General features: G+C 45.3%; 3 protein-coding genes across 4 annotated transcripts in view; 2 read left to right on the top strand and 1 right to left on the bottom strand.

The window, feature by feature from the left end:
* The window catches only part of OCIAD1 (OCIA domain containing 1), a 241,657-nt gene extending 141,824 nt beyond the window's left edge, over positions 1 to 99,833 (top strand). Inside the window, exons 3-8 of the mRNA XM_085642115.1 lie at positions 26,575 to 26,628; positions 34,341 to 34,388; positions 51,570 to 51,696; positions 58,992 to 59,194; positions 78,580 to 78,732; positions 99,500 to 99,833. Of these exons, the coding sequence (XP_085498241.1) occupies positions 26,575 to 26,628; positions 34,341 to 34,388; positions 51,570 to 51,696; positions 58,992 to 59,194; positions 78,580 to 78,732; positions 99,500 to 99,537 (623 nt within the window). The 3' untranslated portion in view covers positions 99,538 to 99,833. The remainder of the gene's footprint in view (positions 1 to 26,574; positions 26,629 to 34,340; positions 34,389 to 51,569; positions 51,697 to 58,991; positions 59,195 to 78,579; positions 78,733 to 99,499) is intronic.
* A 49,827-nt stretch (positions 99,834 to 149,660) lies between these two features.
* On the bottom strand, positions 149,661 to 258,562 carry OCIAD2 (OCIA domain containing 2). 2 transcript variants are annotated; one of them, XM_085642114.1, is made up of 10 exons: positions 258,407 to 258,542; positions 218,720 to 218,829; positions 218,545 to 218,616; positions 218,364 to 218,453; positions 208,508 to 208,604; positions 203,032 to 203,085; positions 192,084 to 192,131; positions 174,637 to 174,754; positions 152,328 to 152,419; positions 149,661 to 149,836 (listed from the first exon to the last, which is right to left on the bottom strand). In XM_085642114.1, the coding sequence occupies exons 4-9, from the start codon at positions 218,427 to 218,429 to the stop codon at positions 152,338 to 152,340; spliced, it is 465 nt and encodes a 154-aa protein (XP_085498240.1). In that variant the 5' UTR covers positions 218,430 to 218,453; positions 218,545 to 218,616; positions 218,720 to 218,829; positions 258,407 to 258,542; the 3' UTR covers positions 149,661 to 149,836; positions 152,328 to 152,337. The 2 variants fall into 2 exon arrangements, with proteins under 2 accessions (XP_085498240.1, XP_085498239.1); XM_085642113.1 differs by lacking the exons at positions 218,364 to 218,453; positions 218,545 to 218,616; positions 218,720 to 218,829 and having other exon boundaries at positions 258,407 to 258,562.
* Positions 258,563 to 527,511: 268,949 nt separating this feature from the next.
* On the top strand, positions 527,512 to 1,074,212 carry CWH43 (cell wall biogenesis 43 C-terminal homolog). The gene is made up of 16 exons (XM_085642112.1): positions 527,512 to 527,938; positions 656,458 to 656,649; positions 693,969 to 694,089; positions 694,254 to 694,408; positions 754,654 to 754,852; positions 765,131 to 765,213; positions 785,086 to 785,340; positions 836,041 to 836,166; positions 845,870 to 845,949; positions 861,681 to 861,798; positions 896,809 to 896,944; positions 900,763 to 900,912; positions 988,787 to 988,931; positions 1,054,881 to 1,054,942; positions 1,062,080 to 1,062,235; positions 1,073,890 to 1,074,212. The coding sequence occupies exons 1-16, from the start codon at positions 527,890 to 527,892 to the stop codon at positions 1,073,978 to 1,073,980; spliced, it is 2,118 nt and encodes a 705-aa protein (XP_085498238.1). The 5' UTR covers positions 527,512 to 527,889; the 3' UTR covers positions 1,073,981 to 1,074,212.
* Positions 1,074,213 to 1,153,433: the final 79,221 nt, after the last annotated feature.

The following is a 1,153,433-nucleotide window of genomic DNA, read 5'->3' as shown; positions in this document are numbered from 1 at the left end:
CAGAGCTAGTGATATTAATGTTATAATAGTGATCACATCAGACAGGATGACATTGGCATATATTCACGATTGCCAGCACAGGTCACCTCAGTGCATCAGGCACTGTTGCCAGCGATAATGTACAAATACCTTTTCAATGTGGAATGCCTCTACATGGGTAATGCATGACAGACAGAGCTGCAATCCCCCTGGCACCTAGGTATTAATATTAATAATAAGTCTCCCCAACTCTGCTTGATTTATAACTCCAATATCAGCTTTCAATAGATTTTGGAAATTGAACCACTCTTTCCCAAACATCAGCTTATGAGTTCTGAAAAATGGATATTTACATCTTGAATACATACATTTCAGTTTTGCTATACATATATTAATTCAGACAAGTAAAAACTTCAAATTTTGTAAATTGGGCTTCACACAGGAGCGCTACTTACAGGTAGCTGGAGAGCTTCCGGTAGCTCACGAGTTACTTGTTGGAGAAGCCTGACAAAGGGTGTTGTAGCAGAACATATTCAGGCAACTAGTGTTGCAGACACACAACTGTGAGCCAAAGTCTCTGGAGATGTTCCCAAGGAACCATAACAGTAAACGAAATGGTACACCGCTTTATATGGTAGGACACTTTTGAAGATAATTTCTCTAAGAATGCCTAATCATTTTTAAAAATGATGTAATGTCAAAACTCATAAAATTGAAATACAACAGCAAAACGGATGATGTCAGCCATAACAGCGAGGGACCACGTGCTGTTGGAGCACAAAGGGTTATTCAAAAGTTGAGGGCTGTTTCCTGCAAGCCGACACACGTATTGTATTTATTTTATTTGCATGAATACCTGGCTGCGTTCTGTGGAACAGCTCCATTGTTCTGTGATTTGCATGAGAGAGTATGCGTGTTTCAAGGTGTGTTTGCTGGGTGCGGGCCTAGGCGCAGCACCTTTAGAGATTGGACGTGATCATTACTATGAAGATTGCAGAACTCGCGCATATTGTGATGATTCTCTTTATGGTAGCATTGGCCTATTTGTGGGGTTTATAGCCAGGCCCACTGGAATTATGCGATTGTGCGGTTATTTTCGCATAATTATAGATTTGCCACATTTGCCACATAATCCATCACCTGCAGAATAATCTGCAGATTTTAACACCAACAAATGTCTAACTCAAACGGCTCAAAAGTTACTAAAAACGTCCGCAACAAGTTTTGCCGTGCAGTGGAAAACCCTTTGTAAAGGTTGACTGGTCAGCTTTCTGTAATTTATCACTGTGTGTGGTTGTTAAACTGGTATTAATGAGTTGTAACTAATGCCCTGTAGTGTGAACAAGTTTAAAAACGACAAAATAATGAAGTAATACTATCCCAAAATGTGCAGCATAATTTACCTTTGCTTGCTGCATAATTTACCCTACACTGCCGCATAATTTGGGCCTCTCCTGCCGCATAATTCCAGTGGCCCTGCTAGTACCCAGCCCCTCAGGTAGGGGACATGACAGAATAAGAAGAATTTCTTGAGGCAAACGAGGGTCCATCATCTTTGTGGTCCAAAGGAAGGGCAGCCAAGGTCAGGTCTATATGTGCCTAAGAACAGTAGCCTGGGCCTCATCCAGCCACCAGCAGGGGAGAAATAACTGCATATGGTTTTGGACCTTGCACTGTTGTAGGCCAAATGTAGAATTTTCTATGGATTGGAAAGTTTGAATGGTTCAATGTGTTTTTGGCTGATGTTTATAAATAGGCTACTGCTGAGCACTCGCTGGTTGAGACAAGGCAGGTGGGTGCTCCTATAGTCCACTTCATTCTACTACTTGATCTGGCATAACACTTAGATGACGGGCCACTTTGAGCAGCTGCCTATTAGTTTCTTTGTTTTCCGCCTTACTTTTTTAAATTATGCCTTCTGTGGGGCAGAGCATATGATGTGCCGCTGGCCACTTCGACTCTAAAGAAGAGTACACCTGCATATTGTGATATGCATGGGTCTGTTATTTGGTAACCCTCCTCTCCACCAGGCTGAGCACATGAGCGGATGGTGTGAGGTTTGACGCAACTGGCAGCAAAGGGGAGACTAGAGTTGGATGCATCATGCAGTAAGTGTAGCATTCGGTGTTCTAGAATAGACTTCAGAAACAACAAATAGAGATGGTGAGGGTCAAGGGAAAAGAGTGCAAATGGGGACATCGTTGGCACACACACCAGAGTAGTAATGGCTCTGGAAGATAAGTCATTAAATGATTGTGATAAGGAAACAAGCCAGGGAAGTGTCCCGGCGCAGTCTTCCACTCAGAAAGTGGCAAAGGGAGGTAAGAATTTTTCGTCATTTGAGCAACTTTCCTTACGAATGAGTTCCATACTTTCCCATATCCTGTCTCGGTTACATTCCATTCTTGTTCACAATTGTATTGTATCTTTCTCACCATAGGTCATGTAACAGCAGATCATGTTGAATACTAAGTATTGTAGTTATCAAAGTTAGTAAGCTTGTCGACTCTCGGGTTGTTCTTGTCCGGCACTTGATTATCCCAGGCCAAATGGCCACCAGACTGCCTTGATGAAAGCTGAAGCTTCCCCTTGCTCAGCTGCTTCCAGGATTGAGCACCTGGGCTTGAGACTCAAGATGGCTAGGCTCAGACCCGGGGTTCTGCCGGTGGTGATGGGGTGGCTGCACTCTTGGTCAAAGCCTTCTCTTGTTGTTGCACAGGGCCTTGGAGCTGCTGGAGCGTTTAGGTGGTGTGGCACTAGGACGTGGCCAGAGCAGCTATACGCGCTCGGCTCAAACACCGCTGAGGCCTCTCCCCATATTGAGCACTATGAAGCTCCCAGGATCATGTTAAACCACAATCGACCAGTGCGGTCTGTACTGCTGCAGCCCTGATGCATCAGCCTTGTTGGAACTTTGCATTTCATTTGTTTTTAGGAGCACTTGTGGCTGAGGATTTGCTTGATTCTGGGGCAAGAATATCATTTAGGGGATCACTTCTTTAGCTGTTGAGTGTGGCTGTTTTTCCTACCTCGAGATGACACTATACATTTTAGTTGGGCATCAGAGACTAAAGCAATAACGATGACTGCCTCTATTCTTGTAACCACCTCAGTGCCCCATGTCAGTCCGATTTCTCCTTCATAGGTGTATAGCTCGATCTTCTTTTTTTTTATTTTTTTTTTAATTTTATTTTTGAAACTTTAGAGCAAAAAAAAAAAAAAAACATACAGCTGTATTCCAGAGAGTGACAAAGAGTACATAAAATCCACAGTATTGATACATAGAAGGCGTGGATTAAGAGAAGGTAATACATTTCAGGCAGTGTTGGCGAGATCAGCAGCATAGACCCGTGCTGAACAACATACAGTGTTTCACCCAAACAAAAGTCAGCGCATGGCTCCTACACCCCGGGGGGGGGCACCCCAACACAACTCACCTCACAACAGAGCCCAACATGTCGGTCGGATATGCGGCCCACATCCACAACGCCCACAGTGCTGGCATACCATGTCAGCAGCCCAGGACAGCCACTCCCGCCAGCACCCGGGGACATCAGGCCGGGCTCACTCAGCCGGTAACACGTCGTCCGAGGCAGTCGCCCCAGCCAGGAGATAGCATCGCAACGGCGCCCAAATGTCCGTGGGCTTAGACGTAGGCGGCATAAGCTCAGAGTACGTACATATCTGGTCTTGACAGTATACGAGATCCCGCATCCAGTCCTTAAATTTTGGGGCCCTGCCTCTGCCCCAACCACACGCCACCCTCCTCTTAGCAAGCAAAAAAGCCAGCGCAATGAATTTGCGGTGCGTCGCCTGTATAGGCTCTACAAAGCCCAGAAGGGCAAGGAGAGGGGAGGGCACCAGCACTGTGCCGATCATCTTTGAGAGCGTGTCAAACACCTGGCACCAATAGCGGTGCACTTCTGCACATGACCATGCCAGGTGAAGAAAGTCCGCATCGGGAGCCCGGCATCGTTAGCATCGATCATCATCGCGGAGCTGATAGCCGTGAAGCCTGGCCGGCGTGTAATAAAGCCTGTGAATGTATTTGTAATGGATAATTCTGAGCCGGCTACTGGAGGAAACGCGCTCTGTCTGCATTAAGCAAAATTGCCACTGCTTATCCGTCAGCGGGGCCGGCAACTCTCGGTCCCATTTCTCCCTGGCTGCCAGCTGCGGCGCTGGCGTCGAGGAATGCACCGAGCGGTATATTTTGGAAACGAGCTTGGCTGGAGTGTCGTCCTTCAATATGCGCTGTAGCGGAGCCATGTGCGGGGGTTCCTGTGGGAAGCTGGGCATGATCGCCCGCAACCCCTGTCGGAGGCGGAGGTATAGGAAAACATCGAGGGGAGAGGGCTGTATGCCGTCATACAGGTGCCCCATGGATCGGAACGTCCCATTATGGTATAAGTCCCCCCACGTCTCTACATGTATGGCGTGAAGTAATTTCCGGAAGCCCGCCTCCTGCAGCAAGGGCATATGCGGGTGGTAAGCAAGGGGCATCAGCGGCGCGTAAACCAGGTCCAGCCTGAGAGTAGCAGCCAATTTGTTCCATGCAGTCACCGTGCTAAGCAACGTCGTGGGTGTCTTGTCTGTTCCCTGCACTGGGATGTACAGCGCGCCCTCTATAGGAATGGGGTGCGCCAGCCAATGTTCGGCCGCAAGCTGCGGCATGTATCTAGGCTGCCGCATCCAGAAGTAGGCGTAGTGCGCCTGGGCCGCCTGGTAGTAGAGCTCGAAATTGGGAATGCCAAACCCCCCCTGGTCGTAGGGCTTAATGAGTATCTCCCACTTGAGCCGGGGCGACTTACCGCCCCACACTAGCCTGATGAGTTCCGAGCGTAGTTGCTTAAAAAAAACAGCACCGGGAAAAAAGGGAATGTTCAGAAAGAGGTACAGGAGCTGCGGTAAAATCACCATTTTAATCAAGGACGACCTGCCAGCCATGGAAAGGGGCAGAGCGATCCAACGGGTAACGCAATCCGCAATGCGGGACATCGCTGTACCATAGTTGGCCCTTATAAGCTCTTCCCTGTTTTTTCTATACGGATGCCCAGGTATTTAAAATCCCCCCCTCACCAGGCTAGGGGGAAGTCCAGCCCGAATCGCTCAGTGGAGGCCGTCAGGGGGAACAGACACGACTTCTTCCAGTTGATCTGGACACCAGAAATCATGCCAAACCGAATAAATTCCCGAAGGATCGGGTTGAGATTATCCTTAGGGTCGCGGACGTAGAGGGTGATATCATCAGCGTACATGGATATCAATATCTGCCGCTGGAAACATCTCAGAGCCTTGTCACGATGGTGCTGCCGCAATTTAGCCGCCAGAGGCTCCATGGCCAGGGCAAACAGCAGGGGCGAGAGGGGGCACCCCTGTCTGGTGCCTCTGGTAATAGGGAATGCAGCAGAAAGCTGGCCGTTCACCAGCACTTTTGCTGTAGGAGCAATGTATAATAGCTTGATCCACGAGATAAATATGGTAGGGAATCCCATGCGCCCCAACACTTGGAAGAGATAGTCTCATTCAAGGGAGTCAAAAGCCTTCGTGGCATCAAGGAACAAGGCGGCCATGGGGAGGTCATCATGCACAGAGTTGAGGATCGAGAAGAAAGTGCGCAGATTATGAGACGTAGCCCGCCCGGCACAAACCTGGCCTGATCAGGGAGTATCAGGTTAGGGAGGAGCAGGTTAATGCGAGTGGCTATGATCTTGGCTAAGATTTTCACATCGCAATTGAGCAAGAAAAGAGGCAGGTAGGAGTCACAGTCACTCGCCTCCTTCCCCGGTTTAAGAAGCGACGTGATGAGGGCCATGCGCATCGAAGGGGGCAGGTGGCCCACCTCCAGTGCATCCTCATACACCTCTCTCAAGACCGGCGCCATAAAATCAATGTAGGTTTTGTAGAATTCAATTGGTATCCCATCCAGTCCCGCGGTCTTGCCAGAGCTCATGTGCATGATTGCCTCTCGCACCTCATCCAGCTCAAAGGGGGAACTCAGGAACTCTCTTTGCGCGTCACTAAGCCACCCCAGGGAAACATCTGCCAGGTAGTCGTGCAGCTGTAGCTCCCCAACTCTGGTCGACGCATACAGCACGTGATAGTGTGTTACAAATGCGTTGAGGATTTGCGCAGTATCTCTGTACAACGTGCCGTCCGCCCCCACAATCTCCATGATAGTATTAGACGGTCGCACCAGCCTAATTGTCGTCGCCAGGGCTTTCCCCGGCCTCTCACCCTCACCATAACTCCGAGCGACCCAGTATTTGCCTCTAAATTTTGTTTCCCTAGCAGCCTCAGCAGTGTACTCCGTGACTTTGTCCCGAATATCCGCCAACGTGGCGTCATCAGGATTGACAGCCAACGACGTCTCCAGAGCCCGAAGATCAGTCTCCAAGGTGCGCAGGCGCGCCATAATACTCTTCAGTACACCCGACCCCTTCGCAATGCACAGACCACGCAGGGTCACCTTGAACGCATCCCAGATAGTCTCGACATCCTTCACGGAGTCCTTGTTGCGCCTAAAGAAGTCCAAGCAGTCCCCCCGAAGCTCCTCCTGGAAAGGGGCATCAAGGAGCATCATGGGTTGCAGACGCCAGGCCGCCAGTGGGGGGCCGAGGTCCGCAGCCCTCAAGGTAACGCGTACCGGCGCGTGATCCGAGAAGGTGCGCGGAAGATGTTGCGCCGCAACCAGCGCCGCATGAAGCTGTGGGGCCAGAAAGACATAGTCGAGCCGAGCCCAGGAACGCGCCTGAGCCGTGAAATGAGTACCCTCACGGACCTCCGCGTGGAGGTGTCGCCATGTGTCAATAAGTCTATGCTCCTCTACGATCTCAGATAGCACCCCCCTAGATCGGGTATAATGATGTGGGGCAGGGTGGGACCTGTCAAACGTCGGATTGAGCGCAACATGAAAATCACCTCCCAATATGAGGTGCTGCGTGCCCACCCCCACTATGTCTGCACCCAGACCCGCAAAGAAGGTAGGGTCGTCCACATTGGGACCATAGCAGCACGCCAGGGTAACCGCCCTGTGGCCCAGCCTACCCCACATCAGGCTGTATCGACCGTGGGCGTCACCTTTTGAACCCGACAGAACAAAGGGGGTTCCTTTTTTGACCAATATTGCAACTCCGCGAGAGTATGATGAGTAGGAAGAAAAGGCGGTGTACTTCGCCCACCGACCAGCAAAGGTAGGAGCAGACTGCGCCTTGAAGTGGGTCTCCTGAAGGAACGCGATGTGTATTGTGTGGCGATCTAAATAGGACAGGATTTGTCTACGCTTTCGGGGGTCACCCAGGCCTCTGACGTTCCACGTAAGGATGTTCAGGTCAGTGTCCCCCATAGACGGGTCAGTACTAAACAGAAACCTGATGCAGTGGCACAGGGCTCTCGCCCACACATCCCCAGCCAGCCATGCACGACATCCACTCTAATCATCTCGCTCAGAGGCATCGTACGTCCATAGCACTCACAATCCGACAAGCCACGATGGGATACACCTCCAACATTTGTGTGTTCTACTCGCCCTGCCAAGGGACATTTTAGAGCCCACGCAGAATAGACCTTCGTCACATTGGTAGACAGTAACACCCAGAGCACAGCTGCGCCCAACAATGGAACAACATGAAGAAACATTCCCGACCCCCCACCCATCCCCGCTAAGTGTACCAACCCGCGCCCCATGCAAAGTGCAGCCGCGAAGCGCCCAGAAGGAGCGCGATAACCCATCCCACAAATCCTCAAACTAGGTATGCCCCCCTCCACCCATGGACCAGCCCCGCTATGCAGCCTCCCCAGTCCGGCGGGCAGAGTCTGGATCCCAGGGAAAGGAGCCCACCCCGCGCCCCCGCCGCGCAGCCTCGGACCATATAAGATCAGTGCTCCACCGCCCCAAGCTCCATACGCCCCTCTGGCACGGCCGGCAGAATAGGCCATAGAAACCTGGGGCCTTGCGACTAATCTGGGGGCCGCAGCGTGACCCTCCACCCGAAGGGCAATGCAACCCAATAAGGCTGTCAAATCCTGCACAGTGCCAAAGGGCCCGGAAGTTAGCAGAAGGGGCCCTCTCGGCCTTCGCCGTAGGACAGTCGCAGGTACACACAACAGAGTCCCCAGGGAAAGCCTTGCACCCCCAATGAGCACCAACCCCACAACTCTCAGGGGGGGTAAGTAGAAAACTGGCAAGGCCTCGAAGCCCTCAACCCCACCCCCCACCCACTGAAGCAGCCCCAACTCGCCAGAAAAAGGAACCCACCCCCCACCCATCATTACTATCAAAGAGCTCAACAGGAGCAACCAAGTCAATTTAGTCAATGGGGTACACCCTACGGGGGTCATCCAGGGGCACACATATCCACCCACTGCGACCCGCTCCCCATCTGAGACACAGGAAGCGGGGGAAAGGGTGGTGCCTGGGATACATTACCGATCACCGACCAGCACACGACCAGGACATTTTCGATCAGTCTTGACGCCGCCCATCAAGAAGGGCTCGCTCGACAGGTCACCGGGAAGAGGCAGAGAAGCCGCAGACTAGTTCAGGAGCAAGGCCCAGGTGACCAGCAGGCTAACAGGTAATGTTCATCCCCCGGAGTAGCATCTTCTTCTTCAAGTCGTGCATCCCGCACTCGGCGCAGAGATTTTAGGAAGTCCTCCACTTGCTGCGGGTTCATGAAGAAATGTTGCTTCGCTTGATGGGTGACCCGCAGCTTCGCAGGATAGAGCAGTGCATAGTCAATTTGGAGTGCACAGAGCTTTTTCTTGACATCAACGAATTTGCGCCGCTGCTCCTGAACAACTGGCGTGAAGTCAGGGTAAATAGTGAAGTTAACACCCTCGCAAGAAAGGTTTTGGTTCATCCGCGCAGTCCGCAGCGCGGCATCGCGATCACGATAGTTTAGGAGCCGCGCGATGATGGGCCTAGGTGGGGCACCAGGACGGGGGCGCGGCCCAAGGGAGCGGTGCGCCCTCTCCACGATGAACTGTTTAGAGAAAGTCTCCGTGCCAACAGAGGCCAGCAGTATCCTTTCCACGTAATCTTCCATGCGCCCCGTATTGGTGGACTCCGGCACACCCACCACGCAAATGTTATTGCGCCGGCTGCGGGCCTCCAACTCCTCGTTCTTAGCAGCGATGACCCTGAGAACATTGTCCATTTTTGTAAGTTGCGTAGAGTGGGCTGCAGTGGTATCATCATTATCGGATATTCGCCGCTCGACCTCGGTGATGCGTTCCTCGTGGGCATCGATTTTCTGGGCGAACGCATCCACGCGGGAAGAGAGGCGGTCAACCTTGTCCACCACAGTGGCAAAGCCCTGCCTCATCTCACGTATCATCTGTTGGAGGTCCGGTGGCGAGGCGGCCATGTCCATGTCCACGCCCGTCGCCGGAGGGCCCTGTCCGCCTCCAGCATCAGGCGCAGTCCGCAGCCCCGTCTTGGCGACCGGGGCAGCAAAGGACAGCTTCGACTGCTTATTGTCATGCTTGCCCATCGTGGGCTCGCCGAAGGGGGACGCCGCCCAACTCCAAACGGCGGTGAGCGCCCCACACCACCGTCAGGGCAGAACCAGAGGACCACCGGAGCCGCCCAGCCCCCGCCGGCGGTCGCACAGATAGTGGCCCAGTCCGACACCGTGGGAGGAATCAAGTAGGGGTGTTTGGCGTCAATACTCTCCACCACAGGGACAGCGCCGATCAGTACCTCTCACCCAGTAGGCGCCGCTCTCACAATAGCAGGGTGAAGACCCGCGGCCAAGGCGTCCAGGGCACGTAAGCCCAAGGGCCAGCGATCCCAACCCCCGGACCAGAGTGGGGGGGGGGTCAGAGCCAGCCAGCAGCGCCCGCCGTAGTGATCAGTCCAAGCTCAGCGCAGCTGCCAAACCAAGGTCCCCGCTGCCACACCGCGACTCCGGCCGCCAGCACCCCAAAGCACAGCCGCCACGAGGCAACAGCGGTGCAGAGACTTCGTCGACAGGCCCCCGTGCGCCACGGAAGCAAACACAGCAGGAGGGCCCCACAACAGCCGAGGCTCCAAGTCCACGGGATCGGGAGACCCCGATAGGTCCCACCTCAGCAGCAGGCTGCGGCCTCCAGGCTCGGGAAGAACGCCGGGGGGGGGAGCCCACCGCAGCACCCCAAGCGGCACGATCACATCAGAGGGGGGGGGCAGCGGTCCACCCCACATGCCTCTCACAAGGACCCCCAACGGCACGATCCTCCACAGCGCCCTCGCTCCACAAGCTGTCACAAGTTGGGGGGGGGGGGGCCCTCCAGGCAAATAAGGCAGGTCTCGTGCCCCTTCGGCACCTCCCGCGCCCCTCCGCCGAGTAGATGCCGCGTTCGTCGCCCCCGAGGGCTCCGGCGCAACAGCGGACACTTCAAGGCCCACCTGCCTCGTGGGACGCACCGGAGTCGCGTAACGCCAGCACCCAGCCGCACACTCCACTTCACAGCAGCCAGGGGCACGGTCAAATCTGCAGCGCCGCTATCTCCGTCCCCGGAGGTCACACGGCTCCCAAACTTTCAGCGGAGCCGCAGGGGGTCATTAGCAGCATCCTCCTCCGATCGTGGCTCGGACAGCGGTCAGTAAGCCAGGATAAGTGCAGGATATGAGTCCAGGCTGAAGGAGCCTCACGTGTGTGCGGCCATACTGCTTGCGCGCCCTCTAGCGCCCCCCGTGTATAGCTTGATCTTTGTACAGGATTTGACAAACCATAGCAATCATTGCTTTTGCCCGTAGATTTTTTGAATCATGGCAGATTGCAATACCAAAGTGGCTTACAGCACCAACATTAAGGATGCATTACGAACTCAAAAATAAGATAAGCTGACTCCCATGCTGCATGACCAGGCCTGTAACACACCTGTGACACCGGAACTGATGACCCTGGCCTCGAAAAGCAATTTTCACAACCTTATGCAGGAATTCCGCAAATAAATGACTGCCTTGCCTCAAGACAGTAATAAATCTATAAGCGACCTTAATCATCATTTGCAAAAAATGTGGATCTGTGTGGACCAACTAAAGGGCTTAGCAATTGAGCTTGATCATGAAAAAGATCCGCTTTTCAGCAGAGTTTCGTCCTTAGAACGATCACAACAAACTCTGACGAGGAAGATCGACAATGGAGAGAATCGAAGCTGATGAAACAATCTGTGCATTAGTGGTATATGTGAGTCCGTCCAGACTAGGAAATCTCTGCTTGCATTTTGAGATTTTTTTCCCAAATTATTATCTGCTCTGATGATACGGAAATAATTCTTGATCGCACTTAGAGTCTACTCAGAATTAGAATGGAAGAAAAAGCTTGCTCCCAATGTCTTGATGAGAATTCACTATTACCAACAAAAAGAGGACGTTTTTCAGGCCTCATATAAGTTAGAGAAAATTTACCATGAAGGAGACGATTTACTAATATTCAAGGACATCACTGCTTATGCCTTAGCCAACTGTAAATAATTTAAAGTGTTGACAGATTTGGTGTGTGAAAAAAAAAAAATCCCTATCATTTGGGATTCCCTCTCCTGTTCCTGTTTTCATTTAATAACAAACGTTGAGAGCATATACCCCGAGGAGGCGGAGTCTATCCTGCAGCTCAGTGGTGCTCCTGAGACGTCAAACTCGCAGCCCCAGTCGCTGGAGAACTCTGGGCAATGGCAGATCCACTACATACTGAAACAACAAAGATTGACACGTGGGTCCAGAAAGACTGTTCCCAGACTAAATGTGCATCCATATATATTATGTGCATTTAGACGTTAGTCATCCTACCCCCGATTGAATTGTAATGTGTTGCTCAAGGTTAACAAGGAGTTCCTGTTGGTTTATTATAACTTAAATAGTTTAGATTGCCTTGGCTTGAAGACTACTATGGTAGCTGCCCCTCGATGACCGAAGTCATACTTCAGTTCATTCTATTTTTTCTATATTGTTTCTGTTGTTTTCTTTGTCTGTTTTCATTTAATTCCTCAGCTCTGGGCCTCTGTGCTTTGTACCAACCACTAGATAAGTTTTAATGATTCAGTCTCTTACCTCCCACATACCCTATCTAATCCATCCATCCATGAATCAAATGTATACTACCCACAATGCTTGCTTTACAGATTTTAGCGCATATGGTCTAGGATCTTAACTCTCCTGTAAAAAGGAAAATGGCTGAAATGGCTTCGTATTAAATAAGTGGGCGTGGCCATCATCCAAGAAACTCACCTGGTGCCTGGGACGCCACTCGCCTGTACAGCCTGTACTACCCATTGCAGTATGGCCCACCAGGTCAGTCAAAGACTAAGGGCGTGGCGTTTTATCCATAAAAGGTGTACATTTTCAAGCGATTTCTACTCACAGAGATAAGGAAGGACGTTTGCTTATTCTCAAACAGATGCTGGAGGGAGTGGTTGTTACACTGGTCAATGTATACTGTTTTCCAGCTCACAAGTTCAAATTTTATACAGAGCTCTTTAAGCATGTGGTTTAGCTAACCAAGTGTCTTTTGATAATAAGAGGAGATTTCAACATAGTAATTGACCAACAAACAGATCGATCGCATGTACAAGGTTATGGAGCGCCAAAGGTGTTTCAGAAGGGTGTGAGGAATGTGAATTTAATTGACATCTCTAGGTCATAGAATCACAATGATAAAGAAAATAATTTTTTTCAAATGTGCACATAACCTTCTCCAGACTAGTCCTGTTTCTCACGGAACAATTTCACCATTGGTTATTCTCCCTGAGATTCGAATTGACTCACAAATATTGTCAGATCATGCACCAGTGGTGATAAGCTGGGAGAGCTGCTATATAGTCCCCCACCCCATACAGAAACCCTGGAACATTATAAAATACCTTTTTTGATACTGGACGTTGAGGGAGGCTATTGGGGAAGCATTAGAATACTACTTTCAGGAAAATGACCATGTCTCCACTTCATTTGCTACACACTGGGATGTTTCCAAGGAAGTGATGTGCAGGGAGCTAATTTTGCACTCCGCAGGGTTCTTCGGGTGCATTAAGGCTAGACAATTAGATTTAGAATCCAAAGTATGTGACATAAAGGCTGATCGAGAGATCTAAGGGTCACAAAAAACATGCAAGTCTTTACAGAAAGCTAGGGGAGGAACTGGAACAACTTTTAAGGGTGAGACAGCACGGCGAATGCTGTATACCCAACAAGCCAACTTTAATAAAGGCAACAAAGCAGGCACACTGCTTGCATATACAATCAAGCTTATTCAAAAAAGAAATAGAATTCACAGTATACCTTCAAAATTCAAAGAGAAACTCACATAGCCTCATAAAATATTGCCGTTTTTTTAATGACTATTATGCCACACTCTATACAGCTGTGCTGACTAATAAAACTGAGTAAGATAATTATCTCCAGGCAGTAGTATTTCCTTCCGTCCCTTTTAGAACCCTTGGAGAATAAGATAACACCTCTTGCGGTTAGCGAAGCGATTAAGGCACTTCCGGGTAACAAGGCTTCCAGCCTTGACGGGTACGTTAATTTGTTTGGTGAAACATTTAGAGGCAAGTTAGAGGTTTCGATGGCACAAAGATTAAATTCTTTCCTTGACCCAGAAGCCATAACTCACACTGTGATGGAATTTAAAACAATTTTAATACTCCATTCTAACGAAAACCTCAATATCTGCGAGACGTATCGCCCAGTAGCTTTATCCAATTCCGATTCCAAACTAAAATTCTGTGTCATTGTTTGGAGAAAATCTGGCCTCTTATTGTTCAACCTACACAATAGGCTTCATTCACGGGAGGCAAACGGGTGACAATATCTGACTGGTCCTGGATCTCTGTCAAGTAGCTAAGATACAAACATGTGCATGGTTTTCCTGTCCCTCAATGCAGAGAAGGCTTTTGAAAGGCTAGTTTGGTGATACTTGTTTAAAGTTCTCGATTACACTAAGCTCAAGGGATTTCTTAAATCTAATTTTGTGTCTACTTCGACTAGGCCTAAAATCAATCCACGCCACTGTGCTAAAACCAACTTGGAAGGGGCACAACAGTGGTGGCCACTTTCTTCTAATATGTTTACTTTGGGATGGGCACCGTTGGTGCAGAAAATATTTCTTAACCCTTCTATCACAGACTTTAAAGTAGGACACTGCATTTACAAATGAGTTTATATTACTGACGATATATTTTGCTTTCTTACTGATAGAGAGATTTTGATTCAGGCTCTCATTATGGAATGATTTCTCTAGAGTTTCTGGATATAAAATCGGCTACTTCAAATCAGTAGTAGTGGGGCTGTTTCATATTTACTATAAAAGCATGAAGGCAAGAACTATACATAGCCAATACACCCCATTTACTGAATAGTCTTTACAAAGACTTATACCGATGGGTGAAGTTGGAATTTTCTTGGTTTGGGAGGATTGCATGTATTGAGATTAACTTTTTACTTAGATTACTTTATGTAGTCTAATCCTTGTCATTGTTGATACCCAAGGACTTTTTGCTTACTATACAAACTAAAATATTTACTTTTACTTGGAAAGGGATGACTCCCCAAATGTCCAGGAAAATTTTTCTCAGACACGAGCATGGGTATATTCGAGCAACCCTACTTCGCCCCCTACTTGATTTAACTAGCCTCTTTAGTACGAAACTTTAGGTCCATGTTAAAAGGCAATTTTCAGATAAACCAATACACATATTGCTCTGGTTGCCATTCAAGGTGAAATCTCAAAATACTCTATTGTGTTTAGCTCCAATTACGTTATTCTATTGTTCATCTCGTGTTAGATGCGATAGAGTAACATCATATCCCTCCCTGATGTTTTGACAACCCGGATTTCCCACCGGGGTTGCTTACTTGGTTCCGAAGCGCCACTCTTACTGTTGCTGATTTCTATTGTAAGGGTAAACCGATGCCTTCAGCGGAGATTATTCTCCATTGGGAGCTGGATGTTACTCACACTCTTTATTAGACGCAGTGTATACATTAGATTACCTCGAGGCCATGCTAGAAACAGGCTATGAAGGCAGATTTCTCCTCCATAGAATCCCTTATGAAGGAAAGTGTGAATAAGAAGGCATTACCCGATTATATCACTTACTGTATGCTCCCCCTGTAGATTTTAAACCACAGCATGCTCTAGTGGGAATTGTAATTGAGGATTACCCTAGATAAAGCAGTCTGGTATCCTGTTTGGGAACTAGCCAAATGCATTTTGTACACTACATAAAGAAAATAGCTACAAAATACTTTTGAGATGGTACCTGACGCAGAACTGTTGCAGTGCCATGTTTGTTTCATCCACTATATGTTGGTGTTGTTGAAAAGAGAGACGTTTTGTGACACATATGTGGTCATTCTGTGAGATAACCGATTATAAATCGAATAAAGGAAATAGCAGGGTTGGAGGTTGGCTTGCACCCCACAGTTTTGATTCTAGGCCATGTATAGAAGGATTCCAACTGCCCAATAACTACATCCAGCAGAAAACGTACGCACTTCTTAATAGCTGCCCGCCTAACAATAACAGCAGTGGAAATCCCATACCTCTCCTACCTTAAAACTTTGGTGGATTACATTTTGGTTAATATCGCCCATAATTTGCACATCTGGTGTTTGTAACGGCATCTCTGCGGATGAATTGGCTGATGACAATATCACTACTTCGCATTGTGGGATGTATTGATCAGTTTGGTATTGGTAGGGGTGGATGGAGACTCCTGGGCATTGGATTTGACATATCAATTAGGATAAAACCTACAATCTTCGGTTTGGGCCGGGTGGGAATTGAATTTGATTGCTTGAGAGTAGATGCAATAGTTTTGGATGAGTATATGTCTGGTGCCTTGAGCTGGGACACGCTTGTTAATTGTTTGATTCTGTTAGCTGTTGTAATTATTTTTAATTTCACTGCATTGGCAGCCTGAGCATGTTTGTTGGTTTCCTGATGGAGCTTCTTTCTTTGTCCTGCACATATATTATTTAGGGGAAACGATGCTCATCATTTATCGCTCTATATACACACGCCTCTGGGCTGTTGAGCTTCGTAGCATAAAATGTATGTTCTACATGTTTTTCTAAAATACGCTTAAAAAATATCCTCCCCATAAAAAGATGCATTTCATAGTAGCATTAATAACTGTCTTACTACCTTTCTGTTAAAACATCTGTTAGCTGTACGTGCTGTACATTTTCTAAAATTAAAACATAAAAAAGAACCCTCCGGACTGCACCCCACTTTCCTCAGCGTCTTTCGAATTTGCTGTTATCATCGACCTCTTGAAATTAAAAATATGGACTGATGACAATTGCTTCTCCCTTTCAGCTTTCTGCCAAACGGTTTATTTAATTTAATTTAACTTTTTTATGTGGGGTTTTTGTTAAGCTCTGAAAATCAATTTGGAGTAGCCTCAAAGCGGTTGCACAGAACTTTCTGTTCTTTCTAACAAACTGCTCTGTACCCAGTGCTTTAAGGGACTGGCAAAGGATGTAGTTTTTAGGTCTGGCCTACAGACACCTTCTGGGTGTCTATTGTTGAAAGACCTTTTCTGAACCATACCAGAAACTTGCAGTGGGCTTAGAACAAGCTAAATGCTTATCATTGGTTGGCCTTCTTGTCACTTTTATTTGCTTGCTTTTTACTTTTTTGCTTTCCTTCCTCTTGTGTTTGTCTCTCCCCCAGAGCATAGCTTCTGATGGGCACTTCTAACCACAGATTCCTCCCCTGTAGAGTATTCCCATGCATCAGACATCATGTTGGCTGACTCTGCGACTGCCTTGCCCTGCCCTAGAAGTGACAGTGAAGACATATTTATGCACCACCCCTGCATGCTGACATCAATTAATGTCTTTGTGCACCCTGTGAAACAGAACCAGAGGTTCACTTCCAAGTTTTTCAGTCCCCCGACAATTCCAAAACTACAAGTCAGTGTGCCAAAGAAGACAAATTTCTTAGAATTCAAGCTGTGCCATGACTGTAGGAAGCAGATGTCGATCACTGACCCCCACGACATGTCCTCTGGTGCTTGGGCTCTGGCCACAACATTGTATGTCCTGATGCACCCGAAGGCGATCAGAGAGCGGGAGATAAAGGTGTATGAAGTCATGCTTCAGTTCATTCTTTTTTTTCTATATTGTTTCTGTTGTTTTCTTTGTCTGTTTTCATTTAATTCCTCAGCTCTGGGCCTCTGTGCTTTGTACCAACCACTAGATAAGTTTTAATGATTCAGTCTCTTACCTCCCACATACCCTATCTAATCCATCCATCCATGAATCAAATGTATACTACCCACAATGCTTGCTTTACAGATTTTAGCGCATATGGTCTAGGATCTTAACTCCCCTGTAAAAAGGAAAATGTGGCTGAAATGGCTTCGCACAAGGAGAGTTCACGTTTGAAGCAGAGGTCCCACTCCAAGTCGTGAGGTTGCGGCTACCCCGGGTCATGAGACTGTTCTGTCGCCAAATCCTAGTCCTGTTCCGCTTCATTCAGTAAATCAAAGTTATAGGTACGCCACATGGGCAAAAAGGCCAAGCAGGATTCAACCCTCTCACGTGACTGAAAGTTAGGCATGAAGCTGCGCAGTCAGCATTCTAGGGGCCCTTCTGTCCCTGTGCCCACCGACTCTAAGTCCAAACCAAGGCTTGTCCCAGTACTCCCCAAACTTCCTTGGCTGTCATTGATCCTGCTGAAGATTGAGCCCATGCTCCAAATTTTCACGATGCTACAGTCTCCCTCTTCAGCGCCTCTGGACTACATAGAACTGCAGGGCCCACCAGTTCCACTTCTGCCAGCATGTCCCTCATGAGCGCTGGCTCATCCCATGAGATGTGCTCACAGCCCTGTGCCAAAGCCTATCCATACTTCTACGCCTGCCCTAGGGTCCATGCCTATTTCTTCTGTGCAGGTATTGCTGATGACTCTCCAGGTGGGTGTGATCCAAATGTTGGTCTCCAACCTTAAGCAGATGATGGCCCACATCTAGGCTATTTCGCGCTATGAAATAACAAAGGCACAACTAACCATAACGGAACCCAGCTGACCGCTTTTTTCACAAGGCCGATACTAAGAGAGGCTGGAGGCTCTGCTCTGCTCTGTCAGTCCTTGACCAATCAGCATTTAAGTGCAGCTTATCTCCCCAGGGTTATCCAAGGCACTGGGGTGCAGTGAGCCTTAGTCAAAGAGACAGGTCTCGAGTCCCTTCCTAAAATTGTCAAGTGAGGGGGAGGTTCGGAGTTGGAGTGGGAGGTCATTAGACGGCGAGGTGGGAGAAAGAGCGGCGTCCACTGAAGCTCTGTCGGATGCGGGGAATGTGTGCGAGTTAAGTGGATCAGAGCTGTCTGGTCAGTCGGTGGAAGGTCAGGTGGTTGATGTAGGAGGGTCCTGCGTTGTGGATGGCCTTGTTGGCGAGAGTCAGCAGCTTACACCAGCATCTCTTTGGAATGGGTAGCCAGTGGAGGTTTCCTAGGTGGTGGGTGATGCTGGACCGTTTGTGGACGTCTAGTTTTCTTGATGGTTTGTAGTTGTTTAAGGAGGTGGGTAGCGGATCTGGTGTTGAGGGCATTTCTGTAGTCTAGTCGGCTGGTGACTAGGGCTTGGGTTACTGTTTTCCTGTTGCTGATGGGGATCCACTACCTGAAAATCTTGCGAAGCATGCGGAAGCAGAAGGGGGTAACTGCGTTGACCTGAGGCATCATGGAGAGGTTACTGTCCAGGATGATGCCAAGGTTACGGACGTGGTTGGTGAGAGTAGGTGGGGGTCCGAGTGCCGAGGGGCTCCATATGTCATCTAATGGGTAAAGAACTTCGGTCTTGTGTCTGTTCAGTTTCAGGCAGTTGGATTTCCTCCAGTTGGCAACGTTGGTCATGGCGTTCTGGAAGTTGCGTTTGTGGCAGTGTCTTCCGTGAGGGAGAGGATGAGTTGGGTGTCATCTGCGTATGAGATGATGTTGATTCTGTGGGTGCGGATGATGTCAGCCAATGGGGTCATGTAGACGTTGAAGAGGGTGGGGCTTAGAGATGGTCCCTGGGGGACTCCACAGATGATGATCTTGGGTTCTGAGGTGAATAGAGAAAGGTGGATTCTTTGTGCATACTGTGAGGAAGGAGGAAGGAGGAGATCCACTTCCGAGTGTTGTCTCTGATGCTGATGTGGTGGAGTCTAGCAATGAGGGTGTGGTGGGATACGGTGTTGAAGGCCACTGAGAGGTCGAGGAGGATCAGGGCGGTTGGCTCGCCACTGTCTAGGATGGCCCTGATGTTGTCGGTTGCAGCTATCAAGGCGGTGTCAGTGCTGTGGTTTGAGTTGAGCCTGGATGGGAGGCACTAAGTAGGTTCTTTCCTCCCATGTGATCAGTGAGCTGGCAGTTGATGGCTTTCTCCAGGACGTTGGCCGGGAAGGGGAGCTGTGAGGTAGGGCGGTAGTTCTTGAGCTCGCTGGGGTCGGCAGAGGTGATGGAAGAGTTGAGGATGGTGGCGAGTGTGCTGCTGATTTCCTTCTGTCCCAGGTTGACGATGTAGTGGGGGCAGTGGTCTGTCAGTGCTCGAGGGTAAATGAAGGTCATGATCGTCATTGTGATGGACTTGGTGAGTCCATTTGGTGAAGTGGCTGTGAGAGTTGTCGGTGTGTCAGGAGGTGGTTGAGGTCGGATGGCTGCTGGTCGAAGTTGCTGTAGATGTCTGCTATCTTGTTGTGCAAGTAGTCTGCCAGGAGTCCCAGAGTGCTAGGGAAGGGCGGATTGAGGTCTCGGTGGCATGAGAGTTCTCTAACGATGCTGAAAGGCTCTTTTGTGTGATTGGTGCTTGTCTTTTGAAGGTGGTGAGGTCTGAAGGGATTTTGCTGGAGGGCAATTCTCTCTCCAGTCGTTTGCACTCACTTTTGAAGGCAGGGAGTTCGGGGTGAAACAACTGGCATGTTTGGTGGATCTTCTGGTGCTGGTCATTTTCATGGGGTCGATAGTGGTGGCGCAGTTGGTAATCCTGTCTGAGAAGTTTTGGGTAGCTATCTCGAAGTTGCTGAGGTGTGAGATCTGTTGGCGTTGAGTGTGGCAGTCCACTGGGGCTTTGTAATTCTGTTACAACTTCAGCGCACAGGGTGGGGGGAAGTGGCGGTGTGTAGTGTTGAGCCTCTGATGGTGAAGTGGACTATATTGTGGTCTGTCCAGGTGAGTTCGGGGATGTCGCTGAATTTGATTCTGTCGTTGGCTGTAAAGATGGGGTCGAGGATGTGTCCTGTGCACTGTGTGGGGTTGATGACTAGTTGCGTGGGTCCGACGTTGCTCAGGCTTTCCAGGAGTTTGGCGGAGTTGGGGGGGTCATTGATCGTTGAGGTGGAAGTTGAGGTCGCCAAGGAAAATATCGTTCCTGGAGTCGATTGCCAAGAGGGTGATGATTTTGGTGATGTCGCAGAAGCCAGGGCGGGAGCACAGGGGGCTGTAGGCGAGGGTTCCTCTGGCAATTTTGTTTGTGTTGATTCGGATCCCGAAGTTGAGGTATTTCAAGATTGTTGAGGTTTCGTCGGTGGTAGTGCAATAGAGGCTCTCCTTGTGGATGATGGTGACGCCTCCTCCATGTCTGTTGGCCCGGTCCCTGTGTATCAACTTGTAGCCATGGAGCATTGTGGTTGCAGTGTCAGGGGTTGAGGACGGCATGAGCCAGATCTTAATGCTGAACATTACTTTGATGGTAGTGGTGATGGTATCCCAGATTTCAATGGCGTGCTTGCAAAGGGATCTGACATTGAGCAGCATGCACTGTGCTGTTCCACAACAAAATCAGGTTTACTTACTGAAATTCTCCAAACTGGGGCTGGCCTCTACAGAACCACTATTGCTCTTCTATGAGGCAATTATGGATACTCAAATTACCACTTGGCTGAATATCACGTCAGCTTATCTCCTCCAGTCAGTCTACCTGTTGCTAGGTGACATAAACCTGCTCCTGATGACCCATTATTCCTCTCTTGGCACTTGACTTCAGAAGGTTTTGTGTTACAAGCATCGACTTATAATGTTAATCAAAATGCTTTCCCTTGTGCACAGGAAATCAAATTATAATTACATATTTGGAAAGAAATTGTTCTCTTAAGCTAGCCTTGCCGTATGGTCTTCTGCACAGATACACGCATTCACTGAGGAATACTACTAGTGGAATCTAATCTTGCCAGCCATCCCAGAAGATCTCAGAGACTCCTTTGCTCAGAACATCTAAGATGGGCAGGTTGCGGCAAAGTATATCTTGCATATTGGCCTCAGTGATACAGACTACGTGGGTCGTGCCATGGGCGCCAGCGTACAGTCAGGTGGCACACTTAGGTGTGTGCAACTGGATTTTGAAGAATGTCCAAGCATTCCTGATGGACATAGCCTTTAACAGCTCTAGACTTTTACGGGAGAAGGCCGACCAAGCGTTAAGAGAGGTTTAAAGATAGCCATGCGCTGGCCTACTCCTTAGTATTCGACTCCACAGCTCATCAATTTTAACAGTAATGAAGAAGTTTCAAAGGGCAACTTGTGAGGCCTAGAATACAGAAAGTGGCAGCCCTCCCAACCTGTTCAGCAACCAGCTCAGACCTTTCACGGGTTTCAGGGAGCTCGATGGTAGCCGAAGTCATTCACATCAGCAGGGACCAAAATCCTCTAATTCCTCCTCCCCATCATCAGTGGCCACCAAGCTGCACTGATTTTCATTTTTAGAATGACAACCAACATTTGTTCCCTGGATGTAAATCCATCATGTTGAATCGATGGGTATTGCACATCATTCAAAGGGTCTACTGCCTACCTTTATTTCCAACATGAATTTTCCCTGTCTCCGCTCAGACCATGCTACCATCCTTATGCAGGAGGTCAGTCTCCTCTTGGCCACCAGTCAGAAATATACCAAGGGTGTTGCTGCTTCCTCACATCCAAGAAGGATGGAGAACTTAGACCCATTTTTGACCTCCGGCCTTTGGATACCTTAATACAGACTGACAAATTCAAAATGCGTACTGTGCCTCAGGATCTTTCTGCACTTTGCCGAGGGGATGTCCTAGGACTTACAGGACACGTATTTTCAAGTGATAGTTTTGCAGTCCCACATAGTTTATATGTGGTTCACAGTGGGGGCGAAACAGTTCCAATTTCTTATTCTACTCTTTGACCTCACCCCGGCCCCTCAGATGTCTAAAAAGGAGGTGGTGGCAGACAATCTTTGCTATTCTGGAATGCATGTATTACAGTACCTCGTCCATTGGTTGCTCAAGGTAGGCTCACCACAGTCAGTTGCAGATCACTGTGGCTGACGGTCACCCTTCTGCCATCCCTGGGATTTTCTATCAGTGTACTGAAGTCCTGACACCAATGCAGATGGTTCACCTTATACTGGGCTATCCTGGCACAGTGGCATTCAAGGCCTTTCCACTGCCACAGCGGGTCATGGACCTTCTGGATATGGCATTGTACTCAGCCCTGGGTCTTGGGGAGGATGGTTCTGATGTTCCTCGGACTCCTAGCCTCATGCATCCTCCTTGTCCCGAGTGCCAGATAACACATGTGGGACCTTTGGTTTCAGTGAGCTCGGCACCACTGGGGTAGTCTGTCTGACCCCATACGTACCACAGAAGATAGATCCCGCGGAACTTCAATGGTAGCCAGCAGACACCCACCTGATGTGGTAGATCATTTTGCCTACACTCCATGAATTCACAGTAGTGGTGGATGCATTGTCTCTGGGTTACATGGGGTCACCTGGGAGAGGTGGACATTGGGTATGTGGTCTCCAGCAGAGCGCCAGCTCCACATCAGTCCATTGCAGCTTCAAGCCATATGGCTAACCCTTTAAGCCTTCCAACCAGCAATCAAAGGAAGGCTTGGTCAGGTTCATATGGACAACACTCCGCCATGTGGTACTCCAGCAAGCATGGCAGGGCTCTTGGGCCTTATTCCAGGAGGCCCTGTGCTAGGTGGCTAGATCAGCAGGGGATTTTTCCAGGGACTAATCACCTCAAAAGTTCTATGGAAGCCAGAGCGGACGAACTTGCCAGACATCAGCTGGTGCATCACAAATGGTTTTTTCATTCCAGGGTGATTCAAGGCATCTACAATCAGTGAGGTGGGCCTTTTTGGATATTTTCGCTACTCCCAAGAACACCACTACTGCTTGCTGACGTTTCAACAAGGAAGGTTTTTAGGAAACACATTTCATCTGTTATGGAATACAGGCCTCCTATACGCATTCACAGCACTTCCTCTTCTAACTAGAGTCTTGAAGAAAATCTTGACAGACCGAGCTCAAGTCATCTTGATCGGCCCAGATTGGGCCAGGAGGGTGAGGTATTCTGATCTCTGGAGCCTGAGTATTTAATCTGGCTACCCCTTTGAGAGGACCTTTATGTCTCAAAAACAGGGCAGGTTCCTGCACTTGAATATTCAGAACCTAAACCTCTATGCATGGAGATAGAACAGTGGCAACTGAACAGTTTTGATGTGATCTTGGCAACCAAACGTCCTGCTACGAAATGTATGTCTCTGGATTTTGGAAGTTGTTTGTGGCCTGATGTGGGATCTGTCGGCTTGAGCTCTTACGGACTATATTATCAGACGCTCTACATGTTGGTGCCAATGAGACTTTACTGTCCAAACTGCAGGTGGTGCAGAATACTGCAGCTAAACTTGTGTAAAATATCCCATCTGGTTCTCCCTCTGCTCCATCTGGTTCTCCCTCTGCTCCAATACTACGCTCTCTGCATTGACTACCTATTAGGAAAAGGCTCATCTTTAAGATGTGCTGCCTTACCTATAAAACCCTGAATTGCAATGCCCCAGCCTCTCTACAAAATAGACTTGGATACTATCACCCAACCAAATTGATGAGATCCACAGACAAAGCCCTACTTAAAATTGCACGGATCCATATTTTCAGATTTGGTGGGAGGTCTTTCTCCTACCTGGGCCCCTTCTACTGGAATAAACTTCCCCTACCAATTCGCGTGTGTACAGATCTGGGAAAGTTTTGAAAAACTCCTAAAACATGACTGTTTTAGTTAGTTTTGCTAGTATTCTACTTCAGCAGAAGCTCTGAGATATTCCTCCGGGGATGCTTTGCCATGCTATACTAAGTGATGCTAACATAACATATTGTTTATATTTTTGTTGGCCCAACAAGGGTTTGCAGTGGGCACAGTCAGAGGTCTCAAGTCGACCCTTTATGTTTGCTAGACCAGACTTCAATCTTTAAGTCACCTGTTGTGATGCATTTTCTGAAAGGCTTAACATGAGTCCATGAAACTGTTCATTATGCCTCATTCGGACCTTAAATTGATCTTCACATTTCTCATGTGCATGGCGTTCGAGCCCAGGCACAATTGTACCTTGCGGCTCTTGACTGCTAAGACAGTCTTCCTTTTTCCAACCAGTTTTGCAATTCTTGTCTGTGAACAGCAAGCACTGTCAATATAAATTCAGTGCATCTCTTTCTTTCCTGACAAGTTAGTGCTGAGGACCTGGGCTGCCTTTCTGACTAATGTGGTATCACTCTTCAATGTAGGACAATCATTTACCCTACTAGCATATTTCTGTCTGTCACTTTCTTCTAAATTGAGGAGAAGCAAAGAGATTCCTAAGCTTCTATATCGAACACACAAAGAAATATTGTGTTGATGATCAGCTTTTCGTGGGGTTTGCTGGTGCCAAACAGGAAAAGGTGGCACAGAAAATAGCTCTGTCATGTTAGATCGTCCAATGCATAATGGTGTTCTACGCTCTAGTGGAGAAGGAGCCCCCCAGAGACCTTTAGGCTTGTCCTACCAGGGCTAAGGCCAATACAATGGTATTAGTAATGGGAGGTCCTGTTTTATACCTCTGTCAGGCTGCTACATGGGTCTTAGTGCACAGGTTCACCAAGCACTACTGCCTTGACAGTCAAGTCTACAGAGAGTGTAATTTGCCCACTCGATCCTGCAAAACATTTTCAACTACTTCGACTCTCTATCTTTTGCGAGATACTGCTTGGGTATCTATTCTGCTGTTGAGGAGTCTGCGGTTGGAAGTATCCATCAGAAGAACATCCTGATAACACTCTTTCTTGGGTAAATTGTATCCAACTAAAAAATCCTGACTGCTCTCCTGCCCCCCCTGTTTTGTGGAGTGGATAGCTACACATTATGAAATGGTCGCAAGTTGATTTTCGGCAACCTGTCTGATTTGATCTTGTTTGAGACTGGCAAATACTAACGAAACAGAAATTGACATCAACTGCAGGAATAGTGCCTGTAAGTGATTCTGCTGCGTCACTTCTGGGGCGTCTTGAGGCTGTCACAGAGTTAAACCGTGTCCCTTGGCAACATGCAGGATCTATCGCTTTCAAGGTCTCCGAATCCAGTTTCGGACCTGATAATATTTCACAATTGCAGCTCTTGCAGTTAGAGTATCCACCAGTGTGAACATTACAATAGGTAAGTGAGCTTTTCTTCTTTACCATCCTTTTGACTGAATGAGTTGTATCCTTCCACTGCTCATATTCTTGGAACTTTTTCTTATAGCACTTTGTGAGAGTGCATCCTTTTTCTAGCTCTCTCTCGTGTGCTGCATGCGCTCCGTGTTGCTCCCTCCAGACACCACTCCCAACTCATCAATTTCTATCCCCACACGTGCCTAACATTTTATCCTAAATGTTTTTCCTCTCCTCCTTTGCTTCCCCTTGCATTCAGTTATATCCCATTTGCTCCTCCATTATGGCTCGCCCAACTCTCCCTTGCAATGTTTAAAAACAAAATGGTTTCTTTTTAGTGCAACTCAGCAACTGCCAATCACCGCTGGGCCTCAACTTTTTTTTAAAAAATGCGCTTTTGTGTACATTTACATGTTTTTTTATGTACTGCTACAAGATTGTCATCTGCCATCTTGAAACAAACATACAAATATATTTTTAGATGTTCCTTGCATACGCTACCACGTTTTTGCTGGCACTGCTATATTGCTGAAAAAGGTACCTTATGTGGCCAAAAGAGGCCCCAAGGGACACCTGTGGTACTGCACCCTTTCCTTCCTTTGGGCACATTAGAACAGTAAATGTTGCTGTACCCACAATAATGTGCTGCATAGGTAAATACATTGAAGGTCCCAAAGGCGGGACGGTTTGAATTGCAAATGCTTGTTTAAATTTACCAATGCTTCTTAGATTTGTAAATAAAAAAAAGTCACCTATATCATTTCGTAGGCACACACATGCGCAATGATGCATGCGTGCGCCGACAAAGTGCCACAGCTGCATATTTGTACCTTTTTTGGCGTTTTCTTTTTTCCACCTTTTGTCAGGAAAAATGCTTTTTGTCAATGCTGCACAACATTGGCACAGATAATAGCTTGAGAAGGTGTGAGTGCTATTGAATGTTCCAAAGCTTGATATAACAGCAAATTCAGAATTAACTGACCCTTTGTAAGTCAACCCAAATCATCAACTTCTCCTAAACTGCTTGAAGTTAGGGGCTTTTGAAAACCTGCTTAATTTGTCAACGATATATCAAATGAAATGTATGGAGAGCATCTCATAAAGCAAATGGGTTTGCAAGCTAATGTGGCAGCTAATTGTACTTTATGTATCGAGTGGTAAAACGATTTTCACTTTGTTTTTTCCGCAGCGCTTCCCTTTTCAGCAGTAAGCATGGTGCTCACCCAGGGTCTCATTTCCAGAGGTAAATTACACAAGTATGCCGAAATGTTTTACTGTTGTCCTTTGCATTTCACAAATTGGCAGCTTGTCTACGGACTTGTGCTTCCAAAAGACATTTGCGGCCTATACGGAACTACAGCTAACCAATCGACCTGCTCTCCCACATACAGGTGTATTGTGTGGAGGATGTTGTATGCCTTTTTCAGCCTACACATGATCTTAGTTTCACATAGAAATACATTGTGCAAATCTCTCTACACGTTTCATCTCAGTAGTACTTGTGCATTAGTCTAGTGAAAGTGCTGTGTGAAATTTCACAGTGAAATATTTGGGAACATGGAGACTTTGGTAATGAACGGACTGATGGAAGCTGCCACAAGTAGAAACAGTGTAAGTTGTTGGTGCTACGCTGTATTTAATATCCTGTAATATTGTCGAGTTGGCCATTTTACTAGCTCGTTCTTTAAATCTTCTAGATATCATTTGAATTGAGAATGAAACTTTGATAGTAAATTAACTTTTGTATACATTATTTTATTGTGACTAAAGACACAATAAGACAGTTGTCAAAAGTTAATTTCAGTCATAGGAATATTAAATATTCTGAAGCAGGCCAATGCATAGAATATTAGAGATTGGTAAAAGGGTGGAAACATGCAGGCAAACAGTAACAAACTCACTTTCAAACAAACAGCGGGATTGGTCTATACTGACTGACTATACACAGAAAGAGATATTCTGCATGAACCTTGTTAAAATGCATATACTAATGGTAAATGGCATTTGTAAAGCGTTTACACAGCAGTGTGTGCAATGGTCCTGAGGCTAAAAGCAGCATAATGGAGCTTCTTTAAATATTGGATCAAGAGCGCTGTGTAAACCACAAGATCTTGATTGTTTGTTGAAAGTTCAGAAAGTAATTATTCATTCTGATGGCGAGAGGACGCAGGTGCCACAGCATGGGTATCAAAGCATGGAAACAACAGCCCCCAAACTGTTCCTTTCTAAATCGAGGAACATGAGACAGCATTGCTATGGTAGACTGAAGACGGATCTTTATGAAAGCAAGAGAATTGTCCTGCATGTACAGTGGCTTTGGAAGAAGACCTGAAGGTACTTTGTACTTTGCCAGAGAGACAGCATAAAGAAGACGAAATAGGCTTGACACGAGAGAATCTAAGAGCGCCCATGATCACTTGACCTGCGTGATTTTATGCTGTATGAAGCCACCTTAGTCTTCAGTTGGTGCAATCCTAGATCCACGGAGCTTGCATAACTCCAATGAGAAATGACTGCGCGGATTTTCTGTAGACTAATTGTGGGTTTCGGTGGTGCAAACAGAGGAAAGACAGTGCAGAAGCATACTTTATCCTGATAACTAAGACGATTGTTCTTTCCATCAAACTTTGCTAGGCCTTCATCTTAAAGGATTCTCCCGAGATCTCTACGGCTCATTACACCAGGACAAAATCCACGACTACAGCTCAGCAGTCACATGGGCATCTGTCCATACCATCATCAGGCTGTTTTGATTTGCATGTTTGCAAGTAGAGCCATTTTGCCTGTTCAGTCCTTTAGGGCTTCATGGTGTAAGTCCATTCCTCAGACCCAACTCTTTGGAGGGGTCCTTGCTTTGGTACTGATTTCCAAGGTGAGTAACCTGTGGTGGGAAGTACCAGAAAGAGTAGTACCAAAGATTGGTCACTTATTCTTCATGGTTCTCCAGTACAAGCTCTTCAGGAGTGTTGTGTTGCAGGTTCACCTACCCTAAGAATGTCTTGTACAATAGTGGCACATAACAGTACAGTTTTAAAATCCTACCCCACCAAGTACATTCTCAGTCATATGTTATGACAACCATTATGTTAGGTCCAGCATTGTATTAGTGGTGGCTAAGTCATGCCATGGATGTCTACAATATGCCACAAATTGCCACCATTATCCATGGCCAGCATTGCACCGGTGGTGGGCATCAGCATGCCACGGATGTCCACAGTATGCCAGGAATTACTACTATAAAATCAGGACTGCTATTATACCAGGGGTGAAAATAGTCATGGCACGGAGGGCCACAATATGCCAGGAACTGCCACCATTATGCCAGGACCAGCATTTCGAAGGACTGGTATCATTGTTGCATAAATGCACTGTGCCAGGAATTACCAGCATTATGCCAGGGTCAGCATTATTACAAAGGTGAGCATCTACATGCCATGGATACCCATTAAGTGACCAGATTTAACAATATTTTGTCAGTGCCATTATTGTCCTAGTCTTCTGCATCATGCCATGGATTCCCAGATGTTGTTATGAATTCCCCAGTTTTATGCCAGGCATGGGCCCTATAATTATACACATGTAGACACGAAAACATAAACTTTTTGCAGGCAAAGATACACACAAGTGCAGAGTAAGACACACATACAACGCATAGCTTACATTCTACTGCCTCTGTAATACCAACTTCTACCCGGCTGCCTCAGATGTTCCTCACCACACAAGCACTCGGCTCCGGCCGCTCCTTCCCAGTAAGCATGGCAATTACCAGCAATATGGAGGAGGAGTCGGTGGTAGCTTCAGCAGAGCAGTGGAAAACTGCACTTAAGGAAGTATATAGGAAGGTTTCCCCACCCAACAGGCCTGGGGGAGGAGTGGCGGAGGGCCAGGACACAAGTGCTGTGTGGGCCATTATGGCTAGCCATGCACATGGTGTCCCAAATTAAAACTTCAGTGTTTATATGACCGACCAACACCACCACTACTGACACCACCACCACACCACATTATGGGTAACTGGATGAAACGTTCTAGGGGAACACCTGTAGTCTTTCTTTCCAGAGGATAAGATTAAAAAGCCTCTTCCACTGGACTAGAGTCACACTGCCACCACCAACAGTTGTTTCATAGCCTGCGATGAGGGGACGTGCCATCCCTAGGTCAGGGTTTCACTCTAGTTGATCCCTGTTAACAAATCTGGCCTCTGCTGATGGACCAAATATGGAGCACGCACATTCTACTCACTGATTGCCAAATTGAAGAAAAACGTAATACAACGTAGGAAAAAGGCTTATTTGGCAGATCAGAACAGCTTGTCCAAGTCGCGCAGCTATATCTACTTTATATTTAGTTACTCTGCTAAGAAAATAGCATTTGAGGGGGAGAAAGAGTGGTGCGTCTTTAGTTATTCAATCCTTGGCCTCTCCTTGGTGATGTAATACTTGTCTCCATGCCCATCAAGGGATCGAACAGTAAAACAAGTTATTCAAAACTCCCTGTTGACATGGTGAGGGTTTGGCTTACAGGGGTCTATGGCCTGGTCCTAGTCGATTCTATAAGGTATTTCTCTCCCACCTGGACGAATTACCTTGTAAAGAGTGGCAAAGCTTAATATGTCTTCAGAATTAGTATCTGATTGGTGATAAATCTGAACATGCCTGGGAATTAATATGTGATTGGTGCAAAATCTGAGCAGATCCTGAACCATTGATCAAGTGGCTGCCTGGCGGTCGTCAGTGGCCCTGCTTGACAGTTGCAGGATGGCACAGTACATTCATTGCAGCCACAAAGAGCCCAGTCCTGGCCAGTTCAGAGACGAGGAGAGAGATATCCGGTTGAGCTGCAGAAAGACCACTTATCTTCTTGCCTTCTACCACAGCCCATACTATTAAGCTGGCTATCAGCCTCTGCGTTAGCAGCCCGGTCAGCCGCTCTAAACTCGAGATAAGATATTATGTTAACGCTAAGCGAGAATTTAGGTATGTTTGTCCTCTTTGTGTCACCATTGCACGAGAAATTATGGAATGTAGAGTTCAAGTGCAAGCATAACATTTGCATGAAATTCCTTACAAAATTATGCTGTGATATTGCCTCGTTCTCAGGAATGATTTCCCCACTGAACCCTTGAAGGGGCGGGGAAGGATGTATGTGTGGGTGTGGGTGTCTGTGTTTCTATGTGTCTGTGACCAGTGGCAGGTGCCTTAAAAAAAAAATTTAAAAAAAGGGTGAAAAATCTTAATTACGTGTTCTTTAATATTAAAGATCATAATAATAATAAAAATAATACTTTATGTATTGCACAGCTTACACTGAATAGTTTACTTTCTCCTTTACATTCGTGTCCTGTGGTTGTGTTGTCACAGTCCGTGCCCAAGTCAAACGGTTACAGGCTGTACAGTCACACAGCCAGTCAGGCCTGCTTTGGTATCCACACATGCAAAGTCATGCAGGTTTCAAACCTGCATATTTTACCTACTATCATCTACAGCTCTGGCATATTGAGTGGAAAGATGTGGTCTTGGGAAGGGCTAACACAGCATGCATGGTATACACGTTTACTTGTCAACTTCAGCCAGGAATTTAGGTCTATCTGCAGTAAACTTCTATTATAAATAATGATTATTCCAGCTGAGGCTAGTACTAATCATAAATCAACTATGTAGTAGTTAGTGTGAGATGGGTAGGAGCTGGTGAGGATGTGGGGGTTAATCAATACTGGAACCATTAAAATAGCCAGGCAGGGTTATCGTTTGGAACTCTACAAGGCAGTTATGGAAGAGATCAAGATAGGTGTGAGATACCTTCCCTCAAATGTGAACACAAGGAAATGTGATGCACATTGTCATGAGGACGATACTGTTCTTCTTGAATGGACAACAATTGGGCTTCTGAGAAGATGTGTGGTGCCATACTGTGCATAAGAGATAACACCCTAAGTCCTAATCAAGGCAAGACTAAAATAGAAGTTTTTGCACAGGTCCGAGATGCAGTCACATTTGGGAAACACTTGACTGGAATACTGAAGAAGTTCATCACTATAGGTCTTGGCCTTCTCTTTTTAGTGGTTCCTCTTTGGTGGGACTTATAAAAGAGGCTTTCATGTAGGAAAAGATCAATCGTACCCTTCGTCTCTATAAACCTAAATGTAAATATTGAGGCTCAGTGTTTTACCAACTATTGGGGGAGATCAGTGCTAGGCTAAGAGCTTCTGAGATATATGTGAGTGGGACTCGAGCACAGAAAAAACGACTAGGCCTTAAAGACAAGTGAGAGAAACTTCTTCAGAAACTGGTACCAATAAGTAGATTTCAAGCATGAATAAAATCATTTAGTGCTAAGTCTTCTTTATTTTCTTTAGCGAGTTCTGTTGAGTGGCTGGTTGAGTTTATATCATGGAGATGAAATACATAGAAATAATCGGGACTTGGTTATCTTTACTTGGATAAACGTTATCTGAGAAAAATGAATTCTGTGCAGATTGGTGGAGGATACAGAGAAATATGAATTTAAACAAATTAAATGTAGAGTTAAAGATCAAAGAAAAGGCAAGAACAAAATCACTGGGATGTAGCAGGAAATCACGAGTGACAAAGACTATGAAGACAAATATTGAATTAAGACCAGAGGAGTATCTTAAGGGAATGTCCTCATTGCTACTAAGAAAGTTTTTCACCAAACTAAGAATGTCTTTGTTGGCACTGTGGCAAAGAACTGGGTTATAGACAGAGATGCACAATTAATCCACACCTGGAATATGTTCTTATAGCATCGTCTGCAATTCCTGCCTAACTCACGTTTTTAATCATAGACTCGGCCATCAATAGTCTCTTTCTTATTACTCCCCTAGTTCTCATTCAGTCATTCCATAGCAGGGGAAGGTCTTAAGGTAATGACCAGAAACAACACCTTTTGTGCAGTGCAGAGAGCAGGAGAGTCTTTAAAGTCTGCATCTGTCCTGTAATAGTGGTTGAAGTCTGCTCAATCGGTCCAGCAGGTATGTCCTTGACATACAGGAATCACTTGCACATCCAGCTGGCTGACCCCCACATGAACTGATGGAGTTTCTGTAGGTTTAAGTTATTAAAAGCACTGGCATCGGACAACTTTTAATTGGCCTGGTAGGCTAGTGCACCATTTCTATTTCAGTAGTTTTAAGCTTCCTTGCTTTGATTGGCCAGTCCATCTCATTCTACTTTCCAACTGGCGCCAGGTGCTATCCCCTTGATTGTGTTCTTTGAACTCTACCTGGAATTGTCCTTGCTGTTCAGAATATGCTTTATTGTACTTCCCAGAGATTGCTTGTGCACATGCCACACAACTGAACATGCAACTGGACGATAACTTCTACTTTCCCCCATTCTGTGAGTGACATTTGTCCTATGCTTATGAGGTATGCACGTCAGTTTGCTCAAAATTGGGGATATATTTCTGGCCATAAAATCTCTTTTTTCCATTCACTTAGGTCAATAGGGCTCTATTCAGGCTGAGAATCATAACTGTATGTATAATCACTTTCACATCCCCCATGAAATCTGTTTTGAACTGGAATTGCACATTCTGCCTTGATAATGGGTTTACACCTCAGCTGGTGGAGGCCTCATTCTAGACTAGTGGGAGACGCTAGCTAAAAATGTTTGCACCCGAGTCCTACATTGTTCAGGAAGAGACGTTCAGTAAAAAAAGTAATGCTCCTAGGTTCTTCGTTACTCAACACTGATGTCAAGTGTACTCCCAGTGCTGATGAGCACATACCCTTTTCACCAGAGCCAGTTTCCCTCATATTGCAAAGGCATGTCAGTTTTACTGAGCTGTAGAGGCTAACTGCATAGACCTGCGGTACATTCTGGATCCTATTTCCCTGCTTAGAGGAGAGATCTATTTTACCTAGTCCTCCTGAATTGTTTGTTTTCAACCCCTTCTAATATTCTTTTTTGGTAACATGTTAGCTCAAGTTTGAAAACTAAGGGAACTGGATTTAGGAGTAAAGGACAGCTTTGTGCCTCCAGCTTGTCTAACAGCGCAGTGGTGGTAACAATTACTTCCCTGTGCTGCTATCTCAGTTACAATCCTAGTAGTATTGCTCTACATCTGAAGAATTTAGAACTCGGGGGTTGGGGGAGTGGGAAACTGAATGTTACTGTTTGGCTCTATAGATTAGGACAGCGGTTTATAGCCTTTTGATCTCTGTGGACCCCTTATTAATTATGACTGGAATCCGGGGATCACACCCCCCCCAACCCTGAATCATTATTTGAAGCTGCCTCCAGCCTAAGCAATTTCTATGATTTCAACTTCAAAACAATACACCAGGGTAGCTGACTCCGGCGCGCAGGGCTCGCGGTTTGATCCCCGGCGGCAGCTCAGATCAGCACTATGTGACTCTGGGCAATAGCTCACTTAATCTCCTTGACGTCTCCCAGCACCTTGAGACCCTTAGGGGTGAGTAGTTTGTGCTTTACTAATACCGGATTTAGATTTAAAATACAGAAACCAATATACACCAAATAAATGCCCAAAGATTGACATATTTTGTCTAATTCACAATCAAATATAGAAATAAAATTCACATTTTCAATTTTGCTTCTTGACTTGTATATACTTTATTAATTTCAATGTATTAATTGTAATATTAAATTTGGTAACACAGTTGCGGACCGACCCCTGCGCAAATCTCGCGGACCCCTAAGGGTCCTCCGACTACAGCTTAAGAACTACTAGAATTTAGGAGAAACACACTGCACACCAAATGGCCTCGACCTTACTAGTAGATGAAAGAACAATCCCAACTCCTGCCTCAGAGTGGTTCATGTTTTCACACTAATTGACAATAGAAGAAACCCTGTACTTAAATACCCAACTTACTCCTAGCGAGCGACTTTTAAAGAGTGAGCATGAAGATGTTTTAGCGGTGGCCTAGGCAGCCAATATAAAAGTATTAACAATGATTTTTATTTTTAGGAATATTGACAGCCTCCTCAAGATTTGGTTCTCTTCCAAAAGTTGCATGTAAGTATAAAATGTGCAATATGTTAGTCATTCAACAGTTGTAAGACGAAGTCCCAGCTCAGTGATGTGGCAAAGTTAGGTTATAGGAAATTCTCCTCCTTATTTCTCTGATGCTAAAGTTAAAAGGGAAGCTTCCACAAAAAAAGAAACAAATTCCAGACTTCAGTGAGATTTTTACATTTTTGTGGCTATGGTGCGGGGAGAATCAATCCCTTGACATTTGTGGCAAACACAGAATTCTCGAAGCCTGCAGTGTTGTTGTACCCTACTCCATATCCCCTTTATCCTCATTTGTCCCTCATATCTTCTTAAGGTATATTTTAGCCACTGTAAAATTGATCCAGTTCGGGGGAGGCACCGTGGGTGAGGGCTATGGCCACTGGGTTTCTGTGTTCTTCACAAATGTAAAGGTTGATTTCATGTTTAGTTAGGTTTCATTTCAATTCATGAAGAAGTCCTTTTGAAGTACTTTTTGGAATGTGATATCTTCTGTGAAGGTTTGACTTAAGGTGAATAAAACTTTGATTTTGCATGCAATCCTGTCTTTGTTTCCTTGACACTTTCTCTGCAACTCCATACCCTCTTCTAATGGATCCCCATCAGCCTCCTGTGACTCTCTTTCAGTCCCAATATTTTCTCATCAGCCCCCATGCCCACCCTTGTTGCCACTAAAATGCTGTACGCTTCCCATCCGCTTCCGTAGCGACTGCCATCTTGTCTTGTTTTTCTACGGTCCTACTGTTTCCCCAATAACACACTATGTATTTTCCCCAACTCCTTTCTCTTAACCTGGACTTCTCTTTAGTCCCTCATTTTTTTGCATTGGTCTCTCTCTTCCGCTCCACCTTTCAGTGGCTACCTTTTGGTCCCCATATTTTCGAATCAGGCCATGTGTTATCCCCATTTCCCACTCCTACATCTCTTCATCCACTTCCCATGTTGTTATGATTAAAGGAGGAGTACTCTAGCCGAGGTTAGGTTATACATGAAGGTTTTATTGATCTTGGTTGTTAAGATGGTCTTCTAGTAAGTTATGTAGTATGATCTGTAATTAGCCCCACCAGGAGCAGCCTCCCTGCTGCTCAGCCCATACTCCAACTGACACTGCACATCACAGGCATCCTCACATTCCATTACATCACCATGCACACCAACGTTCCACACAGCATGCTCACACTGGCTGAGCAGCAGAGGCAGAGAAACAGGAAAGATGTGTAATACCATAAACCAGATATAACACATGTCTACCTCACGCTCTCTGTGATCCTTCTTTAGCCTTCCATGTCCCCCCTTTTTTTTCTCCATGTATTCCCCTTATAATTGAGTGACGAGTGGAATTGTCTTTGCCTCTCCTTTAATGTTCATGACTGTCCCATTGTAGTAATTGTTAATCAACTGCTTCAATGCAGCTGTGCAGCTGCCGTCTATTTGCAGTACTGGCCATTACACGTTTCTTTATTAACAATCTTAAATGAAAATAGGCACAATTACTAACCTACTAAATCTAAAGGCATACTTGCTTTCAAAGGATCAGTAGTCTGATTGGTTAAATCAGTGATTGCAAAGAAGTACAAAAGGAGTGCAGGTACAAACATTGGGGTAGCAATTAAAACGTCTGAATATCTTTTAGATGACCCCACTAGCAGCATACCAGACGCTCCTTGTAGTAACTCTTTACTCATATCCCCCTCTTTTTTTAGTTATAGTCTGGAGAGCCTTGATCTTGTGTCAAATTTTAAGTGTTTTTAAACATTTCAAACTAAAATGGTGTGACTTGTTATCCCTACATATTACTGTGCATTCTTGAATTGCTACAAATAAATAGACCTAATTTGGGTATACCTGGTTCAGCAACTGACACGTGCGATATGATTTCAAAATCAGAGTAAGACTAGTTACTGAAGGTTTGGGGAGGGGTAGAGCGAAGGCTATGTTTTGGAGAATGTGTTATGTCCGTGTCAGGCAACCTTGAATTTTGTGGTGGATATTGTTTTTCAGTTCTGCTAGAGTGGGATCTGGGTAGGTGCTTAACCTAACTTTTACCAAGCGGGTGGGAAGGGGCAAATTTATAAATGGGTTTAAACAATGAGCACGTTCTAACGCGTGCTCTCTTTCCACCGCATCATTCTTCAGTTCCCAACTTTGAGCTATCTCATACCTCATTTAAGTTTGGACAAAACGTGGGCGTACGTCTCACACTTCTCCCCGTGGAATTAACAATGCAGTGTGTACAGCTAAGCCGAGTTGGAATGTAACTCCAAGTTGATATTGAGACACAGATATTCCATCAGCATTTATATATTTTGGTCCTTGCACATGAGACTAGTTTCTGGTAATTGGTGCTTATTTTCTGGCTGTTCTGCAGAGGATGTTTTCTAGCGTTTTCCCAAAATGTTGACATTAATGGTTTATTAGTAGTTACAAAAATGACACTGAAGACGCTTTTATGATTTAAAAATAAATAAATGGATCTTACGGCTACATGTAAGCAATCTATAGTGGGTGAACTGGGGTATGAAGCGCTGTGTTAAGATTGCGTTATTTTGATGCAGGAGATCATCTCCACTGAAATCCACGTAACTTTGTGAGCTCATTTATTCCCAGATACTTTTCTAACGGTTCAGTCATACTTTTTAGAAATTTAGTTTTTTAAGCTCAATTTACAGTTTTTAATGGCTGAATTGTATAGTATGTGATTAATGTTTTTGAATAGACAAATTCACTGCTTTTCAACATCAGGAATTTATTTTTCCATCAACAACATAAGTGAATGTCTATTTGAGTAACATTTAATTATCTTGATAGTTAGCACACATTGTCTGTTGTTTTTCAATGGGATTAAAATTATGAATCTTCATCAAAGAAAATAAATAGTACTAATGAGAATGCATCTATTGCCCTAGTGAACCTGAGAACTACAGCAACGTATAATTCTTCAGAATGTTCGGTCACCTGCAGAAATATTTATGGAACAGTATATTATCTTGATTCTTTTTAGTCGCAGTGTTTACCCATCTCTTTCTAATCGTCTCAACCCTTTCCTCTGTTCCACAATTGCAGTAAAAACAGTTTTTCGGTTTGTCAATATGGAAATATTTGCTTCTGTTGGGACGTTACCATTTTAACCTGGAGACTTGTGCAATGAAAATATATTATGTTAATAAATTCAGGCATTGCAAGGAGAGAGAACACTTAGCATTTTATATCTCTATTTTCAAGATCCACTTCAGGGTCTAAACTTCTTCATTGTCACTAAGATGGCAAGGCATTTGTACTTACCCAAAGACTTTTTCTATTTACATGCTTTGCTAATCATCACCTTTTTCCTTCAAGTGGGAATGCCCTCTAGCTTATATTAGGTGTTGAATAGTATGATTTTTACTATAAACACTTAACTATAGTTGTTTTTAAATCTTTATAATTGTATTTATATTGTACAAAACACAAAGTATGGCTTCAGTAGTCGGCTCACCAAGCATCACAGCACAGTTAGGTTAAATCATTATATAAGTGTCATTTGACATTCACAACTGATGTCCTCAAGCATATTTTAACTGTGATAGTATATGCTGTGGTCGTCCTACCTTTATTTTTAGGACCAAAACTCTGGCAACTCACCTTTAAGTTTGTATCCTTCGTCAAAAAACTTTCAGAATGTTTTTCAGTGATGTTAAAGCAATTAAGGTAAATCTCATCTGCCATCCCTAGAGGAAGACAAGGTGTCCTAGATAACATCTAGTACAGCGGTACCCTAAACTGAGAAATCTGGCCTATTTAATTAACGATTTATTGATGAAACCTTGAAGCAATCCATGTGGGTCAGAAGTAACAGGTACTACCCAACCACAAGGCAAGACTCCGGCCACCTCTGCTCAGGAAGTGTTTTCTAGAAGGCAGTAGTAACATGCCAGGTGGATAAGGTCTTCTGGGGAATGGTCACCAGCGTTTGTATACTTCTGATCGATGTTGTGCAGTCTAGCAAGAATGTAATTCAGTTTAATTCACAATGTTGCCAGTAATATATTCTAAGTCCTGCCTATGATGGTACTCCTCTGCCAAGATCTGCTGCCAGTTGAAGGTGTGCATAGCTTTTGCACGTGCTCTTTTCACAAATTGTATTCCATAGTGAGGGAGATTCAATTATATTAGAGTGTAGGAGATTGAGAACCAAAAAAAATAACAAGTAATGTTCTCTAAGAAGCTGGCTTTTGTGAGGTACTCCCTATCCACCAAAGTGGCAGACCTTCAAATGACCCAGTGTATTTTTCTAATCTGTACCCAATACCTGAGAGTGAGCCAGATGCTTGTCTCCTGAAAAAATAGGATGGGAGATTCCACACTATATTATTTAGGATACTTAAGCACACACTTTATTAGCTCCACTTTATTTACTTTGGGTCCTTATTTCACAAATAAGCTGTGGAGCATCGATCCCGGTTTAAAAATCAGAATTATCATTGGCAAGTATGAATAATGGCGCAATTACTATAGAAATAATTTTAAAACCAACAGTTATTTGCAACGTGATGGTGAACATTGTTATTGGTCAGGAAAGTACAATTAAAGAAAACACTAAAAATATTAGTAAGATTCTCAGTATGGTGGCTTCAGGAAGTGTCATGAACTACAAAAGAAACAACAAAAATACCAACATGACTCTGGAAACTAGCAGAAAAGTAGATTGAATGACCAGAGGAAGACATTTAAATATTGACCCACAAGGGACCAGCAACTCGTATGGAGCACATGTGGCGAAACGTTCAGATATGGGAGTACTAGGGCACAAGGATAAGAGGATTCCCCTGAGTGTGTGGCGTGTAATAAAGTAGTAAGAACAGGAGGTGAGTTTTTAAATCCATGTTTGGCTAGAATTCGTTTTTTAAATTATTTATAAAACCCAAAGGCTGCTGAATTATTTACAGCATATTTCAAAGTCCCCCTGCTAAAGGGAACAGAGTCCCGAAACATGTAGAGGTTGTTTTCTCAAAAAACAAGCACAGGTTTTGAAACTAGAATGATATGTATACCACAAGCAGAGATACAGAAAAGAAGATAACTATATATAATTGTACGAATGAAGGTGGAATTAATGTATTACTCACGTTGTGCATGATTTGTTTTCAGTTGTCATTCTTGATTCAAATCCGATTCCGCACTGTGACGTATTTGCCACAAAGCCAACTGTGTGGCCTACACTTTGTGATAACAAGACTGTGCTAAATATGACTCCAAAGTGCCTGGAGCTGTTACAGACCCTTAATAACTTTATTTAAGTTCTATAAAATAGAGACATGGTTCATATGTGTGGATAAGGATGTGGGACAACAGAAGATTGGGGTACCAAAACTTCCAAACTATAAAAATGCAAAAAAACTAATTACAGAAATAGTTAAGTTATCAATTGATGTATGAAGATCAGTGAATCAGTGTAGTTGCATTTCGGCACTATCTTTAGAGCTTTCAGAAAAGGATGACTTGTTCCAGTACATAGATATACAATAACATTCAGTGCGGTGAAAGACCCTCTATGATTTTTAAAAGGTAGCTACTTTTCCAAATTTTTACATTCTGCTGTTTACTGTGGCTGACAGTTTCTCCTTTGTGTAAATGTTCCAAACTTTTGTCCAACAAAGAGGTCAATGGAGCAGGTGTGTGCTGTTGTGAGTCTAGCAGCTAAAAACAGGTGTGTAATTAGTTTGCCTGTTAAAGTCTTGAGTGGGTAGACACTATTTTCCTCTTATTCCACCCAATAACCGAGCAGTGGAACTGAGTCGTAGCCACACCTCTGTGACATACTTGTTATGAACTAGAACTTCTTTCCAGTAGGACTGGATGTGCACGCGAAGCCATCGCATATCAAGTGTTCCATCAATTCTTCCTACATATGCCTGAGTTACCAAACATCACCTTTAATCTGGATGGAATAAAGAGCCATTTATTGATTACATAGCAATAATTTTCTTAATGTTGATTGCATAGAGATGATAGTGCCAGTCTAGACTATTGTTATTTCAATATATAGAATTTTCATTATTGTTCTTCTAAGTATATTGTAAGTTAAAAAGGAAAGCCAACAATCCCTTTTTTAGTTTATAAATTAGGGTTTCTCCTGGAGCCTTCTGTTTGCTTGGTGACTTCGTATGGTTCCAATGCAACTGGTGAGATAGTTGATAGACATCTCTGTGTGAGATATTGAATCCCTCTACATAGAATTCTCTACTTAGCAACTCCCGGTTGCAAAAATATCATCCGGCATTGGGAGGGCCTCGTTTTCCACACCTACCAAAACCTAGATTTATTATTCCAGGGTAAAGGATGAGATTGGAAAACTAGTGGTGATTGTGGGGAAGGAAACATTGTCAGGCCACAGAATGTAGAGGAATGAGACCAGTGAGCAGTCTTCTAGGATAACTCAAGCTTTTATAAAGGGATGGGAGTTCTAAACTAGAGCTGAATGCATCAATAAAGTATTCAATATTGGGAACCTCAGACCACCGTCTGCCTGGTGTCTGTATAATCTGTTGTTCGTTCCTCTTAGTTCCAGACAAACGCAATTTCTTTTGTATTTGGGAGATTGGGGTACTAGGAAACTTGACTAGCAAAGTTTGTGTAAGAATGAGTCATGGAATAGAGTTCATTTTAACACTCGTTATCTGGCCCAGCCTTGAGATCTCAAACTTGTCCCATCTGTATCAGTTTTTCTATAAAGCATCTAGGGGAGAATGCATATTGCAGGAATATATACTAACCTAACTGAACCTGGTAGATAGACTCCTAATTGTTTAATGAGCAGTCTAACCTAGACCAAAGTCTCTGCAATGTTTCTGTGGGTTCGAAACTCCCATTCTCTTAATTGGTGCAATTTTCTTTAAAGCCATACATTTTTTTAAGCTGGTTAGATTTTGAGGCAGTGATATTTGGTTCAGTCAAGCAGAGCAGAGCACTTTGTCAGCAAACAAAACCAATTGGTGTTCTCTTTGTCTAATTGGAGAGGGGGCACTGGTTTCGCCTGCCTCATAGTTGTAGAAAGAGGCAATGGTGGGGAGTAATAACCATTCAACTTAATTTTAGCGGAAGGCGCTACAAAACTCATTAGTATATACTATTTCATGTTTGGGCCAAACCCTTTTTTCTGCTAGAATCTTAGTTGGATATTGCCAGTCGACTCTTAAGTGGATTTCCTGGGTCAGGCAGGAGAAAGGCCACTTGTTTTTGTTTGTGACCTGCTATTTATTTTTTTTATTTTTTATTAATCAGTTTTTATTGAGCAAAAAAGAAAAGACATGGTACAGTACTTTGATAAATCGAAAACTGGGTCCACTGTGAAAACATAGCAAATACAGATTGTATGATGCGATTTGGGTACAATCCACCACCCCACCACCCCACATAATTATGCATAACAGGACTGTTAGGCAGCAATGCGCTCCCAGGCCCACAAACATTCGCAATAGGCATCACAACCCTTTTGTTAACATAGTATGGAGCCAGTATGACGTTTGCATCAGGGCGGGAGGGTGTCGTCAAATCCGGAGACCTCCAGCATGAGGCATCGGTCATGCTCTAGTTCAATAGTAGGGGATACACAAAGGTCACCTCTATATTTATTCCATCTCCCTCACTTGTGATCCCACTTTTTGGGGCAACCTCTGTGTTTGAAAACATATTTTTCGGCAATCATTGCCCTAACCATGTCTATCGCCCAATCCCTTTGGCATGGGACCGTCTCAGCTCCCCACCTCTGCGCAATTTTGCGTTTCCCGAGAGCCCACCCAGTTGAAGCCCACGAGTAGGGAGAGCTGGGGGGTAGCCTTCAAAGATTTACCACATGCCCTCACCATCTGCTTCGTGATGTTCCCCCAATATGTTTGGACTTTGGGGTAGTCCCACAATATGTGGAAGAAGGTGCCTGACTGATTACAACGCCGGAGGCACAGAGGGTCTGGTTGTCTTCCCATTTTAAACAGTGTACGTGAGTCAAAATAAACACGATGTAGGATTTTCAGTTGTACCAATCGTAGGTGCAAGGGAATGGCCACCTCTCTAGGGGGACGCCAGGGCGTCACGCCAGTCTTCATCATCAATCTCCCCCAGGCCCTCCCCCCAGCGCTGGCGCAGTCGGGTCATAGGGTCAGGCCGATTGTTTAGAAGCTTCTTGTACGTGAGGGATATGGCCTTTGAAGGCATCGGGTCGAGTAGCAGTCTATCCTCCAGCGGGGTGGATGCAGCCAAAGGGCCGTCTTTAGGCATGGCAGCGGTTATCGCGTCGCTGATCTGTAAGCCTCTGTGCGAGCTAAGTGGTATTTGGCCTGCATATCTTCAAATGTTGCCAGGTTACCTTTCACCCACATGTCGCCCATCGACGAGATCGCGACCTGCTATTTCTATCAGATTGAAGGACAGCCTTGTATTGTCACTGGTGTGGTGATTCTTTATAAACCCTGATTGATGTACCTAGATGAATTAGGGCCATACTGCTATGTAGTCAGGAGGCCACTATTGATGTGAATATTTTAACATTAGAGTTCAGTAATGTTTTTGGTCTGGGCTGAGAGAAGTCATTTGGGTCTTTGTCAGGCATAATTATAGATGCCATCATAATTTTATGACTGAATAGCAAGATAAAAATAGTTGTTAACTGTGCAGAGGGTCCCGACTTATAATTCCAGGTTATCCTTATAAAATGTTACTGCAAATCCAATGGGGCAGGCCTTATTGCCTCAAAAATTCTTGATGACTGTTCTTATTAGTTTATTTGAGGCAAGATCTAAGGATCATAATGTAGACAAGAAAGCCTACTTAACAATAATCATGTAGGAGGATTGATTCTAAACTCAGGGATTGATAGAATGAGGAATAGTAAATGTGGTATATTCTACTGGTTTCATTAGTATTGTTATGTCCGATGTCGTTCCTGTCTATGAAGATATTGATATGATTTCTCATCAATATTTTCAAGAGCTTTTATCCTACTATTCACTTCTGTTTGTTCTCTTTCTCGTAATATTTGTGATCGGTGCATGACATCTTCCTGGCAACATATCAATAATTGCTCCAATTCGCGCCTACCCTTCAATAGCTTTTTGTAGGTTTCACCCTCTTCTTTCATATGTAACCATGCTAGAAGTTTCCCTAACTTGTTTCCTATCTCCTGTAGCTCTCTCTGGGTTTTTAAGTCAGTCCCTCTTTAATGTATCAAAGACCATTTTGGAGTCCAGAGCCAGCCTTAACTGGAGACATAGAGATGACATTCAAAGGTCTACCCATATTATTGGTTGAAATTCGGCCCCTGGCCGAATCAGTTTGGTCAACACACGCCAGATCCGATAGCAATTAAACCAACCTGTCAGCCAAGCATTTAGCCAGAATGTTTGTATTAGCGTTTAAAAGTGATAGTGGGTGTCAAGCAGTGCTTAATTTGAGCCGGTGCTCGGCACCAGCACCTAATTGTTAACACCGGTACTGATGACAGTCTGCCACATGCTGGCGCTGTATAGCTAATTTAGCGAGGAGGACAACAACAGTTGTTTATTTGTTCAATATGCAGTAAAAATGACTAATGCCTGTTGCCCCAGCCATTCTTATAGCATTGGGGGCCTTGAATAGTCTCAATTGTCATACTTGTAGGAGTGTGATGGTTAGTAGTTGTGCTTGTACTGTCATTGGCAGCGCTGACAGGGGCAATAGGTGTAGCAAGCTAAACGTGTCTCCTGACGAGGGCCTTGGCAGCTATTTATTTATCTTTTTCTATCAAACTAGGAACTGGTCAAGACACTGGCGTAACGGAAATTGAGGGGGCCTCCCTGCATGGTACGTAGAGGGGCCCCCTCCGGGCTCAATCAGGAGCTCTCCTCCAGAGTGCAGTGCCGAGGGGGCCCCCACACCGCGGAGGCCTGTGTTACGCCCCTGGGTCAAGGCCCAGACAGTGATGGATTCGACAAAAGCGATCATAGACCCAAACTCAGACATCCCACTGTTCTTAGCTCGCCAGATTTCAGAATTGATGTACCTATAGAGTGAGCTACATATTGAGGGAGCTACATAAAATGCATGAAGCAGCTGTGAGTGAAATGGAGCACCCGTCGAATAGGCCCTCAATCTTTACAACATTTAAAAACTAGGTACTAAACAAAGAACACAGATCAACAGTAAAACCAAAATTCTAAACTAGAATATCTGATTAAAAGTACGTGGAAGGATATCATTTTGGATATAAAAGGATGTAAATGGTAAGCCCTTGGGCAGACAACACATATGTAGTTACGAAGAAGGACTACCACACATGATCTAAATAAAGATCAAGGTTGTGTCATAGAAGACATAAGGTGGAAATTATGATTTGCATGTAATCCAAAATATGTTTTTGCAGATATTAGCAGACATAACCTGCCATGTGCCCCCCTGCCAGCCCACCAACATCTTCAGAAAGGCAGGATAGGCATCTCCCCTATAAAGATGGTATCAGCCATCAGGTATAACTCACAATAGAGCTGACTCATTAGAGGGGCACCTGAGCAGGTTCACTGGAGCCAGACTAGACTGCAGGCTCCTTGAAGCGCGTCCAAACCTTCCCGGCTCACTGTCGCCCATGATACATGTTCATCCTCTGCAGGAGCACCTTGTAGACTGAAAACTGTTCACACCCTTTCCCCAGGAGTTTACTATAAGCTCCCGGATATGCCACAGGGTGCTTAAATGTGGAGTCCAGGACAAAGGGGAATGGTAAGAGACACAATGTCGGGACAGCAGCAGAATGTATGCTTGGCAATAACCTGGGCATTGTCCTACATCTTGCTAGCATGATGCATCCAGTTTGCATTGACCGAAACCAGCCATCCTGAATAAAGCTTAGCCAGAAAACCTGACAATCTACCCACATCAGAACCCACCCACAGACTTCCCACAATATGTTTAGCAGCATATCTTTTCCTATCTGACCTCACTTACATATTTGAGTCTCTTTTGCATTAACTGAAGGTGTTGCCTATAGGGAAGAGAGATCACATTACATAAGTCCTGAGTCTTCTGCTCTCTTACTTTTGTTTGCATGTGTACTTTGTATAAACCCACCTACCAGATTAGAAAACAATATGGGTTATCATCCCCTGCTCTGTATTAGCCTCCTGAAGCGCGCCAGGGACTTAATGTCCGATTCTGCCACTCGAAGCATTCACAACGATACGCAGATGACCAGAGTGCTACGTCTCACACCCCAGTCACGTGCACGAACTGAGGTTTTATATCTTGTGCCCACAAAACAGGAAGCACTCGTACGTCATCGTGCAGCATAGTTTCTCTGCTAATCTCACCTTCAAATCTTTGTGGTGCAATGGGGGTGAAACAGTCAAAGGACATAGTAGCAGCATAAACGGCTTAAAACAGGGTTTTCTACTCTGCGGTGATCTCTTGTATCTCAATGTTTGGCAATCACTGACCACCATGATGCACAGTTCTCAATAACCGTTCAGATAATCCCCAGGTTGAGTATTATTTATTTAAAAAGTTTTGTACAGCGCGAAAAAGACCCCGAGAGGTATCAGAGCGCTTCACAGTAATAGGAGAGGAGAACACGGTAAAAGGGAACATTGTAAGGCAGTAGTAGAGGATAACATAATAAGGTAATAAAAATGTACAAGGATGCGCACGATAAATACTTGGCACAATAAAGTAGACAATCCTGGATAATACAGTGCTTGAAGAAAACAGACGACCAATGGTTATTTACGGCAGGAACGTGTCCATTAGGAGTGTTTTTACTTCATGTTTGAAAGCAGCTGTGTAAGGAATTCTGCGGATTTCCGGAGGGAGCGAGTTCCAGATCTTTGGTGCCGAACCTGAGAAGGCTCGAAGTCTTGTTCTCTTTTTGCTTAAAGACTGGGGTTTCAGTAATAGAGCATTTGCACTTATTGATGGTCTGCCCCCCTCCCCGATAGTTCTAGTTTTTGAGCCAGGTAGCCAGGGGTTTTGAAGTCGAGGGCTTTGTGCGTTAGATAGGCAATCTTTAGTTGAATTCTTGCTTCGTAGGGTAACCACTTTAGAGATCTTAGAGCTGGGGGGGATGTGATCCGTTCTTTTTGTGTCCGTGATCAGTCTGGCAGCTGCATTCAATGAAGCCCTGAGCGGGGCCAAGGTATGTTTGGTGAGGCCACATAACGTTGCGCTACCATAGTCTAGTCTTGGCAGGACAAGCGCTTTAACCACCATCTGAGGTCCTCTTGAGGGAGGAATGGTTTTAGATTTCTAAGAAGCCTCATTTGGTACTTGGCACCCTTACACATCATACTAATGTTTTTCTTCATGTTCAGGTGTGAGTCTAGGGTGTTTCATGTACGGCTCACTCTCGCCCCTCCAAAAGTTGGCAATGAGAGTATGTATTAGTATGAAGGGAGGGCACATCACAAAAGGTACATTTAAAAATAGCAAGCAACCAATCAAAGGTATATGTGCAAAAAACATCCATGGCATTACCCCAGGTGCAATTATATGGGCATAGTCAGGGATGTGACTTTAGTGGTTCCCATATGTCTCTAGGTGTGGATGTGGGCGGCAGAAGCTACACATACAACTCAAGTTCAGCATTTCGGTATGTAAGATATTCCAACCAGTTCTCTGCTTCAGAGTTTTTCCAATATCTCAGCAACATGCCTGTTAGCTATCAATAGTGCTAAACCAGTAAAAAATGCTTATGAGCAGAGAGAATCTGCTCAATCCAGCCCAGCTGTGCGTCCTTGGGATCCATCTGTATGTTGTATCCTGTCTTGATAAATGTGGTGGACTTAACCTCACTCCAGTATAGTTGAACACTGACATGACAAGGCTAGGTGCAAGAAGTCTTCCTCCGGGTGTCCCATCTTGCACATTTTTATACCGTCTTTTTTTGTATTTTTATATATTTTTATTGACAGTATAGGGTAGTAGATCCAACCAAAGGTAACAAGATACAAATATGACAGCTACATGCATAATACATATCATAAAATACAGAGTATAACTGAATAGACCCTGGTTATACAGGACAAGTGGTCCATTCCCCCCCTATTGATTTGTTGTACTAACCATTGGAAGCCGAATGGACCATAGCTTCTTTTTCCCTCCTTCCTGATTGTATTTAATGGGAATACACAAGATTTGGACCGACTGACCCTCAGACCTGATAAAGAGCCAAAATCTTCTAGGATCAGCATTGTGCCTGGAAGAGAGACTCCCACACCCCGCAGAAAAATCAGGGCATGATCCGCGTGTAGCGAGATTATGTGGTAAAAGTCGTATTCGCGTATGCCCCAATCTTCTGCATGATAACGGAGTGAGCAAGCCAGGGGCTCCATGGCAAAAGGCAAAAATGAGAGGGGATAGGGGGCAGCCTTGTCTCATGCCCCTCTGAATTGGGAACTTTTCGGAGATCATCTGACCTGTTTTTACACGTGCTACCGGGGCAACATAAAAAGTTCTCACCCAGTCCTTGAATCCCGGGCCGAATCCCATCCTGGCTAGGACTGCGAATAAATAATCTCATGATAACGTGTCAAACGCTTTCTCAATGTCCAGCGGTACCGCTACTTGGTTGTGAGCGTTTGGCTCAGTATGATGTAGAAGGCGCAGCAGACGACGTATGTTTAGGAAAGTGCTTTGGACCGGGATGAAGCCAGATTGGTCCAGGTGTATCAATGAATGTATAATAGGAAGAAGGCAATTGGCCAGAATCTTACCCAGTATCTTGCAATCAAGATTAAGTAGGGATAATGGACGGTAAGAGCAGACATCGAGGGGATCCCTGCCTGGTTGTTAAGGTCATGTTCTCAAGCAGTGGCCTATGTTGTCAAGCTTTACAGCAGCATGAGGCAGACACGAGTTGGATGGAACCAGCAGCATGTGAAGTGTGCCTTTTCACCTAAATGGTACAACTCCGGATCAGGTGCCTCAGACCCCTCCACTTTGAAAGGACAGCATCAGCATTTCTCAACTAACCCCGGGCACCTTACCAGCCTATACCAGTCGAATCAGTTGAGGTTTAAGTGTTTGGAAAAAGACAGACAGGATGTTCACAAACGGATAGAGCAGTTTCGGATTGATAACTGTCTTCCTGAGGGACTTTCTGCTTGCCAGTGATGACTGGAGTGATAGCCAATGAGTAATCCGCAGTGTATCCATTGTGACACCATCATTTTCTCTAACAGTGAGATCGATATTCTAGTTAATAGGTATTCCTAGGTACTTAAGGGATCCTTCACACCGTTACAGTGGGAAGTCAGGCGGGAAATTTATTGTATTATTAGTGAAGGGAAAATCTGCGATTTACGCCAGTTGATAGAATTTCCAACAGGGTACCAAGACGTATAAATTCCCGCAGTGAGTCCTTTAAGTGCAGGGCCATAGCCTCTGCACACAGGGAGATCAAAAGATATCTGCTAGCGTACTTGAGGGCATTATCTGAATAATGTTGGCAGAGCTTCAATTCCAGCGGCTTCAGGGCTACTGCATACAGGATAGATGACAGGGCATCCCTGTTGTGTCCCGCTTGATAAGTTAATTCCCTACAGGAATACAATAAAGCAACCTGATCCATTCTATAAAGCTGGTGGGCATACCAAGCTAACTCAGGGTGGTAACTAGAAAGTCTGACTCCAGAGAGTCAAATGCTTTTGAGGCATGCAGGAAAAAAGCCGTGGCATCCGAGCTTGGTTAGAGCCAATGCATGATAGCAAAGAGAATATGCAGTTTATGGACGGTCGATCTGCATGGGAAAAACGCTTTCCAATCAGGGAACACCATTTCGGGCAGGAGAGGAGATGGGTAGTTAGCAATTAATTTAGTTAGAATTTTAGCAATGCAGTTTATAAGTGATAGAGGCCTATTTGATTTGCATTTGTTAGCCAGTTTTCCCGGTTGCAATAGGCAAAAGGCGGGCTTCGCGCAGTATCAGAGGGAGGATAGTTGCACTCTGGATTCCGCATAAGCGGGCAATGAAAAATTAACAAGGATATCTAGAAAAAGTTCATAAAATTCAAAGGGCACTCCATCAGAGCCAGAAGCCATGCGCCTTGAGAGAACAGCTATTGCGTCTTTAATTGCATCAAGTGTAAATGGCTATTCTAGAAATAGTTGATGTGTGTCGATCTAAAGCTCCAGTGCTTGAGATCAGTTTCACTAAAGATATTTTTGACTTTGCCCCTTCACTTACTGCTGTTATCTACAAATTCATTGTCCTTGGGGATAGGGAGTGGAAGGGGGATTGAAGCCCCTTCTGCGCCCATCCCTTGCTCTACTTGAGTGTGTGCCACGATTCACTCATTGAATAAGAAATATCCTAGCCATGGGTGTCCAACACTGTTGAAGGGTAGATCCATTCAAGATTTTAATGCTAACCGCTCACTGTGCATATAAGCTATATTTAGTTTAGTTGTATTTCCTTTTATTGTATTTATTGATTTTGAGGGCATCTTTTATGGATGCCCTCAAAATCTGTGATTGATTTAGCCTTTTTGGATAACTGTTGGACACCCTTACTCTTGACATTGATTTTGCTAATGGCAGAATTTACACCACCGTAATTTCTGGATACCACCATCTTCCTACAAAGGGAACATTCTTTAGGCAAATGTAATAACTCTTAAACTCATTTCCTTACTCACTTACAAGCAGTTGAGTATTGACAGAATTGCCTCCAAGGCAGTCATCTCCCATGACTACCTTCTTGGACACCTCACCAAACTGATTCCCTGGTAAGATATTTCTCTGAGCACCTTAAAATAGCTCTGCAACTAGTGATCCTACTGAGAAAGATTAAATGCCTTCCCCCAAATTTCTACAGAACTCCTCGCTTTGTAATGGTGACAAAAAACCAAGAAGGGAAGAAGTGTGGTGCCGCGGCCAGGGCGACTGACTCCGGAATCTGGGGATCACGGTTCGATCCCCGCGGCGGCAGATTAGCCCAGCACCATGTGACTCTGGGCAATAGCTTGCTTAATCTTCCCGACGGCCCCCAGCACCTAGAGACCCTTACGGGTGATTGTTCGCGCTTTACAAATCTGGATTATTATTATTAAGAAGGAAATGGAGACAAACCTTAGTAGACTTGTCAAACTGTGCTTCAATTGTTGAACTTTCTGTTGACGTGTATGTTGGCAAGACTTGGAGAAAAGGATATGAATAACTGGAGTTTGTGCAGGCGTGAGGGATTGAAGCGAAGGGGCTGGACCCAAGTGATGCTGTGTGTAGGCCCAGGAAGTCTAATGGTTTCTGGTTTATGAAGAGTAACAAAGCTCCATCAAGCCTATAGGGATAGTGGTAGTAAGACGATGAGACATAAAGGTACTAGTTCAACATAGTCCCTCCAAGGGAATTTTCCTATATCTTACTAGGCGCTCTGGACCCAAAGATCGCAGATGAGAATGATCGTTATTTGTTGGATCTTATGCTCACTTTGGCCTGTAAAATTATACTGAATAAGTGAAAAAACTCCAAAGAAGTCTTTTTTAGGATGTGGCAAGAATGGTTATCCTTCCTTAGAGGGGCTGACAATGTCGCACTTCACGCCTCTCCTTGGCGTAAATCACACAGGAAACTATGGAAGTCCCTTGATGCCTTTTCCTTCACATACGACCCACCGTAAAAATTGTCTCAAATCTTCCATAATGTATGCGCATAGAATGGAGAGGATGTGGTGCGTCGGCTAGACTGCCGACTTTGGTGCTGGAAACCAGGGTTCGAGCCTCGGGGTCGGATCCACATCCTGTGATTCTGGGCAAATCTCTTAATCTCCCCGTGCCTGAATATGTAAGTAACCGGTGCTCATGTAGAGCGCTCGAGTTCGAGCTATATAAATCTGCACAAAAAAAATGCTATATCCTCGGTGGTACACCTGTACTGTATTGTATTTTCTACTATTACACTTGTGCATAATTGACCACCTGTATGTCTCTCCAACTTCACTGCAACTCCAACGGTATGGCACTTTAGTAACCTGTTCTTTTTCTTTGTAATTCTTATAATTTGTTTGTATTCTTTCTTCCTTCCATTGTTTATCATCTTTCAATTGCGTTCATCATTATTTATTTGTTCTTTGCTTGAAAATTCAATAAAAACGATTTTAAATAAAAAAAAAAGGTACTAGTTGAATAACTTGTGCTTTGTCCGTGTGCATTTTCTCGGTTTAATTCTTTGTTTGCTTGGTTTACCTTTAAGTTGCTGGCTTTTTTGGCTATGTAACCGGAAAGATTTCGTATATGAAGACCTGCCAGGAGAAGTTTAAGAATTTGGAGAATTCTGCACTTGGGGAGGCAATAAGACAGAATCGAGGTTTACCTTCTAGGTAAGTACCACTGAGTTAAATTCACAAACATTTGTATTCAGTAGGTGGGACTTACTCTTTACTTACTCCTGAATTTCCAGGAGTGAATCACAGCGACTTGTGGAAGAAAGTCGTGTAAAATGATATCTGTCATTATTGTCCACTGTGTATATTAAACATATTCACGCGTGCTGTCATTGGACTTGGACAGTGGAGAAGAAAGCCTTATTGCTGGAAGTAAAGTAAGTATAATGTGTGATGTGAGTATTTCACTGCTAGAGTAGTATATCAAGTCTAGCTACCAGTGTGATCAAATGAGAGCTAAAAACCATTCACGCTGCATGTACTTTTGTAAGTGTAGTGCTCCCTCATAGACTGTTCAAAGTTCAGAAGGGGGTGGATTTATTTTCCTTCTTGTTTGTCACGTGCACATTTGCATAGCACACTCTCCTTGAAGATAATTCTATTGGATCTTAAACAGGACCTTTTACGTTCTCCTCCTCGCCCGCAGTTGTCGCTTCCACATGGAATTTCCTGTTTGTGGCCTGCAAGGCGGGCTCCAAGACCGTGTCCAGCAGTGGTCCTGAAAAAAATGCGACCCAGCCAGAGGCGATAGTCATTCAGCAAAGAAGGAAAGCTGCCACAAATGGGAATTCCAAATATGTATTGACAAATTCCAGTGTCCCAGTAGTTTTTAAACAAGCTTGTGTGTGCAGGCCGTACTTGATTTGAAGCTGGTCTGCGCTGTCGTGTTCTCAGCTTTTATTCACTGGTGAGAAGCAAATACTGCGCTTTAAAGTTGCTTAAAACTGAAGCAGGATTGGGGGGTGTGGGATTCAGATTTTCCAACAATCACGCTTCCATGTTATTTTAAAATACATTATACCTCAAGCAGGCTTAATTAGGGCTTAAGGGGGTAGTGGAAAGGGAGAGGAATGGGGTTTGGTAGGGGTACTGAGAGAAAATACAATATTTTCTAGAATAAACATTTTTGTAGACCTTCAAAGCTCAGAGAGAAAGAGAGCCTGTGTGTATTTTTTTATTTTTGTGTATGCAAAAATCCGACAGACACCTCACTATACCCGACTGAAATCACCGGTACCCAACAATATACCAAAATACATTTATTAGGGGGTGTAACACCCCAAACACCCCCGAACCTACGCCTCTAAGCACCGACGATGCATTTGCACCCCGATCCCACCTGGCCTCTCTTCTCACCCTCCCATGCCCCCCCCCACCCCCCCCGGATTTTATTGTGCTTGGGATCCGACCCACAACATACAACACATAAATATGTATGTGTAAACTAACTTTAATCACATCTTTGCTGCAGGCCTCGCCCTCTATTATTACTCCCAGCTGCGCAGGAGTCGTTGCAGAACTACAACCCTTCAATGAGCACCCTTAATTGATGCTTAATCCGAGTTCACAATCGTGGCCCAGACTGCTGAGGCGCAAACGCTTCCTGGTGCTGGTGAATAGTCGCGACCACCTGGCGATTCTTGTACTGTGTACACAAGGTTGTGGGGTTGTGTAACAACGGCTTCGTGAGTTACAAAACTCATTGCCGAGTGTTTGACGTATAAAGTCTTTAGTTGAATCACGTTTCTAGCCGGCACAGGCATTCTTACAACGCCGTAACAGTTGTAGTTAACATAAACAAACTATCCTTTATATATACGTTTTAATGCTTGATTTGTGCCACGGCCTGAAGCATCTTTCCTGTGTATTTTTTGTGGGCGAAGGATGGTCTTTGATATTGGGCGCCAAGTGTTATTCATTTTCCCAGCGTTAGCAAGGCAGTGCTTAAAATTGGTTGTTAAACCTATTGAAGCTACTCCATCCTAGCTACAAATGACCGCCCTGCCTAGGAAATGCCAGGGCCCTGTTGACCCCACAGCTTAATTGTTAGAGACGCCACGGCATTCCGGTACCTCCAGACGATTGTGGAGTCTGCCCTATCTGCCTAGAACCTTTCATTTATAGGCAATAGCTGGAAAGCTAGATAGTATCTTCTGATGACTGCCAGTTCTACTCCCCGTCGTATGGTTATTGTATGTATTTATTAAACGCTACACTTGGTCTTTTCCTGGCCCATTCATAACTCATAATGATAGCTTGCAAGGAGGGGAAGAACTCTTCTGGGCAGAAATATGGATAATTTTGAGGGACATACAACAATTAGGGCAAGGAGATCATTTTGAATAAAGCACTCCGGCCCATCATCGAGGGAGGCAGTTTACCCCAGGCCTCAAGTTGTTCGTGCAGCTGGTGTAACATTGGGACCATATTAAAACTCCAGCTTCTCGTCTGATCCAACAAGGCAAATAGTTAGTTATTGGGAGTACAACTGATATATTCCAGTTGATCTTGAGGCCTGAGTCTTCCCCGTGAATATGTGCACGAGGCAGGGAATAGAACCGTCTGGGTGGTACATACAGCAAAGCATTGTCTGCATATAGCACTATGCCATCTTCATGGATCTGATGTGCATGCAGGCCCGTACCTGGGCATCAGTTTAGATAAGATCCATTCTACTAGTGGTTCTACTACTAGTGTAAACAAGACAGGGGAGAGAGGACAGCCCTGCTTTGTGCCTCATTGGGTTGGAAAGGGGGTCAGCAACTCTCCATTTACCCTCACCGTGACCCTTGGAAGTTCATACAGGAGTTTTACATATGCCCAAAACCGAGGGACAATATTAATTTCCTCAAGGGCTACGTATGAGAAAGACCATTTGACCGTCAAACACCTTCTGGAAATAAGTTGAGATTATTGCCTGTGGTTCACTGCAGCGCTGTGCCAAGGCCAGCACCTCTTGCACACAGCATATACAGTGCCTTGTTCTCCTATTGGTCATGAAACCGTTCTGGTCCCAGTGTACCACGGGTCAGATTACCCCCACCAGGCACTTGGCAAGCACCTTGGTGAGGATTTTGGTTTCAATGTTTATCAATAATATTGGCCTATAGGAGGCACAGTCATCAGGGGTTTACCCCCATTTATGTATAACTGCAACATGGGCCTGTTTAAGGTCATACGGGAGGGTCCCCGTTTGTAGGGATTCCTTATAGAATAATCTCAGCTGCGGGACTAGATAGGAAGCTTAACGTTTTAAAAGTCCTTCGGTGTCCAGGGTCTTGCCCTTGGGTATGCCATTAATAGCTTCCATGATTTCCTCTTCCAATATCTGAAGGTCCATTGCCTCTTTATGTTTGGGTTGCAACCTGGGAGTGGGCAGGTCCTTAATAATGGGTCTATTTAATGCCCGGTCCACCAGCTTCCATTTCGCATACAGCTTTGTGTAATAATCAGGAAGTAAGCTGCTACCCCCTGGGGGGTCGGTTACCAGGCCGCGGTCTAGGTCTTGGATGCCTGGATCAAATCTAGCTTTGGATTCATAATGGTGAGACAGTATATCAATGTGACTGCTTTGTCTGCTGCTTCATAAATTCTGTATTTTGTGGCCAATACTGCCATTTTAGCCTGCACCCATAATTTAGTTTTCAGCGCCTTTCTAGCTGGTTCCAATCTGTAAAGCCAGAGTTCCGACTTATCGGGAGACCTCCTTCTCTAGTTCCTCTGGTTCCCCTGTTGCACGTTCAAGACCCATAACTTCCATGCGGTTTCCTATCTTGTATTGTGTGGTCTAGGAAATAATGTCCCCCTGATGACTGCCTCAATAGACCCCCCTCAGAGTGATCTAAGATAGGACTCAACCTTTATTTATTTCTAAAAATCGTTCAATAGCTTCTTGAGTTACTTCCTGAAAGTTGACCTCTGACAGAAGCCAAGTAGGCAGGCGGCAGTGTGCCCAGCTTCCCGCCTTGGTGGAGTCCAATGGTCCACTCGACAGGGGAATGATCTTATAAGCATCTTGGGAGGATTCTAGAGTGTGTGACTTTCTGAAGCAATAGCTGGGGCAAGGATGTAGTCTAATCTAGGTTTAGTGTGGTGCCTACGTGAGTAGAATGTATACACATGGTCATGAGGGTGCATGATTCTTCAGGCATCTCATAAGCCCACCGATTTGAGGACATTTTCTAGCAGGAGGGGGGCTATTGGTGGAGTCCAGTCTGAGGACCAGGATCAGGATTCAAGCAGCACGGTAAATGCCACTAGGAGCACCCTCATGTTGTCATCAAATTTGGGCTGTTCTTGTGAACCGCCTCCAACGAAGATACCGCCTCCATTCCGTTTGTTAATCTATGTTTCTGTCTTGGGTTACAGCATCTCCTGCTCTTCAGACTCAGACCAACCAACTGGATTGGTCCCTCTAGTCTCCACCTTTATGCCGTTCAGTCAGTGAGTTTATGATTTAAGTAGAGCAAGGGTACTGCACACTACTGAGTGTAACTCTACCTGTTCGGCACTTTCCCCAACAATTCTGCCCTTTCAAGGCTTCGAGAGGAGATACCAGTAGAGGCAGAGCAACAGCAGGCCTCCCAGCCCTTTCGAAGCAGAGGCAGGGGATCAGCTTGCCAGCATCCACGCCTTCAGGGAAAATTATCTACCCAGACCATCCCTCCCCCCCAGCAGTTGCAGCAAAACTGGGTTAATTCACCCTTGGCAGCACATGATCGCCTGGTAGGAAGTTGCATCACGTTTCACTTTCCCTGGTGAAGGAGCAGTACCTCTGACTGATTGTTGCTTCGAATTGTGGAACGGTCACTCCCTGCCTTTCCATCCCCATCCCTTGGATATGCCACCCAAACTACAACACCTCCCAGAGGACCACTTGTCCTTACTTCTAGGAAATGCCCAAGTTCTCTTGGCCAATGAAGCCATAGAGAGAGTGCCAGCATTAGAAATCGGGGCTGGCAGTCTTATTTCCTGCTGCTGAAAAAGGAAAGATAGAGGCCTTCACCCCATCCTGAATTTTCACCCTCTGAGCTTCTTCCCATGGAAGGACAAGATGCTTACTCTGGCACAAGTTATGCCTTCCCTGGATCCAGGAGACAGGATGGTGGTAGTGGACCTGCTGGACTCATATTTCCACATCCCTGTCCTACCGATGCTGCCTGTGGTTGAGGTAGGCCAAAAGCACTTTCAGTTCTTGATGCTCTCCTTTGGCTTTACCAGTGCACCTCATGTGTTCACAAAGGTGATGTTGGTGGTTGCAGCCCATCTGCAGAGGTTGGGATTGCCAGTCTTTCCATACCTCAACAACTGGTTCCTGAAGGTGGGCCTCAAGCAGTTGTGAACCACCTCCAGACAACCTGTTAACATCAATGGACTTCTCCATCAACGTGCCAAAGTCATTCCTGACTCCTTCACAATGGCTCCCCTTCATTGGACCTACATTGGGTATGGTGCTCTTCCCAGCCTTCCTTCTGCCTAAACGAATCCAGGACATTCAGGCTCTTTTTTGTTTGTTGCAGTTTTATATAGCAGGAACTCAACTCGAAGGTTTGGGAGCACTTAACATGAGCACCAGTTACATTAATGTTTGGTAGGCACGGGAAGATTACGTGATTTGCCTAGAATCACAGGATGTTAAGCCAACACCAAGACTCGAAGCTGGTTCCCCAGTTCCAAAGTTGGCAGCTCTGGCCATTCAGCCAGATCCTCTCAGCTCTACTCTTTGGGTTCTGATCCCGATTTTTCAGTCTTTGACCCGGGTCTCAGTGAGAGTGGTTATGAAGCTTATTGGTCTCTTGACCTCCTGCATCCTGCTTGTAGACCATGACAGGTGGCACATGCGGGCTCCACAGTGGGATCTTAAGCACCAGTAGGCTTAGCATCAATGGAACGTTTTGGGCTCTCTCGAGGTGTCGAAGGATACGTAAAAGTTCTACAGTGGTGGCTTTTCAACTCCAGTTGGACTGGCGGCAGATCCCTCTACCTACCCCACATCCCTCTACCTACCCCACCCAGAACTGACGATTGTGATGCTTGCATTGTTTCTGCATTGCGAAGGTCATGTGGGAGAGGTGATCTGAGGACTCTGGTTTCCGGCAGACACCCAGCTCCATATCATCTTGTTGAAGTTATGGGCGATTCGCTTGGTATTGAAGAAGTTGCCATTATTGGCAAATAGTGTTATTTGTAGTAAATGTAACCTTTTCATTTTCTGAATGTAATGTATTTTGCTCTCAAGTACAGGCGCTTCGTTATCATTAAGTACATTCACTACTCGCCCCGAGGGACAGGTACTGCCTCATTTACATACCCCACCATCATTGATTGATCCTCACATACCAAGGTTCAAGATTTAACATATGCAAGCAACATTTGCAAGGGATGGTTACTATGACGAGGGTGGCTACTAAATTGCAAGAATACCAAAAATGACTTCTGTATACCAGGGATAGGCACAGTTTATCTGGTAAGGGGACTGTGTTCAATAATGTCTCTGCATACCTGCGATGACCACCAAATGCTATGACTCCTGGCACCGATGTAGCACCAATACTTAGGCAAGCAAGAGTACTTGGCACAGAGCATGAGAAGGTGGCGACTGGTACAGGATGCTGGGTATAATTGCAGAACACAGATCTGCAGTGTGACTGACTTGGGTGGGGCTTGACATCACATGTCCATAGGGCGAGCCACCACTGTCCTTGAGTCCACCTTCACCAATAGGACGTGATGATGTTGCCTGTGTGCAGACTTGGGAGCTGGCACTCTGGAGTTGGAACTGAATGACAGGCAAGCACCGCATTACTGACACACTTCCTGTTGTATAGTCAGTTTCAGAAAGCATAGCATGGAATAATAATAAATTAACCCGTCCGAAAGGCTATTTCAGGTTCACTACAGCCCCTCCTCCAGCGATATGCCATTGGAGTGGTACGAGAGTTACTCACTGGGCAGATGACGTCATTACTGGCATAGTCTTGCAAAGGCAGTCATTCCTAATGCGCTCAGGCTTTAAAATTAAAGTTCTGTAATGGCCTACTTTGGAATGAACAAGGGTATGCAGATGTATAGTTTCTGGAAGTGTCACTTCGCAGTTGTGTAATACCCGTTCACATGTTTCCGTGAATATGTTGTTTGCTTTTCATTGGCTCTTCTTTGGTATCACCTGGGCAACTGAAGTGGATGCACAAGCAATTAGCCGGATCCATCCGTTCATAGTGGAGTGATTTGCGCAGCTAATTTCGAGTCCAGTAGTTCTGATAATGTTCCTGTTTTATAATCTGTTTATAACATGGCCTCTTCGAGCACCACTTAATCCACTAAAACGTTGATTTCTAAAAGGTTAATGCATTTAATTAGTTTCGAATATACCGACGAGGAGAAAAAGTGGTACTGCTGCCAAATTCCTCGAAAACTTTACAAATGCCTGTCGTAATGTGTTCATTTTCTAGGTTTTCGGGCCGAAAGTCGGAGTTTACAGACCCAGAAGGCGCGCAGCAGTTCCCAGCAGCCGCGCCCGCAGCCGAAGCGCCCGCTTCCTCCATGTACACCAGCGAGTACAGCTCGCAGGAGCAGTCGAATTACGAACCGGTGCCCTTCAGCGCCTCCCTCAGCGAGTCCTCCCCCAGCGGGATCTCGGACCACGCGGCACAAGGTAAAGTCCCCGGCAGGAAGTCCAGCTTGGAAGCAAGAGGACACTTGACAACACATGTCTGCCCTGTACTGAGGAACACTTGAAATGGTGCTCTTGTAACTTCAGAGAGGTGCTTCCTGTCCTGTGGCCCCAAGATCTCAGGTCCACAGTGGGCGGCCAGGAACGAGAAGGTTCACAGTAGCAGCCATAAGCCTTAATGGATGATGAAGAGCAGGATGCAAGAGACGCAACCTCTTTCCACCATCCATCCCGCAATACCTTCCTACTCCTTACAGCCGAAGCACAACTTAGAGTTTAATTGCATTAAGAGGTGCCATATAACCAGTCGTTGAGAGGCTACTGGTTAACCGCTTTTCTGTTGGACGAGCTGTTGAGTTTTTACTAGAATACCAAATGGGTTCCATCTGTGAACTGACTGGCGTACCTATGAACGCCAGAGCTACTCTTGCAAGTGAATCATCTCATTAATCATAGCGAGGTGATCAGTGTGTGAAGAATACGTGTTGATCACTTCTGGCTCAATTCCCTAAAGTCTGAGCAGGAAAGTCACAAATGTACACATATAGTCTTACACCTATGATTGGCTTTTATATCTGACGTTCCTGGAATTCGCACATATTCACACCGGGAAATAAAACTCAAAAGGGCATTTTTAATTTTCAGCTTTATTTGTTGCTCTACTAGCACATTCTTTTTGTACTTGGAAAACATTTCCCTACACTTCACCGGTTTTAGGGTGTAGCCTCTCCATTCCGGTATGATATGGAGTTTTGCACTTACCATTAGTAGGTATGAGTGGGAATATTGCTGCTAAACTTGAACGTTTGTAGGTAGTCTCCTAAATTGAGAACCACCAACCCAAACCACCCCCAATTTGCCCATGTGAGCAGGTTTATTCATTCAGAAAAATCTGCCATAGAAATGTAGATTGAATATTTCTAAATTACTGACATGAATTTGCACACGTAAATAAGGATTTTTGCACCCATAAATACCAAATAGATACAAATGTACCGTAGTAAATTTGTCCTATTGTCATTATTATTGACAAATACACACGCGGAACATTTTAAGAGATAACTCGCTGAAAGGACGTTGCAGAAATCATGTGTATAAATAATTGTACTGTAATTTATATTGTATTTTTATATTATAATTGCCCCTCAGAAGGAGGCTGTTTTAGTGCAAGGTATTCAGCAGTAACTTTGTTTGTGCTGATCAACGTTTTTCACATCCCTGCTGCAGAGTTGAAAGCCCTGTAGGTTTGGGGTCTTATTTAATGTCTGAGTGCTCCCATCATTGGCTGTGCTTTTTGAAGACTGATCAGTTGCGCGCATTCCTTCCAGTCTGGTGATCTCACCCATGATCCGTAGAACACTTCATTTCAATGAGTGTAATTCAAATCATCACTCTGCAGATCCTCCCTGGCAGCCAGCGTTTTCCTTGATGCTGTGCCAGATGTTCAGTATTGCAGTTCATAAGTGCAGCCTTCTGACAGGCGCACAGAGGCAGGACCGTTGCATCCTGCATCGCTTCTTGTGTTTCTCGTTTGTTTGGCTCTCCAGTACTTTGCCTGCTCCACTGAGTTCATTAATGCCACTGCCTGAAAACTAGTATTCGTTTTCTTGAAGTCAGGCCATTTGTATCAGATCCCGGCATGGGTTAAATACAAAACAAGGGATTTTGCAGAAGAGCCCACTGGGTGTAGGCTTCTCTGTGTGGGTGCGTGAAGCTCATCTGGTGCTCATGGTAACAACCCAAGTATTGTTCTGTGAACAATGTTACTGTAATTTCTGAAACGCCCCCAGGCGAGCTCAGCAGAACAAGAAACTCTATTATTGACAGCCGGCTGGTTTGCCTTAATCGGTTCTCGATGTACTCGCTGCCTCGCTTATGTGCTTTCTCATTGATGTCACCCACTGGGACCTATGACTAAGTGAAGATGACAGTATGCATGTAGTGGGGTGAGGCGTGTCCCATTCCATTTATGTTGCGATCACATTGATACTATCCAAGGTGTGAGAAAGCACACCTCTGATTACCTCCCAACATTCATAGGATCTGCATATTATATTATCTATCTCAACTCCTTAGCATTGTTTTAGAAGTATAAATGCACTTCCTGTTTGATACTAGAGCTAAAAACCTCTTCATACCCCCCTATGTCCTTTCCCGGTGACATAAGTAGAATCTGCTGCACTGCAGCCTTCTCCGTAAAAGAAGCCGGCTATTGCTGGAGGTAGAATTTTTTCCTTGGGCTAAAATTCCTGTATATGGTAAATCAATTAAAAACTACTGCAACCAGCATGATATTTGAGAAAAAGTAAAGAAAGATGTAAGAAAGTGGATTAATAGTAGGCGATCCTCCTGATGAGTCAGGGCACCGTCTGATTTCATCAGCTCATCTATTCTTTGGTGTACAGCCTGATAGCGAAGTTGGTAGGCCAGAAGGCAGCCCGTATTATTCCCTCGTGTAATATTTTTGCTTTACACGTAACAAGGCATATTCTGCTCTTTCCATTTCGATGGCTTTTCACTGCTTGCAGGCTGCCGTAAGTTGACGATGGATTGCTGCGAACCAATACGCTTATGGGTGGATTTGAGGTCCCTGACCGTAGTCTCAAGCTGTGCTCATTTATTACATCTGTCTGTACTATGGTGTGCTGCTATGGCAATAAACTGACCCCACACCACTGCCTTTAGTGTGTCCCACAATAGCATGATAGATGTAACCGGTGTGTCATTCATAGCTAGAAAGGTGTCTATGGTGGCTTAAATCTCTGTGAGCGTGCTTTCATAGGTGAGGAGCTTAGTGTTAACACACTAAGTTCAGGGGGACGGAGTGAAGCTAAGCGGTGAGTATTGTAGAGTGACAGATGAATGGTCCAAATGAACAGCTACCCCAATGTCTACTGCAGATGTAACCTTGGTGATACGCGGAAAGGTGAGGATAAAATGGATGCGTGCATACGTTTGTTGTGCTGCAGAGAAAAAAGGTGGAGTCATGTACAGCCGGCTGTGTCTGTTGCCATATATCCGTCAACCCTACCTCGGCCAGCCAGTGCCTATCAGCATGGGACAATGCGCCAGTCTGCTCTTTACTTGGGGTAGACCTATCTAACTGGGAATCAACTACTGTGTTTAAGTCCACATCTATAATAATATCCATGTCGGGGGTGGGGAGAATATGACCCAACGTCTCCTTAAGAAAGGTGTCCTGGTGGTCATTAGGGCTGTAGAGGTTGACTAAAGTGATCCTATGTCCCTTTATGTCAATACGCAGCGATAGGAGTCTTCCAGGTATCTCAGTGTGCGTGTCACCCTTCCAGGGAAGTGTTTTGGCGAAAGTATTGCCACACCAGAATTCTTCCCAGGGCCTGATAAGAAATATTGGCAGTCAAACCACTGGGATCATAGCCGCTTCCAATCGGTTTCCTGTATAAAACGCATGTCACATTTGGCCTCTCTGATAAGAGAGAGGAGCGCTAGCCGCTTTACAGGGGCCTAATATAAGGCTGAGTATATTAATCAATGGCAAGGCATTGGATAGGGTCTGGTGAATGCCAAATGGACCTGCGAGTGAGCAAGGGATCCCCGCCAAAATCGCGGTGTGGTGTCTACAAAGGAAGTAAGCATACATAGGTCGTCATACGGAAAAGGGGGGGGGGGTGTGGAGGAAACAAAGAACATTGTAACAAAGCTGTTCCCCGCCTGAGAACACAAGTAATCAAACTTTGAGGGTCCATGTTGTCGGTCCGAGGTATCTCCATCTCAAAGTATTGGAGGAGCTGCACTGTTAAAAACATCAGCTATGGTGGGAGGGATCGTGCCCCGGGACCTAAGACTATCACCAGAAAATAGTTTGGATCGCTATATTGAAGGACCCATATTACAGTTGGGCCGCTTTGAGGTAAAATAGGACTGTTGGTACCTCGGATGCATTATCACGGCTCTGTAGTTGGCGTATCAACTCAGCTCGTTCTCTGTGACTCTCAGTTTCAGAATTCTTGCAGAGTTTGCCTTTCCTCAGGCATGCAGAACGGCCCAGGCATGTGGAAGGGGAAGTTGAACCCTGTGAAGATGGCTGGTCCGGAGGATCCCCAGGCAGCAACCACATATCTATCAGTGAGCGGGCCTCCTCTGAGGCTCGGATACTCTGAGTCTCATTGTTCCAAACAAATTGGAGGTGAAAGGGGTGTCACCATTTGTACCTGACCCCCTTCACGCGGAGAAAGTCCGTTAAGGGTCGAAGGGTTTGGCGCCGTTGTAGTGTCATGGGAGAAAGGTCTTGATACAGCCCAATCTTGAAACCTTCAAAGAAACCAGTAGGCTTGTCAGGCACTGCAGATAGTACGATCTCCTTCTGTCTATTGCACGCAAGTCAGAATGTCTAGTGCTTGTCCTGGGGAGTGGGGGTAGTGGCCTGCCCTGTGAATGCATTCAAGGACGATGTCTTGATCCGTGAGTTCCAGGACTGCATGACGGAAAAGACGAACAGCAAAGTCTTTCAGGTTCCCCAGCACCGCCTGAAGTGAAAGCCCCTTGAACTGGAAATTGGAGCAATGAGAGAGTTTTTCTAAATTCTCCAACTGGTGGTGCATTTCCAGATTCTTGTCCTGCAGTTCAAGGAGTTCTCAGTGGTGACTATCCAGTTCTTCGTCATGGGAATCATATGTTTGTTTGAGCAAGTTCACACCCTGGCCTAAGTCACCGGCATCTCTTCTGAGGTCCTTCACCTCTGACGCTATGGGCAGTTTTGTCTTCTTTGTAGGGGTTTTGGAGAACATGTTTTTAAGGGAATTGTCTTTCTTTGCGTTGCGCTGAGAAGTCATAGTGGCATGAGATGTGGGTCTCCTGTGCCATCGAAGAGATGCAAGCTGGAGCAGGTGAGACGTTGGGCAGCACCCCAGGTACCGCATGGTCAATGAAGATTGAAAGTCTACCAAGGACCCACAGGGCACTAGCTGCTGCCAGTAAAGGACTGGGAGACCAGATCCAGTAGCTGATGGATTGCTCTGCCATGTAGCTCACCCCCAGAGACCCTAGTGTCGTTAGCTGCAAAATGTGTGTCTCCACTGGGCTGGACAATCCCTCCATGGGGTGCCCAAGCGGCGGCAAGTTTTGCCTGTAGGGGGACCCAAAGAAACAGGCGTGAACATTGAGTGAGAGTCTTGGGGTGCCAGAAGGACCTTCCCCGTTCCAAGGCAGGGCGTAGACTAGACTAGGCTATACGGGCCCCCCATGCTGAAGTCTGCCCCAAGGGAGGGAGATGGTGCCTCAAAGCTCTAGGGTGTTCTCAGTTCTCTCTCTCTGCCCTCGAGTAAACATGCAGGCGAGGTAGGTTGCAGCCGGCTCTCCAGCAGGGCCCCCACTTACCAGCACCACTCCCTAAGCGATCAGCAATGTCTCCTCAACACGCCCCACACATGGCCTCCAGGCAGATTTGCTGGCGGAAAACTGCATACAGCATTTTGTTGGTCTCCAACCCAGGCCGCAGACACTACAGGTACGCATTGAGGTGGGAACAGTAGGGCACCGATTCACCATCAGCCAGGAGAGAGGCGTTGCGGTCTGCAAGGACTGCCATCTCAGGTCGCGTATCCACCTACCGTCCCCTGCACTCGGCTGTGCAGGACATGCAGGCAGTCTTGTGTACTCCGGTACTCGCCCGCGTATCGGTCGGCCAGTGCCACTGGAGGCGCGGGCAGTTGCATCTGCTTGTTCGTTGCTGCAGGTTCGGGGGGGACGAGGCAGGTTCTAGACATCCAAAGACAGGCATAGGGCTTGAAGCGCTCGCCATTCTGAGAGAGCTTCCACCAGGCCTCGTTGGGCTGTAAAGGTGCTGCAGGGCTCGCCACTGAGATTGGAGCCACTCGGGCTCTGGGCTGCAGTCTTGCAATAAATTATATATGCAGACCCGGTCTTAGAGGGCCGCAGGAGCAACTGGATATGCTCTGATGCAGAGGGCAGGCAGCGGAGATCTGGGAAAATCTGGGTGCCATCCTGAACACACTCCCTAGGGCAGACCTTAGGGGTGATGTATAAGGTATAGAAAGGTGGTTTGGGGCTTTGGGAATACTTTTAATTCCAAAGTCGAATTTGGACATAGTTTTATTTTAAAACCAGCCTGCAAGGCAGACCTGACTTTACAATGACACCAGACACAATAGCAGTGCACAGTTAAGTGCATTAAGTTCACTGGGGTCTCTAAACCTACATGTACCACCATATACTAGGAACTTAACTTACAGGTAGGTTTTCTTGGCCAATTAGAATTATACCAATTATCTTATATCTTTAAGATAACAGAGCGCCGACCCTGGGCTTAGCAGAGCCAAGGGCACTTTGAGTCCGTAACCACCAGCATCAGTGAAAAATTGGGGTTATTAGGGTCAAAAGGATAACTTTCCTACAAAAGGTTTCCACCTCCACCATCTCAAAACGTGCAAGTAGAGAGTACCTGGTACACATCGTGCACCCTTCCTGCAGCTCTCATAAGGACAGACACACCAAATCAAGCTTCTTTGATTTGGTTCTGTGTTTTTTTCTCCGTCTCTTCCGTACTATAACTTTGTCTAACTTGTTATATGCATAGTTGTTGGGAAGGGAACTAAGGTGATAGGACCTACTCACCTATAGCAAGCCTTCTGCCTCCAAATTAGCACTCAGGATGTCCAGCAGTGAAATGTATACTGATCCACTATAACAGAAGGATACAGGGAGGCTGTAACTTAACCCAGGCATGCAGTCGTTGTGGTCTTATGAACTCACCCTACCTCGCCTGCACATAGAACCCACCCTGTTCTGTGTAGAGTGGTAACTGATGTCCATCGAATCAAGGCTGAGAATAGTCTGTAACTGAAATTGTTGGTGTGCACGCGAGCGCCCGAGGCGTGGATACTGTCGGAACTGAAATTGTAGACTGGCTTGTGTCAGAAATATTATATAACTTCCCTTGCAAATATCCATGTCTTTGGCAGTACCGAGAAATGGTATCTGCTCATTACTGATGTGCCATACCTGCAGCATCTCACCATCACATGGTGGCACTTTACATCGCATGAAGGTTAATACCACATTATCTTTGTTTAATAGCCAGTTTATGTGCTGTTGATTGCTCATGAAAGAAAAATATACCAAGTATCCAAAAGCACAGCAGTGAATCAGAGATGTCACAGGAATGAGTCCTTAATAGAAATTATTCTCTTTGCTGTGGTAGACAAACCAGTGTAGAAAGTTATTTAGTAAAGATGTCTTGTAATAGGTTAAACTTTTCCGTTAGTATAGTAAAGCTGAAAGCGGATCCATGTCCATTATGAAATACTTTTACTGAAAGGATGTAATAATGTGCGTGGGGACATTAGGCAGTGCTTTTCCTTCCTGTGTCCTTAAACAAAACAAGGTTATAAGGAGTTTGTCCAGCGGCCCATAGCTTTGCGGCTTGCTAATCAATGGCATGGTGGTGCTGTGACTGCAAGCTTACACTACAACAGCCAGGCTACAGAGGGTAGGCCAGAAACCATGGTTTGCACTGCCACTCTAGCGCATGATATGACAGATGCGGCAGTCCACAAGTGGCATTTGAGTTCCAGTCACTTTTTACACTATATTCTAGGGACTTTTTAGGCAAGTTAAATATCTCAATCAGGAATAAACCAATTTAGCCATGGTTAAACGGCAAGTACAAATACTTTATTACTGGTTAGCAGGGGGAAAATGCACAGAGCTATAAACCCAGCAAAAACTTCGGGTCTAACAAAAGGTGAATAATCTGGGGTGATCGTCGTCGTCAGACTGCTCCCCCACAGATCCTGCCTGTGATCTCGCAGAACCATCAGAATTCCTACACCGATCATGTAACAAAGGAAGCCGGGGTTTGAATCCTGGCCTCGGCTCATCATCATGTGAATCCCGGCAAATGTCCCTGTGCTAAGAAAAAATAAAACACGGTGTCTGTTGTGAAGTTGTCCTTTGGCAAGGTTCGCACTGTGCAAGACTGTCAAAAATAAAAAGTGGATTCCGCCTGTCAGCTATGATCTAATCTCATCCTCCAAGAATTAAAGACAAAGCATGAATCTTTGAAACCAGTGTAGAAAGTTATTTAGTAAAGATGTCTTGCAATAGGTTAAACTTTTCCGTTGGTCTAGTAAAGCTGAAAGCGGATCCATGTCCATTATGAAATACTTTTACTGAAAGGATGTAATAATGTGCGTGGGGACATTAGGCAGTGCTTTTCCTTCCTGTGTCCTTAAACAAAACAAGGTTAAAAGGAGTTTGTCCAGCAGCCCACAGTCTTGCGGTTTCGCTAATCAATGGCATGGTGGTGCTGTGACTGGGTTATTTTACAAAGCGAAGCAGGAAATCCCGCTATTGTGTCTGTAATCATGCATGCCATTATAAAATTGCAGACTTGAACGAAGATAGGGATCTCGGAAAAAAATGCGGTGGCGCCCTTTAAATGTTGCTACACCAGCTGCTCCCGGGCCACGTGGAAAAAGTTCATAAATTGTGTAACTCACCTTTGGGAATGTTTTAGTCACAGGTATCACCAAGTTTCTCCAGTGGATTTGGAGACAATGTGTATGGTATCAAATTAGCTGATAACACTCAAAGGGTCATATGTACTAAATTGTGTTGCAGTTTCATGCAAATCGGCCTGTTTGCGACCGCAACAAAGCATTGCATCCCAAATTGTGAATCGATAACATGTTACCGAATCACAATTTTGAATGGCGAATACGTACAGAAATACAGGTGCAAAACACAATTCTTTTTTACTGATTACTGACAAGGCAGTGGTAATCATTCGCTACTGAGAAAGGGTCCCCAAGGGACCCTTCAAGGGACCCTTTCCACTTTGAGAATGTAAAAAAATTATTTCCTAAGAGCAGGCAGGGGTCCCACGGACCACTGCCATCTCATAAATAAAAATGAAACTTAAAAGTTTAATTTTCTAGTCTTTAAATGCATCCTGTTTTCCCTTGAGGAAAACGGGCTGCAGTCCACCATCCCTGTGACCATCATTCCTAATGGGTTTCAAACTGCAACCTATCTCATCAATATTCATGGGGTAGGTCGATTTTTGACACACTAGGAATCGCTTTTTAATATTTAATATTTGTAAGTTTTCTTACAATAGGAATTGTGATTTCCTAATGGTTATTCAGTTAGATTCGCAGTTAGGAAATCACAATTCCTACTTTTTGTACATATGGCCCAAAGTTCACAGTGTAGATTGTTTCCGTTGCATTACATTCGTAGAGTCAAAAGTCCCTGACTCGGTGGCCATGGATCGCCTGCTCCTCATTTCCTTCTCGTTCTAACCAATACAGATGTTTTCCAGTGCAGGGGATGTATGTTCAGAGTTCCCTTACATGTTCCCTACATGATTTTATCTGTGGCTCATCAAACGATTGCATGACTGTTGGGTGATGGCAATGCATCCAATGGATGACTACCATCGTCCTGACAATCCATTGCATAACTGGTTACTAGAAGCTGATTAATAGTAGCAGGGTGAAGGCTATTTTACCTGGCCCCTGAAGTGGGTGAACAAACAAATTACCAGGATGATCCAAGCCAAGGGTCAGAGGCTAAGAGCCTGCGTACAAACCAAGCCTCAAAAATACTTGCCATGTAAATCATGCAACACACTTCATGTTAGAATATGATGAGCTGTCTTCAAAACTCAAAAAGTGTATTTCTTTAACACTCCGCATTTCACCTTAGTACATCATGTTACATCCCTGCATTGAGAAGTATTTATTAAAGGTGAGCGTATTTAAATATGAACTGCGAAACATTCCTGCTACTGCCCTGACGACAATGCTATTAGTAAACTAAGAAGCAAGTTAGTTGTCATGCGCACCTTAAATGTTACCTAGATTCTTACTATAAGATGCTCTCATATGTGATAATGACTAAGAAGGGAGGCTTGCTGAACCTAAGTATTTGCCTAGGATCACACAGTTTGATCAAGCACGGCAGCTGGTATTGATCCTAGATTATCAAGTGTCCCACTGCAATTCAGCTACTAGACCAGTATCTCTTTCTGACATCAAAGATTCATGCTTTGTCTTTAATTCTTGGAGGATGAAATTAGATCATAGCTGACAGGCGGAATCCACTTTTTATTTTTGACAGTCTTGCAGAGTGTGAACCTTGCCCAAGGACAACTTCACAACAGACACAGTGTTTTATTTTTTCTTAGCACAGGGACATTTGCCGGGATTCACATGATGATGAGCCGAGGCCAGGATTCAAACCCCGGCTTCCTTTGTTACATGATCGGTGTAGGAATTCTGATGTTTCTGCGAGATAACTCCAGATGTTTCACCTTTTGCTAGACCCTAAGTTTTTGCTGGGTTTATAGCTCTGTGCATTTTCCCCCTGCTAACCAGTAATAAAGTATTTGTACTTGCCGTTTAACCATGGCTAAATTGGTTTATTCCTGATTGAGATATTTAACTTGCCTAAAAAGTCCCTAGAATATAGTGTAAAAAATGAACCCAGTGACTGGAACTCAAATGCCACTTGTGGACTGCAGCATCTGTTATATCATGCGCTAAAGTGGCAGTGCAAACCATGGTATCTGAAAGAAACACGTTAGTTAGATTCCTCACCTTAGAATATCCCCAGGCGTCAGACTGGATCCGGAAGATTTTTCGTCAGCAATACCCCTTGCGCGTCGCTAGGCGTCGTCTGCGGCTCCGCGTCCGTCGTCGGCGTCGTGCGCCGGAATGACGTCGTCGGAGTACTTAGACGCCGCCCTCGCGCGCTGATGTCAGTTCTTCTTTTTTCCGCGCCATTAAGCGCAGATCCGGGAGAGCTACCCCTTTTAGTCTTTTTTGACTAAGTTTTTTGATCCTTTTTGATCTTGTCTCGACTCCGGTGCCGGTAGGATGCCTGGTTTTAAAGCCTGTGCTGACTGCAACCGCTTGATGTCGGTTACGGACCATCACCGCCGGTGCCTTTACTGCTTGGGCCTCGACCACGACGCGGCGTCGTGTTCGGACTGCAAGGCCCTGACCTCGAAGGCTAGACGGGAGCGGTCCCGTAAGCTTCTCGAGCTTCACCACTCGGCTCCGCGCCCCTCTCGATCCCGGTCCAGGAGGAGGTCCAAGGATCGGTCGCGGAGCCGCAGCCGACGTCATCATCGATCGTCTGGCTACAAGTCTTCGGGTAAGTCGAAGCACTCCAAGACGTCCAAGAGGCGACACCGCTCTTCGGACTCCCCTCGTCGGTCGCGCGACTCGGCCGAGGGTCAGGGTGGTTCCACCCCCGCGGCTCCAGCGGAGTCGCAGGCGCCGCGCAAGTCCCCATACCCGCCGGTCCCTGGGACTGACGCGACGCCGGCGGAAGTCAGTGCCTTCCTCTCGGCCATGAGGAACCTGGCTCCGCCGTCGACGCCCGCTGGCGCGCCTTCGGGCCCCGCGGACCCGACTGGGCAACCTTGCCTGCCGGCGGCTCCGGCCCCGGCGCCGTAGACGGCGCCGGCCTCGACGCTGCAAGTGCCCAAGGGACCCGTTCCCAAGTCCCCGCCGACGCCGGTTGACCTCGTCACGCCTCCTCCGCCGGCGTCGACACCGGTACCACCTCCGACGCCGGCTCCGCTCGGCGTCGAGCCCCAGTTCAGCCCGGGCCCGGCGCCGTTACGGCGTTGATGTACGCCGCGTTCGGCGCCGCTGGAGACACATTATGTCTATCGCCCGGCTCCGATCCTTCCTCCTGCATACCAGGAATTGGATGACGGGGGCGAATGGGAGGGATCCGAGGATCCTATGGCTGTTCAGGCTCAGCTGTCACAGGACTGGGCAGATGAACTGGGGGAGGCCAGTGGTCTGGATACCTCTCCAGACACTGGATTCATCTCTCCTCCGACTGTGACTTCGGAGGAGGGTGCTGCTTTCTCTGTGGTGCTGCGCAAGGCGGCCGCAGCCCTTGGGCTCGAGCTACGTGCCGTGGCTGTGAGGACTAACGTCCTCACTGAGGTGCTTCAGTCTGCAGCAAGCTCCACTGAGCCTCTGCTGCAATTCAATGAGGCCCTCATTGACGTTCTGCAGGGCACCTGGTCCAAGCCCTCCACAGTTCCTCCTGTGGACAGGAACGTCGCCAGGCGCCACCGCCCTGCTCCGGGCGACCCCAGTTTTCTGTCCCAACACCCTACCCCCGAGAGCCTGGTTATCCAGGCCTCTACCTCCCGATCCTCCTTCCCGACCGCTCCGCCGGACCGGGATTCCAAGAGACTGGAACAGTTTGGCAAAAAGCTGTTCTCCTCCCTTAGTTTGGGCCTGCGGTCCTTGAACACCGCCTGTCTCTTGGACCGTTATTCCCACTCTCTGTGGGATACGGTGGAGGACGTGCTGCCCCTGTGTCCGGAGGAGGTCCAGACACGACTTACCCAGGCTCTGGCCGATGGGAGGGATGCAGCACGACATGCTATCCGATGTGGGCTTGACACTACGGACTCGCTGGGTAGGGCGATTTCTACCACGGTGGCGCTTAGACGTCACGCCTGGCTGCGGTCCACGTCCTTTTCGGGTGATGTCCAGAGCACTCTCATGGACATGCCCTTTGATGGCACTCGCCTTTTTGGCGAGAAAGCGGACAGTGCGCTGAATCGCTTTAAGGACTCCCGGGCTACGGCCAAGTCCTTGGGCCTCTCGGCCCCGCGGTCGCAAACTTCTGCCTTTCGCCCCTTTCGTGGCCAAGGAAGGGGTGCCTCCTCGCGTACGCCTAGCCACCAGCCGCAGAACAAACCTGCGTGCGGTCGCGGACGTGGTTTCCGCCGAGGCGGTTCTGGAGGTCGACGCGGTCAGCCCACATCCACCCCGGCAGCATCCGCCTCAAAGCCTTCCTAGTCCGAGCTTTCAGGCCCATTCCACGCCAGTGGGCGGCAGAGTTCACCATCACCTGCTCCACTGGCTGTCCATCACATCGGACAGGTGGGTGCTGCAAATCGTCCGAAGGGGCTACTCCCTCCCCTTTGAGACGACCCCTCCAGCCATGCCACCGCAGCACCACCGTATCTCGGGGGATCATTTGAATCTTCTCCACGAGGAAGTTTCGGCCCTCTTTGCCAAGGGGGCCGTCGAGCACATTCCGAGCCCAGAAGTAGGTCGTGGTTGTTATTCCCACTACTTTCTGGTTCCCAAGAAGGGCAAAGGAGGCCTACGCCCTATCTTGGACCTCCGGAACGTCAATGCCTTCCTCCGGAAGGAAAGGGTCAAGATGTTAACTTTGGCTCAGGTTCTAGCTGCCCTAGACCCGGGACACTGGATGGTAGCGTTGGACTTGCAGGACGCATATTTCCACATCCCCGTCCTGCCGGCCCACCGGCGTTACCTGCGGTTCACGGTGGGTCAAGAGCACTTTCAGTTTACCGTGCTCCCCTTCGGCCTTACCAGTGCCCCTCGGGTGTTCACGAAAGTGATGGCGGTGGTCGCAGCTCATCTGCGCAGATCAGGTGTTCCAGTCTTCCCCTATCTCGACGACTGGTTGTTGAAGGCGGGCTCGCCCCAGGCAGTCGTCTCCCACCTCCAGACTACGGCGGATCTCCTGCATTTGCTGGGATTTTCCATCAACGTGCCGAAGTCACACCTGAGTCCCTCTCAGAAGCTCCTCTTCATCGGAGCGGTTCTCGATTCGGCGCAGTTCCGGGTCTATCCACCGGAACAGCGGATCCGGGATATTCAGGCCCTGATTCCCATCTTTCGGCCTCTATCCTGGGTTTCGGTCAGGCTAGTGTTGCGGCTTCTGGGGCTGATGGCCTCCTGCATCCTACTAGTGCATCACGCCAGGCGGCACATGCGGGCTCTGCAGTGGGACCTGAAGTTTCAGTGGGCCCAGCATCACGGCAACCTGTCCGACCATGTCTTGATCTCGGAGGGCACTGCACAGCAGTTGCAGTGGTGGCTCACGGACCGCGATTGGGTCAAGGGCAAGAGCCTCTCCCTTCCCCAACCGGGGCATGTCGTAGTGACAGATGCGTCCCTCCTGGGATGGGGTGGCCATATGGGAGAGGCGGAGATCAGAGGCCTCTGGTCTCCGGCGGAGTCTCGTCTCCACATCAACCTGTTGGAGTTGAGAGCGATCCGACTTGCACTGAAAGCCTTCCTTCCCTCTGTCAGGGGAAGTGTCGTGCAGGTGTTCACGGACAACACCACCGCCATGTGGTATTGCAACAAACAGGGCGGGGTGGGGTCGTGGACCCTTTGTCAGGAGGCTCTGCGCCTCTGGACATGGCTGGAACACCAGGGCGTCACCCTAGTAGTTCAACATCTGGCGGGCTCTCTGAACGCCAGAGCAGACGAACTCAGCCGCTGGTGCATGATGGATCACGAATGGCGTCTGAACTCCGAAGTGGCGCAAGGTCTCTTTCAGCAGTGGGGAGAGCCTTGGTTAGATCTATTCGCCACCGAAGAGAACGCGCAATGTCAGCAGTTCTGCGCGTTGGAATTTCCAAGGCGGCACTCGCTCGGCGACGCTTTTCGTCACGAGTGGAGTTGCGGTCTGTTGTACGCCTTTCCGCCTATACCACTTCTGCCCAGAGTGTTGAAGAAGATCAGGCACGACCGGGCCCAAGTCATCTTAGTGGCTCCGGATTGGGCACGAAGGTACTGGTATCCCGAGCTACTCAGTATGTTGACCGATCCTCCGATACGTCTGCCCCTTCGGGAGGATCTTCTGTCGCAACAGCAGGGGGCGGTCCTACACCCGAACCTGTGCAGCCTCCACCTCCATGCGTGGAGATTGAGCGGCGGCAGTTGATGCCATTTGACTTGCCTCCTGAAGTCTGTGATTTCATTCTGTTAGCCAGGCGTCCCTCCACAAAGACGGTATACGCCTGCCGGTGGAACAAATTTGTGGCATGGTGCACAGCAAAGGCTGTGGATCCCCTTTCCGCCCCTCTTTCTGAGGTTCTCCTCTTTCTTCTTTCTTTGGCCCGGCAGGGCTCTGCCCTGGGCACCTTAAAAGGTTATCTTGCTGCCATCTCTGCCTTCTTGCGGCTTCCTGATCAGCCTTCTCTTTTCAAGTCCCCTGTAGTTACACGCTTTCTAAAAGGCATTACTCACACGTTCCCTCCTGTCCCTTTTGTAATGCCTCAGTGGGACTTGAATCTTGTTCTCACATTTCTAATGTGCGCTCCCTTTGAGCCTCTTCATAATTGTCCTCTTCGTCTGCTGACGCTTAAGACTGCTTTTCTGGTAGCCATCACCTCGGCTAGACCGGTGAGTGAGCTCCAGGCTTTATCATCAAAGCCTCCTTTTCTCTCTGTTCATCCGGACAAGGTTGTCCTTCGGCCTCGTCCCTCCTTTCTTCCGAAAGTGGTGACCCCCTTTCATCTTGGGCAGTCTGTCACCTTGCCCACCTTCTTTCCGCCTCCGCATCCTTCCAAAGAGGAAGAGAGGCTCCACCGTCTGGACCCAAAACGTGCGCTCTCCTTTTATCTGGACCGCACAAAGCAGTTCCGGGTGGACGACCAACTTTTCGTTGGATACCTGGGTGCTAAGAAGGGGAAAGCTGTGCACAAACGGACCATCTCTCGGTGGGTCGTTTTGTGCATCAAAATTTGTTACTCCTTGGCAAAAAAGGACCCTCCTGTTGGGCTGCGCGCCCATTCTACTCGGGCCACGGCGGCTACTACTGCTTTGGGACGGGGTGTCCCTTTGCAGGACATCTGTCAGGCGGCAACGTGGGCTTCGCTACACACGTTTGCCGGGCATTATTGCCTTGACAGCCAAGTCCGGAGGGATGGCTTCTTTGGCCGTTCTGTCCTCCAGGACTTTCTGGTGTGATCTTGGTTCGCAGACCCACCACCGGGGATGGTATTGCTTGGGTATCTATTCTAAGGTGAGGAATCTAACTAACGTGTTTCTTTCAGATGAACAAGTTACTTACCTTCGGTAACGATGTATCTGTAAGAAACATTAGTTAGTTAGATTCCTCACCGACCCACCCATCCTCCCCGTTCTGCGAACTGACATCTAGGGTTAAGGTTATCCTTTTCAGGCCCCTAGATTTTATTTTTGGCACCAGTGTCGGTCTTTGCATGGCTCTGCGTTCCTGGCACGGAAAGCTATGTACAAGAACTGACGTCCGCGCGCGAGGGCGGCGTCTAAGTACTCCGACGACGTCATTCCGGCGCACGACGCCGACGACGGACGCAGAGCCGCAGACGACGCCTAGCGACGCGCAAGGGGTATTGCTGACGAAAAATCTTCCAGATCCAGTCTGACGCCTGGGGATATTCTAAGGTGAGGAATCTAACTAACTAATGTTTCTTACAGATACATCGTTACCAAAGGTAAGTAACTTGTTCTTCCGGCCTGCCCTCTGTAGCCTGGCTGTTGTAGTGTAAGCTTGCAGTCACAGCACCACCATGCCATTGATTAGCAAACCGCAAAACTATGGGCCGCTGGACAAACTCCTTATAACCTTGTTTTAATTAAGGACACAGGAAGGAAAAGCACTGCCTAATGTCCCCACACACATTATTACATCCTTCCTTTTAAATATTAGTCACCCCTGTGCATGCATTGTATCCCACAAGACAGGGTGCATCGTTTTTAAAAGAGACTAAGTAAAAACATGAATATTACCCTTTCCCTACAGTGACAAGACCCAAATTGTTATTTTCACGGTGGCAGGCTTAGCTGTCCAACGTAGGAAAGAGTATTGTATCCCCAGAGTGAGACTAGCTAGAAAAATAATAAAACCGCTATTTTCAATGGTTATTAAAAATCCAATTCAATAGTGAAGTCGATTTTGTAATACATATTAAGGAAAAGCACTTTTTATAAAGTTACCGTTTACCTACCTGAACTGTCAGATGGCTAATTATCATAAGTCTCTGCCATCTCTCAGCCAGAGCTCAGTCTTGATTAGGTGTGAAATGTCTCCCAGGAGAAAACAGTGGGCTGACTTGAATGCCTCTGAACTCCACTGAATATGCAGGGGTCGGGGCTGTGGGCCTCTTTTTCAAAGCACAGTGTCAGTTCCTGCTTCCGGTCTGTTGAGCCACATGCAACACGTGGGGCACACTTGAAAGGAAGAGAACAGGATGCCAAGACAATTCTTGTGGATCCCCCTTCGTCTGGTTGCTGAAAGACCATGCTTTTGTCCTACCAAACTTCTGTCTCTGGACCTCAGCCCTCAGAGCACAAGTTTAGTGTGGCCGAAGGCTTTTGCCATCTTGAAGATACTCTAACACATGGCATCATGATCCTGTATGCAGTGACGTAGCTAGGGCTTTTGATGCCTGGGGTGATACCTCTGTTTGGGGGTGGGGGCAGGAGTGGCTAACGAACGCCCATGCCGAGGGGGAGGAGGGGTTGGTGGAGGTTGCGGGCAACAGTGAGTGGGTGGGGGGACTTACATGGCGCTTGTGGCTCCCTCACAAAAATGTGACGCCAGGGGCGGAACACCTTACCCCTCCCCCTCCCTCCTCCCCCCCCCAGCTACACCACTGCCTGTTGCATGAAGACAAACAGGAACTACTGAAAACTTGGGTACCGTTGGCCCGGTAACTTTTAACTCATTGGTTAGGATTTGCCCAGGAGTGAATCAGCCCCCCTAACAGGTTCCAGGAATAAATGTGCCACCTCTAGACACCTATTTCAGAATACTTCTAAACCTGTGGAAGAACAGAAGAGGACTGGAACTTATACTTTTGAACTGAGAGGAGCCCTGAAGGACCTGAGCTGCTCCCCATTGTACCCACGACAAAGACGTGGGCTCCAAGCATCAGTTGACTGGCCTTCTGTGTGGCTATAGAGAAATCAGAAGCTGCAAGAAGCCTTTTCTTGGAAATACTCCTTTGCCCAGAGGCAGTTGGGCCCCCTCTATTGGCCTCTGCCTGACAACCTATGATATCTGCCTCCTGCGGTGTCCTGGGGACCTTAGATGTGTATTCCTGTGATGGTTGGGTCTTCAATTAGAAGATAAAATCTTTGAGTATACACCTGGTTGTCCAGCATAGCAAACAACCCAGTCCCCATCACCCCACTATGCTCTGTGTTGGCCCATCTATCGGTAGGCCCTTGGCCACTGGATCCTGACCTCACGACTGGCCATAAGGCCTTTTGGCCTCCTTATCACTCTGCAGTAACTAATTTTAAGTTCAGAGCCAAACTGTCCGCTATCAGCAGCAAGATTACATTTGTTGGTTTCAAAAGCTGTTGGCCCATGTCGCTATGGTAAGTGTGACCTGAGGTACTGAAGTTCCAGTTTACAAGGAGTCCCTACACATAAACCAGACCATGGACCAGGTTGCTCTATGTATATTTAGGTTAACCCTCATACCATGTCCTTTGAGTTAGGGCTTGGCTGCCCGATGAAGCTATCCTGGTGAGGAATTTAGTTCCAAATTCAGTACCCACCATCTTGGGCAGGAGGGATCACATTCCCTTTCATCTTTGGTCTCTATATCTTCAAGGATACTGTACCAAAATTGACAACCTCACCACCGAAATGCTTTCATGTTGCAAAATACACCTATTATGATCGAATCGTCTTCAGTAGCATTTTCTAAATGCCCAAAAACATGTTCTTAACCTTCCCCTCCATCTTATCCTGACTTTTACTTTTTTCGGTGCTTTTCCATGGAGTTTCTCGGTCCCCACCCCTCACAGTCTTCTGCGTGTCACTGACTTTCAGTCGGAAAGAAAGAGAAACCGCTGAGTCCCAAACCTTGACCCTTTAATTGCAACCTTCCATCGAGCCACCAAGAGTGGAGTACTACAGTCCAGGCAAGGTCTATTAACTGAATGACAGTGGACGTTTTATTGCCTTATTTTCTCAACTCAAACTGCTCATTAACGCTTGTGCCTGACCGCTGTTTTGAGTGCACTTGTTACTTTTTTTTCGCTGATACAAATTGTGAATTTGACGTGTTTCTTATATCATAAAAGTGTCTCTGAAGACAGGCTGTGCGCCTCACGCGTACATTCAGCATGAGACCTTGGCTTTGTGAGGAAATGAACTCATTCTGGGAGTTACCGCTCCATGTTAATGTCGCTATGGTGACGGTGTTCTGTAGCATCATGTCCATAATTAGCCAGTGATCAATTCTACGTCTAAATCCTTCAATCATTTTCACTCTGTGCCACATTAACAATATCATGTTCTCTTATTTGCATTATTTGTTTTGCTCTTTTTTTTGATAATTGAAACACTGGATAGAATATCCATGTCGTGTGGAAATCTATATTCACATTTGTTTCTGATAAACCACTTTGAAAAAAAATTACCGTGGGAAATAAAATAACTTCAGTTAAAAATACTTTTGCTTTCTGTAATGCTCATGTGGTTGGCCGCTCTCCAAGGTCTGGTGTTTTTGACTGTTAGTGTTGCAAGCATCCTGTTAACTGCTTTTGTCTCGACAGAACCCACCCCGTTCCTGGAAGATGCGCCCAAGAGAAAGCCAGTCACGTATGACGAGTTAAGGAGCAAGAACAGGGACACCTATGAAGTGGCTGCCACACACAGGGGTGAAGCCCCTGCCAGGCCTCCACAGGAGAGACCTCCCAGGACCCAAGGTAACCCTGCAATGTGCCTGCAAAATGTGTATTTCTACAGTGTGAAAGCCTCACAGCTACAGCACAGGCAGTCTCAATAGACTTTTGGACATCAAGCCAAAATGGTGTATTCCTCTACAGCATTAGCATGGAAACTATACTTGGCTCTGCAGGAACTGCTTCAGTCCAGTAAAGGTCTCTAGCCACGTTAGTTTCAAGATTGTTAAAAAAAAAAAAAAGGTTCTCATTTCCAAAGCGCAATACATCAGGCAGCTGAAACATGCTGTCCAAAAACGAGTCCCCATGGCAAAATGTTGGCCTTCATATACTAGCAGTAATTTTTGGCACATAGACGAGAGCTGTACTGTTTTAGGTTGGCTCAGATTTCGTTGTTACCCTTACAGTAAATTAACTCCCTAGCTGACCCTGCATCACCACATCTCTTAGAAGACTTAACTATTTGGGATTTCACCAAGACAGCCATTTTAGATTGTTGATTAATTCTCCTGCCCCAGGATAAGAAAGATGCAATAAAAACAGATGATGGATAGAATGCTGAGCCAATCAAATATTCACCCCCAGTCACACAGATCTGGGTTAAATCCATCGTTTTTTTGCACACCACGCCATTTCAGTTTGGACCCAGCCATATGCAAATCAGACTTGACCCTGCCCTCTATCAGAACAGTCTACCCCAAACTGCCAGGCCTGGTCCTCCCTGGACCAGAAACAAGCATCCTGGGTCCGGTTTCGGGGAATCACCCCTCATCAGCCAGGCTAGCTTGACTCTGATGGTGTAGCGAGAACGGGACCCATGTCTGTGCATACCCTTCACACTTAGGGCAACAAATACAAAAAGAACAGATGATGAACAGAATGCTGAACCAATCATTTACCCCCAGTCACAGATCTGGGTTAAATCCATCATTTCTTTCCACACCATTCCAGTTTATAGGGGTGATTGGGGGTGAGTGGTTGAAAAGTTTCTGCACAGTGTCCATCATCTTGTTGTGTTTGCACAGATAAGAAAGAGGCTTTAAGAGGCACGTCAGAAGTAGGGGTTGTGGTTAAGTCGTGCACTCCAGGAAACGGCCAATCACTAATAGGCTTGGTGTTCTCTCACTCTACAAGATTAGCATCAGGTAAAGAGAGGCCACATAGATAACACACTGATACCTTGCAGTCATCTGCCTGCTTACACTGCTACCAGTTTAATTTTCCCTCTGCGGCCCCTGTAGACTTTGCTAATGTCGACCCTGTCTATGCCTTACTGAAACTGTAAATACCTCCTATCCCTCACTCCACCAAGATGCTAATATGGTTGGTTCTTTGTCTGTTATGTTAATTGTTGCTGTGCCACTCGCCTAAACTGTTGAACATTGAAGAAAAAAACAAAAAACTGGGAGTGGCTTATTGTAATTTGTGTGCTAATCTCAAGAAAGAGGGTTGGAGAATGACCGGCTAGTAGGGTAAGCCCTGAAGAGGAACAGTTTATTGGTAGGCCCTGCACTGTTTTCCGGAGTTCCATGTGAAAACCGATTCCAAAAACAAAACTACCAAAATATTTTCCCTATCTAAATCCCTCCATCCAATGGCTTATGAATGAAAATTACCTTTTAGGTCATGTTGGGCTCAGGCACTCAATAAGTCTTCATGCATGCACTCTTTCACTTATTTTGCTTGCAACCGTTCATCTATCCACTGATGTATTCCTTCATTTACCCTCTGACACAACCACAATAAAATTCAATCAAGCTCAACAACGTATGCAAGATAAAATACAAGAATACAAGCATAAGAAAACATACTGGGCACATACTTGCATTAATGAAACTAAGCAAAGCAGCAGGTCTCCATCTCACAGAGGTATTGTTAATATTTTATTGATGTTTTAAAGTTCCAGAATGACTGCACATTTAGAGCCAACATGTTGGCCATTACCAAACAATGATACACTACGGACAACAGCATTCCATCATGGTCTCCTGGTTTAGAGGAAGTGGCCATGGCTCACTGCAGATAAAATGAGTGGTAAGGATGCAACCCATTAGCACTGCCTGGTGAACTATAGTATCCTCTTAAGAAACGAAAGGGAAACTATGAAAGTAAAAAACTTTAAACTAAAGGACTAGCCATTCAGCCCTGATAGTGAGGCACACTCATTTTCAGGTTGATGTACACATGTGATCAGAAAATGCCATAATTCTCAAGGCAAGAGAGCCAGTGACTGTGGTGGACTGAACCATTAACCCATACAGTGTCAAGGCAAGAAGTAGAGTGTAAATGAAAGCTCAGATAGACCAGCGCTGACCCAAATGCCCTCTGTGTATCTATAAGGATATATTTTTCTATATTATTTTATTGTTTTTTTACAAGATGCAGGAAGGCAGCTAAGAAGAGATTCTAGCAAGAATTATTACAGTGCAACATCTTGTACCGCTAGGGTTTGCCAAAGGCAGTAAATAACCCCAAAATCCTTCCCTATAAAGGTAATGTGTGACATTTCATGTATCAAAATATGGATCTGTTTCCTTCAATACAGAGGAACCGTCCTTACATGCCTATTGACTTTAACATATTTTTTTATAATCAATATGTGAGGCCTACTGCATCTATCATCATTTCTCATAGGAACCAGATCAGACCAATAGCATCAGAAATATTTTTTTCCTATTGATCCAACTAGGTCTCTAGCTTGTCACCATAGCCATCTGCGGCCTCCTGCACTGAGCTTAAGCTTTCCCACCTTGCAACCATCGGACATGCAGTCATAAAACAACATGGTATATTCAATTACAGTTGGCAAAGCAAAATATTATCTGTCCTTAGAGGGTGTAACAAAGATTCAGACAGTTCTTCTATGCCCATAGTTAGTCGGGAGTAGAGAGGGTGTGGGGTGGTTCCACCATCAAATCCTTTGCCTACTACAGTAATCGCTGAAAATCCATGTAAGAAAATACTTTATCCTTAGACTTTAATTCAGAGTAATATCTATCCATAAATGCCTATTGGATTTAACATATGCTTTTCACAATCATCATGCCAGACCTACTGCTGTTATAACTTTTCATTATAAACAATCAGATGTTTAACCTTTATCATTGACTTGTCACCATAACCAACTCAGACTTAATGTCTTGGTCCTAAACAGTTTCACAAGGCAGCGATCGGGTATGCCTAAATGAAATTGCAAATAAGTACAAAGTGCAGCTGTCAAAACATTATAAAATCCTTACTAATGGAGGCTTAATGGAATTAGACTAGTGCAAATCATCTTTCCCCATGGTTTGTTTGGATGGGTCACCATCACCGAAACCCTTGCCTACTACAGTAACGTGCGAGTTTCCTTGTAACAAACAACCTGGCTGCAGACTTAAGTACAGTATCATAACAATCCATCCTTACATGCCTATTGTCTTTAACACATGCTTTTCACAACAAGTAAGTAAGGCCTACTTGATTTGTCTTCATGTTTCATAAGAAACAGATCACACCTAAGGAATCTGACATAACGTTTCCCAGCGAACCGATACTGCCTGCCTTTACCAATGGCTAGACACTATGTAAAACACAGGGTTACTGAAGTTTGTATGAGCTACCAACCAACAGATATGCATTTATAATATTATAAATATGTATTAAAGTACAGTTGGCTAGACACTATACAACACTTTTCAGTAGGGCCTAACAAGAATCACCACAGTGAAATCCTACACCCTGGGTTTACCAACACCGAAATCCCTGCCTACTGTGGCAATCCATGAGATTGCATGTAACCAAATGCATTTCTACAGCCTTTGTAACATAATAGGATAACAATCTACCGATAAAGGCCTAATGGCTTTAACATATGCTTTTCACAATAAGTAAACCAGGCCTACTGCCTTTGTAATAACCTTTCATAATAAACAGACCAGATCTATGGCATCTGACATAACATTTTCCTGCACACCATTCAAGCCTACAGGTGTTATCATTAGCTTGTCTCTAAAACTAACTCAGGACCATTGTACTGAGCTTAAGGTTTCACACAGGGCAACCATTAGGCATACAGTCATGAAATTGCAAATGTATACTAAACTACAACTGGGAAAGCAAAATACCTCTCCTAAGAAGGACTAACAAGGATTCTCGCAGTACAATTCTTTTATACCAATCGTTTGTCACAGGGAGTAACCAACACCAAAACCCTTGCCTATAAAGGTGCTCTGTGAGATTCCCTGTAACAAAAGGCTTTAATTCAGAATAATAACAATGTACCCTTAAATGCCTATTGACTTGAACATATGCTTTTCACAGTCCATATCCAAGGCCTACTGCCTTTATCGTAACTTTTCTTAATAAATAATTCAGCCTATAGCCATTGTCATTGGTACGGGTGTATCACAAACACCAAGCCCTTGCCTAGTGCAGTAATCTTTTGAGGTTCCATGTAACAAAATACCTACCTTTCAGGGCTTAGCATGGTGTAATAACAGTCCATCCTTATTAGCTTTAAAACATGCTTTTCACACTTAGTAAGACCTAGTAACTTTGTCAAAACGTTTCATTTAAAAAACAATCAAATCTATGAAATCTTGTATGACTTTCTCCAAAGAACCGATGGAGCCTACACCATTACCATAGGCTTTACACCTGATTCACCACTGGCCTACTCAAGCAAACATAAACTGGCAGCCATTGTGGAAAACGTGTAATATTTTACTCGGCATAAGCGACAGCCATTTTGGCTGTGGTATCCATTTAAGTTACCTTCGGAATTCTTTCGTCTTTTCACTCTGCTTGTGCTATCTATTTTAGTTGACTTCCTGACTCAGCTAAAAGCAATGTACATGCTGAGGGTTTGTAGCTGCCAGAACACCTGGTCTCAGATGTTAACTGTCAACCATTTACTGCTGCCATTAGCACTCCTGCTCCCCCTCCCACTTTGCTGACCACGTGGTTATTCATCTGGCTTTGTTTGCCGATAACTATTTCTAAAACTTGTTCTCCCTATTTCACATGCTTACACTGCAGAAAACCTGTATTAAAAAAAGACCTGTGTTCTGTGAATTCAGTGTACTACCTCAGGCAGCACTTGAGAGAGCTGTGTGGATGTGGTCGCACTCATGAGTGATTAATTAACTTGTAATTTATTTCCAACTCCAGTGCTGATCTATATTTTGTTGGTCTTTGAACCCGTGGACAAAAGGGTGACCCTGCACCAGCATACCCCTAAAAAGGTACATTTCCACAACACTATGCATATAGTTACAGAATTACAAATATGGGAATAAAGCAGATTGCAAAACAATGCACAACCTCTTTCAACAGGATATGACAACAATCGTCACAGTGAAAAACCCCTAGGATTTGTCAGAGCGGGTGGCCAACGCTGATACTCTTGCCTACTAGAGTAATCTGCGATTACATGTAATGAAATGAAATTTTGTATTTGTATAGCGCACTGCTGCCCCAGCAACGGGGTGTCCTGGCGCTTGTACTCATACCGCTGTGGAACCCTTCCTGGCTTTCCCTGTGAAATGTCCACTCCTGGGCACCCCAAAGGTGAAGCCAGGCATCCCCAGCGCTGTTGGGGCCGTTGTGGAGATTAAGCAAGCTATTGCCCAGAGTTCCAGAGTGGGACCCATGATTAGAGTAGGCACCGAGGCGAGAATTATCAGGTCCGAGGAAATTGAGCCCAAGACCCGCCGAGGCGGGAATTGAACCCTGGTCCCGGGCCAGATCTCTGCATCAGAGCCACACTTCTCCACGCCATGTCACAAAATACCGGTCTATAATTTATCAACCTGTAATTGAATCATAAAATTATTTGTTACCATGGAACTGAGTGACAAGCCTGCTCCATCCCAAATGTGCACGTTGGACATATATATGTTCGCCTGGGGAATGCAGATTTGTTGATCTTGTGTCTGTGCTTGAAAAACAGAACTGCCATGATGTGGAAATCTATTTCTGCCTGTAGAGTAACTTACTAGACAGTTGCTGAATGCACAATGAAAAGACGTGGTGAAACGCAAACTATGGTCCAGGTCACAACATGGGAGACCATACTTGTGATGCCAAGACGCTTAGACGACATGTCTTGATTTGCCTGACAGAATAGTGGTAAGCCACACGTGCTTTCTTGATTGCCTGATGGTTGCAACCCTAGCAGATCGTGGGGTATAGGGCGCTACTGCCAGTGCCCCCCCCACGATGATTGTCCTGATTTCCTCTTGCATTTGTCGTATTTTGCTAAATAGTGAATGAAAAGTGAAAGGGCATAAGATTTATTTACCTTCCACACGTGCAGCCGAATGTTAGGCTATTGTAGACTCTGCTGTTTTGTTTATGAGGAATAAATAATGCATATTTTGTTTATAAGTAAACATTAAAAAATGTTCAAATCACATGGAACTGAGTGGAACACAGAACTCTGCCAGTACAGGTAGTGAAGATAGCAGGTGCTTGTTTGTTTGTATGCTGTTGGGTCAACTGAACAAGCACAAGCAAACTCATTTTGAATGAAAGCATTGACAATACCTAGTGAATCATTTACAAATATCCTTATCAGCCACTTTCTAAGTGCTAAATATGAAAAACGGAGCTTCAAACTGCATAATGTTTACCCCAAGAATGACTCAAATCCAACAAACATAAGTGATCTCTACTCTTGGTCATCTTGGTAGTTCTCTAAAAGCAAAATTCCCAGAGAATGATACACATGCGTTCTCTACGTCCAGGGAATTAATATAGATTTTGGGGTCATTATTTGGAATTGGTTTTGGTCAGAGCACTGCTGCTGTTGTTTCCCAAACCCACCCCATACCTTTCTCTTGTTAAATTGCAGGTTTTTGTCTCCTGACCTGTCTCATTGATTACATTGTAAATCTTTCATATTTATTGTAAAGTGCACACAAATGCCCACGAACAAAGCAGCGCAATAACGAAGTGTTAACAATTAAAATTGTACATCTTTAAAGTGGGTTATCCAAAATAGTTATTTTTAAATTAATATTTTATATAGGAATTTGGTTCATTCACTTGGGGCCCGATTCTCACAATAACAAAAATGAAAGTTTAAGAGAGCAGATGTTATTCCTATTTTTAATACAACAAAAACCTGTTAGTTGTAAAAAATAATCACTAACAGCTTTCAGTGTATACATATTCATCTGTCCTTACCACTGACCTCTAACTAGAATTCTTCTGTCACTTTGGGGAAATCCCTACCATCTCTCATCCATTGAGTAGGGCCCTTGTCCTTCCCCACCACCGAGCAGACTCACATCGATTTGTTGATACACATGTGGAAATATGTGCAGGATGTGAAACTGCCTGCACTGCTTTACTGATCCCACAAAAGGTGCTAGCAGCATGCAACAAATCCAGTTCAAATGTCTGACATTTACATGGTTTTAAAATTCGAGGATTTATTTTTGAATATTAGGAAGTTACAATTCATGCAGTTTTGAAGCTGAATATTGCAAGGGTTACATTTCTATAAAATATTTTGGACCTAACACTTTTGATCATTTTTTAATTGTTGCATTAGTATATTTCACTCACATTATACTACCATGAGCTTGACGTTGCCGTAGACATTAAATAAATACAGTGCTTGGCTTTATTATGTTGGGAAGCATTATTGGCTTCTGAACTGGGACTTTGTTGACAGCAGGGTGCTTTGAGGTTTTACTTTGATTCACTATGAATAGGTTTTGTTTTCTAATACTAAAACAATTGACTGCTCAGCGCAGTGGTACTGACTGCTTCCTTCCTTAAGTTTTTTAAGATGGAATCTTGCAATACTGTTTGCATCGAGCAACTGCATGTCATTCAGCAGGTCATTGAACGAACTCCTGTTTTCTTTGAAAAACAATCCAAGACAATGATGAAACATCAACAATGATTTTAAGAAAAACAATTCAAGACAATGATGAAAAATCAACTTTAGAACATTGGAATGTGGAGCACTCCATTGCAGACAATGAAGTGCTCCTTGCTTCTACGGGCTGGTAATGGGCCGCAGAGCAACATTCCAATGTTGTTTAAACAAAGGCCTCTCGGAGCCCGAGGGGATTTCAGTCCCCTTGGGCCCTAAAAAGGCCTTTGTTTAATTTGTTAGAAAATTCTGCCCTCTAGTGACAGAATGTTCTAATAGCCGTATAGCCCTTCGTAGCTGGGCTATACCGGCTATTAAATTCCCGCTCCCTTCGGCTCTAGCCTTTAAAGCTGGAGTGGGCCTTTATAGCGGCGGGCTATAAGGCTATATTACCGTATCACGTGTTATCAGCATCTTCGGCGCTTTGCTACACAGCAAGCCAGTGCACAGTAATGTAATTAATACACAAAACGTTCTAGTAAGAAAAAGGCGGTTACACGAACCTATTCTTAAAGTTGAACATTTATTCATTATTTTGCTTTAGTCCTAGGAGTAAGGCAGGCTTCTAACTTTATGTGGATTACAAAATATCTCCAGAAGGAAAGAAGAAAATCTATGCACACCATAGATTTATATACATATTCGTGCTACCGTACACTTCATGTGGATTGTCTACCGGGCCAACAAAGCATAGGAATAAGTGTCACAGAAATGGGAGTACCTTTACATTGTAAAGGGTGTGGAAGTAATCATTGGACACTCAGGGCCTGGACTCAGACAACAGAGGGCAGGGAGGAGGAGGCAGGGGCAGCACAACAGACCACGTAGGGCGGGCAGTGGCAGCACAATGGACCATAGAGGGCAGGAGGGAGGGACAGCACAATGGGGAGTGGAGGGCAGGAGGGTGGGCATAGGCTAGTGGAAGGCAAGGTGGAGAGCACATGGACAGAGGCAGAAAAATAACCATGCTAAGTAGGTGGGAGGGGACAGTGGTAGCAGAACAGACCATGCATGGCAGGCAGGAGGGGCAGTGGCAGCTCAATGGAATATGAAAATGGGCAAGAGGAGGGGGCAGGGGAAACAGGGCTGTGGTAGTAGGTTAAGCACAGAGGCGCAGCAAGAAGGGGGCATAGAATACAACAAAGGGGTGAGGTCGGGGACAGCAAGCTAACCACGGAGGACAAGCAAGATGGGCGATGGCAGCTCATTGGATCATGCAGAGTAGGAGGGAATCAGCAGGTGTATGGCCTTGGACAACAGAGGGTAGGGAGAAGAAAGCTAACTGTGCAGGGCAAGCAAGAAGGGCAGTAACAACAATATGGCCGCATATGGCTTGAGTGAAGGGGCAGCAGCATTGACTTGGACAATAGAAGACGGGTAGGAGGGGGCAGGGCCAGCAAGCTGACCTTGGAGGAGAGGCCTGTTTGGGTTGGGCCCCACAACGGACCATGGAGGGAGGAGGCTGGGGCACACACACACATTGAGAACAATGTGTGGACAGGAGGGGCAGGAAGTTAAACATGTAGGACAAGCCAGCAGGAGCAGTAAGCTGTTCCGAGGGCTGGCCAGATGGGGCACAGGCACTCAGATGGTGAACAGAGGGCAGGCAGAATCGGGCAGGGCCAACAATCTGATCACAGCAAGCGGACCTCCATACGCAGGATCAGCACAGTAGACCATGGAGGACCACAGGGAAGAGCAAGGGCATGCACATTGATTGAAGGCTGCGTGCAGTGGAGGTGTTGACTGAATGTATTTAAAACATTAGAAATTCACTGAAAAAAAGAAAACAAATGTAAGTCAGGTGTGCCAATAAGATTTTCTCTAACATAAAAAAAAACACAAATTCATTGGGAAAAATCCCAAAAGTTAATGTGATGGTATAGGTAGGTATTGTTATAAGATCTTAGCTTACATTTAAAAAAAACTTCAAATTTACTGAATAAACCCACAGGTAATACCGTTATATTTGGGTATTGAAATGAGTAAAAAAAAAAAGAAAAACACTAAAATTCACTCGTTATAGTTCAGTTAACTCAAGATAGTCCACATATCACTTTGATATTGAAAGGCAATGTAAGGAGTTTTTGTTTATTGAAAATAAAATTAAAAAATCCCTGTCTGGTAATAAGTATAAAGGAGGTATTGCGTGTCCGTGTCAATCCTGACTACAACCAGGAGATTTCCCTTTGCCCTCATAGAAGCACAGGTGTACAAACTTGCCATCCATTCAGAGTGGAGATCATGGACAGATGGTATCCGAGGAGCTTCTAATGAAATTACAGAGAGAGTATTCACATTTGTAATGTAACCGATATGCAAGCATCGGGGGCGTGGCCAAGCAACATGGCCGACAGGATGTAAGCTCCTTCGGCTCCCGACCAGCCAGCCACTAAATCCTGCATTATCCTGTCTGCTGACGCCCACGACAGCCCTCCTTGTGCGGCTGGAACTCTGCACGCTGCGGAGGCGTCCTGGGGGAAAACTGGTAGGAGGAAGTGCCCGGAATCGGCTGAGGCGGCTCTGCGCCCATCGACCCGGCCAGCTGAAATCACGTGAGGCCGGGGATGAGGCCTGCGCTAACCTGAGGTCTCCACGGGCCTCGAGGTTGGCGATTCCCTCTCCGCTTGCCCTACGAACCTGGCGGCTGCCGAGGAGGCGCCCTCTGCCATCAGGGGCCTCCTGATATCTCCTACCCCGGTCCTTGCTGCTGCGACTTGGAGAGTAGGACGATCCCCGAGGGACCTCGCGAGACACCGGGGTCAGCCTGGAGTGCGTCTGGGAGCCAGGCCTGCCGTCGCCTAGTCCGGAGGCCCTGACGTCACCTGCAGAGGTGCCCGCTATCGCTGGGGGGCCCCTGCCATCGGGGGCATCCTGATATCTCCTGACCCTGGTCCTCGCTGCTGCGCCTTGGAGAGTAGGATGATCCCCGAGGGGCCTCTCGAGGCACCGTGGGTCGGCCTGGAGTGCGTCTGGGAGCCGGGCCTGCCGTCGCCTAGTCCGGAGGCCTCGACGTCCGCTGTAGAGGTGCCCGCTATCGCTGGAGGGCGCCTTGTGTCCACTGCGAGCCTGAACCCCCCCACCAGCCCTGAAGTGTGTTGCGCAACGGGGGCTGAGCCTTGAGACAGGCCTCGGAGGACCGGTGTTCGTCGGCGGCCACCCGGAGATTGGCAGGCGTTAGTGTGCTTCCCCCTGACCTGCTGGGGAGTTCCTGAGGCCGAGGGATCGCGATCTTCGCCTCTGAGGTACGGCGCAATGGGCTGCTTCGCCTCCCTCGATGGAGACATCTTGGATCCCCCTACTGGCGCATGGGTGCCCTCTGGCTCTTGGGACCCCCAGGGAGTAAATCACCACTGCCTGGCTGCGGCTCTGATAGGCGGTGGCTGCTTTGACGCAGGATACTATATACTGGCCCGAGTGGAAAGCCGCCCGCCCGGGCCATTCTCTTCTCTGCCTGCCCCGTTCAGAATCGCGGGGGTGCCCGACCCCTCTTGGAAACTCTCAAATAGACTGCCTGCCGGGAGACAACTGCAGAGGCGATTCTGGTGTTCTGGAGCACTGTGGGGGCCCTCACAGCGGATTACAGGTCAGGATACCTCGCTCTGGTGACAACTTTGAGGTGAGCAGCTCTAGGGTCACTGCTGGACCACTCACTCGGCCCTCCCTTGTGACGTGACTGACTTGGCCTCCCCGAATTCGCTGGGCGGGGACATAGGCCCTCTCGCACTTGACCTAGCCCCCGCGCTCCTGGTGACACCAATGGGAGGGACATAAGTCCACTGTCGATAGCCCTATAAAGGGAAATTGGGTTTGCCGATTGCAACACTTGCGGACACCTGTGTGTTTTCACTGAGGCCTAAATCATGGGCTGGGACAGGCTGCCTCGTGCCTCTAATCCCAACACCATCACACAGTACACCACACAACGCCTAGCCAAGCAACGAATCACTCATCAGACGGGCTAGGGTGTAGAGGAAGATGCCTCCAATGAGCCGTCTTGATGTTGAGCTCCTAGAGGTGATACAGGGTCCGTACCGCCCTGGAAAAACAAATTGAGACTCCATTGATGTAAATTTACTACGGGCGGATTTGCGGAAGGTGGCGGATAAGGTCTCCACGGCGGAGGGAGACATCGTCCAGCTCCAGGGAGAAGTGGCCTCCCTGAAGCAACAGATCTCTCAGCTCACCAATACTACTGGAGCGCTGGAACGACGAGCGGAGGAAGCGGAAGGGCAGGCCCGTCGAAGCAACATCAGGGTCCTGGGCATTCTGGAGCGCTCGAACAGGGCAATGCGGAGTGATTCCTGGAGAATTGGATACATACTAAGCTATGCCCCACAGGTCTGTCGGAGGTCTTTGTGGTGGAGAGAGCCCACAGGGCGCTGGTTCCTCCACCGCCGCCTCCTCCCAGGGCCCTCATTGCCAAAATACTGAACTATCTGGACAGGGACTGTATCCTGAAAGCAGCACGAGAAGCGACAGAACTCACTTTCGACAACACCAAGGTGTCCGTTTACCTGGACTACACCCGCCAGGTGCAGGAACAAAGGAAATCTTTTCTCGGCATCATGCAGAAGCTGCGTGAATTCCACCTACAGTACATGTTACTGTACCCTGCGAAACTCAAGGTGATCACACATGGGAAGGCCCATTTCTTCGACTCTCCAGAAGAGGTATGGGAATGGCTTGAGATCAGGGGAGAGGCCCTCCCCAAAGCGAGCAAAGGGGATCCTGTAGTACCTAGGGGACCAGACCTCCTAGGAACCGCAGGAACAGACGCAGGAGTCAGGCCGTGGACGACGCTCAAGCGAAGAGACAGTGGATCACGGTGGGGGGGGACGGCGCCCTACGTGTGGAGTCATCGGACTCCGACGACCCTCCCCCACAGACTGTGACAGAGACTCCTGAGGAGAGCCTGGTACCATAGACTCTCCTGTCCACCACCCATGTGATTCTAGAAACTGTCATGGACCTGCTCACGCCCACTACAGCACCGCCCTGAAGATGATATCCTTTTTTCTCTTTTCTTATTGCTGGGGTGGAGGGGGCCGGACCTTAGAGGCCTAGCGATTATTGCCTCACAGGGCCTTGGGAGAGTTATTTGTTGAAATTGTGCTGCTGTTGTAAGCATTTGGTGGGATTTGCCGATCAATCTGGCATGAGTGTTTTACGGGTACATATTTGGGCAGTCCGGGACATTGAACTATGCCATGAGGCGACTGGACTGAGTCGGGAGTTGGACTTGGGGGAGCGGTGTTTTTTCTTCTTGTTTTGTTGTCAGTACATTGCTCATGGGAGGGTGTTCCTAGAGGGCTGTTTTGGTTTTTTTCCAGGCACTGTATGTATCGCATTTAGGGCACAGGGCCTGGGTAGCTACACGGAACACACAGGGATTGGTTACTTTACCATACATGGGGTTTACATTTTTAAGCTGGAATGTAAGGGGGCTGGGTACATGCACCAAGAGATACAGGGTCCTGTCCTTCCTCCGCAAACATCAGGTCTTGATGGCATGCCTCCAAGAAACAAAGGGGCTCAGAAATTGGCAAAGAAATGGCGGGGACAGGTTTTCCACTCTTCATTCTCTACCTATGCCAGAGGAGTCCTTGTGTGGGTGGCCCCTGGGGGTCCCATTTGCCATCAAGGATGGGGAAGCTGACATCCATGGGAGATATCTGCTCCTTAGAGCAAACTAGATGGTAGGGATGTTGCCATAATGAACACCTATGCCCCAAACACGGATGACCTGGACTTTTTTCAGTCCCTGCAGGAGGTCCTGGTATGAGCTGGCGGTTCCACTACTTTGGATGGGGGATTTTAATTGTGTCCTAGACTGGCACGAAACCAAGGATGACTACGAAACTCCGAGAGGTCATGGGAATATAGGAGCCCAGGATGTGCGGTGCCAGAGACACCCAACTCATAAAGTGAACACCTGTTTTTCATCCACTCATAATACACATTAAGTGGTGACCCATCAAGCGCGATTCCTATATGATAACTCCCCTGTGGCGTGTGTAGTTAATTGGGGAGGCTCGATATGTCGCCCTTGAACTTGGAGGTTGCCGGCAGAGATCCTCGAGGACCAGGTGGGGAAGCATCACCTAGAAACTGCCATAACTGACTATGTTGACGTAAACTGGGGCGGGTCGGACCTATCACAGGCCACAAAGTGGGAAGCCCTGACAGTGGTAGTGAGATGGGCATGCATAAGCCTTACATGTGGGGTTCGGAAGCAGCTCCAACGAGAGCTGCAGGAGGAGGAACGCCATCTCTTGAAAGTACAGACCTCTGTGGACCCTGACACAACGGGGAGGGATGGGGAACATGACACCCGGAAACGCATCCATGACATTTGGGACAGGCTTGATAAATACACCCTCACACAGTACAGACAATGCCTTCATAGGGAAGGAGATAAACCGGGCCGTCGTCTGGCCTGGATTCTCCGGCGGGAACATGCCCCGAATGCGATTGTGGCTTTACGGGGGGCCTGGTGCACTCTGAGGTGGGACTGCTGTGGGTCCTTAAATCTCATCTCCAGTTGGTGTATACCGCATCCGCAATTTGCAAGGCGTCCTATCTCCCTTACCTTCATGATCTGACCTTACGGTCTATCTCTAAACTAGCACCGAAGGAACTTGACAAACCCCTAACACTGGGTGAGGTACAATCCGCCCTGCAGCACCTACCAAGAGCCAAATCCCCGGGAAGTGACTGCTTCCCTCCGTAGTTCTATCAAGCATATACGGGCACACTTCCCCGACTCCTTTTGAAGGTTTATCTTGAGGCATTTGAACGCGAAGTTCTCCCACCGAGCATGACTCAGGGGGAAATATGCATGATCCTAAAGCCGGGAGGGGATGGCCATGAGCCTTCATCGTATCGACCGATCACGATGATCAACACAGATGTTAAAATCTTGTGCAAGCTCTTGGCCTCTCGCTTAGCGCCACACACGACTCACTTGGTCCATGAGGATCAGTGTGGGTTCATACCGGGACGAAACACGGCTATGAATCTGCGACGGCTGAATCACATTCTACATGAGGTGCGGGATCAGGAGGAACAGATGGTATTGGTATCCATTGACCTCGCCAAGGCGTTAGACACGGTGGAATGGGGATACCTTCTTGAGGTCTTACGCGCTGTGGGGTTTTGTATACGGCTCCCCGCACTAGGCTAAAACTTGGGGGCGCGAGGTCAGAAGAGTGGCAACTGGGAAGGGGTACACACCAGGGGTGTCCCCCTTTGCCTTTATTGTTCGCCCTAGCTATAGAGCCCTTCGCGGTCTGGGTCCGGACTAACATGGAACAGTGGGGAATTAGAGTGAGTGACACGAGTCATATTATTTCCCTATATGCTGACGACGCCCTGTTTTACTTGGCGTCTCCCCGGGACGCAATGCCGGTATTGCTGTGCCAGCTAGACCGGTTTGGGGAGGTCTCTGGATTACGACTTAACTGCGGTAAGTCCCTGATCTTTCCATTGGCGGGTCTGGCCTCAGTGCCCCTGGGGGATCTGCCAGACCTCGGGGTGCGCTGGGAACAGACAGGGTTGCGTTACCTTGGGATACAGGTGGCCCCAACAGATACACAGGCGCTAGCCTGGAATGCAGACCGCATAATCACGTTGTTACAGCAGTCTGTGTCATTTTGGAACACTCTTCCACTCTCGTTGATGGGCAGGCTGGCCATCTCTAAGATGGTGATGCTTCCTAGGACACTATACGTACTCCAGAACTCACTATTTCAGTTACTGCAACAAGTTTTTAAAACTCTAAACACGTTACTCACGTCTCTGCTCTGGGCGGGCCGGCGCAGTAGGGTAGCTCTCAACACTATTATCCGCAGCTATGAGGAGGGTGGTCTGGAAGCTCCACGCTTCGACCTATATTATTATGCGAACCATCTACAACATGCGGCACGTTGGCTCACAGACACAGACAATTGGGAGCAACGCCTTCTCTCTGACAGGGTGGACACCCAGACGCTGCAGGAAGCACTGATGCAGGGCAGAGGGTCGGACACGTCGCTTCCTTATACTGTGCGACACACAGCTGGTATATGGCAGCGGTTTGTTGAGAAGGTCTTAAGGAGGGCACCCTTTCACAGGGAGCTCCCGATCTGGATACTGGCCCCCTTCATAGACATGGGGCAATATATGTCCTTTCAACCTTGGAGGTAGTGTGGGTGTGAAGTTCTGGCCGACCTTTTTCCCAACGAGACATTCTTCACTTATGAGCAGGCAGAAGAGAACTTTGGCCTTGGACAGGGCCAATTCCTACACTTCCGGGGAATTCAGGATGTGGTAAAAATCCCCTGGCCTCAGTACCCGGACATCCCACCCCCGGTACCACCGACTGCCAGGGAGAAGGATCTCGCTACCCAGCTGGAAGAGAAACAATGGGCACGCATAGGCTCCCTCACACACACAGTTACATGCAACGCCAGGTTTAAGTTGACGCACTTCAACTTCTTACACCGCACCTACCTAACCCCGGTATCCCTGAAATGCATCTTTAGTGACAGGGGAGATAGATGCCCTAGATATGCCGCAGAGAAAGCGGGCTTTTTACACTTGGCCTGGGACTGTCCACTGGTCAGGCAGTTTTGGGTGGGGGCGGTGGGAAGCTGTTTCAGCCACAGGCCTTCAGATGACACCTGAACCCTTGCATTGTTTACTTGAATCAGTCCGGAAGCCCAAAAAAAAGAAACTCCCATATAAGCACCTACAATTAATGCTGGTGCTCGCTAGGCGCAGGGTAGCTATAACTTGGATGGGGCAGAGGGCCCCAGAAGTGCCCATCTGGCTTAAAGATGTCCGTGAATGATCCCCAGCCGAAGAAGCCCACATGAAACTCACCCGAAGGGACGAGAAGCTGCAAGAAGACCTAATGGCTTGGCGTGACATGTGTACCTTTGGGTTGGCAGAGGTGGAGCCCTCCTTGCAGGATACAATTGACAGCGAGGAGAGTGGGCTAGATATAGCCAATGGGTCTGAGCCCAGCGAGAGGGTCGACCCCGGTAATGTCCGCATTGGAACTCAGTGCCATGCCCGGTTCCTTCCTCACGGTAATATGTTTGCAAATTATTTTTCTTTCCCCATTGTACCTTTCCCTCCCTGATGCTGCCTTTTGACCTATAAGCCATTAATACTGTCAACGATATGCCTACATACGATGATCTGATGCCAATTGGTTTTTTCTGTATTTGCAACATGTAAACTGGAAAATAAAGTTAAAAAAAAAAACAGAAATGCAAGCACCTGTCAGAGATACTGGGTTTTAGACTGGTTCCCTTTTTTCTTTCCCCAACAGAGCAAACATACGAAATATGGCACATTATTTATAAGGCTTAATTTGAAGCCAATCTAATGCTAATGCATATCGTATGTGTAACTTTTAAAGCGGCTACTAAAATAACAGTAATGATCATAAAAAAACAAAAAGTAAATATTCTGAATACAGATCATATCAAATATTAAACAAATTCCCTCTTTGGCAAATCCTGGCTAATGATGTATAGTACTGAAAGGCTTTTTACATGAGGACTGAACATGGTTAGTCAGGTGCCTGATATTAAGGGCAAACAGGCCAGAGCTGCCTGCAAGAAATATATGTATTCTCAGCCTATAGCCTTGGTAGGAAGACGACTAATTGCTTTTGGAGTTGAAATATTCCTCTATACCCAACAGGATTGAGAACACTGCTTTTGTGTTGAATTGCAAGACAACTGTATCTAAAAATATCGTCTTTATTTGCGATGTAACATAAAAGAAAGCCCATGAGAATTTATTAGTTGCCCATTTTATAGTTTCTCTATCCCCATGTGAAAACACTGTTCAAAACATTAACATAGTCATATGAAAACTAAAATCACACTATCAAAACTATGAATTTGAAGTGCATTGTCATTTAGTAACTGAAAAATGTGCACGTTCTGCAACACTATGAGACGGGGACCAGTGGTGTGGGTTGAAGAGGGCAATGCTAATTGATTATGTATTACTGTTCTATCTAATAACCTTCACACTTTACAGCAAATGTGGCATCACCAGTGGCATTATGCATAATTTTACCATCCAAAATGAAAGGAAAAATTTAACGTTTTTAATTTAGAGTTTGAACATACATTTTTGTATAATGTCCCTCCCTTCTTTATAATAGCCATGACTGTAGATTGTCTCCATCCAACTCCTACCTTTCCATCTAAAATCTGTTTTCTACAAAGAAGGTGCCCAGTGCATGCATCTCCACTGTAATCCTTTAAAGTAATTTACACAAGCCACCTAATGAAGAAGAAAATGCCACTTCAGGTCTTCATAGTTTGTTAAATTTTAAACTGCATATGCATGTGAACTATTTGTTCATAGTTTGCTAGGGTTTAATCTGAACTGGCAAAAATGTTTGCACAGTTTAAACCTTCTGCACAGTACAGAGGAATTATTCACTTTCCCCTCCAAGAATGTTTTTTATTAAGGCAGGACGTACTTATACAATCCTATTCCTTTACTTTTGTCTTGACTGACCTCCTGTTCCTTTAGTGGCCTATCTAAACATTTTTCTGACCTGTCAACAGCCTCAACAGCAGGTAACCCTGTAGATATTTCCCACCTCCCTTTCATCTCTCTCTAACATTGTTATTCAGCCACTTATAAAAGTACCTAAATGCCTCCAATTTCCCTTGTTCGTCTTTTATATATATATTTTTCTGAAAGGATAAATAAAAAAAAAGAAACATAACATTAAAATTGGAATTAGGGCTTACTATCAGATGAACATTAAAGGAAAAGCTTCAAACATTTCTGAGCTTAGCTTGTGTTTATTGTTTAATTAAGAGGCCATTCTTGAAGGCTAGGAGAAACCACGACCTCCAGTGGAATTCAAATTTTTGCGTTATACGTTGTTGAAGAGAGCCCACGTTGTAATTAACTCTATTTATGTTTACGGACTTTCCGGACAGGCACAGGGAGCAGGCTCGTACTGTTTGTGACTATAGACTCATTGGATAGTCTACGTATTGCAGTACATGGTGTCATTTACTTCAGTTTATTATATGCTGCATACATTCTTCCTATTCATGTGTTTGACTGTACTGTAAAGTTATGAACACACCGTTTTTTTTGTAGAATAGTTTGATAAGCAACAGCATAGCAGGCCATAACCCGCTAATAGCTTGACTCTGAAGTGTCTGTATCCCTGGACCCAAGGAAAAGATATGACAAACTTTAGGTCTCCCATTCTTCACCGAGCTGTAACATCCTCTGATGACTTGAATACAAACATTTTCTTTTAAAGCCAAGGGATTTATTTTAGAAGAATTAGTTAAGAAACATTAATTAATCAAAGGAAGTAGGATCTGCTAGGTCAGCCATGTTTGTTCATGCTTTCTGAAATCTTCACATATGGAAGTTTGCGCGTTGCAAAGTCAGTCAAACTGTGTGGTTTACTTTGATGCTGGTGTTTTGCTATCTGACCTCTATAGCACATTTCATCCACACAGTATTGATTTGCTATTTTTGGTTGCTCTTGCTCTAAAGGCAAACAAGAGGTTTCTGGCATCCTCTTAGTTTGTGGTTGTTGCACTGTACACTGTTGCCTTCCGCCGGGGGAAGAAGCATTGCTCTAAACTTGGCGAACCATTGTTACCTTAAGATCACTGGTATCTATCCCTGTGGTGAGACCAGACTACATACTTGGCATCCAGCTGGTCGATAACGGCCATTAGGACCACAGGAATGTAGTCAGTTTGACAGGAGACTGCTAAAAATGCAAACGTTTTTCAAGAAGTGATGTTGCTTCACTAATGACTGTTTGTGGTCTATACAAACACTGCTTTAACCTGCTGAGCTTCATCTTAAGAATTCCTGGAGGAAGGGCATGAAAAACAATTTTCTAAAAGTTCATGTGTTTCAGGGTATGGACCTTTAGAATTTGAAAATTCAACAAAAAAAGAGCATAGTCAAATGTTTGACAAAGAAAGCAGAAATGGATTATTTAAAGAACCCCTTAGTCATTGAGATTGTGCAGCGTGCTGATGTTTCAAACATTCTATAGGATGTCAAACATTTTAATGCTGCAATAACAGATAGTGACTGCTCAAAGAAAACTTTATCAGAGGATCTAGTAAATGTGCCAAGATTTCTTTTTTTTTCTCCAAACCTTTTTTATCAAGTTTACAATTAATGCATTATAAAATTGCAGGAGTATATGAAAGGTAGTGCAGTTTCATCATAAAATTGTTATCTGATTTGTTAAATAGAAGTTTATTATTGGCAGAACAAGTGATCATTAAGTTATGAGCAGGTAGGACTAAAGAGGTATTGTTTCCAAGTAAAACTCCAAAGCATAGCATCTTTCATCCTTGTTTGTCGGTCAATGCTGGATTACACTATTTATAGTTAAATCTGGGTGGGATTAGCACATTTTTCTAAAATGTATTGATCACATTAGACATCTAAAAGCAGCTTCCTAACAGGCCTCGGGATCATTCATGTAGGATGTGAAAGGCAACCAGATGCAATCAAACTTAGCTGTCCTATCATGTTTGATGGCAGTCAACCTCTCCCTAGCTTGTATCGCCTCTAATATGGATCACCATAGACGCTCGGGAGGAGGATCAGGTACCTTCCAGATTTGAGCTACGAGCAACCAGGCTGCCATGAACATGTGTAGAATTAGTTTTCCCAGTGGGGTGAATGTGGGGATTGCTCTGTTTTGCCCTGACTACCATGTACCATGACCATGGGGCTAAGTGCAATTGTGTGTTTCATAGATACTGTAAAGCCTTATGTTTTGGAACAGGATCACCAAATGTGGTACATCGTGCTTCTCTCCCCACAGCCTTTCCAGCAAGTCAAGATTTCTTTTAGTTCTGTGCATAGGCTTAACTAACATACATTTTATTTTGTGTTTTTCAGGGAAAGTAAACAAATATGGTGATGCATGGGAAGAGTAAGAGTTTTCCTTTAGTAGGAGAAAAAGGCCATTTCATCTGGGTTCTTCGCCGCCCTCTACGTTCATGTGGGCCTCTGCTATTCGCTCTGTAAAGCTGCATTGAAGAGGAAAATAATTTTACTTTGTCTGAGTAAATCATATCGGCATCTGACAAGAAAACTTATAGAAAGCTGTTTGGGAAATACTGAGCATACCAAAAACGTTGCTGATGGCCATGTATTAAATTAACAAAAGAAGTAAACTTCTAGAAAACACCTTTGGACAGAACAATTATTAAAAACATTGTTTTTCACCTTTTTGATGTGCTTAGTTTGTATTTCTGCTTTGCATACGTTTTAAGCATAGTTGTGTTTGTGTATTTTGAAGTAAATTGTTCTTGTAATAAACATGCAACCGTCTGTAATAGGAGGTGATAAAATCATTATGGCAGCTAGGCATAAGTTACTGCACCACCCAATATAGTCACATATAGGTAACCAACTCTGTATTGCCCACCTCAAATGACCAGCTGCCACATGGCCATAAATTAGAAACAATTATAATAGGATGAGAGGCAACACAATCACAAACAACGAACAATTTGAGATCCAATAGTTTCAGTCCACAGTCTCCGGTACAAACAACAATTTCTTTTTTTCCGAGCGACAGGCGCCTCTCATCCTATTGCGATAAAACCATTATAGCCAGCTGTGAAGCCTACAGTAGGGCAGATAGGTGAGATAAGCTGGGAGGTCTCACAATTACCGGGTAAACTCATGCAGACACAGACACAGGTTGTCAAATAGGGCAAACACCGCACATAGGTCCACCACAAGTCCATAATGTGGCATGGCTTTTGCCACCTCCTCTTCTATACTAGTGCCTATAGTATTCTGTAAAGTGAACTAAGTCCAGACACAAAGTGTCATGTGATGAAGGCCACTGAGGTGCTAGAGAAATGATTTTAAGTGTTCTGAGAGGAGAAAAATATGTATGTCTTAATACAATTAGAGGTAACCTTGTGACAATCATACACTCTCCAGCCCACCAGCACACTTCTCTTGTATCCCTGTATATGAACTTTAAAAACACCTACTACTGTCTAAACTTAATGTATTTAGATAATCAGTAAAAGTTCTAAACTTATTAACTGCATAATTTTTGCCTGGGGGCAAGATGTATGCTAGACCTTTCATTATTTCAAATTTCATGTACGGATTCTCTTCACTGGACTACGTTTTCCTTATTATATTTGAGTTTTTACTACAGGCATCATCAGGCCTACATAATAAGACAATGACAAAAATAGTAAGTACCTATCGACGCTCACATGATTAAGCAAGTACAGTATAGAGAATACAACAATACATTTGGGGATAAAAGACAATTGGCACATATGTAAGTGCACTGAATCACAGTAATTTGAAAGTGTTCCTTCCAGACACCCAATATTTTATTCTGTTTATGCTGATGTTTGTTTTAATGTTCACTCGACACACTGCTTATTACCTAATGTGTCATTTGCGCCGCTCGCTCTAATCTTTTTAAATTTCAGCTGTTTTAACTGTAATACTCCTACTTGTGCTGCTCTCACTTAACTCCCTCTGCTCTCCAGTCCACTGCGGCTGGGCCATTTGTTGCGGAGAGAACTTCGCTGATCTTTCCCTACTTCCTGTTGGCCACTAGACCGCCGCCATCATGTGGTGCAGGTGGGCGGTCTAGAGTCCTGGACTATCAGCAGGGTACTACAGCTACAGGGCGCGTACCCATGCAGCGGGCGACTGGACGTCGCCAGACACCAGGACCCCTGCACCTTTTCCTATCCCTTCTCTGCCCTCAGCCTCTTGTAAGCATAGGCATAAATCGTACTCACCAGTATTCCCCCATTGAGCTAAGACAAATTCACACAGCTCTCATATTAGCCAATAAACAGGTGATATGCTGCACCCAGCCCTTCCCTCCTCTACAGGGGCCCGCAGCGTGTACATAATGTAGATTCTCCTACTTAGACTCCCTGCCCGTGTCATAGATTAATATTATGTTAACTTCATTGCCTCTGCCTTTTACCCCCCTAACATTGCCTCCCCCGAAGGCTCATATGAGGAAGAGCCACTTCCCCTCCTCTCTACGTAATGATAACATAACGAAAATAGACAGCCTCTACTGCAATGTTAGGTCCATGGTGAAGCACTCTATTGAAATATGGGACCTTATCTCCACCTTCGCCCTAAGCTCTGCTTTTTTACCGAGACCTGGCTCAACAGCACAGCTCTCAACTGCATTCCCCTTGCCATACCCTAACGCTACTCTCTGGTCAAACTAGACAGAGAAGATCGTTCAGGAGTGGGTGTCACTTTTGCATTCCACGCCTCTATAAAAGTCGAACTAGTTGACCCCCTTCTTGCATTATGGATTGAGACGTGTATTTTTAAGCCTGGAGAGGCGCTCTGATTTATCACCCACCAGGCACCAGGAAAGATTTTACCTAGACTCTAGTTGACTATATTACGCCTCATATCCTGGCTACTGATACATTTCTACTGCTGGCAGATTTTAACTATCATGGTGAGAACAGTGATGACCCCGGAGTGACACAACTACTAGCTGACATAGCAACTTTTGGACTCAAACAAGTTGTGAGGAGCCCAACACACAGAGCTGGACACACTCTTGATCTTATATTTTCCAACCTAGTGGAAAGAACCTGTAATCCTCCTTTGCCCATCACCTGGTCAGATCATCACTTGATTACGTTCTCTTTCGTATGTAAGAGTGCCTTAAGTATGTCCAATAAAGAGGACCTTAGACCCCGCCGCTCCTGGAGGAGGGGCTCTCCTACCACTTTCTCAGAGACTTATAAGGCCCCCACTATGTCTGCTATCTTGAACATGAATACTGCCTTGGCCGTCTACAACGCCTCGCTTATCAGTACTTTTGAGCATCTAGCTCCTATCAAAAAATGTATATGGCCAGGTACTACCTACACCCCTCCTCCCCTCTCAAGGCCCAGAAAGTGACTGGAGAGAAGTTTGGATGTGGGGAGCGTAAAACCCCCCGGCCGTATTGATCAAACAAAGATTAATAAACATTTATCAAATTTACAATATTCACATAATTTAGCAGAAAATATACATTACATTGATTACACTTGATACGTACAGATGTCAGATGGCTAACCTTAACATAACTCTAATACAAAGGTTTCCTATCCATATCGAACATATCTTTAATAATCATTACAGTATTTATTTTCTGCGTCCTAATTGGGCATACGGCAAGGTCACTAACTGGTGTCAGATCCTTATCAATTTCTAACCACGCCCTCCAGCAGGAGTGCGCATGCGCAGAGGGCCCGTTCACCGTGAGAGTAATTCCCCCCCGCCCCCCGGTTACCCCCGTACGCTCTGTACATTATCTCCATAAAGGGGCCCTTGCAGCTGTGGGCCATTTACTGGCGCCGTTGTGCACGTGCGGGGTGGCCAACTAGCCTAGAGAAAGCATGACTCCCACCTCCCCCACACCCAACTGCACCTGGAGTTCTAGGAGAGACCACTTGTCCCTTCCACTTGGGCGACCCCATTCAAGAATGGCGCCGCCCTCTAACGACCTTAAATTTACTGCTCACCAATCATCACCTTACCGCCTGACCAAAAAATAATCTTAAATACGACGATTGATGACCTGTGGATAACAAATAACAAATTGTTATTTTTACACAATCATGAATATACATCTCATCATCCATATACCACTAAAAGTAATACTTACAGCTAATTAATACGCCCAACAACAAACTTGCTTCTAAGGGTATGGTGGGTGGGAAAACAAAGTTACACCCTCCTAGCGAGGCTGGGGGCAGGCTGGGGAGCAAGGAGTGAAGAGAGACTTCTGTGCTCCCCAGCCTTTTATCTGCTTACGGTGGCCAGGCCAGTTCTAACTGGCCTGACGTTGCCCAGTCGTGTGACCCAGAAGTGATTCTAATCACTTCCGGGTCATACCCCCGGGCCGGGACCTATGATGGAGGAGGCGCGCCTATCACGTCACTAATGTGTGCGACAGGCTTGCCTCCTGATCCGGAGGGGGCCGGCTCGACCGCCATAGTTTTGGCGTGGCCGATGCCGACCCCGCCGTTCTCTATGGCCAGGTACCACCTACACCCCCTCCTCCCCTCTCAAGGCCCAGAAAGTGACAGGAGAGAAATTTGGATGTGGGGAGCGTAAAACCCCCCCAGCTGTATTTCTTAAGCAAAGATTAATAAACCTTGATCAAATTTACAATATTCACATAATTTAGCAGAAAATATACATTACATTGATTACACTTGATACGTACAGATGTCAGATGGCTAACCTTAACATAACTCTAATACAAAGGGTTCCTATCCATATCTAACATATCTTTAATAATCATTACAGTATTTATTTTCTGCGTCCTAATTGGGCCTATGGCACGGTCACTAACTGGTGTCAGATCCTTATCAATTTCTAACCACGCCCTCCAGCCGGAGTGCGCATGCGCAGAGGGCCCGTACACGGTGAGGGTACTTCCCCCCCGGTTACCCCCGTACGCTCTGTACATTATCTCCATAAAGGGGCCCTTGCAGCTGTGTGCCATTTACTGGCGCCGTTGTGCACGTGCGGGGCGGCCAACCAGCCTAGAGAAAGCGTGACTCCCTCCTCCCCCGCACCCAACTGCCCTTGGAGTTCTAGGAGAGACCACTTGTCCCTCCAACTTGGGCGACCCATTTAAGAATGGCACAGCCCTCTAACGACCTTAAATTTACTGCTCACTAATCATGACCTTACCGCCACAGGCTAGCATAGTTGACCGACTATCTAGACCCCCCTGCGCTCACTAGAAGGTCATCCCCTGATACTGAGGCCACCCAACCACGCTAATATATTCACTAAGAACACTGCATTGCCTACCTTGGACAAGTGCATACCGCCTTTTAGTAAGCACGGCTCACCCCTAATGCACCCATGGGCGATGGTCTGCAGGTAAGGAGCCCTGAAAAGCCTCTCCAATTTATTATCTATTCTCCTCGCGGAGTGATTCAATGCCTTTACAGATTCCCCTCCCCTCCAGTGGAATCGGGGTATTATCTGAGACCACCCGATAGTGCAACCCTGGCATGTCTTGGCTAACCAACCTATTTCTGAGATTATAGTTTCTACCAACCCTCTTCTTCCCAGGTTTGCTAGGTCGTCCCCCCCCCCCCCCCAAGTGCAGAACAATAATATTGGGAGGAGCCCCCCCCTTCCTCAATAAGTCTGGTATGATACCCCTGAACTGACTGAAGCAGAGCCCCCCTTTCCCATGAAATGCTATCTCAAAACCGGCTTGCCGTGCCCTGTCTTTATAATTTCCTGTAATGAAAAAATTAGACAGACGCCTTACATATGAGTGGCCAACAATCCAAACAATCTGTGATCCTTTCTCTGGTGCTGATGGTCCTTGAATTGCCCAACGCTGCTGTTGCGGTGTCCTCAGTTTCCCCCCCCTGCGTGACAGGTTTGATAAACTGTAATGAAAGCAGAGAAAGACACAAGCATCAGCGTCTGGTAAAATATCCCACTCACAGCGTATATAGCCACACATAGCGTTTATAACAATTGGAGGCCCATCTCCCAATCCTTTGTACATTGTTGCTAGGTACAGCCCTGGCTGTCACCTCAGTGGCAGCCCCTATCCTAGAGTGAGTTCCAAAACAGCCTGGGTCCAAACCAGCCTTCTGGATTGCCATGTCCAGTATTCTTTTAAATTGAAAACGTGTCAGTGGGACCCCATCTGCTTGTATTAGCAAAGGGCCCCCTTTGTCATAGGGTCTAACCTGCAGGTAATTCTCCACATGTGAGAGGGGACAACATGGGTTACCATGTACTCGATGTAGTACTACCCCATCACCTCGTGCTTCCTGATCCGTCTTGGACTTCCTAATCGACATCGGTAGTGTGTCCCCCTTCACCATAATGCGGTCAAACGGCAGGCCGCCATGTACATCCAGTTTGCTTTGGGCCACTAATTCCCCACTCCTGAATGCCCCATAAAAGGCCAATGAAAATGCGGCAGTGAACAACTGCACTTCCCCTGAGGTGTTGCAAATCGCGGGGAGGGTCCCTAGTAATATCAGGAGCTCCACCCCGATTGGCTGCCTCGTGTCTGGGGCAGACCCTTGGAGACGTTGCTAACCTTTCAGGGCCTTCCTAACCGTAAAACTGTTAGTGGGATCCCCTTTGTCGCTGATCTGGGCAAAGAAAGAGATCGCTACCACATGTCGCTTAGCGGCTGCAGCAGAACGCCCTTCCCCTTTAAAAAATACCCAGGTACTGAAGGAGCGCCCCCGTATTGTGCCACCTCGCAGACCACTCCATTCCCAAGAAAGAACAATATTGCCAAAACGCCCCTTCGTATGCTTTCCTGGTCCTGGGTGCTAGGCTAGCTGCCACGAGGTCCGGTAGGTGGGGGCACCAATCTGCAGTAGTTCTGGGAAGGAGGTGGCGTGGACCGCCGCTGCCGGGATGTGCTCCCTGAAAACCTGCATCTTAAAGCGAGAAAGTGCGTCAGCAGCATGATTGAGGACACCTGGAACATGTTTAGCTCTAAATTGTACATTTAGCTTCATGCAGATGAGAACAATCTCCTTCAAAAGGCAGAGAATCATCTTACACCGGGCAGCTTGCTGATTGATGCATTCCACGACGGTCATGTTGTCTGACCAGAACACCACTGATTGATTACGCAGTTGCTCTGGCCATACCGTCAATGCCACCCAGATGGGGGAAGAGCTCCAGGAAACCGATATTACCCGTCAAGCCAATCTCCACCCACCATGCAGGCCACCGTTGTGCCACCCACTCGGTACCGAGTATGGCACCAAATCCCTCACTGCCCACGGCGTCGGTCATTAAACCCAACTCCGCGGAGGTAGTGGGCGGACCGGGCCACACTACTCTGCCATTGAAGTTCTGCAGGAATGCCTTCCAAATCCGCATGTCTTGCCGAACCTCAACTGACAGTCTTGTGTGGTGGTGTTTCTCCCTGAGGCCAGCCATGGCCTGTGAGATGGATCGGGAAAACAGCCTTGCCATCGGAATGACCCTTAAGGCAAAATTGTGTTGCTCTACTGTCTGTTGTAGCTGGTGGAGTGTGACCTTCTCCCTGCTCAAACATAGCTGTAAGGCTGCCCTGAACTTGGTGACTTTGTCCGCGGGCAACCTAAAACATCTCTGAATGGAATCTAACTCAATCCCCAGGAACTCTACTGTTGTTGCTGGCCCGACTGTCTTTCAAAGGAACCCCAAAAGCCTGCATGAGCGTGCAAAACTCCTGCAACGCCCACCCACACTCCGGGGAGCCCCATGCCCCCAAGATAAGAAAGTCGTCCAGGTAATGCATGACCCACTGATGCCCTGTCTTCTGTCTGAACGCCCATTCCAAAAAGGAACTGAATCTTTCAAAATATGCGCATGACACAGAGCAGTCCATTGGCATACACATTTCCATATTAAATCTTCCTTGAAACTTAAAACCAAGCAGATGGTAATCATCCAGGTGGACTGGTAGTAAACGAAAAGCTGATTCCATGTCTGATTTAGCCATCAATGCTCCAGGGCCCAAACCCCTGAGCATCTCCACTGCTTGGTCAAAAGAAGCGTACTTTACACTGCAAAACTCATCATCAATTGCGTCATTCAGTGAATTTCCCCTGGGTGCTGACAGGTTGTGTATGAGTCTGAATTCCCCCTCAACCTTTTTGGGAACCACCCCCAACGGGGAGCAGACAAAATTCTCAACAGGGACGGACTCAAATGGGGCAGCTACTCTACCCAGGCGCAGTTCCTTGTCAATTTTTGTGGAAACTATACCAGGATTGGACCACGCCGAGAGCTGGTTCTTGCACTCTGGTGCTCCCACATAACCTAGTGCTGGTATTCTAAAACCATACCTGAAACCATCCAAAAGAGTTCTCGCAGTAAGATGGCAGGGATACTTGTTGAGCCAATGGGAGACCGAGCTTTGAGCGGGGTCACCAATTCACTCCTGTTTTTTCCTAACCTTGTCTTTTGATTTTTTGAGACATTTGGACTCGGGGTGAGATGGGTTGGCACAAATGGAACATGCATGTTTGAACCTGCACATTCCTGGCGGTCTGGTGCAAGTCCGTCTATTAAAATCCCAGCATGTCCCTTTCCTCCCCCGCTGCCGTTTGAATTATTAGTGGAACTCGTGCTACCCTGTGACCGAAAGGAATGAAATGGCTGAAAAGACTGCGGGGACTGGCTCTTTGTATTATTATGCCCTTCCCCACCAAATAGATCCAACCATGCTATTGTGTCAATGCGGTCCCATGACAGCGATGGATCAGATGCCTTAGCCATCCTGAAATTCTTGTCATATTCCAACCCACCCCCCCTGCGAATTTATCATGAGCCAGAACTGTCCTGTTTTGGTAGCAAGCCATCTGTGCCTGTAAATTGGGGAAACGCTCCGCCGTCACTGCCATAAATATGGAAAAAGCTCTGATCCAGTTAATTAAGTTTTCTTCCACCCTGTATTTCAGCATTTGACTGGCCCATTCCCTAGAAAGCATATAATCTTTATTTTTTCTTGCTTCCTCCCTTTCTCTTTCGCAAATCAGCAATGAGAACATATTGACATATTCGCCAGCCTAAATTCTGTTTTTTACCTCTAGTGAAACATGTCTGCCTAAAAGTTCTCGCATCGAGCGGGACTCACCCACGTCCAACATTGGCAATGTCGGCAGCTTACCTGCTGCGGTGGCCCCAGCTGCCTCCTGCTGCTTCCCTGCTGCCGCACTGGAAACTGACAATCCCTTGTACTCCAGTGTGCTGGTACCACCCCCTGAAATGATAGGCAAAGGTGCAGCTGGCCCTTCAACATTTTTTACCTCAGGCTCCGTATGAAACTGAGACACTATTCGTTTCGCCTCCGCCAGTGCGTCAGTACCCAAATCCTTAGCCCTCACCGTTGAAGCGAGGATGCCATGCCTGCCTTCCCCAACCATGGCAAGATTGCTGCCAAATGTGAAACGATGTCTTGTGGGATCTCCCCCCCCCCCCCCCCACTACCCCCCCGGCGGTGCCTTCCCTGCAGGCATGAGCTGGGCAACATGAGACGGGACCCCTGGGACAGTTGGAGCCACTCCTGTGGGCGCGGGTTGGGGCACTGGAGTCACAGGGTGGGCTGGCAGTGGTGTCGGGGCAGCCGGCGCCACTGGAGGAGCTAGTATTGGCACCAGGACGGGCCGTGTCACAGGAGGAGCTGGTACTGGGACCGGGTGGCCGGTGTCATAGGAGTGTCTGGTACCGGGGCGGGTGCTGGGGCATGAGGGACCTCCCCCTGAGGCAGAAGTGGCACTTGAGGAACATCCCCCCTGGGAAGTTGGGGAATCTGTGCAGCAGGTTCTTCCCCCACCCGCTTCCTTGCTCTAACCCTTTTTGGGATTGGGGGAAAAGCTGCCTTGGGGGGCACATTGCTGCGCCTAGCCCTCTCCTCTGGCCCCTCTTGACCCTCCACTTTTTCCCTAAGATTAGCAAGGCCATGACCCAGCTCATCCACCTTTTTCATCATTTCCTCCATCAGCCTCTCCATATGAGAGTGCTGGTCCCCCCTCTTCGCTTTTCCCGCCATTATTCTGACCACAGTACAATGTCCCCACACACCTGGTTTAATCTGAATGAGGACTTAGGCAGAATTGTGAAACGAGCAAACAACCCTGAGAGTAAGGGTATCAGAGCAAAACCTATAAGCTGACAATGTTACCACAATGCCTATTGCCACAAATCAGGTGTATGTAAATTGCAACAGCTCTATTCTTTAACTGAGACAGTCTAGAGCGAAATCAGCATTAAAGAGCACGCGACCCTGAGAGTAGTAAGGGTATCAGAGCATAACTAATAAGTTGACAATGCAACTGTACTGCCTATTTGCCTTGACTTTTGAGACAGTAGATCGAAATCGGCATTCAATGGAACACAACCATGAGAGTAAGGTTCTCAGTGTTTAACTTGTTAGGATAATAATGCAATCAAACTGCCTATTGCCAACCATGCACATCCTAATGCTACTATCAGTTTAGGTGATTTCGATCGTTGCTCCACAGAACAGATGTTGAAGGGGCTGGCCCTTGCAAAATCCTTGCCCTTCCAGGGTCGTTTCTAGTCTTGAACAAAAGTGCAAACTGAATGGAAGTGTGCCCAAGTATTTCCTCTCCTTAAAAAACCCTCATTAAATCATGAGGTCTTATCCAATTACAGACCAATTTCAGTGCTTGCCCTGCTTGCAGAAATCTTAGAAAATGTTATTAAGAAACAACTGATATCCTTTGTTGAAACTGACAAGACCTTTGATTCTTCTCAATCAGTTTTTAGAGCACTACATAGCACAGAGACGGCCCTACTGGCAGTCACAGACAGCATCCGCCTCTGTTTGGAGGCAGGAACTCAAGTCATGCTTGTATTACTGGATCTTTCCAGGCTTGTTTGATACGGTCTTCCAGTCCACTTTAATCTGCAGATTACATGAAGCAGGCATCCATGGCAAAGCGCTACACTGGCCTAGGGACTTGCTTGACAATCGCACACAAAACGTTTGTCTCTGGCCTTTTCAATTAAGGAGTCCCTCAGGGATCATGTTTCAGTCCAACTCTATTCAATGTTTGTGTGGCTCCTTTGGCCCAGATTGTGAGAGCTTGCAAAGTGCCGATCATGTCATACGTAGACCATACCCAACTCTTTCTCTCCTTTGGTCCTGATCTTAGAAAAGTAAAAACTCGTTTGCACACTGTATGTCTGAAATTGCCAGCTGGATAGGCAACAATCGCCTCCAATTTAACTGTGAAAAATCTGAGATTGTGCTTTTTGGCAAAGCGCAAGAGCAATGGTCAGCAGACTTGTGGCCTCGCGATCTTGGCCCAGCCCTCTCTCCTAAGCAGGTGGTGAGGAATCTGGGAGTAAAGATTGACCACACACTGTCCATGAAGGATCAAGTTACCTCCACTTGTAGCATGTGTTCCACCACATTGAGGTCACTAAAGAAAGTTTTCCGCTAGCTTCCTTCTACCACCAGGTAAACCCTCGTCCAGGCTCTTATAATTAGTTGGCTGGACTATGGAAATGCCACATTGGTATCTGCCAATGACAACCTACTGGCTAAACTGCAGATTGTGCAGAATACAGCCGCTCAGCTTATCTGCAGTCTTCCTGCATGGACCCCTTCTGCCTGCTTATTAAAGAAATTGCACTGGCTGCCCATCAGGAAACGCAGTGTCTATCCTGTCTGACACATAAAGCCTTTACAGATCCTCTCCTGCTCTCCTCTACTCCAGACTCAGTCACTATAAGCCCTCTAGACACTTAAGGTCCTTCAATAAAGCCCTTCTACAGACCCCTCGCATGCCCTTAGCCAGATGTGGTCGCAGGTCTTTTTTTTTTTTTTTACCAAGCCCCATATCATTGGAATAAGCTGCCCCTCCATCTCCACACCTGCCTGACTTCCAGAACTTCAAGTAGTTGCTAAAAACATGGCTGTTCCGAATTTCACTCTGCTTTGCAAGCTCTGAGATGCACCTTCAGGAGTGAGTTGTGCGCTATACCAAGTGCACAAATAAATATAAATCTGCATGCAACCTCTAGCTTTATGATACCAAATGTGGTTGAAGAGCATCTGTCCATTCCCTTCAGCCAATTTCGAAGAGGGTGGGGATTGCTGTGCTTGACCTAAAATATTTATCAATGTCACATCTTGCCAGCAGAGCACTAGACCAACTATAGACCTTCTCCCTCTTATGACCACTGCTTTAAATTGAACCGGTGGTTGCAGGTGGGGACTACCAGCACTCATTCTCGGGGAACAGCACCTATTTTTCTTCATCAGATATTGACTGCAAGCAAAAACGACCTAAAAATGGGAATGAAGGAGGAAGAGAATGACAGAAAAACCATCACAATGGACGAAAGCGGGAACCTGCAGGAGTGAGAAAAAAGCGTCTGGGGGTGTCTGATAGTGGATTAATGAGGCTTGAGCTGAATTCAACACTATGCAGCTTTGGTATTCAGTGCACTGACTGAGCAGAGCTTTGGGCACCAGGACTCCTCCTTTTACTAACTAAGCACTGCTTATAACCTTCCTCCATTATACCCAAAAGTACCAGTACACTTTTTATAACATGGGAGAAGTATCAGACCGCAACCCACACTGGAGGCAGGTGAATGACATAGCCTAACTCAACCTCCAAACACATTTGGGCAAGTAATAAATCATGCAATGATACTTAAATTGGACTTGACATAGTTTGGCCAAAATGGCAAACTCACATGAAGCCATTGTGGCATCCCTCCAAACATTATCATGCAGTGGTCCTAGGCCTGGAAACTTTCAGGTGTGTTAATGACAAAACCCTTTTAACTTCCAGTTTGGTTACAGTCAATGGCCACCAAGGAGTGGAATTGTGGGATGGGGTTCTCATGTTTATGGGCCTCAAGAGCATAGTGTAATTTGAGGTACTTAAAGTATTGCGAATTGGAATTATTTGATGCCCGCCCTCCCAAGCATCTCCAGGTTTAAACATACCAGTGCAGTCTCATTGCCTAAAACTGGGCCGGAGTACAGTACACTTCAGCCAGTTGTCCACCCACAGAGGTGTCTCCTATGTGAGCTTGTGGTACCAGCCCAGCAAGTGGAGACCCTTATGTAGAAGGCCAGCATTACTTTAATCATATGGCAGTGGAAGTTTTAACCAGAATGGCGGATTATCACCTTGCCGAAAGAGCAAGTCATTAATTTCAGTAAGATGGGATACTTATATAATCAGCCATGTCATGTACCTAATCAAACATCGACTAAACAACTCATAGGGTTGTACCAGCCCAAGCGCATTCCTGCATTTTCTTGAAAAAGAATAAGGGAATCTCGTTCCGGAAAGTAGATACAGCAGACTGGTAAGAGCAACATTTTAAAGGATGCCACTCTGCCAAGAAGGATCAATGGGAGTGATTTCTAATTTGCGAGATCTTTGCGTAGATCATGTAGCGCTAGCTACAGATTGAAATCAGTAGACACCATTAGACAGAATTGGCAGGTGGGTGCTAAGGTGTTACCCTGCAGTGGATAGATCATTAACTTCCTCCTCTTAAATACCAATTCTGAGGATTTTCCAAATATATGCAGAGTCTCCATACGTCTCTGACCGACCAACCCACCCCGGTAACTGGTGAAGAGGAGCTGGTCATCTACATACAAGGAAACTCTGTCATTCACCTCATTCCCCCAGTCCAGGCTTTTGACACGTCCATCCGGAGATATCCAAGCTGCGAGGGGACCGATGGCAAGAGCAAATAGTTATGGTTAATCATGGCATCACGGCCACGTACCATGTAGCCTCTTAAACGTAACCATATGTGGGGGTCACTGTACCAAGAATGGACAACAGGAGTGAGTTTCAGTTTGCACAATCGTTGCAAAGATTACGCTTTATGGACTCCAGATTGATAGTTTTGTGTAATGTACATCCCTAGATATTTAAAACTATCATTAGAATCCTTAGGCGGAATTCCTATGAAATGTTTCTCTGCAGGGGCTAGATCACTGATTTGTTCCACTGAACATCCATCATGAGGCTTTCCCAAATATATTCAGAATCTCCATAAGTCTCTGGCCAGCCCATCCTGATCACCCGGCAAAGAGGAGTAGACAAGCATGCAAGGAAACTCGGTCAAGGAATCCGCATATGAGGACACTCAATCATCCAACTCATTCCTCCAGGCCTTGGACTAGTCAGTTCAGATGTATCCCAGCTGCAAGGGTTTTGATTGCACGAGCAAATTGAAATTATGAAAAGGGACACCCCTGCCGTGTACATGTGGCCACTCAAACTCATCCATAAGAGGGTCCACATCATAGCCATTTAATATTCTTTAAAATTGTTAAAGCTCGTCACCAATATAAAGGAATTTTGATGCATCACTAACCACACTCCGCAGCTGAAGGTCTAAATAGTAAATCTACAGAATCTGCATTCATTTTTATAGTAATACACTTGTATTGTGCATACCAACAGACTACTTGCAAGATACAACAATTTAGCTAAAAGAACACGGGGGAGCATAAAATGATTAAAGTAACGTGGAGATTATATAGATGTAAGTTTTGCACCAGCATACAATTGTAGGAAGAAGATTGAGATAAAAGGATATGAGTGAACATAAAATAACTCAGCAGGAACTGAAGTTGAGAGTATGTCACGAAAGATGAGATGCACGGTGAGCAGACAGTCCAAAAAAAGGTTAGCTTTTAAGTCCCTTAACGGTGGACAATGTATTTCAATATATGTCGTGTATACCACCAATGCAATTGCTACAAACGGGGGAAAATCCTATGTTCAATTTAATACATTTGAAATTGATACAACTTTTTAATGTATCTTGAATTGTTTAGAATATTGTATCAATCCTGACATTTGTGCCACTATTAATACGGATAAATATTAGTGTACACAAACATAGCACCCTTTTTGTCCAGTCGGTTAAATGCCCAGGCCTACTGCTCTTGGTCTTACATGCAGAGGTGTTTTTCTAAGCTCATGTTCTCATCATGTGTCTTGGGTTTCTGGGTTTAGGTCGTTCTCTTCCTTGCAAATTCACAAAGAACCATTACTATTTGGCTGTTAAGTGGGATTTTTCCCGCTGGGTAATCGTTTTGCAGTACCATCATGCAGACATATATATTTTTTCTCTTCTCAGGATTTCTAGATATAGAGTGATACCGGGAGACCTTACAACGGACTTACTGTGAGGGTGTCTGCCAGCTATTCAACTCAAATGGTCTCCGGGACTGCTATACCGTACCTTTCATGCTTTTTGACTAGACGCTGCCTGTGGACCATCAGAGTTCTTTAACCATTGCTTGTCTTAGTTTCCCTCATTGCCTTTCACTGGGGTTTGCTTGATGTGTGCCTACAGGCCTTTCACTGAGTAGTGCCCCAGCTGCCTCCACAGTTATATATAAACAGAAAATAGTATACAGGAATAAATATAGAAATTACTTTTAGATAGAGCACACTTAGTTACTCTAGCTCTAGTTTATTAATCTAGAAAGGATTTATCAAAACATTTTATACATTTCTACATCAAGAATGACTTGTAATCAGGAAGGAAACAACAAAACACCATATACACATAAATTGTACATACGCACAAACCTAACATAGAAAAGAAAACAAATTATACAAATAAACTAACCCCTCAATGAACAAAAATAATTTCTACTAGTGTCCTCCAAGTAGTTCCGGACGGACCACTGGGAGATAGTCCAAAATGTACGCTGCAACTCTATCAGTTAGTGTCAACCGTTCTCAGCGTACTAACATAGCATCTCCAAACATTGCTTAAGTTCTGTGCTGGGGGTCGTGTAACCAGCTGCCTCCACAGACTTCTATTTCGAAGGCTCTTGCCAGCCTTTCTAAGGGTGGTGCCTGAAGATCATCTCCCTTCACCCACCTAGATTTGTTGTCACGTATATAATGTATTTATTTATTAACCTATATATTTATACAGTGCACATCACCAACACGCATCATGTCGCTTGGAACCATCTAAGGTAACAGAAACACAACAAGAGATCCACTGCAGTCTAACAATTCTTTTTTTTATTTAAATAGCAAAAAGTTGGACAGTTTATGAATATCAAGGGGAAGGCAGTTCCACAGTTTGGTGCCAGAGACTCTAAACTCACTTCCACCATTGTGCACACTTTCTCATTGGGGTATACCTTGATCCTTAGAAGCAGTTTGCATGTCCTTGTAAGGGCTTGTGATACTGTAAAAGTGCGACAACTGACTCCCGATTGCAGGCTGCGGCCAATCCACGTTGAAATGCACTTGTCCTGTCTTCCTAAATGAAGAGTATAAGGAAAAGCAGATCAGTCTTTGATAGCTCAGTGCTGCCTAGACACATTGATTCGGTTTCCATGGCCCTTGGAGCATCGAGGAGCAAGGCTGGATTCCAACATTCTACTAAAGGAGGCTGGTAGCCTGACCTTCCTCTTGAGGGTAGAGAACCTTTCTAATTTTAGGAAAGCATCCATTACTGCAGAGGACTAGAGGTGGGTTGTCTTTAATGCTTCCTTTATAAAGGTGTAACAATAATAATAATGCAGGTGTTATAAAAATTGTCTTGCATAGATTATTTGTATTAATTACTGAACAATTGTTTTTATTCTCTAGTTTATCTTTCTCTTGTTTTTCTGTAATCCTCTGCTGCTGCAGAATGACAATCATTTTGGATGCAATATTCATTTGTTGGTCAGTGCGTAGACTCAATTGTTAATTTAAGCCACCATTATGTTGGAAGTCCAATATTGCATATCTTTGTATCCTGCGTTGCCTAAGGAACGTATGTATCTGCCCCCCCCAAAAAAATGAGAAGGTGCCTCTGTCTGATTCAAGAAAAAAAGCCATATAACTGCCGCAGCAGATTTGTGACCCAGTCTGGGTGTAATTGTACGACTTTTTTGGGACTTAAAAAGCCTTTCCAAGTTTTTCTTTTGTATTCAATGTTTATTGCATTTTGTCAAAAACGGTTACAAACATTGGTAAAAATGGGTCCAATCACACCACATCGCATAGTATCCTGTTACCTGCCACCGCTATATATAATACACAACAGTAAACTGCAGCTGGCCAGTAGTGGAGGCAGTCCAATGTAAGATCTCCTGCTATGATGGAGGTCTAGTGATAGAGTGTATGGCTTGTGCTAGGGTGAGGGTGACGAGGGGCTGAACCTGGGGGGTTAGTAGAGCTGGGAGAACCAGGCGGCTAGTGAAGGGGAGACGGGTTAGGAAAAGGTTGGTCAGGATGGAGATGGGTCTGAGGGGAAAGAGACGGGGTCCCCTTATTGTGATTGGTTCATGGGGTCTGCAGATTAGGGTGGGTCAGGCTGTCTGCTGGCAATGAGGGTTCAGTAGAGGCTGGAGGGTCAGGTCAGTCTGGACAGTAGATGTTACCAGGTATGGGAAATTGGTCGGCAGCCTAGGTCCCTCGCCTCCTCTCAGTGGAGGGCCGCCATCTCGGGCCTTCGCCCGTCTAATGAGGGTGTGTTCTCTGGTCTCAACAGATGGGGGTGCAGAAGTTTCTACTTCATCATGATGGATTGTTTGACTAATATGAGGGCCATATCCAGAAAGTGTGTGACTGTCTTATGTCTCCTAGGACGTTTAAAGAAACCTAGGGCACAGGTCTCCCAAGAGTCAATCCCTTGTATTCCCATCACTACCCTGAGGCAGTGGAGAACACCATTCCAGAACGGCAGGATATGAGGTCAGTCCCATAAGACATGTTTCGAGCCACGGCCTGGGCAAATCATCTGGTGCATATGTCAGGGGCTCCGGGGGGGGAGAGAGATAGGTTCTCTGGAGCACGTAGAATTCGAACACCTGTTGGCAAGTGTTCCTGTAGACATTCCTCAATTAGGCCTGAGCTCAGGCCCACTCCTTCTTGTGAAGAGCCCTTCTAAATTCCTTCTCACAAATCTCCCTAAGCATCTGTAAAAAGACTTGGGACTGTTTGGTGAAGGCCACAGCGAGCCAGCGCTTCACCAGTTGGCCATTTTAAAATGGGCCTCCCAGGGTAAGCAGACCAGCCTGGTTCTAGGGTCGCAACTGTCAGGCAGTGACACAGACGCCCCAGGCTCATAGACCCAAGAGAGGGATGGCCGGTGCGTATGGAACGCCTGGTGAAGGAGTTATAGTGCTCTGTAAAAACATGCGAGGGCCACATCGAGCAAGCATAAAGGGCATAAAGGGTTGCATGTCCAGGAGAGCAGTCATCCAAGAAGGGACGCTGGGGATAATGGAGCATCAGAAGTGCTCGTGTCTGCTAAGTAACGGCTCACCAGCCAATACGATGACCACTGGAGTTGGGCTGGCAGGAAAAGGTATTCAAAGGGGATGCTCCAACGCCAACCTGGTCAGGGGAAAGTTGAAGCTTTGCTAGAGCCGCACGCGGTCACAAAACCTTTGCAGGTTATGCCTGGAAACTTGCACCAGTCACAGTTTTTCAGGGTGTAGTATAGAACGTTTTGTCAATCCTTATTTTCTCTGGTTGTAGTTCAAACTAACGACTACAGAAAAATTGACGCAGACAAATATCGAGATCAGAATGTTTACCACGAAAATATAGAGTTTCTGTACATAAAAAAGAATTCAAATATTGACTCAAACTACAAAAATATAGACTGTTAAATAAAGTAAAAGGATTTTTAAAATATCTACTTTAAAGTGTTTGATATTACTGTAAAATAAGATATTTTTTCCATAGCATTACTAATTGAAACCAGTTAGATTAATTATTTAAAAATGCTCTTCTAAATTAAAGAGTACCTGTTAGTAAACTAATAAAAAATACACATTATTCTATACAAATAAATGTAAAAATGTATTGAAAAGTTTATTTGCTTTTACAACAGATGTATTTTACCTTTTGCAATATCAATCATATTGAAAGCGAAAATAAATTATTTAAAAAGATGCAATTTAGAAGTATTTAATTATGAATAATTTTTTATAAAAATAAACACGTAACTCAAAACACATTTTGCATTCATGCAACCACTATATATATTAGAAGCACCTTTCTATATTCTTTGATAAGTTACTTAAACAAGGAAAAATTACATAATCAAAGAATTACAATATAAAAGTTAATACAACTAAAAGATTACATTTATTAATTGCAATTCTAAAAGCATTTCCAAATAAAATTTTATGTTAATATGACTCCAAGATAACAAACATTGGGTACAAATGTATATTATTGGAGTGATTGGAGGTACAGATGGTATTTCTCCCAGCAACACTGGGGGAAATGCATATATTTTGAGGGTGGAGGCAGATATACTATAATAACTACAGTACCAGCTACTATGAAAAGTGCAGATATTTGGGAGAGCAAATGTACAACTGTAAGGTTAGTCCCACAAACACTGGGCAAAAAGGGATAGAATTGGGGCAGAGAAAGGGGGCAGATTTACTATTCTAACACCTGTCCCTGCAAAATTGCAGACGGTGGATATTTGGGGGGCAGCTTAACTGTTCAAACTCTAGTCCCAGGAACATAGGGGAAACTGCATATATTTAGAGGTCGGGTCAGATTTACTATTCTAACTCCTGTCCCACAAACACTGGGGAAAGAACATATATTTAGTTGAGTTTTACAAAATAACAGATATAATTGAATCATTCTGAACCCTTTTATCTGTAAATATACACATATGTAATAAATATTTAATTTGTATTGATAAAAGTTAAATATAAATGAACTTATGAATTTTCAAAATTAATACCGAATGTAATCACACAGTTCTCAGAAATATTTAAACACTTCTAAAATGAATTAAAAAAATAACGAATTCTGAAGCCCAAATATATATAATTTTCTATAAATCAATAAATGAAAATGTAAAAGAATCAAATTATAATTAAAAGTTTCGTATTAATTAACATAGCTTTTTCATTCAAGGTCCCCATTGCAGGAATATGTACTTGCTTGAATAGTATGTGCTAAATAATACATACTATAAATATATAGTTGTACAAGATATGAATATAGTTATTTACAATGTCAAATATACGTTAGCTATTGTTGTTGCAAATTTGGAAACCAATAAATATTTTAAAAGACTATTATCAAACACGTCCCACTTCCTCTAATAAAAAACCAGAACGGAGGACAATTTAAAAAATAAAAAAGAATTTGCTTCCTCGATATTTTTGTAGCCACTATATTGTGACCACAGTATTACAGTCACTTGATATTTTGGGGTTGATATTCTGGGTCTGTAACTTTTCTCTTTGGTTGCAGGCTTCACCTGAAATCATTATTGTATGAATTGTGTTATGTCATTGTCTTTGAGCCATGCCACAATTTTGTTTCCTAAACGTTATTTGTAATTTTTTTTTTTTTTAGCAGACCCATACCATCATGTAACAAGATTTACTTTTGCCCTTGGCAGGAATGCGTTTACCACTATTTTCAAGGTAGAAAGGTGTCGGAGAGGAGTTTGAGTATACCCACAAATGTAGATGTTCTCCAGCTTTTGGGACTTGGTATGAAATGCCCACTTTCCCCATGAGGAATTTAACTCATGACCAATAATATATCATTGTGATTTATTGTTGTGCACGAGCAAAATGATTTATAATTGCTAGATCACCTTTCATGAATATTTGACAGTCATAAATCAAGCCATGTGGGCATATAAATCAAAGGGGAGCTGTTGCTGGAGGACCGACGGTGACGGGACTAGACTTTCCAGTATTCCTAGGGCCTGGAGGCACCCCCCACGGAAATCAGCAGCACCTGGGCATCAATTGGCGCTATAAAGCCCATTCGATCATCCCGCTGTGCGAGAGCTGTTGCTGGAGGAGACGATGGTGACGGCACTATGCATCCCAGTATTCCTAGGACCTGGAGGCAGCCCCTGCGGTAGGCTGCACCTGAGCGTCATTTGGTGCTATATAGCGCATTCCCTCATCCCGCTGACCGGGACAAGGGCGGGATGTCTGCGCCCATCCAAGACTGGGCTGTGCCCACTCTCTTTGGCCTGTTTTGGTTTGCATTGGGGAGCAACCTCATACAGAGTTTCCGCAGAAGGTGAGTGTTCCTCATACTAAACATGGGCAAACGAAAAGCTGTTGGCATGGTCTCTGGGCCAGCTGCTATTCCTCGCACAACAGTGTCAATTGACAGTATGCTTGAAAGAGCCACGGGGATAACTGCCCATGACATTTGGCTGACAGACCGCAGACCATCATTGGAGCATAGTCCTAATCAGGTTGCGGTTTCCCTACCACTGGCAGTGTACCAAGGTCCCCTGATTCTGGGTCCCCTGACACATACGGGTACCACAGACATCATTCATGGTCCAGTGAATGGCAACGAAGGTTCGGGCTCAGAGCCGCACAGTATCTGCCTGCTAGAAACTGGATGAGAGATAGTCCTGCCCACAATGACACTTCCACAGTGAGTGCAGTTGTGACCTCTCCCCGTTCCTTAGTATTTGTCATCCCTAGTTTGTTTGGGAGAAGACAAGAGCTTCTTCAAATTCCTAGTTCTTGTGTAGAAAAATAAAGTTTGGTGCAAAAAACGACCCTTGAAATCTGGTTCTGATTGTAACAACTCCCATCTATGCATGATGATATGTTTGATGTGTGTGGACTGTTTTGAAAAGGTTGACACAAACACTTCCCGTGTTGCTGGTGCTTTCATTTGCTTCTGTAGAAGCTTAGATCTATTCATGGTCGAGACACGGCATAAGGCAGCGTCCAGTACTTCAGCTGGATATCCCCGCTTAGAGAATTATTCTTTGTAGTGGTGAAGAATGTATGTGTTAGTATCTTCATCTGATTTAATGTGTTTCACTCATGTAAACTGGCAGTGCAGAATGGTGTTCCAGAAACGGTGGATGCAAACTGATGTACACAAGCATGATTCCATTAAGGCTGACACTATGCAAACATTTTTTGTAGCTCATGATGATCGTTGTCCCTCTGTGTCATCCCCGTTTGTTTAACGGGTCTAGTTGGCATTAACAAAGTTCGTATGACATGAGTTACTTGCTACATTTGGCTACCAAGCACTGCTCTTTTCCATACATGGGCTACTAGCTGAGGTTCTGGGCCATATCTGTCGTATTTTTGTCTCATCTTTCTCTGATTTTTAAAAGACGATCCGTTCTTGGTTGTTTTCTCTGGTGCATGCTGGGTCCTGTCGTTTTTTTTTGCAAGGGAGAGAAGTCTCATTGAGTTATGTACCTCTGTCTAGTTGGGGACGTTTATTATTTATATTCCTGGTATGTTCTTGACCCACTCCGAACATGTTTGCTCTTCTGTTTTGTTGCATTCGGCCTCCAGTGACATATATCTCCTGTCTGTGAATTATGGTGGAACCTAGGAATGCACTGAGGGTAACTTCACTGGGAAGTCGATATAAGTAGGCTACTGCCAGGCTGAGGAGAGAGGTGGTAGCCCAACAGTGGAACACCTTAGTATCTGCAGCAAATTGGAAGGATAGTATATTATTTTCTTCCGCAGTATCAGATATGAGACAAAGGAATCAAATAGTGTCCAATGTGTAGCGAGACATGGGAGGCTCATTTTATACAAATGTATGCTCCTGCTGAGATTGAACCCCCCCGGTTCCTAATAAATGTGCAGGTATCTCTGAGTGAGGTTGAAATGCGATAAATCAGAATATTAGTGGTAAGGCCCCCGGCCTGAGGAGCGTTCTAATTGATCTTAAGTGCAACCCCTCCTGCTAGCTACTGTTCTTAATAACCTTGTTTATTCCGCATTGCCCAAATCATGGACAACTTCTATCATAGACCCAAATATTAAGAAGGGCGACCGCTCCCAGCCGGGATGCTACAGGCCTATATCCCTAATTGACACTACAGTTTAAATTCTCTGAAGGGTCCTGTATAATCGAATTGAGGAATGGGTACAGGACGAATCCATTCTGTATCCTTGTCAATATGGGTTTAGGAATCGGGTTGGGACAGTCGATCAATGTTTGAACCAGAGTCTGGTCATTGGGAAATATACTGTAGCCAAACAATCTCCTCTATACTTGGCTGTTATGGGCCTGACTTCAGCGTTCAATTGCGTTAATCGCTCAAAGCTATGGGCTAATCTTTCCTGTGTGATGTATGAGGCCCTGGTGCACTTTTTAGCGTATTTGCACAGGGTTATGAAAGCGTGAATTCTAATTAGCACTCATGGCTATGTATCAGGTGATGAAGATGCTAATCGTGGTATGAGGCAAAGGTGTGTTTCAGCCTTTCTCTTATTTATTTATATAATAAGCTGCATCCTTTTTTAAATATCTCTTACGCCAGATGTCCCAAACGTTCAAGGTTTGTCGCTCCCCTCGCTCCTAGATGCAGATGGCACAGTGCTGATGGCACGAGCACCAAAAGCCCTGCGTCTCCTAGTGCGCACTTTTGTGGCCTTTCTAGACACATTGGATTTGCAAACTAACTTCACCAAATCCTATATCATGGCATGTGGCCCTAAGACACATCAGCTGACAACCCTTTCTGTTGGTTCTAACAGCTTAAAATGCAATAGCACTTTTTCATGTTTGGGGGTCACTTTTGCTGCAACAGGATCGTGGTCATCACATATCACTCAGTGTCGGATGAAACTGGCGAGAGCCATTGGGCCACTGTCTAATTTACCCCAACCATTTGGAGGGAGAGCTATTAACTCCCTGTTGCAAATTTATAAGACACAGTGTACTCTGACTGCCACACACTGAGCTTTAGTGTGGGGTATCTCCAAGAGTGATGACATCCAGCATGAAGAAAACAGCTTTTGTAGACAGTTCCTGGCAGGCCCCATATTGTCCTCCTACTTAATTTGTCGTGATGATCTGGGTGGCCCATATATAGATTACATTAGAGCCTGCCCCGCCTTAATATGGCAAGCAGTATGGCAAAATAAGGAAGTGAACTTGACCAGGGATATCATTATGGACTGCCTCAAACGCAAAAGGGGCCTAGCAATTCCAGGGCTAGCGGGCGTGGAATCAGTTTGCAACATGTGTTTACGTATCCTAAGCTTAATATTAATATAAGCCTATATGAATATGGTTGCAGAAGCCCCACCTTCCAGATATCTTGCTAGAGCGATGGGACGCTAGGAACTCAGCCTATTGTTCCGTTTTCGGACTGGCACAGTTAGAGATATACTGTGCTTCCCACTGGGCTTCCAGAAGAACCTCGATTTAAGCCCTTGTGATGGGAGATCTAGGCAGACCATGAAGCACTTAACTTTTTATTTTTTTAACAATTTTTATATCCGGTATATAAAGCATTGCCTACTTTTGCCCATTAAAAGATGTAACATCAAGGACTTTAGGGCAGGTTTTAGTCTTTTGTTACAACTCCTTGATGAGGAGATGAGTTTTAATTTTGGTGCTTTTTGAGAATGGCTGTCCAGGTTTGTAGCTCCATGCTTACCAAATACGTTTGAAGTATTGACTGGATTGTACTGTATTGACGAATATAACTATTAAACAGGTCTGGATTTTATTACTGTTTTCATATGACGTTTGTATTATGTATTTGTAGGTTTAATGATGTATATTGTGCTTTTAAGGATACCTTGTGCATCCGAATAAAGTTCTTATGACTAACTGACTGAAATCAGACTTGCACAAGCTAACAGTTTTGTGCATTGCACGCCCTGTTCTTAAAGAAATACGCAAATCTGCAGATGCAGGTGTACAATTGGCAGGAACTCGCAAATGTTTCAGGAAGCGCCAGTCGCAGTTTTCCAGGTACTATTCAAAAACGTTTGTGAACATTTTTGAATGAGGAAATATGCAAACTTATATTACCTTACGTGAAATTATGCAAAGCAAGTGGAACTTCACTTTCTAACTTTTCTTTTTCTTTTCTCCACCGCAGAGCAACCCATCTCTCAACACCCCTGCTAATTTTGGGATGTTCCAATCCATTCCCACCCTGTGAGAAAATGTTCTTCTGCCATTTCTCCTATACAGTTTTTAAACAGCTGGTCAGACCTAAATGAAGGATACAATTGTGGGCGTTTGAATTGCGCTGAATTCTTGCAGAATAATGCACACCGACCGGGTCACACAATCTTACACGCCTGTTTATAGGCAAGGGTATTAATCTGCAACAAGAACCACCTAGAGAGGCACAAGATTATTCACATGCGTTTCTTTCTTCTCCTTGTTCACGATCAAGGCATTCAGATTCTCACTGGAAAAGGCAGACTTCATGCATGAACCACTTTAACACAGTTTAGTGTTTTTCAAGAGATTATTTGGGGAGGGCACATGCCCCCCCACCCTCAAAAAAGAAAGGCAGTTGTCACCCAGGCAGCAGCATCTGCCCTCCGATTGAATATTGAGACCCCTGCCTGGGGGATGCGGCAGATGGTGGGAGAGGCAGACATCTGGCCCCCGCTGGATGTGGAACAAGAAATGTTGTTGTGATAGATGTTATAGAAAACAATATAAGGACATGCAATGATGCTGTTGATCAATGTTTTAACAGTTGTAGCCAACAGACAGTGGTGCTGCATTTTTTCATGTTTACCCAAAAAATAAAAATGATCACAAAAGAAAGGCATAATATGAAGTAAATGGGGCAAAGTGCTTTAAGAAAGTTTACAATCACAATTGATGAAGTAACGTTTGTGAACTGTTTGAATATTTTAGTTGTATTAATTCATTTTTCTTTCTTAAATTTCCAACCTTTTTCCAGGATGGGTAGGCATGAAAGTTAAATTGTGAAAACCCCAAATCATTTAATAGCACAAACATGTAATGTTGTATGTGCGTACACACTTATAAGCCATTCCAGACCCTGGAAGACTCACTGCCTTCTGTGAATAGATTTACTCACTAGATAATCTTGATACAATCTTTGTTACAAATTATCAGTGTGTAGGTTCATCAGTAAAATGCTCCACGTGTATCTCTCAGGTTTGTACCTGTTCGGGTACGGTGTATCTCTCTTGGTATGACCCGCAGCGAGTATGCTGTATCTACACACTGATAATTTGTAACAGGTCCTATACTGACATAAAGACAAGGAGTATTATATGTCTAGGAAGTTAAGAGTGGGACAGAATTACAACCGAGCATAAGGAACTTTTGAAAAGAATATACCCCCGAGGAAGTCGCGTGATATGTCCCTCTTGAGCGACGAAACACGCGTTGGCTTATGAGGCTAAAAGAGTTCAACTCCTGGATAAAAGTATTTAAACAAGCATTGGCATAGCCAATAGGTCTCGCCTTTGGGACCTTATAAGTGTTTAGCCATGCAACAGTTGCATAACTGAATACTTATAAGGTCCCAAAAGCGAGACCTATTGGCTATGTCAAGCGGACGTTGGGCCGCGAAAGTGAAGGTGTTCGCGATCAAACATCAAAGCGGTCGTGCGGCTGCAAAAGTGAAAGTAATCACGATGCGCGCGCCCGCGCACATGCACTGTAGGTCTAGGCTGGCCTGGTAGCACTTTTTGGAGCCCTCTCAAAAAGTCTCGCCATACCAGCGCATGCGCTGGGTCAGGCGAGACCTGAAAAAGACTACTGCTAATCTTTGATTATTATTATCGACGTTGTATGTAAGTCACAGTATTATTGGTGTCTCTTTTATACCTCTTTGTCTCTCTCAAACATACATCCTCCTGTGTTTTTCTCTTGATTTGCTTACTCTTCTCTCTGTTATATCGTCTTCCTTTCATTATTTTACCCTTATTTCACTTCAAAGTGTTTTACCTTCACCTCCACTCTCTCTTCAAGATCAGGGGCAGCGGGAGACACAGAGATGTTAAACACCCAGTGGCGGCGGCCGCCGCCTACCTAATGTAGTAGGTTAGCACTGGGGGGGGGGGGGAGAGAAATAAAGTACCTACTGCCCCGCTCGCACCTGCCTCGCTGCTCCTTTTGTCAGCCGAAAGGGGATGGGCCCTCATGGCACAGGCTCCACACCCAATCCAGACACAGCTCGCACATGAGAGCAGAGCCAGGATTGGTCTGAGTGGCGTCGTTTGCCGCTCAGATGGTGCATTGGAGCCTGTTGCTTTTCTCCAACCCGACTTTGTTACACAGCCAGGTTGGAGAAACATAAGAGAACATGTGAGTTTGGCCAGCTTAGGACAGCCGGGCAAACACACATGCGCACTTATAAGTGCACTTTACTCCTCCTCCCTGGCATGCCTGGCCTCGCCACATACTTATTGCAGGGCTCAGACAGACAGCTTGACTAAAATGATAATAAATGTGTTATTATTTATTTATTTACTTGAGTTTTATATAGCGGTGGCTAGACCCGGAGGTATCAGAGCACTTTACATGAGGAGAGTTACATAGGTTACAAGTTACATATTGTTACAATACAATCAATTACAAGTTACATCCGTTGGTTCAAGGCGTGTAGAGGGTAAGGGGTAATGTAAAAGGGCGACAGGGAGGGAGATTAAGCGGAGAATTGGCACAAGGAAAAACAAAGCAGGCAGGGGGAGAGAGATTCAGGGGAGAGAGGAAAGGAATGGGGGAGGCAAGCAAAGAATGAAGGAGGGAAGAAGTGGGGGGGTAGGAGGCACAGCGAGGAGACGAAGAAGTAATTGTGTCTGATGTCCGGCTGGGTGGGAGACGGCTCCCCGCTGTTAAGGGATAATTTTATTTATCGTCTACTGGCACGGGCTGTGAGGCGACGCTCCTCCGCCTTTACTGAGGAGCCGCCCCTATCTACACCACTTAGAAAATTAAATTATTTTTTTCCAAATTAGTTACTGTCCTCTGAAGTCAGGGTATCACAGTGACAGTGCTGGGGGTCGCAGGAGGCAGCTGTGACCCCCTGACAACCCCTAAATGACGCCCATGATGGCATAGAAATTATTTTTCATACATTAAAAATCCTTGCCATGTGCAACAAGGCCTGTGATCGTGAAATGTCTAATCAGGGCTTTGAAATGGCCTCTTGACTGCAGGAGCTCTTTATTTGTTTAAATCTGTTTTTATTGATTTTTCAAAATTATAATATTCCAATACAATTCAGGTATTACAATTAGTGTATTTGCATTTCAATACAGTTATTTCACCTGGGCCAAGATACTAGTGAAACATCTCTAAATTAAATCTTAATGTATAATAGTCAGGCCTGGTATTTTTAGTATGGATTCGTTAATCTGATGAATATAGGATTAGGCTGTTTGCAGCACAACATTGATGTAACAAATAAAATATCACCTTGGCACCTACATTTAAACTTATATCATTGAATCATAGCAACACGATGCACTTCTGATATCTGTTAATTGCAAGGTTTGTTCGCTCGTCCGCACACAGAGCCTGGGTATACATTAATTACTTTGCTCCCTATCACACAGAGTGCATGCTACACAATGTTCGTCTCGGTGTATATTGTCTTAACTGATTTGGACAGTAGTCGGTGGGTGGCGCCTGGTTCCCTAAACACGTTTCAGGGGTAGGCGCTGGTGCAGGTCGCGCTCCCCAAATCTAGCTCGCATTCAGTTCAGGTGGACAGGTAGGCTCCTCAATCTGACTCCGCCAGATTGTGCGGAAATCCGTCAGGATCATATCCCAGTTCCCCGCGAGTGGCTGTTTACGGATACCTATCGCGTCCTCACGACACAGCGTCACACTCTCTGCCTGCGCCCAGCAGAGATGCGATTTGAACCAGGCTCAGACCGGAGGGGGGTCGGGTGATTTCCAGCACCACATGATCAAACGCTTGGCCACTATGAGACCCAAGTCTATATAACGGGATGTCACTTTATGCTTCCCGGATCTGCGATATAATCCCAGTATGCACACCTCCCAAGACCAGTCCAGCACCAGCGCTCCTCACTGCGCTAGGGACGTAGTGACGGCTCTCTAGTATTTAATTATAACCGGACAGGACAAAAACATATGAGGCAAGTCGGCTCCCGCTCCCGGCATCGCGGACAGCCAGCGTCAGTACAATTAAAATCCTTATTTATTTTGGCTGGTGTTAGGTAGGCTCTGTGCACTATGTAGTATTGAATAAGTCCGAATCTTGCGCCGGGCGAGATTCGGGTGGGACCCTCCAGAATGGCCAACCATTCACGTTCGGTGCATGTACGCTGCAAATCAGCCTCCCACGTGGGCACGTAGAGAGCTTAGCTGTGGCACCGTGTGTGTTCTCAGCACCCCAGCAAACCATTTGACTAGGTCGCGCCCTGTGCCCAGTTCATGCAAATATTGCACAACTAAGTGTGTGGGTGGCTCCTGCGCTATGTTGTCCCATGTAGTCTGCAACGTGCAGACCACCGCTGTATGCAGCAAAAATTGACCCTGCAGAAGGCCCGAGTCCTTTGCCAATGCCTCAAAAGGTTACAGCTTACCCTCGCTGCAGAGGTCCTCAACCATCAGGCTGCCTGCCTCCTCCAATTGCATTAACTCCGTACCCGTTACGGCACGGTGTCTTCTGGGTGTGCCCACTATAGGAAATGACGGTGCGTACGGGGCCACGTTACGCGTAATTTGCAGGCTACGGCGGTAGCAGTAATGGGCTACTTCTAGCATCAGCTGGGCCGACGGCCTGCCACTCCTGCTGGGGTGGAACAACTCGATGACTTGCAAATGGGTAAGAGCTGGTGCCTGGGTCGCTAAATCTTCCAGTTGTTGTGCACTCAACCATCTCGCCACCCACTGGAGCTGAGCAGCGAGGTAGTACTGCTCCATGTGTGGCAGTGCAAGGCCTCTGTTAGTTATTGAGGGGTAAATTTTGGACATGGAAACTCTGCTTCGCGATGCGCCCCAGACAAACCTTCTTATATGTACTTCAAGGTTCTTGAACAGCACCGGCTTAAGGCGAGACGGCAAATTTACAAAATAGTACAATAGGCGTGGGAGCACCACCATCTTTACTAATGCGATTCGGCCCATGACTGTCAGTGGCAGTGTGCCCCAAAAGTACATCTGCGAACGCACCTCAGTAATGGCGTACAGTAAATTGCCTTCCTGCAAATCTGTCAGATCCCTGTATATGCGTATACCTAAATATCGAAATGGAGATAGCTGCCCATGCACCGGCCTATTAGCAATGGCTAGGCGCGGGTTCAGAATGGTTTCTACGAAGGGATACAGGCACGATTTGTCCTAGTTCACATGAAGCCCTGAAAAGGCTGCAAACTCCAGCAGCGCTCGCTCCACAGCTACACAGGGCAGTCTGACATCTACAAGATATATTAGCAGGTTGTCTGAATATAACGGCACTCCATGCTGGGCATCACCTAGAGGGATTCCCCATTCATCTTGCGACCCGCGCAACAACGTAGCGAGGGGCTCGATGGCTAGTGCAAAGAGAAGTGGCGACTATGGGCAGCCCTGCCTGGTGCCTCGCTAAATAGGAATCTGGTCAGATAAGTATGGGCCTGTTTTAACTCTGGCTACTGGGTGTGAATGAAATAGCCGAACAAGGCTCAGGAAGTCATCTTCTAAATCATATTCACGCAGCACGGCAAATAAAAAGTCCCACTCTAGGGTGTCAAACGCTTTTTAAAAATCTAACACTAGGCACCCTGAGTGTTCCCAAGTAAGTCTGGAGTAATGTGCTACCCTAAAGAAACGCCATAGATTTAGCGACATGCTGCAAGTGGGTATGGAACCATTTTGGTCTGGATGGACCAAGGACTGAACCAGTGGGGCCAGTATACATGCCAATATTTTTGCTAACACTTTATAATCGGTATTTAAAAGCGCCAGTGGGCGGTAGGAGCCAAGTTGCTCTGTGTTTCAGTTTGGCTCCAGTAGTGATATCAGGAGTGACTCCATAGTGTGCCAGGCAAGGACCCCGCCTCCCACGCCTCCAGAAACGTATTAAGAAGCTGTGGTGCCAGGGCTTGTTGATAGGCTTTATAATATTCGGTCGGGAACCCGTCCGGCCCCGGCGATTTGCCCGTGGCCAGTGAGTGTATTGCCTCGTGAACCTCCAGCAGAGAGAGTGGCTCATTCTGTTCATCCCGTTGTTCAGGTGTGATTTGTGGAAGTGGGGAAAGGAAGGAGTCCAGGTCTGGGGGCTTCTCCCTATGCACTGAACGTTATACCTTGGTGTAGTGCGTCGTGAACTCTACATGCATATCATACTGTTTAGTGATGATGTGCCCACTTGCTGACTGTAAACTTAGTATGGGTGATGGAGCCTGTTCTTGCTTAATCATTCGCGCCTTGTAATCTGCCCGCCCTGTCTGCTGCTGCGTGCTTTCGTGCTGCATGTGGCGCATAATTTGAACACCACAGCCTCTCCAAGACCTCTGCATGCTTCTGTTACTGCGTTTCTATTGCGCTTTGGGTGTCTCTTCCTCGCGCTACGTAAGCCTCCAAGCCTGTCAGTTTATTCTCAATATGTGTTATTTCACTGTCCAGCTGCTTACAAACACACTAGCTCAGGCCCATACACTGACCCCGAATTGTTACTTTGCCCGCATCCCACAGTAGACCTGTGTCAGTTACTGAGCCTGTGTTATCTGCAAAATATGTGTTGATCGCTGTACCAACTGCCTCTCTAAATGGAGGATCTTCTAGTGCCAGAGGCTGCAACCTCTATATGCGCATAGTGGGCCCCGCCTTATCTCCTTGCAGCCACAGTATGTGAGGGTTATGGTCTGAGTGAATTTTACCAAGATAGTCTGCACTTTCGCATTGGGTCAACATCAGCAGGCTCGCAAAAAAGCAATCAATCCGGGCCGTGCAGATGGGAGTAGTGAGAGTTTAAGTGTGCCAGCGGGTTAAGGGATCTCCATACATCCAACAAATCCCAGCGAAACATCCATTCTCCCAGTCCCCGTGCGTTAGATGTTGCCGCTGTCTGTGAAAGCGGTGGGAATGATCTGTCCAGCGTGGTGTTAAGGACAGCGTTTAAGTCCCCGCCCAGCAACCAAGGAACATCGCACCAGCGCGAGAGCTGGCCCGACAGTGTCTGCCAGAACTCATTTTGGTTAGTGTTTGGGGCATAGATGGAACCCAGCACCAACAATTTCCCATTTAAACGCCCTTTGGATGGTGCATATCTACCATGTGGGTCAATTTCAGTTTCTTCCGGTGTAAACTGTGTCCCCGGTCTGACCCAGATCAGAGCCCCACTAGCAAAGGATGAAAAGCCCGTGGCTAATATCCGCCCCCTCCGGCGCTGTTGTAGTTTACTTATTTCTGGCTTGGTGATGTGCGCCTCCTGTAAGAATGCTATTTGGGCCTTTTTTTCACTTGAGATAAGCGTAGACATCATATCTACGGGCCGGTGTTTGTAGCCCCCTGACATTCCAAGTAATTATACTAATGTGCGCATGCAGTGTATTGATGAAATGGCGTTGCGTGCGTGTAGCATAGTGTTCTGAACGATGGACAGTTAAACAGCGTGTCCACAGATGGCGACTGCTGTGCCTCTAGTACTTTGACGTTCGTGTGCATTTCGTGTTGAGGAGTTGTGAAAAGAAAAAGCCATGTATGGCTGACCTGAAATAGAGCAGAGGGACAATAGGTATCTGCCCAAACGTGGCAACCAACGGCATCATGCGCCGAGTTAAACATGTTTGGGGGGAAGGTCGTGGGTCAGATTTTGGTGAGTAGTGTGCACGATTATGTTGTGGACCCATTTTGCGAAAGTGTAAGCACGCGCCATGACTTGGTGCTCATAAAGAGACAGCTGAATTAGTGTGCGACACAAGGTGTGGCTGTGTGGTCACAGACGGGCACGGTGCGCTTTTATGTTAGCCAGGGTGACCAGTGCCATGTGCGCTTGTCACCACGCTGCTGCTGCTGCTGCGCATGTGGATACAATTATATATGTATAGGATGGCAAATGTCCAGGCAGTTCATCACATCATGTCGTCGCCGGTCTGCGGTGTCACCACAGGAAGCGACTGCAAGTTCTCGCCTACTGGCCACACTGCCACGCGAGCTGCTCTCACTGGATGAGTGCTCCGAAGAGGCATCAGTGTCTTTGCCAGGACGTCGATCTCTCATTCTTGCCACTGCTCTCAGAACGCCCTGTCTTTCCTGCAGTGACTGTTCGGAGTTGGGAGCAGTCACTACTTCATTCTGTGTTTCTCCAATATGCAATCCACGCTTCCTATGATGTCCTCAGCGATTTCTTGGATGTAGTTCTATGTTGTTGCCTCTCTGGCTCTGTGAAGTGTGGTGGCCCACAGACTCAAGCCAGTCCCATGCATCGTTGGCACTATGAAAAAATGAGTAGATCCATCTGCAACCACCCGCAGGCAAGCCATAAATATGAGGCAGTACTTGATATTAAGGTCCCACATGCGCTTCTTAACTGAGAGAAATGTACTGCACTGCTTCTGCACCCTGAGCCATAGTCTGGAAAGAACAGGACCTGGGAGCTGTCCAGTTTAAACACCTCCATCCTTCTGATTTCGCAGAGGATTGTGTCTCTATCTTTGTAGTTATGGAGTCGAAAAAGGAAAGGGCGGGGACGAGCTCTCTGCATCTGCCGCCCCGATGGCACTCTATGTGCCTACTCAACTGCAAAGTACGAGGAGAGGGAGTCTGCTGGCATCAGGGACTTCAACCAGGCCTCTGTATATGTAGGAGTGTCTCTGCCTTCCGCGCCCTCCGGCAGTCGCACCACTCTGATATTGTTTTTGCGGAAGTGACCTTCGTCATCATCCACTCTACGTTCCAGGGAGTGCAGGCGCGCCTTGAGTTCACTTACTTCCGTGGACAATTCCTTGGCAATCGGGGTGACAGCTGCAGTTTCCGCCACCAGTTTGTTCACTTTTCTGGCCAGTTTCTTGTGGTCCGCATGCAGTAGTGTAAAATCAGATGTGACTTTGTCCATGTGGCTTTCCAGGGATGCTCTAGTCTGTTCAATTGTTTCACTTATGTTAGTCACTGCTTGGAGTACTGAATCAATTTTCGACTCCATCGTTGAGGGCTCGGCTATCCCCTGGTCCGCGGTCAGTTGGGCTGGCTTCTTTGTGTCTGGTGCCGGCTGTGTGCAGGTGGCGCTCAAGCCTGCTTTGGGTTTGCCCTTTGCGGCCAATCTGTCGTATGAGGCCTGCAAGAGGGCCAATGCAATAACGGAGGCCCAGGAAGCTCGGTTTGTGTAGCCCTCTGGATCCACTTTTTGGTCCCCGCATAGGATGTCTAATGAGAGTTAAAGTTCTGAGTCTCAAAGCTAGGGGACTCTGTGTTGCACGTCGTTACCTGATGTTCGGTATACTGCTGATAACGGGGTCCTGCAGGTGCATTATGGACGGGACAACCAACTCTATTATGCACAGCTAATTTTCGCCACTGAACAGCATGGCGCGTGTGGAAGGTGACTAGGTAGTGGTCTGCTTTCTTCTGACATTGCCCCTGGGGTCACTATGGATAATCCGTGCTATCTCCTAGCTTCTGTGTCGTGCTTCATGCACGGTGGCGTAATGGAACAGTGCTTATGCCACAACTTCATATTTTACTCCTTAGTACTTGGCAGCGACTGAGGCGGAAGGTCTCCTAGGGGCTCACAGGCTGGGAACCACAGTCAAATCACCACTTTCTGGGGCCATGTACCATCGATGCGTAGCCGAGGTTAGGTGTAGTTCAGCTCACCTCCAATTGCAATAGGAGGCCCCAGCTCGCGTGCCATCTATTAACAGGGCTGCGGGAGGCCGCCCGGCTGCAGCAGGTGTTGCGGGCATTCTGCTCATGCACAGAACTATGCACGGGAAACCAGGACCTCAGTGAATTGTGGTGTACCAAAAACTCACCTCAGTACCCAGAACCCCTATCCGGCTAGCATCAGTGTCTCATTCGTTCTCCGTATCATCTCGGAGCTACCAATGATTAGACAACCCAGAACAAGCGACTTAGAGTACTCTCAGGAATGGTGAGAATCAGAAACACCTTTTCATTATTATTCTCATATCAGTCCACAACAAGAGTAATCGGAGACACGGAAAAGTTTAAAATGTTTATTTTTAAGTACGTGCTCTAAGGTGCAGTACTTTGGCTAATATAAGCAGGCAAATGATTAAAAACAAAACCATCAGCATTGTTACAATACAATAGAAAATGAAGGGAGAAATCATATTAATGATAGTGGAAAACAAGTCCTATAATACTTTGTGAACCACCCTCCCTTGGCTAGTAAACTAGTTTTATAAGACTAATAGAAGGCCTCTAGGTTTGAATGGGGAACCCCATACCTCCAAGATCAGATCCGCTTAGGTGAATCACATCACAGGATTGGCTCTTCTCTCTGTGTCTGGAAAGTTTTTCTCCAAGTGTCTGAATCATGCATGCAAAGGCAATATTAAAGGCACCCGAGTTTCAGATATTTGCAGCTGTGTGCTTGTTGTGTCTAGAGCGTGGGCCAATCAACCTGAATTCAACAGCATACATTGTTATTTGACCTTGACGACTTCTGCACACAGTGTTCAGACTAAGGTCACGGTGCACATCTAGGGATGTGAACAACAGACTGTTCTCGTGTGAAGAAAAAGCAAGCAGTTTTACTTGTAATAACAGCTACCTGTAGTGTTGTGTGCAAACGCAGCAAAGTGGCAAGATGGCGTTTTACTTCTAAAGCGCTTATGCTAACATAGCAATGTGTGCACATAAAACCCCGTCTCCACTACACAGGAATCGCTGGCAGCAATCTCCCCCGTCCAGCCATGTCGCACAGCAGCTCACCAACGGACACCTCAGTAGTTCACCTCTTGTGCAGCACGTCTTCACTCACGCCTCGGAGAGCCGCAGCTCCTGGCTCCCCTGCTGTTTTTCCGCCTTCCGCGAAGGCCGGTGGCACCCGCACTCCATTCGGCAGCACCCACAGGGCGTACCTGGGAGATTGGGCTGAGACCGCTCGCACGCTGGTCTCTCCACAGCACGTAGTGGCCTCCGCGCTGTCTCTCCTACTCTCCTGTATGTGCACGATGTTCACCTCCGGCTCATTGCTTTGCTTTCCAGGAGTTACAGGGCCATGGCCGCCTTGCTGAGCGCCCGTTCGCGCTCTGCGTCGATCCCTTTAGTTTTTGCGCCATCGACGCTGCTCTCAGGTCCGGGGTTGATCCGCAGCTTCAGGCCACGGTGTTGCGAAAAGCCGCCCCACCATCAGTAAGGCACCATAAAATCACCATAGGCCCCTTAGCTTGGTCACAGCGATGTAGGGCATCCGATGAGATGCAGGGGTCAGCACAATGGGCGCTAACTGTGCAGGACAATTGCAGGATTCCTGAGCCGATGGACAGAGCCTCTAAGAGTGCGCCCGCCCTCTTGGCTGGCTAGCCACGCGCCCCCCACTTCATGAGCTCTTTATAGTAAACATATTCCCACACAGATGTGTAAAAAAATTGTTTTCTTTGTTTCTTCTTGGAAATCCCTTGTATGATTTCCATGTAAGGTAATTAAGTCTAGAAATGACAATGTGGTAACATTACAAAAAAACAAGTGGCACTTGGTTTCACATCTGCAGCTATCAGAGTATTTTAAAGGTGCCGAACTTTTTTTAAAGTGTTGTTTGGTGGTTGTTCAAATATGTGTTTTATGTTGCATCAAAGCAAAAACGTGCCCCATTCACACATTGTATTGCATTGTAATTACATTAACATAGTGCTTACTACCTCTGACGAGGTGTTGAAGCACTTTACGCTGTGAAGCACGCTGCTCCAGAACCCAAGATTGGTGGTTAGTTCAGTGTTGGTAGTTACTGCCATTAGTCTTGTGTTCACAATCAAACACTGCCATACATTCACCTCAGTTTCTTTGTTGTACATTAAATTAATAGGAATTAAGTATGATAATTAGTGGGGAGGGAGCATAAGTAGCTGGTGAAGTTAATAGATGTGCTAGGGATGATTACATATTGTTTGGTAGCAGGGGTCTGTCTGATTTTGAAAGAAAAAGTTGTGATCTTTGAAATTACTTGTGGGCAATTTGCAGAAATGCAAAGGATGGAAGGGAAGGAGATGCACATTTTAAAGATGAAAGTAAAGGTAACAATCAGAAGTTTTAATTAAAGAGCAGCTTTTCATGTTGCATTTTAGCAATATAGGGGATGTTTTCTTGAGATCGCATTCAATTTTAGTTGCAAGACTGTAGAAAGAAACGTTATTTACATGTGAAAATAGTGACATATTATTTTGTCCTTTTGTATTAGAATCAGGCGAACAATATGTCTGTCATGCTACCTAATCTGTCATGCTACCTAAAGTAATATCAGGACATGTATATATGGAAATATCTAGAGCTTTAGGCTGCTCTTAAAGGTACGGGCGGGGTACAGTTTTGAGAGCTGCCAGTTTGTAGAAGCTGTAACCTCAAGGTTTTAACGATGTGAGAAAATATGCGGGTAAATAATGCAACCACTGGAAATGAGATTTTGCAAATGTTGGAATGGATGATATGCAACAAACTGAGTCTTGATTTCATAATAAAGCAGACATCCTCGAGCTAGGAGGGACCGCTTCCACCCCTGACTTGGCCCAGGGCGCTGTTACAAAAGGTCAGAGCCTCGGAAGTCACTTTGAGATGGGCATGCTAACGACCTTTACGTTTGTCCTGGTCTGTGGCGACCTCTAGTGGATGAATAGAATATAAATCCTAGAAAATCAGTCTGGTTTGTCACAGATCATTCATTCTGGCTTGAAAAACTAGCGAACATAGCCATATCCATTAACGGAGACAACAAGCATTTACAATGCAATGGTCTCGGCATTGTTAAAGTTAGAGCTATTGGCATTGCTCATGACATTATTTTTGTTTATGTTTTTAAAACATTTAAAGAAACGGCATTGTTATTTACAATGTCAATAGCTTAATCTCTCTCAAATTCGAGACCTATTGCATTTGCACCCACAAACAGAGCCACACACACAAAGCCACCCACACACAGAGCCACCCACACACACAGAGCCACCGACACAGCTATTCACATGGAGCCACCTGCACACAAATAGAGCCAGCCACACAGAGCCACCTACACACACACAGAGTTATCCACACACAGACAGAGCCACCCACGCATAGAGCCACCTACAAAAAAAGCCACCCACACAGAGCCACACACACATACACAAGAGACCTAAAAACTGATTTTGATTCTGTTACTATGCATAACATAAGGACAAGACTACTAGGATGAACTATAGACGAGCACCCTGAACAGTTTACACGTGATGAAGTGCTTACCAGTACAATGTTACCCCAGAAGTGGGTTGACAGATTTCTAGCTAAGGAGTGAAGCATTTTTGCCCGTACACCCCTTTCATTTTATCTAAGTGATGTTGCTGGCTGAAATATGATTCCCAAATCTCAAAGGATAAAGGATTTCAATTCTTGAATTATCACACAAAGCAGATCCCATTTCTATAACCTTAACCCTGCCTCTGCTGCCTGTGCTTAGGACACGGAGAGACAGATGGTTAATCTGAGAGTGAGGGAAGGTGGGACGGACACTCAGTCCAAGGCTCGCCCTCTCCCCTCCTGCGCCCTCCTCCCTGCCAGCCATTGACAGTCAGTCCAAGGCTCGCCCTCTCCCCTCCTGCGCCCTCCTCCCTGCCAGCCATTGGCCGGAGACCAGCTCATCCCTGTGACCCAGGGAGCCCGTGTCAGACCTCCCTTCCCCGGTACCTGCTGGAGACAGCACAGCTGGACGCGAGCACCCGCCCAGCCCCCTGCAGGGCTTTGCACACTCACTTTCACTAAACACAAACCCACAGCAGCACACACTAATAGAAACGAAAACAGCCGCTGTGCACCCTCACAGGCGCTGAACGTCTCTGTGTGCCTGAGGCCTGGGGTTCTACTTCAAGGGGTCCTAAGACAGTGAGCTCTTGTTACCAACCAGCAGCTACACAGAGCTGAACTCGCAACAAAGTACAGCGCACTGAGGCAGCCTCTCACCGCTGGGTGTGCTCTGCAGGTCCGAATCATAACCACTCCTTTCATCCGTGCCAATTAATGCGTGTAGGGTTTGAATGGAGAATCACGGTTTAGGGGAAACTGGCAACTTGACTAAAATAGTAAATGTATGAAAAGCGGACTTTGGGACTTCGTGTGTTGGCAATATTTCACCAAACTATAACGCAAAGAGGTCTGGAGCGCCCCAAGCTACAGAAACATAGCGCTTTCACATAAAGACGTGGGCTTCCAGCAGGGGCTCCCATGAGGCACCGCCGGATGAGCAATAATAGTATTTTAAGGTGGAACTTGAGATGGACAGGACGGGGTGAAGTTGGTTTCTTTGCTACAGGCGCACTCACCCAGCAGCATCCACAGTCTGCATTTGGGCCGGGCTTGACCAGTGTCCCTGCCGCTGCTGGGTTCCCTCTGAGGTGCTCCTGCCCCATCCGGCAGCGCTAGAACTGTGATTAATAGTAGCAAGAGCGCGCTGGCCTCTCAAGGAAGCGATGAAAACGTCCCGCCGCCCACTGAGTGATTAAAGGCAGAGGCCCCGGTGTCACTGCACCTGCCGCACCAATGAACGCTGCGCCCATTTAGGAGAGCGCTGATTCTGAGACCCGAATACAGAAGGTTTCGCAGCCGGCTTTCGGCGTGTTATGTGCCAGCAGTGATCTTTATTTTGAAACCAGCTCTGTCTGGGATCAAAGAGCTATTTATATTTATTTTAACAAAATATTAATCTTTACCCTGCTCAATCCGGATGCCGCGTAATTATTTCGATATTTTAAATACATTTGAAATGTCTTGGTAGCCAAAGGTCAGTTTTTTGTGGGTTCTTGTTGAAATTCGTACCCGAAATATGAAATGGTCTCACTAATTGTTGTGATGCAGATGTAACCCACCGGAATGTGTGCACCGCGACACGACGGAGCAGCCGTGGAGATTATCGAGGTGAATAATAGCATTGACTTTGCAGTTTCTTTAAATGTTTAAAAAAAAAAACGTACACAACAATAATGTCATGAGCTATGCCAATATTTTTCCCATATTCTCTGTTTCTCCTCATTCTGCCTTTCCTCGCTCTCTTTCTGCTTCTCTCACCCCAGCTCCCTCTTCGACTTCTCTCCGCATACCTTCACTCCCCCCCGTCTTTGATTTTCCTTCGTCTGCCCACCCCCTGTACTCTCGATGGTGTGCTCTTTTCTACCTCGTATGCATTCTCCTTGTCCTCTTTTACCCTCCCTGTTTTTTTCTTCTTCTCGGCCTCTCCCCTCCTATCCCCTTTCTCCTTCCCCTTTGTTCTCTAGTTCCCTGTCCTCTCTTGCTCTCTCTTTCTCGCTCGCTCACTGTCCTCCCTCCGCGCTCTCTCTCTCGCTCTTTCCTCCAAGTTCGGCTCAGAAGCCCCTTCGTCTTCAGATATAATATCATTACATTTTCCGTACATACTGCTGTCTAATGACCCACAAAGACTGCCAACTGTTAGTGCACCTGCCATCCCCACAGACGGGAGCGGGAGCAGATTAGCAGCCAGCAGTGTCTGTGTGTACATAGCTATTACTGTGTGCGTGTGTATAAATGGGAGTTTATGCACCAGTGGACAGCGCTAGAGCACGTTTATTCTCACTGCGGAGCACACAGCGGGCTGTGGCCTCTGAGTGGGGCAGCCCCTTCCGCCAGTTATTGGAAACTTCTGTATTAAAAACATAATGTAGGTATACAGCTCCATGTAGGTGGAACAGCAAAAACACAAAGTTGCTTGCAGTATGACAGGTATGAAATGTCCAAATTGCATGCAGTGCAGTGCCAGTTCGGTACGCTGCAAAATTTTATTTGTAAGGTGCTATTACGCAGGCCGCTTTCGTGAACAATTGGAAACATAAAAAATCCAGGTATCTAGGACGCCATCATTTTTTTTTTTAAACTGGGTGAATGCTTAAGGGTTTGAGACAGGGTCATTTAAAGGATTGGCCAATGCAGCGGGAGAGGAAGCCTTGAACACCGCCGCCTTTCTCCGAGGTCAGCCAGAAATGCCTCGGAGAAAGGCAGCGGCATTTTCGGATTCGGGGGCGTGTTTGTCTTTTCTCTCCTCCAGCCATTGGCTGGAGGAGATAAAGAGACTTTCTGCAAAAAACACGCCCCCCGATCCGAAAAAGATGGGGCCTGATCGGAGTGACTGACCTCTTCTCCAGTGGCTGGCCAGCATTCAAGAGGCCAGCCAATGGAGAACAGGGGAGAAGAGGGGCTGGTTCAAGCCCCTCTTCTCCAAGTCATTAAATCTCCCGACTTCCGGTTCTGCCTTCGGCAGACCGGTAGTCCTCGACCTAAAAAGCAGTCTCTTAAGGATAATAAAAGGCAGGATGGAGCAATGTTGTTTTCTGCAGAGGAACCCATCTCCAGTGCTAGTTTTCACTCGCTCACCCTGGCACGTCTGCGGCACAGAGGCAGCACTCCAGTAAGGCCATTGAGACATTACTGTACCAATTGTGAATCACTTTTGCAGTAAAAATATAGCACTTCATTCCCATTATAACTTGTTTCAGCCTCTGTGACTAGATCATTTAATAGATAATAAAATATGGGGCCTGGCCAAGATGGCGGGCTGATAGAAATCTGCCGCTGGGCTGTTTCCTCCTGATAAGGAAGAGTCAAGCAGCTGCGCAGAAGAGGTGAGGGAATCGACGATATACAGGCCCAACAAAAAAAAAAAAATACCACTGACTGATTGACAATTCCCAAAGAGATCCAGGAGTATTCCAGAAAAGCTGCACCAGTTTTGCCATGAGTACTCCTAGTAAGGTTTGCTGTTAAAGTGCAAGCAGGGCCACAGTGAGGAACCAAAAGCAGCCCTGGCAAAAATACTAAAACCAGCCCTGCTCCTTTCGTCATTTTGTGCGATCGCTGTCTTTCAAATTCTCTCTTTCTCCTTTTCTCTCTTGTCCTTCTCTAATCACTTTCTCTCTACCTCTCCCCTCCCTTTCTCTTTATAGACTCTTGTGTCTGTTGCAATTAAACATTGCAGCTAGGGAAAGTGAAAGAGCCACCAGCAGCGGCTCTGAGCTTTCAAAACCAGCCTCCCAAGGCTCCGGCCCGCTGGGGAAATGCCAGGAGGCATGAAAGGCTTGTCCAGCCCTGCTCACGTGAAAATCTCTCAGCAATTGCATTTGATAATTAGGTTCTCTTTTTTCTCCGTGGAGGAAATATTTCTGCTCTGGAGAAACCCGTTGGACTGTTACCTTCCTTTTCACACGCTGGAAACTGACTAACTGCTGCCATTGATCAGAGAAAATCTCCAACGGTTTCTATAATGGGAATGTGCTGAGAAATTATTTGTGACTGCCAATAAACGTAAAAGTTTAATAATGTGTACAGTATTTCGAGAACATGTTTTTTTTTTTTTAAGCAGGATTGCCTACTCCTAACAAACTTAGGGCCCGATTACGAGGTTGGTTGGAAGGCCTCCAACCGACAGTCGGATTCCCCTAGACCGTGGCGGAACCCATCGAAATCGTTCAGTCAGAAACAATTCTGACCGATTACGATGCAGGGGAACCGTTCGGTCATTCCAAATCGGTTCCGACTGGCATTCTGAGAATCCAGGTCAGTCGAAGCCGATTCGTACAGCCCTACAGACAGCTTTTCCAACCGATTACAATGTCAGATTCCGACAGCCTTTACAGCTCGGTCCGTCTGACACGAAAAGGCTGTCAGGAACTCACTTCGGGGGCCCCTAGCAGGCCCCCCTTCATCCCGAGTGTTCCGGTTTGGGGTCAAGGGGGTACCCAAGGGACCCCCCTGTAAAACCATGCACAGTGTGGCGGGCAACATGGGATGCCCACCACAGGGTGCAAGGTTTTCCGCAGACATCCATTTTCTCCATAGGAGCCTCTGTTGACGGTCGAACACAGGCTCCCATTGAAGTCAGTGGGAGTCCTTCCGAACGGTGTTCGGAAGCATCATTATTGGTCGGTCGGAACTGCAGACCGCAAGTCAAGTCATTACCGAATCCGACAAGGAGTCAGGCTGTTTAGTTTCCAACCGACATCGTAATCAGGCCCTTAGTTGCAAAATAGTCTGAACATATTATAAGCCAAATGTTACCTAATAACTTTAAAGCTTAACGCAGCTTTGTAAATATGGAGCAGGACTTTGCACCCCTGGAATGTCAGAAAAATTGATGTTCTGGTGGCGCATTGCCCTTGTAAATCTGCCCCCCAGTATGTCATGAAGTGACAGTTTGTGTGTGCATTTCAAAAGTTTTTTATAATGTGCACTGCAGGTGTGATTTGTCCTCGGATTTGTTTACCTGATGAGGTAGAGGACTATGGTGTGGGACAGTGTAATTGTAATAATGAAGGAGGGTATGCTAAAGTTAATTTCTGCCTAGTGAAGTTACCCACAGAAATGTGAGAAAACAAACGCGCCAATAGGAGGGAAGCTGGGTATGACCTGAAATGACACACCAGTATGCCCAACAACAGGCACAGTTGCCATATATAGTCCAATTGGGAATGCAGCCCTTAAATACTATTCTGCCAATTGTGACCTGGAAGGAGAGCCTGATCCCACTCTTGCTTTGGTCTGATCCCTACTGGAAGGTTTAGAATTCCATCATTTGCTTCCATGGCTCACCAAACTCCATCTCCCCTGTAGTCACAGGTGACATGTTGCTCTTTGGTTTCTTAATTTCCCATGGATCCACAACCCCCCCCCCCCTCCCCCCGAGACCTGCTCCCAACCACGGTCTAACAGATAGTGCGGAATGTGGTGCAATATGTTTAGAGGATGTTAAGGAGTATGAGGTAGAATGTCCTGAGGTGCATTCATGAATGTGTTGGATGTGATTTTGAAATGTGCACTGGTTGTCTGATACATCATTGAGTTGTCTGGTTTAGTAGAGTAAGTGGTGGTGTAAGAATAATATGAGGCGGGATAAAGACGTGGTCAAAATGGCATGGCAGTGTAGGATCACATGATGTCTTATGTAGTACTCTTATGGCATGTTGCACTATCTTGTGAGGTTTTGGATATGGCAGGTGTGATGTGTTGTGTTCTCTCTGGGGTTAAGAGTAAAGGTTTAGATAAGTTAAGAGAGGTGAATGGTGGAAGTGACTGAAGGAAGAGTGGCTGTAAGTAATGTTCAAAGAGGGTTGGTATTTCGAAAGTAATGGAATATCTTTCTTGGACTCTTCGTAATATTTATTAAAGGCCCAATTCACTGGTGAAGTTGGATTTTTAGTAAATATTAAGGGAACCATACTTTTAGAAAGTCGCCTTTTCTATGCCTAAAGCCTCTGGAGGCTAATTTGCATTATCTTCCAGCTTCAGCCCTCAGAGTGCTCAAGCCCTGAATGAAGTGTGAAATTGTTTCCACAGCAGAAACAAAGGCATGAGCATGGGAAGGCGTTTCTGTTCCTCTGTCAGGATGACTATTTGGGCAGAGCCCAGGCACTTGATTAATTTTAATGGGGCCTCTCCTGTTACATGCAGATATCAGATGACACCTGCACAAGCCCTTTCTTTGTTCTCCCAATCAACTAGGTTCCAATCCCAATGGGGTGGGAGCTGCCTCCAGAACTGGTTTGAAGTGACCACCACATAGGAGGAGTTTCTCATTTCCCTGGCCGCACCACTGGGGTGGGCACACAGTTTCTGAACAAAGGGAGAATGTTTTCACCATCTTGGATTTAGTCAGAAAGGGTAATTGTGAGATTGTTAGCAGTAGAACACACTGCTGCAAACTTGTGTAGAGTAACCCCAGGGAACATTTATCCCATTGGTTAGGGCGAAGTCAGAAGTCACCTCTGAACTGCACGTTCACTCCAGCTTTTCAGGAAGGAACTCAAAACCTGGCTATTCGACTGAACACCCCACCACGCAGCAGTCAACTTCTCCAGAGCCTCAAGACCCTCACGGGTGAGTTTCAGGGCTCTAATATTGACAGATTGATTAATTGGGGGCTAGCCTATAGAAACACATGCTTATGTTGGGAGGAAAACCTTAGAGGTCCTAGAAGTAGCTGACCAGATTCAGCATGCCCTATCAAGGAACCGCTTATCTGCAAGATTGGTTTGATCTCTGAGAATTGTCACCAGAAGCAGTCAGACCAGTCATGGGTAGATTTTGTGGACTCATCTAGTAAGGCACTGGATTGATGGCTAAAGGGCAGCAAAGTAAATATAAAATCTGATGCTAGAGCATGTTTTAAGTAGTTACATTGAGTACAATCATAATAGTTGCCATTGTACACCCTCGCCCAGTTGACTATTAAATATAACCTGCGAAGAAACTTTGAATTTTATAACTAACTGATGTTTTTACATAGTTCTGCTTTTAAAATCGTGCTTTAAATTTTAAATTTGATCTTACTCTGAGATTTAATTTAAAATTTTATATTGTGGTCCTTTAACTTGGAAAATGTTTATCTTGTATTCACTGATCACAATGTGCATTCTATTTTGTATTGCTTTTATGGTCGCTAGCTGAAATAAAGTATTTAAACTGAGAGAGCATATTTTAAGTAGTTGATTTACCAGGTACACCTGATAGATAACCGGCTCACTGTGCTGCGAGAGATTGGAAAAGAAGGGTGGACACCACCAGCAAAAGAACGGGGGGAGGAAAAAAGTAACCAATGGGAGCCCTCTTATGCACCCCAAAAGTATTCCCATTTTAGGAAGTCCCATTCCTCTCCATACCACAAGAATGGAGATTATAGTGCGAAGAAGCACCAGGGGGCCTTAGCAGCCCAGGTGCTATGACTATCTCTAGTCCGGGCACAAGAGGGCAGATGCAAGCTGCCACAAGAAGATCTCTACTGCTAGACCTACACCAGGGGTTGCTAGTTTAGCGCTGGAGGAGGAGACTAGCTTTGGGACCACTGCACAGGTAACTCTAGTATCCATGGGTGACAAGAAGATGGGACGCAAAACCTATACGCCTGATAACACTAAAAGGTACAGGCAGTGGCTTACCATCATTGTGCACAGGGTAGAGGCTCTGATAAACATAGGGGCTATCCTAATGACTATCTGGTGTTTACAGAACAGGTTATCCCCAATGTAATCCTCCAAGTGGGGACAATTTACAAGAAGGTGAGCCACTACCCTGTGGCAGTTGTTGCCCTGTAATGGGGTGGGGTGGGGTCTCTGGCTTTCTAAACATAGCTTCAAGTCCAGCTATGCCTGTAGACTGTCTTCTAGGGAATGAACTGGTGCAAACTATCTGGAGAGAGGTAGGGCTCAGGTCACATGCTGTAATGTTTTGCCTGAGCGGGAGCTCATGACCACATGGTCCTTGGCAGCCCATCAGGGGAGTCGGAAGGACCTGCAGTCTGAAAGAGGGCCCAGGTTCCCACCAAGAAGAGAGGTGGTATGGGCGTGGAAGTGCAAGGCTCCCCTCTAGAATATCCCCATGGTGGAAACACGCTTTAAACAGGTAGGTGTATACATTGTTGGGTCTCTGGATCCCAAGACAGCCCTACGGAACAGGTTTATCCTGGTGTTGTTGGACCATGCTACCCGGTACCCGGAGGTCATTTCCATTAAGGACAGAGATGGAAACCATAGTGGCCAGTTCACTGATGGGATTATTCACGAATGTGGGATTTCCCAAGGAGATAGTGTCTGATAGAGGCATCAACTTCATGTCCGTGTACATGAAGTCAATGTAGGATGAGTGTGAGCTTACCTACAAGTTCAACACCATACCATTTGCAGACCACTGGGATTGGTGAGAGGCTAAATAAGACCCTGAAAGTCACTATGATAGGCCATGATTATAGAGCCCTTTAGATGCAAGTTGGACTGCCTCTTCCTATGCCGGTTTGCTTTTGAAGAGGTATTACAGAAAGGAGTGGGGTTGTAGGCACCTGCTTTGGCCTGCTAAAAAGGTTTTAATAAATGTCTGTACCTCCTGCAACAAACAACTGTGATCAGGCCTCTAGGTTGGACTATGCCAACTCACTCTACTAGGCTCTTCCTGCCTACTTCCTGAAGCGACTGCAGCAGAATGCTACTGCTAGGCTTTTGCTGAAACCCCCCTTCCCCCAGGAGAACTCACATGCAGCCTGCTCTAAATGAACTGCATTGGCTGCCTGTTAAAGAATGCGTGAGGTTCAAAGGTTTAGTTCTAACACATAGTGCTTTTTACTGCAAAGGTCCTCAGTACTTCTCAAACAGATTTACCCTTTACCAACCGGCCAGGTCCCTCTGGTCCTCCAACTTCTTGCTGGTGGTAATTCCTCAATTCAGAAGGAAAATGAGGGGTGGCAGCTCCTACTCCTACCTGCCACGAAGGAGTGGAATGCACTCCCACTAAAGCTCTGTGCCACCAGGGATATCCTGATCTTCAAGAGACTCCTTAAGACATGGCTCTTTCGGTCTGCTTTCCAGCATCCTTTATAAGTTGAGATTAGCTCTTACTGCTAAGCACCGGGGCACTAATGCACTATACAAATCCCAAAATAAAATAATAATAGTCCATTTGAGTTACTGTTTGGGCTCCCTGTAAGAGGACTTCTCAGTTCTATGAAGAAGGGGTGGAACAGAATAAAAGGTCTGAGGTCAAAACTGTTGTACTGAGGGGGAGCTGCCAGGCGGGACTGAGGTCACCAAACACAAGCCTATGGTAAGGAAGAGGAAGTACTGGAGGCACCTTAAGTCTGAGAAAAACGGAATGGAGACCAAACCCTGCCCCACTTCGGAATCTGACTCGGCAGGCGAAGAAGACCACATCGAACAGAACTCCCTTGACCAAGTCATAACATAGAGAACTTGACCACAAATCACAGCAACAAAGGTCGTGTTCATAGCCAATTGACTTCCACTCTTCGTTCCATGAGTATAGACCCCCTCCATGAGAAGACATATGGAGGAGGGCTAGCATTATTCGGCAGTGGGCCGGTCACAGTGAGCTGGCTGATTCTAAGGAATCACCTTAGAAATGCAAAGCGATACATACCAATGGGCCTTTAGGAACAAAAGGTTTGGTATTTTCTAAACAGCCATTTCCTAATAGCAATTCCTCGGTTGGAATCGCTATTAGGAAATCACTATTTTTGTGCATTCCATTTGCATTTCCTAAATAGAGATTTCTTGGGATTTGCCATTTAGGAAATGCAAAATAGGAATTTCGTACATCTGGCCCTTGGTCACCAAATGGGGTTTGGGTGTCTGACGTGAATGGGCTCTCTGTGAAGGTTTCTGTACAAGGTGAAATCTGTTGCTGTAGGAGCTTGGCCACCTGCCTCACACTGTTTGTGCACAAGAGGTCTCCTATCTGTAAAGGGTCCAGTACAGGGCAAAGGCTGTGCTTAGTAGGGGTGTAATGAAGACACTGGGATTAGTGGGCTTTCCAACATGGCCACCGCAATGGTTCCCGAAGGACAGGAGAGGAGTGCTCTAATTGTTACACCAGACATAGAAGAGCAGAAGGTGCGAGTTGGAGCTGCTCAAAAGGAGGACGTTGGAGAACGGGAGGGAACGCAAAAAGAAGGAGCAGGTGTGGAATTACAAGGCAACCCAGAGCAGACAGGGAGAACAGACAGTACAGCCAGCGAGAAATATGTGTAGAGAGCAGAGGAAGCTTGCGAGCAGTGGAGCAAAGGAAGTCAGATAAAGTGCAGCAGAGTCTGACAATACAGAGGATTCTGAACACAACACTGACAGACCCTGCAGCCGTAAGGAAGGAGATGCTGGTGGCCACGGACCAGGAGGAGGGCTGTGGCTTCAGGCAAGTGTATTTACCAAATGTATATGGTTTGCTTGGATGACGGAATGGGCAGTAGGCACAAGTAAAACTGCATATACACTTGGGTGATTACTAGGAGTGTGAGAAACACAAATCCAGAGGCGTATATGGTGAAGGTAGCACTGGATGGGACACATGTGATAGCTAGCAGCCAAAACATCCTAATAACATTTTTCCTTCTGTTTCTGAGGGTCGTGTTCCTTTCTGACGATGCCTGGAATCCAGAAGTATGAACGAACCAGAAGAGAAACCGTACAGAAGATATTAATAGAAATGAGTGTGATATTCAACCCTTGACTAGTCCAGTCCAGGGCAGAGACTTTGTATAGTAGGGCCTGGCCACCCAATGTGGCTTGGGTGTTTGGTGTGACTGGGCTGTCCATGAAGACTGCTGTACAAAGCGAAGGCTGTGTGTTGTAAGGACTTGGACATCTGCATCTCACTCATTGAGCATGACATCACCTGTGCGTAAAAGGTCCTGTAGAAGGCAAAGGCTGTGTACAGTAGAGGCTTGATCACCTAATTGGGCTTGGGTGTCTGCAAAGAGATGGCTTTCCATGAAAACATCTGTACAAGGTGGAGGCTGTGCATTGTAGGGGGATTGGCCAGCTAATGGGTCTTGGATGTCTAGAGTGAGTGGGCTTTCCATCACTTGTGCCTGTGAGCCATGTTTTGGGACACATTGAGAAGAGGGTAAGAGGACTGAACTCGACTAACGGATTGAATTGCTATAATGACCATTGAAATGGCCTTTTTCAGTGTTAAAAACGAGGGAGTAGCCCAAAACATGTAACATCCCCCACTAGCAACTATATGTCTAATTGTACTAAGCAAGAGAATGGAGTGACCCTGACCCACTCTGAAAAGTACCTTTCAAACTTCAAATTTTTCATTCTAACTATCCATATATCTTTCCCCTTCCATCTATCAATCCCTCCTGACATCTGCTTACCTATTCTACTTTACACTCTTCCAGCCATCGATCTTTCCATCCTTCTATTCATCAATCCAGCCAACTTCCCCTTTAACTGCCAACTCACCCATTTATATTTTCTCCCTTCCATCCATCCTTTCAGACTAGTCTATATTTCTTCTTACATCCATCTTGTCACCCGCCTGTTCTTAGCTTCTCTGATCCATCTTTTCACCCATCCCTTCTTTAACCCAGCCTGCAATCCTTTCACCCACCTTATTTTTGTCTCCTTTCATCCATCTATTCTCTGTTCTGTCCCTTTCAGGCTTACATCCTTTTAGTTTTGCTTCACTTCACAATTCCTCCTATCTTTTACCCATCCTTTTTCCCATTTGGTTACCTCTGCCTTCTTTCTCTCACATTTCTTTTCCTGCTTTCACCCTTCCTTCCCTACTTTCCTTCTCTTTTCGATCTTTCTTTTCTTCACTACTTACTATTTCCTTCTTACCTGTCTATCTCAAGCTTGTTGCTTGTTTGTCTTTATCTCTGTTGTCACTCATGTTCATCATTTCTTTTCTCTGCAGTCACAGTACTTGGTGTATTGCAGCCCTGCATCCCTACCCCCAGCTCTGGTATGGATTTGCTCACATGGAGATTTATAATTTATTGTCTGCAGACTGTCAGACAGAAGAGGCCCATAAATTACAGATTAATATTCAAGTGGCATGCAGTTTACCGGTCTCGTAGAGTCCATATGCAATTTCCTCACCCCTGCTCTAGCTTTTAAAGAGGACGGCTGACGACGTCACTGCTTAAATATGGTTAGTTTTCAAAAATCTTTACATGTTCCAAGGGATTCACACGAACAATAGACATCAAAATGTTCGTGGAACAGATGAATACTTTCGGTTTTCAAATATCTTATGTGAATTATCATTTGAAGAGAAGTTCATAAAGTTACATGACACAAGAGGGCATTGTGAAGGTTTACAGTAAGATCGTGCAATGCAGTTAGAAAAGAGGCACCACTAAAAGGCAGTTACTTCAAAAAACTTTATTGTACAATATTTTTCATAATAGTTTATTTTCTGTCCAAAACCTCCTAATAGTGCACTATTCATGATTAAGAAATAAAAAAATACTTTATTTGAAAAGGCTATTACAGCAGAATGCTGCATCTTCTCTTCGTGCTCCTTTTTCCAGCAAAGTCCTCATCTGATAAAATAAAAGAACAGTTAGAAATAGAAATGATTTATAAGACATCTCAATAAACACAATGCTACATTTCAATAACCTTCCTCTTCACAAAGGATTAAAGTTGTATTATAAACAAAAGGTTTCAAGCATCTAATGCTATGCAGTGGTGCTGTAAAAGATGGGAAGAGTCTCCTTGTTTTCACTGGCTGGTCCAAGTAGGGCAATTTTGACCCCTTCTTTTCTGAAGTACCCCACATCAACTTTGTGGACCCCGCGAATGTCAGACCGTTCACTAAACCTCATTAGTATATACTTGGCCATGCTGGCTGGAATACCACAGCGCTGAACATTACAATATGCAGGCAACAGCCAGTTATATCTAATGCTGCAGGAGGGATTTATGGAGCAAAAGTAAGGGCTACATTGCCTTCAAGATGTTTAGGACTATAATTAGAGGAACTGGCCGTGCCTTAGTAACCTGAAACTATAGATCCCGCATCATCTGGGCATTGTGGTAACCTCATCCATCCTATTTAAGACCTGCCTCGGAGGGTATTTTCCTAGGTCAGTGCAACTAGCAGGCAGCATAGGTGTGCCCTTTAATACGGACTCAAGAAGTTCAGCGATCTTTATTCGATCGGACCAAGTAGATCATAAAAGATAAGCACATAGCAGAAGCACACTATAAAAACGTAATACAACATACAACATTCTTATAAGACCATATATTACCATATTAAGAGCATACGAAAACCACCTGGAGTGTAATACATTTAGAATGCTTTTTCTAAAAAAAAAAAAAAAAAAAAAAAACAGAAGTGCATTGGTCGATTTAAAACAATATATGGAAAACCAAAAACAAAGTGCAGCTGTGCTCAATATGGAATCAATTAAAACAAAATTCTCTTCTCTGAGCTAAAATACACTTAAAAAACGCAATCGACAGAATAGAAAATGTCATAATCATTGAGTTGCTGGAAGAAGAGCAAGTCAACTTTGTATTTAGTAAACATGCACCTACGCAACAATGGCAATACAAATCTCCTTGTGTAAGCGAAGTAATAATAACAGAAATAAACTAAGTGCAATAAAGACGGAGTTGATTGTCGCATCCCGTGGACAAATGTCTATGTCTGCAAAAGAGTATTTCCTTGTGGAAAACATAGCAACCAGTGATTCAAACCCAGTCTAAATCGGGCCAGTGCTGTTCGCTCCTACACATCCTTCACATACAGTAAATAGGGTGACATCTGGATTATACAATAATCTCTCACAACTGGTTTCGCCACCTCCACGGCCTCCCTAGAAGCAGGTCTATGCTTGATGAATTGTCCTGGGACCAGTTTTTATCTTTTTTTGTAATAATATCAGGATTCTCGAACAAGTGTGTGCAACCCAGGGTCGAGAAAGTGTCTGACGTGTTTCAGCCGTGCTCTGTTCATTTCATGGCTACAGGAGAGGCAATCTCTTATGACAGCCCGATTGAGCTCAGCTTCCTTATTCGCCCAGATTGAGCACCAGAGGACTAAGGGGGCTGTGTTAATGGACTGTATTGTACATACCCCAGGCCTAATTCCTAGTGCAGAGGGAAATTTGGTATCAAGGGGGGAACCCCCAACAGGCAATGACAGAATCTATTCTCCTCCACCTGGATGATCCCAAGATCTCTTCAGATGAATACTCACTCAATTAAGTGCTACTACAAGTGTATTCAAACACCTACAAGCACAAGCTCTCATAGCTGGGGAAAACCCAGCTATTCTAATATGGTTGAAACACAGTTCTTCCCATTTCTTTTTGTCCTTGTTAAACAAGACACTAAACTTATTTCCACTCCGGATATCAAGAAAACAAAGGAAAGGATTAAAGAGCTCTCAGAATTGTTTCCAGTAGGATATGAAAGCTTGAACGTTCCCTTTTCCACCCAAAAGTGGATGGACCCCTATTCACTCTAGCTGCAAAAAGCAAATTGTTCTAGAATAATTCACTGTAATTGCTAAAAGAGAACTTGTTAAAACTAAAATGAACACCAGACCATATCCTCACTACAATAATCCAATACTGCTACCACATTAAAGATCACCCTATTTCTCATTCAATATTGAAAGAGACCGATTACCAACACCACTTTATTGAATGAGGGGCGGGTCCCAGGACACCCACTCCACTAAGGCGTGAAGACAAATAACTTTCATCCAGTAACGTATTACTCATTTTTAAGTCAAAATCCTATCAAGTTGTATTGCCGCTCAAATTTTATTAGTTGAAGATTGCAACGTATCAGATGAGCTACAGTCCGGATTCAGATCAGAGTGTAGCGCAGAAAAAACACTGGACTTAAAATTGTTGACAACGCATTTTCACACGGAGAAAGGGTGGCTCGTGCCTACTCACCCTCCCAGACTTACCAGCAGTGTATGATGAAATCAACAAGACCCTCATACGCACATTCAGGGAAAGAATGGGGTTATCCTCTTTTCTGATTATTAAACGTTTGTGCTCATCTTACCTGCATGGTATTAAGACGACGAAGGCTGAGTGGTTTTATTTTCATTTGTTGCATCTTTCGATTTGCATTCCTCACACACGTGATGACAGTGTCTAAAAGGAAGCATGCATACAGAATAATGGTAAAGTATGTTTTCAATTTAAAAAATTTTTTTTTTGTAAATTGGGAGTCATGATGGTTCAGTGGTGGCAGGTGAATGGAGAGCATGAAGTGTTGTTAAGATGGGGGATCTGTATGCTGCAGCTTACAAATGGTCCCACCCACCCCCAAAGTTCACTAAAGATGATTTGAAGAAGATGTGCAGGAAACATCTGGCAATGGCAGTACGTATGTGCCTTCTTTATTCAAACCATCGTCTGATACAAACCTTTACTAAGCAATGCAATGGACAGACAGATTGTCACTATCCAAACACAGTGACTTTATCTAAACAGAGTGACTACAGACCACATGGACTCTGTTCAACAAGATTAACTACGCACAAATTAATCAAATTTTGAAAGGCTAGGAAAAGGAGGATTGGAGTGGCATGTACTGCCCTTAACTGAATGCAGACGAAGCCTTCTCAAGGGTAGACATCGACAGTGAAATCAATATCCCCTTGGATAGATATCAGGAGAAATCAAAGGCACGCTTCAGCCAAACGTTACCAGTGCAGGCTGGCTATTTGTACCAATTGTCTGAAACAACTGATCATTCTATTGCCCACACATCCTCAAACCTTTCCTTGGTCTTCAATTGATTAATGAGTAGGGCCTGGATCATATAGCTTCAGTATTTTCATTCCCCCTCAGATGTCTGGATCTCCACTGACATAGACTGCTTTACTAACGCTTTTGTTGTACTAAAGCTTTACAAACTCGAAGTCTCTACAAATACTTAATTTACCTATAGCATCTTGGAGAACAAACCAATGAATTTGCTCATGAGTAGCTTTACTTAGTGACACCCATTCCCACTCGGAGAGGAGATATTTGGGGATTGAGAAATAACTTATAGGGAAGCTCGTTTTAGAGATGAAATATTTCACCTTAGTTTTTTTATGGTCATACGAGAGAAAAAGGGGAATGTAAGACAGAATAAACTATCTGCCCAATTTATACAAGTGGCTTAAGGTATACTGTTTTGACCCACATTCGGCTGAACCATATACCAGAATGTGAAGGTGTTTCATCTTGATTCAGATTAGTAAAATGTACGTTACTCCTAGTCTTGTTTTCTCAATGATTTCTTTGCTTTTATGTGACTGGGATCTGCTGTCAAATTACATCAAACCTTGTTAATACAGACTACCATGTAAGGTCTGTATGAGGAAGCACACTGCAGACTCTGAGGTGTGTGTGTTTTCCAAATATTTTATTAAGATCGAGAGTACAGCGATCGACCAACAGAAACGCAGTTCCAACTGCCGGTCAGTTTCCACAATAACATTCCCTCATCACATTCGGATTCCATTTCTAAAATCCAAACCCAACACATCTCTCCTCTTCACAACCTTTCCCAAAACAAAACAAAAAAAAACCAAAAAACAGTAAACTTCATTGGAACAACTAAATGCATATATATCAAATAGATTATGGAAAACAGGGAAGATTACACAGTCCCTCAGTTTTATGGGTGGTCTCTCACAAGTTGTCCTCAAGGTTCTTGTCTTTTCAAGATGAACACTATCCCCGCTCTCACAATCACCCCTACCCCACTGGGGAGACAACCTCTCTTTGTTTCACCACTAGTTATGCTCTAACATGACCACTCGATCCTTGACCAGCATAACTGTCTTTGGTTGAGATCATTTGTACTGACCCTTTTCATAAGGACTGGTAGCCGTACTCTGGCCACATCACCTGGTTTAATAAGTGAGGTATGTGTTCTCTCTGGTTATATGGAACTAGCATACTTATTTTGTACTATTTCACGTTCCAACGTTACTGATGACAAATTCCTTTCCACCTTGGACACACCCATCCATTGACAAATTAACTTGGTAGCAGGCTCACAGTTTTTGAGAAGGGCGCTCGCTCCAATACTTCGTTACGAAGTCCACTAGGTACAATCAATGCATCACTCATTCTTAGAATGCCGTTGGATATGTTTAATTCAGAAAACGCACGTTTAAAGCCATCAATATGCATAAGGGACTTATGCCAATCCTTGCCAATCAAACTCCTAATATCCTGCAGGATTTTGTTGCCTCAAGAGCAGACCTCCACTCACTTTCTGAGATACAACCATTTGTAAGATTGCAAACCGCACCAACCATACTAAAATCTCCTCCATCTTCCTCCACCACATTGTCGCAGTCTCACAAGGGTAAACAGGATAAACAATCCGCAAATGTGTTCCAAGCACCCAGAATGTATTCCTATTCCACTCTATACTGGAATTCTTGTAGCCTAAATTGGCATATAGCTATACGCAGCATCGCAAAAAAAACCTCCCTTGGTTGTAAAGAGATTTATTAAGGGTTTATGATCCATTCTAATGGTGTATTCCACAACCCACAAGTAGTTCTTAAAGTTGTTAACCCCCCACCAACAGGCTAGAACTTCCCGCTCTATGACTGAATAGGAACTTTCAGTGCCCCTTAGGGCACAAGAAACAAAAGCAACCATTTTGTCCTTTCCTCCACGAGTCTGTAATAAAACAGCACCCAAACCATGCTGGCTAGCAGCTGTGACAATAATGGAGGGGTACAATATGTAGAAAACCATGTACACCTGGATTTGTACAAATGTATACAGGATGAAGCGTGCCTTAGAGGTGAACGTCACCTAAACCAGGACGTGTAGACAAATGAAGAATGCACTAATCGAGTGGAGTAGTGTCCCTCTAAGCACAGCCAAATTGCAACGAAGTTGCAGGATAAACAATGTTCAAACTCAAAGGTAAATTTACAAGTTGTTCGTTGTTGTCATATTCCTCGTTTTATTCACGGGATATAAAGTTCATCAAAGTAATCAAACCAAGGACTCATAAATATACTCAATGCATTTCGGGTTTTGAATAACCCTTCATCAGGAGTGGTCCTAGGAAAAATACAAAAAGGAGAGATGTGTCGACCTGTTGCGTCATGTAAATAATTAAATGAATGTCTGGTGAGTTAGAAACTAATCAAGAGAAGATCAATAACTGTGAGAAGCCTGAAATAACAGAAGTGACCAGTCAAAAACGGTACCTTATAGAGTGGCGGTTATTGTGAAAAAATAAAACAAGAAATGACGTGATTAAAAACAACGGTGCCGCGGGGACCAAGAAAAAAGTGCTGTTGAAATCAAACATGTGGAACATAACTAATTTAACCATTAAGCCACAAAGCCGTGCTACTCCCCGGTGCGTTAAAAAGATAAAACCATATGGTGGCAAGACGTACCTGGTAGATTAAATAGTCCGAGTAACCAAAGTTACGACATGCGGTGAAAGTCAGCGTGTATGCCTACAATCCTGCTCCAACGAGTGGGTCAGTTAGTAAACGGTGAAAAGGAAGTGCCTTCAAGTATCAAAGGCAGAGTAATGGAAAGTAAAAAAGGACCGAATGACATCGGAAAAAGGTCAGCCATCTTGTGATTGTGTTCACAGAGTGACAGTGATACTGTATATGCGGTCATTGATAGATAATGATGAATAAAGTAATAACAAAGGTTAAAATGTTTGAAGAATACTGGAAAGAACAGAAGATAAATAAACGATAAACAGCCAAATTAAAAAAGAGGAATTTAAAATGTAAAAAAGGTTTAGCTGAGTTGAAGACGAATAAAGTTAAATGAGAAAAAAGAATTTTTTAAAAAAAGATAAAAAAAGATCCAAAGTGAAACGTGATGGAAGAAAGAAAAATAATACACGAAGTAAAGTTGTGAGAAGTTGTGTAAAACAATAACACTGATGAATACAGATTATCGGATAAAGTAAAATAGACACAAAGATCAAAAACGAGTTCAGAAGGCCAGGATGCACAGAGCAATAGTTACAAAAAGCAACTGAGTTCAACGCGGTCATTAAGTCCGTGTGGGACCAAGGCATTCATTTTGTAAATCCATGCTGTTTCTCTCTGTAAAAGATATTTGCGGTTGTCTCTATTTTCTCTAATTGGAACCATTTCACAAACCAAAAATCTCAATTGGCTGATGTTGTGACTCTTGGATAAAAAGTGCATCGCTACTGTTGACTTGATGTTTTTTTTTTTTTTTTTTGAAACCGTTTATTGCAATCTCAAATATATACAAGTATGGGCCTACAACCTTCCGGCCGGCCGCTAAAGTGACAGAAGCACATGACATACAGACTAATAAGGCACTTGGCTTTGCATAGACGATAAAGCAGGAGGTATCAACAACGTGGGCCACATAGCTCTGAACCCACAATACGGTTTCGTTTTTTACAACACAACAACATAAAACCACACCCGCAAGGCAACCCACGATCAAAAATGACGACATGTGCTCCTCAAGTGGGGAACCCCAACCATCTAAAGAAAGCCAGAGGGGGGGAGGGAAACTGATCCAGGACTGGGAGAACAATGTGCCCAGGGCTGAGGGAGGGGGTCAACTATGGGGATGGAGCTGGTGACGCAGGAGGCAACAACGGCGGCTCGCAAATACTCCCGCGGTAAGCGTTCCAGGGGCCCCATATCTTCACCCATGCCCCAGGCTTACCCCGCGCCACATATACCACCTTTTCTCGGAACATGCACCAATCCATATGTTCTTTCCAAGCCGACACCGCCGGGGGCCTCTGAGATCCCCACAGCTGAGCAATGTCACGTTTAGCTATCATATATCCCAGAGTCACCCATCGCGTCTGCGGAACCGAGTAATCAGTCGGTTCCCACACATTCAGCAGGCATCTCCTCGCTTCAGGCAACAGCGCGACATGTGTAACCGCTCGCAGGACCTCATGCACACCACGCCAGAAGCGCTCCACCCTCGGACACTCCCACAGAATATGTAAAAAAGTCGCCAAAGCACCACACCCACGCTTACACAATCCATCCTCGGCATAGCCCATACGCTGAAGCCTTGGCCCCGTCATATACACCCGGTGGAGTATCTTAAGCTGGACGAAGCGAAGGCGAGCCGGGATGGCCACCTCCTTCGGAGAGGCCACCGCGGAAATCCAGTCCTCGTCGTCCAACTCCAGCCCATCGGCAACCCAAGCCTCGCGGAGGCCAGTCAGTAAGCCCAAGCGGTCATTTATCAATTTCTTATAAATGAGGGAGATCGTGCTGTCCGGAACGTGGCCATCTAGCAGTCTATCCTCCAGGGGGGAGGACTCCGGGATGGAGGCCACGTCTGGGAAGACGGAACCCAGTGCGTGACGGACCTGCAGGTAGCGAAAGTATTCACTGCCCTGCAGCTGAAACTCCGCCTGCAGCGTCTCGAATGTCTTGAATCCTCCCCTCGTCCAGAGATCTCCCACTGTACTGATGCCTATCATGTCCCACCTCTCGAAGCCCTTCGAGGTCCACAAAGAGCCAAGCCTCTCCGACGCATACAACGGTGACGCCCGGGTCAAACGGTCCTTCCATCCCATAGCTGCATTAGCCGCGTGCCATACTCGCACCATGACACGCGTGGGTCCCGTCAAGCGGGAATCGGGCACGCTAGTGTAGAGCGCTCGATTGTAGTCGCCACCGGGCAGGAGCATTTTGTCCATTTCAAATGCCGGGTTTAAGGCGGGCCCATAGAAGCCGTGATTAATTGCAGCTAACTGGGAGGCCCAGTAATACCGCTTAATATCCGGGAGGGCAATCCCTCCGTCGTACCACAGGAGCGTCAATTTTGCCAGGGCTATACGCGGCCTCCCGTCCCAAAACAGACGGCGCTGTAAGCTTTCCACCTCACGGAAGTAGCGCGCCGGGACCAAGTCCATAGTGTTCTGGAGGGCGTACAAAAAGCGCGGCAATGACATCATCTTGAACAATGCCGCCCGGCCGAGCGGCGAAAGCGGCAAGCGCCGCCAGCGCGCGACGTCCTCCTTCAAGCGCTGGAGGGGGGGAAGCAAGTTTCGCTCGTAGCGGGCCACCGGGTCCAGCGTGATATAGACCCCCAGGTATCGAAATCCCTGCGAGGCAATCTGGATCGGACAGCCCCGAGGGAGGACAGGAGCCTCCCCGGAAAGCACATAGACACAGGATTTAGCCCAGTTGATGAAAAGGCCAGAATTTCGGCCAAAGGAGCGCAGAACATCGACCAGGACAAACAGTGATTTGCGCGGGGAGGCTAGGTACAAAAGGATATCGTCAGCGTAGAGGGACACGCGGTCCTCATACTCGGGGGTCCAACGGAGACCTCGGATAGAAGGGTGCCACCGCAGCCACTCCGCCAGGGGTTCCATGGCCAATGCAAAAAGGAGCGGCGACAGGGGACAACCCTGTCGTGTGCCCCGTCCCAGCACGAATGGGGCCGAGACTCGACCATTCACCACCACCTGTGTCAATGGGTCCGAGTACAACAATTTGACCCAACTGATGAATCCTGGGCCAAATCCGAATTTCGACAACATCGCCCAGATGTAGGGCCACTCGAGCGTGTCGAACGCCATGGTGGCGTCCAGGGATGCCAAGACGGCCGGCTCCCGCACGAACGGAACACGCGCGAGCACCCCGTGCAAGCGCCGCAGATTAAGGGCCGTATTGCGATGGGGAATGAAGCCGGACTGGTCCTGGTGGACCAAATCTCCCACCACGCCGACCAGCCGGTTAGCGAGCACCTTGGCGAGGATTTTAGGCTCCGCGTTTAAAAGCGAGATAGGCCGGTAGGATGTAACCCGGTCCCGCGGTCTACCCTCCTTGTGGAGAACCACGATGGTAGCCAGACGCTGGTCCGGCGGGAGGGAGCCCCGCGAGTGAGCCGCAAGGAACATAGCGCGGAGGTGAGGTGCCAGTACGTCCGGTTGAAATTTATACAGCTCGATAGGAATGCCGTTCGGGCCCATGGCCTTGCCAGAAGCGACCGAGCGGATGGCGAGGGCAATTTAGTCCGAGGTGGGGGCGGCATCCATCAATTCCCTGTCCTCCATTGAGAGGGAGGGCAGCGCGATGTCACGCAGCAGGGCATGGGAATCCTCCTCCGGGCAGGGAGAAACCGGGGAATATACCTCGCGGAAATAATCCGCGAAGCAGGAGACAATGCCTTCCGGCTCAGTGACACGTACACCATCCATTCTTTCAATCAGCGGGACCACACGACTAGCTCTCTCCCTCTTATCCAACCACGCAATCAACTTACCAGCCTTATCACCCACATCATACAATCGCCCCTGTTGCTCTCTGCTGAGGCCCCTGGCCGCCTCCGTGACGAGGGACCTATAGGCCGCCTGCTTAAGGTGTAAAACGTGCAGCGCAGCGTCAGTCACCCCACTCCCCAGACCACCCTCCAGTTCAGTGATTTCGGCCTCCACTCGGGTCACCTCCTCCTGTGCGCGCCTCCGGGCATGGGAAATAAGGGAGAGGGCCTCCCCTCTAAGCACAGTCTTGAAAGCCTCCCACAGGGAAATGGCAGACGGGACAGACCCCACATTCTCCTCAAAGTACCGTTGCAAGGATTTAATCAAATCAGCACGAATAGTGGGATCGCGCAGGTACCAGGCATTGATTGGAGCTACCCTGCCCTCCCCCCTCGGGAAGACATCAAAGTGCAACAGGAGTGGGGAATGATCTGAAATACCCCGCGCCAGGTGGCGCACCTCCCCCACTCTCCCGGCATAGGCCGCAGGAACAAGGACATAATCAAGCCGCGAAAGGCTACCATGGGCCCCCGAATGGAAGGTGTACTGCAGCTGAGCGGGGTGCTTTAGACGCCAGCAGTCCACCAATCCCAGCGTGTCCAAAAGGCCAGACAGCCACGCTTGTGCCCGGGGGAGGTCCCTAGGGGGATAACGATCCAGAGTCCCAGAAGCCACCGCATTGAAGTCCCCCCCAACCACCAGAAGCCCCCCCGGTAGGTCAAGCAGGAGGCGTCCCAGGTCCGCAAAGGTGGTGGACTGTAACCCCGGTGGGACGTACACTGAGACAAAGACGACTACCCTGCCCTCCATTCTCCCCACCAAGACAGTGTAGCGTCCCCTCTCATCATGGCGCACCTAGTCTATTTCTAGCGGGAGCGAGGTCTTGACCATAATGCCCACCCCTCGCGAGCCCGATGTGAAGCCCGAGTGGGCCACCAAACGATAACCACGTCTATTCATGGCACAATAGGAGTTACCAATGAGGTGTGTCTCCTGCAAAAAGACCACATCAGGCGAAATCCGTTTCAGATATTGCAGGACCACACCCCACTTAATCCTATCACCCAGTCCGTTAACGTTCCAGGACAGCAAAGCCAGGTCCCTACCCCCCATCACGTACAGAAGCCATCATTAGTCCCCCCGAGAGCATCTCAAAAAAACCAATACAATAAAGGGTTTGCCTTGCGGTAGAAACGAACCACACCCCACCCCAACCCACCCATCCCAACAGAACTCCCCCCACCCTGCACCCCTGCATGAGCCCAAACAGCCCCCCCAAAGTGCAGTGTGCCTGTCGCCCCATGGAAAGAAAACTAACTAGTCCCCCAGAGGAGGAGGGAGATCCCCCAAGAGACTCCACACGACCTCCGCAGGAGGGGAACTTACCCTAACAGTCAATGGTGACAATAACACAGTCCAGAGCAAGGCCTACCATTAGTCCCTCAGTCCTGATCCTCCCCACCAACCGCTTCCCCCCCCACCTCCCCGGCCCCGATCTCCGGGCAGAGTGTCCAGCCAGTCCCCGGCCGCCTCGGGACGATCAAAAAAGTGCGTGCGGCCATCCACCTCCACCCTCAGCTTAGCCGGAAAAAGCATCGCATATTTGATATTCAGGTCCCGTAGGCGACGTTTGACACCGAGAAAACTCAGTCGCTGCTTTTGGACCGCCGGAGTAAAGTCAGGATAGAAATTGATATCCATATTGTCCAGTCTGACCGGCCCTTGTAGCCTGGAGGTCTGCAGGATAGCGTCCCTGTCCCGAAAATTGAAAATCCGGGCGATGAGAGGCCTCGGAGGGGCTCCGACCTTAGGCCTACCCCCGGGGACCCTGTGGGCACGTTCCACTGCAAAAAATTTACGCAGCCCCCGAGGCTGGAGATGGGTGAGGACCAATTCCTCCACGAACAGATCCGCTGCCTCTGCCTCGCGTCCCTCCGGCACCCCGATAATGCGGACATTATTCCTCCGGGCCCGACCCTCAGAATCCTCCAGTCTACGATGCATCATGGCGCTCGCCTGGCCAAGCCTGCGCACCTCCTGTTGGAGGGCCGCCACGTCGGATGTGAGGCCCGAAGTAGAGTGGGCCAAAGAATCGACCCGGTCATTTGTTTTGGAGAGATCGGCTCTCACGAGGCCCACGTCCACGAGGACCGAGTCGATCTTCTGCGCCAGAGTGTCAAAGCGCTGGTCCACCGAGGCCTTCATCTCGGCGATGGCGCCCATGACATCTCGGAGGGTCAGGTCCGTGGGTAGAGCAGAAGCGTCAGTCGGGCCCGTAGGGGATCTACGCAGCGCCTCTGGAGATCCCTTCTGGAGGGTGTAGCGGTCCATATTGTTGGATTGATGGGCCGCGCCACGACGGGTCGACTTCACCTTAGCCCGGTCGCCATCTTGTTTTGTGGCCATGGTCGCGGTCCCAAATCGAGCCAAGCTCCTCAAGAAGGGGGTAGACAATCCCGTTCAAGGGCTCCGGGGGGGGGCGACCACCGCTCCACAGGACGGACCGCAGCCGGCGGGCCGGCAGGGCACCCCAACCAGGCCACACCACCGCACACCGCCTCGCGACCCTACCTCGCCTGGCAGCAAGGAGGGCGCAAAAGCGAAAGTGAAAGTGCGGGGTGCGCGAGTCGCCCAGCCTTGCCCGCCGCTGTTATTCACTTTGTCGCCGGATCGCCCCACAACTCCAGTACGGGGGGCCGGCGTGGAGAAGGCCGCAAACCTTAATCGGTGCTCCCGCCGGTGTCCGAGGTCCGAATTGAAAACGGAAAACGGGCGTCACCTCAGCTCGAGTTCAGAAACACAGTCCCCTCATCTAGGACAGGATTCGGTCAGGATTTATGCAGGAGGTCGCGGAGGTCCTCGGGAGCCTCGCACCTACGCGGCCATCTTGGGTGCGCGCTCTGACTTGATGTTTTTGTTGCGAATATTGCTTTTGTGTTCTGTTAGACGCACTTTTATTTTCCTCTCAGTTTTGCCTATGTATACAAGGCGACATGGGCATTTTAGCATGTATACAAGATTCTTTGAGTCACATGTCGCCGTAACGTGTAACTTGATGTTGAAACCTTGTGTGGGATGTGGAGTTAAATTTCCTTTGATAATACTGTTACAATGCCCACAGTTGTGACAAGGTATGGTACTTTGTGAGTCGAAACTAAATCAATGGTGGGTTGAGAATGCAAAAGTTCCATCAAATTCTTACTCCTCTCATATGCAAAAAGAGGTTTCTCCATAAATGTATCCTTGAAGTCCGATTCTATCTGTAGCGTTGGCCAGTGTTTCAAAATGATTTTCCGGATGTTAAAACTCTCTGTGGAGAATTTGGTGATTATGACTGAACGTGACGTGGACTTCTTGGTTTCACAAATCTTTAACAATTGAGATCTGGATTTAATTTGAACCCTTTCCAAAGTAGAAATCAAAGTTTCTTTAGGATATCCACGATCGGTGAAACGTTTTTCCAGGTTCAAATTCTCTTGTGACAGTTGCTTGGGTTCAGAAATGATTCTTTTAACTCTGAGAAATTGAGAATATGGTAAGTGTTGCTTCAGAGAGGGCTGATGGAAGCTTGAGAAATGTAATAAGTTGTTCCTATCAGTGCTCTTCCTGTATAGAGTAGTCTCAATCCGACCCTCCTTGATGTACAACAGTACATCCAAATAGTTGATGGTATCGCTATGAATGTTATACGTGAATTTCAAACGACCATTGATCCCATTGAGAACCTCGATCGCGGTCTTTAATGGTTGTTCAGAACCTTTCCAAATTAAAAAAATGTCATCAATGTAACGTAAGAATAATAACATGTGTGGTTTACACTCTATGTTGTTGAGAATGTGGTCAAGTTCAAAACTCATTTTTTAAACATCATTCAAGAAAGTAACATTAAATGGGACACCAACACTTTGTTTTGCACCATTGATGTAACCTCATTATACACTTCCATTCCACATGACCTCGGCATGGAAGCCATCGAATTTTTTCTGTTACAATCGTCCATCTCTGAAGACCATAAAGTATTTTTACTTGAATTACTACACTTTACACTTTATCACAGTTATTTTTGTTACAACAACAGGTACTATCTCCAATTGAATGGCACATCGATGGGCAATTGTGCAGCTCCCAGCTACGCACAGTTGTTCATGCACAAGTTTGAACTTGACCACATTCTCAACAACATAGAGTGGAAACCACACGTTATTATTCTTACGTTACATTGATGACATTTTTTTAATGCTACAGATAGAACCGGACTTCAAGGATACATTTCTGGAGAAACCTCTTTTTGCATATGAGAGGAGTAAGAATTTGATGGAACTTTTGCATTCTCAACCCACCATTGATTTAGTTTCAACTCACAAAGGTACCATACCTTGTCACAACTGTGGGCATTGTAACAGTATTATCAAAGGAAATTTAACTCAACATCCCACACAAGGTTTCAACATCAAGTTACACGTTACGGCGACATGTGACTCAAAGAATCTTGTATACATGCTAAAATGCCCATGTGGCCTTGTATACATAGGCAAAACTGAGAGGAAAATAAAAAAGTGCGTCTAACAGAACACAAAAGCAATATTCGCAACAAAAACATCAAGTCAACAGTAGCGATGCACTTTTTATCCAAGAGTCACAACATCAGCCAATTGAGATTTTTGGTTTGTGAAATGGTTCCAATTAGAGAAAATAGAGACAACCGCAAATATCTTTTACAGAGAGAAACAGCATGGATTTACAAAATGAATGCCTTGGTCCCACACGGACTTAATGACCGCGTTGAACTCAGTTGCTTTTTGTAACTATTGCTCTGTGCATCCTGGCCTTCTGAACTCGTTTTTGATCTTTGTGTCTATTTTACTTTATCCGATTATCTGTATTCATCAGTGTTATTGTTTTACACAACTTCTCACAACTTTACTTCGTGTATTATTTTTCTTTCTTCCATCACGTTTCACTTTGGATCTTTTTTTATCTTTTTTAAAAAAATTATTTTTTCTCATTTAACTTTATTCATCTTCAACTCAGCTAAACCTTTTTTACATTTTAAATTCCTCTTTTTTAATTTGGCTGTTTATCGTTTATTTATCTTCTGTTCTTTCCAGTATTCTTCAAACATTTTAACCTTTGTTATTACTTTATTCATCATTATCTATCAATGACCGCATATACAGTATCACTGTCACTCTGTGAACACAATCACAAGATGGCTGACCTTTTTCCGATGTCATTCGGTCCTTTTTTACTTTCCATTACTCTGCCTTTGATACTTGAAGGCACTTCCTTTTCACCGTTTACTAACTGACCCACTCGTTGGAGCAGGATTGTAGGCATACACGCTGACTTTCACCGCATGTCGTAACTTTGGTTACTCGGACTATTTAATCTACCAGGTACGTCTTGCCACCATATGGTTTTATCTTTTCAACGCACCGGGGAGTAGCACGGCTTTGTGGCTTAATGGTTAAATTAGTTATGTTCCACACGTTTGATTTCAACAGCACTTTTTTCTTGGTCCCCGCGGCACCGTTGTTTTTAATCACGTCATTTCTTGTTTTATTTTTTCACAATAACCGCCACTCTATAAGGTACCGTTTTTGACTGGTCACTTCCGTTATTTCAGGCTTCTCACAGTTATTGATCTTCTCTTGATTAGTTTCTAACTCACCAGACATTAATTTAATTATTTACATGACGCAACAGGTCGACACATCTCTCCTTTTTGTATTTTTCCTAGGACCACTCCTGATGAAGGGTTATTCAAAACCCGAAATGCATGGAGTATATTTATGAGTCCTTGGTTTGATTACTTTGATGAACTTTATATCCCGTGAATAAAACGAGGAATATGACAACAACGAACAACTTGTAAATTTACCTTTGAGTTTGAACATTGTTTATCCTGCAACTTCGTTGCAATTTGGCTGTGCTTAGAGGGACACTACTCAACTCGATTAGTGCATTCTTCAATAATGGAGGGGTAACATGTGTCATATGGTTTCAAAGGAATGGAATTAGCTACCTCCATCTCGATTACCTCAAACCCTTTATTAATTTCCTTGCTCCACACAAATTTCTCATTCTTTTTGAGCTAGGTCCTAAAATTGCATGTTCTTTCTGCACACTTGGGAATAAATTGTGAAAAAAATTCCAACATGCCAAAAAATTACTGTACATGATACTTACGGGTCTGTTACAAAGGTGGGCAGACATAGTTTGCCCGCCACTGCAACGGCTAAAGGGACCGCCTGCCATAGGTGCGGCGGTCCCGCCATACAGATCAGGATGCGCCCGCCGCACTGGCGGGCGCTTTCCGCATTTTGTACATTGCGGCGGGCAGTGCTGTAAGGAGCAACCGCCGCAGTGTACAAAATGCATGCAGTGCATTTGCATGCACAACGTGGCAGGCACCGCGCGGTGCCTGCCACCTTCTCCATGCAAATGTACCCCCCACCACCCCAAAATCCTGGGGGCCCGCTACTGGCCCCCAATAGTGAAGATAGCATGATTTTCCATGGAGGCGTTCGCCAATCTCCGCCTGCATGTTAATATGGATGGTGGTGTCTTGCAGACACCGCCACCATATTAAGCCCCTTTTCCGCCCGGTCGAGTCGTCGATGGGCGGAAAAGCGGCAGACTGTATTCCTGTCCGCCGCGGACCCCCCAGCCATCCTAATATGGCGGGAGATCATTCTGGCATGGATGACGGGCGGATCGCCCCCGCCGGGCCGGCAGGGGCGATCCGCCCGCCATCCTAATAGGCCCCTTAGTGTTGGGTGTAGGGAACCCAGTAATTGCCCTCACCAAACTCGCCTTCGGTTACACACTGTTTGCCGATATTTTGTAGCCCAAATAGTTAACACAATCTACTGCAAACTTACACTTGTCAGCTCTAAATGTCATGCCTTTCTCCTTCAATATGGACAACACCATTGCCAGGGATTTATCATTAGATTACACGTTATGACCAAATATCAGGATGTCTCCCTGCAAGTATCTGATATTTGGTATACCTCTGCACATTGCCTCCACCACACGTTGAAATATAGAGGAGGCCGAGGCCAAACCAAATGGCATGCGCTTAAATCTGAAGGCTCCCTCAGGAGTAATGAATGATGTTAAGTACCACAACTCATGTTTCAACGTGATCTGATAGTATCAGAAGGGGTATGGGAGCACACTACTTCACCTCCCAGCCAGTTCACCCCTAAGCATTATAGTAAATGCAGTTCACTTTGAATGCTTACTTGTTTTTTGCTGAAGTGTTTCACCACGTTTGGTGCAGGTTAGTGCTTTGAATCTCTAGACATGCGTTTCTGGATATAATCCTTCATCAGAAGAGATAAAAAAACTAAATTAATCTGGGGTTGCTGGGAAAGCTGCCACAATCCTCTCAGGTCTCAGTACCTCTCTGGTGCACAGGTGCGTCTCCAAAAGCTCGTCAGCTCAATGGCTCAAGGGAGCCTTTTCAAACAGAAGGGGGATGGGAGCACACTGCTTTAACTCCCAGCCAGTTCACCCCTTAGCATTATGGTAAATGCAATTCACTTTGAATGCTTACTTGGTTTTTTGCTGAAGTGTTCCACCAAGGTTGGTGCAGGTTGGTGCTGTGAATCGCTAGACACGTGTTTCTGGATATAATCCTTCATCAGTAGAGATAAAAAACTAAATTCATCTGGGGTTGCTGAGAAAGCTGCCACAGTCCTCTAAGGTCTCAGTACCTCTCTCTTGTGCACAGGTGAATCTCCAAAAGCTCGTCAGCTTCTGTTTACAAAGGCTCTCATCAGCCATTGAGCTGACAAGCTTTTTTGGTGGTGCAATTAGCATGTACAGTAGTCTCACCAAATAGGTTTTTTAATTATAAGGTGTGCGAATCAGTGTGAAACCACCCATTAACCAGTTGTTTTGAATCAAAAAGTAATATTTTGTGTGCGAATCACCAAAGCTTTGCACAAAGTCCCAAATACCTGACTGAAGGAGTTCCAATAAGCTCCTGTCCGGCGTTGAATGACAGCTGTCCAAGCAGTCAAAGGAAAGTTGAATACAAAGCCACGATGTCGAAGCAGGAAACCAGCACGTCAAATTTCCTGGCGTCACTAGGGAGGAGTATGCATCCAAATGGGCATGGCAGAACATGCACAACAGTTTCCAGGCACACAGGATAAGCGTGCATCCAAATGGGCATGCGCAGAACGAGCATAATACAGAAATGTAATGCCTTCACATGCATGCTCATGCACCTCCACGTGCACTGAATCGGAATGCGGCACTGCCAATTTGGCCCCGAATCTGAAAACAACTCAGCCAAATTAGTCCCGGTAAAGCAGGCATGATTGGCAGACTGCCCTCCACAGCAGGCACGAATTCCAACGCCAAAGTCCAGAATATATTTAGGGGTCCGCCCAGAGGCGCAACTAGACCCAAATGTCAGGTGGGGAAGGTGCTAATTCTTCCAGCAATAGGCAGCGTGGAGATGCGGGAGCTCTAAGAAGAGTTGACAAGCATTTGCAATGCAATAGGTCTCGCATTTGTGAGAGTTTAAGATATTGGCATTGCAAATTACTGCGTTTTATTTATCTGTTTTGATAATTAACACCTAAATAAAGGGCATTGTCATTTACAATTCCAATAGCTCAAACTCTTGAAAATATGTATGATTATTGTACTTAATTTCTTCATTATAGCACCTCAAACGCTTCTGGCCACTTTGATGCTAGTGACAGGCAGTCACGCGCAGCATTTGCGTTTATGGTTTAATAACGGTGCATATACCTTTGGTGGAACTGGTGTCCGAAGTGGCCAAGGAGCAGGAAACGTAAGCTGAGCCACAGACACTTTAAAATCATCATAAACTCGTCCCGACTGAAATACGCCTGGCCCTATGTGAATAACTGCATGTTTTGTTTAGAATGTGTACTAGAGTTCAATTAGCATATTACAAACACAAAGAACACGTTATATATTCAAGGAGTGACTGAGGCCAGAGCTGCCGACTTTGGAGTTGGGAACTAGGTTCAAGTCTCAGCGTCGGCTTAACATCCTGTGATTCTGGTCAAATCACTTCATCTCCCCGTGTCTACCATGAATCAATGTATTTAACGTAACTGGTGCTCATGTCAAGCTCTCTGATACCTTCCGGTCGAGTTCGCACTAAAAAAAAACTGTAAAAAGAAGGAAAAAAAGCACGTACTTGGCACACCGTATTTGTGCACATACTCCAGTATACGTATGTAGGGATGGTGATGTGCCCGATATTTCGAGTGATGAATGGTTCATCTATAGCGTCCTAAACCAACTCCACGTGCCTTTCCTAAAAAAAGACGCCATGGCACTAAGATAACTCGAAAGTGAAAGCACCCCATGCTCTATGTATTCAAAATATCTTACCGGAGTATGTGAATGTAATCTCCAAATCTAAAAGAAAGACCAGACATCAAGTCGATGTCATACTTTGGGTGATACTACTGCCGAAAGATACATTATGTGGTAACAAAATGCTATTCAAACCGACTAAGCGCTCACCTCTTGTTAGCGTGTAGCAGTGGATGAAACCCACGTCTTCTCACGGCTGCTCACGAGCGTACTAGCGTGATGACGTATGCGATTTTAAAAGGACATGTGATTGAAAGAATAACTTTATTGATAACTCCTTGCTCATGCAAAACTGCGTCTGCTACTGAAAACCAGTGTGGCGCTCTGCCACAAGTTTGAAAACCGTATTCAAAAAGTGCTCGGAAGAGTTGCAAGTTCTGCAGAGCTCCAAGAAATCTCCAAATAGTGTTCCAAGAGTAACAAAACTGGTATCATAAAATAATGAAGTGCACAGTGCAATCTCTCGAAATAGTGAAAGAGAAGAAAACGGAACGGTAGCCACAGGGCATCTATTCAGCATTTGGTTTAAAAACCAAATACAAAACCAACAAGACAAGCCCGGCGGAGTGTGGCACGCGCTTGGCGGGGCGGGGGAGCGCATTCGGGGCGGGGGAGTGGACCCTTTGAAGTATGATGCCGAGGGCGCCAGTGGGCTGAAGCGCTTCCCCAAACGGATTGCATGGCGGCACGATGCACGCGATTGTGCGCGTGCTCGCCATGCAATCCACTTTTGGGAATACTTTGAAATGCCCCTTTACTAGAGTCTCGTATAGCGATTGCGTAAACGCAATAGCTAGGCGAGACCTAAAAAAACAACAACGCCTTGTTAACAAGTAAACGGTCTTTTATAGACCTGTGAAGTACTCGGGTGTGGCTGCGATAAAACGGACGCCAGACAGACCAGCCAGTCCACAACAGCTCAAAAACTGTGTGCGTGCACAGAAATCTGCCTCAGCCCGGGCTGACACACACAACAGGAGGATGTGGGGGGACGGAAAGCCCTTTGAGCCATATGGGCGTTGCGTGCCTGGGTCTGTTGACGATCTCCGTGTAGATTCCTCAGTCGGTCGCCAGTCCGTCAATGAAGGTAGTCCTCCTGGTCACCACTATAAGAAGGCACACTGTAGACTTGGAAGTGTGTGTTTTCCAAATATTTTATCAAGAACAAGAGTACAGCATCCAACTGAGCAGAAACACAGTTCCAACTGCCCGTCGGTTTCCACAATAATATTCCCTCATCACATTCAGATTTCATTGCTGGAATCCAAACTTATCAGTTTTCCTTTAAGATGCCCTTACAATAAAGTAACCCCGACAACATTCATCATGGTTTTTATTTTTCTTTAATAGAGTAAACCCTTGATTCCAACAGACAGGGGTCTCTTTGTTATTATTCTCTTTCCTCCACAATACAGGCGATGAGGAGAAGTGCTGCTCATTATGCATCAGTAACTTGCCTTGGATACAAATGGGCATGGGGCGGCATCTCATCAAGGTGGATGTGGTGCCAAAGGTGATTTTATCAATTCCATGACCCTGGTGGGCTTGCACATAAGTCAAGTCAGGAAAGGCATGTTTATAGGTCCTTGCTTGGTAAATCATAAGTTGTGAGGTGGCTGCAAAAGCTGGGTATCATACAGCAACTTTGCCACTGCAGCGCTCCCTAGCCGCTCGGGCCTAAACATAAGACTGTGCGCTGCTTAAATGTCAATTTGAGAAGGGTGCAATTAAAGAACAAATGATGGATCACGGAATCAAAAGAAGATGCATCAGGTGAGTGTAGCAGGAAAATGCATAAGTCTGTTTGACCGGTCTTACTTTTACATAGGTTTTGCATTGTGCCTTTTGGCTACTTTGTTGTGCCATTCAACACAATTGTGCATGTTGTAAATTTGTATCCACTGATAACTAAATACTATGCCCGATGATTAGTAATGATGGACAAGGGTGATATCTGGATGTTATACATGTGCATTGGGTGGGTCAAAGATAGTGGATGGACTTCAGGTCGGTACAATGGCTTAGTTAATATAGTTCACGCACAGCTGCATTTCTCGATGTCTATAATTGGCTTCTCTTTGAATGTGACAACTTACAGGTTTCTATTTACTGTAGCCACACTTTTGCGAGCTGGGGTGGGGATTGGAAGAACATGCATCTGCTTCCCCGTCAGCCAGTACAACTCTGCAATGGGACCCAAGAGGTCTTCCTTTCACCCCTCAATTTGTGTTGTGCTGGGTGTGGCCTCGCAATAAGAAGGGCCAGACTGGCTACTAGCCACTCCTCAGCCCTCTAGAAAGCCTGGAAAAAGCTGTAAAGCACAGGAGGATGAACTCTGTTATAACTGTACGTGTAACTGGAAGCTCAGGCTTTGTTTGTTACTGGTGTCCCACCAGTGACTTCACAAGAAGTTACACCGTCTTCATGCTGCCAGATGGTGTATTTCACCTTGACGTCTGAAGACTGTGCACCAGCCCATCTACTCAATGCAGTTTGTCCTAATGGAAGGAACCTGCCCTGGAAGAATAGCGTGAAATGGCCAGCGTCATAAAAGGAGTGACAAAAAGGGCAAACCGCATTCCATAGCTTACTGAAGCCTATAAGGAAGTCTTCTTGAGAGGGGCATAAAAACAGGGTGACTAGGGGATCGAGGACCTGCAGAGATTTATTCCAGGACTCACTAACATCCCTGACTTTGTGGATGCCTACATCTTCCACTCTCCAGCTCCAGAAAGATGGAGTTTTTCCCCAGTAGGCATCGTGGTAGTTTTGCACTGGCTGCAGCTGGTCACACCGATTGTAGACCCATGGGAAATATCTCACTAATTCTTATGGTTCTAGCGAACAGGGCAGTGAAACTGAAATCATTTCAGGTCTTCCTGCTGTATCTTGGAGAGGCTCCATCTTAATCCTAGATAACAGTGGTGGGGGGTGGGGTGTCCCATTGCCTCCCTTCAAATAAGGCCTCTGAGCAAGGTATTCTCTCACCTGCTTTGCTCCTAGATTGAAAGAGCAGAAATGGTTGGTGCTAGTATCAGAAATATTTTAGGACACTCTCCAATGTGGCATCTCTCTCTCTGACATTTTGATAGGGGGGTCCTCTGTATCTTCAGAGTTCATTGATCCTTCTTACTGACACCAGTGGTCTTGACGTGGGCAACAATGTTCTCATTTCTGCAACTTTGTGTCTTTGGTTTCCAGGTGAGGAAGTCAGCAGTAGGGACAACCCCAGTCACTAAAGTGTATCCTAGGCGGCAGGGGCTCTAGCACTGGTTACCCCAGGCTGTTCACACCATTGCTGACATTTTTATTTCAGATAACTGGGCAAGCTAACATGGTAAATTCACTATATCTTTCTTATCCCATGTATCTTATCTATGATTTTTCCAACCATTCCTACAGAAGATAACACAGGAGGGGATAAATTGCAATACTAGCGGTGGTGTTCTGACCTTTGAAGTCAAATTACTAGTGGCAATACCTTATGGCCAGGCTCCTAGGGTTCTATGTTCTCTAGGAGTTCCCACCTCTGGAAATGTTCCTATATGTATTAAGAGCTGCTTCAATTTTTATTTATTGCACTAGCTGGAGCCTGTTCGAGGTCTGAGGGTCAATTTGTGATCTTTGGATAACAAGAAAGGGAATTCTACTGGACAGGTAAACTCTATGGAGCATGGGAGACTTGGTATCTATCGACTTCTACCCCACTCTTTACTCCGTCTTTTCCACTCTTCATCCCTGTGCCCTTTCCTCTCCTCCCTAACCTTCCCCTGTGCTGTGAATTTGAAATCAACTGGTGATGCAAGGTAAAATAAACAGACTCTCAAGGGGATTAGCAACACTGGACCCGATTCACAAAGGGAATTATAAATCCAACCTACGACAAGTACTATTCCTCAATGAAGCAGAATTAAGATTTTTTGTTATTCACATAACTCAACAGTAGTGCAACTGGGTAGCATTCCCATGCCCAGCAATTCACACATAATGCTGAGTGAGTCATATGTCATTTTCTTTTCGAACAAAACTCAGAGTGCCTACGAAGTATAACAAATGTACTCGTCAAGTTGAAAATGTTCTTTCTCCTCAAGGCATATGCTTTTGGAGTCATCATACACATTCAACAATCCGTATTTGATGTTGGAACATCTATTAGACTGAAGCATCAAATAGGGGTCATCGTTCCGACCTGGATTAATGCCCGACATTTCAATACAGAAACAGAATAGCTCCAAAACCAAGCAGCCATATTCTATTGAAGCTTAGAAAATCAAAACACATCATCTCCTTTGGATCACACAGGCCCACCAGCAGGTTTAAAATCCTCTGTGCTACTTACAAAACCAGCACACAAAATCCATATCTAGAAATGCCAGCCCAACCAACCAATAAAGTTTGGATGGGCGAAGCATGAAGGGAAATGCATCACTAGGGGAAGCACTGATCTTTGGAATTCTGAACTTCCCTGGTCTCCTCTATGAGAGCCCATTCCAGTCCCACAACTGTTAGTCCTCAATCGTATGTGCCTCTACCCCTAGCTCTGCTAACTGGTGGCCGCCTGAATTGGTCCCAGCCCTTACCCTAAACAGTCTGTGAAAAATCTTGGAGTGAAGGTGGATCCATCTCTGTCCATGAAGGACCAAGTAAACGCCACCTGCGGCTCATGTTTCGCCTCTATGAAGCTTCTGAAAAAGGCTCTTCCTTGGCTCCCTGACAGTGCCAGAAAAACTTGGGCCCAAGCTCTTATAATCAGTCGCCTGGACAACGGGAATGCTCTGTTGACATCAGTAAGTGACTCTTTGCTGACAAAGTTGCAGGAGGTACAGAACACTGTTGCTAGACTTATTTGTAACCTCCCTCCTCGTTCACTCTTCCCCCATTCTTCGGGATCTTCATTGGTTGCCTATCAGGAAATGGGCCAGTTTTAAACTCTGCTGTCTGATACATAAGGCACTTCACAAATCCCGCCTCATCTATTTGTCCATGCGTTTAATTCCTTATCAACCGGTGAGACGCCTTAGATTCTCGGATAAGGCTCTTTTGACTATCCCCGGCATTCGGACCTCAAATCAGGGGGATAGATCTTTTTCCTACAATGCCCCCTATCATTGGAATAAACTCCCCATTAATCTTTGCTTATGCTCAAACACTATAGCTTTTAAGAAGGCTTTGAAGACCTGGCTCTTTTAAGAAGTTCCTCCTGCTTATTAGTGCAGCGCTGAGTTACTTCTTCGGGAGTGATTCGTACGCTATATTAAATGTTTATATTATTATTACTTATTGAAAGAAAATGCCATAGCATGCATCAAGCCACCAATCAGCTGCTTCAATGGCATCTCAACACCAAAAGCTCCAATCAAAGAAACCCCCTGGAATCCACTAATCAACAGAATGACGGACTGCAAAATCACTATTGTCGGTGACAATCTTGGCACTGCAAAGCAACTGAAAGGTTGCATATTGGTACAGAACAAAACAACTAAATATTTTGTATGGATAAAAAGGTTATCTCACCTACTAAAAATAAATTATTACCATAAACATGTTACAACAAGGGGGGAATTAAATTGTGGTTTGAGCAAGGGTGGGGTGTTTAGTTCATATTATATTACTGGAAACAGTCAGGCTCCCAAGTCCATTTGGCAGCGAAAGAAATGTAATGAGAGAGTTTTATTAGTTACTTTTTTTGTTGGAAGGTGCAAATAATCCATACCTTTTATGATGTGGACGGAAGTCTTTTCCAAATGGGTGCACGCCTATGGCATGGAATTTGCTCTGGCACACACCTATATATGATATCTTCCCAATGACAAAGCCAAGGACACCGGCCACTATCAAGAAAGGGAAAAAAAAAATTGTAAACGGCATGACTGTAACTAGTATTACAACAGTAATATTTAAACAAGCATTTACAATGCAATGGTCTCGGCAATATTATAGGTAGAGCTATTGGTATTGCTCATTATTTTTTTATCATTTTTGTATCCCTAAATAAATGGCATTGTCAATTCTATTGGCATTAGCTTTTTTTTTGCATATGTGATACCTACTGCATTAGCAGAGAGAGAGTAAGGTAGTGAGATAGAGAGAGAGAGTGAGGTATTGAAATAGAGAGTGAGGTAGTGAGATAGAGAGTGAGGTAGATAGAGAGTGAGGTAGTGAGATAGAGAGAGTGATGTAGTGAGAGAGTGAGGTAGTGAAAGAGTGAGGTAGTGAAAGAGTGAGGTAGTGAGGGAGAGGGATGTTGTGAGGTAGTGATATATAAGCATAGAGTGATGTTGTGATGTAGTGAGATAGAGAGAGGTAGTGAAAGAGAGAGTGAAAGTGAGTTAGTGAGATAGAAAGAGTGAGGTAGTGAGATAGAGAGTGATTGAGGTAGTGAGTGAGAGAGAGTGAGGTTGTGAGCTAGAGAGTGAGGTAGTGATGTTTTGAGAGAGAGAAGTTGTGAGATAGTGAGGTAGTGAGATAGAGTGGAGTAGTGAGGTAGAGAGAGTTTGTTGTTATGTGAACACACAAGCGTTTAGCAAGCAAAAATACTTCCGTGTGCCATATAACGGTATTTAAGACTGCGCGATCAGAGAAAAACAAAGTCACAAGGAAATCCGACCCCCCTTTTTACACATGGTTTGTTCTTAAAGACCAAAAATGTATGAATGAAGAAGAGTTAAATACATTTTGTAACCACAAACAAGATGTGTGTTTCATTTCAAACCGGCTTCTCCGAGGAGAATGCCCGTCCCAAACCACTCACTGCTGCTTTTTTAAAATAATAGATAGGTATATCTTTTCAGCAGGTTTGCCATGGCATATGGGTTTCTGTTTGCTGCCAAGATAGGTGAGATCGTATCCTTGACTTAGTACTACAACTATTCTTGATAAACAGGCAATAAGAAACGGCGGGAGGATTAACCTTGGTTAAAAAACACGAAATGCTGGTAATATTATTTCATAACAGGAAAAGGAGCTCAGCAAGATATGAAGATGCGAACACTTCTACAAAAGGCTTCCGTGGGAAAACAGTACATGATGCCAGTTGTAGAGACATTTAAGTAACACTGTTTTGAGTTACATTGAGTAATGCACCTTAATTATGCTAGAACTTACTATATTAATGTGCTAGTGCTTTCGCTATTTAATTGAAATATAAAGCTGTTGATTTGAAAAAGGACTAAAGGAAACTCGACAGCGTCGCGTGCTTTGAGCACAGGTTTGGGCCAGGCGCAGCTGAAGCGGCAGCCACACAGTGACCCGATTTCAACTCGTGCTTTAACCACGGCGCCTATATTTTCTCTGGCCCTTGATTTAATTTACGCAAAACAATCAGTAGGCAACTCAACAGTAGCCAGGATCCTAGGTGCAGAGGAAGGCGGCGATTTTCTTTTGCTTCACCTTTGTTTACACGAAAATAAGGAGCCATCTTTTCACTAGCAAGATGCTTCACTTTTCACACCACGATAGACTCATGCGACCGGTCCCGTAGACAGGAATACGAAGCTCTGATGACAAAAATATACAAAACAAAACCCCTCAGGCACAGTCATGAGCACTTGAAGGCAAAGATGTTTGATACTTCAGAGGGGGGTTCTATGTCCAACCTAAGAGAGCAATTCAATTGTGGCTTTACTGTTGGGAAAAGGTAAAGAAACGTGTATAAAAGAGGGGAAAAAAAGACAAGCACACCACTGCCTTTCTCCGAGGCGAAGCAATGCCTCGGAGAAACGCAGCGGTGGTTTCAGATTCGGGGGCGTGGCTAAAAAGTGGAAAGAAGCGCACGGAACACGCCCCCGAATCTGAAAAAGACGGAGCCTATTTGGAGGGACGGCTCTCTCCTCCAATGGCTGGCCTCCGTTTAGGAAGCCAGTCAATGGAGGAGAAGCAAAAAGAGAGGCGGGCTAAATAGCCACTCTAAGAAACATTAAATCTCTGACTTCCGGTTCTGCCTTCGGCAGACCGGACGGTCCTCGACCTAATGACTTCCGGTTCTGCCTTCGGCAGACCGGACGGTCCTCGACCTAAAAACGGTGCCTATATCCATAAACTATTGCAGGCTCGAGCTTGTAGCTCAAATATACAGAAGGTCAATTATTGTAAGGAAAGCCAAAAACAAATTTCAATGGCATTATTAATTTAAAAGAAAGCTCATAATAACCCCCTTTTAAAAAAAAATACATATTTTTATTAAGCTTTTTTATATTTTTACAGGTATAGCGTAGCAAGTAGTCTACAAGTAGAGCATACAGGTGGCAACACTGTGATACAATGCACTTCCATTAAAAGCATAACAAATATAGCCAAGGTGCGCAGAACAGTAGTTAATAGGAGTGTGCGCACTACTTCGTCAGAGTGGAGAGAGCATGGGCTTGCAGAGTAATTAAAATACATTTCAACTTTGAACGTGAGAACCAGCCCATGCCTATGCAAAAAAAACCAAGGATAACCGGTCCAGTATTAGAGCAAGGAAATAGCGGTTACATGAAGTGGAGGGATGGATATCTCTCAAGAATGGAGGTGCCATTCTGGGAAACCAAAAACAGCGGTTGGGCATTCGGCATAATAATGCAATTAAGGAGACAGGGTATCGTCCCTCAGAGAAGACTGCACCTCAGTCATTAGAGTGTCCCAGCCAGCAGAAATAGGGTATTTATGCAAGCCCCTGAGATCCTCCTGGTGCAGGGCAGTGCTCTCAGCCTGAGCCCAGGGATCCATTGAGTGAGCCCAGGCAGAGAGCTGAGGAGGGGCGGTTGAGTGCCATCTGCGAGTAGTCAAACGTTTAACTAGCAAAAGAGCCAGGTCCCAGAACCGCGCAGTTACTTAATTGTTTTGGGTGCGTCTGAACATACCTAGCAGTCACACCTCCCATGTGTGTAACGAGAGGTTCCCCATACAGCAGGCTGAGAGATTTGTGATACCTAGCCAGTACTGGGAGTTCTCCCAGTTCAGGGCATGTCCAAAACATATTCAGGTAATCAGAGTCTGGCAACAGCAGAGGCGGCAAGGTGTCTGTGCAGTGGAAGTTGCAGTAGCTTTTGTATTGGGTAAGGTAGGCCCTGTGCAATATGAAGTACTGAATAAATTTAAAACAAGCGTTACAGGACACCAAGGCTGGGTATGCCAGAAGAACAAGTTACTTACCTTCGGTAACCATGTATCTGTAAGAAACATTAGTTAGTTAGATTCCTCACCTTAGAATATCCCCAGGCGTCAGACTGGATCCGGAAGATTTTTCGTCAGCAATACCCCTTGCGCATCGCTAGGCGTCGTCTGTGGCTCCGCGTCCGTCGTCGGCGTCGTGCGCCGGAATGACGTCGGAGTACTTAGACGCCGCCCTCGCGCGCTGACGTCAGTTCTTGTACATAGCTTTCCGCGCCAGGAACGCAGAGCCATGCAAAGACCGACACTGGTGCCAAAAATAAAATCTAGGGGCCTGAAAAGGATAACCTTAACCCTAGATGTCAGTTCGCAGAACGGGGAGGATGGGTGGGTCGGTGAGGAATCTAACTAACTAATGTTTCTTACAGATACATCGTTACCGAAGGTAAGTAACTTGTTCATCTGAAAGAAACACGTTAGTTAGATTCCTCACCTTAGAATAGATACCCAAGCAATACCATCCCCGGTGGTGGGTCTGCGAACCAAGATCACACCAGAAAGTCCTGGGGGACAGAACGGCCAAAGAAGCCATCCCTCCGGACTTGGCTGTCAAGGCAATAATGCCTGGCAAACGTGTGTAGCGAAGCCCACGTCGCCGCCTGACAGATGTCCTGCAAAGGGACACCCCGTCCCAAAGCAGTAGTAGCCGCTGTGGCCCGAGTAGAATGGGCGCTCAGCCCAACAGGAGGGTCCTTTTTTGCCAAGGAGTAACACATTTTGATGCACAAAACGACCCACGAGAGATGGTCCGTTTGTGCACAGCTTTCCCCTTCTTAGCACCCACGTATCCAACGAAAAGTTGGTCGTCCACCAGGAACTGCTTTGTGCGGTCCAAATAAAAGGAGAGCGCACGTTTTGTGTCCAGACGGTGGAGCCTCTCTTCCTCTTTGGAAGGATGCGGAGGCGGAAAGAAGGTGGGCAAGGTGACAGACTGCCCAAGATGAAATGGAGTCACCACTTTCGGAAGAAAGGAGGGACGAGGCCGAAGGACAACCTTGTCCGGATGAACAGAGAGAAAAGGAGGCTTTGAAGATAAAGCCTGGAGCTCACTCACCCGTCTAGCCGAGGTGATGGCTACCAGAAAAGCAGTCTTAAGCGTCAGCAGACGAAGAGGACAATTATGAAGAGGCTCAAAGGGAGCACACATTAGAAATGTGAGAACAAGATTCAAGTCCCACTGAGGCATTACAAAAGGGACAGGAGGGAACATGTGAGTAATGCCCTTTAGAAAGCGTGTAACTACAGGGGACTTGAAAAGAGAAGGCTGATCAGGAAGCCGCAAGAAGGCAGAGATGGCAGCAAGATAACCTTTCAGGGTGCCCAGGGCAGAGCCCTGCCGGGCCAAAGAAAGAAGAAACAGTAGAACCTCAGAAAGAGGGGCGGAAAGGGGATCCACAGCCTTTGCTGTGCACCATGCCACAAATTTGTTCCACCGGCAGGCGTATACCGTCTTTGTGGAGGGACGCCTGGCTGCCAGAATGATATCACAGACTTCAGGAGGCAAGTCAAATGGCATCAACTGCCGCCGCTCAATCTCCACGCATGGAGGTGGAGGCTGGACAGGTTCGGGTGGAGGACCGTCCCCTGCTGCTGCGACAGAAGATCTTCCCAAAGGGGCAGACGTATCGGAGGATCGGTCAACATACCGAGTAGCTCGGGATGCCAGTACCTTCGTGCCCAATCCGGAGCCACCAAGATGACTTGGGCCCGGTCGTGCCTGATCTTCTTCAGCACTCTGGGCAGAAGTGGTATAGGCGGAAAGGCGTACAACAGACCGCAACTCCACTCGTGACGAAAAGCGTCGCCGAGCAAGTGCCGCCTTGGAAATTCCAATGCGCAGAACTGCTGACAATGCGCGTTCTCTTCGGTGGCGAATAGATCTAACCAAGGCTCTCCCCACTGCTGAAAGAGACCTTGCGCCACTTCGGAGTTCAGACGCCATTCGTGATCCATCATGCACCGGCGGCTGAGTTAGTCTGCTCTGGAGTTCAGAGAGCCCGCCAGATGTTGAACCACTAGGGTGACGCCCTGGTGTTCCAGCCACGTCCAGAGGCACAGAGCCTCCTGACAAAGGGTCCACGACCCCACCCCGCCCTGTTTGTTGCAATACCACATGGCGGTGGTGTTGTCCGTGAACACCTGCACGACACTTCCCCTGACAGAGGGAAGGAAGGCTTTCAGTGCAAGTCGGATCGCTCTCAACTCCAACAGGTTGATGTGGAGACGAGACTCCGCCGGAGACCAGAGGCCTCTGATCTCCGCCTCTCCCATATGGCCACCCCAACCCAGGAGGGACGCATCCGTCACTACGACATGCTCCGGTTGGGGAAGGGAGAGGCTCTTGCCCGTGACCCAATCGCGGTCCGTGAGCCACCACTGCAACTGCTGTGCAGTGCCCTCCGAGATCAAGACATGGTCGGACAGGTTGCCGTGATGCTGGGCCCACTGAAACTTCAGGTCCCACTGCAGAGCCCGCATGCGCCGCCTGGCGTGATGCACTAGTAGGATGCAGGAGGCCATCAGCCCCAGAAGCCGCAACACTAGCCTGACCGAAACCCAGGATAGAGGCCGAAAGATGGGAATCAGGGCCTGAATATCCCGGACCCGCTGTTCCGGCGGATAGACCCGGAACTGCGCCGAATCGAGAACCGCTCCGATGAAAAGGAGCTTCTGAGAGGGACTCAGGTGTGACTTCGGCACGTTGATGGAAAACCCCAGCAAATGCAGGAGATCCGCCGTAGTCTGGAGGTGGGAGACGACTGCCTGGGGCGAGCCCGCCTTCAACAACCAGTCGTCGAGATAGGGGAAGACTGGAGCCCCTGATCTGCGCAGATGAGCTGCGACCACCGCCATCACTTTCGTGAACACCCGAGGGGCACTGGTAAGGCCGAAGGGGAGCACGGTAAACTGAAAGTGCTCCTGACCCACCGTGAACCGCAGGTAACGCCGGTGGGCCGGCAGGACGGGGATGTGGAAATATGCGTCCTGCAAGTCCAACGCTACCATCCAGTCCCCAGGGTCTAGGGCAGCTAGAACCTGAGCCAAAGTCAACATTTTGAACCTTTCCTTCCGGAGGAAGGCATTGACGTTCCGGAGGTCCAAGATAGGGCGTAGGCCCCCTTTGCCCTTCTTGGGCACCAGAAAGTAGTGGGAATAACAACCACGACCTACTTCTGGGCTCGGAACGCGCTCGACGGCCCCCTTGGCCAAGAGGGCCAAAACTTCCTCGTGGAGAAGATTCAAATGATCCCCCGAGATACGGTGGTGCTGCGGTGGCATGGCTGGAGGGGTCGTCTCGAAGGGGAGGGAGTAGCCCCTTCGGACGATTTGCAGCACCCACCTGTCCGATGTGATGGACCGCCAGTGGAGCAGGTGAAGGCGAACTCTGCCACCCACTGGCGTGGAATGGGCCTGAAAGCTCGGACTAGGAAGGCTTTGAGGCGGATGCTGCCGGGGTGGATGTGGGCTGACCTCGTCGTCCTCCAGAACCGCCTCGGCGGAAACCACGTCCGCGACCGCGCGCAGGTTGGTTCTGCGGCTGGTGGCTAGGCTGACGTGAGGAGCACCCCTTCCTTGGCCACGAAAGGGGCGAAAGGCGGAAGTTTGCGACCGCGGGGCCGAGAGGCCCAAGGACTTGGCCGTAGCCCGGGAGTCCTTAAAGCGATTCAGCGCACTGTCCGCTTTCTCGCCAAAAAGGCGAGTGCCATCAAAGGGCCTGTCCATGAGAGTGCTCTGGACATCGCCCGAAAATGACGTGGACCGCAGCCAGGCGTGACGTCTAAGCGCCACTGTGGTAGAAATGGCCCTACCCAGCGAGTCCGTGGTGTCAAGCCCACATCGGATAGCATGTCGCGCTGCATCCCTCCCATCGGCCAGAGCCTGGGTAAGTCGTGTCCGGACCTCCTCCGGACACAGGGGCAGCACGTCCTCCACCGCATCCCACAGAGAGTGGGAATAACGGTCCAAGAGACAAGCGGTGTTCAAAGACCGCAGGCCCAAACTAAGGGAGGAGAACAGCTTCTTGCCAAACTGTTCCAGTCTCTTGGAATTCCGGTCCGGGGGAGCGGTCGGGAAGGAGGATTGGGAGGTAGAGGCCTGGATAACCAGGCTCTCGGGGGTAGGGTGTTGGGACAGAAAACTGGGGTCGCCCGGAGCAGGGCGGTGGCGCCTGGCGACGGTCCTGTCCACAGGAGGAACTGTGGAGGGCTTGGACCAGGTGCCCTGCAGAACGTCAATGAGGGCCTCATTGAATTGCAGCAGAGGCTCAGTGGAGCTTGCTGCAGACTGAAGCACCTCAGTAAGGACGTTAGTCCTCACAGCCACGGCAGGCAGCTCGAGCCCAAGGGCTGCGGCCGCTTTGCGCAGCACCACAGAGAAAGCAGCGCCCTCCTCCGAAGCCACAGTCGGAGGAGAGACGAATCCAGTGTCCGGAGAGGTATCCAGGCCACTGGCCTCCCCCAGTTCATCTGCCCAGTCCTGTGACATTTGAGCCTGAAGGGCCATAGGATCCTCGGATCCCTCCCAGTTGTCCCCATCATCCGATTCCTGGTATACAGGAGGAAGGAGCGGAGCCGGGCGATAGACATAATGTGTCTCTAGCGGCGCCGAACGCGGCGTCCATCGACGCCGTACCGGCACCGGGCCCGGAGTGGGGCTGAACTGGGGCTCGACGTGGAGCGGAGTCGACGTCGGAGGTGGTACCGGTGTCGACGGAGGAGGCGTTACGAGGTCGACCGGCGTCGGCGGGGACTCGAGAACGGGTCCCTCGGGCGCTTGCAGCGTCGAGGCCGGAGCCGTCAACGGCGCCGGAGCCGCCGGCGGGCAAGGCAGCCCAGTCGGGTCCGCGGGGCCCGAAGGCGCGCCAGCGGGCGTCGACGGCGGAGCCAGGCTCCTCATGGCCGAGAGGAAGGCACTGACTTCCGCCGGCGTCGCGTCAGTCCCAGGGACCGGTGGGTATGGGGACTTGCGCGGCGCCTGCGGCTCCGCTGGAGCCGCGGGGGTGGAACCACCCTGACCCTCGGCCGAGTCGCGCGACCGGCGAGGGGAGTCCGAAGAGCGGTGTCGCCTCTTGGACTTCTTGGAATGCTTCGACTTACCCGAAGACTTGGATCCCGATGACCGATGGTGACGTCGGCTGCGGCTCCGCGTCCAATCCTTGGACCTCCTCCTGGACCGGGATCGAGAGGCGCGCGGAGCCGAGTGGCGAATCTCGAGAAGCTTACGGGACCGCTCCCGTCTAGCCTTCGAGGTCAGGGCCTTGCAGTCCGAACACGACTCCGCGTCGTGGTCGAGGCCCAAACAGTAAAGGCACCGGCGGTGATGGTCCGTAACCGACATCAAGCGGCTACAGTCAGCACAGGCTTTAAAACCAGGAATCCTACCGGCACCGGAGTCGAGACAAGATCAAAAAGGATCGAAAAAGTTAGTCAAAAAATGACTAAAGGGGTAGCTCTCCCGGATCTGCGCTTACTGGCGCGGAAAAAAGAAGAACTGACGTCAGCGCGCGAGGGCGGCGTCTAAGTACTCCGACGACGTCATTCCGGCGCACGACGCCGACGACGGACGCGGAGCCGCAGACGACGCCTAGCGACGCGCAAGGGGTATTGCTGACGAAAAATCTTCCGAATCCAGTCTGATGCCTGGGGATATTCTAAAGTGAGGAATCTAACTAACGTGTTTGTTTCAGATTGCCCTGCTACTCTTTGCCCGAACAGGGGCGACACTGCTTGCGATCTCAGTAGCAGCATAGTGATGTAAAAGACGCCGTAGCGTGCATACGTAATGAGCTAGCAAACTATTTTATTAAATGGTGGCCCGGCCCTATGACATGCAAATACTGAATCACTAGGTGCACCGTGTGTTCCTGCTGTATTGCGCCTGTTTAGGGGAATTGTATAGTAGGAATTGACCCGGGTGAAGCCTGGCGACAGTGAAGAGTTACTCCATGGGAAGGAGAAAGCCATCTTGATTAAGATCACCACAACTATGAAGTCCTATTTCATGCCAAGGGCCCAAGGTAAAGGAGCCTATCGTCTGCAAAGAGGGAGACTGAATGAGTTCCGTCTCCGAGCGGAATGCCCCATTGTTGACCATGCACATGGGAGACGTGAGCCAACGGTTCCATTGCTAAAGAAAATAGCAGTGGGGACAGTGGACATCACTGATAGGTGCCCCTGTAAATCGATATGAAGTCAGAGATGAGGTGGCCAGTTTTTACCCTAGCGGAAGGTTGGGTGTAAAGGAGTTTGATTAAGCGAATGAAGTAACTCAAACAAGTAGGTCCACTCCAGTGATTCAAAGGCTTTTTCTAGATCCTGCACCAGACAGCCTGCCTGGTGCCAGACAGCAGAGGCATACTTCAGTATGCGAACGAACCTGTGCAGGTTGAGGAAGTATTTCTTACCGGTGCAAGCCCATTTGTGTGTGGCTGGACCAGATGGGGGAACAGGGGGGCCAGGTGGTCTGCCAGAATCTTAGAGAGTATTTCGCAGTTCGCAATAAAGACTGCAAGTGGTCTATAAAATTCCAGCTCAGACGGATCTCTGCCTGGTTTAGGTAAGAGCTAAGAAGAGCTTTGCGAATCAAGGGAGGAAGACAAGCAACGGTCATAGCCTTGTGGTAAATCTCCTTCAAGCGTGGGGGAAGGAGGGATGTGTATATTTTATAAAACTCAGGCGGTAGCCTACCAGGGCACAAAATCTTGCCAGATGTGAGCATGCATATAGCTTCTTTGATGCCAAAAAAGTGTGATGACACTATTAAGTTCTTTCCTTTGATCCGGTAGTACTTGCATTGAGACATTAGCTAGGAAGAGCCCGACATCTGCCACTGATGCAGCGGATGCCGATATGTAGAGGGAAGTGTAGTGCCACATGAATGCAGCTTGTATAGCCCTCTGCATGTGGATGAGAGCCCCAGATTCTGCTCGTATGTGACGTTGTGGCTGATCTGGTCAGATTAGCCAAGCAAGTTGCCACCCGATCTGTCCGCCTCAGAGAGGCAGCAAAGTATCTCCAGTAATGCAGCATGTTCACGACACGCTTTATCCAGGCACTCCTTGTCCTCTATAGTGTAGTCCACCTGCGTTTTAGTGGAGCATTGCCCTCTCTACTTGGAAGATTTCACTATTGAGCTGGCGGTGCATATTCAGGGCACTGCCCAGGCAATGTCCTCTGGTAGCTACTTTGAAGGCATCCCAATCAACTAGATGAGATGTGGCCGTGCCACTGTCAATTTCAAAGTATACCGATATGCTGTTGCTGAGGGAAACACAGAAGGGAGGATCCTCTAGAGCTGATGTTTGTAAGCACCATGTTGGGATAGGAGTGGGGCCACAGCCCCAGCATATACGGAGGTGTTCGGGCATTATGGTCAAAGTGAGTTCTACCGGGGTCATCAATGGAAACAATGTGGGGGACTAGATCCGGTTTGCTAACCAGGCGATCAATTTGGACATGAAGTTCATGAGGGTGTGAATAGAACAAATAAGCTGTTGAGGCATTATCCAATCACCAGAAGACTCCAGTGATTTAGCCTGCCAGTTAGTGTCAATGCATTCGAAGTGGCAACAGTGCAAGGAAGTGGGGGAAAGGAGCGATCCAACTCAACATTCAGAATACTATTAAAGTCCCCAGCAATAAACCAGGGGGTCAGCTCCAGTCCCAGATAGAGTATCCAGGAAGGCGGCCTGCACGGAGTTAGGTGCATATATTGCTCCAAGCAACACATGACGGCCCTGTAATCTACCATATATAAAGATATAATGCGCCTTCAAGTCTGTAACTGTGGCAACTATAACAAAGGATACCCCCGCTCTTATCCAGACTAAAATCCCACAAGTTCATGTGGATTAATTAGTAGAAAATACCTGTTCCCTCCAGCGCTTTTGTCAGCGCACAGCCTCTCTTAGTTAGGTGAGATTCCCGCAGAAATGCAACGTGTCGCCCTACGACAGAGATAGGAGTATAATGCGTAACTACGAGAAGGGAAGGAGTGTGCATGCCCCAAATGTTCCAGGATATTAGTGGTAGCAATTGTGGTAGCTGTGTAAGGGGTATCAGACTCAATTTAGAGAAGTGGTGCAAAGCTCACCTGGGAGCCCATGTTCAGGGTAGGTACAGGCAGCAACAAAGAACCAATGAAAGCCAACAAGAGAGAACTCATAATAACAGAGTGGAGGGACAACATGTTTCTGCCCAAACTTGTTAACGGCTGACATCAGTGAAGGCCAACTAATGAGGGGGGTAGGTGTTAGTATATAGGGACTATGAGGGTGCAAAACTCCTCAATGCCAGGTGGCTTGGGAGTGCCTAGGGCTCCCAGAGCAAGCATCTAACATGCGAGGCATAGCAGATTCTGCATAGTTAGCCAACAGGAAAGCTCTGCATGGGAGCCAGCCTGAGATAGCAGGAGGAAAAGCACAGTTGCCAGCTAAATAGTGTCGAACATATGGCATTCACAGCACCTACTATATTGGGAGTCCGAGCCAGATATTAGCAACAAGGGTGCCCCCAACAGGCCCAGAGCACAGGTTTGGAGATCTAGACCTTAAGGAGAGGCACAGGGTAGGTGCCACACTCAGAGCAGCACATAGGACTAGTAGATTGGCAGTTATACAGATTTAGTAAGGACAGGTCTCGCATATTGGGAGCAGACCCCATAGCCAACCAGTGCTAAAAGTCATGTCCCACAAAGCTCAGTCTGTACAACAGTGCCAGGTCTCCTGTAACACCACAGAGCTAGTAAAAGAGTGTGCTCTGTGTGCAGTGAGAGGTGAGTAACATTGTTCATACAACACAGCAAAGCATCCACTGCACAGGACTGCAAGTACACTAAAGAATTATTCCAGTACAAACGGGTGGCAAATTAGATAGACATGTATGCCGAACTCCACCCCTCTAGAAGCCATGTAGAACCTGTTGCCAAAATAATATACATTACAGTTGGGACATACGAAGAGAATGCACAAACATGAAGGTGTCTCACCACCAGAAAGAGTTCAAAGGTGATTGTCTGCTGTTTCTGGAGTCACATTAGTTGATGGAGCCCAGTGAAGGAAAGCAGGATATTGAGGATTCCTCATCTCTTGACGATTTAGAGCCATCTCAGTCAGGATCCGAAGATAGAGCAGGAACTCCTAATGCTGCAGCCGCCTGCAGCGCCTGCCTTCTTTCCTGTATAACCTGCTCCAGATTGGGCGAGTGTGATGACTGAGACAGCTGTTGTGCCCAGAGGGTTCCTACAGTGTTGACAGCTTCCGTTCGGGGCCAACGACCTTTCCGCCAGTGACTGTGAAGAGGTGATCCCCATGGCCCAGCACCGCACTGCCCAATCCTCAGGGCTTCTTTGGGTTCGTAAAGAAGAGCAATGTACCATCTGTCACAACCTGAAGACATGCCTGGGACGGAAGTGAGTATTTAATGTAAGATTTCCGAAGTCTGCGTTTGACAGCAAGAAAAGAACTCCACTGACATTGTACTGCCAACGTATAGTTAGGGAAGATTATCTCGCATGTATTGTCCACTGCCAGAGTGTTAAGCTTGCAGGCCTCTCTCAGGCTCACATCACGGTCCTTGTATTGCAACAAATGCACCACCAGCGGTCTCGACAAGTCGCCAGCAAGGGGCCTCCTTGTCAGCACTCTGTGTGCCCATTCGATTGAAAAGAAGGGCTAGATGGTAGTGGAGGGAACAAAACTGCGGAACCACGCCTCTAAGTAGGGACACTGCATCCTGGCCTTCTACGTTCTCAGGAAGGTTCACCACTCGGACATTGTTCTATAAAGACACAAGGCATTTTTCTATGGAAGTCAGGACAATGTTCAATTTGTCATCGACAGCGGTAAGTGTGGTGGAGGGTTCTGAAGAGACTCCCACTCTAGGCAAGTATGGGCAGGGCTGAAGGAAGTGCTCCGGACCAATTCTGTCTTATGGCCGCCGAGTGAGCATTCGCAGAACCAGTGAGGAAACAGGTCTTGCCTGCAGGTGAGAGCATGCTTGTGAGCACCCAAATAAGGTGAAGCGCTACACAGCATGAGCAGCCCAACAGTTGGGAACAAACCTCAGGAGATCGTAAACAGCCGCAGGTGAGAATCTAGGAGCTGTGAGGGGGTAGAATGCTGTCCCTTACAGTGAAGTTAGTCAGTAGCTGACGTGGGCTCACCTACTGCCACATGATGTAGTGGGTGGAAGAAAGATGTGAATGACACAACAGAGCAGTGGATGGGGTGGGTTGGGTTGGTGGAAAGCCCTTGTCAGAAAATACATTATACATATAATTTTAGTAGAAACAAAAGGTCTTGGCTAATGCCAGGCCTAAAAAGCAGTGGACTCTAACAGGTATTTGAAGCAAAAGGTGTATATTTCCTTTTATATTTCCTGGTATATGACACACTGCCAGTCACTTAATCTAGCACTAAAATAAAACCAGAGGATGAGAAAAACTTAAGAGTCTGCATTAAATAACTGCAAAGTCAAGTGTTTTAACATTCAGCACTGGAGATGGAAGAGAACAACTAGACCTAATCAGATTTGAAAGGTAGTTTAACAGAAGTTGCGACCTAATTTTAACTGCAGACAGGTATTACATTTTCGAATGTTGCCTTGTCTATAAATACCTTACTTGCCTTTATGCAGATGTTATAGAAAATAATCAAAAAATGGATTCGATTAACGCTGCTGCAATTTGGGCACAAACATTTACTGAATGAATTAGTATTTTGCGCACTGACCTATGTACTAATAGGTCGGTGTCAGAATACTTGCTTTTATGAAAAAAAAAAAAGGAGTATTTATATACTAGCACAAAGTAGAATATGGCATTTCCAAGCAATATTCACAGTCCCTTGAGGAGAGGGCTTGGATGTTTCAACCGGTGCGTTCCAGAGTCCCACTCCCCTCTGGCTAGCAGTAGTGGTGGTTATTCCCCATTTACTATAGGAGACATTCAGATTAAGGTCCCACTAGTGGTCTGATTCTCAAGAGTCCCACTCCCACTAAAATCAAAAGTGTTCCAGCTGCAGCCTCCTCCTCGCAAAGACGGTTTCAACCAAACAACGTTCATTGCATGTCCCAGAACTCCCTGCTGGCATACAAGGTCACGGCCCTCACTCTATATAGGGATAAGGCCCGACTAGCATAGCAGCAATCTTAGAGGTGGCCCCTCCTGGCATGCAAGCGCACCAACTCTGCTCGGCACCTGCGCTACTGTCTGAGCTGCACAGTAGCAATTTTCTCTGCAGCTTCCCCAGCATCAAGGGTTGCAGACATCACTACATGTACAAGTTACGGTCTGATCAACAGAGTAACAATCTTCACGGCAGCCCCACCTGGCATACATGGTGGCTGACTCCAATCCACGTACGGCCTATGGCCTTATCAGCATGAACAACAATCTTCAGGGTGGTCCCACGTGCCATACAGGATCGCTTACTTCTCTGCACGGATGAGCTATGACCCGATCGGTGCTGCAAAGATTATATCTCACTTCGCGGTGGCCCTCCCTTGACATATGGATGTCAGCCATAGTGATATGTGTATCAAAAATGTACCCCAGGACCTCAGCCCTACTCTTTATGATCCACTCATCAGCTCCATCTCCTTGGTGGGGTGTGCTCTGGCCCCTTTCTAGTGAACTCTCTCTATTTCAAAGAAGACCCTTTGAAGTGCACCGAAGAGCTTGTCTCTCTTTCTACAGTGTGTCCCATTTACAAATCAGTCTGGGGGAATTTCTCTACTTCCTCATGTTTCCCATAATGAAACCCACAGTCTTCCATGTTTAGTACCATTCACAGGCACACACACACACCAAGCACATGCATATAACACACATGTACTGTACAGCACTGCATCTCTAAAGCATTGTACCATTCACAAGCACACATGCACCTAGCAAATGTATATAATACACATGTACTGCACAGCACTGCATTAACCCTGCATTGTACCATTCAAATGGACATATACACCCAGCTTAGGTATAACACACATGCACTGCTCAGCACTACACATGAAACAGATGTAGGCCAAGGGTGAGTTAAGCACATAGCAGCAGAAATGTGTGCGCCTGTAGGCTTCACTACAGTGACAGTTAGAAAAGGCCTGTTCACTCCTTCTGATCACTACACGGTATGATGCCACCACTGCACTTATGCTACTTATCTCCTGGCATAGGCAGTAGCCTTTTACCACTACGAGGGCATCACTTTGGGAGGCCCCCTCAGTCCAAATAGAACACATTACAGGAGACATGTCTATGTAATGGCACATACGCATGATCTGTGTTCACCCATGACAACTAAAATCAGCATCACGGATCCAGACATCAGTACAGTTGGGGCAACTCAGGGCAGGAGGGCACACCCATCACCATGCTAGGGAGTTTTCCATCTCAACAGTTGGTTCACAAAATACAAAATCATAGTGGGTCGCAATGTGACCTACTTCATAAATATTAATCACCGGAATGGTGACCTGCTAAGGTCAGCAGACCACCAAGTCTGTGTTTGCTTTCAAATAGAGCATTTAAAAATTTTTTTTTTTAAATGCAGCATATTTTTCTAAAAAGAAAATAGGATCCGTATATAAAGAAAATGAAAAGTTTGCAATAATTTTTTAGGATCAGTCAGGGGTTCCTAAAATAATGCGTTTTTTTCTACATTCACAAAAGGGTAGGGTTCCCTTAGGGACTTCTTGTTTGCAAATGGGCTACCACCTCCTTTAAGGTGGTGGTAAAATATTAAATGTTTTTCAACCAGATTTCAGTCACAAAAATTAATACATACCATATGAAATCAGTATTTGGAACGAATGCCCTTACACACCCTTCCAAATACAAATTCCTTATGGTTTCCTAAACCCATCAAACAATTCTCCAGATAAACCCATTTACCTAATCATGAAATAGGCTTAGCACATTTTGGTTTAAGCGTTTACAAAATTTCTGATTTACTGAATCTTTGGGTTTGCGAACACAAAAACCCTTTGTGCATGAGGCCCATGGTTCTGTATCTTTTACAGTTCATGAAACATCAAAGGTTTCATGAAGGAAGACTTTAACCTCCAGTAGCAGTCAATACCAGTTTACAGTTGTAAGTACCAATCAAGTTCTGCTTCATAAACTGGGTCTCCATCCTTCTTCCACAAGGGTCCTCATGGAATAGGAAGTACGTTGGATCGTTCTCCCCTATTTGGTGACAAATGTGGGGTAAACTGCACATATTGGGTTTGTTCTTCTATTGTTTTTGTTCTGGCTCGATAAAACACCTTCAAGGAGATTAGACTCAAATGATGCTCAACAGGAGCAACACCATTTCTAAAGGAGAATTGCAGAGTACGGAAGAATGGACTGAAAGGATCAAACCTTCTATTATTGCAAGCTAAACAGAAAGCATTTGAAAAAAAATGTTGGAGGAAAGTAAACCTCTACACAGAGTCCACCAACCAAAGGTTGAGAGGCAATCTCTGAAAGGACACAGTCAAACAGACAGCCTTGAATGAGAAACAACCGGTGACCAAAAAACAGTCCAGTAACCATCAAGCAGGTGACATGAGGTCTCCGTAGCTACTCTGCAGTAGGCGATGTTGCATTGTGTTGAACAGGCTGCAGTTTAGCTAAAGTCTGTAAAGCATGGCTGGGTTATGTACCATTACAATAACTAGGCCAGGGCAAACAAATGCATTAACCTCATGAATAAATGCAGTAATCTCATGACTACATTTAAGACTTAAACTATTCAACTATCAATACATTTTCCTAGAATTCATGGTCCATCTGAGAAATATCATGAATATGAAATCCAAAGCTGAAGATCATGCATTGACATCTGTAACTGGAGGTGAAGTCATCATTTATTACAACAATTGAAGTTTCACCTGAAGGACAACTGAATAGGAGTCTGATATATTTATACACTCTAGAAAAGAACCCACTCTCCTAAAAAAAATATATCGAAAACATATTTGATTATCCCGAAGCTGCCATTAAATGGACAAAGATGTACATGTTACTTACAGGCAACTTTTGGAAGGGATCCAAACCTCGGGTTGCGAGAAAGATAACCTGCAAAAAAAATAAACAAGTGGGCAAGATTATAACCAGATTTAATTCCATAGACATTAATTGAAATAATAAATGTATAGAGTCTAATTGCATCAAATGCGGTGTCATTATAAAAGACGACCCTTGCTATTTCCACTGTCCTAGCTCAGGTGAGTGTGTAGCGGCTGCCAACGGGCAGGGTGCTTTCTTTACAGACCAGAGTACCATGGAGCAGAGTGGGTGCCACTTAGATTACTCCCACTATGCAGCCTTGGAAAGGTGTACCTGCAGGTTGCTTATCTATGTAAACTGTTGAATAAAGTTTATGTTCCTATTTCACTGGTGTCCATGTAGTGTTTTGCAGAACTTTGTAACAAAAACATACTTATTTACAGTTTGCGAAAAGGCACACTGAAATACACAGGTCTCGGGGTCAGTCAGAGGTCTAGCACCTTTGCATCAGTTTGACTGCTTCTATCTCTTAAAAACACAACAGGCAGACTACGAGTCATACTAGCATTTTATATCGACATAAAATAGACCAGAACTCTTATTATACCCTGGACTTCGGTACAAGGTAAATCTCAGAAAAGGGGCATATAAGTGCAGTGCTTGGCTAACCAACATCACACAAATAAATAAAGAATTTTAGTTTCCACAATCGGCTTTGGTAAAAATAATACATTTTGGCAACCTAAATAACAAATAAAACGAGTGAGACAATAAAGAGTTCTAACGTTAGCGATAAAGACACCATTACAGAGATAAACATTTGAGAAGTTATCAAAATTAATGATGAGCCAAACATAATGAAGAATATCACAAGCAAAAATCAGTGCTTAAAATGCATTTTAATAACAATGAAAATAATGGTAAAAAAAACAATAATATTAGAAATTAAGGGTAACCAAGGAAAATAAAAAATTCCCCAAAAGAAAAATTATCGTAACCATACAACCTTAGAGATCACAGGGGAAGCATAACAATGAAATACTAAACTTATTCATGGTTGAATTACCACATAAAACTCAACACTCTGCTCAAAAATTAAATGTATCACCAACAAGACAAATACTAGTAAACACATCTACAATAACATTCCAAAGAATACAACCAAAAATATGATAAATTAAAAAAAATAGGACTTCTTAAAAGATGACCAGAACTTGCTATCTCCCAATATCCAATTTTCTAAGACCGATGCAAGAGAGGGCCATGTCAAAATGTTACAATTTGACTTTGAAACAAATAAGCAAGCCGAAAATCTTCACTTGGATCAACATAGAGGTTCTAGACTATATGGGTTCTACAAACCTGGGGTTTTATCAACCAGATATTTTCAGTTGTAAGAGCTTCAACTTGGACAAACTTGAAAGCCACGTCCAATGGCAGCAGGTCCAATGGCTTGAGTTTCTGGGTTTACCAGAGTCTGCATACTGAGCAGTCTGGCTCAAATTATAGAAATGGTGTTGTCTTCTACCAAGATTACCCAAATATCTCAAAGTTGTCAAGGGACCCTGTCCACACATAGGAGATACACAGAATAGTCTCACATCAGGAACCGGATACACACTGAGCCAGCTCGACTTATGCAACTGGTTACATTCCACTCCAGTATACCAGCTAACTGGGCACCCAGCACAGTTAAACAAATTCCTCTGGCTATACAGGACACTTTCCAGGCCACACACTCTACAAACCAAGACCTCCTCCAGCAGTAAAAAAAAGCTCCACTGGAGGTCTTAAGCTCAATGTGGCTCGAGTTTTGTTCCGTAGAGTGGCACTTTTCAATCATGGAACAGTTATTTTGCCACAGTTGAATCCAAGTGGAAGGAGAAAATTCCTAACACATGTCCTTCCTTACGTGAAAGGTAATGTACTGTCTCTCCTTCTTTAAAATGTAAACACAGGGGGAAGGGGTTTGCAAGATATGTACAAACTGCTCACACATGCATTCAAGTCACTGCACAACACAGGAAAAGCATACCTCAATCATTGGCTTCACTTCCACCAACCCTCAGACAACTTCGCTCAGCATCATTCTCATTCGAACATACAGAAGCAGAATGGGAGGTCGATCATTCTCCTAACAAGTTGCCAGGTTCTGGAACAACATGCCCAACATATCAGGGTGTAAGAATCCAGGAATGCAGGTTTGAGGTAAAGGTTAAGTTTATTCTAGGTATCCCAGCCACAGATAGGCTGTTACAATCAATCCATCAGGCTCTTACTGAATCCTCAGCAGCTTTGCATCATAACATTCTCTAGCACCTGGCAACAAGTGCAGAACCACAGGATGCCACACATCTCCTTTCTTTACAATTAAAATAGAATTTTCTCATGAAAAATTATAACAAGATAAAAATAAAGAACAGTAGCCAGATAAATATTTCAAATAAAAATGCACAAATCTATTTTACAAAGTCTTTTAAGTAGCTTGGAGGAGATGAAACTCTCGAAGACTTCCGGGTGCAATGTGGTTCACTAGAGGTGTGGTCTAGATCTCCAGAAGATTCATTTTATCCGCAAATAAAATCCTTTCTAACCACCACCACTCTGTTCAAATTCCAAATGCGATGGTCAGCAGTATTGATGGCATTGTTGAAAATCTTAATGACCGGGATAGGTTTAAAAAAATGCAGATGACTTATTTTTACATGGATTTTTAATCAATACCCAATCTCCAACTTTGACAATTGTTTTCTTTAAACATTTCTTTACATCATAATGTTTCTTCCTAGATTAAATTCTTTTGGATTCTGCTAACTTCCACTCCCCTTTGTCACTCTCAATACATCGACCAGGTTGCATGTCATTCACCCAAGTAGGAGTAACTAAAGTGTTTGCACACCTACCCCTAAAAAGTTCAAACGGGTTTCTTTTGGTGATGGCATGGGGAGACGACCTATAGACCTCAACCTTTTTAAAGATTTCTGTACGCCAATCCAAATTTGCAGATAGAGCCATCTCAATAGTTTCTTTGAGCACCCGATTAAACCTCTCAACCAATCCATTGGTTTCTGGGTGATATAAAGAAGATTACTTGTGCTTAATACCATGTCCTGCCAATAATTCCTCCATCTCTTTTGAAACCAATTGTACGCCATTATCTGTAAGAATGGCGTTGGGTATGCCCTCTCTAGCAATAAGCTTCTCCAGAAAAACTTTAATATGTTTTGTTTCAATTCCTCTTGTTATGGCTATTTCAGGCCACCTTGAAAAGAAATCTACGAGGACAAGTATATACCACTCTGTGCCTGAAGAACAAATAGGGCCAACTATGTCCAGTCCAACCTCCTTCCATGGACCATCAGGGCGGTCTCTTATGACCATAGGCTGTAATTTCACACTTGTAAGGAGCACTACAAATATACACAATATTTCCAAACAAATATCTTTGATTCAAAAACATTTATTCTCAAATCTCATCCTAGGATGGATTAAAAGGAAACATTTTTTGTTTGGCAAGAACATTTATTAATGGATAAAGTACTAACCGTGGCATCAAAGCAATAACACATGGGTACATGAACAATTGGACATTATCCATGTTTAAAAAATATGAGATTTGAGAATAAATGTTTTTGAATCAAAGATATTTGTTTGGAAATAGTGTATATTTGTAGTGCTCCTTACAAGTGTGAAATTATTTCAATGTAGGGATGGTTTAACGGTGACCATTCGTTAAGTGAGCACTGGTAATTTAAATATTTTGAGGAAGTGACTCCCTGTGCGCATGGGTGCGCGACCCTCATCGTTGTGGTGCATTTCTTTTTATTAGACCATAGGCTGTACCTTGGGTTTAGCCACTCTCTCACTCAAAGCACACTGCATATAATCTCTAATTTTTCATTCTACTTGTAAATCCATGCCCGGCCACCAACATGACAATCTTAATCTTTCCTTGGTCTTGGAAATTCCCTGATTACCAACATGTGCTAAAGAAATAAGTTGTTTCCTAAGAGAACTTGGAGGAATAAGCCTCATTCCCCTTACAAGTAAACCATTTTGTTCTGATAATTGATCCCTCACATGCCAACATTTCTACACATTTTCATCATTTTTTGGTTTAATGTTTCACCCTGTTTAGATACACTCCAAAACTTTTAATAAATCATTGTCATCATCTAATGCTTTTATCCATCTCTTTTTCAATGATGCTTCCCTCAATGGCGCATACCATTTCTTCGTCTTGTTTATACTCATCTTCTGGACAAACATCGTCCTTAACAACTAGGTGAGATAAAGCATCTGCTACTTTATTCTCTACACCAGGTAAATACCTTATATCAAAATTACTAATCTTGTAGAGCAACAACCCATTTTGTGATACTACTGGAGACAGCATCAATGCCCCCTTTTTTAAAAATGTCACACAACGGTTTATGTTCGGTTCTAAACTCAAAGACAACTCCCCACAAAAGATTTTTCAGTTTCTTTACTGACCAGTATACAGCAAGAGCTTCTCTTTCCACTACTGAATATCGCGTTTCAGCTCTTCTCAAACTCTTAGTCAGAAAAAGTATAACTTCATCACTCCTATTGACCCTTTGTAGGAGAACAGCTCCTAAACCTTTCAAGCTTGCATAAGTTATCAAGAAAGATTTTTTCTCTCGGTCAAAACTACTCACTTTAGGTACCAAGCTTAATTTTTCCTTAAAGAAGCAAAATTTTCGTTCACACTTTCCATCCCAAACAAATTCACACCCTTTACACAACAAAGCTCTCATGCAAACACACAATGAGGCAAAACAGTTAATAAATTTACTATAATATTCTGCCATTCCTAAAAAACTCATTAGCTCTTCATTGTTAGTCCGGGGGGGGGGGGGGGGGGGGGGGAAGGCATATTCTGTATAGCAATCACCAAGTTTTTCTTCGGTGAAACCCCACCCTCAGAAATTGTATGACCTAGGTAATCAATGGATTCTCTCCTGAATTTGCATTTTTCAATTTCTACTGTTAGCCTAGATTCGTCCAGCCTGCTTAATACACCCATTAATCTTGTCATGTCCCAGGTTATCAACTCCAAAAACCAAAATATCATCCAGATATATTCTTACACCAGGAAGTCCTTTCAAAACATTTTCCAACGCCCTCTGGAAAACCGAGGCTGCTGAGATTAACCCAAAAGGCAATCTTACAAAACGATACGTGCCAAAAGGGGTAACAAATGCTGTAAAATCCTTGGACTCCTCATCTAATCTAATCTGGTGATACGTAGATTTCAGATCTATAGTACTACAAACCCTTGCCCCTTTTAACAGCATTAACGTATCTGCTAATTTTGGCAGAGAGTACCGATCCACCACTACATTATTGTTTAGTTCCCTAAGGTCCACACAAAGCCGAAGAGACCCATCAGCCTTTTTTGCGTCTACAACTGGAGCGAGCTATTGTGTTGCCTCAACTTCTTCAATGATGCCATCCTTTTTTAAGCGTTCTAACTCGGTTTGCACGTGTTCCCTGACTGCAACAGGGACATTTCGCACCTTACAACAGACGGGTTTTGCATCATCCATCAAACGGATGTGATGAATGTAGTTTTTTTAACCACCCTAAAGTTTCACAAAACACTCTTGGAAATGTTTCTGTTAACATTTGTGTAAAGGTCTTGTTTGGATCGCTATCTACGACAGCAATAGACTTAGGGTTAAAATTCTATTTCAGTAAAATGGGTGGTGAAGCATTCGGGTCTAGAATTACCCCAAGATCCCTCTGGTGAAACCAACTCAATATGCGGTCACCTTTCTGTGAAATATAAATTTTAGCATTGGTAAGTCTATTTTTATAATCAAGCAAACCCCAGAAATAACTAAAGAGTTTAATTGGTTCACCTCCATATGCGAAAGATCTAATGTCGGGTGAAAAAACCTTGGTTTTATCTTTAATTTCATTTAGATAGAATTCTTTAGAAATTATGGTGATCTTTGCACCTGAATCAAAGAGGACATTCGTGCGTTTCCCTTCCACCAGAATTTCACCTGTTGGACAATTCTTGCTTTCTCCATTATGTATAGCTTGTACTTGAATTTGACCACAGTCTACTTCGTCACAAGAGTCATATGTGCCATTTACATCACAATATATTCCACTAACCTTCCCTTTGTAGTTTCTACCTTTACACGCCACAGAAAAATGACCTTTTCTTTTACACTTACTGCAGGTGGCTTTCCAACCTGGACATTGTTTATCATTTGCTAAATGACCAACCTTTCCACAGCGGGAGCATTTAGCTTGAGATATATTAAATCTACCATTACCCTCTGAAAGCGTATCTTTCTTTTTAAGTTCCTTCTGTCCACTATTTTCCTTTGGGTTTTGTTTAACCAGTTGTACAGAACTTTTCCCTTTCTTTTCAGAATCTTTCTTAATGACTTCAACACATTTTATAGAATGTATAATCCTTTTTGCAATAACAAGTACATCGTCTAAACTTGGTTCATCCTTCTGCCATAGCTCTTCTCTTACTCGTTCAATGCTACAACCCAACATAAATTGGTCTCCAATTCTTTCATCAAGAGTAGAGCCAAATTTGCACGATGACGCCAATTTCCTGAGAGATGCAATATAATTTTCAATTGTTTCGTCATCTAACTGAGATCTACGTCCAAAGTGATGCCTTTCGAGAATGGTACTGACCTTCGGTAAATAATGCTTATCCAATTTAGCTATGCATATTTCATATTCATTAAGGTTTCTATCTTCAAAGTCAGGGAGATGGTCAAAACCTCCTGACCTTCTGATCCCAGGCAATGTAACAACAACGCCGACTTTCTCTCAGCACTTAATGAGGATCCACACACCCTGGCATACCTTTCAAAGACCTTACGCCATTTTTGCCATTTTATTGGTGGGTCTCCAGGTGATGACAAAAAGAACGGAGGTGTCGTTACATTTTGCATCTTGAATCTGTTTCTGTATCTAACTTGTACCTTTCCTTCCTTAAAAAATAAGGATAAAAAGGGGGAACAAGCAAAGATAAACAAAAATTGTACCACAATGAGAAGAATACCAGTATTACCATTACATAATGGTAATAGAATTTTGTAAGTAATTTAAAAACAAAACTCTAAAGGAAATAGTCCTGTAGACGAAAATACAAGTTTAAATTTAACAAGTTTTCAATAATAAATCTGAAAATGTCAACAATCTTGTTTAGAATATTTCCTTTTCCAGTTAGGTTTAAATGTAATTTTTTTTTTTTAAATGTATTACTTTCTCTATAACAAGTGTGCGTGTCACTGGAGTGGTGTGCACGCAGATGTTTAATGTAAAAGCACACACAATTATATGAAAAGTGTGCGTGTCACTGACAAGGTACACTCCTTGTTATACACTGAAATGAGCTTGTTATACACTGAAGTGAGCGTGTCACTGAAGGTACTGACCAAATCTTTTGAATATTTTCAGAGTATGCGTGTCACTGATGTGGCTCGCAAGATGAAATTTAACAAGTAAGTGTGCGTATCACTGAGATGACACGCTACGCGTTTCAACAAAGGAATGGGCGCGTGTCACGGATGTGAAACGCAAAGTTGTTTCTTTCTTCCGGCAATCATTAGTCTTGCGCTTTGACGTGAACTACGCTCCGAGACGAATACGCAGGAAATGCGAGAGGTTGCTGGGTAACTTCACCTTAAGCCGCAAGCCACGCTCCGTGAAGAGGGAAGAATGGCGAAGTGAAAGACGCGGTGTACGCTGTTGAGCAACACCTCCACGCGGGCGACTCAGTTAAGGTAGGAGGCAACGATCCTTTGTTTGGAATGATGCGCTGCTCCCATGGGCCCAGAGGGTGTAAGAAGATACGCCTCAATATGCGTGCTTGTACAGATGGCGAAAACAGTCTACGCCTGCATGAGTCAAGCACCTCGCGCACACTTCAAAATTTGAACAAGACGTGTTTGTCCAATATTGCAAACGTAACGTTGCTGTTCTTGCTCCATCAACCTCTACAACGCTCCTGAACAATAGGTTGAAACACGATGAAATATAAAATGTCGTACACAGCATCCAACGCATAACACTGTGATCCTAAGATAAACGCAATATCACCAGTTCCAGATGTCACCACAGTTAACCTTCAAGCTGTTTAAAAAAAAAAAAAAAAAACACAACATGCTTCATGTGAGCATTAAGTTGGTTGAGCTCCTTGCCAGTCAAAGTTATGCAGGCGGTATAGATAAGATAAAACAGTACCTTATTTTTGCAGATAGTAGAAACCACTTCCCTTAGTAATGTGCCATTGAAGTAGTGTTGAGATCCTTCTTAATCCTTCCTAGAAGAGTAGAGCCATCCTCTGTCGCCAAATGTAAGAATCCAGGAACGCAGGTTTGAGGTGAAGGTTAAGTTTATTCTAGGTAAAGGATCCCATCCACAGATAGGCTGTTACAATCAATCCATCAGGCTCGATCTGAACCTTCAGCAGCTTTGCATCATAACATTCTCTAGTACATGGCATTCTCTAGCACCTGGCCACAAGTGCAGAACCACAGGATGCCACACAGGGCCTCCTCCTCACTTCTTGAATTCTGCAAGAAGCTGAAGACCTGGCTTTTTAATTAGTCTCCTTGCGGGACTATCAAGACTGCCTGAACTCAGGCTCAGCCTAACTACCCTACTCAGTGCCTGGATACCCTCACGGGTGACACGCAGCGCTCTACAAATCAATATTACATTACATCTTAATCTAAAATCCTCAAAGACCTTTGGACAAAGGAAACAAGACAATATACAATAATTTCCTTCCAACAAAAATCACACCTCCTTTAATACACAGTAATGTTGGTAAATGTCTGTGTAATTTGCTTTGCAACAACCAAATTCCCCTGAGAATTCTGGCAATATTTGCATATCGTAAAATCCTACTATGACAATGTCAAAAGGATGGAGCAAGTTATTTCTCAAAACCTTTTAAAGTTATAATACCTGTGCCTTGAGGTAGAGGCTCAACTTAGCTGGCTCTTGCGGATACAGCATTGGCAACAGTTTGTCAGAGAGGGAGTTGGCCAACTAAGCCCATTTTTACTGTGGTGGCAGGTTTCAGCATTGATGCACAGAAGATGGAAAGAAGCACTGCCTTACACAGAACACAGTGTGTGTTTGACGCCATCTCCTGTGTGAGAATGGTGCTAGCCGTCAGGCATATAGAAATATGGTCCAGATCTTGTAGGACCCAATAGAAAGTTCAAGGCAAGAGAAGCGAGTCAGAGTAACAAGAATATTGCCTACTATTCCCTACTAGAAAAGTGAATTTAGACTTGGAGATGCTTTATAAAAAACAGAGAGATGAGCTACACTAACAAACGCAGGCCAGTAACAGGCCAACAATATTGCTTGGGTGAGGGGGTAATACAAGCATCCAAGAAGGGTAGAGGCGAGAACACCGGGGACCCATCTCATATGGCTATACACATATAAAGGGTCATGCAGCCTCTACTAGGTGGAGATGCAGCATCAAGGGGAGGAAGACGGACTGCCATCTTCTCTTTCCTAAGAGCATTCACAGGTTTACACAAATGAGAAGTGAAGGCCCATGCTTAAGAGGGAAGTTTAAACTATACTGAAAGCAAACCCAAGGAATGTGATGGACTATAGAGCAAGAAGCAATATTTGGAGAATCTGTCCAATGATAAAATATAAGCAAGACTATATTTGAACAGGACCCTTGAGTGTTTCAGTTTAATCTTGTGATTCACGGGTCACACCTACCATCACTGAATCTACAGCTTTCCCTCCAATAGGAACAAAGGTATTCTCTTGGTGCCCTAACAACCTTTAAGCCAGGCATCTGGTGGAGTCTTGGATTCAATAGGTCTAGCTAACTTAAAAAGACTTTTCCCCAGGAAACTATATCACACAGTGGCAGATTTTGTTCAGCCATAAGTGTAATTTGCATTTGGAAATTTAAAAAAACCCGATCTATAGAACTGTAATTACAATCCTGATACTATGATTCAAGATATTTGAATAGTGACTTCAAATCCAAACTTTTGCTGCTGTTGCACCTAATATACACAGTGTATAGGATAGCCCAGTATCTTCCTGACATTCTAGGTACTTGCAATATGACTATGGGAATCCCAACTGTACTTATTTTCTACATTCTTCTACAATAGTTTTTTTTAATTTTAAGGTAGCAAATTAACTTTACCTAGTATGCTAATTAGTCATAAAGTGCTTTAGGGACTCCTGAATTTTCAAGTGTAAACAGGATTAATGCTCTGGATTTCCAACAAATGGTTTCTTTTTTTTTCAGAAACGGATTTAATATAGGGCTGGAACAATTTTCGGAATGGGGTGCTGCCATCAATGTTACATCGCTGTACTCAAAAGAATTGCAAAAAAAAACAAGCGTCACACAAAGAGTAAGTATAGCAAATGAGCCATGTCCTTTCATCAGGAGAATGGTAAGAGTGTGGTATGTAGCCGGTGATGAATTTTGAAGCATACTTTTGAAAATCTATTACTTTCACAGGCAGAACATTTTTCATTGATATGGCCGCAAAATTTGCACTGAAATGCAGTTTTACTGATAAAGCCATAGCGTCAAACAATAAAGTAGCACTCGGCATAGGTCTGAACACTTGGTGTTTCAGCACCTGCCTTTATTTGTGCTTTAATAACCAGCCAATGTATTAAAAAAACGCTTTATGTGCTTTATACATTTAGATAAACCAAATTACAATAATGGGCAACTGAACAAAATAAACCATTTTTTCCTATGATTAAATCATTATTTGTAGTGGTTGTTGTATGCTTCAAAATGTTATCCTTTAGTTAGAATACCTACTCTTACTAAACAACTTTATTTGTAAACAGATTGGCATATTTGCTATGCAGGGACATATTAAAGGAATGCAGAGATTCTAGTACATCGTTGTAGTCCTGGTTAAAATACCTTGTAGCAATGGTACATTACCTTTATAGATAAGGCCCTGAGTGACCAGCATGCTTCCAAGGGACAATGGAAGAGCTGCAAAGAAAATCAAACAGAAAAGTACATTAAACTACTAAATGTTACAACTCACAGTGTACCATTATTAGTACAATTCATTAGTGATCCATGAATGCAAGCTGTATTTTTCTCATAAAATGCCAGTTTACTATCAGTGGTATACAAAAAATAGCTATTTTAGAGGGGTAAGCCAATATTTAAATTGTTTATTTCATTGTTTATAGTATTTGAGAGTCTTGTCAACAACTAGTTGTAACGAGTCAGCAAGTCAATCAAAGAGTCAAAAAAAACAAATACAAGTTAAAAAAAACCTGTGATAGATTTTCACCTTTTTAATATACTGGTAACTGTAATAAACTCATTATTATGTAATCACAAGTCTGGGATTCGCACTCGCCCTATTAAACGGATCAAATTCAGATTTACAAAACAGGTTACACAGATGTCCCTGTGCTTCACCTTGGTCATGTCTTACCTTCAAATTTCACATTGTCAATATAACGAATCCAACATACCACGAACGGCATCCGATTCAGAATGTAAAGCCTTTGATTCCAACACTGAATTACTGAAGGACAGCCTTACAACACCTGGAAATGTCATTCACTGACCATAGTAATGGCCTCTTGATTAGATTCACAGTCTGGGACCGCATCACTTTCGTCTCTCAACTCTTCTAGGTAATATTCCATCACTCTTATCATCAAGGTTACCTGTTCAGAGCACTGCTGTCGATTGGCTATGTTTGCGCTCTAGAAATCCATGTTCAAATGAAAACTAAATATAAATACACTCTATACAGGACCAGATGATATTTGAAGCGATGCATCTCTTGATTCTGAGGCGCACTAGGTTGTTATCACTCAGAATAATGTTTTTCAAAAATAGCAACTCCAAGTTGTAAGCTGATAAGTCATTTTCTTTTTATATTTTCTAAATGAGAGAAAGGACGTCCAATCTTGCAAAATATCACATTGACACAAATAAAATAAAAACAGTTCATAGGTTTGTACACAGATCAGTGTAATCAATTTCTTTATGCTCTATCCACCTGTTAGACATTCCATAAAAAAAGAAATGAGCACAAGCGCTCTGAGGAAGAAACAGCACACCAACCAAGGCCAGAACTGCAGTTCTCTTTCTAGTTGATGCAGGACTGAAATGATAAAGAAAACCTAGGGCTGAGCAAATGTCTGCATTTTTATTAGTGGGTCGTGCATTCAGGAAATTGAAGGCATTAATTGTTTAGGACAACAAAGGTCCCATCACGTAAAGGTTAGCTTGCAATGTGTGTTCGCCATCAGATTTGTTGGAAGGACTTCAGTGCTTTTGTGATATTATATCTTTTAGCTGTGCTAAAGACAATTGACCATCCCCTTCTTTTGGACCAGCTGCGAGAGGTGCAGTTTGAAGCTGGGATTCCACAGTTTACAACGCCCTCTATAGCGGACTCCTTTCCACTGATGGATCAAATCACCAATATGTGGTGTTCCTCAGTCTTCGATACATCCTTTAAAGTGCTCTGACAACCAATCATTTATTTTTTTTTGTTTTTATTTCTAATGAATGTTGATTTTGACAAACAATGGCCCTTTAATAAACAAACCCCAGGCAGCTTTGGCTACTAACTTCAAGGTTTGTATATCTGCTGTAAGAAAATGGATGCCTACTGAATGGCCATATTATGTTATGTTAAAACAACTTATAAAGCACGCAAATACCCATAAGGTGTCTCGCCATACTCCTTAGTAGAGATCCTTCTGTTCCCGATGCCTCTGGTAAGCTTGTTAGTCATTACTAAGTTCATGATTTTTCTAACAGTAGACTCGCCATAGAATCTTTTCTTGTTTGTCCATGTTGGGTAAACATGGTCTGAAATGTACTCACATCCCGAAAGACAAAGCACACATCTCCACTCTGATGACTTTACACAAGCATTGGGTGTTCTTCATTACTAACAGTGTTTATTAAGTACAACACCTCTAATTTACTCACCATTAGCATTAATGTATCAACCCCCAAGTGTTGCCATCAAGACATTTTTCTCTTATCTCGGGTACCGTGTATATCAAGGTGCTCAAACGTCCTGTCTGCAAGTGTATGTTGTCATGTGGGGAGAGTATTAGTGGTTCTGCGCTTTTTCCATGTGCTTGTAGCTTTAGTAGCAGAGTTGGATTTTCATATTACTACTGACATTTAAGGAATTGGTGTGACCATGAGATAGTTCTGCCTCTCTCCAGGACTTCATGGTGACATCCACTGCAGGGACTTCCTTCAGGATCTAAATACGGTGTTTATAGGACATGAGAGAGAAAACAATTCTAGGGCTTTGTGAAACAAGACAGAATTCGAGGAACACCTTTCAAATGCCAAGTGACTAGCAACACTGCAGACTGTGCAGATGTTTTCCAATCCTGCTCTCAGTCCACACTCTGCTTCCCTTCACAGCACCAGTCCCTTCATTGATCCCTCACAGCACCGGTCCCTTCATTGATCCCTCATTTGTGATTTACTTTAGGGAAGACTCTGTTCACTTCTGCCTTTCTAGTTTATAAATCTCCTGAAGATTCTGAAACAGCCCCAGATGTTACCTATTGGACTTCTCCATGCCTGAGATTTGATGTGTTTTATTACTAGTGCAGAGGTATCGTCTCTTCTCATGCTTGTGCCATTGCTCTATGTTAATTGTGGCTTTTATATCATAAGGTTCCAGATGCTTCCTTCTTTTTCATAATTCCAGAGGTGTCTCCGACTGGAAGGCCGTTAAGTCTATATTTGGTAGAGATGGGGGGTTATTTATATACATTGGCGATCAAAGGTCACGTGGAACTGGCTTGAGCCCAGGTCAAATGTTTTGCCGGTCTTCTGAAAACAAGCTCATGCTATTTTCCAACTTTCTAAAAACGTGTTAAGGAGGCAGCTCTTTTTTTGAGCTGGGTGCCCAGCTCTGGGGCACTTTTACATTCCTATATGGTCCATATCTGCCTACTTCAGCAAATATTACCGCCCATGAGCCATCCAAGTGGAACACATGGTGCTGTAGAAAATGTGCTTTCTAACAAAAGCACAGGGAATTCCAGCCTCGACCTGTTGTATTCACACTCACTAGAGTGGGGTAGGTGTATGGGCATATAAAGAATGTAAGGAAAGTGTCACCATTTTGCCTCTGTTCAACCTTCCCTAACTCTTTTCCACCACTGACTGGACATCATTAGCCCACATTATATTTGTTTGTCCCCATCAGTGTACAAGGTTCTGCTGGACTGCGGATGTACCCAAGGTGGACTGGCTTCTAACTTAGAACTTAGCTATTGGGAAAACTACAGCCTGAAACAGCTGTTTAACAGTGCAAAGGACAACCCCTTTTTCATGTACCACTAGAAGCTGATCTATCGACGCCTTGGAGTAAATCTATTCAGGTCCACATAACAGGGGATGTTTCTACTTCTCCCTCAATGTCTATGACATGGTTGCACTTATGGGCATGTTGGAGGGGTCCATATGCCAGGTGCATGGGTAAAGTTGTTACAGAACAAAATGGAGGCTCTTCTTCAGGTTGTGCTCTGCTTGATGTGACAACCTGCATTGGTTTCCACCAGGCTGGATCAAAGTTCTCTTACACATCCACAGTCACCTCCTGCCTTGAGAAGTGAATGGATAAATGCACTTACTGAACGCAAACAGGATGTTTGGGCATTCCAGTGCCCTGATCTGCCCATAGCTCTATCCAATTGGGATGATGGACCTGTGACATCCCAATACAAATCCAAGTGACCATTAGTTGCTCGTCTGTTCCTAGGATCATGACAGTGAAGCTACCCCATGTTGTGTTTGAATAGGGTTATGGATTCTTAAAGGGTACTGGCGGTCTGCCAGTGCCTAGATTTTTATAAGTTCTGTCCCTTTAAAGCAAGTACGTATTAGTTGTCTTGATTAAAGAAAGTCTGCTGTCCCAGCTATGAGAAAACATTGTACCACAACCAGGTTTATGAGTTGCAGTTCACACCCACAGCTATGAAGAAGTGTAGAACCAAGAGAGGAGGTCCTGGTGGTGTGACTACACCAAGGCCATGCTGACTGAGCCACTCATACAGGGCGGGTTTAGTAAATAGTTGCCCTGCAGCCATGGTAAATGTGACTCTGTTGTTCTGGACTCAACTCTAAAACTTTCAGACACATGTGTGACAGCAGGGTCCAGGACATCTCAGAGACAAAAGATTATGTCTGATGGTGAGCTCACACTTCCCCCTCATCCATACCTTTCAATACCCTATGGCTTGTAGGGAGAATAGTCCTGATAACTGCTTAAGCCTCTGCATGTTTGAAGTAGACCATCATTATTGCCTCAACAAGACAAGGAATCAACCCTTCCTTCCTAGATGTATTCCATTGGCTGAGGCAGTGCTTAATTTGTGAAAAAATATAAGTGCCAGGGTTCTCGTCAAGAGGCCACAGCAGCCTGTACCACACATTGCCCCTGCCATGCTGCCAATGATAATAACAAAACTACTAACCATCACAATCCTACAAGTGTGACAATTCGGACTATTTCATGCCCCCAAAGCTATAAGAATCGGTTGGGCGGCAGGTAATTGTCATTTTTAATGTACATTGAATTAATAATTAACTGTTGTTGTGGTCATCTCTAAAATAGCCAGACAGCGCCACTTTTTGTGGCAGACTGTCACAAGCGCCGGTGTTGATAATTAGGTCCTGGTGCGGAGCACTAGAAACCACAGGCTCAAATTAAGCACTGGGCTAAGGGAAAATCGATGTGAACCACTGTATTCTGACTTACAGTTTTAGAGATAATGCAACTGCGCGCTGCAGTTGGACAAAATGCCTGGTTTGTCCGAGTCTCATGGTGCCATCTCTAGAATTATTTACCGCGACAAGCTGCTACCAAGAAGGAAACATACAGTTTACGTCCTCGAACAGGAAATTTTAGTTTCCGTCATGTGTAACATGGACATAGGAAGGGAACTCTGTGTGTTTGATCTGCCATTTCTTTAGAGTTTGTTCCGCTTGTTGTTTTTACCCAGTTTTGGACATGCTTTCACAGCATGAGTGTTGATGAACACAGTAGCTCTTTCAGAAGAGGAAAAGACCTGTTGTTCATTCTAGTTCATATAATTGTCCATCAAGCACTAAAACGCTCCACTGTAAGTGCGCCTCATAAATAAATAAACCTTAACGTAACTCTTAACAAACATTGGGAAAGAAGAACAAACATGCACACCTAACACTATATCACAGCCAGTTTAATAGATCAGGTTTCTGGGTTTATCTGAGCAGTCATCATGGCAAAGCCCAAGATAGGGCACTCTGGGGCATAAAGATTACAACTGGAAGAATAAGGAAAGGGTCTACATCTAAAGAACAGCCCACCAGTAAATATATACATTTATATGCTTGAATGAGCCATTAAAATGTTCATTACCTCTGTAATAGAAGCTTTCCTCTTTACATTCGTGTATGATGTTGGCAATATCTTTTCTGTGAAGGTGGGTATTTGAGATGGGGCACTCGAAAAAGCCCTGGCCAAAAAGAAGGACAGAAGGTTAATTTGGGGTGAGTTTCATAGCATCACCAGAAAGTAACAAATGATTAACATGCCTAATCAAAAGATAGATTAATGTGTACAGAAATCCAAACATTGCATATATTCAGTTTAAACTAGAATTTATTGACACTGTAAATTCGTAGTTATAGGATGGACACAGGTTGAATTAATTATGCTGTCCGCTATGAAATTAGGAAGTCCTATTTAAGGCCCTGACTTCTCTATTTGATCCAGCGGCAAGTTGGGTCTATCAGCATCTCTCTCTTTTTTTTTTTTTACATGGTTCGTCTTATAAAAGAGCTAAACATTATATAAACAAGCATTTGCAATGCAAAAGGTCTCGCATTTATAAGAGTTTGAGCTATTGGCATTGTAAAATTACAATGCCTTTTATTTATGTTTTTGTTTTAAAACAAATAAAAGGCATTGTCATTTACAATGTCAGTAGCATAAACTCGCATAAAAGCAGTGTGTGGAGTGCAGCAGAGTGTGGCGTGCAGCAGTGTGCGGCGTGCAGCAGTGTGCGGCGTGCAGCAGTGTGCGGCGTGCAGCAGTGTGCAGCAGTGTGTGGCGTGTAGCATTATGCGGCGTGCAGCAGTGTGCGGCGTGCAGCAGTGTGCGGTGTGCAGCAGTGTGCGGCGTGCAGCAGTGTGCGGCTGTTGGAAGGGCGTTCTCCGGGGGGCTCCAGAATACGTTCCTGACCACCCTTTGACCCACCTCTCCCAGAGTTAGGCCGAGCAATGGCGGGGAGGCCCTTCCTGGAAGGGTCTCGTTCCTAGGCTCGTACACGCTGAGCTTACACTCTTGGACAGAGGGACACCACACAGTAGTTCTTGGTAAGACAGTATACTTTATCGATAGTTTCAGGGGATCTTTATGATCCGTGATACCGCTGTTGAGTCAATGCCACAAGCGGCGGTGGTTTCGTGATAGGGGTATGGGGGTAGCGGGACAGTCTTTAAGTTCAGTGTCTCTGCGGAGTATCCTGCGCACAGCTCTCAATCCTCGAGCTGGGGGATGTGGGTTCACTCGGCAATCCCCGTCGATCCTTCTGGGTAGGAGCGCCGCGAGTCTCTCAGCAGGCACAGGTGGTTTCTGATTCTCAGGAACCGCGACGGCGTCAGCAGGGCTCAGATGGTTCAGAGTTCGGGGAGCCGCGACAGCAGGGCTCAGATGGTTCAGAGTTCGGGGAGCCGCGACAGCGTCAGCAGGGCTCAGATGGTTCAAAGTTCGGGGAGCCGCGAAAGCGTCAGCAGGGCTCAGATGGTTCAGAGTTCGGGGAGCCGCGACAGCGTCAGCAGGGCTCTCGTAGGTCCAGGTCTTCTCTGCCGCCTGTCCCCTCAGCACCCCTTGTTATACTCCCCCCTCCTCTTTGAAGTCTGGAGTCCTCGCAGAGAGGGGTCTTGGTGCCTGGGGGCGGTGTGTGGGGATTTCCTGCCGCTCGGGCCTTTGATCTGTTCAGGATGGTCTGGGAGGGACTCCAGACGCCCAGCATGCGAGGCGCCCGCTCACCGGGGGCCTGGTGGCCCATCGAAACCCTCCTTGGGGAGGAGATCAGAGGTGTGATAGGGACGGCGTCTCTCGGTCTCGCTTGGGGGTTTCTCTCTCCCTCGGCCGGGCATGCGTGGTAGTGTCTTGGGTTTTGCTGGGGCCCCGGCCGGCCATTGGATTTACTGGGCCATGGTGGCCGGAAGTCTGTGATACCGGGGATCAGGTGTGGTTGCCGGGTTGCTTACTGGTCGGGAGGGTACACGCCGCAAGGCCGGTCTCACAGCGGCGTGCAGCAGTGTCGTGCAGCATGCAGCAGTGAGTAATGCAGGAGTGTGCAGCAGAGTGTGGCGTGCAGCAGTGTGCGGTGTGCAGCAGTGTGAGGCATGCAGCAGTGTCGTGCAGCATGCAGCAGTGAGTAATGCAGCAGTGTGCAGCAGTGTGTGGCGTGCAGCAGTGTGTGGCGTGCAGCAGTGTGCGGCGTGCAGCAGCGTGTGGCGTGCAGCAGCGTGCGGCGTGCAGCAGCATGCGGCGTGCAGCAGCGTGCAGCAGTGTGAGGCGTGCAGCAGTGTGAGGCGTGCAGCAGTGCGGCATGCAGCAGTGCGGCATGCAGCAGTGTCGTGCTGCATGCAGCAGTAATGCAGCAGTGTGTGGCGTGCAGCAGTGTGCGGCGTGCAGCAGTGTGCGGCGTGCAGCAGTGTTTCAGCAGTGTTTCGTGTAGCAGTGTGAGGCGTGCAGCAGTGTGTAATGCAGCAGTGTGTAATGCAGCAGTGTGTGGCGTGCGGTAGTGTGTGGCGTGCGGCAGTGTGTGGCGTGGTTTGTAAACAACAAGAAAAGCGGACATCAAAGGAAGGGTGGGAGGGAACGAGCATATGGGGTGTGAGTTATAACAAAAGTTAATTGTTATAAGAGGGGATGCAGGAAGTGAGGCCGAGCGCGCGCTGGCGAAAGCAGTCTGCTGCTTTCAAGTCTGATGCCAGATGCCAGCTTCGCGCTTGAATGCCTTACATGCACTGGCCATAAACTGCATTCCTAAGGTCTTGTGCCCCTTACTAAATCTCTCTGAATGCGTGAGGCGGCGCACGCGCAGGAAGTAGCTGGTGGCAAATGGAATGCGCGTGGTTGTGCGCGTAACCGCCACCCGATCCGCCTGGGAAGCCTTTGGGAGCATTTTCTGAAGCCCCTACATAAGTCTCGCTGAGCGATCGCTTACGCGATAGCCAGGCGAGACGTAAAAACCAAACCATTCTGTTGCGTATCCTGTGGTTTAGGGCTCCGGTCTACAGGGTTTAGATTCTTAACCCACGGGTGTAAAGGAGGTAGTTCAGTGCACCATTACTGGGCAAGCAAGTCCAGGATATCGCAGCCCCAGATAACCCACTGAGCAGGTGTGTTGTGCCTTAGGGGGTACTAACAGTCCCATAAAGAGTTTAAGGAAGCAGTAGTAACCCAAAGCATATTTTGTTAATTAATTAAATATGCCAGAATCACTAGAAACAGAAGATGCATTTTGACATATTTATTTTAAAACAGTTATTTTAATGCCCATGAAGGATAGTGCACACAATATTGTACGGTATCATCACAGAAGATAACAATTAAAAGTAGCCAAGTGTTGAACAGTAAAAACAACAGGGAGAAATTGTAACATTATCATAATTTGTATCCCCAACACCCTCAAAAAGCTATCTCTAAACACGATGCTAGTTCCTGTAGAGCCAATAAATAATAAGCCTGTTTATCGTATTTCAGAGGTGGGTTTGATGTCTCTTTGGAATGGCTTGCCAGAGATTTAGAGCACAAGGGCAAAGAGACACGGTCTGTATGAGACAATCCTGGCACCAGTCAGTGGATCCGGAGCCTTGCAAGAGGGCAGCAGCTTCGGTTAAGGCGGTGGAATCTGGTGCTGTGCCCATCTGGATCTGCGTCTGGATCTGCGCCCAGGGTGAAGATTCGCTCTCCTCAGTGGTCAATTCCTGGCGTTTATATAGGTTATTAACTACTGATTACCACCTTATGTTTTCAGAATCAAATGAGGATTTTAAGACACTAGACCTAACCAGACTTAACTAGTTGGATGCAAAATACTTCACCTATGTAAAAAGCCGCTAAGGATTTCCATAATTTTTAGGTTATGTTTACTTTAAGAGTCTACGTCACAAGTTTTGTGATAGATGACAGTTATACCGACTGTGAACTAAAGTGCAGACACGCTAACTAAAATGGAAACCGTAGCTAAAATGGAATGCGTCCTTTTGTTCTCAGTGGGACGGGCCATAGATCCTTGGGACTGCGCCCACCTCCTGGCGCGCCTCCTCGACCGATCATAGCTCCGCTATGAAATCCTCGCAACTGCGACATCGCTTTACAGTTCACCCAGGGCACCTCCATCTCTATTGTCTCCAACTTCACTGTTCTGGTGAAGGAGGTGCAGCGTAAATATTTCTGAAGTAAAATGCATGCTTCGCAGACTCCGTGTTAAATACTCAATGCTGCAGCCGGCTTGATTGAAGTTGGACCTGGAAAGGAAAACCCATATATTCCACAGTGCCTCGGAGGAGCCATGTTCTGCAAAATGGTATATTCTTCCAGGTCCCAGGCGCACTCAGTCAGGAAATCCCTGCGTCACAGGAACTCGTGTGACTCGGATCAGAACTCTGCCACCAACGACTGATGCTGTGCTTGGCTGACCCACCTAGCCTGTCAGGCTGACCTCCAAATGTCCAAGACATGGCTGTTCCTGCTCCCACTCGGGTGGTGGAAAGGTAACGTGGTCCCAGCGATGTTGCCATCCCGTAATATATTTCTTATGCATATCGGGCTACCGTACACACTGCCCAATTGTAACGCACTACCTACTCGACAGATCATGCCACGGAATTATGGCACATCCCATGGTGTGGATCACCTGGTGTTGGTCCGATTTTCTATGTTGCATTTACCGGCGGGGAGCAGTAAACGCTGGCCCACGGCCGGCTGGAGTGAAGTAAATAAATACAATTAATTACATTGCGCGCGCTGCATTGCATCACTGCATTGCAGCATGCGCAATGTAATTTGTTTTATTTATTTACTTAACTCCGGTCTGTCGTATGCCGGAGTTTACCACCCACCACCCTGCCCCTCCCCCACCCCGCCCCGCAGCACTCCCTCGAGGAGCCGCCACTGCTAGCGATCATAACCCCCTCACAGTTTCTCTCAGTATAACAGCTCAAGTAGGGTAAGGTGATGGCCGCCTGATTCATTAATAATCCTAATAAAGGGGTAAAATTAAACTGGGGTAATATAAACCCTCCCTATTTTGAGGAAGAAACTGTTATAGCAAATGATCATTCGATTATAAGTTCTCTACAACAAGAGTCTTCCCCAGAGGAGGTTGTTATTGAATGATATTAGATGTGTTTTTTCAGTTTTGGGGTACAAGGCACTGAAAGTTGGGGTATTCAGTGTGTGTGGTGGGGAGGGGAGGAATCTATTTCATGCAGACTCACTTGTAGCAGCGACTGTCTCTGTTCTCAAGAAGACACTCACTACAGGGGTTGTAAACATAATGACTACTTCTCTGTCTCTTCAGCACTATGTCCCGCCATGAGTAGTCCGTGACCTGGCTCAGGCGTCTCAATGACTGCCACAAGGCCAGCAAGGTACTAACATACCTAGATAGACATCCTATTGACGTTGCATTTTTGCAGTAAACACACCTGTCCCCTAGCTCTCGGAACCCATTTGTCTCCAAATGGTCCCACACAGGTACTTCTTGTCATATAGTAGCTACTCCAGAGGGGTCTGCATGCGGATATGCTCACAGACTCACTTTAATCTGTGGAAGAGAAATGTGAGGAAACTGAAGGTCGCTATTTCATCCTGCTTGGCACTCTGAACTTGCTCAGACTGGTGATGGTCAATATCTACACACAGAGTATAGATGATCCTAACGTTTTTTTAGACACCTTCGCCAAGTTGAGAAATATTGGCATAGACATCCAGGTGGACTGTTCTGGGGCGTGCCATTCCAGGAACACACAAGCTGCAAAGGCGCTACATGACGTTATCGGCCACTATGAACTGTGGGGCGCCTCAAGCTCCACGCATCCTGCTGGTAGGGAGTATATATTTTATTCTGCACTTCACAAGAGCTCATTTTAGAGTGACTACTGGTTGGCCACCCCCGAGATTGAGCATTCTGTGATGTCAAACACTTACCTCATACACTCTCTATTTGCCAGTTAAACTTACAATGAACCAGACCTGCTCTAGATTCAGCTGAACACATTTAGCGATTCCCTGCAAATCTGCTACTAGATCCGCTCTTTGAGAAGAGGAACTTCGGACCACCATAATTTTAGTATGTGTTGGATACACAATACGGGGAGAGAGAAAAACCAGGCAGGACACTGGCATGGCTCATCAGAAGGGAAATGCGCAGAGTAGGTACTGACAGCATAGATGATGGTATCAGAGCCATAGCTACGGACAGTGAGGAAATACTATCTGAGTTTGTAAGCTATTACACGACTATACTCCTCAGATGGGACAGTGTATATTCATACCTCAATGACATCGCACTAGTATGGTTAGTGGAATGTCATCTGCAATTTCTCTGCCACACTACAGAGAAAGACGAAGTGAATGCAGTTATTGACTCATTGGTAGGAGGGAAAGTTCCAGGCTCTGATGGGCTTAGCACAGACTTCTAGAAGGCATAGAGACGCATATTAATCCAGCATCTTATGGCAGATTATTCAGGGGCAGTATAAGAGGACGAAATCTTGCAATCCATGTGCGAAGCGATCATATCCATCTTTTTTAAACCTGGAAAAAAGATACATATAACCCGCTTTCACTGGTCACCTGTGATAATAAGGTATTGGCCAGGGCTATTGCTACCAGGCTCTCTCTACTGTTCGAAAATATCGACACTGCTGCTCAATCCATTTTTTTTTCTTCAGTTTAGGTTGACCACATTGAATAAGCACACCATTTTTAAGAGTAATTTTACAGTACTTAATCAAATAAACTCCAAGGTTAAAGTGGTAGTTGAGGTACTCGACGTTAAGAAAGCAATTGACTCTCTGAAGTGGCCCTTCCTGTGGGAAACACTGAAGGGATATGGTATACCGAACAATAATATAGCCATGGCCAACAGCCAATGGTCTGACATTGGATACGTTTCATGTGGCCAGGGGCATGCGACAAGGCTGACCCCTATTAAACTTGCTATTAATTATGGCCATGAACACACTGGCTAGACTATTGCAAGAGAGGCATGGACACAGAGGACTCTTCTTTCATCATGGCCGTTTGTTGATGTCTGCGTACACGGATGACATTCTACTCTTTGAAAAAAAAACGGAGACAAATGTAGCTCCAATGATTCGGGAAGTGGCAGCCATTATGTATCTTTTGGGTGGGGGATTTCATCTGCACTACCTGCGGGTTTAGTACCCAACAAGTCTGTGGGCTGTTGGACACAGAGGGTCAGTCCCAGCCGCACTCTACCCACACACCGCAGGGCGAGACCTTAAAATTCCATCATCATTGAGAATGACCTAGGCCTTATTAATAACTTGGCCTCTAGTTCCTCACCCCAGTGCCCCTTGTCGCTTGTCAGCAACTTCCAGGTGGAACCCAATAATGCTAGCGACCAGTGGCATCACCTCTAGGGAGTGCTGCGGGGTGGTGAGGCGGGGCGGGTGACGGACACGGTGGGTGGTAGTAAACGCTGGCACACGGCCGGCCGGAGTGAAGTAAATAAATAAATAAATAAATAAAATGAATTACATTGCGCGCGCTGCATTGCATCGCTGCATTGTAATTTGTTTTATTTATTTACTTAACTCCGGTCTGTCGTATGCCGGAGTTTACTACCCACCACCCTGCCCCTCCCCCACCCCGCCTCACCGCCACGCAGCACTCCCTCAAGGAGCCGCCACTGCTAGCGATCATAACCCCCTCACAGTTTCTCTCAGTATAACAGCTCAAGTAGGGTAAGTTGATGGCCGCCTGATTCATTATAATCCTTATAAAGGGATAAGATTAAACTGGGGTAATATAAACCCTCCCTATTTTGAGGAAGAAACTGTTATAGCAAATTATCATTCGATTTTAAGTTCTCTACAAGAGTCTTCCCCAGAGGAGGTTGTTCGGCAATTTGAGTCGATTCGTGCAAATGTAGCTAAGAGATTAACTAGACCGGTCCAGCGAAGGGAATTCCAGGAGGTACGGTGGTTTAACACCGAATGCTCAAGGGCTCAAAAGAACCTTAAAATGGCCCTTCATGCTAGCCCTTGTGATAGAAATCAAGTTAAAAATGCAAAGCAAACATACAAAACTACTATCAGCCAAAGGAAAGAAGAACTGAAGAGACTGGCAAGGGAAGACCTGGAGAGAGCTAGTTCCCTTTAAGATACTAAAGACTTCTGAGACATAATTAATCGCCCTTTATTTAAGGACGATGTGAGGCAGATGGATTCACTGATTTTGGGGGATGCCTGGGAATCCCACTTATCGGCTAAATTTAACCCGAACTGCCTGCAGGTAGAGGAGAATAGTGGGGACCTCCTCTAGATTTAGGCGCGGCCTACCAATTAAGTTTATCCATCTCGGTATCTGCGATTGAGGAGGCTTTAGCGAAGAGAATATGGATGAAAGCCCCAGGCCCTGACGGGGTTCCACTTGATTTGTTCAAAAGGAATCACAACCTTTGGGCACCCCTATTGACCAACGTCTTCAAAGCAGTGGTGATTGGCCCTATCTGAGCACCCTAGAAGGAGGGCACTGTGGTTCCTGTTTTTAAAAAGGGCAATAGAAATGACCCTGCTTGCTAGAGGCCTATTTCCCTTATTGACGCCTCAGCAAAAAGGTATTAGGGAGGCCCATCTTTGATCGACTGGAAGTCTGGGCGACCACCACAGGGGTCATGTCCAAAACTCAATATGGTTTTAGTAGGGGGCTGTACCCTAATCTGTCCGCCCTGATTATCAGCAAGTACAAGAGGGCCAGGAAGGACTGGCCTTCGTAGACTTGTCTAGCGCCTTTGATACTGTTAAGCGGGAGAAACTGTGGGCACTAATGGGAAAAATGGGTGTTGAGGAAGCAGTCATTTCCCTTTTGCGTAGGTTACATGCCAACACCACTGTTGTCATAAGATATGGCCCCCAAGGGGAAAAGACTAAGCCAATTGTTTCCACAGAAGGTGTCCGGCAGGGGTGTATTTTAGCTCCTTTTCTCTTATTAATCTATACTAATGGCCTAGCGCATTTTTATTAGATAAGGAAATTGATTTTTCCCCGAATTGGTGGCAATCCTGTCTTGCTACGATCATATGCGGATGACACAGTGTTAATGGCTTTGACAGCAAATATAAAAATATAAAAATTCAGAAGAGAGGGGCCCCGTGCCACAAAAGGGGTGGAGCACCACCAGACACAAGTCAAAACAACAATTCCCCTTTTGGAAGAGCAGCGTCTGTCAATACATTCACAACTTAATACACACGATCACCAGGACAAGACACCCAAAAATCATCTCCATAACAACATGTATGTTAAAAAGAATTTTTCATATATTTTTATTATTTATAAAATTAATCAGATAAGAAGACACAAAAATTCATAAAAATACAATAAAACAATGAGACAAATGTTTTTGTTGAAAACAGTAATGCACAGTATCCTACCTATACATAGAACACACTACACATACATTAGTGCAAAATAAAGGGAGACTCAGTAAGTAACATATTTTGATCTCTTATCAACAGGCAAAAGGAGACATATGATCATGATCTGCTAATTTCCTAGTTGATTATGTCAACATTAGGGTAATTCGGAAACTAGGAGTCACAACAATCTATACTCTCCCTCCTATGAATGCGTCGACGCGTTTCGGTGGAGATTTGTAGATAACTGACCACCTTCTTCAGGACAAGTAATAATATTCTCCCATGTCGTCAAAAAACAGTCTAGATCAAATCATAAAGTATACATATTAAAACACTTATTACAATCATCAACTTAAAACACAAACAATACATTAAAGCCTAAACAATGTTATAGATGCATTCTTGCTAGAATATACGGGTGTTGACAAATAATTTTAAGTCCACAATGAGGACAGAACAGGCCAAAATGGCATAGTGTTGTTCTCCTGGTGATCATCCATGCGTTTCTTCATACACACAACACACAATGATTTCACACTCATCGGGGATATAATAAAATCCCATCAAACCACAATTAAATACCTTATAGACCAGAGAAGAGTAGACACCGGCTACTGAAGGGATCTTAGCCTCCTCCTTGTGCCTCATCCAGACTACTCAATAGGCCAAATACTGTAATTAATGATAATTTCAGGCATTAGAGTGGCCTCAATCACTAGAATATATTCGCTAATCTAGCTATGACAACAGCACCAAAGATTACCTGGTATAATCTTTTATCGCTTTATTCTTTTGAAGCAAGTGTAGGCGTTTGGTGGATAAAAGGTCTAAACGTCTAAAAGAAAAGACAAAAAACTTACATCTTATTCGTCTATTATAGAGTAGATTCTTTATAGGTATATCTCTAGGAATCTCACTCAAAAGTATATGGAGTTTACCTTAGATGAATAGATGGGTCGCAACCTCAAAGATGATTTCAAAATATGTCATAAACAGTGGAGGTATCTATTTTTTACTCCTCATGGGTAAGTACACGGTGGATACAATCCTATAGCCAAAAAACAGAAAACATATATTATATGTACATTTATATCTTTCTCTGCCTACTCGTTTTATTAAATGAGATACAGTCCAGAAGCCAAAAGAAGCCCAAAGATAAGCGGTTTATTTTGGGCGAGGGACAATATTATAGGCATATTGGCAGACTCCTCATTCCGAGTCAGCCCCAATATTAGCCACCATATAGTCCGCGGAAAGCATGACAATCCTATTACAGGACTCATCTAGTATGTGCTCGCCACCAAAGGGAGCCCTATTTGAATTAAAAGTCTAACCTATTATTTGACAGAACACTAAAGACAGCCTGAGCTAAGAACTCTAACCTTTAAGCCTATTGCAAATATTTGAAGGTACAAACAACAAGTACCAAAGCCCTGTCAGCAAGAATGCAATCAGACAATCAGACTATTACAGGACTCATCTAATGTGTGCTCGCCACCCAAGGGAGCCCTATTTGAATTAAAAGTGTAATCTATTATTGTCAGAACACTAGAGAAAGCCAGAGCTAAGAACTCTAACTTTTAAGCCCATTGCAAATATTTAAAGTTACAATCAACGAGTACCTAAACCCTGTCAACAAGAATGCATTCAGACATGAAAAAGCACGAACGAACAATCCTCGTCGCTCTCACCGTGTCTCAGCGCGTACGCGTCAGGAAATGGTTCTACGGGTCCCACCAGCACGACTATGCAGAACCCATGGCTCGTAATTTATACTTGATAAACAAGAGTTGATTGAAATTAGCTGTAATGGGTTACGGCTAAACACGCCGAGAGTGCTCTAACCGTGGCGGCCATGATGGATACCCTTGACACTTAAGCACAGGGGCTGACGGGTCCTACAACTGCACCGTCTGATTGCGAGTAGAGACGACCAATGTGGCGGCCATCTTTGACTGCCCTATAATTTATTACCTACGGCCATCCATTCATTCTGAAAGAAGGATTGATGCTCGATACCTCTGAAGAGTAGATGCAGAACTGCATATAATCCTATAAGAATAAATTAGGTGACTCTGCAAATGCTTGTACAAAATAACGATCATTTTCATACACAGCATGTATCGTTTAGACTATAGGACAATACAGAGAATAGCTGAAAACATGTCCAAAAACATGCGAGCTGAGAACAGCACCGTAATTTATCATATACAGAATAGGGGAGATTGGAACAATTCCGGCATACAACCGCATTAAGCAGTATAAACTACACCGTCTGGTTGCGAGTAGAGACGACCAATGTGGCGGCCATCTTTGACTGCCCTATAATTTATTAACTACGGCCATCCATCCATTCTAAAAGAGGGATTGATGCTCGATACCTCTGGAGAGTAGATGCAAAACTGCAATCCTATAAAAATTAAATTAGGTAACTCTGCAAATGCTTGTACAAAATAATGATCATATTCATACACAGCATGTATCGTTTAGACTATAGGACAATACAGAGAATAGCTCAAGCATGTTCAAGTAAACATGTCCAAAAATGTGCGAGCTAGGAACAGCACCGTGATTCATCATATACAGAATAGGGGATATTGAAACACTTACGGCATACAACCGCATTAAGCAGTATAGACTACACAATCTGATGACAGCCAGGAATAAATAGCCTACTAGCCCCCTGTTATCAAATATTCTATAGATTGGTGCTGTATAGAATATATTTACTGATCTGATGACCATAGGTGGTATTCAATCCAGAGTGTCACTAGAATTTCCTAATATTGCAGTGACCACGGGTTCAGTGATTGATGAGACGTTCCCATTCCTCTTTCGAGTTAAGACCATTGCGTACTGTATCGAACAGTGAAATGTACCACTGTTCTCTAGCCTTCCTTTTTTGTTCCATGTTGCCGCCCCGACGGCCCATCCAGATTTTCTCTAAAATGAACCACTGAATATCAGAGTCACTGTGGCCCACTTCGGTGTAATGAGCAACTAAAGGGGCATTTGGTTTTCTCGTACGTATTGCTGAGCGATGCTCCTGTAGTCTAGTGCGTAACTCTCTCCCCGTTTCCCCAACATATCCTTTCCCACAGGGACACCTGAGGAAGTACACAATATTTTTGCTCCTACAGTTATTTAACGATCTGGAGAAGACCTGACGGCCATTATATTCAAGGATATTGGATACCAGGGATAATGGGCAAACGTTGCAAGAACCACATCTCACATTTCCGAGAGCATGAGTTCCCTCCAGCGTACATTGAACATTACCCTGGTTCTCTCTGTATGTATGGACTAGCTCATTTCTAAGATTCCTGTTTCTTTTAAATGCAAAAATAGGTCTATTCAGCTTTATGTCCTCATCATTATTGATAATGTGCCAGTTACTGTTGATCACATTTTTTATTCGATTGCTTATGTGTGAGAACTGACTCACAAACACAAGCTTCTCGAAATCATCTTTATCTTTTCTCGTTTTTGTCAGCATAGCCTCTCTGTTGTAGAATCTAGCTCGCTTAAGTGAGTGCGTTATCAATTTCCTGGGATATCCTCTCTCTAAAAATTTCTTTCTCATTATGTCAGCATGTTTATAGAAATCACCCAAATCAGAGCAATTTCTCCGCAATCGGAGAAACTGACTAAAAGGTATATTGTCTCGTTGTGATTTGGGGTGAAAACTGGAGTAGTGCAGTAGGGTATTTTTAGCAGTTGGCTTGGTGAAGAGTTCCACTGCCAAACAGCCCTCTACATCTTTAATAACAATGTCAAGAAACTCAATCTTGTCCTTACTCCAGTGAGATGTAAATTTAAGGTTGGGATCTCCAAGGTTGAGCCACAACAAAAATTCCTCTAGGGCTTGGGTTGGACCGTCCCAGATAAAGAAGATATCATCTATATAACGATACCAGCCCACCACATTCTCAAAAAAGGGGGCTAGTTCATTATAGATGTGTTTCTTCTCAAATTCACCAACATAGAGGCAAGCCAAGCTCGGCGCACAGGTCGCCCCCATGCTGGTGCCTTTCGTTTGTTTATACAGTTGATCCTTAAAAAGAAAGATGTTATTCATTAGAACCATCCTGGCACAGTCAACAATGAAGTTCATCTCAGCACCTTCCAGATCAATATTTTCAATGGCTCTACGTACCACCTCGACCGTTTCACACTGGGGAATATTCGTGTAAAGGGACTCAATGTCGAGAGTAACAAGACACTGAGTCTCACCACAGAATGGCCTCCAAAAATCGCTCAATGCTTTTACGGATTTTGTGTCGATGCTTGATTTGAAAGCGAACTTTATTAAATCCTGTATTATAGTGTGTGGCCCCAAATTGACCAAAACTAGAAATTTTGCTGTAATGGGTAAGACTATTGATGCATTGAATAATTATACCTACTTAGGAAACTTATTTAATAATACGATGACTTGGGAACCACTCATAACAGCAAGGGTGCAACACACAAGTAGGATTGTGCAAGCTTGGACACAAGCCAGTGACAGAGTTAGTCACCCTTTATAAAGCTAAATGTTTGTCTGTGGCACCTTATGGTGCAGGGGTGTGGGGTCACCATAAAGGCCGCCAATTACAGGTTTAGAAAAATAAGTTCATAAAAAGGCTATTGATGACCCCACACTCCTCTGTCAGAGAGCTGGGGTTTGACTTCTTAGAGGACCGTATAGGCATTGCCCCTCTGCTCCTATGGGCAAAAATGTGGCTGTCTGAGGAATTAACTTTCTCAAGGGATGTGATTAAAGACTGTATTAAACTGGATAGTGCCCTATCGATCCCTTGGCTTTGATTTGTGAGAGATAAATTACATGAGATAGGCTTGGGGCGTTTTTACGACAATCCTGATGGTATCCTCAGAAATGCGAAAGCCATCATCAAAGAGGTGCATTATTCTAGGGCAAATATGTGCCATACTCACTCGGAGGTGTCTGGTCTCTTATGCTTGTTCCCTGCCCAACGGCAATTTTACTTAACATTTACCACCAATGTACAGACACGATTTCCTTTAATGAGATTTTGTTTATGCACTCTGCACTATATAGCGGCATTCCCGAGACAATCAGGATGGGCCGACAAACTTATGCCCTGCCCATGTGACAATTTGGCAGCTCAGAGCACTTTGCACTTTATTTTATTTTGCCCCCTTTATAAAGAGCCAAGGGGAAAATATTTAACTCCGTTTCTAAGGGAAATCCGGCCTTGCACATACAGTGAAGATTTTCATCTGCTGTACTCTTTGGCCACTTCTGCTATTTGTATTGCAGTCTCTAACTAAAGTCGCAAAGGCCATTAGAAAGTATTATGAGCTATAGAAGCTGATAAGGAACACTGTAATCTTTTTTTTTTTTTGATAATCAAATTTATTGGCATTTGAAAAAACCAAGCATAGAAAGGACACTATGAAATTGCACAGTAAATCAAAGTCCATCTCGGCAGACAACAAAAATCCCAGCCATGATTTAAAGCGTTCGAGTAAGCCACTTCATTTGACAGCCAGTATAACGATATAGGAGAGAAGACAAGCACATAACTCCAAACAGTAGATTTAGCCATTTGCCCCATACCATATGATATTTCTCCGGACATCCCCTGGCCTCAAAGAGGGGTTCCTCTTGGGCTGCGCATTAATCCACCCCCTGTCGCCACTTTCGTATGGTAGGGGGTTTGGCCTGTGCCCAGGCCGCTGTGAGGTCTCGCTTAGCCACCGCCATGCCCAGAAAGCGCTGGTCGACTCTAGAGCCGTCCAGGCCGTCAAATACTCCCAGAAGAAGGCATACAGGATCGTGAGGGACCTGCCACCCCAGAGTTTGTGTAAGTTCAGAATCCACGCCCGACCAAAATGGAGCGAGACCAGGGCATAGCCAGACCATGTGGTAGAAATCGCCCGGAGCTTGGCTGCATTGTGTGCATTCTGGGGAGGGGTGCAGCCCTGCCCTGTGTAGCTGTTGCAAATCGGGGAAGGCCCTGACGTGGTCTCCCACCCAGACGTCCCCAAGGAGTGAGATCCCGACACGATCCCATTGCCGAAAGCCCTCTAGGGACGATGCTTCACGCAGCCATGTGCCGTGCCACAGAGGTGTGTGTTGGGTAAGTCTCTTGTCCCATCTCGTGTAGTGCAGGGCAGAGCGCCAGGCCACTAGAACTGCCCTGGTGATAAGTGGAATCGTTTGTGGAATGGGAGCCCCGTACAAGTGGGCTTGGATTTGCGGGAAGTCCATGGTTCTAAGCTCGGTCCGGTAAGCCGGATCAGACCAGCCGCCAGTGAACCAATCATGGATGACAATAAGTCTGGTGGCCAAGTAGTAGATATGAAGATTTGTTATGCCCATGCCTCCATCAAAGGGGGGGATCCAGCAGCGGGCCAAGGCTATACGTGGTCTCCCACCCCCCCCCCCCCCCACAGGAACCTGGTAATTAGCCAATCAAAGTCTCGGAATCAACTACCCGGAAGATGAAAGGTGGTATGCTGTAGAATGTATAGGAAACAGGGAGGGGGGGGGGGGGGGGGGGGAAGTATCATCATTTTAAAGAGTGCCCCTCTTCCAAGGGGATTGAGGGGGAGGGATTGCCAGTGCTTGAGGTCATTTTTGGCTTTCGTGACCAGGGGTGTAATGTTGAGGGCCCATTCCTGCTCCGGGAGCAGAGTCACCCAGATCCCAAGGTACTTGAATGATTGCCTCCGTAGAGGGATACTAGACTACCAATCAAAGCAAGCCCTCTAGGGATGGAGGGGGATCTGAGTGGACTTCGTCGGGTTGAGTCGCAGGCCTGAGGCGTTCTCGAAGGCCTGGAGCACCTCTAGGCAACGTGGGCCGGAGCTCTCCGGGTCAGCTAAGAACAGCAGGACGTCGTCCGCGTATAGGGCGATTTAATCCACCTGGTGGGGGACCCAGGACCACCCTCGGATTTGGGGGCCGTTACGAATGAGGCAGGCCAGGGGCTCTATCGCCAGCACAAATAAGAGCGGCGAGAGAGGACACCCCTGACGAGTGCCTCTCCGAATTGGAAATGCTTCTGATAAGGCACCGTTGGGCCAGAGTCTTGCTTTGGGGTTGGAGTACAGGACACGGATTAGGCGTCTCAAATGGGGGCCGAAACCCATTGTGGTGAGAACGTCTTCCAAGTAGCCCCAATCAACCGTGTCAAAGGCCTTCTCAAAATCAATGAGTAACAGGGCCAGGTACGGTGTGAGGAGATGGCAGTGGGCCAGGGCAAGGTGGAGACGTTGGATGCAGTGCAGAGTGCCGCGCGCCGGCATTAAACCACATTGGTCTGGGTGGATCAATTTGTGTAACAGGGGACGGAGACGTTGGGCCAGGGCAGTGTCAAAGATTTTCATTTCTGTATTAATTAAAGAAATCGGACGGTATTCCGCGCATGAGGGAGAAGGCGGCTGGGTCTTAGAATGATGTGGCCACTATAGTGGTCATCCCTCAGAGGGAAAGGAGCCCGTCTTGGCCACATGCCGGAAGAGGTCGACCAAATGGGGCACCAATAAATCTCGATATGTCGCGTAATACTCTTGTGGGAAGCCATGTGGACCTGGTGTCTTCCCTGAATGTAGTAGGGAAATAGCCCCATGGATTTCCTCTGGGGTAAGGGGAAGATCCAGGTCTGTCGATTCGGCCTGGGCAAGGCAGGGCAGCCGGACCCCTGCTCACTCCAGAAAGCCAACCAGAGAGGCCCCAGGGGGCCAGGCCGAATAGAGCTGGGCATAGTAACAAGCAAAAGTTTGGGCAATGGCCCGTGAAGTGCAGTGGTGGATCCCATTAGCGTCTCAGATTTCAGGGATGATTCGGTTAGCTTTGGAGTAGGAGACCAAGTTATGAAGCACCACAGCATCTTTGCAGAGTCCAGGGAGATCTGACGGATTTCATCCCGGATCGCCGCAAGCTGTCTGGCGGGTTGAGCGTCCCCAGTGTCTGCGATGGTCAAATCCAGCCGAAGGGCCTGTGCCTCAAGCTGGGTCAGGCAATCAGTCTGCGCCGCCCATTTCTTGTGCACCAGACCTCTGGCTACGCCACGTAAGGTGTCCTTACCGGCCTCCCATAGTGCACCAGAGGAAGGGACTGAACCTTGGTTGGTAAGAAAGTAGTGCCGCAACTTTACTGAAAGCACGTCCTTAATGTCAGTGTCTTGCAAACACCACGCGTTCAGTTGCCAGACCGTCCGCCCAGAGACATCTTAAGGATTTTGGGGGCCCTGGGCCAAACATATTTTGGGGGCCCCTGTGCAGAACAGCTTTGAATTTATGATACAAATTGAGCCCCTGTTTCCCACGCAGTTTCCGCTTCCTCAGCTGCGTTAGTGATCTAGTTTGCATCATGGGCATTAGGCTATATTTTCCCCGATGTAAACAGATGCGCGCAGCTGACAGCGGTAGGATTTAGTGTTCCCTGCCCTGCTACTAGGTTTTTAATACTTTTTAACTTGTATATATGTGGCTGAATTACTCTGTGCATTTTAACAATTTCTCCTACCTATGCGCACTTGCACTTTACTTGATTCTGCTTGCCTACACCTCCTTAGCTGCTCCGATTCGCATCTCGCTTTTCCTCCAGTCCTTGTCCGCCGCGGCTGATACACCGATTGAGCGGAGGGCTGGGGCTACTATTGGGCCCCTCACTTCCGCCGTCACAGTTTCCGCTTCCTCAGCTGCATTAGCGATCCAGTTTGCATCATAGGCATTAGCCTAAATTTTCCCGATGCACACAGACGCCCGTCGGCATCCTGGAGGCGTCCGGCGCCAGCCATGCTGCCCAGTTCCCCCCCAGTGAGTTTCTTCCACGATATTACATTAGGGCAAAACCGCTTAGCCTTAGGCGGCTACCATTATGTCAGTGTACAGCGGCTGATCCGAGCTTGGAGGTAGACTTTCAACGCAATAAGTGCAACTGGTCTCCTCCAGCCAAGGAAACGTGTACCCAAGATCCTCCCACGCAACAATAAGTGTAAAAACAATAAGAAAACAGAGGACTTAAAGGCCACACTTTTAAATTGTCGCTCCATGCAAATGCATGAACCACACATTTATGACCTACTTTTAGATGAACAGCCTTATCTCTTATTTCTCACTGAGACCTGGCTGTCTGAAGCCACCAACCCTACTATCACCTCCGCCATCCCTACGGGTTATAAAATCCTTAGGAGGGAACGACCGAGTGGGAAGGGGGACGGTGTCCCCATAGTTTACAATAAAAAACTAGACTGCTCTCCCATCCCGATGGAAAACATTGAAGGCGCAGAGTCCTTAGGCTTCCGCTCAACCTTATCCCCCCATCATAGCATAGCTGGTTTTCTGATTTACAGACCTCCCAGTGCAATTGGAAATTTTATTACTACGCTTAATACATCCACCACCTCCCTGGCCTTAAAATACAACAACTGCCTTGTTGTGGGAGATCTCAATATACATATGGATAATAGAAAAGACCCTCAAACAATTTCCCTTATTGGAGACGCTGCAGGCCTGCAACATGTTTCCATGTATTTCTTCAGCCACCCATGAGAAGGTCCATACCCTCGAACACATTTTTCACAACTTTGACAGATCAGTAAGCTTACTTCTTCTCATTACCTGGTCTGACCACCACCTATTAAAATTCATCATTCCCAACTCTGCCACTGCCCCTCGGGCTAACGCAGGGCAGAGGGTCCCTAATTACAGGACATTCCATAAAATATCCATCTCAATGTTAGCAGACGCCCTCAGTTATTCCTCACCGGAGCTGTCTGGCTGCCCCGGCTCGGACGCCCTCTCAATAGATTCATGGCTCCGAACCAACAACGGTGCAGCGGTATCGGTGGTTTCCCACTCCTCAAAGAGGTGGGCCCCACCAGCTCCATAGTTTTACGGTTCCCTTAGATGTAGCAAAAACAATTGTAGAAAAATGGAACGGAAATGGCGTAAATCCTATGCACCTTAGGACAGGAAGGTGTATAAAGACACCTTAAAAGCTCATTACATTCTCGTGAAGGCAGCCAAGAAAAACTTCTTTCAAACCAAGATAGAAAATGCCCAAAATAAGAGTAAGGAAATCTTTAGCATAGTTAAATCCTTTACCGCCCCGAAAGCCGGGACAAAGGAAGGGCCATGCACAGAAGAATGGTCTAAGCAAATAGCTCAATTCTTCCACAAAAAGCTCTCTCGTGATCAAACAAGCATTCACTAACATCTCAGAGGAAGAACTGACCTTCTACCTTAGTTCTAATAACAGATTTCACCTCTTGGATCCTCCATCTTTACTAGCTTTCCCTGAGTTTCAGCTTGAAGAATCACTGACCCTTCTCCAAAGCATTAAGTCTGGCTCTCCTATCGACCCATGTCCAGCGAATATCCTGAACCTATTAGCTCCCACCATGAACCCCATGGTAAACCAGCTCTTTAATGCTTCCCTCTCCTCAGGGAACATGCTGAAATTATGGAAGAATGCTAAGATTCTTATACTGATAAAAAAGGCTAACGCCAAAGTGACGGACCCTGACAACTACAGGCCAATCTCCCTTCTTCCTGCTCTCTCCAAAGTATTAGAGCAGCATGTAAACAAGGCCCTCCAAAAACACATTGAAGATGGGAAGCTCCTTCCTGAGTCCCAATCCGGTTTTAGGGCTATTTACAGTACGGAGTCCGCTTTGCTGGAAGTGACTGAATTTCTCAAGGGTAAGCTGGACCAGGGAGGCAAGGCTGTTCTGATACTGCTTGATCTGTCGGCGGCCTTCAATACAGTCCCACATGAGAGGCTCCTGGAGAGACTTGCTAGCATCGGCCTGGGGGGACCGCCTTAACATGGATGTCATCCTTCTTGGCAAATAGATCTCAGGACATCTGGCTCCCCCCTTTCTTATCCCCGGTTCCGGCCATGAATGTAGGTGTCTCTCAGGGCTCCATTCTCAGTCCTACCCTTTTTAATATATATCTATCCCCCCTTGAGTTTCTGGTAGAGGAAGAGGGCGTCAAAATAGTTTCCTGTGCTGATGACACTCAGCTGAGTTTTACATGTGAAAAAGGAACCAACTTTGACGGGCAATGATTAGGACTTTCCTCACAAAGGTTTTTAACTGGCTTAAGATCAATCAGCTGAAGTGCAATCCTGACAAAACTGAAGTTGTTTTCTTTGGTAATCCAGAAATGCTCTTGGTGACAAAAAGATCAGCCACCCCCGCCCGCAGAAAAGGAGAAAGTCAAAAACTTGCGCTTGCTTTGGCATGCTCCGGATGCCAACAAAATTCCTGCCACTGTTACCGCTGGAGAGTAGAAAGATTGTGGAGCAGGCTCTGATTACATCAAAGCTTGACTATGTCATCAGCTTGTACCTCGGTCTTCCCAAATCCATAATCCAGCGCCTACAAGTGGTACAAAATGCAGTAGCCAGAGCCATCCTGAGACCTAAACCCAGATCTAGTATGACCCCTATTCTTAAGTCTCTACACTGGCTCCGCATAAAGAACAGATCGACTTCATAGCGATGACCATCTTCTTTAAAGCTTTCCATGGCTTAAGAGCCAGCTAACTAAATAAGCGCGCTAATCGCTACACAACATCTAGACCCCTAAGATCTTCCAATGCCAACCTGGCCATCGTGCCTAAAATATGCCATGCCTGCACTGGAGGCAGATTCCTCGCCTTTCTAGGCGCAAAATTGTGGAAAAGACTCCCTGAGTTTCTGAGACTAACCACAGACCTACTCTCTTTCAGGAAGAACTTAACAACCTGGCTTTTTAATAACTGATGGGTCTTTCATGAATGTTTTCCTCCTACTGTCACTTTTTGTGACGCACCGGCAGCGTAAAAAATGTGCATGTTGCACACTATTTACAAAGTAACGCATCTAGGCAGATGCGTCACTTTGTAAACCCCTGCACCGCATTATACCTGCACCAGGTATAATGTATGCAGGGTGGGTGTTACCCCGCAAGAAGCCTTGCAGAAGTGGCGCATTGAAATCTATGAGAACTCAGTGCGCCGCTTCTTGGACCCCATTGCGTCAATATCTTACCACTGCCTCACGGCAGGTGTAAGACTGATGCATTCTCTTTCACGTGGGGCTGTCCCATGTGAAAAGACACATCGCTGTATTTGTATCTATTTTCAAACACACCCCAGCAATGCATCACTGTTGCGCTTACAGATACGTCAGAAATACTGACGTATCTGTAACTCCTTGCGACATGATACGTCATACAGTAACTATGATGCATCCATCATGTCGCAAGGAGGGCGCACTAAGAATTGACGCATCCCTTTTTTCACACAGCGATACATCACTTCTCATCAAGGCCCTAAATGTGTTTACAGCCAATATTCAGGGATAGTTATGTGTGTTTTAAATATTGTACCACACCAGCAGCTCACCAATATTACTGCAAATAATCCCTGTGATGCCCTCCCATTTCTTATATGTTAGGCCTTGTTTGATATAAAAGAAACTTTTTTTATGTATATTGCATGAAACATAAACACAACATTTCTCTGCAAAATGGCTGTACTAGACTCTCACACACCAGCTACATAAAAAATAAAGTAAAGGAAAACAGTATTTAAAACAATCTGTTTAAGAAATTTGCAAGGTCATGAGGGCAAAAGTCTGGAGAATGGAGATGACTGCCAGGGGGCCCCCTGAAAGGCTGGGGCCTGGGGCCAGAGCCCACTTGGCCCATGCATTAAAACGTCTCTGCGTCCGCCTCTCATCAGCGGTGCCTCCCAAGCGGAGGGAAATGACAGAGTGGTCCGAGATTCCATGGGGGAGAATAGAGACCCTAGAGACCTGTTGGCAATCGGGGGGAGGCAGGAGGATCAAATCGATTCGGGAGCGGGTATGGTGGGCCGCTGAAGTATGAGTGTACTGTTTCACCCGGGGGTTCCAAATCCTCCAGGCGTCAGAGACCAAGGGCAGCTGACCAATCGGATAGCCTCTTGGAGCAGGTTAGGTGCGATGAGGATGGGTCACCTGTTGTGTCAAGTGACGGCTGTATAACGGCATTGAGGTCGCCCCCATTTATTGTCTGACCTTGGGGTAGGGCGGAGATTACTTCAGAAAGGTGATGGAGAGTAGAGGGAAGTGTGGCTGGAGGGATGTATGTTGAGAATAGGTTCAGGACATGACCTTCGGGGCTTAGCGGACATGGCAACGTAGCGGCCTAGCGTGCCGGTCGTCACGTGTACAGGGGTGAAGGGAAGACCTCTCCAGGTTAGTATGGCCATCCCGCGGGAACCCCGCGCAAAGCCGGAGTGCCACACCCTGTCGAACCCATATCTTGCGAGAAAGGAGCAGTGGGTTCCCAGGAGATGAGTCTCCTGAAGGAGGAGCACGTCAGGAGCATGGCGTTGGACGTACTTGAATACCGCGGCGCGTTTGATGCAGCTCAACAAGCCATTCACGTTCCATGACAGAACATGAAGAGACCTACCGTGAGTGGGCATCTGGGTAGTAGGTGCTGCGGGGACGTGGAGGAACAGGGGTGCCCGGATCCCAGGGGAAGTGGTGCGTCACAGTTAGGGTGGAAAGATGTGGCATGTGCGAAGTGGTGTGCTGTCTGTCAGTGGCGAGGGTGTGTGCGAGTGATAGGCTGTCAGCAAAAACGTAAAACAATGGCTCAAACGAAACCAGAACAAAAGGAGCTCGGAGGGCAACGGCCCCCCCCACCCCTCCCAATGTCCCCCACCCTATACTGCCTAAATTGAAGCATCTGTCGCCCTGAAAAAGAAAAGTTAATAACAAAAAAAAAAAAGAGCTAAGCTCAAACGTTTAGCAGGGCAGTTCGTGGCAATGATGGACCCTTCCATATAGACTGATGTCATAGTGTCGTCAGCTGCTTAACAACAGAAGATAACCTTAGAGTTCTGCCCCAGTTCCAGTCCCGTGGGCCTCCACATTCAGATCCCTGTGTCGTCCACGGATTCCCGAAGCACGGGTCTTCTAGACAGATCGGAATCCGACAGCGTGGGGCGCAGTGTCCCATCTTAGGGGGTTGACGCTCCAGTCTCCTCTGAGCCTAATCTATTTAATTCACTGTTGCACCGCGCAGCGGCACGCGCAGCGGGAGCGCCGTAGACGCGCCGAAGAGGTGCCAAAGAGAAGCCAGTCTGCGCCAGTCCGCGACTGGACGCTTCCAGCTCCAGTTCCCGTCCCCAGTTCCGCTGATATGGTAGGTAACCGTGTTACTTACAGTGCTCCATTGCTGCACGCATTTCGTTCTACCGCTAAAGCTGCTTGTCTACACTCGGTCCTGCCTGTAAACTGGAAGGCCCGTTGTAAAACCTGTGACTGGAGTGCTTCACCTCCAAACTCAGGAAAACATCCCCTCATGTATAAATGGAAGATGTTTCTCCTTAATTGCCGATCCCTGCCAAAACACCATATTGAATTAGCCATGTTGATAGAAGATCTTAAACCTGATGCCCTTTTTCTAACGGAGACTTGGCTTCAGCTAGATATCCATCCTACAATTGCATGGGCCACCCCCCAAGGCTATACCTGTAAACGACTGGACCGTAAGACAGGTAGAGGTGGTGGACTAGCCATTATTTACAGGGACAATTTTAGATGTCGTGTCACCCCATCCTCTACGCCAGCTTGTGAGACTTTACACTTTACTCTTGAATTTTCCCCCTCAAACACTTTTTCTGGCATGTTAGTCTATCGACCACCTGGCTCCCTTAGCAATTTTATCACCAATATAACGGACACAGTCGCCAACTTAGTGCTTTCTTCGGCAAATTTTACTTTGCTAGGAGACCTGAATTTGCACTTGGATGTCCCACTTGACTCAGGGGCCAATAGCCTTCGATCTAATCTTCAGGCCATGGACCTGCTCCAGAAAGGCTTTCAACCAACGCATATTAGGGGCCATCTCCTAGATCACATTTACAGCAATCTAGAGAGCCTAACCGCTGAGACACCCATACCATTACCCTGGACCGATCACTTTCTGGTACCTTTTTCTTGGTCTACTGGCAGCTCTCCTGTCCCACACACCCACAATAAGCGTTGGGGAAGAAAATGGGCTTCACTTCCACTCGCTAAATGGAAACTGGCTCTCATTGATCAGCCAGCCCCGGAGGTGACTAACCCCGACACAGCCACTGTCAATTTTGACAATTGGATCTCCAGCACCCTCGATCTAGTCCTTCCAAAGGAATCTTTGCATCTAATAAATAGACCCAAAGTCGCTCCCTGGTATTCGCCTGCTCTTAGGACTAGGAAACAACTTTGTCGCAAACTAGAGAGAGCCTGGAGACAAGAATATTCTCAACCTAAAAAAGTGGAGTATCGAGCTGCTATAAAGCTCTATAAAAATGAAATTAAATCTGCCCAAGCTCAGTTTTATGAATCAAAAATTCATTCAGCTGCCAACTCCCCTAAGGAAATTTTTAAAATTGCTAAATCTTTAATTACCCCCCCTCCTCCTGAGCGCCAGTCACTTGACGGCGCAAAAACTCGTTGCAATAACTTAGCGATCTTCTTCTCTCAGAAGATTTTAACTATTTACTCCTCTTTCTCCACAGGTGGGGGGGACTTGGAGCCCACCACCACAATGGATCCTGACACGATGACTCCTTGCCTGTTGGATAAATTCCCTTTTTTAGATTCCTCCTCATTGGATGGAATAATCCTCAAAGTCACCTCGGGTTCCCCCAACGACCCAGCACCTCCTCAGACTCTTATTAAAGTCATCGACGTCATCCGTCCTGTCATCTTGGATGTCCTCAATGTTTCCATTGCTTCGAACTCTGTCCCAGCTCAATGGAAGTGCGATGGTTAGGGCACTTCTGAAAAAAACCCACCTTAGATCAGAACAACTTGGCCAACTTTCGCCCTATCTCCCTACTTCCTTGGATGAGCAAACTCCTTGAGAGACACATTAATAACATCTTAGTGGACTATTTAGAATCCAATAGCCTACTATGTGCCTCTCAGATGGGCTTCCGCCCTCAGCATGGAACCGAAACTGCCCTTATAGCAGTAACAGAAGAGACCAGAGCGGTGCTGGACCAGGGAGGAAAAGCAGCCATCATACTACTCGACCTCAGCGCCGCGTTCGACACTGTTAACCATGCCATCCTATTACATCGTTTGAAAGGCATGGGTGTGTCGGGCACGCCCCTGGAATGGCTGACCTCCTTCCTGGACGAGCGTTCCTTTCAGGTGTTCGAGGGTGAGATGATTTCGCCCAAGCAACCACTTAGTTGTGGGGTCCCGCAGGGCTCGTCCCTGAGCCCCACTCTTTTTAGGTCTCGCCTGACCCAGCGCATGCGCTGGTCTGGCGAGACTTATTGAGAGGGCTCCAAAAAGTGCTACCAGGCCAGCCTAGAGCCACAGTGCATGTGCGCGGGCGCGCGCGCCGCGTTTTACCGCGATTACTTTCACTTTCGCGGTTGAGGTTTGATCGCGATCACTTTCACTTTTGCGGCGGCACGTCCGCTTGGCATAGCCAATAGGTCTCGCTTTTGGGGCCTTTATAAGTATTTAGTTATGCAACTTTTGCATGGCTAAACACTTATAAGGTCCCAAAGGCGAGACCTATTGGCTATGCCAATGCTTGTTAATGTTTATATGCAACCTCTAGCAAATATAGTCCAGCCCTTCGGTGTGCGTATTGTCACCTACGCAGACGACACCCAACTGGTGGTCTCTTTGGACCACTTGGAGGGGTCGTCTAACACCTTGGGCTCGTGTCTAGAGGCTGTTGCTGAGTGGATGCACTCCTCTTGTCTTAAACTTAATGGGGAGAAGACGGAGATCATGTTATTAGGTAACTCCTCACCGAACACCTTGGCCTCCATTTGGCCTACATGCCTTGGCACTCCTCCCCTCCCTAAGCCCCAGATAAAGAGCCTTGGAATTTGGCTTGACAGGGCGCTCGACTTCTCGGTCCAAGCTACCAAAACTGCCTCAACTTGTGCTGGGTTAATGAAAATGCTCCGCAAGGTTCTTCCTCTGCTCCCTTTCCAGGCGAGGAGAGTCATGGTTCAGGCCCTGATTCTCTCTCGCCTGGACTACGGGAACGCCTTATATTTAGGCGCCCCTGCAGCGGTGACCAAAAGGCTCCAAGTCACCCAAAACTGTGCCGCCCGGCTATTGTTTAATATTCCCCGTTGGCAATCAGCCAAGAAAGCCCTAAAGGAGCTTCATTGGCTTCCAATGACTGCCAGAGCTCAGTTTAAGGCCATGTGCATTGTGCACATATCTTTCCATCGAGCAGGCCCTGCCATCTTGTTCCCCTTTGTAGTGCCTTACGTCCCCCCCAGAGCCCTCCGCTCCGGCTCACTGCACCTAGCAACTACAACAAAGGTTATCAAAGCTCGTTGGGGCGGCCGCTCCTTCTCACACACTGCCGCCAAACTATGGAATTCCCTTCCTTTGAGTATTAGACAGATTAACAATAGGCTGGCATTCAGGAAAGCCCTAAAAACGTATTTGTTTGCAAAAGCGTGCTAATGTACCTTGGAGCTCGTTATACTAATCTGCTGAAGCGCGACGAGGCCTCCGGGTAGTTACGCGCTATATACATATAATTTTTCATTTCATTTCAGATGGGTCTGGGCCATGGTTTAGATCAGTCAGTGAACTGGCTCGGCTGTGGTTATCAAGAGCTGGAGGAACCTCAGAGGAAATCAGCAACTGGGACTCAGCGCCCGGCGATTGCGATGACTCTCCCCGCCGGCCTCCCCTCCTGCGGGACCGATTGTGCCTCCGCTGTTTGGGAGGAGACGAGTGTGTCTGTGGAGGTTTTGACAAGACAGGGGGAGGGGGGGGGGGGGGCCGGGTCCGCAGAGGTCGCTCCTCCGTGAACCAAGTCCAGGCCACCTGCGGGGTGTCGAAAAAGATTGTTTTACCTTGGAACACGACTGAGACGGGCTGGGAAGAGGAGACCATAACGCAGTCCCAAGTTGCGGAGCTTTTGTTTGACGTCCGTGTACGTACGCCGTTGGGCCTGTACTTCTCTCGTGTAGTCTGGGAAAAGCATTATTGTATTGTTTTGGTATTTCAAGGGACTGTGTGCCCGTGCCTCTCTAAGGATAGTGTCCCTGTCTCGGAAGTTAAAGATCCTAATGATGATGGGACGAGATGGAGCCCCTTGGGGAAGGCTTACTCGCCAGAGAGCGAGGGGTACGTTCGATTGCGAACCACATAGAGAGAGCGTCTTTGGGTATCCATGACTTCACCCAGGTCTCCACAAAGGTGTCAGTCTGTCCCTGCTCAACTCCCTCAGGGAAACCTACGAGGCGTAGGTTGTTTCGCCACGAGCGGTTCTCCGCATCCTCAGCCCGACGGTGTAGCTCCAAAGTTTGAGTCTGTAGGCAGGCCACTTGGGTCTTCAACTGTCCAAGCTCGTCCTCAGCCATGGAGAGGTGCGATTCTACCTCTGAAATTCTCGCTGTGGCATTGCGTAGATCCTGGCCGATAAGGGCCATGTCCACCCGCACCTCGCCGATCTTGCCCTCCACCGAGGCCTGAGAGGTGCCAGTAGCCTGCAGGATGGTCGAAAGGTCTCTTCGGCGAGGGACGGGCCGCCAGACGCTCCCTCCGCCGGATTCCGGTCAGTGGTGGTGTACTGGTCCATTTTAGTCTGAGTCTGCAGAGCGGGTGTCTTCGGGGCGCAGTTTCTATCCAATTTGGCTGCGGGAGCAGGACCTGGATGTCCAGTCCGGGGGGGGGGGGGGTTGAAAAGATTCACGAGCAAGTAACCTCCTACGGGAGGGGTCCAGCACCCAAGCCGTCAATGCTCAGGCCCGGGCACCGAATCCACCACTGCGTAAGCCCCAGTACCACAGGGGACCAGCCAAACGAAATTCGGAAACACCGTCCCCCGCCACCCGAGATGAGGGCCGAACCAGGAGAAACACTGCCCCTCCCAGCCTGGAGTGGGCGCCGCCAGGCCAAGGAGAGGTGGGGGGGGCGGTGGAAGGGTCTGGTCCCCGGGCTCGATGGATGCGGCCGAATCTGCCACCCTGCGGCATCCTCGCAAGATGTAGGCGAACTCCAGGACAGCACCTCCGGGTAGGAGCAGGGGACCAGGCGATCAATCAGCAGGGCCGGGCTGGGCTCCCCAGATGGACCATCAGGGCGACAAGTTTGTGGAGGGGGGCAGGCGTTGAAAACCCCACGCCGCTCGATGCGTGCGGCCGATACTGGACAGTGATCACCAGCCCTTGGGGCAATCTAGGGCCAGGGCACAGGACAGGGAGTAATGGAGGGGGCCCATATCCAGGACCCCGAGCCGCTCGATAAATGCGGCCGAGATCACCCCTTTGCTAGTGTTCCCTAGCTTCAGTGCCGTTCCATCTCATGGCCAGGAAGTCAGCAGTACGAGTCCAAGCGGCCAGGTCCCAGAAATGTCAGTCCGGAGCACTGGGAGGGAGATGAAGGGACCCCCAGGCTCGAGAGTAGGGTGAAGCCGCAGGCCAGGACCCAAGCCCTCAAGGGTCTCGGTGTAGAGCAGGCGGGTGAGGGAGGGGGAGCCGTGGGAACAGGAATGACGCTCAAGGCCCCTCACGCTCCCGAATCGCATAATCGTCAGGCACCCCTTTTGCGTGTAGGATCACCAATCATCCAGCAAGACCGCAGGCTGGGTTTAGGAAGACGAACTCGCGACCCGCAGCTCTCGTTCGGGCCAGCCTCCGCAGGCAGGCCCCAGCAGCACCCCGCCCGCACAAGCAGCAGAGCCCCGGAGACGTGGCTGCTACAAGAGTGACCCAGGGTTCGTCTAATCCAGCTTCAGCCGGGGGTGGGGGCGCCTCCAATGGTCCAGGTGTGCCAGCAACCAGGCCTCGAGGCCCCCCAACAGCTCTGGAGCCCCCAGGAGGCGTCGCGAGGTCCGGCCGTGAACCAGAACGGCTGCGGGGGCCCGGATCAGCTGTCCACCACTCAGGGGTGAGGGGGGTGGGAGCCCAGTAAATGTGGCCGCAACGGCGGCCTGGTCAGCAGCAAGGAACGGGCCTGGCCTCCAGCCAGCTGAGTCAGCAGACGCGGGAAGGCCCGTTCTTCAGGTGGGCCTTAGAGACCTCCCAAATCAGCCCGGAACCGGTAGTGGTGTCCAGGACCCCTGGCGGTGGCCAGGCAGGGCCCCAGGGCACAGGGTCGCTCACAGGTGAGGAACCAGGCTTCAGGACTCCGCCACCCGACCCGGCGGCCGAATTGTCGTCCAGCGGGGTACTTCCTCAGGGGCATCGCCTTTGGCACCGCAAGGTAGATCAGCGGCATCGGCGGGCCCGACCGGGCTGAGGAGGGGAGCTCCTCACCCAGGGCCCGCACCGGGGCATCCGGCACTCCGCCTCCACAGCAGTGGGGAATCAGCAGGGGAGCCCGGGCAGATCATAAGGTTCTCGACTCTTGCCAGGCTATGTCCTATCTTCAGGCGCCATTGAGCAGAGAGGCCTCAGAGGGTAGGACCGCCATCTTAGGCAGATGCATGCCGGATTGAAACTGGAGAGAAAATTGCCTCTGCAGGGAGGCAAGACGGTGTCAGACACCTTGCCAGGCAGCGCAGCTCAAGGCGGAGGCCACGGAAGTAGAGGAGAGGACCATTGATGGTCCGATGGCGGTGGATCGTGGCGCGGAAGACTGAGGGGTCCGGAGCACTTTTATAGTGCGACCGCCATCTTGTCGTGCCAAGCCACGCCCCCTGTAATCTTTTAATGTACAATTTTTATATCCTTGGAATTTCATGATTAGTGATATATCTTGCAGTGCTAGGTCATTTGTATTATGGATTTTGTGTTTTTTCCTGTCAGATTACTATGAACTTTTCCTTTTATTAATCTTAATCACACTGTTTCACAAATATGTCATGACATCTTAAAACTGTGATGCTTGTTGAACTTTTATGGTCCTTGGAACCGAATAAAGTTATTTAGAATTGGTTCAAGAAATATGCTTTAGAGGGTATAAAGGTGTTTCCATCAACTGGGCCAAATCTGAATTATTCATGATTACTGACTGCACAATTACCTGCATGCTGGACTACCCCATCAACTGGGTCATCAACTCTGATCAGGATACCAGTGGTCAATTATCCTCAAATATTTAACAGACAGTTCAACTCAATTATGGTCCAGTCATTGATAGACTGAGGCACCAAACAGATATGTGGTGTCCTTATTCCCTAGCGGGATGCGTTGCCTCTTCATGAATATCCCAAAACCCCAGGGCACACACTTTTTCACCATCCTTATTGTTAACTTGAACACACCGATCTGGGCATGCAGACCAAGCAGAATAGATTGGTAATCCGTGGTTCTTCTCTACTAAAGAGGGGATTTTGATATATCAGACCCCGAGATGTACTACCTAACTGCACAGTGCCACCTTGCTAAATTCTAGCACAACCTGGATGCCTGTATATCCTTTAAGTTGGTGCAGAACCCTTCACTACCGCGGCAGAGCACACAATTCAAAACACCCTGTCCAATATTGTCTTGACAGAGATGCACTATTAATACCCTGACAAGATGTTTCGCTCTGGGCTGATGTCACTATGTTAGACATCTTGCATATGCACAGCCGCGTAATACCATTCAAGGAAAAATACTGTGCATCCAGGATGAGCCTCCTGACCTCTCCCCAGTAACGCAACTCATTATTTCATCCATCGTTACCAGGTGAGTCTTCAGGTTATACACTAGCAAATCTCATTGCAGAGCCGGCTGCTTCGATCATGCCAGATTGGCATGGGAGGCGGAGCTTGAGAGACTTTACCTGAAAGCCGTGGATGTACTGCTGTAGACAAATGGAACTCATTTCCTTGAACTATAGACACAACCTACTTCACTACAATTTTCTATACCGGACATACATAACAACACACAATGGACCCTGCACACTGTCACAGATGTGACTGTTGTGCAGGAGCATGAAGGATTTCTGCATCTGGCTTGGGAGTGTCCGCATTTACATGTCTACTTGCTGGACAGCTTATAAATAGTGGGGTAAATGAAAACACAATGCATGGATGCAGACCCCTCCCCACCCCTATATTGCCTGGTTGGGGTACATTAAAAGTACTCCGTAGACTCTACAGTGCCTAAGCGCGATGTCTCTCTTGTTGGCGTAGAGCCACCATTACCTGAGGGAAGAGCACAGTACCCACGAGTGCTGAATGGCTGAAAAATAGAGATATGTAACGATCAAACTGAAACCTAGATCTTGCTGCAGTCCATCACTTTGAGGCCTAAAGGTATCTGGGGCCCTTAGCCAACATCCCTTGCTGGTGTGGCAGGAATGGACCAATGAGAAGGTCAGATACTTGCATAAACTTTGATCCCTCTACAGAAATATGCTTCCTCTGTGTTGCCATAATATCTACAATGCAGGTACACCGAAAGATAATGTTTCTTGGGGGAACATGATTGTTAGGCAAACAGTGACCCTCAGATACTAGCACAGAGACCATACACCGGGACTGATTCTGTGTTTTGGAACGTAGGACACTGTCTAGAACTGTTCCTTTATGTACAATTGTCTTATCTGGAATCTATGATTTTGCACCCGTTACCGTATGATCATCACTGCTTTTTTACCTAGGTTATTGTAGGATGTAAGGATCTACTTTTCTAAAAAATACAATAAAAAAAATTGAATCTGTCCTGCATGGATTTAAGAACTTTAAACTTTCGACTATAATAAAAAGTCTAAAAGCAAATGATTAAAATAAAGAAAATAATAGAACTATGAGGCGGAACGGTCAAGGTGTTATGACATCTTTGGTATAATTTCTAAACTAAACAATGATTGAATGTGCTTTTGCATGAGCTTTATTACCACATTTATAGATCAGAAGAATATGCTCGAAACGTGCACTTGATGGATTCCCACTTCATCATTTGTTGCACGTTCAATAACACCTTTTCATACTGAAATCAAAGAGGCCTCTGCTTTGGAAGACGCCGAATAATGAGCCTACCAGACAGATTTCCATAGTGAGCTGAACATTCGGGGCTTCTCTCTCATGCCACTTGGAAAGCTGCAAGAATGGTTCTAGGAAGATGGTGTATAACATACAGCGAAGGATAGAGATTCTATTTTCTAGACCCAATGAAAAAGTTTAATTTTGAATTATAAGTAAGCGCTGGGTGAGGTGCGTAGCCATACCAAAATATACACTACTGCCACAGTCCAGTCAGGAAGGAATAAAGATAGTGGTCAGCAAAAGCCATGCCACAGATACAAGAATGTGAAAAAATGATTGTAAAGTTTGAACAAAAAAGTGCTCGATTCATTAATTCACTTATAGGAACTATATGAAACAATTTTCTATTTAGAAAACAAGGATCTGTTGCAACAGCCTCACACCTTTATTTATACAACATTTCAGACTTTTCTTTGAGTTTCACTAAACAGATAAAATCAGACTTATGAAATCACTCAGAACATTTGTTTTATGAATATTATGCATTAACAGTGTATAACATTGAGGCTAGGAAAAAAAATGTAACAAAAGAAAAGCATTGTTGAAAGACTATGAGAACACCTGTTTAAGTCATATTTCATATGTGAGTTGCATTGAATGTGGTTATAGGGATTGATTTTTCTGTAAAGGATATCGATATAAATGTCTGAGTAGGGTTTGATGCAGTCCAGCATTATTGCAAGCTCAAATTGTTTGGGTTCCTTTTCCAATCACTGGAAATCTTTCATGGTGTCAGTTCGCTGAACCACCAACTGATGCTGGCTTACTGAAAGTAACTGGAAAATGTAAGTTTGTTATTTTTTCATCTTAAAGGAAGTCATTAAACGCTATTGTGCCCGTTCTGAAAGTTGGTAGTGGTACATTATACTTAACTAGTTCTGAATGTTGAGTATGAAATGATTTCTTAGATGGAAAGTAGGATTTACATTTTTTGTGAAACGTTCCACTTTATAATGTGAAATGTATTTATTTCAAAGGTTGTTTTTGTTAAAAGTTCAAGGTTTATTTGCATTAAAGAAAATTTAAAGAAAATTTAGCAAATTCACCATTTCTACATGTTCACTCAGATTTTTTGCTTTTCCTAGATCTTACTTTTGCTAGCATTAAAAATCCTTGCCCTGAGGTACTGAGAATCAGTTTCACAGTGTGCGTGCACTAGCTCTAAAATTATAGGGCTAAAATTGGTTTCACCCAATTGGTCTATTTAACTGTTGTGTATGACCATTATTAATAGGGCATAAATCGCACCTATGGTGTATAAATTAAATGTCATACGTGAGCTGCAGTGTGTATTTACACCACCTACATAATCACAAAAAATATTTGTCTACCAGAAGCACCAATGTGACTCGGTTGCAGTTCAAGAAAGAGTGTGAGTGCAAGTGTGTGTGTACGTACACACACACATATATATTGGGGTTAATGTGCTCTTGCAGTGAAATAAAACTCAATAGCTATTTCACGTGTAGGCTTTGTTAGACCTTTCCCTGAACACGTGTAGATGGGATTTAAAATTTTTATTTTCTATCTCGGTTTGGAAAAAGGATAGAAAAATGCTTCAAAGCTACTGCCTACTTGATTTTCAAAATTGGATTTAATGGTGAAATCGGATTTTTCATAACTGGAGTAAAAAAGTAACTTTTTAAATTTGCTGTGGGGGACTATTTTTTTCTTGGTCTTCTGCTCTGTTACTGTTAGTCTGTGCTTAGCTCTAGAGCCCTAGCTGCTTACATTCAAATATAGCATTCTTTCTCCCACCTCCTCTTAATGCCACAGTTGTGTTACTGCTGCCTCCCCCACCTTGGCTCCTGCTGGGTAGTTTGTTTTAATAATTGTGGATAGTCATCGCTGCGCCCATTACACGAGCACCGTGCTCATTTCCATTTAATTCATGTGTATTTTCTCTGCTCTCTCTCACCCGCCCAATCAGTCAGCAGGCTCCAGCCTGGCCTGCCTCACAGCTGTGCTTATAGTTTACAATGTCCTGGCCAGCTGGCGGCAGTTACTGATGTCCCTGCCTCTCTTGCTGCTACAATTAACTCTAATTTGATCATCTGTGCTGAGCAGAATACTTCATTTTTTTGTATTGGATCCAAGTGCAAACTGCTTGAGTAGTTTCCCAGCGAATAAAAGGCGTTTGGCTACCTACCATTATTACATGTATTCGTTTATTTCGATCAATAGCATGATCATACATAAAAATATTCTCATAATACATAAAAAAACATATTAAAACATAAGAATCAATTAAAAAGTAAAATAACATGTCCATACTCCTTTACATGCATAATTCAATTTAAGCTTGTAGCATACAGTTAAGGAATAGACTTCAGTTTCATATTCCTTAACGTAGTTCTAATATAGCAATATAATAAAAGCTTAAAAAATACTTTAAAATCATGTAACAATAAAATTAGATAAGAGGAAGAAAAGGGAGAAAAGACCGGAGCTATCACATTAAGTCATAGTCATCAAATGGCATTACCGGCAGTCAGTAGAGCCTTGATACGCGCTTCCCCAGTAGTAGCCAAACTCTTACGACACGGGCTTATTCCGGTTTTAGACCTTCGCCACCATGCATAAAGCAAGTATGTAAAAACAAGCCAGCTAGTTGTATCTGATCTAAAAACACATAGGGCATCTAAGGGGCTTAAAAAAAGACAGGTTTTCTTCAAATTTGCGTAGAACAGACAAAATAATATAAAGTGCTCTAATGTTTCAGGACCAGCATTGCATACGGGGCACAGCAAGGTTACAGATACATTCTTCCAATTACATTTCATCGTATTCAATGGGAGAACCCCAGTTCTGAACTGTATATAAAGTGCACGTGCATGGGTGGGTTCGACATCATCCATATAGGAATCAAACTTGAAACAGCTTTGAATATCTACAAAACGGGTTGTTAGGGAACTAAATATCCTAACTTCAGTACATGAGGAATCAATAAACTCCCAATACCTCTTTTTTAACTGTGACCCCATTCTTTTAGTAATAGATTTTGGATCATCCCACATGAATCCCAAGCCCAATTTATAGAACCATTGCCTTATTTTTTTTTAAACCAGACCAAGCACCCGGTTTGACTGTGGAGCGCTAATAATTCCTCTGTTGCCTCCTTTACAAGGATCTGTGTCTTGCTGGTCCAAAGTCTGATACAAAACAGAAGCACCTTTAAGATAGCTGAAAGGACAATAGACCTTAGTCCAAGATCTAGGCAAAGGGGTATTAATGGCGTATTCCTTGGTAGGTTTAAAATTGCTCGTAGAAATTTATTTTCTGCAACTTCTAGTTGGTTCAGTTGTTCTAGCCCCCACAGTTCGGCCCCATATAAGGCTGCACCACTCCCTTTAGCCTGATGTTTTTTAGGTCTCGCCTGACCCAGCGCATGCGCTGGTCTGGCGAGACTTATTGAGAGGGCTCCAAAAAGTGCTACCAGGCCAGCCAGGAGCTACAGTGCATGTGCGCGCACGCGCCGCGCCTTACCGAGATTAATTTCACTTTCGCGGCCGCTTTGATGTTTGATCGTGATCACTTTCGCGCCACTTGGCATAGCCAATAGGTCTCGCTTTTGGGACCTTATAAGTATTTAGTTATGCAACTGTTGCATGGCTAAACACTTATGGTCCCAAAGGCGAGACCTATTGGCTATGCCAATGCTTGTCTAAGATTGGTGAGAATGGGCAAAAAGGAGAACTTTTACCTTTCTTTACTATAGCACAGTCTGCACGTTGCAATAAAAGGACAATCTTCTGTATTTGGGGAGTACATGTCTAATTCTCACTAATTCTGACTCCCAAATAGTCAAAAGCCTTAACCTGATCTAGGCATTGGGCATCTAGACTCAATTTCCCCTTAGATGACTTGTACGGGTTAAAAAACATAAACTTTGTTTCTGAACAGTTGATTTCTAAACCCCGTTCTTTACAGGCATTTGCAAACTTGGTTAAAACTTTCTGGAAGGCCATTGGGGTTTTAGAAATGAGCAACGTATCGTCTGCAAATAAAAGACAAGGGATTTGTTTGCCCGCTAATTTTGGTGGATCTCCTTCACAGTCAAAAAGATCTTTAATAAGCCAATTCATGTATAATGTGAACAAAGTTGGCACTAAGACGCAACCCTGGCGCACCCCGTTAGAACAGGGATGCTGTTAGTTAGGCTACCATCGGCGTTCCACCTAACTTTAGTGTAATTTCCAGAGTGCAGCTGAAACAGGAGTTGGAGCATCCCCCCAGGAATATCAAGATCCCTTAGGGCAACCCAGAGCTTGGTGACATCTATAGAGTCAAATGCCGTTTTAAGGTCAACAAACATGACATACAAGTGGCCCTTCATAATTGCTACCTCCTTCCAGATAAGCAGCAAGAACCTAAATCCCTAGTCTAAGGTACTCATGGGTGTTCTAAAACCAGCCTGCAGATGAGAAAGTATCCAGAAATCCTCCTTCCAACACTGGATGTGCGTTAAAATCATTTTACTGAATACTTTCTGCGAGACATCTATAAGGCGGATAGGCCTATAATTTCCTGAGTGTCCCTTATCTCCTTTTTTAAATATAGGTATTATTTCAGCACCTTTCCATGACAGGGATATCACCATCACGTGTGATAGAAGAAAAAACTATATGGATCAAAGGGCGCTTTCCCAGGCTGCAGTGAAGTAATTGCATTTACTGTTTCTTCTAGGGAAACAGTTTACTTCTTCTACTGGGGGCTTTATGTGGGTATCCCTACCTATCACCTACTGCCTCACCCTCCACCATGGGTACTACCCTAGAGAACAATCGCTGAAAATGCTCTTCCCACACTTGGGGTTGTAAATAAAAATCTGTTTCACTAACTGGCTGTTTTACCCCTTTAGATAATAGATGCCAGAATGTTTGGGAATCCTTCTTCCTAGATGCCTCCACTAGTGTGTGCCAATTTTCTTCCTCCCAAGCCCTTTTTGCCTCACCCTGTACTCTCTTATAGGCTCTTCTTAGATTTATTATATCAGCCCTTATTCCTTTTTTGACTGCCAGAGATAGAGCAATTCTGGTAAGCTTACAATCCTCATTATACCATGGAGCAGCGTTATTAATAACTATTTTTGGGTTGTACTGTCTACTAAAGAAAGCCTTAATGTTAGAAGATTAATGTAGGAAAGTAGACATAATGCTTTCATTGTTTATATCCTGAGTGCCCAATACATTAAGAGTATGAGCCACCTCTTTATAGATTTTCGGTAGCAGCGTCTCATCAGTGATTATCTGAGACCATTTTATTCTCCTATTATTATTGGATGTCTTAACAGGGGCCGTCACTAGATTTGTTTGAAGCTGCGGGAAGATAATACCAGATAGCTTCAGAAGCAATGCATTATGATCACTGCCCTCTCTATCTGAGACAGTCATGTCATTAATATTTGACCAAAGGTCAAGATCTACCATGATAAAAATCAATTCTACTCTTGACACTACCCCTTTTAAACGCTGATTTGGCCTCCACATCTGAGGGTGTCTGCCCATTACAGGCGCAAATCTCATATGCAAGTGTAAAAGACAGTACTTGCTGTCCAACCTTTGTAATTCTTTACAGGGACGGTATCTGGAGCTTATTTACACCTCTTCCTCCTGTACTAGTTCTTGTGCGTAATCTATAGGTTTGTGGGTAATATTAAAATCACCGGCTGCAACAGATAGTATTCTTTACAGGAGTTATCAATAAAGTTGGTCAGTGTTGATATAGTGTCTGAGTCCTTATATGGGACTACTGAACCGGTTAGAAAGGTTAATTAACCTCAAGTGAGTGTTCTCTTTTGAGGAAATTAAATCTAGACCAAGCACCTCCTGTGATTCTATGTTTACCCGTTTTATTTTACAAGTTAAAGTTGTCTTGACCCAAATTAACAGTCCTCCTGCAGGTCTACCAGCTATAGAGTGTCTAGCTTCAATACTGAATGTGGTATACCCCACCCTGTAGTACTGCTCAGTTGCCCAGGTCTCTTGGAGCAGACATATATGACTACGGTCCACGAACTTGCCTCATTGCAGGTTATTTAGTCTAGATTTAATCCCCGCGATGTTCCATGAGTATTTAAGTACTGGCCCTCAAAAGTACTTCATTTGGTCTGTGGTCCTTCTATTAAATTTACTCCCTCACATGCTTGGGAAGATCACGAAAACCAGTGGGCATAAATGACTTTCCAATCTCTTTTTCTCTCAGGTTGCTTTTATTAGTGTCCCTTTTTGAAATGCCAGGGAGAGCCGCCTCATCGGGTGGAGTCATTTTACTACTACTTGACTTTAGTCAATCAGGGATATCCAACCCAGAGAGAGCCTGGAATCTATTACTGGTTGGAAAGGAGAAGTGTTCTTTTGGTACCTGAGGAAAGAGGGGTGTATTTAAATTTGTGCCACTGATCTTACCATTGGGCTTGAGGTGCCTATAGAAAAAAAACCAATGGCATAATGCCAATCCCTTGGTCGTGACCCCTCCCTGTTAGTCCTCTCGTGCCTCCAATCAATTTTCCTGCAAGGGCAGGAGACCTGCAATTAATTACCACACAATCTCCACGAATGGACTTACATAGAGGACCAATCCAGCTCACTCTAACAAGTAAAAGGTTGCCATAGTTAGAGTTTGTATAGTCAGAGTTAAAAGATAACCAATGGCAGACCTTACTTTTCAATTGACTCATGGTTTCTACAGTTTTGCACTGTAGCAAGGGGACATTAGTTAGTATTGTGACATAAGGGTAACATTCTGGCGGGAGGTCCAAATTTGTCTCAGGTAGGGATGTAACCATATTTGTGGCTTCATGCAATTTCACATTTGGCTGTCCAATGAAAACAGAATCATTAACACTATGTACAGCTTGACATGCTTTAAGACTACTTCCCAATTTCCCACCCCCAATTAGATGATCAGTTTGTCTCAAAGTCATGTCTTTAGATGTACCCTCTAGATGGTCGTCAGCATTTTCCCTTATACTAACTGCAAGAGGAGGTTGAATAATTTCACTACAGTGTCTTACTGCCACATTGGACTGTCTAACAGATTCATGTCCCCCCCAATAATAAAGTAATCTGATCCTCTAGACTCAGCTGTTCCAATCCCAACCATCAAATTATTTACAATTTTTTGCATAACACCCACGTTTGCCTCAAGTTTGTCTAGTCTAGTCAAAATTGGTGCAAGATCTTTTAGGAGTATATTATCAAAATGCTTCATTAAAGTCTCTATGTCTTGCTTAGATAGGGCTTTTGAGGCTAGTTGCATAGGATAAGATCCTGCCACTGTTGGAATTATATTTGGAGTGCTCTTAGTCCCCTCATGTAGCAGTACATTGGTTTTATTTTGTGATCTAGTACTTGCTCCCGACTGAGATTCCTGGTTTATTTTCCTCTTTCTTTTAGCTGGCACTTTGATTGTCGAAGAGGTCATAATATTGGGTGGAAAGGAAGGTTCGGCAGGGGATGTTTGTTCTACTATTGTCAGTGTACTTGCAGAAATGTCCGAAACTATGTCCCAAAGCACTCTATTCGAAGTATGATCCAAATTCAGAGTGGTTAGTGATCCACCCTCCATGGACAATCGGCATTCAACTTCTAGGATTTCTTTGTCCAGGGCTCCTGAAGCACGACTCAAGAAGCAGTCTAGTGTGGAGTTTTGAAGGGGCCTGGGTGTGCCCTCCCTAGAACCCATTTGTTTCCGTTTGACCATTGTCAGGCAATCTCAACCCCAGAGAGAGAAATGTGACTTATTCCTAAAAACCACCTAAAACTTACTTGGCTAGAATTCACCAACAAACTACGACTTGGCTCCAAGTCTCTCAGATGCTGGAATGATACACCCACAAATGAAAGCCAAGAGAGTCGGCCCAGCCCAGCCTCCTCCGGGCTCCGACAAGCCGCTGCGGAGGCCCTATACCGCCTTTATGCACCCCCGACGCAGATGACATGACACTGGCGCCTCCTGGTGCGTTTGAGTATGGGGAATGCGGTCCCCGGTAGTGCAGGCAGTAAAATCGAGGCGGCGGGCAGGTAAAAAACAAATACAGGCTCCCGCACTGCAGGGGCCCGATACCGCCTTTATGTGGCCCCCGGCGCAGATCATGTGACGCTGGCATCTCCTGGTGTGTTGGAGTATGGGGAATGCCGTCCCCGGTAGTGCAGGCAGTAAAGTCAAGGTGGCGGGTAGTTAAAAAACAAATAAGGGCTCCATTACGAGAGAGAGAGAGAGAGAGAGAGAGAGAGAGAGAGAGAGAGAGAGAGAGAGAGAGAGAGAGAGAGAGAGAGAGAGAGAGAGAGAGAGAGAGAGAGAGAGGAGAGAGAGAGAGAGAGAGAGAGAGAGAGAGAGAGAGAGAGAGAGAGAGAGAGAGAGAGAGAGAGAGAGAGAGAGAGAGAGAGAGAGAGAGAGAGAGAGAGAGAGAGAGAGAGAGAGAGAGAGAGAGAGAGAGAGAGAGAGAGAGAAGACGGCGACAGATAAGAGGAATTATATACCCTTTCAGGTAAGAATTGAGGATTTTAATGTTAAGCGTTTTCTGGTACAGGCAGGTCAATATGCAGTCTAGTTTTACACAAATCCCAACCCAATTATTAGATAGTCATGTTTTCTGTCCTCTGGCCTTGATTTTAATTGTTTATTTTGAAGGGAACAAATGGAGATATCATAACTCTCTGTTAAGTTAATTCAAAAAACCTTCGTTTTGCCGAAAATACGGGAAATAGTGGCATTTAGATGGCGTGCAGCCATGCCTAGGTGCTGAAGCGAGACTTTTATAACAGGTTGAGATGAAGCCCGCTCAGTCTAAACTGAGTTCTTTGGTCTTGCTCCCCCTTTGGTTTATTTGTTCAAAATCTTCAACTTATTTCAATGCTGCAGTTCTAACATGTATTTTAAACATATGCCCTTTCTGTCAGACAAATAATGTAACAATTTCCAGCCAAGGCAAACTACCAATTGCTTGCTTCACATTTCTGCTAAGCAGATGCCTTGTGTTAAAAGTGTACGAGCAACACAAGTGTACTGCGTGTGGAAAACGGATACTTTTCAATTAAAATACAACAGCAGATTTAGGACTAAACTCACAAACACAAAGTTATGAAATCAATCATTATACAGTTAACGTGACTGAAAATATATAGTCACTTAAAGTCCATTGCAATACTGGTATGTGTTTACTTTGAAGCTTAAAAACAGTGTTTGAGGTCCTAACGGTTGTTACTTCCCAAGATAAAGATATAGCCAATTAATCTCCAGATCTGGCCTAGTGATAGCTTTTGATGTCAGAGTCGTGTATTAATGAATAATAATACCAGTAATAACAAGCATTTGCAATGTAATATGCCTCGCATTTACAGGAGTTTGAGCTATTGGCATTGTAAATTACAATGCCTTTTATTTATGTGTTGGTTTCTATAACATTAATAAAAGGCATCATCATATACAATGCCAATAGCTAAACTGTTGCAAATGCTAGACCCATTGCATAGCAAATGCTTGTTTTAATTGCATTCCTCTGCCCTAGCCCCGCCCCAACCCCCTCCCCCCCCCCACACACCACTCCCATTCGGTAGCAGCCGCTTCTGTTTTTGATTATCTAGTGTACTCCTGTTGGAGGGCTGGGGTCGAAGCCTATGTTTTTTTCTTTCTTTTTATGTCCTCTCTCCGTTTCTGGTATTGTCCTCCATTTTCGTGGAAGCTGGTCAGTAGACTAACAACAATAAGTAATGGCAAAGCCAATAGGTCTCACCTATTGGCTAGCCCTATGGTTTTTAGCTATGGTGCAGAGCATCCCCCAAGGTGTTCAGCTTGGCTAATGTCTATTAAAATAGCCTTTGATGCAGTAGCCCATGTCATTTGGTAGTCACACATCATGTGCGTAAAATGATGTGGGCACTTTTTTTTCTTTTTAATTACTGATCGGAGTTGGTTCGGTATTAACAACAACAAAAAAAGGCTCAAAAGCACTTTTTTTTTTGTTTAAACGAGGGGGACAGCAGGGGGCAGAAGCATCAATGTGGAGTACGGGTGAAACTCAGAAGCATCACTGAGGAGGCAGGGGAACGCAAAGGCCTTCGCAACACAGAGAGGGTGGGAGGGAGGAAAAAGCAACATGGGGAAGGGTGGAAGAAACAGGTAAACAACCCTGGGGTTGAGGAAAAGCAAAAAGAAGGGTGCAGGTAGGGGAAGGGACAACAGGAAGAGAGGAAGGCGGCACAGGTGGGGGAAGCAACATGGAGGGATCAGGGGGGAAAAGATCCATGTGAGGAACAAACACAAGATTGACATGCTGGGACCAAAATAAGAATGAGGCAAATCAGAGTGACAGGAAAGCCAACAAATGGCAAGGGGGTGGGGGCTCCAAGCCCCTCCATGTTCTTGGTAAGCCACAATACGCCTCGCAACAAACAGCACGTACTGTCCAGGAGGCTTGTCATAATTAAATGAGTGTTTTGATAGATTTTATAGTGTTTAATATGCAGTGTATTGTTGTTTAATACTTATTCACTCTGGTATTCAAGTAGAAAATAATACTGGGTTTACTAAAAAAAAGAAAAGTTAGCATTTATGTATCCAAATATTATTTTAATCTAAACAGCTCAACCTGTTTATATTTATGGATGCTTTTGTGAGCCAATGTTTTCAAGAGCCAGATGGAAACGATTTTTGTCATTAAACACTGTTCATATTTAATTATATGTATCTATTTTTATTCATATTAATTGAAAGTGTGGCCTAACAATAATATGCAATGTTCATATTTGAATGGGGGACATGGCAGCTATTGTGAGTCAATCATTTTCTACATGTCAGGGGCATGGATGTGCGCTAAATTCCTCCTGATAATTTTCTTCAGCTAAGCAAGAAAATACCTACTTTCTAAAAGTGGTATTTTCAAACACAGAATGTAAAAGTCACCCTTACTAAAAGATGCATTTTAACATTCTGAGTTCAGGAATACTAAACTTTATTTTCCTACCTTGTTCCCAGGAGTAGTTATGCTTATAAGATGTTATAAGCAAACTCCCCAGTCTATCCTATGGGAACAGATAGCCTTGCAGTAGTGAAAAACGAAATTGACAGTATTCACTACCAGGACATGCCACACGCACCAGGGCATGTCCTACCTTTTACCCTGTCCAATAGGGTACCTTGGGCCTACCCAGTGCTTTAAAAGAGGAACAAATAGTGCAGGTACTCATTTAAATGTGGCGAGTGGGAGGAGCTAAAGGCAAGACATGCCATTGCTTATTGACTTCTATATTAGTTGCAGCACATACCAAAGCACATGAGAAATTTGTTTCGATAACCAAAACAGGTTAATTAGTTATATAAAACGAAAGCCAAACAGTGATATTTTAACATCGTTTTGTAATATTTCTCTTGCTTTTCTCACACACAAAAACACACAGACAGCAGGTGAACAGACAAACAAAAGCAGATACTCACACAAAAGAATCAGGTGGGATTAAAGCCATTTTAGCCTCCATACCTCCTATGGCTTTCTTAATTGCGCTGTCACTGGACTGCCTCGATTCCTTGTAGCACAGCGTGATGTGAACACCTGAATTATCATGCAAATGAGCCCACGATGAATAGTTCAGCAGGGGCTCTGCACTACAGAAGTGCTTTGGCTGCCAAACCGACAGGCTACCACCACTAGCAGCCAATGCGCCAACTCTTTCATGAGTTCGGTACTCAGAGTGATAAAAAAATAAGAAGTGCCGGTACTCAGTACCTGTGATACAGGCCCTTAAAGCACTGGGCCTACCTTAGGGGTGACTAACATGTAGGAAAAGGGAAGGTTAGGGCCTGACAAGTGGGTGCACTTGCCAGGTTGTCAGGGAGAACCAATCATAATAACAGTTTCCATAGGGAGCACTTGCACTTTGACACTAATCAAAAGTGGCAAAGTGCCCAAAGCATCTAAGCCAAGAAAAACTAAATCAAGTAAAGCATCAAAAATACAGGAGGGAGAGGAGAGGCAAAAAGTCAGGGGAAACCACGCCAAGAATGCCAGGTCTAACATTGGGGTAGAGTGGAGCGAGGCTGAGTGGAGTGAGGTAGAGTGGAGTGAAGTGGGATGTATTGTGGTATAATGGAGTGAGGAAGAATGGAGGGTGGTAGATTTGGGAGTGGAGGGGTTACTGGGGTAGAGTGGAGTAGACTGGCGTAGAGTGGAGTGGGGTTGAGTGGATTTGAGAGTGGAGTGGCATAGACTAGAGTGGGGTGGAGTGAAGTGGGGTGATTTGGAGTGGGGTAGAATGGAGTACAGTGGAGTGGGCAAGAGTGGAGTGGGGTACATTGGAGTAGGGAGGATTGGGGTAGAGTGAAAGTGTGGTGAAGTTGAGTGGGGTGGATTTGAGTGGGGTAGATTGGAATGGGGTTAAGTGAAGTAGGAGTGGGGTAAACTGGAGTGGGATGGGGTAGACTAGAGTGGATTGGAGTGGTATGCACTGAATTGGGGTACAGTGGAAGTGAGTAGGGTGGATTAGAGTGTGGTAGATTTGAGTGAGGTGGATTGGAGTGGAGTGTGGTAGACTTTAGTGGAGTAGATGGATTGGGATAGATTGGAGTGGAGTGTGGTAGAGTGGAGTGGGGTAGAGTGGGGTGGAGCTGTGCCGCTAGGCTACTACTCTTGCACCCAAGTGCATATGAATAGGAATATATTAATGAAATACATTTATAAAGTGTCTGGGTACTCCAACAGGAGTGACCTGGCGCTAATCGGTCTATAAAACTCCCAAACCATCATCGCAGTTCAGAACCAATGCCAACCTATCTAAAAAGCCAAGTTTTAAGGCTCTTCAGGAATAAAAGTTCTGAATCTGTTAGTTTCAACTGACGCGGAAGAGAGTTCCACAACTTCGGTGCGAGGAAGCTACTCTGGGAACCTGCTCTAATAAAGCACTAGAGGACCCAAGACATTTAGAAGGAGGATACAAAATAAGGAGAAAAAAGAGAATGCAAGTAAGCAGCACCTGTCTTCCTAAAAATTCTGTAACAAAAGACCAGGGCTTTAAAAACAAGCCGTTTCTTCACCAGAAGCCAAGGAAGCTAAGAAAGAGGGGAGTCCATTGACGCCAGTCTAGGTAGTTTTAACAAAAGCCAGGTTGCAGAATTCTGAAAAAGTTGAAGCCTTCTAAGCCTTAACTGAGAGACCCCAAAATAAAGGATATTGTAGTAATCCAGCTATGAATTCACTCCTGCTTGGATCACTGTCTCCTAGGACAAAGCAGGGAGCAGACTGATGAAGTTCTTAAGAGATTTCAGGATGTCAAAACATTTTCCCACTAAATCCATAATTTAGCTATTGAAGTTGAGATGTTCTTCAAACCAATGCCTACATTTTTCATTTTTGGCTTTGGCGAAGGGAAGGAACCAGGTGATACAGGCCAACAATCAGGAGACCAAATTGAGGGCTGCCTTCAGAGGATGAACACCTCGGTCTTGCCTGCATTTAATTTCAAGCAGTTGAGATCCATCAATTGCGGTACCTCAAAGAGGCAGGCCCTCAACGAGGCAGCCGCATCCACAGAATTTTGTGACAGGGTGACGACCAGCTGTGTATAGTGAGCGTATGAAAGAATCTGAAAACCATGACTCACAACGATATCGGCCAGGGGGCCCATGTACAGATTGAAAATGGGTAGGGATCAATGATGAGCCCTGTGGCACCCCCTGGGCCAGCGTCAGAGTATGAGAGTAGAAAGGTATCTGCAGAACCTGAATGGTGGGGCCCTGCAGAGAATACAGGGCGCCTGAAAGCCCTTTGGCTGGAATATATACGAGAATAACGATTTAGGCACAGGTTTTAGAGAGAAATAGAGTAGTTGCTGTGCTGCACGAAACTGAAGAGATTTAAACAGACATACTTTTAATGCACAGAAATGAGGCGGAAAACATACAACGCTGAGGACAGAGGTTTTAAGGAGAAATTGATTATCTACAGCACTGCCCAAAATTGAGGCAGTTTAAAAAGCCACATACTTTGTGTTTGACAAGGACAGATGTGTCCAAAATGTTTATATTGCTTAGTGGCAGCCTGGCCTGTGACTGGACTGCTTGTCTAGACAAGCATTTGCAATGCAATAGGTCTCGCAGTTACGAGAGTTTCAGCTATTGGCATTGTACATAAAAATGCCTTTTATTTATGTTTTTAAAAGAAAAACAAAAATAAAAAGTATTATTATTTGCAATGTCAATAGCTCAAACTTGCGTAAATGCGAGACCTATTGCATTGCAAATGCTTGTGTAACTTTCAGCCATGCGGCACAGCAGCTAATCAGGTGTACAAAACTGATAAAGTAAATGTACATAGCCTATAGCTCTCCCATAGGTGAGACCTATTGGCACTGCCAATGCCTATTTTTCCTGGGTGGGTTTTTGCAGGTACTGGTGCTTTAAGTGGGATGCTTGGGCCACTGCGAGTCATGTGCTCCCAGGTTAAACCATGTCCAGTGCTCCCTTTCACTCACTTACATTAATAAAAAATAAAATAAAAAGCAACGCTTGGTAGCAATCTTGCGTGTGGATCAATGTTCCTGGGAGATTTACTGTTTTCACTTGAGGGGCTACAGAGTTCCAGTTGATAAAGATGGGATTTGAGAGCAAGGGAATCGAATTCTAGGGGTTGTTTTCTGGTTAAATCAACCGAAGCTAACGCGATAGAAAGGTTATAAATGCTTGTTGGTGATATCTGAGGAGGAGTGCACCGGCATCTGGACGAGCGTGGGCATGACTGGGTGTAGGGGGGGGGGGGGGGGGAGGAGCAGTTTGTTAAAAGCGAAGCAAAATCAAAGTATCAGAGCAGACTGAGCCATGTTCGGGGAGAAATATTGATTGTGGCCCAGTGGAAAGACGTTCTTATTCGAATTTTTTATTTGAAAGTATAGTGACAGATTAAACCTTAGCTTACGTGTTGCCATACTGCCCAAATGTGCAGGGGACAGACAAATATTGTCATAGTCTTGGTGTAGGAGGTCAAACATCTCCTCTCACGGTTCGATTTCGAATCTGGTTTTAATTATTTTGGGATGATAAGGGTAATTATTGACCCCATCGCTATTATGAGTCCTGCAGGAAGACGGGGGGTAATTGTCTTTCACCCAGGGACTCCAGCTGCTCAGGGCAGTAGTCCTCTGAAAATATTAAAGGCACGAGCTCCAAAGGCATTAGTAGATCAACTCGGGCATGCTGGATGATAAAAGAGATACCCATGGAGTCGAATGTACCTGTAAAAACTTCTTTTCCTATATTGCATAAGAGTTATTAGGATGAAAAAAAGTGTGTCCTAGGCCGCAGCATGCGTGTTGGCGCCTATGGTTTGGAAATAGAGCAAGACCTATGTTTAGCGCATCAGCCAAAGTGAAATATTCGCAGTTAATCTTTACGGGTCTGAAAGAATACATGTACGTGTAAACGCTACAAATGAACAAGGGGGCTGGTTACAGCTGTTCGTATGAGCACGAGTTGCTCATATGCGTCACATCTTGCTGTTGGTTGGAGACGTCCTCAAAAACAAAGACTCAGGAAGTTACGAGATATCTAGTGATTCTTACAGGCTTAAAACAATGTATTATGCCTTGTTATATTTAAAGGGAAGCATGGGGGCTATGTGCAGCTGTTTAAATAAGCACAAGTTACTTCTCTGAGCGCCAGCTCTGACTGTTGGTTAGAGGCTAGATCGAACAGTCAGCATAATTACGCGCCTATTAAGGGTTAAGAAATCCCGCAAGGAGAGCCACATCAAAGGCTCAACAGATTGCCAGGCAAGCTAAGGGTTATAGCGTCCAAGTGATAAATCTTACCGCTGTCCGAGGCACACGTCTCACGCCATGGAAGTGGGATCCGGGAACTGACTCGTTCTATATATGGAGGCGTGTTAGAAGCAATGTACAGATTTAAGAAAAATACAGCAAGTGAAAACAGATTCGGTGCCTATGTTTTGCAGAGTTGATCCTAAAATGGCCAAGTAATTAACGAGCCTTCGCCGGGCTCGTGAGCATAATAAAACTAGAAAGTGAAAGTTAAAGGGATCGGGCGGAGGCAGAGGAGAATGCAACTTAATGACCCGTGATGGAGGAGACAGATGGTGGGGTACGGGGAGGAGGAAAACTCTAAAGCGGAACGTAGCCACCCTACCGTGTTAGCGGCAAACGTAAAGCTCAAAATATAGCTCAGTATAATGATACCCTGAACATCGCTGCCCGGCCTCCGGGATGTGGGCTCATGAGCTGTGTACGGCTGTCTAAATGGCCACAGGACATATGGCATTGTTGTCAGCGATGCAGGCAAAGTAAGAATGTATGCTGCTGCTATTATTGTTCTGCAATAAAAACGGTTTTAAAAAAAAAATGGAGGAGACAGATGGTGGCTGTGTACGCGAAAATGAACAGGCAGTGCTTTTCAGGCTGCCAAATGGTGCGCGCGCCCGGCGCACATGCACTGTATTTGGAGGCCTGAAAAGCACTAGTTTGCACTTCCAGATCCCCCTTTTACAAAAGCTCTCGCGAGAGCAGCACTAAAGCGCTGGCTCCAGCGAGACCTAAAAAACTATGGGAGTCTGTTTTCAGGCTAGTGTACGCTTTAAACAGGCACATACTTTGTACGCGCAGAGAAGAGTAGCAGCCTACAAACACATGCAGGTCACTTGGAGTACTTTAATATTCTGTGCCATTTGTTTGGTGCTGTAAAATGAAGCGCCGAATTCCAAAACAAATTAAGGCAACAACAAAGACATCTGAAGGACGGAAATTAAAAACAACCCTAAGCATGGAAGTGGAAATGAGGATTAGAAAAAGGAAAAAAATAGTACTCTCAATCACAGCATGAGTAGCGGATGCTCGGGAGAAATAAAATAAAGTGATGTGAGACATATAGTGACCAATTAGGAGGCAGCTAAAAAGAATGACAATCAAGCCAGCAGTGGTAACGGTACAAAGTAATGGGCGGGCTCCAAGTCATTTACAGTATACAATACCCCACGCAGCAACGGCGCACAATGTTGGGGCTGACCTAAAAGCACCTTTTGAATAGAAACGCTGAACGGTGCCACAGCTGACACGATATTGTCTATACTCATATACTGGGATAGTTTGCCATTATTGGGTTACTAACTGCCTGCCCGTTTTCGCTCACCTACATTTATATATATTTTTTGTCTATGCGTTACTAAGGCCAGATTCATCTGGAATACAAGAATGCGTTACCTTACAATGACAGTGTACAATTTCGCAAAAGAAAATCTGTGAAAAAGAAAAAACAAAAAAATCCAACATATAAACAAGATCCACCCACCCCGCATTTCTAAGAAATTAAAATAAGCGAACTATTACATTTGTGAGAGGGCGGTGCCAGGCATCTCCAGCACGGCGATTTTGGAAAAGAGAAAGAGAGCTGGTTGTGGGGGGCACGCCAAGGGTAAACACCGCCTCGCTCGCAGATCGCCTGGTTCAAACGCCGCTGTTAAAATGCTGTAATTTGCGAGGCAAAAAAAAGTCCAACGAAATAACCTTTCAGGAGGGAGCCACAACATGTTCACCTCTCGCCTCGGACACACGGAAACTCTGGAGTACTCTATGCAGTTCGTTTCCTTGTGTGTCTGTATCCGTATTGCTTGCTCTGGCTTAATCGTGCTACAAATGAGGGGAGCCCAGCATTCGTCAGGGAAATCATTCTCGTCAGGAGACAGAGAAGTTCTTAACTCACCGGCTTGTTTGGTTGTGGAGGAGAGGCAGGCGGCTGTGCTTGATCCGGTGCTGCTTCGGACGCCATTTCGTCAGACTGTTTACAGCGCTGAGGCTATCGCGTGCCTAGGACGGCTGCAACTCAAGTGCTGTAAGTGAAGTAGAGAGACTCGGTTTTGCTTCAAGTCAATAGACGTTGATTGGCTGATGAAATAATTACAGAAAGACAGAAACACCCACCTTTATTTAAAAAAAAGATAGCTAATCTAAACTTTCTGGGTGCAGCTTTACAACTGCCGAAAGTTTTGTGATAAGCAAACACATTTAACCCCTTAAAATACTTAAGGTTTTTCATCACTGCCTGAAGGCTGCAGTCTAGATAGGTGCTTTACCTGTTTCACCAGCTTCATGCATTGAACAAGCTTTGGCAAAGCCAATAGCAGGCGTGCAATGTTTATTTTCTTTGTCTTTGCAAACATATGAAATAGGCAAATGCTTTCCCTATATTAGGAGGGCAACCTAATTTCCTTGTTCACATTGAACTTTCCAATACAAATTGTATGTATCTGTAATCACTCTTTTGTTTTCAATTACTTTCCATATCTCGTTTTTCAATTAATTTGTGATGGAATTGGATACTTAAGAAAAAGAACATTATCAATCAATCAATAGGTGGTTGATAAAGCACGCTACTCACCCATAAGGGTCTCAAGGCGGTTTATGGAAAAAGATACCAACATCTGGAAATTAATTGAAAAGCGACATGTGTAAAGTAATTGAAAACAAAAGAGTGATTACAGATATAGATACATGCAATTTGAAATGAAAAGTTCAATGTGAACAAGGGCATTTGGTTGCCCTCCTTTTATTCAGTCAGTCAGTCAGTGATAACTTTATTTCGGCCATTAGACCATAAAAGTGCAAATAAGTACATCAGCAGGTACAATAAAACAATAAATAATTTTACAATTTAAAAAAGAATTAAACAAGACGTTATCATATGAAAAGTAAATACAGAGATTAATTTAAAAAGATTTGTCTCCTGCGCCACATGCCATATAAATAACGAGATACGGCAAATACAATAGGGGGGTGGGTATCATAAGTTAGGGACCTAAGAGCCTGCTTAAAATGACGAAAACCCAAATTCCTACAAATGGGAATTAACCAACATTTTCTAATTGCAGAGTATTCAGGACAGAAGAACAACACATGTGAAACGGTCTCCAATTTGTAATTACATGCGGGACAACTTTCCTGATTCTGCGTCTGCCACTTAGCTGAAAAGGACCTGACTGGTAAAGTGCCGTGTCTAAGCTGGATGTATAATTTTCGAGCAAGCGGGGGTTCGATTTGATCCATGAATTCCTCAAATTTTAAGTCAGGTTTAACTGTGAGGAACTCAGAAGTCAATCTACCCACTGTTATAGAGCTCGAAAGTATTTGGAGATTCCGTGTACATATCAGTGAAGCTAGTTCTTTCTTTGTTAATCCGGTACAAAAAGTTTCTGGGGAATCCCAGAATTCCGGGAGTCCTAGACAGGCACTGGCAGCTTTGATATGTTGGAGCCAGGGAATCTTTTTAGATTTAAGGAGAGGCCAGATCGCAATGAATTCAGCTCTGTATGAGGCCAGTTCAGGAACCGACCACAACCTTTTCCAATACAAGATTGGTCTGGCACTTACAATCTCATCAATAGAGACTAGGCCAAAATCAAATTTCAAGGGAGTCAGAGGCGTACTAGAGGGGAGCCCTACAAGTGTTCTTAAAAAGGACTGCTCAACCTTAGTAAGGGTCTCTGTTTGCTTATGTCCCCACAAATCAGCCCCATAAATTACGGCCGCTCTGGCTTGTCGACAAAAAATCTCCAAAACGGGTGACACTGGTTTATAGGTCGATTTTTTAAAAACTTTAGTGAGACCCCCCACCAACTGGGAAAGCTTAAGCGTCGACTTGGCTATCTGCTTATCCCAGTTAAATTTCTCAGTCAGAGTGAGGCCTAGGTAGACAAAAGTTTTAACCCTTTCAAGGGGAGTGCCGTATAGAATTGGGTTTGGACGTACCCGGTTAGGGGGGTTGAAAATCATAAATTTTGTTTTCCCCAGGTTGATTTCCAATCCCCGCTGCTCACAGAACTTTACAAAACCATCGAGTGTGTTTTGAATGCCCGATGATGTTCTAGACAACAACAGAGTGTCGTCTGCGAACATCAGAGCGGGCACTCGTCCTGTTACCAGTTTTGGGGCATCGTTGTTTACCACACTATTCAGATGGTCAACAAGACCATTGATGTAAAGGCTAAATAGTGTGGGAGCCAACACACACCCTTGGCGGACACCTTTGTGAACAGGAAATCGATCAGTAAGGTCACCATGCTTGTCACATCTCACCTGGGCAAAATTATTTTCATGGAGCCTAGATAAGACTGCTAACAAATAGGGCGGGAGGCCCAAATCAGCTAGAACCTGCCACAGTTTAGCTCGTGGAACTAAGTCGAAAGCTGCCCGCAGGTCCACAAACACAAGGTAGAGGCTGCCACCCTCCACCTTGGCTGTTTTCCAATACAGGACCTGCAGGCGAAAAATCTGATCGACAGTAGAAATACCAGCCCTAAAACCTGCCTGGAAGGTAGAAAGGATCCCTTTCTCTTCAATCCACTCAAGGACCCTATCCAGCAGAATCCTCCCCATTAATTTTTGGGAAGTATCAATTAGGCTAATGGGCCTGTAGTTGGAAGGGGTCAATGGACAACCCTTTTTTAGGATAGGGACAATTTCAGCTCCAAGCCACGTTGGAGGCACATTGTCCCCCTGTAGAATGCAGTTAAATAGGGTGGCCAGATAAGGGGCCCATATCTTTGGTTGTGCCCTGAACAAATCTCCAGGCAATTTATCAAGGCCGGGAGCCTTATTGGGGAGCATCTTTCCTATTGCTGTTTCCACTTCAGTCAGAGTAAAACAATCAGCTAAATCACAGCAACCGGGTAATGGTAAGAATTCGGAGGTACAGGTAGTTAAACTGTCCTGATCGGGCATACCATATAAGTCACCAAAATGACTTTCCCATATTGAGGAGGCAATATTAGGTGTAGGAGCATGGTGTTGCCCACCAACACCAGTTGCTACAATGGACCAAAAAGATTTGGCATCATTTCGGCTAAGTGCCAAGCCCAGTTCTTCCCACATTACAACCTCCCTTTCCTTCTTCGCGTCACTGATTGCTTTTTTATACAGGGAGCGATTTACCCTGATGACTTCTCTGTCGTTGGTTTTAATGGCCAGCAGCAGAGCCTTTTTGGCCATGCGGCAGGTCGTATTAAACCAGCTGGCAGTTATGGTCTGAAACTGGGTTACCTTCTTTACCGGAAACAATGTGTCTTTTAGAGCCGTAACCAGTTGGCCATGTATGTCAATTGGGCTGGTCGATGGGCCAATTTTCCCCATTTCTTCAAGAAATGGTATGATAATCTCGTAAAGTTCCGCAAGTTTACTGTCGGACGTTAGGAATGTAGGCCATTTGACCCTCCTTCTGCAATTTGCAATAATCAATGGACTAGTAACTTTGTTTACATTCGGTGAGGGATTTTTTAGGCCAAAGCTCCCTGGTTTAAGGGTCAGTGCTAAGGCATTGTGGTCACTATCAAACCTCTCGATGACCTCAAATTTATAAATCCTGTCCCAAAACCTAGCTTCTAGAAAGATATAATCAATTATTGAAGTATGATTTGGTCGGTTAAATGTTACCTTCCCAGGTCTGTCTGGATTCACCCTGCCATTGCATGCTCGTAATGATGCCGCTAGGGCCAGCGACTGCAATTGCAAAACAGGGGGAGTCCAGACTTTAACCAACGGCATCAACGGATCAGGGATATTCCATAATAGATCTACTTCATCTGCATCTCCTAAATTTGGGTCCCAAAGAGGCTCGAAGTGACAATTAAAGTCCCCACCCAGTATTATCACAGTGGAGGGGTCGAGTGACTGCATAAGTTTGGACAGTTCGACAATGGTCTCGGATTCATGGCCCCGCTTGTTTGGCCTTGCATAAACATTTATCAATGCAATTTTAGGGCCATTTATTGGATCCAATAAAACGAGTTGTACATCCCGAGAGTTGGTTTGAATTTCCACTGCCTTTGCTCCTAGGCATGTACCAACCCATATGGACAGGCCACCCGAAGGTCTACCCCTAGTGCCCATACTTGCCAAAATATCATATGTTGCAAAGCCCAAAACCACACTCTCGTTAAGCAGCCAAGTTTCCTGGAACAGACAGATATCAAAAGTGGCAATAAACGCACCCCACTCAGCCATAGGAAGTTTATTTTTAAGACCCGCCACATTCCACGAAAGGATTCTGACATGGTCAGCAGCCATAGCATTCTTAGATAATACCAGGTCCCGAGAACCATTAGAATTGCTCGACGTAGGTAAACCAACACCAGCCCCTTTGACAGGTATAGAGTTTATGGGGAGGCAAAGAGTAGAAAAAGGGATAGGAGGGGATTCCACAAAGGGTTCTAGAATCTGGGTCCCCGTACACTGCACAGGTCGTTCAATTGGGTCAGGTTTGTCAATATCCAATGGGCTAAAGATGTTATTCGGATTAGATTGGGCAAGAGCAGGGGGTGAGTTGGGCAGTGACCACGTATGTCAGTCACATCCGTCGAGGCCAGAAAGAGCTTCATATCTATTAGCAGCCTCGAACGGCGTGAATGGCATCAGGTGGTCCATCCTCCTGCTTCTATTCCCATAATTCCTAGGCGGTATGGTATCCCACCTTGGGGCATTATCCCAAGCTTTTGGAATATAGTTTGGCTCTATTGATGTATAGCCACCGTCAGAAGGTGCACGTAGATTAATCTGAGGAAAATCACAAACTACAGGGTACCCAACTCTGGTCCCTTGAGTTCTGGGATAGAAATATGTAAGTTCGAGGGGGAAAATAGAGTTGCCAGAGTTCCCTGCTGGCCAATTTAGGATGTGTCTAACAGCCTTGGGATCTCTAAAATTTATAACGATTAAGTCCCCCTTGATATCCTTCACCCTACTTCCTAGCCAAGAGAGTCGGCGTACATGGAGGATCTCACCATTGATGTTATAGGGAAGGGGACGATTCTGTCTTAACCAGTATACTGTTTTATTTTTAAGTTGATAGAACCCTTCCCTCTTGCCTTCTGGTAGTTTAGGAACGCCCACAAGTACGACTACGTAAGGGACAGATTCTGGAGGTAGGTCCACTTGGGGCTCCTTACATTTTATATCCTTAACAGTACTAGAACTCCTCTCGACACCCATATTTTCCACACCCTGATTTTTTTCGGCCCTAGATGTCATGCTGAGAGCAGGTGGAACTGATTGCCTTACAGGTTTGGGAGATATAGGCCTCTGTTGCCTGGGATCTGAAGTCGTGCTACCTACAGTTGGGCATTCACTTAAGACAGGAATAGACGAAGGCGTGATAGCTACAGGAGGATGGGCTAGAACCAATCGGTCCTTAGCCTGCCCTACTTTACTACAAGTTGCCAACTCTAGATTCCGTAGCCTATCCTCAACCCTCTTTAACCTCTCAATGATTGGTAAAATAAATGACCTTATAAGCTGTTCAATATTTGCCAACTGGTCAGTATGCTGTGTTTCCTTATGTAAGGTAGTGACCAATTCCACTGATATTGGAGCTGTGTTAGAGGCAACCTTTGTGGAAGGTGTATTTACCATATTGGCCTTAGGAGTAGGTGCATCCAAATTAATGGCATTATTTTTTTTTTTTTTCCCAAAGTCACTATGGCTAATCCTAGGTCTGCTTGAATCTCCCCCCTTTTTCCTCCTTTTAATTGGAGGGGGACCAGGAACTTTAGAAGACACTAATTTCCTAGTCTTCTTTTTAGCTATCACCGCATTTGGCAAAGGAGAGTTTACTATCTCTTCTACGCCCACAAGAGAATTAGCGTGAGTAGAGATAGAGTTCGTATAGACAATATCGTGCGGGTTGGGTGGAAGACTTCGGGGGGATAACTCCCGCAAGAGTACAGGAACGCTATCTGTAGACAATAAGTCATCACTTTCATTAAGAGGGCTGGCATCAGGCAAGGTAACTTGTTGAATTAAATCTATGAAGGGCCTATTCTTCATATATTCCACTGACTGGCGACGCTCAGCCCGTCGCTCAGCTAGAGTGTCTTCCTTCCCTCCATCTATGGGAACCTTGCTGAAATAGCGATCTAATGTACCTTTCATGGGACCCCCTGCCTTACTCAATGCCACAATGTCGTGGCTCTCGGCCATAATTGATAAGTGATATGGTGTACAGTATATGACCCTCACGCCGGACAGAGTATAACCCCCGCCCGGCCTCCTCTGGCCTCCAAGGGTCTCAAAGAGTCCACCCTTTGCCCGGGCTATGCCCCGCCCGCGTTCCGCACACGCAAAAGAGGAAGGGAGTAAAATAGGGAGGATAATTGATAGGGGGGGTCGGGAAGAGGTCCAGGTACAGCAAATCAGTCAAACAACAAAGCACAACAAAGCGCCCTGGTCCTCGCAGTCCCGCAATAACAAATGATACAAGTCTATCCCTTTAGCGGCGCAGACGAGAGGAAAGTTCACCACATCTGCCCCAAACGGAAAGGGACACGGTCCAGAACCTCAAGTTGGAATAGCAGTACGGCAGTACTGCAAGGGGGTAACAATGTCAGTTACAGTTAAAGATGGAAAGTGAGAGGTGCTCACCTGGCGAGTGACCTCTAGCTGTCCTCAGTTGTCAGGGGTATGGCCCAGACCAGACTCCTCCGGGCTCTGACGGGCAAGGACGGGCCCGCCCTTGGCCCGGGCTTCGCCCGGGCGCTGCCCGCGCGCGTCCCGCGCTACGTGGAGCCTGGGGGTTATTTAAACAGCCCGGGCGCTGCCTGATGACATCAGCGGCAGGCGCCCGGAGCTGAGGGTGCTGGGATATGTAGTTTAGCAGCCTCCCGTCGGCGTCCCAGATCGAGGCAGGAAAGGTAGTATCACACCTGAAGATGCCGTTCCCCTCACGGCGAGCCTTTGACCAAAATCGGCAATGGAGAGTTTGAAGAGCGCGTCCCGCGCTGCGTGGAGCCTGGGGGTTATTTAAACAGCCCGGGCGCTGCCTGATGACATCAGCGGCAGGCGCCCGGAGCTGAGGGTGCTGGGATATGTAGTTTAGCAGCCTCCCGTCGGCGTCCCAGATCGAGGCAGGAAAGGTAGTATCACACCTGAAGATGCCGTTCCCCTCACGGCGAGCCTTTGACCAAAATCGGCAATGGAGAGTTTGAAGAGCGCGTCCCGCGCTGCGTGGAGCCTGGGGGGAGCCTGGGGGTTATTTAAACAGCCCGGGCGCTGCCTGATGACATCAGCGGAAAGCATTTACCAAGGATTGAGTTTTGTGGGCAGTCAGAACTCCAGGAGTGGGCATAAGAACAACAACCAACTATTTAAACACTTAGCAATAACCTGTTGGACCCCTCTCAATCTGGGTTCCGGGCTTTTCACAGCACTGAAACAGCCTTGCTGGAGATAGTCGATAACATCAGGCTTTCTCTTGATGCCAGACAATCTGCCATCTTGGTCCTACTTGACCTGTCAGCGGCTTTCAACACCATTTCCCATTGCATTCTACTAGAGCGCTTATGAGAACTTGGTGTCGAGGGCCCGCACTGAACTGGCTCAGGAGTTACCTGACTGACCGGACATCTAAGGTTCAAATAGGAGCCTTTGGCTCCAGCAGCCAAACCATTGACAAGGGTGTGCCCCAGGGATCCATCCTAAGTCCCACACTCTTTAATCTGTATGTATCTCCTTTAGCCAAGGTTATTAAAGCCCATAGCTTTGAAACAGTGTCGTATGCAGACGACACTCAACTGCTAATCACCCTTGGACCAGATCCCACCGATACTAAATACAGATTCAAGCAATGCATGGTAGACATTAATGATTGGATGACAAACAATCATCTCCAACTTAACGCTAGTAAAACCGAAATCATACTCTTCGGAAATGCACAAAAGTTGTGGACCAATGACTGGTGGCCTTCCACCCTAGGTTCATGTCCTTTACATAAGACGGCAGCATGCAATCTTGGATTGATAATTGACAACAAACTCTCTATGTCTGACCACGTCAATCATGTATGGACTAATGCGTAGCCTCCGAAAAATCTTTAGATGGGTCCCACTGTCCTCTCTCATGCCACTAGTGCAGAGATTAATAATAAGCCGCCTAAACTATGGCAACGCTTTACTAGCACGAAGAACACTTAACAAAGCCCAGGTCCTGCAGAACACAGTGGCCAGGCTGGTACTTTACCTCCCCCCCCCGCTCGCCCTCGGCTCCCAACCTGAAGACCCTTCACTGGCTTCCAATCAGGAAGCGGATCAACTTTAAAATCTGCTGTCTGGTACATAAAACCCTTAACAGACAAGGGTCCCACTATCTAGCTTAGAAACTAAAAAGACATCAGCCAGCCAGAACTCTTCAATCTGCCAATAAACAACTTCTAACTGTCCCAAAGATCCGCACCATTAAGAACGGTGGCAGATCATTTTCCAAAATTGCCTCTGCTCCTTCGCATCGAAATCGATCATAAGAAATTCCGTAAATCCCTCAAAACCTGGCTATTCTGAGCCCACCCTGCCCAGATGGCTTCCCCTTCTCTTCATTCTCTTGGTTTCTGAGTACAGGCTAGCGCTATGAGACCTTAGGGTGATATATGCGCTCAACAAATACCAATACATAACATAACATAAGAGAACTATAGGATTGGGATATTTGATCGGTGCTGTCCAGAAACACCAGTGCTGGCTGTCTTTTTGAAATATGAAAGAAGCATTATACGTTTAAAAGTAGCAAAGTGTAATCAAAAAATAGATGAAAGAGGAAAGTATTAGCCCTGGCACGAAGGTGGACGACTTTTTAGGTGGATACAGACATGTGCACCCGCATGATGGCTTTGCTCACAGTGGAGGAAGCCAATAGTTGAAGTGTGCTGACCCACTGACCCGCACTCTAGGCTGTAGTGGGCAGAAGCAAAATGTGAACAGAGCTTTTACAGACCAATGGAGGTAGTGGGCTGACCCAGATATTCTCTAGGCATACATATATGTATGTCGGCATCCCTTTTGGCACTACAGTGTCAAATCCTGCTTCAGTGTCGAATCCTGCTTCACAGGTCTTCTGGGTTCACGTATGACATTTGGGACAAATTTGTAAGAAACAAGCAGGATGCCAAGACAGTTTTTGTGTATCTACTGCATGGTTGCTGGAGGATCCTGCTTTTGTCTTACCAGACTTCTGTCTTTGGGTTTACTGTGGGGACAGTGACTGCTATAAACTGGATTTTAGTGTCTTATATGGTAAACCACTAGGAGTAACATTAGTATACACCCCACACCAAGCCCCAGCCCTCTTAGCCCAAGTTTGGTGTGGCCATAGACTTCTGCCATTTTGAAAATGCCCTGACACATTGATTTTGGGCCTATTTTCACTAAGATAAAGAGGAGCTACTGCAAACGTGAGTAGGGTAGGTCCTGGGGACTTTTAATCGATTGGTAATGGAGGGGCCAGGAGTCACCCCACCCACTAATTGTGCCGGGCATAAACGCAGCATCTCCAGGTACCCATTTGAGACCACTTTTTGGACCTGTGGGAGATCAGATGAGGACTGGACGTTCTCTCTGTGACCTGCGAGGAGCTCTGAAGGAACAGGCCTGCTCCCTCTTTCACCCAGGACTCCAAGGTTGATTGGAGACAACAAGCTGCAAGAGGTCATTTCCTGGAAGTACCCAGCTGACAATTGGCAATTGGATTTGGACTGGACCCTTCCGTTGACCTCTGCCTGACACCCTGGGATTGCCTCCCCTGAGGCCCTGGGCGGGCTTTAGAATTGTACTCCTGTGGTGGATTTGGACGTAACAGTCTAAGTCAGAAGGTAAAATCTTTGACTGGGACAAACTCAGTTAGTGTTTCCAATCCGCGCTCCATTGCTTTCAGCCTGGATTTGTGGTCAGGTTTTGGTCTACTATGACCATAAACTATCATTGGTGCTTTGTGCATTTTGGAGCTATTTCTATTTAAAACATGAAAAACTCATATCTCTGGTTCCCCTTATTGGATTTTTGTCATTTTGGTATCATTTTGTTTATTACATTTTAGTCTATTCTTGTTAAGTTTGGGCTTCTTATTGTTTTGCTTTATTACTTTTTTCGTACTGCATATGTACTTCACATGCTGCCCAGTCTGATCTGTGCCACAGATAACTGGGGGTTGAGCTCAAGTTAATTTAGTGATTTGGAGGTTTCACTCTGAAAAGGGTTGCGATTATTCCTTGAAGTGGGCAGTTACTGACCCCAAATAATAATCCATTTTCTTACAATGGATAACGTAGATTTCATGAAATTTGTCGATTAACAAACCCACTCAGAAGGGCGCAGCCTTGATTTAGTAGTCTCTCTCTGTGATACCTGGTGGATCTTTGAGTAAGTGGTTATCAAACTAACAACTCTCCTGGCCAGACTATGGCCCTGTGAACCTTTCATTAAGGGACAGCTTCAGAGAAATTGTCATCCTACAATCGAATACAGCCTACCTATCATGTTGGGAAACTTTACCAAAGTCCAGCCGGACAACTTCACAAATATCATTTTAGGCATATACAATGCAGCCATAGAAACCTCTCCTGAGATCCTTGACAGGGCGGCAGGTCAAGGGGGCATTTGGAATGGTGCCTAATCAGACCTAGGGAAGGGAAGAGAGAAGAAGAAGATTCACTGACTGGCTGCCTGCTCTCCCGCTGCTGAGCATGGCAGCAGAATAACAGCAAAGCAGTGAATAGACACGCACAAGGCTCAGAGAAATCAACTGACAAACCCTGATGTGAGCTGAGCCCAGCATCTAGGTCCCCACCTATCCTTCTTATTGACTGAAAATTCATGCAGTCAGCCCATGAGAGGAGGAAGCAGGTCAGAGAGGGACAGAGCAAGAGAATGTGAGCAACCACTGTTGCCTGTCTGCATCCCTGCCCTTACCCCTGCCAGTATCCTTCCCTTTCAAGCTTTCCCATCCTATGAGCTCACTTGATGTTGGCCCTCAGCTGCCTTTGGGCACGGAGAGGAGAGCTCCAGCTAGCAGCTCTACCTATCTGAGCCCTGCTGAGACCTGCATCCAATTTGCTGCTGGGTACCAGGTTGTGCTGCACTCTAATCCAGTCACCTGGGGTTGCCAAGGCCTGTGCCAGAGGATGATACAGACATCTGAATAAACTGATACAGTACTTACTGCAGTGTAGCCAGGAGCCTGAATTCACTGTATCTGCTGGGAGATGAGTGAAGACGTGGATTGCGGAAGAGAGTTGCACATGTCTGTGAGCATGTCTCGATGAATGTGTGTGTCTGTGAGTGAGCACATGTGAATGAGCATTCCTTACTGTGTGTACATATGTGTCTGTCTGCTTGTCTGTCTGGATGTGATAATAGTTGCATGTAGAGGGAATGGCAGGGATGGCGAGGTTGCAGCAACTAATTCGTTTTCAATGGCATGTCATAGCCCCAACATAACAGGGCCCTGTTTTGGGGGTATTCTTGCCACCAATTTTCTGTCATTGGCATTACTGTGTCTATCCACTCATAGTTACATACAGGCTATACCTTGCATAAAAGCGTTCCATCCAAGACATACTGTGGGCACTACTGCAAAATTCTGGCTATTCCAGGCATAATTAGGTCTATCCTTGACATATTGTGGGCATTCACAGCAACATTCTGGCTGCCCCTCACTTAGTAGTCGCCTATCCTAGACAAGTTGTGGGTATTCATAGTGACATTCAGTTTATGCTATGCATAACAGTGGCCATCCTTCAATTCAATTCAATTCAATTCAATGTATTTTATTGATTTAGATCGCTTACGAGATCGACAATTAAGCTAAATGCATGAACCCAACACTTTTATAAACTTCTTTTACAAACATTTCATAAAAATCTAATTTTAAACATGACTAAAACAGATTTCAAGAATTTGTCTGATTTCTGACAAACAAATTCATTCAGTGGGGATTTCAAAAAAGCGATCAAGTCAGTAGAGGAGGAGAGGTTATATATAAAAACATAGGTTTTATAAAACTATTTCTAGCCTCGACTACCTCCTTATTGGAACATAAATATAAAACATGTATTAAGTCCTGGATGCCATTATTGCATTTGCCGCATACCTCACTATCTCCATCTAGGTCATTCCAACTTATTGTATGAGCCTTTAAAGGGAGTATACCTTGTCGAAGTATGATGATACATCTCTGGATACTATGCTCCAGAGTAAATCTCACATACTGGTGGGGGTGCTTAAACTCTATAGTGGGGGTGAGAGATTTATAATTGGATAGTTGAATGCAATATGCCTTATCAAGCTCATAGATTAATCGGGGAGTCATATTTTTCAAAAAGTGGTTCAGATGTGCTGGGGACCAGGATTGGAGGATGCTTTCAGTGCAGTATTCTAAAGCAATCTTAAGATTTGTTTTAAAAGTGTCTTGTTTATTCCCTGACTTAAAAGTTTAATGTTTCAGTAAGGCCCTTAAAGAGCCTTCTTCAGCATGCAAGAGTTTAAAAGTCCATCTGATTGGGGGCGTGGCTTTGGCTCCTGCGAAGATGGCCATTTTCATATAGAGCTCCGTGACGGCGCTGGGAGACGGATCTCCTCCTTGTGGTATTACTCGTCTCCGGTCCTGTAATCTACACGCCGGCACTCATGAACTGCTGCTGTGTCCATTGAAGTGCCTGCAATTGTCTGGGGTGAGCGTTTTTTGTATTTTCTCTTCCCGCTCGACCGCGCCTCATTATTTGCGGCCGCCATTTTGTTTCAGGTATTGTCGCCGCCCGGACACTCTCCTCATGCTGCTTGTTTTGACTTTTTATTATCATTTATGCTCGCTGGTGACTGCTAATGTTGGGAACCCATTTCTCCATGATATAATTTTTTTAATTCTATTTTTATCTTCACATGCTGTACCCACCTACTCACCTACTCAGCGTCTTCCTGCGGTAGCTGCTTCCTGTGGTATTTTTTGACTTTTTTGTCTCACCGATTTTACTAGGCAGTGTGTACTAATAGACGTAATTTATTTTATAAGGAACTTACTGTTGCTGCATCTTTTATGGCAACTGCTCGCTCTATCCGAAGTACTGGTACTCCTCTTGACTGTTCCCCATTAGAGGATTATAATCCTTTTAGCATTTTACAGGAAAATATGGAGGAATTAGATTCTAGTCATTCTGCCTCTGGTGGCGCGTCGTCAACTATGCCTCACACTGCTTCTAAATCGTCATCTAAAAAAGCCTCTGCCTCACCGGCTGTGTCAGGCAAATGTGTCAAGAAAGACCCACCTTCTCCTCCCATATCTCGAACATCAATCTCTATGGAACTAATTCTTGAAGAACGATGTGCTCTCAAGCCCTACATGGAGGAAACTAATATCCGTCTTCAAAGTCTCGAGGACAAATGGTCACATATAGAACAAAATGTTCATCACTTGGAAAGACGAATTGACTCTGTTCAGGCGGTTACCAATCAAGTGCCTTCTATGCATCTAGAGATTTCCCACCTTAAGCAGCAAGTGGAAAATTTGGAGAATCGTAATCGACGTAACAATTTGCGCATTTATGGTCTTGAGGAGGGTCTTGAAGGTTCAGATCCTCTATCCTTTTTTCAATCCTTTCTTCCGAGTCTTTTGGGTTTTCCTGACCTTCCAAAATTAAATATCCAGAGAGCTCATCGCTTGGGTCAACACCCACGATCATCATCCTCCTCAACCAATCCAAGTGGTGTTAGTCTATATTTTTTGGAATACACTGATTTACTTAAGGTATTACAAGCAGCCAGACATAAAGGGAACATTTACTGGCAAGGATCCGATCTCTTCTTCGCTCAGGACTATGCCAAAGCGACAGCTGACTGACGAAATGTTTTTGGGGACATTCGACCTGCTCTTCGTAGTTTGAACGCTAGATATGGTTTGTTCCTTCCTTGCCTTATGAAAGTGACTTACAACAATAAAACCACCACTTACGAAGATCCTGCTCGTCTACAACACTTCCTAGATATCTGCAAAGAAGAAAACATGGATGTTTCTCGTTCATCGACGATTTGATTGATTCCTTGTTGTTTATTATCTGTATTCTATTTATATTGATATCTTCTATTGTTCTTTTGTTATATCTCTTGTTGTTTGTTAATATATGCATTTTACTTCTATTGTTGTACCTCTGATAACCAATTTCTTTTCTACTATCAGGTGCAGTTTGTCGTGGTCTTCTGATATGTGTTCCCTTTTCCCGTCTGGATGGTGTCTCCCTTTCCCGTCTTCGTCCTGGGGCTTCCCGCCTGACTGTGCCATCTTCCTTATGTGGCTCCACCACCCTCATGTTCATTATTTGTTCGTGGTATGTCTTTTTGTCTTTCTTTATTTTTTCTTCCAAAGTATTTCCTCTATCATATTTTTTCTTTCTTGGCTCGCTTTTTCATCTCTTTATGTATTTTCCAACCTTTCCTTCCTATCCCTCTTTCCTTTTCTTTTCCTTTTACTGGCCTCCCTCATTCTTTCTCACTATTAATTGGTTCTCGATCTTTTGTCGCTATATTTCCCACTGTATATCCTTCTTTATTTATAATGTTACTCTATTGCATTCCTCTTACTGGGGAAAGTTATTTTTATTGCATTATTGTATTTTGTTAATTAGCAGTTTTTTCATATCAAGCTCTTTTAATTGTTTGCATTCTTAGATGTCGTTAAAAGTTATATCCTGGAATGTTAAAGGCTTAGGATCTCCCATAAAACGGCAACGGGTTTTATCACATATTGCTGGGTTGAAAGGTGATATCGTTTTATTGCAAGAAATTCACGTCACAAGTAAAGATATAGCTAAGCTTCAGCGGCAATGGGTGGGTCATATTTTTGTATCCCCTGGTTCTGGGAAACAAAATGGTGTAGCTATTCTTTGTCTTGAGCGTTTGGATGTGTAACGCCCTGAACGTCTCAGGATCGTTTAACAGACACGATAATGAGAACGCAACCACTTGTGAAGGTTTAGTTATTTTAATGAAGGCAAAAATAATACAAGGAATAAACAAAGGTTATAGTCACTGGAATCCTCCAGGCTAAGTACGTTACCAGCCCACAGCACGGATGGTCCTAACCGTCCTCTGCATATACGCCGATCCCGGCGTATGCCAACAGAGGGCAGAAATGAAATGGCCGACAATGCCAATCGGTAGGCTGTGAGGGGCACGAAGAGTGTTGGGGAGAATCGAGGAGTCAGGGAAACACCCAGCCGGGGTCTCTACCTGAAGGGAGCAGCCGCTCAACCTCTTCCTCAGACTGCACCGGGACGCGGAGTCACCTCCTGGTGATGCGTCACCGATACCCCAATCACAAGCAAAGAAGACTGAACCGAGAGCAGCCGCTCGATCGATCCCGTGGACTTCCGAGTCTCACCTCCTGGTGTGCGTTACAGCTGGCAGTCCCTGTATCTCTGGTCGGGCTGGGAGTTACGACTCCAACCAGCAAAAGCGCCACTGCGCTTTGACTCAGCCGAGTCAAAAAGCGAAGCTCAATGGTTATCCGGTAGAGCTTCCGGGTCCTTCACAGGTGACGATGGGGCAAGACACGGCCCAGGGAGTAACAACTCGACCTACCTCCGTTCTTGCCTTACTGGAGCACCACTCCGGAACACTGCTCTTCACTAAGCAGGTACGTCGGTGTAAACACAATATCCGACAGCGTTGTACCTCCCGGTTCCTCCCTTTATAGGGCGTGTTTTCCTTGAGTTATGTAACAGCTCTCCTGTTTACATAAGGGCGTGGTTTCCTTGAGTTATGTAACAGCTCTTCTGTTTACATAAGGGCGTGTTTTCCTTGAGTTATGTAACAGCTCTCCTGTTTACATAACCTCTCAACCGCTAAGCATCCTGGGAGATGTAGTCCGTTTTCGCTGGTTACCGTTTTCCTCCCCTCGCATGACAGGAATTCTTGACAGGATGTCCAACTTATACACCAAGATACAGATTCTGACAGTAGATGGGTTTCGGTTTCTTTACTAATTAATAAAATTCCTTTGACCATTCTTATGCACCCTCTAATCCTGATAAGTTCTTTTGGCCCCTGATTTTATCTAAATTGATGACATATACTGATGACTATTTGATCCTTGGTGGAGATTGTAATATGGTTGTTGATCCTTTTGTAGATAGACATTCTAATTCCAAATTTATACCCTCTTCCATTCATTTTGTTTTAATATCTTTATTGACAGTTTGTTATTTTTCCATTTTTCAATAATCAGCATAGTTAGTAGCGATCAAATGAATAGGTACATGGTATGGTACAGCAGCATGGGTAACCAGCATGACAAACCGTACAGGGCTTTCATCAGATATTGCTGGAAGTGAGTACAACAGGTACACCCAACGATTGATCAAACGTTCAGTTCCAAAGATGCCCGCAGTTTACCATGCAATGGTGATGTTAAGGAATGGATGACAGATCACCTCTTATGACATAGTCCATCAGGTTCAGCTTGGCCACATGGGATGCCAACGCCAACGCAGCACCCACAGCCTCGCACATGAGGAGAGTTTAAATATCAAAAATCAGCATAGTGGACTGAACCCCAGTGGTGGGCAACATTGGTGGATGCTGGTAGTGAGTTGTACTAATCTCGCCATGAAGCTATATGTACATACCATATCGGGTGCCAATAAAGAATCCAAAACACAAACAAAATAAAATAAAATAAAAACGGCAACCTCAACAGAAGGAAAAAGAAACAATGAATAAGACAACTGTAACGCAAAAGTAGCCTTCAAATCCTAACCCCCGGGCATCCCGGTAAGTTATTGCTGATTTCCAATTATCCACCCCTTCCCCACCCCAACAAGAACCATAGGGTATAATGAACCCAAAATGCACCAGTCGGTACCCTCAGTCACACGGCACGTTCTACAGGCCAACAAAGGAAAAACAGGTAATTATCGCCAAGGACAATATCCTTGCATTACGCACAATTGTTATCTATGTGGCAAGCTGCTAGCGCACAAAGCTTAAGGGTTCGTATTGGTGGAGGGCGTGTGCGGGGGCTGACCATCTGCGCTGCTGTGTTGTGTGAAGCTATGCAGCAACGTATCCCAAGGCTGGGCTGCTGGAAACTTGCGGAGACCTGCAGTCTCTTCTCTGTGTAATGCCACACTCTCTGCTCGTGCCCAGTTAAGAAAATACCCTCTTCCATTCATGCTCAATTTACCTCTACTATAGCTCAAAGATCCCTTGTTGATGCTTGGAGATTATGTCACCCCACTCTCCAAGAATATACTTACTTCTCTCCGGTCCATTCCTCTCAATCATGTATAGATTGCTTATTTATCTCTAAAGCCCTTTCCCAACATCTTTCCCATTCTGTCATAGGATCTATCTTAATTTCAGACCATGCCCCTGACTCCTTAGATCTAGACTTGCCCCCCCTCCCCACTCCCCCCCATTGGAGGAACTCGGAGATGGAAATTTAACAATTCCCTTCTCTTGGATCCTACATTTACACTTGCATTTCAGAAATTTGTTGACTTTTTTTTATAGAATATATATCTCCTCATGCCTCTCCGCAACTTATTTGGGACACCTTTAAAGCTGCCTCTAGAGACTTCATTATTTCGTTTGTTGCTCAGAAGTGGAAATCATCCTCTCAAACCATACAACTACTTAATTCACGTATTAAGCAATTGGAACACTCTTATTATTCTACACGGACCCAATTTGATTTGAGTGAACTTATTAAGGTTAAATTTGCTTTTAATAAACTTTCAAATGAATCTGCTAATTTATATTTGCTTGAGTCTAGTGCTAAGTATTGTAGTGCTCAAAACAAAGCTGGCAATCTTCTTACCAATTATTTTAGGATAAAAAAAGAACGCACTAAAATTGAATCAATTTTAACTTCAACCAATATTACGGTTCATAAGAATGAAGACATTTTTTTAGAATTTACTAATTTTTACCAAAACCTTTATACTCCTGAATCTCCTTCTTTACAATCTGATATTGCTCAATATTTATCTTCTATTTCCCCACCTTCTTCTCCTGATGTGAATTTCTCTTCTTTAGAAGCTGATATTCAACCTTCTGACATCCTTACTGCTATTCAATCTATTAAAAAGGGGAAAGCCCCAGGAACGGATGGTTTTACCATTGAATTCTACCCGCATTTTTCCCAACTACTTCTTCCCAAATTACATCAATTATTTTTAGAATTTATCTCTACCCAGCAAACGGGAGGATCTTTTCAGGATGTTTTAATTTGTCTTCTCCCTAAAGACAACAAAGATCACATACTGTGTAAAAATTACAGACCCATCTCTTTAATTAATTTAGATTATAAAATATTTGCGAAAATTCTTGCCCTTCATTTGGATTGTTTATTGCCCCACTTGATTGGAAAAGAACAGTGTGGTTTAATTAAGGGACAACACTTATCTGATATTACCCATTTATTTTTTAACGTCTTAAGTAAATCTAAATAATATAAAAAATCGTTACCAGCAATTTCACTAGACGCCGAAAGGGCTTTCGATAGAGTCAGTTGGTCCTTTATCTTCTCAACACTTACTTGGTTTGGTTTTGGCCCAAATTTCATGAATTATGTTTCTCTGCTTTATTCCTCTCCCAGGTATTTCATTCTAGCTAACGGACTTGTATCTCCTTCTTTTCCGCTTCATAGAGGAGTTCGACAAGGTTGCCCCCTTTCTCTGCTTTTATTTATCCTTGCCCTAGAACCTTTTTTAAAAAAAATTTGATTGAATACAAACATTACAGGTGTCTTCTATGGTATCAATCAGTTAAAACTCTCAGTCTATGCAGATGACATCTTATTATTTATTTCAAATCCACAAATTTCCTTACCAGCATTCCTATCAGAGGTAAAGATTTTACTCTTGTTTCAGGTTATAAACTTAATGCTGACAAGTGTGAAATCCTTCTACTAAACAAACTCTGCTTTCATGCTGATTTTTCATCTTCTTTATACTGGAATCCAAATTAAAAATAAATATATTGGACTATAGTTTAACTGTTCTATTAGAGATACGGTTGTTTCAAATCTAAAAGAATTTTTATCAATTTTAACTACTTCCACATCAAGTTGGCACCCTTTATTTTTAGCAAACACAAGGAGATGATGGACGGAGTTCTGAAACTTTTCAAACCCTCACCCCCCGTCACAGATCTGGGTTGAATCCATCATCATTCTTTAGTTCACTTTGCCACCCCAGTTCAGACACAGCCATATGCAAATCAGTCTTGACCCTGTGCCTCATGGGAACAGTCGAGCCCAAACTGCCAAGCCATGTCTTCCCTGGACTGGAAACAAGCATCCTGGGACCCGTTTCGGGCTAACAGCCCTTATCACTCAGGCTAGCATGATTTGAGTGGCAAAGTGAGCAAGGGACCCACGTCTGGGCATACCCTGCCAACTTAGGACGAGCAAAGCAAACACAAGCAGATGATGGATGGAGTGCTGAAACTTTTCAAACACTCACCCCCAGTCACAGATCTGGGTTGAATCCATCATAATTTTTTTGCTCACTTTGCCACCCCAGTTCAGACACAGCTAAATGCAAATCAGTCTTGACCCTGTGCCTCATGGGAATAGTCCTGCCCAAACTGCCAAGCCATGTCTTCCCTGCACCGGAAACAAGCATCTTGGGACCAGTTTCGGGCTAACAGTCCTCATCAGCCAGGCTAGCTTGAATCCAGTGCCAAAGTGAGCAAGGGACCCACGTCTGGGCATACCGTGCCAACATAGGGCGAACAAAGCAAACACAAGGAGATGAGAATGGTGGCAAAGTGAGCTAAAGTATGATGATGGATTCAACCCAGATCTGTGACTGGGGGTGAGTGTCTGAAAAGTTTCAGCACTCCGTCCATCATCTCCTTGTGTTTGCTTTGTTTGCCCTAAGTTGGCAGGGAATTTCCTTAGGGTTTTATATGTGCTATTGCTTTTTGTTTCATCTGTTGTAGGTGGGACTGTACTTCTAGGGTTTGTGAAAAAACTCGTCCAAGATAGGTGTAGACTTTTATCACATCGATTGTAGTACCACCTAATTTCCATTTGCAATGAGTATGATGTTTCCTGCCTCAAAAGGGGACTACCTTAGTCTTAGAGATGTTCACCTTTAGGTAGTTCTCTTCTGAATATTTAGTGAGTGCATCTAAGTCTTCTGTTCGCCCAACTGGGTAAGATCAAAGAGTACCACATCATCGGCGTACATTATCACATGTATATTAACTGATGCTACTTTAGGGGGGAGAATTGTTTACATCAAAAAAATTCTCTGGTACATCGCTTATATCAATCGAAAATAGGAATGGAGCCATCCTTTATATATTGTGGGCATTCAGGGCACAATTCAAGCTATTCCAAGCATAATAGTGACCAACCTATGACATGTTGAGCCCATTCCTGGCAATGGTGTTGCAATGCTTCACAAAAAAAGGTCTCTCGTTGAGATGTTGTTAATATTCCAGGTGCACCAGGTATGCCCAGACGTGGGTCCTGGACTCCCTGTGCCATTGGAATCAAGCTATCCTGGCTGAAGATAGGTGGAACCCCGAAACCGGTCCTAGGATGCTTGTTTCCGATCCAGGGAGGACCTGGCTTCGCAGTTCGGGCTGGACTGTTCCCATGAGACACAGGGTCAAGACTGATTTGCATATGGCCAGGTCTAAACTGGGGTGGCATGGTGAGCAAAAGAATGATGGATTTAACCCAGATCTCTTGACTGGGGGTGAATGTTTTGATTTGGTCTGCATTCCGTCCATCAATTGTGTGTCTTTTGCTTTCTCGCCCTAAGTGCGTCAGGTATGCCCAGATGTGGGTCCTGGTCTCACTGTGTTACTGTAATCAAGCTTTCCTGGCTGAAGAGGGGTGAAACCCCGAAACTGGTCCTAGGATGCTTGTTTCCGGTCCAGGGAGGACCTGGCTTGGCAGTTCGGGCTGGACTGTTCCCTTGAGGCACAGGGTCATGACCAATGTTCCCTCTAATTTCTTTCCTCTGTGTGCGGCAGTGGAGGGTCTCTGTGCGCTGTAACTATGGCTATGTGCGCCAGGAACCAGACCGCGCGTGTGCGCGGCGCGAAATGTCACTCAGAACGTTTACTTTAAAAAGTGAAAAGATGGTGCATTTTCACACATACAGTGCCACAATAAGGGTCTTAAGGGCAGTTTCCACATTGGATAAACACGCCATGACATGAATTGGTTACACAGGCAAGTACACTTCAAGTTTAGAAGAGCACAAGACTTAAACGGTGGTACCATCATAAGATTTTAATAAATATTCTTAACTTGAGCACTGTTAATTGGGTGGGGAAATGTTGTGAGCCTATACGATATCACATATAAACAATTGTGTAACGAATTAGCACATTTTCGTTTTTTTCATACATTCCTCACATGTTTTGGTATGTCCTGCAACTGGTGTAAATGCCCTTCTCTGCACATATGAAAAGTTTGAGAAATGTTTTTGCATCATCATGTCTCACCCCGCCTCTAACCTTGCCCGCTGCCATGCCCCTAGCTCAATTGAATGAGTACCTGAACTTATTTTTTCCCCATGTAAAGCACTGTTAATACCTATTGCTGAGATGTGTAGAAAACTTCAAGAATGACAGTGAACCTTCCACACACGTACAATAAGTCAAGACCTACTACATTAAAATGTCACATGTGTAAGTGAAGGACAAACTAGTTATTGGTATCCTATTCCTAAATGACACTTTAGGGCTTTCATGAACAAAATCATTTCTAGTTTGTATAATCCCATTGTTTGTCTGTAGGTTATTAATCAAATATTAAGAGAGACAACAGATATCAAAAAGTGAAAATATTCTATTGTGTTAATATATCTGGGCGTGTGTGTGTACCAATGAGATTTCTAAAACAAGTTGTCTTCTTTTTTGCTCTTTCCCTCAATTTCCTCTCTGCAGTGAACAGTCCCTGTATGATCATCTACCTATAACACGTACCTAGTATCCAGTGAACCATAATCTCTCTGAATTCGATTATTCTCAAATATATCAGACATTTCTTACTGCAGCTTAAATAGTGCAATACATTTGTTTAAAAAAACCAAAAACATTTATAGTGTTTCAGAATCAATTTAACAAAACCATGCCTTTCTTTGTGAATGATCCCTGTTTTAATTGAGTCATTAATTTGTTCTTCAGAATCAAAAATTCTGGGCAAATCGCTTAATCTCCCCGTGCCTAGCAAAAATGAATGTGTTCTTGTGTACCAGAACTGGTGCTCATGTAAAGCACTCCGATACCTTCGGGTTAACTTTGTGCCATATATAAGTATGGGAAAAAATTGATTATACATGAGCAGGTGTCCAAAATAGGCCAGTTTGTGCATTTGACCAAATTTAAAGTGCAGCCACAATACCACATCTCTGACCCATGATTATGCCCACTATTTCCAGCTAATTTGAAATGTACTTCTACATAATGTGCACGTGCAGCAAAGACAACACGCTAGGCATCACAGAATATCACTTCTGCTTACTTTTGTGAATTAGGCTTGTTTCATTCATGCATGCATTATGATTTTTCAGAGTTTAGAAGTTTTCGTTGATTGCAGGGAAGCTAACCTTAAGGGATTGTATATCTAATTTTAATTAAGCATTATTTGAACTTCCAGGTAATCTTAAAATAAAATCTTGTGGTCAAACAACTGTACGCCTCCCCGCCAACCAAATTCCAACCATTGTACATATCTTTTGCATTCATTTCATTTTTTGACTTGATTCTGTATTTTTTCAACCATAAAAGTATACGACACATAGGTAGATACACATATAATGAATACATTTAAAAATCCAGTTAAAAAAGACATCAAAACTTTAACTACCAACCCATTATACATTACAAGTTCAGCTCCATAGAACAAATATATGAAAATGTATACTAAAACAGCGAATCTCAAAGTTGAGCTATAAAAAGGGACATATCTATTCTAGAGACATAACAGAGTCCGCACAGGGAGATTAAGTGATTTGCCCACAATCACAGGATGTGGACGCGACCTCGAGGCTCGAACTCTGGCACCAAAGTTCATCAGATAAAATGCCCCACGGTGTTTTGGGAGCTGGTCAAGTTCTTAACTTCCTTAATGTGGGCCGGGGGTCGAAGCAGGGTCTGCCTGGAGTTGCTGAAATTAAGTAGAGCGAAAGGGGGACTCTGTCTGCCGGATGTAGGGCTTTGCGACATGGCATCTCAACTACAGCACGTGGTGCAATGGTGCGCGACTGAGCCCAACTAGGGGAAGTATCTTATGAGTGGGCTGGTGGAGGTGGGCATACACCCTGTCGATCTAATGAGGGGTCGGAGACAGGCTGCTGGGGTGATGCTGGTGGTGGCGCGGGTTGCGGTGGTATGGGACAGGGTTCTCTCTCGCCGAACTGACTTTGGCCGTACCAACATATTATGGAGATCATGACACTGCACGAGTGGATGACGGGAGGATGCCTCCTGCTGGGGGACTTGTATCTGGCAGAATCATTCATCGCATTCGAAGAGGCCAATTTGGGGACAAAGTGGGGCAAATCTTGCAGTTTGTGAAGACGGGGACGATTGTGGCCTCTTGTTTAAGTATTGATGGTAATCACAGCCCGTGAAGGGGCTCCGATTACCATCAATACTTAAACAAGAGGCCACAATCATCCCCGCACCGCGCTTTACTAACAAAAGAGTAGAGCCAGTTTAAAAACACAGCGTGTACTTTGGTACACGCTGTGATTTTAAACCGACTCTACTGTTTTGTTGGTAAAGCGCGGCGACGATTGTGGCCTTTTGTTTAAGTATTGATGGTAATCAGAGCCCCTTCACGGGGTGTGATTACCATCAATACATAAACAAAAGGCCACAATCAGCCCCGCGCTCTGCAGCCACATGCCCCGAGCCCCCCCCAAGCCGCCACTAGCCGCAACAAGCTCCCCCATGCCTCAACAAGCCCCCCCAAGCCGCCACAAGCCCACAAGCCCCCTTACCTGCACTCTCCACGACTCCTCGCCGGCACCGCTGGAAACAGTGCCTGGTTTTCGCGCCGCTCGCTTCTTAAAGCGGCGGCGCGGCCGGCGCCTCTCCGCCGGGACGTCCTGGAATCGTTGTGCGCGCTCCACATCCGGGAGTGCGCGGTGATGTCGGGGAAGGTGCGCGCGCGCACCTTAAAGGGAACGCAGGTCAAGACTGATTTGCATATGGCCAGGTCTAAACTGGGGTGGCATGGTGAGCAAAAGAATGATGGATTTAACCCAGATCTCCTGACTGGGGGTGAGTGTTTTGATTTGTTCTGTATTCCGTCCATCAATTGTGTGTTTTTAGCTTTCTCGCCCTAAGTGTGCCAGGTATGCCCAGACGTGGGTCCTTGGCTCACTGTGCCACTGGAATCAAGCTATCCTGGCTGAAGAGGGTTAAAACCCCGAAACCGGTCCTAGGATGCTTGTTTCCGGTCCAGGGAGGACCTGGCTTGGCAGTTCGGGCTGGACTGTTCCCATGAGGAGCAGGGTCAAGACTGATTTGCATATGGCCAGGTCTAAACTGGGGTGGCATGGTGAGCAAAAGAATGATGGATTTAACCCAGATCTCTTGACTGGGGGTGAATGTTTTGATTTGTTCTGCATTCCGTCCATCAATTGTGTGTCTTTTGTTAATATTCCAGGTGACATCGTGACTATACGTAGAATAATAGAGGGTCAGAGTAAGAAATTGGAGTATTAGATGAAAGAGGTACGAACCCATCTCAAATAATATTCACAATCCATGTAAGGTTGACCAACAAAAGTCACTAAATAAACCTGTTTTTAACCCACTGGTAGCTTAGCACAAAACCAGTTAGGCTTAAATTGAGGGCAATGTATAAAGTATTTATGCAGTCCTCAAACAGTAATAAGGTAAAAACACAGCACTATAAAAATCCCAAACCAATTTAGAAAAAATGATTACATTTTAATAGATAAAATGACAACAGAATGGCAAAAATCCAATGAGTGGAACCAGGAATATGAGTTTTTAAAGTTTTAGGTAAAAATAAGAGCAAAGACACGAAGCACCAGCTACGGGTATCTGGTCGCTCTGGACTGGGACAAAGTCACAAGTTCAGTTCAACCGCGATGTACAGCGGGCCGGATACAGGACCAAGTTCGTCCCACTGGAAGTTTTATCTTCTGACTTTGGTGTAGGACTGTGTGGTGCTGCTCTGCATCGCTCAGCATCGGATTCTGTGAAGTCTTTGGTTAGGATCTGCACAGCTCTGCATTGCCCGGCATCGGATCTGGTGAAGCCTTCAGTCAGGAGGTGCATGGCTTGGCTCTGTAGGACTCTGCATTGCTCTGAGTAAGATCCAAAGAAGCCTTCGGCTAGGACCTGCCTGACTCTGTGGGGCTCTGCATTGTTTGGCATCGGATCCATTGAGGCCTTCAGTTAGGCAGAGAGAAGTGCACTCTCACTCCAGCCTGGAGGTCTAAGACCGTGAGGACAACACTTGGAAGTCTGGGCTCACTCCCACAGAGGCCAGCAGAGGGGGGCAGGTCTGGTTCAGTTGGGTCTATCCGCTGGGAAGTTGGAAAGGCACCTGGAATGTGTTGCATCCCTATAGTTCACACAGGAGGATAGCCAATTGACCCTTTTAGTCAATTGGCTCACATTTGGGGTACTGGATTATAGGCAACCAGGCTACATTTTCCTTCAGGCTTCAAAAAGCAAGGCAATCCTGCTTCGGAGTCTTCACAGGTCCAGGAGTGTTCTTATTTGGGGTTTTAGGAATGCCACTTTTATGCCCAGTGCCAGCCTGTGGGTGGGGACACCCCTTTGTCTAACTATAAAACTGCTTCTTTTCACTTCCTCCCTTTCCTCTGGGTTTAGCTCCAGCCTGGCCAGTGAAACAAAGGAAGGGGCAAGCCTGGTGTCAGATCCTTATGTGTAGATCAGGGCCGGCCCTTTTGAATTATAATCAGGTCAGGGGCACAGCTCTTCCCCCAGCCTCCCTGCCAGGAAGACCCTCACCTACCCACACCCAGGCCCCTTTTCCACTGTCTGAGAGGAATACAAATCACATCCCAGGCGAACCATTCACATTCAGGTGACCCTGAACACTGGCAGAAAGGCACATTTGGCTTAGGCAGGAAAATAGCAATTTTCTAGAAGTGGCCTTTTCAAAATAGTAATTTACATCCGGCTTGACCATTAAGTTGGATTTCAAATTACAATGCGTCATGCATTCTAAGGAGTTATAATGTAAGCTAGTGTTTTTCTATGGGAGAGCCAGCCTTGCTGAAGTGAAAAACAACTTAGGGGTTTTTCACTGCTAGGACATGTAAATATCATGCACCTTTCCCATGGAAATTAGGGCCTACCTTAGGGGGACTTATATGTATTATAAAGGAAGATTTAGACATAGCAAACGCTTAATTTTGCCCGGTCAAAGTTGCAGCTTTAAACTGCACTTCAAGCTTCAGTGGCAGGCCTGAGACATGTTCTACAGTGCTACTTTAGTTGGTGGCAAAATTAGTGCTGCAGCCCACTAGTAGTATTTAATTTACAGGAACTGGATAAATGTAGTGCCATTTACTTGTGACTTATAAGTAAATGAAATGTGTCAAGTAGATGAATGCCAATTTTACCATGGCAAAAACCTGAAGGAAGTCCACGCAAAGGATGGTCATTTCCGAAAGTCATCCTTGAACCCATAGTGAGCATTTAGGGAGACATTCATACTATTCCAGGTATAAGAATGCCCATCCTTGACTTGTTGTTGATTTTCTTGGCAATACTGTAGACATGACTCACATAAAAGGGGTCCGCCCTAGCATATCAAAGGCATTGCCAGAGAAATCCTGGCTATCCTTGGCATAACAGCATCACATAGATGCTTGATGCTTGGGTCTGCAGCACCCTAATCCACAGTAGCTCATTGTTAACATATTGCAGACATGCTTCAGGGCTTTGCTGATATTGCTGGCATGATAGTGGTCCGGCATTACCAATTGTGGATATTCTTTACAACACTCTGGCCAAATCTGGCATACTTTGTACCCATCCTTGGCATACCTTAGGCACCAGTTGTATTACGATTGTCTGGCACAATTGTGTCTATCCTTCATTTACTGTGACAATTTAGGACTTAGGTTTGGATATACGGGACATAACCCCGGTGAACATTACCACTATTTAATGATAATGATAATGATAAATGAACATGAAAGGCAAAACTTGTCCCTGCGTGAGAGTAATACAGGTATGTGTCTGGGAAAAATGGCACACTGATGTTTGGGTATTGTCATGTCAGACCCTCCATTGTCTTAGATCCGAGCTTTCCCCTTGAAGGGGCTTTAGTCTCTGTTTGTTGTCCACTATGGAGTGTTGATATTTCTTACTCTGTATGTGTTGAATACGTAAAGAGGGTGGAAAGGATCATACTTTCCTGGGGGTGCATGTGGAGCCCAGCTCTGGATGTACATTAGGTATTGACAACTGAGAGACTTTCAGTAGTCAAATAGTTGGGCATATACATTAAGAGTGTATGGATGTCTGGGGTTAGCTGGTGCTGTTCTTTATTCTTGACCACACCGCCATTTTGAGTCGGCAAAACCCTCTATCAACTAAGCTAGCAAAATAAAGGAACATGAGAAGAGATGTGTCATGCTCAGTTTTAGAAATGTGACCTTTAATCTCTGAGTTAATCTGTAATGAACATGCTTAGAGGTACCTGACAGAGGTCGGTGTAATCTCCTGTGAACCCCCATGGACCATTGTCACACTTCTCGCCCCATCTCCTACTCCACAGGGACACCATGGTGTTGTGGTGTAGGAATTCTTATAAGGAGGTATTACTCAGGGAGTGGTTGGTCTTCTCAAGGTAGACTTGCTTGCATTTGAGCTGTAAATCTTGCTTGGCTTTGTCTATACGATGTAAGCTACTTGAAATCCCTATTGTATGTCTGTGGAATATATAATATATTTTTTGCAGAATCTGCTGTTTGTGTTTATTTTTCATTGATCGATTTATCCTTTCTCATCTGCTGTAAAGTCCCTTGGAGGATGGTTGTCCCATGATTTAAATGGAGGGTGTATACCCCAGAAATCCATTGCTTGAGGGCGTCTGAGCCACAGGGACCAAACACACATTTATTTAAAAGATTCTGGTATGTCCGGACTAAAATGCTTTTTTCTCATGCTTGCTTAAGCAAAAGAAAAATTCTATACTCATAGTGAAATGTGTTTTTAGAAACTGGAAAACTGATATTTCGGACAAAATGAATACTATTCAGAAATGTACTTTTAGGTTATTCTTGATGAAAATTCATTCTGGGTTCAGGTTTCTTTTAGAAGTTTTTGTTTCCACTTTACCAGAGTATACCTACTATGATGGCTGTCATTTCATGACTTACTTGGACACATTCCATAACCACTTTTGATAACCCTTTCTGTGGTATATGCCCCTGAGATCGGACTAACTAGTCTGTTCCTTGAACATGTAACCTCTACATACTTTAGAGGTAGCATTACTGTCAAGTTCTTCTGTCGATAGCTCATGATTGTAAGATTTGTAATAACATTTGATTTCTCCACTCTGATTCTTCCAGGTATATTCTCTGTCATAAAGCAAACACAAGGAGTTGATGGACGGAACGCTGAAACTTTTCAGACACTCACCCCCGGTCACATATCTGGGTTGAAACCATCATCATTCTTTAGCTTACTTCCCCACCTCAGTTCAGACCCAGCTATATGCAAATCAGTCTTGACCCTGTGCCTCATGGGAACAGTCCAGCCCGAACTGCCAAGCCAGGTATTCCCTGAACCGGGAACAAGAATCCTGGGACCGGTTTCTGGGTAACACCCTTCATCAGCCAGGCTAGCTTGAATCCAGTGGCAAAGTGAGGAAGGGACCCACGTCTGGGCATACCCTGCCAACTTAGGGCGAACAAAGCAAACACAAGGAGATGATGGATGAAGTGCTGAAACTTTTCAGTCACTCACCCCCAGTCACAGATCTGGGTTGAATCCATCATCATTCTTTAGCTGAACTGAGGTGGCTAAGTGAGCTAAAGAATGATGAATAGTTCTTAGCCAACCTTTAGCAATTAATGCTAGAAAATACCTATTTGCAACCATTTTTAAACTTTTTTTGTGTGGGTGAATGTCACCACTTCTAGGAAGGGCATCCTACCTCTCCCTCTACACTCCCTTGGTTGTGTGCTTTGCTTGCATGGTATAATTTAGGGCAGCATTTGTATCACATCACTTTCAATGTTCATAATTCATCACTGCTATTCGTACTCCTTGAATCAAACACTACAATGGCTTTTGAGCAGTCTGACTCCATCATCAGTTACAAACCTACCTAATCCCATTAAGGACAGCAGATGAAAGGGCAGCAGGTGCTTTACTGATGATAAAAATGTGCACACACACACTTCTCCTGCCAAAGAATTATCTGAGAATTTAAAGTAATTTGTCAAAACCAAAAGAGAGTCCTTAGGTGCAAAGATTATTTTATTCATATTTTAGTTATCCCTGATTTGTATGCAATGCCTCATTGCCCTGACCCCCACTGCATATTTAAATCACTAAAGTTCTTACTTCCATCAAAATATTCCTCCTTCATATATTGAGATCGATGTAATGTCAATGGCCCCCTTTCATCTTCTGACCATCCCCTGGTTCTAAAACAATGAATTATCACCTCTCTCCTATAGAAACCCTGTACTGAGCCTGGTTCATATGTTAACTACAGTTTAATCTTGGGCTTACCATGTGCTCTCAATGCCCTGAAAAGAGATCCCAAGTTGATTCTCTCAGTACGTTGAGCCCAACAGCTTTGTAGATTGACTTCCAATGAAGTTTCAAATCCCAGTCTTAGAACGTAGACAACATGTTAGAACTTTAGGCACAAAATTACACCCCTCTCATCTCCACAGTAACATTAGACCCTAATTCTTTAAGTCCTTTTAGCAGTGTTCAACACCATATGCCACAACTGTCTCCTGAACTGACAAAAACACAAATTGTAAATTAAAGTGGACCTTTCTTTCTCCCAAAATCACCTACCACAATTTTGAGGAGACCTTCTGCTCGGTTATCCTTTCTATTCTTCTACTGTATGGCACCACTCACCCACATTGTAGACACTGAAAAGATTAGCTAGCATATGTCCATGGATTACAATCAGATGTATCACAAATTAGAAAATCCTCTGAATGTGCCACATTGCTTAGAACAGGAACGCTATTGGGTGTTTCAAGGCTGACATTTCCTGAATGGTGATTAAAATTAAATTTTGCTCATTGGCCTTGGTAAGCTATATACTCCCTGCTTTACATTTTTGGATATTCCACCATTTTATGTGGAAGAGGTTTATAACTTGGAAGATCTCTTTGACAGTGAACTGTCCATAAACTCTCAAGTTAATGCTGCCTCCAAATCAGCTTCTGGCCACATTGGAATGCCAAGAGGAATCCTGCCTCTCCTTGACCTCGCTCAAAATTTCCAGTGATAATCTCTTGTATGGATTGTTGTCATTACAGCCACACGTTTCCCACACAGGTCCATCCCAAAACTCCAGAGTATCCAAAACCATATCACAACAGCACAGAGATGGAACCCATTGGCTCCCAAAAAAAGAAAGATCTAATATCAAGACTCTATGCCTCTTCCACAAGGAATTTGTAGCCACTCGCTAGAGTACCATGCTAAACTGTTCTCCTCCTTCCAACCTTTGATCAGCAAACCTAAAGATAGTCATCATCTTTAGCACTATAGAACTCAAAAATGACTTACTCAAATTAAGAAGGAGCTTAAAAACTAACCTTTTAATTAATGCCGGCAGCTAGGGTCCTTCTTCAATGCAAAGGGCCAGACCACGCACTCTTACTTTCATCGTCAGGCGGCTAAGACTGGTACTATGTTCACTTCGTTTCAGATCAATCACCAAGACTCTGTGGTTTTTCAGTGCTTAGGCTTTTAAATATTGTATTTACATCTAGAAGAGAGCTTCCACGGGAACACTCTCTCCTGCTGTTGACTGTTTTTCCTTTGCTCTCTTATTGTTCAACCACACCCCCTCTCTAGCTTCCCCTTCTGGTCTCTCAACCACAGGTACTCTGAGGCTGTTGTATGGTGGTAAGTAGCACATTACAAAAAAATTTAATAACAAAATAGGATGCAAAAAAGGAATTGCACCCTTTTGAGCATTGTAATGGTCTAGAAAGGGCTTTACAACATGCACAATAACTCTAAAGTGTTTAAACAACTAATTTTGTAGAAAGTCCTCCCTGGGACATGTGTGATACCATTATAAATAACACACAGATCATTAGTTGGTAGTACCCTATGTCAGTAAATGTAGGTGTTATGCCTGAAATAAATGTCATGTATGTATGAAGTGACTGTTTTGTCCGAACTGTTCCCTGCATTCCTGCCATTGTAGGATAGTGGAAGGCATAAAAGCGTTCTCACTATAAAGGTGCAGTTCCAGACACAGCACCTTTAGTAGGGAGCAGTAACTAAATTCACATGAGAAAATGAATTCAAAGCAGAGAAGAATATAACATTTCCTAGCTTTCGTAATGGAAAGTTTCAATTCTATTAAGGACACTGAGGCGAGGATTGTGCTTTTACCTTTCTTCACTTTTATTACAGTAGCCTCAACAATATGGAAAAAACTTCCTTTTCCATCAACCCAGGAATAACCATGAAGAACCAATCAGGGGATAATGTCCACAATAACAGTCCATTATCCATGTTCATGCCCCCTCTCTCATTGTGCGACCAAAGCCTCCAGTTCCATTGTTTTCATTCCTGTTAGGATCTATCATTCCCAAGAAGAAAAAAGGATATCTTCATAACTTTTTCATCCAAAGACCCAATGTCAATTTCATAGCAAGACAAGCAGATAGCAACATCAAAACACAGTTCATATGCAATCAACCTCCCACCTAACAATGGTGAAAAAGTATACTTATACCATATGCAATTCCAGGACATATCATCTATCACGGCATCCTACAGGAGAGAAAAAAATACCTGGTTCGGGTGGGAATAAGCCTCGCCTCAGTGTCCTTAATATAATTGAAACTTTTCATTACGAATGCTAGGAAATTTTAAACTATATGTCAGGAGCGGATGAGAGAAATATGCTAGTTTAAAACTTATTGATGACCCGACCGGCCCTCAGAGGCTGGGTACAGAGTTCGCCATAAGTGCTGTGGGAGCCTGTTTGTATGCCTTTTGAAATATTAATAAAAGATTTAAACCATAAAACTTATTGATGACCAGCATGGCATGTTAAATACAGGTTTGAAATAAAACGTCTTCAATGTAGATTCAGACGACCAATTAGCAGCATGCAAGATATCCTTTAACCTAGCCCCAAAGGAAAAAGCCTTAGAAACCATGGCACTTCTCGCCCAAAGTGCACCAAAAACAGATATGCCAATACCGGCCAGTTGCATGACATTTCGCACCCATCTGCCTATGGTAGAGGAAGACGTAGTTTACATGGAAGGCATGGTTTATTTAATGAAATGAGGAGTTGACGTGGCGCAGCTGGGCGAACGTCCTCAATGATGGCCTTATAGGCCTTGATGCATACAACCACACAAAATTTGGGCTTTTCGTGAAATGCAGGGTAAGACAGATTCCTGGAATTACATTTTGTTCTCCTGGAAATACGTAAAGTAACCCCCTCTGGGGTAAATACCCTACCTGTAATATCCAGGGCTTGCACATCAGATACCCATTTGCAAGAGATGAGACATAAAAACTTGGTCAACTTACCTAATAACTATTCCCTGGAAATATATTTATTCCGTAGCCATGAGAGGAAAAGATTGAGAACCTTGTTCACGTCCCAGAGTGTAGAATATCTGGGTGGAGAATTTGTCAGCCTGATACCTCTCATCAACTTCCTGATCAGAGGGTGTACCCCCACCGGAAAGCCATCAACCAGGAGATGTCCCGCCAATATGGTGGATTTAAAAGTGTTCACAGAGCGGTACACCAGCCCTTTCCACACCAAAGTGGACAAGAAGTTCGCTGTGTGGACGACGTCATATCCCATGGGATCTTCATCCATTTATAGACAACGTAACCATCTTCCCCAAGCAGAGCGATATCTCTTGGATGTCCCGTCCGCCCATACTCGGGATAGGAGACATTCAGCTTCTTCTGAAAGTCTGCAGAGTGCACATCGACTCCTGTAATCCTCCATGCCATGAGGCGGAGCAACCCGTCCAAATTCATGTGGCGAGGATTCGCTAAATCGTCCTGAAGAAGATTCCGTCTGTGGGGTAGACGGATTGGAAAATCCTAAGAAAGTCCCATCATCAATGAAAACCAAACTTAAGACCTCCAGAAGGGTGTGATTACCACCAGATTCGCCTTCTGTCTCCTGACCTGTGCTGACAGTTTCACTAGCATGATGAATGGAGGGTAGACATACCCTTTCTCCATACTCCAATCTTAAAGGAACACATCGGTCACCGCTGCTTGCGGGTATGGCCTCCACCTTAAGGATTTTTCCACCTGATGATTCAGACAGGAGGCAAACAGGTGCATCGTGACTGGCCCCCAAAGACCCTCTACCACCTGGAAGATCTCTGCATGCAATTTCCATGCGCTGAGATCACATCAGGTGTCTGGAGTGCCTACCTTGTTGGATTTCCCCAGGAAGTATCCCCACTATCATCAGTATCTGACAGTCCAGGAAATAATGCCAAAATCCCTTCGCCAGCTCTGCCAGTGCCTTGGAATGGGTAAACCCCTCAGATTGTGGATGTAGCAAACTGCAGAAACATTGTCCATCTTCAGCACCATGCAGCAACTTGCTTTCTCTTTCGTCCAGTAGGGATCTGCAAATGACCCTATCAGTGACTCCAGGCAGTTTATATGCATGTTCCATTCGTTGGAAAACCAATTTCTGCCTGTGGATACATTTCCACACCTGGCCGCCCAGCCTGTTGTGCTGGTGTCGGACTCTGTTACGATATCTGGGTTGGAACTGATTATTGCTCTCCTGTTCTACGCCTCCATGGGTGCAAGTCACCACTTCCTAGGGGTCCTCCGACAGCGGCACTGACTCAGAGTACTTCAGGACTTTGCACAGATGGAAGGCCTTCATTAGCTGAAGTGCCCTGTAATGAAGGGGACCTAGAGAAATTGCCTGAATCGACAACACCAACAAGCCCACTAGTCTGACTAGATGGCGTAGGACTATGGCCTTCTTGAGCTCGTATCGGATCTTAGCCATCTTTTTGACCGTCAGACTCAGAGTAGACTCCCTGGAGTCTATGACGAATCCCCAAAATGTTGTGCATTGAGCTGGGGTCAGTAAGGACTTCTTTTCCTTTATCACGAAGCTGAGTCATTCCAACAGATCCACTGGCATATATAGCTGGTCCTCAAGCGCACGAGGACATCGGTTCATCAAGAGAATGTCGTCTAGATAGATGATAATATTCATGCCTCGGCTGCGAAGGAATTCCACTGCTGGCTTGAGGACTTTGGTAAAGCATTATGGTGCCGACAACAGGCTCAATGGTAGAGTCTGGAACTTGAATGCCAGGTATCGCCACACAAACTGCAGCAATCACTGAGATCCAGTCTCGCCAACCAGTCATTTGGTCTCAGTAAATCGTGCAGCAGGTGCATACCCTCCATCTGAAGTGGCGATACCCCAGCAACTAGTTCAACTCCTTGAGATTTATTAGTGGGCGATGGACACCATTCCGCTTTTCCACTAAGAACAGATTGCTCAGGAACCTGGTTGGATGCAGTACTAGAGGGACGATTGCCCCTTTGTGTAACAACTCTGTGATTTCCAGATCTATGAAAGTGGATTCCACCTGGGAAAAAAGAGTGGAAACGGTTTGGAAGTTTGTCCCGGGGTCCCCAAGAACTCTATCTGGAACCCTTGGACTGTTTGAGGTTCCCAAGCAACCGACATCAGTGCCTGCCAGTTGTCTAGAAACTGAGCCAAATTCACTCCCACTTTTAATTGGAAAGAAAGGAGCGTTCACACCGTGGGAAGATACTTGGGCACATCGACCACGTCCTCTGGCACCACGAGTGCGCTGGACGCGCTTGAAAGGGTGGAAACTGTCAAATGTGGCCTGGTCCTGCCATTGCCCCCGTAGAAGCCCAGGCATCTCTGGGGAGCTTTAGACGTGAAGCTGCAAGATGAACGCCCCCTGCCACGTCCAGCTCCGCCAAAAACCTTTGCTGATAACATCTTTTTAATGGAGGTCTGTGTCTTATCTAATGAATTAAAGGTTGCGATGAACCCTTACACCTCCCTAGAACAGGCGTAGCAAGGAGAAATATTTGTATTTCCACTAGTTCTTTCTTCTTTCTATGTGTTCTGCATTCTGCAGCACAGATAGAAAGAGTAAAAAGCCTCACTGAATTGTTTTTGTGCAGGAAGGTTCTCCTTCCTGCACAAAAACAATCCTGCATGCAAATCAGACAACCTTGCACCATGCTGCAAGGGTGCCTGCCTTGGCACTATGCAGCAAATTGTGCGCCAGCGCATGGGGAAAGGACAGGAATGCACGTATTTCATTAATATGATGCATTCCTGCCATTTCACCTTGGCATAGGGCAGTGCAGCAAGAAGACTTGCGGCGCTGCCCCGCGGCATTTCCACATAAATGAGGCCTTTAATGTCGCTGGGGAGCCTGGCAGAGGCGGATGGCGGATTCCCGTGGGCTCAGGTGCGCAGTTGCAGAATCCTCATTTGACCCTCGTTGACATAAGAGAGACACAACATACATGCCGACATTTTCAAACTAGGCGGTGGGAGATTTTGAAAGGAAAATCGGGGGAGTGTATCTTCCCCATTGACTCAGTTATGCAGAGGCAATTTTAGGAGGGAGACACCTAAAATTAAGCCTTTTTTGGCTTAAAAAGCCAGGGAGTCTACTGCCTGGCTCGGGTCTGTTGGCATGTGTGCATGAGAGCAGTCTTACTTGTTGCAGCATGGTGCAGCGTGCCGTGCGTGTGTATGGGTGGCACATGGTGTTGTGGCAAATGAGTGGTCTATGGGTTCCCAGCACAGAGGGGGTGTGGGTGCTGTGATAAATGCGTCACCCTAAGGCTGAGCAGTCCCTCAGGCAGCCTGGGCTGCTGGACCTCATCGTAAAATGCAGTGGAGACCCTTCAGCTCCTCCCAACTCTGCAGTGACCGGGTGAAAGTAACCTAGAGTCCCTGGTGGGGGCAGTGTCCCCAGCCTGCTGCCTGCCGAACCCAGGAGAATGATGACAGCGAAGGACAGCCACAGGCCACAGACGTCACTGGTAACCCAATTACTTAAGGTCCATACAAAGTCGGCATATCACACAACATAATATATAAAAAAAAACAATTATAAGAACGATGTGGCCTTCTTAGCTTTCAAAGCAAGAACTTTAGTAAAATGTGGAAAGGTAACCGATTACTTCTTTTACTGCATGTATAAAGGATTTTATGTAACACTCGCCCTTTGCACAGTTTGTTATCATTTCCTTTTCTAAGGTACTTTGACCCACATGTATTTCATAGCAGTTGCATCTTGCACATATTTCGTGCTGGAAAAAGGGGCGTGGATGGGATTAGAGGACGCGGCGTGACTCATTCCGGCTAGGCCAGAGCGCGCGCCGCTGCATTCAGCCGCGAAGGGAGGGGCCAGCAACCCTTTGTCTGCCTCGAGTTCATGCAAGTACACGACCCAGGAGGAGAGGCCAGCCCTTCACCTGCTAGTGTTGCCGTCTTTTCGCACACCAAAAAGAAGAAAGGTCGCCTCTGATAAAACTCATATACACAGTTTTGGCAAACATTTAATCCGGTTCATTGCTGAGGAAAATGCATTAAAATGTGCATTGTCCCGAGCTAGGTTGTGTCTATATCACAGACTGACTGACACAAGCATCTCGAGGGAATTATGTGCACTGACATTTCCAGTTCACATAGCTTCACTAATGTTGATGCAACTTTACCTTAACAGTTGCAACACCTGACTAAGTGAAAAGAGACATTTGAACTAATTGAGCAATGAAAAAAATCACATTTTGCACCAGTGAATCAGTCCAGTTGAAAAGAAGAAGGGCTGGGTAAAATTGAGCATGGCCCGGATAGGGACGGGGCACACCGGTCGGAGATGGTCTACCTAGAAGTGCTAACGGCAGGTTGCTAAGGAGCATGCCATGGTGGGGGGGCCCCGGATATGACGGTGGCCTACATCCTGGGCATTGGCGTGGTTATAGGGCAATCCGGAGGTGATAGGGTACACAAGGGTACCTCTTCAGGAAAACAATAGGGGTGCCTGTGCCAAACCCCATGAGTCTTTACGGATGGACGATGGAGAAAAAATCATCGGCGCCCCGCTAGTTCTTCGGGCGGTTGTAAGCCTGAGCAACCAGGGGGTTTGCCTTGCAACGCTCCGCCATTAAAAGAGCGTGAGTAAAGTGGAGGACCGGTGGTTCATGTTATTCAAGGGTGAAATACCCTCATAACTGGTAGCACCGATTGGGTTGGCCACAGTGCAATTTGGCTTGTCAGGCAGGCAGGGCAGCGTAGGTCAGTCACTGCTGCCTTCCCTTGGATCGCCCGTAAGCTAACCTACCACTTTGGCATACTTTTGTATGGAATAAACCTGCAGCAAACTTTTCCCAACAAAATTGTGTTGCATGATTATTTATTCCAATTGCATACTAGATTCTGCAAAGGTGGGAGGGTTGCCTATATAGGCACTGTGGCTCCTGGGGATGACAGCGACATGCAGCCCATGTTCTTTCGAACTTGAAACATCCTGATTATGTAAAGCTCCTTTGTACACACAAAAACACTCTTGAGACATCTGTTTACTAGCAACAGGCAACAAACATAGTGAGTGTGCTCTAGTGTCTATGCCCAAGCAGCTCTCCTTTGTTTGTATCCAGAGTGTGCTCACTCATTTCTGAAATATCGTAGTCGTTCCATTTGCTCAACATGAGCATTTAAGAGAAAATGGTGTAAGTTAGGAGAGATGAGTAAGTGGGTGAGCGATTGAGTAGATGGGTGGATAGGTCAGTGGATAGTGGATGTTTGAATAAATGCTTGGATGAGTGAGAGGGTGGATACCTGGATGACTACATGGATGCATGTCTGGGCAAGTACTTGGGTGAATGGGTGGATGAGTGAGTGAGTGGAAGGATGTTTGGATAATTAGGTGGGTGACGCATGGGTGGGTTAGTTCTTGGATGGGTGGTTTGGGTAGGTGCTTGGATGGATGGATGAATGAATGGATGGTGTGTCCTTGGATGAATGGATCAGGTATGGACGGGGAAATATAAAGATAGATTGGAGAAAAAAAAACATTCAAAATGTAAGTACCTTATTGGACGGTTGGTCAGAACTGGACACATTTCATATTATAAACTTTGAGGCCAAACTGTATATTATGCTGTATAAATAATTTTTATATTGTAAACGTGCACATGTGTGTGTGTGTTTGATGCTTTTTGTAAAGCAACACAGACAGCAATAAAAAAAACAGATGGACAATAGTCAGATACGATGCTGGGTGTTATTTATCTGGTTGAGTATAAAGACACTGGCAGTCTGAGCCAGGGACAACAGCTGAGTGGGAGCAATAATGCAATGCTCACATTTCAGATAGCTGAAGAGTGCGGCTAACGAGTCACAGCCATGCACCCGCTAATGGAACCCAGGTCATCCAAAATGCACTCTATGGCCTGTATGAAAAGGGAGGCTGCCAAAGCCAGAGTTTGCAATTGCTGTTAAAGCGAATGTGTGTGGTGTTCATGGCTTCTGTGTCAACATTTTTAGCCTGGGCAGCGCATGTGGTGCTGCAAGGCATGCAGTATTGGAGTATGGACTTGAAGCCCCGCCCACTCTACGCCCATACTTTGAATTGGCTTGTGTCATTGTCCTTCGTAACCGCTGGCTTCTAATTCGTTATTGGGCTTGTTAGTCCCTCCTTGATACCGCCTTGTCTGTATTTGTTACCTCCCATAACGACTGGACCTTTTACTTGGCTTGTTACGCGGTCTGCTTTGCAAATAGGTGAGCACTATTTTGTTTATTGAATCATGGGAACAATGGCGTCTGCTTCTTGGATTTGCAGCATGCCCACACAGGACAATGGGGGCCGCTTCTCGTATGGAGTGCTATGCCGCTCTAACTTTAAAGTGGCTGACCTCTACCCCCACAGCACTCAAGGAACAATGGCAGACGATTATTGTTTTTTAACACTTTTAAGCTGAACGCGGCGCCCACATCAGGGATACTGCGCTTTCTTTTAGCTTTTTTTTTTTGTTGTTGAACTATTTTATTGCCTTTTGTACTCATCATTACTCATGGAAGTCCAACATTGCATTCATATATCCATTACATTTTCTTTTACTTTAATGGTGAATGTGGCGCCCGCTTCAGGGACACTGCGCTCTATTTCATTGGTTTTTCAACTTTAATGGTGAGCGCGGCGTCAGCTTCAGGGACACAGCACTGTTTTTTTTGTTTTTTTTACTTTAATGGCGAGCGCGACGCCCACTTCTCGGACACCGCTCTCTACAATACAATAGGTTTCACTTCTGCCAAACTTTGACCCATTGGTATTGTAAATGACAATGCCTTTTATTATTATAAAAGGCATTGCCATTTACAATGCCAATGGCTCAAAATCTCGCAATTGCTAAAATTATTTATTGCATTGCAAATGCTTGTTTTATAGAGCTCAGGCTTTGCAGACAGAATGAGAGTTGGGGAGTCAGGGATCTGCACGCACTATGTTAAAACTGGGCCCTGGGACCCCTGTCCTTCCCCTGTATGTAGAACTAGGTACACAACCGGAATCAGGTGTCCCTGCGTAAGACCTGCCCTATACTGGATCGGGTTAAACAGAAATCCTCTAGCAAGCGTGTACCTGGAATCTGCTATGGAAGAGCAAGCCCTGCCCTAGAATGTGCAAAGGGGGATAGCTGGGGGGACATGTAGGCAAAGTATTTAATGAGTTAGGCCTGGGCTGTCTCTGGCGGACCCCTGTCGAATAAACGGTGAGAGCACTGCAGCCTTCTAGGAGGCATCCTGGCCCTCGAAATGTACTGCTGCTAGTGACATCACGAACCCTCTAACCGCTATCTATTGTGAGGGTTATACTCCTAGTAAAACCGCATGCTTGGATCTATTACACCCGGAACAGAAGCGCACATTCCACATGAGGCTGAGGACCGGAACTCTCCCAGCTGTTGTGTGCCGTTCTTGATGTGTGGCACATCTGTCCCAACATTGCATGTGTACCTTATGGCCAAGGATGCGCTATCACATGTTCTGATTTTTTTGCATAAAAACAGCCGGCTCAAGGCGGAAATGTCTTCACGCTCCTTGAAATACGGTTGGAATAAGGTATTATCCTGAAGCCACATCATTGTACTATAGCGCGGATGACGTTGATATGATTTGCACTGTTGCCTCTTATTTATGGTGTTTTGCTTGGGTTTTCGGATCAGATAGAACCCGCTCATCAGAGCCTCACTAACCCAGACAGAACGCTACCCCCTCCCTAGGGCCTATTTACAATAGTGCAACCACATATATCTACCACCTAAGGACAGGGAATTCCTACTATACATACCAAGACCTCTTATAATCGGCGGCCTCGCGATCCCATACGGATCCAGACCTCTCTGCCCATACGACAGTATCACAAGTGGCGGCCTCGCGATCCCATACAAATCCAGACCTCTCTGCCCATACGACAGTATCACAAGTGGCGGCCTCGCGATCCCATACGAATCCAGACCTCTCTGCCCATACGACAGTATCACAAGTGGCGGCCTCGCGATCCCATACGGATCCAGACCTCTCTACCCAGACGGCAGTCTCAGCACAATCGGCGGCCTCGCGATCCCATACGGATCCAGACCTCTCTGCCCATACGACAGTATCACAAGTGGCGGCCTCGCGATCCCATACAGATCCAGACGTCTCTGCCCATACGACAGTATCACAAGTGGCGGCCTCGCGATCCCATACGGATCCAGACCTCTCTACCCAGACGGCAGTCTCACAAGTGGCGGCCTCGCGATCCCATACGGATCCAGACCTCTCTACCCAGACTGCAGTCTCAGCACAATCGGCGGCCTCGCGATCCCATACGGATCCAGACCTCTCTGCCCATACGACAGTATCACAAGTGGCGGCCTCGCGATCCCATACGAATCCAGACCTCTCTACCCAGATGGCAGTCTCAGCACAATCGGCGGCCTCGCTATCCCATACGGATCCAGACCTCTCTGCCCATACGACAGTATCACAAGTGGCGGCCTCGCGATCCTATACGAATCCAGACCTCTCTACCTAGACGGCAGTCTCATGCGACAGTTCATCCTATGATCACCATAACATACAAAAAGGGAATCAATCTCACTATTCATCAGATCACACAAGGATTGCCAGTTTGAGCATAGCCTGTTCTTAGGTTCGAGGGGCTCCTCTTTCCCTTATTCAGTTACCACTTACCTGATCAGGGTTAACATCTGTTCATGTAGCCGCAGCTGACTAGAAGAATAGGCTACCCTCTCATACAAGAACACGCAGCACATGTTGGTTCACTACAAACTGGGTACTTTATTACTCATTACATACGTAATCACATAACATTACAATATAACACATAACCTGCAAAGAAAAGTGAAAGATTAAGTTGTACACTCTAATTAGAAAGGGTCGACATCACCTTCGTAGTATGTAGCCTGCACTCAGTGGTCATCTAGGTTCCCTTCTCGTCTGTGCCTCGGCTCGCCTGGAATCACCCTTCTCCGAGTCACTGGGACCTCTTCCTTATCGGCTACTCTCTCCTCTCCGGCTATTCTGCTAGGAGAGCATCTGTCTCTCGGTTCTTCTCCGCCTTCAAGATGGCGTCTGTCTTCCCTGGAATAAGTAGTAGCTTTACTGCTAACGGCTAGATGCCGCCTACGGACTGAACATGTAACTGCCTCAGACTTTCACTAATATAGAGGTGCGTTTTCTCATGGAAAATTCCGGCCTGTAACCTGCCGCCCACCAAATTCTTGTACCTCCCCGTACCAAGGACACGTTCCCAGCCGGCCGGTCTGATGTAGTGTCTTCGGCATGAAGAAAAATACAATCCTTCGATAAGGGCCGGCCTGAACCGGTTCTCTCCAAGCGAATAACACCTCATAACTAAAACATTACATTTGACCTAGAAGCATCCCAAGCTGCCGGAGCAGAAAGAAAGATGGAGTCTCTCCCGTTTGAGGCCTACCAGGCCTGAATTCAGCACAGCTCCATGAAATACCCTCACTACAGGACAGGTTATCCCTAATACTAACGAATCTATCCCCTAGGCTATGTGTGCAAGCCCTGATCTATGGGGAAGAGCACAGGATCATGTCGAAGTGCCTAGTAAATAGGCTCCATTCACTACTCTAACCCTTAGACTTGAATGGTAAGAGACTGAAGTCACATTTAATCATCTTTTCCTCACAAGAAGGCCGGGAAAATCGAGCAGAACATTCCACTTCAGTCTATTATACATTCATTAAACAGAACTAATATCTGTGGAAGAATAATATGAAACAAGACTAACTGATCTATGTCTAGTACCAGGTGTGCAGAATTGAAGTAGTGAAGGAATACACTGAATAAAGCAACAGATAGAAATCAAAATGCCGATAGTAATCAGAATACCTCCTAATATCTGACGTAACATATGCAAATCAGGTAACCAATTAAAGATCCAGTCAAACCAGCCCTGGTCAATGTGTTTTCTAACTTCTTCTGTCAAGTCATGTAGTTTATCAATGTGAGCTTGAATGGATTTTGTATGATCCGACAAGTTAAAACAACAAAGACCCTCAAAATCAGAACAATCGTGTCCATGTTTAAGCAAAAGATAATCAATGGCCGCTCGATTTTGCAAGATAGCCCTACGTTCACCCTGGGCGTCTAATAGCATGTCAGACAGGACTGTAGAAGTATGATTGATGGATTTTACCATCCAGCAGGCCATTTTCCCAATAGATTTGGCATTATAAACTGCCAAAGCAGGAACACCAACAATTGAAATAGCCAGGCTAAGGTATTCAGACTTGGAATATAAATGCAAAGATGAGTCACAATCCTCCTGTAACCTCACTGTATCTCGAATCACACGAGAGTTGGCATTCGGATGTGATGAGAACATTAACAAGCTCAGTCTAGTAATGGCACAAGGGCCTCCAGAAATATTTGCGGGAATATATGGCCAGGAAGTATTACCACATGAGAAAAGCCATCCGGCAGGTAGTAACATCGTGCGATAATGACTGGGGGTAACTACCAAACTCTTGCAAGTCATGTTATTCCGAACAGAAGTACATGTTTTCGGTGTCCTTTGAAGGCACAAAGTTCGTTCATGAGCGGTGAATGAAGTGGCACCTTTCAATCTTAAACGCATACATTCAGAAATCGCACTAGGATCACAAGTAAGGAAAAAACACAAATCACCTTGTGTGATATTATAGGTAACTATTTGGGACTGGATGGGGGGTATCGGGTCTGACAGTACAGTACACAAGGGGCAATACTCATGGGCAGGAAAATCGCCCAGAAGAACATTGGGGCGAGCACTCGATATATTAAAAATATGAGTCAAAGTCTCCAATGAAGCAGGGACAGCAACTAAACAAGTCGCTAGAATATCCGTCACCGATCTCATCGGTGTCAAGCAGAAATGAGGGGCTTTAGTTACTTGTTTGGCTAATGTAATCCAAAAGTTCGACGACGAATCCCACGCAGCGAAGGAACGCGACACTCGGGTTCTCAACTCAGCCCGGGTTGATGGGATCCCTCCTCTTTCGTTGTACCAGCCCAAAAGGAGTCCAACGCCGACACATCCTGCAGCAACAGTCCAAAGAATGATCTGAAAGAGAATCAAATACAAGCATTATTCATTCTCGTAAGTAACATTTGTCAGCCGGGACTGCTTCCCAGCTATCTTTCCCTAGTCTCATAACTAAAATGGTGTTGTCTTGACCGGTTGCAATGACTTCTGCTTGCTCAGGGGGATTCTTAGGCGACTGCACCCAAACTCTGGCCCCAGGATTATCTGTGGTGCCAAAACCTTTCTGGCCTCGTACAGTTAGCAACGTTGGGGCAGTGCCTTTTGTGATCTCACCACTGAAAACAGGCATTATTAGCAATTGAGCCACTCGGTCAGTTTGATGTATCAGTAAGTCAACCTCACTGCTATTCAGCAGGAGCACCTTAATCTCTCCCTGATAATCACTATCAATTATTCCTCCAAGCACCTGAATGCCTTTTACAGCCAGCCCCGATCTAGGGGCGATTAATCCGAAATTTCCAGTTGGTATATGAACACCGACACCAGTTTCAATGATGACTCGATCCTTACTTTTTATAACGGTGTCATCCATGGCATGCAAGTCAAACCTGCCGACCCTGGGGTCGCTCTACATGGAGCCAAAGCTCCGGGAGTAATTTCCCAGTACATCACAGTCTCTCTGATTTCATTGGGCTTAGCATCAACATTCGGAGGAAATAAACGCATAAGTGGGGATTCAGCATTTAGAAAAGGACGGTTATTCAAAATCAATAACGCTTGAGGCAAAAAGTCTCGCCAATTCTTATACTTGTCATCTGTTAATTTACGTAATTGGTTTTTCAGCAGGCCATTCAACCTCTCCACAAGACCCGAGGCCTGTGGATAATATGGTATATGAAACACCCATTCAATATTGTTTTCCACACAGAATTCCTGTACCAATCTTCCACGAAAATGGGATGCATTATCAGATTGAATTTGGAATGGCGCACCATAATACATCATAATCAATTCCACTGTTTAATAGTATTCAATTGGGTAGCTTGCTTACAGGGAAGGGCCACCAACAGGCCACTGTATGTATCAACAATAGTGCAAACATATTGACAATTCCTACTCATAGGAAGTGGACCAATGTAATCAATCTGCCAAATTTGAGCGGGTAATTTCCCGCGATGTAAATGACCTTTAACAATTTGGGGCACTTTGCGCTGCCTGATATGCTGACAAATGGGACAATGTAGAATAACATTTTTAATTAAATCTAGGGGAATATAAATTCCTCGATCAGCAGCCCACCTGCTAGTGGCTTTCTCTCCAAAGTGTCCTGCTTTCTGGTGGGCCCATTTCGCCAATCCCGCAATATCAGAATCTTGCCTGTCCACCACTGCCTCAGCAATTTTAGATTTCTCATCTGCAATGTTATGAAAGAATTTGTCAAGAGAGTCTATCGGGGTATGAGCATCCACATGGAAGATTGTAACAGTACTCTGTGGGAGCATTTCCCAAATCTCCTGCCATAATTCTTTTCCCCACAGTTCTTTTGAATGGATTTTCCAACTATGGGAATGCCAAGTCGGTAACCAAACTGCCAGTCCATTGGCAGTAGACCAAGAATCGGTGAAAATATGACATGTGCCAGGTAACTCTTGTTTCAGAACTTGATAAACAGCATAGAGTTCAGCAAATTGACTGCTCTTACCCTCACCAGTTGTACTCAGCAATTTTTGTGTGATCGGATTATAGGACACTGCCTTCCAATGCCGTTTCGTCCCTATGAACCTTGCTGAACCATCCGTAAACCAGACATGGTTTCTATCCTCCGCCGACAAATCATCAAAAGGTCTACCCCACTTAACAGGAGACTCCTGTACTAAAGGTACGGAACATTCACTCTCAGTCTCAGTCAATGGCGCCCGTGCCACCTGCTCATGCAAAGATGCAACTCCTTTGTGTCCCACACGTGCCCTGTCTTGTATATACCATTTCCATTTAATCACACTCGCCTCTTGAGCGTGTCCAATTCGGTGAGTTTTCGGCGAACTCATAACCCACTGCATGATAGGAATTTCAGGTCGCAAAACTATATCATGTCCCAAAGTCAATTGCTCGGTATCCACCAGAGCCCAATAACATGCAAGTAACTGTTTCTCAAAAGGTGTATAACGCTCACCAGCATCAGGTAACTTTTTGGTCCAAAAACCTAACGGTACTCTACTCTTGCCTTGTTTCTGCCACAAACTCCAATTCGCATAAAGGCCTTGTACAGACACATTCAAATCCACATCACCATCACATACAGGCCATAAATCCAGAGCATGCTGAATTGCTTCTTTTGCCAGACTGAACGCATCTTGCTGTGGTTTATCCCATTCAAATGCATTCTTTTTACGAGTGACACGGTACAAAGGGGCCAATATTTGACTCAAATGAGGAATATGCTGGCGCCAAAAACCAAACAAACCAATGAAGCTTTGGGCTTCTTTCCTGTTCCTCGGAACTGCAAAATCAAGAATTTTCTGTTTAACCTGAGGGATCACTTCTCGGTGCCCCTCATGCCAATTAATACCCACAAATTTCACAGCCTGGGACGGACCTTGTAATTTATCCGGGTTGATTTCCCAACCTTTCTCACGCAGGCACTCAATGACTCTGTCCAATTGGGTCTGAACTTCCTCTTGTGTTTCACCTTGGATCAAAATATCATCAATATAGTGACATATCTGAATTCGCGGATGAACCGGTACCTCAGCCAAATGCTCTGCCACCAGCCTGTGACATATCGTAGGACTATGCACATAGCCCTGGGGAAGACTTCTAAACGTCATCTGACGCCCGTTCCACGTAAAACTGAATTGTTCCTGACACTCAGGGGCAATCGGAATCGAAAAGAAAGCATTAGCAATATCAATGGACGCATACCATGTACCTGGATGTTTTTGGATTCTTTCAATTAGGGTAATAACATCCGGTACTGCAACAGTCAAAGGGGGTGTGTGTCTATTCAATTCTCGATAATCAACAGTCATGCGCCAAGAATTATCACTCTTACGTACAGGCCAAACAGGATTATTCCAAGCAGAAGTAACTGGGGTTATAACTCCTGCATCCACCAACTCCTGAATAGTGGTACTAATCTCTTCATGACCACCTGGAATACGATACTGCTTCTGACGAACCACTTTTTTCGCCTGGGGAACTTTTATGGGGGGCATTCTTAAACGACCAACCCGTACAGGCCTGGACGATATATAATGTTTAGTTCCAAATTGGTAACATCCATCATCTAAGTGCAAAGTCATTCCTTTCAAAATATCAATTCCAATTATGAATTCTAAGAGTGGTACCACTAATACAGAGTATTCTTTTCTAGGAATTCTACCTATTCTCATTTCAAGTAAAGTTTGAACTGCGGGAGTTTCCTTTCCACCTAATCCGGTAATTGTAAAAGGCTGACCTTTAAACTTCTTTGATTTTCCATGAATAAGAGTGGCCTCCGCTCCTGTATCTACCAATGCTCGGGCCCTTTGGACATTACGATGTCTCCAATAAATATCAATATCTACATAGGGTCTATTATTTCTGTGAGCCCATCTGTGTACTGGAGCTTGACCTATTTCCTAGTCATCTTTACTGCGTTCTGTGTACCAGGATAAATCAGGATAAAGATTCTCACGTTTCCCAGGTATCGATACCTCCTGTTCATATCCATCTCCATTACGAAATGGATTCCTGTTCTCTGCATTGTACTGTGGGTTTCGATCGGCCAATCTGTGTCGATCCTCTCTCCTTCTCAACTCAGGGGATTGATCCCTATCATCTCTACGTCTGCTGTTAACATAATCATCTCTCCCCCTCTCTCTTTCCCCCTCTCTCTCCCTGTCTCTCTCATGACGGGGGGACACATCACGTACATAACGGCGATCATCACGACGATCAGAGCGCCCACGGCGGTCGTCATCACCGCTACCGTCAGAAAAACCACGATCACACTCAGTTGTCCGAACACGCCGGGCACCCTCCTTTCGATCCAAGCCACGTTTGCGAAACATTTCCCACAAACGAGAAGTAGTCTCACCATCAATGTCCTCCTTCCGCACACCATCGGCCATAAGACCAAAAAACATGTCACGTCTAGTAAGTTTATTGTCACCAGGTGTACGAGTGTCAGACCGGGATTGCCGTTCAGGTTTAAACCACTCACCCAACTCACCGAGTTGGCGTACCGATTCCAGCACCACAGATAACATGTTACCAGTCTGATTAATCAATAAAGTCATCATGACCTGCTTATAAGCAACAGGGGAAGAACGAATAATACGATTCCGCACAGAAGATGTCAAGAAACCATCAAGCAACCTGTCAGCAGTATTTAGAAAAATTGCCGTTTTCATCACCTCCTCTTTGAGACGTTGCGCAGCATCGCGCAAAGTATACCACGGTTTGTCATTCACAGGCCAGTCAGACTCAGTAGGATATTTTTGATTGCAACCCTCAGTCGCCAATTGAAGCAAAGAAATTTGACCACCAACATTAAAGTTACGAAAATGATCCTGTACAGTAGAATCCGAACTCAAGGAACAAAACTTCAAACAATCGCCAGCATCCAACATAATGCCAGCAGCGCCCAGTTCATAAAGGCGCACCATCCATGTGAGTAAGGTCTCACCAGCTCGCTGCCGAAATCGCTGCAAAATATCACTAATTTCTTGTTGAGTAAAATCCTCCAAAGAGTCTAAAGCAATACCATTCGGAGCACCGGGAGCCTGCTGCAACTTCCGCCGAAAAACTGGATGCACCGAGACCGCGGGACGAGCATCACAAGGAGCTCGACCAGTACACATAGAGGAACAATCAGTGTAAGAAGCATCGACCCCACGCGAAGGACGAGCGCAATCATGGGGTGCACCATCAGAGGCGCAAGAAGCAGACTTACAATCACGGCCGGAGCGAGAGGACTCGCGCTTGGCAGACTCCTCACCCGAGGAAGGAGAATCACTCGAGTTCCAGATATTACCATCCCATTCATCAGGATTCCAATCCAGTCCGGCTTTCGCCACGACCAGACGCACCTTTCGCTTCGAAATCCGACCACGCCGATTTTTATATTTATAATGAGCAATTCGCACAGCCGCCCTCTCGGCAATAGTTTGGTACGTCTCAAGTTTGTCAGCAAGCAACTTATTTTGACACCGCAACAAAGTATGAGCATTCTGAATCTCAACAAAGTTCGCTTCCACATCGTTATGCGATTTCTGCAACTTCAACAACCTCTCATGCAGAATCCTGTACGCAGACAGAACAATCCAACCTCTGCGCCCCAAAACGGGAAGCTCATCACCCTTAGATACCGGCGCCTTCTGTAAACAAGTAATCACATTAGCCGGCTCCGCCAGCTCCAAAAAAGAATTCCAATTCTCACTCAAACCAGTAGAATCAGCCCACTCACGGGCTAAGGCTTCATAAGGCGTTGAATCCCAGCCGGGAATATCAACGGGCAATTTAAAAGTAGATTTCGACTTTCTAGAAAACATCTCGGAACAGAAAGAAAAAGAGAAAAAGAGAAAGAAGAAAGAAGAAAGAGAAAAAACTACACTCACAATTATATAGAAATAATATACAAACGAAACCACGCACGCGCCGAAAGCAAACACGATACAACCACAACGCACACAGGTTTCGTAAACGGTTCGTGACGCCAAATGTTCTGCTTGGGTTTTCGGATCAGATAGAACCCGCTCATCAGAGCCTCACTAACCCAGACAGAACGCTACCCCCTCCCTAGGGCCTATTTACAATAGTGCAACCACATATATCTACCACCTAAGGACAGGGAATTCCTACTATACATACCAAGACCTCTTATAATCGGCGGCCTCGTGATCCCATACGGATCCAGACCTCTCTGCCCATACGACAGTATCACAAGTGGCGGCCTCGCGATCCCATACAAATCCAGACCTCTCTGCCCATACGACAGTATCACAAGTGGCGGCCTCGCGATCCCATACAAATCCAGACCTCTCTGCCCATATGACAGTATCACAAGTGGCGGCCTCGCGATCCCATACGGATCCAGACCTCTCTACCCAGACGGCAGTCTCAGCACAATCGGCGGCCTCGCGATCCCATACGGATCCAGACCTCTCTGCCTATACGACAGTATCACAAGTGGCGGCCTCGCGATCCCATACGGATCCAGACCTCTCTGCCCATACGACAGTATCACAAGTGGTGGCCTCGCGATCCCATACGGATCCAGACCTCTCTACCCAGACGGCAGTCTCACAAGTGGCGGCCTCGCGATCCCATACGGATCCAGACCTCTCTACCCAGACGGCAGTCTCAGCACAATCGGCGGCCTCGCGATCCCATACGGATCCAGACCTCTCTGCCCATACGACAGTATCACAAGTGGCGGCCTCGCGATCCCATACGAATCCAGACCTCTCTACCCAGACGGCAGTCTCAGCACAATCGGCGGCCTCGCGATCCCATACGGATCCAGACCTCTCTGCCCATACGACAGTATCACAAGTGGCGGCCTCGCGATCCTATACGAATCCAGACCTCTCTACCTAGACGGCAGTCTCATGCGACAGTTCATCCTATGATCACCATAACATACAAAAAGGGAATCAATCTCACTATTCATCAGATCACACAAGGATTGCCAGTTCGAGCATAGCCTGTTCTTAGGTTCGAGGGGCTCCTCTTTCCCTTATTCAGTTACCACTTACCTGATCAGGGTTAACATCTGTTCATGTAGCCGCAGCTGACTAGAAGAATAGGCTACCCTCTCATACAAGAACACGCAGCACATGTTGGTTCACTACAAACTGGGTACTTTATTACTCATTACATACGTAATCACATAACATTACAATATAACACATAACCTGCAAAGAAAAGTGAAAGATTAAGTTGTACACTCTAATAAGAAAGGGTCGACATCACCTTAGTAGTATGTAGCCTGCACTCAGTGGTCATCTAGGTTCCCTTCTCGTCTGTGCCTCGGCTCGCCTGGAATCACCCTTCTCCGAGTCACTGGGACCTCTTCCTTATCGGCTACTCTCTCCTCTCCGGCTATTCTGCTAGGAGAGCATCTGTCTCTCGGTTCTTCTCCGCCTTCAAGATGGCGTCTGTCTTCCCTGGAATAAGTAGTAGCTTTACTGCTAACGGCTAGATGCCGCCTACGGACTGAACATGTAACTGCCTCAGACTTTCACTAATATAGAGGTGCGTTTTCTCATGGAAAATTCCGGCCTGTAACCTGCCGCCCACCAAATTCTTGTACCTCCCCGTACCAAGGACACGTTCCCAGCCGGCCGGCCTGATGTAGTGTCTTCGGCATGAAGAAAAATACAATCCTTCGATAAGGGCCGGCCTGAACCGGTTCTCTCCAAGCGAATAACACCTCATAACTAAAACATTACATTTGACCTAGAAGCATCCCAAGCTGCCGGAGCAGAAAGAAAGATGGAGTCTCTCCCGTTTGAGGCCTACCAGGCCTGAATTCAGCACAGCTCCATGAAATACCCTCACTACAGGACAGGTTATCCCTAATACTAACGAATCTATCCCCTAGGCTATGTGTGCAAGCCCTGATCTATGGGGAAGAGCACAGGATCATGTCGAAGTGCCTAGTAAATAGGCTCCATTCACTACTCTAACCCTTAGACTTGAATGGTAAGAGACTGAAGTCACATTTAATCATCTTTTCCTCACAAGAAGGCCGGGAAAATCGAGCAGAACATATGGTAAGCCTGGTTTATCTTGAGACCAAACCGGGCTGAAACGTAGTACTTGTCTGGTAGCTTAAATTATATCTATATAGCTGATTTATGTAGTGTTTTTTGCACTACTAATCTAATGATGCTTTTTTTGTGTGGTTTTATCGCCCTTCTTCTGATTTTAACATAGATGTATGTGGTTGATATCTTCAAACTTTTACTTGTATGCTGCTGCTAGTTCTATCTTCTTATGTCCAGCTGTAATCCTGTGTTTGTTTGTTATGGCTATAAACTGAAACATGTATGATACACGGAGAGCCGGGTCCGGACAATGTGGAGTCGCGGGTTCACTCGCTGGTGTAGGAGGCCAGACAGAGAGGACGAAGAGCCGAAAACTCCTTTTATTGAGGGCAGACATTGGAGCTTTCCTGACCATATGTGGAACTGGCATAGAGTGCCAGGGACGTGCACAACACGCATACCACAACTGCTAAAATAACACCTTTACAAATTACGCTCATGCACGTCTACAACATACGTACACCAAAGCACCACACACACACACTTAAATATATACATGCATTTATTAAACATATAATATAGCAATTCTCGCATCTGTTCATTTATAACGTGTATCGGTCTCTTTCCTTTCTGTCAATCTGTCTGTAGATGTGTGGATCGTATGTATTTATGTGTCTGTTTACATTTACATGTATATGATGTCTGAGTATGCATGGCAAGCTGCATGTCTGTGTCTGCTATGTATCTCTAAGACTCTCTGTAAATATTTCTGCCTCTCTGTATGTACGTACCTGTCTCTCTAGGTATGAATGTATCTGCCTATGTATGCATGTATATGTGCATCAATGTATATTTCTGTCTATTTACATGTGTATCTGACAATCTATCTATAAATGTGTCTATATGTCTTAATCTGTATAGGCGTTTCTGTCTGTGGATGTACACATGTTTCTCTCTGCCTCTACTTGCCTACCTATACAATGCACTTTTCTGCATAGTTCTCTGTATTTGTGTGCGTCTGCCCATCTCTGCTCTTTCTACCTGTTATGGAAGCTCTTTGGTCACCCTCAGCATCTCTTAAATCAATACTACTGTATGCATTGAAAGCTACACCCAGTAAATCTTATCTGCTGCTGAAAAACCCATCATTCTGTCTGTTGTACATGCACATCCATCATGCTTATGTTGTGTTTATATGAAGAATTGAAGTGCCATGTGTCATCTGCTGCAGTTGTAATGCAATCTAGATGGGGTAAGGGGAATATTCTTGCCCTCTGTCTCAACACCTCTGAACCTATAAGGTTTGAGGATTACCTTGTCCTGTGGCTCGTTCACTAACGTTTTATAAGTATAGGTGGCAGCCATTTGCAACTATGTGCCTCTATTGTGGGTCTATCCTGACCAGGCACAGGACTTAGGAATTACCCAGAGGGGAGCAGGCACGTCAGTGGTTACATACTGTACCTGTTCGACAGCTCCTCTATTATTGCCCCACAAATGCCAAATATGAAGAAACCCTTTATAGAGACCCTTTTGGCATGTGCTCCTTTGTTTGCTCTGTCTTGACAGCTCAGCTGTCTGCAAGACCCATTGTTCTTAATTCTTTAAAATGTACACAAAGTGAGCTTTGACTCTGCCCAGAGAAACATTTCTCTCTCACCTCATTCTTGTGGCTATTTAGTCTATCATTTTGCCTCATATGGAGTGCTTGTGTTTCAATGAATGAGGGACTATTTAACATCTCAAAAGACACTGAATCATCACACATTACAATGTTTATCTCATATATATATAAATACAGAAAGCATTTGTTATTGTGTTGATTTTTATTTCAAGCAACAGGCTTTAAAATAAATATTTTAGTTCGTACTCAAAATACAAGCAAGACCTATTGCCTTTGCCAATGCTTTTTTTTGTGTGTGTAATAAGTTGTGTCGCCCCAGCACTGGAAGTGCCTGTGTTCGCTTGTTGAGTCATGGAAATGACTGAACTGAACATTCTTTTTTTGCGCACCAAAGTAGAGCTTGGACTCGAGATCTGTGGATTTACACCCACAAATGGAAATTAGTGCTGCTGATGAAGAAGTACTAGGGTAAAAAGCAGGGCTGGTGTACCTATTCTGCCACTCGGGCACCTTCCTTGTGTGCAGCAGGTAGGGCTTCCACCTTTCCCAGATAATAACGCTGGCCATTTGTCATTTGTATTCATTTTTAACATGGCCTTTCCGGGTAAGATGTCCGACGTGATTTTGCATGCGCAAACGGGTTTGCGACCTGTTTGCGCATGCAAAATCACTGTGGGCCATGTACAAACACTATTTTGCGAGTCACAAAAAATTGTGACACGCAAAATAGTGTTTAGCGACTCGCAATTAGGAAGGGGCGTTCCAAGGGCGTCCCTTCCTAATTGCGACTCGTACCCTATGTGTGAATGGTTTGCGACCGCAATGGCGGTCGCAAAAAACTTGCAATTTACCGCCCTCATCTAGAGGGTGGTAATGCAGTCGCAAATGGGACCCTTGCCCCTTTGCAACTGCAGGGGAAAATATTATTTAGGGGCAGGCAGTGTTCCCAGGGATCACTACCTGCCCTTAAAAATCTGAAACGAAAACATTTAATTTTTTTTTTTAATGCATCCTGTTTTCCTTTAAGGAAAACGGGCTGCATTTAAAAACAAAAACTGCTTTATTTAAAAGCAGTCCCAGACATGGAGGTCTGCTGAGCCCAACAGGCCACCATCCCTGGGAGGGCCAGCCATTCCCAATGGGGTCGCAAATTGCCTCGCATTTTGAGACCCCATTGAGAATTGCAATCAGTGTCTCTGACACTGTTGTACATTGTAAATTGCGACTCACAATCGAGTGCAAATTGCGAGTCGCAATTTACATTCGTAGTACATCTGGCCCCTAGTCTTTGTTTACTTAAATTATCGTTCAGGGATAATTACGACAGGTCTAGAGCCCATTTGAAAAGTGTTTTCTTCTTATAATTACTGTTTAAAATATGTAATGATGAGGGAAAAAATACCTGCTTTAAGTGATTTTCCAATTTTTTTGTACTGGCTGGGACATTAAAATACTGGTCATGCCAGTAAAACATGGGCAGGTGAGAACCCTAGCTGCAGGCTGGGGGGTTCTTTCGGAGCTGAATGGGCTGCTATGACTAACCACGAAAATGCCCATTAACCAGTGGCGTAGCAAGGGCCGGTGGGGGAGCGATCTGCCCCGGGCGGCACGAGTTTTGGGGGCAGTGGCCCCCCCGCTCTTACCTGCCATCTCGGGGTTGCACTCGCCACCAGCAAACCCCCACCCCCGCCCCGGTCTCCAATGCGGCAAACGCAGGGACCGCCACGGGCGGCCAAAGGGCTAGCTACGCCACTGCCATCACCCTATTTTAATAGACGTCTCTGGCAGTGAGGATTGTTTAAACATATTGTCCATGGCCGATTTTGGCTTCCAGCAGGTACATAGAAAACCTACAGCTTAGTGCAGCAGCATTTGCACTAGGGTGCAAATGCTGCTGCACTAAGCTGTGGTTAGTAGTGGGAAAATAACGTTCTTCAGGGCGTAGTCATGCACATGACACCGAAAATGTTCTCGTTTGAGTATTGGCAAACTCTTTATCCTAAAATACATATAACATTCTACAATAAAAGGCAGGAGTGAATATGTATACAGCGTGGGAATGGAACAAGAGCACCCCATATTCCACTTGGGGGGAGTGGGTTCTCCAAGTGGACAAAACCTGCACAGATGGGGTATAAAGAAAACACCCAAGAAGTTTTCTATGTACCTGCACAAATCTGCCAATTTACTCCAGCAGAATGTCTCTTTTGGGGATACCTTTTAGTGGTATGTTTAAAGAAGGAGTACTTAAGGAAATCTATGATATACATAGCTTTCTTTACATACTGTGTGGTGACTTAACCAACAAGCATTGGTAAACCTAATGGGTCTCGCCTATGCAAGAGCTATTGGCTTTGCCAATATGTTTTAGCAATGTTGTACACCAGAGTGGCTGCTGTTCAACATGGGTAAAAGATAGTGGAGTGAAGTGTTGTAAAGTGGAGTAGAGTAGAGTGTTATGGAGTGGTGTGGAGTGGAGTACAGTAGAGCTGAGTGGCATGGAGAGGAGTGAATTGGAGCGTCATGGAGTAGCTGACAGTGTTGTGGGATGTCTTGGAGGGAGGAGAGTAGTAGAGTGGAAGGGCATAGAGTTGAGTGGCGCATAGTGGAGTACAGTGTCAGCTGAGTAGAATGTCATAGAGAGGAGTTGTATAGAGTGTCTAGAGCAGAGTGGAGTGGCATAGTACAGTGTTGTAGAGTGGCGCAGAGCGAAGTTGATTGTCATAGAGTGGAGTGCTATAGAATGGAGTGGAGTAGAGTAGTGTGTCATAGAATAGAGTGGAGTAAAGTTGCATGGAGTGGCATTGCAGGAGTTGTGTAAAGTGTTGTAGAGTGGAGTAGTGTTGTAGAATGGAATAGAGTGGAGTAGAGTGCTGTAGAGTGGAGTGGCATAGAACAGAGTGGAGTACATGCAATTACATTACAATACAATAGACTGGAATAGAGTGTTATAGAGTGGCGTGGCATAGAGTGAGTAGAGTGTCAGTGGAGCAGAATTTAATGGAGTAGAGCATCATAGAGTGGAGTATCGTGGAGAGGAGTTTCGTAGAGTGGTGTACAGTGAAGTGGCACAAAGTAGAGTGGTGCAGATACGATTGACAAAGAGTGCAGTGGCGTAGAGTGCATTGGCTTTGAGTAAAGTGGTGTAGAGTACATTGGCATAGAGTGCAGTGATGTAGAGTAGTGTAGAGTGCAGCGGCATAGAGAAGAGCAGTGCAGAGTAGATCGCAGTGACATAGAGGTCAATGGCGTAGAGTGGAGTGGTGCAGAGTGAAGTGGCATAGAGTGGAGTGGTGCAGGATAGAATGGAGTGGTGCAGGGTAGAGTGAAGTAGTGCAGGGTAGAATGCAGAGGTGTAGAGTAGAGAAGAATAGAGTGCAGTGGTGTAGAGTGCAGTGGCATAGAGTGCAGTGTGTACAGTTTAGTAGAGTGCTGTAAAGTTGAATGGTGTAGAGTGCAGTGGCAAAGAGTGCAGTCATGCAGAATAGAGTGTCAGAGTGCAGGGTCATAGAGTGGTACAGTGTAGAGTGGTGCAGGGTACAGTGGTGCAGGGTAAAAGAGAGTGGTGCAGATACGATTGGCGTAGAGTGCAGTGATGTAGAGTAGTGTAGAGTGCAGTGCCATAGAGAAGAGCGTGCAGAGTAGATTGTAGTGGCATAGAGTGCAATGGCGTGGAGTGGTGCATAGTGGAGTAGAGTGGCGTAGAGTGCAGTGGCATAGAGTGCACTGGCGTAGAGAAGATTGTTTCACAGTAGTGTGAAGTGGTGTTTAGTGGAGTGGTGCAGGATAGAGTGGACTGGTGGAGGGTAGAGTGGAGGTTTATAGAGTAGTGTCATAGAGTGCATTGGTGTAGAGTGCAGTGTTGCAGAGTGGAGTGGGAGTGGTCTAGACTGGACTGGTTTTAGAGTGCAGTGGTGAAGGGTGCAGCGGTGTATATTGGAGTGGGATAGAGTGCACTGGCATAGAGTAGAGTGGTGCAGAGTAGGGTAGAGAGGCGTAGAGTGAAGTAGCGTAGAGTGCAGTGTCAGAGAGCAGTGGTGCACAGTAGATTAAAGTGATGTAGAATGCATTGGAGTAGAGTGTAGTAGAGTGGCACAGAATAGAGTGCAGTGGCATAGAGTAAAGTGGTGCAGAGTTCAGTAGCAGAGTACATTGACTGAGAGTGCATTGCAGCAGAGTAGAGTGTTGTAGTGTATAGTGGTGTAGAGTGCATTGGTGTAGAGTGCAGTGACCTAGAGTGGTGTGCAATGGTGTAGAGTGGCGTAGAGTACAGAGTAAATTGGTGTACAGTGCAGAGTACATTGCAGTGGCATAGAGTGTACTGGTTATGAGTGAAGTGGTGTATGGCATTGGTGTAGTGTGCCATGATAGAGTGCAGTGGTGTAGAATAGAGTGGCGTAGTATGGAGTCGCATAGAGTAGAGTGGCGCAGAGTGGAATAGAGTAGCGTGGACTGCTATGGCGTAGAGTAGATTGTTTCAGAGTAGAGTGAAGTGGCGTAGAGTGAAGTGGTGCCGAGTACATTAGATTGGAATAGCGAAGGTTACAGTGGCATAGAGTGGAGCGATGAAGAATAGAGTGGTGTAGAGTTCAGTGGCAGAGAGAGCATTGTTGCAGAGTAGAGTGACATAGAGTGAAGTGACACAGAATGGAGTGGTGGAGAGTAGTGTGGAGTGATGCACAGTAGAGTGGTGTAGAGGGCATTGGCATAGGATAGGTAGAGTGGTGAAATGGCGTAGAGTACATTAGAGTGGCATAGAGTGCAGTAGAGTTGCGTAGAGTGTAATGGCGAAGAGTGCATTAGTGTAGAATGCAATCATGCAGAGTAGAGTGTCAGAGTGCAGTGTCATAGAGTGCAGTGGTGTAGAGTGGTACAGAGTAGAGTAGTACAGAGAGTAGTGACATAGAGTACAGTGGTGCAGAGTAGACTAGAGTGGCGTAAAGTGCAGTGATGTAGAGCGCAATGGTGTAAAGTGATATAGAGTGCAGTGACAGAGTAGAATGTTTTTCGAGTATAGTGGCGTAAAGTGCAGTGGTTCAAAGTAGCTGGCGTAGGTACAGTGGAGTAGGCTGAACTAATTTTGAATAAAGTGGTGTGGAGTGAATTGGCATGAAGTGCAGTGGTTTAGAGTAGAGTGGCATAGCATAGAGTGCAGTGGTGTATAGTGGTGCAGCATAGAGTGCAGTGGCATAGAGTGGAGTGGTGCAGAGTGGAGTATAGCGGTGTAGAGTGCAGTTGTATAGAGTGCAGTGGCGTAGAGTAGATTGTTTCAGAGTAGAGTGAAGAGGAGTAGAGTGGTGAAGGGTAGAGTGTAGTGGTGCATGGTAGAGTGCAGTGGCATAGAGTAGTGGCATAGAGCACTGTGGTGTAGAGTAGAGTGGTGCAGCGTTGATTGCTGTGGCAGAGAATGGAGTGGCGTAGAATGGAGTAGAGTGGTGTAAAGTGGAGAGGCATAGAGTACAGTGGCATAGAGTAGATTGTTTCAGACTAGACTGAAGTGGTGTAGAGTGGTGCAGGGTAGATTGGGGTTGTTTAGAGTAGTGGGGTAGAATGCAGTGGCGCAGAGTGGAGTGGCATAGATTGGAGTGGTGCTGAGTGGAATAGCGTGGCGTAGACTGTAGTGGCATAGAGTAGATTGTTGCAGAGTAGAGTGAAGTGGCGTAGAGTGAAGTGGTACAGAGTAGAGTGTCATCGAGTGATTAGAGTGTATTGGCGTAGAGGGCAGTGGCTTAAAGTGGAGCGATGCAGAGTTATGTGGTGTAGAGTTCAGTGGCGAAGAGTGGCATAATGTAGAGTGGTAGAGAGTGCAGTGTTGCAAAGTATACTGTCAAAGAGTGCAGTGGTGTATAGTAGAGTGGCGTGCAGTAGATTGGCATAGGGTAGAGTGGCGTAGAGAGCAGTGGTGTAGATTACAGTGGTGCAGAGTAGAATAGAGTGGCGTAGAGTGCAGTGACGTTGGGTAGAACAGAGTGGCATGGAGTGCATTGATTTTGAGTAAAGTGGTGTAGAGTGCATTGGCATAGAGTGCAGTGGCGTAGAGTGGTGCAAAGTAGAGTGGAGTGGCGCTGAGTGCACTGGCACTGACAACAGTGGCGTAGAGTAGATTATTTCAGAGTAGAGTGCAGAGGTGTATAGTAGATTAGAGAGGCATATGAGGGATTGGCATAGAGTGCACTGGTGTACAGTGGAGTGGTACAGAGTAGAGTGCAGTGTTGTAGAGAAAGGTGGCATAGGGTGGAGTGGCACTGAGTGGTGTAGAGTGCAGTGGCGAAGAGTACAGTAATGCACAGTAGAGTACTGTGGGGAGAGTGTATTGGCATAGAGCAGAGTGATGTGGTGTAGAGTAGATAGGCGTAGAGTAGAGTGGTGCAGAGAAGAGTGCAGTAATGCAGTGTGAAGTGGAGTGACGCAGTGTGGAGTAGTTCAGAGTAGAGGGCTGTGGCATGGAGAGGTGCACAGTAGAGTGGAGTGGGATACATGGAGTATGCGTGGTATGATAACATACGTCCAATACACACAACATGTCTCCAATAGAAATTACCATTACATTTGCACTCACATACAGTTTTACTGATAAAAGTATTCAGCACACAAATCTTAATGTGTGGAGATGTCATCACCCAATGTATTGATTTGATGGTCAGCACAGGTCATTTACAGACATTAAAATTGTGTTGTGTGCTAGAAAAATAATTACATTGTACAGCCTTCCTTATGCAGACCCCAGTAACCAGCATGATTGTCACATAACTCCTCTGACTTGGACGTCATTAAAAATAAATACCAAGCTCCCTGGAAGACACTGCCTGATATTTGACCTCTGTCTTTGAATGCACAGCAAATGTGACAAGTTAAGAACACGATTTAACGGCCTGTTTACAGTAAGTGAGTTAATAGAAGAATACAGTAATCAAGGTTTGGGCAACGGAAGAGACTAAATTGAGCTGGACAACCTAAAGTAAATAAAGCCAGCAAATAGAAAACCAGAAAATGTGAGTTCCTAACCACAAACTCAATGGTAAGCAATGGGTAGAATGCATTCCTAGGTCAACTTTTTGAATGTCCCCAAGATGTCTTTAGCAAACCAAGGCTGCGACCTAAAAATTGGATCTCTATAGAAATCCTAGGTAGAAAGTTATGATGAAGAGATTTCTGACTTTTAAAAAACATTTTTATGCATTAGCCATATGTGTCAAATTTTGCTCACAATGGAACCCAGCCTTTAGCCCTTGTAACTCGTCTATTTTTTCAATCATCCATGAGCTATCGGGTGCAGAGCCGTCAATCCTAAAAGCAGTTAAGGCCTGATTTAGAGTTTCGCAGACTGTTTACTCCATAAAAACCTTGGTGAATATCCAATTTGGCTCATTATAAGTGCCACAGGAAATAACGCATGTCTAATAAGGTAACAGTATATCCATGTTTGTGAGGGAATAATCAGTCTGCCAATCTCTAGCCCCACATGGGTTTGAGAGAAATACACACTTAGATAATTTTAGTTTTTTTCAGTTTTATATAGCACAAAGTCGATCCGAAGGTATTTGAGCACTTTACATGTGCACCAGTTAAATTACACATTCATTGCGCAGAATCACAGGCTGTTGAGCAGATACCCTAGAACCTGACTCCCCAGCTCCGAAGTCAGCAGCTCTGGCCGTTACACCAAATTCTCTCCCCTAATGATTGCCACCACATACGCTGTTTTTAAATAGAAAAGGATGTCACTCTTCCAGAACTCTCATACTTGCTTTCCACGTCAAGATATCATATAATGTTGGTGCCTGCATGTGTGATGTCATCTTTTCTCATACTCTTCGCTGCACATCATGGTTATGCTTAGTGATATTCGGTGCACGGTTCTAGCTTAGTCCAGCACAACCCTGCTCTCACCTTTCACAGTGTCTTGTTGTAGTGCTACGAAAACACACGCTTTGCCTGGCTCACTTAGGGGCATATTATCAAGAACGGCATTAAAATTATCGACGCTTTAGCAGCAGGAAACTGCCGCTAAAGCGGCGATAATGAGCTTGATAATATGCCCTTGTGAATTCCCATAGAAGCCCAGCTTCACACCAGAACCTGGGCTGCTATGGGAATTCACAAGGGCATATTATCAAGCCCATTATCACCGCTTTAGCGGCAGTTTCCTGCCACTAAAGCGGCAATAGTTTTAACGCCGTTCTTGATAATATGCCCCGTTATGTTTCTACATTAACGTCTTACACTGAAAAGCTGCTATACATTTCTTTCGATGGATCAACCTTTGTTTAAAACACCACCAGAGAAGGGTGGTGAACTATGGTCCACAAAGAGCAACTCAAAGCTTTCTTGTTCTTTATCAGAAACATCTGCCTGTCAATGATTATCGCCAGCCTTTTCGGCCCCTTAAGAGGCTGGGTGGATGAGTATAATACGCAGTATTTAGGATCGGGGGCGGAGGGTGCATGGAAATAAAGACGGATAGTTGAATAAAGTGCGAGTGGATGGATGGCCAGATGGATGAATGGATAGCTAGATGGATGGATGTATGGATGTATGAATGGATGGAAGGATGAATGGATGCATGGACCAGTACTTAAGATAGACGGGTGGGCTGATAGATGCGTAGGATTGGTTCTGGGACAGATGTATGTATGGATATATGGGCGTGTGACTGGATGGATGGCACAGTGCTTACCATAGGTGAGTGGGCTGATAGATGCTTAGGATAAGTGCAGGGACAGATATATGTATGTATGTAGGTAGGAATGTATTAATGAATTGAAAGATGGTTGGATGGCGCAGTGCTTTCAGATGGATGGATGCAGGGCTTTAAGTGGGCCGGCTCTGAGCACCGGCAGTTATTTTCAGAAGGCCTCGAAACGAGTCTCTATCGGGCTCTATTTTCGGCCCTCGCAAAGGTAGTCAGTTTTCTTCTTTTTTATTTTTTATTGGACTGCAGTGAGAGCATGCACATTGATGTGCGTATGCTCATTTTGCTCACTACTGAGAAGTGGAGACATCATGCTAGGTGAGCCACATAACGTTTGCAAATTATACTTTTTGTGGAAGTAGTGGGGAAGGGGGGAGTAGGAGATGTATGTGTTATTAAGTTAAAAGCGATAAAACCAAACCCAGAAATGTTATGTGGACAGGTTGTGGTCTAATTTTTGACAGTGAGAGGTAGATTTGAATATAAGTCTAGGTAGGTTGTTGTACTGTGAGGCCGTCTACAGTGTTTGGAGATTACATGGAGAGGAGATGGAGATAGTAAAAGTGATACGTTCCTTCTATATGTACGAATAGTTTGAATCATTTGATCGTAGGTTGAGATATAATATGAACATGGTTTCTGGTTTGCATTTGGGTATAGTTAATAGTTTTAGTAGTTTGTGACTAGTGAATAATAAAAAGGTAGATATACTAAAATATATGGTAGTAAACGTATTAATGATTTTCTGTTCTTATGAAATAGAAGTGGTTGGGGAGTGTTTCTTTAGAAGAGATGTTTTATAAATGTGAGAGATAAAAAAGAAATTAAAATGTTCGGTATATTTTCAGTATGATTTTCTTGACATTAGTAAACTACATGTGATTATAAGTGATACTAATTGTCAGGCTGTTCCCTGTGCTGAATATACGTAGGTGTTTAAGTGGTCCGGGTTTTACCGGTGCTCAGATTCACTATCCCGTTTGAGACACTCGTCAATTTTTTCATTCCATTTAATGTCCTTAATATACATACAGTAAAGGGCCGGTATATCAAAAGTTTGGGAATTAGAACTTTGTTTACTCTCCCCATCCTCTGCTATACATTCTACAGAGTGTGTAAACGACTTTATTAACATACAGATGTCTAGCTAGTAAAGGTGGTGTAGTGCCACTGGGCCCATTTATAAACCGTGCTATGGGATGGTTTATGTGTTACCCGCCAATTTGCATGTTTGAATACTTTTTGCTGATAAGCGTTCCGGAAGACACCTGTTAAAATTAAGCCCGTGTATGGGTATAGTGGCGTTACTAGGAATAGTGGGGGTTTCTGTTTGATTTTGTACGGTTAAGCAAGGGCGGGGGTGGGTGTGGGGGAGGTGGTTATGTTGCTGATTGAAACACAGAATATAGTAACGTGCAGATGTCGAGCTACTAAAGGTGATCTAGTACCACTGGGAGCACTTATAAAGCGCCCTATGGCATGGGATATGTTTTAGTCGCAAATTTGTATGTATTAATACGTTTTGCTGATGAGCGTTTCGGGAGACATCTGTTGAAATTAAGCCTCTGTTTGGCTATAGTGGTGCTTCCAGGTTTGCTGGGGCTCTTTGTTTTATTGCGTAAAGTTAAGCAAGGGCGGGTGTTGAGGTGGTGTAGTGGTACTGTGACTATTTATAAATTGTCTTTTGGTATGGTGTATGTTTTACTTGCAAAATTGCAGGTTTCAATACCTTTTGCTGATGAGCGTTCCGGAAGACACCGGTTGACATTAAGTCTATGTATGGCTATAGTGGCGGTAACGGGAGTGCTGGGGCTCGTTGTTTGATTTCGTAAGGTTAAGCAAGGGAAGGGTGGGGGTGGGGGAGGTGCGTATGTTGCTGACTATAAGACGGATATTTGTAACGTGGGCATGTGTAGTTACTAAAGGTAATGTAGTTTCACTGGGCCCATTTATAAACAGTGCTATGGGATGGATTATGTTTTACCCGTGAATTTGCATGTTTGAATAGTTTTTGCTGTTAAGTGTTCCGGTAGACACATGTTAAAATTAAGCCTGTGTATGGGCATAGTGGCGCTACTAGGAATGGGGGTTTCTGTTTGATTTCGTACTGTTAACCAAGGGCGGGGGTGGCTGTGGGGGAGGTATTTATGTTGCTGTTTGAAATACAGAATATAGTAACGTGGAGATGTGGAGCTACTAAAGGTGATGTAGTACCACTGGGAGCACTTATAAAGCGCCCTATGGCATGGTATATGTTTTACCCGCAAATTTGCATGTTTTAATACAGTTTGCTGATGAGCTTTTCAGGAGACATCTGTTGAAGTTAAGGCTGTGTATGGCTATAGTGGCGCTTCTACGTTTGCTTGGGCTCTTTCTTTTATTGCGTAAAGTTAAGCAAGGGCGAGTGTTGAGGTGGTGTAGTGGTACTGTGACTATTTATAAACCGTCTTATGGTATGGTGTATGTTTGAGTTGCAAAATTGTAAGTTTTAATAGCTTTTGCTGATGAGCGTTCCGGCAGACTAAGTCTATCTATGGCTATAGTGGCGGTAACAGGAGTGCAGGGGCTCGTTGTTTGATTTCGTAAGGTTAAGCATGGGTGGGGGTGGGGGATGTGCGTATGTTGCTTAGTATAAGACGGACATTTGTAACGTGGGCAAGTGTAGTTAGTAAAGCTAATGTAGTTTGAGTGGGCCTATTTATTAACCGTGCTATGGTATTGTTTATGTTTTTCCCGCGAATTTGCATGTTTGAATACTTTTTGTTGATAAGTGTTCCGGCACACACCTGTTAAAATGAAGCCTGCGTATGGGTATAGTGGCGCTACTAGGAATGGTGGGGTTTTCTGTTTGATTTCGTATGGTTAAGGAAACGCGGTGGTGGATGTGGAGGAGGTGGGTATGTTTCTGATTAAAACACAAAATTTAGTTATGTGCAGATGTGGAGCTACTGAAGGTGATGCAGTACCACTGGGAGCACTTATGAAGTGCCCTATGGCATGGTATCTGTTTTACCCGCAAATTTGTATGTTTTAATACGCTTTGCTCATGAGTGTTCCGGTAGACGGTTGTTGAAATTAAGTTCTTGTATTGGTATAGTGTGTTTACTAGGTTTGGTGTGGCTCTTTCTTTAATTTTGTGAAGTTAAGGAAGGATGGGGAAGAGGGTGGTGCAGTGGCAGTGTGCCCATTTATGAATCGGTTTATGGTATGGTATATGTTTTTCTGGCAAATTCACATGTTTTAATATGTTTTGGTGGTGAGTGTTCCAGCAGACAGGTACAGAAATTACACAACATTTATGTGGATAAGACATCTTCGTGCTGATAGACACTCTTGTACTGTGGTAGAAGGCTGATAGCGCGGATGGAAAATTATGAAACTTGGTGCCATTATAGATTTTAATGGAAGGTTACACTGTTTGTTTGTTACTATGGTGTAGTTAGGGTTCTAAGTGTGAGAAAAAAGAAGTGGGGGTGCTCTAAAAGGGGGGCAAAGCTCTTAAAGGGGTGTGGGCTATGCAAGTTGGGGCGTGGTCTAAATCAAGATAAGTATCATTGTGTGCTTTAGAAAATCCTCTCCAATTATCGTAGGTTCGGGAATAAAACATTGTTTAAAGGATTCCCATTTCTTCTACAACGTGGGTAACCTAGCGTGATGTCTCCAGTTCTGTGAGCAAAATAAGCATGCGCACATCGATGTGCATGCTGTCACTGCAGTGTAATTAAAAAAAAAATTGACTTTCTTTGAGAGGGCCGAAAATAGAGCCTGGTAGAGAGTTGTTTGGAGGCTGCCTGAAAATAAGTGTCAGTCCCCAGACCCGGCCCAATTAAAGTGCAGTATCCATGCGTCCTAAGCACTGCGCCATTCAACCATCTTTTAATTGATGCATATATTCCTACTTATATATATACATAAATCTGTTTGTCCGCTTATCTTAAGCATCTATGAGCGCACTCGCCTATAGTAAGCACTGTGCCATTCATGCAGTGATACGCCTATATATGCATAGATCTATCTGTCACAGAATAAATCCTAAGTATTTATCAGCCCACCCGTCTATCGTAAGTACTGGTCTTTGCATTCATTCATCCTTCCATCCATCCATACATTGATACATTGAGCTATGTATCAATCCATTGATGCATCTGACCATGCATCCACTCGCCCTTTATTCAACTATTCGTTCTTATTTCCGTGCATCGTCCGCCCCGATCTTAAATACAACGTATTATACTCATTCAGCTACCCTCTTAAGGCGTTGAAAAGGCTTGCGAAAAGCATTGACAGGCAGGTTTTTTAATAAAGAATAACAAAGCTTTGAGTTACTCTTTGTGGAGCATACTTCAACACCCTTCTCTGGTGGTGTTTTAAACAAAGGTACATGTAGCGAAAGAAATGTAAAGGAGTTTTTAAGTGTGATACGTTAATTTAGAAACATAAAGTTTTGTCGAGTTGTTTATAGGTACACTGTTTTATAGTGGCCGTGACTGACAGATACTGAATGCCTGTACTTCTTATATTTGAGAAAGTATACCAGGGAGCTAATTTGGGGTGGTGAGAACCTTGAGTTCTATATTTTCATGTGAAGTACAGTATAAGAATATAAAAGTAATTGGAAAGCTTTTATGTTCATATTAAAGAGGGGGTGTGAGAACTTAGTGAGGCAGGCAAAGTGCGTGTTTTCGTAGCACTAAAACAAGACCATGTGTAAGGTGAGAGCAGGTTCGTGCTGGAGTTGGCTTGTTGTGGTCGTTTGCAGAGGTGCAACCAGAGGGAAATTTCGAGGGACCCTAATTCTTTCAGCAATAGGCAGAGTGGGCATGTAGGGGTTGTAAAGAGGGGTGAAAAAGAAGAGAGTCTCCTTTATAAAAAAATGATGTTTTGAAGACCGGTGAAGTACTCGGGTGTGGCTCTGTGTGTGCGCCCGGGAAACTGTGTCAGAGAGTCCGGGGCAATGGGCGTTGCGCGCCTGGTGGTCTGTCTGCTAATCACCCCACGACGATGTTGCTGGTGCATTGCAAAAAGAGAAGGGAAATACTGAGAGAAAATGACTCTCTTTAAAGGATTTCCCTTCTCCTACTATGCGAGTCACTTGGCATGATGTGTGCACTTCTAAGTAGTGAGCAATGTGCATGCTCTCACAGTGTCACTGCAGTGCAATAAAGAAAAAAAACTGATTACGTTTGTGAGGTCAGAAAATAGAGCCCTATAAAGACCCGTTTCGAGGCTCCCAAAAATAAAGTGCTGGTGGTCACATCCCCACAGACACCCCCTCCAGTTAAAGCCCTGGGTGCAGTATTATGTTTGTGAAGTTGTTGATAAAATTGTTAGGTAATAATGGAAATGTTTATGTGTGCTGTTTGGTTGATAATATCATTCTAAGTACATTGATTAACATTTTAAAAAATACTATTTATAAAGTTGTGTGCGGTGGGTTGCAGAGAAAGTGGTGTGGGGTGGTGGGGTGTGGCAGAGAGGTGAAAAGTATGAGGTAGTGCAGTTATATATAAATTGTAAAGGAGCATGTAAATAATTAAATAAATACTTGCTGTATGTTCTATGGCACTACTTGTCATCCTAGTGCTCATCTGCACTCCTTTGCAATTGTATGTTATTATTTTAACATAGTGTAGAAATGTAAAAAAGAATTAAATCTATTTTTTGCTTTTCAGAAAATTATTTCGTTTGGATTGAAATTTGGAAATGCCTAGAAGAAGTGAAAAAAAAGAAAGGAGAAGAAAAAAATATATTTGACGAAAAGGAAAGATCTTGAAGTAGAAAAAAATGCGACTAGTAGAGAAACTGTTTGTTTGAGTAAAAGCAAAAACATCACACAAAGCAAAAAGAAGATTTTTTCAAGTAAGGTGAAGCAGAGTTCAATTTAAAATACGAGGAAAAGGAAAGATGATAAAGAAATAGCATCTGGTACTCGGAGACAAAAACAATTTCAAGAAATTCGTCAGAGACTTTTTCGATCTAGAGTGATTCAGAATTTATTGGAAACATGCTGCAAATATAAAAGAAGAACGTTCCAATTCAAAGAGAAGCAGCGTATTGAAAGTATAGTGGATACTGCTTTCAATTTGAAACAGAAGTTGTTCATTTTGATTTTAAAGAGAATGAAAGTATTGGAAAGAATAGTCAAAGTATTGAAAGACAAAAGTAGAAAAAAAAGACTTGTGAACAGAACCAACTTTTGTAAAATCTTTAGTGGACATTGGAGACATACTTCTAGTACTGAGCCTTTTTTTAATGAGGAAAGTTACTTCCAGGAAAATAGTTTATCATATGCAGTTGATACTGGAGGTCGTTGCTATGAAGTTCAGGATGGTGTTCGTCTTCCAAAGGAGGAAATGGTTGGTAAAAGTGCAGAAGAGTTAATAGCTGAAGAAGTGCAAGTGAAACGTCCATGAGCTCCTGTGTATAAGTGGAATTGTAGTAGCATTTGTAGTATTCAACAGGAATCCATTGATAAAATTAGAAATGTGCTACGAGAATATAGTCAGAAAAGTATAAAACAGAAGATTAAGTTGTTACAAGGACTAGATCCATGTAATGTAAGAAAATATACTGAGAAGTATGGGCATTCTCTGGCTTGTCTTCCAAGAAAAGTTTGTAAAAGTGTTTTTCATCATTTGAGGATGTTAGCAGTACACCATTCAGAAATGCGGAACTTTGTAAAGAAACTGTACTATGTTTTAAAAAGTCCTGCATTAAGTTTAGGTGAACTGAATGGAAGTCTTTTATATGGTTCTTTATCAGATGTTCAAAAAAGTGTGATGATATTGAAATGCGATATTTTGGTTCAGAAGAGCAGTTCATAGAAAGTGAAAGTTTGACAATTACAGATGTTGGAGGAGATGAGAAAGTGATTAGCACTGATCAGTTTGAAGAAGAAATTCGAAAGTTTAATGTAGTGTTCTCTGAAATACCAAACTATGTTTGTGTTTGTTGTCGACGTACTCATTATAAAAGTCAAGGTAGGAATGTTGATTTGTATTTGAAAAGTGAAAAGGAGAACAATGGTAAGTGGGAAGAATTTGCAACTTACTTGTTTGTTGAAGCTCGATTTGAGTTAGGTAGTGATCAACGTATATGTAAATATTGTTACAACAAATTAGAAGAGAACAAAATGCCTGCTAGAGCAGTGCATAATAAGTTGGAGTTAGTAGCTATTCCGCAGGAGCTGGCCAAATTGAATACATATGAGTCGGTTCTAATTCAATCTGTTCATCCTTTTCAAACTATAATTCGGATGGAGCCTAAAACAGGTAAACTGCCACCAACAGACTTGCAAAGAGGGCTGAAAGGAAGAGTGGTGTACTTACCTTTGGATTTTAAGAAAAACATTGAAACTATTGCTGGAGAGAAAGAGGAAGATGAGGCAGTAGTTATTTTAGTAAATGGTGTACCCACAAAAAGTCGGAAAATATGGCAAGAATTTGTGGATGTTAATAAAGTTGAAAAGGCTACCTTATATCTTATAGAGAACAATATTTATTACAAAAATGTAAATGTGGATGAACAGGTAATACGTTTAGAAGATGATTTTGAAATTTCAAGAGGTCAAATAGAGAAAGTGGACAAGTCAAGGACTGAAGAGATTTATGAACATTATACAATATGTCCTTTGCATTCAAAAGAAGTGATAGGAAGTAGCATTGCGTTATTTCAAATGAAAAAAGCACAGGGAACTCCAATGAGTGTATGGGAGAAAAGCTTGGAAGCTCTCTGTTTTTCCACAGTTGTTTCCTACTGGAGAAGGTGAACGATATGATGACCGACCTGTACGGATTCCAGCTTTAGAATATCGGTCAACAAGATTATATTCTGAAGATCCTAGATTTCAACAGTGCATTCCATACATATTTCACCTTTTGTTTGAAAGTGATATGTCTTCTCTCTCTTATGCAGTGAATCATATACTTAAAACTGGAGTTCATGAATCACTTCTTTCTGCGAAAGAATTTGTGGAGAAAGCTCAAGAAACAGATGAAAATTTAGAAGCACAGTTAATCAATTTGATGGCATGTCAACGTGGAACAAATGAGTATTGGTATCGTCGTCATGGAGAACTCCAGTGTATGTTACGGAACTTAGGTACACCAACATGGTTTGTCACATTTAGCTGTGCAAAGTATGCATGGGAAGATTTGCTTGAGTTTTTAAGAGAAGCGAATTCTAATATAAAAAATGTTGAAATAAAGACTCCTGGTGAACTGTGTTCATTGGATCCTGTAAATGTGTGCAGATATTTTAATCATAAGTTTCAAGGTATGATGTCTTTTATCTGTAATAAAAATAATCCACCTCTTGGAGAAGTTACCGATTTCTTTTGGAGAAAGGAGTATCAAGCAAGAGGTGCACCTCATATACATATGCTAGTATGGATCAAGGATGCACTTAAATTTGGAAATGAATGTGATGAAACAGTATTATCTTTCATCGAACAGTATGTGACATGTGAGATTCCAAGAGAAGGAGGAGATAGAAGCTTGAGACAGCAAGTTTTACGTTTCCAAAGTCACCGTTGTGGAAAGTATTGCAGAAGAAAATACAAGTCTAAAGGAAAATTGTACACCAAATGTCGGTTTGGTTTTCCCCGTCCAGTCATTTGTAAAGGAAGAGTAAATTGTTTTTTTTCTTCTGTGAGGCACACAATAACTCGGAAATTTCCAAAGAATACCTACAACTTAAAAAGAACAGAAGTGTCAAAGTATATCAATGACTACAATCCAGTCATTTTAAAAATGTGGAATGCGAACATGGACATGCATTATGTTGCGGATAACTCAATTGCTGTTGCACATTATGTTACATCGTACATAACAAAATCTGAAAAAACAGAGATGAAACAAATGTGGGAAGAGATTGCACAAGAGAATAGTCTTAGCAAAAAATTGTACAGCTTTAGTTTAAAAATGCTTTCCCACCGAGAAATTGGATCGTATGAATGTTCAGACCGCTTATGTTCTTCAAGTTTATATTCACAGTCACAAGGAATCATTTGGGTAAGTTTAGGTCTTGCCTGCAAATGAAATAGATGTTGAAATCATTGTAAGAAATTGAACAATTAGCAGCAAATGAGCCAGATAGTACAGACATTCTTAAAACTAATATGTTGGACACATACTATCCGAAAAGGAGTCAACATCTGGAACCGCTATGTCTGTATGAAGTACTTCAACATTACAGCTTCAAAATAAATATTAAAGAGAATTTAAAAGAAAGAAAGTTTGCAGTAGTTGGATGTCATGGTTGTTTAGTAAAACATGCAAAGGGTAATCTTATAAACCACAAGAAACTTAGTTGTGAAACTCCAGATAAGCGAGAATTGTACTATTTAGCACTTTTGCAGCTGTTTAAACCATGGCGTAGCGAAAGTGAATTACTTGAAGAGTTTGACTGCTACAAAGATTCTTTTAATGCTTGTAAAGATAGCATTCGATGTCCAATTTTCCCTACATATTTAAAAATGTTGAATGATGAAGTTGAACAGGAAAAGACTATTATATCTGAAATAGCTCATGAAAGTTCTCAAGACAGTCAAAGTAGTGGTCCATGTAGTCAAGATCCTCTTGGATAAACAATGCTGAAAAATGAAGCAGCGATTGCTATGCATGAAGTCGAAATTGCGATGCAACAAGCACACGAGGAGAATATAACATTTGAAAAGTTAGAAGAACAAGTAAATGTTGAACAGAAAGAAATATATGTGCAAGTGAGAGAACGGATAGAACATGGTTTGTTGCATGAAAAAAAAGAATGCCTGTGATCATCTTTTAAACCTCTTCTGATGTACATCAGTGGTCAAGCTGGGACAGGTAAAAGTTTTTTAATTAAAGTTTTGACCAGTTATCTTCAAAAAACGACTGGTTCACATTTATGTTGTGTGGTAACAGCTCCAACTGGATTAGCTGCACACAATGTTAAAGGAGTTACTTTGCATAGATTATTGATGTTACCAGTGGAGCATGATAAGAAATTAGAATATCAGACGTTGTCTAGAGAAACTTCTTATGAAGTGTCAAGAGTGCTGAAGAAAATGAAACTTTTAATTATTGATGAGGTGAGCATGGTCTCAAACTTAATGCTTGCTTTTGTACTCTTAAGAATGCAACAGGTATTAAATACAGATTACGACGTTCTCTTTGGGGGAAAACATTTAATTGTATTTGGAGATCTGCTACAACTAACCCCTGTAAAAGGAGAACCAGTGTTTAAAACTCTTCTACATGAAGACGCTAAGAAATATTTGGGAAGTATTGGAAATGTGAATCTGTGGTTACATTTTGAATATAAAGAACTCACTCAGAATATGCGACAAGCAAGAGAAGAAGATTATGGAAATATTCTAAAAGATGTAAGAATTGGTGTTCTAAGAAAACATGGTAAACAAGCTTTTCAAAGTCGTCTACTAAAGAACTTGTTTACAAATGAAAACACACCAGCTGAAGTAATGTACAAGTAAATGAAAGAAAAAAAGTCTATAGTTTGCTTAATACCTACAGTGGAAGAGTGTTATACGTTTAATAGAGAGCTTATGAAATTGGAAATTCAAGAAATAGTTCACATTGAAGCTATTGATAAAATAGAGCATCAAGGAATAACAATTGTTCTTTCAGAAAAACTACAGACCAAATTAGATTCTTTGGAAAAGTCTGTATCAAAAACTGCTGGCTTAGAAAACAATTTAGATGTATGTTTAAACTGTTGGGTAATTTTGAAGCGTAATCTGAATGTAGAAGAAGGTTTAGTGAATGGAGCAATGGGGAAAGTTGTTGATTTTGTGTAATATCAAAATAGAAATGGAATTGAATTTTCGAAAGTTAAATTTGATCAGATTGCAGAGGTAAGACAGATTGCACATTCTGCTGCACGTTTTTTGCTTGTAAAAGACTTGTATGTTCGTAGAAAACAGTTTCCCTTCTGTTTAGCATATGCAATAACTATTCACATATCACAAGGTTTAAGTGTAGATAATGCTTTGGTAAATGTTGGAAAAACTGTGTTTAAAGAGGGAATGGTATATGTTGCATTATCTCGAGTTAGAACGTTGTCTGGTTTGTATATAATTGATTTTGATGAGAACAAGGTTAGTGCTGATGTTAATTGTGTAAGAGAATATAGTTTGAGAAGGCTTTATGCTCCCCATTTAGGTGAATATCCTATTTATGAGAAACGTGTTGTGTGTTCAAAACGCAAATATGTTGAAGAGTTAACTATGGTTGAAAAGCAGAAAGAAAATCAACAGAAAAGAAAAGATGTAAAGAAGCAGAAAATACAAACAAGTGATGATGTTGTTGGATACCAATTAGAAAATGCTTCTGGTGTCAACTGCTATGGTAATGTCATTCTAAATGTTATATTTTATCTTGAAGATGTTTGTGGTGAAATTATGGAAAGTCAGGAAAAAACTCTATGTTCTGCACTCTACACTTTATTTCAAGAATTGAGAACAGATAGAAGTAAGATTCATTCTGCTTCTGGTATTCGTCAACTGTTGGGTACATGTACTGGATCTTTAACGTTCAGTGCTAATATACAGCAAGATGCACAAGAATTTCTGATGGTTATGCTTGGAGTACTAGAAGATGAAGGAATTCAGATTGAGAGTTTATTTGGACTCAGTTACAAATGGGAACATAAATGTGAACAGTGTTCATTAACTTAAGCACTATAGTTGACAGAGAACGATTTTTATATTGAACAATACCTGACTGCAAATCTGTACCATTTTCCAAATTAGTAAAAGAAGCTGATCATGAGATGATGTGTTCTCGTTGTAAATCACGAATGCTGTCTGCATTATGCCTACAAAGATATGGAAAATATTTGATTATAATGCTGCAACGCTGTCGACCAAATGGAAGAAAAGTGGAAACCAAAATTAAAATCTTTGTTGCTAATCGAGTATCTATTTCTGGAAGAACTTTTGCAACAGTTGCTATTGTTTTCCATGCTAGAAGTACTACTACAAGTGGACATTATACAGTTTATTTAAAGTGTAATAATGGTTGGAGTCACTGTAATGATACACACTTGGAAATGAAACCGAGATTTCCTTATGAATTACCCAACTCATTCTTAATTTTTCTGAAACAAAGATTTTAGATACACTATTCAGCTTTAATGGGAAGGTGTATAGATCTTTAAGGAATTCATACTGGATGCTTTCAAAGCAAAATTTCTGATACATTATCTGGCGTATGGGGAAAATGTGCAGAGAAACTACGTAAGATCTTTAAGGAATTCATACTGGATGCTTTCAAAGTGAAATTTTTGATACATTATCTGGTGTATTGGGAAAATTGTGCTGAGAAACTACGTAAGATTTTGAAGGAATTCATACTGGATGCTTTCAAAGCAAAATTCTTTATTCATTATGTGGTGTATTGGAAAAATTGTGCAGAGAAACTACGTAAGATCTTTAAGGAATTCATACTGGATGCTTTCAAAGCGAAAGTTTTGATATATTATCTGGCTTATTGGGAAAATGTGCAGAGAAACTACGGAAGATCTTGAAGGAATTAATACTGGATGCTTTCAAAGCGAAATGTTTGATACATTATCTGGCGTAAACATTTGAAGTACTATTGGATGTGTTATTTGTGTTGATTTTGTATTATATTTGAGAGAATTAGTTTTTAGTTTTTTTTAACAATCTAGTTGATTGTTTTTTTTCCCCTGCTGTTTATGATGAAACTACACTGGCATCACTGTGAATAGTGAAGTTAAGTAGTAGCTGATGACAGCAAAAAAAGAGAGAAAAATTGTTATCTGAATGTTAAATTGTTTTGTATTATTTAAAAACTCATTGTAATTTGTGAAATGTATTACGTTACATAGTACTTTTGCAGTTTATTTTATGCAGTTGAAAAGTTAGAAAAAATAGTATTAATGACAAATACAGAATAGTAGTTCTATATTTAAAAGACCTTTGAAATTCATTGAAAAAACCATAGGTTTCAGAGACGTTATACTTAGAAATTAGCATTTAAAAAACATTGGAAATTCACTGAAAAAACCATAGGTTTTTACAGACGTTATAGTTAGGAATTAGCATTTAAAAAACCTTAGAAATTCACTGAAAAAAACATAGGTTTCAGGGACGTTATAGTTAGTTTGACATTTGACTTATATAAAAGCAGAGAAATTCGCCTGTTATAGTTAGTTGAGCTAACTATAACTCGCGCGCCCGCAATGCACTGCTGATGATGTCACATATTACATCACTCATGACATGGTCAGTGACATCACTGATGATATCACTGATGACATCTCAAATTACATCACTGATGACATCACTCATGACATTATCCAGTGAATGTGTGTTTCTATAAAATGTAAATATGTTTTATATATATATGCCACGGTGTATTGAAGAATGAATGCATTTACAAGTGCCTAAAGGAATTATTTCGTATGTGTGTGACTGACTGTATAAGTGAGTGATTGAACGTGTCTTACTGAATGCATGGGTTAGTGACTAAGCTGTGTAAAAGTCTGTATTAGTCTCTCCATTGGTGTGTAAGCAACTGCATGGGTTGCTGAATACCTACATGAGTGTCTAAATAGGTTATTGATTTATTGTCTGAGTATCTGTATGGGTCCCTGAGTGTCTGTGTGGGTGGGTGTATGAGTCTGTGCATAGATGTCGGAGTGAGTGGTTGTAAGGACTAAAAAGTGCATCTGGAAAGGGCTGTATGGGTGAGTTAGTGTGTCTATGGGTGTGTTGGTGAGTGAATAAATGTCTCAGTGGTATATCTGTGACTAACTACATATGTTTTAAGCCACTATATGTGAGTGTTAGAGTATATAAACGAGTATACGTGAGACTAAGTTATTTCAAGAGTGGGTGTATAAATAAGTGGCTGCTTCTATCAGTGATTGTATAAGACAGTAAATATGTCTTAGTATCTGTATAAATAAGTGATGTGGTATGTCTAAAAATAACGAAGTTGGTGTGTATAACTGTATACATGATTAAATGGGTATGTGATTCATTCTTTGCATTACTGACTAGGCGTGTGAGTAACTATGGATGAGTGGCAGTGTGTGACTGCATGTATAGATGTATGAGTGCATATTATAGTCCTCTATTGATGAGTAACTACATGTATAAGTGACTGGATGTGTGTGTAGACCTAGGAAATAGTGAGTGCTATGTAGTATATGGCATTCTTCTGTGTATGATTACTAAAATAGTAAACAGCATTTTACAATGGGTGTATCAAAGTTTATATTGGAGCATCAGTATGTGCATCAGATTGTCACGTGGATGATGTCATGAGTGATGTCATCAGTGATGTCATTTAAGATGTCATGAGTGATGTCATCAGTAATGTCACTGACCATGTCATGAGTGATGTAATATGTGACATCATCAGCAGTGCATTGTGGGTGCGCGAGTTATAGTTAGCTCAACTAACTATAACAGGCGAATTTCTCTGGGTTTATATGAGTCAAATGTCCAATTAACTATAACGTCCCTGAAACCTATGGCTTTTTCAGTGAATTTCTAAGGTTTTTTAAATGCTAATTCCTAACTATAACGTATGTAAAACCTATGTTTTTTTCAGTGAATATATATATATATATATATATCGCCACAAGAACAATGCCCACAATGAAGAGCCTCACAGGTAGGTTCATTCGCCCATCAATTTATTTCAGGCTACAATCCAATGCTTATGGGAACCTGCGTACCTTCCTTCTTGCCGGCGCGTTTCGGGATTCTTTCCCTTCATCATGGCGGTATATTCAAATGAGACAGTTCCTATACTGTTTAAATGTTCAATTCCCGCCCCAGTGGACGTTGCCATTAAGCATGCTGGTTCATGTAGTTTTGTTCGCTGCAGTGAAGCGCAGAAAGAAGCAAGAGAAGTGCAGAAAGAGGCAACAGAAGTCCAGAAAGAGGAAGAAAGGTTAAAAAGAAGCAAAAGATGTGCAGAAAGAACCAACAGAGGTGCAGAAGGAGGCCTACTTAGACTCAACCTTACAACAGACTCATACAAAGTACCCTAATCACTAATCCTTCTCCGATTATGTCTTAAACCTCATTTTTTTCTTGAAGGTTCACTATTAATCGACTGCTCAGAATGTTAGGCTTTCCAAATACAAAACAGCAATCCTAAGCATATCACTGTTGGAAGTCTGACCAAGTTTGTGAAGGAATGCATGCATCTCTATGCTTTTACCTAGTGACATATTAAATGAAAACAAACATACAAACATGTGAATACCTGTGTTGCAAATAGCATACTCTGGACATTTCTGTAAAAAAAAAGGTGTATGCATATCTTTCTGCTCACAATACAGGGCACATGGGTATTCAATAGTATATTTGAGGGACTCTATAACACATATATACATACAACATGTCTGCCTGTGAAACCGAATGACAGAGCAGAACTAACAAGATTTGACCACCTATAAGAGAAGCTACCCACTTTTGAAGCTACCATTTTCAGATGCATAACACATGTGAGAATACATGTGCAAGTAGACATATTCTTCAGTCACGAGAGCACGCAGACCTTTAAACTTGACAGCTTGCAGAAAGAAGTAAGAGAAGTTCTGAAACAAGCAACAGAGGTGCAGAAAGAGGCAAGAGAGGTCCAGAAAGAGGCAAGAGAAGTACAGAAAGATGCAACAGAGGTGCAGAAAGTAACAAAAGAAGTGCAGAAAGAATGAACAGAGGTGCCGAAAGAGGCAAGAAAGTTGCAGAAACAGGCAAGAGAGGTGCAGAAAAAGGGAACAGGGGTGCATACAGAGGCAAGGGAATTGCAGAAAGATGGAAGAGGGGTGCAGAAAGAGGCAAGAGAGGTGCAGAAAGAAGCAACAGAGGTACAGAAACAGGCAAGAGGGGTGCAGAAATAGGAGAGAGAAGTGCAGACAATAGCAAAAGCGGTGCAGAAAGAGGCAAGAGAGGTGCAGAAACGGGCAAGAAAAGTGCAGAAAGAGGGAACAGGGGTGCAGAAAGAGGTAAGAGGGATAAATACATTTGCAAGAGAGGTACAGAAAGGAGCAAGAGCAATGCAGAAAGAAGCAAGTAGTGCAGAAAGAAGCAAGAGAGGTGGAAAAATGATGAAGAGGAGTACAGAAAGGCAAGAGGAAGCAGACGTTTGCAAAAGAGGTGCAGAAAGAAGCAAGAGCAGTGCAGAAAGAACCAACAGAGGTGCAAAAAGAGGCAAGGGGTGAAGAAAGAGATAGGAGAGGTGCACAAAGAGGCAAGAGGGGTACAGAAAGAGGCAGGAGGGGTGCAGAAAGAAGGAATAGAAGTGCAGAAAGAAGCAGCAGATGTGCTGAAAGAGGCAAGAGAAGCACAGAAAGAAGCAACAGAGATACAGAAAGAAGCAAGAGAGGTGCAGAAACAGGCAGGAAAGGTGCAGAAAGAGGGAACAGGGGTGCAGAAAGAGGCAAGAAAGGTGCAGAAAGAGGAAAGAGGGGTGCAGAAAGAGGCAAGAGCAGTGCAGAAAGAGGCACGTGAGGTTCAGAAAGAGGTAAGAGAGGTGTCGAAAATGACAAGAGAACTGCAGAAAAAGGCAAGAAGGATGCAAGAAAGAGAAGAAGGGTGCAGAAAGAAGCAAGAGAGGTGCAGAAAGAGGGAAGACGAGTAGAGAAAGAGACAACAGAGATGCAGAAAGAAGCAAGAGGTGCAGAAAGAGGCAAAAGAAGGGCAGAAAGAAGCAACAGAGGTGCAGAAGGAGGCAAGAGAACTGCAGAAAGAGGCAAGAAAGTTGCAGAAACAGGCAAAAGAGGTGCAGAAATAGGGAACAGGGGTGTAGACAGAGGGAAGAGAGGTGCAGAAAGTGGGAAGAGGGGTGCAGAAAGAGACAAGAGGGGTGCAGAAATTTGCAACAGGTGCAGAAAGATGCAAGAGCAGTGCAGAAAGAAGCAAGAGAAGGGCAGAAAGAGGCAAGAGGGGTGCAGAAAGAGGTAGGAAAGGTGCAGAAAAAGGCAACAGAGGTGTAGAAGGAGACAAGAGAACTGCACAAAGAGACAAGAGAGTTGCAGAAACAGACAAAAGAGGTGCAGAAAGAGGAAACGGGTGCAGACAGAGGCAAGAGAATTGCAGAAAGAGGGAAGAGGGGTGTAGAAAGAGGCAAGAGAAATGCAGAATGAAGCAAGAGCATTACAGAAAGAAGCAACAGAGGTGCAGAAAGAGTTGAGAGGAGTGCAGAAAGATGAGAGAGAAGTGCAGAAAGAAGCAAAAGAGGCGCAGAAAGAGGCAAGAGGGATGCAGAAAAATGCAAGAGCAGTGCAGAAAGAACCAAGATATGTGAAGAAAGAAGTAAGAGAAGTGCAGAAAGAGGCAAGTGATGTACAGAAAGAGGTAAGAGGTGCAGAAAATGACAAGAGAACTGCAGAAAGAGGCAAGAAGGATGCAAAAAATGGAAGGGTGCAGAAAGAAGCAAGAGAGGTGGAGAAAGATGGACGACGAGTGCAGAAAGAGACAACAGAGGCGCATAAAGAAGCAAGAGGTGCAGAAAGAGGAAAAATAAGTACAGAAAGAAGCAACGCAGGTGCAGAAGGAGGCAAGGGAACTGTAGAAAGAGGCAAGAAAGTTGCAGAAACAGGCAAAAGAGGTGCAGACAGAGGGACCAGGGGTGCGGACAGAGGCAAGAGAGGTGCAGAAAGTAGGAAGAGGGGTACAGAACAATGCAAGGGGTTGCAGAAATTTGCAAGAGCAGTGCAAAAGAACCAACAGAAGTGCAGAAAGAGGCAAGAGGGGTGTAGAAAGAGGCAAGAGAAGTGCAGAAAGAAGTAACAGAGGTGCAGAAAGAAGCAACAGAGGTTCAGAAAGAGGCAAGAGGGGTGCAGAAAGAGGCAAGAGAGGAGCAGAAAGAGGCAAGAGAGGCGCAGAAACAGTCAGGAGAGGTGCAGAAAGAGGAAACAGGGGTAAAGAAAGAGGCAAGAGAGGTGTAGAAAGAGGCAAGAGAGGTGTAGAAACTGCAAGAGATGAGCAGAACGAGGCAAAATAAGTGGAGAATAAGAAAGAGGCAAGAGAGGCGCAGAAAGAAGCAAGAGTTGCTTACACCCCATTAGTACCAATTTAAAACCCACATTTAGCAATAAGTAACAGGTGACCATTCTAGGTTTGCAAAGGGCCTTCCACCACGCTGTAACATTTTTGCTGCATTTTTGGTAACGTTTGAGTCGTTTGAGCTAGAAACAAGGTTGTTTTTGTTCAAATCTGCAGATTATGCAGCAGATGATGGATTATGTGGCAAATGCGGAAAATGTATAATTGTGCAAAAGGCGGTGCAGCCAAACAGTCGCATAATTCCAGTGGCCCTGCTCATACCTCTGGCTAGGTCCAGAGGTGCTCCTCAGTGGTTCCTTCTTTTTTTGTCTCATTGAGTTTATAGTTTAGCTTCTATGAAAACAAGGAAGACTAAACCTGAGTTTACCACTCCACAACACAGATTATGATACCACACAATTACTCTCCATAACACATAATCCCACTCTACATAATTCCACTACACACAACCTACATCCACTCCACTCCAAAAAAGATTAATAAAACACTTTTACATTTACAACGCCAATAGCTCTAACTCTCGTAAATGCGAAACCTATTACATTGCAAATGCTTCTTTAACTGGTAATCGCATTTGCAGAGTGGTTTAGAATGGGGGCTGGGCCTCCAACCAGCGCTCAGGAATTCCGCTGCGTAGGACTTACAGCAGGTACCAGGAGGGCTTCTTGGCCCCTAAAGTCCCTCAGGAGTAAAGTTATGTTATGTTATGTTATAATGGATTTATACTGCGCACAAATACTCAAGAGTGTCTTGGCGTGCAAAATAAAGGTGATCCAATGCAACACGGCTTTAGCACGACTCTGGAAATAGGAACGTTTTCAATTGTCTTTTAAAAAGTCTAAGATCCTGGATATTACGTAATTCCTGAGGCAAGATGTTCCATGCCATAGCTGTTTTGACAGACAGAGACTGGCCCCCCAGCCGAGTCCTGCGGAAGCGTGGAATCACCATCCGTTGGTGGGTGGCTGAACGCAGCGCTCTATTCGGGACATAGAAAGCAAAACTATTCCGAAAATACATAGGACCAAGATCATGCAGCGCTCTATGCGCCAGGGTAAGAGCTTTGAATTGCACTCTCTGGGCAACAGGCAGCCAATGCAAGTCGCGTAAATATTTTTTTACGCTAGATCTTCCAGAGATGTTAAACAGAAGTCTGGCAGCGGGATTCTCTATATAGTCTGTAGTTTTTTAAGTAGGTAGCCCGGAATCCCCACATACAGAGCATTGGCATAATCGAGACGAGAGAGGATGAGGGCAAGAACAACCATTTCCTTAGCTGACCGTGGCAGCAAAGGAAGGAATCTTCTTAAAGACTTGAGGGTGCAGAAACATATTCCAGAGAGTTTCTTGATTTGTTGAGTAAACCGTAAGTCCTCTTCAAACCAAACCCCCAAGATTTTTGCTGGGGCACCCTCAGAATTAGGACGAGGAAAGTCAGGGGGCCATAAAGATTCTCTAAAGGAGGATGGAAAACGGCCATACAATAGGACCTCTGACTTATCCTCATTACATTTCAATTGGGCGGAGGCCAGCCACCTGAACACCGCGGATAGGCAGTTCTGGGCAGTCTCTGTTAACAGATCAGAGTCCTTCCAAGTGAAGAGAAGCTGGGTGTCATCAGCATATGCAATTATTTTTGTACCCATCTCCTCAGCCAGATAGATCAGAGTGTTCAGATATATATTAAAAAGCAAAGGGCTCAAGGTAGAGCCCTGCGGGACACCGGTGGACATCTTCTTAGCGGTAGAGGAGAAAGGAGGCATCCATACCTGCTGGGTCCGATCTTCCAGAAAGGATGTCAACCAGTCCCAAGCAGGACCAGCAATGCCGATATTCGAGAGGCGAGCAAGAAGCAATTGATGGGGCACCGTATCGAAGGCAGCAGAGAGGTCAAGTAAAATCAGGGCCACTCTGCCGCCCTGGTCTAGGCACTCCCGAATTGCTTCGGTCATTTCCACCAAAGCAGTCTCGGTACTATAGGATGCCCTGAAGCCAGACTGCGCAGGATGGAGAAGACCGGATGTTTCCACATAGGTCTCCAGCTGACGAAAAACCACCTTCTCACAGACTTTGGACATGGCTGGAAGAAGAGAGATAGGGCGATAACTAACAATCTTTGTCGGGTCTAAGGAAGGTTTTTGAAAAAGTGGAAGAAGTTTAGCCTGTTTCTAGCTCCTCGGAACAACAGCAGTCTGTAGGGATAGGTTTATAATCCTATTGGCTTCAGGAAGAACCACCTCAGCGACCCCTGCAAGCACCCTGGCAGGAACGGGGTCAGACGGAGACCCCGACTTGAGGGACTTGAGGATGGCCAAAGTATTGGGACCGGCTATGTGCACGAACTTCGTAAATAGAGGGGTGGAGACAGTGGACACTAAAGACAACGAAAAGAGAGGATCACTTGGTGAAAGGGGATCCGATCCAAAACTGTCTTGGATAGTCTGAATTCTTTCTATGAAGAAGGAGGACAGCTCCTCGCACCATTCAGATGAGGCTGGGAGGGCCGTTTGTTCAGAGACAGAAAGCTTCTTACAATAGAAAATATCTCTTTACTATTGTTGCTAGCTTTAGCGATTCGTTCAGCATAGAAGCTGCTTTTAGCTGCTCCAATGGCTGCATAATAATTCCTCTGGGCTTTACGCAAGACAGTTTTAGTAAGGGGACAGTAGTCCCGACGCCAACATCGTTCCAGTATTTTACAGGCCAATTTGAGGTCTCTAAGAGAGCCTGAATACCATGGTTTGGATGGAGTTAGTCTCGGACGACTGGTGGAGGGGGATTTTGACACTGCACCAACTCCTTGACTAATCCACGAAGAAAAGCTAGCTACCGCACCTTCTAGATCACAGGAGACCGGTGGGCAGGACATTAAGAGAGCCTCAGATAGGGCTGGGATGTCAATCTTACGAATCGGCTTATTATGGGCCAAAAGTGGAGGGGGAGTGAGTTTCCCTATAGACCAAGAAAAATGTACCACATAACGATCTGACCAGGTGACCTGCAAGGGGTCCAATACAGATAAAGCAAAGTTGGAGCAAACCAAATCAATTATATGGCCCCCTTGATGAGAGGGAGATTTAATCCACTGGGTTAGTTGAGCCAGATCTAACAGGTCAGTAAGCTCCCTAACACCAGAGGCTTTAGGGCAATCTAAATGAATATTAAAATCGCCGAGAAGGAGGAAGTTAGGGAAGCGTAGAGCGCGTGGAATGATCACATCGTCCAGGGCTTTCAGAAATGCACCCGGGGGGCCAGGGGGACGGTAAACCAAAGTACCGCCCAGAGTGAAATGGGGTGATATACCAATGGAAAAGTCGAGCGCCTCCCCCTCTACTAACCATACAGAGGCTTCACCGGAAAAAGCCCAAGTATCTCTGAACACCACAGCAATTCTGCCCCCTCTCCCTGTTTTCCGATCCAGTCTTGCAATTTTATATCCTGAAGGAATAGCCTGTTCAACCACTGGGACACAGGATTCATTAAGCCAAGTTTCAGTTATAAATAGCACATCTAGGAGTTCATCAGAGAGAAGTTCGTGGATGTCGAGGGAATGTTTAACCATGCAGCCTGAATTTTAGTCAGTCTCTCGGTGCACAAGGTGGGGGATACCTCCTTGGTGCAAAAACGAAACTTGCAATCAGGGCAAGTCCTAGAGGAACTCTGAAGGACTGCCCATTTCTCCCCACCAGTGCAACTGACATTATTCAGAGCCATCAGTTTGCTTCTACTAAAAGACCTCTTAACTCCCTGCTCTTCTAACATGTAACAGGTAGCGTGGCTGGCGCTGGTCGCTTCCGGGCCGTGGACGGGCGCAGACGGGCTTGCCTTAGGCTGCGCGAACGCTGCATTCGGTTATGTCGGCAAAATGAAATTGGCGAAAAACAACAACTAGAGCGCTAACCTGGCCGCGGGCCCACACGGACACCGCGCTAGCGTGCAAGTATGTAAAAAAGCAGGAAGCAAGTTAATTCTAAAAATACATTCAAAACGATAAAAGCTTGTTTTTAAAGTCTCAGCTAAAAATACATTCAGAATCGATAAAAGCTTATTTTTCGAGTCTCAGCTAAAAGCCCCCCACACATGTAGCAGCAAAATACAAATCACATTAACCGGAGCGCGGACGCTGAATCCGGTTACATCGGCAAAATGAAATTGGTGAAAAACAACAACTAGAGCGCTAACCTGGCCGCAGGCCCACTCGGACACCGGGTTAGCGTGCAAGAATGTAAAAAAGCAGGAAGCAAGTTAATTCTAAAAATACATTCAAAACGATAAAAGCTTGTTTTGAAAGTCTCAGCTAAAAATACATTCAGAATCGATAAAAGCTTATTTTTCGAGTCTCAGCTAAAAGCCCCCCACACACGTAGCAGCAAAATACAAATCACATTAAAGTGGACTTCATCCCCAACCTGTAGTGTGCTAGGAGGTGCGTTTGCAGAGTGGTGGAGAAAGGGAGGGTGTGACCTCCGAAGACCTCTTAGCAATCCCACTGTGTGGGACTTACTGGAGGTAACAGTAGGGGTAGTTGGCCCCCAAGGACAACCTTGGGGGCCACCTACCCCTTCTATTACCTCCAGTAAGTTCCACACAGCAGCATTGGTAAGTACTCATAGCAGGCCACGCCCCCTTTGACCACCAGTCCACAAACATGCTTCCTGGCGCTTTTTGATGGGGATTAAAGTCCCCATCACTGCTGGGAGTCCTTAGGGGCCAACTAGCCTACCTGATACCGCCAGTAAGCCCCAGATAGTGGGATTGCTGAGAAGTGGACACAGGCAATGCCCCCATTCTCCACCACTCTGCAAACGCGCCTCCTGGGGCGCTCTTGGTTAGTGGATGAAGTCCCCTTGCCCCCTGAGGGTCCCTGGGTGCCAACTAGCCCTCCTGTTATCTCTAGTAAGTCACATACAGCTGGATTGCTGAGAGTGGTCCGAGGCCACGCCCCCTTTTTACACCACTCTGCAAACATGCCTCCTGGCGCACTGCTGCTCGAGGGATGAAGTCAACTCTAGGCCTGAGGCCCTCAGGACACAAGAGGACCTCATCTCCCCACCAGCAGTGCTCCAAGAGGCACGTTTGCAGAGTGGTGTAAAAAGAGAAGTGGCCTTGGACTACCTCTCAGCAATGCCACTGTGTGGGGCTTACTGGAGGTACTGGTGGGCTAGTTGGCTTAAAATTGGATAAACATTTCTCTTAAAAAAATGACTGAAAAGGGGCCATAAAACCTTATAGCCATATAACCGTAGAACAACCCCAGTAGATGATGTGTATGCCTACGGAAACTGGTCTGACTTACTAGTAATAGCTACGATAGCTAGAAGCAATCATTAATGTAAGGCCATATCATAATTATAAGAAATTGTGTAAATCATCACTAGTGTTGAGGCCGTTATGTGTCTTAGTGTCAGGTTCCAAAATAAATTTGGACTCTTAACTAATGTAATGATTTCTCTTGATTTCCACCTCTTTTGGGCACCTGCACTGCCCCAATTACAAAATATTTAATGCAGCTAAGATTTTTGCTGTGTGTGTCTTTGAAGTATCGTGCCACGGGGTAGAGGGGATCAGAATTAACCACGTCTTTAAAAATGCTGGAGAATTCTGATATGAACGCAACAAAAGACATTGGAAAAAGTGCATGCAAATCAAATTTGTTTGTGGCAAAAAGCCTGTAACCTCGTTAACTTATTGCAATGTTAGTAGATATTGATTGATATGTTCTACTTCTGTTGTATTGCATGTCCTCCATTGCACTGCACAATCATGGGCAGTTTGGCCATTTTGGTTTATACCATAGTACGAGGTTTGAAAATAACTTGATCATTTTAAACGTTTACTGGTCCCGTACATATTATATGTGATTGTTCTATGTATCATAAATGTGAAAACTCAATAAAAAAGATCAAACAAAAAAAATTTGTGAATGTTTAGATTTGTGTAATAAAATTGGTTTATTAAAATTGTTGGTAGATAAAATTAAAAATGTACTAGGAAATTTTGACTGCCTAGGGGCCTTCACAGGGTTTAACCCAGCACTGCTGGTAGATCAGGGCTCTAAATTTTGAGGTCAGAACTTACTGACAAATGTTTCATGAAATGAAGGGGCTGACCCTCCAGTAGAAACCATATGCCTGAAGTCAAAAGCTTTTGTCGGAGCCCTGGTCACAAACTTTATGTGTTGCCCCTATCTGTTTCTGGCAACACAAGCATCTTGTCCAAAATGGAAACAATTTGGAGGGAAGCATCTGGAGGCAGTGGCAGCACATTGTATTACCCAGTAGTGACTGTAGTTACCTGCCCATGCCTGTCTTTGAGATTTATATACACAGCACATTTTGCATTGGACGTGTATGTTCTGAAATGTGCAGGGCAATGGACAAACAAATGTCCCTGAATATGAGCAGGTAACTCAGGCAGCAGAAGAATTTACAGAAGGTTTGTGTTGCTCCCATGAAGTATTATGCCAGAAATATAGAGCTAACATTAAACTGGCATCTACCATGCAGATGGTAGTAGTGCAGAGCTCACAAATTGCCCATGTCCATTTTTTATTATTATTGTTTGTAGTTTTATATAGTGCGAACTCGACCCGAAGGTATCAGAGGGCTTTACATGAGCACCATTTGCAGAACTGAAGGACACCTTGATTTTTTTTATTTTAGGCACGCAGAAATTATGTGATTTGCCCAGAATTACAGGATGTTTGAGCCTCTCGTCAAACTCAAACCTGGTTCCCCACCGTCAAAGTCGGCTGCTCTAACCGTGAAGCCACATCCTTATTATTATTATTATTAAGTTTATAGGGTGCATTAAAACCCAAATAGGGCTTCACAGTGCTAACATGCTCAGACTAGATAAAACACAGTCAGAATTTAGCTAGGTCTTTAACTTCTTTTGAATCCTCTCTAGAGAGGTAGAAGTTCGTCTGTGAGAGGAAGTGCGTTCCAAAATTTGGGCCCTGAATATTTCCCTGCCTAGCTAATTTCACCCGAGTGATGACAGCAGGGCCCAAGCTATGCAGACGATGAAGGTGATTAGGAACATACAAGGCTGTTAAGGTACTTAGGGACAGTTCCATGCCTGAATAGTTCATCCAGTCAAGGTTTTTTTGCATTCTGGGATTTGTTGTCCTAATTTTATAATTAGTTAACTCAAGTCTCAGAATGCGCAGCAGAAAAACATGTATTGAATAAGTCACTCACGCACCTGACCTGAGAAACTTGAGCACTCTGGTAGTGTACTGTGCTAGACTTTTACATATGCCAAAATTGGTCGGTGACATACATGACAATATTTTACAGCAGGAAAGTGGGAGATTTTGGAAACAAAATCGGGGAATGTATTTTCCCCATTGACTTCTATTGAAGCAGAGGCAATTTAAAGTGGGAGACAGCTAAAAATAGGGCATTTTAGCTTAAAATAATGGAGTCTTCCGACTAAAACTGGTCTGTTGGCATGTATGCAGTAATCACTTGATGGAAGTTCCTGGCCTGAATGCACCGACCTTCTCCTCTGCCCAGCATGTGAAGCATTTCGAGATGTGAGAAAAAGTGTGTGGTGCACACGTGTCCATTTCTAACTGAATCAACCTGAGTTTGGTTTGATTATATTTTAACAACTTACATAAAAAAATCAATTAGCGTTGTACTTCATCTATTTTCAGGTCTCACCTAGGCAGCGTGCATGCGCTGTCTCTCCGAGACATCCAGTAATCCATATCAGTGGTGAAACTCTGCCTATTGCCGCCTATTGCCTTTTCATTAGCTTGGTCGCTTGTCAGCTTAAATCTTTTGCTTTTGACAGGTTAATCTGTCTTTTAGTTCCTCCTTTATTTGATGGGAACGTCTATGCAGCACCGCCTAACTACTGTAAATCTGCCACCAGTGTGCTGAATTATTTGTCTTTGAACTATTTTTCGTTTTTGGTGTTGTTCTTAATTTGTTCGTGCATGGTATTTTTGCGGGGTGAAAGGTGAGTTTTAATGTTTGCATCTGTGTTGCGATGATTTTAGCACTGATTAGCTTTATGCCCCCATATGCTCTCCACAATCAGGTTAAGGGAAACAGGCCCCCGTACCGAAAATTCCTTCCAAGCACCGTGAGTTTTAATGTTTGCATTTGTGTTGCGATGATTTTAGCACTGATTAGCATTATGCCCCCATATGCTCTCCACAATCAGTTTAAGGGAAACAGGCCCCTGCACCGAAAATCCCTTCCAAGCACGTTGAGTTTTAATGTTTGCATTTGTGTTGCGATGATTTTAGCACTGATTAGCATTATGCCCCCACATGCTCTCCACAATCAGTTTAAGGAAAACAGGCCCCCGCTACCGCATATCCCTTCCGTGCACGGTGAGTTTTAATGTTTGCATTTGTGTGGCGATTAATTTAGCACTGATTAGCATTATGCCCCCACATGCTTTCCACAATCAGTTTAAGGGAAACATGCCCTGGTACCGCAAATCCCTTCAATGCAGGTACGGGTTGTTGTTGTCACCAGGAGAGGGGGTGGCCCCGTTAGCGATCACGCTGCATGGGAGTAGCGAGGCAGCTCCTTCATGTTGGTGACCTGTGAGCTTTTAGTGTTCAATTTGTCATAAATGATGTTCTGTGAATCTTAATAGGAGTCAGCTTTAGGGAGCACATTTTGTGACTATCGTACCATTACTGTGGTGAAGTATTTGGCTTTGAATTTTTTTTCGTTTTTGGTGTTGGTGTCTTTCTTAATTTGCTCGTGCATGGAATTTATTTTGGGGTGACCGGTGAGTTTTAATGTTTGCATTTGTGTTGCTATGATTTTAGCACTGATTAGCATTATGCCACCACATGCTCTCCACAAACAAATTAAGGGAAACAGGCCCCCGGTATCGAAAATCAAGGCAGCTCCTTCGTGTTGGTGACTTAGGGGCTTTTAGTATTGAATTTGTAACAAATAATGTTCCGGCAATCTTATCAGGCGGCAGCTTTAGAGATTCGCGTTTGCTTTGGTGTCACTGGGCAAACGGAAAAAAATCTTACAATTCACAGCGCTCTACCCTCCGAAACTAAATGCAGTGTGTCAGCCAGAATGCTGTAATAAAAGTAAAACAAACATGTGAACAGTTTCTGCGCTTCATGTTTTAATTTTTCTCCGCCAATCCGCATGCTTTAATAACAGGACAATGCCTAGGCGCACACGTCTGCAATGTACGTCTGTGATGTTGGTGTACTACTCGACCTGCAGTAACCAGGCAATGCCTGCCATTCTGCTCTTCACACGGCCTCTTGTACTGGTCACTATGCAGTAATCTTAGTATACTGCACACGTGATCTGCCCACGTTTTGTATGCCACATGTTTGCTTTGTGTATCAGTCAGCATGCAGTCACTGCGAAAGGGATGTGGCCTAGTAGTAAGCGCTGCTGACTTTGAACTGGGACAACATCCTGGCTTCTGCTCAAAGTCGCATGATTCTGTACCACCTTGGAACTCACATTCCAGTTTTTTAATTTGCTCTACAGCGTGTGATTTTGGGCACATACTTTACATTTTTAAGATGCACTAAAAATACATGTGCCCGGGACTGGAGCAGAAGCTAATATGTTGATTATAAGGTGCTAGTGCTAAGCAGCCAAAAATATTGGCTTATATTTACCAGTGCACTCTTCCTATATGTAAAATGCCACTACGTAATATGAATGCCTGGAATCTGGATTCAATCCTGGTTTTCTATAAACATACTGGAACGCTTTTATAAAATAAATGTAGTCTCATGTACTTTAGGGCCTGTGTGGCATCCATAAAATCAATTGTAAATTTTAAAATCCTTTAACGTGTGTGTCGCGTTTCTTGTTTTTTGTACCTTTTAGCTGTAACCTACAGTTGTTTTTGCACGTTGTTTTTAAGTTACTGATCTGCATCTCACAGATGCTGCAGACACAAAGATTAGGATCTTTACAACGAGGCTTATTTACACTCCATTAGCTTGTCTTGGTTTTCTTTCGCAGCTGTAGGGAACATGCTAATGTTTCACACTACAGCAGACTTTCAGGCTCCTTTTTTCCTCCAAAACAAATGCTAATACAGTGGGATTTATTCACACAGCTACACGAATCAGTGTAAAAACAACGTTTTTGTTCTAAAAAAACAAAGTTCAAATGATATTGCACCAAAACAGTTTATTTTTTCTTTGATAATACTAATTTAGTTTTTGGGTAGCTGCAAACATAATGGGATAACATGGCCCCTTGTACTGGTCACTATGCAGGAAACTTGGTAGACTGCAGACGCGATATACCCACGTTTTGCATGCCACATGTTTGTTTTGTGTATCAGTCAGCATGCAGTCACTGCAAAAGGGATGTAGCATAGTGATAAGCGCTGCTGACTTTGAACTGGGACAACATCCTGGCTTCTGCTACAAGTCGTGTAATTCTGTACCAGTCAGCACCACCTAAACACTAGCACAACACCAAAGTATCACACAGAACAACATCAGCATCACTCTCACACATCAGTATCAATAAACAGCACCATAGCATCACTCAGCAACACCTCAACATCACTAAACACCACCTCAGCATCACTCTACAACACATCGGCACCAGCACAGTAGCAAATTAACACCACCACAGCACCACATAAGCACCAACACAGCACAACATCATCAATGCACCACTAACAGTGCAGCACCAAAAAGGCAAAAGCACAGTGCCACCTCAGCTCCAGTGCACCAACACCTCAACATCAACACAGCACAGCACAACACAGCACCATGTCAGCATCAGCGCAGCTCCACCCAGCATCAATGCACCAACTCCAACGCAGCCAAAATTCAAAAGCAAATCAGGACCAACACAACACCACTTCAGCAACAGTGCTGCACCACCTCAGCATCAGCGCTGCTCCACATCAGCATCACTACAACACCAGCCATGCAGCCCCACATCAGCACCAGCACAGCCATACCACAGCAGCAATTCAGCACCAACAAAGCACAACTTCAACATAAGTGATGCACTACATAAACATTAACTAAAACAACATCAACACAAAGCCAGCTCAACATTACAAAGCAACAGAGCTGCACAGCAGCCACACTGCTCTTCAAACATAGCTTAAAACAACGCCCAAACCAAAACATCTGGTTAATCACTTATAAGGTCCCAAAGGCGAGACCTACTGGCTATGCCAAAGCTTGTTTCTTCAGTTGAGATGTCTTTTCAATGTTAATTCTATTTAATTTGCTCGCTGGATATCAGTGGTACACGCGATTTGCAACAGAAACAACAAGCACAAAAGATATGCTATTCTTATGTCTTTCTCAAAGGCCTTGTACCAGCAACTCAACTCGATTTCCCTGTTACAAAGAGGATGTTGTGTAATAATTATGTTAATGCCAAGGCTGCCCGGGGGGCCACGTAGGGGACCCTCCAACAGGGCGGCCGCCTTAGTGCCACAGGAAGGCACACCAGTCAGCGTACTAGTGCCCCGGTCTAGTGACCAGGGAAACGGTCGGCCGCATCACTTCCGGCCGTGGGGGAGGGGGTCAAGGGTACAAATACCTTCCCCCGCCCACAAGGCAGCCTCTTGTCTGCTGCCCGTCTCGCTGTTCAGTCGTGCGACTCCCGCGCTGCCATCTACGTGGAAGGCAATGAGGTTAGTTTGCACCCTCCCCCCCGTTATATTTGACTGCGGTGGTGTCTCTTCCCACCATGTTATATATTTGCTTCTGTGCCCCTGGTCTCCGTGGAGTTAGCGGTCTCTGCCGGAGGGCTGGGGGCCAGAACAAGGGCACAGGGGCCGGGAGAGGTCACAAATGCGGCAGTCGCGGTGGCCTCACAAGAGCAGGCGTGCATGCTCTCGTGTAGGGTAGATTCTCACCAGGGCATCCGCTTATGTTTAGCGCTCCAATCCTCCGGGCCAGCTACACCACAGTTAGGTGCGCAGGCTTTCTTTAAAGAGGGAACAGTCCGTTGTATATCTGTTTTCCTGAAAACCTGGACAGCTTCCTGCAAGTTATCTTTTTTAGTCAGCTGTTGAGAGCGAAAGGTAAAAGCTGGCTAGCATTTGTATACCGGAAGCCCTAATTTTGGTGCAGATTTACATAGCGCGAACACTTTTAAGAGGGAACAGTCTCTCCCCCGAGCCAGGCAAGATGGCGGTGCCCTCCCGGGTCCCTCCTTTATTATCCTTGATGGGAGTCGGGCACCACGAGACACGCAGGGGCGGCACGGGTATTTCCTTTGGGAGGGCTCTGGCGCAGCGGTCCGCGCCATGCGCCTCGGGGTCACGTACAAATTATGGGATTCATGTGGGAGAGGATGTGGTCCGGCGGCCAGAGCTGCCGACTCAGGTGCTGTAACCAGAGTTCGAGCCCCGAGGTCGCGTCCACATCCTGTGATGCCGGCGGGCAATTCACTTTATCTCCCCGCACCTGAATGTGTAATGTAAATAAGGTGCTATGTAGAGTGCTCCAATCCTTCAGGTCGTGTTCGCGCCATATAAAATACGCAACAAAAATTGGATGTGCTATGCTTAATGGTGCCCTGCTATGCGCTCCAATACCTTCGGGTCGGCTGCGCGACAGTTTGTTTGCCCACTTTAGTGCTGGAAACCAGGGTTCGAGCCTCGCGGTCGAGTTCACATCCTGAGATTCTGGTGGGCAATTCACTGAATCGACCCGTACCTGAATGTGTAATGTAAATAAGGTGCTATGTAAGCGCTCCAATACTCTCGGGTCGTGTTCGCGCCACATAAAATATGCAACAAAAATGAGCGGCACATTCATTTTGCCTAATATCTTATTTCCTGTGCCTGAATGTGCGATATTTAAGGGTGTCCTGCCAGGCGCTCCAATACCTTCGGGTCGTCTGCGCGACATTGTGATTTGTACACTTTAGTGCTGCAAACCAGGGTTCGAGCATCGCGGTCGCGTCCACATCAGTTTATTCGGGTATGCGCACCATTACCTTCGGGCCAATTTCGTGCCGTCTGTATTGCGACTTTGGAGCTGGCAACAAAGGTTTCGAGCCTCGGGGTCGCGTCCACATTACTTGTTTCTGGGCAAATAACTTTCTCACCGTCCCTGAATCTGCAATGTATGACGGTGCCCTGCGATGCGCTCCATCACCTTCGGGTCGATTTCGTGCCATGTTATTCCCGACGTTGGTGCTGGAAATCAGGGTTCGAGCCTCGGGGTCGTGTCCCCAGCTTTGGTTTCTGGGCAAACCACTTATTCTCCCAGGCCTGAATGTCATATGTATAACGCTACTATACCTTCGGGTCGACTTTGTGACATTTTAGCGGAGCACACCAAACGTCGCAAGGAGAGGGGGCCATAATTCCGCGCTTGTACACAGACATAATGAGTCACGTGCTTGACTCCACAACTTGCTGTTTATAAAGTTAAGCCTGGTGGTGCTACCTCTTGCATTAAAATTATTTCCATTACGAGGCTATGGTCTCGGACTCCTACTTCATAGGTTATGGCTTCTTATTCTGGCGTTCCACTGGTGGGGGTCCCAGAGGCAATTAGAGACAGGTCGACTGTTTTTCACCCTGTTGGTGTCCTGGCACGCACACGACTGCGAGGGGCTGCAAGACTGCCTGTCACCCGGTGCTGGATGCACACGGCTACAGAAATTCGGATACCTTGGGAGGCATACTGGGTCCCATTCATTTATGCTGTTCTGCCCTATACTGGGAACAGGATGGACCAGGCTAAGCCTACCCTGGGTTCTGTTGGGAGCGTTGGGATTCTATACCTGGGTTCATTCGGGAGCATGGAAGAGTAGGGTGACATTTGGGGGCCCCCCGCCCGCGCAGCGATGCTGCCCGTGTGGAAGTAAATTGGAGGAATACAAGGGCCTCTTTATTTGTATTATTTTCACTGGGGGGTTTGTGGGAAAACTCCTGAACCCTTATAACCTCTAAAAAGCGGCATGCAATATATGACCGCGAGCGTGTCATAGCTCAACCTGGATAAAAGCTAGGCTCTCCAAGAGCGCGTGTTGCGGTTCACATGGTATAAGTTATTCTACTCCACCCCTGCCTCCGACCATGATACCGCGTACAAGCGCTGGGGAGGTAAGTCGTAAACTGTCCTGCGTGGGGACATATCTAAGCAACAGAGCCTGCATTGCTAGATTCTTAGCAAAAAAAAAAAGTTTATGAAGGCAGATGACTTTACAGCATGACAGCTAGATCACTGATAGCTATCAGGGGCCAGGTGTATTCCTTACGGTTGCCTGTCCGTTAATTTGGTTTAACACTGTAAGGTAAATGATGACTGTTAGACCTGGCATCATTGGCATGAGTCTCTCCTCCATTTTTTTCTGTTTGCCTCCTCTGTTTACGATGTTTTTGCTGGATTATTGCTTTGGGCACTGTGCCACTGCTGATCAGTGCCACAGTGCAAGTGCTCCCTATGTTAAATTGTTACATTGATTGGTGTTACAATGATTGGCTCGGTTGACTTACTGTTCAGACCCTAGTCTAGTGCACTGCGTGTGCCAAGGGCGTGTAAGTTAACTGCTGCTGGTGGGCTTGCAGCACTGGTTGTGCCACCCACAGAAGCAGCGTGTAAAATGTGTCTCAGGCCTGCCACCGCAGCGCCTGCGTGCAGTCCCTGACTGCCATGTCGACTTGGTAAGGAAACCTACTTGCCAGTCTCTAAACCTTCACTTTGCCACATTTCAGACACCTCTATGGTAGGCCCTAGGGCAGGGTGCATTGTTGGTAAAAGGTAGGTCATGCCCTGATGTGTGTGGCATGACCTAATAGTGAATTACAGCCATTTTCGTTTTTCACTATTGAAGGGCTACCTGCCTCCCATAGGCCAGACTGGGCAGACGGATTATTAACTCCATTATAATCTATCTGACTCAGGGAGCATGGTAGCGAGTCGAGTTTAGTATCCCTGAACTCAGAATTTAATAACACACCCTTTAGGATGGATGGTTTTTAAATTCTATGTTTGAAAATAGCACTTTTAGAAAGTGGCTATTTTCTTGTCCAACTATCTACCGGTCTCTGCTGGTTTGGTGTGTGTGTCAGGGGCTGGGTGGCTCCAGAGGTCTGAATGAGTCAGTGTGGGGTGAATGGGGCGTTTACACATAGAGTGAGGGAAGAGTAGCCTGCCCTGCCTGACACAATACTGGCTCCACCTCCTGCTGGGCGACTGATAGCCCTGCTCCTGCCAGTGACAATACTGGCTCCGCCTCCTGCTGGGCGGCTGAGGACTCTGCCCTGCTCAGTGAATGGGCCAGGTGCCTCTGCCTGGCAACACCCACAACAAACCTGAGATGGTGGGAATCTCCCTGTTTGGACAAAGGGAACAAAGGAGAAATGGGGTATAAGAGAAGGACCCCTGAACCAAGAACTCAGATCACTTCTGACAAGGAAACCTGTACCAAGGACAAGAAGCCTGCTGATCTAAGGACTTGCCTCCCCTTTCTGCCAGAGTGCTGTTTTGCTGTGGAGGAACCTGAAAGCTGCTTCTTTATTTTTGCCAAGGAACAAGGAGAGAGGAACTTGGTGTGTACTCTCTGAACACTTGCTAGGAAATCTCCAAGGACTGGAAGAGTGCCAGTCTCCTGTTGAAGTCACAGGGCCAAAGGACTTCACCATCTACTGAATTGCTGAATTGCTGGAAAGTGTTGTTTCCAGTACACAAGGGAAAATCTGCAGCCTCGACGCCAGCAGCAACGCCAGTGAGCAGTGGGTATCGGCCCCGGCTCCAAGTGACCCCGTCTCGACGCCGGTATCGACGCCAGTGAGGAGTGAGTATCGGCTCCACCTCCAAGCGACCCCGTCCCGACGCCGCTGCTGATCGCATCGACTCGACGCCCTTCTCGATGCCGTGAGCGCTGCTCCGGCCCGACATCCCTCGACCCCGCTGCGGATTGACCCGACTCCGAGGCACGATCGACGCCGACCTCGACGCCGACATCTCGACGCCGTGGATCATCGTTTCCTTCGTTTCTCAAGGTACTGTACTTGTGGGGTCTGTTGCAACTCCAGGCTCGACGTAGCGCTCCTCGCGGTCGACGCCGAACCTTGGGAATCCTGTAGACTCGACGTCGTGTGACTCCTGTGGGGGTTACATTGTTGCCAGAGAACTGTGCTCAGAAGAATACTTTGCTAAAGAACTATTTGCCAAGAAGAAACCTTGCTTGAACTATTATTTTTCCTTCCAAAGAGTATTTATTAAGACTGTGGTATATTTTTGTCGTTATTTGGTCTTGTGCTAAGCCTTATATAAAAATACTATTTTTATAATAACTTCGGTGTCGTGTCCATCTGTAGTGTATTCACTTTATTACTGTATGTGGTCATAAATGCTTAACACACTGCCTCTGAGATAAGCCTGTCTGCTCTGCCAAGCTACCAAGGGGGTAGCAGGGGTTATCTGAGTGTGTAATCCCCTTTCCCTGACTAGAGTTGGTGGGTCCCTATTTGTCAGAAGTGTATACCTCTGCCAACTAGAGACCGCCGGTTCTAACATTGGTGGCAGCGGTGGGATTGAACTTTGCATTTATGACTCATGTGCAGTGATTAGTGTACGCTACATAGTGAAAGCAGACCATAACGCAGCCACAATCTGTTTTTGGTAGGATATTCTATTTTTGTTCTCCGCTTTCCTGGAGCTTATTTTTTTAAACACTGCCAGTTTTGACCATGGAGAATGCCGGAGCTGCTACACCTGTGGAGAATGTTGTGGGGGAATTTGATAAGGAGAAGATAGATTCCTACACGCTAAAAGATCTAAAAGGATTTTGCAAGCAGTTTAAAGTTCCTACCACAGGTGTCTCAAAGAAAGAGGGCTTCCTCAAAGCGCTGAAGGCCTGGTTAGAGGCCAGAAATCCCTCTGATCCGGTGGTGGTACCGGAAGAGGAAGAAGAAGAGGAAGAGCCCACAGGTGGGCCAGTGTCATCTCCAGGCAGTAGTGCGTCCTCGAGGAGCCTTTCCCCCGAAGAATTAGAAGACAGGGAGAAGGAGAGGGGGTACAAGTTGGAAATGGCAAAACTTAAATTAGGAGGGCAGTTGGAATTAGAGAATGCAAGAAGCAAGAGAGAAGCTGAAATGGAGAGCAAAAGATTAGATTTTGAGAGAGAGAAATTAGCGTTTGAACGTGAGAAGATGGTGAGGGAGATGGAGCTTAAAACTAAGAGTTTAGAATTGAATCCCTCTGGTGGCAGCACTCCATCTGTGCCTGCAGAAAGTAGGTTTTATTTTCCTAAAGATGTGATCAAAGATTACAGTAAGAATGAAGATATTAGCCAATGGTTTAAAGCATATGAGTTAGCGTTATTGGCCCACCGGGTCCCTGAGAAGGATTGGGGAACGGGGTTGTGGAGCCGCTTTACAAACGAGGGGAGAGATACCTTGTTGAGCATGCCTGAAGAGGAAAGGGCATCTTATACTCATATGAAAAATGCTTTAATGCTGAGATATGGCTTAACTCCAGAAAAGTACAGACAAACCTTTAGAGAATGTAAGAAGTTGCCTGGTACTACGTGGGTTGAATATGTGTCTTTTTTCTGCAGAACCATGGATGGTTGGATAAAGGGTAGCAAGGTTGATAGTTATGATGCTCTTTATGATTTGTTTGCTTGGGAGCACTTGTCTAATAACTGTTTTCCAGAGCTACGCCAGCACCTTGTTGATAGCAAGATATCTAACCCTAGAAAACTTGCTGAGGAGGCGGACCGCTGGGTCAGTACCAGGGTCCACAAGGGTCCAGTGGGAGACTCAGCCAAAGGTGGGCAGGGTCCCCAGCAGAAGAATGGGGGGGACAGGGGTAAACAGAGGGAGTTTCAGAAAGGGCCCCAAAGTAGTCCCCAAGGGAACCAAGGGAAGGGTTCCCAGCCTCCCCCTGTAAAGAAGCCAGAGGCCCCGACAGGTAAACCTGTTCACAGGGGCCCCATGACCTGCTATGCCTGTAAGCAGGTGGGACACCGTTATTATGATCCCCAGTGTCCCATGAAGGATTCGAATGCACCGCCGCGTGCACCCCCTCGTCAGGTAGCGAGTGTAGCCCTGGGAGGGGAGGAGATGGGTGCCCCCGGTGGGTGGGGTCCCGCAGAAATGTCCCTGGTCTCTTTAGGAGACGTAGAAATGGTCCCTCCAACCCCTCTGCCTAGTAACACTAAGAAATATAGGCAGTGGGTGACCATTAATGGCCATAGGGTGGAAGCTCTCAGAGACACCGGAGCGAGTGTGACAGCTGTCAAGTGTCACTTGGTGTCCAGAGAGCAGGTGGTCCCTCATGCATTCTACCCCGTTGTAGCAGCTGACAACTCACAGAGTCAGTGTGAGGTAGCTCAAGTTCCCTTTGAGTGGGGGGGGGTCTCAGGTACTCTTCAGGTTGCTGTGAGGCCCGCCATGCCTGTTGATTGTCTCTTGGGCAATGATTTGGAGGACTCCCCTTGGGCTAAGGTGGAGAGAAAAGCGCATCTGGAAATGTTGGGTCTGCCTGAGTGGGTGTGTGCGACCACCCGGTCCATGTCAGTTAGTAAGGGTGTTGATGGGGGCCCGGAGCCTGAAAGTATGGCCCAGGTCCCAACCGTGAAGAGAAGAGGCAGGGGGCGCGGGAAACCGTCCCCCATCGTTCCCGCGGTCCAGGAGGGAGCAGACCCTGAGGGGGATGCCCTGGAACCGACAGGAGAACAAGTGGCCGAACTGGGAGACCTGCCCGAGCTGACCCATTGGCAGCAGGATGGTGGTCCCTCCAGGGAGGAATTTTGTGCTGAACAGAAAGTGTGCCCTTCTCTTGTGGGTATGAGGCAGCAGGCCTCAGCCCAAACGACAGGTGATCAGTCAGGATCACATTGGGTCTACTGGGAGAACGACCTCCTGTATAGCGAGCCTAAGGCTGCTGAACCTGGGTCAGCCCGTGTGCTGGTGGTACCCCAGCGCTTCAGAGCCTTCCTACTGGGGTTGGCTCATGACGTTCCGTTAGCTGGACATCTGGGGCAGGACAAGACCTATGACAGGCTTGTCACCCATTTTTATTGGCCCCAGATGAGAAGGGATTCAGATATCCATTGTAGGACCTGTCAAACTTGCCAGGCAAGTGGGAAAAGTGGGCGGAAGCAGAAGGCTCCCCTCCAACCTTTTCCCGTCGTCAGTACCCCCTTTGAGCGAGTGGGAATTGACATTGTGGGGCCACTGGACCCCAAGACAGCCATGGGCAACAGGTTTATCCTGGTCTTGGTGGACCATGCCACCCGGTACCCGGAAGCCATCCCTCTCCGCACAGTGACGGCCCCCGTGGTGGGACGGGCACTGATGGGTGTTTTCTCCCGCATGGGGTTCCCCAGAGAGGTGGTGTCAGACCGGGGCACCAACTTCATTTCGAATTATATGAAGTCTCTGTGGAAGGAGTGTGGGGTAACCTACAAGTTTACCACTCCTTACCACCCTCAAGGTAACGGGCTGGTTGAGAGATTCAACCGGACCCTAAAAGGCATGATCATGGGTCTTGAAGAACCAATGAGGCGTAAATGGGACGTCCTCTTGCCATGCCTGCTGTTTGCTTACCGTGAGGTGCCACAAAAGTCTCTAGGGTTCAGCCCCTTTGAGCTTTTGTATGGTCACCCGGTAAGAGGACCTTTGAGTCTGGTCAAAGAAGGCTGGGAGCAATCTCCCAGGAAACCTCCCCAGGATGTATATAGTTACATGCTGGCCTTTAGGAACCAGACTCGGCGCTTCAGAGATCTTGCTCAGGCAAATCTGGAGGCCAGCCAGGAAGAGATGAAGCGGTGGTACGATCAGAATGCCACTCTGGTTGAGCTTCAACCTGGTCAGAAAGTTTGGGTCATGGCCCCTGTGGAACCTTGTGCGCTCAAGGACAGGTGGACTGGACCATTTGAGGTTGTGGAGAAAAAGAGCGATGTCACCTACTTGGTGGACTTGAATTCTCCCAGGAACCCCTTAAGGGTCCTGCATGTCAACCGGTTAAAGCCCCACTTAGAAAGGTCCGAAGTGGGCATGCTCCTTGCCACAGATGCTGGGATGGAGGAGGAGAGTGAGCCTCTTCCTGACCTCCTGTGTGCAAAAGAAAAAGATGGGTCAGTGGATGGTGTTGTCCTCTCTGACACACTGACCCCTGAGCAGCAGCAAGATTGTCGCTATCTGTTGGTACAATTCCCTGATCTGTTCTCCTTAATCCCTGGTGTCACTCAGTGGTGTGTCCATGATGTGGACACTGGGGACAGCACTCCTGTGAGGCACAAGGCCTACAGGGTGACTGAAAAGGTCAGAGCATATATCAAGGAGGAGGTCTCCAAGATGCTTGCCTTAGGGGTGGTTGAGTCCTCTAGCAGTCCTTGGGCCAGCCCAGTGGTCTTGGTCCCAAAGGCTGCAGCGCCTGGTGCTTCACCAGAACTTCGGTTCTGTGTGGATTACCGAGGACTCAATTCGGTCACCAAGACTGACGCGCACCCCATCCCCAGAGCTGATGAGCTCATCGATCGGTTGGGGGCTGCCCGGTACCTTAGTACGTTTGATCTAACGTCTGGGTACTGGCAGATCGCCTTGACTGATGGGGCAAAAGAGAGGTCTGCATTCTCCACACCAGATGGGCACTACCAGTTCCGTGTGATGCCCTTTGGGATGAAGAATGCCCCTGCCACATTCCAGAGGTTGGTTAACCAGGTATTGGCCGGGCTGGAAGATTTCAGCGCCGCCTACCTGGACGATATAGCAGTGTTCAGCGCCAGCTGGGAGGAACACTTGCGCCACCTCCAGGAAGTGTTGTTGGCCCTGCGCAGAGCAGGCCTCACAATCAAGGCTAGTAAGTGCCAGATTGGGCAGGGTTCAGTGGTGTACTTGGGGCACCAAGTAGGGAGTGGCAAGGTGGCCCCCCTGCAACCCAAGATAGATACCATCCTGGCTTGGGAACCGCCCAAAACCCAGACTCAGGTGAGAGCCTTCTTGGGTCTCACGGGTTACTACAGGAGGTTTGTCAAGGGGTATGGCAACATTGTGCACCCCTTGACCTCGCTGACTTCCAGGAAGCAGCCGAGACTTGTGATCTGGACTGACGCCTGTCAGAACGCCTTTGACACCCTGAAAACTGCAATGTGTACAGCACCGGTCCTCCAGGCACCCGACTTTTCAAAAGAATTCATTGTCCAGACAGACGCTTCAGAGCATGGTGTGGGGGCTGTTCTAGCACAGATGAATGAGGAGGGCCGAGACTTACCTGTAGCCTTCATCAGCCGGAGGTTACTTCCCAGGGAACAAAGGTGGAGTGCGATAGAGCGTGAGGCATTTGCTGTGGTCTGGGCGCTGAAGAAGCTAAGACCCTACCTGTTTGGGACTCACTTCCGGGTTCAGACAGACCACAGGCCCCTCAGATGGTTAATGCAGATGAGGGGTGAGAACCCAAAACTGTTGAGGTGGTCCATTTCCCTACAGGGGATGGACTTTACGGTGGAACACCGCCCTGGTACAGATCACGCCAATGCTGATGGTCTGTCCAGATTTTTCCGCCTTAGTGATGAGGACTCCCTGGGTGAAGGGTAGTTCTCCCCACATTTCAGCTGGAGGGGACACGTGTTAGACCTGGCATCATTGGCATGAGTCTCTCCTCCATTTTTTTCTGTTTGCCTCCTCTGTTTACGATGTTTTTGCTGGATTATTGCTTTGGGCACTGTGCCACTGCTGATCAGTGCCACAGTGCAAGTGCTCCCTATGTTAAATTGTTACATTGATTGGTGTTACCATGATTGGCTCGGTTGACTTACTGTTCAGACCCTAGTCTAGTGCAATGCGTGTGCCAAGGGCGTGTAAGTTAACTTCTGCTGGTGGGCTTGCAGCACTGGTTGTGCCACCCACAGAAGCAGCGTGTAAAATGTGTCTCAGGCCTGCCACCGCAGCGCCTGCGTGCAGTCCCTGACTGCCATGTCGACTTGGTAAGGAAACCTACTTGCCAGTCTCTAAACCTTCACTTTGCCACATTTCAGATACCTCTATGGTAGGCCCTAGGGCAGGGTGCATTGTTGGTAAAAGGTAGGCCATGCCCTGATGTGTGTGGCATGACCTAATAGTGAATTACAGCCATTTTCGTTTTTCACTATTGAAGGGCTACCTGCCTCCCATAGGCCAGACTGGGCAGATGGATTATTAACTCCATTATAATCTATCTGACTCAGGGAGCATGGTAGCGAGTCGAGTTTAGTATCCCTGAACTCAGAATTTAATAACACACCCTTTAGGATGGATGGTTTTTAAATTCTATGTTTGAAAATAGCACTTTTAGAAAGTGGCTATTTTCTTGTCCAACTATCTACCGGTCTCTGCTGGTTTGGTGTGTGTGTCAGGGGCTGGGTGGCTCCAGAGGTCTGAATGAGTCAGTGTGGGGTGAATGGGGCGTTTACACATAGAGTGAGGGAAGAGTAGCCTGCCCTGCCTGACACAATACTGGCTCCACCTCCTGCTGGGCGACTGATAGCCCTGCTCCTGCCAGTGACAATACTGGCTCCGCCTCCTGCTGGGCGGCTGAGGACTCTGCCCTGCTCAGTGAATGGGCCAGGTGCCTCTGCCTGGCAACACCCACAACAAACCTGAGATGGTGGGAATCTCCCTGTTTGGACAAAGGGAACAAAGGAGAAATGGGGTATAAGAGAAGGACCCCTGAACCAAGAACTCAGATCACTTCTGACAAGGAAACCTGTACCAAGGACAAGAAGCCTGCTGATCTAAGGACTTGCCTCCCCTTTCTGCCAGAGTGCTGTTTTGCTGTGGAGGAACCTGAAAGCTGCTTCTTTATTTTTGCCAAGGAACAAGGAGAGAGGAACTTGGTGTGTACTCTCTGAACACTTGCTAGGAAATCTCCAAGGACTGGAAGAGTGCCAGTCTCCTGTTGAAGTCACAGGGCCAAAGGACTTCACCATCTACTGAATTGCTGAATTGCTGGAAAGTGTTGTTTCCAGTACACAAGGGAAAATCTGCAGCCTCGACGCCAGCAGCAACGCCAGTGAGCAGTGGGTATCGGCCCCGGCTCCAAGTGACCCCGTCTCGACGCCGGTATCGACGCCAGTGAGGAGTGAGTATCGGCTCCACCTCCAAGCGACCCCGTCCCGACGCCGCTGCTGATCGCATCGACTCGACGCCCTTCTCGACGCCGTGAGCGCTGCTCCGGCCCGACATCCCTCGACGCCGCTGCGGATTGACCCGACTCCGAGGCACGATCGACGCCGACCTCGACGCCGACATCTCGACGCCGTGGATCATCGTTTCCTTCGTTTCTCAAGGTACTGTACTTGTGGGGTCTGTTGCAACTCCAGGCTCGACGTAGCGCTCCTCGCGGTCGACGCCGAACCTTGGGAATCCTGTAGACTCGACGTCGTGTGACTCCTGTGGGGGTTACATTGTTGCCAGAGAACTGTGCTCAGAAGAATACTTTGCTAAAGAACTATTTGCCAAGAAGAAACCTTGCTTGAACTATTATTTTTCCTTCCAAAGAGTATTTATTAAGACTGTGGTATATTTTTGTCGTTATTTGGTCTTGTGCTAAGCCTTATATAAAAATACTATTTTTATAATAACTTCGGTGTCGTGTCCATCTGTAGTGTATTCACTTTATTACTGTATGTGGTCATAAATGCTTAACACACTGCCTCTGAGATAAGCCTGTCTGCTCTGCCAAGCTACCAAGGGGGTAGCAGGGGTTATCTGAGTGTGTAATCCCCTTTCCCTGACTAGAGTTGGTGGGTCCCTATTTGTCAGAAGTGTATACCTCTGCCAACTAGAGACCGCCGGTTCTAACAATGACCATTACATGCAGTCCCCTACGGAGTCTTATATGGATATACAATTGGAAATTGGAAATTGAAGACTGCAGGGAGAGGGACACAAACATGTTTCTCCCCGGCCACAGTAGGGATAGTGATACACGTGTTCAATACTTAATCAGTAAGGCTGAGTGTACGGCTGGGTCACTGTGAGTTCACGTTATTTGGGAGTCGCTTTTCATCTCCTGCTCGGGTCTTAAAAACATGGGTCTATTTTTTAATCATGTGAGCTGATGATCATGTCAATTGGAGAGTGCAATGTCACCTGTGTCTTTATTTATTTCATATGGTATCTGGCTGCGCTATCTCGCTTTGAGACAGGCCACAAGCTGTATCGGGCATCATAGGACACAGAGTTGCCGCATTGGGGAAGCTGCACAGACCATGGCTATACCCATGTGAGTTCTTAGGGGCAACCCCTTTTAAAAGAATGGCCGGTAACTAAGTGATGTCACTAAACCATAGTTTAGTGCAGCTACATTGACACTGGGCTTCGGTCAGGCGTAATTGACTCCATCTTCCGATGCCATCTTATGACTATCAGGTCCGGCAGACCTGTGGCGTATTCACTCCTAGGCTGTGAAGAAGGGGCCGCTATTGGGATGGGGGGGGAACTAACTGTCTGATGGTACCGCCTTGTCAATGAGAACTGCAGTCTCACAGTGTTCAGGTGCAGTGCAACATATTATTGTCACATTCCATGATTCAACGTGATTATGGGCAGGTTTAGCAACAGGGGTACTGCCTGACCCAGACGTACTCACTATGCGGCAAGGTCAGGATACAAACACAGGGAGAGCCAATGGGTTTGGGTCTTGCCCAACAGTCCATAATTTGTTATCTGATAATGAGCCGCCTCACTCATGTGGATGTCCGCACAAACGTGTGTAGTGAAGTAAACACGAAGTTGAGACCCATAATTCTTAGGAATGTAAGGTATATATTGCATCCCTGGTCACCTGCCCCTGACATGGATTAACAGTCTGAGGTACATCGTTGATGGTCATGCTTTTATCTACAGATTAGTATAAGTGTTATCCAATCGGGTTTTGGAAACTGCAGGGGGAAGGACGCAATCAATGTTCACCCTGCCAATAGTCACAGTGATACACACTTTACAGTCGAACTATACATGTGCTTGAACTATGAACTGACGCATTTAACTCTACCGACATTAACTTACGTGGTATCACAACATCACCATTTTCTTAGACATTTATACCTCCTTCATTCTGGCCCACAGTTAGTCCATGTTGCTCTGACTACACTGCTGATCAGGCTGATGCAACAAAGCCTTTTACTTGTTTAATCTCTTTGGACACTTATTGGCACATTTTAGCCAGACATTGTTTGTGTCTTTGCATGAGGGCCTGCGATGGGTTTGGTTGGTTATCTACTTGAAGGGCACGCATGTGCGCTGTGTGTGAAGTAGCTAGATTTCAGGCAGTAAGGCAGAGGGGTCCTTGCTGGATCCAGTGAATCTTAGTTTGGACACTGATGTCATTGGGTCCACTCACATTGGTACTATTTACACCCTGGGGAATGGGCGACAGGACTGTACAGTAATGCTGCTCGGGGGTGGGGGGATATTCCCTCCGCATCCAGGCCACATTCTAGCCATCCAGGGGACGCTGGCAGTACACTAGTAACGAACAATTGATAGTGGCACTGTTCGCAAGTTTTAGGACCCCACTTTACAGGATTAGCATCGGATTGGGGGAAGGTGTTTGGGATGCTGGTGAGGGGATATCCCCCCACCTTTTGGGGGTAGGCTGCTACCACTAATTATTTATGCATGGGGTAGGCTAGGAGGCATGGCAGGAGTACCTGAGATCTTCAGTAGAGCATGCTACGTGGCCGCCAGTATTTGGTGCCAACGAGCAAAAAAAAAAAAAAAGAAAGACCACAAGGGACTTCAGACAGCAGGGTGTTCATAAGGGATGAAGCTGCCCCTCCCCAAACCTGAGACTTAAACACGGCACTCTTACGGAATGAAGACTTGGGGGCTTTATGTTTAGGCCTGGGAAATCATAAATTTGCCCCAAGTACTTAGCCTTGCATAAGAGGAGAATTTTTCATGCAACGGCACCTTGTTAAAATTAAGAGCCATGTAGAGCGAGCTACAGCGATATCTGACTATAGACTCATTCCCTTACTCAGGCCCATGGCTAGGTGCACAGGTAACATTTTGCTCCCTTATACAGTATTTATTTAGTGGTTAAACAGGACTAAGGTGAGGACTCCTTTGGCAGTATTTCCATGCCTGAACGACGTAGGGATGAAATAACAGTGTCCCTAGTGGTGCAACATGACACTTGTGTATAGAAAGTTTGTTAATAGGTTCATTTGGCCTAACAGTGGCAGGTAACGGGGGCGACTTGTACAAGAAACTAACATGAGTGGCTCAACACTGTTGGTTAGAAGGGATGCTGTCAAGAGCAGAACTCAAACTAATTAGCATTAAACACATACTATTTAAGCGACCAACATAAAGCTGTAAATGGGGTGCTAAAGGGATGGCATGCCAAGGGAGATATCTTCCTTTTCACTGGATACCCTTAATCCAACACGCCTAAAGTAAGCGGAGGATGCCTGTTGAAGTTGTTAGATCTGCTATTAGTTATTAAAAACACCAGGTACTATGAATTAGTCAGTGGTACTCAAATCATAGGTACTTACAGGACACATATGGTTGAATACACACTCCTTGGGACAGGACTGCCCCATCTCGAGCAAAGGGAAGTAAAACATTATATGGGTTGGGAAACTTTTGCAGACGTTGGTGGTTAGCGCGCACACATGGGTGTTCTGAGGAGTTTGGGGGGCAGGTTAGCAGGCATCATCTTGTCACTTCTGTCAGTGCAAGCGGACCCCTCGGGTGACGGCGCGCTCAAATACACGGCATGTTGGAGGTAGGTCCAGGATGAAAGGTTGTGCTGAGTGAGGCTCAAATCCAAAGCGATTGTGGTATCTTTCCAAGGGGCACATCTGGTTGGGCAGTATGAAATTTACAACCAGGGATCCCCCTTCTTTTTGTCAGATCCTGCTTATTTGTTTCCGCAGAGTTTCGGGCAGGTTAGCTGGCCCAAACTGCTGGGTTTGATGTTTAGTCGGGTCACTTGACCGAGTACAGACATTTTCGCTGGGTATATCTTGGCAGGTAGGAATAACAGGCAATATTTTAGCAAAGGCAGGTAGCAGTACTTTGGGTATGTGATGTATTTCTCACTGGCAGGCCGCCAGTCAGGGGGACCATGTACCTAGGTCACGTACATCAGGCAGTGATGCCCAGTGGAAACATGTGGGGTGATGCACAGAACAGGATACTGCACAGCTTAGATGCCGGCGAATTGTGGCTGCACTACTGTAGATGGCAAGGTAAACCTATACTGATTCACAAGCTGGGTATGGTGGTGGTCCAACCCCTTTTCTCAGAATCACTCCCTGTCTAGTTTAGCGGTGCTATTTGTACCTTCATTAGCACCAGCAGCGGCTCACAGGGGTAGCAGTAAAGCTTCTTTTTATTCCGCCTGGGATGGGAGCTGGCAATGTCATAAAGCTGTGCAGCCAGAAACTGATTAGGACAAGACGTACCTGTGATGGTGCAACGGGCACTAAGCTGTAGAACCAGCCAAGTTGAAACATATTCCAGGTATACCGTGAGTGATATACGTAAGGCCGTGGGCGACACACGAATAGGCACTTTCTGTCAGCTGTTGCGGGTGTTTGCCATTCCCAAGAGAGCGTGGGTTGCCTTGTTAGTGCTGATATGGAGGGGATGGAGCACTTATACGGACAACTACCAGAGCGCATTTTGCAGTCATAGTAAAGGTTAAATTGATTATATTTGCTGGCATATTACCAGTTGCTTCAGTTAAGCCAAGGTACCTTGGGAGTTGTCAGCGAACAGTCAGACTGCAACGTTGGTGGTTAGCCGGTTGGCAGGCCTTTTAGATATGTGTTTAGCTCAGGCATGTCCAAATATGGGTTATGGTGCCTGAAGTCTGCCCTGTGATGCAAGTTCACAGGCAGGTGGAGCGTCAGAACGGAAAGGGGCTGGGGTTCAACCGCTGGTCACAGGTTCAGATCCTGGTCGGTCCACCTAGCAGTTCAGCTTTCTGAGGTCGTTGGAACTAGTACCTTTGAGTCGAGTAACAAGAACAGGTGAAATTTCTCCTGCCCTATAGCCTTGGCTGGCAGCTATGCAGGTTGTGGAAGTTGTCACCCAACTAGGGTGATATGGTCCATAAGATTGGGGGAAACTCCTGGGTCAAACACAAATGGGCTACAAAGTATTAGAGAACACTTAGCATTCCCAGTATTCAAAAAAGAGAGGTATTTATACTTTGGTTCCCCTCTGGTTCACACTGTCCTGTCTGCTCCCGGGGATACTAGCAGAAGTTTGGGAGGGCAGGGCATCACCTAGGGTGGTGACTGACGGAATGCGATGGACAGACTCCGACTAGTGCTATACACAGATAACTGAGTGAAAGTGGAAGTAAGGCGGGCTTGTTAACTCTTACTTCCACCCGCATTGGCGTGTCAAAGGTATTGCTCTTCAGCCAGGCAATGTTAACATTGAACCAACACCTAACTATTGGTATTAAGGCATATCAGTCTAAATTCCACTGGGAGTTTAGAGAGGATGGGGGCACCTGTCCAGAAGGCGCATGCTGGCCTCCGGTCCTGTATGGGCTAAGACTTGTTTTGGCTAGACCTGGGAAAGGCCCGGTAATCAGCAGGATACAGGTAAAAATGCCTACCTTGGTGGGGGGCCCTGGTTGTGACGGTGGCCAGCCCCAGAGCTGTGGAGGAGTTACAGGGCGATCCAGAGTCTGCAAGGTACAGAAGGGTACTACATGCAGCAGCACAACAAGGGTGCTAAGCCAAGGATACCCAGGGATGTCTTAGCTTGTCCCCTGGAAGTACGACGGTGCCCCGTTAGTCCTACGGACGGTTGTGGGCCTGAGCAACTGGGGGCGGCCAGGAATGCTCTGCCCCCCCCTTCTGTGGGGCGTGAGTAAGTGCGTGGACTGGCGGTCCACTGATGGGAGGGGTGGCCCCTTCCAAAACTGGTAACCACCGATTGGTGACAGCCACGGTGTAATTTGGCTCATCAGGCGGGCAGGCGGCATAGGGGCGGGCCTGCCCTCAGATCGCCGTAAGATAACCCACCATGTTGGCATATTTGTTATGCAAATAAACCTGCAGCAATTTTCTCCACTAACAAGGTGTTGTGTGGTTTATTTATGTATGTTGCTGTATGAGAACTGAGTGTTGCCGATATTGGCACTATGAAGAATAAACTTTTACGGTCCCCAGTGCAAATCTGGTCGTGTATACAAATCACATACTTTCCAAGTTGCTACAAATGATTTACTGTATCTGCAACAGGGAGCCAACACTGGCTCTATAAAAACACAGCACAGGGCCGTCAGCTCCGCCTCCCACGCACTTGATTTCTGCAAGCAATGATGACTTGCAGAATGGAGGAGTTGTAATGGCTGCCCCTCCAGCCCGTCACTGACAGCCCGTGTAACTTATCTATGCGGCTGCTTGACTAAATATTACCCTGTTGCACAGTTCCAGAGTCCAGTCCAGACCCCAGTGAGCTGAAACAAGAAAGAGAGCAATTACGTCATCTGCTTTTTAGCGGGTAAACTGGAAGACTTGTTATGACGATTAAAACAGGGGTGTGCAGTGTGTGCACGCTGCAAAGCGTTGCATGTTGTTTCCTGTTTTGCACGATGGACGCGCCCGTTACTGCTCAGAGCTGCGAGCGCGCCACTTATTCTCTGATTGAAGACAAGGGTGGTGAATATTATGCGTGTCTTATCTGCTCGCATAATATGAGCTTCCCGTCTTGTAATACATTTCTCTGCAGCCTGAAGTCCCATCCATTGTGGGCGCAACATCTGGTTGTAGTATGGGGCTGGTGGTGTGAAGGTTCAACCAGAGAGAATTGGGGAAAGTTTGCCCTTCGTGAAGAGCGAAGTATGTCAACTTCGTCTAACTTTGTGGCGAAGTTTTAATTTTGCACACCCCTATAAAACCCACACATGCTCATTTTTGCTTTGTTTCGAAAGCATACATTTCTCCAAAAGTGAATCTTATTCTGCGATATTACGTTAATATGAAGGCTAAAGTAGAAACTGGGGCAATAGACGTACTCTAGCACACACCCACTATTTTTTATTCTTGGTGTTTCCAAGCAAAGTTGTAAAATGATGTAAGTTTGTCCATCGTGTACCCCTGACCTGAAATATTTGATCCCAGTCATTTGCCCTTAGTCAGTTTTCACTCCCTCCAAACCACTAGCAGGTATAATTTCTTTCAGAGCCAATAGCTGTTGCCTCCAGATGCAGAATATGAAAAAAATCGAGAACACCTGTAAAACGTCGAATTTATCGATCACAGGTAGAAAGATGCATTAACACCTTTTTAAAGCTATTATCTGTGCTAGTGTTAAGCTGTCACCCTAAGCCATTAACTGTGCTAGTGTTAAACTGGCACCCTAAGCCATTAACCGTGCTAGTGTTAAGCTGGCACCCTAAGCCAAACAAAGCAATGCGAATAGCTCAACAGAATTGAAATATGACTTGCACTAAATACTGATAATATGCATCAATTTTACAATACTGCTGGGCAGCAGAAGAACTGATTTGTAGCCTATAAAGTGGTTAAATAGATGTACATTTTAAAAGTAATTAAAATAATCTGGGTATGTAATAAGAATTTTTTGACTATAATTTTGCTAGATGTATAACATGTAGAAAGTGTATTCCTTCACTTCTACCACCCGCTTCTATTCGGTTTCTAATTTCACCCTTCCAACTAGATTTTCATTCATATATTAGGACTGAACATATTTTTATGCACAATAGGGTAAGAATATTAAACATTATACAAATCTCAGATAGTGGACAATAGACACAAGCCTCTGGTTACAAAGATCTGACAGACTCAGACAGTAGAGCTGCCACTCAATTTAAAGAGCTTGTAGAGATTGCGATTACAGTAGTTTGCTAATGTCATAAAATCTGTATCAATATAGAAGATGGAATGTTCCACATAAATCATGACACAGCAGCAATTCCATATGGAACCAATTAAATAATACCAGCAATGAATATCTATACTCCAATTTTAAATCTTGGGTTCAGTAACTGTTGCACATGTTGGACTTTTTTCTGGCCTTTTCTGCCAAAAGTGCCACTCCTTTATTTAGCTTGCTAACTCCATGGGTGACTGGTATACCATTTAGAATGGCTTTCAACAAACCCCAAGGGAAACCGCATATTGAATCTGATCAACTCAAAAACGTTTACATTATTTGATTCCAGACACCCCATTTTTAGGTCGCAGCCTACTATCTGGTTTGTTAAAGACATTTTAGGGAGATTCAAAAAGGTGACTGAGGAATGCAATCCGCCTGTTGCTTACCTTTAGCTTTGTGGTTTGTAACTCACATTTTCTGGCTTTCTATTTGGTGGCTTTATTGGCTGTAGGCTGTCCTGCTTGAGTTCATTCCTGCTGTTGCCCGATCCTTGCATACTGTATTCTTCCACAAACTTGCCTTCTTTAAACAGGCCTTTAAATCTTGTTCTTATCTTGACACATCTGCTGGGCATTCAAAGACAAAGGTCAAATGTGTCTTCCCCGGGAGCTTGATGTTTACCTTTCTTTCACTGACTTCAAAGTGGGAGAATTTATGTGACAATCCATCCTGCTAAGTAGCATGTGAGAGGACAGGCTGTGGGATGTTATTTTTTTCTAGAACACAACAGAAATGAACTGTGTTGATATTTCTTTTTTTTTTTTTTTTTTAAACCTTTATTACAGAATTCAAAAGATATACAAAGATGGGCCTACAACCTTCGGGCCGGCCGCTAGCAAACAGTATGAGCATAGAATACAGTCAGTAAACAATCTCTGCAGCGTGAGAGAGGTCACAGGAGTTGAAAGAAGCGTTGGCGGCCACACCGTCCGGACCCTCCACATGGCGGTTCCATTTTTATATAAGAAACGACAAACAAATCCACAAGGCAGCCAAAATTCAAAGCAACAGTATGAGCTCCCCTGGGGAGGACCCTACCGATCCACAGGAATAGCGGGGGGGATAGGAGACAAAGTGGACTCAAAGCCCAGAACCAAGGCGACAAGCAGACTAAGGAGACGGGGCCAGTGCCAGATCAGGCGTCAGCAGCGGGGTACAAATTCCGCCACGGTAGGTGTTCCAGGGGCCCCACACTTTCACCCATTTCCCAGGCTTACCTCTCGCAACATACACTACCTTTTGCCGAAACATACACCAATCCATGTTGTCCTTCCACGCCGAGACCGTTGGCAACCTCTGGGAACCCCACAATTGCGCTATGTCACGCTTGGCCACCATATATCCCAGAGTCACCCACCACGTCTGCGGCACTGAGTAGTCAGTCGGCTCCCACACATTTAGCAGACATCTCCTCGCCTCGGGAAGCAGCGTCACATGCGTGACCGCCTGCAACACCGCGTGCACATCACGCCAGAATCGCGCCACCTCCGGGCATTCCCACAAAATATGGAGGAAGGTCCCTAAAGAACCACACCCACGCTTACACAACCCATCCACGGCATATCCCATACGCATCAGACCCGGCCCCGCAACATAGACCCTATGGAGTATCTTGAGCTGGACGAAGCGAAGGCGAGCCGGTATGGCCACCTCTTTCGGGGAGGCCACCGCAGACACCCAATCCTCGTCATCCAGCTCCAATCCATCGGCCACCCACACCTCACGAAGGCTAGTCAGCAGTCCCGAGCGATCGTTGATGAGCTTTTTGTAAATCAATGAAATCGTGCCTTCCGGTACGTGCCCATCTAGCACTCTATCTTCCAGAGGGGAATACTCCGGGATGGAAGCAACATCCGGTAATACGGAGTACAGCGCGTGACGGACCTGAATATATCGAAAGTACTCCCTGTCCTGCAACTGGAATTCAGTCTGCAGCACTTCGAACGTTTTGAATCCCCCCCTCGTCCAGAGATCGCCCACCTTGCTGATGCCTATCATGTCCCACTTCTCAAAGCCCTTCGAGGTCCACAGAGAGCCCCGCCGCTCAGATGCATACAGCGGCGTCGCCCGGGTCAACCGATCCTTCCACCCCATCGCCGAGTTTGCCGCGTGCCACACCCGTACAGCGACCCGCGTAGGGCCCGTCAGACGTGCGTCGAGCGATCTAGAATAAAGCGCCCGATTATAGTCGCCACCGGCAGTAATAGTTTATCCATTTCAAAGGCCGGGTTAAGAGCGGGCCCATAAAGGCCGTGGTTTATAGCAGCCAGCTGGGAGGCCCAGTAATATCGTTTGATGTCTGGGAGGGCGACCCCCCCATCGTACCACGGGAGCGTCAGCTTCGCAAGGGCGATACGCGGCCTACCCTCCCAGAACAAGCGTCACTGCAGACTCTCCACCTCGCGAAAGTAGCGCGCCGGGACAACGTCCATCGTGTTCTGTAAAGCGTATAGGAAACGTGGCAGCGACATCATCTTAAACAATGCCGCACGGCCGAGCGGTGAGAGCGGCAAGCGCCTCCAACGCGCCACGTCCTCCTTCAGGCGCTGGAGGGGGGGGAGCAAGTTCTGTTTATATCGGGCCTCAGCATCCAGGGTAATGAAGATACCCAGGTACTTAAATCCCTGCGGAGCGATCTGGATAGGACAACCCCGCGGAAGGATAGGAGCCTCCCCGGAAAGGACATACACACAGGATTTAGCCCAGTTGATGACTAAGCCGGAGTTGCGGCCAAATGAATGCAAAACATCCACAAGTACAATCAGCGATTTACGAGGGGAAGCAAGGTATAAGAGAATATCATCAGCGTAAAGGGATACGCGATCCTCATACTCGGGGGTCCATCGGAGACCACGGATAGAAGGGTGCCACCGCAGCCACTCCGCCAGGGGCTCCAAGGCAAGCGCGAAGAGGAGCGGCGATAGCGGGCAGCCCTGCCGCGTGCCCCTGCCCAGCTCAAACGGAGCCGACACTCTACCGTTTACCACCACCTGCGCCAGCGGTCCGGAGTATAACAGTTTCACCCAACCAATAAATCCCGGGCCAAAACCAAACTTAGCCAGCGTCGCCCAAATATATGGCCACTCAAGCGTGTCGAACGCCATAGTGGCGTCCAGGGACGCCAAAATGGCCGGCTCTCGTATGAACGGGACCCGCGCGAGCACCCCATGCAAACGCCGCAGGTTGAGCGCGGTGTTGCGATGAGGGATAAAGCCGGACTGGTCCTGGTGAATCAGATCGCACACCACGCCAACCAGCCGATTAGCCAGCACCTTGGCGAGAATTTTAGGTTCCGCATTCAACAGTGAAATGGGCCTGTAAGACGTGACCCGATCCCGCGGTCTCCCCTCCTTATGAATAACCACGATAGTGGCCAGACGCTGGTCCAGCGGGAGGGAACCCGCCGAGCGGGCCGCGAGGAACATAGCACGGAGATGCGGCGCCAGCGTATCCGGTCGTAGTTTGTACAATTCGATGGGAAGGCCGTTAGGACCCATGGCCTTGACGGAGGCGACCGAGCGTATGGCGAGGGCAATCTCCTCAGATGTTGGGGTCGCGTCCAACAACACTTTATCCTCCTCCGAAAGGGAAGGCAGCGCAATGTCTTTAAGCAGGGCATGGTAGTCCTCTTCCCAGCGGGAAGATACCGGGGAATACACCCCACGGAAATATTCTGCAAAGCAATCAACAATTTCTCCTGGTTCAGTGACACACACACCATCCAATTTCTCAATCGACGGGACAACTCGACTCGCTCTCTCCTTTTTATCCAGCCACGCAATCAATTTACCAGCCTTATCACCCACATCATACAGTCTCCCCTGTTGCTCTCTACTGAGGCCCCTGGCTGCCTCCGTGACGAGGGCCTTGTAGTCCGCCTGCTTGAGTCGGAGAGCATGCAATTTGTCGTCCGTCACCCCACACTCCAAATCACCCTCCAACTCGGTTATCTCAGTTTCAATACGGGTCACCTCCTCCCGCTCGCGCCTCCGGGAATGGGAAATAAGGGACAGGGCCTCCCCCCGGAGTACCGTCTTGAACGCCTCCCACAGAGAAACCGCGGACGACACAGACCCCACATTGTCTTCAAAATATCGCTTAAGAGATTTACCCAAATCTGCGCGAATTGTGGGGTCACGCAGGTACCGGGGATTAATCGGGGCCACCCTCCCCTCCCCCCTCGGGACAATGTCGAAGTGCAACAGGAGCGGGGAGTGGTCTGAAATACCCCGCGCCAAATGTCGTACCTCCCCAACCCGCCCCGCCTGTACCGCTGGCATCAGGACATAATCAAGTCTCGAAAGACTGCCATGAGCCCCGGAATGAAAGGTGTACTGTATCTGCGTAGGATGTTTCAACCGCCAACAATCCACCAGCCCCAAGGTATCCAAGAGGCCGGACAACCACGCTTGAGCACGGGGGAGATCCCTAGGAGGGTGACGATCCTCAGTCCCGGAAACCACAGCGTTAAAATCCCCCCCAGCCACTAGAATCCCCTCCGGAAGGCCAAGGAGGAGGCGCCCCAGATCCGCAAAAGTAGTCGTTTGCAACCCTGGCGGGACATAAACAGAAACGAGAACAATCACTCTACCCTCCAATCTACCCACCAGAACCGTGTATCGTCCCCTGTCATCATGGAGCACCTCATCAACTTCCAACGGGAGCGAGGTCTTAGCCATAATGCCCACACCCCTCGAACCAGACGTGAAGCCCGACTGGGCCATAAGGCGATAGCCCCGTCTGTTCATGGCACGAAAGGAGTTTCCAATGAGGTGTGTTTCCTGCAGAAAGACTATATCTGGTGAAATTCGTTTTAGGAACTGCAGGACCACCCCCCGTTTTATCCTGTCCCCCAGTCCATTAACATTCCAGGACAAAAGACTCAGTCCCCTACCCCCCATCATAGCCGAAGTCGATCAGTCGCCCCCCAGAGAGCACGTTAGAAATAGCACAACAATACTTCTGCCTTGTGGTACAAATAAACAATACCCAACCCCAACCCAACAGCCCCAACAAAACTCCCCCCTCCCTGCACCCCTGCATGAGCCCAAACAGCCCCCCAACTTGCAGTGTGCCTGTCGCCCCTATGTGATTTAAACTACTAAGACCCCCTAGAGGAGGAAGGAGAACCCCCTCCAGACCCAGCGCCTCCTCCAATGGAGGGGAGACAAGACACAACAGATAAAAGACCCTACGCTTGGCCGAAAGTAGCATCATCCGGAGTGAGCCCCCGTGTCAGTACCTCAGACCCGGTCCGGTGGGCACTCTCCTCCCTTCCCCCCCCCCCCATCCCGACCATGACCCCCAGACAAAGTGTCCAGCCAGTCCCCGGCCGTTTCAGGACGATCAAAAAAGTGAGTGCGACCATCCGCCTCCACCCGCAGCCTGGCCGGGAAGAGCATGGCGTATTTTAAGTTCATGCCTCGAAGCCGCCGCTTGACGCCCAGGAAACTCAGTCTCTGCTTCTGGACCGCCTGCGTGAAATCAGGAAAAAAGTTCACTTCCATGTTCTCCAGCTTAATCGGCCCTTGCAGTCTGGAAGCTTGCAAAATCGCATCCCTGTCCCGAAAGTTGAAAATACGGGCAATAAGAGGCCGCGGAGGGGCTCTGACCTTCGGTCTGCCTCCGGGAACTCTATGGGCCCTCTCCACAGCAAAGAATTTACTCAGTCCTCGAGGCTGGAGATGGGTAGAGATCAGGTCCTCCACAAAGAGATCCGCCACCGACTCCTCCCGTCCCTCGGGTACTCCGATGATACGGATATTATTCCTCCGGGCCCGGCTCTCGGAGTCCTCCAGGCGCCGATCCATGAGCGCACTTGCCTGACGGAGCCGGTGCACCTCCGTTTGAAGGGCCGCTACCTCAGTCGTGAGGCCCGACGCGGTGTGGGCCAAGGAGTCGACCCGGTCATTCGTCTTGGAGAGATCAGCTCTCACAAGGTTGACATCAATGAGGACCGCGTCGAGTTTGTGCGCCAAAGTGTCAAATTGCTGGCCCACCGAGGTCTTCATCTCAGCAATGGCGCCCATGACGTCTTGCAAAGTCAGATCCGTAGGCAAATCCGGGGCATCCGGGGGGCACTCGGAGGACTTGTGCGATCCGCCGGGAGACCCCTTCGGGAGGGTGTAGCGGTCCATGACGTTGGCCTGATGTGCGGTGCCACGCCGGGTCGACTTGGCCTTCAACCGATCCCCATCCTGCTTCGTGGCCATCGTCGTGTATCTCGCACCCGCACCAGCCACGCAGTGGAGAGCAGGCAATCAAGGCCGAGAGCCTCGGGGGCCACCCCAGGACGGCAGAGCGGGCCACAGCAGGCAGGCAGGCAGGGGCTCCCAGCGAGGCCACCCCAACACAAAGAAGCGCCGTGAACCCACCCGCGATAATGGCAAGGGGACTCAAAAGCGAAAGTGAAAGTGTGGGGTACACGACTCGCCAGGCCCAGCCCGCCGTTGTTGTTCACTTCGCCACAGGGTCGCCCCCAAACTCGAATCCGGGGTCAGGAGAGAAATAGGCCGCAAACTTCAGTCGGTGCTCACTCCGGCACCCGGGGTCCAATTCGAAAACGGAAAACGGGTACCACCTCGGCTCAGGCTCACCGACACAGTCCCCTCAACCGATTCAGGATGAAGACAGGATAGACGTAGGAGGTTGCGGAGGTCCTCGGGAGCCTCGCACCTACGCGGCCATCTTGGTTGCGCGCTAGGCTCCTCCTCCCTGTGTTGATATTTCAGAATACATCAGAATGAGAAAAATAGAAATGAAGCACTTTTTTTGTAATTATGAAGAGTGGTGGAAAGAAAGATTTTAATACAATCAAAACACATCAATACACTAAGTGATGACATTTCCACACATTATCGTTTGTTCGCAGTAAAACTGTATGTCTGTGCAAATGTAATGGCCATTTCAATTGCAAATATGCTGTCTGTAATGGCAGTACGCTATCACACCACGCATACTCCATACTCCGCCACTCCACTTTACACTACTCCCCTCTACACCACTTCACTCTACAATACTCTGCTCCACTCTGTTTCCTTCCACTCTATGCCATGCCACTCCCATCCACTCTATGAGACTCCATTGTAAGACACTGTACGAAAAATCTCTCTACTTCATTCCATGCCCCTCTTCTCTACACCCCTCAACTCCACAGCACTTACCCCACTCCACTGCTACGTACCCCACTCTAATCCCATCTACCCCAACCCAATCTGTGGCCCCACCCACATAGCATTTGGTCCTAATTTTTTACCAATTCACCCAAACTACAGGTAGAGACTCCCCCAGTCCATTGGTCTGGAGAGACCATTTCTCTATACATTTCCAGCTTCATATTGGAGAATGGATTGGCCAGAATGTTGAGGCTATGGAAGAAGATATTGCTTCCCTCCTTCATGCCACACTTTTCCACCCAATGCACCACAATGCACTCAGACATTAACCTCACCCTGGACGATTTCCAGAGCTCCTTCTCACAGGCTTTCGATATCATTGCTCCTGTAAAACTTAGTCACCCAAAACCGAATAAAGCCCTCCACCCCTGGTACTCGAAGGATTTCAGCACAGAAAAATTGTCATGCAGAAAATTTGAAAGGAAATGGCGAACCACAAAATCCCCCCGACAGAATTGCCTATAAAGCAGCATTAGGCATATATCACAAAAATATCAGGGAAGCTCGAAAGACCTATATAGTAAATAGAATAAACAGCCCTGGAAATTCAACCAAGGAACCAAACAAGGTGCTTGCAGAGTTTACCAAACCTACTGCCTGTGCCTCCCCTATCTCTGCATCCCAGTCCCTATGTGACAACCTCGCAGATCACTTTGAGGAAAATGTTTCCAAAATGTAGCGTCATCTATCTAGTGGCCTCATATAGTTAGAATTGCCTTCTCACGTCCCCCTAGTCACTAACCACTTAGCCCTCGTGGAGGATTTTGATCCCATTACTTCAGAGCAATTCCTAGCCCTGATGAACAAAATTAAATCAGGCTCATCAGCTGATCCCTCTCCCCCACACATCATGATGACCCTTGCCCCAGCAGTCCTTCCGACTATTACTGGTTTGTTTGACCACTCTCTTAGTGCCGAAACTCCTTCAAGCAGGAAAGCAGCTCAGGTCAGGCCTATTTTAAAGAAACCTATGTGGATCTCCTTGACCTATTCAACTATTGGCTAATATCACTACTCCCATTTCTAAGCAAAACAATACAGACTCTGGGAAACACACAGCTCACATCTTTTTTCTGGAAAGCCACTCCATCCTAGGTTGTTCCCAGTCAGGTTTTTGTGTGTCTTAAAGCACAGAAACAGCGCTGGTGGCACTATTAGACACCATCTGACTCTCTCTTGATGAAGATCTCCCAGCCATGCTGGTATTACAAGGCCTATCCGCTGCATTCAACACCATCTCACACTCTATTCTGGTCCAGAGAGTCGTTGAGGTTTGTGTCAGCGGAAAAGCTCTTGGATGGTTTAAAAACTTTCTTAGTGACAGGACACAAACTGTGCATTTAGAATTCTTCAAATCCTGTACCATGGCCCTAGATAAGGGGGTGCTGCAGGACTCCTCTTTAAGCCCAGCACTCTTCAAGATCTATGTGGGCCCCCGTTGACTCAACTGATAAGATCCTGCTGATTTTAAAGTCATCTCTTACGCGGGAGACACTCAATTGATCATCTCCTTGGGACCCAATTCTGAATCATCTACCAAGATCATATTTAGCAATTGCATGAAGTAGATAGCACTCTGGATGGCATCCAAGTGCCTATAATTGAACAGCGGAAAGACAAAAATTCTGCCTTTCGGTAAGGCTTATGCTCATTGGTCAGAGGACTGGTGGCACCCAGAACAGGGTACAACCCCCTTCTCTACAAAGGTAGTAAGAAACCTGGGCATCTTGATAGATGAGAACCTTTCTTTTAAAGAACAGGTCAGCTCTACCTATGGCACCTTTTTGGAATCATGCACTTGCTCAGGAAGGCTTTCCAATGGCGACCCCTCCAAAACAGAAAGGGGTATATTCCCAAGAACGTGTGCTAAACATCACCAAAATATGCTAACGCAACTTTACACATCGCAGCCTATCAGGGGAAAATAACCCTGTGTCAGCGTGGAATTCACAACAAGGCGGTGCCATGCGATAGCCTGCTGAAACCGCGGCCAATGTCTGCTATACAACACCTCGACGGAGATAAAAACACAAACCACAACACACAAAAACATGCGATGAGCCCATTCGCGAAGAGGAAAGCAGGGATAAGCACCGCCAGACCCGCGACACACAGCAGGCGAAAATAAGCACAACAAAATCCTGAAAAAGAAAGACAAAGCAAACAGAAAACAACAGCCAAGCACAATGGAGGCAGCCCGAGCCAGCAGACAACCCCACAAGCCCCATTGGCAACAATACATTGTACATGGCAGGCCAACTTGGACAAGGTGAATACAGCCTGAGAGCGGAGGAGGATAATGGAAGAAAACCAGAACATCCGGAATGATGCGAAAGGCACAAACAAGCAGAAACAAGCCAACAACAAGAAGGCAGCAATACACACCCAAGGTGGAAGTCCAGCGCCACTCCAGGAGCTGGATGACATGGAGGAAATGGTGTCCACCACATCAGTCTGGAGATGGTGGCAGGACTCGGGGGACCGGAAACTGCCCAAAACAACAGACACAACAGCAACAGGGAAAGGAACCAGCAGGGTCTGGGGGACAGGGGGAGATGGGCACAATGGCACACATGCACGATTAAGTACAGCACAACTGCAGACAAACCATGCCCAAGAGTAACAACACCAACCAGGAGCACAAGTCACATAACCTGGCAATTTCACACCATTGAACAAGCACGGAAGTGAAAACCACGCTGCCTGAAAGGGAGAAGGGTGAGCCAAATCAGAGCTGAAGGGACATCTCACACACAATGCAGCACACACACATAGGAAGCAGAGCACCCCAACATCGAACACAATGTGGTACAAACACCAACATTTGCACAACCAAACAGGACACAAGTGCACCCGCCTGTGGCCGGTAAACGCCCATACAGATCTGGCTAAGCACGAAACAGGGACATGATAATGCACAAGTACAAACCCACAGTCCTGATGGGGTAGCAATGCACGTATAGCAGGAAGCCAGAGAGTCCTTGACACACACATTGGCATACAGATCAAGACACGACACGGTTGGAGACAAGTGAAAGTGCGGAAACTTTATCATCAAGTGCGTGTCAGTATGGCCAAGAGAAGTGCCACGATATGCAGACCAATGCAGCAGCATGTCTAAATGAGGAACGTAGGAAAGCGCCCATGTCCACCTCCGGGGAGTCCATCACCAACACAAGTCAGTGCCAACCCGCGTTGGTTGTCCACGCCTGGATCATGAGTCCAGGCCAATGCAGCCATGTCCACTGTCATCTTGGGACATGTGACCAGATTCACAACATGCAACCAGGCGTCGGGACACGTGCAATGGGTCACATTCAGTTGTGGATGCAGGCACCTTGTCACTTGTCCATGAAAGCGAGTGCAGCTGCGTAGGCCAACATCTCCAATGAGCGATCGTTGTCCACCACAGCTGACATGTTGTCGACGTAATCCATCAGCCGACCCGGACAGATGTGCTGACTCCAACCACTGGACCCAATGTGCACCAAAGCCCAATCAGGTAGTGGCTCAATGTGCTCACTGCACACGATGACTCGTGCAATCTCCCAGGTCCAGTTTCCAGCTTGCATGCCAAACATCCATGCATGCCATAAACGGGCATCACGGTGACACTCCTGGTCGTGGGCTAACAGGGGGCACAAACACGTCGTAATCCAGGTCAGCTACCATTATGTTGGAGAGGCAGACATCCATGGACCACTCGAATATGCACGAGCGACAATGCAACACAGGCTGAACGCAGGAGTCGTCCGCAAGGCGGAAGCTCAGCCGGTAACTGATCCGCAGCACTGCCAACGGCAGTGCCCCCAGTACATGCAGCAGACATGCACGGTACAGGTCCACGTGACTGGAGTCGAGCATGTGTCCAGGATGGTCTGCCATTGTGTCAGTGGCTCTGCTTGAAGCGGCACCGGCTTGCCCTGCACCAGTCCTGTGGATGAAATGACACAGCTCGGTGCAATGAGCAGTGTCTGTGTGCAACGGGTGCAGGGCTGGGGTGGGGTGGGAGTACGTGTGAAGCCCATATCACACACGCTAACTACAACTAAGGACTTCTGCGTGTGGGATGTGTACACGTTGGTCTCACTTCGGGCAGTGCGAAGTGTGGGAGTCGCAAGCAAATGCTATTGTATCTGTCATGGGGTGCTGCCCACATGCAAGGTCCTTCTCGGAGCTGCAGATATGCTACTGCCTGATAGTTCAGACAAAGGACCTTTCATCCCTACAGTAACTTCACCATCTGCACGCATACAGGGAATGTACAGAGGCCTGTAGTGGGTGTAGTGGGATGTCTGCGACCCTGGGAATCATGGATGATATTAACCCTGGGCGTAGGACTACACAAATTGCACGTAGCACAGTGCAAAAACGCGTAGCATAGCGTAGCGGAAATTTTTTGTTTGCTCGGGGTCCTCAACGTCAAGTTGGCGACCGCTAGCGAGCAAAATGACATCCCGGCGAGACTTTTTCCTCGTTCGCAATCAGCAAAATCAAGTTGCCGATCCCGAGCGTGGGAAATAAACCTACCGGCGAGATTCTCAACGCGGGGAGGTCAGGTTTCTCATTGCGAGTGGTCGTGTATGCTAGCGACCGCTCGCGATGAGAAACTACTAGTCTGCGTTGAGAAAACTGCAGTTTGAGTACAAATCTACTCGAGCGGCAGAAAACGACCGCTTGCACTGTGCAAGATGCCGTCTGCAATGATTGCACAGTGCGGACAAGCATCTGGCACTGTGTGAACAGCATTTTCCCTATCGCACTACGCAGCTCGTGTAGCTACGCGTAGCTTGCGTAGTGCGAAGGGCACTTTGCGTAGCGTAGCGATACGACGCAAACTACGCCCATGGTTAGATGATATGCCCAGCACATGGCACATGAGCGGCCTCACTGTGTGTTACATTGCCACACAGCTGCTCCTCCCTCCCATGAGCTCCCACACTTGTGTGTGCTGCGCGGTTGCATCACATGCACTCCTACGGCACACCATTGTAATGCCTGTCCGCGCATGTCCAGCGGCATGCCAACAACACCGTGACGCTGGCCTTTGAAGGTGTGCGACCCGTGAGTGTAGGCCAATGGCCCGGACAGGGCAGACACAGGTGGACAGCCCATGGCTGTCTATGATCGCGCTGCGAATGAGGCCAGGCAACTGACTCATGTATCCGCAGGACTGATACACATAACACTTGGCATGCATGTGCCAAGACCCCGAGCGGTCTTGTGCTCCTACATGTCCCCGTACATGCGGGCCCACCCTCCTGGTGCCTGCCACATTGCAACATCGAGTACTGTGGCCCTGATGGCGACAACAACCCAGAACAGAGACACACTTACTGCACTTCCTGCCCAAGGCCAGGTACGAGCCACGCTCTGCTCCCCCTGCCGAATCAGCACACCCCTGCGCTGACCTGACGTACGCCGGACCAGCACACGCCGCTTGTGCATGCAGGGGGGTGCGTGCGAAGCTACATGTCTAAGCTCACTGCCAACGCTGAGGTGACATAATAACGTCCGCTGAAGACAGCACACTGTGAAGTTGCAGGGCCCGTGCCCATCATGCTGACACAATGACCACACGGACACACTTGCTCAGATGGTGTGAATGTCTATGGGCACATGCGCATGCCCACATTTATTAGCAGGCACACATACCGAGTGACCTCTGTGTTGGATGTGTGTGGGTGTGTGCACACCAGCCGTCAAGGGCTGCCTGGTGCAGTCAGAAATCGATAACAGTGTACATCGTAAAGGACACAACCATTCAACCATAAAGCCCCATGAATGGTGCTGCACAGAGTTAGTGGCCCCGGATGCACAGCATCCAGCACGGGCCTACCGCCATGGGACGCGGACTTGCGGTGAACAGGTTTGATGGCACCAGGTCAATTGTTGATACTGTTCGGTCACCTCTGTGACTCTGATCCGGTTTTCGTCCGGACTGGGCCGCATCTTCCTCTTACTCCACTCCGTACGTTCACTGGTGTGGACTCTCCCATGCATGATTCGACTATGTGCTGGATGTGGGACCTACTGGTCTGCAGGGTAGGCCTGAGCCCTCATCCACGTGTCACAGGCTTGTGTTGAACAGGGTTAGTGGCACCACGTGTCGCCGGCTTGCGTTGAACAGGGTTAGTGGCACCACATGTCGCCGGCTTGCGTTGAACAGGGTTAGTGGCACCACGTGTTGCCGGCTTGCGTTGAACAGGGTTAGTGGCACCACGTGTCGCAGGCCTGTGATATGGAATTATGCCTTACTAATCTGGTGCTGTGGCCGCTGCCACGGACTTGGGGTCACTGCCATTCAGGACTAAGGACACAGTTCCACATGTGGGACCTACTGGGCCAAAGGGGACGCCGGTGGAGTATGTCAATGAGAAAGGAGTAATGTGGGTCAGTGTCGGGGGGCCAGCGATGGTCTGTGGAGGCTGCAGAGGTCACGGGACTGGTGCTTGGAGCTTGCACCGGCATATGGTGGGCCCTCTTTGACACACGCCGGTGTCGGCAGGTGAGCAGAGCCTCGTTGGTGCGCTGGGGCAGGCATGACGGGTCTGGGGACCAGCAGCCTGGGATGCAGCAGGCGCACAGAGACGCAGCCCCGCCGTGCTCGGTGCAGGACTCGTGGCGGGCTGAGAGGCGTTGTCCATTCCGAATGAGAACCAAGACCAGTGCAACATGCTTTTTGTTCACACCCCCTACGCAGGCCTGGCATACGCAGGTCCAACCCACTATGTATGAACATGCAGGGGCGGACGTAACGTGCGACATTTCCACGTTCTGCCCCACACCCTGTGGGGACATGGTAGTGTACACTGGCCACTACACTCCATGCACCAGCAGTTGATCTCCACATGGCCAATTCCGTGGTTTGCACTCTGTGGTCTGTCCGGCACCTCCACGCCACACCTGGCATTGGGTAGGTACACACTCCTTAGTCACTTGCCGCTCTCGCACATGCCTGCTCCATGCCTCTCCTCACATCCTACTATTGTGTGTCTGTGGTGCCATGCCATGGTGGGTTGAATGTAGTTGTGCTGCTTGCCCATTGGCAGTGTCGTGAGTTGCATGACTGTGGGCTGAAGATGTGTGGTGTGTTTATTTTGGACGTACGAACAGGCACTGCATTTCCATGTGTGCCATCCTGGGAGCGCTGGGTGATGACGGACTGTCGGCAGATGTGAGTTTCATGCACTCTGCCTGGGGAGTTGGCCACGACATTGTTGAGGAGTCCCAGGCGGTCCACTATTGCCTGAACATTCATGGTATGGGTGTGCTTTCTGTTGTGGTAGTTGTGTGAAGTGTGGGCAGGGGTCACGAGGGGTACATGCGTGCAGTTGATTGTCCCTGACACGTGAGGGAATCCAGCTATGGCTTAGGAGCCTTGCTTGGTCTCCAGCTGCTCCTGCGCAGTGTGGGTGACGTGGGGTGCTGGGGTACCAGGCTGATGTTGGCATCCAGGACAGGTGTGATGACCTTGGATGGGGCTGGCTGTGTGACTCCTCTGACTCTGGCAGTTGTGGGTTGGATGGTACCAGAGGCTGGCATGTGCTGCGCAGCTGGCAGCTTAGTCTGTGGAGGGATGTTGGTTGTCCGCTGGGTTGGTACCGTCAGCAGGTTGGGGATGTGGGTCAGGATGCGGGGGATGGTTGTCCTTTTGAGCCTGTAGTGGGCAATGTCCTCCTCTGGCGTTGGGTCTGGGCGGCAGGTGCGTTTCAGTTGGGTCCGCTGTCTTTGTGTACGCTGCCACTGTGGTGTTCCCGGGGAGGGGCGGGACGGGTCCTGGGGGTGGTGGCGGGCCTGGGGTGGTTGCGGTGGGTGTTGTGGCCCTTATGGGTATCCGCTTTGCATGATCATTGTTTCCATGGCATCTGTGGGTCTTTTCGTGTGTGTCTCTTGGCTGGGCTCTCTTTTATGCTGCAGTTAGTCGCCCTGCTTAACACCAGCAACAGGCAGGTGTTAATTCCCTGCTGCTACCGCAGCTTATCGCCTGTTTTTGGTTCGCATCGCAGATCTGGCAGTTCATTAATTAAAAAGAAGTTCGAACAACAGCACCAAAAGTGTATGAACGGATTGATATTAAGCTAAAGCAGCTAACAACATTTTTGTTACTGGATACGTGCTCCAGCCAGCTTGGAGGTTCTCCCTTTTCAGCATACCTGTTGCTTAGTACAATTGAAGCCTTTGGACACGGCGTAATGGCAAGGATGCAAAATGCTTAAAACTTAATTTTATTTTGCCTATTCAGCTACAACCACTGGCAACATTGCCTTAACCTCAGACTACAGTAACATATTATGTGGCTCATATTTACATCACAGCTATGAATAATTGACTTGAATGGTATGAATTGTTTGATCGCTCAGTATTTAAGCATCGGAAAACTGTAAATTATGCAGCAGCTTGAGCTGTTGTTTACTGCAGAGCTGCCATTGTGCACCACATATACCCCTGAATGCCATTTGCCCTACAGTATGCAGAAATGGTCTTAAAATAGAGAAAGCAGTAGGGACTTAACCTTACTCTTCTTCCAAGGCTTCCAGGTCCATATACAGGAAAAAAGGCTCCACTCCCTCCATTAAAAGCATCACCATATCCCTGAGTACACTCCTCAGCCTCTGGCCTCGCTGTCAGGCCCAAGCACTCAAAGGCACATGTAAAGTCCATCCTTCATCTTGTGCACCAAAGACCCATCCTACATCGCGGCCAAGACCTGGAACGAGTTGCCGATCAACATCAGACGCGCCCCCACCATGCACATTTTCAGCAAGACCCTCAAGACCTGGCTCTTCGACTGACCAGAGCTGATCCCCCCCAGCCCCTTGAGACCCTCACGGGTGAGTAGCGTGCTTTAAACTTTCCTGATTGATTGCTTGATTGACAGCTTTCAATTGTGCAAACTTTGTGTGACTGACTAGCACAAAGATCCCTGGCTATTCCCAAAGAGCACGTTCCATAGTGGGATATGTTAGAGTGTTGATTAGATTAGATATTACTGTGATTCAAATTGGATGCAACTGCTGTTTTCTACTCATGATGAGGTGCCTATAAAATGTCACTCAAAGCATTCTGGAAACCTGGAACTGTCATACATAAGTAAACTTAAAACTCAGCAGCAGTGCCTAAGCAATCTCTTTGGATGATGTTTGTATTATTAAGTAAGCCTTCTTGATTGCGTTGCCATTAAAAATGAGAGATTGTGGACTTTTTGGATACGTTTATAATTATCAGTGAAGATCCTATGATGATGCAGAAGGAAATAATACTGAATTCTGTACATTCAATCGGTCAGGCTAGTTTTCCTTCCCCCCCCCGTTTATGAGTTTGGGGAATCTGTTGCAGAAACATATGAGGTATCATGCAGCAATGTTGCCTTTTAAATAGAATTATAGATAAACAATTATGAATTACGGGGATGTTTTTCACTGAGGGGTTCTGAGTGACATCAAAGAGACAACAAGAGCAAAGCTCGAGTTGTCTATAATGTCACTCAGAACCCAGAGGTGAAAAACATCCCCGTAATTTGCTTTTTGCCCATCTATAATTGTATGTTAAGCTAGGCCCCAAAATCCTCTCCCCTGCTTTCAAATGCTATGCAGTGGCAGAGGGGTAATGGGGGAGCCATACATACCATAGTATCTGTTATGTATCCCTGTGCCAAAGGTGAAAAAAAAAAAAACCTTACCTACCATCCTTGTCCATCCCCCACCACCTTCTCTGCCTTCCTTCCCCCTCCTGCAGCTTTGCTTTCTGCTTTCAGTCAAAGGAGATGAGCAGCGATTTGCTGACAGGCTCTCAGAGAGCCCTGTCACCTGGCCTAGACGGGCTTTGTGACATCACCACAGTGGGTAGCCAGTTTTGTTGTCAACTGTTGTGATGTCAGAGCAAGGAGTAACGACTTTCAGAAACTGAAATAAACAATAGAGGTTCTCTATGAGAGCCATTCATTGCATATTTATTATGAATAAGAAAGAATTCAAAAAATATTTAGCCTGCAGGTTATACCATCATTCAGTAGCGGCTGGTGCAGGTAAGTGTGGTGAGGCACGGCAGGGGGCGATGTCGACAGATGACGGAATAGGACAAATTAAATAAATAAATAACTCCTATTCCGTCGTCTGTGGACATCCCATCCCCTCCCTCGCGCAGCACCCCGCCCCACCGCGCTTACCTGCACCGGCCCTTGCTGCCACCAGTCTTTCACCTCCCATGAGAACATACACTGTTTTATGTAAATGGAGTTTTGTTTACAACGTCTGTAAAGATTTATAGAAAGTTGACCTATAATTACAAATAAGTAACGATTACACCTTGATTTCCACACTATATTTATTCAGTACACGTGCTCTCTAGAACTAAATCGTTAGCTCGGGGCTCTCTTTTGCAACTAATTGTTAGCAAGTTTGTTGTTTAGTTGAATGAAACGCAACAATATCTAAAACCACTGCCAGAATTCGCTGATTTGGTGAATGAAAGCCCTGGGCCAGGCGCAGGGTGGTTAGTGCATCTGTGGCGATCTGGCAGAGCACGTGCATTGAGTGCTGCATTCTTTACAACACGCATCATTTGTTAGAGTGACCCGGAAGTGCACCAGTGCAGCTCAGACCGAGGACTGAAGGTCATGGCCAAGCGTCCCTCTACACCTGCAGGGCCGTCAGCTTCTGCTCTTTTCTTTGCGCGCTGCAGTTCTTATTCACAGCAAGTGGCTGAATACAGAAATGGGACAATGTCTGGATGAATGGGGGACCATATGCAGCACAGGGTTACAAGAGTGCATGGACTCTTAGTGCGTAGGCAGATGGATGGGAGAGTTTATGGATGGAAGAATACATTCCTTTACTACCCATTAACTCTTTCCTACAGTACAATACTCACGAGCAACACTGTGAAAGAGGAAGTGGGGGCCGCAAGTGCAGGGGAAAGGAGATATGGGAGTGCAGGGGAAAATAGCTTGGTAGGGTGGTGGGGAGGTGCCAGGTTTGAGGATGGCTGGGAGGCACAAAGGGGTCCATGCAGTATAGTGTGCAGGAGCAGCTCCCTAGCTGAGAACTTTCAGCTGTGCCCTCGCTGCCCTGGGCAAGGTGGTGCCATGGACTTCCTTTCTTCGAAGGTAGCACATTATGCAACCTTTACACTGATAGCAATACAGATCCGCTACCCTGGACCACCCTAGGGTTTGGTAAGGGTTAGATGTGGAATCTTCCGACAGCAAACAGGGATATGTTTATTTTTTGTTACTTTTGCTGCCTGCATTACCCCTGGTTCATTGGGTAGTGAGTAGCGGGCACCTTTGACTATGCCTAACTGACTTCCATGGATTGTGCACAGCTAAAGCCGGCACGCCTCCTGTAAACACAGGCAAAATGCAGGAAAGTACAAAAGGGCACATACATGCAAAGAGAAGGTTGGAGAGACAACAGCGAACTGACAATGAACACCTAAAATACATGTCTCAACAAATTGAGTGCTTCAGGGGGAAGGACGTCTAATAGAATATCCATATATGCGCAATATAACATGCACTTCCCTGTTCAGAGACTGGAGAGCCGTGCAGCCACTTGTATCAGTAAGTAGTGCAATGAATGTGATTTTGCAATATCAGTTTGTGATTGTAATGTTGACCATAGTGCAGCAAATCCAGTGCAGTTCACCAGTGTGGATAAGATAAGATAAGCACCAGGGATGACTGTGTTTTGCAGTTCACTTTCATCGGCAGCTCAAGGGAGAATAGTCACTTGTGGCGCTACAATAAAAACAAAAACAAGCATTTGCAATGCAATAGGTCTCGCATTTATAAGTGTTTGAGCTATTGGCATTGTAAAATGACAATGCCTTTTTTATTTATGTTTTGGTTTTAAAACAAATAAAAGGCATTGTCATTTACAATGTCAGTAGCATAAACTCGCATAAAAGCAGTATGTGGAGTGCAGCAGTGTGCGGCGTGCAGCAGTGTGCGGTGTGCAGCAGTGTGCGGCGTGCAGCACTGACATGCACCGGCGTGCAGCAGTGTGCGGCGTGCAGCAGTGTGAGGCATGCAGTGTGAGGCATGCAGCACTGTGGCGTGCAGCGGTGTGCAGCAGTGTGCTGCATGCAGCAGTGTGCTGCGTGCAGCAGTGTCATGCAGCATGCAGCAGTGAGTAATGCAGCAGTGTGCAGCAGTGTGTGGCGTGCAGCAGTGTGCCGGTTGCATCAGTGTGTGCCGTGCAGCAGTGTGTGCCGTGCAGCAGTGTGTGGCGTGCAGCAGTGTGTGGTGTGCAGCAATGTTTCGTGCAGCAGTGTGCGGCGTGCAGCAGTGTGAGGCGTGCAGCAGTGTGAGGCATGCAGCAGTGTGAGGCGTGCAGCAGTGTGAGGCGTGCAGCGGTGTGAGGCGTGCAGCAGTGTGAGGCGTGCAGCAGAGACACGTGTAGGGTGGGGGCAGACATGTGTAGGGTGGGAACAGACACGTGTAGGGTGGGGACAGACACGTGTAGGGTGGGGACAGACACGTGTAGGGTGGGGACAGACACGTGTAGGGTGAGGAGAGACACGTGTGGAGGGTGAGGAGGAGACACATGTGGAGCATGAGGAGGAGACACATGTGGAGGGTGAGGAGGAGACACATGTGGAGGGTGAGGAGGAGACACATGTGGAGGGTGAGGAGGAGACACGTGGAGGGTGAGGAGGAGGGTGAGGAGACACGTGTGGAGGGTGAGGAGACACGTGTGAAGGGAGAGCAGAGACACGTGTGGAGGGTGAAGAGAGACACGTGTGGAGGGTGAGGAGAGACACGTGTGGAGGGTGAGGAGAGACACGTGGAGGGTGAGGAGAGACACGTGGAGGGTGAGGAGAGACACGTGGAGGGTGAGGAGAGACACGTGGAGGGTGAGGAGAGACGGAAGTGGAGGGTGAGGAGAGACGGAGGTGGAGGGTGAGGAGAGACGGAGGTGGAGGGTGAGGAGAGACGGAGGTGGAGGGTAAGGAGAGACCGAGTTGGAAGGGAATCAGAAGTGGAGGAGAGAGAGAGGTGGAGGGTGAGGAGAGACAGTGGTGAGTGGGGGGGAGGGGAGGATATCACTTTTACTTCCTCTCCTAGTGTAAGTTAACACCCCCACCCCACAGGCCCTGCCGGGGCCGAGAGCAGATCACTGTTCGCATCAGCCGTCACCAGAGACCGCTCCTTACTTGTTGGTAAATAGTGAACCTCTATCTGTTGATAATGGGATTCACTTGGGGGGCTGACTTACCTCCTCCACCCCCAGGGCCAACACTGAGAAGGCATCAGAGACCTGGTGCTGCCTATGCTGCAGTACTGCGAGAGAGAGGGATGGGGGGGCGGGCAGAGGAAGAGGAGTGGGGTTAGAGAAGGGACAGGTGGGGAGAGAAAGAGGAGAGAAGAGACAGAGACAGAAAAGGAGCAAAAAAAGAATTAGAGAGAGTAAAGAGGAGAGTTGGGGAAAATGAAAACATTACGAGAGAACATGTAGCAAAGAGGTGGAGAGAGAAGATGGGAGAGAGTAAGGACGCAGCCAATAGATAGGGCAGAGACAAAAAGAATCGAAACAATACAAAAGTATTTTCCAAACTCGTAAATAACCACGGGCCAAACAACTGTTCTGCAATGAAGCATCCGAATCCGGTACATCATGACGTTAACCATGCAATAAAAAAATTAAAAAAAACACGTATACACCATGTTGACCCTTTTCCATGCAACGTATTCTAAAACGCCATTCTCATTCATACATTCACAGCAAACCTGTTCACAAGAGTGACAGAAAATGTGGTATTAGTGTTACATTTTTGTTTACATCCATACCCGCTCACTTATGCAATTAAAGGATTCATGACCACACGGTAAAACAAAACGTACTGATTGGCCTTGCCGTGAAGGAGAAACACGTGTTGACACACACTCCTGATCTGTGAAACGTTCACCCCACTTTCTCGAAATTGAAACCAGTGCATGTGTCCGACGAACTTCCTTCCGCTTATCTGAATGCACCAGTGGCAGAAGATAGTCACCATCTTGCAACAACACAATTAAAAGGAGGCATGTCTGTCTCTCCCCACCGCCACATGTCTCTGAGTCTTACTGTCTCATGCGAGATCTCCCTCTAGGAGACAGCTGATACCGACTCTTCCCCTGAGACAGTACGGGAGATGCGTGTGTGTGCATAGTGTGTGTGTCTATATGTATATATCTGTGTGTGTATGCATGTGTATGTGTTTGTATGTGTATATGTTTGTGTATGCATGTGTGTGTTGGTGTGCAAGTATGGGTGTGTCATTGTGTTCATTTGTCTTCATGGATGTGTACACATGTTTGTGTGTATACCTATGTCTGTGTATGCATGTTTGTGTGTATGTATATGTGTTTGAGTATGTTGGTGTGCGTGCTTGTTTATATGTGTATGTGGGGTTGGTGTGTTGGTGTGCATGTATATGCATATGTTTATGCATGTCTGTGTGTTTGTATATCTTCATATGTGTGTGTAAATGCATGTGTGTGTTTGTATGTGTGCATTGTTGTGTATGCATGTGATCAGAGGGAAGAGTGCACTTGAGGGCAAAGAGGAAAACATACAGGGAAGAGTATGTGAGGGCAGAGATAAAAATACAGAGGGAAAAGCACGTGAGGGCAGAGAGAAAAATACAGAGGGAAGAGTCCATGTGAGGGAGGAGAGAAAAATAGAGAGGGAAGAGCTCATGTGAGAGCAAAGCGAAAAAAATACAGAGGGTAGGGCGCATGTTAGACCGGAGATAAAAACAGAGGGAAGAGAGCATGTGAGAGCAGAGAGAAAAATATAGAGAGAAGAACACATGCGAGGGCAGAGAAAAAAATACAGAGCGAAGAGCACATGTGAGAGCATAGAGAAAAAATGCAGAGGGAAGAGTACATGTGAAGGAAGAGAGACAAATACAGAGGGAATAGCATGTGTGAGGAAAGAGAGAAAAATAGAGAGGGAAAAGCACATGTGAGGGCAGAGTGAAAATACAGAGGGAATAGCACATGTGAGACCAGAGAGAAAAACATAGAGGGAAGAGCATATGTGAGGTCTAGACGCCTTACACAATTGGCGCCCTGAGCAGCATTTCCTTTTCATGCCCCTGGCACAATCAATCTTACATTCTATGTCACATCACTCAGGAGTACAACCTCGAATGCTAAACACTGACCAATGAAATTACGTGGCGAAACACCAGCCTATTCAGTGTCATGGACCCCAGGGCAAGTAAGTAAATGACCCCCCAACCTCCTCAATATGCTACAGTTATATTAAATACATGAATTATCAGCGTTCGTGGGCCCTGGTGCCACTGCACCTGCTGCACCAATTGAAGAAACGCCCCTGGCCAAAGGTACACAAACAAGGAATCAATGACTGCCGACCTACCGGAACCACTGCAAAATGATAAAATAAAAATACTTTCCACAGAACATTTACGATGGAATGCATAGAAGCGCTGCCATTATAGCATTATTAATAGAAGATCGTTGCTACACGTTTGTTTTTGAAGTGTCGAATTCTAAACTGGAGAGTGAGGATGGTATATTTTAGGAGGGCTGAAGAGGCGCATGGCGTGGGATCGCGCTAGCATGCATCACAGCTCACAAACCTCGGACACATTAGGGGCAGCGGAATGTACAACATACAGAAAGTATGTGCTTCACCACGTCGTTACAAAATTGCAGAAACCTGATGCTTTGGTTAAAACATGGCCACAATGTTATCAACTACTGCAGAAGAAAAGATGGCCGAATGGGAAACGTGTGGAAGGAGAGGAGTTTTCTTGTTTGAGAACAAGGCTGTAAGATTACGACGACATTCAAAAGTCAATTGCTTCACTTAAGGCGAGAGTTTATTATTAAAGTAAATTAAAGGGAGTGGACAAAAATAACCGGTTCCTAGTCGGGAAAGATGGGTCTAATGAAGCAAAGGTGACCCAAACAAGATGGACTTACAAAGGGATTTAAGGACAGTGAAAAGGAATCGAGCAGAGCATCAAAGGGCTGGGTGAGAAGGGAGGGGGGAATGCAAGGTTCAAAGCGGCGAAAGTGAAAATAATCAAGCAGAGCATCAAAGGGCTGGGTGAGAAGGGAGGGGGGAATGCAAGGGTCAAAGCATCAAAGGGCTGGGTGAGAAGAGAGGGGGGAATGCAAGGAGCAGCTGTGCACGTGCACGCCATTGTGCACTCAAGCCCTAGGCCAGCAAAACCATGTGGGTAGCACTTTTGAAAGCCCACTTACAGAATGTCTCAAAGAGACAGCTTTCGCTGTCTCAGCGAGCCCTAACAAGGGGGGAAAGGGGTGGGGAAGTGCAGCGATGGACCACAATGGACTTTTATTTTGGCTTGACTGGCAGACATCAAGCTATGAGGGTGTGGACAATGCGAGGCTCTCTTGTGCTTATGAGAGAAGGCCAGGAGCAGCTAACAACATCAGGAACACAAGCCAGGGGAGAACTCCTCGCCCCTCCAGAGATTACGTGTTACCATTGATCGCAATTCTTTGAGTTTGTGGTCCTGTGGAGTCCAGCTGTTTCCATCATCGGTGGTCAGGTGCCGGTGTCTAAGGTGCACGTAGAGCCCCCGGATTCCTCTTGGTGAAGTTAAACATCTTCTTCGAATAGGTAGCTGATGCGAAGGGCTTGCCCAGGAGAGAGCATCAAAGTTTCCCGATAGCACCGTGCAAACACAAACTGTGGGGTGTTGCAGTAAGTAGCATGACTGCATTCCTCGCAGGGCCGCTCAGCAACGATAACCAGGCTGATCCATTTTGGAATGTAAGAGGAATGCCCTCATCAAAATTGCATTGATTGGTGACCTTAGGTCAGGGCATTCATCTCACTATCCAGTAGGTTTTTATGTTCAGGGCTTTGGTGCAATGGCAGTGTCCCAGCATGCATCACTGCACATTGGTTCATCATGGGTGCACCATACGGGGCATGCCATGATCTAAAATATGTGCGATACAACAAATAATACAACAGAGCCATGGCTACACCTCCATGCATAGTCCATGCTCTAACATGGAGGCACTGTTTCATAGGCACTCTGCCCAATCAAATCCCCATTAAGAAGAAGATAAATACAGACCTCTCTCAATATTGCTTTCGTAAAACCTTTTTGTGTGTTTACATGCACTCTGGTCGATAGCTGTGCTGTTAAGCCAGACCTAACCAGGACTGGTTCACTGCAAATATGTAAAATACAAATCTGAATTGAAGTAAGTTCTAACTTATCTGGCTCTAAAGTGCATCTCAGTGGAAGACTTTGCTAAGAAAAGGAATGTCTAGACTTTCGTGTATTATGTTTAAACACCAGTAAAACGTCAGAGCAAAGGAAACAGCAATTATGAGCTAAACAGATAAGCACTGACAACCACAGTTTTCCGTGCACAGCCACAAACTAGAATGCTAACCAAATAAACTAAATGATGGAGAATCTTTGATTTCTTGATGAAGGTGACAACATAAAGTGGCTTTGATATAACAGGCAGCTGCAAAGAAGTCTACGATTAATAATCTATTTGAATTTTTACGTAAAAATATTTTTTATCTTGTTTCCACAGCTTTTGAGTTTGGTGTAAGGCTACACTGTTTACGGGCATTTTTTTCCACATTTGTTACTATTATTTTTTTTTTTTTCACTGTAAATAACAGTGATGGGGTAAAATCATATTTGATATTGTGGCACTGGTTTAAATTGACGGCTGATAGGCAAAATGGTTTGTTCATAGGACTCCTTGCTCACATGTTTCTCATCTACAGGCCCCCCAGCTCCCGCCCACCCTTCACCGATGCCATCGCCGACCTCATTGCACCCCAGGCTCTCGCTTTCACAGATTACATCCTACTTGGCGACTTCAACTTTCACCTGGACAACCCTAGTGACCAGAACACAGTATCTCTTCTGGAGAACCTCACCAACATCGGACTCAAGCAGCTAGTCACCACTCTGACCACACAACTGGACACACGCTCGACCCCGTCTTCTCTGCCTGCAGACACATCACCTACTTCCAAACCACTGAACTCCTCTAAACCGTCTACCACTGCATGCACTTTGCCCTCACCACACCCACCGTCCACCACCCCCCTCAACGTCCCCGTTGTAGCTGGAGAAATGTCACAAAGAACATTTCACTGCCTTCCTCAACACTACCACACCTCTGACATCAGCAGACACTAACATCTCAGCACGCAAACTCCACCAATGGATCTCCAAGTACGCTGACACTCTGGCACCCCTCAAGAAGGCCCCCGGGAAACAACACTCCAAGAAAGCCAGCTGGTTCACTCCCACCCTCCACAAGTCCAGACGCATCTGCAGATGACTCGAGAAGAGATGGAGGAACAACAAAACCCCAGAAACCCATGCAATCTTCAAAACCGCTGTCAACGCACACCACCTCCTCCTCAAAACCACAAAGAAAACATCTCTCCAATACAGAATCAATGCCAACGCACACAACAGCAAAGAGCTCTTCACCATCATCCAGGAGTTTGCCAGGCCCAATAAGCGAGATAACAGATGTCCCACCTTCCCAAGACCTCTGGGCCAAACACTTCCACCTTCTTCCACCACAAGATCAGGCAGATATACAACAGCTTCGACACCCAGCACCCTCCCACTACGCCGGACACCACCATACTCAACCATGCCGCATCCTAACAGATCCTGCTCAACTGAACTCCACTCACCACAGATAACACACTCAAGACCATGAAGAGCATCCACTCTGGAGCCCCCTTGGACCCATGACCATATCACATCTTCCATAGAGCAGCTACCTCCATTGCACCTGAGTTTCGCTGCACCATCAACTGCTCCATTGAGACCGCCACTTCCCCGATGAATGGAAACCAGCCAAGATCAATCCCCTGCTAAAGAAGCCACCCGCTGACCCAACAGACCGCAAGAACTTAGGACTCTCTTGCTGCCATCGTCAGGAACCACGGACTCAACATCGTCTCCTACGAGCACGACATCCTGCTGATCCTCTCCTTTACCAATGAACCCACAACTGCCAGAATCAACATTCACAGCAGGATGAAGGCCGTTGCCACCTGGATGAAAGATAGCTGCCTCAAGCTCAACTCTGACAATCAATCAATCAATCAATCAATCACTGCATTTGTAAAGCGCGCTACATACCCGAGAGGGTCTGAAGGCGCTGGGGAGGGGGGGTGCTACTGGTCGAAGAGCCAGGTCTTGAGGAGTCTTCTGAAGGCCAGCAGGTCCTGGGTCTGTCGTAGGATGGTGGGGAGAGTGTTCCAGGTCTTGGCGGCGAGGTAGGAGAAGGATCTGCCCCCGGCGGTGGTTTTTTGGATGCGAGGGACTGTGGCGAGGGCGAGGTTGGCTGAGCGGAGTCTTCGGGTGGGGGTGTGGAAGCTGAGTCGGTTGTCGAGGTAGGTGGTTCCGGTGTTGTGCAGTGCTTTGTGTGCGTGGATCAGGAGCTTGAAGGTGATCCTTTTGTTGACGGGGAGCCAGTGCAGGCCTCTCAGGTGGAGTGTGATGTGGCTGCGGCAGGGGACGTCGAGGATGAGTCGGGCCGAGGCGTTCCGGATGTGTTGGAGTCGTCTCAGGAGCTTGTTTGTAGTTCCTGAGTAGAGGGCATTCCCGTAGTCGAGTCTGTTGGTGATGAGGGCCTGGGTAACAGTTTTTCTCGACAAGACCAAAGTACTCATCCTGGGACCCACCCCCTCAGCCTGGGACGACTGCTGGTGGCCCGCCGCACTTGGAACCGCCCCCACGGACCACACGAGTAACCTCGGCATCATACTGGACTCCTCGCTCACAATGAACCTCCAGATCAACACCGTATCCTCATCTTGCTTCCACACGCTCTGCCTGCTTCGAAAGACAGTCAGATGGATCCCCACAGAATCCAGAAAGACAGTCACTCATGCACTCATCATCTGCAGACTCGACAACGGCAACACATTTTACACCGGCGTCACCCAGAAACTCCCAAGGAAACTAAAGAATGTTGAAAACGCTGCAGTCAGACTGGTCCTCAAAATCCCTGCCTCAGCCACATCACCGAACACCTTCGAGAACTCCAATGGGTCCCAGTCAACAAAAGAATCACCTTAAAGCTACACATGCCTACAGAGCTCTCCACGATGCAGGACCAGCATATCTGAACTACTGCCTCCCATTCCACGTACCCTCCAGAAACCTTTGCTCCACCTAACTGGCCCTGGCCACTGTCTTACAGATCCACAAGTGAAAAATTGGAGGAAGATCCTTCTTCCACTTCGACGCCAAGACCTGGAACACCCTGCCTCTGCACCTCAGGCAATCCCCGTCGCTGATCCAATTCAGGAAGGATCTCAAGACCTGGCTCTTCGACTGAACCCCTGCGTCCAGATGGATCAGCAGCCCCCCTCCCCCAGCGCCTTGAGACCCTTACAGGTGAGTAGCTGCACTATATAGACCCCTGATTGATTGATAGCAGGACACATGTCAAACACACGCTTGAATCATTCAGTGTGTTGAAGTAGGAACGCCTGCACGTTTGATACACTCACTCTACCGATAGCCTAATGGTATACAGCTTAGTAGTTGTACAAGGTTCTTCCAATCTGGGTTTGGCCTTTATTTCAGGGATAATAAAGCCGAGTCAGACCTAAGAGCCTTGCCTCTTACTATACATTACTTACAAAATGACACAGTTCTAAACCATACAAAGAGATTAATTTCTCTTTATTTATTTTCTATAATTCACATGGTATAACATGCAGTTCTTTTGAAGTGACAGCTGACACAACTCTTTTCCCCTTAGTGGCAAGGTAGCCCAGGTCTTTCTCAAGGCTGTAAAAGATACACAGAGCGATCCTTTATATATATAAATAAAAATGTAAATATACAAATGACTTGGTGTGAGCACACTTAGTGACACAATGCAAACAGGGTGGGAGGAAAATCTTTTGAGAGATATATTGTTGAATACACAGTATAATGTTAATAAAACATATTTATCAATGCCCAGTCTCAAATACAAGTCAGTGGAGCTTAAAGAGGTGCAGGGAGAATACTTGGGTTAAAGCTTGAACTGCAGTCACCGAAGCTGTGGTGTCAGGTTCGATTCCCGGCCTGAGCTCGACATCCTGTGATTTTGGGAAAATCACTTAATCTCCCTCTGCCTAAAAATTGTGTAATATATTTATGGTGCTCGTGCAAAACGTTCCAATGCCCTCGGGCCAGATTCCTGGTACATGAAATACACAAAAAAGAAATTATGTTGAATGATAGCTATATAAATTTACTATTACTAGAGTATGTTGTACTAACTTTTTTTTTATATTTCGTAAATTGAGAAATAGTACCTTCTGTTATTTCCAGTTCCCAGAGTGTTAAAATTGCGTTGTGAATTTCAAACCATATGGAATTTCATTTATAAGATGCGCCTAACTCAAAGGTTTCTGGGCACTTGCAAGGTCAGAATCATAAGACCGAGAAATGAAAAGAGGTTATTATATATAGTCACTAATGGTCGCTGTAATGAGTCTCTAAAATGCATACTATTTCTCCGAAAATGTTTTTTTCAAAAATTATAGTTTTGTTATAGAGAATTGCACACTGGCATTTCCAGGGAATGTGGCACCCTACAAAGAATCCTCGTTAATTAGCTAGCTTTGCATTACCCTGCATTAATGCAGTTCTCATTTCCAGTAAGTAGTAGTGTTGTCTTAGATCTAACTTATCAGGCCTGTGCCTGCTTCATGGTCCTACAGCCCACAAGCGCGAGAGTCAGCTCACATGCCCACAAATCAACTAACTTTGTCCAATAAACAAGCGTATGATGCTGAATACCTCCAATATTACAGTACCAACCTCTCAGAAGTTATGCTCCAGAGTGTTCAATTGTTAGGCAGAATATTTATTACTTCATTAGTAAATGGACTGTGATAGTCTGGTATCTTGCTTTGAACTAGTCTCCCTTTTCTCTGACTCTACTTGGTCACTAGCGATCTGTCCCTCTTCTTCCTCTGATTTACCAGGGCCAGAAAATCTAAGTTTTAGAGTCCTGGTTACTTTAGCTCTTGCATGGTTGGGTGGGTCAGTGTGTATCCCCATCTGAAGACATTTATTCCAGGTTCCATCCATCTGTTTCGAATCCGGCCAGTGCAGTGACTCATGTTAGTGAAAATACAAATGTCAGTGTCTCCATGTCATAGTCTTCCATTCGTCATGACATCTGCCAAATATTTCACCTGGAGGGTTGGCCCCTCGCTTTCAATCTGAGGCAAGGGGAAATATGGACTATGGGGTCCTCCAGTTTTAGATATAAGACCATCTGCGAGCCAGTTGTGGACATATCCTTTAGACTCTGGATCCCCCCTTGCCCTGGCAGCTGCCAATGTATATATTGCCAGCTATCCTTCCTTTCTCCCTCTTCTCAACTGGCATCAGATTCCTTGAGGCTTCAGGACCAGGTTACTGCACAGTTTCCCATTACATTTCATTTCTGGCGATATCTGAACAGTGTCAATGGGTTCTACAGCACTCCTCTGTTTAATTATGCGTATCCTACTCTTAGGATGAAGCACTGCTTCGTTAGGTTTGTTTATTATGCCGTTCTTTTTTGAGGATGTTGTTGAATCTTTTGTAATGTTTTAATAATCACAAAGTTCCCTGCAGAAGTCGCACACAGATGAAGGTCTCCAGATTGCCTTGGTGTGAAAGCAAAACAGAGACCTGGCCTGGCAGTTCGGGCTGGACTGGTCCCATGAGACACAGGCGCAAGACTGATTTGCATATGGCTGGGTCCAAACTTGGCTAGCATAGTGAGTAAAAGAACGATGGATTAAACCCAGATCTCTTGCCTGGGGATGAGTGGTTGAAAGGTTTCAGCGCTCCGTCCATCATCTTGTTGTGCTTGCTATGTTCGCCCTCTGTGGTCATGGGTATGTGCAGGGGTGGGTCCCTTGTTTACTGTGCCACTGGATTCAAGCTAGCCTGGCAGGTGGGGGCTGTTACCTGAAACTGGTCCCAAGATGCTTGTTTCTGGTTCAGGAAGGACCTGGCTTGGCGGTTCGGGCTGGACTGTTCCCATGAGGCACAGGGGCAAGACTGATTTGCATATAGCTGGGTCTGAACTGGGGTGGCAAAGTGAGTAAAAGAACGATGGATTATACCCTGATCTGACCTGGTCCCCAAGATCAAGCGGGCAAGAGCCTGTTCTCAGTTGATGCCTCTGTTCTCTGGAATACGCTTCCAACCCATTTCCGCTCTTTGAACAACCACCTCGAATTCAGGAAGAAGCTAAAAACCTGGCTCTTCATGAACTTGCAGTGAGTTTTTGTTTTCTGATGGTGGTTGGCGCAGAGCGCTGGGATACCTACGTATAGCCATGCGCTATATTAAGAACACATTAATGATAATAATAATAATAATCTGTGCCTGGGGGTGAGTGTTTGAAAGGTGTCAGCACTCTGTCCTTCATCTTGTTGTGTTTGCTCTGCTGGTTATTAGCCTATTGGGTAGAGCTTGCCCTGAGTTGGGCATAGAAGTCTGCACTAGAGGGTAGAATGAGATACATAACCTTGTTGGCGTTTATGGTGCTGTCCGCCTAATGGGATGCATCTGTGAACAAGCTAGGATTAGTGCCTCAAAAGTGGGTTCTGCAGGGAAGAAAAGTTCCTCATGGACAGGGTTAGTGGCTAGGGCAGATGTTGACAGAGAAGTACATGTAGGTTCAGAGGCGCATAGAACAGTAATGTCCCATTGATGAGATGGCAAATTGTCCTTGTTCTATTGCCTGAGCAGAAAAGTCCATCAAGGGATTGAATAGTCTACCCTAGCTCTTGCTTGGGATGGCCTGTGTAGGAAATCTGCATTTTCTGCGTGGCCACTTCAGATTTTTCACCTTTTGCTGGACCCTATGTTTTCTTGTTTTAGAACTCTGCTACTCAGGAGTGAAGTGCCTGTGCTCCCCCCTTTAAACAGTTAAATTGGCTTATCCCAGAATAGCCCATTTAACTTGCCTGTATGTCTCTAGTATATGGTATAGAAAGTGCACCCAGGATCCGGTAGTTAAATGTCACTTGTGAACTGCAGACCCTATTGTTCTCTCCACCGCAGAGGCAATGCAAACATGGCTACAAGCCTATCCTGTATAGCCTGACTGCTGCAGTGAATAACAGGCAGTGCAACTTTTTGACAAGTAAAGACCTCCCATTTAAATATATATTAGTATGCCATCCCAATGTAGGTCTTGCAGCTAACAAAGCAGGATGCATGTTAATTAAAAATTGGACTGATAGAAAATGTATATTACAATATGCCTACAGTGACAAAGCCCATACAGCTATTTTCAATAAGGCAGGCCTAACGTTCCTATGTAGAAAAATAGTGTGCAGCAGTGGCATAACAAAACTTGAGGGGGCCCCTCCTGCAAGGTACATGAGTGGGGGCTACCTCCAGACTTACACTCAGGTCAGGGTACTTTGCTGAGGGAGCCCCTGGAGCTTGTGGGCCCCCGCACAATGGGGGCAGTGTGGGCCTATGTTAGGCCACTGGCGTGCAGATGAAAAAACTAATGCCGAAAACTAAGGAAAGGGATTAACTAGAAAAATTATAAAACTACTATTTCTAATAGTTATTAAAAATCCAATTCAATGATGAAGTTGGATTTTTAATAAATACTAAGGAAAACTTACTTTTGGAAAGTTACCCTTTAGCTACCTGAGCTTTTATAAGGCTCATTAGCATTAGCCGTTGCCAAATCCCAGCTGTGATCAGGCTTGAAAGGTGTGAATTTCTTCACAGGAGCTACGCAATGAGTTGACCCGAATAGGCAGAGATGATTTCTCTGGGCTCTGCAGAATCCTATGGGTGGGGGCGTTGGGCATCATTTTTTACCCACAGTGTCAAATTCTCCTTGACAGGTCTATTCGAATCATCTGCAACACTTGGAAAGGGGAGAATGTGGCATCTTGGACCTGTTTGAAGTAAGGCAATCAGGATCCACTGAAAAAGTGGGTAGGGTTGTTTCTGGGAAATTTCACCCCATTGCTTAGAAAGTGTCCAGGGGTCTTTCCCATGGACTAGCTTGTGCCAGGCATAAATGCATCCCATCAGAACACTTTCTGGACCTACAAAAGATCAGAAGAGGACTGGACCTGCTATCTGAGACCGGAAAAGGGCCCTGAAGGACTGGACCTGCTCTCAGGGCAAAGATGTGGATTCCACGTTTCAGTTGACTGACCACCTGTGTGAGTACATGGACATGACAAGCTGCAAGAAGACTTTTCCCTGGACAGCCCAGCTGACCAGTATGAACAGGACTTGAACTGGCCCTTGCTGGTGGCCTCTTTGGAGTAAGTCCTGGCTCCCAAGTGCTAGCCTTAAGATCCTGAGATCCTTGGAAGTGACCCAGAGGAACTGCTCCAGAAACCCTTAAAGGTTGGAAATTAAAAGTGTAAGTCAGAAGGTTAAATCTTTGATGGGGCCGAGCGTGGTTTGTCTATCTGATGTGTGCTCCATCGTGGTCAGCCAGAAATCACTTTTAGGTCCAGGTCTACCGTGACCATTGATTATCATTGATGCTTTTTGGCGCTATTTCTGCTTAAAACTTTTACTAAAATCTTTCTAACTCATTTTGGGATTTTCATTGCCTGGTGTTTTGAATTTATTACTAACTTAAGCCTGTGTGTTCTGTGCCACACATACCAGGGGGTTTAACTCAGGTTCGTTTAGTGTCTTTGAGGGTTCACCCTGACAAGAGTTATGATTATTCCTGGAGATGGGCAGCCAGCCACACCAAATAATAATCACATTTCTTAAAATTATGTTACAGTACTCATGGCATGCGAAGACCAACTCTCTGATCAAATCCAGACAGTGACTGGTTTGGTGAAGAGGAAAGCTTTTCGGGAGGTAGGAAAATAACATGTAAATCCCTTTTACCACTGCATAAACTTGGGTTGAAACATAAAGTTCATCAAATATAATGACCCCGGTTCCTGAATTTTGGTGATTTTTTGGGGTGAGGGGAGCATATTCCAAGACCTCAGTGACAATCAAAGGCCAAAAAGACAGGTTCAGCCTTTCCAATTACCAGGATTTCGATTTTATTATCACTCTTGCGGAGAAAACCGACCTTTATTCATCCAAGCAGCAGGTGGTGTGATTCTGAATTACTGGTTTATTCTCATGCCTGAAGATGATTTGGGTGACATTGGCGACTTTCAAAGTTCACTTGACATTGCTGTACTAGGGGCATCAATAGATGTTGAAGTGTGACCTGGAGAGCGGCGATCCCTGGGTGTGCCGCATGACACTGTTGTCAGATGATTTGACTGAGCTAATTGTTTTTTTTGTGTGTGTATGTTCTGAAAGAAAGGATTAAATCCAAGCCACTGCAGTTTGTGACATACCTCCCAGTTCTCCATCTTTTTAAGGATGGTTCACCAAGGACCACTGTGGCAGAGGTGGCACAGAAGTCCAGGAGTATTAAGTCTGTTGTCTTGTCTTCGTTGGACAGCCTTTATGATGTTGGGGTTTTGCGGATTCTGTGTCCCTTGCTTGTTTGAATCTTGACAGGCGATCCTGGAGGAGGTGGTTCTTTTCCATATGTTCTCGAAATTATTTCATTGCTTCCCTTTCTATGGTCTTGCTGCGGCACCAGGACTGCTGGTGTCTTTTTCATGATGGAGGTAATGATCATGTGTTTCAGAGGGTCAGGAACAGCTTCCTTAGAAAGGCAGGCCTTTATCATGTTTGTGTCCCTCCATTAAACATAGGGTTAGGCAAGGTTCCTTAGGTAAAGTCCATGCTTGTTTCTTGCAGGTCCTTTCCACCCCGTTGCAGCTCTTCAGTGGAATGAAAGCGGTGAGAGTGGATTGAGGCACAGAAGGATGAGGAGGGCTGTGAGATGGTGCAGGCTTGTTGGAGATCCAGTCACAGATGAGGTTGAAATCAGATCTATCCTAAATACCGTTGCAAAGTATGTGTGTGTGCTGATTGTGTGCACGTGCTCTTCTATGTTGTGTTGCATGTATGTGAATGTGTTGTGCTGCTATGTACATTTAGTTAAAAATGAGATAAACGTCTTTGCTTTGTAAAGGCAAGGTTCATATAACAATCACACATTTGGCTGTTGGAACTATTAGAAGAGATTTTGAATTAATGTGCATTACTATATTTTCATTGTTGCCTTCCTGGGGTATCAGTGCTGTGCCATTCACTACCAATCGAATAATGCCAATCAAAATCAAATGGTGGCTGGGCAAAACAGGCGAGCTCCTAAGCGTACCCAGGTGGGCTCAAGGGAAGAAAATAGACCACCGACCACTTATACAGAAACCACAATGATTCCATCAATGAATAAAAGGCCCCCAGCATCCAAAATCGCAAACGTTCAATAGTATAGCACACGACTATACTATTGGACTTTTGTGATATTGGATACTGGGGGTCTTTCATCAATCGAATAATGAATGCATTGTCCCTGTGGGCAGGAGTTTTATTATTTGTCAAAGAGATTCGCTTGATGCCAGGAATCCTGGTATCTGTGGCTTGTGACAAGCTGTAAAAGCAAGAGAATCTGACGAGCAGTCCATCAGCATGGAGTGTGTCCTGCAAAGTCAAGTGCAGCATGTGTTTGATAGCAGCACCGAGGCTCCGGATAGAGCCAGCTATGAACCGCACCCACACTATTACATGGTGCAACTTATGTCGGAGGGCAACAGTTGTGAGTCCGGACTGTAGACAGTGCAAATCTACACCCAGAATAGACTGAAAAGAATCTGCTTTTCTTCCCCGTATTTGTTATGCTTTTCCCAGCGTGAGACACACTTTGTCCCATTGTACATAATATCGCGTTGTGAGTTTTGTAGTGTTGCGCTCTAGCCTACCCGAGTCACGTGACCCGTGGGGGTATCGCTGGAGGCAGTGACGCAGGGGCTAGGGATTACGACTGTGGCACCAGGCTAGTAAGGACCGCGTTCCCCATAAGAATTATTGTGCAAGAGAAAATAAAGTATACAGTATGCACCACTCGCAGCCTCCGCTCTTCCTTCCGGGGGGCCATGCGTCAATCCCACAGTGGCGACGAGGCGGACGTAACACCACGCCGCCCGACTTCTACCAGGTAGGGGAGAGCCGGCGCCTACAACGAGGCGGGGGTGCACCGCTCCTCGCGCTCTACCTCACCCCCCTTCCAGCAGCAGCCCCATTTAAAGGGCAGCAGCGACGTGCAGTCCAGCGCGGTGCGCGGACCACGCCCACAGTAGTCTCGGCATGCATTTCGGCACACGGCATGAGTACCTCTCCCTTCCCGGCTCGGCACGGCCCACCGTAGGAGTAGCCTTCCCCAGGCTCAAATTCAAGTGGGGCCAGCCTAGGCACAGCGCATGTTGGGTGCACGAGGGGCAACCACCAACGAGCAAATGGAATAATCCTCACCAGGCTCCACTCAGAGAGGAGCCAGCCATTGTACTGCACATCCTTGGTGCACAGGGTGCCCACCCACACTGGAAAAGGCTGTGTGCTGGGGAAATCGCCTCTGGCCTACCTCTGCAAGAACTCACCCACTGCTTGGGTTCACAAGACACCAGCCTTACCACCTGGACTTCCAGAGGGCTGGGTGCCCCGCATATCAACCTTACAGAAGGTCCCCTAGCTGGCCTCCTGCGGCCTCAGCGATCTCTTGGCCACAGACTTGATCTATACACCAGCACGCAGCAGCTCGTCACAACCTGCAACCCAGGAAGCTGCCCCCCTCTCAACCTACGCAGGGGTGCAAACCCTACAAGCCGGCCGTAACCCTCTGGGCTCTACGTGTACCATAAGGTTCCCCTGCTGTCCTCGCCACACGCACCATGTGCGCACAGACCTTCTCTTTAACCAACCCAGTGCCCTTCCTGCCTAAACCGGCCATGAAGTGGGCTGATTGGAAGGGGTATTTCTTGAATTAACTCTCAGCGTTGGAGGACGAAGGCGAGGAGGAATTCTCAAGCAAACGGCGGAAGAAGATCCTGTTACACAATCTAGGGCCTGAGGGCCTGCGCGTTTACGACCAGATGGTGAAAAAGACCAGGGCTTCGACTGACAACGACGTTTTCCAACACGCCCTTGAAGACCTAGACAGCCATTACCAGCCTTTGATATGCACGGCCATCGACCGTTACAACTTCTTCCAAAGAAAACAGGCAGAAGCGGAATCAGTGGAGGACTACGTGGCGGCCCTGAAGAAGCTGGCCATCAACTGCAAGTTTGACACCCTGCACGACGACCTCATACGGGACCAAATCATCATGCACTCAACCCACACAAGTGTACAGGAAAAGCTCTGGGTCAGCGGGGAAGCGCCTCTACCAGAGATCATCCCGGATGTGAAACGGGCAGAATTATCCAAGCGATGCGCCCTCGCAGCAAAAAAAGACGTAGTGCCACTAGCCACGGTGTGCAAAATCACCGATCGCAAGGCACCACCACCAAGAACCACGACGGACTCCGCCTCACCCCACCAATCGACGTCTAAGGGCAGAGGCCCCGGACGCGCCCCTCTGAGTAAACAGGGCACCTGTTACAGATGTGACAGCCACTCCCACATGGGTAATGACAAAAAATGCCCGGCGTTCCACGTTAAATGCTCGTTCTGCGGCATCACTGGACACTTTGGCAAGGTTTGCCGTCAGAGGCCCAGAAACGCTGCTGTCAAATACGTCCAAGCCGCCTCTGATGACCAAGAGGGAGCAGATCTCTCGGACCCAGATAGCATTCTTTGCATTGAAGACCACATCCTGGGCATTAGGGGTGTAGCAAAAAAGAAACCATCATGCACGTTGTCCATTGGAGGCGTCCACGTCGTCATGGTTGCGGACTCCGGCTCACCCTATACCATCATCCAGAAACAGATTTGGGACCGAGACTGCGCCCGAGTGCTGGGGGACCAGCTTCATCCCACAGACGTCCACCCAGTCACGTACACGTGAGAACGGATCCCCATGGTAGGTTTCCGGCAGCTCCTGTTCAAGTTTATAGGTCGGCACACCACTGCGAAATTGTACGTGGTGAAGAAAGGCACATCGGTCCTGGGGTGGGCCGACCAGGGAGCGCTTGGCATCCAGCCCAACCCTGGTGGCGACACGCAAGTACTCCTGATGGAGGACACGTCCATGCCGTCCTCACTCCAAGCAGAGTTTCCCACGTTTTTCAGCAGCCAGATCGGCAGAATGTGCAAGTTCTCACACAAGATCATACTTCTAGAAGGAGCGGTACCAGTCGCCCACAAAGTCAGGAACATCCCGTTCAACTGCCGGGAGGCAGTACAGCTAGAACTGAAGCGCTTAGAAAACAGTGGCATCATTGAACCGATTGAATGCGCCGAATGGCTCGTGCCTTTGGTGGTGAGACGCAAACCTAGTGGGAAGATCCGCCTCTGCATTGATCTCCACGAACTCAACAAAAACATCATCGTGGACAAGTTTCCATTGCCCAAGATAAACAAATTGCTCGCCCAGACAAAAGGAATCAAATGGTTCTCTACCATCGACCTCAAAGCCGCTTACCACCAGGTGTCACTCCACCCGTCATGCCGAAAACTCTCATCCTTCATCACACCCTTTGGATGCTACAGGTTCAGACGCCTGCCCTTCGGGCTCGCGTCCGCGGCGGCCGTCTTCCAAAAACTCATGCAGAAGCTGTTCCTAAGTGTTTCAGGAGTTCTCTACTTTCAAGATGACATCCTTGTCATGGGGAAATCCAAAGCTGAACATAACTACATCCTGCACACCGTCCTACGCATACTCGCAGCCAACGACCTCACAGCCAAATTAGAGAAATGCAAATTCAGTCTCCGTAAGGTCACATATTTAGGACATGAAATCAGCGACATGGGAATCACCCCTAAATCGGCAAACGAAGAGGCCATAATGTCAGCTCCCTCCCCGAAGTCCAAAGACGTCGTTCGCTCATTCCTGGGGCTGGAGGAGTTCTACAGTAAATTTGTCAGGAACTTTGCGACGAAGACGCACAGCCTACACCAACTGCTCAAGGAAAAGAATAAGTTCGCCTTGTCAGAGGAGACGGAAGCAGAGTTTTTAGCCATCAAACAGGACATCTGCAAGGCTATTCCCTTACATGGATACGACGGCTCAGCGTCCAGCATCCTCACCACAGATGCCAGCAACAAGGGACTGGGACCGAAACCACGGTGGCCTTCGTATCGTGATCCCTCACTCCTAGTGAAGAGAAGTACAGTGTGATTGAGAAGGAAATGCTAGCCGCCATCTGGGCGATGGAGAAATTCCGACAGTATCTATGGGGATCACGATTCACACTCCGCACTGACCACAAGCCCTTGATCAAGGTCCTCACATCCAGCGGAAACGCAACAGCCACTTCACACATCGCTAAAATGACATTGCGCCTGTTGGACTTTGTCTACGATGTAGAGTACATCCCGGGCCGGCAGAACAGAGTGGCGGATTTCCTGAGCAGGGCAGCAGCCATGGAGGAGCCCGTCACATCATCTGATTGGGACGAATATGGCGTCACCTTCATGATGGATCAAGAACATACCATCAGTGCCCAGGACTGGGCAGAAGCTTACATGCAGGATGCGGAGCTATCCCAAGTCAAGCGATACGTCACGAGAGGCTGGCCAGAAAAGAAGCACATCGACGGCAGCCTCAGAAAATTCTGGGAAGTCCGCGAGGAACTCTCCATTGGTGAGGACTCCATCTTCCTACTACGAGGTGACAAAGTGGTGCCCCCGAAGGCTCTGCATGACCGCATCCTCCACATCAACCACGAAGATTACCTGGGCATTGTAAAAGCCAAAAGGCGGATGAAGCTGCTGTACTGGTGGCCCGCCATGGACATACAAGTGGAAAGGTTTGTGAGGGTCTGTGCCTATTGCGCCAGAGCGGACAAAACCCTTGTCACCATGAGGCCCCCCATGGGTGAACACTCCCAACAACCCCTGGGAGGATTTATCCATCGACATAGTAGGTCCAGTCCTAGACACCTGGGGCACACCCAAACACCTCATTGTCGTCGTGGACCGTTATTCAAAGTGGCCAGAAGTCGAAATCTGTGAGTCCATTGATTCCGATGCTGTCATAACCTTCCCCCCAGCATCTTCTTGAGGGAGGGCATCCCCAAGTCCATCACCAGCGACAATGGACCCCAGTACACATCGGTCAAATGGACAGCCTTCACCAACAGAAACGGAATCCAGACGAAGCGCATTCCAGTCTACCATCCAGTCGGGAACGGCCAAGTGGAATGCTTTAATCGAGTGATCATGGGCTCGATCCAAGCAGCCATCAGCGCCGGTAAGAACTGGGAGTCCAATGTCAGAAACACGGTATGGGCCTACCGAATCACACCTACCATGACAGGCTACAGCCCGTTTAAGATCCTACGAGGCAGAGAACCCTTCACCAGAGACAACACAGCCTGGATGACCATGAGACTACAAAGCAAATGGTCCCCAGCCATTTTCTGCAGCAACATAGAGAAGGCACAAAGCATCTACAAGGCACATTATGACAAAGGCAACAGTGTGCGTGAGGGCGCATTGGCAAATGGCGAGTGGGTCCGGGTCAAGAAAGGACAACCAGGCCTCAAAGGTGACAGAAAATTCAGTGAACCCCTGCGGGTGGAAGAACAATACACCCGCTCTGCCTTATTGAGTGATGGCAAGATATGGTCCCAATCCAGAATGGCCAAGTGCAACAAGATCCTGCACTGGGGCGGGAACAACAGTGAACTTGACGAAAGCCCCAGCGGAGCAGGAATGGCAGCACCCTCTACAGACCACGTGAGTGCGGCCGGACCCGCAGCCAGTGCGGAGGGACAATCACCCGGACAGCTGACGCCATGTTTGCCCAGCCAGGACGCGGAGGGAACATTCCGGACAAGATACCCAATGCCTCCTGGAGAGACCAGGAGGAGGGTGCGAGGTCAGACGGACCCCGCGGAGGAAGAGAGCAAGGGACTGGAACGCACACCCGCAAGGGCCGTGCTGTGAAGGTGCCGAAACACCTCAGTGACTTTCAGTTGTGAAATCTCTCTCTCGTTCTCTATCCCTTCCCCACGCTTGTGGGCACAGTTATAGTTAATTCCGCTATTGTTAAGGGGGAAGATGTGTAGTGTTGCGCTCTAGCCTTCCCGAGTCACGTGACCCGTGGGGGTATATCGGGAGGCAGTGACACGGGGGGCTAGGGATTACGACTGCGGCACCGGGCTAGTAAGGACCGCTTTCCCCATAAGAAGGATTGTGCAAGAGAAAATAAAGTATACAGTACGCACCACTCGCAGCCTTTGCTCTTCCTTCTGGGGGGGCCACGCTTCAATCCCACAATCTTAAAGATACTAATATCCTCCGGGCCATACCCTCAGGTTAGGGACATATTTCACAGACAGAAATTATTTTCTAATACTGCAGGTTTGGAGTACGTTTAGAACATACAGTGGTTTATTGGGCACTTCAAAAGTAAATATGAGTGTCGGATCCCATTGGATTGACCTCTTAGACTCCTTGTAATAAAGAAAGGAAGTATTATATTTAATGTATTTAGAAAGGTTGCCTGCCTCTGAAGCATAAGCAATGGCTCATTTATCATTACATGTAAACATTACTGTGTCAGCAAAAAGTTAGAGGGCAACTTTGAGGTAAATTCAGAGGACGTTGTTCTAAATAAACACATCTCACTGAGACTTTCACTGGACTTATGTATACACCAGAAGTCATATTCTGATTGGCAGTCAAACTGAGTGGGACCCCAGCTGGGATACCGCTCCGCCTCACCACGACTGGCCTGTTCCTACACCCGAAAACTACAGAAGGCCTCGGCTGCAACAGCAGCCAGTCCCCTACACTGCTCCCCCCGACTCTTCAACAGCAAGGGAGGAGCATTCAGTGCACCTCCACGCCACGATTACCTTACTTTCTCTCCTCTGGTCTCTCACTCAACTTCCTCCACCCCTCCTGGTACAGAAGCCCCTGCTTTCACTAACCCCCTTCTTTGAGCTTCTGAAATCACTTAATTCTGTACTGTTTTCCATTGGGTAAATCTGGATCCTTCCAGTTATTCCCCCATTCTAAGGAATTTTACTCGTAATAGGAGTAAACCTGTGTGGAGATTGTAGTTGGAAATGGTTATTCTGGCCACCTAGAATCTCCACCCTGGCTTACTCCTAACTCGTAATCAGGGCCTGCATGTCTTAGATGTTGGTCAGTATGTGGAAGTATGAATGTAGGTGGGTTGCTCTGTGTATGAATGTGTTTGTGCTCTATGTCTGCATCTACTCCTGTCCTGTAAATTGTGTGCCTCTGTGTGCATGCCCTATGCCAGTGTTTCCCAAACTGGGGTCCGAGGACCCCCAGGGGTCCGTGGCACATTCCCAAGGGGTCCGCAGGCAGCAGTTTTAAAAGCACTGCAAAGTTCCTTGTAAAATTTGCAGTTTTTGAGCAATTATAAAAGTGTCAAGAAAATGCCAGTGATTAATGTACCTGCTGGAGAGAGATGAGATGAGAGTTTTGTCAAGTGGCAGCTTTGACTAATCTAATGTGACACAGAGGGTTAATATGCCTACTGCAAAGAATGTGTACAATGCATTTTAAAAATACAGTATATTATGTGCATAGGTCAGTGGGTTACTGAGCTTGTCACAGAGATTCTTTTGTCACTGTGCAACTCATAAGGGGCAATCGTAATCTAGCACAGTGTCCTATAAACTATCAAAGAGCTGCTTGCAAACTGCATGGTAAAAGTTAGCAACATATGATCATTCCCAGTCTATCATTATCCTGATGCTGCTATGTTCCCACTTCCTGCACATGAACAATTTTGTAATGCCTTTTTGTCACTTCTATGTGTGCTGCCTAATGCAGCACACATGGAAGTTACAAAACGTCATTTTTATTAAAGATTGTTTGTGTGCAGGAAGGGTTGAATATAAACAACTAAAGGTGTTTTGAAGGCCGAAATAAGGCATTTCTCCTCATTTCACCAAGTTAAGACCAGGTTTTTCATGGTCTTAATTTTGGTGCTGTCTCCTATTTAGGCTGACCTTGTAAATAGAGGGCAGCGTCAAAATCAATGGGTGTTGGGAGTGAAACGTCCACTGCAACTCCCACTGCCCACCTTTTTCACGCTAAGCATTGCGTTAAAGGGGGCCTTATTTCCAAGGCAGCGTTAAGCCACAATAAGTGGCTTAACGCTGCCTTGTAAATAAGGCAAAGCCCCTATTGCCACAGGAACATCGCAAAAAGTGACGTTCCCATGGCGACAGTGACTTGGAAATATGCCTCTAAAATCCTTAGTAATTTGAGTATTTGTTTTGTGTGCATGTGTGTTTGTTTTTTTCGAATTACTGTTTTAATGTTTGAAATTTAAATCCTACAAATTGCTTGGGGGTCCCCGGCTTCCAGTGGTGACTCAATGGGGGTCCTCAGGAGTCAAAAGTTTGGGAATCACTGCCCTATGCTTATGTTCGGTAACAAGTCAGCCACAATTCCGGTGTTCAAGCCTTCACAGGTGATATTGCATTACTGTACCAGCACTGCCATCTGCTGGTCTTTTAAATAGTTGGTGAAAATGTACCTGATTCCAATAGAAAACATAGGAATAAAACATCTCTATCTGAAACCCCATTTCCTTCTTCTCTCCTTCCTCTCATCTCTCCCATAGCACTAGCCACCTCTAGCTCCACCCTGGTCGATCTGTCTCCTCATCAATGCGTGTCCAATGAACGAGAATTGTTTAAACACCCGCCACCTAATCTCTGCCTCAAAGCTCGACCTCCTGTTCATCACCGACAGCTGGTGAAGTGATGACGCGGTGCCAACATGTAATGAGGCTTTACCACCTGGTTATTGAATCCTCACCAAAAATGCTCCAAGAACACAGGAGGGTGGTTGTAATTTGTTTTAAAAAACACCATAAAACCAAAAGCTTTCAAGATCAGGAAATGCCCAAAGGCAAATATCTCCTGGTCTGCTGTTCCCCACCCTCACACCATCTCTGGTTCATTCCTGTTTACATACAGACCTCGACTGACCAACTGAGCATTCGCAGACGTCCTGTTGGATAGCACCTTTCAGACCAAAGTAAACTATATCTGATCTCTGTGTAGTGACGTGACAAGCCTCGTTTGTCATTTGCATGAGAAAAGAGGTTGACATAGTGACATGATGTGTCTGTGCATGCATGGGACGAGGGGGCCTGCTGTGGAATGTCGAGTGTGGATGCTGTGAGACTGTGATGGCGCTTGCAACCGAGACCCTAACCATCAAGGTGAATGGCACATACAGACAGTGTTCTCTGGCCTCCTTCAAATACTTCTCAGTCAATGAATTGATTTAACCAGTGAATGCAAGTGGACCAGCAGGCTCTTTGTCAAACAGCTGCTTGGCACAAACCTTCAAAGACATTTTGGCACTTATATAGCTTTCAGATCTAGAAACGTCCTTAACAACTTGCGAGCTTCAAGAACCTTTCCCTACTCCCACAAAACCTCCTACAGCAAGCTACTCTCCAAGAAAAATAATTTGACCCACCAGCTCCAGCCTGATCTCCAAAAGAACATTCATGGCAAAATTGAGCTGCCTTCGTTTAGGTCCCTGACTTCAAAGAAGGGACTAAACCTCTCTCTGACTATCAAACTGACTTATGTCCAGTCAGGGGAACTAAATCTGCTCTGATATTCATCTGGGATGATTACCTGAAAATGACTACAGATGTTAAGGAAGTGGATGCCCTGTTACTGATAAAGCAATCTGCGCCTTTGCCACTGTCCACCACCAGAGATCACTACTGAGGCTAGAGGAACTGGGCATGTGTGGAAGCATTCCAAACTAGAGCGCCCCCTTTCAGAGCAGGCGCAGAATATCAATCAATCATTGTAAAGAGCGGCTAACCACCCCACAGGGTATCCAGCTGCTTGCAGGTCCTGAAGGCTCATTCCAACAGCCAGGCATTGAGGGTCCTTCGGATTTACGGAAGTGAGCTGGGGGTCCAGAATTGCATGGGGAGGCTGCACAAAAATGAGGGGAAAAGCAAGGAGAGAGTAGAAATTGAGGGGAAAGCAAGGCGAAAGCACACACAAATAGGGGAAAAAGCAAGGAGAAATCAGTGAAAACAAGGGAAAAGCAAGGAGAAAGCACACAAAAGACGGGGAAGAAAGCAAGGAGAAAGCAGTGGAAACAAGGGAAAAGCAAGGAGAAGGCACATAAAAGGTGGGTAAAAAGCAAGGAGAGAGCAGTACAAATGAGGGAAAAGAAAGGTGAAAGCACAAAAACGTGGCAAAAGCAAGGAGAAAGCAGTGAAAACGTGGCAGAAGCAAGGAGAAAGCACACAAAAAACGGAGAAGGCAGCGCAAACGAGGGAAAAGCAAGGTGAAGGCAGTCAAAAATGGGGAGAAAAGCAAGGGGAAGACAGGAGTAAGTGCAATACAGCAGCATGGGCAGACCTGGTCGTGGAACCTGGGAATATTCACATCATCATTATAAACATTGGCTCCTTTCATAGCTGACCTTGCAGTACTCCAAGGGGGAGATTTATGAAATCTCCACACAATGCAGCGCAGCCCCCCGCAAGGCTGCGCTGCCTTGTATGACAGGGAGGGAGCAGGAGAGCGCAATATTTTCAAAGATATGGCTCTCTCCTCCCCTTTTTCTTGTGCCGGCGCTGATTACAGCCACCGTGCGCCAACCACACACCTTAGCGCCGTAGCCCTAGGAAGTGTGTGTGAGTCCAGCATAGGTTTTGTACAAGAAGGATACCCTTCCTGTACAAAATACTATGCCAAGACACAAGGTAAAGCTTTTCCCACTTTATATGTGGGCTGCACAGTGCAGCACGCATGCAAAGTCGGAAAAGGAAGGAGAAATGAGAGCATTTCTCCTTCCTTGCGCCTAGTTTAAAAGGGCGCAGTTTTCTCACGCTAAACCCAATGTACTGTCTTTGGTAAACTGGGTTTAGCATGAGAAACCTTGGGTGGTTGCATGGGAAACGCCCAGGCACCATCCTTGGCACGCCCTTATGGCGCAAAGTGATGCAACATTACTTATAAGTTATTTCCAGCGCTAAACAAGTTGTAGTGCTGGAAAATAAATTAGGAAAAAAAGATTTTGCGCTGTTTTGTGTCACTTTTGTTATACAAACACGGTGCAAAATCTTAGTAAATCTCACCCCCCCCCCCTCCCCCCCCCCCTCAGTCTTGGTCATCTCACCATTTGCGTTTAGCCTGTACATCACTCCCTTACCAGACGTCATCAGTCCCTTCAATATAAAATGCTACAACTGCTCCAATGACCACAAATCATTCTAAAACCGGAAAACTCTAAGGAATTGGACTCATCAAGATTTGGCCACTGGTCTGTGCTATGGATGAGTTAAACAATCACCTACCACTCAACTCTTGAAAAATTACGTTTCTCATTCGTAGATAATGGAGGAACTACTATCCGACAACCATCTGGTCCATGGAAATACACCCCCACAATCATCACTAAATGAAGAAAGAAGTTTCTGAGTGTTCACCCATAATGTGGCAGCAAGAGAGCACCTACACTAGTCTCCATGAGAACACATCGCACTAGCGCTTCACTCCCTTCACCAGTCTCCTATAGACAGACACTGGGCCTTCATTGTCCGCAGGTCTATTTGAGGCTAAAAAGCAAGATAGTAGCCAGACATGTAAAATACCTCCCACTTTGATCCTTACCTGGAATGCCATCAGGTGAGTGAAGCAAATAAGCCATACCCAGCCTAGATGAGCTCCCTTCCTCCCACCTTCCGTCCATCTATCTGTCCATCCTTTACAACTTTCATGCATCCTTCTTTCCATCTTTTCATGTTTCCATCCAACCATCCTCTCACCATTCCATCCTTCATTTGCCATTCGGTCTACCCATTCTTTCATCATTACACTCTACCATCAATCGTTCTGTTCTTCCACTCCCACTTCCAGTCATTTAGCCATCTTCCCATCCATACATCCATTCTTTTTCATCCATCCATTCACCCTCCTTTTATCAATGCACCCATCCATCCAGACTTCTATTTGCCCATCCACTCATTGATCCAGCCATTCTTTCACCCACCAATACAAATATTGTTTTCAGCTACCATTAGTCCTTTAATGCTTGCATGCATCTTTTCATGCATATTGGCCTTCCTTCTTGTCAGTTTCTTTTTTCTTTTTATGTGCCATTTATTTCACTCTTCCTTGCAGCCCTCTCTCTCACAGTCTGAGTAGCGTAGCCAGTGTATTGTGGGCCTTACTGCAAGGAAACAATGCACCCCAGCTGGCATTTAATTGTTAAAATACAGCAAAAATCAGAGGTCAGTGGGCCTGTTAAGCACCTGTGCCCCGGTGGCACTACACCTGCTGCAGATAGGAAAACTATGCCTCTGCAAATTCTTTTCCTCTCTTTTCATCATCATTTCTCATTTGGGCCTCTTTTTCTGTGATTGGATTTGCATCCTGGATCTCGGTTTCAGTTTCCTTTACACTGTGTTTTAAGAGCTTCTGTCTGCAGAGATGCAGAATGACAAGGGTCGTAAATAATTATGTGTGAACACCACCCTTGCTTAAGCTGAGAAAGGGGGGGGGGTCACTACACCAATAGGCTAGAGTCCAGTGTTCACCCAAGTTACTTTCCAAAGATATTCACAAAGTGGAAACCTGTAATCTAAACTATAATCTCAGCGGATCCTTCCCACCTACAAGAAGAAAGACATTGGTTGAACCGCCTTCTCCATAAAAAAAACAAAATAATGACACATCCAAGTTCATCTGAAATTCAGTAAGAAAGTAAAGACATGACTCTTTCCTAGTGAATGATGCACAGTCACTCTGTTCAACAATAACTAATTTATTGCCCACAAGAAAAAAGGCCAAAATCAAATCATATGGGACAAATCCCACCAAAGAGCCAGAGATCATCCTTTTTATCCAAATCTTTTTATTTGTAGTCTGAAAGTTGAACAAGTGCCAAGCATAGCTTTTTGACAAATCTAAGTATGGCGGCAATAAAACACACAGGACTTTTGGGCACAAGTACGTTGTCGAATCTTGCAACTCTCAGTATTGCAGTCACTCGGGCAGCACATCACTGCCCAGGTGTATCCCCATCTCTAAGCACTTACTCCCATTCATATTGGAGGCAGAAATGATAATCATACTTTGACCTTCTGACCATATTGCATGTGAAAGCGACTATTCGACTTTTGTCTTCACAATAACATTGTATTGCAAACACTATTCGTACTTGACAAAGGCCCGGGTGGGGGTTGAGGGGGTCACCCAAGTTGTGCATTATCTGAGCTGCTCCAAGGGTTCTGGTGTCATCCTTTTATTATATGGGACTGACCACTCTTCTGTTGTCAGGACAGAGCTGCATCTTCAGCTTTGCCCCACTTGGAGAGCTCCTTTTTCCAGCACAGTGTCTGTTGTGCATCTGCGCTTTTCCATGACACATCAGTTCCCTCTTATCTAGAAGTAGTTAGAAGTTGATACTCTTACATGACATTTTATATTGCTCTGTTCGCGTTAATATTCCCAATAGACATATCTTGTAGTCGATGGCAGTTGTTGTGGTAGTTACTTGTCCTGTGTAAGTGAGTGCGTGTAGAAGGTCAGCGCCTGCGGCTCGGCAGTTTGGGCTTGTATTCAGCATCGGGGTGAATATTTTAATTAGACATAAGGGTGTGAGATATGTGCTGTGTAATATATTGCATTGAATTAATCTCAACTTGACATTTATGGAGACCAATGTTATGTATTTCAGTGAAGAGTGCTACTCTCTGTCCATTGGTTCCTCCCCTAAATACTGTACTCGTCTAGTCCTTAGCACTGTTTTATTGATTTTTCCAGAGATATACAGCCTACCGGCCAATGATTCATAAAACAACAAATGTATACAAAAGAAACCGTTACAAATGCATACACCTGCACATAACGACCTAGCCCAACCCCCTTTCTTATATTCACAGTACAAAAAATAATATAGAAAAGTCTGAAGACCAATTTACCCGCGCTATGTCCTCCAAGTCCCACCATATCCCGCAAACTGGCCATTCTCAATATTGCCAAGTGTAGTAATATTACAACATGCCTGGTCTGTCCCATAGTCGGGCACACTCATAAAGCCCTGTGGATCCATGGCATGCCATGAGTAACATCCCGTTTAAAAAAAATCTAAGTGGGAGATTTACTATTTTTTCACATAGCACACTGCAGCAGCTGCAATTGTTTGGCTGCACTGCGTGAAAAGGAGCGAGGAGGAGAGCACCTAATTTACTAAAATAAGGCACTCTCCTCCCCTCTCCCTTGTGCCGTCGCTGAAATCAGCTGCCGTGCACCACAGACACCTTTACACCATGGTGCAAGGGTGTCTCCGTGACTGTAGCACAGGTTCTGTGCTAAAAGGGAACCCTTCCAGTACAAAATACTACGCTTAGAATAACTTGAAGCTTTTTTCCACTATGTATATGTGCTGTGCAGTGCAGCACTAATGCAAAGTCGGAAAAGAAAGGAAAAATGAAAGCATTTCTCCTTCTAGCGCCTACTTTAAAAGGGCACAATTTTCTCACGCTAAACCCTGTTTACTTTGTTTAGTAAATTGGGTTTAGTGTTAGAAACCTTGGGTGGTTGCATTGGCATGCCAATGCTCCACTCATAGTACACCCCCTATGCGCTGAGTAATGCAAAGTAGAGCTATGCGCTGCTTTGCAATACTTTCCCATTATTTCCAGCACTAAACAAGTTTAGCACTGAAAGTAAATTGGAAAAAACGATTTTGCACCGATTTGCATCACTTTTGTGACGCATAAACGGCATAAAATCTTAGCAAATCTCCCCCTTCATGTCAATGTATTAAACGCAAAGAACGATCCTGCAGGTATATTTTGTGTTTGTTGAATACCCTGAAATGTATGTACCTTATCACAATGTACCAGGTGTAGAAAGCTGGACTTCTATTTGCAGATGTCCCCCCACTTTTCTTCAAAGTTGTTTTTTTATTTGAGTAAGATCAAAAAAACCAAGGAAAGACACGCGGCAGTGCCGCCACAATTCCCACGCAGGGGAGATGTACAAGGTGAGGGGGGCCGCTATGACTAGGAAAAGTCCTGTTGTCCGGCCCAGCAGGGCATCAACTCTATAGATGGGGAAAAGGGACCAAGTCCAGGTCGCCAGTACGAAAGCAACACAAGTGTGAGAGGTCCACCCCTCTAGAACGTACACCAACAGGCAAGTCTCCAGGGCCGGACCAGCCCGGCCCATCATCTCAGGCCCTCCCCACTCATCGCGTAGCACTGTCGCAATTATCTTTCCAAACGAAAAAGGAAACCCGGGAAAACTCCCCCCCACCCACCAACAACCACCCAACCCCCTCCCCAACCCTCCAGTGATGGCAGCACTCAATCACCCCATTGCAAGCTTCCAATGCTACTCACACTTGAAATAGATGTAGGGCTCGAATCGACGGTGGGCACACTGCAGCCGGTAGTCCCCGAGAAAGGAAACGCACTAAAGGCCCCCAGCGGAAAACGAAATTCTTGAAATCCCCCAGGAAGATGTCCACCATTCGCTCCATGCTCAACAACTTCCACAGCCACGCATGCCATAGGGAGATCGCTGGGGCCTCCCTCTTCTTCCAGGCCGCTGCCAAGGTGATTTTGGCCGCCCCAGTACAAAGCCAGAAGATTTTTTGGTCCGCTCGAGTCTGATGTTCTAAGAGCGGGTCCCTAAGACCCAACAACACATGTTCCAGGGTTTCCGCAAAAGGATACCCTAGGATGTCTTTAATATGGGACAGAATCTCTTCCCAGTAAGGGCGGATAACCGGGCAGTCCCACCAGATGTGGCGGAAGTCACCCAACAAACCACAGCCCCTCCAGCATCTGTCGGAGGTGTTAGGAAAAATGCGATGGAGCTTAGCAGGGGGGAGATACCAGTCCATCATAGTTTTAGCGTGTGCCATCGAATGATTATGTCTAGCCATGTCTCGCCATAGATGGGACCATTCCTCATTCGTGATGTCTCGCCTAACAAGGTTCTCCCAGTGACCCATATACCGTGGCCTAGGCGAGACCGCTGTGGACAGGAGGTGACTATAGATGAAGGAGATAGCCCCACGCATGGTCGAGGTGCGGGAAAGAAAGGCTTCAAAGGGAGTAGGAGGTCGAGTCGCCGCCTCCCGAACCGTCGGAGATGGGGCCCAGTGTAGCAACTGTCTGTGATGGAACCTTTCCTGCTCAGCAATCCCATAGTCCCGCCCACAGTTCGGGAAAGTCAGCGGGGCAGAGCCGTGGAACAAATGGGTAAGGGCCAGGCAGCCTCCCTCTCTCCAGGCGTCAAAGGGGCCCTCCCGCAACGCAGGCGGAAAGGCCGGATTGAAGTGTATGGGAGTGAAGGGCGATGGGAAAGTGGTCCATCGCTCGTCTCCGGAGACTGCATCCCAAACCTTTAGGGTGGTGCCGGTAGGGGTGCTAGATAGGCATTCTTGGGCCTGTCCCCCTTAGGCTTCCACACCAGGTCCCAGATCGTGCGACCCGCCACACTCCTATCCATGTGGAGCCAGTGTTTTTCCGAAAGGGGTTGGGTCCACTCCACCAGGACCCTCAATTGCGCTGCCTGGTAGTAGAGATGCATATCAGGGAGGCCCACCCCTCCCTCCGCCCGCGACCGTCGGAGAGTGGTAAAGGAAAAACGAGCCCTGCCCCCCTGCCACACGAAGCGAAGCATGAGAGTCTTTATGCGGCGAAAAAAGTCCCCGTCTAAGACAATAGGGAGGGCCTGGAAGAGGTATAAAAGCTTCGGGAGGAGTGTCATCTTGATCGCGTGGATCCTGCCCAACCAGGAGATAAAGCGCGGCTTCCAGCGCTGCAACTCAGTCTGGATAGATGCCAAGAGCGGGGGGAAATTAGCCGAGTACAGCTTGCCCACCGCGGGGGTCAAGCGGACCCCCAGATATAACAGAGAGGAGTGAGACCACGATAGAGGCGTGAGCAGACGAAGCCGCTCCACCTCCGTCGGCGAGAGCGTAAGATTAAGGATGTAAGATTTGCTATAATTGACCCGGAACCCTGCATCCTCCTCAAAGCGCGCCAGGGCGGCCTGTACATGGGGAAGGGAGTGCGCCGAATCCGCAAGGGAAAGGAGGACATCGTCCGTGAACAGAGAAATCTTATGTTGCTCTCCCGTGAAGGGCAGTCCCCGGACGTCCGGATGTTCCCGAATCGCCAGTGCAAGGGGCTCGATACTCAGGGCGAACAGTAGAGGGGAGAGAGGGCAACCCTGCCGCGTACCCCGCGAGTGCGAGAAGAAGGGGGACAAGTACCCATTTACCGCGACTCTAGATCGGGGGCTACTATAGTTAGCTTTAAGCATGGTCACGAACCCGTCTGAGAAGCCAAAGGCCTGAAGAGTGCGGAACAGAAACTGCCAATCCACCCGATCAAACGCCTTCTCGGCATCCAGCCCAAGCAACACCGCCGGAATACGAAACCGGTTGGCCTTCTCAATAAGGTGGATCACCCGTCTGATGTTGTCATGGGTCTGCCGCCCCTTAATGAAACCGGATTGGTCAGGATGGATCAATGTCGGCATCAAATCCTGCATGCGCGACGCCAAGATGGCAGAGTAGAGTTTAGCATCAAGATTGAGAAGAGCGATCGGTCGGAACGACGAGCAGACAGAGGGGTCCTTGCCAGGTTTGGGGATCACCGAGATTACCGCTTCCTCCATGGAGACGGAGGACATACCCGAGTGGGCCATTTCATTAAACAGGCGGACTAGAAACCCACAGATTTCCACCGCAAACGTCTGGTAGAAAAGAGCCGTGAACCCGTCCACGCCAGGTGCCTTGCGGGGCTTCAGAGACTTAATGGCGCCCAACACTTCCTCCCTGGTGATAGGGGCGGAAAGATGGTCATTCCATTAGGGAGATACTCGAGGGAGCGGGAGAGCGCGCAAATAGGCCTCCTGGGCAGTGGGGTCCAGGGCGTCCCCTGAGTACAATGCAGCATAAAAGTCCCCGAAGAGTTCTGCCTTGGTTGCGTCGTCGTGCTGCAGCAAGCCGGCGGCATCCCGTATGCCCCCTATGTACTCCCTCTCCCGCTTGAGGCGTAGCTGACGGGCCAGGTGCCTCCCCACCTTATTCCCCTGTGAGTAGGAGAGATGACGAAGCTTCAGAAGGGTGAACTCAGCCCTGTTGGAATAGTGGGCCCGAAGTTTGCCCCTGATAGCCGTAAGAGAGCGCAATGTCTGCCTGGATGGGTTGGCTTTATGCGCCTGCTCCAGTGTTGAGAGCTCCCCCTCTAATGCCTCCCGCTCCACCCTCCGCAGCCGATTAAGCGCTGCAGTGAGGGACAAGCAGCTACCCCGGATTGACGCCTTGAAGGCGTCCCAGGTAGTGAAGACCGATGTGTCCTGGACCGGGTTGAGCTGAAAGAATTCCCGGATCGCCTTGCGGAGGTCGTTGCAAGAGGATTCGTCCCGCACCAGTGACGCCGGAAAATACCATCTGCGCGGCGCAGTCCCCTCCGGGGCCCACTGAAGGCCCAGCGCTAGTAAGCTATGATCAGAGACGGAGAGGGGAAATATCTTCGCGTTCTTCAGAGACCCCTGGAGGGACTGGCTATAGAAAACATGGTCAAGGCGGGAGTAAGAGTTGCGCACGTGAGAAAAGAAGGTGTAATCCCGAGAGAGGGGGTGTAGAGAGCGCCACCCGTCCAGCAGACCAAGCTCCTCAAACCGCCGACGCGTCTCCTCAGAAAAGAGGCCGGCCTCGGCCCTCCGCTGGTGAGAACAGTCCAAGTCCCTGTCCCAGACCAAATTGAAGTCGCCCATTAAGAAGATGCCGCCCTCCACAAAGTCTTCCACTGTGCGCAGCAGTTCCAAAAGGAACCGGTTTGGCCCAGCATTGGGAGCGTACACCACAAGGAACGTGCAAGTCCTGCCGAGGAGCACACCCTTAACAACGAGCCATCTGCCCTCCTTATCGCTACGCACCCCCAGAGGTTGAAACTGAAGGGTCGAACGAAACATCAGGGCCACTCCCCTGTGCTTCGACGCCGCTGAAGACCTGTAAATAGGAGGGAAGTGCCTATGCTTGAGACGGGACTCGTCTCTCCGGGCTAAGTGCGTCTCCTGGAGTCCCACCACATCCAGGTGGTGATCTAGAATGTATTTCCAGACCTTCTGGCGTTTCTGTGGAGAGTTTAGCCCCTTCACATTCCAGGTACCTAAGGTAACAGGCATCCTACAGTGCTCTCCTCTCCCCTCTCCGCCAGATCCCCCCCTCACTCCTCCGCACAGGCACACATCCGCCAGCGCGACCAAGACTCCCCTCCCAAAGCAGGACCAGCAGCGCCCCTCGGATCCATTGCTCTCGAAGCACAGCAGCGGGAGACCCCAGGTCATCTCCCAAGGTGTCATGCGTCCCATCGGACCTATCCGCCACTAGACGCCTCACCACCTGACAAGGCAAGTAGACCAAGGACCCCAGCCAGTTCCACCTCCCACTCCCCCGTCTGCAGCGAAGCCGTACACAGCCATTCACTCCGGAACCTCCACCCCTGCCCCCCCGCCAGACACCCCCACACAGCTCGCACACCCCACCCCTGGCAGCCATCACTGAACCCTCCCGTCCCCCCACCCAACCCACCCCCCCTACCCCCACCCTCTCCTAGAACCCCCCCAACCAGGGCCCCCCCCAAAAAATTAACGTGAAACAAAAGGAAACCCAACACCCCCAAGTCCGGGACCACTGTGGTTATCCCTCAAGTCTCGAAGGCGGGGACTCCGCCCTCACCCCTCCAGTGAACAGGACCAGGGTGTCTCCTCGCAAAGTACATCAATACCCAGTGGTACCTGAAAGAAGGATGGCCCTCCGGCGCCGATCAAGCTGAGGCCTCCCGGGCGGCTAGGCAGCAGAAGAAGAGTCCTGCACGGCTGCCTCCGTCACATTCACCACCGAGGCAACCGCTGCGTCCCGCTCCTGCACGCTGGTATCAGGGTCCGGCCGACCCGGGGCAGCAGGGCGCCCCACTCGTTGCCAAGGGAAGGAGCGCCGACGCTGCCTCCCCGGCGAGCCCCCATCCCCCAGCGAGGGGGACCCGTCTTCCAAGCCAAGGAGCTCCCTGGCAGCCTGCAGAGAGCGGACCTGAACCAGCCTGTTCCGCCACCGGAAAATCAGCCGAAACGGATGCCCCCATGAGTAGGAGATATTCTGGTCTCGCAAGAAAGACGTCACAGGGCGAAAGTCACGGCGCTTCTGCAGCGTCGACGCCGCCAGATCCTGGAACAGCTGGGGACGGTGGTCCCGGTAGAGCAGTGATGGAGCCCCTCTCGCCTTCCGAAGTATACGCTCTTTAAGCTGGTAGTCGTGCACGCAAACCAGGATGTCCGGGGGGGAGCCCCTGTCCCTCTTGGCAACCCCACACGGTGCACCCTGTCCATCCGGATGTCGCGGACGTCGTCCTCGCCCAAAATCTGCAGAAACAGGCCCTCCACGTAGCCCCGCAGGTCCCCAGCTTCACCATCCCATGGTTCCGAGCGAATGCGGATGTTGTTCCGTCGGGACCGATTTTCTAGGTCCTCTGCATGGGCCTGGAGATCCAAGTTCTGCTCCGTGAGCCGAAGAACATCTTGCTGGGGCTGATGGACGTCGCCGGCGAGCCCCAAGTCGTGCTCTTCCAGGGTTGCCACCCTCTCACCAATACCATCCACGTCGCGACGTACCTCCCGGAGGTCAGAGGCCAGCTGCGAGCGGAGGCTGGTGATGTCTTCTTTGATAGCGTTGAACAGGTCCAGCATAAACGCCTTGGTGACCGGCGCATCATCATCAGGTGGCTTAGAAGAGGCACTAGCTCCAGGCGGCGTCGAAGGGGTGGCACCCCGCTGCGGGCCGTCTCGTCCGGATTTGCCCCCTCGAGTCTTGCCAGACATTGTGCCCTGGTCAACGGTAACTCGATGCCACCCACTGGCAGACCACGCGTCACCACCACTGGCGCTGCTCCCCTACGTGTCCCCACTGTCGGGGGAAGCTGGTCGCCGGATAAGTCCACTCCCCAGTTCGTGCCAAGCGGGGGGGGGGGGGGTAGGCTGACACACGCCGGCCCCCAGCAGTTCAGATAGTCCAGCAAAGGGGCTGCACCCCGGCCACCGGGCGACTCCGCAAACGACCCCGCTTCTTCAGGCCCCAGTCCACACACCTCCTCTCGAGAGCTGGCCAGCCACAAGGATAGTGGGGCTATGGTTCCCCAAGCGATCGCCAGCAGGAGCCCCCAGGGGGGATCGCCCACACCGCAGGACCCAGAGTGAGCTTACCGGGTCCACACGATCGGGCAGATCACAGGCCCTCCAGCTCCACTACGGGCGGAGCACACTCCAAGCTCCCACGCCCCAGGTCGCCGCAGATGCCCTCACGCCGTAGCTTCCTGTGGCCGCAGCACAAGCACTGTCTCCGCTGCACACAGGAGCCCAGAGGTGGTCGGACGCCGCCACACACCTCGCGTCACCGGGCCGGCCCGGTCGGATCAAGCTCCGGGGCAGTAGTGCTCTTCGCAGGTGGCCCCCTCAGGCTTCGCCTTCGCTGCCTGGCGGGGATTCGAGCCCCCAGGCGCCCACCGCTGTGTCCACCCGCTGGGCTGGCCGCTCAGTCTCTGCCCGCTGACCCACTGCTCCACGTCACCGCCGCCGGGATGAATCTCCGCCCCCGGCGGGAAGCCGGGCTCCACAGCGTCAGCCCTACATCGTAGGCGAGGTCCCGGCTCCGCCGCCAGCCGCGCCGCAGGCCGCAACCGCTACGGGACACCCAGCACTACGGGCAAATCCTCCGCCGATCGCAAACTGCCTCCGCTGCCACAGGGCACCAAGCGCTACCGCAGGCAGGTCTTAGAAGTCCTCGGGAGGCCGCGAATACAATGCTTTGGAAGTTCGGCGCCGGAGGGACCGAGGAGAGCGTCCTACTCCGTCGCCATCTTGACTCCGCCCCCTTCCCCCCCACCTTTGACCCATTTGAACTGCTAGATGCTGGTTTTTCGACTCTGACAGTGCACTGAAGCCTGCTAACCAGGCTCCAGTGCCAGTGTTCTTTCCCCTAAAAATGAAATGCTTAATTTTAACCCAATTGGCAAGGACTTTAGCACCCTTGTAAGTCCCTGGTAAATGGTATCTATGGTACCCAGAGCATTGGTGCTAAAGAGGGTCCCTATGGACTGCAGGATGTATTATGTCACCCAAAAGGACCCACACCAAACCTACATGCAAACTGCCATTGCAGGATGCGTGAAAGGGAGCAAACCCTTCTCAAAACACGATGTTGTGCACTCCGTGTGCAGTGACCAAGTTCACTGCATGTCTAATATGTAAGTCACCCCTACAGCAGATCTTAAGAGCCCTAAGGCAGGGTACATTATAATATATGTGAGGGCTTTTCTGCATGAGCAGATCTGCCCATGTGATGCCTAGTTCCATTACTAGGACATTACAAGTGATCAGGCAGTAAAGGTATGTACTGGGCACTGGTTATTACGAGTTACCCAGCTGCATAATGGCTGTACTGAAAATAAGGGTATTAAACACCTTGTCTCAATAAATCCATACTGATGCCAGTAACGGATTTATCATGACATGCACCCAGAGACCACCTAGAGGTGCCCCCTGACTGCGCTGGCTGACTGGTATCGACCAGCCTGCCACCACAGACACATTTTTTGTGCCCTTGTAGGGGAGAGCCCGCGCTATAAGAGGCCAGAAACAATGCCTGCTCCGGGGGAAGGTGTTCACACCTCCTCCAGCTGGATGGCTAGTGAATCAGCATGTCAAGGCAAGATGCTTCAAATCCTCTGCCGCCTTTGATATGTGATCCTTGCTTCCCCCAGTCCTGGGGAATGCCATGCCCTGCCCTGAGACTCATTTGGCACCAAAGCAGGTGGGAAAATTAGATAGTTAGTAGGCATGTAGCAGTTCTAGGCTAGGCACACCTCTAAGGTGGGCCACCCGAAGTTTCAGTAAGCAGGAGCATTTTCAGAGATGGTAATGAAACCGATTTCAATCTTGCCTATTGCATTCAGCAACAGGTCTGGGGCCTAGATTATGTTGATCCTATGGTACGATGTATGACTATGTGGAAAGAAATAAACTTTTCTCACAATATATTACATAATTGTGACCCCATTCACCCTGTATCACCTATATGGACTTTGCAAGAGGACTACTCCGTGGAGTGTGAAGCTCTTCTGCAGCTTCTTGGTCACAGCTCCTTTAGTCACACAGTCTTGGCTCTTCTCCTCTGCTTCTGCAGGGACACAAAGCAGATGTGGCCGGGCCGCCTAAAGTTGTAGATGCACATGAAGTGGTTATAAGCCCAAAACAAAACTTCAACAATCTGGTGAGTAAGAGGCTGTACCCTTAGCCAATAGGGAGGGGGCTCATAGGGGAACTAAAGAAGTCCCCTTCAGATCTGAACACTCTGTAGTGCCCAAAAAATATATTGCAGCCACAGAAAGAATACTGGCCATGATTGCAGTCAATTAAGTGCTTCACACTTCAAAGAGCAAGGTAGGAGAAATGCTCAGTGACAGGAGGGTGCTAGCCTCAAAGAGCTCCGTACTTTTTAAGAATTAGGGTAAGTTGACTCCAGCAACCTCACTGAACTCTCCCAGGCCTGGGATTAGGGCAGAGACGCTCTCAAGGCTGCGCTGTTGGAGGTAGCTGGGGCAGGCGCTTCAGTTGACCATTGGAGCAGAGGCTCACCCCCTATACTTGCAGCACCATTCTCCCCAGGTACTTTGCAATGCAGCAGCCACCTGTACTTTCTTGTATAGTCTTTCCTCTCTTTGTAGCTCCTCTACCAGGCAGCCATGACGTGGTACTCCTCTGGACAGACTTCTACTTCAGTGACAATTTTAGCATCTCTCTCAGTCACAAGACAGGCCTCTCATGTAAGGCCAATCTTCAGCACCTGCACCAGAAAATCACAGATTTCTCATGAGATGGACGCCCACCTTACTGGGATCTGGATGATGATCTCGGAAGCTCCTCCAACACCTTGTGGGTTTTCTCCTATATTGGGCAACTGGACGTCCTGGAACACTGACTTGGGATTTCAGTCCCTTTTTATACCATATTTGCAGACAGAGTTTGGGTATTCCCCTGGCACAGTTCTGGGACTTGTTCTGACACTTTTTGTGTCTATCTCCAGGCCAGCCATAGCTTTTGTCTTCAAGTGATAGCAAGAAGAAGGGATGAAACAGGGAAATTATACTCAGCGAGACCCAACACATGGGCATAAAGGGTAGCAAAGCCTTCATGCGTTTCACTCATTGGCTTTTTGTGGCACCACCACCAGGGGGATGAAAGGGCAGGCCACGGTAAAAGACTAACTCTGGACTGCTACAGACCTGTCACGTGTTCTTCTATACCGCCTAAGACTTGATTGGGGTGAAACTGGAAGGAAACTAAAAGGCAGGACCTGACAAAAGGCTAGATCTGCACACTTCTAATTAGCCTACTGTCTCTAGTCAGGCCACACTGTCTAGTCTGGTGCAATGCTTAGTTTGTAAAATAATAAGTGCCAGGGCCCTTACCAGCAGGTCACTGCAGCTTGCACCACCCTTTGTCCCTATCAACGCTGCCAATGGTGGTACCAAAACAACTACTAACCTTCAAGTGTGACAGTTCAGATTATTCCAGGTCCCCAAAGCTAAAGAAATGGCTGGGGAGGCAGGTATTAGTAATTTCGAATGTATATTGCAAACATAAACATCTGTTGTTCTGCTCATCTCTAAATTAGATGAGCAGCGCCATCATGTGGCAGACTTTCATAAGTGTGGTGTTGACAATTAAGGACTGATGCAGAGCACTTGAAAATAATTAAGTGCCAGTGCCCAGCATCAGACACCACGTCTCAAATTAAGCACAGACTCTGGTGACTCCCTTAGTATTCAGAAATGTCAGCAATAAACATTGTTATCCTGGCATGATACCCCAGCCACCATTTCGTACACCTGGCTTACTGTGATGATCAAAAATGGATTCCATTGTGCTCACAGTCATTCATTACACACACAAAATCCTGGCTCCTGGCACACATCCCTGGCACATTCATACTCATGAGCACTGGATACAATGAAGTACTGTGGTGCAGATGACTGGACAGACCATTTTAAGGCACAAGGCCAGTAGGCTCTTTGCCCCAGGGTCGGCTTTAGGGCAGTGCAACTGGTGTGGCCGTACTGTGCGATGACCTGCGGAGGGGGCGCTGACCTCAGAAGGGGGTTCAGTGTTTAGCAATAACTTATCTTTGGAGAAATGAGGGGCACTTTTACCTGGTGCTAGTGAGAGAATCCGAGGATTTGGTCATGGGATGTGTGGGTGCCAAAAATGATTGTTGCAATGGACGCCTTCAGCCCCATGCAAGGAACAGGTATAAAGGTCTGTCCTGCCTCAGAGACTGACTTCCAAGGCCACTCTGGACATGGATACACACTTGAAAAGTGATGCCGGGGACATTCCTGCCCCACACATTCCTTGGTGTCTATCTAGTGTTTCTTTTTTTTCTTGTATGTAGGCATGTTTTTAAAATCCTTTTAATATCTGGGTCGAGCTATGAAGAAAGATTACCACTGTTCTCCTAAATGTGGGTCATAGGATATTTCTTGTTCTACTGGGCAGAGCAGTATGCCGGTGAGTGAACCTTAACAAAGGATGTGGTTTGTGCAGGAGTTAAGAAGAAGTCTTTTGGATTTTGTGGTATGAGATGGACTACACTGCTTCTAACATTAGAAAATATGTCCAGTTTGCACCATCTTAATCTAATTATTGTATATATTGTTAGTAATGATCTTGGACATAGTCCAGATTTACACCTTTGTTTTCCAATGAAGGAAGATCTTAGGATAGTTATCATGTACACATGCTATCTATCCTAACACACGCTTTATTTCATGCATTGACCATTGTCAAAAGTAGCTTTTCGTTAATTACTTTAACCCAAAGATGGAAGATGTTCTACACAATGTCAATCATGTCATGACTGCACACCAATTTGGCATTATTTACAGGGGCAGTATTGTAATCCAGATCGGTTTTAAAGAGATGGTGTCCATCTTTCTGATAATGGCTGTGATGTTTTTTTGTACAATATGCAAAGTTCTGTCAGACACACTGTTTAATCACCCCCACTAGCATTTGTTCCATAAAATCCTGTCACTGTTTTAAGAGCTACCATTTTCTTTACATTCATTATTGGTTGTAATTGTCTTTCTTTTAAAAGATTGAATTAATTTTCTGAACAACATTTTAGTGCTCACAAACATCAAACACAGATTTGTTTTTCGAATACTTGAAATAAATGTCATCTACTTTTAAATCATTTGGCAGACAGGGAGAGAACCTTAGAAAAGGTAAGTAGTGAAAAAACAAACTAAAACAAAATTTGTTTTACTTAACTGAACACAATCGCAAGCACACAAGGGAGTTACCCTAATTCAAAGAAAAGGGCTGTGGTGTATGAATGAACAACAGTAACGGATTCCCTTTTAACCTCATGTTTTTAACCAGTCAAGGTAATAGTTTTATAAAACGGCAGAATAAGTGGGCAATCCGTTGTTAGGGAGAAATGGGTTCCCAAAGATAAAACATATTATTTAACAATGAATAAAATAGAAACCATACAAACAAATGAACATTAAGTTACAATTTTTGTAATAACCTCGAAGAAAAGGCCAATAATCACATACAAATATAAATGTGTAAATGTAAGTCTGAATGTTATATTTTTCAACAACAGTTAATCATCATTGTTATGTGCAAACACAAAATACATATCCTAAAAAATGAATTGTCTAAAGGGCTGGTGCAAATCATTCAAATCTCCTACAGGACATCACTATTACGCATAATTCTATACATTAGTACAAATACAAATCTCAATAATCAATATCACACCTATGTTAAAAACTGCTTCAGAAATGCCTATATCTAAACCTGTTGAAAACTGTCTAGATGTTCATTTATCTGTATGGTTTATATTTAATTTATTGTTAAATAATATTTTTTATCTTTGGAAACCCATATCTCACCTACAACGGATTGGCCACTTTTACTGCTGTTTTGCTGCATCAATAAACATTATGCCTGAGGAGAAATATAATAAACTATCTCCATTGTCCCGTCTCACACCATCTAAGACTAATGTGTAGACATGGGCTGCATCAACACCATTAAAGAGTCACGGTTCATTCGTAGCAACAATGAAACACAAAAAGACCAAAGTACAAGCACCCATTCATGTGCTTCAAGGTACTGCATCAAGTGCTTGTTCACTCAGTTTCAATACTGCTGCTGATATGGGACTGATATCTGTAAACTACAACTTGAATGCTAGTTACTAAGTAGTTAGTCAGTTCTCATTGCTGTTTCGTGAATTAGGAAAACTTAAGACCATGAAAGTGCAACTGAATATCAATGAGGACATTCGTTCTGTTGATCAAAGGCAGAATAATTGCATTTAATCTTATAGAAGCTGTTGAGAAGGAGCTTGAGACATTACTAAAGCATGATATCATTGAGCCATTTACTAGCCCAACTCCGTGGGTTTCGCTCATAGTGGTAGTGCCCAAAAATGATAGTGAAGGAGCTATGCACATCTGTGTTGATATGCTTCAAGCTAAAAAGGAAATTGAAAGAGAACGACATCCCAGTTTGCACATTGCTGACATGATCACACAGCTAAACCTCACAAAGTTCTTCTGTAGCCTTGATTTGAACAAAGGATTTCATCAATTGGAACTCGAAGAAAATTGCAGGCACATTGTCACCTTTTCTACCCATATTGGTTCATTCAGATATAAAAATTACGTTTTGGTGTGTCCACAGCTGTAGAACTTTTTCAAGATGTCATTCGATGTATCATACAACCAGTCATGAATGCTTTCAATTACTGTGATGACATATTGGTTTTCGGAGCTGCACAAAAGGAACATGATAAAGCTCCTACACAAGTGTGTTGTTTACTTGCTGATGCAGGTTTAACTTTGAATGATGAGAAATGTGAGTTTCACAAAATTAAACTGAAATTCTTTGCCCATATCTTTTCTGATGGTGGTGTGATGACGGATCCAGCTGAAGTACAAGCTTTGTCAGACACCAATCATCCACAAGATATTACCACGTTACGTTCATTCCTTGGCATGCCTTGTTATTGTTCCAAAAACATATGAGACTTTGCCACAGTAAGTGCTCCTTTAAGAGACTTAACAAAAAGGAATGCTTAATTTTACCTGCCAAAACGAATGTGAACATAGTTTTAAGAGAATCAAGCATGCAATTGAGAACGCCACTGAAATGGCTTACTTTGATCCAAAGCTTCATACAGAGATTGTTGTTAATGCAAGCCCGTCGGGTTGGGCACAATCCTTACCCAATACAGTGGACATCTAAATTGTTGAATGCATTATGTGGCATATGTAAGCAGAAGTTTGTCGCAAACTGAACGTTCCTATTCACAACATGAGAAATACATTTTAGCAGTGGTTTCACTCTGATAACAGATCATCAAGCCTGGCTTAGCATCATTGGCATCTCAAAAGCCAAGATGACTCCAAGAATTGAATATTGGGGTCTGCGGCTACATGAATATGACCACACTATTGTGCACCGACCAGGGAATGCTCAAAACCCTGCTGACTACTTTTCACGAGTGCCAGTACAGTGTCATGGTACCCCGTTCAAAGTGCCTGAAATTAAACCTACATTAACTTCATCGTAAAGTCCAGCACCCCTACTGCTATTTCAGTGGAACAAATAATTACGGCAACAAGCAAAGATAGAGACATATTGATACTAAAAGACATTATTGCACATCAATCCTGGAAACAGCACACTTAACGTCTCAGATGTGACAACGGATATTAGAAGTTTAAAAATGTGAAATATGAACTGTCCATTACCCAATAAGGTATTGTATTACGAGGTTCAAGAATTGTCATACTGTAGAGTCTGGGGCAACAAGTAATCTAAGTGGCCCATGAATGACGTTGTGGAATTGTTGCCTCTAAACGAGCTTTCCGAGACCATGTGTTATTTCCTCATCTTGATGAAAGAGTTGAAGCCCTTGCATCTGTGCAATTGTTTATCTTCCAAAATAACTCAACATACTTTGAACATGTTGGATTGACCAAAACATGTATGGAGAGAACTGCTGTTGATTTCTTTGGTCCTGTTGACAATGGACATCACCTGGTGATGGTCATCGATGAATGCTCCTGTTTTCCATTCTAAGAAGATCCCTCTTCGATGACTCATGAGAGTCATCAAGAGGATAGATTACATTTTTGCAACATTGGGTGTATTCCGTCAATTCTAAAGTCTAACAGTGGCCCACCGTTCAACAGTAGAGAATTCAGATACTTTCTTGATCATCTTAATGTGAAGCTTCAGAAAAGCACATCTCTTCAGCCACAAGCAAATGGTGTTGTCGAACTCTTTATGAGCACACTTAAAAAGACATTCCAGAGTGCCACATTGGAGAAGTTTGATCTAAAGTCTGCTCTCCGTGCTGCAATTCGAGCTTACCCATCAACTCCGCATTCAATAACAGGTGAAATTTCTGCCACTCTGACGTTCGGGAGAGCCATGACAACCAAGTTACCACAATAGACCAACGGAAGATCTATAACAGATACTGAACTTCTTCAAACAGACATGTGCTGCAAGCAAAAGATGAAAGTATATGCCCAGAAGCGTTGATATGCCAAGAAAACTACTTTTAATGAAGGAGATCGAGTATTGGTGCGATAACAGAAAACACAAATCTGATGCTTCCTTTGATGCTAAACCCCTCAAAGTTGTGACTAGTAAAGGACACATGGTGACTGCTCACCATTCTGGAAAGTCTATTACGCGAGATTCTTCACACTTCAGGTGTCTGTCTCATCATTCGCCAGTTCCTGATGTCAGAGATAAGACTGGTTCATGTGAACCTGTAGAAAGCCCCCTGACTGCATCTGTTCCTACATCACCAGTGCCAGCCATGGAAGCTTCTCTTCTCTCTTCACAGGCTAAGAGGAAACAATCTGGGCATTTGGTCAGAACTCCACGACCACCTATCGAGGAGTTGTAATGTGTTTATATATATATATATGTGTGTGTGTGTGTATATATATACATATATATCTATATATCTATATATTCAAAGAGATTCCCCTCAATCTCCTTACGGCGATGAAGAAAGCGCAAACTCCACTTTTCTTGGCGTAAGTTGATTTATTTATTGCTCACAAAGTAGTCATAACGCGTTTCGGCTGGAAAAAACAGCCTTGATCACATGTGAAGACAGCTTTGCATGAACGTAATTTGCACCACCTCCAAGTGTCACATGACCCCCAAAAAGACATAAAGGAAAGACCGTAGGTCAAATCCAAACCTCAATACATACGAGTCCAAGGCATTAATAATAATTACATAATGTGAGAGAACATTTTAATGCCATCCGGCAATTAAAAAATCAATAAATAGTAGGACTGAAGATATGATAAGTACAAATACATTTTTAAAACCTCCATACTGATAGATTGAAATTCATACGGACTTCTTGCATCAATGCATTGGGGCTACAGCGGAAGAAAGTAATGGTTATTGTCAGTCAGTCAGTCAAAAAAGCTTTATTATCGGTTAAAAACCATAAAAGCGAAGGATACATAATTACATAAGACAACCAATTGATCACCAGTGAGCAGCAATACAAAGTGTACATGATTAAACAATACACCTAGAACAATAAATAGTAATTAAAATAATAAAAACAGGCCACTCAGAGTGATATTAAAATTCCCTAGTAAATGCAGAGGGGTACTGACAGTTAAACAGTTAAAGCAGCTTTCTCCTTAAGTTTGGCTCCTCTAGAGCACCACATGGAGAACAAGTATCTGGAGGTCGCAAACACGGTCAACGGGGTAGAGTCATATTTCAGCAATCTAAACACAACCCTGTAATCCCTGAAGCCCCTGGACTTGCATAACTGTAGGATCCATTTGGCTCTAGCCGTGGAGTATGAGGGGCAGAAGAGCACAACGTGCAGATCTGTCTCTTCTGCGTGTTCACACCTCGGACATAGGCTAGATGCATAATGAGCCATTGACCACTTGTTTGTTACTGCCCTCACTGGGAGAGATCCATGTCTGAATTGGACATACAATTTCTTCGCCAGTGGGGGCTGAATGTCGTCCAAGAGTTTCTCAAATTGGTACCTGTCCTTGACTTCGAGGAAACTGCTGGACAACCTACCCAACGATGGTCTTAATGCCATCTGTTCCAATCGGAAATAGTTGAGTGCTTTGACCAGCGCCCTCTTGGGAGTCGTAGCAGAGGAGAGTGCGGGGGCGAGTCACAGATTTCCCTTTCCCAAGGCTAGGCATAGGTCTTTAACATGCTTTAACCAAGGGATTTTTCCCACACCCCTTAACGTCAATAGGTGACTAAGTTCCTCCCGATAACTTAAGAGCTCAGGTGTGGACCAGAGTCTCCTCCAGTACAATAGAGGACGGTTAGGGATAACTTCATGTATGGGGACCAGACCCAAGTCAAGGCGTAGTGGGATCAGCGGTGTGCTCTGTGGGAGTCTCAGCAGACGCCTGATGAAACTATTCTCAGAGATAGAGAGCGAGGAGGTATTGGCGTGGCCCCATAGCTCTACACCGTAGAGCGCCCCACCTCTTGCTTGTGCTTTATAGATTTCTACTGGAGGTCCCAAAATTTGGGATGTGCACTCATTATATACCTTTATAATACATCCCGCTGCTTGGGCCAGCTTCATATTTGCCTTGGCTATATGGGTCCCCCATTCCATCTTGTCATTCAGTGTTACCCCTAAATATTCAAAAGTAGAGACTCTTTCAAGGACCGTACCATCCATGTAGGGAAGGGGACAGTTGGGCAATTTAGAGTTAAAGACCATAAATTTGGTTTTGGACAGGTTGATCTCCAGGTTTCTTAGTCGGCAAAAGGAGCAGAAAGCCTCCAATGTTCGCTGAATACCCGTTGAAGATTTTGATAGCAGAAGGGTATCGTCAGCAAACATCAGGGCTGGTATCTTTCGGGCTGCCATGCTGGGAGAGTCTAAGTCCCGCGCGTCCCAAAGATGTTTGATCAACCCATTAAGAAAAAGCGAGAACAGCGTGGGGGCCAACACGCACCCATGCCTCACTCCCTTTTCCACCGGAAAGGCGGCCGAAAGCTCCCCATTCCTCCCGTACCTCACTCTTGCAAAAGTGCCCTGATGTGGACGTTTAAATAATTGGCACAAATAGGCTGGAACACCCATCTCCAACAAAATGGCCCATAGCTTCTCCCTCTGGACCAGGTCAAATGCAGATCGAAGATCTACAAAGATCAGATACAAACTACCGGCCCCCAAAGTCACCGTCTTCTAGAGTACCATCTGTAATCTAAACAGTTGGTCTATGGTGGAAACTTTGGCACGAAAACCCGCTTGTAGGGAGGTCAGGATGTGATGGTCGTCCATCCAACACTGCAACCTTGATAAAAGAATGCGGGCCATTAATTTCTGGAAGACGTCAATAAGACTAATGGGGCGGTAGTTGACCGGGTCCAGGGGGAGGCCTTTTTAAGGATGGGAATAATCTCCGCGCCCAGCCAAGTTAGAGGAATTTCCATACCCAGGAGTATGGCGTTAAAATATAGGCACATGTAAGGGACCCAAACCTTCTGCTCACTCAGAAACAGGTCTCCCGGTATACGGTCCAGTCCGGGGGCTTTCCCTGTGGCCAGACTTTTAAGGGCTCCCTGAGTTTCCTGCAGGGTTACTGGATAGTAGTCCGGGTCAGTAATGAACTTTATGTCTGGAGTAGGTGTGACTGAGTCTGTTGGGGTCACAGTATTAGTATGCGCGAAGAGGGTTTAAATTGCGCTATCCACACATCTTCACTCAACTTAGGTGTTATAGCACTCGACCCCTCGGACTAACCTGATCTAACCAGGTTCCAAAATTCCCTGTAATCACGTCTATCAAGGGCGTCTTTTATGTTATCCCATCTACAGGCCTCCCATTCTGATTTGGACTACACTGTAATACTTTTGTAAGTGAGTCTGGCCCCTCTTATACTCTCAACTGAGCCAGTTTTATCCGCCCTAACAAGGGCGCGTTTTGCCTCCCTACAGGATTTGTTAAACCACTGCTCCTGGATTCTTGGCCGGACCCTCCCGTGAGCTGGGGTATAGAAATAGTCAGCTAGGGAGGTGAATAAATTAGAGTGGATGAGCTCAAACGCCCGAAAGTAGGAGCAATCATAAGTGACCGGCAAAAAGAAAGCCTCTGCAAAGGACGAGGCAACTAGTTGGTAGAGCTCAGATACTTTATCCGATGCCAGTGCAAACTTAGCCCATTTAATACGTCTGCCTCCTGCCACAGTGATTAAATTGGGGTTTTGGTAAGGATCGTGCTCCCCCACTCCAAGTTTACTGCCCAATGCTGAATGAAGTTCTAGAGACAGGAGATTGTGGTCACTATCCACTCTCTCAATTACAGTGAAGGTCTTAATTTGGGACCACAATTCAACATTGACCATAATATAGTCAATGGTCGTAGTTTTCCCCGCTCTATTATAAGTGGGCTTCCCTGGGGAGTCGGCAGAAAGTCTGCCATTGCAAGCTCTAAGGGAATGGGAGACTAAAAGCTTATTTATCTGCAGCACCAATGGAGTCAGGCGCTTAGCTGGATACAATAAGCACTCCTGAATATGCCAGATAGAATCCTCCTCTGCAGTTACAGACGGGATCCCCACCAATGGTTCAAAATGACAATTAAAGTCGCCACCCAATATTCTATGTGTAGGAGCGGGGTACAGTGCGAGAAGTTCGTCAATAGCCTCAATCAGGGGAGACCCCCTGGAGTGGGGAGTGGGGCGCAGATAGATGTTGAATATCACTGCTGACGTGCCATCCAGATATTTAAGCGCAATGCACAGAAGATCCAGGGAGTGTGTATCGATCACTGTCACTGAACACCCCAGATGAGTAGCTACCCATGTGCACAAACCCCCCGATGGTCTACCCCTCAATCCCTGTGCTTCTGGAATGTGGTAGCATGCATAGCCCACCCTAAGGGGGACGGATCTCATCCAGGTCTCTTGGAACAGACACACGTCATATTGGTCCACCAACTCCCCCCAACACACGTCATATTGGTCCACCAACTCAATGATGAAGCCTAATGTCGGTCTATAAATTTATACAGATTGTCGTTATTATGAGGTCATTTATATCTTTAACCCACTATTGTGCTTAAATGCCACATCTGACAACATCTGTTAAATATCACAGACAAAAAGCTAAAATGCAAAAGAAACCCGTCTAAATCCGCTGTACACTCCTCGCTTCTATACTAGATGACATTCATATCATCCTAGTTTTTAATATGTTCTATCTGCCTTTGGAACATCTAGATATGTATTAAAACAATTGAAAAACGACTGAAACCTGATATTTACCAACAAAGTGCAAATAGCGCAATACAGTACTGTTAGACCTGTGCAAACATTTGACCATGTGCAAACCGTGCAAGAATAAAGTGCTAAGAGCTTAACTCAATAATACAGTACTGAGGAAGTTGCATAATAAGTAATAACGATAATCGAAACCACATCTAAAAAAATCTTTTTCTGTTTTTTTCTATATAATATAAAAACAATGATAAGATAGGTAGTAAAATGAATTGTGCGAGGCTGAGATTAATACTCTAGTGTACTTAATAATTGGCCTCCAAGTACATACTATAATGAATTCTAATATTTCATACACTGACTAAAGCATGTGAGGGTTGCACAATACAGAAGATGAGAAATCACAGAAATCCTTACAAAAAATTATGAAGACCCTCAGGCATATTTAGTCCTTAAGGGGCCTTACTGTCGAATTCTATGATCATACGTGTCTCAAGTTGCCTCAACTTGCGCTCTCTATTGCCTTCCCGGCGTAATGCTGGGACGGCATTAATTACAAAGTATTTGAGACAGTTGAGGTTGTTTTCATGCATAGCTTTAGAGTGGCACTCTACTGGATAGTTTGAGTCATTGTCGACTATGGCACGCAGGTGCTGTAAAATACACACATGCCCGGCATGCAGAGCATTTGAAAAACCCCTGTTTCGGTTTTAGCCAGGTGGTACTGGGAATCATTTCTGGGTTATTTCTCACCAAGTCCAATCTCATAGATATGGCTCGTCTGAAAGTCAGAGTGGGAGTGATGGGCAACTTGAGTGCTAAAACCCCATCCGTGAGGAGGATAGGTCAATCCTTATTCACTATCCCCCTTATTTGCCTTTGTTGTTTGCTGATGGTGGTAACTAATCTGGGTATTGCATTTTCATTAGAGTTGGAAGGTTTACTCATAGTGGATGGTTCAATTGTGTTACTATTCTGATTTTTTCTGGTCAATAGTGATTCCCTATTGCACAAATTAGCTTTCTTACTAGCTTCAGAGAGAATTTTGTCACTGTATCCTCTCTGTTTGAACCTCTCTATCAAGGCTTGTGAGCATTTAGCCAGTTCCTCCTCTGTGCTGCAAATCCTTTTTAAGTAATTCTCCATATGGGATACTTTTTATCAAGTGCTGGGGATGTGCACTTTTAGCATGTAGTGTGGAGTTCCACGAGGTGGGTTTCCTATGTAATGTTGTTTCGAATTTACCATCCTTCACATAGACAGTTGTGTCTAAAAAATCAAAACTATTGTGGCTTATATATGATGTGAAATTTAGGTTGGCATTGTTGTCATTGATCGCCTCCACAAATATTTCTGCACTTTCTTGACCTACATATGAATCCAAGGCATTAAGACTAATTAAATAATGTAAGAAAACATGTTAATGCCACCCGGTACTTAAAAAATCAATAAATAGTAGGACTGAAGATATGATAAGTAAAAATAAATTTTTAAAACATGCCATACTGATAGATTGAAATTTGTAGATATATATATATATATATATATAATGTACTTCATAGCGGTGATGTATATATATATATATATTCACTGAAAAAACCATAGGTTTCACACATGTTATAGTTAGCTGGACATTTTATTGATAAAAAACCAATGAAATTCCCCCGTTATAGTTAGTGCAGGCAACTATAACTCATGCGACCGCAATCCTCTGCTGATGCTAATACTGTATTTAGACACTTATTTGCCCCTGTCTTCTTCCATTAAAATTTAGCTATACATATATTACAAATATATTTTTTTCATAAAGACACATATGTCATCAGCAGAAGATTGCGGTCGCGTGAGTTATAGTTGCCTGCACTAACTATAACGGGGGAATTTCATTGGTTTTTTATCAATAAAATGTCCAGCTAACTATAACATGTGTGAAACCTATGGTTTTTTCAGTGAATTTGCAAGGTTTTTTAAATGCTAATTCCTAACTATAACGTGTGTGAAACCTATTGTTTTTTCAGTGAATTTGTACGGTTTTTTAAATGCTAAGTTACTTTACGCCATTCGTGGCGTGCGCACCCAGTTAACGCAGTTCGTTCCGTGCGCGCACCGCGCGCCCACTTTACGCAGTTAGTGCCGTGCACGCACGGTGGTCACGCAGTGCGCTGCGCGCACCGCGTGCCCACGTTATGCGGGATGGGCCATGTACGCACGATGCGCTTCGCGCACCGTGCGCACATGGGGGACATATTATGCGCATTTTTGTGAAATGTATTCTTTGTTTATTTCTTACCTGCAATAAGCCATGCACAAATGGTAACCTTCGGGCACCATTTGCACACGGGGTGGGGAGGGTGTGGATAATTTTTTTAAAAAAATTTTTTTACCGTACGCGTACGGTAAGCGTAATCGGCGATTTTCCGGAAAAAAAAATTTTTTTTTTTGGGCTTGGGGGTTGTTTGGGGACCCCTATATCAATGCTGGGTGGTTAGGATCTCAAGAAACTGCCTCTTTAGACATTTTTTGGCATCGTTTTTGCTGCCCAACTCAGAGAGCGAGAGAGAAAATGGCGGCCGCCGCTTCCTGGTTTCGACCGATTCGAATGTTTACTAAGATCTAACAGCCAATCAAAATCGCGCTCGCGCACGCCACCGTACGCGTACGGTAAGCGCACGGTAAGCGCACCGTAAGCTGGCTCAGATATATATATTGATTTAAAGGCTATTTTCTCTGAATCTACTGAACAGATTTACACCAAACCTACAAAAGGCACTTCCTTGACCTGACGACTACCTCTCTGCCAAATTTCAAGTAATTCTGTTCAGCCGTTCGGGCTGTAGCTGTGTCTAAAGGTCCTATGGAAAAATGCATGGGAAAAACGCGTTTTGGGACCCCCCTTTTATCTCAGCCCCCGCTTGACGAATCCCCCCGAGACTTTCAGGGTAGGAGCGGAGCGTAGCGCCCCACCTATTTTGAAAAATTCGCGAGGATTCGTCGACCGGCGCCAAAGTTATTCAAAATAGAATGTTGCGGATTTCCTATGGAAACGTGGTCCTAACTATAACTACCTACTGGCGACCGCCAGTAGGTAATATATATATATATATATATATATATATATATATATATATATATATATACATATATATTGTTTGGGTGTGACGAATAGAGTTGATGCTTAGAATGGCGAGTTCGCATTTACACACAGTGGAATAGAGATGTGTAAGACCAAGCTCCGTGTGTGACGTCGTCATTTGCGAGTAGGAGGACACAACAGCTGTGATCCTTTCTTGCCTCTGAAAAGTGCAACATTGTTAGCTTCAGTGTACTATTACCAGTTTGTTTCCAAGCTGTTTTAGCCATTTAGTTTTTGCATGTTTTTAAAGTATAATGTGAATGGCATTTCAAACAATGTTTTCTGCCTAATAACACACATGGGTCTACAATTAAAGGTGTTGTGACTTTAACAGCATGTTGTGTACTGTACTGAGAATTCTGACCTTTCCTTGTAGAAATCATTATGTATATTTTTAAATATTACAATGTTGTACTACATTGTAATCTGAGGGCATCAGCACACTGTACAAGCAGCACCATTGATGATGTGGAGCATCTATAGAAAGAACATCATTTAAGATCAGTGATCAACAATGAACAAAATCAAAGAAGAACATCACATTTGATCAAAGAAATTAGACCACGGGTGACAAGAGAAGATTCACAACAAAGATGGAAGACTTGGTGAGGAAGCCAAGCATCTGTGGGAGGAAAAGTGTGCAGGTCCAAGAACTCAGTGAAGTGAGATTCTCAGAGGCTGAAGTGAGATATCAGCTGTGATAGATTGAGGTGAGAGCAAAGATGGAGAAGAAGAAACAAAACAGGGAAAAGGGTGAGATATAGATACGATTAATGCCAAGAACAAGCAGAAAACACCACTCATCACTGCATCAGAGATTAGATTGGGTGAGCTATTAGTTGAATAAGCAGGTTTTGAGATTTGTTTAGGAAGCATATTAGATTTTTAGTACATCACAAATGGAAGAGCATTGAGTTCCAAAGCATTTGAGTTGCAGCTTTACTTATTGTGAATATTTTTATTTTCAATCTGGAAAATTGTCAAAGATTCTTACTTTAAACTTTGAGCACAAGGTTTATATGTAGGATCTGAGGTAATATTATTGTTTTACAAGGACACATTTATACATGAGACAGGTCAATTAAAATTTGTATTCCTTGATAGGGTGCCAATGCAGGTCCATGAGGACTGACATAATCAGCTCATATCTTCTGGTACCTGTGATCAACTTTGCTGCTGAATGGAGGACTGCGATAGTGTATTTACAGATTTACAGAGACCCTTGCCAAAAGAGAGTTCCCATAGTGAGAAGATGTTAGAACAAGTGATTGTACCTCATTAAGAAAGTCATTAAGCTCTAGGAGCGATTTTAATGTTGCACGCAATTTGACTCTATCCCTCTCGGTTATGAGATATCTGGTATCATGGAACAATGGAGGTCTACCCATGCACTTAGAGATTTCACTGAGTTTGCCTGGGATAGAATAAAAATATTGCTGTGAAGCTCAATAAGACACACATTGTAGGGTTTGCAATCCACTGGGTGACAATTCAGAATGAACTCTTTTATTCCTGGATTTATTTTGAGACGGGTTAAGGACATCCAGCTTTGAATTTCTTCAGTCTGGGATGGAGGAAATTGTCTGGATACTAATTTATAGAAGCACCTACACTTTCCATCATGGTTCTCAATGGGTAAATGTACAGGCTGAACAATATAGGTGCCAGCACTGACCTCTCGAGAAGACCACATATGACCAGGGCATAATCCGAGGAAAAGCACCTTAGTCTGACCAGTTGCTTACTTGTCATAGCACTGAGCCGGTTTGAGTGCATGGCAAAGAATTTGCATTCATTTCTGTGCCATGCACTGTGATGAGCGAAGCAACGTAGGTACATCCAATGCTCTTGTAGTTGTACACAGAGGTGCGGAGGCTGAAGCTTTTGGTGTCACCCAAATTGGAAGAAGAGGACTCCAAGGCTAAGATATGGTTCCATTTCTTCTCAGAAAGCATGGCTGGAAATATTGCTTAAAGCTTAAGACTTGTCGAGTTTGGCGCTGCAATATTCGGGGAAGGATAGACTGATGGCCCCTGCAGAGTGTTGGCTCTCTCTGGAGTGAGGCTCTGCATCAGTGATTAATTTGTAAAATATGAAGTCCAGGTGCTCAAATGTTTGTTGGAGGCCACAACCACTTTCCTCCGGCTCCACCCACTTCCCCCACGGGCGCTACCCACAATTAATCATACATATGTAAATCTGCGTGTAGGAGATGTTACATAAGCCAGGCCCAGAGGACTACAAGGTGTTGGAGTGACGTCATCCATACGGGTAGGCAGTATAGTTTAAGACTGCTTGGTCTTGAGAAGCACAACCTCTGAATTGAAAATGGAACACCATAATTGGGGGTTCTCTTTAATAATAAGAATTGATTTCTACCCAAATTAACCCTTCTTGCAACATTACTCTATGCTCTAACCTATACTTTGCACTGTGCATGCAGTTCTTTGACGACAGTTAATAATCCACTGTTTTATATTAGGATTTTTAACTTATAAACTATAACAAAAGGCTGTCTCTTAGAAAAGTAGTAACCACTGACCTCTTTACATTATGTGCACTTTTGATCTGCATGGTACATATTCTTTACAGCAGGCATATTAACGCTCTGCGCTACCTAATGATGAGTCAAAATGTCTACTAGACACAACTCCCCTTGCTCTCAAGGAAGAACATTAATCACGGAGTTATCTTGACATCTTTATTGTTACCTGGAAATTGCTGGAGGCAAGGAACTCAATCACTGTGCTCCCTGAAGTCAGCACCCGGTTTGGTAGTACCGGTCGTACTGCCCTAGAGCCGTCCATGAGACCAATTATTCACTGGTGTCACAGTGTTACCTCACAATGGCACAGAGAGGGTGCAACACTGCCAGTAAACCCTAATTCACCTCTACAGCAGGCACTTGAGCAGGGTTTACTGAAGCCAGCGGCATTTACTGGGACTCGCTCCAAAGACCGGTTTGGCTGCTGGCACAACAAGTATTTCGGCCTGCATCATGCATGAAAAAAAGTAAATACTGAGTGAATACTGCATGGAATGTGTGCCAGTGCCAGCAAACAACTGCAACTAAGGGGTCTGTGCGTTTTGTTGTGCACTCACTACGGAGGTGGCTGTGAGAAGTTGGCCTGGTATATGATGTTCACTAATTAAAGTGACCACCTTGTACCATGCCAAGCAACCCTTATGGTGTGATTGTAAGTCAACCTTTTCGGACCAGCTGCCCTAGTGGTAGCGTAGGCTAAGCAGTCTTTCAGGCTAAACTCATTTAGGCATGTGAAGCAAGCTGTTTTACCATATGTAACCCCCCTTTATACAGATGAAAGGACACCACACAGATATATATTCAAAATATATATGTATTTATTACTCAACGTATCCCCTAGACTCTTTATGAGCACAGGAGCACAAATCGTTAAACAAGAAAGTATTACAATATATAGAAGTTGCACTTTATATGGATAGGCCCTGGTGGCCGCTCAAACCATATACTAAAATAGTGGTATAAGTACCACGAACAGGAAAGGGAGAAGGCCTGGGGCCTCTAGAATCGCTGGGCCTACAAGGAGCTAACTTTAGTTAGTGACCAGGAGGTCCACGGGTCGCGTGTGCAGTGAGGAAAGTTACACACGGGCTCCCATAGGTTTTCAATAGGTGCGTAAAAGTTCAAAAGTTACTGCTAGAAGGGTCTTCTGGTTGGACTACGAAATCAAGACTTCAAACCTAGACATTAGAGATGTTACTCTACACTTGTGCACCGGAGTGCCAGCTTTACCTCACCCACAGGAAGCGGGTGAATAGGGCTCGAAGTGCGTTGGGTTTCGTCTATCTGTTCAATGGAGCCTGATGACAAAGATGCTGCAGGCGGTCGGTCCAGAAGAGATGCGGTGGATCCAAGGGTGGATCGGAAGTGTAGAAGACCTTTAAGCAGAGGGGACAGTGTTCAAAGTCACTAGCCAGTGCACGGCGTGGCACCAGGTAGGTACCAGGCGATGTCGGGTGCAAACAGGTGAAGAGGTGTAGCTTGTCTCTGCAGCCACGTGGTCCCTGAAGGTTGACGACGTCCAGGAGTCGGTTCACGAGCTGTCCCACGCAGGCTCTCGCTGTCGGCGGTGTTGGCGACTCAGAAGAAGCAAACAAGCATTGGCAAAAGCAGGAGTTGCAGGAATCGAAGAAAGCTGTTAGCTCTGACCAGAAAGGTCAGAGGGGCTGCTCCTTTGGAGGGAAGCAGGGGCCAGTCTGGAGCAACCAGACCAGCATCGTAGTTTTTCAAGATGGTCGCCAAGATGGCCACTAGCCAACGGGCCAGGGACCGGGCAGGCGCATCAAGTCGCAAAGTGCAGAGGGGCCCCACGCAGATCATGGAGATGCTGGAGGGCTCACCTTTGGTGCAGATGCTGCTCGGATGTTGGGCTTCTCAGGACCCAAAGCACAACTCAGAGGGAGCCTCTGTTGTTGCGCTTGCAGCTTCTCGAGTGTCTTCCAAGATGGCTGGCTCCACGTGTCTCGGTGCCTCCACGAGTTCCTTCTTTGCAGGGACTGTGGATCGGGCTGTGAGAGGTCTGGAGGTCCAGTTCTTGTCGGTCTCTGGGCTCGGGCTTTGGCAGGAGGCGGCGGCAAAGCAGACGTTGATTCGCTGGTTGGTGCTTGCATTAGCAAGATGGTCACTCCCTGACCATAGGGGAGATTTCCTTCAGTCTTCTGTGCAGCAGAACATCGAAGTTCCCGTCTTCTTCTTAGTTTCAAGTTGATTCCAGGATGTCTGAAGTCTTAGGACACAGCTCCTACCTTTAAGCGGATTCTAGGGGCCGGACTACCTGCTAGGTCCCTCCCTAAGGGTGGGACCAGGAAGGGGGGTGGTTACACCCCCAATCCTTTGTCCAGCTCGCCCCAGGTCCGGGGCTGGTGTGCCCCAGGACCGGTTTGAACTGGCATATGCACCGAGGCTCCTTGTGAGCCTCAGGCATGTCTGATTCTATTCAAGCCCTACCTGACCAATACACAAAATCCTGTCTGGGGTGGTGCTCGCACCTCCCCTGGCAGGAAATCCTTTGTCCATGTCTCCCAAGCTGGAAGGACTCCCAGCAGCAGGAGGGCAGACTTGTGTCGGTGGTGGCAGCGTCCATTTTGTGGAGCTGAGGCTATGTCTGATTTTACCCGGGTTTCAGGTTCTGTACATGTCGTGTCCCTCTAGAAGGGTGGAATGCTAACCCCGTTGCCAGAATTGGCGAGGGGTTAGTATTCCAATTCGTATGACACCTTACTCGACATGTTTTGATAAAGCCAAACCAAAGATAGCATTTAACCGCGAGGTTCATAATGCACTTAAGAGTATATGGTATGGCGATATCTGGAAACGGTATAAGGAAGTTGTTCCGACCACTGCAGACAGGCTCAGCTCATGCCAGAGCACCATCTCACATATAACCAAGCACTCTGCCTTCAGGATTGTTAAGGCCTGCCATAGGAGTGACTTATAGGTTAACATGTGTCCCATTTAAGGTTAGGTATAATTATACTACACCTAAGTAAGAGGTGGATACACCAACTTACCCCAGCTGAGTGATCAGCCAGTTGTGTCAAATTGTTAGGCCAGGCCAGGGGTGGCACAATACATGCTTCAGCCCCTGGTAGGCCTTAGATACACCAATGCCCTGGGTACCTAGTGTACACTGGTACAGGGGCTCACAGGGTGATCCAGTTCCAATTGGTTATGCACCTAAAGTGCATAGTGTCAATTTAGTAGAGAGAACAGACAGGCTGAGACCCTGAATGGCAGGATCTCAGGCCAACTAAGTCGAAAAACTAGCTAGACACTAGGCAAAAAGTTGGGGGTAACCATAGTCAGATATCCACCTTCCTACACAACCCCCCCAAACGAAGGGAGATAAGGCTGACCATGACCAGGTAAGCCTATATTGCCTAAGTGGCCATATAAGGAAGAACCAGCACTGGCATGGTTACCCCCTGTCTCATGGTCCACTAAGCAACCCCTCACCCTAAAGGTATCATAGGGTCTCCACCATAGGGAATCTCTACCTTTGGTGTGTCTTTGCAAAGTAAAAGGCTGGTGTTGAGATGGAGTACTGAAGTGAGTGTCCTCAAAGTGAGGCCTCAGCTTCCTCCAATCATCCTCCACCATGGATGCCTTTCTTTCTTTCACTGAGTTGCAGTGTGCTCTCAGGGTCAGCCTCTGGCTACCTAAAGCTGGAGGCTGGGTCCCTTTGGTGGGCTTACTGGAGGGACAGGTCAGGTTTGGGGCCCTAAGGTCCCATGTTTGCCTGTGCCCAACAGAATCCCTCTGGGGGAGGTCCCTAACTGCCTGTAAAGGGGATCCCTCAGGAATGTGTTTAACCATCACCTGGCTAGGGCTACTAGCCAGGCAATCCTCATTCTTTTGATGGGGGGTTCTTGTGGACAGGGGCCCTCTTGGGGGTCTCTGGCCTCCCTGACCTCTGCAGCCCTGGGCTGACTGAGGCAGGGTAGAGAGAGGCAGGCTACCTGCACCAGACTGGGTCCCACCTTGGAAAGGTCCACTGACATCAGAGGCTCTGTCAGGCTAGGCCTGGCTACCTCTGGGGCAGTTCCTTCACAAGGGGTGGGGTCAGATCCCTGGGGAGGCTGACCTTTTCCTAATGTCTGGGGAGAGGGAGACTTTTCTTCCTCCCACTACTCTCTGTTTGTGTGGAGTGATCCATAGTTTCAGGCTTCACTACACCTATGTCAGTCTGAGTATGGACTGAGACCATTACAGCCCTGCCAACCTTTTCAGGGGGGCACTTAGTTTGGGTTTGAGCTGTGACTGTCACAGCTCTGCCAGTCTCTACAGAGAAGTCTGTCTTTGCCTGGGCTGTGGCTACCACTGCCCTTCCAACCTTTTCAGGGAGGAAATCTACTTGGACAGGGGTTGTGGCTGGCACAACCCCACTACCCTTTTGTGAAAGGCCTACCATTTTAGAATGGGTGTTTTGTTCAACTCCAGCCCAAGCTGAGAGTTCTAAGTCATTCCCCAGTAAGCAGTCCACAGGCAAATTTGGGGACACTGCCACCCTTTTAGGGCCAGTGACACCTCCCCAGCTGAGACATACCTCTGCCATGGGATGACTGTTCTGTTTGCCATCAATGTTAGTTACCTGGTAGGAGAAACCAGGCAAAAGCTGCTCAGAGGGAACTAACCTATGGACCACCATAGTGATGCTAGCTCCAGTGTCTCTGTAGGCCTCAGCTTTTCTACCATTGATGTAGGGCTCCTGTCTGTACCTACCCAAAGTGTTGGGACAGGCAGTGAAGTTGGCAAACCCCATGCCACCATCACAGACAAGAGTAGTTGTTGTAGGGGAATTGGCTAAGCCAGGGTCCCCCTGTGTTCCCCAAGAAAACCCACCCAAATTTCTGGGGGCACTCCCACCACCTGGGGGATTACTGCTGACAGTAATAGGTGGTGTGACAGGAGTAATTGGAGGAACAGTTTTGTTTTTAGCCTTTGGGCAACTGCTGTCAGTTTTCCAATGCCCAGGAATTTTACATTCATGGCAGTAAGGCTTTTTACCTGTGGTAGAGGAGGGAGATTGGGGCCCACCACCCTGTGTGGAGTTTTGGGGCCCTGAGGAAGATTTCTCTTTTGTTTTATCCCCACCCTTCTCTTGAGGTTTGGTGGTATCTTTCTTTTGGTCACCACCCTGATTTTTAGGCCTGATCCTGGTCCTGACCCATTTATCTGCCCTCTTTCCCAATTCTTGGGGAGAGGTGAAATCTGAGTCTACCAGGTGTTGATGGAGAAGCTGGTTTTGACAGTTACTTAAAATCTGTTCTCTCATCATCAAATTGTACAACCCTGTATAATCTGAAACCTTACTTCCCAGCAACCAACCCTCCAAAGCCTTAGTGGCACATTCAATGTATTCAGACCAGTCCTGAGTCTGTCTTCTGGGTATCTCTGAACATTAACCTGTACTGTTCAGTGGTTAAGCCTAACCCATCAACCAGGACACTCTTCAGGGCTCTGTAGTTTCTGACATCCTCCTCTCTAACAGTGAGGAGTCTATCTCTGCCTCTACCTTCAAAGGAGAGCCATAAGATTGCTGCCCACTGGTCCTCAGGAACCTGCTGCACTTTGCAGGCTCTCTCAAGAGCAGTCATCCACTTGTGGATATCATCCCCACTTTTGTATGGGGGCACAACCTTGGACAGGTTCCTATTATCAAAGACCCTATCTTTGTCCCTCGGGACAATGCTGCCACCAGTGGGTATAGACCCACTCTCTCTAGGTTGCCTAGCCTTGCTCAGTTTCTCTTCCATCAGGGCTACTTCTAGCTCCTGTTTCCTGATCCTCAGCTGGGCTTCCTGCATTCTGGCCTCATGCTCCCTCCTCTGAGGGCTGGTCATCCTTCTTCTGGAATGACCCTGAGAGCCTCTAGAGGCATGAGAGGCATTAGAGTCACCTGAGTGATTCCTCTGTCTCCCGAACCCCTGGTTAAGTCCACTAGGGAGATTCAATGGGGGGAACCCATTGTCATTTCCAAATAGTCTTAAGTTAGCTGAGCCAAGTATAACACTTGGCACTGGGCTATTTCTCCCATCAGAATTACTACTACTATCAGACTCATCCCCTTTGTCATCTTTGTCCCTATGCTGATCCTCATCATCTGTAGTCTGATTCTCACCTAAGGGGCGACTGTTAGGAAGGGGTGCTTCAGTAGCATCTTCAGAAGGAGGGCCTCCTGTTCCAGTCCCTAAGGGGCCTAACTGGTTGGCTTTCTTGAGAGCTCTCTGATCTTCATCAGCTTGTAAGAGTTCTCTGAGCTCAGCAGAGGTAGGGTTCTTGGGCTGTGTAAGGCCCCTAGAATTAGCCAACTGCCTGAGCTCATTTTGGTTTAGGGTAGCAAAGATGGTTGGTGCCCTCTGGGGGTCACTCTCGACAGAGATGGGTACGTTGGACCCCTCTGCCCCAGCCATTGCTCTTAAGTGTGGGTGGATGTGTTGCAACTACCTACACTTGGGTTTTCCTACTAAACCTATCTAGTAGTTGTAGTGAGGGTGTGCTACTCCCTTTTCTCTACAACAACTAAGTTCAGTAGAACTTAAGTATATAACTAACTTGTTTTATATGTACCTAAAGGTACCTGTATGATCTTTCAATTGGTAACAAAGAGATTACAGAGGTAAAACAACAGCAAGCTCAAATCCCAACCGCTGCTCACCAATGTGAGAAGTTGGCCTGGTATATGATGTTCACTAATTAAAGTGACCACCTTGTACCATGCCAAGCAACCCTTATGGTGTGATTGTAAGTCAACCTTTTCGGACCAGCTGCCCTAGCGGTAGCATAGGCTAAGCAGTCTTTCAGGCTAAACTCGTTTAGGCATGTGAAGCAAGCTGTTTTACCATATGTAACCCCCCTTTATACCAATGAAAGGACACCACACAGATATATATTCAAAATATATATGTATTTATTACTCAAAGTATCCCCTAGACTCTTTATGAGCACAGGAGCACAAATCGTTAAACAAGAAAGTATTACAATATACAGAAGTTGCACTTTATATGGATAGGCCCTGGTGGCCGCTCAAACCATATACTAAAATAGTGGTATAAGTACCACGAACAGGAAAGGGAGAAGGCCTAGGGCCTCTAGAATCGCTGGGCCTACAAGGAGCTAACTTTAGTTAGTGACCAGGAGGTCCACGGGTCGCGTGTGCAGTGAGGAAAGTTACACACGGGCTCCCATAGGTTTTCAATGGGTGCGTAAAAGTTCAAAAGTTACTGCTAGAAGGGTCTTCTGGTTGGACTACGAAATCAAGACTTCAAACCTAGACATTAGAGATGTTACTCTATCTGTTCAATGGAGCCTGATGACAAAGATGCTGCAGGCGGTCGGTCCAGAAGAGATGCGGTGGATCCAAGGGTGGATCGATAGTGTAGAAGACCTGTAAGCAGAGGGGACAGAGTTCAAAGTCACTAGCCAGTGACCGGCGTGGCACCAGGTAGGTACCAGGCGATGTCGGGTGCAAACAGGTGAAGAGGTGTAGCTTGTCTCTGCAGCCACGTGGTCCCTGAAGGTTGACGACGTCCAGGAGTCGGTTCACGAGCTGTCCCACGCAGGCTCTCGCTGTCAGCAGTGTCGGCAACTCAGAAGAAGCAAACAAGCCTTGGCAAAAGCAGGAGTCGCAGGAATCGAAGAAAGCTGTTAGCTCTGACCAGCAAGGTCAGAGGGGCTGCTCCTTTGGAGGGAAGCAGGGGCCAGTCTGGAGCAACCAGACCAGTGTCGTAGTTTTTCAAGATGGTCACCAAGATGGCCACTAGCCAACGGGCCAGGGACCGGGCAGGCGCGTCGAGTCGTAAAGTGCAGAGGGGCCCCACGCAGATTGTGGAGATGCTGGAGGGCTCACCTTTGGTGCAGATACTGCTCGGATGTTGGGCTTCTCAGGACCCAAAGCACAACTCGGAGGGAGCCTCTGTTGTTGCGCTTGCAGCTTGTCGAGTGTCTTCCAAGATGGCTGGCTCCACGTGTCTCGGTGCCTCCACGAGTTCCTTCTTTGCAGAGACTGTGGATCGGGCTGTGAGAGGTCTGGAGGTCCAGTTCTTGTTGGTCTCTAGGCTCGGGCTTCCGCAGGAGGTGTCGGCAAAGCAGACGTCGATTCACTGGTTGGTGCTTGCATTAGCAAGATGGTCACTCCCTGACCATAGGGGAGATTTCCTTCAGTCTTCTGTGCAGCTGAACATCGAAGTTCCCGTCTTCTTCTTAGTTTCAAGTTGATTCCAGGATGTCTGAAGTCTTAGGACACAGTTCCTACCTTTAAGCGGATTCTAGGGACCGGACTACCTGCTAGGTCCCTCCCTAAGGGTGGGACCAGGAAGGGGGGTGGTTACACCCCCAATCCTTTGTCCAGCTCGCCCCAGGTCCGGGGCTGGTGTGCCCCAGGACCGGTTTGAACTGGCATATGCACCGAGGCTCCTTGTGAGCCTCAGGCATGTCTGATTCTATTCAAGCCCTACCTGACCAATATACAAAATCCTGTCTGGGGTGGTGCTCGCACCTCCCCTGGCAGGAAACCCTTTGTCCATGTCTCCCAAGCTGGAAGGACTCCCAGCAGCAGGAGGGCAGACTTGTGTCGGTGGTGGCAGCGTCCATTTTGTGGAGCTGAGGCTATGTCTGATTTTACCCGGGTTTCAGGTTCTGTACATGTCGTGTCCCTCTAGAAGGGTGGAATGCTAACCCCGTCGCCAGAATTGGCGAGGGGTTAGTATTCCAATTCGTATGACACCTTACTCGACATGTTTTGATAAAGCCAAACCAAAGATAGCATTTAACCGCGAGGTTCATAATGCACTTAAGAGTATATGGTATGGCGATATCTGGAAACGGTAGAAGGAAGTTGTTCCGACCACTGCAGACAGGCTCAGCTCATGCCAGAGCACCATCTCACATATAACCAAGCACTCTGCCTTCAGGATTGTTAAGGCCTGCCATAGGAGTGACTTATAGGTTAACATGTGTCCCATTTAAGGTTAGGTATAGGTATACTACACCTAAGTAAGAGGTGGATACACCAACTTACCCCAGCTGAGTGATCAGCCAGTTGTGTCAAATTGTTAGGCCAGGCCAGGGGTGGCACAATACATGCTTCAGCCCCTGGTAGGCCTTAGATACACCAATGCCCTGGGTACCTAGTGTACACTGGTACAGGGGCTCACAGGGTGATCCAGTTCCAATTGGTTATGCACCTAAAGTGCATAGTGTCAATTTAGTAGAGAGAACAGACAGGCTGAGACCCTGAATGGCAGGATCTCAGGCCAACTAAGTCGAAAAACCAGCTAGACACTAGGCAAAAAGTTGGGGGTAACCATAGTCAGATATCCACCTTCCTACAGTGGCCATGTGCTAACTAGAATGTAAAGCATCGCTCCACTACCAGCGGGTGTCACGCGGGTGAGGGTGCACACCATACCCCAACACAGCACGCACACCACTGCACAATCAACCTGAGCCATTAGCACGAAGCTTGATGACGTAGGAAATAAAATTTCAGCAGGTGCACCTCTCCATATTGCACACCGAGGAGAACAGGTATTATTAAAATACCGAAACCAAAGTATATCCGAAAGAGATAAAAACGCAAAGGAAAACAGCATTTCATGTCAACGCTTAAACAGAAAAGGGTTATGGCCAAAGGGCAAGGCTCTGTCCTCCTTCCAGCCTCTAGAGCATTGCGCACGGTGCCGGCAGCATGATTGCTCGGGCCGAAGTCTGTTTACCAAACACGGTGGCTGTCACACCACGCTCAATAACAAGTACTGTTAATGTGGATACCTACTGGGTTACTCATAGCACTGGCTTTATTAGGCCTGCTGCAGCACACACACTGCTGCACATCACGCTGGCTGCTTCAACCAACTCAATACGTTCTGCTGAACAGGCGGTGACTCTTGCAGTGCGTGTGTGCAGGCGTTGGAAATTTGAAAAGGTTACGCATAAGCACATGCACGCTGCTGCCGCCCCTACCCCACAGAACCAAATTCTGTCCAAACAGTGGCCCACCCACCGGTAACACTGAACTGCAGGCAAATTCGCACGGAACCACAGATATGGATTTATTATCAGTTCAGCACAGGAGCACTCTTCACCGGGGACTCGGGAGACTACGATAGAGTGTGAATTACACTGCAGTGAGTCAATTGTATATACTGTGACATATCACGTGCAGTTGAGTCGTCCATGTAAGTTGGCAGTGGCCCTCAGGTGTAGACCCGGCCCTAAAAAATAAGTGCCGCTGCTAAGCACCATAAACCACCGGCACAAATTAAGCACTGCTTTGCATGCATGGTAAATATACTACAGGACAGCACCCTGATGATGATCTACATTTTCAGCATGCCATAAACTCTAAAGTAGTCTAGAGTTGTAGTGGCCATTTTGGATATCTGGGTATAACATTCCGCCTGCTCCACTGCGTCTTTGCTATGCAATCCTTATAAAATGTTGCTGCGCAGATCTAGGGTTTCCTTTGCAAAGACTTTTTGCTTCCTTTAGAACTGATTGAAGGACATTGGGGGATTCAAAGAAGTATTCTGAATTTTATGCTGTGGTGTAAACAAACTTTGAACTATTTGAACATTGAAAAGACTGTAGATTTGTCACATTTCACTTGAGTTTTATCCTGTGATGGAACAGGAGGATTCCTACATCAGGACTATGTTATTCTTACTATATGTGTATGGTATTAGAGTTCAGAGAGTTCCCTATATGCTTTCAGCATTTTTTCCCTTGATATTTTGTCTTTCATATTAGTATGCCCCAATATTGTTGGTGTCGATATTTAGTAGTACAATCCCTGCAGACATCAGTGCCCAGCAGAAATGTTGAGTCAGAATGATGGAGTCCATTGTCTCTGTTTTCTTTCTTATCCCATTGATTTTCCCCATTTCCTCCACCTGCCCTTATATTCGTGTGGATGTGGTAATTGGGGGAGGTGGTGATAGATGGAAGAGTCCATCGCTACCACTGGATCCTGGTACAAGGTTAGGGCTCTCTACCAGTTTCACCCTGTGTGCATATGTTGAATGTCAGTTGGCAGAATTCATCATTTGTAATATATGTGATGATGTGTTAAAGCATGTTAATATGTCTGAATAGCCCTTAAGCATAACACACAGTACTGGGAGTGTATTCCTTGCAGTGTGTGGCAACATTTACACACAGATGGTAAAAATTTACATACTCATTGAGATGGTTACATTGCGAGCTGCATTTTCCAACCTGGTGAAGACATAATGGGGATCATCACTAGGTGTGAACTTTTGAAACACTGTAGATGGTACATTCAGATGTTCTCAGACATTACCAATGACAGCTGACAACTGTAAAAGCACTTCCTGTTGTATCCCATGAACTGATATTTGTCTCCCTCCTTGAACCTGTAAGATCTGCTGGAATTCTTTGCAGTCTTTATTCGGTTTGTTTTAACTGGACTTGCAGGAGTGTTATGCAGTTGTTCTTCATCCACTAACTTTCCAAGGCGGGGTGTTTAAAGATCGCACTTTTAACATTACAGTGATGAGTTCAGTCCTGCACACTGAAAAATAATATGGACTTTTTTTATTCAAATTTCCAAATATGGAACAGGATATAGTACATCGTATAATTTTCCCTTCCCCTTCAGTCTTCCTACTTTTTTCTCAAAACAAAATTAAAAAAAGTCTTGTTGGAGTGGTTTAGTCTTGATCCAAATAAGAGCTGTAAACCTGAAAGAGAGAAATGAGTTTTCATCAACCCAGAATGGGATCCACTGGTTCAACCTTGTCTCAGCGCAGCTTCCCTTTCCTAGTACAGCCCTTTCTCCTGTAAAAGTTACTCTCCCTCCTTTACTGTAGATGTCTATGTAGAGGTTTCTGTATGCTAGAAGATAGTAGTTTGTGCCTGCTGTGAGAAAGGACTCGTCAGCAACTCAATCTGGGCTCCAATGGTTCTACTGAGGTCTTTCCTATTGTTATCTTCATATAGCCAGGAGTATAACCACTTTGCTAATGAGAAAGAAGTGGGTGGGCTAACATCTCTAGAGACCGCCCTATTTGCTCCTTCAACTAGAGGGAAGTTCCTGGCACTGCCCAGTTTATAAGGTTCCTTTCCCAAATCTCTTGTGTTTTATTTGTTCCTGGATTGTGGGAATTTAGCAGAGATCACTGTTAGCATGAGCTGAATCCATCTTGTTTGTGGCAGCCATTTTAGTTGACCATGTGCCTCGCCATGAGCTTTCTCCCTCTTCACTGTTGACTGCTCTTGTATTTCACTTGAGTCAGGACCTATAATTAACTCCTTCAGTATTGAGCCAGAGCACTGCACATGCTCAGAAAGGCCCAGCTTCTAGAATGCACCTGTCTTAGTTTGTAAATGTCAGGCTGTTTCAACTGATGTCAGCAACTCATGTCTCCTCCTACTTTGTTGACTGAGCATTTTCTGTATGTCCATGTAAGTGAATAGCTATTCTTGTGTGTACTTGTACCGCCTTCTTTTGAGCTCCTGTGTGGGTATAAATGACCCACAGTTCTTCTACTCCTTGTACTACCTCATACACTGCCTGAGGGTTTTGTATGGATGTAGTTCCACCTCATGAGGTTTAATACACTGTTTTCTTGATATTCCAGCTTCTGTCCAAATCTCTACTTATTGGTCTGAGGACTAGTGTGCAAAGAAGGGCGAACCCCTAGCACCGGTAGGCCTCGCTGAGGTCTACTTCTACAGGATGTAGATGGACAGCTGGATTTCTACTAGGATTCCTTGGTTTCTAGGGGAAGTATTGGTGTGTTCTGCTCTGAGAGAGAGTGTGAGGGGTCAGCTCCCTAAGCTTTTAAGGTATGTCCATAAATGCACAATGAGGTGACCTATTTTGCTGACTTACCACTAAGTTGGATGCATCTGACTGTTTTGTTAAAGTATGACGGTGAATCGCAATGGTGACTTTTGTTAGTCTGCTGTGAACTGTGGTTACTTAATAGCATTACCAGGAGAAACGATGAAGGATTGGCTCCTCAACCATCTGTCGTATGCCACTGTCCTACCCACAGAAGCCGACCAGCACTGATGCATCGCACTGGGAACAGAACACCTAGTATAGTTGAAATGTGGAAGTGGAACAATAGTAATCTGCTTACCAGCAGACACAGAGATGCATCTAATGCCTTCTTTTTGTCATGGGATTAGAATTCTGCAGGAGTTCAGCCCTGAGAGTAGGCCTGCTCCAGTGGCATAACGCAAAATCATGTGGACACCTACAGAATGTGGTAAGGGGCCCCTGAGACCCTGGGAATTATCAGTTCAATTGTGGGCTTTCTCAGGTGTTGGGCTACCCTGCACCTCAGGGGCTGCAGGGGCATGAGAGACACCTGTATCAGTTTCTTGATAGTGCCAAAGTAATTAAGGATACAAAAATCAAATTTTCTATGAAGTAAGGCAGCAGCCTTAACTAAGGAGGTAAGACTGTCCCTCTATAATATAAATAAACATATATATGTATACATGTGTATAGATGTCTCTCTAAATATGTTTATACATTTAAATAGTGTTCTGAATAATATCTTTAAAAATACAAAAGTAGAGACATTTTGTAATCTTTAAATAATCCTTTATTTTCAAATGTTGCTAAATAAGACATTCAGGGGCACATGTACAAGCCCCTATCGCCACGGGAACGTCACTTTTTGTGGCGATAGGGGTCTTGCCTTATGTACATATATTATTAGAGACAACGGGCCCTATCATGGAAAATATATAACCATAACCACAAAACTACAATCAGTGTTGGGTGTGTTATTGTCCAAATGGAACGTATTGTATTTATGTACATATTTATTAAACATTAGACAACATATAAAAACATAAGCGAGCAGAAAGTGACGGGGCTCTGGAAATCAAAAGATTTCCTGACCTCAGGCATATAGCTGTTGTTAGACCTAGCATCTTTGGCGTGGTTTCCCCTGACTTTTTGCCTCTACCTCCTGTATTTTTGACACTGTGCTGGATTTCGTTTTTGCTGGTTTAGATGCTTTGGGCACTTTGCCACTGCTGATCGGTGTCAAAGTGCAAGTGCTCCCTAGGTAAATTGTTATATTGATTGGTTATCCATGATTGGTATATTTATTTCACCTGTTAGCCCCTAGTAAAGTGCACTGAGTGTGCCAGGGCTGGTGATTCAAATGCTACTAGTGGGCCTGCAGCACTGATTGTGCCACCCACAGGAGTAGCCCAAAAATGGTGTCACAGGCCTGCCACCGCAGTGCCGGGGTGCAGTTGCTAACTGCCATGCTGACCTGACCAGTGTCCACACTGGCCAGGCCTAACCCTTCCCTTTCTGTACACATTGGACACCCCTATGGAAGGCCCTAGGTACCCCCTTTGGGCAGGGTGCAGTGTATGTGAAAGGTAGAGCATGTAGTGGTGTAGGTGACATGCTCTGGTAGTGAATTACAGCCATTTTCGTTTTTCAATATTGAAAGGCTATCTTGCCCATAGGCTATAATGGGGAATGCTGAGTATAATGTTTACCTGCATATCTTCCCATAGGAACAAGATAGAAAATTAAAGTCTGGTATCCCTGAACTCAGAATTTAATAACACATCTTTTAGTAAAGATGTTTTTTAAATCCTGTGTGTGAAAACAGCACTTTTAGAAAGTGGCTGTTTCCTTTGCTACCCTTTCTGTGTGCCTTGGCCTGTTTGTGAATTGACTGTCTGGCTTGTGAGTGACAGGGACCGGGGTGGCTCCCAGAGGCTGAATGAGTCATCCCAGGGCTGAATAGGGAAATTCCCCTGTAGATGGGTGGGAGGAGTAGCACGTGGGCCTGAATAGGGCTGTGCCTGCCTTCCACAATGCTGGCTCCACCCCCTGCGGGGGGGCTGACGACCCTGCCCCTCTCTCTCAAAGGAAAGAAGAAACCAAGTAAACAGAGTGCTCCAGGACTGGCCAGAACTGGTTCTGACTAGGCCAAGGCCCCTCTGACTTCAGAGGACAAAGGATTTTGGGGTATAAATATTGGGACCCAGACTACAGAAAATTAGATCATCTTGGAATCAAGAAGGATCCTCTGCCAAGGAGAAAGCTGGAAGACTGAAGAAGAAGGACTGACCTGCTGTAAGGCTGACCTGCAGTTGCTTTGCTGCCAAGGAGAGGGGAAGGACTTTGCTGTGTGCTGTGTCCCCTGACTTGAAGGAATCTCCAAGGGCCTGAGTAGAGCTGGCCTCCTGTTAAGAAGTCCCAGGAACAAAAGGACTTCACCCCCAGCTTCCGCCTGAACTCTGCTGTGTGAGTTCTGCCCTTCCTAGAGTGCCTGATCCAATTGTGGGGCCTCTGGAAGTTGTGCCTGCTGCTGGGAAGCTGACCAAGAGAAAAGAAGTGAAAGATCTGCAACTTTTTCACGCACCGCCGGCTTAGCGAGAACATTTCCGTTGCAGCGAAGATCGTCGCAGCGCCTGTCACCGCTGCAACGTCAATGCCGTGTTCATCTTCGGAGCGCATCGCCCCCGGAGCGGGAAGATTCCCGCACGCTGCGAGTATCGTCCCAGAGCCTGCCGCCGCTGAGTGAGATCGTCGCACCGCTCGTTAGCGGGCCGCATTTCGTCGCTGCGAACATCGTCGCAGAGCCATCGATCGTCGCATCATGCCTTTGCGAGTAAATTTCTAACGGAGAAGCTACGCCTTGGAATCCATACAAGTATCGCCTCACTCCCCATACAGACCGGATTCGTCGCACACGCCCGCTGCGTGCAGCGGGGTTGTCGCATCACCTCCTCAGGGTCTCAGGACTGACGCTGTTGGTTGTTTTTCGATGCCTGAGCGCCGCTAGGAACTTTTATCGCATCACCAGGTACTGTTGGCTAAAATCGACGCTAATGTGGATTATTTTGTCGCTAAGCTAAGAACTCTTTTGAAACCATATTCTTGAACTGTGTATGTTGGATTTTTGTCATTTTGGTCTTGTGTAGTTTATATAAAAAATACTTTATTTATCTACACTGGTGTGGAGTCCATTAGTTGTGTTTTCACTGTGTTGCTGTGAGTGTTGGTACAAATACTTTACACATTGCCTTTGATAAGCCTGTCTGCTCGTGCCAAGCTACCAAGGGGGTGAGCAGGGGTTATCTAAAGAGTGTATCCCCTTACCCTGACTAGAAGAAAGGGTCCCTATTTGGACAGTGATACCTACTTCTGCCAACTAGAGACTCCCAGATCTAACATTGGTGGTCAGCGGTGGGATTAGAACTTGTATTTGTACTTGACCCACAGTAATTGGTGTACATCACTAGTTTAATTGCAGACCACTACGCAACCACATACTGTGTTCTTTGGTTCTATTTTTGAGTAACTCTTCTAGAGCATCATGCCTCAGGTGGCAACAAGTGAGAGTGCAGGATTGGAGTTTTCCATTGAGGATCTGTATTCGTACAAAGTTGAGGACCTCCAGCAATTCTGCAAAGACCTTGGTTGCCCTGTGAAAAGCGGATCTAGAAAGGATGTGCTACAAATAGTCTTGAAGGCCTGGTGAGAGGCCCAAGAGGAAAATGATGCAGGTGAAGAGAATGGTTTTGTTCCCCAAGATCTGCCCGTGGGCGGACCAGTCTCAAGGGCTGGCAGCAACCATTCCAGTAGGGGCTTCACCCCAGAAGAGTTAGAGGAGAACCAAAGGGTGGGAGAGCATGAATTGGAAATCATGCGAATGAAGATGAAGCAATTGGAAGTAGAAAAAGAAGAGAAAAGATTGCTTTTGGCTCATGAGTTGAGCATGAGGTAACTGGACATCAGAGCCAAACAGTTCCAATGGTAGCAGCGCACAGCCAGTGCAAGGGGATAAAGTATATATCCCCAAAGATTTGGTGCAGAATTATAATAGGAGTGAGGATATCTATACCTGGTTTACCTCGTATGAGATTGCACTGAGGATGAATGGTGTGCCTGATCAGCATTGGGGGGCGGGCCTGTGGAAACATTTTGAGGCTTCTGGGAGGAGTGCTCTAGAGCCCTTAGAATTAGCAGGTGCCATGACCTACCCCAATATGAAGGAGGCCCTATGTCTCAGGTATGGACTTACTCCAGAGCAGTATAGACTGCAGTTTAGGAACTCCATGAAGAAAGAGTCTGAGACTTGGATGGAGTGTGTGAATCTGTACTCGTGTGCACTGGAAGGTTGGATGAAGGGCAGCAAAGTAACTGATTACAAGTGGTTGTTGCATTTAATTAGTTGGGAGCACTTGAGTAGTCTATGTGTTCCAGAGCTGCGCCAGCATCTTTTAGACAGCAAGCTGACAGACCCCACTGAGCTTGCTAAGGAGGCGGACCGCTGGACCAGTACCAGGGTCCACAGAGGAATTGTGGGTACCACAGCCAAAGGTGGGCAGGGCCCCCAGCAAAAGAGTGGGGGGGGGACAAGGGTAACCAAAAGCTATTCTCTCAAGGGCCCCAAAACAGTTCCCAGGGAAAGGAGTCCCAACCCCCAAGCCCAAACCGACCTGGCCCCCTAGGAGCAGGCGGGACCTCAGGGACCCACCTACCTGCTATCACTGCAAATAGGTGGGGCACATTGCCCCTAATTGCCCCAAGAAACCTTCAGCACCCACTGGTGCTCCTAAACCGGGTTTAGTGAGTGTAGCTTTGGGGGAGGATTTAATTTCTAGTGAAGGGGAGGGACCAGCAGTTATGACCCTTGTCTCTTTAGGAGACCAAGAGATGGTCCAGGGAACCTACCTGCCCAATAACACTAAGAAATACGGGCAGTGGGTGACCATCAATGGGAGAAGGGTGGAGGCTCTGAGAGACACAGGAGCCAGCGTGACATCTGTGAGGTGTCAGTGGGTGTCTGAAGAGCAGGTGATTCCCAATGTACTTCACCCAGTAGTTGCAGCGGACAACTCAGTGCGCCTCTGTAAAGTGGCACAGGTTCCCTTTGAGTGGAGGGGGGTCTCAGGTCTCTTAAAGGTTGTTGTGAGTCCATCCATGCCTGTAGACTGTCTGCTAGGTAATGACCTGGAGAGTTCCCCATGGAAGGAGGTGGAACGCCAGGCTCACATGGAGATGTTGGGTTTGCCTGAATGGAGCTGTGTGACCACTCGGTCTATGGCAGTCAGTAGGGGTGATTTAGCAGACCTGGAGCCTGAAACAGTGGCCCAGGTACCTTCCCAGAGGAGAAGGAGCAGAGGGCGTGGGAAACAAGTCCCCACCGTTCTCACGGTCCAGGAAGGAGCAGAACCTGAGGGGGATGCCCTGGAACCTACAGGGGAACAGGTGGCCGAACTGGGGGACCTACCTGAGCTGACCCATTGGCAGCAAGAGGGTGGCCCCTCCAGGGAGGTGTTCTGCAGTGTGCAGAAGGAATGTCCTTCCCTCATTGGTATGCGGCAGCAGGCTGCAGACCAGGCAGCAGGTGGAGCGGCCAAGGATCATCTCATTTACTGGGAGGATGGGTTGCTTTATAGTGAGCCTAAGTTCGCTGAGCCCAGTGCAGCCCGTGTGCTGGTGGTACCCGAGTGCTTCAGGGACTTCCTACTGGGTCTTGCTCATCACGTGCTCTCGCAGGACATCTGGGGCAAGACAAGACCTTCCAAAGGCTCGTCACCCACTTCTTCTGGCCCCAGATGAAGAAGCACGTCGGGACATTCTGTAGGACTTGCCAGACTTGTCAGGCAAGTAGGAAGAGCGGAGGGAAGTGCAAGGCACCCCTCCAACCCTTTCCTGTGGTGAGCACCCCTTTCTAGCGGGTGGGCATCGATATTGTGGGGCCACTGGACCCCAAGACAGCCTTAGGCAACAGGTTCATCCTGGTCTTGGTGGACCACGCCACCCGGTACTCGGAAGCAGTCCCTCTCAGGACAATCACAGCACCCGTGGTGGGCCGTGCATTGATGGGGATCTTTTCCCATGTGGGGTTCCCCAGAGAGGTGGTCTCCGACCGGGATACCAACTTCATCTCTAGGTACATGAAGTCTCTGTGGGAGGAGTGTGGGGTAACTTATAAGTTCACCACTCCTTACCACCCTCAAGGAAATGGGTTTTTTGAAAGGTTCAACCGAACCCTGAAAGGTATGATTATGGGCCTTGCAGAGCCCATGAGACGGAAGTGGGACGTCTTCTAACCATGCCTGTTGTTTGCCTACAGGGAGTTGCCTCAGAAGTCCTTAGGGTTCAGTCCCTTTGAGCTTCTGTATGGCCACCCTGTTAGAGGACCTCTCACTCTGGTGAAGGAGGGGTGGGAGAAATCCCCCAGGATGTGTTCAGGTATATGCTGGTCTTCCGCAACCAGACAAAGCGCTTCGGGAAGCTCGCCCAAGAGAACCTAGAAGCCAGCCAGGAAGAAATGAAAAGATGGTACGAAGCCACTGTGGTCGAATTTCAACCTGGGCAGAAAGTGTGGGTAATGGCGCCAGTGGAGCCTTGTGCGCTCAAGGACAAGTGGACTTGGCCATATGAGGTGGTGGAGCGCAAGAGCAAAGTAACCTACCTGGTTAACTTGCAGACTCCCAGGCAGCCCCTGAGGGTCTTACATGTGAACCGCCTCAAACCCCACTTCGGGAGGTCTGATGTAACCATGCTCCTGGCTACAGATGCTGGAATGGAAGTGGACAGTGACCCTCTTCCTGACCTCCTGGCAGCCAAGGAGCAAGATGGGTCAGTGGATGGTGTGGTCCTCTCGCCCACCCTGACCCTAGAACAGCAGAGGGACTGTCGCCAAGTGTTGGGTCAGTTTTCCTCCCTGTTCTCCCTGACCCCAGGTGTCACCAACTGGTGCGTCCATGATGTGGACACTGGAGATAGTCTAACTGTAAAGCACAAATTCTACAGGGTAGCTGACAACGTCAGGGCCAGCATCAAGGAAGAGGTTTCTAAGATGTTGGCGCTAGGGGTGATTGAGCCTTCCAGCAGCCCCTGGGCTAGCCCAGTGGTCTTAGTTCCAAAAGCTGCTGCGCCCGGTGCCACCCTAGAACTCCGGTTTTGTGTGGACTACCGTGGGCTCAATGCGGTCACCCCTTCCCCAGAGCTGATGAGCTTGTGGATCGTTGGGAGCTGCCCAGTACCTCAGTATGTTTGATTTAACATCTGGGTACTGGCAGATTGCCTTAACTGAGGGGGCCAAGGAGAGGTCTGCGTTTTCAACGCCAGAGGGGCACTTCCAGTTCCGAGTTATGCCCTTTGGGTTGAAGAACGCCCCTGCCACATTCCAGAGATTGGTCAACCAGGTACTGTCCGGGCTGGAGGAATTCAGCGCCGCATACCTGGATGACATTGCTGTGTTCAGCTCCACGTGGGAGGAACACTTGCAGCACCTCTGTGAAGTGTTGAAGGCTCTGCAAAGGGCAGGCCTCACTATCAAGGCCAGTAAGTGCCAGATAGGGCAGGGTTCTGTGGTGTACTTGGGACACCAGATAGGGAACGGCCAGGTGGCACCCCTCCAAGCGAAGATTGATACCATTCTGGCTTGGGAGCCCCCCAAGACCCAGACAGAGGTGAGAGCCTTCCTAGGACTCACCGGGTATTATCGACGATTTGTCAAGGGATATGGCACCATTGTTGCCCCCTTGACAGAGCTGACTTCAAGGAAGCAGCCCAGGAGAGTGAATTGGACCGATGCCTGTCAAAATGCTTTTGATGCCCTGAAGACTGCCATGTGCACGGCACCGGTGCTCAAGGCACCTGATTTCTCCAGTGAGTTTGTAGTGCAGACAGACGCTTCAGAGCTTGGTGTGGGAGCGGTACGCTCACAGATCAACGACGAGGGCTTGGACCAACCTGTAGCTTTCATCAGTAGAAGGCTACTTCCAAGGGAACAGAGGTGGAGTGCGATTGAAAGGGAAGCTTTTGCTGTGGTCTGGGCTCTGAAGAAGCTGAGGCCCTACATGTTTGGGACGCACTTCCGGGTTCAGACATACCACAGGCCCCTCAGATGGTTAATGCAGATGAGGGGTGAGAACCCAAAACTGTTGAGGTGGTCCATCTCCCTACAGGGAATGGACTTTACGGTGGAACACCGTCCCGGTACAGAACACGCCAACGCTGATGGTCTGTCCAGGTTTTTCTGCCTTAGCGATGAGAACTCCCAAGAGGGTGGGTAGTTCCCCCCACTTTCAGCTGGAGGGGACACGTGTTAGACCTGGCATCTTTGGCGTGGTTTCCCCTGACTTTTTGCCTCTACCTCCTGTAATTTGGACGCTGTGCTGGATTTCGTTTTTGCTGGTTTAGGTGCTTTGGGCACTTTGCCACTGCTGATCGGTGTCAAAGTGCAAGTGCTCCCTAGGTAAATTGTTATATTGAATGGTTATCCATGATTGGTATATTTGTTTCACCTGTTAGCCCCTAGTAAAGTGCACTGAGTGTGCCAGGGGTGGTGATTCAAATGCTACTAGTGGTCCTGCAGCACTGATTGTGCCACCCACAGGAGTAGCCCTACTATGGTGTCACAGGCCTGCCACTGCAGTGCCTGGGTGCAATTGCTAACTGCCATGCTGACCTGACCAGTGTCCACCCTGGCCAGGCCTAACCCTTCCCTTTCTGTACACATTAAACACCCCTATGGAAGGCCCACGGTACCCCCTTGGGCAGGTTGGAGTTTATGTGAAAGGTAGAGCATGTACTGGTGTAGGTGACATGCTCTGGTAGTGAATTACAGCCATTTTCGTTTTTCAATATTGAAAGGCTATCTTGCCCATAGGCTCTAATGGGGAATGCTGAGTATAATGTTTACCTGCATATCTTCCCATAGGAGCAAGATAGAAAATTAAAGTCTGGTATCCCTGAACTCAGAATTTAATAACACATATTTTAGGAAAGATGTTTTTTAAATCCTGTGTGTGAAAACAGCACTTTTAGAAAGTGGCTGTTTCCTCTGCTGCCCTTTCTGTGTGCCTTGGCCTGTTTGTGAATTGACTGTCTGGTTTGTGAGTGACAGGGACAGGGGTGGCTCCCAGAGGCTGAATGTGTCATCCCAGGGCTGAATAGGGAAATCCCCCTGTAGATGGGTGGGAGGAGTAGCACCTGGGCCTGAATAGGGCTGTGCCTGCCTTCCACAATGCTGGCTCCACCCCCTGCAGGGCGGCTGATGACCCTGCCCCTCTCTCTCAAAGGAAAGAAGAAACCAAGTAAACAGAGTGCTCCAGGACTGGCCAGAACTGGTTCTGACTAGGCCAAGGCCCCTCTGACTTCAGAGGACAAAGGATTTTGGGGTATAAATATTGGGACCCAGACTACAGAAAATTAGATCATCCTGGAATCAAGAAGGAACCTCTGCCAAGGAGAAAGCTGGAAGACTGAAGAAGAAGGACTGACCTGCTGTAAGGATGACCTGCAGTTGCTTTGCTGCCAAGGAGAGGGGAAGGACTTTGCTGTGTGCTGTGTTCCCTGACTTGAAGGAATCTCCAAGGGCCTGAGTAGAGCTGGCCTCCTGTTAAGAAGTCCCAGGAACAAAAGGACTTCACCCCCAGCTTCCGCCTGAAGTCTGCTGTGTGAGTTCTGCCCTTCCTAGAGTGCCTGATCCAATTGTGGGGCCTCTGGAAGTTGTGCCTGCTGCTGGGAAGCTGACCAAGAGAAAAGAAGTGAAAGATCTGCAACTTTTTCACGCACTGCCGGCTTAGCGAGAAAATTTCCATCGCCGCGAAGATCGTCGCAGCGCCTGTCGCCACTGCAACGTCAACGCTGCGTTCATCTTCGGAGCGCATCGCCCCCGGAGCGGGAAGATTCCCGTCGCTGCGAGTATCGTTGCAGAGCCTGCCGCCGCTGAGTGAGATCGTCGCACCGCTCGTTAGCGGGGCACATTTCGACATCGTCGCAGAGCCATCGAAGATCGTCACACCGCTCGTTAGTGGGCCGTATTTAATTGCTGCAAACATCGTCACAGAAACATCGACGATCGTCGCATTGTGCCTTTGCGAGTAAATTTCTACCGGAGAAGCTAAGTCTTGGAATCCATACAAGTATTGCCTCACTCCCCATACAGACCGGATTCGTCGCACACGCCCGCTGCGTGCAGCGGGACTGTGGCATCGCCTCCCCAGGGTCTCAGGACTGACGCTGTTGCTTGTTTTTCGATGCCTGAGCACCGCCAGGAACTTTTATCGCATCACCAGGTACTGTTGGCTAAAATCGACGCTAATGTGGATTATTTTGTCGCTAAGCTAAGAACTCTTTTGAAATCATATTCTTGAACTGTGTATGTTGGATTTTTGTCGTTTTGGTCTTGTGTAGTTTATATAAAAGTACTTTATTTATCTACACTGGTGTGGAGTCCATTTGTGGTGTTTTCACTGTGTTGCTGTGAGTGTTGGTACAAATACTTTACACATTGCCTTTGATAAGCCTGTCTGCTCGTGCCAAGCTACCAAGGGGGTGAGCAGGGGTTATCTGAAGAGTGTACCCCCCTTACCCTGACTAGAAGTAAGGGTCCGTATTTGGACAGTGGTACCTACCTCTGCCAACTAGAGACTCCCAGATCTAACAGCTGTAAAGTAACTTTTAAGTGATATCAAGATTACAGTCACGATAGAAAGAACATTTTTTACTCCACAGTTATGTAACTCGTAATGTACATGTTTACAAAATGATACGTATTGAAATGCAATGCAATGGTAAATGTAAAAACAGTGATCATGCGACTACAGATGCAATCGTACTTGCTTGTTAAAAAGTTCTCCGCATTTCTTCAGCATCTGTTTTCACACTTTTTAAGCTGAAAATGGCACATACAACTTGTTTGTTTACATAGGAATTCAGTCACTTTCCTTTCCAAATACACAGTACACCACATACTTAACAAATTAAAGATTGAGAGAGAATAATGAAGGAGAGTCCTGATTTCATTACAGACAAAGGAGGCAAATATTTTGCAATCTCTTTTCCTGCTTTACTTTCTCTGCACATTCAAAGAAACGCTACATTTCCCACAATCCTGCATTCTCAAGTAGGAAACTTCAACATAAAGAAATACAGCCAACAGTATAAGTAGGCGTGGATCCACACAAACATCCTGTGCTTAGATTAGAAACTCTGGAGGAATGTAAACATAACTGATTACAGCAAGAGTTAATCCAAAAGAAAAAGTAACTCCTTCCTTTAACTATAGTCTTCAGTATAAAAGTTAATCTTGTGATGGAGCAGGTAAAAAATTTTGTATACATCCTCTAATTTGCATGAAATTACGTAATCATTCTAAAATTAATTTAAATAACATGTTTGCAGTGAGAATTTACTAATCAACCTTTGCATCTTGATAAACACGAAATAGACGTGGGACTAAATTGCTAATTGCATGGCAGAATAATTAACTGATTAACTATGGTACAGAAACTAACCTTAGATTGTAGTGAAATTGTAAACTTGCATGATTTATGTTGCTTTGTGATCGTTTGTGCTTTAAAATCATCAAATGGTAAGTATCATTGCTTTAATTGTTGCTATAGCTAGGAAAATACTAATATATATATTGAGATTAGTGTGGGTTTAAACATTAGCATCTTCAGTTCTATATTTGAATTGCTGTTCTGTCTATTTCTGCTCAAGTTGGCATTCGGGCCTACTGGGCCGCAGTACCCAAGATGGCGTTCTCTGAAGCAGATACCACCATTTGAGCGCGATGATTTCTGCGCATGCCCAAATGGCTTTGGAGATCACCAAGTGACCTGAACCTCTGACATTGTGTTCCCTGTCAAGGATAGGGATTTGTTCACCAGCCAATAGATGACTATGTGGGAACAGCGTAAAGGACAATAAAGAACCCGTGTAATACGACTTTTTCACCTTGAGAAGTTACATTCACTGCTCTCACCTGAGAAACATTTACAATTTGTGCCTTCCTATGCCAAGTTACCATGAAGAACCAGTTTAAACTGGGAAAATTTGAAAATAACTGATGATGACCCTGAATTGTCCAATCAGAACATTTCCTCTGCCCCTAAAACTTGACATAATTTGTATAATGTAAGGGGAAAAAGGGTATAAAAATGGGCCCTAGTCCATCATTGCGCGTCAATTGGGTTGATCGTTCGTGGCGTTGGGTTGCATTGAGCTGGTGTTGATTCATTGGTTTGCCTTGGGTTTATTTGGTACTTGGGAGAAGAGTTTTGCTGTGCATCCTAGAACTCTGCCTGACGGTTTGATTCGTCGCTGTGGGTCAGACAGCCAGTCCAGGAAGTTGTACCTGAGAATGCGGAGAACTCTCTATTTGATCTGAGGCCATCATCGTTTGCCAATTGGTAACTGATTAACTGCATTTTTCCTAATTAATGATTATTTTCTAGATGTTTGATTTCTCTTTAATAAAACTAAAAACGTATATTATGAGCTGTAGTTAATAAATGCAAACGTAGGAAATGTTATTAATTAGATGAATAACAATTGAAATAATAAAAATGAGTTTGTGATTCTTTAAAATGATGATGAAATTAAATGATTTATTGACTTTAATTGTGTCTTAGCTGATTCTAATTCACCATCAACCAGTCCAACTAATTGGTCCATCGACCAAGTAGTGGAGTGCCTTGACGTTAAGGTCAGGATTCTGAAGATGTATATAGAATGTGTATATAATGTAAATGCAATTTAATCCTGATACGTAATAAGGTACCCACATGTCCAGCTCCTTATTCTCCTGCGTACAGATTCGAGTGAGTTTGGTTGAATGACGAGTGTGTTGGTGTTATCGGCCCCACCAATGAATGAGTGTATGAATGAGCTGTTGCGAATAAGAATTTGTGACATAAGGAGAATATGTAAACCTTGTCCTCCGCGCTGCATCACTTGCAAAATGTCATCCTTCTTTGTCAGGCTTGACCTCTCAGGAAATAGATATTCAAATATATGGTGGCAGGATGATATTCTCCTCCTTTATCTTTAATAAAATCAGGACTCTCCTTTGCTATTGGCTAGGAGAATCTGCAATTTTATTACATTGGGCTTACAATAAAAGGTTTTAAATGTAGAAACCCTTGGCCAATCTGCTGATTTTAGAAAATCTTCCACCCTGCCCCAGCTGAAAAAGCATTAGAAGCATAGCCCCGGCACTTAAAGTGCATCAAACTGACCTGCTTCTACACCTGCCAAAGCCCATACCCCCTTCACCCATCTACTCTAAGTGGTCGAGGTCAAAGTTTTTTGGCAATGCTTGAAGTAACTGAGGGGCTGCCGACCTCATTCTATCCCATACCTGTATGAACTGTCAAAGACATCTTACCACACAGAGGGGCATATTTACAAGCCCTCAGCACCACCGTAGTGTCACTTCTTTTGATGCTCTGGTGGAGCAGCGCCAGTTTCCATATTTACAAGGTGGCATTGACCTTGTATACATGCTCCTTCTGCCGCAGTGCTCTGCGGCAAAGGAGCGTGCAATGGGTGTTGCTGTGGGCGTTCCACTACCTCAACACCCATTGCTTTTTGATGCTGCTCCAGATTTACAAGGCTGAGACAGCGCCAAAACCTAACACCATAGAATACCAGGCATCAGACTAGCTCAACAAGGAGAAATTATTATGCAGCACTCAAAGAAGATGCAAATCACCATTATTGATTATTTATGTGCAGGAAGGTCCCTTCCTGCACATAAGAAATCATCCCATCAGTGCAAGCACCCTTGCAACATGGCCGTAAGGTGCCTGCGATGGCGCTAGGCAGCTTTTTTGCACCAGCGCTAGAGCAAACACAGGGGTGCACTGTATTCTTGTGAATACGACACATCCCCGCATTTTGAAAATATTGGTGCAGCGCCGTGCTCCAATCTTTTCTTGTGAATATGCCCCATAGTTTCAAGTGTAGAAAAAAATAATGAAACTCAGGGAGCATTGCCTGGTAGGCCAGATGGCGGATGCTCTCCTCTAGACCGCCCCATGAGCCCTGAAAAATCCTGCCGATATCCTGGAAAGTTTCCAGACCCTCTTCTGGAGAGCAGAAGATCGAGGTATGATCAGAAACATCTGCTTAAGATGCACAGCAGTAGTGAATGCCAGTTACAATGTGAGGCTGCTGACGGTGCGGTACATGTGCAAAGCAGGGATCATGAGGAGGTCCAAGCCATGGGCCTGCCGGGCAGCTGGGCTTCTCCTCTAGCAGTGGCCTTGAGCTTTAGAGATGAGCACTGGGGAGTGGACACCTGATTCCAGACAGGTAATTTAGGGGGCTGGCTTGTCGTTCAGCCTGGAGGGCCAGTGAGTGCGGAGGCGGGGGTGTGAGACCTAGGACCTATGGCAGATTGTGAGACGAGGCTGCTTTGGCCTGGAGACCTGATGAGGAGTCACAAATTTGGCCGAAGGACTTGCTTTAGCAGCTGTTGACCTCTTCCCATCCCTTCCTGGGTTGAATAATTCAGCTTTCTCACCCCATGTGTGACGGTGGGCAAGTGAGTCAATGAGCAATGTGGGGTCTACTCCGGGGGTGCCTCAGAATTAGTGGTGCCCCTTATGGAGACAGTGACACTGAGATGTAGGGGAGCAGTTGGGTTTTGCCCATACCATTTGGTGATTGGACCGCAAAACTATGAGGTTGATTTGATATCATGGTGCCACAGTTTGTGGAGATTTAATATGACCAACATTGTGTAAACTGAAAAGGTGGGCCGTACAAATGTACAAACTGTGTCAATCTCATGCAAAGCTTTATAGGCCCAGAGAACAAGGCAGAGTGGATCATTCTAGGAACCCCATGGTGCGCCAACTGACATCAAGGAATCTCAGTGGTAACACAAAGGCAATTGATGTAGATGGCCAACAAAGCCCAAGGTGAACGCAGGAAGGGGGGCGGTGGTAGATGGTATTAAACCACTGTTGAGCAAGTGGCAGTTTCTCTTGGTCCAAGCTACCCGCCCTGAGTTTTGCCCCACATCTTGCTACTTGTCTGCTAGTGCCACCCCAGACCAAAGTGGGCAGTACGACCTGGGGGTAGGCAGGTCAAGGGGGTGAGACATGGATAACCTTGCATTGACCTAATGACAGAAATGAACTAATGGGATGTCTTATATTATGAACTTGGGAGGTCACTTTTTCCAATGAGAACAATCTGATCTATGGTCAAATATGGTTAAGGATAAAACTCCTCAGACTGCCCATCAGGGTAATCTTGAGAAGTTTACAGAAGCAGCTCGTGGAAACTCAGCAAGGTGGACAGACAGATCAAAAAAGTGTGGCATGTGATAACCCGCATTCCACGGACCTTATGTTGCATGCTGCTCAATCCTCCAAGGAAGGATTTCAAACAAAAATTGCAGAAGTGAGGTCTGACATATCATTGTTTTGAAAGGAATTAGAGAAATGTTTTTTAAATGATCAATGCAATTGAAACAAGCGTGGCGGAAACAGAAGATTCACTTAAAGGTATTAAAAAAAAACATTCCATTGTGACAGAAATAATGAGGGCTTTGGAGCGAAGAGCTGAGGACAACAAGGGCCGCCCCTGGCGCAACACCCTCCATTTGCTCAAGTTCCTTGAAAATATGAATGTAGGAAACCTAGCCCTCTTCCTGGCACGGTGGATCCGTGAGTGGGTTCTAGAGGAAAAACTGCCACTGTACTTCATCATTGAACAAGCTCACAAGCTGCCACCTGCAGCCCACCACGGCTGATCATCGCGAGAGTCATTATTATGAGGCTAGGGGTGAAATCCTTGTGGCTGCCAGAAGGGCAAGAACTGTGGAATATGAATCCCAGTGCATTATGATTTTTCTGGTCTTTACAAAACATGTTTTTTAATTGCAAAAGCTATTCGAGGAGGTTAAGAGGAAACTTAGGGCAATGGATCACTTGCACATGCTAATGTTTTCTGTCAGGTTAAAAGTCTTTTTGCAAAATCACACTTAATTTTTCAAGACTCCACAGGAAGCATGGGAAGAAGACAGGCCAAAGGCAGGGGAGAGGTCCACCCAACCCAACCTCCTCTCCCTGGGTGAATGCCATGACTGGAGGAGAGGAAGACATCTTCACCCAAAACAGATACAGTGACCTCCCAAAGGTAGAACCAGATACCAGTCTGGCCTTTGGAATCACAGAAAGAACAACGCCAGAGTCTGAAGGATATTAGACAAAGGCCAGGGAACACACATTCTTGAGGATGAAAATGTGCCCCTGGATAATGCAGTGGAGAGAAGCATTGATTAAAACATCTAGTGAAGATTAATGGGGGGTTTCAATGTCCCACATATTTGGGAACTACGTGCATAATTTGCACTCCTTCTCTCTTTATAAGCCTACAGGATTAAAGGGAGGGGCTCCTTCCCATACTATATATGAAGGTATCTAGTGGGCTACAATACACAAGGGTCTTGCTAGCCTTTTGTACACCTTCTTGGTCTAGAGTTTCTGCCTGCATCCTGTAATGCACTTAGCTTTACTATGGATGTTTCTTGCATTCAAGTTGAAGGGTGGGAGGATCTGAGGGGAGGGTTTTTTCTTTCTTATATTCTTATTCCAGACCTCTCTAGGACTGCGTCTTGGCAGGAGTTACCACCAGATGCTTCACTGTTAGAAGTATGGTGAAGGAGGGGTGAGTTCTTTTCGGCACACACAGTTAATATAGTTTGAACACCCAGGAGGGGAATATTTTGTTAAAGGTAGGAATTGTAACCCCTTAACATTCTATGGTGGATGACTCTCTTTACATGTGACATTTGAGCACAGTCATTTGCATCTCCTGGAATATAATTGGACTACTTAATAAGGTCATAAGAGGGAGAATTTTAAGCACCTCTAAACAGTATGGGATTGTTGGACTTGGCTCTTTTTGCAGGGTCATCCCTGAACTTTTTGCCTTCCCACTGTATTTTTTCTGACCTTTTGTTAGCTGTTTTATGACTCTGGGCACTTTACCACTGCTGATCAGTGCTAAAGTGCATATGCTCTCTATTGTAAATTGATGTATGGATTAGTGACTCCATGATTGGATTATTTGATTTACTTGTCAGACCCTAGTACAGTGCACTGCGTGTGCCCAGGGCTTGTCAATCAAATGCTGCTGGTGGGCTTGTAGCACTGGTTGTGCCACCCAACAAAGCAGCCTGTAAAGTGCCATTGCAGACTCTATGTACAGTCTGGTACTGCCATGTTGACTGGCCAAGTGCACCCACTTGCCAGTCCCTAAACCTTCCCTTCTCTTCATACCAGACACCCCTAAGGTAGGCCCAAGGGCAGGGTGCATTGTAAGTAAAAGGTAGGACATGCCCTGGTGGGTGTGGCATGTCCTAATAGTGAATTACAGCCATTTTCGTTTTTCACTATTGCAAGGCTACCTGTTCCCCGAGTCGCCGCACGGCCGTCGGGCGTGTACGCATCACCCCTTCGTTGTCGCAACATCAAGAAGACACCATTTTTGTTCCTTGCTCCGGGTCGTTATCGTATTGCGGCGTTGCTAGTCGCATCGCCACAGAAGCGCAGTAAGAAATCGACGCATCACCTCCCCACGCGGTGAAGAACTGACACATCACCTCCTCTCCGGTAAGGAACTGACGCATCACCGTCCCCTACGCAGCAGTAGGGAACCGACGCATCACCTCCCCCGAAGCAAGCAACCGACGCATCACCGTTATTGCGTGTAAGGAACCGACATATCACCTTCCCTGCAACTCTTTTGTTTGTATTGCGTTACGCATCCAAAGGTACATTGAACGCTAAGTGTCGCATTTGCCATCTAAAGAGAACTAAGCTATTTCTACCATTCTAAAGTACAGTATTGTGGATTTTTGTGGTCTTGTGTTAAGTCTATATAAAGATACTTATTTTTATAATACAACCTGTGTGGTGTCCATCTGTAGTGTTGTCACTGTATTACTGTATGTGTACACACTGCCTCTGAGATAAGTCTGTCTGCTCGTGCCAAGCTACCAAGGGGGTGAGCAGGGTTATTTTAGGAGTGTACCCCCTTACCTTGACTAGACGCAAGGGCCCCTATTTGGTCAAAGGTACCTACCTCTGCCAACTAAAGACCCCCAAATCTAACAGGGATAGACACACTTTTGTTGCAGGAGATGTATCAATTGGACAATTGCTGGCCATGTTTTAAGAGATATGGCTTCATTACAACCTCTCACTGTGGTTTGTAACAGACCGGGTGAAGTCCATATCTGTATATGCCAGAGGTCAATCTGATCACCCATAACTGGAGTTTCAAGTCAATGGCAAACCACAAACGGCCTTATATAGATGGCAGATGAGCCCCTGGTAGCTCAGAAACCTAGAGGTCAGGAATTAATGAGTAAAAGAGAAGACAACATTCTGAAATAAGCCGAAGTATAGTCGACTCACCTGTCAGCTTGTGGAAAGCCTTTAAGGCGGTAACGAGAGAGAGGCCATTAGTTCCATTGCAAATCCAAAGAAAAGAAAATAACACTCACTCAACAAATTAGAAGTGGAAGTCCTCCAGGCTCAAAGAGAATATAAATCCAAAAACATTGAAAGATAAACTAAACTGGATTACACAAGCAAAACTACATTGTTAACAGACAGACATTACATAGGCAGACCATGGCGTATAAGATGTGGCTGGTAACTCAGTGCAGATTTTTTTACCAAAGTGACAAAACAGGTAAACTGAGTCATTGGCTTGCATGCAGAGAAGATGTGGTCTAAACATATTAACCAGATTAGAGATGGAGAAGGGAGCCTACACTCCCAACTGGACGAAGTAGATACAGCAGTGTTGTGACTTATAGCAGCAAACTACTCTGAACTCACCTAATCAACTCAGAGAGTGCTTACTTTCTGTATCCATGCCAGATTGCCAGCAACAGACATGTCACCATTACATGAACCCATAAATGGAAATGAAATATTGGAAGCTTTTGAATGGCAAACTCTAGGAATCAACGGATTCCCCACAGATTTCTTTAAGTGCCTTGCTACTCCATTGATGCAACCACTGTTAGATGTGCTTAAGTGGGTTAGAGTAGTTGAGCCTCCCTGTAGAACTTCGAGATGCCAACTTTGGAAGTGTCATTAGGCCAGAATGGCCCACAAACATCCGAACTTGATATTGCCCAATTTATTTTATTGATATGGAGGTCAAAATTCTAGCATGCAGACAAGACAAGGCTTCTGTGCTTGAAAGGGGGATTTGTGTCACTATCTGTAGCATTGGGTATTTGAGGGTTTGTCTTACCAGATTGGAGGAGAAGGTCCGAACTGACAAGATAATCCCTTTGCTTGATGATATTCGCAGTGACACATGTCTGTATGGCTCTCCATTTGTCCGATGATGGGGAGGATCACCCTGTTGAAAATGATTCTCCCCCAAGCCTTGTACACTTTACAAAATGATCCCTTTACTCTGCCTTGTAGTTATCTGCAGAATCTGACATCAGCCCTGAGATCCTTCGTTTTGAATAAAGGCGGCCCTAGGATCTCATTCATCAAATGCTACAAGTAGACATACAACAGAGGCTTCGCTATAATTGATCCTGTGTCCTACTACTGGGCCACTCCACACACGAAGGATCCAATGCAGTTCTGGAATATGGTCGTAGAGCTGTGGGCTCTAGGGTAGAATTCCCTGATTCTTTTCCTATATGTTGGGTAAAACTTCCATTGTGAGTGCCACTTGCAACAAAGATGGTATGTGAGACATAGAAGGCCTCAAATAAACACTGGTTTGGCTGACAGAACGTTATGATTTGGAACCACTTTTCCAGAGAAGGCCACCCTGGCTTCGGGAATGGAATCATCTTGGGATATCTACTGTGAGAGATTTGACTAGTGGTGGCATAAATAAATAATTTGCAGAAATCAGAGAAAAACACAGGTTATCACAAACCCAGTTTTACAGACACTCCCAACTTTAACATGGTGTCATGCCTTACATATCACACCTCAAGAAAGTCACAGAGATTAGTCCCATGCATGTAAAGCTGGTGATATTTCCCCTCCCTCTAACGGGGAAAGTATCCCAAATATTGAAAACCCTAGTGATTAACCAATTTTAACATACTCAGGAGGCGGATATCAGCTCTTTTGATGATGATGTACTTGACGTCAAAAGGAATGCCTGATTATTACTAGCCAAATCAGAACTTGCAAGATCCCCCAATTTTGGGACGATGCGTGTGAGAAAGTGAAATATTAATATGGGTGGATAATAGTCCACCACATGTAATACAGTCAGTACGCTCTTAGGTCCAGTCAAAGGTTTCTTTAATTTTATGCTGAGCTCCACTGCTGTTAGCTATTGGACAGAACAGACAGGCTTAACTTAGAGAAAATGTTTAAAGCATTTAGAGCTATCAAAACAGATAAAAAGTCGAAAATATGACAATCCTACTCCAATTTATATACAAAGAGAGAACATTTTAGGAAGCAAAATTAAACCCAAAAAACAAAAATCCAAAAAAGGAAAACCACAGATACACATATTTAAAGATATAAGGGGAAAAGTGGCAAAATAAAGTAGATCACCAATGGTTGTCAATGGTGACAGTAGAACAGGAACAAGGTTCAATTTGAGGCTGATTGATCACAATGGAGCCTGGTGTGGATACACCAAGTGGACTAGTCCTAGTGAATGTCTGGAAGTCAAAAAGTTTGAAAAAGTTCTATGTCCCACTGGTCTTGAGAAAAAGTTTTATAAAGTTTCCAAACTTTGTTCTAGTGCCCAAACAATGACAGGAGTACACTTCAAAGACCCCTGGACCTCAGGGAAGGTACTTAGATACTCATAGGGTGTCAGGCAAAAGCCAATGGGAGGGTCCAGTCTGGTTCCTGTTGCTACCGGTAAGCTAGGCGGTTTAGCATAAAGGCCTCAGGCAGCTTGGTGTGTCCCTGTAGCCACACAGTAGGTTAGCTAACTGACCCATGATGTTTGTTCTGGGTACAAGTGGGAGCAAGCACAGCCCTTCGGTTCTCCACTGAGGTTTCAAATAGCAGGTGCAGTCCTTCTTCTGTTTTTCCACAAGTGCAGAGAGTGTCCTGAGCAGGACGATTTGGGGTGCCACGTTTATGGCTGGCACCAGCTATTGGCCGGGTGGGGATGGGGGGGTGTCATGACTCCTTTGTAAGCAACCCTACCGACTTTATCTGTAGCTCTCGTTTGCCTAATTGTAAACAGATCCAAATTGCCATGTGTCAAGGCATTTTTAAGATGGAGAAAAGTCTTCAGTCACACTGTGTGGGATTGCACTATGATAATCACTAGTGTTCTCACACATTTAACAATAAAATCCAGTTTAAAGCAGACCCTGTACCCACAAGTAACTAGGATATAGATGTCTGGTGGGACAAAGGGAGCGTCTTACTGCACCCAGACAGGGAATACACAAGAATTGTCTTGGCATTCAGTTCTCTTCCTACCAAGTGCACCAACTTGTTACATGTTGCTCAAGCAGACTTGTCAGTCAGGATCCCCACTGTGGTGTCACAGGATGCCCATAGCCTCTATCCTGAAGATTCTGCAGAGTTCAGAAAAGGTATCCCCTGCCATCTAGGTCAACCTATTGTGTATATAGCCCATGGGTGGAATTTTACACCTCATTCACTCCTCATTCCTGAGAACAGGCCGAGTGTTGGGTTGGCAGAAACAAATACTAATTAGCCTTCTGAAAGCTCAGGCAGATACAGGGTAAGTTTCGAAAAATAACTTTTCCTTGAGATTTATGAAAACTTTGATTTCACCAAAGATTTGAGTTTTTAATAATGATTAAATATTGTGGTTTAATTATTTTTTAGCTGGTCCCTTTCAGAGTTTGCAATACTGGCATTTTAATCTGCATTCTGGATTTATAGAGAGGACAACTAGGCCTGCCATAGTGAAAATAACTTTTCTAGCTTTGTCACTGTTGGGATATGGTTCTATTTATTTTGCTACCTGTCCCACTTCTAAATACTATGCCTTCTGGGTTACAAGGCCTACATAGGGATGACATGCTAATATTTAAAGGGGAGGTATTTCTCTGACAAAAACGCACGTTTTACACTTCAGCAGTCAGGCTACAATAGTAGCACTGAAGCCATGTTTTCATCATCATACCAGTGTATGGCATGATAAGTGCTGCAGTACACAGGCACAATTTCACTTTGCATGCCATCAGTGCCTAATAGGAGAGTTAAATATGACAATCAGGGATTAGTCAATTTCTGCACATTTTAGGAGTCAGAGCTCATGGACTGTGGATCAGACATCAGTACCACAGTTTGCAGAGCCCAGCGATAATATTCAGCAAAAAATTGAGGTGACCACTCAAAAAAGGGTATTTTCTCATAATGGATAATCGTAGATTCTTAGACCTTTCAGAGGATAATCCCGGGTTAGCATTACATAAAAAGCAAACTGCTGTATGAGCCAAACCAGGCATCACATCATGATCCAGGACCTCGCCAAAGGCTTTTCCTTGCTCTATCAAGCACAGCATTTTGGCAACTGGATATAATAAAGCATCTGGTCCCTTGTGCTGGGATGAGGCACATGCCTTATCTACTCTTTTTCCAGGATCCTTAATCCCACCCCCCACTAGGGAAGGTCACAATCTTAGGATCTAAATTTGCGTTATAGCTGCCCTATCTGAGATTACTGGTTTAGGGTGTTCCACCCACATTTTCATCCTTGTAGCCCTCTCAACAACAGAGTCCTTAGTCTCGGTCCTAATGTATTCATACAAATATGAGGGGTGACCAATCTGAAGCATGCAGAAGTTTAATAAATCCATGCCTAAATTTAGGGGCGCCCCTGCAGCCATAATCACATCCATAGGTGTATCTCCAGGATTGTACTTTTTTGCAACATTAATTACCCCATCTTCACCATTGTAATAAAATTCATTGTAATAAAAATCATAAACAGCTTGGCCAGCCAGAATTCCAAATGCTCATTAACCCAGACCCGCAGTCATACCCATTAATCGGTCTTGCCAATTGCACCATTAGTCATCCCCTGTGGATCAGAACTACATCCAAAGTTTTCACTCCCATGTTCCTGGTTGGAATCCATCATTATATGCTTTACTTGTATTACTCTCTTGACACCTTGTGCACTGCCTTCCACCTGCTGTGGAGGATTACTCCCATCTGTAGGTGTAAAGGGCTTGATTTGGCAGTTGTAACAGAGCTGCCAATATAAGTAGCCTCATTTTGAAAGAAGAGGAGACGTCTTTATATATTGAGTCGGAAACCGAGGTGCCCAAAAAAATCACATAGTTTCCTTCTAAAAAACTCCTCCTCTTCCGTTGAGACACATTACAGCTGCAACTTTTTCCATGCACACGAAAAGTCCAGATAAGCCCCCAGGGAGTTGAACACTAACCTACACATAATATACTTGTGTTTTCAAGGATAATTGAAATTGTAATTGCATTTATATACTGCTTATTACCCCTGACAAGGCGTCAAAGCGCTTTTTCGGCGAGTAGCATGCTACTCCAGAACCCAAGAAGGATTTGTGAAGGATAGTGAAGGGATAGAAGAGGGAAGGGTTAGCATTTATATAGCGCCTGCTAAACCTGATGAGGTGTCGAAGCACTTTTTGGCAGGTAGCACACTACTATGGAATTAGTGGGGAATTAGTATAGGGAAATATGAAATAAATTTGAGTGGTGGACAAATATAGTTAAGATATAAAATAACTGAAATTCCCTGCTCAGAAAACCGTAAACAATTGCATGCATCAAACAAATTACTTGCATGTTAAGAAGTAGCATAGAAACATTTGTATTAGGAAAAAAATTGCTTTATTTCTACAATATAGGGTGAAAAAAAAGTGCAAGAAAAGGCCCATCACTGCCCTCACTTCACCCATGAGAGAAGTGCTACAAATTAACAAGTGAACGAACTCCTTGACAGAAAAGGGCGCCTCAGCAGAAGAGCTTGTGTATGAAATTAAATATATCAACAGTTTAAATAGAGCTACATCTGGAACAAAGAGATACAAATAAGCAACTACAAGGCAGATGTGACCTTTTAACCTCACACCTCCTACATGGATACAAACTATCCTGAAAAATTAAAGAACACTAGTGCTGAAGCTCTGCAAAAAAATATAAAGTGTCTAAACCAAATGAAAGTCAAATACTCGAGAGCACAGATACGCTCTGCAGTAACCATAAAATTTAAGCATAGAATAGTAATATATGATAAATGCAAAGCAAAGGACCCAGATTCAACATTAACTTAACTCTCAAGTAGCAAGAACATTTCTTTTATGTTATTGTTCCCTACTTGAGAATGCCTTTTTATTGATTTGTGTTTGCCTTCTACGCTAGCAGCAGGCGGGCGACGCTCCTCCACTCCTGAGGAGAAGCCGTCCATGGTTCTCTGTAGGGTATTTGGATATCCAGAGACAGTGGTCTCGTGCGAGACCACTGTGGCCCTGCTGTGGGGTGTAAGTGTGAACAAGTAAATAGATGGATCTGACGGACACTCTCCATGGCTGCTAGCATCCCCCTTAACAAAAATGAATATTCTTCCAAACTTCCTTTGTTTTCTCATCAATATCTCCTTTACTCTGCCATGGTCGTTATTTTGCTTCTTGTGCACGCAGCTATATATTGATACGGACAGGAGGTCGGTCACACGCGGGACGGAATGTCCTTACCACATGATTAGGGGTTTTAGGATCCATGATTTTCAGTTCTACATCGTTATTTCCGGGGCACAATATCCATGGCACTGATATCCTACTAGCACCTTCTTGCCACATTTGGTTGTCAAATTTCACCTGGCATGGCCATATGATCTTCGTACGGTCTTTGTCACTCACCCAGACCTCATTCTAATGTAAATACCTCTGTGTGTTCTAATACTGTATGAAAAATGAATCGCTGAACCATGTGCTGCTCACAGACTAGACTGATTCCTCTCAACAGTCACCACCATTTGATTCACTTCAATTTTCTCCACAGGGTGATGCACCCCTACACGCCTCAAGGGATTTGGCTTTGGGGATAGATACCACAAACTCTCACTGCACATACCCTCAACATGAGTTACTTCACTTTGTTTGGAAGGGCCTCCTATCTCTTCCTACTGGCACGCCCTTCTGATCTGTCTATCTAGACTGATTGACTATAGGATTCCCATCGCGTTGATGGTTGCTTCGCCAGATTTTATGGAGGTTCTTCACACTTCTAGGACATTTGCTGCACTGGCTATTCTGCTAGATAAACGTGGAATAGCGATAGGCTGGTGGAGAGGCTAGGTTCCTTGTCCCTTAGACTGCCTTTGCAACCTTATCTATTATAATGACATTTCTAAGACATATGCCTAATTGCTTTATCTTCCGCAGAGTGGACTAAATGTATGTTTATTCCCCTATGGACAAATTTATTACACTCACCGGGGCTGATTCACAAAAGCATTTATGAGTACAGGAAATAGTATTAAAAGGAGTTTCCTTTTACCCTCCCTTTCATGCATTCATGAATCGGTCAGAAACATCCATCTCCCCACTAGTAAAGAGGCACAGTTATTTCTACTTGTACAAATTGTTTACAAATATTCCCTGACTATTCTCATTTGATCCTGGTTTAAATGTTTTGGGGCCAGGTCACAAAGGCATGTAGAGATCTCTGGATTACTACCTGAATAGGCCCCACCATCTTCTGATGGCCCCTTATCTGTTGTTTTTCTTCTGTTGAAATGCTGCTTGGGTTCATGTTTGAAACACCATGGGCGCACACTGGTTCTGAAACTCACAGCTACTCATCAGTGGGACACACATAAATATTTCTTACTCCCTTTTTAAACTGTGTTTTTGTGCTCTAATAGTTATTATTGATGTCTGTATTTTTTGTCTTTGTATTTTATTAGTATTTATACAGCATATTATACCCAAAGGTGTTAAAGTGCTAGCACTGGTGAGCATAATACTAAAGAGAAAGGAGACCAGAAGCGCTACAATCACGGAAGGGAGAAAAGCCATGTTTTCAGTTGTCAACGAAAGGCTACATGATTGGTTAGACTCATAGTGTGGGTGGGCAGCGTATTCCACAGTTTAGCAGCCTTGTAGTCCTCCTGGTTTTTCTAAAGCTGTTGTTGTTTGCCGTCTTTGACAGATATTTACAGTGCCTTCTGTTACAGAGGCTTACTGTCATTACTGTTTGCCCTTTGTACACCTGATAAATAAAGTTATATAGGGGTTCCAACGATACATATTAATCAGGTTACTTTTAGAGTATTTGAAATATCTGGACCTGACAACCGAACAATTCAAAGCTAATGCGCCACAGACTGTGAACATTTACCACTATTGACCTGTTTGTTGAAGTCAAAATGCGCCCGCCCCTTCAGTTTTACTTTCAGGACACTTGCTGTGTTACTTACTGTGAGAAGTTGGCCTGGTATATGCTGTCCACTAATTAAAGTGGTCACCTTACCAGCCCAAACAACTCTTATTGTTGATTAGGTTAAAGACAACCTTTATTGAAAGCTATCCTAGTGGTAGCTATGGAGAGCAGCCTTCAGGCTAAGTCTCGAAGGAATGTAAAGCAGCTTGGTTTACCAGATTATAACCTCTTGAATGACCAAATGAAAGGAGAACCACACAAGGTATTCATATAAAATATATGTATTTATTACTAAACACTCCCTACTAACCTCTTTATGAGATTAGAGAACAAGATACACAATATTAAAGCACTAGAACGACAGTAAATAGCACAATACACAGTGGGTCCCGGGGGAGACCAAACCATATATTAAGAAAGTGGTATAACAACCACGAATTGACTAGACACAGTGCCTAGAGCACGTAGAATCGCTGGGACCCAAAAGAACCACCCAAGGTAGTGACACAGGGGACCCACGGGGAACACGCGCAGTGTGAGAACACAGCCGCGAACTCCATACAATTCTATGGGAAAGTCGCAGTTGGAATTTTAAAGCTTAAGGACACTTAGGAGAGGACTTTGAGCAAACCTTTTCAAACTTAGGAGGTCCTAAGGCCAGCACCCATGTGAGCACTGGAGTACTCGTGTTACCTAACCCAGGGAAGCAAGGTGCATAGGTGTCAAATGGTGTTGGGAATCTTCGTCGTTTTCAATTGCGTGATGCTGCAAAGTGCTGCTGCCATGAAGAGGAAAAGGGTCCGGTGTGATCAAAGCCTGGATTGGAGCTGAGAAGAACCTTAAAGCAGAGAGGCCAGAGTCTCGATCACTTGCCAGTGACCAGGGGCTCGGTAGACGAATGCCCAACGATGTCCAGTGCTTCAGGTGCGAAGAGGTGAAGCTTGACTCTGCAGCCACGGGGACCAGGAGATGTCGAAAATGACCAAAGTCCACAGGCGAGCTGTCCCACGAAGGATGTCGAGTGCTGGGGGGGTCAGTGTCCGGATTAGAGACCAACAAGCCTTGGCAACCTCAAACCATGCGGTCAGAGAAAAGATGCTTCGGTTTAGAGCAGCAAGTTCCTTTGGACTCCCCAAGTGATGGAGAGTCAGATCACATCTGGAGCAACCGGGAAAGCCCACAGAAAGTTTAAGTACCCTTCTCCGGGACCCACAGGTCGACGGACCAGGGATCATGAAGGGACCTCAAGAGGAATCACAAAATACCAGCCCACGGAACACTTGTGGAGTGCAGACCAGTAATCTTTGGTGGAATCACTGCTTGAGGTCTGGACCACAAGAAGCCTAAAGTACAGCCTCAGGGATTGCCAAAAAGCATATGCTGCTGCAAATGTGCACGGTGTCCAGGGGTTCGGGTTGCACGGTCCCCACGAGGGCTGTGGGTCTCACGTTTGCTGAGAGCACTGGGCGGCCTCGGGGAAGCTCAGGAACCCACCCCCTGTGTTGCAGAATCTTCTGAGTCCATCAGGAGCTGCGTAGATGCAAACCGATCAAATGCATCTTTGGTGGCTGCCTTGCAGGGGAGTAACTCCTTTACCCCAAGGAAGATTCTTCAGTCATCCAGCGTAGTGTAGATAGTTGAAGTACTTGGTTTCTGTAGCAGAGTTGCGTCCAGGTAAATCTAAAGTCCTGTAGTCAGGGGTTCCTACTTTATACCCAAGGAAGGGGTGGGACAAACTCTGGGGACCCACCTATGGGAGGGTCAGGACAGAGGGGTGGCTACACTGTTCTTTGTCCAGTTTTGCACCAGAGCAGGGGCTGAGAGCCCCTGCAACCGGTTTGAGCTGGACTATGCACAGGGACACCAAATGTGACCCCAGTGCAGACATCAAAGCACTCTCAGAGTGCACCCATCCAGCCCCAATACACTGAAGCCTGTCTGGGAGGTGGTCACACTTCCCTGTGACAGGAAACCTACTGTCCAGCCGTCCCCTGCCGGAGTTTCATCCAACAGCAGGTGGGCATACTCGTGTCTGTGGTTGGCAGCATCCATTTTGTGATGCCAGGGTTTGTAAAGCTGGTACCGGGTATACCGGTGCTGTCATATTTCTCCCTCTAGTAGGGTGGAATCATACCTCCCACACCAGTTACTAGTGTGGAGGTATGATTCCAAGGTGTTTGACACCAAACACGACATGTTTCCATGCAGCCGTTTTAATGTTAGCACTTACAGCGAGGTTATAATGCACTTATGAGTATATGGTTGGCTGCATCACAAACAACCCCGGAATATAGGTTCTGAAAGCTGCAGAGCGGCTCTGCTCATGCATGGGCACCCTCTCACATAAAACCCAGCACCCTGCCTTCAGGATTGATAAGGCCTGCCATAGGCGTGACTGACAGTTTTATATGTGCAGTGATGTCGATAGATTAAGTGAACCTATATCTAAGTAAGGGATGCATACACCACCTTACACAGGCTGCTGTAGCAGACCTGCTGTGTCATTTTGAATGGTCTCCCAGGAGTGTCATAATCCATGCTGCTACCCCTGAGAGGACTCTGGGGTACCTATGCCCTAGGTATATAGTATACCTTATACTAGGAACTTATAAGGGTACCCCAGAATCCAATCTGAAGTGTACCTAAAGTACATGCAATCAATTTAGAGAGAAAGCAGCTAGGCTGGGGTCCTGGATAGCAGGATCCCAGCCAGACTAAGTCGAAAACAGTGAAACATCAGCAAAAAGTGGGGGTAAGTATAAGAAGCAGATCCTACTCACCTACACTTACTAACCCAAATAACTTGTGCACATGAATGCAAGCCTAACATCTTTGCACTATGCCTTCAGTAGGGATCTTTGCAGTGCCATCTCGGGCTGTGAATACACTTGATTACATACTATGTTCATCATGCCTAGGTCAGTCGGTCCATCAATAAGTAAACAAAGCGCAGGACTTTGTAGAGCGTCTTTCGATTAGTTGATATGGACAATGCTTTTCTGTGCAGAAAAATCATTAAAAGATTAAATATAGCACCAGCAGAATATTCTAAAAGCTTATCAATATTTGCTTTTGGTGAATCACACTTGCTAATAAAATACTCTATTTTGCATTAACTTTATTCTCTTTACTAAGTCCGTTCTACCAGTTGGGTAATGAGCACGTCATTGCCACCTTGTAGAGCAGAAAATACAATTTGATAATATTTTGTATCTTTGCATAAGCTTTATTTCGACAGCTCGCATCATAAAAGCTATAAAAAAACCATTAAAAAAAAAAAAGAGATGTAAAAGGTTCAAGTGATACAATGGCATATTTCAGACAGATATATACAATCAATCAATCCAAATATCCTGCTGCAACCAAAGTGCAGCGTGCTGTTCCGCAAATAGAGCTGTGAGTATCATAATTATACAACATGGCAGAATAAAAACATACATAAAGTACATTCTAAAAAGGGGATGTGTGCACTCAGATGCTATCTATTAAAGTGCATCAACAAGAAAGTCCTTTTTGAAATCACCCCTCAAGGGAACATTTTGGGGAGACTAAAAACAATAAAGTGCACATGCAAAATTGTATAAATAAAACGTAGTTTGCCATCTTTGGAGCCCCCCATCAACTGTATGCAATCATCATGCTGCTAGCGGCTTCCGCTTTCCTGTCAAGATCTTTTATCTTATAGACCAAGCGTGGCTTAAAAACTTAGCCACACTGCAGGCAAAAAGCGGTCTAGGGTCTTATCTAAGAATGCGCAGGGCAATGCGATGATCTCGTGTGCCCAGGTTTTGGCAAATTGGTTTAAGCCACTTCACCCTGGGCATGGAATATGCCTGGCAAGAAAACATGACATGGGCAACACTTTCTACCGGGTCCTTGCAGCATGGACAGTTCTTAGATATTGGGTTGCATGTGTGCCAGTTAGCTGTAATGTCAAGAACGGGAAGTGCCCTAAACCTGAAATGGATATACAATGTCCTATCCCAAGGGACCTTGATTATAGCTAAAAAAGGCTCTAAGTATCTATCCAGTTTGTGAAGGTAACATTCTGCAGTTAACCTCCCCAGGTTTGATTTACTGGATTGTTGCTGATCCACCCATTCCCAGTAGAGGCGCTTGAGCTCTTCTTTCCTCGGTTGATCCTGGTTGTCCCAATGTACTTGGAGCCCTAAAGCTAAAATCCTTTTCCTGACACTAGATATCCAACCCACTTTTCTACTTGTGTCAAGCCTGATGAACTCAGATAGGGCTTACGCATAAGGTAAAAGCTCAGGAGTTTGCCTAATGCGAGCCCAGAAGAGCAATGGGCGGAGCCTTACTACATCGCCAATTGATCGTCTGCCCATATCAAGCAAGAGAGGGGTAAGAGGAACATATTTGGGCAGCATCACTAAATCCCCAAGGAATTTATGCTCGGATCTGCAGAGGTCGTGGGTCTTCTCAAAACCCCCCAACTCTGCTCCGTACAACGCTGTGCTAACTGCCTTCGCATTGTAGAACCGCAGAGCTGGAGCTACGGGTCTGCTATGTGATAAACGGTGTTCCTTCCCAAGTGATCCTGCCACCCTTTTGTGGTTTATCAACATCTTAGTTAGGTGGTGCTTCCAGGACATGTTATATGAGAGTTGAACGCCAAGATAATCAAACGTGCCGACTCTATCTAGGGGTGTTCCACCAAGTGAAGGGCTGCCTCTGTAGGACTTGTGGGGGTTAAAGGTCATACATTTTGTTTTTGCAGTGTTAATTACCAGCCCCCTGGTATCGCAGAAGACTTGGAACCTGTTCAAAAGCCATTGCAACCCCATTGGGGTCTTAGACACCAACAGGGTATCATTTGCAAACAAGAGGGTTGTTACCTTTACACTCCCCAAGCTTGGTGCATCTGCTGGATTTTCTTGCAGGAAACTAACCACTCCATCCATATAAAGAGAGAATGGAGTGGGAGCCAGAACACAACCCTGGCGGACTCCCATACTGACCGGAATACGTTTGGTCAGTTGTCCCTGCGACCCCCACCTTATCTGTGCAAATGTGTCTTCGTGCAGCCTAACTACAAGGTTAAGAATAAACAAAGGGATGCGCATGTCTTTAAGTGTCAACCATAATTTCTTCTGGGGACTAGATCAAAGGCAGTTTTTAAATCAATAAATGCTAGATATAAGCTGCCTTTGCTGATCACCACCTCTTTCCAGTAAATGAGCTGAAGCTGGAATGCCTGATCGATAGTGCCTGTCCTGGCCCTAAAGCCAGCCTGAAACTGTGATAGGATGGCATTTTCATCTGCCCACAGCTGGATCCTCTGCAGCAATACTCTGCTGAAGACCATCTGCAAGGCATCGATCAGGATTATAGGCCTGTAATTTGAGGGGTCATCTCCCTTTTTGTAAATTGTGACCACCTCTGCTCCTTTCCAGGACCCAGGGACTGGGGCACCATTAGCTATTGCGTTTGACAGGAGGAGAATATAGCGGGCCCAATTATAGATATCAGAAAGAAATAGATCACCCGGTATGCCGTCTGGTCCTATAGCCTTAGATGGCACTATTCTGCCTATTGCAGCCTCTATTTCACCCAAAGAAAAAAGCTCATGATCCGGGAGGTGCCTGACAAACTCGCCTATCTCCACCGTAGGCGTGTTCTCCGAGGATGAGTAGAGCTTCTGGAAATGGTCATACCATTCCTGACCAGTGATGTAATTAGGAGGCGGAGGCACTCCTGACTTATTACCCCAGGTGACTAAAGACCAGAATGAGGTAGTGTCTTTTGCTACGCATGCCTCTTTGAGCTCCTGCCAGTGAGATTCGTCCCATGCTAATTTTGCAGAATGCATGGTGGCCTTGTAGCGCTTCCCTGCAAGGGGGAGTCTTATCCCTGATTGCTGAACCCAGGAGTTTTCTCCCGCCTCTACAATCCTTGGTGTACCATGAGTGAGCTCCTCTTTGCGAACTGTTGGGCTTACGGTCCGATCTAAGAACTAAAAAATGCAGATTAATTTGATCAAAGGTACGGGAGTGCACCATGGTTGCATCTGTCGAACTACTTTCGTTGGTAATCACGGCCTGGAACTCTAACGTACTCTCTGCCAGGTCTTTCTGTATACCTAGGATCTTATTTTCTTGCAAAGCCACTTTCCACCATTTTAGTGATCTGTTATTATTCGAGGGGAGGATTTCCCTGGTAAGTGTCAGAGGATGATTACTCTTGGGATAATATGGGGCTGCCCACAAAGGCTTCATGCTTAAGCAAAGGGGATTGTGGTCGCTATCTGTAGTTGTACCCACACTCATATCAACTAGATCTCTCCAAATCCTCAAATCCAGAAGAATATAATCAATATGAGACGGGCAACTCACTCTGTTGTATGTATTAGCGCCCTGTTTGTCCGAGGGTGTTCTACCATTTACTGCCCTTAAACCGAACTCGACATTAAGGGCGCTAAAGTGGAATGCTGTCTGTGTCCATTTTTTGACTGGGGTAAGTTTAAGGCAGGGACAGCCCATTTGATATAATCTTCCTCGGTGCCTAACAAGTCTTCATTGTCAAGTGGTTCGAAGATACTATTAACATCACCCGCTACTATCACTCTGGAGCAAGCTTAGCATCTAGCTAAGCTTTCTTTCAACAGAATGATAGTGGGTGATGATCTACCCGCTCTAGTCCTTCTCCCATAGACATTGAACAGATCAATATAGGTTCCCCCTAGGTCCCCTAATTCCTATCTCCAAAATAACTGTGCTTGAACTAGTGATGGAGGGTGATTCGACATCCCAGGGCGATGCTTACCCAAATAATCAGGCCCCCTGCTGGACACCCTCTCCCTGTATATATCTGATTTTAGAAGCGATGTAACAACTACTACAGATGGAATACTGTTGTTTTACTGTACAGGAAGGAAACACTGATCTTACCTCATACAAGAGTCGTGATCCTGTAATCACCAAGAATGACCTCCTGGGGTTGCTAGGTACATATAGTCTATGTAACGTGTATATAAAATGTATCAGCTGTATTTTGGACAATGGAACATGTACATAAAATGATATGTAACTTTAGAATATCTGTACTACTACAGGTGGAATACTGTTGTTGTGCTGTACAGAGCTCTGATACCCTTGGGTCAAGTATTTACTAAATAAACTTCTCAATGAAATAAATAAAAGTGTATTTTGCATAAAGTGCTCTGGGGTATGGCCCAGAACTATTTGAAAACATAATGAGACCTCATGGCACTCTGACCAGAATGCTGCCTTCAAGCCATTCTTCTCAGGTCTGCACACCGGGGTTCAAAGGAGGAAACTCCGAGTAAGGACCCCCATAGTCTTATGATCCACCCTTTGCTGTTTAACAGCTTGGAATTTGAATGTGATGTGAAGTTCTCACCTACTCAGGAAGGACCTAAAATTCTTTCAAGCATTCAGTTGCAGGTAGGGTGCAGACAGGACATTTCTCCCCTTCTCATGACTGGATCAGTAACTGTCACTCCTATATTAACCTTGTATAACCCACAAGAATCCATGTATGCCCTGTGGAAACCCCTTTAGGGGACTAGTGGCAAAACCTCACAACTTAGGGGCCAATTTTGATGTTGTTGGGAAGGCCTCCAGACGGGTTCCCGAACATGCGAATCCCATTCGGTGCCTATGTTTCCAAACGAATCATACCCAGTTCTGAATGACCAAGTATGATGTGAAGACCTGGTCCACGTAGACCAAATCGTTTCAGAACCCGATCCTGTGCGTCTGACTTGTTCGCAGCCTGAATCGTGTCGCGCAATGGAACCGGATTTCGAGCGAGCGAGTACAATGCACGATTCGGACAGCCGAATTGACTCGGTCTCACCGAGACAAAATGGCTGTGGGAATCGGACTTGCGGGGCCCTCCAAATCTGTCACTGGGGGTGTGCCCATGGGTCCCCTTGACCCAATCATTGTGGCGGGCACCCCATGGGGTGCACGCCACAGGGTGTATGCTTTTCCCCACTCTTTTTTGCTATGGGAGCCTGACTACGCTTTCGGTATACAGGCTCCCATAGAGTTCAATGGGAGCCCGACTGAACCGAGTCCATCAGCATACGGATGCATCATACTCATTCGGTTGGACTCTCACAGCGTGATTCACTAGGAAAGCCCTACGGATCCGAGTTGTATGGAGGGCTTTCCAAGGGAGATCGGAATCGGCCCCTAAGACTTGAAGAATGTTCCTGAATATTCACAATAGTCCTGTGGCCATGAAAGAGGCATCCACTAATGCTGATCTACACCATCACAGATTAATATGAAGAACACACTTGAACGATTTTGCATGCCACCCTTCGCAAAACACAAGCTATATAAACTAATAAAATAAATCAAACCTAGTATCATAAGAATAGATCCTTATTTTAAACCTCTTTGATCCTGACACTCTAGGATGAATTTTGATTTTGCTGTACTCCTAAAGTGTGTATTTATTGCATTTTCATTTTTACAAACTCAACATGAAATTGTTATCATTATCATCAAAGAAGACAAGAGTGATGAACAATGACCAATATGTCTCCCACACAATAAAACAATGCACCCATCTACATATGTAGATTTACCACAACTAAATTTACTTTTACACTTTTGAGTACCTTTACTACATTTGGCTATTCACCATTTACAAGTGTAAAGTTACACAAACAAGTAGATGTGCATGTCCCTATGTCCCTGAAATAGGGGCTAGAGTTAGTAAAAACATCATATACAACTGTAAGGTTATTAAGAGTAGTGATTTTACAATGGTATTTGACGTTCCACACACTTAGTGGAGCCATCCAAAATTGGGGAGGAGATCTTCATATGGCAAAAAATAGGGAATAGTGTAAATTGGTATTACACTTTTAAATAGATTTAAAAACATTATTTATTAAATATTAATGGTAATTATAATGTGTGTGTATATATATATATATATATATATTTATTTGAAATGTAAAACAATATTAAACAGTTACAGTATTATTAACTCAATTTTAAATAAAAATGTAATTACATTTCAATAAAATTACATTTCCGAAGTTTATATTTAGAAAAGGATTCACTAAATTACAAGTAATTTTACATTAACCTTTTTCAATTAAAAAAGGATAATAAAATATGTAAAAATAAAATAATAAATATGTTTTATTTATGGATCATGTATTACATTATATTGCATTAATTTATATTGTTTAATGGTTTAAATAATGTATTTTAACACTACTTCCTATGGAGTTTAATTTTAAGTTCCCACCTCCCTTATTTTCTATGGGATCTTGTTGCAGTACAAGTGGTTGGACATTTGTGGTAATGGACGTACTCCAGCTCTGAGCTGGAGTACATTTAAAACTGTTTTGGTCCTTTTTGGCTGAAGTCACTATAGAAGGGCAGTGTGTGAATAGCCGTGGGCTTACTTTTTTGGGGGTGGGTGTATGTCCCCTCCTTAAACCCCTCCATAATTGTCCAGCCACTCCCCTGTGTCCTTCCTACATTCACCGAACAAATGTATATTTACAAATGCAGAGATCTCTACAGTCAGGGTGAAGATCTCTGCACATATTAGATAGGAAGGGCAGTGGCATGGGCTTCTGAACATAGGTATGTTAATAGCATTTTGTAGTACATTAGTAATACTATTGTAGGACTACTAAACATGCTACAAAATGCAGGTTGGAGATAGGCCCATGTGATATTAAATATGGCAGGTTTATTGGATCAATCAGGGAGTAACAGAGATAGGATTCCTGGATTCATTATTGAGTAAGGCTCACCCATTTGTTTTAGGAGTGGGTTTTACTCTGCGGAAATCTGCCTCCTAACTCAGTGTCACCACCACTTTTCTGGTTTCCGATGGCCGTCCTTCTCTGAGGTGTTTTAGGTGGAGGAGTGGTGTGGTGAAACAAACAGGTTCACATAGGGGTCAGTCATATCAACCCATAGTATTACACTTGCCAAACAAGTCAGTCATCCCAAACCAGGTGCTGGCAGAGCCAGGCAGCAGTGTGACTCGATGCACTGTCATTGCACTTTTGCCTTAAAGTTGCATAGCAGATGCCCATTCTGTGAATCCACTGGCCCACTACCGCGCAGGTGCAGGTATCCACGTGTGGCTTGTGAGGCTTGAGACACTGAACATCACAGCATGATAGAGGGTCTAACACAGCAAGGTTCATGAGACTCTACAGTCCCAGACAGGCCGAAGCTGGTGAGTACAGGAACAGTGGCTTCAATACTACCAAGCCTCAGTCCATTGTATTAACCCAGAGAGGCCAATCAGGAAATGAGGTGAATTCTCAAAAATCAAGTTCCATGGTGTGGCTGCGGCTGATTTGATTAGAAAACACACTATCCCAGTTGCAAAACTGTGTGAGAGACTGTACAGGAGAGCTCTTGTGGAGTTCTTTTCCAAGAATGGGGGTAAATCTTCTGACCTTCCAGGGGAGTTTGGCAAGATCATGAAAACTGAGTGTGTGAAATCTACAGTTTGTTGCACTTAGCTCAGAGGGAAAGTATAAACATAAAGAGGACTGGACACTAGGATCATGCTGGACCCAAAACATCGGGCGACAGCAGACATCCAGACATCATATCAGACTTTGAGGAGAGCCCTGTACTGACACGAGCTTGCTGGAAGGTTTTCCTCTCATTACTTAGTGAAGGGGTGTTCCGTTTTGACGAAATGGGAGGAAAAAGAGAGCATAAAGGAAATTTAGAGGACCACGTTATAGGGTTATATGAGAGAAGCAACCTACTGAAGGAAGAGAAAGAGAGCTCAAACTTTTTTAGAGAAAAGACATCCAGTTAAAGGAAACATTTGTTAGGAACTGCAAGCGTTTTTTTTTTGAGTATCTGAAATAGCAATTTTTACCAACTTTCTTTTATCTAATTGTCATATGTGATGTACCAAATAGGAATTTCTTATTATTCGCTATTTTTAGATATTGATTCCTTATTTGTGATTATTTTTAAAAAACAATTTCTTATTTGCAATTCAAAAAAATCGCTGTGAGAAAGCGTTTTTTTTTATTGAGGTAAATGGAAGTCCACCACAAGTGATAACGAAAATAGCTTTTTAGGTCCAGTCAATAGTTTTAGTAATTTAAGCCTAAGCTCAAGACATGGTAGCTATGCCACAGAACAGACAGGCTTTACTTAAAATGAATGTGTAAAGCATTTATAAGTACTAATACAGATACAACATTTTTTTTTAAGCAAAACAATAAAAATCCCACTCCGAATGAGAAAAATGGAAAACAATTTACTAAACAAAATGATACCAAAATGGCAAAAATACAAAAAAGTGGGACTGGAGATTTGAGTTTTAGAAGATTTAAAAGAAAAATTGTTCCAAAAAGCACTAAGCACCAATGATAGTCTAGGGTCATGAGTCCAAATCTCAGAGTTTCTTCGAATTATGACATCAGATATTTAGTAAGTGTTATGGAATCATACACTCTGAGCCTTGAAGCAGAGCAGATATCTACAGCGCTTCCAAAATACTTTAATGAAAGAAAAGGTTCTCACAGGAGTCACAGGAGTAATCCAGCAGAAAAAGGAAGGGACAATATAATGAAAAAGAGTTTGAAATCCTTGTTGGGGAGGGGTTTGGTAAGAATAATATATTTTGGGTAATTCCTCACTTACAGTCCCAGAGTCTACCAAAAGACATTTGGAGAACAGTCCAAACCAGGATGCCGCAGAGGTGCCAAATTGGGGTGTGGAAGAGATTCAGAAACAGTAATGTAACTTTAGGTTGAGAACCTAAGAACAAATGGCTCCAGGAGACAGGATTCAACTACAACGGGTGGAGGACCCAGCACAGAAAATACACTATCACCTTTGGAGCAATTAATTTAAACAGCTCTACAGCCTGCAGCAGTGTCAGGAGTCTGTAATATTGACACTTCTGCAGCAAGGAAGAAAACTCAAGGAATGTACATTTTAAGTACTGTGCTATTGGTGCAGTTCGGGTCACTAAATCTCCCTCTGCTTCCACGGACGGAATGATTTCTCAGTCACTCGCACATACACACATCACACGCTGGTGGGCCCATAACACCAACATTCATTCTCTCAAACTATCCGTGCCTACAGAGGGATATCAAATCCCGAACTACAGCTGCTCTCTTGGATAGAGGAAACCCCTTCTACTGAATTACCCTAACAGTTCCTCCATACGGAGGTCAATTAGATCATTTAGTTGTTGTATAATTTGATGACGCCTTTAACTCTCGAATTAATCAATAAACATTTCAAAGAAATAATCACCCGACACAGTTCTTCAAATAATGATTTTCTTTATCTAATTAAAATGCAGGTTAAATCCTAATAATGCAATATTATCTTTTGTCATATTTACCTATTCTGGCTTATTGTCGTTTTCTAAGTCAGAACTGGTCCTCAGAAAGTTCATCAGAGTTCTAAAAGTCTCCGTCCTCTTCTGTCAGCATAAGGATCTCTGATCATCGATTCTCCGTCAATAGTGGTCGCTAGCGAAGAGCAGCATAGAGTGTGTCTCCTTCCCTCTCTAGACTACTAATATTTATACTAAAATTTACATATAACCGTAACATTTTCACAATTCCCAGGCAAATGATTGGCTGATTTCAAATGCATCTCAATACATTAAGAAACATTTTCTAATTCTCCCATGTGGAAGAAGTTTTACAGTAGGCGAATGGGAAAAACTGTTCCCAGGTACAAATTGTATCTCTTCGTTGGTAACCGGTAGAGTTTGGTAGTTTATTTGCAATTTGCAACATTAGCTTCAGGTTCAGGGACATTGGCACCTCGCCCAGGGTAGTCTTCATGGGCATGGTCTGACAGGTCACACAAGGGACACGAACGAAGTCAGTGCAGGCGCCTTTCTCCATTGTTCAAATGATGTACTTTAGTTAGGTTTCAGTCGGCGGCCATCTTTTGGTAGGCCAGACTAGTCAATTTTATGCAAAGAAACACAAAATCGTAATTAATACATAGAAATGATTAAAACAGTGTTATTCCCTTGCTAATACCCTTATGTGTATGTATTTATCTAGCCATATGCAACATTCAAAGCCGTTAATGCTGGTTTATTTAAGCGCAAATCACATTAACACTGTCATAGTCATATTTACTTTATTCGGTTTTTGTCGTTGTAAAAAACCATAAAAGCAATAGCATAAAAATACATCATATAACAATACAATTGAATATATTTAAAATAGCAAATATTTAATAAAAGAAACATTTTTTTAAAAAAATGTAAGTTTAAAAGAAGAAAACTTCATTAAAACTAAAGCGCCAAATCATTCTATAAATTCGTTCGATGTCGAAAGATATGTTTCAGAAACTTCACTATTATCCTTGCTGTCCAAACATGATCTAATTGCTGTAAGGCTACTAGTGCTGGACGATATCTTCTAATACCCGTAAGTCTTAAGAGCGGTATTAACCATTTTTTGCGATAGTCACTATAAAATTGACAGAAAAAGACAGCATGGATTGTTGCCTGTTTTGAAATGTTGTCACACGGACAGCAGGCCAAAGTTTTATCCCAATTGTTATTTGACACTGCTCAAGCAACACTTATCGTTTTAATATGTATACAACTTAGTTCACTTATTAATTTTAGCCATGCAAATGCATTCCCACGTGTATTTTCTTTGTTAATAAGGTTGATTTAGTAGCATCACATCAATCAATTAATTATTAGAATTAATTATTAATCATTTTAATATAAACCTATATAAATGGATTGGGTATATAAAAAGAAAACGTTTTACCCGCTCCATCACTATTTGTTAAGATTTTATACAGAAGTAACATAACAATTTACAAAATATTTTGACAAAAAGTCCAAACCAAAACACATGTTGGATTTTACAAAAGCCTTTAACACAGAATTCTAAGTAATGTAGTCCGTCATTTTTTCAGTAGATTACTCGCCCAAAACTTGTCCTCATGTCACATAACTGGTGCTATGTAAAGCGCTCTGATACCTGATTGGATTCGGGTCAAGTTCGCGCTATATAAAATTCTGCTAAAAAAAACAACAACAAAAAAACGATGTGATACCTGAAACTAAAAGAAAACAGTCATAAGATGAAAATGGGTATTTTCATAAAAAAAGTGTTTAAAAATGTTACGTCAATACAATATTCTAATCATAAAAAATACATGTGTATGTGACCTCTAAAATACGAGCACAATATTTACACATTTCAAGTGTCCCCAGTCAGAACCACCATCACAGATCAGATAGCCAGAAACAGTACAAGAAACACCTGACACAGAAGATCTGGACGATACTGAACATGTGACTGTAGTACCATCACCCAGTACCAGAGATGATGAACATATGGAAGAAATGGGCACTATGCTGCAAACTAATAACCTGTAATGAGTGTGACTGATACATCTTACGTTGACAATGTACTCCCTATTGAATGATCTAAGTTTACATTCAGACATCAGTCTGTAGTCATACAGGGAAGGGTCTCTAGGAAGGCAGACTCTGCATTATTAGAAAACATACCAGTAGGGGACAGTAAGTGCATCTGAATTTCATGCCCTTGAAACATCAATGTTAATAGTTGCTAAAAAAACTATGTGAAACTATTGATCTTAGTCGAAGGATTCACAAATGAGCAAAACCTTGACTGAATGAAATGAAATAAAGTGATTTGGTATATCAGATATTACTCAGGCAGTGAGGGATTTAAGGCACAGGCACACAGGTGTAGACAAAGACATAATGATATGCACTTACTGGCTTTAAGCACTTATTACTGGGAGATGCCTGGCCCCCTCAGTAGACCTTTCTCCTTTGTTTGGCTCTGCTTTTGCTTTCCTAGTAGCACCCTGGTGTAGCAGCTCGATGCTGGAGTTGCATGACTCCACCCCCTTACTTACTGCTGCATCACGCTCTCTCCCTGAATTCATCAAACACCGAGTGCAAGGCACGGCTAGCCGTCTCACTCCACACCCGCTGCTTTGAATTGGACCTGCTATGGCCATGTCCCCGGAGGTGGTCTTCTTTTTGATGCCCATGGATGTGCGCAGCGGGCACGGCGCTGGTGCGCTGAAGGCACGCCAAATGCAAGCCCATCCGCGCCCGGCTGGTGCCAGGGGCCAGAACCCCTGCCCATTTCATGAACGGTCACCCTTTGAGGTATTCGACTGAACACTTAAAAGAATAAGCACCTCCGACTCTGGAATCATGCCGCCACACCTTATATGCTGAGTCAGACCAACTCTGATCTAAACAGTGCCTGTTCAAATCAACCTTGTTGAAGGTAGGTCCCACTGAAGAGTATAAACTGAAGTTTTTACATAACAATTGCAGGTCAGTCAGTAAGCATAAGCATGAAATCTATGATTGTCTTACTGACAAACAACCTGACGCCATGCTTCTCACGGAAACATGGATGAATGAGGACTCTGCCCCCGAAATATTACAAGCCCTCCCCTACCACTTCGGTATCCTTAGACAGGCTCGCCCCATTAAGCGTGGAGGAGGGATAACCATTATTTATAAACTCTCTTTAAAATGCACCATGTAAGTGGTTAACATAGACAACTGTGAAGTTGCCTTTTTTACAATAGCAGAGGTTGATAACTTTGCGCTTAATGGCTTCCTGATTTATCGGCCCCCTGGCCCGGCGACCAATTTTATCTCGAGTCTGGTGAAGATGGTGGTCCAACCAGCGTTGCGCCACTGTAATCTGATTATTCTGGGCGATCTTAATATACATCTTGACTCCCATATGAAAACCGAAGCGCAATCCCTCTGTCAGGAATTAGCTGCTCTCCAGCTAGATCTTAAAAGCACTCGACCCACCCATCAGCTGGGTCATATATTAGATCCCATCTTTTCCAAATGTATGGAGATTGAGGTTGAAGTCCCGCAGGCGGTCCCGAGGTTCAAATCGTAGGGAAGTCCCCCTCTATTTGGTCCTTAGCTTGGTGGCCAAAAATTCTGGGCTCCACACCTCTCCCAAAGGAGGAAGCAAAAAACCTAGGTGTCTGGCTGGACCCCATACTCTCTTTTGAGACTCACATTAGGAAGGTCACAGTGAAATGTTTAGGAATTCTAAAAATGTTGAGAAAAACCCTGGATATTCTCCCTGTATCGGCCAGAAAACCCCTGGTTCATGCCCTTCCCAGCTAGACTGTGGAAACATTGGAGCAGTAAAAAAATGTCTCTACAAGCTGCAACGCATCCAGAATGTGGTGGCACGTCTGGTCCTCAACCTTCCTAGAAGAGCTTCTGCCTTGAAACCCCTAGACTCTCTGCACTGGCTACCGATTGAAAAAGAATTCTCTTTAAAGCCTTATGTCACAGTCATCGAAGCCTGCAGGGCAAAGGCCCCAGTTATCTCCACCATCTTCTTATCCCCCATCACACGGCCAGTCATTTTAGATCAACCGGAGCCTACTTGGTAAAAGTACCCAAAGTCCAAAGAGCCAGAATGGGTGTGCGCTTGTTCGGCTACTTGGCAGCTAAAAACTAGAACGCATTACCTCTCTTTCTTCGGGCTGGGTCCTCGGAAAAATTTTCCGAAAACCTGGCTTTTCCAATTGTGAGACCTGCATATTCTTTAGCTTGTTCTGGCTCTTTCCAGCCTCTCTGGAGAGTGTCTTTTTCAAGCGCGGGGACACACCGGTTGGGGTAACCAGGTGCTATATTAGTGGATTATTATTATTATTATTATTCATTTATGGCCACCAGAAATGTTCACACACTCTTCTTTTAGCGCTAAACTTCTCTAAATACCCTTCTTGAAAGAACCCAAACTATTTTCTTCCCTGTCCAAATGACAGTACAATCTTAACACCTTAAGATAGAATGCCATTCTCAGAAAACAATTATTCCTAACATTTCTGCCCACCCTATGGTAATGTACTGCACAGCAGTATTGATAACAGAATCATCGTCCATTGCCTTTGTACACAGCTCTTCAACAATAACCTCCGGGAAGCTATTTGTACTCCCAACAGGTGAAGGCAACCTCAACCTTGTGTGATTTCTACAATCTTTTGTTTAGTGGAAACCTGTGCAGGCAATAAGCATGGATATTATAATTATATATATGGACTCCTTGCACAGGTCATTAAAGGGAGACAAGAGACATATATTATGAAATAGTCATAACTGGTGTAGTCTACACAATTTCTGGTCCTTAGCAGTGTTGTGTTCCCATGCCTGTGCTCAGAGTGGGTCATGCCTTAGGAGTAGTTTTTTCCCCTGGAACATGCTCAGTCTTGTACTGGAAATCTTGTAATTTTACTGAGAGCCTGACTAGACTTGCAGTCATAGACCTACTGTCATGATGGTGATAGCATATTCAATAATGCTTTGTGGGCTGTTCTCAAAGGCAATATGTGTCATATCCTGCTGATCACACTTGCAGGAGTGATTCTCTTTCTGTTACTGAGTGATATCTCTCAGCCAAAGGTAAAGTCCTGGGGCTAACAGATACCACCCATTCTTTACCACCCTCCCGCTGCATCAACACTCCTCCTATTCCACAACTGCTGGCATTCACAACCAAAACACAATCCTTGCTGGCCACAAGTGAGTCCAAACGAGGTGCAGTCACTATTTAATTCCCGAGCTCGCTACAGCCTTGTCGGATGCCTGTCCCCGAGCAAAGTTTACGTTCCTCTTAAGTAACCCTCTCAGAGGTTTTACATGTTAGAAGCATAGACCTCAACAAACAGGGAGAAAAACTATCACAGCTAAAAAGTAAATCAATTGTTCTTCTGTTTCTGTTGCCGGAACTTTCACTGCCAATTTTTAGGCCTGAGACAGTTCCTCCTTGTCTCATCATCTATATAAGGATCAACAACACAGTTCTTCAGCAGAATAGGGTGTGTTGGTGCACTGTACACAACGCCTCTAAGTACAGATGATCACGGCTCTTGAAGCAGGAGCTGTGGCACAGGTGTGGACTGGAGAACAGGGCTTCTGTTTTCCTGCTGTAGGAAAGAAGTCCTGCATATTTACACACTCATTTAAACTTGCTGACTCATAGGCTTAATTCACGAATCAGTTTGTTATGTGCACGGCGCACTGGGATGTTATTGATGTCCCCTTCCAGCAGGTAGGGAGGGCACAAACATCATCTGTGGGTTGCTTATGTATGGGGTGTTTATAGGCTGTCAAAGCACATAGGCTAGCGCACCCTCTTCAAAGACTGCATTCTGCCTCCTCAACCTCCTAAAAGTTGAGCAGTCTCAATTGAACCTCTGTGTCCACCTCTTTGTCCTGGACACTAGAGGAAGCAGGTCCAGTACTTCTGGGCTCCTCTCAAGACACAGAGAACAGGCCAAGTCCTCTTCTGATCTTCCGCAGGTCCAGAATGTGTTCTGAGGAGTGTGCCATGGGATGCCACTTTTATTGTTGCAAATGCAAAGACAACAAGATGATGGGTGTAATGTTTAATCTCATCCACTAGCAATCCCTCAAGCTGCATCCCAATCTATTGTTTTTCACCCACCATGCCACCTCAGCTTGGACCCAGCCATATTCAAATCAGTCTTGACCCTGTTTCTCATGTGAACAGTCCAGCCCGAACTGCCAGTCCAGGTCTTTCTTCAAATGGAACACATGCGACTCAGGACCGGTTTCTCCCTTGTTATAGGCTCTTCAGCTGGGTATATTTATGTTTGGCACCAGTTAGTGGGTGGTTTTGACTCCTGACTTCTCCCTAACCAATGGGGTGAAGATTTCTAGGGGAAACGCTACCCACTTTTTCAGCACTTTTGTTTTCTGTACTGTAAACAGTCCCACAGTGCTCCTCACTGCTAAAATAGAAGACGGGGAAACGCTTTCTTTCTCGTGTAGAGCTCTTGTGTCCACCCAGAGGTGTGGTCAAGGAAATGAGCAGTCCCTTCCTTTGTGGTCACTTAAATCCAGTTCTTGGGGTACCATGCCTTTCACTGGGTTTGAAGCCAGCCTGATTGTGGGGGGACGGGGGGAGGGGGACAAAGGGTTTCCTTTTCCAGATCTCACCTTACATTTCCCTGTGAAAGACCAGGCCCTTTACAAGTTTGTCAAGTTTCTAGGCCCACCATAACTGGTCTTCCTGCAAAAGAAGGAAAAACACCTCCCCACACCCAGGTCCTTGTCCCTCTCAGTTTTCACACCTCATAAAGTCCAAATAGTGACTGGGAAGCTGCTGTCAGGCTAATGCAAATTAGCCTGCAGGAGCTTCAGGCAGAGAAAAGGTAACTTTCAAAGTTTTTATTTGGTGCTTACTTTTTCTAAATATTTATTAAAAATCCAATTTCACAAATGATTGTCTTTGTATGACTAGTCTGGTTGGCTCCTTGCAAAAGTTAAAGATTAAAGTTTATAAACTGTAGTTTGCTCTTCTTTAGTCCAGCTACAGCTCTGCCCGTGAAAATCAATTTTGAGGGCCAGTTACTGGTGGAGAATGCTTTTAAATCTCAGGCACTCCACCTCGTGGACAGCCAGGTGAACTTAGAGGTGACTTATTGATATTTAAAAGCAGGGTTTCCCAGCCTATCCAAAAAGGGTTATTTTGATATTTTAGTGTAGTAATGAGGCCGTACACCAGAGCTTTGATTGTGGGCCTTTATTAAACAAGCCAGAGACTCTCAGATGTGGTGCCCCCTTCGCCAGTCAGCAGGCAACTGCAGGCGAATAGAACACACACCAAACACAATGCTCATGGAACTCTTGGAATGCCAGAGGGTATTAGCATTCCTGGCAAAATATGTAATAACATTACAACACATCCCCTTATGTTACCCCTGTGACCAAATAACAAAATATGGGGAACATATGTTGAAGGATAAAAATAAGAACTAATACATAAATGCAAGAAACATTGAATTGCAAGAAAATATTTCATAAAAAATAAAGGGTACACTATACCCAAGCATAAAAGCTTAAACAGTAACTAGAGACAAGTAAAATTGATTGTGCAGATCCTGTAAATACTTTATTGAACAAAGTCTCGTAAATATGTAGGTGTTCTTCTTGGCCTGGGAATCCTACTACTAGTCCTAGTATCAACGTTTGAATCAGCATCAGACCTAGCACAACCACAGTTTCCAATTCAATTGTCTGTTTCTATATAAAAACTATTTGAGTACTCCACCTTCTCATCTCTCATTAACATAAAGCCATTGCATCCGTTACTTTAATCTTCATTCATCACACACCCCTGTGCATCGTATTTGGCCACTCTTCTTAAGTTCCAATGCACACCATTAGTTAGCGCAACATGCCATCCATATACATCCTTCACCTTAAATGGCCCTCGAAATTTGCTCAAACCATTTTTACCCTCCTAGAGTGACCCAATTGTCTGGGATGATTCTAGACCTACCAATAACATCAGATTGAACACTATTAGCCACAACACACCACCCTTCGATCAAATATCGCATCCTTGAAGGACTGAACCTGGAAATGGGTTTCCTACCCATCATCATACAAAATGGAACTTCACCAGTAATAGAGTTTTCTGTAGTGCGATAAGTCCAAACAAGGTCGGAAATCGCAACCTCCGCTTCTAACCTGTTGGCCTCTTCCATCTGTAGTGCCACTTCAATCAATCATTGAATCAATCAATCAATCAAAGCATTTGTATAGCGCGCTACTCACCCGGAGGGTCTCAAGGCGCTTGAGGTGGGGGGGCCTGCTATTGCTCGAACAGCCAGGTCTTGAGTTGCTTCCTGAAGGCGAGGTGGTCTTGGGTCAGGCGGAGGTGGGTGGGGAGGGAGTTCCACGTCTTGGCGGCCAGGTAGGAGAAGGATCTTCCTCCCATTGTGGCTCTTTGGATGCGGGGGACGGCGGCGAGGGAGTGGCTGGTCGATCGAAGCTGGCGGGTGGGAGTGTAGAAGTTTAGGCAGTCGTTGAGGTATCTTGGGCCTTGGTTGTGGAGAGCTTTGTGTGCGTGGGTGAGGAGTCGGAACGTGATTCTTTTGTTGACGGGGAGCCAGTGCAGGTTTCTTAGGTGTGCGGAGATGTGGCTGTGTCGGGGGATGTCCAGGATGAGTCGTGCTGAGGCGTTCTGAATCCTCTGAAATCTTTTCTGGAGTTTGGCAGTGGTTCCGGCGTAGAGGGAGTTGCCGTAGTCCAGTCGGCTGGTGACGAGGGCCTGGGTGACCGTCTTCCTGGTTTCGGTGGGGATCCACCGGAAGATCTTCCATAGCATGCGTAGGATGTTGAAGCATGACGAGGAGACGGCGTTGACTTGTCTGGTCATGGAGAGGGAGGAGTCCAGGATGAAGCCCAGGTTGCGTGCGTGGTCCGTTGGTTTGGGTGCGCTGCCCAGGGCAGGGGGCCACCAGGAGTCGTCCCAGGCGGAGGGCGAAGCTCCCAGGATGAGGACTTCCGTCTTATCTGAGTTCAGTTTCAGGCGGCTGTTCCTCATCCACTCGGCTACGTCTTTCATTCCTTCGTGTAGGTTGGTTCTGGCGGTGGCGGGGTCGTTGGTGAGGGAGAGGTTCAGCTGGGTGTCGTCGGCATAGGAGATGATGTTGAGGTTGTGTTGGCGTGCGATGGCCGCAAGGGGGCTCATGTAGATGTTGAACAGCGTGGGGCTGAGTGATGATCCTTGTGGCTTCTGATCTGAACGGGGGGAGGCGGACTCTGTGTCCTTCCGGCGAAGAAGGAGACGATCCATTCCAGTGCCTTCTCTTGGATTCCGACGTTGCTGAGGCGTTGCACTAGGGTGCGGTGGCAGACAGTGTCGAACGCCGCGGAGAGGTCCAGGAGGATGAGGGCCACTGTTTCGCCGTTGTCGAGCAGGGCTCGGATGTCGTCAGTGGCTGCGATGAGGGCGGTCTCGGTACTGTGGTTCGCCCGGAGCCGGACTGCGAGGGGTCGAGGGATCCATTTGTCTCGAGGAAGGAGGCCAGCTGTCTGTTGATGGTCTTCTCGATGACTTTGGCAGGAAACGGGAGCAGCGAGATGGGGCGGTAGTTCTTGAGGTCGGTGGGGTCGGCTGATGGTTTCTTTAGGAGGGCGCTGAGTTCGGTATGCTTCCAGCTCTCCGGGAAGGTTGCGGTGTCGAAGGAGGCGTTGATGATGTCCCGGAGATGGGGTGCGATGACGGAGTCGGCCTTGTTGAAGACGTGATGAGGGCAGGGGTCGGTTGGAGATCCGGAGTGGATGGAGTTCATCGTGCGTATGGTCTCTTCGATGTTGACCGGGTCCAGGCGCGGAGGGTGGTGGTGGGGGGCGCTGGTGCGGTCGTAGGGTGCGTCGGCTGTGTGCTGAAGCTGTTGTGTATGTCTGCGATCTTGTTGTGGAAGTACGAGGCGAGTGAGTTGCAGAGGTCTTGCGATGGGGTGATGTCGTTGTTTCCGGCGCTGGGGTTGGGGTTGGAGAGCTCTTTGACGATGTTGAAGAGTTCCTTGCTGTTGTGGGCGTTGTTGTCCAGTCGTTCCTTGAATGCTGTTTTCTTGGTGGTGTGGATCAGTTGGTGGTGTTTTCGAGTGGCGAGCTTGAGGGTGGTCATGTTGTCTGGTGTCGGGTCTCTGCGCCAGGCTTTCTCGAGGGCTCGGCAGTTCTTCTTGGAGCTCTTGAGTTCGTCGGTGAACCAGGATGCTTTCTTGCTGCCGGGTCTGCTGGGAGGGGTCCTCAGTGGGGCGAGGTCGTCTGCGCAGTTGCTGATCCACCTCGAGAGGTTGATGGCGGCATGGTTGGGGTTCGCTGAGCTGGCGGTAGGGTGAGGTTCGCCCTTTCCATAATTACGTTAGCCCGAGGATTTACAAAGCAGTACGTGAATGCCTCACCTCACATGACAGTGAAGGCATAAAGTCTTTCATCTCTTTTGAAGTATATTGTGTTCCATTGTCGGTAATCAGCACAACAGGAAAACCCTCTTCTCTAAAGACCTTGTACAACGCTCCTATAGTTGTTCTAGTAGAGATTTCAGACAAACAAAATTCCATCAACCATCTTGAGTGGACATCCACCATTACCATTGCAAAATTCCATGCTCAAACTTTTTTTTGTGACTGCCTGTTCAAAGTTGCCCTTATGTACTACGTCAAAAAGCCTCTTATGCACTCACTAGGAGGGACAATCTTGTGACCATGTTGCCCTCAATTTCAGAAAGTTCATCCAGAACTTTACCATAAGGCCATAGGACAATGGACAATGTAACCTACCACCTTTCCTTATCAACTCTATAGCATTCATCAGCAAACCATCATTATTCATAGCAGTAAGCCATTCAGCCTCACTGACCATACCTTTTAACCAATGAATGACACTACCCCATGCTTGCCACCGCTCCTTCCTGTTCTCTGAGACAACACAGTCCCTATGGCTGTGACAGTTACATTAACAGTGACAATAGTTTCCTTTCTTGTGTACTAAGGCCCCAATATACCTGCATTCATACTTCATTCTTTATTTGCTGGAACCAATTTTGTTGCAAAGGTCCCCACACATAACTCACACCCTTCCGCATTAAAACTTTCAAACATTCCGTCTTACTGGCAAAATCTCTAATAAACTTCTAATAATACTCTATAAGGCCCAGGAAAGACCGCAATTGCTCCTTGTCCTTGGGCAATGGTACGAATCTAATGGCAGATAACAAGTCATTCTTAGGTTTGACACCCTCTGCAGATGAAGTGTGCCATAAGAATTCGATTTCGACCACCAAAAATTCAAATGTTTAATGTCTCAAAGTCAAACCAGAATCACAGAAACGATCCAATGCCAATTTCAAGGTGATGCTGTGGCTCTCAACTGTCTCTCCAAACACCAATTTATCATTCTGTATGTGGATGACATTGTCCAAAACTTTTAAAAACTTGCTCATAATCCTCTGGAAGACTCCAGCCACAGATGAAAAGCCGGCATTCCGGTAAATTGATAATTGCCTTCCATGCCAATGAATACCGTTAAGGGATTGGACCTATCGTGGAGTCATATTTCATGGTATGCATGTTTGAGATCAAGTTTTGAAAAGAACCTTCTTCCTCTGAGTAACAAAATAAGTTCATTGATGTCAGGTAGGGGAAAATTATCTGTCACAATGTTTTGATTTAACCCCCCTCAAATTGGCACAAATTTTTCCTTCTTTCGTCAATGCAATAACAATGGAAGAGATCCAATTGGATGTCTCAATAGGTTCAATCACCCCACTTTCAAGCATTTCACACAACCATTTCTTTACCTCTTCCCTCACATGGATCGACCCCTCCTGTCTTTGTGCTGCATGGGGACTGCTCCCTGCTTCAACTTTATCTCATGAATGTAACCTCTCAATTCTCTCATTACTTTCCTGAAAACTTTCTTTGCCTGTTGCAAAATGTCCTTAAGAATGGTGTATTCAACAGCCATTACTTGGGCAGGTGCAAGTGGATTTAATATGATATTACCCACCATGCTTTTAAAAACAACTTCTTGGGTATGATCGTGTAAAGTGAACCAGAATCCACCATTAATTCCACAACCTGTCCTTAATGATAAATTCATCCTTAGGTCTACTTGACCTGTCTGTCATCTCACATGTGTCCTGTTCATCACTTACAAAACTCTGGCTGAGAGAGCATTGCTTAATGCTCCTGACATTTCCTCCAATTCCATCGCCACTTTTCCTTTGCCCTTATCTCAGCACACCCTGGAGAAGTGACACTGAAATCCTTAACGTTATCCATAGTTTATCCCAGCAGAACACCACTTCAAAATTACGTGAATGTTACTCGTTAGACCTTGAAATAAAAGCCTGCACTTAGAAGTTGTCTCCACGTAGCTCCAACAATGCTGACTTACTTGAGCCGTTACCGGGGAAACAGTCATGGTGTGGGGTCGTGCTGATGGATCTATGAGTTGCCAGGGAAATGCAGGCCTTTGAACAATGTTGAAACGAGCGTGCGGTAAACACTTTAGGAAGTGCATATTCATTCAGGTCTCAGCACTGGAAGCGTGCAATCAGGCTTGTGAACAAGAGCATACGAGTAATGGCTACCAATGAGACGCCCGTCTTTGAAACAATGTAGCGGTGGGCGCACTGTACACGCTTTGAGTAATGCCTTGAGAAACTGGTCACGTCCTTTGAGGATAGACACTGCCTCAAACACTGAAACAGTCAAAGTCTCAAAGTCTCAAAGGCAGTAAAGTAGTGGGGGGCTCTTCTTGCAAGCTTCAAAAGCCCCTCAGGGGCTCTAAATCTGACACGGAGAAATGCGCTGACAACAACGGGTGCATGTGGCTGTCCGTGACTACTCAAAACCAACGCAACCCAGAGTCCATCTCCATAAATACAATGTGAAGTGCGCCATGCGGGTGAAACCACTGCAAAGTCTTAGCACAGGTCCCCACCATAGAAGCGCTAGGCAAAAATCAAAGCGATGCGACCATTTATCGAAAGCTGTCTCTCTTACTTGAAGATATGGGTTTACAGCATCCATGTATGACGAGAATCTTCTAGATGCCTGCAGGACTGCCCATACATCACTAGAAATGTGACTAATGAGGCTGTAACACCAAGCGTTGATTGTTTGGCTCTTATACAATAACCCAGAAACTCTCAGGCGTGACACCCCCTTTGCCAGTCATCAGACACACCAAACACAATGTGCATGGAACATGGAACTCTCGGAATGCCAGAGGGTAATATAATTCCTGTCAAAATATGTAATCCCATTACAAATGTTAGACAGCAGATTTTTAGACTTCTGGAGTCAGACTACACATAGCAGGTCTGAAGCCATGTTTTAACTGCCAACCCTGTGGATGGAACAATAGGTGCTTCATTCCACAGGTAGCATTTAATTTTTAGGTCCAGATAGGGACTTATATTCATGTTAAAGATGCCAATCAGTGACAAGCCAATTTGACCATGTTTGAAGAAGGAACACAAGCACTTTACTCCTGTTTATCTCTGGTAAAGTGCACGTTCTGAGCCTAAATGATGCATCGATATGTATAACAACTGCAACACATATGCATGTGGACATTCGAAGTGGAGCAATCATGCGCTTCTCCTCACTTTAATGTTCCTAGTCCCAATCTTCAATTGTGGTACAAACTCCACTTATAGATAAAGCCTTGGATTCCACATTACTCTGCAAAAAAAATGTTAAGCACTATGATGACCAGGTCACCTCCTTCCTTTAGATGAGTTAGATTTACAACTCCTGGATCTATTGTTATCCATAGCTGTGAAGATTATTTTATCAGAACGGAAATCATTTAATTCCTTATCGTATCACACATGGTGGGCATGGGTATCGTTTCTCCGCGGTGCTCACACCTCGGTGGAGGACAGACAATATACCCCTTCTATCTCTTCTAGTGTATGGAGATCGCTTGACAAATATATCCATTTAGCTTCTCAGGGTCTGGTAGCTCAGTATCCTTTTTTCACCGCAGATTGATTCTCCCTTTTATTTAGTAAGGCTGGAGTCCCTTTCTCTCTTTTATTCTTTCTCTCTTTCTCTTTTTTCTTCTTTTTCTCTTTTTCTTTCTTGTTCTCTATCTTACTATTCTTTTCTTTTCTTTCCTCTTGCAGGTCTTTTTATTTATCTTTTGTGGGATCAATTATGTTTACCCACATGTAATACAAATGAATTGACATGAGTAGGTTCTTATATATCTGTTCTTATTAAGGTTTATCCATTATTTATAATATTACTCATATTTATTCTTTTTAATAATTATTTATTGTTCAAGATGGTTTTTATGTATTACATGCTGTAGTACCTTAATTATGTATACTCTCTCTCTTAAATTAATAAAATTGTTTGAACGAAAGTATTAAAACTCACATACCTCACAGCAGCAGGGAGTTCCACAAGGTTGGGGCCAGAACAGAGAAGGAACAGCCACCCACATGGCAAGTCCTGAATCTTGGAATGTGAGAAGGAAATGGTGGGATGAGCGAAGCATGCTGGAAGGAGTATATTGGTATAAACGTCAGGCTATGAAGTTAAGTATTTTGTTTACTTCTAACAGTGAGTAATATGGAGCACCTTAAAGGAAAATCTCACGTGACTTGGGAGTCAGTGGAGAGATTTTAAAATGCTGGAGGTATAAGGATAGAGTAGAAGGTCATAATAAATGATACCTGTAAGAGGTCTAAGATATACATTAGACATATAAAGAGACAGAGAAGAGCCTTTGGAGGCACCACATGTAGTGTCCCTAACAGAAGAGAAATAAGGGCCAAGTGCACCTTTTCACAATCTCTTGCCTAAGAAAGAACACCTTTCCACTACTGTGCCATCGATACTGATTATACATATCTCATTGCTAAGAAGAGTATGGTAAACAGCGGCAAATGCAACAGAATTTTGGAGTTATATCAGGACATTGACAAGATCTTCAAGGGCTACTACAGTACCTATTTTAGTACTCCTATTAGGTCAGAAACTAGCCTAAATTTCATTTAGGAAAGAGCAGAGTTGTTTTGCTAAATTGAACTTCAGCATTATTGCTGCAGTAATTAAAAGTGAAGGAGGGCTATAGTTCGTGAGAGTTGACAGGGCAGGGTCCAGGTGGCATATTATCAAGCATTGCGTTAAAATTATCGCCGCTTTAATGGCAGAAAACTGCCGCTAAAGCGGCGATAATGGGCTTGATAATATGCCGCAGAGAATTCCCATAGAAGCCCATGTTGACACCAGAATATTGGCTTCTATGGGAATTCTCAAGGGCGATAATTTTAACGCCATTTCTTGATAATATGCCCCCAGGTTTCTTAAGAAGAGAGAGAACCACCCCGATCTTAAAGAATTCACGGATAAAGTCAAACAACAGGGAATACGCCAAGTAGAGAATGAGATAAAAGTGTGTCTGGTTGCTGAAAGAAAACAGCCCATGATGGCATCAAAAAGAGAGACAGAATTACAGTGACTCATCATCTAAGTAGGGTTGAAAGATCAGTCAGCTCACAATTTGACTAAAGAGCTGGGTGAGTGCAATTGGGAGAAGTGGGAAATGTCTTGTGAGTATAATTCCTTAGCAATATTATCTTTAATTTTGAATATTTTATTGACAAAGAGGTCTGCTAATTATTCAAAAAAGTATTTTTAGAAATAATAATGAGCTAGGAGGGATGCCCAATCACTGACAGTTCCCTTAAAATCTTGGCAAGCTCTTTTCAGGTGTTAGATGCTGACGGGATTCTAAAAGAGAAATAGTGATGACATAACTCTTCGAAGGGTATTTTATAAATAGATTTTTGTTATGGTCGTAAGTACATCTCTCAAGCATTCTGTCTGTTTGAGGTAATATTTAAGCTAGATGAGCAGATCATTGAACCAAGGTACCCTGTGTTCTTTTCTCCTTTATGCACTTCTCCCCTGCCCCCCTTTTTTCTACGTCCTTCGTACGCTTCATTTACCTTGCTCACTCCACCACCTCAACCTGCTCTTCCATTGCCTTTCTCGCCCTCCCTGGTCCTATTTTTTGTTTAATGATATTTTTTAGGGCCAGGCAGCAAGTTGCAGCTACTCCTTCTGCATTAGGGATAAAAGGGTTTTTTCACGTTTTAATTTTCATATTTTTTATTTACTAATCCATCTTGGATCAATAATTTTAAAAAATGGTGACCGCGTTAGGCACATGCTGCATGATGCATGGACTGCATGTAAAATTGATGCTGTCATCACGTTTTTTTTCTTTTGTTCATGCTGTCAGTATGAAAAAAAAGCATTGGAAAAGCTTATAGGTCTCAAAGGTAAGACCTATTGGCTTTGCAAATGCTTAATTTTATATTCCAATGGAGTCTTAAATCAAGAGACTTTTGCTTAAAACTCAGGCTTAATCCCTATTCTCAGAACTGGGAACTGTTCCCATTGTTGATGTTGATGTAAAGTTCTTGTTGTATTTTATATATGTAGATAAGGGTAAGCGTGCCCTTTGTAACAGGACAGCTCTTTGTAATTTTCTACGGTCAGATGAGGAACATGTGTATGTAGTTACATGAGTACATTTCCTCCTTGATACTAACTTGCAGCAGGGTGGCTATTGTGCTTTTCTGAGACACTTGTTGCTAACTCTAGATATTTGATCTTGGGTGGTTAGCATTTCAAATGTTGCAACTGAATTTTCCATATCTGCAACATATTCTCCATGCACCATCCTCACAAAAAAAAGAAAAAAGATTCTATGAAGAGAATCTGACTGAGAAAAATTCACTGACAGAGTTGTTGACTGCACAGTCACTGGTCTGCTGGAAAGGATTGGCCACATGGTACTGTTTCCCTCTGCCCTCTGGCACCAGCGTTGTCTTCTTTCTCCCAGGTAACAATGGCAGTATCATCATCCTTGTTCCTTTCTTCTCCAGCACCAGAACAGGATCTTTATTGGTTGGACCAAACTTTTCCTTCAATCCCAGTCTCTCTACCACAAGATCAGGACCCAGTCAGCCACTGGCTATGGCATTGAAGTTGTAGTCTGGCTCATACTATCCCGGGTATTCTTGCAACAAAATAAAATGTGATTGATCACGTGGATCCTACCAACCGGGACAGTCTAGAACATACATGTTTACCCTGCACCGCATTTTATGGCGAGTGGTTAGATATTACACATCTAAGCATATTATTTATAGCTCTTTGTGCACTGAGCAGGCTCTGACCCCATCACCCACCATTGTCTAAAACCCTTGCAGTCAAGGCTTGTTTTAACGTAGCATTAGAGCTCTGAAAAACCACATTTTAACTGAGCCTAAAGGGATATGGGAATTGTAGACTTAACCCCACCCTAGCAAGGGTCTCTGTTAATATTTTATCAGTAAATGCTGACCCTTGTTCAGAAGGAATGTATGAACTCCAACCATTGCTACAAAACCTAACATATCCTTTATGACTGCACGAGGTACAGCCTGGCCATCGCCTTAGCTTGGTGCTGAGGCCCTATACACATGAATTGGGCGCACAAGTATACAGCAACTCATATTTTTTTTTACATGTATGCTGACAGGTATTCAATTTAGAAGAGATGCCCTGCTTCCTCAAGTGAAGCTGACAGTAGACTTACAATTGCAGAATGTTTTTTTTTCTTTTTTACAAACCTAACATTGTAATACATACGATTTAAGTTGTTTTGGTATTTATTGCCACCAGTAATGCTTCTGTGGAATGAGTACCATTGCAGACACCCGAGCATGCGCAAAACCTATTCCTTCATGAGCTGCTTTTCTTAGATTTAATTGGTTAGATCCATTTGGTATGTAGCATTTGCCAATCTTAAGGATCTGTACTGGCCTAACTCACATTCAATAGATGTGCAATACACGTAGGTTTGGGATGCTTTGTTTAGTAGCAGCTTCCAAGGATGGTATTGGAGTTACTATATTTTCTTTCCTTGGGCTGTGGGTCACTCATTGTTAATGTCAGATCGTACAGCAATGGTTATTTTCTCTATTGGAAAAAACACTCTTTCTCTGAAGTATACAAGTGTGAATTCTTTGTACCAGGTATGGTTTTCCTTCATTAATAGGAATATCCTGATTGACTATGTACTATTCTTACGGTCAAATTAAGGGCGTTATCTCGCATTTGTAAATGTGCTGTTGTAAGCATGTCTCTTTGTAATTTTTTGAGTATTTGTTGTATGCTGCTTCTTCCAGTCTTTTCTAGAAAATGTAAATGTGATCAATTGATAAAACGGTCTAACTCTATTACCCTAGCAAGACAAATAATTTCTGGTGAAATTCAGGAATTCCATTAATGTTTGCAGTTCCCGATGGGCATTGACAAGCTCAAAATCCCAGGTCCTTTTCCTTCAGTGGATAATTTGTATTTTAGGAGTATTACATTTAAAAAGCATATTTTGGTTTCCTGAAAAGCAATGTATAGCCTGCTTCAGGCAGCACAGTGATTATACTGTCCATGTGTTGTAAATGTTCTTCCAAATCATCATCTGTTATGTATATGTCATCAACATAAATACCACATTCAGATGACATTGGAATCCAATTATTCTTGCAGAGAATACTCCTGCGATGATTTTATACCCCAGGAGGAGCCGTGTAAAACCTGATTGAATTCCTCCTAATTTAAATTATGTTAAGCAGTAGGATTATGATGCCAAACTTTGTGTAAAAAAAAGATTTTATATAGCCAAAGTGGTTTTGTCTTTTTTGCATGTTAGCTGCATCATTGATCCAGTGCTATGCATTCTGTTCTGCATATATTTTGCAATGTGAATTTAAATTCTGATACTTTAATTCAATTCTCTAAGATTTATCAGGTTTTAAAACCAGGAAAACAGGAGTATTCATATCAATGGGGATGGGATTACTATTCCCTGAGATTGTCATTTACCAGTTTCATTGAATGTTGTTTTTTAACCTGTGGTTTATCTCACAAAGGAATCATATGGTGCTGAAAGACTGCATGCCAACTCCCCTTCCCTTCGCCATAGAGAATCATTGGGGAGGAAGATATAAAGAGACTAAGGAAATTGGAAAGGGCAGACGTGAAGAGTGATTCCTTGAGAAGGGATTTCAGAACACCATCATCCAACTGCAAGTCTGACAGCTTTCTGAGGTTTGTGTATTGTCTAGTAAAGTGGTACTACACATATAAAGGACTTGTATGTCTAATGCTATTTGTGGGCCTGGAGCAATCATTGTGCCACCCATTTAAGTAGCTCTTTAAACATGTGATCAGACCAGCTATTACATCCTGTGTCTGCAATTTACATTGCCATTTGACCTGACAGTATAAGCTTCTTGCCAGGCCCAAACCTTTCTTTTCAATACATAAATGGCACCACTAGGGTAGGCCATGGATAGCCCTAAGCTGCACTAAACAGCCTCTAGGGCAGGGAATGGTGCATTTAAAAGGTTGAACATGTACTTTTGACCTTTACATGTCTTTGTAGGAAAACACTCTTAAATTAGTTTTTCACTACTGCAAGGCCAGCCTCTCCCATAGGATAACATTGGGTGACCTTATTACATTTAATAAGTGATATCTTAACATCGAGGGCAGGTTCAATGCTGAGTTTGATCTCTAAACAATTGTAATTTAAGCCCCTCTTAAATGGTAAAGTTGGATTTTAAGTCACAATTCTGAGAATGCCACTTTTTGAAAGTTATCATTTTCTTGTCCCAAACATTTGGTGCCCCTAGCCTGTATCCTGGGTCACATGAGTAGGTGTAGCTGGCAGTTGGTCTTTGTGTATTGCTCCCACACAGTGAAACAAAGGGGGACTAGGTGTTGATAGGATGGGCCAGCTCTGGTTTGATGGAGGGGGCTGTCACCTACCACACTAGTACATCCCAAGGAATCTGCTTCAACACACTCATAAAGGATTTCATTCTGTCTTTTATGCCCCCAGACAAGCTGGGCCCAGGCCAGGGAGGCAGGAAATTTAAGACAACTCAGTAGGGGGAGGACTCCAGAAGCTTCTTCCTCTTCAAAGTGGGCACAAGGTATACATTGTGGACCCCCAGACCCAACTCTTTAGTACACATTTGGACCTGTGGAACACTCAGAAGAAGGGCTGTTGTGCTGTTCTACTGCATGAAGGTCCTGCTACTCTGCTGTCCTGCTACCTGAGTGAGGACAGGACCTGCATCCTGAGCCCAGGATCATCAGAGTGGCTCCAAGGGATAGTTGGCGGGCCTCCTGATCAGAGCCTCAGGGACAGAAAAGATTCAAAACACCTTGAACCCTACACCTGGACTCTGCCTTCTGTGAGTCCCCAGCATTCGTCAGTGTCAGCGGTCAGCACCTACAGAAAAATTGTGTCCCTGCACTTAACCATGTACAAATTAAGCACTCCATGAGACTCTGCCTGAAGCTACATCTCTTTGTAGCTTCAACTTTGACTGCATCATGCAAAACTCCTAATGTATATGAGACTTCACCTGAAACTACACCACCCAACACTCTGTAGCTTAATCAGTGAAAACCTTATAAACGCAAGTATGCCTCTGACACCATTAATCACACTTTTTCTTTTCTCAGCAATCCTATTTATTGACTGCGAGTTTCAATTCAATTTCTACTTTTTACAATTACTTTGGACAGAGAAAACACTTCTTCATTTTGACAAACACATGTCCTTTACATAAAACGTGTAGAATTTTTGTACACTTTTTCAAAATTGTTACACATAACTTTATAACGTATCATACATACATAAATTGAGTACTTTAAACAAATGAGGGAATTCTTACAATACAGTACATAAATATCTGATTGGTTACGCTGTAGGGACCCTGACTCATCTGGTCCTCAACGTGAACTGCTTTTTGTGGTCCTAAGCAGGGTCAGAGAATATTTTTCTAAATATTTTTCGGGGAGAGCGATAGATGGATTATTATTTCTGCTCTATGGGAAACACGAGTGCCTTGAGTTTGTACCAAAAATGATCTGAATCGCTGCTTGCTTATTGCCAACGCGTTTCGACCTTTGATGTGTTGGACCTGTATCTTAACAGTAAGGTTTTCGTCAGGGCTTATCAAAAATTCTGGTGGGGCATCTTTCGCCTGTAAGAATAACAGTATACCTAGTTTTAGTGTGCGCTCATTTTGTTTCTTCGTGAAAAATAAAATAAAGATTTAAAATAAACTTACGTACCGCGTTTCTAATGGTTTACGGGACTGTCATCTTCTTTTTATCTATAAAGGATAATGAGTTTATTAAAGCAAAGGTTCCCTGGTGTTTTTATGGCTTATGCGCTCGTACTGGACTTAATGCACCTGAATTTTGTCTACCTACCCGCTCTGTGGTTCGAGGGGTGGAGATGTTTGCGCGTGTTCGGTTCAGGTCCTGTTTGTGACTTCTTATTTCTCTGTGAATTTAAACAAAAACATGTAATGTTTCTAAGGGATAGCAAGTTTTGTACTTCTTTATTTTTTTGTTGTGTGTCTTCCGTGCTGGTCTTTGTGTGTGTTCGCAGATAGAGACCGCCACCTGATTGTTCTTGGAACCACTTGTGTTCGAATTTTGGTAAATTAGTGTATCACTTTGTTAGTAGGACTTTGTGAAGGTATCAGACATTTCTTGCTCGTTATAGTGTTAGCGGGTGTGAATTTCCCTCTATTTATGACACCAATATATGTTTGTTAAATGAAAGTCATTGCGTATTAATTCTTCATACTTTGCTGATTCTGAAGCTGTTTATTCGAGCTTTCTTCCTCTCGGTGTTCGCTCTGTCTGCGTCCACGGTGTTTGGAAATTTCCTCCGTTTGTGTGTGGTGTTCGATTGGTGCATTTGTTTTTTGGCGTGGCTGCGTCCAACGTCATTTCCGGAACGTTGCCATGGGAGCGTTTGTTGTTAGTAGGGCTGATATCTTCCATTGGCGTATAACGTTCTTTTCTATTGCCATGCTTTGTTTATGTTACATCGTGATTTGCTTTCATCTGTAGGTCCAATTTGCGGTTATTGTAATCGATACTGTTTTACATTCTTTTACGTATTTAGCTTAATTCATTTGCATTGGTTGAGGCGTTACATCATTAGTGTCCCGTTCTGTTTGCGTTGCCATGGATTTGGTTTTTTGTTTGTGTCTTTGAGGGAACATCTTTCATAGCTTGTGATGGATACTGACTCGGTCCCTGTGTTGCATGTAGCGTGCAGGCGTCTGCACGTTTTTGCGTGAACCTTGCCTAACCTGTGGCTCGCAGTAATGTTACAGGTTTGTCTGCAGATTCACACTATTGTCGTGTTGGTGAACAGTAAAGTTTTTTTGGCTTATTGAAGAAACTTGACGTGTCACGTTATCCTGAATAATAAGTATCAGTGGGAGAGGACTCTTGTGGAGCCCTTTATCTATACAATGTGTGATAATTCTGTCATTTCATTTAACCCATTTTCAATAGTCCCCAGGAACATTATGGTCTTTGCTTCTATTTTAGATAGAAGGGCGTCGATATTTTTTCCTTGGATATGTCGTAGTACTGTCCATTTTAATTCATTTGGTCCATGATTTTTTTCAACACAGTGTGTAACCATTGGTGCATTAGGCGTCTTGCACTTAATTCTGGAACGATGTTGGGAAATGCGATTTTTTATGGGTTGAGTGGTTTTCCCAATATATGCTAGTGAGCAAGGGCAAAGAACACAATATATGACATTATGGGTGTTGCAGTTTGTAAAGTTTTCATGATTAATGTACTTTGGACCATATACAAATTTGGTTCCTTCTAGTATGCTATCACATGACACGCAATTTCCGCATTTTCTATGTCCTTTAATTGGTGGTAGTGACAGCATTGTCCTCAAGGTTATTTCACGCACAAGTTTCTCTTTTATACTTATATTTTTTTTCAATCCGAATATTGGAATTTGTGTGAATGCTGGGATGCCTTTTATCGTGTTCCAATTTTTTCTGATGATTTTTTGCATCTCGGTGGTGCGACCTGAAAACGTTGTCACGCATACCAAGGGTATATTATCCTTTTTAGGTCTCGCCTGCGAACGCAGCGCGAAGCGCTGTGAGCAAGTGAGATCTATTGTTGCTGACTTGCCTCGGAAGTGGGACAGGAGATGTGCACGCGCAGGCTTTTGGCGGATTTGAGTTGGTGTACGCGCCTACAGCCACGCGGCGTGCACATCTCCTGTCCCCCTTCCCTCGCAAGCCAGCATGCAGTTTCACTTTCGTCAACATGCACCTCCTAGGCAGCCTCATGCTATTTAATATTTTTTTTTAAATGCGCACGCGCGCTCGAAGCACTTCCCGGCTCTTGTTTATGGAGGGAGGGTGAACAGGAGCAAGCAGCAGCACAGACAAGCTCGCCCCCGCCCCTCCTGAGAGCCGTAGCAGAGTTCCTGTAGATTATTGAGAGCTCGTTCTGCTGCACACACATCTCTGGGAAGGCTGCACGTCACAGGCATGAACATCATTGGGGCCGACCCAGCCTCTCGACCTTCTGGAGTCGGCAAGATGAGGACCACGGAACTGTCCGGTGATAGTCACACCTGTTACAGAAGCGTGCAAGTCAGCAGCGCAGTTTTTGGAATATGTGGTGTGAACGCTCAATGTGTCGAGCGTAGGTGACGCCTGGTTTTGTATTGTGGTATTGATGTGTAGGTAATGGCAGACAGCTGGTAGCAGAATTGAATGCTTGCGATTAGCAGCATGAACGCACGTGTATTAATTAAATTGTTACGTTTTTAAACAGCAACTGGAGCAATTTGCTAAATGTAATTAATGTGCTGGTTATATACTGTATTGCACAGAAGTAATAACTGACATTCAAAAACAGGAGTTAAAAAAAATCACAATTTAACACTGCGCAAACAAGCTCTGTTATTTTCGCCGCTGTGTTGTTCATTAGGCTGAATACGTCACTCTTGAGTAAACAACTGATATTTTTATAGTTACTGGTTTATCTTTTCTCGTACATTCTGTGTGGCATATCTGCCCTATTTAAGCTCAGCTTACACAACTTCCCCCGTATCCGCTAATTGCAGTGTTCAGGGGTGCCCGTCATATTGAATTGATGATATGAATTGGAGGCACTTGTTGAAGACCTGCAAAATACATGCTAACTTCACGTTACATTTATATTACCAAGCCAGTAAATCAGACAATGCTTAGCGTCACATGTATGTTAAGCTTACTCTTTTTTTAATGTCCAGGAAGGCCCGTGATGCCTTTACCTAAACAGGGCCAAATTCAACATCTTACTCAGCAGCTTAAATGTTTCACATTTGCCGACATGGTCAATGAATTTAGGTGTCTAATTTAGCGAGGAACCGATTTTCACTGTCCTGTCCCGTTTGATGTGTCGCTCATAACCGTGCTGAATTTTTAGTTCTAGTCATTGGACCTCGTGTGGTGACATTGCCTTCACTTGTGGCTTAATATTTATTTTGACACTAGTGGCCTTATAGAATAAAACCACGAGTTTCAAACGTTTAGTGACACACAGGAACTATGAAATACATTGAAAATCGAACAGACTGTTGTACAATTTGCTGAGAAAAGCAACAATGGTTATTTTATTTTATAGTGGTCCGCCACATGCATTGGATGTTTTCCTAATTGTAGAAGTAACAGCCCCTTTGGTACGATTATCCCAAGAATCAAAAGTCTTACTAGTTTGTATCTGGCTCCAACTTTTGCATCAAGGAATGGGGAATTATGTGGCCCTCTGCAGATTATTAGAACCCTGTGTCTCCATGTTACTGATCCCGCGTGCCCGAGTCTCTCAGAGAGCTTCTGCCTCGGGTGTTCGTGTGATCCGTATCTCAGCATGTGTGCGCCTCTACTCAGTGTGACAGTGTCTGGTGTGTCGGCTAGTCTGCCAGACCCACAGCTTCAGTGTGCCTGTGACTCAGTGTGCCTGCGTGTGTGTGATCACGTGCTTCGGTGCACCCGTGTGCCTCTATGTATTAGTGTGTCTGTCTCACGGGGTGCGTATGTTTCTCAGCGTGTGTATGCATGTGTGCCTGTTTGTAGTGCGGTTTCTATGTATGTCTGTATGCGGGGTTCAACAGGAGGTAGAAGACATTGTCATTTACAATGCCATTACTTGATTAATGATTCACGAAGGGGGGGGGGGGAAACAATAACATTTTCAATGCCAATAGCTCAAAACAATGTCATTGCGAGACCTATTGCATTGTAAATGCTTGTTGTTTCTTGGAATGAGAAGGGACTCGCGTGGGGTGTACCATGCTCGTTTCAACGCCTTCTTCAAGAGTTTTTTGGGATAATTCCTCGTTGCCAGTTTCTTCAAAAGTACTGTTGCGTTTTCGATGTAATCTTTTTTTGAACAGTTGCGCCTTATCCTCATGAACTGGCTGAACGGAAGGTTTTCTCGCAAATTTCGCTGATGGAAACTTGAAAAATGCAGAAATGTGTTTCTGTCGTTTTTTTTGTGTAGAGTGTGGTGTATAAATGGCCTTCTTCGTTAATCAGTGAATACAACACAAACCACTCATAATGCGAGGGAGACTCCAACTGAAGCCACACTACCCAACACTATGAAGTTTCATCTGTGACTGCAGCAGCCAACACTTGCAATGTAAATGAAACCACAGCAGAACTTTCATCAGCCAACACAATGTAGCTTCACCTGTGATTGCAACACTCCTAATGCACATGAGACTTTAAACTACAGCACACAGTCCTATAAAGCTTCATGTGTGACTTCAGCACCTAACACTTGGGATTTACATGGAACTATGGCTTCAGCAACATCCAACACTGTAAAGCTTCATCTATGTCTGCCACGCACAACACTCCTAATGCACACAAGACGTGATATGTTTATTATACTAAAAGGAACCTTGTGACGAGGCTCAATGAGGCTTCATGTGTGACTGTAACACCTAAGACACCTACTGCACCAGATGCTCCATCTGAAGCAACTGCAACCCACCCTGTGAAGCAACTTCTGTTATTATAACAATGGACATGGTTAATGTAGACCCAACCCAGCGTGTTACTTCCAACTGTAGGAAAAAACATGCTACAGATGACTTGTTGGATGTTTAGTGGACTAGTGCATAATGTTAAAATAAGACATATGCACAAAGTTCTGAAAATTGTAGCTTTAGTTGCCAAATATTTGTATTCATGAAAATATTACCCGTCACCTCTCGAATGACTGCTGCATCAGCGAAGACCAAAGTACTTCTTTGGGGATTTTACCCATTCCATTGGCTAGAATTTCATATCTTTCTGTTGGTTGAAATGGAATATTGTCCTACTAATTTCTCTTCCCCACTTTGTCCCTCTTCTCCTCATAATATGTGTGCACTTATCTGGCTAGACAGGGACCCTGCTGAATCAAAGAAATGGGACGGGCAGGATTCAGGCGATGGTCAAAACACATGAAGAGAACACTATAGCTAGAGACGTGAGTAGAGGGAGAAGGAGGTAGAGCTAGACATGATGTAAACAGATGTGTGAGTTAGAGAGAGAAGTGAAGTATTTAGAGAAAGTTGAGGTATACAGAATGAAAGATAAAGAGAGTTAGAAAGAAAGAGGAAGTTGTATTTAGAGAAAGTGGTAGAAAAATAGGTAAAGATGTACAGTACAGCAGAGAGATTGTAAGAGATAGGGAGAAGGAACCGTAGAGAGAGGCAGAGAAGTACATTACTCCAAGGAGTGATGTAGGAAGAGAGGTAATGTAGAGAAAGAGGTGAATAGAGATAGGTATATGCTGTGAGAGGTAGGCAGAGAGACTTGAGGAAAAACAGAGAGATGCAAGGAAGAGATATAAAAATGATAACTTATACAAAAACAGGTAAAATAAAGAGAGTACAGGGGAGAGAGAAAGGTAAAGGATAGAGAGAGAGATGTGGTGTTGACTGAAAAGAGGAAGTTGAGAGACATACATGAAGTATAGAAAGAGAGCTGATGGTGTATACAAAGGTAGAGAGTCGTAAGAAGAAGAGATGGTGAGGTAAAGGGATATTTAAAAAAGAGGTTGTGAGAGATAGTTGAGGTGGGGTGAGCTGAAGTGAAGAAGGAGGTTACAGAGGCAAATATGTGTATGTGTGTGAAGGAGGGAGAGAAAGAAAGAGAGAGAGGAGTTGATGATCGGGAGAATGAAGTAGAGGATTAGAGGTACTCAGAAAGAGGTAAGATATTTGGAGAGGTGAAGAAAAGAGAACAGAGCAAGAGAAGGGGAGGTGGAGATTTGAGGTAGTAGACAAATGGTGATGTAAATTGAGAGGTTAGGTAGTGAGAGAGAGACCAGTGGGGCAGGGAGAGGTATGGTAGTGAGGGAGATGCGAGGGAGAGGGAAATGAAATTGAGACGTGAGGGGGAGTGGTGAGGTAGAGAAATGGTTGAGAGAGAGGTATAGAGGGAAGGTAGAAGAGACACAGAAAGAGGCACCGTAAGGCTAGAGATGAGGTAGTGTGAGAAGTGAAGTAGATGGAAGAGCTAACCAGGGAGGTCGATGGAATAACAGCAAAGAGGTACAAAGAGAGGGAAGGGGTAGGGGAATTTGAAACAGAGAGAGAGAACAAGAGTGATAGAAGCAGGTGTATGCACAAAGAGTGATTGAAAGAGGGATAAGGTTAAGACAGAGGTGGAAAAAGATGAAGATAAGTGGGATATATTGGGTATATCGAGACAGAGGTGAAGTAGACAAAGGTGAGGTAGAGAGAGCAGAATTGGGGAGACGATAAAGGTACACAGAGAAGTAGAAACAGAGGACAGGTTAAGAGAGTAAATGTAGAAGAGGTGAGGTTAAGTAAGGCGATACAAATGAAACGGAAAGATTATTTTTCAATTCACTTGCCACCCACTCACCGGAGTATGAAGGTTAAGGCTGGGCAGGGCAAGCTTGCACTTTAAGGGGCACGGTTATATGTTTTAATGCCTGCAGGGCAGCAATCAAAGTTTCACAAGGGGGTTGAAGCAAAGATGGCACACAAACGGGCTGCCTAGTGCCACGCACAAACGTTGCACCATGGTGAAGCGGTGCGTGTGTGGTGTCTAGCATAGGTTGTATACTGGAAGCATTACCAATACAAATATTTTGCCCTGACAAAGTGTTCAACATTTTTCAATTTTGTGTGTGCTGTACAGTGCAGCGCCCATGCAATGTGTGACATGTTTAGATAAATAAAAATGTCTCAATTTTAGCGCCTGCTTCAAGGAGATATATATATATATATTTTACATAAAACACCGCCAGGCTATCTAGGTAGATCAGGCTTCACTTCAAACCCTATGGGTGCTGGCACTGATCTGCCCAAGTAATACCCAGGTAATGCCCCTGGACGCAAAATGCTGCAGAGCAGTATAAAGCGCTATCTGTGCCGAAAATGGGCACATTTTCAGCACAAAATAACATTTAAGCTGGAAGGTAAATGCCCACACAAGAGTTTGTGTTGCTTTGCGTCACTTGCCCAGGTGCAAACCTGTAATGAATTTGGCCCTGAGGTCCTGTTACGCGCACTCGGCTGTCAAATTAGCACAAGTGACTTGTTTTTTTATGAGAAACGTCGTTATGGCAACCGTTTTGGCTATCCCAACCAGGGGGTCCCATGAAATGTGGGGGCCCTGCGTAATTGCCCGCGTAAACCCCCCTCCGAAGTGCACACCCTGCTGTTGGTCTTTTGAGTATCAAGTGATTCTGGTTGAACAGCAGCGACTTCGAACAGCAGCACTTGGATGTTCCTGCAGCAATATCATTGTTTTAACTGTGGGGCGAAAATCCACACGTACCAAAGTACTCACTCTTAAAGCCGCGTTACGCAACCTGCACTGCATGTGCAAACGTGCATTTCATGCTCTCGGGCATAATAACACTGCATGTTTCGCGGATACGCTGGTATGTTTTGTTTTTTTGCAGTAGTCTGAGCTGTTTTGTAGCAGAAAATAAGTGTTCTCATATTGAAATACGGGCATTAATTTATGCTGCCTTAGTGGTGCAATGTTTGTCTTTTTGCGGTAGCGCCATTTTGCAGCACCCGCGTCTGGCGCAATTTACCATCGTCTGCAGTTTATGAAGTCGGATCCAAACATGTGCAGTGCATTTCAGCCCACAATACTCAGCCAATGCTGACACCGTCGCTGTCTGGAGAAAAAGCAACATGCCTCAATGAGGCAAGCAAATGCAGCGCTGCTGGTTACACCTCAAAGCACGTTCCTTCGTGCAATCTCTGCGCAGCATTACTGCACACCTGTCATGCAAGGGCAGCCGTAAGCAATCAATGCAATGCGGGCCGATTGCCTCCAAACTGGAAGAACCTGGGAGCGGTGGCTTGTCTGTTTTACATATCTCTCTCACAAGAAACGAGAGAGCACGCCGCGCCTTCTGCTGTCTTCCTGCGGTGCAAACAGTACTTATATTACAAACTCCCGCGACATTGAATACATGTAACTAGTGAGACCAGTTTTTACCGTCACCCACGACAAGTCAGTTTAGCCAACACTGTGGCATACATGGGCGTCATTTAAGGGTCGGCCTGCCATTGCGACCCCTAGCTTCAGCAGTGGCAACATCTGCGGCAGAAACCGAAGCAGCTCGGTGGGGGCTTCACTCGCCTCGTGTTTGTAAAAATGTTTTAGTATACTAATAGTGAATAATTTGTCATTATTCGCTATTAGGTTAATTAAAATGGAGTGCAAATAGCTGGAATGACTTTCCCTGGCAGCTGAGGCAAGTAAAAAAAAAAGTGTTTTTAAATGTATGTATGTTGTGTGTGTGCTTGCAGTTTAGGAACGAGTTTGTGTATATGTGAATGCCTATGTCTATGTGTGTGTGTGTGTGAATACGTGTGTATGTGTAAGCATGAGTAAGTGTAAGCATATGTATGTGTGAGTAAAAGTGAAGGTCAAGTGGCATGTGAAGTCACTTCCGCTACCCCAGGTATTTTGATGAATTGACGTCCATGCACACATCTGGATATCTATACGGCACATACTCTTCACGAATCCAGCAAAAAACTACTGTCTTTTGAGCAAATATTGCAGGGGAAGCCAAACCTGGAACAGCATGCACGAGCGGTGGTTATATCGCGTAAACAAACACGTGCGTGCCAGCGGTAGGGTTAATAAACCAGCAGCATAAAGTGTCATCACAGCCTGGAACGATAAATAAACAAGTTATAGACCGTGAGGCGGGGTTTTATGTTGCAACAGGTTTGCATTCCCTCATATACCGCCCCACACTCCAGGACGCACCTTTCCACCTCATATTTGACCGCAGCTTCCTATACCTCTGGCGTGCGCAGGCAGGAAGGACAGTTTGTTTACATAATATGGCCTCTGTGGCAAAGGTAAGAAGGGCATCATTTTGTGGACCATAAAAGCGCGCCTGTTCAGGGCCTGCCATTAGCATGGGCGAGCAGGGCCCAGGCACAGGGCGGCAATTTTCTGAGGGTCGCATGGAGCCGTGTGCATTAAGGTCATGCCAACAGCAGCGCCCCTCTCACCTTGCTCCAGCCTTGTCTTTGTCCCTGCTTGTTCGTTTCTGTCTGATTTGCCAGTTTAAAGTTGGGTTATATCAGCCGCGGTCGGTAGTAGGAGTAACTGCAGGGCGGTGACGTGGGGAGGGGGAGGGGCAGGGTGGGGGGTAGTAAACTATGGATTACGGAGGTTTACAGGTAAGTTAACATATAAATTAATAAAACGGATTTCGTTGCATGCACTGCATCCCCAAATGCGATGCAGTGCACGCAACAAAATCTGTTTGATTAATTTATATGTTAATTTACCTGTAAACCTCCGTAATCCATAGTTTACTACCCCCCACCCTGCCCCTCCCCCTCCCCACGTCTCCGCCCTGCAGTTACTCCTACTACCGACCGCGGCTGGGTTATATGGCGTGTGATGTTATTAACACCCCGTTAGCCCCCTTCCTTGCCCTCCCTTCACCCTCTGACCCCTGCTGTCAAACACCCACAAAACCATCATCTGTGTGAGGCAGCTGAGCTACGGGTGATTTAGGTGAGCTGGAGAAAGTCTGGGGATGTTTTGTTTGTGTTCAGGGGCCAGTCTCTGCCCCTTCACGTACTGACCATTGCACACAAAAGGGACCCCCTGCTGCCTCATTTAGGGGTATATTCACAAGGGGATAGGGCCAACAGAAAATCACTTTTAGCGAAGTTCCGATGGCGCTATGCCCTTCTCCATATTTACATAGTGGTGTTAAGCATGTGGCTTAATGCCGGCTTGGAAATACGGTCACTTTACATGCATCACTTTGCATGAAAGGGGCATGCGATGAGTATTGCTACGGGCATTCCACCGCAACACCCATTGCTTTTTGACGCTGCCTCAGATTTACAAGGATGTGTGAATCTGAGACTGAGCCAAAAACGAATGCCATGCAGTAGCAGGATTTAGAATGGCGAAACAAAGATAAATATTTGTATTTCTCCTTGTTTTAGCTTTTGCTATAAAGAGCAAAACACCATTAATGATTGTTCATGTGCAGGAAGGTGTCTGCAGCACACATAGAAGTAAAAAATAGCTAATTATTGATTTTTTATGTGCAGGAAGAGGCACCTTCCTGCACATAAACAATCCTTCCCTGCAACACAGGCACCCTTGCACCATAGTACAAGGGTGCCTGCATTGGCACCAGGCAGCTGATTTTAGTGCTAGTGCTTGTGAAAACACAGGGGTGCGCCAAATTGTTGTAAATACAGTGCATCCCTGCATTTTGGAAATGTCAGAGTGCAGCACTGCCAAATTTGTCACAGCTCCGCGCTCCTACATTTCCTTGTAAAATGCCGTTTAATGTACTGCCATCAGCAAAGGAGCCAAACTTCTCTCAGCCCATGCCCAGGGCGCTCTCTTAGCAAAGGACGGCTCAGTCTGTACTGCGCAATGAATGAAGGTCTTGAATGTGTTTCTAGAGTCCCACTGCCTATTGCTCAGGGTCACTCCTGTAAAATAATTGTGCGGTAGCAGCGTTTTCACATGACTAAAGATGGACCAAACTTTCCACTTAATCCATCATCTGCTACGTAATTCACATAATTTAACAAAAAAAGTTCGACCTCACACAAATCAAAAGTTATCTAAAAAGTGCCCCGTGAGGTGCTGCACAATGGCAGATCCTTTCCCAAAGTGAATTAGCTACCTTGCATTTTCAGATTAGTGTTAAACTGGTACTGTCGTGAAATCTTTGCCCAAGTAATATTAATGTGTGTTAAAATACGAAATAGTGAAATATAACTGCTACAGAATGTGCTGCACTATGCCAGATAAGTTGCCTTTGCTTGCCACATAATTAAGTTAAACCTTGCCACATAATTTGGTCCTCCACTGAAGCATAATGTCAGTGGCTCTGCTGTTGCCCTGTGTGGGAGTTGTGGTACACAAGGCGGAGGTTCAATTTCTGTTTCTCGGGGATGTCACCAGAGGACAGTTCCTCATTTGTAGGTGTGACTTTAATCACCGCAACAGGTTTGTACACTTTCCATGAGGAAATATGTATTTGCACACTGAGTCACATTGACAGAGGATACACTCAAATCTAGCACCTGTACCCAGAGGCAGGCGCTGCCTGGAACCAGTCTTCTTCCGGGTGCATCGATCCTACACTCAGTGGTGGGGACATAGATAGGTAACACTTGACCAGTGCCAGCGGGACGGACTGATTGACGTCGGACGCGGCAGAGCGCACCGGGAGCAGCGGCTGTTGAAAGCTTCTTCCGCGTGAGGAGGGTGGAGAGCCCGCGCGGACGCCTCCCGCGAGACTCCGGGCACCGCACCTGCGCGAGGAGGGGCGCAGGTACCTGGGACGGACGGAGAAGGGGCCCAGAAGAGCTCCCGGGGCTCGCCCTCCATCGCCCAGCCATCACCGAGCCAGGCATCATGGTAACCTTGAACGTTTGGAAGGACCTCCTCATAGAAACGGTGCTGGGTAAGGGCTTTTCTCTGTTTTTTTGAAGTCCACGCGCAATATCTCAACGTAGCTCTTTGTCAGCAGCTAAGCAATACTTTCCTACAGTACAGCACATTGCCAAAGGCAGTAGTTTAGACTTTGTAAAGCGAAAAGTTTCCCTAAATAAGAAACAATGGGTATCGCACAGGTACCAGCAGCGCAAGCGCCTCTCAGGCAGAGAACAAGTTGAGATAAGGCAGCAGCAGGGCATGATGGGCGTAGGAAGTGTGGGGAACACAGGGATACACCCCCCCAGATTTTGTAGTGGGGGGTACACACGGGACAAGGGTGAGGGGGACGAGGGGACACAATAAATTCACCTCTCCTCTCTCCTTTGTCAGTCGCAGGGCCATTAGCAGGTCAAAGCACTAGTTGACCCTGCACTTGACCTGTGACTCTCCGTTTTGTTGTGCTGCAAACCTCCAGGAATTTTTCCTCACCTCGCCCTCATGCCATGGCTGCCTGCAGTCTGCACGTCCAGGACAAAGGAAGAGAGGCAGCTTGTGACTGCATCCGGCCCTTCCTCAGCCCCGACCCTACCTTATTTGACTGTTTCACACTGCGCAATTCAGCCTCTCAAAGCCTGTTTTGTTGAAATGTTTATTTTAAGCAAATCGCCTCGGAACATATGAATAATTAGTATGAGACATAGTCTAAACACGCACCTTGTGCAAAGTTGTGTGTCAGATGTGTTGGTCTGTCCTAGTGTTTACACAAATATTTTAAATACCACTATTTTGTCTAATTTCTTTTATAGCGCTACTCAACCCAATCCAGGGTGTCGGAGCGCTTATCATCACACATACACATTATACATTGACAATAAATCATATGTGTGTAAATCAATTTACAGGTGGTGTAACATAGGCTAGTGAGGGTTACAAGGTGTAGGAGTCACATGTCCTTTCCTTCATTGTTGACTGTACTATAAGAGAAGGATTACAATTTATGAACTGCAAGTAACTAAAGGATCTCTGTGTTAAAAGCAATAACCCACTTACCCATTTACATAAAATAAAAATACGTCATCTGTGTGTCACATGATGTGCTTAGCGGGAGACATATTAACACTCTATGCTACTTTGATTCAAAACTGGGACTAGACAAAACACCTGTCTCTCCAGCAAGTGTATTAAAACTCCGGAGTTATCTTACCGTTATTATTATTTCCTGAAATTTACTGGGTACATAAAGATCTATGCAACAGGTGCTTTAACCCAATAAGATATTGTTGCTTAACTGGTTGCAGACTTTGCAACCAGTTAAGCAGAACAGATATACTACCACATTTCTCCTTGTTGACAATTTCTTTCTTGCAGAGTTTCAATAAATAAATGTATAAGTGGAGGCCTAGATCTTGCACTGAGGTTGCATCACTTTTTGGCACAGCTCTGACACACAATCTAATTTGTTAAATATTGTAATACTCTCAAATTTACTCATGATAGACCTGCTTAACACATGTGAGGTCTCAGAATGTGATGTCATTTTTTGTGATATCACTTCCTGTGAGGTCATGGGTTGTGATATCACATGCGATGTCACGTGCTGTGATGTTACTTACATACTGCCTAACTTGGTTAGTGCCCCACTTCTTTTTTTAGGAATTGTACCCTAATTGGAGAAGTATAATGGAGAACTGGTGTTGGTGGTTTCATAGGCTAGGCATCAAATTTAAATGTTATCCTTGCCATATTAAGAGGCCAGTGTAACTCGATGGGAATTAGCGCAGTGTGATCGAATTTCAGAGAGGAAGCCATATGTCTAGTTCGGCATGTAGGACAGTTTTCAGTGGCAAGAGGCAGGCTTGTGAGACGCCCACAAGGACGGCGTGGCCAAAGTCCATTCATGACAGTATTTGTAGTAGAAAACAGACAAGAATGGCTTAAACTTTTCAGGACCCAGAGGTAATAGTTTGCCACTTTGAAGATGTTGTTTATATGGAAGAGTCAAACGTGAAGATGAGCGATGAAACAGCGGATGAAATTGATGGGAAGTCAGCAATGTCTATGAGTCTATGGCCTTTTGCATTTCATTGCCTGCTAATAAAATAATGGCTAGCATGCTGATCTATTTCCCCCCCGGCCATGCAGGGGGGTTTCTGTCTTCCCTGGATGAGTTCCTTTCGAAGTATATGTTGAAATACTTGAATTTCATGGTTCTAGGGGACCTTAATATACATGTGGCTGCATCTTTTGACCCGCATGGTTAACTTCTTTCGGAGCATATTTCATCTTGGGATATGTCACAGTTTATGACTCAGCCTACACATATCCCGGGCCACTCCTTAGACACCATTTTTTCTAACACTCAAGTTTAGGTACTCGACATTAATCCCCAGACTTGGTCCGACCATGCCCTCATTCACTTCCATTGATCACTGGACCTCGACTCTCACAGATGCGGATTTCACTGTTCCACTACTGCATTGTAATTAGGCCACTGTCTCTTCTACGGAGTTTAGTCTTGCCTTGAGCAAGCACTCTTCATCTATGAAGAAGGACCTGGAGGTCGATGTTAATCGGCCAACTCCTTGCTTATACAGGTGGATAACCACATCGTACCTATTAAACACAGAGATGTGAATTCCTCAGGCAAAAGACAGTCAACCCCTTGGGCTAGTAAGGACCCTAAAAGGCTTTGTAAGCACTGTAGGAAAAGGGATTGGAGCCTTCAATACCTTTGAAATGACCAAGTGCTCTACAAGAAGGATCTAAACATCTACCATTGTGCAATTGAGAAAGCTCAGCCTGACTTTTTTTTACAGATCAGATTGACATTTCCCAAAACAAGTCTGGGAAGATATTAAAAATAGTCAAAAAGGTTATGCACCCTGAAGCCTTGCTTCAGCCTCTAAAAATAAGTGTTTAACTTCGACATTAAAATCCAAAACATCGTGGACGCTTTCCAACTCATGGACTCTGCCTCGAGGAGGATCAGTGACCACACAGCACTGCTAGTAGAAATAGTGCCCTCTCGTGACTAATTGCTACTGGAATTCACCTTGATTTCACTTGAGGAGTCTGCTCAGACCTTGAGTGCTGCAATCAGGGTCGCAAGATGATCCCTGTTCTCCTCACATTCTTTCTGCCAATTGTATGGCCATCAACCCTGCTCCAAACCTGCTTCTAAATCAGTCAATTCATTTGGTCACAGTGCCCAGTAGTTAAACAGGCCAAGTCGATTCCTCTTTTCAACAAACCCTCAGCTGACAAGACCAGTCTTGCCAATTTCTGTCCCATTTCTCTGTTGCCATCCTTTACCAAGATTTTAGAGAAGCTCATAAACAAGTAACTCTTTGCTTTTGCGAACAAAATGCACTTCTTTACTCTGCCCTGTTGGGCTTCCGCCCAGGTATCAGCACCGAGACCATACTCTTAGAGGCCCCAGATACAATTAGGCCTGCGGTAGATCAAGGGAAGCTGGTGGCACTAACCCTCCTTGGTCTATCTGCGGCTTTTCACCTGGCCTCACATTTGACACTCCTGCAGCACCTCGAAGACATAGGTGTCTGCGGTTCTGCTTTGGCATGGCTCCTTTCCTTTTTGACAGACAGGTCCCAGTCAGTTTGGATGGTCTCATTTGCCTCTTATCCTAAACCATTGGGTTATGGGGTCCCTCAGAGGTCTGCACTAAGCCCCACATTGTTTTCAATGTGAACTTCCCCTACCACGGTAGCACTCAATGATGGGGTAAAATGCAATACTACTGCTTCTTTTGCCCCCAAGGTGGGGGGGGGGGCAAGGGGTTGGTACTAGGCTCATGACCAGCTAAAAAAATTTAAATTCCTCTAACTAATCCCCTGCCGGCAGCAGAAACAGTGATCCAGGCCTTGATCACCTCAAGACTGGATTATGCTAACTCTCTGTACTGGGGCCAACCAGCCAATCTCCTAAAGAGATTACAGCTGGTGCAGAATGCGGCTGCCAGGCTTCCACTACACCTTCCAAAGAGAGCCCACATTCAGCCAAGCCTAAAGAAACTGCACTGGTTGACTATAAAAGAATGTGTGAGGTTCAAAGGTTTGGTTCTGGCACACAGAGCTTTTTACCACAAAGACCCTCAGTATTTGTCAACAGATTCACACCTTACCAAGCAGCTCGGTCTCTTTGGTCATTAAACTTCTTGCTGGTAGTAATTCATCTTTTCAGATTAAAAAAGTGGAGCTGTAGCTCCTTCCCTTATGTGGCTGCCAAGAAGTAAAATGCCCTCCCAGTTTAGCTCCCTGCTTCCAGGGACATTCTGGTCTTTAAGAGACTTCTTAAGACCTGGCTCTTTGGTTCTGCCTTTCAGTACCACTCTTATTTAGGGTTCAGACTTGCTACTTAGTGCCGGGACACTATTGAGCAGCTGTTGCGCTTTACAAATCTTTAACTAATAGTAATAATGTGTAATTGCTTTAGCAGGTTACAGTTGAAATACTTTTTGTCCATCCTTGGAGAAGAACAGGACAAATTAATTTTGTGTGGATTTAGAATAAAGAAGTTATTTAAATGTTGTAAATGTTTGCAAGTGCAGAATGAATATGTCTAGTGGTGAATACGTGTTGAGGTAGAATAGGGTGTCATCTAGTTATTGTTTCCACCAGTTACATAACTTGGTGACCAGATAGCTTTCCCAAATCCTCAGCGAACCTTGCTCCTCTTTACCATTCCTTACTTTTTCTTAAGATTAGATATAATAGATGCCACTGCCGGCAGACCACATTGTCTTTGCTATTAGTGTTCATGATGGCTCAAGTTAGTGTAAAACCATAATAAATACAAGCCCCATTATCAAAACATTACATTCTGAACACAGTCCGAACAGAGTACCCCACTGTAGCATGTATGTGCTATGTTTCTAGAATCCTATATGAATGCATATCTGCCTAGTTTTATACTATTGAAATATGTTCCTATTTTCCACATTGACACTGTACAATTTACATTTGCCAATGTCGGTTGACATTTTGTGGTGTTCCTCTTTGCTTTTTCTTTGTGTAGGCGAAACTACCCGTTTTTCACCAGCACTCAGTTATCTGCACAGTTTGGAAGTGATATGTTTGTTTAAAAACAATGCGTTGTGTTGTGCGACAGCTCCTCTTCAGACAAACTCATATTTTAGTTGCTTGCATCCTAGACAACGGAAGCCGTTTCCCTTGACACTGCTGAGAGTTTCCCTTACTCGTTGCTGTTTGTGTCTGAATAATGCTGTGCTTAATGAGAGGAAAAGACAAGATCTTCACTACAGTCGAAAAACAAGGACCCCCTGCTACTAATGTAGATTCCGAGGGCAGGGAAATAACACAATTGAAGAAAAACCCCTAGGCAACTATAGGTCTATATCATGTTTCAGACCTAGGCAAACACAGACATGATATTAGGGACTCAGTTTACACATGAGAACATTAAAAAATCATTTATTTAATACAACATTCTTTAAAATCATCCTAATACATATATCAACAGTTTCTAAGTGCAGACGTGTGACAACATCTCAACATAATTTACAAAAAACTAACACAGAATTTGATAAACAGACATTAGCGTTTTCACTGAAAGCAATAAAAAGGTGATAATGACAAATTTACAAAAAAAGTTTTCAGGAAATACATTGTGTGTCTAAGGAATAAATACTTAAATCAGGTGGCTGAATGGTGAGTCTTCTTAATGTCTACTCAACTTTCGGCATACACAATGCCTTCATCAGGAAAGCCACAGTAATTTCAAATGTTAACATTTAAAATGCACAACGGATAGGAAAGTAACAGGTGCACAAATTGTACTGAGGGGCTAGACGTTCGTGGGCAAAAATATTCAGGGTGCTTGAGCCGCAGCTTGTTGTTGCCCAGATCGAAACTGAGTGCTGGCAAAACATTTTATTCTAATTCTGGCTCCCCCTCTACCCTTACATCCACTCAACATAGTGTACTCCTGGACATGTGGTTTAATCTAACTTAGCTTCAGGCACTGCTAAACTCTTAGAAAGTGGCTACTAAGAGACCCATATGAGCCCCCCCTTACTTACTACTGGTTGGCTTCATTGTCACCCTTTTTTCTTCCTTTTCATAGATGAGTGCATCTCTACGCATGCAGGCTTCACTTCATCTTCATGTTTTTGGTTTCTTCCCTGAAGCATGACTCAAGTACTGTTTCTCAATGACTTCTTATCCCACTTTCCCCTACAAACAACTGTCCTGTACTGCAAAGCTGGTCAAAAGGCAAATGTAATTCTTTCTCTTCCTGCTGCTGGATCTCACTCTTCACACTTCCCAAAAGTTGCATATATATACCACCAAGGGAGCATATGTTCAAGACAGGCACTAAGCCAGCAAGATGAAACAAGAACAGAAAACAACCCAAATACCCCAGAATAGATCCATAAGGAAAATAGGGGCACTTAGCCCATACAGAGGCAACATTGCATGCAACAAAATTATGTGTGACATGTATATAAAACATATCACATTTATTCACAGGCAATATCCTTGATATGCAAAAATGTAAGACCAAAACACGTTTTGGTTGTATTTTGAAATATATACATCTTTTATAGAGCTATAGTGTGCTGATAAATTGAATTGTAAATATGTATAATACATGTACAACTACATTTCCAAGAATGCATCCTAAAAGGCTGGATGGGCACTGTGTATAAAAAGGAACATAGTAGAAGGACTCACTGACCGTGAGCAAGACTCGGAGGAGTTGAAACGTGTAGGTGTTTGCTACGTGGAAATTAAAGAAAAGTGGCTTTTAAATATTGGAGACTGGAGTGCAGCATTTTCTTTCATTCAAGGTGGGGAAGTGGATGTGCGATATGTATATATATATTTATATATGTCCAGTACCTGGTAGACCTATTATCTCTGCAATAGGTGGTATGAGCGAACAGATTTCACAATATGTGGACTATTTTTTACAGATGCATGTGCAAACTCTCCCATCGTATGTCAAGGATACTAGTGACTTTCTTGAAAAAATCACACATATAATATGGGATGAGAGTTTTTCGCTCACTACAATGGACATTGAATCATTGTATACTAGTATTAATCATGAAAGTGGTCTGAATGCTGTTAAACATTTTCTTGACACTAGAACTCTCATTTTTCACAACCATAATGAGATGCTTATTCAAATGATCAAATGGTGCCTTTACAACAACTTCTTTATGTTTGAGAACAAACTATTCTGCCAAAAACGAGGCGTGGCTATGGGAGCCTGCTTCTCTCCCAGCTATGCGTGTTTACACGTAGGCTGGTGGGAGGAGCAGGTTCTCAGGGGCTCTCTGGGTTCCAAATATGAGAGTAACATAGTACATTGGCTAAGATTCATTGATGATGTGTTCCTGATATGGAGGGGGGACACTAACAGTGCTTTATTATTCATCAATGAGATTAATACTAACAAACTAAATCATAAATTTACATCTTACATCAGCCAAACACAGGTCTCCTTCCTAGATACCACTATTTATGTATCAGGTAATAAGTTGGAATCTACATTATATAGGAAATCCACCGCAGGCAACTCCACCTTATATGCGACTAGCTCCCACCCTGGCCACCTCATTAGAAGTATCCCCTATGGGGAGCTATTAAGACTTAAAAGAATTTGCAGTACGGAAATGGAGTTAACAAAATGTACCCAAGAGGCGCTTGCCAGATTTAAAGCGAGAGGCTATAGTGACTCTATTCTCAAACAAGCGAGTAATAAGGCAGCATTGAAAGCTAGAGAAGAACTCTTATGCAAAGTTGACAGGTCATGTGATACAAGACATAATGGAGATGAGGAGAATGCTCCACGTCTCATAATGACTTTTAACAGACAACATAGACAGTTGAGGGCTATCATTAACAAAAATTAGCCCATTTTAAAAACAGATGGTGTACTGGCGCCCTTCTTATCAGACAAACCGTCCATCACGTATAGACGTGCTGTATCCATGAGAAGACAGCTAGTCAGAAGCAGCCCAGAAAATGTATCTAGCAATACCTGGCTACAGCCAAAGAAAGGCTTTTACAAATGCACATCCTGTAGAGCGTGCAAATTTGGGACTAACCGTACTACATACAAAACCCCGTTTAGTCCCAAGGAAACACCAATCGAAGGGCATTTCACATGCCGCACAGAATATGCTGTCTATGTCCTCACCTGTACCTGTGACCTATCATATATAGGTAGCACCAAACTTCAAGTACATACCCGTATCCTTCAGCATTTACGAGCCATTGTAAATAATGACACCACTTATCCTGCGGCTCGTCATTTCAAAGACAAACATAACAATGACTTAAAATGTCTCAGTTATTATGTAATTGACGCCATCCCCAAACTGCGCCGAGGAGGCAATAGGGAAAGGCTACTTAGGCAACTAGAAACCCGCCTAATATTAGAACTGGATACAAAGGTTCCCTATGGTTTAAACACCACTGAAGATATGTACACCTACCTATAAATTTGTCTATAAGTCTGCTTGGATAAACTCATTGATAGCTTCTTGAATAGAAGCTCTCTGGAACCAGTTTTCTGATAATTTTCCTGTTACAATGTCGATATGTGCCCACTTTATACACTCAGGGATCAATATATGTATGAGTAGGATCCTTTTGAGTTATGTTGATCCACTTTTTGGATATTAAATACATCATGTTTGTGATCTTCCCCCTCTGTTTAGTGCAGCTTCCATTGATCTAATTTACTCATGGTCACTGCCTATTTCTCTTTCTTTTTAATTCCTTATAGTCACACTATTGTGTTGTTGAAATAAATAGGCAATTATTTGCACATTCTTCCAGCACCTTGTTATACGCACCAATATGTATCTCCCAATATGGATGGCGTATCAAAATTATTTCTATATGAGAATCAAAATATGTATTTTTTGCAACTTTGCACACTTGAGGGGTCATTCAAATCATTTTATACACTGTTTCTTGTTTTATGGGTGATTTTAACCATGGAGTAGAGCCTCTTTCTGTGACACTTTCCCCTTTTTTACATACACAGACGAGTTTTGCTGGATATTTAGATCAGGTTGATAACCACACATTTAAGATTCAACTACATTACGCATTTATGCTGATATTTTAAGAAAATAATTTTAATATACATTGGATTATACTGTATTTATACTGTGATATATTTATGTATTTATTTATTTATTTATACGTAAATGTGTATTCAAATGTGTATATATTTATTATTCTTTTTACCTCATGTAGTAGTTCTGAATCCGTGTGTAGAACCACTACCCGGTCTGTTTTCTAAATTCAGTATGTGTAGAGTGCCGCAGTCTGTCCTCCATGTCTATTAATCATGTGACACCGGGTTTGAGAGAGAAAAAAACATTTAAATTGAATTTCTCCCGCTATGGCGACGTTATGTGAACAAGGCCGACGGTACGGCCGAAACGCGTCATGACTAACAGCAGAGAGAACTAAAAATAAATTTCACTTTGCCACCAAGAGGAGTTCGTGTCATTTCCTGATGGAGTGATTGTTTGCAACATATATATATATATATATATATATATATATATATATATATATATATATATATATATATATATATATATATATATATATATTCACAGAAAAAAACATAGGTTTTAGGGGTGTTATAGTTAGCTGGACATTTCACTTGTACAAAACCAGTGAAATTCCCCCGTTATAGTTAGTTCAGCTAACTATAACTCACGGCCGCAATGCACTGCTGATGACGTCACATATTACATCACTCATGACATGGTCAGTGACATCACTGATGACATCACTGATGACATCTCAAATGACATCACTGATGACATCACTGATGACATCATCCACTGAAGTTGTGTTTTTCTGAAATTTAAATATGTTTTATATATGTATATCTCAAGGTCGATGGAAGAATAAATGGGTATATAAGTGTCTAAATTAATGATTTGTTTTTGAAAAATTGATTGTATAACTGACTGATTAAGTGTATCTTAGTGAATACATGGGTTAGTGAGTAATCTTTAAATATATAAATATCTGTATCAGTCTCTCACTTTGTGTATAAGTGGCTACATGGGTTGGTGAGTAGCTACATAAGTGTCTATACAGGTTATTAGTTGTTTTTTTGAGTATCAGTATGAGTGTCTGAGTGTCTGTATGGTTTGGTGGGGGTATTATGTAGTGCATAGATGCATGAATGCGTGACTCACTGTTTGTATGTGTTGAAGACAGCATGTGTGCAGGACTGTATGGGTGGATGAGTGTGTGTATGGGTGTGTTAGTGAGTGAATGACTGTTTCAATAGTGTCTTTATGAGTAACTACATATGTTTTAAACAAGTATATGTGAGTATTGGTGTATATAAGTGAGTATATGTGAGAATGAGAGATTGGAAGAGATCCTGTATAAATTAGTATGTGTTTCTATAAATGATTGCTTAAGAGAGTAAGTATGTGTGAGTTTCTGTAGAAGTAAGTGTGGTGTTGTGTGTCTAACTGTATATGCAAGTAAATGGATGTGTGATACTTTGTTTGCATGTGTGACTATGTGTGTGAGTAACTCTATGTATGAGTGTCAGTGTGTAACAGGATGTATAGGTGTATGAGTACATATAATGAGTGAGTACATGTATGAGTGACTGTATAAGACTGTTAGTGAATGAGAGGATGTGTGTGTAGATCTTGGAATTACTGAATAGGTGTGTTGTAAGTGGTATTGGTATGTCCATTGTTTTGAAAATGTTAATGTCTATTTTTGAGTGTGTGTATCAAAGGTTATATTAGGGTGAGAGGAGGTCTGCCACTCTATCACAAGGATGATGTCATCAGTGATGTCAACAGTGATGTCATTTGAGATGTCATCAGTAGCGTCATGAGTAGCATCATGAGTGATGTCACTGACCATGTCATGAGTGATGTAATATGTGACGTCATCAGCAGTGCATTACGGGCGTGCGAGTTATAGTTAGCTGAACTAACTATAACGGGGGAATTTCACTGGTTTTGTACAAGTGAAATGTCCAGCTAACTATAACACCCCTAAAACCTATGTTTTTTTCTGTGAATTTCTAAGGTTTTTTAAATGCTAATTCCTAACTATAACATACCTGAAACCTCTGTTTTTTCAGTGAATTTCAAAGGTTTTTTAAATGCTAATTCCTAACTACAACGCCCCTGAAACCTATGGTTTTTTTCAGTGAATTTCAAAGGTTTTTTAAATGCTAATTCCTAACTATAACATATCTGAAACCTATGGTTTTTTCAGTGAATTTCAAAGGTTTTTAAAATGATAATTTTGAAATATATTAATTGTTATATTTAGTTTTTTTATACTGTTTTTCTACATTTTTTAAACTATTTATTTTTACATATTTTATTTTTTAAATTACATTACATATTGTTAATATAAATTGAAAAAAAATGTTTGTAAAAATATTAAAACTCTAATATTGTTTTTTTTATTTTATATTTTTTAAAATATATTTATAATATTTTTGTATACATTTTTTTTGGGAGTCGCGCACCCAATGCATACCTTTCTCGATCACTGCGTGGAACTTAGCTGCCATTTTACGATTGTTGTGTAGGATCCGCGTAGGGTGTGCGATGGGTGCGTATTTTCCTGCGCGATTGCTATGCGACCGGTACGCGACTACAGGCGCATACGCAATACATACTTATTACTTTACGCGACGCTCGCGCTCTTGCGCGTGACGTCATATACGTGTTCGACGCATTAGGAGTCGCGCACCCAGCGCGTGCGACTCCTAATTTTACTGTAAAAAAAAAATAGCACCTATCACTAATTTCTATTCTACCCGGGGATCCCATCCCCCGGGGCTCATATATAACGTTGGGGACCGTGGGGGAGCCCCAATGCCCCCACGGTCCCAGCCAGCTCCCCGCGTCCTTCGGGAGCCGGCATTGTTTTTCCACACGGGGAGCTGCTAACATGCAGCTCCCGATGTGGAAAAACAAAATGCTTTGCATTTTGAAAGAGAGAGCAGGTCTCCCTGCTCTCTCTTTCAAAATCCAAACCAAGTTTGCTATGACAGGGCGGGAGCAGTGTCCCGGGGGTTGGCACCCCAGGACACTGCAGGAGCCGGCCCTGGGGGGTGGCGGTCCCCAGGGCCCTCGAGGGCTCCGGGAGGGGGGCCACACAGCCCCCCTCCACAACATACAAAGCCCTGGGGGGTGGTGGTCCCCGGGGCTTGGGGGGGCCTTTGAGGCCCCCAACCATTTTTGAGAAAGCCCCAGGGGGTAGCGGTCCCTGGGGCTGCGGCCGGCCTTTGTGCCCCCCACCCATCTATTTTGCTGGGGGTGTGGCAGTCGAGCCCCCCCACCCATTTATGTTGTTGCCCCAGGGGTGGCAGTCCCCAGGGTTGGGGAGCCCCTCTGGGCCCCCCCAAAAATGTAAAACTTTTGCCCGGGGATTTGGCCCCCCGGGGGCTAATTATTAAAGCCCGCGCTTAATTTTTTTTTTTTTTACGGCATGATCCACGCACCCTGCACGTATTTCGACGTTTAAAAAAATAAATAAAAAAATTACGGCCCTGGGGGTCCTTGTGGGACCCCCTAAGCAGGTCTAGAGGATCAGGGTATTTCTACCCTGCCGCCTTTATGAGTTTTACACACTAGTTCCACTGATTTCTTCAGCCTCGCTTCTACCGAGGCACAAAATGGCTGCCAACACTTCCTGGTTTGGAGTGTTGACAGACAGTTGACAGCCAATTAGCATGCAGCTCGTGATCGGGTGGGTGCACTCAGGGTTCGCTCAGGGTGCGCGGATCCAGCGCAGCCATAGATATATATGTGATTTTCATTTTGATTTTCTCAGGAACTACTGAACGGATTTACACCATTTAAGCAAAAGGCACGACTCTGAACCAAGGTCTACCTTTCTGCCAAATTTGGTGTAATTCTGTTCAGCAGTTCGGGCTGTAGCTGCGACTAAAGGTCCCTATGGAAAATTGCATGGGGAAAACACATTTTGGGACCCCCCTTTTTTCTCGCCCCTTGCTTGACGAATCACCCCAAGAATTTCAGGATAGGAGCAGACCAGAGCGGACCACGAGTTTTGAAAAATTCACGAAGATTCGTCAACCGGTGCCAAAGTTATTCCAAATAGAATGTTGCGGATTTCCCATGGATAATAGGTCCTAACTATAACTACCTACTGGCGACCAAGCAGGACGCGTTTCGGCATCGCACCTTTCTCGTACTGTTAAACACACACAAACAATAATCGCCATTTTTAACTTTTACGATATGGGAATGTTTCCAGGGGCAATTGCATCATTTCCGACCGTCAGGTAAACACAAAAGATTGACTTTTACTAGCAGACAATTCATTGATTCTTGGCGGCCATCTTAAGCTAGTATTCGATGTATATGCACTACTAGTGTCATTAATTTGCAACATTTTTTAATAAAACGGGACAAAAGAATTTAGCCCTGGATGGGCAATGTGTACAAAGGTACTTTGTGCAAAATTATTTACAGTGATTCAGAAATACTAGTTTTTATGTCTTCTATCGACGAAATTCATGATGCTATTTACACTGTGATAATAAAGTTCAAGTAAAAAAATCATATTTCAGTGATATCTCAGCAAATTATCAGAAAAAATACATTGTAGCGCATTCATCATCTTTTACACATTGATTCTGTATAGCATTTCATCATTTTATAAGTAGTACTCTTATATACGGATCTACAGAGGTAGCAGAAAAATGTGGGGCGATTAGATTGGAATTACAAGTTATCGAGATGAAAGAGTTAGCCCAAATGAATTGCTAATTCCTCTTCTATATTAAGACCTGATGGATTCTTAGTTTGTAGTTTGAGTATATATCTAGATTCCAGTCTACGTAAGTGAATTTCTCTATCTCCCCCACGCTCTTTGACTGGGACATGGTCCAGACAGAAGAATCTGAGCAAATTTCGATTACTCTGATGCAAGTTAGCAAAATGCCTCGCAACCGGGTAAGTTGGGTCCTTATGTTCAATTGCCCTCGCATGTTCAAGTATTCTGCGCTTTGTGGGGTGTATTGTGCTGCCGATATATTGTAAATTACAGGGGCACACTAAACAATATACGCAGTATGGCGTTGTACATGTTAGGAATTTGGTGATTCTCTTTCGGTCAGACATTCCTGGTATCTGATATGTCAACACTTTGGTACTATTTTTGCAGGCTTTACACCTGTTACATGGGAAAAACCCAGTTAGGTTACCTAGCCTGGGATTGCGTGGTATTGATTCATAGTGGCTTTGGACCAAGAGGTCTTTCAGTGAGTGACTTTGTTTATATATTGTGCTTGGATGATCTGGTATGTCATTTCCAATGACAATATCAGATTTCAGAATGTGCCAATTGTGTGATAGAATATGTTGCAGTCTTTCTGAGTCCCTAATGTAAGTGGTTATAAAACGAAAGGTGTTCTTGTCTCTTTCAATAGATTTTACTTTATCTTTTAGAAGACATGATCTTGGGATCTTAATGACCTTTTCAAGATTCTTCTGTACAAGTTGACTTGTGTATATATATCAAAAACTGTTTATACATAAAAAACTGTGTTGTGATTTTACCTTATCTTTTAGAAGACATGATCTGGGGATCTTAATGACCTTTTTAAGATTCTTCTGTAAAAGTTGACTTGTGTATATATATAAAAAACTATTGTGAACAAGGTCTCAGTGGAGACTGAAATGCGTCAATATTGCTTTCGCCTTGAAATAAACACAATGGACTAAGAAATTATCCCAAAACCTTTCAGTGAGTGCGACCCATTCCTTTTTGGGAGAAGTGTGGATATATATATACAAAATTATATCATCACTGCCTATAAGAAAACGTACGCATTTAAGTATGTATTTCTTCCGTTTCTATCAACTAATTGGTATGCACTGTCACTTTAAATAAGACGATCAGACTTTCTAACACTGTCATGTGATCAAGGCAGGTGACTGCCGAAACGCATAATGGCGAGGCTGTTTGTGCATTAATAAAGCAGCGAAATATGCACAAATACTTGGGTCCGCTCTCGTTTATTTGCAGCTGAAGAAAGCGAGGAATTGCCATATTAACCGGATCGACTTCCTCTGGTAAAAGTGGACCCCCTCCCCGTGAGATGGCTCCATGGTATGGATATCAAGCATCCGGTGGATCGGGAAATCATCGAGGTTCGGTGAGGACTGAGAACCCGGAAGCATTGGAACTGGTGCCGATAGTGGAAACCCGGAAGCCACCTGTAACCACGGAATCAGTGCCTGTGAAAAGGACGACGTAGGCAGAGCGCAACGCGCGGCGGCAGCTCGGAGGAGTGAGGCGGCGTGGGGTGGCTGCACTGCGACACGGGATCTCCCTAAAGTTACTCAATAGTGTGGCAGTGAGCAGGTGGGGAGGTGTGCAGAATCAGACCCGTGGCGCCAGCAGGATTAAACTGGGCTTAGGGGTCGCCCTGATACAAATAGTGACCAAATAATTACGTCAAACATGTCCGCTGCAGCTTTAAGGGATCGTGAATCCGCAGTGGAGGAGATGTTTTCAGAGTCTCCTTCAGAGCAGCAGAACGCCACAAGAAGTGCTAATGATGAAGCAAGCGCGAGGTCTAAAAACCTGAAAGAGACATTTCGGGCTTTAGAGAAGCTCATGCGCCAAGAGATGTCGAAGTGGAGGGAATCCAAGTCACTGCAAAAGTACTTGGATGTGGGAAGAATACCCAGGGGCCTGCGTATAAGGATTGCCCCAAGTTATGAGACGCCCAGTCCCGAAATGATGATAGAATGGGCGCAGTGTTATCTGGAATCCTCACGCAAACTGGTGGCTATATTAGTTAAATATGCAGACAGTGATAGGCATGATATCCAGCAAAAAATCGACATCCTCAATGAAGAAATAAAGGCATATAGTGATTCCCAGTAGAAACAGAAATATTATGATGAAATGACAGTCAGACTGAATAAAGAGGAGGATAAAATAAAGCAAAGGAAAACGTACAAGTTAAGGAGAGATAAGGAAGACAATGCTAATGGGCAAATCTTCAACTTCGCCCGCAAGTTTGATACCTTTAGAAAAGCCACAGAAAACAAAAGGATGCAAGAAACACTATATGAGGACAGAAGTCAGCCACTGGCAGGAGCAGCCGCAGCCTCAACGTCAGACTTGAGCTCAGCGCTGGAAAGCAAGTCAGAAACAGAGGGTCAAAGAAATCGATCTACCCAAAATGTCATCAAACCAACATTGGGAGAGGAATTGGATTATATCAGACGCAGTAGAAGAGAAACACTGCGCCCAAGGAATGTCCCGTCAAAATATGGAGGACCCAAAGAAGGAGGGAGAGGAGAAAAGCAGCAAGAAAACACCAGTTCCAAGCAACTGGCGAGAGGACGTGGAGCTTGGAAGCGCAATTAAGCAAGACAGCCAAGGAATTGGAAGTACCAACAAATGCCAATACCATCATCAATCTGGCAAATATAGTTTTAAGTGCTGCAGAACAACAATGACTCTCCTTGGGCCTCTCATTTTGTCCTGAGTCAGACTTTAATTATACACAGACACGAGCAAATATCTACAGATTCATTCGAAAGCTCAAGCTGAAAAAATATCATCAGCTACAGTCCCATAGTAGAGAAAAAACAAACAGTGAAATTGTAACAAATACCGCCAACAGTCCCAATTTGCTTGCAGCTGATTATAATGTGCTAAGGGATTTACAAGAGTTGCATAAGGAAAGTAGATCAACTAATGAAGGCGGAACATATGACTAACCCAGTAAAAGTTCTCAGGGTTTTGGAGCATTGGAAACAGAAACTAGTATCAAACCGAACACGCACTTCAAGGAAAAATCTAGATTTACTCCCATTATGATGAGGGATTCCTTGGATATTTTCAGTGAGCAAGTGGTGGCAAAAATAAAAACACTTAACATCAACGTCAATAGAACTAAAAGAAAAGTTTCAGATCAAGAAAGGAGATATGGCCAGCTCATTAAAAAATTAAGAAAGGAAAAAGAGGTAGTTGTGAGGAACTCTGATAAAGGAGGGAACATTGTCTTGTGGCCGCTAAAAGAGTACATGATGGGGCAATGGGCCAGATGAATAACACAGAGTGTTATAGAAAGAGCTCTTTCCAGAAATTCAAAAGCACATATGACTGTTTTTTAACTAAATTGTTGGCTTGGAAGAATTTGGGTATGTTGAACAATGATGAATATAAATACCTTAAAAAAGAATATCCGACTATCCCTAAGATATATTTCATCCCTAAGGTGCATAAGGACAGATACAAGCCGCCAGGAAGACCGATTATTGCGGCGTGTGACAGACCATTTGAAAACATGTCACGTTATATCGACTTCTTCCTGCAAGAACATGATCATAAGTTAGAGTCATATGTTCAAGACACTAGTGACTTTTTACATAAAATCAAAAATATACAATATAAAAGAGGGCACCAGCTAATAGCACAGGACGTGTCATCTTTATACAAATTGCATAAGAAATGGTGATGGAATAAGGGCAACTGAGCACTTTCTGGCCAGCAGACCTTTGCAATTTGAACAACACAATAGAATGCTAATTGATTTGCTGACGTTCTGTCTGAATAGTAATCTGTTCCTTTTAAAAAATCAGGTATATCAACAGGTGCAGGGAGTAGCGATTGGGGCCAGCTTCTTCCCCAGCTATGCATGTATGTTCATGGGCTAATGGGAGGAGCTGGTCCTTAAGAGGCAATTTGACTACATCTGTAAAGAAAAAATAATCTGTTGGCTGAGATTTATAGATGATTTGTTCATAGTATGGCAGGGCATGGAACAGAGTGCCAATGAGTTTATAGCACAGCTAAACATTAATGATGTCAATCTTAGGTTCACTTCTTGCATAAGTGAAGATAGTGTACCTTTTTTAGATGTGCAAATCATGATAATCAACAATGTTATGTCAACAACCCTGTACAGAAAAAAGACTGCGGGTAATGCACTTTTGCATGCGTCTAGCGCACATCCTCCCCATCTGATAGAAAGCATCCCTTATGGGGAGATGTTGCGCATACGAAGGATATGCAGCAGCGAGAAGGATTGTGAAATCAAACAAAATGAGAGCAAGGAACAATTTCTGGAGCGGGGATACAAGAACAAAACCATAGATAAAGCTATGGCAAAATCTAGGCAGAAGTCCAGGGACAATTTACTTACATGCAAATGAAGCCAGACGGAGCAACTAGTAACATCACGGATGCTCCTAAAGAACCCACAAGAGTTATTCTGTCATATTCAAGGCAGGAGAAACAGATAAGGGGGATTATGAGACGCAGCTGGCCCATTATATTAGATGATCCCATAATTGGACAATTTCTCCCTAGAAAACCGTCTATTACCTATAGGAAAACAGCATCAATGAGCAATAACCTGGTGAGAAACAATCCTGAGGACCAAGAGGCAGGGACATGGCTGAAATCAAGAAAAGGGTTCTTCAAATTCACTAGTTATACGGCTTGCCAGTTTGGTGTAAATAAATCCCTATATTATACAGCTTTTAATGATAGTCCTCGGTCCATTAATCAACATTTGACCTGAAGAACAGAGTATGCGGTCTATGTCTTAGAATGTAGCTGTGATTGGAAATACATTGGTAGCACCAAACCAGCTGTTCACAAAAGGATCCAAAAACATATAAGGGCTATTACTAACAGTGACCCTAGCTACCCTGTTGCGAGACAGTTTAAAGAACAACATGAAAGTAATCTCAAGTATCTAAAATACTATGTTTTAGATGCGATACCTGCAGAAAAGAGAGGGGGAAACAGGGAAGCGAAGTTAAGGCGCCTGGAAACTCAATATATATTGGAGCTGGGTATTAAACATCTGGGAGGCCTCAACACAAGTGAAGACCTATACACCTACATATAAGAACCCCCTTAACTCCAGAAATACAGTAAGAAAATAAGAAACCCCAACCTGAAACTATCGTTTATGTATTTATATATTTATTTATTGAGCAAGGATATATAACATTATCCTTAGACTATGTGCTTACAAACCAACTAGCCATGGTCAGTCTGAAAGCCTTTTCCAATCATAGAACATAAATTAATGAATCTTATATTAGAAGGAGGGAATGGTTAAAAAAATATACAGAGATTTTTTTGAGTTGTATAATCAATGATATTTATATATATTTATTTATTTAATTACATAATTTATGTCTATGTTTACAACTGTGGGAACCAATTGTTTGAAAAATAATATGAATCAGGGTCCAACCCGCCCCACTTATGCACTTACTTAGCTTGCACATTCTATGTTTTGCACAGAAGATTATTTCAAGGGTACGCCGAATGGTATATAAATAGACATTATGTCAATACTTGGTGCCTTGTTTATAAGTGGATATGTAGGTTTAAGAAATTTCTCTTTTTATACTTGTTTTAGCACTAGCACAACTCATTGGTTTTATCACTTTTTTAGGGTATTTACATTGAATGGCACTTTGTATTATTTTGACAAAATTCGGAATTAAGTGAAACATTGGTGATTATTAAATGCAGCATTTGTGCTAAGGATTTATAGGATTATTTACATTCTTTTATGTCTTTTTGTACCATTATTGATCAGGTTTCTTTTCACTATTGGAAAAGGATTTTAAAGTATAAATAATGAATTTATAATATGCATTTATGCAAAAAATTATATCATCAATGCCTATAAGAAAACTTACGCATTTAAGTATGTATTTCTTCCATTTCTATCAACTAATTGGTATGCACTGTCACTTTAAAAAGGACAATCAGACTTTCTAACGCTGTCATGTGATCAAGGCAGGAGACTGCAGAAATATGTAATGGCGAGGCTGTGCATTAATAAAGCAGCGAAATATGCACAAATACTTGGGTCTGCTCTCGTTTGTTTGCAGCTGAAGAAAGCGAGGAATTGCTATATATACAGATATATATTAGTCACTAACCCATGCATTCAGTAAGATATGTTTAATCACTCACTTATAGAGTCAGTCACGCACCTACTAAATCATCCATTCAGACACTTATACACCCTCTCATTCTTCAATACGCCTTTCCCTATATATATTAACCCCTTCGATGCGTGTGAAGGAGTGGTTCCGTCACGCGCGTCGGTCGCGCTGTGCGGATGACGGAACCACTCCGTCACGGTCCCGCCCGCGCAAGAACCCTTCAGCACAGCGTGGTAATCCGCGCTGCGCTGAAGGGGTTAAACATATTTAAACTTTACAGAAACACACAGTCACTGGATGATGTCATCAGTGATGTCATTTGAGATGTCATCAGTGATGTCACTGACCATGTCATGAGGTTTTTTCAGTGAATTTCTAAGGTTTTTTAAATGTTAATTTCTAACTATAACGTGCCTGAAATCTATGTTTTTTAAAGTGAATTTCAAAGGTTTTTTAAATGCTAATTTCTAATTATAACTTGCCTGAAACCTAGGGTTTTTTAAGTGAATTTCAAAGGTTGTTTAAATGCTAGTTTCTAACTATGCCTACAGGTAGGACATGTGAAGAAAGAAGAAAAAACGCACAGAAAGAGCCAAAGAAATGCAGAAAGAAACAACAGAAGTCCACAAAGATGAAGAAAAGTGCAGGAAGAAGCAAGACATGTGCAGAAAGAACCAACAGAGGAGCAGAAAAAGGCCTTGTTGCAAAATCATCCTGTGCCCACAACTTTTTCACACGGGTACTGGTGGTAACTGACTCTGACTAACCAGGCCTAGAGCCAGTGCTATGCTAAAAGACACTTAGAATACAGTGAAAACACCTACATACACTAGGGAACACTATGCGTTGGGGTATCCCTGTGATCAGCATGACCTCCTCTGTAAGGCCCTAGTACATAATAGGGCAGGGGGATTAAAACTACCTCTAAGTCAGAGGTGCAGAAATATGCTACTTTAACTAGTAGTCGTGTTTGCAGGGTGGTGGAGAAATGGTGCTGGGTGTCCAACCAACGCTCAGGAATTCCGCTGCGTAGGAATTACAGGAGGTACCAGGAGGGATTTTTGACCACCAAACTCCCTCAGGACTAAATTGGACTTCCTCCCCCATCCCGTAGTCTGCCACGAGACACGTTTGCAGAGTTGTAGAGAAAGGGGGCCATGGCCTCCGAAGACGTCTTAGCAATCCCACTGCGTGGGACTTACTGGAGGTAACAAGAGGGGTAGTTGGCCCCCATGGACATCCTTGGGGGCCAACTTCCCAAACTATTACCTCCAGTCAGTCCCATACAGCAGCACTGGTATGTACTCGTACCAGGCCACGCCCACTTTGCCCACCACTCTACAAACGCGCTCCCTGGCACGCTCTTGGATGGGGATTGAAGTCCCCTGCTGGGGGTCCTTTAGGGGCCAACTAGCCTACCTTTCACCTCCAGTAAGTCCCACGCAGTGGGATTGGTGAGAGGTAGACAAAGGCCATGCCCCCTTTCTCCACCACTCTGCAAACGCGCCCCCTGGTGCGTTGTAATTTGGGGGATTAAGTCCCCTTGAATCCTGAGGGTCCCTGGGGTCCATCTAGCCCACCAGGTACCTCCAGTAAGCGCCACAGAGCTGCGTTGCAGAGAGGTGTAAAAAGGGGCGTGGCCTGAACCACCTCTCTGCAACGCAGCCCTGTGGCACTTACTGAAGGTACCTAGTGGTCTAGTTGGCCCCCAGGGACCCTCAGGATTGAAAGGGAATTAATTCCCCAACTTAAAAGGTGCCACAGGACGTGTTTGCACACATGTCCCCTCAGGCCCCGCCCCCTCCCTTCACTACTGTGCAAACGCACCCCGCGGCACATTTTAAGTTGGGGGATTAAGTCCCCTTGAATCCTGAGGGTCGCTGGAGTCCAACTAGCCCACCAGGTATCTCCAGTAAGCGCCACAGAGCTGCGTTGCAGAGAGGTGTAAAAAGGGGCGTGGCCTGGACCACCTCTCTGCAACACAGGCCTGTGGCGCTTACTGGAGGTACCTGGTGGGCTAGTTGGCCCCCAAGGACCCCCATTATTGAAGGGAAATTAATTCCCCAACTTAAAACGTGCCACAGGGCGCGTTTCCAGAGTGTTGCTGGGAGGGGGCGGGACCTTCGGCACGATCGCGAGTTTTTTAAAATTATTTTTTTGGGAAGGAAGGCTGTGTGGCTCCCCTTCTTTTTACTTTTTTTGGGCCCTGGGGACCCCCTCCCCCAGGGCCTGACCCCCATTTAAAAAAAATATATATATATATCAACGGAAACGGGGCCGCGTGGGCCCCCCTCCCGTAGCCAATTCCGGGCCCCATCCCCCGGGGCATGGCGAAATCTTTTTTTATTATTATGGAGGGGGGCTGCGTGGCCCCCTCCTCAGGCCTTTTATGGCCCCGGGGAACCCATCCCCCGGGGCCGGCCTTTGTGTGTTTTTATTTATTTTTTTAAAAGAAAATTATTATTTGGGGTGGGGGGCCCTTCCAGGCCACTCCTTGCCACGGGGACCCCATCCCCCGGGCCTGCCTTTCGTTGGGGACTATGGGGGGAACCCCAATGCCCCCACAGTCCCAGCCGGTACCCCGCCTCCTGCCGGAGCCGGCATTGCATTTCCACACGGGGAGCTGCTAACATGCAGCTCCCCGTTTGGAAAAGCAATCTCGTTTGGATTTTGGAAGAGAGAGCAGGTTTCCAAACCACAGTTTGCTATGACAGGGCTCCCGCCCTGCCATAGCAAACAGCAGTGTCCTAGGGGTGGGCACCCCGGGACACTGCAGGAGCCGGCCCTGGAGGTTGGCGGTCCCCAGTATCATCACTGGCTCCAGGAGGGAGGCTGCGCGGCCCCCCTCCCATCCAAAGCACAGCCCGGGGGGTGGTGGTCCCCAGGGCTCGGGGGTCCGTAACGGACCCCAAATTAGCATTTTAGTGCCCCGGGGAGGTGGCGGTCCGTGGGGCCTCCCACACAGGTTTAATTATTTATTCTACCGAGTCACAAGATGGCTGCCAACACTTCCTGGTTTGGAGTGTTGACAGCCAATTAGAATAAATCTCGTGATTGGGAGGGTGCACGGATCCACTACGCCTCTAAATATTGAAACTTTTATTTTTTGATTTTCTCAGCAACTACTGAACGGATTTACACCAGGTCTCTTTCTGAACCAAGGGCTACCTTTTTGCAAAATTTGGTGTAATTCCGTTCAGCAGTTTCGGCTGTAACCGTGTCTAAAGTTTCCTATGGGAATTCACATGGAGAAAACACGTTTTTGAACCCCCCTTTTTTCTCGGCCCCCACTTGCCAAATCACCCCAAAACTTTCAACATAGGAGCTGACCGGAGGGCCCCACGAGTTTTGAAAATTTCGCGAAGATTCGTCATCCGGCGCCAAAGTTATTGGGAAAACAAAAAACGCTTTTCCTATGGAAACTAGGTCCTAACTATAACTATAACTACCTAATGGCGACCGCCAGTGGGTAATATTATAGCCTTTTTTTTTTTCCTCCAATGTGGCTTCAAACCGGATCGCTCAGCAGCGGGTGCAGGGTGTTGGGCCAAGCCAATGGCCAAATAGTAATTTTTGAAACAAAGAAGAGGGAGAGAAACCACGCAAAGAAATGGAAGAACGTCTGGAAAAATATGAGGAAGAAATCGAACAACGCAAACAACGACAATTTGTCCGCGATGAGGCTGACTATAAAGAAGGCCGCATACTAACATTTGCTAAAAGATTTGATGTACTAAAAATTAATCAGGCTAAGAAACCATCACAACCGTCAAGGGACACAGAAACTGAATCAGACATTAGTGGGAGTGAAAATGAAACTTCCACCACAACTAACACAAGTGTACCAACTAACATCACTTTTTTAGAGGAGATGCGCCTTGTCAACCTAGACCAGAATATATCTCGGACCCAGGGACAAGGCAGAGGCAGAGGACGAGGCAGAGGGTCTGGAAGAGGCAATACAAGATTTTCAGCAGCTCCAGGAAAACCCGAAGATCCAATCGCAAGAAGAAATTACTCACTCAGGAACCGAACAAAGAGGAACTAAGCAATGATAACTTAATAATCAATCTATCGAACCATACGCTCACAGAAACAGAATCTCGAGTTTTAAATAAGGGCCTTTCTTTCTGCCCACAGAAACACTTTGAGTACACCAATACTAAAATTGACATGTACAAATTTGTGCGGAAGTTGAAATTGACCAAAATACACGCCCTCAAAACATCCAGCAATGAGAGTACAAGTCCCCAGGAGATCACTCAAAAGACCGACAGGGACTCAACAATGACCATAGAGGAAATTCCACTTCTCAAAAATCTATATGATCTGGCAAATGACTCCAACAATGATGAAACCACCGAAATCAAGTATTGCAGAAATTAGGCATCAATACCAAACAACATGAACATAGTGGACTGAAGAACAAATCAAAATATTGCCCTCAGCTATCACCAGGCAATAAAATCGATTCTTTCTCAGAAATGATTATGAACGAAATTGAGAAAATAGAAAAAACAAGGAACAACAAAAACAGAGAAAACATATCTAAAAAAGAGAACCAAGCCATAATCTGGCAAAAAATCCAAACATAATCATAAAGCCCGCTGACAAGGGCGGTAATATCGTAATTCAAAACATCAATGATTACAAAAAGGAAGCATATCGCCAACTCAATGACATTGGGAAATATACCAAGTTGACAAAAAATCCTATGTACAAAATGATTGAAGAGGTCAAAAGTAATTTGAATAAATGGCACCAACACAACCTGATCAATGTTGAGGAATACAAATTTCTTTTAAGGGAAAATCCTACAATCCCTACCATCTACTTCCTGCCAAAGGTCCATAAAACACTAAACCCCCCCCCCCCGGGAGACCAATTGTATCATCTTGCGATTCATTATACGAAAACATCTCATCATACATAGATTGTTATCTGGCACCAATGGTAAGAAACTTAACATCATATATTCAAGACACAGGTGATTTTTTACGGATTCTTTCTAATACAGCATGGAATCCGTCATATCTGATGGTAACTATTGATGTGGTATCGCTGTATACATCCATTGAACATACAATTGGATTGAATGCTTGTGCGTACTTCCTACGACAAAGGAACATAAATTAACTCGAACATTCAGCCATGCTACTAGATATGATCCAACTGTGTCTGAAGAACAACATCTTCTTCTTCAACCACGAGATTTACCATCAACTATGTGGTTGTGCCATGGGCATCTCTTTTTCTCCTAACTACGCCAACCTCACCATGGGCTGGTGGGAAAAAGAGATAGCCTGGGGCCCACAAAACAATTGGGCCCTTGAGAAAATTATATTATGGTCACGATACATCGATGACTTATTCCTAATCTGGAATGGAATCAAAGATGAGTTCATGCAATACTTTAATATACTCAATAATAACAATATTGGACTCTCCTTCACTTGTACCACTAGTCAGCAAAAAATTGATTTTTCTAGATGTCACAGTATACATCCAAAACGGACAGATAGAAACCACACTCTTTAGGAAAAAGACTGCCACAAATAGCATCCTACATGCAGAAAGTTTTCATCCAAAATCTTGATTGAAAAGTATCCCCTTTGGAGAATTCATCCGTATGAAAAGGAACTGTTCCACAGAGGAAGATGCAGATAAAGAAATCCGGAATAGTGCAAAGAGACTTAGCAAACGGGGATATAAAACCAGAGATCTCAACAAATGCATGGAAAAAGTTGAAGCAATGAGCCGAATAAATATCCTTGTCAGAAAAAGCTCAGATCTGAAAAATGAACAAACAATCGGACAACAAGGAGCACCTAGACTTAAGCTGACATACAGCAAAGAATCCTTCAAGATAAGACAAGCTGTACAAAAATACTGGCCAAACTACAACAAGATCGAGACCTGGCAGATATCATCGGAACTAAACCATCCATTTCCTACAAAAAAGCACTTTCCATCAGGGATATCATAATTCAAAGTCATTTCCAAACTCAGGAAAAAGGAAAAACTTGGCTTGAACAACAACAAATTGGTTTTAAAATATGCAACCATTGCAAAGCTTGTAAAATCGGGGTCAACAAGAAAATCATCACATACCCAGAAGGTAAAACAATCAACATTGCTCATAAAATCACATGCACAACGCAATTCGTAGTATATGCCATACAATGTAATTGTGGAATGATGTACATAGGCAGTACCATCTGTATGCTCAAAAAACGCATCTTGGAACACATTAGAGCAGTGAAAAATAGGGGTCAGACCTATGCAACCGCCAAACACCTACTCTCATGCCAAGAAGGCAACTGGCGAAACATGTCCTTTTTTTTGGTATAGACACAATTAAAAGCAATGAAAGGATGGGCGACCGCAAAAGAAGACTTCGACAACTGGAATCTAAATACATCATCAGATTTCGAACCAAGCAGCCAAGGGGGATGAACGTGGACGAAGAACTGTACGTGCATTTGTAAAATTTAAAATCTCGAATCACATTCACCATTACAAACTATGTCAAGCACACAGGAACTACATTGATGGAATCCATGAAAATCACTATAAATGAGTGTTAGTTTCAAAAGTAGAGAATGGAAAGTGTGGAAACAGAAGAATCCAAAGTCCGGGGCTCAAGGAGCAACCTGAATGTGGAACAAAGACTAACATCAGTTTTTGTAAATTTATCCAATTGTATTGATAGATCGTTTGGAAAGAGAACTATGGTAATATACCATACTTTTTGCAATCGTTTAGATCCACTGAACTGTTATAATTGTACTATACAATGACTGTCGTTAAAATACGGTTAATTGAGACACATGCACGGTGCATGAAATATAAATGCCGGCGCTTGTGTATTTTCATTAATTTATGTATAATTATTTTGAATTTAAATCTGTCACAAGGTGTTCTGTTGTTTAAATACTGTGAACTACATATCCCAGAAACCCATGGGTAGTGTTTAGGCTACACAGGAAATGACATATATACAGACAAAAAATGTAGTGTCACCTACCGTGAGCAAAGCCGTTTGGCTGAAACGCGTTGGTGTGACAGACTTGGGCTCTGTTAAATAAATAATTTGCAAGGTTCCAGAGTGCGGATATCCTTTGTTTAAAAAAAAAATATATATATATATATAGACCTGTGATCAAGGCCCGAGGAGGGCTGAAACCCGTCATGGCTGTAGAAGTCCTGAAGGAGCAATAAATATTTCTGCACAAGGCTGTGGTCCATGCCCGTTTTTTCCAAAGGAAAGGAATTGTTAAGACAAAGCGAAATGAAAATATATATAAAAACATATGGGAAGAGCGCATCATAGGATGGATGCGCTTTATAGATGACATATTCTTCATATGGAAGGGACCTGAGGCTTTGGTCAGAGATTTTATCCATAAACTTAATATAAACAACCTTAATCTCCAGTTCACTGCAGAAGTCAATAATAAATCCATTGACTTTCTAGATGTTCATGTTTGCATTGGAGAAGGAGGCATTGAGACCACACTGCACAGAAAGAGTACTGCTGGGAATTCAACGCTTCATGCGTCAAGTTTTCACCCCACCCACTTGATAAGAAGTATCCCATACGGGGAATTCTTAAGGCTTCGTAGAATCTGTAGCACTGATCAATTCTTTGAAGAGTGTATCAATAAGAGTAAGCTCAGGTTCTCAGCTAGGGGTTACAGTGACCAGGTCATTAATACAGTTTTGGCTAAAGTCAGAACTAAATCCAGGAGTGATTTACTAACCTGCTCTAACATTACAGGATTAAAGAGAAAAGGGAATTCCGCCTTTGAGAACACAGAAACCAATTCAATGAGATTTGTAACAACATATAGTAGCCAACACAAGAAAATTAGGACTATTATAAACAAACTCTGGCCAATAATCCAAACAGATACAGTACTTAGTCAGTTATTCCCCACCCCCCCCCAGCTTTGACATTCAGAAAATCTAAGTCTATGTACAATGCCCTAGTCAGGCCTAGTCCTGAATTGACAACTTTAGCCAGCCAGCCCAGTACAATGTGGCTAGCACCACGTAACAGTTTTATTAAGTGTAACACATGCAGAGCATGTAAGTTTGGAATAAATACAACTCAGTACACTACCGTATTCGGTGCATCGATCAACCACATCAAGGCCAGATATAGCTGACGCACTGAGTTTGCTGTCTACGTGTTGAGTTGCACATGCAACTTGCAATACGTAGGCAGCACTAAACTTCAGGTGCATGTGCGCATCTTGCAGCATCTGAGAGCAATAGTCAATTCAGATATGACTTATCCAGTGGCTTGACACTTTAAGGCAGTCCACAGGAACAAACTAGAAGATCTTAAATATTATGTCATAGCTGCGGTTCCACCAATGAGAAGCAAAGGGAACAGGGAAAAAGTCCTTAGACAACTGGAGGCGAAATTTATACTCAAACTAAACACCCGCACTCCTAATGGACTTAATAATGGGGAAGAGTTGTACAACTTTTTATAAGAAAATAATGCCTTATTAGATCTTGTGGATTGTCTTTTAGAATATTTGTATTTTATAGGAATGGAATATTATAGATTTGTTTTACATTTGTTCTATAAATATTTATATATTTTTTAATATATTTTTAGAGGTTATTTATGAAATTGTTAAGATATATCATAATTTTATCAATTTTAACAACCTTTTTTGGGGGGAATAGAGGAAATGTCTACACACTAAATACAGATCTTCCCTTTTCCATGAACATCTATGTTGACATATTTATTCACATATTCTTATGCTGATATTCTTAAGACTTCCCCACTGTATCCGTTAAGGTCCCCATTGAACTGCACCCGGTGAGCGAAATCTCTTAATTATTGATTTTCTGAAATAATTTCTGTTCTTTTACCTAAAATTTTAATCAATGACTATAATATCAGAAAAGTAACAACGACCTGAGACACATTTTCTCCATCAACTAGAATTCTTACGATAATAATCAGAATCAGCAGTTTGCTCAAAATCTTCCCTTTAACTCCCGAAAATCTGGATTGTCAAGTCAAGTCGGATTTCTTCTTAGATTTTTATAATCACAATAAGTACAATTGTGATTATTTATTTATTTATCAGTTTTAAGCACTAAACACACTTTAAACAGCACTTTTTAGAAGCACTTTGAAGTATATTTCTATATGGTGTTCACACTTTGATCAATGGCTAACAAAGTAAAACGATAGCAATGAATTTAAATCAAGGGTCAAGAGCAAGATATAAGGGAAACTGTCATGAATTATTGCGGTCTATTGTTTTTCCCCCTAAACAAAAAAGTGATTCAGGACAGTGCTGTCACTTTTGCATAAAATATAGAGGGTAACATTACATCATAGGACTGTAAGATTTCCCTTGGGCAGTTGCAGGCATATTAACCCATACAGTCATTAGGCGAGTATGACTTTCTTGACAATTATATGTATACTTTATATCTACAAGAATGTATTTTTCAAACTATTTTTAACATGCCTATTTTGCACTTGATTTGTCGTTGTATTTAAACCAATATTATTCAATTGTTCATGACCATGTATTTTTCACGTTGCACTTTGTTAAATATATATTTACTCTGGGATTTATCCAGCAATTATAAAAGCAATGACAATGATATTGCCTTTTTTTAAATAACAATTAAAAAAAATTATGAATCTCACTGAACATCAAAATGAGTTACATAAAAAGTATTTCTTCTACCTTTACTAAATCACGTGACGCAATGAGTGGTAAAAAAATGTGTTTAAATACTGTGGGAGATGAGAGTCTCGTCATGTGAACAAGCCCACCTGTTGGGCTGGGCGAAACGCGTCATGCCACCATGCCGAAGCCTCTGCTTTTCTGAATAAAGAAAGAAATCACGCACCAACCTGGAGTTCATGTCCCTATCTTTGCCTTGAGTGTGGAGCAAGTTGTGGGAACTTTGGTGTACTACATATCTATATCCTGGCGGAGTCGGAGCCACTTTTAACGGCGGGCACACGGCGGGGTAGCCAGTCCCAAAAATTCCACAAATCCTGGCGATGCTCCTCATGCGGCGAGAAAGAACACCAGTGCCATGGCCACTATTTTGCTAAAGTGTGTTTATTTGGCAACAATAAACACCCGACACGTTTCGGAGTTCAACTCACTCCTTTCTCACGGGTAAGGTTACACAGTGTTGCTACGCATTTAAAGGTATATACAAACTCATAACATGTACGTGATCATAGACATAAACAACATACATTGCCTTGTATCTTTATCACTGTTCGATTTCAAAAAAGTTTTTTTGGAGCATGAGCGCAATCATTAAAACATTATACTTTAACGTTTATCGCCCTGCGAAGAGAATAATAATAGTGCGCTTCAGTATTATCCTAATTTTTTACCGGACAACGTTGCGCATTTGACATTTTACCAAGATCATTCGATCATTACTCTCAGATATCATCTAATCTATAGGCGCAGCTATAATGGGTTTAAGTGAGAGACACAATTCTGCCCCAGTGGGCTGGCAAATTCAATCACATTGCTTTAACTAGTCAAATTAAAACAATTGCTACATTATTTCATACAAAATCTCGTCGCAAGACATTAAGTCAATTCAACGTACTGAACCTCAATTCAGCCCAAGTGGGCATTTAAATACATTAAATGTTTCCTATACAACCAATGTTGCTGACGACAGTTGATTGATGTGATGAGATATTTGCGCTCATTTGCATTCCATTCTTCACATCTAAAACAGTGAAACAGAATACAACAATTAAAATAAAAATATCAAAACAGTGCTATATAAAGATTAAATAAACCTTAAAATGTTAGATTTTCTCAGAGAGGCAGCTAAAAAGTAGTGTAACTACATCCTAGTTTACAAGTGCACTGAGAGTTCCTCATCCAAATTCAAACCCTCAGGATGCATGGTATTATACTGTATAATCATTTGAGATTCTAATCTTCTTAACTCTGACATTCTATTTCCTCCTCTTTCTCTTCTCGGTATGAAATCTAGGACATAGAATTTCAGAAGATTAGCGTTCTGGTTATGTGCTGCATGAAATAGCGAGCTATGGGATATTGTTTGTCATGATTTTTTATGGCCCTAAGGTGTTCTAAAACTCTTTTTTTTGCTTTATGAATGGTACTGCCTATGTAGAACTTGTTACATGGACACCTCAGGGCATACATAGCATATTCGGTATTGCAATTTACATGTTTCAAAATTTTATGTGGTGGTTTATTAACTGCCATTTTAAGTGTCTTGCAGTTTTCACTATTTTTGCACGCTTTACATCAACTACACGTGAAGAAACCTTGAATCTTTTTTTTCTTTTGGGCTTCTTTTACAAGACATGTGCTTAAGATGTCTTTTAAGGATTTTGCTTTTTTAAATGTTAGTGAGGGATTTTCTCCAACATGATCTTTTAGATCTACATCTGTTCTTAAGACCTCCCAGAAAATCTTTCCATCATGATTATTTTTTCATTTTGATATCCAGCGTCTGTGCTGCAATTCCTTTTTGCTCGTATTAGTTCACCATACGGAATGCTGCAAATTAAGTTTGTTGGATGGCAGCTTCCTGAATGTAGCAGGCTATTGCCTGCTGTTGTTTTTCGGAATAACTTACTAGTTATTTTCTTTTCTTTTATCTCTAGTTTCAAATCCAAAAATTCAATACTCGTATTGCTCAAATGGCTGGTAAATTGTAAATTCATTAAATTGTCATTCAAGAGGATCTCAAATTCTCGTGCCTGTAATTCGGCCCCACTCCAAATACAGAAGATGTCATCAATGTATCTAACCCAGAGAACGACGTGGTCATTAAAAAGTTTGATGGTGTTATCAACTTGCTTCTCCAACCTGCCCACGTATAAACCTGCAAAGCTGGGGGCGAAGCAAGTTCCCATCGCCGTTCCCTGGGTTTGCCTGTAGACTTGTTTGTCAAAAAGGAAAAAGTTGTTTCTGAGACAAATTTAAATCATTTCAAGTAACATTTCAGTGTGTAAGAGGAAGGATAGAGATCTACCTTTGAGAAAGTATCTACATGCATCCACTCCCAAATCTTGGGGAATGCTTGTGTATAAACTATTCACATCAAAGCTTAACAAGAGGTATTCTTTATCCCAAGTGATGTTATTAATGATTCTTAAAAATCTGATGTATCCTTTACATAGGATGGTAGGGCTTGTACAAATGGTTGCAAAAAATGGTCTACATATCTAGAAGTATTCTCTAATAGACGTCCCCTTGAGGATACTATAGGTCGCCCCGGTGGATTGCTCAGATCTTTATGCAATTTTGGTGATAAGTACAATGCCGGTATTTTAGGGTATTTGTAATACAAATATCTGTATTCATCTTCATCTAGAATACCTTTATCTTTCCAGTCTATTAATTTACTGTAGTATTCATTGTTAGTTTCCTCATATTGTTGTCTGGTAGATAATACATATTTATCTTTATCATTCAATTGTTTGTAACCTTCTGTCAAGTACATTTCTAGTGGCCAAATGACCACATTGCCACCTTTGTCTGATTTTTTATTTACTATATCAGTAAATCCTTCTAGTTCTTTGATAGCTTCTCTTTGTGATTTTTTCAAATTTTGGTTACATTTAACCGTATGTTTTTCAATTTTCTGTAATTCCTTGATCATGCCTTTTTCAAAGCATTCTATAGTGTTAATACAGATCTGAGGGACAAAGATGGACTTGGGTTTAAACCCACTTTCACTTCCCATACCTATGTCAATGTCAGTGTTAATAATAATAATAATACAGAAGCTTATAAAGCGCGACAGCTACCCCAAGCAGGGGCGTCCCGGCGCTGAAATCAAATTAAAAAATGTGTCATCTATAAAATTCACATTATTTTCCAATTCATGCAATGAGTGTAAGACCACGGCATCATTTGCCGTGAGATTAGTGGGTTCAACATGCCACTTCGTTAAACGTTGTGCACTCTTCATTGCAAACCATTTTTTCAATTTTAACTTTTGTGTGAAATTAAAAAGATCAGTTTGTGAATCGGTGTAATTAAACTTTGCAGATGGACAGAATGATAAACCTAATAATAGTACTTCCAATTGGTTAGCACTTAAAACACGTTTAGAAAGATTTACCACTGTCACTGTGTTCATTTTTTCGCTTTCCGACCCCTTGTTAAAAGTCCCACTGGGCTCTCTGTTTTGCTGATGTCTGATTTTACTCTGTTTTCTCCTCTTCCTCCTCGCCCACGACCTCTTGTAGGGGTGCCTTATTGGCGTCCTTTTGCCATGAGGGTAAATTCGTTTAAAATTCGAGCTTTTACGCTCAAAGGTTTGGATTGGACTGAGACATCGCTTTCACTAGTGTCGCTGTCACCTGTTTCTGAGTGATTGAAACAGGTGAAATGTTACTTGAAATGATTTTAATTTGTCTCAGAAACAACTTTTTCCTTTTTGACAAACAAATCTACAGGCAAACCCAGGGAACGGCGATGGGAACTTGCTTCGCCGCCAGCTTTGCAGGTTTATACTTGGGCTGGTGGGAGAAGCAAGTTGTTAACACCATCAAACTTTTTAATGACCACGTCGTTCTCTGGGTTAGATACATTTATGACATCTTCTGTATCTGGAGTGGGACCGAATTACAGGTACGAGAATTTGAGATCCTCTTGAATGACAATTCAATGAATTTACAATTTACCAGTCATTTGAGCAATACGAGTATTGAATTTTTGGATTTGAAACTAGAGATAAAAGAAAATAAAATAACTAGTAAGTTATTCCCAAAAACAACAGCAGGCAATAGCCTGCTACATGCAGGAAGCTGCCATCCAACAAACTTAATTCGCAGCATTCAGTATGGTGAACTAATACGAGCAAAAAGGAATTGCAGCACAGAAGCTGGATATCAAAATGAAAAAATAATCATGATGGAAAGATTTTCTGAGAGGGGATAAAGTAAAGCTACTATTAAACAAGCAGAATCAAAAGTGGAAAATCTAAATAGAAATGACTTACTAGTGCCCAAAATCAGAGATGACAAAGAACAAATCAGATTCATTACGAATTATAATTGTCAAGCATGGGAGATAAGGAAGAGCATTAAGAAGTTCTGGGAGGTCTTAAGAACAGATGTAGATCTAAAAGATCATGTTGGAGAAAATCCCTCGCTAACATTTAGAAAAGCAAAATCCTTAAAAGACACCTTAAGCACATGTCTTGTAAAAGAAGCCCAAAAGAAAAATGAAATTCAAGGTTTCTTCACGTGTAGTCGATGTCAAGCGTGCAAGAATAGTGAAAACTGCAAGACACTTAAAATCGCAGTTAATAAACCACCACATAAAATTTTGAAACATGTAAATTGCAATACCGAATATGCTGTGTATGCCCTGAGGTGTCCATGTAACAAGTTCTACATAGGCAGTACCAATCATAAAGCAAAAAAAAGAGTTTTAGAACACCTTAGGGCCATAAAAAATCATGACAAGCTAACCAGAACGCTAATCTTCTGAAATTCTATGTACTAGATTACATACCGAGAAGAGAAAGAGGAGGAAATAGAATGTCAGAGTTAAGAAGATTAGAATCTCGAATGATTATACAGTATAATACCATGCATCCTGAGGGTTTGAATTTGGATGAGGAACTCTCAGTGCACTTGTAAACTAGAATGTAGTTACACTACTTTTTAGCTGCCTCTCTGAGAAAATCTAACATTTTAATGTTTTTTAATCTTTATATAGCACTGTTTTGATATTTTTATTTTAATTGTTGTATTCTGTTTCACTGTTTTAGATGTGAAGAATGGAAAGCAAATGAGCGCAAATATCTCATCACATCAATCAACTGTCGTCAGCAACATTGGTTGTATAGGAAACATTTAATGTATTTAAATGCCCACTTGGGCTGAATTGAGGTTCAGTACGTTGAATTGACTTAATGTCTTGCGACGAGATTTTGTATGAAATAGTGTAGCAATTGTTTTAATTTGACTAGTTAAAGCAATGTGATTGAATATGCCAGCCCACTGGGGCAGAATTGTGTCTCTCACTTAAACCCATTGTAGCTGTGCCTATAGTTTAGATGATATCTGAGAGTAATGATCGAATGATCTTGGTAAAATGTCAAATGCGCAATGTTGTCCGGTAAAAAATTTGGATAATACTGAAGCGCACTATTATTATTCTTTTCGCAGGGCGATAAACATTAAAGTATAATGTTTTAATGATTGCACTCATGCTCTAAAAAACCTTTATTGAAATCGAACAGTGATAAAGATACAAGGCAATGTATATTGTTTATGTCTATGATCACGTGCATGTTATGAGTTTGTATATACCTTTAAATGCGTAGCAACACTGTGTAACCTTACCCGTGAGAAAGGAGTGAGTTGAACTCCGAAACGCGTTGGGTGTTTATTGTTGCCAAATAAACAGACTTTAGCAAAATAGTGGCCATGGCACTGGTGTTCTTTCTCGCTGCATGAGGAGCGTCGCCAGAATTTGTGGAATATATATATATATTTTTACCAGCATTTTGTCCGGAGGAGGGCGCTCTTTTCATAGTGGGTGCCGGTATCGAGGGTGGACCACCCCTTGCTTACTTTTGTTTTTACAGATAAAGGTTGAAACGCGTCGGTGGTGGTTTGATGGTGAATAATTACACGTTTGCAATAAATCGTTTAAATATAGATTCTTTTGGAGTGAGGTGATTTCGTGTGGGGAAAAGTTTGTGAAAACATATATATATGTATATTATCTACTGGCGGTCGTCAGTAGATAGTTATAGTTAGGACCGAGTTCCCTTTGGAAATCTGAAAATTCTATTTTGAATAACTTTGGCGCCGGTTGACTTATCTTAGTGAAATTTTCAAAACTAATGGGGCGCTCCGCTCAGCTCCTACCCTGAACGTCTCGGGGTGATTCGTCAAGCGGGGGCTGAGAAAAAATGGGGGTCCCAAAACGCGTTTTCCCCATGCATTTTCCTATAGGACCTTTAGTCGAAGGTATATAACAGAATTACTTGAAATTTGGCAAAGAGGTAGTCCTCAGGTCAGGCATGTGCCTTTTGCTTAAATGGTGTAAATCTGTTCAGTAGTTCCTGAGATAATCAAAAGTAAAATCACATATATATCTGGGCGGAGCCTAACCACACATCTCATCGTGAGATCTGATTGGCTGTCAGCACTTCATCCAAGAAGTGTTGGCAGCCATCTTGGGACCAATATACATGATAGCACCTCATTAAAAAGCATTGCAGTTAATAGAAGGTTTTAAGACTTTAGTTACATTATAAATCATTTGTTGATGGTACCATACTCATTTTAGGAATTGTGGTGTGTTCTAAGGTGATTTTACCATGTGAAAAAGCCTTCTGCTGTGATATCATGAATCATGTTTGAGAGAAAACTATTTTCTCATGCTTTTCCCACAGAGGTTTGGAAGGTGATCTATGAGCTAACTGAGAGCATATTTTCTGTAAATTCACATTATCTTTCTCAGTCATGTGAGAATGAAGTCTGACATTCTCAGTAAAACATGTACCTCCAACAAGGGCAGAGACTGTCAGTTGATTCCTTTGTGTTCTACTGCAGCTTCCCAGAGTGTTCTAAAGAACAACTAGAGCGCTAACAGTCCTACTTATGACAAACGTATGGCACACCTGAAGCCATCTTGGTTGGAATAAAGTGGTAATTCTTAAAACATTTAATTTAAAAAGGAACAAAATGAGGGGGTTCATTTTGCCATAGAAAGTATGATTAGTGCTGCAGAAAGAAAAATGAGGGCACATTTTGAGTGACTCCTCAAATCCTCTTCTATTTCATTAAAAAATTCTGACATGCAGACTGAAACATGCACTTTCAATACCAGCAGCAGACTTCCCTGGTGAGCAGTAGCTTTACTACAGTGATCTAATAAGCAACTAGAGTGCTAACATTCTGAATATATGGCAAATTTGTGACACATCTGAATGCCTTCTTGATGGAATCAAAGTAAAAAACTGAAAGTATTTCCTACTGAGGAGACTGTAGTAAATGAGGAAATTAGGAAACATCTTAACAAATAAGTCTCCCAAAATGGCCACCAAAGACAAAAGAGCCCAAATGTAGCCCAAATATCACCCAGATGTAGCCCAAGTATAGTCCAATGACAGAATGTCCCAGAGTGTTCTAACGAACAACTAGAGCGCTAATAGTCTTACTTATGACAAAAGTATGGCACACCTGAAGCCATCTTGAATGGAATAAAGTGGTAACACTTAAAACATTTAATTTACAAAGGAACACAATGAGGGGATTCATTTTGCCATAGAAATTATGATTAGTGCTGCAGAAAGAAAAATTAGGGCACATTTTGACTTCTCAAATCCTCTTCTATGTCATAAACAAAAATTCTGACATGCAGACTGAAACATGCACTTTGAATACCAGCAGCAGACTTCCCTGGTGAGCAGTAGCTTTACTACAGTGATCTAATGAGCAACTAGAGTGCTAACATTCAGAATTTATGGCAAATGTGTGACACATCTGAATGCCTTCTTGATGGAACCAAGTAAAAAACTGAAAGTATTTCATACTGAGGAGACTGCAGTAAATGAGGAAATTAGGAAACTTCGTAACAAATAAATCTCCCAAGATGGCCACCAGAGACAAAAGAGCCCAAATATAGCCCAAATATCACCCAGATGTAGCCCAAGTATAGCCCAATGACAGAATGTCCCAGAGTGTTCTAACGAACAACTAGAGCGCTAACAGTCTTACTTATGACAAATGTATAGCACACCTGAAGCCATCTTGATTGGAATAAAGTGGTAACACTTAAAACATTTAATTTACAAAGGAACAAAATGAGGGGGTTCATTTTGCCATAGAAATTATGATTAGTTCTGCAGAAAGAAAAGTTAGGGCACATTTTGACTTCTCAAATCCTCTTCAATTTCATGAACAAATTCTGACATGCAGACTGAAACATGCACTTTGAATACCAGCAGCAGACTTCCCTGGTGAGCAGTAGTTTTACTACAGTGATCTAATGAGCAACTAGAGTGCTAACATTCAGAATTTATGGCAAATGTGTGACACATCTGAATGCCTTCTTGATGGAACCAAAATAAAAAACTGTAAGTATTCCCACTGAGGAGACTGCAGTAAATGAGGAAATTAGGAAACTTCATAACAAATAAATCTCCCAAGATGGCCACCAGAGACAAAAGAGCCCAAATGTAGCCCAAATATCACCCAGATGTAGCCCAAGTATAGCCTAATGACAGAATGTCCCAGAGTGTTCTTAAGAACAACTAGAGCGCTTACTGTCTTACTTATGACAAAAGTATGGCACACCTGAAGCCATCTTGATTGAAATAAACTGGTAACACTTAAACAATTTAATTTAAAAAGGAACACAATGAGGGGGTTCATTTTGCCATAGAAATTATGATTAGTGCTGAAGAAAGAAAAATTAGGGCACATTTTGAGTGACTTCTCAAATCCTCTTCTATTTCATTAAAAAATTCTGATATGCAGACTGAAACATGCACTTTTAATACCAGCAGCAGACTACCGTGGTGAGCAGTAGCTTTACTACAGTGATCTAATGAGCAACTAGAGTGCTAACATTCAGAATTTATGGCAAATGTGTGACATATCTGAATACCTTCTTGATGGAATCAAAACAAAAAAATGAAAGCATTTCCTACTGAGGAGACTGCAGTAAATGAGGAAATTAGGAAACTTCATAACAAATAAATCTCCCAAGATGGCCACCAGACACAAAAGAGCCTAAATGCAGCACAAATATCACCCAGATGTAGCCCACATGTAGCCCAATGATAGAAGTGTGAAAAACACTTATTTTTTGTGTATTTGCAGTTTTATATAGTGCAGACTTGTCAGGTATTGGAATGCTTTACATGAGCATTGGTTACATCACACAAGATCAAATTCATTTTGGTTGTAGACATGGGGAGATTAAGTGATTTGACCACAATCACAGAATGTTGAGCTGAAGCAGAAACTCCAACCTGGTTCCCCAGTTGCAAAGTCTGCAGCTCTGGAAGTAACACCACATCCTCTCGCCAAGGTGCAACATTTAATCAAGTGGTCAACTGGATAAAAAAACATAAAGATTACAAATAATTTAAAAGTTCTTTGTCGCTATTTGAAAACTCAGAAAATATGTCCTCATTTTAGTTTTTTAGAGCACTAACCATAATTTTGATGCAAATAAGACCCTCTCATATATGTAATTTCTAAAGGAAATACTCTAGGTATTACAGTTTTGAATACATCAAGATGACGTCAGGCGTTCCACACTTTTGTAATAAATATAGAATGTTAGCAATCTAGTTGTTCATTGGGATACTGTTGAGAGACAGAGGCCAGGGGCACGGACTCTGAAAATTGAAGGCAGGTAGGAGAGTGCAGAGGCCACAATTTGACCACACTGGGCAGGTAGGAAGGGCAGTGGCAGCACAACAGACTATGGAGGGAAGTGGAAAGGGGGGCAGGGGCAACAAACCAACAATACAGGACTGGCAAGAGAGGCTGTGGCAATATATTAGACCATTGTGGGAAGAAGGAAGAGGCAGTGGTAGTACAACCATACATGCCAAGAGACCCGTTTCAGCCAGGAAACGTCCAATGTTTTTAGGCTCAAATGGGCTTTATTTGATCTGTCTCCTGTCTACAATCTCCTCTTTTTCAATGTAACTCAAAGGGGAAAATCAATACCCCAGTTTGTTTTCAAAATCTCCCTCTTACCAAGTTCAAAATGTTCGCAAGTATGGTACATTGAATCATGGTAGGCAGGAGGAATTGGGGTAGGGACATGGACTTGGATAACAGAGGACAGGAGGGACATGGAGAGGTGCACCAAACTGACCCTACAGGGCAGGCATCAGGGTTTGCAGCAGCACAATACACCACACAGCGCATGCGGGACGGGAGTGCAGCACAACAATCCATAGAAAGCAATAGGGAAGGGACAGGACCATGCACATGGTCAACAGAGAACAGATGGGAAAGAAGCAATGGTAGCTAGCTGACCATAATGGACAGACAGGAGAGAAAGCTGCAGCATAACAGACCATAAAGGGCAGGAGGGATGGATCAGGGGCATTACAATGGAACAGACAAGCCAGGAGGGAGGGAATAGGGGGTCTGCACATGGAAACAGAGGGCTGGGGGGAAGGTGGCAGGGCAGGAGCAGCAAGATGACCATGGAGGTCAGGCAGGATGGGCACTAGAAACAAGACACACCATGGAGAGCAACAATGAGACTATGGTGGCATACACACAGACCATGGAGGGAAGGTGGGAGGGGGTCAGGGGCAGCTAGCTGACCACACAGGGAAGGTGGGAGGGGCCATGGCAGCACAGAAGACCATGCATGGCAAGCAGGAGGGTTAGTGGCAGCACAATGGCTATGATGGGCAAGAAGGAGGGTGCAGGGGCATGCACAAAGGACAATGGAGGATAGAAGGGAGGGTCAGGACCTGTGTAGTAATCTAAATAGTAATCCCAAGGGCCACACTTACCAGTGGCCTGCAATATCAAGTCAATAATAAGCAGTTGGCAACGTAGAAGGTTCAAGCGTTTATTGGCCACAACAGAACTCTACATAGAGGAGCCTCATCGATCCTCACCCATCAGGTGCGCCGAGGAAGACTGCTGGCCCCTTGAAAGAGTCACACTTATATACATAACAGATTCAGCATACAAAGCATTGCAAGTGGAAAAACACCAGTTAGCCCTAGAGCTCCTAAATGAGCTCATACCATCTGCACACATAAGGTTACTATCTCTACAGAGAAGGTCGGCGGGGTGACTCCCTTTCGTCTCGGGCCCAGAGGAATTTCGCTTGATACTCCCTACTGCAGATGTGACCTTGGGCCTCAGTCTTAAATACAATTCACCCTGTCTCTAGGCTGGTACGAGCTAAATCATACAGACGGTGTTCAGAGAGAACCACGTGATCTGAGGCACGACTGGTCATAATCCAAGATGGCCGTAGTATGGCTTTTCGGCCCTTTCTATCATACAAGACACGGAGAACGAATGGGCCATCTTATAAAGCAGTTCTCGATGTATATGGAGTAGAGATACAGACCAAGATACGTTATGCTAACTTCACATACTGACTTGAATCCCACAGAACGGCCCTTTTTAGCATAATGTAGCTATTCATCAAACTACTCTTCGAAAATACCCTCGTCTATCTGCATTATGTCATGTATCTCTTTCTGCACTAGTTGAGCGTTCACCCTAGCAGGGTTTGCCTCAGGCTTAGGTAAAGCAAGGCGAACTTGGGTGGCACAGTAGGAGCAACAGGCGGGCCCACATTGGATGCAAACACAACAAGTAAAAAGGAAACCCCCTATTCCTAGGACGACCATGAATATTTTCCAACCCCAAGTGGTAAGGAGCAGGGGCGTAACACAGGCCCCCGCAGCCCCCGCGGTGCGGGGGGGCCCCCCAAGTCTAGGGGGCCCCCAGTCCTGTCAAGTATTACGCATCAGGCGCGACACGAATGCATTTCAGTGTGGTAATTCGCATTACCGCACTAAAATGCATTGTCATGAATATCTACTGTGACTCTGAAAGCACAAAGTGTGGCAGCTACAGTGCACCGCGCCCCCAGTGTCGTGCAGTGCGTGCGCTATGAGGTCAGGACTACTGGCAGCCTCATAACTCACTCAACTTCACCAGTGCTTCAAATGTATCACCATTAATTATTGGGTTCATTCCCCCACGGCACGGCTCTGACGCCTGACGTCATGCTGCAACGACTAGAATGCCGGGCCCAATCAAGTTGTGCTAGTACTTTGCAGCGCCGTGGGGGACGTCACATCCTGCTGTTGGAGCGCGGAGATTTGAGGAAGAAGGTGCCACTTCGTGCTGGCCGTTTTGCGGAGGTGCCGTAAATTCAATCATGGTGCTGTTCACACTGCTGCTGCAGGCACCTCGCACTGACCCGGGCTGTCGCCTTGCCTGTTGCTCAGCTGTTCATTTACTCCCGCCGAAATTATTGCAGCCGCCGCCCGCCTTCACTATTTCTAATTAATAAACTAATTACGGCCTCCTTCAGCCTTAAGCTACTGGAGCGTCGTGGACCTGTTGTTACCGCTGACCCTGCTGCTATGTGCCCAACTTGGACTTCACCAAACTACGTGAGTACTTAATTGAAATTTTTCAGTTTTCCCCAACCTACTGTGCCACGTGGTGGAGATTCAGTTGGGCTTTTCACGAGACACCTAGTGCGAAGGAGGTTTCAGGCAGGCCCTTATTTAGTCCGCTATTCCTCCAGTGTTCCAAACACACTAGAACCTTTGTCAAAGGGCGTCCTTTCTTTTGCAGTTTTTTTTATAAGGCGCGGAGGTGACCCGAAGGTATTGAAGAGTTATACTTCCGCCACAGTTTCATTACAAGGTCACATTCATTTGTTGTTTGGCACGTGGAAATTAACTAATATTCCCAGAATCACAAGATTTTGGGCCGTTTCGTTGAGATTCGAACCTGACTCTCAGTGCCAAAGTCAGCAGCCATTGATAATTTTCCCATGGCCAGCACCACCATGTTCTGCATCGAGAATGCAGAAAAAAACAACAGATTTGGTTTGCCTTCTTATGTAATGCTATACCAAATTGTAGCAGCTGATGCCCCACACCACTCCTGCAAGGCTTCAGTGACGATGGAGCTACTGTACAATTCAACATCATAATCGAACACACAGAGGTATCCAACCTCAGAATGAGGAGGGGCGGGACTGGGGGTTACTGAGAGGTAAAACAGATTTTGTAGCCATCAGTTTTCGGAGGATGCCCCATTACCTACCATCTCTACATAACAGCTTTCTGCTGTTTGGACTCTTCCTCTAATTGCATCACAGGCAAGCAATCACCAGTCAGTTCCACAGAGCTCAAAGGCCACTTCAGATTACAAGGGTACTAGGTTGGCGCCTTTCCATTTCTGTTACTTTGCAGCAGTTAACGTCTTAGAGTTTCTCGTTGCTCAGATGGGTGTCATTTCTGATATTTATATGTTTTATCTTGTCTTCATTGCTTGATTTTGTTTGCAAGAAAGTGTCACAGTCTTTCAAATGTCACTCATAATTACACTGAAATTACGAAAATGTCACACTCCGCAATCTGAACCCTTGGCAGCTATGGGCCTCCTCAGCACATAGAAGACTGGCTGCACGATTCGCCTGGGAAGAGTCTCCGAGGCAGAGGAGCATTTCAATAAAGATAATGACCTGCCACCCATGCACTGCAAATGCTGGCTCTGTGCACGGGCAGCAGGCCATTATTAAAACAGGCCCTCTTATCTTTCTGCCACCATGACCTGGCCCTTGTAGCTATTCTTGCCGGCAGGCCAATGCTTCTCCGGTACTGATCTGGGCCTGACACTCTGCACCAGGCACTGACCTGTCCGAAGGGCAAAAAGGCCTTCTGGGATAGCAGTGCTAGCAACATATGCATACAAAAGACACACAGAATAGACAGGCCAAGCTTCACAAACACAGAAGCGCACCAAAAGTAGCAGAGCAAGCTTCATTCCTAGTCCCATACAGTAAAGGAAAATAGACAGCGGCAGTGAAATCTTTATACACACACACGCCTCATTTTCATACAGAGCTACTGAAAAGCCATTATCAGTCCAAGTGTCTCAAGAATGCAGTGAAATTGTACGTCATCAAAAGCTGGGCCTATATGGCGATCTGCGCACCTGGCACCATCGAACCTTAGAAAAAACTCTAACAGTTGTTGTTGTTGGGTGATATCACAGCATCTCACGGCCAGAACACCCTTGCTAGCATTCTGATGCTTTTTTGTCTGAGTCCCAGTCGCAGATGCTTTTTTGTCTCAGTCCCAGTGGGCCATACTCAAGCAACTGCCAAACATCCCTTACCAGCACACATTCTTCTGGCCGACCAGCGGTGATTTTCGTGGTGCAGGGCAGGCTGCACAGAGCACGCACGTGCCTAATGGTAGTGACCAATCACTGTGCTAACAAATAAAATGGCGTCCAATCTGGGTGAATCAGCCAGCCTCATCATAACTTGTAAGAACATCAATTTGCTGCTGAGTGCCCTTGACCCACGTGTGCATCGATAGGCTCATGAAAAAACACAGGGAGCTGATACTATGGATCACAAAAACAGGTAGTACGCTCAAATTTTATAATAAGCTGAAGTGCGTGACAATATGTTTGCTTGCTGTAATGCAGTATATTGACTTAACATGCGTTAGTATAACGCAAGATGTGTGACACTTGGCAGGGCTGTCTAATCATGAACCTTGATTGGGATCGTTTTATTGTACTGGTTGTTTTTTGTCATCAGTTGTAGCTTTCAGTTGCATTTTACTATATTTTTGTATGTACTGACCCTTTATTTAAGTTAAATTACTTCATGTGCATTGAAAGTACGTTTGGGACACTCATGCCATTGATTTGTCTAATTTCTGAGCGCATTTATATTGATTTTACAAAACATACAAAAAAGGAATGAGTAGGGTAATAGTGTCAGCCAAAAGAGGACATTTGATGCACAACAGGTTTAAGGGTTAGAGTGCAGAAGGGTGCTGTTTTTAACTTGCAAGGATTTACATAGTGCCCAATTATTTCCATTTGTGAAGCTTGCAAAGTTTCCCATTGCAATCCCACAAAGTTTGTCTCTGCATAGTGTGATAATTTCTACTGCATAGCCATATATTTTTTCACTTTCAACAAAGCAAGCCAGGATGAAAAATGTGTCTGCGAGTTTACCTTTTGCAGAGTTTTTCTATGTGTAATGACATTGCAGAAGGAAAGACACAGGCCTCAATCTCCAAAGGTTTTTGCTATAACTTAATTTTGTAGTACTCCTGGCTTATGCTTGAATTCTGTGAGGAAGGAAGGAGTAAGTTAGGAACAGTCTACCTTATGTCTACAATTCATGAGTAAGATAGGAGAAGTATATGTGCAAGTCTCACCTACTCCCAGCAAATCTTTTGTGAATTGGATCATGGAACTCAATTCACACACGGCCTGATTCACAAAAGGTTTTGTTATGAGTAGGTATGGGATATTCTTGCAGTACTCCTGGCTTGCTTCCAAATTTCATTTAATAAACCAGGAAAACTCTTGGCTTACTTCTGGAATTCAGTCCCAAGAATACACGCCATTCACTGGTCCCCTCCTACAACATCAGAACCCATTGCCTCTAATACCCCCTGCAGCCCTACCCACCCTACAAAGACTGACCTGGTCCTGCACCCATTTATCACCTCCTAATAGCTGATGGTGAATTGAAGCAGATTTGTCCACAGAAGGGAGGTTCAAGATGTTGTTTTGGACCTGGTAATTCCCAGTTCACATGTTAATTCACATTCTAGAGACCAGTACTCGGAACAGTAGGATTCAAGTCTGGATATACCATCTGGAATCGCTCTTTCTGGCTAGATAGTATCCTGACATCTCAATCCAGACCACCTGTAATTGGGGGCTTAATGTTTCCTTTCATTTAAACCCGTTCATTTTCTCTGCACCAGTTTTGGGGACACCTTAAGTTGACTTCCCCTGAGTGCCTACCCGATGACCCATGACTGCTGCATGTTCTGCTTTCATAACCATAATGAGAAATACCACTTTAGCTTTCAAAAGAGATTGCTGAGTATTTTAATCTTGAAGAGAAATATTAGTTCTCTCCTACTGTGGATCTTTTTTTAGCAGGAACTCAAAATAGACAAAGTAAGAGGGGATAAAGTGTTAACTCAATTTATTTATTGGTACCATGCCCCCCTTCAGGCTTGAAGAGAAGAGTAACAAGCTATTTGCCTACCCTAAATGGTTTCAGAGAGAGGTTTTCGAAACCTAGAATCATGATTTTGATCCTGGCTTGAAATGCCTTCATAATTGCATACAAATGACATTCACCCCCTTAGAGAATCTATCTATCTAGTCCTCTGCATGTCTAAAGACGTGTACTCCTGCCCTGATGGCTCTACTGTACTGTTGTCTGTATCCCTAACGCTGATTTTTTTCTCATAGGTGAGCACAGATCATGCGGGTATGCCATGACACAGGTCTGTTTCACGGTATGCAGTCTTGTTAGACCAGGTGGGGCACCCAAAGTGCTAACCTTATAGTGGTGGAAGGCTACAGCCTTCGCCAGGTTTTAAGCAGCACATGCGCCGTGGTAGCAGCATACTGTTTAGTGATCAGTAGTAGTCAACAGATCCTTTTTACCCTGTCACTGGCGTGAGGACAACAGGCTCACTCACTTTAAAGTTCCACTGCTGTGTGCTTAACTCACCCATGGCCTACTTCAGGTAGATGTGCAGTGCTGCGCAGGAGTAGTGACTCTGCGCTAGATGTGTGTGCCTGGGAAGGGTACAGTACAGGGATTTTTATATGCTGCTGTACTTATTATTGTTTTAACAGTGACTTTGAAATATCTGCACCTTCATGCACAAACCAAAGGGGCATTGGTTGACTAAACTGGTTTGATTTTTGTATGCTGCTGCCTGCTGTACTTGTTATTGTTTAAAAAGTCATTGTGAAATTTGTGCGCCTTCATTCACAAACCAATGGGCCATAGTCTGATTAAACTGGTTAGATTTGATTTTTGTATGCTGTTGTGTTGGTTATTGTTTGACCAGTCACTTTGAAATATTTGCGCCTTCATATACAAACCAAAGGGGAATTTGTTTGTCCAACCTGGCTTCATTTCTGCATACTGCTGCATTTGTTTTTATCACGCACTTTGATTAAAGTGTTTTCACCTTGGTGCAAGAAGAAGGGGGATTGCTTTACAAAACATGCTTGAGTTTTGTATATTGCTAGATTGCTGATTCTTTTATTATGCACTTTGAAAGTATTTGCACTTTTTCCTTTGCTTCACCAGCTACAGTTAGTATAGATTCTGTCATTAGGTACTTGCTAATATGGTTTGTTTTTATCCTACATGATGCGTTATTGATGGAAATGTTTTCACTTGTCTATAATATGTGCACCTGAAATCGTGTAATTAGCTTTGTTTACAATACAGAAATGATAAATACAGACACACATCTGCATCAATGTTCTGAAGCATCCAAGCATTTTTTTTCGGCAGCCTTGTGTGGCTGCCTGTTTATGCCCTGCTTACTAATAAAGCCCTGATGGTAGATATTGAAATTGCATCCTCAGTTCATTTTAAATACTATAGAGTGGTTAATATCATACTAAATCCCTGACAGACACAAGTGTGTGGCATGCAGATAATTCACACCAGTTTATTTCTCTTGGAGCTGGCAGGTTACTGAATTATATCTTGTGTACTACTCGTGTATATTGTCAGTCGAGTCTGTTAAATTGCAGATTTGGGTTTGTCTTTCAGATTTTCAAGTTATTTTAAATCAATGTTAATTCTAATTCAGACCCTATGTAGTTGTTCTTCAGCGATAGGCAGTTCCTCAAACAATAGGACCGCTCCTTGGTATTGCTCTGAATCCTGTCTCAGTTAAAGAATCTGCTCTTGACAATAATGTTGTAAATGGCGTAGCTTATATGTTAAGAGGGTTTCTTACTTTCTTATTCAAACTTTGAGTACGCGATGTAGAGGCATTTCATTAAATGTTGGAGGTTTCAATTCAAAATATACCAGATTTTTTGGCGGTGGGGCAAAGTGGTGGACGGTGGGCGGGGGGCCCCCTCCATATACTTTGCAGGGGGGCCCCCTCAGGTTTCGTTACGCCACTGGTAAGGAGACCCCAGAACCACCCCGAAATAGACCAGGTACCTGTCTCCGTATGTATCTCAGATGCTAATCGATGCAACTTCTGAATGGCCAGATGAACCGAAGTGGCGGAGTCAGGTATATATACGCAGCAGGAGCTGCCGATCACTCTACACACTTCTCCGCGATCAGCGAGGATAACGTCTAAAACAAGGCGGTTTTGGAGGGTCACAAGTCTGGTCGCTTGAAGCTCAACTGTTATATTAGTCAATATCCCAGCGGTGGTGTTTACCACACCCTCTACTACCCTGGACAATCTTCTAATTTCTTTACTGGTTAAAATGGGTCCCCATATAGGCAGGACTCCTTTCATAATATCGACAAAATGTTGGGCAGGGGTATCAGTCTGATCTGTAGCATCTCTATCAGCGTTTCCTGATTCTAAACTCCGTCGGTTCAGTGAGTGGGATCTATGATAGTCGGAAAGGGCTATATAAACGGGAGGGTATAGGAAGGATAAGTGACATTTACCTGACCACCCTCTGGGGAGCCAGGTATAAGCGTTTTCTCCGCACACAAAATATACATTTGGAGGAGTAAGTATAGGTGGGCTGCTAAAGGTTTGTAATCTATAGGTATAGTTACATTTACTAAATCCAACAGATAGATGGCCAGTCCCATGTATGCAAAAGGAGGACGAGGTATTCAACACAGGGACCGGAATGATCCTATCATTCGACACATTTCGTTCCTGGAAATATCTGAAATACTCAGTAAAATTGAAGGACACCAAATCTAACACTTCGTCTCTCAACCAGGTGTCATTTTCATGTTCCGTATACACATTCATGAAGGCGGTAGGATCCAGAGTACCATCCGTACCTTCGGCATTTGGGGTGAATCCCTGGTGCCTTTCTATATAGGCCAGAATCAATTCGTAATCTTTCTCTGAAAATCGGTGCTCAACAACAGTATAATGTTCATACATCATTGACAATAATCTGAACCAAGCTTTACAACTGCCTAAATATGACAAAGGCATTGATATGAATAGATCATGCTAGTGCATTACGGAAGGAAGAAGGCCACATACCCAGCAATTTGTGGCATTCGTTGAACTATGGGTTTGGTGTAACATTTCGATAAAAGCATTATTCACATAGGTCTGACGATGCCTCTCGTTATGTGGGGCAAAGGTCTGAAAACGGTGCTCCTCGGGAGCGGGGGTGGTAGCTATCAGGGTGTGCACAGGATGGCGGAATTCTAGATAGATGAACATTCCTAAACATAACATTAATGAAACAACAATTATGACAATAAAAACAATCTTGGCACGCAAACTCCAAGTAGAAAACTTTGGCAGATGTGAATACAAAGGGCGGTGTACTATGAGATGTTCCTCTTCAGGGACAAAACGGGCAAAAGGGTACATTCTCACTAAAAGTCCAGGTATAATCTCGGGAAAGAGGGAATCTACAAGCAGTCCAACCTGCCGGAGGGTGCTTCTTTCCTGTGTCCGTATTAGAGCCTCACAGGCAGACTCCTATTGTTCCATGCAACACAAAAAGGAAGAAGGGCACAAAAACTTCTCGCGTCGGAGTTGCACTTGACACAACTCTTGCTGAAAGGAAACTCTACCTGGGCCCCCACCCACTGATCAATGTCTCTATCTTCTTTCTGAACAGAGCGTTATCAAAAAGTTCTAAGCTCTCAACGAGTTCAGTCCAGTGTTTTTACCTTTCCCAGGGTTTTACTCAGACCTTCATTCTCATTCTCTAGGCTGAACCTGGTATCTTTGCTTTCTGTCGGGGCCGCAGGTTGTAGCGAACATGACCCGGTATTTCGGGATTAATGTAAAGAACAGGCACCGTGGGGTCAGGTAAAGGACTGGGTGTGTGACTTTCCTTGTCACGTATTGCATCCCCAGGTGTCAGATTACCTGTTGCAGATGTCGCCGAACTCACGACACCCTCCACTCGCCCATCCGTTTCTCCTTGGGCTTCTGGGGAAGGTGACTTTTCGGTAGGTTTATCACTTTCGTGCCTTAATACTTCGCTCTGGTCCTGTTGATCATCCGGCAAAGGAAGTGGAACCCTTTTCAGATGCGATACATGAATCCAATGCCGTTTCCCTTCAACCTTTACGGCCGTCCTCGTAGCCAAAAGCACTTGAAAGGGCTTGGTCCAGCGTGGGTCTAGACTCGATTTCCGTTGGTAGTTCCGAACCAGGACCCATTGTCCAGGCTCCAGGCTGTGTCCAGGACCCTCCGGCAGAGGCTGCAGCACTGCTGATATCTGTTGGTGAATGGAACGAAGATCTTTAGTTAGTGCTTAAAGGTAGTCCGCAAACATAGGGTACTCAATGTCTCTAAGTGATTTTGGTCGTGGCACACCCCATACATTAGCGGGCCTACCAAATATCACCTCATACGGCGATATCCCACTGCGGGAGTGGGGAGTGGTTCTTACAGACAGTAAAGCCAGGGGTAAGAGATCAGGCCATTTTAGTCCTGTTGTATCCTGTAGCTTTGCTAATTTCAATTTTAAGATCCCATTATATTTTTCCACCAGCCCTGCTGATTGGGGGTGACGGGCCGCATGGAACTTCTGCTGTATTGACAGGCCCTTGCAAACATGTTCAACAAGGTCAGCATTGAAATGTTTCCCATTGTAACTCCAGATCACCCGGGGTAACCCATAGCTGGGAAATAACTCTTTTACTAGGGCCTTTGCGGTGGCTAGGGCAGTATTTTCCTTGGTAGGGTACGCCTCCACCCACTTGCTGAACGTACAAACCACCACCAAGACGTATTTGAGATTGTTAACCCGCTCAAACTGAATGAAATCCATTTGTAATACCTCAAAAGGTAGGGTGGGGGGCGCGAAGCTACCAGTCAGAACAGGGATGCTACCTCCTGGATTATGCTGTAGACAAATCATGCAATTCTGGACTAGTTGCTTTGCAGTCCTATGGATGTTGGTATTATACCATACGGGATCTAGTATTGCGCAAATACCTTGAATCCCCACATGTGCGGGAGCGTGTGCCATGGACACTACCACATTCACAAATGCATTCGGCAGAAGCCATCTACATCTTTCTGAAAGGTCAATCCAACATCCATTGTCATCTAGCTTCCCTATCTGTTCTTGCCAGTACATTAGTTCTTCAGGGGTTGCTTCTGATTGCAATTCTTTCACACTATCTATAGTGTTATTGAATGTCTCCGTTTCTACCATCCCTCTATGCAGACTCGTTACAAACATGGAGGTGGTATTGGATTGAGCAGTTTCTTTAGCGATTCTGTCCGCAAAGGAATTTCCCTTACCTACATCATCAAGTACTGCTTTATGAGCACTACATTTAACAACGGCTATGGCTTGGGGCAAGGTCAGGGTGGCCAACAATCTCCAAACCAACTGACCATTCTTTATTTTCTGACCATGGGATGTAAGCAAATCTCTCTCTGCCCACAACCTCCCAAAGCTATGTGCTACGCCAAAAGCATACTGGCTATCGGTGTAGACATTTATCCTTAACCCTTCACCCAATTCACAAGCCCTTAGTAGTGCGACTAACTCGGCAGCCTGGGCCGATCGATAAGGTACCTTGGCCGTCTCAACTACTGTTTGCAATGTGGTGATCGCATAAGCAGTGGTCGTAGTGCCGTTAGGTAACCTAAAACATGAGCCATCGACATACAATTCCCCTTGAGGGTCAGATAAAGGAATGTCTGTCAAATCTATCCGCCCCTTTGTTTCTTCTTCTGTCCGAAATATGCAATCATGTATATCTTGACTGTGGTATTCCAGAGGGAGAGGTAGTAACGTAGCAGGGTTCAGGGTGACACATCTTTTGATAGTGATGTGTGGTGCAAACAGGGTCCATTCGTACCCTGTAAGACGCGCACTAGTTAATTGCTGGGTCTGCGTCCTGTTCAATAATACGTCCACTGCGTGGGGCACCATCACTGTCAGGTCCGTATTCAGGACGAGCCCGTCCGATTGTCGGATCGCCACTGCAACCGCAGCCGTGGCTCTCAGACAACTGGGAAGTACCCTGGCGACATTATCCAATACCGCCGAAAAGTACGCACAAGGTCTTTGCTTACCACCAAATCCTTGTGTTAACACTGAAAGTGAGCAACCATCCACCTCATGCACGTACAGTACAAAAGGCTTCCGGTAATCAGGGGTGCCAAGCACGGGAGCAGAGCAAAGAGCAGATTTCAAAGAAACAAAAGCATTCTGACATTCAGCTGTCCAAGGTAAAGGCTCATGCACATCTTTAGTCGTTAGATGCAAGAAAGGTTTAGTCAGTAGGGAATAGTTAGGGATCCATTGGCGACAGTAAGAAGTTATGCCAAGCAAAGCGCGGACATCACGTTGCGTGCAAGGAACAGGCATGTTAGATATAGTTATGATACGATCAGGAGTCAGTCGTCTTCCCTCCTTCGACAGGAGATGACCTAGATAGGTCACCTCCGGTCGACAATATTGAAATTTAGACAACGAGACTTTATTACCATGGTCTGCCAAGTGCTGTAACAACGCAGTCGTCGCCGCTCGGCAACCGTGCTCGGTATCAGAGGCCACGAGGAGATCGTCCACATACTGCACCAGAACGTTGCCGGTTGGCAAAGTTAATGTATCCAATAACGTTTTAAGCGCTTGGCTGTAAATACTCGGGCTTTCTGTACAGCCCTGTGGGGCGCGACAAAATCTGAAGCTGCGGCCTCCTAATGAGAAGCAGAAAAGATAACGGCTATCTTGATGAATGGGAATACTAAAGAAAGCATTTTTCAAATCAATGACAGAGAAAAATCTAGCAGTCGGAGGAATCATCGTCAAAATAGTAGTGATGTCAGGCACCACGGGATATTGGGGTACTACAATCTTGTTTATTTCACGCAGGTCAATCACAAAACGATATGTGTCAGCATAATCAGGGCTTTGATCTATCGGGGCTCGTTTAAGAATAGGAAGAATAGGGCTATTGCACGTATTGGAAGCTGTCTCCTCCACTACACCGGTGCGGATCAAATCATGAACAATGGACAATAATGCCCGCTCACCCGTGGGAGCAATCTTATACTGCGGGACTCTAGGTAACCGGGCATTTTGTTTCAGGGTGATCGAAATGGGTGGTATGTGCAACAAACCCACATCAGTATCTCCGGTAGCCCAAAGACTCTGTGGAACCTTTGCAAGCTCAGGGGGCAGAGTGTCAGTTTTGGAAAAACATTGCGCTGAAGGAGGAAAGGGTCTCTTAATAGTCAAATAAACACCGTCTGGAGAGCAATAGATGCGGGCATATAGCCTTTTCAGTATATCCATCCCCTAGAGATTCTCACCACACTGTGAAGTTAGAAGGAAGGGTGAATCTATTGAAATCGGTCCCAAAGTAAGAGAGAGAGGTTGGGAAATGGGGCTTACCACCGGAGTTCCAGAGAAACCTACAGACACATTATTCTGGCCAGACAGAGCAGCCCCAGGGACAAGGGCATGTGAAACAGAGCTATTCATAGCCCCTGTGTCAACTAGAAACTTACCTGATGTATCCAGTAAACGGGCATGCACATAAGGTCCGTTTTGATCTACTGGAATTGACACACGTCCCCCACTCTGTCCTCGGCTCTCCTATGCCTCAGAATAGCCTGCCGAGTCGTTACTCACACATCCTTCATTGTAATATTGCTTCCCCTGACCATGGTCAAAATAATTTGGACTATTCTCACCTTGCCCGACACCTTCCTGTCTCGTATGTCCACCTCGATGACCACCAGCACGGCCTCTCCCTTGGCCCCTCGGGACGCCGTTTTGCGCATGCAACAACGGACACTGAGCTCGCCAATGCCCCTCCTGCTTACAGAATGCGCACTGATTTATTCCCAAATCTGTTCGTCCTACATCCTGCCCGGGACCCGCCCCTCGTGGGGCGAAGGTCTGTGTTCCCCGACCCCTCCCTCGGCCTCTTTCAACTTGCTGTAACTGGACCCTAGTCTTCAAATCCTTCGATCTCTTTTCTGTTTTCTCCTTACTGTCGTTCTCCCGATGCTCATAGTATTGAGCCATACTTAAGATAGTTGAAGGGGTAGATGTAGTCCAGGTACTCTCCGCAGCCTGAAGTCGGGCTGATATCTCGGGTAATAGGTTAGTTACAAACCTATTAACAAACAAGCGTATGCCACCCTCCTTGGGCAGATCTTGCCCGCTAAAGTCAATAAAAACCCCTTCGAACCTCGTAAAGAAATCGGACACACTCTCATCCTTCTTTTGTTTACACACGGTCAATTTATCCCAATCTACTTTCCTGGGAGGAATTAGTGAATGCATGTAAGTTATTATTTTCTCCGGCAAAGTCAATATTTCAGTTCTAGGCTTATCTCCTGGCTTACGATCCCTATCCCAGTCCCTCAATTGCTCCCAGGTTCCCCCAAACTCCGTCACATGGTCCTGGTCATGCACCTGCCGCCATATGTCCACCGGCACCAATAGAGCAAAAAATAGCTCAATATCAGCCAGTGTCATTACCGCCGAGGAGGCGGCTTCCGTGAGTTCCTTATAGTATGCTGTAGGATTCTTTCTGGGGTCAGGCAACTGGGTTTTTAATGAAAGTACCTCACTACGTTTCCACAGGGTGTATACCCATTGCTCCTGAAAACGGGCGTCTGCTCTCGGGCGGGTAATCGTCCCATGTGCGTCTACTATCTCAGTTACTTCTGGGTGATAAATGGGGTGCACCTCACGCATTGGGAACTGCTGTACCCCTGCAGGACTAGCTGCTTGTAGGCGCATTCTGTAACTGACCAGAGTTTTCACATTCCCATATACCGCTTCTGGACTTAGCTGAGACTTATGTGCATGGGTATGAATGTCATACAATATAGTCGGAGCTCTTTCCCTGTTATGAACTTGCTCCCACAATGAGATGAGGCGTCCAGCCTTGTGTGCTAACGCGTGCTGCTGCATCACCGGTTCATAATCTTTCATGGTGCTCCATATGTCAGGGTGTAAATAGATTGCCGCATCCGTTGGGATGCCTGTACTGCAATGGTCTCCTTTTCCTCTGTTCCTAGAGCTGATCGAGTGAACAGCTTCTTGCCATCTAATGAACCGGCCGGATGTACTGGAGTTGAAACAGCTGCAAAAGGAGTTGCACTCGCGGAAGAGGAGGTCAAGGCAGAGGGAGAATGTATTACCCCTGGTGACAACTGGGGAACTTCAGCTGCTGTGGCTGACAACAAATTGGGCAATAAAGCCATAACTTCCGAGACAGAGGAAGACAGCCGAGAGAGATCGGTGACAGGCGCGAGGGAGGCTGAGGCGCCGATGCAACCGGAGTTGCTGTGGAGGCAACTAGAGCCGGCGTAGGGGCGACTGTCCCTGCCCCAGCCGATACAATAGCTGCTGATACCTCCGGATATAACCATTGCGGGACATAAGGGGGCGGTGGCCGCATGTCCAGCAAGTCTTCTATTTCATCCTCCGCATTAGGTCGAGCCACATAACTTTTATCGACCTTCAATCTAAACTCCCGATTCATACAATCGATTCCTTTCTCTACCCTAGCTCTGTCATAGGCTACAGCTTTCTGAGTTATGGTATGCCCAGCCTTAGCTCTCGCTAGTTTCTCCCCCTTCATCCGTCATTGTTTGGCTTCTTTCTGCCAGGCGTTTAAGGCATCAAACATAGATTGCCTACTGCGCCTAGAAAATAGTTGTTCCTGTAAAAAGGCAATTTTCTTTTCATCAAATGAACCAGTCTTTGTCCACTGCAACTCTTCATTACCTTTAGTATACTTATGCCACAAGGTGTTGAACAATATGGGGGCAATTCCATGCTTCACATACATGAAATGGCTAGGGCTGCCCTCTGGAGGAGCAGGCTGACTCTCAGCCAAACGAGAGTCGCTGTCCCGGCAACAACAACCAAAACAATTCAATTTGCTGAAACACGACATGTTGGTTAGTAGACAGACACAAATAACATTTAACAGACTTTATATCACAGATAACATGTATGTCGACATTATTCTCTGCAGTTCAACCTATCCAAACTTGATGCATCCAAACAAACGAACCGAGCCCGTCGACTCCCGTTCGTGGAGAATTATTCAAAAAGGACCAACAGAATCACAACAAGCAGTCTCCCAGCAGACTGGCAAGAGGCTGTCAGACAGGGGTCGAGTGCAATCCGGCCGTGTATTACTCACAGGTAATAACTAGGCATCTGATCAGTGTCTCAAAATCACAAAAGATCTGCGGAGTCTCTACAGTCAGTCCCTCCCGGACCACCCTGCAAGACCTCCGTAATTCTCCTAGGGTACTCATGACCCCTCAAATCAAATACAGTTAACCGTTCCAAATGCACCGCTTTAACAGCGCGTGCTTCAAACAAATGCACCGCTCAACAGCGCATGCTTCAAACAAACAAATTACTCACCGGGTGCACCCAGGTATGAATGTTCGTTCTCCGCTGCCAACTTCTTACGACCAACACTGTCAGTTCCTGGGTTTAAGCCCGTAGGACCCCGGTGAAGGGCGGCTAGCAGCAGAGGGCACCCCGATCGGGAGCACGGAGTGGACGTGAACTCCCCTCCGCCCACCCGGTCAAGACGCCCTCAATCCTGCCACCCGAATACGGGGGAGGAAAGACCCTATCATGGGGTCCCTTCGTGGTCGCCAACTGTAGTAATCTAAATAGTAATCCCAAGGGCCACACTTACCAGTGGCCCGCAATATCAAGTCAATAATAAGCAGTTGGCAACGTAGAAGGTTCAAGCGTTTATTGGCCACAACAGAACTCTACATAGAGGAGCCTCATCGATCCTCACCCATCAGGTGCGCCGAGGAAGACTGCTGGCCCCTTGACAGAGTCACACTTATATACATAACAGATTCAGCATACAAAGCATTGCAAGTGGAAAAACACCAGTTAGCCCTAGAGCTCCTAAATGAGCTCATACCATCTGCACACATAAGGTTACTATCTCTACAGAGAAGGTCGGCGGGGTGACTCCCTTTCGTCTCGGGCCCAGAGGAATTTCGCTTGATACTCCCTACTGCAGATGTGACCTTGGGCCTCAGTCGTAAATACAATTCACCCTGTCTCTAGGCTGGTACGAGCTAAATCATACAGACGGTGTTCAGAGAGAACCACGTGATCTGAGGCACGACTGGTCATAATCCAAGATGGCCGTAGTATGGCTTTTCGGCCCTTTCTATCATACAAGACACGGAGAACGAATGGGCCATTTTATAAAGCAGTTCTCGATGTATATGGAGTACAGATACAGACCAAGATACGTTATGCTAACTTCACATACTGACTTGAATCCCACACCTGGGCACAGACAAAAGAGTTCAGGGGAAGGGGCCTCACAACAGACCGCGCGGGGCAGGCAGGAGGAGCAGTTGCAGCACAACAGATCAGGGAGGGCAGAAGGGTGTGGCAGTAAAATGGACCATGGAGGACAGGAGGAAGGGGATAGGGGCATGGCATGTGGACAGGCAGGGTGGAGGTGGCAGGGACAGGTTACCGTCATCTGACAATGCTAGGCAGGTGGGAGGGGAGTGGCAGCTCAACAGAACACTCAGAGTAGATAGGAGTGGCAGGTCCATGGAACATAGTGGGCAAAAAGGATGGAGCAGGGGCATGCACAAAGACATCGGAGGGCAGGGCGAAGGAGAATAGGGGCAGCAAGCTAAGCACAGAGGCTAAGCAGGAGGTCAATGATGGGCCATAGAATTGGGCAATGGAGGGCAGGAGGAGTGGACTGGTACATCATGCTAAATGGAGGGCAGTGGCAGCACATCAGACCATGCATGGCAGGAAAGAGGAGGCTAGTCCATGGATTCAGACAACAGAGGATAGGGAGGAGGTGGATGGGGCAGCAAGCTAACTGTTCAGAGAAGGTGGGTATTAGGAACTTTATTGATTTTAAAATGTGTGTCTGTGCGAACTACTTAAAATATGAACAAGTATGCAGCATAATCTCACTTTTATTCAGGAAGAAGAGGACATTTGTGACTGTGACTCCGGGCTCACTTGGCAGAAACACCCCCTGACCCTCCACCCCCATCGCAAAATGTAATGCCCATGAAAAGGGTAGGTGGACGCAGTGTTATATAGAACATAGTCCTGAGAGCACGATTGAAAATGAAAACTAGATGTAGTATATGGTATAAACTATGCAGCAAAAAGTGTGATATAAGATGAACCGGGCGTGAAATATAATATGCAATACATTGTGCGCAATGACAGATTCATTGGAGAGCGCGAGATAGCACAGGCACTAGCGCTTGCTATGCGATATGTGCCTTGGAGTGTAATATGCACAGGGCAGTGTTGTGTAACATAACTAGTCTCTAAAGTTGTAATATAAAATATGTGCTGGGGAGTGTAACGTTGCATATGCACTGTGACAAAGATATGGATCCCAGATTGTAATATGTATGGCATAGCGCTGTGCGTTATAACATACACATCGAGGAAGGCACGTTAGATGGGGCAATATAACCCGTGCGAAGGCAAGTGTGGCATGACATATTCACGGGGTGGTGTTACAGTACACATGGGCTAGAGAGTGTCATAGCATACGCACTAGCTGGTGGAATGCAACACAGAGGTGTGAGGCAATCGGCGGGCACTGGTGGGTGTAACACAGCATTGGGCTCAGCCAGGAGCACGCTGTGACTCTCAAGTGAGGTTCGTCTCCTTTCCAGAGAGTAAAATAAAAAGTATTACACATCCGGCGGTGGATGTGTTTTTTATTAACCGTGAGGGGGGATTCTTGCATAGTTTGGTCGAATTTTTGTCGAATCCCCTTTGAATGGCTTGGTGTGCGTGTATATTAAATGTGCCCGTCAATAGCTACCCATGTTTGTATAAATAAACGACAAGGGTGTCTACTTGGAGAGTACCCACCGGCGGGGGTGCCGGGATTAGGCACGGTAGGGCGTCAGACACGTCAGAGCTTCACTAGCGGTGTAAATACATTCCATGTGGATTCATTCTATGCGTAGTCGCCTTTTAATGAATATCACGCAAATCGTCATGGTGATAGGTACATACGGTTTGTCCAGCATGTCCAAGGTGTTTCTATAAATATATATATTTTTAAAATAATAAAAAACAAAGGCCGGCCCCGGGGGATGGGGTCCCCGGAGCAATAAGTGGCCTGAGGAGGGGGGCAACGCAGCCCCCTCCTAAAGAATTTAAATAAAAAAAAGGCCATGACCCGGGTGTTGGGGTCCCCGGGGCCGATTAAGGCCTTGGGAGGGCCAAATTTATTTTTTTAAACCAAAAAAATTAGGGTGCTGGCCCTGGGGGATGGGGTCCCCAGGGCCATTAAATTAGAAAAAGAAGGGGGGCCACACAGCCCTCCTTCTTAAAAAAATAAAATAAATAAAAGACCGGCATCACGCTGGAGGCCTCGCCCCCTCCTTGCAGCACTCTGCAAACGCGCCCCCTGGCCAGTTGTAAGTTGGGGAATTAATTCCCCTTCAATACTGAGGGTCCCTGAGGGTCAACTAGCCCAACAAGTATCTCCAGTGTGCGCCAGGGAGCTGCGTTGCAGACAGGTGTTCTGAGGCCACGCCCCTTTTTACACCTCTATGCAACGCAGCTCTGTGGCGCTTACTGGAGGTACCTAGTGGGCTAGTTTGACCCTAGGGACCCTTAGGATTCAAGGGGACTTAATCTCTCAACTTAGAACGGCAACAGGGCACGTTTACACAGTGGTGAAGGGAGGGGACGGGGCCTGAGGTGACGTGTGCAAACACGCCCTGTGGCGCGTTTTAAGTTGGGGAAATAATTCCCTTTCAATCCTGAGGGACCCTGGGGGCCAACTAGCCCACCAGGTGCTTCCAGTAAGTGCCACTGCTCTGCGTTGCAGAGAGGTGGTGCAGGCCGTGCCCCTTTTTACACCTCTCTGCAATGGTGCTTACTGGACGTACCTAGTGGGCTATTTTGCCCCTAGGGATCCTCAGGATTCAAGGGGACTTAATCTCCCAACTTAAAAAACGGCCACAGGGCATGTTTACACAGTGGGGAAGGAAGGGGACGGGGCCTGAGGTGACATGTGCAAACACGCCCTATGGCGCGTTTTAAGTTGGGGAAATAATTCCCCTTCAATCCTGAGGACCCCTGGGGGCTAACTAGCCCACCAGGTGCTTCCAGTAAGCGCCACTGAGCTGCGTTGCAGAGAGGTGGTCCAGGCCGTGCCACTTTTTACACCTCTCTGCAACGCAGCTCTGTGGCGCATACTGGAGGTACCTAGTGGGCTAGTTGGACCCTAGGGACCCTCAGGATTCAAATTAACTTAATCTCCCAACTAAAAACGGCCACAGGGCGTGTTTACACAGTGGTGAAGGGAGGGGACGGGGCCTGAGTTAACGTGTGCAAACAAGCCCTGTGGCGCGTTTTAAGTTGGGGAAATAATTCCCCTTCAATCCTGAGGGCCCCTGGGAGCTAACTAGCCCACCAGGTGCTTCCAGTAAGCGCCACTGAGCTGCGTTGCAGAGAGGTGGTCCAGGCCGTGCCACTTTTTACACCTCTCTTCAACGCAGCTCTGTGGCGCATACTGGAGGTACCTAGTGGGCTAGTTGGACCCTAGGGACCCTCAGGATTCAAATGAACTTAATCCCCCAACTAAAAATGGCCACAGGGCGTGTTTACACAGTGGTGAAGGGAGGGGACGGGGCCTGAGTTAACGTGTGCAAACAAGCCCTGTGGCGCGTTTTAAGTTGGGGAAATAATTTCCCTTCAATCCTGAGGGACCCTGGGGACCAACTAGCCCACCAGGTGCTTCCAGTAAGCACCACTCCGCTGCATTGCAGAGAGGTGGTCTAGGCCGTGCTCCTTTTTACATCTCTCTGCAACGCAGCTCTGTGGCACTTACTGGAGGTACCTAGTGGTGTAGTTGGACCCTAGGGACTCTCAGGATTCAAGGGGACTTAATCTCCCAACTTAAAACCGCCACAGGGCATGTTTACACAGTGGGGAAGTGAGGGGACGGGGCCTGAGGTAACGTGAGCAAACACGCCCTGTGGCGCGTTTTAAGAGGTAGTTTTAATCCCCTGCCCTATTATATACTAGGGGCTTACAGAGGAGGTCATGCTGATCACAGGGGATAGTGTTCCCTAGTGTATGTAGGTGTTTTCACTGTATTCTGAGTGTCTTTTAACATAGCACTGGCTCTAGGACTGGTTAGTCAGACTCAGTTACCACCAGTATCCGTCTGAAAAAGTTGAGGGTACAGGATGATTTTGCAACAAGGCTTCTTTCTGCACTTCTGTTTGTTCTTTCTGCATGTTATCCTTCTTCCTGCACTTTTCTTCATCTTTGAGGACTTCTGTTGCTTTTTTCTGCATTTCTTTTTTTTCTTTCTGTGCATTTTTTCTTCTTTCTTCACATGTCCTATCTCTGTAGGCATAGTTAGAAATTAGCATTTAAAAAACCTTTGAAATTCACTGAAAAAACCATAGGTTTCAGGCACGTTATAGTTAGGAATTAGCATTTAAAAAACCTTAGAAATTCACTGAAAAAACCATAGGTTTCAGGGGCGTTATAGTTAGCTGGACTTTTCACTCGTACAAAACCATTGAAATTCCCCCGTTATAGTTAGTTCAGCTAACTATAACTCGCGCGCCCGCAATGCACTGCTGATGACGTCACATATTACATCACTCATGACATGGTCAGTGACATCACTCATGACATCACTGATGACATCTCAAATGACATCACTAATGACATCACTGATGACATCATCCTTGTGATAGAGTGGCAGACCTCCTCTTCCCCTAATATAACCTTTGATACACACATTCAAAAATAGAAACTACAATGTTCAAAACAATGGACATACCAATACCAGTTACAACAACCTATTCAGTAATTCTAAGATCCACATACACATCCACTCATTCACTAACAGTCCTATACAGTCACTCATACATGTACTCACTCATCATATGTACTCACACACCTATACATCCTGTTACACAACGCCACTCATCCATAGAGTTACTCACACACATAGTCACTCATGCTAATAAAGAATCAAACATCCATTTACTTGCATATACAGTTATACACACACCACCACACTTCTACAGAAACTTACACATACTTAGTCTTTTAAACAATCACTTATAGAAACACATACTTATTCATACAGGAACTCTTTCAATCTCTCACTCTCACATATACTCACTTATATACACCAATAGTCACATATACTAGTTTAAAACATATGTAGTTACTCATAAAGACACTATTGAGACAGTCTATCACTCACTAACACACCCATGCACACACTCATCCACCCATACAGTCCTGCACACATGCTGTCTTCAACACATACAAACAGTGAGTCACTCATTCATGTACCTATGCACTACGTAATATCCCCCACCGAACCATACAGACACTCAGACACTCATACTGATACTCAAAAAACCAACTAATAACCTATATAGACACTCATGTAGCTACTCACCAACCCATGCAGCCACTTATACACAAAGTGAGAGACTGATACAGATATTTACACATTTAAACATTACTCACTAAGCCATGTATTCACTAAGATACACTTAATCAGTCAGTTATACAATCAATTTTTCAAAAACAAATCATCCATTTAGACACTTATATACCCATTTATTCTTCCATCGACCTTGAGATATACATATATAAAACATATGTAATTTTCAGAAAAACACACATTCACTGGATGATGTCATCAGTGATGTCATTTGAGATGTCATCAGTGATGTCATGAGTGATGTCACTGACCATGTCATGAGTGATGTAATATGTGACGTCATCAGCAGTGCATTGCGGGCGCACGAGTTATAGTTAGCTGAACTAACTATAACGGGGGAATTTCAATGGTTTTGTATGAGTGAAAAGTCCAGCTAACTATAATGCCCCTGAAACCTATGGTTTGTTCAGTGAATTTCTAAGGTTTTTTAAATGCTAATTCCTAACTATAACGTGCCTGAAACCTATGGTTTTTTCAGTGAATATATATATATATATATATATATATATATATATATATATATATATATATATATATATATTCGCGGGGAGTCTGGGAGCCTGTGATCTTGGTGATTGTAGTGCCAGGAGCAGCAAGGAATGGCACGGTGAGAGAGCAGAAGATTGCGGCAGCTGGCAGCGAAGGGTAAGTGTGTAATTTTTTTAATCCCTGTGTTTCCTCCCTAAATTGGAATGGCAGCAGCCACCACTGTAATCTGAACACTGGTATGACCCTCCTGACAGGCTTTGTGAGAAACTCCCACTGTTTCAGGCCCAGCCACCCACTCTCTTGCTGTTTCAGTCTCACCGCCCACAATCAGACCACTATCCACAATCAGAACACCATCCACAACCTGAGCTCTCCCAGACACCTGTACAAGCCTCAGTTCACAGTTTGCAAGGTACAAGAACCACATGTTTTTTTTCGATTTTGTTTTTATTTTTATGGAGTAGTTACAATATTGTGAACACAATAACACAGGATATGCATTACTGCAATCAGCAAACATAGCAGAACGGTAGAGTGAAGCCGAATCGTGTGGTGCGACAACACCTGTACGGTGACTGGGGGTGGGGGAGCAGTAATCCAAAGTTACTCTAGGTACTTCGGTAAATGGGCACAATGTGGGGGGCCTGCTAACAGATCATGACTGGACAATGGGGAGCTAACGTGCAATGGGAGGAGGAAGAGGAAGACGGAATCAGGGTATGCTGTGTTGTTCATGCTGAGCTTGTTTCTCCACCAGAGCCCACTTGGATGGTAAAGAGCGGGTCATCCCATGTGGCTGCGATTGGGTGCTTTCTCAATCCCCTTGCCTTTTTTCGGTGTACTGCGCCAGATTCCGCTGTGATCCATGGAATAAGCATGCTTTGCCATCTCGCGACACTTGGTAATACCAGTGGTTTGCTCGTTGGGCGGCCAACAAGGTTAGATCGATGTAGCGGTTAGTGCCTCACTAGCTCTGCAGTGCTTGAAAGGCACAGAAGGGAGCACAACAGGCTGTCCAAATCTTGTCAGCAGGTATTGCGTGCGAGGGTCGAGCAAACCCCTGTCCAGAGTATGCAGGCGATCAGGCAGTCCAGAACTCATGTGTGTTGCTAGATAATAATTGACCATGAAAAACAAAGACAAGAGGCTTTTGGCAAAATAGGAACAGTTTGTTTAAACAAACACTAAGCCTGGGAGTACAGTTACTGAGTCAGGGTCTCAGGACTGTCTCAAAGTACAATTGTTTTAAATGTCTTTTTATAAATTTGTTGAAGCATAATAAAACAATTAATACATTACTCTTTTGCGGGTAAAATGTGGGCCTTGTCATGAAGCCATAAACTACTCCCACCTGATGACAAATGTAGGTGGATCTCGCCCTCACATGGACAAAATGAGGGCCAATGGGTAATGTGTCCAGATGTCTGGCATGGGGAGCGCGTGATCACTGTGTGTGTCGTGTGTGCTGTGTCCTGATTGGCTGAGTGTTCCTAACTTCATGTGGCATCAAACTTTATATTTGTTTGGAAATGCAAGCCACTCCTACCATGTGCGTTTTATTGGGGCCAATCTCCCAGGACCATTGTGGTGTCTCTGCCTATCTGTGGGACTAATCTGTGTTTTTCCTGTTTGTGTGTTTGTCCTGCTGGTTATGAGCCACCCCACCTGTGATCTGTCAATCAGTATCCTCAGGCCTAGGGTGCAGGGCTTGCCTGACCACATATTTCTTACTCAGGGTTGATGGAGAGGTCATATCGGGGGATTACGACACCAGTGATTCGTTTTTGTGCATATGCCTATCATTGCGCACATCAACATCATTATTAACATTTCCTGCTCTAGTTAAATTGTAACTACATCATTTATCCCACACTTCATTACAGTCACATTGTTAGGGGCTTTTTGTGCTTCAGTTTTAACTAATACTTCTTCCCTAGTTTCTTGCATTCTACCTAATTTGAGGACTGCATTTTTACAGCAGGAACCCCTCACTTGTAGGAAACCCCACAAAAACAGTACAAAAAATTATAATAGGCAGTAATGACGTGCACAGTCTTGTCACCTACTGGGGAGCCAGGAAAACCATCCGATGTACCAGTCCTGCTCAGGTGAATCACCCTCCCTGCTCATATCGATTTGCAAATGATCCAGTGCTTGGATAGCAAGAGTCAGAATCCCATTTTTCATGTTGTTGCTTGGGATGAGCATGCAACAGGGCGCGCTGATCTTATCACACACCTCTCCCTCCATTTTGGTCATCAAGTCCAACACATAGCGATGTTGCATCACCATGAGGCGAATTGCTCTTAGTTCGTCCTTGATTGCATAAAGGCTGAGCTCAATACTGTTAATCATTATCATCATTTCCCATCTGGCTATTTGCAGCCAGCGGGCATTTGCTTCCGTCTGCACTGTGAAGAAGGGTATGGACCCTCTCGCATTGATTTGTGTGTCAGAAAACAGTCTGAATTCTTCCGGACTGTCCTTGAACTGAGCCCAGCTAAAATAATCAGCAGTTCTTTTTTCTCGAGCATGATGCAATAGAGTTGTTTTCTTCTATAGCGGATGTTAGTACATCTCTGACAGATCTACAGGAATGACCAGGGTAGGGGTGTGGATGGTGACCAGAGAGCACAGGCCTCACTCTCTGGGTGTAGGCAAATCCTATTGTAAGAATTAGTGACTCTTTCATAAGCACTTTTGGAACCTGCACTGTCTGGTTGGCTGAAGGGGTGCCCCAGCCAAGCAGAACTCACTGCTCCCGCCAAGGGCATGTGATTACACTCACTGTACAACCCAAGCTCACCCTTGGGTAGCTTGGCACTGAGCAGTCAGGCGTTCCCTCAGAAGCAAGGTGTAAAGCAAGAACAGCATGCAACCACAATAAATATTCTGCGCGACACAAATGAGAGACTTCACTCTTAATGTCGAGAAATATCGTTTATATTCAACACTCACATTAAACAATGTCAAATTAATCTCATGAAGTTCTGGGCATAAGTCACACTTGGCAATATTACTTGCAGTACTAGGCCATGTGTTGATCAGATCTCGATAATATGCACACATGGGAAATGTCATTTTCCACAACCCCACCCAGCACCCTAATGTGGTGCGACACATTGTGAGCCCCCTGGCCCACCCGCACAATCCTAATCATGCAATTTCACACAGCTATGAGGTGCACCCTGGGCTACAACGGTATCAGTAATTTGTGCATGCACAGAATTATAACACTTTTAGAAGCACCATGGGATGAGGCCACATTGACAAACCCACTGTTGAGAGGTAAAATGCTTTAGTTAAAGAACAATGGGTAAACCAACACTGCTGACCAGTGTCATGAAGCATAATAGGTAAACAGACGGTTGCTCCCGTACACTCACTCTCACTTGGCACCGTTATGCAATGCGACAGGTACCAGCCTGATCCGTATGGGCACTTTCACACTCATACAGACCCGACACCCTAATGCGGTGCCACTAATACCAGGCAGGTCAATAGATAATACTCTGCAGACCCCGTGGCTCCAAGTCTCCTGCCTCCCTCCAATTCACCCCCACTGTCCCAGACACCCAGGATGGAAGTTCACCAGCCCCTCCCTCCGGACACAAGGCTGCTCATGGCTAAGGTCACACCTCGTCTGGGGCCCCGAAAAGCAGGTGGGGAAAGACAGTAAGCATAAACATGAGGTAGACATAAACAAAGGGGGTCTTGGTACCACCCAGGAAGTTCACCACCAAGTTGCAAAGCAGAAACGGGGAGAGAGAAACAATTTGTTACAAACAGGGGTTCACTAGGGCCTTCTGGCACAAGCCCAGTTCTGACATGCACAGGGGAGTCATGCAGTCTCTTGACCACCTCCCGAACCTTTTCGGAAGCATCCCTCCGGCCTAGTCAATTCCTTTCACTCCTACCTGGTGCCAGCTGGAGAAAAGCCAGTTGGTCCACTGTGATGGGATCAGTGAGGGAACAAGCAGTGAATGGGGAACAACATGCAGGGGAGCCTCTCGGCTTGAGGTGGCACCCTGTTTAGTACACGTTTATCCAAGTGGTGCCTCGGCAATCCGGGCACTGAGTCTGGTGCATGATGAGATGAGTCTCACTGGGCGCTTTAGGTTACACGAAGTAGAGTTGCAATTGCATACCTCACTGGAAATGAGGGACTATGTAAGTCACCCTTTGATGTCAGTTGCACTGCTTGACTCCAATTACATGTAGTAGAGTTGCAATTCCATACCTCCCTGGATATGAGGCACTATGTTTGGCACACCTTGATGTCGGTTGCACCAGACGATTTCGGACACACACAGGCTCAAATTCAGCAGGGCCTCTTGAGGTAAAATGAGACTCAGCAATGGGTGCGTCCCCCACCTCCGAGGCTCGCAACCTGTGAATCGGACACCGTATGCAATGAGCATGCAGTCAGCATGGCACCTAGAGAAATCCGGCACAGTCAATGAAGCTTGGCTTCCGCAACCGATAAATCCCCTCACCACCAACAAGTCGCTTATGTGTGTTGGGGTCCCTGTAGTACAGGAACCACTTCGCCGTAGATGTGGGCAAAGTCTTGAGCTCCACACTAGGCTCTCCGATCTCCAGGCATAAGTCTGTAGTTCCAAGCTCACGCCGCACTGTCCAGCTTTCAGCCGGCAATGTGGTCACTTAGAGGAACCCGCTCTCCAGATGTCACTGGTAGATGGTGTGGGGCCCTGGTAGGAGATCTTTGATGTCCTTGAGACCTCCGAGAGAACAGGAGACCCACGACTGGTCCTTGAGAGCCCACTTCAGGGTGCGACACATCAGCAGTGAGTCGGCCCAGGCCAGCCACTGTTCAGGAAAGAACACGGTCCTTTCCTCTGGCAGTAATTCTCCATGTGTGCAACAGAGTCCTTTGGCAATGTGCACCACGCAGTCCAGTTTCTCTGCTTCTGCTTCGATACAAGCGGTTCTCTCCGCACAGTGGGATGGCACGGGGTAGTTATGTTCCATTGGGCCTTTGAATTCGGGGGAAGGGTTAAAGGGTATTCTTTTTAACCACAGATGTGTTCCCTAAATTCTCTGTCCTGAGGCCGTGGAATGCAGATCTCTATGTTTATGGGGACCGTGATCTGGCCCTAGAGGCCAAGTGTCCCAATCTCTGGTCCCCATATATTCAGTCAGGCCCACACATGACAGGGGTTGTGTATCTCAATTGCATGCCAGGGGGGTATGACTGTCACTGGGGAATGCTGAGATTTTCTCAATGGCGCACAAAGAGTTTGATGCCTGGAAATGCCCACTTGCCATACGTGGCATTTCCACCCAAGATATGTTAAGCACAATTACCATTGGAACGGGTTTGGACTAGAGAATCCATTGATGCGAAACATCACAAGGCTGGGACACTGCAATCTATTACTGTAGCTTGAAATACTGGCGTCCCTTTCCCCATGCTAACTTAAGGAAAGAGAAAGCCTCCTCGGTAGGGGAACCCTTGTGGGTCTTACATACTACCTGGGCAGTGAACACCAGTGGGTGCCTGTCCAGCCCTTCACCCTCTATCCAAGTGGAGGTGAAAGGCCCCCCTCCTGCCAGACTGTATTTTTTTTACCAGACAGCCAGAGGACATGCACAAGGGCGCTCTCACAGACCTGTTGTGGCAGGTCCAACACATGCTTAAATGCACAGTTCGTGCAAGTGCGCACCCAAGCCACAAAGGGAGGCCTGACCTACGTTTACAAGTATTAAGTCTGCACCGCTTCCTAACATGTTGGAAGGGTGCGCGTACTTTCACACTTTCACACTGGCCCAGAGCATGGAGGCTCCATATGAGAACCAATGCACACTCCGGCTGGCAGTACCAGGCTGGCGGCCCGGGCATCCAGAACACCCATGGTGTCTGTGCACTATCCGGCCGACAATGGCAACCCGCATTTACGCTAAGCACTTCCTTGGTACCAACAGGGACACCAGCCCATCTTGGCTGGCTGGTGGCGGGAGTCTAGAAAGTTTACGGGCACAAGGGCTCAGGCTGACCAACACTATCTGGTTGGATTCAGGCCCAACAACCTTTGTGCTAGTGCACCCACTGCTTGTCATGGCAGACGGATGATCTGTTTCACCCTCTCACTAAGTGCCGCTTCCTACGAGAGTTAGGAAGGTTGCACTCACTTCCACACTGCATCACCAGTGGAGAAGTGTGCCAGCCTGACACCAGCAAAGCGGCCTCAGCAACCTCGGGAGGCGTCCCATCGAGGAAAACTGACCACCGAGGTAGGGGGGCCCCACCTACGGGTTCTCCTATGTTTGGGCAGCCGTCACGCTTGGGCCCCCACCCGACTATTCACCTAGCCTGAGCTTAACCCCTCGAGATGTACCCTAGAGTCGCTCTGGCAGTAGCGGAGGCCCCCTCCAGGTTGGCTCACCAGTGGAGATGCCAACCTACGTATGATACCTACTGGGCAGGCGAGTCCATCAGGGCATGATTAGTGCCACATCCTCCTGGGCATATGATGTACTAGGGTCACGAACAGAGAGTAGGCAAAGATTAGGAGTACAAAAAGAAAGCAAAAACTTTTGGGATGTTCACCTAAGAAGGCCATGTCCAACCAGCACATTAAGTCATAAACAAAAAACAAAACTCAAGACAAGATGTGCAATCAACACAAATTTACCAGTACCAAAAAATCAAAAATGCATAAATGAATAACCATAATGAAGAAAAAGAAAAATCTGACAGAAAAAAATTTTCTTTTAAAAAAAAATATCTTAGCCCACTCCTTAGCGCATTGTAGTAAAGAGGTCCACGCTGGTAAGATGTAGACTAAGATGATTTATTGAAATAAGTTACATGTTGATAGGTTCTTGTGAATCAGGTAGTTGAATTCTGTAGAGCAGACCCACCAGGAGCAGCCTGTCTTCTGCTCAGCCCATTCTCCAACTGTCACACTTCACCTCTCAGGCAACCAACATTACAATACGCATCACCACTCCAACATTCCATGCAGCACACAGCACATTCACACTGGCTGAGCAGGGGGAGAGATAATGGCTGAACATTAACATGAGCAGGATACTACACGCATGCTATCCGTTGACTAGGGAAGGTTTTGCTTGGTACACAGGACTAAGTGAGCCCGATAGTCAGTCCACATCACCTGTGGGACAAAGATAACAATAATTTGTGTGAAAACGAAGAACAGCTTGACAACCACAGGCCCGCCTTGGCCAAGCACAGGCTACACCTAATCTCCAAGGTCAAAATTTTCCCTAATGTCCGAATTACACTCTGTATCACACCCATGGGTCATGTGTACCATCTGTATCACACCCAGCGGTCAAAGCGAATAACACCTTTCACTTCTTTTAGATACCAACTGTGTTAAGAAACAGGTTGGACTGAGAACATTGTTTTAGACTAAAAAATTAAATAAAGAGGCTGACCCTATATCACACCCAGGGCTTATGCATACCATCTGTATCACACCCATCGGTCCAATCGGTGAGGCCTTGCCCCTGTATCAAACTCTGGGGAGAAGCTTACTGACCGTTTCACGCCCAGTGGTCCAAGCAACAAACAACTTTCACCTTTCCTATCATGCTGGCTATCAAAAAAAGGTAACCTCTGCTGGATCGCCTCCAGGGCAGCCTTATGACTGCTCCGTTTAGACACATGAAGTGGGCAATATCTCAGATTTCTGTCAGTGGCAGGGAACTCAGATTACATTGTCAGGCTTCTTCCTAGTTTGTCATGTACCAAATGCTGGGGATTAAGGATCAGATGTAGTCTCTTATTCAATTGACAGTGGCTTCAGTATGGAGCTCTGCCCCCAAATATTTAGCAGAGCTTTCAATCAATTGCAGCATCTGCTCACCTTCATTGCTGCACAGAATCCGTCAGTGCAGTGTCCTTTCCTTTGGCTGCAGTCGGGTTCAAAGCACCAATCTCTCTTGGCTGGCTCACCAAAATGTTTCTCGAATATGAATCTACCTTGAAAAAACACAGACAAAAGGCGTTTGGCCAAGCAGGAACAGTTGGTTTAATCAAACACTTCGGCAGGAGTACAGATACAGAGTCGGGGTCTGAAGACTGTCTCAAAGTATAATTGTTTTGAATGTCTTTTTATACAGTTCTTGAAGTATCATAAAACAATACATACATCCTGTTTTGGGAGTGGAATGTGGGACTTGTCATGAAGCCATAAATTACTCCCACCTGATGACAAATGCAGGTGGGTCTTGAACTTGCGTGGACACAATGAGGCCAGTGGCTAACGTGTCCAGATGTCCGGCATGGGGAGCGCGTGATCACTGCGTGTGCTGTGTGTGTTGTGTCCATGTGGCATCTAACTTTATGGTGTTTAGGGAACTCACACCCCTCAGACCATGTGTGTTGTATTGGGGCCCAGCTCCCAGGACCATTATGGTGTCGCTGCCTATCTTTGGAACTAATCTGGGTTGTTCCTGTTTGCACGTTTGTTCTTCTGGATACGTGCCACCCCACCTGTGATCTGTCAATCAGTGGCCTCAGGCCTAGGGCACAGGGCCTTCCTGACCACGTATTTCTGACTCAGGGTTGGTAGAGAGGTCAGATCAGGGTATTTCAACAAGACTGATTTGATATCATTTTTCTACATACACGTATCATTGCGTATATCAACATCAATATTTACATGTGCCATGTCTGCGATGGGAGCACAATATCGGGGGCATTCAGGCGATGGGGCGAGATATTATTATATGTATTGGAATCGTGCATTGCGAAAGCCTTTCTGTGAGCAGGCAAGCCCCTACTCCATTCTCTAGGGGTTAGTGGACAGCCGAGGTTGCGTTCCCATGACTACCGGAGGGGTGTCAGTGGTCCAGTGGTCCTAGTGTTTTATGCACAATGGCTTTGGCAAGCCAGGAAAGGAGCCTTTGGCCTGCACACATTGTGTAAAGTGTCTGTGTCTGGGGCCGGCTCTGAAGCGTCACTCCCCACAACTGTTCCAGTACTGCAAGAAGGCATCTATACACCAGGAACTGACCTGTCAAAGTCCTTCCTGCTCAGTAAGTACATATGTATATATATATATATATATACATGTGATCAAGGGCCTGTGGGCTCGAAACGCGTAATGGCTGTGCTGTGCTTGTGAGCAAGAAAATAAACGAATTCTAAGCACCAAATTGTGGTCCGAGCTCCTATCTGCAGCGGCAAAACAAGAGCGTGAAAGGGAGTTGAAGTCATATATATATATATATATATATATTCACTGAAAAAACCATAGGTTTCACACATGTTATAGTTAGCTGGACATTTTACTGATAAAAAACCAATGAAATTCCCCCGTTATAGTTACTGTAGGCAACTATAACTCACGCGACCGTAATCCTCTGCTGATGCTAATACTGTATTTAGACACTTATTTGCCCATGTCTTCTTCCATTAAATTTTAGCTATACATATATTACAAATATTTTTTTTTCATAAAGACACATATGTCATCAGCAGAGGATTACGGTCGCGTGAGTTATAGTTGCCTACAGTAACTATAACGGGGGAATTTCATTGGTTTTTTATCAGTAAAATGTCCAGCTAACTATAACATGTGTGAAACCTATGGTTTTTTCAGTGAATTTGCAAGGTTTTTTAAATGCTAATTCCTAACTATAACGTGTGTGAAACCTATGGTTTTTTCAGTGAATTTGTACGTTTTTTTAAATGCTAAGTTACTTTACGCCATTTGTGGCGTGCGCGCCCACTTAACGCAGTTCGTTCCGTGCGCGCACAGTGAGCACGCGGTGCGCTTCGCGCACCGCGTGCCCACGTTACGCTAGATGGGCCATGAACGCACGATGCGCTTCGCGCACCGTGCGCACATGGAGGTCATATGATGAGCATCGTTGTGACAGGTAAAATATATGTTTTGTTTATCGCAGATGACCCATGCACAAAAGGTGCCCATCGGGCACCTTTTGCACACGGGGTGGGGAGAATGTGGATATTTTTTTTTTTTTTTTATTATTTCTTACCGTACGCGTACGGTAAGCGTAATCGGCGAAATTTTCGAAAAAATTAAAATTGCCTTTTTTCACTTGGGGGATCGTTGGGGACTCCCTCGACATGGCTAGGTGCTTGGGAGCTGTGTAAACAGCCCCTTTACATGATTTGCACTTTGTTTTTCAATCCCCTGTCAGAGTGCGAGAGAGAAAATGGCGGCCGCCGCTTCCTGGTTTCGACCGATTCGAATGTTTACTAACATCTAAGGGCCAATCAGAATCGCGCTCACGCACGCCACCGTACGCGTACGGTAAGCGCACCGTAAGCGCACCGTAAGCTGGCTCAGATATATATATTGATTTAAAGGCTATTTTCTCAGAATCTACTGAACAGATTTACACCAAACCTACAAAAGGCACTTCCTTGACCTGAGGACTACCTCTCTGCCAAATTTCAAGTAATTCTGTTCAGCCGTTCGGGCTGTAGCTGTGTCTAAAGGTCATATGGAAAAATGCATGGGAAAAACGCGTTTTGGGACCCCCCTTTTATCTCAGCCCCCGCTTGACGAATCCCCCCGAGACTTTCAGGGTAGGAGCGGAGCGGAGCGCCCCACCTATTTTGAAAAATTCGCGAGGATTCGTCAACCGGCGCCAAAGTTATTCAAAATAGAATGTTGCGGATTTCCTATGGAATCGTGGTCCTAACTATAACTACCTACTGGCGACCGCCAGTAGGTAATATATATATATATATATATATCTAATCTTTATTCAGTAGTAATCACATCCATAAAATATACATTAAAAAGGGGAAAAAAGACAAGCAATAAAACACATCCTCAATATAGCTAAAATTCATTTTAAGTAATGTGCAAAAATGCAGAATCCATTCAGCCATCAACACATCTACAATTTCTAGATCTAAGTGCTCAGTAAGTAGGTCAAATGGGATTCCCAAAGTTCAAGGCCCTCACTCCATACTGCCAGTCGAAAGGTGCTCATGTAGCACAGGGTGACCCCTGCGCATATGGAGAGGCATCAGGGGAGGCTCGCCACGCTCTACGATGACTTTCATTTGCAACTCAGAGCAGACCGTTTACTGTAATGTGTAGTGTCGACCCTGGGAAGAACAGGTCTCTCATGAGTCTCAGGGTCCCATTGTCACCATCTCCTCACACATCCTGTAGGTTGCGTCCAGCCAGCCAGCTGGTAGGCCATTGTAGCTGTGCTGCCAGGTAATAGTGTCCAAACAGCGGGGCTCTCATCCCTCCCTGCTCCGTTGGGAGCTGCAGCTTGGACACGACTACTCTGCACCGTCCCTTATTCAATATAAGGTTGCACAACAATGTGTTTAGTGAATGAAATGTGCTACAGGGGATAATGACTGCCAAGCTAGCAAAATGGTAACAAAGCCTTGGCAGCATCACCATTTTGGAGAGGGCGATGTACCTTGCACTGTGATGGGGACAGATTACCAGAAGGCAACTTGTGGTCAAAGAGACTAGATCTCTCTTGTGCGGTTACCTTCTATCAGGTCCCTGGTCGAGTGGTACATGTTAATGCCTAAGTATTGAATGCTGCAAGGCTCCCATGTAATAGTGTGAGCATTGACTGCTATAGTGTGTGTCGGGCAGGCAGTATGTAATAGTAACAGTCAGGTCTTAGAAGGTGTCTAAGATGTTGGCTATATCTCCTATGCCTTCCAATATATCCTTTATATACACAAGGACGCTGTCAGCATACGAAGAGACAATTTGTGTCTTGCCATTGTGTGGTATGCCCCAATCTCATCCAAACTGACAGAGGTGTTGAGCAAGGGAATCCATCGCCTGCTCAAAAAGTAATGGAGACAAGAGACACTCCTGGCACATGGCTCTGCCAATTGGAAAGTGATTCAAGATCAGTTGGCCTACTTTTGCTCTTTCTGTGGGTTCTGTCTAGAGTAGTTTGATGATCTTCAGCATCCTGCCACTAATGCCCATTCTTTGTAAGTCCATCAACATATATTCCCAATTTAGGGTGTCAAATGCTTTTTCGAGGTCTAGAACCTGGAAGGCAGAGTAAGGCCAGTGAAAAGGAGCTTCCTCGAGTAGTCGATGTAGGCGACGGATATTACGGGACATAGATCTGCCCGGTATAAAACTGTTTTGGTCAGAAAGGACCAACTCAGTCATGTGTTCCACAGGTGCTTCACCAATTATTAGACCTGGCATCTTTGGTGTGGTTTCCCCTGTCCTTTTGCCTCTGCCTCCTGTATTTTTAATTATATGCAGGATTTTTGCTGGTTTAGGTACTCTGGGCACTTTACCACTGCTGATGATTGTGAAAGTGCTGGTGCTCCCTGTGTAAATTATGGTTCTGATTGGCTGTCCATGATTGCCATATTTGTTTTACTGGTAAGTCGCTAATAAAGTACACTGTGTGTGCCTAGGACCTGTAAATCAAATGCTACTAGTGGGTCTGCAGCACTGGTTGTGCCACCCACATGAGTAGCCCTGTAAATTTGTATCAGGCCTGCCATTACAGTGTTTGTGAGTTCAGTTGTAAACTGCCATGTTGACCTGGCAAGTGCACCCACTTGCCAGGCCCAAACCTTCCCTTTTTTCTACATGTAAGGCACCCCTTAGGCAGGCCCAAGATAGCCCCATGGGCATGTGCAGTATATGTAAAAGGTAGGACATGTGCTTGTGTGCTATACATGTCCTGATAGTGAAATACTGCCAATTTCGTTTTCCACTATTGAAAGGCTACCTCTCCCATATGTTGTCATTGGAGCTGCCTTTTAACATCTTAAAAGTGTAACTTTCAATTGGGAAGAGATGTGAGATTTGGAGTTTGGAGTCCCTGAGCTCAGAATGTATTAATATATCTTTTAGTGAAGGTGGTTATTAAACTGTGTGTTTAAAAATGCCACTTTTAGAAAGTGGGCATTTTTGTGCTTTACCATTCTATTTCTCTGCCTGTCTGTGGAATCAACGTCTGGTTTAGACTGACAGAGGCTGTTTGTATATTCACTATAGATAGTCACACAAAGGGAGGTGAGGTGTGTCCTGTATAATCTGATGAACCATTACCAGGCTGATGGTTATTCCTGAGCTTGAGTGGTGGGAGGAGTTGTCACTAACACCTGAATAGGGCTGTGCCTATCCTCTCACAATGCTGTCTTCCGCCCCGCCCCTTACAAAGACTTTCTTCTGAAGTTTGCAAACTTCAAAGGCCAAAAGGACTTTAAGTATTGGACCTAAAACCCCAGACGTTTAGAACACTTCTGGACTAAGAGGACCCTGCCAAGAAGAAGAGCTGAAGAGCTGCCAGGAGGAGTACTGCCCCTTTGCTGTGTGTTGCTTTGCTGGGTTGACCTGTAATTGCTGCTTCCGTCTGTGGGCAGTGGAAAGGACTGGACTTTTACTTTTCTGTATCCTGCTTATGAAGATTTTCCAAGGGCTTGAAGTAGAGCTTGCCTCCTGTTAAGACGTCTCAGGGACACAAAGACTTCACCTGCTGCTTCCTTGAGCGTCACTGCTGGGAGTTCTGACCTGCCTTGTGGTGCCAATTCTTGTTCTGGGCCCTTGGAGGTTGTTCCTGCTGAAAAAAGCTACAAGAATCCTGAAAATTGATGCATCGCCCTTCCTGATCCTGTGTTTCCTTTGCAGCACCACCGTGTCTGAAGAATCTCTATGCACCGCTGCCGTGCGGCTGAAAAAATCGATGCAGCACCTGCCAGTGACTGAAGAAATCGAACCAGCGCCTGTTCACTGCAGCCCTATCGACCACAAGCGTGTCCAGATTTTGACGCATTGCACCTGTGCAAGTTTTTCCGATGCATCACCCGCAGACCAGAACTGTCTTGGAATCAACGCCTTGCTTCCGCCTACAGTCCAGATTCGACTCAACACTTCGCCTGCGTGCAGCAGAACTGACGCATTGCCTCCCCAAGGACTCAGGAATGGACTCATCGCTGTGTTTTCCGACGCTTCCCTCATCTGAAACTGTTTTGCTTTGTGAATTTTGACGCATCTGAAGGTACTTTGTGTAAAATCACTGCATGGACAAAATTGCTAAAACCTTTTAAAATTCATATTTTGAGGTGTGTATGTTGGATTCTTGTCATTTAGGTCTTGTTTGGTTTAGATAAAGATATTCAATTTTTCCAAACTGGTGTGATGTCCATTTGTAGTGTTTTCACTGTGTTACTGTGTGTGTTATGTACAAATACTTAACACATTGCTTTTGAGATAATCATGACTGCTCGTACCAAGCTACCAAAGGGGTGGACAGGAGTTATCTGGTCTGTAACTCCCTCACCCTGACTAGAAGAATGGGCCCCTACTTGGACAGGGTGCCTACCACTGCCAAGAGACCCCCATTTCTAACACCAATGTTTTGCTAAGTATTTTGTTATTTTGTCATTTCTTTCCATCACAAATAGCAGAATATATGAGGCAACCTCTAAGGGTCCCTACCCGGCTATGGCAGTGAGGCCAGTAAGGTACTGAGGGCAGCGGAGAACAACTCAGTTAATTTCAGAGCTAACAGGGCTTTGTAGGTGTTGTAAAATTCTATTGGTAGTCCTTCCAAACCTGGGTTCTTATTGGTGGGGGAATCCCTTTTGGTACCACAGATCTCTTGTTTTGTTATGGGGCCATTTAGAGTCTTGCTTTGTTCCGTGGTCACCACTCACAATGCCACAGGGAAAAGGAATTCTGCTATTTTAAAGAAATGTCTTATTAGTTTCAAGATAACAAACTGGCATCAAGTGGCATCTAAACAATTTTCCAACTTCCCCCAAATACCAGAGGAAAAGCACATTTTACATTAAAATGATCAGAACATTGCATTGATGAGCTGTCCAGCATATATGTTCCCATGCCTTTCAAGAGACCAACCCCCTCCCCCATGACAGATCGCTACACTCATTAAAGTGAATTGGTCCCAAACTATGCCATCTCCGATGCCAGTGAGCTTCAGCAACCAATGAAGAGGAGGATGAAGCTCCCCCGGATTCATGAACCTATCTATAAGGCCCACCCACACCTCAATATCCTCCTGAGCCTTAGCATTACATTGACATCTTCGCAGATGAAGCTCGTCAGCCACGACCCATTCAGCCACATCCTCTGCCTAGTGTTCCATGTATTTCGTCATGGGTATAGACGATGGAGTTGGATGTTATACCAATGGCAGTTATCAGTTCATTATCTGTGTCTCACTGTAGTTGCCACGCTAGGAGGCAACCCGGTTTGCCACCGGTTTGCCACCATCTGCATGCCCCTTAGCTTGGTAAGCCCTATTTTCAACACATCATAGTGATTCAAGCAACTGAGCGTGTCAATCTCTTCCTTCAGTAATTTCTGCACCGGCACAGTTGGTTTCTAGTGTACCCTGTTCCAGGCCTCTCAAGAAGGCCTCTTCTTGGTCTAATTCATTGCAGAGTGTACCCCAAGCCCTGATTGTAGTGGGCTTGCAGTGACCATGTACCACTGCTTTTGGGGCCTTCCATTCTACTAGACATGTGGTGGCAGTGTTACTATTCTAAGCAATGTACTTGATGCAGAGGCATGGCATACTTAATGTTGAGATGGTGCAGCCTCACCGCTAGATATGTTTCTCACTGGTGCTTCACCATGGTCATATAACATGGATAAAAGTTGACTGGCTTGTCTGCAATCGTCCAGGGCTCATGGGAGGGTGCACACTGAAGGATATAGTCTCTATCTCTAAAGTTCAGTAAGGGTGCAGCGATCGATCTGAGGTGTGCCCCTGGCACCGGGGGGTTTGCCAGGTATCCATTGTGCCTGTTCTGCTGTAAAGAGGGTGAGATCTTTCCCTCCAACAACGTTGATGCCAATCACTGTTACACAAACAATTCCTCACAGTGCCTCTCTGTAAGCTCAGGCACCCCACTAGGCGAACGTTATTGCACCAAGATCAGCCATCACCATCTTCTAGCTTAGCTATGAGAAAGTCCAAATATTTTTGTGCAATTTGACATCATGATCCATTACCGTCAGGCGCAGCTGCACCAGCATGTATTCTGCAGTATCTGTTCTGCTTCCCAGTTTTTTGTTATCCACCCATAGTGGACCCGAATCTACAACCATTGCTTCAATCTTCTGCTCCTGGGTGTTTTTTGTACCCCGTATATCTGCCCGAATGGTGGCAAAGTGGGCCTTCACGTACATTACGGCCCCCTTCTTCGCTGGGCCTTAGGCTGTGGGGTGCCACTACCTGAGATGACAAAGAGAGAAGTACCCCAATTATATCGCTGCTGTCTCAGGTTGGCCTCCACCACAGCAAGATACCATGTCTTTCTCGCCCCCACTACCCAGGGCATCTCAAGCTGTCGGACCCTTGTCAGTCAGATGGGGAGAGCCCTCAATATGGAGGTGTGGCATAGAATGTCAATTGTAATGAGGTCACTGTCATTACGTTTTGGAGGACTCTCGTGTGAGAGCATTCCAAGAGTTGACAGTTGCTGCGCCACCGCTGTTGGATGGGGTGTTATGATTAAACATCTCTTACCTTCAATTGATTCTTCTCTTTTTACAATTTTGACGAGGATGGGATGCGCTTTCATGCTGTGTTCATCATCATTGTACACCTCAACAAGACGTGTGGCAGTTTGTTGTCGCAGCTGTGCGATGCTATGTTGGTCGTTTTGTTTTAAGGCGCAACAAGAATTGGTTTTAAGCAACTTGTCACAAATTGCTATTCAATGCAAGAGAAAAGAAGACTTTGATTCTCGCAAGTGTGTGAGAAATGTTGAGGTCAGAGTGGGTGATTTTGTAAAAATCAAAGCTCCCAAAGGTTGTGCAGATTGGTCTAAATTAAGTGATCAAATGTTTAAAAAATGCTGTTAAGACACATGATGGACGCATATGGAACAAGAGTAGAGTTTTTGTTATAGTCAGAGGCAGCTGTCAGATGGCGCATCGGGTTCCAGCACGCTAGCAATCACACAGTTCCACCATGTGGGCTGGGGAGGTCTGTTCCCCAACCACTGGGTTCTGCAAGGCACAGTGGGCTGCCAGAATCCCTGCCCCAATGGGCCTGCGGCACCAGGAGCTTGTCTTTAAGCAACCAACTCCATTGCTGCTGTGGCCACACCCCCCTAGTATATATCATTCTATTAATGTCATCAAAGACCACAACTTTATCACAGTGTCTGAAGTACATCCCAAAATATCTCATTTTGTCATCATTGTTTTACATTTCTTGGTACAGCAGTTGGTTCTCTTTCTACCATTCACTTATTCTGCATCTCTGCATACACTATGGTATTTGATGCATAGCCCTGATGTGCTTCCACGCTCCTGTGGTTCCCATTGAAAAAGGACCAGTCATTCCTCTGTGGAGCACTTTCTGGCACAAAGTGCACATTACTTCTTGTGCACTAAATTTGTTCCACCAACTGGAGGGTCAAAAAACTGCCACACCAGTGATTCCTTTGCTGGCCTTGCTTCTTGTGCTATTTCTTCTTTGCTCTGGTGCTGTAGAAACCTACACCTACCAACTGCGGAGTCCCCCAGGGGTCCACCCTCAGCCCTACGCTCTTCAACGTCTACGTGGCTCCGCTCGCCCCCATCGTCGGAACCTACGGACTCAACATTGTGTCATACGCAGACGACACCCAACTCATCCTTTCCCTATCCAACGAACCCAACACCGCCAGACACAACTTTCGAGAAGGCATGGAAGCCGTCGCCAAATGGATGAAAAACAGCTGCCTACAAATAAACACCAAAAAAACGTAAGTACTCATCATGGGCCCAAACTCAGATGCATGGAATGACACCTGGTGGCCCTCTGCCGTCGGAAGCCCGCCCACTCCCATGGACCACGCAAGCAACCTGGGAATCATCCTGGACTCAGAGCTCAAAATGGACCGCCAGATCAACTACATCCACACCCTCCGCCTCCTACGTAAGACCTTCAAATGGAACCCCCTCGAACACAGGAAGACCGTCACTCACGCCCTGGTCACCAGCAGGCTCGATTATGGCAACGCACTCTATGCCTGAATAAACATAAACCTCACCCGCAAGCTACAGAACATCCAAAACGCTGCCGCAAGACTAGTCCTCAACCTGCCAAGACACTGCCACATCTCCCAGCACCTGTGCACACTCCACTGGCTCCCCATCATAGATAGAGTCACCTTCAAGGTACTAACCCACGCTCACAAGACCCTCCACGACACCAGACCAGCATACCTGAATAGCCGACTCAAATTCCACGCACCCCAAAGGACCCTACGATCAGCCCAGCTCTCCTATGCCGTGGTCCCCCGCACCAGAAAGACCAGATCGGAGGCCGCGCCTTCTCCTTCTGCGTGGCCAGAGCCTGGAACGACCTTCCGCTCCAGCTCAGACAGATAACATCGCTCCCCATCTTCGCAAGAAACCTCAAAACCTGGCTCTTCGACAGACCCCCTCCTTGATGGACAGGAACCTGCGAACCCCCCCCACACCTCCCAGTGCCTTGACACCGTTAGGTGTGAGTAGTCGCGCTTAACAAACACCTGATTTTATTTAGAAGTGCTTTGAAGAGCGCTAATGAGAAACCAATAGGGGGAAACCCCAAAAATTCATTGGATACCTAGATTTGAATTAAGTAAAGGAATAACAATTTCCCCAATTGGACATAATAATAAACATAATGTTCAATGAAAAAACAATTTAATTTACAAATCATTATTCATAATCAATCATCAGAAGAATATGATAATGAGTGTCAGTGATTAAAAAATGTGCTTGGTGCACAAACGTGACACACAAAAGAGGACATATGAATTGGTGTATCACGATGCATAAAGGAGTGTATGACCCTGTTACTACAATTGTGTATTAGTTAGGGTTGGCAAGAATCACAAGTTGACTACGTTTCAATCTTGCAACAGTAAGGGATCATCATCAGGAAACACAATTATAATAAGCCTGAGATTGTTGTGTGATCATAGCATAACGGAGAGGGGCAGATGTGAGAATTCTGTCAAGAAGCGCTACAATGAGAGAAGGTAGTTGGTCTCTGGATTAGATCTCCAAAGTGGATCGCAGAGCAAATGCATTCAAGATCACAGCAGCGTAATAGGAGGACCTGTAGTTTAGTTGGCAGAGGGCAGTAGAAGCTGAAATGGACCTATAATAAGGATCAGTGTCAACAATTATTGGCGTCCAGGATGAGAAGACTGGGGACTGGGAGGTGCCAAATGAAGACACTGTCAGGGCCGGTCAAAGAGTTGAACAGCTGGGTACCACTCCTTCCGGGTAGTGGACTTTCCCTTACTGTTTCAGGATCGAAATGCCATCTTTTGATTCTTGGGAACCAATCTCCCGTTGGGCCGAGTTGGGTGCCACGAAGTACTACGATATCCATGGCACAACCGTTTTCAGAGCAACCAAAATAAGTTAAAACAATGCTTTTTTCATGCTCAGAGTGCTGCATAAAGTAAAGTAAAATGAGCTGGGAACCATGGGCAGTTTCCAAGTTTTAGGGAGCGGGCAGTTCCTTCATCTGGTGAACTCAACAAGACCACTCACAATCCAAATGTGCTCACCTCAAATGTCTGCCTTTCTAGCAGAGTTTTTATGGTCGCAGTACACATTGGTGACTTGCAATATCGTTTTAATGCACAACAGAGTGTACTTTATTCCACATATATAAATATACATATATATTAACTGAAAAAGCCCAGGTGAAAATGTAGTAATAGTTAACTTTGGCTATAACTTGGTAATGTATGTAAGTACATTAACACATTAAAAAAACAAGGAAAAAAGCCATGAATGCAATCCATAACCCGCACATCAAATGTAAGGCTGATGACCTCACCCTTGATAATTATTTAAAACAAAATCTTATATAGCTCATAACTACCCGAGAGGGTTTCCCAGCACTTGGGCGACAGCTAGGGCAACTTAGAAATGAGCGTCTTAGAATAACCACGTTCTCAAGTCCTTACAGAAGGTAGTTAGAGAAGCGGAGCTTCTCAGGACCTCAGGGAGAGTGTTCCATGGCTTGGGACCAAAGAAGGAGAAGGAATGGCCACCCATCCGAGTGTGTTTGTATCTGGGGACTGTGCAAAGGGATTGGTTGTTTGAGTACAATGCGCGGGAGGGGTAGTAAGGAACTCCCAACTTTTGGAGGTACCGAAGTCCAGAACACAAGTTGATTTTATGCATGAAGCAGAGTGCCTTAAACTGGAATCGCTTGTCCACTGTGAGCTAGTAAAGGTCTCAGATATGGCCTTACAGAGAGGCATGTTCAGTGAGCCAAAACAGAAGCTGGCAGCAGAGTTCTGGACCACTCACTGGCATAACGAAAATTGAAGGGGCCTCCCTGCAAAGTACGTGGAGGGGCCCCCTCTGGACTCAATGAGTAGCTCTCTGGCCAGAGCGCTGTCCTGAGGGGTCCCCCTGGAGCTTTGGGGCCCCCCCTGCACACCGGGGGCTGCGGGGGCCTGTGTTACATACCTGGGACCACTTGAAGGGGCGCCTTATCATGGCCTCATCTGCCCCTAAATACAGGATATTACCATAATCTAGCCTTGACAGGATCATGGCCTGGATGACTGTCCTTTGGGCTGAAGAAAGAGGCATCCATAAAGCCAATTCATGATGGCAAAGCAAGTAGAGGCTACTTTAGCCACCTGTGATTTCATGGACAGAGTGAAGTCTAGCCAGAAGCCTAAATCCTTCACCTTATGGGTTAGTTCAGGAAGATCCCCTAAAGTTGTAGGACAGTGTTGACGTCCCCAGAGTCGAGGATTCTCACCCAGTACCATTAGCTTGGTCTTATCACTGTTTATTTTTAGAAAGTTGATGTTTATCCGAGTGGAGACAAGAGCAAGGCAGGAGTTTAGATCACCAGAGTTGTATTACTGCTCACACGACATGGAAAAGATGATTTGGGTGCCATCTGCGTAGAAGAATAGGGTAAGGCCATAACTTACCACCAAGTCTGCCAAAGGGCATACGTATACGTTAAATAACATGGGGCTGAGAGAGGAACCCTGCGGGACTCCTGAGGCAAGGGAGTGTGAACTGGGGACTGCATTAGTCTAGAGCACCTGGAAAGTTTGATGGGCTAAGAAGGTCAACCATGGGAGAGCCATCCCTTGGAAACCCAGCTGAATCAGTCTTTTTACAAGAATGTCATGTGACACATTATCAAAAGGCAGGCTGAGATCTAAAATAATCAGTGTATTTGTACCGGCCATATCCAGGATGCTCCGTGACTTCTAGAAGGATGGATTTGGTACTGTTCCCCATCCTAAAACTTGACTGTGAGGGCTTTAGAGTATCCTGGGACTCCACAAAAGTGGTTAGTTGGGCGTTGACATAGTTCTCCAATGCCTTGGAAGGAATAGGCAGCATTGAGGTAGGTCTAAAGATGGAGCAGTTGGACGGGTCCAAATGATACTCCATGCTTCCATGCTTTAGGTATGTGCCCCTTGTGAAGAGAGGAGTTCAAGACTCTTACCAGAAATTGCATAAGGTGTGGCCTCAAGGTTCTCAACTTGGCTGGGGGGAGAAGGTCTTGTATCGAGCCTGATTTTATTAACCTCAATAGGTCTGAAAGGAGAGAAGAATCCAGCCAATAACTGCAACCTCACTGATGAGAACAGAGATGTCTAGTTTAGACCAATTACTGACCATAACTTGGGGCCTGAGTGCCGCAATAGGAGGGTGTGGAGTAATAGGGTATGTGGAAAGGCACTATAAAGTGGTCTGACCAAGGAGGATCTGAGATCGGATCTGTAATGTTGGAGAAAATGAGGTCAAGCAGATGGTCCGCTTAATGAGTGGGGGCAGAATTAGTGACATGAAGGTTCAGAGCGCCCAGGTCCTCCATAAAAGCCTGGCTAAGCTTGAAGGTTTTATCCGCCAAACACATATTTAGGTATCCAAGTAGCGGAAAGTTAGCACTTTTAAGTATGTAGGGAGAGAGCAAGCCAGGAATTGTCAAGGACCAATTCCTAGCATAGCCGGGTAGGCTGTGGATTAACACACCAGTGACGATGATTTGGGGGTGAGACCAAGAGAGAAAAATTGGGCTTTGCATGCCGAAAAGGGGAACTTCTCTATTTTACACTGAAGGATGGGGGCTATTACCACTCCTGCCTTGTTCTTAGGATCCATTCTAACAGCGCAATAGTTTTCTGGCAGTACGGCGCTGATACCAGGCAGAGATGCCTCATGAATCCACGTTCATGCTAGGAAAAGAGCATCAGGGGCTTTGTGCACCAGGAGATCATAGATATGTTGCTGATGGCTGGCCAGGGAGCGACAGTTTATACTAAAGAAGCGGAATCCAAATCTGGTTGTATTACCCCGGATTGATGCGTTCCTGTTCTCAAAGCTCAGACAGCCCAGAGAGCTTGTGCTCTCTTCACTCTCTGTGCCAGCGATGTTCTTATTGGGGTTACAGGAAAAGTGGTATTGTTTGCAACTGTCAAAGCTGGTGTGGGGATTGACAGATGCCCGGCAGGCCTCTAAACAGGCAGGCTGGAGTGCCTTAAGCAGGTCTGAACAAAAAACCTTTCTGTCTGACATAAAAGGTGCAGGGTCCCATTTGGGTGAGGACAGGCGCAGATGGGCGCAAATGGGTGCAGGCGGGCTTGCCTTAGATGTGCCTTCGGCTTGCTAGCACCATGTCCGTGCAATGGCTACTCTAAATAGAGCTGTAAGCCCGATCAGCTGGACCACTAACAGAGCGGTGCGTGTGAAGCAACAGAGATGGATTTGAAAAGTAGACTTTTCAGCATGGAGAAGCTGCTAAATAGTTTTTTTGAGGCACAAATTTACAAATGATAGTATTTTACTCTTTTCTTTCCTAAAGGGCGAGGCTTCTTGTTTTCACCTGCACCCTCTTTAGTCTAGTTAGTGGCTACCCAATGAGATGATCTGTTATTTTGCAGTACATGCATAGAGCCATGTTTTGATGGTCATTCTCAGACAGTCTTGTAACACCTAACCACATAGATTCTCTGAGATTGCCAGGTTCAGCAATCTGGTTGAGCAAGTAGCAGAAGATGTTTGAAAGTAAACATGGATGCAGGTATATATGCTACTTGATTACTTTCCTTCTTTAATTTTCTTTCTTGAATTTATCCTCCAAACTAGATTACTAAAGAAATTACATTCTAAAGATTCTCTGGTCTTGCAACTCTGACCACTTCCTCTTTAATTTCTTCATTTAATTATTTCTAAATAATGTAAATAAGATAAAAAACTAAGGCTTTTAAATGTACTACGTAAGTCTGCAAATACATATTTCCTTGTTGGGTCTTTAATGTGCCATATATTTTTAGTCATGGAGATTGAATATGCCTTTGAAGGATTCTAAAAAGCCACATAATGATCAAGAAGAGGACTTGCTTGAGAAACCCATGAAGGGGCCCATGACGAGTCAATGTCAGATAGATTACCAATAAGGAACCCTACTTTGAATCGATCTGATACACAAATATTGGAATTAAATGTAAAATGAATGAAAGAAGAATCCTGAAGTTCCAAATGTCTTCTCACTTATCCCAGCCAGAGGAGGCTCAATGGGTCATTTCTTTAGAATTGGCAGGAATTTACAAGCAGTAGCATTCTCAGAATGTAAAGACTGCACATTAGCAGTTAAATTATTCACTGCTACTGATAGGTTTTAGACGTAATCCCTGGTGGCTTTCTGACATTAATTTTTTCGACCTCACAATCTGACAATGGCTAGTCTTCTAACGAGGTTGTAGTATGATTTGTATCTGAAAGTCAAGGCCTGCTGCTTTCTAATTCCACCTCTAAATCTGAACTGGAACTGCAGGGAGCTGGTAAGCAGACGGGAGAAAATGTCTTCAGTCACACACAAATCTGAATATTAGTAACAAATCCTCCAAGAATTAAGGCATATCTGTGAGCGAGAAGAGACAGGGCATAGCATGATGGAGCAGGACAGGAACCTTCTCAAGTGAGCAACAAGCTGGAAAATTGATGCTTTGATGCACCCATCAAGCAGCACTGACTCCTTTTATATGACGATCTAAAGCTGACCTGGAATAGGAAACAGAAAATAAACAGCAATTGAATGTCCACCATTTTGGTTTGGGAAGCCCAGAATTATGCAATTTAGAAAAAATAAATTCTTTCCAAGGTATTTTCTGAAGTGGATCTGCAACAAACACATAATAAGGATCAGTATTCAATCAAAACCCTTCTAAACAGATTCTTAGAAAGATGAAAACTCCTTGAACAACAGAATCACTGAATGGCAATTCCTCCGAATGTATGAGCGCATAGGAGAGGGAAAGAAGATTTTCTCTGCTACCACAATGCTGTTATGTTACATGATTTTGTAAAACACTCTGATGCCCAGGGAATGGTGCTGGACTACCAGAGATGAAAGAGAGAAACTCTTGGAAGCTCATTGCTAGGCGAATTTGGAGCAGATGCTCATTTCATTTGTTTGGCAGGAGGTGGGAGAATGCTTGATGAACACAGTGGCTGCTGTGAAACCGTGAGACTGCTAGAAGTTTCAGCGGAGGAGCCTAGAAGCCTCTTCAGGAGGGGAGCCGGAATATATTTTAGAAAATACTGGGGGTCCGACCATTCAAGGTTCTGTGAGCCAAGCAGAGAGTTTTAAAGACTGCTCTCTTGCCGACCGGGATTCCATGCAGTTTCCGAAGAAAGGGATCAAAGTTTTGCTCACTTTGTAGTTGTGACAACAAAGCAAGTCAACAGTCAAGGTAGAGCAAATTGCCAAAATCCAGCCTTGAGATGAAGACATGTTAGACAGATTTACACGCTTCCAGTGGGATAGCTCAGAAAAATGTTTTCAGGATTTTTAAAATGGAGAAAAAGTTAGCTACCACCTGAGGTACTTGCAGGGCCATTGAAAACACAACTAAATGTGTGACTAGGTGACACCTTTTAGGAGCCATACTTAAAGCTGCCACCAACCATTCACTTGACCACAGGTGGGTTTGTTTTCCAAGAAGAAGCACATCATTCTTATTGGAATTGAGTTTGAGGCCTGTAGAGGGCATTATGTGGAGGCTAAACACATACAAGCTTGAATGTTGGCTTTGGTTTCAATATTTTTTGGGGAGATGGTAACAACAATTTGGGTGTCATCGCCATATGATAAGAGGGTAAATCCAAACGTTTGATCTAAGGCAGCCAGTGACAACATTTAAAAGATGATTAACATTGGGCTTATTATTAAGCCCTGGGACGCCTCCTTCTTCAAATGTGTCGCAACGAAGGTAAAAGATGCAGTGGGCACTTCCTGAGTTCTGTTGGCAAGAAAGAATGTTAGCCATTTAAATAAATGCATGTTGACAGACTCTGATTTTGAAAAGACGTTCAAGAATAATAAGATGAGATACAGGGGCATATTTACAATAAATTGGCGAAGCATGTCATTAAGCTAACAACACGCTTCGTCACTTTAGAAATGATGGGTTGCACCATAGTTTCTAGAATATAGTGCAGCCCTGCGTTTCCCCCTGTGCTGGCGCTAACTTTAGCTGCCTAGCGACAAAGCAGACAACCTTGCACCATTTTGCAAGGGTGGCTGTGTTGAGGGGAAGATTGTTTATGTGCAGGAAGGTCCCCCTTCTTGCACATAAACCATCTTTAAATGCCATTTTGTAACTTCTATGTGAGCTGCTTAATGTAGCACACATAGAAGTTGCAAAACAGCGTTTTAAAAAAATGATTGTTTATGTGCAGGAAGGGCGACCTTCCTGCACATAAACAATCATAGGCAATTTGATGTTTCTATGTATGCTGCAGGATGCAGCACACATGGAAACAGAACAAAACGAGGAGAAATAAAGCATTTCTCCTCGTTTCGTCAGTTTAAGACCAAGTTTTCCCTGGTCTTAATTTTGGCGCTGCCTCCTATTTAAGCTGCCCTTGTAAATAGGAGGCTGCATCAAAATCAATGGGTGTTGCAGTGGAACACCCATTGCCCTCCCCTTTCACGCTAAATACAGCATGAAAGGGTGCCTTATTTACAAGGCAGCGTTAAGCCACGTTAAGTTGCTGAACGCTGCCTTGTAAATAAGGAGAGGCCCCCTAGTAACGTTGTGGTGGCGATAGGGGCTTGAAAATAAGCCCTCTGGTGTCAAAAGTCGCTGATGAGTCTAGGAGGACCAGGGCAGCAGTGCTGTGTTGATCCATGATCATTTAAAGGTTATCAGTGCCTGCTGCAAATGTGGTTTCCGTGCTATGAAACCGGATTTAGAAGGGTCAAAAAGTACGTTGATATTGGTTAGTACTAGGCAGAGATCCTGAATCAGCCAAAGATTTAGATTTTTTTCTTCACATAGGGTTCACATGAGCTTGTTTCCAGATGTAAGGTACATAATGCTGGTGGTGTTTACTTTCTGCATTTCAAGTAAAGATCATTCACTACATGTGTTTGGGAAGAATTGTGCCCAACTGCACAGGATGGATGACTAGCCCGCCTCCACCTGATCATAGCAACTGCTATAGTTTAAGATGAAGCCATACAAACTCTACGAGTAGGGACACAATACTGCCGTAGTAAGTAATGGCGAAATGTTCCTTCCCCCGGTTTCTCAGAAATATGCTATCTTGGGACAGGATCATGCCATGACTAAATAGATCATGGGTGTGCAAAGTTGCATGCTTGCAGTAGGTGGAAACATCCCAAAGCATGGATAGATAATTTTTTTATCTGTGCAAGAATTTGCTCATATGATGCATAATCTGCACACCTCTGACAAAGTTCCTACTTTCCACCAAAAGTTAACAATGTTCGGTGGTTCACTCAAATCCTTCTGCCATATTTTTTCATTTGTGTTATATTCTCTGTGTGGGTATTTGAATTGGATCAGTTGGTAGAAGCGTAGTACTCACAGTTTCTTTTCTGTGGCTCATTAGAGCTTCTGTAACCCTCCATATTCCAAAGACCCCTTTATCTATTTAACATTTGTTGTCTATTGTTTAGAGTTTGAAGTGTTTATGACAACTGCCCTAGTTTGATGTCTAGTCCAGTGGGCTAATTACTAGTTTGTTTTTTAGCTCAATGTGATCTATTACCAATGCATTCCCAATTCATGTATTTATAGAATTGAGTTTTTATTTTAATAAATCAAGTACTCCTGGCCTGCTCCTGAAACTAATGTCTAAGCCAGGCGTACTACAAGAGCAAATCACACCTTCTCATACACCAAAGTATGTAAATCAGGCCCATTGTTGGGATGTCTCTAATAAATACTGTTTATCATGAAACAATATATGTGATCCGTGGTCTATAATACCAGCAGCTAGTCTAGATAAATTTCTAGAATAAAGTGCATGCAATTTGCTATTAAACTGAGTATAACCAAAGAGGATCAAGAAAGAAAGAAAGATTAATAAGAAATAGTGAAAAGAAAGGTCCCATTGAGAGTTATTGGAATCCCATCATTCACCGAAGTGACCATTGTCATCATTTGGGGTTCCAATCAAAATCTCATCCTCACTAAGCCTAGAGGAATCCCAAGCAAGTTGTATCCTCTGTCAGGTCTTTTCTGAGGAAGAATAGAATAAAGATTAGAATTAATGTTTGGCCTCTAGGGATAATTTCAAACAGAAAAGTGCAGTGCAGAAAAGACAAAGTAAGTGCATGGATAAAATAGCAGTTCAAAGAATTCACTCCATCCCAGCTACGTCCAGGCGTGAGGCAACGACGGACAGAGCGGGACCTCGTTGACTGGAGCTGGTGCCGAGTGAGGTGAGGTCTAGTCCTCGTACTGCACTGATGTCCTATACATTCTGTAGATACAGAGGATCAGAATAAGTCAACAAGGGTACAACAAACCCAACTTGTATGTATTTTTAATTTTGATATCCACTTTGAAAGTATTGCAGTAGCAAAGAAATCTATGGTGAGGTCCTGAAGAAAGCCAGGGACAGTGGTCCCATTGGCTGAAACATGTCGGCCATTTAAATGCAGTGAATTCTTTGAACTGCTATTTTTTCTGCACTGTTTTTACTTAGGAATGCAATAGAGGTTACTAAAAAGAAAGAAATTCTGCTTCTCTTTCATATCCTATTTTATCCATGCACTTACTTTGTCTTTTCTGCACTGCACTTTTCTGTTTGGAATTATCCCTAGAGGCCAAACATTAATTCTAATCTTTATTCTACTCTTCCTCAAAAAAAACCTGACAGAGGATACAACTTGCTTGGGATTCCTCTAGGCTTAGTGAGGATGAGATTTTGATTGGAACCCCAAATGATGACAATGGTCACTTTGGTGAATGATGGGATTCCAATAACTCTCAATGGGACCTTTCTTTTCACTATTTCTTATTAATCTTTCTTTCTTTCTTGATCCTCTTTGGTTATTCTCAGTTTAATAGCAAATTGCATGCACTTTATTCTAGAAATGTATCTAGACTAGCAGCTGGTATTATAGACCATGGATCACATATGTTGTTTCATGATAAATAGAATAGGGGGATTTGATCCGTGATGAGTCTATAAATTCCCTCAGACCCCTTATGGTGTATTCTTCTTCTTCTAATACATACTGCACATTCCCAATAAGAACCATTTGTCTGCGGGGTATCTATTGCTGGGTGTAATATGCAGCAAATTTGTTTTCTATCCCTAAGTCCCCCTGCAGTCTAAACTATCCAAATTTCTTCACTTGTTCATTCTTCCTACAGAGCCAGTGCTGGAATTGTCCTACATGTCATCACACTTGTATATTCTGCGCCATTCTGAACAGTTTAGCTGGTGCCGTCATTATGATACATAAATTCCCTTTTGTCCTTACTATTTCATGTAAAGTCTCTTCCCATGTGTTGTCTATGTATCACTTTTTGAAGGAAGTAAGTAATAAGTCCTGCTCAGCAGTACAATTTTCCCTGTGCTTTAACTTATGTTTCACAAAACAAATAATGCTGCTGCCCATAGGTGGCTTGAAGACCTCCATTAAGATGATTTCTCACTTTTCGGAACCTTGGTTCAATTCAAAGTATTTTTTCATGTCAGATTTGATAGTGTTTGTTACCTTAGTGTGTAACATGTGGTTTTCCCCAATCTGGTACTTGTCCGTTTCCCAACCACTTGAGTAGGACTGGAGAATGGCCAGAAATGGCCCTGTGGTAGGATTCAAAGCTCAGTTTCTCTCTTGAGCTCTGTAAATGGTATAAATGTGTAATGCATCCATACCCATGAATAGTAGATGGATAAGCCTGCGCCCTCTTTTTAACTGACATATTTGCATACAGAATACCCCTAATGCTATCTTCATTTCTAATTCCCTTGGATTCAACTGTGAACATGGCATATGGATAAAAATCGACACCCAGTTCCCATCCAATGGGTTTCCTTTAGTAGTAGAAGGTCAATAAGGGTCCCTTTGCATGCACCAAGGAAATTTACATTTTAATTTGTCTCTAATGCCATAAACATTCTATTTCATTAGGATAATTGAACTTTCTTCCTACCTTATCACAATACTTCCACATAATCAATTTCAATTCCATTGCCCTCAATTTTTCTTTCTGACTTCCTTGAAGCATTTTCTGTGCTTCTGTACAAATAACCACTGAAAAAGTTGATTTTGTAGATTCATAGAACTGATGCTCCATCTTGCTCAAGTGTTAGAATATGGCATCTTGGTCTATGTATTGAAGGCGTTTCAAAATAAAAGATCTTGAATGAGCTCTAGGAAAGTGCCCTCTTCTTGATGCTGCCATGACTGAGCCCTCCAGTCAGTCAGTCAAAATCACTTTATTCGGTTAATAAAAACCATAAAAGCATGTTAAAAATAACCATCACATAAAAAATAATATATATATATTACATAATCAATCATAATTAAAATACGGTCCCAGATCTGAAAATACATGTTTCTCTAAAAGATACAAACAGTATAAATACATTGCATATACAATGAATCAGAAATACATATTAAAAGTACAATCACATAAGCCTACGCTCTTGCTATTTCCTTTTTTCCTTGCTCTAACTGCTGCGGCTAAAAAAACCTGCAATACAAAAAATTTCCCAAGGGCTACTCAGCATCTGCACATATATAAAGGCCGGTCTGGCCTGCAGAAAACCTTTGTCCTTTAGGATTGGGAGGATATAACGCATGCGACTAGATAAATAATAATCACAGAACAGGATAAAATGCATGGTGTCCTGCCTTGAGAAACAATCGCAGGGGCAAGGCCCCAGGTCCTCTATCTTGGTCCAACCCAAAGGTTCAGCAAGCAAAAAGTGTAAATAATTAAGCCTAAATCTCGTCAAGAGAAACTGTGTTGAGGCTTAGTAACAATATCCAAATAGGGCTCCATAGAATAAGAAGTCTTTAGAAGCTGATGGGCATGGACGGTGGGTTTCGATAATTCGGAGGCCTCTCTTTCTAGTGACGCTATACGCAGAAATGAGGTCTTTGCCCACACCAAATCTTTTTTGCATATTGTTTCTGGGTTATCAAACATTGATGAGCGGCCTAATAACTCAGCTGTGCTTTTCAGATGTCTCAACCATGGAATACTGCTGGCTCTATCTAGAGCCATACAATCTCGTATGATCTCTTTGTTTAACATTAGGTCAGAATTAGACCAAATCGAAATCCATTTAAGAATAGGAGACATTCTAATCAAATCAGCCACATAGCCAATGCCCACCTCTTGATGACTGAGCCCTCCACTCTCTGTAGGACTCCTACCATTCTGATAACATACTTTATTGATGTGTTCTCTGCCTCTTTAGCACACTCATCCAATATCTTTGTGAGTGTTCAGCTGGATATTAATTTCTTCAATTGTGCCTGCTAACTCCGAAACTCAACCCTCTGCTTCAGTCATCCTTTTCGAATCGTGTTTCGTGAGGGCTTTGCCCATTTCTATTTTATTTATATTGCTCTACAATGAAGTTCTTGAGTTATTTACTGCTTTCTAAATAACATTGTGGAAGGCATAATGATGATCTTTGCCATGGTCATCTCAGATTCTCAGTTTTCTGTCTTTTTTTCACTTTCCTCTCGCCTCAGGTTTTGTATGTTTGGCTAAGTATGAGGCACCCTCTATATCAATTATTTCACTCTTGAAGTATTTTTGCAGCCTAATAGTACTTTTGTGGACTTTTGTTTTCTTTATATCAAGAGTATTGCCTAACACGTTCAGTTCTGGATCTTTGCCACCATAATTCCCTTCTACTTTTGATGTGTTCAGATTCCAACACTGTAAAGCCTAGTGTACCTGTTGCATCAATCCACTAGCATAGTACCACAGTATCATAGTGTGTGGCTAGAAAGTGACCCCAAATACTTTTTGGGGAGAGGATAGAGAAGACGATGAAGGCTACTTTCTTCATCCATCTCCTCTCTTGTCCACCTACTAGCAAGAATCAAGAACGTGTAGGAGGCAGATGCTGCCTACAAAGTTGCTGCTATTGAGTTGCTGTATATGTATGAACTGCTTTAGTGCCCGATATTTTCCCTTAAATGCCTAAGTAATCAGCGCCCATAGACTGCTCAGAGTCATAGATGATTTTCTCCACAGGTTCAGTTTTATGGTATTACCTAGGACTGCCCTAGAACTGAGGCAGTAGTATAGTTTCATCAAGCTTCACTCAAGCAATCTGTACCCCAGGCTTCTCTGGTTCTTGTCTCAATAACAGTCAGCGCTCCTATTGCACTACATGGTATCCTAGTGGGCTCACTGTTACTGCCTCGGCCTGTGGGTGCAAGCAGCAAGCCTTAGACTACGCTGGTCCCTGGCCCCCTTGGCATTCACTGCTCTTGTAATGCTTGTGCCCGTCAGAGGAGCTTCAAGTTTGGCCTGATTCAAAGCCATGCAAATGTGAGTCCTAGACTGCCTGTCATTGCTTTCCATCTGCAAGGAGCCAACCTCAGTTTCCTTTTGCAAATGTTCATCTGTTTGTGCACGGTGCATCTTTGCATGTGAGGTCCAATATTTTAATGAATTTGGGATATGAGATGTTTATGTGGGCGTGTCTCACGGTATTTGTTCTACGTCTGTTTTCTTTCTTGCTGATATTTCTAGATGTTTTGAACTGCTTGTGTGTGGTGTGTGTGTGTGTAGGAGTACTAGTAGGAGTTTGGGGCATCTGCTTGTGTAGACGTCGGAGACAAGCAGAACAGAAAACTATCATCACACTTCAAATTCAGTGCAGATTAAATGGCTTCAGCATTCAGTCACTCACTTGGAGACTTCAAGTCTTCAACTCCATTATGCTTTGGGGTTTTGCTCTTTGGAGTACTAGATTTTTGAGGCTTGTGATTATTGTTATTGTTTGTACATCTTATCTAGGCCATATAAATACACAAAGATCGTCTTCCTGAATAAAGAACATCACAGATTTATATCCCAAGGACCTCTTTTAACAGTGTTTTCTTCAAGGAGGCTGGTGATGCATTGTAAATGTGTCTGTGGACAATAAGAGGGCTGGGTTTGCCCCGACCCCGTTGTGTACAAAGATCAAACCACCAGCATACATATAAGAAACAAAAATATTCCATTGTGTTGGTGTGGGTGATTTGCAAGTTTTGAGAAAACAGAAATACTCTGCATTTTCTTCTGTGCATGAGCGAGGAATGCGTGTAGGTGTGTGTGTGTGTGTGTGTGTGTATATTTGTGTAGGGAATTAGAATTTTAAGCTATCGGGCAAGAGGCCGGAGTCTTGAAATGACCTGTGGCAGATTTCCCACAAGGCCAAAACAGTGTGAACTCTAATGGTAAAGGTGTGTCTGTGAAAGATCAGCGGTTCACCATTTGCAGCTTGGCACAATCTCCTCGGCCTCTTTTTTAGCAGGTAGGTTATGGGCACAGGATGAGCAGTAGCAGTGCAAGTGTTTGTCATGCATGCTGAGTAGTCAGAGTGTGGGAAGCAGCAGTGCAACCTTGCCTCTTTTACGCACAGAGAACAGGTAGAGCAACACAGGCTTCCAGTTCACAAGCATAGAGTCTGTGCAGCAGCATTGTAAGCTTCACTATTATATGTGCAACATGTATACAATTAACGTCTACACTGAGGTCTTGCCTTACACACACGGAACAGTATAGCATTAATGGCATCAGCTGATACAGTTGTTACACACAGAACAGGGGCAGCATAAGTAGCAGTAGCAGCAGTACATGGTTCTTCCCTAACACACAGAACAGGTACACAATGAGCAGTGATATTGCAGGCTTCATCCTCTTTACACACAGAGGACACAGCATGGTCAGCACAAGTCTGGGTTATACTTGTACACACAATAGGCATCATTAGGAAAGAGTAAGCCCAATGTCACTCACATGCAAAACACGCAAGGCAGTGGGAACATCATTCCAAATTTTCCTTGCACATGCAGAAAAGATACAGCAGATAGCTGTGTGGGTCTTCCTTTGCTTAAAATAGTTACAGCACGGTTGGCAGCTCCTATAAGCTTCTCTAACAGTCATACTCTCCACATCAGGACCACCAAGCAACTCACTAGAAGACTACACACTGTCCAGAATTCAGCAGCCAGACTCATCCTCAAGCTCCCACACCTCAGGGAACTACACTGGCTCCTGATGCACAAAGTGCTCAATTCAAACCCCTCACACACGCATTCAAGGCACTACACAACTCAGGCCCCACCTACCTGAACATTTGCATCTCCTTCTCGCACATATCCCATGCATACAGAGAACCAGATAAGGAGGCTGAGCATTCTCTTGCATTGCTACTAAAGCATGGAACGACTTCCCACTCCACATCAGAGTCTTCACCTCTCTTCTTGTGTTCCACAAGAAGCTGAAGACCTGGCTTTTCAATTAACCAACGTACTATAGGCAGTACCAGTCACACAGGCCAGCTCAGCGCCAGGAACCCCTAGTGGGTGATAGTACACTTTACAAATGCACATAACATATCAGAGCATACCAGCAATGAAATTGGTAGCACCATTGCAAGCCTCCCCGGGCATGTGTGGACTCCACACAACAGAAGCCGAAATCCAGATTGCTTGGCTTTTATGTAGATGCTATGAATGATTCCATGCCCGACTTAGTGCTGGTAGGTTATAGTCGGTTGTAGGACAGTACAATGCGGGTAAATACATCGTAGGCCACACATTTATTACCACGCATGGTTTTACCACGAATATGCTTTTACAGCACGTCATTACCACTCATTGTTTTTATGTATAAAAACAATGTATTTGTGGTGGGAGACCCCCCCACAGCCCCAACTTACCTTAAATGCGGTGTAAAGGCATGCGATGTAAAGTCATGTACGTGGTAAAAATATGTTTGCTAAAAAATGAGTGGTCAAGGCACAATGAGGTAAAAACCTTGTTGTAAAAGCTGTTTCCCGTCATAATCCAATGTAAGTATCAAAACCCCATTCAGGCACTCGAAAACTCAACAGAAATCACCTCTTACACCAAGGATGAAGGTAAATCTTTGACAACTTTGAATGTAGTTTCTCAGTTCATAAAGGAAAACAAATTGGTTCATCTCATGAAGACTACTGAGCAAAATACAGTGTGCAGTAAGGTGCACATTCATGCAACCAATGATCCCCAAAAACAAAAAATCCCATTCTCATCACTGTTCGCTTATGACTCCCACGGCTCACCAATAGGACTTGCTTCAAACACCTCTCAAAATTTAGAAAATGCTGATAGCCAACCACTTGATATGAGCTATCACCTTCCAGCTCTCAAGATCAATGCATGAAAATTCACCTGACGACAATACTCACTACTTGTGTTCCACATTATCCTCATTCTTTTTTAAGTTTTAAATAGTAAGTTTATTTATTAAAAATTCCAATGAAATACAAGGCAAGAAAACATCAAATGCATATGAAGTAATACATGAAAGTAGAATGAAAAACAATAAAAATAATTCAATGAAGCAATAAAAGGGGAAAAGAAAAGGGAGGAGGAAGAGGTAAAGAAATGAAGGAGTAAGGGGAGGAAAAACCATTGTATCTATAACATTCTTATAATTTCAAGAAAAAGCATATACATGAAAAAGTCCTGTAAAATGGAAAAAGACAATGTTATGAATCAGGTTGCAATAAGAGAAAGTATGAAAGGGATTATCAATAAAAACATTTGTTAAGCTAATCATAAGACCACAGGAGTATCATGGAATTTTCCGAACTTCATCAGAGGTGTGAACCACTGGAGCATTGCGTGAGGCGGAATAAGATAAATATGTAAAGATGGGTAACCATAAAAGGTCTCATTTGATAGACACAGAAACCCGGGCGTTGAAATTAGTATCAAGTCTGTGGTGAAAGCAAACTGCGTTCCACCATGCTCTAAAGGTAACTTTATCTGCCTGTTTCCAGTTAGAGGTTATTAAATGAAAAACTATTGCCAATAACAAATCTATCAACTTAAAATCGGAAGGCGACTGGGGCCAAAGAGGAGAAAGAGACCCTAGAAAAATATTAGTGGGGGAAAGAGAAATATTCGTTTTAAGAATTTTGTTAATTTGAGACCAAACTAAATGCCAAAAACGGTTAACATGGGCACAATAAAAAAGCATGTGTAGTAAATCCGCATTTGTGGCAGAACATGACCAACAGGATGGAGAGACATCTGTAGTAAAGGAAGCCAACCTTGCGGGAGTAAAGAAAAGATGATGAAAAATATAATAAATGGTTTGAGATGTATTAGCGGCTCTGAACGTTTTATGTATTTTAAGCCAAAGCTTGTCCCAGAGGGGGATTGACCAGCATTCAAGAAAATCTTTCTCCCAAGCCAATTCAACTTTCGCCTTGCACCTATCAGAAGAAAGAGACAAGCAATTATAAAGAGCAGATGCGGAAGAGGAAGTGGAAAGTAGGGGATAAAGCATGGAACAACTTGAGGAAGGAGAAGATGAAGATGGTAAAGAAAGAAGATATTGGCAGAGCGAAGGATATAAACGATCATATTGAGCTTTACAATTTGATGGTAAAGAAAATTGTGCCTGAAGATTCGAGAAGGATAGATGGGTGTTATTAAGTACTAATTGCAAAATCCAAAGCAGACCTCTAGATCTCCAAGACTTCCAGTAAAAAGTACGTTTATTAATCCGTAATAGATCATTATGCCAAATGGGCTGATCTTGTAAAGTGGAAAACGAAGGAAAATAAGATGGAAGCAATGGAACAAGAAGTTTACGAGTATGAGAAATGACGGGAGTTCGAATGATGAGATAGTGTCTGTAAAAGTTAGAGATTCGTGAAATTGAAAGGGCGATATAAAGGAATTTTCTATAGTCAACCAGACGGGCGGATTTGTAATCTGGTCAGAGAAAAGCCATCGAGAAGATTGTTTTAACGAGAACGTATAATGATACTGTTTGAAGTCGGGAAATTTAAGGCCGCCAGAAGATTTGACTTTCTTTAGAGAGGACAAAGCTATTCGAGGGGGTTTGTTTTTCCAAAGAAATTTCATTAGAAGAGTGTCAATTTTTATAATAAAATCCAGGGATATGTACAGGAATCATGGAAATAATATATAATACTATGGGAGAGAGCATCATTTTAATAGAATCTAGTCGCCCCCACCAAGAAAGAAAAAGTGGATGCCAACGATCAATAGAATCAGATAGAATTTTAATTATATGATCAAAATTTAGTTTGAGTGTTTCCGGTATGTTAGAAGAAAACCACAGACCTAGATATTTTATCTTAGAGGTTTGCCAAGAGAAACCAGTAGAGATAAAATCTTGCTTAATGCAAAGTATATTTAAAGGAAGAATTTCACATTTGTCTGTGTTAAGCCGGTAGCCGGATAAATGGGAAAACATATCAACCTGTTGTAGAAAAGACGGGATGGAAGTAGAAGGATTAGAACAATATAAAAGAATATCATCTACATACACAGACATTTTGACGTAAGATGTATCAAGTTGGAAACCGGTGATTCGAGCATCTTGCCTGATTTTGGTTAAAAAGGGTTCTAAAGCAATTATGAATAAAAGGGGAGAGAGGGGACAGCCCTGATGAACCCCTCTCTGAAGGGGAAAATATTCAGAGATTGTACCATTAACAAAAATAGAAGCTCTAGGACCCGAATACAATAATGAAATAAAGGAGATTAATTTAGATGGAAGCCCTATCCATTTAAGAGCGTGGAACATAAAATCCCATCCGATCCTGTCAAAAGCTTTCTCTGCGTCGAGCGCTATAGCAGCGATAGGATAATCAAGAGAAGAAGCCTTACTAAGAATATTAAAGAAGACCTTAGAATTGTCAGAGGATAGACGACCTTTTACAAAACCGGCTTGCTCGGGTCCAATCAAATTAGGTAAGATGGGGTCGAGACGAAGAGCAAGGAGTTTAGCAAAAATGTTATAATCAAGATTGACTAGGGAAATCGGGCGGTAATTTTTACAAAGAGTAGGGTCCTTGCCATCCTTGGGAATTAAGCATATTAAGGCTTCTTGAAAGGTACCAGAAGAAGCGCCATTTGTAATGAAAGAATTGAAAAGTAAAAGAAGAGGAGGAAGAAGTAAATTAGCAAACTGCGCGTAAAATTCAATGGTAAACCCATCTGGACCAGGAGCTTTTCCCCTTTTTAGTACTGAGATTGCATGAGTAATTTCAGAGAGAGTAATATCCAATTCTAAAGAGGAAAAGTCAGTATCATGCAATGGAAGATGGTCAATAGATTCAAAATAGGCGGAAAGATCAGCTGAGGACGGTTGTTGTTCAGGAGTATATAAATTCTTCAAAAAAGAAACAAATTTGTTTAAAATATCATTATCTTTAAAGAAAGAGATACCAGTAGTATTCCGAATGGATTCTATTTTAGTCCTATCACGTCGTATTTTCAAATAATTCGCCAGTAACTTCCCCATTTTATTTTGACCTCCATAATAACGGGCACTGCTCTTTAAAAGATAGGAAGAAGCAGCTTCAGTAGATGATTTATTAAACTTGAATTTTGCGTCAATAAGGTTTTTTAATGAAGATTCAGAGTTTGAGTGATAATAAGTATATTCAAGTTGTTTAATTTCCGTAAGCATTTGAGAAGTTTTAGCTTCAAAAGATTTCCTTTTGCGGGATACAAAATTTATAATAAAACCTCTGGCCGTTGCTTTAAAGGAATCCCAAATCGAAACTGGGGAGGAGTCTGGAGCAGAATTGAGGGAAAAGAATTCAGAGGCAAACGAGCTGAATTGGCTTGTGAAATTGAGATCAGACAGGAGAGTATTATTAAATCGCCATCTGCGTGTATGCGGAGTAAAGGGTAATAAATCAAAATCAACAAAAACTGGAGCATGATCCGAAATTAGAATGGATCCAATTTCAGATTGAGGATACCTGTTGTGATAAGGATTTACTAAAAAAGAGGTAATCTATTCGGGATTGAGAATGATGAGCGGGAGAGTAAAAACGGTATTCTCGAGTGTCAGGGTTACAAAGTCTCCAGATATCAACCAAGGATTTGCGTCGTATTGCGGAAGTGAATTGGGAATGCATCTTAGAATTAGAAAATTTAACAGAAGAGTGTCTATCTAATATGGGGTCAAAAACCTGATTACAGTCCCCTCCAAAAATAATATATTCTTCATCCAACAAGAGAAATTTCTCAGAGATTTGAGACCAAAAAGAATTATCAATAGTAACTGGAGCATAGATATTAAAAAGAACTAAAGGAATTTGATTTATAAGTAGTTTAACTATTATCCAACGACCTTCTGAGTCACATTCTTGATGAATAACTGAGATCTGATACTTTTTATGAAATAAAATAGAAACTCCATTTTTTTTACCAAGGACTAGAGAAGAAAGAACATTACCAACCCAACCTCGTTTCAATTTAGCTGATTCAGTATCAGATAGGTGCGTCTCTTGAAGTAGAGCTATGTCAGCTTTTAATTTAGTTAAGTGGGTTAATATACGTTGTCTTTTCATAGGATTATTTATTCCCTTAACATTCCAAGTAACAACTCTAAACGGAACCAATTAAAATAATACTAATCATAAAAGATTGGTAAAAATTAGAAAACATATGCAACTGAATAGAATCAACTTGAACAGGAATCATGTAAACAATGAAAAAACTAAAAGCAATAATGAACAAACGGTAGATTTTAGAATAACAGAATAAAAATTGAGAAATGCAGAATTGAAAAAGAGATAAAAAGGAGAGAAAGGACTGTTAGCAAAAATGGAAAAGAGAAAAAAGAGGGGGAAAGGGAACAGAGAAAAGGAAGAGAAGAAGAAGAAAAATAAAGGGGTGAAGGAGGAAAAGGAAAAAAGAATACATGAAACAGAAAAACAGCACTGAGCAAACGTTGTTTGAAAAAGCATAAAAATGTCTAAAAGACATACCACAAGAAGACAATGAGAGTGGGGATGGAGGAACCACATAAGGGAAAAACCACACCGAACGAAGGACTCCGAGAGGACGCGGCAAAGGAAGGACAACCTCCGGGCATAGGACGAAGAAATCATACATCAAAAGGATCACAAGACTGCACCTAAAAGTAAGGAAAAAGAAAACATTAGAAGAATACCTCAAGATACAACAAAAACAGCAAAGAGAAGGATAACAAATAGACAATGAGAGATAAACAATAAATAATGAAACAATCCCCTCAATTATAAACGTGAAGTGTCCATGGAACCATCCCTGCAGGAATCGAGGAAATGTTGAAGAAGTGTAGGGTCTTCATAATTCGTCGTTTTATTGTTATAGGTCACTTTAAAGAGACAAGGGTGAAATAGTCCGTATCTTGCATTTAGGGCTCTGAGAGCAGGTCTCATGTCTAGAAATTGATTGCGACGATCTGCGGTGGCCTTAGCGTAGTCCTGGGCAAAAAAGAGATTAGAACCATTCCAGGTGATCTTCCCCTTCTGCTTGGCAGCTTGAATGACCCTAAGGAGAAGTTGGAAGACCAAGGAGTTTTGGCAGGAAGGATTGAAAGAAGGAGATAGGATTAGTACCTTCATGACCTTCCACAAGGCCATAAATGCGCAGGTTATTGCGACGATTGCGATTTTCTAAATTTTCAACCTGTTGTTTAAGAGATTGTATTTCCTTATGTAGACCTGGCACCTGGTCAGAGAGCACCTGCACTGAAGACATTTTCCTTTCAAGCTCCGCAACTTTCTGTTCATTATGCGACCAACTATCCTCAAGACTCTGAAGGCGAGCATTAGTTTCAGCCATGTACGGTTTAAGAGAGCGGATTTCTTCAAGAAGAAGCTCCATGGAAATGGACGAAGCTGTGGTAGTGGGAGAAGGAGGATTCGTTTTTGCCCTTTTCCCTGGAGTGGAAGGCGTTTTAGAGTTAGGTTTTGAGCTAGGACGAGAGGTGTTAGGAGATGAGCCTTTCATTCCAAGAGAGTCATTAGTTACATCATCCATATTATCCTGTAGAACACTGAATGGATTATTTTCCTCTAATGGCAAGGAACTGGTATTAATGTGCTGCGCGTTACTACGATTAGAACGAGCCATCATTACCAAAAATTCGAGAGATAAAAATATTGGTAGGTGAGCACAGAGTCCCAAAATGGCGTCCGAGGAAAACATGAGTAAGGATAGGCAACAAAGCTGAGCAGGAGGCATAAAACATGGCAGAAGACGACTTGAGAGGAAAAGGCAGCAAACTTAAATCCAAAATGGCGTCCAGAAATACAGTGAGCTGAGGAGACATAAACAAACTCTCCACAGAAGCCAAAGGAGGAATTGCCCTGAAATGAGGGAAAAGGAGATAAATATTCTCATTAGAAAGTGGCCAAAGTCAAATTAGGCAAGTAGAACATAGAAAAATCATCGCGGGAGGCAGGGGGAGCTTAAGAGCACAAAAGAGCACAAAATGGCGGCCGCAATTCAGTAGCGAGCCGCCGCCGGTAAATAATGCCAAAAAAACATTGCGCACGCTCACCCCGCACCTCCGCGCAGTCGCCTGTGCATGCAGGAAGAATTCCGACGCCTTGTGGTGCAATCCTGCGATACTGCAGTCCCAGCAAGCGCCCGGAGGGAATCCGTTGCACTACGCCCTCACGGAGCCTACGAGAGCAGCGGCCATTCCCGTCGGCGCCTAAGCCATGCCCCCCACATTATCCTCATTCTGAAGCTCCACATCCTCACACTATCAGTCTTCATCTGTGATTACAACACCAAACACCTGTAATGTCACCCCACCAAATCCAATGATGATTCATCTGTGACCAACACCTAAAACACCCCAAAACCCTGATGCACACAAGATGCCAACTGAGGCTACACCATTCAACGAGGCTTCATATGTGATTGCAACGCCTATTGGTCACAACAGGGACGGATTGGTAAGGCGGGCACTCGGGCAATGGCCGAGGGGCCGGTATCCGAATTCCAGCTGTGGGCTGCTTTTTTGGGGTGCTGATTTGGGCAGCGTCTGTGTTAGGATGCCGCCAGTGGCCCAGTGGCCTTTCTGGAGGAAGATGGGCCTCCATTACCTCCCGTTTACCAATGGGGCAGAGGTGTCACTTCTTTTCTCTCGCTGGGCCAGCCCATTAATGTATGCAGAGTTTCTAAAGCGCCTGGTTATACTAACTAGCATGTCCCCGCGCTGCAGCTAGCCTCCCATGTTGCTTTGGTAACATGAGATAAACCTACAGGCTCAGGGAATCTATATGTGGAAAAGCCAGGCTTTCAGTTTTTTTCGGAAAGTCTTTTCCGAGGGTTCTGACCTAAGTGTCTGAGGGAGGCTGTTCCAGTGTTTAGCGGCCAGCCAGCGGAAGGATCTTTCTCCCATTTTTGCTCTTTTGATTACTGGTAATTTCACCAGTCCTGTCCCCAGGGATCTCAAAGCCCGGGTAGGGGTGTAAGGGGCCAGGAGACTATGTAGGTAGCTAGGTCACTTCATCTGAGGCAACAACGCCCAGCACTAAGGCTTCATCTATGATGACACGCCTGGCACTTCTAATGTACATGAGAGCCCATATGAGGCAAAATAACACAACACCATGAGGCTTCAGCTATAATTTCAATTTGATTGGTGGCTTGATCTGCAATAATGAGACCCAAGACTGTACATGAAACTCCACCTCAGGCTGAAGTAGAACTTAACACTATGAGGCTTGCTATAGGCTTAAAATATCTAACACTCAAAGAGTACATGAGTGCACTTCTGAGGCTAAAGCCCCCAAAACCATGAAATGTCAGCTATGATTACAACACTTAGAACTCTAGTGGAGGCTTTATCTGTAACAACAAGACCCAGCACTGTACATGAGCCATTTGAGGCTATAGTAAAACTTAACAGTATGAGGATTCCTCTGGGCTTAAAATAACTAACACTCTTAGTGTATATTAGACGTGATCTGAGGTGGCACCATCCGACCCTTTGATAGTACAGCACCCAACACTTGTAATAAAAATATGATTTCATCTGAGAAGGCTGCATCATCCAAACCATGCGCCATACTTGCTAACGTCATATGACTAATGGAGGATGCTGCACTTTGCAGCTGCAAATGTAACTTGAAATGTAGATGCTGCAAATTGTTGAATTTATTTCCTTTCTATTGGAAATTTGCCCTCTCTGCAGGGTCACCCAAGATTTTTTTTGCAGGAAACATATTTTTGTTGGCTATAGAACTCTGGGCACTCTACCCCTGCTAACCGGTGCTTGCTCTTCTCAACATGGTAAAATTTGTATACCCCTGGCTGGAACATTTAATTTACACATAATTTCCTAGTATATGGTACAAAGTGTACCCAGGACCTATAAATTAAATGCTACCAGTGGACTGCAACACTCATTGTGTCATCCACTACAGTGACAATGTAAACATGGCTGCAGGCATTCTATCATTATCTATCTATGTAAGTTCTAACTGCATTTGCTCTGTCAAAATAACCCCTTTTTTGACCGGTCTAAAATTTCCTTTTGAATATTCACAAGTCACCCCCCTAAGGTAGGTGCATGGTATTGAAAAGTAGGAAATGTAAAGGTTTAATGTTAAACTTGTCCTTACAGTTACTTGCATCCAAAAGCAGAATTTACTGTTCCATAGGAAAGCATTTGGATACAATATTAAGTTTAATTAATGTTTTTTTCTACCTAGGAAACACATACAAACTTCATTTTTAGACTCTTTGAAGTATTTATTATGAGTCCAATTCAATGGTGAAGTTGGATTTGTAAAAATATAGGTTGGAAAGATGACTTTGACCTGCCTGAATTTGCTTAAAGCTAAATCTACATTTTCCTCTCTCTTTCCTGACAGCGGGTACTTAGCACTTCAACATGAGTGAATGATGTATGAACTTGCTCTTGGGCAGAGACATTTGTCATTGGGTGTGGGGTGGTGTTGTTGAGCCCTTGACAGGCTGGTCTATGGACTGTGCTAAGGACTTGATTAACTTCAAAGAGGCCTACCCTGTCACAAGCAGTTGTAGCTAACACCCAAGCTCACACCTTTCTTTTGTCCCCCCAGCCAGACATCCTCCATCAGAGTGGGCCTCTTTTTTTGACATCACAGTGTCAGATCCTTCTGGAGTGTAAAGAGCTGCTTGACAGGTCTTCTGTTCTTTAACATATCACGCTTGGGTCTCACTTTGAAAGAGGAAAACAAAATGCCAAATCAATTTGTATGTATCCATTTTCAGGTTGCTGAAAGCAAATTGTGTTCTATCAGATGTCTGTCTCTTGGGTTTTGGGGATTACAGGGACTGTCTAAAACTGAACTTTAATGTTAGCTATGGGAAGACATTAAGTTTACCATACTACACTCCCCAAACACTCACACAGCCCTCAGAGCCCAAGTTTATCGTGGCTGAAGACTTCAGCCGTCTAGCAAATTCCCAAAATGAGTAGGGTTAGCCCCAGGAACTTTTATCCCATTGGTTAGGGTGTCCCCAGGGGTCATTTCTACCGATTAGCTCATGCCAGGCATTCATGTGCCATCTCCAGGGACCCACTTCAGAACACTCCTGGTCCTGGGGAAGATTAGAAGAGGACTAAACTTGTGGTCTGAGACCTTAGGGGAGCCTAGTAGGCTGGACCATATTGAAGAGTCTAATGACACTGTTCTGGTTACACCAATAGAGCGATATAACATCTAGATAAATAGTAAATGGCATACATTTTCTTTCTCGTATCATTAAAGACCAGTCAGGTTACCTGAGTGTAACTCATTCAAGTTTGTGCAGTGCCAGAGTGGGTGTGGATAATTGAGAGAAGTTGTGGCAATTATTTCTGAATTTTGGATTAGCTGATTTAAATTACCTCAATTATAGCATGTTCATTTTACATGGGTAGTTATGTAATGAAGTAGAACTTTTATACTCTGAATAACAGAAAGGAACACCTTATTGGTAAAAAAGGAACTTTTATTGGTTCACACTACTGGGAGATGGGGAGGATAACGATGGGTGTCAATGAGCATCATTGTCAATCATTGCACAGTACTGCAGCAGAAGTGCTGCAAAGTTTGGGAAACAAGATTACTTGTGTGGTACTCATCAGTATGCAGTGTTACAAACAAGCTGTTGTTCTAGTTGCTCAGATTTGAGAGATTCCATAAGAACACATAGAAAGATGTGGCCATGTAATTTTGGATTACCATGGGAGGACTAAATAAAGTTTGTATCGATGCCAAGCAGAGCAATTGTTCGTTTGCACTGTGTGTGATGATTGTACAACAGGTAAAGGAGTACATTTAACTCCAGTCAATTTCACATAACAATATTTTGGCGTCAGGGCAAAAACGAGCAAAATTAACAGTGACAAATATGTAATGCATCATTTTCTTCTAAAACATTGTAGGTGTGCAGTAAAGGTTTTAATGAAGAAAACAATCTGACCTCTGAATAATCTCTAGTGTTAATTTGAAGTAAATTATTTTGCATTCATATTTATAAAGAAGAGAAACTAAATTTGCCTCAAGCTTAGTTTCATCTTCTCCATTTACATTGCAGAGAAATGTATTGATTATCTTTCTAATACTCAGCCGCGGCCGCTGCAGGTAAGAGTGGTGGGGCCCGTGAGAGCGGATTTTGAGAGACGGCAACGAGAGAAAATGTATTTAATTTTCATTATGGTCATCTCTCGAAATCCCCCCTCAGCTGGCCCCACCGCCCCACTGCTCTTACCTGCAGCGGCCACGGCTGCTAAGACTTCTAGCATAGCAAAAGGTAGAGAAACTTATGAAAAGTGACATGTGAGAGAGTACAGTTTAGAGTCGGGTTGCATAAACTGCCAGGTGGTGCAAATTTGCACGATGTGTTCTTTAGCACCATAATACATATATAGTAAGTGGATGCAATTTCACTCTATATTGTGTTTTTTCTGGCAGTGTAGTTTTGTTTAAACAAATATTAATATTTGGAATTAGCACATATGAACACTGATTTATCCTATGCGATTTAGCCGCCGCCCCGACAGTTTTTGTAACCCTCACCTAATTATTTTGGAGAACCGGGGCAGTAGATCCCATGAAAAGTGATTTAAGGGAGTTCTGCGGCTCCAATTAGCCACAAACTGCTGCTTGTGACTTATAGGGGCAGTTGTGTGGCATCAAATTATAATACATAATTGCTGGTTTTAATCAAGACCACTATAAACATGCAATAGAATATTTGCAGCGTTTTATGAATACATATGACTGTGTCACCTCATAATTGGTATGGTGCATGATTTGCCAATTTCAATTAAAAAAATTGATTGTAGCTGAAACCGATTAACAGTGAGACCACCTCTCCCCCATCTCTCCCCATTCTTATGTATTGACCCAGTCCACACTTGTAATGACGTATAAGATATGCATATACACTGACACACACCCCTCAAGTCTCACCATATCCCCTACCACCTATGGCTCCATACCGCTCCCACACATCAACATTTTAGCTTTACAAAACTATCCCTAGGTACAGTTTTCAGCAAATAGAGGAGTGTGGCTCAATGGTTAGAGTGGCAGACCCTGAAGCAGAGTTCTGGCCAGGGACCAGGGTTCGATTCCCGCCTCGGCGGGGCTCGGGCTCAATTTCCTCGGACTTGTCTATTCTCGCCTCGGTGCCTATTCTAATCACGGACCCCACGCTGCAACTCTGGGCAATAGCTTGCTTAGCCTCCACACCAGCCCCAACAGCGGTAAGGATACCTGGGGGTGCCCAGGAGTGTACACTTCACAGGGAAAGCCAGGAGGGGTTCCACAGCGGTATGAGTATCAGCGCCAGGAAACTGCAAAAGGTGACACCGCAAGGTGGCCGTCTGGTGACAGTGCGCTCTATAAGTACCTTGACATTTACATTTACAAATAGCAATCTGAGAAATCTGCCGATGACACCAATAAATATCACGTTGATGTTTTTTATTTTTCTCTCACTCCTTGTTTTCCTCTCCGTATTGTTTTTCTTATTACCAAAACTGCCAATAAAATATTTCGAACAAAAAACAATTTCTAGAATAACTGATGGTCATTTGCCGTGCATTCGTTAGGCTTGCCTGACCCCATAGCTACATATTCATGGCATTCACTGAATGGGATGTTTTTTTTCACAAAATGCCATTCAAATTGTTATATAGTAAAACAAAGTTATCAAACTTGATGTGTAAGAGGTCATTGCAGCTTTGTTCACTCCTCACCTTCAATTGTTGATTGCTGTAATTATGAAACAAAATCTTACATACTTCAATTTAATTTAAAGAGGACAGGCTGATTCCTTCTGTGCTGTTTTTATTTCGTTCACCATGCACACAAACGCATGTCCACGTCACAGGCAGCAGCTCTGTTCGCAACGCAGGGGAAAGTTACTTCAACAGGGCTCTCCAATCTTGGATGAATCCCAGAGATGGTGCATCTCTTTTCAAAGCGTCATTTCATGAACACTGAATTTCCTCCTAAAGAGAAGCCTACATAATACATATGAAACGTGCTTTTCAAGGCCATATACTGTGAACACAGGGTAACCCTGAAACCGTTGACAAGTTTAGAACATAAATGAGGCACATCTTCTGCAACAAAAAGTGTGTAAAGGCAGGCTTGTGTTCTGCTATTTGCAATCTCTTAAACACTCAGGCCTTCCCGTGCTTCCATGCAGACAAAATTATGGATATTAGATGAATAACATTTTGAGTCTGAATGTGCATACTTTCGCCCACCACGCCCTTTACTCACCCGTTGTGATCTGTCTGCTATTCTTCAGGGTGACATTATGACGGTAAACATGTAATTTCCGTCTTGCTGTCTAGTATGCATGGTCACATATAGGCCACCATATTGCATGCCCAACTTTACCGCCTCCTTCTCTGAATTAATATGCAGCCTTGTTACCGCATATCACCATCTGTTGGTTGTGGGGGATTAAAATGTTGGTGTGACAACCGTCACAAGTTCCAAGGACAAAGAGTTCTTTGACCTCATGTCTTACATATCTTTCAGGCAACACCATGCTTAGGGGCATATTTTGGGGCTGGTATGGTCACACAACACACCTATTAAGAAGGTGACGGTCCTCCCTTGCATATGGTCAGGTCACCACCTCATTATATTTGAACCATTTCTGAGGGCGGGCACTGCATTGAGTGATATGGGCCTGAGCTGGGTGAATCTACAGGAACCGTCTTTTACCCATCTGCGAAACCTGCTCAGTACCCCACCCCTTTGTTGAACAGACATCTGTACTTTTTTTTAACTGGCTGCAGCACAACAGTGAAGTGCATGTTCCAGAAAGTACTGAAATGACGCAGCCTCCTTCTAAACACACTCTGTGGTTCAATGATGAATTGAATACGGCAAAACTCAGGCTACTCCAACCTGGAAGGCAGTGGCGTAAGAGCCATGGCACTTTAGAAGGAGAACATTTTAGTGAGTGTTTGAGGATGTATACACTCTTGCTGCTCACCACCAAATCCTCTTTTTATTCTAAAAACATTAATTTAGTGGCAAACAAACAAAAGATAACTTCTATGAAATGTATCAAACCCACTTGTCCCAAGAGCGTAACCTAGGAGATGGAACCCTCCCAAACTCTGTGCGATGCACTCAGAACTTTTTTCAGTGAGCAAATTAAATCAATTAAGAATAGCACTTAGAGCACTTCTCTGTCCCAACAATCTGGGGAGATTGTGGACTGCGGTGCCATTCATTTTCACTCTTGGTTCAGTTTCCCCAGCTCCAGTATGAGACTCTTATTACTGTCATGCATAAGGTGAAATCTGGCTCCCTGCCCCACTACCACAATACGAGCTCTGTTTATCAAAATAGCCAACCCTCTGTTAGACCTTTTGAAGAAGTCATTCTCTCAGGGCATTGTCTCCGACAGGTTTAAAGCTACAGTGATACTTCCCTTGCTGAAGAAGCTGGACTTCGATCCCAAGCTGCTGAAAATGTATCTCCCCATTTGACTTCTCTCTTATGCAGCCAACATTTTAGAAAGTTTTATTGTTCAGAAGCTAAGCAGGTTCCTTTATTCATCCAACTTTCTTAATTGCAGACCGGTTTCAGCCACCCACAGTACAGAAGCAGTAATTCTTTCTGTCCTTGATGATCTGCGATGGGAGTTGGATTCAGGAAATGTGTCTATTCGAGCTCTTCTAGATCTATTAGCCGCCTTCGTTACTGTAGGCCACCCGATTCTGCTGTATCGCTTGAAGGCATCCAGTCTATCAAATCAGGCTCGTAGTTGGATATCCTTCTTCCCAGGAGGCTGAATACCAGAAGTGCAGTTAGGGAGGTTTTCCTCTTCTAAGACCCACATCATCTGTGGGGCCCCACAGGGCTCAGCATTATCTTCCTTCCTATTTAATGTTTTCATCTGCCTATTGATTTCAGCCCTGTATAGTCATGGTTGTAGATTCTACAGCTAAGATGACGATTCTCAGCCCAACTTCTGGCTTGAGGGTACTGCCCAATCCGATCAGGAATTTCAATTTACTGTGAAGTTAATTTGGAACTGGATGGGTGCTAACCCCCTCAAACTAAACACTGGTAAGACTGAGCTGGGTGTACTCAATCAAAGGGCGGATCTCTGGGCCACCACCTATTTTCCCTCTGAGGTGGGTGCCCCTCCTGTCTCAGCGACCTCTGCCAAGACCCAGGGCCTCGTGGTAGACGATCCACTGTCCATGATCCCCCAGATCAAGGCAGTCACGGCGAAGTGCTTTGGAATATTGAAATCCATTAGGAAGGCCGCTCCTCTTCTGTCACCCAAGGTAGTTGTGTCCTGCTTGGACTATGCAGACTCCCTGTATGTGGGTCCTCCTGAAACATCTTTTCACAAACTACAAATCATTTAAAATACAGCAACAAGGATAACCTGTAAGCTGCAGAGATATGCACATATCTCTTCTTCCTTAATGAAGCTTCTGCGGCTCCTGGTCCAACAGAGAGCTCTTTTTAAAACAGCTTGTATTATTTACACATCCACTCATGACCAGGCTCCAGCCTTTGTAGCAACAGAATTCAGAGATATGTTCCTACCTGAGCTCTCAGATACTCTCTTGCCAAACAATCAAGGGTCCCTCGGTTCAAGCGACAGAGAACAGGGGCAGGAGCTCCTCTGTCCTGGTCCCCATCTATGGAGCTCTGTCCCTTCCTCGGTCAGGCTGGAGACTGCTACCTGCCTTAGGTTCAAGACGGTTTTGAAGGCCTGGCTGTTTTATCACACTTTTGATTAGCCTGACCCCTTCCTCCTTTCCTTCCTGGTTGTCACAGTGCTGTGAAACCCTTGGGTGTATGTTCGCTCTTTTAGTTCTTCTAAAATAACATCAGTTTTCTTTCTTAAGAAACCTGTATATTTTGTTGCACTGGAATCATTTTTCTGTCAATTAAAATGATAAAATAGCAATACAATAAGGATTTGCATCATTTGCCTGTCCTTGCCACATAATTTAATCACCCCCACCCACATAATTTAGTCTTTCAATTCCACATACTAATAAATCAGAGAACACATTTCTGTGCACAAGGTTCAGGTAATATTTGCTACACACCCCTCAAGTAGCCACGTAAGTGCTGCAATTATGTTAGAATGTAATCCAACTGGCTCACCTCTTTACTGGAAGAAGGGGTGTGACGTTCCCGCATACCAAGAGTTTCTAATACTAGACAGCACATCCCGGCCTCTCCTGTTTCGTTCATGCGTTACTGAATAACAACATTGAAAAATCTCACAGTTTGCAAGAATTAGGTAACCAGTTCAACCTGTACACTGCACTACAAGTCCGTTGAGTCTAGGTTGTTGTAAATATTAGTGTATATATTATCAAGTGTACGTTGCAAACAAACATCACCAATCCAATGTACCGATGGAGTACTGTCTGTTATATGTTTACACTTGCGCAGGTCAGTTACACGACTAATACTGGAATTAATGGATGACACGGGCCATAGTAGCTTGTATTACACTAAATTATTACCGTGCCAACACTCCATTCTTCGTTTATCTACTTCCGAGGGATCTTGCCCAACACCATGAGTAGCCTACCTCTGAAGACTCCTTATACCATCATTTCCTGTCCTTCGAAGAGGAAGCATTGTCCATTGTCCAGATGATCATTCTGGTGACCCCCAGGGTCCTACTGCCCTCTGATTAACCTCAGTACTCAGTTATCCACATGACACTGTCTCTTGTGCACATGTTGTGCAAGGAAATAAATGAGGAGCAGCAGCCAATGTCACCTAGGAGTATGTAGGAAAGGTAGCAAATGGGGCATTTTGTGGACATAAAAGCCATACCTCTAGTACATTTCAGCGAGGTTCTAGGATACGTTTTTCTTTATCGCTTGGTAGTTGCCTTGTGTGGGAGAACGCGAGCAGCTCTCCCACACTGGAGGCCATGCTAGGCAGCGGCTGTCCTTTGTGTATTCCAGGATTTGATTTCTGTCCCCTAGGGTGGCACGATGGACAGTTCCTCATTGGCATGTGTGGCTTTTAGTTATCATGACACGTTTGTACACTTTGGATCAGGAAATGTTTCTTTGTGGTGCAAAGTCCCCTGACAGAGGGGACCCTGAGCTCTGACGTCTGCAGGCAGGATTTCCTTGGAGCCAAACCTTCTCCCAGTGTTCCTGCACGCGACAGTGGCGGCCTAGGCCTACCTTGCCGAGGAGACAGGGCTGAGTGACTGATGGTGGTGGAGGTAACTGATGGAGTGTACTTGCTGCATCACGACATGAAAGCAGTCAGTGGCCCATAACACAAGCACACACAAGGCACCCAGGAAGTGAGGCATGGTTCCCAGACAGAATACAACGGGTTTCCCTGTGCACTAGAAGGACTCCTGAACAGCCCATCCAAGTGATGGTTGTTTTACTGCTGTGATTGTGATGCTTCTGTCCCCCTCCCCCTTCTGAAATCCTAGCCCCTGTCAGTAGTTGTGACAACATCTTGAAACTGGCAACTGTTGGGCAATGAGCTGATGGGGAGGGACTCACAATTCACATACAGGATTTCAACGCCCAATGACAACAGCCTTCCCCCATTCAATCAATATTCCAATCCTTGCACACAGGCATCATGATGGAGGCTGTTGTTCACCGGATGGCAGACAATGCTGGCTGCAACTAAGGATGAACATGGGAAAAGTGAACGTATGACACAAAACAGGGGATAGTTTGGACATGAGCGTGTCTTGTGCTCTTTTGAGGGGATCACTTCTTGCTATGTCCTTCAATGTCAGATATTTATAGTAATAACCCAGTGAACTTGAGGGAGCCAATGCAGTAACTATTTTTAAGTAGACGTACTTTTATTTGCTTATTTTTTTTATTTTTTTCATTATTTATATAAAGTATTTCCATAGTGTGGCCCTAGTCACTAGGGAAAGAGTGTCTCACAGATGACCAGGTAGCCCCAGATCATTACAAAAATCATGACTGTAAGGGTGTGGTAAATATTTCTCCTTTACCGGGACTGAATTTGATACAGGAACATAGTAAAATAGCTCAATGAAATGAGAGGCAGAATCCGTGATATTAGAGTTTCAGAATGGGCTTTATTCCAATAAGCGATTATAATCGGATGCTTCAAGTTCCATCACCACGGGAGTTCAGGAAGTGAAGTACATACTTTATTGACAAGCAGTAACTTTTATAATACATACATCATAATAAAGTGAATACAGTAGGCGTAACAATTGATAAGGACTTTGACGTTTGGTTTGCGTAACCGAAAATGGGTGTAATAATGAGTAAAAAGGAACATGATTGGCTATGATGTAATACATAGGTGGATCTATAAGATAATACTTGGCATTGATGCGCGCGCAGCAGTCTGACGTGTAATTGACGTGTAACTAGGGGGTGACGAGGACTTGACATTTAGCTCTACGTGTGGAGACAAGAAGTCTGGGGGGTCAAGTCAACCTAATCCCAAATCATATCTAACATCCTATGTTTAAAGAACTATGTTATCCACAAAAGAGGGACTCTCGGACAGAATCTATTCTATACTGACTGTGCGTGCGTGTACAAGCGTCTAGGTGTCTACACTGAATGCGAGGGGGTAGGAATATTCCATGGTAACAGGGCTATGAATTACTTGCATGAGGACAGAGAAGATGGGCCTTTTTGCTTGGTAACTGGAAGAATGTTTACTTAAGCTACTAGGCAGGAATGCATCGGCTGAGGGGGAAGCAGATAATTCGAAGGTGAAATACAGTTCTTGGCAGAGAATAGGCTGATGTCAGGCTTCGTGAGCCGCGCAGAGAATGAGACAAAGTTCATGGTCACAGATGCAGGCTTGAACTGGAGCTTTCAGAGGCAGAAGGCAAGAGGAGTTCGATGACAGAATCAGGGCCTACTTGCCTGGACTGTAAAATGGCATAAGTGAACCATATAAAGCCGGTGGCCTTTCATATTTAGGAATGGAATATCCAGCCCATTTATGGCGGATCTGACAGAGGACATGTTGACGGTGGACGCACATGTGTTTGCGTCATCATTACTGGAACTGGAGGGAGCATACATGTACTTGCGACATGCACATAGAACTGTTGGGGTCCAAGATAGGGGACATAACTGACCAGAAAAATCCATATTTCCACATTCCCTCCTTGTCCCCTTCTTGCCCTTCAAGAGATATCAATCTTCATCAATCCATTGATTTGTTCATATAGCATCATTTGTTCTTCTTTCTTCTTCCGGGATCTTGAATGAAAATCTTGATGTGGAATGCACGATGTGGCACATAGACCACAAATTGCTGGTCCACATTGTAGACATAGACAGCAACTGAATAGTATGAGAAGGCCAATACCTAGGAAGGATAAAACTCTCCATCCCCAGGCTGATACCGCATTCCAAAACCAACTGGACCAAGTCCAAGTGCCTGGGTTCTGGTGTATCTGGCTTACAATCTTATGAAGGCGAGTGATGGCTTTATATACAGATGGCGAATTTTCTGGTATGAATACGCAGCAGCTTGATCCGCTGACCCTACAAGCTCCGCCTCTATCAGCCAGGATGACGTCAAGGACAAGACGATTTTGAAGCACAACAATCCGCATAGCAGACTGTTCTTCTGTTAAATTGCCTAAGGCGGAAATAGTTTCATTCACTACTGCTTCAAGGGTTCTAGTTAATCTACGTATTAGCTTACTATTAGTAACAGTACCTATATAGGGAAAGATGCCTTTATTAAAATCTACATACTTGTCCCATGCCGTCTCAGTGTAATCGACAATGGGGAGATCTCTCCGTTCTCTGTTGTGTACTAAATGAATATTTCTGTAATAATCAGGAGGAGCTAGGAAAACAGGTGGCAGAAGGAATGCTATGTAGCAGGTACCATCCCAATCTAGAGGTAGACGCATATATGCAGTCTGACCACATATAAAGTAGGAGTGGCGAGAAGCTCTGAATGAAGATTTGCCTTGATCACTGAATTCTACTGTAGTAGTGCATTGACTATGGCCCATAGGTATGGAACCAACCTTTCTTACACATAATTCACCTTTTGCTGGGAATACTGACATGGTGGGTAAGACTAGCTCAACTTCGGATACGACATTTAGAATCATGAGATTAGGTGTAAAATTACCTAATCCATATACTTCATTTTCTAGATCAGTTCCTGTTCTTTTGGGGCGACCCTCCTTGTCAGGGTAGCAGACTTTGAGTAAAACTAGGTTCAGGTTTCCCCATATCCAATGGTCTTGGTAAACTGCTGTGTCTGAGTCTATGGAATTAATTAAACTAAACCATGCTCCACAGGAGCCATTATGTGTAAATGGATGTGGAAAGAAAGGCAGGACTCCTTCATAATTCTGATAGGGAGGGAGTCGGCCACACACCCAACAATTGGTGGCGTTACTAGTCTGATGGGAATGATGTAACATACTAATGAAAGTGTTATTGCGCAGCGCAAGTCTATAAGACAATTCATGCGGAGGTAAGTCACTAAAAGAATGTTCAGCAGCACCATTATAAACATGTCTAGAAATAGGGTAATATATGTGCAACAACATACTTGTAATAATTATTAAAAGACTCAATAAAAACAAAATTAATAATGTCACTATGCAGTGGCTACGCAATGATTTACAATACGCCTGTCGTTTCAACATTTTTCCGGTATTTCCTCTACTTAGGTCCAGGGGATACATGTCAGAGACAATTCAACCGCTTCACCTTGGGGAGGACTTAAACAATCAAATTGCTCGACTTGGTGGGCCTAAGCTTCAGTTTGTAATTTTCAGATTTGTTCTGTTCAACCAAAGGGAGTTTTGTATCAGTCTGGGAGGGAGTGCAGGGCACAATGTCTATATCCGAAGGTAGTCCATGAAATTTTTTTATGTGGCTTGAATGAATCCAGCCCTTGCGGCCCTCGATCTTCACGGCTGTTCTTGTGGTCAGCAGAACCAACTTGGGTGCTTTCCACCTGGGCTCCAGTTGAGTCTTTCTGTCGAAATTTCTCACAAAGACAAGATTACCCGGAACAACGTCATGGGGTTTCACCTCAGTGTTGTCGGGAAAGGCTGCAGCAACCTGTGAACGAGAAGATTGTAGTGCAGACATCAAGGAAGCCAAGTAATCTGTCAGCATATTACAGTCAATATCAGTTATTTTGCGTGGTATGGGCGTCCCCCACATATTCGGTGGTCTACCGAAGATCACCTCATACGGGGATAGCCCTGTTCTAGAGTGTGCTACCATTCTCATGTAAAAGAGTGCAACTGGTAATGCTACTATCCAGTCGACCCCTTTCTCTCTGCATATTTTGGACAGTCTGATTTTCAGTATCTGGTTATGTCTTTCTACGAGACCTGCTGCCTCGGGATGTCGGACACAGTGGAATTTCCACTGATAACCTAACAGAAGTGAAACGTGTTTCATTAATTCGGATGAGAACGGCTGGCCGTTATCTGAGTAGACAACACGTGGTAAACCGTATCGTGGGAAGAATTCTCGAACCAACTGTTTGGCAGTAGTCGGGGCAGTGTAATCTGAAACCGGGTACGCCTCTGTCCAACGGGACAGAGCGCAGACAACTACGAGAACATATTTGAATCCTCGACATCGTTCCATCTGGATATAATCCATCTGTAGGACTTCAAAAGGGTGATCAGGAGGCTGAAATCCACCCTGTTCTACGGGAACACTTTTTCCTGGGTTGAACTGGCAACAGATCATACAGGTACGGACCTTTTGTTTTGCGGCTGCTCGTAAATGTTTATTGAACCAAATGTGTTGAATGCTGTCTAGCATAGCTTTTTCTCCTAGATGTGCTGGACTATGTATAGTGTTAATTATAACTTGGACCATTGAATCAGGAAGGAACCATACAGATCTTTCCTTCATCATCCATCCTTGGTCCGTTTGGATCCCTCCTAATTCAGTCCATTTCTTTATTTCGTCTGGTGTAGCATGTGTCTGTATGTCAATTACGTCAAGAGTAGGATCTTTAACTGTCATACAATGTGTCGGTGTCGGGACTATTGTCTTTGTCATATCGGGGGTTTGAGTTTGAGCAGTCAGTTTAGCTGTTCTGTCGGCTAGATCATTGCCTTGGGAAATGGTATCAGTAACCTTTGTATGGGCCTTACATTTCATAATTGATATTGCAGTGGGTAGATGTATTGCATCTAATAATGCATGAATGAGGGGTCCGTGCTGAATGTGGGCACCGTGGGAAGTTAAATAACCTCTCTCTCGCCACAGCACGCCGAAGTCATGTACAACTCCGAATGCATAACGTGAATCAGTGTATATGTTGACTTTTTTATTCGTGGCTTGAATACAGGCTTGTGTCAGAGCGATGAGCTCTGCGGCTTGAGCTGACAAAGTATTTATACGATTAGTTTCAATGACTTCAGTATCTGTTGTGACTGCATAAGCGGCTACTAACTCTCCTGTACTTGTTCTCATGCATGAACCATCGACATAAAATGTCAGGTCTGGATCTGACAATGGAACATCGGTCAAGTCTTGTCTGGGTTTTGTCGTTACAGTAATAACTTCAATACAGTCATGAGCTAGTGGGTCTGTTCCGATTACTGGCAAAAGTGTGGCAGGATTCAATGTGTTACAGCGTCTTATTTCTATATGTGGCTGAAACAATGTAAGTTCATACCCTGTAAGTCGTGCTACGGTCAAGTGTTGTGTTTGTGTTCTATTTACAAGAACCTCTACTGCGTGTGGTACTTGAACTGTCAATGGATGTCCTAACACTATGGCATCGCTTTGTCTGATTGCTAAGGCTGTTGCTGCCACTGATTTCAGACATGCAGGCAAAGCCTGAGCTACGGGATCTAATGTACTAGAAAAATAAGCACATGGTTTGTGTGCTCCTGCTTGTTCCTGTGTGAGTACTGACAAAGCAGTACCTTCGCGTTCTGTAACAAAGAGTGTAAACTGTTTTCTGTAACATGGTGTTGCTAAAACAGGTGCTTGACATAAAGCTTTCTTTAGTTTTTCAAAAGCTTGTGTATGTTCTTGAGTCCAAGGGAAAACAGTCGATGTGGCTGCCTCCTGTGTGGTTAACTGAATGAGTGGTTTTGCTAGGAATGCATATTGCGGGATCCACTGTCTACAATATGAAGTGAGGCCTATGAAAGCCCGCACCTCCTTTTGTGTTTTGGGTATTGGCATGTTAGCTATCAACTGAATGCGGTCGGGTGTAAGCTGCCTTCCCTCCTTGGACAGCGAGTGTCCAAGATAAACAACTCGCTGGACACAGAATTGCAGCTTAGAAGGGGACACCTTGTGCCCTTTTTCGGCTAGAAATTGTAAAACTGTCAGTGATGCTTTCTCACATTCAGGTTCACTTCTTGCGGTGATCAGCAGATCATCGACGTATTGAAACAGAGCCGTGTTAACTGGCATGTGGATACTGTCAAGTTCTCGTTTCAATGCTTGGCTATAGATGCTGGGGCTTTCTGTAAATCCTTGAGGTGCGCGTGAGAATTTAAAGCTACGTCCATTTAAACTAAATCCGAACAAATATTGGCTTTCCGGATCTATTGGGACACTGAAAAAGGCATTCTTGAGATCGATTTCAGTGAAGAATGTCGCTTCGGAATCAATAGCTGTCAGTAATGACGAGATATCTGGGACCACAGGGAATTGTGGCACAATGCATTTGTTTAACTCGCGCAGATCAATAACCAATCGATATACTGGCGGGGCCTTCGGATCCGTTCGTTTAAGAATCGGTATTATCGGTGAATTACATATATTGGAGTCTGTTTCCACAACTACTCCTTGGGCAATGAGCTCGTCAATGATTTGTAGTAAAGCCACTACAGCATCTGGTGGTAACTTGTATTGTCGCATTCGTGGTAGCACCACTCCTGCCTTTAGCGTGACTCGATATGGTGTAATATTCATGCAACCAACATCAGTAGGGCCTTGTGCCCATAGATGTGTAGGTAAAGTCTGCAGTCGGGGATCCATGTCTCTAGATACATAGTGACCTTTAAAATCACGTAAAAACAATCTTACTCCTTCCGGAGAACAACATATTATGGCTCCTAGAGCTTTTAACGTTTTTATTCCTAATAAATTTTCTGGACATGATTTAGTAAGCAGTAAATCTGTAGTTCGGGTCAGAGGTCCTATCGTAAGTGGAAGAGGTTGTGACACTTCATTAACAATAGGTTTTCCTGAAAAACCAAGGGAAATATTCTGTGAGCCTGAGAGGGGTGCCCCTGGAACTTCACTATGTTTTATAGTTGTTCGACTTGCCCCTGTATCGAGTAAAAATTTTCTATCTTGACCTAATAATTTACTATGTACATAAGGTCCTTCTTGATCTACAGGAATCTCGATAAGGGGTAAGTCAACTTCCCTCTCTAGGCTAGTTCATGCGTAACGCTGATACTCGGGATATTCATACTGTGCGGTCTGATACATTTGTCGTGTTGTTGTTTGTGTGGCAGCAACAGGCAATGGGGGTGCAGCTGGCACAAACTGTATTGGCTGTTGTGCGGCTGGCATGGCCTGGACATGCTGTATAGCTCCTTGTTCATTCTGGTCTTGTCTGAGTGGCCGTGATCTTTCTTGTGTTTTACCTATGGCGATATTATGTTTTAAAACTGGACAATCGTGTACGTAATGGCCTGGCTTTTTACAATAATTGCATGTCCCTTTTACAGGTCCTGCTGAATCGGAATGTGTCATACCCTTTTTATGTCCTTCAGCTGGAACTGTCTGGGAAACTAGCATTTTCATTTTTGTGTCTTTCATGCGTCTGTGTTCATGTTCTTGTTCCTCTTTAATTCTATTGTGGTGGTACTGTAACATTTGTAACATTTGTGTTGGAGTGTTACCTTGCCAGGTACTTTCGAATTTTAATACTCTATTCTTTACTGGAGGCAGAGCATTTTCTACTAATTTTGTTACAAACAGATGTGGGTATGATTCGCTACTTGCTTTTATGCCACTATTTATACCAAAACATTTTTCAAAACGGGCATAGTAATCACTAGTGTCTTCATCTTGCTTCTGTTTACAGGCTGAAATTGTACCCCAATCTTCCTTTTTCGTGGTTAATAAACGTGGCAGTACCTGTACTAGTAGTCCTGGTAATGCCTTAGTTTTGTCCCCAAGCCCCGAACCTGGACCTCGGGCCCTTTCTTCTGCTTCTAATGCTGACCATTCTATCTTTTGATCACCTACCTCCCACTCTTTTTCTTTGAGTTTCTCATAAATGCCAGCAGGCATCAACACCTTTAATATTGTCATAATGTCGGGGTAGGTATACTCTCCCATGAGTAACATGTCTTTAATTTCTCGGTGAAACCCCGCTGGGTCCTTGTCATGACTGGGTACTACTTTCTTCATTTCTAATAATTCTATTTTTGATATAGGCGTATATACAAATACGCGTTTAAACTCATTGTCCTCACCCTTTATTGGGTGCACTTCTCGTAAGGGATTCTGTCTATCTATGTGATACGTAGTTCTTTCCTTGACGGACAATGGAACATGTTCTGAACCTACGAAAAGAATATACTGCTTTCTTGATTCTAGAATTTCTTTAATTAATTCAGTACCTGGACCTCTCCATTTATTCATAAGTAATTCAGTCAGTATGTCAGGCAAGGGACCAGGGTCCGAATGCTGACTCCGATATAGTATAATGAGTTGTTGGATCATATAAATCCCAGCTAACCTTTGTTCATCTGGGGTAAGATTCAAAAATGTGCGTACTACTGTATCATCACTATATTTTCCGGGACTGTCCACCCAATGGACAGCTGCCCTGGCTAAATCTTGTTCATCCATAGAATCGAGGAAATGATAACCCCTTCGTTCTCGGAGTAGTTTGTCGGCGGTTTGGAACGAATGCTCGTTAGACCTTATATTAATTATAGGTATTTGAAAATTCCTGTTATTATCTGGACATGTCGGATGTATTGAGTCAGTATGATATCTAGTCTGATTCCTATTACAAGATCTTCCTCTACCTACATAGGCTATGGTGTCTGACTGTCCTGTGGGCAGTCCTGGCCCTTCTTCCTCGTTTTGTTCGAACTCGTCTGTCTCTAATCTCTCTTCGTGTAGGCGTTCTATTTCTTTACGGATCTTTCGGCACATGGCTATTATACAATTTTGTTTATCATGTCTCCCTTCTGATATATTCTGGCTCCATCTTGTAAGAATTTTCATGGCTTCCGGGTCTACCCCCGGTCGGTCTTGATTTCTGATCACACAGTTTATGAGGAAACGTAACAGTTCCCCCTGTATCTCTACTTTCTGGTATTCCATAGCTCTGTAAATACATTCTGGATCTCGCCCTGTTTGGACAAAATGATATATATTATCTAGATGCGCAGTCATTCCTGGTAACTTCGCTAAATACACTGCGGCTCGTCTGATACGCAATGATGCTAGGGTCATTTCGTCCTCCTTTCCAGGCACCGGGTCATATCTACAATCTATAAGAAGTTCCTTAAGCGCACGGGCACTAAGGAGTTTGGGTGTACGTGAATGCGCTGACTCTTGAAAAGTAAGCTTATTTATTCTGGGTGGCGTAGAAAAGACATTGGTAGCTCCTCCCGCGGCTCCATCTGGGGCGTCGGGCGTAAAAGGATTCGTTGAACGTGACACAGCAACTACAGGTGTGGACACAGCCATAGAAGTAGCTGTAGGAGCGGATACAGGAACAGATGTGCTTGCCGGAACTTGTGACTCGATTTGTTGCTGTAGGGATACGGGTACTGGATCTTGGCGTTGAACCTCCCTGGTATGCGGTCTATGTGGGGCGGAATTGGCATACTCGGGAGCTGCGTCATCTAAATATGAGGAAAGAAAAACATCTTCTGCGGTTCTAGGATGCCCCTTAGGATGTACCTTTATGGGGAACAATGGGGTTGGCAAGTCTTTTGGCGTTTCCGGAGTAGCCTTAGGTAATCCTTCGGCCAGAAGGGGATACATACCATTCATAAGGGCATTTCTTTGTCTGTCTACTTGTTCTGATTTCACTCGGATACCTTCCTCAATTAATAGATTCTCTCGAACTTTATTGGAATTCTCTTTACTCTTCTCTTCCTGTCTACGTGCTTTTTCTGTTCGTCTATGTGATTCTTTACGCCATAATTCAACGGCGTCTTTCTGTGACTGTCTGACTTTCCTTTTCCATAACTCTTCCTCGACTTTCATGATGCACTCTGCATCCCAGGTCCCTGCTGTGGGCCACCTCTGACTTTCTGGTAATCCCTTGGTATAGTCTACCCATAAATCAAGAAATAATATAGCGTCTAATCCATGTTTGTGATACATAAAGTGCCCTGGGGTGTCCCTAGGAGGAATAGGGACGGCTTCTTCGAGAACCCCTTTTCTGGTAGTGATCTGTCTTAATTTCGAAAAGAACGGCATATTGAGAACTGACCTTATACTTGATTTTGACCTGATACTTGAATTTGAACAGACTTAATACAATAAACACGATAATGAACAGTCATTCATACCACGATATACTTAAACACTTCAAACATTAAACATTAAACCTTTAACTGAAACAACAATGATGATCGTCTGCATAACTAATCACCAAGCTTAATTCTCGACAATAACTAGATAATAACTAGACACTTCGGAATACTTCGGAATACTTGATATACTGCTAAACAGTACAGATACACTGCTAAAACAGTGCAGACCGGATTTGTGTACCCAAACCCGTCTTGACCGGCACAACCTATGTGCACGTCAGAAATGCCTCCCCAGTAATGGTACTCACCGGGTAGCTTCGGAAACGGAAGGCCTCAGTAACTTGAACTTGACTCGGATTGGACTGGACTCGACTCGACTCGTCGGACACTGGGCTTGACTTCGGACTGGTGGGTCTCTGTATACCTCGGATCTTGCTCTCTCAGCTAGGCTCTGGTCGGGATACTTCGCACTTCTCACCGCCTCGTCTGGGTGTTGATTGCAGTCTCAGTCGCCCCCGCTTGACCGGAGGGAGATACAGGAAATCCTGCTGGTACGCGTTATTGTCCGTCCAGCTGTGGCAGGAGACCGGGCCTGCAACGCACCACCGGCGCGTGAGATGAGAAAGTGTCCTTGTTCGGGCGCCATCATGTGGTAAATATTTCTCCTTTACCGGGACTGAATTTGATACAGGAACATAGTAAAATAGCTCAATGAAATGAGAGGCAGAATCCGTGATATTAGAGTTTCAGAATGGGCTTTATTCCAATAAGCGATTATAATCGGATGCTTCAAGTTCCATCACCACGGGAGTTCAGGAAGTGAAGTACATACTTTATTGACAAGCAGTAACTTTTATAATACATACATCATAATAAAGTGAATACAGTAGGCGTAACAATTGATAAGGACTTTGACGTTTGGTTTGCGTAACCGAAAATGGGTGTAATAATGAGTAAAAAGGAACATGATTGGCTATGATGTAATACATAGGTGGATCTATAAGATAATACTTGGCATTGATGCGCGCGCAGCAGTCTGACGTGTAATTGACGTGTAACTAGGGGGTGACGGGGACTTGACATTTAGCTCTACGTGTGGAGACAAGAAGTCTGGGGGGTCAAGTCAACCTAATCCCAAATCATATCTAACATCCTATGTTTAAAGAACTATGTTATCCACAAAAGAGGGACTCTCGGACAGAATCTATTCTATACTGACTGTGCGTGCGTGTACAAGCGTCTAGGTGTCTACACTGAATGCGAGGGGGTAGGAATATTCCATGGTAACAGGGCTATGAATTACTTGCATGAGGACAGAGAAGATGGGCCTTTTTGCTTGGTAACTGGAAGAATGTTTACTTAAGCTACTAGGCAGGAATGCATCGGCTGAGGGGGAAGCAGATAATTCGAAGGTGAAATACAGTTCTTGGCAGAGAATAGGCTGATGTCAGGCTTCGTGAGCCGCGCAGAGAATGAGACAAAGTTCATGGTCACAGATGCAGGCTTGAACTGGAGCTTTCAGAGGCAGAAGGCAAGAGGAGTTCGATGACAGAATCAGGGCCTACTTGCCTGGACTGTAAAATGGCATAAGTGAACCATATAAAGCCGGTGGCCTTTCATATTTAGGAATGGAATATCCAGCCCATTTATGGCGGATCTGACAGAGGACATGTTGACGGTGGACGCACATGTGTTTGCGTCATCATTACTGGAACTGGAGGGAGCATACATGTACTTGCGACATGCACATAGAACTGTTGGGGTCCAAGATAGGGGACATAACTGACCAGAAAAATCCATATTTCCACAAGGGGGTGAAGAGTTTCCTCGATGTTAAACATCAATCTTAGTCAATACGGGTTTCACGACTCTCATTTTATTGGGGTCCACACTTTCAAATAATCATTTAGTATCAATAAATACACTTATCAGGGACCACGTTGCCTTCCACATACATCCGCAAGCATGGGCTCTTCCTGCAGATAGAAACCCCACTATTTTGAGGACTTGCAAACAACATATCATGTATTCTTTTCTTTTTGGTCTTCACGCTGGCATTAAGTTAGCTGTAATTCATTTTTCAATAAACACATACAAGTGCAGAGCTACAACAACATATGTTAGTTGTAAAAGCCTTATTGTGAGCCTTATTTTCCTTAAGTTCCCTACATATTGACCCTGGTTGGATCCACTTTTCCCAATCTTCTTCTACTAAATTGTGTTCCACCCCTTAGAAATGAGTTTCAATCACTAGGTCTGATTTACAAAGCCCCAGAGAATGTAGAGCAGTTTTCCCAACTTTTCCATCACCTGCTCGTATAGATTTACTACTGTTAGAGATCGAGCGGGTCATTGAGAGCTTGGTAGAGTGGCCACCAAGCCTCCACCAGTCCGCAAAAACTCACCCCTCAGTGCCACTGTACTGGCAGAGATTATTCACCAAGAGTGTTTCCACTAAGAGAGCTTTCATCAAAATAGCTCAAGACTGGCTATCCATCCCACCATGTCATCGCAGCATGGCTGACTGCCTGGAATTTTTTACCTACAACAAAGACAAACTACCAAAGCAAAGATTTGTTTTTGAAACATGTAAACTCGATGTACCTGACATGCTGGAAGTTTTCTCCCATTGCTTACTCGTTTTTAACTGCCTAGGATCGACATTCTGTGAATGACGCTCCCCGATAGGATAAACCAGTATTGGGAGCCCTGCCCTAAATAGAGCCGGCCTTTGAATGCGAACAAACAAGTGGTTCTGTAGTGGCTGGCCTGCGGTGGCATTCCTTCTGATGGCACACCCGGCTGAATCTCCATTTGGGGCTCTATCATCAAAAACAGCATTTCTGCCACTGCAGAACGAGGGAGGCAAAAAAGAGAGGTGGCCTTAATAGGCATCCACCGATTTTCACTGGATGCCTAGTTAGTTATTGCCCACCTTTAAATGAGCCTATTAGTTGTGCATAGGGAATGCAATAAATACATATTTGTTCATATGCAGCATTATTGCCCTAGTCCCTCCATTACACAAGTTGAGCTCGCGTGTGGCTCTGCACAGGATAGAATAACCCCCTGCAAGAAAAAACCCACCAGAGCAATTGCATGCAGCATTACATTATAGTTTGCAAGCTAACCCAGTAAAATGCATACACATTGTTAATATCTAAGGAGGCATCTTTGGTCAATCACAGTGACGTAACAGGAAATAAGAAAGATCTCCCCAGATACATTCTTTAGAGTCTACTCTTAGTTGTAGTGGATTCCTCCTTCTTTTTAAAACAAGTAACTGTGAAGTTACCTGGACCCCAAATCAATGCCAATATCTGGGAAGTGATGCTACTGAAAGCTATGATAGTGTTCTCTTCAGTCATTTTCCTCTTCATATGGATGCTCATTGAGTTCAAGAACCTTGATGGGAGAAGAAACTCGCAACTAAGGACCAATTTAATTGGCTTGTTTATATCTATTGCTTTTCACCAAATACCCTCTTGCTGGAAAAAACTCTACGGAGATCTCTTAAAATATAAAGTGGAATGATAACTTTTGAAACACAATGAAGACACACATCCCCACAGGAATCCATACTCCCCACTGAAACAATTCCAATTTTTTTAAATACTCAGATGTATGATTTTTTCTTTTTAAAATTGTTTCTGAAGATGCTTCAATTTATAGACTTTAATGTAGTAGGGCACTGTGCACAGTATTTTACAGCTACTCTAAATAGTACTTGACAGTAGGCATCAATTCAGCAGTTCAAAAATTGTGAGTACAACTGTTTGCCATAAGGCCACAAGGTTATTATTATTTATAAAATCAAAGAGTATTTGTCATGAGTAACAGCAAACACTGTTTGCACTTACATGATGTGTCTAGCCCTATGATGCTAGTTTCAAGTGGCCCAGTGTTTAGAAAGCAACATTGCAAATTTGTACAAAAATATTCCCCCCTAACCACTTCCCAATAATCCAATTTAGTAAAATCAATCTGAGAGGCATAGCAGTCAGCATTGGACACAGAGGAGAGTGTGTATCCAGTATCTCGAAAAGCAAGTCATGTGGTGTCCTTATGTTTCACTTTTGTCTGTATGACTTAAAAAGGAAAAAAATTCAAAGGTCAATTTTGAAATCTCAGAGATTTTTGTTACCTTTATGATTATTTAGACTGAATGTTGTGGAATAGTTCCTTTAAAACTCTTATGTGGATGTTTGAACCATAGGCAAGCCTTTCATTCTTCTAGGGAATATAAACTGTTTAGAAATGCCTGAAAAAATATTTGGACAAAGTTTCAAAATGAATGTAGACATTTGTGAAGTCCCGTTTAATGATACTTGTAAGCGGCTCAGGGATTTTGCTGATATAAATTCAAACTCTGGGAGAATTACATAAATAAGTTCTATTTTCAATGGCATTTTGACACTGGACTTCGAGGTCACAGGGCAGGAGAGGGAGTTAGGCTCATCCAGGCCTTTTAAATCTAAAAGTAGCGTGATCCACATTAATAGATGCTTATATGGATGAATATAATATTTTCAAATACTTTATGCAGTTTTATAATCTGTCTTTCTGTTTTTTTTCTAGGTTATATATCCTGGTCTCTTTACCATGCCCTTACACCTATGATCTGGTATTATCCATTACAAACCCTTGGAATCAGTGGATACGAAGTTTTTGCTGTAGCTTACCTTTCTCCGGTGCTTTTAATAATTGATCCTTTATGGAAATTAGTTAATAACTCATGGATGCTAGCTTTCCTAAGGCTTATTGCTATTGGTGAGTTTATTTACTGAATTTATATATGAAAATACAGCCTTAAATGAATTGCATTAGTGACATGTATTCTGGTAATAACCGGTGACACTAGACTTACCTAAAGCAGAAATGTTTAGGGCATCCTCGCATCTTTAGTTACTCTTGAACACTGGGAGTTGCTCTAATTAAAATACTCATATTTGTGAGATGAGACAGAAATTGAAAATCAGATGCTGTCTGAATTGCTATAAATCATTGCTGTCTTGCTTGGATTGCTATAACACTTGGCTGCCTTAGAGAAGATAGCAACAATTCCTTGGTTATCCAGACAGAGCATTTCCATGTTTATTTTTGTTGTTTAGTTTGGTTGTCTCATTTTTAAAAATGTTAAGGTCTTCCAACTTAAATAAAAATGTAAGTGGGTGTTATTTCAATCATGACCCTTTTAGCAGTGTTTTAAATAAAATGTAGGAATATTTCCAAATGTGTATACCCATGAAAGGCAGTTTTTTAAAGTTTCTTTAGCCTTCATGTATCCTGTCTTCACATCAAGATTATATTTTAACATTTCTACTAGATTTAATAAGTGCTGTGCAATGATTGTAAATGAACATGTCACTCCAGCCAATATTGCAATTGTTTATTTTATAATTTCATTATCTATTATAAAGTGAGTTAATTCCATGAATTTAATTTTTGATCTATTCAAGCAATGACTTGCGTAGAGAACATTAGAAGACTAATTGAAGCGAGTAATCTCTTTCAGGCCCCATTCGATAAATGCAGAAGTTGATAAATAACATCATAGACTAGGTAGTGCAGTTCATCAAATCAGCATGCTACCTCCAGGGGTTGAAGGAGGGGCCTTTCCCTTTCCAAATGGGTTACGAGCTCCTTTGATGAGTCGGTAGCCTATCAATGATTTGTGATAGAAATTGCCAATCGCAAACCATCACTACATAGCATTCTGAATTGTTGCTGGGAAAGGACTCCCCCCAAACACTCCCTTTCCAAATTGTAATTTGTTGTGCATTTCTAAACCCATTTTGTAAATTGGTAGGCACTTACTGAATCTCAAAATGGGTTTAGTTCTTGTAAAAAACACGATTGGAAAGTCCCAAACTGTGTGATTTGTGATCACTAAATGGCTTTGCACATCTGGCACATCCTTCTGTGATCCTGATTTGGGGTTGCAGCGACATTTACAATTCACTGGATCATTGGAATTGACGTTCACAATTCACTTGATCATTGGATTACCATTTTACCTCAATCTCAGGACCAAAATCCATGGGAAAGCTTTAGGGGTAGTTAATGCACCAAGCCTGAAATGTAAATTGTCAATAATGCCTTTTTATTACATACAACCTGTCCTTACACAGACGACACGAAGATCATACCATAAATTGATCTGTAATACATTCTTCTAAATCAACTAAATTAAAAACATGCATTCTACCCCTTTTTCACACTTGTAAAAGGCTTTGCTGTTAAATAGCTAATTTATGTTCCTAAAATTGCATACAAAAATCTAATAATGTTGATTTGAAGGTAGTGTGAGACATATCATTTTTACAAAGTGAAGAATTTGTTTCCATGGACCACCTCCTAGGAGAAATATGAAGCTTTTAAATGAAATATATATCTCACAATGCATTTCATAAACAACCATTGAATCAGAACATGCTTTAGGTTCTCTATAGCATTATCGGCATTTGTCTATATATTACATATTGTGATATTGGCACCCTCTAAGAATTAGAAAAAAGAATGTGCTCCGTAATAACTTGAGAAGATGGTTCCCACTAAGTGGACTCAGCAGATCAGTGAAATAATTTTCAAAAGAATTGTAGGTTTTGTTCTTGATACACTTACAAGAGATTTTCACATATTAGATCCATCACATAAAGCAGTTCTAAAAATGTGAGTATGTACTCCTTGTAGGAATGTATGACGTTACATCGCATACATTCTCAACGCATGGCTTTACAACTTGGTCATTGCAACGACCGCGTTGTTACCACGTGTGTCATTACATCGCAAGTCGTTTCAACGACTTGCTGTAGGGGGTGCGCTGGACTTAGGAATAGTATTAATTACTATTCCTACTCCAGTTTGCGCAACAGCAGGGAAGGTGTTGGATTTAAAATCCAACACATTCCCTGGTGTTGCACGCCCCCTACAGCAAGTCGTTGATACAACTTGCGATGTAATGGCATGCGTGGTAGCAACGCTGTCTTTGTAATGACCGTGTTGTAAAGCAATTGCGTTGTGGAAACAGCGTTGTAAACGCTATTTCCCCCTTGTAGCGGATGCTTTAAATTTGAGTGGATTTCCAAATGAATGGACACTCACAAAAATCCGCTGGAGTAAACTTGTAAATCTATCCAAATCATTGGTTTACCATGAATACCCTTTTATATTTTCTTCTAAGCATAGTCAAGAAAACGGATAATTCTCATTATTGCATATTTAAATATTTTCACCTCAAAACTATTTATTTTCTTCACCAAGATTTTGTTTGCCTTTTTAGAAGTGCCTTTCTCCCCCCCCCCCCCCCCCCCACATGTATGTTTGGACCGTGCATTCCACTAACTTCAGTATAGTCGATTTAAGTGTGTCCCCATGTTGGATTGGAATGGAATGAAGTGGGTTGGTGGATACCCTCAAAATATTAACTTTGTGGATGTTACACGCATTTCGAACTGCCATCAATGAGAACTCCCCCTTTTTCCCACCTGAAATCCTAAATACCAGTTGTAGCTAATCTGTCATATTATCCGATTTTCCCTGTTCTGAAAATCAATCTACGATTATAAATCTCAGCAAATCGCGATTCTGTAAATCGGAATCTTAAAAATACAGGTAGCAGGTGTCTTTATGTACCCCTAACTTGCATTTAATCATGCAATAAAAGCTATAAATCCATTCCATAGTTTCTTACAGATAGCAATAATACATCCAGATAAAATATCAAATTTTGTTTTCTCTTTAAACATATTTGGTACAACTCATTGAGTTGAAGTTGTTTCATTACAAGGAGACTGCAGCCTACCCGAAAAACTAAAAGCCAGTATCTTGAATTGATGTCGCTTGTAAGCTATTTGCAAACATAATGTTCCCTAGAATATGGTTCAGGATTTTTAGGCTACTTGGGTTCATCATGAAAAATGTTCACCGTAAAAACACAATAGTAAGTTACACAGTGTATTCCCAACTATCCATAATTATTGGACTATAAACTCCAATAAAATGAGGTCTGAGGCAGGGGTTTAATGTTAGTCCAGTCATTACTTGTTCTTAACTTCCTTCCATGGATGCACATTAGTCCACCTGAGATCAGGTAAAACAAGAGTCCCTATTGTGCTGTGGTTTCCGAAACATTGTTGGAAAATGCCTATGGAATTAAAAACATTTTGGGAGCCATTGGGGTTTTGGATGGACGCTCGCCATTTCTCCAATATGGCGCAGTCCAACACCTCCACTTCCCTGGCAAAAACAAATCAAGCATGTTTCAGTTTACCCTGAGGGGAAATTCCCCAGCCTGCAAAGCTAAAAAGAAACCAGGAAATGTATGTCTGAAGTCAAGCAGGAAGTGTCAGCAAGTAAAGCTTATAATAGGCAGAATCAACTAATGATTCTTTCAGGTAAGTGAGAATGGTTTTCCTCAAGAATTTAACTCTGCGCAGGAGCAAACAAGGCATACTCAGTCTCAAAACAGTGAACATGGGCATCTGATTCTAACTAGCTTAGCAATGTACAATTACTCATACAATTCTTGGTAAGATTGAACATGCCCCTTGGTTCCCAGGGAGAGAAGGCCAATCAGGATTGAACATGTCACAATAGCACCATGCCACATTGGGCGGGTTCAGCTGCACGTCCATCAAGAGATATCATGTAGCAGGATGGTACATCCCGGTCAACTCTTCCTCAGCACAGGGGCAGGGATACATTATTAAGCTTACAGTGAAACACACAAATAAACAACTCTCAAGGAAACCAAAACATTTTGCAACAATTTAATTAGAGTGAACTACTGCAGCTTGCCTCCTGAAATGAAAGAAAGAACACAGAAGCCCAAAATTAATTTTCATATCAACATGGGTCATTTAAACTGAGACCTACATCTACTATGGGCAACTTAACATGAAAATCACACTTTACATATATATGTGCATATATTGTGCAGGTAAGTAGATATGTTATGTAAACGAAAATAGTTATAAAGCATCACCAGTATTATGGTCACTGAGATTATGCTAGTGTGGGAAAGTTTGAGGAATCTTGATGTTTTTCAGTGCCCTTCAATTAGTTTTCTTCAGATGGTGCAAAGGTCTACCTACATAAGATTATTTGTTTTAGGATTGTTGGAGGAACTCTTTTAGAGGATTCAATGAACTATATGTTTTCATTTATCTTCTAATAATAGACACCGTAATGATACCTTCTAGAGCACAGACTATGTTAACACAGATAGATCTCTAGTAATCGTCAGGAAATGTATATCTGTTGTAGTAAGCACAAATGGCCCAATTTGATTATTTACGCTTGTTACTGTTGCTTAAAGGTTTGGGCCAAACCTGCCATCGAAAGTTCTTGGTTATGGAATTGTGAAGCGCTCTGATACCTTAATAGGATCATGTCCGCGCTATATAAAACACGGAATATAATAAAATATACAGAGCACACATTTTATGAGTCTATGATATGAGACTGTATGCTTAATGCCTTCAGTATGATCCCTGCCAATACTGTGCATCATTACAAAACGAGTCTTTAGGGTCTGTTAAAGAGATGATGTAAAAGCCTCAGGATTACTAAATAACTCCAGTAAGCTTAGTCTGTGCCTCATCATTTTTATACAGGCCATACATGGGATCTTCATTGCATTATTAAGCATGGGGAAATCTAAAAGTAACATGCGTTTAAAACAGTATCTCTTTTTTACAAAAACTGAACAGTCAAAGAAGGAGTGGTCGCATTCTGATATGGACAGAGACATAGCCTAATCCTAACTCAGTGTGACATATGTGTGTAAAGGTGCATTATGGGACTGCCAAGAGTCACCTCAAAAAAAACATTTTCTATCTTTTAGATTGGGGGATAGCCTCGAATTCCCCAAAACCCTGCACCATAGGTAGGCTTTTATATTTGTACACTTCCACTAAATCTTTGAGGGCTTCGTGGGTAGTTTTGAGGCGAACTGTGCAAGTGCCTCTACGCTTTTCTCGAGTTTGGTTGTCTTAACATTCTCACCCCTAAATAGGTGAAAGTTGCAACTGCCTGGATTTTAGAGTAATTTTACTATATGAGCTATTCCTATTCTTCTTTACATGGGTTTTTGATTGATTGACTGACAGCTCTAAGTCCTTCATAAAAATAATTAATTGGTTTAGCAATTGTTGCAATCCACTGGGAGTCCTGGCAATAATCACTGTGTCGTCTGCGTACAATAACGCAGGAATAGGGTGGGAGCCGTCATAGGGGAAATCCACACTGTGCTTAACTAGGTACCCCTCCAAAGCATTTATAAAGAGCATAAACAAAGAAGGTGCTAGTACACAGCCCTGATGAACTCCCCTGTCTTTATTAAACGGTCTTGTTGTCTCCCCATTTGATCCTTATCTCTCACTTGCAATTAATTCATTGTGAAGAAGTCCAAGGAAACACACAACATTGTGTTCCACACCCATCCCAAAGTTTCTGGTAGCTGACAAAATAAAAGGCCTCACTAAGGTCCATGAAGGCCAAATAAATTCTCCCCTCCTCAGGTATTACATATTTATTAATGATGAGGTAAAGATTTAGGCATTGTTCCACAATGCCCAAACCAGAGCACAAACAAAACTACAGGTCTGCAAGAATGGTATTTTCTTGTGCCATGCTTCATGCTTCTCTGCCCTTGACTTTTGCAGGTAAATTAATGGAGATATGGGACGGTAGCACTTTGTGTCGCCTTTACTTCCCGTTTTAAAGATGAGGCCTATCGTTTCATACGACCATGATTTTCGAGCACCGATCTCACTGTATGCGTTTCAGACACTAGTCAATAGCAAGGTCCACAGAGTTATATTTTCCTTGAATAAGTTTGCAGGGACTCTGTCATGTCCTGGGGCTTTTTTTATCCAGCACTTATGTAGTGCAGTCACCACTTGATGCAACTCAACACCAAGCCACCATCTAATTACATATCTTTGATATCTCTAGCCAAAGACTGTGAGTCTGTGCTTATAGGGACACTACAAACCTGAGTTAAATGATCTAACCACATGTCAGAATCAATTACCACATCCAAACCAGATTCTGGGCGCTCACTGAAGTATGGGCAGGTCACCACCTGTTTCCTAGTGACTAAGGCCTTTTATGAGCTGTCTGGCAATCCAATCATGGACTTGTTCTTTGTTTCTGGGCATCACTTTAAGGGCTTTTATAAGATCATTGCAGCCGTGGCCCGTGCAGGTAACAGCAGTGGGCCCGGTGGGGGGTATTTCGACAGACGATGACGAGAGATATTTAAATAAAATAATTAATTTCCCTTGTCATCGTCTGTCGAAATCCACACACCGGGCCCCACCGCTCTTACCTGCATGTGCCGTGGCTGGATCATTGTGACATTTAGAGCAGTTGGAATCGAACCATCTATGCACTCTTGCCATACTACTTTGTATGGAGGCAGACTGCAGCTCCTTAGCAGATTCACATGCTTTGATGTAGGACCTAACCATATTTACAGCCAGAGCATTCTCAACTAAACAAGTAAGAACTCCAGTGTTATTTCATGTGATAGTATTGTGGTGTTACCTAGGTTGTTCACATGATCCCATATCTATATAGCCCCCTTATTCTTTGTCACAACTACAAGAGAGTATTATGTTGCATCTCTGTGGTAGCTAGACCAGTTCTATAAGAGATGGATACCAAGTTATGATTGCTAAATATATTTCCTGTGACCGTGTATTCAGATACAATTAAATAGATTGCTTGAGAAAAGTTTTAAGTCAATTAAACTATTATGATCACCTCCTTTCTACATATGTAGGTGTCAAACCAGTGCCCCTGTAACTGAGTCAAGGACAAAATCTAGGTGATATTTGAGTAGTAGTTGGATAAGTGCCTCCCCATATAGAGTGTGAGCAAAATGCGTAATATTGCCCAAGTTTTCACAAATTCGGGTATTGATGTCTCCCATCCATAATTGAGATCTCTCAATTTCCCCATGGGGTGCATTAGAAATATCCAAATTGTTAACATTAAAATTACTATTATAAAACTAATGATTAGGGGGCGTGAACAAGATGGCGGCCACATCGTACGCGTTTTAATCAGCTCCATGTGAGGCCCGTCATTTTTTCTGGAATCCAGTGGCATTTGCCTTTCGCTGGCACAATCCCATGCTGCTCAGCCCGCAGCGGTCTCCTGTGGGGTTGGGCGAGGCTGCTGTCTGTCGGGACAGGCCACGGCCCCCATTGATATTGACCGCGGGTGACCTGGAAGGCTTTCCCCTGCAAGGGGTGATGGCCCAGAAGCGGGCTGTTCCAGAAGAAGACGGAATGACGCCCCCCACCCCCACTTCCCCCCCCGGGTGACCGCGGACCACAGCACTTTGGCAATCGCCGGGGCACTCGAGGGAAAGAAGAGCCCCTGAAGGAGGCCTAAGATGAAATGAGTGCCAGGGACCTGAACTTCGAAGAATGGCGATGCCCAGGGAAGACCGCGGTGTGACAGCAGGGGTCTGGGGGGGGGGGGGTCCGAGAGGCAGCTCTGCTTAGCGGTGCACGGAGACTACCTCCTGTGACACCCCCCTGGAGTGGATGCGGCTACTGGAATTGACGGTGTAGACACCCGGGAAGGGGCTGCACTGCAGGGGACAGGCGGGGGGGCTTGGCCTGGGCTCTCTGCGCACCTCCGGGCCACCTGTAACTGCAGGGGAGGCTGGCTCACCCCTCGTGGAGGGGGTAACATTAGAGGAGCTGTGCTGGCGTTCGGGAGCAGCCCCTGAGAGGACCAGAGAGGGCTGAACTGTTGCGGGTGAGGGGCGCCTTCCCGCACTATTACACTAGTACACACCCGATGACAATGGAGGGTGCACCACTGCATAAACAAGGCCTCTAGGAGTGTTGTACACCACAAGGCGAACCCCTGGAGCGGCAGTGAGTCAGTGGGATTGAACTACTGACATGTCGCTCCCTGCTGGAATGAACACTGGTGCAGTGGCCCTCTCAAATACATAGGGCCCAGAACTTTAAGATAACACTACAGCGGCAAACCCTGTCGGCGGTTAACACCTCCTTGCTAAGTTGAGGCCAGTTGAGAGGATAGCGAAAGCACTAACATCCGCAAACAGTTGGTGACTGGTACCTACCACTCCCTCTTTGGTCTGGCTGTCCAACTTCGTACTTACTCTGTGCTCAATGGGTGTAGATTCCCTGCCCAACTCCTGGAGTAAGTAAGTAATTTTTATTGTATAAGTTAATTAAAACCTTTACAAAATCACTTGACGGTGAAAGATCATCAATACTCCTGGAGGGGCCCGACAAAGGGGCAATAAGTCTGAGGCACTGTTGAGACTGCGCGGCGAGGTCTGCTGCATGTTGCTGCGACATAGAAAGTCCTTGGCCGTGTCGAAAGGGGTGCGCGCCTCTCACTGAGTACCCTGTACTGGCCAGTATACACCGGATCATACACCCCTGATGGGGAAGGCACAATTTAAATCAGCAGGTGGTACCCCCCGACATGCAGAGACCTATAGAGATGCGGTGGCTCAAGTAGGATACCCTGTAAGTCTCCAACTGGACAAGATCCTAGCGGCCATTGAGGACACGAGAAACACCGTCCAACAAGATATTGGCACACTCTCGATGGGCTTAGGCCCCCTTCGTACAGAACACCACAAGCTGGCGGACCAAGTCAAATAAGCAGAGGCCTCCATTTATGACCTTAAACCCGAATGCACCACACTCAGTAGCCAAATGACTCAACTGCAAAGCAGAGTACAGGTTCTTCAATGGAGAACGGAAGATGCTGAAGGCTGCAATAGGTGGAACAACATCAGGATGGTGTGCCTACCAGATAAAATCGAAAATAATGACATGGTAGGCTACCTGGAGACATGGCTGCGCACAGATGTGGCCAATGGCCTACTTACCCCCTTTTTTGACCTGGAACGAGTGCACCGCGTGCTGGCAAGGCCTCCGGCCCCGGGCTGATCCCCAAAACCGGTTGTGGCCTGGTTATTGCATTACCGGGACAGCGATATCATTTTGCGAAGGCGTGCTCAGACAGCCCCTTCGCAATCAAAAATGGAAAGATATCCATATTCCCGGACTTCACGGCAGTGGTGCAAGCCAGCAGGGCTTCATTCCTAGAGGTCAAGAGGGTTCTCCATGACAGTGATTTCCAGTACTCCCTGCTATTTCCGTTGAATTGCCCTTGAAGGTACCACTCACTTCTGTGAGGACCCAGAGACTGCTTGGAATTGGCTAGAAGCCTACAGAGCGGGGAAAACTCTCCCTTCCATGCACATAATACCATCGGTGTCTAGGAAGAGGGTGCAAAAGCACCCACAACACGCTCTGAGAGATGGCCCTAGGGGAGGCCCGTCAGCCTCACAAACTGAACTCGAATGGGTGGCTGCCTTGCAGGCAGTAGCTTCCATTGTGCAGGAATGCAGAAGGCCATCGGAGATAGACACTGCCTCTGAACACAAGTCGATGTACTTGGATTCTGTGTCCTTGCAGGGAGACGACGCTGGCCTCCTCATTATCACACCACAAACAGCGGATGACCAAGGGGTTGACCTAGTTGGGTGGAGGGAGGGGGGGCGAGATATGCTGGTTCTGTGCATGCTGAATGGCACCCTGTGAGCCCACTGCTCACGGGTTACTTTTTACAGGTTTAGATGTTCACTGGACAGATCATTGCACTGATTAATATGTGTTGGGCCTGATTCGCACGGTACTGGCCAGTTCCTCTTGACCCACACCTCAGAAAACAGCTCTTACAGGCTGTCTGAGGGATATATTCACTTGGGAGTTGGTTGAGATGTTAAGTTTGGATGGATGGCCGTTGTCGTTCTGCCCTTGGGTAAGGGAGTTCAAAGTTAAAGGCTGTTTATGCCCATATTCTTTTTCTATATTTTTCAATGTTTTATTTTTCTATTTTTTCTTGTTTACTGCGGGGGCTGCATGCTGCATCATGGAGGGGTTTGGTTGGTAAGTCCTTGGGGGGCACCGACTACAATGCTTTGTTGTTACTGGATATGACTGAACACCGACAAGCCCTTACATTTATGTCCTGGAACATCAGGGGAAGGGGCTCTGCTATCAAGACACATGATGTGCAGAGATACCTCTGTCGACATGGAGCACAGATTGCTATGCTTCAAGAGACACACCTGGAGAGAGCTGAGATAAATAGAATGAAGCGTAGGTGGAGGGGCCAACTCTATGCCACTTCCTACTCAGCTTATGCTAGACGGGTCCTGATATGGGTTGGAGGGGAGTGCCTTTCAAACATACCCGTTCAGTTGTGGGTAAAATAAATTGTACTGGACTGTCTGTATGCTCCGAATCAAGATCAGGTCGCCTTTTTAAACTCACTTTCTACACTCATGGTTACTCTCCCAGTTGATAATTTGTTGATTGGGTGTGACTCTAATTGTGTTGGAGGTGCTGTTAGACTGCTCCACGCCCCCACTGTTGGGAACAGGGGTAGGTAAACTAGCAGGCAGGCTGACAGAGTGACTTGATCACTGGGAAATGGTAGATGTCTGGAGGTCACAACATGTAGTGGAATGAGTGTTCTCCTATTTCTTTTAGAAGTCATGCTGAAGATGGTCCTGGGACAGAGCTGGGTCAAATGGGTAAGGCTATCGTACACTACCCCGTTGGCCTAGGTCAAAAAAGGCAGTATGCTTTCCCCACAATATGCAATTTGCAGAGGTATCCCCGCTATTGTTTGCTTTGGCTATGGAGCCCCTGACAGAGCTGTTTCAACGAGATTGCAGAGGCACTGGCATAACAGTAGACGGGCGTGAACAAATAATCTCCCTATATGCAGATGACATCCTTTTATGCTTACGAGACGGAGCTAGGGCCATTATGCGAGCATTGGTATGTTTGGGAAGTTTTGAGGCAGTGTCGGGTCTGCGTGTCAATAAATCCAAGACACATGTAATTCCCATTCTTCCGGGAGGGGCACAGCCATCGGGCTTCCCCTCAGATTTGATGTTGTCAACCACCTCCTTTTGATCCCTGGGTATACAGATCTTCCACCAGTTGGAGGACCTTCGGGAAGCTGTTTTGGGGAAGGCCCTTGGCTCCCTGAATGCCTGAGTTGTCTTTTGGTGATCCCTCCAACTACCTTTAATGGCTAGAATTGCACTCACTAAAATGGTTATGCGCCAAGGCTACTTTATTTTTTCTCACACCTACCGGGAGTACCGTCCGCATGGTTCAAACATCTAGACACCCTGGTGCAGGACCTGTTCTGGGATGGCGGCCGTAAAAGAGTATCTCTGACCATTCTCCGGCATCCCCTGGAGGAGGGAGGATTGGGAGTTCCGGACTTCGAACTATATTATCTGGCCTCCCAACTCCAGTGGCTTGCGAGATGGATTGGTGGGGCCGCTAGTGGGGGCTGGGAGTGATTGGGCTCACGACAAGAGCAGAGACCTTAGTAGCTGGGCTACTTGCTTAACAGATGGCTCTACAAAACCCAGGGGTGCTACTCTCTGGAGCACCTAAATATTGACACAGATGTATCTCAAAAACAACAGGAACACAGCTATATGCACCTGCACTGCCATTGGATGGCCTCCCAAACGATGAACCTACTTCACACATTACTGCTGGACAGGTGATGACTTGGAGGGACGCAGGACTTATTACAGTGGTCGACTGCTACCACCAAGGTGCCTTGTTACCACTGGATGACCTGACGGAGCAATATGGCTTGCTGCCGGGACAGTTCCACACATATGAAGCGCTGACATGGACATTCAGAGACCTGTGGGTGAAGGACCGGAAGAGCCTGGAACACACAAGATCCTGCAGTTACTGGTCACACTGGGGCTGACTAGACACCTAGTAGCATGGTTATATAAATCTCTTGGGACAATGGTACGCAGCCCCCTGCTGTCCCTACGGGGCAAATGGGAGAAGAACCTGGAAAGGAAGCTGTCAGACGCGAATGGTGGAGAATCTTAGCCTCCACGCGGAACATCTCCAGTAACACAAGATTAACATATGTACAATTCAACTATACACATATGACGCATACAACACCGCATAGGCTCCAGGTGGTGTATGGGTGCGGACACCGCTCATGCCCCAGTTGTGGTCACCTAGACGCTGACTTCATACATATGGTGTGTCACTGTCCTGCTTTGAGGTCCTACTGGGAAGACATAGTCGAAGCCCTAAAGATGACCCTCGGTTGATCTCCTTTCTGCACCCTGGAGGCATGTGTTATGGGGTTGTTCCCGAGACTGCCCTCGCGCAATGTCGGCACAAGGTTCATAGACCTGGGCCTGGTGCTGGCTAAGAGACGAATAGCCATGACTTGGAAGTCAGCCAGACGTCCAGGCGTGCAGACCTGGGGGGAGGATGTCACAAGATGGGCAAAAGCCGAGGAAAGGGCACTGACTAGAGAGGGGCACGGATTTGCACCATTTCAGACTATGGACAGAACTATTGATAACATGGGACCACCCGGGAATTGGTCGGAGGGAGGAGTGAACAGAAAGCGGGGATCGGTTGGGGGACGAGCAGACTGCCATACCAAGAGGCCAGAAGGGGGGAGACTTTGGAGTAATCGGTCAATCTCAACTTCCTGAGTAGAGACCCCACCCACATGATCTAGGCAGGGAGTGGAGAGGCTTAGTGACCTCCGTGCACCACGTACCACGCGGTGGATATTAGCTGAATAGTACTGTTTATCCTCGAAGATGTCGGAGGGCCTACCTACCCATGGGCTCCCGGCCGGCCTCATGGGGACCCCTACTGCTGGACACTGAAAACGTGACGATTTAATACATACTGATAGTCTCCTATGTACGCAGCCCTCCTGTTTTTTGTGTGTTTTTGTTTATCTACGTTCACTCACATTGTTTGGCAACGTTTATAGGCATGGCTTCTTACTATACAAATGGCACTCTAAAACTCTGCCATCAAATCAGTATAATTTCATTAGATGAAGCAATACATTGATACAATTTGTCCTCTGTTCTCCATATCGCCCCCAAAGTTTTTCTATTGTGTGGCATTTATTGAAATGTTTAAAAAATTGTATCAATGTTTTGCTTCATCTAATGAAATGATACTGATTTGGTGGCATTACCATTTACCATGCTACCACACTGTTTATTGCGATCCGAGATAGTTATCACATTGTCCTGAGCCTTATGTGGGGAGTGATTGACAAGAAGGGATTTGGAGACAGTAGAACATGTATGATTTTTATGTTTGTGCGAATGAATGAGTATGAATTGGTCTGAGAGTATGAGTGGCTTGTAGTGTGAGTGATGCGCCTGGGTTTTTCCTTATATTGTATTGTATACTATTGAATATTTATTAACTATATCATGCCTTTTGGAGAGATGTTATAATAAATTTGATATTACTATTTAAAAAAAAAAAAAATTATGTTTGATGATTGATTAGTTCTTGACATGTGTGGCCATCTTGGCCCCTAGCACACTGTATTGCCTTCCCGGGGGTATGCGACATGGCTGTTTTGGTTCTGAATTAGTGACAGTTAGCATTTTTTCTAATACTTTTCAGGCAGTGGGGTTTTTGTTAGCATTACGTGTCTTTTCCCCTTCTTCCCCTGCCTATGCATTCGTTCATGGGCCCACTTCTGTGTGATTTCTTTAGACGAGACCTTAAAACATGCATTTGCATTTCTGATATCTGATCCTGCAGCAGCACACTTGTAAGTCCCATACATGCCAGTAGACCCGATGCAGGCCGCAACAGAAGTTAATGGGAGAATACATTCTCCCGATTATTTTGAAAAATCTCCCACTTTCCTCTTCCAAAATGTTGGCATATATTTGTACGTGATGAACATCTTTGAAGGGTTTCCAATGCTTTTTTCATAATAAAGATTAGGAAATTAAATTTAAGAGACTACTGGTGGACTGGCGCATCCTGCGCAGCATCGCTTCATGGGGCGAATTGAGAGTGCTGGTGGATGGCCAAGCAGCACCTTTGGTATTCCACGTGCATCGGTCTAGTGAGTGGAAGAGTGGTGGCCTGCACTGTCCAAAGTAAAGCACTTGTTTATGTTGTGGAATTGTTATAGAGGGAGCCTGATTTTGGGATGCAATGGACAGTCCAGAGTAGTGAGAGAGTCTGAACGGTAGATACATAACTCCCCTTGGTTGTTTCAGAAAAGAAACAATGGGGTATATTTACAAGGGGATAGCACCACCAGAACGTCATATTCCGACGGCGCTATGCCCTTCTCCTGATTTACAAAGCGGCGCTAAGCCACTTCGAGTGGCTTAACGCCGCCTTGTAAATACGGCCCCTTTACATGCATCACTTTGCGTGAAAGGGGCCTGCAATGGGAGTTGCTGTGGGTGTTCCACCGCAACACCCATTGCTTTTTGACACTGCCTCAGATTTACAAGGATGTGTAAATCGGAGGCAGTGCCACAAACTAATGCCATGCAACAGCAGGCGTTAGATTGGCGCAACAAGGAGAAGTACTTTTATTTCTTTTATGATCGCCATTATTGATTGTTTACATGTAGGAAGGGAAACCTTCCCGCACATAAACAGTCATTCCCTGCAACGCAGGCACTCTGTGACTGCGTTGGTGTTAGACAGCTATTTTTAGCGCCAGGGAAAACACAGGGGTGCGCCGTATTGTTGTAAAGATGGCACATTCCTGTGTTTTCGAAATGGCGGAGTATTGCACTACAAAATGTGGGGCAGCTCTGCCATTGCCTTGTAAATATGCCCCAATGTCTGTAATATTTGGGTTGACTAATAGGAGTACAACCAGAACCGTTTAGCACGTAGGCATACAACAGGCACATTACTGTTGATGGGGTTAGAGGTTAAAAATAAATTAGGTCAGAAGGTAGCTACAGAAGGGAAACTTATGAGCTTCATTGGAGATGGAGGGAGAGAATCAAGGGGGTTTTAACTCTTTTTTATAAACGAAGGTACAAGTCTAAGGCGAGGGGATGTCTTGCGGCAAACAGAGAGGAATCCTGTGCTGGAGAAGGAATGGATGGGCCATATGTGCCTATGGGGTAGGTGTTACATTTAATGATGAATACAATGCAGACCACTGTAGCAAATGCTAATCTTAACGCCCAGAACCTCTAATGCTAAACTTAATGCCCATTACCCCACATTACTTTTTAATGTGTTAACTTTAATGGTAATCTTACTGCTAACCAAACACTAATCCTACAGCAGATGTGAACCTGAAAATAAAATCCCAAAAAGAAACCTAAATCTAATCCTATTGGTGGCCACAAGAGTGACTCGAATGTAGGGGTTTCTGACATAAATACAAGAGGGACAGATGCCCACCACACAATTCATTTCATTGAAACTCATTTGCAAAATAAGTGATTCATCTGAACACCTGGCGTGGATGAGACCAACTAACGTCAAAAGGTGGGCGTGCTGTTGGAATTTCAATCAGAGACTAAAAACAATGGGTAAATACTAGAATGAACGGGAATCACTAGAAATTACTCTCGGTGCATTCCATCATTTTTTAGTTTTTCGAAGCCATTGCAGACGTGAACCGAACACTTTATTAATTACTTTTCATTTTTCTGTGTCTCTGCTGTGCCGCAAGGGCTCCAACAGATTACATGCAACATATTGTTACATTAGTCAAGAGAATAAACAATATTAAAACTTGCAAATCAGTCTGAGACCTGCCCCTAGAATGGTCTGCCCCGTCTGACAACCTACGCCCTCTGAACAGGAGCACAAGTAAGCACAGACAGGCCTTCTTCCTGTGTGCTCCGCACTGTATGTACAGTACAACTCTAGCTGCACCTCAGTGGTGGCTGTCATAAGGGGATACGTTTGGGTTTGCGTATGTCCCCATACAGCCCTGGCCTAGCAGTTTGAGCAGGGCTGTCTCTCTGTAAAACAAGTGAGGCACCGGAATACGGCACAGAGTAACTATGGCTCAGATTAATTCAAGCAGTCAGTCTTCACTTTATTTTTAGCATTCTTCTGGTGGAATGACATGAACTTCGAAAACAGCAATGGCAACAGTTCAGCGTGCACTCACAGGATGCCAGATTTGTACCCAGCCAGGGTTAGCCCTGCTGGGAACTCACGCTGCACAGCTATGTGCACACAAGCCCCAGCCGGGGCCGAGAGTGCGAACTAGGAGCTGAAAGTATTTGGCAAACTCAGATTACCCTAAAGTTGGAGCTCAGTATATTAAGTCGTCTTGATAATTCCTAGCGCCTCAAACTGTAATGTTCACTTTGTTTCGTTCGAATGACTTCCTATGGTGTCGATAATGTCCCCGAGAAGCAATTCGAATCACTTTATCGATCTTTGGTAATGCCGCACTATATGCACATCTTAAATCGAATGTCAGTCTCTCAGGCTACGTAAATCGCTGTGACGTCCACCAAGATAATGTTCGTACTATAGAAAAAAACCAGAAAAAATAAAATATAATTCAATCACAGCAACAAATATGTCCCACGCTATGCTGTGCGGACTGCTGCTCAGAAAATTTGGACTCTTTCAAGTTCTGCCAATACACAAAGAATGTATCCATTCATTTGTTCAATCACTTAATGCAATATATTACTGGAGGGATACAGGAGAGTGGGCTAAGCCTTGTATTGGCTGCCATTTCCCAGTACACTCTCTATACCTGCATGTCCATTCGTCAGTCAATCTGTCTACCCAGCCTTCTTTTCTGACTTACACCACCTCTCTGTCCATCCCTCGGGGTTTGTCTGTCTTCTCCTTTGTCCATTCGTCTGTTTACCTACTCAGCCATTTACCCTTGTAGCTACCCGTCTCTTGGGTTATTAAGTACCGCCTCGCCTCTATTACAATGCCTGTGCCCCTGTTGCCAGAGATGAGGCCTTGACTCCTCTCTGATTCTTTGCCTTTGACTGTGCGATGGTGTGTATGGAGTTTGGCTTCAGCCTGAACTGCACGTTCACAGTGACGTGTTTGTGGCAGAACTGAAAGCAGCGCAAGGATGTTCAAAGCACCCTGGCAGATGCAAGTGGCAACTGCAGATGTTTAAAAACAAGCCCTCAAACTGCAAGAGGTGCAGTCCATAAACTGTGCCGGAATACTTGTTCTTTCCAACCAAGATTACTGTTCCCACCACTTTGAGGTCCACATTCGTGTGTTGGCGAGTGGGTGTGTGAGCGGGTTGAGAGGTGTATGTGTGTATGTGGTGATCCTACTGGATGTGTGCATGTTTGCTTGTTGCTGTGCGTGTGTGTATGCATTACTGTTTGACTATCTACCTCTTATTGTGCGCATGTGCCTGTGTTTTTCTCTTAGTGTTTGACTGACAGTGTGTATATTTGTGTCTGTGAGGGCTGGTGTGTGTCTGTGCATGTGCTTGAATTGCATTCCTGTATGTCTGTGCGTATCTCCATAACTGTCTAATGGTGTGTTTGTGTCTGTGGTTATATCCCTGTGTTCTTGAATATGTGTGTGCCATTCTTTGTGAGTTTAACTGGCTGAGTCAGCTTGTTAGTGTCTGTGTGGGAGTAATAATTGTATCTGTCTTTCATCTTGGGTGTGGGTGTTTGTTTTCAGTCTGCTGGTCAGCATGTGTGTCTGCCTGAGCCTGTGTGTGTCTGTATGCGCACCAGTCTGGGTGTCTCATTGACGGTGTGACAGTCTGTGTGTTGTTGGTGTGCGTGCCTCTAAGAGGTAATGTGTGTGTGTCTGCCTAGGTCAGCTTGTGTGTGTGTCTGACTGGAGTGTTTCGACAGAGGTGAAAGCTGGGCTGTCATTCGGGTGTCAAGCCTCGCCATGGAGTAGGGAGGAAGTCATTATTGATGGTTTCTGCTCATTTAATGTCCTGGCAACTCCATCTATCTCAGGGAGAGTGAAAGGAGGATTGGCGACACTGATTTCTGTCAAATATGGAGCAGTAAAGATTGAGAATATAGCTGACTCCCCCTGGTATCAGATCATCATGATTAGGAATTTGATTGATGCCCCAACACTATTGATTAACCTGTACTATAATATTTTTTACCAGAACAACTGTGCGATTATTAATACCCTCAAAGAGGAAATCGATAAGGCTGCGATAAAAAATTTCCCTCTCTGCATAATATGGTTGGGAGATTTAAACTGTACTTTGTGCCAGCATAGTTCGCATACGGTATGTGGGCTTCTAGATATTGAAAACGTTAAATACCATTATTGTTGTAAACAAACTATGTTTCGTTGATACTCTGGTCGGTAAGCCACATATACAGTACCCCACATTTTTGGGAGGGGGTAGGGCGAGTACCATCGACTTCATGTTAATATCCAGAAAATTTGCTCATCTGGTAGAAAGTTTTGTGGTAGAACCTAACCCTGCTAGTGACCACAATCCCCTTATTGCCAGCTTGCATGTAACGGCTTTTAAGGGTTAAAGTGATGAAATTCCTTTAATATATATTCAAAATCAGGGGGTGAGACTAAAATGGAGCAAAATAAATGCACCTAGATTTGAGAAGGAGATTGTGACATCAAACCTCAGTCAAATTCTGATATGCCTATCTGATGATTCAACTGCGGAGGAGGTTATAGAGTGTTTTGAAAAAATGTGTAAAGATGTGGAAAATAATCTAACAAGAACAGTAAAAAGAAAGGCTCTACAAGAAACTAGATGGTTCAATGCAGAGTGCTCTAGAGCACAAAAAGATCTTAAAGAGGCCCTGCATATAGTCCCCCGTGATAGGGTACAAATTAGGACAGCGAGACAAACCTATAAAAATGTAATTAGACATAGAAAGGATGAACTTAGAAAACTTGCCTGGCAAGATCTCGAGAGAACTAGCGCTCTCAATGATTCCAAGGGTTTTTGGGAAGTTATAAATCGCCCCCTCTTCACAAATGATGTAAGGAGCATTGAATCAACTATAACTGGTGAAGCTTGGGAGTCACATTTCTCAAATATATATTCAACCCAAAAGGCCTACTATCATATGATCAAAGAGATAAAATAGTAATCAACTTGGAAATTGCAAACCAACTTAGCTTATCTATTTCTCTTGGTGAGGTTGAAGAGGCTCTGACAAAGGGCATCCCCTCAAAGGCACCAGGTCCAGATGGGGTGCCGCTTGATTTGTTTAAATGTAATCTACAACTATGGGCACCATTGTTGGTAAATGTTTTTAAATCAGTAATAGTGGGCCATATCCCTAGTTCGTGGAAAGAGGCAGTGGTGGTACCAATATATAGGAAGGGTAGCAGGCATGACCCTGTGTGCTACAGGCCCATTTCCTTAATTGATGCTACGTGCAAGGTCCTGGGTAGGGTAATCCTTACTCGCCTGGAATCGTGGGCAGATGATACTGGTCTAATGTCCCCTACCCAATACGGTTTTAGGAAGGGAAGGGGGACAAGCGAACAGTGTCTTAACCTCTCTTTAGTCATGGGTAAGTACATGAAGGCTAGGGGAGGTTCGATCCACCTGGCCTTCATGGACTTATCCAGTGCATTTGACACAGTGAGTCGGGGTAAGTTATGGACACTCATGGAGAAAATGGGCTTTGAGGAAGCTCTTATTACCCTGTTACGCAGGCTGCATGCGTCAACCACTGTCTCTATCCGCTACAGCCCAGGAGGAGAGAAGACTAGGCCCATTACCTCAACAGAGGGCGTTCGACAGGGCTGTATCCTGGCTCCTTTTTTATTTCTTTTATACCCAAATGGGGTGGATAAATTTTATTAGACCAGCACCTGGATTATCCCAGTACAGGAGGGTAGCTGGTCCCCTTATTGTCATATGCCGATGACACAGTTTTGATGGCCTTAACGGCCAATAGCCTTCAAAAAGTGTTGATCGCTTTCACTGAGTTTATGACGGACCTGAAAGTAAATTTTAGCAAATCGTTTGTCATGGTATGTGGCCCCAAGCAGACTAAAATGCAAACATTTGTGGTAAATGAAAAGATCATTGACAAGGTACCCAATTTTATATACGTGGGTAATGTTTTTAATAACAAATTAAATTGGGACCATTTGATTGTAACCAGGGTACAACATACTAGTAGAATTATAGAGGGGCTGTTTCATTTTGCGTCCAAACTGGGACATAAGCCAGTGGCAGAAATGCTGACTTTATATAAATCAAAGTGTCTCTCGGTAGCAACATATGGGGCAGGAGTATGGGGTCATCAAAGAAGCAGCCAGATACAAATTTTAGAAAATAAATTCGTGAAAAGATTACTGATGATTCCAACTAGTTCTCCTACAAAATTTTGTCACTTTGAAGTGGGCCTAGACTATGTCAGAGATAGAATAAATATTGCCCCATTGATCTTCTGGGGAAAGGTATGGAGTTTGGAGGAGTTACTATTTTCAAGAGTGATCATTAGAGATGGTATGAATTTGGATAAGGCCCTGTCCATTCCCTGGCTTTGTTACGTCAAGAATACTTTTTATAGGATCGGCTTGGGTCAATACTATGATAATCCGGATGGTATACAACCTAATATGAAATCAATTATAAAAAATGCATATTATAATGAAATAAGTACTTCTGACCGGGAAAATGATGTTTTTACTGATGCGTTGCTACTTCATCAGCAATTTTATTTGTCTTTTACTATACAAACTCAAGCTCGTTTCCTTTTGACTAGGTTTCATCTTTCTACTTTGCACTTTCTTGTGGCTTTTCATAAACAGGTGAGTTGGTGTGAGAGGCTGACTCCCTGTCCTTGTAATAAACGGGCCCAACAAAGTACTATGCACCTTATGCTGTTTTGCACACTTTATAAAGATATTAGGGTACGCTTTCTTCGGCCTCTTTTAAAGGAAATTCGTCCCTGTTCTTATCAAGAAGGTTTTAATTATTTACGCTCTTTGTCCACTACTATAATTTGTAGTGCTGTGCTCAACTTCATTAGAACTGCATTGTCAATTAGGAAAAGGTATGAATTGTTACTGGAGAATTAACTTGATGGAATGTTGTATCTTATCAAAAATGTTGTTTTTAAAAATTAAGAACTTTAATATGAACTCACCCCAATTTTTGTATAGAAGATTTTAAAAATGTTTAATCAAATTGTTTTATGGATGTATGGACCACTTTTATGATTCAAGTGAATCGAATAAAGTTATTTGAATGAACGAACGACTGGCTGAGTCAGCTTGTTAGTGTCTGTGTGGGTGTAATAATTGTATCTGTCTTTCATCTTGGGTGTGGGTGTTTGTTTTCAGTCTGCTGGTCAGCGACTCTTTTGATGTGTGTCTGCCTGAGCCTGTGTGTGTCTGTATGCGCACCAGTCTGGGTGTCTCATTGACGGTGTGCCAGTCTGTGTGCTGTTGGTGTGCGTGCCTCTAAGATGTAATGTGTGTGTGTCTGCCTATGTCAGCTTGTGTGTGTGTCTGACTGAAGTGTTTTGACAGAGGTGAAAGCTGGGCTGTCATTCGGGTGTCAAGCCTCGCCTGTCACTCCATAGAGGATTACGTCTGCTGTCAAGCAGTCTGCGCAGGGGACACAGACTGCACACATGTTGCCGCCTTTTCTTGCAAGGAGCCCGGGAGAGCCTGCTGTTCTCTCTGGCCGCCCTATCTGCTGCCGGGACCCAGTTATCTCTGAGGCAACAGTGGAGGCCGCTCTGGACATCAGAGGGGTGAAGGGAGAGGGAATTAGGGACTCTGGCCAGGCTGGCCCCGGAGGAGGGGTCTATGCCGTGTACACAGAACATTTATGCACTCAGCGAAAGACACAACCGTTATATTACAAGTTTTAGCCGCATCTGCCATGAGTCACATGAGCGGGTCACATTGCTACGAAGAGTACAAATAAATACAACCAGACTGCACGTAGGGACTGCCTGTGCATTGCTGCTCGCTCCCTTGGCAATACTCCGTGGGAGTGAACGTGCGAGAAAAGGTGGGGCATGCACCTACCAGTAACCATTTGCAGGCTATGATTTGTAAAGGACACACACAAAAAGCCAATCTAAAGTGTAGGAGGAGTCAGACCCCACAAAGTACAGATAACAGATCACCTAACAGCGCAAGCTCTGTTTAGGCTCGACCTAAAACATTTGTAATGGTCTTAGTTACATGGAGTGTATTTTCTCTTCCACATCACACTAGTAGCTTATATCTTCAAGGAAGATCCCAAAGTGGGGAAGATTAAATAGTGTGGAGCCAAAAGGAGTGATGCAGACCAATCTCCTCTGGGCTCTGATGGGCCCGCCCTTGGCCCGGTCTTCTCCCACACTCCGCCTGGGCATGTCCCACATGCATCCCACTTTGCCGGAAGCAGTGTCCCAGTTTGTAGAGCTCACCCCATGGCCCCTCGCCCTCCTCGCGGAAAGCAGCTTTGCACTCTGTAGAGCTCCCCTTGCTGCCACTCCTCCTCCTTGGGAGAGAGGGGTACAGCACATATCACAGACCACCTTGTGTGAAAAATGGCACTTTATTGAAACAGGTGCACATCACAAACGTTACCTGGCAAACCGCCTTACAAAACAAAACCTCGCTAAACATCAAATGTAACTAATCAATACCCCACCCCTACGATCACCCCACAAGCTCACCCAGCAGCTATCTCATTTAACTGTAGTGCATTTCAACATTTTTAACTTTATATTTTCCCTACAGCCTATGACTGCATGTATGATCCCCTAAGCAACCAAATGCCCTAAAATGAACCTCAAACTACCTGCCCCTGCCCAACCTCCCTTTGGATATGGTTCCCCAACTGGCAACGCCAACCAAACTTCTGACTAGTCCTGCAAAACTTTCTAGACCCCCGCCGCCCAGAAAAAGAGAGAGCCTTCTAACTTTTTCTGCCCCTCTCCTGTAGACCCTTGTTTAGAAACCCTCATCTCCTGATGTTCAGAGTCCTAAACACAATCTCTCTCAATTCTAATAAGTATACATCTATGCTGACACGTGACAGATGCACCCCGTCACAGCAAAGAAAACTCCCTGTCCTCAAATTTAATGTTGGAATTGCAAATCCTATCGAAGCCAGCCTCCCTACAAAAATTGGTCATCTCCCGATTGACCTTTCTGCACGCTCTGTCAATGACGATGGGCTTGATTTCCCCCCTCCAAGACCTTCTCAGAATAAACTCTGTCCATGAGACAAAGCAGCTAGACTAACTCTCTTTGATTTATAGCAAATCCTTTTTCATGGCCCTCATTAGCACCACACCCTTCTCTTGTTTTGCACAAGGTTGTTTTCCTCTGAATGGATAATCAGCATATCTGGACACCTGCCATCCTCAAGCATGCCATTTATGCACTGTAACAACTCCCTCCAACACATACCAACTTTTCCTTTCCACGTAATTGGAAACAAACGCTTATTCATGCCCAAATTTGCCCCAACATTTCTTTGATGAGCTTCCATGAGTGGTACAAAAGGGGGTGGTGATGGACGGAGCATCAGAACCAATCAAACACTCACACCCAGTCAACAGATCTGGGTTTGATCCATCACCGTTCTTGAGCCCACTCTGCCACCCCAGTTCAGACATGGCCATATGCAAATCAGTCTGACCCTGTGCCGGGCTGGACTGTTCCCATGAGGCACAGGGTCAGACTGATTTGCATATGGCCATGTCTGAACTGGGGTGGCAGAGTGGGCTAAAGAACGGTGATGGATCAAACCCAGATCTGTTGACTGGGTGTGAGTGTTTGATTGGTTCTGATGCTCCGTCCATCACCACCCCCTTTTGTACCGCTTTGTTCGCCATAAGTTGGCAGGGTATGCTCAGACGTTGAATCCCTTGCTCACTTTACCACTGGATTCAAGCAAGCCTGGCTGAAAACGGCTGAAATGCCAGAACCCGGTCCTAGGAAGCTTGTTTCCAGTCCAGGGAAGGCATGGCTTGGCAGTTCGGGCTGGACTGTTTCCTTGAGGCACAGGGTCAGACTGATTTGCATATGGCATGTCTGAACTGGGGTGGCAGAATGGGCTAAAGAACGGTGATGGATCAAACCCAGATCTGTTGACTGGATGTGAGTGTTTGATTGGTTCTGATGCTCCGTCCATCACCACCCCCTTTTGTAGAGCTTCCATGAGTGGCCCACCACCCATATGGTCACATCTTCTGCCACCTGACCTGCCAGGGAACCGGGAAGAAAACAAAACAGCAGTAAGAGCTTTCAAAAGGCTGCCCTGCCCCTCTTTCCTCCTACACATAGCGCCAACAGCAATTGGAAGACTAGTGCCCCAAGCGCATAATGTCCTCACATGTCCAGCCCAGTTCCCCTGCCTCCACTGCCACACCAATACAGAAAGAATGTGTTCCAAAATCAGCATGGGACAACCCCAATCTGACAAGAACTTTCCGCAATACTGCTAGTGTTGAAAAGCAATGACCTTCTTCCCCGATCTGTGCCTGAAAACCAGACACACGTTAGATCCACTGCATAGTGCCCAGCACACCTCCCATGTCACCGGGCACTGGCCAGGGCAGCCTACCACGTGAAGTACTACCCTTTTACCCTGTGCTCTTTGGTCTGTTTTGTAGTTACGAAGCCAGACCTGCCCTCTATTCTTCCACTGAGAAACCTCTTCCCACAGCACCCCTTCCTGTCCCCTGCCTCCCAACAATTTAGACACTCAGAAAGCGCCAAAGAACACCCATGACTGAGAATAAGCAACATTCCGACTCCTCACTGCACATCCACGGCAACTGACCCAAAACTCTGCCCAATAACTGTCAAGTTATCATCTCCTTGTCTGCCCCCCAACCCCTATTTCCCTTGCCCACCCTTCCAGCATCCTGCTTCCCAACTCTGAAGGAGCATAACCCCACAACAATTTGCCCATGAATGCCACGCCTGCCAGTTTTCCTGTGATTATGACCAATGCCACGCCTGCCAGTTTTTGTGTGATTGTGACCCGAGACAGGCCATTTTCAATCAAATCCAATATAAACTGAATCACATCCTATGCCCGCAACTAAACCTACTCCCACCGGTGCGCCCTGAAGTCAAGAACTCCATGCATGCCTGACCATAAGGTCTCCCTTTGGACTCTGTGAGGAACCGCGAGGAACCCTCCCACCAGTTGTACTATCCTGTGTTGTCTACCAACCATAACTTCTCTGGCATGGGTCTCTGTCAGCATTCTTGGCCATCCCACGGAATCTACTCCACTGTGAATGAGAAAAAGCATCCGCAATGTCGTTGCCCACACCTGGCAAATGCTGCGCTCTAAATGAAATATCATGACGCAAACAACCCAAAACAAATACTCACAGGAATTTTAGAACCTGTGGATCCCTGGCTGACTGCCTGTTCACCACCTTGACTACTGTTATATTATCCACTCTGAAAAACATCTTCCTGTGTGCTAACTCTGCACCCCACAAGGTCACAATCACAACTAAGGGGAACAACTCCAAAAAGGCAATGCTACTGCCCCCATTAGCCCACTGGTTCGGCCATGGCTCCGCTCACCACCTGCCTTCTCAAAAATGTGTCGGAGCATATCTGTACATCCCAGTTCAACTCTTCCTGTCACGCTAGTGAAATTCTGTTAAAGTAGTGAAAAAAACCCACCACATTCACAGATCCTCCTTGACCCCTGCCGTGAGCCTTACAAGATGACGAGGTAATTAGCGACCCGATAGGGAGAGCCCCACTCTTCTGCAAAAGGTCCTACCTGCCCTTACCACCCTACAAGTAAAGTTCAGGTGACCTAACAGTACTTGGACCCTCACTTTCACCTTCTCTCTTGCGAGCATGCACTCCAACAGATTTAACATCTTCTCTTTTTTGTCCTGTGGCACCCGCGCTTCCATATGACCATTTCAATTCCAAAAATGAAGGCACCCCCAAGTCACCCATGAGCTCCTGGAACCTTCCCAACATTAATTGGCAGTCCACTGAGCCAGGTACCCCCACAAAAAGGAAATTGTCCAAGTAGTGGGTTACCAACTGATAGCCCGTGTGCCATGTAACAACCATTTCAGGAAGGAGCTGAAGTATTCAAAGAGTGTGCACGATATGGAGCAAGCCATCGGTAATGCCTCAGCTACGTACCAACATCCGTCAAATTGTATACTCAAGAGCTGGAAGTCATCAGGATGCACCGGAAGCAGCCAAAAAGCTGGCTTCACGTCACATTTTGCAATTAGTGCTCCTGGGACAGGACAAGTTCTGAATCAGGCTAAACTGCCCCTGCTCCTGTTTAGGCACCACCCCGATTCGAGAAACAATCAAATCTTCCAACGGCCAATCGTAAAAGGGGGCATCCATACTACCCCCGAAATGTCGTTCTCGAATTTGTCTTGGACAACTTGATTGTGCTCCTATGCATACCTCAAATTATCTGCCCACCGCCACACCCGTCGATGCTTGTAACCCAAACGAAAACCCCATCTGAAACCCTCTCCTAGAATCTTTGCTTCCTCCAGACTCTGATAGAGCCCCAGCCAGTACTCCAACCAATCAAGCTTAACCAGAGTACAAGCCTTTTGGACCAGGTCCCTGGGCTCTCCCTCCCACCCCTGTGCTCAAAAACTGCTGCTGCGGTTGGTGCGGCACCTCTTGGCCCCTATGCTGTTGTCTTTGACTGGAGCCCTGACCCTGGTGGCGCTCTCCCGCCCACAGCTGTTAATGAGGCGGTGCCTATTTGCGCATTTGGAGCATTCATGGCAAACTCTGCAGTATTCCCAAGTGCACATCCCTTTATTAAAGTTCCAGCAGGTACCCCCCAGTCCCTGTCTGACTTTTTGCAGTGAAACCCACCCCACCCCAGGTGGGGAGCCTCCAAAAGGGTCAGCACACGTTTGGCAAATCACTTGCTGTAAAGATGGTTTTACTCAGCTTAGCTGCCCCAATGGTGTGTTGCCACAGGTCCAAGTCCAACTCCCCCCACTTCGCCTCAGGGTCCCATGCTAGTGGCGCCCAAAACTACTTAATGTACTGGTCCCATGCATAACCTCCCCCCGTAATGTGAGCTTTCCGGTTAACAACCATGTACTTAAACATGGCCACGCGGCACTCCGGATACTTTTCACAGTTGGCGTAAATTAAGAATGCACTGTTCTAATTCTGAATTGTCAGGGATACTTTTGGCCACTTTTGCCAGCTCATATTACTCTTCTTTTGAGCCCTCTTTGGAGAGCCATTCCCTATTTAGGAATTTGAGCATTTCAACATACTCCCCTTTCCATTCCTTTGTGGCTAACATTAAACGTGCTCCCAATGGCGAAGTTACCCCCATAAATGGTAATCTTTTATCTTCAGCTCCTTACATTCTAGGGCATCTATCATCTCTCCCTTCTCCTGCTACCCCCACTGCCTGTCTCTCCACCGCTAACTGCTCCCTTCCCTTCTGCCATGCTTAGGTTGCCCTGCATACCTTCCCGCTTTATTTCTGTGCCCACACCCACATCAGTGACATACCTCCCTTTACAAAGCAGCAGCCGCACCCCTGCCCCACCCCGCACCCCCCGCACATCCATATCTGTGGATACAATTACTGAACCTACTGCAATGGCCAGGGCTTTACCTGGCTCCAAGATCGGTGACCATACTGCTGCTTGCCACCTCGCCAGGGACCTCTGGCCTCCATCATCCTACTTGGCTGCTCCGTTCTTGCCTGAAACACACTGGACAGGATGTTAGTTGTACCCCCATCCTTCCTTTATGGGCTTATCATCCCACACCTCAACTTCCTTTAGGCTTTCAACATCATAGTTCAATATTGCAACCCTTAGCGGGCCCACCACATCTCCCCAACTGGGGCCTGCACCCACATCCTACCTGTAAACTGTAGCTGGTATGGGGATGGTAAACTGAGGTGCAGCACCCAGGGGGACTGAAATAACCCCACACGGCTGCACCGGCAGCGCTACTCGCCTGTTTTCCACGCTGCGATCGCTGGAGGCCGGATGAGACCATCCAGCCAGAGGGGCTGATGAGGTAGTTCCGGACCTTCTTGAGTCTGCCTCGTAGAGATCCCTCGATGACGTCAGACGAACTGTGCAGGGCCTAAATGTCTCTTCACAGTGCACGTGTGAGCCACACCCAGCTCAAACAAGTCCAGAAATATGTGCCGCTCCCGACCCTGCAAGAAAGAGGACAGGACTGGTTTGCTATGCCCCTGCACCTGCCACGAATGCCCACTTACCGCTACCGGGCCTCCAACCTGCTGAATACTCCCTGCTGCCCGAAAAATAATCCTTCAACACCTCCTGCCTTTCTGCGATCCCCTCCCAGCCATGAATCTCCTCCCCTGGAACCTCCACAGCGCCCTTGTGCTCTTCCACGCTCCATTCTAATATGGTTGCAACTATTGTAGAAGCGGGGCCATTGGCTGACCCTTCAGCCTCCCCTGCTGCCCTGTACTGCCTACCCTGTTCAATCCCCTACCTCAAACCAGAAACTACCGCCCCTCCCTGCCCCATTCCCCCAAAAACGCCCCACGTCCTGAAAGAAGTGGCCCTAAGGGGGCACCAGGGTTACTTACAACCACCTTCTATGCCTTACAAGAATGAAGAGTCGGTCAGACAGTAGAGGATGCAAACATCGTTTATTAGCAATATTCTGCAGAGGAGTCCAATCTGACCTGCACCCTAAGATGTCTGCCGAGGGACTGACTCTCCAATAGTCTGCAACACGTAATGATTCCTCACCAGAGCCTCCAACCATGCCCACAGTGGAAAGTTACCGGCCTGGGCCGAACATGAACAAATGAGGCACAGATGGATGAGCTACCACCTGCCAGATGGGTACATGTTATCTAAAATTCAAGGTTACCGCGCTGAGTCTCAGCGTCTCCTAACGTGGGAGCAAAGTTACACACAAGGATAGGAATGCGAGGGCAGAATGGCCTATTCATTAGTAAGTCAGAATCCAACCTTGAGCAGGGAAGGAATTAATAGCTGAATACAATGTTCTGCTGAGGCAAGCAATACGAATAATGAGGCCTAGTTCAGATACAGCCTAATTGGGATTACAAAATACAAAATGGAGTCACACTTGCTAACTGAGGCTTGCGCATTACAAGGGTAACTCAGTGGGTTACATAACGTGAATGCAAATGGAACGTCATTTAGCCGCACACTGCATGGAATAAGTATATAATAACAATGGGGTTTTTCAAACCTGACAGTCCCCACCTGGCAGGGACCTCTGCGATGACCTCCGCACCCACAACTAAGATAATCATCCAGCTAGGATACCCTACCCCTCCCACCTGCACCTAACTCCGCCCATGAGAGCCCCTCCTTTCGGGGGGGTCTCACCATATGCCACCCTGAGACATGTATTTAATGGCAGCTCTGCTGACACCGCCCACTTCCCCAGGTGCCATTTTCGCTGCCACTGTTCCCAGAGTGCCACTAACAGAGGCACTCTCCGCAGGCCTCCTCGCAACATTGCAACCTCCATGTTGCGTCATAGTTCTGCCCCGTCAGCCCTCCACAACCACTGATATTCTTTTGGGCAATCCCGCCTGGCCTGCAGCACAGGCCCGACTCCTTACTGCCCCACGAGGGACTGCTCTCCTGGACATGGAGCGGCTTCTTGAACTTACTCGCTAAGGGGATGCCGCCTCAGCCCACCATTTTTTTGTCAGTGAACATGCCACCACCACTGGGACCACACACGCCGATGTCAGCTGTGCTGGGCGGGCCTCCGACACTGCCGCTTAGCCCCAAACCATGAGGTCGAGGTGCCAGGTTTCCTTAACGAGCTGCCTCGCTTCTTCGACTCTGCTATCGACGCCAGACATTTTCCCTCACAGTGAGTATCAAAGTGGCTAACAAATCACAAAGCAAATACCCTACACAAATTCGCAACTTGGAAAAGCGCCAGACTGCTCCCTGTCACCAGCCACCAGGTCACCGAAGCCTAAAATGGTGACAGAGAGCCCAACATGACACCATTTATAGTTTGGGATACACTGGGCTACAAAAATAGTCCAACACAAATATCAGCTCATGGGCCGCACCACCCTGCCAATCTGGCCAGGGGGACTGAACTCCCGGTGGTCGGCTGCCCCTCCAATGCTCCTTGTGACAATGTGAGTAGGTGGGATTCTAGACATTGTATTCCTGTCCTAGGATCAACAGAGTGTCCCACACATAGGAAGCTGCATCACGCTTTGTAGCACTCCCCCCGTGGGACGTCTTCTTTCTCGTGACAGTGTAGGCATATGGGATTCGGTGCAATGAAGCTGCCCGCGGCCCACGCAGTGGGCCACCCTAAAAGGGCAGCCCCTTTTGTGCCAATTAGGCACAACCCTCACCCCCTTTAGTCGGGGGACTCGGGGAGGAGTTATGTATTGCTTCAGTTAAGCAGAAAACTCCTCACCCTGATAGCTATAGTAGATAAGGGTTGTGGAAACGGTCATCTACCAAGGGGGCTGCTGTCCCAAAAATTGGGGAAACCAGGTTAAGGCATATACAGTGCGGATTGCAACTACAGGGCAGGAGGTTGGAACCTACATCATCTTGAAGGGTAATATAGCTGTGGTTAAGAGTAGAGCTCCCTCCTGGGAGGCCATCACATTCCTACAGGCCTTGTGAGGCAGTTGAACATTCCCGGAGAAGGATAAACAGCTCTATGCGCAAGTTCACAGAGTATGAGGGCTTTGACTTCATCAGGCATGGGCTAATCCAGGCGAACCCCAAAGGTTATCTTTACATAGATGGTGTGCACTTGTCACAGGTGGACATGGATCTGCCCTACTGGACATGAAGGAGGCCCTGGAAATAGCGGGTTGCAGGTGAGTAAAGTAGCAGTGTTGGTGGGGGGGCTCTGTTGGCGACGGGGGCCGCCTCCAGAGCTGTGGCGGAGTTGCAGGGCGATCTGGAGGCAGAAGGGTACCTCTGCAGGAGCAGAATAGGGGTGCCAGTGCCAAATCCCAGGAGTCCTCATGGGAGGTCCCTGGAAGAAATTCGATGGTGCCCCGCTAGTCCTAGGGCGGTCGTGGGCCTGAACAACCGGAGGCTTGCCTTGCAACGCTCCGCCCTGAAAGGAGCGTGAGTAAGATGGTCCAATGCGTCACGTGATCCTAGGGAATGGGATCACTCCATAATTCGTAGTACTGATTGGGTTTGCCACAGTGCATTTTGGCTCATCAGGCGGGCAGGGCAGCATAGGTGAGTCACCGCTGCCAGCCCTTGGATCGTCCTTAAGATAACCCACCATATTGCATACTTTGTATGGAATAAACCCGCAGTGACCCATTTCGTGAGAAACAGTGTCGCGCTTTTTAGTGTTCCCCGCGGTCCCTCCTCCTTGTTATAATGTGGGCAGGCAGTATTCTTGGCACTGTATTCCTGACCTAGCGTCAGCCCAGTGTACCCGCTTTGCAGGAAGAATGCTGCACTTTTTTGCGCTCCCACGGCACCCTTTCCTCCTCTTGACAGTGCAGGCAGGACGGATTCTGGGCAATCTAGTCCTGCCCTGGCATCATCAGAGTGTCCGGCTTGGTGGGAAGCGGAGTTGTGATTTGAAGTGCTCTCCTCGCTGCCTCTCCTCCTGACAGTGTGGGCTAGCAGGATTCTGGGCAATGTAGTCCTACCCTGGAATCAGCAGCATGTCCTGCTTCGCTGAAAGCTTCGGTCAACCTCTTTTCAATCAGTGGAAGCTGCTGGGCTCATGGTTCTCCAGCAGCTCAGCATGAAGGGTGCAGCGGATCAGCATCGATTCCATCTCTTCTGTGGGAGTTTGTAGTTTTGCCTATGCCCGTAGCTACATTCCTTTATTTAGATCTTGCACTTTTCAGGTTACCCTACCGGAACTGGCCTGATCACAGGAAGGTGATCATAAAAGACAACTTTCTGCTTCATCCAAGTTGTTTGATTTTAAAGCAGATACATACACTTGGGTTTACAATGGACGGGGACAGGGGGGTCAGTGCAACGGGACATGCAGGGAATCGGAAACAGCAGCTCTGACTACTACTAAAACTCACGGAAAAACATGTACAGTGGCGGATCATATAACAAACAGTTGTTAGTTGTATCATAGCCTGATCATTGGGCTGGTACATAATAATAAAGTAATAAAAAAAGTACCACTTTTGGGTGTACAACTTTCAGGCAGCAGTCTATCAATTTGTTTATGAGAAGCCTCCATTAGAGGAATCATTAAAAGAAATTGATTTTCAATCAAGTTGTACATCACAACAATATCTGGTTTATTATGACATGTATACAAATGCAGGATCAAACCAAGACATTATCGATATATACATAATCCCCAACTCCCCCACACTCCTGGCAGCTCTTATGGTGATGCAATCATTTTTAGTACAATCATTAATTCACGAAACAAGAAGCATGTGGTATGGCTTTCAGTCCCCTTGCCGTAGCCCGGATATGCAATACAATGCAGCTGAGGCTCCTCCGTTACGGCGAAGGAGTGTCACCCCCGCCCCCTTCCAGCAGCCTCAAAACCCGAAAAATAAAATGATAATAAAATAGATTTATCATTTTATTTTTCTTCTAAGACATGAGTCTTGGGGGCGGGGCCATCGCAATGACAGTCGTGGAGGAGGAGTGGTGGCCACTGCTGTCAGTGTGCATGTCGGTTTGGCCAGCCGTCTTAAGACGACCAAACCAACATGTGCACTGAAATGTCTCCAACCCGAGCTGCGTTGCCAGCTTGGAGACAGCAGGCACAGACTCCCAGTCTCTCTGGGAGTGCAAATTCAAGCTACCCAGGCCAATCCAAATGCTTCTCTCATATTGCCAGCAGCAAGAGAGCAGCATCTGTATTGGCCGTAGGGGAGTCTGGGAGCCTGTGCTGCAGTGGAGCCAGAGGGAAGCAGAAGAGCGGATATGCAGAACGTGGCAGGTAAGTTCTTTTTTAGTTTTTTTTCCTGTTGTCATCCACCCTCCACCCCTACACCCCTCTACTGTGCCTTGACACCAGGCGCTACTGATTCAATGTTACAGTCCCTTGTCTGTGGTCCTGTTGCCCCACCAGAGCACAACCGCACCTTTCCTGCATTTTTTATGTTTAATGCGTATTACCCACACACAGTGTATATTTTTTATGACACATTTCCGGACCAACTGGCGGTCACCTCCTCACCTTGGTGGTCCATCAGCATCTGACTCCACGCTGTCAAGTCATCCTCCAAGCGCTCGTCACGTCTCACATGCTGCATTCTGACTTCCTTGGCCACTGCCTTTCAAACACTTTCCGCAGCTACTCACTGTATCGGGGGCTGAGAGTGGGGAGTGCGCACCCATTCATTTGATAGCAATCCGCCGTTTAGCCATTACCAAGCCCGACACCAGGAATTTTTTACTAAGTTTCTTCTTTGACATGGCATATCAGAAGAATTATGCCACAAGTCTCCTGCACAGGAAAACATATTGGCTGGTAAGAATGAAAATATAAGGAACTGGTTGACAAATGGCTACTTTGCCAGTGAATTTCAAATCTTTCCGCCGTGTGTGTTGGCTGAGGAGGCTAAATACTATATTGAACTATCATATGTTACCCCAGCATCATCTAGTTTGGGGCTAGTGGTGTAGAGCAGCCTTTCCCCAGCTCAGCTCATCTACCATTCCTGGAGATGCCCCTAGACAAACCTAAATGGCTACTGGGTTGGAATAGCTTCCTGGCCCTGCTGGCTTCTCCGTGGCTCGCTGCGCATATAGTCAGGACATGCTATCTAGAGGAATGGTGGACAGTAAGGCTTTTGCGCACCTTTCCTGCCCAGTGTGGATTGTATTTATCAGCCAGCTCCAGCGGAACCCAAATGAGTGCTGCCTGACTCCGCCCTCAAATGTAGGAAGTCCTCTCAAAGTACTAGTTGCTTGTGGATGTGGTTAGTGGTGTGGAGAACATGGCCCTCACTCTGCTAGAGGTAAACCGAGTAAGGTTTCGCCAAAATAAATATGGGCTACTTTGTTGTCGCTTGGCAGGCTTTTAAAAGCCATTGTTAAAAAGAGAGTGCCTCCAAGATGGTGATCATTCTGATCAGAGAGAAAGGAGTTATTGGATGTAGGAAGTTAGTGTAAAATTGGGAGATAAGAATTTGAGGAATAAATACATGTTGCTATTGTTTAAAGGGGAGGGGATTAAAGGCATTTACTTTTGTCTTCCCCTCAGTGCCATTAATAAAACAATTTCCTGCAGGTGTACTCTTGACAAATTTTAATTCATGAACAAATCCTAAAAAAAGTTCCTAGATAAATGTATGTTCTGAACAGAGAAGTGTTAAAAGCTTGGTGCAGAGGTCCTGGGCTCCTGACAGTTGTCAGTTGATCCAATTACATTTCACAAAAATTGTTTTTGATTCCTGTAAGTGCAATGACAGTTCGGGGAAAAGTTGAAAAAGGTATAGTCCTTCTGCTCAGAAGGGTTCTTGAGTAAAAGCATCGTGAGATCAGTAAGTCTACCCATGCATAGTGCATGAAAGGAGTACTGGGGCCTTTAGAGTGGAGTGGTCCATATACCTAAGTATTGCTCATGGCACAAGTGTGTCCTACAGATTGCCATAAAAACCTGCAGGCCCTTTTTAATTCATTCTGCAAGATCGTGATCATTTACCAGTGGTGAAGGTCAAGTCGAAGGAGCATAGAGAACAATATCAGACACACAGGGGATAACTGAAAAAAAAAATGTTAATTAAGAGCTGGTCTGAGGACTGGGAGTGGGCAAAATATTGCTGCAAAACTGGGTTCAGTGAAATATGCTTTTTTTCCATTTTGTCTGCGGGTTACTTCTGCAGGAGAAAAAAATAAGCGTAAGAAAGTTGCTTTTGGTATCACTGTCAGTGTCTGGGCAATTTAATTACTTTCAGGATAATTGTATTAAAGCAATTACACTGCCCAGCCTCTGATCGTGCTCTTAAAAGTAACTTCCCCAACACGGGTGCCTGTGCGTAGAGGCATCTACATCCTGCAGTTTAAGGAGGACCCTGGCGTTCCACACATAAATAATAGAATTCCTGAGTCTTCGAAACAACTGTACAATGATAATGTGTCACTGCCAAGACCGCTTCAGCATGCTTTTAAAAATAACAAGTAACCTATTTGCTGAGGAGCTAGCATTCTTAGAAAATTATAACAGGGTTGAGGAAGTGGTTGGATTATTAGGCACTTGCAGAAAGAGAAAGCTCCTGGTTTAGATGAATGCAAAGTCAGATTTTTTCACGGATATCTAATCTTCTGACTACATGCATTAAAATGTGATAATTCCTTCTCAAATTCGTTTTGTTAAGTAGCAGCATTGAATTTATCTTCTAAAATATATAAAGAGTTTTATGTAAAATGGTCCTAATAGCAGTAATTTCACTAGGTTCAGAAAATACTTTACTAGGGTCATCTGAAATACTGTGAGTGTGTAGTACTCAATTTTAGCTGCGATAATCATTTCATTAAGTTGTTGAGAGTTCTTTATTCATGGACAATACCTAGAGTTATAGCAAAGGACAGGTTTTTGAGCAGTTTCATATTAACCAGATGAGCCAGTCAAGGTGACCCTCTGCCAGCAGTTCTTTTTTGATGTAGATATTGAGCCATTTTCAGAGGCATTAATTCACTGGTCTGAAATAAAGCATAGAGGTGGAAACACTGAGAGATTACCATTTTGATCACAAATCCGGATACATCTGGTGGTCACTTATTGCAGATGATTGAGGACTTTGGTGATTTCTTGGGTCGAAAAAGAGGCTTTAAACCAATCATAAAACTGATATTTAAAACATTATAGGGATTGGAACATTAACTAGAAAAAGGTGGAATTACATGTTTATGTGCCGATGTGACTGGAGAGACCACAAATATACTCACAATGCGTAGTGGAGGACTGCACAAAGGGCAAGAGTTACATTATTTTTCATGGAGTAAAAGCAGCCCTGTCAAGATGTATATTCTGAACAGGATATCATATGTTCTCCACAATTTACCCTTACCTTTTTCAAATAGGTTACTTAAAAAATAAAATAGATGATTATTTTTTACAGGGAGAATGGAGAAAACTAAAAATCCCTTGGGTCTCTTCTGAGCGAGGAGTATGCATCGACAAACTTAGATTCAATTTGTTTGTTCATTTCCACAATGCCAATGCTTTGAAGAACATGCACTATCGGTCGGCGTCAGCAATCAAGTAGTTCCCCAATGGTTCCATTGAGAAGGCTCCTTTGTCACTCCAATTTCTTTGAGTTACTTGATTTCATTAAGTTTTCAGTAATAAAGTACCACCCATAGTCAAGAAGATAACAGTGGTCTGAAGGCCACTTCTTAAATGCAAACAATTTTACTTTTATTATAATGCCTGTTTCTAGTTTTTTCCTGAACAATACTAAGCAATTATGTTGAAAGTCGCGGATGGACACTGGTATTACGCAATTCAAGGACGGTTAGATGGAAGGCTCTGTGCTTTCGGTTGAATTCACTTATAACGTGAAAGACAGGCAACACCAGGGATTATAATGCGGAGCTCAAGGTTGGGGGGTACTGTGGCTGCACATCTGCTCACAAACCAGGCCAACTGCAGGCTCCCAGATTTAAAGATCCTTGGTTGTGTTTAGTGAATGTATAGTATTATTGCCTAACGTTTACTCACTGCTACTGAAGTTGCCACCCAACTTTGCATCAACAAGGAGGGAGACAGACTGCTCCCAAAGATGGCAAATGTTGCCACCGTTCTGGATGTATATGTAGGGGGAGCACTGCGACGAGTAGTCATTTGCCTACCGGTAAACATAAGTAGTGGCTGCTTACCTCTGGCTAAACTAATTAAAAGTCCTTACTCCTGTAAATTTGTTTCTACGGAACGATGCAATCACTGTAGCCCTAGAATATACATGCATACGAAAATCAGGCACAGCTTCAAAACATGGCATTAATTTCCTTACAAATGGAACCTTCTCAAACTAAACCTGGTGGGTTATTGAATTGGTCTAGGAGTGCCCTAGCCCCTTACCTATGCTTGACATTGAAATTTAACACACTCAATAAGCACACAATCCATATATTTTACACAACGTGGACTCACAGGTGGGGGAGGGAGGGATCAGATTATAGTCTGTGTTGTGAACTAACACTGTGATTACAATATGTAATCCTGATATGGATGGGTCAATAACCATATTGTAGCGGGGACGAAAAATCAATAAAATGTGTTTAAAAAAAACATGGCATTCATTTTTCTCTGAGTAATTCTTGGTTCTTTCCTATATAGGAAGCATTGCTTCATATCAGGCTCCGACCACCCTTCTTCGGCTACAAATCCTGGCTGTTGGTGTTTCTGCTGCGCTACTTGTTCAAGCCTCAACCTGGTGGTCAGGAAGCGGCATCCAAAGGTATTCTCGCCTTTATGACTAGTAAGATGCTCACTTAACCACCTAGCTATCCAAAGTGAGAAAGTAAAAGGCAACAGAAAGTCTATATTTTTCACCCAGTAGTAAAACAAACCCTCCACAATGGTCCACCTTACCTAACTGTGGGCCTCAACATTGCATTTCAGGTACTGCAGGATATGGGGCTTTATACTGGGGCAGATACTTCTTGTTTCACTTCGGATCTGGTACACGTCCCTTAACCCTATCTGGAGCTGCTCGACAAGCAACATGGTCATACTGCTAATAGGACTACTCGCCACATTGCACAGGATATACACAGGTAAATCAACATCCAAATGTTGCACCAAGTACTGTTTCTGTGTGTGTTCCAAGCAGGGAGATATAGGTATCCCATCTGCAATGCAGTTCTTCTTAACCAGAGCAAGGAGCCAAAAACAACCCTGACAAATATATATTTGAGTCTTAATCTCACATTACATAAAGCATGCACATTTAGCAGGCCCGACCCAGAGGCAGGAATACTTCATTTGTGAGATTTCCCACAGAGGCAGATTTTGAGGCAATGTGACCAAATGCTGGTTAGTTATATAATGAATGATGCTTGCAGCATTTATTCATGGCAAGCCATTGAGGGAGTATAAGGTGAAGTACTCAAGGCGCTATGTGGTATGGATGACTTACTATTAGTGGAAGGCGACAGCAATGCACATGCCATGTTTCAGGATTATCATTTAGCTTCCTTAACTCGATAATGAATGCATGTTTTTAATTTTCCATCTATCCGTCAATGTGTGCATTTATTTTTGGATATAGCTGCCAAACTAACACCTTTTACCAGATTTAGGTTTTCATCTGCCTAGATGTTATGGATAGTAGATTTGCTTTGATCATTATGCACAAGGGCCAACACTGGCTCAAGTGATGATCCAGGCAGACAGGTTTTAATGCATGGGCAAAGTGAGCAGATGCCCAGGGCCCCGGGTAAGGGGCTCTTCACATGTCTACCCGGCAAATCCTTCTGCCATGTCTACTTGAACCTGCCAGATCCTGAATAAACACACTTTTATTCTATTTTTCTTTTTACGTTCAATGGGGACGTGTGATGGGCTAAAGTTCATGATGGGAGGTTTGCTGAGGAAATGTATCTTATGCTTTGTTAATCCAATTCAAAGTTCACAAGAATATGTCCAAAGATGGGAACTCTAGTTTGACCTACTGCGGTAAATGAGTGTTATAAGATAAGGTAATAGCAACTGTTATTTACAGTACTCATAAACTGCAAAACGTGGTGTGAATTCTTACATAAAAAGTTACTATTACTTATATATGGGGAATATAGTGACAGCATATGCATGACAATGGCGCTAGAAGCAAAAGGCTTATTACCAAAGGATGAAATCATGTTAGTGTACTAGCCACTTGTACAAGCAAACATATTATTAAATGTAGACATACATAGCAACACTAATGATACATAGCAACACTAATGATACATAGCACGCACTAATGAGAGGTGCATATTAATACACACTCTTTGGTTTCTGTTGTTCAAATGCTTTTTGGTTCAGTTTCATCACATTATTAAAGTGCCATCTTCCTGCACAAGAATCTCTCTTGCACTAGGAAAAATATTTCTGTACATCTTTTTTTTATAAACAATGTTTTATTAAATTTTTCCAAAGAGAACTGTAAACGAAACAGTGTGAGTGGTCCAGGACATCTCAAGAAAAACAGGAACATACATTTGATCATTTGTGTCATTACATCCCGTAAAAAACCCTCCATTTCCCCCAAACCTCTTGCATTTATGGGGCAACCTCCGTTTTGCACACCGTCCTGGCTGGCAGGTTCACCGTATTCCGCACCCGAGCAATGTCTCGTTTGGCAACCTAAGTCCCCAGGCCAACAAGAGAGCACTAGAGCACTCATCCATGCCCCCCCCCAGGTCATCTTATAAGGCAAGAAGGGTATGGGGAGGGATTGATGCGTTTATCCAGTACTCGCGATAGGGAACAGATAGCAGTTGTCCTCTCATTCACTAGGCAGCCCCAAACCACATGGAAGAAGTCAGCTGCCGCTTCACCACATCGGGAGCATCCAGATGATAAACGCAGGCCCGCCCTCCATGATTTCAGTGGTTTCAGGTATGTCGTGTGCAAACATTTCAGTTGAATCAAGCAGAAACTGGAGGCTTTCTCCAGTCGCCATCTTCTGGGGGACCGATCCACAACTCCCAGCGCACCCTCAGAGGAGCCAATAAGTCTGGTGAGTTAATAACTAGGAATCTATACAGACAGGAAAGACCATCCTGGCCTAGGGGGCCAATAAGCAACTTGGTTTCCAGGGGACTAAACTCTGGCACCTCCCCAAAAAGTTCTCGGTGTGAAGACAACGCAAGGCGCAGTTGTAGAAACTTACAAAATTGGGATTGATGAAGGGCAAAATCTGTCCGTATCTCTTGGAAGGACCGCATATGTGCTCCCTGACACACATTCCCCAGGCTGGAGATCCCAATGAGGTCCCACTTAACAAACCCAGACAGACCCGCTACCTGGCCCAGTCAGCTACTCCACCAGAGGGAGTGTGGAGCGTAATCCTACCAAATCATCTGGTTAAGCGCAACACAGACCTCCACACCATGAACACCACTCCAGTGAGATATGGGAGGTAGCGGGTCACTGGTGCACCATACAGCCAGTCCATAATGGTATCCCACACCCATGGACATCATCTCCACCTTATATGTTGGATCCTCCCAGCACCCGTGGAGCCAATCATTCAGTACCACAAGCTCTGTGCCTGAGTAGCATAAACACAAGTCTGCCTCTGTCATGCCCCCTTCAAAGGTCAATTGCATGCATTTCCCTAAGCGTATGTGCGGAACTCGGTCGGCCCAGAGAAAGGAGGGCACCTTGTCCTTTAGTCTTGTGAACCACTGCTTGGGGAGTGGAAACGTACAGAAAATGTGGCAAGACCATCATCTTAAAAAGAGCCACCCTTCCCAGTATATTAAGAGGCAGCTTGCACCAATTCTCCAAGTCTCTTTGCATCCTCCCAACCAGTGGTGTAAGATTAAGGGACCGGGAGAGTGTTAGGAGCAAAGAGATATATATGCCCAAATACAGGAAGCTCAGCCTGCAGACAGGCACTTGGATCTGGCACAGCGTCTCATCTTCAGCCCCACTGACCAATATGGACTTGGACCAATTGACAAACAGGTCAGAGGCCTGCCCATATTATTCAAATAAACAAAGCAATTGTGGTCCTGTAGTTTTCGGGTGGGAGACGAAAAATAAAATATCATCTGCATTTCAAGGAATGCAGTCTTCTAAGTTGTTTCCCCACTGAAATCCCTGCACCTACGCATCGCACCGGATCCATATCACCAGCAACTCTATTTCCAAAGGAAAGAGCAGAGGAGATAGCAGGCACCCCTGTCTGGTGCCATGCTGTATTCAAAAGCCACGTGACAAGACCCTGTTCACCCGGACTTGTTCTTCAGATAATGCTCTTTCACATAACAAGAAGCAGGGCCCAAGATCCAGGCACCGGGGCAAATACCACAGAAAGTCCCAGTCAAAGGAATCAAAAGCTTTCTGAAAATCAGTAAGGAGGAAAGCGCAAGGACCTAATAGCTGATATCGTTATGCTAAGGCCGCGTGCATCCTACGTCTGCAGTGCCACATGCTGTGCCGGGATATAAAAGCGCATTGGTGTAAGTGAACTAATTTGTGTATAGCTTTGAGGAACCAGTTGGTCAGAACCCCAGCGCATAATTTTAGCTCGCTAGTAGTGAGGGAGATCAGACAAAAGGATGCACAGTTGCCGAGAGGACGCCTGGCCTTGTGCAGGATCACTGTCGGTGCTAACTTCAGTCCTGGCCAACAGGTATGGCAGAAGCGCCACGAAGAATTTTCATTAATATTGGATTGGGAACCCATCGGGTCCCGGTGTCTTGCCAGAATTCATATCTGAGAGAGCTTCATTCAGCTCATCAAGGGTAATAGGTCATTCAGTTCAACCCTAACTGACACTGGCATGGTAGGCAGTGGTAGGTCTGCTATCACTGGCCTGGAGAACTCTTTTGGTGCCCTCCCTCATCCACATATAGGGCTCCGAAGTATTCCGCTAATGAAGATAAAATCTCGCTAGCCTTGGTGACTTGCTCTATAATGCCTGGATCACCCTCTCCACCACATTCTGAGTTGCCACCCAATGTAGGAGTTTGGTGGATTTGACCTTCCATCCATAGACCCTGCTTTGGTAGGTAATGCAGCAGAGGTGCTCCTCATCCAGGCACCACAGCCTAAGCGATGCCCTGTCAAGCTCTACTTGGCAAGTCTCGAATTCCTCCTCTCCCAGCCCTTTCTCCAGTCATGCTATGCGGGCCTACAGCTCCTCTATTCAGTATTGCTTCTGCCTGGCTTTCATTTTAATGTGCGACTGCTCAATGCCACGCTTGCATGCTTTGACAGTTGCCTAGAGGATCCTGGGTGATTCCACAGAACCCTCATTCATTGCAAAAAATGCATTAAACTCCTGGGAAAGGAAGTCTGTGACTTCATTGTGCATCAGGCGCCATGCATTCAGTCACGAAATCAGACACTCTTTAGGTGTACCTCCCCCAACTGAACCATCAGAGGGCAATGGTCAGATAGCCTTCTAGGGAGGATACAGGATCCTGACATGAGGATCGATTTGTTAATGAGCATAAAAAGGAGATCAATGCGAGAGTTAGTTTTGTGCGCAGCAGAAGTGTGGGTGAACTCCAGACTTCCTGAATCGCAGGTACACCAAGTGTTGTAGAGCCCAAGGCCAGAGGCCCATTCCGCCAACAGCAAGGTCGCAGAACAAGCTTTCCTATCCTAGGGCTCTTCGAGCAGTCTATGTTGGGGAACATTACCATATTGACGTAACCTCCCACCACTTAATTACCCTGGGGAAGCCCCAGCAATATGGCTGTCGCTGCATGGAGGGTGGGTCCAGACAACAGGGGGACGTAAACACAAACTAGATTATATTGTTGCCCTGCGATCACCCCCTATACCAAGACATATCTACCTTGCACATCAGACACTTTATGGAAGACCACCATAGGCAGGCGTTTGTGGAGTAGAATGGCCTAACCCTGGGAACCCCTGGAATGGCCAGCATGGAATACTTCTCGTAGCCATATCTGGCTAGGAAGAGGCACTTGGTGCCCAAAGGGTGTGTCTCCTTCAACAGCAAACCCCAGTACCGCTCTACTCATTGTGCAATCATTTAAGTCGTTGACATTCCATGTCATTATTTGAATGCCGACCATGCTATAACACACTCAGGATTTGGAATATGGAACCCCCCTGTCTCAGTCTTTCTGGGAGTCCCCCAGGCCATCCTCCACCAGTGGTTGTTCGACCATGTCTGCATATTGAAATGTGAAAAGGGATTGACAGAACCCTCACTTGAACTAGTGTTGCACTACAGCCAAAGGGCCTCAACCACCCCAATCTACCACCCCAACTTCCCTCTGCCCCACACTTCAACCCTAGAAGCATGTCTCTCCAACAAAACCAAAAATACCCGGTCAATTTATTACAACTGAGGCAAGTCTATCCACATCGGCCCTCTGGAGCGAAAGTCCGCAGTCAGCACAACATGCTGCTGGCTGGATGAATTGCACAATCTTGTGGAAGGCGTACAGATGGCCCTCTGGTCATCAGGCGCCTTTATCAGAGCCCACACAGGTCTGTGCCTGCGTCCATGTCTGGAGGTGTCTATATCTGGTGAGGAGGAGTCTAAGGATCCATCAGCATGTGCCATCTGCTTACGAGGCCCCCTTTGTCTGTTGCATCCCCAGGCACGAGCACCACCCCTACCGTCTCTCTGGGAGGATTGCTACCATGGCAGTTGAAAGTTGCCACACAGGGCTCATTGCTCCGTCGCCCACTCCCAACCCGCCTCAGGGGTGACAAAGAAGAAGGATTTGGAGGAGGTCTCTCCATTTTGGTTTGACAGCATCGAGTGTCTTATGCTACTGCTGGACTTGCTGGATGTATTTTTGGAAAATAAGGATCTTAAAGTATTGGAAGCCACCACATCCATCGCCCTAGCCACCTGCAGGATATTGTCAAGATCTCTGTAATTTAGGAATTTGGTGATCATAGGGTGAGGGAGTGCACCCAGGTAGGCGGCTTCACCACTAGCGATCTATGGCCCTCTAAATTATAAAGCATAGCGACAGCTTCCCCTCGGGGACCCAAGACCAAATCCAGTGTCCCAGAACTTTCTCAGGGGACCGCCCCTAAGAGCTCTCTGGAAACCCCCCAAACCACAAATTGTTCATCCAGGCACGGTTTTTGGCATTTGCTGCACGATCCTCCAAGGTACAGGATGCCATGGTCAGATGGGCACCTCTGACGTATGAGTGGAAACTGTATCCTCCAGGTCAGAGGTACGTCCCTCTTTTCCTGTTACCCTTTCAACAACATTATGGAAGTCTTGTCTCAGGAGAGCCAAATCTACCCTTACCTCTTCTATCTTGGTTTCCAGCTCTGTCTGGGAGGGCTGTTTGGCCTGTAGGATCTTGGCTGTGTTGGGAGTTCTGGGGCACGAAGCAGGTGTGTTGATGACACCAGCGGCTTTAGTAGTGGTGGACGGCGGGCAGTAAATTTATCAGCTTTGGTTTGTGCCTTAGCCAGTGGGGGCCCATTACTCCCCATGGTCACTCTCCCAGTTGCTCCTCAGGTGCTGTTGGCGTACCCCTGAGTTGTGTTGTCCCCAGAGCTTGGCAGGGTAACAGTCCTCAGGCATGCCAACCTCTGAGTGAGACCCAGTATTGGCCGCTGACCAATTTGCCCAAGGTCCTGACCCTGGCACCGGCAGCACGAGCATTTGGGCATCATCCTTGGTCTCGCTATGTCCACTACTGAAAGAGGTCTGTCCCCCTCTTATCAATAGTATTGATGGCCTGGGGGGGGAAGGGTAAAAGGGGGAATAGTAGTGCCCAACGGGCAGGAACACCAGAAGCCACCACAGTCCAGCGAAGCCCCCACTGCCCCCTGCAAGCCGGGATCAGCACAGGCACACAGGCACAGAAAATGCCATGCAACAACTCTACCGGTGGCACCTGCTGATGCCGGGGCCCCAGAATGTCTGGAGGTGGTCAGGTGGGTGGGTCTGCAGCAGCCTCCTCCCGTGGCAAAGAAGTAACTCTGAGGCCCACTCAACGCTATGCGGCCTTCATGTGCCGTCAGTGCCTCCCGCAGCTCAGACCTTCCCAGACAACGCCCTCACAGCTCCTCGGATGGCAGTTGCGATACTTCCAGCTCTAGGTGGGGACGTGCGGCTTCACTTAGAAGAAGAGGCCCCTTGAAACAAATCAGGCCTCGGGAGCTCCACTCAGTGTTGTGTGCGGCCGCCCGAACTGGTCCTGGTGCCATCAGGACAGGGTCGCTGCTCTTGAAAGTGTCCCGGGCCGCGACTTGTTGCTTTGCTTCCCCTCTACATCTAAGGAGTGTGCCAGTGGCTTGGATGGAGATGGAGTCTCTACCATGGAGCCGGAACCTTATGGTGTGACGACCGCCGTCATGGCTGTCCTGGCCCCCACACCCTCATTTCCATACCTCTTGATACGTTTGTAATTTCTTTGAATGTTCCACCATTCAAAGAATCTTTTACCTACAAGCAAATGCAGACAGGTATGTGTGATCCACTGAAGAGTCTAGCTGCAAATGCAGTGTCCGTTTAAGCTGCTCTTTTTGCATAAAATCTGCCATCATTTTGAAGAGATTATTTCACAGTTGCTGCTGTACTTATTTCGTGCTTGCACTTCTGCTAGTTACACTTTGGATATTTGTTTTATGAGAGGTTGTAAAACACTTCCCTGTAAATGGGAGTAAACAAAAAAGTAAAATACTCCCATCCACACTATGAGTCAAATCCTGAATGGCAATGATCCAATAACCAAAGTGAGCTAACCAAGTCCTCCCCAGTAGGGTTGCAACTCCCCCAGTAAATTATCAAAAAACAAATTGTGCATTTCACAAGTCAGTTTCGAAAGAATATGGCTAATAAGATGCTGGTTTTCTTGCAAGCTATGTGTGGACAATCATTAAATATTCTAAATCATCAATAGCTTCCTACTGAGACTGGTCTTCCCCAGAGAAGTTAGTGAAGTCACTCAAACACAAGAAAAGATTGAAAAAGGGTCCATATTGTACATTTTATACAATACCTTTCAATTTAATTGGCTAAAAAGCCATATGTTTTGCAAGCTGTTCTTAATGGGCCATCATAAAATATTACAGTACTTTTATGATGCGCCTGACGCGTCTCATTTATGACCGGGATACCAATAGTAACAAAATTAAGCATTTTGCAGCCCAATGTCACTAAAACATGATAAAAGCTATAGGGTTTCCTCACAGTTCAAATAATCTGTCATGCAGTTTGACAACCAATTTCAAGGTCATTTTCAAAATAATATCACCTTTTTAAAAAATTCTGTCCTTTTTGTTCCATCTACTTTCAAATAGATTTGCAGTCATATATATGATCACTGAGAATTTACTTCCAGGTGTCAGGGCAATATAAACGTTATGGCAGACAGCAGGGTTATCCTCCAGACCGAATAGATATTACAGGTTTCGAAATCAGTGCTACTGCTCAGGTGACAGGGAAGTTACATGCACAGACAACTGACATATCCTTAAGGTCACACTAACCATGCAGACTCTGACCTGACATAGCAATGGTAATGATGATGTCATGAAAAGATTTATAAGTATATGTGATAAAGGGCATCCAAATGAGTCGTGAAACAACAGTAATAGTTTTCATTGTTCTCTGGTACCAAGGAAGCAGCATCAGCAAAATGTGTCCCTGACTCGGCATGAATATGTCAAACAGCAGTTTGAAATGCAATAATTGTGTGCCCAAACATCAGCTTGAAATGTTCTGAAAAAACAAACATTTTGTCCCAAATGAAAGCTTTGCCTCAATATAAATGAAATTCTGCAAAGAAAAGCTTAAACATGTATATGTATACATTTTGTCACTCACACAGCAGCTTTTTATATTTGGTAAATTGACTGGTTTTGTCCCCAAACACTACCTTGATATTTCCGTCAAGTACTCACTTTGGGCGATATTTGTCAAGATACCCAAAAGCAGCCATTGATGACCACATTTGACAGGGGTGTCCACCACTATGCGTGTGATGCCCACAATCATGCAAAGTATGCTAACAATATGTCATGGTAGCCAACTTATACAAGGGGTGGTCTCCATGATGCCTAGGATGCGATTTATAGCTCATTAAGGGCCACCCTAAGTCAAGGCCACCATAATGCATAGAAAGTCCACAAAGGTGTGTTGCCTCATACCAATGCCACAATATGCTGAGATTGAATACAAATGACCCCTACAAGCTGGAACAAAACTCTCACAGGTGTCACTGACATTATTTTTTAGTTTTTCAAAAACAAACGCCAACATTCCGAATTTATTTTTGAACAGGAAAAACCTTTGCTGACTGACTGCATTGAACATGGTGGTACTGGGAAGGATGCTTTGTGCCAGGGGTGCTTTTACTATGTTGATTGGTGTGTGTGATACATTAGAGAAGGGTTTATTGGGAAAATTTCGTACCCATATGTGATGGGTTTGAGGGTAGATCTATAACTAAGCACATTAAAGAAGATTCACCTCAGTATATTGCATAGTAGGATGGGAGGGACTGTAATGGCTTTCGTTGTGGTATAGCTGCTAGATCAAGTCTTGATTTAGTGATTAATTGGTTTATGGCATTGCAACTGCCAGCTGAGTTGCAGAATTGTGTGAGTCTTCAATTAAATTGAGACATTTCCTGACAGCTTTCATGATGGCCTTCATGATGTTTTGAAGACTCAAACTAACTGTTAACTTGTTATAGGTGACTTTGGCCATGAAGAATAGGTTTCTATATGAAGATACGAGAGATTTAATTTTCAGATTTAGGTTTTGTGCTGTCTGTGTACGAGTGCATCCATGTGGAACTCCTGTGTGCATGGTTGCATGTGTGTATGTCGTCTATATCAAAGATACCTGTGTGTGTATATGTGTGTGTGATGTTTTCTGTGTACGTGAAGCCTGTATGTTTTTTTTATTTGAACAAATATTTATTAGCATTTATAATAAGACATGTATAACAATAGTAAACAACTTACCCCCGCTATCACTACCGTCCCTTAAATCCAGTCCCCATTACAGTATCTATACAAGACATATTTATTTTGCAAATTCCATTTTTGCCCATTTTCTTCCCCAGAATCATCATTAAATCATTAAGGAAATCTAATAATGATCCCATGCCCAAACTTTTCCAATTGATCCTCTTCCTTTCTTCATATCACTATACAATACTGCACTCTCATAACCCGCCCAATGAACCAACTCCACTTTCCATTTTGCTACCCTAGGGGTCATGGGTGCCTTCCAGTTCACAGTTATTTCTCGTCTTGCAAGCACCAAAGCTAAATCAATAAATCCTGTAGTATTTGTATACTTTATAGGTCTTGGAAATCCCAGTAGCAGACAGACCATTGGAGTAAACTCAATTGATTTCTTTATTGCCTCATTTATACAGAATATTACTTCCCTCCAGTATTCCACTTATAAAGCGCATGACCATACGATGTGCAACATTTCTGCATCATGTTCACCACAACTCAGGCATGCCACAGTTGTCTGATAAATGTGAGCTATTTTTCCCAGAGTTAAGTACATTCTGTGCAAGTAGAAAAAATATATCATTTTAAATCTCACATTTCTAGATACAATGAATGAATTTCCAAGAATTTTAGACCATTCCAAATCTGGTATTGGATGTGCCAAATCCTCCCCCATTTTTCTCTTAGACCAACAAGAGATGTTATCAAAACACTTCTTATTGCTTGATAAAGGCACGCCACCACCTTCATACGGCTCGCCGTGATACACAATATTTGACAAGCACAATGTACTTGCGCCTCTACTAAACTCATACTCCAATGGATGCGCAATTTAGTGATCACCGCTTAATGCAAGAAAGAGTGCCCTCTCTGGATGTTAAAAGTGGCTGAAAATTCCTCAAAGATGATATCACCCTGTCACTATACAAATTTCCTAATGTATGCACCCCATGGTTTGCCCACTCTGCTAAGCCCCACAATATTCATCCTGAGTTGATTTGTTCTAAACTTCTCAATGGAATGCCCAGGGCATAGGGCCTCTGATTTTGAGTTTGTTGAAGCGCACAATGCCAACAGTGCCGCACAACCTTCGACGTAGTGGGTATTCCCTGCACTGGTCCTCTGACAGGGGCCATGCGTATTCCATACAACTCATGCAAATCTGGTTTTCTCTCCAAATTCACCATCTATGGAAATCTTTGTGAATGAATCCATTGTGTAAACCATTGCAACAATGCAGCATGGTAATAGCTTTCCATATCTGGGGCAGCTGGTTCTTTTGACTAGTGGGTCGTTGCAAGTTTGCCAATGCCACTCTTCTTCTACCTGTTCCCCATATAAGAAAAAACAACAAAGAATCAATTTCCCTAAATACTCTACATGGTATCACCATGGGGAATGTTGTGATGATGTAAGTAATTGGGGCAACGCCACAATTTGTGCTATTGCTATTCATCCTGAAACTGAAAGCTGCAGCATTTTCCAAAAATCTACACTTCTCTTCAAACTTCTAAATGCCACACCAGTGTTCCCCTCCAATAAATTAAGGTGAGCACGGTATAATTTTACCCCCAGATATTTTAGACATGTCCCCTCCCAATTAAGCCCCCTCAGATTCACAAGCTGTGACACATTCTTCTGTACTGGGAACAAATATGATTTATTCCAGGTGATGTATAACCCTGAGGCTTGCCTGAACTGATCTAAGAGGTTCATGGCATGCGGCAACTCAACATTAGCATCTTTGAGAAATAACAACATATCATCTGCATATAATGCTGAATGATGTTGCACACTCCATACCTCCAGACCCCTGTGAACCCCTCCTGTCCTGACCTCCATCTAGCAAGTGTCTTCATAGCAATTGGGCACCCTTGTCAGGATGATACAAAGAGCATTTCCAATCGCACATATAGATCATGCAGTCCCGAAAAGTACAAATAATCCCTATTATCTGGGTGCATACACCTCCACAAAGCCACTAACCCCCATCTTTGTTGCCAGTTTCTAAATTGCCTAGCCACCCAATGCACTGACGAATCCATCAGGGCTAGGTGCGATCTATCTCAGTCTGGTTCAGCAATACAATAGAAATTTCATCCTATGAAGATATTCTGTGTCATGTATGGTGCCAATATCCTCGAAAATCACTTGAGAAACTCATTGTGATCCATGTTAGGAGCATAGACCCCACTATGGTCAAGTATCCCCCAGCCAGGTGCTCAGACACCACCATATGCCTTCCTTCTGGATCAATTAATTCACTTGTTTTCTTAAAAGGCACACCATGCTGAACCCATATCAACCCCCCCTCCCCCTTGTGAAAGCAGGATATGCTGTGGCATACAACTGGCCCCGCTATCTCTTACATAATTCTTCCTTTTCTGAGGCTGAGAGATGAGTCTCCTGCAGTAAAGCAACATGCGCTCCCTGTCTTTTTAAATATGCATGGACTTAATAGTGCTTAGACATTTTTTTCATTCCTCGCCCATTCCAGCTCATAAAATTGTACAACATGTCAGATTACTTATCTTTAACCCTCTTTTGCATAATGGACCATTGGACATCCTACCTACCTACCCCGAACCAAACTCCCCAACCCCATGACAAGAAGGAACTCACTCCCCATCCAAACTAAAAAACTCCCACTTTTCCATACTACGTATACGGGGTTACGCCCATACACCTGCCACCCTTCACACCTTCCACCTCACATTCAGAATATAGTTGCCCACCCTAGCTTCTACAATTATGATATGCTCAAAACTCTTCCACAACACTTCTTGAAATTACACTGTGGTATTTTCTTTTTAAATATCATCAGAAGTGTCTAGTATGACATGTGGCAGATTCATCCTCCACTCAGAACTAGATGTGCTAGATTTATTTGTTTTTGTTCCCTTCTCTTCCTCAGTATTTTGCAGTTCCTCTATGACCTACCAACTCTCTAACCAGTCTTTTATGCTCTTGACAACGCCTAGAGGGGACTGCACCTCCGCCCCTCCTTTCCCACCATCAGGCCGTTTATCTGCTTGCTTCTTGTTAGTGCACCTTCCCCTTGGGGAGTTGATTTATCCACTCTGAAACCAGCTGGAGTGAAGTAAAAAACGGGGCCTCAATGCATAATGCAACACATAACTTAACAGGAATCAACATTGCATATGTAATCCCCCTATCACGAAGGTGCCTCTTGACCTCTGTAAAAGAGGCCTTTGTTTTTGTGCTTTCTTCGAAAAAGCTAGGAATATCATTACTCTCTGATACTGGTCAAAGGTATCACCCTTTGTACGTACCTATGCTTGGATATCGTTCCGGTCTTTAAAATATAGTAATCTGGCAATTACTGGCCAGGTCTCTGGGCGTGGCGGATGTCCCGGCACCGGATCTGCCCTTTCCAGTGCATAATGCTTTGAGTGCCCCATCGAAGCCGCAACCTCCCTCAGCTGTTTTTCCATAAAAGAAGTCATACCCCCACTGCATCCACTGACCCACTCTATGCATTCTGGCAGCCCTATAATGCAAAAATTATTTCTTCAGACCCTATTTTCTGCATCCTCCATCCGTGCTTCCAGTATTTTTACTTTCTTTTCTAGTAATCATTGTTGCTTTTGCTTTTCGTCTTTTTCCTGGGTGATTTTGCCTAGGAGCTTTCTGTACTTGTGGCCCGCACCACCAGACGACGATAGTCCTCTCTTAATAGCTCCTGATCTGTCACCAGAGCATCAAACTTCCTCTCTAATGCTTCTAGCGAAGCACCTATAGACTGCAGAATAATGTATAGCTTTGCTGCGGGGCAATCCTGACTATCTTCTCTTGCTCTCCCTTCTTTTACAACAACTGGTAGCTGCCCCATTAATTGGACATCCCCTGATTCTTTTTTCTTGGTAGTTTTCTCCATTGTGCCTCAAAATCCCAGCACATAAATACCTTAAATACCTCAAAATGTATAGTGTTTTTTGGCTTTGCTTCATGGAACTGAGCTTACAAAGTTATAGGGGTCCACAGTTCTTGATAACAATAATAGTATGCTTCTTTCTTAGTGCCTGATACGTTCACTTCAAACAAAGTGTGTATCTCAGTATCTCACTGGGATGCAACCCTCTGTCAAACCCTCGTGCTCAAGCATCACCCTGCACCGACCAAGTTGCTAAAAAATGCCCAAAAAGTAACTGTTATTGAGATTCCGGGTCAGCCTCGCTTATTTGGCTACAAAAATACTCACTATTGTCCATGAACAGTACACGTCCCTGGTTCTCCGCCATTCTCCTGGCTGTCTTCAGAAGCGGCTGGTATTACCCCCCTTTGCTCTGCCTGCCCTTGCTTCTACCTCTGCCCACGGCACTGACTCACTTTGTATCTATTTTGACTCACGAGATAGTCAGTAATGTTAGATAAGCCTTAGCAGTCTCCAGCTAAAGATACTGACAGCTCAAGCAGCTGCTGCTCACCGCCCCTGTCCCAACTTGGCAGCAATTACAACACAGCAGCGCCCGCCATTTGATATTGCTGCAATCACTTCAAGGGATCAGCAACCATGATCATGAGCTGCTGCTGCTTGCCATCAGCACAAGAAACATTGTTAATGTATTTCCTTCCCTATCAGCACATGCACGGTGGAGGCAGCTCTCTCCACTAACAGACCGACTGCGACTATCCCAGCAGGAGGCTTCTCACCAGTAGGAAGGTAGCCTCTCTCTGCATCAGAGGCTATAATTATCACAGTGGGAGGCTGTAATTATCCGAGTGTAGGCAGCTCTCTTCACTCAACCAGTTACTGTACCATACCAGCAGGAGGCGTCCTGTCAGTCAAGCTGCAATTCCTGGCTGCACAGTCTTAACTGCTTCAGTTCACAACTGCCTAGCCATAACTGCTCCAGTCAAAGCTGCCCCACACATCATCTTGTGAACTTTAGGCCTTCACAAAGAAAAGGCAGCCAGTTATGTTAAATGAGCCTTGAGGGTGATAGTCTCCAACTACTAAATACCGACGTCTCCTGCAGCTGCCAACTCCTGTCTCCCGTAGCTGCCGTGTGCTGACTGCCACTCACCGCTCCCATCACAGCTTTGCAGCAATTATAGCACTTGCCATTTTATAATGCTGCCATCACGGTTCTTCACAAACGAAGAGGGACAGCAACAACGATTATGGCAATGTTGTGCCTCTCCTTGGGTGACTGGAAGCAAGTCCACAGTCCCCAGGAAGTCTACAGTGTTCAAGTGGCCATCCCAGTTGGCAGGTTAGTGGTGGACGGTGAAGTTAGGCTTGGGGTGACGCAAACTCCAACAACTCCAACCTACTCCTTTGGCGCCATTTTGTCTAGACGTGGAAGCCTTTATGTTATGTGCTTCTCTGTGCCTGCACTATGCAAAATTCTGGTCAATTGTTTTTACTTTACAGTTTGCTCTTCTAGACAGAAGCATTATTCCTCTGTAGCAAACAACCTGGACAACAATGCAGCAGCCCACAATGTATCCTCACTCTCTGAGCCATAGCCTTGTTGTTAGACCCAGCGGTTTCTGGCTGGCTGGGACACATCAAAGCCAGATTTCACCGCCCTAGATAGGATAATTCTGATACGCTTGTCCGATTACCTGTGCTCACCCTTGGGTAGTCAGGCCTATCCTCAGGTTCAAAGTGCAAAGTATTGGCACAACACCACCCGTGCAACACACTGAGTACACTACAAAAAGACTCCACACAGTATGGGGAAAACACTGGTCTTTGTATTACACACACAATGAAATCAAAACCACATACACATTGGATATATACTTTACAGTTACATGCAATTGTCGAACTCTCCCATTAGCAGCAGAACGGCATGAACATATATGTACTAGTCATAGGTATTCACTTGCCCCCTTAACTCCTCAGCCCAGCAACACAAGCAACATAAACCCATCTGCGTACTTCCCCGAGGTGTTCCCGATCCAAGCAATGTCTCCCCATCAAAAGCAGAAATATATGGAGACTGTTCAGAGGTCTTCTGCTTTCCCGCTAACACATTAGCATAAAACACGACATTCCCAATATTGCATACCCAGTACAGTTGTAATGGTCAAGAAATCACAGGTTTTGACTATGACTTGTGACCCATCCCCTCAGCCACTCACACTACACCAGCCAACGATACACGTTGCAGCCGCTGGTGACACTTTGGTTAGTCTGTCAAAGACCACCTAAACTGGAAGGAAACAGTTAATTGGTTTCATCCCTAGAGACTAGGACTTCAGACACCCAGCAGCACCTTCACAAGTGCAAGATCACTATCCCCCCGCAGACCGAAATCTGTGACACCGGAAGCTGGTGCGCTTACTAATTGGAGAAATGATTCCCCTCAGGTGGAGGTGTGAGCTGCCATTGCTCCATTCAGCCAATGATGGGTGCACACAAGGCACAACGAGATCCCTTGGGTCCAGTCACGATATTCTCAACAACAGAGTAACTTGTGGTGTGGGTCCGGGGAGCAGGAGCCAGCAACCACGGATAAAGGCTGCGGTCACAGGCACTGTCGTTCTCCCGATCTGGAGTTCGGAGACAGTCTAGGCTTCTAGCTCAGGCCCCGCGGACTCGGCAAATGTCCCGCAACACCCCTCAGACACAACATGATACGGAGTGCGAGCTAGGGCATGTTTCCGGCTGCAGGCCGAGGTTCCCTCGGACTCAGCAAACTTCCCCAGCACTCCTTGAACACCTCCATTGTTCCAGCACTCCAGGTAGGCAGCTGATCTTTACAAGCCCATTCTTCTGCACAGTGTGATTACTGCGTACGTCAGGATAGTCCTTCTCCCAATTGACAATCACTTCCACCTGTTTCTGCCGCACCCTGATTGGTCTTAACAATCTTGCGGAAACGGAGATCTTTTCTGTCCCTGAGATCTTGTGGACAGGAGGCCAGCCAACTAGCCCTTTGAGAGTGCTTAGGGACCCGGGCCACAACAGTTAGCAATTATCTGCAGGACAGCAACATCCAGGCAAAACCCACCAGGTGATAGTCCCCTTCCTGGAGCACAACAAACCCCAGGCCACCACAAGTCTGAGGATAATCCAGTTGCAGTCCCTTCTGCCCCAATGGTTCCTCTTGTTAATGTCCCAGGGTCGAACCAGTGTAGTATGTTTCCAATCCCAAAGCTTCTCTAACTCCTAAGGGCAGAGCCCCAGTAGTTATACCCACAATGGCCTTTGAAGATGAGATCAGTTCAAAAGGCCACCTTGGAAATGCACAGGCCATCCCTAAATGTTATCCTGTCTGCCATCCTACCCTGAGAAGCTTGATCAATATTTTTAGTGGAGCTAAGACCCTGCCCCTTGGAATGCAAATTCTAATTCCACCCCCTCGTCTCTGTCCCAGAAAGGCCCCTCAGAGTCAGAGGTCTGGAGTTTTCCTTGAGCCCCTAGTTTATGGCCTTCTATCAGGAATGCACAGATGTAGCTGTCCCCCAACACCCAGATGTGAATTGGATACAGACTGACAGGCACACAGAGCCACGAGCACAGAAATGTCCACTTTCCCAAAGTGACATTTCCACATCAATAATGTTGAATCCATCCGCACGACCGGAGAGGATTTGCCATTACTAACTCATGAATATCAAACACTATACTGCGACTCTTCTGCACGTAGGAAATACTGCTCAATAGCCTTTCCACTGATCCCCCCATGTTAATCAATGCGAGAAGCAGGCCCCACCATACCTAACACACCATCTGGTGCCATTTACTACCAGTGCATGTAGAACACCTGTACCCATGCCCTACCTCTTCTCGACACTGCACCCTACCCCCAGGGAGCACTCCGATGTAGTGAGAGACTTGCAGAACCTTGGCAAGTAGCTTTTTAAATGCCAGGCTGAGCTACAGTAACCTGTACACATGCAAGCCCCTCCAGGGCAAACCTGTGGCACGTTTGAAGAGCTACCTCCCTGGATGCCACAACAAGTTCTGCAAGCCCATGGAGGAGCATTTGAGTTACATGCCCTAGGTATATGTTTTGCCCTAGAAAAGGGACTTACAGCTAACTCATATCAGCCAATCATGTGTATTCCAATCACCAGTATGCATAAGACAAGCACACAACTCTGGCATTAAATGGCAAAGTCAAAAGCGCTTCAAAGTCCTAAGGTTAATACATAGATCAGTGGGAAATCAGGAGGGACAAAAGAAAAAAGTCGAGGGAAAGCATCCTAGAAAGAAAGGACCATTTCCAACATTTGTCCGTAAGTATCTTTTCCTTGACAATGATTGACATGCTTTACAGAAACTATTCTCACACCCATTTCGTGGTTGTTGGCGGAGCGTTCTACAATCTCATACCAATTCTACATTTAACTGATCACATTGCATGCGAATAACTTTTTTATTAACATCAAGGCAATACATATCTAAGTGGACAGAATCATTAACCAGTAAACAAGGCCCACACAGGGGTACCAGTGCCACAATAAATTAATACAGAGCAGTCTGCCATGAGTCCACGTATGTGCACCCATTTGTGTATAGATAATCCCACAGAGTAAATAAGAATTCAAACACATGAATAGGAGGTGAAGCAGTGTGTGGGGTAGGGAGTATTTTCCATCAGTGGTAAGGGGTAATGGACAACTCAATTTGGGGTGATGCCATTAAAGGGGGATAATAGTGGACTCAAAGCATCTGGTGAAACCAAAGCAGGGAAGTGGTGTGTCGGGTTAATCCGGTAAATGAGAGTGGAGGATTACCCTGGGTCGGGGATTTTAGACCAGATGTCCTCACAGTCCGGGGTACATCAGCTTAGTCTTCCTCAGTGGAAACATCGTCTGAGATCAGGATTAGCTGCCCTGTATCATCTAAACTGGTGGCGAACTTGAAGAATCATGTGCCATGCCTGTCCACGGTCAGGGCTCTGCAACCCCGTCTCAGTTTTAAGCAGCGCTCGCATCGCATGCAGCCCAATTAGATAGTTCCCTACCCCTCCCCTAGAATGTAGGTCACCTGGGAGATGTTCCAAACAAAGTAATCTGACATTAAGCAAGGATCAGGGCTAGATCAGCAAATTTCAAAGTGATCATGTTGACTTTAGTTCTAGGAAACAAGCCCAATAGGCACGTTGCCAAGGATGTAACCATGTTGCGTCCAGTGGCAGAGTTGATTAAGTTTGCCACTGTTTCCCAGTAAGAGGTAGAGGCCGTACATCTCCAAACCACATGAAAGAAGTCCGCCCCAATCTCTAAGCAGTGGTGACATGGTCCCTGAATCCCCAGGAACAAGAGATTAATGCTTTTAGGTGTAAGATTTGCTCTATGGATATAGGAGACTTGAATGAGATGGAACCGGGCATTGCAGGATGTACGAATGTGTGCCCTTAGGACTTTATGCTAGTCCTCGTCTGTGAGTACTTTTTCCATGACTGGGGACCAATGGTCTCTCAAGCCAGTCAGCGCGCTCTGAGTCTCTGCCATCAGGGCTTTGTAGATAAGAGCGATTGCATGAGATTAGACGGTGATGGAGCAAATAGTCTCCAGGCCTGTATGGCCCGAGGGTTACTGTTCATCCTTCCCTCATGTCTGCCGCACACTTGCAGTGACTGCTCCATATAGTAGAAAATGGTAAGCAGGTAGTCCATAGTCGTTGACCAGATCTACAATATCCCAGTTTCCCATTTGCATTCCAATTTCCAAGCAGTGTCATATCTCTCCTCTAACAGTCTCATAATCAAGACCCCTTTCCTTCATGTGGGAGATGTAGTAACACTGTGTAATGTAATGTAATGTAATGTAATGAGGTGCTTATATAGCGCTCTATCACCCGACGGGTATCCTGGCGCTTAAAAAGGAGAGTCCCCACCAGAAGTTAATAGGGGCAGCCGAGGTGTGACACAAGAAGGGAGGAAAAGAGAGATATTATCAGAGGGAAAAATTACTCCAGCCTAGGGAATAAAAACGTTTTCAACTTCCTGAAATCCATAAGACTTTGGACCTGACGTAGATCCAAAGGGAGAGTGTTCCATAGCCGAGAAGCAACAGCAGAGAAGGATCTGCCACCTGTTCTGGACCGCCTGAACCTGACTACATTCATCGGAAATGCAGAAGCGGAACAAAGGTTTCTAGTTGGAGAATACCAGCTGAATTTTCTTTGCAGGTTCTTAGGGCCCATTCCATGAGCTGCCCTAAAGACAGTGCATAGAGCTTTGAATTGAATTCGCGGGTGGATTGGCAGCCAATGCAAATCTCACAAGGCTAATGTGGTTGAGGCCCCTCGCTGCCTATTAAAAGCGAGTTTCGCTGCAATGGCCTGTATTCTGTACAGCTTCCCGATAAGGGTGTTAGGCGCACCCAGATATAGAGAGTTGCAATAATCAACTCTGCTGAGAATAACGCATCTCACAACCTGCGTTCTAGCAGAGTTAGGCAAGAAAGGGAGGATCTTTCTCAGCACTCGGATTAGTGAGAAGCAAGTGCCAACCGTTTTGTTAACCTGAGAATTCAGTTGGAGATCCTGCTCCACCATCACCCCCAGATTGCGTACTGTGCTAGAAGGGGTAATAGGTGCGCCAGTAGGGGACAGCTGAAAGATGTGTAAAACAGGCTGATCAGATCTTCTGGAAGAACACAGGACCACTTCCGTTTTAGAGCTGTTAAATTGTAACCAGTTCATCTTAAGCCACTTCGTGGTGCTAGTCATACACTCGTGAAATCTTTCCAAGGAAATGGAATCGTTCCCTTCCAAGGAAAACACGAGCTGGGTATCATCCGCGTAATTCACCACCTCCACTCCAAAAGATCTAATAAGCGGAATGAGAGGCTGCAAATAGATGTTAAAGAGCACAGGACTAATCCCTGAGCCCTGAGGGACCCCCTGTCGTAAGGAAGACTTGTTAGCGGAGAACGGCTGAAGGCACACTGTCTGTGTCCTGTCTGTTAGAAATAAGAACAAAGCCAGTCAAGGGCGCGACCGGTCACACCCTGCTCTTTAAGTCTCTCCAACAGTATACCGTGGTTTACAGTGTCAAAAGCCGCTGACATGTCCAACAGCACCAAGATCACTGACTGGCCACTGTCTACCCGCATCCTCATATCATCAAGCACGGTAACAAGTGCTGTTTCAGTACCGTGCTTGGGCCGAAAGCCAAATTGCATTTCGTCAAGGAGCGAATACTCCTCAAGATACTGGGATAGAGACTTACTGACGATGCGTTCCAGAATTTTAACAGGATATGGCAATAAAGAAATTGGCCGATAATTGGCCACACACCCGGGGTCAAGCGTGTTTTTTTTTTTAGAAGAGGGGTCACAACTGCTTCCTTCCAGTTTTTAGGGACCTCCCCCGTACTCAAGGATAGACCACAGATCTGTCGTAAATAGGGAAAGAGCTCAGCCCCGTATTCCTTCCAGATTTTGTGGGGAAGGGGGTCCTTGGGGGACCCAGAGGAGACATCCCTGGCTAAGGTATCAAATGTTTCCTCGTCCGGAATGCGAAAGCAATCCAGAGTATGCTGGCAGTGTTTTAAAATGGTAGGGTTGCTGGGCTTAGTCTGGTGATGGCAGAGAACACTGCTCAGTATTGAACAACTGAGGATCAGGTTCTTCCACCGCTGTTGGTGGATCAAAATCCCTAACTATCTTGTCGATTTTATCCTCCAGATAGGAAGCTAACTCATCGCATAAAGCTTGAGTAACAGGAATTATGTTAGTAGCACAGTCAGGTTTAGACTCTTTACTAAGCTGAATATAGCTTTGGTGCTATTAGCTGCTAGAAGAATGGTATTAGCAAAATACTCAGCTTTAGTTTTCGCTATAGTGTTTTTGTACAGCTTAAGTTGATTCTTAAAAGTATTTTTATCTGAATCACTATATATCCTTTTCTCCAGGCTTTTTAGGCCACTTTACAACCCATCCTGAGTGCTCGCAATTCCTCGTTAAACCAGGGGGCTGAGGGTTTCCCTCTCTTTTTTAGCTTCTTTGTAGGAATATGCTTATCAAGCCTGTCTCGGAATCTGCACACAGTGGAATTGGTAATTCCAGTCCACCGACCTACTGGGGTCCAGGCTGTCTAAGTCATTCCAATGCAAGGAATTTTTAAGCTTACTCAATGTGGCCCATTCTCTGCCCAGCCGATATTGTCTCTGATTATAGATTTTACAACACACATAAGCCAGACTATGATCAGTCCAGAATAGTGGTGGAACATCTGTAGTTGTAGCCATGTTGGAATTAGCAAACAGTAGATCTAATATATGTCCACCCTGGTGCGTAGGTTGCAACACCAGCTGGAGCATATCGAAACTTGCGCAAGCTTCCGACAATTCCTTAAACGCCGTGTCCAGCGGGCCGTCACCCCACAAGTTGAAATCACCCAGGATGATCAGTTTAGAGCGTGTCAAGGCCAGGTTACACACCACATCAATCAGGGCAGAGCACTTAGAGTTAGGTCCTCCTGGGGGTCTGTAGCAAAGCATACCGGTTAATAGATGACCGTGAGCATCCCTTAAGGAAAACCCCAGGAGTTCGAACCCTTCGGCCTCATCTAATTCAAGAGGGGTGAAGTTCCATTTATCTTTGAAGATTACTCCCAACCCTCCTCCTCTCCCTGATATACAGGGTTTGTGAAAAACATTATACCCAGGGGGGCAAGCAAGTCCTAGTTCAACTAAAGAATCAGTGCGGGTCCAGGATTCTGAGATAAAAAGTACGTCCAGGTCGTGACATTCCAGCAGGATGTGTATTTCCTGAAAGTGTTTAACTAGAGACCTGGCATTCCCCAGACCGCACATTACCTCAATCAGCGAGCCATCAGTACGCAAGGCCTGGTCCCCCTCCCTCCCAGCCTTAACCCCTACCTCGGACTTCTGCCCACCAAGCCTCATAAGTTGGTCCTTGGAATAGCAATCACTAGCAGGGCGTGGGGGCTGGGAGAGCGATCCGCCAGCATCACTGGCACTGTGCACAGTCAGTGCGCGGACAGGCGCAGACCGGCTTGCCTCTGGCGTGCCTCCGGCTCGCCATCGGCGCGCCCGCTGTGCGCGAGCGCTGCGCGCTTGCATGGGTCTCCCTTTTAAAGAGGGAAGTATCGTTATTGCGCTAGAATGCTAGAGCGCCAACCAAAATGCCGCTCACCCGGTGTCTCAACAGGAAGTGAGGGAAAGAAGACACACCAGCTAGAACGTCTACAGGAAGTGAAGGAAAGAAGACACACCGGCTAGAGCGTCTACAGGGATCGAGCACACTCAAGACAATGACCGGTAAATTTTAAAAGCAGCATAAAAAAACGATTCCCAGCAGCAGTCCCCCCAAAGTAGTGCAAATAGCAAAAATAAGATCAGTAAGTAAATATTTAGTTTTTTAAAAGGCAATGAACAGAGTTTCACACACACAACCAGCAAGTAAAAATTTCGTTTTTTAAAAAGCAAGGAACAGGGTTTCACACACACAACCGGGCTCTCAATTTGATCAGTGTGAGGGGAAGGTCCTTCATATATAGGGTACCTGTCCGGGTTCGTTGCAAAGCTCTTACCCATGAGAACTACAGAGTGCACAATAAGAGTCCAGGGTGGTTGTTACCCATTTGAGCATTTGGGTTAATCAATATGGTCAACAGAGAGGTACGATTTGGAATAAAAAGTACTCAAGTTGACATACCTACGTATTATAACGTTAGATTCTAGCGAGCTATTTACAATATAGCATGCTTTCACTCTTTCACCTCAATTATGCAGAAATTATAATGCTGTAAATATTGATGGATCTTGGTGTCCTCTCACAACAATAATTCAAAATGATTGCTCTTCACACACGGGCTATCTCTTTTTTCTCTTTTGTATTAGCAAGAAGAGAATAACTATGTTTACATTGTTGTAATTAATTGACACTATGTTTATACAGGAGTCCTTTTTAGAAATCTCCACTGTCCTGAAGATGGTCTGACGGATTGACGCCATCACAGACCGAAACGTCGACTACATTATCTATATCCATAACATCTATGTACAGTTGATTGCTCTCCTAATATGAGATAGATCTCTGTGTTTTCCTTTGGATTGGATATTTTGTTTCATGAAATGTGGATAACATCTATTTTTTTCTCTCTTCATGTTACACTGCACATTCAATTGTTTATTTGTACTCCTTTTTATTGATTGTATATATAAAAACATCTGTGATTTTTTCACGAAATAGATACCCCGTGTGTGTTTTACATATTTGATCAATTCAGTCAAATAATGTGTTGTTGAGTATCAGTCTTGAACTCATTTTCAAATTAATTTTCTAAAACTAAAAAAAGATATAATTTCTTCAAACAAAATCCCTTGTTGGCACATTACCTTTTCATTTAAACTTGCCCAAGCCCTCAAGGGTATATTGGGTCTTTTCCTTACGGTTACACCCTCTACATTAGAGCGTTCCCGTCAAATATATAATACTAGGTCGTCCACATACAGGGATATATAAAGGGGTTAACCATTGATCACTTTCCCTTAGTAGTACTGGCTGGTGCAGATACGCCAATGGTTCTGTAGCCATTGTGAAAATCACTAGTGATAACAAGCAACCCTGCCGTGTGCTGCGTTAAATCCTGTAGGATGTAGAAATGCTGCTCCATGTCTGGACTTGGTTCGGTGTGGACGAGTATAAGAGACTCGACCAGGTGCGCAAACCACCCCCAACCCCATGTTGGCCATTGTAGCATAGAGAAAATTCCAGTATAAGGAATCAGACCCTTTCTCCATGACTATGAAGATAGGAAGTGCTTTAGGGTACTTCACTAATGAGTTATGGATGTGTAGAAGTTGGCGGATGTTAGGGATTATACTACTTTTAGGCATAAATCCTGTTTGATCGTTATGTATAAGGTCACCAAGATGAGGAATTAGTCTGTTACCAGCATTTTTCAATGTATTTTATAGTCCACATTTTATTTAGAGAGTCGTCTAAAAGATGTCACCAGCTCTCCGTCTTTACCGTTCTTGAAAGGGGCATTAGTAGAGCCTCCCCACTGTGGGTGGGAGTCTCCCAGTCAGCCTGTCCATATTATATAGTGTAGTCAAGACTGGTGGCACAGTGTCAACGTAGGTCGCGTAAAATTTTAAGAATAGCCACCTGATCCTGGTACCTTTCCCAGGCCTTAATCGCCCCTCCAACCTCCTGATCCATGATTTCACCTCCCAGGGAGGTAGCCACTGTTAGTGGCAGCTTTTTCGTGCCTGCTGCTAGGATATAATCGTGAAGGGGTTGGGAGGAGGTTGTGCTGGGGCAGCTTTAGAGGAAGGAGTAAAAAGACAGAAAGGTTGCATTGATCTCTGCTTGGCTATGAACTAGGTCACCCCCTCGATACACATCTGGAGTACTTGGGAGCCCTGACGATCTGGGTTAGCCTACCAAGCCTGCCAGTTTTTTGTGTTCTGGGTGAGCCTTAGTGAGGTAAGCTTGGTAATCGTACGCTTGGAGTCATGTTATGAGTTTAAAGTCTTTTTCTTTTTCATCTCCCAACCTGTGTTGCGTTGCCGGGGCTCCCTTCGTAGGTAGCTCCAGCTTGTCAAGAGACGTTCCTGGGCCACTATCTCAGCATGGATTTGGACCCCAGTCCCCACTATGGCTGATATGCAGAAGCCAGGCACAACTGATTTAAAGGCTTCCCACTCCAGTCCGGAGAGGAGGTCGTACCCGAGGTTTCTCTGAAGTCATTGCAGATCGTGTCCCCGGGAGTCGCTTTGAAAGCTGGATCAAGGGTCCCAACATTGAGTTTCCAGGTTGGGGGGCAGGGTCTGGCCATCGCCCAGTCAAGGGATAATAGCAACAGGTTGTGGTCAGAGTATGTTGGCGCTAGGTACCCCATACCCCGGTCCTCATCTGGATGCCAGTGGAGCATAAGAAAGTATCCAGGCGAACCGATAACTCGTGCATGCCCGAGTGATAGGAATAAACACCGCCTTCAGGGTTGTGGGCCCGCCAAGTATCCTTAGACCCCAGACATCGGTCCATTTACTAAATGATTGAACCCTTTTGTGAGTCCATTGGTAACTGATCACATTGCAGTCCAATCTGCAGGGCCGAGTGATCTGTGAATAGCAGGAATTATTCCGAACAATGTTAGCACTGTCGTATGTATCGCAGGGAGCCTAAAAACCGTACTGTTGTCCTTCATTAATATTATACATTTAGGCAATGAGGACATGAGAGTTGGTGAAGACATGCACGGACTAGTTGGTGGTCAGGGCTGAAGGTCACATTTTACACTGCATCGATCTCACACTGCTCCCTACTACACGGCCAAGATGAAGGGGGTGCACTTTAATACATTCCCCCCACATCATGCGACGCTAAGGTATGCGGTGATATGAAGGGTGAAAGATGGAGTGATTCTGGCTGGAGCTCCATAGGCTGTCACTGTATTGAGAGGTCATACGTAACATCCCCTTGTGCTGCTGTTCCAGGCCGCAGTGCAGTGCAGCGACGGTTGGTGGTATGCCTGCTTTCAAATCACACTGCCCATTAGTCCTTTGCAGCTCTCACGCTCCAGCGCAGGATTTGGCCCATGTAATGCAGTGCTTTGAAGTTGATGTATTCCAATCAGGGCACATGGACAATTCTTATGTGCCGAGGAGAAAAATGTGCGCCATTCTCTACGGGGTGCCTTTAATGTGGAGGGTCCCTCAGCTCAATCAGTACAACAACAACAACAACATAATACTTTTATTTGAAAGAAACAGGGGTAGCACATATAAGGCAATGACCCTCTCATTAAAAGATTGGGGCCAACAAATGACTGTTATAACAGGGGGTGCTGCACACATAAGGGCTTATATTTGATTAGATGTAACTGTCCCCTCTTGTCTCAAATAAAGTGATCAGTCAGTACTGCACTGTACTGAAATATCTGGCTGTCGAAACCTGATCCAAGAGAATAACTATAAGGTTTACTGACAGACTCCTGCTGCCATCTCCAGGCTCTAAGGTCCGCTCTCATTGGATCACAGCTGGGACATTTTTGGCAGCATTCTAGATTAGTGGGATGTCCACCATACCCTAAACAAGCAAGCAGCCTACAGCACATCTCCCTCTTTTATGAACAAAATACTATAAAGTAAGATGGTCACATAGGTTTTACAATATAGTCGTTGTATTTTGGCGTATATTTATTGTTCCTAATGATTTCTTCTCATTACATCTTTCCTTTTCTTGAAACTCATTATCCGTACATCACCTGTGTTTCTTCACTCGTAATGTCACTTCTTCCCTTCTGGGCATGCGCTTTCCCTTTTTATCATACTGTTTACCACTCACCACATATGACATCTCTTGTCCTAGTCTATATTGTTCCATCATCAACAGTGACGCTAGTGGCTCTCCCACTTTGATAACTTTCATCAGTTTTGAATAAACTATACATGTACTTTATATGTACCTTTATTTTTATATTCACCCACTGGCCCACTTGTACTACCATCTTTTTTGCTCCCCTTTTTTATCATAAAAATTCTTCACCACCCTCCTTTTTAGGTCGAGCCTATAGCAGCACGCATTCGCTGCAATAGGAAAACGACCTCTTGCAGGTGACCAGGACTTTTCACAAGCTTGTGCTTGTGGCATTTTTTCCACCAATATTTCTATTGGTGATTGCGTGCGTCTTCCTTAAAAGACAGCACACAATTGGGTAAAGGAGGGTGCATGTCCCGCCTTTCCCAGCAAATGTAACCGCCCACGGCCTATGGCTTGCAGTTACGCGCAGAGCGGCATCTGTATCCAATTATCGCGAACGCGAGACGCGTTTGGGTTAAATAGAAACAGATTCTCCGGGAGGCAGAGAGGTTGGGCTTAAGCAGCCTGGGACCAGCGTGTCAGTCACCAGCGTGTTTAGATGCACCGAAGGATCACATGACGCCTGGGGCGCTTAAATGCACCCATGGCCTGCAGTGCTTAGATGCACCGCAGCCTCACACAGCCCCTGGGGTGTTTAGATGCACCGCAGGATCACATGACCCCTGGGGTGCTTAGATGCTGTGTAGGCTCACACAGCACCTTGGGCGCTTAAGATTAACCGCAAGCTCACACTGTGCCTGCAGCGCTTAGATGCAGAGCAGGCTCACACAGCACCTGCAGCGCTTAGATGCAGTGCAGGGTCGCATAGCGCCTACTGTTAAGATGCACCGCAGGGTCGCACAGTGCCTGCAGTGCTTAGATGCACAGCAGGCTCACACAGCGCCTGCAGCGCTTAGAGGCAGTGCAGGGTTGCATAGTGCCTGTTGTTTAGATGCACCGCAGGATCACACAGCGCCTGGTTTGTTTAGATGCACCGCAGGATCACATCACGCATGGGGCGCTTAGGGGCACCGCAGGATCACATGACGCCTGGGGCGCTTAAGATGCACCGCAGGCTCACACATCCCCTGGGCCGCTTAGATGCACCGTAGGCTCACACAGCACCTGGGGCACTTCAGATGCACCGCAGGCTCACACAGTCCCTGGGGCGCTTAGATGCACCGTAGGCTCACACAGCGCCTGTGGCGTTTAGATGCACGGCAGGGTCACACAGCGCCTGCACTGCTTAGATGCACGGCAGAGATGCACTGTGGGTTGTTCATAGAGTATGTTGTTCAAGCAGTGAGCTTTCATGCCCCCTAAGCAAAGTACGGTGCCCTGCTTTCTTTTAATCCTAGTTATAACAATTTGCACCTTTGCTCTATAGTTTTTACTTGAAAAAATGTCTTGAATTTACAAAATGCAGTAAGAGCACGCCCTCCTCCAACCCTGTCAGATAACTAGTTAGTAAATGCCCCTATCCCACATGTTTCACAAGTGTGCCAACTTCCTCATAGTGAATGTTTTCAGTTTGCACATTCGCACGCTCTCGGTGTGCCACAATGTTCCACAGCAAGTCCTTCTTTGGCAGAAGTTGTATGAGATGAATTTTTAAAAATATGTTTTACTACGTGCTTCGGCAGACCAGCCCTCGTCTTCAGCAACGCCCGGGCTTGCGTTTTTGAAACAACTTTCTCTGGGCCTGCCTCGGCCGGATGTTTTGCAAGAACTGGGCCTCAAGAGCTTTAACAAGCATTGGTATAGCCAATAGGTCTCGCTTTTGGGACCTTATAAGTATTTAGTTATGCATCACAATATCCTTGGTGCAATAGCGTTACTGTTGCATGGCTAAAAGCGTATAAGATCCCAAATGTGAGACCTATTGGCTATGCCAATGCTTGTTTTTAGAGGGCTGGCATGCATTTTTAAATGTCGGCTAGTAAGAAAGGTGCCAAGCCGAGGGGCAAGGACTATATAGAAATAAGTTAGTAAGAGAGGTGAGTTATAATGAGATAGCACAAATAGAAAGGTGAAGCACAGAATGACAGGTGTTTTAACCTAAGTAGCGAGACAGAGAGGCAGGTAGAGCCGAAGGGATTAAAATTCGATAATTATGAGAAGTAGAGAGAAAAGAGATGAAGATGAGGTAGAGAGATGAGTGTAATACAGAGGATGCGCGAGGGAGAAGTATAGAATGTAGAATTTGGGAGAGAGAGATAGAGGTAAGACCGATGTATTAAACGAGTGAGACGTAAGCAGGGATTGAACGATAATAGTGAATAAGATAGAAAGAGAGATGAAAACAATGGTCGTGATAGATGGAGTGTAAGAGGTAGAGAGAGTATTGTAGAGATAAACTAATAAAATAATGAGCAAGGTGACATTAATAATAAGCGAGACCTGGTAGTCCAATTGTTGTTGTAAATTGAGAGGCTAGTTAGTGTCTGTGAGGTGGGGAAGATAGAGATGAGGCAGTGAGTTGAGAGGCAGAGAGAGAATTGAAAGAGAATGGTGATTTAGAAAGAGGCATGCAAGAGGTAGTTAAAGGTAATGTACAGATGTTAAAAATGTTTGTAATAAATGGTAGAAAGTGTAATACAAAGAGAGATGAAATTAAGAGGGAGGTGAAGTAAATGTAAGAGGAATGATGTGGGATGAGATGCAGAGAGAGAGAGGAGAGAGAGGAGAGAGAGAAGAGAGAGGAGAGAGGGGAGAGAGGAGAGAGGGAGGAGAGAGGAGAGAGAGGAGAGCGAGGAGAGAAAAGAAGAGCGAGGGAAAGAGAGTGAGGGAAAGAGAGAGGGAAAGAGAGGGAAAGAGAGTGAGGGAAAGAGAGTGAGGGAAAGAGTGTGAGGGAAAGAGGGAGAGGGTGAGGGAAAGTAAAAGAGAAAGTGAAAGAGAGAGGGAAAGAGAGAGAGGGAAAGAGGAAGAGAGATGCAGAGTAAGAGGGAGAGTGAGAGGGAGATTTGAGGAGAAGATAGAGGAAGAGAGTTGATTGAGAGTTAGAGATCTAGAGTTAGGTTCGCAGTGAGGTTGTAAGATACATTTATGAGAGGTAAGTGCAGTGGTGCACTGAGGTTTATTGAAAGAGAGGTGTGACGTACAGAGATTTTTTAAGTCTAGAGCAATAGTGTTGTAGGTACCTAGTCATGTATAAATATATTTCTAAAAATGGAGTGTTTATGTAAAGCAATGAGATATGGGACATAAAGGTGGATTAGGGTTTTAGAAAGAAATGTATTTGCTGGTATAGAGAAGTGACAGTTATTTACAGAGTGTTGTATGTTGAGATGTAAGTTAGATAGAAGTGCAGGGATTTTTTTTTCTGGCAGGTATATTCCCCTTGTGTGTAAATACCAAGAATTATTTTCCTTAAAATAAATTAACTCTTAAATCTGCTGTAATCCATAAACTAATGCAAACACAGTACAACGCTGAGATGAGCCCACCATAGTCTCCTTAAAATTAGACCCAGCAAACAATACTGGTTAAGGTAGTTTTGTTTAAAAAGTAAATTTTTTAATGTTTTTTTTTTTTTTGGGAGTTGAGTGTAAAGTGACTAAGCTCAGAGGGGAAACAACGATTAAGGAGGATGTCTCCGTGTGCCTTGTGCTCGGCTGGCGCCTCGGGCATGTTTACTGCGCGAACACATGGGAATGCAAAGCCATTAATCAAGCAGGATGGCTCTGTCTGCCTTCACACCCAGTGGCCCCTGTTGTCTGTTTACTGCGAGAATTAAAGAGGAAAAAGACCGAGAAGGAGAGACATTCAGCTAGTAGACTGTGTAATGTTTAAAATATGTGGCAAATGTACTATAAAAACTGGTTTAAAAAGTCATTCCCGTTGTATAAATTAGTAAGAAATATTCAATTGCAGAGGCCTTTTCACATCAAAATGAATGTTTTTTCCTGGGTGCCCTCTTTTGGTTACTCAAGAAAGTAGCATTTCACTCGATATCATGCACTGAAGCGTTTTTTCAATGACAATGTTCTGAGTGATACAGTGATGTGGGTGGCTGGCCACTTAGCAGGTTGGGAGTGATCTGTGGATGACGAGTTTTATGATTTACAAGGGCTCATTGCGTGTCTGGTCACAAATTATATGTGTGCGCTGGCTGAATTCAGAATTGTATTGTATGTTAATGCCCATGTCAGGCTACTACCAGAAAACAAGCAGAGCAGCATGAGTCACAGCAATTTGGAATAAGTGTCTAGTGAGAAATACAGGCAAATGAAACTACCGAAAAGGGAGGGGGAGAAGGGAGGGGGGAGATGCGAGCAGAAGTGACAAGAAGGGCTGGGCGAGAAGGGAGGGGGGAATGCGAGGAGCCTGAAAACAAGTGACGAAAAAAGAGGAGGACAAGGGAGGAGGGAGATGCGAGCAGAGCATCAAAGGGCTGGGTGAGAAGGGAGGGGGGAATGCAAGGAGCAGAGGAGCAGCTGTGCACGTGCACGCCATCGTGCACGCAGGCTCTAGACCAGCAAAACCATGTGGGTGGCACTTTTGAAAACCCACTTACTAAATGTCTCAAACAGACAGCTTGCGCTGTCTCAGCGAGACCTAAAAAGCAACCGGTTTGTTTAAACGTTAAGGCATTGGTAGGAGCACACGGACATTCAAAAATAATGCGGGTGTGACTCCGAGTGTGCAGGTACAACACAACACTGCACTCCACGGAAAGATCAAATCAATTCTTTTCAGACCTGTCACTCACGTTCGAAAAGCTACAAAAAATATATACATCTTGGACGCACAGACCTTTACATGTGAGGTTTGGTTAACAGGGACACAGATTGCAGACTACATTTTCAAAATCACTTGGGGAACTTTATATATAACTATTATTTGTTTCTAAGCAGTCGACATTTTTTTAAAGTATCAATGAGATGGGGCTGGATTGTTTTCAACAGTCCACCAGAACCATATATAGCAACTAAAACCTGTAAAGGGTGCAGAGAGATCTTTATCCGGTTATCACCAAGAACATCATGGGAGGAGTAACGAATGTAAGATTAATATTATTTTGAGTTTTATATAGCGCTAGCTAGACCCGAAGGTATCAGTGCGCTTTACATGTTACAGCAATGTCACAAATAGGTGATCATGGGTTTCCCTAGGCCATGGGCTGGTGAGAGTGTATTGATCAGAAAATGGGCTTCTGCTCATCGTGTTATCAGTACGCACTGCAGCATCAAGACCCACCCATCGCCTAGGAAACCCCTGCATCTCATTGGTGATTATAGACTATGGAGTAACCACCAAGTACCATCAACCCCTCCCCATCAGACCAGGAAATCCTACACAACCAGCGGCACCTCTGCATCTACAAACACACATACAGACTCCACCCATCTCTTTTCTAGGGCAACTACACAAAGATTTCCCCCAACAAACACATCTTTTGAATGTATTCAATAATAGCGAGAAAGAAGCGTCCAAGTCACAAAATCCACTGCGCACCTTTCCTCATCCATATCACAGTCAAGACCCTGGATATTAGCGGGCATTCAGAATCTGAAAACCAAAACGAGAGCATTCTTAGGCAAGAGTAACTGCAAACAGACTTTGAACACACTGTCTGGCACCCTTAACGAGCCTCTCCCACTACGACTTGTGCGCACTATCAACAACCTTCTCTCGCCACCACGATCACCGATTAACGGCCCATCCTTATCAGCTAATGACTTCTAACAAAACTGAGAAGAAAAACAATCTGCGCTATAAAACACACTTGCTACAACCATTACTCACCGCACGACCTGCATCCTTTTACTCCCCTTTTACACCCCAAAACATTCCCCAACACAAACAGTAACTCATTTTTTTTTTGAAACGTATTTTTATTGCAGAATTAAGTATGAGAACTCCATAATAGCTTCCCATGCCCACAATATGTCCCAAAGGCTCGCATCATTGTAACACTTTACACAGCCATTCAGCCCACATCCCGGAGGCTGGGCGGCACAACATTACCGGCCCCTGAATATCATAACCAGTCTGACCCCATAGAGCAGGTACATTTCCCATGGCAACAGCTGCTTTTCTCCCATCCGCCTCAGTCCCCAGCTGTCCGTCAATATATTAATACAACACCCCGAGAACTCCCCCCCTCCCTACCCTCCCGCCCACCCATTACTGCTGACGGGGGTCCCTATCATGAAATCTAGCTTACTATTGCTACTGCTACCGGATATTCGCCTGTAGCCTCCAGGCCTCATGGTGCCCTTCCCTCTCGGTCCTCCTGCTCAGTGCTCTCCAGCCGGTAATCTTTCAGAGCCTGTACTATCTGCTCCCATGCCCTCACCCAGTCCAGCCCCTTCTCATCCCCTGCCCTGGTCGCCTGACGCCTCCTAAGCACGCTTTCACAGCTCGCCCACTTCAGCAACTCAGCCATCCATCTCCCATACTACGGGCCCTCCCGCGATTTCCAGTGCCACGTAATTTCTCTCTGGGCCAGCAGGAGGCCCAAGTCAATGAACTTACTGGACACTTTCGTCTTCGCCGTGTGTGGGAACCAGAGCAATAAACAGGCCGCCATATCAAACTCCACCTCCCGGTCTGTGACAGCATTCAGCAGTTCCCCCACCTCAGCCCAATACGTCCCTAGCCGGGGGCACCCCCATAAGAGGTGGTCGAGCTCCGCTCCAAGTTCCAGACATCTCGGGCATGCCGCATCCTGTACCTTAAAATACAGTTTTATCCTTCCCGGGGTCAGATAAGCCCTATTTAGTACAAAGAAATGCACCTGCTGGAAGCGGGCATTCCTACTCCCTTTCCATGTTCTCCGTAGAATATGACTCCATACCGTGTCCGGGATGGGTTTTCCTATACTACTCTCCCACTTCTCCTTCAACGCCGCGAGCGGTTCCAACCCCTCTCGTAGCAGCCGGGAATGGATGCAGGTGACCGCCTTAACTCTCCCTGCCGCCATCACCACATACTGGCAGGTCTGAACCACCGCGGGCTCCACCAGGCCCTCCCTCCAGTACCGCTGTACCGCCGCGCACACCGCCGCGTGTAACAGGTAGCTCCCATCCGGGAGGCCAAACTGTTCCTGCAGCACCCCAAATGGCGCCAACGCCCCGTCCACATACAGGTCTCCCACCATTTGCAATCCCAGCTCTTCCCACTCCGCGAGCGGCGACCAATCGCCACCATGCGGCAACGCCGTCAGCATCCCCAGCGGGATCTCTGGCGCGTACGGGTGCACCGCCTTCGCTCTCCTCATGCTCCTGCGCCAACACTGTCAGAGTGTCCTCTCCTCTATGGTGAGGTCTCGTAAGTCCAGCGGCTGTTGCAGGACCATGTAGGATAAAACGTGTCTCTGGATCCCGGCGTCCCTCTCGTGCTCAGGGCCTCTAAAGACACTAGCGACATTTTGCGTCAGTACCTGTAGCTGCGCCGCCAGGTAGTACAATTCAAAATCGGGGACCGCCAATCCGCCGTCAAGTTTGGGTCGCACCAGGGTCTCCAAGGCCACCCGCCGCCGTCCGCCCCCCCACAGGAAGCCGACCACCAGCGATCTCAGCTCCGCAAAGACGCGCTGGGGGATCCAGATCGGCAGGGTGCGGAAATAATAAAGCAACCGCGGCAGGGCCACCATCTTCAACAGGGCCACCCGGCCCAGTACCGACAACGGGAGGGAGGCCCAAAAGGACATGCATCCCTTCAGGGCCCGTACGCCTCGACCTATGTTGCCCTCCAACAGGTCCCCAACGTCCCAGAAAATCCTGACCCCCAAGTAAGTGAAGCACGTGGCCTCCCACGCCACCTCCTCCGTGAGTGGGGGGTATGGGACATCTGCCCGCAGCGGGAAGACACAAGTTTTATCCCAATTTACCCGGAGGCCCGACAGTTCCCCAAAGCCCGACAGCAGTTCCATAGCCCTCCCCAGGGCGTCCTCTGAGTTCTCGAGATACAGCAAAAGATCGTCTGCGTACAATGAGATATAGTGCGTCGTCTCCCCGCTCCGGACCCCGCCAAAACTTGCCCCCGTCCTTGCCCGCATTGCCAATGGTTCCATAGCCAGGGCAAACAACAGGGGAGACAACGAACAGCCCTGTCTCGTACCCCTGCTCACCGGGTACTCCGAGGAAACCACCGATCCCAGTCGCACCCGGGCCGAAGCTGAGGAATAAAGGACCCTCGTCCACCGCCCAAATCCATCCCCCAGGCCCATTCGCTCCAGCACCGCATCGAGGTAGCCCCGCTCTAAGCAGTCGAAGGCCTTCTCGATATCTACGGAAAGCACTGCCGGCTTCTGGGCAGGGTCCCAGACACTGTCCACTATGCGGATCAGGCGCCGAATATTCATGGCTGTGCTCCTAGTGGGGATAAATCCAGCCTGGTCCTCATGCACCAGCCGGGTCATGTGCGGTAGCAATCTAGTAGGCAAGATGCGGCTCAATATTTTATAGTCGACCGTCAGCATGGATAGCGGCCTATACGAGGTCACATCCGAGGCGTCCCGGCCCGGCTTCAGCAGCGGTATTACGAGCGCCTCCCGCAGCGACTTAGGTAATCTCCCAACCGTCAAGGCCTCCGCATAGACCTGCAAGAGCCTGGGCGCTAGTACATCGACATATTGTGCATAAAATTCAATCGGCAGCCCATCCACCCCCGGCGTTTTGTTTCTGGCCATATGTTTGATAGCCACCCTGATTTCCAAGAGCGTGATGGGTCCACCCAGTTCCTTCGCCGTCTCGGCCTCCAGCCTCGGGAGAGGAGTAGTCCCCAGGAAGTCAGCCACTGGGGGGCTCTCTGTCCCCCGCCGGCTCTCATAAAGGCCCGTATAATAAGCCCGAAAGCGCTCCAGGACCGCCGTTTGCGTGTAAACTACCTCCCCCGTCTCAGTGCCTATACTCATTACCGGGCAACCTCTGGGTTCGGGATTAGCAATCCTGGCCAGGAGCGTCCCCACCTTGTCCCTCTCCGCATGCACTCTCGCAGCATACAACTTGTAATCGAAACACCTCAGGCGCTCCGTTTCAGTCGCCACCAGCTCCTTCGCCTCTAGCAGTCTGTCTTGTAACTCTGGTCGCTCAGGCCTGCGCCGCTCCAAATCCCTCAACAACCCCTCCGCCTTCGCCAGGTCAGCCAGGACAGTCGCCCTCACATTCGGAAACCGGCCCATGCAAACTCCTCTGATCACCACCTTCATGGCATACCATTCAATCGCTCTCGTGGCAGTCGATCCTTCATTCTCTCTAAAGTACCGTTCAATGCCCTGCAGGACCGCATCCCTAAACACCGGATCTTCTAATGTTTCTGGACGCAACCTCCACGTCGGTATTGCTGACCTCTGCCTCTGCCATTGCAGCGTCAGCAACAACGGATTATGATCGGAGACAGTTCTAGTTAAGTACTCCGTATGTGCCATTTTGGAAGCCAACGACCCACTACACAGAATGGAGTCTATCCTGACGTGTAGCGCGTGTAAAGCGGAAAAAAAGGAGTAGTCCCTATCGCCAGGATGCTGCTCCCGCCACACATCAACCAGTCCCCACCTCTCCTGCCAGTCCGCCCTGTGCGCCGCTAACCGGCGCACCGGGGAGTCCGCCAGCGGCAGATGCGATCTATCTAACTCCACATCCGTTATCGAATTAAAGTCCCCTCCCATCAGAATGGGGCCCGCCAGGAAGTGCGCCAGCGTTCCCGACAGGCCGGCAAAGAAGCGCGCCTGATCCACATTAGGTGCATAGATGCTACACAGTACCACATCCTGGCCATACAACCGCCCCTCCACCACCACATATCTACCCTCAGGGTCTACCAACTGATTCGTAGCCTGGAATGGGACCCCCGCTCTCACCCACACCAACACTCCCCTGGCAAACGCCGAGTACGTGGTGCCAAACACCTGACCATGCCATCTCCTCTGCAGCGCGGCATGTTCTTGCTTAGTTAAATGCGTTTCCTGCAAGAAGGCTATTTGGATGCCTCGCCTCACTAGCTGGGCATGCACCTTATACCTCCTCGTCATGGTCCGGGGCCCACGGACATTCCACGTGAGGCATTTCAGATTAGGTAACGTCCCCATTGTAGCCAATTCTCAGCCAATGACCCAGCGCCCAGTGGGCACCCCCAACCAAGCAGTATAACCCCTTAACCAGAACACCCCAACAAACTCCCCCCTCCCCTCTCCCCAGAACAGGACCCAATAACACCATATCAGCCCCCATCCAAACCAGCAACCCACCAAACATTCCCAACTCTGTGGTCGTCACCACAGAAAGCCTTAAGGGCCACAAGGGGCTGCCTCAGAGCCGACCCAGACCGGGCCCAGCCCTCGCCCCCAGCCCATGACCCCACATGTCCATCAGCACAGTACCTTCCAGTTCGCAGAACACCCGGGCGCTCCGCCGGGGTCAGAGCCCCCAGAAAGGCCCCCCCTCCCAGTGTCAGCCATTGAAGAGTCCATCCACCGTCTGTGGGGTGACCGCCGGCCTTACCGAGCTCTCCACCTCCGAAAGTTCACCGCCTGATTGTCCACCATCGTCACCAGTGTCCGAACCCACCGACATCCGTTCTTGCGGGGAGCCCGTGAGGATCGCTGTTGCCGCCAGCGCCCCCCGCCTGTCCTCCGCCAGCTGGTCCTCTCGCAGCCCTCTCCTGAGGTTATCACGTTTGCGGATGCGTTGGGATTTCCGCACTTGAGTCGGCTGGCGCCTCTCCCTCGCGCCTTTCCCCGTGCGGTCCGTGCCAGCGCGATGCAACTCGAGCCATGCCCCCGCTTCATCCGGAGTCTGAAAGAAGTGAGTCGCATCGCCCACAATCACCCTTAGTTTCGCCGGGAAAAGCAGGGAGTACTGTAGCCCCTCGGCCCTCAATTCCTTCTTCACTGCCAGAAAAGAAGCCCTATGCTTCTGGACCTCCTGCGTGTAGTCGGGGAACACCGTCAACGGGCTATTCGCCACCTGAAAGGGGCCCTCCGATCGTGCCCTCTGGATCAGCAAGTCTCTGTCCCTGTAATGCAAGAGTCTGACCAGCATCGGCCGGGGCGGGCGGCCCGGCGGTGGCGGGCAGGCCGGAACCCTGTGCGCCCGTTCCAGGGAGAAGAAGGGGGAGAGCCCCTCCGGGGCCACCACTGTTTTGAACCAATTCTCCATGTACGCCACCGCATCCTTCCCTTCGCTGTTTTCCGGGAGGCCCACCACCCGTACATTGTTCCTGCGATTGCGGCCTTCGGCGTCCTCCGCCCGTCTCTCCAGCATTGCCAAACGGCCCAGGACGTCGGCGAGCTTGTGGTCCGCGGCCGCCACTGCAGGGCCGAGCTCCTGTAGCTTCATCTCATTGTCCTTGACTCGGTCCGACAATTTGGCATGGTCCGCCCGCAAGAGACCCAGTCCGGTGGCGACCTGCGCAATGTCGTTGTGCAGGGCCTCCTTAGTGGCCGTGATCGCCTCAAGAATACTGTCCAGCCGTTTATTCAGGTGCCGTTCCTGCGCCGAGCCCTCCGATTCGTCCCGGGCCCCGCCATCCGCGGCCGACTCCACGCCCCGGCCGTGCCCCACCGGCATCTGTGGCGCGGCACCCTTAGTCGCCATCTGCTCGGCGGGGATCCCCACTCAAGAGGGTCGCGGGGGGGGCCCCCCACCCAACCGCTCCAAAGTCCGCCGCCGATGGCCGCCGCAATCGCAGCCCGTGTGCTTCCTTCGGACTGCCAGAGGGCCCCTCCACTCCCGGCTCCCCTCGCTCCCGCTTCGACAGCTCTGTTCGGGGGCCGTTGTCCGCCACTCCAGACCCCTCCGTCTGATGTCCCACTTCGAGTCAGGCCAGAGCTAGCCGCCCTGCGGGGTCAACACTGTGGTCCCGGGGGGCCCCCCCCTCGCTCACCGGCAGCACTCCGCCGTCACCCCCGCTGTCTCTGCTCTCCGTCGGGCGCCGCGCCAGCCCAGGCGGTCGTCGCTCTCCACGCGGGGGGAGGGGCAGCTCCGTCACCTCGTTCCTCACTCGGGACCGGGGGCCCAGCCCCCAGCTCTCAGTCCCAGGGGCACCTGAAAGCCGCCGGCGTCCCGCACAGCCGAGGCCGTCCCCGTTGCCCTCCTGTCACGCTCCTCCGTCGTCCTCCTCAGGGCTCCGAGGTCGGGGCCGCCGCCTTCTTGCCTGCTGAGCACTGCGCTCCGGATCTGCGGCCTCGGGCTCTACACCGCTCCCGGTCCTCCGCAGTCTCCCTGCTTGCAGCCCCAGCAGCCCCGGCGCTCCGCACCGGCAGTCCGTCCAGCCGATAGCCCCTCTCGGCAGATTATCAGGAGTATTGTCGGGATCAGGCTCGGAGCTGCAGGCTCACGCCGCCATCCCGATCGGCGTCCAAGCCGCGCCCCCACACAAACAGTAACTCATGCCAACTATCACTGCCACAAATCAATTTTGACACCATCTAACCCCTTTCACCCATCACACCAAAAAAATCTTCTTGCTCTCCCGTTCATGTTCTCTCTTTTCAGGTATTTCTTTTAAACTTTTTGCTTACTTCTGGAAATTATCAAAAATGATTAAAATCTGCAGTGGTCCAATTTTTAACAACCATTGCTAATGCCAATAGGTCTGAATTTAAAAGAATATTGTATAGTACTGTGAAGAATTACAAGTAGATAGTGTGGGAATGGATATGTATTTTTGTAGAATAATATTGGTACATGTTAAAAGGTCTTTGACAGTTGCACTGTCAAGCCAGACCTAAAAATGCATGTAGGTTATTGACTGCCTTCTCTCATCTTTGCTGCTGCCAGGGAACACCACCATAAAGAATCTAGTTATCTAAGACACTTTCATAACGTGGGTGAACCCTTGAAAGTTCAGCCTCATGCAGTAGGATAAATAAACACAATGGTCACAGCTGTGTGGAGGGCAGGCACTTTTTTGTGAAAGCTCACAAATCCTGCCCAAACAAAACATCTACTCCTGACTTCCAACATATGCACAAAGCCAAAGCCCCTCTCTAGTGATGCTCACATAATTGTCTGGCGACTGCTGCATTTTCAAGCCAGACCATAACAAGCATTGCCATCGCCAATAGGTCTCGCCTTTGGGACCTTATAAGTGTTTAGCCATGCAACAGTTGCTGTTGTTGCACCAAGGATATTGTGCTGCATAACTAAGTACTTATAAGGTCCCAAAAGCGAGACCTATTGGCTATGCCAATGCTTGTTTCTCTTCTCAATATCAACATTACTGCTAGGGAGTATTAATCAACACGGAGGTTCTTGGTCCCCTACTGCTCACCCACACGAATGACGATGGCCTGCTGATGAATGCTCTGCTGTTCTATAACTCCAGATCCTGTGTTCAATTACTTTCCTCCAGTGTAAGTTGTAGATTGACACGCATGTCCCTACCAATAATAGTGATATGGTACCCCGGCACCCTTCTAGTTTGTTTCCTTATCCCATCTTAGTCACCAACAAAGTGAGTAGCTGTCCACATCATATCAAAGGGAACAAGTACAACATTTATTTACAGGCTCTCCAGTGGGCAGCAGCTTAAGTAGCATTAATTATTCTCGATGATCCTAACCTAAACCTGCATTAACAGCTTTAACTTGAATCTCCTTTGACAGGTTGGTGTGATGCCCGTTCCATTCCACCACCAGTCCGGCCAGCTTTTCCCGTGTCCCATAGAGCCAGACTCTCACTGCGCACCAAGTTAGATGTGAGGAGCTCATTCAGTCGCCTTGCCCCTTCAATAATTCAATCTTCCAAAAGATTATAACCAGTAAGCTTCTTTGTAACCCAATGTCTCACTCTTCCTGATTGGTACCTCGGAGGGTGTTGTAAGAATGAGTCGTGGTTTTAAGCATCCGGACGAGTAATCTAAGAGCTGGAAAGTAAGGCCCAGTGCAGCCTAGTGCACAATCATTAATTTCAGTCTTGGGCTGCTGAAGAAATATACACAAAAAGGGATGAGGTTTTAAAGGCAATTTAACTGTAAGGGGGTCTTGCAGTTCTGATATTTGATGACCGTGAAGAGACCAACTAAAAAGAAAAGAAAGTGCGGTTAGCATGTAGAGGATATAATTAACAGCAACCCAAACAACTGTGTTTTACTTCACTGTAATGTACCTCATCATATCCAGTGGAGTGAGTGAGGAATGCCAGCCAGGAAAGCATATTTCTCTGCTGGTTGGATCGAAATGCCCTCAACTGTGATGTACTTTTCTTTTTTACTTGTTTACTTTGCACTCTCTACCCGCCTAGCATTCTGAAGATGCCAAACACAGTCTTTTGGAATTTGGCAAAACTCTCCAAAAGCTGAAGCTAGGCCGTGTGCAAAGCCCCAAAAGATGACCATATCAACCGTCAGTCAATCAGAGTTCAGTCGAGTCAGGAACTATGTGAAGACCTCGCCAAGTTCTTTTTGAATAAAGTGGAGACCATTTTCTCGGCCTTTAGCGGCCCAAGCGGAGCTGGGACAGATATGGTACGAGAGGAACTGAAGTCTATGGGGGTTCCCCCATACCTTTGACGAGTTCCTGCCATTATCCTCTATTGATACTCTTAAAGCTCCTTATGACAGCAAAATCAGGGTCACCCTATGATCCATGCCTGGTCGCTGTGGTCAAATTGGCCCCGGGTCTGGTTGCCCGCTCACTGTCATCTATTTATAATGGCATGTTTGAAACAGGGCAGTTCCCTAAACTCTGGAAGGTTGCTTCAATTCTGCCCCTTCTGAAGAAGCCTAGTCTGGACCCTAAGGATCCAAATAACTTTCGCCCAATTTCTTGTCTTCCGCTTCCAGCAAAACTGATTGAAAAAACCATGAATCGACAACTTAGTGCCTTCCTAGGCGAAACACAAGCCTTGGATTCTACCCAATATGGCTTTAGAGAGGGACATAGTACTGAGTCAGTTCTCATCAAGGGAACAGAGGAGATTATGGAAGATGTGGATCGGGGTGGCAAAGCAGCTCTGATCCTACTGGATCTGTCTGTGGCCCTCGATACAGTCCATCATGACATCCTGATGGATCGTTTTAAGGCATGTGGAATCCAGGCTAAAGCATGGGACCTTATAAAATCCTTCTTAACAGACAGTGTACAAATTGTATCTCTGGGTGTATACCAGTCTAAATCACTTTTGCACTGCCCTGTGGCATCCCGCAGGGGTCCTCACCAAGCCCTACACTTTTTAATGTGTATGTTTCATCAATGGCCCCTCTTATTAGTGCTTTTGGGTTTGGTCTCACCTCATAAGCAGGTGACACCCAAATTTTGGTATCTCTGATACCAGGTCAGGAGGTGGGATTGGATAAGTGCTTCCAAGATTGTATGGAATCAGTCGGGAGATGGATGTCCGAAAATTGCCTAAAACTTAATTCAGGCAAAACTGAAGTCATACTGTTTGGGAATTATGCCATCTTTTGGACCCCAAATTGGTGGCCGGACTCTATGGGCACTCTCCCCATTCCTTCCATAAAAGTAAAAAACCTAGGAGTAATAGTGGATGAGCGACTTTCCTCTGATGACCAAGTAAATGCAGTGGCATCGACTACAGTGTATGTTCTTAGAACAATCAAGAACATGCTGCAGTTTTTACCACCTCAGCAGGCAAACAGTGGTCACTGCACTAGTCATGTCAAGGCTGGGTTATTGTAACAGCCTCTATTTAAACATTCAAGAAAGATTTATGAATAAACTCCAGCTGCTGCAAAACGCAGCTGCAAGATTACTCACTGGTACACCCATGTTTTGCTCAATCTCTAAAGAAATTTAAAAAATTGCACTGGCTCCCGGTGAGGAATCAAGTGCGTTTGAAATCTCCCTGTATGGTTTTTAAAGCTCTTCAAGGCATAGGACACGATCATTTAAAACGTATGTCAATGGTATACACCAAAAATAACTATTCGCTCATTAGGAGCTAAGTGGGTCACAGTGCCTTCCACAAAAAAAGCAGTGTGGGGTGGTAGGAGTTTTTCTTTCTGTGCAGCAAAAGCCTGGAATGACCTTCCGCTTCACTTGAGAAGTGCCACTGATCTTTTTGCATTCAGGAAGGGACTAAAAACCTGGCTTTTTGATAAGTAAAACTCCTGTCTTCCGTTTCTGCCTAAAGGAGAAGTGACTAGCCTCAGGACACCCTCTGGTAACCGCTGCGCTCTAAAAATATCTATAACATAACATAACATAATTCGTTCCGACCTGCAAAATTTTCAAAAACCTAGTAGACATCATCCCCCTTCCCCAACTCTTCCTAGAATCCACCAGAAAATCAGAGGGCAGGAGCCCTTTCCTCCCCAAATAAAATATTCCAAAAACCAAGCAACAACCGGAAGCATCTGAAGAGCCTCCGCAACCATTGTATAGATGAGGTAATGTCATCCGCCAGACGCAACAACATCCTCCATCCAATCAGGAGAAGCAGCCCCATTCTGCTGTAAAAAATCATGAGCCCAAGTGGCAGCAAAAAGACACATGGAGCACTTTAGCACCCACCAAGGGAACAATGACACTTCTGAGGAGTGTGCATGGCTGTGACAATCGCTGAAGATGTACATCTTTAGACTGGTAATCTAGTACAGAGGTCCCAGGCGGTGTGCCAGTGTCTGGGCCAGGTGCTACCAGGGATCAGTAGCACTCGTGGCACAGAAGTGCGTTTAGATCAACTCCTTTACAACTCTCCCACACTGGATTCAGCAATGATTAACCTGCAATTCAATCTGGAAGCTCTGTAATGAGCAACCGCAAAGAAACCTTTCACACTGTAAAAATAGGCTTCTTGTAGTTCCTGCTCTCAGAGATGTTTTCACTTGATGATTTTATCATAAACTCATAGTCGCAAAATCTCAAAATATCTTTGCTAAAATGGAAGTGAGAGAACAGTTGTTCCCTAGTTGTCTGATTATTTGTATTCTGGGAAGAGAGAGGACTATGGTGGAGTTTAAACGTAGGATATACTTAAACAACCATCCGATGCGTTCAGCGGGATTATTGGCTAACACACCATCAGCTTTAGACAATCCCTCTCACACCTCACCACCAGAAGATGGCTCCCTCCTCTGTTTCTTCCAAGCATGGCTAATGTGTCCGTTCTTGCTGTTTCTTTCCAGCAACTGTGCCAGGTCAGAATGACCAATGCAAGAACAATATTGGGCCTCCCAAAAGAAGCCGAAAAAACAGACTATTGGCTACCAGAAGGTTCCAAAAACAAGCCCAACCACCTTTAATCACAGAATGTCACAAGACGTCTTACTAAAAATATTGAAAATCCCTGATGTGAAAGCAATCGCTAAAATGCTCACGTTACAGTACGAAGCATATGCATGCTTTGCAGTGTGTCTCCTCTCCTAGAGCAGAACTCATGGCCACTAGCAATCTCTCCATCACCATTCTTTGAGTTTGTGAAATAATACATCTAATTATCTACATTTATCTTTCTCTCTGTTTATGACTAACTATTTAAAATACTTGATTTCCATGTTAACATATGAAAAATACATTAAAAAATCATTTCTGTCATCATGGAGCCTAAATCTTGGTCGGACCACTCACTGATAAATCAAGCCTATGGAACCACGAACAAATGGTTATATCTTGTGTCGTCTAGTTACTTGTATTAAGTATACAAAAAACGGGAACCCCGGCACTCTAATCATTTATATGCACAGTTTTGTATCTGAGTCTCTAGAACAAGGAAACACCAAAATGGGGGGAGATACCTTCGATCACAGGAATCATCTGAGAGAACAAAATGTGGTCATTTATTGCAATGATTTATTTGATAATAAGTATAAAAATATATAAATATTGCCACTACATCATATATCATAACATGCATAAACAGAGGTTTTGTGATGTGCTCAAAATTCCTGTCCTTTGTCAAGTAGAACAACGGAAACAGCCAACGCGTGTTTCGTCACCACCGTGACTTCCTCAAGGCTTAAATCAAGTTCACACGGGGGCCTGAAAATTTTCTTTGGCTCATTTATCCCGTAGATGTGAAAGTTCCTGAGTCCTTACTCGAATCTTCAAATAATTTAATTCGAATAACTGCTTCTGGTCCTTTTCTTTCTTTGTTCTATCTTTGGTACAGAAGCTCAGTCCTCCCAAATGTTTGTTAAGACGTATAAACATTCATTACAATTAATTCTTTGTCGCCTTAACTGAGGTCGAATTGTATAAAATTGGAAATAAAATCGGCAGAAAATAGTTCTAAATGATGTTGTCAACCAACAGATAAATGTCCAAATGTGAAGGTACCGTACGTAGTAAGACCATTCAGCGGATAAGATTTGACTCCAATATTCAGGGTGCTGTGATAAGACCCTGAAATACTGCTCAAAACGGCCCCAGCAGCCTACTTTTCCCCGTCCGTTCCACTGAGGTCTCAGGAACTTTCACTTAAACGGGACAACTGAGTCAAAGAAAATTTTCAGGCCCCCGTGTGAACATGATTTAAGCCTTGAGGAAGTCACGGTGGTGACGAAACGCGCGTTGGCTGTTTCCGTTGTTCTTATTCGCAAATAAATCATTGCAATAAATGACCAAATTTTGTTCTCTCAGATGATTCCTGTGATGGAAGGTATCTATCCCCATTATGGTGTTTCCTTGTTCTAGAGACTCAGATACAAAATTGTACAAATAAATTATTAGAGTGCCGGGGTTCCTGTTTTTTGTATACTTTGAACAAGTCACTTGGTGCCTTGTGTCTACTGATACTCTGGGTAGTGGGGTATCTTACCCTGAGTGACACCTACTAGACCTTTGATGTCTAGCGTAACTATGTTAAATCGATCCAAACATACCAGTGTCTGATAATACTTTTTTGAAGTGCGACAGTATATCCACCACTACCTTGTGTGGCCTTCTGACTTGTATTAAGTATTTCATGTCAAACATAAAAATAAGCAAATCATTTAATTTGCTAAACAGAAGAAATGATGGAACCTCAAAAACAATTATTGAAGATTTCAGTTTAAATTAAAATTCTAGTTCGACCTAACCATGCTGAGAGTAAGAGGTCTCTTGCACAGTGTCCAATCTTCCTTCTTCAAAGGTCTTGTACCATGAGTGGCCTTCAGCAACTTGTGTGTCGTCCATGGTACCCACTCCTTGATTCCTCAGGTTTTTCAGCAAATCTGATACTCTCCACCAATGCACAGCATCTTTGTTGAATGCTCACAGCAGCTGAGTAGGAAATGCTATAACTTTCCCGGAGCTACTTAATGCAATACTCCTTTAAACTATAGCTAGAACTAAGATTCTTTGGAAACTGAGAATACTTATTTTGGGAGGGCAATCATATAAGGTTATGAAGCCCGTACAAGAGTGGTATCATCAGGATTCACAGTAGCCTCAAGCCTTGTGGTTTTATTTATTTGGAATTTCTCCATCTGAGACAACACCCATCAAAGCTGAAGGGCAATTCTTCAAAGCCATACCACCCAGCATGAGAAACTCCAAGCTCACAGACCAGGATTCATACATCTCTCTCTCTCTTTCCCTCTCACTCTCTTTCTCTCTTGCTCTCTTGCTGGGGTGATCCATCAAGCCGGGCCAAGAAAAAGAGGTGGCCCAAAACACATTTTCCCTTTTCATTTTTCCATAGGAATTTTAGACATAGCTACAGCCAAATGGCAGAACAGATTTACACCAAATTTGGCAGAGGGCTAGATCATGGTCCAGAAAGAGGGCTTTTTTGATTTGGTGTAAATCCATTCAGTAGTTTTTGAGCAACTAATGCTCAATAAATTGTATTTTTCAAGTCATGGCGGATCCGCAAAGCTAAAATATCTCCTGGTGAGGCAGATTGGCTGCCACCACATCAACAAGTAAGTGGCGGCAACCATCTTAGGGCTTAGGACTCAGTCCTGAGTCCTACAAAAAACATAAAAACGACATAAGGTGGCAAGGAAGGAATATCCTGACCCCCTAGGACCTGGACCCAAAAACCTTTTTTCAATGTTGTCACAAATTCAAAAAGGTTCTGCAACTCTCTGGCAAAATTAGGATTACCAAGGTCCATAAAATTAAAAAAATACCCCCTAGTGTGGGCCAGAGCCTGGGGGGTGTGCATATATTATTTAGGGGCAGGGCGCGTGCCCCCTCTCCCAAGCCTCTAACAGGCCCTGGGGAACCCATCCCCCGGGACCAATATTTTAATAAAGGGGAGGGGGTGCACAACCCCCCTTCTCAAGCCTAAAATGCCCCCGAGACCCTAGCCTCCAGGGCAGATATCTTTATAATGGGGAGGGGGCATGTGGCCACTCTCCCGAGCCTTTAAAAGGCCCCATTCCCCAGGGCCATCATTTTTATTAAGGGGCCCCTGCCTCCCTACCAGAGCCACAGAATGAGTTTCTAAAAGTGGCATTTTCAGAATTACAGTTAAAAATCCGACTTTAACATAAGTTGTGATATAAATTGTGATTCCAGAGATACCAAACTTTGGGATCCAATCTCTTCTCCATTTTAGAATTACACTTCTAAAATGTAATAATGTAATCCCAATGTTATCCTATGGGAGAGATAGGCCTTGCAATAGAGAAGAATGATTTTAGGAGTTTTTCACTACCAGAACATGTAAAACTTAAAAGTGCATGTCTTACTTTATAAATAGACTGCACCCTGCTCTTGGGCTGTATAGGGCCTACCTTAGGGGTGACTAGTAAAATGTTTAACTACTCACAAGGTTTAAAACTGCACACATGGGGCGTGGCCAAGATGGCGAGTGGGTAAGACGTGTTTCGCATCGTCTCCCCGCTCCCGCGGCCCAACTCGCCCAATTAAGCACGGTGCATCTCTCCAGCGGCTCGGAAATAGCTTGAGAACGCCTCCGGCCCGACAGCGACTGGTGATTAACGGCGATCGGGCCAGAGGTTCTGAGGACCGATACTCATGAGCCAAAGGCGAGCACCATGTGGAGCGCTAAAATGGCAGGCGCCTCCCGATAGCGAAGGGGCACCTAGTGGAGGCGACCAGAGATCGGAGGCTTGGCGCAGCTACATTGCCTGAACGCCGAGTGCAACCAGGGATTGCAAAGCATGGCGGAGGATGGTGGAGGCTCCATTGTGCCTTCGGAGTAGCAGCCGGCGGCACGGACGAACGGTAGGGAGCTGGCTCGGGAGTGAAGGTGAGAGGCCTCACAGGCCTAGTAGTTGGCGCGGAGCTCTCCAATGGGGAGGCAGGACTGAGGCCGAGCGGAGCGGAGGCGGTGGGGTGTAATTCCCAGGCAGCAGCCAGACTTTCGGCTGGTGCCGGGCACCCATCGCCTGTCTACCCAGAGACACCCGCGGTGTGCGGAGCGGGTCCCTGGGATAGACACGACGGGGAAGGCAGAGAGGACCCAGAGGCACCTGCGGAGGCCTCCGCTGAGTAAGTCAAGCTAGTACGGCGGCAGGAAGGGGCAAACCTAAGTGTGTGGCGCCCCGGCAGGAGCCTTGAGATTCCCACGAGGGGACGCGGCCTGGGGGCACTGGAGCCTCCGCTGTCTGAGCAGCAGTAAGAGGCATCCCGGCGGCAGTGAGACACAGTGAGAGCCAAGCACAGTGGCGGCGACCAGAAGCTAGATCCACCCTAGACCTGTGGCCGGGTGCCCCCAAGCACAGGTGTTATAGGTGGGGAGCGCAAGAGGGACGTCCCACATGGAGCCTGGGGCTGAGTGGAAGAATTTGGGAAGTCCCTGAGTGACTCAGCGGCACGCCGGCCAGACACGCCGGTTGGCATCCACAGGCCTAGAGGACACCACCTGGCCAGCCAAGAAGAACGACCTGAAGGACTTGGCCCACGCTACAGGTCGGTGGACAGTTGCTTCACAGAGGTAGCAGCCGTCCGGGAGAGGAACGCCAGAACTGCCTACAGCCGCTGCCGCGACAGGGGCCATGGCCACAGCAAAGGGTAGGAAGGATCGCACATTAAAGGATGTGCTGGCTAAACCAACACAATCCACTTGTGGAGAAGGTAGACGCTCCCTACCTGACATGGACTCACAGGATGGCCCAGTCACATGGGCCTTCCTAGAGACACTCTTTGGCACACTACGAGAGGACTTCCAGACGCTCAAAGGGGAAATTGCGTCGGAGATAAAAGAGGTGCGGCGGGATATCGACGCTGTGGGCGAAAGGGTGGCATCCATAGAGGACCAGGAACAGGCCTGGGGAGAAGAACTAGAACAGCTGCAACAGGAAGTGATCAGGCTGCGGGAGCAGCAAATCGACCTCCAGGCTTAGGCGGAAGACCTGGAGAACAGGTCACAGCAAAATAACATCCGCGTCCGGAGAGTACCTTCAAAGGAAGAAGGTACAGACATCACACAATACCTACAGGGCCTGTTCAGGAGCATCCTGGAGGTCCCACCAGACTTCGAAATAAAAATAGACAGGGCGCATTACGTGGCCCACGGCGTTGAGCCCCTGCGCCCCCGCCGGACATCCTGGCCTTTCTCTCAGACTTCCAGCTCAAAGATCGGATTCTCCGAGTGACTCGTGAGAAGCAGCCCTTGCAATACCATGAGCACTCCCTTGCTTTGTACCAAGACTTGGCACTGGTAACCCTCCAGAAACGTAAGGACTTTGGAGTAGCTATGGCACACCTTCGCAACCAGGGAATTCCATAGTCCTGAGGCCACCCATTCCGGCTAATCTTTAAATATCAAGGCAAATTGCACCAACTACGCTCTCTACAGGACACTTACAAGGTCTTAGGCATTGAAAGCCCACAGCAACCAGAGCAAAGGACAGCCAGCCAGGGCAAGACTTCTAGCAAGAAGTGGCAAACAGTTACCGGACGGCGAGGGGCAGACACACGGCTGCGACCGGACCCCACGGCAATGGCGCAGGAACGGCAATCGGTGCTGGAGGCACTGTCTATCCCTAGAAACTTCTCCTCACGACGTCTAATGGACTCAAGACACGCCAGATAGGTGACACACACGGGATGGGGGAACACCTGATGGTCCGCTGGGAGTTATACGAAGGACTGGGTTGGGCGCTGGGGCGGCTGGCGGGAGCGGGGAGATCGGGACATGAGGCCACATGTTGCCCTTGAACTTTGACTCTACTACGGACTCGCGTACTGGGTTAGCGAGACCGGGACAGTTCGGGATTCAGCGAGGTACATGGTTGGAGTTAGGGTTGGAAAGGGGGGTCGTGGGCGGGAGGGGTGGGGTGTTTCTAGGGTTATCTCTGGGTCTGTTGGGGTTAGGGAGGGTAAGGGAGGATGTCCGGTATCCAATTTGTTCTTTCTTGCAGGAAGTTTCAGGGACGCACAAACCACTATGGCAGGTGATCACCCATGGGCATTCACCGTACCGCTTGGCGGTGGGCGGGGGTGGTGGTACCAGGGAGGGGGGCTTACCCTGAAGACTGCGCTAGGCCATGTAGTTTCCCCTCGTCATGGCTATTAAGGCAGTGAAAATACTTACACTCAATGTTAAAGGGCTTAACAACCCTATTAAACGATGGGCAATACTCTCCTATCTGGAGCATACAGAGGCTGACATATGTCTCTTGCAGGAGACACACCTCCTCACCAAAGACTTTCATAGAATGCGCTCGAGAGCGTTCCCCCAAAAAAATGTAGCATCCTCGGGAGCGAAGACGGTGGGGTGGCCATACTATTATCCAACTGTTGTGGGGGAGTGGTGAAAGACAAAGTCGCTGAGATGAAGGGGAGACTGCTGGCCTATACTATACAATTCGGCCCTCAGCATATTGTAATAGGCTCAGTAAACGCCCTTAACTCGGGGCAGGAGGGCTTCCTGAAAGCAGCACTTGCAGACACACTGGCACCTCAGGCATGTATGACGCTCATCGGTGGGGACCTGAACGTGGTGATGGACTCGAGTAGGGACAGATCGCAAACCTCCTATTCACACAAGGGAGATATGTCACAGGATTGGAAGAAATGGCTACTAGAGATGGGGCTGGTATATATTTGGAGGCAGGCTCCACCCACCTCCACACAATACACATTTATCTCTCATGCACATAAATTTTACGCATGCATAGATTACCTCCTCGGTACAGGAGAGCTCAATAAGGCAGTTACATCAGTGAGTATTGAGCCAGCCGCCCTCTCGGACCATGAGGCGCTGGTCATGACCATATTGTTGCCTCCAAGTCCCCACCAGGCTGGGTGCTGGAGACTTAAAGAAAACATGCACCACCGGAAGGTAGTGGAGCAACAACTCACTAAGAGGATTCAAGACTATTTCGCCCTCAACGACACCCCAGACGTAGCACCGATGACACTATGGGAAGCAATGAAAGCAGTGGTAAGGGAGGAGTTAATCGCATTAGCAGCAGCAGAGAATAAAGAACGCAAAGAGTTGAGAGCATCCTTGTCAGCTCAAGTTCTGGAGCGCGAAAGGGTACACAGCCGGACTGGGGCGCCACGGGTCTGCCGGCAACTGAAGGCAGCAAGGGCTCAATTAGCTGGGATAGACCTAGACAGGGCGGAATACGCGGCGGTCGGATTACAACACTCCTACTACGTGGGAGGCGATTGCATGGGCCGACTCCTGGCCAATAGGCTTAGGGCCCAAAGGCAACGAACCCAGGTGTCCTCGTTGCGGGAGGGCGATAGAGAGGAGAAAACAGGGGACCAGGAGATAGCTCACACGTTCCAGGAGTTCAATGAAAAATTGTACGCGGCAGAAGCCACACCAGGGCAGGATCCTGACCCTACCTCCAGTCTATCACTATGTCCGCACTCACCCCAGACCAGGAACAGCGCTAGATGCCCCCATCCGGATTGAGGAAGTAGTCACGGCGATCTCACGCCTCAAGGTATTCAAGTCTCCGGGGCCCGATGGATTCCCTGCCCATTTTTATAAGAAATTCTGTCATATCCTAGCCCCAATACTGACCAGACTGTTTAACTCTTTCGGGGGCGAGCACCCGATACCGGAGACAATGCTCGGGGCGGCCATCGTGGTCTTACCCAAGCCGGGCAAAGATAGACAGGAATGTAGTTCGTACCAGCCCATATCTCTCCTCAATGTCGATTTTAAAATATTCACCGGCATACTCGCCACGAGACTGGGCCCCTACATGTTAAATTTGATAGAGCCAGACGAAGCGAGGGTTTATTCAAACCCGCCAAAGTGAGGACAACACCAAGAGAATATTACACCTCATCGACAAGGCACACCAAACGCAAATGGACGCCTTCCTGCTGACAGTTGATGCCGAAAAGGCGTTTGATCAAGTGGACTGGCACTTTCTCAGCCACACTGTGACCCAATTTGGGATAGGGGAGAAATTTGGGGAGTGGGTGAGCTGCTACTACTCTAGACCTACAGCATCGATCGGGGTGAATGGCACTTCCTCTCGTCCATTTTCCATACAGCGGGGCACCCGGCAGGGCTGCCCGCTGTCACCCTTGCTGTTCGCCCTCTACATCGAGCCTTTAGCCCAGAGGGTCAGAGATAACCCCCGTATACGCAGAATTCCATTTGGGGGTGAAACGCATCAGATCAGCCTCTATGCGGATGACGTGATTGCAGCATTGATGAATCCGAGGGCCTCACTCCCCACCTTCCTGGCGGAATTGGATACGTTCGGTATAATGTCAGGCTTCCGGGTCAATGTGGGCAAATCGCTAATTTTACATTTAAACTCCGCATCCCCTACACTTACCCCGGGGGAGGAATGGCTCTCAGGCATCCAAATGGTGGACTATTTACCCGACTTGGGACTAGACCTGGTGGCAGCGGTGCGCTGTACGTCTCAGCTAAATTATGCCAAATTAGCGCAACAAGCAAAGAAAGACCTGGGTGCCTGGAGCAAACACAATCTCTCACCGCTGGGAAGAATAGCAGTGGTCAACATTCCACTCCTGCCCAAAGCACTATATCTGTTTCAGACCCTCCCAGCGGCACCCTCCCTTGGGGCGATCACTTCGCTGCAGCGGAACATTAACCAATTTATCTGGGGGGGGGGGGGTCCACGCCCGCGGATAAGCAAAGTCTTGGGATATGCGTGGCCCGAGGCAGGGGGTTTGGGGATACCGGATCTCCTCAGTTACTATAAAGCGGCCCAACTGTGTTACCTAGTGGAATGGGCTAGGCCAAAATCCGAAAAGCAATGGCTTTTCCAGGACCAAGCCCGAGCCGGAATCCCTCTTTGGAAGGTCCCCTTTCTGAAAAGAGCCCAACGCACATGCAGTTTGTTGGGGTCCCCAATCACTAAGTCGGTGTTGTCGGTCTGGGATGGGGTGGCAACAAAGAAGAACCTTACAACATTCCCGTCCCCCTTAACACCCCTATTCGGGAACAGCGAATTTAACCCTGGCGTGCCCGACAAATACTACACGGTGTGGCAGGACACCTCTTGCCGCTCTGTGGCGCACCTTTTCGATCTTTCTGGAGTCCTATCATGTTCCCAGATGAAGCTTGAATACGGAATTCCTGAATACGAGCGTTTGCCGTACTGGTAACTATGGCACTGGGTGCTTCAAGGGGAGGTGAGGGATCAAGGGGGCAGACGTCTGACCAAATACGAGAAATGGCTCATTACTAAACTTACTGATAAGGGCCTGATATCCGAAATGTACAAAATGATTAGACACAACCCACCGCCACTCGCCACGCCGAGCCAGAGGAGATGGGGGAGAGAACTGGGGGGGGACCTCATGGCCAAGGACTGGGAAGGGATCTACTATAGGGCAAAACACACAGCCCGAAATGTAGCAAGCGTAGAAATGGCCATGAAAATAGCTACATATTGGTACCTCACACCTGCGCATCTACATAGAGGCAACCGGCACAGAAATCCAACTTGTTGGCGTGGCTGCGACGGCGAGGGAACACTCTTACATATTCTGTGGGAGTGTCCACTGTTGTCCAGTTACTGGCCCACGATCCTAGATCAGATAGATGAGTTGTTTGACACACAGATCCCAAGGCTTCCTGTCTATGTTGTTCTAGTCCTTCCTAACCCAATCACCTATCCCCTTAAGAGCACGAGAAGGCGTCAAATGGGGCTGGCTTTAGGGGCAGCGATACAAAACATATTATCGCACTGGGGTTCCGCCACTCCTCCTACACACACGGGTTGGCTACATAGGCTATGGTACATCTTAGGAATGGAACGAATCTCAGCTACCCTGAATAACTCCACCGACTCCTTTAAGAAAATCTGGGGCCCATTCCTTAAACTGCTCTCGTCAGAATTCAATGAGATTACACAGCCCAAATACCTAAGAGTGTTACGTCTCTCAGCCCTTTGGAAGGACCCACTAGTCACCCCTGCCGATTAACTGGTGTTGCTGCAGGAGTAGAATTGGGACCTGCCTATTGTGGGATAGGATTACCGAACGGGGGTGGGGGGTGGAGTTAATGGTTTTGGTTTCCAAAGAGGGCAGAGCTCTTATGTTGCAATTCACTCACAGCTGCATATATGCTCTCTTTACTTCTCCCTTTACAATGTTGATAAGTCTTATCCTGCTACAAGATCAGCTGTGGATAGTACACTCTGCAACATTATGTTTTTATGTTTTTTGATCATGCCTCTGTATGGTTGTCTAACCTTTGAAAATTCAATAAGTACATTTAAACATAAAACTGCACACATAGCTCTGCCATGGCAGGCCTGAGGTATGTTTAAAGGGCTACTTAAGTGGGTGGCACAATCAGTGCTGCAGGCCCACTAGTAGCATTACATTTACAGGCCCTGGGCACATGTAGTCTACTTTACAAGGGACGTATCACTAAATTGAATATGCCAATAGTGGATAAGCCAATGTTATCACGTTTTCAGCAGAGATACATACACTGTAGGACTGGTTAGTAGTTGTAAAGAGCCCAGAGTCCTAAAGCCAACAGATATGAATTCAGCAAAAAAGGGGGGAGGAAGGCAAAAGGTTTGGGGGTGACCATACAGAAAGGGCCATTTCCAACTGTACCCATGTTTAAGAGAAACTTTATTTAATAAACCAGAGACATTACAGAAAATATAATTTAAAAAAATACGTTAAAGGAAGGTCGACATTCATAAAAATATACAAAAAGATCGAAGAACATAACGAAACAAGGAAAAAATAAGGCTATTCTAGCACATGCTTTGGAAAACATATTTTAGTAAAAGATGCTTAGGAAAAGGACTATAAGACATGGATCCCTTTACCTCATAACATGGCACCATAAGACCACCCTTTGATAAGGGACCAGGCACCTCCAAGGATAGTCTGAATTGTGTATAAGCCACCACCAAGGATCAACGTGAGGGAACTCCTCAACCAATTACAAGCATTATCCACCGCAGTTTGTTGAAGGCTTCAAGATGTTTCAGAATCCAGAGCAGGGTAGCCATCTGAGGAGACTGGAATGTGAGGAGCTAGTGTTACACCTAACAATTATATAAAAAATGATAGCACATGGTTTTTCCCTAAATGTTAAACGAGGTTCTTGAGATCAGAAATGACCCTGTGGATGTAGTGTGCCTATTGTTTAAGACCATGTCTTCAGAACAATAAATATACATTAGACTAAGCCCAGAGACAAATTACATTACAAAATGTCTATTAAAACACTGCGCACACAGTGCAGTTTGGAAACTCTCCAAGCAAAGCGATGGCTGCAGTATCATTAAAAAAATTTAAAAGCTGGCGCAAATCACTGGCAAAGAATAATTTGACGAACCAAATGTCCATCAGAGTTGAGTTATGATAGCAATTGGTCACAAATTTGTAGGTATAGGAGTCGTATGGTTCAGTTATTAACTTCAATATCTCTGTACTCATTTTCTAAATTTCACATTTAGCTTTTCTGACCATAGCCCAAAATATTTACTTCAATAAAAGCTGCTGTATTACGAATCATTCTTTCTGTTGTCATGAATGCATGTTGTGATATGATGTTAATTGTATACCTTTCTTTTCTCTCTGTAAGACTTAATTTTAGTTGGCAACGTTGTATACCATGCTTCAAAGCTAGTAGACAAATCCACGTTTAAAAACATCATGAAACGTGCTGCACTTCAGCAACAGATGGTGCTTTTAGGTCTGGGTTGACAAAACCACGTATTGCTTACAAAATACAAAGAGTGGGCTTTGGCTCAGTCTAGTTCAACCATTGGCTTATTGGATCAGCCTGCATCAGCTATTGGTTTGAACCATTGTCAATCACATCTTAGCTCAGGCCAAAGCTCTACTTTTCTCGCATCATCATGGTATTTATTGTTTTATGTATCATTCCACCACCCCTGTAGTGATTGCTTTGTAATGCATAAGGGACTGCATTACATCTGGAAAGCACACTCAGCCATTGCACATTTTGCCACATTTAATTCTTTATCTGCACTGTATACAAAAAGCAATCCTTTTTAGGTTTCACCTGCACAGCACTTGCACTGTGCTTGTGAAATCTATTGTATTAAATATAAATCTTAAAAGGGGGCTTACATCCCGCCCTCTCGCTTTCCTCACTTTTCATTGGTTCCAGTGCTTTCCACTTACTTTTCCTCCATTTCTATTGGTTGTAGCATGTTTTCCTCATGTGCTTCTTTTATCATTTTCCTGAGGCCGTATTACTGTTTTAATCTGCTTTTGAAACAGAACTTCTTTTTTTATGTTTTACTCACACAGTACTTGCTCGCATAGCCAGCACCTCTCAACTGGGCCCCCATCATAGGGAACTGCATGTGCCTTGTAGTTTCATGACAGCTCTTCTCTTATTGTTATTTTCATTGTGGTTTTACAGCCTGACTTTAATATGGACGCCTTTCAGATGTTACCACGAAAGTTCAGGGCTAGACACAACAGAAAGGCTTTGAAACTAAAGAGACAAATGAATGCAATGTGTATTCTGGCGTGGATTTAAACAAGAGTTGAAAAGTACTCAAGAAGAGATCATTTACTCTACACGAATCCGCCAAATACTAAGCAATCAAAAATGCACATATATTTTCTTTAATTTCATCAAGTTCAGAATGAAGTATTACAATATGATTAACACATGCGCTCCGTTATTTTCAGGCATTGTAAGTCTCATAACAAACATCTGTGAAAGATTAAATGAAACGTTGTCTCATTTGGCGTTGTGGTCCACTTTTGTTCTTAATATTTAACCAGGAAATTTTCACCTCCCTCCCCCCTCTTACTGCGTCTGTTGTGCATCACAAAAGTATCATTTTCAAGACGGCTGGTGCTTTTAGTTTTCCGAGGAGAAGCTTTTAGAACCTTGTTAGTTTTTGCGATTGCTGCGTAAGGCTCTCTCCTCATTGGCTGATAATATCCCCGCTTTCTGCTACTGCTTGGGTGTGAATGGTGCAGGCATGGAAGGGTGGTGTCTGATGTGCTGCTTTGTGATTTGGTTTACAAGGGCCAGCTGGGCGCCGGTCAGGTGGCAACCTTAGGTGTCACACTTCTTAGCAGTACCTTGAGGCACAGGCCTTTAGGCTCTAGAGAAGCCGTTTACAGCAAACGCGACTACAGAAATGTGGTCGCTAGGGGAAATGACAGTACATCCCAGTATTTTTTTTAAAGTTATTATGATTAATTTGTTGTAGCCTCTTCCAAAGCTCAAGGATTTATTTGTTGTTGAGGTGGAAAAGTACTCCGGGGGCGTGAATCATGGAGCGTTCAGTGAGATTCTGAATTCCGTGCACATCTGCAGGTCTGTACAGAACCTGCAGATATAATAAATATAGCTTGCTTTTACGTTACATGCCACTTGGTTTTCATCTGTTACTGCTTTTTCCTCCCACCCACTATTTCTTTGTGTGCTGTACCCTTCGCCCCACCCCATAACCCGTCCCTTCTTGCCTATACCCCCCTCCACTTGTTTGCTTGTTGAGAAGCTGGCACCAGGGAATATCTTTACTCATGGTACCGGGGGCATTTTACTATTCTGTGCATGTGGCACTGATGCCGTGTCTGTGCAGACAGCTATGCGGGGGGGAAGGGGGCGTGGGGAGTGAGTCTCTCTTCTTTAATGTCACACTAGGGCATTTCTATGCTGATGTCAATTTTGAGCATTTCTGAGCTGATGTTTACACCAATTAATTGATGTATTTGAGGGTGTTGTTACTTCATACTTGTTTTGAGGTTCACTGCATTTCGACAGCAGCATTTTTAAGCAAAAACCACAAATGGCACAGTTGTTTTTCAGTGGCAGGCCTTTTTATTAGTCATATAGTATTTGGACATTGACAGTGTCGCCGATGTGCGTCGCTCCTGCCGGGCTAACATGCCACACCAGGGGTAGGGAGACACTTGGCGCAGGGGTGCAAGTGCTGAGGTGCTTGTATCGCTCTGCTCCTGTTGCACTGATAAATAACCGTTGCAAATCTCTGATGACAGTGGATAGTTTAATAGAATAGAGACGGGGAACAACTTGTGTTCAGAACACCATTCTTGGTTCTTGCTGTTGTTTTTAGCTGAGCTGTCTGGGGATAGCACGCGGCAATTGTAGTTACGCCATTGCAGTGCATTCGTTTCAGAATGTGTTCACTGAAGTTCCAGGCACACAGAGCCATGTACGTGGCGTTTCCAAGCTCTGTAACACTAGCCTTTGCACTCCATGAAGGATGTCCACACACATAGCAACTATTGTCACGGTACCTTTGCCATGCTTGTCAGTAAGTGTTCGCTGCGGCTCAGGCAAAATGATTCCAGGTTTTTCACTGTCAAACGACCTGCATGCATGGGGGTGCTGCTTCTAAAACAAAGCCACTCCTTGCTAGCAGAAAAGGTTGGTCTGAAGCTATCTGGGTCACCAGACAGCAAAAGAGGGCTCATAGAATCCCAGGTTTTAGTTGATACTTGTTGACTCTGTGTTTTAGTTGACAATTGCTGACTCTATGATTGAAAAGCTCTGCAGCTGCAGGCCAGCAAATGAGATCTGTTTATTTAAAGCACATCTGTATTTTATAAGCCGTGTCTATCTTCATTTACTGAGCTTTCACCATTTTATTTTTCGCCAGCTATTTTAATTGCAGTCATTGTTTAACCCCCACCACTCAACACATGCAAAATATTTTCAACACCCACCACTCAACACATGCAAAATATTTAAAATTAATATGTCCTCACTGGTATTTATTTTAGTTGCCTAAGGATGTTGAAATGCTATTGTGTCCTAGAATCCTCTCAATATGGGGTGATGGAATTCACAACTTTGCATTGCCGTCCATTCCCCATTATATTCCGGACAGTGGAGAAATCTGGCTTTCACAACATCACCCGAAGGTAGATGACCGCTTTATATAACCACCAGATACTGCACAATATATTAGCTTTCTCAAAACAAGTCATAACACTTTTACGGAGTTTCTTTAACTTATATTGCACAACTGCTCACTGACGTGAAACTTAATAAAAAAATAAAAATATTAATAATTACATTGGCGAAACCTAATGCATTTACCAATGCTTGTTTACTACAGCAGGCGTTTCTCAATGATTGAAGTGCAAGCCTGACCCTAACATCGCCTCCTAAATGCTTGTTATCAATCCACAAATACCAATAGCACACTATCTGATGCCACCACTGCTACCAATAACACCATCACCACCGGCAAGACCAACTCTGACACCACTTTATCAATACCACCAATACCATCATCAGCACTGCCAACAATAATACCACCGCCATTGCTACTACCGCCACAAATATCGATATTACGGCCAACACTAATACCACCAGGATATGACCCCCACCGTACCAGTACCACTGCCATTGCCCCCACTGATAATATCACCACCAGTACTACCACCACCAAAGAACACCACACACACCAACAGTAAAACACCACCAACAGAACCAACCACAACTCACTGTGCATTGGCTAATCCAGCAGTCCTGCCTTTAATGTGCTACTGCATGGAAACAACAATATTTTTACATGCCCCTATTTGCATTCGGCGTCACATTACACGCAGAACAATTGGCTTTGCCAAGACTTGTTTAGCTCCATTCTTTAGGCCAGATTAGAACCCGGAGACTCTCCTGTTCTTTTGAGTCAAACCTGCGAAATCGCTCTTGAAGTTTAATTCAGGAAATGGCTCATGCTGTCACATAGTTGATAACATACGAATACATAATTTCGGCATATTTGCATGAAAGGACGTTCGCATTTCAAAACTTTCTCTTCAGCAAATGTTTAGTGTGTGTAAGAAGGACACTGTATTGCCAAGGATGTCCAGTCCGTACTAATTCACAGACCTGGGTTTTCACAGACAGGAATGCCCGGAAGGAAGCGGATCCCAGCAGCACGCCCGCCGAGGAGGCTGAGCCCAGGCCGAGCTGGCTCCTGTCTGCGGCCGCCTACGGCAGCCTTCTCTTCCTCACCTACTGGGTGTTCGGCGAGGTCTCCCTCGTCTCCAGGTGGGCGGTGAAAGGCCACCCCGACCGAGGACCAGATCCCATCCCCTACGGGTAAGAGTGTATCCTTGCATGTTCATGGAGCGACGGCTATGTCTCTGGAGGCGCTGCAGTGTAAAGGCCTGATTTAAGGATAGTTCCAAGCCAACTATGCACTATCATCAGAAAAAGTACAAGCCAGCGTTAAAAATAGGGGGTGCGGCACCCCCAGATACATTGCAGACAGTGTGGCAGACACATGTGTACAATGCCGCTTATTGTGTCTTTTTCTTGCAACATGTTATACTTTTAAGGAAAATCAAAGGCTGGCTGGAATTAATTAAGCCAGGCTTCAACTGTTTCCAACACAACTAGTGATATATTCGGTTGCCACTTAGATTTTATGTTTATAATTGTATGAATTAAATATTTACGTGTTTTGTTTTCATTCACACATGTTTGGGTTATGAAGTACGATAAAGTACATGCATATCAGCTTGAAGAATTAAGATAATTTTGTACTTAGAGACAGTGCCGCTCAGTGCTCTGGTGAGATGGGAGCTCATGTTCCAAGCAGTGTCAAAAACAACCCCAGGCACATTAAATTAAGGCTAACACGATGGTGTGTTATTCCTGTTTTGAAAATATTATTATATTATTATACTAATTTGTAATGCGCGGCGAATAATCTCCAGGGGGATCTCTCGGCGCCTGAGTAGCAGACACCCAAAAAGAAAGAGAATCCTAAAACAGCCGGGTCTTCAGCGGTTTCTTCAAGTGAGGCAGGTTGGAACAGGGGCGGATCTCATCAGGGAGACTGTTCCAATGGACGGGGGCTAGATGAGAAAAAGCGCGACCGCCCATTTTGGCTTTCCTAATTCTCTGCGTGCAGAGCAAATTGCGATTGCTAGATCTCAACTGACGCACGGGTAGATACAGCTCAAGTTTCTTCTTGAGGTAAGCAGGGCCCGTCCCCTGAAGGGACTTGAAAACAGTACATGAAAGCTTGAAAACTGCTCGTTTTTTTAATAGGAAGCCAGCGCAAGGGATGGGGTGCGTACCGGTTTATTGAGGGCAAGGCGGGCTGCTGTGTTCTGAACCACCTGCAATTTTGATAATAGGTCTACCCTGATTCCGACTAGTAAAGAGTTACCATAATCCAGTCTACTAACCAAGAGTGACTGAAAGAGAGTTTTTCTTGCCATGAGAGGGATCCAAGGGAATTTTTTTTTTAGCATCCGCATTATTTTGAAGCAGGTGCCTCACAACATCTTCAGATGTTCGTCCACAGAGAGTTTATTGTCGATTCTGATGCCTATATCTTCTGTTTGAAAAGCAGTTAATGAAATTGCAGATCAACTTTACAATGCTTTCTGTGAGACGTGTAGATCCAATCCATACTGGCATGCATTGCACATTATCTTCATGCATAAGTGTCATTAACTTTTGCAATTTAATCTTAAAACATCCACATTCTTTTCAGTTCATATCCTGTTTTGCTTTATTTATTAATTTGGCTATTTGACACTGCACTTAACACTTTCAAAGAAGAAGGAGAGCGCTTTATTGTATTCTATTGTAATTGCATTTGTATAGCGCATACTACCCCTGACGAGGCGTCAATGCGCTTTTTACGGCGAATAGCATGTTACTCCGGGACCCATAGAGGATTAGTGTTGAATTAGTTTAGTGAAACATGCAAGTAAGTTTTAAGTGCTGGATAGGTTAGTCAGTTATTTGGATTCGGAAGGATAGCAGAAGGATAGAAGAGGAAAAAAGGTTTGTATTTATATAGCGCTTGTTACCCTTGATGGAGTGTTGAAGTACGCTACTCCGGAACCCATAAAGGATTAGTGTTGAAAATTAGTATAGTGAAATATGAAGTAATTTGAGTGGTGGATATGTTATTCAGTTATTTGGATAGAGAAGGGTAGGTTGCGGGATAGATGAGGGAAAAAGGCTTGTATTTATATAGCGCTTGTTACCCCTGATGGGGTTTTGAAGCGCTTTTTTGGCGAGTAGCACCCTACTCTGGAACCCATAAGGATTAGTGTTGAATTAGTATGGTGAAACATGAAATTAATTTGAGTGGTGGATATGTTAGTCAGTTATTTGGATTGAGAAGGGTTGGGAAGGGTTAGAAAAGGGAAAAAAGGTGTGCATTTATATAGCGCTTGTAACCCTGATGGGGTGTTGAAACGCTTTATTGGCGAGTTGCACGCTACGCTGGAACCCATAAAGGATTAGTGGTGAATTAGTATAGTGGAATATGGAATTTGGAAAGTGTACAAGTTAGTCTGTTATTTTGATTGAAAAGGATAGAGGAGGGATAGAAGAGTGAAGGATTTTTCTTTATTTAATTTGTTTTTTTTAGGTCATAACAGTAGGAGGAGGCTTTTGGATGAGTAAAAATGGTTTTTGGGGGGAAGAGTCAGAGGGAAGAGTTTAGAAAGATTTGTTTTGGGAGATCTGTATAGTAAAAGAGGTGTCAGATGATACAAGGAGGGGTAGAGTAGGAGAGAGTCTAGAAAGGGTTATTTTGTGGGATCATAGTAGTGGTATGGGGTTTGGGATAAATGAGAGCGTGGATGTAGTGGATATATTGATAGATGTATAGGGTGAGAGATGCACAATGGAACCAAGTACATGGAGACCAAAGATGATTTTTTTTTTAACAACATAATTATTCTACATGTTTATACAAAGCAATACACAAAGATAGGTACATTTCTATAGTGAAAATAAATTGTGGGTAGGTATAACTGAATAGGAACATGGGCAGCATTTTTGGCCCTGGTCCCGACCAGCATTGAACAGACTCAAACATGCAACTGCCCTTGTCCTCTCCGCCCTTTACAGGCTCAAACAGGCAACTGCCCTTGTCCTCTCCGCCCTTAGCCTCGACGCCCGTAGAGAATAATTTTATTGCAGAAGAAGCATCGCCAACATGAGATGATGTACAAAGAATAGTGTAGTTTTTACAAATAACCAGGCACAACTGTATTTTTACTGTTATTAATTGTGTGGCCTGCACATGTAGTAGGTCCACCATTCACCTTACTGGGAACCAAGCAGTGCATTGTAGTGCTTTATTCTCTCAGGGTAGCAAAGCAAAGCAGTCCAAGGCCTACTCAGGGGAGGTGGTGTGGCTAGCAATCACTGTTCACAGGCACGTAATTATAACAGTCAATAAATGATTGTCCAGTCACCACTTTTTCTTTAGAAAAGCAGAAGTGCTTTTATTACACACTCAGACTACTAAGTACTATGCAGTAATTTACAAATATATACATTATTAGATCGAAAATACCACAGATGACATTATATAATCACCTTTAGCCCCTCTAAAGGGATTATACAAACATGTAAGGTCAGTCTACTGGCTGGTCAAAGGTTCTAGATCCACAAACCACATGTTAAAAACATAATGTTATGCTTAAACTCAATCATCAATCATAAACAACAACGTTAATGTACCTATTACTGTCAATAAAGCATATGCACTATGATGAATACTCATTTTCAACATTATTACATTGTTGTGTTTCGATTTAGATACCCGTACTTAGGTTTCCCTGAACCATGTCCTTATATAGGCACAATTCACATTGCCCTTATTTAGGCATAGAATCCCAGTCCTTATTTAGGCATAAGCCATGCTATCCAAATACAGGCATGGTCACCTACATCCGTCCATCCCACGTCACAACGAGTTCTTAGAAACCAGACCCTTAACCCATCGGGACTTTCCCTAGCTAGGATTATTGATTTCTCCAAGAACTCATCTATTATGCATGAACTACTATTCCTTAGGGGTTCATTCATGACGTCTTCCTCTGCCCGACTTTACGTCAATGCTAGCATTCCTGAGCACCTTCCAGGTATAAATATACCTTCCCTTACCATGGCAAACCATGGCTCGGCTGCACAGCTCGATACGGCTCGCCACAGCAAGTTCGGAAGGAATTTGAGTCCCCACCTGACGCACTGATCAGATGCTGTCATCCCTGCTCGCAGAGAATCCAGCTTCCAGTGTTCTGACTTCCTTCGCGGGGTGTTGGATTTTGAGATTCGGAAGGAGATTCCCACCTCTCTCATTCTAAGGTATGGAGCTGACTAGAACCTAGAGGGACTCTTGGCATACCAAATAATAGCATACCATACTATAGAAAACAGCACCTATTTCTTACCTTGTACTACTCTTCGGTTAGGTACACTGGGTAGAACTATTTAGAAGCATCAGACGAGTATTCCCTTTTTAGCCTGTGTTATTTATGTATGTATATATGAATATATGTCATAGCTAAAAGACAATGCTATTGCAGTATTATTTCCTCTTACTGCTTATGCTGTGTGTATTATATCTTGCTTACTGTCTAATGATTGTAACAGCTCATATCTGTTACACGAGAAACAAGACTGTTCAATAAATCCTTTTATTGAAACACCCGTCTATCTATTTCTACAATCATCCCCTAGAGTGCAGTTCTCCCAGCTATAGAGCAAAACCTCTAGCCTTGAGAATGCTTGAAATATTAAGAGCATGTCAGAGGATTCTGTTTTACTGAGCCCCACAAATATAGAGCCATTACCTTAGAAACTTCTTGGGAGGGGGCGGCTGCACACCTGCAGCACCCCATTACTTGTTTTTAACATTGATTGTGCACCCTGCCTGTTTTGGGGGCCACCATAAGCAGCAAAATATACAAAGAAACAAAGCCCTGCAGGGCATTATAGGACGCTCCTCCAGTAGCAGTGAATACAGAATGAGCAGCTCTCCCGCTGTGACGGGGAGAGCCACTGCTTTGGTTTTGCTGCACAGCCTCCTGGGGATTGGCTCCTCCTATTGTCATTTTCATTTTTGGGTGGTGCCTGGCCTGCCATGACCCATCCATGCCTCCATATGTTGAGGGTAGTTGAGGGAGTCCACACCTTGCTGCCCCGTAGGCTTCCACATGGCCCACACCTCTGTGTGTGGCCGCAGGAGCCGGTAGCGTTTCTCTCCCTGCCCACTCGTGCAGTCAGGGCCGGCTTTAGGGCAGCGCAACTGGTGCGGTCGCACTGGGCGCTGACCTGTGGACGGGGGCGCTGTGACATCAGGGAGGCGCTGTGTTTAGCAATATCTTTATTATGGGAGAGATAAGGGGCACTTTTGCAGGTGATAGGGAGAGACTCCGAAGAGGTGGTCATGGGATGTGGGGGCGCCAGAAGTGATTGTCGCACAGGGCGCCAACAGCGCGAAAGCCGGCCCTGCGTGCAGTCTTATGTGGTGGCTGCCCCACTCCCCCTAGACATGGACACGAGGCGAGGCCACACCACTGGGAGGGGGTTGTTCCCACTCCTCCTTGTCCTTCTTCTCACTGGGGGTTGGGATGGGGTCCCGGCCCCATTTCTTGTGAATATACCCAGAGGGCATGGTACCTAGCAGTGGTGCGTCTAGAAAGTGGGCCCCACCCCGGAAAAATGAAAATCATAAGACCCCTGGGAGAAGGGGCCCCCCAGGGACATGAATGAGCCTGGTTGAGGGTGCCCCATGCACACCGCCCCTCCCTGGGTGTAAACATGTGAATTTTACATTCACCGACCCCTGGACTCTGGCCCATCACAGGGGTAATTGGTGAAAATGATGGCAGAGCCACAAGAGAAAGATCAATAAAAAGAGGTCAAAGGTTGCCATCCTGTAAAATGCCATAACTCGGGCCCCGTTTGGACGATTCTGACGATCCTAGGCTCATTTTACTCCTGGTCGGAGCTCTAGCCACCAGGGGTAGTTGCAGCAGACCTCCCCACTTCCAAAGTGGTGCAGTCCTCAGGGAGCTGGTTCTTCTGGCTCCCTGTGCCAGGAAAATCAGCTCCTAGTCTTGGTTTCTGGGAGCAGTGGTCCAGGGCTTTCCTCCAACTGATTCTCAGGTGGTCTGAGGGGGCCAGTCTCACGTGCCCTTGGGGAGACCAACTGGGCAGAGCGCTTAGACCTTTCTGGGCACCAGGGGGTTCTTCCTTCTTGTTCCCCATGGCAGTCCTAGAGTCCAGCAGCAAAGAGCGGAGACATCACCAGGCAAGATTGAGTCTCCCCCTTGTTCAAGAGGTTTTAAAAGGGAGTGGAAGATTCAAGAAGCCAGGCATCCCTGGCTAATCATTGTCACCTCTCCGCCCCTGGTCTCAACCCTCCTGCACAACATGCTGGAACAGTTCAAAGTGGTACCATCCAGGAGTCACTAGTCACATCACCTCTGGGGCCCTCAGCTCTGCCTCTCCCTGACATCAGTGCCAGGGCCTTTCTCATTAGATTTTCAAAGGGAAGCCCCTTCCTATGGTGGCTCCAGATGTGTGGGCTCCCTCCTTTGCTCCGTGGCCTTGGGCAGGCCCATCTCTGGCACAGTGTGACAACTGATTGATTGATGCAGATCATTTTGCCCACCTCCATTGCACCCGTTCTGAAGCATAAACAGCTGCCTCTATCCAGCCTGGGTTCACATCAATGTCCTTAATAATAAATGTAACCCGAAGAACACTGTATGATATAAATACCATTGCATGGACTGGTTGGGATTCCCGTAGTAGCGGGGGAAATATGTGCTAGCCCTTAAACCTTGTGTACTACTGTGACGTATGAAGCAAATATCTGTAATGCATGACAGAGTTGTTTAATTTCAATAAACAGAGTTATACAAAAAAAAATGTAAAAGGGAACAATTTGCTTCATAATAAACATAAAAGAAAACGATATCTCAGAATCTTCGTGGGGTTTTCGGGGTGGAAGAACATACGCTTTCTGCTGGGACCACATGTCAAATAATTTCTCTGGATGGGTGATATGCACAACTGTAGGACCCTTGCCTGAAGCTGAGTGAGTTGAGTGAAGGGACGAACCTGCACCATCAACAAAGTCACACACCTGGCAGAGAACAAAAGGTGCTAACCATGTAGCAAGCTGTTACGCCAAAATGGCGCTCATGTGAGCCCAAAAAAAATACAAGATCAAGGTGTGTATCCTTCGAATAAGGGTAACTATGATACTTATCACAAGATGTATGCCAATCCCCCTTGTAAAAGACCCAAGATGGGCATAGAGCATGTCACAGCTTGAGGTTTACTGGCATAAAGCGTGGTGCTGTTTATTGTTATACATGGAACATTGGAAAAGTTGTCCAAAGACAGTATACTAACTTTCATGAAGATTGAAAACCTTGACAGATGAATCTCAAACTTGCACACATTTCTTTGTTTTTTCTTTTTGTACCAGCCCTGAGTATGCTCGATATAGATGACTGCTTTGCCTATTGAACAGCTCAGATTTGGTGGTAAACACAAGGCCAACCACCAGCCTTCCTTTTTTGCCTCGTATAATTTTATATGTTATTATTATTACACTGTCATATTTGTTATATTCATCCCTGTACTCAGACATCAAAAGCAAACAAATTGCACTACCACTTTTGAACTAGCATTCGCAAATGTATTAGTCCAGCTCCCCATTCGTGCGCTTTTAATTGATGTTGACATATATTCATAGTAGTGTGTATGTCATGAAAAGGTAATTACAAAGAGTTGAGGGCCTTAACAGTCTCATTTTACAAAGTACAATGCAATATGTTCCAGATTTATTTTTTTTTCACACAAGGCAGTGCAGCACTGACATTTGGTGTGCTTCGTTGTGCAAAGGAGAAAACACAGGACAGTCCCATTTATTAAAAATGGCCTGCTACCATTGTTTCTGCTGGCGCTCTAATGAGACACCCTCTCAACATGGCATAGACCTCAGTGTGAGCTGTCTGGCATACGTTTGGTACAGGAAGCATACCCTTCCAGATCAAATTCCTGTGCCTAGACACACTCAGAAAGTTCCAAACTCTCTTAAAATATATTGCTCACTAGTATGGATAACATGTGATTCCTACATCTTGTAATCCTCCTAGTTTAATGTAACATTTCCTATAGACTGATTTACATGCGTACAATTCACTGTATAACGGGAGAGAGATGTATGTAGGGTGACCAACCGTCCGTAAATTTCACGGACAGTCCGTAATTTCGGCCATCTGTCCGTTGTCTGTGAAGGATTCTTTAACGGACGCCATTTGTCCGTAATTTTAACCGGGCACCGGTCGCACAACCCTAAAGCCGGCACAGCTTCCACCCACCTCCCTTCTTGACTCCGATGCTGTTGAGGTCGGGTGTAACAGACTCCGATGCAGTACCAAAGCTCAGATACCCGGCAGCATTGGAGAGGCCCAGCGGGATGGCAACCCTCACACCTTCCGCCCTTGATGAGCTGTTAAGAGGTGCTTGAAGGTGACTGAGAGGGAGGGGCTGCAGCTTCAGGCACAGGGGCACCTATTCAGATGCAAACAGCCCTGAATGCTCATGTCTCTGCAATTTAGAGGGGCCTCACACATTCCCTTTCTGCCCAGGGCCCCAAACACCCTAGAACCGGCCCTGATTACCCCGAGGCAGGTTCTCTTCACAGAGCTTAATTACTGTCACTAAATTGTAAGCAAACCTCGGTTCTTCAAACTTGCAGTCTATAATGTAATAAAATAAAGAAATAGCACAATCGCACCCACACTGATTAACAAAGTATGGAGGACAATCAGTTAAATCTGTTCTCTTGGAGTATCTCCTTTAAGTACTGTACATCACAGTGGGGGATGGCAAAACTAACATTTTAGAAAGAGAGCCTGTCGTCTCGTTGTCTTGTCCAGGAGGGGGGTGAGGAGCCCTACCCCACCCGGGAAGAGACCAAGATAATACTAGAATACTGCATGCCCACCCCTGTGCCAACCCTGGTGGATTCTGTTCCCCCTCCTGTGATGGCTCCTGCCCCCCCCCAATGATGGCTCCTGTCCCCCCCCCCCCCCCCGCCTGTGATGGCTCCTGTCCCCCCTGTGGTGGATCTAGTCTCCACCCTGGGTGGCTTCTGTCCCAGTCCTGGAATGGCTCCTGCAGCGAGGGTGAAGTTCTTGATGGGCCTCTTCTCAAAAAGGCTCAGCTCAAAATTAATATGAAAACGTGGGTGTGTGAGTAAGTGAAGGGATGGGTGGATGGCTGGATGAATTAGTGAAAGGGTGAATGGATGAATGAAAGATTGAATAGATGATGAGAGAGGATGGATGGATTGATGAGTGAGTGGATGGATGAGAGAAAAGGTAAATAGCTGGATGTATGGGTGGAAGGGTAGCTGGATGGGTAAAAGGGTGGATGGATGAGTGAAAGGATGGATGAGTGAAAAGGTGGATGATGAGTGAGTGAGTGGTTGGATGGATGAGTGAAATGATGGATGGATTGATGAATTGATAAGTGCAAGGGTGAATGGATAGACGGATGAGTGAAAGGGTGGACGTAAGGATGGATGAGTAAGTGAAAGGGAGGGTAGATGGACAAAAGGATGAATAGATGAGTGAAGGAGTTAAAGGATAAATGGATGAGAGAAAGGATGGTTGAGTGATAGGGTCAATGGATGGATTCATGAGTGGATGAGTAGATGGATGGGTGGGTGGATGGAAGGATGGCTAAGTGAAAGGGTCGATGGAGAGAGAAAGGGAGGATGGATGGATGACTGAAAGGGTGGATGGGTGGAGGGATGAGTGACTGGGTGGATGGATGGATGAGTAAGTGAAAGGTTGGCTGAAAGGGTAAATGGCTGGATGGATGAGTGAATGGATAGATGGGTGGAAGAGTGGATGGATGAGTGTACAGATGGATAGGGTGAAAGGGTGGATGGATGGATAATGGATAGATGAGTGAAAGGATGAATGAGTGAAATGATAGATGGAAGGATACATGATGGATAGGTTTGCAAATGGTTGAATATGTTTGGATATGGCTGGGCTTACTTATATACTATTGCGCGACCTCCTCTGATGTGTCTGTAAAACTTACCTATTGTCCTGAAGTTTTGTCCTGAATTTTGCCCTCCTGTCCTGAATTTTGACCCTTTGTCCTGAATTTTTACACTGATTCAAAGTCACGCAAAGTGGCTTTTGCTCCTAGAAAAGAGCCCCTGTCCAGTGCAAAACACTTTTGTGCTGGATAGTTAATGCCTCATACCCCCTTCCGTCACATTGCGTCTGCTCAAAGCCTTAGTACATCTGGCCCCAAGTGTTTTAACAGGGATCTTTCACTGAAAAGCTCTGCTGACGTCAGCAATGTCAACCCATGTTTTACTGAGTCAGTCATTGGATCTAAATGCCACTAGATGGAGTCGATTGGCCCCGGACACTGTTTACGCACAGAGCGAGAAACACTTCTGTATTTTCTCTGGGCCAACCTGTTTGCTATTTACAGCTGATGCCTGATATACAAAAGCATGAATTCATTTCTGCCCCAAAATTAACCAAACGTGTTTTATTTCAGCGGTGCGATTTTGCTGGGCCTGGCTCATGGAGTGTTTCTGTCTTTTTGGACTGTTGCCTCTCGTGTCTGGTGGTTTCTTATTGGTAAGATCTACATGTTATGAAAATGTAACTCATTTGTATTTGTATTACTGTTATATAGTACATATAATAAGTGATAAATGGTACGTCTCATTGCCTGTAAAGCAGAGATGTGATTTCAGAAAAGGCCCACTGTGGGGAGAGATCTAAAATGATCAGGATGCTGGGCAGAACGAATCAAGACATCTCAGTCTCTTATTTATCATTTTAGCGGTGGCATGTCACTTTAAAACAGAACCTATGCTGGAGCTGTAAAGACGAGCAGTTTACTGTGGCCAGATATGGGTAGAGAGGAAAGCAACTCAACAAAGTTTCAGAGGCTTGGAAGGGGGTACCACATTTGAACACCCTGAACTTAAAGAAGGGAAGAATGTCTATCAGTGCGACGAAACCCAGGCTGGCAAATGTCCTGAGTTTGCTGCATTTATATGTAGGATTTACCCCGTCTCGATCTTTGGATTTATGTTTACTGGGGGCGGGGAGGCTGGGGCTGAGGGGAGCGGCAAGGAAGTCAAAGCTGATCACGATCAGGCTGGTTCTTTTTGGGGATGAAACTCCAGTTTGCCCAAAAAAGAATTATTATGTGGGTACAAATCGCTAGGCCTGGGCGAAAATTTCGTTCCGTTCGCGGAAATTGCTATAATTTGACATTTTCGCGTTCCGCGGAGAGTGCGAAAATGTCAAAAATTCCGGTTTCCGCAGCTTGGCGATAATTTGTTTCTTGCTCGCGCTATAAAATAATACATTCTCGCGCGCGCGCGATCGCCTTACCTGAATCCCTGCGTTCGCCGACAAGTTTTCTTGATCCGGTCGCGTTCTCCATGAGATGTTGTATTGTTTTTAGCCATTTGCGCTGTCTCGCGACAGTTCGCGCCCGCAGTGACGTCATGCGTCGCGCGATCACGTCTTTCTTCTCGCGATCATGCACCGCGAGAAAACTCAAAACAAGATGGCCGTGCCCGCAAGCAACCACATGGGTAAGTTGGCGACCCGCAACTATGCAGAAAATCTCGCGAACATGCCGGAAAAAAACTTCCGCATCTTCGCGATATTTCCGCTTGTTTGCGATAATTTTAAACATTTTCGCGATAATTTGCGAAAGTTAATTTCGCAAATTCCGCCCACCCCTACAAATCGCCAGAGTTTGCTCCTGCTATTTGCTGCATATGATGCAAATCGCAGAAGCGAACATTTCAGAATGGGGAATAACATGCACTGTGTGTACATTAGTCCCCTTTCTAAGGTGCAAAACTGTGAAATCTGTCTCAAATTGTGCACCCTCCCCTACTCAGATTTAGCGGATCTTCATTTTGAACACGTATTTCACGACCCCTAACGTGATCACCCCAGAAGCACACAATTTTGAAAGCACCAATTAAAAGTCGAGTTTCGTGGTACCAGTTCTAACAACTAACTACAACTTGAAGGCATTACTTCATGCAAAGAGCAGGGCTGGAGTGAGCTTTCTGCCACCCGGAACATTCAGCTAAGCTCAAAGGATCACAAATACAGTAAAAAAAATCAAAAGGAAACAACCAGTGTCATGGCAATAAAAGACAGAGGACAATATTGGTAACTGCGGACAAAATGCAGTTAATAATTGAAAGTCTGAGAGAACGAGTAGGGGTCATGTCACGTGTCATATAAAAGTAGACTAGGTGTAAAAGAAGGGCCTTAGCATGAAGGCATGTGAGTTAAATGTAATGGATGGGAAGAAAGATTGAGTGAGAAGAGAGGAGGAAGCTACTTAATGTAGAAGGGACTACGGAAAGTGCCAGTATGACCAGGACAAGCATTTGCAATGCAATAGGTCTCGCAATTACGCAAGTTTAAGCTATTGGCATTGTAAATGACACTGCCTTTTATTTATGTTTTAAAAACAAAGATAAAAGGCATTGTTATTTGCAATGTTAATAGCTCAAACTCACATAAATGCGAGACCTATTGCATTGCAAATGCTTGTTCTCAAGGGGGCTAAGAAGTGGTTTGTTCTGCTCTGTGTCTGAAGTACATACGTCTATCTTTGACGACGCATTAGCCTGCAGTGCCCCCCCCACAACACACACACACACTTCCACCCTTGAGCGACACTGAGGGGATTGTGAGGGGTTCGCGAAGAATTGGTTCACTTTAGGTGTCCCAAGGGCATTTTTTGCCGAGTTTTGAAATAGGAGCTGCACATCTCTCTTTGATTACTCCAGCTCACGCTCTTATCACCAGAGCGCGGTCAGGACACGCATTTCATGCAGAGAACTGGTTTACAATTACAAAAGCCCCGCTTACGCACGGCCAGGGACAGGAGACAACACGGCCTGCCCCTGGCACGAGACAAGAAGGGATGTGCAAAAGCATGACCTCAATAGGGAGTGAAAGAGGGAGGGAGGAAACGTGCAGGAGGAAAGTGAAAGGGGAGAATTGAGGAAGGAGTGAAAGCAAAAGGGTGGCGAAGACGGTGGGAGAAGGAAAGTGAAAATGTTAAGAAACAAATGAAAGGGGTAGATGAAAGGACGAGTAAAGATAGAGGAAACGCATAAAATTGGAGAATAAGGAAGGAACGTGAATAAACAAATGAAGTGAATGGCATAAATTGAGAGAAAAGAAGAGCTGAAGATGAGAACGATTTTGTGAGGAAATAAAGCACAGGGTGAGAATAATAGAACAAGAAGAAAGAAATCAAGACTGAGAATGGAACGATGGAGAAAGAACTGAGAAGGAACAAAATGAACAATTGGGAACTGCAAGGTAGAAAGGAGAAGGAAGTAAAAGTAAGTCAAAGGAATGATTGGGAAACAGAAGGGTGTAGGTAGGTTTAGCTAGGGAAAGGTGGAAATTAGGAAGGGGAATGAAGCAATTGACCAAAAGGAGGAACCATTGAGTAAGAATGCACCGCAAATGATAAAAAATGTGTTATATAGCGCCTACTATCAGAGTCTTACTGGACTGCATAATGCTGTAAAAAAGGAAAATATACTATCCAAATTACGTATGTTCTTTACATTTAAAGGAGGTTTGTTTGAGAACATAGAAAATTGGCAGAAGTGTATTGCTACCCTGTCAGTTGTAGTAAGTTACTTAAAAGTAAGTTCTCTGTGCGGGGGTAGGGGAGAGAGGCACGCAGGCTGGCATATGTTGAGCACTTTCGCGGCTGCTTTGATGTCCTCAGTGGCCGCGCGGCTCACTGAGGACATCAAAGCGCCCGCGAAATGTAAGTGATCGCGATCGCGATCGCGATCACACTTCAAAGCTGCCGTGTGGCCTGCGAAAAGTGAAAGCAAACGAGTGCTTTCAGGCCTCCAAATGGTGCGCGCGCCCCGACGGCGCACATGCACTGTATTTGGAGGCCTGAAAAGCCACTGTTTGCATTTCCAAAACTCGCTTACTATAAGTCTCGCCAGAGCAGCACTAAAGCACTGTCTCAGGCGAGACCTAAAAAAGCATCCAGGGAAACAAAGGACGAGAAGGAAGGGAAGTGAAAGTGAAAGGGATAAACCCGGAACTGCGAAGGGAGTGAAACAAGTCAACACATGCCATAGTTTGATGAACTCTGAATGGAAAGAAACGCAATTTGAATATTAGGAGATACTCAAAGTGGAATGGAATAAAAGAAAAACTATAGTGACATTATTTCCTCTGGATTTACAGAAATAGGCAATTTTTGTGTTTGAGCACACACCGGGCAGGTAATTACAGTGGATTCTCAAAACGGAAAGGATGTGGCTAGAAGTTGACAGGATTTTTTAAAATGTATTTCTATTTTTTTAATTGACTCCAGACTTCTCCCCCTGATTTATTAGATTCCAATCAAGTAGCCTTGAGATTTTCTCCTGTCCAGCCACATCCGCACTGGATTATCTCTTAAGCGAGAAGTGTTTTTTAATTTTTATCACTTCTCTGTCTACAGACCCTAAAATGTAAATGTAAAGCGCTCCCATCGGACGTTCTCAAACACAAAAATCCTGGTTACCTGAAAAACCCTAATGCATTTTGGGGAGAGGTATGGCACAGCGGCCAGAGTGGGCCCCCCTGGAGCGTGGGGATCACGGTTCAATCTCTGGCTGCAGCCCAGTTCACCATCATGGGACTCTGGGCAATAGCTCACTCAATCTCACAGAGGACCCCAGCGCCTTGAAACCTAAAGGGGTGATATGTTTGCGCTTTACAAAATATGTATTATTATTGTTATTTTCTATTCTTTCTTCTGAAATGTAGTTTACTTTTTATTGCAGTATTGCTATCTCTTCCTCCCAGACATGGTATTAGGTCAACAATCACAAGATAAAAACCTTTCAGCGACACGCCTCTGCTCTTCACCTCATAGTTATTTTCCAGCTGTTCCATTACACTCAGTAAAATTCTTTAAAATAATCTTAAAAGTATTTCATACCATGACCTTTTAACTCCTTTATAGTTCCAATTATCCCATATAACATTGATTTACATTGTGTTTGTTTTATATATTCCTCTTCCTGACTTTCAATTCCCAGATCTCAGCCATACTTTTTTGACCAAGTTCCTCTTTTTGCTTCCTTATATTGGAATCCCTCCCCACACCTCATTACTTCTCCTCATTGGTTCCTGTTACCTGCACAAACCAGGAAAGCCTTCTGATCTTAATAGGACCGCCCTCATAATGTAATTTGAGTGAATAGTGGTAAAATATGTTTATTTAGAACGCTCTGCCAGTGATGTTGACATGCTTTGTAGTTCTCTTTGATATGAGAATTTAGTAAACAAAATATAAACAAGAGGGTCTCAGGTGTAATCACTGACAACGCCATTCAGTGAAAGGCCAAAGGTGAGAGTGGTTCCAAATTCTTGTCCTGGATGGACAATTCACCAATGTCTGACAGCAACAGTTGAATGAGGAAGAGAGAGAACCACGGATGGAGCAAAGAGGTATAAGACAGATTGTGCCTTATTGGGTTGGGGTGAAACCCTGATCCCTAATAATCAGGACTGCATATCACACATCGTGACACCCCAAAGTTTCAAAATATCACAATTTACCTCAGTAGGGTACACTACTGGGTTAATCTAGCGTAAGAGAACACCCCACCCAACATCAGTTTATTAGAGTAACATAATAAATCATTAACACAACTTAATAGCTTGTCGGTGATGGGAATAGTGGCCCTCGCAAAAATGGTGGTGCTACCGAGACTTTTATACTATTTCACTAACCTACCCTTAATGGTCCCACACACCACGTTCAAAGTGCTGAACACAATGCTCATCAAACTAATTTGGGGTAACGGCAGACGCCGCATCAGCCTTAAAAAATAAAAAAACTGTTTAGGAATAGAAATTGCCGGGTCTGTGTTCATAAGATGGATTCTGTAACTCCTTTTTAAAGACGGGCAGGTGGGAAGATTTCAGAAGAAAACGTGTTGCATTAAGGTACCACCAGTAGTATATGTCCAGGCACAATCAAATAAGAGAAAGTGACATTCTACGTTGCACATAAAGACCTCGCCTCCGCTGACGTAAAAACGGGTAAGACAACAGTAACGTGAAATGTATGTATAATACAAAGCGCTGAAAGAATGTGGCTGCTCTTAATGAAAACATGGATTTGTGCTATTTATAGCCGACCAATTTAGAATGCTGCCTAAGGATTTCCAGGTCCAGATCTCGTATTGTGGGTGGAATAGGAGAAATCATTCAAGAAAACAGTGCTCACAGACTAAATAAAAGATACTGAGTAACAACACACGACAAGCATTGAAAATGCAATAAGCCTCGCCTTTTATTACGTTAAAGCCATTTCCTTTGCTATTAGCAAAGCAAATGGCTTTAACTTAATAAAAGGCGAGGCCTATTGCATTTTAAATAACAAAAGCATTAACATACACAATCTTTGGCAACGCGGCTGCGAAAGTGAAAGTGATCGCGATTACGATCGAGTGCTACGGAGGAGAGACACATGGCACTGCGCGCGTGCACGTTCACGTGCACTGAAGCTTTAGGCCACGGCAGCACTTTGAAAAGCCTGTATACAAAATGTCTCGGCCAGATCAGCGCAAGCGCTGGATCAGGCGAGACCTAAAAATTACAAGTGGGTACACGAATGGGAGGATTGGGAGTCCCAGACTTGCGAGCTTATTTCTATGCCTGTCAGTTGTGTCAGGTTCCTCCGTTCCGATGTCCCCGGGGCTGTGTTAATGCTCTAGGGGGGCCCACCTCTGGATGACCCCAAGTCCGGCGTGTGGGTGAACACGGACTTTTGGGGTGATCGAGCGGGGGAAGGAAAGGGTAGGGACTGCAGGGAGGGAGATCTGAAAAGCAAAGAACAACAAGACACCTATGAGACCCTTTTCTAAGTAGGAGGAGACACTTGCGTTATCATAAACACCAGCGCTTACACACCTAAATTGCCCCCTCACCTGTAAAGCAAAGAAGGTACGTCAAGACATACATGGGAGAGCAAGAGGCAGTGACCAGTGGTCTCAGGCAACTAATACAAATGAAAAGAGAGATCATAGGTATGGATTATCACTGCAGAACACACACAGGTAGCATTTCATCTCTTTCTCATCGTCTCTCAACCATGTACCCACTTGTGAATGCCCCTTTTTGTTCCAAGCCACTGTAGTTGGCACCACCCCGTCGCGACGAGGCTCTCTCGTATGTCTGAATAAGAGAGAAAAGAAACAATAATGATGACTGGCTGTGGGGGCTTGTCTGATAGCCCGTCCTGCTTTGCCAGCAATACCCGCTATTACAACTGAACGTTCCTCATTTGTTTCACCACACCTGAGGCTGTTTGACTTTCTATTCCGCACTAGCCTATGTACATACATGCAGTACAATGCCCCAGCTGGATTGTTAGTCTTGGGCTCTCTCACTTCGAGAGACTGAACGGGCTCTTTATTTGCCTGTTACAACTCGTCTGGCCAATAGCATACCACAGCTCCTCTGCATGAGACCAGCCGGTCTCTCCAACAGAGGGGCGACACTTTGCAAAAGTTCCGGGATAACTTCCCGACAATGTTACAAGTTTGCTGAGACCGCGTCTCAACTTCGGTTCGAGGAAGAGCCGAAGGAAGAGCTCGGCATACAACACGCCTACCTCGGGAGTGATGACTCCGGGGACTCCTGCGTACCGCTACCTACTCCTTTCTTCCGATTTGGCTCCGTCACCGACACTCAGCGCTTCCTGGTCGCGTCTTGGTTCAAAGAATAATCGGCTCCGATGGAGTCGACCTTTCCCCTCTTACGTCCGCGCCGGGCGTAGCGCGAGTCACGTGCCGCGTCACTCGCAACGCCCGTCGGGAATTGTAGTTTGCCTGTAGAACGTCGTCGGCTCACGGTTAATACCTGGCCGGTGGTGCGCTGTCCTGTGGATCCTGACAAGTTGAAGTGGCTGTCTTACTGGACGGCGGGCCGCAACTTGCAGGAAATAGGGTACACAGAGGCAGACATAGATAATGGTAAATTACACGCATTGCTGCTGCCAGGAGGTGGGCCCCTAAGGAGCCCCCCCCGTTATTAGACACGGCACTTCGCTGCTGGAGGGCGGCACTGCAATATACACAACCGTCCAGGGCATACGCAGGGAATATTCCCTTACTGGGGTTCCCCCTGTTGAGTGGTAAGCTTACGAAGCGCAAATTAGCACCGTGACTGAGCGCGGAAATCACCACAACGTCGGATTTGTTCGGAGATGGGACGCTATTAGATCATGACACATTTGTTAATGAAACTGGAGCCCCGGAACAGTTGTACCTCATACATGCCGCACTGACACAATATGTCAGAAAGCATTGGGCCCCGAACAGGCAGGAACCTCCCACGAATGAATTGGTTAAAATGGTGCATCACATGGGAAGGGGTCGGCATCTTATAAGATGGCTATACACTGGTATCAGCACGCATACCGCGGCCCCTTTGGGCACCCTGAAGGTGGCGTGGGAAGGAGACATCAACAGGCCCCTCACAGATAAGGAATGGACAAGGGTATTAGAGCACCCGAGGAAAGTATCGCGAAACACGAAATTTAAGTTTATACAGACCATGGTACTACACAGGGCCTACCTTACCCCGCATAGGTTGGACAGAATGTTCCCCCAGACACAGCACCAATGCCCAAGATGTTCATTAGAAGGAGCTGACCTAATACACATTGTGTGGATCTGTCCAAAAATACGGAGATACAGGGACACCATAAGGCAGAGAATAGGGGAAGCAACAGAGCGGGAGGTGAAGAACACGGTGGAGGAGTGCATACTAGGATTGCATACACAAGTACACAAATACAAAGTACAATACCGATTTATGGACCTTGCACTTATACTAGCCATACGCAACATTAACAATGCGATGGAAATCACGGAGACCTCCGGACGTCCTGACATGGCACTCGGAAATCATAAGATGGGGCACTGCAGAGAGCGCAACACTTCACAGGGAAGAGCTTAAAGGGTTGCGGAAGGTAACCAATAGCATTAGAATGGGATGCTTTAATGGAAGCTCTAATGTCCATAGCGGCAGCTGAAACCCAGCCATAGGTAGCAGAACCTAACATATACAAAAATAACCAAGCCCTAAAGCCAGAGTATATGCAGGAGGTAGCGTGGCACATGCACACGATCAGACAACCAGCATAGGCTTTAGTCCACATTTGCAAGACCGGAAGGAGCGGTACGAGTGAGATCGGGGAGGGAGGGAAGTGGGTAGTTCGGGATAGTTAGTAGCAATATTGTAATAATATGTTTGTAAAAATGTCAACATTCTTTTAGTTCACTGTCAGGCAATGCACCAGCTGTAATAAGATGTTGGATATACCTGGGGTGTGGCGGAGAGCTGCAAAGGACTAAAGTATACTAGACTGGATGTATAAAATGTTACAAGCTATGCCTATTGTAAGGATGCCAAAGTAAATACGAAATGCAATAAAAAAAAATAGGTTTAAAAAAAAAAACACAACTTAATAGCTGGGTTCTAGAACATGGAAAAGTTAACCCCTTTGCCGCGGGGGTAGTTCCCCCGTGGCACGGGGAGGGGGCGGCAAGGCGGCGCTGTACTCGTGGCGAGCCCAGCTCGTCAAGAGGCACAGTGGAGCTGTGCTCATGACGAGCTGAACTCGTCACGACTCCGCCCACTGATTGATTCTCCCGCACAGGCGGGGAATCAATCGCGCGTGCCTCATGACGAGCTGGGTTCGTCATGAGCACACAATGGGTTAAAGAGTTTTATTACAAAATCTCAAAATCAAATGGTACAGAATAAATGCCATGAAGGCCCAGAGTTGCAGTTATACAGAATAGTCAAAAGTCAATAAATAATTTTAAGTCTCAAATGAGCAGCAAAATCATAAATAATCGGCTAGGATTCCTTGTAGAAAGAGGAATGTCTCTCAAAATGTATCTGTCAGAATCACAAGGAAAACAGACAGCATCTCCGGTGGAAAAAAAAGTCTCTGTCTCACTTTCCAAGCAAGGAGTTCTTATACATAAGTCTTGCATATGATATTAGCTAAAGGCACAGATTCTGCATGGCATGATTAAAAGTAATCATCATTGAACAAATCAGGGATTTCAACGTCACAGTAAATTTGAAGCAGCTCCAGCAACATGTTTTCATAGGAAGTTCAGCTAAATTGTAACATTTCTAAACAATCTGATATACACCAGTACAAACGTGCTAACCCAATATCGAAAAAACACTAGAAAGTTAATTTACAATTCAGGCAAATTTTGGAAAAACACGGTATTATATCATTCTGTTTCTCGTTCTGCGAAGCCTGTGAGGAGAAAAGAAACACAGGAGGACTTGATAGAAGGGATGAATTCAGGAGCGAAGACACAGAGAGAGAAACGGCACGCATTTTTCACTAAAATGTGGCCTAACGAAAACATGCTAATAAAAACTCTTCTGAACCATATATTACACTTGTTTCAACTGCATACACAGCATTTTATTGTTTGTGTCTAGAATCGTCATAAAATCATTAATACTCAATGTTATTTGCAACATGAAAAAAATAAACCCAAAAATAATTCCCAGAAATAGGAAATGCTTTGTTAAAAAGCTGAGCTTTTGAGGTAAAAGAAAGGAGAGGTCAACTCCTGCTCAGCAGCACCGTGGGAAGGTTCAGCCGCAGCTACACCTCTGGGTACCTTTTTAGGTCGAGGGACCGTCCGGTCTGCCGAAGGCAGAACCGGAAGTCCGGAGATTTAATGTTTCTTAGAGTGGCTATTTAGCCCGCCTCTCTTTTTGCTTCTCCTCCATTGGCTGGCTTCCTAAACGGAGGCCAGCCATTGGAGGAGAGAGCTGTCCCTCCAAATAGGCTCCGTCTTTTTCAGATTCGGGGGCGTGTTCCGTGCTGTTCTTTCCACTTTTTAGCCACGCCCTTTCTCAGGCGTGTTTTTCTCTCCTCCAGCCAATGGCAAGAGGAGAGAAAAAGAAACACGCCCCCGAATCTGAAAACGCCACTGCGTTTCTCCGAGGCATTTCTGCTTTGCTTCGAAGAAAGGCGGTGGTGTCTCCTACCTACTTCTAATTTGGCCAGATTCTCCTACATATGGTTGGCTTTCCAGTGTTCCATTTCAGATGTTCATCTTGCATACTTCCTGTCAGCTTTTGAATCCATCACTCTTAACGTAACAGAAGTGTATCCCCAGTTCGTTGGCATTCCTCCGTCATCCGACTGCATGGTTTCTGTATGTGTGCTGTATTCAAGCAGTGTACAGGAAATAGGATGCAGCCACTACACCATGCTGCCGATCCTCGAGGGTCCTTGTCTTCCAGAAGTCGGGCTTCACAATGAAATTGGAAATGCAAAACCAGCAGCACAGTGGTCGAATTAATATCTCCGGAGGGGCGAAATGTAATCTTAGAGAATTTAAGAAAATAATTTCGCATGTGATACCTTTTACGTATGCTTCGTTAATGCTGCTACATGCTCGGAGGGTGGGGGAAGGTTTATAACGTGAAAACAGCCGCCCTCCTGGCTTTAGCACTTCACACAAACAGAAAGTTAGCACTCTAGCTCTTCCTCACTACTCCGAGAACTGACTGTGCCTCAGGAAGAGGGAGAGAAGCTTGGTGTTCAAACAAAGCAGGGCTACAACTGCATCGTAGCAGCCGTCTTCAAACCAACCTTTTTATTTTGTTTATCAGATTGTAGTTCTTATCGAAATCATGAGGCATGCGGAGACGGTATTTTGGAGACGAACGTGACATTCTCGATGTTACCGTGCATATTTTAAAACATCGCAAACGTGTCTAGTGTGAAATGTATTTTTAAGAATAATACACTAGAACACATTGATCGTCTTTGCTTATGTAGGACGTTAGCATCCGTTGCATCGGTTAACCGTATTGTTTATATTGACTTGGCAGTACCGCTCATGCTTGAATCGCTCAAGTCACACAGAGGCCATGTTGGGTGTGGATGTGGCCTTCGTCTAGAGGGAGGAGCAAGTAGGGTAGTTATCATTTCTCAACTTACGCGGCTTGCGGCCAGGCCGTGAATCCCCAATTAACAAGGCCCAAGAGAGGTATAGTGTCTGAGGTGTGTAAGGTGCACGAGGATTAGCTGCATGCGTTGCGCGTGCTCTTGAGGGTAGCGTGTTTGGCTGTGCAGTCCAGGAAGTGAGTGCATTTCTGAGGCTGATACTGGTCATGGACAAACTGCACAGGCTAAAGCAGTTCGATGCATATCCAAAGACTTTGGAGGATTTCAGGATTAAGACCTGCGGGGGGCTGTAGGTAAGAATATTCAGGTCTTGTATGAAAGACATGGGCCGCAATATGTGCCCTTTTGCAAATACGGCTCCTGTCTACTTTTCATAGTATGAACCTGGCACAAGGTTACAAGGGCGCTCTACAAAAGGAACCACATTGCTTTCATTTTTAGATTCACGATTAAGTCTTTTGCCCGGAATCACAGAAAGGTGAGGCGTGGGTGGGGTTTGAACCTTGTGCCCCTTGCTTTAAGGTCGGCCGTTCTAGCCTCGAGGGATCTCACAGCTGCTTTGCAGGTAACCGGAATGTTCAGCTAGGATGCTTTAAACCTACCCTTCCCTTTTATTTAATAAGGTGCACAGAACAAAATATGTAAGCGGTAAATATTCAACTTTCTTCACTTCACGCAAACTATGGGCGGGTGAGACTATTTCCATTTCTCTGGGTGTGTATGTGCTTTCCAGTATGGAGCAGCTTTGCTCATTCATTTGCTGGTCGCTGAAGTAAAACGCCTGAAGGCGTATTCTCTCGCTCGTGACTTCTTCAGAGCGCTGCCGTGACAGAGTGTTATCTATTTCGGTCTCACTCTGGTGCATGTACCTCTCTCTCTATTTCACTACATCACAACATCACTCTATGCTTATATATCACTACCTCACAAAATCCCTCTCCCTCACTACCTCACTCTCTATCTACCTCACTCTCTATCTACCTCACTCTCGCTCACTACCTCACTCTCTATTTCAATACCTCACTCTCTCTCTCTATCTCACTCTCTCTCTGCTAATGCAATAGGTATCACATATGCAAAAAAAACCTAATGCCAATAGAAATGACAATGCCATTTATTTAGGGATACAAAAATGATAAAAAAATAATGAGCAATACCAATAGCTCTACCTATAATATTGCCGAGACCATTGCATTGTAAATGCTTGTTGTTTCCTGCTAGTTGGTGGACCAGGTAAAATGCCAGTTGACGAAGCAGTATTCTGGACTGTCACAGGAAATAGAGTGAGGAGAGATTGAGGTCTGGAGAGCAGTCGTGAAGAAGAGAGGTCTCACTGCAACAGCCTATGAGGCTGTTAATAACCAAAGAGCACTGGAGTGATGGAGGAGAGATGACTCTGTTCAGGGTTAGTATCCCATATCAAGATCCAAACACGGGTGGACCAGGACTAGGTACTGGGGGATATAAGCCTACATTAATGAAATTAGGGAATTTGGCAGCTATATAAATTTTATATTTTTGACCCTACTTTCACCTGAACATTAATGCCAGAAGTGGCTGCTGTGTGGGCGGAGTGCCAGGATGAAGGGGAGAGACAATGACAAAGGACGACGGGGAGGAGTGGGGGAGGGTGCGGAAACTGACAACAAGGAAACTTTATTTTTTTTTTAAATAGTGAAAAAGAACTTACCTGCCACACGCCGCCCTTCTCTGTGTCCTCGCTGCAGCACAGGCTCCCAGGCTCCCCTGTGGCCAATCTTGTTGCTGCTCTCATGTTTGAAAAAGACACACAATTGATGGACGGAATGCAGAACAAATCAGTCAAGAGATCTGGGTTAATTCCATCAATAGTTTGCTCACCATGCCTCCTCAGTTTAGACCTGGCCATATGCAAATCAGTTTTGACCCTGTGCCTCATGGGAACAGTCCAGCCCGAACTGCCAAGCCAGGTCCTCCCTGGACCGGAAACAAACATCCTAGGACCGGTTTCAGGGTTCCACCCCTCTTCAGGCAGGATAGCTGGAATCCAGTGGCACAGTGAGCCCGGGACCCTCGTCTGGGCATACCCGGTGCACTTAGGGCGAGAAAGCAAAAGACACACAATTGATGGACGGAATGCAGAACAAATCAAAGCATTCACCCCCAGTCAAGAGATCTGGGTTAAATGCATCATTCTTTTGCTCACCATGCCACCCCAGTTTAGACCTGGCCATATGCAAATCAGTCTTGACCCTGTGCTTCACGTTTGAAAGCAGCATTAGGATTGGCCTTAGTGCTGTGAATTTGCAGTCCCAGAGTGACTAGGGGCCTGTGCTTTGCTGTCTCCAACCCAGCAAAGCAGCTGGGTTGGAGACTGTTCAGTGAGATTGTCAGTTTAGCTGGCCTTAGACGGCTGGCCAAACTGACATGCGCACTGATCACAGTGCAACCACTCCCTCTGCCATTACCTCACAATGGCCTGCCCCCAAACTCGCCCAGCCCTCAGCACCTCAAAAATTAAATGATAATAGATCCGTTTCATTATTGTTTTATTTTTCACATTTTGAGGCTACAAGGGGAGTGACGCCCCTCCGCCATAGCGGAGGAGCCACCACTGATTAATGCTACTCTACAAACACCTCTCCTAAAGGCGTATATAAGGCGTATATAACATAGTGGTGCAATGTAACTGTTGGGAGAGGAACACCCCCTTCATGGGCAAAGGCCTGCCTTTAACTTGTGAATGGATCTGGACCTGCCCTAGACCCAGAGGAATGTACTAAGCGGACCCTCTGTAGTGAATAGAGGATTACTGTGCCTGTCAGGGATTCGCACGTGTAAAGCAGTGGTGACTGCATGCCACCTTTTACAGTGATTTTAGTATGACAAGGCCTTCACCCAGTATCAAGTAAATGGAAACTAGACAGTTGTTGCTGGTATTCTTTAGACTGGAGGGAGAAAACCCAGACACTGAAATGCAGGAAAGAGGAGACGGGCTTCTCTGGAGAAATTCCATTAGGTCCTTTCTGATCCAGGCAGCTGTTCATCAGTCTTCCTGACACTGACCCTTGGTGGATGGGAGGTGTGGGGGGAGGGACTGCAGTTTCTATGTCAGGGTGTGAAGGGTCCTTTAGAAAGGGAGAAGCCCTTTGTGTGTTGTTTGCTCACTCCTCTTTGTGCCTTTGACGTCAGTGCTCCAAACTGGAGACCACCCTGCTGTGAAGGGTATCACTGAAGATAAAGGCCTGTGGCTGGAAGACAGCCTCATAAGGACACATGGCAGGAGAACTGACCCAAGCCGGTTCTGCAAAAGCAGCCAAAGAATCTCCTGTCTGCTGACTTTTTATAAAAGTGGGAGCTGCTGACCCACGTGTTGCTCCAGTTCTAAGTTCTCTCTGTGTTGCTCCCCAGAGTACCCAGTGAACTGCACAATCGGGGCGAGTGAGGGGACATCACCTGGAGTTTTGTTTAACAAAAGAACTGTGAGACTTGTTCCAGGAATCCCAAGAGCCCTGCCGGAGCGAAGGAGAAAGAGCAAGCCCACCCTGCAGGAGGAGCTGACAAATGAAAGGGGGTAGACCCAGGGTCCATCGACCAGACACTCTCTGACAGTGTGACTGGTATGGTCGATGTTGTGGACCCAGAGTCCCAGAGATCCTGGAAGAACTGCGGTGCTTCAGAAGCGTATATGCCATCCCCATTATCTAAGTGTGCCCTGTCGGTAGATCCGACTGAAGGCAGGACTGACATTTGCCCCATGCCTGCCACCCAGGACGGCATGACCATGGCACTCTCAACTCTGGTGTGCGCTCAAAGCTGCCCCAAAAGTGAAATCTGTGAAACTGCTGTGTCTGCCAAGAGTACCCTCAGTGAGTAGCCAGGTTGGCTCTGACTCCTAAGGTTGCCAAGTCAGCTTTGCTGCTTTGCAGATCAAGGCTGTCGCCTCAAGGCACTATGTGCTGAGTAGTACCCGGCAACCAGGAACTGAAAACCTAAGAACCCGGTTGGACAGCTGCCATCAGGCTCACATCAGGTCCTAGAAGTGCGCTGTCATCGCTGGAGCTCTGCGTCCGTGGAAGAGGACTGCTGAACCACCTCCACCCTCGGAGACTCCAGCACAACTGGCCATGTACTCACTGGAGGATTCAGACCTACGACACCTGTCAGTTTAGAGAGACCGCCAGAGCCCAGCAGAGGCTGATGCTAGAAGCCTACACCCTCTGGAGACTCACTGTGCGGCTGCAGCAGGAATGACACGAGCCGTGCAGGCAGTCCTGCGCACCTCCATTGGACATGCTCACCCATGGGAGGCCTACAGCAGCTCTATGCTGCCAAGGAGAAGGAATGGGTGAGAGAAGAGACTATTTAGGCTTGTTAACCCTGCAAAGTTTCTGTGAGCTAAGAGAGGGGAAGGAGGAGTCGCACTGCGCCTGAGGAAGAGACTGCGCCACCAAAACCACAAGCCGCTAGAGTGGAGGTAGAATAGGTAGACTGAGGGCCTGCACCCTGAAGCACATGAAGTGCTTATCTTTTCAGAAGATAAGCACAGGGCTGGACATTTATCCTAATGCACTTCTGGGTGGGGTTTTAAGTGCTGAGCGTATGTACCCCCTCACTAACCTCCCTGAGAAGCCTGTAACTGTTCATCCTCCACTGAGAGTCAAGTGCTGAAAGGTTTATAATTGGCCCAGATTGCAGAGCCGTAGTAGGAAGCACCCCGGGACAGGAGAGGCAAACAACCTCAGCCCCCCAGGCTGTGGCTCAGCAGCCTCTGCTCTGCCTGCCCGGTGGCCCTTTCATCGGGGTCTAACAGTAACCTGTGGAAGGGTACCAGTGCACATACCAGAGGACAATGCACCACCAAGTTGTTTCTTGCAGCCCTCCATGGCTCTTCGGTGTCATCCTGCTCTGAGAACAATTGATGAATTGAGGATGCATTGCACACACTGGCAAGACATGGAGGTAGATTTTGGAGACTCTGGGGCTTATTTACAAGCCCCTTGCGCCATCAGGGAGTCTCTTTTAATATGGGATAAAGTGACGTACCTGAGGGGCAAGGGGCTGTAAATAAGCCCCTTTGTTTTATCCGCAGTCTGCAAGGACAGGCCAACCCTGGTGCATGTGGTTGGACTGTTAAGAGGCAACAGCGCTGCTTTGAAATTGACACACACCTACATTTTGCCGTATTGTGCCTGTAACCAATCCACTCTGACACATGGGACATGTTGAACTTAGAGCTCTTAGGACGATCAACTCTGTGAAGATCGTATCATTACTCAGATTTCTTTATGTATTCAGAAATGTAATCAGCCAGGCCTCATTGACTAGATTAGCTGCAGCTGGCCACCAGACTAGTATTTGGCCGGGTCGGCTGGTTTTCTTTGCTGCCTACTTCGATGACAGGGAATGCTTCGGCAAACAAAAGTGAGCGACGACTGATGCATCGTGCATTGGCCGACTGAGGGCACATTTTTATTTGATCAAGACCCCAAAGTGTGGAGTGCATTTGTGGGAATGAAAACCTGCGCAGAATGTCAACAAAACTAGGGAATATTAGAAGTCATCAACTAAAAATTGCATGTTGAGATTTTCTTTTCGGAGACCTCAATGTCTGCAAACAATAGGACTAGACGGAATTGTGCAGGGAATGTTTGGGTGCCTAGGTCTGACCAATAGAAAGAGGAGGTTGCATGGTTATTTTGTAAGTCCAGTGCATAATTTGTAAAGGAAAGAGGGCCGGTGCCCGAAGCCCTGCTCAGAAGCCCATGGTGGTGCCATTAAACGCCAGCCAGTACTGCGCAGTCTCAAACCACCTCACGCCTCTGTAGTCCACAGTCCACCACCAGAGACTGCCTGGCCCTCTTACCTCCCTCTTGTGGGATCCTTCTCCTTCTGTGGCGGTTTTCAGTCTTTCTAGTCCTCCTTCTGTCCCATTTGTGCGTGTTTTCCCGCTCGAGCTCGCGCTCAGTATCTGATGCCAAAAACGAAGTGCCAGTACCCAAAAATACGTGGCAGTGCCCCCCACCGGCAGCCACCGGCTCAAACTAAGCACAGTTTGTAACTTATCTGCAGCGCTGTTGATGAGGAGGATCCTCCAGGATTCTGGATCTAGAAGCTAATACTGAGGCAGATCGAAGATCTGGGGCCGGCACCAGTGAAATGTACTGACTGTCCTGGTGCAGCCTGCTGACGCTCTGATACACCCAGTGGTGCCCGCACTCGGCCTGCTGTGTATTCAGAGTAGAACCTGCAGGGGGTGAGAGGGGTGACTTGCTTCCAGTTCCAGCAGGGGCCCAACCCAGGGGTAACCAGTCCTTTCGTCTGACTCTCATGCTGGCTGGGTCTCTCTGGAGCCGAACGCCTTCATGCAGGGCAATCACGGAAATATCTTCAACTTGTCACAAGTGCTCGTGCCAGGCTAGCATTCCGAAGCAGCTTTCCCAAGCTCTGGGTGTAAGAGATCTGCATGCACTGTAGGAAGGTACGATACATATGCCTACATTAGCAATACGACTAATAACCATGTTTATAGCACTTAGTGATGAACCTTTCTTTCTACCCAAAGGAACCCTTTTTAACAACCTTAGAATAACAACACATTCTTCTCTTCTGCTTTGTATTTTCATGCACCTCCTTGATGCAGTTTCATAACTCACTGAGATATGTTACAACTATTATAACTTGTCACATACTGGTTACATAAGGATCTCTATTTCTATAATATTTTATGATGAGTCAAGCCTGTGACCAGACTGTGCACGGATTTCTTCTGCAAGTGCATAAACCACCAGAGTTATCTTCCTGTTATACCATTGAAATTGCTGGGCACATAAACATCGCTGTAGACGCTGCCTTAGCCCATCAGATATTTTAGAAAGAAATAGATGTACTATCACATTTGTCCTTGTAGCCAAGTTCTTTCGGTCAAAGTTTTTTTTTTTAAATATTGACTTTCAGAATGCGCTGCTCATGACTCCACCCCTGTGACTCCATTCTCTTTTGTTACCAACGCTTGACTCACAATTTATGGGATCCCAAAGTATTTTTTTCATTTCCAATATTGCTCAACGGCAAGTCCAACCTGTAGCACTGGGTCCTGTGCCAGTGATCACAAATCTACAAGACTAGATTAGATATAGCTAAGATGAGAGCTATCCAGATAATTCATGGACTGCTTAAAAACTATTGTAGGGTTCTATGGTAGGATTTCATTCTCTACAGTGGTAGTCCTGAAGGAGAAGGTGATATGACAGAGACTTCAAAATACTTCAAAGATATAATTGCAGTAGGGAAAGTGTGGATTTTCAAAAGGAGGAGAAGAAAAGCACTTTTTGGGTATTTGATGCTCTCCAGGTATTGGTGACAGCGAGGACGAAGAAGGTCAAGTAAATACAAACTAAGGGCCTGATTACGATGGCCGATGGAGTTCAGCCCATCTGCCATTGTCTCCTACTTGGGACCACCCGCCAACAAGGCGGCAGTCCCACAATAGGAATGAGGATGAGACCGCCATGGTAGTGGTCACATCACCCACCTTTAACATTGCAGCGAGTGCTGCTGGCTGCAGCACCCACCGCAATGGTAACAAGCATTGGCATAGCCAATAGGTCTCGCCTTTGGGACCTTATAAGTGTTTAGCCATGCAACAGTTGCATAACTAAATACTTATAAGGTCCCAAAAGCGAGACTTATTGGCTATGCTAAGCGGCCGCAATCACAATCAAACATCAAAGCGGCCGTGCGTTGGCAAAAGTGAAAGTAATCGTGGTAAAGCACGGCGCGCGCGCCCGCGCACATGCACTGTAGCTTTAGGCTGGCCTGGTAGCACTTTTTGGAGCCCTCTCAATAAGTCTCGCCAGACCAGCACATGCGCTGGGTCAGGCGAGACCTAAGAAGGGCTGTTTTACATATCCCTGTACTACATGACAGGCACCAAGCAGTGCCTGTCACTTGGTGCAGGGATATGTAGAGGGTACCATTGGTGCCCCCCAACACCCAAAGGCATGGGCCGGGGGGAAGGCGGGCCCCCAATGTCCATCCCCACGAGCCTTTTCATGGCGGTTGAACTGGCATGGAAAGGCTGGCGGGGATTTATATCATTATCCGACCGGCGGTGCCTAACAGGCACTGTCACCATTCTGGCTAATGCGAGCGGTCCACTTGGCGGTTGGATTCTATCTGTCTGTCAGGACCGTGTCCGACCCCCAACGATCCGCCCGCCATCGTAATGAGGCGGTCTGATTGGCCCTCAGAATTGGCGGGCATACCACAACTGACAGGCTGGCGGTGGCGGTCCTCCCGCAATCGTAATGAGCCCCTAAGTCCGTACAAGCTTTGTATCAAATTAGACATTGTGATACTATTTATTTTTAACATTACGAAATGTGCTTGATGTAGACATCACTTAGTTGCTCAAAAAACGTAATAACTTGCCTTCTCAAAACCAGTTAACTCAAGTCCTTTCCTTTGTCCGACAGGCACAGCAGCTGCAGGAGGACTCCTCTATTTACAGACAGAGGGCGCCTTCATTTCCGGTTGTGTTCTTGCTGTTTACACCATGTCTGTCTGGCCTCACCTGACTGGGCGGGTTATTAGCTCCGGCCACCCTGGGAAAGTCTTTGGTGCCACCATGGTGATTTTTGTACTGGAAATTTTAGCCTGCATTTGGTGCACTGCTTTCAAGTTTGTTCCAGGAGGAGAATATGCCCGGGAGCGTAGCCACATCCTTCTGGGTACGTACCTTACTCTGCTTTAGTGTACTATCTAATATAACAGTTTACAATAGTGTGAATTGAAATTGGAATTGAGCTGACTCAGATGTGCTCACCTCAAGACTGTTCTAAGCAGCAAACATTTTGGGGGCTACATTAAATGAAAAGAATTGACTTACTACATGTCTTTTTAATAACAATTGTATATTTTGCAATCAAAATAATTTGGTTTATGTTGACGATTTGCACAACCATGTAATCATTGCCCTGGCTTATTGTCTGTAGTATGTAGATATATTCCTATTTTCACTTTCTCCAAATCCTTTCAGTGGTATGCACTTGAGGCAACATGTATACATACCATCTCTCCCTCAAGGGCCCTCAACTTTCCAAGCCAAGGACTGCTTTTACATCCCTCACAGCACTTTCCTCAAATTCTGTGGTCCCTTCATTTCGGGACATGCCACGGTGAATGACAGTACCCCCAACTCACCAGAACGTGATGTCCTCTTCAAAGCCATCTCTTAAGGAGTCTGTCTACTCTTTGGTGAATGATTGGAACTACCCAAGCTCATCTGATCATCCTTCTAAGAACCACCAGCGTACCCCTTGCTTGTGGGCAGGGTTGGATTGGGATCAAAAATCGGCCCGGGGAACACCAAAAAAAAGTGGCCCACATTTGCGTATTGCCTTTCCGCAATACACTGCTTCAGCGAAGTTTTATGAAAAGAAAGGGGGTGGGGGGCATGTTTTATTAACTTCACTTAGATGAAAAAAGAAATTGCACAGATTAGTTCACACTGCTAAGCCGCACATGAATCCAAGTGAGACCACTTCTCCTCAGGCACCCTGCCCGCTCAATCAGCATACATTAATGAGTCGGGCCAGTGAAAGAAAGGGAGTGATACATCTGCCCATCTGCCTCTGGGAAGGTCACTCAGGCACCCAGTGGGCCGCTGGCGGCATCCTAACATCACAGACAGCCCCCAAGCTGCTCAAAAAAGCAGCCTACAGCTAGAACTCGGCTACCGGCCCTTCGGCCATTTCCCGAGTGCCCGCGTTACCAATCTGACCGTGCTTGTAAGGATACAGTTTAGTCATAAATACATTAATGCTGTCTTTCAGTTCTCCTACCACAGCATCTACGGGCAAGGTGAGACTATTCAGAGTCACAGCATGTGTGTCATATTCTATCCTCCAAGAGATAGAGGGTTTATGGGGAGCGAACTAACTAGGAGGAATGCGAGAAACGACTCTGTGAAGTTAAATCTTGCGACTTCAAAACGGTTGGTGTAGAAGTACATCAGATTTTTACTGCCACTTTCTAAGAGAAGATCACTTTTACCTTCTTTTGGATAGCTCTAACCTAAACTGAACATCATCCCTTCCACTGTGATACACAGGGAATCAAATAAATTATATCTCAAGTATATTTCAGGTAAAGATGGATGCTTGAGATAAAATGTACAGGACAACTCTTTTTAATTACATTATAAAAACAAATAAACATCCTACTCTGGTTTTTTAAGTACCCTACTATTTATCATAATAGTTTCTAGGGCATCTTCACATTCACGGCTGCCGACATTAATTGTTTTGACAACCATTATTTCTTTCACAGTTAGCCCTCTCGCTGTTGGAAAACCCAGCTGACCAGTTTAGAGGTCTTCATTGCATCTAGTTGTTATCTTATGGGGTTTTGCACATCTGCTAAATTTCTGTGATGAACATTCCAACTATTCCAGTTGCAGCATGCAAATGATATTTGGCTTCTAATGGTGTCGGTTGCTATTGGTTGGTGTTTTAGGTCTGGCTCAGTGGCGTAACACAGGCCCCCGCAGCACCTGCAGGCCGGGGGGGGGGGGCAGGCCCAAGCTCCAGGGGCCCCCCTCAGCACAGTACTCTGACCAGAGAGCTCCTGATTGAGTCTATAGGGGGGCCATCCACGTACCTTGCAGGAGGGCCCCCTCAAGTTTTGTTACGCCAGTGGTCTGGCTCCAGGCAGTTTTAGCTGTTGTCAGAAAGATATTGTGTTACTGATCATTAAACAAATACATACTTTGGGTTTAGACTAGAATTACTCCCTCACCACCTGCTATTGGCTGTTTGGTGTATCATTGTACCACCTATGGAGTGATTCCATTCCAGTTCCTTAGGGACTATTTTACATGCACCAAATTATCATCCATTCAATTCTGTATCACATGGGAGGAGCCTAGCACGCATCCAAGATGGTCGCGTGAGCACAGGGCTCCCCGGACCCTCGCTGCTCCTCGGAACTTATCCTGACTTTATCCTGACTTGGTTGACGGATTCTGGAAGATGAACGTTGGCTGAACCCTAAACTCTTTTCAGAAACCAAATCGGACCTGGGAGACCTGATCTATGGTGGTTTGAACTTTTGAGGCCCAACTGATGGCTGTGCCCGGTGCGAAGGCGAACTGTGGAGCCGGGGCATAGTTGAACAACAACGGCATCGGGGCTGCGCCAGCGGCCGTCTCATCACTTTCGGTTTCACTTTTGGATCTCTGAGTGGCTGGACAGTGGAGTTGCTTTGTGCGGCTGGGTTTTCACTCGGCCTTCGCTTCGTGTCTTTGCCTCCGCCTGACACCAGTGTGCCCATTGACTTTGATCCTCTCGCACCGCCACATTGCGGTCCCTGGTAGGGCCCGTGTCGGCTTCGCCTGTGCCACTTTGACGCTTCCTCGGTGGTCCCCTTCGGTGAGCGTGGCTCAACATGGGAGGCAGAGGGGATCCCGAGAGGATTTGTCACTGCAGGACATCATGGGCGCCATTAATGGCATCAAGGAGACCATCGCTAAGCAGTACGAGGCCTTGGCCCGTAAAATCGACACGGTGGCCATTGATGTTACGCTAATTCGGGCGGATCTCTCTAAGACGAATGAGAGGGTTCAATCGCTGGATTTGCGGACGTCCACCCTTGGTACGGATGTGTCGGACCTGCAGACTGCTTTCGGCGACCTCAAGTCGGCCAACGACCTGATGGCCCGGCGGCTGGAGGACTTCGAGGGACGGGCTCGACGCAATAACATCCGCGTCATAGGTGTTCCAGAGACCTCAGACAATCGCCCGGTGGATCTTGTGGTTGAGGAACTCATCCTCAAACAGCTTGCCCCCGCTGGCCTGAGTAAGTTCTTTGCCGTGGAGCGGGCCCATCGAGTCCCAGGCGGTCGGCCGCGACCGGGAGCCCCCCCCGAGGCCTATTGTCGCAAAACTTTTTCACTACAGAGACCGCGATGCGATTCTGCAGGCCTCACGGGTACATGGCCCGGTCCGATATGAGAACTCATCCGTTAACTTTTTCCCGGACTTCACCCAACTTGTCCAGAAACAGCGGATGGGTTTCCAGGGGGTGAAGCGCCGTCTCCAGGACCTGGGTCTTAAGTACTCGATGCTTTTTCCTGCTAGGCTCCGAGTGGAATACGAAGACCGGACTACCTTTTTTGACTGTCCTGCGGCTGTGAGCGACTGGCTGGATTCTCTGCCGGACCGGGGTGACCGGCCTGGGCCTTCTGGTGGTGCTGAGAGTGGCGGGCCTCCTTCGGAGTGACTTTTGGTCCTTGACTTTGACATTTTGTTTTGTTCGGCTGGGTTCTACTTCTTTTCTACATTTTGTTTAATTATGATCTGTGTTGGGGGCGGGCAGGGACGGGTCCCTTTCCTCCTCCGGGGTCTTTTCGTAGCATGGGGTTTGTAGGGCGACAGGCACACTGCAAGTTGGGGTGGTTTTCTGGACCGCAGGGGTGCAGGGTGGGGGGAGTTGAATTTGGGGGGGGGTTGGTGGGTGGGTGGGGTTGTTTGGATTTGTGTTTTCTGTTTTCAAGGCGAGGTATGGGCTCTGCTTCAGTTTCCGGTGTCGCGCTATTTGCAGGGGGATCCTTGATCTACTGGATGGGATGGGGGGGGACGGGTTGAGACTGATGTCTTGGAACGTCAACGGATTGGGGGATCGTATCAAACGGGGTGTTGTGCTGCAGTATTTGCGTCGTTTGACTCCTGATGTGGTATTCTTACAGGAGACGCATCTGGTTGGTAATGTTTGTCATGCCATGAACAGGGGGGGATACCGACTCGTGGCCCATTCCGGTTTCACCACTGGCTCTAGAGGGGTGGGCATTCTCCTACGATCTTCACTTCCGCTAGAGATCACCAGGGTTGTCCTAGACGATAGAGGGCGCTATGTGGCTCTGACTGGGAGGTGGGAGGGGCAATCCCTTTCCTTGGTTTCGGTTTATGTTCCCCCGGGCCTCCAGAACTCCACCTTCTCAGACTTGGGTCGTATGATGCTTGAGCTTCCTGACAGTCTTTTGCTTATGGGTGGGGATTTTAACTCTGTTGTTTCGGGTGATTTGGATCGCCACCCGCCCAGGGCCCTCCCTGCTGCCCAGGCGTGGCTTGGCGGACTCTTGGATACCTTCGGTCTGGTGGATTGTTGGAGGTTAATGCATCCGACACAGTGTCAGTACACATTTCACTCTGGGGCCCATGGGAGTCTCTCCAGATTGGATTATTTTCTTATGCCCGCGGCCCAGACTGCCCGGATTCGAGAGGTAAAGCACTTGGCCCGGGGTATTTCTGATCATTCCCCACTGTGGTTGCTTTTCGACACTGGGATGCGGTCCGCTGGGCGGATTGCCCCTATTAACCCTTGGTACTTGCGAGACCCCAAGATTCGTGATAGCCTTGTTAAGTCGATGGATCAGTATTTTCTCGAGAATGAGGGGTCGGTGGTGTCCTCAGTGTCCCTGTGGGAAGCCTTCAAAACAGTGCTCCGCGGGCATGCCCTATCCCAGATAGTGGAGGCTAAGAGGGTTAAGAATGAGGCGGTGGTGAAGCTGGAGACTGAAATATCGGGGCTGGAGGCAGCCTTGGAGACGGGTGTGACCCAGGATGGGCTTCATGCCCTCACCTTGAAGCAGTTTGAATATAAGTCTCTTGTCACTGACGCTGCCAAGATCATGTATAGGGAGCAACAGGGTAGGTTGTATGATGCCGGGGACAAGGCGGGTAAACTGATTGCTTGGTTGGATAAGAAGGAGAGAGTGAATCGTGTGGTCCCGGAGCTTCGGGTTTCGGATGGAGTGTGTGTGACTGACCCTGGTGAGATTGTGGAGTGTTTTGCGGACCACCTCCGGGCGGTGTACTCCCCGGTGTCTGATAGAGATGAGGATGACTCTCGTCTCTTGCTGCGGGATATTGCTTTGCCCGGCCTATCCGTCGAGGACCATGAGCAGATGGATGCCTCTCTGTCTGTCGACGAGATTGCTACCGCGATTCGTTCCCTTCGCTCGGGCAAGGCTATGGGCCCCAACGGACTGCCGATTGAACTGTATAAACTACGCCCGGATAAAATCGCGCCCTTCCTCCGTCGTATGTTTCTGGAGTCGCTCGAGCGGGGTTTCCTTCCCGACGACCAGCGTCTGGCTACTATAGTTGTTATTCCCAAGGACGGTAAGCCACGAGACCGCTGTGCCTCATATAGGCCTATTTCCCTACTAAATGCCGAACCAAAAATCCTTGCCAAGGTCCTCGCTAATCGCTTGCTGAGAGTTATATGTGATCTGATACATCCGGATCAATGCGGCTTTATCCCTCATCGTAATACCGCTCTCAACCTGCGGCGTCTACATGGCGTCCTCGCTAGGGCGGAGTACCTCTCTGAACCGGCCATATTGGTTTCCTTAGACGCCACAATGGCCTTTGATACCATCGAGTGGCCATTCCTTTGGGCCGTATTGGCGAAATTTGGCTTTGGGGAGGGATTTATTAGCTGGGTGAAGCTCCTCTATGCTGGTCCAATGGCTCAGGTTGTTGTCAATGGGCGGGTTTCTCGGCCCTTCGCTCTCGGGAGGGGTACTAGGCAGGGGTGCCCGTTGTCCCCTCTGCTCTTTGCTCTCGCCTTGGAACCGCTAGCCGCCTGGCTCCGCTGGGAGCCCTCGATCAGAGGGATCCGGTGGGCCCCGGGCTTCGAGGATCGGGTCTCGTTGTACGCGGATGATATTCTTATGTACCTCACCTCGCCGCGGAAGTCGCTCAATGTGCTTTTTGATGTTCTTACTTCCTTTGGGAGAAATTCGGGTTTGATAATTAACTGGTCCAAATCTTGCGTGTATCCTATCTCCGGTGGCCTTCCTCTCCTGCCGCCGCGGCTTCCGCTCCAAACATCTCTATCCGGCTTTAAATACTTGGGGATATACGTTTCGTTGGATCCGGCGGTCCGCTACGAGCAGAATCTCCTGTCTCCCCTCCGGCGTTTGAGGGCGGATACGGCCCGGTGGTGTACGTTGCCCTTGCCTCCGCTTGGTCGCGCAGCACTGTTTAAAATGATGTCCCTTCCCAGATTTCTTTACGCACTCCAGAACTCCTTCGATATCATTCCGGCGGCCTACTTCTACTTTGTGGAAATATGGATTTTTCTGGTCAGTTATGTCCCCTATCTTGGACCCCAACGGTTCTATGTGCATGTTACAAGTACATGTATGTTCCCTCCAGTTCCAGTTATGAAGACGCAAACACATGTGCGTCCACCGTCAACATGTCCTCTGTCAGATCCGCCATGAATAGGCCGGATATTCCATTCCTAAATATGAAAGGCCACCAGCTTTATATGGTTCACTTATGCCATTTTACAGTCCAGGCAAGTAGGCCCTGATTCTGTCATCAAAACTCTTCTTGCTTTCTGCCTCTGAAAGCTCCAGTCTGAGCCTGCATCTGTGACCATGAACTTTGTCTCATTCTCTGCGCGGCTCACGAAGCCTGACATCAGCCTATTCTCTGCCAAGAACTGTATTTCACCTTCGAATTATCTGCTTCCCCCTCAGCCGATGCATTCCTGCCTAGTAGTTTAAGTAAACATTCTTCCAGTTACCGAGCAAAAGGCCCGGCTTCTCTGCCCTTATGCAAGTAATTCATAGCCCTGTCACCATGGAATATTCCTACCCCCTCGCATTCAGTGTAGACACTTAGACGCTTGTACACGCACGCACAGTCAGTATAGAATAGATTCTGTCCGAGAGTCCTTCTTTCTTGGATAACATAGTTCTTTAAACATAGGATGTTAGATATGATTTGGGATTAGGTTGACTTGACCCCCCAGACTTTTTGTCTCCACATGTAGAGCTAAATGTCAAGTCCCCTTCACCCCCTAGTTACACGTCAATTACACGTCATTCTGCTGCGCGCGCATCTAGGCCAAGTATTATCTTATAGATCCACCTATATATGACATCATAACCAATTATGTTCCTTTTTACTCTTTATTACACCCATTTCTGGTTACACAGAACAAATCGTCATTTTCCTTATCAATTGTTACGCCTACTGCATTCGCTTCATTGTAATGTATGTACTATAAAAGTCATTTCTTGTCAATAAAGTATGTACTTCACTTCCTGAACCCCCGTGGTGATGGAACTTGGAGCAACCGATTATAATCGATCACTGGAATAAAGCCCATTCCGAAACTCTAATATCACGGATTCTGCCTCTCATTTTACTGAGCTATTTTATAATGTTTCTGTATCAAATTCAGTCCCGGTAAAGGAATTTTATTTACCACATGATGGCGCCCGAACAGGGACACTTTCTCATCTCACGCGCCGGCGGTGAGTTGCAGGCCCGGTCTCCTGCCACAGCTGGACGGACAATAACGCGTACCAGCAGGATTTCCTGTATCTCCCTCCGGTCAAGCGGGGGCGACTGAGACTGCGATCAACACCCAGACGAGGCGGTGAGAAGTGCAAAGTATCCCGACCAGAGCCTAGCTGAGAGAGCAAGATCCGAGGTATATAGAGACCCACCAGTTCGAAGTCAAGCCCAGTTTCCGACGAGACGAGTCGAGTCCAGTCCGGTTCAAGTTCAAGTTACCGAGGCCTTCCGTTTCCGAAGCTACCCGGTGAGTACCATTACTGGGGAGGCATTTCTGACGTGCACATTGGTTGTGCCGGTCAAGACGGGTTTGGGTACACAAATCCGGTCTGCACTGTTTTAGCAGTGTATCTGTACTGTTTAGCAGTATATCAAGTATTCCGAAGTATCTAGTTAGTGTCAAGAGTTATGCTTGGTGATTAGTTATGCAGATGATCATCATTGTTGTTTATTTTAAAAGTTAAAAAAATGTTTAATGTTTAATGTTTAATGTGTTAAACGTCCTGCATATTGTGGTATGAATGGTTGTTCATTATTGTGCTTTTGTATTAAGTGTGTTCAAGATTAAGTGTCAGATCAGTTGTCAAAATGCCGCTCTTTTCGAAATTAAGACAGATCACTACTAGAAAAGGGGTACTCGAAGAAGCCGTCCCTATTCCTCCTAGGGATACTCCAGGGCACTTCATGTATCACAAACATGGCTTAGACGCTATATTATTTCTTGATTTATGGGTAGACTATACCAAGGGATTACCAGAAAGTCAGAGGTGGCCCGCAGCGGGGACCTGGGATGCAGAGTGCATCATGAAAGTCGAGGAAGAGTTATGGAAAAGGAAAGTCAGACAGTCACAGAAGGACGCCGTTGAGTTATGGCGTAAAGAATCTCATAGACGTACAGAAAAAGCACGTAGACAGGAAGAAAGGAATAAAGAAAGTTCAAATAAAGTTCAAGGAAATCTATTAATTGAGGAAGGTATCCGAGTGAAATCAGAACAAGTAGACAGACAAAGAAATGCCCTTATGAATGGTATGTATCCCCTTCTGGCCGAAGGATTACCTAAGGCTACTCCAGAGATACCGAAAGACTTGCCACCCCCATTATTCCCAATCAAGGTACATCCTAAGGGGCATCCTAGAACCGCAGAAGATGTTTTTCTTTCCTCATATTTAGATGACGCAGCTCCCGAGTATGCTAATTCCGCTCCACATAGACCGCATATCAGGGAGGTCCTACGCCAAGATCCAGCACCCGTATCCCTACAGCAACAAATCGAGTCACAAGTTCCGGCAAGCACATCTGTTTCTGTATCTGTTCCTACAGCTACTTCTATAGCTGTGTCCACACCTATAGTTGCTGTGTCACGTTCAACGAATCCTTTCACACCCGACGCCCCAGATGGGGCCACGGGAGGTGCTACCAATATCTTTTCTACGCCACCCAGAATAAATAAACTTACTTTTCAAGAGTCAGCGCATTCACGTACACCCAAATTCGTAAGTGCCCGTGCACTTAAAGAGCTTCTCGTAGATTGTAGATATGATCCGGTGCCCGGTATAGAGGACGAAATGATCCTGGCATCATTGCGTATCAGACGAGCCGCAGTGTATTTAGCGAAGTTACCAGGAATGACTGCGCATCTAGACGAAATATATCATTTTGTCCAAACAGGGCGAGATCCAGAATGTATTAACAGAGCTATGGAATACCAGAAAGTAGAGATACAGGGGGAACTGTTACGTTTCCTCATAAACTGTGTGATCAGAAATGTAGACCGACCGGGGGTAGACCCGGAAGCAATGCAAATTCTTACCAGATGGAGTCAGAACATATCAGAAGGGAGACATGACAAGCAAAATTGTATAATAGCCATGTGCCGAAAGATCCGTAAAGAAATAGAACGCCTACACGAAGAGAGATTAGAGGCAGACGAGTTCGAACAAAGCGAGGAAGAAGGGTCAGGACTGCCCGCAGGACAGTCGGACACCATAGCCTATGTAGGTAGAGGAAGATCTTGTAATAAGAATCAGACTAGATGTCTTACTGACTCGATACGTCCGATATGTCCAGATAATAACAGGAATTTTCAAATACCTATAATTAATATAAGGTCTAACGAGCATTCGTTCCAAACCGCCGACAAACTACTCCGAGAACGAAGGGGTTATCATTTTCTCGATTCTATGGACGAACAAGATTTAGCCAGGGCAGCTGTCCATTGGGTGGACAGTCCCGGAAAATATAGTGATGATACAGTAGTACGCACATTTTTGAATCTCACCCCAGATGAACAGAGGTTAGCTGGGATTTATATGATTCAACAACTCATTATACTATATCGGAGTCAGCATTCGGACCCTGGTCCCTTACCTGACATACTGACTGAATTGCTTATGAATAAATGGAGAGGTCCAGGTACTAAATTAATTAAAGAAATTCTAGAATCAAGAAAGCAGTATATTCTTTTTGTATGCTCAGAGCAGGTCTCAGTGCCCGTCAAGGAAAGAACCACGTATCACATGGATAGACAGAATCCGTTACGAGAAGTGCACCCAATAAAAGGCGAGGACAACGAGTTTAAGCGCGTATTTGTATATACGCCCATATCAAAAATAGAATTGTTACAAATGAAGAAAGTGGTACCCAGTCATGACAAAGATCCAGCGGGTTTTCACCGAGAAATTAAAGACATGTTACTCATGGGAGAGTATACCTATCCCGACATTATGACAATATTAAAGGTATTGATGCCTGCTGGCATTTATGAAAAACTCAAGGAAAAAGAGTGGGAGGTAGGAGACCAAAAGATAGAGTGGTCAGTGTTAGAAGCGGAAGAAAAGGCCCGAACTGCAGGAGCAGGACTTGGGGATAAAACTAAAGCATTACCAGGTTTACTAGTACAGGTACTGCCACGTTTATTAACTACGAAAAAGGAAGATTGGGGAACGATTTCAGCCTGTAAGCAGAAGCAAGATGAAGACACTAGTGATTACTATGCCCGATTTGAAAAATGTTTTGGTATAAACAGTGGCATAAAAGCCAGTAGCGAATCATACCCGCATCTGTTTGTAACAAAATTAGTAGAAAATGCCCTGCCCCCAGTAAGGAATAGAGTATTAAAATTCGAGAGTACCTGGCAAGGTAACACTCCATCACAAATGTTACAAATGCTACAGTACCATCACAATAGAATTAGAGAGGAACAAGAACATGAACACAGACGCATGAAAGACACGAAAATGAAAATGCTAGTTTCCCAGACAGTTCCAGCGGAAGGACATAAAAAGGGTATGACACATTCCGATTCAGCAGGACCTGTAAAAGGGACATGCAATTATTGTAAAAAGCCAGGTCATTACGTACACGATTGTCCAGTTTTAAAACATAATATCGCCATAGGTAAAACACAAGAAAGATCACGGCCGCTCAGACAAGATCAGAATGAACAAGGAGCTATGCAGCATGCCCAGGCCATGCCAGCCGCACAACAGCCAATACAGTTTGTGCCAGCTGCATCACCGTTGCCTGCTGCTGCCACACAGACAACAACACGACAAATGTATCAGACCGCACAGTATGAATATCCTGAGTATCAGCGTTACGCATGAACTAGCCTAGAGAGGGAAATTGACTTACCCCTTATCGAGATTCCTGTAGATCAAGAAGGACCTTATGTACATAGTGAATTATTAGGCCAAGATAGGAAATTTTTACTCGATACAGGGGCAAGTCGAACAACTATAAAACGTAGTGAAGTTCCAGGGGCACCCCTCTCAGGCTCTCAGAATATTTCCCTTGGTTTTTCAGGAAAACCTATTGTTAATGAAGTGTCACAACCACTGCCACTTACGATAGGACCTCTGACCCGAACTACAGATTTATTGCTTACTAAATCATGTCCAGAAAATCTGTTAGGAATTAAAACCCTGAAAGCTCTAGGAGCCATAATATGTTGTTCTCCGGAAGGTGTAAGGTTGTTTTTGCGTGATTTTAAAGGTCACTATGTGTCTAGAGACATGGATCCCCGACTGCAGATTTTACCTACACATCTATGGGCACAAGGCCCTACTGATGTTGGTTGCATGAATATTACACCATATCGAGTCACATTAAAGGCAGGAGTGGTGCTACCACGAATGCGACAATACAAGTTACCACCAGATGCTGTAGTGGCTTTACTACAAATCATTGACGAGCTCATTGCCCAAGGAGTAGTTGTGGAAACAGACTCCAATGTATGTAATTCACCGATAATTCCGATTCTTAAACGAACGGATCCAAAGGCCCCGCCAGTATATCGATTGGTTATTGATCTGCGCGAATTAAACAAGTGCATTGTGCCACAATTTCCTGTGGTCCCAGATATCTCGTCATTACTGACAGCCATTGATTCCGAAGCAACATTCTTTACTGTAATTGATCTCAAGAATGCCTTTTTCAGTGTCCCAATAGATCCGGAAAGCCAATATTTGTTCGGATTTAGTTTAAATGGACGTAGCTTTAAATTCTCACGCGCACCTCAAGGATTTACAGAAAGCCCCAGCATCTATAGCCAAGCACTGAAACGAGAACTCGATAGTATCCACATGCCAGTTAACACTGTTCTGCTTCAATACGTCGATGATCTGCTGATCACCGCAAGAAGCGAACCGGAATGTGAAAAAGCATCACTGACAGTTTTACAATTTCTAGCCGAAAAGGGGCACAAGGTGTCCCCTTCTAAGCTGCAATTCTGTGTCCAGCGAGTTGTTTATCTTGGACACTCGCTGTCCAAGGAGGGAAGGCAGCTTACACCCGACCGCATTCAGTTAGTAGCTAACATGCCAATACCCAAGACACAAAAGGAGGTACGGGCTTTCATAGGCCTCACTTCATATTGTAGGCAGTGGATCCCGCAGTATGCATTTCTAGCAAAACCACTCATTCAGTTAACCACACAGGAGGCAGCCACATCGACTGTTCTCCCTTGGACTCAAGAACATACACAAGTTTTTGAAAGCCTAAAGAAAGCTTTATGTCAAGCACCTGTTTTAGCAACACCATGTTACAGAAAACAGTTTACACTCTTTGTTACAGAACGCGAAGGTACTGCCTTGTCAGTACTCACACAGGATCAAGCAGGAGCACACAAACCATGTGCTTATTTTTCTAGTACATTAGATCCCGTAGCTCAGGCTTTGCCTGCATGCCTGAAATCAGTGGCAGCGACAGCTTTAGCAATCAGACAAAGCGATGCCATAGTGTTAGGACACCCATTGACAGTTCAAGTACCACACGCAGTAGAGGTTCTTGTAAATAGAACACAAACACAACACTTGACTATAGCGCGACTTACAGGGTACGAACTTACACTGTTTCAGCCACATATAGAAATCAGACGCTGTAACACATTGAATCCTGCCACACTTTTGCCAGTAACCGGAACAGACCCACTAGCTCATGACTGTATTGAAGTTATTACTATAACGACAAAACCCAGACAAGACCTGACAGATGTTCCATTGTCCGATCCAGACCTGACGTTGTATGTAGATGGTTCATGTATGAGAACAAGTACAGGAGAGTTAGTGGCTGCTTACGCAGTCACCACAGATACTGAAGTCATTGAAACTAATCGTATAAATACTTTGTCAGCTCAAGCCGCAGAGCTCATCGCTCTGACACAAGCCTGTATTCAAGCCACAGATAAAAAAGTCAACATATACACTGATTCACGTTATGCATTCGGAGTTGTACACGACTTCGGCGTACTGTGGCGAGAGAGAGGTTATTTAACTTCCCACGGTGCCCACATTCAGAACGGACCCCTCATTCATGCCTTATTAGATGCGATACATCTACCCACTGCAATATCAATTATGAAATGTAAGGCTCATACGAAGATTACTGATATCATTTCCCAAGGCAATGATCTAGCCGACAGAACAGCTAAACAGACGGCTCAAACTCAAACCCCCGACATGACAAAGACAATAGTCCCGATACCGACACATTGTATGACAGTTAAAGATCCTACCCTTGACGTAATTGACATACAGACACATGCTACACCAGACGAAATAAAGACATGGACTGAATTAGGAGGGATCCAAACGGACCAAGGATGGATGATGAAGGAAAAGTCTGTGTGGTTCCTTCCTGATTCAATGGTCCAAGTTATAATTAACACTATACATAGTCCAGCACATCTAGGAGAAAAAGCTATGCTAGACAGCATTCAACACATTTGGTTCAATAAACATTTACGAGCAGCAGCCAAACAAAAGGTCCGTACCTGTATGATCTGTTGCCAGTTTAACCCAGGAAAAAGCGTTCCCGTAGAACAGGGTGGATTTCATCCTCCTAATAATCCTTTTGAAGTACTCCAGATGGACTATATCCAGATGGAACGATGTCGAGGATTCAAATATGTTCTCGTAGTTGTCTGCGCTCTGTCCCGTTGGACGGAGGCGTACCCGGTTTCAGATTACACTGCCCCGACTACTGCCAAACAGTTGGTTCGAGAATTCTTCCCACGATACGGTTTACCACGTGTTGTTCACTCAGATAACGGCCAGCCGTTCTCATCCGAATTAATGAAACACGTTTCACTTCTGTTAGGTTATCAGTGGAAATTCCACTGTGTCCGACACCCCGAGGCAGCAGGTCTCGTAGAAAGACATAATCAGATACTGAAAATCAGATTGTCCAAAATATGCAGAGAGAAAGGTGTCGACTGGATAGTAGCGTTACCAGTTGCACTCTTTTACATGAGAATGGTAGCACACTCTCGAACAGGGCTATCCCCGTATGAGGTGATCTTTGGTAGACCACCAAATATGTGGGGGACGCCCGTACCACGCAAAATAACTGATATTGACTGTAATATGCTGACAGATTACTTGGCTTCCTTGATGTCTGCACTACAATCTTGTCGTTCACAGGTAGCTGCAGCCTTTCCCGACAACACCGAGGTGAAACCCCATGACGTGGTTCCGGGGGACCTGGTCTTTGTGAGGAATTTCGACCGAAAGACTCAGCTGGAGCCCAGGTGGAAAGCACCCAAGTTGGTCCTGCTGACCACAAGGACAGCCGTGAAGATCGAGGGCCGCAAGGGCTGGATTCATTCAAGTCATATCAAGAAATTTCATGGACTATCCTCGGATATAGACATTGTGCCCTGCACTCCCTCACAGACTGATTCAAAACTTCCTTTGGTTGAAAAGACTGAAACCGAACTTTACAAACTAAAGCTTAGGCCCAACAAGTCGAGCAATTTGATTGTTTAACCCCTTCGCCGCGGCGGGAATTCCGCCGCGGCGCGGGGGGGTGCGGGGGGGCAGCGCGGCGGGCCTGTGCTCATGACGGAGCCGCTCCGTCATGAGCCACAGTTGAGCTGTGCTCATGACGGAACGGTTCCGTCATGACTCCGCCCATTTGCGTTGTCGCCCCGCACAGGCGGGGAAACAGCGCCGCGCAGGCGGAGCGGCCGCCGACAGGATTGCCATGACGGAACCGTTCCGTCATGAGCACACGGCAACCGTGGCTCATGACGGAACGGTTCCGTCATGAGCAGGGAAGGGGTTAAGTCCTCTCCAAGGTGAAGCGGTTGAATTGTCTCTGACATGTATCCCTTGGACCTGAGTAGAGAAAATACCCGGAAAATGTTGAAACGACAGGCGTATTGTAAATCACTGCGTAGCCACTGCATAGTGACATTATTAATTCTGCTTTTATTAAGTCTTTTAATAATTATTACAAGTATGTTGTTGCACATATATTACCCTATTTCTAGACATGTTTATAATGTTGCTGCTGAACATTCTTTTAGTGACTTACCTCCACATGAATTGTCTTATAGACTTGCGCTGCGCAATAACACTTTCATTAGTATGTTACATCATTCCCATCAGACTAGTAATGCTACTAATTGTTGGGTGTGTGGTCGGCTCCCTCCCTATCAGAATTATGAAGGAGTCCTGCCATTCTTTCCACACCCATTTACACACAATGGCTCCTGTGGAGCATGGTTTAGTTTAATCAATTCCATAGACTCAGACACAGCAGTTTACCAAGATCATTGGGTATGGGGAAACCTGAACCTAGTTTTACTCAAGGTCTGTTACCGCGACAAGGAGGGTCGCCCCAAAAGAACAGGAACTGATCTAGAAAATGAAGTATATGGATTAGGTAATTTTACACCTAATCTCATGATTCTAAATGTCGTATCCGAAATTGAACTAGTCTTGCCCACCATGTCAGTATTCCCAGCGAAGGGTGAATTATGTGTAAGAAAAGTTGGTTCCATACATATGGGCCATAGTAAATGCACCACTACAGTAGAATTCAGTGATCAAGGCAAATCTTTATTTAGAGCTTCTCGCCATTCCTACTTTGTATGTGGTCAGACTGCATATATGCGTTTACCTCTAGATTGGGATGGTACCTGCTACATTGCATTCCTTTTGCCACCTGTTTTCCTAGCTCCTCCTGATTATTACAGAAATATTCATTTAGTACACAACAGAGAGCGGAGAGATCTCCCCATTGTCGATTACACTGAGACGGCATGGGACAAGTATGTAGATTTTAATAAAGGCATCTTTCCCTACATAGGTACCGTTACTAATAGTAAGCTGATACGTAGATTAACTAGAACCCTTGAAGCAGTAGTGAATGAGACTATTTCCGCCTTAGGCAATTTAACAGAAGAGCAGTCTGCTATGCGGATTGTTGTGCTTCAAAATCGTCTTGTCCTTGACGTCATCCTGGCTGATAGGGGCGGAGCTTGTAGGGTCATCGGATCAAGCTGCTGCGTATTCATACCAGAAAATTCGCCATCTGTATATAAAGCCATCACTCGCCTTCATAAGATTGTAAGCCAGATACACCAGAACCCAGGCACTTGGACTTGGTCCAGTTGGTTTTGGAATGTGATATCAGCCTGGGGATGGAGAGTTTTATCCTTCCTAGGTATTGGCCTTCTCATACTATTCAGTTGCTGTCTATGTCTACAATGTGGACCAGCGATCTGTGGTCTGTGTGCCACATCGTGTATTCCACCACCAAGATTTCATTCGTCACGGAAGAAGAAAGAAGAACAAATGATGCTATATGAACAGATCAATGGATTAATGAAGATTGATATCTCTTGAAGGGCAAGTAGGGGACAAGGAGGGAATGTGGAAATATGGATTTTTCTGGTCAGTTATGTCCCCTATCTTGGACCCCAACGGTTCTATGTGCATGTTACAAGTACATGTATGTTCCCTCCAGTTCCAGTTATGAAGACGCAAACACATGTGCGTCCACCGTCAACATGTCCTCTGTCAGATCCGCCATGAATAGGCCGGATATTCCATTCCTAAATATGAAAGGCCACCAGCTTTATATGGTTCACTTATGCCATTTTACAGTCCAGGCAAGTAGGCCCTGATTCTGTCATCAAAACTCTTCTTGCTTTCTGCCTCTGAAAGCTCCAGTCTGAGCCTGCATCTGTGACCATGAACTTTGTCTCATTCTCTGCGCGGCTCACGAAGCCTGACATCAGCCTATTCTCTGCCAAGAACTGTATTTCACCTTCGAATTATCTGCTTCCCCCTCAGCCGATGCATTCCTGCCTAGTAGTTTAAGTAAACATTCTTCCAGTTACCGAGCAAAAGGCCCGGCTTCTCTGCCCTTATGCAAGTAATTCATAGCCCTGTCACCATGGAATATTCCTACCCCCTCGCATTCAGTGTAGACACTTAGACGCTTGTACACGCACGCACAGTCAGTATAGAATAGATTCTGTCCGAGAGTCCTTCTTTCTTGGATAACATAGTTCTTTAAACATAGGATGTTAGATATGATTTGGGATTAGGTTGACTTGACCCCCCAGACTTTTTGTCTCCACATGTAGAGCTAAATGTCAAGTCCCCTTCACCCCCTAGTTACACGTCAATTACACGTCATACTGCTGCGCGCGCATCTAGGCCAAGTATTATCTTATAGATCCACCTATATATGACATCATAACCAATTATGTTCCTTTTTACTCTTTATTACACCCATTTCTGGTTACACAGAACAAATCGTCATTTTCCTTATCAATTGTTACGCCTACTGCATTCGCTTCATTGTAATGTATGTACTATAAAAGTCATTTCTTGTCAATAAAGTATGTACTTCACTTCCTGAACCCCCGTGGTGATGGAACTTGGAGCAACCGATTATAATCGATCACTGGAATAAAGCCCATTCCGAAACTCTAATATCACGGATTCTGCCTCTCATTTTACTGAGCTATTTTATAATGTTTCTGTATCAAATTCAGTCCCGGTAAAGGAATTTTATTTACCACAGGAAGTGGAGAGTTTGCAGAGGAGACTGGTTTGGGACGGTCGTGCGCGTATCGCTTTGGCAAAGCTGACTCTTCCCTGGTATGACGGGGGCATCGCGCTCCCTGACATTAGAAGGTACTATTGGGCCTCCCAGCTGTCTGCCATTAACCATGCTACGTACGCGCCTGGCTCGAACCCGGCTTATGAGATGGATAAATTCCTTCTTCCCGGCAGTAACTATAACAGAGCGCTTTACTCTCGATCTGCCGGAAGGACCCTCACGGGCCCTACTAGGATAGCGGTACGTGTGTGGAAGGCGGCGAATGTAGCTGTGGGCTGGAGTGAGCGGTTGACGTGTGCTACTACTCTGTTCGCCTCAGAGCGCTTGGGAAGCCTCTGGACAACGAAAGGCTTTGAGCACTGGGATACGATCGGCATTAGCAGAGTGGGGGACCTATGGGTTAAAGGCGCGGTTAAATCCTTCGTGGCGCTTCAGAGCGAGTACGAGCTTAGTGAAAGGGAGTTCTTCCGCTATGCCCAGGTTCGGCACGCCCTACTCTCGGTCTTTGGGGAAGGGACCACGGTCCCTGTTTCTTCGCCTCTCGAGGACCGTATACTCGACGGACACGTCCCTGACAGCACTATCTCCCTGATTTATAAAAAACTCATAAATAATCGGGCTGATCTCTTGGTGCGTCTTCGGGAGGTATGGATGGGAGATGGGGTTGAGTTGGACGACGAGGACTGGCAGTCTGCGCTGTCATCCCCTAAGGAGGTTGCCATCCCGGCCCGTCTCCGTCTGGTCCAGCTTAAGATTCTCCATCGTGTCTACGTGACGGGTCCTTGTTTGGTCTCGATGGGGTTTTCTGACGACGGGCTCTGTAAGCGTGGCTGCGGTCTCAGTGCCACCTTTCTCCACATCCTCTGGGAGTGCCGCGAGGTGGCGGAATATTGGCGCCAGGTGGATGATGTTATGAAACAAGTCACTGGGGTCGCTCTGCTGCCGGAGGTGCGCCGATGTGTTCTGAACGTGTGGGAGCCCAATGACTATAATGCGGCCCAGGCTCGGTGGGCGGCCCTTGGGAACATGATCGCAAAGAGAGATATTGCGCCGCTTTGGGGTTCCCGGCGGCCTCCCACCGTGTCCGTATGGAAGGAAAACATGGACTGGTGCATGTTCAGGGAGAAGACGGTGTATGTGGCTCGTGGTAAACCCGGGGCGTGGGGTAGAATCTGGGGTCAGTGGAATGTGTATCGAGGGACTATCTGTTCTCCCCCCCTGGTGGATACGTCTGATGTTGCCTTGTCCCCCTGATCCTTGACGGTTCCTTGCTTAATTAGTTCATCTGAGTATAGATTTGGTTTGCCCGTGGCCCCCCCCCTTCCTCTCAGACCCCCTTTTTCTCGACCACCCTTGGGTGGTCCTATATGGAGTTCCTCTGCTGTGGTTAGACGCCCTTTCAATGTTTCTCGCCTTGCTTTTTGTTTTTTCTTACTTTTGTTGATATTTATGTAAAATGGTGTATCCTGACTTTCCTTATGTGCAGCCTGATCTCCTGTCAATTAGCGGAGCCCCTGCGGGCCAGTCATTGTTTTTGAACTGCTTGAGCATTTCTGCATACTAGCGGCCGGCCCAGGAGGTTGTAGGCCCGTGCTTGTAACCTTTTTATCTGCACAATAAAAACTTTTTTATAAAAAAAAAAAAAAATTCTGTATCACATAAATGCTTTGTATCCAGAAAGCACAATGTATTACTGCTTTACGGTTTTTAACACTGTTTTATCAGGACTTCAATGCAACCCTGAGCTTAAGATGGTCTCTTAATTGATTTTTCATCTTTGCACAGCAAGATAGCCTGAACTCCAAATGGTCCTTCTTGGGAAATCCCGGTTCCTGCTCAATCCACCCTCCTTGTTAGAATGGCTGTGGCTCTTCTTCTGCTACAGCCCGCCTTGCGGCCACAGTGATGCAGCCACACTGCGCTGTCTTTACAAATCACAGCGCCCAGCAGGGTAACTTGTTTCCTGCTCACGCTTGGTGGGTCTCTTGCTGCCAGACACTCCTGTTTGTACTTTGATTCTGCCCGTCACTTCTGAATAGAAACATCTTTATTCTCCCCATCTCACTTCTTTTGCTCATTTGATTATCGCTTGTCCTCTACCTGTCTACCTCACCAGACCCACCATTACCAGCACCGCAACTACCATAGACTCACCATTACCCCCATTAATGGCATAACCATTACTGCTATTACCGTTGCTGCCAACCCCATCACACCAACATTATCAGTATCACCATTACCATCACCATTACCACTGCAATCATTACCATCACCTCTGTTGCCATGCCCGTTATCACTTTTGCATCACCAATGCAACCGCATTACCGCTATTACCACCACCACCATTTCCATTAGCACCACCACAGCATTTGTGCATGCCTGTGTATGCATGGTTACTGCACGAAAGGAGACATATTGGCTTTAACAATGCTTGCTTATTTCAGCAGTATGGTTTCCACTTCTATTTCGACTGTACATACACAGCTCAATGTCCAAAAACTCATAAGGGGATCAAGAAAAAAACATCTGTCTTTGTTCAACTGGCATATCCATTAGGGAAAAGAACCCCAAGCTAAAACGAAAGCAGCGTCAAAAAAATATTTTGTCATGTGTGACTTATGGTTGTGTCCTTATTTACATAAATAAACCCATACAGTTTGAAGACTAGGAATGGTCAACTGTCCAGCAATTCTGCTCTTTCCACTATTTATTTATTTATTCATGAAGTTTTTTTTTTTTTAAGTTTGAGTTTATTGAAACCAGAGAAAATAGAACAATGGTACAGTCAAAAAACAGTTGAAGCATAATTAAAATTCAAGATCATATTAAAGGATAAGAAATGTAAAGGTTACAATAAACATTGTGTCCTAGAATAAAGAAAAAGAAAAAGTGGGTAGAAGGGGTGGGAAACAATATATCTATCGTCAAAAAAGATTCTAAGAAGATTGAAAACTATGAGGTTAAACATTGTATGTGATACAGAAATTCTAAAAAAGAAGATATAAACATATATTCATGCAAATGTGAAATACGATAACAGCATTAGTTTGATATACAAGAAAGACAACAAAACACCATCATGGCGGTTTACGGACATTGTTTGACGTACCCACAATAGGAGTAATAGAAGTATTTGAAGAGGCAGAATCAGATAAGTATGTAGTGAGAGGAAGCCATAATAAATCTATTTTAATTGATAAAGAAATAGGAGTGATATAGTTAGTATCGAGTCTATGATGGAAGCACAGGGCATTCCACCAGGCTTTGTAAGTGACTTTATCTGCATGCTTCCAATTGGAGGTGATTAAATGTAGAGCTATAGCTATTAACAAATCTATCAGCTGAAAATTTGATGGGGATTGAGGCCAAGAAGGGGACAAGGAACCTAGAAAAATGTTTGGTAAGGAAAAGGGGACCTTAGTTTTAAAAATGTTGTTAATTTGGGACCAAACTAAATGCCAAAATTTATCAATGTTGGGACAATCGAATAGCATGTGTTTTAGGTCAGCATTTGAGAAGGGACAAGACCAGCATGTTGACGGAGTAGAGGAGAAGCAAGCTAAAGTCGCAGGTGAGTATAATAAACGTTGGTACACAAAATAAAGAGTTTGGGTAGTATTGGCCGCTCGTGAGGTCTTATGGATCTTTAACCACAATTTATCCCAAACTGAGACAGTCCAACATTGCGATAGATCTCTTTCCCATGCCAATTCAGTCTTTGATTTAAGCATTCCCGAAGGTGATAAGAGACATTTGTAAAGAGAGGATGCAGAAGGGGAAGTGTATAATAAAGGAAATAACGTAGAATATGTGATAGGGAGAGTTGGAAGAGATGGAAGTAATGAAAGATATTGATGGAGAGAAGGGAGCAAAAGGTCATATTGCTTCTTAAAAGAATTAGGAAGCGTAAATTTATATTGAAGATCCGAAAAAGATAAAGGGTTATTATCAGACAAAAGTTGAGAAATCCATATCAGGCTTTTGGATTTCCATGATTTCCAATAAAAAGCATGATTGTTAATGCGTAGCAATTTATTGTGCCAGATAGGTTGTTGAGATAGTGAAATAATGGAGGGATAGAAGGATGGAAGGAGTGGAGCCAAAAGTTTGTGTGTATGAGAAATAACAGAGGGACGCAATGAGGAGGTGTTAGCGGAGAAGGCAAGGCTTTCCAAAAAATCGAAGGGGGAAGTGAAGAATTTTTCTATGGACAACCATACCGGAGGGTATGTAGGGGAGTCAGAAGAAAGCCAGCGGGAGACTTGTATTAAAGAAAACGCATAGTGATAGGACTTGAAGTCAGGAAACTTAAGTCCTCAATTTGGTTTATCCTTCTTAAGAATGGATAGGGCTATGCGAGAGGGTTTGTTCTTCCACAGAAATTTTAATAAAATGCAATCTATTCTCTTGAAATAGTATCCCGGTATATGTACAGGAATCATTGAAAGAGAATATAAGGGGAGAAAGCATCATCTTAATAGAGTCTAACCTACCCCACCAAGAGAGAAAAAGGGGATGCCATTTAGTAATTGAGTCATTGAGTTTCTTAGTGATATGATCAAAATTTAGTTTTAAAGTTTCTGAGATAGTTGGGGAAAAGCACAATCCTAAGTATTTCAATTTAGGAAATTACCAGGAAAACCCTGTTTGACTAAAATAGTGTTTGAGACACAAGATATTAAAGGACAAAACTTCACATTTATCTCGATTAAGGCGATAACCCAAAAGTTTTGAGAAAGCATTGACCTGAGAAAGGAAGGAAGGTATAGAAGTGACTGGGTTGGAATAATATAAAAGAATATCATCTGCGTAAACAGATATTTTAACTTGATGAGAACCTAGTTGAAAGCCTGTGATTTGAGCATCTTGTCTAATTTTGGTTAAAAAAGGTTCTAATGCAACTACAAACAATAGAGGGGATAAGGGGCAACCTTGACGTACTCCTCTAAAAAGAGAAAAGGAATCTGAGACCTTACCATTAGCAAAAATAGACGCTTTGGGACCAGAGTACAATAAAGAAATCAAAGAGATTAGTTTAGGAGGGAACGCTATCCCTTTTAGAGCATGGAACATAAAGTCCCAGCCGATCCTATCAAAGGCTTTTTTCAGCGTCCAACGCAATGGCAGCAAGTGGGTAATCTATAGAAGGGGCCTTGCTAAGAATATTAAAAAAGACTCTAGAATTATCAGAAGATAATCGACCTTTTACAAAGCCCGACTGTTCAGGCCCAATAAGTTCAGGCAAGACAGGATCGATACGTAAGGCAAGGATTTTTGCAAACATTTTGTAGTCTGTATTAACTAAAGATATGGGGCGATAATTTTTGCAAAAAGAAGGGTCTTTATTCTCCTTTGGAATTAAACAAATCATAGCATCTTGAAAAGTACCTTGAGAAGATCCGTTTGCAATAAAGGAGTTGAATAAAAGGAAAGGTTTTGGGAGAAGAAGCTTAGAAAAATGTTCATAAAATTCAATGGTAAATCCGTCAGGAGCAGGGGTTTTACCTCGTTTCAGTACTGAAACAGCATGGGAAATTTCTGTCAATGTAATATCTGCTTGTAACGAATCAAAGTCAATATGTTGTGAAGGGGGGAGTTGATTGATTGAAAATATGAAGACAGATCAGACTGAAGTGATTGGGACTCTGGAGTGTAAAGATTCTTATAGAAGGAGACAAATTCATTTAAAATATCTTCATCTTTAAGAAGAATGTCGCCATTGGAATTAGTAAGGGAATCTATTCTAGTTCTGTCTCAACGCCCTTTTAAATAATTAGCTAATAATTTCCCCATTTTATTCTGACCTCCATAATAACGGGCACTACTTTTTAGAAGATAAGAAGAGGCCGCCTCTGTGGATAATTTATTAAAAGAAATCTTGGCCGTAATAAGTTCTTTTAAAGAAGTTTCAGTAGAATAATGATAATAAGCATATTCTAGTTTTTTGATTTTGGCAAGTAATTGAGTCGAGTGTCTTTCAAAACTTTTTTTCTTCTGAGAGACAAACTTAATGATGAAGCCTCTTGCAGCTGCCTTGAAAGAATCCCAAATCATAGTAGGAGAGGAATCAGGAGTTGTATTTATATTGAAAAACTCTGAGGCAAAAGAACTGAATTGGCTGGAGAAATTAGGATCCACAAGCAAAGAATTATTAAATCGTCATCGTCCAGCGGACGGGTTGTAGGAAATTAAGTCAAAATCAACAAAAAGCGGGGCACCATCTGAGACTAAAATGGACCCTATTTCAGAATGGAGTACATGTTGAGTTATCGACTTGCTTCAAAAAGATAGTCAATACGAGATTGTGATTTATGTGGGGGGGAGAAATAACTATACTCTCGGAGATCTGGATGGCAGAGTCTCCAGATGTCAACTAAAGATTTTCTGAGTATGGTAGAGGTAAATTGTGAGTGCATTTTATTAGGTACAAATTTGACTGGGGAATTCCTATCCAAAAAGGGATCAAAAATTTGATTACAGTATCCGCCAAAAATAATATAGTCATCATCAATTGAAAGTAACTTGTCAGAAATATGCAACCAAAAGGTATTGTCAACAGAAACTGGAGTATAAACATTAAAGAAAACCAACGGTATTTTATCTATAAGTAACTTAACAATAACCCAGCGACCATCAGAGTAAATTTCTTGAGAAATAACTGAAACATTAAACTTTTTATGAGAAAGAATAAGAACACCATTTTTCTTACCCAAGGCTGGGGAAGAAAATACATTGCCTACCCAACATTTCTTCAATTTAGATGCTTCAGCGTCAGAAAGATGGGTTTCTTGGATTAAAGCAACGTCAGTTTTTAATCTAGCCAAGTGGGATAATACTCGTCTTGTAATAGGATTATCTCAACCCTTTAATATTCCATGTGGTAACTCTGAATTTAACTGGAAATGGATGACATCGTTAAACCATGAACATACAATGCAAAAATCAGTTGTAAGATTAAATTTAGTAAATGAGCGAGATCCCAGAAATGTACCAACGAGAAGGTAAAAAAGAATTAAACTAAAAACATTACCACTGATGAACGTAATAGGAGAGGAGAATGGTAAGTAAAAGGTATAGAATTGCGAGTAGACAAAGAAAAAGGAGAAACAAAAAAGAGAAGGGGACAAGGAAAGAGTGAGTGAGAAGAAAAGGAGGAGAAGAGGGGAAAAGAAAAGAGGGAGAAGAAGGGACAAGAAAAAAGAGGAAGGAAGGAACAATACAAAAAGATAACAAAAAAGAAACAAAAAGAACATATGAACATGAAACATACTTACAAGGAGAAGAATCAAGGAAACAAGAGGGGAGAGGTGAGGCCACACAACACAGACGGCATGTCCGGGATTGACCAAATGGAGGACGAGGGGCAACACGCCATAAAGGTAAGATACCTGCGGGAGTGAAAAATAGAAAACGATTAAACATTTAGTGTAACAAATAAAGACTGAAGCAGACAATAAAATGAAAAAAAGCGACTTAATACATTGAAGAAGTAGCTCAAAATTGCAAGCATATCGAAATCTAGGGAAAAAGCATATGTTAGATAACTAATGCTAGATAAGAGAAGTAGGAAGTGAAAAATCTGGAAGAAGAAAAAACATAAAGTCAGGCATTGTTTGAAGATGAAGAATCCATAGCATCCGTTTTGCTGAAGTTTATGAAACTCTGTAGTTGTAACGGATCTTCATATGTTGTGGTTTTATTGTTGTACATGACTTTAAATAGGCAAGGATGGAAAAGTCCATAGCGTGCACCCATGGAGCGAAGATCAGATCTCATATTAAGAAAGGCCTTACGCCTGTTGTCGGTAGACTTGGCATAATCTTGTGTGAAAAACAAGGTTGAACCGGACCAGGTGATGCGCTGAGAAGATTTGACCGCTGACAGAACCTTTAACAAATCTGTGTATTCCAAGAAGTATAAAATAACGGCTCTTGGCCTCTGCGAAGATGAAGCAGTCGAGGAAAGGTGGCCTAATCTATGGGCTCGCTGGATGTTGAGTGTAGTGCTTTCTGGCATGCGGAGGAGCTTGGGAAGAAAAGATTTAAAGAAGGCAGGAGGGTCCAATCCTTCCGGCAATCCATAAATGCGCAGGTTATTCCACCTATTGCGATTTTCAAGGTCCTCGACTTGACGCTGGAGTACAGATACATGAGATTGAAGCTGAGAGTCATTGGAGGCGGTATCTTTAAAAGAGGACATGTTAAATTCAACTGCGGTAATTCTTGTGTCAAGTTGAGACCAAGTACGGTGAGAATTTGTAGTTTGTTATTCGTTTCCTCCATAAAGGGTCGAAGGGCCCTAATCTCCTCCAACAGCATCTCCATGGAAACAGGTGAAGTTGTTTTAGGTGGAGAAGGAGGGTTTTGTTTTAAACGCTTGGTAATGGATTTCCCAAAGGGTGCTGGCGAGGGAGAGGGTTCCATGTTTGTCGCAAAGACTTGAGGCGGAAATAACGAAGAATCCTCTAATTTGGAAAAAGCAGTAACATTTTTTGAGTCTTGACGAAGATATGTTTAGGTGTGGGATGCTTGGAGAGAGTTCCTTTTGTTCTACCCATAAAATTCAAACAAAGCGCAAGGTCTAGAGCAGACGGGCACAAGCGCAGTCAGAAACAAAATATAAGTCACTGACAAGTAAAGGAGGTCGCAGAAAAAATTCAAAAATATAACAGTCCTGACAAAACGTCCAGCAACAACTTTATATCATGCGAAATGGCCAATTCAGTAAAAAAATAAATTACAAAAAATACCAAAAATTAATGAGGTAACTCACTGTAGGTGGTAGTCCTTATTGCAGAGAAAAAAACAAAAACATTGCATCCCAATGAGTGCACGTGCAGGCCACAGCGACGAGGGGTAGACTACAAAATGGCTGCCATAATTGTTTTCCTCAGGAGATTCTGAAATAAGACTTGAGATAAAGGCAGCAGCATCTGGTGGGAGAGTCTGAAGAAAAATATTGCAAAAAACCTTTGGCTAAAAGCTTTAAAGCGACTTCATGAGATCAGGAAGAGCCTCCACAGATGAGAAAGCTCCGTGATGCGAGCATAAAGGAAAAAACAAAATGACGGCCACGGCGCCGCCAAACAGAAACTCACGGCAGCAAAAACATAATTTCCCGCTATGAATCTGGAACAGCAGGGGTCGCGCAGCGATCAGCGGGTGTTCCGACGTCCTGTAAAACCGCTCACTCCGCGGGAGTGCAAGAAGCGCGTTGCCGCCAGGTCGCACCGGAGAGCTTCACCCGGTCGCCGCCATGCGTCTCGGGCGCCAAGCCACGCCCCCCTATTCATGAAGTTTTATATAGCGCAAACATGACCCAAAGAGGGTACCAATCTCCTCCATATTCTCCTTTTCACTCCTTGCTTCCAGTTTTAGGGATGAACTGTACCTGTCCCTGCTTGGTCATTACTCCATGGTTTTCTACTAATGGTAATACTTAGCAAAAATGTGCTTTCTTTGTGTGTCCTTATCAAATGTGAAATAAAAGTGCAAACAAACTTGAGAGCGTGTGTCCTTGCCTCTGGGCCTGGGTCAAGTGAGTGTAGTGTCGCTCTAGGTTTGCATGGGCAACGCAGTGCAGTGACTTTGACCTCACGCTGTGCATGTGTTAGAAGTAGAAAGCACTGGGAAGCTAAATAAGAAGAAACGCTGATGCAGTTGTAGCGCACACTAGCCTGCACAAATGATGAACTCCTGCTTCTGCAGTTTGCTGAAGGTTTTACGCTCTTGTTGTTCTTGTAGTCGCGCCATGTCAATGCAAGGACTTCACAATCACCTTCACTTATATCTACATTTTTCCATACAATATAATTAGGGGCTGATTCACAAAATCGTTTATGAGTGCGGAAAGTATATCTACAGGAACACTCTATGCACTCTGACATGTGTTTGTTAGTTGTCCCCGATAATGCCGTACTTCCTATTAGTAAAAGAACATAGATGGACCAGCCTTTCCTGTTTGTACTAAGTGTCTTTAAATTTCCCTGGAATGTCCTCCTTTTATTCACATTTTATATGTTTAGGGCCAATTCACAATATTTAAGAGTATGTGAAAGAGTACTATAGGAGTACTACATTACAAACTCCAGAATGCCTTTGGGAATAAGTCCTTAAGGTGTAACAGACAGTACATTTTTCAGACTGTTATGGTGGCCAGAAGGTGCCCAAATAATTTTTGGCTGAGAGTTACCCCTAGAGGACAGTGGTCTGCGTAGCACCCGTTATATATTCATGCAGAGTGACCGTAAAGCCATTCCTGGGAGTGTGGTAGAGTGTATCTACTGGCAGAAGCATATACCTATGTGTGGCCTGGAGTGGGTGAACATGCTTGCCTTACTCGTCAAGGCTGGACTAGACTAGATTGTTAGATCCTAGATCACCTGGAGACACAATGTACCATTGGTGTCGTGTTCTCAGCGGTCAGGGGCAGGTCGGGCGTGAGAACCTGGAGAGTGACTGGCAGGTATGGGTCAGGGGTTGGGTTGCGATTCACCACTCTAGGCTAATGATAGGTAAAATGTACCCAGAATACAGTTATTGCATCTGTAAAATGTAGAGGGGTGGGTTTCAGAAGGATTGCACTGCCCTTTTAGTTAGCTAACTCTAGCTCAGATCAGAGATTTCTTTAGTACCTTCAAACTGAAGGCCAAATGCGGCCTAAGGACAGGCTGTTAATGCACTTTCTCCGGTCAATAAGGCGAAGTGGAAGTGACACAGAGGCTGCTTTTAATGGCAAGGTGCAAATATTCATGAATTTGAATTGTGGGTATTTTAGCTGCTTTTAAGTTAAACCTGTTAATAGACAATAGAATAATGCACACCCTAAGCAGAGGGGGATGTTGAGTTTATTTCTGTGCTTTCCACAGTGAAACAGTTTATTTTGGGTTTATTCCGGTCCCACACAGACTCACAGCCATAGGGGACATCTAAGAAGGTGGACTGAGATTTGTTATCGGTTGAACGGACCAATATTCACTGTTAGAGAGTCTCCCCCATACAGGTCACACCACAGGTTACATCACACTACAAACGCCAGTGGGTGGAGCACCTACTTACTGCTGCCTGCAGCTCCTAGGGAGGTGGCCAGCCCAAGGAGTACGGCACTGACCGACAATTCTCATGCATAGCACATACCGTGACCGGTCTCACTGCAAAGCACTTCCAGTTTTTCAAAGATAAAGACAATGAGGCATAAGGAGACACTACTCCTTACCCAGAAATACACATCTGACACACAATTTGTTCAAGTGGAGAAGCTAGGATCCAAACCTTGCCACCGCTCCCCTTGCCACGGTGCACCACTTGGTCACTTCACCACAACATCTCTATGCTGTGCACTTTGAGACTCTATGTAGGCAATTTCAGGTAGCTATACCTCCGGCTCCCATCAATACCGTGTTTGAAGTCCTTCTCCAGTACAATTACTTGTAGGCATGAAGCTAATGATGGTGAAAAGTCAAGAGGACATAAATGGAGACACCACCGTTAATGACACACGGACTGCAATCCACTTGAGTCTAGGCAGTGCTGAAAGTTTCCAATGGTTCAATCCATTTTTCCCAGTGCGTACTGTTTTGAGGTTCTTTGGTATTGTGTATTTGATACAAGTACTTGTGATAGCGCAGGTGAATGCTGCCCACTATAAAAGCAGTGGAGGGACAGAAGCACCTCCGCTGTTGGTCGCTATGTTAAAAGTCGCAGGACATCCCAGTTGGTTCTTGGCAGTCAAAAGTTCTGCATGTGCTGCTTCTGTCATGGTGTGTGTGTTTGTACCTGCGGCACTAAAACATTAAAGAAATAAACACATTGCTGGACCCCAGCAGCTGCGCTAAGCAGTGGGGAGAAGCCGCTAGGAGCTTAAAAGAAAAATAGTGCAAAACGAATACAGATGTAAAATTGTCTTCCCTGCATTGCAATGAAAGCACGTTAAAGGAGGCAGAATGATACCAATAGCATGAGCTGAGAGATGGTTTCTCCTCTGAAAAATACCGCATGTGTTATTTTGTAAAGTGTACTTTTGGGCACTCTGGCAGAAAGCTGTGTTGTCAAGCCAGACCTAAGACATCCGTAACCTCTGGACTGTGCTTGAAATGTTCTTTAAACTCGTCCAGTTTACCATCCTGGTTTCTTGACTGCGATCCTTGTGCCATGTATTGCTTTTGGTGGACATGTTCCTCTTGGTTTCTTTCAGGCACACACTAAAAGCCATGCTGCTTCCTCTCTTCCATTAGTCCGCCTTTTTTCTACTGCAAGTAGGATTATATTCGTAATGATGTCGGTTTTCTAATGCTAGTAAAGGTAACTAAGGTACCGTACTCAGCAGTAGTTTTGCTCCCCAACAGTCATAGACATCAGTTACATGATTTGCACTACAGAAATGCAAGGAAAGCGCAGCAACTGCTCTCGGTTGTTGTCACAGTGGAACCAGCAGCCTCTGGTGTAGATCTTGTTGTAAATGCACAAAGGTTTATATATATATATATATATATATATATATATATATATATATATATATATATATATATATATATTCACTGAAAAAACCATAGGTTTTCATACATGTTATAGTTAGCGGAAATTTTACTGATAAAAAACCAATGAAATTCCCCCGTTATAGTTACTGCAGGCAACTATAACTCACGCGACCGCAATCCTCTGCTGATGCTAATACTGTATTTAGACACTTATTTGCCCATGTCTTCTTCCATACATTTTTAGCTATACATATATTACAAATATTTTTTTTTCATAAAGACACATATGTCATCAGCAGAAGATTACGGTCGCGTGAGTTATAGTTGCCTGCAGTAACTATAACGGGGGAATTTCATTGGTTTTTTATCAGTAAAATTTCCGCTAACTATAACATGTATGAAACCTATGGTTTTTTCAGTGAATTTGCAAGGTTTTTTAAATGCTAATTCCTAACTATAACGTGTGTGAAACCTATGGTTTTTTCAGTGAATTTGTACGGTTTTTTAAATGCTAAGTTACTTTACGCCATTCGTGGCGTGCGCGCCCACTTAACGCAGTTTGTTCTGTGCGCGCACGGTGCGCTTCGCGCACCGTGCGCACACAGTGAGCACGCGGTGCGCTTCGCGCACCGCGTGCCCACTTTACGCAGTTAGTGCCATGCATGCACGGTGGGCACGCGGTGCGCTACGCGCACCGCGTGCCCACGTTACGCTAGATGGGCCATGTACGCACGATGCGCTTCGCGCACCGTGCGCACATGGAGGACATATGATGCACTTCGTTTTGAAAGGTAATATTTTAATTTTTCGTATATTTTATAAGCCATGCACAAATGGTGCCCTTCGGGCACCATTTGCACACGGGGTGGAGAGAGTGTGGATAATTTTTTTAAAACATTTTTTTTAGTTTATCTCAGTAGTAATAAGTCATGCACAATTGGTGGCCTTCGGCCACCAATTGCACACGGGGTGGAGAGAGTGTGGATGATTTTTTTTTTTAAATAATTTTTTACCGTACGCGTACGGTAAGCGTAATCGGCGAAATTACCGAAAAAATAAAAATTCCGTTTTTGGCCTTGGGGGATCTTTGGGGACTCCCTCAACATGCCTATGTGTGTGGGAGCTGTCTAAACAGCCCCTTTACATGTTTTTGGGCTTTCAATTTTAAAAATCACTCTCAGTGCGAGAGAGAAAATGGCGGCCGCCGCTTCCTGGTTTCGGCCGATTCGAATGTTTACTAAGATCTAAGAGCCAATCAGAATCGCGCTCGCGCACGCCACCGTACGCGTACGGTAAGCGTACCGTAAGCGCACCGTAAGCTGGCTCAGATATATATATTGATTTAAAGGCTATTTTCTCAGAATCTACTGAACAGATTTACACCAAACCTACAAAAGGCACTTCCTTGACCAGAGGACTACCTCTCTGCCAAATTTCTAGTAATTCTGTTCAGCCGTTCGGGCTGTAGCCCTGTCTAAAGGTCCTATGGAAAAATGCATGGGAAAAACGCGTTTTGGGACCCCCCTTTTATCTCAGCCCCCGCTTGACGAATCCCCCCGAGACTTTCAGGGTAGGAGCGGAGCGTAGCGCCCCACCTATTTTGAAAAATTCGCGAAGATTCGTCGACCGGCGCAAAAGTTATTCAAAATAGAATGTTGCGGATTTCCTATGGAAACGTGGTCCTAACTATAACTACCTACTGGCGACCGCCAGTAGGTAATATATATATATATATATATATATATATATATATATATATATATATATACCAAGAGAAATACGGGTCCTTCCGAGATCAGTCCCTTCGCCAGGTGATGCGTCGACCGGCAGAAACCCAAGCCGGTAAATAAGTATCAAAAAGTTTCTTCAAATGACGATGCACACTCAGGAGTCCATTGCATCCACAGGTATTTATTCCAAACAATCGCTACGCGTTTCGACACACAGAGTGTCTTGATCACACGATCTCATTAGAAATTCATGACGTGTATATATTAACAAACAACATAGAAAAGGCACTTCCTGTTAGGTATACATTCTCGCCACATTACTTGGCATCCATCTTGTACTAGTTTTTATATAATGAAATGCTTCCCTGTTTCTTAGGTTCGCAGGTCTATAGAACGACAATAAATTGGTTTCGGCATTAATACATCATGTATTGTGTAATCATACATAATGTGGTCATTTGAAAACTGGTGATGTTAAACATTGCAATAAAACAAGATAATCATATATCAGTGCTATGAGGTTGATTCGATTGCACAGTAAACAAATGTGTATGTTGTACTCGCGAACTGGAAGTGCAGAAAATTGCAAGGTAACCCATCAGCCGAAGACATCTAAAACCAATACTGACAGCTGTGTGAACACGTATTGTCATTGCCAGTTGTCAATAAAGTTTACAGAAAATAATTGAAAAGAAGTGTCCAAAGTAATACAAGACTCCGTTTGTTTCCTTGTAAGTTATTACCAATGTCGTGCCTACAGGCTATTGCAGCAGAACAGATGGAATGCATCTTATGATTATGTAGCTTAGGGCATATTAAAATATGTGCGATCTAGTGTCCAAATCATGTTAACGTTAGTAAAGTCTAAGCATCGCTTGAAAAGGCAAGTGCCCTACAAAAACTGACTTGTTTTTAGGCAAAGAAAAGTGAGATGGACCATTTAAAAATTAAACACCACAGTGGCTATGATCCAGGCCTTTAGACGTGGTTCAAGTTGATAAGTTCCAGGTAAGTGCATATAATCATACAAAATAGTATTTGAAAAAAGTATTTGAAAAAAGTGCTGTACACAATCTAATGTGTTTTTACTTCTCTTTGATGGTGAGTGCCCAGATGATTCTGACGAAGGAAAAGGGTAGGGTGCCCGTGAAGTTGTGCCCGCCAGTGCCAGTGAAGGGTCCCTTCCTTTCCTCCTAAAATTCAACAAGAAAAAAACTTAGTTAAAAACACATTATTTACAATATAAATATGAAGTAATCAATACATTTATCGCAACATTTCTGTACATACAATTTCATATTTTACTTTTAACACAGTTTGTAGCCAAGAGAGGGTGGGGGGAGTTTATTAATCTTCATGTAGATGACTTGCTAGTTCTTCATCGAGATCATTACGATGGAGTGCTTGCAATGTTCAACACTCCGTCCATCATTTCCTTTGGTTTTGCTTTGTTCGCCATAAGTTGGCAGGGTATGCTCAGACGTGAGTCCCTTGCTCACTTTGCCACTGGATTCAAGCAAGCCTGGCTGAAGACGGCTGAAATGCCAGAAACCGGTCCTAGGAAGCTTGTTTCCGGTCCAGGGAAGACATGGCTTGGCAGTTCGGGCTGGACTGTTCCCATGAGGCACAGGGTCAGACTGATTTGCATATGGCCATGTCTGAACTGGGGTGGCAGAGTGGGCTAAAGAACGGTGGTGGATTAAACCCAGATCAGTTGACTGGGGGTGAGTGCTTGCAATGTTCAACACTCCGTCCATCATTTCCTTTGGTTTTGCATTGCACTGATATTCATAATCCAGTACATGGAATCTTAGTGATTATGTTCCTCTTTTAAATGTTCAATTCGTTGCAGTGCATTTCTCAATAATAGTGGGTGCTATTACTCTCACCGTCACGTTGATATCTGGCATGGTGCTGTTATTCCATATTTGCCTGTGTAAATGCCTCAGCTCCAGCACGATCGGAAAGAGAAATGTCATCCCTCTTTCTGAATCCCTTCCTGCAGCCAGTGTATTTTCGCTAAAATAGCCTCCTTGGTTGGGATTACATTGGCGAGTGGGTCGTGCTCCAGATAAATATACAGACACAGCCTCCGAGCAAAGGAGCCCTTGACCCTTCAGGGTGGCCTCAGAACAACGGGCACGGAGCAGCCCGTCTTTTAACATCCATCAAAGCCAGTGGCGGTGCGTCCATTGGGGGCGGGGGGGCAACGCCCCAACGCCCGCGCCCGCACCGTAAACTCACAGGGCCCGATTCACAGAATGAATTTAAGACTAAATCCTAAACTTACTACTTTGTGGTATTCACAGAATGCACTTACTACTTTTGGTATTCACAGACTGCACTTACTACTTTTGGTATTCACAGAATGGATTTACGACTACTAACTTTACGTCCGCACTCGGGCCGGAAATTCCGGCCCAGAGGCGGAGCTTCCGGCCCGGAGGCGGGGCTTCCGGGCCGGAGGCGGGGCTTCTGGCTCAGAGGTGAGGATTCCGGCCGGTGGCAGAGACTTAGCCATGGCCGAAATCTCCGCCTCCGGCCTGGAAGCTCCGCCTCCGTCCCGGAAGCTCCGCCTCCGGGCCGGAATTTCCAGCCCGAGTGCGGACGTAAAGTTAGTAGTCGTAAATCCATTCTGTGAATACCAAAAGTAGTAAGTGCAGTCTGTGAATACCAAAAGTAGTAAGTGCATTCTGTGAATACCACAAAGTAGTAAGTTTAGGATTTAGTCTTAAGTTAATTCTGTGAATTGGGCCCTTAGTTTTATTTAAGTTCACCCGCAGCGGCTCCGAGGAAGAACTGACATTGACAATCATGACTGTCAGTCAGCATGAGTCAGACGTCGGACCGCTCACCCCCTTCAGAGTCTGAAGGGGGTGGGCGGTCTGGCGTCATGTTGACTGACAGTCAGGGGCAGGCAGCAGCACAAGCACAAGTGCGCATGAGTGGGGATGGTGGCGAATTTTTGCACCGTGCCCAGTCATGGGCACTGGTGCCTGCTCAGGCTGGCGCATGCCCATTAGGAGAGCGAACTTCGGTCTCCTAATGGGCAGGCGGGCAAAGCGTAACACTGCCCTGGCCTGCTCTGATTGGCTGAGAGGGGTTTGCTACTTCCCAGCACTGCAGTGATGCGGCTGTTCCACTGTTGGCGCCAGAACGGACCCGAGGCCGGCGGCGCAGACCTGGTCAGGTAGGATTGATTTTATTTTAAAACTCCCTCCCCCACGCGACACCCCCTCTTCTCCCCTCGTGACTGCCGCGGTATCCCGCCAGAAACGCGGTTACTCTATAGTGCAGTGAAAGCTGAAATACCTCTTGTCAGACAAACCGGAAGCCCGGCCTGCGATCGACGAGAGCGGGTCAGCTCTGAGTTAAGCATCAAGCAGAGCTTTTATTTGTTTGTCATATTCCGGTGACTAACCAGCCAGGCAACCAGTGTGTATTGCACCAAAGGATACAGCTGTAAGAAACGAGTAGTGTTTGCCTTCGCCCAAATGCTTCTTTTTAAACGTTCTGTACATATGGTTTATTTAGTCATGCAGTTTCTTTTACACATCTAATACTTTCGTCACTGCGTTTTACAGCATAAAATGGTACAGGTCACATGCAGTATGTAATCTTTCTTTTCATACAGTGACTCGTTGGTGCTGAATCTAAACTGAGATCTCGGGTCTTAGTAATTATGAAAGGTAATTGATGAGCAACATAGCCGGTGCTCTCATAAGGCGTGGAAAGGACTGCTTGTTCTGCAAATAAATGTAAAAATTAAGAAAAGAGGCAACATTCGAATTTGACTTTAATGCAGCTTGAAATAATTTTTAGAAAGGTGGACAAGCATGAGGGCGTGGATCGTGAGTCTGTTTGTCAGCAAACCTCCTGACATCCATCTGCTATGTTTCTGTGGATGAAAATCAGACACCCAAAGATAACACCTGGTTGTTAATCGATGCAGGTAGCAATTTCAAACATGAGGCACGCAGTTCTGCTCCTCTGTCTCCTGGGAACGAGTATTGCTTTTCCAGTAAGTACGCATTAATTATTATATTCTCGCTGCTTACTAGCTTCTGTTGGTTCTGTAACAGCCAAAGTAGTGTCGAGTTGCAAAGTGTGACAAAAACTACAGTTGTGTTTAGCTATAACATCGCTTACAAGGTCTCTCTCTCTGGACTGAATGCACCGATTCTGGAAATTTATAAAGGAAATGTCTCCCAATTGTTACCTATGGTAGGGGGGTGTGGGGCTGCATTGATGTTGGAGCTATGCAGGTGGAAGAAATCAGATTTTGTTGGCGTGTGGGGACACACATTTTTGGTCTCTAAAGACACATTGATTCTGGCGGTTTTAAGACGTAAGCCTTGCAGCATGGTCGTACCTCAGCTGTGCATATTGCATTCTGCTTTTACTCAGAGCCACTGTCTTTCCGCAGATGCGGTTGAGAGAAGTGTCATATATTGTTCCAACCGAGAGCCTGGTGATAATGCACATAAAGGGCTCAACACTTACCGTTTTATTATTTCTTTTGGTGCACTTCGTTGTCCCACTAGCTTACCCCGCACGCTCCGCGGTATCCGTGCACTGGAACGTATCTTGTGTGCCTTGTCTTACACCTGCAGTAGTGTTCTAGTTGTGATCCCAGTGACACTGAAACCCAACTCAACTAGTTCCTCCTCCTCTCGGAGCTCTTCCTCAGGGGGCCCTGGTTGTGTTGTGAGTGCTTTTCCGTTCCCGTGCCAGGCGCACTTTATTGCCCATGCTGCGCTCATGAGTGTGCACTTCCCTACATCGAAGCAAGTGACACACTAGGAAGCTTTGCGTCACCCAAAGGCTGCTTAGCACTGTGGAAAGCATCTTGTAGAACCAAACTTCCTGCTGCTGCTCACCAGGCTGACAGCTTCACCAGCCAGAGGCCTCACTCTTTCGATTTACATCAAAGGCAATATGGCTTTGAAATAGGGTATTGGTATATGCATTGTTCCTATTGGGGTTTTATGCAGATTTGTTTTCAGGCTACGGATATACAACAAAATGTGTTATCTGTAAAATGTAGTGCTTCTCATGCATGATGATGCCTGCACAGCTCCAAGCAGTGAACTGTACCGCCTAGTTGTGCTTTCAGAGTGTCTTGTTTTTAGCTGCCTCTTAAACATGGCTTTAAGCGCAAAAAAAACCTGCAAAAACACGGAGGGTTCTGAGAAATGATTTGCACCTGATCACCTGTTCAAAGTACAGAATTCAGGATCAAAACCCATGCGTTTTTGGCTATACAGTTGGCAATTGGCAGTCAGACCTTTATTTTGTGCCAGGGATATGTTTACGGATATCATTTAAAAGTCATGTTTAGTTAAGAATAGTTCTGGGAACAAATGGATTTAGCAGACAAGAAAACAGATGAATGGTGAACTTTTGGAATTAGCCCAGGGTCAAACAGTTTCCTCATGTGGGAAAGCTGTAATTAGAATTCTGGTCTATTCATTCAAACTGACTTTTTAGGCAGTAGGCCTAATATCGCCCTGTGAGTTCCTCAAGGTCACATAGAGAGCATTTTTTATTTCTAATGCAAAACACAATTTTCATCAAAATGATTTAGCTGCTGCACTGTACTTCGTTGTGTTTTTCCCAGCCCGCCTGGAAAAACTGACCTCTTTCTTAAGAACAAGCATTTATTACATCGTTTTATTCAGTAAGATATGGAGCATTTTTGTGTTTCAACATTTTATTTCTACATTTTCACAATTGGTTTATAAACCTTCTTGCTTTCTCAAATTTGCCTGAAAATGTATCATTTGTCCACTACATTTTACAAATTTTCCCCAGTGGAGAACCTCCTTGAATCTCAAAAAATGGTCAGGATCGCTCGCTACACTCTCACACCACAGTGCACTCATCCCGAACTTTTACGCCTCACCACTTTCAAATATCACCAGCCGCCACTGATCAAAGCAACACATGAGGCCCAATACCGGAATAAAGGCATTTATTCACAGGTTTTAGCAGCGCAGAGGCATCTCCATTCCCTTACGCGTTTCGGCGTCTTGCCTTGTTCACAGGTGGAGACATTAATTAGCACAGTGCATACGTGCGCGCTTAAAAGGTTTAAAATCACGTGACAGTCTTTGTGAAATACAGTCCCCATGATGCATTGCACTGATATTCATAATCCAGTAAATGGAATCTTAGTGATTATGTTCCTCTTTTAAATGTTCAATTCGTTGCAGTGCATTTCTCAATAATAGTGGGTGCTATTACTCTCACCGTCACGTTGATATCTGGCATGGTGCTGTTATTCCATATTTGCCTGTGTAAATGCCTCAGCTCCAGCACGATCGGAAAGAGAAATGTCATCCCTCTTTCTGAATCCCTTCCTGCAGCCAGTGTATTTTCGCTAAAATAGCCTCCTTGGTTGGGATTACATTGGCGAGTGGGTCGTGCTCCAGATAAATATACAGACACAGCCTCCGAGCAAAGGAGCCCTTGACCCTTCAGGGTGGCCTCAGAACAACGGGCACGGAGCAGCCCGTCTTTTAACATCCATCAAAGCAACACATGAGGCCCAATACCGGAATAAAGGCATCACATATATATATATATATATATATATATATATATATATTCAACAACCTCGATGACGCTGCACCTCCAACTTTGGCGAACAGAGACACCACGAATCCCAAGAATAAGGCAAGATGTTCTTTATTTAATCGAAATGCACAAAATCCGACGCGTTTCGGGCGGTTGCCCTTGCTCACAGATAGTCAGTGCCGAGAATGCCGTTTTTTTTAAAATTTGCTTTGTGTGTACCACGTGGGATAATCAACATAGATAAGCTACTACGTGCCTTAATGCACTAACATGGTTCAGTCTTTCTTCTATTCAAAACAGAAAAATAATTTTAAAACATCGAATGGGAAGATCTAAAACCCATACTTGTAAGCTAAGCATAAGTCAGAATAGAGAAATATACAGCATAAATGCGGAAACTCATTTTGAGATGCTAGCTGGGTACAATAGACTGCATCAACAAGATAATTCATGGACATAAGACATATGTGACAAATCAATACTTAAATATGTGCAAATTCTGCCGATAAATATGTGCAAAAATAACGCCGTTGCAAAATGTGCAAATTACGCCGTGCAAATTGTGTCTTTGCAATACATTTCATATAGACAATCTGCCAGATGTATGTGCAAATACTGTAAGTAATGAATAAAAAACGTCACATAATTTAACGTTGTACTTTGTCACTCATTTTGATGTAAAATAATTGGCATGAATGCCTAGTCCTATTGTTTAATGTTGATCCCAACATAAAAAATATATTGAATGTTAAAATTATTGAACCATGTCTGAATCGTTGTAAACTACAACGAACGTGAAAAACTAAATAGAACGAGTGAAAAAAAATGTTTAATATGCCCAAAAAGTGTACCACTAATATTTGATATGACAATACAGAATTCTAAAAGTAGAATAAAAAACATATTCTTGGCACCAATTGGCATTGTCATAGGGAAGCAGCTACATGTAAAAAATGCAACTAATGTAATGAAAAGTGTAATATAATGCTCAGTGTCATTTCATAAAAAATGATATAAATCCTCCGTAGTGTTCAACCCGTTGGGGAACTTGCTGTCCAATTCTAAAATTAATTTGGATTCCAGCTTTCTCAACAATTTATCTCTGTCCCCCCCTCTTTGTAATTTGGGGATTGCTCCGATCACATAATAGCTAAGGCACTGTAAGTTGTTACTGTGGACTGTTTTGAAATGCCTGGCCACAGGGTAAGCAGTATCGTTATTTACGATGGCTCGTAGGTGTTGGAGAATTCTGACATGCACCTGAAGCTTCGTGCTGCCCACATATCTTAAGCCGCAGGTGCATGTCAGAACATAAACTGCGTACTCGGTCTTGCAATTGTAAGTACCCCTAATTTTGATCATATCTGGGCTGAAGGGGGTAGCGTATTGCGTGGTATTGATTCCGAACTTGCAGGCCCTGCAGCTGGAACATTTAACAAACCCCGGCCGGGGTTGTAACCACATTAAGTCTGTACTTAATTCAGGAAAACTTTTCGTAATTTGTGACCTCATGGAAGGGCCCTTTCTGTAAGTAATGGTAGGTGCAGTTGATAATTTGGGGGCTAACACCCCATCAGTCAAAAGTATTGGCCAGCTGTTTGTCAAGATTGATCTGATCTTCCTTTCTTGACGATTGAAAGTAGTCACAAACCTAGGAGTGCCCTCCATATCATTAGCTACTGAATCTGGTGCTAGTGTAGATGGGGGATTAATATCAAGCAAAGCCTCTCTAGGTTTCATTTTTATTTTAGCCATGGCTTGTTTTAAGATGGTGTCTTTGTACCCCCTGGCTTTAAATCTGTTCAATGCCTGTGCGGTGCAGTATGACAAATCCTCCTCGGTACTGCAGATGCGTTTGAGTCTTAAAAGCTCTCCGTATGGAATGTTATTGATGACGTGTCTGGGGTGGGCACTGCTGGCGTGTAGAGTTGTGTTGCCAGCAGTGTTTTTTCTGTGCAGAGTGGTGGCTATTTGTCCTTTGTGTATATAAATTTTTACATCCAAAAAATCTACTTGTTGGTTGTTAATGTTAGATGTAAATTTTAAATTTTGCTCATTGATATTAATATTTCTGACAAACTCAATTGCACTGTGATGATCCCCTTTCCATATAATAAAAACGTCATCAATATAACGCAACCATGTAACAACATGATCATGATAAGCAGAACGATGTGTGTTCTTGAGGACCTGCTCCTCCCACCAGCCCACGTGCAAACACGCGTAGCTGGGAGAAAAGCAGGCCCCCATTGCAACACCTCTCTTTTGTAGGAACAGGTTTTTGCCAAATAAAAAATAATTATTGTCAAGACACCAGGTTACTAGTTCTATGAGCATTTTGTTATGTCCATAACATTGTATCGGTCTTTTACTCAAAAAGTACTCCAATGCTTTCAAACCCGTATGATGTTCAATACTGGTATAAAGGGATTCAATATCCAAAGTGATGAATATCAAATCCGGAGTCCAAACTAAATTTCTGATCTTTTTCAAAAAGTCCCCGGTGTCCTTGATGTAGGTTGGCAAACCCGTGACTATGTCCTGCAAAAAGTAATCTATGTATTGGGTGATGTGTTCTGCAATACCTTGCATGGCCGATATGATGGGCCTTCCAGGGACCGGTGATGTGTTTTTGTGCACCTTGGGGATTAAATATAATCTGGGTAATACAGGATTGTCAACTTGTAGGAACTTGAATTCTTCAGCCGATATCATTCCTTCTCTCTTCCATTTGAAAAGGATTTTTTTGATGTTATCTTTGGCTGCATTGTATTCCTTGTGTGTGGTTTTTGCGTAACAAAGGGGATCACTGAGCTGTTTCTGAGCCTCTGTAATATATGCCTCTTGTGGCCAGATGACAATATTTCCCCCTTTGTCCGAAGTCGTGACAATGATATGATGATCATTGTTCAGTCGTTTAATCAATGCTGCGTATTCTTTTTCATGTTCACTCTTGTATCGTCTCCTGTGTTTGATTTTGTAGTGCAGTTTTTTTAGGTCCTCCACAATCACCTCATGGAAGGTATCTATAGCGTCCCTGGGCATATTAGGCATAAAAGTGGACTTTGGCTTGAAAGGAGAAAGATGTGCTCCTGTTTGTACAATCGTGGCGATATTTAGTTCTTGTTGTGTTGATAAGGCATCCACGGGTTCAGCCATATCTCTTTGAAGTTGGTGCATGGTAAGCAATAGTCTGGCATCTGCTGCTGTTAATTCTGTGTTAGGCTGACTGCTGGTAACTTGCTCCCGTTCTTTGAGACCTTCTTTTATGCTGAAGAATTTTTGCAGTTTCAATTTGCGAATGTAACAAAAGACATCAACGCGTGTACTGGTGTAGTTGAAGTCACTGACAGGACAGAAAGACAAACCAAGACTGAGGAGCTGCTTTTCCGCCTCAGAAAGGGTAATGGACGAAAGATTTACTATGGTGTTGTCTTTTATTGATTTTTGCGCCAATATTGCCTTTTTGGTTTTCTGTACTGATTTGCGCTTTTTGCGGCGTTCTCTCCGTCTTTGGTTGATTTTTGTTCTTTTGTCTTTTGATTGCGTGGTCTCAAGGTTTGCAACCGGTCGTATACTAAAAAATCAATTTCTTCACCAAGGTCCGGTATTGTCAACCTATCTTCTGTAACTAGGCTACTGGTGCTGCCTTCATCTGAGGAAAACATGCTCGTTGTGGACTCGATATCACTTTCAGTGGTGACAGTTTGGATGTTGGCACTTGTTGATGCTTCCTTGTGAGCAGACATCATAGTTGTTGATTGATTTAATTTCGATCTCTTGATGTTGTCAAATTTGCGAGCAAAAGTGTAAATGCGTCCCTGCTCATAGTCCTCCTTGTCTCGAGCGAATTTATACACTTTGCGCGCTTTGATCTTATCCTCTTGTTTCACCAACCGTTCCTGTATTTCTTTTCTGGATTTGGTGATGGAATCATTAGGTTCAAATTTGCAGAGCAATTCATTTATTTCATCAATCTGCTTAGCCAGAGCCTGTCTGTCGATTTCCGCATATTTAACAAGAATTTTTACCAGATTTGTTGAAGCTGCCAAATTGCTTTGTCCCCATTCTTTCAGCATGTCCGGGTTGGGGTTTTCATAACTGGGTGCCAGTAGAATACGTAGCCCCCTAGGTACTCGCCCATCCTCGATATACTTGGACAATGATTTATGCTCCCACCATTTGGTGACCTCGGAACGCATGCATTTCTCCAGGCGTTTGAGTAGATTTTTGATTTGACTTTCGTCTGTAGTGGCAGTGCTGTCTTGTATTGATGGTGCTGATGCCCCTTTGTTGCTAACACTTGGAAGATTTGCAAATAAAACATCCGCCGCTGCTTCCCTATCACGGAGTGCCTCAGCTGACATGATTGGTGCAAAACTCGATTCAATGTTAATTGTGAAATTTAGACAGCGAAGATATGCCAATATGTAATTGAAATCCCGCTGATGCCGTATAGTCCTCCCCACTGACGCCGTACGCCTTCAGACTCACCGCAGACAGGAAACGTTGTCGTGTCAATGTCAGAAACACGCTGCTGTCTCCCTTCGCCGCGGGCGTTCTGCTCAGGCTGCGTTCAGGGGCCGCCGCTGAAACTCCGTTGAAGAAACTCAAAAAACTGCTGGTTAAACGTGGCGGCCAACTTCTGGGGAGTGGATTCGTCACGGACGTAACCACCGTCCGTATTACCGATTCAACAACCTCGATGACGCTGCACCTCCAACTTTGGCGAACAGAGACACCACGAATCCCAAGAATAAGGCAAGATGTTCTTTATTTAATCGAAATGCACAAAATCCGACGCGTTTCGGGCGGTTGCCCTTGCTCACAGATAGTCAGTGCCGAGAATGCCGTTTTTTTTTTAAAATTTGCTTTGTGTGTACCACGTGCGATAATCAACATATATATATATATATTCACTGAAAAAACCATAGGTTTCACACATGTTATAGTTAGCTGTACATTTCACTCGTAAAAAACCAATGAAATTCCCCCGTTATAGTTAGTGCAGGCAACTATAACTCACGCGACCGCAATCCTCTGCTGATGCTAATACTGTATTTAGACACTTATTTGCCCATGTCTTCTTCCATTAAATTTTAGCTATACATATATTACAAATATTTTTTTTTCATAAAGACACATATGTCATCAGCAGAAGATTGCGGTCGCGTGAGTTATAGTTGCCTGCACTAACTATAACGGGGGAATTTCATTGGTTTTTTACGAGTGAAATGTACAGCTAACTATAACATGTGTGAAACCTATGGTTTTTTCAGTGAATTTGCAAGGTTTTTTAAATGCTAATTCCTAACTATAACGTGTGTGAAACCTATGGTTTTTTCAGTGAATTTGTACGGTTTTTTAAATGCTAAGTTACTGTACGCCATTCGTGGCGTGCGCGCCCAGTTAACGCAGTTAGTGCCGTGCACGCACGTTATGCGGGATGGGCCATGTGCACCGTGCGCACATGGGGGACATATTATGCGCATCTTTGTGAAATGTATTCTTTGTTTATTTCTTACCTGTATTAAGCCATGCACAAATGGTGCCCTTCGGGCACCATTTGCACACGGGGTGGGGAGGGTGTCGATAATTTTTTATTTTTTTATTTTTTTACCGTAAGCGTAATCGGCGATTTTCCGAAAAAAAAAATATTTTTTTATTTGGGCTTGGGGGTTGTTTGGGGACCCCTATATCAATGCTGGGTGGTTAGGATCTCAAGAAACTGCCTCTTTAGACATTTTTTGGCATCGTTTTTGCTGCCCAACTCAGAGAGCGAGAGAGAAAATGGCGGCTGCCGCTTCCTGGTTTCGACCGATTCGAATGTTTACTAAGATCTAACAGCCAATCAAAATCGCGCTCGCGCACGCCACCGTACGCGTACGGTAAGCGCACCGTAAGCGCACCGTACGCTGCCTCAGATATATATATTGATTTAAAGGCTATTTTCTCAGAATCTACTGAACAGATTTACACCAAACCTACAAAAGGCACTTCCTTGACCTGAGGACTACCTCTCTGCCAAATTTCAAGTAATTCTGTTCAGCCGTTCGGGCTGTAGCTGTGTCTAAAGGTCCTATGGAAAAATGCATGGGAAAAACGCGTTTTGGGACCCCCCTTTTATCTCAGCCCCCGCTTGACGAATCCCCCCGAGACTTTCAGGGTAGGAGCGGAGCGTAGCGCCCCACCTATTTTGAACAATTCGCGAGGATTCGTCGACCGGCGCCAAAGTTATTCAAAATAGAATGTTGCGGATTTCCTATGGAAACGTGTTCCTAACTATAACTACCTACTGGCGACCGCCAGTAGGTAATATATATATATTACGTGCTCACTGTGCGCGCACGGTGCGCGAAGCGCACCGTGCGCGCACGGAACGAACTGCGTTAAGTGGGCGCGCACGCCACAAATGGCGTAAAGTAACTTAGCATTTAAAAAAACGTACAAATTCACTGAAAAAACCATAGGTTTCACACACGTTATAGTTAGGAATTAGCATTTAAAAAACCTTGCAAATTCACTGAAAAAACCATAGGTTTCACACATGTTATAGTTAGCTGGACATTTTACTGATAAAAAACCAATGAAATTCCCCCGTTATAGTTACTGTAGGCAACTATAACTCACGCGACCGTAATCCTCTGCTGATGACATATGTGTCTTTATGAAAAAAAAATATTTGTAATATATGTATAGCTAAAATTTAATGGAAGAAGACATGGGCAAATAAGTGTCTAAATACAGTATTAGCATCAGCAGAGGATTACGGTCGCGTGAGTTATAGTTGCCTACAGTAACTTTAACGGGGGAATTTCATTGGTTTTTTATCAGTAAAATGTCCAGCTAACTATAACATGTGTGAAACCTATGGTTTTTTCAGTGAATATATATATATATATATTCCAATCGTAATTTGCCATGCAAATGAAGACACCCACACAACGCTCGATTTTTCCTTATTTATTCGGGAGGCAGCAGCGAAATCAGGGAGAATCCCACAGCATGGTAAAGCGCCTTCTGCCTACGCGTTTCGAGAATTATTCCTTCATCATGGCACGGCGTTTGGTAGGGAGGATGAAAGCATGCATAGTTCTCACAGGTGATATAGTTTGTTTAGTCCCGCCTTAGTGGGCGTGTTCTTGCAAAGCACCCTGGTTCGTGTAGTCCAGGGCAATTTCGAGAGTCCATGATTGGTGCTGTTTTCCCTTAGTCCCTCTGTAGTTCTTACCCAGTGGGTCGCTGGCGATCCCCTGCTGTTTCCGTTGCTTAAGTGGTGCCCCATCGAACAGGCACGTTGTTCCGCATAAGGTGCCCCAGCCTGAGACACACGGACCTGCAAGGAGCAGTGGGGTTGTCTTCGTGACCCTGGCTGGCCACCACATATTCCAATCGTAATTTGCCATGCAAATGAAGACACCCACACAACGTTCGATTTTTCCTTATTTATTCGGGAGGCAGCAGCGGAATCAGGGAGAATCCCACAGCATGGTAAAGCGCCTTCTGCCTACGCGTTTCGAGAATTATGCCTTCATCATGGCACGGCGTTTGGTAGGGAGGATGAAAGCATGCATAGTTCTCACAGGTGATATAGTTTGTTTAGTCCCGCCTTAGTGGCCGTGTTCTTGCAAAGCACCCTGGTTCGTGTAGTCCAGGGCAATTTCGAGAGTCCATGATTGGTGCTGTTTTCCCTTAGTCCCTCTGTAGCTCTTACCCAGTGGGTCGCTGGCGATCCCCTGCTGTTTCCGTTGCTTAAGTGGTGCCCCATCGAACAGGCACGTTGTTCCGCATAAGGTGCCCCAGCCTGAGACACACGGACCTGCAAGGAGCAGTGGGGTTGTCTTCGTGACCCTGGCTGGCCACCACATATTCCAATCGTAATTTGCCATGCAAATGAAGACACCCACACAACGCTCGATTTTTCCTTATTTATTTGGGAGGCAGCAGCGGAATCAGGGAGAATCCCACAGCATGGTAAAGAGCCTTCTGCCTACGCGTTTCGAGAATTATCCCATCATCATGGCACGGCGTTTGGTAGGGAGGATGAAAGCATGCATAGTTCTCACAGGTGATATAGTTTGTTTAGTCCCGCCTTAGTGGGCGTGTTCTTGCAAAGCACCCTGGTTCGTGTAGTCCAGGGCAATTTCGAGAGTCCATGATTGGTGCTGTTTTCCCTTAGTCCCGCTGTAGTTCTTACCCAGTGGGTCGCTGGCGATCCCCTGCTGTTTCCGTTGCTTAAGTGGTGCCCCATCGAACAGGCACGTTGTTCCGCATAAGGTGCCCCAGCCTGAGACACACGGACCTGCAAGGAGCAGTGGGGTTGTCTACGTGACCCTGGCTGGCCACCACATATTCCAATCGTAATTTGCCATGCAAATGAAGACATGCTGTGGGATTCTCCCTGAGTCCGCTGCTGCCTCCCGAATAAACAAGGAAAAATCGAGCGTTGTGTGGGTGTCTTCATTTGCATGGCAATTACGATTGGAATATATATATATATATATATATATATATATATATATATATATATAGTATATATAGAGTAAGGATGGCTCACCAAACTAAAGAAAAAACCCTCTGGAGAGTGCTGCGTGATGCTTTTGGTGGAAAACATATGTTCAAGGACTGGCCCAGCCTTGCCGCAAGCACCAGCCAATCTGTGCGCCCTCTGTTATTTGGGCTATCTTGTTGGTGCATATTTATATATATATATATATATATATATATTTAGATATCTATATATATCTATATCTATATATATTACCAACTGGCAGTCGCCCGTAGGTTGTTATAGTTAGGACCTCGTTTCTTTTCAAATAGCGTTTTTTCTTTTGCCAATACCTTTGGCGCCGTTTGACGAACCTTTGCGAAATTTTAAAACCTAATGAGGCGCTCCTATCAGCTCCTGTCTGAAAGTTTTGGGGTGATTTGTGAAGCGGGGGCCAAGAAAAAAGGGGGTCCCAAAACGTGTTTTCCCCATCTTAATTCCCATAAGAACTGCTGAATGGAATTACACCAACTTTGGCAAAAAGGTAGCCCTTGGTTCAGAAAGAGACCTTTTTTTTAAATGGTGTAAATCCATTCAGTAGTTCCTGAGAAATTTTAAAAAGAAAAATATCGATATCTGAGCTATGAGATATGTGGGCGAGATTTTGATAGTTAGAATGATAACTATAAATTTATAATGTATAATTGATTCTCCCATTCAGGGTTGTATAAACTGTTATTAACGATTGATTGATTTACGTTATAATGTGGAAGTAACGCTATATTGAATGCGTTGCGTTCTTTTTTCAGACATTCAAAGATGGCGGAATGATTTGTTGCCGTCTTATGAATAGTCCTGTTTCTGTTTTTACACCGGATATCATGAATGAATGCACATTTATAAATAAAATATGGCCGCAGCGTTTACGTGCAGAAATTGACAAAGGCTAAGTGCCGAAACGCGTCTGTTTGCCCGGAGTTCAGGAAATAAATCTTTTGAACTCTCCCCCGTGAGTGCTGTCTTCTGTTACGGGTACGAATACCCGATGGAACTGTGAGCTGAATATTGAAGCGGGAACACCCCCGCTTGGCGTGCACCCGTTCGAGAGTGCAACTGGCTGGTGTTGCAGAGCGAAAATATATATATATATATTTAGATATCTATATATATCTATATCTATATATATTACCAACTGGCAGTCGCCAGTAGGTAGTTATAGTTAGGACCTCGTTTCTATTCAAATAGCGTTTTTTCTTTTGCCAATACGTGTTTTCCCCATGTTAATTCCCATAAGAACTGCTGAATGGAATTACACCAACTTTGGCAAAAAGGTAGCCCTTGGTTCAGAAAGAGACCTTTTTTTTAAATGGTGTAAATCCATTCAGTAGTTCCTGAGAAATTTTTAAAAGAAAAATATCGATATCTGAGCACCGAGGAGTGTTCGGGAACCATGCACGCGACCGCAATCCTCTGCTGATGACGTCAGATATTACATCACTGATGACATATGTGTCTTTCTTAAAAAAAAATATTTGTAATATATGTATAACTAAAAATTAATGGAAGAAGACATGGGTAAATAAGTGTCTAAATACAGTGATGTAATATCTGACGTCATCAGCAGAGGATTGCGGTCGCGTGAGTTATAGTTGCCTGCACTAACTATAACGGGGAAATTTCAATGGTTTTTCACGAGTGAAATGTCCAGCTAACTATAACATGTGTGAAACCTATGGTTTTTTAAGTGAATTTGCAAGGTTTTTTAAATGCTAATTCCTAACTATAACGTGTGTGAAACCTATGGTTTTTTCAGTGAATATATATATATATAACATTTGTGTATTTACAAGAAGATCTAAAGCAGAGGCTGCTGGTCCCACTGTGACAACAACAGCATTGTCAAAAGCAAATGGAGGAAAACAACAAGAGAATTAATAATAAAACATTAAATACACGTGTTGAACTGACCAAGCAACTATGTACAGTAGAAAGGAACTGTTATTTTTGTCAAACATGTGGCAGAAGATCCGGGGCTGGATGTCGGTGGGAACCCTCAGTGTTCCGGCAGTGATTCTCTAGCTAGCTCCGGTTGCGGTTTCTAAAGTTGTACATAAAAGGTGCTATTATTTCCCACTTCAGAAATGCTCAATTAGTTGACCTCAGAATGATCGAGACTGAATTGATTGAGCTGGGATTCAACCTTGTAACCTCCATGCTGAGCCGCACAACAGCGAGGCTTAACTCGCTGAGCCATGCTGCTGGCAGACCGATTGGAAAGGACGAAAAAATAGAGCAGGAGTACTATTATGATAGTAAAACAATGTAGTGGAAATAATAGCACCTGTTATACACAGCTTTAGAAACCGCAAACGGAGCTGCGGCTTGGAGTTCTATGAGAAAAAAAGTTAATATTATAGGACTGATGGGCGGATGTGTGATGAAGAGGCAGAATGAAGTAGCAGAGGGGACAAGTAAATAATACAGGGAGATGAGGATTGAAATAAGGGGCAGAAGGACCTGTGATCATATTTAAAAAGCCGATAGTGTGCTTGGTAAAGTGCCTGTGCCATCACCTTTGGGCTCTCTAATGCTGCACTGCTCACTCTGCTCAATGGATGACCAAAGCCATTCTGAAAATGTAATCATCACTGAGATCACATTTTGAACATAACTATGTATATAGTGTATGATATGACAAAATGTTAAATGCAATTGTTGCTGATTTAGAATTGAATTTAGAGCTCTCATTTTATAGAAGGATTTCTATGATCCAAGATTGTGTCAGTCTGGGACCAAGTCCTCCAATGGTGTTGACTCCCATCCGCCTTACCCCTTAAACCACATAGATGCACTGGATAAGATAATCGATGTATTCAGAGGGGCAAAAAGAATCCTCCTCTGACCCAAGGTTGTTTAAATACTGGTATGTAAGAGAGCCATACAATAGAGTTTGTTCCTTGTAATAACAAATATAAAATAGAGTTAGCCAAAGCCATAACACAAAACCCTATGATCCGATGGGGGCTTCCTGGGGACATATACGAGCACTGGAATATGCAACTTTTTATGAAAGGCCAGTTGAGTAGCAAATTTCTTGAGTCCAATTCATTATCATACAAAGTATCAGCAGCAGTGTTTGAAAATACCCGTGCTAGTGGCCATAGGCGCCCCATAAGCTAACACCAGCGCTCACCATGTGGACCTGAGACCCTGTACAGTAGGCGGTATCAAGACTATTGCTGCATATCCCACTGTTGCGTCAGTGGTATATGTTGGTCGAGACCTTCCGATTATCGATGCAGTTCTTAACTGACAAGCTTGGTCGGATATTGCGGATTTTAGCTGCAAAACTGTTGGTGGTTATTTATCCTTGAATGACAAGAATAGGAGACATTTCATATTTCAAATTTATGTTTTGCAGGGATCATGATGTTATTCATTGGATTGGGAACATGTTTTCGTCCAAGGAAGTACCTGGAAAGCGCTCTGCAGACTAAAGGAATTCATAAGTCAGCTTTCTCCAGCTGTGATCATTCTACTAAACTGTGTAAGTGGCACTGTAGGCTGTGTTTACTGCAGTCCGTCATCTACTAGGTACATAGGATTCCTGGGCATTGCATGACAAAAAAGGTTGCATATTCACTGCACGTCAGTCTGGTACAGATTTGACTGTGTATCCCTTTAAAGCACACTGCATTGGAATTGAGTGCCAGTGGCTGATTCTGCATCTTGTAGAAAGATGGTCAGAGCAGCGCCCATATACTGTTGATTGCAGATCTCCAGGCAAAATAATGTGCTGTCAACCAATAATAGTCTTAGATTTTAGGCCTTATCCAATCACAGTAATTCCATTTCTACAAAGCAGCTTCCCTTATTGCAGATAAATATCTATATGACATCAATAAACAGTGCAAGATCCTCCTGGCTCCTGGGCTGTGGTAGAAAGGAACCCACAAACCATCGTACACGTTCCTGAACTATTTTGTTCCCCTCCACAAAGCACAGCCCTGCACGGCTAACTGACTCAGCTTGTGCTGTGTCTCACTAAAAAGATACATGCACGGACATGCAATATTACATCTTTTCCGATCTTATTTTCCTGCCTGTAAACTTGAAAATAAGATCGGCTCACCAGACAGTCTCCAGAGGAGTCTTCATCTAAACTGAAAAGCCCTCAGTTTCCAAGATGGTGGTAAATTATTCTAAGACAGTTTCACTGATCTCTCAGCCATTATCAGCCAAAAATCAATGTTCCTATTTACTCCTGTACTCTTGTCTGTTATGCTTATTGTCACATCTTTGACCCTTCATACCCCTGCATGCATGCATAGACATACAAGATCTCATTCTGACATGGATGTCACTCGCTGCGGCTGCTTCCGTTCACTACAGAAGGCCTGGCACTGTAACTGACCTTCTGAAAGGTACGCTCACCATTGTTGACCTAAGGAGAGGTATAGGGAATTAGAAGGTTTACATTCCAAGCAAATCTTCAGAAACTCAAATTCGGCCTCTTGTTCGTTTTTAATAAACTGTTGAGTACCTAGTCCCTGTTTACAATTCTAAAACTCACCAGTGGTTTATTTTTTACTATATTACACTTGCTTCTCTTATGTTGTACGTTGGAGTTAAACAGAAACTTACAAATATATATAATTGACATTGTTTGTGACTTATCAGAAGAAACCTGTGTGATGTACCCTGTAGTTTTAGACCTCTGACAGGTCGAATGTAGTCTCCATATTTGGTCAACATTGTGAATCATGCTGACAGTAGAGTTGGTGATACTAATGCCTTTTTCCAAACTCTGCAGAGCCACAGGCTAGCTACATGTTCTGCACATGCTTCACGTTTGTACTCATTCAGTTAATGTGCCATGTTCTGTCTCAAAGAACAGTGGGAAAGTCCCCCTTGTCTCTACCTCATCTTCTGCCTCTTAGGTGCCTCTTCAGCTCCAGGCCTGTACCTTGGACCAACTCTTACTCTTCTATTGGGGTTTTCCTGGAGTGCTATCTGTAACATGACTGCCTCCTGCTCATCCTGGCTTTGCTTTCTTTGTTATGGACTAAACTGCTCTTCTCACCCCTTGCAGACTACTTTAGACTCAACCACGTCTGGTATTCGCACCTCATATCAGGATCTCTCTCATATGATATGTTAGGGTCACTATACTTTTCTACAAGGATCACAACTGTGATAAGCAGTGTGCCGGAAATTGGAAGCACAACCACTTCTTCTCCTTAAAATTTAGAAGCACTTTAGGGACAAACAGGACCCAAGGTGAGGAATTATATGGTCCAGTAAGAACGTGAGAAAATAGAAACCACTCACCACAGAGTAAATTCCTCCAAATTCTTAGTGGAGGGGATGCCACTAGGTAAAGGTTTTCACTGCAAGATATTTCAAACTTGTATACAAAGGATCCAAAGAAGAACCCCGAAGAGCTGCCAATGCCAAAGGCAGGTCTCACTCTTGGACTCCAACTCCTTCCACTGGACAAAGTAGCCTGAAAGCAGAGCTCTTCACTACCTTACACCACTTTGTGATTCTCTAAAGGCTACAAAGGCTGATCATTGCACCCTAATAGTATGAATCAAAAACAATCCTGAATCCCTTCTGTGGAAATTGACAAACCAGCATGTTCTCCCAAAAATACACCACTATTGTCACCTATATCCTGTCACTTCTTATATGGGTCAATAGGATGAAAAGTGGAGCTTAGGTGACAAACAAGCACAATGCTAAATAAATTGGCTGTATTGTTGAGCCAGAGGACCGGGAGGAGACTGGAATCAGGAGGGATCAAGGTGATCTTGAATCTGTAATTCATTCACGCTGTATACAGAAACCACTGGCCTGATGCTGATTCCAACTAAATCCCCAGAAAGTGCTACATTCTGGTTTGTGTTCCAGTTATGGGTAAACTCTATTCTGCCACTGGAAATCCACCAAATACCTCTATATTTGTTACTTCACCAAAAACAAAATAGCAGTAAGTGAATATGGACCCCCTATTTGCATGCATATATAGCTGTGGGCTGCATTTCCATGGTGCAGCTTCCAGACAATGCCACAGAGATTGCAGAAAGAGTGCAGATGAGTTCTCGGAGTAGTTATCCAAAACCAGCATGCATAGCCATGAGCAATTGAGGACTGATATTGTGTGATTTACCATGATCTGTTGAACCCTGGAGGTTTTTACACCTTCCTCCAGCTTTTGCAATTATGATCACCTGGCACCTTGGTCCCGCAACTACTTGACATCTCACTGAAACATCAAGCACCCAGTGTGCTCAGTTACCCCCTCCAGACTGAGTGCAACAGGATACAAGGATGCTCCATATGTATTTCTGCCTGCACTCGCCTTAAGGATAAGGTAGAAGGGCCTCAGAGTGAAATCTCAATGGCCCACGAGAAGCTGTCAGACAATCTCTTCGAACTGTCCTGTTCCAGCCAACCTTTTATTTGAAGACACTTAAAAACAGTACAGACTATAAGTAAATCTACTAAAGCAATATTATATTAAAATGTTTGGAATAGGAAGGCGCATTGTAATTCTGCAATATCAGAGGTAGTAAGGTAATAATTAAACAGTTCCATAGTAACACTCCTACACTTACTTTCACATTTTTGTATTAAAAAATGCATTATTAATTAGAATATTTCTTAGTTGGTATTTCATTGTTAAGTATTTCTTCTTCTTGACACCAATCAATTTAGCCTCAATTGTTTGTTAATCTATTCAGTTTCAAAGTATTTCGCTTCCTCATCAGAGATGGGGAAGAACACACATTTCTTTGCCCACTTTGATAATAGCAATGTACTACAAAATTGATAGAGACATAAATAGATACAACTACAAATCATAAACAAAATATGTGCAAATTCAAGGTGCCAAGCACTGTCAGGAAGGTTGTCAAATTCTTTGTGGGCTTCTTACTCATAACTGGCTGGTTGTGATTATGAAATTTCCAGTTTCTGGAGCCCCTACTGTGCTGTAGCAACTAATAAGTCTTGCTGATACTCACCAGCAACAAAGGGGCACCTTAGTTTAGATATATGTGATCACTAGACCTTGACACTGCAATAGCTTGTAAATCTAAGGGCTGCAGTGGGCCCGTGTTCAGACAGCCAGTCGTGGCCAATGGCCTGCACACCAGAGGCCTATAGTGGTCCTTTCAGAGGCAGAAAGAGTGATACAAGTTGAAAGCAGTGAGTGGGAATTTCACAACATTCCTCAGTCTCCTCTCCTGTTTCTCAGTCTGTCTCCTGTCATCAGTGGTTCACTGGCCAAAGTATTCACCAAACAACTCTAGGGCTGGGGAACATGAGCCAAGTTGAGAAACAAATGTAGGCTTACCAACCAGTAGAGCACTTCAATGTCTCCAGCATATTCTCGGCCTCTCAGACTGCAATTATATACCTTGCTCCAAAGGTTTGGTTCAGGGCCACCTTGTCTACAAGCCCTAGTAATTCTTTTAGTATAGTCTTATGGCATCTGAATCTATGCAGTTCTTAATTCTTGCTAATGATGTATTCTTTTGAGCCAGCTCAAGTGAGTTCGACTAGGATTGACTTATGCATGCTGTAACCCCTCCCTCTCCTTCTCTTTATAGTTGCGGTGATCATGTAATGCTTATTAGGGTTCAAATCGGACCATAAAATAAACTTATTGTATTTCTATTTAGGGGTGCAAGGTTAAACTATTTTTAATCCCTGTCATGAACTCACGCCAGCAGAAGATTAAGCTTTAAGTGAAAATCAAGTTGCAGTACAACAGCTTGAAATGTATTTTTAAGGAAAGGTAAATTTGTACAAGGACCAAATTACTCAACTGATTCCTATGTTACTGCATTGAAGGTTTTGACTGCTATTGGGAATTTGAAGGGTTCACATCACATCTACTTTTGTGATCATGTTGTGTCCAAGTGTCATTTTAAAAAAGTTAAGCAAAGGCTTCTTGCATGTAAAAACCCTTCTTGGATAAAGCTGTTTATATAGTCAAAGTGCTGAGTGTTCACAAGAAGACACTCAGCAATTAAAAACTTCTAATACTACCATGTACCTAGCTAAAGTAGGTGCTATCAATAAATCCCAAATGCTTAACCTGTGGAAGTAAAGGGAGAGGTTCAGCATGCTGCTCAGCATTATAGGTGTAGATCCCTTTCTCATATGTCCAATTTTGAAAACGTTCCTGCTATGGCTCAGGAGAGTTGGAGGTGCAATTAAGTAGAGCATTTGGTAAAACTTGTAGATGAGGTAAGTGTGCTACTGTCAGGGGCGTTCAAGATCATGAGGTCTCTGATGAGATAAACCCTGCCGGAAGTAAATTGAAGGAATTGGTGCTCTCAATAGAGATTGTGAGAGTAAGGTGTGTTCAGAATGATAAGGGTTAAAGGGATCTCCATGTGTTCATAAGCACCAAAGGTGTAGGCATACAACTACTACTGGATTGAAGTTCAAGGATCACCATTATTTCTGGCAAAAAATATAAAAAACATTAATCCCAAAAAATCTTATTACCTTCACTGCATTTGAAGGTGGAGACATTGATCTGCTTGGTTATTTTTGTGCGGAAATTGGTTTTCAGGACAAAAACATAAAAGGTAACATGTATGTGGCTCACAGGGCAATCAATGTACTGGGATGGTGGCACCAAGATGATTTTAGGATGGTCATAAACCCCGGGGACAAATGCCCTGTGTTGTTGGTAAATACAGAAAGTTATAATAATTAGATGGATACATGAAGTCAGGCTTCCAGTGAGAAAGTGAGAAAAATCAAGAATTGTGTCCACATCATCATAGTAAACGTAGGGAGTGTTCCAGGTAAACGTTTACTACAGAATATACTACATAGTGTACGAGGGTAATGCAAGAAGATGGTGTAACTGAACCAGTTGATGTCACTCTCTGGCTTTTCCCAGTGGCTTTGACTAAAAAGAAAACAGGGAACTCACTTCTATGCATCAATTTACTTTTTCTTATTAATGTTATCTCTTTTGAGAATTTTCCTCTGCCCCACATAGAATATTTAATTCCAGCTGTAGATCAGTCCACATGATCAGTAATTCGATCTTCGGGTCACATATCATCAGGTGGAACCTGACGTAGGTTCCCAGCATCTTACTGCATTTGTGACACCTGATGGTACTTTTCAGTTTTGTCAAATGCAATTTGGACTGGCCTCATCGTCCTCTGTATTCCACAAGGCAATCACCAGAATGTTAAAATGTGAAATTAATGTGGTTGTTTTTCAGGATGACATCTTGGTGTTTGCTGAGGCAAAGGCTGAGCATGATTCAGCCCATGATCAAGTACTGGGTGTATTGCAAAAAACACAAGCCATATTCTCTCTAGTGAGAGAGTCAAACCTAAACCTGGGACAGTGGATGGAATTGTAAAAGCTCCTCATCCCTGACCAGCTTTGCTCATTCTTGGTTCCATGTGAGTTTTACTTGAAGTTTATTACAATATTTGTTTGCTGGAACATTACAGAATGTTTCAGAAATTTTTTGAAGTCAAACAGTGAATTTATATAGTGTTCATCATGTCAGGAAAAATTTGAGTTAATCTAGTAGAGCATTATATCCTCCCCTGCTCTACAACTGTAACTTGAAGGTTATGAAAGTGGATGCAGTTGCTTATAGCATGAGGGCTGTCTAGTCTCAAATGGATGGGGCCAGAAAGGCTACGATTGAGTTAACATCAACAGGAATGTGGAAACTGGTAGGTACCTGGGCACCAAGCCTGTCACTTGCCCTTGACCTCCAGTTCCTGTTTGTTTCAGCCTGATCCAGTTGCCGCCATTTGGCCAAGTGACACCGCCGTTGCCCAGGTTTTTCTGCACAGTTTTTCCTGCCTGGGTTTTCCCTCTCACCTTTCTTCCCTCCAACAGAAGCCCCGCCCACCCCAGGACATACTTAATGCAGACTGCAGCGCCACCACACAAATAGGCACCCGGGCACCTAGCCTTCCACTTGCCTGTGGGATCCTGTTCCTGCTTGTTCCAGCCTGATCCAGTAGCTGCCGTTTGACCAAGTGACACCACTGCAGCCTGGGTTTTCCTGCTCAGGTTTCCCACTCACTGTTCTTCTCACCAACAGATGCCCCGCCCACCCCAGAACCTACTTAATGCAGGCGGCAGCGCGACAGCGCTAATAGGCACCTGGGCAGCTAGCCTGCTACTTGCCTGTGGCCTCCAGTTCCTGATTGTTCCAGCCTGATCCAGTTTCTGCCATTTGATTAAGTGACACCACTGCTGCCTGGGTTTTCCCGCCCAGGTTTTCCTGCTCACTGTTCTTCCCGCCAACAGAGGTCCTGCCCAACCCAAGACCTACTTAATGCAGGTTGCAGTGCATCCATGCCAGGTACTTTCTAAAGGCAAGCCCGTCTGCGCCCATCCGCACCTCGATCGTGCCCCACACCACAACGGCTGGCTCTCCTGACCTCCACAGATACACCATTGCCGAGCTCTACACCCTCGACCTCAGACGCCACAACAAACACTGCTACCATGCCTACCCATGCTCCATCGTAGGACCTTTCAACTGCACCCTCTGCAACTCTACCTGCCAAAGAACACACAACAGCCCACCATCCAGCCCCATCCTGAAAACAACGCAGACACTGATTGAACAAAAACACCAACTCGCAATCGCCCTTCTCAACATACGCTCCTTATGCAAACTCACCACCGAGATTTGGGACCTCATCTCCACCCTCACTCTTGATGTCCTCTTCCTCACGGAGACCTGGCTCAACCTCACTTCCGCGCCTGACATTGCCACCAAGATACCCGAAGGTTACAAGATCACCCACTGCGACTGCATCAAGTCTGGCAGAAAGATAGCCATTATACACAAGGAATCCATCCAGTGCATCACCACAAATGACGGCATCAGCCCAACCATGGAACATCTCAATTTCCGACTCCAAACAGACCGCAAAACCTCCATCAGTGGCACCCTCGCCCACCATCCTCCAGGACCATGTCTACCCTTCTGCAACCTCATCGCCGACTTAATTACCCACCTCGCCATAGACTCCAACAATCACATTTTCCTCCGTGACTTCAACTTCCATTTCAATGACCACAATGACATCAACACAACCAACCTCCTCAACAGTATGAACAACATTGGACTCACCCAACTCGTCCACAACCCGACACATACCACAGGCCACACACTAGTCCCAATCTTCACCTCCAGAGACCCCCGCACACCATGGAACTTACCTGGATGGATCACTTCATTGTCCACTTCAATATCACCAGCTCACTGACCGCCCAGCACCCCCCCACCGCAGCTAACTCTTTAACATCATTATAGAATTCTCCAACACTTTTGCTACAACAAACATTACTCCCCACACAGGAACTCTGCGACAACCTTGTAGACTTCTTCCATGACCTTATCGCCAACATCTACATAAACGTCAAACCCCAGCCCAAGGCCACCGACTTCATCAAGCAACACAATCACCCCGTTACCACTACAGACATCAGACTAACCAAATAGAACCAGCTCGCCCCACAGCACACTGCCTTCTTCATGAACTCAATCCACTCAGGGGCTCCAACCGACCTATGTCTTCACTACATCTTCAACCTAGGCAAACCCAGCATCAGCCACATACTCACCACCTTGTTCACTGGACTGGAAAGAAGCAGAAGTCAACGCCCTACTATAGAAACCATTGGCAGACCCCAGGAAATTCAAAAACTACTGACCGATCTCCCTGCTCCCGTTCCTAGCTAAAGTATTAATAAAAGCCATCAACTAACAACGCTCCTCACATCTGGAAGAGAACCACCTACTCGACTCCTCCCAATCCGGATTCCACAGCAACCACAGTACAGAGACAGGCCTCACAGCAGCTACAGACGACACCTAAGTCCTACTCAGCTGAGGAGAGACTCCGGCTCTAAACCTCCTAGACCTCTCTCCAGCCTTTAATATGGTCTCCCACCATGCACTCATCACAAGGCTGCAAAACATAGGCATTCAAGGAGCCGCTCTCAGATGGATTGCCTCTATCCTAACCGGAAGAACGTTAAAAGTCTGCCTTCTCCCCTTTACTTCCGAACCCAAGGAAATCAACTCTGGAGTGCTCCTAGGATACTCGCTCAGCCTCACCATCTTCAATATTCATATGACACTTCTGGCAAGCATCATCAAAAACCACAGACTCAATATCATATTCTACGCCGATGACACTCAACTCATCCTCTCAGCCTCAGAAGACACCACCTACACCAAGACCAAATTCCACAACTGCATGACAGATGTCGTCAACTGGATAAACTGCCTGAAGCTCAACACAGAAAAGACAGAGGTACTGATCTTTGGAAACAAAAGCTCCTCAAGGGACGCATCCTCGTGGCCGTCAGAACTCAGACCTACTCCTAGCCCCACTGACCACACTAGCAATCTAGGCATCATTCTGGACATCAAGCTATCCATGACGACTAAGGTCAATTCTGTCTCCTCCTCCTGCTTCTTTATCCTCTGCGTGCTTCCTCTGCATGCTTTGTGATATATTCAAATGGCTACCCCTAAGCTCAAGACTCACCATCATCCAGGCCCTCATCTCCATCCGGCTGGACAATGGCAATGCTCTCTTTGCAGGGATCACAGCTCACAGTAGCCACGGTGGTGAGTACAGGTGCATTGTGGGTGCAGCCCTCGTCCAGCAGAGCCTTGTGCTCTGGTGGTGATGCAACCAAATCACAACATGGTCAACTTCACAGGGAGAACAAAATAGCGTTGTGGCAGATAAAGGTAAAAATGCTTAGCTAGCAGAGCTTTATGCCTGGTAAAATGTTCATCCAAACACCCTGCTTTATAAGGGGCCTTCTAGGTGAGGTCAGTCGAGTATCTGCCGTGAGAGATTTATCCACCTTGGACGGAGATAAGGAAGAAAATAAAGTGGCAATGTTGGGCCTAGTAGGACTAAGAAAGCATGTAGCTTTAATTAATTTATTTTCTTAGTTCTCTTCTGCTGATACCTTTTTGACTTTTCACTTGTTTATGGATAAGTTGATAAGATGCAAATTATGTAAATTAATTTCTCCAGATTTCATGATTCATTTATCTAGCCCTGGGCGTGACTATCTGTTTTATATTCCAACTAAACTAAACCCCTTCTTGTTGAGTGTGCTCCTTATTTTAAACTCCTTTTTGCCTCACTCCTGTTGTTCCCAAATAGATGTGCAGCAAACCATTTTGTCTGTTCTGTTTATTTCAGTCCTGTTGCTGTTTGTTGGTCTTGGATTGCTCGGAATAGGGCTACGAACGAAAGCCTATCAGAAAAAATTGGAACTAGAGGTAGGTTCTGTGCTTAACATATATGCAATGAAACCTACACATATTTAATGTAATAAGTAATGTGTCTTGTCTAATGGGTTTTCTATACCTTAATCTTCGGGTATAATCATTAAACAAACCCAGCCACTGGTTGGTTGGACCTTTGTTCGTCGAAAAGGAGAAGTGTAAGGGAGAAATCATCTACATCAATCCAACAATGCATCAAACGGTTGATGACTTTCGAATAGTCAATAAAGAGAGTTTTATATGAGTTCAAGAGTTTTCTTTTTCAATGGCTCAAGTCTTAATCAATTTTATTCAATAAGAATTTGCCTTTTAGGCTTCATCATTAGAAATAAACATGATTCAATAATTGATTTTTCAATATAAGGTAAAATAGAATTTGAGTCAAGATAACAGTAAATGTTGTAAAAATGTAGCAAGCGTGTTCCAGAGAGGAAGTTCCCTAATCTAAATATTTTGGAATAAGGTAAAAATACGGTGTCAGTTCAGATACTCAATAACGAGTTCTGATGAGAAAATCAATGCAGAAGCACAATGACTTTGCATAATAAACTAGTAAACATTCTCAGCAGACATCAAAGAAACAGGCTAAGCAATCTCCCATATAGAGAGATATAAGAAACTCAATGTTGAGATTTCAATCAGAGAGACGGGGAAGAAAATACCGCTGCTGCTCTAGGAACACGGACTGATATGAACACCCTGCATTTTTAATTTCCTGTTTTTTCAAATAGGATTGTAGTAAACTCCTGGGAATAGGTGAACTACCCATCTTCTCACACTCGTACAATAATATTTAGATATTAGTCCTTGAGAAGTTACATCGATCCAGACTGTTCTTCTCATGAATCATTCTTCCTTTTGCCTCTTCTCCTCTCGGCGAGAACCTCACTACCAAGTGTCTAATACAAAACAAATGCCTATTCACTAACAAACAGAAGGCTTCTGGAAAGTTACATATGCAGCAAAAGAGAAAAACATCTAATTTTGTCGTTTGCGTGGAAAACGGGCCTTTGAAAGTTATTGCATTGCTTTCAGCTAACATGGCATCAACAGTTAGTCTAACCCAAATCAGCACTTATTTACTTCACTAGTATGCCTATAACATTTAAGAATGATTACCTACTACAAAATGTTTTTGTTTAATACATGTGCTATTTAAACAAAGGCTCTTGCACATTCCTATTAAAAGCGTTTTTGTTTGCAAATAAGACGTGTTCTTGCAGTTTAATCTAAAGGACAAAGGTGTGCACCTTAGTTGCTTAGTTGCACTTCTTAATTGTCTCTTGGCACTTTCATATTAGCTGTATATACTGCACAGCTCAAAGAGAGATAAAGGCTTTGGGGTGGATTTAGAGTGTGGTGGATGCAGGATCTTCGACAAAAAGCAGAGGATTTCTCATCAGCTGTACAGTTAAAGTATATAGATGTCTGTTAGACTTGGCATCATTGGCGTGGGTCTCCCTTCCATTTTTTTGCTGTTGCCTCATATGTTTTTGCTGGTCTAGATGCTTTGGGCACTTTATAAGTTATTGCTAAGGATTAGTGAATCCATGATTGGCTGTTTGATTTACTTGTCAGACCCTTGAACAGTGCACCATGTGTGCCCAGGGCCTGTAAATCAAATGCTGCTGGTGGGCTTGCAGCACTGATTGTGCCACCCACAGAAATGTGGCTCAGGCCTGCCATTGCAGAGCCTGTGTGCAGTCTGGAACTGCCATGTTGACTTGGCAAGTGCACACACTTTCCAGTCCCTAATCCTTCCCTTTTCTACATGTTATTCACCCCTAAGGTAGGCCCAAGGTATCCCTATGGGCAGCGTGCATTGTATGTGAAAGGTAGGACATGCCCTGATGTGTGTGGCATGTCTTTGTCATGGCTAGGCGGAGATAGGCACACGGGGCATACATATGCAGCACGAATGACTGGATAGGTGTAAACTACATCTCCCATGAGTCCTAGAGGACGAATCATGACACCTGACTTGAGTACATAAGCCCCGCCCACGCTATGCCTGGGGCTTGTCACTCGAGTACTCAACCGTCAGAAGTGACTGCCGGAGCACATAGACTCTTGTCAAGCTATTTCTGGGCTCTTTGGAATATTGGTGGCATCCATAGGAGGAACTGGGCTCTCCTGCCGCAATCTCATTGTACATTGCCCCGAGAATACCGCTGGGAAGTGTAGCGGTGGGGAAGGCGCCCGTGGTGTCTGCCTGCTTCAGGGTAATACGGAGCAGCGGCGCTGGCGGAAAGAAGTCCGCGCACAGCACGGAATCCCGAACGCCACTCCCGCGTCTGGGTGGGACCCTAGACACGCTAACCTGCAACCGCCAACTGAGCGGCGCCTTGACTCTCGGAGGGGCAGTCTCGAACACACATGCGGAAGACGCGTTCTGCCTTTTTTGGTTTGTTTTGTTACCTGCATCCCGCATTATTTAAACCAAGGAAGCTAACTCTTTGCCTACGCGCTCCCTTAACCTCCATAATTGGAAGGAAAGTAGCGTGACTTAAACGCTTCCCTTCATTGTTTGGGAATCGTCCTCATTGTTTGAAGACGCAGAGGCACGACCGATGGCGAGCTCCCGGGAACAAGAGGGATGTTTTCTGTCAGATAAGTGCCTCCTGCCTATATGGAATAACATTGTTCATGTTTTGTATTTCTTTCTTTATTTTTGCCTCATTTTTATTTGGAAGCAGTGCAGCTGACTATAGAGTGCAGTGTCACATGTGTATCTACTCATGGATATCTCTCCGTAGGGGAAGGGTTTAACTAGCATCAACATCGTTCCCGCTGTATCCGGCTGTAAGGTTCGTGTGTGAGCCTTCCTCTGTGTGACAGTCTTAATAGTGAAATGCTGCCAATTTCGTTTTTCACTATTGCAAGGCTATCTGTTCCCATAGGCCGGAATGGGGAGTTAGTTTATAACATCTCATAAACATAATTGACCCCAGGAACAAGATAGGAAAATAAAGTTTAGTATGCCTGAACTCCGAATGTTAAGATGCATCTTTTAGTCAGGGTGATTTTTACATTCTGTGTTTGAAAATACCACTTTTAGAAAGTAGGTATTTTCTTGCCTAACCATCCAGTGTGCCTCTGCTAGGTTTGTGTATTGCATGTCTGGTTTTTGGATGACAGGGGCTGGAGGAGGGCCATGGCTCCAGAAGTCTGATGAGTCAGGGCTGGGCTGAATAGGCTGGGTCTGTATTTGGAGTGGTGGGAGGAGTAGCATCACCTGAACAGGGCTGTGCCTGCCTTCCAAAATGATGGCTCCGCCCCCTGTGGTGTGTCTGAAGCCAGGGCTCACACTGACAAAGGAGGTTGTTGTGTACTTGCAAAGTGCCCCACAGAACTGGTTTTGGCTGGTTCCACACACTCTCTGCCTTCAGAGAACAAAGGATTTTGGTGTATAAAAAGAGGGGCCCAGACTCCACACTATATAGATCACTTCTGGGAAATCAAGAGGAACCTTTGCCAAGGAGTAGAGCCGGAAAAGTTGCCCCTGTGCTGTTTGCTGTCTGGGGTTGGCCTGCAGTGTCTGCTTGCTGCCAAGGAAAGGAGAAGAATTGTGGAAATGTGCTTTTCAATGAGCACACTGGTGCAGGGGTCACCCTTCTCTGTCCATGGGTCCTTAGACCAACAAAATAGAGATTGGCACTGAAGCTGGAATTTAAATAGCAAGTTTATTAATCACTCATGAGTGGGACTACGTCCACACAGCACTCTCAAGTGCTGCCTGAGGTAGTACATTGAAGTCACAGAACACAGGCCTTATATACAGAGTAAGCATGTAGTTAATAGGGGTGGGTGGAATTTGCGAAATGGACTTTCGCAAATTAACGCAAAATTGCGCAAAATCTCCGCGAGCATGCGAAACTTTTGCGAAGATGCAGAGATTGCTTTTCCCGCCCGTTCGCGATGTGTTTTTGCATGCTCGCGGGGAAATATATCTCCAACTTGCCCGTGCGGTCGCTAATGGGTGCGGCCATCTTGCTCGCGATGCTTATTTCCTGTTCGCGATCGCAATGACGTGTTCGCAATCGCAAACTCTCGCGGGATAGTGCGACCGGCTACCAACAATCCAACATCTTGTGGTGCGCGCGAACGGATAGGAATACTCATCGGCGAATGCAGGGACCCAGTAAGTCGCGACCGCGCGCGCAAGAATGCATTTTTAAAGCGCGAACAAGACAAATACTTCCGTTTCACGGCAGGTTGCGAAAGATTTGACATGTTCGCGCTCTACGCAGAACGCGAAAATTTCAAAATATCGCAAATTTACCGCCCAGGCCTAGTAGTTACAAATAGAAGGTACAGGCCTTCACAGGAATAGTTACCGACAAACATGGGCAGATGGGAAAATCACTTACTTAGCAACGTGGGAGCAAAGTGGGAGGGGGAACAGAACTGCTTCCAATTGCAGGACACAGTTGACAGTTATGCCTTTAGTCAGGTGCATTCAAGCAGCTACAGGCCTTTTCTCAGCACATATACATTGCTTGAGCTTAGAATAGAAGGAGTTAACTAAAGCTGATGACTCAAGCAGAATAGAAAAGCAAGCAACAGTGAAGACAAGGCTAACAAAATGGATGCTGCAAACAAGATGGCTTCAGCTCATGCTAACAGCAATTATTTTCGATTCCCACAGAAGGACTTTGCTGTTTGCTTTGTCACCTGCTTGAAGAAAAGATCTCCAAGGGATTGAAGCTGAACTTGCCTCCTGTTCTGAAGTCTCAGGGACACAAAGACTTCACCACCAGCTACCCTGAATTTCCTGTCTGGGAATTCTAACCTACAAAGAGGTGCCTCCTGCTGTTTAGGACCTCTAGAGACTGTTTGTCGCTGGGAGCTAGAAGATCCACGCAACAAGAAGAAGCGTGTCACTTCCGCACCGATTCCCGGTGCATCACCGAGTCACGGGAAAGAAGCGTGCCGCATCCGCACTTGGTTCAGACGCCTCGCCGAGCAACCAGGAAGAAGCGCGCTGCATCCACACTGGTCCCAATGCATCACCGAGAACACCGTCGTAGCACCCCTGCCGTGCGGCTGCAAACGTGCACGCATCGAAACAGACCGTTGCATCGCAGCGAGCCACCATTTTGTCGCATCGCACCGGATCGTCGCATCGCGGCGCTCTTGTCGCATCGTAACCGGAACGCAGTAGGAAAACGATGCATCCCCTCCTTTCCGGTAAGGAAGCGACACATCACCTCCCCTGTGCTGCAGTAATGAACCGATGCATCACCTCCCCCGATACAAGGAACTGACGCATCACCTTCCCTGCGGCCCTTTTGCTTGTTTTGCGTGATGCATCCAAGGTACTTTGTTTGAAAAGTGTGGCATTTACAACTTGCATTGAACTAAACTATTTCTACCATTTGAAAGTCTGTTATTTGGTCTTGTTTAGATAAAGATTACCTATTTTTCTGAACTGGTGTGGTGTCAATTTGTAGTGTGTTCACTGTGTTACTGTATGTGTTCAGAAATGCTTTACACACTGCCTCTGAGATAAGCCTTTCTGCTTGTGCCAAGCTACCAAGGGGGTGAGCAGAGGTTATTTTAGGAGTATTTCCCCCTTACCCTGACTAGAAGCAAGGGCCCCTATTTGGACAAAGGTACCTACCTCTGCTAACTAGAGACCCCCATTTCTTTTTTTTATATATCTTTTTTTATTAAAGAATCAAAAAACATTAATACAATAAAAATATCAACGCAAAGAAAAAGAGCTGTCATCAAAATGAACATATCACAAAAACAAAACACCTCATACATACAATCAATAAACTCAAAAGAGACAGTACAGATAATGATATGGGCACATAGTGAGAATAAACCATTATATTGTTTCTTTATCAAAATTGAATGGGGAGTCATCTTCAAAGGGGGTGCACAAAAACCCTCTGCTTTCGTTCCAGGGGCCCCATATTTTGGTCCATTTGCCTGGGCATCCACTGCTCTTGTATATCACCTTTCAGCCTGCATGCACCAGTCCATGTCTTCGGCCCAGTCCTTGTCTCGGGCATGACTCCCCCCTTCCATGTCCTGGCTACATTACGTTTTGCTGTGATACACCCCAGAGAAACCCACAGTTGTTTGGTGCAATTGAGATTGGTGGCGTCCCAAATGTTTAAAATACAGAGTCGAGGGGAGAGTTCTATTGATTTCTGACATATTCGGGACATAGTAGACACAACCGCACTCCAATACTGTTGAAGAAAAGGACAGTCCCACCACTGGTGCAAGAAAGTACCTAAGGAGCCACAGCCTCAGGGACAGAGTGGGGAGATCATCAGACCCATTTTAACAAATGCTGTGTTGGTGTAGTAAGCCCTGTGAAATATTTTAAGTTGAATCAACTTAAAGTGGGACCGGATTGCCACCTCCCTAGGAGATGCCAGGGCCTCCCTCCAATCTTCGTCAGGCATTTCCCCCACATCGTCTGACCACTTCGCACGGAGTTTATCGAGAGGTTCCGGTAAGTTATTCAGTATCTTGCAGTATGTCAGAGAGATGACCTTGTCTGGAAGGTAGTCGTCAAGGAGCCTGTCCTCTAGAGGTGAAGAGACTGGCAATTCGGAACCCTTGGGGATGGCTTTATTTAATGCACTACGCACCAGAGACCCCCATTTCTAACAATGTCCAAGAACTCCAAACAGGGATTGTGACACATTGGGTTGTTGGTTGACTGGGGCGTTAACCTTGGTGAAGCAACAGCCACAGTCCCCATCAGGGTAGACCACAAAAGTCACTCCATTAACTTGTGATTAACCTGGTGGTGGCTTGGCACAAAAGCAGTCAGGCTTAACTCAGATGCAATGTGTAAAGTATTGATGCAGTACACAAATAGTAATAAAGTGAAAACACAACACATCAATTTAGACAAATAGGGTACATTGTAATAAATTATTTGACACCAACGTGGCAAAAAATCCAGTCTGTAAATCAGACTTATACATTTTTAAAGTTTAAGGTAAAACGAATAGCGCCTAAAAGAACTAAAGGGCAAACACGTTCATTTAGTCACACAAGACTGGGTCAAAATTAAAAAATATGGCTGACTGCAAAGGTAAAGTTCAGCGGGGCAAGGCTGCAGGCAGTGTCTGAAGAGGAAGAGTTGTAGTCACAAAACCACTGGCAGAAGTCGCAGTAAAGATTCCTACGTTCAGACTTAGTCTCTTTTTTGGAAGTCAAAAATCTCCAGCGGTACGAGACTGGAGACTGTAGCTCACAGGAGTTGCACGAGGCCGAATACCCCTTTGGTGAAGGACTGCTGAAAAGGCTTTGCTGCAGCTGAGATTAACATATTTGGAGCTGCTGCGAAATCAGGCCGACTGGCGATACACCTTGGGCAGATCGATTAGCAGGTTGGTCCAGCTCTTCTCTCAGTTCTCAGAGCAGATTTTAGCCAAAACATTTCTAAGTGCTAAGTTTGGGCTTTTGGCTTTCTGGACACCTTTAGCACACCACCAAAGGTCCAGGACTTGCTGGGGCACCACTTAGGGGTGCTAGCACTCACTCAGGCTTGGTCCAGGTGAGGGTTTAAAATGGTTAGGGACAACTCTGGCCCTGAGGCTCAGACCAGGAGGCCAGCTAACTAGCCCTTGGAGTCACTCTGTTAGTCCTGGGTTCAAGTGATGAAACAGGGTAGGCCTCTGAGGGTTCAAGGCAGGCTCCAAGCAGCAACATAGTCCTTCCAGGTGCAGAAAAGCAATCATGTGGAGTATACAGCAGCCCACAGCAGCAAGCAGTCCTTTGAGGGTCCTATTTTTATACATGGTGCCTTCTTTGAAGTAGGAGAATTTTCTAGAGAATTCCATTTGAAGTGCTTGAAATGTCCTGCTTCCCTTGCCCTGACTGTCTGCATGAACAATGCAGGGGTGATAAGTCCTGTGTGTGAAGGAAGAGCATAGACTATTCAGTTGCAAGTGGGGCCCTGTCCAGCTCTGCACCCCCATCTTGTCAGTTGATGGCCCATCCAGGCACACCTAATCCCACTTTTGTGTGGTTATCTGGGGGGAATAAAATTAAAGTCCAACTGCCAACTACACCAAGTCATGTGACCTAGTAACAGGCTGCAGGCACTAAATAGTTAGGGCAGGAAAATGCCAACTTTCTAAAAGTGTAATTTTCAAAACTGCAACTTAAAATCAAGCTTTACCATTAAAGAGGATTTTTTATTACAATTTCTCAGACACCAAACACAAAATGCTTACCTGTTCCCAATCACACGTTAGCACTTATTAAATGTAATAAGGCAACCCAATTTATCCTATGGGACAGGTGGGCCTCACAGTAGTGAAAAGCACATTTTGGAGTTTTTCACTACCAGGATATGTAAAACTTAAAAGTACACGCCCAACCTCTAATTACAATGCACCCTGTCCTGTGGGTTACCTAGGGCCTTTCTTCTGGGTGACTTAGATGCAATAAAAGGAGAGTTTAAGGCCTGGCATGGGGAGTTATATTGCCAAGTCGAAATTACAGTTTAAAACTGCATCCAGGCTTCAAAGGCAGGCCTGAACATGTTTTAAGGGGCTACTTAAGTGGGTGGCACAATAAGTGTGCAGGTCCAGTAGTAGCATTTAATTTACAGACCTAGGTATATGGGTTACCACTCTACCAGGGATATCTAAGTAGATGACATATGCCAAACAGGTATAAGCCTATTTTACCATGTTTAAGAAAGAGAGTACAAACCCTTTAGCACTGGTTAGCAGAGGTAAAGTGCACAGAGTCCTAAGGCCAACTAAAATGAATTCAGCAAAAACAGGAGGGGTGAAGGCAAAACGTTTGGGGGTGACCCTACAAAGAGGGTCTATAGCAACAGGGTGGATGGGACATCTGCTGCTTTTTGGTGTTATTCTGCATCTGCCAAACTCCAAATCAGGCTCTTAGTTGTCCCTGTTTGGATTTTAGCATGTGACCTGCTGGTCACAAAAATATTACCCTAACATGTATGTTAGTGCAGCATATGATGAGGCATATATACAGTTTATGAATTATCTATCAGTGCTTTAACAATAGGTGTTAATATTTCAGTTTTTATGATCATTCAAAATACACACACACACACACACACACCTGCACACACGCAAACACACACACACACTCTTGACTCATTAAGGTATATTCCCTCCCCCCAAAAATATATCTTATATTCACTGAATATTTATCGGAGTCAATTTCTTCATGATTAAGAGCACCTTATTGCAAGATTCATTATTTGCACACCATTATTTCTCAATGTACTGGAATTTGAATCTGCTCATCATTAATTTAATAAATCTAAGGATCGCGAAGCAAGTTGTTGTGTGTCTTATTAAAAGATGAATTTGTTTCAATTTTTTATCCTACACTTTTGATTAGGCCAAGGCAACATTTCTGCTATGCCAGCATATTCTCTAATAATTTTAGGAATTTTGTGTTATGCTTGTTATACAAAATGTCTGAAATGATACTATTATGCATCGTCACATTATTTTTGTATCTAATCTCATGGGAACAACTCAAACAACCAGAACGCAAGTGGCTGTCTTTTGCGGCACTTGTGATTTTAATATAGCACTTAATGCATCCTCAAGTCCACACATTTCATGCTAAAAGAAAGCGGTACATTAAGGACTTGCATTTTGCGTAGTTATGCGTGATTTCATGTAACGTTTGTGAAAGTTCACTTAATTGTGCAAAAGAAAATTACACAAATTAAGTGCATCCATACAATTGACATAATATGGTTTTTCAGACCAGAGCAAAAACAATCCCAAATTATCTGGAATGGAGTAGTAAAAAATCTAAACTTTTTAACATTAGTTCACAAGAACGTTTATTGGTCTTGTCCCCAGATCAGCTGCGTATCTTCAATCCGATGACATGTCTATTTGGGAGTTCACGCGCCTTCTTCTATCACATGCCTTCATGTATTATTTGCATCAGCAAGAAAATGCCCCCCTTGACCGCTGGTTATGAAGCAATAATCAATGTTCGATGAGCCCCTAACACCACTGGGACCTGCTGCCACTGCACCTGCTGCGCAATGGATAACTTAACACCTGGGGCTTTCTTTCTCAGTTTGGTGGACTGCAGTAGTGCTGTAGCAAAGGAGTCATGGGCCCTAATGCAAGCAAGGAAAATGCTCCCCCTGGCCCACCGAGACATCCCAGACTGCCTCAGTAGAGTATCTTCAGTCTTACTCACTCAGCAGTATCGTACTCTCAATACTAGCAGAGTCTACCGTCTGCCCAGCAGTACCCCAAACTTACTGCTTTGCTGAGCTCATATCTTCAGATGTCATACCACTAGCGGTGCCCCATTTCTAATCGCCCCAGTGGAGTGCACATTTTCAGTCCCCCAATGCAATCCCTCTAAGTATCACTTTTCTGCAGGTGCCCAGACTCACCAACCATACCTCAGGGCCTCTCTGTACATTAATGGCCCACGGTAATACTGTAAGATAGCACCCCTTATTCAAGGACGTTAGAGACCCTGAATTTCTGGGGAGGACAAGGACAATCTTGGGCAGACCTGAGCCAGTGGTCTGATTGGGCTCTAAGTGCCAAAGTATGAGCCGAGCCATCAGCAGGTGTAAATCTGGCAACAACAATAATTGTCATGAAACAATATGATGAGGACTTTAAGAGTAACGAACGCTATATTTTTCAATATCCTCAGCATCACAATGGAGTGCATACGTGTACAGCGCTGAATTGAGTTACATTTATTGAAAGTGTTATTTCATTTAAAAATAAAACATTCAAGTATACGCCCGTGCCCTGATCACAGTGCCTCAAGTTACCTAAACTGTGTCAGTTTGTCGTGTTCTCTACTGAAATGGAGTATATTGTTCTTAAATGTAAAGCAAGATTATTGCCTATAAACCTTATAAAAGCGATGCTGTTGTACAGCGCAGATCCTGTGCAGAATGACCTCAAGGGGCTCTCAAACTGGATCTCACAATCTGGGCAAGTGTTGAAGCCGAACTCTGAGTCCCGGATGGCACACTGCACAGTTCAGAACCTGCAGGCTTGCATGCTTCTCTGTCTCGTTTTTAACTCCTAAGGTCAGTGCTTTGTGTTCAGTTATTCAGCTCATGTAATTCAATTAGTGTTGGTATTTGGAGTTAAATAAATACACGTATCACACCTTAAATAAAAGTGACTCCATGCACGCACTCCACGCATGCATAGTCAGAATGTTTGCAGGTGTGACCTTCTGCTTGGAGTGTGTGCACAGACTCTGAGGATCACACACAGCGAGAGGACTGGTCTGTCTGAGGCCAAGCTGCAGGGGCAACTTCTGGGAGGCTCCGAAACCTCCTCGTTTTTTTGCTCATTGAGCTGTTGATCCTCTCCTAAAATATTTTTTTTTTCCAAATCAGCAGAGCCAGAAGTTAGATTACCATTAAACCGCATCTTTTACCTTCCCGTTCTGTGATCGCTCTCTTGGTTTGACTGAAAGAATGGCTTTAGGAGAGGCTCGCCTCCTAAACACATGCAATGAAATAATTAAGAAAGCAGAGTCCCCTGGAGTTTGATCCTCTCCTTACAGCACTTCAAGGAGGCATAGGCGATGGGCATCAAGGCTTCAGGGAGAGTTCTGCCACCGGGTCTGGTGACTCAGTGGACTAACGCTTCCACTGCAGGGGCCTGTGTTTGACCTCATGGTTAGAGGTTCAAATCCTGGCGGGTCCACTCAGCCTTTCATCCATCTGAGGTCGATAAAATGAGTACTATTGAGTTGGGTAACAATAAACATCTGTTATTCAGCGCCAAGATACCTACGGGTTAAGGTGTGCTTTACAAATACATGTGGTATGTTATGATTAGAATCAGTTTGTAGTTAAATGTCTGGTGGGAGGTGTTGTCCCCTCTGTACCCCCACTCCAAAATCTGCGGGTATCCCCCCATCCACCTTCGTTCCTACACCCATGCCTTTAAAACATGCCCTCTGTAGGTCCCCCTATCGTTTGATTTACACTCGCCTGTACTTCCATCCAACATGCTCGCTCCTTAAGCTCCCCAGTACCTCTGCCTCTAGTCTCACTGCTGCCGGTGTGCCCGGTGTCACACTCCTGCAGCAGGACCTAAGACTCACTCCTTAACCAGCATCAGCAGTCTTGCTCTCACAGCGGTGCGGCCAATCCCAGAACAGCATCTCTTGTACCATTTGATGCCACAGTCAGTGGGCATCTCAAGGAAACACAAGAGGAGTGAAACACAAGTGTTATTTCCTTCCCTGGAACAGGGACTTGACAGGGGAAACTTGGAAGCAGAATTGACACCAAGCTCCAGATTCATCCAACTCTTTCCTGTCATCAGGAGCAGTACTAAAAACAAGCATTGGCATAGCCAATAGGTCTCGCCTTTGGGACCTTATAAGTGTTTAGCCATGCAACAGTTGCATAGCTAAATACTTATAAGGTCCCAAAAGCGAGACCTATTGGCTATGCCAAGCGGCCGTGCTGCCGTGAAAGTGATCGCGATCAAGCATCAAAGCGCGAAAGTGAAAGTAATCGCGGTAAAAGCCCGCGCACATGCTCTGTAGCTCTAGGCTGGCCTGGTAGCACTTTTTTGGAGCCCTCTCAATAAGTCTCTCTGACCCAGCGCATGCGCTGGGTCAGGCGAGACCTAACAAGGATGTACAGCAAAAAAAGCAACAAAGGGGTAAAGAACAGAGCCCCGCATTCTATGGGGAAGAATATACAGGTACAGTGCTCACTCTGGACTCAGTTGACATAATTAAAATCACTTAACTGGGCCTCTGTTTAGGCAGCGGACTCTCAGTGTATCCTATTACAGATACCCGCCCCCGTTTGTAACAACTGGTCAGTTTATTCACAGACGAGTGAAGGTTCATAAACCCTGGACCTCTGCCTGTGGTGCAGTTCTTTCTTTTTAGAATTGACTTCAGCAGAGAACATGATTCCTGAGTCGACTGCCTTTGCTCGTATCCTCACACGCCTCCACAGTTTCTTCACTTGCACACCCGGTGATCACCAATGAGCACAAAACCTTTTCATGACACTTTAGTGGCCTACATAGATGGCCAGTTAAGCGATTTTACCTATGTGGAATCTGGCCTGAACACACTGCGTGTCTTCATGCCAAGATCACACTGTGATGGGGACATTTAACCTCTACTTTTGCTCACACACGCATGTATGCTTTACACATTCACATATATACACACTTACACACGCTCTCACCCACAAGCACGTACACAACACATATAAAAAAACATTTTTTACTTACCTTAGCTGCCAGGAAGAGTCATATTCCAGATAATAGTAATTTATTCTTTATTATAGTATTAGTGAATAATAAAATATTATTCACTATTAATGTAATAAAAAATTGACAGAAAACAAGGAAAGTGGAGCTGCAACCGACGTCTATAAGCACGAACTGCCCGTGTATCACTGGCATTAATTCTGCCATCTCTGAGGCCAGGGGTCGCAAAGGCAGTGCCAGGGGTCGCATGGGGCAAGCCAGGGGTCGAAGCTGCGACCCCTAAATGACGTCCATGAGCCTGACAACGTGCGCACCTACTATTTTTCCAGGCATGTAATACGCCATTACCACCAACCACCTCCACAACAATGAGCCCAGACTTCTTCCCGGTGGGCGAAAATAGGTGCCGTAAGTCCCCAGCAACCACCGGCATAAATTAAGTACTGTATGTAAAAGATGACAACCACTCGTTTCTAGGCAAAATAAACAGTCAATTTTATTCACAAAGAAAGTAAAAGTCCATAAAAAGAAAAAATTGCAAGACAAGGAAGGGTGCAAGGGCCTGGCTGTAATCAAGTCAGTGAAACACAGCTCTCATTACTATCTATAGTGCAAGGAAACTTCTGTGGAAGCAATTTGTTCTCCAAATTTCGCTATCCTTTTTCTCGATACCCTGGAAACTGAACTTGCCCCACATGAAACCAACCACTGACACAAATTAAGTACTGAGTGGGCATTTCAAATCCTTCAAGCCCAGTGCCACTCTACCTGCTGCTCTTATGATAGCTCCCCACCTAGAATACAGTTTTATACCTTGATGGGGCCTTCTAACTTTATCGGCACTGTTTTGACACTTTTTACTTTTCTTATTTTTTTTTATTCTATTTCTCATGAACCCTGAAAAACAAATGTGGTACCAGTTCCAAATTGCATGGAGGGAGTGATCCTGTCTTGGTTTTTGTTGATAAACTGTTCGTCTAAAACACAATGGGGAAACTAAGGGCCAACATTGGTGCAGCAGATGCAGGGTCATCGAGGTTCGGGGGACTGGGGGGTCCACTCAACCCTGATAATTGATGTATTTTATCATTCAAACAGCAGCCAGGGAGGCATTTTCTTCCTTGCACTGGGGCCCATGACACATTGGCTACTCTACTAGTGCCACAAGGTGCATTGCATGATTCTTTTATTTTATTAATTTATTACAGTTTTATATAGCGCAAACATGACCCAAAAGGGTATCAGAGCACTTTACGAATGATCAAGGTGAGCATGAACATCAGTGATGCAGGAGAAGCAGTTCCTGTCCGGTGCAGAGTTACTTAGTAACTAACAAGTAAGGTCCAAAAACAGCATGCCAAGAGTAATACAGCTGTGATCAATAATCTTTTGCCAATTACCAGTCAAAATAATTGTTGCAAACAATAAAATACCATAGTAATTGATGCTGGCATATTAGAGGATTCTCTCGTCATATGGCTCTACTTAACCTAGTCATGCCAGTGTTCATAATGAAATATATTGTTATGCAGTGTAATACGCATTTATAGCATGGTTCTTCGCCTAAGAGCCCTTCAAAGACCTATCCAGCAATTTTGAAAAAAGAGATTTGCATATAGAGATGGGAGCAGCTCCTGTTTAGGTTGGAGGAGTCAGTGTGCACTCTGCTGGTGGGATTGCTTCCATAAAGTTGTCTCCAGCACCAAGAAATGGAGCTGCCTCTTCTCAGTGCTGGAAACCATCCTGCAAAAGCAAGCGGCTGAGAACGAGCGAAGTGCCAAGGATGAGGCAAGTCAACTTGAGTTTAATACTGTAGTGAACTGTATGCCAGTCTAATGATCAGGATGCTTGTCCTCATGGAGGTAGGAGTTGGTGAGTGGGGCCAGTCTCCAGGTCTTATGGTAAGCAACAGTCACTCATGTTTTCTCTCAGGAGGGCTTTAACTGCAGCCCATTGAGCACTAGCAGGAGCCCCTGAGCTCGCAGGCTCTTGAGGGTACCCCGGTATCCCGGATGAGCAGCCCAGCATTGCTTCTTTAATGCGAGTTATCTCCCTCTTAGGGCTTGGATTAATGAACGCCACTTGCCACATCAACTCATGTCAAGCCTTTTGGAGATACAACAATAAGGTATTTTTACCAATGCAACACTCAATTACTATAGTTTACTCCACTGCAAAGTGTGTTTACTGCGTCCAGGATGTCAAATACTAATGGCTAGTTTTTGCTTTACAAGGCAAGTCTTCGCCTGCAACCTGTGGCACAATAGTTGGAGCGGTCCACTTGATAGGACAACATCATATCTTGATACAAACTGTATCCTGTGCCTTAGTGGTGTGTAGTGTAGGAGTCGTTGTGTGTTTAGTCATCTTCCTCATTTAAGCATTTGTTTGCGTAAGGATTATTGTGGATTTCAAGTGTTTGGTATTTGCATTGATCTTCTGTCTAGTTATAAAGAAGAGCACATGGCAGTAAACTGCGGTATATTTACCTTTCTCCAGGTTTCCTCTCAGCAATCAACAAGAGACTTCTCGGCTTTGATCTGGGCTTTCAGGTTTGGTTACGACAACAAGGGCTGGCCCAGCCTGGAGAGATCCGCGGAACTTCTTAAAGAAACAGGTACGCTCCCCAGTCTCTCTGCGGTCTATATTTTATGGCATGCAACATATACATTGGTAAAAATAAGACCAATGTCAAATTCAGGGTTGTGTTGCAACTATGAACTCTATTTTGTACTGCCTGGCATGAACATACAGCAGTTCGATTTATGTGGTTCCAAATCCCATTAATATTAGACGGTCCTGCCCAGAGATAGAAATGTTTTGGAGAAACATGACTAAGGAACTTTTGCAGATGGACGTTAGTTTACTAGGTCTTTACACCAGGCTTAAAGTCGCAACAGCAAGCTCTAGGTTTCTTGATCTTGCACTAGTAATTGCTAAACAAACCTTTGATGTGCATTTGAGATCCCCAGAGGGCCCACCTCTCAGGAACTGTTAGAGAGAAGTTGGCAGTAGTTAAACAAGTGATTTTGAAAAAAAGAAGAAAGGAGAAGGTTACACAGGAAACCTATAGCGGACGAATAGTCAGACATTGTAGAGTCATTCATTGGGGTGGAAGACACTTGATGGTTGAGCCATTATTGGAATGAGTGAGTGAGCATAATGAGAGCGCAACTGGAATACATGCAGGGGGACTTCTGATCCGCCCGCTGGACTCGTCATGAGCGACAATTGCTTTAGTTTAGACATTACTGTACAGAGTCTAAATGCTTTGCAACACACTTATAGATGCCAAAAAGAGACAGAAAGTGAGACAAGGGGAGGGAATAATAAGGCTACACAGAAGTAGAATATCCTGTGATTGAGGACAGGATCATCTTTACCTGATGAATACAGCAACCCGAGAAGAGAGAGCACAAGGAAAACACCAAACTTCTTGATGTCAAAATAAGTTGGGGTGTGGTGGAAGGTTAGGGAGTCCACTATTACTCAATTTTCCCCCAATGATGCTTTAAGAACGTCCTCGGGTGTCACTCCTCTTGGTGTGAGCCTGTTTAGTGTTAACCTGTAGAGAAATGGGTATGTCCCCCAAGGCTGTGTGTTAGGTATATGATAGGGTACTGCTAAATGTTATCCATTGCAGAAGTGTCTTACAACTGCTCTGGGTTAGGGATCAGTAAATAATGGAGCACAACTCATCTTGCGAGTACATTTGGGGATAGTCCCTCTCAAGTCCACATAGGTATCTGTCAGGCCAATGTAGCCTCAGGAGTGTTGCAATGTTCAAAAGAGACCACCACCAGGCAAGACCAAACCCCTGAAGGTTGTCCCGAAGGATGCAGGGTGTTGGAATGGCCAGGTGGTGGGTAGGGTAGTGGGGACAGGAACAGCTGAGAGGGAGGTCTGCAAAGACAAGAACATGAGATCTCAATTGGTAAAGAATATATGTACCTAGTCTTCCAATTCATTAAACCCCCCTTCAAATCCCTAATATCAGTTATATCTCACTCCCAGACATTTCTAAGAATACACACTCGAGGAGAGTGTGGATAATTACTTCATTATTGCGAATGGCATCACTTTCATAAAAAAGCAAAGGCCAACTGCAGAACACTTTGTTTTTCTCTGCAATATGAAGGTTTTCTGCCCATTAACAAGCACAGGCGATAGTGAGGTCACTGAGATCACAGTCAATGAGGAACAGAAAAAAGAAAGTCACACCAGGACGTGCTTCCATAGCACAAAATCAACCCAAATATGAACCAACAGTCAATTAAAGGAATAAAGGCACTTCCACGCGCCTGCCTGGAGCACCCAAACCCTACCGGTATTGCTGGCTGAATTCTCATGAAGAACAATTCCTGGCTGCCGCCGGAGACTAATAGAATCGCCACAATGTGCCGAGGAAAGAGAGAGAGAGGCCCCACCTCTCAAACGACCTTCTGTGAGCCAAAATCATAGATGACTTTTCAGATCCGCTTGCAAATGGTCGCCCGCTGCATAGGATTTCCTCTCAATACTGAGCAGGAAACAATGGATGCAAGCTTGTTTTGACCCCAGTGGTTCCCGTGTGATAGACTCAGGGTCTCTGGGATTTGTAGTTGTCATCTGCTGATGAGTTAGAATGCCCACAACAACATAGAAAGAAACAAATATCTGGACACTCTTGTGGTTATTTTTCCCCAAGAATTACAATAGTACATGAAACAGTAATTAGTGGCTCCTGACAGTACTCCCAGCTCCACACCGTTTCATGGATACCGGGTTGGTTATGGCCGTATTTCTTTATACTGTGTCACAGCTCGGGAAGAGTGACTTGTGTTGCTCGTCCCCGGGGGTCTTCTTCTGAACAATATCCTTTCCATGATATGAGTACCACAGCTTTCTACCCTGGTATTTGGAATCCTTGATAGAGCGTACTTTATGTTCTATGTCTCCTTTAATCAGGGCGGGAGGTGGAGGCATGACTTTGAAGAAATTAGGAGGTTTGAGTAAGGAGGCGTGAAATACTGGATGCATTCATGGCCCGATGATAACTATGATTTATAGGTAACCCAGTTGATTTGCTGGGTGGTTTTATAGGGACCAATAAAGCTTAGTCAGAATTTAGTGTGTGATGAAATGAAACATTCTGAGCTGATAACCATACTCGATCACCATTGTTATATCTTGCTCCTGGATGTTGATGCTTATCCATGTTATCTTTATATTTCACCTTGGCAATGTTTAGGATTTGTTGCATCTTTTGTAATGTCTTTTGAATGTGAAAGGTCCTGTTCTTTACTGCTGGGACGTGTGAGTTCTCTATCGGTTGAATGAATGGCAGGACATTACGATGTTTGCCATACAAACTATAAAATGGAGAATACCTCGTGGATGTGTGTCTGGCGTTGTTATATGCTACTTCTGTCACTCACAAAAGATAGGTCCAGGAGTCATTGGTGTTAGCCAAATACCTATGGAGGTATTGTTTAAGACTCTGGTTGACTCTTTCCATTTGTCCATCCATCTGAGGATGGAAACTTGTTTAGAGAATGCTGTTTACTTGTCGTGTTTTACACTATGCCTACCAGAATTTAGATGTGAATTGCAATCCCCAATCTGCAACGATATTCTTTGGTAAACCATAAAGTATTACAATATTTTGTAATATGAGATGTATCAATTGAGGAGCAGTGGGTAGACCAGAACAAAGGACTTAGGGCCATATGTAGGTAGGGACACATTTACCGACTCATAAATACCGAATTTTACAGATTCGGTATTTATGAATCGGTAAATGTGATGTAGGTAATCTATCGGTAATATTTACCGATTCGGAAAGGGTCGGTAATTTAGAATCGGTATTTACCGATTCGGTAATGATGCATACCTTCCCATTGATTCCTATGGGCCAGGAGGCCTGTCAAGAATTCCTGTCATGCGAGGGGAAGAAAACGGTAACCAGCGAAAACGGACTACATCTCCCAGGATGCTTAGCGGTTGAGAGGTTATGTAAACAGGAGAGCTGTTACATAACTCAAGGAAAACACGCCCTATAAAGGGAGGAACCGGGAGGTACAACGCTGTCGGATATTGTGTTTACACCGACGTACCTGCTTCGTGAAGAGCAGTGTTCCGGAGTGGTGCTCCAGTAAGGCAAGAACGGAGGTAGGTCGAGTCGTTACTCCCTGGGCCGTGTCTTGCCCCATCGTCACCTGTGAAGGACCCGGAAGCTCTACCGGTCCACCATTGAGCTTCGCTTCTTGACTCGGCTGAGTCAAAGCGCAGTGGCGCTTTTGCTGGTTGGAGTCGTAACTCCCAGCCAGACCAGAGATACAGGGACTGCCAGCTGTAACGCACACCAGGAGGTGTTTGCCGCGTTACAGACTCGGAAGTCCACAGGATCGATCGAGCGGCTGCTCTCGGTTCAGTCTTTTTGCTATTTGATTGGGGTATCGGTGACGCATCACCAGGAGGTGACTCCGCGTCCCGGTGCAGTCTGAGGAAGAGGTTGAGCGGCTGCTCCCTTCAGGTAGAGACCCCGGCTGGGTGTTTCCCTGACTCCTCGATTCTCCCCAACACTCTTCGTGCCCCTCACAGCCTACCGATTGGCATTGTCGGCCATTTCATTTCTGCCCTCTGTTGGCATATGCCGGGATCGGCGTATATGCAGAGGACGGTTAGGACCATCCGTGCGGTGGGCTGGTAACGTACTTAGCCTGGAGGATTCCAGTGACTATAACTTTTGTTTATCTTTGTATTATTTTTGCCTTCATTAAAATAACTAACCCTTCACAAGTGGTTGCGTCCTCATTATCGTGTCTGTTAAACGATCCTGAGGCGTTCAGGGCGTTACAAAATATCCGACCTTAATACACTAACTGTCTCCCGGTCGATAACAGACATGGCAACACTTGATGATGTGCTGGCTGCTTTAGCGACCGTGCAAGTTGAATTGGCTGCCTCTAGGCAAGAAACAGCCGATGTAAAAGCCAGACTGGATGCTATCCACTTGGACCCGCTCACGCCCAGCACCTCCCTCACGGACCAGACCCCTGCTGTAGTAGTGGAAATGCCGGTAGCCGTCCCCTTGGCAACACCGGAGAGGTACAGTGGGGATCCTCACACAGTGCAGGTATTCCTCACACAAGTGGCGCTACATTTATCGTGCAAACCAAAGGCGTTCCCCACGAGTCAGGCTCGTGTGGCTTTCCTTATTTCCTATTTGGCTGGAAACGCGGCACAATGGGCCGTACCTCTGGTGAGCAGGGACGACCCCATCTTATGTGATTGGGGTGCTTTTCGCGAGGAATTCCTGAAGGTATTCGACAGAAGGGCTGACTCGTACACGGCGGACCGTGAAATGCTTGAGTTGAGACAGGGATCCAATGACCTGGTGCAGTATCTCAACGCGTTCCGACGGCTGGTTGCGGAAACCAAGTGGCCTGTTGCTAAACAGACGGCGCTCTTCCATCACGGGCTGTGCGATGAGCTCAAAGACGCCGTGGCTCATATTGACCCTCAACCCAAGACATGTGAGGGCCTTATCAACCTGGTATTATGGCTGGAACATAGGCTAAGTGAAAGAAAAGGGGATCATGGGAGAAAAGGAAAACCCCTTCCATCCTATGTGACGGTGGGAAGTCCTGAAACTTCCACCGCATCCAAGGGAGAACCCATGGACATCGGCGCAATACGAGCGAGCCTCACAGCCACGGAGAAAGAGTCACGCCGTAAACAAGGATTGTGCCTATATTGTGGCAAAAAAGGCCACTACGTACGGGAATGCCCTGCCAAACCGAAGACGTCACGTTATCGGGCCAACCGGTCGGTAACAGCCGTGGTGGACATACCGGCGGAAAACTAGAGGACTCCCAGACCAAAGAAGGGGCATCTCGGAGTCACTCATCCATCCCTTCACTTTCCAACTCGGTCACTAAGGGACACCGACACCTGTTTCTCACGGTGCACGTGGGAGTGCATGACCAGTGGATACCCGTTGTGGCCATGGTGGATTCCGGGGCCACTGGCATGTTTATGGACCACAACGAGGCATGCAGGCTAGGGCTAGTGCTTCTTCCCAAAGCTGTACCCGAAGATGTCTATGCTGTAGACGGAAGGCGATTGGTGACGGGGCCCATCGGGCAGCACACGGGGGTCCTTCCGATGCGATATGGGAGGAACCATTTGGAACAAATCGATTTTAACATCATCCGAGCGCCCCAATATGGCGTCATATTGGGATTGCCGTGGCTACAGAAACACAACCCCTCTGTGGATTGGCCAACACATCGCGTCGAAATGACGTCACCGTATTGCATCCTGCATTGTGGAAAAAGAACGGAATCCCTTGACGCAGATGAGAGCGGGAGTCAGACGGTGGCTACAGCGGCAGAAAAAGATGTGGCTCTCCCCCAGGCTTATCACAGTTTTGAGGATGTTTTTGATGAGGTGAAGGCGGAAGTGCTACCACCACATAGACAGTTTGACTGCCAGATCGACCTGGTGCCAGGGGCCAGCGTTCCCAGCGGCAGGCTGTATGCCCTGACGGAGCCTGAAAACGTGCATCTCCGGGGGTACCTGGATAAACTCCTCAAGCTAGGATTCATCCGCCCGTCCAAGTCTCCGGCCGCCTCGCCACTCTTCTTCATCCCGAAAGCTAATGGGGAGCTGAGAGCCTGTGTGGACTTTAGGGCATTGAATGCGATAACCATAAAGAATCGGTACCCCTTGCCTCTCATCAGTGTACTTCTGGAACAGGTCAAGAAAGCTCGTATCTACACCAAGTTGGATTTGAAAGGGGCATACCATCTGGTGCGCATGAGGGACGGAGACGAGTGGAAGACCGCCTTTAAGACTAGGTTCGGCCTTTTTGAGTACCTCGTCATGCCGTTCGGTCTGTGCAACGCCCCGGCAGCCTTTCAGTACTTTTTGAATGAGGTATTCAGAGAGGAGTTGGATATCTACGTGGTCGTATATATCGACGACATCCTCATCTACTCGTCCAGTGTGGAGGAGCACGTACACCACGTCAAAGCGGTGCTCCAAAAGCTGAGGGAAAACAAGCTGTTTTGTAAACTCAGCAAGTGTGACTTCCACGTCACGTCCGTGGAATTCCTCGGAGTGATGCTGAGTCCAGAGGGACAGGAGATGGCAGAACGAAAGATCAAGGCGGTGAAAGAATGGCCGGTGCCCCAAAGCGTGAAGGACGTCCAAAGTTTCATTGGCTTCGCCAACTTTTACAGGCGGTTTATAGATGGATTTTCAGGATTGGTGGCCCCAATCACACAGCTACTGAGGAAGTCCAAGGAGTTTGTCTGGTCCCCTGAAGCGAACACAGCCTTTGAGGCCCTGAAAAGCGCCTTTGGTAAGGCGCCGGTGTTGGCTCACCCCGATCCGGATCTCCCCTACGTGGTGGAAGCGGACGCTTCGGATGTGGCGCTGGGGGCTATCTTGTCCCAACGCAACCACGACACAGGGGTGCTTCATCCCGTTGCGTACATGTCCCGCAAACTCAACGACGCCGAACGCAACTACCATATTGCGGAGAAGGAGCTTCTTGCAATCAAGGACGCCTTCACCGAATGGAGGCATTGGTTGATGGGGGCAAGACATGTGGTATCGGTGTACACGGACCATCAGAATCTACAGTTCATGACGGCCGCAAGACACCTTTCTCCCAGGCAGCTGCGGTGGATGATCTTCTTTGCGGGGTTCAACTTCCGCATCACATATCGGCCGGGGACGGAAAACCGGAAGGCGGACGCCCTGTCCCGTCAATCTGCAGTTAAGGAACCGTTGCCTGCGACCGAGCGTTCCATCATTTCCCCGAGGATGGTATTGGGGGTTATCCAACCGGATACTTTCCTGAGGGGAATAAAGAGAGGGATCAGGTCGTTCGCATGGCGGAGGTGGCTCCTCAGTCACAGAGAATGGCAGCTGAAGGACGGGATACCCCTAAAGGGCAGGTGCCTATTGATACCCACGCCTAGGCTAAGGAAACAAGCATTCACCTGGTGCCATGACTCTCCATGCGCAGGTCATTTGGGCTTTGAAAAAACGGTGGCTAGCATGGGACGGCATTTCTGGTGGCCAACCATGAGAGTGGATGTCAGGAGGTGGGGACAGGAGTGTCCTACGTGTGCTACCATGAAGGCCGACCATGGCCGAACCCAAGGGCTCTTACATCCACTTCCGACCCCGGATAGACCATGGGATAGCATATCACTGGACTTCGTGGTGGGCCTACCGGTAGACCAGGGGATGACGGCAATACTGGTGGTGGTGGATTACTTGACGAAAATGGGGCACTTCATCCCCTGCAAGAGAGTCCCTACGGCCGGGGAATTGGCGTCACTACTTCTAAAGAATGTGGTACGACTGCATGGATTACCTGGGGTGATCGTGTCGGACCGGGGGTCGCAGTTTACTGCGCAATTCTGGAAGACTTGGTGCACTGCGCTGCATGTTAAGACCGCCCTGTCCACCAGCTACCACCCTCAAACGGACGGCCAGACCGAGCGCCTGAACCAAACGCTCAAACAGTATCTGCGATGTTTTGTGGACCAGGGCAGGGAAGAATGGGTCGACTTGCTATGGGTTGCAGAGATAGCCTATAACAACGCCACTCACAGCTCCACACAGTCATCTCCGTTCTATAGCAACTATGGCCAACATCCCAGGTTCTTGCCATTTCTACATCCGTTCAGAGAGGACAGGATTCCCGCCACAGCGGACAGGGTGGCACACATAAAAGACACGTTGATGCGCTCAAGGGCTGTCCTAATAGAGACCAAGAGAAAATACAAGGCTGCGGCAGACAGGAAGAGAAGGCCCGGGCCACTGTACCGCACTGGAGACTACGTCTGGATATCCACAAGAAACATGAGGTTTCGAAAGAACAGTGTGTTCCATCCCAAGTACATAGGTCCCTATCGAATTGCCAAGTGTATGGGTCCCGTGAACGTGAAGGTGTGCTTGCCCCAGTCCTTGCGGATTCACCCTGTCTTTCATGTATCATTGCTCAAACCTGCACCCTCCAAGCCGTCTGGGACACCTAGGCCGATATGCGTGGAGTCGGAGGTGGAGTATGAAGTATCGGGCATACGGGCGTCCAAATGGCGCAGGGGGAAGCTGTGGTACCTGGTTGCATGGAAAGGCTATGGCCCGGAGGAGCAATCATGGGAACCGGCTGAAGGGGTTCATGCTCCGCGCTTGGTCTCCTTGTTCCATCGGCGTTTACCTGCCAGCGCTGGACCCGTGGGGAGCCGCTGAGAGGGAGGATGTACTGTCAAGAATTCCTGTCATGCGAGGGGAAGAAAACGGTAACCAGCGAAAACGGACTACATCTCCCAGGATGCTTAGCGGTTGAGAGGTTATGTAAACAGGAGAGCTGTTACATAACTCCAGGAAAACACGCCCTTATGGAAACAGGAGAGCTGTTACATAACTCCAGGAAAACACGCCCTTATGTAAACAGGAGAGCTGTTACATAACTCAAGGAAAACACGCCCTTATGTAAACAGGAGAGCTGTTACATAACTCAAGGAAAGCACGCCCTTATGTAAACAGGAGAGCTGTTACATAACTCAAGGAAAACACGCCCTATAAAGGGAGGAACCGGGAGGTACAACGCTGTCGGATATTGTGTTTACACCGACGTACCTGCTTAGTGAAGAGCAGTGTTCCGGAGTGGTGCTCCAGTAAGGCAAGAACGGAGGTAGGTCGAGTCGTTACTCCCTGGGCCGTGTCTTGCCCCATCGTCACCTGTGAAGGACCCGGAAGCTCTACCGGTCCACCATTGAGCTTCGCTTCTTGACTCGGCTGAGTCAAAGCGCAGTGGCGCTTTTGCTGGTTGGAGTCGTAACTCCCAGCCAGACCAGAGATACAGGGACTGCCAGCTGTAACGCACACCAGGAGGTGTTTGCCGCGTTACAGACTCGGAAGTCCACAGGATCGATCGAGCGGCTGCTCTCGGTTCAGTCTTTTTGCTATTTGATTGGGGTATCGGTGACGCATCACCAGGAGGTGACTCCGCGTCCCGGTGCAGTCTGAGGAAGAGGTTGAGCGGCTGCTCCCTTCAGGTAGAGACCCCGGCTGGGTGTTTCCCTGACTCCTCGATTCTCCCCAACACTCTTCGTGCCCCTCACAGCCTACCGATTGGCATTGTCGGCCATTTCATTTCTGCCCTCTGTTGGCATACGCCGGGATCGGCGTATATGCAGAGGACGGTTAGGACCATCCGTGCGGTGGGCTGGTAACGTACTTAGCCTGGAGGATTCCAGTGACTATAACTTTTGTTTATCTTTGTATTATTTTTGCCTTCATTAAAATAACTAACCCTTCACAAGTGGTTGCGTCCTCATTATCGTGTCTGTTAAACGATCCTGAGGCGTTCAGGGCGTTACAAGGCCCATAGGAATCAATGGGAAGCCAGTTACCATTACCGAATCGGTAAATACCGATTCGGAAATGGGGGGAGCACATTCAAGGGTGGCAGGGTGTTACATTGACACCCTGTTGCACCCCTGATTCCTGCATGTGTGCACATGTGGCGGACATACGTGCCCTAAGGGCATGTATGTCTGCCACATGGCACTGTTATTTCAGCAAAATATTGCTTTGTGCAATGTATTCGGTATTTAGCACCAACCTATATTTGGTGCTAAATACCGAATTCTTTTTCCTAGACATCACTCATTTGAGTGTTACCTACATATCATTTCAGGATTCGATATTTACCGAATCGGTAAAATTACCGATTCGGTAATTTTACCGATTCGGTAAATTACCGAATCCTGAAATATGCCCCCTACATAGCAAAAGCCAAAATACCGGTCGGTAACGGGTTATTTACCGAAAATCGGCCGTTACCGACCGGTATTTGGCTTCCTACATATGGCCCAAAATGTGCTATTTTTGACAAACAGTCCACCACTACTAAGATGGTATGGAATGTTTTTCCTTAGGCATGGCTACGACAAAATCTACCAAAATGTGTTCCCATGGATGGTTGGAGGTTTCTAGGCATATGAGTAAGCATTTAGATTTTGACCAACCAGGCTTAGTTCTGGCACAGACAGTACAGCTCTGGATGGCTTGAGTCACATCTTCTCCCAGGATTGGCCCACCAGAAACGTCCTTTGGATAAAATCAATCATACGTGCAATCTCAGAATGGCCAGCCAGGGCATTATATGATGCCAATAGAAAACTAAAGATTGCAGTGCTTTCATGGGTGCAAACAACTTCCCTTCATGAAAAGGTAACCCTCAGATAATAGTTCAGGATGGATCTTTAATTAACCCCCTTTGTTGAGGAACCCTTCTGAACCATAGTTTCACTTTGTGTATAAATCTATTAGACATGTTCGGTTTGGTGGACCTTTTTGACTTAATGTGATTGCAGTTTTGAGCCTGTTTCTCCCAGATGAGTTCTGTCTCCTTGATCTTGTCTAGTGACTGTGTCTGCATTTTTGTTTTGCATCCCTGGTTTGAACATGGCCATAAAATCATACTCTGCAAAAAACAGCATCCACCTCAACAGTCTTGGAGATAGCAGGCGGGCGTAACGCATGAATTGTAGATTCCTATGGTCAGTAAACGCCACCACAGTATGTCTTGCTCCCAACAAATGATGGTGCCATTCTCTGAATGATTCCTTTATTGGCAAGAGCTGTTTTTCTGCAATGGTATAATTATATTCAGCTGGATTAAGCTTGTGAGATAAAAAGGCAACAGGGTGTAATTGACCGTCCTTTTCATCTCTCTGTGAAAGGATTGCCCCAATAGCTACACTGGATGCATCAGCTTCCACAACATACGACAGAGAATGAGCTAAGCTGGAGCGGTGGAATAGGATTTTTAAGCGATAGGAAGGCCGTCTCTGCCTCGTTTGACCAACAGAATGGGGCCTTTTTCTTTAATAGATGAGTGATCACGGTTAACTTTGAGAAAAATGTTCAATGAAACACTGATAGAAATTGGCAACCCCCAAAAAACATTGTACATCCTGAACCGAATTTAGGGAGGGCTAATCCAGAACGGATTTTACCTTGCCATCTGCCAATGGTGAGATGATTACCTCTAAAAATATTACAGTTGTGACATGAAAATCACATTTGTTATATTTACAGTACAGGTGATTTTTTGCAGAGCATCAAGTACTTTTGAAACGTGCTAAATGTGTGAGTGTACATCTACTGAAAAGATTAAGATACCTTCTATGTATACTAAGGCAAAATGGTCCATAAACTCTCTCAACACCTCATTAAAAAAATATCGGAATGCACAACCCAATGGGATAACTTAAAAAAAAATATATTAATAATTAACAGCATGGTGATACAAATCATAGCGATCATACACTCATGCACGGCACCCACACAGGGGTGCCAATTTAAGCAATTGCACCAGCAGGGCCATCCTTATCATGGAGGGAAGGCTCCCAGTCATTTTAGCCATGTTATACAGCGCAGTCAAAATTGGAGCTAAGTTCTCCACATTTGTTACGCAGAATTCCGAGGGTAGGCCATCCATTCTTGGCACCTTGTCTCTGGCAAGGGCTTTAATCGCCCTCCCTACGTCCTGCACTTTGATCTCCTCACTGCCCCAAGGAGGCAGCCACTGTCAGTGATAGACGCTTCGTACCAGCCACTAAAATATATTAATGAAGAGGTTGAGAGGATGTTGCGTGAGGGCAGCTCTAGAGTGTGGAGTAATATGACAGAAAAGTCACATTGATCTCCACCTGACTATAGGCTAGGGCCCCTTCCTCGGTGTGCAACTTGAGAATCTGGGAGCCCTGTTGATCTGGGTTGGCCAGCCTGACCAGCAGTCTACCAGATTTGTCACACTCCGAGTGGGTATTAGTTAGGTAAGCTCGAGAGTCGTAGACTTGGATGCGCGTCTCCAGCTCAGAAGGTTTCTCCCTTTCGTCCTGCATCTCATCTGGTGGGGCCATGGCGCACTCAAACAGTAATTGTAAGCTTGTCAATTTGTCAATTGAAGCTCTTGAGCCATAATCTCAGCGTGCAATTGGCCTGGGTCTCCACCATCGCCAATAAACAATGGCCGCGTATTACTGTTTTAAATGCCTCCCACTCCACTAGTGGAGATGAGGCCTTGTCCAAGTTTTTCCTGAAGTAAGTAATATCATGTCTGTTGGAAGGCGTTCCCCGGGGAGGCTGCGGAATGTGTTCCCGACCACCCGGAGGCCCACCTTACCCAGAGTTAGGCCGAGCAAGAGCAGGGAGGCCCTTCCTGGAAGGGTCTCGCACCTAGGATCGCACACGCTGCGCTTACTCTCTCTTCGGATAGAGGGACACCACACAGTAAGTCGTTATAAGACAATATGCTTTTATCGGTAGTTGTCAGGGATCTTTATGATCCGGCAGGCAGGTGCAGAATTAATGCCACAAGCGGCAGCGATCTCGTGAAGAGGGAAAGGGGTAGCGGGACAGTCTTTGAATTAGTGTCTCTGCGAGGTATCCGGCGCACAGCTCTCAATCCTCGAGCTGAGGGGATGTTGTTTCTCTTGGCAATCTCTGCCGATTCTCTTGGAGGAGCGGGCCGGGAGGCACTCAGCAGGCACCGGAGGGTCGTAGTTCAGGGAGCCGCGACGGCGTCAGCAGGGCTCAGATGGTTCAGAATTCGGGGAGCCGCGACGGCGTCAGCAGGGCTCAGATGGTTCAGAATTCGGGGAGCCGCGACGGCGTCAGCAGGGCTTAGATGGTTCAGAGTTCGGGGAGCCGCAACAGCGTCAGCAGGGCTCAGATGGTTCAGAGTTCGGGGAGCCGCGACAGCGTCCGCAGGGCTCAGGTGGTTCAGAGTTCGGGTAGCGTTCTTCTGTTCGGTGAGCGATCGAGCCGCGACCAGGTCAGCAGGCTCTCGTCAGTCCAGGTCTTCTCTGCTCCCGGCCTTTCCGCACCCCTTGTTATACTCCCCCTCCTCTTTGAAGTCCGGAGTTCTTGCGGAGAGGGGTCTGGTGCCTGGGGGGCGGTGTGTCGGGGTTTCCTGTCGCTTGGCCCTTTGATCTGTTCAGGTGGGTCTGGGAGGGACTCCAGACAACCAGCAGGCGAGGCGCCTGCTCACCGGGGGCCTGGTGGTCGATCGAAACCTCCCTCGGGGGAGAGACCAGAGGTGTGACAGGGTCGGCGCCTCTCGGTCTGGTTTGGGGTGGGGGTTTCGTTCTCCCTCGGCCGGGCATGCGTGTTGGGGATCTGGTCGGCCCTCGGGATGTTGGCCCACGGGAGCCGGAAGGCCGTGTCCACGAGGTTCGGCGTGGTTGTAGGGTAACTTGCTGATCGGGAGGGCCCACGCGACGAGGCCGGTCTCACAGTGTCCCATAGGGACAACTTGAAAGCCAGGTCACCAAGTGTGGCACAGTCAAGTTTCCAGGTTCGGGTGCTGGGTCTGGTGAGCTCCCAGTCAAGGGATGTCAGCAACGGATTGTGGTCTGAGTATGTCCTTGTGAGGTACTCAGTCCCTTTAGTCTGTGTGTGTATTAGGCCAGGGCGTAGTTTGCCCAGCGCTGTAAAATCAGTGCAAACGGCATCACACGCAGTGCAAGAGGGCGCTGGTTCTTTCTGCCGCTCGAGTAAAAGTTCTACTCGAGCGGCAGCTTCCTCAACATGAACGGAAGGTTTCTCAACGTGAGCAGTAGTGACCATCTGCAACCGCCTGTGTTGAAAAATCTCGCTGGGAACCGGGCTCGCTTTGGAGTTTCCTCGCTCGCGCTCACCAACTGACTGTTGGCGAGTGCGAGTCAGGACAAAACTCAGTTTGGCGTATACTCTGCAAACTCAGCGAATGGAGTGGAGATCATCACCCAGGCCTAGTGTGTATGTCTTTAGTGCACAGAAAAGTGTTGAGTGGGACCGATAACTCATGTATGCTTTAGTAATAGGAAGAGGCCCTGCTCCTGGGGTTGTGAGCCCTCCAGGTAAAAGTAAGCCCCCCAATCCTGAAGCCATTTACAAAACAGATGAGCTGTTTTAAGGATCAGAGATATGGGCAGCCGTAGATGTGATCTATTGAGGGTGGGGTAAGCCATACAATTGCTGTTCCCTCCCGGTAATAGAAGTAGTGATGTAGTTGGGTAATGTGAGTGTTCCGGGTGGCCAGAAAGGCCAGTAGCCCTGTATTGGTGGCGTAGATGTCTGCCAACTCTATGTCCCTGCCATCCAATTTCCCCACCAATAGTATAGAGCAGCCCTCAGGATTTATGACCTCTATCTGTGGGAGAAAGGGGGCCCAGGTAGTATCCAAATGAATACCCCTCTAGTGAATGAAGAGAACACTGTAGCATAAGCTTTTCCCCTCCTGCATTTTTGTAACGCCTGGCCTTCCTCTTTTGTCAAGTGCATCACTTGAAGGAAGGCTATGCGGATCTTCTACCTTCTAAGATATATTTGGACCTTATGTCTCTTAGAAGGGGAACTGAGTCCCCTGATATTCCAGGTGATCACAGTGGATGTTATGTTAGGCATGTGCATGAGAGTCGATGAGGGTGTCCACTCCCTTCATCACCCACCTTCTCCCTCTGGCAGCAGGAGAACCAGGATCAAAGAACGGGTCAAAGCCCCCAGAAGGAACCAAACTGTGAACATCCACAATTTCCCCATAATGGGGTTGAGCAAACAAGAACAAACCCTAACAACACCACCCCCCCCCCCCCCAGGCCGACCATGCCAGAACACACTGTCCAAACCAGAAAAAAACATAGCATGTACTCTCCTCCAGTGTGACTGAAAACAATCAACACTCAAGGTCACGGAGGGGGGGGACCATGAAGTATTCCCAGTTCTCATGCTTTATCGCCCGCGCTCAGGGCACAAGAATGAAGAAAGGTGTGGGGGTAGTGGCTGCAAGTCACAAAAGTAATGAAGTGCCTCCTTCACGCAGTCCGGATATAAATGATCTCCCCATCGCAGTGGGGGCCAGAAACAAATGCAGCTGTTACATGATATAATTCACCAATTGGGGAGTGCTGGAGTCAGAGCCAGGGATGCTGTCTGTTTCATCACAAGAGGAGGCCACACCACTAGGGTCTGCCTCGGATTGGTCCACCAGCACAGCAGCAGCTAGGCCCTGGTTCCTGCCTGATTGTGCCTGTTGTTGAGAAGGCTGCGCAGTTTGCCACCTCCTGGAGCAGGGGCATTTATGACACCGTGGTGCAGGTAGGTCCCCCTGGCCCTGAGCATTGCAGGCGTTGAGCCATTCCAATGTTGCCATCGGGGTGTCAAATAATAATGATTGAATGTTGTGTTGGATGCGGATAATTGAGGAGGAGAGCAAAGCGTAGGGAATAGTAAGGTCTTGTAGCCTCTTCCTGACTGCAAGAAATGATGCTCTGAGACACTGGACGGTGGCCGTGAAATCTGGGAAGATGGAGACTCTCATGTCAAAACTGCTCTGCACCTCATCGGGGACAGTGTCTCCTTGCTGCTCTACTATTCATAACTTTTTTAAGACGGAGACTCTAGCATTTTCAACATGGTAGGGGCCTGTTGTGCTGGTTTGACACAGAATATAGTTCCGATCCCAAAAACGAAGTAGTCGGGCCACAACCGTTGAGGGTGGTGCACAGGGTGCAGCAGTCCAGCCTGGGACCCTGTGGGCTCATTCCAGTGCATAAAACTTGGAATGGCCCTCCGGGGTGACCACCTCCTGCAGCCAATTTTCAAGAAAGCAAAACTCATGGAGTTCTCTCCGATCCATTGATGGAGGCCAATAACTTGTATGTTATTGCAGTGTGCCCTGCCCTATTGATCTTCTATTCTGCCCTCCTGTGTCTGAATCTACCCAGAAATATCAAGGATCGCTGAGGCATGCTCCTTAGTGGCAGAGGCCAAGTCTGCCACTGTCGCCTCAACTGTATGCATTCGGTCCACTATTTTCCAATTATCATCCTGGAGCAGACTGAGATCTGCCACCACAGAATCTATTTTGGATTCCAGGGCCTCTCTAGTGGATCTGATCATGGCAGGGATGGCATCTAGTATGTTCCCCTGGGCAGGGCCCTTGGCTATATCTGAGCTCCGCGCTCGGGAAAATGTGTTTAAGTCCTCCTGCTTAGGGGGGCCCAGTGGGTCCTCCCTGAACCTGTGGGTGAGGCCCATGAATCTAGGAGTGAGGGACTGCAGGGACCAGATATGCAGGCAGGGCCAAGACCGTAAATAGATGTTGGCAAATTTAAAATGAAGACTTTGTCAGCACGGTCAGATCATAGGCAGCGTTCTGCTGAAGGCAGGTCAGAGGAAAGGGCGCGAGAGGAGCAGGTCAAAGTTCCCCCATTGATGCCGGGCCCCAACAAGCACAGGGGTGAGGTGAGACCGTTCGGAAATAGTCATGGCTCGCCCCCATGGGTTGTCAGATCAGCAATAACCTCCCAGAGCATCAGGCGCCACAGGGTGGTTCAGTAAATGTCCCCCCAAGAGAGTCAGGTCACCGCAACAGGATGTGCTGCAGTCTCCCAGACAAGCAGGCGAAATAAGCATTGTGAGTCAGCCCTACCTTCAGTGTGCCTGGATGGTCTGCCATCCTAGTGCCATTAGTCCAAAACAGATCAGGGGTTTCCGGTGATAGGGGGCACCAGACACTGGGTGTCTGTGCATTTGTGGGGTGAGTGATCCCCCGCTCTCAGGCAGTCTCTCACCACCTCATACAGTCCTGCCAGCCCCCAGCAGAGCAGAAATGCAGAGTGCCCCATGCAGGTGGAGGGCTCAGGCTGAGACAAGTGAGCGCCAGAGGCAGTCGTCAGTCCACACTTCCTCAAGGGCCTGCAGCCACATAGTCCTCAATGTCAAGCCCCTTGTGTGACCAATCCCTGCATCTCTGTTGAAGCCGAGAGAGGACAGAATTCTTCAGTGCTGCCGCTCCCCGCCATCTTGTAACGGTGCAGTAAACCACACAAGTCTCCAACCTCCAGATCGCCACCTCCTTCTCTAGTGGGTCCACAGTGCTCTGGGTAATCCGGGCAGAGGACGGACCACCTTTCCTCCATACAAGCCCACTCCAGCCGCAGGAGAAAGGAAGAAGACCCATGGCTGGGCGAGTAGCAATACTACTGTGCTGCTCATGCCACAGCGGTCAACTCCCCCAACCCAAAGGGCATATGTTGGTATTAAAACAATCTGTAGCGTGTCTTTAACACCGTCTTCCACTCATCCCCTTGTCTTACCCTGACTAATTGAAATGCCCCTTTCACATCCAGTTTTGTAAACACTTTAGCCTTTTTCATTTGCTCAAGAAGCACTGGGATGAGGAGAAGCAGATATTTGTTTGTAGTTGTTATTTTCTTTATGGCTCTGTAATCGCTACGCAGCCAAAATTCCCCATTGACTTTGGAAACAAAAAATAGTTGCAACGCTGCAGAAGAGTGAGACAGATGAATGAACCCATTATATAAGTATTTGTTTGGATGCTCACGGAGATATCTATTCTGTCAAAGCATATACCCGACATTTGGGTGCTTCTCTCCCAGGCATTAGATCACTGTGGCAATGGTATTGCTGATAAGGAGGCAAGGTGTCAGCCTTTTGCTCAATGAACACCTCCAGATATTTGTGATAGTAGGCAGGCAATACTGTCTCTTTTTCAGCTGCTGTTGCTATAGTATGCCTATGAATTAGAGGTGAAACTTGGAACAAGTCATTATCACTGGTGGATTGGTAACCGCTCAGAATAGAAGATGGAATCAAAAACAGTTGTGTAGGTAGTCCAGTTTATAGTGGGGTTGTGACTTCACAAGCAAGGTAATCCCAATGTAAAGCCATGATCAGGGGCCTCAATGGCATTAAATTGAATGGTTTCCATATGTGGTCTGAAAAAAACAACCTAAGGTCTACCGTATTGTGAGTTATGGGACCAGATGATAAGGGGGTCCCATCTACCACCACTACTGCTTTTAAGTAAACCTTTTTTCTTAAGGTGATTTTCAATTTCTCCATCATACGGGTAGCAGTAACATTCCCTGTGGCTCCTGAGTCCATAGTTAGAAGAGTATGGGTTATCAGGAAACATGGTTGCATTAACTTCCTGGGAACCTGGAGGTGTTTTTCAGGTTTCGCAGTCACTACCGTAGATAATGAAGGGATTTCACAAATCTTGCTCAAGACATCCTCTTCCTTTTGTCTGTAACTGCCCTGAATTGGGTTTTTCTTTGAGGTTCCCGTCTGTCTTAGGTCTTATGGGACACAATATATACCAAGACCGTTTTTTCTGCGAGACTCTTTTCTTCATGTGTAAGGAAGGCTCTGAAACTCCCTATCTCCATAGGTTCACTACTGGTTTCCATAATAGCAACAACAGGAGTTGTGCTATTGTTGTCTCGATAAAATTAACCAGGAGGTCATTCACCCAAAGTGGTTTCCCCATGCTGATACAACAGAAGGGACTGAAGTAGAAAGATTCGAAAATCCACTTCTTCAGGATTTTTTTAAACTTATCCAGAGTAATACAAGACCTAAGTGAGTCAGGCAGAGAGATCCACAATTTGGGTCTGAGGTAAGAAAAGGAGTGACAACTTTGTATCGCCCTGCTTAACTTAGGGACAGCCACAAAGTTCAGATTGCTAGAGCGTAGAGACCTATTGTGATGATATGGCAACCCCAGTAAGCTAGGGTAGAGTGGTCCAGAATAAGACAGGGATTTAAACATATTTCATAATGCCTTAAATCTGACTCGCTTGTCAATTGTGAGCCAATCTATGTAACGAAGAAGAGGAGAGACTGAAGAATTCTTAGGAAGATGATATAGCAGTGGAGCCAAAGCAAACACAAAGAGATGATGGACGGAGCACTGAAACTTTCAGACACTCACACCCAGTCACAGATCTGGATTGAATCCATCCTCGTTTTTTAGCTCACTTCGCCATCCCAGTTCAGACACAGCTATATGCAAATCAGTCTTGACCCTGTGCCTCATGGGAACAGTCCAGCCCGAACCACCAAGCCATGTCTTCCCTGGTCTGGAAAAAAGCATCCTGGGACCGGTTTCGGGCTAACAGCCCTCATCAGCCGGGTTAGCTTGAATCCAGTGGCAAAGTGAGCAATAGATCCACACCTGGGCATACCCTGCCAATTTAGGGCGAACAAAGCAAACACAAGGTGATGATGGACGGGGCGCTGAAACTTTTCAGACAGTCACCCCCAGTCACAGATCTGGGTGGAATCCATCATCGTTGTTTAGCTCACTTTGCCACCCCAGTTCAGACACAGCTATATGCAAATCAGTCTTGACCCTGTGCCTCATGGGAACAGTCCAGTCCGAACTGCCAAGCCATGTCTTCCCTGGACTGGAAACAAGCTCTCCTGGGACCGTTTCGGGCTAACAGTCCTCATCAGCCAGGCTAGCTTGAATCCAGTGGCAAAGTGAGCAAGGGACCCACGTCTGGGCATATCCTGTCAACTTAGGGCGAATAAAGCAAACACAAGGAGATGATGGACAGAGCGCTGAAACTTTTCAGACACTCACCCCCAGTCACAGAACTGGGTTGAATCCATCATCGAACTTTAGTTCACTTTGCCACCGTAGTTCAGATCAGCTATATGCAAATCAGTCTTGACCCTGTGCCTCATGGGTTCAGTCCAGCCCGAACTGCCAATTCATGTCTTCCCTGAACCGGAAACAAGCATCCTGGGACCGGTAGGTGTGGAGCCGCCGCATTCTGAGTGACTTGTAGTCACCTAATTGCGGTTTACGATGCACCCAAACAAAGGATGTTGCCATAATCAAACCTAGAAATGATCAGTACTGGTGCCACCTTTCGTTGGGCTGATGCTCCCTGCCTGCGTTGGTCACCCAAATAACTACATACTTACCCAAGTTTTTCTTGAAAACGTTTGTGCTATATTAGTTGAAGTTGCCAATGCTTGTTTGCAGTTAAGTAAAAAGTGCATATTTTACTGTACTTTGTAAAATCTGTATCTCCAGAACCCTCTGGTGGATCTATTTCATTTTGGTGTCAAAAAATATTTACAAATACTATCAATTTTTATAAATTGGTGTCTGATATCTTGGGTGTCTCATATAATTGTGTCTGCTATTGTTTTGATGCTGTTTAAATGCATTACACTTGTTCCTTTGTGTATGCCTGATTGCTCAGAGCCACAGCTACTCAGGATAGAGTTAAGGGGTTTGCGAACGAAACCTACTGGTCCAAAAGGGGTTGGGAAGTGTATTACACGGTGAGGTTGCACCACCACACCATATTGTACACACCATTTTTAAACAACTCAAAATTGGGTGGCTCTGTAATATGTTTTCAAATCGAGTAATGTCAGCCCTCCTTAATATCTGGTTAGGCAAAAAGTTTTATAAGACACCCTTGACCGGCCACCATTTCAGACGTATTGGAGCAGGGGTTTTAACCTCAGCAAAGAAGTCCCATGGTACGGGATGGGTAGAACCTGGAAGAGGTGAAAGAACCTGGAAGAGGTATGAAATCTTGGGGAGAATGGTAATTTTAACAGAGTTTATTCAGCGAATCCAAAAGGTTGAGGAACCCTGCCATCTATTTAACTCTCCCTTTATGGTAGCTAGAGCCGTGCGGAAGTTAGGCTTATAGAGACCTCCAATGTCTACTGTAATTGTCACCTCTAAATACTGAATTGATTTTGTGGGCCAACGTAGCTGTGTGTAGTGTTGGAGAGCCACCTTCTCTGCTCATGTCAGAGTAAGATTGATTATCTCAGATTTGATCACATTGACTTTAAAGCCAGAGGCCTTTTCATAGATAGTCAAAAGATTTTGCAAGCCTGGGAGGGGCACTTTGGTGTTCTTTAGTACCACTAGAATATCTTCTTCAAATAGCATTATTGTATGTGAGTCCTGTCCAAATTGGAGACCTTTGAGGTCTCTGTCTTTAAGGATCATTCTGGGTAGTGGGTCTATGGAGATGGCAAATATTAGAGGTGAAAGGGTGCATGCCTGGTGTCTACCTCAGTGGAAGGTGAGGAAAGCAGACAGCGCTCCACTGAGCTTATGGGCTATAGTAACCTGGTTGAGCCATTGCAATAAATGGTCTGTAGGAGGGACGTGATTTAGGGTCTTTTCCCTGCTTATTAATTAGGAATATGGGTGTTACCCCCGTGCAATGAGTTGAAAAGTTGGGGGAGGTGTGGGGTCAGGAGGTGAATGGAGGTTTTATAAAAACCTTCCTGTGAATCTGTCCAGCCCAGGTGTTTTATTAGTCTTAAGGAAATTCAGGGCTATTTTAGCCTCTTCCTCCGTTATCAGACCATTCAAAAATCCCTTTTGTCAATTGTGGTATTTGGGGGCTGCCTAAATATTTCTCTTGTGTATTGGCTGGCAGTGTGTTTGAGGTGTACAGTGCTGCAAATTGTGAAACGCTAATAGTTTGTGTTCATCTTTAATAGTGGTAACTCCCTTGTAAGCCATAGTTTCTTTGATGTACCCTCTCTCCCTTTTTTTCGCAAAGCTGCTTCACTAAGTACGTGTGAATCTAATTGCACTGTGTGTAGTGCATATTTTTGTAGAGTACGAGAGTGAGTTCCTCACTATTAGCATCCGGGTCCTGAGTTGCCCTTTAAGGGATGTTACCTCACGAAGGAGGCAAGCCGATGGATATCTCATAAATGTCGCTTCTGCTATCTCTAAATTTTGCTTTAGTTGCTCCTTCTGTAGGCATTTAAGTTGTTTAACGTTAACCACAAGGCCAATGCACTTGCCTTAAAAGCAACCCTCTCCTGTATCATTGTTTTCAAAGTAGTGCTGTATTTGCGTGCGGATTAACTCTATCAGGATCAAGGCTCATAGCAAGAAGGAGTACAGTGCCCCCCCAACCCACACATGATAGGTAGGCCCATTCAAGTCAAGCGGTACCAGGGCAAGGTTGGAGAGATAGATTTGGCCAATATTAGAATATGTTGTGATGGGAGCTAGTGGGTTGTGTAGTATGCTGCCCTCATACTCCGGCGCGTGGACCATGTGTCATGTCTTGGCTCGCGCTGCTCTGGCTAGAGCGGTGATGCTGCCTGGGTTATCTGATACGGTTTCGACAGTTGGGGATTGGACTGTGGCGGTTATGCTGTACTGTGCCTCTAGAAGTCGTTACTACAGGTTGTCTACTAATATGTAATTGATTAAGAAGTAAGTCCTATGGTCATGTGAAAAGTAAGTGAAGTCCTGTGAATATCTGTATAGCTCTCGCCAAATATCTCGTAGGCCAATATCTTTAATTAGATATTTTAGCTTTCTAGATAAGTCCCATATGGCGGGTGCTGATGACCTTGTGCTGTGTAAACGGAGTTCCCAAGCTGCATTGAAACCTCCTATGACTATCAAGTTCCTCTCTGCAAAGCTCCCTGTGGAAGAGAAGAGGTAGCATAAGAACCCATGTTGGCCCATATTAGCAGCGTAAGTCGCTGCTATTGTAAGTTTCTACACTTCCAGCAGACCCTTCACCATTATCATTCTTCTCTCTTTATCCCACTTGTTGTCCATTATTGAGAAAGAGAGGCAGTTGCGTAGGAAGGTTGCTACCCTATAATGTTTGACAGATGTGGCTGATCAACGGAAAGCGTGTGGGTAGTTCCTATTTCTGAATTGTGTCTCTTCTGATTTCATAAGATGGTATACTTGAGTAGCTACTATGCCTACCCGTTCATTGTTGGTGTGGTTCCAAATGCTTAGCCTTTTGTTCGGGCATTAATTCCCTTGACATCAAAGGTTAAGACTTTAATCATTTTGAGATAAGTGGACAGGGGTGCTGAGCACTCACTTGCTTCTTCAGGCCGTCCCTGGCCCGGTCTAAGGTCCGACTAGAGTGGGATTCAGTGTGTGGCAGGATTGTGTGGGACCAGTGATTCATAGTGGACGGGATTGGACCTTGGGGTATCCCAAACTGTAACCCTCTCACAAAAGAGAACACTGGAGACAAAAGTAAAATAAATCAACCCTTGTGAGACAACATTGTGGTGTTTGGGTTGTTTCCACCCCAGGTGACAACCCCCGGACCATCTTGTGACCAATGGAGGTGCAGTGCAATTGTAGGCTTCAGTCCTTACCTGGGGAGCCATCTGCCACCCACTCCCAGCTCATGAGGTGCAGAGGGATTTGAAAGGTAGAATTATTTGCAAACATTAAGCGTATACTTTGTGGGTGGCGAAAGTATGTGTGTAGTTGGGGAAGCCCCTGGCTAGCCTGTTGTTTAACGTTAGTTCCTAGCCGAAGGATGCACAGTCATCGACACCTGCAAGGTACATCTCAGATCAGTTTTGTGCCCGTAAATCTCTTTTGAGACCCCCTTGCATATTGTGGGCAAGGTTTGCTTCAATCTTTCCTTTTGGACAGAGGGGGATTACTCCTGTCCCCCTCCCGAGCTGTCGCATGTTCAGAAGGACCATGGAGCTGGACACTCAGAACCTGCGCTTCCTCGGAGAGCTCGGATTTTGGTGGCGTTTGTAATGTTATTCAAAAACACTACCAAATGGGTAGGGCAAGCAATAGCTGATTTTATCCTTTTTGAGTCTCTCTGTGACTGGACTAAATTCGTGCTACCTAACTCAAGTGGCAGGCTAGGGCTATGTCCTAGAAGAGTGTGCACTTAAAGTCATTGAACATAACGTTAACTCAGCCACTAGCTGCTAGTAAGACTTTCTCTTTCATGGAGTAATCATGGAACTTCACTAGAATGTCTCTCTGTCTCTGATTCTCCCCTGAGTGAAGATTTTCCCCATGTGCACTTTAATATTTGCTGGGTCATCCTGGAGAAGGGTGGGAAAAAATGCCTTTGACCTTGAGGAGATTCGAAACCTCTGCTTCCGTCTTAGGCCCTGAATTCTTACGCTCTCTCTCCTGGTACGGTTTTCTGGGCCATGTGGCGAGGTGCAATCCTCTGTCGCCATCAGCCTGGGCATCTCAAAACTCCCACCAGGTCATTAGTTGTTACCTCTAGGTGTCGGGCTCATCCTCCCCAAGCTCCTCGGGAGAAATGTTGCAATAAGCCAGGCCAAGTGAGAGTAAGAGGCTGCCTTATTAGGACAGGTATGCAGTTCTAAAACTCATTAAAACTTTTTACAATTCTTGAAATTCATCACCTCACCAATACAATAAACAAATCCTAACCCCCATCCGTAAACCTCCCCCCATCAATTAAAATCCCCAAACCATTTCTGCCACCTGTCCTAGGCGACAACCTAAAGCCTCAGAACTGCAGACTCCCTAAAAGCAAAAAATTGAAAATAGCCCAAACATTATTGGGAGTGAGGACAGGAAAAAAAAACTATCATCTCACAGGAACACAGCGTTAGAATGACGCAATGCTCGTGCTAAAAAAACACGTGCAAGCACTCTGCTGCCCCCTGCCGGTTCATTTTATTCACTGTTAATCTTGTGGGCGGAGCTGACACAGCATGCTGTGCGCTGCTCCCACACAGCTCATCTAAATACCCCGGGGCCTGCCATTCACTTGACGACCGTTTCCCTTTAGCTGCGCGTGTATGTGCACGACTCCTGCCTCCTCCTACATCACTCGCTGCCTGCTCTTCAGCAGGTGAGTGCACAACCACCTCTGCTTCTGCCGCTCCTACCGGTGCCACTGCCAGCACACTTTCTTCCCCTTGACAATAAGCACTTTGGATTTTCATCTTTTGTTGCAGCAGCGAACATGCGAAGTCTGCCGCCGCAGACTCTTTAGGATGCGGCCTACCGCGCGATATACCTACCCAGGCCTGTGACAGCACCCCAGTCTGTATATGATCTTCCCTGCCCACATCACACAATATCTTAAGTGTTTCTCTAACCACAACCAATGTATCAGCCATGGTAAAATAACTATTTAGTCACAACAAGAAACCTCTTCCACTTGACAGGACCACAGCATCGGAATGACGCAAATGCCCAAGGTGAAACCAATGGCTATCTACACCCTGCCCCCATGCAAAAAGGACCAATGGAAGCTACCCTAGGGCCTGGGCTACACCATCCGCCGAAGTAGCCCTGGCTGGGGTGGACATCCTATGGATGGAGCCTCCAGGAGCTCCCATTCTCTCATACACAGCATCGTGCCAGTGTGGTGTATGTGGTCCAGCATCGGAGCACTTATGTTGTGCGGCCATCTAGCTCCGCGGTTTGGCCACGCCACTACGGCTTGATTTAAAGTGTGTGTGGAGCAAAGTACGTTAGAATCTGTGGAGAGCCTACAGGGCAGATGTCGACAAATTTAGACATTTGCTCCACTGAGTAAAGAAGTAAATTGCTAGTAGGCAGTGTACATCTATGTGCCCAAATGCCTCAAAGCAAACTTTATATGTGCTTACAATTCCCTACCCAAAAATGTATACTGGTCCCAATGTCATTTATCAAAATATTTATCATTTTCCCCTACATTTAAGAGAACATCTATCATCCTCTTCCAATTTGGCTCACGCTCAAAGCAGACAAGCTGTCTTGTTAAGTTGCTGACCTTTGAAACCATCTCAAGGTGCGCCACAGTGTGAAAAGTTTCATGTAATCATGTAAAAAACTATAGTGTGCCATCTGCTCTTGTCTCACATTACCAAAGCAAACAGGTTTTACTTCGTATGGTGCATACACAGACCAATAACATTAACGGTAGATAGGCATACACATACGCAAGCACACAGATATGTTCTACCCGTGCCATGTTTGCATGCTACTTGCGGGCTAGTTGGTGTCGTGTGTGACTGTATGCGTTGCTTGTGTATATGTTCTTTGTGAATGCAGTAAATGTTATACAGGAGAGCAAAAAAATTATTCCTTTGCCAATGTTGTTTTTTATGACTTCAATTCAACTATTTATTTTGCCACTTTTTCTGATTTTCGATTGTTTTTTTGATACAGGATTCTAGCTAAGTGGGAGATGACCATCTCGATCTACTTAGGAATGTAAGAAGTTGCAATTCTTTTAGTAATGGAAAGAAATGATCAGAAAAGCTTGTTCAGTGCCAAAAAGACCATATTAACCCTGGGAAGTCATTCAGGCCTCTGTCGAATGCCTGCAGTCGAGTAGGACCAACACAGATACAGGGCCCATTTACGTACTCTTCAGCACTAATAGGTTACAATAGAAATTGGGGTGCAGCTCCTTCCAAAAATGGATGTAGTCTCCTTTTCAGGACCAAGCATCACAACTACGAAAAGTTAAATGCATAGTTTTTTATTTGCCCCCCCCCCCCCCACCTAAAACAAGTCACTACCATGCAACTTTGAAGAATTCATCAAAATAAATTGGCCAAAGAGAAAAGAAGTGGAAAATTGGTACTCTCCTCTAGGTTTCCCACTTCCTATGGACTCTAGGTCCTAGGGAGACTCCTTTGTAAGAAGTAGGATGCAAGATACTTAACATACTAAGTTGCTTCAACAAGGTATAAGAATGCCCCCCATTAGAGTGCCTGAAAATGGCATAAAACTTGATCTGGGTGAATGGAAGTCACTACTCAACCTTGGCTGAAATTTCCACAACACACAGTAAAGTGTCTGTACAGTACTAACAAATCCATCCCCCTTTCATGTGATGTTTGGGACTGGCATGTCAAAGAATCAAAGCACATTTTCCCCTTTGCAAGAGCATCCTTGCCTGTACCGCCTTATCATGTTTGATGCCTGCTTCCAAACCCATTCCCTTCTCTCTATAGTGAAGTTCAAAAAGTATTTTTGCTAGATCTGTTTGCCATTTCAGTGCTTGGGTTTTCTATCTGCACCTTTTTCTCTTTGTGACCTTGAGATATTTTTCTACAGGCCCCTCCCATACAGGCCCTTGATCAGTGACTTAGAATGGCGAAGCTGTAGTTTACACATTTCCTTAGATAACCTGCACATGTTCTGCTTCAAAGTATTGGGCCTGCGGCATTCAGTTTCCACCAGCCCCTTCCGCATTTCCTTTTTGTGGTATATCAGCTTATCAAGGTCAATATTATCACCCTAAAAGCTCTAATATATCTCTTAACTCACAGGGTTATATGTAATATTCTATAATTCGTTTTATATTGCTGTATGATGTAGTGGCAGTATTATCCTCCTGACTAAAGTGTGGCTCCCAGAAGCTTCCTTCCTTCACCTTTAAACTTTTAAGCTCTGAAACATCCCCTCACTCCATGCACTCCTGCCCAAGATGGGTGATCCTGGTTCCTGGTCATGTGCTCTCTACTACCATGGAGAAAGAGCTACACCTAAGGGTCCTAAGGGTACAATGGCGCCGGTCCAGAGTCTCAGAGCATGAGGTCGTTCAAGGGAAAATTAGGTCAGCGGTAGGGAGAATGGGAGATCACCACCTCGCCGCCTACCCAGCATTCATCACATGCCTCTTGTTTTACAGCCGCAGGCGCTCTATGGTTGTCATACCATCCTGGATAGGCAGTCCTTATAGGCCTACGGCCAGCATTGATCAGATCCATCAATGAACTATTCAGCTTCTCAATGGCCAACAGAATTTCAGATGGAAAGAGATTATCTACCAGCAGATTATCCATAATCAAACCTCAGTTGGATCTCACCAGAACAATCTGAACAGATGGAATATTGGCTCTTTGCCAATTAACCCTAATCCCCTTATCCTTTATGCCCAGGTCTGCTGGCCCTGCAGATTTATTAGGACGTCTATAATCAGGTATATCAAAAAACAGTCCAATGGAGTTGTGATCACTATACTTTTGTCCCTTAACCCCCTGTACCCCAGCAGAAACAAGCAGGCTCAAATCCTCTATGACAAAAATGTAATCGATAACTATACCTAAACCCCATCCCACAAAAGTGTATGTTGCTTAGATAGATTACCCACCATCTCAATTGTATTACTCAGACAACAATTTAAGAGGGCCTATAAGAATGAAACCCCCCTGTAATCAACAGCCTGGACATATAATTAATGATTGTCCGTCACTGCAAATGCATCAAGCAGAGTGGCATTTATACCTATTTTGGCGTTAAACAACCCACCTACTATAGCATGGAAATCATTGGACATACTTGCTAATCTGGGTTTTAGGGTGGACAAAACCGAAAATAAAACGATAATCTAGCAGCCTAGTTCCCAAACAGTGTTGTAAAAATGAGTAAGCAAAGAATTACGCTTATTAAGAAGGATAACCCATACAATTAAAATCCCGTGATGCTTGCATGAAACTTGAACAGCCTTATAAACCTTTGTAATGCAAGTTAAGGTCAACTATACCCCCCAACCGCCTCCCTCCAAGCTGCCCACCCCGGGACATTGATAACAGGACCACAGAAATAGACATAACCATTGCGGATAATATCACCAGAAGTCCATGTTTCCTGCATCATCACTATATCAGATTTAGAGATATATTCAGTCAAATCCTCATCATGGAGCTTGGTTTGATAACCTGCAACATTCCAGCATACAAGATGAAACAAAGAATCTGTCCTAATAGGGGTATACAATGGCACAGATTTTGCGACACAAGTTTCTGAGGTAGAGTCTCCCGACCTACTGGGGATTTAAAAAATAAGTGGTTGTCAATCAGACTACTGTAAGCCCGACAAGGCGGAGAACATATTACTGGTCATGAAAAGTGGCCGTCCGACCTCCTTAACTGAATTAAATGGGGATCACTGAGACCTTGGGTTGTAGATGTTTGTAAAACAAAACCAGTGGTATCAAATGAATGCCATTAGTTGACTGACATTGCTGGTTATTAGAAAAGATCAAATGGTGGGCTAACCCTGGATAACAGCAATTAATGCTGATACAATCCCCTTATAGCTGCTAATCCGAGGAGCCAGTCCATGCTATCAACCTGACGAATAAAAAGTCCTTGTATTCCATAGGATGACAGTCAGAATTCTTGCTTAACCAGAAGCAGACCTTGTTCTTAAGTTGGAGCGAAGACTCCTCAGCAAATGGTGGCAACAATGGTACGTTTGTCAATGCAGCTACATATGGGCAGCAATCCAGTGGCAGATTTAGGTGCGAATGATTCATTTTATGTGAATCAATGCCTGGCCCTTCTTTCTCTGACTTAACGTATGGACCTTCTGCAATCCCAATTAAATTGCCTCTCCTAACTTGAGACATTAATGTAACTTTGGGATCACCTCCTCGGGAAGCAAAATGTATAGCTTTCTTTGGGCCACATGATGGAGTCTACTTCACCCCTGACTGGATAACTGCATCATTTGATGTGTCAGTGGTTGGCACAGGGCTTACCAACCAAGGATCAGCTTTGTGCAGTCTAACCAGATCTACAACCATTGTCTCCAGAGAACTACGCTTTTCCTTCAAAGGAGCTATGCTGGCTTCAATAATCTCTTTAAATTGCTCTAAAAGATGGGCCGAGATGGCTTTAATACTATCATTGGTAATATTGCTGGTGGCCTAATGATGTACGTGAGCTAAGGCATCATTATCAGGGCACATTGCCCCTTTCTTCCTTGTATTACAGACTGTTTTAGACTGACGTTTCCTTTTAGTTGGTGGTCTTTTTTTACTCCTTGTTGGGATGGTTATACCGTTTAAATCTTCCTTTGGCAATAAACAGTCCAGACCCTCTTGGGCTGATCATGGATGCTTGGGTTTGTAGTCCCCCCTTGTCGCAGCAGGCACATTTATTCGAAGTACGCAACCAACTATAACCATGTAATCCTCAAAAAGGTTTATTACATAAAAGGTTCATAATAACATGGCCGCCCAGTATAATTCTATGTATGTCTCTTTCAATAATGCTTTCCAGTTAGCTGTCTCTTCCCTCTCATTGATTCACTTGAAGAGTCGCCTGCCCTTAACATTGGATGAACCCTCTCGTTGACAAGTTTATGACTAAAATGTGTTCTGTCCTCTGCAAATGCGAGACCAAAACCCTGAAAATCTAACAGGCTACAATCTGGTCCTCTCAGATTTCACGCCACTGCTACACTCTGCAAAGTTATGTCACTGCCAGTAACTCAGAACCTCCCAAAGGTGATATCCTTATGCCTGACCTGACAATATAATACCTACTTTCTCACATGCATATCTGTTTCTCAGTCATCTCTTTGCCCCTTTGCAATCTTTTATTCCTCCAAAATCACTACCAATGCACCCCTCTCAATATATTTTTCACCATCACCCCACTTTCATATTCCTCAAACTCTCTCACACCTTCCACTCTTATTCCTTCTCCTCCTCAACAAACACATGCTGGTTTCAATACTCATATCATGACACTCTGGTTTTGCACCTTCCAGTTCCTTCACCCAACAAAGAATTAGGATCTGCCTTGCACCTCTATGCTGTGCATTTTCTCCTGCTTAGATAGCTCCCGTTTCTGCGCCTGTTCTCTGTATTTCAAATGTGTTGTGTTCTGCCCCAACTTAAGAAATGACCCGGAGACTGTTCCTCCTCCCTCGCCCCTCTCTCAGATGCCAGTTCTTTCCAAGATGCTTGAATGCCTTGAGCTCAGCTGTCTCACATCTATCTTGTTGTACAACCATCCTAACAACACCCATTCCTTCTGATCCTCCGTCTATTTCTCAGCACACTGCTAACCCTGCCAGACAAGTAGCATGCAACTGAATTAAAAAGAACAACATATGTGGACAGTAATGGAATCTTGATTAAATGGCTCCGAGTACATGTTTAATGCTGACAGAACTGGTTTTAATGTAATCATGGATTCAGAACAACTTTTCACTAACCTTTGACAGGAACCTACTTCGAAAACCAAATCTGCAACATATAGATAAACCTGTGCGTAACAACATATGCACTTATCAGATTTTGATCACCTATTGTGTTAGCTCAGTGCCTGAATTATGTGCGTCTGAGCTCCACGTCGGTGTTTTACAACAGGCTGTCCATATTTCTGGCTGACCTCCGGTCATTCATACTTAATCCCTTATGTGGCAGATAAACCTAGCAGTTGTACTTGCAGAACGACCAGGGAGGGAGGCGCTTGCACCCCAGTTTGACCAGGTCTTCTAGCGAACTCTCCTAATCACAGATTCTAAATCCACAAGAATATCCCTCCGGTGGGTTAAACTCTGTATTTCAAGTTTCCTCTAGAAATTATAGAGTTCTCAGTAATCTTCAAACTCTAAATGTAGCCCACAGTCTAAAACCCCGGGATCTCCGTGAGCAGCAGTTTTGTGGGGATTTAGCCCTATTCCAGGTGCCGCCGGTGCATGGGATCCAATTGGCTACTGTGGAGGTCTGCTGCATGCGGATGGCATGATCTAGAATGTCAACAAAGCCCCTTATGTTCCTTTGTTTTCATCAGTCTTACTTACCCATACCGGTGCAGGAATGCAGAAGCATGCTCAAGATTTTGGTTTTATGGTTAGAGGTCAGTCCAAACTAAACTTATTTATGGCAACATATCATGTAACCCCCATCATGTCAAAGAATGTTCACTTACAAAGGAAAAGCAAAGCTTTGGCTAAATAGCAAGTGAAATATCTGAAGGATTCCTGCCCCCATCGAGGGGTGCGTGATTAATTTCCTAAAACTGCTACTCCTTGTTTTACCATTGCATACCAAAATCCACAATTATGCTATTCATTATCTAAATCTATTAATTAGATCTATTAATTACATCGGTCTGTTAATTATTGTATTCATTGCCTGACGAACAACCTGACAGACAAGAAGCATTTAATTGAATTTAAAAGAACAACGTATTTGGACAATAATGACATCTTGAATACATGGATCTGTCCTTCAAATGAAGGGGATATATTTTGCTTTTGTGCTATTTAGTTTTAAGCGATAGGAGGTCACTTATGCCATGGAGTAGGCCCTTGGGAAGTGCACAACCAACAGAATTATTCGCTAGCAGGGTATGTTATTGTGGAACCACAAAGGAACCTTCTGTGGCTGAAGCTGCCCCCCTCTGGTGTGTGCTGCCCTGGTGTGCTGCACCCTCCTCCACTCTTCACTTAGCCCCAGTACAAAAGCAAGAACTGTGGAAAATGCATCCACCACCCACGACACAACGCCGATCCAGTTTCCTCTCTCAGAAGCTGCTGTTTGCCGCCTAAATGTGGTCATCCTGACGAGTCTCATACTGGCCGTCCCTGACCCAACCGTGGCCCTCCTCGATGACACCGGCTTCCATGGTGCTGTTCAAAGAACTGGTTATCCTGCCATATTCTGACAGAAAAAATTGGAAGGAGATAGTTTGTTTTTGCTGTGGGATGTGATCCGTTCATTGCGGGCCACCAGACTGCCAGCCCAAGGTCCGAAATCTAAAGCCTAAAAAGAAAATCATTTACACCCTGGGAGGTGTGAGTGAGCACCAGGGACGTTTTCCACAGCAGCCACGTCATGATTGCAGGAGCTCGAAGGAGCGGCCTCCCACCCCCGCCTGTGCTTCTCCTCAAGTGTTGTCCCGTTGACCTGCTTATGTGAAGAGGGGCACAGGACCATCCCTGTGCCAGTTTAATCTGATATCACGTATGCATGAATCACCCCAATGGGGTATCTCGGCGCTGCAGAAAAGCAGTGTAACAGGGCCATTCAGCTGTCTTACAATGCAATGAGATGAAACAAGTTAGTAAAGGGGACATGCAGAAGAAGCTGAGGGAAGTAGGATAAAGGGATGAGTTTGCAGATTAATGTAAATACAGAGGTGCCAAAGGTTGCGGAGGTCAGGGCGCTATCAGCCCTTACCTAGAGGAACAGTTCTAATTTACATTGCTTCTTTTGGTTTTGGCACGTTTTGTATCATGCATTCCACCTTAGTTAATGTTAAATAATCTAATAGAGGGTTATTGGTTCACCTAAGACACTGTCTTGGCCTAGCGGTGAAACTGTGCACTTCCAAGAGCATCTGTCACAGGAGCAGGATGCAACAGAGTGCTGTCAAGTGATGCATTTAGGAGTTCAATTACAACTCAGTCACTGTGTGAAAACGAGGGGAGGGATCCTCCAAATAAATCTGCTTTATAAAGGATTTGGTTTGTGATCTACAGTGCTAGGTAATTCTAATTCAAGCATGGAAAATTGTCCTCGGCCCTTTCCTTGAGTTTGCTTAAAGCAGCTGTAATTGGTCTTGAGAGCTCGAAAGGGGTTGTGGTGTCTTAGGATCTGCACTCTCTCCGCCACGAGAGCCACCTCCCATCTTGCAATATATGTGAAACGAAGGATTATACTATCAAGGGGAAATCTGGAAGGGGAGAGAGGAGGCACAGGCGATGTTCTGGCATGTGATTCACTAACATCACGGTCTTCTATGGTTCTCTTTAGAAAATTTTGGACTGCTAAAGGATAACTAAACTACAGATTAATTGTTTATCCAAACAATCGTATGTAAATTACTCAAAAGCCTGTGCACAGAACTGTGGCTTACCCAGGAAGGAAATAGGAAACACTCTGTCAAGCCCTCCAGCTACCAGATACAACTGGAGAACCCAACAGAATGGTAAAGGTCAGGTAGAGGGCGTCTAATCTTGTCAGTGGGATGCTGAGAGTAGGGGAACGAGAACTTTTCTTTCACAAAGATGGTAACTACAGCAACCCAGAAACAGTGGCAGCTCCTCCGCGGAGGAGCGTCGCCTCACTGCTTTTAAGCAGTGCAAAGTACGAAACATAAAATGATAACTTTGAGTTATTATCATTTTATGTCTCGTACTGCTTTGCGGGCGGGCAGGTGGGCGGAGCTACTCCAGTGGCGGCCAGCATGGCTTGCGGGTGGCAGGACCAGGAAGGGGTTGTCGCAGGGTGTGTCACACGGGAGAGTAGCAGCAGAGGGAGGTGGTGGGGTGCGCAATATAAAAAAAATAAACATACCTTTCCTTAGGGTCCCACGTCTCTGCTCCTGCTCTCGTTGTGGAACAGGAAACACAGCCAGGCCTCACTGACCAATCGCAACGCTGCAATGTAGCATTGTGATTGGTCTGAGCACCGTGGCACGGTGCCTAGCCAGGGGCTGGAGGAGTGGGCAAGTTCTCCATGCAGGCTGTAATGCAGACTGCATGGAGAACACGGAAAGAGCGAATGGCTGGTTTGGGCGGCCCGAGAGGGCCGGCCAAACACTCATTGTTCACTTAGAAGTGGGCAAACCATCCCCCCGTTGCCTTGCCAGAGCAGCCCCGCCCACCCACCTGTCGCAAAGCAGCAACTCAAAGTTAGTATCATTTTATCTTTCATACTTTGCACTGCTTAAAAGAAGTGGGGCGATGCTCCTGTGCCATAGCGGTGGAGCCACCACTGTGCTGCTCTGCTCTGGGAGCAGGGCAAGGGAAGAGGGGTTTGCCTACTCAAGTGCGCAATGAATGTTTGGTCGGCCCTCCCGGGCCACCCAAACCAGTTATGCGCACTTTCCCCCGTTCTCCATGCAGGCTACATTACAGCCTGCTTGGAGAGCATGCCCACCCCTCCAGCCCCTGGCTGAGCGCCGTCTCACAGCACTCAGATTAATCACAACACAGCAATGTGATTGGTCGGGGGAGCCTCGGTGCTTACAAATCACAACGCCAGCTGTGCTTCCTGTTCCAAGACGAGGAGAGCAGGAGCAGAGATGCGGGACCCAGCGGCAAGGTACCATTTTTTTTATATTGCACCCCAGTGCCACTACACCTTTAGCGCCATTGTTAACTATGCTACTGCTTAGACAGTCTAACGTGCTAACAGGTGAAGGTGGAATTGTTATATTTAAAGGTTCACTTAGCATCCACAATGCTGCCTGCATCGCATATTTAATAAATAATTACTTCTTTCAACAGGGGCTGACTTTATTACCATTCTGGAGAGTGATGCATCGAAACCTTACATGGGAAATAATGACCTGACCATGTGGCTGGCAGAAAGGCTGGGCTACTACTCAGATTTTGGCCCAAGCACAAGGGATCACACTTGGGGGTGAGCTGGGACTACTTACCTAATGCCTCTTCTGATGTATAATTTAAAGTTTATTATGTGTCGGTTTAGGATACATTGTGCTTTTTTGAACTACTGCATGTTTTAAAACCAGCTCCGGATAAAACTCCACCTGAACCATCAGGGACCCTTCGAAAGGTCCACGAGCTCTGCAATATACTGCATCAGTAAACATATATGACCTGGCATTGATATGATGCATGTACATGATGAAGTATTTAATGTCATGATCTCATTATGCTCATTTAAAAGGGCCTCCATATGGCTGTCGGGTATCCTGGAGGGTTATGCACTTTTTTGTATCTAGTGTTGAAAGAGGGACATTGCATGCTAGGTTATGGCAGGCTACCTGTTCAAACAATGAATGCTCTCTGCTGTCATAACTAAGCTTGTTATGAGCTAAACAGAGTTTAAAAGGCGAGGAGGAAATATGTTTTCATCGAGGAAACCAGATTAAATATCTTGCTATTTGAACCCCACTATGGGCTCCATTACAGCTAGTGTGGTGAACCTGCATCCGTTTTTTAGCATCCTGAATTACAGATATGCAAGTATCACTCATTTTGGAATGTGGAATTACAGTGTAAATGCAAAAATGAAATCCATTCCACATGAGGAACGTTAACACATAAAACAACTAAATAACACATCCAGGACTAACTAGAAGGTCAGGCAGAGTCATGGGGGAAATATTAGGAGCAGAACAAGGTAAATACGAGACTACACTGGAATATTTGGAGAACTGTGGTAACAGGTACTGGAGACACTACAGGTGTTTGAAGATGGCTTTAGGCAAAAAACACAAAGAGTGAAAAAAGCCTAGCAAGTTTACTTGTCAGCCCAGGTAGTTTCAGCAGAAGGGCAATTCTTAAAGAAGATGAGGGATGTTCTGTCTACTTGGGAAAGAATACTAGGACCTTATTTGCCAATTTGATGGATGGTACTCCGTCCCTGAGGGGGGCAGAAGACATTACCTTCTGCATCCTGATGGACTACCGTTCATCGAACTTACAGGCCGCCTGCTCAGCGATCATCTATCTCCAGGAGTCTCCATCACTACGGTTCTTTTCAATGTACAAAAGGTTTGTTGGACAGTCTCCATAGGTTTTGACGGCCGTTCACCAAACCTTTCAAACACATGAGACAAAAATCAACAAAGAAACCAGGAGGGGATATAGAAAATTTAGATATTAGGATTGTGAGCTGAGAAATCAAAAGCGCAAAGTCATGATCTAGAAAATAATGGCATGGGAAAATGAACAGGAATCCCCTCTGAAAGAAACAAGATTTTGGTGCCAGCTCAGATGATATGTGGATATTCTGAGGGAATGAAGAACAGACACAGAAATCTGAAAAAACAGACAGAGAAGGAGACTGGAAATCTATGATTAAGACCTGCTGTCTGCTCAGCTGACACATAAAAGTCGAGACACAGCAGGAAAGAAGGGATGCAGCATACATTAGCCAAAGGGAGAGGTAGAAAATATAGAAACTGATGGAAATAAACATTGGCAGAGCCAATAGGTCTTGTCTATGCAAGCTATTGCCGTTCTCAATGTCTGAAAGTATCAAAAAGGGCTGGCCCACGTCATAGAGCTTTTTTTTCAACTGCTGTTGGGAAGGTGGGGAGGGAGGCCTCTTGCATGAAGGGGGGATGTAATAAGGAGAGTGTAGATGCCTCCCACCCCTCCCTTCCACCAGCAGGAAAAAAAAGCACTTATGATGACACTAGTGCAACAATGCGGGATCGGGCAGGCAACAACATGGGAGGTTGGGAGGGGGAAGGCAGCAATGTGGGATGGGGCAGGAGAGGGCAAGCAGCAACACGGGACAGTATGGGATGGGGCAAGCAATGGGGTGGAACAGGACGGGAATGGGCAAGCAACAGGAGAGAGGGGTAGAATGGGAGCAAGCAATGGCACGGAGAGAGGTGGAAGGCTAGGTGGGAGCAAGCAACAACACGGAAAGGACGGGAGGGGACAAGTGACAACACAGAGAGGGAAAGGAGGGTGGGAGGGGCCTATCAGCAGCACAGAGAGGGACAGGAGGGTAGGAAGAGACAAGCAGCAACGTGGAGAGGGACGAGGGTTGCAGCACATGAAGGAGACGGCTTGCAAACACATGCACCTATCTGGAATGTTTCAACTAAAAGAAAAAAGTAGGTCTGAAAGTGCTAGCAGTGGAAGGAGCCAAGTACTTTGGCTATGCTTCAGGAGAGGGACAAACACACAAAGAGGAAGTGAAGCTGGTGTGCACTGACCTAATAAAAACATGGAAATGAGAGTGAGAAGGAAGCCAATGGTAAGCAATGGCTGGACTCTAAGCCCAATGTAAGCTAACAAAATGTCTTGCAAGAGACAGCATGTGCTGTCTCGAGCAAGACCTAAAAAGGAGTCCGCGAGGCAAGCAAACAAGTAATCCGATGAGATACAGGAGCAGAAATGGCAGACAAAGCAGTCTACAATAACAGTAACCACAACAAGGACTCTAAAATAATACAGAAAAGGTGCGCCATGGTGGAGATAAGAGGGCAGGACATAATTTGTGTTAATATCAAGTAGTTTTATTAAAATTTGAATGTACATTTTGCAATATTAAACATGCAGGTTGATCAGCTCAGACTACATTGTTTTAAATGTCAGTGTTAAGTTGCTATAATGTCTACAAACAAAGTAAAGTTTAAAAAAAGGTAAAAAAGAATGGAGAAATACACAATTAGAATGAATGCACAGTGTACTACATAATATCTATCCAATGTGTAAATATGTCAACGGTGATTCATTGTGAATGGATATATTTGGAATAATAGCGATAATCGCTGTGCACAATTGGAGGTTATAATGTAGCTTCAATATTTTTCAGCACCAAATGTGAACATTTATGTTTAATGTGTGTCAGGGAGATCATGTTTTGAAATGTTCCTAATCGGACATGTTCATGATGCTATAAAACACAACCAACATGGCGTTGTAAAACACAACCAATTAAAAAATGCAATTAAAGCCAGGAGTGAAACTTAAAAAATAATAAGAATGATTCGATGTTAAACAGATGTTGTTATTGCCAGTTATGATCCGGACACAAGGCCACTGGATAGCGCCCTGCAAAAAGGCCCAGGTAATGAAATGCACAAATACAACCAAGACCCACACTCACTGTGTTGTGCTGTGTTGTGCTGTGGTGTGCTGTGCTGTGATATATTATTGTGGTGTTTATACAGATGTGGAGATTGTGTAAAGTAAGATTAGGTAGCCTTATGCCCACCGCACTAATCTACCACCCTAGTATCACCATGTCATCACATCTGTGACTACCCCTAGCTTGTAATAGTGCTTGTGTCCACTTCGTAGCACTAATTCACACCTTACACACATGCATACCAGTAATTGATGAGTTTGTCAGGCATTAAAAGGGGTTGTGCCCAAGTGCCTGCTCTTTTTTAATCACAAGTTCCAATAAAGACATGTTTTCCAAAAATTAGCTATGTATAAATCATAATTGGATACCCTTACTTTTATTCTATGAAATCATTTTTGCAAGAGGCTATATTTTATAAGGGACAAATTATGAATATGAGAACTTTGCATGGTTATAATGTAAAATTAATTTGAATTGAGTGCTTGGGGGAATTTGGATTGCTGTTCTCGTCTCTCATTGGCATCGCTGAGTCTGCAGAGCCCTATAAGAAGCTCACTGGAGGGAGTTAAGGAGTGACGGTCATAAAAAGCGCCAATGCATTGTGGGCTTCATGGCACAGGGGACACACGATAATACAGCTGCTCCCTTTTCTGTTCACACAGATTACTGGTCCTGTCCAGGTATCCAATCTTGGAATCGGTTCATCACCTCCTTCCATCGCCAGAGGGTGAGATAGCCCCAGCCATCTCCATGACCGTCAACATCTCTGGCACACCAGTGGACTTCGTGGTCACCCACTTTGGAAATGACGAGTATGTATTTTTTTTATTGTTTTATAAATTCAAAGGTTTCTCGACCTTGCAGCCTCAAAGTCAGATTGAAACCATCTGAACGCTACAAGCAACAACATGCATTAGCCACTCAAATAACACATATGTGCCTAGTTAATGTTAATGTCAATGTTAATGTTGTATACTTGTAAAGCGCACAGCTGCCCCAGCAAAGGGGCGTCCCGGCGCTGTATACCTATGGTCTGACACCACCTAATAGCAATTAAATGAAGAAACACATATTTCTGACTTAAGTGTTACCGAGTATGGCTTTGTATTTTTCCTCTTCAGTAATTGTCAGCTGCTTCAATAGCATGTAAAGAGTCAGCAAAGGCAACAACTCTTAAAATTCAGGCCGGCCCAGGAAGTCCTCTTGGTACCAAGCAATACCTGGGTGCTATCCCACTCCTGAACAGCACTGCCTCCTATGGGTTCATCAGGAGTAATGCAGAGCAATACACATTCATCTTTTACACGTTCCACATTGATAGGGCTGGAGTCAGCCAAGACCTTTGGATTTTATTAAAATTATGTAGAATATACTTATGGGAGCTTTCATTGAGTCCTCTTTGTCCAGTGGTCTGTTGTTGCTTAATTTACTTTTTTCTGCCACCCACTTCAGCATACAGCATGGGGCAATGGGTCAGCCCACTTCAGCCACTAAATAACTTCACTGTGGTTGAGAGCGCATCTGCATTTGAAGTTATTCCCTTGAGAGCCAGAGACCTGCCGCATGTAGGGCTGGCTCTTGCAAAAGAACATTAAAAGATAAATAAGCTCTCTGATGCATTACTTTAATCAGGAGATAGCGAAGCTGCCGCGCAATGCCTGGGACAGTATGCTCCCACTAAGACCATCCTCCCCCGGGGGCTCATGGCAAACTCCGAATGATGGTAGTAGCAGCAGATCTCACAATTGTGTTTTAATTTCCTGCTGGTGTCCCAGGTCAGTATGGAGAGATTACATGATTTGCTCAAAATCACAAAGTATGTTGAGCCGGTGCCGCGAATCAAACTTGATTACCCGGTTTCAAAGTCAGCAACTCCCAGTATGCTTTGGGGCTGGCTCAGAGTCCTCAGCTATAGCTGCTTCTCTGGTACAGTGTAGAATGTAGAACAGCACCACGCGGTGTTGATACATTTGTGAACCCGTATGACTAACGCACTGAAATAGCCTAGGGGGGACTTTATACTGCTGACGCTGGCGGCACGCTTCAGTTCATGATAAGCAAGTTGCAGGCTGCACTTCTGTGCTGAGATTCAGAAGCATACCCGGCCGCAATGTTTGCCGCGGGAGTGACTGCGGCCTTGAGGCTGCCTGTTCCTTACATTACTAGCCAGCCTTGCTAAGTAAGTGAGCTTCTGGTGATATCTCTCTTCTTAATAACATTTTCTTTTAAATTAATAGCACGGTCATGATGATCAGTGCTTTAAGTGGGAAAAAAAAACTGGGGGTGCTCTAAAAGGGGCGTGGTTAATGTCTTGAAGGGGCGTGGCCTATCCGAGTAGGGGCGTGGTCTAAATCAAAATAACTAGCACTGTGTGCTTAAGAAAATCATGAGTACCGGCACTTCTCCGTGTTCTCCCATTGAGTACCGGGACTTCTCCTTGTGTTAAGAGAGTACCGGTACTCCTAGTGGCATGCTGTGGTCAGTCTCTAGGTTATGGGTGCTTGACAGTTAATGTCGAGTGGATTCCGGCGCTAGGTTGCGGCTGCAGCCCTACACTCCGAGCCGGCATTTGATAAGATAGCGCCTTAGGCGGAGAGAAATTTGGCGCCCTTGCTAATAGAGACTGAAATGCGGCAGCAGGGGGTCCTTTTTGAGTTGAGCTAAGCAGTGACTGCCCCCTGGCCTGAACCCAAATGCCTCGGGACCTCCCCAGCTCACCTAAATCACCGATAGTTTAGCTGCCTCACGGTGATGGGTCTGTTGGTGTGTGTATCAGCAGGGGTGAGACGGTGAAAGGAGCGCGAAGAAAGGGACAATGAGGTGTTAAAACAGGCCGGCCCTGCTCACACCCTGACAGCGCAACAGGACAGGAAGACACCTGTGTTTTTCTAAGCTAGAGGTCTCGACATTGGAACTGTCGCGCTGTGAGTTATAGGGAAAGTTTGCAGATCCGTTGTCTGTCAGAGTGCCTTGAAAAAAAAAAAAAGTCTGCTTTCGCGTAAAACTTCTGCTTCTCATGTTAATGCCCTCGGGCTAAGTTCACGCTATATATAGTTACAACAAACGCTAATTACACCCTGCAGCTATGGGCAGAACTTGGCCAAAGGCACTTTGAACAGTGAAGAAGAAAATGCTGATAGTGTACAAGGCTGCCTTGAAGCCACGCCCCCAGACACGCACCTCCCAGGCTCACCCCTATCAATTTGGTGAGTACCGGCACTTCTCTTTTTCCATTTAAAGCACTGCCTAACAGTGCAGCAACAGTGGGCAGAGTCTGAGCACCGGCAGTTTTTTTTTGGGCCCTCAAAACGGGTCCGAAAAAAATAAAAATAAAGAACGGACTACCTTTAGTAGCCACGAAAATAGAGCCCGATAGAGACCCGTTTCGAGGGCCCCCAAAAAAAACTGCCGGTGCTCAGACCCGGACAGACCCGGCCCACTTAAAGCCCTGATGATGATCATCTTCAGCTGCCTGCTGCCCTGTCTCAAGCAGGAACGTGCCAGGCTGCGATGTGTGATACTAATCTATACAGGCATGCACAAAGTTGTAAAGAGATTTTTCAGAGTCTTTTTGCAGGTTTGGCAAGAATTGCAAATATTTCCACTTTCTTATTTCTGTTAGAAAGTTATGACTTTTACGACAATTTAAATGGCACATTTACTGATTGCCATTAGCAAATCGATCTGTCTGAGAAACCATTGCAGGAAAAAGGTTGGGCCTGATGTGCAATGTTTGCATGATGTGGAGAGGTTTGGGCGTGCGCCAAGTGATGAAGTCCAGAAAGTCAATGTTTAATTTTCAATTAAGTCTTTATTTGCAATCAGTTAGTTCTCTTGAAATTGGTGATTTTAAGGTCAGCCAACGCGTTTCGTTCTCAAGATGGGAACTTCGTCAGGGCTCAAAGGGCATATGTCCTTCTAATGAAGTAAAAGGTATATTGTATGATAATTCCACTCCAAAGGTGTAGTAGCCTAGCTCCAACTAGACCTCTCCCTTAGAAATCGAATAAGTGATCCATCAATTAAGTTGGTGTTCCAGGCAGTAACCTTGGAAACACTGGGAGTATCACAGGGTCTCGGTTGGCCTTAGAGGTATTTATTATTTGGAACGTCTCCTGCCAGAATGTTTGCATGATGTGTGAACTGAAGTAAGTGAGCCTGATGTTGGTAACTTGCTATGGCTGCAAAAATGTGCTTCATTCCTAGCTGACTGCCGAGCCCCTATATGTTTCCCTCATCTTCAATGCTTGATTTTTGCTCATAACAAAGTGTTGCTCATAGACGTTAAAATGTCACTCATAATTGCAATGGAATTATTAAAATGTCACACATGGCAATCTGAAATCTTGGTAGCTATGAATACTCTGGTACTGTTAGACTTGGCATCTTTGGCATGGGTCCCCTGACTTTTGGCCTCTACCTCCTGTATTTTTGATGCTGTGCTGGATTTAGTTTTGCTGGCTTAGATGCTTTGAGCACTTTGCCACTGCTGATCAGGGTCAAAGTGCAAGTGCTCTCTGTGTAAAATGTTATTATGATTGGTTCTCCCTGATTGGCATATTTGATTTACTCAGTCCCTAGTAAAGTGCACTGAGTGTGCCAGGGCTGGTAAATCAAATACTACTAGTGGGCCTGCAGCACTGATTGTGCCACCCACATGAGTAGTTCTGAAACAGTAACTCAGACCTGCCATTGCAGTGTCTGCGCGCAGTTGTTAACTGCCATGTAGACTTGGCAAGTGCACCCACTTGGCAGGCCCTAACCTTCCCTTTTCTTACATGTCAGTCACCCCTAAGGTAAGCCCAAGGTGCCCCTGTGGGCAGGGTGCAGTGTATGTGAAAGGTAGGACATGCACTGATGTGTGTGACATGCCCTAATAGTGAATTACTGCAAATTTTGTTTTTCATTATTGCAAGGCTACCTAATCCCATATTACAGAATGGGGAGTTTGTTTATAACATCCTATAAACATAACTGTCCCTGGGAACAAGATAGGAGATGAAAGTTTAGTATGCCTGAACTCAGAATGTAACAATGCATCTTTTAGTGAGGTTGATTTTAACATTCTGTGTTTGAAAATTCCACTTTTAGAAAGTAGGTACTTTCTTGCCTAACCATCCAGTGTGTCTCTGCTAGGATGTGTATTTACTGTCTGGGTTTGGAGTGCCAGGGGCTGGGAAGGAGCTGTGGCTCCAGAGAGCCTGATGAGTCAGGGCTGGGCTGAATAGACCTGGCCTGCATTTAGAGTAAGGGGAGGAGATTTCCTTTCACCTGAATGGGCCTGGTCTGCTTCCCACAATGCTGTCTCCACCTCCTGCCAGGAAGCTGCATCAGAGAGGACAGAACTGGTTTGGACTGGGCACAAAGAGAACAAAGGCATTTTGGGGTATAAGTGTTAGACCTAAAACCCCTGAACTTTAGATAACTTCTGGAATCAAGAGGAACCTTTGCCAAGGAGATGAGCTGGATAAACTGAGGAGAAGTACTGCCCTTACTGTGTGTCTGGGTTTGGCCTGCAGTTGCTGTTTCTGGCAAGGAAAGGAGAAGGACTTTGCTGTGTGCTGTGTCCCCTTCTTGAGGAAAGTCTCCAAGGGCTTGAGTAGAGCTTGTCTCCTGTTTTGAAGTCTCAGAAACACAAAGACTCCACCCCCAGCTCCCCTGAACTTCCTTGCTGGGAGTTCAGACCTGCCAGGAGTGCCTGTGACTGTGTGGGGCCTCTGGAGGTTGTTTCCGCTGTTAGGAGCTATAAAGCAACGCAACAACAAGAAAACCGATGCATCGCTCTTCTTGCGACAGTTTTTTGGTGCCACACCGTGGTGCGAGAAGAATCTTCATGCATCACCGCGCCGCTGCTGAAACAGACGCAGCGCCGGTAACAGCTGCAAGAATTGACGCATTGATATATCGCGGCTGAAGAAATTGCACAGCGCCACTCCACGCCGCAGCATCGTTCGCGGACGCATCCCGGATTTCCACGCATCGTCCCTGTGCAGCAAGTTTTCCCTAACACATTACCCGCGGATCGGAGTCGTCTCAGAATCGAAGCATCGCTTCCCTCTACAGAACGGACCAGACGCACCGCTGCCCTGTGCCCAGCGGAACTTTTGCATCGCATCCACAAAGGTCTCAGTAATCAACTCCTCTCTTTGTTTTTCGACGCTTCCCATCGCTGCAGCTGTTTGGCTTGGTGAATGTTGTCGCAACAACAGGTACTTTGCAAGAAATCAAGCATCCATAGTTTTCTATGGACTTAGTTGCAAAAGCCTTTTGAAAGTAATTTTTCTTAATAATTATATGTTGGATTTTTGTCATTTTGGTCTTGTTAAGTTTAGATAAAGATACTTTATTTTTTTTAACTGGTGTGGTGTCCATTTGTGGTGTTATCACTGTATTACTGTGTGTTTTAAGTACAAATACTTTACACATTGCCTTTGGGATAAGCCTGTCTGCTCATGCCAAGCTACCAAGGGGGTGAGCAGAGGTTATCTAGAGTATGTATCCCCGTTCCCTGACTAGAAGAAAGGGTCCCTATTTTGACAAAGGTACCTACCTCTGCCAACTAGAGACCCTCATTTCTAACAGGTACCAATTGACTAACTGATTGATGGGCTTCCACCCACCTCCTCCTTCCTCCACTGGTCCGTTATTCACGTTACTTTTTAGGTCTCGCCTGAGCCAGCGCTTTAGCGCTACTCTCGCGAGAGCTTTTGTAAAAGGGGGATTTGGAAGTGCAAACCAGTGCTTTCAGGCCGCCAACTACAGTGCATGTGCGCCGGGCGCGCGCACCATTTGGCAGCCTGCGTGATCATTTCGCGGCCGCTTTGATGTTCTCAGTGAGCCGCGCGGCCACTGAGAACATCAAAGTTGCCGCGAAATGATTACTTTCACTTTCGCGGCCATTTTGATGTTTGATCGCGATCACTTTCACTTTCGCGGCCGCACGGCCTCTTGTTCTAATGTAAACCCGTTTCGTTCTTTACGTACTTCTCGCTCCCCGTCTTTATTTCTCATCTATAACCCCTCGCGTTTTCCACTCTCAGACGTTTCTTCTACTTAGCCTCATATTTGCCTCTGTGACTCTTCTGTCACTCCCACCTGTTTCTCTCTCGCGGTCAGTTTCTCCCCGTCATTCTTTTTTTCCTTGATTTCCACGCACTCCTTCCATCATGTTTCTACTCCACGCCTTTCCTTATCTTATCCTTATCGTAAGGTTAGGTTTCTACACCTTTCCATATATATATATATATATATATATATATATATTTTTTTTTTTATTGAAAGGAAAAGGCATGTCGATATACATAGCTCTGCGCCTACAACCCGGAGGCCGGCTACCATGTTGCAAATATTAACCAAACAGCACAGGTTATCCCACATTCCGGAGGCCGGGCATCACCATGTGCAGCCGGTACAGCTCCTGCTGCCTTCCGAGTCGCTGGCCCAGTATGTCATTGTCTTTAGAGTTACCCCCTTACATGGGCATAGTTCTGAGTATTTTCCCCCCGCCTATTGTTCCCTTCTATTTCGTACCCTTGGCAATAAACTATAGTACCCCCTATCCCCGCCCCCGAACTAAAACAGGCCCCCCTCCTCACCCACCCATTCCAAACAGTTGAGGTTACCTGCCAGCTGCCACCTTGTAAATAGTATTGCACTCAGTACCCACCCGCGTCCCGAAATCGTGAAGCGTCACTGATGTCCTTCATTGCCACTGACCAGGGCGCTCCTGTACGGAATTTATATCTCCACCCCACCAACGCTCTCTCCAGAATCCCCTCTCTCATTGCCCTCCAAGCTGGTCCTCTCCGTCTCATTCTCTGCATCCATGTCTCCCCTTCAAATATAATCGGCATATAGCCCCCAAAAGTTTTTGGGCCGACTGCACGGCGGGAGCAGCTCACTAAACCTTTCCGTCTGTGTGCAACAGTAAAGTACATCTCGTTTCCACTGCGCCACTGTGGGCAAGGGACCTCGCATCCAACATAGCGCAACTCTTCGTTTCGCAATGAGCATACCCATATCTACCAACCGTCGCGCCGCCCTGGGCACCACCCTGGAGTGCCCCAACAGGGCCACCGCCGGATCCGGAGCCAGCTCCACTTCTGCCACTCCAGCTATCTGCTGATAGATCGCCTCCCAAAAGCTACGTATACCCGGGCAGTGCCACGCAAGGTGTATAAAGTCTGCCATTGGGTGCTTGCATCTTTCACATGCCAACTCGTCTCGCAGGCCATAACGATGCAGTCGCTCCGGAGTATAATAAACCCTGTTTATAAACTTGAAATGGACCAGCCTGTGTCTGCCGTGCAAGGAGATGCGTCGAATCCCCGTACAGCAGTATGCCCACATGGCGTCGTCGATTGCTATTTCGAGGTCTCTCTGCCAGGCCAGTCGGGCCTTAGTGTACTCCTGCGATCTTTGCGACAGCGCCGTGCGATATAACTTAGAGATTAACCTATGGGGACTTTTGGTCTTAATAATAAAGGACAACTCCGGAACCTCTGGTGGTTCAGCCATGTCGTCCCCCAGCAGCTGCCGCCAAGCGTGTCTAACTCTGTGGAATTGGAAGCGTTGCAACTGCGTGACGCCGTCTGCCGAGGTAGCCACCTCTTCCCACGTCTTAACTACGCCGTCTACGAACATGTCCCCCATGGTGTGTATACCCAGCGCACGCAGGGATCGTACCACCCCCTCTTCCCTGCAGGGGGACAGCCAAATCGCCCATTCAAGTGGCATCGCCGGTGAATATAGCAGCGCCCCTAACGTTTGCTGTAAGATATTATTCCAAGCATGACGAGTTGAGTTCAAAGAGTCTAGAAACCCCGTTCGGCGGTCTGGCGGCTTGAAAATAACAGCGGGGAGCGGGAGCGGGGCCGCGAACAAAGTCTCCAATTTGAGGTATGGGACAGCCCCGTCCCCATGTATCCAGCTATGCGCCTGAGCCCCCTACGCCACCCGATAATACAGTTCAAGATCCGGCGCTCCCAGGCCGCCCAGGTGGTAAGGCAACGTCAAGACCCGCCAGCGGACTCGAGCCTGCTTACCAGCCCACGCCAGCCGCAACAAGGACCCCGTCAGCCTAGCAAAGAAGGCGCGCGACAGCACCATGGGGATGTTAACGAACAAGAATAGAAACCTAGGGAGCACCACCATCTTCATGATGGATATTCTTCCCAGCAGCGAGAGGGGCAGCTTAATCCAAGTCTCCACATCATCTTCAAGTTTGCTGATAGCCCTGCCATAATTCTCAGACAGCACTACCTCAGAATCCATGTGCAGTTGTATCCCCAGGTATCGGACCGCGTCGTCCGACCACTGCAGCGGATACTCCATCTCGAAGGGGGTAGTGACCGGGGTCAGCGGGAAAGCAATGGATTTGGTCCAGTTCACTTTCAGACCGGAGAGTGCCCCAAAATGAACCACCTCCCGCAGCACGGGGGCCAAGTTATTTTCCGGGTCCCTGACGTATAGCAGGGTATCAACCGCGTATGTGGAGACCACTATCTTATAAGTAGGGAAATTAATTCCCTTCAGGCCGTGATATTCCCGTAGGGCGCACGCCAACGGCTCCGCCACCAGTGCATACAAGATAGGCGACAGGGGGCAGCCCTGTCTCGTCCCTCTCGAGATAGGCATCGCATCCGTAACTCGGTCTCCCAGCCGTAGTCTCGCAGTGGGTCCACTATATAGCACCCCAATCAGCTGCAAGAAGACCGGGCACAACCCCATTCGTGTCAGGACCTGTCGCATGAACGGCCATTCTACCGAGTCAAAGGCCTTCTCCATATCAAGAAAGACTGCCAACGCACGCGTGTCTCGGCGTACATGTTGCATGGTTCCAAACACCGTCCTCAGATTATACGTGAGGTTCCTGCCTGGCACGAACCCCGCCTGCTCCGGGGCCACGAGTTCCGGGTTGAGCAGGGCCAAGCGTGTAGCCAAAACTTTCGCGTATAGTTTAGTGTCAACGTTTAACAGCGATAACGGCCTATAAGAACTGCATTCCTCTGGAGACTTACCCGGTTTAGGAATCGCCACCAAAAGAGCTTCCCGCATGGATTGCGGCATGTGCCCTTTAACGCACATATCATCAAACAATGTCGATATGTGTGGGAGGAGCTGGTCAATGAAGGCTCGGTAAAAAGCAACAGTGAGGCCATCTGCTCCCGGGGCACTTTGCGCCTTCATGCCTGCAAGTGCCTCCAGGATTTCGTCCTTCTCAATAGGAAGGGCCAGAAATTCCCTGTGTTCGTTCGTAAGAAAGGGCAGCTTAATATACTCCAGGTAGTCCCCAATACTATCTTCCATAACAGTCTGTTGGGAAGCATACAACTTAGTGTAGTACGACTGAAAGCGCGCAACTATGTCCTCCTCTTCCGTTATGAGCGAGCCTTCCTCCGATGTAATCTGGGTGACAGCAGTTCTATGCCTACGGGCTTTTAGTATATTAGCTAGTATCGATCCGGGTCTATCACCCTCCCCATATACCCTGGCTGTAGCATACTTCCCTAAGTGCAGTACCTCTGCATCCGCAGTCTCATGGAAGAACCTTCATCTCCTCAGTTGCACCCACCGACTCTACTACGCGCTGTTTAGCTTCCAGGTCCCCCAGCTTACGCTCCAGTGTCGTCAGCAGCTGCCTGATGTCGCGCAACACCCCGAGTGTTTGGCCATTGCCACTCCTCTGATATAGACCTTAAAGGTCTCCCAGATAGTCTGAAAGCTGTCAACGGAGCCGGATTGGTATCAAAGAACAGCTCAAAAGCCTCCGCTAGTTCCTCCTTAAAAAGGGGGTCCAGCAGCGAGTATGGGGGGAAGCGTCACAGAAATGGCGGAACAGTCTTTCTGGGCACGTCCAACAGCAACAGCACCGGAGAGTGATCAGAGAGCGTGCGCGGCAATACCTTACATACTCGCACCAGCGGGAGGAGAGTCAACGATGCAAGCCAGTAATCTATACGTGTGTGCAAGCTGTGGTAAGCCGAATAGTGTGTGAAGCCCCCCTGTTCAGGATGAAGAGTTCTCCACACATCCTCAAGACCTAAGCAAAGCATTTCCCGCAATATCGCTTACGCTGCTGCTGACTGCGCCCTTGCTGGGCCACCAGATCTATCCCTCCCTGGGTTCAAAACCACATTGAAGTCTCCTCCCCACAGCACATGCCGCGCCCCATGGTCCCTAACCGTGCCCGCCAGTGCAGTGTAGATTTCTGGACAATCAAAGTTCGGCCCATAACAGTTAACCAGCAATAAATCCAAACCACTGCCCTGAAAACGCGTTAGCACAAACCTGCCTGCGCTGTCCGTAGCTAGTGATTGCGTTCTATAATCCGCCCTAGGGTTGACCCAGGTCAATACCCCTATAGAGTGAGTCGTGAAACCCGCCGCATGCGCAGTCTCGCAGAGCCCCCTGGTACGCAGCATAGGACTATGATTGGGAAGATGCGTTTCCTGTAGGAAAGCTATGTCTATTTCATTCCTCCTAAGGTAGTGCATAACTTTACGGAGCTTCCGGTGATCATTCAGGCCCCTGACATTCCAAGTCAGAACTCTGAGAGTGCCAAGGCGTCCTGGCGTGCCCGCGCTATTCGAGGTTACCATTCATTCTGTAACGCAAATCGCCCGCGACTCTATGTCGCAAGAAGCAGGTGCTCAAAAGTGTACAGTTCAGTGCATACCGACAGTAAAACCTCAAAACTTTGCAAAAGGAAACCCCACCCTCCCTCCACCCCCAGTATACCCACCCCAACTTGGCCTTGCAGATTCCCATATAGGGACGCCTGAAACCTCCCGCCTCCCTACCCCCAACAAATTAACCCCCTCAAAGTTGTGAAATGCACTCGCGGGCGGAGGTCGCTCAGTACCCACACTCTAGTGTGTAAGCACCTAGTACCTAACGGCGACCACCCGGCCGGCAAGCTAATATCTGCCCGTACGCTATACCTTGATCATGTAAGGCCACAGCTCTGCAGCATTCCTCGGGTCCTGATAACCCGAAGGCTCCCGCGCACACCCCATTGTAGAAACACAGTATCTTTAAACCCCTCAGGCAATGTGCACCGTGCTCGGGCGTAACTAGCTAGACCCCCTCCGGGAACTCCCTTCTGGGACCACACCACCGGAGGCAAGATGTATACGGGACTCCTCTCTGCACGCTCACAGCATACCATATCCCTTCAGACCCACACAAAAACACATACTCAACGCTGCTCTGGAGTCAAGAAATGTGACCCAGCCGTGCCTGCCCTCCGGGGTCAGTCCTGTTCGTCCAGTCCGCCATCCCTTGTGCCCTCCTGCAACTGCGTCTCTGGACTCCGTCTCTGCTCCTTATTCCAGTCCTTCAGTGCCTTCTGCAATGTCTTAGGGTCCAGAAAAATGTGTGATTTACCCTGTCTGTTGACACGCAACTTAGCCGGATACAGCATCGCGTTATCCAAGCCTAACTCCCGGAGCTGTTTTTTGGCTGGGGCGAACTGACGTCTAGCCTCCTGTACTCTGGCTGTGAAGTCCGGGAACAGTGATATAGTCGACCCCTCGTATACCAAAGTTTTCTTTTCGCGGGCCACCCTCAGGGCAGCGTCCCTGTCCCGGTAGTTCAACAGTTTCGCAATAATCGGCCGAGGCGGCGCTCCCGGTGGGGGCCTGGGGCCCAGGGACCTGTGTGCTCTCTCCACCACGAACATCCCCGAAAACACCTCCTTACACAGCAGCTCGATCAGTAGCGATTCTACAAAGCACTCCATTCTGCCCGTCGACGTCGTCTCCGGCAGGCCTGTGATGCGCAAATTGCACCGACGTGTACGCGCCTCTAGGTCCTCCGTTTTGTCTTGTAGGACCTGCTACAAGACAAAACAGAGGACCTGCATCATGCGCTCGAGTTTCCTCTGGTCCACGTCCAGGGAACTCTGAGCTCCCTCCACTTCTGAGAGACGTCTGTCGGACTGGTCCAGGCGCTCCGCGTGCTTGTCTATGCGCTCCCCCATGCGATCCATCCTGTACGATAGGGCGTCTATCTTGGCACCGAGGGATGTAATGCCACTCTGCAATCCTCTTTCCATAGACAGCAGCAGTCCCCGAATGTCTTGCTCTTCTTCCGGGGGGACGGATGTACCCCCCGCCGCCCCCTCCAGCGGCGTCTGGGCTCTGGGGCACCTCTGCTCAAAAGTCAACTTGGACTGAGATTTATCAGTCTTGCCCATCTTGGGTCACGGCGCCGCGGGGCAGCGTGGCTCGGTCCACCAGAATGCGCAAAACTTCGCACCGCTCAACGGGGCCCAACTTCTCTGTCTCCGATCGGGATCGCCCCACAGCGGCCGGCACCAGCCGTTGCGACTTCCGCGCCGTCTGCGGTCACCTCCGTTACCGTGGAGGCCCAGTCTCCCAGCCTCAGCACACTACGTCGCCCCACTCTTCTTAGCGCTGCTCCGGCAAGTCTCCACACTCCACTTAAGGCCAGTGTACAAAACCTGGGTTCCGTGCAGGGAGATGTCGCCACTCCAACGCCTCACTCGCTCCGAACCCCTGCTGCCAGCAGGGACCACGGCTGGGCCACCGCGGCACCTGCCGCCAGTTCACGCCACGTGCGCCCTCTCCTCAGCCGCAACAACGCAGCTCATCCAGCCTCCCCTTCGGTATGTTGCTCTTATTTTCCAACTACCCAATCCAGGCCAGGGGCAATGTCAAAGGAGCAGCTGCTCTGCGCCACCATTGAGCACCAGGCAGCCCGCCCCCGTCCACCACCGATCAGCAGTCAAGCCGCTCGTCTGTCCCACCGCAGGAGCAGCAGCCGGGAGCACCCCGTCTCGGGTCCGCCCCCTGCCGCTCGCTCACCTCCTAAGTCTGTCCTCAGGCCGCGTGTAACTCCAGGCCTTCGGGGCGGCGGGTCCGCTATCAGCAGCACTCCAGGCAGTAGTCACGGGAGCTCCCAGGAGGGCCCCCGCGACACGATCTAGCTGTGAGCCCCTCTGCACCCGCACACCCGCCGGAACTCTCTGCCGCAGTGCCCGTCTCAGGGTGTCTCCTCTCAGCACTAGGAGCGTCGGCCACCAGCTTCGGGACGCCTTCTCCTCGCACGTCCGGCCGCACGCACGCTGACGCAAGGCCGTCCGCGCATGCACTCGAGGCCGGGGATCTTCGGCCCAGCCCACCACCGGAGTCGCTTGTCCCCGCTGCTAGCCTGCGGCTCAATCCGGGCTCCAAATCCCACCTGTTGGGTGTGCGTCGTTCACAGCGCAGCAGCCGTAAGTGGGGATTAGTCGTGTGGCGCTTGGGGCCGGATAATTGCAGGATCGTGATTATTGCTCGCCGGAGCTCCGGGCTCAAGCAGCCATCTTCGCTGCGAGCTAAGCTCCGCCCCCCACCTTTCCATATTTTTATCTTACCCTCAGCATCCTTCTTTTTACTCATGTTCTCCACTCATTTTCTCTTTGTTTCGGTCTATAACTTTCCTTCTCCGCCATCATACGCTCCTGTCTTCCCATCTTTCTACGCCCGTCTCTTTCACGTTCAGATATAATACCGAGATTCCCAATCAACCGGGTAATGTTATTGTTTCGTATACTGTTCCCGAAGACCCCCCGCCTCTTTTCTACCACATATATCGCTTTCTCCCTACCACTGACCCTTCCTCTTCTTCTCCTCCTCTCAGGCCTCTCCTCTGTTGCAGGTGGCTCTGCATTTCACCACAGAAGGCTGTGACACTTGCAGCGACACGTGCACTCTGACTGCAGTGCAGACGAGGAAACATAATCCTTTCATTTAAAACAAAAAACAATACAGTTTCGCTATGTTTTGAGCATGCCCACGCGCCGACCATTGTCACAAACAGAAGCGCCTTCTTGCTGGTTGGTCCACACATCGTTTTCATTAATTATTGTCACAAACGTGGAGAACCCATCAGAGGCGTCATGACACACAATAACACTGCACTAATGGCTGCATTGTGTGCAAAACGGAAATGATCAGGTTCCTGCCTCGAAAGATTTGTTGCAAGCTCATCTCTCCATTGTCCAGACTGTCAGAACACAAAAAGGGTTAGCAGGGCAATATACAATTATATCCCAGGCAATGCTTATTAGAGGTTATTGACTCTCTAATTAATATCACAATGCACAGGCCTAGGGGGTGAGCTAGTGATAGAGATCAGGGTGTGTACAATATTCCCGCTACCACGGATAAAGTAATCTCACAGTTACACGCACATGCATACATCATACGCTAGGGCCCATTTCACTAACATACGCTCAAATACTCTACCAGCAATAAACCTGTGGAAGGAAAACACTCCTAAACACCCTGCATCTATACCGAGGTCGATAAGACCTGGTTTTTGTGACTGTCCCTAAGCATAACCTATACAATATATACAACAATAATCAATAATGCAAACCCAATAATTGACAAAAAAGAATATCCAACACCATGTTTAAAATTATATTGCTTTATCTAAAATTAGTCAAAGAAAATCAATCAGAGTAAATCATTTCTCATAGTTACCTATTCTAGCTAAATGTCAGAACGGGTCAGGACAAGTCTCTCGGTAAATGTCTCTCAAGACGAAGTCCCTTCAGCATCAATCCTCAGCAACGCAGATTCGGGACGCGGCAAAGGCAAAATGGCAAGTGGCAAAAACCCTCCCTAGGCTAACATCTCTTATAGTTTCCAAACAATAGAAAGATACATTGGGAACATAGAAAAAAACTATAATGTCCGCCGGACTTGCTGAGCAGAGCGAGAAGGAAAGGATGTAACATCGCTACATTTGAGAATCTCCGCTCAGGAAAAGTACACATAACGAAAACTACGGAACAGGAACCAAGAAAATAAAACATGTATCACAATAATCCTGCTTCTCCTCGGCCATCGAGCCACAGTTCAGAGCTTCTCTCTAAGGCTCCTTTGTTTCCCAAGGCTGCCAAGGACACTTTCACTTCTCTTGGAGACTTCCCAAAAACTGCTGCTGTCCTCATGGAAAGTTTTTCAAGCAAGGACCATGGTCAGTTAGCTTCAGGACCATTTCCAGCAGGGGTCTCCCTCGTCACAGTTTTCATATTATAAATCACAGCCAGGCTCACAATTCGGCCATCTTTCTTAGGCCAACATAGGCCTCAATAGACCATCTTAATTAAAAGAGACAAAAACAACGTTACTACAGCATAGTGATTAAACAGTGTTAACCCCACTAATACCCTTATGTGTATGCATTTATCTAGCACTTGCAACATAGAAAAGCATTAATTCAGAAAGCGTTTTGTGCTCAAAAACAAACAACACATAGCAACGTTTAAACATGAAAACACGCACGTTATTTTTTAAAACAGCATATTTATGCACACCCACGTGTAACTCTCTCTTCTCTTGTTAGGACAAACGGATTGATTAATATAAACGCACTTGCACAAGACAAATAATTAATTATTAATTATTAATAAATCAGTACAACGAATAGACATGCCAGAGCTTCAAAAAGCCCCAGAATTTTCAAACTGAAAACTCTGCTCCAGCAATCCCCCCTTTGGTGATTTTATCACCAAATAAACCCAAAAAAAAAATTAGTGAAAATTTAGTCCCATTTTAGGAGAAATTGGAAATGTCTTTTCCCCTTTACACAACATTAAACACCAGTCACTCTTTCATCATCCCTTTTTGTCTCTAAGTAAACACTCTCCCTCAATTCTTCTAGTTCAATTTCTTGAGGTTCTCTTTTCAACTTCTTATTTTTCTTTCCTTTATTCAATTTGTAAGTTAATATGTTCTACATCTGTTATTTTATTTATATGAAAAATCTTTGGAAAAACTAGGCCCACATAACATGTGCCATACCAATGGTCAGGCAACTTGTAATAAGCCTTATTCCCACAAACATAATATACCCCTGGAAAAATTGTATCTTCTCCACCTCTGAAACCCCAACCTGTTGCAATGAAGTATGTATCATGGCACTCACTAGTCCCGACAAAATATGTATCATATTGGGATTTCCTTCTTGTAATACAAAGTTTACCCTTCTGTGGTGCATCTAGAGCTAAAGTTGGACTAGCCCCATTCTTCAACTCTTTTCCCATCTCAATGTCCCAAATTGTCTCACTCACTTTATATTTTCCTGCTTTCTCCTGCATGTTCACTCTCCTTTCTTCTACCATATCCAGGAAAGCTTTCTCCTCTCCTTTCAAACTGAAAGTTAAATTATTCTTAAAAATGTAATCTAATGTTAATCCTTTTTCTTCAATAAAAATCTCACCAAAAGTGTTAGCTTCTTTAGCTGGATTCAGCTCTTTGTTCATTGGCAAATGCCCAAAAATACTATCTCTGTTAGACATCTTATAATCTACTTTCCCCAACAAATAAAAAACACTACTTAAAATACTACAAGAAATACCATATGTAGCTGGTAAATGATGATAAGTAACACCCTCTGAAACGGATGCAGGTAATTGCATACAAACGTAGCAATCCCTTACTTCCATTGTTTTCACATATTCATATAACAATTTTGAAAAAACATTACTAGAAAAGTTATTAATTGACCTATCTTTGTGTATGTAAGTATTACTAATTCTAATTGGAACTATTTTTTGTGAATTCTTCTCTACATTTGTCACATTCTCTGTATGCATTTCAAACTCTACTTTAAAAGTAACTAATAAAACTAAAACACCCCATAGAAGCATTAATAATCCAGTACAGCAGCAGCACATTCTACACCACCTTTTAAAGAAAGCACATCTATTTCGATTATTTTCTATGTTAGCCATTATAGTTTCGCCTCTACTACTCCACTACTGTTTGAACTTCTTCAATTCCAATTCTTCAGCAATTCTTCAGCTTTCAGTTTATCCAAATGATCTCTTTGTTCACTTAATCCAAGTGAATCCTTCCTTTATTCAGTTTGGATACTTGTCATTCTTCACTTCAACTTCTTCAACATCAAATTGTATTAGATCTCCAACATCAAAATCCTCAGTACTCGACTCTTCTCCAATGTCAGTCAAGAGTACTTTTAGAATTTCACCAGTATCTTCCTCAACCACTTCTCTCAAGATCTCTTCCGGATTATCTCGAGTCACTGTTTCTTCTTTTCCTCCTTCAGACAGTGCCACAGAAGACCATTCCGGCGATCTGTACTTTTGGTTGGGTCTTCTTACTCTTTTTATTTCTACTGGTTCGTTTGACTCCTTTGATTCTTCTCCTTCAGCTTTTGAACTTTGACTCGAAACTTCATTCACTTGTTCAGCTTTCGATGTATTTGCTCTTATTATTTTGTATCTCAGCCTCTTAACTCTGTTGTTAGGCCAACGGTCTCTTCTTAACACCTTTTTCGGCTTTATTTCTTTATTACTTCTTTCTCCGATCCAAGTTCTCTTTCTCAGAACTCGACCCTCTGTTTGTTCATCTTCATCATCTGTTTCAAGTGCCTCTTGTTTCCGTTTTCCAGCAGCTCTCTTCTTTTCCACAGATTTTTTTACCACTGTTTGAGACTTCCCTACTCCTGTCCCTCCTCGGGTCTCCGACACGCAATCTTCTTGCTGTCTACTTGTCCCTTCACCTGGCTCATCAAGAATGTTCCCTACACCTCCTCGGGGATCTTCCGCAATCTGTCCCTCTCTATCTTCTTCTGACCCTACTTTTTCAAGTATAATCTCAAGTGGTTCTTCAATCTCCTCCTCTTCTGATTCAGGAGTAGTCTCTGTGTGATTTCTCTTTTCTTTTCTTTTTCCTTCACTGCTGTTTGAAACTTCAGGCTCTTTTACAGAATTTGATCTCTTCTCTGATACTCGCAGTGGTTCATTCGAAGCTCTTCCTACTTCTTTTCCCACTGATTCTGTATCTTCATCATCGCTGGAATCTGACTCTTCAAAATACTCTTTACCAGTCCCTTCTTTCGGATTTGGAACTCTCAGAGTATGACTTGCATGTACCCAGTGCTTCACTCCAGCACACTTTACTGCAGTCGTCGTAGTCAGAATAACTTGTCTCGGCCTTCCCCACCTTGGAATCAAGCAATTTCTTCTTCTGTGAACTTTTATCCTCACCCAGTCTCCTGGACTCAGATCATGGGCTTGCTTCTTCTCAAGTGTGGTAGCTTCTTCTCCAACCTGGTGAAACACAGAATGAACTGCGTCAGCCAGGCCTTTACAGTAATCCAAAATCATGTCATCAGTTATTGTCACCAATTTATTGACAGGCACGAATGCATGGCGCATAGCACGTCCCATGATTATCTCGTGCGGACTCAAACCAGTAGTTCTATCTGGAGTAGATCTCATAGTCATCAGAACTAGAGGCAAAACATCTGGCCATTTCATGCCAGTGGCTAAGCACATTTTTCCAATTCTATTCTTGATTGTACCATTAATCTGCTCAACCACACCAGAAGCCTCTGGTCGGTATGCACAATGTAGCTTCTGCTGTATTTTCAATGCTTCACAAATCAAAGCCATGAGCTCATTTTGAAAATGTCCACCTCTATCAGACTCAACTGTTACTGGAAACCCGTACCTAGGAATCAACTCCCTTAACAGTAACTTTGCCACTGTTAATCCATCATTTCTTCTAGTCGGGTAAGCTTCCACCCACCTTGAAAACAAACAGACTACCACTAGAACATACCTCAGTCTGTTTACTTGGGGCATCTCAATGAAATCAATCTGCATTCTTGTAAAAGGACCTCCTTCTCTGCCTATTGTTCCCAGACTCACCACTGTCTTTTTCCCAGTGTTAAATTGCTGACAAACCAAACACCTTTGACAGATGCTTTCTGCAATTGTCCTGAACTTTGCATTGTACCAGGTTTGCTTGAACGACCTAACCATCGCGTCCCTCCCCAAATGTCCCTGGCCATGATACATCCTTGCCATTGACGACAAGATGGAGTTGGGCATTACTGGTCTGCCATCTCTGTAGACCCAAACATGGTCTGTTTCTCTTGGAGCACATCCTGCCTTAATCCAATCTTTTTTCTCTTCCTCTCCTGCCTCATCTTGCAACTGTTTCACTTCATCCCATGTCTCTAAGACATTAGTAAACATCACAGAGAGTAAAGACATTTCCCCTTCTCTATCCCTGTTGATGGATTGATTTGTTTTTGCACAATACTGTGCAACATCGTTAGCATAACGGTTTCCGACCGTTATAAAATCCTCCCCTAGTCCATGGGCAGCACATTTTACAACTGCTAACTCCTTAGGCAGCTGTATCGCCTCAAGCAATTTACCAATCATTTCAGCATTCTTTATTGGAGTTCCACTCGATGTCAAGAAACCTCTTTGTAGCCAAAGTTGGCCAAAATCATGCACCACTCCAAATCCATACTGACTATCAGTCAATACAGTCGTCCTCAAATCTTTCCCAATTTCGCAAGCTTTTGTCAATGCTATCAATTCAGCAACTTGCGCAGATTTCACCCCTTTCAATGGTGATGCTTCCATGACCTCTGAAACTTTGCATACCGCATATGCTGCACATAGCACACCATCATCATTTCTCAGGCATGATCCATCCACAAACAACACATGGTCACTCTCATTCAAGGGTAGATCCCTTATGTCTGGTCTTGGTTTTGTACAGTACTCAAGCACATCCAAACAATCATGATCATCTTCCATTTTCACACCCACATTTTCAATATCTGGCAAAAGCGTCGCTGGATTCACATTCACACATCTCTCAATAGTCACATTTGATGCTCCCAGAATCACTTTTTCATATTTAGTCAATCGACTATGTGACATGTACTGAGTTCTGCTTCTTGTCAAAAGAATTGCCACATTGTGAGGTACGAATACCCTTACAGGATATCCCATTATGATTCCCTCACTCTGTTCCAGACTCCTGCATGTTGCAGCCACAGATTTCAGACAACCTGGTAAACCCACAGCTACAGGGTCAAGTGTCGATGAGAAGTACGCAATAGGCCTTCTCAGTAATCCATGCTTCTGAATTAACACTGAAAGTGCACATCCATTTCTTTCACTGCAGTACAGCTCAAATTCTTTTTCATAGTCAGGCATACCCAAAGCTGGAGCCTCACACATCTTACTTTTGAGCTCTTCAAATGCTGCCATTTGTTCTGCATCTATATCCAATGGATCTGTCATCTCACTTTTTGTCAGTTTAATCAGTGGCTTTGCTATCAAGGAAAAATTAATTATCCACTGACGACAATAACCCACCATACCCAGGAACATTCTCACTTCCCTCTGAGTTTTTGGGGCTTTCATTTCTCTGATTATTCTGATCCTGTCATCCGTCACTTTTCTCAGACCCTTTTCAATATTGTGTCCAAGATAATGCACCTCTTTCTTGCAAAATTGCAATTTGGCTGGAGATACTTTTAACCCTCCATCTGCCAGATGATTCAGTAAAGCTATGGTATCTACTTCACAAGCTTCACGTGTCTTTGATGCCACAAGTAGGTCATCAATGTACTGCACTAGTACTGAGCTCTCAGGCATGATCAAACTCTCCAACGATTTCTTCAATAACTGATTGAATATCGAAGGACTCTCCGTATACCCCTGTGGGATTCGACACCATGCTAAGATACGCTGGCCAAACCTAAATGCAAAAATCGGCTGGCTATCATGATGTAATGGAATTGAAAAGAACGCATGACACAAATCAATTACTGTATACCACTCGGCATCATGTGGAATTTGATACAGGATCACTGATGGATTTGGCACGATAGGACAACATGCCACCACAATTTGATTAACTTTTCTCAAATCCTGTACGATCCTAAATTTCCCATTGGGCTTTTTTAGTCCCATTATCGGTGAATTACACGGACTACTCAGTAGTTCTCTCAGGACTCCTTGCTGAATCATTTTCTCAATTATAGGAGTTATCCCTTCAATTATTTCTGGTGTCATTTTGTATTGAGGAATGTTAGGATATGTGATTCCCTCTTTTACTGCAATTTTCACTGGATCTACATTATTCATCAATCCCACATCCTCTCCAGTAAAATCCCAAACTGTCCTTTTCACTGTGTCTCTCAGCTCTTGAGGCAAATCCTCCGGATTAAACACAGCAAATGCACCAATTAACTCACTTTCTCTATTTTCTAGAGTCACTCGGTACAAAACATCTTCATCTGGTGTTTCAAAGGCTATTCCATCCGGTGTACAAAAAATTGTGCAGTTCATCTTGCACAACAAGTCCCTACCCAACAGGTTCACTGGACTCGTGTCACAGACAATAAATCTGTGCATGTCTGAAAATTTCCCTATCTGTACTCTTACAGGTTCAGTAAGACGTGTTTTGATTTGTGTATTGGCTACACCAACTACTTGGATTGCTTCATCCGAGAGAGGAAGGTTTCTAACATCTGTTGACCTGACAGTTGATCTTGTCGCACCTGTGTCTACCAAAAAAGTAACACTCTCCTAATTTATTTTCCCATCCACAAATGGTCCTGCCTGGTCTATTTCTAGAGTTGCACCAAGTATGCACTCTTCTTCCTCTCCTCGGCACCGTCAATAATCACCCTCAGACTCACTCCCTTCACTCTTTAACAAGTACTGCTGTACTTTGTTAGAACGTCTTGGTTTGTTTACCTGCTCATCATTGTAGAATCCTGAATCCTGATTATACTTTTGTAACCCTCTATTCTGCGGCAAGGGCGGTTTTGGCTCTTGACTCTGCTGTCTCACAACTCTCTGTTGTTGCTGCTGTTGATTATTTCCTTCATTCTGCACCTGTTGATTTAAGGATTTATTCTCATTACTCACTAATGGTGGATTAGGACACTCCGATCTCCAATGCCCCAATTGGCCACAGTTGTGACAAGGGAACTTTTTCTTCGCTTCCTCAAGACTTCCTTTTCCTTTTCCTGCATATCTAGGTCTATTCCCTGCATTATTTCCTGGATTATTCGCCTGTTCTACTAACTGTGCTTCTTGTCTTTCCGCAACTTTCACTTGTGCCCACATTGCTTTCTCTTTCAGCTTTCTTTGTTTTGCTTCAATGTCATCACTGAAGTATTTTGCATGCCTCAGGATCTCATCTACTTTCTTACTCTGCCAATCCACTGTGTGCTCACGAATTCTCTCACCAATTTCAGGTCTAAGGCCATATACAAATCTGTATACAAAATGACTCAAATCTTTGTCACCCAGGTGTTCATCTCCACTGAATTGTTTAAATGCTAGTATCAGCCTCTCGTAGAAAGCATGAACTGATTCTTTCGCTTCCTGTTGTGTTCGATCTATCTTTACCCAGTCTGTCTCTTTTGCAGGAACTTTACTCTTCAGGTATACCATCACCTGATCATACTTCCTCATTACCTCTGGATCTGGTGCCCCTGTTCTTGGGTCTCTTGGATATTCCTCAGTAGGCCAACTCACAACTATTTTACACTCAGTCCACAAGTCTGCTGGAACAATTATATCAAACAGACTATTCAGGTCAACCCACAGCACTTTTGACAATTTCACAAACCTATCTACCTGCCTATACCACTCGACGGGCTTTTCTCTCAATCGAGGGAAATCATTCGTGAATGATAAAATATCCTGTCTAGTCCATGGAACATGTACATATCCTCCTCCAGGTATTTCTCTCATAGGATAATTATCCACTGGTTTCTCCTTTTCTCTCACTGGAAATGCTGAATAAGTTGTTGTTCTATCTTCAGTCTCATCTCTTTTCTTGTACCACCTATCCTTCCACTTTTCTACATCACCCCATCTTCGCAATAATGCTACCATTTCCTTAATCTGTCCTGTTCTACCAGTAGCATTCAAATTTTCAATATCCTTTTCTGTAAAATCCATCCTGTAAGTTCTTTGTAAAGCTTTCACTTTATCAATGTCAACTCCCTGTTCATTTGCTATTGCTCTTAGCCTGTCATGTGTATTCCTTGCTCTCCAAGTAATGTTCTTACACATAAACATTAGCTCACCATCATGATGACTCTTCAGAATTTCTGTTGGAACTGTTCCTGTGACAAGCTCTTCTAGTTCTACACGTAACTTAGCTACATCAATTACTTGTGAATCCTTATCCTTTTTCTGTAGAACCTTCATCCAATCATTCAAATCATCAACTGTTATTTCAGCAGTTTTTCTCACTGGAACAACTCTCTTTTGCGATTCTAAAATTGGCATCCCTGAACAACTAGCTTCACTAGCATCCAATATTTCACTACATGTGTCATGTCTTGATTGTCTCAGGTCATTTCTTTCTGCTCTTTTGCCTGAATCTCCTGAAGGACCAACTGAATTTGTCAAATTATTCCCAACATATGGAATCACCAGTCCATTTTCACCTGTCCTCTGTTTGTCAAACACAGGCATAACCGGACCTATAGTTACAGGCACTGTAACAGCTTCCAGATTCTTCGTTAATTCCCTAATCTTCTCTGTCAACTCTGTTGTAGTTCTGGCTAATTGTCTGGCATTCTTATCAAGGTAATGATCACTCCTTACCTCAGGTGTCTCATTTTCTGTCTCACTAACACAAACTGTATCTCTTATCGGAGAAACAACTGGTGTACTTTTGTCCGGTTCTGGTCTATATGGAGGTGGTCTTTTGTAAATCATGTCATTCAAGACCTCATCCTCATACTCATTAACTCCATATTTTCTCATTTCTGACTCAGGAACCCTTTCTGCTCCTCCTTCAACTGTTCTCATCGGATATAATCCCTCTGACATACTAACATCTCGCCACCTTTTCATTCGATCATGATGAGTCTCACGATCATGTCTCCTCCCAAACATATACCTATAGTACCCTCCAGATCTTTGTTTCTCTCTCTCATGTACTTCCTCTTCCCATTCCACTAAAGCCTCAAACTGTGTAGGTCTCGGTTTCGGGTCAAGACATAGCATCTTTTCCCGTAAATTTCTCAACACGGCCAGATTAAATGAACCATGTTCTGGAAAAGCTAGAACACCATCTTCTTTAGTATACCTAACCCAATTCTCCAACCATATACAGGTATGAAACCCATGTCTTGCAGCCATGAAGGATGCAGGTGTTTTCGGTGGAGGTAACAACTCACCCTCTCTCGTCTTAACATCTTTATCCTTGTTAAACCGCTTTTTAATTTTACCAAAAAATGTTTTCTTCTTTTTCTCTTCTTGGTAATACATTTTAGCGTTTACAAAAAAACTCTCTACTCTTTCCGTATTATAAATATACAATACGAATTTTCAACCAATTGCAGCGCGACTCACACTAACGCACCAATCCTGGAGCGTCTACGTCACTAAATAGTTCTTCCAATCCTTGCGCGGCTCACACTAACGCACCAATCCTAGCGCGAGCATTATTCTGATCTACCATCCAATCAGAGCGCGGTCTTACTGACGTCAACAGTCGCTGCAGTTTGTCTCCTGTCTTCTGTCACTCGTCTACCCCTCCTTTACAAAATCTTTTCAGTAGACTTCGTGTCAAAATTTCTACAAAATCTATTAGTTACAACATAAAAACATCTCCATTGTCCGCTTCGCTAACCACAGAATAGTAAAAGAGAGTCTATTTCATAAGAAACCTTTCATTGACACAGTAGCACTTCTACTACTCCGCCCTACTAACATACATTCATTAACTGTTTCCTCTAGGACTTGTCCAAAGAGTCTTACAATCAATTAAATATGTATACATTTACGCACATTCATACAAGAAAATATAGTACATACACACAGAATCCTGCTTCCCGAGAACAGCGAATAATCTGCCCCACTACAGAATTATAACATACATCAACTAAACAGCTTTCCTCTGTCCAGTTTCTCAAACAAGCTCAGAGAATACCTATTACTTCTCCCGCGATAAGCTTTAACGGTAATCCTTACGGATCCCTGGGACTTAAGACCAGAGTTTCACAGATAACCTTCACTATCATACACACTCCTTATATACCAGAAATATCTAATAGTAACATACGACGATGTCACTAATTCTGAACCCAGACAATGTGACGCGCAACTTCAATTGTCACACGTTATTCCTTACAATTCCGTCTTTCCCGAGAGCAGCATATACTTCCCTCTGCCCTACTACGGAACTGCTACAGCTTCCAAGTTCCAGAAGCACTACATATAACTCAACAGTACGACTCCAACAAATAGTATTAGTACATATACCAACATGAACCAATAATCAATAATCAATAAAAACAAGCTTATCTAATCAAGACAATCATCAAAAACCATCCTCTGCTACCAGGAAATTGATAGAGATCAGGGTGTGTACAATATTCCCGCTACCACGGATAAAGTAATCTCACAGTTACACGCACATGCATACATCATACGCTAGGGCCCATTTCACTAACATACGCTCAAATACTCTACCAGCAATAAACCTGTGGAAGGAAAACACTCCTAAACACCCTGCATCTATACCGAGGTCGATAAGACCTGGTTTTTGTGACTGTCCCTAAGCATAACCTATACAATATATACAACAATAATCAATAATGCAAACCCAATAATTGACAAAAAAGAATATCCAACACCATGTTTAAAATTATATTGCTTTATCTAAAATTAGTCAAAGAAAATCAATCAGAGTAAATCATTTCTCATAGTTACCTATTCTAGCTAAATGTCAGAACGGGTCAGGACAAGTCTCTCGGTAAATGTCTCTCAAGACGAAGTCCCTTCAGCATCAATCCTCAGCAACGCAGATTCGGTACGCGGCAAAGGCAAAATGGCAAGTGGCAAAAACCCTCCCTAGGCTAACATCTCTTATAGTTTCCAAACAATAGAAAGATACATTGGGAACATAGAAAAAAACTATAATGTCCGCCGGACTTGCTGAGCAGAGCGAGAAGGAAAGGATGTAACATCGCTACATTTGAGAATCTCCGCTCAGGAAAAGTACACATAACGAAAACTACGGAACAGGAACCAAGAAAATAAAACATGTATCACAATAATCCTGCTTCTCCTCGGCCATCGAGCCACAGTTCAGAGCTTCTCTCTAAGGCTCCTTTGTTTCCCAAGGCTGCCAAGGACACTTTCACTTCTCTTGGAGACTTCCCAAAAACTGCTGCTGTCCTCATGGAAAGTTTTTCAACAAGGACCATGGTCAGTTAGCTTCAGGACCATTTCCAGCAGGGGTCTCCCTCGTCACAGTTTTCATATTATAAATCACAGCCAGGCTCACAATTCGGCCATCTTTCTTAGGCCAACATAGGCCTCAATAGACCATCTTAATTAAAAGAGACAAAAACAATGTTACTACAGCATAGTGATTAAACAGTGTTAACCCCACTAATACCCTTATGTGTATGCATTTATCTAGCACTTGCAACATAGAAAAGCATTAATTCAGAAAGCGTTTTGTGCTCAAAAACAAACAACACATAGCAACGTTTAAACATGAAAACACGCACGTTATTTTTTAAAACAGCATATTTATGCACACCCACGTGTAACTCTCTCTTCTCTTGTTAGGACAAACGGATTGATTAATATAAACGCACTTGCACAAGACAAATAATTAATTATTAATTATTAATAAATCAGTACAACGAATAGACATGCCAGAGCTTCAAAAAGCCCCAGAATTTTCAAACTGAAAACTCTGCTCCAGCACTAGCACTCAATTCCAGCCCACTCATTATCTTTCTCACATTACAGGTGATCAGAAGCACGAGGCTGCAGGTCACACATTGCAACACTAGATTACAACATTGTACTCGTGTGTTATGAAATCAGATGCGAAATGAAGGGTTTTCATCCTTGGAAGGATGTCATAAATCACTCTGTTATCTCGCGGGAGTTCAGATGTGGTTGTCAGTGACTGCTGTCACATATGCCTCACATTTAGGGATTTCCAAAGCAGCTACCGGATATCTGTAGGCAACAGAAACTCTGCAACCCCTTATGTATTGGGGTGGCAGCCAAAGCAAACATTTTATCCAACATAGCGCCACTTTATTGCTAAATAGAATGCTTCGTTGCTCCTCAGCTCGGTTAGCGCTATGCCAGTTCAAACACATATATATCTTTCGGAGATTTTCTCGGAGAGAGTGTATGTTTCTTAAAACAAGATGATTTTGTGGGATTTCTGCTGGTTGTCCAATGTCCTGGAGAGGGGCTTGTAAATCTGCCCCATGGAGTTTATGTGGCACACACGACTTTACACACGACTGCGCATTTTGTGAGTGACATTGAGAATCAGTGAGTTGCAAAAGAGCACAGGATCGTGTGCCCACGCTAAGACTCCCAGTCATTTTACCCGCTCATTACAGAACTGCTAACATGGGCAGCTCGAAGGATATTTTTTTTTTTTAGAGTATGCCACTCGCATATCAGGTTTAGATCCCCCTCACTCACCCGCTCCTCAAACTCCCTTACTGCACGGTAGATTTCCCTGGTAGAACAAACAACAGGCGCCACTGAGCTTTTTTAAAAAACATAGCCTTCCGTCTTGGTTAATGGGGGCATTCGCAAGTGTTACAAATACTGTAAACACCGGCGCCAGGACAGAAACAATACCAGGCATCCTTACGGATGCAAGTTGCAAAACAGGTTCCGGTTCTGCTTTTAAACACACATTTGAGTCGCAGATTGGAGGGTTTTAAGAACGAAATACATGCAGAGAAAAATTTAGGGACTTTAATACACGCACTAATACCTTTTTAGTAAGTTTGTCTTGGGACACTCCAGACAGCCCTTGTGTTTTACGTTTACATGCTCCATCCTCCAGCTCGATTTATTTTAGGGCGTTTTAGCAAGCATGAACACTACCTATTATTATTAGAGGCATTTATATGAACAACACTTACTTTACACAAGAAGGAGCGTTGGGTACATGACAAGAAGAATCAGTGAGTTAATAAAGATCACAGGATGGATTAACGGCTGCCACTGGCCATGCCAATCCAAGCCTTATAACAAGCATTTGCAATGCAATAGGTCTCGCATTTACGCTAGTTTGAGCTATTGACATTGCAAATGACAATGCCTTTTATTTTTGTTTTTTTAACATAAATAAAAGGCATTGTCATTTACAATGCCAATAGCTTAAACTCGTGTAAATGCGAGACCTATTGCATTGCAAATGCTTGTTAAACCATTGCTACAGCATAGGCCAATCGGACAGACATCCCACCTATGCCATTGCCTCCGTTTACTTTGAGTGGCGGTATTTTTTCTTTGACAATATGCTCCCAATAAGACCCTCCTCCCCTGGGGGCTGATCCGCGAACTCCGCACTCTTAACCCCATGATGAAAAGGCCTTAGCCTCAGATCTCACAACCGCGTTTTAACCCGCGACTGGGATCCCAAGGCAGTATGGGAAGATTACATGATTTGCCCAAAATCACACAGTATGTTGAGCTAATGCAGAGACTCGAACTTGTTTACCCTGTTTCAAAGTCGGCAGCTCTGGTAACAATTGGCTGATTGATTGGGCTTCTATCCACCTGCTCCTACCTCCCCTGGTCTGTTATTCATGTTACTCCCACCTACCAATGCTACAGCATAGGGTAATCGGACAGACATCCCACCTATGCCATTTCCTCCCTTTACTTTAGGTAACAGTATGTTGCTTGAAGATATTATGCACCCCGCCTTACAAGTAATTGTATTGTAATACAAATACAAGTAGTTCCCTTCTTTTTATTTTCAATGCCTTTTTAATTTCTTTGATTCTTTGTACTTTTTGTTTTATTGTCCTAACTCGACTAAAGTTTACTTTAATACTCATGGCAGATTTGGCAGTCCTGGCAGCTTCTTTTCCCCTTCTCTCCTCCTTTCACTGTTCCTGTTTGTCCTGGATAATTCTCTGCCTCTCTCCCCTCTCCCCATCCTCCTCCCCCATGATTGAAGTCACAGCAGAGGCTCTGCATTCTTTCTTTATTACACACGTTAGGGCTACAGCTTACACCATTGTAAACCCACTTACAGTTTGCACTGGAAATCTATGCAGCGTTTTACTTTTTCAATGTATTTGATGATGTTTCATTCCACGAGCCTCTTAGCTTGTCTCCTCCCCGCTCTCACCCCCCTCACTGAGTAGAAATCAGCCCTGCTCCCGAAAGAACTTTCTTATAGTATGAAAGAATTTCAGTTAATTTATATACTCAATACAATGTTGGAACATAAATATAGCCAATTTAGAAATTGTGTTCGGTAATCTTGTGCGTTTTAGATGGTATTATGCAATATTTTTTGTTTTGTTTGGTGTTTTGGAGTCTCATAAGCGTGAACTCGACCCGAAGGTATCAACGCGCTCTACATGAGCACCAGTTGCATTTTTGTTTTACTAGGCATGAGTGTCCCAGCAGTTTTATTCACAGCTGCTTATTTGTGCCTGCAAACAAAGGAATACTGGCTTTGCTAGTTGTATGAGAATTGACACAAACAAAGACCTTTGGATTTGATCAAAGATGTTTTGAAATATTTAAATAATAACTTTTGCTACTCAATAGGCTTTGCAATGCACTGGTACGCAGGCGTGGTTCAGACAGTTCTAGAAAAGGCCTTTGACATAAGGAGGAACGGTATGTTTACATAACAGGCAGAGGCCTTAGCCTCTGCGAGTCTGTTTTGAGGAGCTGCCTGTGTTGCCAGAAGCATGCCCGAAGCATAGCTTACATTCACTTCATGGAAATCAACAGAGTGATTTTAGCAGAAATATGGGCATATTCCCAACATGTACTAAAAACATAGTAAGATGGAAGGATGGTTTAGCGAGTTTAACAATCACCATTGGACAATGCAGTAATTGGAAGGTCAAGTGGTCAAATCTGATTAAGGTCATCTGCATTCTATCCTTCTGAGATCAGTAAATTCAGTACCATTACATTGTGTAATAGTAGCACTATTGTATTGGGTAAAGGCAATCCTTGTTATTTAAAGCATTTAGAAATGGTAGGTGTGTACTGCATATAATCAATGTCTTGTAATAGCAAATTAGGTTTAACACAAAGGAACACAGGCCCTCACGGCAAATCAAGAGAGTGGTGAACAAGAGCCAATAAGATGGTAATTTTGCATTCTAACAGCACAGTTGCATCCCAGAAGGCAATGGTGAATTAAATGTGTTTATTGATTAAGTACACTGTGTGTGTGCAACTTCCAGCAACTCCCCTGCCCCAAAATAAACACCATGTAACCTTCTTCAAGTTGGCACAGTGGCATAACCGCTTGTAGTAAACATTTTGTGGCATCTGCAAGTAACAGTTTAAAATCCACATCCTGCACAAACTACCTATCCTTCTCTATCTTCCTTTCTATCTATTCTGCGCAGCTCTCACCCCTATTCAACGTGCTACATAATTCCATTACACATATATACTCCACAACACAAAATTCCACCCCACACAATTCCACAACTGTCAATTCCAATACAACCCACATAATTCCACTACACACCACATACATCCACTACACTCCAAACAAAAACACGTGGGTAAAAGACATTGACATTTACAACGCCAATGGCTCTGACTCTCGCAAATGTGAGACCTATTGCATTGCAAATGCTTGTTTGTTACTGGTGAGAGCCCAACAACTCCCACAACAATAAAGTTTTACAAAAGTCATTGCAAAAAAGGTACTCGAGCACTCACAAAGCCAAAAAGGTGGCAGTCAATGCCAGATCTAGTGACTTTGCCAATGCTTTTTCATGCAAAGATGAGTCTTCCATTTCCCTTGTTATGCGTTGTCTTCCCAGTTGCTTGAATTACTCGTCCTTATCGCTTTCCTCTCAATCACTCAGCCTGTTACTTTTGCTGCACATCTCTGCTGTTGCCTTCTGTTGTACGCACCACTTTAACCTACGATGTAAAGTCGTAAGGTGGCTCTTTCTCCCTTCGCTCATTCCTGACCAGTGCAATATGTTTGTCCTTTGTTCCTCCCCATAGCTAGAGTGATGGTTCATATCCAGATCACTTCTTATGTAATGTCCTCCTCTTTCTTATGCGGTGTGTAATCTGTGATATGCTGTTCAGTGCTCTTTCCTTTGGTCGTCCTTGGGATTGAATTCATAGCGAATCTTGATATTCTCTGTTTTAATTCATTCTGTATCTGTGCTCCCTAGCTCAATGCAAGACTCATATTTTCATGTGGTTAGCAATAGTGCGATTACTGCTCAGGAGAAGAGTTATGGGTGATCTGCCTCAACCTACCTATCTAGCTGCCTGCAGGCCCTGGATATTTAGGAAGCTTGAAGTCTGTCATGGGATAGGAGCAGCCCTAGTGCGGATGACCTTCAGTGGACCACGGGCGGGACGGACATCAGGACTTGTCTCGTTGGGTCATCTAGTATTCTAAAATATTAATGGTGAGGCATTAATAGTGCATCTCCTGACCTTGCAGAACATGGTGGCGCTTCTGTGAAGCTGGGCAGTTGCGTTCTGCAGAAGAGAGTCTTTGCCTTGCTGTATTCCTGTATCATGGAATGTGGTAATACCACTTGCCTGCATAGGACATCCATGCCAAATAGTACCAGAAGAAAGCTGGTGCTGTGCATGCTATTGGCCATTTCATTCTTGCTGTGTGTCAACATTATAATTACCAGTTTTGTAATGTAATTATCGGGATGTTGGTATCTCTGTAAAGGCCCAGCTCACTCCAAATAAGGCGCAAGTGCTGGACTTCCTTAACTGTTAGCTTTACTAGTGATGCTTTCTGACCAGGTGGATGGGGATTGGCTGAAACCCAGCCCAGGCAAGCAAGTAGTGATGCGTATGCTCCTCCAGAGATGCTGGAAACTGGCCCGTAGCAGGGCAGTCTTGCAGTCCTCAAGCCAGCCTTACTTTCTTTTCTCCTCCATGGCCAGGATCTCCCAGAGTCTCCATCACTTCAAGGGGTTGTGGTTGGGTTTCATCTCGCTGAACATTTCTTCACTGTGCCCGATGGTCTGAAGTGAATCTGTTTTAAGTTGCTATTGTTTAATACCCTTTTGGGCCCAAATATTTGACTTTAATTAAACCATTTGAAGATAGTTTTGTGTTATTTATGTCAATGGCATGTGAGCCTTAGTAAGAACTATTGTTTTAGTTTAGGGAAGGTCCAGTCATTGGTGAGTATGAGAAGAAGACACATTCTTACCCAAATTATCTTCTCATGCTTCTTATGAAAAATACCACGTCACTAATATCTGGTATAAATACAGAATCTATACAGCGAAAATAAATATATGAAAATTCAAATTGTTATTGATTGTAAAATATAAATGTAAGCAGTTTAAAATCCGTCAATATCTAAATGGGCGTTAGACAGCATGTTTAGAAACATGCAGATATATTCCTTCTTTCTTGCACTGAATTTCAGCTGCTAAATAAACACACGACCATACATGTTTCATAGGCAAATTATAGTATATGTTCAAGGACAAAAGTTTAGAGGAAGGAGCTGAAAAGGTAGCTCCCCCTTTGTTGTTTAAGCAACACATTTTATTTTGACCATTGACCTGCCTTTCACGATGTCTTCAGCCAGCAGGCAGTTTGGCATACAGCTCGACTGTAATAGCGTATTACAGCACAGTAGTTATACCACTTTCTCATTGTAGATGAGTAGTTATGTCGCAACAAGACTGTAACAAGAAAATAAAAGAGACTTTACAAATTTCCATATCCTATATGAATAACAATAAATGTGCATCAGAATAGGAACCAACATATTTTAGCAATACTGTGAAAAAGAAGCAATGCTGGTAACCTGGGATGACGAAAAGTGATGAGTCCAAGTGGCAACAATGGTTATGAGCATTGCAAATAGAAAGGACATGAATGTTTTTGGCAGAAATCTTGATTGTGAAATGAAGCCTGAGAAGACTGGGGATTCTCTTCCGTCTTTCTGATTGGTTAGATTCAGGTGGCAACAAGTCGCCCAGAGGCGATGGCTTTAATTTGAGTTATGTTGACTGTATGGCCTGAGGATCCCCTGGCACGGCTGGGCAGGAGGCAAGATGGCACCAGAAGATGAGTGCCACTGGCATCTGACAAGGGGAGCACAGAGAGACGCTCGGCAGGATGCTGGTGTCGGGTCCTAGAAATCACGACTGGACTTGGTGGGTGACCAGTGGTGGGTGACCAGTGGTGGCTTCAACATCCCCCTTTAAGATGGGCAGAAAAAGTAAAGCACAGGCACGGCCTAGTGAGCGGATCAGGCTTCTCAGCACTCTGTAGAGCACAGGCGGGTGAGGTGTAGGAGCCATGCTGCAGTGTGGCATGGGGCAACAGGACACTGGCACCAGGTGTGGGTTCACATGTCTTTGTGTCTGTGTGCATTGATACCTATTTGTTTGAAGATGTCTGTTGGGATTTGTGACAGAGAGTGTACTGGTTTGTCTGTATGTGTCTCTGGGTCCTTTGCCTCAGTGTGCATGCAGTACTCAAAAGCCTAACCTATTGGCTTTGCTAACCATGGTTTTTAAAGTGTCTACAAGTTCTTGGTCAGTTATATCTCAGACAGCTGCAACATTCCATTGTGGATAATCCATTGACCTTCACAGCCAAGAGAACAGATGAGACCTGCACTCACTAGTGCTGCTGATGGCTTCAAGTATAACCTTTGACCTTCACGATGGCGATGATGTCAACGTTTCAGACTCTTCCTGTGGTGACCAATGAGATGAAAGGCTGTCTAGATCAGGGGAAGATTTAAAAGCACCTTGCGCTGCCGGTGCACCACTTTGCGTGATGCACCGGCGACGCAACCTGCTGTGTGATATTTACAAGCACACGTAAAGCCACACTTGCTGGGTTTACCTGTGCTGGTTAATATCGCCCCTTTTCACATAACACTTTGCATGTTAGGGGCATGACATCAGTGTTGCTGTGGGTGTTCCCACACAACACCCATGTCCACTGATACATTTCCAGATTTATGAGCAATCGCAAATCTGGAAAAACGTCAGAATGCTACGCCACCCATGGAGAAATGTTTTCATTTCTCCTTGTTTTTTTCCTCTTTCAATACGTGTTGCATTCTGCAGCACGCATTGGAAGAGAAAATCACCTCAATTGATTGTTTTTGTGCAGGAAGGTGCCCCTTCCTGCACAAAAAAATGTCCCCACGACACAGGCATCCTTGCACCCTGGTGCAAGGGTGCTTGCGCCGTCGCATGGCAGCAGTTTGTGCGCCAGCGCAGGGGGAAGCATGGAGATGCGACATATTGTTGTAAATATGTTGCATTCCTATGCTTCGAAACTAACGAAGTGCAGTAAAATGACTTAAGGCACAGCGCTATGTTAGTTTATTGTAAATCTGCACCTGAGTATCTTTCCAGGTCGGCTGGAGGAGTGGTTTTCATCATTGATAACTAGGGTGTCCAGGAAAAAATGGCAGAGGAAGGGGCACTAAAGCCAGAGCTACCGACTTTGGACTTGAGGGAACCAGGTTCGAGTCTCGGCGTCCTCTCAACATCCTGTGATTCTAGGCATATCGCGTAATCTCGCCGTGCCTCAAAAACATGAACGCGACCTCGGGTATCGTGACTGGTGCTTATGTAAAGCGCCCCAATACTCTCAAGTCAAGCTCGCGCTATATAAAAATAAATGGTATATGAAATGAGGGTCTCGTGCACAAATACGCAGAGAGCATACATCTTCCTTTGTAATCACTTAACACAACCAATAGATTAAATAAATGTAGAGAGACTTCCTAATGGTCTGAAACTATCCACCTGTAGTGTGTACATGACATTTCACAGTCCGGCAACAACTAGTCGGTGTGTCTTAAAGTTCTCCTCCATCCTCCACAATTCTGCTAAATGCAATCCTTTCTTGCTTCCGGTCTCCCCGCGTTCATGCTTCTTGAAAGTCGGCTTCCCTTAGAACAAGTTCCCTGGGCCTTGACCAGAAATGTACCTGGGAGGAGAGGGAGTGCCGTGAAACCATTCACACACGTTTCTAACTATAGCTCTCAATATGTCTGGTCACATTCCTGTCAACTGAAGTCAAAAGCGGAGACCGCTGCTGCGCCCCTTGCGCAGGAACGCGCTTTACATACCCTAATAATCAGTGCTTTAAATGGGAAAAAATAAGTGCAGGTACTCATTAATATGAGCTAGAGGCGTGGTGAGTGGGCGGGGCTAGGGGCGGGGCTTAGGGCAACATATGACGATACATAATGACTTCTATATCAGTTGCAGCAACTATGAAAAACACATGAGAAATGTGTGTATGTAACCAAAACAGGTTAACTCATTACACAAAATGAAACCCAAAAAGGATGATATGTTAACAGTTTATCGTTCTGTAATATTTGCTGCTTCTTAATGCCATGCTGTTATGTGGCACAATACTATATGCTCTCAAGCGTGCACACACACGCACACGCTCTATCTCTCCACATTCCCTCTAAAATCTACTGAGTGTCCTGATTCTCTCCCTTTTATCTCCACTTGCCTCTAATCTTCACCCAGCCTATAAACTTCTCACTAGTTCTGCTCCTCTTTTGCTTACTCTCCACAAGTCTTACATTTTCTCCCTGGTTTTTCCATACTTGTCTCCTGTTCACCCCTCCATGCTCCCCCTAAATTTGCCGTCTGGAAAATTAAAGTTAAGAAATGCACCAGATTTGACTTTACAGAAATGTGTGTTAAAATACAATTTCTGAGACGATTCATGATTTTCAAAACTCAACCACCTCACGTCTTTACATTCATCCCTACTCCTTCCGTCCACAAAGAGAAGCAGCTACTGTCCTGAACAAAAAGATGAAAAGAAAACCGGCTTTGGCGAAGGCAGAGGATTTTGTTGGGCTGTCACTGCATTAGAATGGCCAGTGCAATCAATATCCTGACTGACTGCCCGTCCCAACCCATTTACACACCTGATGGAGAGGGGCGGGGTGAGGCTAAAGCACTTTCAGCAGAATAGTCCTCGGGCACATGATCGACAGTGAAGGGTCTGTCTAGACCCTGCACTGTTAGTCACAGCGTGACGCACGGTAAGCCCTCTGCCCCCTGCAGGCTCAGGCCATTCACATGGGAGCTGCTGGAATCTCCAGCAGGGACTCAGCATGAGGCTTGGCGCTCTTACAAGCTCCTGAGAAGCAGAGCGGCATCTGCCCTGTGCTAGAGGAGATAAATAACCGGAGCCTGCAGTGCCATCTACTAGGGTACCTTGTCTCTCCCTGGCGAATGAGAAGTGCCGGTACTGAGGGCCAGAAAATTCAGAAGTGCCGGTACTCAGTACCGGTGAGTACTGGCCCATTTAAAGCACTGCTAAAAATAGGTAATTTCTTATTGTGCATGTAAGTACTGTAGCTCGTGCACAGTAGTGATATCACATGTATGTTTCAGGCAGTGCCTTGCCGAATCTTTACGCGTGACGCGGGTTAGAGGGAATGACTCACGCTTTTGTCCCCCCCAGGCACCTTACCGGAGGGCCCCAACACGGTCGTTATGAAGTCCAACAACTTACCTCAAAACCAGTGCCCTGTTAACAAACTCCTTTTTTAAAATTTCAATGCATTTATTGAAATATTAAAAAAGCAATACAACCAGAAAGAAAATCATACAATCGAGTGAAAGGAAACCCTATCTGGGAAAAGAATGTGGCGTAACAACCAAATCTGCCGACTTTGGAAATTTGGCATCGGCCTAAAATCCTGTGATTCTTGGCAAATCACTTAATCTTAATGGATGTGTCCTTGAAGTATGTAAGTGGTGCTCATGTTAAAACGCGCCAATGCCTTCGGGTCGAGTTCGTTCTATACAAAAACTACAGCAGAAAAAAAATCTGGGTACTACGCGATCAAATATGAACCGCATGCAATCGTATATTATAAAAGTCAATAAAGGTTTGTCCATTAGAGAGTCGTGAACATTTATCACAGTTAAGACAAAGATAACTTTGAGACTTATGGTTGATACCTGATACACTAGTTGAAAAATCTTTGGACAAATTACAAGGGAGCATAGAACGCCCCAAAACATAGAGAACAGGAAGTGAACAAAGAGGTGAGGAAAGGAGAACGATGCAGAGAGACGGGAGAGAGAAAGGATAAGGGAGAACGAGGGAGGAGAAAGCAAAGGGAAGCATTGTCGGGCATGCAGTAACACCAGCCATGCTAACGTCTTGAGGCATGAGCGCTTGTACAAGGAGCATGTGCAGGTGGGAAGGCTACGTAGCTGTTGTCACTTCTATAAATCTACCAAGAGATGCTTGATCTCAATACATTTCCTGATGGAAGACTGTAGAGGGTGACGCAATATATGAAAACTCCATTGTAAGTAACCCAAGCCCACTATGTGTGGAAAGAAATAAGGCTGGCAGATTTCCAACAGAGAAGGATCTGTTTTACAGCAATACTTAACAGATCTATTAAAGTATATTCCATGCAATTCAGTGAACTAGGCATTGTAGACACCAGTTCCCAATATAACTGTGGGAAAATCTATTTTAATAGGTTGATAGGAAATTTTGGAGAGCGTTCAGCAACATTGTCCCAATAGGCTATTAAAGAGTCTACAGCCTAAAAGCATATGGTCGAGTTCCCCTGGTTCTTCATTACAATTCCAACATATGGTGCAATCAATAAGTATGCTAAATAAAGTGTTAATAATTTGGATTGGGTGAGGGAGGGTATAATTTTATGACGTAGTGCTGTGGCGGTAATGTTAACTCAACTTTTCACATCTGGAGGATCTCTATTAATATTTTCAAAAAATACTCGTGCACTTAACAGGGAGAAGGGGTCAGGATTTGACTATGTGTGATTTTGTAGATTTAGTGGATTTGTAGGCTTTGGGGGCCATTGCACAAAAATAGGCCTATTTCTGGATTTCCGAGTGGAACATCATTTTTTACTTTAATTTCAGGAAAGTGTAGAAATCTAGATTGGAGAAGTTTTGAGAAAGCTGGAATTCCTCAAATCTCAGGGATTTGGAGGCCCTGTATAGATCTCTGACTAATGAAATGCCCTTCTCTACCCAAAGGTGCTGCTTAACACGTGTAAGGTTGTTGCGGGGATTCTGCTCATGCACAGAACTATGCACAGGAAACCAGGACCTCAGTGAATTGTGGTGTACCAAAAAACTCACCTCAGTAACCAGAACCCCTATCCGACTAGCATCAGTGTCTCATTCGTTCTCCGTATCATCTCGAAGCTACCAATGATTAGACAACCCAGAACATGCTACTTAGAGTACTCTCAGGAATGGTGGGAATCAGAAACACCTTTTCGCTATTATTTTCATATCAGTCCACAACAAGAGTAATCAGAGACACGGAAAAGTTTAAAATGTTTATTTTTAACTACGTGCTCTAAGGTGCAGTACTTTGGCTAATACAAGCAGGCAAATGATTAAAAATAAAACCATCAGCATTGTTACAATACCATAAAAATTTAAGGGAGAAATCATATTACAAATGATAGCGGAAAACAAGCCCTATAATACTTTGTGAACCACCCTCCCTTCGCTAGTAAACTAGTTTTATAAACTAATAGAAGGTCTCTAGGCTTGAATGAGGAACCCTATACCTCAAAGATCAGCTTAGGTGAATCACATCACAGGATCAGCACTGCTCTCTGTATCTGGAAAGGGTTTCTCCAAGTGTCTGAATCATGCATGCAAATGCAATATTAAAGGCACCCGAGTTTCAGATATTTGCAGCTGTGTGCGTGTTGTGTCTAGAGCGTGGGCTGATCAACCTGAATTCAACAGCATACATTGTTATTTGACCTTGACAGCTTCTGCACACAGTGTTCAGACTAAGGTTTCGGTGCACGTCTAGGGATGTGAACAACAGACCGTTCTCATGTGAAGAAAAAGCAAGCAAGCAGTTTTGCTTTTAATAACAGCTACCTGCAGTGTCGTGTGCAAAAGCAGCAAAGTGGCAAGATGGCGTTTTACATCTAAAGCGCTTATGCTAACATAGCAATGTGTCTATATAGAACCCCGTCTCCACTACAAGGTCTGTCGCAGTTCTGCTACAATTCCATAGTGATAGATGGGTGAATATTGATATACGTGTCGCCATTTTCTTGTCTAGGAGGAGAACTGCTTCATTGGTATCCTTAAGGATTTGGTGCGAATGTGAGGGTGTAAAACGAGGCATTAAAAAGATCACCATTAAGTGATAGGGGTGGCCACTTCTTTTTCTATCCATTCCCTATACAGTTAAGAATTGCATTAACCTAGAAACCATTGTGCTCCCTGCATGGCTAGAAATGCATTTTGGTAGTGGAACCAATTAGGGAGGTTGTATCCCAGGTTTTAATGGTGCGTTCATAGTTTTTATTACAGGAGATTCTGGCCTTTTTATTGTTCTATACAAAACAGTAAATTATTTTGTCGACTGAGGAGAAGTGGTCCGACAGGCATGCAGGTAACATACTAGAAATTAAATTAATCAAGGGAGTAATCCTATTTTTTATGGATTATATCCTGCCTCATCACAAGATGTGTGTTGTAAGTTGCCACTTGGTATGTTCCGCACACCCCCCTCCCTCACGGCTTCTGTAATGGTACGTCTTAGAATGTTGCTGTGAAGGCAGCTTTGGAATGTTGACAGGCTGCCTTCACCTGAGAGTTTGATTACCAGCAAGCTGAGGGTGCTACCACTCTTCAACTTAATAAAGGAGTTTTCACTTACCTGAGTTGCTTCATCACTTCATTCTGGCGACGAGGATGACAGCGGCTGTGGCAGGGACAGCGAAGCACCCTTCCCTGTAATAATTGCTGCTTGCTGGGATTTCGAAGTGACGCTACAGTAGTGAGAGGTGTTGCTGATCTCACGTATTTATACCACCTTTTGATGCCACCACAGCGGCGGTGCGTGGACTGAGGCAGTCGATGTTGGCGACTGTGGTCATACTTCAAAGCTGAACATTGTAAGCAGCTGATCTGACGGAGTCAAGGGCGGAAAGCCGGTGGCTGAAGAGTGTTCACGTGAGCCACATGGTAGCTGTTTACGCCCTGGTGATCCGGCGTGAAGCGTACGTTCGTTTCCTGGCAGGGAGGAGGATTGGAACAGCCGGCCAAGGAGACGGTGAGAGAACACGCCCGGTGCCACAAACCAGGGAGCGGAGCTTCAGGAGTGGGACAGCTGTGTGGAGGCAGGGTGTGTTACGCGTCTGCCTCTCTGCACTGACGGGGGTAATTCCACTCTCGCATCTACTCTCGCATCGGACCGGTAATCCACTGGCTCTTCCGAGTGCAGCACCGAGAGTCGAGTCCTAGCGGAGCCTGCGAAGCGGAGAACATCGCATGCATCGCAGCGGAGCGACGACGAGTGAACGGGCCTGACAGGAATCCCTCGGAAGACATCGCACAAAGGAAAATAAAACATAACAAACTGGTGACAGTCTTCCAGACAGCACGGTAGGAGGTGTTGTCCGTCGCTTCCATTTACCCGGCCTCTCTTAGTGCTACGGGGATATTTTAAAGAAACTTTTCTCTCAGGAAAGCGTTTTCCTCACGGCTCGACAAGACGTCCACAGAACAGAGCGTCTACGCTACACCGAGGGGACTCTGGGAAATCCTCAGTAATAAAATAGAAAGGGGACTGGACAGTGAGAGGGTTTCTCTGCAGGGAGAATTGATAATAGTATTGAACTGTTGGTACTATGGCCATTTGTAGAGGATTTTGGGGTAGACAGCAGTAGGGAGTGCACAGGAGGGAGAAGTAGGAGGTCACAGCTCTTTAACCTTCTACACCCTCTCCCCCATCATTCATCTTTACCCAGACGCACCAGAGAGCCAAGCAGGTAGAGCTAGAAAGGGGCATCTTTCGACTAATTCCACTCCGTTTCCGGCGGAAGCTTCCCCTCACCTTGAGAGGGTGGCTCTAGTTTGGTGGATCTAGCACTGGGGTTGGTGTTTATCCTTTGAAATATGGCAGGGGCAGGAATGAGCCAACCGCCACCATTTCTGAATGAGTTAGGGGAACCAGACATCCCTTGGAAAAGATGGGAAGGTATTTTTAAGTCCTACCTGATAGCCATTGGGGGTGGGAACTTCTCAAACTTAAGGAAGCAACACATTCTCTTACATAATTTAGGAACACAGGGTAGGATAATTTTTGAGGACATAACTGGAAGATTAGTGGATGATAAGGTTCCGGAAGAAGAAGAAGGGGTTGACGTGTATGATTACACATTACGGAAGTTAGAGGCACATTTTAAAGTAAAAATCAATGTGGTTTTAGAAAGGCTCAAATTTTTTTAAAAGAGCGCAAAGGAAGGAGGAGAAAGTATCCTCATACATAGCAGTGTTGAGAGGCATGGCTGCAACATGTGAGTTTGGGGCGCTTACAGATTCCCTTATCAGAGACCAGTTAGTAAGATGCACTAATGAGGAGAAAGTACAGGAGGAATTGCTCACTAGGAATCCTGATCTAGAAGAAGCGATAAGCATAGCTAAAGGGCTGGAACACACAGCGCTATGTATGAGAGAGATGAAGGTATCAGTAGAAAGTAAAGAGAAAGTCACGACTAAAGAGGCAGGGAAAGAGGAAGCTGTTTGTAAAGTGGAGAACAAGCAAAGAGAGGGTGTGAGCAATAAGATAGAAGGTTTTAAATGTTTTAGATGTGGGAATCATAATCATCTGGCCAACAATTGGCGGTGCCCTGCAAGGAATGTCATATGTAGGAAGTGCAACAGAAAGGGTCACTTTGCTAAAGCGTGCAATGTGGGTAGTATGAAGGTGCACATGGTAGAACACAAAGATGAAGAGGTGGGGGAGGAGAAGAGTTTTATTTGCCAAATAGAGGATGAGTGCACGGAGGATAAAACACAGTACCCCACATGTGAGATAAGTCTGGACGGAGAGATGTTCAAAGTGTACGCTGACTCGTGCTCTCCGTTTACCCTTGTAGACAAGAAGGCGTTCAATGAGAAATTTGCAAAGCACAACATCAGGCTAGAGACAGCTGATATAGCGCCATCAGGTTATAATAGAGTGCCCATCCCATTGGAAGGGATGGTGAGAATGAGGATTGCCTTCAAAGACAGACACACAGTGGGGAAGGTATACGTAACCAGGGAGGGCTCAAGTCTTTTAGGGTGGAAACACCAGAAGGTGTTGGGGATAAAGCTGGATCCCAACAATCAGGAGCAGGTACTTCTCATAGATCCTCCAGGAGCAGGCTCAGATCTGGTGAAAGAGTTTCCAGAAGTGTTTAATGAGAGACTGGGAGTACTCAAAAATTACATGCACAAAATAGAGCTCAGGGAAGGAGCAACACCTGTGGTGCACAAAACACGCTCCATTCCCCTATTGATGAGGGAACCATTAAGAATGGAACTAGAGAAATTGGTGGAACAAGGGGTCATACAAGAGATAGAGTGCTCAGCATGGTTGGCGCCCATTGTTATAACGAGTAAGGATGGAGGCAAGAGCATCAGACTATGTGTGGACTTGAGGGCGTTGAATGCCAACATAGTGGTGGACAGGCATCCCCTACCAAGGATACACGAAATGTTGAGCACATTGCAGGGAGCTAAGCTGTTTAGCGTGCTCGATTTATCATCAGCCTACCACCAGATCACGCTGCATCCCGAGTCCCAGCCATTGACTGCCTTCACCACCCCATTTGGTAATTATAAATTCCTGAGGATGCCGTTTGGGCTGGCGTCAGCGGCATCAGCGTTTCAGAGAGCAATGCAACACGTGTTGAGAGACTGCCCTAAGTCCATGTGTTTTCAGGACGACATATTGATCTATGGATCGAGCGACATAGAGCACAACGAGAATGCCAAAAAAGTACTCATAAAGTTGAAGGAAGTTGGCTTCACCACGAAAGAGAGCAAATGCAGGGTGGGAGTTACCTCAGTGGACTACTTAGGGCACACCATCTCAGAGGAGGGGATAAAGCCCAAAATAGATCTGGTAGAGGCCGTAAGGAGAGCACCCACTCCTTCGTGTAAGGAAGAAGTTCTATCGTTCTTGGGCCTAGCCGAATACATGGCCAAGTTCATCAGGAACTTTGCAATGTTAGCACATCCCCTCAGGGAGATCTTGAAGAAAAACACGCCATTTCTGTGGGAGAGGGACCAAGAACAGGCCTTTGAGAACATAAAAGAGTCCATAGTGTCTGCACCCTTTATAGGCAATTTTGATATAAATAAGGACACGATAATCACAACGGATGCAAGCGGCAAAGGAGTGGGAGCCATGCTGTCGCAAAGGGTGGACGATACGGTGAAAGTAGTAGCCTTTGCATCTAGGTCCTTGTCCGGAGCCGAGACCAACTATTCCACCATTGAGAAAGAGGCTTTGGCGGTGTATTGGGCGATAAAACATTTCAGCTTCTACATTTGGGGCTTACCATTTGAAGTGTGCACAGACCATAAACCGTTGGTCAACTTGTTTGATAACAAGGCCTTAGAAAACATGACTCCCCGCATCGCCAAGTGGGTGTTAGGATTGCAGGGCTACAATTTCAGAACAAAATATTTACCTGGACAACAGAATAAAGTGGCAGACTTCTTATCCAGAGCCCCGGTGGAGAGTCAGGAAGAACAAGTCAGTGGCCAGGGGAGTGTCCTGGAAATTAAACTCCCGGCTATAGTGAAAGAACAATGGGATGAACAAATGGAACAGGACAATACGCTCCAGGAGGTAAAAAAATGGGTGGTAAAAGGATGGCCAAACAGATGCGGAGATCTACCCGAGCACATACAACCATTTTGGAATGTACGCAACGAGCTGTCTATAGCCAGAGAGTATCTCCTCAAGGCGGGCAGGATAGTTCCCCCTGAGGGGTTAAGGAAACAGATCATAGACCTAACCCACGAGGGACACCTGGGTAGGAGTCTATGCAAGGCAAGGATGAGAGCTGAATATTGGTTCCCAGCCATGGATTCAAGCATGGAAGAGAAAGTAAAGGAGTGTTACGCGTGCGGGGTAAGCGATAAATCCAAAAGTACAAGGCGACCCCCGCTCAGTCCTGTGGAAATTCCAAAGTCTCCGTGGGATAAATTAGGATTCAACATCACAGGCCTGATTAAGGCAAAAGGGCCACAGCAATGGTACATGTTAGTACTCATCGACTATTACTCTAATTGGGTTACCCACAAATTCGTGTATAACATCAACACCAAAACCATAGTAGAATTCCTAAGTGACGTTTTCTCAAAGGAGGGCATACCATCCACGCTGATCACGGACAACGGTGTACAATTGGTGTCGGAGGAAATGAGAGAATTCCTAAGAGATATGTCCATAAAACACATACGCACCCCATTGTACTGCCCTAGAGCCAACGGCAAGGTGGAGAGAGCTAACCGGATGTTGAAGGAATGTATCCAACTGGCGGTCAGGTCCGGAGGGAATATAGAAGTGGCACTGAGAGACATGCTCTGGTCCTACCACACAACACCCAGCCTTTCCACGGGTCACACCCCCTTTGAACTGTTGAGAGGAAGAAAGGCGGGTTCTAAGTTATCTCCAAATTGGTTGAAACCCAAGGATCCGGTGTGGGTCAATCCAGATGAGTACAGAGGGAAAGTTGATGCTAGGCAAAGAAGGTACAAAGAGAGATATGACAGAAAATGGGGTGCGAAGGAGAGGTCCTTTAGCAAAGGGCAAAGTGTTTGTATTCGGAAACAGTGAGTCTGGGGGGCAAAGGGGACAAGTACTATGCTCCAGAAAGAATAAGGGAGGTGAAGAGAAATGTGGTCATCTTGGAAGACGGGAGAAAGTGGAGCATGGATCGGGTTGCCACAGGCTCGAGAGAGACCGAAGTAGAGGAGCAAAGGGGTAATCAGGACCTCAGGACCAGAGTAAGGGTGACCCAAGAGGGAAGGGGGCTCAGACAAACCAACCCCCCTAGTTGGCACAAGGATTATAGAATGGTATGAAAGGTATGGGCCCCGCCCGGCCTGCGTTGGGCTGCCCCTGCCACCTGTAGGATCTAGCCAGTTACTGTTCCTCCTCATGGCAGTTATTTAAGGGGGAAGATGTGTTGTAAGTTGCCACTTGGTATGTTCCGCACACCCCCCTCCCTCACGGCTTCTGTAATGGTACGTCTTAGAATGTTGCTGTGAAGGCAGCTTTGGAATGTTGACAGGCTGCCTTCACCTGAGAGTTTGATTACCAGCAAGCTGAGGGTGCTACCACTCTTCAACTTAATAAAGGAGTTTTCACTTACCTGAGTTGCTTCATCACTTCAATGTGTTTGGGAGAACAAGATTCTAGTAAGTTTTTAATTTAATTAATTTAATTTTGGCAGATGTTTTTGATTCATTCTTATCTTATTGTGCCAGTTAGATCATTGGAGAACAACACTCCAATATATTTAATACATTTGGGATGCCAGTGTAGTCCACAGTCACCCAAACATGAGGAGATATGGTGTACATTTAGCGGAAGGACTTCAGTTTTGTACCTATGTAGGCTGTAGACTGAGATTGTAGAGAAACATTGCATCTCATCCAAGAGTGCAGGAATGACTGAGTCCGCATTTTCACTAAAAAAAACAATATATTGTCAGCATAAGCCACCATTTTGAGATGGAATGAATTGAAGCCAACACCTTTAATGGCTTTGGAACTGTTGATGAATTGCAGTTGCGGATCAATTGCTAGCAGGAATAATATTGGGGAGAGAGGACATCCCCGTCGGGTGCCCTGATGGAGGGGGACGAAATCTGAAAGGTAGCCATTGACTCTAACTCTAGCTATTAGATTGACATATAAGTCCATAACCATGTGACTAAAGTAAGTGCCCAAGGTGTGGTAATGTAGAATCACTTCCAAGTAAAACCCAGTCCCCTTGTCAAAGGCCTTTTTGGTGTGCAGGGCGATGGCCGCTTTGAGAGAGTTGGAAAGATGGGCTGTTGCAATAATAAGCTTACATTTTGGAAAACTTGATTGTGATTTATAAACCAAATATGGAATAATAGGTATGAGACATTTTCTTTTATGCTTAGTTTTTGGCTTCCATATTTATTAGAGAGATATGACTGAAATTGTTTGGGTTCAAGTGGTCTTTGCATTATTTAGGGATTAGTACAAATGTAGCTGTGGCCGAAGTACCTGGGATCCTCCCGGTATGTGAAAAGTGAATGGCTTCAAGAGGTATAAGAATTGTATCTTACATGGCAAGTTTGAAGATGTGGACTGTAAGAAAGTGGGTTACTGGTTGAGGGGGGTGAAACTATTCTCAAGCAGCCTACACAATCCTTTACATGGAGAATTCACAAGCAGACCCTAAATCAACCTGTGTTTAACCCCTGGTAGCTTGGCACAGAGCAGTCAAGCTTAACTTATAGGCAATGTGTAAAGTTTGTATGCAGCACTTCAACTAGTAATAAAGTGAATATATATCACACAAAAAATCTCCCACCAATTTAGAAATATACAGTAAAATGTATCTATCAATTCGACACTAAAACTACAAAAACACAATCAATAGAACTGATGATATTGAATATTAAATATTTAAGTGAAAATAGCACCAAAAGTTCAAAGAGCCACTGACGGCTATCTGGTTGTGCGAGACAAGGAGAAATTCACAAGTTCAGGTTGACCGCGATTGAGCAAAGGTCGGAAACTGGGACCAGGTTAGTACAGCTGAAAAGTTACCTTCTAAGCCCAGCATAAAGAGTCCTGTTTGTGGTTGAAGGGGTCACAAGGAGCAGCGAAGCGTTGTGGACGGGTGTCGAAGAACAGGCCAGGCATCGTAGATGGTCTTTGCTGTAGCAAGAAGATCCTGTTGTTTATCATGAATGGTAAGGTCAGACCTTTGCTGTAGCGCTCCCCATGTGTGGTCGATGCTGTAGCACGAAAGTTGACAGAACTTCGCAGTACGAGCGACAAGATTTTGGTTCCAACTGGCCCATTTGCATTTGTGAATAGGCCAAAAATTCCAATTCAGCCACACCAGGGTCCAGGACCTGAAGGGAACCACTTTGGGGTAAGGAGCTTACTCCAGCTGGATCTTAGTGCTGGTTCAGGTGGTTGGGAGCCTGTTTTGTCCCTATGACTCTGAACAGCAGGCCATCAGAATTGCCCTACGAGTCACTCTGGGAGTCCTGAGTTCAGGTGCAGGTCCAATACATCTGAGGCAGGAGGACAGTAGGGCAACAGGGCAGCAGTCTAACAAGGCAGCAGTCCAAGAAGGCAGTAGTCCAGCAGGGCAGCAGTCCAGCAGAGTGGCAGTTCTTTCAGCTGCATAGCATTCATTCTTAGAGAGTCTTCACAGGTCCAGAAGCATACTGAAGAGTTGGTGTCTGAGGTCCAATATTTATACCAGGTGAATCCTTTGAAATGCAACAAGCTTTTAAAGATTCCCTTTAAAGTGCACATGTTTCCTGCCTCCCCTGCCTTGGCTCCAGACTAACTATAGGGGGGTATGCAGCCCTTTGTGTGGAGGCAAGCCACATCCTATTCATTTGTAAGTTGGGCTGTGCGCAGCTCTGCCATCCCATCCTGCCAGTGATGGCCCTTCCAGGCACACTTAAGCTTTCTACTGTGTGTAGCCATCTAGAAGAAATACACAAAGCCCAACTGTCAGTTACACCCAGTCATGTGACCCAGAACAGACTACAGGCTACAGGCACTAAATGGCTAAGGCAGGAAAATGACACCTTTCTCAAAAGTGTCATTTTCAAAATCATTACTTAAAATCCGACTTCACCAGAAGAGAGGATTTTTCATTACAATTTCACTTTTAAGGTATGCTTTCACGTGAAACCAAACATGAGCTGTTTCCCATTTGGAATTTACAGCTTATTTAAGTAGGAAGATAACGCCAATGATATCCTATGGGAGAAGCAGGCTTTGCAATACTGAAAAACAAATGTAAGAGTTTTTCACTACCAGAACATGTAAAAGTTAAAAGTACATACCCAACTTTTTTAATACACTGCACCCTGCCCTCTTGGCTATTTAGGGCCTATTCTAGGGGTGAACTTCTATGTTTTTAAAAGAAAGGTTTGGGCCAAGCAAAAGGTTTTTTTGGCAAGTCAAAATTGCAGTTTAAAACTGCACACACAGGCTGCAATGGCAGGCCTTAGACATGTTTAAACAGCTACTTAATTGGATGTGACTATAAGTGCTGCAGGCCCATTAGTAGCATTTAATTTACAGGCCCTGGATACATGTAGTACCACTTTACAAGGGACTTACAAGTAAATTAAATGTGCCAATTTGGGACAAGCCAATATTAACATATTTTAAGGAGTGAACACATCCAATGTAGCACTGATTACCAGTGGTGCCCTCTAAGTGGTGCACGTTAATAGAAAACAGTGAAAAAAGTAGGTTTTCAATATTTGCCCTGGCCACTGAACATCCTTGTATCACTTATGATGAGGTAAACCTATCTGTATATTATAATCGGACTCAGCTAGTTGTGGTCATATATATGATCTTTGAGATCAGAAGACCAGATTATTATAAGTGGCCGGCCAGGTCATGAATAATGATACTTGTCAGTTCATTGAAAGCCCCTAATTCCTTTTTCAATGAACAGATTTAGAACATGTGCCCACCGTGTCATAAGGCCAGCAAAAATGACATCAGCAAAAATGGATGTGGAATGCAAAAAGATTGGGGGAAGACCACCTTAAGGATGACAGGTCTAACATGCACCAAACAATGTTAGCTCAATAACATAATTAAAAGATGTGGATTTAGATAGTTCAAGGAAGCATCACATGCCCTGACACAAAAACCCATAAGTTGATGAAGTTGAAGCTGAAATACAGAATCCCGCTGTTCACTGTGCCAGTCATTTACATTGTGTATGTATGCATCTGTTCAAAAAAATAATTAAATTAAAATATTCCAAGAGCAATCATTAATCACAACCAACCCTTATGAGCCTTAATAACAACGCACACAACAGCAAAGAGCTCTTCAACATCGTGAAGGAACTTTCCAATCCCAGCTCCAACACCAATGACATCCCACCATCGCAAGACCTGTGCCACTCCCTTGCCACCTTCTTCCATCACAAGATCACAGACACCCACGACAGCTTCAACAACCTGACCGCCTCGATAGCCACCGACACCTCAGACCCCACGGCCACCACCCACATCGATCCCCTGCTCCCCTGGACCAACATAAACGACGACGACACCGTCAAAATATTGAACACCATCCACCCCGGCTCTCTGTCAGACCCATGCCCACACCACATCTTCAACAAAGCTAGCGCCACCATCGCACCCCATCTCCGCAAGGCCATCAACATCTCCTTCGAGACCGCGACCTTCCCGGAGAGCTGGAAGCGCGCCGAGATCAACGCCTTACCCAAGAAACCCAAGTCGGATCCGAGGGACCTCAAGAACGTCCGGCCCATCTCCCTGCTCCCTTTCCCAGGGAAGGTCATCGAGAAGACCGTCAACAGACAGCTGACCCGATACCTCGAGGAGAACAACATCCTGGACCCGTGCCAGTCCGGGTTCCGCAGCAACCACAGTACCTAAACTGCCCTCATCGCCGCCACCGATGACATCAGGGTCCTGCTGGACAATGGCAAAACCACGGCCCTCATCCTCCTGGACCTATCAGCTGCCTTTGACACTGTCTGCCACCGCACCCTACGCACACGCCTCCACAACGCAGGGATCCGAGACAAGGCTCTGGAATGGACTACCTCCTTCCTCTCCGGCAGAACCCAAAGCGTCCGCCTCCCCCCTTTCCGTTCCAAAGCCTCCGAGATCATCTGCGGCATACCCCAAGGATCATCCCTCAGCCTGACATTGTTCAACATCTACATGGCACCGCTCGCCCGCGTCGCCCGACTGCATGACCTCAACATCATCTTGTACGCCGACGACACCCAGCTGATCCTCTCCCTCACCAAGGACCCCCTCACCGCCAAAACAAACCTCCACGAAGGAATGAAAGCCGTCGCCGAGTGGATGAAGAACAGCCGTCTGAAGCTGAACTCGGACAAAACGGAGGCCCTCATCCTCGGCTCCACACCCTCAGCCTGGGACGACTCCTGGTGGCCGACCGCACTGGGAGCAGCACCGACACCCACTGACCACACACGCAACCTGGGGTTTACCCTCGACTCAACACTCTCCATGGCCAAGCAAGTCAATGTCGTCTCATCCTCCTACTTAAACACCCTCCGCATGCTCCGCAAGATCTACAGGTGGATCCCCACCGGAACAAGAAAAACGGTCACACAGGCCCTCGTCAGCAGCAGGCTGGACTACAGAAACGCCCTCTATGCAGGAACCTCTGCCAAACTCCTGAAACGACTACAACGCATACAGAATGCCTCTGCACGCCTGATCCTTGACATCCCTCGACACAGCCACATCACACCCCACCTAAAAGACCTGCACTGGCTTCCTGTCAACAAGAGGATCACCTTCAAGCTCCCCACCCACGCACACAAGGCACTCCACAACACCGGACTAGCATACCTCAACAGACGACTCACCTTCTACACCTCGAACCATCAGCTCTGCTCCGCCGACTTCACCCTTGCCACCGTCCCCCGCATTTGTAGAACAACCACCGGCGGCAGATCGTTCTCCCACCTCGCTGCCAAGACCTGGAACTCCCTCCCCATCCTCCTACGGCAGACCCAGGACCTACTAACCTTCAGGAGGCTACTCAAGACCTGGCTGTTCGAGCAGTAGCAATGCCCCCCCTCCCCAGCGCCTTGAGACCCTCACGGTGAGTAGTGCACTTTACAAATGTTCTGATTGATTGATTGATTATGAGCGACCTCTGTTTCTTTCATGAGAACCTTAACTTTTTATGTAGTTTGCTCCAAGGTGTAGTATATTTTCTGGTACATTCTTTTAGAATGCTTTATGACAACACTAACCCCCAAGTTAAGTGGTATTTTATATGTCATTAAAATGAATAACCATTTGTAAATTAGCCATTAAATGTTACCATGTTTTAATTAGTGTATAGTATAAGCACCCATATTGCACTCATGCCCAAGAGCAACCGGGCGTTTGTAATCATTAGTGCTTCCCCTCTGGCAGTACTGGTTACATCCCTGGAGTGATAGTGTGAGTTTTGGAATCCCACAGAGCTCTGACCAGTTCACCTGTGCTCTTCTCTGCTTATAAGCATTCCCTAAGCCATCTCTTACACTTGGTGTACGGTCTCAGAAGACACTGCCTATGTTTTTCATGTTCTTAAGGTGCATCCTACAAAAGATATTAATTTAATACAGAGACCTTAGACTGTACTACCCTTACCCATCCCCCTCATTTCCCTGTCCATGAAGCATGCTGGAAGTGGCCACACAGCTAACACTATGACTTGTATTGGTATGGTAAGCCTAGCTGCTGAAATAATACAACCTTACTATGACTCCTTTCAATTTCCTTACTAATGGATATAAAGGAATGTATGCCTTTTGCACCAGAAGAAGATACCATCAGCAAGGACGGATTGGGCTTTGCTGGCCCAGCCAACTAAAGACCCATTTTAAAGGTCATTAGTGTAAAAGTCATCAAATGCCTGGTCCACAAGTAGCAGGCCACAGGCATTGACAGAGGTTCCTTTCTTGTCCCATGAGGCAAGTTTCTGGCTTTACACCATTATGAGACCATAGCAATGTGCTGGTGGATGAATCTGGTAGCATTATGAGCCAGCAAAAAGCCCCAGTGCCTGTATTGCTCAGTTTCTTCACAATGATTGACGCAGACAGCAGTGCTATGTGATGCAGATTCCTGCATTCTAATGAAAGCACCCAGCTCTACCAACGAGTCTCCATCGAAAACACAGCTTGAACTGGCGCCCACCAGATGGGGCTCCGTAGTTGAATACTGTATGGAGAAAACCAGCCTCAAATTATTTCATGCAAGCTTTAAAAATGTCTTATCATATATTTGACAACCATCTAGTAACCTTGAAAAAGGCTGTCTTCTGGTGTATGTTTATAAATATTTTACAAACTGTCTAAGACAGAATCCACCCTAAGTCCATGACACTTCTACCATCCAGCTCAGCCAAATGCACCCAAGTCCCCTTTATGTAGGTTTTCTCTTATCGTGTTGGCAGGGTGACTTTTTATGTGTACTTGTCTGTATCTCCTGGGCTTCTCATCTTGCACACAGCTTTAGGCAGGTCAGTGGGGTTGCAGCAGTAAGAGGTCTTGGGGTCTGCCATGGTGATAGAGACATGATGAGCAGCGAGGCCTTGAAAATAACTGCAAATAGACATAGATGGGTAAACTGGCTACCTGTCCTACATTGTGTGATGAAGTGAAGTAGTCCATCAACCTCATCTAAGAAGATCCTCAAAGAAGTAAGCCTCCACAACCTGGGGTACTTGGCCCCTTTTTGAATGAGTGAATGAATGAATGAGAAAATCTTGTATGGTGTGCAGCTACTCCACGGAATGTCCCGGCGCTGAACAGGCAACAGCAAGATTGTAAATTCAGTATAATAGCTTAATGTATAAAGCCAAGTTTTAAATTGTTTCCAAAATTTCAATTCATCATTGGTCCTGTGGAATTCAATTCCAAGCTTGACCTGCTTAAAATAAGACAGAAGTACCACCACAAGTGGCACGTTTAATGTTTGGACTGACTGCCAGCAGCATGTCAGAGAAATAAAGTGATCGGAAGGGTTAAATCTGTACAACAGATATTAAGGGTCTGTTCCATAGAAGACTGATGTACTAATTCCAAAGCTTTAATCAGTATTCTTTGATCTACTGGCAACCAATGCAAGGCTTCCAGGTTGTGATAAATGGACGCATGTTGTAAAATTTTAAGACCCAGGTGCACTGCTGACCATGCTTGACCATGCCCTTAGCAAGACCCAGATCCAAGATGTTTGCATAGTGTAGACTGGATGTAATGAGAGCGTGAGTGACTGTTTTCCTGGATTGCAGTGGGATCAAAAACAGATTTGTTTTGTCAGTACTCGAAGCGATGCAAAATAGGAGCTCATCACTGTTGCCAATTGCTAGTGAAAGGAAATGTGATGATCGAATTCAATCCCAAATTCTGCTCCACTGTGGTTGGAGGAGGTGGGGGTGGCAAGGTGTCAGGCCGCCAGTTCTCCCACCACTTATGCTGGAAAGTCCCAAAAAGCAGGGTTTCAGTCTTACCTGAACTGCATTAGAGAGTTCTAGCATGCATCCAGTTCAAAACTGATCTTAAGCGAGTCTTAAGAGCAGGTCTTGTGTGCAGCTTTCCTACTGCTTTAAAGCAACAGAAGCAGCGGTGTGTCATCTGCTTATGAGAGAGCCAAAGGGCAACACCAGGGGGGCTAAGGATGCCATATAGATATTAAAAAGAGTAGGGTTCAACTATGAGCCCTGTGGTACCCATAGGTGAAGAGCTCTGGAGGCCGAAGAATATGGGGCCATCCACACTGTTTGTCAGGAAAGACTGGATCCAGTCCAGAGACCGTCCTCCGATCCCAATGTCCTTAAGATACTTTAAGAGCACAATGCGTAAGACGGTATCAAACTTCGCAGAGACATATACCTATATTAGGGCTGTGTTGCTCCCTTGAACTAATTTAATTTTGATGTAATCAGGCAAATCACCTAGCGCCGTCTCAGTACTATAGTGGCTGAGAAAGATAATGGGCGCAAAAGATAATGGGGGCAAAATCCCAAATGAGAAGGGTGGAGCAGTTTGAATCTTTCTTTTATCGGGGAAGTGATGCAATCTTACTTCAGATATCAACTCATTTTCACACATGCTCCAAACCAATCTCAGGTCTTTCTTTCATCTGGGGGATGTGATCAGGCAGTTCTACATCACACATCAACTCACTTCCATACATGGCTCCTGCGTCTCTCAGGTTTTTCTCTCATCACATGCACTACTGTAAAGGTTAACTACTTTTGTCCTCATCTGAGAGTCATGCTCAAAAAGACACCAGAGCACTTTGGAGATCAGAAGGTCTATAGGAGTTGAATATATTGTGCTGTGTGTAGATGTAATTCATAGGTCAGGTCGGCAGTGATGTTACTGATACTAGCTTTGTATAGGATGTTTTGGAGGTTGTGTGCGCTGGCAAGGGAAGTCATTGAGTCTATCAGGGTCGGTGTAGTCATTCCGTTATCCTGTCTCTGCTACTTTATAGACAAAATTGGTGCTCCTTGATCCAGTTGTATCTACAGACTATGAAAGATGATTAATGGGCTGTAGAATACAGAAATGAGGTGCCACAGTAATCACCAATCACTTGAATTGGAAACATAACGTCAGGTTAGAGACAATGGACAAGATTCACAAAGGTAATTTACATTTTTGAGTAAGTTTACACTTTTCAGTAAGTTTACTATATTTGCAAACTATGAGTGTGAGTTACTAAAAAAAACCATTTTAATCCAGTTCTACACTTGTCCAACTACTGATACTGCAACACCATGCTCTCATGGAAAAATTAAACCCCGTAGGAAATAATGTCAAATTAAAATAAATGATTGAAAATAATTAATACAAATATATAACTAAACATAAATAATGGTAAATAGAATATAATATTAATAATACATACTTATATTTTAATCATAAAAAATGTATTAACCTATTAAGGGGCATATTAACAAGGGCTTTATCTCCCCTTTTTTGGCTTTAAAAGCCAAAGAAGCGGAGATAAATATATCGCCCTATCAACAACAGGGTGCTAACATGCAAAATCACATGTTAGCACCCTTTTTCACTATGCTTCCCTTTGCATCTCTAATGAGATGCAAAGTGGGCGTTCCAGAGCAAAATAATAGGAGAAATGTCGCTAAGCGACATTTCTCCTATTATCAAGCTTCACGCTAACCCTGTTAGAGACCAAAAAAGCAGCGCTAACCACAATTAACGCTGCTTTTTTACGTCTGCTAATTTTCAGATTTAGCGATGTAATCCAATGGGAGGTGGATTACATGGCTAAATCCACCATGGGCTATCAACAAGGATATCCATATCCTTGTAGTTTTATCGCTGCATTACCAGCGATAACCTCCCAAAATGCCGCTATCGCTGGATTTTTTATCGCCTAGGCGGTTAGCGTTGTTAATAACGCGATAACCAGGCGATATTATCCAGCGATAGCGGGCGTTAAAAAAATGAAAGCTAAGTGCCCTTAGCGTTAATTTTCCCTGTTCCTTGTTAATATGCCCCTATGAACTTTAAAATTAATTTAGTAATAAATGCAATAAATTATTTTAATTTATTCTATACATCACTTTTAATAATTATTAATTATTTTCTTTACTTGATATTTTTTTAACTTCAACTTCAGAAAAATACATTTTAATATATTTTCATTAATTAAATCCATAGTGCGGTAGAAGTTTTTTATTTTGTTTTACATTGAAAGCAAATATATCAAATGAATTTACATTAATATTTAACGTAAAATATTTTAACATTTTATTTTTGAGAGTTTTTACATACCGAAAAGTAGTAACTTATTCAAGAGTGTAAACTTACTCAATGTTATTTTATGAGGATTTGTATAGCGAGCTTATCACCCGAGGGGTATCCAGTCGCTGGAGTAGATGAATAGGCCGATCTGGCTCCTAGTTCTTCAGTTTCTTGCGGAACTTGAGTAGGGATGGGGAGGTCATGTGGTGTGAAAGGTCATCGCAGGGAATGGCGGCAGAGAGTCCTCCTGATTTTCTCCTGCAGATGCAGGGAATTTGCATGAGGTGGAGTATGGCTGAGCAAAGTTGCCTTGGTGGGTTGGTGGAGGTTGAGGCAGTGGTTGAAGTAGGCAAGTCCGATTTTGTGGAGGACTTTGTATGCTTGGGTGAGCCGCTTGAATTGGCATTGCTTCCACCTTGCTAACCAGTGTAGATCTCTGAGGTGGGGCGTGATGTGTGTGCTCTTGGGGGGGATGTTGAGGGTGTGTCTAGCAACGGCGTTCTGGGTGCTCTGGAGTCTTTATATGACTTGATTCATAATGCCGGTGTAGAATGCATTGCCGTAGTCTAGTCTGCTGGTGATGGGGGCCTGGGTGACTGTGTGTCTCATGCAAGTGGGGAGCCATTGGAATATTTTGCAGAGTATATGTAGGATGAAGAAGCAGGAGATGGTGGGGACTTTATGCTTGTTTGGCCATTGTGAGTCTGTCGTCCTGGATGGTGTCGAAGTTTTTGGCATGGTGTAGGAAGCTGGCTCAGGATATACTATACCAAAGTAAGGTATAGTGTGCACAGAGTCTAGTGAAACCCCAAACGTAGGCAGAGGTAAAGTTAGATAGTACCTCACTCTCTATTTGTGGTAGTGTGGGCGTAGTGTGGGCGAGCAGTAAGGCTTTATCAGAGGAGAGGGTAGTGTTAAGCGGTTGTATGAGGTAACAATGCATTCCGTTGCAACGCATGCCTTTACCACGCATGCGTTACAATGCAAATGCCTTTACCACATATAAGCTTTACCACGCATGTTTTTACAACGTAATTTGTTGAAAAGCATGTATGTTAAAGGTCCATGCGTGATAAAAGTTTTCCCTAACTCCTGCCCTCAGTCCTCAAGCCAGTCCTCGAACCTCCCCAATCGACCCTTTTTTTAAATGCCCGTCCCCTGCCCTAATCCCTAAAAATACCCCCTGCACGACCCCCACTGCCCTTGCCCTTTTAAAAAAAATACCCAACCCTGCCCTAAGACCTAAATCTAGATCCCAGCGCAACCCCCACTGTCTCCTGCCCTCTTAAAAAATACCCTACCCCTGCCCTAATCCCTAGAAATGCACTTCTGCAGACCCCCACCGCCCCCCTTTTTAAAAAAAATCCATGACCCTGCCCTAAGGCCTAAATCTAGAACCCAGCGCGACCCACACCGCCCCTGCCCTTTTTAAAAATACTCGACCCCTGCCCTAATCCTTGAAAATAGTCCCCTGCACGACCCCCACTGCCCTTGCCCATTTTAAAAAAATACCTGACCGTGCCCTAAGGCCTAAATCTAGAACCCAGCATGACCCACATCGCCCCTGCCCTTTTAAAAAAGTACCGACCCTGTCCTAAGCCCAAAATCGAGAACCAAGCTCGACCCCCACAGCCTTCTGCTCTTTTAAAAAATACCCGACCCCTGCCCTAATCACTAAAAAAATACGTCTACGTGACCCCCCACCGCCCCCTGCCCGTATAAAAAATACCCAACCCAAAAATATTCCCCCTTACCTTAACAGGACGACAACGAGGCAACTCTTGTGAGGCACGGCACAGGTCATCAAGAGGAAGCGGAAGGATCTCTTTGCTCCTCTAACGACGCCAATAGCTTTGACCACGCACGTGCCTTTACCACTGTTACCAGCATATGCCCTCACCACTTACATTGTAAAACAAAATGCATGGTGAAGGCACTGCATGGTAACAGTATATGCGTGGTAAAGGCCCTGCATGGAAACAGCTGTGTTGTAATGGCTGTTTCCCGCATTAAGCATTTGTTCTACACACTCAGGCAGCTGATGATGTCACACATTCAAAGACTGAACTCAGACCAATTTGTTTGTATCAAAAAATATTATTATTTATTTTATTTCTAGAACCAAGCTAAGTCTGGTGCAGGTAAGTGAAATAAATGCTTTGCAAAATCTCATGCAATGTTTTACAGTTGAATGCAGGTTCAAATGCAGTGATTACTTATAAAGTTACTTTTTCTAATCAGTGTGATATGCCTATATATCACACTGGGACATTTCCTAGACAAAAGGTAGGTAAATCAGTTTTTGTACATTTGCAGTTTTTCAGGATTTTATACAAACCAACTCCACACTTAGAACAATTTTCAAGACAAGCAGTCAATGCAATCCTATGGAAGGAAATAGAGTTATCGGTTTACAGGTAAGTAGTTATTTGTGGGAGTTGGTATTCTGGGGTTAGAACCAGGGTTCCCCCAAGGTCGGAGATGCACTCTCAGAACACCCTCAGCGGCACTAGGGCAGCCGGGTGCAGAGTGCTGAGGCCCAATGTTATCCAACAGGGGATAGGGGGCCTCCGGTTGGTGGCTTCTCACGAGCAGGCCACAAGGTTGTGGGAGCAAACCTCCTGGTGTTAGGCTCAGGGCAAATGGGGATCTGACAAGGTGCACCCAAAGTGGCACAGGGGCGGCTGGGTGCAGGGTGCTGTTTTGGCGTCGGGTGCCCTGTTTTCAATGGGAGTTGCCGGTTTTGAATTTTTGCAGGCTTGGTCCGGGAAGACTTCTGGGTGGAACCAACAGCTGGGCAGGTAAGTTGGAGGGCTCGGGGATGTAGGTGCACCCCTAGGTTCTCCTCTTCAGGGCGCAAGGTGGCTGGATGCAGGGGTGTCTTTTGAGGTCGGATTTCACTTTACCGGGCCACTCACGCGGTTGGGGAGGTTCTCCATGCAGAGGCTGCAGGCGATGTCGGGGAGTCCTGGAGGGGTCTACCCACGGTGGACTCGGACTCTGGAGAGCTGAGGGACCTCGCTGGGACTGGAGGGCCACCCAGGTTCTGGCCGTCGGCGTCGGGTGAAGTGGTGGTTCCAGGCGTCGGGTTTCTTTGTCCTCGGCAGGCTTGGAGTCTTTCTTGGCTGTTTCTTTTGAACAGAGCCACTGTTCACAGGAGATCCAGTCTTTTTTAAAGGCAGTCATTCTTCCCAGGGGTTCTGGAGGTCGCTGGCTGCAGGACAAGGTGACTTTTGGAGCAGGATCTCTGGAAAATGCAGACAGACCAATAGGGCTGGGGCCAAGTCAGTTCTTCTCTGCAGTCTCTTCTGCTGGGCATCTTCTTTTGTCCTTCTTCTTCTCAGGTCGCGGGAATCTGCCTTCTTGTTTCAGAGCTGCTCCTAAATACTCTATTTAGGGGGCATTTTAGGGGTCTCTGGGTCAGTAGCCAATGGGCTACTGACCTTAGGGTGACTACACCCTTGGTGTGCTCACCTCACATGGGTGAACGGGCACAATCCCTAATCCTGATTGGAGAATGCTTGCCATCTACAAGATGGCGGGCACTGAAGAGTGGGCTTCACTTCGCCTCCCCTACCTGAGGGGTGGGGTTGGCAGAGGTGGGCACACCTTCTGGGCTGTGCTAATTTTACCCCCCTGTCTTCCCGCCGAAAAGGAGGGGTGACAGGATGGGGGCCTGCTCCTGATAGCGGGAGAGGCTGGGGGTCACATTACAAATAAAAAAATTATAAAAGAGGGTACGTAGTTCCTTATGAGGGTCTTGAGCAGGTAAGAGAGCCAGGATAACTATTACTATGGGTGTGGTCCAACTGATGTTACAAAGGGAGGGTAATTCCTCCCTTTGGAACTAGGGCCACCACACACCCAGCCAGCTAGGTGTCATGCTTCATCATTGGCGCTGCAATACCTGACGGGCACCCAATGTGGGGCTCTTTGGCGGAGATCTTTTGTTCCACGCCGTATGGTGTAGTGGGGGTGAGGGGCCCAATGTGAGTAGATGTGGTGAATAAGTGTGTGCAGTGATTAAAACAGGTAAGGGAATCCAATAAGAGACCTTTATTCAGATAGGTTCCCTGCCTGATTAAAAGGAAGGTAGAGTGGCGTATATGTGACTGTGATAAATCAGGATATTTACGCTCTACTCGTAATTATACAGGTCAACATGTTTCTTGCCTCGCTCATCAGGAGGATCGAATGGCACTTCTTCAGGACCAAATAACATGCATCTGCACATCGTGGCGAGGTGGAAACACCTACCTGCCAAATAATCAAACTGTGGGAAAAGTGACCATAGCGGTGGAGGACGACCTATAGAAGAGCAATAATAAATACTCAAAAACATATTTGTATATATCTGTGTAGACATTGTAACAGTAACGACTCTCTCAACACTACAATTATTTGATGTTAATAATAATGACCCTTGGTATGAGCATTCATGCTTCACTTTGTCGCATAACGAAAGTGCCAATGTTTCTTGAAAGGATTACAGTGAGCTCATGGTAAAGAAATCTAAAAACAGGACTCAAACTAGTCATGAGGATAGTGGAAAACGGACTCACCTACTATTGTAGGAGTCATGCCTCAGCAGTTGCCGGCGGGTCTTAGGACACCTATCATGTAGTGTCCTATAGGGATAAAATAGTTGAAGAAATCACCAATTAATTGCAAACACAAATAGATTCAGGAAAATACCTGTGGTAGAAGAACAAATGTAGGTAGGTGGCGGGGAGGGCAGCGTAATGCAAGCGAAACACCAAAACCTGAGAAGAGTCAAACAAAGGCCCTCAACCAAGTCGGAACACCGGAGAGCCACCGCAACCTCTGTCAGTTAATCGTTAAGAAACACCACTATGTTGGGTTACAGGATGAAGGGTGCGGGAGAATCGTCTCCCTGTGTTTGTGGCTCGTACTCTGGGTGGGTAACTCATTGTTCAAGGCACTTGCTTACCGCCATATTCAGCCGCCTCTCACCCATAGCCAGAACCTCAGTGACATTACAATAAGGGCCGGGACCGCTCGTGAATAAACTAAGGCTCACCTGGTTAGCAAGGAATCCAACTGTGAGACCTACCCCTCCGCCGGTGGAACCGGATGGCTACAATCAGCTTCAGTGTGTGCCGATATATCCACCGGCTCTAGGATGCGGGCGGGCGGGGCCGGGCCCCAATTGGTAACTGCGCGTAACCTCACCTGCGACTCAAAACACCATAGGCTCAAAAACGGGAGAAACCGTATCGGCCACCTTTAAACGGTGTAAAAACCCACTCGGGGCATACAAAATACCTTGTACTGCAGTATCCTCGATATGGCGCTATGTATGGAAACTGTGTCAAAATTACTCATCTTTAGGATCATTTTACTTTCCAAAAAGTAACGAATTGGAAACAATCCTAACATAAACTATGCTAGATGTTGTTTACATTAGTTTAGTAAATATCGCCATATTGGACGAAATTAAAAGCTAGATGAGAGAGTTTCACCTCAAATGTCACATTAAACTACAGTGATCTAGCGTCTAGTCAGAGAAAGGGGTAAGTTCCAACCCAATTATTAAATGATAGAAGGGCAACTAAGGGTTATAATGATTGCGTAGTTGCCCTATGAGCATGGTATTAATTAACGGCCTCTTAAAACAGTATTAGGTGAATACACTATAGTAGGTGTGTACTGCTGTTCGCTAAGGTTGTTTGGTGTGTCAGGTGGAAAAGAAACAAAATTATTTGCTATACCAGGAGTTCAAAAATCCAAAGACCACTAAAACCAAGTCTAAGAGAGAACGCCTCTCAAAGTGTAAGCAGTCCAAGGTGAATGCTACATCAGTCAGGATGGAAAAAAATATATATACATTTTATATATATTGGATTAAAAACAATGGGCCAAAAGAGGCAATTTGCATCTTTGGTAACCTGATGAAATCCCACGGGGGTTACCCGTGCATATTACTTTAACAAAAGGGGGGAACAAGTGGGCTTTTAAAGGTCCAACGTACATGCCCATGACAATTAAAAAAAGAGGGTATGTAGTTCCTTATGAGAGTCATCAGCAGGTAAGAGAGCCAGGATAACTATTACTATGGGGGTGGTCCAACTGATGTTACAAGGGGATAGGGGAATTCCTCCCTTTGGAACTAGGGCCCTCACACACCCAGCCAGCTAGGTGTCATGCTTCATCATTGGGCCTGCTCCTCGTCGGGTCAGCGCTGCAATACCCGACGGGCACCCACTGTGGAGCTCTTTGGCGGAGATCTTTTGTTCCACGCCGTATGGTGTAGTGGGGTGAGGAGCCCAATGTGAGTAGATGTGGTGAATAAGTGTATGCAGTGATTAAAACAGGTAAGGGAATCCAATAAGAGACCTTTATTCAGATAGGTTCCCTGCCTGATTAAAATGAAGGTAGAGTGGCGTATATGTGCGTTGTGATAAATCAGGATATTTACGCTCTACTCGTAATTATACAGGTCAACATGTTTCTTGCCTCGCGCGTCAGGAGGATCGAATGGCAATTCTTCAGGACCAAATAACATGCATCTGCACATTGTGGCGAGGTGGAAACACCTACCTCCCAAATAATCAAACTGTGGGAAAAGTGACCACAGCGGTGGAGGACGACCTATAGAAGAGCAATAATAAATACTCAAAAACACATTTGTCTATATCTGTGTAGACATTGTAACAGTAACGGCTCTCAACACTACAATTATTTGATGTTAATAATAATGACCCTTGGTATGAGCATTCATGCTTCACATTGTCGCATAACTAAAGTGCCAATGTTTCTTGAAAGGCTTATAGTGAGCTCATGGTAAAGAAATCTAAAAACAGGACTCAAACTAGTCATGCCTCAGCAGTTGCCGGTGGGTCTTAGGACACCTATCATGTAGTGTCCTATAGGGACAAAATAGAAATCACCAATTAATTGCAAGGTCACATTACAAAGGCAGCAAGTCCTTTGAAGCTCCCCTGCCACAGGTGTCACTTCCTGGCCTGGGGGAGGTATGACCACCTCCGCCCAGGAAAGGTTTTGTTTCTGCGCTCAGGGAACAAAGGCTCCCACCCCAGAGGTCCAGAAACAAGTCTTATGGTGCCAGGCTGGTGTGTACCAATCAGGGAACCCACCAGAGGCTGGCCATTTTTCAGGGGGCATCTCTAAGATGCCCTCTAAGTGCAATTTTCATTAAATCCCACACTGGCATCAGTGTGGGTTTAATGTGCGGAGACGTTTTATACCAAACTTCCCAATTTTTTGTAAAGCCATTATTGTGCTGTGGAGATGACAAACTCCCAGCACCATATACTCTTAATGGCATTACGGCACTTACAATGTCTAAGAATTGGTCTAGACACCCAGCTAGAGGGGTGGCTGACCTATGCCATGGCAGTGGATTGTAGGCATGGCACACAGGGATGTGTGTAATGTCGACTCTTCACTTTGTTCTGCACCAAAACACAGAGCCTGCAATGGCAGTGTGTGTGTGTGTAAGGTACAGGGCCTCTAAAGGTGGCACAATAAGTGCTGCAGCTTTTAGAGGCCTTCCCTGGCCACAGGGCCCTTGGTGCCCTTGGTACCATGGTACCATGGTACCTTTTACAAGGGACTGACATGTGGCCAGAGAGGTGTAAATTGGGGGTACAGGGTACAGGTTTGGGAAAGAACAAAGGACCTGGAACCTGATTGGCAGGGACCCAGGGCACATTAAGTCAAAGTGCATCAGTAGTCAGGCAAGAAGTTGGGGGTCAGTGGGAGTGGGTCCCAGGTATGTTGACTACCAAGGGGAGTCCCATGGAGAGCTCTTGTTCTCAAAGATCAGGACTTCTGTTTTATCCATGTTGAGTTTTAGGCAGTTCTGTTTCATCCAGTGTGCCACGTTTGACATACAGGTGGGGAAGCCGGTCCTGGTGGTGTGGTTGTCTGTGAGGGAGAGGGCGAGTTGGGTGTCATCTGCATAGGAGACAATATGGATTCTGTGGGATCTTATGGCGTGGGCGAGTGGTGCTGCTTTATCCCCATGGGCTCCTTTACAAGTGGCAACTGGCAACAGCATGAAGGATAAATAAAAGGAATATGTGACGGCTGGCTACTCCCTGACAAGTAATGTAGAACCACAGTGCTCTACATGGTTTGGAGGAGAGACTATAAGCAGCCTCCTTACAACCCATATCTGAGGGGAGAGGGTTTCTCACATTAGGGTAAGGTGCTGTTTAAAATGAAACCTTCAGAGAGAGGGGTTGGTATAAGACCTTCTACATACAGCTGTTGCTGGGTACACTTGGGGGGAAAGCTCAAATTTGAGACTTACGGCCTGATTTAGATCTCGGCGGATGGTTTACTCCTTCACAACGATGAAAAATATCGTATTCACGGAAATATAAATCCCATAGGATATAATGGAATTTATCTTTCAATGGACGGGATATGCGTCACCTTCGTGACAGAGTAACCCATCCACCGAGATCTAAATCAGGCCCTAAGACTGGGGTGGAGTGAGGACCCTACAGGGTTCACAATTTAGAGCTTCATGTACACAAATCTTTTTGCAATTGCAAAGCTTGTGAATTGTAAATCACAAAAACAGGCGTAGGGTATTTTGTTATGTATGAAATGATTTGTGGCTATTTCACCGCACAACAAACTCTTACGTACTCTAGGTGTGGGTGTTCACCCCTGTGGTGATTTTGCTGTCCCCTCCCCTCCTGCTCTGAATTGTTTTTCATTTACAGGTGGAGTTTGACCCCTGTGCCGCCCCTTTTTTGTGTGTTTATGTAGGGCACCTCCCATACCCCCACTTTTTTTGCCCCTCATGATGGCATTTTACCACCTGCCACATTGTTTAATTATGTGGTGCAGTTAGCAAAATGTCTGTTGGAGCTAAGGATGTAAGAAGCAAGAACAATGTCCACAAGGAACTTATTTCATTTGCCAATAAGGAGTAAAGAAGTACTCACATCCGATTAAAAAGGGGGGGGGGTTCTAATTAAATTGAAAACTGCAGAAATTAATTAGCATAGATATTCATTAATTAAATTAAAACTGGAGAAACCTGGAGAAGTATTTACTTCAGCCGAAGTAAAAGTAGTTTATTTCATTGATCACAAACAACAATTTTATCATAGAACAGTTTTTTATCATTATATTACAAGCACAAATAGAAAAGTGAAGCAGTGGAACCCAGTGAAGTGATCCTAGCCTAAGGAGTGAGGATTACGTGAATATTAACTCAAGGTCATAAAAACAACAATGAGAGGCATTTAACAATATGATGAATCTTTCTTGCCCTCTCTTGGTCAGTGGAGCTAAGGATGTGGCACAAAGGCCACATTCCATACAAAACTCCTTTTAGAAGTTAAAAAGTGACCTGTTACAGTTCCCAAATAGGAAGTGGTGATAAAAGTGCTCTTATTTTGGAGTCAAACAGGAATGTTCCAATGCTTTACAACCAGAATTGCAGTCGCAATCCACTGATTAGATGCCAAGATCTCAAATGTGATGGGTTCTGATTCAGAAATTAAAAGTTATCTTGGTGTGAGAGATTTCGCCACGGTAATTTATGTGGGGCACACTTAAGGAGAGCAGACAGTGGTCCACAGACCCACTTTGTGCTTCGTGCTTCCCATGACGTGTTACAAAATGGGAAACTGTTTTTTTAAAACAGCACCTGTCCCTCTATTGGTTATAAACTTCTGTAAAAAAAAAAAGTCCTTCGTGTTTGGGAACACGTATGCAAGGATTCTAGTCTGTTGGCCCTTACAGGCCACCATAACTGAATTAACTTAGGGAGTCACAGTTGCAAGCTAGATAATTAATATTTAGGCCTTTTGTGAACCCTGTCAATGTATAAATTGTGATGTGGCCTACTAATACATGGGTCGTAGCACAAATTGCACCCCATACCCGTGTGTAAATGAGTCTTTGTAAATCGTGCTCTTTTAGCTACAATGACGCTCAGAAGAGGAAAGGTGGTGTAGTTAACATTTATTAAATGCCCAAATGGTTTTTATTAACCTTGAGAATGGGTCGTCAGTGGCGGGCCGTTTTTTGGGACCGAAGTACTTTGGCAAATTCAAAACCTATGAATGCAGACTTAATACAGAACAAACTCTCCGTCAGTGGCCAACCCTTATGTGTATGTCGTCCATCTTTAGTTGTCTGTCATTGATATTTATTGCGCTATAGCGAAGCACTGGTTGTCTTATAGGGATTACTATTGTTGCCATGATCCCATCACTCCATCTCACAGGACTATTGCAGCATTCGGTAACGCTACGATTCCAGAATGTTTAATCCAATTAATGTACTGCTCCTGCCACCTAGTGAGCAATGAGTGTACTACAATGTCAACTTGAAAACAATTTGATATATGTTCACTGTACAGGAAATTGAGTCACCTTTCTAAAATAGTTCCCATGATAAATCGCGCAAATGTGTTGATGTTGTTTAAAGCACAGATTTCTGCTTTATGCTGGTAGGTTGACTTTATAGGTATACTGAGTTATTCGCGTGGCAAAAATTTTCGCATGAGGTATTTCCATATTTGACTTTTCGGTAATTTGGTACCTTCTTTACTACGCCAGATGAATTAAAATCTGCCGTTCAATCCCTCGCCCTTTCCCACTGGCAATGCTCTTATCGCTGGGCTTTTAAAGAAGCCATGTAAAGGCTATCCTACCTAGGGTAACCACATTTCACGGACCGTCCGTAATTTGGACCTCACGTCCGTTGTCCGTGAGGATCCCTTTTACGGACGCCCTTTGTCCGGAATTTTAGGCATTGGGGCACATCACTGTTCCCCTGCCAGAAGTCTCAGCTCCCTGATGGGGCCGCCACGCACTCAGCCTCTGAGCGCAAGACAAGCCCCATCCGCCCATTGTCCTTCTGTATGCGGCTGATTGCCACATGCAGAATGGCAATGGGCCAGTCTGTGCTCTTACTGCATGTGGTGGGGCTCCTGCTGCCTAGGTCTAGGGCAGGGCATTCAGGCAGGTGGTGAAATGCACAAAAACGCTAATGCTGCTAGGTGACAATCCAGTTCACGAAAAGAAGGCGGTTAATCAAGTTTTTTTAAAAAAAGGGTTTGGGGTCTTTCACTTTCTCATCATTTTAAAACGGACGCATATTAAATGTTACATTCAACAAAGCCATGGTTGCTGCTTTTTTATTTTATGCAACTGACAACAATTGACAAAGCTAATAGTTCTGGCTTGTAGGTGTAACGCTGCTTGTAGTGTTATATATCGGGATGCAATCACAGAAGCAGCAAAAAAACAGTCGAGCGGCACACTATGCTAAGCACAGATGTTTAGCTTAGGTGTTTTAAGCCATGCCCTTAATTACATCAAACACCCCCTTTGAAGAGACGCCCCCAGTTTTTCCAACCCACTTAAACCCTGGAAACAACACCATGTCACGGTGACACTGTGCTTCATGCATGACTCATGACTTCCACTTTTTCACATTTCCTATGTACAGGGTATAGTGAGCCCTCCCCCGACCCACCTCTTGCTTTGGGAACTATAGCAGGGGTGAAGTCCTTGATAGGCCTCTTCTGTCTGGAACTCTGCATACAAAGGCTCAGCTCATAATTCATATGAAAAAGTGAGTAAGTGAAGGGATGAGTGGATGGCTGGATGTATTAGGGAAAGGGTGAATGGATGAATGAAAGGGTGAATGGATGGATAATGAGAGAAAGGATGGACAGATGAGTGACTGGGCGGATGGATGAGAGAAGGTTAATACATGGATGTATGGGTGAGAGGGTAGATGGACGGGTAAATGGATGGATGAGTGAAAGGGTGGATGATAGGTGAGTGAACGGGTGGATGGATGAGTGAACTGATGGGAGGATTGATGAATTGATAAGTGAAAGGATAAATGGATGGATGGATGAGTGAAAGGGTGGATGTAAGGCTGGATGATTGAGTGAAAGGTAGGGTAAATGGACAAAAGGGTGGATAGATCAGTGAAGGAGTAAAAGGGTGGATGGATGAGAGAAAGGATGGATGAATGAGTGAAAGGATGGTTGATTGATAGGGTCAATGGATGGATTTATGAGTCGATGAGTAGATGGTTGGGTGGATGGAAGGATGGATGACTAAGTGAAAGGGGGATGGAGAGAGAAAGGGAGGATGGATGGATGACTGAAAGGGTGAATGGATGGAAGGATGAGTGGGTGGATGAATGTGTAAGTGAAAGGATGGCTGGATCGGTGGAATGTTAAATGGCTGAATGGATGAGTGAATGGATGGATGAGTGGAAGAGTGGATGGATGAGTGTACGAATGGGTAGGGTGAAAGGATGAATGGACGGATGTATGAGTGAAAGGGTGGATGGAGGGATAGATGAGTGGAATGATGGATGGATGGAAGGATAGATGATGGATAGGTTTGCAAATGGTTGAATATTGATATGGATGGGCACACAGATAGAAGGACATAATGAATGGTGAAAGATTGAATGATGGATGAAAGAATGATTGCAACTTGTAACCTCCATTATCTTAAGTAACATTTCCTATACATTGACTTTCACATTTATATGAGTCATTGTCTCTATATAATATGTGTGTGATGTAACGGACTCCAACACCCTGTCCTACTTCCTTGGGACGAGTAGCACAATAAAAGAAATTAAATACACATGAGCGAGGGTCTTTGTGAAGATGAGGGGCACCATTGGAGCGTGGTTGCAAGGCTGAACTGGCCGGACCGGGCATTGAGCGTTTTCCTGGGAGGCTGAAAATGTGGGGTGGGGGTGGTTTTGTTACCACAAAAAGGCTTGCACATTTGCTCAAAGCTGCCCGCATACTGAAAAACCATGAAGTGCACAATTGGCTCAACCTAATATATATTTTCACTTGTACTTAAGTGGTTGTCTATTTACATACATATATACTATTGTGCAACCTCCTCTGATGTGTCTGTAAAACTTACCTTTTGTCCTGAATTTCAACCTCCTGTCCTGAATTTTGACCGTTTGTCCTGAATTTTTACACTCACTGTCCTGCACCCATGCCAGTTGGTCACCCTAATCCTACCTGCTGCAAGCAGACTTGTTTCAGATACACTCAAATATGACCCTTTCACCCTGGTCTCCTCCTCCTTAAAAAGGCTCCCAATCATGACAAGTAGTCATGCAAACCAACATTTTACAACAGGAAAGTGGGAGGGTTTGAAAACAAAATCGGGAGAATGTATTTTCCCCACTAATTAATATTGTAGCAGAGGCGCCTGAATATCGGTCTGTTGGCATTTATGAGATGCACTTATAAAACTGCTTATTAAACTCAAAAACAGTGATTTCTTAGGAATCACTCCATGAAAGAATTACATGTGCTATTTAATGCAAACGCTATTTCATGCATGTGCTATTTTCCACATGTGAAAAATAACAAGTGGTAAATAACACCCAGTTACAAGCATGAGAGGGCAATACACACCAGTGGGAAATACCACTTTAAAATACCATCTGTCAAAAACAGGTGGTAAAAATTCATGAAAAGGTAGAGAATGAAAAGAAAGCTGTAAAACAAAAGAAACATTCACAGACCAACAAAATAATGCAAAAAAACACAGTACATGCACTGTTTGAACTGGAAAGAATAAAAACGAACACACACCTGCACACAGGGCCAGACATACATTAACAGCCCGGGACAGGTGAAGCTCTCACAGGTTGATTGCAGCTGCTCACACTTATATTCTGCAGTACATAACCATGGATGAGGCACTGTTAGACCACTATATCATTTTATGCCAGATCCATGTTCTCCTACAACAAACCATGCATCATGAGGATGGAAACCAGGCCACCAACGAATGACCCCAACTTGTATAGCCACACAAGATACCCTTAACGTGAGTCAGCTTGAGATCCAGAGGATACACAGGCACAATAGGGCAACATAAAAACATATTTTCATTATTACCGATACCCAACAAAGGGATCCACCACCACAACCATTTCTGAAAATTCGAGAAGCCTAGAATTCTTTGCAAAAGGCACCCACAGCAGAAAGTGGGTTTGGTGCATGGCATTTCTCAATCAACGTCTAGCAAAATACTCTCCTAAGTGATGAGTGAGTGGGCAGCATATACAGTTCCCCCTGGACACCCACTCAGCTAATGCTAGCAAAGCAAACATCTGTGCTACAGCAGCATTTGATGATTTCCTGGGGTCTGTGACTGCACTCATAAACACTTGGTGACCTCACGTAAACAGGAACAAGTGTGCTGAAACCGTAAACTTAAACACACTATTTATGTGCAAATGCTGTCAGATGTGAATCTGTGCATACTCAACTAGTGTGTTAGGAGCTCTGAACAAAACCACAATCTTATGATCCTGATGAGAAGCAACATTAGTAATACTGTGGTAACACATCACACTTAAGGTGCTCAGTAGATAAATCGATCCTTCATCATCAGGATCACAGTGTATTATGATTTTTGTAGTGCAATCTCAATACATATCAGCAGTGCCATTGGAGAGCTATTAGCTCTTATGACATATTCATGGATCAATGTGAATATTTGTAACAAATTACATTGGCCACTCTTCACAATGATGATGATTCTCAGCAAATCAGCTTTTTAACAACCACTATATACAGTACTCCCATTGCAACTCTCATGACTGTTACCTTGGATTCCTCCAGCCTGGAGACCCACTTTCATGTCTTCCACCATAGACATGTTTAGGATGGTCATAATTGTTTCTTTCCACTGCTTGAGGTGAGCTGAGGTGGACAACTACCACTAGTTGCCATGCCATGCTTTAGGGCTTGTGCTTGGCAACTCGATTAAGTACCTAGAATTTCAAGGTCTAGAGCCTGTTTTTAATGTCCTCAACATCATGTGGATATGTTGATTCCATACTGAATCCGTCCATTATCTCCACAAGCATGTTTTTGTTAATTTTTGGTGGCATTGTCAGCAGGAGAAGGCACATTAGACAGTCATGGGCCTTGATTTTGTGGTATGCCTTATGATATGCACAGTTTCTCCATTTAATTCAATGTTGGTTTATTTTTTTATACCAACTCACTTCAGAGCATACACAAGTTACTCCTTCAGGAGCCTTTTAGAGTTGGTCAGTATATTCGAACCCATGCGTAAACCCCTGTTTATGCACAGGTCTGAATTCAGAGTTTGTAGGCATTTAACGCATCTTATAATTATCAGATGCATTAAATACCTCAACTTCCATTATATTTTGGCAGGTCAAACCTTCTGAAATTTTACAGGGGAAAAGCATACAGTATTTCCCATATCATGCGGGTTTTGGTGTGTTAAACACTACAATCTGTATGGTTCTCCCCACCAACCCACAATAGGTATTATTTATCGCACCTGATAAATATTGTACCCAGTGGTATTGTTATTTATCAGGTGCGATCAATAGCACCTCAACTCTTAATCAGGGCCATGGTGTCTTAACACCTCTTTGGACAGGACCTCCAGCTCCAGATCCAAAAACTTGTACTTCTATTTTCCTGCCTGGGTCCATGAGAGAAGAGTCTGACAGGCTTGGTATGCGTTATGACCAAGCAATATCAGAGAATGGCAATAGATTTTGTTTGTCATGTTTCTAGGTTTTTTGTCCTCACACAATGAATGCTTAAACACTGCCATACAGGTAGGAGTTGTTGGTGTACTTTTGGGGTGTCTCTGTGGCTGTTTCTGTTCTATAGGGATTCATTTCCACACTCCAGGTACTTTCAATGCCTGAAAAGGCCCTCTTTCTGATGTTTTATGCATGTGCTATGTATCAGGTGAAGTATTTAGCACATGCATTAAATAACGCATTTGGTATTTATCATATTTGCTAAATGACTCAAATTTGCTATTTCACATGTGCTCAATAGAGATTCCGCTGTACAAGGTAAAAACATAATCAGTGCTATTTAACACGTGTTATTTACCCAACCCTGTGATATCGCTATTTACCTGTCGTGCAACTTTGGTGGTATTTACCACCAAACTCATAATCAAGGCATTACCCTATGTGCAGCTTTGGTGGTCTTCACAATGAAACTCGTAATAAATGCCTAAGTGTTAGATGATAGAAACATTACCATTGGCGGCCAATTAGTGGCCATCAAAATAACCAGTAATGGAAGACAGAAGCACTTAGTAAGTCAATAAATTATCAAATGACTACCTACTCTGTCCTGATGCAGCCCCGAGTAAAAGAGACTCAGGGGTCGAACATTGTTTAGGTCTGTTACACGATTTATGAATCTGTGGAGCTTTAAGATCTGCTGGAGTTTCTGTTTCATCGATTGTTCAGTTTCTACAACCAAAATACTATTTGCTTGTCTCTTTGCCACATTTGTTTGCTGTACTTATTTCACCTTCTGCCCTATTCATATGTACGGCGTTGTCTTTCTGTCAGAGCACCACATTTCATAGCTGAATGATTTGTACTCACTATTTCTTTGAATGATCTGTGTTAAATCCAATCTGTGAACATCAACATAAGCTTCGGACTTACTATTGGATGATTGACCTTGGCTATTCCGAAGGAACCACTGCTTTCCACAATATCTAATACCCATATCCTGAGGGAACCACTGCTTGCCACAATATCTGATACCCATATACTGAGGGAACCACTGCTTGCCACAATATCTGATACCCATATCCTGAGGGAACCACTGCTTGCCACAATATCTGATACCCATATCCTGAGGGAACCACTACTTGCCACAATATCTGATACCCATATCCTGAGGGAACCACTGCTTGCCACAATATCTAATACCCATATCCTGAGGGAACCACTGCTTGCCACAATATCTGATACCCATATACTGAGGGAACCACTGCTTGCCACAATATCTGATACCCATATCCTGAGGGAACCACTGCTTGCCACAATATCTGATACCCATATCCTGAGGGAACCACTACTTGCCACAATATCTGATACCCATATCCTGAGGGAACCACTGCTTGCCACAATATCTAATACCCATATCCTGAGGGAACCACTGCTTGCCACAATATCTGATACCCATATCCCGAGGGAACCACTGCTTGCCACAATATCTGATACCCATATCCTGAGGGAACCACTGCTTGCCACAATATCTGATACCCATATCCTGAGAGAGATTCCCATATGTTTAGGAGAAAGGTAAACTATCTCCTACAGAACACTTGGTTTAAAAAATATCCTCCTCTAACTGATCCTTTTCAGGACAGGCATCTAAATGTGGAACTCCTTACCATCATCCAGTGGCTGCACAACTCTTTTACCGTATTTACGCGATTCCTGAAATCTCACCTGCTCAAGAAGTACCTTGATACTTGACTTCTCTTCTTTTCAATCGTGATGAATCCTTGTCTCTCTCCTCTCAAATGAACCTCTTCAAAGATTTACCTCAAAAATCGAGGAACTGCTTCTGCAGTGTCCTTGACCGTTCACAGTGATGGTTGTAGTTTTCTATCCAATATCTGGAATTTGAAATGTGGTGGCAATGCAAACTAACTCTGTTTCTCTCGTATTGCTTCTGTACCAAAATATGTGGAGTTGTTTCATTATGTGTCTTCCAATCCACTGTACCATAAACTGTATCAATGTGAGGTGGTCTGTTGTGTTCAAGCTTTTAGAAAACTAGTTAATAAATATGAAAATGACTTGTGAATTTTATCCAGTTTGAGTAAAATTGCAGTGAAAATTCTCTGAGGAGGAGGGTTCTGGGGGATCCTCAGGGTTTTCATACCAATACTAAACCAATTGCAGGTGGTCCTCGTGGGGCAGCACCTGCAGTACGTGCGGCACCATTTCAAGTAAGAGTCACCGCAGGGAGTCATAAGGCGTGGTGGCAGCATAGTTTCCTACTGCTCACATTGTTGTGGGATACAAAGCCTTTTTAGGACGCCGTTTCCCCCCAATGAGTATTACTGTTAGCCCATTAGCAGTGAGATATTCCTGTTTGCATTAAAAAGCCTCCTGCTGCCCTCTCACCCAACGGCATGTTGAACCCTCAAGAAAAAAGTCAGAAACATAATTTTCATTTGCATTTAACCAGTCTATCAAGGGCACTATAACACAACTGCCATTCCTCGCTTGTTTGCCAACATTATGCTGAATGCTTAGCTTGTATTTCTAAATTAACGATTTCTTTAGGGTTCAAAGCCCCAGAGTGCAAGGTGATGTTAGCTAAAATACCAGAACTAGCAGAAGGTGTAATACATGACGTGGAGCCACTTTAAGGCATGTTTTAAAATGATACAAAGTCTTCTAGTCCTTTTCAAGATCTGCTTGTTTCACACATAAAGCAAAAGTAAACTCTGCTCAGATATTCTGTGAGGGTACAAACTTTCTTTCACATTATACATCAAAATGCACTATGGCAACACAAATTGTTTTGTACTTTGTGTAGTGGAATGTTTTACACCAAGCTTCACAGCACAACAAAGGTACAACATGAGCATTAGCAGGGCTGCCTTTCCTAAAACACGGAATAAGTAAAGGGCAGGTGGCAGCAGCAAGAGAAATTACATAAGTCTGTCTGTCAGACTTACAGGCAGTGGCGGCTCCTCTGCTAAGGCGGAGGACGTAGCCCCACTGCCTTTAAGCAGTGTAAATAAAGCTAAACATAAAATAAGAATAACAGAGTTATTCTCATTTAATGTTTCCATGCTGCTTTGCGGGCGGGCGGTTGGGCAGGGCTTCTCTGCTGTCAGGGCAGGGGAGGAGTGGTTTGCCCACTCCAAGTGCTCAATGACTGTTCGGCCGGCCCTCTAGGGCCGGCTAAAACAGTCATGCATACTTCGCATGTTCTCCATACAGGCTGCATTACAACCTGCATGGAGAAAATGCACAGGCCCCCATTCCCTGTCTGAGCGTCGATCATTGTGATTGGTCAGGGGAGCCTGGGTGCTTGCACGTTCCTTTTTGGTTCCAGTGGAGTCCTGACACAGATGAGAGACGCGGTGGCGATAAGGTAAGTTGTTATTTATTTTTTACATTCCCCCCCTCACCATTGCCCTGTCACCCCCGATCAGTGCCGGCCGCCACTGCTTACAGGACAGGTACAACACAGGTAACTCATACAGTACAGAGGGAGTGAGAAGAGTTAAAGGACTGTTGTACTCTTTCTGTACATAAACATTAAAAAATCACAAGATACCTGGAAGAAAGATCCAAACCTCTAGTATAATTAACAGGCATTTGTGTGCTCATATAGGATGATGACACCATACCCACCTAGTGTGGTATGTGTAAGAAACTGGGATATGAGTTGAGGTGGTAGGTGCCCACCTCAGGTAATAACCACAGTCCTTGTCAGGATGAACCCTCAAAGTTGCTAAATGAACCTGAGTGCAGCCCCCTCGTAACTATGGGACAAAGCAGACAGGTTTAACTTAGAGGCAATATGTAAAATATTGATGCTGTACTAAAACAGTATTAAAGTCAAAATGATAAAAAATTCAAAATAAATCAGAAAAATATAATGAAATTTATGAAACAAAATGACATCAAGAAGATAAAAATTCAATAAGGGGAACCAGATATATGATTTTTTAAGGAGTGTTAAGTAGAAATATCACCAAGAGGCACAAGGTGCCAATGATAGTCAATGGTCTTGGCAGAACAGGACCTAGGTGCAATCTGATGCTGGCCACGAAGGAGCACAGGTCAGATACATAAACCAGGTTTGCCCTGGCCAACGATTTTACCTTCTGAGTTTAGTCCTTCAAGTCTCAATCCACTGCAGGAGTACATTTCTAAAGTCCCCCAGCACCTCAGAGGAGGCACTTAGGCCCTCATTACAATGGCGGGCAAACCGCCTCTGACTGGCCATCGGTGGCAGTCCGCCCGCCATCTAAGGCTTCAGTCCGACCGCTGCATTACAATGCAGCCGGTCCGACCACAGAGGTAATGGCTAGGACTGCTGCCTATGACAGGATCAAAGATCCCGTTGGGGCGGCGATCAGATTTCTAATCCCTACAATGGTGGCGGTTCATGCGTAGGCACTGCCGTAGGGATTAGGATATTTCTTACCAACTGATTGTTCCTGGTGGTCCCCCTGCCATGAACAGGCAGTCAGAAAGGGACTTTGGGGGCCTCTACCAGGGCCCCTGTCCCCCATCGGCTTCCGCTATGTGAGCCAGGGTTGCATATGTGGTGCCCACCAAACATCCATGTGCTGTGCGGCAGGCCCCACATGGTACCTGGCACATGGTGCATGGATGTTTAAAAACATCCCTTTTTCTATTGTGTCTTGTGCTGCGGCCATTTTCTGCACCGCAGCACAAGCCACAATAGAAAATGGAATGTTTCTGATCGCGTAAAAGGTGGTTGGATCCTAATCTGGTGGGTGGGACCGCCGACTACCTGTTGGCCGGTCCCAATCCCGCAACGATGGCGGTCGGACGCTCATCTGACTGCCATTGTAATGACCCCTTTAGAGACTCACAGGGTGTCAGGCAGAGGCCACAGCAGGGTCCTGTCCAGATCCAGTTGCCAGTGGACATCTGGGCAGTTCAGGATAAGGCCTCGTGTAGTGTATTGTGCCCCTGCAGCTTTAACAGGTGGTTCCTTAGAGTTCACCCAATTATCCTGGGTACAAGAAGGCGAGCCGGTTGAGTCCTCCAAGTTGTTTTTAGTTCTCATATAGCAGGTTCAGTACTGTTCTGATCTCACAGAGGTCTAGGAGTGATCTGAAGTGGGTGTCTCGCAGTGCCACATTTATGCCTAGCACAACCTATTGGGGGGTGGGGGGAGGAGAGGATGAGCCCTGGGATGCCCTAAACAGTGGGGTAAAGATTTCCAGGGATAAGCCTACTGACCCTGGGCATGTTCATGATGGATGAAGTCTTCTCCCACCCTCAACATGGGCTCTGAGGGCTAGGGTTGTGTGTGGGAGTGTACTATGGTAATCCCAGTGTCCTTTCATATCTAACACCAAAATCCAATTTGATGCAGTCCCTGGACCCACAACGACCTCAGAGACAGACGTCTGGTATAACAAAAATTAGCTTTCAGCAACCAGACAGTGGATACACACAAATCATTTTGGCCAGTGGCGGGATTAATAGTTTCGGATATGTTCTGAATACACCCATTCCTCCCCTTATCAATCGCTGAAGGTCTTCCTTTGTCACTGATTTATAAGGTTTTTGCTGCTATTACCTGGGCACTGTACCGTGGTCGTGGGGGATATAATTTGGTCGCCGCAAACTAACAGTGAGTCCTCAATGGAACAGTGAGTTTCCTTTTTCCCATACTTAATTCAAATAGAGATAAAAAACTGAATGGAAGTATACAGTATATATGGAAATAGACATGCAAGAACTTTAAAAATTAAAATATAATAAAGGTAGAATGATTATAAAACAATTAAAAAAACACCAAACTAGGGGCGTGGCTTAGTGAGCAATCATGGCGAACGCAGCCTGATCGGGCTCCGTACATCCATGCCATAATCTGGCCAGAATCCTGCATTAATCCTGCCCAGAGGAGAAAATAATTGTAGTTACGGATGCCCATGGCTGTATGGAGCACGGAAACGCTCTCATGCCTGAGGTGGCCGAGACGCAATGCCAGTTTTCCTGGCAAAGACGCTCCAGTGAGGCGCAGGCCGGATCCTCCCCTGGCACCCCGGCCACTGCCTGGGGCGATGCTGAGGCGCTCGAGATCGAGTCCCGATCGCGGAGGAGGGGGACTTGAGCCCTTGGCGTAGAACACCGGAGCGAGCCCGGACCCGGCGAGAGGTGCAGCCGCCCCTCCCCCTCACCTGGGGTTCTGCCATTTTCTTTGCGTGCCTACCCTAGAGTACGCCGGTGCTTCCCTTGGGCAGAAGCCTGATCTCTTCCTGCCACAGGACCGCTAGAGTCGTCGCGGTCCTGTCGGCGCCTGATTCCTGAAATTTGGGCTGGCCAAGTTTGGCTGGGAGAACGCGGACGAACCCTGGAGTGACGAGCCGGCATCAGAGGCAGACGAGGCGCTGGGGCTGGATTACAGCCCCAGGAGGTGAGCGCCGAGCCTACATCCATATCCGCCTTTTTTCATTGCCGCTGGCGCCCCCTTCCCTTCCCCCCTCTACCTGGGGTGACACTGTGCTGACGTGTGGGCCGGACTGGGGCCTCTGCTTGTCCCAGGGGATTAGATCTTCTTGCCGTGCAGCCCAGTGACCCCTGGGGATGAGACCCGGATTGCCCTGTTAGGGGCCCAGAGCGTGCCACGGCAGCGCAAGGACGACGACCTGCCCAGGGCCCCACTAGATGCTTCACTTGGCTGGTGGCCGTCAGGAGGGGCCTCAAGATTGAGCTGATATCCCCAATGTTATCTCTGGCCGTCCACACACAATAAACGCCGGCTACTCCAGTCAAGATCCCCGTTGAGCAGGTGGTGGTGCTCTCCGAGGACTGGCCCCCACTGCCTGAGGAGCGGGAGCACGACTGTTGTGCTGACTACACACTCCTGGCTGGACCGGAGGCCCCTCTATATTTTGGCGGCATAGCTTTGTGACCCGGGCTTGCACACGCTCAGATCCTACGGCTCCTTTCCCACACTGGGGCTCCCCCTCCCAGGGCACATGTCTGATCCTGCGCTACCGCCCCTTCTCCCCTGTGCGGCCGCAGTGCCCCAAGCCTCCATTCACGATGGGCAAGGATAAGCCTGGGAAGGGGGCAGGCCCCAAACAGGGCACCCACGACCAATTCACAACAGGTGGCGAGGGGAACTGCTCGGCTCCTGACAATGTGGCCCTCCTGGTGGCGATCAACAATGCCCGGGACATGCTAGATGCCAAGATCGGAGCGGTGGGGTCTGAGGTCTAATTTCTGCGCCAAGACCTCCGCAAGGCTGTCGATCGCATCACGAAGGCAGAAACAAGGGTCTCGACAGTAGAGGATACGGTGTCCACCCTCCAAAAAAAGGTGAACAAACTCACGGTGGTGTCGCAGGAACTGGCTTCTAGGGTGGACGATGCGGAGGGCCGAGCAAGACAAAATAACCCACACTTCATGGGCCTGCCAGAAGGCTGCAAGGGCATTTCAATGACAGGCTTCATCACTAAGTGGCTTACGGACCTCATAGCAAAAGATCTCCTCTCCTCGGCCTTTGTGGTGGAGCGTGCTCATAGGGCCTTGACTCAAAAGCCTCCCCCGGGCACGAATCCCAGGCCGGTCATTGCCAAAATCCTGAACTATGCTGACAGAGATGCAATTCTGCACTTTGCCAGGACACATAAAGACAGTATTCAACACGAATCCCGATCCTCATGGTGTTTCCGGATTACACGCGCCTGGTCCAACAGCAACGCCAATCCTTCACCGCGGCGAAGCGCTGGCTTCAAGATCTAAATGTGCAATATATGCTGCTGTACCAAGCCGGGATGCATGTGATACACAACTCCAAGTCGCTTTTCTTCGACACTCCTGAGGCCGTCTTCGCTTGGACTGATGAGCGCCCCCAGCTTAGGTCGAGCTTTCCACCTTTGGTAGATTCGGACTCCTCCCGCAGCTTGCGAAGCCAACGGCCACGGTGAACCAAATCTAAAAAAACGGCGGGGTTCGGGATCGGACAGGATGTCGGCGAGTCCGGAGCGGCCACCTTGAACATTTTGGAGCTCTACAGGTGACTAAATAGCAAGTTAACTGGGATTACGATTTGCTTAAGACTTTAGTTGTGATGGTTCCTATGGGTGGGCGTGGGGGCTGGGCCGTGAGACTGCTAAAGAACGGTGATGGATCAAACCCAGATCTGTTGACTGGGTGTGAGTGTTTGATTGGTTCTGATGCTCCATCCATCACCACCCCCTTTTGTACCGCTTTGTTCGCCATAAGTTGGCAGGGTATGCTCAGACGTGAGTCCCTTGCTCACTTTGCCACTGGATTCAAGCAAGCCTGGCTGAAGACGGCTGAAATGCCAGAAACCGGTCCTAGGAAGCTTGTTTCCGGTCCAGGGAAGGCATGGCTTGGCAGTTCGGGCTGGACTGTTCCCATGAGGCACAGAGTCAGACTGATTTGCATATGGCCATGTCTGAACTGGGGTGGCAGAGTGGGCTAAAGAACGGTGATGGATCAAACCCAGATCTGTTGACTGGGTGTGAGTGTTTGATTGGTTCTGATGCTCCATCCATCACCACCCCCTTTTGTACCGCTTTGTTCGCCATAAGTTGGCAGGGTATGCTCAGACGTGAGTCCCTTGCTCACTTTGCCACTGGATTCAAGCAAGCCTGGCTGAAGACGGCTGAAATGCCAGAAACCGGTCCTAGGAAGCTTGTTTCCGGTCCAGGGAAGGCATGGCTTGGCAGTTCGGGCTGGACTGTTCCCATGAGGCACAGGGTCAGACTGATTTGCATATGGCCATGTCTGAACTGGGGTGGCAGAGTGGGCTAAAGAACGGTGATGGATCAAACCCAGATCTGTTGACTGGGTGTGAGTGTTTGATTGGTTCTGATGCTCCATCCATCACCACCCCCTTTTGTACCGTGAGACTGCTGAGCCACAGACCTATTGCGCCCCTCTTGTTCTTATGTTTCTAGGGTGGGAAGGGTTCTATTGGTGCGGGAGCATGGGGTCCCCCTGTTGGGGGCCTTCTGTTCCTCACACCGCGACAGATACTCCAGGGTCTCAGGGGAATGTAGGGCCCGATTCACAGAATTAACTTAAGACAAAATCCTAAACTTACTACTTTTGGTATTCACAGAATGCACTTACTACTTTTGGTATTCACAGAATGGATTTACGACTACTAACTTTACGTCCGCACTCGGGCCGGAAATTCCGGCCCGGATGCGGAGCTTCCGGCCTGGAGGCGGAGCTTCCGGCCCAGAGGCGGAGATTTTGACCATGGCTAAATCTCTGCCACTGGCCGGAATCCCCACCTCCGGGCCGGAATCCCGGCCTCTGGGCCGGAAGTTCCGTGTCCGGGCTGTAAGCTCCGCCTCCGGGCCAGAAGCCCCGCCTCCGGGCCGGAATTTCCAGCCCGAGTGCGGACGTAAAGTTAGTAGTCGTAAATCCATTCTGTGAATACCAAAAGTAGTAAGTGCATTCTGTGAATACCAAAAGTAGTAAGTGCATTCTGTGAATACCAAAAGTAGTACGTTTAGGATTTTGTCTTAAGTTAATTCTGTGAATCGGGCCCGTAGTTTTAGGATGTTAGTGTTCTTATGTTTTATGCAGACAGGCCATTTCAGTGTTGATCTCCCCGCTTTAATCGTTCTTAAATCAAGAGATAATGGTGCCCGGTGATGTAACCCCTTTTGGAGACCTCGTGAAATGTCAGGGGTCTGCTAGATAAGATGAAACGGGGTGCCGTGTTGCATCAGGCAAAGAGGTATCGGGCAGACATCCTACTTTTACAAGAGACCCACTTATTAGGTATCAAAGCCCCATGTCTTGCCCGATTTGGCTTTTATCATGTATACCATGCGGGGTTCACTAGGGGCTCCAGGGGGGTGGCTATTCTTATACATCGCAGGGTCCAGTTTCATCACGGGACACACAAGGCTGATCCGGGAGGCCGCTTTCTCTTTGTCACGGGCACGCTATACGGGGAGCGGGTTACCATAGGCAGTATTTATGCTATTCCCCCACTGGGGACTGCCTTTATCGATAAGATCTTGGGAGTCTGGGGTGACATACCAGAGGGCTTGACCCTGCTAGGGGGCAACTGGAATGATACAATGGGGCCACTGGACCGACAATGCAGTACAGACAACCCACTAGTACCGGGCCCTACAAAATTACATACATTGGTTTCCACCCTGGGTTGGGCTGACGTTTGGCGAAAATACCACCACACAGAACATAACTACATTTACTTGGCTACTGTACATGGGTCACAGTCCCGTTTCGACTATTTCTTTGACCCCAGGAGTTTCTTCACCGATTCTCACGTGTGACGCATCTGCCCCATGGACTCTCCGACCATTCTCCGGTCGCAATGCAGTTTCACACATGCTCCCGAAAACCCCCCTTTCGTTGGCGAATGTCCCCCTGGCACTTGCAGAGCCCTGATTATCAGGACATGCTTCAAACAGCTATCATTACCTATCTGGAAGATAATGGTCCATCTGCCCCATCCCGGGGTATCTTATGGGAGGCCCTCAAGCCGACTATCCGCGGTACCGAAATCAGTTATCGCACCAAAGAAAAACGTGCACGGCAGGAGCAACTAGAGGCCTTGGAGTTACACCAGACGACCCTGGTTTCACAACTCAACACGGACCCTAGCCCTACTATACGTCAAAACCTGATGCAGGCGCAACAGGAACTATGAGAATATCTCATGGGCGAGGCCAAAGAGATTTGGGAGGCGTCACAACACCGGGTTTATCAATGGGGCGATAAGTCCAGCAGGATGCTCCATAGGCTCTACCAGGCAGATACTTCCCCGGCGGTTGTACCCACCATTCGGGTTGTAGATGGGTCCTTGCACAAGACACCGGAGGGTGTTGCTGGGGAATTCGTGAGACACTTCACAACTCTCTATGCACGATAGGAACAGATCTCGGCCGAACTCATAGCAGAGTTTCTCACTGACATCCCGCCGCGGCGACTCCCTGATTATCTCCGCGAGCAACTAGAGGCCCCAATTACAGTAGATGAACTGACCGGGGCCCTCAACTCGCTCCACCCTGGATGAGCCCCTGGCCCCAACAGGTTCCCTATGGAATTCCTGCGGCCGAAGATACACCTCTTGGGGCCTCATTTGTTGGCGGCCATCCAGGAGGCCACGGAACTTGCCATTCTTCCTGAGGATTGGCGGCATGCAGAAATTGTGCTATTTCTCAAGCCCGGCCGCCCTCCAGATGACCCCTCCTCCTACCGTCCCATCTCTCTAATAAATTTTGAACCCAAATTGTTAGGGAAAGTCCTAGCAGATCGACTGCGTACGTGTGTCGCGGATCTGATACACCCCGACCAGTCGGGTTTCATGCCGCAAAGAGCCACTCGTCACAATATCCGGAAAGTTCATACCGCTATGGCGGCGGCCCCGGCGCTTGGTCGGCCAGCCACCATGCTTCTCGCCGATATCGGTAAAGCGTTCAACTCTTTGAGCTGGGTGTATCTATTTCAATTGCTCGAGGCGCTCAACATTGGGCCGCACTTTCTGGTGTATATATCTGCTATACACCGACTTGACGGCGTCTGTCCGTATTGCGGGACACCGCTCCCACTCCTTCCCTGTCCAGAGGGGTACCCAACAGGGCTGACCCCTGTCCCCATTATTATTTGCCCTTGCAATTGAGCCCTTGGTGGCGTGGGTCAGGAGTGACCCGGTGCTCCGGGGTTTCGACTGGTCTCAGTCGAGATCTGACCGCATAGCGTTATACGCGGACGATGTCCTCTTTTTCATGAATGACCCCTGGTTTTCTGGGCCCCGCATACTGGAAATCCTCAGGGTGTATGGAGGCACTACGGGCTTATATACAAATCCTGCCAAATCTATACTATTCCCGGTGTGCGGACACCAGGGTCGTGATACATGGGCCTCACAACTCTGCAGTGCAACGGATGGTTTCAAATATCTCTGCATTTATGTATCCCCGTGCCCCAAAGTCTCCTGGGCACATAATATCACCCCACTGTTAGCAAGCCTCAATAGCGAAACGGGAGTATGGTCTTCTCTCCCCCTCTCCCTATACGGGCGCTCAGCCATTTTTAAGAAAAAACTTCCCATACCCTATCCCATGCTCATGGTTTGTACAAGTTGCTGCCATACAAAATAAATTCCTTTGGCATGGTGGTGCAGTTAGAGTTGCTCTCCGCACCTGCGCACAATCTACGTACTGTGGAGGGATTGCAGCTGCAGACATTTACTCATATTATGTAGCGTTTCATATCCTCGTAGTGAATGAATGGTGGTATAACTCCCCCACTATTCTATTCAATAGAGCACACAGCAATGGAGTGGGTCTCCCTCCTTCATTTATTGTATAGTCCCGCACGCCTAGAGTTTATGCCGCCGGCGGGTAGAGTTGTGATACAGCTTTGGCGGGTTAAAACCCGACAGATGGGTTGGAATGGGAAACTCACCCAGCAAACTCCCCTATGGAAGGGTACGTATCTCCGCTCAGTGGACACCCTGAAGGGGTTCCAGGGGTGGGACCTTGTGGGGATCTCGACCCTCCGGATGTGTTACGGGGCACCACATTAAAATCATTCCAACAACTACAGGCTGACTTTGACCTACATAAATCACAATTTTACAAATTTCTTCAACTCCGACATGCACTCACCCCCCTGATTCGCACATTAGAGACCCTCCCCGAATTTCATCCCCTGGAAGGCCGCTTGCTAATGGGTGATCTTGGTCGCCACAAGATCAGGCAAATATATCAGACTCTGACGACCCACACACCCACTACCCTCAACAAGACACGACTTGCGTGGCAGGCTGACATTCCAGACCTGTCTGATGATGACTGGGCCGAAGCCATCGGCGGCCCGAGGCCTGCGGCAGTCTCCACACATCGGCTAATCCAGGTCAAGTACTTACACCGGGCGTATTATACAAGAGCTCGACTCTGGCGGATGGGAGTTATCCTGTTCCCTACATGTCTGAAGTGTGACCGGGAGTAGCGATCATTTCTACACACGGTTTGGAGCTGCACGGCGTTGCAGCCCTTTTGGTGCAGGATTAGGTCCTGCCTGAACGAAGTGCTGTCGTGGGAGCTCCCACTCGACCCACGACTTTTCCTGTTACATTGCACTGACGATATTGGGGGGAATCGGTACAAGCAGTACTTACTGTTTCTGGCTCTTACCATCTCCAAAAGGGACATAGCGCAATTGTGGAAGGCGAAATCTCCCCCGACCCTAGGTAAATGGAAGACAAATGTATGGGGGCCAAGATAGCTGTTTTCGATGCCCGGGGATTCCCTGCAAAACACCGCAAGATCTGGACCCAATGGGCGACGTATCGGAGAATCGACCGTCTCCCTCTGCCAGATACAGACCCCTAAATGGCGCCCTCTGATCTTTGTTACTCCTTACTCTCTACTTCACCTTGATAGAACATTGCTGCCCTGTTTGTGTGTGAAAACTGATGGCGTTATGTCGTATGTACTAATATGGAGATCGAGAACTGTCTGCATATTGTTTTTATTGTTTCACCTGCATGTTTGGCGAGTGTCGTTAAATGATAGAAATGTGGTTATTGGAGTGAACAACATCCTTTCTCTCCTACAGGTCTTTGTAGGGCTATTTCCCCTCCTATTGCAGAATAACCCAATAAAATTTGTTGTTCAAAAAAAACCACCAAACTAAGGTCCTGTTGCAATTAAATAGGTAATTTTCGATTGTCTAGGCGTCCTCGTTTACGGCGCAGAGTTTTTTGCCCACCACTCTTTAAAAATAAATTTCCAATCTGGTCACTGGCGGCCCGTCATTAGGCTTTGAGTTGCTTGGTGTGGGACTTATCTTCATTCATATATGAAAGAAATAATGGATACATAAGGAGCCAGTTTATCCCACCCAATCGAAGTGCAAGGGTTCTTTTTTAGAGGAGGGAATGGGAAAGACTGTGGACAGCTTTTGTAGCTTACAAAGTACCTGTGGTCCAGCGATTGCAAAGCTGATTTCTTCCCAGAAGTTTCTTATGTTCCGGCGAGGCCCTCCTAAGAAGAGCTAATCAACCTCCTCTTGGCTTTTCACCAGGGGGCATCTCTTTGCAATGTTTGCCCAAAGACAGAGAACCAAGAGGAATGGCCTAGACCAGCCTCCTCCGTTCTCTGATGGGTGCGGATATGCCTGCTCTTGGCCCGGGCATGGCCCGCTCACATCCTGCGCCGCGGAAGATGACAACATTTATTAAAGAGCGCTGTGCGGGTCAGCTGATGTCTGGCTCCTCCTCCCTGCACTGGATGTTGGGACACCTAGTCCCTGGCGTCCTTCAGGCAAGAGAATGGCAGTGGCTGGCAATCAAAAGCGACAGTACAGGTGTATGGCTTGGAGATGAGGTGGGCATAATTATCCTGGGCAGAATGAGATAATTGGGTGATCTTCCTGGAGAGGGCGTAGTAAAAGTACTGATAGGGGATCTCCTTAGCTCTGCGTTCTTTTGTTTCCCTCTGAGGGCCTGATTACGAGCTTTGGCAATATATATCGACCTGATAAACAATGATGCCATGGGGTACGTTATTTATCGGGTGCAATAATTAATACCTATTGCCAGTTATTGGAGAATAATATGAAGACTTAACATACCAAAATCTGCCCATTTTCCCATTAAATTTCGGCACGTTTGGCCTACCGGAATTTAATGCAGCTTGAGTTATTAAATGCATCCAATAATTATTGGATGCGTTAACTATATTCAAACTCGTAATTCTGACCCATGCGTTAACAGGGGTTTACTCATGGGTCGGAATATAATGAGCAATCTTAATCAGGATCTATGATGCCAATTCTCAGTTGTGTTGAATATTGTCTTCCCAACAAATTTCACTAGGTTTTGTTGGCAAATTTTGTCAGGGGGACAATAGCAGGGATGTGAGAATTATTGCATGTCTCATAATCGACCTATGAAAGTAAATCATTAATTCACCAGATGAGTACATGGATGTTGAATTTGTTGTTCAGTGATTACTGGTAGTTGATCACAGCATTTCCAGAAGTGCGTCCTTTTGTATTGTTGGGCTCACCCATCATTGTTCACATGAGCAGACTGCAGACTACCCTCAGTAACTACCAAGGTGGGTTCCCTGTGAGTTTAAAGCTGTTGATAGTCAATTGATAAACAACTACTAATACTATACAGTAGATAGGCTCATATCCAGGGCATTTCACGTACTCCAAGACACCCTTGTTTCCCTTTGCCTTACTGCTACTCTGCTTTGGATGTGCCACAGTGTTGTTCACTATGATTAAAAAATGTTAGCTGTCTTGGAATGTCGGCCTAATAGTATGAAGCTAGATTACAAGGGAGATTACCTGACCCGATATTAAAAGACTTGAGAGTCAATGTGGATAGGTGCACAATGGCTGAAAAAGTGATCCACAACAGCTGTGGTTGCCCTGGAATTCTAAGAAAAATTGGAAAGACTGGTTTGGCCATTATGGTTAGGACTGATGTTGGCTGGATTATGCGACCTGTTTAATCACCTTTATGATTGAAAGAGTGAATAACCTTTCTAACGTTAACGAGGTAGCACCTGATATTGACTACCAGCCAGAACTTTGATTATGTAACATATATCAGCTAGGAAACTCTTGGATCACTGAAGCGTGAGTTACCTGAACCCACTAAGTTCCTCTCTACTTTTGATCTGATTTTTTTACTTTTAAAACCAATAAAATAATTTAAAAAAGGATTGCAAATGTTGAGGTTTGTGAACTCATACCAAAGGGCCTCATGGCGATAGCGGCCGGAACGCCACTGACAGGACATCGGTGGAGGTATTACAGCCCTTCGGTCCGAACACCAGATTACAAACCCGGCAGTCAGACCCACAGCGGTGGTGGGGAAGACCGCCGTCTCCGCCAGGATCAGTTATCCCGACAGGGCGGTGGTTGGGATTGTATTTTCAAATGGCAGTGGTGCCGAGCCAGGCACTGCCATCAGGCTTATGATATCCCTTTACGTCAGCCTTTTCATCTTGGGAAGACCGGCATAAAAAGGCTGTAATTAGGGGCCCCTAACAAGGCACCGACCATTGTTGGCCACTGTAAAATTACCCTGGGAGCAAATGTAATGCCCCCACTCACCTCCATACATTGTATGCCATGTACGACATGGCGCACAGTACATGGAGGTGCTTCATACCATAGCGGCTTGTGCTGCAGCCCTTTTTCTTGGCCACAGCATAAGCCACCGTGATAAGGAGTACTTTCTGACCACCAGCACAGTGGTCGCATCATAAGGCGGCGGTCAGACTGCTGCCTGCTTATCGGTCATTCTCCTGACCGCTGCAATAGCGGGTGGCGGTCCGACCTCCCGTCATCGTATTCAGTCCCAAAGTAATTATATTTCGGAGGGAGGATTGTGAGGCTCCATTTTGCAATATGTAATTCACAACTGAGTACTGGTTGTGAATATTACATGTTTGCAAAAACTGAATTACCATCCACTCATGTTACTGTAGTTTTGTGTTTTTTGTTTTTCTTGTTTTCAGGAGTGCTCCGCTGTACACATTAAACTGGGCCCTTTGTTAAATCTGTATTTTACTGCTTTGTGGTTTTTATTTTGTATACTATTTTATACTACTAAAGTGTTGTCACTGTACAAAACCCACAAGCCTTGCAGGGTAATCAGATATTTTATGCAATTTTGATTGTTTTTCACTGTAACCTGACTCATTTGCATACTGGCTTCTATGATCTAAACCTTGGATGCTTGTCCAGGGCTACCCAGAGAGAGGAGAGAGGCCAGACTGTCAGTGCAAACCAAGTGCCCAGTGTCCAGGCTACTGGGGAACACCAGCACTCTCATTGTAAACAGTGTTTCGTTTTCAATACAACTCCTCTTATCATTGTCATTCATTGTTTCTTCCTAGCCCTAATTGTTTTACTCCATGACCACTCTTTTTCAGAGATGACATTGATAGAGAGCAACAAGCAATATACATGTCTTCTCTGCTGCGTAATGTCTCCCAACAAGTTGTATTTATGGGATACCTCACTTCAGAACCTGGTTCCAGAGATTATCTAGAACTGATTCAAAACGGAAATATGAAGGTATGAAGTATATACTCTTTTGTTTAATATGAATACATTCTTATCTGGAATGTGTCAAATGTCCAAATTCTGCACTTATGTAACATATGCTGGTCGATCTTGCATGCTCAGATTTATAGACAACAATTGCTTATGTTGGTCAGAATCCTGTGCCTAGGTCACTTTTGACTTGGGGAAATATTAATAAAATGTTGTTGAAAGCGTTGACTGAGCAGGTAAGAGCGCAGGCGGATGGAACCCAGCATCGCAACAGGGGCCATCACTAGTCAATACTGAACAATCAGAGCTAAACTGAAAAACTCCAACAAAGACATTAACGGTGTGCATCAGAATAAATACATTAATACTTCAAAGCAGAAGGGCCTTTCGCCTAATAACACATAGCTATTTATTGCTACAAAAACAAACTAGAGAATACAAGAAATGTGTGATCTTTTTATCCTCAATTTACTAAAGCAACTTGATATTTAGTTCTTCAGAATTTAGTGTTAAAGTACAAGACTTAATATGCTGGTTAATAAGATGTGTATTCTGTCACAACAATGCTCAAATCTGCACTGTACATGAATGCTGGAGAAAGGATATCCTGGTGGTGGGGAATAAGACCAGGGACATCTCACTATGCCAAGACCCTCAGGCTATGGGACTGGCGAAACAACAGCTCAGGGACATAAGAACCTTGGGGTGCTGCTCGAATGTAAATTATCCCTATTTTACCGCAAATAAACGACATGATCAAAAACACAAAACCTCAGCTAATGACGCACAGGAGAGGCTCCCCATTCCTCTGCTCCTCCATGCAAATTGCCAGGTATAATATTTGGAGCACATGTGCTCACTCACCTAGACTACTGTAATGTGTTGTAATAAAGACAAGATTCTGATGAACAACTCCAACTTTGGATAATATAGCCTACAACGTAAACATTGCTTTGGCGATCTGTCTTATTCCCAAACTAATGCCTTCTTCTAGTCTGTCTTAACTCTATTCTCACTGGTGTCACATTCATGTTCTACAAATCTAAATTTCTTATATTGCATATGGCTATATCATATTATTTCATATGTATATCTTCTGATAATCTTCAACATAAACAACATGAATTTACATAGAATGCGTGACACCAGTGGGAATAGAGGAGCAGAGGTATGGGGACCCTCTCCTGTGCGTCATTAGTTGGAGTTTTGTGTTTTTAATCATGTCATTTATATGTGGTAAAAAAGGTAGAATATACATTCAAGCAGCACCGCAAGGTCCCATAGCCTGAGGGACTTGGAATAGTGAGATGTTCCCAAAATGTATGAAAGAGTTGAATGCATGTCACTAAATTGGAAGAAGCACAGATGGTTAATATATATATATATATATATATATATATATATATATATATATATATATATATATATATATATATAATATATATATATATTACCTACTGGCGGTCGCCAGTAGGTAGTTATAGTTAGGACCCTGTTTCCATAGGAAAACCGCAACATTCTATTTTGAATAACTTTGGCGCCGGTCGACTAATCCTCGTGAAATTTTCAAAACTAATGGGGAGCTACGCTCCGCTCCTACCCTGAAAGTCTCGGGGGGATTCGTCAAGCGGGGGCTGAGAAAAAAGGGGGGTCCCAAAACGCGTTTTCCCCATGCATTTTTCCATAGGACCTTTAGACACAGCTACAGCCCGAACGGCTGAACAGAGTTACTTGAAATTTGGCAGAGAGGTAGTCTACAGGTCAAGGAAGTGCCTTTTGTAGGTCTGGTGTAAATCTGTTCAGTAGTTCCTGAGAAAATAGCATTTAAATCAATATATATATCTGTGGCAGCTTACCGTGCGCTTACGGTAAGCTTACCGTACGCGTACGGTGCCGTGCGCGAGCGCGATTCTGATTGGCTGTTAGATCTTAGTAAACATTCGAATCGGTCGAAACCAGGAAGTGTCGGCCGCCATTTTCTCTCTCGCACTCTGAGGGGGGGAGGAAAAACAAAGTTGGATAACATGAAAAGGGGCCTGCCGGAGGTGCGTCGCTGTGTCCTGAATGTGTGGGAGCCCAATGACTACAACGCGGCTCAGACTCGGTGGGCGGCCCTAGGGAACATGATTGCCAAGAGGGATATAGCGCAACATTGGGGCGCTCAACGGCCGCCCACCGTGTCAGTATGGAAGGAGAATATGGACTGGTGTATGTTTCGGGAGAAGACAGTGTATGTGGCCCGTGGCAAGCCGGGGGCATGGGGTAGAATTTGGGGTCAATGGAATGCGTATCGCGGAGGCATCTGTACGCCCCCCCTGGTAGACACTGATATCGCCATGTCCCCCTGACCCTTGACGGCTCCTGGCGCTTTTTGTAACAACCACATATGGACGTTCATTTCCCTTGACCCCCTTTCCCCCCCCCCCTCCGTCCCCGGCCTCCCGGTACTCCTCTCTATAGCGGATTGCTCAAATGTTCTGACTGGAGTCTCCCGGGGGGAGCCTGAACCGCACTGGTATCCCTCGTAACTCGCCTTTTGTTTTTATTGTTTTTCTTTTTGTTTCTGTTATTGTTGGACTGACGCTTGCTGTTCTTCGAGGACTATCTTGAGCCACTGCGGGGCAGTGCCCTGGGAACGGATTGCAGCCTTGATATGTGTATATTTCCTTATGTACCTAGCGGCCGGCCCGGGTGGTTGTAGGCCCATACTTGTAACCGAATTATTGTTCAATAAAAACTTTTTCCCAAAAAAAAAAAAAAAAAAAAAAAAAAAAAAGAAAAGGGGCAGGCTAGACAGCTCATAACCACCTATCCATGGTTAGGGTGTCCCAAAAGAACCCCCAAGGCCAAAAATGCATTTTTTTTTTTTTTTTAAACGCCGATTGCGCTTAAAAAAAAAAAAAATTATCCACATTTTCCACACCCCGTGCGCAAAAGGGGCCCGAAGGTCACCTTTTTTGCACGGCTTATTTAGTATTTGATCATTTAATAGATAAACTTTCACAACGAAGCGCATAATATGTCCTCCGTGTGTGGACGATGCGCGAAGCGCATCGTGCGTACATGGCCCACGGCATGGCCCACGGCACTAACTGCGTAAAGTGGGCGCGCGGTGCGCGAAGCGCACCGCGTGCTCACTGTGCGCGCACGGTGCGCGAAGCGCACCGTGCGCGCACGGAACGAACTGCGTGAAGTGGGCGCGCACACCACGAACGGCGTAAAGTAACTTAGCATTTAAAAAAACGTACAAATTCACTGAAAAAACCATAGGTTTCACACACGTTATAGTTAGGAATTAGCATCTAAAAAACCTTGCAAATTCACTGAAAAAACCATAGGTTTCACACATGTTATAGTTAGCTGGACATTTCACTCGTAAAAAACCATTGAAATTCCCCCGTTATAGTTAGTGCAGGCAACTATAACTCACGCGACCGCAATCCTCTGCTGATGACATATGTGTCTTTATGAAAAAAAAATATTTGCAATATATGTATAGCTAAAATTTAATGGAAGAAGACATGGGCAAATAAGTGTCTAAATACAGTATTAGCATCAGCAGAGGATTGCGGTCGCGTGAGTTATAGTTGCCTGCACTAACTATAACGGGGGAATTTCAATGGTTTTTTACGAGTGAAATGTCCAGCTAACTATAACATGTGTGAAACCTATGGTTTTTTCAGTGAATATATATATATATATATATATATGCCACAAGGAATCGTCTCACAGAATGCGCTGTATTGGAACGCCAAAGACGAACACGGACCCAGAAATAGGTGCTATTAGTTCTTTATTTTACTCTGTAACCTGCACCACCGCCATGACGCGTTTCGACCTACTGGAGGCCTTGGTCACATGTTATAGTTAGATCAGGTAACTACAATTTGCGCAACCGCAATCCACTGCTGATGACGTCACATATTACATCACTCATGACATGGTCAGTGACATCACTCATGACATCAATGATGACATCTCAAATGACACATTGTGCATTGCGGTCGTGCAAGTTATAGTTACCTGATCTAACTATAACGTGGAATTTCATTGGTTTTTTACGAGTGAAATGTACAGCTAACTATAACTTGTGTGAAACCTATGGTTTTTTAAGTGAATATATATATATATATATATATATATGTGTGTGTGTGTGTGTGTGTGTGTGTGTGCGTGTGTGTGTGTGTATATATATATATATATATATATATATATATATATAAAATTACCTACTGGCAGTCGCCAGTAGGTAGTTGTGGTTAGGACCTATTTTCCATAGGAAATCCGCAACATTCCATTTGGAATAACTTTGGCGCCGATTGACGAATCTTCGTGAAATTTTCCAAACTTTTGGCCAGCTCCAGTCCGCTCCTATCCTGAAAATTTCACAGTGATTCGTCAAGCGGGGGTCGAGAAAAAAGGGGGTCCCAAAACGCGTTTTCCCCATGCATTTTCCCATAGGACCTGTTGACGCCTCTACAGCCCGAACTGCTGAACGGAATTACACCAAATTTGGCAGAGAGGTAGTCCTCAGTTCAGACTCATGCCTTTTGCTTAAATGGTGTAAACCCATTCAGTAGTTCCTGAGAAGATTTGAGTTAAAAAGATAGATATATCTGGGCGGAGCCTAACCACACATCTCATCGTGAGATCTGATTGGCTGTCAGTACTTCATCCAAGAAGTGTTGGCAGCCATCTTGGGACCAATATACATGATAGCACCTCATTAAAAAGCATTGCAGTTTATAGAAGGTTTTAAGACTTCAGTTACATTATAAATCATTTGTTGATGGTACCATACTAATTTTAGGAATTGGGTTGTGTTCTAAGGTGATTTTACCATGTGAAAAGCCTTCTGCTGTGATATCATGAATCATGTTTAAGAGAAATCTATTTTCTCATGCTTTTCCCACAGAGGTTTGGAAGGTGATCTATAAGCTAAACTGAGAGCATATTTTCTGTAAATTCACATTATCTTTCTCAGTCATGTAAGAATGAATTCTCACATTCTCAGTAAAACATGTACATCCAACAAGGGCAGAGACAGTGTTCTACTGCAGCTTCCCAGAGTGTTCTAAAGAACAACTAGAGCGCTAACAGCCCTACTTATGACAAACGTATTGCACACCTGAGGCCATCTTGATTGGAATAAAATGGTAACTCTTAAAACATTTAATATAAAAAGGAACAAAATGAGGGGGTTCATTTTGCCATAGAAAGTATGATTAGTGCTGCCGAAAGAAAAATTCGGGCACATTTTGAGTGACTTCTCAAATCCTCTTCTATTTCATAAAAAGGTTCTGACATGCAGACTGAAACATGCACTTTCAATACCAGCAGCAGACTTCCCTGGTGAGCAGTAGCTTTACTACAGTGATCTAATAAGCAACTAGAGTGCTAACATTCTGAATTTATGGTAAATGTGTGACTCATCTGAATGCCTTCTTGATGGAATCAAAGTAAAAAACTGAAAGTATTTCCTACTGAGGAGACTGTAGTAAATGAGGAAATTAGGAAACTTCATAACAAATAAGTCTCCCAAAATGGCCACTAGAGACAAAAGAGCCCAAATGTAGCCCCAAATATCACCCAGATGTAGCCCAAGTATAGCCCAATGACAGAATGTCCCAGAGTATTCTAACGAACAACTAGAGCACTAACAGTCTTACTTATGACAAAAGTATGGCACCCCTGAAGCCATCTTGATTGGAATAAAGTGGTAACACTTAAAACATTTAATTTACAAAGGAACAAAATGAGGGGGTTCATTTTGCCATAGAAATTATGATTAGTGCTGCAGAAAGAAAAATTAGGGCACATTTTGACTTCTCAAATCCTCTTCTATTTCATAAAAAAATTCTGACATGCAGACTGAAACATGCACTTTGAATACCAGCAGCAGACTTCCCTGGTGAGCAGTAGCTTTACTACAGTGATCTAATGAGCAACTAGAGTGCTAACATTCAGAATTTATGGCAAATGTGTGACACATCTGAATGCCTTCTTGATGGAAGCAAAGTAAAAAACTGAAAGTATTTCCTACTGAAGAGACTGCAGTAAATGAGGAAATTAGGAAACTTCATAACAAATAAATCTCCCAAGATGGCAACCAGAGACAAAAGAGCCCAAATGTAGCCCAAATATCACCCAGATGTAGCCCAAGTATAGCCCAATGACAGAATGTCCCAGAGTGTTCTAACGAACAACTAGAGCGCTAACAGTCTTACTTATGACAAAAGTATAGCACACCTGAAGCCATCTTGATTGGAATAAAGTGGTAACACTTAAAACATTTAATTTACAAAGGAACAAAATGAGGGGGTTCATTTTGCCATAGAAATTATGATTAGTGCTGCAGAAAGAAAAATTAGGGCACATTTTGACTTCTCAAATCCTCTTCTATTTCATAAAAAAATTCTGACATGCAGACTGAAACATGCACTTTGAATACCAGCAGCAGACTTCCCTGGTGAGCAGTAGCTTTACTACAGTGATCTAATGAGCAACTAGAGTGCTAACATTCAGAATTTATGGCAAATGTGTGACACATCTGAATGCCTTCTTGATGGAACCAAAGTAAAAAACTGAAAGTATTTCCTACTGAGGAGACTGCAGTAAATGAGGAAATTAGGAAACTTCATAACAAATAAATCTCCCAAGATGGCCACCAGAGACAAAAGAGCCCAAATGTAGCCCAAATATCACCCAGATGTAGCCCAAGTATAGCCCAATGACAGAATGTCCCAGAGTGTTCTAACAAACAACTAGAGCGCTAACAGTCTTACTTATGACAAAAGTATAGCACACCTGAAGCCATCTTGATTGGAATAAAGTGGTAACACTTAAAACATTTAATTTACAAAGGAACAAAATGAGGGGGTTCATTTTGCCTTAGAAATTATGATTAGTGTTGCAGAAAGAAAAATTAGGGCACATTTTGACTTCTCAAATCCTCTTCTATTTCATAAACAAAATTCTGACATGCAGACTGAAACATGCACTTTGAATACCAGCAGCAGACTTCCCTGGTGAGCAGTAGCTTCACTACAGTGATCTAATGAGCAACTAGAGTGATAACATTCAGAATTTAGGGCAAATGTGTGACACATCTGAATGCCTTCTTGATGGAACCAAAGTAAAAAACTGAAAGTATTTCCTACTGAGGAGTCTGCAGTAAATGAGGAAATTAGGAAACTTCATAACAAATAAATCTCCCAAGATGGCCACCAGAGACAAAAGAGCCCAAATGTAGCCCAAATATCACCCAGATGTAGCCCAAGTATAGCCCAATGACAGAATGTCCCAGAGTGTTCTTAAGAACAACTAGAGCGCTTACTGTCTTACTTGTGACAAAAGTATGGCACACCTGAAGTCCTCTTGATTGGAATAAACTGGTAACACTTAATACATTTTATTTAAAAAGGAACACAATGGGGGGGTTCATTTTGCCATAGAAATTATGATTATTGCTAAAGAAAGAAAAATTAGGGCACATTTTGAGTGACTTCTCAAATCCTCTTCTACTTCATTAAAACATTCTGATATGCAGACTGAAACATGCACTTTTAATACCAGCAGCAGACTTCCGTGGTGAGCAGTAGCTTTACTACAGTGATCTAATGAGCAACTAGAGTGCTAACATTCAGAATTTATGGCAAATGTGTGACATATCTGAATACCTTCTTGATGGAATCAAAGTAAAAATTGAAAGCATTTCCTACTGAGGAGACTGCAGTAAATGAGGAAATTAGGAAACTTCATAACAAATAAATATCCCAAGATGGCCATCAGAGACAAAAGAGCCCAAATGCAGCACAAATATCACCCAGATGTAGCCCACATGTAGCCCAATGACAGAAGTGTGCAAAACACTTATTTTTCGTGTATTTGCAGTTTTATATAGTGCAGACTTGTCAGGTATTGGAGTGCTTTACATGAGCATTGGTTACATCACACAAGATCAAATTCATTTTGGTTGTAGACATGGGGAGATTAAGTGATTTTACCAGAATCACAGAATGTTGAGCTGAAGCAGAAACTCCAACCTAGTTCCCCAGTTGCAAAGTCTGCAGCTCTGGAAGTAACTATCCTCTCCCCTAGGTGCAACATTTAATCAAGTGGTCAACTGGATAAAAAAACATAAAGATTACAAATAATTTAAAAGTTCTTTGTCGCTATTTGAAAACTCAGAAAATATGTCCTAATTTTTGTTTTTTAGAGCACTAACCATAATTTTGATGCAAATAAGACCCTCTCATATATGTAATTTCTAAAGGAAATGCTTTAGGTATTACAGTTTTGATTTCATCAAGATGACGTCAGGCGTTCCACACTTTTGTAATAAATATAGAATGTTAGCAATCTAGTTGTTCATTGGGATACTGTTGAGAGGCAGAGGCCAGGGGCACGGACTCTGAAAATTGAAGGCAGGTAGGAGAGTGCAGAGGCAACAATTTGACCACACTGGGCAGGCAGGAAGGGCAGTGGCAGCACAACAGACTATGGAGGGCAGTGGAAAGGGGGGCAGGGGCAACAAACCAACAATACAGGAATGGCAAGAGAGGCTGTGGCAATATAATAGACCATTGTGGGCAGAAAGAAGAGGCAGTGGTAGTACAACCATACATGCCAACAGACCCGTTTCAGACAGGAAACGTCCAATGTTTTTAAGCTCAAATGGGCTTTATTTGATCTGTCTCCTGTCTACAATCTCCTCTTTTTCAATGTACCTCAAAGGGGAAAATCAATACCCCAGTTTTTTTTCAAAATCTCCCTCTTACCAAGTTCAAAATGTTCGCAAGTATGGTACATTGGATCATGGTAGGCAGGAGGAATTGGGGTAGGGACATGGACTCGGATAACAGAGAACAGGAGGGACATGGAGAGGTGCACCAAACTGACCCTATAGGGCAGGCATCAGGGTTTGCAGCAGCACAATACACCACACAGGGCATGCGGGACAGGAGTGCAGCACAACAATCCATAGAAAGCAAAAGGGAGGGGACAGGACCATGCACATGGACAAGTCTGCTAAAGTCTAAATTGGGCCTCATGCACTTAGAGTACCCAGCAAGGTGCTCTGGACAGCAGAGATTGATCTCTAGGAGATCAAGATGGCCACCACCATTGGCAAGTTTTGAAAGTCCTGTGGCTCCATGGGACATGTAGTCTTCCACAACAGCAGTGATATGTCTCGCATAGCGCATCCACTTGAGAAGTGAAGCCTCTTTCCAGGCGTTGCCCACACTCAGCAGATACCTCCAGTCTCATTGGCGTGCACATCCAAGGCAGTTTGGAATATCACACCTCCATGAAAGACCAACACGAGTAGGTAAGCATGGGCTACAGATCATGACATTCTTCAGCTTCCTTCTTGCTGAACACATCTTGGAATTCGTCATATGCCAAAGGAATGGATTATTTTTCTTTATCGCATTCACCTTCGAAACAGTTGAGGAATTATCAAGCATTATTTTGGTTTGTTTGCTAAGTTTAGGTGCAATTTGGGTTACAGATTGCTCCATTTGTAGTTGTTTGCAGCTTTGCTCTGTTTGTAATGCCTATATAAATCTATAGGTTGAGATCTGCCTAGTAAGAATTGGAAGGCAATGGCATCCTGTGCCAAGGTGCTGTCATAGACATTGCACCATGGTATTTGGAATATGGGTTGACTTCTGTGCCAGTAGCTATGTAGTCTGCCAAACCAAGTGTCTTCTAAATAGTCAATTTGGGGGCTTAGCTTGTGTTCATTTCATTGGTAGAAAGGGCTTTCTATTAGTAAATTGTAGTGGGACCTAACTCTGTGACAGAGACATAGACTGGTGCCATCATTTGTTTTTTTATTCAAAGGCAAATGGTTTTTTTTGTAGCATATTCCACATTTAGGGTCTTATTACAACAGTCAGGGTGGTGGTCCAATGACCGCCGCACTGCGGAACTGCCCACAGTATTACAACTGGGACGGTTGGACTGCCACGAGAATATGCTGGTGGCCGTAGCTAGCACTGCCGAGCATATTCTGAGTTGCCTCACCACCACTCTTTATAGGTGGTGCGACCGCCATGAAAAGAGTGGCAGGGAGGCAACTAAGTGGGCCATAAAGGGCCCCCTTGTTGCCTCTGTGCACGGGGTACACACAGGGGGGGCATGGTGTACCCCCTTGTATATCTGCACCCACAGTTCCAGCATAGAAAGAAGTGCATGACATGGTGCAATTCTTTCCGTGCTGGAACAAGCTTTGGCTATCCCAAGGCGGTGCCTTTCTAAGGCTCACATATGAGCCTTAGAAAGGCACCCCCGTGGGACCGCCAAAGCACCGCCCAACTCATAATCAGGCCCACGTTGGAGGTGTCTTTATATGCTTTGATTGAAACGGTAGTAACGGTATTGTATGGTTGTGTGTTGCTAAACTTTTAAAATAGTTTAAATCAAGGCTTGTTCGGAGTGTATGATTACTTTTTGTGTGTAGCAGGTTTTTGTTTTATGTTTATTGTGATTAAAGAGTGTGTAATAAGCACTATTTTGTTTATTCGATAATAGGGCAGATATCAAAGGGATATTTGTGTTTTGATATTCACCATGTATTGTGTACACTGTGCATTCTGAGTGAATGGTTTGGGACAAATTTTGAAGGTCCCATCCATATATGTTTTAGGATTTTTCTCGTGGGTTTCTGTAAGCTAGTGTGTGCCTCCATTATATTGTGCAATACCTTCCTTACTTCTATTTCTGTCACATTTGGTGTGTGGATGTGTTCCCTTACATTATTTACAACATCCTTTTTTGTAGTGGTGCATTAGAATAAAATTTTGTACATTTCCAATTTACATTTTCAATTAATGTACTATCTTGGTTGTAGGTGTAGCCCATGTGACTAAGGGCCTTATTATGAGTTTGGCGGTCCAACCGATGTAGGACCGCGTCTGCCCCCACCAGCAGCCCACGGTTGTTGTAATATGAAGCAGGTGCTTTCTTTTTTGATGGAGGAAAAAAAGACTGCAAGTTTCATTTTAAATGTTTATTTGTTGGTTGATTGTAAAGGTTAAGGTTGTTAGTTTTTTTCAAGTTTGGTTTTGGGGTGAGTTTGTATTTTTATGATTAGGGGTGGGCAGAGCTCACAGAGTTTCAGTCCTCAGAATTCCGCAGACATACATGAAAACTCTGCAAGATTCTGAGAAGTTCCACAAATGGACCACAATCGGCACGGTGCACTGTTCACACTGATTTTTAGTGCCGGGAGCTTGTTCCGCGCAGCATAATCAGAACTAACGGCACCATGAGGCGCGCCTGAGGGCGCTGCCTCTTTGTTGCTGTTCGAGTTGATTTTCTACTCGAGCAGCAGCTTTCTCACCACAAACGGTCACCACCATCCGTGACTGCCTACGCTGAGAAAATCTCACTCGCAAACTTACCGTTGGCGAGCCACATGCAAGATAAAACTCCACCATGCAGTGGTTGACGGAGTTTGACCAGAATTCCACATTACAAGCATAACGTGGAGTGGCTATAACACCACAAACTCTGCTGAGTGGAATATATAACCCACCCTTATTTATAACAGTTTACATGTTGTTAGACCTGTCAGACTTAGGGTTGTCTTCCTCCAAACATTTTACCTCCAATTTGACTGGTCTTTTTTTGTTGGCTTTAGGACTCTGGGCACTTCACCACTGCTAACCAGTGCTAAAGTGCATGTGCTCTCTCCCTAAACATGGTTTGATTAACGTATCCACAATTTACTTATAGATCCCTAGTAAAGTGCACTACATGTGCCCAGGGCCTGTAAATTAAATGCTACTAGTAGGCCTGCAGCACAGATTGTGCCACCCTCTTAAGTTGCCCTTTAAAACATGTCTCAGGCCTGCCACTGCAGAGCCTGTTTGGGTCGTTTACACTGCCATGTCGACTTGGCATGTAAAACCCCTTGCCAGGCCTTACACTCCCCCTTTCGTTACATATATGTTACCCCTAAGGTAGGCCCTAGGTAGCCCAAAGGGCAGGGTGCTGTGTAATTAAAAGGTAGGATAAGTGCTTTTAAGTTTTACATGTCCTGGTAGTGAAAAACTCCCAGATTAATTTTTCACTACTGTGAGGCCTACCCCTCCCATAGGTTAACATTGGGGAATCCTTGTTACATCTAATAAGTGTAATTCCCAATTGGAACGAGGTAGAGCTGTCATGTTTAGTACCTAGAAAATTGTAATGATAAATTCTCTTTTATGGTACAGTCTAATTTATCATTACAATTTAAAAATTGCCACTTTTAGAAAGATGGCATTTTTCTGCTCTTAGCACTGTGTGCCTGCAGTCTGTCTCCAATACACAAGTGGGCGACAACTGGGCATTGTTCATTCCCTCTAGACAGACAGACACAAAGGCAGCTTAGGTGTGACTTGATGGGCAATCTACCTCTTGATGAGCCATCCTGGGCAGTGTAGGAGGGAGGAGCTGGGCACAGCTCCACACTTTCATCTGAATAGGCTGTGTCCCCACATTAGGGACTGCTTAACCTCCTGTAGTGAGTCTGCAGCCAGGGCAGGAAGTGAGGACCTCTGTGCACTTCAAAGCCCCTCTTTGAAGTATCCCCAGCTTCAAAGGCACCACTGGGCATAAGAACTGCACTTCTGACCCTACCACTTCAGTAAGCATCTAGACCTGTGGATACTCTGACAGGAAGAAAGACTGCTGTGCTGCTGAAGGACTGCCACTCTGCTGGACTGCTGCTCAGGAAGAACTGCTTTCTTGTTGTGCTGACCTACCTGTTGCTTGCTGCTCTCCTTGCCTGGTTGAGAAGGACAGGACCTGCATCCCTTGAACCCAGAGTGATTCCAAGAGCTTGCTGGCTTGCCTCCTGTTCAGAAGTCTCTGGTACATCAAAGACTTGCAACTCACCCTTCTCCAGCACCTAGACTCTGCCCTATGTGAGTCTTGCCCTGCCAAGTGGTGCCAACACCGTCCTGGACCCTTGGAAGTGGGTATAAAATACTGCTCCAGCAGAAATCCACTCAACAACGCTGTTGCATCTTTCACAACCAGCGGAACTCCATCAACGAAGAAGTATCGCCACTGCAGCGAGGATCGAGTGCATTGCATGGCAGCACATTTATGGTTTGCAATTATATTTGAACTGTGCTAAAGTATGGAAAATGTGTAAAATTAATTTTGAAAGGAAACACTGAAATACATGAGTTGGTAGAAATTAACATTGGGCTGTAAATGAACTTGTTTGATAAAAACAATTACGAGCTTCCAGGTGGGACTACAGCACTACATTTCTCATAATGCCTCTGATTACATATAATGTCTAATTGGGGGGTTGGGCCCTTAACTACAACCACCTTGGGCCTCCGAAAACTATAAACACAATGCAGCAGTAGGTGGTTGTGTGGTTCAGACACTTTTTTACTTTTACATGAGGGACATTTTAATTAATACACATAGCCTCAGATTCCTTTTTTGCATTTGATTTAAACACTTTTCAAAATTCAATATTATTGCAAGTAAGAAAGAAAATACCAGCAATCAAATCTCAAAATATGCAACAAATAATTTTAGAAAAACATTGTGCTCAGTATAAAGAAGAAAAACTGATTTGAAAGAATGAGAAACATGCAGGATATAATGCGAAAAATACATAAACATAAAGATATTCAATGTTCACCAGTCCTACAATTGAAGAACCAGAGAGATGAATTCCCAGCTGTCGCTCTTGTTAAACAGACAGTAGGGGGGCCAGACTTCTCTAATATGGGTTTGGGAACAATTATAGTTTTCGTAAAAATCAATTTTAGTCCACCATATTGATGTTCATTGTGCTGAGATCCCCCGTGAGCAATGGTCTACGCGTTTCAAACTCCAAATTCCTTTACGGGTTCTCCTCAGGACAAGGGCTTGGTGAATTCTTGGGGCACGGATTGAGAATATCAATTTCTTGTACAGTAGATTGACTTTATCAGGAATGTTGGAATCACTTTGGCCTCACCAGGGACACCAGGTTTTTAACGTTGATACATAGTTTGTTTAAAGATATGTCTCCCGCAGTAGATGCGAGGTACGGTGGTCATCTTAAGTGACTTTGTTTCAAATCTGGAATGCGCTGCTCTGGGCAATACTTTTTCCGGGGTCACAGACACATTATCTTCCCGTTAGCAAGGTAGTGTGACGGGAGGCAGAGTTGTTTCAACTGTAGCTGGGCTGCGTCATAAGCAGTAAAGGGTTCACTTCCGGTGCATCAGTAGCTGTGGTCTTTGATTGCATATAAGGCATGGGGATTACAACTACCAAAGATCAAAACCACTTGAGGAAGACGTAAGTTGAAACGCATCGTGGTGTTTTGTTTCCTTCATGCTGCTTCGTAATAAATGGATTCTGTCCGGAAGTGCAGTGCTGTTTCCCTGTGTGAATTTAATATTTAGGGGGTTCATGGTCTTTTACCCCAAACGCTGCACCGACATTCTCAGCACGCCACTTCTAGACCACTTTGTGCTTGAAAAAAAAAATATATATATATATATATCCTGCTGGTGTCAAAAAGTTTCCTTCCGGCTTCCAAACCGCCAGTGGTGCTGAGCTTACGGCGCTTCACCGCACGCTGTTGTAACTGCACAAACGGTTTCCAGCATCCAATAAAAGAAAACCTCAGCACTCCGGTGCAGTTGCTATGTTTTTATTTTCTTAGCTGCAGAATCACTAATGCCAACGCGTTTCGGGCCAAACTTGCACCTTGTCAAGACGTTGACTATGTCAATACAGACTTTTTAAATACTTTGTTACAGATAGTGTGCAATAAACACCAACGTCGACAGAGGACATCCACCAGTTTTCCAGATTTAGTGTCCATATTGGAATGGCTACTTTTAAACTATTATCTCATTCAAAACTCATTATAAGAAAACAATAATGCATTTAAACAGGGGCGGCTCCCCCATGTGGGCGGAGGAGCGTCGCTCCACTGCTATCTTGTATAAATACCATTTTATGTTAATGCTTCTCGCACTGCGAGAAAGCAGACGGGTTTGGTTGAGGGCGGGGTCGGTCCTGCAACAGGGCAGGGGAGGAGTGACTAGACTAATGCTTCGGGCCCTGACTGTTTGGTTGGCCCTCTGGGGCCAACCAAACAAGTCATGCAGACTACATGGAGAAAATGTCCTCCCCATAGGCGCCTGTCCGGACGCCGTCCCCACCAATCACAACGCTGCCATTGCAGTGTTGTGATTGGCTATGGGGAGGGAGGTTGCCTGATTCCTGCGAGGAGCAGAGAAGCAGAGAAGTCACGGGACCGGATCGGGCCAGCTAGGGTAAGTTATTTTTTTTATAATTAAATTTAAACCTCTCCCCGTGTGACACCCCCCACCCACGAGTTATGCTGGCGGAGACTGCATTTAAATCGGTATCTTCATGGAAATGGTAAAACACTCTGCTGTTAAGGGCATTATCCAAATGCTCCCCGTTATGTCTAAATGTATTCCGCAACCATTTTTATTTTTGTCAATACATTATACTTTTTGTCAATACAGTATGCATATTTATAGCGAGGCAACCATTTATCGCTGGCTCCTCTCACTGAGGTAGTCATTCTATACTAAAAAATGAGACCTTTAATATTTATATAACACAAATATAAATAATATGCAAACAGATGTTATAACGCTCAAATTTGGATGCGTAGTGATAGTCTCAAGGCACCCTAAGTATCTTTCTGTATCGTCTTTTTTCTACTTAGAAGTCAGTGTTCAGTGTAATGCCCAAGTACTATTTGACCTCAACACATATTGAGTGGCCTAACTTCGCCTACCTCGAACTGCCCAAGTATATTTATATATATATATGTATATATATTTCCTCCGTTTTGAGCCCTTTCAGACTGGTTGGCGCTCAAATTACGGGTGGTGCAAGTCCTCCGGCAGGGTCTCGCCGGTAATATTCAATCCATGTATTCACACTCTGTGCGAATGGCAAGTGGCATGACATGGAAAATGAACCAACATATATCATGCAGGAGCAAAATTGTAATATATGTGGTGGAGTGTCCGTGTAAAAAGAAATACATTGGCAGCACGACATGTGAAATCTGGAAATGTATCTTAGAACACATAAGGGCAACTGTGAACAAAGATCGCAGTAACGCCATCGCAAAACATATGGAAAAACATCATAACAGTAACTGGGAGGAATTGCAATATTTTGCTATTGAGCAAATACAAGTCTCAGATAGAGGTGGTAACAGAGAAAAATGCCTTCGACAATAGAAATCACAATATATTTTATCCATGGGAACTTCCAACCCTCAAGGTTTGAATCAAGATGAAGAATTTTATGTGCATCTATTACAAAAATTAGACAAAAATAAAAAAAATGTAAAACAAAAAAAACAAGAAACAAAGAACAGCTTAGAATGAAAACGGCTTTGAAAAATCAGGCACACTATGTAAAAATTGCCCACCAGAGGGCGATAATATCCTTTCGGTGGAACCATGTAAATACTGGGGGCCCGATTCACAGAATTAACTTAAGACAAAATCCTAAACTTACTACTTTTGGTATTCACAGAATGCACTTACTACTTTTTGTATTCACAGAATGCACTTACTACTTTTGGTATTCACAGAATGGATTTACGACTACTAACTTAATGTCCGCACTCGGGCCAGAAATTCCGGCCTGGAGGCGGAGCTTCCGGCCCGGTGGCGGAGCTTCCAGCCCGGAGGTGGAGATTTTGGCCATGGCTAAATCTCCGCCACTGGCCGGAATCCCCACCTCCGGGCCGGAAGCTCCACCTCCGGGCCGGAAGCCCCACCTCCGGGCCGGAAGCCCCGCCTTCGGGCCGGAAGCTCCGCCTCCGGGCCGGAATTTCCAGCCCGAGTGCGGACGTACAGTTAGTAGTCGTAAATCCATTCTGTGAATACCAAAAGTAGTAAGTGCATTCTGTGAATACCAAAAGTAGTAAGTGCATTCTGTGAATACCAAAAGTAGTAGGTTTAGGATTTTGTCTTAAGTTAATTCTGTGAATCGGGCCCTGGCTCTTCAGCAACAAAACCACCCACTGGAGGGGGATTGAAACTGAATTGAACAAAATCTCTTCAAATTAAATCGGAATTGAATGAAATTTAAAACAAAGTCTGCCCATCAGGGGACAATAAAGAGACCGCTTTTTTTATTAAACAATGAAACATCGGTACTAAGGGAACACAACAATCCACTGGAGGAAATTTAAAATAAACATGAAACTGCTCTGTAATTATAAAAACCGAATGAGTACCGATGAATGGAGATAAAAGAACCCACATAATTGCCCCAAATGAATGATTAAGAATGATGAAATACAGCCGTTTTATGAATTGACATCATGCCTCGAACTTGTAACATTTGTAAATAGTTTTTCATGTTGCACAACAGCACTTTACGCACAATATTATATTTAAAATGCAGCATTTGCAATTTGAATATGCACAGAGTCATTTTCATTAGAGGGAACTAGAGGTCCCAGAAATCCTGTATCGAAACAGGAAATGAAGTGATCTGTAGAAATAAAGGAAATCCTGTCTGTTAGTGCTGGTTGTCCCAACGATCAAGGTCCCGTAAGGAGACCGAAACACGTTGGGTGTTGTGACCATTCGGAGCACAAAATAAATCAATTTGAAGCAAGGAACCTGAGAGTGCAAATACGTGGAGTGAATGAATATATATATATATATATATATATATATATATATATATATATATATATATATATATATATATATATATATATATATATATTCATTCACTCCACGTATTTGCACTCTCAGGTCATGATGATATTTTGTATTGTGGTAACTTAGTTCCAACCAATTGAAATTGTTGCATTATTTTAACAAATCTTTTTGGTTTTAAAACACAATATATACAATTGTTACTATAGGTTTTTTATATAGACATTTTATAAAGACTCTATTTATTAATATTATTTATAGAATTTTAGAACTATTTATTATTAGTACTGTATAATTGTATTATATAATGAAGTGACTCCGTAAGTTGCATTTACGCATTTAAGCAGTCCATGTTAGAAAACAGACTATTAACAACAAGTTACGTTTTGCAGTGTGTCTTCTATGTTTATACACCATGTGATGTCAGCACTCTAATCACGGTGAAGCATTTAAAAACAATGATGAGTATGCTTCAAACTGACTTGTGAGCAAGGGCTTTCGTAGCCCGAAACGCGTCAGGTTCGAGGTTGAAGAACAAATAAACTCCATCTAACCTACTTTCGCTGGGTCCGCGTCTCTGTTCGCCATTGCTGTGGAGGTGCAGGGATACTATCGTTTTCTATATATATATATATATATACCACGATAATTCCCAAACATATCGATTTTCTTCGGACAAATAGCTACAGCCTCCGGTAATATATATGTAAAAATATTGTTTAGTACCCGCACAAACAAGTCATTACGTGTTTCGGTCACCTCCCGTGACCTTGATCACATGGTAAGCGTGCTAGAAATCACTGCTTTTAAACCCATAGTTTCATAGTGTCACCTGACATAATATTACATAGGCATAGAAAACAGACTTTACACTATAAAAACCAATCTTACGATACTCAATTCATCAAATTCTTGCCAAGCCTTGTTTACATCAAAGGTAAATTAAATTAAAAGGATATAGAGTAAAGTACATTCAGTTATCCTATAACCGCGTAGTGCACGTATGTTATTAATTGATTCTTCAAAATAACATTGATGTACCAACTCATGTGTACTTAGTACATATTTGCCTGTATTAGATCCTATAAATGCAAGGAAAAGACTTATTATGGCATTGTAATGTTCCATATCGTAGCTATCCTAGAGCCTAATATGCACACATCATTCCTGCTTAAATGCATTACTGTTTAGTCATGCGTAAGCTCATGTAATGGTAGTACTGTAAAGTGCTGTGCATACATATGTAAACAAACATTAAAGTGCATAGTGCTACCACAAGTTCTAAGTGCCTATACTTATAAAGTGCTAGTCATATAATATAAAAGTTATACAAAACAGGTAAAAACATCGAGGTTCAGCTTATATATGGTTGGAGGAGGAACCCTTTATTTGTATTTTCTTAATTCTTTCATCTGATTGGTACATCTAGTATCCTAATGTTGAAATTTGTAAATTTTACAGTGGCTTATGTGTGGTATCTTAGGACCCATCCATACAATACATATACCTAGATCTATATGTACTGTAAACTAAAGTATAGCACACATGCTTGACTCAATATCAGCTAAGATTAATCCATTGCACAAATAAATATCTTTTTTTTTAAAAAAGGTATACATCTAAAAAGATAAAAACGTATACAAAAACATATATATCTTAGATTTATAAAAAATTGAGCAAATCCTCGCTGTTATTCAGACCTGATGGAAACTTTGAGTCTAGTTCCAATATCATCCTAGACTCCAATCTTCTGAGTAGTTTTTCTCTGTCCCCACCCCTGTTAAGCGATGGTATTGCTCCAATGACAAAATAGGTGAGACATTTGAGATCATTGTTATGCTCTGATTTAAAATGTCTGACAACTGGGTATGCGTGGTCTGAATTAACAATAGCCCTTATGTGCTGAAGTATTCTTACATGTACCTGAAGCTTTGTACTCCTCACATAACGTAACCCACAGGTACACTCCAGCACATAAACTGCATATTCTGTGCGGCAGCTGTAATTTTCTCTCAGAGGTATTGGTTCCAGGCTAAAAGGAGTAGTGTACTGGGTATATATATATATATTGTTGTATAAATGTTTGTAATTTATGTAAAAATATTCTTTTTTTGCTCGTATTGTTATGTACTTCATTTTTTTAGGGTGAATCATAATTATTTTGGTGCTGTAATATAATTGTTTAATTAAAACGTGTATATATTGTTTAATGGTTATTGTAGAAAGGTGTTTAACGTTAAAAAAGTAGTTATTTGTATGTTTATTAATGATGATGTAATTGATTTGGCAATATTATTGTAGTCGATATTGTGTGAGGCGATATTTTTGGCAAATCATGTGTTTATGTAAAAGTAACAATATTGGGGGAGTGGCCAAGATGGCAATCTGAGCGGTCGCACGGCTCAGAGGCTCCTCGTTCCTGGCCCCGTAACCGGCCAAATTCTTCAACAAACTCCCCAGTTGTGCACCTCCGCTGGTAGCATGACCAGCGGGAGTGAGGCGATATCCCCGATAGTGTCTGTGAATGCCATACGCCTATGGTAGACGCCTCGTGAGGCACGACAGGCAGCGGCTAAAAATGGCACCCGGGCCGGAGACCCAGCATAACGGCTGAGCGAGAAAGACACACTCGGCCCTACATCGGCAGACTGGGCGACGGTGAATTGGAGAAGCACACGGCAAAACGGTGCGTGAGTAGCAGCGGGAGCGGCAATACCCACAGAAGCAGCCAGGATCGGCGTAGCTGCGAAGGGGCGGCCTCGGCCTGGGCATCTGCATAAATTGAGCGCGCGGCTTGCATGCCTACCTGTGGCAACTGGCCAGGGATAGACGAGACTCGAGTTGTTTGTAAGTGGGGTTTTATTGACAGATATGTTTTTCTCTTGGTAACTTCCAGTGTCTTTGTGTCCCTGTATGTGTCTTCTCCTGTGCTTCGCCCTGGTTCGCTCCCTCTCTCAGGACTTCTTGCTGTGGCGTGGATCTTCGCCGCTCGGTGTCTCCGCTCGGGAAGGTTGGGGCCCCAAGAAGAAAGGAGATAAACAAAGGGAGGTGTCAGGCGAGTGTTGACAGGATCATATCCTAAGACCAGGACCGGGTGTGAGGGACTCCCCTAATTGGGTGAGGACATGCACCGCACTCGTGATAACAACAAGGGTGTGAAGGGTGTAAAGTGCTTAAGCACGGGGAAGGTATGGGCGGGAGCAAGGTTCACACAGGGGGGTTAGTCGGCTTCTCCCCTCGACCCATCCACCCCGCCACACGATCCCGTACCTGTTCTAGCCACACTCCTCCCCTGGGAGTGTGGCGGGCCGCTTCGCGGTATCCCAAGTCTCCTGGCCTTCTACTGCCGGCTTCTCTGCACTCACGTCCGCCTTCCTCCTGATCGCTTCTATCCTCCCGTCCGCCGCTCGCCTCCTCACCTCCTCTCCGCTCGTCACCAGTACTCCTCCGGGGATCGCCGTCCTTCCATTGCTGGGATTCCCTTCCTTTTGACGTCGCTCGCGTCGTGACGTCATTCCGGGGCATGTCCTTGATGTCGTCAGGAGTCCAGTTAAAGGGCTCCCTGTCGTCCGAGCTGAGTCGTCTCACCCGGTCCGGTGACGGAAGCCATTCTTCCTTCTGGGGGGGGGACAAGAGGGGGTAAAAACGGTGCGTGTACTCACCATTCCCCAACGTTTCTGGTATCCGCGGCCCCTGCTCCGTCACACACCTCCCCCCCTGGATTCTCCCGTTCGGGGAGAGGGTAAGAACGTGATAGGAAGTCCGCATTGTCATTGTCCCTCCCCTTACGGTGCCGTACTTCAAAGGCAAATGGTTGCAACGACAAAAACCATCGAAGGACCCGCTGATTCTGGCTTTTAGTTCTGTACATCCATTTCAGTGGAGCGTGGTCGGTGTACAGAATGAATGGTTTACCTTCTAGGTAGTACTACAGTTTTTCTATAGCCCATTTAATGGCCAAGCATTCACGCTCAATTGTAAGGTACTTGACTTCCCGGGGAAACAGCTTTCTGCTCACATATAGCAATGGGTGTTCCAGCCCGTCCACCCCGATCTGGGATAAAACCGCCCCAATCCCTGTGTTGGAGGCGTCAGTGGCAACAATAAAAGGTTTGTTGAAGTCTGTGGAGATTAGTGCGGGAGTGGTAGTGATGGCTTTTTTTAGGTCCTGAAAGGCCCGCAGAGCAATCTCACTAGGGTGTGTTAACCTGCTGTTTGGGCTGTTTTTTTGGAGGAGATCGGTCAGAGGTGATGCCACCTCGGCAAACTGGGGAATGAACCGACGGTAGTATCCGATTAGACCCAAGAACCCTCTGAGCTGTTTTTTTGTGGTTGGAAAGGGGGTCTCGGTAATGGCTTTCATCTTTTCGGCCTGTGGTGCGTTAACGCCGTCTCCTAGTACATACCCCAGGTATTTGACCCTCTGGAAGGCTGCTTTTGACTTTTTGGCATTAACATGTAGGCCGGCCTGTCTTAGGGCGTTTATTATGACCGTCAGATGGTGGAGATGCTGATCCCAGGTTGCGCTGTACACCACAATGTCGTCGAGGTATGCAGAACTAAAGGAGAGATAGGGCTGGAGGAGGGTGTTCATCAACCGCTGAAACGTGGCCGGGGCCCCATGAAGGCCGAACGGTAGCACCGTAAACTCAAATAAACCTTGATCCGTAGCGAAGGCTGTTTTTTTTCAGTCCTCTTCTTTCAAAGGCACCTGCCAGTAGCCTTTTGTTAGGTCGAAGGTAGTGATGTAGCTGGCATCCCCTATTCTCTCTATGAGCTCGTCTACCCTGGGTATCGGGTACGCGTCGAAGGTGGAAATCTCGTTTAACGCGCAGAAATCCATACAGAAGCGCGTGGACCCATCCGGCTTCGGGATCATCACTATGGGTGACATCCATTCGCTGGTGGAGGGCCTGATCACGCCTAGATGTAGCATGTCTGTTACTTCCTTCCGGATAGCCTCTCTACGGGCCGCTGGTATGCGGTAGGATTTTTGCCGGACAATCTTTCCGGGGATGGTTTGGATTCCGTGTTCTATCAATTGGGTTCTTCCTGGTTTATTGGAGAACATCCCCTCGAAGGGTTTCAAAACCTCCGCCAGGTCCTGCCTCTGGGACTCTGTGAGTTCGGGATTGACTACTAGTTCCGGGAGCGTCGATTCCCTAGGGTAGTGCGTGGGTACTAAAAAATGGGCTGTTTTGGGTAGTGGTCCCACCCACTTCTTTAGCAGGTTGATGTGGTAACTCTGTGTTTTGGTGCTCGACATTCTTATCCCATACGTAGTGTCACCTATCACTTTCTCCACTTGAAAGGGGCCCTGCTACTCTTTCGTGAATTTGCTACTGGTAGAGGGTAGCAGGACCAGGGCCCAGTCTCCCTTCTGTAATGTTCGCAATTTGGTTCCCTGGTCGTAGTATTTTTTTTGTTTTTCTTGGCTTCTCTCCAAGTTAGCGTAGGCCAGTTGCCGTAATTTGCCGATCTTGGACTTCAACTGGTTCGTGTAGTCGAGTAGGGTGCAGTGATCCTGTCTCTCTTCGGATTCCCAGGCGTCCTTCGTCATTTCCAGTAAGGAACGGGGTTGTCGTCCGTATAAGAGCTCGAAAGCAGAGCAGCCTAAACTGCTCTGTACCTGGGATCGCAGAACGTATAATGCTAAAGGAAGGAGTCTGTCCCATTCTCTTCCCTCCACGGCCAACATTTTCTTTAAGGTGCTCTTGAGGGTACGATTGTATCTCTCGACTAATCCGTCGGTTTGAGGATGGTACACCGACGTTCTCAACTGGTGGATATCTAAGGTATGACATACCTCACTCATTAACCGGGAAGTAAACGGAGTGCCCTGGTCGGTTATGACTTCTTTAGGAAACCCCACCCGGGAGAATAGCTCTATCAATTTTTTGGCCACGTTTTTGGTGTTCGGCGTCCTGAGGGGGAACGCCTCTACAAAACGGGTGGCATAATCCACTATCACCAGGGCGTGTAGATATCCTTTTTGAGTACGGGGAAGGGGCCCTATCAAGTCCATACCTACCCTCTCAAATGGGACTCCTATGATAGGCAACGGGTGTAGGGGTGCTGGGGGAGGTCGATAGGTATTCTTCTTTTGGCACGTCTCACAGGTGTGGCAGTGTTGTTCAATGTCCCGATAGATACCGGGCCAATAGAAGTGCCGTAAGACGCTTGAGGTGGTTTTCTCCCTACCAGCATGCCCTGCCGTTAAATGAGTGTGGGAAAAAAACAGGACCTGTTCTCTAAACGGCTGAGGGACCAGCAATTGCAGAGGGTCACCCTTCTTCCCTTCCCTATATAACAAGTCGTTCTGAATGATGAAGCGGGGAAATACGTCACTCATGCTAGTTTGGTTCTGATGGGCTTGCTCCCATGCGTTGAATAGGGTTCTATCGTTGGACTGGGAAAAACGAAAACTCCGGTCTATAATCCAGGGGTCTGCTGTTACCAAAGCCGAAGCGGGTGGTTTCCTCCCTCCTTCCTGTCCCCTTAACTTGTCCCTAAACAGTGACAAGAACCCGGGATTGCCCACCCCAAGAATGACGTCCTCTGGCAACGTGTCTACCACCCCGACTTGTACCACCTGAGCAGAATGGTTGAGGGGTGCTATCGGGACCCGTGCCAAAGGGTAGGGCCTAACGTCCCCATGGATGCATTTGATTTGAACTGTTTGGTGGGGCAGGTACTGGTTGGGTAGTACTAGGGCTTTCCTCACTACTGACTGCCTACAGCCTGAATCTAATAGGGCCTCTACCAATGTCTGGTTTATGTTAACACGTACATAATAGGAAGGTCCAAACTCGGCGGAATACATCACTGCTTTTGGCAGATATCCAACCTCCATGGGCTCTTCACTCCTCTTCCTAGGACAAAGGCGGGCGATATGTCCCCATTCTCCGCAATCGTAACATTGCGGTCCCCTTGTAACGGCAAAGTCCAGTTTGCTGGGTTTCGGTCGCCCTATCTCCGGGAGGACTTTGCCTTTCTTTTCGGTGCGGTTTGGCGGACCAGATTTATGTGGTTTCTCATACTCCCCGGGTGTGTTGCGGGGTTGGGCCCTGCCAAACTGGGTATCCATTTCTATCGTTTGTGCCACCGACAAGTTGGGGTGCTGCCTTAGCCACCTCTGAGTCCCATAAGGCAAGGCTTCCAGAAATTGTTCCAAACAAATTCGGGCCATCATCTCTTCTTTTGTACTAGAGTCCGGTTGTAACCATTTTTCCGTGGCCATTTTGAGGCGGAAATAAAGGGTTTTAGGGTTCTCCCCCACCATTCCTCTCTCTTTTCTGAACTGCACTCTATAGGCCTCGGCGTCCAGTCCGAGGTGCTCAAGGATAACTTCTTTGATCACAGCATAGGGAGTGGCCCCAGTCGGGTTGGCCGCTTGATAAGCCGCTTGGGCTTCTGCCGACAACAGGGGTGCAAGGAAGAAGGGCCACTTGTCTTCGGGCCAGCCGCAGGCTCTGGCCGCCCTCTCAAAGTTCGTCAAAAAGGCATCAGGGTCTTCTCCCGTGATATACTTTTGCAGGGCAATGCCTGAAGGGTGTGGACTGTGGGGTCTCGTTACGGGCATCCCTGACTCAACGGGGGCTTTCTGAAGGGCCTCCATGTGTGCCGCCATTGTGTTGTGAAAGGACTCCCGGTCGGCTTGGGCGGAGGTCATCTGACGTTCGACAGCCCAGCCGAGCTTTTCTTGACACTGCACCAGGTGTTGAATAAGGGCCTCCATCTTGTGGCAGATGGATTGAGATGGTGAAAATCCCACTTCTGACACCAGTTGTGGCGACTGGCCAGGGATAGACGAGACTCGAGTTGTTTGTAAGTGGGGTTTTATTGACAGATATGTTTTTCTCTTGGTAACTTCCAGTGTCTTTGTGTCCCTGTATGTGTCTTCTCCTGTGCTTCGCCCTGGTTCGCTCCCTCTCTCAGGACTTCTTGCTGTGGCGTGGATCTTCGCCGCTCGGTGTCTCCGCTCGGGAAGGTTGGGGCCCCAAGAAGAAAGGAGATAAACAAAGGGAGGTGTCAGGCGAGTGTTGACAGGATCATTTCCTAAGACCAGGACCGGGTGTGAGGGACTCCCCTAATTGGGTGAGGACATGCACCGCACTCGTGATAACAACAAGGGTGTGAAGGGTGTAAAGTGCTTAAGCACGGGGAAGGTATGGGCGGGAGCAAGGTTCACACAGGGGGGTTAGTCGGCTTCTCCCCTCGACCCATCCACCCCGCCACACGATCCCGTACCTGTTCTAGCCACACTCCTCCCCTGGGAGTGTGGCAGGGCGCTTCGCGGTATCCCAAGCCTCCTGGCCTTCTACTGCCGGCTTCTCTGCTCTCACGTCCGCCTTCCTCCTGATCGCTTCTATCCTCCCGTCCGCCGCTCGCCTCCTCTCCGCTCGTCACCAGTACTCCTCCGGGGATCGCCGTCCGTCCATTGCTGGCATTCCCTTCCTTTTGAAGTCGCTCGCGTCGTGACGTCATTCCGGGGCGTGTCCTTGATGTCGCATTACCAAGGCAGCAGTGGACAACATGGAAAACGAGGGCCAAACCGCAGGTGGACCAGGACACGACTCCAGCATTCCCACAAAGCATATGGGAGCACAGCATCGCACCAAGGGACCCGGAGGAGAGGAATAGTTGAGTGAAACTAGATCAACGGTACCCCTAGGACATGTTCGCATCATAGCACGCCTGGAGGCGATACACCCATGACGCGTCCACAGTCCAGGGGCAGAGGTGGAAAACCTGCAAACCGGGGGCCCCACAATGTCTACAGTGAGGAAGAAGGGGGAAAGAACATTGAAAGAAATGCTCACCAAAGGCTCCACAGCGGGAGGGAAAGGAGGACAGACTTCATCGGCCCCTAATTCTCAACCTGAACAAAGCGACGGGGATGTGCCGATCACACGGGCATTCCTTGAAACTCTCTTCAATACGTTGCAAGAGGATTTTCAAACGCTTAAACAGGAGGTGGCAGGAGAAGTAAGAGAGATCCGAAGAGATGTCTACGCAATTGGGGAGCGAGTTGCCACCATAGAAGAACGTGAACAATCCAAAGGCGAGGAGATAGAGCTACTACAGCAGGAACTTCTACGACTCAGGGATCAGCAGGTAGACCTGCAGGCTCATGCGGAGAAGACCTCGAAAATCGGTCACGACGAAACAACATCCGCGTTTGGGGGGTTCTGCCGAAAGAAGAAGGGTCAGACGTCGCCCGATACCTCCAGGACATGTTTAGAGAGACCCTAGGCGAGGCCTCTGACTTTGACATTTGCATTGACAGTGCGCACCGGGTGAGAACGGTGAGGCGGGCGTCAGCCCCTCCACCAGACATCCTAGCCTTCTTGCCAGACTTCTCCCTCAAGGAACGGATACTACGTGAAACAAGACGGAAGCAACCCCTCAAGTATCAAGGTCATTCCATTGCACTTCACCAGGACTTGGCCTCCATCACCCTACAAAAGAGAAAAGCTTTCAAGGATGTGACGACATTCCTGAAGGATAAGGTGGAGACTTATTCATGGGGACACCCTTTCCGCCTGATTTTCAAGTGGAATGAGAAGCTGCACCAAATGAGATCTGTTCAGGAAACGCGTGTGCTCCTGGGCTTAGAACAACAGAACTCGGAAGACTCGCCCATCCACACGCAACGCTCTTCAAGGGAAGAATGGCAAAAAGTGAGCCGCAGACACTCGCCCCGGCTGGAGGGGTGGCCGGACCCTGCCACCATGACACACAAAAGAATGGCAGTACTGGAAGCGGTGTCGAGGGACACCACAACACCAGATAGACTTTGAACTGCACAAAGGGACGTCACTGCACTGAACTATAGTTGGCTGGGGAGGGGGCTGGAGGGGGGGCTCGGGTCACCTGGACCACAAGTTCACCGCGATTCTTCATTCCCAAATACCTGCTCCTCGATATGCTGGGCACTGAACTATGGTCAAACTTGGGGACTGTTCAGTTGGAGTTAGGGAGGGGGTCGGGGGGACCTGGGAGGTGGAGGCGGAGGGAGGGACGCATGGGAACAAAGGGGGGGGCAAGGGACACTATCGGAACAGAATTCGAAGGGAAGACACAGCCCTGGAGGGTTTGAGGGGGGGAATTGGGGTTAGGGAGGAGGGAGGGGAGGGGAACCAGTTTGCTGCTGGGGAGAAGGCGTGGACAGGAGTCAGAGTCGATGCTACATGGAATTAAGGATCAGGGGCACAGACATGCGAAGGGAAAGAGCAGACTCCCAACCACACGGCGGACATCTCTCACGACCACACTATGTCGCGACCTACACTTCAGGTGATCACCCTTAATGTGAAGGGGCTTAACAATCCCATTAAAAGGCGGGCAGTCTTGTCCTCTTTAGAGAACTTGGGGGCATCAGTGTGCCTCCTTCAAGAAACACACCTCTTTTCCAAAGACTGGCACAGAATGAGGACCCGCGCTTCCCCCTACTGTTTTATTCTTCCACAACAGACAAGAAGGGAGTGTAGCTATCCTAATTGCCAGACACTTCCAGGGCAAAGTGGGGGATAAAGTAGCAGAGATCAAGGGTCGGTTATTGGCATACCAGCTATGGGTGGGTGGGACCTCCTTGGTTATAGGGTCTCTCTATGCCCCTAACTCAGGACAAGAGAATTTCCTCACAGGAGCCATGTCGGAGATACTCAGTCCCCAAGACAGAAAGATACTGGTGGGAGGCGACTTTAATCTAGTTATGGATCCAGAGAGGGACAGATCCCGTCAACGCCACGGCCAGATGGGAGCCCTTTCGAAAGATGGGAGGGATTGGCTGAGACTAAGGGGTCTAGTAGATATTTGGCGAGATGCTCACCCCCAGAGTACACAGTTTTCCTTCTACTCCCCTGCGCATCACACATACACCAGACTAGACCATTTTATAGGGTCCTCCGAGCTAAACGCTCTAGTAAACACAGTGGAAATCACCCCAGCTGCGCTCTCTGACCATGCCGCAGTGACCGTGACACTAGACATACCCCCGACTCATAGATCAAAGGGGAGGTGGCGACTACGGGAGACCTTGCTGCAACACGAAGGAGTAGCCCAACAGATACACAAATGCATCACTGACTATCTTGCGACAAACAACAACACAGACACACCCCTGGCGGTGAAATGGGGGGCTCTCAAGGCGGTAGTGAGAGGCGAACTGATAGCCATCTCCGTGGCTGAAACTTGAGAGCAGAAAGAAAAGAGAGAAACGCTCACAGCAAAGGTGGCGGAGCTAGAGAGAGTACATAGCCGGACATGCACCCCTAGGGTATGGCGCCAACTGAAAGCAGCCAGAGCGCAGCTTGCAAGCATAGACCTTGATAGAGCTGAGTATGCGGCCTTGCGACTCAAACACTTGTATTACATAGGAGGTGATAAAACGGGACGTCTCCTAGCGAGTACACTAAGAACCAGTACCCAACACTCTAAAATTGTGGCCCTTTATGACACCAAGGGAGAGAGGGTGGAGCAAGACACTCAGATAGCAGAGACTCTACGGGATTTTTATGCCTCTCTATATAGTAAAGAACCACAACTGAGTACGCATGGGGAGGCATATCTTAAACAAGCGGCGACTACGGCTCTGAATGCAACAGGGGCAGACGCACTCGACACACCCATTCGGACTGAAGAAGGCACCAGGGCCAGATGGCTTTTCGGACGGGTTTTACAAAGCGTGCTGCCCACTCTTAGCTCCGCTCCTAACCTGCCTTTTTAACTCCTTTCAGGGCCCTGGCTCTATCCCGCCGGACATGCTAGCAGCTGATATAATCGTTCTCCCCAAACCTGGGAAGGATGTCACCCAATTTGCCTCATACCAGCCGATCTCCCTACTTAATCTGGACCTGAAGTTATTTACAGGAGTTCTTGCGGGCAGACGCATGCCCGGCATCATCGAACCGGACCAGTCCAGCTTTATACCAAACAGACAAAGCAGCGATAACACCAAATGCATCATGCACCTAATAGACAAAGCCCACCGCACCAGGATGGATGACCTACTGCTGTCGGTTGACGCCGAAAAGACATCCGATAGAGTAGACTGGGACTTCCTGGACAAAACATTGGCACACTTTGGCATCGGTGATCGATTCAGGGCGTGGGTGGCGAGTTGCTATGACAAACCCAAAGCTACAATACGGGTCAATGGGACAATCTCACAGCCCTTTGACATCCAACTGGACACAAGGCAGGGATGCCCGTTGTCGCCCCTCCTTTTCGCATTATACGTGGAGCCCCTAGCACAACGGATTTGAGACAACCCTGACATCCTAGGCATCCCCTTTGGTGGGGAACAGCACACAATCAGTCTGTATGCAGATGACATCTTGGCGGCCTTGGAGACGCCTAAGTGTTCGGTGCCGGCCTTCCTTCGGGAACTGATTGCCTTTGGCAGCGTTTCTGGCTTTAAAATAAATATGGGTAAATCAATGATCCTACCTCTAGGCCTTAACGAGAACTTACACAGCGGGGCACGCAGGGAGTTCGGAGAGCTTCAACCTCAAGCCACGATCCCCTACATGGGGATAGTCCTGGCCCCCTCCATTGGGCAAACAATCGCCAAAAACTACACCAACCTCCTCTCGCAAATACAGGGGGATCTCTGTCGGTGGCAGAAGCAGCCTCTGTCACTCCTGGGCTGAATCGCCGCTGTTAAACTGTCCATATTGCCTAAATTATTATGTTTTCCAGACCATGCCAGCTTGGCCCCCCAAAGGAACCATTCATAAACTGCAAGGAGTAGTGCAACAATTCATCTGGGCCGGAAAGAGACCACGGCTGCGCAGAGATTTAGCCTACCATCCCCCTGGCGAAGGAGGTCTAGGGGTTCCGAACTTCCTGGAATACTTTCGAGCAACGCAACTTAGATATTTGGTAGAATGGAGCAGGACAGAATCAGAAAAGAGGTGGCTGTTCCAAGATATGGCTCTGGCACGGCTGTCCCTATGGAAAGTGCCCGTTCTTAAGCATCCAGCTAGACCACCGGACCTCCTAGGCTCTCCATTTACACGCACTGTGCTGCAGGTGTGGGACAAGGTAGCAGTTAAACGTGGACTTACTTCCTTCCCCTCACCACTAACTCCCCTGTTTGATAATCTGGAATTCCCACCAGGGTTGGAAGAGCGTGCGTTTCCACAATGGCGATTGTCGGCTTGCAAGTCAGCCGGACATTTATTTGACCTTGACGGGTTCCTCCAGTTTTCTGACATGCCACAAGCATATGATATTGCGGAGCCGAACAGATTGCAATGCTTCCAAATTCGTCACTGGCTCTTACACCCAGATGTATGCCCGATGGTCGGTAGGAAACTAACGGCGTACAAGAAATGGCTCATAACCAAAACCTCAGACAGAAAGATGATCTCTGAACTCTATCGTTTGATACGCCCACCAGCTTCTCCAGAGCCCTCTGCTGGACAGAGGCAATGGGCACGGGAACTGGGGAGAGATCTATCAGACAAGGAATGGCGCGACATTTACTTTAGGGTGAATCACACGGCCAGAAATACAGCAAGTAGAGAGGCAGCCGTAAAGGTGGTAACCTACTGGGACTTGACACCTGCCAGATTGAACAGAGGAAACCCTGACCACAGTCCTACATGCTGGAGGGGATGCGACGAGGTGGGTATGCTGACTCACCTGCTGTGGGACTGCAGGGAGGTGACCGAATACTGGACTTCTGTCCTAGACGACATTGATAAACAATTTGACACCGAAATACCTTGCTTTCCTGCATATACCTTGCTGGGGCTTCCCAACTCGCTTACATACCCACTGAAGTCAGTTAGGGGGAAACAAATGGGCCTGGTGTTAGGGGCAGCGGTACAACTCATTCTCTCATTATGGAGTACAGAGAATAGACCTACACACACGGGATGGCTACACAAGCTATGGTACATTATAGGAATGGAGAGAATCCAAGCCACTCTTGCACAATCAACGGACGCCTTCACCACCATATGGCGGCCTCTACTATCCCTATTAGCGATGGAATTCAACTAAATAACATGCCCGAAATACCCCCGCCTTCTTCGACTCACTGACACCCAACAAACTGTGGTGGCCTCCTGAGGCACGGTACGAAATAAGTTCTTTACGTAATAATCTAACAAGGTACAGACACAGCACACCGGTTCGGGGAGGGGGTAGTTTGAAATGGGGGGAGGGGGTGGGAGTTTCTCTTCTATTAGGCCTCGCATATCGCATAGGCAACTGATTTCACAATGGAACTGCACAAAGACTTTCAAAGCGGGGTGTAGTTGAGCCGGAGGAGGGGTGGTACAGGGACCAAGGGGGCGAAAAATGGGGTTGTCTGATGTATGTAATATGCTTTTTCACTTGCCTGAAAACCAATAAAAAAAAGTTAAACATAAAAGTAACAATATTTTTGCTTCCGATATTTTTGTTTTCAATATTTGTGGATTTATTAGTTAAACATAGGTAGGCCATATTTTTGCTAATATTTGTTTTCCAATATTTTTTATATCAATATTGGGTGCATCGATATTATGCCCACAATCCTGTTCTTTACTGCTGATGGAAATGGGTTTTGTTTAGGTATGTTAATATGGAATTCCACACATTCAAGTATGTAGTCAGGCAGGCCCTGAGACATAAGCCCAGGGAATGCTGATTAATAGGTCACAGTTGGGAGGGTGTGTAGCTGACTGGCAATCACTCAGGCAGGAAACTCTCGATCAATCCCATAGATAGTCGTAGCAACATTTCAATGGTCAAGGGAGATTGCCCAATAAAGGCTGGATGGGATATGCGTGCTCCTGAAAACACCTTAAAGTCAGATGCCACATGAGTGAGGAACACATAGCCCATCAGGACCTGGCACACGTAGTCATCACGTGCTCCCCGTGAGGGACATCTGGACACGGTATCCACTGACTGCATTGTGTCCACACAAGGTTGAGACCTACCTGTGGTAACCATTAGACAATGAATTTATGACTCCAAAGGCAGAATATATGGTACGCCGGAAACTTTTACAACTTATCAGATTTTGTATAAAAGAAGGTTTACAGATTATAAATTGAGACAGTCCTCAGACCCTATACCTGTAACTGGTCTCATGGCCGTAATGGTTAATTAAATGAACTGTTCATGTTTTGCCAAATGCCTATGTCTTCTGTTTTTAAAGGGATTTTAAAGTGAAGAAACAATTGCAAACTCTTTAATCGTCCAAATAACCACCCTGTGTTTGCAGGTCATAAGAGGGTATATTAGTTTTCACGTGATGCTGAGAAGCTGTGCTCGAAGTTCCCCTTCTGGACACAATATAAACATAAAACTTCTTTATGTCTCCTTTCTTTAGCTTCCTAAGTCAATGTCTTCCTAATAGATTCGACCTGCATGGGTTCTTCCGAGTCTCTTTTTGGGTTGGCATGTTCAGGAGATACAACCAAGAATGGATGCTCAGGAATACACTTCCTTTCAGTTTTTCTATTCTTTTGTTGAACCTCGACCATTATGTAGGCTCTATCAAGGCATCACAAGTTGTAGGACCATTTACAACCAAATTCAAGGCATCCATCAGGTCGTCCCTTACACCATTATAGAAGTTAGTTACCACTGATTCATATGTCCAATGAGCTTCCATCCCCTGTTGCTGAATTTGACTGATATCATTGATCCGGTCTCCTGCTTCAAAGTAAATGATCCCAAATTGGCTCTATGTTGTATTTGCCTTTTATCAAATACTTTGGAAATTGGTCCAGAAAAGTACTGAAATTAAGCACGGACTGCTGACATTAATTAAAGGTGTGGCCCAGATCAAAGTCTCTTTCATAAGGTAATTAACAATCAATCAGTAAACGCTTGCACACGCCTTTAAATGTGCAGCACTATTGTACAACAAATGATTGAAATTAATAAGCATCATCTGTGTATCTTTCCGGAAATGCTATACCTCCTGTTGACATTAAAGGTTGAAGTGCAGCAGTTACAACCGCTGAGGCGCTAGTGCTTAAGTGTTAGATACAGCGCTTGTTAAGGAAGTAGTGTTATGCCTGGCGATTCTCTTTGAGCACCTAATGCGGTCAGTTTGTTAATCAAAGACAATCTCTCTTGTCAGGCTGCATCTGAATCTTCTTGGATTTTTTCAATAGCCTGTGCCCTTACCTGCATAGGGTTAACATCAGGATCCTTTCCCATGAGAAAAAAATATGCTCTTGCAAACTGTCAGGTTTGGGTCCAGGACATGGGAGGTTTCTGACATTAATGTGCTAATGCTCCACACATAGGGACTTAATCAATCAGGTTTCTTGTAAAGTGCGACTACTCACACGTTAGGGTCTCAATGCGCTGGGGGCGGGGGTCTGCGGTTCAGGCTGAGCCAGGTCTTGAGCTCCTTCCTGAATTGCGGCAGCGATGGTGATTGCCTAAGATGAAGAGGTAGGGAGGGAGTACCAGGTCTTCGCAGCGAGATGAGGGCTAAGAATAACACTTGTAACAGAATCCTTCAAAGGGGAAAATGAGGGTAAGAGGAACAAAAGAGATTGCTGCAGATATCCTCATGATTTGTGGAGGTTCTTCATCTCACACTAAGAAGTGCTGTTTTTCCAAAGCACAACAATTCAGCAAGGATGGCAGCCAGGCATAGAAGAACCACTGGAACTATGTAGTCAAGGAGAATGGAGGGGAGGCGTGGCTAACCACTGAGCATGTCGGCTGGGTGATCACTAAACTCCCGGCCGGGGAACCTTTATCTGCGCTGTTGTAAACCGTCAGGGCAGCATCCGCTCCCCAAAAGTGCTACGTGAGGCGGTGGAGACACTGCGGCTACAATAACTGTGTCGAAGACCCCCCGATTTGGGAAGAGATCCCATTGCGGGGAAAGTGGGCAGAGACTCAGGGCGAGGAAAAATGGCTGCCCTCGCTTTCTCCCATCTGAGGAAGTCGCGTCAAGCCGGACCTGCAGAGTTAATCTGGGCGGTCTGTGGTCAGCCCTGAGATCCTATCACATGAACGGGGGGATCGCTGCCCCACCGAGCCCCCAACAGACATTACAGTGAGGTGAGCCGCAACGTGCTGTGGTGGCCGGCCTCCGGCCCCGAGAGCAACGAAGGGGCTAGCAGCTGAGAGACGCCTGGAGCGGCAGCATCTGTGCCGGGGGTGGGCCGCCGACTGAGGAGCCTTGTGAGATCCCGGCGGTGAGCGCTGTAGACCAGATCCAGTGTCCCGAGTGTCCCATGTCCTGTATGGGATCAGCGCGACGTGCTCAGCGGGCTGAGCGCCAGAAGCGGACCTCTGTAACGGAGAGGCGCGTCTGTCACTGGGCACATTTGAAGAGCCGCAGTAGTGCATTGCGAGGTGGGGGACTGAGTCAGTAACTGCTGCAAAGGGGCAAATAACCTGAGAAGGTGGAGCACTAGCCCCAGCAGAGTCAGCCTAAATATGGACCTCTGTGCATTGATACTAGTGAACAACTGACTGGAAGCCGATCAACAGACCTGGACTTAGTGGCTACAAGGACAGAACTAAAGTCTGTAGCACACTTGGCAATTCCTGTTGTGGGCGAGAAGAGAGAAGACTGCAAGGGCACTGCCCATAGCTGAGCACGGAAATGGGCAGTGTGTAATACCTCAGTGGGACCATTCGCTTTGGTTAAGACCTGGGCTACTAGCCTTCCCGGATTCCATACGATTGCGGGCTAAAGTAGCACCCTGGGAGTGCGGCACAGAAATACTTGGCTACGGCAGGCCTGGTGTAGGGGACTGCTCGCCACTGGAACTTTAATTGCATACACGGCGGTGGTGACAATCAAGAAACGGCAGAGGTTGTATCTGTTGCACTTGCCCCTGGTGGTAGAAGTATACATCTCTGGGAAATTGGATGCCCCTGGGTCCGGGGCTGCGGACCGCTGCAGCGGGACCGACACTTCCAAAGGGTCCATATTTCAGAGCAGTCGTACCTATAACACCCTCATTGGAGGAGTCAAGAAAGAGTACCACTACGGCAAACATATGCCACACGTGAAACGCATGCTAACATCTCGGTAAGTCCTTTGGAGAAATTACATATAACTTGGAAGTAGATGCAGTGTGGACACTAACTTTAAGAAATATACTAGTCCTATAATCTCACAGCTGACTCCGAAGCGTCACCAGTGACAAAATAGGACGCGTGAAGGGTCGAAATCAAGATACAGAGGAATCTAACACAGCCTCGACCACCTCATCCACTGAGATGGTTCCTCCGACAGCTGAAGGCACACAACCGGACAAACTGTATCTCATCCTACAAGAAATTCGGCAGTCATGTACGCTGATGGAGCAACAATTGGGTTCCCTAATGGCAGACATTGCTATACTTCGAGATGACCACAAGAAACTAGCCGACAAGGTGACTGCTAATAGAACAGCAGTGCAGGAACTGATCCCAAAACAGAAAGAACACTTGAGTGAACTGGAACGGATGCAACAACAGATGTTAAACCTACAGGAGAGGATAGAAGATGCAAAATGGAGGTCACGTCGTAATAACGTGCGCATTATTGGCCTGCCAGAGAACGTAGAAGGACAAAATGCAACACTTTACATAGAAACTTGGCTCAAATTACACATGCCCACAGGACACCTGACTGACACTTTTTGCATTGAAAGAGCACATCTGGTTCTTGTGCGTAGAAGAGTACCGGGCATGCCGCCTCGACCAGTTGTGGCAAGAGTGCTCAATTATAGAGATCGTGACCAGATACTACAAGTAGCTAGGGAAAAAGCACCAATTACAAAAGATAATGCACGCATTTCCTTTTTTCCTGACTACACTCTCCAAGTGCAGAAGCAAAGGGCGCAATACTATGGAGTTAAGCAACATCTACAAACAATAAACTTGAAGTATGCTCTTTTATTTCCAGCAAAACTGAAAACATTACACAAGGGTAAAAGCAACTTCTTTGATACTCCAACGGAAGCGTGGGAGTGGATCGAACATATCAACTCAGCTCACCGGGTTGCAGAGGAAACACAACCACGGCGGCGGCGAACACAGCGGCAACAATTAAAACCTAAACGATATAATGAAGACACGGTTCCAACACCTGCATGGGTGCTGGAAGAACAGAGAAGGGCTATTATTTCCACTGCCACCTTCAGAGAAACAAGACCGGTCACAGACGATGAATCATCTACAAGAGATGCGGCCCAATCAGAACCAGACCATAGCCCACAGTTGTTCTCCTCCCTTTCCTCACATGCGGGGAGTGCACTCCTCAACTAAGAGTATACAGTAAGCCTAATTGAAATGAACTTGACCACGACGCCACAGCGGATCTCCTGGACTGTACAATGTAGGTAATATAAACTGTGCTGCGAGAAACAATTATGGGTCTCCCACTTGAGGAGGTAAGATTGACATTGTGGTACATTGTGTGCTCCTGTTGTAGGGATTCTGCGTATGCACAGAACTATGCGCAGGAAACCAGAACCTTAGAGAATTGTGGTGTACCAGAAACTCCCCTCAGAACTAAGAACCCCTTATCCGACTAGCTTAGTGTCACATTCGTTATCCGAGATTTAGCTTGGCGGTCCCAATGTATAGACAACCCAGAACATGCGACTTAGTTATTCTCAGGAATGGTGGGAACCCGAAATACCCGTTTGCACTTATATATCAGTCCACAACAGAATAACTAAGACGCAGTAAAGTTTAAAGAATTTATTCATAAACCTCGAGTCCTGTTATACAGTACTTTGGCTAACATAAGCAGACAAATGGTTAAGATCATTACCATTAGCATTGTTACAATACCATAGAAAATGAAAGGAGCGATCATATTAATAATGACAGTGGAAAACAACCACCCTCCTTTCTCTAGCAACTAATAAAATATTATTAGACTATTAGAAGGTCTCATAGGCTTGCATAGGGGACCCCATACCGTATAGATCAGCTTAGGTGTATCACATCACAGGATCAGCTCAGTGTTCTCTGCTTCAGCTCTTCTATCGAATGTGTCTAAAAACCTGCTGCGCTGTAATATTAAAGCCTACGACTTTCTGGTATTTGCAGCTGCGTGCATGTTATGACTAAACAGTGGTACGATCACCCTGAACACAATCAGCCGGCACCGTCTAGTGTCCTAGAACAGTTCTTTACTCGATGTACAGACCAAGGGCACTAGCAACTGTTAACGATGTATAAATAACATTCACTTGAGACAAGAGCGAGTCTGCATTTCTCAAATGAATAACATGTAACAACAGTGTCGGGTGCAAAGGCAGCAAAAGCAGCAAGATGGCTGTCTAACAGCTAACGTGATTGAGCTAACTTAGCACTGTAAATAGGGAGTGGCCTAAAACCACGTGACATCCCCCTTTGATCGAACCACGGGACCACCAGGGGCGTATATTTTAATAGAACGCAGAGTTCAAGATCAATGATGCAGACTAAAGAGCTTGAAATGAGAGCTTTCAGAAAATGAGAGAAAAAAGTTTCGAAGAGAAAAATATATAAAAACACAAGCCATCGTCCATAGAGGCCAACGATCGTTTGTGAAAAAATGCAACTCCACATGACTCGCCACCAGACATTATGAGCAAACATGTTAGTCTAGGAAAGTGTAAGCAGCGTATGCAGCCGCAGCTTCCAGTAGAAAATCATTGGAGTCATCCGCAAAATTGTCTGTCATCCAATTCAGCAAAGAAAAAGAACACACGTGTTCTACAGGGAAATGAGTATCAAGCACTCCACGTGGACAAGAAGCAGGCATCTCGATGTAACTTCGTGCCAGGAAGTCAACTGCTGCCTTCTCGATATCCCATAAACCAAGGACTCCATGCGCCGCACCCAAGGCCATAAACCCGACTCCAGAACAGTCAAACTCATGAACCACTAAGGGATACATCAGTCGATCAAAATCCAGGTCAGGTGACACCAAGTTTGACAAACACATATCAAGAGCCCATTGGAACGGACATTCGAGACAGTGAAAAACAGGCTGTACACAAGTGAAAAACGGGAACCGGAATGATAATCCATAAGCGACACTCAAGGTAGCCAGTGGTAAAGTGCCATACGATTCCCACATCCGGCTACGCAGATGGAACAGGCTGAATCCGTGGTCGAGTAGCGCAAGTCGTGCATCCATAGCGTAGAGCGCAGACCAACAGGAGTATGCCAGCAATTAAAGCGAGAATCAGAGGAAACCCTCCGAAAACACCAGAAAAAATAGAATGAAAAATAGCTGGTATTATACCAAAGATAGACTGGAAAGACGTCACAAGGCCAGAGCCTACAATTTTAAAAAAATGGACCAGACCAGTCGTGGAAGAAGCATTGAAGACAGTGTGTATTAATGTGCCAAAATGCAGGGGGAGGTCAGTATTCAAAAGAGCTTGAACTTCTGTGCGAGTGTTCGCCACTTGAAGGAGAAATGTTTCACGGGACGAAGTCAACGCAACCTCCTTTTGAGACAAAAGAGCCCTTATTCTGCTCATCCTATTGAACTCTGCTTTCAAGGTTGGAATCGTCGGCCAGATGGATATATCAAGCCGGCCTTGCGGGGGTGGGAAAAGCACGTTATTACAGCAAATTACTCTCCGTGAAACTGAAACAATATAGGGAATTCCAGCTAACATCCCACAGCAAGCCTCACTATTTAAAAGCAGATAACTACCATTAGCAAGCAGCGTAAATGATGGCGTTATAACTGGCACAGGAATGCCCTTCAACACGCAAGCTAAATTAGGGGCATTCATATTACACGATCCATGTAATTGGATATGTCTACACACTACGGAATGATCAGGAGCAGACGTACACTCCTCACCCTTCAAATAAACTTCTTTGCCTTCTCTCTCACATCGATATGTAAATGGGAGAGACCAGACTTCATGCAAGAATGCAGAACCAAGTTTTTCATATCTGCCCAAGGCGTAATGTTTCATGCACGAACTAAACCTATACATAGAAATCGGGAGAGTGACCATCCCATGGATGAGCCACACTGCATAATCAGACTCAGCCACTGAAAAAGGCAAAGGCTCTAACTTTTCTATATGTAGTAGTGAATACGTAGCATCTTTCATGGACATGAATTGTTGCTTTGCTGTCAGATTAAATGGGCGGAATAAAGATGTAATATTCATGTAATCCCAAGGTACTTTCCCCGCCTTTAACGTCTGCAAAGTCCAAGCAAATTGCATAATCGATCGTAATTGATTTTGACCATGATATAACACAGACACATCCTCCTGGACAATATCTACAACAGATGAAACAATGTTATCTAATGTATATATTCTCGAAGATAAGGTGCTAATACTATTATCAATTACCGCCAATACTTTTTCCATATTGGCCTGGTCAATAGCACGGAGCCTGGAAGCAGCCTCAATCTGTGACAACTTCCAAACCTCGTTGTAAACCGCATACACCCACCTTTTGGATCTTCCCAATGCGGGACCTTTAACAAAATCATTCAAATCTATTTTGTCATGTAAACTGGACAAGTGAATTTTTACAGAATCCAATGTGGAATGTTGCAGCCATGTCTGGCACAATTTACCGACCGAATAGGTAGTGACAGTGTGTGAGGACACAAAACGAGGGTCTACTCTATCCTGTATGTATCCGGGAACCAACCCCAAAAATATGCGTTGACAGGTATCCGAACTTCTCTGCCATACCAACCAACCTTTAGGGTCATATGCACTAATATTGAAGGTGGAATTTGAAATAAAAGATTGCAACATAGCAAGGGACAGATCTGTGTGATTCTCCCAATCAGGATAAGCACTCAGATCCGGGATCGAGGGAGAAGTTAATTTTTTAGATATCGCCAATCCAAAACAGGTTGTCTGAAAAATTGTGGAATTTAAAAATAACATGTGGTTTGGGATGAGGCAGGCACGATGTAAAGCTTCTGTTCCTTGTACTTGCCAAGACTTAGTGCCCCAAACCGATTTGAGATCAATAGTATCTTTCCAAACGTCATACCCTCCAATTGCCAAATCGTCCATAAAGGACTTAGAAAACAACAATTTAGTGTGTGTCAAACGCACCTTTGAAATAGGTTCGTCCTTAATTTTAAAATAAAAGGATGCATTATTGGACACACTGAAATCTGAAAAATATGAAAATTTGTTGACCAAAGTCTTTGAACTACCAACCATCGGGGCAGGGCAATGTTCCCACTGAGTAAAGTTGACTAAACTACGAAATGTGTTAGCCCTATGAAGAAAATGAGTACCATAATGTTGATAACAAAACTGCTCTGCATAGTTTTCAGTATTTAAATACAAATCCTCAGCATCAAATGCGGCATAGTATTTCAAATCAGAAAACAGTGTCTCTATAGTTTTTACATCCCAATCATCAGATCGAATGTTCTGTTTTACCACATCACCCATAGAAACACGATATACAGATGGTACATTAATCACTTCCGTGGGCCCATGAATTTGAAATTTAACTGCATCCCATGCTATTCCATCACGGACAGGCCAGGCGGTGATGTTCACAAAAGTCTGGTCCCTCTTCATGATGTGTGACAATGAATGTGGGGCCAAAGTTCCATTAATTAATCTAATTGTAGAACGTTCATTCAGGTAGTGTCCATTTATAAGCCTAAAAAACACCACCACAAAGCCAATGGACATGAACAAAGAAATGCAAATGAGCACCAGCCAAATGTAAATCCAGGGGGGAACCAAAAATTGTCTCTTGAACCAGGCAAAGAATTTTGAAAATTTGGAAGGGGCAGTGGAAGTCAATGATTCAGTTCCAAAGGAAGAATTAGACTGGGGAATTTCTGATGAATGCAAAAGGGGCAATGGAACATCAGCAGGATAAGAATACTCAGCATCATCGGGCAAATCACCATCCGCAGGCGAAACAGCAGAATCAGAAAGTACTTGCATTTCAATGGCAACCTCAGGCACGATGTCAGATGGTGGCACCACAACAGAACTGCGCATCATTGAAGGGCAAGAAACTGAAGGTGTCAGACTATGGAGTATCGGCCACCCTGTGTAGCTTGACATTGTCAACTGAAATGTACCTGTTGTCTCTGTGACCAGGAAGTGGAGGCAAAACAACTGTACGTGTACCCTCAACTCCAAGCACCAGCACTGGTGCACGATAAGAGGGGCCAAACTCCTTCTTCTTCTCCACCTTCTCACGGACCAGATCACCAACTCTGGGTAGCCAGCCGACTACCGGAATCTGAAGTCCAGCTTCGGACGCAGAGGATATGTGCTCTTTTGCTAGAGTGTCTCTTGCTTCTTGAAGATTCTGTAAGACAGTACAGTGGTCATCTAAGTCAAAAGGCGCGGCAGCCGCCGCCATGTCTAGACCCTCAAGGTCTGGGACAAACATTCGAACCCCGAAGAGCATCATGTACGGGGTCCTCCCACCCAGAGACCTTCTAGGGAGATTATTAAGTGCACGTTGGACGTCATACAAATGGGCTAGCCAGTTTTTGCCAGTACCTAACACCCTGGCCATCAATGATTGCTTTAGGTCACGGTTCATTCGTTCCACAACACTATTGCCCTCAGGCCTGTATGGAGACGAAAATTTGACTTGGACCCCCAAACTTCTCATAGCTTCTTTGTACGCCTTAGAGGCGAACGCAGGGCCCTGATCAGAGTGAAGGGTTCCACATGCAAAACTCCCTATAAAGACACGCAATGCTTTGATGACAGTCCGGGCGTCAGCACTCCTGTGTGGCCACACCCAAAGAAAACGTGTGCACGAATCCACTGCAACCAAGATATACTTGTACGCAGTGTCAGAGGAAAAAGGACCGCAGTGATCTAAATAAACACACGCTAGTGGTTGATTAGATATATGCAGCTGCGTTTGTGGTGGACGCGCCACAGAAGACGGCTTTATTTGTTGGCAAATACCACAATTGAGGACATAAGTCTGCGTATGTTTGTACAAACCGTACCACCAATAACGCTGCTGCAACAGAGACACAGTTGCGGACACTCCGGCGTGCGCAGACGCAACACCCTCGTGCGCAGCTTGCACCAAAGCAGGCCTGCAGTCTGCATTGGGAATAACTCTATCCCCAACATCATTAATCCTCACTAACGGGACGTTATCAGGACTTAAGTGATAATGGTATCGAGAAGGGAAACCCCTAGGGAAGTTTGTCCCAGTCTCTGAAGCAGCAATGGCTGCCAAGATGTCATCATCGATCTTACTTTTGGATCTTGTAACTGCTGCTACCAAGTATGTTGCCACTGCAGTTTTAGCTGCCTCGTCAGCCAAACTGTTACCGACAGCATGGACACCAACTCGTTGGTGACCAAGAGTGTGAATAACATTCACAAGGGGCCGACTGCCTTTTAGTTCAGCCACCCTAGCCCAAAGCGTTTTATGCTTCACTGTCCTACCTTTTGAATCACGAAATCCATTCGCGATCCAAAACATCAGATTGTCGTTGTAAGACTGAACACAATAGTAATAATCACTCACTATAAGAGTTGTGACTCTATGATCAGCAAACTCCAGTGCAAGCACCAGAGCACGAAGCTCCGCCAATTGTGAGGTACAATCACCCAAAGTCTGCGTATGCACCGCATCCTGTATGAATTCTCCATTCACGAAAGTACCAACAACAATTGCGCAAGCCGCTGAATAAGCGTACCTTGATCCAGTTGCGGGCTGCGCGGACCCATCAGTGTATATGACACAATGGAACTCCTCCAACGGGCGCAATGTAAGTGGAGCCGGATGAACTAATTCATACTCCAAACTCTCCTGTGTCTGTAGCCCTGCGTCAAAGATGTATTCGACGTCAGGCGAGGCTAAGGAGGTCGCCCATTGTATCCACCTTGGATGCAAAGCTTTAGAATTCGGCACACTTGCTTTAGTGACTGCCTCTAGGGCAGGAAATGGTGTCACCACCATCATGCGTTTCCCCTGTGATAGCGCTCGTTCTTTCAGGATTGCCATCTGAACTGCTGTCAAAACCTTTTCGACAGTGGAGAAACGCATTTCAGCCGAAGTATATAAATGAGATTTGTAAGCAATGGGGACTGTGTCGCCTTCATTGTATGTTAAGTACGCGAACCCCTCCACACCCGGTACAATTCTTATGACCAGGTTTGTGTGGTTATCACGAGTTTGTAAATATTTCGCAGTAAGAAGGTCAGACTGCAAAGAGTGCAATGCAGCCGAATGCTCTGGCAGCCAGCAAGATTTGGTAAAAGTTGGTTGTACCAAGACATAAAGTGTCTTGATACGCTGGGCATATCCAGGAATGTAGGTACGACCGAAATTCAGAAAGCCCAGCAATGATTGTAGTTGTTTCAATGTCGCAGGGATACGAAGGCGTGCGCATTTCTCAAGGAACTGCGGAGCCAAGCCGCGGCCCTCATTGTTGAGTTCGTACCCCAAGAATAATACTGTGTACTCGGCAATGTGGGACTTCTTAAAGTTAAACTTGTAACCAAAGTCCGCAAACATAGTAATTATGTTGTCCACGCGAGCAAGGTGTGGAAGTAACTCGTCGTCTGTTAAGTATATGTCATCAACGTACGAGTATGCCTCCGGGTCTACCATCTCTAAGAGAGAGACCACACGGGCAGCAAATACCCCAGGACTATTCTTATAGCCCATAGGTAGCCTTTTGAACACTTTTTGTTTACCACCCGAAGTAAAGGCGGTCCACTCATAACTATGAGGGGATATGTTATGGCAATAAAAGCCATTGGACAAGTCGAGTGTGGTTTTGAACCTCTTTCTCACAAGACTATCGACGAGAGCCGAACTATGTGTATTTTGCACCGCACAATTCCGGCAGTGCGAGTTTAAGTGCCGGTAATCCAAAACTAGGCGGTACGATCCGTCAGGCTTCGTTATAGTGAATAAAGGATTATTCATGGGTGACACACACGTTTCAATTACTCCCTGATATTCCAATTGTTCAAGGATAGACGCGACGTGAGACCTAGCTTCCCGACGCATAGGGTATTGAGGTTGTGGCTGTGGGTCGGACCGCAATGGAATTTCGTGGAGGGCAGAACATTTATCCCACCCCACCTGATTACGATACAACGCAGGTGCTAGCACCCGTGCCCACTCCTCGGCTAACCTCCCAGACTCCTCCTTGGGCACTACGTGTCCAAAAGAAGGAAGAATGACTTCTTCCCCCCTTGGAGCGCTTAGAACGAAAGCCGGGGGCCAAACTTTCTCCGCCAATAGTATATCATAGCTGGTTGTCAGATTATCCCAAAATACCGCGTTAATTTTTCGTTGTATGTCACCCTCAATAATGAGGACTACTTCAAATAATCTCTCAGGGGGGGCTACGCGAGTATCAGCAGTTTCTACTGTCACATAGATTTTAGTTGCTGTCGCCTCCAGAAATGGACGCAGTGCTCCCCGCACTACTGTTACTTCCGCCGCGCTGTCTAGCAGCGTCAGCGCCCATTTCATGTTCAGAAGCTGTGTCCGTACCATCTGAGGCATACTTCGCTGAGATTGCAGCAACTTTCTTTTTCTGAAACGGAGGACGTGGACGTGCAGAATCTTCTTGCTTGCCTTTTCCGTCCGCCTGTCGGGGCTGGTCTCGACCTTGGGCACCCCGGCCTCTCCCACGGTCTGCGCCACCAAAGTGTGAAGCCGTTGATTCCTGTGAAGAACGAGGAGAGCGCTGGTCAGGAACCTGAAACCTATCAGGTGACTTAATACGAGAACGATCACGCAAATCATAAGTGCGTTCAACATACGCCTGAACAGGAGAGGCAGGACGAGTATCCTGTTTCTGTTGCTGTTTATCTTGTTTCTTAGCTCGCCAATTTTGTTTTGGAAAGTTGGGTTTATCGTCTTTTGTAGACGAACTCACTTTAGTGTGCTGTACTACATCAGGAATTTTGATGGTGGGTTTCACGCCTAGGGCACTACGTCCAACCATCCTATAGGCTTTCGCAATAACTTTTGCAAACTCCCTCGGCTTATCTTCTTCCGCAATTAGTTCCATCATGTTTCCTACTTGAAACTGCATGGCATCTCCTTTGAGATTTCCCATAATCATGGAACATACCACATCGAAGCTGTCGATAAGCCGCATTCCCAACTCAATAGCTGCTTCCGCACCATGATCCTCCTGGACTTTTTTGATAACGGAAGGTAGTACCGACATAGACGTAGTGCCGAAGCACTTTGAATAGGTTGCGGCAAAGACCTTGCCCCAATTGTCACAATCGACAATGTCTGGGACTAGTTCTTTCGGCAAAGTAATAGTGAGTATCCTGTGTTTTTCCACAGGACTAGTGTTTGGAAACACGGCTTCTAGTTGATCGAATTTTTCTGCAAGCCAATAAGGAAACTCATCCTTATTCTGGGGGCGCTTGCCAACAACCGCGTTTACCATTACAGGACTGATCACCACCGCATGATGGTGATCAACCCCGTGTCCCGCCACTGTAGGTGCCCCCACCTGTACAGTGCGCGACACATACTGCACTAAAGCCCTATGGACCGTAATCAGGGTTGTGTGTAGTATACGTAAGCTATCCACACCTACCGTCAGGTAGCGTGGATGAGGTGTATGTCCGGCCAGCACCGGCCAAGTAGCTCCTTCAATTGACAAAGGACCCAGTCTCGCCGGGGTGACCGTGTGGGGGAGGGCGCCATTAAACCAAATAGTGTGCTGCCATGTAGAAATAGGAATTTCTAAAGCCATATATGGGGTATAATGAAGAGGCACCTGCGTAGCAGTGTATTTATGGAACGTTTTATCGGTTTCTTCCACAGCCTCAAAGGTAACCCAAGAGTAAAACAACTCATAAGGGTAAGTGGCATTTGCACTAACGACAAACACCACTGCCATCCCGTCATCAGGCACCCCATACGTCCTCAAATGAGCACGTAGAGACACCCTACTATGAGCGGGAATGTCTACCGCCATTAGGACGAAAAAGAAGATACAACGAGATCTTCAGTAGCACTTGGGCTTAGATTAGTGTAACCTTTTTTATTATCAAGCTTGAAAGAACCTATAGCCTAAAACCTAGGTAGGTTAAACCGTCACTCCCGTTATCCGGAAACCAGAGTGAGGGCGTTGTGGACTAATAAAAGCACTACTAAGGCATCTCAGATATTAACCCCTTCGCTGCTAGGCCTTTTCCCCTCCTGTGCTAAGCCCTTTTTGGGCTATTTGAGGTAGTGCGCGCTTAGGCCCCTGTAACTTTTTGACCACATTAGGTATCCACGCCAAATTTGCGTCCTTTTCTTCCAACATCTTGGGGATTCTAAAGGTACCCAGGGTTTGTGGATTCTCCTAGAGGGGTCACAGAAATTAGTCAAAATACAGCAATTTTTTTTTTTTTTTGTGAAAAATGTGAAAAACGGGCTGCAAATGAAAGCTTCTGGGTTTTTCTCTGCAAATGGTATCAAAAAAGGGTTTGTGGGGCTGAAATCACAATTTCTCCAGCTTTTAGGGAATGACAGACTTTTGTTAGAAAACCAACATTTTTTACACAGTTTTGGCATTTTTCTGGGACATACCCTATTTTTGCTATTTTTTGTGCTTTCAACCTCCTTCCAGTTAACGGTAGAAAAGGGTAACAAAACAATAATGGATCCTGGAAAGCTATACATTTTTGAAAAGTAGACAAAATTCTGAATTCAGCAAGGGGTCATTTGCGTAGATCCATCAAGGTTTCTTTATAGAAATTTACAGGCAAATATAGGAGAAATTAAAAATTTGTTGAAAAAAGCAGCCTCTTGAGTCAACGTTTTTACCTGTAACTTCTTCGAATTATGACATCTCTTTGAAAGCAATGTACCGTTACATCCGGTAGACCTTCCTGGTTGTGTGGACATATAGGACTTGTAGGTTCATCAAGAGCCCAACGAACCCAGAGTAGAAAAATGAGCAGCATTTTGTAATGTTTTTTTTTTTTGGTCCGGGTATATAGCAATTATTGTGGGAAAATGTATACTTGGAAAAATCGGTATGAAAGTCACCTATGTATTTCTGAAATGGGAACAAATTACAGAGTTCAGAAACAGTGCATATTTGCACATTTTCGAAATTGGGAATACTCATATTTGCATGACAATTATTGGTCATTTTTCAAAATGACTTTTTTTTTACACAATGTCTTTCATTTGGAAGGGAGAAATGCATCAAAAATCAACAGGTAATAACAGTAGCTTTACAAATTTGAACTACCCTAAGTCTCCCGAGAAAAATGGTACCTCACTTGTGTGGGTAGGCATAGTGCCCACGACAGGAAGTGGCTCAACACCTAAGGTGAACACACCACATTTTCACACTGAAAATTTACACTTTTTTTGCAAAGAGTCTAGCTGTAGTTTTTGAACCCTAGCCCTGCCGGCACCTAGGGAAACCTAGCAAACCTATACATTTTTGAAAACTAGACACCCAGGGGAATCCAGGATGGGGTGACTTGACTGCCTCCCACCATGGTCTGTTACCCAGAATCCCTTGCAAACGTAAAAAATTGAAAAAAAAACCACATTTTCCCCACATTTCTGTGATGCAAAGTTCTGGAATCTGCGTGGATCCACAAATTTCCACCCACCCCGCGTTCCCCAAAGTCCTACGAGAAAAATGGTACCTCACTTGTGCGGGTCGGCCTAGTGCCCGCGACAGGAAACGGCGCAAAACGCAACGTGGTTTTGGAGTGAAAAATGACCCTTTTTTTGGCAAAGTGACTAGCTGTAGATTTTGTACCCTAGCCCTGCCGGCACCTAGGGAAACCTAGCAAACCTATACATTTCTGAAAACTAGACACCCAGGGGAATCCAGGATGGGGTGACTTGACTGCCTCCCACCATGGTCTGTTACCCAGAATCCCTTGCAAACGTAAAAAATTGAAAAAAAAACCACATTTTCCCCACATTTCTGTGATGCAAAGTTCTGGAATCTGCGTGGATCCACAAATTTCCACCCACCCCGCGTTCCCCAAAGTCCTACGAGAAAAATGGTACCTCACTTGTGCGGGTCGGCCTAGTGCCCGCGACAGGAAACGGCGCAAAACGCAACGTGGTTTTGGAGTGAAAAATGACCCTTTTTTTGGCAAAGTGACTAGCTGTAGATTTTGTACCCTAGCCCTGCCGGCACCTAGGGAAACCTAGCAAACCTATACATTTCTGAAAACTAGACACCCAGGGGAATCCAGGATGGGGTGACTTGACTGCCTCCCACCATGGTCTGTTACCCAGAATCCCTTGCAAACGTAAAAAATTGAAAAAAAAAAAACATTTTCCCCACATTTCTGTGATGCAAAGTTCTGGAATCTGCGTGGATCCACAAATTTCCACCCACCCCGCGTTCCCCAAAGTCCTACGAGAAAAATGGTACCTCACTTGTGCGGGTCGGCCTAGTGCCCGCGACAGGAAACGGCGCAAAACGCAACGTGGTTTTGGAGTGAAAAATGACCCTTTTTTTGGCAAAGTGACTAGCTGTAGATTTTGTACCCTAGCCCTGCCGGCACCTAGGGAAACCTAGCAAACCTATACATTTCTGAAAACTAGACACCCAGGGGAATCCAGGATGGGGTGACTTGACTGCCTCCCACCATGGTCTGTTACCCAGAATCCCTTGCAAACGTAAAAAATTGACAAAAAAAACACATTTTCCCCACATTTCTGTGATGGAAAGTTCTGGAATCTGCGTGGATCCACAAATTTCCACCCACCCCGCGTTCCCCAAAGTCCTACGAGAAAAATGGTACCTCACTTGTGCGGGTCGGCCTAGTGCCCGCGACAGGAAACGGCGCAAAACGCAACATGGTTTTGGAGTGAAAAATGACCCTTTTTTTGGCAAAGTGACTAGCTGTAGATTTTGTACCCTAGCCCTGCCGGCACCTAGGGAAACCTAGCAAACCTATACATTTCTGAAAACTAGACACCCAGGGGAATCCAGGATGGGGTGACTTGACTGCCTCCCACCATGGTCTGTTACCCAGAATCCCTTGCAAACGTAAAAAATTGACAAAAAAAACACATTTTCCCCACATTTCTGTGATGGAAAGTTCTGGAATCTGCGTGGATCCACAAATTTCCACCCACCCCGCGTTCCCCAAAGTCCTACGAGAAAAATGGTACCTCACTTGTGCGGGTCGGCCTAGTGCCCGCGACAGGAAACGGCGCAAAACGCAACGTGGTTTTGGAGTGAAAAATGACCCTTTTTTTGGCAAAGTGACTAGCTGTAGATTTTGTACCCTAGCCCTGCCGGCACCTAGGGAAACCTAGCAAACCTATACATTTCTGAAAACTAGACACCCAGGGGAATCCAGGATGGGGTGACTTGACTGCCTCCCACCATGGTCTGTTACCCAGAATCCCTTGCAAACGTAAAAAATTGACAAAAAAAACACATTTTCCCCACATTTCTGTGATGGAAAGTTCTGGAATCTGCGTGGATCCACAAATTTCCACCCACCCCGCGTTCCCCAAAGTCCTACGAGAAAAATGGTACCTCACTTGTGCGGGTCGGCCTAGTGCCCGCGACAGGAAACGGCGCAAAACGCAACGTGGTTTTGGAGTGAAAAATGACCCTTTTTTTGGCAAAGTGACTAGCTGTAGATTTTGTACCCTAGCCCTGCCGGCACCTAGGGAAACCTAGCAAACCTATACATTTCTGAAAACTAGACACCCAGGGGAATCCAGGATGGGGTGACTTGACTGCCTCCCACCATGGTCTGTTACCCAGAATCCCTTGCAAACGTAAAAAATTGACAAAAAAAACACATTTTCCCCACATTTCTGTGATGGAAAGTTCTGGAATCTGCGTGGATCCACAAATTTCCACCCACCCCGCGTTCCCCAAAGTCCTACGAGAAAAATGGTACCTCACTTGTGCGGGTCGGCCTAGTGCCCGCGACAGGAAACGGCGCAAAACGCAACATGGTTTTGGAGTGAAAAATGACCCTTTTTTTGGCAAAGTGACTAGCTGTAGATTTTGTACCCTAGCCCTGCCGGCACCTAGGGAAACCTAGCAAACCTATACATTTCTGAAAACTAGACACCCAGGGGAATCCAGGATGGGGTGACTTGACTGCCTCCCACCATGGTCTGTTACCCAGAATCCCTTGCAAACATAAAAAATTGACAAAAAAAACACATTTTCCCCACATTTCTGTGATGGAAAGTTCTGGAATCTGCGTGGATCCACAAATTTCCACCCACCCCGCGTTCCCCAAAGTCCTACGAGAAAAATGGTACCTCACTTGTGCGGGTCGGCCTAGTGCCCGCGACAGGAAACGGCGCAAAACGCAACATGGTTTTGGAGTGAAAAATGACCCTTTTTTTGGCAAAGTGACTAGCTGTAGATTTTGTACCCTAGCCCTGCCGGCACCTAGGGAAACCTAGCAAACCTATACATTTCTGAAAACTAGACACCCAGGGGAATCCAGGATGGGGTGACTTGACTGCCTCCCACCATGGTCTGTTACCCAGAATCCCTTGCAAACGTAAAAAATTGACAAAAAAAACACATTTTCCCCACATTTCTGTGATGGAAAGTTCTGGAATCTGCGTGGATCCACAAATTTCCACCCACCCCGCGTTCCCCAAAGTCCTACGAGAAAAATGGTACCTCACTTGTGCGGGTCGGCCTAGTGCCCGCGACAGGAAACGGCGCAAAACGCAACGTGGTTTTGGAGTGAAAAATGACCCTTTTTTTGGCAAAGTGACTAGCTGTAGATTTTGTACCCTAGCCCTGCCGGCACCTAGGGAAACCTAGCAAACCTATACATTTCTGAAAACTAGACACCCAGGGGAATCCAGGATGGGGTGACTTGACTGCCTCCCACCATGGTCTGTTACCCAGAATCCCTTGCAAACGTAAAAAATTTACAAAAAAAACACATTTTCCCCACATTTCTGTGATGGAAAGTTCTGGAATCTGCGTGGATCCACAAATTTCCACCCACCCCGCGTTCCCCAAAGTCCTACGAGAAAAATGGTACCTCACTTGTGCGGGTCGGCCTAGTGCCCGCGACAGGAAACGGCGCAAAACGCAACGTGGTTTTGGAGTGAAAAATGACCCTTTTTTTGGCAAAGTGACTAGCTGTAGATTTTGTACCCTAGCCCTGCCGGCACCTAGGGAAACCTAGCAAACCTATACATTTCTGAAAACTAGACACCCAGGGGAATCCAGGATGGGGTGACTTGACTGCCTCCCACCATGGTCTGTTACCCAGAATCCCTTGCAAACGTAAAAAATTGACAAAAAAAACACATTTTCCCCACATTTCTGTGATGGAAAGTTCTGGAATCTGCGTGGATCCACAAATTTCCACCCACCCCGCGTTCCCCAAAGTCCTACGAGAAAAATGGTACCTCACTTGTGCGGGTCGGCCTAGTGCCCGCGACAGGAAACGGCGCAAAACGCAACGTGGTTTTGGAGTGAAAAATGACCCTTTTTTTGGCAAAGTGACTAGCTGTAGATTTTGTACCCTAGCCCTGCCGGCACCTAGGGAAACCTAGCAAACCTATACATTTCTGAAAACTAGACACCCAGGGGAATCCAGGATGGGGTGACTTGACTGCCTCCCACCATGGTCTGTTACCCAGAATCCCTTGCAAACGTAAAAAATTGACAAAAAAAACACATTTTCCCCACATTTCTGTGATGGAAAGTTCTGGAATCTGCGTGGATCCACAAATTTCCACCCACCCCGCGTTCCCCAAAGTCCTACGAGAAAAATGGTACCTCACTTGTGCGGGTCGGCCTAGTGCCCGCGACAGGAAACGGCGCAAAACGCAACGTGGTTTTGGAGTGAAAAATGACCCTTTTTTTGGCAAAGTGACTAGCTGTAGATTTTGTACCCTAGCCCTGCCGGCACCTAGGGAAACCTAGCAAACCTATACATTTCTGAAAACTAGACACCCAGGGGAATCCAGGATGGGGTGACTTGACTGCCTCCCACCATGGTCTGTTACCCAGAATCCCTTGCAAACGTAAAAAATTGACAAAAAAAACACATTTTCCCCACATTTCTGTGATGGAAAGTTCTGGAATCTGCGTGGATCCACAAATTTCCACCCACCCCGCGTTCCCCAAAGTCCTACGAGAAAAATGGTACCTCACTTGTGCGGGTCGGCCTAGTGCCCGCGACAGGAAACGGCGCAAAACGCAACGTGGTTTTGGAGTGAAAAATGACCCTTTTTTTGGCAAAGTGACTAGCTGTAGATTTTGTACCCTAGCCCTGCCGGCACCTAGGGAAACCTAGCAAACCTATACATTTCTGAAAACTAGACACCCGGCGGTTTCCAGGGAGGTATGGCTTGCGTGGATCCCCCAACGTTTCCTTACCCAGAATCCCCTGCAAACCTCAATTTTTGCTCAAAAAATCACTTTTTTCACACATTTTGGGGTGGGAAAGTAGTGGCATCACCGGGCTCACACAAATTTACCACCACCCAGCGTTCCCCCAGGTCTCCCGGTAAAAATGGTGCCTCACTTGTGTGGGAGGCCCAAGTACCCGCGGCAGGCAAGGGCCCCAAAGGTAGTGAGGCCACCTCAAGATGGCCTATCGCCAAACCACCTGGTTTTGCAAGGGGGGTCACTTTGGTTTTTGGCCCGGTGCGCGGCGGCCATCTAGGGAAACCTACCAAACCCAGGCATTTTTGAAAACTAGACACCCGGCGGCTTCCAGGGAGGTATGGCTTGCGTGGATCCCCCAACGTTTCCTTACCCAGAATCCCCTGCAAACCTCAATTTTTGCTCAAAAAATCACTTTTTTCACACATTTTGGGGTGGGAAAGTAGTGGCATCACCGGGCTCACACAAATTTACCACCACCCAGCGTTCCCCCAGGTCTCCCGGTAAAAATGGTGCCTCACTTGTGTGGGAGGCCCAAGTACCCGCGGCAGGCAAGGGCCCCAAACGTAGTGAGGCGACCTCAAGATGGCCTACCTCCCTGGAAGCCGCCGGGTGTCTAGTTTTCAAAAATGCCTGGGTTTGGTAGGTTTCCCTAGATGGCCGCCGCGCACCGGGCCAAAAACCAAAGTGACCCCCCTTGCAAAACCAGGTGGTTTGGCGATAGGCCATCTTGAGGTGGCCTCACTACGTTTGGGGCCCTTGCCTGCCGCGGGTACTTGGGCCTCCCACACAAGTGAGGCACCATTTTTACCGGGAGACCTGGGGGAACGCTGGGTGGTGGTAAATTTGTGTGAGCCCGGTGATGCCACTACTTTCCCACCCCAAAATGTGTGAAAAAAGTGATTTTTTGAGCAAAAATTGAGGTTTGCAGGGGATTCTGGGTAAGGAAACGTTGGGGGATCCACGCAAGCCATACCTCCCTGGAAGCCGCCGGGTGTCTAGTTTTCAAAAATGCCTGGGTTTGGTAGGTTTCCCTAGATGGCCGCCGCGCACCGGGCCAAAAACCAAAGTGACCCCCCTTGCAAAACCAGGTGGTTTGGCGATAGGCCATCTTGAGGTGGCCTCACTACCTTTGGGGCCCTTGCCTGCCGCGGGTACTTGGGCCTCCCACACAAGTGAGGCACCATTTTTACCGGGAGACCTGGGGGAACGCTGGGTGGTGGTAAATTTGTGTGAGCCCGGTGATGCCACTACTTTCCCACCCCAAAATGTGTGAAAAAAGTGATTTTTTGAGCAAAAATTGAGGTTTGCAGGGGATTCTGGGTAAGGAAACGTTGGGGGATCCACGCAAGCCATACCTCCCTGGAAGCCGCCGGGTGTCTAGTTTTCAAAAATGCCTGGGTTTGGTAGGTTTCCCTAGATGGCCGCCGCGCACCGGGCCAAAAACCAAAGTGACCCCCCTTGCAAAACCAGGTGGTTTGGCGATAGGCCATCTTGAGGTGGCCTCACTACGTTTGGGGCCCTTGCCTGCCGCGGGTACTTGGGCCTCCCACACAAGTGAGGCACCATTTTTACCGGGAGACCTGGGGGAACGCTGGGTGGTGGTAAATTTGTGTGAGCCCGGTGATGCCACTACTTTCCCACCCCAAAATGTGTGAAAAAAGTGATTTTTTGAGCAAAAATTGAGGTTTGCAGGGGATTCTGGGTAAGGAAACGTTGGGGGATCCACGCAAGCCATACCTCCCTGGAAGCCGCCGGGTGTCTAGTTTTCAAAAATGCCTGGGTTTGGTAGGTTTCCCTAGATGGCCGCCGCGCACCGGGCCAAAAACCAAAGTGACCCCCCTTGCAAAACCAGGTGGTTTGGCGATAGGCCATCTTGAGGTGGCCTCACTACCTTTGGGGCCCTTGCCTGCCGCGGGTACTTGGGCCTCCCACACAAGTGAGGCACCATTTTTACCGGGAGACCTGGGGGAACGCTGGGTGGTGGTAAATTTGTGTGAGCCCGGTGATGCCACTACTTTCCCACCCCAAAATGTGTGAAAAAAGTGATTTTTTGGGCAAAAATTGAGGTTTGCAGGGGATTCTGGGTAAGGAAACGTTGGGGGATCCACGCAAGCCATACCTCCCTGGAAGCCGCCGGGTGTCTAGTTTTCAAAAATGCCTGGGTTTGGTAGGTTTCCCTAGATGGCCGCCGAGCCCTGGGCAAAAAACAAAAGTAACCCCCCTTGCATAACCAGATTACCTATTGTTACTACAGCGTGAGAATTTAGGAATAATACTGCAAAGAAAATGTGGCAGACAATTTGAGGTTTACAGGACAATGGGGATAAAAAATATTTTTCAAATCACTAGAGAGACATCACCATGAACTCCCAAAGGTTTTCGACAATATCTACAGTTGGTGGGTTATTCTTACATGGAAAGTGTACCTTGGCAGAGAAACAAAAAAAAAAGATTCCTGCACAACCATCTATTCCTCAAACACACACACATACTGGTTGGATTTGGCACGAGGGCAAGTCATGGTTCAGTGTATTAAATTTTATTAACAAGAGATTTCACAAATATGAAATGCACTGTCAATAATTAAATTCACAAAAAACCAAACCAATGACTTGCAGCTCGTGAGCTGTAAAGCCACGTCAAGGCACCAACCGCTTTACAGGCCATTCACACACCTTTCATACGTGATACAAACAAGACCATTCGCACCACCAGGTACAAAAGCAACACAGTACAAAAATCACCAAAAAGGGACAAGGTACACCCTGCTTCAAAAAAACAAATATTACTGCACAGTCATCTAACCCGCAAGCACACGCACATACTGGTTGGATTTGGCACGAGGGTGAGTGATGGTTCAGTAGATAAAATTGTATTACCAAGTGATTTCACAAAAAATGAAATGCACTGGTAATAATTGAAAGGGCAAGAAACTGAACCATTGACTCACAGCTCGTGAGCTGTAAAGCCACGACAAGGCACCAACCTCTTTACAGGCCATTCATACACCTTTCATACGTGTGAGACATACAAAACCATTCACACCGCCAGCCGCGGGCCCATCACATAACAAAACTCACACCGGCACACAGCGCCATTCAAGGGCCCATCACTTTCACACGCCCACAATCCAGACACAGCAACTACACAGGCAGAAGGATTGCGTGGAGTGGCACTCAGCTAGCAGTGTGTGTAGTGACCAGCAGAAAGTCACTACTCACACACAGCCAGCCAAGCACCGGTCGACACACACCGCTAGCCAAACGCCAGTCCACGCACACCGCTAGCCAAGCGCCAGTCCAGGCACACCACCATCCAATCGCCAGTCCAGGCACACCGGCAGCCAATCGCCAATCCACCTACACCGCCAGCCAAGCTCCAGTCCACGGACACCACCAGACAAGCACCATTCCACACACACCGCCAGCCAAGCTCCAGTCCACACACACCACCAGACAAGCTCCAGTCCACGGACACCACCAGCCAAGCTCCAGTCCACGGACACCACCAGCCAAACACCAGTCCGCACACACCACCAGTCCACACACACTGCCAGCCAAGAACCAGTCCACGCACAGCGCCAGCCAAGCACCATTCCACGCACACCACCAGCCAAGCACCATTCCACGCACACCGCCAGCCAAGCACCATTCCACGCACACCACCAGCCACGCACACCACCAGCCACGCACCAGTCCACGCACACCGCCAGTCCATGCACACCGCCAGTCCACGCACACCGTCAGCCAAGCACCATTCCACGCACACCACCAACCAAGTGCCAGTCCACACACACCAACAGCCAAGCGCAAGCCTACACACACCGCCATCACATTTTGGATTTTTTTAGAAAAAAATAAAAACACAAACAAATCGCAAATAGATACAAATTTTCTAACAGAAAATCAGCAACTAAATACATTGCACTAACACCAACCTTGAAACAGAATCAAATTATCCAAAGAATACAGACCAGCCAGTTCACTTTACCACTCAAGAATCCTCCCAAAAATTTTTTCGCGTGTGGTACGCTCTAAAACAAGCAGAGAGACACAGTGCAGGATGAGAGGGACAATCGGGGCAGTACATACGACACTCCTTCCGCGTACCTCTTCGCCAACAGACTCTACATCTCCTACTGGGAAAATCTTTTGCGGGTGTGGGAGGAATGTGATCTGGAAAGTGGCGTTCTTTCAATCTAGCAACATCCTCCACCAGTCCAACTCTAGGAACACTTGCCTGTTCCACTACAACAAGGCTGCCTATTACAGACTCCTGAAACTTAACAAAAGTCATCGTTGACTCAGGGCAAGAATCCAGGAACACAACAAAAGCATTAAACATTGCCAAGTGGAAAAGATGGATAGCCAACTTCTTGTACCAAATGTAAGCCTTACGAAGAGCAGTGTAAGGTTCCAACCTCTGATCTACTCTGTCAACACCACCCATGTACCTATTATAGTCTAAAACACATACAGGTTTGCGCGCTTCAGCGACCTGACCCCAAACAGTCACAGGTGCAGTGCTTTCATCATGGATGGAAGTCAGCATGTAGACATCTCTCCTGTCTGTAAACTTCACAGCAAGAAGCTCCTGGCAACGCAACGCACTGCACTGTCCCCGCACAAGCTTTTGACAAACAAGTTCTTTCGGAAAACCTTTACGGTTACAGCGGACTGTGCCACAAGCAAAAGTGTCCACTTTGGCCAATTCCCTGAACAACCGTACACCAGTGTAGAAGTTATCTACATATAAATGGTGGCCTTTGTTAAAAAATCCTCTTCCAAGTTCCCAAACAATTTTCTCAGTCACTCCAAAAGTGGACGGACAACCAGGGAGGTTAAACCTAGATTCCTTACCGGTGTACACCCTGAAATTAGAGACATATCCAGTCCTACTGTCACACAGCATATACAGCTTTATTCCATAGCGTGCCCTCTTACTAGGAATGTATTGCCTAAAAACCAAGCGGCCCTTGAACAACACCAAAGACTCATCCACTGCAATTTCTCTACCAGGGGCATAAATCTCAGAAAATCGATCAACAAAGTGATCAAGGACAGGCCTAATCTTAAAAAGACGGTCACAATCAGGGTGATCTCGTGGCAACGCTAAACCATTATCTACAAAGTGCATCATCCGAAGCAGAAGCAAATACCTGTCACGACTCATGACTGCCGGAAAAATAGACGTTGCCATCAAGGGACTGCTAGACCAATATGAAGCCAATGATGGCTTCCTTAGCAAGCCCATCAAAAAAGTTAAACCCAAGAACTTCTTCATCTCTTCAACATTTGTGGGAGTCCACCGGGTAGCTCTAGAGTGTGGCTTAAGACTGGCACTGTTGTCCCTCAAAAACTGTTCGGCATACAAATTAGTCTGCTCAACAATCTCTGCCAAAAACACATCGTCCATAAACAACTGAAAAAAATTTACAGGCAAAAAGTTCTCGGTATTCACTCTAGACCCTGGAACACCAGTAAACTCAGGAAATTCCGGCTGCACCATGCCAGGGGCAACCCAGAGGTCATCACTTTCAACGGGAAGACTTGCAGCCCCAGCCTGCAGCCCAGATGTCTCTTGCCGCACTACACCAACGGAAAGGCTTGCAGCCCCAGCCTGCAGCCCAGATGCCTCTTGCCGCACTACACCAACGGGAAGCCTTGCAGTCCCAGCCTGCAGCCCAGATGTCTCTTGCCGCACTACACCAACGGGAAGCCTTGCAGGCGCAGGCTGCAGCCCAGATGCCTCTTGCCGCACTATCGGCACATCAGTCTCCTCCTCTAACACAGGCACTTCATCCGCGCTAAGAGTATCTTCATCATCCGATGACCCCATACGGAGAGAAAACTCACTGCCAGAATCGTCCCCTGCCCCCTCTCCCTCAGAAGCAGAGTCAGTCTCTGACCCAATATCAGAGGAAGACTCAAACAGCAAACCAACAACCTGCTGAGCAGTCATCCTGCGGCTAGCCATTATACCTACTAAGATGGAAGACTGCACAAACAAGTCAACAACAACCAACAATGTGCAAACCAAGTAAGTAAAGAAATGTGTACCTTATATCAATAAGATCAATGTACTCAAAAACTATACAATCCAAAATCAAAAGAGACAGCTACACTCACCAGAAACAAACTCTGCAGTGACACAGCAAAGACCAACGATATCAAACTAGAAAGAAGAAAAAAAAACAAATTACTCACAAGACAACAAAATACACATCATGCACCAATGCAAAAAGTTTTTGAAACTCAAAAACCAAACATACTGCTATTATTACACCATTTGCAAAAAAAAACAGGCAGAGAAATCAAACACATTTGCATTGTACAAAAAAACAGTCTCTTACCAAACTACACAAACAGCAAAACCACCAGAACCAAAATGTCACCGTGAACAGAAGAAAAGCCTTCACCTAGAACAAAAAAGTAAACAAAAAAAACATTACAATTGGAAATCACAAAACATATAACAATAAACATTATAACATGCCATGTCACTACCCAAATGGTCAATCGGTTTGTGTGCCAGGTCAGGCAGAAAACAGCAGGAAAAAAAAGGCTATTCAGTCCCGGGGCAGGTGACCCAAATACATATAACAAATTGCACCCTGGAAGCGAGGGGTCACTTCTATTTCTAATTGAACTAATTCCCTGGTGTCTAGTGGGCTTTTCTGCCTCCAATGGGAGCAGAAACGGCAAAAAAATAAAACCGATCTGCCCACAGAGGGGGCAGAAAAGTCTTCAAAACATTTAGGGGCCCAAGGAAGCGACCCTTGCCCAAGGGGTCGCTTCCTACAATAATATTTATATCCCTGGTGTCTAGTGGGCTTTTCTGCCCCCCCCCAAAGAGCAGAAACGGACAGAAAGACGACCAATCTGCCCCCAGGGGGGGGCAGAAAAGTATTCTAAAAAATTAGGCCGCAAAGGAAGCGACCCTTGCCCAAGGGGTCGCTTCCTACATAAAGAAAAAGACATCCCTGGTGTCTAGTGGGCTTTTCTGCCCCCCCTGGGGGCAGAAACGGGCAGAAAGACGACCGATCTGCCCCCAGGGGGGGCAGAAAAGTCTCCTAATCACTTTACCACCCTAGGAAGCGACCCTTGCCCAAGGGGTCGCTTCCTACTTAACGAAATAGACATCCCTGGTGTCTAGTGGGCTTTTCTGCCCCCCCTAGGGGGAGAAACGGGCAGAAAGAAGACCGATCTGCCCCCAGGGGGGGCAGAAAAGACTTCAAATTATTTGGCCCCCAAAGGAAGCGACCCTTGCCTAAGGGGTCGCTTCCTACATAGCATAACCAATATCCCTGGTGTCTAGTGGGCTTTTCTGCCCCCCCCGGGGGCAGAAACGCGCAGAAAGCGGACCGATCTGCCCCCAGGGGGGGCAGAAAAGACTTCAACAAAATTTGCCCCCAAGGAAGCGACCCTTGCCCAAGGGGTCGCTTCCTACATAGTAGGAACAGCATCCCTGGTGACTAGTGGGCTTTTCTGCCCCCCGGGGGCAGAAACGCGCAGAAAGCGGGCCGATCTGCCCCCAGGGGGGGCAGAAAAGACTTTGCAAAATTTTCGTCCCCAAGGAAGCGACCCTTGCCTAAGGGGTCGCTTCCCAAATCCAAATAAACAAATCCCTGGTGTCTAGTGGGGCATCCCTACTCCACGATCGCGACGCTGTGCGCGATCGTGGAGCAGGAATGCCCTGTATTGAGACATCGGGGGAGAGGAAATACTCTTTCCTCTCCCCCGATGCCTCAATACAAAAGAAATCACCCCCGCGGCCCCCACCGGACAACGGAACCTACCTCTTGCTGCCTTGGACGCGCTGGAAGAAATGGATTCCAGCGCGTCCAACGCTTCCTGATGACGCCGGCGCGCGCTGTGCGCGCTGACGTCATCAGAAAGCGTGGGGGGGCTCGGGGGGGGTCGGGGGTGGCAGCGGAAGCTCTTCCGCTGCCACCCCCGTAAAGGGGGCCAAGATCGAGGGACAAGGGGGGGAGCGCCAGCGCTTCCCCCGGGGGCTGTCCTCATGACGGAACGGTTCCGTCATGAGCACAGCCCAACCGATGCTCATGACGGAACCGTTCCGTCATGAGCATCGAAGGGGTTAAGACCAAACGTTAGGTGCGCCATGTTGTAGGGATTCTGCGTATGCACAGAACTATGCGCAGGAAACCAGAACCTTAGAGAATAGTGGTGTACCAGAAACTCCCCTCAGAACTAAGAACCCCTTATCCGACTAGCTTAGTGTCACATTCGTTATCCGAGATTTAGCTCGGCGGTGCCAATGTATAGACAACCCAGAACATGCGACTTAGTTATTCTCAGGAATGGTGGGAACCCGAAATACCCGTTTGCACTTATATATCAGTCCACAACAGAATAACTAAGACACAGTAAAGTTTAAAGAATTTATTCATAAACCTCGAGTCCTGTTATACAGTACTTTGGCTAACATAAGCAGACAAATGGTTAAGATCATTACCATTAGCATTGTTACAATACCATAGAAAATGAAAGGAGCGATCATATTAATAATGACAGTGGAAAACAACCACCCTCCTTTCTCTAGCAACTAATAAAATATTATTAGACTATTAGAAGGTCTCATAGGCTTGCATAGGGGACCCCATACCGTATAGATCAGCTTAGGTGTATCACATCACAGGATCAGCTCAGTGTTCTCTGCTTCAGCTCTTCTATCGAATGTGTCTAAAAACCTGCTGCGCTGTAATATTAAAGCCTACTACTTTCTGGTATTTGCAGCTGCGTGCATGTTATGACTAAACAGTGGTACGATCACCCTGAACACAATCAGCCGGCACCGTCTAGTGTCCTAGAACAGTTCTTTACTCGATGTACAGACCAAGGGCACTAGCAACTGTTAACGATGTATAAATAACATTCATTTGAGACAAGAGCGAGTCTGCATTTCTCAAATGAATAACATGTAACAACAGTGTCTGGTGCAAAGGCAGCAAAAGCAGCAAGATGGCTGTCTAACAGCTAACGTGATTGAGCTAACTTAGCACTGTAAATAGGGAGTGGCCTAAAACCACGTGACACTCCTTGTGTGACAGTGTAACATTACTAGTCATCTGAGCGGTGCGGGTGTTTGCTCTTCACCATCCTCTCAGAGACTTGAACACTGACTCATGACGCGGGTGGTGGGACCCCTGGGCGGGGGACAGGCGGCGCCCCCCCTCTACTGTGTTTAAGGGAGATTATCATTGTTTGGGATACTAGTAGTTCCCAGAGTCACTTTTAGCCATGCCCCCTTTGCAGTAGCAAATGTTAAATGTTTTGAATTATTAAGTATTGTTATTACAGTTTGGCCGAACCAAGTTCTACATTTGGACCATGTATTGGGATTTTTGACAGGGGTGCTGGCGGGTCGGACTTCACAGAAATTCTTTACTAACAGGTTAACCCCCTTATATCTCGATGCTAGTTCTAATACGGCACAACAATACACTTGCCTCACATGAAACATCCGGGGAATAGGTTCTCCTCACAAAAGGCATAGAGTACACGCCCAATTGATCCGACAAAAGGTGAAAATAGTGTTTTTGCAGGAAGCACACTTAATAGCACTGCAAACAACCAAACTTCACAAGAAATGGAGAGGGAAATTGTATAATACGGCTGTCTCTGCATTTACTCGTGGGGCGGCCTTTTGGATACGATCTGGGGTCCTGTTCGTACCACAAGAAAAACGGTTTGATAAGGAGGGTAGATATGTCCTGATCCGTGGACTGACCTGGAGTTAAAAACTCATAATTTGATTATAACAGATACAAAATACTATTGCAACATGAGACAAGAGCTTCAAACCCCTCCAAACCTGTGTTCCACGGCACCCAAGGATAGCCTGTAGCATATATCTTCAATGACAAGTATGTGTAGTTATATTGTTTAACGATTATGGTGTCTTTAGTGAAAGCCATACCTTTGCCGATACAAAGTTCTCTATTTCGGACCAGTAAGTATGGTTCTAAGAATATCCTTTTTAGGTCTCGCCTAGCATTGCAGCGCATGCGCTGCTCGTTCTGTGAGATCTATTGCCGTCATGTTGAAGTTGGAAGTGGGGTTGAAGCTCCGCCTATGCTTTTCATTGCGCGCGTCACACATTATGTAAAACGCTCGCTTTTGATTTAAAGTGAGGCTTGTTTGTAAAAAATGTATTTTCAGCTTAACAACTGTTTATAAAAATAAACTCCAAGTGACGAAAACAAATGTTTCCAGTGGAGGTGCACACCCTGAATCTCGACCCCAGAATATCGATGGGACACAATATCGAGGACAAACTATAAAATAAAATATTAACATATAAGTAAGTCTAGATTTAATATACATAACTCCACTTGTACCTACATATATCTTCAAGGTATGTACCCTCCCTGTCTCCTTTAGGCCCGCCCATCCGGACTCGTACATGAGCACGCTCTCCACTCTGCTGATGAGCTGCGGCGCGGCACCGCAGGCGCTGGCCCGCAGTCAAGTAGGAGCCCGAGTGGAGCGACGGCGACCTCTCCTCCTTCTAGTTGGTGTAGGTACTTTGTTTTTTTAATTAAGGGGAAAGCGTGATGTAAACAAGCGTCTGCCGTCCCGCAAAGGCGAGAGCTTATTTCAATTAAATGGTCAGGCGCTGTTTCTTGCATGATGGCTCGGGAACTCAGGAAGAGGTGCTGGACTTCCTGTGCCGGGCCGGGGGCAGACTACCAACGCGGAGCTGCTCGGCCATTTCAAGCGCTTCCTGTCCCGTGGGACCCCGCGTTGCTCCCGGATCTACAACCCTTGCACATCGCGGGATGTGCGACTCGCTGAGTCCAGGACACAACCAGAGAACAGCGTCTGCAGCGCCTTGAGCCCCGATCCTGGCGTGGCTCAAACAGCGGGTCTAGAGCTACGGTGCCCTTCGTCACGAGGACAGTGAGCTTCGGGCACACGGGTTATGGAGAAGGCTACCTAAAAGGCAGATAGAGAATCGGCGTCTGCCGGTGAGTGACTGACTGCATAGTTATACAGATACATTAATGCAGCGTAAGCTCTTCTTGGTGTGTGGGACTCCCGTCCCGGGTGTCATAGCTCAGCCTCAGCTTCCCCGGGGCTGTGATGCCGCGGTTCCCGCTGTCTTTGTTTTTCGTTGCTCGCAGCTGGGACAGGACAGGGCTGCTCCCCGCAGACATCTGTCTGGTCTCCCCAGATTCTGTGACTTGTAATAAAGTAACTTTTGATTTTGAGCCGGGCAGGGCTGGTGTGGCCCTCGCAGCAGGGGAAGGGCAATACATTTATACACACTACAGATTACGCCCTGGACCTGCAGCTTGTGTGTGTTTGGTGGAAAGGGCGGCTGTTGCTTTGGGCGTTACTTTCACCGGCTGCAGGGGGTCATCGGCAAGGGAGAGCTGTGCGTTGCCAAAGTATACCAGACTCGACTAACAACATTTTTGGAGGGACTTAGGAAAGTTCTGATTTGCAGTTTGATTGGCCCTTGCATATACCGCACACATACCTATGCACTGACCTGCAGGTGTCTTTTAAAAAACAACTTTCAAAGCAGCATAATTCGTGGCAGGAGCAAGGTACTGTGGGAGTAGGCGATGTTCTTTCTGCTCGACCCGCTCATGTGTGTCATACATTATGGATAAAAGACATTGTCATTTACAACGCCATTTACAACGCCAATAGCTCTAACTTAAGGAATTGCAAGACCTATTGCATTTCCAATGCTTGTTATTTTTTGTTTTCATTGAGCTTTTTTAGCTCAAAAATGTATTTTCAGCTTAACAACTGTTTATAAAAATAAACTCCAAGTGACGAAAACAAATGTTTCCAGTGGAGGTGCACACCCTGAATCTCGACCCCAGAATATCGATGGGACACAATATCGAGGACAAACTATAAAATAAAATATTAACATATAAGTAAGTCTAGATTTAATATACATAACTCCACATGTATCTAAATATATCTTCAAGGTATGTAGATGTGAAGTTAGGAATAGTAATTCTATACTTCCCCATTAGCACTTATGTTTCTATATCGAAACGTTGTCCTCGATAGTCTTCTATCATGATATTCTGGGGGTCGGTATTCAGTGGTACAATCGCCAGTGGAGCAGTTACCTGAACGGAAGATGTCACTCTTCCTCACTGCATCTTTTCTCTTTACGGCTGAAACACTGCTCATGATTGGATTTCATGTGCCTGCTCATGGATGAAGCACCAAAATTGCATACGCTGGGCTTTCATCAGCTGTCACTGTCGTCATTTTCTCTCCCTCTGTAATGTAACACAGATTACAAATATTGATTCCTGAGGGTGACTTTTTTGTGTCGGAAGCTCCCTCTCCCTCTATCATTAGTTCGGGCATTTTTGTTAGTGTCTGGGACTACATTAAGGTTGGTGCTGCTGACCTCTAAAGAAGCGTTGTTCCATTCATGAAAATTTACTATAGAAGTGAAAGAAACTTAGATCAATAGAATTAGGGTTTACCACATTGAAGCACAACGAAGAAGCTGAAATTTGATTAAGACTGCAAAGGTTGAAAGCTGCATTAACTTATAAAATGGTAGAATAGGTAAATGTTCACCTAAACAATTCTCTGAAATATCAATTTAGAGCTGTGGACGATCAACGTATCCAAGATGTGAGTGGGGGAGGGTCCCCGTTCCTCTCTATTACAGTATCCCTATTTAAAAGGGGAAAGTGGTATTTGCTTCTTACAATTTAAGATGCGGTATTGACTGGATAACCACTAAATATTCCTAAAAAAAAGAGAACTTTAAACAGTGGATCTCAAATGCTAACTTGATTGCAGTACAAAAATGGCATCTTCTTGGCACCGTACTTTCCAATTGGTAAAGCATGCTGTGGCCATTGAAATGTATCTTATGGCACCAGCTAATAAAAAATGTGAAGCTTGTTAGAAAGTCTAATGCCTTCTTTTTGCCTGCATTGTGGAGTTAATACACACTCTTCTTGCTTTCTTTCATTAGGACATCGACTCAACAGATCACAGCAGGTGGTGCGAGTACATCATGTATCGTGGACTTTTAAGGTTTGTCAGTGAACAGTAGTAAGACTGGATGATCTTATTGATTACACAATTTTATCTATAAGCAGATGCTAGTGTGATGGACATGTTTTATTATAGCTTACAACGCTAGTTTTATCATTTTTGTAAGATCTTGCTCAAGTGATTCAAACGATGCTGCAATACTTGACATGTAGTTTCATTTTAGATTTACATATATTTAACATTATTTATAAAAATAATGTTTCTAAGGGCCTGACTATATGTAGATCAAGATAAGAGGATCTCAATGTTTTTCTCCACAAACAGCATCCCACAAGTAATTTGTCCCATGCTAACCTTGGGTGCCTTCTCACTCTGAATGAGAAATTAACACCATTGTAGTTTTGTTGCAGGTGTACTCTCTATCAATGTCCCTCTCCACAGCCTGGAAAGAAAAAGTTCCCAAGGATCTGAGTCTGGGGAACAAAGGCCCTTTGGCATAAACCTAAAGCTTCTGAAGAGCCCGTAGAGCCTGGTGCACTGACCCGTACTATGGTGACTGGTCGAACACCATATGCTGACTTGGTGCTTTCAATTAGACTCTGCAAAAGAAACAATTGAGGGACGGAATGCTGGACAATGCAAACATTCACCCCCTGTCACAAGGATCTGGGTTTAATCCATCATTCTTTTGTTCAACACACCACCCTAGATTGGACCCAGCCATATGCCAAATCAGTCTTGACCCTGTTCCTCGTGGGAACATTCCAGCCCGAACTGCCAAGCTAGGGCCTCCCTGGACCAGAAACAAGTATTTTGGGACCGGTTTCAGTGCATCACCCTTCATCAGCCAGGCTAGCTTGAATCAAGTGGTGTAGTGAGCACGGGACCCACGTCCGGGCATACCCTTCCCACTTATGGCGACATATGCAAAAGAAACAATTGATGGACGGAATGCTGGACAATGCGAACATTCACCCCCAGTCACAATGATCTGGGTTTAATCCATCATTATTTTGCTCACCACACCACCCCAGTTTGGCAGTTCGGGCTGGACTGTTCCCACAAGGAACAGGGTCAAGACTAATTTGCATATGGCTGGGTCCAAACTGGAGTGGTGTGGTGAGCAAAAGAAAGATTCAATTAGACTCTGGCATCAGTGGGAGAGAATCAACCTACCTAAAACTCTTACCTACAAGCACAAGATGTAGCAGTGTCACGGGAAGGAGAATAAACTGTAGCCCAGTGAGGAGGTGGAACAGTGGTATATTGCAGCTTTTCCTGGGCTGGTGCAGACAAAACCATCTTGGTGAAGATGAGCAGTGTCTAATGAGAGTATTAGGCTGCTCCTGGTCTTTTAATTCCATCTACACACAAAACATTCAGAGTATGGAATAGGGACAGGTCTCATTCATGTGCGCAGCCATGGGAAGCTGGGGCTCAGAAAGGTCAGTGTATGGGTGATGTCAGGGTGCCACCATATTGAGCTATTCTTGTTTATTAAGGGTACAGGTCTATGAAAAATACAAAATAATGTGGATTCAGCTTGAAATAGACCACTCAGCAGTAAACTAATATTTACTCATTTTGCACCAAAAGCGTGTGTTCTGTTTTGGAGTATTCTTCAAACCCTTCAAGTGCTGAGGTATCCACCCCAGTGGTGATATTTTTAATATTTGTGTAGCTTTTTGCGTAAGCCTTGGTGACTGTTTTCTCAAAATGTACCTAGGCCAAATTAACATCATTTTTCCTACATGGTAGCCTGAGGTTCGTGGTTTCCCTTTGAGTGAACCAAAAAAAGGCCAACATTTGGCTGAATTTGGGGTTTTCATAAAACACCACAGGGGCATATTCACAACAGAATGGCGGAGTGCAGTGTTAAGCCACAATGGGTAACACTGCACTCCAACATTCTGAAAATGCAGGGATGGGACTTATTTACAATAATACGGTACACCCCTGTATTTCTCTTAGCACTAAATGTAGCTGCCTAGCGCCAACGCAGGCACCCTTGCACCAGAGTGCAAGGGTGCCTGCTTTGCAGGGAATGATTGTTCATGTGCAGGAAGGTGTTCCTTCCTGCACATAAACAATCACTAAAGGTGATTTGTAACTTCTATGTGTGCTGCAGAATGCAGCACATATAGAAGTTGCAACTCATCATTATTTAATGGTTGTTTATGTACAGGAAGGGACACCTTCCTGCACATAAATAATCATGCAAGGCGTTTTGTTGTTTTTATGTGTGCTGCACAATGCAGCACACATACAAACGGCGAGAAATAAAGCATTTCTCCTCATTGCACCAGTTTAAGACCAGGTTTTCCCTGGTCCTATTTTTGGTGCTGCCCCATATTTATGCCAACCTTGTAAATAGGGGGCTGCGTCAAAAAGTAAAGGGTATTGCAGCAAAATGCCCACTGCAACACCCATTGCCCGCCCCTTTCACGTTAAGTGCTGTGTGAATAGGGGCATTATTTACAAGGCGTCGTTAAACAACGTTAAGTGACTTAACGCCACCTTGTAAATAAGACAAAGGGATTATTGCCACCAGAACGTCAAAATGCCCCACAGTTTGCACAAATTTCTAAATGACAGTCAATATTTCTATTTTTGTGCCTTCTACTTACTGAGTAAACACAAATCTGAAATTAGTAATTTTTGTAGATCAGTCATGATATTTTCAAAGTACTTAATTATTGGTATTAAAACGAGTGAAAGTAAATAGGAAACATTAAAATCAATGACAATGTTTTTATCTAGAGTTTTTGCCCTGATGTCCAAACTAAGACAGTAATCAACGGTAATGCCTATCAGACTCTTCTAGTCACAGGCATATGGTGTCGGTTGTCCAAAAAAACACAATACCCAGAGCCATCAATGAAGTGGCGGCTTATGACGATTTTTAATTGTGTTTCGACCATTCATTAATTCATAATGTAAACTTTAATGAATGAAACTTGGTATGAAGGAAAGGTATGTATTTTTGAAATGTGCCCCAGAATTTGGTTTAGCACAAAGGTTATTCATACCAATCTGAGTTGGAGGTACCGATCATAGCCTGTGATTCATAGGGCATTTTACAAATTTTTTTTATCGCACACTCACACATCTGGAAGCTGAAAATTTAGAGAAATTCAAAAGATAATAAAAATTGTTCTACTACTGATAAAAATCGTTACTCCACATGTGTGAGAGGGTATATCTCATGAAACAGAGAAGGCCCAAAAACACACCATGGCAACATCAAGGTTTTGGATTTGATTAACAGTGATTCTCGTAATGGGGGTAACTGCAATATTTGGGCCTGTAGTTGACGAGAACCTAAGTTAACTTACCAACCTCAGACATTTTTGAAAATGTCCTGAATGGATTGGCTGGCATGAATACCTACAAAGTCAATTTTTGGCTAATATTATAGAATTCCTTCACATTTCTGTGAGGGAAAGTTCTGGAATATCATGGTATGGACAAACATCTTACATCCCAGTGATCCCACACTTTCTTCAATTGAAAATGGTATCACACAATGCATGGCTGGATCTATCGACTGCGACCCAAAACATACCATGAAAATGTCTAGATTTTGCATTGAATTCATAGCTTTCTGGTGATATGGGTAACTGTTGTTTTTGTGCCCTAGGTCAGTTGGTATCCAAGGAAATTTACGAACCCTAGACATTTCGGAAAAGTAGGCACCAGGGGAGGCCAGGGTAGTATGGCTTGCTTGAATCTCATAATTTTTCTTACAGAGAAATCCCTGCAAATGTCAAACTTTGGCTAAAATCCCAGATTTGCCTCTCATTCCTGTTAAGGAAATTTGAAGGATCTGTGGGAATCAACATAAGCCGTACACCCAGCAATCCCACACTTTTCCCGATAATAGAGCATCCCAACTTGCGTTAGAGGGCCTGTTGGCCAAAACAGGAAATGCCCTAAAATGGGACATGGAAACATCAATATTATTTGTTTGAATGTCAATCATTCTGAGGATAGGCAGCTGTCGTTTATGGGTCCAGTGTCTGTCTGAACCCAGGGAAACCTATCAAGCCTAGACATTTCTGGAAGCGACACATGGTTTGGCTTGCACACATTTCACACTTTCTTTCAAAGAATGCCTTGCATTTTGATCAGCGTTCCCACACTTCCCCAGACAAAAGCAGTATGGTTTTAATTTTATTGAACTTTTTCAAAGTCATTACAGTAGGCAAGAAAAGCGCAATCAGCATTATTTCAGCATTATGCATCGAATACTAACTACAATATTGTGCTACACATATGTGTACACCGATGGACCCATGCTTTGTTATATATGAGTCACAATGTGAGACCTGCCATTTTTAGACACAATGTATAATATCAGACCCAACTAACCACCTACCTTCAATCAGCCTCCACACTTCTCACATGTTGGCATCCATAATGGATGAGTGTGTGTCTAAGACACCCGAGTCCCTCTTTCGTGGAGATACCACCGGACTGGGGCCATATTTCTCAAGGCTTGGCTGTATCGGGACATAGAGTGGCACACGATTCAGCATTCAGATTGCACTGTACCACGTCATGCTACCACCTCCTAAGCTGCCATGAATACAACCAACTTGCAGGGGGTCCTACTTCTGTTACACTTGTGACCTGCTCGAGTCAATTTTATGGAGCAAAGCTTGGGTGAAATATTCGGCTTGTGGATAAATTTAAAATGCAGTAATTTATGTCTGTGATTCATTGATAGCAGAGCTGTTTGCAAACAACAGTATACATACTTTACTGCTAGCCACTGGACTCCAATATACACATCCCAGTGTCTCATAGCTGTATTGCAGTGCCATTCCTAGTGGCATGAAATAATTGGTACTGTTTGGCCACCCAGGAATGGGTTTCTTTCAGCTGCATAACTATAGTTGAATATTTTAGTTCTGTGGGTTTTTCTGGAAATATGGGGGCTCGGGCTCTAACTGCCTGACATAATCTGAAATATGAGACTGTTTTGAGTGGGTTAGTTATTTCCAAATGCTTAAAACTGTTGTAAGGATGTGAACACACCCTCAAAATACAGATGACTTACTTTTCTTAAACCTCGTTTCTCCAGTTTCTTTGCAACTGCTTGTTTTAATGTCAGTGTAAGCATAAGATTACTCAGGAGCAGGATTTCCGGTGAGTAGAGTAAGGGTTATTTAGATCATCTCCCCAAGGAATGCTAAGATGTGTTGGTAGCTGCGTACATACAGAGTATCAGTCGCCTACTAGTGAAGGACATTCATCTCTGGGAATGGTATACCTTTCGATGACATGTAAGCGGTTTCATGGCTATTAACACTCATCCTCTCCAATTGGGAGGAACTCAGCAGGTCCACAAATCTCATCATGTAGTGCCCCAAACCCAGTCTACTGAGTACCAATCGTATGAACTATCACATGACAGAATCAATGCTTTATCAGCGTCTAAAAAAACTGACTCCACCGTAGCTCTGGTAAAATCTGGGTAAGTATTACAATTAGTGTGCAGATCTGTTGTGAGAGGTCATTATGCTCAGGACAAATCCTGCCTGTTCCTGGAATTCAAGACCACATATAAGGGGCGCTAGTTAGTCATGACCCATGCTAAATTTAGAAGCGATAACAGTCTATAAGACTGACATTTCAGGGGATCTCTGCCATATTCGGGTAAAGTCATTATCGCCTCCCAGCACGATTGAAAAATTGAGCCCCTTACTAGTGAGTCTGTGTACATTGCCAGTAGATGTGGATCAACTATTTTCTCATAGGCCATATAAAATTCTGCAAAGAGGCCAGCCGATTCCAGTGTTTTCTTTGTGGTCATATCATCGGTGGCCTTCATTATCTCCTCAAGGGGCGCTATCAAGGCTTGCATTTCATCGTTATCCACCGAGGCCACAGGAAGCTTGTTTAAAAATTGTACACTTTATGAAAGAGTAACCACTGTTTGCACAGAATATGCCTTTTTCAATATTAAGTGCCATTGCCAAATGTTGTCTAACAGGTTCCCTAAGTATCCAATAATCCCCGTCCCCTCCACCTCCCCATATTTTCTTGCCTGAGCATGACTACTCAAGAAGTACAACTCCCTGTTGTAAGTCTCTCAGAATTCTGCCACTAAATCTTTTCAATCCGTGAGCTCCCTCTCATCACCATCTGCTGCTGCTACCATCTCCAGTGTGTCTGTTTGACCCTTTAATCTCTAGGTGACCTCACAGCACTTTTAATGTACAAGCCTCCATAGAAATAGCCACACCTCAAATAATTACATTGAAGGCTTCCCATAGAGTACTGCAGCACCAGTCCCATATTCAAATCAAAGGATTGTTTTATACATATGGTATGGTGTTATAACCAAAGCTAATCATAACTTCACTTTAACTGTGTTTTTGTCATTGAATATGTTTCTAAATGAATCCGTTTTTGTTTGAACCATCTTATTTAATTCAACAGAAAAATTATTCTTGACTTGTGTTAAGTATTATATGTTTATAAGGGAGGACCATTTCTATGAAGTATATTTGTTTCCTACTGTTTTTACTTTAGATTTGGAAGTTTCTTTGAGCCTTATTCACAAACATGTATTGTGCTCCTAAGTGTTAACTAGATGCTAACCAATTTTAATTTGCAATTGTAAATTCCAAATCCAGGATTTGTGCATTTTTACGACAGAGGGTGGGCTATGCAAGCTAATGTGAAGACCCACAAAGTTAAAACTTTGTGGGTATAAACAAAAGGTGGGAAAGTGATTTCTTCAAAGGGAATGTGTTTCTCCATGAAGAAAAAACAGGTTAAGCATAAGAGTGCAAAACATACTTGAAATGTGTTTCTACATCCAGTTAGCATTCGGATTAAAGCTAGAATGACTTAGGGTGCTAGGGCCTTATGCTTGAAAAATCAATGCATTCTGGATTCGACCTATCTGTAAATCTAAGACAAAAGTTGACTTGGATATAATCTCTTAGATTTATTCCTTTGTTGTGTCTGAGTTCATAGTTCTATTAGCACTACTGTATGGCTCTCAATGGTTTAGTAGAGGCTTTTATACTAGTAAGTGAAATTCATTCTTGAGGGGAATATCATACTGCCATGTCATCTAGGAGAGATTAAAAGTATCATACTTCTTTTATTAATCCATGTGGGAAAATATCATTTTTAAAAGATATATCTGTTTTCTTACAGGCTTGGTTATGCACGCATATCTCATGCTGAAGTAAGTGACACAGAACTGCAAATGGCAAAATTCAGGATCCCAGCTGACTCGACTAATTATGCTGACAATATGAAAACAATCATTGATCCAAACCAAATTCCAAAGGAAATCCATTTTAATCCCAGGTTGGTGCTTTGCTATGTCAAGATGACTGCAGAAAAGAAAATATTTAATTGTAGAGGGGGTTGTTCAGGGACACAATACTTATATTTGATGCTGTACAAGCGACATTTGTCCACATTGCACTGCATGCACAGGACACGGTCTCCTGATGGGTGGTACCTGGTATGAATCGTGATTAGGTACCCCATTACCTAAAATGCTGGCTTCACTGACAGCCCAAGACTCACCATATGTGTATGCTCTGTGATGCCACAGTATATATGAACATGGTAATGAGTGGGAACGAATAAAAGGATGACTCTAATAGAAAAAACATGAATTAATCTCTATTATTGGATGTCACTATCCAAACCAACATTACTATATGATTCTTAAGTCACAAGCAAACACCAAATCCAAGTGTTATTTATCGGGTAAACAAACAGTAAATACATTCACAAAACACAACAACACATCTTATTACAAATACATGTAGAAAAACATATAAATATACTTATTTTCTCTTTCCCAACAGGATTTGTTTATATATATATATATATGGCTGCAATATTTAATAGTCCATAGCATTTCATAAAGGGGGATGCCACAGTAGCATAGCACTCCAAATCCCTCTCATTGACAAGGGGGCTATGGAGCACTCATCACTTGCAAAGCTCTAAAGGGTCTCAGTTGCATGTGTGAAAAGTTCACTAAGCCAATCCTTTTCCTTTGCCTCTTGAGATTTGTAGTCATCTCTATCCCATTTTTACAGTAGGACTACATGTGCCAAAAGAAAGATAAACACTGGGCTGAATGATCTATTCATGCATGATATGGGAAACTTTAGAGTTCTAAACTTGGAGTTCGCATCTGCTCCCCCCAACACAGGTCTGGCTGAACTCTTCTGGCCACAGGCAATGCAGAGGCGTAGCTAGAGCTTGTGGCACCCGGGGCTATCCCTCAGATTGCCGCCCCTGGGGGGGTGGGTTGCTGGGGAAAAAGGACGGCAAGCACTTAAAAGGGGACCCAGAGACACGTAGTATTGCCGCTAATAGTTACCTCAATCATGCAAGTTACATGCACATACATGACACGGTCCAAGGCTACACAGTTGAATACACCGGTGACTGACAGTGACTGGCAGTACAAAAGAGAACACTCAGACTGCATGATCTATCTGGGGACTTAGAAAAACCGCATGTGACATCCATCAGAGAGCTGCGTGAACAATTACCTGGTAATCCCCTCAGCACAATGCAAACATGCACATACATGACACTGTTCAGGGATCCATCATCTACAGCTGACATTAAATGACCATTCATCATGGTCCCCCCATTAAAGCAGTGCACTTTGTGATCTGCATGGTACATGTTCTTTGCAGCAGGCACATTATTCCTCTATGCTACCTTTCCAGGAGTCAACCCTTCCACTAGACAAAACTCTGATCTCTCTCTAGGAAGAACATTAATCACTGAAGTTATCATGACATTTTTATTGTTTCTGAAAATTGCTGGAGGCCAGGAAGGAGGCAGCAAGTTTTTTTTTAAACCATAATATACTTGCAAACACTACGCACCCACCCGAAATAGGTACCCAGTGCGGTCATACCGTTCGCACCACCTTAACCTGCTCAAGGTTCATGTGACCTCAGTGACAGAGTCACAGTGACTGGATCACTGTTGCTCTAGGGTGTGCTGCTTCGTAGGCCTGCCCGCAAGACTGGGGATGAACTTCAGTATGGATTGTGGTGGACAGGCCTTCAAGGTTAATTCACAATTGACACCACTAGGGTACACCTGTTTGTGCTAAGACATCAAGCCTTCTAAGGTCTAGTGGGGCCTTCTGAGGTCTAGCATGGGAATATGCTCCCTCAGTAGAGTGGTCTGGTGGACGGGTCATGTAGGCTGAACCCAGTTCCCCCGTTCCAAATTCGACAGCTCTGGCCATAGTGCCACATCCTCTCCCCCACTGAACACCATACTGCCCCACTGAGAGATACTCGCACTGCCTTCAGCTACAACCTAATTGTGCCCACCATAAACACTTGGATGTGGCTCAATTCAAATTATGCACTTGATAAGAGTAATATGCTGCCTAAAAAAAAAAGTAAAAGCAAACACTCATAGGGAATGCAAGATTAAGTAAAGCATGTGAAATGTAAGCAGAAACAACATGGTTACCTTAACGATCTCTCACTCACTATTCAGAAATCAGCGAGTGGTTTTACCTGAAAAGTTAAGGACATGACTACAGGGCCCTGAAGGGAACCGTTTCAATGTCCATTGCTTCTATCCTTACAAAACGTAAGCAGTATGGTTTAAAAAGACCACATCCATAAACACAGAGCCATGGTACACATTTTGTTTTCCAATCCACCCATCAACCACGTATTGCAGTACCTCCAGGAATGGTACACTTTCCCACCTGGGGACAACAATGCTGTTCAAAGAAAAACTAAAAAACAAAAGTAGCACTTCACTGACAAACTCTGTACAGTGATGCTGATGTATTTGGATGTGAATAAAACCAATCTGGCTACTTTGCAACCACTCTGTCTTGCTTTATTTAGTTATGTATTTATTTTTCATATTTAAAACCTTCTATTTCTCTCCATCCTGCTTCACTTTGGGATAGAAAAATGTCAGAAAAAGAACATTTCCCACAAGAGTGTTTTTCTTTTTTGGATCCATTTCACAGGGAAGCAACTAAATGACAGAAGGAAAGAGAGGTTGTGAACCGTTTCTTCAAGTCACGGTTTTCAGTAAGTGAGGGGCAAGACAGAAAGAGAGGGAATAATAGGAAGAGAGGGGGGGGGACAGCTGCCAGCACAAAAAAGAAGAGGACCTTGCCCGAGTCCTATTCCTTCTCTGCCCGTACCCGAACGTCCACGAAAGCAAGCCGAGCCTTATCTGAATGCCTTTGTCCGCCCCCAAAATAGTGCCGCCTGGAGCGGACCGCCCCCACCACCCCTCCCTGGCTACGCCACTGGCAGGCAAAGACCTTCTTTGGAGGCACTAATTGATTTGAATAATGTGAAATATCGGGGTGATTGTTTGCACTGGAACTGGCAATAGCAAAAAGATAAATTACAAAATGATCACCGATAAATCATGATGCTTGCGCAGGCATGCGTATTCATCAATATGCATGCGCAGGTGCGCGCATGCATGGGTGGCCATATAGTTATGGTATTTCTTTAACAGAAAAATCATTTAAAAAAACATTGCTTCATGACACTATGTGCACACACAAGCACTCCTGGATGGCTATCCTAGAATATTTTCTGTAATAAATAATAAGCATTGCAAGATGGCTTACAATATGCCAAGATGCTTGCCAATGCATGCGTTCTCACTGGTAGCCATCTTAGAATGTTTTATTCAAATGAAGAAAAAGCATTCCAAAATGGCGACATGTGAATGCATTGTGATGCACCAGCAACCATATTGGGATACATTTTAAATTTTAATTTACAGTTCAAAGATGACTGGCAGTCATTTTTTAACAGTAAGTTACAAAATAAAGCATGCACGTGATGCTTGGCAAAGAAAAGAAAGTGAGAAACCTGATAGCAGTGTGAAGCTTCCAGGCTCTTACCAAAGCAATTTCAATTTCAAATAACTGCAGGAAATGGAGGGGAACAATAGACAAGCAGATGTGAGCAAAAGTATAATTTCTTTAGCAAATCAGAACACAACAAAAATAAATGGCACTACCTTAACACATAAACCCCATCCCAATACTCTATTAATATTCAACACTCTGTATGCTAATATGATGCGGAGATGTTCAAACAATTATGCAACATGTAACAATAAGACTTTCTCTGAATGAATGACCAGTGAAGGAATGGAAGACATGGATACTTGTTGCAATACTATATCCACACCATAGAAAATTCTTCACTACCAGTGCAACTATTGCAGTGAAAATAATCCACTATGACATCAGCTTTACTATGCTCTGCAAAGCCTGTTGGAAGGGAATGTGTGCAGGGGGTGAAGCTGGAGTGAGTGACAGAGATGGCAGCCATCGTACGGATTCAAAATGGAGGTGTACTCAGAAGTATATATAACTAAATATATATATATATATATATATATATAGAGAGAGAGAGAGAGAGAGAGTGAGAGAGAGAGAGAGAGATAAAGATTCCACCATGCAAGCCTGCACGCGTGCACTCCATCCAAAGTGAACACCAACTCCGGGATTAGTCGAATAAATGGTTTAATTTACATACAGCCAAGAATTAAATACACCCTATGCATTTCAGCGTGAACCGCCTTGCTCACGGGTACTTTGATATTAAATCACATCCAACATATAAACAAAACAAAAAAAGTTACGTGCAACGTAACATGCGTAGACATCAACAGTGGACTAATTCCCCAATGCAAAGGGAGTCGGCCATCTTATAATGGTTTCGAATATTCAATGAATCATCTTCCTTCATGACCAAAATTAATATAACCAGACGCTGATTCATTATTTACAGTTCGCCTTCATGTAACTTATATCACATCATGTATTACACATTCGATAAGCAATTGGAAAAAATTATGCCAAATACTTTCTATTTCACACGCAAAAGATTTCTACAAAGGGTATTCTTGAGTGTCGGTATTCTCAACCTGGTGCATATATAAGAAGTTATGAAATATATGTATAAATCCCAAAGTGGGGTGATAAATTCATATCAACTCTATAAATCGACACTCCGCTTTATAATTCATACCGAGCCCATAACTGTGCACCGTTCTTAATACGGCAATCACTGACTCCAAAAGATTCCAATTCATATTTACGCCCATGTGGGCATTCATTCAATCTTCTCTTTAACGTATTTTAAGTAAATTTCAAAAAGATTGTTGGGGGAAAGTCTTTTATCTAGTTAAAGCATCACCTGAATAGAAACAAAAGAAGGGAAGGGAGGAAAGAAGGATACATTAGCAAAAGACTAAAGACAACCGCACTCTTAATGCAAAACAATATTTGTGTAACATGAATTAAAAATCCTTAAAAACATATTTCTACAGAAATACTACATAGGAGACTGATCAGAAAATCATTGTTCATTCTATCATTTTTTTCATTTTTTGCCGTTCTTTCTTTTACACACAATATACAAGATAAAAGAGACTATGCCAATTGATTGCTCCAACAATGTCATAAATTCCCTAATATCACAGTTAGACATCCTATATCACAGCCACATAGGGGGAATGTTATTCTCCCAGATGCCAGGACAGTTCTTCTTCAGAATTTAAGCCCCCGGGAATCTTAGTATCCAGATCTAAAATATATCTGGACTCCCAATTGGCGTAATTTCCAATTCTGTCACCTCCTCTCATAGTGGGTGCAACTCTATCAATTACAAAAAATCACAATAAATTGCTATTACTCTTATGTAATTCCTCGAAATGTCTTGCCACCGGGGATAATTTGTCCCTGTTTTGGATGGCCCTCATATGCTCGAGAACACGTTTTTTAGCTGTAAACATTGTGCTCCCCACATATTTTTTAGCACAGGGGCACATCAAAACATAGACACAATAATCTGACAAACAAGTAAGATGTTTCTCTATACCCCTCTCTGTATCACTGATTGGGTAATAAACACTTTTGATGTTAGAGCTGAACTTACATGCTTTGCATGTCATACAGGTAAAGAAACCCTGAATGTCTGTGTTGGAGCTCTTAGTACATAAAATCTCGTTCTTGCAAAGTTTATCTTTAAGGGGATCAGCTTTCCTAAATGTAATATTCGGAAAGGGACCTACCACATCTTTCAAGGTGGATTCTGTTCCCAAAATTTTCCAATGTTTGTTAAGACACTTGCGTATCTGCCAAGAACTAGAATGAAAGGTATTTACAAACCTTAGCACCTTATCACTATCCTCATCAGCTCTTTCTTTGGGTATCAGTAACTCAGTATGTGTACACTTACTCGCTTTTAAGTATGCTTCTTTGATGACATTGGGCTTGTAACCCCTCTCCAAAAATCTTTCAGTCATACAGGCACATTCTAGATTGAAGTCCGAATCTGTACTACAGTTTCTCCGCGCCCGGAGAAACTCACCAAAAGGTATACTGCAAATTAAAGTTTTAGGATGCCCACTGTCCGCATGTAGCAGAGTGTTACCTGCAGTGGTTTTCCGATAAAGTTTGGAGACCAATTTGTTGCCTGCCACCTCAATATGTAAATCTAGAAATTCGATGCTCCGATCACTCATTTTGCCCTGAAATTTCAGATTCACCTTGTTGTAATTCAAAATAGAGATGAGCCTATTAGCTTGTTCCTCAGATCCATCCCAGAAAATAAAAAGGTCATCTATATACCGCAGCCATAATTTGACATGGCTGCAGTATAGCTCTTGTGCCCTGGACACCTGATGCTCCCAGCAGCCCATAAAAAGATTGGCATAACTGGGAGCAAAACAGGTGCCCATAGCTGTGCCTTGCTTCTGTCTATAAAAAGTTTAATAGAAAATACATAAATTATTCTCTAGACAGAACTGAATCAGCTGCAAAACCATTTCATTATGTTTTAAAAAAGAAATGGAGCGGGAGCTGAGATACTGTCGACAAGCCTGAATACCATCAGCATGTTTAATCGATGTATAAAGGCTGCAGACATCTAAGGTAATTAGCAAAAAACATTCCTGCCAGTCAATAACTTTGATCTTGTTTAAAAAGTCCCTACTGTCCATCAGATATGATGGTAAATCCTCCACATAGGGACGCAGGAAGTAATCAATATATTTAGAGGTTTTCTCTAATAGAGAACCCATCAAGGAAACAATGGGTCTCCCTGGGGGTTTAACAGAGTCTTTGTGTAATTTTGGTAATAAGTAGAGTATTGCAAGTGGTTGTAAGCTGAGTGCTCTGGGGGCTGGGGCTTGGCTTGCTGGGGGTGGCGTAGAACCTGTCAAGGCGCTAGGCGAGAAATGATTGGCCCTAAGACTCCCCACTAAACTGTCTGCGCATTAAGAAGTGAATCCCGTGGTGTTGATGGCCCTCTGGGCGGGATGCCACGATGCCCGTGTAGACCACTTTTACCAGGAGGTTAGTTGAATGCAGTTTTTTAACAGTTACTTGTTCTTATTAGGAACTGAGATCCCTAGCTCTACCCCCTAAAAGGGAGAGGGGGAGGGAAATGGAAGTGAGGACAACAAAAGACTGAAACCTGTTTCTGTTATTGGATGCGGCCTGCCCTTTAGGGTTGTTGGCGTTTCGCTGTGTACACTTCTGCCGTCTCTTTGCTACCACACGCTGCCGGCCAAGTATGGTTGTAGGCATCCTGCTGTGTACGTACCCTATGTGCTAAATAAAGGTTTTTTCAAACTAATAAAAAAAAAAAATGTTGAGAATTGCAGTTTTAGGATTAAGCAAAAATGAATATTCGTCCCATTCCAAAATTCCTTGTGAGTGCCACTCTTTTAACATATTGTGATAAGTGAAATTGGACTCTTCAACAACATTCTTAGACACTTGTTCATAACAGTCATGACATCTCAACTGGCGTAACCCCTCCTGTATATAATCTTCCACAATGAGAATAACAACGTTACCCCCCTTATCTGACTGGCAGATAACAATATTTGAATCAGTTTGTAAAGATTTCACCGCCAGACGTTGTTGTTTAGTTAAATTGTCATGTAGCCATACTCTCTTTTTGGCCAGATTTTTTAAATCATTTATCACCAATGTTTCAAAAGTATCTATGCCACAGGGGGTAAGGTGGGGTTAAAGACAGACTTGGGTTTAAATTTGTTAGGACAACTTAAATCAACTTTAAACCCCAATCTTTGTGTGTTGATAGTTCCTAAATCAACATTATCCCACTCTAGTTCTTTAAGAGCAATTAAGGTGTCCACTTCATTAATAGTATCCGTCACAGGGATGGGTCTTGCTCCTTCCCTAGGTTGTATGGGATTCTTCACATTCAACTTATGCCATTTATGTAACCGTAATTTCCTTGTGAAATGAAATAAGTAAATTCTTTCGTGGGGATAAGAAAATATACTAATGGGGCAAAAGGAGAGACCATACTGTAAAACATCATGTTCGATATTAGTAAGGGAACGTAAAGAGAGGTTTACCACATTCTTGCAGTTAATAATTGTCCTCGTCTCTTTTGTCCCCTTGTTTCTACTCCCACTGGGGGTTATCGTTGTTCTTCCGCCATCCGCCTCTCCTGACTTGCTTGTGGATAGCCTTACTTCTCCTGTGGCCTTTCCTTTGCCTCTGCCTCGTCCCATGAAGCCCCTTCCTCTTCCTCGGCCCCAGTCTATTTGCCAATTCTGTTGTTTGGATGCTAAATTCATCAGTCAAAACAGAGACAAATTATCCCCGGTGGCAAGACATTTCGAGGAATTACATAAGAGTAATCGCAAATTATTGCGATTTTTTGTAATTGATAGAGTTGCACCCTTTATGAGAGGAGGTGACAGAATTCGGAAATTACGCCAATTGGAGTCCAGATATATTTTAGATCTGGATACTAAGATTCCCGGGGGCTTTAATTCTGAAGAAGAACTGTCCTGGCATCTGGGAGAATAACATTCCCCCTATGTGGCTGTGATATAGGATGTCTAACTGTGATATTAGTGAATTTATGACATTGTTGGAGCAATCAATTTGCATAGTCTCTTTTATCTTGTATATTGTGTATAAAAGAAAGAAGGGCAAAAAATGAAAAAATGATAGAATGAACAATGATTTTCTGATCAGTCTTTTTTTTTATTTTTATTTTTTCGTTTTTTGTTTATTGAGCAGAGAAAGGAAGATACATTATACATGGTTTCAAGCATTGCATTTTAAATAGCAACGAAATATATGCAAAAGAGGATTAATTCTATTATATCATACAATGCATCGATATTCAAATACAGTGCAAACTATAGAGCCACTCCATTCATCTTTTCCAATCTCCGAATAAAGTGCCAATGCAGTAGCAGCAAATCATGACTTCATAAAGTAAAGTACGAATGCAATGAAGATTAATTCCACCTAAAGTGCAAATGCAATATCAACGCAAAAATTCTATCAATGAAAAGAGCCATATTTGGGTCCTATAGTGTAAAGAGTAAAATGATTAAAGTGCAAGAGCAGATAACAATCAATAAATACATTATAGATTCACCTCAAGGGAATGCAACCATGACTTCATGGAATAAAGTGGAACTGATAATGCTCAAGAAGATTAATTCACATGGCACACTGGTATCCTGCACGTACGATTTAAGGTTTTTAACATGTTCCTGTAAAAAAGAATCAATATAGATAGACATATTTTCCAGTGGCCCATCACACGCTGAAATGATGGGTCTACCCGGCGGTTTGTTTAGACATTTATGAATAAATTACTGGAATCATTGGAGTTCCCTTTTTCAAGTACTTGTATTCCTCTAAGTTCAAAAGGTCCAGACTCTTCCATGCCAGGAGTTTTTTGAAAAAATTATCTTGTGTGCTTTTGAATTTTTGCATGGAGCTCTTTCGATAACAGTCAGTATTGTTTAACTGCAAAGCCGCTTCCTCCGTATAATCTTTAAGGTGCCACAACACTATGTTGCCCCCTTGTCTGCATTCCTGACCACTACTCCTTTTTCGTTTTTCAATTTTTCTATCAGTTGGTGGTATTTTCTTTCTTGGTTGGTGACCTTTCTTTTTATCTTTTTGGTGTCCATGTACAACTTCTTCACTTGCGCCACCACTTGTTCATTGAATAGATCTATATATAGACACACATAAAACGTTTGCATTTACATTTGAATAATAAACTTAATTTCAAGAAATTAAATTGAACTTTTTCAAGAAAACATTTTAAATTGAATATGTATCTTTTAACCAAGTTTACTAAATATTAAAAGTAAAAATGTTGGTGGGGCGTATTTATTTCAAATGAATGTTTGAAAAATAATATTTATATAACTTAAATGACTATATTTAAAGTAGTTTATTATTTAATACACACTTACTCTGATGAGATAATATGCAGTACAAAATGTTTTTACTATTTCCTGGTTATCAATAAATATTCTAAATTAATGTACACTTATATTATCCATTAAACTATGTTCATTTTTTAATAATAAACTGTATTACATTTCTCTATGCCTTGCTATAGAGAGATCTTTAACCCAGTGGCAGAGATCGCTACCAAAGGTGAAATGCTATAGTAGTAAGTTCTGCTGTGGGGGCTTCACTCCATCATTTGAAAGGGCAGAGACATGTAAGTTTACACCTTGATGTACATCTCAATTCTGGAATGGAGAGTGGAGAGTTACACCTAGAAGTAGGAGCAAAAAAACAGATGTATATTAACCTTTGTGAATCAACCCCACAGAATTCAAATTCTGTCCTATTAAAAAAAAAAAAAAAATATCCAATTCAAAAGCACATTTAGTAAAAAATAAATGGGCTGAGGGATTGGCCCTTCTTGTAAGTGAAACAAAAAAAATAGATAGAGGAAGCGCACTCGTGTAGATCAAAGAAGGTAATCCAAATGAAAGCAGTTCGTGGGTGCAGACGAGTAGATCCCCCTGCCTGAGTAGGGATGAAATCAAACTAAGCACGTTCTAGGTGAGAGCGTGTCACTCGGATTGCACTCCGGTAAAGAAATTAGTCATTCAAATGTTGAATACGATGATTAGGAAATTTATTCATATAGGTAGTTCAAGTAAACATAGTTCAAATTCAAACCATTCCAAGGTCAAAAACGAGTGTATTTCATTTCATAACTCGATATAGTCCAAGGTGCCCAATGCATTTCGGGCCGGAGTGGCCCTTCGTCAGGGGCAGCACTGAAATAAGAGGATACAGGGAATCAGCCTTAATCTAGACATTTCTGAATATTCATGATAATACAAATCCTAAAAACATTACATGCAGGAAGTAAGGTGGTCCTTGTATACCAAGTGTATATAAAATGTTATATGAAATGAAACTAGGTAGCGTTAACCGAGGTAAATGTGAGGAGGTGAAAATCAAAGAATCAATACAACAGAGTGAAAACCAAAAGAAACCAAAAAGTTTCCAGTGCATTGACGTAGCGTGAGTGTTGGCACTAGAATCCTGAGTGTGCAACAAAGGTGAATACCCGAAAAAAAAAACAGTTAAAAACAAGCAAGGTGAACACCAAGAAAGACAAGGTAAGTCCGAAGGACTGAAAGGTCCGTAAGGGGTACCGGGTGCAATATGGAGCACTTACATGTTTGAAAGTAACCGGGCAGGTGGAGACTGTCAAATCACTGGATAGCGGCGTATCCGGAAGTATGTAAAATGCTAAGACGCGGTAGATTTAAATGTATCCGGTGCTCCTTGTAAGTGCCCACAGATGCAGGCTACATTTCTTATGCCGCAACCTACTATATTACGCTATTCTATACTACTGTGCTATATTATACTATACTATCGCTTACAATAATATACTGCGCTATAATATAATAATCATAATACTGTTCTGTTTTCAAGTAGATAAAGTAACCACTGCATATTCTTAATGCAATGAGCTTCACTAAGGACTGTTCCTCAAATAACAAAGTTATTGACATTTTGTTAGTCTCTCCTTCGATAATAAAAAAATATGTTCTAGCCCCAACAACAGCTTTTGTAGAGATATTAAACCATGGTAACTTTCCGGACACATACTCACATTTTGCTTCTTTTTCAGATTTGGATCGTACAGAGATGGGCATAACTATGAAGAGAATCATCGTTTTCACATGAGCACACCCAAATATTTTGTACAGGAAGACTACTAAAATTTTTTAAAAACTGAGAATTTTGGACAACCAGTGTGTTCACCTACGAAATAGAAAATAATAAAAATAAGATTTACTAAAGGGAAGAAAAAAACGGAACCTAATGATTATCATGCCGAAGAATTGTTCTTATTTATTTGCAGACCCATTTTTGCACTCTAAGCTGCTATTCATTTTATTAAAATTGAAGCTAGGATTCAATTATAAAATAAAGTAATTTAATTTTTATGTCTACAATGCAATCTTTATTACAATAGTAAGGAAACAATAATATTAGTAGTATTGCTCAGAACAATCTGTGACTTTTACACTGGTAATCCTTTTTCCTTCCTGCAGGCTCTGTCTAAGTTTAACAGCCATGTACAGAGATAAATTTCCCACAGAAAAAGAGTAAAAGCAGAACCCAAGGTGTATGTGCAGCCCAGATGCACCAAATCTCTATCACCCTAGCATGCCCACTTGCCTTTAAGACAGCTGTGTACAATATAATGCAGAAAGATGTCAAAGGACCACTTATATGAAGGAGAGGCAGGTGGTGGATCAGTTGAAAGAAGAGAGAAACCACTAACATCGTACTCTGGAATGAACAGGAATTATGCAATCTTCCACCATGCCACATCCTTCACTAACCAACCAAGAAGAATATGTTGGAGAGTAGTAGATAAGGGAAAGGTGATTGGGATTAAAACAGAGACACTGGATATAACCACTCTAGTTTGGCACTCCGTTGAGCATTGACATCTGATGTTGAAGTGGATATCTAAAGGCAAGATTAGATATTTTAATAATCCATCAAGAAGGTGCTTCATCTAACCTTAGCAGTGAAAACTGCATACCTTTGAACTACCTCTATGTACTCAACTCTGTGTTCTGATGGCAAGCTGATATTCATGAAGCTGAAGCATAACAAGAATCAAGTAACTATATATATGGTGACCAATCGGCCTCTTTTATTGGCTAGGTAAGTATGTTATGCCTCATAAGTATGTATACTACTATTCTGCTAAGCTTAGTTTCTAACGTGTTGTTTGTGCAACTAAAAAGAATTAACAGCTAACAATATGTGACAGTTTCTACTACATATATAGTCAAGAACTTTGTGGATTCAAAAGAAACACACGCTCTCTGGACGTAGCAATATCCAGTTGTTTAATGTGGTGGCAATGAACACTCAATGTGTTTTGAGAAAACACGTTCTCTTGGTCACAAGTAATCCTTTTTTAGTGAAAGCACCATACATCTCATGGAATATTGCGGGGATGAGCAACATCTTTAGGGACATAACTACACCTGAATACCTCGCACAGGGGGACATACTGTGTATTCAGGAAACCTGGGCAAGGGCAACGACCGCCATCGGTGGCTTTTACGAACATTTTAAACCAGCGACCAAAAGGACAATCTTCGGACGCCCGTCAGGGGGCCTCTCTATCTACGTAAGTCATGCGTGCAAAATTAACACAACTGAATTAAAGTTGGGGTCTCCTGATCTTCAAGCCATCCTAATCAGTGGGTTGTCATCGGGTCGAAAATCTCGCCCCTTTTTACTAATTAATTGTTATTTCAACCCAATCAAGTATCAATCCTTCCAGGCCATGGAATCACTTATTTCAATTTTGGAAGATCTTTTAATAAGTTGGAAGGACCAAGACGTAATAATCGCGGGCGACTTCAATCACAGAGGCTTGGGTTTAACTTCGGAGACTCCATCAAGCAAGAAGTCAGTCCCATTGACTGAATTTCTCGCAAATTTTAAGCTGCACTCCACCCATAGAATACAAAAAAAGACCCAACCAGAATGGACCACCATTCCGACCTTTAGAAATGTCTCTACCATAGACTACATCTTTATCAATGAAGGGCTTGCCCACAATCTTTGCAACTTCACAGTGGACGACAGAGAGGAAAGCGATCATAGGCCCCTCCGCGCCACATTCAATCTGGCGCGGGTACAAGCAGAATTACAAGCAGTTATTGGAACTACCACGGGGGAGGAACATCACAATGTGCTTAAAAGAATAAAATGGTCAACCAATCTTAGTCATAGCCTGCTAGACTATGTAGCTAGAAGGGAGGAAGAACCTAACCCAGTTCAAACTAAGAACATCACCCACCTCTGGGAAACTCTGACCTCCGACTTATTGGAACGTCTGGGCAATAACCATCATCCAAGAAGTCGCCAATTCCACTCTGATCCTCGCCGTGTAACATCGTGGTGCCTGTCACAGTGCAAGCGTGCTCTAAACAAGGCAATCAGGGCACAAAAGAAAGGCACTCATTTGTCAGGGAGATATTCCATTGCTGCTCTGCGAACAGACTATAAAAAGAAAGTCTGGGCCCACAAAAAACTGCAGACTGAACAGAATTGGTTGACTGTGTTCTCCTTAATTAAAGGTAATGACAATAGCAAGCTTTGGCGTTTCATTAACAGTCTGACCCCCAGAGGAGAGCAAAAGGAAAATAGTGTTGCAGGGAAAGTGTGGGAACAGTATGCCAAGGGGCTGTATACCTGCGAGTCAAATCAGGCCACTGCAGGAAGCCGTGCGTGGTCCAAGGTGGCGGCGGAAATTATCGAATCCGAAAGAGCTACGTCAGAAGGCGTAAACTCGACCTGCACCGGATCATTCACAGAAATGGAGGTACTAAAGTGCATCAAGGCCATAAGAACTGATGGCGCTCCAGGCCCAAATGGGATTCCGGCCCAGGTTCTGAAAACCGCCTCAGCCTTTTTTGCATCCAGACTCACCCCTTTATTTAACCATTCTTTTGCCACGGCAATGTTGCCATCCTCTTGGAAAGGTTCTATTCTATTCCCCATCCATAAAAAGGGGGACCACACGAACCCGGCCAATTATAGGCTTATAGCTCTCCTCGACATAGAAGCAAAGATTTACGCCCGCCTTCTTCTCAGGGATCTGGAGGATTGGGTGGACAAGAACGGCATTCTTCCGCCCACACAGACCGGCTTTAGGGCCCATAGCTCCACTCTTGACAACATCTTAGCCCTCTCCTACCTCGCGAAGAAGGCCAATACGAGGAACAAACCGCCCCTGTTCTGCTGTTTCATAGACTACTCCACAGCCTTTGACCGAGTGAACAGGGGCCGGCTCTGGGCAAAACTTGACTCGTGGGGGCTACCACAGGCTCTGCTAAAAGCTATAAAAGCGCTCTATGAGGGCACCTGGGTCAAGGTGAAGCTAAGCCCCACAATAACAACTGAAAGAATTGAAACCAACTCGGGCCTCAAGCAGGGGTGCGTCTTGGCCCCCATGCTTTTCAACTTGTATACTGCGGACATGGGGACAGCTCTGAAAGATGCCAACTTAGCACCTCCAAAACTGGGGAGGCTCGTCTTGGGAACACTCCAGTATGCAGACGACACGGTGATCATGGACCACACTAGGGTGGGGCTCCAAAGAGCCTTAAGCAGTTTGGCCCTATACAATAAGTCAAATGACTTACGGATCAACGTGAGCAAGACCAAAATCGTCATTTTTGGCAAATACCCCCTCAAAAAAGAAGCTTCATGGTCTCTGGGGGAGCACCGTATCGTCACTGCCCCATTCTACAACTATCTGGGCACCTGGGTCTCTGAGAGTGCCTCTGCAGTCAAACATCTGAAGGAGCTTAAACCCAAAATTAACAAAACCATTCTGTCGTTAAGACGCTTATGCCACCGCTTGGACAGTCCCTCAGCAGAACCAATGTTGACAGTGCTCCGGGCAAAACTGATCCCTGCCATTTCATATGGGCATATAGCCTACCCTGGTGCATTTGACAAAGTGGTAAACGCTGCCCAAGCGAAAGCCTATAAGATGGTGCTACAGGCCCCTAGATACGCAAGGAACACTAGATTAAGGCTAGAAATAGGCCTTAAGCGACCTGAGCTGGTATTACTGGGGGACCTTTTAAAACTCTATATTAGAGTATTGAAAGCACCAGAACATTCGCTAAAGCACTCCCTAAAATCAATCTTTGATGAGGTGGGCTCCCCCTGGTACTCAAAGGTAGGACAAGCTATTGCAGCATTGAAAATCGAAAGAAGGAGTTTGCCCCTGCATGAAATTCCTTTCTCAGCCTGGGCCCAAGCAGTTAAGCGCCAAGTCCGGATCATCTCCTTTGGACTTGACCTTGCATCTCTTCGGCAAAATCCACTAACTCAGGCCCTGGACAAATCATATATTCCATGTAAACCCCAACCTTACTTGCAAGATCCAGTATCCACTTGCGCGAGAAAGAAAATTTTGTATTTTCGACTTTTGGCCCTCAGGATCATGGACTTCAACCCCAAATGGGCCCGTACGGATGGCACCCTGGCCTGTCGTCTATGCAATTACCGCAGGGAATCCTGGCTACACTTGCTGTGCTGCTGCACAAAGCTGGCCAATGACCGCCATCGCTTGCTGCTTCCGATTTTATGGAATACGGACTACAGAACTTGCAGAGAGGCTTCGGACTGGTGCCTCTCAGTCTCCACGACCTGTCTGATAGCCAGAGTTGCGAAATTTATACACCAGGTAAAAATGGCACTCGACTCCCACTCAACGGCATTGTCTGCAAAGTAACTGGAAGCCTTTCGCCCCAGTTATCTAATCTGGGCTGGTTTAAAGACCCACGAAGAATCCATCTTTCGTCAACAGCCCTTGGTACATGAATTGACTCTACCGAACTTTCATGTGCCTCCCCTTATCAGTTGGGAAATACTGGTACAACCTATACATCACTCCTTTTAAAAGAACTCTGCTCTGGACAGCTAATCAGGACTAATATGCTAATATTTAACCCAAAGTGACTTTCACTTTTATGTGTGGATGGGACTTGTGAGGGGGTGAGTCTGGACGTTCATAAATCTTTTTTCTTTTTTTTTTTTATCTTATACTGTAAAGATTTTAAGTAATCATGCAGTTTATTAATAAAATTGTCAAAATTGAAAGCACCATACATATCCTATTTCCAGTAATATAAGCATAGATGAGTGACCAACACATAGTGCATTACATTGAAAAGCATAGGCGCCAGTTTAGAAGGGACATGCACTTTCAAACAGAATCTTTGATACAGTATAAGAATCCCTTGAGTGGTCACTACACTACATTGCATTCAACGTCATATTCAATAAACCATTGGAACACTTTGTTCATTGTGCCCCAGAAGAATTAATGAGGAAAAGAGAATATAACACTGTGTAAATAATAGGCTGGGGAAGATGGTAAATTTCATCAGACCACCAGAATGTGGTAATAAGATTATCGCTCCACCACCTGGGTGTAAGCAAGCCACTCACTCACCAAATACAACTCCAATATCATTCCCAAGTGGGCGATTTTCACACCACGTATAATTATACTGTATGGCTCCCCAATTATTGCATGCTAATCAAGAACTCCACGATGCTGGAATCCACGACAAAGCCCTGGACTGGATCCACTCCGTCCTCACGGGATGAACACAGTGAGGCAGACTACCTCCGTTCATCTCCGAAACCCACAGAGATCAGCTGCAGTGTCCCCCAGGGTTCCGCCCTGGACCCGACCCTCTTTAACGTCTACATGAACCCCCTCGCGACCATCATCAGGAACTACGGACTCAACATCGTCTCCTACGCTGACGATACCCAACTGATCCTCTCCCTCACCAACGAACCAACAACTGCCAGAGACGACTTCCACACAGGAATGAAGGCCGTTGCGACCTGGGAGAAGAGCAGCTGCCTCAGACTGTATTTGAACAAGATAGAAGTCCTCATCCTTGGACCCTCACCCTCAGCTTGGAATTACTCATGGTAGCCCTCCACACTGGGACCCCGCCAACCCCCAAAGACCACACACGAAACCTTAGCATCATATTGGATTCCTCGCTCACAATGAACCATCAGATCAATGCCATCGCCTCATCATGCTTCCACATGCTCCGCCTGCTACAAAAGACATACAGATGGAGCTCCACCGAATCCAGTCACCCAAACACTCTGCAGGAGCAGACTCGCCTAGGGCAACACACTCTATGCCAGCGTCACCCAAAAACTCAGCAGAACTATTCTTAACGTTCAAAACGCCGCAGCTATACTGGTCCCAGATATCACTCACCACAGCCACATCCCCGAACACCTCAGAGAACTCCACTGGCTGCCAGTCAACAAAGGGATCACCTTTAAGCTCCTTACGCACGCCTACAAAGCCCTCCACGACTTAGGAGTAAAATACCTGAATTACTGCCTCTCATTCCACGTCCCCATCAGACACCTCCGCTCAACCCAACTGGCCCTGGTCATCGTCCCTCGGATCCATAAGACAAGAAGACTTTTAGCAGGGGTCAAGATGTCCAGTATGAGTTGTCCTCCTAAGTGCGTCCCTGGGCGTCATCACCCAGCTCATCAGCCACTCAAGATGTACGGCCGTGTAATATAACCCAAAGTTGAGCTATTAAGACTTGGGGTGGTGGGCTGCATGCTCCCACCCCATAGTTTTTGGCTCCAGAGGATAGAGTCCCTTGGGCCTAAGATGGTTCGGAAAGGGGGGCCATGTGGCCCCTCCCCTTTTTTTAACTTGTATTTGGTCCCTGGGAGAGGGTCCTCTGGCATATTAAGGGCCGAGGCGGGTGATGAATGCCCTCCCCCCCTTTAAGGCAAGGGGCTGAGGCCACATAGCCCCCTCCTCTTTTCATTGGAACTGTCCCTGGGACATGGGTCACCAGGTCCAATTAAGGGTCAAGGAGGGGGCTGCACGCCCCCTACCCTTAACATATACCATTTGGCCCCATGTGATGGGGTCCCACAGATCTGAAGGCCAACTATATGCTGTGCATGCCAAAAGCTGTGTGTGGTGTGGGGTTGGCAGCCTGCTGCGGGCTTAGCCACAGGGCCAGGCAGCAGACCAAACAATGGCCAGCACTACCACTGCACATGGCCAAACACTGCATGCAGCGTTAATTAGGCTCCTGTCAGGGAGTTCGAAGCAGGGCCTGGCTGCAAAACAGGCCTTGCCACTAATGCCACGCCATGCACAACCATAGGCCTTGCACGGCATGGGTTTGAATGCCTCCAGGTCGCTGCCTGCAGGGAGTTGAATGCAGGACCTGGCTGCAACTCCATACCGTGTGTGACGAAAGGCCATGTGAAGTGTGGTGCTGGCTGCCTGCAGAGGGGGTCAGCTGCCTCCCGGTGTGTTGGCCCGTTGCCAACCCTCTGCTGTGCACAGTTGAAGGCCATGAAAAGCATGGAGTTGGATGTTGGATGCTGGGGGGCTTGTTGCAGGACCTGGCCGCAGGCCACAGTGTGCAGATGACCCCCTGCTGTGCACTGCTTAAGGCTGTGCAAGGCAGGGAGTTGGCTTTATGTATGGTAATAAAATATTACTGTAGAAATAGGATCCATCTGGCATGGTAACACCCACTTTTTGCCTGGTTTCAGTGTGTTTTTTTTACTTAGCCTGCTGGGATCCTGCTAATCAGGACCCTAGCAACTGTGCTTTCTTCCCTAAATTGACATGGCAAGTACTTTTGGTACCTCCTCAATTGGCTACTGGTGTACCCTTGTAAGTAGCATATGGTACTAAATTACCCAGGGCATAGGTACACCATGGGTCTCCCATGGGCTTCAGCATGTATTGTGCCCCCCATGGGAGTTCCCTCAAACTGTGACTACAGGCCTGCCATTGCAGCCTGTGAGAGTTGGTGCTTGCACCTCTCACAACAGATATAAGTTTCCTCATATTTGAAGTCACTGCACTTAAAACCTATAAGTAGGTTATCCTGTTTTAGGTTTATACCTATAATGTCTGATAAACCCCCACCAAAAAGGAAATAGCCCTCCCCAGTGTAAGCATATAAACACTGAAAAAACACCTGCACAACCACAAACAAAATGCCATTCAAAGAAAGAAAAAGGAGAGTGAAAGAGTCTTTTTTTCTTCTTAAAGGGGCCAATACAATGTAACTTTTCTATACAAGGTAGCGTCAAGAAAGAATGGGCTAACATTATTCTACTTGATTTTTGTTGTTTAGGGATGTCACTAAAATATTGTTTCTTCTTCATTTTGTTTTATTCGGTTTTCACTGATAGGTAAAATAGCTGGTTTCATAAGAATCTTTCCCAACATGTATTATCTCATTTATCCACAGACAGATAATGGGTGAGACACTTTGATACATCAGCCCTCTTTTCTATCGCATTTGGCGAAGCAGCGCGCGAAACGAAATTTGTTTTATTTATTTTTTCCGTTACTTACCTGAAATCGTCCGTTTGCCGAATTTTACATCCTCCCACCCTGCCTCTCCCCCGCCCCATGTCACCGCCCGGTGGCACGCCCTATACGGGCCATGGCTGCTTCCCTGTAAGAGATCCGTGCTATGTGCTAGATGGTATGCTGGAAGCACCTTTACAATCTGCAGAGTTAGTGAAGTGTGCTACTGACTTTTGTTGTCCATTCCGGTGCAGTGTTTTGTTATGCACAGGAACTAAAATGAAATATTTCTAATTTTGTGTATTGTATGGCATCAAAGAAAAAGTCATCCCAACTGTGTCATTTAGCCAGTGGTTCTTAGTCATAGAAGCCGTGAATGATATATTATCCATGTGGCGACTGTTTACAGAATTTCTGCTAAGTGGTGATGCCAAATGGAAGATATGTGAGGATCTTGGTCGCATATTGATAGTGATATGAAAACAGTACACTCTACTGCATTCTTAGATTTTTACAGGAAAACATGACTGCTTTAGTGGACATAATAAAGAAACTAGAGTTTAAAAACACCCTAGTCTACCAAGTGTTCCGCGTAATTGGTGGAGATATTAAACATTTCTTTGAGAGTAGGCTGGGAGACACTTTTAGTGACTTTGGCACTGCAACATGTTCCATGTTAGAATGCTTGCCACTTGGTAAGCAAAGAAATGTTGAGAAGCAATTCAGAAAATTTTATTTTACAATGCATGTGAAATGGCTTCCAATGAAACATAGAAATGTCCCTTCACTTACCATGGCATTTGAAGTCAATGAAGCCTCACTGTGGTACTCTCTGCACAAAATATAAGTTACTTTCATAATGGGGAATTTTGTCCGATCTTTGAAATGAACTGCTTCATTTTTGACTGCTTCAATAACTCTGAGGGCATTTGTGCCCAGTTCAACACATATGTTGCAGAACCTGACCCAAACAATCGTTATCTTCAGGTGCACCTGAAGATTGGCTGTTTTGGCATTGCCCGTCTCAAGTGCCAATATTGAGAGGGCCTTTTCACTGATAAAAGTTGTTGAAATGGGGGATCACTAGTTGGCAGAGGCTGGCGCCAGTGTCCAAATAGGGACCCTTCTTCCTAAGTCAGAGTAAGGGGGCTACACCTTTTGATAACCCCTGCTCAACCCTGTGGTAACATAGCACGAGCAGACAGGCCTATCTCAGAGGCAGTGTATGAAGCATTTATGACCATACACAATAACGCAGTGAAGACACTACAAAGGGACACCACACAAGTATTTATAGAAAAATGAGTATCTTTATATAGACTTAACACAAGGCTCAAAAGCGATCAAGAAGCCACAATGCACATACATATAGATGCACTTAAAAAGCAAATCAAAAGCGTGTGAAACAGACTAAGTTCGAGGCCGAGGTCTATGTGACCCGGTGATGCAAAATGTACCTGAGGTTGCAGCGGCCACAGCTCCCAGCTGCAGCAGTCCGCGGCGTGCGCTCACGATGATCCTGAGATGGTGATTAAAGGCGGGCACTCAGCGGCAACAGCTCCTCAGCTGCAGCGGCCCACTATAGCAATAGTGATGATCAATGTTCCCTCTAATTTTTTTCCTCTGTGTGCGGCACTGCAAGATCTCTGTGCGCTGCAGCCAAGGCTGTGTGCGCCAAGTATGCGAGTGCAGCCTGCGAGTATATAAATCCGTGGCAATTACCACTCAAAACTTTTGTTTGCAATGAGATAGAGATCAAGTGCATTTCACACATATAGCTCTAATTAACAGGGTCTTGTGACAGTTTTGCACTGTAAAGACAGATCATCGTGACATTAAATGTTTATTCTAGTTGCACCTATACCCCAGGCTAAGAAAAGGACAAGACTCAGAAGGGAGCCCCAAATAAGCTTTTACTGAATATTCTTGATTGGAGCACTGATCATTTGGTGGGGAATTGCTGGAAGACTATTCAAGAGAATATATATTTAGCAAGTTGACAATTACATGACACAGTTACCTTTGATGCACAACAATGATTAATGTCTTTGCTAAGAGCAAGTGTTTGAAATGTGCCCATCCAGGCCAAACATAGACTGTGGGAAAGGGTGGCTCAGACAAGTCAATGTGCCATCACTAGATGTGCGACACATTTGCTTCTTTCTTTGGTCCATGCCATTCTTCCAGTGCTGATACATTATATCAAGGTCAACTTTGCTATTTAAGAGATAGGCCTTTGTCATCATCAGCGTAACCACGTGCTTCTCCTCCAGTCTAATTCTTGATTTAGACTTGATAGTGTTCAAGTGACTGAATCCTGGTTCACAGTCTGCACTTGATGACTGAAATGTTGGAACATCGCTGACAAGCCACATAATGCAAAGCATGCTATTGGTCAGGCATTCAAGAATGGCAGGTGGTATATGTCAATATCACTCAGCAAACCTGAGAAAGAAAAGATAAAATGTAGTTCTTGTATACATTTATCACAATACTCAGTGAAAAAGTATTGAGCATTATCTCACATCCTTTTCCTTTTTTATAGATCTACTCAGAGACGATTTAACCCATAGGCAAAGTGGGCTCTGGCCCAGGACCCCAGCTTTTCAGGGGGCCCCTTGAGAGAGCCAGCTCGGTTCTGCAGAGTCGTGCTGTAGTGACCCTGAATAATTCTTACACAGATTGTAATGGACTCTCACACATCACCCCTATTCAAAATAAATTAAAGGAAAACGGTATTTGAAACAGACATTTTGCAGAGAAATTATGCGTTTATGTTTCACTCTTTCAGATCAAGGCAGAACCTCACATATTCATATGTCACAGATATTATTTGCAGTACTATTAGTGAACTGATGCTGTGTTACAATATTGAAAACCCACCTCACTTTCCCTAAATATTAGATGTAAACACATTTAAAATGCCGTGGCTGGTGAATGGATTAAATCTCTAGCTAAGCGCCCACCCAAAGTCAAAATGCTATAAATTTGCTGTATGACGGATATGAACACCCATCGCAGTGCTAAAACAATCTCAGGGCGCATTGCTGACACTGCACGAAAATTGTATCTTCAATTCGACCTGAGATTATTAAATCAGGTTGTCCAATTTATGTTCTAAACTGAAACACAAACAGTATTAATAAACGTTAACAATTATTTGTAATATTTGTACATGTTATATGCTACGTGATTTACAAATACTTACTTACTATGGCTTGGCTCGGGGATTCATTTTCGCGCCTGTCTGTCTCTAGCGCCAAGTACAGGGCTTCTCTGGATCCGGCATGCTTACTTCTCCTAGTCTACCTCAGATTGGGCTGGTACATTTTCAATATTGACGCGGTTCTGCCAAAGCAGCTACGATCTGATTAAATGAGCATAAATGATTCTTAGCTGACAGGAGAAGCGTGCAAGAAGCATTAAAAAACTGATATAAGTCGTAGAACTCAGCATCAGCTAAGGTGGCCGAAAGAGGCCTCAACCATCTGTAACATGATTGGAGCGGGCCGGTCCTAGGATATGTGGGGTCCCGGGCAGAATAGGAACATGCGAGGCCCCTATAATTTGCATAAGATTTAACCTCACAGGAATTGACATCATAGGAAGTAATATCAATTGGCCATTATTTATATGGGATTGATTAAGCTGCTTTGCAGGAAGCTACTTACCTAGTTTGGACATCAGTAACATGGTTAAAAAGCTTTAATATTCCTAATAAAATACGTACATAGATATTAAATTGCAATTAAGTAGATTAAATAAAGTTTAAATGTAGTTTAAATGATTCAAACTTGGTTATTGTTCTATTGAATGGGATGAATGAAAATGATATGCTAACCGATCATTCTGAGTCTGCCACTAAGAGATGTCCAAAAGAGAGGTGAAACTTTACTAATGTGGAGAAAAGACAGTTTTGAGTGTATTTCCAATAGACTGGAGTTACACCACAGCTCAAGAGGGTGATAGTTCTAGTCCTGCACAAGTAGAAAGGAGAAGGATCTGCCTCCAATCAGGGCCATCTAAATTTTAGGATGGCACAGGAGTTTGGTTGGCACGGAGTATGGGTTCCGGACTGAAAGTAAGGAGTGCTGTAGAAAGATAGATCCTTTTTAATGCAGTGCACAACAACAAATGGATAGTGCCTTGCAGATAGAGGGCTTCAGACGAAAAAAAACCAGCAGACAGAATAAAGGTGAGAAGAAATGGCATAATGATCCAGCCATGTCAGATGAGGAGCCCAGCCCTGTTCTGAATGATTTGAAGGGTACTGAATGCAAGAAGGCAGGAAGCCCAAGAAAAAAGGCATTTGCTTAATGTAGTGAGAAGATAATTGACTGTACAACAGCCTCATGGTAGTGAGAGGGCAGAAAAGGAATGACTTTCTGTTGCTTATGGATGTAGTAAAGGCAAGTGGATGAAAAATGGTTATTATATTCTGAAAACAAGAGAAAATGCTGGAAAATGAATCCAAGATGTTTTTTCTGACTCTGCCCATGTGGGTGATTGACATACTTCCACCAGCCACCAAAGAGAACACCATATGGTATGAGAGCCTTTAAAAATGAGAACCCTTGATTTGTCACTATAAGGTTTTGATTAATTTGTCTTCATTCAGAAATCAACCACTAGCATGCACATATCAACATACTCTTCGGCAGAGATCTGATTGCCACAGAGGGAAATCATGTTTAGGTATCAATATGTGCAAGATATCAGTATGAAACCAAAAATATAACACAACAACTGACATTCACCTAAAAACAGCCCGAAGTATTGGTTTTGTCAACGGTTGTTAGCTGTTTAAGGTAAATGAGTAACAACAATAAATTATTTTACTTTCACATAGTTGTTTTAACCAATAAGTAGCTCCTTCACACACATTTGAAGAGAATCACAACTAGAATGCAGGACCATTGCTCTTTGTGCTCTGCAGAGAGGCCATATTTTGAATGATCATGCAATTTGAACACCTTTTTGACCCACAGACATGCACAGTGTGAAATCTGTACTGCCCGCAGCCTCAACTCCAAAGTGCTCAACTGTAGCTGATAAACACCTGGAGGCGACTCAGTACAAAGGGCACATCATCCAAGAGTAATATGCTGTGAAATGAAATACAGAAACACGCATGTTGGAAATAGTTAGCACTCTTGGGAAATGCAACATTAAGTAAAGCATGGGAAATATAAACAGGAACAAAATCACTGCCATGGATTAAAATAACAGCAGGACCGCTGGAATTGTGCGGCAGGAGATGGTTAAATTATGTGGCAGGGTGAGTAAATTATGAGACAAGAAAAGGCAAATTATGCGGCATTATGTGGCACATTTTGAAAGAGTATTACTTCATTTTGTTGCCTTTTTTAAACTTGGTAACACTGTTTGGGGATTGGTTGCACCCATTAGTACCAACTTAACACCCAAATTTAGCAGCGGAAACAAAAAGTTGACTATTCCTGCTTTTCAAAGGGCCTTTCCACATGTAGCAAGATGCATTTTTAGTAACTTTTGAATCGTTTGAGATAGTAAGCAATTTTGTTAAAAATCTGTAGATTCTGCAGCAGATGATGGATTATGTGGCAAATATGGGAAATGCATAATTATGCAGAAATTGATGCTACCGCATAACCGCATAAGTCAAGTGGCCATGCCTACCATGCAGCATCAGACTGGGACAGAAAATAGGCCATGTACCAAAATGAAAATTAGTGAGTTAGTTAGCTAGAAAAGTGCCCCATGTTTGCAAACTAGGGAAGTTGTCAACTTGTAAAGACATGCGGTATAAGTGTTTTGTAAGAGATGGAAGACTGCACTGATTTGATTTTGCTGCAGGCACTGTTTACTTTAATATCAACAAAAATCAACAGTAAAAACCGGCTCACGTGATGATAAACCAGGTCAACAACAAGCACAAAAAAAGCGGCCTACAAACTGACCAGACAGGAGGGGTTTAAGTGGGATGAAAAAACTGGGGGGTCTTTCAAATGGGCATGGCTGATGTATTTAAGGGCATGGCTTAAAAACATGTCAGCAATAAATCTGTGCATAGCATAGTGTGCCGTCTGACTGGTATTTTGCTGCATCTGTCATTGCCTCCAGATAAATATTACAACAGGTAACATTATACCGACAACAAGCCAGGACTATTGGCTTTGCCAGTGGCTATTAGTTGCATAAGAAGAATAAGCAACATCTACGGCTTCCTTGTATATAATATTGAAAATGCTTTGGTTCTGAAATGATGAGACTGAAAGAACTATATCGAGTCTCGTTGAAGTTACTTTAAAGGCAGTGAAGGCCAGCACTGCTGCAGAGTTAAGTTTAGTTTTTTCACTCTGAGGGTGAGGGCAAAAATGGAGAGCGCCCGTCTCATCACCTGCTTTTCAGAACTTTTCATTGTGCAGACACTTGATCAATGTGTTTGTAGGAAAGCTTAAGGACATGAATATAGGGCCCCTTTTCAATGTCCATTTTAATTACAGCACACTTTAAACCCTGCTCCATCCACTTTTGCATGCGGATTCTGCCCCTCTGCATGCACCTCTTGTCTGGCTGCCGTACTCACACCTATCTGCTCCCCCCACTTAATTCCGTTTGTCTTGCCCTTTAATTCGCCTCTCTGCTCCCTTTCCACTTGTCCTTGGTGAGCAGCTTCCATTGTGATGTACCGCCATCGCCGCTCTATATCCTTTGCTGTGCCCCTGCAGGATATTAAGCCTTGTATTCATACAGGGGCAGGGCTACTTCACAGGCAAGGGCACTTAAATGACTTGTCTGATTGCTATCATCAACATGCAGATGCAGCCATTAGGCCCACAGAGAGGGTCCAGCAGGGGAGATTGATAACAAAAAGAAAAATATAAAGTCCTAGGGGGCCCCTGAGCCTCGAAACTCTGGAGTGTGTAAATCTGGGAGGCCCCATGGGTGCGAGCAGGCGCGGGGCCCTGGGCAGCTGCCCACGCTGCCCATGCCTAGCGCCGGCCCTGGATTGGAGTGGGGCGGCAGCAAAGACTCTCTAAAGACACACCCACCTGGTTCAATCAATGCCCACAGCAGCGGCCCCAGGACCTGGAAATGCGCTCAAAGCCTCCCTCCCTGATCAGAGAGATGAGGGGAGGGCTTCTCTCCGGTTCCACTTCTTGGGAGGTGAGTTGGTTATGAAAGAATGCGTCTGTTCTTGGAAAGACAAGAGTTACGTCCTGAGGGGCAGGCAACCACATCAAGGTAGAAGAGCCTGGAGGAAGAAATGAAGAGAACCGGAAAATGAACCCTCGCACAGACAATGGCGAGCAGAGAGTGCAGTGATGGCCCTAGAGAGATCCCTTGTGTCATCACATCAATCAGCGCATCAAAATTAGGCCCCCTGTCGGAGAGAAAAAAGAGACTTGTGCTTTCAGGAGGTGTGAACTTTCCGTGGAAGACAATGCAGTCTGACTCACAGAGGGGCCTCCGAGTGTGAGCGCTTCATCTGCACTTCTGCAGCTGCGAGAGCAGCCAGTCTTCAGAGAAGCAGCAAGATGATGCAGGATCCGGCCCGCAACGCCCATTGGGTTCAAAGTGTTTCAGCCCCCCATCCCTCGTGTGTGACAGCCGGGCTGAGAAAGCTTCCCGGGCACACACAGAGCCGCACCTCAGTACTTCACAGATCTTTAAAAGACCATTCACTTTTTAACGAGGCTTTGTTGTTTCACCCCTTCTTAGAGCCCCTGAATCTCCAATCTGCATATTGCTGAAAGACCGTACTTTTCACGGCATTACCATTTAAAATGTGGTGGCTGGTGAAGGGTTTAAATCTCTAGCTAGGCAGAGACGTGCGCGCTTTGTGAGACTGTCTGCGCGCTTGTAAAAGACCCCATGAGCGCCCGCTCAAGCACGCAGCTTACTGGGAACAGTGGTGATGATTCTCGTAGCACAGGCAGATGCTGGCTCTCAGCGGCAACAGCTCCTCAGCTGCAGCGGCCCACAATAGCGATAGCGATAATTCTCGTAGCACAGACAGATGCGTGCTCTCAGCGGGAACAGCTCCTCAGCTGCAGCGGCCCACAATAGCGATAGCGATGATTCTCATAGCACGGTCAGATGCGGGCTCTCAGCGGCAACAGCTCCTCAGCTGCAGCGGTCCACAATAGTGATAGCGATGATTCTCGTAGCACAGACAGATGTGGGCTCTCAGCGGCAACAGCTCCGCAGCTGCAGCGGCCCACAATAGCGATAGCGATGATTTTCAGCCCGCGCTCCCCGCAGTAGACCTAGAGGCTCTGGAATTCTCAACAGATGCCTAACCTGCGAGTAGAATCCCCCTCAATAGGAATTCAGAGGGCTGATGGGTGAAGTCTAATGTCCCTGTGACTTCAGCAGGAGGCAAGCTCAAACCAGGCCCTTGGGTAGTTGCTTCAGCAAGATGGATGAAAGCTTCAAAGTCCTTTCCCTCTAGTTACACGGACAGAGGTTCGTCTTGACATCCCAAAGTAACACACCGTAGGGGTTTTAGCACAGATATTTATACCCCAAAAGCCTTTGTTCTCAAAAGTCACACATCACTGAACCCAGCCAGAACCAGTTCGGTGTGGTCCTGGAGCACTTTGTTTTCAAGGCGTCATCCTGCCTTTCAGGAAGAGGGGGTCTGCCATCAGATGCACAGTGGGAGGTGGAGCCATCATTCACCTTGCCAGGCACAGCCCTGCTCAGATCAAAGAGTCACCCCTCCCCATACTCCAACTGCAGATCTCTCTATTCAATCCAGGTCGGGCTCTGCCTGCCCTGTCCCTCCAAAACCAGACAGCCAATACACATAACAGCAGAGCACACTGGAAGACTTAGGCAAGAAAATACCTCCTTTCTAGAAGTCTCAGGGACCCGGTGGGACGCCATTGCTATCTCGTAGGCGACAAACCATTGCCCAATATCCTCACTCTTATGGAAATCCTTGATGGCATCCTTGGGTATATAAACTCTATTCTCGGTTGGTACTAAAGGTATGCTGCCACCAGAGGGGGAGATCTCTAAACTCTTAGCCTTGATCTCCAGCTCCCTCAATACTCTCTCATGCTCCAGTTTCATTTTCTCGAGTTCAACTTCTTACTCTCTAGGTCCTTCTGACCTTCTAATTTGGCCATCTCCTAACTATGCCTCCGATCTGTCTCCCTGTCCTCGATCTCTTCTGGAGACAGGCTCTTTGAGGACACACTAGTACCTGGACTGGAAAGTGCTTTACCTCCCACTAAACCCACTTCGTCATCCTGCTGCCCTCCAGCATTCTCTCCACCGTCCACAGGCTCTCCCCCATTCCCAGGGGACTCCCTTGCCTCTAACTAGGCCTTTAGCGCCTTCTGATACACCTCCTTCCTAGAGATACCTGCAGTAGGGATGGTGAATTGCTTGCACAAAGACTTTAGCTGTTTGGCAGTGTAGGTTTCTAACATCTCTTCCTCAAAGGTGAGATCCTCCGAAGCATTGGATGTTGGTTTATCCATTGTAGAAATAACTGGCAATTACGATCACAAATAGAACAAAATCAAAAACGTATGTGGTTGCATTTAGGTCTGCACTCACTAGTAGTGTTCACCAGTTATTGTATGTGGATCACAAATGCAAGTCCTGATCCCACCGCTGCCACCAATGTTAGAAATGGGGGATCTCTAGTTGGCAGAGGCTGGCGCCAGTGTCCAAATAGGGACCCTTCTTCCTAAGTCAGAGTAAAGGGGCTACACCCTTTGATAACCCCTGCTCAAACCCTGTGGTAACATAGAACAAACAGACAGTCCTATCTCAGAGGCAGTGTGTGAAGCATTTATGACCATACACAATAACCCAGTGAAGACACTACAAAGGGACACCACACAAGTATTTATAGAAAAATTAGTATCTTTATATAGATTTAACACAAGGCTCAAAAGCGATCAAGAAGCCGCAATGCACGTAAATATAGATGCACTTAAAAAGCAATAAAAGCACTCAAAAGTGTGTGAAACGGACTTAGTTTGAGGCCGGGGTCTACGTGACCCGGTGATGCAAAATGTACCTGAGGTTTAAAGGGGCACGGCACACAGCTTCGTTAGGGAGCCGCGATGATGACAGGCGGATTCGCAGCGGCCGCAACTCCCAGCTGCACCGGTCCACGGCATGCACTCACGATAAGCCTGAGACGGTGATTAAAGGCGAGCACTCAGCGGCACAGTTACTCAGCTGCAGCGGCCCACAGTAGCGATAGCGATGATCCTCGTAGCACAGGCAAATGCGGACTCTCAGCTGCAACAGCTCCTCAGCTGCAGCGGCCCACAATAGCGATATTGATGTTTTCGTAGCACAGGCAAATGCGGGTTCTCAGCGGCAACAGCTCCTCAGCTGCAGCGGCCCACAATAGCGATAGCGATGATTCTCGCAGCACAGACAGATAAGGGCTCTCAGCGGCAACATCTCCTCAGCTGCAGTAGCCCACAATAGCGATAGCGATGATTCTCATAGCACAGGCAAATGCGGGCTCTCAGCGGCAACAGCACCTCAGCTGCAGCAGCCCACTATAGCGATAGCGATGATTCTCGTACCACAGGCAGATGCGGGCTCTCAGCGGCAACAGCTCCTCAGCTGCAGCGGCCCACAATAGCGATAGCGATAATTCTCGTAGCACAGACAGATGAGGGCTCTCAGCGGCAACAGCTCCTCAGCTGCAGTGGCCCACAATAGCGATATCGATGATTCTCGTAGCACAGACAAATGTGGGCTCTCAGCGGCAACAGCTCCTCAGCTGCAGCGGCCCACAATAGCGATAGCGCTGATTTTCAGCCCGCGCTCCCCACAGTAGACCCAGAGGTTCTGGAATTCTCGACAGAAGCCTCACCTGCGAGTAGAATCCCCCTCAATAGGAATTCAGAAGGCTGATGGGTGAAGTCTAATGTCCCTGAGACTTCAGCAGGAGGCAAGCTCAAATCAGGCCCTTGGGTAGTTCCTTCAGCAAGATGGATGAAAGTTTCAAAGTCCTTTCCCTCTAGTTACACGGACAGAGGTTTGTCTTGACATTTCGAAGTAACACACCGTAGGGGTTTTAGCACAGATATTTATACCCCAGAAGTCTTTGTTCTCAAAAGTCACAAGTCACTGAACCCAGCCAGAACCAGTTCCGTGTGGTCCTGGAGCACTTTGTTTACAAGGCGGCATCCTGCTTTTCAGGAAGAGGGGGTCTGCCATCAGACGCACAGTGGGAGGTGGAGCCATCATTCACCTTGTCAGGCACAGCCCAGCTCAGATCATAGGGTCACCCCTCCCCATACTCCAACTGCAGATCTCTCTATTCAATCCAGGTCGGCCTCAGCCTGCACTGTCGCTCCAAAACCAGACAGCCAATACACATAACAGCAGAGCACACTGGAAGACTTAGGCAAGAAAATACCTCCTTTCTAGAAGTGGTACTTTCAAACACTGAATACAAAAATAATCCTCCCTAAAAGATGTACTCCAATATTCTGAGCTCAGGCATACTAAATTCGACTTTCCAAACATGTTCCTTGGTTCAGCTAGGGTTATAGGGAATACCAATTCATACAGTCTATTTACAATAGGGAGCGTTCGCGCTGTCTGTGGCACTGAATGGCAGTGGCACAGCGCCCAGAGTATCTAACACCAGCAAACACAGAGGAGACAAAAGCGAAAGATGGAAAGGAGACCCACGCCAATGGTGCCAGGTCTAACAAAAGAGTACATGGGAAGGAATGAGTGAGCGCGCATGACCAAAGACTCACTGAAAAAGTATTGCATGGTGTACTACAATAAATTTGGTATGCAAAAATGTATTTGGACCTCATACACACTGTATGTACACTGTCTATATACCATGCACTATCTAAGTTAAAATGTAATTTAATTTATTTTAGATTTAAGTTCATTATTGAATTAAAAATAATAAAATGTTGCATTAATTATTCCCCAGTCACCCACCACTCCTACTTGACCCTCCCATATTTACTACAAACTCCTATACTTGCGTGTCTGGAGATCACCACCACAGCAGAGATTTCCATACAGAAACAATAGGTGAGGTGTAGGTGTTTCTTTCCGGCCTTTGGTTTGTAAATTGCATTTTGTATTATGTGAAGAAGTACGACTGGAGAAATACCTTTTGGGACTTAGACCCTTAGTCTACACTAGAGCAACAAATGACTTCACTAATCTTTCAAATGGAGGTAATTGACGATAACTGACCACCATAGAAGGGTCCAAAGATGGCACAGGGAAAAGGACCATCAAACAACTGAAAGCAAAGCCCTTTTACAGCTTGTTTTTCTACTGAGGAGTTGTCCTGCTTATAGTATTATCAAACTGCACAGATAGCTGCCTGCTGGGTACTCAATGAAAAAACAGAGATACCAAGCAAGAATCCCTTTCATTATCTCTCAGTGATCCACAAGATAAAACAGGATGATTGAAGCCCTTTACAGTAATACCAAGATGAAAAATAGATCCAGCCTTGGACACATGGACCCACAGTTGCCAGGTGCAATGAATCTGAAGTGGGGGGAAGTGGACGATAGATGGAATTGCAGAGGGACACAATCCTGTTAATAGCAGTCTAAGGTGTAGGATCCAGTGCCTCCATGGCCACATGGGAACCACTAGAATAACTTCCACTCACTCTCTTTATCTGAAGTCTTGCACAGGATCCTATTCCTAGAAGGAATGATGAAGCATTCACTACCCAAGCCATTGGTGTGGAATCAGAGGACAGCAGACCCGCAGCAAAGACGTACCACCAAGGGTTGCTCATATTTTAACAGAATCACACATGTGTAGTTAAATGTTTTTTTTGTAATATTTGTTTATTAGTATTTTCAAACAATGTTGCAAACATTACAAACAACATGCCAGTTCTGTTCGTTAAATAGTTATCCTTACATTAACATGCCGTTAGATTTACAAATAATATTACAGGATCTCATGCATCGTCTACCAATGGGTTGTCAATATAACACCCCTCAATTCCCTGCATCCAGTCCAATAGCTCCTACCCGTTCTAACTGGAACAAAGGAGTATTCTGTGACCTGTATGCATTATTCTTTTCATTATCGCATTCCCCCCAACTTTCCGGCTTACATATGTTTAACTACACCTCCACAGATGCGTCTGGCAGAGTCCCTACCCCCTCCTGCTGCACTCGTACCCATACTAAGAACAGCTCCCATATGTCCCTAGGCCTGGATGCCGCCGGCATCAGCTCCCAAAAGGTGGACAGTTGTGTAAGGTCGAATGTAACATCTTTGATCCAATCTCTCATGGAGGGAGCTCCCTTCCTCCCCAATGCATAACTAACCGGCGCTTGGCAAACAGGAGAAGCATGGCGTGTAGTTTCCTCGTTTTGGCAGGCCTATCTTTTACATATCCCAGTAAGCCTGTAGGGGATTGGGGTCATCGATTGTACCTATTAGATTATGTATCGTAGTGAGCATGTGAGCCCAAAAGGAGGACAGCTATGGACAGCTCCACGCCATATGAATGAGGCCTGAGCGTATCCGCATCTCCAACATCTATCATCCTCCCTTAGTCCCATACGGTACAACTGGATGGGAGTCCTGTAAAACCTGTGTATATACTTAAAATGAATTAAACAGAGTTTATAATTGGGAGAAAGAACAGTAAGTTGGTTACAGCAGTAAGCCCATAGCTCCTCAGCAATTGGGGTATGGAGTTCTTCATTCCATGGCTGAAGCACCTTCGGTCTAACCAGGGGGGCTGCGTTTTGCATTTGGTTATAGATACGTGTTAATAGTCTGCGAGGTGACTCTGTCTTTAACACATTCTCCAGTGCGGGCAACACCGGCGGAGGACTCGGGAAGGTGTTGTGGAGGGACCTGCATGTAGCCCTGAGTTTTTAATATAATAAGAGTTCAGAGAATGGCACCGCGCATTCCTCCACAGGTACAGGAGGAGACTGGAAGTCCTCGCCTGGATAGAGGTCTGCAAATGTTTTGAGTCCCATCTTTTGTGCTAGCATTCTACTTGTGCCTTACCCCATAGTCGGCAGCATGGGATTGTGTGCCAGCGGCATTGACGGAGCATAAAGAATTGTGAGATTGGCCCTTTTCCTTAGTTCGTCCCAGGCCCATCACAGAGTCTGAACTGTGTCTATGTAGTCTCAGTGCTGCTTGTAGGTCTGGTAGAGCGCCACCTGCAGAGGAATCGGCGCCGCCACATCTGTTTCAACAGCTACATGTGGTTGAAATGGGGTTGGATGCACCCAATAGTGTAGGACCTGAGTCTGTGCACTCCATGCATATAGTTGCATGTCCGGGGCTCCTAATCCACCCTGATGAAGTGGAAGGGTGAAAGGTTCCCATGATATCCGTGCCTGTCCGCCCGCCCACACCAAGGAAATCAGTACTGACCGCAGAGATTTAAAAAAGACTTGGATAAGGGGAATCGTAATATTTATGAAGAGGTTCAACAGTTTCGGCAACACCACCATTTTGGCTATTGCAATCCTCCCTGCCAGAGACAGCGGTAGTCCAGCCCATGCCATTATCTTCCCTTCCAATCATGAAACGGCCCGCCCGTAGTTCATATCCCATATTTCCTGCATGTTCCTGCTTAGCCATATTCCAAGGTATTTCACCACACCATCTGCCCACTGAAGTGGAAATTCGGATGGGGTTGGAGCAGTAGCGTCCATGAGATGGAAGATTATAGATTTGGCCCAATTAATGGAAACTCCTGAGAGTCCCCCAAATTTAATAAACTCACGAAGGAGTGGGGCTAAGTTCTTTGCTGGGTCTATGATGTACAATGTGACATCATCGACGTATAGTGAGATAAGCAGGCTTCTAGTGCTAAGACCAATCCCTCTAGCAGTGTGGTGTTGCCTAATGAGCGTCGCCAACGGCTCCATCGCTATTCCGAACAGCAATGGAGACAGGGGACATCCCTGCCTGGTGCTACGTGAGATATCGAAGAGTTCGGACAGTTGGCCATTCACGCGGATCCTAGCAGCTGGCTTCGTATATAACAGATGGACCAAGCTAAGGAACAAAGGGCAGAACCCCATTCTACCCAGAACTGCGAAGAGGTAGGCCGATTCGAGCGTGTCAAATGCCTTTGTGGCATCCAGAAACAGTGCTGTGGCTTGGCTGTCTGGATGAAGATAGTGAACAAGGGAAAAAAAGGTTCTGAGGTTATGAGATGTAGACCTCCCACGGATAAAACCCGATTGATCTGGGCGAGCAATCAGGGGAAGTAGGGGCTGCAATCTGTTCGCGACCAATTTCGCCAAGATCTTCGCGTCTACATTTATACGGTCTGTATGAGTCTTGTTCCTCCTCTGGCTTCCCAGGTTTAAGTAAGGTGATTATAATCGCCTCTCGCATCGTTGGTGGTAGAACGCCCGCTGTTTGCGCCTCCTCATACATTGCAATTAAGTGTGGCGCCAGTTCCTCCACGTAAGTTTTATAAAATGCAGTGGTTAAACCGTCCAACCCTGGGGCTTTCTCAAGCAGTAGGTTCTTAATAACTTGGGTACCATCTGCTACCGTGAAGGGGTCACCTAGGAATTCTCTATGCCGCGGTCCAACCATATTATTTCTGGTGAATCAAGAAATGACTGGAGCTCTCCCTGATCAGGGACATTATTTGTTCTGTACAATTTAGAATAAAATTGGGAAAAGGTATCTAGGATCTCTTTTGGGCCTCTAGTTACAGTTTGGTTCTCTCCTTTAATTTCAGTAATATAATTTGTGGACCGTGGAGCCCGAAGCAGTGATGCCAGGGTTCTCCCGGGCCTGTCCCTTCTCCATATCTTCTAGCTTGGGCATGCTTCCCCAAAAACTGCATCTCACGCTGTGCTTCTTCCTCGAACTCTAACAGTTTTTCTTCAAGCCTGCCATAGTCTCATGATCTCCCTTTGTGTAGAATTGTGTCTCCAGCTCTTTGATTTGTGTTTCTAAGGATGCTATAGTACCCCGTATAGCCTTCAATACTCCCACCTGCCGTGCTATGCAAGTCCCACTGATTACCGATTTAAAAGCCTCCCATAAAGTAGCTTATGTCGCAACCGAGCCAGCATTGAGTGTAAAATAATCGATAATATATCCTCTGATTTCTTCTTTAAACGCCTCATTCAGTAGGGCATTTGGCGGTAGCCGCCAACTGAACATACGCGGGAGAGAGTTGGGCAGTGTTACCCGCAGGAGACTGGGTGCATGGTCTGATAGGGACCTAGGAAGATGTAGTGCCTCACAGGTCCAGGTGGCAACATCTCGGGACACCAGCCAATAATCCAATCTGGACCATGCCTTATGATGTTCGGAAATACATGTCCCCTCCCTTACCATTGGGTGACTATGCCTCCGGATGTCTATCAATTCCCCATCTAATATGATAGCATTTAACGCTGCACTAGCTGAGGGGTGTAGCGAGCGTGACTGCCCCTGCCTGTCTGATGTGTCACCAGTATTGCATTGAAGACCCCACCCCAAATAATAGTTTCACAATTAGTCGCTCTCACGTTAGCCTATATTTCTTGGAAAAAACTGGGGTAATCAACATTAGGGCGGTATACTGCTATTAGGGCAACTTGGATTCCACTCAGAACTCCCAGTAGTATAATAAATCTACCCTCCGGTTTAGTGCATGCAGGGTTTACATCGGGTTCCAGGGACACTGGTATCCTTATACGGAAGAATTTGGTCCTTACAACCACCCGTATTTGGACCGACCCACAGTGCAGGTTTGCTGTATTGGAGGCGCTATGGGAGGCCAAGCCACTGAATGTAACATCGGTCTATCTTCCACTTTCGCTGGGAAAGACAGTACTGCAAGACCTGGGAAAGATACTGATAGATCTTCCCCCTGGTACTCTTATACTAGGAGGGGACTTCAATATGATACAGGAATAGAGACTTGACAGGCACCCCCAGAAACTGTCTCCCCGACGAAGCACGCACATGGCTGACTTCACCCAAGCAATGGGTCTCACAGACATTTGGCACACACTGAATCCCGCTATAGTTCATTACACGCACTATTCCAATGCACACAAAAGTATGACCCGCATTGACTATTTTTTCACTTCCCTTACGGATATAGGTCACTTTCAACATCCCCGGGAGCTCCCAAGAGGTATCTCAGACTATTCCCCTCTCAGGGTTGAATTTACTTTTAATCTGCACTCTACCCGAGGTCCTATAATTATTAACCCATTGCTTCTTACGATCCCAGATATGAAAGAACACCTCGCTGAGCGCACTGACTATTATTTTACTGAAAACATCGGCTCCGTCGATTCGGCAAACACTATATGGGAGGCCTATCAGGCAGTGATTAAGGGACATGCCCTAGCATTAAAGATCGGGTGTATTCGGACTCAAAATGCACAACTGACTCAATTAGAAAGTGACTTACTCCAACTAGAAACAGAACACAAGGCCTCTCCCACAGAAGACACAGCCCACAATCTCCGGAATAAGCAACTAGAATACAAAACCCTTGCACGTGAAAAAACCCAGGCAAGACTTCTCCATACCCGCCACAGGGTATACGAGCTTGGAGACAGGGCCGGCAAAATGCTGGCGTGGTTGGAGCGGCGAGATCAGGCGGCTCGATGGGTCCCTGAAATCTTACTTGAGGATGGAAGGCAGGTAACGGCCCCACGGGAGGTGGCGGAAGCATTTGCAGACCACTTGGAGGCGGTATATACCTCCAAGACCACCACTTGCTCAGACGACTCACGTCAGCTCCTGGAGGAAATGACCCTACCCACACTTTTGGACAGTGACAGGGAAGCCCTAGATGCAGACATAACAGTGGAAGAAAACTGTAAAGCTATATTTGCTATTCACTCGGGGAAGGCAATGGGGCCTAACGGGATCCTGAACAAATTCCTTAAAGGGATGGCCCTTAAAGTGGCCCCACATCTACAAAACATGTATGATGAGAGTCTGGAGCAGGGTATCCTTCCCTTACATCAAAGGCTAGCATCGATAGTCGTCATACACAATCCTGGTAAAACAGCGACCAATTGCGGCTCATATAGGCCCATATCTTTAATAAGTTCAAAAGCCAAGGTGTTAACGAAACTCCTTGCATCCTGTCTGATCGCAGTCCTCCCCTCCCTGGTCCATGAAGACCAATCGGGGTTTGTACCGGGCTGCAATACTGCTTTCAACATTCGTCGAGTCCACAATGTCCTAGGCAGGCAGCCATATCTACAGTAAGACGCAGTTATATTGTCATTAGATGCCGCCATGGCGTTTGATTCGATAGAATGGCCTTACCTCTTTGAGGTCTTGGCGAGGTTCGGTTTCGGTCCACGATTCCGACAGTGGGTGGCACTGCTTTACACCGTGCTGCTTGGTCAAGTCAGAGTAAACAATCATATGCCACATACATTTGCCTTACAAAGAGGGACTAGACAGGGTTGTCCCCTGTCCCCCCTACTGTTTGCATTGACTCTTGTGCCGCTAGCACACTGGATAAGATGTTTCGATACGCGGACTGCGAAGGAGCAAGGATAAGGAAGACAAAATATCGTTATACGCTGACGATATTCTAATATACTTGGCATCCCCATGGGCTTCTATTAACAGACTGCTCAACGTCATCACTAACCTTGGCAAATATGCAGGTTACACCATCAATTGGTCCAAATCTGTATTTTACGTCTTACACGGACCCTCACCTAAACTGCCGCGCGGTTACACAACTGAATTGGCCACTGAAGGTTTCAAATACTTAGGAATCTTTATCATGCCCGACACCCCAAAGCATTTTATGATCAAAATCTTCTGGGCCCCCTCCGACGGCTACAGAACGACATTAAACACTGGAGGTCGCTACCCTTGTCCCTCCTGAGAAGGGCAGCCCTATTTAAAATGCTTGCACTCCCTAGATTTTTGTACGTACTTAAAAACTGTCCGTTCCCACTTGCTGACACTTATTTTACTACCATTGAAGGGGAGATCCTCGCTCTATTATGGGACGGGAGAGCGCCTCACAACGCCCTCCAGAAACTGACGAAGGGGTGGTATGATGGGGGGATTGCCCTTCCGGAACTACATCTATATTATTGGGCCTCACAACTAGTGGCAATTAACCACTGGATTTATGGCTCCCCATTGAATCCCGCCTTCCAACTAGAACAATATCAAACTGGGTGGGAGGGTTATTTAGGCGCCCTCTATGGCAAGGTCCAAAGGGGCTGTTACTTGGGGCCCATGTCACAGACTGTGGCCGTTTGGCATAAGGACACCAAGTGCCTGGGATGGGTGGATAAACTCACAAAAGCTACACCACTGTGGTCCTCTCAGCGGCTGGGATCGCTCTGCCACCACACAGGGTTCGATAAATGGGAAATCATTGGCATAACTAACATAGGGGACCTAATATACAGGGGCAAACTTCTCAAATTCAAAGAGCTGCAAACCAAATATGCTCTTGCACCAGGGGAGGTCTTTCGATATTTGCAGATCAGACATGCTCTTCTCATAACTATTCCAGACATACCCTCCTTATCAGACTCCTCCCCTCTAGAGGACCGCCTGCTCTCAGAACCGCTCTTAACAAAAGCTGTCTCCTGCACCTATCGTAAACTCTGTAACAACTTACCTGACTCCTTTCAGACTCTACAGGACCGCTGGCAGATGGACAGAGGGCCAATAGACAACTGGCAGACAGCATTAATGTCCCCCAGGGAAACGGCGATAAACCATCGCTTTCCCCTCATACAACTAAAAATCCTACACAGTTCCTACCTCTCCGGGGTACTCCTGGTCAAACTAGGCAGCCGTCCGGACACACTATGCCTTAGAAGATGCAGCCAAGACAGCACCTTTTATCATATCTTGTGGGACTGTCCCGAGATACATCCTCTGTGGAACAATGCAACCAAAAAAATGAGGGGCACATTGGGTAAGCAGCTCCAATTGTCACCACGGCAGGGAATTTTGAATATATGGGAGGCCACTGACCTGACGGAAATCGAGCGACAATGGGTGCCCATGGGGTAACTCCTGGTGAAAAGGGCTATAGCAATGCTTTGGGGATCCAATAAACGGCCTTTGATGGTCTGATGGGTGGCGGAGATGGATACATGCATGATAGCAGAGAAGGAGGTCTACAAACTGCAGGGCTGCCCCAAGAAATGAGACAGGAAATGGGGGGGGGTGGAATGCCTTTAGGGGTAAAATTTGTACATCACCGACAGAAGATATGGCGATGCGGAGAAGACCAGAACAGTAACCTCCCAAACCACCTAATTTATGTAGTATGTGAGTATTGATGTATTGTATTTCACCGAACTTGAAATGTAATATGACATTGCAATAATGACTCTGTGCTTTCACGTTCAATTATTTTTTATTTTTTTTAATCTACCCTCCGGATCAATTTGTGTATCGCATTCCCGCCACTCCAACCCCTTCCTGACCAGTATGGCCACCCCTCTTGCATAATTAGAGTATATTGCAGAATATACGTGCCCCCATATATTATTCTTTAGCCGGGGAGACGGTGTAACATTCAGCTGCGTCTCCTGTAGCATGCATATGCCTATATTGTGTTGTGCTAAATAGGAGTGAACAAGCCTTGTCTTTCTATTATCATTCAGGCCATAGATGTTCCATGTTATGAAATTTAAACTGGACATTTGAATACAATCAGAAATCTGTGAAGAATTACAGTGTGGGCTCGGCACGGTGTATTGGACTGTAATATATTTTTACAGCATTGTGGGCTATGTAGCATTCCACTGGCTAAAATCATAACAACAACCCCCCTTCCCAACCCTCCACCCAGTCCAACCCCCCAAGCAGGTTATGATCACCCACCCCTCAAAAACATACTCAGGAAGTCCTGAAATACACGGAAAAAAAACAACTGGTGGGAGCTCTTCCTGGGGGACATAGAGACGCCTGCGCACTCCCCTGTCAAAAAACAGGAGAAACTGCTGAGAACCATATGTGCCCCAACTTATTATTGGTATCGCCCGCCCACCGCAGCAACGGGTCTATGGATTAAGGTCATGGACATATCGTAGCAGTGTAGCCTAATCATTGTGCTACTCGCTGGCCATAGCCCCAGCTCAAATTGCATAAATACCATTCACAGGTTCACCACACTTAGCATGTCTGTTAATCATTGTCGCTCAAATTGTTCGCAGCTACTTCCAATGAGCTCGTGCCTTGTTTAGCCTCCTTCCCCCCAATAGCTTTGCGAACTTATGAACTGACTTCGCATACGTGAAAAAGTGAGCTGTCCCATCCTGTGTTACCTTAAGCTTTGCAGGATACAGCAGACAATATGGAATCTGCGCTTGGAGCAATATGCGTTTTGCCGGGAGGAATTCACGCCTCGCAGCCTGCACGGCAGGCGTAAAGTCAGGGTAAAAGGAAATGTTATTACCATTGTGCGTTATGGCCCCTTTTTCCCTAGCCAAACGTAGGATAGGATCTCGGGCCTGGTCATTCAGGATTTTAGCTAGAATGGGCCTGGGTGTGGCACTGACTGGCAGCCTCGGCCCCAAAGCACGGTGAGCTCTCTCCACTACAAACACATGGGATAGATGAGGGTCAAAGAGTTCATGAAGCAGGTCAGTGATGTAGGTCTCCATCTTAGTAATGGCCATCGTTTCTAGTGTTGCGGTTCTCTAAGACATCCAACCGGGTCTCATGCGAGCTCACCTGCTTCTTGACGTCATCTAGCTGATTGGTGAGCGTACCCTACTTAGTATCAATGTTCCGAAGGCTAGATCTCATCTCAAGCATTAATGACCTAAGATCCTCTCCGTTATCCTCCGTATGTGGCTCGGGCATTCTGTCGGCGCTCGCTTTCGAGTCCGGTTCCGTAAGCCTTGTGGCTCGCCTGTTATCAAAAGTCAGCTTCGGCTATTTGGCGTCTTGTTTGCCCATGTCCACCGGTTTCAGTCCCATGATTCAAGCCCGCAGGCAGGTTACACTCCACCCCGGCACAAACGTGTCACTCAGTCCGGCCTCTCTCGACAAATCAATGACCAGGCACCAGGACACCTCACAAGCAGTGCGCAGACAGTGAGCCTCTCCGATGCGTGGGTCGCGCCATACCCTTATATGTGCCTGCTTCTCCCATTTAAATTCCCTTCATGTCGTACTATCAGCTTCTCGGTGTCTGGCTCACTGTGTCTATAAATAAATCTCTTCTGACGCAGCTGCAACTCCCTTGGCCAGGTTTACACCCCCTTCCGTGTGCAACGGCTCCAGGACCTCAGGGCTTGGGTGACCATTATCCACAATGGTGACGCAACCTCCTTTCCCCCCAGGCCTAGCGCCGTACCTCGCCCGATCTCCAATGTCAGCCGCTACTCCACCGCTCAAGCATCCAGGAAAGCAGGATCTGCAGCATCCTGGCAGCTCGTGTCTCGGCGTCCACACTCCACCCACAATCTTCAGACAGCAGCCAGGGCGAGTGTTCCGTACCGCTGGCGAGGGACACAGGGCCCAAAACACAGCATGGCATGGGCTACAGCAGGCAGGAATGCTTTTCAACCCCTCCACTCATGAAAAGGGGGAAATCGGAGCGCCTCCCATGTCGCCACGCCCTCTCACCGTCCACAGGCCTCGGCGCTCCTCACGTCTGCGGGCGGCACCACAGCCCACGCCAAATCGGGGATCAGCCCTCAGCCGCCAGGCCGCAGCCCTCCGGAGCTCACCGCTTGCTGTCTGTTGACCAGCCACTGCAGCGATCGGCACCACCGCTACCACACCTTCTCAGGCAGCGTTAGGGTATCTGAGAGGCCTGCAGTGGCTCTCAATATGTCTGGATTAATACAGGATTTGGTCTTGGCCAGCAGAGCTCGCTCACAAAGCGGCCATTCCGCAGCTTGGCAGACCACGCCCACTACGTGTAGTTAAATGTTCATTGACATGAAGACAGTGACTTCAAAAAATCTATCTGACTGTTCTGTGTGCCTGATAAATAGTTTTCCATCAAAGTAAAAACCTGAGATTCTGTTCACTGGCCGCTTACATTGGCAGGGCCACCAGGTCACTCTTCTGAATCTCTACTACCCTCTTAATTTACATAGGGCTTTACTACTTAATTGGCCACACAGATCAATTTGGCTTGAACCTGGCTAAGTGGTGAACATCTCAATATAGCTTTCAAAAAGTGTGTCTAGTTCCTTTGAGCTGGAAGAGTACCCACCGGTAGCTGGTGAACAGTGAACCTATAGAGACTAACTGTGATTCCAGTGTCACCCGTTCCCCCCCTCATTCTGAATGTGTGAGATTCACACCTCTGTCAAGTTTGCATGAGCAACACGGCAACCACACCATCATTTCTTAGATCTTGATGGGAGCAAGAGAGGTGCTGTCGCTATCAATCATTGTGCTGTTCACTGGTCACAAGCAGAAGACTTGGATTTCTGTTGGAGGTTTGATAGGTCTAGCTATAGTTAGTATCTCATGCCGTCTGGGAGGAAAACATTTCCTTTCATTGTTTTAAAATGAGTGCCGAAGAACGGAAATTTGTGGGTGAGATATTGCCTTGATGATCTATGCATACACACGCAGCACAGAGTATTTTTCAGCATATGTTCCATAATCCCTGCTTGCTGTGATGTTGCCACAGTCATCCATTTATCTAAGTGAACCACCAGCAAAGCAGCCAGCTCTTTTGTGAACACACGGGGTGCAGACACCAGGCCAATTAACAGGATACGTAACTGGAAATGAAGATGGCCCACCATGTATCTCAGAAACTACTGATGCCAGTGAGGAATTTGGACATTTAAGTCAGTATCCTGTAGGTCCACTGTCAAGAGGACATTTTCCAGGAGCACTGTTAGAATGGGGTTCTACAGGGACATCTTATTCAACTCTCCAAAGACTACAAACCAATATACCCTTTGTGGAGTGAATATGGATCTAAAGATGTATTTCTGGTTGCTATTACTTCTTCGAAGATGCTTTTGAAAACTATGTAGCATAGTTGCATGAGCTATATCTCAAAGTCATGTAATTGTTCCTGAAGTCTAGTGAATGTTTGCTTAGTGAGAATAGCACTGAATAAAATTCTTTACCCAGCTCCTAACCAGATACTCGGGTGATTGGATTCTTCTCTAGCAGTGCTGCTACTCCATTCATTAGCGCCTTGTACTTGTTGTAGATTACTGTGCTTCTTAGTTGATACTTAACCGGAATCTGGAGGTAAAGGTCGCGATGTTGGAAGAAGGCAACCCTACAGTCGCCTGAGTGGGCAGCTTATCCCCTTTTGTAACTCTGACTTTGTCATGAGCTCCAGCCTTTTCTTCCGATGCTCCAACAACCATTAGCGCACACCAGCAGCCTGTGATCTGAAGATGAGCATGGAATTCAGTATAAGCCATTCCCAGAAGAGCTCACCCAACATAGAGCTCCTCCATGGAAGAGAGACAGTCTGAGAGTTCCAGCTCAGTGGAAACTATCTCTGCAACCCTATATGTACCCGCTTTTCTGGCAGAGGCAGTGTCTGTGAAAAGGAACACGTGTGCATTTATACATTCACCACCAACTGGGCTGCAAATGTTGGTTATGTTCCAAGCGTGGATGTGTTATTGTATGGTTTTTCAAGTACTCACTAGCCTGTTTGTCCATCACATCCAATGGTGAGATGTCTTTATAAAAGAGAGATAACAAAATCAATAAAATACATGCACACAAAATAGAAAACAAAATATACTTAAAGTAATGTGAGCAGCTATAGACAACATGGTTCAGTGTCGGCAGCTCAGAGAATACTTTCGGGTTGAATCATGCAAAATGAAACGTTTTGCCGGACATTGGAAGAGGCCAGTTTAAACATACTCCTGTGCAGAGGGGTGGCAGAGTTCCAATGTGAGAAGTTCCCCTCGTGTTTTCAAGACCTTAAAGCGGACGAGTAAATAATTTGGCCATTCTTTCTTTGCCTGTACAGAGTATCCCCACAAATCACTCAGCAATCATTCAAGAGCACTGAGATACTGCTACACACTATTCTGCTATGACAACAAAAGCTGCAGATGCTCTTCTCGCCAAGTAACTCTGCTTCTAGGTCCTTTGCTTTCTTCTTGTGTCTTTTCTACAAACCAGGCATGCAGGTGTCCTTATATCTGGTACTGGAAAGTTTCTTGGGAGCAAGGCACTACCTTACCCCATTGTCCTTTATGATGTGCAAGATTTATGTACTTTTATAATAAGTGCTTCTTTAATGTTAATGCAACCTGTATGTGGTAAACGTTCGTGTCCATGTCTGAGTAATTGACCTTGTGAGGCTCAGATGTCTGTTTACCATTACAAAATCCTGTTATATGGCGCATGTCCAAGGCACTTGTTTTTTGCTCGTAACACTGAAGAATATTACAAATAAACGAACCACGCTTTTTTAAAATCATAAACACTTTGGGCAATGAAAGCATGACTTCTGGATGTATCATATTAGAAACCCACTAAACTTTTAGTTAGCTTAGTTTACGTAATGGCAAGGAAGCCATTAGTGTTATGCCATCAGCTGGGAGTTTTAAACTACATACAAATGCATGTGAATTTATTTGATCTTTTTCTAGCACCTGAAACCATTTCCCTCTTTCATTTTACCCAGCCCCAGCAGCAAACAGAGAATCCTCTACCCATGGGGGGCGCAGCTTGCCTGGCTCCAAGATGGCCGCAGCTTAGGGAGAGGTCAGTGAGTCCGGCACTTTATCCGTAATAATCCTGCTTTCCAGCCATTAATTGGCTGTTAATTCCTCCCTCACTGCTCTCAGGGACTTCCCTGGGCAGGAGGGCTTGCTTTTCTGACACTCTGGGGATCGTGAGGAACCGATTTTGAGATCCGTGCACGACCCTGGGTACGGCCTGCGCAAACGGAGGAGAGGCGGAGCAAATTTATAGTTTACAGGAGATTTGCGCATAATACTCAGAGCTGGTTTACGGTGCATTTGGGGCAGTGGACGATTATAGCACCGTAATGGTTAGTATGGCTTCCAGCGAAGCAACTCATGATACTCACAATAGAGTCTAATTCCTGACCTGGAATATAAGGGGACTGAATGACTTTAGGAAACTGCGTAAAGTTGTCACTTATATGGAGCCGCAAAAAGTGGATATTGCATTAATACAGGCAACACATTTAACCCCCAACAGCAACATGCTTTCTAGTAGGCGGTTAAAAGGTAATTATAGAGCTATGGCATTTACAACACACACCAGGGGGTCCTTACATGGGTGAATCCAGGTTCGGGTATTACTTTGGAAGAACTAGATATAGACCCAAATGGTAGAAACACTTTCTCCTGGTGCCACAGGGAAGAACTGAATGTGAACCTAGTCAACGTTTATGGTCCTATGAAGATACGCTTTTTTAACACAATAAGCTCCAACCTGCTCAAAGAGGCTGACTTGCCACAAATCTGGGGTGGTGATTTTAATTGCATCCTTGATCCGTCCCTCTAGGGGTCCCCCTCGGCGTCCCTCCGCTGCTGCTTTGGCTATAACCGACACTATTGAACAATGATGCCTTCTCGATGTTTGGCGTTCGAAATTCCCAAGCTCGGAAGGGTTTACCTACTATTCTGCCCCACATGACATTCACACCAGAATTGATTTCTGGCTGATTTCCAGGTCGCTTTTTTCATGAGTGGTTGCCTGTGATCCACTTTCCCGCATGTTCTCCAATCACTCCCCAGTGCTTCTGGATATCGAATTGCCTCTTAAGAAGAGTGCACACTTTACATGGAGATTTCCCCCATATTCCCTACTAGACTCAGTCTTTAAGGCAGAGTTAGCCTCCTCTATCGAAAACCGTTTCAGGTATAACATCGGTTCAGTTGACCATTTTTCCACAGTTTGGGAGACGTTCAAGGTGTTTATTAGAGTGGTGGCCATTTCTAAGCACGCTGGACTACTCCGCTCGTTATGAGGCACACTGTAGACCCTTGAGAGGAGGCTGGCTCAGTTGGAGCGGACTCATCTACAGGGAGGTGATGCCCAAGTTCATGAGGACATTAAAAATTCTCTAGAGGAATATCAAGAAGTTGCTGATAGTGAAGTGAAGCATATGGTCAAGTATGCTACTGCTAGAACATATGGCAAAGGGGAGCGTTCCGGGCTCAGTTTTTGCTCCGCTGCAGCATCATAAAGGGGAGGCTGCCTTGATAGTGGAGTTGTGTGATGAGGATGGCGACTTGTTGCTTTGCATGAGCACTCATTGCTTGCCGATAGATTTAGCAGATTTTATGCATTGCTGTATAGCTCCAGAGTGGTCCCAAATGAAGCTGCTATGGAGGACTATCTGGGGCACATTCAAATGCCATGGCTTACCAATGCTCACAGAGAGAACCTTATGGGCCCCCTGGACACGAACAAGATCCTCATCGCACTTAATGCTATGCGGGACAGCAGTGCCCCTGGTCTGGATGGACTCAAGGTGTCCTTTTACAAAGCGTTTAAAGAATTGCTCATTCCACATTTAGCTACTTATTCGAGGAGATGGTGGAAGCAGATGTGATGCCTCCATCAATAAGAGAGGCTCTGATAGTCACTCTGCTGAAACCGGGTAAGCCTCCAAATGAATGCTCTTCCTATAGACCTTTGTCACTTTTGAACGTGGACACCAAGCTTTTTGCCAAAATCTTAGCTAATCATTTGGCACCGCTTGTTCCATTGCTGGTTGGGACAGAACAGGCGGGCTTTGTCCAGAGATACAGCCTAACATATAAACGGACTTCGGCTCAGTTGAGTGGGCAATTCTGAAAGCAGTATTACGACGTATTGAAGTGGGCAATGTTTTTCTCAGGCTTGTGGCAGTCTTATATAACTTGCCAGTCGCCAGGATTAGGGTAGGAAAAACTGTCACACCTCCTATTGCAATCTTGAGAGGCACACGGCAGGGTTGTCCGCAGTCTCCTTTGATATATGCCATTGTGGCAGAGCCATTGGCATGCGCATTGAGAGAGTACAATGAACATAAGGGATTGCGCTTCCCTGGTTATCGCCTCATTCATTCTGCATATGCAGACAACATGTTTTTATACATACGAGAACCGGACACACATCTCATCCCAGTACTCACTGAGGTCACTCACTTTAATGCTATATCAGGCCTAAAAGTTAATTGGGCTAAATCCACTTTTTTTCCATGTCACCTGTTGAGTTGGAATTCCCATTGAAATGGTCCACCAATCCTGTCCGTTACTTGGGAATTCAAGTGCACACTGACTCGGAAGTAGTTCCCTCTGAGAATTATGGGAAGGCTATCTGCAGGCTTGAGGAGGATGTTGCTCGATGGATTTGTCTCCCATTATCACTCATAGGTCTCATTTCCCTTAAGAAAAATATAGTTCTTCCTAGATTTTTATTCATATTTAAAAATATTCCAATGCTCCTCCAAAGGTATGTGTTCGAGGCACTCCACTCAATATTAATAAAGCTTGCCTGCGCTGGGAAACAACCTAGAGTTAAATGGGACATTCTTACATTACCTTACTCTATGGGCGGCCTAAATGTACCAGATCTAGAGCTATACTACAGAACAGCGCTCATTTCCCATGCACTATACTGGATTCATGGTCCACAGAGTCTACCGCACTTTTAAATAGAGAGGGTGGCGGCCATGCCCTGCACTCTCCCGCAGAAGCTGTTTCAGGCGCCCAGGAGAAGTCCTGGCACACTAGACTCTATTAACTCTACAGTTCATGCTTGGCACAATTTATTGAATAGGCAGGCGGGTGCACTCATGTACTCCGCTTTGATCCCTATAGACTGGTGTCACTGGCTCCCAGTTTGTAGGGATAAGGAAGTTATACAAGCGCTTACGAAACTGAACGATACAAAGATGGAAGATCTATTTTAGGATGGGGTGGCCCGCAGGTGGGCTGACATTGAGATCGCAGGACTCGATTCCTCCCCAATCACACAGTATCACTTCTATAGGGTCAGCCATGCACTGCATGGGCTTCTTGGGGATGATATGCAGGAGCCCCAGGAGTTGCTATCTCTTTCTTTCCTTATTTGCTCCACCTCCCCGTCCAAGACGGTGACCACAATTTATAACTTGACACAGGAATCTAGAAAAAAGCACTCAATTAAAGCTAAACAAGATTGGCAGAATGATCTATGCATAATTATAGATGACAGCACTTGGCGGTATTGTTGTGAGATGACCAAGCACATTTTGCTAAATGTGAGGCATAGCCTCATCCATTTAAAATTTCTCAATAGGGTCTATTACACACCTGAGAGACTTTGTGGGTACGCTTGCGGGACTCGGCATCCTGCTATCGCTGAGGCGAAAGCATAGCTGGATTCCTACATGTTGCCTGGGGTTGCCCTAAGACTGCGAAGTTTTGGGATAAAGTTATTCACACACTAAATGAAGTCACAGGGCACTTGTTAACCCCAGGCCAATTGCTCGCCTTGCTGGGATATAATTAAAAGCTATGCGGAGAGATCAGACGGTTAGTTGTGATGGGTTTACTTATTGCCAAACGCAGAATAGCTAGGCGCTGGGCTAGGGGCCCAGTTCCGACCATAGATGACTGGACCAAAGACATGTTATTTTATAATACACGGTCAGAAACTTACAACAAGCTATTACCTCTCCAGAATAGACCCAAAGGCTATCCCAGCAATATCTTGTGGGAAAGGAAACTAATGAGCCGGGGGGAAGTGATCATAATTAGTGTTGTCTAGCCTTAATCTGTATCATAACCTGATAGATATTATCATGTTGGGGAGGCTATTTGATGAACCCTTGGTAATTTTATGGTAGGTATCCTAAGTATGTTTGCCCCTGTTGACTTTTATTATGTGCCTATGTTGTAACATCACTCTAATTGTGAGGTTTTTGTAATTCTGTAAAAGGTATAAATAAAACAATTTTTAAAAAAACCTCTACCAATTAAAGGTGCTGCCACGTTCATAAATGTCTCTCGTTACCCCCACCTGCAATGTTGCCGCCACAAATGCTCTGAAACATCTTCCAGTCATATGAAACACTAGCATGCATTCTCCTCAGTCTCTATGTCAGTGCATGCATGCTGAAGCTCGTTTTGAAAAGGACAACCTCTTTCGGTTGTGTGCACCATTGTGCCAACAAGTCTGTTGTATCTATAGTACATTTGTGCCTCTGATTCGAATTTCCAGACTCCATCTTTTTTTTAATGAAAATTATTTTTATTAAACATTAAGTCGATCCATCAGTACAAACAGACAGTAGCAAGTAGATGTATTTGGCAACATTAGGAATAAGAGGTACAGTAATAAACACATGTAACAGTTTATAGTCACAGCACCAAATACACCCCATGTTCTGCTATCGTCTCCCTTCTACCCCCACTCCTATCTAATTCCTATATTTCTCCCATGGGGTCCATATTTTTTCCCATTTTTGAGGGCAACCTCTACTTTTATATACAATTATTTCAACCAGTCTACACCAGTCCAGATCCAGCTCCCAATTGATAAGTCTCGGGGATCCTTAGCCTTCCATGACCTTGCAATATTTCAGTTTGCCACCCCCGAGGCCAGCATAAGCCAGGTCTTCGTGCGTGTGTGCTAGCCACCTGGTCTCTCTCCAGACTTCATCTTTAAGTATTGTGGTTAGTTGATGGAGGTTCGTACTCTTTGGTTATGCAATGATTTGTTTAGGAAATACATTTTCCACAAGATGTGTTGCGTTGGACAATAAATAGTTGCTTTATTGTCTTGTATGCACAGGTTAACGATGTCAAAGAAACAGCCGACACGTGTTTCGCCCAGTGGCCAATCGGTCAGGGGCTTTTTCAAGGCTGATGATATGGAGCACAAGTGTCAGGTTCCGCAGATACAGAATATTACATCATTTAACAAGTGGGGTGAGCCACAACCAGGTGAATGAGTGAGGAATAAGAATAATAATATTAAAGATAACGGTGCAAGTAAAAGAGTGGTAAGTAAAGGTACATGAGAGGCAGACCGGATACATTTAAGAGATCAGAGGTAAAGTCAGAAAAGAGAGAAATGAGAATCATAGGCACAGAGAAGTGGGAAAATTAAATGAGAGGGTAGCAAGGGGAGGAAGAAAAAAGGAAAGGAAAAGAAAAGAAAGGAAGAATAGGAAAATATGGGGAGATAATAAATAATAAAGTTAGAGGCATGAGGACAACTCCGAAGCTTAATCAAACATAAAATCAAACATCTTCCGATAATTCTGATTAGTTACTCAAACATTAACATATCTGAGGAGACAGAGACACACACAGGCTTGCAAAAAGAACAAGAATACTGGGGGAATGCAGAATATTAGCACTTATATCAGCAGAGACAGCAAGCGAATATTTCTTGCAAGGTATCAACAACATATATCAGTAGTTAAGCCCAAAAGGAAATGCAACAAAACGAAATAATAATATGGTAACAATTAAGGTTAACGTTAGGACAAATGCACCAAGAACGCAAAAGATATGCAACAATCCAGTAGATTCCAAAAAAGGATGAAGGTCGCTTACCAAAAGTCTGTCTGAAACATCACAGTCAACTGGAATCAAAACGGGTCATGTCAGGGGAACATCCAAGTGGAACGGGACATTCCCAGATGGAATCGGGAAGACTGACTCGGGGTGAGGAGGGTAACTGCAGCAAGCGGGGTTGAGTTGTGAAAGCCACCTATGGTCGGCCTGCCAGGAGAGGCGGTCAAGGATAGTGCTGGAGCATTCTATGTATAAATACAACGGTGGGTCTTATGTGTGTATAGAGTAAAGCTCGGTGCCTCGCAGTGGCAGGTGCCGCATGCTCTGCCACCGGACCCCTCATAGGCTGCGGCTGATGGCCCGGCCCCCCCGGCGCGCTCCCCCCTCCCGGCGTCCGCGCCCCCCTGGCTTTCCCCCCCCCCTTTTCTGTCCCTGCTCTCTCACGCTGGTCCAGCTCTCGAACGCATAGCTACAAGCATTCCTGATAGCCGACATAGTGCACCCTTCCCAACCCCCTGGTTCCTTGCCCCCAGTTTGTTCATAGTTATCCACTGGCTGCATTTCTCTCGCCTTCGCGACACTACGCACAAGGGTCCAAACACACTGCGCGGCGCCCCTGCGGCGCAGAGATCAGGCCGCGCTCCGGCAGGACACGCACAATGGCTGCTCCCGGGAACACACACCGGTGGCCCTACTCAGGATAGGGCTGGGTGGCTTGGGTGCCCACAAGACTGAGAGGTCCAGAAGGCTACGATTGAGCGCGCTTGCTATGTCAATCTCTGTGCTGATGGCGTTACCACCTGTGCCTGTGTATGTCTTTCCATATAAATGACAATAAAAACGTTTTTCAAAAAAAAAAAAAAAAAAAAAAAAATGTGTGTATAGAGTAAAGCTTAAGGCTTGTTATAGCGCGAAGATAAATGTGCGTATGTCCCAGGGGGCTGCCAGGTGGCATAATAGTCAAAATGAAATAGAATAAAATAAAATAAAAGAGAAGCTTGTAAGCGCGGCGCATGCAGGCTAAATTAAAAGGGAGCGTTAGCCGTGAAAAGCTGTAGGGGGTCGCATATTAGCCAGAAAGAGGTCGTATATAAGCCACATAGAAAAGCTTGTAAGCGCGGCGCAGGCAGGCTAAAGTAAAGGGGAGTGTTGTGTTGCGCCTGTGACCCCAAATAAATAAAAGAGGGTCGCGCACGTACGTAGGCCAGTAGGGGCTACGACGTCGCAACCAGTGGAACAAACCACCCGACTCCCATGTTGTTATTTCCCCCAAGGCCCGTGACACCTCAATCACCGTAAGCCGGTTGCCGGGCGTGCTATTGCCCTGTCAACACAACAACTGGCGACGAGGGTGGGCGTGTCCTCGCTGGTCGGTGGCCGCTGGTGTGGTGGCCGCGAGTTCTGCCATCGGCTCGCAGCGCTCGTGCCCCAGCGTGTGGTCGCTGTCGTCCCGACGGCTGTGTGACCCCTGGTGCGCCTGCGACTCGGCATGTCTTCATCAGCGTGAGCCCTGGAGGTGAGACGCGGTAGCGCTGCCCCTCGCTCAACGTGAGCTACGCGCGAGGCTCTGGCCTACCGGCCACGTGCTGCAGGCCCCAATCTCAAGCGCACTAGCTGCACACGGAGAATCAGGCCACTGTACCCCGCGGAAGCATAGCAGGACTGGCAAGACAGGGGGGGGGATAAGGAAGAGTGCAACATGCTTGAGGCACATAGCAGAGTCCAGGTGGAGTGAGCACCTCAGTAAGAGGGGTGGAGATCCCAACACCCACCAATAAACAGGAACAGGAAGCACAGGCCCTGGCCCATCTAAGGAGAGGTGCACAGTAAGCAGTGGCTGAACTGATTGCTGGGAGCCCAGGCAAGTGGTGTGTATTCACTAAGCATTGGCAAAACCAACAACAACAAAAAAAACACACAAGCTCCAGGGGAAAACCGACGTAGTTATCAGTTAAGGCGGCGAATATGGCCACGATACCCCCCATAGAGCCGTTTGTCGTTGAGGCGTCACCCTCATCGCTGGCACCCAAATAGAAGGACTGGTGGATCGCCTACTCATATTCTTTGAGGCCACCAAGGTCCATAAGGACCAGAAAAGAGCAATGCTGTTGCATTTGGGAGGCAAAGACATCCATAACATCGCTAAGACTATAGTAGAAGCCACGCCCAAGAGCCACCACACACTGATAAACGCCCTCAATAGACATTTTGAACCCATGGCCAATCAAGATTACGAAAGGTTGATATTCAGGCAAGCGCGCCAGCTCCCAGAAGAATCGCTAGACACGTACCATGCCAGGCTTAAAAACCTAGCGTCCACATGCGGCTTCCCTGATGAAACAGAAGAAATTAGGGGACAGATAATTCAAGGTTGTGCCTCTACCAAGCTCCGGGAATGGATACTTGAAGAATCCGGTAAGTCCCTAGCGGACATACTGACCCTAGAATTGTCAAAAGCGCGAGCGGCGCACATGGAAGCAGCTCTGTAAGTACCTGTGAAGGTCGAGCCAGTGAACACTGTAACAACCAAACCAACAACGAGGTGGGTTAAGAAGGGACCTGGGACATCCACATCAGGGCAAACCAAAACCTGCGGATATTGCGGAGGCTCGCCTCATCCAGCGGCGGAGTGCCCTGCCAAAGGCAAGAGATGCTCAGGGTGCGGACGGTTTAACCACTTTGAAAAAGTCTGCAGGTCCAAGAGATACCGCAAACCCCGCCAAGTGGTAAATGCTTTGCCCGAAGAAGAAAGAAGACACAGTGACATGGACGACGACGAAGAGGAAGAGCGGGTGGTGCACAAAGTCCACATGATCGACACCACGACCCGGAAGGCGCGACGCTTGCCCCAGTGTAGCATCCGAGTGGGGTCTCAAGACGTCAAGGCCGGGGTCGACACCGGCGCTACCATCAATATCATGGCGTCGACCCTACACCGCACCATGGATCTGATGCCATTTCTACACCCCTCGACCATCACCGTGTTCACTTACGGTCAAGACACACCCCTGAAAATACGAGGCTGATTCCGAACATCCATATCGCATGGTACCCATTCTATCACCACCAACATCTATGTTACCGAAGATGGTCAAGGAATGCTCTTGGGGTGCAGAGCCGCTGAGGACCTGGGAATAGTGACATTCGCCTTTGGAGTCCACCAGGAGTCCGTCCAACATCTTCTGACTGAGTTCTCGGAAGTATTTCAAGGGATCGGACGGTTCAAAGGGAAGGAGATACACCTCCACATTGACCCAACCGTCCAACCAGTGGCCCTGCAGCACCGGCGGATAGCCTTCCACCTGCGTCCCCTGGTCGAGGAAGAGCTCAAGAAGTTGGAGGCTGCTGGTATAATCGAGAAAGTGACACGCCCCACCCCGTGGGTGTCCCCGATCGTCGTCACCCGAAAGCCCAAGTAGCCAGGCGCGGTGAGGATATGTGTTGATATGAGGCTTCCCAATGTTGCCATCAAGAGAGAACGCCACATCACCCCCACGATAGACGACCTCATCGGGGAAATGGCCGGAGCCTGCTGGTTTTCCAAATTAGACCTGAGGTCCGGATACCATCAGTTGGTGCTAGATGAAGCGTCTCGCAACATCACAACCTTTTCGACACATGTGGGGCTCCGGAGATATACCCGATTGAGCTTTGGAGTGTCCAGCGCAGCTGAAGTGTTCCAAAACATCATACAGGAACTTATTGCAGACATCCCTGGCATCATCAATGTCAGTGACGACATCATGGTACATGCAAAAACCATTCCCGAACACAACACTCGCCTCACGCAGGTGCTCCGACGATTGCGGGAGGCAGGCCTTACCCTACACAGGGAGAAATGTGAGTTCCTGCGAAGGAAGCTACAGTTCTTTGGGTACACGTTTTCCAGGGACGGAGTCAACCCTGACCCCGAACAGGTCAGAGACATAAAGGATGCCGTCACCCCCACCAATGTCACCGAGGTCCGCAGCTTCCTCGGTATGGTGAACTACTGTGGGAAGTTCATCCGGGATCTTGCAAACCTGACCCTACCACTGAGAGAGCTCACCAAGGAGTCCACCCCCTGGAAATGGGGCCCTGACCAAGCCAAGGTGTTCGAGGAAATCAAAGAGGCCCTGTCTGAAGCCACCACACTTGCATTCTTTGACCCCAGAAAACTAACACGGGTCGCAGTGGATGTGGCCCCCATGGGCCTAGGGGTAGTGCTGTTGCAGAAACGGAGCCAGGAGGAAGACTGGGCCTGCATGGCTTTTGCTAGCCGATCACTCACCGAGACGGAGCAATGATACTCCCAAATTGAGAAAGAAGCCATAGCCATTCATTGGGGGTGCCGCCATTTCCACTTATACATATATGGAAAACCATTTGTGGTAGCAATGGACCACAAGCCACTAGTAGCACTCTTCTCAGGGACCTCCACTAAGCCTCCGCCTCGAATCGAAAAGTGGATGTTGCAGCTCCAAAATTACAATTGCAAAGTGGAGTATCAGCCCGGCTCTCGGAATCCGGCTGACTACTTATCTCGACATCCCCGAGCTGCCACGGTCCGAGAAATGGAGGATGTGGCCGACACGGAAGAATATGTTGGGTCCGTCACTGCTCGCTCCTGTCCGATTCCCCTTTCAATGGAGAGCCTCCGTGAGGCCACCAGCAAAAATGAATGCCTACAACGAGCCAGAGCAGCTCTACAGAGTGGCAACTGGCACAAGGCCAAGGAAGAATGGAGAGGAGTGACGGCCAACGCACAATGGATAATGGACAGCCTACACCATGTCAGAGAGGAGCTGACTGAAGATGACACTGGGTGCCTCCTAAGAGGACACAGGCTGGTAATCCTGACGTCGTTAACCGAGCAGGTTGTCCATCTGGCACACGTCGGACATCAGGGCATCGTCCGGCCGCATGACACAGCACGTTATCACGTCAGGCGAAAGACTTTTTAATCACCTCCACCACAGCCTCGCGTTGCAATCCTTCCCGGACCGCAGAGAGAGAGGGAATTCCAGAGACCACGTTCTTGAATTCTACTTGAGTAAGTACAGCATACCTTTCCCGCCCCCTAATGCGGCCTCCTACAGTCTTTCACGGATAATGCTTACAAGCTTTTCTATTTGGCTTATATACGACCTCTTCCTGGCTACTATGGGACCCCCTACAGCCTTTCACGGATAACGCTCCTTTTTAATTTAGCCTGCATGTGCCGCGCTTACAAGCTTATCTTTTATTTTATTTTATTCTATTTCATTTTGACTATTATGTCACCTGGCAGCCCCCTGGGACATATGCACATTTCTCTTCGCGCTATAACAAGCCTTAAGCTTTACTCTATACACACATAAGACCCACCGTTGTATTTATACATAGAATGCTCCAGCGCTATCCTTGACCGCCTCTCCTGTCAGGCCGACCATAGGTGGCTTTCACAACTCAACCCCGCTTGCTGCAGTTACCCTCCTCACCCCGAGTCAGTCTTCCCGATTCCATCTGGGAATGTCCCGTTCCACTTGGATGTTCCCCTGACATGACCCTTTTTTGATTCCAGTTGACTGTGACGATTCAGACAGACTTTTGGTAAGCGACCCTAATACTTTTTTGGAATCTACCGGATTGTTGCATATCTTTTGCGTTCTTGGTGCATTTGTATTAACGTTAACCTTAATTATTACCATATTATTATTTCGTTTTGTTGCATTTCATTTTGGGCTTAACTACTGATATATGTTGATACCTTGCAAGAAATGTTCGCTTGCTGTCACTGCTGATATAAGTGCTAATATTCTGCATTCCCCCAGTATTCTTGTTCTTTTTGCAAGCCTGTGTGTGTCTCTCTCTCCTCAGATATATTAATGATTATTTGAGTAACTAATCAGAATTATCGAAAGATGTTTGATGTTATGTTTGATTAAGCTTTGTTGTTGTCCTCATGCCTCTAACTTTATTATTTGTTATCTCCCCATATTTTCCTATTTTTCCTTTCCTTTTTTCCTTCTCCCCTTGCTACCATCTCACTTACTTTTCCCACTTCTTCTCTGTGCCTATGATTCTCATTTCTCTCTTTTCTGACTTTACCTCTGATCTCCTAAATGTATCCAGTCTGCCTCTCATGTACCTTTACTTCCCACTCTTTTACTCGCACTGTTATCTTTAATATTATTATTCTTATTCCTCACTCATGCACCTGGTTGTGGCTCACCCCACTTGTTATATGATGTAATATGCTGTATATGCTGAACCTGACATTAGTGCTCCATATCATCAGCCTTGAAAAAGCCCCTGGCCGATTGGCCACTGGGCGAAACACGTGTTGGCTGTTTCTTTGACACCGTTAACCTGTGCATACAAGACAATAAAGGAACTATTTATTGTCCAAAGCAACACATCTTGTGGAAAATTTATTTCCTAAACAAATCATTGCATAACCAAAGGGTACGAACCTCCATCAACTAACCACATTATCTTTCTTCCAACTGGCAGTTGGGTGTAGCCATTTGTGAGGCACGTACGAGGAACATATTGGGTCTCAAAGACAAGGGTTGGAATCCCAGTTTTGTACACCCTGGTTACCCTGCACTAATTCATCTTTAAAGTAGCTCGGCAAACAGTTTGAAAGAGGACCAACACACAAAGGGGCCTATTAGGATGGCGAGGTGACTTTTGTCCGCCCGCCACCCTAGCGGTGCTGGGACCGGCTGCCAGTGGTGCGGCGGTCCCGCACTGGAAATTAGGATGCCACCGCCACAGTGGCGGTGGCATTCCGCATACATTGCATTGTGGCGGGCGGTGCTGAAAGCAGCACCCGCCACAATGCAATATATGCATGTCGCGCATTTGCATGCACAATGTGGCAGGTACCGTGCGGTGCCTGCCACCTTGAGCATGCAACTGCAGGGGGGTACCATAGGTACCACCCATGTGCACCCCCCACACCCTCAACACCCTGGGGGCCCGCAACAGGCCCCCAACTGAGAAGACCGCATGCCTTTCCGTGGCGGCAACACCGCCACGGAAAGGCTGCTTCCCGCTGCCATTGTAATATGGATGGCGGTGTCTAGCAGGCACCGCCACCATATGCAACCCTTTTCCGCCTGGTCGACTCGTCGACTCGTCGACCGGGCTCAAAAGCGGCGGACGGTCTTCCCGTCCGCCGCGATACCCCCCGCCATCATCATTTGGTGGGGGAAATGGGAGGCAGGCGGGGGATAATGTTGGGCGGATCGCACCACCATGCGGGCGGTGGCGATCCGCCCGACATACTAATAGACTCCAAAGTCTCTTTTCTCCGCCTCTCCCCACATGCAGCAAAGTCTTTCAAGCAACTTTTGAAGCCTCTGAAAGTTCCCTTTGAAATGTCTCTGCTTTACAATATGTACACAGCTTGGAAGACTTTCCTAGCCCTCTTTCTTCTTCTTCTAGATTAAAGGTCTTCAAACTGTGGGGCGCGGATGGACTCCCAGGGGGGCGCAAACACATCTGCAATTACATGCAAATGAATATGGCCTGGAAGTGCAGCGAAGTTTACTTTCTGCATTTCCAGGCTGTCTTCATTTACTCAGAGTGCCGTGGGGGCAGGGGGCAGTGAGTTTGCTGGCAGGGTCAACGAGGTTGCTTTAAAGACAAGCATTTGCAGTGCAATAGGTCTCGCATTTGCAGGATTTTGAGCTACTGGCATTGTAAATGGCAATGCCTTTTATTTATGCGTTTAAAAAACCTGCAATAATAAAAGCATTGTCATTTACAAAACCAGTAGGTCAAGGTTTTGAAAATTCGAGACCTATTGCATTGCAAATGCTTGTTTATGAATGGGCTGGATGTGCGTTTTTATAGCTGCCCGTACCACTTGTGCCAAAACGTGTTTTGTTCAATAAATGCGCTATTCCAGAGAAAAGTAAACATACACCTTTTAGCTCTTTTATCCTAAATGTCTTTGGGGGCCTATTGAGCTAGTTTAAACTACTGTTCCTCCCCACTGATGCCACAGGGTGTACAAGGCTCTGCATGCCTAACTTCATCTACGGACCATACTTTTCTGATCGTAGGTTTCGCTGCTGTTACTGCGATGTATTTTAGGGTGGAAGGGAAGACTTCCTACATCCATTAGGGAAAAAAGCAAATAACCTTAACACACCACTCTTACTTCTGTGTTTTTGACGATTAAGATGGACATGGTTTTAATATGGCTGGAATTGGGGTGGAAAGCAATAGAACTGCTCCTTGTACTCCTGTTTTCTCGGGCTCCGAATGAGTAAACAGATACCTCTGGTTTTAACGAGAAAAGAACCCGTAAAACAATTGATTGTTTATTTGACAGGTTCAGTGATAACGAGCCGACAATGGTTTACAATCCCTCTGGTCTTCGAAGGGTGTAGTCTGGTGCATGCCCTGGACATTCCATTATCTGAAGAGCTGGTAGCCTCACATGAAGGAGGCATACACTAGAGGTGCAAACAGACAACATACACATGCATGTGATAAACATGTTGATTCTGAGTGCCAGGTAAGTGTTTGCACTGTGTTTACACGGGAGCAGCACGGGCAGTAGATACAAGCATTTGCAATGCAATAGGTCTCGCATTTGCGAGAGCATAAGCTATTAGCATTGTAAATGACAATGCCTTTTATTTATGTTTAAAATACCAAAACATAAATAAAAGGCATTGTCGTTTACAATGCAAATAGCTCAAACTCGCGTAAATGCGAGACCTATTGCATTACAAATGCTTGTTTCCTGATGTAACTTGACTGTTTCTTACACAACAAGCATACAGACTTCTGAGCACAACTTTAAGTAAGTGGTGAGGCTCGGAAACGATCACACGCGACCCCGCTGTGCTCACAAGCAGTGAAATCGCCTATGCAAACAACGGCTAATTGTCCTGGCTGCTTGGAATGCATGGCGCTCTGAAGGTAAGTAAAGCACGTTGTGCCTGCAGCAGGGCAAACCCCATTAAAGAAAATAGTGCTTACAGACCAAATAAACATACAGTGTCTCAACAGAAGTAAAAGGGCCAGTCGCCATGGGAGGTTTCAAATGAAGACAAGGCGTGCTAAGGAGGGACTAACAAGGCGATTAAGGAATCAGAAGCCAGCATTTACAAGGGACAAGGGCACAAGCCAATGAGAAATATGTGCAGAGAGTGGGCGGAGCTTCAAATCCCCAACTCAATACAGCACGGCAGCGCGTGTGCGCTGGCCAGGCTCGACCTAAAAAAAGTCTAAGGGGGGTCATTAGGATGGCGGAAGGCCCGCCACCGTCAGCCGTAATGTGGCGGAGGGAATCGTTCCGCAAGTGTGGCGGGCGCAAAGACCGCCCGCCACGCTTCCGCCACAGGCAATCGTAAGAATTGCCTGGCGGAGCGGACCTGACTGGCGAAATGGTGGCGGTGCCTGCCAGATTACAATGCTGGCGTTGGCCAGCCTTTCCATGGCGGTGGAACCGCCATGGAAAGGCTGGCGGGTATTGGGTTTGGAGGCCCATTGTGGGCCCCCCTTGTCTTGGGGGAGGTGTTGCTGCAGTGGGGGGCCAGCCCCTGCATTTCCTTGCACTGCGTGGCAGGCACCGCGTGGTGCCTGCCACATAGTGCAGGGAAATGCACAGCATTACATTTTAACATTGCGTATGGTGCTGCAGCCAGCAGCAGCATCCACAATGTTAAATAGCCGGGATGCGCCCACCATTCTGGCGGGCGCATCGTAATTGCAACAGTGGGACCGCCCGCATTACTGGTGGGCGGTCCTAACCAGCACGACGATGGCAGGCAAACTCATGTCCGCTCGCCATCGTAATGAGCCCATAAGTGCTTTGTGTTTTCATAGTCATGAAAGTGTGTATAAAATAATGCCCAGCAGCCTAATTGAAAAATAACTGCAAGTTAAACTAACCGGTGATCAATGTACTCTTTTAGGTAATGAAACCTCAGTTAGCAACTAGCATCACTGAAGATGTCTGTGTGTGTTAAAGCTGAGTGACACATAATTGAACCCTAGTTGGTGCAGAGGAACCTTTGTATTTATAGTTGGGGCCACTGGAATTACGCAATTTTGCGGTTAGGGCGTTTTACGCATAGTTCCGGATTTCCCACAATTGCAAGATAATCCATCATCTGCTGCATAATTTGCAGATTTTAACAAAAAACATTTCTAGCTCAAACGGTTCAAAGGTTACTAAAAATGCAGCAACACATGTTACCCTGCAGTGGAAGGCCCTTTGTAAAGGTTGACTGGTAACCTTTCTGTTGCTTATTGCTATATGTGGGAGCAAAACTGGTACTTATGAGGGGCAATATATGCCAGCACAGTTTTAACAAGTGCAAAAATGACAAAATAATGCAGTAATGCTATCACAAAATGTATTAGTCAAAGTTCTGTGTATTGTTTGTAACTTGATTCTTTTTGAGTGCATCACAGCTGTTTTTTCTCTCAGTTATTAAATTTTTCTGCCCCACAGCTACAGTTGCACCACGCATTTAAGTGTTTTATCGTCTTGTAGTCATGACGTTTGACGACATTGCACACTTGACCGAAAACAGAGCACACACAAAAGCATATTCTGCTGCTGAAGCAGCAGACATTTATGGTCTCATTAAAGAGGTCAGGACTTTCGATTTAAATTCTGGTCCTATTCAACAACAAATTCGACAGTTAGAGTACCTTATGCGCAGAGAGATCAACCAGCATCTGCACGCCACCACATTAATTCAATACCACAAAGCAAGTCGCATACCCAGGGGATTACGTCTTGCTATCAAGCCTATGTTATTCAAGATGAATAAAAAGTTCATGGACAGGTGGTACGCAATCTTGAATAAATGTTCCATAGATTTGATCTTACTCATAGTCGAAGAACTTTCACAAGTACTCAGTGGTTTAGAAACTGAGATCAAAGAATTGCAAGCAAATCTTGTGTCACGTATGGAAACGGAAGCATGGTCCAGCACTCTCACGGACATCAATTTGAAATTAGATGCATACGCTAAAGAAATTCACGAGCGTAAAGTAAGGAAATTCCGTCGTAACACAATCGATTATAAGCTGGATGAAGTTTACTCTTGGGCGGAAGTTTATGCTCAGAGACGGAACTGGCAGAAACCAGCCACCACCTCTTCCGAAGAAAGTATAGCTTCAACCAGTGATACCCAGTTATCCCGGCCACCCGTATCCTCGAATGTTCCACCACTATCGAGTGATTCTCACTCCTCAGTTCCGAGTACCTCTAAGGTCTCTTGTTTGGCCACCAGCCCGGCCTCAAACCAACCACCCACGCAGCCATCCACAGAATCAGTCAAACCCGTAGAGGCCACCGATTCAGCAAAAACAGGGACAGGTCGCCGCACAAAGAAACACTAGTTGTTAATATTTCCTCCAAGACACTGACCGATAAGCAGGTTGCAGTATTGAATAAAGGTTGCTCATTCGTACCCACCTTTCAGTCCAGAAGCTTAGACTCTTTGGTTGCTCTATACAAGTTCACCAGAAAATTACGTTTGAGATATTTTTTTTCAACCATTGACACCGAGTCTCATTCAAACACTGATGTAGAATACCTTGAGTTCAAGCCACGTAGCACCTTCTTATCTCCCATCACACATAAGGCTATTGACCTATTTGAAACTCTGGTTAAACAAGATATATCAAAGTTTCCATCTGGGCCTTTGGGTATTCCTAATTCATCCAAAAGTGAGAGTTTTGCCTTGAAATCTTTGCAATCTCAAGACTCTTTACATTTCACTAAAGCCGACAAAGGTGGTGCATTAGTGGTCGTGGATCGCATTAAATATGAGCTTAAGACTGATCAGATGCTACAAGATCGGTCCACGTACTTGCCATTAGATTCAGATCCTACGGATGAATTTTCAAGCACTTTGGATTCTATTTTGTTACATGCTGTTGAAATGCAATGGATAACCACCAAAACCAGAGAGTATTTATTCACTCGATTTCCACAAAGACCGAGTTTATATATGCTCCCAAAAATTCATAAAAATGTGAATGACCCCCCCCTTGAGGCCTATTGTCTCGGGATGTGGCTCTATCCACGACCCTCTTGGCCATTATCTTGATACTTTTCTTCAACCCATAGTCCAAAGCTGCCCTTCATATGTTCAAGATACGACTCATTTATTGACTATACTTCATGACACTCACATTCCTGAGACTGAACAACTCTGGTTATGTACAATAGATGTTGTTTCCTTGTACACATCCATCCCCCATATGGACGGCATTGAAGCCATTGAATGGGCCTTACTGCGTCAAGATGATGTCAGAGCCAATAAAGTTTTTCTTGTTGAAATTTTGAATTTTTGTCTGTTTCACAGCTATTTCCAGTGGAAGGGTCATTTTTTCCTACAATCCAATGGTACATCGATGGGTTTTTCTGGGGGCCCCAGTTACGCGAACATTTTTATGTTTAAGTTTGAAACAGAACACATCTTAGCTGACAATGCATGGACTTCAAGTCTTATTGTATACCGTCGATACATCGACGATATACTTATCATTTGGAATGGGTCACGCAGCAGCCTTGAAACTCAGATTCTGTCACTTAACCACATTAATCCTCGCATCCAATTTACACATTTGATTGAACCCTCCAGCATAGCATTTCTGGACGTACAACTCACTCTGTCTGGTTCTTCCATTCAGACCACAGTTTTCACCAAATCCACGGACCGTAACAATTCTTTGTTGTTCCAAAGTTTTCATCCCTGGCCTCTAAAACGCCACCTTCCTTACTCACAGTTTCTCAGGATCAAACGCATCACTTCGGATCCAGTGGTTGGCATGCAGGCGATTGAAGCTTCCAAAAATAGGTTTTTAGACAGAGGATATCCCTCACACATTGTAGATCAGGCAGCTATAAGGGCCACATCCCTCAATCGTGAAGACTTACTAAAAAAGAAAACACCGTTTACTGATAAAAAGAGAGAGGTCTTTGTCTCCACTTACTCCACTGATTCCCAGTTGTTGAAAAAAAGCATATTGCAGAGATGGGATTTACTCAAATGTGAGCCTGATTTTCAAGGTTTATTTGTTGATGTTCCACTGTTCGCTTACAAAAGATCTTTGAACTTAAAAGAAATTTTGAATAAGTCCTGTAACAAACCCAATTTGGTCCATAAGGGTATGTCCAAATGCATGAATTGTTCCCACTGTAACAATGTAATGGTAGGTAAGAGTTTACCTCATCCTCGCACTGGGAAGAAGATTAATTTGCATTTCAACGCGAACTGTAATAGTCATCATGTAGTTTACATCATCAAATGTCCTTGCGATTTAAGCTATGTTGGAAAAACTGAACGTGTCCTTCGCACTAGGATCACCGAACATAAGAGTCGGATTCGAACCAAGACCATCAGTTCTCCGCTCGCACAACATTGGGCAGCAGCTAAACACACTATAGCCCAGCTTAAATTTGGGGTTCTTGAAATCATTGAGGCTATCCCGGGAAGAAATATGTCGAAAATGTTATCACAACGTGAGTCTCACTGGATATGGTTTTTGCAAACACTTTCCCCATTGGGGCTGAATGATAAATTTGAATTATCATGTTTCTTATAGCTTTCTAAGTATACTGTAATCATTGTGTTTACTCAGAATCTCTCTGCCTGGTACTTTATTCTGAATCATTTTCAACCATTGTATATAAATTTCATTTTGTGATTTTTTTGTAATGTTGATTATGTTTAATGTCTTGCAATGATACTGTTTTGTTCTCATACAGATGGTTTTGATTACCCCATTAATAGTAGTAGGTTACCTTCTACTGTTTTTCATTTCTTTATTTTTCATTGCACGATGCGCTTTCTATCATGGCTGCCAGTGTTTTTTTACGTAGTCCTCTTTCCACTCTGGTGACTCTTACCCAGACGCGCATGCTTCATATAATGCTAGACACTCTCCTCCCATTTGCGAGAGCCGACGCTGTGGGTTTAGAGACGTTCGTTTCATGTTCAAGGGTAAGCGGGTGACGGTTTTTCTATAACGCATTTTGATTATTCATAGTTTATTGCTCTAAGCTTACTCACTCTCATGGCGCGGTTTCATATTTTGCAGCTATTTTTCTGATATCTTCTCCTTTGGGCCACTGTCGCGCTTAGTACTACATTACGTGGTAAGACCTGAGTATGATATGGGGTGATGGTCATCTTGTGTAAACACTATGTTTCTGCTCACTTCAGTCTTTATTCATTGTGTAGGTTTCACAACCCGTTAGACGTTTGTCCGGTATTCATTTCACCCGACATTGATTTGCTGACCGTTCATTGGTATGACATTATGTTTCAGACTTTTCGGACATTTTCAGTCACGGTTTAGGGTGATGGCTGTTCTTTCACTAGTATTCGTGGTGTTTGTGATCACTGTTTTAGATTTTGTTTTCCAGTCGGTCTTTTACTCTTTGGTTCTGTACTGTTTTCTCCTTTTTCTATTTCCACTTTCTGTTTTTTCTACCATCATTACGTACTTTTGGCATTTCGTTAGTCCTTTCCTCACATGAGCCATAATGCAAACATCAATGTATACATATGTTGTAATGACAATCATACAGATCGTTATTGTTTATGTTTCACAGATTCCCCTGACGAAGGGCTTTGCTTTTTCAGCCCGAAATGCATTGGGAACTCTTACATTGAGACGGTTGTTTTGATCATTTGTTAACGCTGTCTTATGCTACAGCAACTATGAACACCGATATTCTTCGATAATAAAGAAGAATTATTGTGCAATCAACATATGACTTCGATTGGATTCTGTTTGATTCAGCGAATATCTTTGGACTCACAATATTGTAATGTGTTTCATGTGAAGCATATTGTTACCTAATGTTTATGAATGTGCTAGATTCACACTGGATAGTGTTTTTTGTAGTGCACTGGGCATCCCCAGATACACTTCTGGGTTTTAGTTGTACTATCACAAAATATGCAGCATTATACAGCATAATTCCCCTTTGCTTGCTGCATGATTTGGTATTCAGACAGAATATTGAGTTGGAAATGTCGGCTTACACAAATATCGACAGCAAGAATATCTTGGTCAAGAATATCGAATTTAAGGTAAGAAATATCGTTTTTTAAATATAGAAGTCATTAATATTGTTTGCAAAAATATAGTTGTTTAAAATATCGATTTTTTAATTAGTGTTATGTATTTTATTTTATATTTGAAATATATGTGATGTATATTTTTTGTATAAGTATTTATTACGCATTTTTTAGTTTCGTAGCGGGTTGTGGGTTTATAGGGGAATAGGGCAGGTAGTAATTTAATTATAATAAATAAATTATTATTTTTTATGTATTAATATTTATTTAATTTAGATTTTATAGTGTTAATTGTGGGAAGTCATTGATTTGCAATTAATTATTAGTTGGTTGTTAATCAATATTAATTCATTGATAATTAATTATGGTAATTGTGTAAAATATTTAGGTGGGGGTTGTGGGGTTTATAGAGGTAAGGGGGAAGTAATTTATTTTTCATTATTTAATAATTAGTTGTTAATTTATATTAATCAATTGATTGAAAATTAATTATGAAAATTGTGTAATTAATTTTAGATGCGGGTTGTGGGTTTATAGGGGTAAATGGTGGGAAGTAATTTATGTTTAATTAATTAATAATTAGTTGATTTATATTAATTGATTGTAAATAAATTATGGAAATTGTGTAATTAATCTTAGGTGTGCGTTGTGGGGTTTATAGGGGTGAAGGGTGGGAAGTAATTTATGTTTAATTATTTAATAATTAGTTGTTAATTGATATTAATTAATTAATTGAAAATTAAATAGGGGAAAGGTGTAACAAATTTTAGGTGTGGGTTGTGGGGTTTATAGGGGTAAAGGGTGGGAGGTAATTTATGTTTAATTAATACATAATTAGTTGATCATTAATATTAAATACTTAATTGATATGGTATGTTGAAGGTTTTATAAAGCGCACAGCTGCCCCAGCAAAGGGGCGTCCCAGCGCTAACATAGCAGAAGATGGAGAGATACTGAAGGATAGCAGGGCCTATAATGTAGGGAAAAGATAAGTTTTAATGGCTTTGCGAAAAGCCGTGTAGTTGCTAATACCACGGGTGTGCACCGGGAGAGAGTTCCAGAGTTTTGCAGCCAGGACGCGAAAGGACTGTCCCCCAGCTCGTTCTTTCCTGATCCGAGGGACAACCACCAAGTGCTGGCCCATAGATCGAAGTTGGAGAGTAGGTGTATAAGGCGAGCTCAGGTTCGCCAGAATACCAGGGGAAGAGAGATTCAAGAGTTTATGGGCAATGCAGAGGGACTTAAACTCAATATGTTTCGCCACTGGCAGCCAATGTAGTCTGTGCAAGGGCAGGTTCTTTGAAGACCCAGTAGGGTTCTAGCAGCCGCATTTTGAACCCCTTGTAAGCGTAGAATTTCTGCCTTATTAGCCCCCAGGTAGAGTGAACTGGCGTAGTCCAGCCTAGATAGAATGAAAGCCTGGATGATGATTTGACAGACTGTAGGATAAAAAGGAGCCCAAAGCAGGTCCAAGCTACTTTTTTTGTTTGGACCTGGAAACTAAGGGCCGAATCAACCCATACTCCCAGGTTTTTGACCACCTGTTGAGGGACCGGTGCACAGCCCAACATTGCAGGCCACCTGCTCTCACTCCACAGCTCAGTGTCACTCCCTACTAGCAAGATCTCGGATTTGCTAGCATTTAGCTGGAGGCAGTTGGCAGTCATCCACTCAGTCATCCACCTAGCAATGGCAGTCAGATCACTCCTGAACTTAAATGCATCCTATTTAATTAGGGTAATTGTTTATTTTTTGTGTGTGGGTATTACTTTTATAGGGGTAAAGGGTGGGGAGTAAATTAATTTTACTTACTTTATAATTAGTTGTTAAATACTAGGAGTTTTTTAATTGAAAATAAGATTTAATTGTGTTTAATTTTAGCTGTGGGTTGTGGGGATCATAGGGGTAAAGTGTGGGAAGTTTATAAATTTTTATGAGTTTTAATTAGTTTTTTAATTAATAATATTTTTTCAATTGGTAATTAATTATGTTAATTATGGAAGTACATATTTTGAAAATAATTTGATGTGGGTTGTAAATTGTGTGGTGTTACAGGGTAGGAAATATTAAAAAGTACATTTATGTAATAATTAACGTTTTCGTTTCTAAATAATTTCTAATAAAAAATATTTATTTGTTTGAAGATTATTATTTCTTTTATTTTATTTAATATTTTGTAGGTATTTAACATTGTTTTATTTTTAATTTTTAATATTAAATATATTTGTATTTTAATTTTTAACATATTTATATGTTTATTTTGTTTTTTAAATATTTTTGTTGTTGTTAATATTGTTTGTTTTTCATTTTGAAGTGACTGGAGTGAGAATATTAATTATTACCCCTCGGTTATGTTGCACTGATTGGAGTGGGAATAATAATTTTTACCCATCCGCTATCCAACACTTGCCCTACTGTTACACTCACTAGAGTGGGAATGGTAATTTTTACTCCTCCGCTATTCAACACTTTCCCTATTGCTGCACTCACTGGAGTGGGAATAGTCATTTTTACCCCTCTGCTTTCCTACATTTGCACTGACTGGAGTGGTAAATTTATGTTATTGGTATACATACAGAGGCGCCCATCAGGGGGCCCGTGATTATGTGTATTTCAAGGGCTGCGGTGACCGGACTGTGCATGTTCTTTCACACCACCAGCCTTTGAGAAACGCGTCAGGCAGCAGTGGTGTTTTAGCTGTGAAAGGGGATCAGCAGGCGTAAGACCTCTATACCCTTAAAGGGCTTGAAGCTCATGCTAGCGTCAGAGAGCTTCTTACCAGACGGGTACTTTGGGAGCAGAATATATATATATATATATATATACATATATATATATATATATATATCCAAATGAAGTTGCCCTGAGATTGAGGCGCCACACACAAGCGTTTGTCACCCGTTTATTCTGTAGGTAGCAAGGACAGCAGAATCACCCCAACCGCTGAATTCATGGACCAGACGCGTTTCGGGCTTCCTTCGCCCTTGTTCACTGATGTCAGCAGGAGGTACGGCTACACAGTCTCGCGCCACACTTGCAGCGCTTTCATTTAAATCTCGCCATGGTGGGCTTGGCTTAAGAGCATTATGGTCTTTGTGGTCTCTATAATTACAAAATCCTTAGTGGAGTGCAGCAGTGTCTCCCAATATTAATTAGACCTATAGTAGGTTGCTGTTGGTAGTTGAAACTGGGTCCAAGCTCTTCTTCCCCCACAGAATTGGTCACGCTGTTCCAATTGACGCCGCCACATTTCACGGCGTACAGGAGCTGCTCGTCCGCAGCGGGGCTCCTCGCGACCCGAGCAGGCTGCTAACATATCCAAATGAAGTTGCCCTGAGATTGAGGCGCCACACACAAGCGTTTGTCACCCGTGTATTCTGTAGGTAGCAAGGACAGCAGAATCACCCCAACCGCTGAATTCATGGACCAGACGCGTTTCGGGCTTCCTTCGCCCTTGTTCATTGATGTCAGCAGGAGGTACGGCTATACAGTCTCGCGCCACACTTGCAGCGCTTTCATTTAAATCTCGCCATGGTGGGCTTGGCTTAAGAGCATTATGGTCTTTGTGGTCTCTATAATTACAAAATCCTTAGTGGAGGGCAGCAGTGTCTCCCAATATTAATTAGACCTATAGTAGGTTGCTGTTGGTAGTTGAAACTGGGTCCAAGCTCTTCTTCCCCCACAGAATTGGTCACGCTGTTCCAATTGACGCCGCCACATTTCACGGCGTACAGGAGCTGCTCGTCCGCAGCGGGGCACCTCGCGACCCGAGCGGGCCGCTAACATATCCAAATGAAGTTGCCCTGAGATTGAGGCGCCACACACAAGCGTTATATATATATATATATATATATATATATATATATATATATATATATATATAATTTATATATTTTCTCAGATGGGAGGAGATGTTCTTTGCACATATCGGGTGTTGCCATTGACACGCTACAGGGACTCTTCCGCTTGGGTCGTGACAACTCGTTGGCAACTTCTGTATATCACTCCGAGGGATCGGACTGCCACCACCCGCCACTTGACCCCTGGATGGATGAATCGCTGCTGCCAATGGCGGTCTATGACTACATGGAGAGACGTAGTCACTGTACTCGCGTCTCCGGATTTACTACCTGTGGGACAGGTCGGCTGGAAGTAGGGGCCAAGGACTGTTTATTCGCCCTGCAATTTTACCAAGGCTTCTTCCTGAACTGCGCTTTGAAACCATTTTCAATCAGAGGTATACTGCACAAAAGCCACTCACCGTGCATCCAGCTGCGGGAGTGCTTTGTGACGAAAATGCAGTTCAGGTGAGCAACTCGCCACTATGGAGGGAGGAGCATAAAAGAGGACATTTTAAAGAAACGTTGTGTAAACTGAGGCATTTGAAGAAGGCAATCCGCCGAAACGCGTCATACCTAACTTTCTTTTAATAAATGGTCATTGAAGCACCGCTGTGTCCCTGAATTTTCTCAGATGGGAGGAGATGTTTTTTGTATATATAGATGACCTGTTTGTAGTGTGGGAGGGAGACAGAGCGGAAGCAGAGGAATTTGTCAGGGCTATCAATATCAACAATCTTAACCTTAAATTCACGGTCACTATGAGTCAAACCAACGTTACTTTTCTAGATACAGAGGTGTATATTTCCAATGGTTCAATTGAAACCAGATTATTCAGGAAAGAAATGGCTGGCAATAGTATTTTACATGCGGCCAGTGCCCATCCACATCATTTAATTTCCAGCATACCGTATGGAGAGATGCTGCGCTTGCGTAGAGTATGCAGCAATGAGGTTGAATTGGATGAGGCCCAAGTATCTAGCAAAAATAGATTTCTTCAACGGGGATACTCAGAAGGGGTGATTGACAAAGCCATATTCAAATCCCGATTGAAAACTAGACAGGAGTTACTGAATAAATATGATGAAAGCAACATCAGTAACCTAGTACCCCAAGCAATCTCTAAATCACCTAAAGAATTCAGAATCATAACCGGTTTTAATAAACAACATTGTGATTTATATCGTATTTTTAACCGTAATTGGCCCATTCTAAAGAGTGACTCTATTTTAGGACCAACCCTCCCTCGTAGGGCAACCCTCACTTTCAGTCGAGCTCCCTCTATGAGGGATTGCCTTATCAATACAAATCCTGAGATCATGGAAAAGACGAGTTGGCTACAAACAAACGGTGTTTTTTTTAAATGCAAACTATGCAAAGCATGCACACATGGGGTCAACACCAAACATTACAAAGATGGGTTTAGTGACAGAAAACACAAAATAGATAAGCTATTAACGTGCAAAACAGAATATGCTGTATATGTACTCCAATGTCCCTGTGCACTCAGATATGTTGGCAGTACTAAACTAGAGGTACACAAACGTATCCTACAACATTTAAGGGCGATTTCAAACCAGGACAATACCTACCCAGTTGCTCGCCATTTTAAGGAAAAACACCACAGCAACAACAAGGAATTGGCATATTTTGTCATTGATTCTGTACCAGCCAGCAGGCGGGGAGGTAACAGGGAAGTGTTACTACGGAGGTTGGAAACTAAATATATACTCCGCCTAGATTCCAAATTCCCGGGTGGGCTTAATGTCACTGAGGATTTACACACTATTTTAGGCTAAGAATACAATCTCTTATACTCTATTTAGAGTTGTACTCTATACAGGGAGAATACAGCAATTACCGGTACATATATGTATTTGGTCTTTGTTTGAATGACTTTACAAATGGTTTTTATCATTGTAGGACAGTTATTTTAATCATTTTATGTACTATTTTTTGTTTTATAGCAGATAAAAATTTACCATTTCTGAGGTACTTTGCTGTTTCTCGCTGTATTGTACACCTTAACTACATACATATTAGGTAGAGTAATAAGATAGTCCTAGACACAGTTGCACCTTATGAACATTTGCAATGTTATGAATTGAACACCCTTTTGAATACCTCATCTTTCATCTTTCATATCAAGCGATTGGTCATGCTTTTAAAATGTTTTAACATTCTAACATATTGAAATGAACATGTATTTATCCATCGTAGGTCTTGTTAACACCAACCTGTGGGTTTGATTGGGCTCAGTCAGCCCACCTATACTCGTTATGCACTTTACTTGCATTTTTTAAATTTTTTCGCAATTTGGATCATTTTAGACTCAGCCGCGATCTGACCCAGAACAGATTTGTATTTCGGAGGTCATTTTGTTTTACTGATTTTACTTAGGGTTTCCTCCTCTCTATATTTGCACATAACCATTTGGACTTCTTTTAGTGGGCGGACTTATATTATTCGTTGCGCACATTTATTTTGAAGACGTTAACTTTGAGTATTGGTAGCTATTTATTTATAGCAGATAGTGAACCTGACCCTTGCCCTCTCCTTTATTTTCTTTTTTTACGTATTTTTTAGCTTTTTGGATTTGAAGTACAACTCACATGTTGATTCTGACCCTGTTACTTGCACCGGGTTGGAAGGATTACCAGTACTGTGGTAAGTCCTCCCTGGGTATACTTTCACTTGCTATAATTACATTCTTACATGACATGTATAGTGATTTCACCACCCCCCTTTTTGTGCATTTTTCATAGAACTCAATGAACTGTATCTTTTTGCGCCGTGAAGGTAGGATTTGGTTCTGACCGTTTTTCATTTGCTTTTTTACTTTTTCCTTTCTCCCTTCCTTCTTTCCTTGAATAGAGCACGTTGTTTGAATACATCGGTCTCTCAATCTCAACCATGCCAGGAAACTGTATGTGTTGTTAGATTTTTAACGATAATTTGTCGTTTAATTTTCAAGATACCATCATGTCAGAATGTTGATTCAGTACAATGATGTTTATACAAATTTATTGTGTTCATGGAGTTATCTATTCGTGTTATTTTACTGTCACTTTACTTTTGCACTGGGACTTGGCTACATGCTAGCATATAATTTTGTCACTATTTTTTCTGATATTTTTTCTGATATTTTGGGCTGTCACTTAGGGTGATACACTTTTGATGTTAAGTCATCATAAATCTGTTTCATAGTTTTTTATATTATGAAACCTACTATTGTATATTATTCCAGCCTTGAAGAAGTCATGGGTGTTGACCCTGACGAAACACGTGTCGGCTGGGCATTGAGATCTCCAATAAACATAACAAATACGAATCATCCGGAGTGTTCCACGCATATTATTGTGTTCAAACTAATCTGTAATGAATAATATAATAGTCATACTTGGATTAAGATTTGGACAGTACTAGTTGTCTATATCTAATTACGTGTGTGCACAGGCCATTGAGTACAAATGGTGGTTAACGTAGTTTACAAAGTATAAAGTGCTCAGTGCATTTTATAAAAAATGAGTTCTTTGTGCCCAGTGCTCAGTGTAAAGGTGATTTATAATAACACATTAATCTTAATGCATGTGTTTATGTGGCAAATATCGCTGTTAGTCAGATTATTTACAACAATAGTTCATTCTTGCTCGCCAGTGAGCCGATTTTGCAGTACAATTCATGAAGTTCTCAGCTCTCTGGTGAGCGATTGTCCGATTAATCGTTGGTGCACAGTTTGATGGTTTTAGGTTTTATTGAGGAATATTTACAAATGTACATAAAGTTCTTCGTCCTGGTTGAGACCTCTGGGGGTTAGAGTCCTGAATGTTGCAATATGTTTTGACTCCTTTTGTCGCAGAATTTTTTCGCGATTGCCTCCTCTTTCCATTTCTGGGATTTGTTCGACTGCCCAGTATTTCAAGCATTCCCATTTGCTTTGGTGTGGGTTTTCCATGTGCTTGGTTATCGTAATGTTTGATTGCTCTAATGTGTTCCAGGATTCTTTTCTTCACTTCAAAAATAGTGCTTCCTATATAACGCAGTTTATACGGGCACTCTACCATGTAGATTATATATTTACTTTTACAAGTCAGATGTTGTTTAATTTTCCATTCGGTGCCTTTGTTGATGTCAATCTCTTGTTTGTGTGTTGCGATTTTGCAAGCCTTGCATTGCTTGCATGGCCAGAAGCCTTCTCTTTGAAGCCAAGTTGTTGTTGAAGATTCTTGGAAATGGCTGGGAGTTATTTTGTCTCCAATATTTTTGACTCTGCGATATGTGATGTTAGGGTGATCACCCATTATTTTTGCTAATACCGGATCAAGTTGTAGTATACCCCAATGTTTTTTGATTGCTTTAGTTAAGCATTTATTTTCTGCACTGTATGTTGTTATGAGTCTTATTTTTCCTTGATCTTCTGATTCATTTTTTCTTGTCTTCTTTAGTATGTCACTTCGTTTTTGATTTAATACTCTCTGTAGACTCTTTTCAATTACTTTTTTGGGGTGTTTGCGCATTTTGAATCTGTTACTCGCTTGATTGCTATGTTTTTGGAATTCTGTATCCGCAGAGCAATTTCTCCTGAGTTGTAAGAACTCTCCATATGGAATACTCCATTTTAGAGATACATTATGGAAGCTCTGACCGTGTAATATCGCATTAGTCGCTGTTTTTTTGTGATGTAAGGTGGTTTGTAAGGAGCCATTTTCGACATATACAGTCGAATCTAGGAATGTCACTTTTTTGGTGTTAATTTCATAGGTGAACTTCAATTTTGCTGCGTTGTTGTTTAATTTTTCAAAATATTTAAGAAACTCAGATTCAGTGCCATCTCAGATGATTAGCAAATCATCTATGAAACGAAGCCATAAGATGTTTTTTCCCAAGAATTCATCATTTTCTTCTGTCCAAGCAATCTGTTGTTCAAACCAACCCATTGTTAAATTGGCGTAATTAGGAGAAAAGGAAAAACTCATTGTGCAACCTTTGATTTGTTTATAGATTTGTTTGTTAAACAAGAAGATGTTGTTGTAAAGGCAAAGGGTGATCATTTCTATTAGCATGATGTTGTGCTTTTGATATTGAATGTTCCTTTTGTCTAAAAAGTACTTGCATGCCTGAATTCCAATTGGGTGTTCAATGTTCGTATACAACGAAATTACATCCATGGTGATGAGTTTATAAGTTGTCAGCCATGTGATCCCTTCTAATTTTTGTAGGAGGTCCGTTGTATCTTGTAGATAGGAGATAAGATATTTAACTAAAGGTACCAGGAAGTGATCGATGTAGTTTTAAATTGGTTCTAATAAAGAACCATTTGCCGAAACTATAGGTCTTCCGGGGGGGGGGGGGTTCACTTTACTTTTGTGAATCTTTGGAAGGCAATAAAAGGTGGCCAGAATCGGATGGTTGAATTTGAGGTATTTGCATTCTTCTTCATCAATAAGACATGGATCATGCCACTGTTGTAAGTAAGTTGTTAAATTACTTTCAATTTCCTTTGTGGGATCGGAGGTTAGTTGTTTATAACATTCAATGTCCGTCCATTGTCTTTTTGCTTCTGCAATATAATCTCTTTTGTCAAGGATGATGATGTTACCTCCCTTATCTGCGGGTTTAATTTCGATAGTTTTAGCTTCTTGCAGTTTATTTAATGCCATTCTCTCTTGTTTGGATAAATTATCCTTACACTTAATGCCCTTGATTTTATATAGATCTTCTATTATCGCCTCATGGAAGACATATACTTTGTTACCTGGTGGTAAAGTTGGATAATATAACGATCTTGATTTTAGACCTCTTTCTCCTGCTCCTAATGGGGGTAAGAATTCCTCCAGTTCCTCTAGGACTTCTGTTTGTTGTTGTGTACAAACTTCTCTTATCGTGATCAGGGTTTCCAGGTCTGATCTGTCTCTGGCTGCTAGCGTGCTGACCGATGTTGTAGGGTTAGTATGCTTTTCTATTATTGATTTTTCTGCATAGATCTTGGCCAATTTGATTTTACGTGTATATTTATATAGGTCTCTCCTAGTTTTGGCAATGTTTAGATGGGATGTTGGGCAAAAATTCAGACCTTTTTTTAGGACTTTTGTTTCCATCTCAGAATTTTTTCGGAGAGATTGCTGACATTTAACTTTTGTGAAGTAGATTTATCTATTTCTTTGGCTGCCTCAGTCGGTCTTTGGACCATGTATCCGGCTTCGGATCCTTTCTTGCCTCTTCTTGTCTTCCCCTTGTTGCTCTTCCCCTGCCTCTGCCTCTCGTTGGTAGTTGGTCCTTGTGTTGTTGTTTTAATGCCATTCTCATTTCTGTTAAAAAATTGGTCTTTTTTCTGGAGTCTGCGCTATTCTGTGGGGTGCTCTCATTTTCATGTATGTCTGTGCTTGTGAGTGAGTCATAGCTGGAGAATTCCTTACTTGTTGTTTCCAGCTGCACTTTATTTCTACACACTTCATATTGTCTTCAAAAGGTAAAGATTCTGCCTTCTTCAAAATCTATTTTATCTCTTTGGAATTGTTGTTGCTTGCGTTGTTTGACTCTATCTTCATGTTTTTCCCAATTTTTTAAAATATAATTTTTCAGTTTTTCTAAATCTTCAATGTCATTTTTTTCTATTTCTTCCTCTCGTTCTTTAAGTTCTTTAATTTTATTATTTAATATATTTATTACTTTACTTTATATATATATATATATATAAATAAATATTTTGTACAACTATATTTTTAACATTAATATTTGTCTTTCAATATTTTTGTACTTACCTGTTTTAGTATAGGGAATTGATATTTTTGCATTCTATATTTTTTCATCGATATTTTTTACATCTATATTTTTCAGTGAACCGCATAATTAGTCAATTCTGCTGCATAATTAGGCCTTCTCCTGCCACATAATTCCAGTGGCCCTGTTCATCATGCTATAAGGTCCCAGCCTGTTGCAGAAAGCACTGTGAAGTCATTATTTTAAAATAGTATTTACATAGTCGAAGAGAGGCTGTTGCAAAATGATGCAGTGATTGAGATAAAAACAAGTTCTTACAAAATATACTTTTTAGTAATCAAACTGTATGTATTGCAGACACTGTTGTGTCTCCATTATTCCAGATCTCAGATGATAACGCCCCTACATTACACCTCAAAAAGAATAAATCTTTGCTACCATGAAGCTTCAAGCAGAGCCACTTGAATTATTCAGTAGCAGAGAACCACATTATGCTGCGGGTTCGACTAAATTATGCAGCAAGTAAAGGTAAATGATGCGGCACAATGCGGCACATTTTGTGGTTAGCATTACTTCAGTCTTTTGTCATTTTAACTCATGGTAAGGCTGTCAGGGGAAATATTTCACCTCATTAGTACCAGTTTTACACTCAAATACAGCGGTAAGCAACTACAAGATTACCAGTCAATCTTTGCAAAGTTCCTTCCACTGCTCTGAAACACTTTGCCCCGTTTTAAGTAACTTTTGTTCTGTTTGAGCTAGAATCAAGGTTTTTTTGTTGTTGTTGAGATCTGCAGATTATGCAATTCTTTCCATAAGGTTTTGGAGGGGGGCCCGACCTCAACATATTTTGCTTGGGGGAGCTCAGAGGAAAAAAGTTTGAAGACCTCTGTTATAGATGGAACCCCCTTCATTTATTCTTCTTCCACTCTGGCCTAGGTTACCTTCTTAAAAGCAATTATTTACAGTTCAAATTTCAGTTCACATCCCTAATCAGATCAGAACCAACTTCCTCAGTCACACATTGTAGCAGTTCAGCTCTCAATGCTGCAATCTCTTGAGGAGACTGTGGTGCTACAGAACTTGTAAATTCATCGTCCTCCAGAATCAGAGTACGCAAGCCCCTCAACCTTGGTGGAAAAGGAACAGTCATCGACAGAAGTGCATTTGCTTCAATTCCAGGAACTCTCAGCAAGATCTTGACAACCAGGATCCAAATCTCGGACCTCGCTCTCCCTGGAATTTCCAACCAAGTAGGTCCACTCGGTGGAGGAATATCTCCTACACGGCACTCTTGTGTTTGGCTCAGTTCCACTTAGATCAGACTCTGAAGATTCATCTATGGGTGCAAGTTCTCTATCAGATGCAAGTCTCAGATTTCTCCTCCTCTGACTCACAGGCCACATTTCATTGGCAACATCCTTTTTTCTTAACTGCACATGACCTTTTATCACACCAGTCCCTTCTACTGAGTCAGACTCTCTGTCCCTCACAACGTTTCCATCTCCCTCAGAGCCTATAACAGAGTCTTGTGTAGCGTGACATGCCTCAGATTGACTTGGTGTGTGTCCAGCCACTTCAGGTACCTCTACAGCTTGGCTTGCCCTCCCTGGTGACCCCTCGGACATGGCTGGAAATACTTCTGGTAGAGGGGCGGTTTCATCAGAGGGACCTGAGACTTGATGAGTGTGGGAAGCATGAATCCAGTTCAGCACTCCTCCACACTTCATAGCAGTAGTAGTTACCAGTATCACTTGGTATGGCCCACACCAATGAAGGTCAAGATAGTTTTTTGTCACGTGCTTCTTGATAAGAACCAGTCTCCTAGGTTCAGGTCATGGCAGAGGTCCTTTGAGGTCTGCGCAGTCGCAGGTTCAACTGATCAGAGACGAAACAAACCACATAAGCCAGTCCTTTACAGTAGTCAAGGACTAAATCATCTGTGATGCTCACTAGCACAGTGGAGACTACAGCAGGTAAACGCATTGCTCTTCCCATGAGTATCTCATGTGGTGACAACCCCGTTCTCCTGTCGGGAATGCTGCACAAACTCATCAGCACTAGAGGCAATGCATCAGGTCAATTACAAGATGTCGAAGCGCACCCTTTAGCCAATCTTGCTTTAAATGTCTGTTGACTTGCTCCACCATTCAAGATGCCTCTGGCCTGTAACTACAATGCAGTCTTTGATCCACACTCAAGGCGGTGCACAACAATTTCATGATCTTGTTATGGAAGTGTGTACCTCTGTCCGACTCCAATGTAGTTGGAAATCCGAATCTAGGAATGAGTTCCCTCAGCAACAACTTTGCTACTGTAAGACTATCACATCTCCTAATCAGGCAAGCTTCGACCCATCAAGAAAAGATGCACACAACAACCAAATTGTACCTTATTCCATTACACACAGGCATCTCAACAAAGTCCATTTGGATCCGATTAAAGGGTCCCCCGAGCTACCAATGCGCCTCAAAGCAACAACAGTCTTCTTCCCAGCATTCATTTGTTGACACGTGACACACCGATGACACACAGCTTCTGCGATCACTCGAAATCTAGGATTGAACTAAGCCAGCCTAAACGGTGCCACCATCGCATCTCTCCCTATCCTATATGAGCTGCCCCATGAATTTGCCTCGCCATTGGGTTCAACAAACAATCTGGTTACACTGCCCTGCCATCAGCTGATACCCAAATGTCATCCTTCACTTGTTCACAACCCGCTCTGATCCAACCTGCTTGTTCCTGTTCTGCAGTTTTTGATTGTAACCTTCTCACCCCTATCCCATGTGTCAGCGACTGCTCTGCTAGCATCAAGCTGAGCTCAGTGTCCTCTGTACTCTCGCCAGTATATTCCCATTGAAAACACATGCATGGAAAACACAATAACGTGCAGCTTCATCTGCATACCTAGTTCCGATAGTGACACAATAATTTCCCCTTCCATGGGCTGTGCACTTAACGACAGCCACTTTCCTTGGAAATTGTAGAGCTTCCAGCAGTTGTCTCACATACTCCCCATTCCTTATCAGGGATCCTGATGACATTAGCAACCCTCTCTGTGACCATAGCTGTCCGAAGTCATGAACCACACCGAAACTGCACTGGCTATCGGTATAGATCGTGACTCGGATTTGTTCAGAAATAAGCCATGCATGGATCAAGGCAATGATTTCAGCCACTTGTGCAGACAGTACTCCCTGTAAACAAGCAGCTTCCATCACTCCAAAGATGGTACAGACAGCAAACACTGCTCTCAGATTACCTTCATTGTCTCTTAGGCATGAGTCATCAACAAAAAGGACTTGATCAGGACCAGACAATGGCTCATTGACAATGTCAGGTCTCGGCATATGCAAAGCTCAGTGACATCCAGTAAGTCCTGGTATTCACATTCTTTCCCATCAGCATTTCGAACAGGTACCATGCAGCAGGATTTAACACAGAACACCACTTCAGAGTCATATTTTCAGCGGAGAGCAACACCTGCTCATATCGAATCAACTTATTATTGGTCAAATGCTGTGTTTTGGTTCTCGTCATCGGGAGCTTAACTGAATGTGGGACTTATACTCTAAGGGGATGACACATCACAATGCTCTCACATCGTTCAATACTGACACCTGTTGCAGAAACCGATTTGAGACATCCGGGCAACGCTGTAGATACTGGGTCTAAAGTAGCTGAGAAGTAGGCCACTGGTCTACGGGCATCTCCATGTGTCTTGGTGAGTACAGATAGAGCACAACCCTCTTGATCATGACAAAATAATGTGAATGCTTTGTTGTATTCAAGCATTCCTAAAGGTGGAGCACGACACAGGCACTCTCTCAACTCCAGGAACGCAAGCAAACAGTTGTTATCCCAAGGCACTGTATCACACACATCCTTGTGGGTCAGCTATTGTAAAGACTTCGCCATCAAGGAGAAATTGGGAATCCACTGTCAGCGGGAGCCAACCATTTCTAAAAACATTCCCACCTCCTTTTGGGTATTGGGCGTATTCATTTTTATTTTCGTCTCCACTCTTTCTGGTGACACCTTCCTCTTGTCTTTCTCAATTCGGTGCCCCAAATCCTGTACTTCTTTGAGACAGTACTGAAGCTTACTCGGAGACTCCTTATGCCCAGTGTCAGCAAGATGATTCAGTAAGGCGATAGTATCGTCTCTGCAATACTCTCACGTTTCAGACGCCATGAGGTCATTGATATACTGAACCAGCTCTGAATTTCAAGGCAGAATCAAGCTCTCATGATTCTTTTTCAGGATCTGATTGAATATGGATGGGCTTTCAGTATACCCTTGTGGGATACGATACCACATGAAGGCATGGTTCGCCAGATGGAAAGCAAATAAGAATTGAACTCTTCTTGCAATGGAATGGCGAAGAACACCTGGCAGAGGTCTGGAATATGATTACAGATGGATTTGGTACAACAGGACAACATGAAATCACTATGTCATTAACCTTCTTGAGGTCCTGAAGAATATGATATTTCCCACTCAGCTTCTGCAACCCCATAATAGGAGAATTGTGCAGACTTCCCATTCTCTCCTTCAGAATGCCCTGCGCAATCATGGAGTCAATTACAGGTGTCTGGTGTTAGGTTATACTGAGGTATTCTCGGAAGTTCTGCCTTTAGCTTGACCTGGATGTGAACTGGCTTGAGTCCTCGAATCAGTTTGATTTCTTCAACTGTGAAATCCCATACCACTGGAGACACAGTGTCTCTCATATCCAGCAGCATGCCCTCCACTTTCAGTAAAGGAAACAAGGTACAGAACAAATTCTGATTTGCTGGTTTAAAGACAACGTCCTCATCGTTTGTCTACAATTCTTCTCCCTATGGTATGCAGTAGATAGTACAGTTCAATTTGAACAACAAGTCACGCCCTAGTAAACATACTGGACTTGAATCACACACCACCTACAACTTGGATCACTTTTCCAGAGAGGGGCAGGTTTGGGGCTACTGCAGATCTCACAGTAGAACCGGTAGCACCAGTAACAATTTAGAATGTAATGGGATGACCATCCACGTCTGCTACTATGTATGGTCCACTCTATTCTACCTCTAAGACAGATCTAAGAGTACAGGAGTCCTGGTCAAATCCATCTAGTGCTTCCATCAAAGGAATCTGATGATAAGTTCAATTGCCCTGCAAGATTCCCAGAGGTTGGGGCACTTGCACTAACTGGTTCTGGTTTCCTCCTACATTAAATGATTTTGGTCAAGTCACTGTCCGTAACTGGTTTACTCCGTCTGCCACCTGCACGAGTTCTCCTGCCTGCACTTTATTTTGCAGAACTGAGACAACACTCGAGCTTCCAATGCCCGATCTTGTGACAAAAAAGACAGCCAGTTGTTTTTTTCAGGGTTGCAACATCTATTCCTGTCTTAGAATCTATGGAGAAACCTCTTCCTCTTCCCTGTCCCATCGACCATGAGACTGATGTTATTTGGTCATCTCCTGAAACTTTCCCTTGCCCATGAGTTACAGTTCCCACTGTTGCCTGCACCTGTTCTCCCTTTTGGACAATTCGCAATTGGACTAACATACATTTTTCCTTGATCCTTCTATCTTTAGAATCCACCTCATCACTGCAATACCTAGCATACCGTAAGATCTCGTCTTATTTTGCCAACAGATTAGGTGCTGTTGGATCATGAGACTGATCTCCGGCCTCAACCCAGTCACAAATTTGGACACAAATTGTCTCATGTCTTTGGGGTCGAATGTCTCAAACCAATGTACTGCTTTAAGGCCTGTAGCTGTCTTTCATAGTAAGCATGTACCGACTCTTTAGGGTCCCGGGTCAATCAAGCTATTTTAACCCAATCGATGTCTTGTGGGGCTATTTTGGACTGCAACCATGTGATCACCTGGCCGTACTTCATGACCAATGGCGAAGGACTATGAGTTACTGGATCCCTCTCTGATTCTGCACTAGGCCATTTAACAGTTATCACGCAAGAAGAACGTAGATCACTAGGGACCACAATTTCGAACAAGGTATTTAAGCCAATCCACAATACATTTCGAGATCTTAACAAAGATCTCAGCAGGTTTCTCTCTCAACCTGGGGAAATCATTTGTAAACGCAGCATGATCACCCAGACTCCAAGGAACATGCATGTATCCTCCACTAGGCACTTCCTGTAATGAATATGCCTCCACCCCCTGTGTTCCCCCTCCTGGAGGCGGTGTTTCCCAGTCACCTTTCTCACGCTTTTCTTCTTCGACCATCTCTCCTCCCACTTATCCAGCATACTCCATGCCCTTGTTCCTATTACCAGTTCTCGAATATGCCCAGTCACCCTTTTTTCCTCTAGCTCTTGATCGCTGTAAGTAAGCATATGACTTCCCTGTAGCGTCTTCGTCCGGGACAACTCTACTCTATACCTCTGAGCCAACTCCGGCAACTTCTTATGTGCCTGTCTTGCCCTTCGGGTGACATCCTTAGCTAAAAACAGCAGCTCACCCGGCTCATAGGTCTCTATTCTGTCTAGAGGTAGGTTCCCACTGATGATTTCAACTACTGCAGCCTTCAGCCTCAACACATCTGCCAACTTCGGCTTTCCCACAGCTTTACCCTAACTCGCCCTACTAATCTGCCTCTCCTTGCTGTTATTATGATCCCTCAGCCATGACTCTACGTCCACACAATCTAAAATGTGCTGATTGTCAGGATCTCTTTGACTTGTGCTTGCTTCTTGAGACATGCCACTTAGTCCTCTTATTGGAGTTTTCCACACACGCAGATCTGAACGAGTGCTTACCATAGGTATAGGCCGTATGGTATTTGAGCCAATCCGTACTCCGGAATGATCAGCAGTAGTCACTAAGAGGGTACTAGACTCCATAGGTACTAAAGGATGAAAATTCCCATTTGCACTTCCTTTTTTTCCCAACCCAGTTCCTTCAACATTTATGGATTGTCCCTGTCCAATGCTTCCCACTGATCTTGTATCATAAACAGAAAGGACGGGACAAATGGTTACCGGTATTGTAAGAGCTTCCAGCAACTGCGAAGCAGCATCTACACCCTCCTGTCCTACACCTCCTGTGGTGGACACTCCCGTCCGCCTTATTTCTGTCGATATCACTCCTAAAACTCCTGGATCAGAAGGTATTGGAGCTGATTCACTTCCTACATTATCGGTGTCTTAAGCGCTTCGTCCCTCTTCACTCATTTGCCGACTGTAAGGTGGTGGACGCTCAGCCAAAAACCCATACACCTTAAAGCAGTTTGTTTTGATGATAAGAACATTGCAATTATTTATTCGATGGACATGTGGGTGTGACAGTTCCAATTAAGTTGTATTAGGTTGGTATCATCATTTAGAGTCCGATCCTGTTAGGATGTCTACAATCATTGCCTGCAGAAAGTAACATTGAGAGTTTGGAACTGTATGGATGACCATGATAAACAGCGCATTCAACAACCAGGGGGGAAAGACATAGAAATTGGAGCTGAGTTGGAGTGTCTCCACCTGTCTGTGAGCATATGTTGTCTGCTGCGCCTGTGCCCATTACTTTAAACATAGGTCCCCTGTAAATGTATGTATCAGGGCATCGGTGTACCAATGTCAGCTGTGGAACTGGTGGCTTTGGGTGTCTCAGGGATTCGACTCACATGCTCGATGTTACCCATCTGGGCCAGGTGCCGGTGTGAGCTGAATTGGCAGGCCTGCATGTTGTTGTAGTGTTATGAGGATCGCTTCCTAATGTGTAGCTATTGGTATTTTCCTCCTTCACGGCGAATTGCTATGCCATCTGCTCTAGCCAATGCAAGTGTGGAATGCCTCCAAGCCTGGAAGTGCGGGGGGTCAGGCGCCTTCCATCTTTTCGTGATTAGCCGTTTGGCAGCTATTATGCCAAGGTCCAAGAATCTGGATGTGCTCTTGGTATTATGTGTCCTGCGGAATTTGTGCAGCAAGTACACCGGCCAGTCAAAGGGTATCTCTCTCTCGGTGCAGTTATGCAGCGCTTCCGCTACTTCTCTCCAGTATGTACTAAGGCTGGTGCAGCTCCACAACATGTGTATCAAGTGTGCGTCTAGACGGAACATCTAGGACAAGCAGAATCGGTACAATGAAAATATCTGTTGATTTTGGCTGGAGTGTAGTACGCTCTGTGTGTAATGTAATATTGGATTTGCCTGAATCTCATGTTCCTGGGATCTGAACTGGGCTGGCCAGCACTTGCCCCCATTCTTTGTTCAAGAATTGCCTGACTAAGTCGCGCTCCAGTTTATGTCTGAGGGGGTCTAAAATGATTGCAGCGTGTTGGCTCAGCGAGGCTGCGAGCCACCGCATCAGGTGTCTGCCTTGTCCCATTACGTGCAAGCATTTTATAGTAAGGTGCGTGGGCGGTTCCGTGGCTAGGTCTCCCCATCGCACCTTGAGTGTGGTTAACAAAGACCGGTGCAGGAGAAATTGTCCCGCGGGGGCATAGGGTGTTTCGGGTTATGTAGAGGCTCCTTTTGTAGTATCTGTATGCTTTGTTCAGCCACAGAGACTCTAGGGGCTGTGTTGGATTACCGGGGTGGAAGAGCTGGAGGATCTGGGACATTGTAAGCGGTGGGTGCATGGTCGCAGTATCTTCACATTGGAAGCCTGCCATCCACCTGGCCACCCACTGGAGTTGTGCTGCCAGGAAGTAGTGCTCGAGACATGGCGCAGCCAGACCCCCTTGGAAAAATATTTTAATCACCACTCTGTGCAGACTGGGGCCGCATATGAAGTCCCTGACCATCTTCTCTAGTGTAGCAAAAAAGGAGGTCGGTATGTGAACTGGTAGGTTGGTAAAATAGTACAAGAATCTCGGTAGGGCCACCATTTTCACCAATGCCACTCTGCCTTTCACTGCGAGGGAAAGTGTGCTCAAGAATTGCATCTGGGATTTGATGGCCGTTAGCCTCGTACATAGGTTACCATCAAAGAGATCTGTAGGCTCGCGGTATATCCGGATTCCAAGGTAGCGGAATGTATCTGCATTCCACTTTACCCTCACACCATTGAGTACGAGGCCTGGGTCAGGAAGTCCTGCGCTAAAGGCGAAGAGCTTTGATTTGCCGATATTTGCCTTTAACCCGGATATGGCCGCAAATTCCCGTAAGATTTGGGCCAAGGTGTCTGGCACATTGTTGATGTCCTGAAGGTAAATTAATAAGTCATCCGCGTATAGCGATACCTTATGTATGCCATAGCCTAACAGGATGCCCCCTTGCGTTTGCATCCTTATCAACCCCGCTAGCGGGGGGGACAATGGGCAGCCTTGTCTCATCCCCAGACGCACTGGAATCGCCTCTGAGATGTATGGGCCCGTCTTTACCCTTACCACTGGGTTTGTGTAAAGCGGGAGGGCTGATTGCAAGAAGGCAGGGCTTAGCTTGTACTTCTCAAGCGTGGTAAACATGTGATTCCACTCAAGGGAATCAGAAGCTTTCTTGAGATCAAGCACCAGGCAGCCTGCCCTCTGCCATGTGTACATAGAGTATGTGGCTATTCTGAAGAAGCGGCGCAGGTTAAGTGAGGTGCTGCGAGCAGGCACAAAACCATTTTGGTTTGCGTGTACCAGTGAGGGAACCGCCTGCACCAACCTGTCAGCCAATACCTTCGCTAGTAATTTATAGTCTGTGTTGAGTGGGGCAAGCGGCCTGTGGGAGCCCATTTCAGTTGGGTCCCTGTCAGGTTTGGGCAGAGAATTCAGGTGTGCCTCGCATAGTGGGGGGGGGGGAAGTCGTGCCGCGTCTGCAGCGGCTGCATAGAGGGCATGCAGTTTTGAGCCTATTGTCAACCGATACGACTTGTAGTACTCTGCAAGGAACCCGTCTGGTCCCGGGGTCTTCCCTGTGGCCAGGGACGATATCCCTTCCTCAATCTCCTCGAGTGAGATCGGCTCGTCTAGCATCTCGCTGTGCATCTGCTCTACCTCGGGCAATTGTAAACAATCTAAAAAGGTTGTCAGGGCATGGATTCGCAACTGCATTGGGATTGATACAATTGACTGTAATGCTGTGTCAGAGCTTCATGGATGTCTCACTGTGCGTGTATTAGTGTTCCTGTACTGGTTTACAGTGCTTCAATGGGTTTGCAGGTGTGCTCTCGGAGAATTAGCCAGGCTAGAAGTCGACCTGCCCTATCGGCGGTGGCATGAGTGCGGGCTGTGTGCGCCATGTAATTGTGACAGCAAAGGCGCTCTAGTAACTCTGCATCCTGTGTGCGCAGTGTTTCTAGGCGTTGCTTGTCCATGCCCTCACCTTCCCCCTCCACCTCATATCGCAGCAGCTGCTTTTCTATTTTGCTTAGGTCAGAAGATAGTTGCCTACGTATGTTCCAGGTCATACCCATGCAATGTCCTCTTGTTGTGACCTTAAAGGCCTCCCATTCCACCAACGCATCCTCTGCTGTGTTTTCATTAATCTCAAAATATGTGAGTAGGGACGTGCCCAGTAAGGAACGGAATGCAGGGTCTTCTAGTGCCGCTGCATGGAGTCTCCATGTGGGGGCAGGGAGGTGCCCAAAATCCCAGGTAAGCTGTAATATTTGCGGGTTGTGGTCAGAGTGTGTCCGGTCAAAATATTCTGTCTGGTGTACCAGGTGAAAAAGCACAGGGGATCCCACTATTCTATCAAGGCGTACATGTAGCCTATGCACCGCTGAGTGGTATGAGTAGACCCAGGTGTTTGGGTTGATGGCGCGCCATATGTGAGGGCCTGTGCGTTGGACGCAGCTGTGGTCTTGGACAGGGGCGGGAACGATCTATCCGGATCTATGCTAAGTACGGAATTGAAATCCCCCCCAAGGAACCAGGGAATTCTGCTCCACCTGGCTAATATCTTTGTGAGATTCTCCAAGAAGGCTGGCTGGCCTACATCCGGGGCGTAGATGGAACCGAGGAGTACCGGTTGGCCATTAAGTCTTCCACTTACTAGCGTGTATCTTCCTTCAGGATTGACTAACACCCTTTCACTTGTGAAGGGAATCCCAGCCCTTACCCAAATGAGGACACCTCGCGCATGGGACGAGTAGCTTGTGCCATGCACTTGGCCTCTCCATCTACTGCGCAGGTGCCCCAGCTCCACCTGGGACATGTGTGCTTCTTGAAGCAGTGCAATTCCAGTGGATCTGCGCAGCAAATAGGAGTAGATAGAATACCTATGCGCCTATGCGCCGGTGAGTGTATGCTGCGCACGTTCCACGTAACTACATTGACTTACACCATAATTCTTTCTTGGGTTGGTCAAAGTGGCAACAGGAGGGTAGAATATTATAGTTTCTAATCTGTGTGAGTGTGCCTCAACTCAGTGTTTTCGATAACAATGTATAGGTATAAACTGAACTATGCATAACTATCTGGGGTGAATTCCAACTGGATGTTCGTCCAAACTAAACTGCCTAACATAGGGCTGTGACGCTAAGATTTGAGGGGTGGATGCGTGCAGGGTGTGACTGGTGTGGGTTATGTTAACCCTTGGTGTTGTGTTTTTGACTGAGCATCCTCTAAGCTAATCCGTCGTGCCTGGGGAGCATGCACCACCACGCGGGATCTGTGTTGTGCCACTGGGCAAGCGCTGACTGGGGTGGTGTGCAGGAGAGTGCCATCACTCCTACACGGCAAGTACTGAAAAAAGGATTTGTATTATTTAACACAACATTTTTGCCAGGAAGGCAGATACTTGCGTGTGCTTGTTCCCAGCACTGTGCGATAGCCTGTCCAAAGTCATATAATGTCATCCGCTGTCTGCGGTGTGACCTGGTAGTTGATACTCTTCTGGATCACCGAGTCTGAAGGGTGTGGAGGAGCCAGCGTCAGAGGACCTGGAGGGACTCTGATGGTGTTCAGGGTTTTGCGGCGTGGTCCCCAGTGCAGCAGCAACATGGATCGCCTCTTGTCTCTCCATTCTCCTCTGTTCCAGGTTGGGGGCAGTGGTGGTTACAGTGGTATTTGACCGGAGTCTGCCGCGTCCACCCCAATTCCGTCGTCTTCTGCTGGGTTTTCGTAGTTCTGCCTCCACTGAGGGTCTGGGCCCTGTCCATGTTCCCGACTCCTCCAACCAATCCCAAACTTCGGCGGGGGAGTCGAAGAATCGTGCCATTCCTTTTGCAACTACCCGCAGTCTTGCAGGGAATATCAGAGAATAGATTAGGTCGAGCTCTTGCAGCTGCCGCTTCACCACTGTGTATGCGCTCCTGCAACGTTGAACTTGCGCAGAGTAAACTAGGGAAAACAGGATTTGACTACTCCCTTTCTTTATGTCTGGCATCTTGCGGGTTTCACACAATTTCAAGTCTCTGTCCCTGTAGTTGAGGACTTTGAACAGGAATGGACGTGGCCGGGCTCCTGGCGGGGGCCTCTGTGCAGGGACCCGGTGTGCTCTTTCAATTACAAATTGGGGAGACAGGATGTAGGCAGGCAGTAGGTCTCTGATCCAGCGCTCGGTAAATTCTTCCAGTTTTTGTCCTTCTTCACCCTCCGGTATGCCCACTTCGCCGATATTGTTCCTTTGTGAGCGTCCCTCCGCGTCCTCTACCCTGTCTTCCAGGTCTTGTACTCAATCAATTAGGACCTGTAGGGCTGCAGTGTGAATTTGTGTGACAGGCTTTAGTTCTGTGAGCGCTTGTTCTTGCTGTCGCACTTTATCCCCTAACTTGTGATGGTAAGCCCGTGGAAGGGTGAAGTCCGAGGTCACCTTGTCAATTTTGGACTCCAGCGATGAGCGAGTCTGGTCAAGAGCGGATCCGATTTTCTCGACCGCTGCTAGTACTGAGTCAAGTTTGGCAGCGAGTGCTGTGAATGGTGTCTCTGAGGTCCTGCCCCCCCTACAGCCACCATTTCTGGGGTGCCAATACACGTGTTGAGCTGTTGGGTGTTGGTGCGTATGTGGTCCATTACTAGCTCTTGTGCTTTCGGCATTCGAATTGGTTCCGTGTGAACAGGACCAGTCGCCCGTGTCGTGGCTTCTCCAGTGTATCGGACCCGTCTGTTAGTTGGTAGTTGCCTGGGCGGGCGTTACTCTTTTTGTTGCATGTGCCTCTTGCCTCTTGGTTGTTGTCTCTTTGAGTGGTTGAATGTCGTAGGGCTCTATACGGTGGGCCTGCCTGCACCCCCACTACAGATCCTGCACCCCCACTACAGATCCTGTAGTGGGGGTCTGCCTCCTGCCTTGTGGTTGCCCTCTTTGTATTTCTGGGTGAGGGGGTCGTCTCCGCCACCTATCTCGTCGTAATGCCCTGGGTCCAGCCCGCTGCACTTGTGTGGGGGCAGGGCAGATCTGTGCTGCCCTCCTCTTTTCACAGCAACGCGTCTTCTAGTTTGCTTTCTCCTCAGTCGGTATGTCTATTTCAGGGTATGTGGAGGGGAATCCCTTAGTTCCTCTCTCGCACGGCCGTCTTCTAGGCCCAACCCAGCCTTCACGCACGTTGCAGTGCAATTCTAGGTTAGTCTAACACTGTTAAGCGGGCGTTTTAGGGGTAGTGTCTCGCCGTGTGGTGCCTCTACTCCTCACTCACCGCACCAGGTCGGGTATATCCTGGATGAAGCAGGGGGGGTCACGCGCCTCGTCCTATCGTGGTCGCAATCTGGGTCTGATCCGGCATGGCTTCTTTTTACAGTGCCTCAGAGTGGTCGCTTATTGAGCAATTTGAGGGAAGATCTGCACCCTGTATTTGCGGCCTGGCCCATTATTGTCTGTTTCTGGAGCGAGCCCCTTTATGTTACTTAGGTGCAGAGTTGGGGGGGGCATACACCGCTCCACGGCGTCATGCCCAATCACACCAGTTCTGCTGCGTGCACGGCCTGGGCCTGATCCGACCCCCGAGCTTGTTGCGGGGCCAGTCCGTATTGTTCTGGCTCTTTCTAGTGCCTTGTGATAGTACCGCTGGTAAGCAGATATTGTTGGGGCAGTCCTGCACTGCGTGGAGCCCTTACTTCTTTCTCATCCCCCCAGGTAGCACGGGCCACGGACGAGGTAGGGGGGATTTTGCTCGTCACCAAACGTAATTGCAGGCCTGAGCCTGTGTTTCTTCTTTTTTCCCCCTGCCCCAGCGTGTTCACTTATAAATTAATGTTATGGAAAGTCTGTGCTCTGTACCTGAAGCTTGGCCCACTAATGAGTATCACTGACGGTGTTGTGATGACGTGAAGTAGGGGGAGGGACACTACTCCCCAGCGCCGACTTCTTCGCTCGCCCCAGATCCTGAGTGTGTATGGCCTAGGCCTGATTGGAACCCCAGGCCTTTCGTAGAGCCAGT

Source organism: Triturus cristatus, chromosome 2_2, assembly GCF_964204655.1.
Source record: "Triturus cristatus chromosome 2_2, aTriCri1.1, whole genome shotgun sequence".
Lineage (NCBI taxonomy): Eukaryota > Metazoa > Chordata > Amphibia > Caudata > Salamandridae > Triturus > Triturus cristatus.
Note: the sequence above shows the minus strand (reverse complement) of the source record. Positions and strands in the feature narration are given on the sequence as shown.

What these genes read in the sequence shown, in the direction of transcription:
- OCIAD2 (XM_085642113.1), bottom strand. Translation starts at nt 258,472, where the DNA reads ATGGCGTCCGAAGCAGCACCGGATCAAGCACAGCCGCCTGCCTCTCCT. An exon ending in CTCCACAACCAAACAAGCCG is followed by an intron (nt 208,605 to 258,406) that starts GTGAGTTAAGAA and finishes CTTTTTGGCCAG; the next exon opens with GGCTTTTTCGAGTGCCCCAT. An exon ending in GGAAAGCTTCTATTACAGAG is followed by an intron (nt 203,086 to 208,507) that starts GTAATGAACATT and finishes TTTTCTTTGCAG; the next exon opens with CTCTTCCATTGTCCCTTGGA.
- CWH43 (XM_085642112.1), top strand. Translation starts at nt 527,890, where the DNA reads ATGGTAACCTTGAACGTTTGGAAGGACCTCCTCATAGAAACGGTGCTG. An exon ending in CCTAAGGCTTATTGCTATTG is followed by an intron (nt 656,650 to 693,968) that starts GTGAGTTTATTT and finishes TTTCCTATATAG; the next exon opens with GAAGCATTGCTTCATATCAG. An exon ending in CCAGATCCCATCCCCTACGG is followed by an intron (nt 754,853 to 765,130) that starts GTAAGAGTGTAT and finishes GTTTTATTTCAG; the next exon opens with CGGTGCGATTTTGCTGGGCC.